The 1014330-nt window shown below is 37.8% G+C and overlaps 40 protein-coding genes and 7 long non-coding RNA genes across 86 annotated transcripts; 20 read left to right on the forward strand and 27 right to left on the reverse strand.

Moving 5' to 3' along the window:
- Positions 1 to 18420: 18420 nt before the first annotated feature.
- Positions 18421 to 180857, reverse strand: ca10a (carbonic anhydrase Xa). Of its 2 annotated transcripts, XM_079595725.1 has the most exons (10): positions 180665 to 180857; positions 179850 to 180243; positions 164564 to 164638; positions 99646 to 99788; positions 38088 to 38273; positions 33014 to 33109; positions 29464 to 29536; positions 25009 to 25163; positions 23943 to 24117; positions 18421 to 19221 (listed from the first exon to the last, which is right to left on the reverse strand). In XM_079595725.1, the coding sequence occupies exons 2-10, from the start codon at positions 179908 to 179910 to the stop codon at positions 19199 to 19201; spliced, it is 987 nt and encodes a 328-aa protein (XP_079451851.1). In that variant the 5' UTR covers positions 179911 to 180243; positions 180665 to 180857; the 3' UTR covers positions 18421 to 19198. The 2 variants fall into 2 exon arrangements, with proteins under 2 accessions (XP_079451851.1, XP_079451850.1); XM_079595724.1 differs by lacking the exon at positions 180665 to 180857 and having other exon boundaries at positions 179850 to 180391.
- On the forward strand, positions 116454 to 120719 carry LOC306989756. Of its 3 annotated transcripts, XR_013795721.1 has the most exons (6): positions 116454 to 116929; positions 117215 to 117290; positions 117976 to 118079; positions 118844 to 118969; positions 119110 to 119225; positions 120243 to 120719. It is a non-coding gene; the product is annotated as an uncharacterized lncRNA (long non-coding RNA). The 3 variants fall into 3 exon arrangements; XR_013795722.1 differs by having other exon boundaries at positions 116454 to 117290; positions 120243 to 120718; XR_013795723.1 differs by having other exon boundaries at positions 116454 to 117290; positions 119113 to 119225; positions 120243 to 120718.
- LOC306989757 lies at positions 122241 to 125825 on the reverse strand. The gene is made up of 3 exons (XR_013795724.1): positions 125007 to 125825; positions 124206 to 124309; positions 122241 to 123515 (listed from the first exon to the last, which is right to left on the reverse strand). It is a non-coding gene; the product is annotated as an uncharacterized lncRNA (long non-coding RNA).
- An 84383-nt stretch (positions 180858 to 265240) lies between the features above and the next one.
- On the reverse strand, positions 265241 to 439430 carry LOC306989670. Of its 3 annotated transcripts, XR_013795688.1 has the most exons (6): positions 439318 to 439430; positions 330063 to 330133; positions 290918 to 291022; positions 287498 to 287594; positions 273365 to 273480; positions 265241 to 265377 (listed from the first exon to the last, which is right to left on the reverse strand). It is a non-coding gene; the product is annotated as an uncharacterized lncRNA (long non-coding RNA). The 3 variants fall into 3 exon arrangements; XR_013795687.1 differs by lacking the exon at positions 290918 to 291022; XR_013795686.1 differs by lacking the exons at positions 290918 to 291022; positions 330063 to 330133.
- A 9351-nt stretch (positions 439431 to 448781) lies between these two features.
- Positions 448782 to 453444, forward strand: nme2a (NME/NM23 nucleoside diphosphate kinase 2a). Of its 2 annotated transcripts, none has more exons than XM_079594842.1 (5): positions 448782 to 448960; positions 449567 to 449699; positions 451294 to 451395; positions 451542 to 451654; positions 452515 to 453444. In XM_079594842.1, exons 2-5 carry the CDS (start codon positions 449571 to 449573, stop codon positions 452630 to 452632), a joined length of 462 nt encoding a protein of 153 aa, XP_079450968.1. In that variant the 5' UTR covers positions 448782 to 448960; positions 449567 to 449570; the 3' UTR covers positions 452633 to 453444. The 2 variants fall into 2 exon arrangements, with proteins under 2 accessions (XP_079450968.1, XP_079450967.1); XM_079594841.1 differs by having other exon boundaries at positions 448902 to 449488.
- A 147-nt stretch (positions 453445 to 453591) lies between these two features.
- On the reverse strand, positions 453592 to 503318 carry caskin2 (CASK interacting protein 2). Of its 4 annotated transcripts, none has more exons than XM_079594837.1 (21): positions 502888 to 503318; positions 502166 to 502510; positions 489003 to 489054; positions 481054 to 481151; positions 479768 to 479913; positions 477381 to 477476; positions 476557 to 476669; positions 473849 to 473957; positions 473437 to 473545; positions 472132 to 472226; positions 470010 to 470127; positions 467889 to 468059; positions 466442 to 466578; positions 464327 to 464405; positions 461564 to 461649; positions 460418 to 460528; positions 460117 to 460218; positions 459165 to 459303; positions 456986 to 458617; positions 456053 to 456275; positions 453592 to 454512 (listed from the first exon to the last, which is right to left on the reverse strand). In XM_079594837.1, the coding sequence occupies exons 2-21, from the start codon at positions 502257 to 502259 to the stop codon at positions 454416 to 454418; spliced, it is 3807 nt and encodes a 1268-aa protein (XP_079450963.1). In that variant the 5' UTR covers positions 502260 to 502510; positions 502888 to 503318; the 3' UTR covers positions 453592 to 454415. The 4 variants fall into 4 exon arrangements, with proteins under 4 accessions (XP_079450963.1, XP_079450964.1, XP_079450966.1 ...); XM_079594838.1 differs by having other exon boundaries at positions 466442 to 466575; positions 502888 to 503051; XM_079594840.1 differs by lacking the exons at positions 502166 to 502510; positions 502888 to 503318 and adding an exon at positions 491990 to 492162 and having other exon boundaries at positions 466442 to 466575.
- Positions 503319 to 503810: 492 nt separating this feature from the next.
- st6galnac1.2 (ST6 (alpha-N-acetyl-neuraminyl-2,3-beta-galactosyl-1,3)-N-acetylgalactosaminide alpha-2,6-sialyltransferase 1, tandem duplicate 2) lies at positions 503811 to 507874 on the reverse strand. Its single transcript, XM_079596351.1, has 9 exons — positions 507512 to 507874; positions 507135 to 507363; positions 505701 to 505863; positions 505441 to 505609; positions 504961 to 505099; positions 504775 to 504878; positions 504543 to 504626; positions 504342 to 504441; positions 503811 to 504215 (listed from the first exon to the last, which is right to left on the reverse strand). Exons 1-9 carry the CDS (start codon positions 507613 to 507615, stop codon positions 504036 to 504038), a joined length of 1272 nt encoding a protein of 423 aa, XP_079452477.1. The 5' UTR covers positions 507616 to 507874; the 3' UTR covers positions 503811 to 504035.
- Positions 507875 to 518017: 10143 nt separating this feature from the next.
- Positions 518018 to 523386, reverse strand: st6galnac1.1 (ST6 (alpha-N-acetyl-neuraminyl-2,3-beta-galactosyl-1,3)-N-acetylgalactosaminide alpha-2,6-sialyltransferase 1, tandem duplicate 1). Its single transcript, XM_079596096.1, has 9 exons — positions 523238 to 523386; positions 522893 to 523091; positions 522642 to 522804; positions 521334 to 521502; positions 521067 to 521205; positions 519725 to 519825; positions 519407 to 519490; positions 519199 to 519298; positions 518018 to 519039 (listed from the first exon to the last, which is right to left on the reverse strand). Exons 1-9 carry the CDS (start codon positions 523330 to 523332, stop codon positions 518866 to 518868), a joined length of 1224 nt encoding a protein of 407 aa, XP_079452222.1. The 5' UTR covers positions 523333 to 523386; the 3' UTR covers positions 518018 to 518865.
- Positions 523387 to 523460: 74 nt separating this feature from the next.
- On the reverse strand, positions 523461 to 536176 carry mxra7 (matrix-remodelling associated 7). Its single transcript, XM_079596097.1, has 4 exons — positions 535631 to 536176; positions 535047 to 535176; positions 533583 to 533679; positions 523461 to 524243 (listed from the first exon to the last, which is right to left on the reverse strand). Exons 1-4 carry the CDS (start codon positions 535904 to 535906, stop codon positions 524129 to 524131), a joined length of 618 nt encoding a protein of 205 aa, XP_079452223.1. The 5' UTR covers positions 535907 to 536176; the 3' UTR covers positions 523461 to 524128.
- Positions 536177 to 536979: 803 nt separating this feature from the next.
- gip (gastric inhibitory polypeptide) lies at positions 536980 to 537958 on the forward strand (the record flags this gene model as incomplete). Its single annotated transcript, XM_079595583.1, has 4 exons — positions 536980 to 537040; positions 537121 to 537202; positions 537639 to 537776; positions 537862 to 537958. The coding sequence occupies exons 2-4, from the start codon at positions 537126 to 537128 to the stop codon at positions 537956 to 537958; spliced, it is 312 nt and encodes a 103-aa protein (XP_079451709.1). The 5' UTR covers positions 536980 to 537040; positions 537121 to 537125.
- A 4273-nt stretch (positions 537959 to 542231) lies between these two features.
- snf8 (SNF8 subunit of ESCRT-II) lies at positions 542232 to 547071 on the forward strand. Its single transcript, XM_079596410.1, has 8 exons — positions 542232 to 542651; positions 542736 to 542786; positions 542886 to 543024; positions 543352 to 543456; positions 544840 to 544912; positions 544997 to 545138; positions 545217 to 545291; positions 546703 to 547071. Exons 1-8 carry the CDS (start codon positions 542598 to 542600, stop codon positions 546838 to 546840), a joined length of 777 nt encoding a protein of 258 aa, XP_079452536.1. The 5' UTR covers positions 542232 to 542597; the 3' UTR covers positions 546841 to 547071.
- Positions 547072 to 547220: 149 nt separating this feature from the next.
- Positions 547221 to 553823, reverse strand: calcoco2 (calcium binding and coiled-coil domain 2). 2 transcript variants are annotated; one of them, XM_079596408.1, is made up of 15 exons: positions 553702 to 553823; positions 552965 to 553174; positions 552702 to 552804; positions 552000 to 552160; positions 551759 to 551884; positions 551096 to 551221; positions 550659 to 550739; positions 550423 to 550538; positions 549979 to 550048; positions 549548 to 549703; positions 549267 to 549452; positions 549068 to 549154; positions 547662 to 547803; positions 547532 to 547557; positions 547221 to 547439 (listed from the first exon to the last, which is right to left on the reverse strand). In XM_079596408.1, exons 2-15 carry the CDS (start codon positions 553139 to 553141, stop codon positions 547278 to 547280), a joined length of 1719 nt encoding a protein of 572 aa, XP_079452534.1. In that variant the 5' UTR covers positions 553142 to 553174; positions 553702 to 553823; the 3' UTR covers positions 547221 to 547277. The 2 variants fall into 2 exon arrangements, with proteins under 2 accessions (XP_079452534.1, XP_079452535.1); XM_079596409.1 differs by having other exon boundaries at positions 553708 to 553789.
- A 636-nt stretch (positions 553824 to 554459) lies between these two features.
- On the reverse strand, positions 554460 to 561584 carry stx4 (syntaxin 4). The gene is made up of 11 exons (XM_079594962.1): positions 561237 to 561584; positions 560089 to 560199; positions 559701 to 559800; positions 559385 to 559459; positions 559220 to 559290; positions 559010 to 559118; positions 558646 to 558719; positions 555967 to 556104; positions 555675 to 555785; positions 555502 to 555580; positions 554460 to 555351 (listed from the first exon to the last, which is right to left on the reverse strand). The coding sequence occupies exons 1-10, from the start codon at positions 561264 to 561266 to the stop codon at positions 555503 to 555505; spliced, it is 897 nt and encodes a 298-aa protein (XP_079451088.1). The 5' UTR covers positions 561267 to 561584; the 3' UTR covers positions 554460 to 555351; position 555502.
- A 165-nt stretch (positions 561585 to 561749) lies between these two features.
- On the reverse strand, positions 561750 to 567995 carry LOC306989645 (protein king tubby). Its single transcript, XM_079595524.1, has 13 exons — positions 567891 to 567995; positions 567764 to 567807; positions 567227 to 567383; positions 566877 to 567113; positions 565952 to 566071; positions 565672 to 565806; positions 565365 to 565549; positions 563925 to 564083; positions 563723 to 563835; positions 563522 to 563636; positions 563307 to 563405; positions 562524 to 562695; positions 561750 to 562272 (listed from the first exon to the last, which is right to left on the reverse strand). Exons 2-13 carry the CDS (start codon positions 567803 to 567805, stop codon positions 562139 to 562141), a joined length of 1668 nt encoding a protein of 555 aa, XP_079451650.1. The 5' UTR covers positions 567806 to 567807; positions 567891 to 567995; the 3' UTR covers positions 561750 to 562138.
- arsg (arylsulfatase G) lies at positions 567891 to 588924 on the reverse strand. Of its 3 annotated transcripts, none has more exons than XM_079595527.1 (13): positions 588793 to 588884; positions 586942 to 587174; positions 586671 to 586858; positions 586419 to 586466; positions 584450 to 584561; positions 584193 to 584327; positions 582718 to 582914; positions 582539 to 582619; positions 582198 to 582306; positions 582000 to 582120; positions 581821 to 581911; positions 577979 to 578257; positions 567891 to 567995 (listed from the first exon to the last, which is right to left on the reverse strand). In XM_079595527.1, the coding sequence occupies exons 2-12, from the start codon at positions 587157 to 587159 to the stop codon at positions 577980 to 577982; spliced, it is 1578 nt and encodes a 525-aa protein (XP_079451653.1). In that variant the 5' UTR covers positions 587160 to 587174; positions 588793 to 588884; the 3' UTR covers positions 567891 to 567995; position 577979. The 3 variants fall into 3 exon arrangements, with proteins under 3 accessions (XP_079451653.1, XP_079451652.1, XP_079451651.1); XM_079595526.1 differs by having other exon boundaries at positions 567894 to 567979; XM_079595525.1 differs by lacking the exon at positions 567891 to 567995 and adding an exon at positions 588609 to 588674 and having other exon boundaries at positions 577282 to 578257; positions 588793 to 588924.
- snx11 (sorting nexin 11) lies at positions 569590 to 576601 on the forward strand. 3 transcript variants are annotated; one of them, XM_079595523.1, is made up of 7 exons: positions 569590 to 569874; positions 570435 to 570492; positions 570731 to 570817; positions 571569 to 571669; positions 572769 to 572864; positions 573716 to 573940; positions 574024 to 576601. In XM_079595523.1, the coding sequence occupies exons 2-7, from the start codon at positions 570469 to 570471 to the stop codon at positions 575087 to 575089; spliced, it is 1599 nt and encodes a 532-aa protein (XP_079451649.1). In that variant the 5' UTR covers positions 569590 to 569874; positions 570435 to 570468; the 3' UTR covers positions 575090 to 576601. The 3 variants fall into 3 exon arrangements, with proteins under 3 accessions (XP_079451649.1, XP_079451647.1, XP_079451648.1); XM_079595521.1 differs by lacking the exon at positions 569590 to 569874 and adding an exon at positions 570153 to 570343; XM_079595522.1 differs by lacking the exons at positions 569590 to 569874; positions 570435 to 570492 and adding an exon at positions 570523 to 570655.
- A 2678-nt stretch (positions 588925 to 591602) lies between the features above and the next one.
- On the reverse strand, positions 591603 to 604632 carry amz2 (archaelysin family metallopeptidase 2). Of its 4 annotated transcripts, XR_013795681.1 has the most exons (10): positions 604434 to 604628; positions 601561 to 601843; positions 601298 to 601471; positions 598877 to 599005; positions 598586 to 598749; positions 597021 to 597197; positions 596642 to 596878; positions 596511 to 596557; positions 593158 to 593710; positions 591603 to 592519 (listed from the first exon to the last, which is right to left on the reverse strand). XR_013795681.1 is itself a non-coding variant. In XM_079595530.1 (7 exons), exons 2-7 carry the CDS (start codon positions 601841 to 601843, stop codon positions 596750 to 596752), a joined length of 1056 nt encoding a protein of 351 aa, XP_079451656.1. In that variant the 5' UTR covers positions 604434 to 604632; the 3' UTR covers positions 596501 to 596749. The 4 variants fall into 4 exon arrangements, 1 of the variants encoding a protein (XP_079451656.1); XR_013795680.1 differs by lacking the exon at positions 596511 to 596557; XR_013795682.1 differs by lacking the exons at positions 591603 to 592519; positions 604434 to 604628 and adding an exon at positions 604313 to 604391 and having other exon boundaries at positions 593573 to 593710.
- Positions 591996 to 596514, forward strand: slc16a6a (solute carrier family 16 member 6a; the record flags this gene model as incomplete). The annotated part of the gene is made up of 5 exons (XM_079595528.1): positions 591996 to 592233; positions 592348 to 592491; positions 593217 to 593345; positions 593468 to 594259; positions 594472 to 596514. 5 exons carry the CDS (start codon positions 591996 to 591998, stop codon positions 594726 to 594728), a joined length of 1560 nt encoding a protein of 519 aa, XP_079451654.1. The 3' UTR covers positions 594729 to 596514.
- Positions 604633 to 605067: 435 nt separating the features above from the next.
- gna13a (guanine nucleotide binding protein (G protein), alpha 13a) lies at positions 605068 to 611584 on the reverse strand. The gene is made up of 4 exons (XM_079595529.1): positions 611222 to 611584; positions 609877 to 610103; positions 608727 to 608777; positions 605068 to 607068 (listed from the first exon to the last, which is right to left on the reverse strand). The coding sequence occupies exons 1-4, from the start codon at positions 611499 to 611501 to the stop codon at positions 606496 to 606498; spliced, it is 1131 nt and encodes a 376-aa protein (XP_079451655.1). The 5' UTR covers positions 611502 to 611584; the 3' UTR covers positions 605068 to 606495.
- A 1099-nt stretch (positions 611585 to 612683) lies between these two features.
- On the forward strand, positions 612684 to 631796 carry rgs9b (regulator of G protein signaling 9b). Its single transcript, XM_079595531.1, has 19 exons — positions 612684 to 612872; positions 614318 to 614414; positions 616015 to 616065; positions 616259 to 616365; positions 616707 to 616758; positions 616953 to 617011; positions 617202 to 617278; positions 618601 to 618682; positions 618821 to 618883; positions 619489 to 619518; positions 619619 to 619680; positions 620291 to 620404; positions 620529 to 620644; positions 620819 to 620906; positions 622098 to 622236; positions 622324 to 622406; positions 622516 to 622639; positions 629856 to 630274; positions 630510 to 631796. The coding sequence occupies exons 1-19, from the start codon at positions 612807 to 612809 to the stop codon at positions 630664 to 630666; spliced, it is 1986 nt and encodes a 661-aa protein (XP_079451657.1). The 5' UTR covers positions 612684 to 612806; the 3' UTR covers positions 630667 to 631796.
- Positions 627388 to 628621, reverse strand: LOC306989651. Its single transcript, XR_013795683.1, has 4 exons — positions 628486 to 628621; positions 628231 to 628288; positions 627862 to 627970; positions 627388 to 627522 (listed from the first exon to the last, which is right to left on the reverse strand). It is a non-coding gene; the product is annotated as an uncharacterized lncRNA (long non-coding RNA).
- Positions 631797 to 631902: 106 nt separating the features above from the next.
- mrtfab (myocardin related transcription factor Ab) lies at positions 631903 to 669959 on the forward strand. Of its 7 annotated transcripts, XM_079596224.1 has the most exons (20): positions 631945 to 632087; positions 632866 to 632936; positions 638962 to 639160; positions 639512 to 639550; positions 654443 to 654508; positions 660084 to 660139; positions 660227 to 660302; positions 660929 to 661075; positions 661445 to 661605; positions 661938 to 662054; positions 662163 to 662413; positions 663102 to 663273; positions 663547 to 663942; positions 664734 to 665642; positions 665768 to 665971; positions 666211 to 666309; positions 667533 to 667673; positions 667800 to 667886; positions 668012 to 668072; positions 668551 to 669959. In XM_079596224.1, the coding sequence occupies exons 3-20, from the start codon at positions 639037 to 639039 to the stop codon at positions 669099 to 669101; spliced, it is 3657 nt and encodes a 1218-aa protein (XP_079452350.1). In that variant the 5' UTR covers positions 631945 to 632087; positions 632866 to 632936; positions 638962 to 639036; the 3' UTR covers positions 669102 to 669959. The 7 variants fall into 7 exon arrangements, with proteins under 7 accessions (XP_079452354.1, XP_079452353.1, XP_079452352.1 ...); XM_079596227.1 differs by lacking the exon at positions 667800 to 667886 and having other exon boundaries at positions 631909 to 632087; XM_079596226.1 differs by lacking the exon at positions 639512 to 639550 and having other exon boundaries at positions 631909 to 632087.
- Positions 669960 to 670719: 760 nt separating this feature from the next.
- Positions 670720 to 756964, forward strand: LOC306989760. Its single transcript, XR_013795725.1, has 3 exons — positions 670720 to 670818; positions 749020 to 749170; positions 756078 to 756964. It is a non-coding gene; the product is annotated as an uncharacterized lncRNA (long non-coding RNA).
- shisa8b (shisa family member 8b) lies at positions 670886 to 760954 on the reverse strand. 2 transcript variants are annotated; one of them, XM_079595727.1, is made up of 5 exons: positions 759725 to 760947; positions 749047 to 749168; positions 682865 to 682987; positions 673293 to 673795; positions 670898 to 672527 (listed from the first exon to the last, which is right to left on the reverse strand). In XM_079595727.1, the coding sequence occupies exons 1-4, from the start codon at positions 760279 to 760281 to the stop codon at positions 673335 to 673337; spliced, it is 1263 nt and encodes a 420-aa protein (XP_079451853.1). In that variant the 5' UTR covers positions 760282 to 760947; the 3' UTR covers positions 670898 to 672527; positions 673293 to 673334. The 2 variants fall into 2 exon arrangements, with proteins under 2 accessions (XP_079451852.1, XP_079451853.1); XM_079595726.1 differs by having other exon boundaries at positions 670886 to 673795; positions 759725 to 760954.
- Positions 760955 to 763916: 2962 nt separating this feature from the next.
- desi1b (desumoylating isopeptidase 1b) lies at positions 763917 to 787313 on the reverse strand. Of its 2 annotated transcripts, none has more exons than XM_079595728.1 (7): positions 786918 to 787313; positions 786692 to 786713; positions 786416 to 786485; positions 785800 to 785909; positions 784946 to 785068; positions 784764 to 784850; positions 763917 to 765056 (listed from the first exon to the last, which is right to left on the reverse strand). In XM_079595728.1, the coding sequence occupies exons 1-7, from the start codon at positions 787003 to 787005 to the stop codon at positions 764882 to 764884; spliced, it is 675 nt and encodes a 224-aa protein (XP_079451854.1). In that variant the 5' UTR covers positions 787006 to 787313; the 3' UTR covers positions 763917 to 764881. The 2 variants fall into 2 exon arrangements, with proteins under 2 accessions (XP_079451854.1, XP_079451855.1); XM_079595729.1 differs by lacking the exon at positions 763917 to 765056 and adding an exon at positions 777097 to 778132 and having other exon boundaries at positions 786918 to 787312.
- A 762-nt stretch (positions 787314 to 788075) lies between these two features.
- On the forward strand, positions 788076 to 793618 carry xrcc6 (X-ray repair complementing defective repair in Chinese hamster cells 6). Of its 2 annotated transcripts, none has more exons than XM_079594844.1 (12): positions 788076 to 788420; positions 788545 to 788657; positions 788767 to 788908; positions 788982 to 789233; positions 789318 to 789504; positions 790591 to 790777; positions 790917 to 791085; positions 791211 to 791372; positions 791659 to 791788; positions 791872 to 791972; positions 792060 to 792176; positions 793187 to 793618. In XM_079594844.1, exons 1-12 carry the CDS (start codon positions 788351 to 788353, stop codon positions 793384 to 793386), a joined length of 1830 nt encoding a protein of 609 aa, XP_079450970.1. In that variant the 5' UTR covers positions 788076 to 788350; the 3' UTR covers positions 793387 to 793618. The 2 variants fall into 2 exon arrangements, with proteins under 2 accessions (XP_079450970.1, XP_079450969.1); XM_079594843.1 differs by having other exon boundaries at positions 788184 to 788420; positions 790917 to 791089; positions 791215 to 791372.
- An 817-nt stretch (positions 793619 to 794435) lies between these two features.
- josd1 (Josephin domain containing 1) lies at positions 794436 to 799147 on the forward strand. Its single transcript, XM_079595898.1, has 5 exons — positions 794436 to 794706; positions 795138 to 795812; positions 795902 to 796030; positions 797180 to 797374; positions 797452 to 799147. Exons 2-5 carry the CDS (start codon positions 795529 to 795531, stop codon positions 797549 to 797551), a joined length of 708 nt encoding a protein of 235 aa, XP_079452024.1. The 5' UTR covers positions 794436 to 794706; positions 795138 to 795528; the 3' UTR covers positions 797552 to 799147.
- Positions 799148 to 799661: 514 nt separating this feature from the next.
- Positions 799662 to 802128, reverse strand: LOC306989853. The gene is made up of 3 exons (XR_013795749.1): positions 801986 to 802128; positions 801681 to 801794; positions 799662 to 800984 (listed from the first exon to the last, which is right to left on the reverse strand). It is a non-coding gene; the product is annotated as an uncharacterized lncRNA (long non-coding RNA).
- On the forward strand, positions 801759 to 805397 carry cbx7b (chromobox homolog 7b). 2 transcript variants are annotated; one of them, XM_079595897.1, is made up of 7 exons: positions 801759 to 801864; positions 801972 to 802056; positions 802719 to 802762; positions 802957 to 803022; positions 803114 to 803180; positions 803273 to 803567; positions 805061 to 805397. In XM_079595897.1, exons 2-7 carry the CDS (start codon positions 801988 to 801990, stop codon positions 805258 to 805260), a joined length of 741 nt encoding a protein of 246 aa, XP_079452023.1. In that variant the 5' UTR covers positions 801759 to 801864; positions 801972 to 801987; the 3' UTR covers positions 805261 to 805397. The 2 variants fall into 2 exon arrangements, with proteins under 2 accessions (XP_079452023.1, XP_079452022.1); XM_079595896.1 differs by lacking the exons at positions 801759 to 801864; positions 801972 to 802056 and adding an exon at positions 802160 to 802278.
- A 3184-nt stretch (positions 805398 to 808581) lies between these two features.
- Positions 808582 to 839523, reverse strand: ep300a (EP300 lysine acetyltransferase a). 4 transcript variants are annotated; one of them, XM_079595890.1, is made up of 31 exons: positions 839007 to 839523; positions 834401 to 835023; positions 831863 to 832039; positions 831442 to 831763; positions 831211 to 831324; positions 830775 to 830981; positions 830196 to 830301; positions 829890 to 830021; positions 829581 to 829698; positions 829345 to 829501; positions 826679 to 826756; positions 825400 to 825488; positions 823404 to 823556; positions 822736 to 823146; positions 822096 to 822323; positions 819409 to 819577; positions 818404 to 818522; positions 817440 to 817679; positions 817066 to 817154; positions 815649 to 815729; positions 814804 to 814860; positions 814636 to 814713; positions 814466 to 814533; positions 814182 to 814332; positions 813829 to 813975; positions 813618 to 813731; positions 813336 to 813501; positions 813049 to 813216; positions 812798 to 812959; positions 812314 to 812595; positions 808582 to 812011 (listed from the first exon to the last, which is right to left on the reverse strand). In XM_079595890.1, exons 1-31 carry the CDS (start codon positions 839098 to 839100, stop codon positions 808973 to 808975), a joined length of 8139 nt encoding a protein of 2712 aa, XP_079452016.1. In that variant the 5' UTR covers positions 839101 to 839523; the 3' UTR covers positions 808582 to 808972. The 4 variants fall into 4 exon arrangements, with proteins under 4 accessions (XP_079452016.1, XP_079452014.1, XP_079452017.1 ...); XM_079595888.1 differs by having other exon boundaries at positions 826679 to 826771; positions 839007 to 839481; XM_079595891.1 differs by having other exon boundaries at positions 831442 to 831760; positions 839007 to 839299.
- A 7808-nt stretch (positions 839524 to 847331) lies between these two features.
- On the forward strand, positions 847332 to 855684 carry l3mbtl2 (L3MBTL histone methyl-lysine binding protein 2). 3 transcript variants are annotated; one of them, XM_079595892.1, is made up of 18 exons: positions 847332 to 847430; positions 847659 to 848064; positions 848770 to 848914; positions 849001 to 849134; positions 849212 to 849326; positions 850047 to 850126; positions 850264 to 850381; positions 851202 to 851336; positions 851418 to 851506; positions 851590 to 851839; positions 853644 to 853720; positions 853846 to 853950; positions 854048 to 854195; positions 854308 to 854390; positions 854483 to 854717; positions 854790 to 854855; positions 855034 to 855219; positions 855307 to 855684. In XM_079595892.1, the coding sequence occupies exons 2-18, from the start codon at positions 847732 to 847734 to the stop codon at positions 855417 to 855419; spliced, it is 2412 nt and encodes an 803-aa protein (XP_079452018.1). In that variant the 5' UTR covers positions 847332 to 847430; positions 847659 to 847731; the 3' UTR covers positions 855420 to 855684. The 3 variants fall into 3 exon arrangements, with proteins under 3 accessions (XP_079452018.1, XP_079452019.1, XP_079452020.1); XM_079595893.1 differs by lacking the exon at positions 847332 to 847430 and having other exon boundaries at positions 847450 to 848064; XM_079595894.1 differs by lacking the exons at positions 847332 to 847430; positions 847659 to 848064; positions 848770 to 848914; positions 849001 to 849134 and adding an exon at positions 849601 to 849719 and having other exon boundaries at positions 849210 to 849326.
- A 203-nt stretch (positions 855685 to 855887) lies between these two features.
- chadlb (chondroadherin-like b) lies at positions 855888 to 864042 on the reverse strand. Its single transcript, XM_079595895.1, is given in 9 exon segments — positions 855888 to 856235; positions 857939 to 858105; positions 858179 to 858333; positions 858336 to 858855; positions 859781 to 860282; positions 862206 to 862507; positions 862592 to 862786; positions 862891 to 863056; positions 863877 to 864042. Coding segments are annotated over 9 exon segments (2289 nt in total). The 5' UTR covers positions 863906 to 864042; the 3' UTR covers positions 855888 to 855982.
- Positions 864043 to 865024: 982 nt separating this feature from the next.
- On the reverse strand, positions 865025 to 872683 carry rangap1b (Ran GTPase activating protein 1b). The gene is made up of 16 exons (XM_079596002.1): positions 872537 to 872683; positions 871900 to 872024; positions 871679 to 871806; positions 871541 to 871600; positions 871271 to 871450; positions 870970 to 871104; positions 868548 to 868706; positions 868336 to 868449; positions 868118 to 868217; positions 866590 to 866674; positions 866317 to 866461; positions 866104 to 866205; positions 865905 to 866007; positions 865500 to 865582; positions 865286 to 865410; positions 865025 to 865167 (listed from the first exon to the last, which is right to left on the reverse strand). Exons 2-16 carry the CDS (start codon positions 872009 to 872011, stop codon positions 865089 to 865091), a joined length of 1710 nt encoding a protein of 569 aa, XP_079452128.1. The 5' UTR covers positions 872012 to 872024; positions 872537 to 872683; the 3' UTR covers positions 865025 to 865088.
- Positions 872684 to 872982: 299 nt separating this feature from the next.
- On the forward strand, positions 872983 to 878974 carry plbd1b (phospholipase B domain containing 1b). 2 transcript variants are annotated; one of them, XM_079596318.1, is made up of 11 exons: positions 872983 to 873287; positions 873538 to 873760; positions 874219 to 874302; positions 874587 to 874728; positions 874940 to 875080; positions 875273 to 875417; positions 875512 to 875712; positions 877144 to 877284; positions 877414 to 877599; positions 877709 to 877815; positions 878608 to 878974. In XM_079596318.1, exons 1-11 carry the CDS (start codon positions 873224 to 873226, stop codon positions 878914 to 878916), a joined length of 1743 nt encoding a protein of 580 aa, XP_079452444.1. In that variant the 5' UTR covers positions 872983 to 873223; the 3' UTR covers positions 878917 to 878974. The 2 variants fall into 2 exon arrangements, with proteins under 2 accessions (XP_079452444.1, XP_079452445.1); XM_079596319.1 differs by lacking the exon at positions 874940 to 875080 and having other exon boundaries at positions 873029 to 873287.
- Positions 877402 to 880362, reverse strand: LOC306990055. Its single transcript, XR_013795805.1, has 3 exons — positions 880298 to 880362; positions 878684 to 878820; positions 877402 to 877573 (listed from the first exon to the last, which is right to left on the reverse strand). It is a non-coding gene; the product is annotated as an uncharacterized lncRNA (long non-coding RNA).
- Positions 879784 to 896452, forward strand: kctd17 (potassium channel tetramerization domain containing 17). 2 transcript variants are annotated; one of them, XM_079596320.1, is made up of 7 exons: positions 879784 to 880308; positions 885203 to 885311; positions 888941 to 889032; positions 889341 to 889487; positions 890031 to 890156; positions 890450 to 890575; positions 893477 to 896452. In XM_079596320.1, exons 1-6 carry the CDS (start codon positions 879829 to 879831, stop codon positions 890549 to 890551), a joined length of 1056 nt encoding a protein of 351 aa, XP_079452446.1. In that variant the 5' UTR covers positions 879784 to 879828; the 3' UTR covers positions 890552 to 890575; positions 893477 to 896452. The 2 variants fall into 2 exon arrangements, with proteins under 2 accessions (XP_079452446.1, XP_079452447.1); XM_079596321.1 differs by having other exon boundaries at positions 879789 to 880308; positions 889341 to 889439.
- A 193-nt stretch (positions 896453 to 896645) lies between these two features.
- On the reverse strand, positions 896646 to 918666 carry gucy2cb (guanylate cyclase 2Cb). 2 transcript variants are annotated; one of them, XM_079596316.1, is made up of 27 exons: positions 918176 to 918666; positions 917543 to 917649; positions 917389 to 917456; positions 915278 to 915493; positions 915055 to 915176; positions 914795 to 914894; positions 914489 to 914594; positions 911352 to 911493; positions 911182 to 911264; positions 910951 to 911071; positions 908595 to 908676; positions 908373 to 908475; positions 908215 to 908277; positions 908063 to 908134; positions 907836 to 907940; positions 907656 to 907742; positions 907331 to 907463; positions 907049 to 907186; positions 902693 to 902781; positions 901507 to 901598; positions 901173 to 901328; positions 900541 to 900733; positions 900275 to 900449; positions 897769 to 897867; positions 897302 to 897396; positions 897046 to 897122; positions 896646 to 896930 (listed from the first exon to the last, which is right to left on the reverse strand). In XM_079596316.1, exons 1-27 carry the CDS (start codon positions 918381 to 918383, stop codon positions 896738 to 896740), a joined length of 3225 nt encoding a protein of 1074 aa, XP_079452442.1. In that variant the 5' UTR covers positions 918384 to 918666; the 3' UTR covers positions 896646 to 896737. The 2 variants fall into 2 exon arrangements, with proteins under 2 accessions (XP_079452442.1, XP_079452443.1); XM_079596317.1 differs by having other exon boundaries at positions 917394 to 917456; positions 918176 to 918187.
- Positions 918667 to 920342: 1676 nt separating this feature from the next.
- Positions 920343 to 924047, reverse strand: csdc2a (cold shock domain containing C2, RNA binding a). 2 transcript variants are annotated; one of them, XM_079594846.1, is made up of 4 exons: positions 923827 to 924047; positions 922587 to 922796; positions 921168 to 921290; positions 920343 to 921067 (listed from the first exon to the last, which is right to left on the reverse strand). In XM_079594846.1, the coding sequence occupies exons 2-4, from the start codon at positions 922760 to 922762 to the stop codon at positions 920905 to 920907; spliced, it is 462 nt and encodes a 153-aa protein (XP_079450972.1). In that variant the 5' UTR covers positions 922763 to 922796; positions 923827 to 924047; the 3' UTR covers positions 920343 to 920904. The 2 variants fall into 2 exon arrangements, with proteins under 2 accessions (XP_079450972.1, XP_079450973.1); XM_079594847.1 differs by lacking the exon at positions 923827 to 924047 and adding an exon at positions 923388 to 923446 and having other exon boundaries at positions 920356 to 921067.
- A 673-nt stretch (positions 924048 to 924720) lies between these two features.
- On the reverse strand, positions 924721 to 938096 carry aco2 (aconitase 2, mitochondrial). The gene is made up of 17 exons (XM_079594845.1): positions 938000 to 938096; positions 936730 to 936872; positions 936270 to 936528; positions 935995 to 936087; positions 933673 to 933831; positions 933425 to 933575; positions 930389 to 930493; positions 930214 to 930305; positions 930013 to 930118; positions 929766 to 929923; positions 929566 to 929639; positions 927268 to 927379; positions 926890 to 927168; positions 926625 to 926816; positions 926389 to 926521; positions 926174 to 926295; positions 924721 to 926013 (listed from the first exon to the last, which is right to left on the reverse strand). Exons 1-17 carry the CDS (start codon positions 938033 to 938035, stop codon positions 925882 to 925884), a joined length of 2346 nt encoding a protein of 781 aa, XP_079450971.1. The 5' UTR covers positions 938036 to 938096; the 3' UTR covers positions 924721 to 925881.
- Positions 938097 to 939117: 1021 nt separating this feature from the next.
- Positions 939118 to 943204, forward strand: phf5a (PHD finger protein 5A). Its single transcript, XM_079594864.1, has 4 exons — positions 939118 to 939285; positions 939755 to 939778; positions 941407 to 941573; positions 943036 to 943204. Exons 1-4 carry the CDS (start codon positions 939234 to 939236, stop codon positions 943123 to 943125), a joined length of 333 nt encoding a protein of 110 aa, XP_079450990.1. The 5' UTR covers positions 939118 to 939233; the 3' UTR covers positions 943126 to 943204.
- Positions 943205 to 945057: 1853 nt separating this feature from the next.
- tefa (TEF transcription factor, PAR bZIP family member a) lies at positions 945058 to 952140 on the reverse strand. 3 transcript variants are annotated; one of them, XM_079595752.1, is made up of 5 exons: positions 951850 to 952140; positions 948830 to 949192; positions 948392 to 948600; positions 947281 to 947492; positions 945058 to 947135 (listed from the first exon to the last, which is right to left on the reverse strand). In XM_079595752.1, the coding sequence occupies exons 1-5, from the start codon at positions 951923 to 951925 to the stop codon at positions 947114 to 947116; spliced, it is 882 nt and encodes a 293-aa protein (XP_079451878.1). In that variant the 5' UTR covers positions 951926 to 952140; the 3' UTR covers positions 945058 to 947113. The 3 variants fall into 3 exon arrangements, with proteins under 3 accessions (XP_079451878.1, XP_079451877.1, XP_079451879.1); XM_079595751.1 differs by lacking the exon at positions 951850 to 952140 and adding an exon at positions 950089 to 950453; XM_079595753.1 differs by lacking the exon at positions 951850 to 952140 and adding an exon at positions 949982 to 950123.
- Positions 952141 to 954779: 2639 nt separating this feature from the next.
- zc3h7bb (zinc finger CCCH-type containing 7Bb) lies at positions 954780 to 970167 on the reverse strand. Its single transcript, XM_079596232.1, has 22 exons — positions 969955 to 970167; positions 968902 to 968968; positions 968770 to 968806; positions 968453 to 968650; positions 968126 to 968284; positions 967331 to 967411; positions 967176 to 967235; positions 966976 to 967018; positions 965893 to 966143; positions 965488 to 965788; positions 964723 to 964781; positions 962828 to 962927; positions 962556 to 962717; positions 961486 to 961691; positions 961283 to 961383; positions 960967 to 961148; positions 960677 to 960753; positions 960297 to 960550; positions 959985 to 960090; positions 958485 to 958593; positions 958212 to 958345; positions 954780 to 957766 (listed from the first exon to the last, which is right to left on the reverse strand). Exons 2-22 carry the CDS (start codon positions 968958 to 968960, stop codon positions 957728 to 957730), a joined length of 2718 nt encoding a protein of 905 aa, XP_079452358.1. The 5' UTR covers positions 968961 to 968968; positions 969955 to 970167; the 3' UTR covers positions 954780 to 957727.
- A 2192-nt stretch (positions 970168 to 972359) lies between these two features.
- cby1 (chibby 1, beta catenin antagonist) lies at positions 972360 to 976545 on the forward strand. Of its 2 annotated transcripts, none has more exons than XM_079596235.1 (6): positions 972360 to 972472; positions 972756 to 972852; positions 972927 to 973032; positions 973126 to 973238; positions 973369 to 973419; positions 976420 to 976545. In XM_079596235.1, the coding sequence occupies exons 2-6, from the start codon at positions 972775 to 972777 to the stop codon at positions 976423 to 976425; spliced, it is 354 nt and encodes a 117-aa protein (XP_079452361.1). In that variant the 5' UTR covers positions 972360 to 972472; positions 972756 to 972774; the 3' UTR covers positions 976426 to 976545. The 2 variants fall into 2 exon arrangements, with proteins under 2 accessions (XP_079452361.1, XP_079452360.1); XM_079596234.1 differs by lacking the exon at positions 976420 to 976545 and adding an exon at positions 974364 to 974861.
- Positions 974874 to 978510, forward strand: slc16a8 (solute carrier family 16 member 8). Its single transcript, XM_079596233.1, has 4 exons — positions 974874 to 976648; positions 976762 to 976905; positions 977107 to 977925; positions 978038 to 978510. Exons 1-4 carry the CDS (start codon positions 976432 to 976434, stop codon positions 978211 to 978213), a joined length of 1356 nt encoding a protein of 451 aa, XP_079452359.1. The 5' UTR covers positions 974874 to 976431; the 3' UTR covers positions 978214 to 978510.
- A 543-nt stretch (positions 978511 to 979053) lies between these two features.
- pdap1a (pdgfa associated protein 1a) lies at positions 979054 to 985512 on the forward strand. Its single transcript, XM_079595755.1, has 6 exons — positions 979054 to 979295; positions 979683 to 979765; positions 979878 to 979943; positions 982861 to 982985; positions 983068 to 983219; positions 984316 to 985512. The coding sequence occupies exons 1-6, from the start codon at positions 979283 to 979285 to the stop codon at positions 984348 to 984350; spliced, it is 474 nt and encodes a 157-aa protein (XP_079451881.1). The 5' UTR covers positions 979054 to 979282; the 3' UTR covers positions 984351 to 985512.
- A 2531-nt stretch (positions 985513 to 988043) lies between these two features.
- sh3bp1 (SH3-domain binding protein 1) lies at positions 988044 to 1000986 on the forward strand. Its single transcript, XM_079594963.1, has 18 exons — positions 988044 to 988271; positions 991487 to 991529; positions 991675 to 991779; positions 992433 to 992509; positions 992682 to 992793; positions 992879 to 992955; positions 993075 to 993162; positions 994745 to 994813; positions 995369 to 995459; positions 995569 to 995705; positions 995872 to 995983; positions 997334 to 997415; positions 997515 to 997595; positions 997692 to 997805; positions 997901 to 997998; positions 999366 to 999486; positions 999584 to 999846; positions 999922 to 1000986. The coding sequence occupies exons 1-18, from the start codon at positions 988225 to 988227 to the stop codon at positions 1000209 to 1000211; spliced, it is 2007 nt and encodes a 668-aa protein (XP_079451089.1). The 5' UTR covers positions 988044 to 988224; the 3' UTR covers positions 1000212 to 1000986.
- Positions 1000987 to 1001141: 155 nt separating this feature from the next.
- cdc42ep1a (CDC42 effector protein (Rho GTPase binding) 1a) lies at positions 1001142 to 1010438 on the reverse strand. Its single transcript, XM_079594964.1, has 4 exons — positions 1009858 to 1010438; positions 1007098 to 1007527; positions 1005320 to 1006117; positions 1001142 to 1003066 (listed from the first exon to the last, which is right to left on the reverse strand). Exons 3-4 carry the CDS (start codon positions 1005771 to 1005773, stop codon positions 1002456 to 1002458), a joined length of 1065 nt encoding a protein of 354 aa, XP_079451090.1. The 5' UTR covers positions 1005774 to 1006117; positions 1007098 to 1007527; positions 1009858 to 1010438; the 3' UTR covers positions 1001142 to 1002455.
- Positions 1010439 to 1014330: the final 3892 nt, after the last annotated feature.

Genomic DNA, 1014330 nt, shown 5'->3' on the forward strand with positions numbered 1-1014330 from the left:
TGTTATTTTATTTATTCACCCTCATGTTGTTTCCTGTGTTGAATGATCCAAACAACGAAATGGCAAGTCACATAACTCCGATCGCTCCCCCAAATGGCTGCCCTCGGCTCCAGTTGTGTGTGTCCATGGGTTGCAGTGTGTACGTGTTCACTACTACTCACTGCTCCATGTGTGTGCACTAACTTGGATCGGTTAAATGCAGAGGACAAATTTTGAGAATGGGTTATCAAACGTGTCCTTCCGATTTCCCAGTTCTTGTAGTTCTTGCAGTCTCAGGAACACTGTACTGACTAGTTCATGAATCTGTGTAATTTTTTTAAAGATTTGGTCAGTAGTATTTTAATGAAAATAAATTAATTACATTAGCACATATCTGTTTTAGTATTGTTGTTTAATATGTATTGAGGGCCAGTTATTGGATTTTATGTATGCTGCTTTTAAAAACACTGAAATGTTTGTGAAAGCACAACTTTTTCATCTTTTAAACATATTTATTGTTAACTCAATATTTGGCTATACAATTTATTTTCTTTGTTGTGCATATATTTATTTAAGTAGCCTACTATTTAAATTCTAAAAACCATAAATCGAACCACTATGAAACGAGTCGTTAAGAAATTCAAACTGGATCCTTTAAATTTTTCCCAATTTCCATTCCTAATCTTCACACAGGTTGGTTGCACTTAATTTTACACTACATGCACTTGCAGTGTACCTACCCAAGAAAGTAATGATCAATATTTGAGTTAACTACATGGTTAAGGGCAGGGCTTTAGACTAACATTTGAGAGTTCTGTGGCGCCAGCACCTGATTTGGTAGAGCTGCATGGGGGAAAATTTGCCAAAGTTAATTTAATCATACATTTCTATTGTTAAGCATTAAACCTCTTTTTTTAAGTTAAATGTACCATTGTTGTTCTGTAGTACCATACTGAACTGACTGACAGCTTCTGTTATTATAAAAAGAGCTATCTTTACTTGTTTTCTGTGTAAAGTTTTTGTTTTTCATGAGACTTTGTGACTCGCTACTTTTTTCCATATATTAGGGAGTAAAAAAAAAAAAAGTAAACTAGGCGTGTTTAACAAGATTTTGTCTGAGTATAAATTAATAATTTTTTTATTTTATACTTTTAAGTTGCATTTGTTTGGTTCTTTTTTAATCACAAACCGTTATTTTGTTTTTCATTAAGATGTTTTTACAAGAGTTAACTGTAAATTTAGCAAACATTAAACTTTTCTGAAATGAAATGTCTTGTTTTGGTCTACACTGGAAGTGTTCTGTTAAGTCTGCTAAACTATTATTACTAAAACTAAATATATAAAACCTAAATAGAAACTAAACTTAAACTAACAAAACCATTAATGAAACTAACTCAAACAAAATTATAGGAATGCATAGGAAATTTGAAAACGATATTAAAATAAACTATTTAAAAATGCAAAACTAATCCCCTGGTAAGTCAATAAGTGCTCCTGCTTTCATCTACTAGTTTTTGTGGTAATTTCATGTCTTTTTAAATAAAAGTGCATCATTAAAAATAACATTAAAATTGGATAGTATTTGGAGCTTTGAAGTGCTGGGAAAAGTGTGAAGCAATTGAAAGCCCCCTAAAAGTGCTGTACGAAAGGTTGTACAAACCCTGAGACGTATAATGTAAAACTCCAGTCGACTGCATGTAACCACAATACCATGGTTACAGTTAGCGTTGCTACATTAAATCCATGGTGAATGTTGGATGAAAAACGGTCCGCACAGCTCAAACAAGTAGTGCGGTTTCATTCCACTTTAGTTTCATTTGCCGTTTGATGTTTCTCATATGCAACAGAAATGGCAGCTCTTATCAGCTGGCGGTAGTGGCACAAGTGCGACCTCTAACAATTTACACACACTTGCAGGAAAAAAAGGTCGCAAAATGCAACCATTTGGTAGCAGTCTGGGGCCCTGGTTCAGGTTAAGTACCTAGTTATTTCCCATTAGTTGTAATTAACCTTAAGTACTATAGTATGTTAGTACATGCGAAACAAGACTGTAAAATAAAGTGCTCCCCACAGATATTTTCCATAAAGTGTCCACAGACTTTGAGACTCCAAAAATTCACTAATAGCATCTTAAAAGTAAAGATTATCAGTAAATAACTTCTGCTATCGTACGACTTCAGAAGACTTGGAATACAGTATGAGTGATGGACTTTTATTGTGCATTTTTTAAGCCTTTTTTATTTTGAGCCTATATATGAATTATTTTATAGAAAATACATATGTGAAGATGTTTAAAACATCATGAGGGTAAGTCAATAGTAAAATAATTTTTTAATGGATGAATTATTCCTGTTAAAATAATGTATATGATTGCACTGTTATTATTACATGGATTTGTGCTTTTTTTGGAGTGCAATAAGAGAAACGCATCACTAATCTAAAAGATTTCTTCAGTGTCCAGATTTACAGCCCGTCCTGCTGCCTTCTTCGATAGCTTTAATGTCATTGTGCCCTTGAACACCAGGCTTAACCTTATTTCGTCACGGTGCACTGTAGTATGACTGGCGTTCTGACCTCTCTCACGGTGTGTGGCTGTGTGTGTTCAGGTACAAATCAAACCTCACTGACTGTGATTAAACAAGTGACGATACATCGTTTAAAGTTGAAATACACAGTTGATTAGATGATTAATCTACTGTAAGTAAAATTACTGTAATGATGGGGCAGGGTCAGAGGGAATTTTCTGAAATTATAATTGTTTAATTCCTGCATCAGGTCAATCTGAGATTTGTTCAAAAAGCAGAGGGCTCTGGCTTAAAGCGTCTGTTCCAAACACTTGGATTAAGGTATTATTCTCCAACCAGTGCTTGTGGCCTCATTAGTAGATCAGGTAGGGTGTCAAAGCTTGCCCTTTGCTTTGAATAACACCTCACTTCTGGGTGAAGCCTTATTCTGTGAAGTGTTGCTCTCACTCACAATAATTAAGAAAAGATCATTCAATTTATAATGGATGCATAATGAGCGACGCTCACTGTTTGAATGAATTGTGAGCACACTATTAATTAAATGAAGCAAAGAAATGTACACTGCATATGTTTTCAAAGTCTCTGAGTTACAACCCAATATGAGTCGACCTGACCTACAAATTGACATGCATTTAACATGTTCACACAAATTCTAATAATGTATCTGGACACAGATGGTAATGGAAAGATCTGGTGTACAGAAGGCAGTGCATTTATTTGCCTGTTTAAAAAAAACAGATAGATAAGTAAATGAACATTTCTTGTTTCAAGGCTTGTGCTAGTCAGCTATGTGTACCTCTCGCTTTTGCTCTTGTTACTCTGCTGTTACTAAGCAACCATTTGCAAGAGAGCTACTGTCGCTAGATGTGAATCTTATTTGTGTTTATTATAGTACTTTTTATTAAGATCAAGGTCATAAACGAGCATTTACATTTCTGCATTTTTAAAGTGTGAACAAAAGTTCTTGGCAGGGGGGCCAGAACTAAGAGAGGAAGTGCGTAAAGAAGAACTGTAAGCAGCATAAATACACAGCTCAGTACGCCGCAATGTTAGGCAGCCCATGTGTTATTACAAGGCTCACATTTATAGCTTGTTTAAAATAAGCTCGGCCGATTTCAAAGTTATTTTGATTTGGTACTATGGTAGCTTTACAAAAATATCTCATTAGTTTATCAATGTAGCAGTACAATTGTTTGTTAATTATTTATTAATCATGGTTAACATTGGTTAATAAAAATACAATTGTTCATTGCTAGCTGAGATCCTTTAAATGAACACATACAACTTTTGATTAATGATGTATTAGTCAATGTTGAAATTAACATTTTAAAGGGTTCATCCAAAAATGAAAATTGCCATCATTTACTCGCCTTCATATCATTATCATATCACCCGTAAGACTTTCATTCATCTTCTGAACACAAATGAAGATCTTTTAATGAAATCTGAGAGATTTCTTTCCCTACATTGAGACAGTCTATGCAACTACCACTGTGACACGACTTCAAATAGAGATGATAAAACTAATCCAAATTAATCGAGCAGTTTAGTCCAAATCTTCTGAAGAGAAATTATCACTTTATATTTTTTTACAGATTTAATTTAGGCTTTTATTCACTTAAGGTGCATTCACATGTCATAATTGACCCTTCGCAGGGAGCTTGATTGACAGGTTATCTGACCAATCATACTTCACCATCCGCCATTTTGTCGGACAAAGCAGTCAGGAGAGTTAGTAGATTAACATGGGAGAATTCGAACTTGAAAAACGGAGTGTACTGACTCTTTCCGCGGTTAAAACAACATTACTTCTTATGTTCATTCATGTTTATTTGATGTTATAAATGAACTAGAAGGAAGAGATGATCGGTTCATGAGCAGCTTTAACTGAGGCTCTACAGCGGTCTGTCAGACACATTAAAGAGCCACAAAACGGTATTTTATGGTTTACATTTCTTTTAAAAAATGACCAAATTTGAAAAGTTGAGACTTTGTTTAATACGTTTAATATCAAAAGTAACCGAAAAGTCACCTGGTCTGTCCTGTCTGTCAGTGTGTTGTCAGTGTCCTCTCTGCTCCGCAATGTATTTCTCACTGTGTGAGAACATGGTGTGGCGTGAGAGCAGCGTAGCTTGTCGGGCATAGCGACAGTAACTAAGGGGGGCGGGTCTTTGCGAACGGTCAATTACGGTAACGATTCTGTAAAAAAACTGTACTGTAAAAAGTATTTACATGCTTGTAGAACTTGTAATTCCAACATGTAAACTCTTAATTTTCTGAGAGCTGTATCACCGTGGCTGCTGTATCACCTGACCACTGCAGATTTAAGGTGTTCGATTTGAAGCGCAGTTGTGCTGACCGATCGGTGTAAGACATCAACGGCATAGCCAGAGCGATTCAAAAGCATATGGATCTTTTTTCACTGTAATTACGACATGGCATGAATGCAACACGCATCAGTTGCGGTAAACAGACGCTCAGTCATGCTTGCTTAATGTGCAAGATCAATGAGCTTAATTTTCGTGTTGCGCACCACTTTTTAGCTTCTGCAAGAACCAATGAGGTTCATTCTCATGTGTTTTGCAGCACGTTTGAGCTTCAGCAAGAACCAATGAGGTTTGACCTCATGCGTCAAGCAGGTTCGGTTGAGCTTCTGTTTATGTTCACTGATCAATGTTGATATGTGAATAAAAGCCTTAATTCAATCTGTTTATCATATAAAGCAAGTATGTCTCTTCAGAAAAATTGGACTAAACAATCTCTTTATGAACTTACTGAAGCGTCAAAGTGGTAGTTTTGTAGACTGTCAATGGGTTGAGTAAACGATGACAATCTTCATTTTTGGGTAAATTAAACATTTAACCAAGATTAATAAATGCTTTAGGACATGTTAACTAGTTTAATAATGTTATCAAATGGAATATTAGTGTAAACTGTTGCCTGTAATATTCTAATTGTAACTTCCAAATGTACTTACATTACTTACTGTAGGCTTGTGTATAGTTAAGTAAATAATAAGTAAATTAGTCATTGTGACTAGAAGAGGCTGACCATAGTGACCAGGTGGTCACCGTTTAGCTAGTCTGAGCATCAGAGGTCACGGCCACGACCACGGAACACCCACACACTGAACATAAGAGATGTTTTCACATGTTTACCTACGAGATTTCTGAGTAAAGAATTTGCTGTATGTTCTTTCAAATCTATACTGGAAGATTGTACTGTAGATACAGGTGAAGTACCTCACTGAAAATGAAATATCTGCAGCATATGCGGGAAAATAAAGCCACTCTGACATTGCAGCTGGCCAAATAATTATTATATTCTGATAGCCAGAATTGAGACATGCTCCAAAGAGATGTACTGTACACTGGGAGCGTCTGATTGAAATGGAAGTGCACAAATGTTTATTTGTTTAAGATTAAACAAATTTTACAGACATCTACAGTTCATTTCTTAAGTGTTTTAATGTAGATTGTTTAAAGGGGGGGTACAATGGTGTTTCATGTATTCAGAGTTGTTTACAGTGTTAAAGAGATGGATTCTCATGCTAATAATGGCCAAAGTTTGAAAAGTTATTTTGAACGAATAACAGAATTTCTGTGCTGAAAATCATACTTCCGAGTTGCAACACGTTTCGGCTGGTTTTTTTCTATCGTAGATCTAATGACGTAGACCAGAGTGGAACTCCTTATATGAGCATTGCTCTCGGAAAAGCGCGTTCACGCACACGTCGACCAGAGGAGAGAAAGACCCTCTTATATACTGTCTATGGAAAGACCCAAGCGCATATCGACGCGCTACTACCGGAGATCATCATCATCAGCGCTAAATAGGAATGGTTGATGTCAAGAATGTCTCCAAAAAAGTGTGTTTTGGGATGTGAGGGAAAGTTTACCTTGTTCAGCTTCCCAAAGAACCCAGTGTTACTGGAACAGTGGATGCACTTTGTATTTCCGGGACAGCAAAGGAGTGTGGCAAGTGCGGTTTTGTGTTCTGGTCATTTCAGTGACGAATGTTTTATTAACAAGGTCGTCGCTGGATTTGCAAACCGGTTGCAATTAAAACCTGGCGCGGTCCCAGTGATAAAACACCCCATTCATGTAAGTACAACGGTATCACGCGCTCCCGCTTGACTCTATAGCTCCGCCCACGCCCAGAATCAAGGACCTCGGCTTTTTCCGGATAGAATCGGAAAGCTGTATTTTTATTTTATAAATATGATGAAACTAAAGACTTTTTGGAGATATGAAGGACGCACTATTACTCTATAGGTACTCAAGATTAACATGAGATTGACTGAAACTAAGTATTTTACCCCCCCTTTAACTGCTCTTTGTTTTAACGTATGCCAATCTTGAATGAATGACGTGTGGTCATTGATCACTTTGCATGTCAGTCAGACGTCCTCTTCCTATGTAAATCCAATTGGCTTTTGGCCAATTGAAGCTGCTATCTGCTTTAGTCAAGTCGTGGCGCAAGGAATACTGTTTCTAGGTCCAGGACGCTACTTGTATCGCTGGATAATACTATCTCAACAGCCATTTGTGAGCACTTTTTATTTATATCATTAAACCAAGCTTTTAAAAACTTGTGGTGTATACTATAGGGATGGGAATTTTCGAAAATATTGTATTAGAATATTTGGGCTCATAATTTTATATTCGTATCATTTTTGTCACCATTTCTGAACAAGCTTACGATTAGGCAATATACACAACAAGCTTACCTTGTATCTTAAGGTTTTCTTTTAGTTGAAAACATTAAACAATATGTGTAAATAAAAAAATATAAAGAACAGAAGCATTTAAGCTCAGGCAGCGCGAACGGAAAAAAAAACGCTAATAAAGCACACTGCGCCAATTATCGTATAGAACGTACATATACACCCGAGTCAGCATAATGTTATCGTGTTTATATTGTTTCACGTACATGTTGAGAAAACAATAATCCACATGCTTGAGTGAGAACATGCTGCGCTGACAGACGTTGCAGAGACACAGATAAGGGTGTTTTAAGTTAAGTTTCTAACAGCACTTTGCGTTTACTGTTCTTAAACCTGTCGAGAAAAAAACATTTTTTTAAGAAAGCATATGTCTCAAAATCATATTTGCTATCTGATAAGGTTCAGGTACCGCTTACCTGCAGTTGTGAATGCAGTGATGGCAGCTGTCTTGTCTCATTGTCCTGGTGTTTAGATTTCTAATTGTGGTGGTGATATGATAACTCGGTTTCATTAATTAATTTGATTATAAGTAATTCCATTTTGTAATATCATTTAGTAAGATCATTTTCATCTAAGTAATTCCAAACTTTGCGATGCAGACGATGACATTGTGATCAAATACAATCCACTTGTTAATCCACCGCCCAGTGCATTTAATTATAACTGCGAGTTAGTGCTTGGGATTTATACTTCGCGTATACAGGCGCGTATACATGAATTGTCCTTTAAGCAGATAGAGCCCTGACCTTATGCCGTCATTCAGGTCTGACTACACAAGGCTAACAGACTTAGCCCCTGCTGGTAGAGGGTGTAGTTACAACATGTATGCAAAAAGCACTGCATGGCCTTTCGACATTAACCATATACTCTGGCTAAATATTTCCTTTTTTGCATGCAACATGACGCATTATATAGTATATAACGCATTATAAGTTCTTTCGGTGCTTTTTTTTTTCAGCCAATTAATGTAAGAAAATATTTACTCAACCATATTGAACTTGTATAAAAGCAGTATCATGCTCAGAAAAACAAATGTCTTTCTGTATGTGGAATGAAATATATTGATTTCTCGGAGACTTCACTTTCATCCCAGATTAATTAAGTCACGTGCATGTAGGCTAGTGCTGCTAAGATTCGAGACATCAATTTGGTGACCACCTACATTGTAAATACAAATTTTCCTGTAGTGTGAAATCCAGGTGAGGGATCTGAGCTCTTACCCTATAGTCAGTCTACTATGAACTTCCCAGTGAGACTAGAAGTGGGGCAGTTGGCAGGAGTGAGAACCTAATTAGGCAAAAGTGACATGTTTCCACCACCCTCCCTCTGCATTGGAACTTTTTCATTTGTCTGTCTGGGCAAAGGTTGCCCATTTCCTGGGGGCACATTCATCTTAAAAGCGATGCTGGTGGATTCTGAAGACACTTTCTTTTTGAGAGCTGTGGAATTCACTTTATAACTGTCATGCTGCCAGTCCATCTGTGGTCTGTGATATTCCTGTGGCTTTTATACTGTACTACTGCAAACATACATTTTATATTTCTTACAATACATGTCATTTACAGATTTCTTACAATACGTGTCAATTTTTTTAATTACATATGTCACCTAAATGTTTGCTCACTCATTTCGTTTTTACAATGGGGTAATTTTGTTGTTAGGAGTTTACACAACACAAGGAAGCTTGATTTTCCATCTTTGAATTAAATTTTAAAAAGTTGCAAAAATGTATACAAAATAATAAAGATACAAATAAAAAACAAGTTTTTGGATAGGTCTAACACTATTCAGTTTCTGTAGTGTTTCTGAATACTAAAGTAATCAAATATAAAATTACACTGATAGTCTTTTGGTCCTGAGTGTCTTTTAGTCCCGACTAAATTAAATACATAGGCTATTCATTCTAATTCCTTACAATTAAAGCTATCTTTTGGTGTTTTAACGACAACAATAATGACAGACACATATGGCGGCTGTCACTTTTAGAGCTGGTGCACGGATCCATTACTGTTTTCATTATACTGTCTGTCACATGCGTTTTATGCTTAAGACATAGCCTAACTGACTGTTTACGATTATACTAACTTTGTAATGGAATTTTACATGTTTGTTGTTTTTGAGGTGGCTTTACTGTATGTGTGCACGCAGAGAAAACCATCTCTCAGAGAGCGCGCGAGTACTGGATAGTTTAAAGTTTATAATTTTCATGTCTTTTTAAGTTTTATCAGTTTAAACATTCAAGCGATTTTAGTTACAATGCTCTGCTGGCCTGATTGTGGGACAATTCCGTCATGTCCCGACTCCCGAAACGCAAGTCTAGTATCGCCGCCTGCAGCACGGTTTGTTTTTGCTTCAAGTGGTGAAACAAGCTTGTTGTTTCCACCTTTAGCGGTTTTCTTGCATATTTTGCTAAATATTGCGCTTTGTGGGAGGTCTGACCTCTTGTAACCAAACCACTTTCATACTATTGAAGTAGCTCCTTTTTAGGTACAAAATCATCATTGGAGGCTGGCATCCTGCTCTTACTCTGACAGGTGTTGTTGTGCGCGCTAGGGAACGTAAATGCGCCATACGTCATTGCGTCACTATATCATTGATATCGCTTTATTTAATGCAAGGCTAAGCACGCGTCAGAAAAAAACATTTGCGTTCCTACAACACTTTTATCATGTAAAAATGTATACCGGTGTAATCGTGGACTGTATGATATGGGACACCTCTAAGGTACAGGTAACATGGAGAAAAGTACAATTATACTATCAACATTGTAAAAATATAAAGCTGGTTGAAAATCTCCAAACTTACCCTTTAAATTACTGTAACACTTAAGCATATTCATTTTGTAACCGTTACAGAGTTCAGAAAGTGCTGCATGTCAGGAATGACCCAGCACTGACCAGCACAGCACACTTTTGAAGTAGCAAATTTGAACTAGAGGTGAAATAGACTGCACAACCTCTCTTGATTCAGATCACACTCTCTTGTCAAACACTGTAGTATGGTTCTGATGTGTGCTCTATGCTGCCAGTAAGCATTATAGATCCAACGTTTCCTGGGCAGTAGATGTTATTGTCTGCGTGTGGTGAGCTGACGTGTTCGGGCTGCGTTTCTTTAGAGAGGCTCCAGATGAATATGACCAGGATCAGCACATCTGGCAGGGCTGCGCCTTTCCCCCTGTTTAATATGTGCAGGAACCCGCATGGATCTGGTGTAAAAACTGGAATGAATAATTGATGCGCCATGGTGCCACAAAGCACTTTCTTTCAGCTAATTGGATTTAAAGAGAGAGGGATAAAATATTATCATTCAGCCTGTGTGCGCTGAAATGGTCGGAGAGGTAGAGAATAATAGCATCTGCACCTTGCTCATTAATCCAGGTTGCCAACTTGTTAGAGGCTGAGTATTTGATGTTTTAAGGGGCACTGGCACAGTACATTCTGGCACAGATGCGAAACTCTGATGATTCTCTCACCACTGACCTCCTTTACATTTAGCTGCATCTCATTTTCTCAAACTCATGACTAATGCTGCATCTTTCCCAGTGATTTGTGTCACTCTCAGAGAGACGTTGCTGCTTCAACAAGGACTCAGATGAGCAATGATCTTCAGAACATGGACAAAGCACTCATATGTAATGCTTGGGAATTAAGTTTGTAACTATAATCAGCCTAAAGAGGAGTACATCTCCAAATAATCACATTTTGTGCGGACTGATTTGGCTAGAGTGGTGCAGTCTGGGTAAAATAACGAGACGCACAAAACCGAGGGATGTAAGTGGGTGGAGAGAGGGGGGAGATGGGAGAGTGTCAGAGGAAGCCAAAATGAGAGGAGAAACTGAAATGCAGCCCGACGGGCATCTTGTTTTTTTCTATACGTTGAGGAGATAAACAGGAGAGCATACATTGTGAGCTCTGCTGGGCTGTGAAAATAAAATCCCAGCGGACAGGAGAGAACAATTTGCAGCCATGCTCTTGTGAAAGGTTTCTTCAACATATACTGGCAGGCAGGAGCATTCCATCTGTTGGCTAATAAAAAAGGGAGAATAAGAATAGGACAACAGAGACAGACCACACTAATAACACAGTATAACATCCCCATGCATATTTTAGTTCAACTGTGAAACCCCTGTAGATTGGTTTTAATGCAGTGGCGGTTCATGCATAAAGATGTATTTTTTCTTTCTTTCATGCACAGTAGCCGAGGAATTAATCACTGCATGAAGGCTTCTCTGATTAGTAAATTGACCAATCAGAATGGATATTAGAATGATGCGAATTAATTACGTCGATTACGCATGTTTTGTTCCTCCCAAATCCCCTTTTACGGGATCCCCTTTTAACTCTAGAGCAGATGTCATGATAATGGCTAGTATGGCAGTGCCACTTAATACAAGCCTGCACATATTCAGGACTTTTCAGCGACAGTATCTAAAATGGCCATGCCCATAACATCGGGAAGTTTTATCACAATTGACAGCGTGTTATTAAATAAACAAGTCCAATCGAGGTGTTAGTTCATCCATCAGATATTTTAACAACAAGGAATTGAAATGATTGGGTCTGCGGATGAACGCAAATCATTTCTCCGTCTCTGTGAGTAAACTAAGCCTGTCATGGTTATTCAGTTCATATGATGTGGTACTGTGGCAGACAACTAGTCCAGTGCGGGTTTGTCGAGCATGCGGTTGGAAGTCCTGAAAATGTTCAGGTGTCAGTTTGGTTATAGAATGGGGTTGTCACGCTCAAAAAACAGTCGATTACGTCAATGCGTCGCTCCAGTCCTAGATGCAATGACCAAAAAAATATATGAAATGAAACCCGTTCCAAAGCCGTAAAACTTGCGTTCAACTTCAGAGCACAAAGGAAGATCTTTCTGATGAAATCTGAGAGCTTTCTGTCCCGCCATAGACGGCCACGTACTTTGACACTTCAATATGAATTGAGTGGTTTAGTCCAGATTTTTTAAAAGAGACTTTACATGATGAACAATTAAATGTAGGCTTTTATTCAAATATAAACATTAATCAGCAAACATAAACAGAAGCTCAACTGAACCTGCTTGGTGGTCGAGAACAAACCTCTTGCAGAAGCTCAAACGTGCTGCGTAACATGAGAACAAACCTTATTGGTCCTTGCGGAAGCTCAAACGTGCTGCGTAACACGAGAACAAACCTTATCGGTTCTTGCGGAAGCGCAAACGTGCTGCCGCTGCGTAACACGAGAACAAACCTCTTGCAGAAGCTCAAACGTGCTGCGTAACATGAGAACAAACCTTATTGGTCCTTGCGGAAGCTCAAACGTGCTGCGTAACACGAGAACAAACCTTATTGGTTCTTGCGGAAGCTCAAACGTGCTGCGTAACACGAGAACAAACCTTATTGGTTCTTGCGGAAGCTCAAACGTGCTGCGTAACACGAGAACAAACCTTATTGGTCCTTGCGGAAGCTCAAACGTGCTGCGTAACACGAGAACAAACCTTATCGGTTCTTGCGGAAGTGCAAACGTGCTGCGTAACACGAGAACAAACCTTATTGGTTCTTGCGGAAGCGCAAACGTGCTGCGTAACACAAGAACAAACCTTATTGGTTCTTGCGGAAGCTCAAACGTGCTGCGTAACACGAGAACAAACCTTATTGGTTCTTGCTAAAGCTCAAACATGCTGCGTAACACGAGAACAAACCTTATTGGTTCTTGCGGAAGCTCAAACGTGCTGCGTAACACGAGAACAAACCTTATTGGTCCTTGCGGAAGCTCAAACGTGCTGCGTAACACGAGAACAAACCTTATCGGTTCTTGCGGAAGTGCAAACGTGCTGCGTAACACGAGAACAAACCTTATTGGTCCTTGCGGAAGCGCAAACGTGCTGCGTAACACAAGAACAAACCTTATTGGTTCTTGCGGAAGCTCAAACGTGCTGCGTAACACGAGAACAAACCTTATTGGTTCTTGCTAAAGCTCAAACATGCTGCGTAACACGAGAACAAACCTTATTGGTTCTTGCGGAAGCTCAAACGTGCTGCATAACACGAGAACAAACCTTATTGGTTCTTGCGGAAGCTCAAACATGCTGCGTAACACGAGAACAAACCTTATCGGTTCTTGCGGAAGCGCAAACGTGCTGCGTAACACAAGAACAAACCTTATCGGCTCTTGCGGAAGCTCAAACGTGCTGCGTAACACGAGAACAAACCTTATTGGTTCTTGCGGAAGCTCAAACGTGCTGCGTAACACGAGAACAAACCTTATTGGTTCTTGCGGAAGCTCAAACGTGCTGCGTAACACGAGAATAAACATTATTGGTTCTTGCGGAAGCTCAAACGTGCTGCGTAACACGAGAACAAACCTTATTGGTTCTTGCGGAAGCTCAAACGTGCTGCGTAACACGAGAACAAACCTTATTGGTTCTTGCTAAAGCTCAAACGTGCTCCGTAACACGAGAACAAACATTATTGGTTCTTGCGGAAGCGCAAACGTGCTGCGTAACACGAGAACAAACCTTATTGGTTCTTGCGGAAGCTCAAACGTGCTGCATAACACGAGAACAAACCTTATCGGTTCTTGCGGAAGCGCAAACGTGCTGCGTAACACAAGAACAAACCTTATTGGTTCTTGCGGAAGCTCAAACGTGCTGCATAACACGAGAACAAACCTTATCGGTTCTTGCGGAAGCGCAAACGTGCTGCGTAACACAAGAACAAACCTTATTGGTTCTTGCGGAAGCGCAAACGTGCTGCGTAACACGAGAACAAACCTTATTGGTTCTTGCGGAAGCTCAAACGTGCTGCGTAACACGAGAACAAACCTTATCGGTTCTTGCGGAAGCGCAAACGTGCTGCGTAACACAAGAACAAACCTTATTGGTTCTTGCGGAAGCTCAAACGTGCTGCGTAACACGAGAACAAACCTTATTGGTTCTTGCGGAAGCGCAAACGTGCTGCGTAACACAAGAACAAACCTTATTGGTTCTTGCGGAAGCTCAAACGTGCTGCGTAACACGAGAACAAACCTTATTGGTTCTTGCGGAAGCTCAAACGTGCTGCGTAACACGAAAATAAACATTATTGGTTCTTGCGGAAGCTCAAACGTGCTGCGTAACACGAGAACAAACCTTATTGGTTCTTGCGGAAGCTCAAACGTGCTGCGTAACACGAGAACAAACCTTATTGGTTCTTGCGGAAGCTCAAACGTGCTGCGTAACACGAGAACAAACCTTATTGGTTCTTGCTAAAGCTCAAACGTGCTCCGTAACACGAGAACAAACATTATTGGTTCTTGCGGAAGCGCAAACGTGCTGCGTAACACGAGAACAAACCTTATTGGTTCTTGCGGAAGCTCAAACGTGCTGTGTAACACGAGAACAAACCTTATTGGTTCTTGCGGAAGCTCAAACGTGCTGCGTAACACGAGAACAAACCTTATTGGTTCTTGCGGAAGCTCAAACGTGCTGCGTAACACGAGAACAAACCTTATTGGTTCTTGCGGAAGCTCAAACGTGCTGCGTAACACGAACAAACCTTATTGGTTCTTGCGGAAGCTTAAACGTGCTGCGTAACACGAGAACAAACCTTATTGGTTCTTGCGGAAGCTTAAACGTGCTGTGTAACACGAGAACAAACCTTATTGGTTCTTGCGGAAGCGCAAACGTGCTGCGTAACATGAGAACAAACCTTATTGGTTCTTGCGGAAGCGCAAACGTGCTGCGTAACACGAACAAACCTTATTGGTTCTTGCGGAAGCGCAAACGTGCTGCGTAACATGAGAACAAACCTTATTGGTTCTTGCGGAAGCGCAAACGTGCTGCGTAACACGAACAAACCTTATTGGTTCTTGCAGAAGCTCAAACGTGCTGCGTAACACGAGAACAAACCTTATTGGTTCTTGCGGAAGCTCAAACGTGCTGCGTAACACGAGAACAAACCTTATTGGTTCTTGCGGAAGCTCAAACGTGCTGCGTAACACGAGAACAAACCTTATTGGTTCTTGCGGAAGCTTAAACGTGCTGTGTAACACGAGAACAAACCTTATTGGTTCTTGCGGAAGCGCAAACGTGCTGCGTAACATGAGAACAAACCTTATTGGTTCTTGCGGAAGCTCAAACGTGCTGCGTAACACGAGAACAAACCTTATTGGTTCTTGCGGAAGCTTAAACGTGCTGTGTAACACGAGAACAAACCTTATTGGTTCTTGCGGAAGCTCAAACGTGCTGCGTAACACGAGAACAAACCTTATTGGTTCTTGCGGAAGCTCAAACGTGCTGCATAACACGAGAACAAACCTTATTGGTTCTTGCGGAAGCTCAAACGTGCTGCGTAACACGAGAACAAACCTTATTGGTTCTTGCGGAAGCTCAAACGTGCTGCATAACACAAGAATGAACCTTATTGGTTCTCTGACATCAAGTGAACATGCTTGAGCTTCCGTTTAACACAACTGATGAATAAAAGCCTAAATTCAATCTGGTCATCTTGTAAAGCAATTTTTTCTTCAGAAAATTTAATTCATATGGGTTAGTTTTACAATCTTTTTATGAACTTGTCAAACTGCTAGTTGCGTAACTGTCTATGGAGAGACTGAAATCTCTCAGATTGTAGTAATTAATAACAGAATTTTTATTTTTGGGTAAACTAACCCTTTAATGCAGAAGGTGTAAAAATAATAATAAAAATGACAACCAATGTTATATGCATACATTAGTTATAAAGATGAAGAACAAGCAGAGGATATAGTTACTAAAGTTATGACAAAAGGTGTTTTCTTGTTTATGTTGATCATAGGCTGTAAACCAGCGGTCGGCAACCATACGGGATGTGGAGGGATAATCACAGAATCGCGCAGCTCTAGTTTTTGAATCTGCACGCTAGCGCAGGCTAAATTCTCACACTTTAATAGTATTTATAGCACTTATCTCAATAAAACAGACTTAAAATGTACGTCCGTATGCAAGTTTGAGGGACTTTATTTAAATGATGTGCACATCTTTAGCTGTTGTCACATGGCAGTTGATTATCCCTCTGCGTGTCAATGTGCAATAGGTTGCAGACCCTGCTGTAGACACATTTTTGATATGTTGGGTTGGTGACTGGAAAGGTCACACCACAATGTTAATAATCAAAACTTTTTTAAAGATATCAGGAAGAGATATCTGCCTGCCTGGGAAAATGCCCTCACAGATCGCCACTGTTAGATAAAAAGAGATTTAACAACTGAATAAAGGGCAGGGGTCAGGAAAACAATATGTTGAACTTTCTTGACCATTAGCAAGAGAGGCAAAGAAATACCCATGAAGCTCTTTAGAGCCAAACTTTTCAAGTGACTCTAATGCTATAGTACCAAAATGAAATTGTCAGGCAACACTTTTACATATTTATGAGGGGGAATGGCTGTGACTTTCTTGACCCTAATGCTTGTTTTCATTGGATTACAAAGCAGGAATGACTAGCAACGTTTGTCTTCAGGTGAAGTTGAATGGCAACCATGAGAGAGCACATTCTCTCAAAGACTGACAGGTTTCAAAGAGTTTACCAGTCACCTGCAGGCTGTGGGAATCACAATGAGAATCTGGATGTCTTTTAGGATGAGATAAAAACTAAAAGAAAGGTAAGGAAAGGGAGCACACAAAACAGCAAGAGTCGCATAGAGGAAGAAAACCATGACTAAATTACAGAAGAAAAACATACTTACTGCTGGGTGAAAATCTCATAAACACGTTCAGGTCACATTTAACTCAAAAAAAGATAAAGTAAATTACATTTGCATGAAGTCAATTAAGCCTGTTTTGAAATGTGACTTCCCACACATTCTCATTACGCCATTATTATTATTATTGTAAATCCCATTGGTAATTATTGAATTTACATTATAAAATTACAGCAATGAGAATCTATAGTATTATATAGTATCTATAATTTTACTGTATTGCAACAAATAATGGAAGGATTTTCATATTATATACATAAAAAGGCAGTACAAAATGCTAATGTATTTTATAATAAATGTTTTGCATTACAATAAAAAGAATTCAAGTAATAAGAATTGGGTGGCAAAGTCAACATCTCTTTGATGGTCCAAAATTTATACTTAATTTTGTTTATTAAAAATGTTTTATTTGTTCATGATTTTTGTGACTTAGATGTGCTATTGACAGGTTTTGTGTTATTCAACCTACCACGGCTAAAACGGGACAAAAAAACAAACAAACAGTTCAAACTGGTTTCTTGTAGGCTGTCAACTTACGAAAGGTCTAAAGTTTCTTAAGATGACCGTTATTGACATTCAAAATGATTGTTATGGGTCGAGACTCGGAATAGATGTTTGTTGAGGAAATGCCGTCTGACCATAGCACCGAGCACATTCACTGTTCATTACGCATTCGAGCATCTGGACATCTTTGTCTCCGAGGACTTTTAATAAAAGTCTTACATCATTTCATGCTGCAGCTGCTGCACTTAAATTCCCTGAGAGCCAGAGACCTTTTCATTGCTTTATTAATGTAATATCATTAATATCCTCTGAACATCTGAGTGCCTCCTTTTCAGTTTTGGGATATTTATAGTCCTTAGCAGGAGCAGGTATCACGGAGAGGAAAAGTGAGCGTGCTCCACTGAGATATACTGTATGGGAGGCGTTTGAGGCCGGGGGTGATTATTTGTCAGGAGTAAAACACAGGGAGTATTTATCTATCAAAAGGTTAAATTCTGTTTCTTCCTCTGCAGGCCTGATAGAAAAATGGCCACAATAACCATGAGCGCTTGCTGTTGGAACTTTCTGCCTCTCGTTATCTTTTTATTAGCCATCTGTGAGGTACCAAGATAAAATACTAGAATCACGGGCTGTGTTTTTCTTCACACCAGGGTTAAAACAAGAGGTATGCTTCATTGATTGAGATATAATTAAACCAAAAGGTGGTGTGGGGAGGATCAATGTGGCTTTCACTCGCTGACGGCAACGCAGTCCACCGCAAATCAACACTGCAGTGTTCCTCGAACCGGCGTCAGCCTCATTAAACACGCATTAGAAATCATCTCGCCAACAAAAAACGAAATGCATTTTAAATCGGCTGATTCCAGTCAAAAATAAAACGAATCCTCTCTAAACAGCTCCAGACCAAACACTGATCAAATGTGAGAAAGTTATCTAATGCTTATGTAAAAGAAATAGCCAAAGTGAAGACATTGAAAAATATTTACAAAATTAACTTTCCAAACACATTTATTGGGCCAATAACATTACTCAAACACAGTGTATGACCATTGTAAACAATGAAACAGAAAAAAGGCATCAGCTCTGCTCCAGAAAGTGCGCCAAGCGTAAAATATTCGACTTTTTTCCCCCATTTATTTTCCCTCTGATATTACTTTTTTAAATGTTTATTTGTATCTTTACATATTCATTTTCAGCATGAATAATTATATTTACAAGGCCAAGACACTTTTTTTTTTTTTTCACAGACAACATACCCCATAGTCTTCTTTATGATGGTTTTTGTCTTGACAATAAACTTGCAAGGCTGCCTCTCCCTCCTCTCCACAGCGTGAACGAGAATAAAGATTGAGAATGCAGTTATGTTTCAAGGATGTCTTTGTATTGGTAGGGTGGTTCAATGTCCTGTCCCTTTTTCCAAGATTGGTAGCAAGTTGTCCATATGTACAAAGGCTAAAAACATTCAGTTCCATTTGTGAAGAGCCTATGAAATAAATGTAATTTTTTTGTGTGTTTTTCCCAAAAAAAGGTATCAAAACATTTGTGTAGTTATAACTGTATGTCACTAGCTTTGATTGGATGTATGAAATTGGATCGCTTTGCCAACAGTGCAAAGTCTCTTCTTGCTGGGGTTTTGTTTTTTTTCTTTACAATGCCATGACTTTATCTGGCAGGATATATGTCAGTCTTCATTCTGTACTTATCCATGAGCATTTCTCTTCATTCTCCTCCACGTAGTTCGTCTTCTTGGGCTGGTCCGCATGCTGGCTCTATTTCAGTAGCCATTCATTCACTGTATGGGGAAAAATAATAATCATAATTATTATTATATTCTTTACTCTTGATGATCACCCTTCATTTTTAAGTCATCATGAGATCACATATTTTTCAAATAGCCCATATAAAGTGCCGTGTATTGTGTGAAATTGCCTTTTCTGAACCTAATCCAAGACACTCTTGGTTTGCGAAAGACATTTTACAAATACAACCTTATTATTAACTCTTTCTCCACCGGTGAATGGAAATTCCTGTCATTTGCGAGACCACCCTTCTCTGCCATTGGCACAAATTTCTGGCTTTCTGTTTTCACTGTTATACGGTAGGCGGCGCTATTACGCATCTTCTCAAAGAGTGAAGAATCTCCCGATCTTAAAAGCAGCAGGAGAAACGAGCGATATGCAAGTAGATGTATATGTAAAATAACGCGATCATCAAAATTAAACCGCATATAAATAAAAACTGCTTAATGTTACTGAATGAAATGTTGGCCCAGGACGAGCTATAGGACTGTGCAAGCTTAAGGGATGTTGATGGACTCGATCTACTCCATCTATGTTTTGATCATCATTCTGAATCCGATCTAGATCTAGTCTTTGACAAAAACGTGTTCTCAGCTTTTTGCTATACATGTTGCTTATTTTATAGAACTTGCCCACATTCAAGTGTTGTTAAACAGAGCAAGAGGGTCTGTTCTTTCTTTTTATATATTGCATATATTTAGATATTCATACAAAAAAATATTTTGTGCCACTGGCTGGCAACTTAAAAAAAAAACACTGGCAGGGAAACAATTAATATTTAACTATATATGTCATGAGTGGCCACTCTGAGGAACAAGTCAATATTTTTTGAGCATGCGAAGAAACCTTAAGGGCTATCAAAACAAGTACATTGTAAATATATGTATTTAGACTGCTATAAATTCATTGAAAAAAGTAGGGCTGCACAATGTATCGTTTCAGCATCAACATCACGATGAGCGCATCCGGGATCGTAGTTAATCAGTGATCCATACGGACCAGACGCAACGGTTCCAAACGTAGGTGATTATTTGTAAAGTTTAACCAATATAAAGTGAATGTTTATTTGCACAAGTGAGTTTGAAGCATTCAAGAGCAAGAAGAATTGAAAGAGAACTCAATTCTGAACTTGTGCTTTCTGCACAGACAGAATGCAAACACTGAATTCAGTTCTCTTTCTCATCCTTTAGTGCTTGAACAGACGTACATTCAAAATTACGTCACAATGCCCTTCTCGGCCGGTATTGTTGTGTAAACACTCTGTGAATGTAAAAAAAAAACAGATGCGCATAATCCGTGCATTAGATCTTAAAGTGACAGCAGCCCATAAACCTGCCGCCGTGTGTCATTCATTTTAATCAAACAAAAGAAAAAGACAAATCACCTTTGTAGCTTTATCAACGATTAATTATATTTAATTTATACAGTGCAGACTTTGCAGTGTTATTTTACATAATTACATTTCAGTTAGACCTGAAAATCAAAGCACTGTTTTTGTTCAATTGTATTTAACTATGTACTTTAATCATTCTAGAATGGTTCATTATTTCCAAATAGTTATTCAACTCATCTGGTGAAATCTTTTCATGTATATCACAGAAAAACTAAATATCGCTGTTTTTTCCAATATCATGCAGCCCAACAAAAAAGGCGTAACAATTGCTTTTCAAGAAATTAAACAGAAATTAAAACCACTAAATAATGTTAACTGGTAAGAACACACTCACTAACCTGAACATTGTCCATTACATAGTCCCTTTACAGTTACTGCTCTCATAAAATTACATGTAGAATTTTAAACCAATATATTTACACCGTACTGCTGGACTATATTTAATAACCAACAATTCATGTTTTAGCTAAATGTATATTTTAGTGATAATTATTATGCGTTCGTTCACTGAAGTCTGGTTAGTTTACCAGAGACTCGCTTGCTGTCAGCACAAGCCTTAATGCAGAATATCAATTATTTCTGGCATTCACAAATAAGGATATAAGCGTAAGATGTAAGTTATGTGCCAGGAAAACATCTCAATTGCACTGACAGGGCAAGATGTGTGCATCTTTTATGAGTTAGTTTGAAGCGCTTCATACAAAGCATATCTCCCTTTTCCCTTTTCCCATGCAACAGTGTAAAACAGTGTCGTCTCGTCCTACATCGTGTTTGAAAATATTTTCGATACTGTATATCTTATGAAGCCAAAATAAAATCCAGGCAAAACTGTCACAGTCCTGCAAATAGTCACTGATTAATATTAATAACTAAAGGTATGTGAAATTTTGAACAATCATTAGTTTAAATTCAGTTATTTTGTCTTGTGGAATATAGGTAAATATGTTGTGCAGTACTAAACATATAAAATGTCTTGCTATTTTTTCTAGTTCTAGCTCCTGTTCTGTAACATTGTGCGGTTTCCCAGAATGACAATTTTCTCTTGCACTCTGAATATCACCACCTTAAGCTAAAATTTAACATTCAATTAGCCTGCAGACACGTTCACTGTGCGAGCTACAAAATAATATGTCTCCCTGGTTAAGATGCATGACCTCAGATGCCTAACCAACACTAATTAAATGCTCCTCCAAGATATGTACATCTTTTAACAACTCAAATGTAATAAATGGAAGGAACCTTTTTTTGTATTGCTCATTTACCCGCCGGGGTGGTAAATTCAACCTCTCAAACAAGTGCCGCACGACTCCGATTTATCAGTTCACCGCTGTATCAAGAGTACAAGAGAATTCTCCATAGTGAAATTTTGAGATAAGAGCAGGCTCAATAAAGAGACTTTTTCTTTTCCTTGTTCATGATGCTTTAGTGCTGAAACAATATGCAAAAATAGCTAAGGCATTCTGGTAGAAGCACAAAGACATCTTAAGATGCCTCTCCGAGCAGACTTATGCTTTACTGAGACTTCTAAACCTCGTAAACAAGCTCAGTCAATAAATGATGCATGGTCAAGAGGAGATTGCTTGTAATTATCTGAACACTTTCAACAGGAGGACGGAGCAACCGGCGAGTTTATTTTATATATAACACACATTTTCTGTATACATGACACATTTAAGGAAATGGGTAATTTATACGGTTGTTTTGAGGGTAAATATTTGCTTGCAAGCTACTGAATAATTAATTTCACTCATCTAATATCTTCAGAATGCTCATTTATGTGCATGTGCTCATGTTTTTGAGTGTTGTATAACAGCAAAACATACCTGAATCACACACTAGCTTATTATTAAACCTGTTTGAGCTATCTGGGTGCCTACCGCCTACTAACGGCTTTATAGTGTTCATTTTGACAGCTAATTTTTATTTTGTTTGTCAGTCTTTTTTTTTTTTTTTTTTTTTTAATGCCTTTTAGCTTTAGTCATCTAAATTGTTTTAGTTCAATTGTAATATGCATCAATTAAGCATTTCTCTAAAATGTTCCAATCTCATTATATACTCCTGGAGAAACATCTATTCGACTGTTAATATTAATGGTATTAAGGTTTAAACATGCAATAGACAGATTTAACTGCTGTGACATATAACATGTCTTTTTTAATCTTAAAATGAAATAAAACCACTTCTCATAAAGAAACAAGAACATGGTCTTTTTAATTAATGATATGCATTCTTTATAACAACTTGCAACATTATTCATTCTTTCAAGCAGACATGTTTATTTGTATAAATTGAATCGAGATTAATCCTTATTGAAGTTATTAAAGTTATTCAGTCAAGAGCATTGAGGAATGTTCTCTTTCTTTTTCTATTTGATTAACATTACGGACAGCAGCAGGTTTGTTAGACTGCTGTAACTGTAAGGCTGAATGCACAGACCTAATACACTGATACACATCCGATATTCTCCCAACTGTTTACGTTCACTTAAGACATAATCGACTGTGTTTACATGAATACTTGACAAAATGGACATTTTGACTTAATTTAGTGTATTTGTCCATTCAAGCACAGAAAGACGTGAAAGAGAGAACAATTACTTGAATGTTGACATCTGAGAGGCGGCTTTCAGAAAACCGGATTGAATTGGGCTTTCGCCTCGTCACACTTTTTCAGTTTTATCCAAATGTCTGCTCTTCTCTTTCTCCCAGACGTTTACATTTTTTAATGTTTTATGAGACATGGAGCAAGACAACTGTATGCCAACTTATGTCCTGGTGGGTTGATAAGGCTGTTACCATTCAAATGTGCTCATCTACTATGCAGGGTACTTCAGTTCTGACTGGATCTCTTCCCAAATTGTAACATTTTTTTTAAACGAAAAGTCAATGGACCTTGTCATTCAAAAAAAAAATATATTTAGTTAATTATAGTCTCATTTTCATCAGGGAAAATGACACAAATTATTCGTCAACAAAATGAACACTGTAATGGTGTTGCAATTATATCTTTTGAATAAACAAGCATAGCTACTGCCTTTACTGAACACTTCAAAATGTCACAAATGTTTAAAGTGTGTTTAAAGTGAGGTAAAAACTGAGGAGAATATTGAAAAGGTGCATCAAAAATAAGTGACTTCATTTAGTGACCTGGAACCTAAACTGTAACTTTTACCTTATAACTTTAGTGAACTTGTTCATTATGACCAACAATGTTACTCTGCTTTGGAGTCTGCTTTGTTTTGGAGAAGTGATGAAACTTGTAGAAACGCTTTTAGTTTAGTCTCTAATTCAAAGTGGTTTGAGAGATCACAGAGACACTGACCTCGGTACTGCAGCTTCTGTGCCCTGTTGTTGGGGCAGTCCTTGCCCTGCATGCTGAAGTTGATGTTGGTGCGGATACAGCGGTTATTCAGAGGCTGTACTGGGCGCACGTTGTCACTCATGCTGAGGAATATCTGCGAGGGCTGGTTCTGACTTAGCAGTCGCATGGAGTGCATCTGTAAGGATGACACAGACGGAGCAGACGTTTTATTTCGACTCACTGATGACATGTCACGCAATTATCACACAGTCAATCCAATCCCAACAGACCCGCATCAAAAAGCAACTAGGGAGCTACGTGAGAGTGTCATTCCAGAACAGATTATATTACATATCATCAAAACAGTGTATCTGCAGTGTCAAAAGTGACACATTCTGCCTTTAAGGAAGCATGGCATTAGCTGAATTTTATTTTTGTTTACTTGCTATTCTGAAGTTCTGAAGACTTTTAGTAACTCCGCTAATGCATCTTGTTGCAGCTTTTCTATTATAATAATCTGCTTCTTTTTTTTTTAAGTCAAGAAGACTATAAAGCAGAGCCATGAATGACATGAATTAATGCTTTTTTTATTTAAATAAGCTTTACAGTGAAAAATGGTTTTCTTGTTAGGTCTCATTCGCCCTCTTCCCAGCATCCATTTGTACATGAATAATTAATGTTGCATTGTGTGACTGTTTGCCAGTTTTATTTACACTGTTGTTGTTTTGTGATGTCAAGATGAGTTTGTTCCTTTACTTAAAATGATCAGGTAGTTACTTTTGTTGTGTTCCAAGTCTTAAGGTCTGTGTGGCGTTTTAAGCTAAGTTTGAAAACACTGATTTCTCATGGAAAACATTAGATATTAGTTAGATTAGACATTGAACAACCACAAAAATACTGGGAACTATTTGCATAGAACGGAACGGATTAAAACTGAAATACTTCATATGACTTCTTAGAATGCCTTGATCTAAATAGGTAATGGTTACAGTATGGCAGCAAAATAAATTCAGTTTACTTCAAGTTTATCAAACACTATTTTAATGTCTCTTTTTTGTTTTGTTTTTAACAGTGTATGTTGATTTACCTGCATCTTTGTGACGTAAATCGGCTTGTTCATCAGTATCCATGTTGCAGTCTCATAGCACGGTGGGATTGTCATAGACCCTTCGTAAGTGATAAAACTTGCCGTCTCTGGATAGACCTCCTCGATGTTTAGCCCCGAGAGAAGGTATGCATCATCTACTCACACACAAAGAAGGAACGCATGGTAAAGTATTATAATAATAATAATTTGTTACATTTATATAGCGCTTTTTCAGAGACCTCAAAGCGCTTTACATAGAAGGGGGGGGGGGGATCTCCTCAACCACCACCAATGTGCAGCATCCACCTGGATGATGCGACGGCAGCCATATTGCGCCAGAACGCCCACCACACACCAGCTTACTGGTGGAGAGGAGACAGTGATGAGATGAAGCCAATCAGTATTGTTTCTTATCGATTAAAATTAATCTAGAGAGCCAATTCATAAACATGAATTTGTAATTTTAATAATATAAATGGTGCACTTTCCAGCCAAGTCTTCATCCAAACCTAAAATGCAATATATTAAAGGGTTAGTTCACCCAAACATGAAAATTCTATCAGTAATTTCTCACCTTCATGTTGTTCCAACCCCGTAACACTTTCATTCATCTTTAGAACACAAATTAAGATATTGATTAAATCTGAGAGCTGTCTCACTCCTCCATAGGCTTCTGTTGTATAATAGTGAGCCTACGTTCTGACATACAACCCAGAAGCGCTGCGCTGTTACACTAGGGGAACTCACTCAGAGGCCCACACAGAAGAAAATTAATAGTGGAATAAGTCGTTACTTTTGTTTTCTTTTGTGCACAAAAAGTATTCTCGTCGCTTGATAAACTTAAGGTTAAGTTTATCACTAGTCACTTGGACGATTTTAACGATGTTTTTAATTTTGTGGGCCGGCGAGTTTCAATCAGTGTTGGGCAGTAGCGTCGCAGCGTGGTGGTAGCGTCGCTGTTTTCTGGATCAAATAGCTTTTCAGTAGCGAAGCTCTTTTTTTGATCAAGTAGTGCGGTAGCGTCCAGCACTACACACAAGCTACATTTCCCCAAGCATTTCTAAAGTTCAAGCTCATATCGGAAATACAACTGCTAAGTATCACTGATCCTGAATCAGTAAGTGACGATGACTTCTTCATGTTTTTTACGGCGGTTGGCAAGGACCATATTTCATTCCCGCGATGCGGAAAACACGGACAGAATCACGGAATCCAGATTGAACGTGCGGTTTCATTTATCACACACTCAAACACTCACTGAGGCATGCATGACGCTCGCGATGTTTTCAGCCTATATGAGGACATTCATGCATGAACTTTATCCGCTCTGAGAGTCACCTCAGCAGCATTTTAGCTTTATTTGAGAAAACTCGACAAATCATAAACAAACACAGAGAAGAGACTCAAAGGTCTACACGGCAACCCGTCAAAATAAAAGCATGGTTTAACCTTTGAAGAAAGTTTTGCTTAAATCATTGGTTATTACAATTAAATTAAACCATTAAAATGGAATCAAGAAAAGAAAAACAAAAAGAAAAGAAAATTTGGAAAATTATTTTTAAAAAATTCATAGTGCCCTAAATCTTATTTATTTTAATATTTTAATAGATGATTGTTAAATTGTATAAGTTTCATGGTTTCAATTAATTAGACATGCATTTTGATTAGTAAAATTTTATTTAACCATTAAAATGGGAGTCCAAAAATATTCAAACGGAAAAAAACAGAATACAGGAATAAAAATAAAATAATGTAGAATGTGAAAAAAAATTATAAAAAAAATCATAGGGGCCTACAACCAGCTTTTAGGTGCATTACCACCACATTCTGCTCCGGACGTGGACATCACGTACCAATCTCAATCCTTGGGCTGACCCGTGAGAAATTTGCTTAATGGAAAGATCCACACACTCTCAACACCTGGTTTTGTTATAGTTTTATATAGTTATTATTATTATTATTTTTAATTGGTTTGGAACAGTTTGTGAATAAACAATTAAACTGATAAAGTATGCCTGCCTATCTGTTTGACTGACATTATGTTTAAAAATGATAAAAATGAATTAAAAAAAAAAATAGCTTAAAAGTAGTAAGCTACTTTTGCCATATTACTGTAGCTTAGCTTGCTACTTTTCCCAGGGAGGAGCTTCAGTGTAGTGAAGCTGAATTTAATGTAGAGTAACTGCTAGCTTAGCTCACTACATTTTCCAAGTAGCTTGCCCAACACTGGTTTCAATTACAATAGAAGCCTATGGAGGAGTGAGACAGCTCTCAGATTTAATAAAAAAAATCTTATTTGTGTCTTACGGGGTTGGAACAACATGAGGGTTAACATTTTTGGGTGAACTAATCCTTTAACAAAAGATTGTCTTGAAATTGTCCAAACAATAAAAGCAAAGCATAAAGCACCAATGGAAACCAAAAAGTCTTTATCTTTGCTTGTCAACAATTCGTTTTAGTATTTATGCTTTGCCTTTGAATTGTTGGATGAATGGTGACAGCGCATGTTATTTTGACTTCACAATAGTGGGCCGACATGAGATAATGCGGCACTGAATTTATGAGGAACAGCAATATTGAACCCACCTTCCACTGACAACAGACAAGTAATAGGTTCCGACTCACGTCAGCCAGAGGAAATCATTCGTTATTCTCCCTCCATCCCATTGATTAGCACTCTATCTCTTATCTCCCTACATGTTTGCAATTCCGCTAGCGTCATTGCACAGAACTTTGATAGCTTTGGTGGCATAAATAATTCCTTTTGGCTGTGGAGGAGGGGGATACGTTTGAAAAATACATGTGCTAGCTCCACAGCGAGGGCTGGTAGTAGTGCGTTTCCAAAGCTTCAACGGGGAACGGAGCGGGAGGCAGAGTGGGGAGCTCTGACAGCTGTCAAAGCCCACGCTCCTCTGCCCTCCCCCCGGCAGTGCTGTCGAGTCCTCCCTGAGTTCATGCGCCGCTGCGGCCTGGGAGACACGCACCGGCCACCAGGGGTCAGAACATTTTATCTATTCATCCGCTCTTTCCCCACCTCTATTAATTCAATTATGAAGGCCTTTTTTCAAAAGTCCCTCTAGTGAGTTAAAGGATAATGCCACGGAACATTTCCACTACACTGCATGTCAGCGTCGGCCATGAAATTATTCCCAAACTAGAAAGTGGTCTGAGTTTTCGAGGCTGAATACATTTGTCTTGTGGCTTTAAACTGCTGCTGTCAATCAATAATTTGCATGAGGTTTTAGCATGCATCACAATTTCTAGAACAATAGGCAAAGAATCTCATGACTAAATTTCCAGGTACAAGCTATTTGTTTGTCCACAACACAATCAAATCACAAAACAGCCTATCAAAGGAGTTTCTCTCCGTTTACAGAGGTGAGTGTTTTCTAGATTACAGGAGCTCAACTGCTGTGTTTGCGTGCATTACATATGACGTATATGTACTTTTAATTTATTAGAAAAAACATATTTAAGTAAACTTCACAAGTTTATATAATTGGATGTTTATAATAAACAAAATTTGTTCAGACGGACAGCAAAAGGTACTTTTTTTTTGTGGCAAATGTTTTTTAAATTAATACTTTTATTCAGCAAGGATGCATTAAATTGATCGAAAGTAACAGAGTAAAGACTTGGCATTTATTTGAAAGAGAAATCTTTAAAACAATGTTTTTTTTTCAACTTTGTTTTGGTTTCCAAAAAAAATATTAAGCTTTTTTCATACCAATAATAAATGTTTCTTGAGCAGTAAATCTAAAGGATCATGTGACACTAAAGACTGGAGTAATGATACTGAAAATTCAGCTTTGCCATCAAAGGAATAAATAAATACAACTTTAAAAAAAACACTAAAATAGAAAGTTATTTTAAATAGCATTAATATTTCATAATATTACTGTTTTCTGTATTTCTGATCAAATACAGTCTGGTGAGCATAAGAGGCTTCTTTCAAAAACATCGACTCAACTTTTGATTGGTAGTGTGTGAGTGGTTTAAAATCTTTTCTAGATTATAATTGGTATTAGTCTGAATGGTCAGATCTAATTTTCAAGTATGGATGTGACATAAATGTAGCATCTGTGCACAAAATTGTGGCTGAATACATTAAAACGAACTTGTTCTTTCCTATGTAATATTCACTAGTGAATAGCAAATGAGTCAGCATCTATGCATGAATGCGTAACATGCCTTTGTCGTTCATTGTCTCATGCGTCTCATGATTCAGCAAAATCTCCAGGTTTTCCCCACTGACATCTACTCTCAGATCTCATGGTGATGCTTACAGTACATCATAACTCCAGCAACTGATAAAGATACACCTGATATTGACTACACTGCCTGAACAAACAAATCTGATTTCATCACTTGCAAAATGTCAGTACCATCGATCGCATTTGAAAAACAAATCAGATTTAGTGTCGAATGGTCAACAAAATACGTTTTCCCACTTACTCTTATATGTTATTCTTGTAATGGTGTCTCTGTTCAACATCCGATTCAGAAATGAATTTGAAGTCTCTGATATCTGAAATGGAACAAATGTCAAGAGGAAGGGCAGAACAGTGAAAACAGAGGAGAAGGACAGAGTGATAGACAGGAGAGGGGGAAAGTGAAGAGAAACATTGTTAGTGACAACTTTATTTCCAAAGTGCAGACAACATGACTATTATTTCTAAACAAAGATCTCAGGGGAAGTCAATCTTCCAGTCGTTCAGTTTATAATGTAGAAGACTGAAGTGTCTGAAGTGCATCACGTCTCTTGAAATTTACTCGATCCATTAGGGTGCTGAAACAGTTTTTACTACATTCAAATGCATCAGGATGAACCCAACGGTGTTCTGTAATTAAATGACACCTGATAGAATCACTTATGACAAACTGACGTGTTTGCAATAAAACTTGTTATGGAAATTTTACATTTAGATGTGTTTCTTTTGCTTTTGTATGGGTACAACTTGTATTAACGTTGAACTTTCATTTACTCATAAGCATTTAAAGGAATATAATCATATAAGCTAAAGCACAATAATAAAAATGTAACCAGACATGCATGAGTTGGAATAGGCTTGCAGGAACAATATGTTCTAAGAAGAACTAAGTAGCAAGTGACTTTTTGTACTCCAAGTGTGAAAATATGTGCGCAGCTTTGATCGAACTAAAGATAGGCAATAGGTGTGAAAAAGCAGGGGCTGAGAGAGGGGGTTTTTGGGCAGACATGACGTTGCTCAGACCAGTTAGAATTTGGGTTGGACATGAGATAATGAGCTAAGACATCTCCATTTAAGGTAACAAAGGATTTTTACACAGGGTGTGTTAGGGTATATAACCTTGGCGAAAGGGACTAGCCTTCGCCTTCTCATGTCAGATGCTCTCTGCGTGAGAATGCCATGGGCCTTCTCATACTTAGACACTGTCTGTATGTTGAACGCCTATTTCTTGCAAGAAATAAAATACTTTGTTTAATCATTTGAGAAACGACTTCGTCTCCTTCATCCAGGTTATTGAATATTGATAATTTCCACAACAAACTACGGAAGAGTTCTTCAAAAAAAATGAAAAACTAAGAGCATTAACTGAGCCAATGAGAAACATGCTTTTCTTTGACTCCACTTCAGTTGCTAATTTGAAATGCTTTCAATCTGAATGATTACAAGAAATGTGCCTCGTGACTACAACACAAATTGCTTCTCTTTTGACCTCCTCATTGAGTGAACAGCGAAGATTGAGGTTTAAAAGTCTTTGTCGCATCATTTTTAGACTTCTGTGATATAACCTGGGGCTGCTGCTAGCCATTATCTCTTCCGAGAAATAATTAGGGTTGCCTACACAGCGTCTGGAGGAAGAAAAAAAAAAGCTTTTGCTATCCCTCACGATTAATGTTTTTGCAATGCTAAGAATACTGCATTTGCTACCAACTTCACAATCCATACAAATAGCTGTTTATACCACAAGCAACATGGCTGGCCTCTCCTCAGCCTCCTCCATTTTGTGTCTGTCCCTCCAAATGATGGTGTATTTTCTTGGGATTCTTTGCTTCAAACTATTAAGACTCATATGTGAGTCCCTCCTGAGGTGTGACGACATAACAGGGAACACAGCATGGGGTACCTCAGAAAATGGCTTTGGGAATGACTTGTGTCACAGAGAAAATAGGAGTGAAGTCTCAATGTTCTCAGTCATATCACTGAAAGCGGAGGACAATGACCCCAGTATAGTGTATCTGAACTGCATTCAACAGCTCTTGTATTAGGAGTCAAATCTAGAGATATATCCTTACCAAAAATACTATAGTAACCATATTTTCTGCCAAAATACCATAGTTGGTAATGTATACAATTTAGTATTATTTTTAACAATTGCTAATAATCACTTAAACAAAACTAAAGTGTTTGCTATGAAGATATGATTCATATACCAAAAAAAATGTATCAGTAACAATACATTTAGAAATGCTATAGTATATTACCACAAACATTTAAACTCTAACAATTTAATATGACGGATAATACAAATTCGTAAAACAAACATTTCATTTCCAAAAAATATTCATAAAAATTAAGGCAAGTAATACATCTTTGAATGAAATCTCGTTAAAAGTATATTACGTCCTGACAGAATGAGAAAAATGTTCTTCTTTAATAGTTTCACTGCTGTATCTTTTACACCATCAGCAATCGTCATCCAAATTGTGAACAACGTATTTGAGGATTTCAAAAAATTTCCCTCATTTAACATAGCTATGTGTTATTAGCTACTAACACCAGCAAAACAAACATGTTTGATATGCAAAAATATGGTTATTTTGACAACAATGTCAGCTGTGTTCTTCAATAGATAGAGATGAATGTGTTCTCAATTCATTCTTAATCCTAGTCAAATGTGTCATATCTATATTTGATCTATATTTTTTTGTATGTTCAGTTTTGGCATATGAGTGATGCCAACACTAATTGTATATACTCATATAAAATATCACTAAAATATAATTAATGCACAGATATCTTCTGATTCTGATTAGTATATGGAGAATGCCCACATTGGTATTTGATGCGGAGACTGTGTAGTAGGCTATTCCTATAGAGTGAGTCAGTGAGCATAGAGGTGAGTGGACCCGGATCACGTCCAGGGCAGAGCAGACTAAGCCTGAGAGTGACACTGGATGGGTTAATTATCTTGGCTTGAATTCTTTTCCTGAGGGAAAACATTAGATAATGGTCTCCCCACAGTCCTCTAATAGAGCAGGGGAAAGTTATTTCATAACCTTGTCCTTCCAGAATGACTGGGAGATGCACACTTAGTTTGCCTGTTGTCTTCTAATTGCATGGCTAATTGACTCTCTTCCCCTATCCATTTCTCCAACCACCCATCCATCCATCAATTAAATGAATGTGCTGACTCAAATTGAGCAACAAATTGAGAAATACATGCTGTTATTTTGAACTTTCTACCTCAAAAAATCTTTAAAAAAAAGCATCACGGTTTCCACAAAAATATTAAGCAGCACAAATGTTCTGACACATTTTTAAGATAAAGAAAATTAGAATGATTTCTGAAGGATCATGTGACACTGAAGACTGGAGAATGATGCTGAAAATTCAGCTTTGATCATAGGAATAAATTACATTTTCAAATAAAATAAAAAGCAGTTATTATAAATTGTAGTAATATTTCATAATATTAATGTTTTTACCATATCTTTGATCAAATAAATGCAGCCTGTGGGAGACCTCTTTCAAAAATGTGTAAAAAAAAACGAAATAAAGTTAAAACAATTGTATATATTATTATTATTATAAGCATCCTTAAAACAGAATAAATTGTGTTTAATAGCAAATAGTGATTTGGATTTATCTTTTTTTTGCTGGAAAAAGGTACTGATGAACAAACATGTCAGTCTGTGTGTTCCAAGTAGTATGGAGATTATGCAATGAAAATATTCAAGTTTAAAATACTGGAATTCTGTGCTTTCACTTTGAGTGTTAAATGTATGGTCATTACTCACCTTCATAAATATAGACACTATCACCAAGCCATTCGGACTCTTAGCAGCTTCTGTGTAGTTTGTGTACAGTTCATGGTTGTAATGTATAAGCTGCACCTGTATAATAAAACAAGACAAAATGGGAAATTATAAGGTTTTGACTTTCATTGAAAGAAATGCCTCCCTACTTCTCTGCTTGCTCACTATGAAGGACAAATGTGTCCCAGCATCAATACATAGCAAGTCTTTGCTATTTTTCTCCCCAAAAAATAAATAAACAATTGTGTCCATGCCAACTTAGTGTCATCAGGTGTTTAGTCCAACTTTCTCATGGATTTTATGAAATATGAAAGCATAATTAGAAATAATTACTGATTGATAATACTTTGTATGGTAATTACTGAAAATCCAGTTTTCATAGTGCGGATTTAATCGTACAACCGATTTACACCTCCAATAAATATGTGACAGTTTGTTTGAGCTGAGAGTCCAAAAGTTTTTGACTACAGATGGCTCTGAATCACAATCACAGGTAAACAGCTGCTTCGGTCTTTGTTTGAACATGTCTGTCAAATTTAAATTCTAATTCATTGTGAAGCACGGCTAATCTTCCACCGGTGAATCGCTTGAACGCACACTGTCCCTGTGAAAGAGCTTTAAAACTTAGGGAGTTTAGATTGGTGAAGAGGACACATTTTCTTCTCCGTGAACACCACAGAAAGGTAGCAGAGCCAACAAATGTAGAGATTACCTTGAGCAGAGAACAATTATTGTAAAATAACGTTTTCTAATGGGAAAAAAAAGGGTCTCCAAGTTCTTATTTAACCACAGAACACTGTAAACAGTTTGAGGACCGTTTCTGGGAACAGCTTCGTACATCCTTTTTTAGTCAGAAGTGATCAATTCTTTACCAAGCCCTGTTTAGCCTGCTGTGTGTTTTTTAAAGAAATAAATTAAAAACTGTGGCTGATAGTAATTATGAAATATGCAAAAGGGGGAGCCAGGGAGTGACAGATCGTCTATAAACTTAATCAAGTGTGGAGGAACGCGATTACAGAATGAATGTTAATTTGATTAGATTTTTTAGGGGGGGGGGAGGGAAGCCAGTTTCTCCCTAAACTCTTTAACCAGAGAGAGTTTAAAGGCTAGTCTGAAGCGGTTGAACGCCAAACTTTTAAACACAGTCAGCTGACATTATAGCCTTTCTAAGAAGTCACATTATACGTGTGAAAAGCTGAGGTGCTCATCTCACTGCATCCCTTGGTTCTGTGAAATCTGCAGATGGCGGAGAGGTGTTGAACATTAGCAGGAAATGTTCATTGCGTCTTTGCACACAGACGGATCTGTCGGAGCGAGAGAGGAGAGGTGTCTCTGCTTCGATGGGAGACAGCTTATGCCTCTGGTGGGCCCCCTGACAAGCTCTTTATTGTCTGATAGCTGGCTTAGGCCTACCATGGGCGAAATATGAAGACAGCAAGTCGATAGCAAAAAGAGGGGTGGACAGCGCTAACAGGGCAAATGAAAAGCAGTCGTCTGGAACCGCCATCCAATAGTGGATGCGCTCAAAGCAAATAAACGGAAAGCCTGGGAGTAGGGAGAACAATCCTTATTTAACTACATTAAGATGTCCTGTGAAGGAGCATGTAGCCGCTGAAACCCGACCGACTGGAGCTCAGCTAACTTTACGGGTATCACTGCAGTGTTTTAGCATGGCTTTTAGTAGGATGGGACCGAGAGGGCTGTTATGCAATAAAGAGAAATTAGTTTTGGTGGAAGTTTGATGGTTTCCAATTTTTATGCGGCACTTTGCTATATTTAGGACATATGAAAATGGGATTTTAATGAGCAAATATACGGTGGCATCTAAGCACTGAACAGTGATAGTAATTTGTTATTTTGCTACCATTGATAATTAGAAATTAATGGAAGGGTGAGAATGGGATCTAAAACAGAAGTGTGGGCTATTAGACAGTTCTGCAAACCACCAAATATGGTGTTTATTTATTAGCTCAAAGAAACAGTCTATTTAATGTTTATGCATTACATTGTTCTGCTTGTATATCTGCATACTTTAAAAACATCCGAGACTTTAATCGAGAAAGAGCAGTATATCTGCATAGCTTTACATGCATGTCTTATTACATGTAGATTATGCCAGGATTCAGCCTAGAATATCATACTATGTGATAATAAAATGTATTACTGCATAATCTTATTTTATGCAATTGTGATGTATTTGGGAAATTCACCCAAAAATGTAAATGTTCTCATCATTTACTAACCTGAAAGTAAGTGGGGTCCAAAAACCATACTGGACTTCATTGGCTTCCATTGTATCGACACAAAAACACGAAGGCATTTTTCAAAATACCCACTTTTGTCTTTCATCTAGAAATGACGGCTAAAATGCTGAACACATGTATTCCCCCAGAATGATTACATGGTTTATTGAGAGTCACTGAAGCGGACACAGACAAATATTAAATCTTTGTGGAAAGCTTTCCAGTTGTTTGCATGCTACTAAGAGTATCTAAAATGCAGTACAAAACAAGTTGTTGTTTTTTTTTTTCCAAAGGGAAATAATGGAAGGAAACGACCTATGCAGGGTTTTTTTAGGTGAAGTTTCTGAGAAACACCTTGAATATTTTAACACTCATTTCATCACTGGTGTTTCATTTTCAGCTTGTGAGTAAGACTGGCCACATCGGATCTGGGAGAATGAGCCATGTATTAACTCAAAGGTGTTACAATGCATCTGCAGAGAAGCAACTTCCTTGTGGGTGCTGAGAGCATCAGTCAAACATAATCTTTTATTACTATAGAACAAATGAGAGAAGAGGAAGGCAGACGTGTTGAATGTTACAGAGACAGACATCCAAATAAAGCTTAAAATCTTGGCTGCATTTGAATGCAAAACAGTCACTGCTTGGGAATGTGTTTGTCATTTTAAGTTGTAAGATTCTTCCTCTCCATTCTCTCTTCAAGAACAGGCACGGGCTCATTTGGTTTAATTTACAATCTCAGACAGGTTTTTTTTAAACCGCTATTCCTGAGCACGAAGAAGAGTGTTCCCAAAGGCTTCTTTCATAAACATGTCATTTTCTTGAGAATTTTTAGTCACCTGGTATTTTTGTACACAACAACAACAAACCTAGCTGCACATTGAGAATGCTTGTTAAATTTCATTTCAATTTGAATTGTGGCAAAAAACAGGGTCAGTGTACCTTCTGGTGCATTTGATTTTCTACTTAAAAAGAAATAAGAGAAATGAGAGTTTTTTTCCTCGTTTTGTTTAAGAAACAGAAAAAATAGACTTTTGATTAATGGGAAAACATTTTTTATACAACTTTATACTCGCGTAGTCCGTTTACTTTGTAATAACGATTATAGAAGTGAATAAAGACCCAACGTTACCCAGCTTTGCATGAACCGTGTTCCTCCTTGATATTGTTAGTCCCAGCCTCCGTCTCGATTAGTAGGATATGCGGTGATTAATTTTTTGACTGTGACCGTTATGCTTTTGCCTCTATTTGGATGTCTTGTTGTTGCTTGCGTTTCACCCGTATGTCTTGAATATAGCCTTCGAACGCACACTGCAGCTTTTGCTTCTATCGGACACTTTATTTGCAGCTTTATAAAAGTTTGATAAAATTTCAGCAGGAAGAGCTGTCACAGCATAAGCCATGTTGATACCAAACCAGAGCCCAGATGAAGTTGACGGACGTAGCAACAGTAACTAAGGGGGGCGGGGCTTAGCCAAAGGTGAATTGGGCAGTGTTTTGGAATTATGAACTGAAGCGAGATCATAATAATGCCTTTACTATCGCTATTCCAGATCATTTAAAGTTCTGCATTGATTCAGTCGTCCACGTAGGATATAGTTTGGGAAAAGGCCATCTAGTAAAATGTGTATAGGTTTATGTAAAAATCACACTTTAACTAATGCAAGTAATGACTGTCTGACAACCGGAGCACAACAGAGATATTAAAATACTCTTCTGAGTACTGTAGGCCTTGTTTTATTATAATGGATATTTAAAAAAAGAATGTGCTTGTGCATGGCACAAACTTACACACAAAACGTTTTTATTTTCTCTGCCAACTAAACTTCCAAAGCTACAGAACCGTTGTGCATTCACTACACAACTACGCACTGTCTAGTTCGTCCTGCGGCTTTGCCACACAGATTTTGAGTTGTTCTGCTAAATAAAACGGGCGGTGTGTCAAAGAAGTAGACTAATGAGAATGTGGGATCAGATGCGAGGTAAATTCGTATTTCTGAAATAATTACAGCAGAAATTAATGTAGATTTGGCTACTGTTGTCTATCATTAGAAGTAATGGTTTGGACACACAAGTGAAAGACAGAGCTGGCCTTGGTGCTCGGGTCACGCTTCACTTTGCTCTGATTGACTGTTGACACTTTGTTTTATTATTGTTGGATTATCAGCTAGCTACCGCGGAGGGGAGGGAAAGAAATTATAATCATTAATTACTGAGGATTTGCCTGTCAAGCTCACTCTTAGTTTGTTGCCACACAAATCGTTGGTCTTATTACCCTCAAAGGGAAATGTCAGGACTTCACTGACTGGTGACTTTATCAAATGATGGAGGCCGCAGTGCAGTGCATGTTAAATATACACAGCGAGCGTAATTGAGATGCTTTTTTCCGTTGTTATGGCTCTGTTAGTGGGAGACTACTAGTATTGGAGAATGAGAACAGTGCGTCACCAGCAATACAGTTAGGACTAATTCTGTCAAAAGTATTGATGTGTTTTTCAGTATGTTAAGATATATTGTTCAGCAGGGTGCAAACATTACTGTATCATAATGTGATGCAAACCATGTTAAACATTTCATGAAATGCGTGCTCTGAGGCACTCTGTAACTATTTGTCGATGCATAAAAACCTACGCCATAGAGTTTTGCTTTCAGCGTACACCCGCTGTTGACCTAAGAGGCCTGCTGTCTTTACACGTTGCTCTTAGATTGTGACCTTAAAAGATCAATCGACTGCCAAATACTAGCAGCTACTGGCGTTTTACAGATGATCTGTATCCCACTCATGACGTAAGACACAGGATTCAGAAGCTTACCTCCCCAGAGAAAGCCTGGCCGTTGAGGAGATGCTCAGAGCCCTGTCCGTCCTCACTGCCAAAGTGCAACCTGATCTCCTCCAGACGATGGCTGTACGTCATTGGTCCACCCGAGATGTTCACCAGGTGCTCTTTGTCCAATCTGAGAGATACATGGCGACCAGTGTTGTACATCGTCCCTCCCACCTTTAGAGAAAAAAACCCAGATATGGTTTAAAAAAATATCGCCAAAGAATTAAACCAAGACCTACTTATCAAATAAATGAAAAGAAAAGACAAATGGCATGTCCAGATTTTTTACTGAGGCTACACGTGGGGCACAGACTCATTCAAGGGTGGCTTCTCTGATTTATAATGCGCTGGTCTTAGAAAAGGTTATGTGCTAAATGAGCTAGAAAGGGTGCCAAGTTAAAGCCAGATGGCAACCAGCTGCACATTAACTGCTATTTGTTGGCTTTAGAAAAAATAACAACATGCTTTCCACTCTAATTAAACCAAAAAGACTGTATCTGGTTTAGGCCTGAAGACACAGCCTCTGATTTGGGAGATGGGATAATTTGGGGAGAACCTGAGTTTGCTAATCAAATTTTAGGGGTGGCTAGAGCCATACCAGAACACCCATGTGGACACGTTACTAAGATATTTCTGATACATACCCCGGGTGTTGATTTTTATTACAACGTTTTAAACTTTTTATACAGATTGTATTGCCCTTGTCCTAGACCCAGACATTCAATCTTAAAATATGAAAATACATAATAAAAACACAAATTATTACGCATTTTAAACTATCATGAAATAGTTTCAATATTTATGAACAATAAAATATCAAAATAAAAAAATCCCTCAATTTCCACCACAACCAACAATTTTGCCCATAAATCTTTCCCGCAAAGTGTGTTTACCCTTTTATGAAGCTAAATCATACTAATATTTTGTGTCACTTACAATCAAGCTGTAGTAACAATGTGAAAATATTTAGTTGTGTATTTAAGATGCATCAAATGTTAAAATGAAACATTTATAAAAACAATACAAATTGTAGTGTGCAAGACAAAGGAGTCTTCTATTTAATTCTGCAAAGATATTTAAAATGTAATTTCCATTACTTCATTTCCACTCCAGAATGCTAATGAAAGCATGATAAGTGTTTTAAGAGAAAAGTCTACAGGGCCAATAGCTGAAGAAACGCCTCTACATCGAATCGTTTTTACTGAAAAACAGATAATGGTCTGTAATTAAATTATATTCTCATTCTCGATGATACTGTAACATGTAAAAACTCAAGTGGAAGGAAAGAAGCTGGTGTGACGGATGGAAGAATGAAAACAAAAGAAGTGTGTCCTTAGAGCCGAAGAGAGTGAGAATCTTCTTGGAATCGATTAGATCTGAGGCTTTAAGAAGAGAGCATGGAGATACAACAACCACGAACCGCAATCCTTATCAGCGTATCTGCTTATTTATTTATATTCAGGAGTTGTTCCAAAGTGAGCCATTGAAATTCCAAACACAATGCAAGAAAGGCTTCCATGGCTCTTATCTTCCCTTTTCTTTCTTTCTTTCTTTCTTTCTTTCTTTCTTTCTTTCTTTCTTTCTTTCTTTCTTTCTTTCTTTCTTTCTTTCTTTCTTTCTTTCTTTCTTTCTTTCTTTCTTTCTTTCTTTCACAACTTTGCCTTCAAAATTATTTTCCCTCGCCAAATTCCCAAAGAATGAGGCCTGCCCACACATCGTAAATATTTTATAGAACCTCTGAAAAATCAATGATTTGTGTAGGGTAGAAAGAAGAGTGGAGGAAGAGAGAAATGAGGGGAGGGGAGGGGAGGGGGAATGGGAGGAGCAAAGACCATCCTTGAGAAAAAGGTGAGTAAAGACAGTATAGCCGCACTCAAAGGATCTGCACAGTTACCTCTGGGTGCTGTACTCGTCTGAGAAAAGGGCAAGACATTTGAAAAACCCTGAAGAGGTCATTTCTCAATGATTATTCATGAGCAAGAGATGGCAAAGAGAGAAAAAAAAATTGTGCAGCTTCACTGAAGAAAATCCCTGCCTGTCGTACATGGCGACCTGAGATGTTTCTGCTACTATCCGACAACAGCGCCGAATGGACCTCAGTTAGATTAAAAATTGGCCATTTGTCCATTATTGATGGCCAGTCTATGCTGACCATCTTTGTAACAGTGTATGGATGTTTTATTTAAGAGATGTATGTGGGGGTTTATTTACTTCTTGCAATGTATCCAAATGATTTCAAATATCAAGTGGAAAAACACTACACAGCTCCCATAGCAAGTCCAGTACAGATGTTACCGGAGGGTATAAAGATCCTCACATGGAGCACGTACTCGACTTTCTCGACTTCATGCACTGCGATTCTCATAAACATTAGTCTGTGTATTGTTTCATCACGGCATTTTAATTTTCCCAAATGCATTGAGCTGTTTCACCTCATCATTTGTATTAATGTATTCAAAATCATGCTAGTAAATGCTCTGCTGCACTTTAATTTGTTGATCCGACAATTCTAGGAATGACATCGCATTGCTCTGACAACAACTGCAAAACACCACAGCATTTTGAATTAAACTTCAGTTGATGTGGCATTATACCTGACATCTGTAGAAGTACCAACACAGGAATTAATGACATATCAAAATAGAAAACAGTACCTGTGTAATATTTTCATTTTACGTTTATTGGTGTTTTTGATCAAATAAATCCAGTATTGCCGAGCACAAGAGACTTCTTTTAAAATCTTACCAGTCTATGTGCACATGTATGTAAATATCAAATTACACAATAACGGCTCTAAAGCTTTCCTTCTGGACTGCTCTGCTCAGCAATACTATTCCAGGATGCTTATGTAAAGATCACATAAGCATGGGTTGAATCTATGAAACATCGTTTCCAATAGCTTAAAGCCAAAAGGCCAGTTTTTAGATGGTGTTAATACTCTCTGGTCAGGTAATCATGATTGCATGCTTTGAAATTAATATCATGAACACTATTATAATGCGCCAGTGAGACGGCAATGAAATAAAGAAATTAGAGAAGCACATGCTCTGTTAAGGGGATTGGCATTATGAGATTCTGCAAGGATTTGAAAGGCTGATATCAGGATGAAAAGGATGTAAACCAATTTATTTCACAGTCTCCAATGTACTGTACTTTTCGGTCAGTATAAGTGATCCTCATTGAACATTATACATCACTCAGTTCACTCAGGAGAAAACTGGCTTTCAGCAACACTGTAGAAATTACAGCATTAAAGGGAAGATGTTTTAGCTATATTTCAATGACTATAAGTCTGGTTAAAATACTGTAGTTATTAAAGCATCTTATTTTTAATAAACAGTGAATTTTAACAACATTTTTATCCGTTTTAATTTAATAGTTTTATACAAAGGTAATAGAGGTATACTATACGTATATATGTTTGGAATAAAAATTCATTAATCAATGATTTATTTATTTTCATTTGTTCTGATGCCAGTGTTATGCCAGTCATAAACTTCCATAGTCACAAATGAAATCCTTTATCCAATTATTAGATGAACTCAAAATCCAACCAACCTCTTGAAGGCCATTAATCACAGTATGAACCAAACAACAAGCTAACCACAACCTACTCCGTTTCAAATAGTCACTACAGTAACAAAGTTGCACTGAAAGTTAGCTACACAAGTTAATAATTATAAAATAGCTAACTATTTTACACTAACGTTTCTGAATGATGAAATAAACACACATTCAATAAAATGAATTGGATTTCTAAATTCTAGAAAGGTTAAAACAACACACATACTGTCAATAAGTGAGAGAGAAACATTCCAGGTTTTTTTTCTCTTTATGTCGGCCCTTTATTTTGAACTTGTTGTTTTTAGCCCAGGGCTGTGTCCAAAACCTAAGCCAGCTACTTTTCTGCCCAGTCAGTCAATGCCTAACCAGACAGCTTCCAGACAAGCTTTCCGAGGCACGATAACATCATGTCTAATGATCTAGAACAATTTCAAGTGAGTGTTAATTACCAAGTGGATATTTAGTGGCTACAATGCTCCACTCCAGAAGTGGAGTCATAAGTGGATTTTTTTCTCTGTTGACATTTCTAAATACATTTTCTCCTTTCTTCAGACACTGTTTTAATCCATTCCACCAATCAAGCATGCACAGGATTGTGGGATATCACAGGCAGCAGACATTACATTCAAAACAGACCAGACGACAAGCACTGAATTCAGACAAGTCTTGTTGCCTTCCTACCGCAAGATACGCCAATGTCATGTGTAACGTTCACTGATCATTTGTTTAATCCGCTCTTGTGTATTTATACCCTCTCCGGTTTCTCTCGTCTAGCATTGCTTCACAATGTGTTCTGAGAGTTTTGGTGCCATTAGTCTTGCTTTGAACTCTTGTCTGATTGTGTATCTTAGTATTATCTTGTGTTGGATCTAAATTTAGTTCTGCACTCGGGTCCTTCCTCACAAGGTCACTCCCTGCTCTGGATTGTTGTAAACTCCCAGCAGCTCTTGTGGTTTCAGTAGTAATGAGCACATTTTAATGCTGTTTCTGGCACCCTGTGAAGAAAATCAGGCTAAGAGCATAATGCGTTTATTTAATGACAAGATTTTTTTCCCTTCATTAAGGTGAAAGACGCTATGCTGATAAAAAGAGGAAAACATTTGTACATACTTGAAAATGAAAAATAAGTTCATTGCCAACTTCATCTCAACAGAACCTTTTAGTCAAATCAGTGACAAGATGCTGTTTAGTGACACCTCACTTTTGAAAAAAGAGAGAGAAAAAAGAGCAAAGATTGAGGCAATAAAAGTTACACTGCGCCAGCCAAAAATCAACGATCATAAATATTTACAAAATAAGGGGCCTTTCTCAGTCTACTCTTTAGTTTAATAGTGAACTTGTCCATTTTTAGGTATAGTGAACTGTCCCATTGGCAAAATCATTCCAGTGCACTGAAATGTTCACTCCATGCAATGTTCCCAGAATGTCATAATTAAAAATAATAAATAACTTGCCAGAGATGTCATCATGATTTCTGAAGACTTTCAAATAATAAGAGTGCAAGTGTAACTGTAAAGTCATTTTTTCGGTCTGATTTTATTTTGTTGTCACTAGTGTGCATGGTTACATCAGTTGTTATAACAAGATTAAAAAGACCCTCGTCGTCATTTTTATTTGTTTATTTATACATGTCTTACAGCTTATATATATATAGAAAAAGAAAGCTATGCATGTAAGAAAGAAAAAATTAGGACAAGCACATATTGCATAACGGTGCTGTACTTTTTTGTTAAAATGAAAACAAATACTAGCTATGTTTTAATGTATAACAGCCAAATTGCAATTATTATTGTCCCAGTGTTTAATGGATCAAGACCCTTGATAGTCTCCAAATTTATGTTCACTGTATACTGATTGACGTCATATAGGGAACTAGAGAGCGGAATGAGACAGTCAAAGATATCTGCATTGCTGTCTGCTGAATGTGCCCTCCCTCAGTATAATACACACTTCCACACACATCCAGACAGTAATACCGGGTCTTTCCGATGTCCTGCCTCAATTATTTCCACCTCAGAGATCTCTGCATTCAAATCTGAGCGAGCTAAAAGGAGTTTACAGTTTTCACCCATGCATCCCTACACATTAATGCAAATTGACCTCTGAGACTCGGTTAAATTTAGAATTGATCCAGTTTCTCAAAATGGTCAGTAATGCCACTGCTCCTAGTTTTAATTGCCAACACGTTGCTAAACGATGGATTACACAGAAGACCCAGCATGCAACCCCATCGCATGTTTTAAAAAAATCTGAAATAATCCAGCTAGCACAATTAAATGTGCCTTAAAAGGATCTGCACTGATTCACCATACACATCTATCCCCCTTTTAAACAAGTTTCCTTACTTGTCCCTAGCATTTCAAGTCAAGCGTATCTGCTCGCCCATTTACTCACTCGATTGTTCTCTTTTATGCTGTTTGTATTAATTCACCATCAGTTTGCTTGTATGCTGACTACCAGAAATAGTCACTGTTTCCTGCAACTTGTTTCGGTCCCACTAGAAAGCAATTTTTTAAATAAAATTTGAAGTCCAGAGGGGGTGGGTGTCTGAATTCTTCTGAACACCACCAAATCAAACTACATTTTCAGACCAGTAAAAAAAGTGTGTGTAACAGAACATACACTACTTCACACAGAACAAACAACTTAAACAGTGTAGTCCGATTCGCAAATAAATGGCTTGTATTAACTTTTTTAGTGAATCAAAACGTACAGTGCAAGCAATGGCTGTGGCGAAATCGCCCCCTATATCCAATTCACTATTCCCTACATTACTCCACTTACATAGTCCACTTTGAAGGAGTGAATGGACACTGAGTGTGCCGAAAGGGCTGCCGCTTTTGCATAATTTGAGCTTGCAGTTTAATAATCACTTAAAACTTTGCAAATTGTCAGCCCCAGTAGTAGGCTAATGAAAATATTTTTCTTGAACTCTTGTATTCATACCAGTATAATATTATGTTGTAGCCACATTGGGACTAGTGGTTTGGAAAATGGATGGATGGATGGATGGATGATTCAGCTGTGTGCGCCATCTTCTGGCTAAATGCGGAAATCCATTTGGCGCGACCCTCACAGTGCAGTGAGTGCACTCAATAACATATACTATGGTTTCTGACAACACTACAAATGGCTGTGCCCTCAAATAATTAGGGGTTATTAATTCGGACACAGCTAATGTAGCTCAATTCCTGAAATACATCGAAATGATTTTTTTTTACCGAAACACTAAAAGCAAAATGAACGTTTTCTAAAGTTCTAAACTAAAGTTTCAGTAATAGGGTGAACAAACTTGATATGCTGTTCAAGGTGTTGTGTTCACAGGTTATAAACCAGTCAAAGTAAAGTTATTCAGCAACAAGCCACCTTCAGCCAAACAAATTTCCCATATTGCAGTCAAAAGAAGCGCTAACTGTTTCGTTGTTGTCTGAATATTTTCAGTTGCTGACTTTTTGGTGCATTATTAGTCTCAAACAGGATGTATAATGTACAGCATTAGCAGATAAAGAATTTAAAATGAATTGCAATGAATCAAATATCTACATTTACCTATGTGTTGAGTAAGATATTAGTACAAACAAAACCTTAAAAATGTATGTAAATCATTAAAATTCAACTTTGACGGTGCAGCTTGCTAGGCTACTAAATGACTCATGGAGTAGTTAAATGGCAGTCATGCTGTCTTTTTGAACATAGTTACAAGTCCATATTGGCTGTAGGATTGTCTCTCAGTAAGGCTGCTTTTGTTCACTATTTTACATTTATCAAAGTGGGTAAAAGCACACGCAAAAATATCCCTTCTGCTTTTGCCTCTGCAATGACTTCTTTTGTTCCAGAGCCGGTTCAAAGAGTTGAATAATGAGACCCTTCAGAGGAGGAACAGGAGGGAGGGAAACCGACAAATAAGGGACATGAAGGTCTAGTGGCTGATCAGAAGATGCTGATTCAATAAATAACTCAAAGCCAGGTGTTCCAGATTCAAGGTTCGGTTTGCTGACTATTATCATGCCAATACGAGTTGCTATAGAAATACACCGGGAAGAAAAGGCACATGCACAAACAGTACATCTGTGCACTGTGTATATATCTGCAGCCGGAGTAAATTTATCATGCATTAATGTGTTCATGGGGAGGATGTGGTGCAGAGGCGGGAGTTGCAATTAGGCATCTATATATTGTGGCATTTCCCTGAAGATGACATCTTAAGCTCTTTGATGTCAAATTTATTTTGATTATAATATCAACCTAGATCTAGACATCTATATTAGGCTCAAATAGAGAAGTAAAAGCCTTCAAAGTTGGTGTTACAACCCCAAAAGGGCAGTTACAATGAAAACAATCAAGTGTACAAGAAACTATGCAGGAAAATCACTGCAGGCTTGTATACCAAGGGAGGTAGATGGAGGCGTTGTGTGAACTGACCAAGGTCTGGTCCTTTTTAGTGAGGATATGGAACCCTATATGACAAAGAGAAGCTTCTCTCACTTCAAACTGAGTATTTTCTGGAGTTTTGACAATCAGAGCCAGAGCAGACTGGAGATGAGAGGGAATATGTGACCCTGGACCACAAAACCAGTCACATGGGTATTTTTTTTTAAATTGAGATTTAAACATCACTTATACATCATCTTTCCATTGATGTATGGTTTGTTAGGATGGGACAATATTTGGCCGAGATACAACTACCGGTATTTGAATATCTGGAATCTGAGGGTGCAAAAAAATCGAAACATTGAGAAAATCACCTTTAAAGTTCTCCATTTATGTGCTGCTGATTTTTGGCATTAAAGAAAATAATTTTGACCCATACAATGGGTTTATTGGCTATTGCCACAAATACCCGTGCGACATTGTTTTGTCATCCAGGATCACATATGGTAGTGCTCCAATAAAGCCTACATTACAATTGTTTTATTACGGCAAGGGGTGTTCCTATCCCTAAATCCCTCTTAATATAAATTTGATAAAATTTGATTTGATATTGAATAAATATATTTGTATAAATATGTACTATTCATATTATTAAAATGCATTCATAACAATTGGAATAAACAATTATTTTGTAACTGTCATTATGCCGGTTTTCCCTAAACAATACACATTTTTATATAGAAACGAATAGGTCCTTTGAATATTTGTTAAAATGTGTTACCAAATAATTAAACCGGTTAACAAGAGTCAATTCGCCTTTGGCTAAGCCACGCCCTAGAATGTAGATTGACCAATCACAGCGCAGCCAAGAACGAGCTCCCACAGAGGGTCCGACACTTTTTCACGGCGCTCCATTGACTTCAACGCAGGAGGCTCATATTTTTGGTCTCGGCAGGCTATTACGTCGTCGTTTTATAAAAAATATGGTTAAACGTTGTGCCTGGGGCATTTGTAACACAGATACGCGTTTCCCAGAGAGGTTGGAGGGGGGTGTCCGTTTTTTCCCCTTCCCAAATCCGAAGTTAAATACTGACAAGTGTCGTCTTTTGGATTAAACTGTGTGGACGTCCTCTCAGTCAGCGAAACCCCTCAAGGATCAACAAGCACACTTTTGTGCTCTAAGATACATTTAGCTTTTAACCTTACTGTGAAGTTATACTAGTTAGACAGTTTTATGCTGGTTTAGGTTATGATTTCGGTTCTCTGCCCTAATTGTTGATACGCTAGCACACGCTGCTAATAAATACAACTTTATACTCGCGTAGTCCGTTTGCTTTGTAAATAATAATGAATATAGAAGTGAATAGAGACCTACCCAGCTTTGCATGACAGTGTTTCTCCTGATATTGTTAGTCACAGCCTCCGTCTCGATTAGGATATGCGGTGGTTCATTGTTTGACTGACCGGTATGCTTTTGCCTCTATTTGGCTTGTTGTTGCTTGCGTTTCACCGTTTGTCTTGAATATAGCCTTCAAACGCATACTGCAGACACTTTTGCCTACTTCTATCGGACACTTTATTTGCAGCTTTATAAAAGTTTGATAAAATTTCAGCAGGAAGAGCTGTCACAGCATAAGCCATGTTGATACCAAACCAGAGCCCAGTTGAAGTTGTCGGAGGTAGCAACAGTAACTAAGGGGCGCGGGGCTTAGCCAAAGGTGAATTGCCTTTTAAGCCTAACCTTAGACACAAAATAATTCTCAAATGCAACAATTTAATACAATATACCCTTTTTTCCATTCAAAAACAACATTTGATGCATTAATTTCTTTGATTTAAGAGTCTTATGGCTTACAGCATATGAAAACCCCAAATTCGAAATTAGAATATTGTGAAAAGGTTTTCATAGCTGTAAGCTATAATCATCAAAATTATAACAAATAAAGGCTTGAAATATCTCACATTGCATGTAATGAGTATAATATATTAGTTTATAATATAATATATTAGTTTCACCTTTTGAGTTGAATTACTGAAATAAATTAACTTTTGCACGATATTCTAATTTTTCGAGTTTCACCTGTTTATATATGTTAAATAAACTAGCCCGAAATGTAACTTAAAAATAAAAAGTTGTTACTTTTTTTTTATTATTGGTCTAATTATTATAATTTTTATTTCATTAAAAAACTAAATACTTTAATTAATTTCCAAAAGAAAGAAATTAGGTAAACTTATTGAAAAATATCAATGCAAAACACTACTGTAAATGTGTGATCAGAATTAGGCAAATGCAACTTGAAGAGTTGTCCTCAGACAGCGACAATGGCAGCATTTATGTGCACGATTAAGAAGCCACATCTGAACTCCATCTGTTCCTGCTGTGTGCCCGTCGCACCAATGCCAACACAGCCAACCGGACGCCACCCCAGCGCCGTTGACAAATTAACACTTAAACACACCCTTGGCTCGCTCGCAACTGAAGAGAGCCAGAGGGGGAGGAGAGTGGGTGGAAGATTCAATTAAAGAGCAGAGAGGCACTTCGAAGGACTCGGACGAGTCGACAAGAATCTTGGCCTGGCCGTTGACAGTGAAGCCAACTCATTAAGATGCAGGAGCAGAGGTGAGCTGTAAAACCGATGTCTTGCCACATATCATGGTGAGCCGGGACGGCAGGAACACATTTTCACCGGGACGTTTACAGTTATAAGTTATTGCGTGCGGCTGCGAGGGGATCGAGGGATGGGATAAGGATGTAGCCTAAAGCTTTTGCTGTTCTGGTAAACCAGCACTCAGACTTCCCCTCGTGAATTCACTGTCATCGCATGAATAAACAACGTACAGGTAACACTTCAGGGGACGTCAACGGGTAAATAACCAATGCTAAGTGGCACAGTCGCTGACTGCTTTCATATAAAGATTTAACAGATGTCATTTCCCAAATATACACACAGTGTGAGGTGTGGACAGGTGTGGTTAGATTTAAAGTGTGTTTTTCACAGCCATGTTTCTCTCTCAGACAAGTCTCTGTCAAAACTCTTACTGCATTCTGAATACCAAAGAACAGATGTTTGGAAGAGATTCAATGTATATATAAAAAAATACCAACAGCTGTCAAGTTTCCAAAAAAAGTCTGGAAATCACAAGATTTGTATTCTGCATAAAACACATTTGGCACTGTAACACGCTATGAAATTAGAAACAGCGAAGACTGTTTCTGCAGCGCCTGTAGACTTTGTCTGCATTTTTTTAAACATTTGATTTATTTATTTGCCTTTTGCTGTTCAGATGAGTTCATTCTTCAAGGAACTGCCATTCTTGGCCCGAGGGTCTTTTTTTTTTTTTTTTTAAGGTAGCAATATGTATCGGGGGCTGTTTTGAGTGGGAGAGAGTAGAAGATCTGGAGGGAATTCAGCAGAGGAACATAACAAAACCCATTGCTCTTGAGCAACTAGCATTTCCTGTATTTTCCAAGCTAGCAAAAACAATCAAAATACATCTTTAATCTGACAGATGAGAAATCTTACGGCTTGATGGTGAGAGTTATTCAAATGTACGTAAATATTAATTTTCAAGGCAAGGCAGGTAGCTCAACAAAACGATCCAGTATACAGTAGTGAATTCAGATTTCCTATACCGGTGTTGACATATTTCCCATTCAAACAGGAAGTTAGAGATATAAAGCCCTTTTGAGCCAATTTAGTGTACATCACAGCCATGAGCATGATTTGTTACTTGTTATTGGTAGTCAGAAGTAAGTTGTTTTAGGGGGAGGGACTTTACTGAGAATTTTACTGGACAATAATTTTGGGAGCGCAAGATGAATCATCTGTGTCTTGGTCCATTTTCCTGGAAGAACATTTCATTTTGAAGAGTTTTACCATCGTAAAAACAGCCTCAAACAAGAATTGACTAAACTCATAAAACTGTGACTTTAAGCACAGATCTTAGACAATTAGTCGTGTCATATTTTATATATTTCTGTATGAAACAATATAAATATTAAATAACTTCCACTTTTAAAGAGCTCAGAAAAGTTCACGAGTTCAGGCCTCGGTAGATCATGAATAATGAAACAAACAACACATGCCAAAACTACTTGTGAGTCATTATCTGATTCTCAGTTGGACTTTAGAGACGGGTTTTTTACCCACAGTGCAGTGCTGCTGGCTGGATGAGGAGCACCTGCGAGATAAGAGAATGAACTCAGGGTCTCTCTCTTTGTTGCGAGTGTGTGACTCACAAGCCTCTACATTATCTCTCTGAGATAAAGCGTCTTTTAATGGGTAGAATGTGCAGCACTTGTAATGTTCCAAACCTAGGCGATGCGAATAATATAAAGCAGAAGCTGGAATGAATAAATGTAATATAATAGGAGGGCACTGAGATTCACTGTCCTGAGAGAGCAAGAACAGTCAATATGCTTTACATCAATGCACAGTCTGCTGCTTTCATTATTGAAATTAATCACTAAATGTCTAATTGAAAGGGGCTAATGGTAGCATTACCTGAGATCGATGGATGATCAATAATGCGGAATTATGGGTGTAATCATGTTGGTGTTGAGCTCAGGGGTAATCTGGGTCAATATATGTTCATGTGACATATGAATTGGAGTTTGGCTCTGGACTGATGAATGTTTCATAGCTGACTCTGACAATGAATCTCATCCTGATCAATGTTCTGCAATGTGCTGGTACAGCCATAAAGCAACCGCAAAGAAAACTGATAAGAGTGCTTTTATTTGGTGACATGTTTCGTTTTAGCCAATTGCTAGATCTGAGCTACTTTAAGTATTTTTTTAAAGAACCTTACATGTATATATTTTTTTCTACACAAATGATAGTTCATAGTGGCCATGGGTTGTAGAAAAGCTCCAAAAATCGCATACTATATTTTAATTTCTCTGAAGCCAAATAATAACTTGATGAACGGACCAAAATGAAATGTTTCCAGTTGGACATCAATAAGAACAAATATAATTGGTTCTAAAGTGCTTCACAACCAAACATTATCTACATCAAAGGTGTGATATTTAATTTGGGAGCCACAGTTAAAATAACTTAAGTTTTACTTTTAGTCTTATTTCAGTATACTAATGGAAAGAAGACCAAATGAAAGTAAGCACCTTTTTGAAAAAGAAGTGCGCTTAACTGAATTGAATGTGCACTTGAAGTCTTATAAGTATAATTTTATTAAATATAGTTTACCATAAATGCGTGTCAGTATATTTGGCAGTATATTTTAACCCCATTTATAAATGACAATGGAAGTATGAAATCACAAATCGATCAAAAAAGCACTCTAAAGTTCAGGTAATTGAATTCAATATACATTTTAACTATAATACATTTTCGACTAACATGCAGTTAAGCTTCTGAAAACATTTAATTCAGTTTGGACTTAAGTAAATAGTATTATTTCTGTAATAAAAACTGTGATAATATCATTGCTGTTTGAATGTCAAACAAAGGGTGATTTTCAAAGTATAAAACTTACACATGTACAACTGTATAATAGCACAGCTGTTATGTATGCATTTGGTGAATTATTTTGTGACACTGTTACTGTAATTCATGCGGGTGCAATATTTTGTCACTGTCTGTCCTTCATTTTAAGAACATGTCGATATTCTAGTAAGACATAACATCCAAGACTGAAATTATCTACAAAACAAAGCTTAAATGGAGCTAAATTAACTACAGAAGATACTTCAGAACAAATCTCAAGTCATTAGGTTTGAGGAATATCAATACATTGCTGTAATAGAAGAGGAATATCAATACAAAACTTCCTCGCAAGCACTATAATACTGTTCTAACTCTGTCTATTTTAGAAATAAATCTTCTGGTCATACCTTGCACTGCCCACAGAATGCACTTTGCACTCTTAGTTTCATTCTTTATGAAATAAAACATCAATGCAGTCCTTTGGGTGGGAGTGCACACGGGGTTAAGGGTGTCTGAACTGATAAAACAGTCTTGTGAATTAGTCAAGAATCAATCCACCCACAATCCCCCATCCGCAAACCAATCCGCTGCCATATCCATCGACCATAACGGCACTAAAGTCAAGATGTGCTCAGCCACAGCCGAAAATTGTGAAAGAAATCATTAAACTGCAAACTGGATCAGGGCGTAGACCAGGATCCTGAGAATTACTTGCATACCTCACACTTTACACGATTGTTACTCGAAGAAAAAAAAGTGGGTCATGAGATGTCATCCTATCAGCCTTCTGGGAAATCTTCTCTTCCATTCTGTTGACATGATTCTCCTCGGCAATGTTTCTTCCACCCTCAGAAGAAAGCACACTTATAGACGACATATAGCGCATAGGGGGAAGCTATCGTGTAGGTACATCAGGTTATGGGCTTCCATTCTTTTCCAGAGAAGGTGAAAGATTAACTATCTGCTTCTCTTCTAGCACTCTGTGTCATGCTCCTGGGAGATAGTGACCCGCTGTTTTAGATGGATAAGCTATAGTTTATTCAATCTCAAATGCCAAGGGTAGACTGAACCTTTGAAAAGCCTGACTGAACTCGCTTCCCAGCATAGCAATAGGGAGTCAGGCTCTGTGGGAGAGCGGGGTATTTAAAAGAGGTTGGGAATGTCAAGGAATAGCATTCAACAGTGGAAAAGGAGCCAATGAACGAAGGCTTAAGCTACAGTAACACACCCCAGCTGCGCATAGGCCTTATGTGATGGCAGACGGCAATCAATAGCATGTGTGATCAGCCTACAACATCAAACTGTACATATGTCTCTGAACACAGTGTCCTGAAGAGCTGAGTGGCTGTGGTACTCTGATGGCAGCTTGGAAAGCTGGCAAAGGGCCAAATTAAATGTATAGGCTGCTTTGGCTCCCAGTTGTGGAGGTTTCAAGAGCACAAGCCAGCTGTTCCTGTCGGCCCCCCATCTTTCCCAGATGCACACAGCTGTAGTGCCTTTCACGTGGCCGTCTCCAGAGACTCAGAGCTGTCACGTACCGCATAAACTGGGCCTCTGTGTCTGACACTGGTTAAACCCTCATTATAGAGACCAAATGCTTCTGAGATCTTCTGTCGGAGGACAAGTATTTGTTCCAAAGAAAACGATGTAGGCTGATAGTCACAAGTAGAAAATCAACACTTCCTCTCTGCAGATTCATTTGATATTCACATTTTCTTTTTTTACTTAAACATTAAGCAGTTGTTATCAGAAATACCAGCTCGATCTCATCCCAAGGCATCATATACTGACGCTTTTGACATATCGTCTACATCCAACGCACATGGCACCCTTTAGCGTCAATATGAGACGCAGCTAGATATGGGCCAGAAGGCGCCTCCTAGCGGTCTAACCCTAACCCTACCCCAGAACTAAACCCAACCATAACCGAACAAAGCTCTGTGCGTGTCATATTGACGCTAAAGGGTGCCATGTGCGTTGGATGTAGACGAAATGTCAAAAGTGTCAGTATATGACAGATGAGATGAGAATGCGTTGGAAATACAGACAAATAGTGGACATTTTGTGCGACACTAGTGGCACCTAGCGAAATTACAAAAATACAGCATATTTTGCAAACGCCCCTTTCGTTTCATACATCACAAACATGCTCTTACAGGTGCTTGTGAAAGCATGCCTCAGCAGGTAAAAAGTAGGTTACTTTCAATAAAAGGTCCAACTTATTAGGAATACTATGTTGCTATGTGTCATGAGTAAGCAATTGTAACATTTTTGAGGCTGTTTTCATTGGACACGTCAAAGTAAACATTATTAACTGGAACATTTGTAACAATAGTTATACTACTACTACTACTACTACTAATTATTAATGATTCATATTTTTATTGTTGTAGTCTAATGCTGCGTTCACACCAAACGCGAATAGAGCGTATGGCGCGAGTGATTTCAATGTTAAGTTAATTGTAAAGACGCGTTTACGCGAGTCTGGAGGTCCTGCGGCGCGAATGAGGTGTTTAGCGGTAGACGCGAATTTGCCTTAATTCACGCGTCCAGTTCGCACGAATGACACGCAAATGAGGCGGATTGAGCGTCTGGCGCGATACGCGCGAGTGGTGCTTTGTGCATTCACGTGTTTGACGCGAATTTGCGTCTGACGCCCGAGTTGAAAATTTTTTACTTTGCCGTCAATTCGCGCCGCGTTAACCAATCAGGAGCCTGCTTGCTGCCGTCATGTGGTGAAGTGACGTGATAAACTTTTCAGTTTATAATGTAATTTATATGTTTGGCCTCAATCAATTATTTAGTAATATGACTAAAGGCCTGCGTGAAAGAAGGAATGACATTGTTCAGCTATGTTAACTATGAATGTGACACTGAACACTTGCAGTCATACATTTCTGAATGAGATGAAGAAAAACTCACATAATTAAAGAATTCGTTTGACCTACGTTATAACGTGTCATTAATGTATTTTAACTTATATGATTCACATAATAGAACCGAAGCTATAGATTGTGAATTTAAACATTTATCGTTTACCAGCGACAAACGTCAGGAGGACTAGCCGCGGTAAGGCTGTTCCAGGCGGATTACATGAGCGCTGAGAGCCCGGTGATCGCCTGAATCTCACAACTCTGAAAACGTCAGATCAAATTTTTTAAATAGGCGCTATCTTTATTTAAATAAACCACAGATTTGAGCTTTAAACAACTATATTCTCGACTGAACAACTCTTAAAACTAAATTTCGTGACATAATAACAGTAGTATTTTTAAATTTCGCGGCCATTCTTGCAAACAGACACTTGCCCCTCCCAGAAGAAGTGGATTTCGCCTCGGACGCGCGAATGCATTCAAAATGTTCAAGCGTCAAACTAGACGCGATAGATGCAAATTTGACGCTCTATTCGCGTTTGGTGTGAACGCAGCATAAGGGTCATTTAGACATTAACTAATTGAATCTAATTTTAATTAAATCTTGTACTTTACTGTATTTTTGATTGATTATTTATTTTACACACCACACACATACATATATATATATATATATATAAGTTCAATGATTTGTAAACTGGATGTACCGGTAATCTAGTGAAGATGATACGTCACAAAAAAATAAACAGTCAAAGCAAAGCACCATCAGTATCATCATGAAGCTTTTTCATGTTCTATTGTACTATTGAGTTTTCAGCACTATTACGACATCAAGATGACAACAGTAATTTTGGTGAATAGATGAGCATTTATGCTAGCAGTCTGCCCGCCCCCCTGAAGTGCACTAAGACCTAACCACTGGAAGTGAAGTATTAACTGTTATTCTGTTCAGTAGTAGAAAATGAGACCAGGGGGCATCATACGAGACTTCACATTTGGAACTGTCATAAAAACTGCAATGAGAGTTGCTGCCAATAATTAGCCTGACTCCACACTCGAAGTGCATGTGATTTTAAAGCTTGATAACTTACTCCCACATTGTGCTCTGAGCTGTGGATATTTTTAGTTTCATAAGATCTAGTCTGAAACGCTTGGTAACTAGGAGCCTAGCCAGGATTTCTTAGAGAAATGCTTGAAAAGACTACTATCCTATAATTTCCTACCGCAGCAACATAAATAAACATAGAATTGCAACAAAATATGTGGACGTCTAAAGGTGCTTTGTGGTACATGAGCACCATAAATATGAGGCACAGAAAGACTTAAGACCAATTCAATGTTTTTCTTCTTCATGGTTATTTTCCCACAGAAGTTTCTTAAAGGAGAAAATAAAGCATAATTTCAAATGGCTGTTTCTGTTAGGTCAGAAAAATGGGCACATTTCAGAGTACATTAAAGATTAAGCATTACAAATGCATTTTGATATTGCACAAAACAGTAACGCATTACGGAAATTTCCACAAAATAAACTACAATATGCTAATTCAGTGTGATGGCATCCCAGCCAAAATTAATTTTAAGGTGCCAATGTCAATCTTTCATTACTATTTTTACAGGGAAAAGTTTGAGGGCGAGAAACATTCAGTTTTCTGCATTATAATTCATTTTCCAATTTCCAAATGTAAGTAACCGGCCCTGTGAGTCAGGTTGGAAGGCACACGATAGCTCATGAATTAACAGTATTCATAAAAACACAAAGAGGTTGTGAAGCTTTTAGCAATGTGAAGTGAAAAAAACACACCAATGCAATGCAATGTTACCTGCATAGTTATTCAGATTGAAGCCTTTTTTCTTGACCTTACATCAGTACGTGCCACTACATTATTCTACTCTCATAAAGAAAGGCATAACATAAAAGGCAGATTTAAGAGTTTTATGAACATAAAAACTCTCTGAGGAGAAAAGTGTTACTTTCAGCGATCAGCCGTGCTGGGCTTCCATAACATCCTTGTGTTGCCGTAATGTCTGCATGTTACCTGGGCTAAAGTTTACAACCTTCATCTGTATGCTTGGCCCCACATGGCCTTGTGATTGATTTTCGATGAAGTAGAGATGCCACTGGGACTTTCCTTCCTAGCTGGACAGGAGGAGTGATCATCATTGTGTTGATTCCAAAAACACATTACATTACAACACATCTTCGATTAATGTCGGGTTCACCCTGGAGTTTTACCACATGGAAGGGTGGAGCAATGAAACAGGAAATGAAAACATCAGCTATATAAAAAAAGCTTAATTCAGAATTGAGGCCCTGGAGGTGGATCATTTCAGCAAACAAGGTCGTCTTTCCAAACGGTACGGTGAGAGCAGAATGAGCTGGAAAGATTGAGACGGGAAAAGACAGAGTGGAGAGGAATTGAAAGACATTGTGGCATGAGAATAATCTCTGTGCATCAGAAAATAAATAATGCCACGTATAATGATAATTATACATATCACAGTGTTTCTTGAATTAACTATTTGGTGAAGATAATTACTGAATAATGACTTGTTCTATAACTTTATACTAAACAACTTTTCTCTCCTCAAAGAATTTTGAAATAGTCATTCATGCTTTTATTACCTCACGTCTCGACTATTGTAATTCACTTTTATCTTGGAGCTAACCAATTATCCATCGGGCGCCTTCAACTAGTGCAAAATGCTGCTGCTGACTGGTAGTCGAAAGTTTGATTATATTACTCCAATTTTAACTTCTCTAAACTGGATACCAGTCAAACAGAGAATTGAGTTTAAAATTTTAGTTTTTGTTTTTAAATCATTACACGGCCTAGCACCAGTGTACTTATCTGACTTAATACTCTACCACAACCCATCCAGGTTACTTAGGTCTAGTAACCTTGGATTGCTCTCTGTGCGCAGATCGAGACTGAAACAACTTTTGCAGTAGCAGGCCCCAAATCCTGGAATAGCCTACCACTACCAATCAGAACAGTTTCGTCATTTGCCACTTTCAAATTAAAGCTTAAAAAACACTTTCTTAATGTGGTTCCTTAATGCACTCTCTTAACCTTTAATTGTATTCTATTTAATGTATTATTTATTATATTGCTTGTAATCGTAATTGCTTGATTGCTCTTGCAATTGTATTATATCATATTATCCTTGTACTGATTACTCTGTCCTGTTCAGCACTTTTGTCAACCATAGGTTGTTTTTAAATGTGCTTTACAAATAAATAATGAATGAATGAAAAGTATGAATTTCATCCTGTTCCTGAAAGCTATCATGTGGCTTCAGAAGAATTGGGAAATAGCAAATATAGTGCTTTAATTACTTTTTTGTTAATATGCTGCGTTGGTGCTCAAGAATTTTTTTTATTATCAATGTTGATCACAGTTGTGCTGCTTAATTTTTTTGTAAACCGTAATTCTTTTTCTTATAGGATTCTTTAAAGGTGCATTAAGCAACTTTTCATGTTAAAAATACCCCTTTTTCTAACCCATACATGCTTAAACAATTGCCTGATGGGCTGAATGAGCCCTTCTCTGATCACTGAGATTGTCTCTATAATCCTGTAAAGTAAAATAAATAAGAGGGATTCGGGCCGGAATTTGAGACTGGGCGTGACGTCACGGCACGCTCACGTAGCTATGTCTGGCAGGTTTGTGTATTCGCCGGCATTCTCCGTAGAAGATGGATTGTAAGAGACCTGCTTGTAGTTAATTTCAAACACCAACGCAAACTCCACGTAAGATAAAAAAAAGAAAACTTTTGTCTAGTGCGTGCACATCTCTGGCTGCAGTTTCACTTGCCGCCAGAGGTGGCATAGTTCTGCAAAAACTCAGAATTGTGCGCTATGCACCTTTAATAGAAAAAGAATCTATAGAAAAATGTAGTACAATAAAAAAGCATTTACCATCACCTTTGATCAATTGAATGCACAGTACTGTTGTGTAAGAAAAGTTTTTTCTTTCTTTAAGTATTTAAAAACAAAATCTTTACCCTAAACTTTTAAATTGTTGTGTATATTCTTAAAACAAATATTGAAAGTTTTTAGTCCTTTTCACGGATCCGTGTGAATGGGGATCATTTTGACAATGTCTGTACGCAGAAGACTCGAAGGAAAAACGTTCCCGTTTTAAGCATATCATGTAAACGTACCGTTAGAAGAAGAGAAAACAAAAAATCACCCAAGCTGCAATACATTTACCAAGAGGGAAAACACTACACCTTAAAAGCAAGGTGGCATAATCAGTAATTGAATTTGTTTCTTTACAACTAAAGATAAGCCAGAACTTCATGGCATCACAAACAGGCTGCAATGTGACACTTAACCATATTGAATCCCTGTGTTAATAAAACACGCATGAAGATTTGCCACAGCCTTGAGCTCATAGTCAGGAGTGTGTTTTGACATTTCGTCAGCACGGGTCAAAATAGTCAGAGTGGATGACATTGACAGGCTGTGAAAGTTAAATGTAAAGTGGGGTATGCTAACTCTGAGGGGTGGCCTCCGAACAAATTAGCATATTCATGAGATGGGACAGAGCGGTCCACGATGGCACGCCACACTCCTCAGCAGTCTCGTGTAGGAGATGATGTCTGACTTGGCATAGAGAAACTCTTCTTAAAGCCACAGCCGTCTAATTAGCTATCTGGTGATTTTAGCGCCTCCATTCCTCTACTTATCCATGTTTTATTCTGTTATATTAAGAAGCCTTCAATAAACCCTGAAATATGGATATCTGAGGATATGTCATTAAAGACCAAAAAGACTGTCAATTAACAGACAAAAATGAAATATTTAATCTGCTCTAGTTTTACGATTGATGTAATTATTATGCTGCTTTTCTTCCTTTAATATAAAATGAATGACTAGTCTTCATATCATGCCTCAATGTGTTACTATAACAACAAATTGACTTCAGAATGTAATGAATTTGCTTAATTGTCGCAATTAAACATTCCGATATCACAGGCTCAATTTTCTGATAGTGGCTTACAAATTGGTTAATTATATGTTTTGTGTTGGCTCTCAGTGGAAGGGAGCAGGCGAGTGCAATGGTTGTTTTTGATTCCTTGTCCAGTGTCGGTAATGATGCCGCTGCCTGGCTTGCTGCAGTGCTGATTGAACTAAAGGGCGCTCGGGAAAAGGATGAGGAATCTGAGCCAACAGAAGCTATTGCAGAAATCACACAAGAAAACTTAATGACACACAGTGACACTGGCGATGATGTGCGCAATGTCAAAAGGGAGCGGAGACACTTAATTCAGTTCTCTGTGACCACATTTGGAGATGTTGGCAGGCACATACAGAGCCCAAATACACCAGCAGGCCTTCTGAGGATGGGCTGAACTGATTAAAAGAGAATCTTCGAATCAAATAGGGCCCAGGGCTCAACAATAAAGACTTTTTTTTTTTTCCTGCTGGCCTGGTCTGAATAATAGCAGCAGATTTTTACTGCTGTTGCCAATATTTTTGCTGCTCAACAGCATAAAATAAATATTACTTTTGTTTTAGCAACATATTTTGTGTGAAAAGATGTCTGTGAGTATGTTTTATTTGTGAACTTTACATCAATTATACCAAAATAATTTTTTTTCTTATTTATTAACCTGACAGTTATAAATTGCGCACAAATTCATGCATTTTGTTTCCATCTTCATCTTTCTAAGGGAGGAAAAACACTATAAAACTTTCACTTTTGTGAGTTCACTTGACACTGCACTGTAGTTTGTGACATGCATTTGGCATGCACTCAATCTTTGCAAGGTCAAAAAATAAGAGCTCGTTTGATTCTGGGGGGGAAAAAAGTCAGTGACCTACTTCTCATATCGCTTTAAGTATGTAACTGATGCAGTTTATGTGTTGCAAATGTAGGCATAGTCAATTTTAACACTCCAAAAACTTGAGAAACTGTTAAAGTATTTACATATTTACTTCCCTGCCATGAAAAAAAAAATGCAGTACCAAACTTTCTAAAGAAAAATGTTTGCGGGAGAAACTGGTATGGAGGTTGAAAAAGTTCAAATGCAATATAAACCCAAACTAATATATACAGATCTTATTCACAGCATAATATTTGTTCCTTTCTTTCTTCATTTGGTTGCATCTATATTTAAACGCATCGTCTCGCAACTAAGCGGTTTATGAAACAATCTGACACGGCGATTATACGGCCTCTTTGTCTCTCCCTCCACAACAGGGTCATTCCCAAAGCGCCATCACACAAACAACAAACACAATGACTCCTAACAACACAAAAACAACTCTTAGGCGAGAAATCATGCAGCAATTAACAAGTAACAGTGTCAACTGGGAATAAAGCCACTGTTTTTCTTGATGGCTCTGAAATGAGATTCTCTCCATTTTGAAAGGGCCCACAAAGGAATGGAGATCACTAAATAAGCCATTGACAAAATAATTGTCTGTGATTTTTCAACACCTGTTTGGATTAATTTTACATCTTTGCTTCCCTTAAAGTCCAGTGATGAATGCACAGCTGGGAAAAAAACTGAATCAACAGCGATCATTTCAAGCGCAGGCGGCTCTGAATAAAACGTTGGCTTTCATCTCATTTGGCTATTTTGCTGAACTTTTGCTGGCAGATTTTTGACATTAATCTGTCATTTTGACGTCTAAGCAAATAGCAAAGTATGTGTGGTCCTTTAAACGTATTTATTATGAGCTCCATTCAGGATTCTTATGTGAACAAAGACGGCAAACCCCCCGGGGGAGCGGAAGCATGTGGCTGCGGGCTGCATGCTTTAACAACAACATATTGGGGCAAAGGGCACCTTCTGTTCGACATGTATCCTCTGGATCATTCTGAAACAAAACAAAACTACTGTAACATCTGACAACTGCCTTCCTAGGATCTGATAAATGACTGTTAAAATTACCTTTAAATACTGGACAGAGGAAAGGGATTATGGGAGATTTTTACCCTTCTTACCCCCTCCTCCTGCTTTAGATTTTAATTCTGCTTGCTATTCCCTGGTGGTAACTTCTTTTGCTGTGGTGGCACAGAGAAAAAAGGAGTTTTTACTGTTGCCTGAACTGAGAAAAGGAGAAAAATAGCCTGAAGTGGATCTTGTGAAGGTTCTCAAGGGCAGCATTTCCTGTAGTGTATGAAGACACATGATATGAACATTGAGGGACTAATGAAGGCCCGAGTAACTTTGAAACGAGTTGTTCAGAGGAAAAAGCCATGCCGATCCATGTGTGCCCAATAAAAATGGCCACGTCAAAGTATGGATACGGTTTTAGAACAGATGTTGTGTGCAGAATTTAGGACGAATCCTGCCCAAGAGGCAAAAAATAGGACAATACTGGAGACGGTCAGAGAAAAGCGTCAACTTAATTACAAGAACATAATTTAAAAAATGATCTGAAATATGGTTATGTACTAAATGTGCACAGAAAACCTAAAATGACACTCCTGATTTGAAATACTAGAGACCTTGTGTCAAAATGTATGGCTATAAATGTTAATCTGATCCGTTCAAGGGGTTTACATTTCAGTCAAACATAAAGATTTCATTACACTGGCACAGATGTGTCGCTTTTGTACTGACATGTCAGCCAAACAGACCCTCCCTGGATTTGCACACCGTGAAATGCGATGACACTACTTGCTGTCATCATATCTGTGAAAATGTGTAGCAGATAGGGTCTGCAGATTGATTTTGTTCGTCCATTCTTCCTCACAGTCCCCCTGCAGCTGCATATGAATAACAGATGGGATAAATTAGCTGGGAAATTGACGGTCTGTCAGATTTCTGATAACATGAACTAGCCCAGTATATTACAGTGCGGCTGTCAGATCACCTGGAAAAAACGAAAACAAAAACAATGTATCGCTCCACTGAAAATGAATGCTGAAACATCGGTGCCAGCCGATGACCAGCCCCATTAGCCATTTTTGGCTAAATTAAAGTGTTTACATCTGAAGGGTCTATGCAAATAGCCTGCAACAAATCTTTACCTGAGCAATGAGGTATGAGAAGAATATCCTTGAATTTGGCAAACGCCTGCTTCTTTAACTCACCTGCCAAGTGTCACATAATGTGTTGTACATGATGATTTTGCTCAATTGTGGATGTGTTGTCAGAGAAGGGCCGTTTTATCAGACACAGAGACATTTGAAGCCTGTAAAAGCATCATAAAGGAATTTACGGCAGCTGCCTGCAGAGGCTGGATTTAGGACCAGTACTAGGGATGTGTAAAAGCATATATTTTTTAATCCACTAGGTGACTTAACCTAATTATACAGGGCTTCTTTAAGACAGATTAAGTTTATAGATCCCCAACCAGACAAGTTTTTTTACAGGGCCTTTAAATAAGACACATTGTGTGTATAAAAAAAATAAACTCAGTTATCTCAAGACATGTAAACGCAACATCCTAAGCCTAAGATCCGTCTGCATGTTTATGGCGTTAATCGTAGTGCTTTTTAATATTATCTGGCCTCATTTTGTGAATACATGAAAAATAAAAATAATTGAATGGGAACAAGACTCTTTTCAGAACTACTTTTTAAAGAGGGGTTTACCGCGCAACCAGAAAAGTCCAAATACACATAATACAAGCAAATATAAATATTTTTTAATGAAAAAACCTGAAAAAAAGATATTATGGTTTCCACAAAAATATTAAGCAGCACAACAGTTTTCAACATTGACAATAAAAAAATTCTGAGCTCAAATTCATATTAGAATGATTTGAGAAGGATGATGTGACACTGAAGACTGAGATAATCTGTCTTTCTGTCTGTCTGTGCATCTGTCATTGTTGGATAACAAATGCTCTAACACCATGCATAGAAAATGTTCTCATAACAACAGAATGAGATTAGCAAGGTTGGCTAGTCCATGTAAGAATCCTGACCTGACGAGAGGGTGAGCGAGTCTCCTAATCCAGCACATTGTTCTACCATGGCCTGCTGAGAAGGTTGGAAAGCAATGCACGTTCCTCCAGCGTAATCCCTGGCCATGAACTGACCCCAGCAAGTGCCATCCCTGAATCACAACACACATTGTTTTTAGCCTGTTCGGGAGTCTCGTTGCCCCTAGAGGGCCAACGGCAAAATCCCAAACAAAAGCCTTGCTGCACTCTCCTTCAGAAGAAAGACAGCTTACAGCTTGTTCTTTCCCAAGTGGATGACAGTTAGTACTGTAAAGAGACTATCTGACAAGGACCCTTTGTCAAGGACAAGTTCAAGAACATTCCAGAGCACGCTGAGCAAAACTAAAAGGAAAAGTCAGACCTTTTCTCTTTTTTGGGGGGATGTGTCACATAATCTAATGCTACACCGAGTCAGTGGTCAGGGTGGAGACTTATGGGGCAATTGAGCATGGTGGTCAAATGGCACTGGGAGGTTTCTTCAATCGCTCTTAGCCTAGAGAGCTGAGAGGCAAAGGACCTCTGCCAAACAACTGTGAGAGGAGCAGACAAACTACCCCTGAGAGGTGAGCGCTGGATACACAGGAGCAGTTCGTCTGAGTATGTCAGTTAGCACAGCACACCAACTATATTGGCTTTCCATCCAGATCTGATGACCACTGTCCATGGTGCTGAAAATCATGACCCTACGTTTAATCTGAGCTGATGGCGCTCTCCAGGGTGCTGAACTGGGTAGATGACTGCATTAGCTCGATCATTAATCTATCTTTAATTACCTGCACCACAGAACAGCAGAATTTATTAATGAATCTTAAAGAGTTTCATTTGACTAAAATGCTACTTTGCTATTCAATGGTCCAATCTTTTTTTGCAACAGACAAGGTTTGGGGTTGTTAGCATCACTCAAGTGCAAAACGCTGCCATATTAGCAGTTCTTAAATGCTATTAAACTGGCAAATTACAAAGTGGATGTGGAGGCCACAAAAGGGATGAAACAAAATAATTCTCGCAGCCCCAAGGAAGCAGCTGCTTTGCCTCATTTAAGCTCTCTCTTTCACAAGACCCCTTGTTTTGTCTGATGGCTCGTCAAGGCGCTATCAGCATTTAACTACCTGCTGTTTAGTCCATCTGTCTGCTTTTTTAAGGCAGCTCGGTGTGAGGGATGCCACAGTAGAGTGGGGAGAAAGAATTATAGCAAAAGAAACGTTGTGCAAAACAACTTGAGAGTGTGAAGGACTTTCAACTTATCATCCTCCTCAGTTTTTGCAGATACCACAAGGGGAGGAAGTGCAGCTGCCTGTGAGCTCACACCTGGGAACTTCAAAAAGACACCCAGATGCTCATGCCAGCTCAGAGCAGGCCTGCTATGACAGACTATTAGAGGCAGCGAGAGACAGCCAGAGCTAATGCAGTGGATGAATTCATTGAAGAATAAACATAAAATGCTAACTTACCTTTCAATAAATTAAATTAGGTTTCCTTCACAAGACACAACGGGAGAGGACAACAATAGTGCCATGCACTATCCCCTAAGTGTCTCTGAGAGTCAGTAAATCTAACTGATACTAGCAGTCAGCACGGGGAGCACTTGACCCCTCATTTTAATGACTCTATAAGAGTCTGACTGAGAATCCACCATAAACCCGTTGGAAATGCTGATTCACCCATCATTAGTGCCTCATTTCAGGTCTCTCCTTACCAGTCAGACACAGCTTGTTTGCCCCCAGGCCCCTCACACATACATTTGCTGACTGAGCCCCTATCTTTCTTCCTTTATTTCCCCCTGAGCAGCCAGCAGAGGGAGCGGGCAGACTAATAACTAAAAGGACCACGACCTTGATCAAGCTGGCAGGAATAACAAAAAGCAGGAACAACATTCCTCAGAAAGGCACACAGACTGAACAGGCAGGTCCTATTTAAACGCTCTGATCTGTGAAATAATAGCAGCCTACCCCTGAATTGTCATTTCACTCAGTGTCAACTGATCAAATCCGGATCTTTTCTTGCCTGTGAGCAAATACAAGGTGTTTTTCTTTTTTCCTGTTCCTCCCTTCCCTCACTGCCATCTGGCAAAGCTGGCTGCTCGCACAAGGACTTGGCTCCTTCATGAAGCTCACGTGTTTCTGTGGAGTGAGAAGGGAGAACAACAAGGGAAGGTGTGGCAAAGTGTTTCTGGCAACTGTCTCTCTCGTGGCAGCCACCTATTGTGATGAGGGCAGACAGGATGGCTGCGAGAAGAGGAGGGAAGGTTGAGCAGGGTCGTTGAGGGGAGGGCTTAGTGAGGGGGTGGCTGGTTGGAGCCCTGCTGAATTTTACATGAAGCTGTCGATAGGAAACAGCGTCACTGCTTTTAAACCGGCACCTCCTGGGAAGCCTGTAGCATCTAGTATGGTGCATTCTCTAAGGTTGGTTTTTAGATTCATTGTTACATTAACAACTTTTAAATGAGTTTAATTTAACCAAATGATAAAATAGTTTTTTATTAAAACGTCTAATTCTTTTTAGAGGTGCCAATAATTGTGCCTATAAACACACAATTGTTTTTAAAAATTAATTAATAATAATAAAAAACTACTGACAAAATGTATCTTTAGATAAAAAGAACAACCACCAGACAATAATATCTGACATTTGTGGCAGAACAGTTGATGCTGAATGTATTTGATTCACTAAAAACAATCAGTTCAGAGTCATTCGTTTGATAATAGGATTACAACACTGGTTGTGTGGTGTGTTTGATTAACTAAAGAGAGCCGACTCAGAATTAGTGTGGGAATCTGACAACACTGATCACGCTGTATGCGTTTAAATCACTAAAGCATACTACTCATTAGAAACATTCATGTGGGAATCGGACTATACCATATGCACTGTATATTGTTGATTCTTTTTTTAAAAAGACGGCTCATAGGAATAATTTGTTCTGTAATTGGACCGCACTAGTTGTACAGAACTAGTCTGTTTTGTGCAGTGGATTCATTAGCGGTGTTGCTGAATAAGTATTGTAGGAAACGGTGTCAGAGTATTTTATCTCTATCAGCAGAAGAATGCACATGTTAACATAACTGAATGTCATTCTTGACAAATTATAACAAAGTGTGTGCTCTCTGGAAGCCATCAGGCTATCTTAGGAGAGTTCAGCCACTGCTGGTAGATTGTCCAAGCGCTCTCAATCAGCACAGCTTTGTTCAATAAATCTCTCTAATTTGGGCAGAGCGGAATTAAAAGGCCAGAGCCGAGAATATAGAGCACTGACAAACATGAGGCACATGGATGTGGCTCGAGTGTTTATGGCCTCTCTTTAACTGGCAGTACTTTGCGGATTTAATCCCACCGCCAGGCTCCAGTACTTCTTTCCATCGACAGATTTGTGGTGTCTCCCTTCTATTGATTTCTCTCCTCTCTTTATCACTCAGTGTTTACTGTAAGCGAGTTCTGTAGCTCTTTGTGTCTCAAGCTTTGTTGCCCTGCACTGGACATCTTAAACAGAACAGAAAGGCAGAGAGAGGCCAATCTGGCTTGTGTTATGGAACATGTTAGGAAAAAGGTCTTTAGCGGGAGGAAACGGACATTAAACATGTCTCTTCAGGTTTACATTATGAGCTAATTTTCAACTTTTAATGGCTTCTGCACTTCACCTAGAATGGAATGCTGTTGGCGGCATTGAGATGCTTCTGTTTCAAGGGATTACTGCTATCAGCACTCACAGGCAATTTGTCTGGGAAATGCATCTTTCCCGGGATAGAAATACACATTGGACAGGTCCGCTTTCCATAACTTTGACAAATGACCTCATTACTTCACCTAGCTATGGATGAAAGTGCAGGAAAGATTATGTTCATCAAGTCCCCCACCTACTATAGAGGCTAACATGAGGCCGTTTAGCAGTACAACAACATTGTCTGACCACACATCCTACCACAGATGATATCTCAATGTTCACAAGCTCTGATATGAGGATCCTCTGCAGCCATATAGATAAAGTAAATAGCCCCTATAGGCGTTCACATTTCTCATGGTTCAGTTTGTATCAGTTTTGTGTTCATTAAATACACTGTATTAAAATATTTTTCCATGTAATTATTTTCGTTTAATTGTAATTAATCACACCTAACATAAAATATTTTAGTTTATATAATATATATGTGTAATACAAAAACTTTTAGATTAATGTTAGATTTACTGATTTGACAGCCATTATTTATATATATATGATATATTTGATGTTATTGCTACACATAGGAATTCATTTGTTGAGTACCGTACTTAAATGGGTCTGATAGTGCTGTAACTCATATCATAGCACAGTTCGACCGCATCAATTACACACAGATTTATATTTGCATCTTTGTACATACATTTGCAGCTTGACCTGTACAGTCAAGTATGGTAATGACTCTTGAAATTGGACAGCTTACAATTACAACACATTTAAAATGTATGTTTTCAGAGGTGTTGTAGAACACGGAGATGAACCTTGGCACAGAACCGTGGGTGTCGAACCGTGCAGTTCCAATTTTTGATGGGAACTTTTTCAGCCCTAATAGCCAGACATTCTAAAACATTTACAAAGCCCATTCACAAGCCTCTTTACACATTTCTTTATGTGGCCTTGCAGGCTGAGGCTTGTTTTGTGGGCGGACAGACTAATGGGATTCAAAAGGGGAACAGATTGTTCACCAGAATTCAGTACACACTGAGCATCTCCGTAAAAATCATTATTGTTTTATAATTCTCTCCTCCGCCAGAGGTACAAACAGAGCCATTCCTTTCTAATAATGTCAGTTAAGCTCGACCAGTCAATCTCACAGCCTCTGAAGAACTGAAAGGCTAGCTTCCATAAATCAAACAAGTAAAGCTGATAACAATCTAACCCACAATGCACGTCAGTTCTTCCTCACTCTTCGGCTCTCCCGGGCCGGTCCGAGTGTCTGTTTACACTGGCCGCTTGGCATCTCCATCAATAGTAAAACAGTATTTGAGCTGGCTTCACTCAGCTGTCATTCAAACTGTGCCACTAATAACATGCCATAAACAATGCAAGGGGAAGCAATGAGAACAGCAAGAGGACAGACATGCACTTCTCCAAAGTAAACACAATGGAATGAGATGGCTTCACGTCTCCTCTGACACAACGGTTTCATCATCCAACCCTGTGAGCTTTCTTTGATGTGAACGGTTATATATATTGAAGAGTAGAACAAACTGAGCTGCAATATTCTTTCTGTCAATAGTCAAGCATCAAAGTCGGGACAACCTCATATCCTTCAGCTTCTTGTTTGAGGTCAAGAGTCAATGCACACATAAAAAAGAAAACAAAACAAAAACGCCAAATGTCATTGCATGTGCCCATATACAAGGGCCCAACTGGATCTGAGTGTTTCTGACAGCTCTCAAATGGCAATGAACATTATGATGCTCAGCTTTATAATCAAAGCAGCTTCTTGTTTCTGTATGCTTTCAATCTCGCTGCATTTGCTGGGTTAATAGTCAGTACTTGGTGCTAACAGCCTTGGACTCAGGGCTGAAAACAAAGCCATGTGTGGGTTCCTCAGAGTACAACCGGGCTAGAGAGACCAGCTTCATTCTCTAGCAGGTTTAAAAGAGCACTTGCAACATTAAATGCTGTGCAATATAATGGAAACATTTCCCCCTTTTATATTTTTCTTTCACAAGTTTATAGACACACGTTCGTAGCACATATATATATGTATATATATATTAGGGGTGGAACGGTTCACAAAATTCACGGTTCGGTTCAATACGACACAGTGGTGTCACGGTTCGGTATGTTTTCGATACAAAAAAAAAAAAAGTAAATAAGGGTGAGTTTTCCTACATCTTGAAACTTTTAGTTTCATAAATGGGGGTAATCTTTGAAGGATGAACATGTTGCTGATTTGTGGACTTAAAGCCTATAACTAGTTCATTCACGGCACAATGTTTCTCCTGGTTTCCACGTCAGCGCTGTTTGATCTAATAGAGATCTACGGTTAATAACTGAGAAATTTGATTGCTTCTCACTAGATCTCGCAGCAATGTTATTACTTCAGTGGCGAATCCAAATGCTTTCTTTACTGGATCTCTTAGCACTGTGTAGTAACAGTGTCGCTTGATCAAGATCAGCTCGCGCTGACGCGCTGCACTGACGCGCTGCACTGACGCGCTGCACCGACATTGGTCCAGACTGATAAACGGTCCGTGAAGCACTAAAAAATTAGTAGTGCAGTTTCGTTCTGCTTGTTGGGCAACGTTGTGGTGTCAGCGCGACTGCTAACAAAATTTTGGTAGCACCGAATCGTTCGGTTTGTAATGCGTACCGAAACGAAAGCCTCGTACCGAACGGTTCAATACGAATATGTGTACCGTTACACCCCTAATATATATATATATATATATATATATATATATATATATATATATATATATACACACTTGTCAACTAAATTCTCCAGTGAGTTACCTTTTTGCTTGAGAAAACAAATGAATGTGGCCGCAAATATAAACTGTTTTATGTAGTATTTCCTTCAGTAGCTGTGTTGTGGGAATTCAGAACAGATAAACTTTGCCCCATAAACAAGGCTGCTTTAATAGCATTGCTAAGTCATCTGTTTGGGATAGTCAAGTTCACATTCCAACCTTTAGCAGAATTTAATGATGGAGAAGGGTCACCACACAGTGCTATTTCTGGGACACTCCTGTATGATTGCACCCTATCAGCGGTGTCAACAGATCAGTCTGCCAATGAAGGCTCAAAGGTCAAAGCTTTTAGCCGAACAAAAGGCCAATTTACCTCCAATTCAATCTTTCTCTCGTTCTCAACGCCTGTCTTTCATTCATCTATCATCAATCTGTCATCCTCAACCCATCTATCCACAGTGTTCATATAAATCTGACTGAGGTGACTGCCTTAGGAAATTGATTGCAGATCTAGAGAACAAGAGTAATGTTTATGAAATGAGGCAAAAAAATAATGTCTTAATTGATTTTATGAGCCGATTACTGAACTTTTATTATTCAATTGTCCGTTCGCAAAGACCCGCCCCCTTTAGTTACTGTTGCTATGTCCTACAATCCACGCCGCTCTCACGCCACACCATGTTCTCACACAGTGAAAAATACATCGCAGAGCAGAGAGGACCAATGACAACACACTGACAGACAGGACAGACCAGGTTACTTTTGATATGAAGCAAAGTCTCAACTTTCAAATTTGGTCATTTTTTTAAGAAATTTAAACAATAAATACCGTTTTGTGGCTCTTTAGAGTGTGTCTGACAGATCGCTGTAGAGCCTCAGTTAAAGCTGCTCGTAAACCGATCATCTCTTACTTCTAGTTCATTTATAGCATCAAATAAACAGGAATGAACATAAGAAGAAATATTGTTTTAACTGTGGAAAGACGTCAGTACACTCGGTTTTTCAAGTTCAAATCCTCCAACGTTAATCTACTGACTCTTCTGACTGCTTTGTCGGACAAAAATGGCAGATTATGATTGGTCAAATCGCCTGTCAATCAAACTCCCTGCTAAAGGTATATAACAAAGGTTTGAGAAAAATGGTCAGTGATGAGATGCTCATTTGCTCATCTTATTAATTTATTTAAAAAAAATACACTTTTCATTTCTAAACAGTCTTACACATTTCAGAAATAATATAATAATAAAAAAAAAATCAAATTATATTATATTATTCTTGAAACAAACCTAGTTTGGCATAATATTGAATTAATATTTCTAAGAAAAATTATTTTAAAATTGTAATAATTTTTTTTTTATTTACTTAATATTATTACTTAATATACTTTTGTCCCCCAAATCAAAATTATGGGATATGGACATGGATCCTAATGAAACCAACATTCAGATAAAAAGATATGAAACCAGAAATGATATCATAGAGTGTCGTTAAAAAACACAATATGTAACAAAAGAAATACAAAGAGTACATTTCTAAGAACATAGCAAGTGTTTAAACAACAATATTATACTTCATCGTTACCCAAAAATATGACCAATAATTGTACAAACTAGTAGATCAATCTGTTCCGAGTAGTGATGTCCAGTTAGCGAATTAATCGTTCTTTTGAAGCGTTTTTTTTTATTTATTGAACTGGTTAAAATGAGGCAAAATCCTAAAGTATATAATCATATGATTTTTTTGCATTTTTCAACTCATTCAGCACTAGTTAGTCCAACAGTACACACTACACTGAGAACAGTCTTTCTGACATAAATGAAACACGTGAAAGGTCTGCCAATGATTTTTATAAATCTGGGGTGAAATGTGTGTTTCTGATGTATTTTGCTCAAAAGCATAAAGTATAGAAAAATAAAACATTGGAAATTTAACAGTGATAAAAAACAGGACCAAAGCACGCGCATAACTAAATATGCTCAGGATTGGGTGCTCGACAAAGGAAATAATTCTCTGTTTTTTAAATATAACAGTGATCCATTGGCTGTACTACTCGAGTCAATAGCAGTTCACTGACAGCAGTTCTCTTGAGTTGGTTTCTGGTTTTCAACAGTTCTCGAGTCACCAGTACACTGAACTGAAGAAACAGTTTGGACAGGTGAAGAACCGATGAGCTGCTGATACAAGCGTGCGCAAACAAACAGTTGACTCAGAAGAGGCGAAATTAAATATTTGTTATGGTTTCTTATGGTTTATGTACTGTAAGAAGTTGATTTAAGAATTTTTTTTCCAATTTATATGCTCTAGACATGTAAAACATCCACGTTTCACATCATTATTGGGTGCTTTAATAGTAGAATTGCGTATATGTGACTTCCTTGCGCAATCACGTGAACAAATCACTTTTTAAAACTGGTGAATTGAAAGGAACTGACCGAAAGAACAAGTTCGCAGTAAAGAAACCGATTTCCCATCATTAGTTCGGAGCACATAGAAAATTAGAAAAAAAATTATCTCAATTCTTTTTTCATCAACTTTGATATATATATTTTTCTAACTCTACCAGACATCCCTGATCTCTATTCAAAATGTCCATGTCTGGCTTGATCATTGAGCGTGCACTTAGTCCAAACTTAGATAAAAGCTATCAAGAATGCACTTTGAGGCTCGTATTGCAGCAATTCGTCAAGCCACAACATTTATGGCGAGTGGCCTGAGAAGGTTTACATTACAGTTTTGTGGGGTAGAGCCACTTAACAAGCAAAGATACTGTATACCAAACAACACTACTGTATTCAAAAGCCCCCAATATCGGCCATCATATCACATGCTCTCCTGTTTCTAAGATTATCTGATGGAATGTGAGTGAGAAACGTAGCATACTTAGCAGATAACAGGAGAAGAAACTAAAATCTTTTATTCATATTTCAACCATAAGCGGCTGATAAAGAATCGAATTTTCTTTCTCTTTTCATCAAGGTCATGCGTATTAGAGATCACAGAAGACATTGCAAGTATGTGTGCAATAATACACTCTCTCTGCTCACAAACACACTCTCTAAAGTGCTCCAGTAGCATGTATCACCAGACTCCATCAGATGAAGGTGTAAGAGGTATATGTTTCCAGGTAATGGAAGCTGGCAATTCCATTTAGATGCTGGAGTGTTTATGTCTAAACTTAACCCTGTTTTCTTCAGAATGCCAACTAAGGCAAATCTGGGCGAGAGAGACATGCAAGTTCAATAAGCACAGGAATACAAAGTGGTGGAAACCAAAGATAACACGCATAGTTTTACACATTTAAACAACTAAAAGTATTTCCCCACTAGCTCAAGCAGGCCTATCGCAATCTGCTGCTTTCTAGAAACTTTCAGAAGAGCCTCATGTGCATAAGCACTATAGTTAGCATCTGATGAGACACTCAGGCCGAATTCACTAAACAGCTGCACTTTAGCACAAAGTATTTCAGCTCAAAAATCTGTAATGTGCGGTTTCTAGTGCACTTCAAGTTGGGAAGCTGTTATTACGAATTGTCATGCATTCAAGATGGAAACAAATTGCCCAGGTAGCCAAACCAAAACAAATGAGGAAGAATGACAACAAAAACTGTTGAAACGGTAGATAAAATATACAGTAACAGCATATATCACAACTTTACTCAACCTATATGATTTATTTATATGTGGTATCTAAGAAATTAATTGATTAAAAAGTGTAATTCTTTATAATCAAATAAAAAGTTAATATATTAACTAAATATTGAATATATTTAACTTTTTTTTACACATTTCCCATTATATTCATTCTGCTTTCTAAAGATTGGTGAGAAATCATGAGATTAATGTTGTTGTTTTTTTCAATTAACAGCGCTAAGTTTTAACAGTCGAAAAAACTGATTTTCAATCTATTTTAAAGTTGTACATCTCTTGCAGTAATACAGTAATGAGTAGATAAAATGTACACGGTCAACATACAAAATAAAAATATACAGATGCGTTATATTTTAGAAAGGAGATTCCTCACATTTTGAAAGTTTGAAAACCATTATTACTACTAAAAAAACAGCACTGTGGGGAGAGAGAGAGAGAAGAAGAAGAAAAAAAAATCACAAACCTTCACTGCCATCTACTGCAGCAGACGTGCTGCCCACCATGTTTCACCATGTAGAAATACTACCTGGATATCACTGAGAGGTTTCCCACTAGTAAAAATAACTTGACCATTGTGCATTTAAATCATAACTGAAATATTTCTGACTCCATTTGAAGGGAGTATTATTCACTAACCTCTTAAAATTGAACTTGACCAGCCACTATATTGCTGCCTTCAAAAAAGATGTTAGTGTGCATTCTCTATAGATCCCGACAGCAGTAATTCATCAAAAAAAATGCTCAAAGGATGAAGAAAAGCATTATAACTGCACATAAATCCAGATGCTGGTGCAGTTGCACACACATTCTGCGTTTTAAATTCTCTCCATCTTCCACAATGCAAAACTTGTCTGCAAGATGGAAAACAGAGTTGTGAAAATTGCATTCAGCACAGGTTTTTTGGCAGCAATTGTGCTGTTACCTGATTTGCATAACTCCTGTAGTGAATCCGGTGCTAAAACCACATACTATACATTCCAAGTGAATTACATCCTTATGTTCTTTCTGTGCTTTATGTTTGGGTAAACTTGGACCGAATTACTTCAAGATTTCACTGATTTAGTCGGTTGTTGTTGCTCAATACAGTGCAGAGCTTCAGGTCAGTACAAAAAAAAAGAAAGTATTTTTACCAAACATCATTATTATTGTCACTAAGGACAAAGTTTGGAGTGGTAGAAGATCAAAGCATACACTAACAGTGGCCCCTGGTGCTTTCCGCACTGACTTGAAGAGGTGAAGGACACTTTCGCTGCAAGACCCAGGCTTTGTTCAGCTGTGCTTTGATGCAAACTTCATGTCCTAATTTCACTTGTCACACTTGGTTTCTCAGACTGCTGTTGCGTTTCTCCTCCATCTGAGTCCAAGTGTGTGGGTTTGTGTGTGCATGCGTGCGACCATGTGTGTGCAATATTTCCTTTTCTCTCAGCCTGTGAAGGACTTTTATGAGAGCTCCATTCATACTTCCTCTCAAGGCACTCTCTGTAAAGACTGCACAGGAGGAAGCAGAGCTTCAGCAATGGACATGAAAACACTTGAGAGTTCTCCTGCAGCCTGTGCCACGTGCTGCTCTTATGCATGTTCGACGTGAGACTGAGGAAAGAAGGCACGACTCCATCAGAATACCTCATTTTGAACCGCTGTCAATGGCGAAAGATGCTTTATGCAGTCAGATGGTGTAGTTGTGTCACCCACCAGAAGGGGCTAACAGAGCCATGCTGTAAGGACACTGTAACCTTAACTACAGTATGAGATGGAAGATACAGGTCGCGTGGGTGCTTCGGGGGTGTCAAATACCCCCTAATTAAGGCTTGAACCTCATGCAAAGGAAATCTTCATTTTAAAGGGCAAATTGTAAAGGACAATTTTATGAAAAGCGTACACTTTGGGAACCAGTTCTTTCTATAAACAAGCCATGTTTTTGTAAAATATTTAAACCATAAGCTAACAAAATTAATCTAACATGAAAAGCAGCTTGTTTTAAACTCAAGCTTGTTATCCAAGTTAGCATTAGACAAAAAAATAAAAAAAAATATATGATTTTTGTCATAAAAAGTTTTTTTTTTTTAAAACCTACAAAACAACACTTGGTCCCTTTACTGACAGCTTAATTTATGTGTAATTTGCAACAATGTTCATTATAATCTGTTAGTCAAATTTAAAATTGTATTACCGTATACTCAATTTAGTTAAAGTTACAAAATTATTATTACTATTTTGTTTTTGTTGAAAGAAGTCTCTTATGCTCATCAAGGTTACATTTATTTGATCAAAGAGTGGACAAAAACATGAAATGTTATTAATTTTAAACTATTTTCTATTTTAATATATTTTAAAATGCAATTTATTCCTGTGATGGCAAAGCTGAATGTTCAGCAGTCATTCCACTCCACAGAACCTGAATGTTTTTGGATCAACATTGCAATCAACCAAATATTTGGGGACAGTTTACGCTTAAAACCAGGGGTACTTCTACATCAGTGTTATTCACCTATCATTTCCCTCTGGTTTTAGGGATAACTTAAGGGATAAGAATATGGTTAGGATAAAATTTCCAGACAGAAATGTTGTTCCAGGATCAACAAAATATGTCAAAAAAACTCAGCAAAATCAGAATGTGCATTACACTAGTCTTGAGTGTCATTATATGATGTTGATTTAATGCTCAATAAATATTCCTATTAATACCAACATTTAAAACAGTTTCATTAAAACTGCTTAATGTTTTTGTGGGAACGGTGATACATTTTTTTAAGGATTCTTTGATGATCAGTATCTGGTGGTACATACATTTACTATTTAGACACCATATTTTAGTATTTGTAACAGTTTTAGATGCCATGTGTTTTGTTCTGCGTTTTGCTCAGAAAGTTTACAGATGATTGACGTTTAGCTAACTGTTTTATAGGGACACCAAATGACGGAGACTGACCTCAGTTTGCACCCTGAAAATTTCCTACATAGACTTCTTTAAAACGGTCAACCCTCCTAAAAGTCACTGTATAATTAGGTTTGATCAAGTCATTTTATAACTACATCATGGATGCCAATTAGGGAGGGAGAGACAAAGAGAGAGAGACTAGAGGTACAATGTAAAAAAAGAGATAAATAATAGTAAAAGAGAGAAAGAGATAGCGTGAGGAAGAGGCAGACATTAGAAAGAGGAGAAAAAGAGAAAGCCAGGCAGAGTAGAGAAGCCTCCGCTGTCAATTTCTTAGCACAATCGATTCCTGACAGAGAGGCTTGTGGCAAGAAAGGGAATTAATAGCCCTCAGCGGAGTCCAAACAGTGCAGGCTCACTGACTCCAGAGAGTTTTCCTCTGACCCTACACAGGGAGATTAGTGAGCTGTGACTAGCATCCCCTGATCCTGAATCAGTTTAAGCACGTTGATAATCCAAAGCCTGGGGATTTGAGTCTCCCAACAATGCACAGGGGTCCTGCTGGGTGTGCTTGCTGCCTCTGATTTCCGTCGCTGGAGAGGTTTGGAGGGCGTTAGGACAAGCAACCAGCACTTAAAGGCAACATGAAACAGCATTCCTAACACATTTCACTTCTGCAATGTGAATTTATGAGTGAAGCTAAGTATTCAGCTATGGGTGGGACTTTGAAATAATTGAATCATGAAATGTTGGCTGCGGTAATACTGTTTTTTCCCTGCCTATGAGTGCTTGGTTACGTCAGAAAAAAAGAAAAAAAAAGATAATACATTTAAATGAATAATAATGATTACAACTGTGACAAAAGTCAAAGTGCAAAGACACATGGGATGACTCAAGATAAAAAGCATCACATTTCCTCACATTTTGAGAAGCATATGGGTGACGCACATGTACGTTCTGTGTCAGATCTGAAAAAGCGCTTCTGATATTTCAGAGCATGCCGCCATATGGAGTGAAAGACCTGGGATGAATGGATCTCGGTCAAAAGTTTGTTTGATGTAACGCGCTTTGGCAGGCAGAGATGCTGCTTTATGAAGACTGGTGAAAAATACAGAAATTCATTTGCCCAAACCCACCCCTCCTGAATCTCTGTACACGTGAGAGAACTGAACTAAAACTGAAAATAACTAAATGAAAGTACGACTAAGACCTTTTCTGATTCATTCTGGCAACACCATCATGCAATATGTCAGCAATAATACTATAAAAATGGATACTTTGACAGATACTTGCAGTTCTTCAGATTGCCAAAACCCTCAAGAGAACCTACATGCAGGAGCTAAGATTGTCCCATTGTGAACTCAAGGACCTTCAATGTATAATTTAACTGCCTCGATTCCATTTTTTAAATGCCTCTTTCCATTTTTGTAGCCCTTCAGGGAACTGTACTCTCTAAAAATGTGGGTTCCACCAGTGTGGCGACATGAACAAAGTAAACATTAATAAGCAAAATATTAACACATTTATATTTTTATAGTATTTTATAAAAAAAATGTATTAGTAAATATTAATAAGCAAGCAATTTTGAATACATCTTTCTCGCTGTCATTTAACTGCATAACATCTAGACCTGTTTAGAAATCAATATCAGCATCAGCCATTCAACAACCCATACTGGTTGAACACTTGTGCTATTATTATTAACCAAACAGACTGTATTAAGCTGAACACTTTTGTTGAACTTGTCTGCTGAGACACATGCTATATAAAATGAATGTCATTCACTGTTTAAAGCTAAACGACAGCAATCATCATTCTCCAGTTCAAGTGAACGGTTCTACTGGCACAAAACTCATACAACACAAACAGATGTCTAATTTCTCTTAACCTTGACCCATAAATGCTACGTTCTTGAACCCCGATGTTCTCGGCAGACTCATTATTCTATTGCTCAGCTGTAGAACTCTACAGTACGTTATCTGGCTAAGTGAGTCATATTCACTGGAGCGACAAAATAATTACCGTATTCAATGTTACTGCAGTAGTGGCTCCTGATAAGTAGAGAAGAGACATCAGGAATGGCTTACAATGCCAAATATGGCCGGGTCATCACAAATACTACTAGAGTATCGGATGATAGATTAGATTTAGGGGAGAGTAGTCACATGGGTAAGTTCACAAGATTACATCCAGTACAAGTGCACACATTCTTGCTTTCTCTAGCAGTGGTTTTATATTTTAGTTTCTAACATGCAGGTCTATCATTGACTATCATTAAACGGCAAGTTTGCCGTAGCTGTTTGGCAAATAACTGAACACAATAAAATCACACTGACAGACATCAAAACAAGTAAAATACTGTATAAGGTAGATTTTAACTGAGTTCTCAGGACAAGGCTATTTTTCATACACTTTATGGTGGGGCGAGCGAGTTTTAAAAGATATAAATCAATACAACAGTTCTTAGCCACAACAATAGCTTTTGTTTTTTGTATATTTATGAAACAAATCTATTTCATTAATTGTTTTAAAATAATTTTACCGTTTAAATTTAGCTGAGAAGCCTAAATTAGGCTGGTCAGCACGTGTTAAATTAATCATGTATTTTTTTCCTGGGCAATAAATGATCTTTATGTTCAATAGTTTCTTATAGCCAATACTTTAATGTCTTAGAAATTGGCTTTCAAAAATAAACCAACCTTTAGACATATTGAGTTGTTAAAAAGTGTGACAACTAGCCACAATATAACAGAAAGAAGAGCTGTTGTGATGCACATATAGTGGGTCCCACAAATACAAACATTACTCTATACACACGCTTTTCATTGAACATCAAATCTCCAGTGTAGAAAGACAGCGGTACATACAGGGGGGTTATTCATGTGAAACTCCTCTTTAGCTCAGCTGTACAGTAAAATACTTTTTTACTGTAAAAAAGCCTCAGTGTTTTGCATGCAGTAGCTGTCTGAAAGAGACCAAATACCCCATGCTTTTCTGCTCAAATTCTGGTCATGTATCGCACTCCAGTGTTTTTGAGGTACAATGTATAATAAACGAGTCTGTGACAAAAATGACAGATTGTAGTGTAGTGCATCTGTGAAAGTCAGGATTTTGGAAGCTTCCCAACTTAAAAATGAGAGAGAGAGAGAGGGGTGGGGGAGTGAGAGACATAAGTGATGAGATAGAGAGGAGCCGGATGAAACGGGAAAGGAGAGGGAGGTGAAAGAAAGGGAAGTGAACAAGAGGGAGGGGGTAGAAGGAAAGTCGAGAAATAGAAACACGGGCATGCAGGAAAATGAGGAAGTGCCTCCAAACAGCGGAAACTTTGGGGAAGAATAAATGTCACTGTTCCAAAAAGACTGAAGCCATATTAATCTCCTGTATAGCCTTCAAGCCCACCGCACATTAGAGGAAATAGCCCAGCTAGACTGCCGACCCATTCAATCTTCCCTGCATTCCTCCGAGAATCTTTTGTACAGCCAAGGCCCAATGCAATAAAGAGTGATTGAACATCGCTTGAGAAACCACCCATGGAAGGAGCAGGTTTACATTTTAATTATATCAAACAATAAAGCTGGAGAAAATCGGTAGAAGCAGGTAAAGGTCCCAATTTACTGCAAGGCAGAGCTATTTACCTCATCAGACTGTGATGGCTTTTTATTGATGTTAAGGGCACTGCTTTGGAGAGGAGTGCTGAATAATTATACTACATCAATCTCACTCGGACCGCACCATAGTATTTGATGTCATTGAAATTATGGAAATTGTCAGGCGCCGTTTTAAAAGAAAGATTATTCTAGTGTGTGTGTGTGTGTGTGTGTGTGACAAATAAAATGTGTAATGACATTTATTATAATGAATTGTGTATTAATTACTTCATTGCGGTTTTAATATTTATTTAAAAAAAGACTCCAATCTGAAAAAAGTAAAATCTGAATATTTTACTTTATGATTAAATGCATAATGTTCTGGAAAGACATACAAGTGACAATAACAGCAGATTTCCTTAGTTTTCTTAGTTTCTAATGGTATAATCTCCTCTGAAGTGTAGGAGAAATAAATTCAACAATAAGCTTTACTTCCAAGGATTTTTAATAAGCATGATAAATGAAGAGTTTCACATGTCGAAAAATATATAAGCAACGCAAGAGAGAATAACGGCAATTAGGTAGCTACAGTACACTTTCTCGGGTATGAAATAGAAAAAAAGAGTGAAACAGCTTTTAAAAGACTACATGTAGTTCCACTTTTTAAATTATATTTTATGCTGACGCTAAATAAGCCCTGAGCATTTTTATTCATGTGGCAGAACTAAGGTTATATGTCAAGAGTTGGGATGAGCGAGAACTTGCCTCATCTTGATTTTCCAGAAACAATTCTCTTGAGTTAGAACATCCTTATACGACATGCTGATTGGTTTACGGATTGGCGGCTGATGGGATTCTGGCTTGTTTGCCCTCTGCCCTTGTACATCTCAGAGACATATATAGATCTCCGATCTCCCCAAGCGTGTGACACATTAGCGATACGGCTCTTCCGTGATACTAAATGACAGTGCATTGAGCCGTTGGTTATGCTAATTCAGTGCTATATCGTCGATAAACATCAGGGAAAGGAGGATAGAAGTGCATGCAGGCCTCTTTGAGAGGTTGTGGCCTTTAAGCCCCACTTCCAACACCACGGTGCTAAACATCCCCGGGAGTGAGTCTCGACCCCCCAGAGGTAGTCGTGTCGGGCTTCATTCTGACACAGGGCTAACCGCAGCAGGCACCGCCAGACAAAGGTCACGGTGCATATACAACACCTCCTCTCCTTGCTGATTTTCCTAGCGGGACAGAAGAGCCTCTGTAATATTCATTAGGATTGTGGGGCTTCCTGTAGTTGTGGGATTACACAGACCAAACACAGAATTGAAAATGTTGTTTGTCAATTTGCTCAAATTCTGTACAGCTGAGGTTAAACAAACCACTGTGGGAATGTTTGATAGGAAGCTCTGATTGGAAGTTAAGTCAAACAAATATCTAATGATGAAATGTGATTGGATGAGACAGAAGACCAGCTGATGCTTGTCCGGAGTGTATGTGTGTCTGACAGCACAATCTTAGAAAGCAGTGTATCAAGAGTGCACTATGTAAACAGCTGAAAAATCAGATAGATTCCATCCATCCATCCATGCAAAAATAAAATATTAAATCTCATTAGCAATTCTGAATACTGTTTGGATGTACTGTATACCTAAGTTTTACTAAATAAAAGCAAAAAAAAATGTCTAATATGCAACAAGTAAAGTTAGTCATCACAATATTATAAGATTAATTTTAAGTGAGCATTAGTTGACAGCAGAGGTAATCCAAATGCAAAAACATGTAAATGAAGGTGTTGTCAGTAAAGTAGACTGGGTCTGTGCTCCTCTGTGCTGTACACCTGATGTTAGGGGTAGTAATGGAGTCATTTACCTCAGCTGTCAGAACATACAGAATAACTGCCCTTCCCTGGATCCCCTGTGGTATCCGAGCTAAAAGATATCATTGTGTTTGGCTGGCAATAAAGCCCTTCGAAGTTGCATCTAAACAACTGTGTGACATGATGAATGTCCAGGTCTGGTTTTTCTGCCTGGAGTTTTTCCTCACTCTGTCTGCACTGTCATGTTTTACATCAGAAACTAATGCTGTGTTTCCTTCAAAATCAGATGTGGGATCTTCCGACTTGAATCTCTGCCTTTCAACCGTAAAGTGCTTTGTTAAGACATTTGAACACCCGTCTCTCTAAAAGTTTGGGTAAATGGGTGTTGCAAAAACTAGCATGAAGGTCAATATTTTTTTTAATGATAATTTATAATAATAATAATCTACATTTATATAAACTACCATGCAAAAGTTTGGGGCAAGATTTTCCCCCCAAATTTTTGCTCTTATGCTCGTCCAAGCTGAATTTATTTGCTAAAAAATACCACTAATCTTGTGAAGTATTATTACAATAATTTCAATATATTTTAATTTCTGTAATTGCACAGCTGAATTTTCAGCAGCCATTCCTCTAGTCTTCAGAGCCAAATAATGTAATTATCTAATTAACTAATCTATCTAAATCTTTTTGTGTGACACCATGCAGCTTCTCTTTAAAATTGGGGGTGGAGATTTCCAAATGTCCTAGTTAGAAGACCATCATCAAGTGTTGTTCAATTACATTTCTCCAAGTATGGACTGCAGCCAGTTCTCAAAGTGGGCTGGTACGCACTTCTATATTTTAATCTGTAGTTTACCCTCACTTTATCATGCGCACCAGTGTTCTGATCCCTGCCCGATTATTACCCCCAGAGTCTCCTAGGTAGGTTTAAGATTAGGTGAGGGGGTGGGGTGGGGGGTGGGGTTAGGATTAGGCCAGCAGGTAGCGTTCTCAACGAGGGGTGTAATATGGCAGGAAGTTAAAATGTGGCACAACATCGACACTTCTCACATGTTGTCGGTTCTCTGACCGCCAATACCGAAACATAGAATCAAGCTATTAAAAAGAAACATGGATTGAAACCAGAATGTAATTTCACCATAAATGCATGCAATTAAACTCTACGTGCTTCACAGTCAACAAATGGCTTTTTGCCCAGGTTAAAGCAACGAATACTACACCTTACCTCAACAAGGTGACATAACGGATGGCACTCATCTCTTCACGGAGGTGGAAAAACAAGTCCTTTACCTGCAGGATTTCTTGTATAAAGATTTCAATGCAAAAGAAAAGGCATGAGAGTCAGCTGTTCATGTCAATTGTAAGTTAAAGTTTAAAATGTTTGTGATTTTACCATAAGAAAAGTACATGTTTAAATGTTTTGCCATTTGCTTGAGCAACTTAATACATAAACCTATATAAGATGTTTTTAAATTGAGTGTTAAAATGTGAATACGTATATGAAAGATTGTATAACTGTACTGTGTACAAATCACAATCCTGACAATTTTTAGTGTCAACTTTTGCATTTGAAATAAAAATGAATAAATGTGTTTGTGGTATACAGCCGCGGATCAGTTGCGCACTGCAAACGCGGCGTGTGAAAGCACAATAGCGCGTGCTACTCCTGCATCGCGTACATACTGCAACGCATGGCTTTCAAACATGGCCATAGTCCTATGTCGATTTCTTCGTGAAATATACTCTGCTTCTGTAGTGATGAGTGTCAGCGGCAGGTAAATACACTTGCTTGATTGTCATGTGGACCGGCTCTCTCGGTTGCCTAGGTAACTTAATATCACTCCGCCGCTGCTGTAGACTGCTAATACAGGGAACAAAATATAACTATTGCAATGCAATGAAAGGGTAGTTTGATTTCTAACATTATTCTCTCAACAGACATTTACATCGACAGTCTGGCGTTATAATTTATTTGCTTTTGGTGTACTATGGAGTGGGTAAAACTGTTTTTAATGGCAGGCTAGCAGGTACCGTTGACTCGTGCTAGCCTAGCACTGGTGAACTATGCAACTGGAAAGACTTGATGAAAATTTTTGAAAACTGTCTCCACTGATGAATAACAACCAGGCTAATTTGAAAATGAGGTCCCATGTCCAAAATCCTGAACCACCCCTTTAAAGTCTGGACCTTCTTGAATTATTGACTGAACAATTGGTTTTCCCCATCGGCTAATAATGACAGATATTTGGAAAAACCTGGCTTTCAGATATGACAGTAAACTAACATTTTCAGTATAAAACATTTCAAGTAAAGTTAGTTTTCTTTCCCATAACACCTTGTAAACAAGTAATTGGGGATATTTCACCAAATAGTAAATGATTTTTTCATCATTTACTCACCCTCATGTTGTTCCAAACCTGTTTAAGTTTCTTTGTTCTGTTGAACAAAAAAGAAGAAGAATGTTGGTAACCAGACAGTTCACGGTAGCCATTGACATTGATAGTATTTGTTTTCCTGTTTTGATTACCAACACTCTTTAAAATATATTATTTTGTGTTCAACAGAAGAAAGAAACTAATACAGGTTTGAAACAACTTGAGGGGGGAGTAAGTGATGACACAATTTAAATTTTTGGGTAACTATCCTTTTAACTAGGCTATCACTTTATTGCAGTTATGTTATCAACCAACTTTGCATGTGTAGATAATACCACAAAATACCATTTTGCAAAAATAAATTAAACAAATGAGGGAACTTGCATGTCTGGAGACCCCGCGAAATGGTTCACACTTCAACCCACCAATGTTCAAACCAAAAGTACGCCCTTGCAACCGAGATTAAATAATCTGTGGCCAGCAAAACAAGCCATGTGGTTAAAAATTGTTTAAGAAGTGACAGAAAGGTGGATCTGCCAACAAGACACTCAGTTGAGTGGACTGTTTGGCCAGTGAGCCTTGCCTATTTGATGTGTTGATAGTGCTGCGCACAGGAAGTGAAGCGTAAAGGGCAGAGTGTGCAGTCTCTTGACAGGTTAGTGCTGGCATACCTTTTATCTTATGACTAGTGCACCTGGCACCTGCCTTTATAGCACAGAGTGACTTAAACTGACCCAAATAGATGTTTGATCACGGTTAAAACACAACCAAAGAACATCTATTAGTCTACCTCTTCTGAGTTTTACTTCACTATCATGAGAACTGAATTATATAGAAGTGAAGAGAAATCACAGCTGAAGTCAGAGCGTGCTTTAACATCATTTACAACTAACCAAGCATCATAGCACAACAGGTTATACTTAACCAGTCCGTACACGCATAAGAAATCGTGCGTAGGTAGGCAGACTGGGCCACAGGAAACTGTACCTTTAAGTGTTTCACATATCAGACGTTTGTAAGGCTCTTATAAGATGTTCGTTTGCACAAAGGTTGATCTGCATCACAAAGGTTTCTTAACCTGGCAGCTCTCAGCAGTCTTGCTAAGAACTGTCAAAACATCGATCGACACATAAAATGTGTAAAATGGCGCAGTGTTAATTACATTTAGATGAATGAATCATTTATTTGTCATTTAGCAGCCACTTTTCATTTAACACGCCTCACAGTTCACGCCTGGAGCAGTCTGATGTTAAATGGGAAAGTATAGAAAGGGTGAAACCCAGCAGTTCACAAGGATACAGATCAACCCGGAAATCTTTAACCCGGAATCTAGCTCAAACCTGACAACATATATATAAAAGAGGAACGGTTCTTGAGATGCAGTAATTTTGCTTGTGGTAATATGAGTTCCTTGAGGAGACACCTGTCATTGGTAATGGTGTATTGGTATTGATAGGGTTCATAGGATGATATCTGGAATGGGGCTCAAAGATGCAGAGATGGTTTTGATATAAACACAAGATGGAATTACCGACAGAAAACCAAATCACAGTGATACCTGACAGACAGCAGTGGAATATGAGGCTTTACTATTTACCTCAGGGGAGCACTTAACCGACCGTTCACCCAGCATGCACTTCCATCAGGCTTTCAGGTGATTTTGTGCCTTTACATCCTGGAAATTATATGGATCTACATGTAGTTTTAAAACCCCAGAAATCCACAAGTCAATCTGATTTCTTAATTATTATTATTTTTAGTAGTATTATTATTGACCATTTCTTCAAAAACAATAAAAGAGTAAAGCATATTTCATGCACACCCATTCAAAAGTGTTGGGGTTGTTTTAATGTTTTTAAAAGTATGCTTACTAAGGCTGCATTTATTAGATAAAAAATACAGTAAAAATTTTAATATTGTGAAATATCATTACAATTTAAAATGACTGTTCTATTTTAATATATTTGAACATGTAATTTATTCCTGTGTTAACAAAGCTGAATTTTGGCAGCCATTAGCCATTTTCAGGACATTTTCAGGAACAAAGTTCAAAAGAACAGCAGTTATTTGATATAGAACTGTTTTTGTTGTTACAATAAATCATTATGGTCACTTTTGATCAATTTAATGCATCATTGCTGCAGTATTGTTATTATTTTAAATTTGACCCCATTGTATATTTTGTTAAACTAACAGTATTATTATTAATACCTTCTTTTCAGACAATCACTCACCAAATCTGGTAAACTCTGCAAATGTAATGATGGTCACACCTGTCATGACCCTCATATCATCATATATTTCAATTAATTTCAAGTTTGTTGATTCAGACATGGATGGCAGAAAGCGATATCTTATTTGGTGAGTCATTTAAGAAAACAATCGCTTTTTTCCCTGTACAATTGATTTTTTTTTCCATCATTAAATTTCTCAGAAAAAAAAAAAATGTTTTCTGGCACATTCTGTCCAGGTTAGCTCAAGGCCTTGAAAACACATATCCATCGCCTTTGTATGAACCCAGTCTTTCTAAGTTTCTTAAAACATCCAATTAAACAACTTCAGACACATTGTCCTGTAAAAAAAAAAAAAGACTCAAGTTCACCTAAGGCAGAGAAAATATTCCATTTGAAAGGACATTTCCAGTGTGTTGCTCCATGATAATGATGAGGAAGGCATAATAATCATTCTATGTGGAACAAAGGGGAGATGATTTATACTCCTCTCTTCATCCATTTGCATTTTATTAAGTAACTGCCTTCCTGTAATGGCCAGACAGAAATTAAGGTACCGAAGATAAGAACTTTAGGTTAAGCATCATTACACCAAGAGAGATGAATTCTTTGATGAAGATGACAGCAAAGAAATCCATTGAGCGCACCTTCATCAAGGTCTGCATTGATCTTTTGGCACAGAGGAGCCGGGGATATGCATAAAAGTCCTGCAGTTATGGAACCTGGGAACAGAGCTGTTTCATCAAATACATGAGTTATGAGTTTACCTAAAGATGTCATGGCACGTTTGGATTTAATACAAGGTCACGTATCTCTCTGGATACACCACAACTCTCGGCTTTGTTTCGACTTTAAGGTTAGCTGTAGGCGTATGCTAATTGTTTTTGGAAGATAATGCCCTCTTGATACTTCTTGAGATCAATACAGCTCACCTACACTGTCGAGGCCAAATTTTATGAGTGCTGCAGAAAGTGTGAGAAAACCATCAAAACCCCAATGGTGTGATTTCATATCTGTTGGTGAAACACCTCAATCCAACCTCTCTCTTCTGCCTTAGTGCATCACTCCAAAAACTGGAGCTGAATCAATCATTTAAAAATTACAAGTAGGTTCTTTTGAAGCCTCCTTTTGCTATCTTTTCATAAATTGAATGGAAATTATGTTTTAATAGTCGTCATCTTCAAATTTGCAGATGCTGCTCACAGGGCAACGGAATGTATTTTTAAAAAGTTGAAAGGGAAAGCCGTTTGATGATTTTAAACGCACTGTCGAAAGACACAAAGGGAAAAGGCACAACTGACAAGTTAAGAGGCTATTTCAGACACTGATACATCGGTTGCCTGACTCGCGCAAAAATACTGGATAGCAAAATGACAGGCGTAGAAATGAAAGAGAATTTTGAGGACTGAATGTGAAGAAAAGCTGATATGACTAATATTTCAATGTGAAGACATTTTATTTGAGATAAAAGGCCCCTTGTGCTACGTCACATACACAGAGGCAGGAAAGATGGGCATCTGAGAATGAAATGTTTTAACGAGGCTCTAAAATTTCGACCTTTTTCAGGGGCAATTTGGTAAAGGGATGGAAAAATGTTCGCAGTAATATTAACAACTACTGTAGAGCACATGCTTACCAGCAATAAGAAGGACAAACTGAATAAGGGAAATGGGAATAAACTGAGAAACATTATTGTGCTTAATATGCTAAAAAAAAAAAGTACAATCTTATGGGAATGTATTGAAACATCCCCATGATTTCATTAATTAAAAGTAAATGACCATATGCATAATAAAGGACAGACAGTGCAAATGTACCTCTGAAACTCAATATACCGGTATCATAAATGAATACCTTTTTAATATGTAAGCATAAACCTGGAAGCATAAAACCTAAATATTCCTGTGAATTACTTGTTTGATACCTTTTACTAGTTCCATACAATACAAATAGCAAACTAAATAACATAAAAATAAATATGTTGTGCTAATACTTGATGCTCATAATCGTGAACTGGTGCTACAACACTACACAGTACATGAAAATAACCAATGCTAGTATAATGCAATATACACTAATGAAAGCTGTGATGTAGTTTACTGCACTGTATGCTGAGACTTCATTTTTCAAGCAGGCCTCTTTGCATTCGGAACAATCAGTCATCCTGACAGCTGGCCAGAGGGCTCTTGCCCATGTGTCAATCAGCAGACAAGAGAGGCGTCACCATAAGACTCTTCAGCAAGCTAATATAGAGAGATTTTACATCTTGTCCCGTTGTCACTAGATATCTACATCATCTAGTTTTGCTCTCACGATTTGTTAATTGCATTGCTATAGTGATATGATCACCTCAGCAAAATCTCTGCTGCATCATTAATATTTCCATAAGGACTCGCAGGTGAAGATTGTGAATCATGGGCACCGATAACACTTAAGCATCATTACACCAAGCATGATTTCTACTGATTATATGTTCTCAGATGTAGTAGAAAACTAAAAATATCCCTTATAGATTCATAACATTTTATGAGTTACTGAAATAATGAAATTATACAGGCATACTGTACACCTTCATTTGCATACAGTACATGTTAAATGCAGTATTTGAAACGTATTAATAGACTCAAAATATTATTTTTTATGAGCATTCAAAAAAATTATTCTAATTCTTTAGAAGAACCATTAAAAGCATATGAAATTATAGGTTCATATTATAAAACACTCACTGCATGTGAATTAATTCCACTCATGGCCCTCCAGCTCATCCGCTGATGTAAAACAACCAACACCACAACACTTCAATACATTGTTTGCTGATTTCAACTTGAGCTTTATGGAACAATACATCTCTGCGTAATTATTATAATGTGCATTCACATAACAAATGGGTGGTTTTAATATACAGTCACTTACTGAGGCAAATACATTAGCGCTCATGCAGACAGAGTCGGTTTGGGTGGAATATGGCACAGTTCATCTACAGTATAGGTACTACAAATGCTGAAATATACACAACTGACTTATTTATATCCGCTTGCACATGCACAATATATCAAAACCTGTACTACAGCTTTCGAAAATGCACACTTAGCAAATAGATCAATATTCTAAATATAAAACTAATTGGAATGAATGGGGCCTTTTAGACACAAAGATTTCTGAATTGTGTGCTAACTGTTGCGATACGAAACTGGTGTAATGTGTTCATTTTAAATCAGGTTGTTCATTGACCTTATTAGCAACCAACGTCAACATGAGAACACACTATTCCCTCCACTGACTCACAGCTTAACTGCGCTTCCCCTTGTCACTATCGGTTATTTATGTCATTCTCTTTCATTGTCAGACTGTTGGCAAACAAACGTGCAAAACATATGTTACATATCCCTGCTGATCACATCTGGTGGCTAATCTACAGCTATAGCTATACCATGTCTACCGATTTTCTACCCAGAAAAATACAGCACCAACTAAGAGCAGCGAATCAAACAAAATCAACTTGTTTTTGCTACAGGATTTTAAACAACATGCTTTTAAAACATCTTAATGCTCTCATACTTGAGTCTACGCTAATGGCATGGTCTTTAGAAAACGTAATGGCCAAATAAAAAGTGCATTAAAATCATTAGGATATTCAAGATGTTGCTTAATGTGCCCCTGTGCTTTTTCAAATATTAACTTTCAGGCAGAATAATATAGCCTAGTTTGTGAATGTAAAATGTCTGCAAAGTTTTAAATATCAAAGCGCACGACAAATAAAGTTATTGTCTCCTAAAAGAAAGAATTGATTCTGAACTGCTGAAACGAGTCGTCAGCAATTCCAGTCTCACTTCCTGTTACAAACTAACACATTTGTATAATTCCATCCTATGGTCTTCACTGGCTGCTCGCGAATAATGTCTACTTTGACCCGCTCTCAAACAGTGTAGTTGTAGCTGAGGCCTGGAAGAGTTTGTTTTTTGTTGTCGATGTGTTGAGAAGAGGCTGTTTTTAGCACTGTGAATACATTTTGCATGCACACAGTGACACAGGATGAGGACTTGCGCTGGAATTGATACAGAAAAACCAAAGGCATCGTTCATATCACTGTCTCAAGCGCTGAAATTCAGATTTCGTTTCAGACGACGCGGTAGACCCATCACAACAGACTCGGACATCTGACCAATCAGAGCAGAGTATAGGCTCGTGGAAAATGTGGGGTTTAGAGTGACTGAATGTTCGAACAAACCGTGAGATTATGTGGAATGTATATTATGAGAAAATGAAAGTGTTTTTTTGCCATTGGATGCATGTAAACCTATTACAGGTTAACCGTTTGATTGGTTTTGAAGATTAAAAAACACCCTCAAGCCTGACCCAAATGTTTAATGTCTCGATTGTTACAATCTATTTGCATTAGTTTAAATCCAGCTGGTCGTTTTTATGCATTTGTTATTTGCAAACTGTATTGTCATGCAGCCCACAGAAACATATAAACAAAACAGAAATGCATTCGATTTTATTTTTTTATTTAGTTACTGTAATACAGGAATTGATATTTAGATTAAATGATCGTTAAGTGTCCTAAAATAGAAGCAAAAAAATTAGAGTATACAATATATATGTGTCAAATTTTAATCCTACGGCCTTTGTGTAGATAATTAAAGACGGCAATCTTTAAGCATGACTCTTTGGATTTGTATGAAATAGTAACACTTAACAATTAGAGTCCATTTGTAACAAGGTTAATAAAACATGTTTTACATTTTAAAAGTTGTATCTCTTAACATTAGGTAATGCACTATTAACTTAACATGAATAATTTTATAAGGTTTAATTAATATATTCATATTTTTCACATTTTCATTGTACAGTACTTAAATGTATTAAAGTTCACCACTACTTTACAGTATGTGTTATGTTTGTTTTCATTCAGTATCCATTTTAAAAACTATAGGTTGAGTAATTGGTTATCGGCCAGCGTGGTCCAACCTAGTTATCGGCAAAATCCACTATCGGTCGACCTCTAAAACCTACTGTAGGAGACCTCCGAAACAAAATTAGGAACGTTTAGGATCCTTTAAAATAGCATAATAGGGGAACTTTTAGGGGCATTTTATATAACCAGCTAAATTATATCACCAGCAAAAATCATAGTGTACATAGTGCATTTTCCTAATATATTTTCATGCCCTGTATTGTAAAATTTGTAATCATGTATGAGAATATTTTTTTAAATAAGATTACTGACCTGGCCATGGTTCCAAATTGACCATGAGAATATGTCTAATTGGCGAACTGACATGTGAAACTCACAAGTCAACAGTCTAAACACTATATATTGTGGTGTAAAGACCAGGGCTAATGAAAAGTCAGACGGCAGACAGTACTGCTGATGCTACCCAATGTTTAGCTCCTAATGACTTAGCATCTTTTAAACAAGATCAAGGAAGAGGTCTTAACTAGATTATCCCTGAGATAAGGGATTTAGTGTAGTAACAGCAGGATGTCCACAGCATGTTTACATATCTATTCCATTCATTTATAGCCATTATAAGCCTCATAGACAAGAACACCTGCAATGAAGATACTGCAATTCTTAGATATCCTTGCTATGGAATGGAACAAAGTCTCTAGGTCAAAAACTGAGAGAAATATCTTTAAAAAACATTTGCTGTTGTCGAATGCTGTTACTGTTACAGATGTCTAATGTTGTTACATGCATTCTGACTTACACTGTTAAAGTGTTGGATTCTCATGCTAAACATGGCCAAATTTTTATTTTTATTTTTTAACGAGTTGGATGTATGATGGAATAGTTCTGTGCCAAATACACTCCTTCAGGATTCGTATAAGTTTCGGAAAATCTGTCTTTTATAAATCTGATCAAGCTAAAGACTCTTCGGAGGATGCAATACTACTGTATAGTTACTCAAGATTAACATGAGGTTGGTAGAAACGGCGTGTGTTATTTCCCCTTTAAACTACAGTTCAGTTGTGGTTGATTCATCGGAGTTGAGCAAAGTATGCCAGCTCACTGTAGTCTGCTGCATCCTCCACAACATAGTACTCAGAACGAGAACTTTGTGGCATGCAAATTGCATTCAGCACTGTTTGTGTGCCGTTATGTGATTTGCAAAACGCCATTAGTGAATAGGCCACTAAAGCAATGCATATACAGTAGCAATTGCAAAACACTGTCTTAAGGAGAACAAATGTAGGTGTTATAGGGGAGGGTGGCCATGCATCTTTCAAGCCATACTATATTTGTGTGTGCTGCATGGAGTTGTAAGGAGAGTGCTCCAAATCAGTAACTTACAGGGTTAGCCCGGATTTCCACCAACTGCAGAACGGCTGCGGATTAGCTCCGCTGCGTCGACTCGCCGTACTCCGCCGTCCTTCAATACCCACCAGGTCCGGATTTGTTGCGGAACGGCTGCGCCCATGACAGACAGCTGAAGTCAAGAGATCTCACGAATTCACGTATGATTGCGCGATATAACAGGATGTAGTTTCTATAAAATCCATCTCCGCCCATTATGACGTTTTCAAGGTGTAGTGCAGGGAAATATGATCCGCCGTGAGCAGGGTGAATTTATTTTGAAAACGAACTGGGTGTTTAATTTTGTTTCTGTGCTCGACTTCCTGTCCCGCACAATCTGCCCTGTGCTGAATTGCTGCGGAGCTCTCCGGCATCCGGCAAAAATAGAAGCTCTGCGTATCTGCTCCGGAGGGCTGCGGTTAGCCGGAGCTGGGACGGAGTCGGAACGCAGCCGTTCCGCAGTCAATGAAAATACACACATTGACTTTAATGGAAACCAATTAACTCCGCCTCCGTTCCGGAGCGGATCCGCAGCTGGTGGAAATTGCCTGTTACAGATCAGCCATGATGTTACCATACAACCACCTACAGATCAGCCATGATGTTACCATATAATACAACCACCTACACTGACAGTAGACAGCTCAGCAGGTTGATAAGAACTATTGTCTATACAGAGAATAAAAAAAACAAATCAAGCAAATAAAGTACTTAGAAATTGTAGCAAACAAGGCCTACTGGGGGAAAGAAACCGAATCTCACTGAAAGCCACAAAGCGATGTGAAGATTTCAATAAAATCTTGCTATGATAATGTTGGGGTAGGATGTGAACTGTACAGACATGAAGGCGCACTCAGAATCTCTGTGGTGGAACACTCAGGCTTTGATCTGAGAATAGGAGAGGAGACTGCTGATCCATTTCCTCTTTCCCTGTGACCCATTTCCCTGCGACTCGTGCTACAGTGAGATTGCCTCGCAACCCCCGGACCCTACAAACACTCTTTCCTGAGGACGCAAGTGATTGAATCGAATTATTTCCTAATCCTTTTATAGCTCCAAGTTTATGATTCAAATTTATACAGCCACACAGATGGACGAGCCACGAACGGCCGCTTGGGTTGTGCGTTCGTCTCGTGTGCGAATCAGGGTTTCGAGCTCCCGCCATCCAGCAGTAATTAAATCCTGTGCCTTGACAAGCAAGAGGCCGCGGCGAGACAGACATAATTGCAGCTTTTGAGATATTCATACGCAAACTGCTTTGTATACTGTGACAGCTTAGCAGGTTCAGCCAACACAAACTTGAGTCTAATTAATTTGAATCAGTAATTTGCATAACTAAATCAATTCTCATAATCACGAGGCGTTTCACCCTCGGCAATAAACATCTGTGTCCTTTGTGGTTTATTACATTCACCATGAAAAACATAGCTGAGCTTTATGTATGCACGTGTATTTTGAGGCATCCTTCGCAAACGCTTTCTCTAATAAATATTTTACATTTACACTTTATTTTAAAAATATTTAACTCCATATTTTATGCTAATGTTCCCCCAGGTTTGCCAACACGAGAAGCTCGGTAAGGAATGAAGCAGTCGTGCCTGTAAGCGGCATGTTCTGCAGACTTGCAGAATTACAACGGATAGAAATTCTTGTCTAGGAGCAACTTGGCATAACGTGTGGTGTTCATGAAATATAAACCACCAGCAACAAGGATAAAGAAATGATTTAGTACATTGGCAACACGCATTGAAAAGAGCTGAGACATTCAGGTACAAGGCCAACATGGAAGACACGTGTGAGAAATAAAAGCTAGGGGGCCGAAAATGTAATATGACACCCCCACCAGCAGTGTGTTCCCCTGCAGATCACTACAGATGTCATCCCATGGCTCCATGTTTGCCGTTCCACCGTGTTCCCAGTGTAATTATGCTGATTCAGTGCCGCTAGAGGAGCGTTCTCTCCCTGTGGCAGCAGAACTCCCCATCTGGTCATACATGCATCTTGCATGTTAAATGGTTTCAATCTCCTTCTCCCGCTGGCCAGATTACAGGAGAAATGACATCACTGATCCTTGAACTCAGATGAGCAGAGTATTTAACTGACACTGCCATCATCCCTCATTACATGGCTCCACTGAGCAAACGGATATTTTAAATGATGACTGCTGTGATTTTCTTCTGTGGTACACACACACACATTGGGGTTTCCATGTTTTATGGGGGCATTTCATAGACAATTATTTTTTATTCTGTACAAACTGTATATTCTATCCTCTAACCCTTAACCTACCCATCACAAAACATCCTGCATTTATACGTAGGGTTTACCAGGACCGACCACACACACACACACACACACATACACAAAAGGTATTTTGAAGAACCTTGAGTCCAAACAACATTAGGACTCATTGGTTTTCATTGTATAGACACTAAACAGAAACACTTCAAAATATCTTATTTCTGTTCCACTGGAGGAAAAAGTCAGGTACGACATGAGCTTGAGCAAATTATGAGAATTTTCATTTTTGGTTGAACTATCCATTTAAGCTGATTTACAACTAAAATAATAATAGCCTAAATAATTTATTTTATTAATATTCATAATTGTTAAGTGTTATTATTCTTATTAATATTTATTCTACTTTTTTTTTTTAAAGCCAAACCATTTCGACAAACAATATTTTCTTGAAGTACCCTCTTAGATTTAACTTTAACATTTCAATTTAACAGAAAATTTGCATATGATAATAATAATAATGATAATAACAATAATAATTATGTTTTTATATTATCATTTTTAACTAAACATAAAAAGACAAAAATATATTACTAAAATACTCATTACTAAACGCAGCACATCAGACTAAATCAAAGCCTTTTGCGATTTGTTAAACACAAGTCATGTCGCAATTTTAATTCAATTAATTGTGCACTTCCTCCAATTTTGATGATTTCATTCATTATTAGCTTTTCTTCAACTCACAAACTCCCACGGGTTCCCTGGTGGGGAAAACCTGGCCAGTTTGAACTCAAATCAATATTCCATGCCCATATATTCACTTAAGTATGTAGCCATGTCATCTAATGCTTAAAAAACCCCAAAAAACAAATAAAACCCAACAGGGTTCACCTATTTAACCCCTCTATAATCATGATAATGACCGGCTGACTGTACATTACCCCTTATCAGTAACAGATTTACAGAAGATACCCCAGAGAAAAAATAATATAAAAGGAAAAACTGGTGTCCATTTACACTTATCACCGTGAATCTCTTTTTGTGTGTACTACTGTATGTGTAATCAGAGATTTGTGTCGTCCCCCAGTTCAAACATCGGCCTGTTTAAGCTGACTGATAGCCAAACTGATGCCATCAGTTTATACAGAGAACGTATCTCACACTGTCAACTACCCAAGCTAATGAAATCGCAATGACAAGGCTGACTCAGTGAGTAATCTAATATGAAATTCATGTAACTGAATAAAATCTGTGTGCAGATCGTATCTGTCATTGTTTGTCTCTGGGCGTGATTCTGTCCCGATTTACCAATGCTGACAAAGGAAGGTGACTCACAGTGAGACAATGTACTATGCTATGTTTTACAGTACAACTGCGCCATGCTAAATGGCATGTAGCCGGATTCGTTTCGGTAATTAGTCCTATCTCATATCTACAGTAGCCCAGAGGGAAAAAAAATATTTTCATGTGGCATCTTTTCATATTCATGTCTCAAATTCTCCACTTTGCTGATTGGAGATTTCAATAAGGGACACGATACTGTCATCTTCCTCCCTTGTCAGAGCGATTAAATTCATTAAAAGCTCTTCAAGTAATTGCGGCTCATCTACAGTAGAGCAAATATTCAATTAATACAGACAATTTAATAACTGTGATTCCCTCAATCCAAAGCACATAACCTTGATGCATGTCTGCTTTTGATTAATTGGTTTTCTATTCTGAGGTCATTTTAATTTCCGTTAACTATTCATTAGTCCATTTATCACGCTGTGGAGAGCCAGACAATGTAAACTCCTCTCTGACAGAAACTCAAACACATATGGTGTGACTTTAAACACACTCTGACTCTTCATCAAGGACTAGAGACCACCGCCACAGGTTTCAACTGAAATAACAGCGTGAAGGAAGAAGAAAAGAAAAAAAAAAACAGATTCATGTGTCTGCAAATCAGCAGACAGAAGGAAATGTATTGGCTATTTGAAACAACCTAAATAAAGTTCAAATCTATCTCCTTAATCCATACATTTGAAATGAGCACAAATGTAAATGTGATAAATGTAATAAATGTAAAATAGTAAATTGGTTGAAATGTGCCACTAAAATGCAATTAATCTTTCAGTATTTTATTTAGAACAAACTCCTGTCAATTGCTATTCATCTAAATTACAAATAATGAATCCAACTAATTATTTCATAAGACTTGGTATGTCAAGAGTGCTCTGGTCAAATTACCATGCAGTGGATTATTCTCCTTCTCTGTCTGACCGGGTCTCTATTCATTGACTGCTCTGTATGAGTATGAAACTCTTCCTCTAGTGTATGACCTCAGTTACCCACTGCTGATGCATTTGAAGAGAGAATGTATTAATATGCAAAACATGCCAACCTCTCACCATTGATAAACAAATGATGGTTAGTTTATGCATAACATACCCATGGATTTCAATAAATGTGTATGAATATATAACCTGTGTAATGTCTAAGAATACAGTATATAACCAAATAAATCTCTATGAATATATAGCCAAAGAAATTAATCCTAAGAATATTTGGTGAATCCATAAATGTGTTTGCATGTTGTTATGTCCCAGTGAGTGCTGGGCCGGTGTTTTGTTTGCAGGTATGGTGTTTAGTGGGGGTGTGATTTCTCCAGCTGAGGCTCATTCTTTGGGCGATAAGAACTGCATCGCTGATGAGTTCGAGGGGGCTATGATGTAACTGCAGTTGACTGAGCGGCTGATATTCTATTGTTTTTTGTTTGTTATATTTATTTCAGGCCTTAAGCAATAGTCCTCTTTCATGCACGCTTTCACTACTGACTTCCACTAATACTAATTGTTTGAATACCTTTGTTAATTATATTTAATTTAACAAATTATTTTGTTCACTATATGCCTCTCATTCATGTTGCAATTGTAAGCCGGTTGTAACATATGGGGGCTCGTCCGGGATCCCCCACGTTTAAATTATTTTCTCTATACAAAATAATTTATCCAACGAAATATCATAATAACAAAGGTAGTAGTCAGTATTAGTGGAAGTCAGTAGTGAAAGCGTGCGTGAAAGAGGACTATTGCTTAAAGTCTGAAATAAATCAAACAAACGAAAAACAATAGAATATCAGCCGCTCAGTCAAGCGCAGTCACATCATAGCCTTGCAGCGCAGCAGTTCTTATAGCCCATAGAATGAGCCATATACCTGCAAACAAAACAAAACAGCACTAATGGGACATAACATACTGTGTAGCCTATGTATATGTAAGGGATAATCTTCAGCTAGGTGTAGATTACCAGCATTGACAAGTTAAAGCTGTTATTTATGTTTGTACAGTAATACAATAATTGACTGGAAGGGTAAAAAAAAATAGCATTCTGCATGATTTACGAGATAGAGAGAGAGAGAGAGAGAGAGAGAGAGAGAGAGAGAGAGAGAGAGAGAGAGAGAGAGAGAGAGAGAGAGAGAGAGAGAGACCAAATAATGCCTGTGCAGACTGTCTCTACTAAAGTTTAATTCCTTCAAAAACAGAGGCATTACCTTGTTGACAAATATAATATAGCAACTCAGTAGCCAATCTATTTGGTTAATAGAAGTCATGGGGCGGCATTGACAAGTTCCCATGCTTCTGAATGTTTACTGTGTATGCACAGTGTGTGTGTGTGTGTGTGTGTGTGTGTGTGTGTGTGTGTGTGTGTGTGTGTGTGTGTGTGTGTGTGTGTGTGTGTGTGTGTGTGTGTGTGTGTGTGTGTGTGTGTGTGTGTGTGTGTGTGTGTGTGTGTGTGTGTGTGTGTGTGTGTGTGTGTGTGTGTGTGTGTGTCAATGTAGGCAACACGTTACTATAAAAAGCTGCTTAAACTGACTGGAACTACCTGAGCATTACATGTTTGAACTCACACGTTCCAGCCAATCAGTACCATAGTATAAGAATATATAACTTATAACATTTCTATAAATACAGTATATAAACACATAAATTCCAATGACTGCAGTATAGATAAAGTGTGGTAAAATTTTAGTTTGGGGACCAATTCTCATTAATAACTAGTTGATTATTAGCTTGCATATTGGCTTTATATTAGTACTTATAAAGCACATTTGAATGCCTTATTCTGCATGACATTCTACATCTCTTAATCCTACCCAATACACAAAACAACTTCCTTACTAACTATTAATATTCCGTAAATATGAAGTTTGAGGCAAATGTCTGCGCTCTCTCAACTAAAGTGTAACCAGTGTATATGAAAATTAATTTACCCTGAATTTTTTTTAATATATAACCAAAGAAATGTATAAGAATTAACTAACCTAAGATATTTTATGAATATATACCCTGAGAAATAGGAATATAACCAAATAAATGTATATAGCTTAAGAAATGTACATGACTAAATAACCTAAGAAATTTCTATTAATATGAATCCTACAAATATAGTATATGTCATATCTATTATCGTTCATTTTAAATGGTCCCGTAGTAGTGTGACAAACCATCTCAATTAATATGAGGTCAAAACTGCTTGCATAATAATTATAAAAAATTCAATTTTAAAATAGTGCTAACTGGAGTATAGCATGTCAAAAAGCAGGATATCAGGTGTATATATACACATGCACACTTTCAAACACAAGGCTATGAGTTGGTACAGTGTGGTACTAAGCAGAAACAACTGCAGCAAACAGGTCAAACTAAGCCCCATTATTCATGGTCCTAACCGTTCTGGATCTAGCATAACCACTGACCTAGATACATTTTTTTCACCAAAGTAGCATTTTCACAGTTGATTCTAGCACTTTGACACTCGAAACAATGTTTACTTTTCCCAAGCAGCTCAGCGCACTGATGCTGTAGCTGTGCAGACATCAGATATAACATGGCTTACCTTTCGTCCACCAGTGTTGAGCCTCAGTGGTGTCAAGAAGGGATCAAATATCATATGACTCGTCTCAATGTTGACTGGAGACTGTCTCTTCCCCACAGAACACAGATTCCATGCAGAATTTACAAGCCCCCAGAACGATGGCACTGCAAAAACAGAAAGTACACGGTGATACACAGTACATTCAAACGCTCACACTCATCGTAAGAAAAAACAGCTAATTTGTTCATGATTGATGAAATTATAATAAAGAAATTACACAATGAAAAAAAAACCTGATTCATTCTTCCTCAAAACGCAATTTAAAAGCATTACACTAACCACTGTAATAAAAGTAGTAGATATTCTAGACTTAATTTATAATAACAATAATAATAAGAGCCACGAGTTATCCATATTTAAATATTTCCATAAATATAAAAATGTAAGCTTTTTTAATGGTGACGTCATTTCCTGCAATAACTTAGTTTTTGAAATGTAACATTTTTTTTTCAATATAGTTTTTGACTGAGTGTGTAAATATGTCTGCATGTATGAAAATGATTAATCGGAAGGCAACCTCTATAATAATAATAATACAATTATGAGCAAAAGTAATTTATGGTGGTATGATGTAATAAATAACAAAGGCACATGCAAATGTATAATGCACAATCTTGTATAATATATTCAAATTATGTAAACAATCAGTTTTTGATCATCTGATACATTATATTAGTAAAATATATAGTCAATATAAATTTTTTTTTAAAGTGTAAGTGATTTCAAATAATTAAAATGTAGGTACCACTGTCTTTTGCTTTTACAGTAAAAAGAATTAGCACAATATGAAAGTTACAATTATTAAGTTATATTAATAGCTATTATAGCAATGATATTACTTGGAGGTGCTCTTATTGTAGCTATACAGTAATCACCAGCATTCACTGTTACAGCTATAACACTCTGACTTCTATTAAATTACATTTTTATGATCTACAGTAGTCTTTCCTATTACAAGTCTATTAATGGTTATGGCTCACAGCTGTTTCAAATGCATCTAATACCAAAAGATGGCAAGTAGATTTGTAGCAGTCTGATATGAAGGAAAATGTAAAATATGATACAACTGACCCAGGTCTCCCTTGCTCATAACTCTTTTACTCATAAGAAAGTCAGTGGAACAATATCGCTTTATTCTTTAAAATAACCATTCAACATCAGAGTTCCACCAGCCCGTGACATTTTCAAGCAATTTAGGCGATTTATACAAAGTGTTCGCCTTGGCATTTTCACAGCGTTGTGCAACATGCACCTCCAGCTGACAACCATTACATGAGATGATTGGCAGCCAGCAAAACAGGATTTTTCTATCAATAATTTATGAGCAGTCAACCAACGGTGTGGTTAAAGATCTCAAAGCTTGCATCTTCTATCAGGTAAATTCCACTCCTGGAACTTTTTTGGTTGGGTGACTTGACCCAGTTGGCTCAGCAGAAAAGTGACGACACATAACATCGTTCATAATGTTTATCCCACCACAATGACATCAGCACTTCTGCCCTCGTTTCAAGCCTCCAAATAAGTAAAGACTATTCATAAATCACTGTTCCCATTGTCCCGATGCTGAGAGAAGCAGGTGGTCTCCACACCATATTTTTCATGTTGCGAGTCACCATAATTTGAGGCTGCATTTTTCTGAACAAGCACCACCTGCTGTTTTCTGTCATGTGAGCACTCAACAGTTCTCCTTGAGAAAAGAACTTGACAAAGTAGCAGCGTTTATACACACTTTTGTACATGGAAAAACGAACAAACTCAGACGCATGTCGCACACACACAGGATGTGTAATCTCTCCGACCCCCTAATGCTATGCTAAGGCGGCTTGCATATAGTTCAGGGACAATGCTTGATAAACAAAAGTGTGGCTCAACTGAGGCCACGACTGAATAGCTTTCTGATTAATGAAAGAATGGCTGGTTGGTGTGGTCAGTCATGGCTTCAGCGGTCTTTGCTCAAAATTAACAGCCGGCTGCGATTCATATCTCATTTCTTGGCATAAAAACAATTGCTGCATTGGATAGTGCTGCAATAGAAAATGAAAATGGTTTCAGGGGGGTGAAAAAACCCCGCCTAGTCATATCTCATTTAGGAAAGCGTTGAATTAAGTTGTAATGTCCTCTAAGATGCAGGCAGAGGAATGACAAATAATTCAATGCCTCTACATCAGTCACTAAAATAACAGAAAATCCATAACCGGAATAGGACTGCAGTGTATGAAATCGATCCGCTAAACACAGGTGACATGTCATAAATGGTAAATACTTATTACACATTGGTAGCTATAAAACAACAAGCACAGTCAACAGATTTTCACTTTTGGCAATACAAAAAAATCCATATATACAAATTTAAGCTTCACTTTATGTGCATGTTAGTGTTAAAGACATATGTAAAATATATTAACCTGTGTTTTGCATATAAATAACACAGTTTCCTTTTGCACCCTTAAAGGATAGCAGTGGACATCTTACTGGAGCGGACGGTTTTCATGGAGCAATGACTGATCATTTTAATCTGTTCCTCATACAAATCTTTTGTATAGCTTTAGGAAATGCATAATATTGTGTACCGATTCATATGGACTGCTTTTATCAGACTTTTTGATGTCTTTGAAATTTCAAGTTTCCATAAAAAAAAATATTATTGCATGGGAAAAAAATCTAAATACAAAATGGCTTTGGAATGACATGAGTGTGAGTAAATGTATTTTTGAGTGCATGGTTTAATTGCTTCTCTCTCAATGTGGCTGGACACATCAGAGCTAGTCTTTAAAAAGACAGAAGAGGTTGTTCTGTTTAATGACCTGTAAAAACTCACTTAAAATTCAAACATCCGCTTTAGAGCAAGGCTGCAAGCTTTTTATCTTTTAAGGCCTCAGGACCCATGAAAGCTACACTGGTGATTACAATAATAGACCATGCTTAATAATGAATTAAAAAATATATAATTAAAATGTTTCAATCATATGTATTTAATAAGCATAGGCCTATATAGATCCATCTCAGCTCTATATAATATCAAACAACTCTATGAGTTATCTTTTAAAACCATATTAATGATGTTGGTAACACTTTACAATATGGTCCCATTAGTTAGCGTCTGTTAATGCATTAACTATCATTACCTGTACGCAACACATTTGTTACAGCATTTGTTCATCTTTTTAATTATTTAATAAAAATGCAACTGTTAATTGTTAATGTTAGCTCAGGTTCATTAAATAATATTAACAGATACAACTTTTGATTTGTAATGATGTATCGGTAAATGTTGATATTAACATAACAAAGATTATCAAATGCTTTAGAATTAATTTTCATAGTTTATGTTGATTAGTCTACTTAAATAATGTTAACAAATTAAACATTATTGTTAAGTGTTACCAAGATGTTGTTATATACTGTATTCTAGGCACTTATTGGCTGCTTTGCTTTCACTATCCAGGCCAACTCATCACCAATAAAAAAAAATTAAAAAAACAATGTTAAGCACTGACAGAGAGCTCTGACCACAAGGGTTGGATCTCATTCTTTGACAAAAAAAAAAAAAACCGGAAAAAGAAAAGACTGGATCTTTCCGAATAATTATTGCCTTCCCCTTTGTAATAGCTAAAGCTTGTGTTCTGGCCACCCCCAAGGTTTATACAGTTCAGGGTCGAGTGAAGGCTAGGACTAAGAAGACACACTTGCACCAATTAAGACGCCCATTAATTACTTCTACTCCAGATCTGGCCACACAATCATAGAGCCTCTGCCCCAAGATGCTATTGACTGCTGTGGAGTAGCTATGTGCTTACCATTCAAATGAAAGGATGAAGAGTATTTCTTAAAAGCAAGCGAAAGGAACATGCAAGTAAAAGCAGTGAGTTTTGAAAACACAGGGTGCATCCAAATATATCCCTGGGTCTCTTGGACAAACATCAAAAACTGCCATTTGTTTTGATGTGCTGAAGCATATAATAAGAATGCTCCAGGAAAACAAACAGATTGCCAATAAATACACACAAAAGGAAGGCTGGAAATATATCTTAACAACAACACTGATGCTAAATGCTTGAAAGTTGCATTAAAATGTGTAACCTCCTCAAGTAATCCTTAAACTGAGAGGCGGCACTGAAACCTCAAAACAGGACTACAACATCGGGAGGGCTTCATTTCTTGCCCTAGCATATGGTGGAACTAACTAACAAAAAAACAAAAAAAACATAAAAAAAATCCTTGGCTATCCAGCTTTATATCTTAAAGAAGTAAACAAGAAACCAGAGGAAAGCCTTGAAAAAAGTATATGACATGTTAAAGTCCCCCTGTGGTGAAAGTTTTTAATGTTGTTTATATGGTGTTTTAAATATGCTTTAAGACAAACCATGAGCAAATTCATAAGTCAACACCATTACTCAGAATTTTCTCATTTAAAACCGTGAAAAGCAAAAACACGTTATGAAATCGCCGGCGTTTTTTGTCACAAACTACCTTGTATCCAATCACGTCGACGTGCGGGCAAGTTTTAGCATATCATTAACTATGACCGCTCTGAAGCAGGGGAGTCGCAAGAGAAGTCAGGTTATCCTGATGTTGTAAAGAGCGATACCATTGTTCAGCGTATACCTCTGTAAAGTTGACCGACCGAGTGGATCTCTGAGCTGGTGTGAGTGAGTGGAGGCGGGGCTTATTAGCATATTCAGGAATCCACGTATACGAAATGAAGGGTGTAGTTACTAGGGGTGTGCATTGGCACTGCCCTCACAATTCAATTCGATTACGATTCACCAGCTAACGATTCAATTCAATTCGATTCTACGATGCATTGCGATGCATCAAAATTCTACTGCACACAACAAGGCAAATTTTTCATCAGTCATGAGGCAATACAAGCAGTCATATATTGAACAACAGATTTTATTGGCTGCTATGTGTGTATTATCACTCTCCTGTATCTTTGACATAAATGTCATTAAACAAAATAAAATTGAATGGTAGGCTACAGGGTATTGTATATGGCATTTTCAAACCTGAAAAAGAAAACATAAATCACTGCTTTCTAGGGCTGTAATCTCCCAGTCGATTGTTGGTCGATACGTTCTTGCTTGACCAAAATTCTGATTGGTCGATTTTTTGCCGCGTTCATTTCATCAGTTTTGCCGCGTTCATTTAATTCGTTTTGCGCGTTCGTTTCATCAGGTGGAAAGCATTAATTGCTAATGGGGGTGTTTTCAGAGCACCTCTGTGTCACAGGTAACAGTCTGTCTTCAGAACACCCCCCTTGTTTTCACTTCTTTTGGATTAGCCCAAACCACTGGAGAAGAGAGACAGATTGAAGAAAGTAGGCTACTAGAAGGTTTGCTGAATATTATTTATTTAATTGAAAGACCGTTTAATTCATAGTCAGTCCTCTTCTACCATGTCAACAAAGACATCGGCAGTGTAGCAGCATTTTTTTTTTAGAAGACGGGAAAAAATGATTGGAGCCCAATGCGCAGTGCCACTGTTTGTATTAGTTTTGAGCCTATGCTTTATTTTTCAGTTATGCACTTTATTTAGTTTTTGCTCTTGATCTGGTTTGTGTAGGCCTAATAAATATTTTTTTTATTCAAATGGACGTGCCTTTTGTGTTTAAAAGTAAAAGCTTTATGTTAGTCTATTCGTGTCTCAGCCACGAAGCTGCGCTCCTGTGTTCAGCCTCGTCTTGTTTAGTTTCCCATTAACTTCGTAGAATCCGAAATGTGCCCAGATATCCGCTTTTCCAAGCTTTAGGTGCGTTTTTAATTACCCGTCTATCGCGATCATCTCCCTCCGCCTCAGCCGTCTTGATTGTTGTTGTTGTTATGCCCACGAAAGTAACTTTATTAACTCAAGGCCAGAAAATAAACAGTGACATAATCGATTATGGCACTTTGGCGCATCGATGCTGAATCGTGCATATCCCGCATTGCGATGCATCGCCGAATCGATTATTGTTGACACCACTAGTAGTTACATTCAAGCTATTTAAGGCATGCATTTTTACAGGAAAAACTTTTAACTGTCTCAACATTGTCTTAAAGTCCGCGTGAACCGGAAGTTGCAAACGACTTCTCAAGTGTTGTGACGCATTTCCGAGTGAAACGGAATATTGAACAGAGGGCAGGGTTTTACTTTAGCGCTCCTCCTCTCCATCTCTCGCCCATAGCAGAGTAACGGTTTGAGGGGAGTGGTTAAAGGGTAAGTTCGGTATTTTACACTTAAAGCCCTGTTTACAGATCGTATCTGATGAAATAGAACGGTTAAGATTAAAATTTGGACACATGCTCCTGTCCCGAGAATTTTAGGTTTAGTTCGCTTCCCCCCACACCCCCACAATGGTTGTCTATGTGCACTGGAAGATTCCTTCCTAAAACACATTAAACTTTCGTTTACAAAGACGTGAAACTCACCGAGTGGTCAGGGGTGTTCACTGGTATGTGCACTCAAAAATCGCTGAAAAAGATGCATTCCAACAGGTTTTATCGTAGTTTTTGTCCAACTCCATTAAGTTGCATTGGATTCGCTGTGTGAGGTAACGTTACGGTATTACTCCGCCGCGGGAAACGGAAATGGGGTTGTTTGTATGCTTTTTGTAACTTAGTCTTATGCAGTCGCGGATGCGGTATCGTAGGCTAAGCTATCTAAACATTTTTACAAGATCGAAGCTATCGGTGTCAACTTAGAAATGGATTCCGAGACATTTATATGGGAAGATGACAGTTTTGAGATCGATTTTGATGGACAGGGTTATAGGTTTGAGCCTGAATATTCAGAGGAGGAATTTCTGCAAAGAAAGGCAGAGTTTGAACGGCAGTTGACAACGGAGTCCAGTGTTACGCCTGTTGCCGAAGCTGCTGCTGTCTCAAGGCTTACAGGCACTTGGTGGTGTTCCCTTTGCCACGAATCTTCCCGCAATTCGGAACTGCACAAATTCGCCACATTATTAGCTGTCTGTTTGTAATGCTTTCAATGACGACAGCGATCTTCTGCTTCTTCTGTGTATATGCCCGTGGTTTGCTTGCAATTGGCAAAGGTGCATTATCGCCACCAACTGGGCTGGGCTCTATTATTCAAGCTCTCAACGGAAGAATCACGGGTGTGACGCGTTTGGCAAAATAGGTCCACAAAAGCTAAATAAACCTAAAATTCTCGGGACAGGAGCATGTGTCCAAATTTTTATCTTAAACGTTCTATTTCATCAGATACGATCTGTAAACAGGGCTTTAAGTGTAAAATACCGAACTTGTCCTTTAAGCGTTTAAGCAACCCAAGCCGTCAAACCTACGTCATCAGAAAAATAACCATTCCAGACCGGAAGTAACTTGTCAGACTTTGATTAAAGATAACCATGGCAAACAATTTTCTGTGTATTAACTTGCATGGATGAATTGTTCACCACAAGACTAGTAATATCCGCTAACAAAGTAAATAGGGTCAATTTTGATTTCATGCCGACTTTAAGGGATAAAATTATTGACTATAGGGGGATAAAAAAAAAAAAAACTACAAACCATGTATTCATACAGGCTAATTACAAATAAGAGTGCTCACATTAAAGGAAAAACAGTTAATAACAAGTAGGTATGCACTCTTCATGTTGATTTCACTTTGAATACATGTGAGTGTCTTTTTTTTCAATCATGAATCATTAATTCATACATATTAATAATTGAAAACTTTTGCTGAAAAACGTAATAAGCATTGAAGCAACTGTGGTAAAATATTTTTCAAACAAATACAAAGCTCCATCATTAAAACTCTACATGGTGCAGGCTGATAGGTCCTTAACGGAATCACATCATACTCTATAGGGCACAGCTGATTGGTTCTTTCTGTATCTGTAGCCAATGAGCTCATTGCTCAAACATCTTGGTAGCATTTGCAGCGCGCTTTCAGAAACCCTCCACCTTCCCCAGCTCCACCTGTATAGATCTGCTACGGGTAATTCATGTATGCTATATTGTACAGCAGCATCAGCATGTCTCACTTGCTTACAGTAGCGTGTCATCTACGTATTATTGACATGTTTCTGTACTTGCTCTGCAGCAGAGTAGGAGATCTATTACGCCAAGATCAAACATATAAACATTATCATATCCATTACCATGCCAAAAACTCAACATTCTTTCATATAGAAATTAAAGACATGCTCACCAAAGAAGAGGTGTATTCATTTTTAAATGAGCATAAGGTCAAGGACCCATATTGCATATTTAAGTAATTTTGCAGAAGGCATACACCAATTTTGCTACAAATTCTTTCCACACAACTTGCAAAGGACAGCCATTTTGCGGTTGGAAAGTCAGAATGTCGTTTAAGTAATTCAGCTCCCTCTGCGTTAATTGGTGCAGTTTATCAAGGCAGTGCTTTATCAGGTGTAGCATTAGAGCAAACAGGACTATCAACCCCCACGTAATGATTAGTGGCCAAGACCAGGAATCATTCACAAGCTATCATTGTCTAGATAAACAGTACCAGAGGTAAAGTGGTGTCAGGCGGGACAAGTGTGCAGACTGTGTGTTTAAATGGCACAGGACAGCTGAAGCTTTTTGGACGTGTCCTCTAATGCCAGTGTAATCTCAGCACCCTAGGCCGATGGGCCTCATTAGGCCGAACCATCCCAAGAACAATAAACATGTCAGTCAAGTTAACTCCTCCTGTCATTTGTTAATAGGCGGGGATATCTGACCTGGCGGCAAAGAGGGCTTCTCAAAGCAGAATACAAATGAGAATAAAACGCAGCGAGCACAGAGAAAGCGTCTGCGGCAGCGTGGTCACCGCGAGCTCAGTGGTTTCTCCACAGGCGGCACACGTCTGCTGGCTTCTCCGCCACGGAACCATAAACAGCAAAGCACTCAACAGGACCTTCCTCTCGCTTGCTAATTGCCACTCGCCTGTTTAGGAAGCTTTGCACCTCCGAGGAGTCCTTCAGCGCTGGCCTTCACAGGATACGCTGAAGAGCTATAAAGCAGCTCTGCAGAAAACAGTGGTGCCATCATCCTGCTCAATTCAATTCAAGTTTTGTTCTCATCCAACATTGTCAGTGGTCAAATCAATAATATTGCTGAATATTAAGAGTCCACAACCAAGCCAGCCAAAAACAAACTTTACACAGTTAAGCTGAATGATGACACTTCTCTATCATGTTCTGTAGAGCTGCTTCACAGCTAAATTGTAATTCGTCTCATATTTGATATTGATCATATTGATGAAGTTTGTATCATTGATTTTGTCATTTAACCATCTGTATTGTATAAAGCACTAGAAATAAATGTGACTTGACTATCGGAGATATACACCGTAAAAAAAATCAAAAATCTTTGTAAAAAAAAACTGATAATATTTGAGTATATGTTTTACAAGAAAATGAAAATGTCTGTCTTTCTGATTCAAAACTTGAATCAACACATTCAATTCAATGTTTTACTAGCCATTACTTTGTATTTGTGGAAATTCCAAGCAATTCTGAGTGAATTACACCAACTTTTTTTTCCGTGTATAGTGGCAAATTCTCTGTAATAAAAAGTTATTCTACATTATGTTTCACAAATGTGACATAAAATGGATAATGGACCAATATGGATAATTTTTGAGTAAATGTGTGACAGAAGCAGGCTTAGCAGGCTTGCTTTCATTCGGTGTGTAAACACTCATTTGAACAGGCAGTCCTGATGCTAGCCTACTTCTCAACTGAACTGCTGTACACACTATTGTAGAGTTCTCTTCTCTCTGTCTCTGTCCTGTTTTCTCCATCACTTAAGCTCTCTTTGGCTGTCTGTTAACCATGTCAGGCATGTTAGAGTGTGGATTTAGCCTAAACCTTTCACTGATTCTGAAAATAATCCCCAAGTCATCCTGCTGTTATCTTGACCATGCTTGTCAGCAGAGAGGATTCCTGTGTCATTGAGATCTAAATTGGTGCTCATTACATGCGTTTACCCAAAACCAACAGTGGCATAAAGATCTGTTAAAAAATAATCTCTATAAATCCATGTTACAGAAGGTACCATGCATTCACAACACAATTAGCATACGTAATATTATGCATTTCTTAGTCAAACATAATATTCAATGGTCAATAATGTGGCTTGGGGCTTGATTTTGTCTATAAGGATTTGATTGAATCCCACATTAAGTCATGATACTATTGGTTATACACTAATATTTAAAAAATGTTGGGTTGGTTTTATGTTTTTGAAAAGTCTCTTGCTCACCAAGGCTGCATTTATTTGATCAATACATTAGAATTATAAATAATATTGTGATCTATAACTTGTGTATTTTAAAATGTACAGAAATCATTCTAACAGATGTGTTGCTCAAGAAACATTTATCAAGACATTCTGCTTAATATCATTATGGAAAGATATGATAAGCATTTATTTGAATTGGAAATATTTTGTAAGGTTATTAATGTAAAAAAGAAAAAGAAAAAAAGTATATACTGTACACACACAGTTCTGTGCAAAAGTCTTAGGCACCATTTTCACTAAAAAAAAAAAGGTTAAGCCAGTTATTTATATATTTTACTGTAGTGTGGAGTGTCAGTCAGTTCACATTTCCAAACATTCCTTTTGCCTTTAATTGTAATAATCCAGTGAGATTTTTGTATGCACAAGGAGTCTGACAACAGCCGGTATAATCCACGTGGAGATCTGATCTCACCATCTTCAAGTCCATCTAAAACAGACAGACTAAATCCAGAAGAAATGCAGCAACATCTCTAAGACACTTGAAGAAACCTACCTGAAAAACTATGTGCAATTTAGGACAAAAGCTGACACAAAGGGTGGTCACACCAAATATCGATTTGATCTAGTTAATAGAAGTTACTAAATAAATAATCTATTTATGAGATTTTTTTTTTTTTTTTTTAAAGCATCCTCACTTTACAGCATTTTTACAACAAGTGCTTAAAACTTTTCACAGTACTGTATTTGCAGGTAGGTTTCTTCGAGCACAGACATCACCACAGTTCTAATGACACACTACGGCAAAATATATAAATAACTGACTTATAAATTACTTTTTTTGCACAGCTGTATATGTGCTATATAATGAAAAATTAAAGCTTTGCAGTTTTTAGTCCATATGTGTTGCATTGAGATGATCTGTGCATTAAGCGTTACTGTATCTTAACTGTTAAAAAAATACTTTTAGCAAAAATCTCTCATTGATACGTTTTTTATTTTTTATTTACAGTCTTTTTATCCCAGGAAACAGCAAAAATATAACTAATTTGGACAAATACTTATGAGAATGCACCTCTCACTAATTCCACCTGTAACACACTGGAAAATAGAAAGTTGTGGTTCATCTACTAGATAAATTAAATTAAAAAAATTCAAAACCGTTTCAGTTTGATATGCATCCTACAGCCCAATCTGTCCTTACCACAGCAGTGACTGCATAAGCAGTCTTGTGTCCTACAGAAGACTAGTATGGGTTGTCTCAGAAAAAACACTTCCACTCAGTGAATCAAATATCTTCACAGCTGTTATCCAGCCAGATGTCTTTGCTTTGTAACCCTACATAGTTCACTTTTACAACACTGAAGGGCATTTACAACACTGTGGGGAAATTCGGCTGTGGGTGGACACCTTAATATAACTCAGGCAGTCACGAAATATGTGATAGAAAAGGGAAGAGGCTACACAACCACCACTAGACTACAAAATGCAGGTGCTGTAACAGCAAAGAAAATGGATATATAAAAAAAACAATAAATAAAAAAGAAGAGTTACAAAATGTGTCATTTGTAGGTAGTTTGACAATGAATACCTGTCCCGAACTGATTTGATACCAATATCTCAATGATATCTACCCATCTTTCTTGATTCTCTGTCACCGTCATAGATAACCTGCCATTTTTGTGAGAAAAAAAACCTCCACCTTCAACATCCAAACCATCAACAACAACGGAACAATGCGACTATGATAAAGATATGAAATGTGCAGCCTGACAGAGCACTGATGCTGGAAATATTGTGTTATTGAGCACTCTGGCCAAGCACCAGAGGGACAAATATTAATCAGGTCTTAACGACAAGGACAATTCTGGGCTTCATGCCGCAGCGCGGGGAGACTGACAGATGTGCAGATTTGAGTTCTAAGAGCAATTCTGACAGCAGCCACAATGTTTGATACCCACACATCACCAGAGCTTGTCAGCTGTAGGGAAGAAAGTTGGACTAGTTAAAAAAAAAATATATATATATATATCCCAAATTATCATTACACCTGGTCACTTCATAGTACATGTTTGATTGCTTTGCGAATTTATCGCCACATAAATGGGTCATCACAAAACTGATAAAAACCCAATCACTCCTGTATTAAGTTTACTTGCGTGATACTAATGCCATTTTCTGACATATAAAAGATCAAACCATGGCCATGTAGTTATGGTTATACATGTTTAAATTATAATAATAAATAAATACGTTTTATATTTGTATAAATTAATATTGCAATATTTGTATTTGAACCAATCTGATATTTCATGGCCATGAAAATATTTATAATAAATGCTGTAAAAACATTTTGTTCAAGTTAAATTAAATATTAAAATGTAAAGCGTTTTCATAACACATACATTCAAACAGTACTGTAATATCATTGCAGTGCCAATGGCAATATTTAATTATCATGTATTTAATTATTTTGCAAATAGTCATTACATTAGATACAGTTCAATCAGTCAGGACATTATTGCAAAACAAACCAGGTAAGTAGAAAAGGCCAAAACTTTATCAGGAACCAACCTAAACACAATAGTGAAATTTCTCAGAAACATGTCCAGAAAAAGAAAAAGAAAAGGTACAAAAGCTGTCACTGGGGCAGTATCCTTTCCAAAAGGTACACCCTAATGATACATCTTAGTACCTTTTAAAAGGGTACTTCCTCAGTGACAGAATTTGTACTATTTGTTCTAAGAGTGTGTGCTAACAACTTTCTCATTATTGAACATTGTCTAGCAAAATCAAAATTGGCTCTTTTCGAATTCCTTTATGGTGCCAGTAGGTTCACGTGCCAGACAGCGTCTATAACCGCCGCTGTGATACACGTGCAGCTGTCAACGTGTTTCTTGGACATATTGAATTATTCATCCAATGCCGTGCGGGCTGAACCAGGAGATGTCTGTGAATTAGGGAAACTCGCTATGATGAGAAGTGGGTGAGGTATGGCTCAAGGTTGTCGGCTAGTTTCCTTTGTGTGCGTGTCCAAGCTATCACTTTTGGTGCCTTTCTTTATTTGTGCATGGTACTGGATGCTAGAGGGTTGCCCGAGGCTGCTTTCAGCAACGTCTATGTGCTAGGAATATGCAGCGGGGTGCGAGTACAGTGCTTATATTCACGGAGGCTGTAACGCATCAGCATGCGCTCTGAACTTGATTAATATTTGAGTACGTTCGACCCAGCAGGAGAATGAGGAGACCATTTTATGAAAAGCAGTCTTTTGATGTCTCTTGATGTACCTCCAGCCCTGACAGTTGTCTGCGCCGGTTGTAAGGAGAGAGTAACGTCTCTCAAAGGTGAACCGCGCTGATAAATGACTCACTTCGAAATGGATTATGGTCATACGCAGAGCTTTTTTATGGTTTAGTTTTATCCACCCGGTCCCGATTGCTCTGAGGAAACAAGCAGCAGAGGCACAAAAACACTGCGCAATCTACCAATAACGCATGCGAATCAAAGAGCCTTCAAATGTCGCAATCGCAGCGTAAGAATGGACCATCTCTTAAGTCTTCCCTCTAATCTCGCAAATCTAAATAAAACTTAAGCGAATGACCTCATGAACATTGAAAGGAAGGACTTCAATCAGCCGCAAGACCTCTGCCATATGTCACGATTCAACCCCATGTGACGCCATGTGATTTAAAAAACACTACTTGTTTTGTCAGGAAAACAGCTGTGTGTGAGAGAAAATGCTGGTTTTATGCCTTGATTAGAATACTGATTATGTGCCTCAGCCATGAATCCTTTAAGCTCAGAAGCAATAAACAAGCATGTGGTTTCTGAAAGGATTTCAGAGGCGGCTCAACTGCACCCCAAGCTCTTTGTACTTATCACAGAAACTGTTTTACAGTGGCACAACTTCTAACAAGAAAGAGCAAAAGCGAGAGAAAGACAGCGCAATGAAGAAATCAATTCCCTTGGGCTGCGCTGACCATCCTCCCCCATTTTGCCCTGTCCGAACCCGCCGAATGACCTGCTCTTCAAAGATGAAATGAAGATGCATGGCTATATGAATGAGACAATGCATAAATGGGTAAGTGGGCAAATTAAATGCCTTGATGAGTCATCTGCAATACATCATTTGCTCTTAAATCCTGAAACTCCATTAGCTGCAGCTACTTAATCAAATAATTCAATAGACCCCGCTGCTTTGTTGTCTTTGCTCTCATTAATTGCGGGGGGGAAAGAATGACACCGTGCCAAATGAGCAGGGCGTGACAGAGGACACAGCAATGCGTCTCACATTCAGCGGGTTTTAAAAGATGAAAGGGCGATAATAATGTTTACCTCCATAGCTGGAAAAAAAAGCATTACGCCAAAGGCGGAGGTTGTGCCTGGCTGCCAGGACTAATCACAGGCAGACATCTCTCACATCTTTAATTTAATCTGATTGTGGGCTATGAGTTATGACGGATGGAGGGGTTACCAACCATTATAACTTTTGGAAATGTTTACGTTTTTTTGGAAAATACATTTGGTACAACTTTATTTTGACAACTGCATGACTAAGCAGAAGCTTCTGTCAACTGGTTGCATTGGACTCAATGAGTAATCCTAACCAGCATCCACTTATCTACCCTTCAACAAATCACTTAGGGCAACTGGCCAAGCATTACATCACCTAATTAATATTCATGAGCCAGGCTGATAAGGCTAATGATCTACAGATGATCATCATAAGCTACTATTAAAGGAGCTTCTTTTAATTAATTTGATAGAACTTGCTTGGTTTGTAATATTCGATTAAAAGAACTGTCTTAAAAGTCTGATACAGATCTAAGTGAAGCTACGCAACACTGTTCCACACGTTTCTTCAATCTGCAACAGATGTAAGGCAACAGATCTCAAACTCCCTTATTTTGGATGTGAACTAAATTATAGGCTTACTGGAAGAGTATTTGACTTTCAAAACATTCAATAAAAAAAACTAGTCTGCTGACGGCTATACTTGGCAAATCCAGCCATTTGTGTACAACTGACACGCACTGTATGAGAGACAAGCAATATCGAATTGTATGATAATTGCTAAGAAGCGGATTCTGCAAATGAGGAAACCGATTTGTGGTGTCTGGGTTTGAAACGTGGGCTAAAGGACTAGTAAACATACTTTCACTGAAGCAAACCCAGCGAAAACCCCGTTTACTGAAATATGGAGACTGCTTTAGGACAAACTTTAAAGGATTAGTTCACTTTTAAAATGAAAATTCTGTCATCATATACTCACCCTCATGTTGTTTCAAACCTGTATGAATTTCTTTCCTCTGCTGAACACAAAGGAATATATTTAGAAGAATGTCAGTAACCAGACAGTTTTTGGTTCCCATTGACTTCCATAGTAGGAAAAAAATATACTATGGAAGTCATTGGGAACCAAAAACTGTATGGTTACTGACATTCTTCTAAATATCTTCCTTTGTGTTCAGCAGAGGAAAGAAATTCATACAGGTTTGAAACAACTTAAGGGTGAGTATATGATGACAGAATTTTCATTTTAAAAGTGAACTAATCCTTTAAGAAAGGAAGTGCATTCCTGGCCAGTTATCAGTTGCAATTTACTGTATGACCACTAACTATTTGTAATTGCCAAATCATCATCAGAGAGCTTCAAATATTGAGGATAGTTATTACACTCCCAGTAAAAATCCTGTTAAATACTGTATATGGTTACTTTAAACATACACAAAGAAAATATGTGGTGATCCACCATAATAATACAGGTAAAAGAGAAGGCCACATGATGAATTACAGTCGGCATTAAACGGAAGTTGTGATAGTCTTTTCTTCTTTATTGTGACCTATATCTAAGTAAAACAAGAAATCATGTAGGTCAGGACTTGATTTTGTCCATCGGGAATTGATTGGATCATTGGATCGTTGTCATTTGCTCTGATCTCATGTGAGAGACAGTTTGTCCCGCATTTGCGCCAATTAAACACGTCATCAGGGAAGAGATGTTAAATCTCACGGATAAATAATTTATAATAAATGCTACAATATTTTATAATAAATAAAAAAAGATTTGTATACTAGAAATGCTATAGTAAAAATCTAATAGGTTAAAGCAACCTTACACGATGTGAAAAAATAACATAAAAAAAACCCTGTAAATGGTTTAACATTAAAAACTATGATTTACCGCATATTTTAAGTTGATAAAAGGACATTCACAGATATGTGAAACATCACATACAATTTTATTTTAAATAAATGGTTTCATTTATTATTATTATTATCAGTAATGTACATTAGGGTGTTTTGTATTACAATGTATATTATTTAGTTGATTTTTACAGCATTATTTTAGTGTCATGTATGTTAACTTGATGGTGTTTTGTCTCTGTGTGCATAACCCTTTGCACCCTCTATATGCGAGTCAAGTTCTATGGACAGGACACCTTTATTAAAATGGTGGTTATCAGTATTTAAGGTACAAGTTAAAAAAGCTTAGAATATAATATTATTTAACTTGATGAAATATACAGTTATATGTTGATGTATATTAGCACCAATGAAAATTGTCATGTTTTTATCAACCCTGTATCACACGAAATACGTTCTGGGGAAACTATTTTGCAAATCGCAATTACGTTACATGCCAACATATAAGCAGTGCTATTACGTTGCTCCTTAACCTAATATAAGCAGTGCTATTACGTTTGTCCTTAACCTAATATAGCCAATCTATTGCAGTGCTATTACGTTTGTCCTGAACATAATACATCCAAAGCAGGTTTCTTTTCACACGTAGCAGCTAATGCTGTTCATTTTGTTTTAATTATTTACTTACTTTTTTCTCATTGGGCTACAAAATATTATCTATTCCAGGGCGTGTCAAATGGCGGCACTCAGATAATTTTTATCTGGCCCTCCAACTGGTTTTTGATGTTTAAAACCCCTCGCAATCTGATATCAAAGTCCCCGCAAAGGTTTAGCGCGTTCAGCGGTGAGTTTAACAACGCACGTGATCATTCAGCGGTGAGTTTAACAACGCACGTGATCATTCAGCGGTGAGTTTAACAACGCAACGTGACACGGGCACGTTTATTTCGTTATTTTCGTGATATCAGCACGTTTTTTAAACTAATGTATTTCAATGGGAAGCATCTTTCGTGATCACAGCACGATTATTTCTGCCTTTCGGGCTGCAGCAGAGAAGCTGTTTAATCAACATTTATTCACGAGATCTTATCATGGTTTATGTATTTATTTTAATTATATTATTTCTGTCTTATTGCCAGGGAAGCTGGATTGCTTTGCTGTTATTTGATATTTATAAAAGTATATTTTATCAGTAGGAAATCGCGCTGAAGAAGTCTCATTCCGAACACATCGCGATATTTGGCATCAGTTCACGTGTGCCAGATGTTGGTAAGTAACGTTAGTCGTAAATACGCTGTCCTAATAATGTTTGATATAATGTATTTTCTGTTTGTCGAAATTAATCAGATTAGCTCAAGTTCAGTCGCTGCATTATATCTGGCTTTGAGTTTCATTGCTTTCTATGAAAATGGTTTATATGGTGATTAAACACTGTCTGTCACGTGATATGCTATAGGCCTAGAGTAGACCTTCAGTCAGTTAATCATATTCATATCAGGTTTTTAAGTAGTACAATTACAAATTATGTAGGCCTACAGTAAAACCAACACCATGCTTTTACCACAGTAACATTAGTTTTACTGTGATAAGTGTAGTAAAAAGACAGTAATCACACAACTTACCATGCTTTTACCACACTATTGGTAGTTTTAATGTGGTACTTATTGTAAATGCACAGTAACCACAACACTAACCATGCTTTTACCTCAGTAACCTCAGTTTTACTGTGATGGGTGTAGTAAAGGACAGCAATCACAAAACTTACCATGCTTTTACCTCAGTATTGGTAGTTTTAAAGTGATAATTGTTGTAAATTATGCATATTAACCACAACACCTTCCATGCTTTTAATGCTTAATAATGCAACATCCAATATTTGTAAGGAAAATCTGTACTTTTTCCTTTAAATAATCCTATATTATGCATAATGATATTTTTTTCTCTCTTTTTTCAGCTGAAAAGACCAAAAGGGCCTTTCCGACTCAGTCAGCCCATTATTTTTGAGGACAAGTAAATGGAGGAGACGGCGGACAGCTGCAAAGGCAAATATTCGCAATGGTATGTATGTGTTGGTTTTAACCCTAAATCAAACATTTTATCAAGCATTTGTTGTTTCTTAAACCTGTTCTTACAAAACCCATAGCCCAATCAGTATGAACAGTCTCAAAGTCTTAATAATTCACAAGATTTAACAAGTTGTCAAATTCGTACGATACTAGTACATATTTGTATACTCGTACATAATCCTGCAGCTTTTACTCCTAGTGCTGTCATTGGCTACTTCCCTGTACATATTTATCGCAATATTTGTATCGCAAATATAAAAAAAAAACAGTTGCGCCCCTTCTTGAAAAGTAGTCTGATGTCCCACACACTGTCAGAAAGTTTATATTAATTGCATTGTATTCATTAAAATTATTACAAATTGGTCCCTGTCTGTTGTGTTCATGTTCCAATGTCCAATGATACATGATGTCTCTCCAAACCTCATAACCTACCTCTGTTTGCAAGAGTGGAAAAGCACTTGTCACATGACATCAGATACTCGATTATTTTGTCGTAATCAGATCAGTTACACTGCTGATAACTGTCCCGTTTGCATGTAAATCATGTTATTTTTAAACGAGTTCATATGATTATTGCTTGCTATTAAAGACATACTTTTATTCATAGAAATGCCCACATATCAGTGAACAACGTATTACATAAACATGCTTTTAACATTTAATTATGCTACACTCTTTACAGAAATATATCCCACAGTTGTATAACTGACTGCTTGAATGTAATGTAATAAAATTACCTTCCTTTCTGTATTGCAGGATTACGTAGTCCTTTTTTTTTTTTAGATCTCTACAACATCAAACTCAACAGCTCTTTTAAGAGCCAACCCTCACAAGAGCTACTAATGAGTCGCAGCGGATCTTGCCGTGATCAGCCCTTCCCAGGTAAAGTTTCTAGAATATTTCAATCAGTATTTACTCATCAAATGCTCTCTCCTGAATCGTAAGGTAAATTATAACTGTCTTATATTTCAAGAACAATAGTAATTGCACATAGAGTAAGTGGAGACTTTCTTGTTTTACAGCAGAGAAGGAAGACCAGTCCTTATATCAACACAAGCTAATCGAGTAAGTCCTTTGTTTCGGGTGAGGAAGGAACATCTGGTACCCAAAGAAGACAGAAAGGTGCGCGAGTCCATTGGTATGTCTTGTATTGAAACAATGCTGTAATATGTAGTACATAATTTGATGTTGACAATTTTACATTGTACAGGTTATCACTGACCAAGTGAAGCTCTTGAAACTAGTGACAGAAGAGTTTGTTGTCTTGAAAAAAATCACTTGCAAAGGCAAAAGAGACCATTTAAAGTAAAGATCTTTTAAAGTAGGTTGCTGTTGATATGGGTAAAACAGTTTTTGTTCAGTACTTAGCTTATATCATGTGCTGAAATATTATATATATATATATATATATATATATATTTATATATATATATATATATATATATATATATATATATATATATATATATATATATATAATACTTCAATGTGTATATTAAAGTACTGACTGCTGCTTTGTAAATTTAAATCAGGAACGGGCAACTCTGGCCCTTTTGCGTTCTCCTTTTTAAGGTTGAGAGTTTACCTCCAACCCTAATTGAGCACATATGAAAATCTTCAGCTTTACTTATAGACAATAGGCAGGAGGGTTTGAGGTTGGAGCCAAATCTGCAGGACAGTGGACGCTAAGGGCCAGAGTAGCCCATCACTGCTTAATATATCGCAGAACATAGGCCCCGTTTACACGAAGTGAAGACACAGATATTTCCCTGCGGTTTGGCCTCTCATTTACACGAAAACCGAGTTTTTATCACAGAAAACTATTATTTCTAAGAACTCGGGCCAAAGTGGAGATTTTGGAAAACTTTGTTTGCACGTTTGCATGTAAACTGACGTCACAGTATGTGACTATTTTCGGGATTCTGACTAGCTAACATGGGCTTCAGCTTCTCGTTACACTGCCACCTACAGGTTTGGCATGCTCTGGACGGCATATACACGGGTTCGTGTGCACAATGTTATTTTTGAAAACGAAGAGGGGTGAAATGTCCGTTTATGAAAATAGCCTTCCACGTGTAAACGTAGCCATAAGCTGACCTGACTGTCCATTAAACAACTTAATTTGTATTGTTTGTGTTTTTTGCTTTACTTTCAGAGAACTGGAGAACACCTGGCAATGGGATGTTGAGACTTCTTCCTCTGGTTGAGAAAAAGCTACACCACATCAGTGATCACATCTTCTGTTCATCTGTTGTACTACAGGGTACACCTGAACAAACTGTTTAGACGAGGAAGAACAACATGAACATGATAGAGACATTTACAGGGAAGAGCAAGAAACCAGTTTAGCTGTGATAATGAATCATTATTTTCCAACATAATATCAAATCTGTTTTCTGTATAGGTGACTGAATGTGATTCTCTGGCACTCATTTTTTGGCTTCAGCAGCTGTGAATGGATTAATATGATGTTAATGTATTTTTGAAGACACATTTTTATTTATCTTGAATCTCATTGTCTTTATTCTACTTTATCAACTTTATGCTGTGTCCTCCAATAAAGTGTTGTGTAATAAAGTATGGTGAATATTGTGTATTGAAAGTGCTGTTTGGTACAGTAAATAAAACAAATATTTGAGAAATTTTAATTTCTTATTTCTTTAGTTTAGTTCATAATTTAAAAACAATATAATGAATTACCATGATTCTTTTTCTTAGGACATACACATTTAGATCTGGTTAATGATATTTGGGACAACAGTGCAACAAAAGTTGCACATACTTGCATGTATAAGCAGTTTGCAGTGAAATAAAGGGAAGCTATGTGAATAACAAGAGGCTGCAGTAGCTATCTTGCTATAAACACTTCAAGCATAATTGAAGATGATCCATGTTGATCATTCTAGATTCTAGAACATCTACTAGCCTACTGCATTTAAAATGAAAGCATAGACATGACTGATGTCAGGCATATAAGCAGCAATCAGAAGGGGTGAAAAGGAAATGTTGGGACTGGGTTTTTTTGTTTTGTTTTACTGAATGGAGTATTATCCCTGTGTAATAGTGTGTGTAGATATGTGTAGATTGTACTGCACTTCCACCCCAAGGGCCCAGCGGCCCCCAGAAGAGCAAAAAACTGCACATTTCAAATGGCTGTAACTCACAGTCCGGTTAGTGTATCAAAGAGAAAATCGGCAGGACAACTGCTTATGCTATGTTTACTAAATAATGTTGGGCAAAGTTTTCTGACATATACGGAAAGCTGGCATAAAGGTTATTTTTAAAGTGCTCACAGTAAATTATCAAATTTCAGCCTGTCCCTCATATATGTCATAAAGGTTTGCACAATGAACAAATTTAGATATCCAGTTGTCCATTAAAGATATTATTTATTTAACATTTATTGTTTCATTACTAAACGTTTTAAACTACATTACCCACATATCTCTGTCATTCTATCAATGGAACAGGAAACATTGTCCTGTAGTTCATTAAAATGTGCAGACATGCTTAGGGTTAGGGTGGGGATCTCAGTAAAGGAGCAATTTCTCACAACATAGAGACACTTTATAGTTAACTTTATGTATAACTAACGCAATAATAACACCAAAACATACTTTGTAACATGAAGCGCCGTTTTATATGAGTTAAACGATAGTCCAATCACAGCGAGTTCTGCGATAAAGTCACAGCCAATAACAACCCAGCTGAACAGATGCGTCACACTTACTTGCCCATTTATGGAAAATAATGACAGATCTCTTCTGGTTCCGGCTGAAGGGATAGATACCTTAAATATTTAATATTTAATACCAAACAATATTTGAGCTGTAATGTATTCATTCTAATTAAATTACAAAACTCACATTTAAAAACAAAAGACTCCTTTATGTGGTTACCATCCAAAAACGAGATCACATGATCAATGACACAAATGTGCTTATTTGATTAGACTGATTCATAAACACATTTGAAAGAGAAACTTTTTTCTAAGCAATGGCCTACAGCAGGGGTAGTTTTGCAGTATTTTAATTAAAGAAAATTACATGTACTAAAGTGCTTCTAACATTTACAGTGTATGTATAGTATATCAAAGGTATATCAATTATATTCAAATAAATGTAACAAAATCACAATGAATGCACACAATTTTGAAAGCATATTCCAATATTTAATGTCAAACGGTTTAAAGACAAATGTAGTGCCAAACCTACTGCACAACAGTATAAAAATCAGTTAATTATATATAAAATACAGGTATAAGATACAGGGGCAATCTATTATAGGGACATATACAGTAACGTTAAAAAAAATGCTATGATGAAGTTATATTTTTACAAACCAAGAGATGAGATTCAACTTTGTTATGTGAAAATATATTTGTTTCTTCGCTTTAAAGAACAAATAGGCAAAAATGTAAGCACAACATTTTACATTCTCAACTTTAATTCTATATCCTTGTGATTATTGGTCACTTTTATTGTAACTAAATGAAAGGCAACTTAAAATAGTTAATGATTATAAACGTCAGTAAGAAAATGCTTCAATAAAATACACCCACAGGTATATTACATTTACATTAATCAGGTAGTGATGTAATGATACCATAGATGTGGACATTTACTATAGTGACCACTGTAATAAAAGGTTTAATGAAGCTAAATGTAAGACATTAAGTCCATCTAAATGTAAAAGTAACAAACTCAGAATAATGTCCAGTATGTCAAGTGTGTCATTTCTGTAATATTCTTTCAGCACCAATAAGATTTCCATAAATATTGATTGTTTTCTAAAGGTTTTCCTGAACACTCTCACTTCAATTGTTCGGACAAACACCTGCTATATACACTTGCAGAAATATACATTTGTCTATTGCATCAGGAAGTCACTGCATGACTAGAACTAATGGATGGCAATGAATATGTCCTTTAGGAAAACACCTGATGAGCACTGACGCTTCTTTGATGAAGGCATTAGGCAGACATCAAGCTCAGTTTATGAAGCTGAAAAGAGAAAACACAATGCTTTAACAATATGGAAAAAAGATAAATCACTATTTTCAATATTGGTTCTGCATATATCAAAGAGATCCTGAGGAGGAGTGGGACTTCACATGAAGACTTTCAGAAACTGTGACAGAGCAAAGGGTGCACCTCGCTGGACACATCCGACACATGCCCAAACAACAACACCCAAAGACAGTGATGAAGTGTCATCCACCACCAGGAGGATGCAGGAGACCGGGAAGACCAAGGAAGACATGGAGACAGATGTTTCACGAAGAGCTGAAGAATGTCAGTGTCCCATGGGAAGATGCGGAGAACTTGGCCACGGATCGAATACGTTGGAGGACACTTGTTGCCCAATGTGCCCAGCACAGGACTTGATGATGATGTTGGGAGTTTATCCATAACTGTGGGATATATTTCTGTAAAGAGTGTAGCATAATTAAATGTTAAAAGCATGTTTATGTAATACGTCGTTCACTGATATGTGGGCATTTCTATGAATAAAAGTATGTCTTTAATAGCAAGCAATAATCATATGAACTCGTTTAAAAATAACATGATTTACATGCAAACGGGACAGTTATCAGCAGTGTAACTGATCTGATTACGACAAAATAATCGAGTATCTGATGTCATGTGACAAGTGCTTTTCCACTCTTGCAAACAGAGGTAGGTTATGAGGTTTGGAGAGACATCATGTATCATTGGACATTGGAACATGAACACAACAGACAGGGACCAATTTGTAATAATTTTAATGAATACAATGCAATTAATATAAACTTTCTGACAGTGTGTGGGACATCAGACTACTTTTCAAGAAGGGGCGCAACTGTTTTTTTTTTATATTTGCGATACAAATATCGCAATAAATATGTACAGGGAAGTAGCCAATGACAGCACTAGGAGTAAAAGCTGCAGGATTATGTACGAGTATACAAATATGTACTAGTATCGTACGAATTTGACAACTTGTTAAATCTTGTGAATTATTAAGACTTTGAGACTGTTCATACTGATTGGGCTATGGGTTTTGTAAGAACAGGTTTAAGAAACAACAAATGCTTGATAAAATGTTTGATTTAGGGTTAAAACCAACACATACATACCATTGCGAATATTTGCCTTTGCAGCTGTCCGCCATCTCCTCCGTTTACTTGTCCTCAAAAATAATGGGCTGACTGAGTCGGAAAGGCCCTTTTGGTCTTTTCAGCTGAAAAAAGAGAAAAAAAAATATCATTATGCATAATATAGGATTATTTAAAGGAAAAAGTACAGATTTTCCTTACAAATATTGGTTGCATTATTAAGCATTAAAAGCATGGAAGGTGTTGTGGTTAATATGCATAATTTACAACAATTATCACTTTAAAACTACCAATACTGAGGTAAAAGCATGGTAAGTTTTGTGATTGCTGTCCTTTACTACACCCATCACAGTAAAACTGAGGTTACTGAGGTAAAAGCATGGTTAGTGTTGTGGTTACTGTGCATTTACAATAAGTACCACATTAAAACTACCAATAGTGTGGTAAAAGCATGGTAAGTTGTGTGATTACTGTCTTTTTACTACACTTATCACAGTAAAACTAATGTTACTGTGGTAAAAGCATGGTGTTAGTTTTACTATAGGCCTACTTCTACTACACATACAAATTTGTAATTGTACTACTTAAAAAACCTGATATGAATATGATTAACTGACTGAAGGTCTACTCTAGGCATATAGCATATCACGTGACAGACAGTGCTTAATCACCATATAAACCATTTTCATAGAAAGCAATGAAACTCAAAGCCAGATATAATGCAGTGACTGAACTTGAGCTAATCTGATTAATTTCGACAAACAGAAAATACATTATATCAAACATTATTAGGACAGCGTATTTACGACTAACGTTACTTACCAACATCTGGCACACGTGAACTGATGCCAAATATCGCGATGTGTTCGGAATGAGACTTCTTCAGCGCGATTTCCTACTGATAAAATATACTTTTATAAATATCAAATAACAGCAAAGCAATCCAGCTTCCCTGGCAATAAGACAGAAATAATATAATTAAAATAAATACATAAACCATGATAAGATCTCGTGAATAAATGTTGATTAAACAGCTTCTCTGCTGCAGCCCGATAGGCAGAAATAATCGTGCTGTGATCACGAAAGATGCTTCCCATTGAAATACATTAGTTTAAAAAACGTGCTGATATCACGAAAATAACGAAATAAACGTGCCCGTGTCACGTTGCGTTGTTAAACTCACCGCTGAATGATCACGTGCGTTGTTAAACTCACCGCTGAATGATCACGTGCGTTGTTAAACTCACCGCTGAACGCGCTAAACCTTTGCGGGGACTTTGATATCAGATTGCAAGGGGTTTTAAACATCAAAAACCAGTTGGAGGGCCGGATAAAAATTATCTGAGTGCCGCCATTTGACACGCCCTGGAATAGATAATATTTTGTAGCCCAATGAGAAAAAAGTAAGTAAATAATTAAAACAAAATGAACAGCATTAGCTGCTACGTGTGAAAAGAAACCTGCTTTGGATGTATTATGTTCAGGACAAACGTAATAGCACTGCAATAGATTGGCTATATTAGGTTAAGGACCAACGTAATAGCACTGCTTATATTAGGTTAAGGAGCAACGTAATAGCACTGCTTATATGTTGGCATGTAACGTAATTGCGATTTGCAAAATAGTTTCCCCAGAACGTATTTCGTGTGATACAGGGTTGGTTTTTATAGTGAATATTTGGAAACCACATCAGCAGGGGTTAAGCCATAACCCTGACTGATCAACTATTTTCATAGGCAGTACAAAGCAGGTCAAATTGTTTGGGTATTGCATAATGAAAACCTTAGAAACATTGCAAAACAATGCGCTGAACGGTTTCAAGAAATGGAACAAAACCCTTACATAAAGGTGTAAAAGATATGATGGCAGCACTCCTACAAAGCACGCGAGGAGAGAATGTGTGGGAGAGAAAGATGGGAATGAGAGCTCTTCAGAAGATGTCTTGGAGATTAGACATGTGCTAAAGAGGACAGCATTGAGGGAAGACTTTATCCAGATCTTTTATCAGAATTGAGAAAAAAAAAAAAAAAAGGTAATTAATGTGAGAAAGGATTCTTGGGCAGAATTTCTGAGGCCTATATATCCATGGGGGCTGATTTCAGAGTCATTTCGTGAATCATATGAAAAGGGCCAGAGCACTGAGGACTGATGCATTAATAAAAGCTACGGAATACGAGGCTCTAGCATAATAACCATGGCCTTGGATTGCAGTGAAGCTACACCACAATGCAATTCAAGTGATGTCTGACATCATCAGACTTATTTTATTCATACAAAACATGTTTTACAGGGGCACACTCCTGCAATTCACCTCCAAACTCTGTGGGTAGAAAGGTTGAGATGGACCCAAACAATATTACTATTGCCTGAAATGAAAGGTATATGTGAAATCAATTTCTTTATAGCTTTCCCCCCCCAAGGAAGCAGCAAGATATCTTGAGTTCATTTCCTGTTTATGCTCTTCTTGGAGTATATGCTCTGTCTGCTTTCATAATCACGTTGAAGGGATCTGTATGAAACCATCACTGAATAAATAGGACTGTATATAAGTGGAAAGTAGAAGAACTTGTTCTGTTCTTGTTTTTGGATAAACATGTATCCCCAATATATTATAGAAGCACAACTGCTCAAAAGTTTGGGGGCTACATTTTTTGAAAGTTTCTGAAAGAAGAATCTTATGCTCACCAGGGCTGCAATTATTTTGAAATTTGTATTTATTAACAATTTATTGTGAAATAATATTACAATTTAAAATAACTATTTTAATATATTTTATTGTAATTTAATCTTGTGATGGTGAGGTTGAATTTTCAGCAGCCATTACTTCAGTGTCACATGATCTTTCAGAAATCATTCCAATCATTCTTGGTCCTCAAGAAACATTTCATCAATGTTCAAAACCTATATGAATTTTTTCCTTGGAACACAAGAACTGAAATATGTCAGCTTTATTTTCCACGCAATTACAAAAACGGGGTGCTTCAAAAAGAACTCGGATATAATCTATTTTTGTGTGATGGTAGTTTTGTGTTATAAACAGGCTGAAAATAAGTTATTATTAACCGATAATCGTGCCCTCCAGTAGGCCGTAAACCACAGGGGCCGGTCAGGAATCAGTCTGATTAAAAACCTGCTCACACCAAGAATGATAACTATAAAGATAACTTAACGATAACTAAAGTAGCGTCCACACCAACGAATGATAACACTCGGTTTATTCCAAGCGCACAGTTTGTCGTCTGCTGCTTTAAATGCTTGAGCTCTAAAGCGGAATGGATTCTGATTGGCTGTCAATCAATGTTTTTATCTTTCAAAAATAAATTCTGAAAGGGTTTCCAATGAATTGGTTTCTCTATGCAATTATCGTTGTAGTTGTGGACTATTCTTATATAGAACGATAGATTTTTTATCTTCATCATTGTCGTTGTAGTCATCATCCTTGGCGTGTGAACAGGCCTTTATGAACGAATCATTCAAACTGGTTTTGTGAACTGTATTCATTGAAAAGATTTAACACAAAAACAATGATTCCTGAATCATTGTTTTCAGACATTGCTACATTGCCACTCATAAACACACCAAAGAGAATTTCCTATTAATATAACATCTTGAAGATGTAAGTCACACAAAGTCATTGTATAACTTCAGATGAGATGGAATAAGCCATGTGGACAACTGCTTTTATTGAAAAGAGTGGATATATATAAATAAATAAATAAAAAGTATATTTCACAGAAGAAAGACATTTGGTTTTATGGCACTAAAATAATGAGAATAGATGAGTCAAGATATTTAGGGGAAGAGGGAGAAAAACCTTGAGAGGAATCAGACTCCGCTTGGGGAGCACATCCGCCTCCGGCAAGGCACATATTAAAATAAATGTGCATACAAGTGAACAAATTACACGTTTAAAACAAAGTTAAAAGCTTGTATACAAAATGTTCTATGTACAGGCACGCTGCGTAAATCCTGTGACATAAATAACTTAAAGAACATTAGGAAAGAACAGAACCAGGATTTCCACTTACAGGAGTTCAATTAGAGATCCCCTCTGACCCACTCTAGGAAGTGTCGGTCATATTAAGCCCGATGCGTCATCCAGATTCAGGAAGAGCACACTAACCAAAATACCTATGAATGCGCACACACACCAATACCAGCCCGGTCTCACCCCAAAACGTCATATACTGACGGGTCTTGACCATACGTCAACATACGACGAAAAGGGTACCCCTATAACGTCAATATGAGACGCAGACATAAGCGCACCAGCAGCGCCTCCTAGCGGTACCCTAACGCATACCTAAACCCAACCATACCCGAATCGTCACACATGGACGTTAAAGGGTACCCTTTTCGTCGTATGTTGCCGTATGGTCAAGACCCGTCAGTATGTGACGTTTTGGGGTGAGACTGTGTTACCAACAGAGGTGGGTAGAGTATCCAAAAACTGTACTCAAGTAAAAGTACTTATAGAAATATTTACTCAAAGTAAAAGTAACAATCTTAATAGTTACTTGAGTAAGAGTAAAAAAGTATCCAATAAGAAAACTACTCAAGTAGCTAGTTACTAGTTACTTCGGATCATAGGCCTATATATATATGATATATATATAAAACATGATATTATTTAGATAGTTTTTATTTAAATGACTATTATTATCCAATGAGAAAAGTATCCAATGAGAAAACTACTCAAGTAGCTAGTTACTAGTTACTTCGGAGGCCTATATATATATATATATATATATATTATTTAAATGACTATTATTATCATAATTAGATAGGCTATCTTTGCCACAAAAACAGAAGAGACAAGCATTATTTCTGCCATCTGTAGCCCGAAAATCATTGCCTGTCCTTTGGTTTGTATAATAGTAACTTATACAACTACAGTTGGATTATTAGACAATGTCGAAATATAGTGAATCTGCAGAGTTTTGCATTTAAAGGCATGTAAAGGGAAACATTGACACAGGACACAGAGAAGAAAGAGTTAAAACTCTTCACGTGCTCGCGCTGACCGCTACTGAACATCTGAACACAAACGACGATCAAACCCACATCGACGGATCTTCTTCTGTCTGTTCTCCAAAATGTAGCTAATCAAATGTATATTTCTGCAAGCATGTTTAAACTGGTCAACAGTGTCTAAGGCAGGCAAAGGCATTCGTTTTCAAGTTGAGTTCGCACGCCACTGCAACACACACACATTACCGCGGGATGGCGGGTGTTCATTTCATATGTGGACAATGGTAGCTTTTTTATTGTATTAAGTAAAGTATATGTCCAAAAAAACGGGTAATGTCAAGTAGTGCTATCATATCGTAATAATCTGTTTGGTTGTAAAATGTATTACCTGAATGAAATTAAATCGAATATCGTCCTGTGGAATCATTCATTCACAGACAGTATACGAAGATGTTCAACTAATAAAGATCTTCATCGCTGGCAAATATGATGCATTTGCAGATTTGCTTTCGCTTGACTGTACTGTAGGTCCTCGGCCACTTCATTCAACTTCTTGATGTTCTTAAATCTTCCTGTTACGACTTCACGAGTGTGAATTGAAAGCGCTTCAGACGATTCAGTGCGTGCAGGAACTGAACAGATCACAAACTGATTCGCGAACCGATCTGACAACTTGTTTAATGAAGTCTTTGAACAGAATCGATTCATTTGTGAATTGAGCATCGCTCCTGCCCAGAAAAAAGATACAGCGCGCTTGGAATAAACTACACATTTAACAACACGTATTGCATTAAAATAAAGTAACGAAAGGAACGTCGCTCAACGTAACGAAGTAAAAGTACCGTTTTTTCATTAGAAATGTACTCGAGTAAAAGTAAAAGTACCCACATTTAAATCTACTCTTAAAAGTACAATTTTTCCCAAAAAATACTCAAGTAAATGTAACGAAGTAAATGTACTTCGTTACTACCCACCTCTGGTTACCAATACACACTCAGACCCATAAACAGCTTCAGGGTCGTACAGGTGTGTTGTGAAAACATAACCCTTCAATGCCCGCTGCCAGACATCTGGCCCCAAGGATCAGACAAAACAATATCAGTTCACAGAGTTTTGTAAACGATTGTTCTGTGCTTTTTCTGTGTTGTTTTGCTTCTTTTTTAGCAGCTCTGTGCGCTATGCAGCGACCTGATAAGGTACAATCCAAACAGGATCTGTATTAGGTGCTCTAGTTTTCACATCACAACAGTGATGCTGCCAAGAAAAGTCTTGGCAGCACAGCAAAAAAAAAAAAAAGAGAAAAAAATTCACACTTTAATCTAGGATCTCCACAAAGATGCCACACCGTCCTATCTGCATGCTACATCCAGTTTAAACATTTCCCTAGTTTAAGTAGGTCTGTTAACTGTCCAAATGTATGGGTTTTTCAAAAGTTTACAATTCTAGTTTACATAAAACTAAGTTTAACTTAAGTTTACATTCTATTTTAGTTCCCGTCAGTTCACAAAACTCTTTTAAATTTAGTGGTATCCTGGAAAAATAAGTATAAAACAAACAAAGGCAGCACTATTTTACAGTGTCCTTGTTACATGTCAAATGTAGTTACTATAGTATTTAGAAAATGTTCATAATTACATGCACATAGCCCTAAACCAAACCATATAGTAAGTACATGTAGTGAATTATCATTACTCAGTACTTAAATGTATAATTGCACTGTAACATGAAGTGTAACCCAAACAAATGATAAAAATGTCATTAAAATTTAAAACTGATATAGATCAGGTATATGAAAGGATGGAAAACTTGAGGAAAATAAACTATTTAAATACATGCCCTGCCAAAAAGACCACGGGTAAGACGTGATTGAGGATTTGGAAAGAGAAAAATAAAGAGATGCACGTGTAGTCCAGTGAAATAACTTAATAAAAATATTAATAAATAAATTATACATTTTGATAAATCATGGAAAAAAACAGGTGAGCAGAATACAAATCCAACATATGGTATCTTTGGTAAACACAGCTTTGTACTTTATTTGTCCACATAAAACAGCAACCTTCACAAGTACAAAAATATGTGACACTGCTTTGCAATTTAAATTGAGCTGTGCAACTTTGTTTGATGGACTACATTCTAGTTTGAAGGATTCAAAAAAGATTTTTGTTCACCCTAAGATTTCGGTTCACCTTCAAATTTTAAATAAGTACAGTTCTTTCAGCAGTCTAACTTATTTGATTTACCTAAATTATATACAGACCAGCTACAGTGAGAAAATATTAGAAAATTAAGGGTTATATCATGAGACTTTGACAGGACTTACAGCAAAATCAAAAGCACCACTATTTTAACTACACCAGGTAAGGGGTTAGTTCATTTTTCTCCATTATAAAACTGACCACATGTGAGAGTGAGTGCATTTTTTTATTCAATTCTTCTACATTTTCATAATCACGGTTGCAAATGCATCACAATTCCATGCAAAGAAAAGCTTTATGTTTTTCAAAAAACATCACAGAGGCTGTATAGGAAGCCAAAACAATGACACTGTATTGTTTGTATAGTCGGTTTAATTTACTGAAATAATCCTTAGGAACAACCCCGAACCAATATTGAGATGAATTTATCTGCACCTGCCATACAGTATGAACAGAAAGACAAAAAGTAATGACCAAAGAAAACCCCTACATGAATAACAGGTAAATAAATATATCATGTGCCAGTCTTGTAAGAAAGTTTATTTATATTTAAAGACACCTGAAATTACATATTTTCTGGAAAATAAGTCTCATCTGAATAGAACTCGCATCATGTCCAATATTTTCATTGTTGTAATGACATTTTGTTATTACTTTCAGAATTAAATGTAAATACTGATCCATAAAATGAAATATTTACAAGCATTCTAAACACGAAAAGAAATCCCCACAATCAACAAAAATCTTTCAAATTGAATACAAAACCAATAATGAACTATAGAAGAATAAAACTTAACTTATAAAAAAAATTAAAGTCATTCAAATATCGGATCTACAGCAGTTCTTTTACTTTTCAAGGATGCGGGTATAGGGTTTTAAAGTGAATGTAAGAAGGAAAATAAATATATAAATAAATGTATTGCCAAAAAGAAAGAGGGCGAGACGTTATTGAGTTTTGGAAAGAGAAACAAGAGTTCCATGTGTAGTTTAATGGAAAAACTTTTAGAAAAAACAAAAACAAAACAAAACAAACATTGAAAATCAGGGGAGCACAATACAACAGAGCCGACATATGGCTTAATCCAAAGTTATGGGCTCACGTAGCCGTCTCATTCAGCACAAATCCAAATCCACAAATGTTTCCATATTTATAAAAGAACATTTGGGTGGCAATTTACATTTTTCAATTAAAAATTGTACGTTTTGGCCTTTCATTTACTCGACAATAGCGTTTTGGAGGCAAAAACTACACAAAAAAACCCGCACAAAAACACGAATTTATGAAAAAGGTGATGTCATACACATGAGTTCGATGGACTGCATTTTTCTTTGATGATAAATAGGCTGTGATGCCAAGTTAGTGATGTTAGAACTGATACAGTATGTTGTGTGTGCATGCATATTTGTGTGTGCTTTGCATGCTTGATGTTAATTTCATTATATAAGCCCCTTTGGAATATAAGTCACAGCAATAGGTTACAAAGAGTTCTTGTTAGTCTGATGTAAGAACATCTTAAGACGTGACTGCCACAATAGCCTACAGACAACATTATTCGGCTTAATGTACACGCTAAATTGAAACAATTCAGAATTATGCTTGTCCAGCAGTTGTTAGTGTTACAAACGTAATTAAAGAGCTTCACTCTTGCAAACCTAGCAGCATTACAACACTCAAGGACACACTTTAAAGAGACTTAAAATGAATATTTCACTCAAAAATTTTAATTCATAAAAGACATGCTAATCCTCAGATCCTAGCAAGGCACATGATATGGAATATTTAAAGATGCAGCTGCGACCTAGTTAGAATAGTCTCATCTCGTGTAAATATAGTGCAAAAAATGCCTCCCCTAATACATCAATTTCTAATTAGGGCTGTCAAAGTTAGCACGTTAACAAATTAAACTTCATTATCAGCAATAATTTAAAATGCACATATATCGAATGCAGAACTCCCCATTTACTCATGAATGGAGATAGATCTAACAGCTCTATATACAGATCTTTGATTTTATAAATAAATCAAATCTGGATGGGGCGTTTCAATAAGGTCATTTTTGTACCTTTTTTTTTAAACGGTGGAATCCAATTATCATCAAAGCTTAAGTATAAAATATCACCTCCAAGTAAAACTCACCCTCAAAAGACTATCAGTGAACGGCAGACGAACAGCAGAAAAACTTTAAGCACAATTAAGTCCAGGTGCATTTTTTTCTGTGCATTTTAGAGCAGTTTCACATTTAGTCTACACAAATTTAGTTCTCCTTTCTTAAAAAAAAAAGAAGAAGAAAAAAAGATTAACTTGAATATTAATTATTAAAAGGTAGATAGAAAAAGGGCTGTCAGTTAATCTTAAAATATTCTAACACTGATTCTCATTTTGAAGTTTTTCCATTTCGTAAAGCAAAGTCTGTTTACATTTACCATTCTTGAGAATTAAATGAATATGAACTGTAATGTAATGGCCTTTCAGCACCCCAGAGGAAATGGAAAATGAATGAAGGCCCCAGAAGGCGCACTTTGACAATCAGTGAGTCATTCAGAGTACGAGGGATTCATTCTTCATTTCACCTGCAGTCATACAGGACCGGCCGTTCCTCGTGTCATTTTAACATTAAATATAATCAGAGAAGCAGAAAATATGGTTTTAAATCTGTGGCAAAAGGTAACAGACACTCAGTAACACAGGCCAGTGATTGGCCAAAGGTTTTGTGGAGGTAATCCTCTATCTACTGTAATAAATTTATTGCACTGCAGGCTGCTATCACCAGATCCAACTGACTGCACACCTAGAGCCCTGCAAAGCCCCGTCAAATACTGCTGCTTATCAGGAACTTCACAACTTCAGTTCTCAAGTTTCTGTTTGGCAAAATATTTTTATGATGCTAGGCATATAGTGGGGTGTGAGTGTTTTTTTTATTTTATTTATTATTAATATTTGAATACTTTTCCCCCAATGCAAATTACATTACCAGTGTAACAACTCAAGTGAAAAGTTGATTTAAAAAAAAACATTATGTGAAATGTACACTACTATTACAAAGTTTGGGGTTAGAAAAAAAAAATGTGGTGCACCAAATAAGCATTATAGAAGCAAAATTCTTTGTCATCGAATTACATTTAAAAGTACTATTAAAATAGAAAATATTTATTTTGCAATTGTAATAATTTCACATTATTACTGTGAATATTACTTATAATGTATAGTACTTTCAATGTACTTAGTGTACTTACATAAGAAAATACTTTCAATATACTTAGTTACATGGGTTAAGGTGAGATTTAGGGGTATGTTCAGGGTTAATACCTAGTAACCCAGTTGGTGTCATTACTACAATTAGTACATAGAATGTACATGCGCTACAAGACTGTAAAATAAAGTCCTACCGAGAATTCTTTCAAAAACCAAAATAGATCTTACAGACCCCAAACTTTTGAATCATGTTGTATTTTGTGTCCCCAAATTGTATTTGAGAAACAACCAAAGGTCACAAATTTGATTATGGTGACCCATAAGTAGCGCAGATTATCATATATTTAATTGTTTTTTAGATTATTATTTTTTCTCGACATCTAGGTTGAAGAACAATTTTTATTTCCAGATTTTCAAATGTGGACTCAGACTTTTGGACTTTTGGACTCAGACTTTTGGTCAATAGATGCCTTCCTACCATATTCTTCTTTATTGATGTAGAAGTATATTTACAAACTTCTTGGTTGCATATCTGCTTCTCAATCTGGACAGATATGAAAAATAAAAATATAGATACAACTAGATGAATGGATATACAGTTGTAATCAAAATTATATAACCCCCAATTGACCATTCGCAAAAGACCCGCCCCCCCGCCTTAGTTACTGTCGCTATGTCTGACAAGCTACGTACGCCGCTCTCACGCCACACCATGTTCTCACGCATTGAAAAATACATTGCGGAGCAGAGAGGACACTGGCAACACGCTGACAGACCAGGTTTCTTTTCGGTTACTTTTGATATTAAACGTATTAAACGTCTTAAGTCTCAAATTAGATCATTTTTTTAAAGAAATTTAAACAATACCGTTTTGTGGCTCTTTAATGTGCCTGACAGATCGCTGTAGAGCCTCAGTTAAAGATGCTCGTGAACCGATCATCTCTTCCTTCTAGTTAATTTATAGCATCACATTAACATGAATGAAAATAAGAAGGAATGTTGTTATAACCGCGAAAAGGTGTCAGTACACTCCATTTTTCAAGTTCAAATCCTCCCATGTTATTCTACTAACTCTCCTGACTGCTTTGTCGGACAAATTGGCGGATGGCGAAGTATGATTGGTCAGATCACCTGTCAATCAAGCTCCATGCGAAGGGTCAATTTCAAATCAGGTTTATTGGCAACATTTACAGACTTTCAAAAGTAATTGAAATAGCTAGTTATTTTTGCAAATACAACTGAAAATGCAACTTTTAATGACTTTGTCGAGTCACGTTTGAGTCAAAAGAATGGTCCAAAAAGTTAAGAGAAGATATCATCACCCTTCACAAAAAATAAACTGTTTTTAAAGATACCGCTGGAAGCATAGTTTGCAAAATAAAATTAAAAAGAACAGTAGTTACACTACCTGGATGGAGCAGAAAAAGTAAGCCATCAACAGCTGCTACCAGATTTCTGAGAAGGCTGGTTCAGAAAAACCCTCAAGTGACTGCAAAAGACCTGCAGCAAGACATGGTGGCAACAGGCACTGAGGTTTCAGCTTGCACAGTAAGGCACATACTAAGTGCATGCCATAACTCCAAGACATGCACCACTGCTGACCCAAAAAGCTAAAAAAAGTCAGCTCCAATTAGCTCAATCACATATATAAGCCACAGAGGTTTTGGGATTCTGTTTTGTGGAGCGATGAAACAAAACTGAAACCTTTCGGCCCTATGGATCAGTGGTATGCCTGGAGGAAGAAACATGAAGCATATTCTGAAAAGAACACTGTATCCTCTACAGTCAAGCATGGTGGTGGCTCTGGGGCTGCTTTGCGTCCTCTGGCACTGGAAACCTGCAGAGCGTGGAAGGCAAGATGGATTTATTGAAGTACCAGAAAGGGTGCCCTTAGCTGGGGCATCATTGGACCTTCCAACAGGACAATGATCCCAAGTATACTTCAAATTGCTTGGTTGCAGAAGAAGTCCTGGAAGATTCTACAGTGGTCATCACAGTCACCTGACTTGAACTACATAGAAAATCTCTGGTGGGATTTGAAGGCGGTTGCAACACACAAACCCAATAATATTACTGAACTGGAGGCCATTGGTCATGAGTAATGGGCTAAGATTCCTCAGAAACGCTGCCAGAAGCTGGTGTCTGATTGCATTTCGTTTGCAGCAGGTCATAACAGGAAAATTATGTTCTACTATGTACTAAAGATGCTTTCCACAAAGGGGTTGAATAATTTTGAGACTGCAGAAGTCATTAAAAGTTGCATTTTCAGTTGAATTTGGGGAAACCACTTTAAGCATTTGTTATGTTGAGCTATTTCAATTACTTGTGTTTGATTTGTTCATTGCAAACAGCTGAAAGTCAGTAAACTTTGTTATTTTCTAGGATGAAATACAGGAGAAGAAGTAAACCTGTCAATTTTGAGCAGATTATGTTTAGGGTTGCATCCCTCCTCTCCGTTTCCTCCTTTAACAAGCCAAGTTCTGTTCACTGAATTGAAGTTTGAAACCTCCAGCCTCCACAAAAACACATCAAGCAACAGAGGACTGACATCTGATGAGAGCATAAAAGATTCATTCAACAAACCGGTAAAGCCAGTGCTAGATTAGCATGATTCATGGGTGCAGCAGCATCAATCAAGTGATCGTCTTCTACTGGCCTAATCTCTCGGGTATGCAAAGAGTAACAAAGAAATGTGGAGTAACACGGGTCAGGAATTGGTGCTGCAGTGAGAAAAAGCATATTCCTCATTACACGGCAGTCTTTGGTGACAGGGCTATAAATGTAAGTGTGGGAGGAAGCAGGTTGTCAGATGCCTAGAGGGTGGTATGCAGTGACTGTCGGAGAGCAGAGCTGTAATTGTGGAGGAGACTGGCAGGCCCACGGTGGCACGCTCTGAGAGACCGAAACGGACCGGTTGAAGCATACGTTACATGACTATGGAGGTGGTCGCCCTGGCTTTGATTGGTCAAGCTTTGTTGTGTTCTTGGAAGGCAACATCTAAGAATCCATTCTTAGAAGTTAAATGTGGAATATCTGCACCACTAATATCACTAAACAAAAATTATTTTCAAAATGGTTTCCCCCAAATACAGTACCTCTCCTAATCTTTCATTGGTTGGCCAAAAGGACAGTCCTGCCACAAAACTTTACCATGTCAGGTTGATTGGAATGCTCCAAAAAAAACAAAAAATGTCATAGTGCCACTTTCGGAAGCCTACAAGTGGTTGTCCCTACATATCAAGCCGGGATAGGAAGTACTTTAAATCTGAAGTGTCATTTTTTTTCGATGTTAAATATGGTGACGAGCGCGTCGGAGCTGTCGTCTTGCACGCAGGAGCGAACGACGTCAGGCTGCGGCAGACGGAGGTTTTGAAAAAGGATTATAGGAACCTAATCGAGACGGTACGCACCGCATCGCCTGAAATAACGATCATCGTGTCTGGGCCGCTTCCCACGTATCGACAAGGGCATGAGAAGTTCAGTAGATTATTCGCGCTAAATGAATGGTTAATGTCATGGTGCAATGAGCAGAAACTGCTCTTTATAAATAATTGGAATCTATTTTGGGAGCGTCCTAGGCTCTTCCGCGCTGATGGCTTACACCCAAGTAGAAATGGAGCGGATCTTCTGTCGGATAACATCTCCAAGACGTTAAAGACCGTTTGACTAGTTACCAAAAATCCAAATCACAGTCTCTGCTGCACCAAATTAATTGATATAAATACTAGTTTAGAACATTTAATAGAAACTGTGTCTATTCCTCGTTTAGTGAGATCAAATAATAAATCTACTGTAGGATCTAGGAAAAATCTAATTGTTATTAAAACAGAAAATCTCGCTATTAGTGAACAAAAACAATTTCTAAAGCTAGGTCTTCTGAACATTAGATCACTCACACCTAAAGCAGCTATTGTAAATGAAATAGTCACAGATAATAGCATCGATGTACTTTGCCTTACTGAAACCTGGCTTAAACCAAATGACTATTTCGGTCTAAATGAGTCCACTCCACCAGGATACGGTTATAAGCATGAGCCCCGTCTGATTGGTCGTGGCGGCGGTGTTGCAACAATCTATAGAGATATTCTTAATGTTACTCAGAAAACAGGTGACAAATTTAATTAGTTTGAAGTACTTGTATTAAATGTTACGCTCTTAGATGTAAGGAAAAAATCCCTATTATCTCTAGCCTTGGCTACCGTATATAGACCGCCAGGGCCCTATGCTGATTTCCTAAAAGAGTTTGCAGATTTTCTCTCAGATCTATTGGTCAACGTCGATAAAGCATTAATTGTTGGAGATTTCAACATACACGTAGATAATTCAAATGATGCGTTAGGGGCTGCGTTTACAGATTTATTAAACTCCTTTGGGGTCAAGCAAAACGTCACCGGACCAACTCATCGTCTTAATCATACACTCGATTTAATTATATCATACGGAACCGATCCAACCGATATAGATATCATTCCACAAAGTGATGGTGTCAGTGACCACTTCCTGGTAACTTGTATATTACGGACTACAGTACTATGTCATACTGCGCCGCGTTACCGACCAGGCAGAACAATCCTTCCATCCACCATAGATAATTTCTCAAATTGCTTATCTGATTTGTCTCAGTTACTGCCTGAACCCAAACAAACAGACGAATTAGAGGAAGTAACTAGCACTATGAGCACCATTCTCTCTAGAACATTGGATATTGTTGCACCCATTAGATTAAAAAAGGTCAGAGAGAAAAGTAAAGCACCATGGTACAACAATACTACGCATGTTCTAAAGAGAGAAACCCGTAAATTAGAGCGTAAATGGAAACAAACTAATTTAGAGGTCTTTAGAATCGCGTGGAAAGACAGTATGTCACGTTATAAAAAGGCCCTAAAAGCGGCAAGGGCTGAGCATCTCCGCAAACTAATAGAAAACAACCAAAATAATCCAAGATTTTTATTTACCACCGTGGCTAGACTAATAAATAAACAAACGTCACCTGACCAAAATATCCCGTTACAGTTTAGCAGTAATGATTTCATGAACTTCTTCACTGAGAAAATAGAAAGCATCAGAACCACAATTGTAAACACTCAATCTTCAATCGCGCCTTATAAATCAGCCTCAATTATCACCCCGCAAGAACAATTACAGTGCTTTACAACTATAGAACAAAAAGAGCTAAATAAACTTATCACTTCATCTAAAACAACAACGTGCTTATTAGATCCTATACCAACTAAACTACTGAAAGAAGTGTTACCTGTAGTGGAAGAGCCTCTTCTCAATATCATTAACTCGTCTCTATCTTTAGGTCACGTTCCAAAAACATTTAAACTGGCAGTTATAAAACCACTCATTAAGAAACCACAATTAGACCCACATAATCTAGCAAATTATAGACCCATTTCAAATCTTCCATTTATGTCTAAAATATTAGAAAAAGTTGTGTCCGCTCAACTGAGCTCTTTTTTGCAAGAAAATGACATCTATGAAAAGTTTCAGTCTGGATTCAGGCCGCACCATAGCACTGAAACTGCGCTCGTTAAAATCACTAATGATTTACTTTTAGCTTCAGACCAAGGCTGTATCTCAATACTAGTTTTACTTGATCTTAGTGCTGCGTTCGATACTATAGATCACACAATACTCTTAGATCGACTACAAAATTATACTGGCGTTCAAGGACAAGCATTAAGCTGGTTTAGATCATACTTATCAGACCGCTACCATTTTGTCTATTTAAATGGAAAAAAATCGATCATAACTTCAGTAAACTATGGAGTGCCGCAGGGATCTGTGCTAGGCCCTCTATTATTCTCAATATATATGCTGCCACTTGGAAATATTATAAGGAAACATGGAATTAGTTTCCATTGTTATGCTGATGACACTCAATTATATATTTCATCACGGCAGGATGAAATCGCTAAATTATCAAAATTGACAGAGTGTGTTAAAGATATAAAAGATTGGATGACGCGTAATTTTCTTCTATTAAATCCAGACAAGACGGAGGTACTACTCATCGGTTCAAAAAACCGCCCACAAAACCTCTCACAATACAACTTTAACATAGTAGGATGTCCTGCTACTTTATCCTCTACAGTAAAAGACCTGGGTGTCATACTAGACTGTGACCTGTCTTTTAAAAATCATATTTCATATGTTACAAAAACGGCATTTTTCCACCTTAGAAACATTGCTAAGCTACGTAATATGCTATCAGTTTCTGATGCAGAAAAGTTAGTTCATGCATTCATGACCTCGAGACTAGATTACTGTAATGCTCTATTAGCTGGTTGTCCTGCATCCTCAATAAACAAGCTACAGTTAGTCCAAAATGCAGCCGCTAGAGTTCTTACCAGATCAAGAAAATATGATCATATAACACCGATCTTATCATCTCTACACTGGTTACCTATAAAGTTCCGTATTAATTATAAGGTATTGTTACTGACTTATAAAGCCCTAAACGGCTTAGCTCCATAAACTTAGCAGTTTATTTAACGGATCTTCTATCGCCCTATAATCCATCGCGCTCTTTAAGATCGCTAAATTCGAGGCTTTTGGTTATACCTAGGATATCTAAGTCCACCAAAGGAGGGAGAGCATTCTCACATTTAGCTCCAAAACTCTGGAATAGCCTTCCTGATACTGTTCGTTGCTCAGAGTCGCTCTCCCAGTTCAAAACTAGATTAAAGACGCATCTCTTTAACCAGGCATTCATATAAATGTTTTAATCTTACAGTTAAATCCGGCCTCTAGTTCATAACCGCCAGAGGAGAACTGGCCCCCGACTGAGCCTGGGTTCTCCCAAGGTTTTTTTTTCTCCATTAGGTCACCTGATGGAGTTTTTCGTTTCCTTGCCACTGTTGCCTTTGGCTTGCTCAGTTGGGGATATTCAATTTAATGAATCAATCAATATTACTATTGATTAGCATTACCAAACATGGACGTTTTATTATTATTTTAATTTAATACTGTGAAGCTGCTTTGATACAATCTGTATTGTGAAAAGCGCTATACAAATATTCTTGACTTGACTTGACTTAAATATGCTAAACCGAAGCTTGAACACTAGCTACAGCAGATGACAGAAAAAAAAAAAACATAATGAACTATTGTGAACCATAACTAAAGCTATGAAAGAACAAAACATTTAGTATATAGCTACAAAGAACAGTAGCATTGTATAGTACACAGAGTCCAGGTCTAAAAAACAACAAAGCGGGTATAATAATACTGTGACTATTAACATTTCAGAATACGTCAGAACGTGCAAGTTGTGAGCCAGGAGTGAAATGTGACAGTATTACAGATTATGTCTTCATTAAAGTGAAGTTATGGACATGAACCACAGAAATAACCGTTCAAAACTTTGGGGTCAGTAAAATGTTTTTGAAAGAAGTCTCATATGCTCTTCTTTCCAAGGAAGAGTATATATAATACATGTATATACCAAGGCTACATTTATTTTAACAAAAATACAGCACAATATTTAATAATATAAAATATTACAAATTTAAATATATTAAGGCGAGACACGGCAGGCAAAAACATAGTTTTTTTTTTCCACTGGTCAATTTTGAGATTTTTGGCCATTTGTCTTCAAAAACATGTCTTCTTTCAGACTTGTGGTGAAAAACAGTACACAGTCAAAAATACACAATAGTCCAAAATACACATTTAGGTCTTTATTTTACTACACTTTGCACTTGTCTATTTGCGTCTGTAGATTTCTCCTAAATTCAACAAAAGTTGGCTTCTTAATCAACATGCTGCTCCGCGATCGCTGCCTGCACCCTGTCGTCACATACCGTTGGACAGCTCTCTCTCTCTTGTACATTGTTGTCGGATCCAAATATGGTAATTTCCTTTTTATCAGCAGCCAATCGTGAAAGTACAATGGGCATTTAACTCTAAAAGCGAAATCTCATTGGCTGATGTCAATTTCTCGTTCAGATGCATCACGTGACGCGCTCTGACATTTAGATGTGTGTTTTTGACTGTTTTTCTGCTCAGTTAAAGGCCATAAATGCTGTGTTTATAAGTTTTGATGTGATTTAGGTGGTTTGTATTTGTTGTTGCTAATGATTTGATAAGATATTGTGTCTGTAAATAGTTGTTTCCACTAAAAAAAAAAAAGTATGAATTTTTACATTACAAATACCTCATAACGTAACTGCATTTTTTTTTTGTAAAAACGTTATGTTTATGCATCGGGCTAATGCAAACAAAGACTGATTGTGCTTTTACAATATGAACTCTGGGCTATGCTCGCTAACATAACATTAAATTCTTTATCTTATTTTTAGTTTTTTACTACAAACTACAAAGCAGTGGACTATAATCATTATTATAACACAATTTAATTGATAAAAGCATCATTGTACTCCGTGTTAAACAATAAGTATTATCACTGTAAACACTGCTGGGTCATCTGACCAAACGCAGATTAGCGTCGCGCAAAGGAGGGGTTTGGAAAATGAGTCGTTGAACGAATCATTTGGGAGTCGGTGAGCAAATCAGGTAAAAATAAATGCATATTATACGACAACAAAAGTGTTTTTTGTCATTGCATGCACGTAAAACTGTTGTTGGGGACTCCCTAAACAACATTAGGAACATTTTAAATGTCATAATAGGTGCCCTTTAAATGCAGTTTTCTCAACAAAAAAAATTGTCATTCTCCAGTAGAAACATCTCAGCCCATGTAGCACCGATGTACACCAAACTTTCCAGTTATACACTTAGCAGTATTCTGAAGATATTTTCAGAGGGATTTGTTAATAAATCATTCCTGGCCTGATTTATGTGACATTTTAATAAATAAATAAATGCTATGGACAGTAAATTTTGATTTCCTATATATGGTAATGAAAGGATATTCTGAAATTATTTTTTTCATCGTGTGTAAACAAAATGAAAAAAGAATTTTGCACCTGGCTTTATCATATGTTCAGATCTATCTACCGAAAATATAGGCTATGCAAAATTGCACATATTTAATGAGACAATGCCTAATTTGCATAATTAAACATAAAAATTGCAAAAACTTGTAATACATTTTTTTTAATATACTTGTGTAAGTAATCAACTGAGAAAGTTTCATGGTGATATCTATTATTTTAAAATCGTACCCTATTCACCTGTAGTGTCTCGCCTTAAAATAGAAAATTAATTTTAAAGGTCATTTATTCCTGTTATGGCAAAGCTGGAGTTAGTCCTCAGTGTCACATGATCCTTCAGAAATCATTATAATATGCTGCTTAAGAAACATTACTTAATTTATTTTGTGCTGCTTAATATTTTTATGGAAACCATAATATTTTATTTTCTTTGATGAATGGAAAGTTCCAAAAAACATTGAAATTTTAATATTTTATAAAAATAAATATCCTCATTAAAAACAGCTGCTTTTATCTTTCTTTTTAAAATTAAATAGTTTTTTTAAACAAATGTGTATGCGTTTAAATAAATTATATTAGAATTACAATTCTTAAGAATAAAAAAGCTAAGGATTAGCTAATGCTGTAAACAATATGGGGAGCCCTTAATTGCACATTCCTATAATTTTAAAGGTTACAATTAACAACAGAGCCCAAATTATTAAATTTAGTTGCCATTTTAGATATAGGCTACTAAACTAAAAAAAAAAATGTATATATGTATGTATATATATATATATATATATATATATATATATATATATATATATATATATATATATATATATATATAAAAAAAAAAAAATTACACAAGGCAGGTTTTGAATTAACTTCCAAATCTATTATAAAGTTAATTTTCTACTCCACTTCATTTCTGAAATGTAATCATTTACACAGTGGCTGTCAAAACTGGTTTTCATGACAAATTTATTTAAACATAGCCTGCTACATTAAATAATCAAGACATTACTAACAGGTTAAGTAAATGTAATGAACAGGCTAATATAGTGCATATACGAAATGCTTCTTTCTAGAGTTAATTTCTCTAGTGAACTAACCTGCTGTCGACACTAAATGCCTGAGGTAAATGTAATGCTTCAAGAGATTATTCTCAAGCTGTTTTATTGATATCTTTCCCCAGTTGAAACACTGGTTGAGATGTGTAAACATATAGGGCCTTTCTCTTCTTCTGCATTTTTTTACTTGTAGAAAACCGTGTTGAATTGCGGCACATGCCCCCTTCTGGATTGGAGTGTGGATCATCTGAACTGAATGTATTGGTTGTGCGGCTGCATGCACCGAACAGTGGCGTCCTTTCCGTACGGTTCGGGACGAATACAATGTACCATTACACCCTTACCCACATGCCATTTCAAACATGTAGTTATATAGATACATAAGTAGATAATCTGTTATATAGGTCTGTAAATCAGAGATTTATGCTGCTATATGCATTAATATCTGGGAAGCGACTCACAGCTTATTAGAATGTGTAGTGTGTATCCAAATCTGGAGCCAGAGGCAGACGTGCCTGGCCCTCTCTTGGGGTTTCTGGTTGTTTGGCAGCAGTTAAAAGGGAAGATAAAGCCCAAAGAGAATCAAACACTGCTGGTATGCAGTTAAAAGACATGTTCTGATAGCATTCCGTGTCTCTCTCATGTATTACCATTTAAAAGAGATCTCAGAAAATGGACCAAAAAAAAAAAAAAAAAAAACTAGAGCATATTTCCTCCAGCAGTGTTACTGAGTGTGGGTTTAGATTTTTCTCCAATCCCAACAGGCTTTGCCGATTCTAGTAGACTTGGGATACTTTATTGTACTTATTGTATGATAACGATGACCTTTTTGGTTGACTATCATTTGGGGACCTTAGAATGTTATCTTTGCAGAAAAGCTGCATAGTGAAACAGTTGTGAAGCAGATCAGCCATTTCAATCTGACAGTGAGCAACACCGCAACACGGGGCAGATTCCATGGTGGTGCAACTGAAAAATCGCTGTATATCAGAAAAGCAAAAGCTAAACACTGTAATCAGTAGTTGCTGATGCTCACAAAGTTGTTGAACTTGTACTGGCTTTCCACTGCACACACACAAAAAACACCCCCCAAAAAAATAATTGGAAATGCTTTAAGCTGCCAGAAACATCTAGATACAGCCCCACTTGGCAATGTGGCATCAATATTATCAACTATCACTGGCTTTGACACCCTCATCTTTCATCTGAACAAGATACTTATCTTCAGATTGTATTGATCTAATGGCAGTTTTTACAACATAGCTTTATAGAAATGCTAATTTTCAGATCAATCATTTCTCAAATTCTTAAAACTTTTTCTTTTTGAGGTCCATGGTTACTTTTAAAATATGTAACCATTGATTCTTGCCAATATCTAGCAGGATGACAACCTAATCACATCCAAGACATGCAGACATTATGAAAACTATACCAGATAAATCCTAATAAACGGCATGTAAAAGAAGTGTGCTTCTGGGTCTGAATAATCTGAAAACTAGACCAAATGTTGTTGATAGTCAAAGGTTTGGCTACACTTAGTCTCAGCTTCAGACGTCACACCCACGGACAGTTGACTGAACGTCTGATGCATATGGCACAACTGGAAACACTTCAGGATTTTCGAAGTCGTCATCTGATTGGTTGAATTCTACAGGATGTCCGGGAGACATGCGAGTTGCATTCTTTAAAGGCCCACCTAGAAATTAAGCCGCTGTGATTCCAAACCCTCTCATGGAAGAAGAAAGCAGTGGTATTTACATCTGTAACAATGAGCTAAAAAAAAAAAGTAACTTAAATTCAATTAAACGCTGGATTTTAAAATTTATGTGAAACTCGCCGCCCCATTGTTGCAGTAAACTTGCACAACGTTCTTGAATTAATCATTTATTAGATGCAAGCCGGTCTGTTATCGTAGGGACATCAACTTTACATTTTAACGCCCCTAAACATGACGCGAAACAAAACAAACTGTGATTGGTTGCGTTACGTGTCAGTCAAACATCCCCTTGAAAATGAAAGCTGCGATGGAGCCCACACCTTCTGCAGTCAGTCTGAAAGTCTGGCTATGCGAGACCAGGCTACACTAGACTATTTGTCTGTCTGGTCAACTTAGTTTAATTTTAATTTTACGGTCCATGTCCCCTGTCCCAGTTACAGTCATGACACCATTTGTACCTCTAATTATTCTTAGCTTTAGTTTGATTGAGGTGGACTATCTAGCACCTCAGCCCATCACTGTATTGTATATAATGGTAAATATATATATAAAAAAAACTACAACTGTCTCCTTAGAATGTGAACTATCCTCCAGGCAACATGGCTTTTTTCCCCTGTGGTCTTCAGGTCACCCAATTCACATCCAGTAAATAAATGTTCATTCTTCCATCATTTATCAGAATTTTACATGCTCTTGCTTTTCACACCTTCAAGATATCCGCTCACACCCTCAAATAAAATGGCACAAATCGATACAATCTTTGCAGCCGTCCTTGCTTTTTTCCTAGACATCAGATCACAGAAACCTTACTTTCTCATATAACTTCAGAAAAACGAAACCATTTAAAAAGGTTCTGACATGAGCCCCGTCCCAAGCAAAGGGTAATCTACTAGAAAGTGCTTTAAAAAAAGAAAAAGGTATATAAATGTTTTAGTACTCAAAAAGTACCTCACTGTTGATGAAAGTCAAAACAACATTGGACCCCACCGACTTTCATTGAATTAACAAAAACCGTTTCCATTCTTCAAAATATCTTCTTTCGTGTTCTACCGAAGAAACTAAGCCATATAAGTTTGGAATGACATGACGGTGAGTAAATGACGACAATTGTAATTTTCGGGTGAACTACACCTTTAAGCTGCCCGCTTTCTGGAACATCCTTCTCATTGGGAGCGTGTCTATTATGCAAATTTGACTAAAATGAAGATGGAAGTTTCTGATCTTTCACTCTAGGAATCGGTTTGCCCTTTATAATCCCTTATCTAAAGAGATTGACTCGCATTCATATCGATAAACAACTTGTTAAAAACATGTTGTGACACGTCCCCATCCATTTGTCATCTTTTAGAAAGATTGATTTTTCTTTATATGGGATTTAAATAGTTCTATCCCGCTTGGCCACGCAGAGGAAAGAAAAGGTCAAGCAAAGGCCACCATACACACACACAAAAATATCGTACTGGAGCTAGCTAACACAAACGTCTCAGTCTCAGTCAATTTCTCATCTCGACACTAAACCCACTTTCAATTCACATTTCCAAGACTTTCTATTTATACACACCTTCCCTGGGTGTCATCCCATGTATTACCCAGCTAGGCATGACCGCCATCGAGCAGTACAAGAACAACTGAATTCAATTGCCATTATCACCACGGCGAGTCAAAGCCAATAACTTTATTCATACAAAGCTATCATCTTGTCTTTCTAAGATGTTCCAGGAAGATTTCCTGAGCAGTAGGGGGTCATTTCTCATAATAGGACTCAGAGCTTTTTAGCATTCATGTCTAGGGGATGCCCAACTGGAGAGGAACGTTCACTTCTAGATCCCAACAGAGCAGCTTAGAGAGCAAGCTTTATCGACATTAATAGATGGTGCACTACTAAATATAATAATTCTGATATATTCACCCAAGGTTACGACTCAATGTTAGACAAGGGCACTGCGGATAAGTTGGCAAATGTGTTTCTAAAAGCAGCCTTAAAGATGAAAGTACACATCATGGCAACAACAATATTGCACTTAAGAAAAATATACATTTCTCAGTTACGGTCTATACAGGTACGATCAATACATTTCAAAGATAAATACAAAACCTGTCCTAAATTAAAAGAAAACCGGTTGACAAAAAGATTGAATTCAATATATGGTGATAATATAGCATAACAAGAGATTTTTATCTTTTCTTTTTTTTTCGTTGGCCGGTCATTTTTGACTTTGTTCCATGTTGTACTAAAAGCATTTCAAAATAAACTTCCTGGTTAAACATTAAAACACACTAGTTTGATAAACACTTTTCATATTTTGTTGAATATTGACAAAATGATCCACGAAAAATGCTTTTTTTCTTTTTCACTCAAACACTGAGGTGCATAAGCTCAATGAGGCTTAATGAAGATCAATCAGCTCCAAAAAAAATAAAATAAATTCCTAATTGAAAGAAACCAACTTGACAAAAAGATTGAATCTAACAGTTGGTGATAGCATAAGGAGTGATTTACAAGCCATTTTTAAAACGCCGGTCATTTTTGACCGAGAAGACCTAAAGGTGTTACAGGGTTTTCAACAAAGCATGGGTTAAGTTGACAGTATCGAAGCTAATGTTAGAATTCCTAAATGGTGTTCAGTCACAGAAATACCGGTCGAGACCTAGAGGCCAAAACACAGAACTACAGCACGCATCTTCCATTTTCCATCAGTTTTAAACCAAGAAAGATCAGTTGACCTCTCAAAAGACACAAAACAAGCTTTAGTAAGCTTGTTATACAGTACATAAAGTCTGTTCAAGTGTTGTTCATAAGGTAGTGCCCACCAGTATTTAAATTTCTTAAATGGCATTTTGAAACACTGAATGTGGATAACTCAACGTGGCATCAATACTTAAAAGTTAAGAGATTCAGTATCTGCATCTGCTTGCAGCACGTATAGTATGCATATAGCCTAGGTGCATATATTACTCTTATAATAAATCACTTATATAATCTTTGTATATAATCATCTGATGAAGAAAGAAACTGGCATAAATCTTGGATGGCCTGAGGGCGAGTAAATTGTCATTACATATTGGATCATACGAGACACTGGATCGCTCTAATAAATTTTTTGTTATTCAAATACTGTATATTTCAAATTCAGCTATTCAAATTCAGCTTTGGCATCAAAGGAATAAATTAAATTTTAAAATTAAATTAAAATAGAACACAGTTACTTTAAGCTATTGTAATAATATTTATTAATATTATCAAAAACATACAGACACCAACATTTTAAACACTATGTTGCACAATTATTGTTAGTCTCAAAATCTGTGGGAGAATTCACACACTGCACATCTACCTTTGGTCAGCAGAACTGAGTTGAACCTTCCGCGGGTCATTTAACTGTCGCCATCTGCCCACCCTCATGTCACTCAAAACTCCCAATTGAACACAAAAGTAGTTCATTAAAATGTCAAAACTGCTCTTTTCCATTCAAAGTAAATGTATGGTAAACATTAGCTGTCAAGTTCTGCTGCAATCGTGCTTAGTTTGTATAAGGAAATGTATACAGATTACATCGGGATTTGAACACGGGTCCCCTTGCAAACTAAACAAAACCTGTACCATTAGAATAACTTGTAGAGTAAAAAGAAGGAATATTACTTCTTTAGCTCCAATTTTGTAGAGGGAACCCCAAAAATATTTTGTTTCTGATATTACAAAAAAACTCCCTCTTTTTATTTAGACAGGTGGGATTTCACATAACACCCATGATATATGTCATATTTTATGCATGGTACAGCACCTTTAAAATGGGCTCTTTAAATTCTCAGTGCTATTTTGTTTTATACAAAATTGTGCCTTTATTATTTGTATAAATTTAAAAGAGTAAACGACTGTCAGGTATATGCAAGAAAGACTTTATGGATTTCAGATCTGTAGTGACTTTTTTTTTACAATGTCGTCACAAGCCTTTAGGAAACTTTCTCTAGGTCTTTCTATTCTTTAGAACTAGTTTACCATTCAGACCAACATTTGAATGACTGTGATAAAATTCAAGCATTCTCAAAGCAATTCATTTATGGGTGGGCGAGAGAGTTGCGACGTACACAGTGCAACTCAATACAGTTGTCACTATTCTTCGAAGTGCTACATCGAATTTCGCTATTTAGGGGACCCAAAGCCGTAATCCACTCCCAAATGAATGTCAACAACTTTACAGTGTGTATTTGGTTATAGTTAATACCGGTAGTCAGATATTCTCAATAATGTTCGGAGGTCTCAAATGTTCAGAGGTTCTCAACATCAAGCATCCTTGATCTCAAATACCAAAAGTGCCTTACGGTAAAAGAGTCATAGATGGTGAATAATTGTGGTCAAAAAAGACTTTTGCAGCAGTTCATATTTTGGATGGGAATTAAAGGGATAGGTTCAACCAAAGATGAAAACTCTGTCATCATTTGCTCACCCTTGTTCCAAACCAGAGGTCGCATTAGTCTCTCATTGTCCATAATTTTGATGGACAGCGTCGTAAAAATTGTCACAATCTATTATTACCAATAACTTCTGTTTTAGAACACATTATTATTTTAAAAAATGCACTTAAAGGACGGGCATACAGTATAGGCTAGATTATGCATTTGTTTATTTATGAAGAGAACAGATGAACCGAGACTGTGCACCACTTTTCATGTTCAACACCACATGAAGCAGATGAATCAGGCTTCCAGACGGCTGGTGCGACTAAGCAGCATTCAAATTCAGCACAGAATTCTCTGTTATGAAGCATGTCAGACCAACCAGCGCTGACATGGAAACCAGATGAAACATTGTGCCATGAACGAACAAGTTACAGAAGGCGTTTCAATCGACACATCACCAAAATAAAGACAAGTTTCTGAGATAAGCACATTTTATCTTTTTCTTTCAACCGTTATTTTAAGTTACCACAAAAAAAACAAAAAAACAAAACAAAACAACAGTATTTGTAAATTGGGAATTTTCTCTTATGTAGTAGGGGAATTTCATCACGTTCCAATGTAAAATGTACCATCCAAGACTGAAACATCTTGGTTCATTTTCATTTTAAGCCCGGCCTTTTTAAAAAAATCAATTGATACGTAACAACGTACATAACATTTTTATAGAACTATAACATTAGCCCTTCTTTTGCTTTTAGGGTATCTCTAAAGAGCCTTGTTTGAAATGTGCACGTGTAAAAATATGGAACGGCAGCATTTTAATATAATCTGTAAGACTCCGCAGCACACCCGAGACTTCAACCTCTCTGTATTTCTCTTAAATGAGAGTGGCGTCAGAAATCACTTACATCTTTCTTCACCCCCTGGAGTGAAATTGGTTTGATCTGGAGCAGATAGTGCTGACGTACATTCTGAATAGTAAATGTTTCATATTTTAAGTCAAATGTACCACCTGTGAACCAGACATGAAAGTTCGGTTCAAATGACGGTGGTGAAGACATCCGAGAAATTGAAATGAATAGCACATTTATCTTCACTAACGAGGGCTCATTCAGCACCAGCTCTCATATGCAAATGAATTGCGTTTATTTTGCGAATTTACGATGGTCTACAATACATCACAGATATTTCAAACAACATAATATATAAATGTCATTTAAAGCTTTCAGGTTTCTAGCCACACCAGGAGTCTTTTGGCTTCCTGGTGGTGTTCTGACTGATGGATGATAACAGACCATTCAGGCTTGAGTGACAGGAAGGAGCGACTATAGTTACTCTCCCGAGATGTCCAGAGCAGTCTCGCACACATTCCGAACCATTCCAGTCCTCTCCTCCAGACCTTATCGTGCTCATACTCATCCCTGTCAGTCAAGCGGCAGTAAATAAAGAGCAGGTTATGAGAGTCTTCCTCCCTACACCCCATCCATCAGCCAGTCCCTTAATACCTACAGCTGTCATCATTTCTGAGGGGAACTGCCGTGTGATGTATTTCACCACCGAGGAGAAAATTAGCTGCTCTGGATATGTTTTGCCGCCTAAACTTAGCATTCCTGCATGCCTTCAGGAAAAAGCAGGGATGACTGTCAATGAGATGAATTACCATTCAGCTGTGGTGGGGATTTTTGTTGTCGGACCTCTTGCACCCAGAGATTAAGGCGGCAGCATAATGCGTTTCCTCTATGGTTCACTCACACACAAAAGGCTAGAACTGCGTTGCTTGTGTGTTTTCTTTAATTACTATACTGTGTCATGCTTGATGGCTGGATGTTTTAGATCATTTGATGCTGGAGACCGAGATGAGATGTTAACTAAACATTGGTGCCAACAGATGTTTTTTGTTTTGTTATATGGAGGTCACACTAAAACGGTTTTGTATGTATTAATACTTCTAAATAACAATTTGAAATTGTTTTGGGGACTTCCAAAACAGATATAATGGTGGTATTGGATTTACAATGTACATTTTAAATTAAACATTTAATTTAATATTTAACAATAATATATTGATCTGCCTGCATTGACATAACTGAACGATGACATCACGGTTTACTCTAAAGCTGGCTGGCTGTCTAAATAAATGAACTAAATAACTTTTTTAAACAAAAATGAAACATCACTGAACGTAAGCTGGACTGTGATGCTATTTTCTTCTGGAAACAAACTTTTTTTGCATTATTTTCCTGCTTTTGAACAGTAAAGCTGCTTTGAAACAATCTGTATTGTCAAAAGCACTATATAAATAAATGTGACTTGACCTATTGGTGTGAAAAAAAATGTCAAGCAAGTAAAACGATTTGCTTATGTTGCTGTAGAAATACCTTATTCACAGACGATTATCAAATTTTCTTTGGATTACATTGTAAGTTAACGAAATTGTTAGTTTTACAAATTGATTACCACCATTTTTAAAGGAAATTTGTATTTGGCATTACTTTGTTTTTATATTCTATGTACTTCTGACACTATAATTTACTGTATATTAAGTCCAGTCACAAATAAATAATCTGATATACACAGTGAAACCACCAGAATCTTAAAAACAACAAAAAACTGTTGAGATTTTTGGCCACACCGCCCATCCCTGCCATGAGGGGATTTCACCCTTATGTAGAACAAAACATTTTGTTCAACAAGTTTTCTATGACACTGAAATGACTGGAGTCCTTTCATGTGATTGTGCATCTTGTCTGGCTGGAAGGAGATCGTATAACTTTTTCTGAATAAAGATTTTTTTACTCAATTATATTTATTTGTTTGGGTACTATGAAATACTGTAAAAGATACCAAACGCATTTCAAAGCTTTAATGTGTTGAAATACTGTAGAAGTGTAAGCATTTCAGCATACCAAACGCATTTTAAAGCTTTAATGTGTTGAATACCCCTCTAATTGCTGAAGAACTTAATGTGCGCAAGAATACTCATTCATCAGTCGGAGAAGAGGAGACACTGCTCATTTATTCATACATGGGATTATTAGGAGGCCATGATCAAACAGACCACAGTGAAAATGGGGCCAGGATAGCTGGGGCAACACCATTACCCTTTGAAAGCAGTTCCGGGTACATAATGATTACATACATCTCGGCTGATGTTCTATGGTACTGGAGGTTATTAATATCTTTTCAAATGTCTGATACTAAGTACGTTATATGAAGTCATGCTAAAATTGTTTTACCCTTGTCCCAGACTTGCAATCTTAAACGATTAAAATCCATCATAAAAAGTATTAACATCTTAAATCTATAATACTAATAAATCAAAGAATCCTGAAAAAAATGCATCACGGTTTGCAAAAATATATATATTAAGCAGCACAGCCATTTCCAACATTGAGGACACTGTGAAGACTGGAGTTATTGATCCTGATAAATATTTTTTTTTAAATATTAAAATAGGAAAGTTATTTTAAATTGTAATAATTTTACAATATTACTGTTTATTACTGTATAACGAATTAGATAATTACAGTCTTGGCAAACATACCTGTAAGATATTTATTTCAAAAGCATCAGATCCCAAACTTTTGACCGATAATGTACACATCAAATGAGGTACACACCAGATCCTTGCTGATTCTAATCCCCATTTTATATATTCAAAAGGATATGTAGTATTATACTTATGATAGTAACAATAGCAACAACAAATGTTGGGTAACCAATTTTCATATCTTGATGTTAATTCCTGCCTAAAGTGAATGGAGACCGGGCCATTTAGTGCCCAATGATGTATGTGCTGAAGGGAATCCATGTCTGTGGACTGTCTAATTGACAATGTGTGTTAGTATATCAAACATGTCTACTACAACTACTCATGAAAAGCAAATGTCTTCTTGATTATAACATTTTCTACAAGCCATTTGCTTTGAAATGACAGAATCATCACTACTACTTTTCTATTTTTAACTCATGGTGCACAGGTTCTCCCATCAAAATTTCTCCTATCAGACTGTTGTATCTCTCAGTAATTTTCCAGTGGTGTCAACATTCATGAACCAAACACTGTATCAGCTATAAAATCTGTGTTGATCAGGACTGACTCAGACAGATTTATATGAAAATGTGCAGATATTCTTCAGTAATTCACAGAGAGAGAAAGATGCTTAGCACGACTTCCTCCATCTGCACCCTCTTTTTTTCTGGCAATGAACAGAATTTGTTTTGGCTGCCTTGGAAGTTGTGACAACTGCAGATTTGACGCAAGCCATGTGCATGATGTGTGATGCAAGAGAGGGCTCAAAAGCACTGTGACATGCATAAAATCATTTATGATGACATCCATGGGACTTATTGCAGCATAAAACAATTTCACATGTCAGCTGAAAAATGTCAAGGCACATGAAGAGAAATTAAGTAAAGTTTTCAGTACAGTCCAACATATTTCTAGTGGGCACACATGCTCTGTTTCAGACACAGCTCAACTAGAGCTCCAATGGCCCTTTTTCACTGTTCTTAATTACTTTTCGACCAGTAGCTGTCAATCCGTAAACCGCTTCTAAGTGCTTGACATGCAGGATCTACCTGCCTATTAGCATCCTTTATTGATTTTATGTAGCTTAACCACAGCTTAAATGAAAGCTTTTGGTGACTCTCTAACATTACACACGTGTGAGATATGTGACGGGACAAACAGAGTCAAAACAATCGTTAAATGCATGCTATGATATGTTAATTTGACAGCTGTTCATTTGTGCAAATGTTTTAATTTGATTTAAAAAAAGTGCCCCTATTATGCTTTTTCAAATATGAACTTTCAAGCAGTGTGTAATATAGCTGTCTGTGATTGTAAACGGTCGGCAAAGTTGTTAAGTCAAAAAGTGCATGTAAAGTAAAAGTTATCGCCTCCCAAAAGAAAGAATCGACTCTGAACCGCCTAACCACGTGTCGTCGGGAATTCCAGTCTCACTTCGTTGACCTGCATACGTAACAGTGACACATTTGCATAATGCCCTTCTATGGTCTTCATTGCCTGCCCGCAAACAACGTCTACTTTGACCTGCCCTCGAGAAGACACCGTTTTCTGCTCTGCAAAAGCAAATTCCCTTTGTGAACACTTCCAAAGGATGAGGATGTGAAGAGTCAGTGGTTAAAATTACCACAGCGATGCAACAGCAGTATAACCTTTTGATTGCTTCTCAAATCTCCGTGAGGTCTAAATGGGATTTACAAAACGCTTATTCATTAAAAATGGGACAGTATCCTCTTTATTTGAACCAACTTGCTCTCAGAATCACATTTTCGAACGGGTGTTCAAAACACGTAGTTTTGTGCTTTATATTGTCTCCGGCTAACCTCTTTGCTAATCCGTTGTGGGCCACTATTACCTAAAATTGTGTCCATTTATGCAGATTGTTTGTTCTTAGGGCTGTTTTCGACTAAGGATTTTCATAGTCGAATCTGATTCGTTAGATTTTGCCATAGTCGACTGATAGTCGAACTTTTTTTTTTTTTTTTTTTTTTTTAAGATAGCAGCTAGATTTTTTCCATTTCAAACAAAAGAGCTAAAAAACACATATCACACATATATCATAACATTTCATAAACATGAGGAGCAATATGAGAGAGAAATTTGGTGATCGTTGTTTAGGTAGGCTACATTAAACCACGTAAAGCTTTTTAACGCACATGAGAACCGCGTGGAGTCAACTCACAGCCGCTCCGCAGCCCTGCTGAAAATGTGAAGCAGAAACGCTTAATATCAGATAACGTCCATAATAATTGGACTCCGGGTTCGATTTTTTTTACCATTTTCAGTGGTTATGAGGAGCAATATGAGAGGGAAATTTGGTAATCGTTGTTTAGGTACATTAAACCACGTAAAGCTTTTTAACGCACATGAGAACCGTGTGGAGTCAACCCACAGCCGCTCCGCAGCCCTGCTGAAAATGTGAAGCAGATTTTTGAATACATTTTTATTTATTTACATTAGTAAGCTACAGGACATCGTCTTTCAAAACATGACCTGTGTGAAAGCGAAAAAATAAATAAAATTGTACCCAGCCCTTCTGAAAATGCGAATGCGTCTCTGTCCCCAGCACATTTCAAACCAAACTGACGCCCATGTATTCGACTATGAGGTTCATAGTCGAATCAGACCTCTCCGAATCGAATCGTCGAATCCTCGACTATTAGAAGTCAGCCCTATCTTATTCCTTTAAGTAAAGATAAAGGATGGAGCAAGATTTGTTTTACAAACTTTTTTACATCAGTTCTTCACATTAGTCCGACTCCTCGGCTAACACATTATTGATATAGTTAATGATAGTTCCCACGTGCACCGCAATAAACTAGAAATATACACATTGGTTTGTTGATAGACATTCAACTTGCTGATGGTGAGGAACTATAGTTGCAACATCTCAATATACGTCAAACTGAGTAGAGCATCACTGAGAAACATCCTGCTCAAAGTAGTCTGAATTACTAGTTTTTCCAGTATTTCATCATCGGACTCATGCTATCATGTCATCGTTACAATCTTTACAGTGGGTACAATCGCTGAGCTTTAGGAAGCCTCCGGAGCTGAAATTCAGTTATGGTAATGGACGTTTCGTTTCTGACACGCGCAGAAAAAGGTAAACCAATCACAAAAGAATGGGCCATCTGACCAATCAGAGAACAGTAGGCTCGTGGAAAATTGAGACGTGGTGATGTGCAATGTATATTAAGAGAAAATGTAGGAACCTTTAAAATAACATAATAGGGGCATTTAATACAACTAAGTTACTCAAACTTTTGAGTAGTAGTTTATATTAATCTTGAGGTTAGTATGCATAATTAAATTTCCAATATCGACCGATACTGACAAATTAAATAAAACTCTAATAAAGACTTAACCAATATGGTACCAATATATTGTGCATCCCTGGTTATATGTTATGAAGCCTCCAAGTCTCCAATGTATGCTCATGGTTTTCTGCTTGGTGTCAGATTTATTCATTTTATGGTACCGCAAATATAATAGTACTGTAGCTATATTACATCATGCCACACTTATACTTTGATTTGGAGATGGTTCTGTGACCGGATGTAAACCAGTCTTCATTTATCACTATCTTTTACCACAAAAATCAGCCAAGAGTTGAACATGTTCTAGCTCATCAACCACCAACGGTCAGGGGCACCATCCATTCCACAGCCCCACAGGCAAACACAGATCGCACTGATACAACATACAGTACAGCAACGGTGGGACTCACAGATAACAGGCACTTTAGTTTGCTGGGCACAGAACATTTAACAATCATCAAAATACAGCTGTCCCTTCCCCAACACGAAGTCCTTCCCACACCTCTGGTGAATAAACCGGAACCAGATTGCCAATCCTACACCCCTCTCAGCTTCTCAAGATGGTGTGCATCTACGCCCAGCGTGATATTCCACAGGATGTGACTCGGACTCAAAGAAAAAGGTTTAAAACCTTTCTCCAGCTTTACCTCTTTAAACCCTTCTTTTTACCCTCCCTTATAACATTGAACAGTGTAATCCTCTAAAAAAGCACATAAATCCACAAACATAAATAAGGTATCATAAACTATGAGCTTGGACGTCTGGCTTGCTCATGTTATGTAGGCGGATGCCCCTTTTCTGACCCTAACAGACCCTCATTACACCACTATTCCATAAAGAGGTTTATAGTTTACAGAGAGAGACAGAAAAAAACAACTGGTGATAAATTGAATCTGCAGATAATGGGTCTCATTGACTAACAGTGTACGGACATACAAAAAAAAAAATAAGTGTAATGTGTACGTACGTTATATTTACCAAACATGACATTGATAATGTTTACAAATGATACCCATTTCAAATAAAATAAATAAATTCATCAAAGAATCTTTAGGGGAAGCAGCACAACATTTATACTAAGAAATGTTTCTTGAGCTCCAAATGTGCATATTAGAATGGTTTGACAATGAAGACAATTTCACATGATAAATGATTAATTAAAAAGCAATTCATAATTATCAAAGACTATAGAATAACAAGACTCAACACTCGTATTGTTTTGAATGGGGTAAAATGCAATGCTCGTCAATGTCAATGGCTGATTGATTGGTAAAGTCATCGCGTCACTGCAGCGGTCCTTAGAAGTTCCGGTTCCTATAGAAACAGTCAGACGCACGCTTCCACTGCACATGAGCTTGATCCAGCATTAAAAAAAATATTGTTTTCTGTCATTATTCTAGCATTTAGATGTATGAGACACTTGTCAGATTTCATTGGTGATTTCAAATATGAAATTTAATCTTAAGCTTGGCGATCAGATTTGGAGAATTTAATTGTATCAGTGCTGATACTTTGATAATTATATATGCAATAATATAATGGATTTTAAAATTGTAACATTCCACAATATTACTCCAGGTGTGTATGCAATATGCATACGTCGTAGTAGCTCACACACAAGCTTTTTTTTTTTTTTCATCTGACAAAAAAATAGTGTCAATCGGTGTTTGTATGGTCAAATCTCACATCGTGAGAGAGCAATTAGAAGCTGAGCCGAGGATCTTACGAGTACCTTTTATTTTTAAATGTGTTGCAAAATATAAGGGAGTTGGCCTGAATTGGACCATACAGGATCTCCCCTATTAAATATGACATTTACAATCACATCACATACAGTAGCTACTAGCAACCCTATAGAATGCGTAAACACAGATAGACACTAGTTTTTGTTGAACAAAATGACCATGCTGTTCTTTTTCCATGTTTGGTGTCAAATTTCACATGAGTGCCGCCGTCTTGCCATGCGGTATGGCCGCACTGTAGAATAGCTGCTTTGACAATTAGGAAATTAACTGACATGTACATGTTACACTAACATGTACAAGGGCTCTCGGGTGTCTAAACTTGCACAGTGTGTGCCCGGCTTTTACTTTTTTGGATCAAAATAAATAAATAATCTTCTTTCAAAACATGTAAAATAATGTTACTGACCCCAATCTTTTGAAAGGTACACTGTAGCATATGGATGTGGTCAAAATGCTCGATTGTGCTTGAGGCGTCATAAAAACCTTTCCCTTTTATTCAAACTTGATTACTGGCCCCAGCCCTGAATAGTTGCAAAGCAACTTCTCTTCAAAGGCTGTTATCACCTCTGCTCCCCTGGACTACCCTAGCGGAGACTGTGTCTGGAGCTCTCCACAAGCTTCAAAGACAGCACAGGAGAGAAGGGGGTGATGTCTGATGACCCCCATCATCAGACATCACCAGCCATAGAGACCACTGCAAAACTTGCATTACACACAGGAGAGGACATTGACTCCATTTTATCCACAACCACATTTTTTTCCACCATTTTATCCACGGTTTTCACTGTTTGCAGACCCTATCTGTTTGTTATTGAAATAATCCTCTTCTTGTGTCTTAATTGATGGTGTATAGCATGTTACTATAAAATTAATCATACTATTTTTACCACACTGTGGTGTAAAGCTGCAAATTCTTCAGACAACCATAAACATGCAAATAAGGAGAAGGGAGAACAAAGACTTTCTCCTGGTCATCTCTGATTGGTAACCACACCAAAAATGGATGTGACTGATAAGGCTTTAAGAGCTCCTTACATAGAAACATCTTAGCTCAATCTCTTTGAGATACAATGTGTTTCCGGCAACAGCAAAAATCACCAAAAATCTCCGGACTCTAACGCATCTGGACTTGTTCAGCAACCAAAGTCAATACAAGTAACCGCTTTGCAGCCATTAGATGCATATACGAGTTTTTATATTTTTAACATGTTAAGCAACCGCACACAACGAGTGCTGTTTTCCTTAATACCATCAATATTGAAAATGTGACATTGATTTCCTACAACAGTTCAATAAACAGTTAAAATGTAGTCAGAAATTAACATTTTAGATGCAATATTGCCTGTTTTTGTACCGTTTCAGCAGCAAAAATAGTTCCAAACAAAGATCACAGGAGAATTATAACTTCTCACAGCAACACTCAGCATTTTTAACGAATCGGTTGAGTCAAAGATTCACTGACCCATTTATAAACATCTGTCTCATTCTTGAATGAATCGGCCATTTGACTCAATGACTCACTCATTAAGATGGTCGCCTACCACCACCTACTGGTGGTTTAGTGTAATGTTTAAAAGTATCACTCTTTCCAACGTTTCTTATTTGTATATTTAAAACAATCTCATAACATTATTTAATGAAATTGTAATTGTTCAGTGTAAATGATTTAATTGGATCAGGCTGGCCTTAGACCCCTCGGGCACGCTACCCTGACGTGGCTCCTTTCGTGGGCCGTTTTCTCACCATTTTTTCAGAAATAGAGAAAACGTTTGGTGCGGAAGTTCATTGTCAGGCTCTGAAGCCTGCAGAGTTCAGTCAAGGAAAGCAAAGGCGGCTGAGTTTGGAAGAGACCGAGAGCAAGCAGTCTCACTTCTCCAGTCTTTTCGCTTATAGCAGCCACAAGTGCCTTCTAAAATACTGTCTTGGCAGCAGTAAATCAAACCCACGCCCCCGAAGAGACTGGAGACTTAATCCAGCACCTTAGACCGCTCAGCCACGCTACCTTGTAAGAGCACCTTCCGTGGGCAATTTTCTTGGCAAAATGTCTCGCTTCAACACAGTTAAATCCGTTGAAATTCAAATCTCAATGAGTCAAATTGGCTAACTCCATTATTATAGACTATACATTATTATCAAAAATGAATTTAAATAATTGTTGTCCCTGATTAGAGGGTGCAGATTTTCAGCCACTTTTGCGCCTTTTCGAAGCACACTTAATGTGTTTAGCTGTATTTGCTCAATTTGGCTTTTGCTAGGGCAGTATAGGCTATTACTAATATCACAGCCTGAGCCTTATGTCCGCATTAACCCACCCTCTGTGATGGCCGAGAAACCACACCGTGAAATCAGATAATGCCGCAATACGGCGGTGTGCATTGTCCTATTTGTCAAGTTCAAAGGTCCATAAAGCCAAGTTCAAGGGTCCAGTGTACCTCTAATATAACGGTATTATGTCCCCTTTAACGCATCTACAATGGCGGCTGTGAAATGGGCTGATGACGCAATATGGCTGTGTGCACTGGGCTGATAAAAATTTTGGATTTCGTTAGAGGAGGTCGGCTAGTACGAGGAATGAATCCAGCTTTATTCGTTTGTCTTTTTTTTTTTTTTAAGCGTGAGACTCCCCTTTATATCTTAAGTCCTTTATGTATATGGCTCTGCTCGCAGTAAGTCCTGGTAGAATTGAATCAAGAAAATAAGCATTTCTCCGCCACCAGGATGCGTTAAATCAGACAAAGTGGTTTGATAAAAGGGGTTTTGATCTTGTGAAATACAAAAGTTAGTACATTTTACTGTTCCAATATTTGTCTTAAAAGGGACAATATAATTTTGCCTTTAGATATGGGTTTTGACTTGGTGAGTGTTTTTGGTGTTTTTGCTGTCACCAAACCAAATTTGGTGTTACTACCAGCAGGGATTTTAAGGTATGGTTGATAGTTGATTTTGTTTTGGAACCTTCAGAAACCTTTAACTAGATTTTTCTCAAATTTGACTTTGCTGACTCTGTCGACTTCAAACAGCTGTAGCTCATTAATTTGTCCAATTCCAACAAATCATTTGAATGTTTTTAACTTAGAATGAGCACATTTTCAAAAATGAGTTAATTCTGACTATTTTGCCAGTACGGGTCAATTTATTTAAAGCGAAACTGCATTGGGCTTTACCGCTCTCATTCGGAAATAATCAATATGTAGTTTTTCGCCACTAGAGGTCGCCTAATCAAAACAAAGGCATAGCTTGATGACGCTGAGTTTGAGCGTGGAATCATAGGAAGTTGTTGTCGACGGGACTCATATAGAAATTATATTCATGGATGAGATTATCAACGCAGCTCTGTGGGAGCTGCAGCGATTTCTAATGAGAGAAGAGCGCAAGACATGGTTCGATAGCAACAAAACTTTTATTGTGCCGCAGACGCCGCTTTTGCTTCTTCAGGTCAAGCGTATGTGGGGTAACGCAGTAAACTAGATCGATATTAGAATATCATTAATAATTGCTGGATGGCTTGTGTTGATAAATGGCATGCAATTAACGTTAAAGCATATTGTATGACGGAGAAAATGCTGCATTACTGTTACTAAAAATAAAGCTGCATCTGATTATGTTATGTTAGCCACTTTACAAAATAGTGTTTTTCTCTGAGGCATGGTAAACATATGGTACCCTAATCAAGAACACAAACGATTCAAACAATACGCCTAACATTGTTGAGCTATATAACAAGGATCCGTTTTAATACGATCCTGTCTATAAATGCATCCAATAAGTTGTTCCCTTGTCTAAGTAAACATATTAAAGCATCTTTGGTGTTTCTAATGTTTCTGAGAAAAAAATAAAAATAAAAATTAAAGGAAATCGTGGGTAACGCAGGTATGGCATCACTGAAAGGTGACAATGACACAGTCCGTGTCCTGGTTAAAATAGCTTATTTCTCTGGATTTAAACATTCCTGGAAACATCTGGAATAATGCAAGTACAAAAGTCAACAAAATATATAACATGGCTCTTGTGGCTTTTGGACATTTTAATCCAAAAATCTTACATATTGTGCCTTGAATTATTTAAGTGAGATATTTCATATAGTCCTATTTAGGCCTTTTTTATAGTTAATTTTATCTGTTTTTCCTCTGCTGTAAGCGCATAATGTGACTAAGCGTGAATCCTCATGTTCTGTTGTTTATGCTGCTATTTGTGCATGTAAAGCTATAAGTTAAACCCTGGGAAATGAAAAATGTGTGGCAATAATGGGTCACATACACCCACCTATTCTATTTTAATTTAATTTTAATTTGAGATTTCTAGTCTAATCTAGTCGTTTAACGGTTAATGGAATACGAGTATGAATATAACTCAACAAAATGCTCTCATTACAATTGTCCACCTGATTTACTATTCTGGACGCAAGTTCAAGCTTAAACTTACACAAGCTGAGGTTTGACGAGAAATTTGATCGTATCTCCGCTCACATCCATATTGATAAATGCCAAGTTTTGCATGGAAACGACTGTACTCCCAGTTTTCTGTCGTACGTTGGTTTCATAAATTAGGCCCAATGTCTCTGAGATCTATGTGGCACTGAATAATAAATGTTTGCCACATTCATTGATTTTAAAATCCACATTTTAACTGATTAAAATCTCTCACACTAAATCATATGGACACTCATATTAATAATTAATTTTAAAAAAAAAAACTTCTGCAGATGTTACAACCCTCTTAAAGACAGAATTTACAAAACTGGCATCCTCACTTCCCTATTACTGAAGTCAGAACATCTTGGAAAAATTGGACAGATTCTTGAGCTTGTAAACCTTTTTAGAAGAACCTTAATCTGAACAACTGAAAAATAGAATATTTTTACAAAAATAAAAGGAAACTTAAATCTTTCACGCAGCATGTCTGGCATTTTTATTTATGCTGTGAACTGTTACTTTCTTTCGAGAGCTCTAATCCTGCATCATGCTGTCAATGAGAAGAACAAAACTGTTTTTAATGTCACACTGTATTCACGCAGCATTACTGCCAGGTAAGCGAAAGGGAATTAATCAATCTCTACAGGAATTAAAGAATCAAAGTCAGAATCATTCCAGTGAATTGGTTCATGCTCGAGGTTTTTGTAAACAAACAAAGAAAACACGCTTCACTGATTCCAACACTGGTAATGAACCTATGGAAATTAATATAAAATAAAGTTGTAAGTAAAATAATATTTACTCGATTAAAAATAAAGGGATTTTACGTCACAAAGCAATAATTGCTCTGTAATTAGAACTAACGTACAATCCATGTGTGACATGAGCGTAGGGAACACCATTTGTGAACTGATAAAAAGCTGTTGTAAAATGATTACCTGGAACAAAGCTCCCCTGAACAACTTCTTTGTAAGCCCACCATCCCTCATGGATTTTGGGTGGATTTGGCTGAGCTGTGAGGAAAGAAGAGGAAAATTAGAGTGATTTAGCATTAATTATAGAAAAACATTATCGAATTTGACCATTCATTGTTTTCTCTGTCATTTTTCCATTCAAGAATGATGTATGGCAAACAGCCCTGCAAGAGAGGCACAAAGCAAACAAAATTGGAATTAAAAACCTCCACTTTTGTTCTTCAAACATTAGAATGGAGAGGCATTCTGGGTGGACCTGACAAGAGATCCGATTGAGCCAGGGCTGTAGTTTATAATTGAAGTGACCAAGTAAAGATCCTGCTGCTAAAGGAGTTCAAGGCCTGTAATTACGAGGCAAGATTTTAGGATATTGCATTTTTACACCTAAACTTTCTTGTCCTTGCTGCCACTGAAAAACATGACTGTTGGGACAGAGGTGGCAAGGCTGCCTTTTAATGGAACTCGAGGAGGGTTAATCCTTCCATCAAGGACAAGAACTAATGCAAGAGAGTGGTTCAATTTCACAAAAAAAAGGTGGTGGCTAGAGAGGTGAAAATGCTTCCTCCTCTTAGGGGATCTACTGGGGGGGAAAATAAACACCACAGTGAAGCTAACGATTTCACTGAGTGCAACTATCTAAACATACGGTTAAAAGTGCTAACACTGCTTTATTAAAGATCCCCAAGCATGAGGATCACTAGATAAGGACAGATTTGTCAGACGGTATTAATACTTCCGAATAGCAATTTTGAATGGTTTTGGTTCTAGTTCTCAGATGTCTTCCAAAATAGCTGATAATGGTGGTATTGAATTTACAGTGACACCTAGAGGAGAGGATGCAGCATCATGCAAGTAAAAAGGTTTGCTTACATGTACCCTTTTCGCAGATATGTTTTTGTCACAGACAGTTAATTTATGCCACAATCATGTTTCCAATTATATAGACCAAGATCAAATAAGCAGTATTCGACTGGTCATGTGATTAACATACTGTAGCATTCACCTTATGCAGAATTTTAAAAAAAAATGTCCTTGGGACAGTAAAATGACGAGTCATCATCTCATGTAACTATACATAATTTCCAGGCCTTAAAAACGTCCCTGTGCATCATGCACAGATGATCACCAAATTGCTCCTGGATCGTTGGGAGAAGTTGCTCTTGCATGACGTTTTGATACCAGTCTTTATTCATGGCAGTGTTTTTGGTCAGAAATAAAGCCCACTCCCATGAATGAAAAGCAACCACATATGGATGGTCTCAGGATGCTTCACTGTTGGCAGAGGACACATGGAAGCGTTCACCTTTTCTTTTCAGGACAATCGATATTCCAGATGTCTCAAACAGTTGGAAGGTGGCTTCATCAGAGAAAATTACTTCACAAAATAACTGTCCAATCCTTGTACTTCCTGAATAATTTCAGTCAGAAAAGCAGCTTCTTTGCTGCCCTTCTTGACATGAGGCCATTGTCCAAAAGTCTTGTCCTCACACTGTGTGTGCGTAACTGCGGATGTACTCACACCCCCCTGCTGCCAATATTGAGCAAACTCTGCACTGGTGGTGACACGAATCCATAGCGGTCTCAGGAGGAGACGTCCAGGCGCTTTCTGGATACTCCGGGTCGTCCTGAAGCCTTCTTCACTGCAGTTAAACCGTTCTCCTTTAAGTTTTTGATGATTCGGTAAATTAAATGTTAAATGGACAATTAATATTTTTGCAACTATTTAAAATGCATCTGATCACAGCACAATATTTTAGAAACAAATTTAAATCAACAAGCAGCAAACTTTGCAAAACACAACATTTGTGTCACTGCCGATACATTTGGCCATGGCTGTAGGGATCAAGTTTGGTCATAGGTTTCCAAGTCTCATTTGGGTGCAAATAGCAAATTAAACAGCATACAGTAGCAACTGTTTAAATGTGTCAAACCTATAACAATTTCTAGATCTTTATATCTCCACTAATTGACGAATGTCACAAATCTCTCTCCCTCTCTCGGTCTCAGGTATCTTGTCAGGATCTATCTTCAAGCAGAAGTTAGTATGGAGTGAGAGGCAATAACAATTCATCAGCCATGTTCTCCTGAGGGACACTGGCGTAATAATACAGGGGAGCTTTAGTGGAAGCTCCAGGACAAGCATCAGACACTGCATCTCTCTCCCTCTCAGTCGGGAAAACAATGCTCCCATCCCTGCAGCTCAAAGCTGCCGTCATTATCGGGATGGAGACTGGATAGGAAAACATAACGCCAATTGATCATTTCTGAAAGCAAAAGACTGAAGCACTCCAGACTTGGTGCGAAAAAAGCTTTCCATAGAACCTCCAAGGAAGAAGTTTTATGTCTATTGTGATTAAAAGGAGAGTTTTGATGGCTTTTATGCAAGTGTATACGGCTGTGAGCTTACAGGGACTAAAGAACTGTTGTGATTGAATGTAATTCGTTGCACTCAGATCTTATGTGTGTCCCAGTTGAATGTGCAGGGCTGCATGAAAATGAGACATCACATATTTCATTATGACAGCAGTTTGAGCAAAGCAGCTAAGTTCTATTCCATTTCCCACACAGCTTGGCGGTTCCCCAATAACATATTTACTGGCTTCAGCAGAAAGAAATACCTCAAATCTATAAAGCGAAAACTCAAGTCAGAGCAGAGGTCATACGGAATTAAATCTGTTAATTTCAACATGTCCCGTCCAAATGACTTCACGTAATTGGCGGTGTGCTGGAGGCCCAGAGTCGGTATGTTTGCAGTGTCATCTGCATCGCTTTGCTGTCACAACTAATCAAAGGGAGGAACAAACAATGGCCCCATTCTCAGTGGAAGACAATACATTAAGGCCAGATTAAGTATGAACTGGCTCTAAGGGACAGTATCAACTCCGATCCGACAGGGTTTACATTTTATGTTTTAATAATGGGATTCAAGTGATTGGTTTAATAATATCATTCAAATGATTGAATGCTGCTGGCGTTGCCTTTTCAGCATTTTACAAATGGTGCCGCTTTCCCAGCAGCCGACTTGCTCATGCATTATTCAGAGTTGGGTAATCAAATGAATAGATGAGGGCGGTTGCAGCACAGAGGTAACAAACCTATTGAATGTCTGCAGAGTTAGTGTCAATAGATCAAAAAGTAATTAACACTAATTTTCTGATCCCTGTTCCCAAAGGGGAGACCCCCCTGCTTGGCAAAGGATTTTCAAAGAGGCACTTCACAACAGCTAAACATAGAAAGCACAGAGGAAAATTTGTCTACATTTGTCACTACTAGAGATTAGGGATGTGTACGAGTAATTAAGTAGTTGAGTACTCGTTCTGCACCAACTACAGTTGTTGACTAACACACACATTTTCCTGTTGTAGGCATGAAATGCACTTTCCCCATCAAATCTCTCACCTAAATCTCTAAAATGCTTTCTGGTGCATCCAAGTGCAGCTATATTCGTCATGCATCCCTGTGATCCCATCAGAGAAGAGGATCTGCTATTAGTGCTACAACAGACTTCATAAAGGCCTACAGTGTGTGTTTATAACACACAAAAAAGTACTCATTTACTCAAGTTTCACAAGAACATAACTCAAAATACTCCACTGTAGAAAGAAATGAGATGAAGAGCAACACTATTCGTCCAAACGATATTTTACAACTTAGTTAGTGGGGAAGTTCTATTTTTGGACAGATATGAGCGATCCCTGACATTATTAGCATCCATCTGGCATGCGGGACTCTTCAATGTGTATATTAGAAATCATACAAACTAGGCTATAATATTCATACAGCTGCAGACAGAACTGGACCTGTGGGAGCACATGCAATTGTGCCCCAGATACACATGAAAATAAGGCACTAGCGTTTCGCTGCATTTGGGTTCAAGGTATGCATTTTCCTGCCACATTTAGCTTCCCTTAATTACAGCATATTTAGAGGCTGCATACAAAATATATAGCCTAGTTCTATATAAATACTACTATATAGTAGGCAAAAAAACAACAACATTGTGTGACAAACGTAGTATGTCCGAATTCACAGTGCTCATAAGAGTAGGCAAAAAGTACCCAGATGACCTAATTCTTCCGGCGTGATTCTGAAGTGTGCATACGGTGGACACTTTACTATACAATGAGGCTACAGGAGAGGACGTACCGTAGTATGTCCAGATTACATTCATTCTACACAAACATTCATACTAATTAGAACTAATTTTTTAACGGTCGTGAGGTAATTACTTTTTCAAAATAAGAACCTACTCAAGAGAGTATCCGATTTCGGACACAGCCCCGAAAGCAGCTGAATAGAGACATACAGGTCTTAAAATACAGTTTTAACATAAGGATCTCCCTATTTTGATTTACAGTTTTTCACCAGTTTACCCAGATGTTTAATGTTTCTTGAGTAAATTATGCTTTAGTCAGGATATAAAATGGACATCTACATAATTTAAGATGATTGTAAGCAACTGTTTTGTTGATCTTTATTCTTTAGTATTTTGATATTAAAGCTACACTATTTATATTTTAAACTAAAGGGTTTTTACTGAAAAAAGTACTATGTAAAATGAGTGAGTACATCACAAATCCATCTTCCATACCATGTTTTTGCATTCCCCATATCACTATGGTAAGACAATAATAATTATCCATTTTAGAGCTGTCGGGACGGATTTTCCAGCAAATGCTATTTCCATTAATCATTCGTGCTTTACGTCATATCTATAACTAAATTGAAAGAAAGAAGGTCAGGCTATATGCAGTCAGTGGAAGGTGGTGTTGTAATAGTTGAGGCAACAACAAATGAATCTCAGACTGAAAGGAGTTGAGGCAACAACAAATGAATCTCAGACTAAAAGGAGTTTTCAGACAAAAGGCAAAGCAACAGTGCTCATAATAAAATCACAAATCAACATTGGATAGGCTCTTTAGAAATACGTATAGTCTGCATAGCATCACATTTGCTGTACATTGACAAGGTTAAAAAAACAGAGTTTCTTTCTAAACCAGTTACTACTTTAGTCTAGTTGCCTTAAAGCCTATTAGCCAAGTTAGTTCGCAATGTTTTACCTTATCCAAGTACCACTTGATGAACAAAACAAAATGCGCGTAAACAAACACAGTATCAGCTCACATGCGATTTTAATCCCAAGCATTTGTCAGGAAGCTTGCACTCCAGAACCTTTTGCCCGAGGCTGTGGATTACAGGTAATAATGTTGTTTGCACGTACCGATCGTTTTGCTTCATAAGGCCTCAATGAATTGTCAGGAGCCACAGATATTACTTTGTTTTGCCTGTAAATTAACGGAAAATAATAGTGATGATTCACCCAAAAATTAATTGACATTTACTCGACCTCATATTTCAAATATGTATGCATTTCTTTCTTCTGCAGAGCACAAAATATATTTTGAATAATGTTGGTAACCAAACAGATTTGGTGCTCATTGACCTCCATTGTACGGATGAAGAAGAAGAAAAAAAAAATCTCTTTTGTATTACACAGAAGAAATAAAAAAAAGTTTTGCAATGCTATGACACCAACGCAATTATTATTTTCGGGTGAACTGTCCTTTTAAGGCAATACAACTTGAGACTCACTTTTGCTACTGTCCAATTACTGTTAAATTCTATGTTTTGTTGCCTTCTTTTGGTAACTAGGGCTCTGACACGGTTTCACATTGTGATTTGGTCAAAAAGCATACCAAAATGTGTTCACGCAAGTCACATGCAAGTAACTGTCCTCTTATTGGTCAGAGTTTCCTCTGCGTCATCCATCAATATGATTGACAAGTTCGCTCCATGAGCTTTATTTGTAACTGTCGAGACACGCAAACGCTATAAAAATTTAGCCCTCATTTCCGCTGTTAAATTATATTCTAAATTCTTATTAACTGCAGCAAATTCAAACATGCTCTCTCTAGATCTCCTAGCGCTATCTAGAGGTTATCAGTGTCAAGACACACGCAAACACTAGACGAATGTTATAATACAGCTAGAGCAGGAATCAAGGCTTTATCAGGACCGCATTCTCGCACTGAGAAGCGCAATTACCCAACATTTTCAGAAGGTGTGCTCTTTTGGTTTTCAACCGTGATAACTAATGTGCTCACTCACAGCATCACTACTGCTATTTATATAGCACATTTCCCGTTATGAATTAGAATACCATTTGTTTCGTTGTTCCGTTGGGTTGGATTGCATTGCTTTCACACCACAATCGAACTGCCCAGAGATCATTTGCAACCGAGCCGAGACCACCTCGTTCAGGTAATATCATTGGTTTGATGCGGAACCAAGCGTGATTGTAGTTTTCACACATGCCTAAACGAACCGAACCAAGGGAGAAAATGCACCAGGTTCCGAAACAAACGCTCAGGTGTGAAACCACCCCAATACTCTACAACTGCATTTATATCCCTGATCCCTCTAAAGATCATTTCAAAACTAAGTGATAAACTACCTACACATGGCACTTCCAGAAGTCTCAGAGAAACTAGGTGATGCTGTAAATAAACACTTCATCAGAAACTAATTGTCAGAGGCGACCATTAGTATTCATCATGGAACCGAGGCAGTCCCGGGGCTCATCCACGCAGGGTGAAAAGAGAAAGAGGCGCAAATGCCGCCCATAAATGAAACTTGACCTTGCCGACAGCTGTGCTTACTGACTTATGAGATAATTGTCTTTCACCCTGCCCGTTTGTGGCACCAAATTATGGATCCAGCTGCACCAGTGTAATGTTGCAGGGCTCATCCCCTGTGGACTCCTTCAATCAAGCCCAAGCATCCTGAACCGTTTATCAATATAAAAAGGCCAGGCAATATGCTGTATGTGTAATCACCCTTGATACGTTTCATCATTCCTCTGTGCCACTGATCGGACCTCTGAACAGGCTTCTTCAAAGGCATGGCGTAATCGCTTTAGGAGTAATACAAAGATTTAGCAGCAGCAATGACATACTTTGCATTAGGATTAGTCGATTATTCTAACGATTATTTTTCGATTAATCAATCAGATTTTTCAGATTAGCCAATAGCAATTTTTACAGGTCATTTGTCAATAAACCCTTTAATTACTTACAAATAAAGTACTTAAACGATACTCTGTGCCAGCAGAAACCTCCTTTAGCAGATTAAAGTAGCTGCTTGTAGGGCTGTGCAATTCATTAAATTTTAATTGCCAAAACGATCACCAAAATAGTACAATAGAGTAAAAACTATTATTTTGCCATGTTCTGTTGTGCAAGAACACTCTTATTTTGTCTTGGGTTCTGAATGACACATGCATGCGCACATCCGCCCCTCCCAAAGCCATAACCTCTCTTAGCTTGAATGTTTAAACTGATAAGATTTAAAAAGAAGTGAAAATGATCAACTTTAGTTACGATGCAATGCTGGCCCGATTGTGCAAGTGACAATTCCGTCATGTACCGACTCCTAAACGCGAGAGTGTAGTTTTGACGCTTGCATTGTCCAACCCATTTTGAGAGACAGAGAGAGAGAAGACGCATCGTCGCTGAACACTCACGCAGTTTGTGAAATTGCGTCTTGGAGAAAGTATAAAATCATATCAATCATTTAAAAAAATCTCTGTGGATTAATTTAGAAAACTCATACTATCTACATGCTAAAGTGAATCAATGTCTGCGGGGGAATTTCCTGCATCATAAGTGGTAGACCTGCAGGAATTATAGCCTACTTATTGAAGTAGTATCTGTTATATTATGTATTTGAAGAGTTCAAAAAGTACAATAAAAATTTGGATTTTTTAAAGAATTGTTGAAAGGTGTCTTTTATAAATGCAACACGTTCCCAAAGTCATGTGAAATAATCGGGATTTCAATACTGACCAAAATAATCGTGATTATGATTTTTTCCATAATCTAGCAGCCCTAGCTGCTTGCATACAAATATGTATGAACGAACAGCAGACACAACCGTATTCTAACAAGGTATATATAGTGACCGTATCAAAGAAGGGCGATTTCCATAACAGCAGGAAGTTTTATCCCAATTGACAGCGTGTTATATAATAAATGAATCCAATCGAGTGCCGTGAGATCCATCTTCAGATGAACACAACTCATTTCTCCTCCTCTGTGAGTAAACAATCCCCTCATGATTACCACAATTACACAGTGCAGTAAGGCTCACACATTATGGGCCCTATTTTAACGATCTGAAACGCAAGTGTCAAAGCGCAAAGCGCAAGTAACTTTGTGGGCGGGTCTTGGGCGCTGTTGCTATTTTCCCGGCGGGATAAATGCCTCTTGCGCCCGGCGCAAATCTAAAAGGGGTTGGTCTGAAGTAGCTTCATTATTCAAGGGTGTGATTTGGGCATAATGTGAAGTAAACCAATCAGAGCGTCCTCTCACATTCCCTTTAAGAGCAGGCGCGCTTGTTCCAACGAGGATTGCTATTATAACGGCAGATTTGCCAGGCGCACGCCAGGAGCGATTCACAGCCGAGGAGACCGACGTTCTCGTCAGGGCCGTAAAACACAGAAGTGACATTGGGGATGATGGGAGAAACCCACCCAAATTAGCTTCGGTTAAACAGGCGTATAATTTGGGTAAATGTTTTGCAAAAATGAAAACTGCTGCGTCTGTTTATATTAGAGAATCAAAGTGTATGCGCGTTAACACGCTACATTATGGACAAGCACGTGCCTTAAAATACCATATGACTAACGCGCAATGCGCCACTGTCTTTAGACTGGGTTTTTCCTGGTCAGTGGCGGAATTGCTTTCTAAAACTGGAAAATAGCACCAGGGAACTTGTGCTGGAACACGCCTCTTTTCGCCGAACCGCCCCCGCGAGCGCAAGTTCATTCCCTAATTTACCGACGTGCGTCTGTGGAGGGAAAAGTCCGCTGTGCGCGGGTGCAAAATAGGAATGATACATGCGTCGGTGTACAAAGTCAATTGCGCTGGGTGTAAGATAGGGCCCTATATGACCAGGCAGACAACTAGCTGCCCAGTGCGATTCCATTCATACAGTGCAAGATCTCAGAGATTGCGAAAAATGTGCTGGAAAATGTGTCAACTCTGTTACACAACGCTGTAGTTATGGATGTAAAAAACAAAACGCTGAATGTAACCATTAAGCACCGTTGCTATACTAGAAATTAGCATCTCCTCTAGGGAGTCTTTGACCGCATCTGAAATCATATGTGTTTACTATATTGGAAGGGTGTGCTGTCTATATAAGCTGTGAATGCTTTCATACCCAAGCCATTAGGGGTCTCGCTAATAAACATTAACTATAAATTACTACAAATTCCCTTGTTTGGGGCGTACCATAAAGCTCACATGATAAAACGTTGGCCATACGCATGTAACCATCTGTCATTTATGTATTTGTCAAACAACGATAATTTGGATGTTTTGTAGCTCTGATGGCCTTACTATGACCCCAGCAGCACCAAAGTCTTTAAAAAAGTTATTCTACAATAAATAAATTATATGACAGATGGCATAGTATGAAATGCACACCCACTGCCTTGACCAGCAAAAACAAGATGGAGAACTTAGCACTTCCCTCGGGAAATGCATCGAGGCAAATGTGAGACTGGAAGTTTTACTACCAAATATAAACTTTATCAGTATTACTGAAGCATTTGCAGCGATTTCCCTTAGAGACCTACACACTTTTATCAACAAGAACACAAATAGCTTCTGTATTATGAATTCAGGTAGTCTTAGAACAATTCATTGGGCAATTTACATAATATCTAAACGTTTTGAACTGTGACATAAGCCCCTCATTCCGGAAAGGAAAGGATAAACAACCAAATCACGTAAGGAGGATGCTGACAATCTTGCAACTCTCTCTCCCTCTCCCTCTCTCTCTGTCAACATGCACAGATGCAAACTCACTCACAGACACATCTGCATGGGATTATCAGATTAGTCGGCTGAGACAGTGTTGCCCAGTGTGTGCGTGCAGGATCACCCAGCCACAGCGAAAGCCTCTGTACTATCCTGTAGATATCAATGCTTAATGTTCCGGCCTTCATCCGTGGCACTGCCCGCACATTAAAAACACCTTCTAGCAGTCACATGCGTGGCAGCGGCGAGGCCTCCCTCGTAAAGAGAGCCGAGATCACTGTCAAGCTGCGGCAAGTGTCGCTTGTTGAGCTAAGAGTGGCCAGGTGCGCATTGTAGATGATGTGCCACAGGGCACCTGAGCGCTAGTGCAAACATGTCATGGTGTCTTGCTGCTGTGGGTTTGTGACAAGATTCATGGCTGGGTTTTTACAAATGGCTATGCCCGTTGCATGTGACAGTCAATAGTGTTAGCTACACCCACCCATCAGAGAAGCCCTAGCTAAACACAGCTGCTCCTGACTAACGGCTGATTTAGAAGTTCAGCAAGTCTTTTGACTTTCAGTGTTTTAAAACATGGCTCGTGTCTGGTTTTACTGAATCAAATGCTTAATTAAATTAAATGCTTCTTCAGGCTAATTAAAAATGTACACTAAAATTCTCAGGATTCAGGGAAAGTGGGAGTCATTTTATAGAGAGCATGAGATTAGAAACATAAGCATGGTTATTAATGAGAAACATTACTCCAATTTTATCTAATTATAGTTTTATCATACGTACTCTAATTTGAGCTATAGAAATAGCTAGGTTACATTTTCTGCATTGGACCAAAATGAAAAACAAAAAAGCATTAATTGAATGCATTAATTTAAATATATTCCACAATCATTCACAAATATATTGTTCCCACAACTGCTTAATGAGTTCAAAGAACCATGCAAACTGGGATTTGATAAATTACAACATTTAACCACCATGGATAAGTGCACAAGACCTCTTCAAGTCTTAATAATGCCACTGTAAATGCCTCACTCTCAATAAAAAAAGAAACGAATTGGAGACAGTATTCAGCTCTGATTAATCCAGTCCTCCAAGACTAAAGGACTGACTTTTTTAAATTTTCAAGAGGTTTGAAGGAAATGTATGTGAATGGTTACTAAAATACCATACACAAAATTAGTATACTGTACATGCTGCGGTCAATGTATTAAGTGGCAAAACAACTTAAATAGATATCTGCGCAAGACCAAATGCTTTTGACTGGATTTGATCACACATTCTTCCAATTACCTGGATGAATGCAGGCCCTCATGTTTTCATAACAGCAAAGGAAAAACTGCAACAAACTAGGACTGTAAACTCTAGTGTCAAAATTTTGATTTTTAGATTCTCAGTCCTATTCAAACAAACCTAAAAGACATAATCAAGTCTGTTTATCATAATTATGGTACAATGTTTTTTGACTGGGCTGAGAAATCTGGCACAACAACAACAGGCACCTGCAGCTCTGTAAATCTCTATGAACATATGAAAAGACAACAACTACTAACTTCCAATGTTACTCACTGAGACAGGTTTGAAATATCTCCAAAGAACCTGTTTTGGACTTTAAATGAAGGATGCCAGAGGTTAATGAAGAGCTTAATCAAAGAGTTCAAATGACTATAGAGTGCAACCCTTTTGCAGAGGCGTTAGTTCCGGAAGTTTATTTTCCCCCAAAGGGATTTTTTTTTTTTTAAGCGTTATAAGCCAGCTTTGATTTTGAAGCAAAAAAGTATTTGAAAACCTGACAAAAATACAAAAGGTGCAGAATGAGGAAAAGAACTACAATCCCATGAAGCATGGAGATTGCAAAATGATGGAGGAATATAAAACCATTCATTTAAAAATGTTGATGTATATAATATTATACACACACATTAGTGCTGTCAAATTGATTAATCGCATCTAACAAAAGTCTTTGTTTGCATAATGTGTGTATACACTAATTATATAGATAGAGATAGAGATAGAGAGAAAGAGAGAAAGAGAGAGATAGATAGATGTCTGTGCGTATACAGTATACACACACATATAGGGCTGCACAATTAACATGAAAATCACACATAAACCATTTTGGCTTAGTGTGATTATAAAATCCAAAGGCTGCGATTATTCGTTATGTGCAGCTTGTCAGTGAAGCACAGCTCTGTGATCAGTCGTAAATGCTGCTCTGTCTAAAAGCACAGCGAGTTTTAGTCGCTTATAACAAGCATTTGAAAAAGCAACACAAGTCAAACATATTTCCAAACATGTTTTTACACCAAACTCACCTCATAATGTCAGTTGAGTGTTTTAAAACATCCTTCTGTGAGATGTGGCTTCTTACACAGAATAAGGTACACAACATATTTCACAGTATTCTATGCAGTGATAAAGGCTATGTCGATTTGAAGTGTAAATATCATGAAAATTCGAGAATGCTTGAAGAACTCAGATAAAGCATATATTGTCATAGTGTGTCGTGTGTTTATTAGTCATGTTTAATCAAAGTGTTTCAATCTTCTGTTTATTCAGCGACAGCAGTACTTTGATGCCCATAGAGATTTCCTGGAACGACGTGCATTATACTTCTGCAGGGCATATTTGGCCTGCAGAGAACGCATATATATAATATTATATATATATATATATTTTTTTTTTATGTAAAAAAAAAAAAAACTTTTATAATAATTGATTTGACAGCACTAATAATATATATATATATATATATATAATTTTTTATGTAAGAGCATAGGGAGGCTGACTCGATTACGTCACCTGCAATGCTTCATGGGAGTGGACGAAGCTAAAGAGCACTTTTGGTGCAGTTTGCTTGTTTCCACTCTCTGATTGGTGGAATTTTCTGTACAGCATCATAGTGTCATTTTTCCACTATGGATTCCACTGTTAAACAGTTATTTTAAAAAGGAATCCAGCTAAATATTTTAAAACGGAATTGCCATTACACAGAGTTAAATGTTATACCACAATACCAAATATCCAGTGAGGTTCAAAAATCTAACACTGAAAACTCGCTGTACCTCACTGTATATCCTAAAGAGTGTGATCATTAAATGAACCAAAAAAGAGCACAGAATAAATCAGTCCCAATAAGAATCTCATATCATAATTGATGGAACTGTAATTGATCTGATATCAACAGTCCCTCTAAAACTGCTGTATTTTTGCACATTGACAAGGAGATGCTCTGCACTTTTTGAGAATCTGTGTTCATGAGGCGATCCCTGTGCTGTTGGATCCAGAGCGGCATCAAAGCAAATGTTAACTGCCATAACTAAACAAATGCTCATGCTCTGCAAATGTCAGCTAAAATCTATGATGTTCCGGTAAGAATGCCTGAAAACCAAAAGGCTACCGAAGTTGGTACTCGTTACAGTCCAATTACGACTGTAGTGGGGACAAAATGGAATCTTTGATCTTTGTGAGTATGGTGTTGTGACAAACAAAACAAAAATCATTGAGAGCTTCCTTGTTATACCAAAAGACAGAGACCTACCAAGAAATAAAATAAAAATAAAATAAAAGGTTTAAACAGCAAAATGGAGTGTTTTCCAAAATTTCCATCTGTCATAAAACAATGCAACTGCTGACAACAGACACGTCATCAAGAATACTGCTGGGCAAAACAATGTTAAAGGTAAATAAGAGGGCTTTGCTATTTGGGGATTGATGGCTGTGGAACAAATTAGAAATGCTTTGAAAATGATAATGACCATAGCTACACCAGGAAATATCTTAAAAATGTCAATGTAAATTCAAAATGTATCCTATTTTCTTTTTAAAAAGCACGTTTCTGCTCTTATTATGAATGATTTATAGTGCAAGTTATTCCAAAGGGAAGATAGGCCGTCATCATAATCATTAATCAAAATTTTAAAAACCTGCTCTTCCTCTGAAACAACCTTTTCCATTGACGTCACTTGGGCTGTGTGGGCTACTGGGTAATGTTAAATCAATGCCAAATAGCAAACTTGCATTCATTCTGGCTCTGCTTCCTTTGATACAGTGTGTAATGCCCAGTTTTTCCAAATTACATAACATTATAGAAGTAAAATGAGCTGTGCACAACAATTCACATTGACCAAGTGAAAGAGGTACAGGGAGACAAAACTGGCACCAGATTTAAGGGCACTAATAAACAACCAAAATGCTCATTGCAACTGATATCATGCTGAAACATATTCAGCAAAACACAGGAGATATTTAAAGAATCATTGGAGTCACATTATAAACACTGCTAGTATTTTGCATACATAAACACACATTAAAAACAAACCACTCACACATACTAACCACATTGTGATCATCCTAATGTAAAAATGAATATTCCAAAGTAATAACAGTCTGAATTTCCATACAAGTAGCCTCATGTAAAATGTTCACCATCGTGGAAATGTACATGAGGTTACTAAAAAGAAAAGCTCTCAGAGGCCATAAACACTGCTCAAGGACGTTTACGTTGTCTGTCCTACGCATCATGAGAAAGACTGATGTGTTGCGCGCTGAGTTGCCATCAATGTCCAGTTCTCGCGTGGGCGAACACTGCTGGACGCGTTCCATAACCCTCTCACGAGGAGCTTTAAAGTTGAACCACAACGGACTTGATTTGTTTAGTCATTTAATAACATTCGTGACTTTTATTTGGACGGCTTTTGGCAGTCATTTAGACTTCTGCCCACTGAATAAGTTATTTCCGTGGGTGTTCTGGTTTTTAACACTAGAATGTCTGAGAGAGAAGAGCTTATAATCGACCTCACACGAGCTCCGCATTAGACTATAGTAACTGGTAAAATCGTAACAGTTCGAGTAGACCAGTTCGTGCTGCAATTCGGGTTTCCATTGCTTCTACATTTGGTCTTTGCAGTGATGACCGCCTCCAAAAAAAAATCACTATTTCACATTTAGCCTACATAACCAGTGGATGAAAAACTCATAGCCTATGACTAATTTAATGTAATTTAATTTTTAATGTAATTTAATTTACGCTTCACTTACTGTATGCCTAGCCTTAAAATAGCCAACCCGAATGAGTTAGTATGGCAAATGGACCATCATTAAAATATAACAGACACACATTATTAAGAAAAATATCTTATTAACTTAAATTATTTGAATTAATTAAGGAATAGTAGCCCAATCAATATAAATGGCGTGGCTATGAACGTTGTAGGCAACATAAGAGATTTTAATATAATCAAAAACTGGATTTCGATGAATTGCGCGCCTTTGACGTAATATTATTATTTTAAAAATAGGGGACAAACTACGTACAGTGAATGATTTAGCATGTTTTATGGTTTTAAAACAACTCAAGCTATAACACGAATATCATTCAAAGCACTACTTGTGGTAAAAAAAAAAAAAAAAATCATAATATCAAATCTTACCTGAAGTGCAAACAATGAGGTTGACTTGAAGGATAATAAATATTTCCCAGATTATATCCATGTTTTGTCTTCATTCCAAGTCCATTGCGCTCAGAAAACGGGGATCAGTTGCAGATGAGTCCACCCAGTCTCTTTCCCACTGGACACCTTCCACAAGATCCTCTCCAAATCACACACATAGCACATTTATCTCGAGGACATAACACCGCATTTCAAACAGGCTGAAATCCAAACAAGACTATGTCCCGAACTAAAGGGGATCTGGAGTGATATCCTCAGTGCGAATACTTTAATAGAGGTTTCGTTGCGTCCCACAAGCCTCCATAAAATGACTCAAGCGTTCCAGAAGTGCTTCTGTTATGCCACGCAGACGCTGGACTCCGTTGATGTGACCCTGCGAAAAGAGAGAGTACAACTGTGATTTGACGTGTCCTCGTAGTGGGCAAGGTCGGAGCTCTACGCGAGAGTAACAGTTTTAACTCAGCCAGGTTTAACGGGTAAGTCACGGGACCGCGCACTTGCTGTAAGGGGGCGTGCTTCCCTCGTTCACGACATGCCGTTACACTTACCAGCGCACGCGAGCACCGATTCATTTATCCATCTGCTTAGCTTTCATAAAGTGTCATTAAAGAGAGGAAAGTTGTAAATATAAGCTAACCTGTGGTGTTTTTTTGAAACACTTACGGGACTTGACCGTTTCGGTGACAGGACAAAACGTCTTACAAACAAGTTACCAGCGGAGTTATGAAATACTGCAGAGGAAATGTCAGTAAACAATCCACAACAACACTGCAGGCGAGATAGTCTGCGCTTACCTGTTACTTTATAACGGGACAGTTAAAAAAAATAAAAACAACAACTAAAAATCCAAATCCAGTGGTTTGTGATATAAACAGCTACTGATATTTCCTGAGGTTCACGAGGTAAACTGTATACCAGCCTCCTGTGCGCAGCGGGTACGCGGACAACTAAAACAGAGAGCGCGCGCCCGCTATTAATTTCGTGATCACGTTGCACAGGTGGATGGAGCAGAGCATCAGCACAGCCGAGAGAGAGAGAGAGAGAGAGAGAGAGAGAGAGAGAGAGAGAGAGAGAGAGAGAGAGAGAGAGAGAGAGAGAGAATGGGCGGGTACATCAGAGATACGGCAAGAAGATTGTGCGTTATTGGTTGCGTATATGGACATTTAGACTACAAATCAAAACTTTCAGACTGTCACCACAACAGTTGCATCATGTTCTTCATGTTGCATAACGTATTCAACTAAATACGTTCACTAAGTGGCGATATGCATCATGTATATACACTATTATGTTCGATGGATAGGCACATAGCCTTTTACAGTTGTAAAGATACTGAGACTTACCTTTTTCAATGAACTATATTAAGTTAAAATGACGTTATGCAGGTTAAAGCATAATATCTGATGCAATTTTTTAATATGATTGTCATGGGGGGGGGGGGGGGGGTTGTTGCTAGTCATGTAAACAGTAGGACAACAATATCTGCTATGACCCTTCTCAGTTTAATCTAACGCAGTATATGTACAAAAATCTAACTTTTTGTTATTTTGTCTTCATGATTTACCAGTCCCTCCCTGGTTTTCTCATGGCAGGTTTACGTTAAGTTGAGATTTGAGATAGACTAGTAAAGTTGCTTTCTGTACAATAGCTACTCATATTCAAAGATACTCATGTTTAAATGTACTGTAAGTGAGAACACTGTGCTTGGTATTTTTTTTGTCTTCAAACCAAACTTGGGCCTTCAGCCAACAAAGTTTAAATCCCCTCTGGCTAGTGCGCTTCCTAATGTTTTAATTGTTAGGTCAGTAGGCGGTCTTTGGCTGTTCAAACGTATTTGATCACATGAGCATTAACACTACCAAAGCGATCCAGTCAAGCGCATTTTCAACTACCTATGGAAGTGGTCGAATGTGGACAAGCTCAAAACGTTTTAGACCCCGTTTACACCATTTAGTGTTGTCCACTTGTGATCCGATCAAGCAAAACACATCTTAATACCAGGCCGATTGCATAAACATAGCCATTATGTTAAGACAGTGTCTTAAAGGGTTAGTTCACCCAAAAATGAAAATAATGTCATTAATGACTCACCCTCATGTCGTTCTAAGCCCGTAAGACCTCCGTTCATCTTCGGAACACAGTTTAAGATATTTTAGATTTAGTCCGAGAGCTTTCTGTCCGTCCATTGAAACTGTATATACAGTATACTATCCATGTCCATAAAGGTAATAAAAACATCATCAAAGTAGTCCATGTGACATCAGTGGGTTAGTTAGAAGTTTTTGAAGCATCGAAAATACTTTTTGGTCCAAAAATAACACAAAATAAGACTTTATTCAGCATTGTATTCTCTCCCGGGTCTGTTGTCAATCCTTCACAGTTACGCTGCTGGCGTAAGACGCTGATGACGTGTTATCTGGTGCGCCAAAGCTTCATTTATAGACTGAGGGAAACGCACGCTGTAAAAGTGTCTCATCCGCGACATGCACATTTACGCACCATTAAAAAAATGATATCCACGCAAACAATGTAGAATAGCTTGAATATAGCGTGCGTCTCCCTCAGACTGTAAACGAAGCTCGGGCGCACCAGATAACACGTCATCAGCGTCTTACGTCTGCAGCGTCACTGCGGAGTCGTGAACGCAGCAAATACAGAAAAAGTATTTTCGATGCTTCAAAAAATTCTAACTAACCCACTGATGTCACATGGACTACTTTGATTATGTTTTTATTAGCTTTATGGACATGGACAGTATACTGTATATACAGTTTCAATGGACGGACAGAAAGCTCTCGGACTAAATCTAAAATATCTTAAACTGTGTTCCGAAGATGAACGGAGGTCTTACGGGCTTAGAACGACATGAGGGTGAGTCATTAATGACATTATTTTCATTTTTGGGTGAACTAACCCTTTAAGTTCAAGTATGACCCACTAGCAGTTAGTCAGGGGCAGTCAGTCTTAGTTTTCGATACAAATTAGGCTAATCTATAAAAAATTGTTACTGATTTAAAAAAGATATGAACAGTCTTAAAGAAAATAAATTGATGTCTAACTTGTAAGACTCTCAGAGGTTTATGCAACTGGCCCCAGGTGTATACAAAGTGTCTTGCAGGGAATCTGATCAGTTTTATGATGATATGATTTTGGTGCACATTGACATTCAAATGTGATAACTGTATAATTATTCATCAGTGTTCATTTAATGTTCACAGATGTTTGTATGTTCATGTCCTCATGATATAATAAAAAAAAACTATCTCCTTTCAATTTTGAGAACAATATCACAATACAGTCGCTAATGCTGACTCATTGCTTTCGCTTTTTTTGCGGCTTATTCAATTCAATACAGGATATGGCAGAAGGGGATAAGAAAGACTGGAGAGTCTTACTTTTATGAAGAAGATTATATGTATAAAAAACCATAGCAATAATCAGACGCACTTCATTCACGTCATTCTGGAATTTCAAGAATTGTAAATGACAATTCAGAACATCTGAGTATAAAATAAATATCATGTAAATTAACAAATTTGATTCTCAATACTATTTTAAATGCAGCTTTCATAAAGTCTGCGATGTGTAATATTTTATTTTATTTTTGTCAGACTCTCATAGGTAAGTAATTAATTCCCCTTTATCAAGGGCAATCAAATGCCAGGGATTCCGAGAAGAGGAGTATGATCTGTATTTTGGACATTTTAATTATTGGTACACTGCATTAACCCTGTTGTCATTTACTAAATGTGAACCAGACAACAACTATGTGTATATATTGTCTTCTACTCAGATTATTAACCAGCTACATTTCTATTTTTATATTTGTTTTAAAGGAAAATTAAATGTCAAATGCATAAAGCACAGTCATGCCCATGGCACATGGCATGACAAACTATAAAGAGTGACCAAAAAGGTTTTGAAGAGTGGCAATCAGGATATTGTGTGAGAGAAGAGGTGTATAGTGAAATAAGGAAGACGTTCATGCATCCGTTCGGAGGTCAATAGCTGTTTGACTGCGGGGGTTTGCACTTTGCAAGGGTTATAATCCAAGCGTGTGGGTATCTCCCTTCGCTGCAGGCCAGGCCATGCCCTAATCGATTGGAAGTCAACTTTAATTCTCCCAATACCATCAAGGGACTCGTGTTGGGAGGTTGTTCCAAAGCCAGGACACATTAGCCCTGCAAATGGAAAGCGACATACACAAGCAGGTTTAATGCAGTCAGGATTCAAAAACCATCTCTGGCTTGTAACTCAGATCAGTGTTGTAAAGCGGTGCAGGTAGTGCCAATCAGCATGGGATCAATGCTCTACTGGTTCAATTGACTGCAATAATGCAAATGGAAGACACTAATTATGATCATGCCAGCGTGAATGCCAGAACGACTGGCCTGCTAATGGAAAAATCAAAACACATTAGGACTGCCAAATGATTTGATTTCTACTTCAGCCATTCCGATGCAAATGGACATTGTATGCCAGCTGTAGGACAGTCATAAAAGGAGCACCAACCAAACCACACAACAAAAAATTCTCAAAAAGACTTGTATGAAATAAATCAAGACAGAGTTTGAGTTAATTCGGCAGCCTTATTTGTAAAACACAACATTTATGGGTAACACTTTATTTTGGTGATCCCTTTTGAACAATCTTGTTGACTATAAGTAACTTTACAACTACATGTCAACTATATCTCATTAGAGTACTGATAGACTGTCTGCTTAATATCTGATAACTCTCTATTGTGATGGTCTGACAACAGACAACTGACTATAAGTAACTTTGCAACTACAAGTTAACTTATTCTAACCCTAACCTTACCAGTCTACTAATACTCTTCTAACACTCTAATGAGAGTAAGTAGACATGTAGGTGCAACGTTACTTATAGTCAACAGAATGTGTTAAAGGGACTATCAAAATAAAGATTTATGCATAAACGCCTACAGTACAAGGTGACTTGCATACATTTTTTCATCCTAGCGTTAATCCCGCCCGTCAGCTTTTTTGCAAAGCTTTTTCTATTTGGCACAGTTGAGGATGACCTCCGGGGCAGCATTGATGATCTTCATGTCTTCCTTCAGTCGGTCAAGCCACTGCAACTAGCGCCACTTCATCCATGCCGCATTGACCTGTGCTTTAGTGTCGGGGAAGGTGCTGCCGTCACTGGTGATGACGGATCCTAGGTATTTGTAGTACATGGCCTTCAGTTCTTCGCCATTGACGCTGATGGTGCCGTCGGTATTGGGGCTGCATTCCAGGTACTCTGTCTTTTTGATGTTTAATCACATGCTATGGTCTTCCCACCGTTGCTTGCACATCTTCGCGTGTTTTGCTCTTGAGGAAGACGTCATTGGTGTAATGGACTGACCATGGATGAGGGCTGACCATGGATGAGGGCAAGACCTTAGTGATTGTGTCCATACACAGGACAAACAGGAGAGGTGAGAGGAGCGAGCCTTGGTGGACACCGATGGTAATTGGGAAGGGCAGAGATGTTCCGACAGGGCAGTGGATGGTGCTGGTGACACTGGTGTAGGGGGACTTCATCTAAGTCTCGTAGGCTTCAGTGACAACGTGAGCCCAAAGGGCATGCCAGATGAGGTTGTGGGGCGTGAGGTCTGTAAAAAGCCTTCTCCAGGTCAAGGAATGCCATGTGTACAGCTTGTTCTTCTCAGAGTGCCTCTTCAGGTTCAGGAGAAGCCGGGCGGCATGGATGAAGCTGCATTGGTTCTGTGAAATGGAGACTGAAGCTGGCCTTTGATAACTCGCTCGAAGATCTTCATTGCGTGGCATACTGTAGGAGGCATCATCATTTTGTCTTTCTCGTGTCGTTCCAAACCAAACTTTATTTATTTTGTGAAACACACACAAAACATTTTTTTTTTACTCTCAAGCTGCATCCGAAATCGCATACTGTATAGTAGTGCTACATTTGGTTTGAGACTTACTTTGTGGCCGTTAAAAAGGTACGGTCTACTATGAATGTGTGTAGTATGAATGAAATTTGGATGTATACTACAGTACATCCACCATGTTGTCACTGTCATGTGACCCACTGTGTCAGCGCTATATAAATATTCTTGACTTGAAATATTCTTGACTCCTCTCCGTGACCTCATGGAATAGTAAAGTGTACATCGAAAGCGTACTTGAGAATCTCAACGGAAGTACTAGGTCTTCTGGGTACTTTCTGAATACTGTTTTACTATGAATACTGTAATACTATGCCCTTGGACATACTACTCTGTTGGCGTACTGTTGTTCGCATAGTATATTGTACTATATATTTCTGCAGCATCGTTGTTTTTTGTCCATACAATGAAAGTGAATGTGGTCCAATGTTTTCCACTTTCATTGCATTGAAAAAAAGTTGAAATACTCTTCAAAATCGTTTTGTGATCCAAAGAATAAAGCCATCATACAGGTTTGGAATGACAAGGGTGAGAATTTTCTTTTACGGGTGCTTTCCATAGTTATATCAAGGGAACACATGAAACACAATTAGTTTTTCGTGTTTGTTTAAACTTATCTACAGTTCTCCAAAATGACTCCATCATGTTCCATTTTGTTTAATATTTTCTCAGCAAACCCAAGACCTTATGTGCCACTCACTCTTAGCTCCTCATCTCCCATGTTACTCACAATAATGGGATGTATTTGCATTCATTTGACCATGCCTATTTGCTGGAGAGGAAGTTATAAACAAGACATACGTGACCAGACTGCAAATGACAAATATAGTGCACCGTTACTATTTGTTATGCTTTCAATAATAAAATTGCGGGTTGAATTTGTAGGGACATCTCTCTTGGGTTGACAGGTATTAAGAATTAAATGATATAATGAAAGTAATTTTTCTTCCTCTGAAGAGAGAGTGGCAAAATTAATCTCAAGGCACAAGAAGTTTGTATTCTTGATTGCACTCCTCGACCTCATTGACTTACTCAGGATAAACTTTACTATTTTCAAATTGCAAAATAATAATTTCCCTCAAACTTTTAAATACACTACAGGTCTTAAAAGTGATGGCCAGTCTGTTTGTTTGCCCTCTCTGGAGTAGCTGTGTTTGTAGTGTTTATGAAAAAGCTTTTAATAAATCATGACTCTTCCAACAATCAACAAATTGCAATGTGTTTTTAAAAAAAAACAACGTGTGGCCCTAATACCCATCAGATTAACAGCACTAATGGGAATTGTTTCATCCACACAAATGGCTCATTTGTTTTATGTGATTTTTGATCTAGTGCTAGTTGATGCTAACCAGAGGTAGAGCATGTGGAACTCAATTATACGGTTGGCTGATGTTCAGATGTTGATTGTCCTTAATCACAGATATATGGCTATAGTTATTTGCTTTTAATCGCCCCAACCGCCACCCCAACCTTACAAAATGGATCACTTGATTTATTGATAATCCCACATGATTAAATTAGGATTATTTTCCCCAGTTTCACAGACAAGGTTTAAGACTTGTCCCAGACTACAATGCATGTTTGAGCTGTTTTAACTGAAAGCAACTTGCACTGACATATCTTAAAATATGTCACTGCCATTGTTTTGTCTCAAGATGCCCACCAGTGATGTGTTTTTCTAGGGCATGTTTATAAAAGTAACTTAAATGTCCTAATTTAAGTCCTAATCATGGCTTAATATATGCCCTGTCTGTGAAACCAGGCCTTTATGTTTAGTATAAACCATCATGACATATTCAATTTACACAACAATGTAAAAGTTATAGAGGTCATTAGGAATTTTGTTTTAAGAAATCACCAAAGCTGCAATCATTTAATATATATATATATATATATATATATATATAAAAAAAAAATTTTTTTTTTTTGAAAAGCTGTTTTTTTTCCCTTCAGTGTCACATGGTCCTTCAGAAATCATTCTAATATGCTGATTTGCTGTTCAACGTTTCTTATTATTATCAATGTTGAAAACAGATGTGCTGCTTAATATTTTTATGGAAATTGCAATAGTGCCCCTCCCCCTTGATTCACAAAAAATTTGAAAAACCAGCATTTATTTGAAATATTTTTAAATATTCTAAATGTCTGTACTGTAATGTTTGATAATTTCATCCTTGCTGAATAAAAGTATAGATTTCAATATATATCTTCAAAAACTTTTGAATGGTAGTGTGTTTTTAAATGAAATAATATATTTAACATTTTTGTACAAAAAAGTCCACGAACAATCCCCAATTAAAGGGTCTGGTTTTCTCTGCTGTGACCAGAAAAATTATATTTTCATATTTGAAACAGTTATGACTCAATAAATTGCAGAAGTTCAAAATAAGCCATATTTACTGCTTTAAGTTTAGTTTTTTGACCTGCGGCGGTTTTTGGAAAGCTACAGTGAGTTTCCATAGTTTCCTACATGAAGCTCTTCTATCTCAAAAGAGCATGAAAAATATGATTCCTCGTGGTTCTGTAATCCTGTGGAAACAAAATCCGGACACTGAAGAGTATGTTTAGCATGTTCCTTTCTGAGCATGATTTTGATATAACAACAAATAAAAAATTATACTTTTTGCAAGCTTGGAGCTGATAGCATTACAGACTCCATGGAAACTGTTCAGTTTCATTGACCGAATAAGTTACTTAACTCTGCTGGAGAAATATAACACCTACAGTCAAAAATGTGCTTCACCCACACACCATTTGGTCTCGGAAAAACAAGAATCACAAATATCACCGTTAAAGCGTGTTGTACATTGGTCCGCCTTATTTATGTTTTCAAGATTTCTTCAGTGACACCCACAAACACAAATGGCTCAAACATTGTAAATGCCTGCTCAAAAGCATTTTATATGTTTTATTTTAAACCAAAAAGAGGACTTTTTTATGCCCACTAAAGCTCTGTTTTGGGTTATGTGACTAGGGTGGCACTGTCCCATTTCCAGCCCTAATCCAGGACACCTGTCGTAATGATAAACATTTTGACTGATTAAACAATGAGTGCAGATTATCTGTCCCTTCCAGTGCACACAATGGACTCAGAGAGGATTACTACTAACTACATGCAACAAATTATGAACACTGAATCAAAGTAATACTACAAAGTCGTAAACATTTTTAAAAACACATCTCAATGTTTATAGTTAAATGAATGCTATTAATGCATGATGCAGACAATATGTTATAATAGTCACAGATATATATAAATTATGAGTATTATATAAGATTCAAAATATCAGACTATTTACTAGTGAATATTTCTAGGTTTATTTATCATCTCCATTATTGCCCAGGGGAAAATAGTTACTGAGGCTTCGTTGCTCTTGCTCCAGGTAGAACAGTTGGATGGCGGCAAGTCCATAAGAAAAAAAGGGGGGGGAAATGGCGCAAATAAAAATAAAAATAAAATCTTGGTCCCTTGTTCTGTAATCACACAGGTTGCAGCAATAATCGCGCGGCTCAGGAAATACGACAAGATCAATAAATTCAATTTTTAATCAATAAATCCAACTGGAACAGGAAAATGTATCTTTATTATCCACCTTATTTTTAACATTAGTAGACATGGCCATTTGTAAATTGAATGTGTCTTGCTTCCAGTGTCATCCGCTTTCAGTAATTTTTTTGCTGTACAAAACAGCTCATTATGCAACCTGATAATTCAAACTGGTATTTTTTAATCATATTATTTTAATGTATTGTCATAAACCACACTGGTTTGTACTGCAAATAGTTTTACAGTGTACTGCGCATAGTTATTCTTCTAGTTATAGAGACTAATGAATAGGAGGTCTTGAACATTCACTGAAAAGAGCTTACTTTCGAGTTGCAAAATAAGGAGGATATGCTGACCCAGTTACCTGAATGTATGCTAGAGTAATTATTCCCAAGAGTTGGTAAAAAATGACAATATTGAACTCTTATTTTGGAGAAAATATTCTAATTTAAGTGCACTAACATTCAAATCCACTGCTACAGAAAACAAGCATTTGTGTAATTGGACATTTTGAGGAGAGACTTCCTCCCCAATTGCCTCTGGAGAAAATAGCCTTCCTTCTTCACAAGTTTGAGTGTTGTTGTAGGTGAGGAATGGCCTTTCACATGGATGTTAATATTTGAGATATTTCTAGTGTCTGGTTAAGTAAGCAGTCATTTAGCCAACACTTTTATCTAAAATGACTTACAGTAGAGTACATGAAAATCCTCCTGGAGTAACCTGGGGTTAAGCGCCTTGCTCAAAGGAACAACTGTGATCGCTCACAGCTTTCATCTTGCTGGGTTCAAAACAGCAACCTTCTGGTTACCAGCCCAGAGCATTAGGTACCACACCACCCGCCTTATACCTTGCAGTGAGCTCTGAAAATGGTTGAATACAATGAATTAATTTACTCACTATACAGTAAATGTTTGGGGTTGGTACGATTTTTGCTCATATGCTCTTTTGCTCTTATGCTCATTAAGGCTGCATTAATTTGACCAAAAATACAGTAAAACTGTAATATTGCGTAATATTATTAACATTTTAAATGACCGTTTTCTATTTACATATATTTTAAAATGTAATTTCTTGCTGTGATGGAAAAGCTGAATTTTCAGCAGCCATTACTCCAGTCTTCAGTGTCACATGATTCTTCAGATCCTACTCATTTCTTATTAATACTAACATTTCTTAGGGCGTTTTCAGACCTGTAGATAGTTTGCTTCGTTCCAGAACGAGGATTAAAATTATTACAATGTTGCAATTCTTTATTGTGGCTTATTATGGCTTTGTTTGTAGCTGTTGTTATATTACTTTATCATTTTGAGCAGGAATCAAGGCTTAGTCGGGACAACATTCTCTTACCCTGAATCTATTTTGGGACTGAGCAATTAGGCGGCATTTTAATATGAAAAGGCAAACTTTGTCTTTGCTTCAGGTTAACCCACGATTCATTTTGAGAGGCATTAGCAAAACAAACAATGCTGCTTTTCACGCAGTGTACATAATTACCCATCCTCCATTGTAATGCAGCCTCGGGTGCTTTTCCCGAACAACGATGTAACTTGCTAATTTACTACTATATGATGCACCACTGGAGAAACTAACTAACTAGGCACAACTGTTTCCTGAAACCGCATAACAATCATTGTGGGTTCCCTCATACGTCTTACTCTGTATAGGCTAACCTTGCGTACATGCACACGCTTCAAAAATGTCGCTGATTGTTGACAGGCTAAAATATATAGATTCAAATGCATATGGGTAGTTGACAAATAGGCATTAAAAAAAGCTTTTTTTGTAAAACACCACTTTCCAAAAAAAAAGACATGTATTTATGTAAGTCTGATGTTCCGGAAAATATAAGGGTCACTAACTTTAGCTATTCTTTCACTGTTTTTTTTTACATTTTTGATGAACTACAGGCAAATGTGTCCTGTGGTGTGACAGCAAAAATAAAATAAAAATAAAAAACTCTTAATAATAATATTATGAGATATTACAAATAGCATGAGAAAGATGTGTCTTCATTGTCCTATTTGTTCATTGATTATTTGGTGTTTTTAATTTGCTTTAAGTCAAACCATGCAATATAGTGGGTGAATTATGAATATGTTGTGCCGAATTTTGACTCCCTGCCAAATTATTACCCCCCTCGTTGAAGTCAGTACCTGATTCCCTAATCCTAACCGTACTTCTAATCCTAACCTCACCCACAACTAATCCTAAACCTACCCATACTAGGGTGTAGACATACTAGCAGCTCAAAATAGATAACTCAAAATGCGTACAGATAACACTTGGCAGTGGCGTGTATGTTTACGACAAAGTCATGATGTCATGTTGGATGTGTAGTATATTACGATGTTGTACGATGCCTTTCTCCACTGACGTTCTAAGATGTTCGCAGCGTTTCTAAGGATGCAGACTGTTAGAAGATTGACATTTCTTTGTGAAGTCTTTGATGATTAAAAAGTTCAAATGAACAACATTTATTTAAAATTGAATTTGTTTGTAACATTATATGTCTTTACTGTTACTTTTGATCAATTTAATGCATCCTTGCAGAATAAAAGTATACATTTATTTAATATATATATATATATATTGTATAGCTACATTAATTCTGCAAGGGTTTCAAGTAACAGAGTCATTATCTTGCTGTAACGATTTAAAGGGCTACGAAACACTAAAGCTTTTTTTTATTTTTTTATTAATCACAACAAGCTTTTCAGCTGAAGTCTTGTTATCCTTTATAATTATCTTCACGCTGCTGCCCGGCCTGACACTCCCTTCCTTTTCCATTTCATCAACTTACATTTCACCCCGACCTATCAGCCAGAAAAGCTTATGAGGCATGTCTGCAGGCAAAAGCCATGGGTAGGTCTGTGTCTATTGATTAAAGCTGGCACAGCCTGGGCTCCAGTACCAGGTGAGGGCCGCCTAATGTAGCCTTTTAGTCTGCGGTGTAGTGTCAGAAATAACAGGGAGGCTGATTGTGTTAGATGGACACTTCCTCCCATCTCTACATTAGCTCTCGCTCTTCGTCTGTAGATGCTGTTATGCCGCGGCCCATAAATCTCTGAAACATTTGTATCAGCACTACATTGATCCAGCCACTGTAAATGTTTTGGAGTTGGTGCTTGGAACTAATGCGAGCATGACAGTCTCCGTGGTGCTACTTCCTTTTCTCACAGCTCCGTCTGATTTGTTGTCACTGCTGACTAACATTTCTGTGTGCTGGAAGTGATACAGGGTTATATAATCCAGTGTCAGTCGATGCCATTTACAATAGAATAAGAAAGGCATGCTCTGAATAAAGTGTCGTCCATTAACAAGTCTTTCAAGCTCACTAATGGATATGGTTTGTTCAATGCAAGATGTATCAGAGCATCTCTAATCCATGGATGTGGTAATGGAAATCACTCACAATGGAGTACATGCATGCTTTTAATGGACTCGGACTGTTCTGCGAGGAGACTCCGGTGTTGTAACTGACACCCTACCTCCACCCGTCCCACTCTCTGTCTTAATTACTCTATGAACAAATGTAAAGTCGCACACTGCTACAGTAACATTGTTTAATTAGGCAGTGAGATAAAATGGAGGCAAGGTAAATGTAGGATTTTTTCTCCCCGCTGCTTATTGCTGTGATTCTCTCTTGGTTATATTTTGTAAATGCTGTAAATTATCCAAAGAAGATCCTTGTGTTGCATTTAATACATTTAGCCCAAAGCAAAATGGTGTCTACAGATCTTTGAAGCTTGTCTGCTTAATAGAAACATTTACAGGCCAATAAGACTTTATATTTAATTTGTAAAAGTTAATTTCAAGCCTTCAAGTGTACATGAAAAGCTCCAACTTTTGAGTTCATTATTATGACATCACACATTCAAGTCAGAAAAATAATATGGATGTTTTATTTCATTTCTATTGTACTTGTTCATAGCAACTTAATATTATTGAAAAACTTAACTGAAAATTAAAATAAGACTGCAAAATCACTAATTATATTTTACTATAGACTTTTGCTGGGAAGTTTCTTGGATAGGGGTCTGAGGAAAAATGGTAACAATTTACAATGTTCTCATTTGGTAACATTTACTGCATTAACTAACATGGACTAACAATGAGCGATATATTTTTACAGTAGGCCTATTTATTAAACTGGGTAACGTTAGTTAATACAAATGTTTATATTATATTCATGTTAGTTCACAGTGCATTACAGTTTTACATACATCTCTATTAGACTTTAAATGTTTGTTTTTGTAAATATGTCCTGAATTAATGGATTGTGGAGGTGAATTTTGAATTTCACTAATGGAGGGAAATGTAAAGGGCAAGATCAGCCAATGATCAACTAGTTCTCTAAATTTGCTCAGAGGTTCATTTAATGAGGCTTCATTTAGCAAGCATATAGACAGAGTGCACCAAATTCTGACAATGGAAGAACAGGAAACAAACAAAGTCAACAGTCGGGAGGAAGAACAGTTGTAAGGATGCGTGGAACGGTGGAAGAGGTAGACGAGGCCAAGATTGTAGAGATGCTTCTGATGAAATAAAGGCCACTATTGTGGACCATGTTCTCAATCATGACCTTATGGCCAATGTGGGTCAAAAGGTAGAGCTGAATGTTGGGACTGGGAGAACAACCGTGTCCTCAATCATTCAAACGTTTGTAGAAAGAACATGTTCAGTATGTAATCAGACAATGTTCGCTATACTGTAATACTGTAATGCAATATCACTGAAGTCCACTTGCATTTTACATTATACAGTAAATATAAATTATAGAGACATAATGTAACACACACACACACACACACACACACACACACACACACACACACACACACACACACACACATATACAGTATGTGTGTGTATATTGTAATTTTCTTTATATCGCAAGTGACATTGTACTTTAATTTGTTGACAGACCAACAGTAAAAGTGTAACTGTGAATCCTGTTCAGTCTCTTGTAATCAATATCCCACAGTAATGTGTCAATTTGTGTTTATTTATCTTATAATTAATATATAATATAATATAATCTTATAATAACTATAAACAATGATCAATATTGTGTTTATTTAGTGCAGTCTTGCGCTTTTTCAATAATTTTCATCAAAATCGTAGCCATAGTTTACATCTAAAAATACAGACACTGTTTGTGCACTGTTATTAACAACAGGACTAAGCATTTTGACTACCTTGTTTGTGAACAATGACACAAGGACTTGTCATTCTGAAGGCGCTGATATGTTCATTGACATAAATACTTACTTTTGAGAGATTAACTAAGGATTTTGAGCAAACTACAGGCTTTTGCAGGTAATCCATTGTGTGCTGGTGTTTGTACAAATTGTTTTGAGAAATGCACTTACTGGTTTGCAAATATTAAGGTTGATTCAAGAAATGTACCAAAGCGACTGAGAAAAACTGTTATAATGTTAACAGATCCAACCTTTGATCTTAAAAATGTATTAGTTAATGTTGAGATTAACATTAGCTCAGATTAATAAAGGCTATTAAGGTATTGTTCATTGTCAGTTCATGTTAAATAATGTAGTTCAATACCGAAAATAAAATATACATACAAATGAAACCTTATTGCAAAGTGTTATCATAAAAATTGACCATTTTCTAAACATTGGTTGTAAATAACATGTTCAAAATCAAATGTGCAGGTCTGTATAGCATAAAAAAAATAAAAAATTGTACACATGATAATAATACACAGATGTTTATTTAAAATAAAAACCTGATACTGAAACTTCAACTGAAGTTTCCCAGTTGTAAATACGACTTTGTTTGATCATTCCTGTGCTGGGAATGGGTAAATATCACTGACTCTATTAAAGAACGTATTACACTTACCAGTCTGAAAAAAATGATAATGGCGGCAAGGTTATTAGCAGGGTGTCCTTCAAAGATGTCTTATTTAACAGACAAAGAAGTCTGCTTAGAGGCTCCTTGAAAAACAAACAAACAAATAAATAAATAATCACATGCAATTTCTGAACTTCACACAAGGATACTTTTCCACCCCCGAGCCATTGTTTCATAAGGTGTTTTGTCACAGGAACCTCATCAGACAGACTCATTATGCATCCAACATTTCCTCTTTTAGTCTCTTTACAATGAACAGGGAATTTAGTCACCCCTTTCTTTACCGAAACACGTTTTGTTAGAAGTCTGGGATTATCTGTGGCAATGCCTCTCCGCAGGAGAAATGAATTCAAGATCACAGCTCCCGTGAGCCCAACAGCAGAGACAGAAAGATATTCGTACCCATGGGACTTTGGATTTTAGCAAGCAGGAAAAAAAAAAAAGAGTGTTTACTAACTTCTTACAGAAGAGAAGAGAAGCTAAGGATTATCTTCAAACCTCAATGCAAAGGTATTACCTGATGGTCTGGACACTTGTGCCTCTCTCACAACTGTCAGCATATTTCAGAACAATTTTCAAAAGCATAAAAGAGAGATTATCTCAAGAATAGGAACAATGAGAATCAGGCAGTTTACCAATCCTGCTGAAGCACACTCCCTCCACGACCACGAGACAGCCCTCCAAGGCTGACAAAGCCCCCCAAAGAGATAAAACAGCCCTTTAATCTAAACTTGGTGGGGAGTATTTTAAAGAATAGGGGGATCAGATCTGTTTTTTTGGTTCAATAGGAGAATTTAAAAGACAGCACAAGTTCATCACATGCTTTAGATACAAAATACAACACTAATGTATGACTTCTTATGTTTTCACATTCAGACAGACAGATAGACACACACACACATAGATAAAATGACAGCTAGATGGATGGATGGATGATAGATAGATACAAGGAAAGACAGACAGACAGACAGACAGACAGACAGACAGACGGACAGAAAGGACAGAAAGGACAGACAGAAAGGTGAATCGATGGATGATAAAGGACAGACAGACAGACAGATGGATGGATGATACTAGATAGATACAAGGACGGACAGACAGACTGACGATAAAGGACAGACAGACGGAAGGAGGATAAAGGACGGACAGATTGACCTAGATAGATACAAGGACAGACAGACAGACGGACGGACGGACGGACGGACGGATAATAAAGGAGAGACAAACAGACAGACAATAAAGGAGAGACAAACAGACAGACAGATAGATGATGGATGGATAATAAAGGACAGAGAGACAGATAGATGGATGATAAAGGACAGACAGACCGACGGATAGATGGATGATATAGGACAGACAGACAGACAGACAGACAGACAGACAGATAGATAGATAGATAGATAGATAGATAGATAGATAGATAGATAGATAGATAGATAGATAGATAGATAGATAGATAGATAGATAGATAGATAGATAGATAGATAGATGGATGGATGGATGGATGGATGGATGGATGGATGGATGGATGGATGGATGGATGGATGGATGGATGGATGGATGGATGGATGGATGGATGGATGATAAAGAACAGACGGATGGATGATAAAGAACAGACGGATGGATGATAAAGACAGAATGACCGAAGATAAAAGGACGGATGAATGGAGGAAAAAGGACGGATGGACGGATGAATGGAGGATAAAGGACGGATGGACAGATGGATGGACGGACGGACAGACATTACTAGATAGATACAAGGACTGACAGACAGACAGACAGATACAGTATATGGATGGATAGATGATACTAGATACAAACAGACAGACAGATAGATAAATAGACAGACATGGATGGATAAATAGATAGATCCAATTTATGGCGCTTCATTGTTTATTTGTGGCACTGAAAGTGTCTGTTGTTTCTCTCAAAGTGTGAATTGGCCAAACACTTCAGGTATGAAAATAGATCATGTTTCCTCCACTACACAGCTAAAACACTCCCTGTACACAATCTGGCTCTGTATGGAATTCAAAACAAGACCATCACATGGAATATAGATGACTTCTGGGATTTGATTCTGCCACTCTCGGACAGAAAGAAGCCTGAAGATAATGGCGGAACCAAAATGCACGATTATTCTGATATCAAAGGAAGTAAATTGTTTCAGATTCAACTCTTGGCAGAGTCACACAGACCTGTTAATCATATCCAGAGCGTTAGGCTCATTTACCAGGCTGTCCTACTCTCTCTAAATGATCCTTATGTCAGCAAGTGGAAGAGTGTCTGCCATTTCTCAATAAAACTCCTGCATCAGAGAGTCACCTATTCATTTGTCTACATACTGAGAGAAATTCTATTTGCTATAGCTCAACTTTTCATTTTGACATCAGATAATGCATTGTAGTATTGTTTACAGTAATTATGGTTTACCTCAATTATTGTGCAGAAAACACCCTTGTTTTAAGGTGAGTAATTTACCCTTCTGCTCGGCCTTTTTACATTATTAGTCTTACATGTAGACTAATATGCAGGTTAATATCGACTTAAGGTTTGTTTGTTTTTACTAGCATAATCTATCATAAACCATATTTCCATAGAAAGGTGTGTTTGAGTTGAAAAGAATGACAATTACTTAATTTAAATACTAAATATATTATCTATGTTGGACAGCTCGTACATAGGCAGGTACACGCTATCCTTGTGAGGACATTCATAGGCGTAATGGTTTTTATACTGTACAAACTGTATATTCTATCCCCTTACACTGCCCCTATCCCTAAACCTACCCATCACAGGAGACATTCTGGATTGTTACATTTTCAAAAAAATATAATTTAGTATGTTTATTAACCCATTCCCCTCATGGGGACTGCTGGCTGGTCCCCACAATGGAGGTGATCTCAGGTTTTACTATCCTTGTGGGGACATTTGGTTACCACAATGTAATATAAACAAACACACACACACACACACACACACACACACACACACACACACACACACACACACACACACACACACACACACACACACAAATTCCGCCATGTAAATAGCGAATCCGCCAAGGCGCGAGCGCAACTGGGTTTTAAAGGGAATGGGAGATGAGACTCCGGTTGGTTGATTGCACGTTACGGCCAAAACACATCCATTACTCATTAAGAGATAGAGACAACCCTTTTACACCATGCGCTGCGCGCGCCGACCATTTTCCCCGTCATTAAACTAGCAAAAGTGGATTCGGACACACCCTAAGTGCGCTTTAGACCATGCGCTTAGATCGTTAATGGCTCATTGTGTTAAAATGATAATAAAAATACGTAAAACAACAAACTGAATTCACTCACCTTTTAACTACAGCATTTAAAAGCAATTTGTTTGATTTCCAATACGTGGAAATTGTTCTGGGTTGATCTTCCAGTAAATAAGATAGCAGAAGGTAGGACAACATCGTCATTATATTTCTAATGTGACTTCACAGAAATAGTGTTAGTGTAATTCTACAGGGAGTCATGTGAGAGGGAACACTGTCTCTTCACTGCACATGGGCGCCACACGCAGAAGGTATCAGAAATTGATCAGACCACTGATATGTTCAAAAGGAGGGCAACATGTTTTAGTAATACTCAAGAGGTTTAGCTATGATATATTTTCATGGCATTAATCTATATTATTCTCTCTATATGACATAAAAATGAAACAGGAATACCTATTGCTTTTTTCAAGATAATTTCTGAGTTTATAATGCACTCTAATGCAGACTGTTTATTTATATCAGCAGTGCTGCTCATTGACCGAGCCAAGAGTGCCATCGGCACAATGCCATGATGATGGGCTGCTGCAATGTTTTCTTTGGAGAAACAACATTATAAATTTATTATTACAATCTTCTGACTGACTGGCTCAATTAACTTTTCTGAGAGCACTTCTCTAGGTCTAGGCCACAGTCGCAGATGAGTTTGTGGCAACCTTATACATAAGTTGTATATTATGTTAGATATGTGTGACACTAAAACGTATATTATTAATACTGGGAGCATCTAAAATGCTAGCATTTTACTTACAGTTTGAATAATTTTAGAGACATGCAAATGTTACAAATCATTTTAGGAGGAAATAATAAAATATTAAGTTAATCGTATTGTATTTAATCAATAAAATGTATTAAATATCTTAAATTATATCACATTAATGCAATTACCTAATTTTACAATATAATTCTAGTTTTTTTTTTTCTGGATTCAAAAGGATTTTTCGAGAAAAGGTTTCAAAAGAATTACCTTTACACAATCCTAAACTTTAAAATATTCACAATCCTAATCTTTAAGCTATAAAATATCAAAATCATCATAAAAGCATATATGTAATAATATATTCTAACAAAATCTTTGTCACTGTATGTGTAGGCTACTGCCAATATTAATTTTTTTCTTTTGCTTCACATGATTCTTTAGAAATCATTCGAATATGCTCAATTATTACTAAATTATTAATAATGGTTTTTATTATTGTCAATGTTGAAAACTCACTTTGTATATAGCCTATTAATATATTTGTTAATGTTTCCTTGCTGATTAAAAGTATTTATATTTTTTAACATACTTATCCAAAAATTTTAATTGTGTGCATCGCAGTTTCCATAACAATATTATGCAGCAAAAGTTTTCAAAACTTTGATAATAATGAATGTTTCTTGAGCAGCAAATCAGCACATTAGAATGATTTCTGAAGGACCATGTGACACTGAAGACTGGAGTAATGGCAAAGGTAATTTGCAGCAGCCATTACTGTAATAATTTACCTTTTAAAAATGTAAAAGTTTTATATAGAAACATTTATGTTAAACTGCAATAATATTTGTATTATAGTGTGGACGCTGCTGGCAAACCCAGCAATGCAGGTTTGAGAGGTAGCGCCCAGCCAAATTTCGCGAGAATCACGACTTGCTTTACGGCACGACGTCACATACATCAACAACATATGAAGCAGCCTCTATGGAAGACACAAGCACGCATTTCAGACGTGAATCATGGCAGAGTCGACGAAGAAAACTAAGAAAGTGCAGTCGGAAGAGTGAAGGAAAAGAAAATGTGAGTGGTATTTACGACAGCAACGTTAAATACAAGTACTCCACAGCGACTATAGGGGTCGCTGTTTGACAAAAACGGAAACTGCATAGTATGCCTTTAATATGTCTGTATTGTACTTAAAGTGCTTTACACACAATTTTATCTCATATTTTTTCAAATTTGCACTGTCAATTTTGTTTTTCATCTAATTTCTTATCTAGAATCGCTTCCTTCCTTGCCTGTTAGGAGAAACAGCCATTCTAGTAGGCTGTCAGTGGAATAGCCAGTAGTCTTTAAAGATACAACAGCAGTTTCCCTAGCCACTAGGTAAAATAACTCAATGTGCAGAAAAGCAAAGGATTTATTATTGAATAATAATAAAAAGTGCATTCTACAGGGCATACGCTCATTTCCATTTCTGTTTAGTTTTATGCCACATAACATCCAAAATATTCCTGAATTAAACAAGTGGGGTGAGAAGTCCTGCCGCTGCTTTCACACGTTAATGAGATTATTGAACAGTAATCCCCCATCTAATTTCTGCTCTATTGTTTTATGGTGTGTCCCAAAAGAGGATTTGTAATATGTGTAGCACAATGTCTGTTATGTAATTAAGATGAATTGTAGCACCCTTCGCATGCGATTAGGAGATCTCATGGGGGAACGTATCACAGAAAGTACAAAAAAGACAAATCTCTTCTCTAGGTTGTGTAAAAAGGGAATCTGTGCTGAAATGTGTTTACTAATCTCGAGAATATGGAAAACAAGCTCCATCGACACAAATATGTATGTGTTTTCAGTGTTTTTCAACATGCACTCGGGAAGCTGTTTCACACTCAACGTAGTATTTACGCAGCGCTTCCTCCAGGGAACACACACCTAGCAGCCACCGCAAGAACAGTATGAAACCACAAGCCGTCTCGATTTGACTTCTCGAAAGCTGCGTTATAAATACAATCAGTGCTCAGTGCATCTTTGCTCAATGCATCTGAGGTGGTGCATGTCTAATTTATTTTCTCTGCTCTAAAATAAACAGGCCTACATATTTTTTGAATACGCACTTCTGAAGTCTTTGTGAAAAAACGCTATGTTGTCTAGACAGGCTTTTTCAACTGTTAGGCAAAGAATGGAAGGCAGAGGATAAAGAGGAGTCGATCAATCTTTACAATTCTAAACCGTGAACAAACTAGGCAGCGTTTCTGTTTAATATCCGTTGTTTGCTCTCCTGCATTAAGTGTCCAAACTGCTGAACATTTGCAATGTCATCTTAATTAAAATGGATGGCACCAGTGCTGTGTTCCTATATCATCTGACTAAAGGGGCAACTTTTATATGATTTTAAAGAAGCACATAGATATCTTGTATGTGGCTGGTGCCTGCGTGCAAGAAATTACAGACAGATGGCTCTTAACAAAATGGAGCAAGCTGTCATCTCAATCTAAGCTGATTGGCAATATTTTGACTCTTGTTAAATTTCACATTAATATTCAAGCCTGCCATGATAATTTTCTGTTACAGAACCTCACAAATGTTGTAAATTTGTGCAAATATTTGTTTGTTCAAATATTGATATACACATTTATTTCGGTTTCAACTTGTTTTCATTTATCCAAGTATGAAATATAAATCATCTACTTGAATTAACATAACAATAGAACTTCAACTTCAACACTTCAAAGGCAAAGGAAAATCAAACAAACTGGATAAATGCATTACTGTAAATGGTTATACACCTTATTTTACCTAACTTTCTTTTTTACTCAAATGTGCAAGGTTTATGATGTCAGCCCTTTTAGCCATTTTAGCTGTACAAAACAGATGTTCGTTATTCTGCTTAATATCGCAAACTGGTATTTGTTTTCATATATTTATTTTATTTATTAACAAACTAAGCACACTGGTTACTATTTCAAATAGTCCTGCATGGTTATTCTTCTAGTTATTTACCTATAGCCCTATACCTTTATTTTGCCAGAGAAAGTGTTCATGAGTGGAGTTACTGGAAACAATTTTTAGTATTCTGGTAGTCCTGTGATTTCAACATAACCTGCTCGATGTAAAATAAAAATCTTCTGAAAGGAATGATATGTGTCTTAGCACATAATTTAAGCATACAGACAAGTGTTAAAAGGGACCTATTATCTCCCCTTTTTAAAGACGTAATATTGTCTCAGGTGTCCCCAGAAGGTGTCTGTGAAATTTCAGCCCAACATATCCCACAGATCATTTATTATACCATGTTGTAAATGTCCATTTAGGGGAAAACATGCTGTTTTCGTGCATGTATCTTTAAATGCAAATGAGCTGCTGCTCCCCTCCCCCTTTCCAGAAGAGGGTGGAGCCTTTGCAGCTCCTGTCTCTGATACTCTGCCAAAAACTGACAAAACATCTGTTTGGTTCTGATTATCTATGGCAGTCATGCTCACTTTAGATTGTAGTTCTTCGTCATCATGAAAGTTTATTATCTGCATGCGTTTTAAAGCCATATCAGTCTAAAAGTCTGATAATGGTTTTCTGAGAGCACACAACCAAAGTACAACCAAACTAAGTTCTCTTTCACATCTTATAGCGCTTAAACTGTCAAATGCACACAAGGTTATGTCAAAGACTCAAAAAGTTCACATAAACACAGTTGGTTATATCTTTGAACATAAACAGCAAGTAAAGAAATCGCATGTGTATATTAGATCTGTGTAAGTGAAAGCAGCGTAATATACAGTACTGCTATAAATACTGTTAATATGATCAAACAACAAAAGAAAAACAGAAAATCACTCACTGCTCTTGACTGAATAACTTAGTAGCTTTACTAAGAACACATTTCTTGTGGAGGAACATGGCGGACTGTGTACGGCTCGCTCAGGGCGGGGTCTATGCTAATAGGACAGAATCTTTGGTGACATCACAAAAGCTACAATCTGTAAATGGCTTGTTCTGAGACTGCTTATGATTTATGGTAGAGCCCGACCGATATATCGGCAGGCCGATATTATCGGCCGATATTAGGCATTTTCCAAACTATCGGTATCGGCATTTATAATGGCCGATAAATGAATATTTAAAAAAAAAAAAAAAAAAAATCGGACGAAACAGCCTTCAGGGATATTACAGGCACACACGCGCGCGGTCTCTTGCTCTCTCTCCCTCTCTGCTCTGCCGTGCACGTGCTACACGGTTTGGAAGCACAGTCTCGCGGGCGCGCTCGCTCTAGATTCCGGAGATTTTAACTAATTCGCGGGCATCAGTGAGCCGCTATCAATATGCGGGAGAGTCCCGAAACTTTCGGGAGGCTATTTTTTTTGGTGCTCCCTCAGCTCTTGATGCCTTACGGACAGCGCGTGATGCGCGTGGTGGGAGCTGCGGCACTGGTTAAGTGAGTTCATGGCGAGTTGGTCACGAAACATATACATTCATTGCTTGAATAACAATTAAAATAACATCCCCATCAGTTGTCTTAACTCAAATAAGCATGACAAAATTTGTGACTATCATGTCCAGTTTTGCTGCTGTTAAATAAGCAGAGAGTGAAGCGGAATTAGCTAGTAACGTTACGTTGTTACAGTGTAGTTGACTGACTGTCCTTTAAACTTTTGACGATGTGACTGAAATATTTCTTTAATAGCGTGACAGTTATAGCAATGAGACGTATCATCTCTCCTTGGTCTGTTATATTGAAAATGTATGTTTTACAATTTGCAGTATGACGTTATCCATTGCTAAATTATGGCACATCATAGCTAATGCCACTATCAGTGGAAGACCGCTAACGTTACGAGCTTGGAAACCACAACGAACTTATTCTGCCTAAATAAAGTAATGATTAATGTATTTATAACTAGCATATCTCTAGTTAGAGGCCCTGCATTGTAAAATGTAAGTTAGACTTGCGAGGAGTGAACATTTAGACATAGAGAAAAAGTATCAAATGTAGCTTGTGCATAAAAGTTAGCTTTTCTTTTACACGTGTGTGAAATCCAATGACGCCAAGTGTGCGTTGCAGACTGTCATTCAGCCGCAGCATTAAAGAGTCACATAATGGATTTAGATCGCTAAATAGTAGGTTTTAGAAGGCAGGCAGCAACTGATGATTGAAAATGGTTTGATGTAGCTTGATGGAAAGAATTTAAAAAGTGCAGGTAAAGGGATAAGCAAGCTGACATTGTAGTATACCGGAATATAAGACAAGGTTTTTTGTCCTAAAAATAGGTTGAAAAATGTTTGTTTTTTAGGTTGATAAAAACCTTTATCTTGTTTAATGATAATATAAAAGTCATGATGATGATAGTAATAATGTCATTTTTATTTATTTTTTTGTAATTATTACTCTCAATAGTAATAATAATAATAATGCTGGTAGTAATAGTTGTGGCTGTAGCAGCAATAATTTCATTTGTATGTTTATTACTACAAATAACTAATGTTAGGGAAATCTGTTAATGTTTTGTTGCGCGTTTCTGAATTATTATAATTTTTTTAAATATCGGCCGATATATCGGAATATCGGATTTTAAAACCAACAAATATTTGTATCGGTATCGGCCTTCAAAATCCTTTATCGGTCGGGCTCTAATTTATGGAGATTAAAACGAGGAGTGGGTGGATTTTTACCATTATAGGGTTGTGCACACACACTGCAGACACACATTTATGTTCAAACACCATGTAATAGAGAATTTTGCATAATAGGTCCCCTTTAAAATGTAAGACTGACTTTGACTTATATACCCTATATAGACTGATTAATATGCCCTACAGTATATAGGTTGAAAAAACAGTTGATTTTGGAATGCAAATAAACCTGGTTCATTTGTCCAACAACAATTTCACCGAAGACTTTCACGATCTTGGCCTACTTACGGCACATAGGAGAATATTTATCATTTATCATAAACAGATGATATCCATTTAGTGCCATAATTATTTGGATTGCATGTGAAAAACAAACCGGGGATACTGGGGATGCAGTTCTCGTCCATCTCATCCTCTCAGTTTTCTCCAGGTCTGCGTCTCTATCAGAGTCACGGTGACATTTCATTAGTCACTATCTGCAGCTCTGTCAGTCGCCTGATTAACGCAGAGGAAATGAGCGCGCGTGAAAGGGAAAGGTGTGATTCTAAAAAAAAATGTGTGACTTCCACACTGTCAGGTCAGCCAAAAGTGTCGGTGGGCCATTAGATCTGGAGTCTGACCTCAGCAAAGATCTGATGGGAAAGTAGCAGTCTATGCTGTGAAAAGCGCCGTGAATCTGCAAGGGCACATGCCAGAGAGACACGGTGGTGACATTTGTGCAGATCAGGTGAAGCTTGTTCTACAGGGAGGCCGAAGAATTGAACATTGAGAATTAAAAACACAATAGTCCAACGAAAGCATTTCTCCAGAACCAAAGTGTCTTTGGCAGCAACCGGCGCTTTTGACCACCAAAGATTCCCGCTTCTAGCTATGCTCGGTAATTGATTTCACTCAATCTTCTCTGTTCAATTCGTTTTAGTCCCAGTTACCTTACAAGACTTCTACAAGAGAAAATCTCATTACTGTAATTATTTGCTAGGAGCGAAATGGAAATTGAACATATTTGTTTTTCTATATTGTTATTATTATATCCTGACTAATTGTGTCCTGCCTTTGGCATAATCAGTTAATTGTTTCCCTCAATTATATAAGCAGCAAAAGACTGCCGTGTGTTTTAGACTAACAGGAATCAAAATTACTTTTTTTGTCTTGAACTACGAGTGATTCTTTAATATCTCCCCAATGCTTCTATTTAAGAAAAAAAGTGACGTTTTGAACATACTTTCGTTTTCATTTTGTGTTCATTTATATCTTTTTTTGTGTTTTTGTGTTCATCAGAAGTTCATCAACCTGATTTAATATGTGATTTTAATTAAGGTATTCGTTGTCTAAATGGCAAGTCTGCTACATTTGCCTTTGGTATATTAAAAGATGTCAACAGTGATTTATAAATATTTATAAAAAATATTGAATGTTGAATTTCTAGTTCAAGCTAGAAAACCAAGATCAAAAGACCAAAGGTGCGAGAGGTTTTTCAAAATATAAATCTATAAGGTGTGTATATATATATATATGTTTATGTATAGCTAATTACCTTTTTGGCTGATAATATTCTTATAATTCTAGATGCCTCCCTTTTCTTTCCATGAGTACTATGGTAGTACAATGCCTGTCCAATTTTTCTCTCTCATACACATTAGACACTTTGTCTTGGAATACCATCCTTAAATTATTAATGTGGACTGTCCGAACTCTTAATATTTCAAAACCTCTGCATGAACAAGGCTTAACTTGATGACTGAAATATACACAGTCTAGTATAGACTGCCTGTCCGGCTGAATGACACTTCAATGTTAAATTACAGTTAACAATTAAATTACATAACATTTACGCTGACAAAGAAATGCTTGATTTTTTTTTACAGAATACAATGTGGACAATTTGAATAACACAGGACAAAAAATAAAAATAAATCAATAAAATAAAACAGATAGTGGCATTTCCACCCTGGTCCAGTAAATGTTAATATATTTATCAAACAAGTCTTTGTCAAGCCAACTTCCAAGTTTATGTAAACTCAGTGTTTGTGCAGTTCAGTAGTCCAAAACAGGGATATTAGTGATTCAAACTTTTTTTTTTTTACATACAAACATTACAGTCACCATGAAATCAAAATTGACAATACTTTTTTTATATATAAATTATTTTATTTATATTTATAATATTTTTATTTAAAATGTATAATATTAATATATATTTATTATAAATATTGTTTTATTGTATTATAAATTATTTATTAAAACAATTCTTCATGTGCTCTTTAATCAAAATATCTTCCCCTCCCTTTTGCAAAAACATGGCTTGCGGGACAACCTGTCACTGTTGTGGTTTCAATCTTTTTATGAAATCACTTCTCAGAGATCTTTGATGCCAGAAATATTGTAGACTTTATTTAACAAAACAAAGCCGAGCAACCTCCCGCAGGAGATGACTCCCTGCAGGAGATGACTCCGGAACATCGGTTAGCTTTTCACATATATACATACATCGCCTCCAAAAATGGTCATACATCCTATAGATAGGGTCTTGCACCATGTGACACACTTAAATAGAATCATCTGCTGCATCAGCATTCTGACCATTCTGCAAGCCCCCCAAAAGTCAAACCAAAGACACACAGAGAGGAAATAATGGTGTACAAATATATAGCTGAATTACTTATTTCCTAAATAATAAAATCTTCAACATCACTCACATGAGAGTCAGCAACAGCAAATCACAACCAGCCAATCAATTCCCCTTGGACAAAATCAAGTCCTGCCCTAAATTTGAGAAGCCATTTCACTCACAATAGTGAAGAAAAGACTATCAAAACTTCTGTTTCATACATCATCTTATTCTACTATCCCGAACTCTAACACATAACCTAACAATCTACTAATGCTCTAATGATAGTTAGTTGAAAAGCAGTTGCAAGTGTACTTGTTAGTACTACAATTCGATTGCAATTCGAGTTCAACTCAATTCAAATTCAACTTAAATTCAGGTGTTTAATAAAAATAAATTCTATTTTAAATGTTCAACAACCCTGGCATACCTCAACAGTTCCTTTCAATCTAGGAAGGCACCTGGCCATGAAGCATCCATTCTCACTGCCACCAAAGCGCAAAATCCTCTGGGCATAAGATTTAACACAAAAATTTGCTAATTTTCAAGGAACTTATGACTGTTTAACCACAAAATCAAACATCAAAATCTACTCATCAGATTTATTTTCTTTAGAATCTTATTTTTTTTCTTCTTTCAAATGAATCAAATGTGGAATCCATTTTGATGGTGAAACTTACATTCATACACTCGAGGCAGCAATAAAATGAAACATTCCAAACATGTAATGTTGTTCCCAGAGCAAAACATATTTATGTTAATCAGATGAAGTGTGAAACAAACAAATCGATAGTGATTTTCAAGCAAACCTTGGTTGCAGAGTCCTGTGAGAGGAAAAGAAGCTGTGGTGATTATACAATTATAAGCTTTATAATAAGAGCTTATCGCACTGGAGAAATGAATTACTTTATTCACTGTCTTTGCTTTATTAATTTCTTGACCTCAGGTCAGGCCTCTGCAGTCACCGTCTTATCATCTCAACCGTCAATTATTAAATCTATGTAGTTGAGGAAATTGAATGATTTGGCCTGACTTCTGCTGTAACATTATTCTATTTGTATGCGACGGACCGTCTTTCAGTGCCAAAGAGCATTTTTATTCTTGTTTTATGGGTAAAATTGAGAAATTTGATATTACACCTGTAGATTATATCATTACTATTCGGAAACATAACATAAAGTATAATATTTCCAGAGCCTGAAATCAAAAGTAACAATGGCAAAATACATTGGCAAAGCTTTCCGCTCTCCTGACAGGGCTGAGTGGTTGGGATTAATGCTGGATGAGATCCTTATCCTCTCTAACAGCTTTTCCTGTTTTAAGTGAATGAGGATCCCCCTTTTAAAATGCAAGAGTGGTGTTTGTGTGTAAATGTCTTTGTGGTAAATCCTGAATACATTTCCTGTGTACAAAACTGACAACGTGCAAATCGTTCTCAGGCTTTTTAAACAGTTAAAACATGCCTGGGAAAAAAAAAATCCCCTCAGATGCAAAAGAAACATATCTTTGTGGTCTTCCTAACAGATCTTCTGTCTGTGAGTGATGGCAAAGAGGTGTCGTGCAATCAAGACACTTTATGCATATGTGGGTGATGGGGGGGGGGGGGGGGGATTAACGAGTATAATCATGTCAATTTACAAGTAAAATTATGATGTAATTTCTCTTTGGGGTCATCTTTTATTGATTTATGTGCGTAGTTCAGCCAAACATTTAAATTCGGTTATTTACTTATCCTCATGTCATTCCAAACCATAACTTTCCTTCTTCTGCAGAACACAAAACAAGTGTTAGCTGACAAAGGGTGCAGTTCACGCTTGTAGTTTGACCTGATTGGTCAGCTTTTATGACGTAGCATATATTTTAAAACGAACATCCAAAACAATGAATGTGCTGGGCTAAATGCATTCGCTGTATGTGCGTAGCCTACATATATTTTGACCAGCTGAGAACTCGTGAAGAACTTTTCAAATGTGTAAAGGAGTCAAAACAGCGACACAAATCGCTCCGTCACACACACAAAGATCCACAGTTCTGATTCCTACGAAACTGTGATGAGCAACATCACAACTATGACTAGAAAAAGCATGTGCGTGAGCATTCTGTCCTTTTTTAGGGTCTCATCTTCCTGTTTTTGGTTCATTTACATGTCTTTGGTCTGTGTTGCGTTCATATTTAGGGTGCTTTCACATCTGTACTTCGGTTCATTTGGTCCGGAGCAAGGGCGAAATTTTTTACTTTGTAGCATTTTTCAGCCGTTTTGGTTCCTTTTCACACAACACTGATTGCTCTGGTCCGAATCAGTTGATGAGTTGATGAAACGAACCAAAATGCAGTCACGTGACAACATCCACATCACTCGTTGGCCAGATGTGTCTTGAACGTATTTCCATAACTGCACTTTGATTGGTCAGAATTAACGTGCGGGAAAATTCCAACAGAATCTATACAACCCGATTTCCCTGAGAAGTTTGCTAAAAGCGAAGATTTCGCTGTTCTTGTGAGTTTTTGAAAGTTGGGACCTAATATGGTCTTCAGACCAGCTCCGCACCTCCTCACAAGTCCAAGTTTGTCCGCGAGCTGCCATGCTAAAAGTGCAAACTGTCAACAAACATTAGTCCTCATCCCATAATGTACAGCACAGTTCTGTGGCAGTTGGGTCTGTTCGAGATCGGATCACGTTCTCACCACAAACGAACCGCTCCAGAGTTCGTTTGAAAACGCACCGAGACCTCGTCGTACGCTTGTTTGGTCCGCTTTTGGTGCGCACACGAGTGTGATTACTGCATTCACACCCGCCCAAACGAACCGCACCAAGGCAACGAACTCTAGTGCAATTCAACTAAATGAGGCAGGTGTGAAAGCACCCTTAATTCGTTTTAATCGAACCCTGTCAATGTTCACACTTGGCATGTTTGGTTCGATTAAAACGAACCCTGGTGCGATTTCTCTGTCAGGGTGGTTCATTTTAATAAGTGTGAACGCTGCCACCAAACAAGCAGACCGAGACCACTGAAATGATGAGTCTCGATCCGCCTCCAAACGAACTCTGGTGCGGTACGAATGATAGAACTGCGTCTCCTCGCTGCAGATCTTCATTTGTGTGTGTGACGGAGCGATTCCTGCCACTGTTTTGACTACTTTACACATTTTATAATCTCTTCACGAGTTCTCATCTTGTCAAAATACCATCATATGTACGCACATACAACGAGCACATACAATAGCCCAGCACACAGCATTGTTTTGGATGTTCAGTAAGTTCTGTCTCAAAATATAGGCAACGTCATAAAAGCCGACCAATCAGGATGTGAACATATCACTATGCCTTTAGGTTCGGTGTTAAATGCCAATATGAACGCTAAAAGCCCATGACTAATTTATTTATTTTTTTTGGTCCAGACTCCAGACCAAACTAACCAAGTGAACCGGACTACAAGTGTGAACACACCCTAAAAATACCATAAATGATGCTTTAGTTTTGTGTAAAGTCATTATTCATTGAAAACCTTTACCAAAGTTTTAAAATCTCATTCATATCAGTGTAAATTCTAATCTTGTAACTAATTGCAACACACCAAAAATGAGAATGAATACACAAAAGTTTGGGCCAGGTAAGATTCTTTGTTTGAAAGTAATTAATACTTTCATTCAGCAAATATGCATTAAATTGATCAAAAGGTCACAGTAAAATACATTTATAATGTTTCTATTTAAAATAAATGCTGTTATTTTGAACGATCTATTCATCATATAATTCTATATCACACTTTATTAGGGCTGAGTAGTAACTGGTTACATGTAATCTGGATTACATAATCAGATTCCAAAAATTAAGTACTTCCAATTCAATTATTTTACGGTTTAAAATTATCATAATCCGACTTCATTTACTTTTTTTTATTGATATATGATTACATTATTATTATTACAATGGCAGTAAAATATTTGTAATTAATTGAAACTTTTAAAAATCTTTTTATTTTTCCTTTCTAAAAAGGCCTTCAGCTTATATACACTCAGAAGGTGAAATTGCACACTATAGTCATGTGAAAACTGAGACCCACACAGCGTTTAATCACTGGATTTAATCATTTCACTTTTCAGAAGTGTTTTCTCAACATTGCAACACTGAATATCTCTCATAAACTCTTGACAAACACATTCTTTTTTATTTGAGTAATTGATGTATTTCAGTCGTTGGAAGACTTGTGTCTTACGAATACATTAAAATGTACAAATATATATTAATAATTGTATTTATTGATAATTTTATATTTATATACAATGCAGGGGTTCCCAAACTTTTTTGTCAGCTGAACCTCTTTGACCTAATATATTTACTTGAAGTATCCCCCTGAGATTTTAAGTTAATATGTTAGGTCAATAATAATAATAATAATCTTTTTTATTAAGTGATTTTTTTTTTCCATTATTTTTATCATATAATTATTATCTTTTCATTAAACTCATGAACCACCTGCAGTTCCATCACAAACCCCTGACTGGGAAACCCTGACACAATACATATGATTGAAATATGGTTGAAATAAAGTAAAATTCTGTTTATTCTCCTCACACAAAACTACCGAATCCCAAAGCTTTTGACTTCAAAGCTGTTGTATTCAGTGGGTGAGTAAATGATGACAGAACGACGTTCATTTTGGGGTGAACTATCCCTTTAATGTCTGTTCTTTTTTTCTATGGTATTGAGGCCTGTCATGCCTGACCGAACCCTGTTGATTCCATCACTTAACTGCCACTCCCCAGAATATCTTTACGCCTATTCGGATATTCCTGAAAGTATTAGGACCAGTGATATTTAATCCATTACAAGAATGTGTGAACCTCTTTTTATAATGAAATGTTCAAATATGGATTATACTGTAGCAGCAGTCGTTTCACTGCGTTTTGTGGAGAGAATACGAAATTTCACAGAAGCCACAGAACAATAATAAAAAAACAACGAACAGAGGCTATGACATGCCCTCGTATGACCATCATGTCTATGAGGACAAATGAAATTTGAGGTTTAAATTGGGCAACTGGTGACAGGAGTGGGTGTAACACCTGAGGGACACAGCTCAGACCTTCCACAGTGCACTTCCCAGTCATATTCCATTTCTTAACTGCAATATTCATGAATGAACGTAGTGAGCAGATGAACTGTGACAGGTTAAAAGACTGCGGAGATGTTTGGGGACCTCGCTGTGTTTCTCACTGCTTCTATCTGCATGATTGTCACACACATTTCTTGACAACACAAGACGCTGCCTCTCTTCACATCCATCAGCACAATCCCTCACACTGATTATCATATCTATTTCCGTAAGTAGATCACAGTGACTATTCAAATGCTTAGTTCCTTGGTGGCAGCCACAGAAGTTTCTTTTTGTTATTTGCTCTCCTGACCTTTGGATCAGAACTGATCTGTAGCACCGCAGGGTCCCAGAGCAAAACCTGCTCGAGGGCCCCAAACTTCCACAAACAACGACCTCTATAAACACACAATCCCATCTGTAAACTGCATGTCAAGGTTAATTAAAAACCTTTTGATGAACTGAAACACAATAAGTGACTCAAAATTAATTGAAATCAACTAAAATAAATAGTTGTTTTTGTAGACATCGAGCATTCATCAAAAGCCGAAACTGTCTGACATGTGTGGGAGAAGACATCCCACATGCAGATGGCAATATGGCGCGTGGTGACAGTAGGTTACTGATACTGATACAAAAATGGATGCAAATGAAACCGCAGTGACTGGTAGGTAGTAGCATAGCACTCTTGATTCATTTATAAACATCTAAATATTACTTTTCTAGTTGCACTTGATCATGAAACAACAATAAAGTTCAGGGGCCCCTGTGCTTTTACTGGGAATTGCACCCATTTGGCTACATGCAACCTGATTTAATTAGTATTTGTATGTATCCATGGGCATTTATGTCATAATGTTTACACACACATTTTGGACATAGGTTGAAAAGTACAGTACAATAAGGACATACTGACAGCATCTAAAACAAACATTTTTATACGTAGTGCAGCATTAGAAACAATACTTGTACAAATCCTTTTCTATTTACATTATTAATATATGTATTATTAATGTGTACATAAATGCATTTTACTATGACAGACAGACAGATGATAGATCAAGTATTTATATTTAATTTTAACTTTAAAACTTTAACTTTTTGCAGCAGCATGTTTGTTGTTCTTGTATTTGCTCAGCAGAAGCAGCATAGCAGATCTCATCTCCCAAACTCAGGCATAAGTACATTCGCTCCATGCCAATAAACGCAGGTTAAATAATACACTCCGAGAGTTATCAAGACTGAAGCGTGTGACGTTTGAAAACCTACGATTACTAATGAGACATGTCGATACATGGATACTTCAGAGAGGTGATTCACACAGGGTGTTTGGGCTCCTGAGTATCGAGGGTCTCACTGCTTGGAGCCCCTGAATATCGGTTCCACGCTCTGCTATGGATATTGCAAACTATTCTTAGACTCCTTTGACAGTGTTGTGACTTTGAGTTAGGAGAGGGACAGAGGGTATATGTCAGGTTTTTATTCTCCAGTGAGAAATGTGGTTTTCCAGCGGGCTCCTTTAGAGGCGTGTCCTGTCTGTATAGAGGAAGCTGTTTTGTTGACAGCCATCATGCATGTCACTTTTATTAAGCTGTAATCTTGAGTGGCAGGCAACTCTGTCACTCCACAGTATGGGGCCTGTGCTCACAGCATTTCCCCTGTGTAATAATGCTGGAAAACAAGACTTACTGTCATCCAGGAGTTACAATGTAAAGAGAGCGAATGGGGAGGGGAGATAACCAGCGTGTGTTTGTTTCCTGATGCCGAACGCTACCGGCAGTGATCTTCTGAAGACACGAGTAATCTCAATTCGGTGTCACATGTGTCATATCTCACTGCCAGGAGCAAATGTATGCAGCAAGTAACATATCATACACAGCAAAATCCCCAGAGTTAAATGAACTCTGCTCAGATAACGTTTGGTCCCTCTCTACAGAGAGTTAAAATAACTCTGAATCAGAGTTAAAGTTAATGAGATACTTAAGTGATTAATTAAGTGAGGATTGGGGATTAATTATGAACACCTGCTGTCAACAAGCAGAATCACTGAAGGAAAGAGAAACTCAAGAACTACAACTGACTTCCAGCCACAGCAAGATCTCAGCAGAGGAGGATTAAACAACTCCACAAACAGCATTACCAACCTCACTTATTACTAACCAGACTGACTTTATTTCTGAAGGTCTTAGTGAGAATTAACAGAGGTATAGATGTTGACGATTTATTGATTTTTTTTTTGGTTACCATTCTGGAGACCAGTGTTTCCTTTAGTTGAGCAGTTTTACTCTTAAATTTTATTTGTGAGGTTGTGATTTTTGTAACAGTTTTTACCAAAATGTGTACATTGTTACAAAGAAAGCCAGGAACAAAGATGATCAGGTGATATAGTTTTCAACAACAAAATGTAGAATAATGTGTTTATCTCATCACTGTCCAACAGTGGTTATTTGATGTTAATAGATTATATTCACTAACAATACTCCCTTGCCACAGATCGAACAATCTGAATTTATTAAATGCATTACGGGAATTTTTTTTTTTTTTTAGATATAGACATCAAGAATCAGCATATGAATCTAAACAATGGTGGCATGTTTCATGCCGCAATGCATGCTGGGAGCCACAATAGTATAAAACTCACGGCTCACAGGATGCATTGCGGCATGAAACATGTCACCATTGTTGAGATTCATATGCTGATTCTTGACATCTGTGTCTTAAAAGAAAAAAATCCCTATAAGGTGTTTTAAAAATACTAAATTCAGATCGTTCAATCTGTAGCGAGTATCGTTCATGAATATAATCTACTAATATCAAATAATCACTTTTGGACAGTGATGAGAGAAGTGCATTTCTCTACTTTTTGCAATTGAAAACTATATCACCTGATCATCTATGTTTCTGGCTTTCTTTGTAACAATTTACATGTTTTGGTAAAATCTGTTGCAAAAACCATAAACTCACACAAAAAAAATAAAGAGAAAAACTGCACTACTAAAGGAAACACTGGTCTCCAGAATGGTAACCAAAAAAATCTATAAATCGTCAACATCTACACCTCTGTTAATTCTCACTAAGACCTTCTGTAGACGTATGACAGAAATAAAGTCAGTCTGGTTAGTAATAAGTGAGGTTGGTAATGCTGTTTGTGGAGTTGTTTAATCCTCCTCTGCTGAGATCTTGCTTGCTGTGGCTGGAAGTCAGTTGTAGTTCTTGAGTTTCTCTTTCCTTCAGTGATTCTGCTTGTTGACAGCAGGTTTTCATCATTAATGTCCAATCATCACTTAATTAATCACTTAAGTATCTCATTAACTTTAACTCTGATTCAGAGTTATTTTAACTCTCTGTAGAGAGGGACCAAATGTTATCTGAGCAGAGTTCATTTAACTCTGGGGATTTTGCTGTGTATGTAATCATGTGAAATCATATGCAGCTTCATGTGTGAGGAGGAATGAAAAACACTAGTCTTCTCTAGTGATGGGAGAAAACCTCTAAAGAACCTGTCGGAACAGATAGAATCAAATAATGCTTAATATCTGTCTATTTCAATCTTTCTCTGTTTTATTCATGTTTTTTTGACCCCATTTTATAGCATATATCTGTGCCGTAGTAGCATTTTGTTCCCGGCTTCCCATCAACACTGAACACACACCATGCTCTTTGCCTCACAGAGAGCTCTGTCGATCCCATCATCCCGTGTGCGGTATGTGTTTTACCCCAATTTCCAAATGCATTTATTCATAACAGCCTGTTTTGCATAGAGCCATGAGAAATGAGTCTGTTTACTGTGCTGCTCTGAGGTGAAGATTATGGAAATGTTTAGTGTTGTATCCTAGGAATATGTAATAAAATCGCAACCAGCCTCGAAGTCCCTGTCTCAGATATGCTTCTCTGAAGTGCGGAGCACTTGAAAATGATCTATATTTCGTCTGTTTAGGGCCAGAAACCCTGGCTGGGCTAATCCGTGTGTGTGTGTGTGTGTGTGTGTGTGTGTGTGTGTGTGTGTGTGTGTGTGTGTGTGTGTGTGTGTGTGTGTGTGTGTGTGTGTGTGTGTGTGTGTGTGTGTGTGTGTGTGTGTGTGTGTGTGAGAGAGAGAGAGAGAGAGAGAGAGAGAGAGAGAGAGAGAGAGAGAGAGAGAGAGAGAGAGAGAGAGAGAGAGAGAGAGAGAGAGAGAGAGAGAGAGAGAGAGAGAGAAAGAATGAGAGAGACATAATTACCGGTAAATGCCAAACTGTAATTGTTAGGGAAAAAAAAGATATAGAGTACCAAACTGATTCAATGCAACAATGTATAATAGTGTGGGTTTGTTATAGTTGTCATAATCCCACAACTTGGCCTATTAGAGGAAAAAAGCTGAACAAATTCATTGGGAGCTGAGGGGGTCTATGACTATGATTATCAGCTCTGGTTTGTGATTATTGTGAGGAGGATCTAAAGGTTGTTAGCAAACTTGAACAGTTTACCCCAGTTAAACTTGCATTGTGTGTAATTAGCAGAAAGATTACTGATGCAGTGCACCTTACAGTGAGATCAAAGACAACATTGCTCGTCTTTGATATGCCATTACACACAACTTTTCTGCCTTAAATGTACTAATTTCTAACTTAACCTCTAACTTACGTAATTCGTTCACATCTTTGATCACTATAAATGTTTGGCATTTTTTTCCCCTTTTCATTTGTATTTAAAGAAATGTATTTTATGTAACAAATGATATGCTGGAATCTTGCACTGGTGATTTTGCCCATTCAAGGTTTCCTTTGATCACTTATTTCCGGTATGGCCTGATTTTTTTTAATGTTAAATAAGGCTTAGTCTGAGCACATAATACAGATCATAGCATATTATGGAATATTAGGTCAACCTCTTGTCTAGATTAAAAGGGTCACATCATACATTTTTTTGCATTTTCTTTCCCTGAGGTCCTCTTATACTTAATTATGCTCACATTGTATGTGACACAACCAATTTTTTGACCTGAAGGCCTTACAGTGTCCAACACAATATTCATATATTATAATTGTTTATAAAAATAGTTTAATATTATATATAAAATATTATTAACAGAAACTAGGAATGTCAACATATGTAAATTAATTACCCACAATTAATTTTGTGATTCCAGAATTTTTATGTTCTTCAATAAAAGCATTAGTTGTTGAGGGGGGAAAATGACAACAGTTTTAGCAGTTTAAAGGGGTGGTAAAATGCCATTTTCACAAGATGTAAAATAAATCTCTGATGTCCCCAGAGTGTGTGTGTGAAGTTTTAGCACAAAATACCCCACAGATATTTTTATATAGCATGTTAAAGTTGTCACTTTTTGAGGGTTTGCAAAAACGCACCGTTTTGTGCCTGGCCCTTTAAATGCAAATGAGCTGCTGCAGAGGGCGGGGTTTCAAGAGCTCATGTGTGTTAGCAGCTGCGATTACCTCACGCAGACACACTAAAATGACAGAAACTGTTGTCAGACAAAGATGGAGAGACTCAAGAAGAAGTGACAACATGTAGAATGCAACAGGACGTTGCATTCTACAGCGAATAAAATCTGCAAACACTAAGGTCTTCCCCGGCACAAGGAACATCCAGGATGAAGGTGGAGCACTGAGAGAGAATATCGAACGAGATCGGATTGAGTGTGTGAAAGAGAAGGCTCTCCACAGCCAGCAAGTTCTTCATATACCTGAACGAACCGTTCATAGACAAGGAAAGCAGTATAGCTTGGCTTCAAAGTTCCGGCCAGAATGAAGATATGTAGAGCCTGATAATCGCTGCCCAGGATCAAGCATTCAACACCAGGTACCACCAACGCAAGATCCTTAACTTGCAGTAGAAGTAAAATGTGTGGAGTCAATCATTCACATATTCTCTGGTTGCCCCACACTTTCTGGCAAAGACTACATGGAACGGCACAAAGTTGCCAACAACATACATTGGAATGATTTGGTGTTGAAGTGACCAACAAATGGAATGAGAATGTCCAACAACCAGTAGTGAACACCAATGGCTGTACCATCATGTGTGACAAGGGTGTGTTCACCGACCTGACCATCAGGACAAACCACCTGGACATCATTGTCTACAACAAGGACAAGCTGTGCCTCATCATTGACATCACAATCCCAGTGGACCACAACGTAGAGGAGAAGGAGAACGACAAGCTCACCAAGTAGCCTACAAGAGCCTTAAGAAAGGTTACAGGACCAGATCCAAGGGAAGCCAAGCTTCTTCGAAATGCAGATGATTCCGCTTTGTGGGACTGCACACATCCTACGCAAAGTACTCTCTTAGAGCGGAACTCCCAAGGACTCTGGTTGAGCCCCGGATAGAGACTGAGAGATTATCGAGGAAATAATAATAATAATAACTCCATCCTCTTTTAACTAAATTTTAGTCTTCTTTTATTTAAAAGACGATGTGTGCTGAAAAATGCAAACCATGTTCATACATGTTAAATTATACATTTGTTTAGTATTAGTTAAAGTATTGATAAAATACTTTAACAGGAAAACAACAATGTTCTAACTCACAATGTTACATAAAGGTATTTCAGGACTGTACCACTTCTACTCAGAAATCCCACAAATTCTTTATTCAACCTTAAAGTATATGCACGAAGCAAATTCAAGAATTTTAGATGTGCAGTATATGCAAGGTATAACTCATTTTTGCTGTTATACATTTATAGATTGAAAGTAATACATTATTTTGGGCTTCAAATGTAATATGAATACTATTCTATTCATCTTTTTCCTCAATTTAATTAATTTGTATAGCACGTCACAATAAATGTCCCAAAGCAGCTTTACAAAGATCAGACATCAGTTTAATACTGCATCTGTAAGAATACTGCATCTACTTTGTATCCACACAAGTGCTAGTTTTCTAGTCTTTCTACATGACTATTGTACAGAAAATCAGCTTCATTGTGAAGAACCCAACATTCAACCATTATATTTTAAAATATTCACTTGATTACTGCCACACACATATGCAAGTTTTCATTTGGTGCGAAAATCAAAACAAAAAACAACACCAACAAAAACCTTACTCTACCCTGTTAGCCTTCTGCTAACCTCAAGGTTTCCTGCTCGCTTGTAAGTTGTTATTGATTTAGGGCAACAATAGCCCATTTATTGAAACTCTGTGACATTGTCTGTATTTGTGAGTGGAGAGTGATTGCATTTTAGATAAACACTGTAAGTGACTGTAGCGCAGGTACTTGTGTTGTAACAGAGGTTCTGGGGTTAACACCTTGGAACATTGCAGATTGGTATCTGCACTGTGAATTTAAGTGGAAATAGGCTCTCAAGAGACTCAAAGAAAACAAGTGCAAAAAAGCAAGAGCATCAGTGGGAGCCAAAAGCATCATGAGTGAAATGGCCTTTGCCACTGATGTAAGATGAAAGACAAACACAGGTTGGGATCAAATGAAGCAAAACATCCACAATGTCAGCAGAAGCCCACTTTTCCACAAGTCCACTTATTCTGAAAGTTAACTATCATTTAGACATACAGTAGTCATGATGCTAATCGGTTTTAAACCATTCTGACAAAGTGCTTGAGTCAATCTAGTTCCATGTATCAAACTTTGTTCTGGTGCCCTACTCAACTAGAAAGAATAGTTTCTAGAATTAACAACTAAAAGTAGTTCATATTTGTGTGCTGTATTCTGTGTACTTTGAAGCCATAGAGTGTAAAAGTATTATATGAGAAATAGACCGTCACCATCCCATTTGTCATAGCATTAATCTCACACTCTTTAAACCTTTACACTATAACAAGATCAGGATCACTGAGGTCCTCACATGTCTTATCGCTAATTGCAAAATACAAAGTTTGGATATATCTTTTCTAATTTAAGTATGTGTTTGTGTAACAAAGGATCTATATTATAGATCATAATAACTGTATGTACTTAAAGGTGCAGTAAGCGATTTCTGAAAAAATGTTGAAAGTGGATGGAACCGAGCACCACAACACACTTGTAGCAGTAGGGGGTGTATACACTCATGATGGGGGAGGAGTGAGCAAGAGGGAGATTTGAAGAAAGAATGCTGAAAGAGAGATGGCTGAGAGACTGTACAAAAGAGAAAAGCTCAGAGGAATATCAATGGAAAAAGAAGGATTATGATCCAGGCAAGAGCTTTAAGACCCACGTTAATATTAGAAAAGTTTTCCAGCACTGAAGAGACATCAGCAGGAAGGCCTGAAAATGGACGCAGAGGTTGCGTTGTTTCTGCTCCATATGCGAGTGTGTGCTGCTGGCGATTAACAAACAAACTCTTGCTTGTATACTCCTGTGTTCTATGTTCATGTTTTGTTGTTCCTTGTTGTTCGTTCATCATCTTCACTTTATTTTGCTTCGCTTCTGCTATTATATACAGTAGAGACATCCACGCTTGCATTGCGCGTATGTGCATTTTGGGGGCGAAGCAATGAAGTGAGCAATGAAGGTTTGTTTAGGCTGATTTCAAATAGCAACAATGTTCAATGATGATTCTAAGAAATCGCTTACTGCACATTTAATATAATAGTAAATGAGCATTATCACACGGGTAGCAGTGTGATATGGCTGTATGTCAGCACAGCTGTGATTCGGCCGAAGGTAATCACGGCATGCTGATATACAGCCATATTGCACAGCTACCCATGTGATAGTGCATTTATACAACAGTTCAACAGCACATGTGAGTAAATAAATAAGAAACAACAATGGAGTGTCTTTAAAAACCCTCAAGTAGGGCAGAACTACTTCCTTTCGCCATGGATTCAAATCTCAAGTTGACAGTTTAACACTTGAGCCCAAGCCTCCGCTACTAATTCTAAAATGTAACTTTAGGACTAGTAACGAAGGAACTTTGAGTCGCCTCATTGAAGATTGTTGTATTATGTAGAGTATTATGGTATTATGAGATAGCGGTCGACTAAACGAGTGTATTACTTGCATCCGATATAGCATTCATTCTGCAGGTTAATGTCCATACTATTATATCCATTAAAAAATATCATTTTGAATGTCCGCTGAGAAAAGCAATATCTTTGTCCTTTTAAAAAAATTCCCATGAGATCGCCAAAACAAGCTTTCTTATTTACAACCAATCCCTTTCAATTTGTCACTCACTCATAAAGACAGTCTTTGCCGCCATATAATAGTGTAATCATGTCAATCTCTAACGGACCCTTTCTCAATACCAATACCAAAGATTGCCCGTTTGATATACCCCAAATGAATTATATCTCATGTTTAACCACTATCTAGTATCTAAGAGCCAGTGGCAAATACCTGAAGGACTGGCTGAGACAAAGCTGTTCTGGGCAGGTAACTGTACATAAACGTCTGGAGCTCACATCTGCATAAACGTTAAAAAAAAAAATGGTCAAATATGCCCTATGTTTATATATGAGTCACATAATAAATAACTAATGTCTAAATAAATACATTCTCGCCTAAAAAATTTTTTAAACTACATGCCGTGACACATCAACAATAGTATTTGTACAACATATAGTGGATTTGCTTGACCGCCATGACAGTCCAGGTTCCAGTGCTTATACTGGGGGAATATCGCATGGATGGAAAATGCTCTCAGCAAATCAGATTCGAGAACCAGACAGAACTGTTGTATAAAATATATAATATAATAAATATAACATTTATGTTAAGAATCTATAAATTATACATTAAATATATATCAATCAAAATTGACCAAAAGTCACAGTAAAGACATTTATAATATTACAAATCATTTCTATTTCAAATAAATACTGTTCTTTTGAACATACATGAACAATATTGTACTGTATATTCATCAAATAATCTTTTTTATCAGGGCTTTCACAAAAATATAAAGCATAACAACTGTTTTCAATATTGATAATAATAAGAAATGTTACCTGAGCAACAATTATTAGCATATCAGAAAGGAATATCAAGACTGCAGTAATCACTGCAAAAAAAAATCAGCTTAGCCCTTGCAGGAAAAAAATTACATTTAAAAATGTATTATATTTTACAATATTACGGTTTCTACTGCATATTTTTGATCAAATAAATGCAGCCTTGGTAAGCATAAAATACTTATTTCAATAAAAAAATCTTACAAAGTCCCAAACTTTTGAATTCTGCATCATTTAAATGTGACAATATTTAGACTGAATTCTCTGAACTGAAGTGAAAAGGGTGACAGTTTGGTGTCGCTATAGACTGAAGTGAAACTGTCCCGCTGATAGTTAAGGAGCAAGGAGGAGAAATGCATTTGTTATTGGATATTTTGTTAAATAAATAACTTGCCAGTTATTACCCGAGTTGTAGGGCCATGTTTCACATCTACACTCTTTGGCTCCAAAGCAAGAGGCAGCCCCAGCCTTCAGTTCACCAGGCTGTTTTTCCCGCCGTATAACACACTTATGTATTCAGTCAAGACAGCCAGTGCCCAGTATGACAGGACGGATGATCTGGCCAGACCAGTCTGATCATGCTAATGTGGCATCTGTCAAAGGCATGACTTGGAACACACTGCAGACTCACCACTGACTCCAATACGCGGCACCCCGAGCCACGACCGCTCTGCTTACTTCACACAAGAAGTGTCAAAAAACCATTTCGCGTGAGCCTGAGAAGGCAACCGCAGAGCCACAACCAGAATTTCCCAAAGCATCAGAATCATAATAGTTACTCCATGCGTAAACATGGATGTTTGGCAGCTCTCCGGGCTGCTTAGAATTCATCTCAGCGTGCGCCGCTCAGATTTGTCATTGTCAACACATTCTATGACAGATGCGAGTTAAAACTCATTACGGATGGGTCATCGAAAGGTTACGAAGTTTCTTGTTGATATGCTAGGCAGCCTTCCTCGGCCCAGGAGTTTTTAGAGATTAAATTCAGAGGTGGAAAAAACTAGCAGGCGGAAAAGGTGTGAAGACATCTTATTTCCTGCTCTTGTCTGTGGTGCAAACATGCATAGAGATAATGCACTTCTCATGCATTAATGGATGGTTTACAGACAAGAGATGAGATGTAAATCAATGCATCAACAGTCCCCACTAAATCAGATCCATCGCAAAGTGTTATCTTACCGCTGACAGAAAAGAGTTTGATAGCCCCGCAGGTGGAAACTGAGGGAATGTCAAGGGGGGCATATTTACTTTACTCTCCTTGTGAAATCAAGCCCCTTGCCCTTTTGCCTTATGCGCTGAAGACGTTGCAGGCTGCGTGGTCAATCCATCCGCTCGGATGAGGCATCAGTCTTGTCTAGCCACATCACTGCTCTCAGGTGCTCACAGGCCCCTTGTGGGAACGCTAAGTGCTCGCCATCAATCAGAGGTGACATCTGAGTCATAGATGGAGATTCTGGCAGAGGAAGATCTCCTGTTGAAATAGAGCCACAGTGGTTACTCTTTTGTTGTGCTGCCCAGGTGATAAATATTTGTCCTAAAAGCAAATAGGCAAATCATAAGGTCTTGATTCAGCATTTTACTGTTAAAAAGGACATAAATGTTACCGCCTTAACCCTTAAGCTCTTTTTTTTTTGTTGGTCTTTTCTGTTAACACAGGAGCCATTTTCACACCTCAGTGTTTTGGGCCAAGTGTGAACTATAAGAGCCATATAGTTGATATTCCAGAAAGCCATTTTCTGAAATGTAGTAATGTTCACACAATCAATGATTAAATGAACAACCGAAAGCTTTCAGAGCCAAACATTTAAATGCCAATATGAACCTTGGCAGCTGTAGTAAACCATCTCAAAGTTTTACACCATAAAAAAAGTACTCGAGTCAGACTACTTACAAAAAAAGAGCTTAAGGGCTAATGAATAAGGATTCTATTTTATTCTGTTCTAAGTCAAGTATAGAACAATAACTGAAACCTCAACAAGAAAAGCCAATTTATTGTTTTAATTCAAATGTTCAGTGTTTATCTGATCATCAGTCATATGCTGCTTGTTGTGAAAACTCAGATGCCAGGTATTCTTGAGTGACTGCAACATTAATTATCAAGACATGCTGTTGATGCAAGTGAACAAATCAAGGGAAAGCGTCTTTACCTGACGCTGACATGTGCACTCTACCATTTCAATGCAACACAACCAGTTATTCAAAGCCAGTAATTTAATTTAATATTGGCACGGTACAAAGAGAAACTTGGAAACATGCTTAGTAAAATAGTGGACTTACAGTAGTAAAACTAAAGACCCATTTTAGTTTAGGGTCCAATTTTCACTATTAACTAGCTATTATGACTTTTGCCTCAATAATCTCCTAATTACTGCTCATTAATAGTTAGTAAGGTAGTTGTTAGGTTTAGGTATTGGGTAGGATTAAGGGATGTTGAATATGGTCATGCAGAATAAGGCATTCATTTGCTTTTTATAAGTACTAATAACCAGCCAATAGGAATATGCATGCTAATAAGCAACTTGTTATAGTGAGAATTGGATCCTTAACTAAAGTGTTACCAAACATTGTTAAACCAGACAATTTTAGTCTTCTTTTTAGAAAGAGCTGCACATTGCAAAAGAAATCAGGTCAGTAAAAACTGACTTTGCAGTAAAACTGTAGTTTCATCGTATGTAGAGTTTAACTACATGATGCACTTTCCTGAAAGAAATGAGGCCAGTGTCATTGTGGCTTGATTGAATTTTGTTCTTACCTCAGATGCAGTGCAGCATTTTTGAGGCCGATCTTGACAGTTTAAGTAATGAGTAGGAGGATGACTTCCAGCTGTGCTCAGGGAGGAAAAGACATATTGCCCTGTTGAGTTCAGAATGCTAACACATGGCTCATACCTTTTTGGAGCAAAGACTCTGAGGCAGTATCTGGTGATCTTCATGGTGCAACCATGCAAGAAACAAATCATTTAACTCTCTCTGGGTCAGGTAAGGGGCCAGTCACAGTTAAGAATGTTAAACTTCACCTGCACACCCTGACCCGAGAATTACCACTGTAATAATGTTCAAATGGGGTTTGCAAAAAATAACCTCAATTTTCTAATTGAATGGAGCTTATTGAGCTCAAGAAATCGCTTAACTCTCTTCTTTTTTTTTTCTGGCTCCTTTTCTTATAAAACTGCACATCATTTGAGCTGTGTTTCAAAACCTTGCTATACTGCCAACCTGAGAAGTATTGAACGTAAAGAGCATTCTAACGTGTATGTAAGCTCATTTGATGACTCATAACACTTCATAAACAGCATTTATGCATATGTGAATAGCACAAAAAGCTTGACTAATTTTCTAAACTGATTTGAACATTAAAATGTGGCTAAGCAAACATGTCAATACTTTAATAAGAACAAAAAATAAGCATCACACAGAAATATTGCATTCTACTTATATGGAATAAGGTCCTGACTTTAATAATAAATAAAAATGTGCAAGGAAAATATTTCACTGGGTCTGAAAATTGGAGACAAAATTCACGATGGGTAAATGTCCTCTGAGTCCATAAGAAAAGTGTAATGCAATTCATTATTGCCAGTATCGTCAAAATATGTTTGAATATAAATAAATAAGATGTTCAAAGTGCAGAGCTCCCATAAGTTAAAAACAGTGTTTTGCACATTTCACCAAAAGCATCGGGGGCACAAAAGTTCAGAAAATCGATATCAGCTTCAATACTTCCACTCGTTAGACATTTAGATATCTAAGATGCGCATTAGAAGGTAAAAAAAGAACTCAATTGGTTTTGATAGCGCCTCTGCTAAATGCTCTCTTTTGCAGGCTAGTTGCATAATGTATAACAGCAAAGCACTGTCATAATTGCTTTGCAGGTGTTTTTGCAGTGTGACACAATTGAGTATAAGGAGCCCTCATTAGAGGGTATTTGATCTCAGCTATGGGCTTTGTTCTCTGAAGAGTTTAAAAGCTATTTATGTTGCACCATACTATACAGTACTTTTAGAGTTTCCAGTAGACTTCGTATTTATTTCAAAAAGTAAGGACTCGTTCAGTCTTCAGTTCATTTATATGAGTATGTGTGGCAATGTGTATTTGTAGAACTCATAATTGAGAAAATTTTTATTCACGAGGGAATGACAGAAAGAGGAATTCACTGAAATGCATATTCGACAATGCATTCTGGGAAATGAAATGTTCCATCCATCCATCCATCCATCCAAAATGAATCAATCTACTGTATTGCATCTATTGTATCCATCACATCTACTCTACTGTATCTATCTATGACTTAATATTTTTTCTTAAAACATTTTTTTAGTTAAATGTTACAGTTATGTGCATTTCTTTGAATTTCAATTAATTTAAATCATACTTACATTCAAATTGGGTAACACTTTAGTTTGTGGACCAATTATAACTATTAACTTTGCTTATTAGCATGCATATTATTAGGATATTGGCTGTTTATTAGAACTTATAAAGCACATATTAATGCCTTATTCTGCATGGCCATATTTTACATCCCTTAATCATACCCATACCAAAACTGAACAACTATTACTAACTATTAATAGGCAGTAATTAGGAGTTTATTGAAGCAAAAGTCATTGTTAATAGTTAGTTAATAATGAGAATTGGGCCCTAAATTAAGGCTACGTCTACATTAATCCGGAGACATTTGAAAACGCCGTTTTCGTTTATAAACGCTCTCCGTCCACACTAGCGTTTTCGGATGTTTCAGTGTGTATGAGAAACACTTGAAAAACGCCTGAAAACGCTAAATTCACCTTAACTGCGGATGTGTAAAACCCCACAAAAGATCACTGAGATGACACAGATGGAAAAATAAATAATAAAAGTATCGCGCAATTCTTCTAACAGGATAATTGCCATTCACTGATGCATCCGGGTCGCACTCAGTCACCATATGTTTGGTCTAAAACGCAACTGCTCTCCTGTATTGCCGCAGGACAGCAAATGTGAGTACATTTTCTGTCATCTTTGCAGTACTGTGATATGAAGAGTGTGCAAAGTAACATTTTAGCAACAGTGTAAAAGTGAATAGCACACACAGTAACAGGCACAATACCGGTAAACATGAATATCTATTGGTAAGACATGGATCACATGACTAAACTTACGTCATCGTTTTCAAATACCTCCGGCTTCACAGTCCACACTACAACGCAAAAACGGCGTTTTCAAATTTATCCGCTTTGGAGACCGTATTCCAAAAGCAACGTTTTCGTTGACTTAAAACGCCGCCTCAGTGTGGACCGAAAAATATACATTTTCAAACGAAAACGAAAACGTACTAGTGTGGACACGGCCTAAAGTGTGACATAATTCTGCTCTCTGTTTGCATCGCCATTTCCAATTCAATTCAAGAGCAGCCAACTAAATAACGCCTTAATAATAAATAAATAAAAAAGTCTGTGAGGGTTAGGTTTTTAGGGCCTAACCTTTTAGAACATCAATGGAAAATTTGTGATGGAAAAACAAACCTGTGTGTTTGATTAGAACACAAACTCACTGCATAAACACTTCATCACCAATATTTGTCAATGCTTGAAGTGTTTAAACACTTGCAGTACCAGGGGCATTGCCAGAGGCTCAGAACTAGTAGGACAATGCCTGTCTCTCTATTGTGGAAAAGACAGACATTAATTCAGGTCAGGTTTCAATGAAGTCAGCAGGCATTCTGCTATTGACATAAATAATCAAATATTGCCAGGCGAAGTTATTCAGAACCTGAGCAGTTTCAAAACACAAAATCTCTTCTAATGCCAACACCCATCATGGGCTGAAGCATCGTATGAGGTTACGTTTGTGTAGATTACAGCTGTCCCATAACATCATATGCTTGAGGGATTGAGCAAAACGCACAGACAAGTTTGACTACATCTCTAAAGTTAAATAACTGCCAGTGAAAGAATCCTCAGAAGTTGTGTCTACAGAAATGTGTGACGGAGGAGATCAAGAAGAATAATGAAAAAGAAGAAAGAGCAGCTTTAAAGAGAGACGAGAGAGAAACTGTGTCATAATATGACCTGGATCAAAATGAGTGACTGCGAAGGAGGGACTGTTGACGTACCACATCAGGGCAGATTAAAGACTTGGGGGACTCTAATATCAGAAGGATGGAGTTTTAAAATATACATTTCATGATAGAATAGGGTCCTAAACACGTTTGGCATTAATCAGCAGGCGGTTGGGGATGGGTTACGCTGAACATTATGGGATTAATTGAAATGCTTAGTCCACGGAAGTGTGTGGATTCTCAGCCAGTTGTTTTCGCTGTTTTTCCCCGATTAGGTGACACCTTGGCTGAGGCGCTCATGCTCCAGAATAAAAATGACTCCTCTAGGGGTCCGCTGCTCTCCCTCAGTCTTTGCCGTGAGCATCACAGAGCAGGTGTGGAATTTTAATGAAGGTGTTTGAGGAATAAACGGAGAGGCTTTTAGTCATCTACACAACTTCACATAATCAGCCCCTTTGTATAACAGCATCAAACTGTTTTTTTTCTGCCTTGAATGAAGTCCTCAAGGTGCTCAAGAGTCATGTTTAAAACACAGCTTCACAAAATCCCCCCCAAAAAATAAGCACCTGTCTTTGTCTGGAGGCTGAGCAATAATAAAAAGCAGTACGGTGCTGTTTATGAGGTATATTAGAATATGTGTGCCATTCTTTCCTGACGTTTTTGCGGCACAGTAGGATTTAAAAAGCATTGAAAGAGTCAATAATGGCAATGACTCTAGTCTGAGGGGAGTCGCTGACATTTTTCATGGGCTGTGAGCCGTGAAGGGAGCGGTGATACTGTTCATACGCTTACATATCGAGGAGCCGACCCCAAACTACGCTGCCATGCCGTGCCCCCCCCCCCCTATAATAAATGCTTATTTCATAAGGGATTATTTAACCTTGACATTTCTCCCTGGCACAAGCAGAAAATCTTTGCGAGAACATACTAATTTAGACGGACGCCCAGAGAAGTTCTGACACGGAGCAGAAACGGGGTGTCAAGGAGCCATCACACACTGGTTTCGAAAAGTAATTTGATTATCAGCCAAACAGTGTGAGTTTAAATAGGATATGAGAGAGTTGCAGGGACCTCTGGCTATGGATCGTGATACTGTTATGAATGTGCTCATGCATTATAAACTTAATATATAAAGAGTCTATTCGAATGAGATATTCAGTGTTAAGCCATCATTAGTTCAGTTCATTACCTACTACCACAGCGACATAACACATCTTGGTTGTGTGACACTGCTTAACCATCTAAGCTAATTTGTGCTTGCTTGTTTTGACAACGTATTTACATTATAACACCCCTGCTCAATATAATAACTAAAAAGGGATAAAAATGACAAAAAATACAACTGTGCAGTTGTAATATGGAGGCAAACTTAGGCCCTGTTTACACGTACATTGTTATTTTGAAAAACGTCCTTCGTTTGTGCAAACGGAGATGTCGCCTCTGAAAACGATTCTTTCTAAAAACTCCGGCCAGAGTGGAGATTTTGGAAAACTTTGTTTGTACATTTGCATGTAAACTGAGAAAAACTGAGTTTTAGGCAGCCGACATTTTAGGCATTTTCGTGATTCTGATTGGCTAAGGTGGGCTTGAGCTTCTCGTTACACTGCCACCTACAGGTTTGGCATGCTCTTGACGACATATACACGGGTTTGTGTAAACTAACACTTTTCTGAAAACTGACAGGTGTGCACAATGTTATTTTTTTAAACGGAGAGGGGTGAAATGTCCATTTATGAAAATAGCCAGCCACATGTAAACATAGCCCAAGAAATCCAGGAGAGACGAATCTAAACGCAAGCTTACTTTAATGATTTAAATGAAGGTAACAACCAAGAAACAACTGAAAACATGGAGATGAGACTGAAAATAAATAACACACGACACCCAAGGGAGGAAAACATGCGACAATGACCATAGGAAACACTGGAGTATAAATACACAGGGGCTGCATACGATATTGCATACTTCTCCACAATATAGGCAAAAACAGTATGTGACAAAAGAAGCATGTCTGAATTCACCTTACTTGTAAAAGAGTAGGCAAAGTACTCGGATGACCTACTTCTTCCGGCATAATTCTGAAGTGCGCACGATGGACACTTTACTATCCCATGAGGTCATAGGAGAGAATTTATGAATGGCAGTGAAGCAACGCAACTAACGCTGATAGGTCATGATAATTGATATGATTGATAATTGGTAATATGATTAAATTACACACATTCATACTATGTATAAAGAACATACTTTTTTAGCAGTCGTGAAGATAAGTACCTACTCAAGAGAGTATGCGACACAGCCAGAGTAACAAGGTAACAAGACACATGTAGGAACAATCAAGACTAATCAACAGAGATAACTACAACGAACTACAAACATGGCACTAGAAACAGACAAACATCAAAAGTCCTTTCAAGACATGGGGAAAATCTAAAATCATCCTCATGTCATCTCTAAAATCCATAAGACTTTCGTTGATCTTCGAAACACAAATGAAGATATTTTAATGAAACCTGAGAGAAGTACAATCAACCACAACTTTGACGCTCCAAAATATAAAGACATTGTAAAAGTAATTTATATGGATTGAATTCTTGCAAATTCATTCTTTATATAATTTGTTCTCGCATATTGTGCAATGAGGTTTGAGCGTATCAAGCAAGTACGGCTTCATTTTTGGGTGAAAAATAAAACATTTCATACCATAAGATAAAAGAGCCAATGGTATTAGACATCACTGGCATCAAACCTAAATATGTGAAATTGAAAGGCAGTTGCTTCAAATGTTCAATTGAAGCTACCGTGAGAACACTTCGGATAAAGCATTCAAGTTATCTGGACTACATTTATGTTGCTTTTTGTCCTTTTTTGCAGCTTTTACAGAAGAAAACAGATAATAATACAGGTTTACATCTGAGACAGACTGACGTTTCGGTGGCACAGGATAAACCTTAGTAGCAGGAGGACGTTTCCTTATGAGAGTATGTGACAAGGAAGTTCATAAAAAACAAAGTTACTACATTTTAAGCAGTACAAACTTCTGTAACTTGGTTGTGCTTTCATCTCAAAGAGAATATATAAAGCAATAACCACAGGCAGGATGCCAATGGTACGGTGATACACAGAACACAGTGCTGAAAGATGAATACTGAAATGTGAAATGTGCTGATGTCTTGATTTTTCGAGCATGTGGCTTATTTCGAAATCAGCCAGAATAACGGGATGACCATCTAAGGAAGATATTTTCTAGTATATTGGTAGATCCACTGTAACCCACAAAATTTTAAGACTTGTGGGACATAGACACTCTGTGTGCAACACTCTATATTTTTTGGTGCTCAAAAAAATGAGAAAAGCAAAGTAGAAACTCATTTTATTGACCTGGGGAAGGCAATATATGAGCTACATGCCATAAGATGTTAGGATATCAACAAAAACAGCAGGTATTCAGCAGGCACCCAGCCTTTATTTTATACATTACTGGGGGGAAAAATAGAGAAATGCTCTTCTTCGAAGCATGTTCAGTACTGTCTGTTATTAACACTCAAATGTGTGTTGAGAAGCTGTAAATTTGGCTTAAAATAAACATCTTAAAACTCTAGTCTTTTAAAGTAGTGCCAAACAACCCCAAAACATGTGCCAACCATCTTGGTGCTGGGGTTGGTTGGCACAACTGCACAGCATACATTTACTCATTAATTAACAAAATGTAGGAAATATGTTGTGAAATTCAATGTGTCTGTTCTTTTACTCAAAACCTAATCTTTGATTGGATCTAATTAGGTTATCGACTGGAGATATTCAACAAAGAATGACAATTGTGCCAACCAACCCCTATGCAAAATATCAAATAGGTAGAAAATATGTGCAAAGCTATAGTGTTGACCACTGGGTGCTTGTATGAATGAATATATGCATGCATGTATTTTCTTGGTCGAGGACAGTGAAAAGTCGTCACCGCTAGTGTTTTGATTCATGCTATCTGTGGGTTTCACACTTCACATCCTGCAGAAAAGCTTTAGCTTCTTCCTCGACTCTTTTTTTTTTTTCACTGAGCAAGCAACACCATAACATATGTCATGCTCTGGAGCTCAAACTATATTAGAGCATGAACACATGTACACAAGCTACTTGGCACTGGGTGTATTTTTATGCATAAAATATTGTACGAGTATGATGAAACTGGTTGGCATTGATGAATGAGATGTATGCCTTGGGTGCACACACCATGTCATAATTTAACCACTTGACGAGACTGTTTGTCATGCAAGCAAAGCATCAGTAAATTTCAATCTAACATATTTCTTTTGTCTTGTTTTACTGACAAAAGCGTGATTATTTATGAGTGCAATACATTAAATAACAGAAGCTTGTTGCTATGCTGAATTTGAAGATAAAGTGATAGAATTTGTCATAATTTATTCACCTTTATGTTGTTTCAAACTCACATGTCCACATTTGCCTTTTATAAAACACAAAGGGAGAAGCTAGCAGGACGTCTGAGTTGCTCTCTTCTTTATAATGGAAGTGGTTGGGGACCAGGTGTTATAAAACTCCAAAAAATGACCTTCCATATTTTGCCATGTACAGACATTTAAATCATTATTCATTATGCTAAATGCTATAAATAAACACATTTCCCCACCCTCATAGAATAAATTCATACAGATTTGGAACAACATGAGGGTGAGTAAATACAGACTTATTGGGTGCTATACTATTCAATGTAAAAGAAAGTCTCAATATGACTAAAAGGTAAAAATAGTAAAGGTAAAAGGTAGTCTGATCTAGGGGTTATTTGGAAGCAAATCTATTTCAGAAATCAGTAACACGTTTAGGATACTGTTCTGTCATTAATAAACAAATACGAACAAATAAGTAACGCAATATTAACATTCTAGTAACTATTACAGTATTAACTAACAAAAAAATCTGATAAACGAATTAGTAAATAGTATAACAAACTTAAATATAGGGAAAACAAGAGATCGCATCATATGACCACTTTAAACAATTTATATTTACTGAGTAATCGACTATTTTGTAAAGGGGGGTTAAAATGAAAATTTTCACCTGAGATTTTGAGCCAATTTACAGGAGTGCAAAACTGAATTTAGAAAGATGACAGCATCATCATTTTATTTTTACACAGAGATTTGTAGATCTATTAGTAAAATCTGTTAGCAATCTTTGTTGCATTATATACCAACAGTGACGGTAATCTTCAACAAAATAAACTTCTTGAGTTGTTTGCTTCAAGTTTGCATGCCTGTGACCCAAGAAGTATTTAAGATATCTTAATAGCCTCTTATATTCTGGTTCTTAACAAACTTTCCTTGGTATCTTCATTTTAAAGGCCCTATATGTTAAATCCCAGAGATATGGAGATCCTAATGCAGCTCCATGAGTAAATTGGTAAATTGTTCACATTTTCAGTAGTCAAAAAAACTATGTGGGTCACTTTACGTAGATGACACTTTTTGTTCTTTTAAAGAGGAAAATCTGAAGAACAAATAATGCTGAAACTAGAAATGCATCTCGTGTTTTTCTATCAGCTCAAATATAGAACATATGTCTGAGGGCCATAAATATATTTTACATGCCTGTAAGTATTCAAGATATCTTATTATATTATATAATATATGTTTAGATTCTAATTCTTAATAAACTTTCCTTTGGAAATCTTCATTTTTAATGCACTATATAGTTACTATATATCCCCATTCCATATGGGCATCCCAAAGCAGCTCCATGCTCAAATGTTTGAATTATATCCATTTTCAGTGACTGAAAACCAAATGTGGCTTTTTTTCCCCACATATCTGATACTTATTGCATTTAAAGAGGAATGTCTGAAGAATAAATAATGTTGAAACTAAGAGTGGTGTGTTGCATTCGATTGTTTTGATAGAAGGAAACAATATGCATTTCTTTGGTTTTTGACCATTGAAAATTTGTAAAATTCAACAATTTGTACACACCTTTACAGTGGAGTCCCAATATCTATGGGACTAAACTATATAGGGACTTAACATGAAGATGCAAACTGAAAAGTTAATAAAGAATGATAATCTAGAAGACTATTAGAGTTACAGGCATGGCAACTTTAAAAAATAATATTTATGGCACTCAGAGAGGTATGTTCTATGTTATTGACCTGATAGAAAAAAAGAGACACATTTCTAGTTTCAACATTATTTGTTGTTCAGATATTTCTCTTTTAAAGAAAAGAGTATCAGCTGTATACAAAGTGACCCATATTTGGTTGTTGACCACTGAAAATGTGAACAATTTACCTATTTATTCCTGGAGCCACATTAACATGTCCATATCACTGGGATTGAACCATATAGGGCCTTTAAAATGAAGATACCAAAAGGAAAGTTTGTTAAGAACCAGAATCTAAAAGGATATTAAGATATATTTAATACTTCTTGAGTTACAGGCAGTTTTGAACTGTCATTGTTGGCATGTAAAGCAACACAGATTGCTAAGGTAAACCTATTTTACTAATAGACCAATCTCTGTAAAAATCAAATAATGCTGCCGTCATCTTTCTAAAGTAATTTTTACACCCCTGTAATTTGACTCAAAATTTCATATTTTGACTGTCATCACTATTTATGTTTGTCTTTCTACAGAAATATTAACAAAATAAAACATTTGAGCTGGGGACCTCTGGTTGAGTTGACAAGGAATAAGCTTCATAATTAATGTGAATAATGCATAATTTATAATTAATTCTGAAGTAAAGATCAGTAACCCACTATAATGACTCAAGTATTACCAAATCCTTCAGAAGGAATTAATAATTATTTAGAACAGTATTCTAAAGTTAATGACTGTCATTGTAAGCTTTTGAGTTTTTTGTAAGGTTTTGAATGTTAATATTGTGTCACTCATTTGCTCCTGTGTAGTTATTCAATAGTGACAAAACAGTATTCTAAAGTGTTACCCAGAAATCCATTCCTACTGCAATTAAATATATGAAATATATACTATATGAAAAATGTACAAGTATTTACATTTTTATAATAACTTTTTACAATAAATCCAGGGAGTCTTATGAATATTTCAGCTTGAACACTCACAACAGTAAAAGCTGTTGGCACGTTTAGCTGCATTTCATTATATTTAACATTGACAATAAAGTTGTTAAACTGATCCTGGATGAGAAACAACTACAGACCACAGCATAACTAACTCCTTATCATTTTAAAGATCTTCTTCCAAAAAACAAAACAAAAAACACATAATGTATACTGTAATTATTCAACAGAATCTACAAGGTTAATGACTTATGATAGTTAAATATAGCAAATATGCTAATACACTTTTTTTTCTGCAGATCTATTTCTACTGTGGAAAACATGCCTCACAGGATTTTACCTTCTTTGCTTACAAGACAATTAATGGGTGTGATTTATGTAATTATGTTTTTATATACGAGTGATTCTATAATTGGAGATACATTTAGCATTTCAAAAAGTTAAGGAAAAAAACTGTTTACTTACAGAAATTCTTTCCAGTATCTTATTGAAAACATATTTAATTGTAATAATTCAGTGCTTGCCAAACTCAAGTTACACAAGTGGTTCAACGGCTCACAAAACTCACGGTTCAGATCATATTACGTTTTTTTGAGTCACAGATCGGATCATTTTTCGGATCAGCAAGAAAAAAATGGTAGGGGTGGGGGGTAACTTTGTTTTCCATTTATTACTTAAAGCTCACTTTAAGTACGCTAATACCACGGCAAAACCTACTAGCCCAACTAATAAAGTTAAAACAATATTAAAGGCAAGTAAACAGACAGTAAAAAGAACAAATACAGCAATTATAAGCATGAATAAATACAATATAACTAAGTTACAAATAAAGTAAGGTCTAACTGTACTAAAAAAAATTTAAATAACACTATTTTCACTGTATACATTGAATAGATTAAGGCTTGGTCCGTACGGATCACGGCCTAAAAAAGCAGATTTCTTTATATTAATGGTTTTCAACTCTGTTACTTGTCAATTCTGTTACATACGGTCAACATTGTTAATGTACCTTACCTTGGTAACAGAGTTTGACGGTAACAGAATTGATGATTTTAAACTTTTTAGCAAAACACTTCACTTGCTAGCATAAATGCTAAGAGCACATGGCACTAATTCAATCGTGATTAAAAGACTTTTAAGCAATCTGTTTGACCACCAGTAATAAAATCTGTTTTTCTTTCAATATAGTTGTAATAATTTTGACGTTTTACAAAATAACTCTTGGTGTAAGAACTTTTTAGATTAAAACATTTTCTCAGATTCAACCAATTTAAAGGCAAAGTAAGGTACGGTAACAGAATTGATGCAAGAATTATGATAAATATAAGATAAAAGTTATTTTAAACTATCTAATGTTGTAGAATTAGGAAAAATTACTATTTAGAGCTTTTATAAATAAAATTATTGAAATATCAAAAGAAAGGTAAAATAAAATATTTTGATAACACAATTATACATAATAGAAAAAATACACTGACTAATTTAGAAAACAAGACATCGTGAATTTTAGCAATATATGACACTTTTTACAGAAAATATTATATTTATGGCCTATAACATCTTGTGATCCATGACAATGAGTAACAAATTATTAAAATAATTACAAATATAACCATTTGAAAAAATCAGAAAAAAACAATGACTTTGGACACCAAATGTACCTGCAATTATAGAATCACCCATATATATATATGTATATAGAGTTGTTTTTTACTCTCATTATAGACTTGTTCCCAAGTGAAGGCTAATATGACCTTATAAGAGATTATGACTAAAATAATTCCGGTTGACTAACTTCGCAAATTGGTCATGTCACAAACCACTTTGTGAGCTGCAGATTCAGCAGCGTGTGGGGTGTGGAGTGGCATATAGCTACTCAGTCCAATTATGAATAGCTGTCACCACTTTCAGCTCCAAAAGTCGACCGCATAAGCTTTGCAGCGATATACACACAGTTTGAACTTGACAAAGTGGATAGATGGCTGAAGGAAGCCTGTTTCCCTTGGTACGTTCTAAATGTCCATATTTATTTCTATCCTATTTAATACGATGCCGACATATTTTGAAAGGAAGAAAAACGGGTCCTGGCTGCAGTGTCTGCTCAATGGCACGTGCGGTTTTCAGCATTTCAAATGAGTTAGAGAAAGTCATTTGAAATCTCTGCCGTTCGCACTGACGCTGGCAGCCCTTCAGTGCAGCATTCTTTCAAATGCCATCTCTTGATCCCTGCCTAAATGGTGTGTTGTCAGAGTATGCAGGTCATTTTCCAGGCCACTTCCTGTGTGATGCCTTCAGCTCTCACCTCAAATGGCAATAGACGTTTTTGTACAGTGGAATACAATTAATGATTCACGTGACAAAACAGATAAAAAGGAAGGAAAGGAATATTCTGAGTTCAGTTAAGTTCTGGGTTCAGTTAATCTACAGCAATCTACAGCATTTGTACCATAATGTCGATTACCACAAAAATTATTTAAACTTGTCCATCATTTAAAAAAATACAAATAAAACGAATAAAAGGCAACAGTAAGGCACTTACACCGCAAGTATTTTTACAATTTAAAAGCAGAAATGTGAAATGTATTGTAACCCACACACCAAACGGGAAGATTGCAGGAGTTTATTAACAGCAGTAGTACCAGACAGGTAATGCAGGTGAGTATACAGTTGATAACACTGGAGCGGAGCAGACTGGATACATGTTGACAACAGGAGTGTAACATGGGTAAGTATCTTGTAGACTGGACGTAGGATAACAACAGGTGAGTATCTCAACTACACATATCTCCAGGGAAATAAACTGAAACAGGATTTTCTTCAACACCGGCAGCTTCTCAAAAAGTCCAACATAAAACAGTCTCAAACAGAAGATAACTGAGGGAATTATCAAACACTAACTGAAGTCCATTTCACATCCATCTATATAACTAGAACGATCAGTAAACAGGAGGTGAGTCCATATAGCATACACGAAGACCAGACAAAGACTGACTAGTTGTGCTGTGCTAGTGCCATGCAAGTTTAGGGGCTGTTTACACGACACAGTTTTCAACTAAAAACATAAATCTTTTTATGCGTTTTGTCCGTTCGTTTACACGACAATGACGTTTTGGATTCCTGAAAACGTGTTTCAAAGTGCATGTTTTTGAAAATGGTCTTCGTGTAAACAGCAAATCTCTGAAGACGATGACATCATGCACATGCGTATTACATGTTCAGTAGTTATTCATTGCCATTTCATGGCCTGGCAGCAGAATACAGCGTTTTAGTCGTTTTCGCGGATCTGTGTGAATGGGGGTCGTTTTGACAATGGTGTAGTCTGTACGCGGAAAACTCAAAGCAAAAACTTTAAACTTAAAGGAGAACTCCAGCGCAAAATGAACCTTTGGTCTAATTACACATTGTTACCTAGTCAACCGTTATCTGAGATTTGTTTTCATGATTATCGAATGTAAATAGTTTTATCTCTAAAAACAGTTTAGCCTATAACGCTAGTATAACGCTAGTATATGGGGCATTGAGTAATGACAAATAAAAACCGCTTGTTAATACCACTAACAAGGCTCAAAATAGCCCCACACTAACACGGTAGCATAATGAGGGTCCCTACATGCAAACCGAAGCATTGAGAACTGTGTAAGTGTCCAGACAGTTTAATAAGAAGATATTTTATACATACAGTCAACTTCACGTATACAAGCAGAAGCCATCTTAGAAAAACAGACTCGATCAGTCAATCAACGAAACGCCGATCCAAATGCGCTGGACCATATGAGATTCTACACAGTTCAGCGCATTTGGATCGGCGTTTCGTTGATCGACTGATCGAGTCTGTTTTTCAAATATGGCTTCTGCTTGTATACGTGAAGTTGACTGTATGTATAAAATATCTTCTTATTAAACTGTCTGGACACTTACACAGTTCTCAATGCTTCGGTTTGCATGTAGGGACCCTCATTATGCTACCGTGTTAGTGTAGGGCTATTTTGAGCCTTGTTAGTGGTATTAACAAGCGATTTGTATTTGTCATTACTCAATGCCCCATATACTAGCGTTATACTAGCGTTATAGGCTAAACTGTTTTTAGAGATAAAACTATTTACATTCGATAATCATGAAAACAAATCTCAGATAACGGTTGACTAGGTAACAATGTGTAATTAGACCAAAGGTTCATTTTGCGCTGGAGTTCTCCTTTAACTCTGTTTTAAGAATATCGTTGTCGTGTAAATGTACCCTTAACATTATAATGGTCATAACGGTCATTTTGACCGTTTTTAATTTTATATCTGCAATAACTTAATAAATAAAATCCTGCTGGTACCTGACTTTTCCTAAAAGTGTCTGTATTTTCATTTAAAATCTTTTTCATATAAATTACACATAAGGCAAAAAAACATATTTACCTATTTCGGCCATAGACGTTCATATTGACCGCACTGAATTTCGCGGTATTCTTTTGTTACATTTCCCGCGGTTTCTCTTTGTCTCTCTCACTGTCAACAGAAAGGTCAGTAGCGGTCCTGAGTATTTGCATATATGCTAATTTCTACAAACAAAAAGTATATTAGATTAAATTTGTTGATCAGAAATAGGCTAATAATACCTGACTACGTTATCCATTTACGTAGATATTCTCTATTATATATGAGTTATTAGACTATTTTCTCTGTTATTATGTTAAAATGAAATGTTTTATAATTAAATAAGATACTTTTAGTTGTTATTATCTTGTTCTGAGTTATGTTGAATGGATATGGAAATATAGCCTATCTGTTGTGAATATGCGATAATTACAGTAGGCTACTAATGATATTATTATTTATAAATGTATAATTAAACTTGTTTAAATGTACAGTTTGGTGTTGTTTTGTTTTTAAAAGATATCCGAATACAATAAATGCATTAATCGCTCAATTGGGTATTTAACATTAAAGATATAGGGCCCTATTTTAACGATCTGAAACGCAAGTGCCAAAGCGCAAAGCGCAAGTAACTTTGTGGGCGGATCCCGGCGCTGTTGCTATTTTCCCGGCGGGATAAACGACTCTTGCGCCTGGCGCAAATCTAAAAGGGGTTGGTTTAAAGTAGCTTCATTATTCATAGGTGTGGTTTGGGCGTAACATGAAATAAACCAATCAGAGCGTCCTCTCACATTCCCTTTAAGAGCCGGCGCGCTTGTTCCGTGGCGGATCGCTATTATAACGGCGGATTTGCCAGCGCACGCCAGGAGCAGTTCACAGCCGAGGAGACCGACATTCTCGTCAGGGCCGTAAAACACAGAAGTGACATTAGGGATGATGGCAGAAACCCACCCAAATTAGCTTCGATTAAACAGGCGTATAAATTGGTTAAATGTGTAGCCTAATCTAGATTTTTTTTTTTTTATCTAGATAGATCTTTTTCACATCTTCACGGACACAACAATGATTTCCCTCGTGTGTTAATATTTTTCCTTGTAATAATGTATGATTTGCAAAAATGAAAACTGCTGCGTCTGTTTATAATTATTATAGAATCAAAGTGGATGCGCGTTAACACGCTACATTATGGCCAAGCACGCGCCCTTAAAATACCATATCACTAACGCGCAACGCGCCACTGTCTTTAGACTGTTTTTTTCCTGGTCAGTGGCGCAATTGCTTTCTAAAACTGGAAAATAGCACCAGGGAAGTTTTGCGCCGGAACACGCCTCCTCTTTGCGCTGAACCGCCCCCGCGAGCGCAATTTCAAAATGACCGCTTGTGGCAGTTCTAGTAGTTATGGCACTTCTATTGTTAAACACCAAGTTAATTAACAGCAGGTTTCTCTCATTAGCACTTTGAGTGTGAGTGAAGGAGTGCAGCAGTGAAGGAGGACCGGTGCACTCATGACACATATATTGATATAAAAATAATTTTTACAGTTGTTTTAGTTTTTTAGGCATTACGTGTGTCATAGGAAGCAACATATGGCTTGTGGCTTTACCATTTAAACAGTGAGTATTTACACTTTTATTTTATTTAGGGCCTATCTGATTAATTTCCAGTGTAAGAGCCTCACTGTAACCCAGATCTTTTTTGTTTTGTTTTAAATAAAAGGAAAGATTAATTTATCTTTGTGGCATTATGCTTTAATTAATGTGCACTCCAAGGGATGAAGGTAGACAAAGTTATTCCAAGCGTAGTTTACTAATCAAAGTGATGAAACACAAACGAAACAGTGTGCAAACACAAACAATGCCGGACAAAGACCTGAAGAAAATACACAGTGATAATTAACTAAATACAGGTGTGCTCATTAAATGAAGGTCCATGACGAATGATGGGGAAGCCAGAGGGAAGGCAGAGCCCGAAGCCAGGGAATCTACACCCAAGGCAGAGCTAGTTCCCAGGAAATCCAAGGTGGAGCCACCTTACAGTCTAGTTCCAACAGTGGAGCCGAGGGACAGAAGGGCTCCAATAAAGGCGGGGCCAAAGCAGTGACTGATATGGGCAGAGGAGGTGGGAGAGGGAGACAGGGCTGGTGTGTCTTCAACAATACTGTTGTTTTTTTTTTGGTTCTGTAGAACCAGCATTAATACAGTCTTTAAGCTGGGCAGGACCAGTGGCAATGAAGGCTTTTTGGGCTGGGGGGAATCAGTGGAGGAAAGCTGTCATCGTCCCCAAACTCCTCTCGATTTCCCTCCAGCTCAGATGTAGAAGTTGACACACACACACCTGGTCAGACTTGGCGGTGACATTTGGCCCCGGGACTGACGTAGCTTCAAGCTCTGGTTAGTGGTTAGACTAAGGTAGACTAAGTAATTCCAATATAAATGTGGTTTATCAATCCAAGTGATGAAACACAAACAAAACAGTGTGCAAGCACAAACAATACCAGACAAAGAACTGAATGCAAAGAGGAACTTAAATACGCCAGGATAATGAACTAAATACAGGCAGGTGTGCTCGTTTAATGAATGTTCATGACAACTGATCAGTGGCGGGAAACTAGAACAAAGGAAACAGGTAACTGAAGAAAAATAAGTCCATACAAATTAAACTAAAACCAAACGTAACATATGCCTCAAATACTGTTGATTCCTTTAATTGTAGCTAGCCTACACTAAATACAGTTTGTAATAACCATAAAACTACACAATAAGTTTTAATTTGATTTGATTAGTTAATTTGATTTGATTAGTTAACGAATTAGAGATCATAAACTAACAATGAACAACATTGTTTACAGTATTTATTAATGTAGCTTCAATAAAATATTGAAAAATTGTTCATGATTAATCCATGTTTGTTAAATGCATTAACTATGGTTAATTTATACATTACATTTAACATTAATTTACTGTATCTATAGCCTGGTTGACACCAGACCCTTCTCAGTGGTAACTGAGAGTGGGTCTGGGGAAGGTTCATTCACGGCCCATTTTCAAAGGGCGTCACCAACGGACGTCGCTCAAATGCCTCTGGGCGCAATTGGATAGACCTAAAACCAATCAGAGCAATTGTTATCATGTAAAGCCCGCCTCAACGTTTCTGATTGGTGCCTCGATTTGGAAAAATTGGAAATGGGCTTGAATGGGCTCTTGGCCAGACAGACTTGCAGAGCAAATCTCAAATTTGCCTGAAGTTCGTCAGGGTTTTCCCAGGCTACTGTATCATTAAATGTGAAAATGTTAATTAACAAGTTGAACCTTATTGTTACAAAGCTTTGTGACTGGTCGACAACAGTAAATCGTCACTGGTCTATATCTTTTTTACTTAAAGAATATTGCAGAAAATGAGTCAACTGTAACCAAGCTGCTTATATATTCTCCAATTTCCTGTTGATGTAGGGCCATGCTTTTGCTGCACTTGAGTGGCTTTGAAATTGAACCATGAAGTGTAAAATTGCTTTGGGTACGAAGCAAAACTGCATGGCGTTTGCGTGTGGCCTAATGTATTATTGAGACGTGAAAACGTGGAACCGCATGCTTTGAAACGAATGTGCACAGAGTGTGTTGTTTACAAAGCTTTGTCAATTTGTTCAGCTTGATGGCAACAGTCAGCATGTTTTCGTTCACAACTTGCGGAGCAGCGGTATTAGGCTCGTTTGGAGGAACAGAGGCATCGCAGTCAAAACAGAGCCTTTCACTAAGTGAGGATGAATGGTGAAGAAGCTCAGCGAGTGTTTTTTTTCTTCTTCTCCTTTTCTTCCTCTGGGGCATGTAAGCTGTGGGAACACAGACAATGTACGAGCATACCCAAAATGGCTCATGCTTATCCTCTTATGACAGCATGAGCATTCCTAAATGTCTGAACAGATGAGTCAGGTAGAATTCATGAATCAGAGGAAGCCTCTAATCTTCTCTTCAATCTAATATACCTCAAAAAGTGTGTGTGTCAATTGTCCAATGGATTGCTATAACTAGTGAGAGCCTCATGTTCAATGACATAGAAATGTACTTGTCTGCCATAATATGATGTTTTAAATTTTTATTAATTGGGGGCTTTTCTCAGAAAATACATGTGACTGTATTCTGTATACTGTATTCACTAATGGTCAAAAATAAGTATTGTTTTGATAGAAAGTCTCCTATGCTCACCAAAGCCTTGATCAAAGATACAGTAAAAACAGGACTACATGTTTATATAGGGCAGTTGCGGGTTTGAAATGCCATGGCAGGAAATGCCCTTGTGCAAGGCACCTCACTGCCAATCGCCAATGGTGTGTGTCCGTGCTTACAGTGTGTGTGTTCACTATTCGCTGCTCCTAATGTGTGTGCACTAACTTGGATGGGTTAAATGCACAGGACAAATTCCGAGTATGGATTCTCTTACTTGGCCTTCTCGTAATGTCACTTTATATATTTATTAAAATTATTTTAATATATTTTAAAATGTCATTTATTCCTTGAAAACCGCAGCCATGATCCTTCAAAAATCATTCTAATATGCTGATTTGGTGCTCATTTATTATCAATTATTGTGCAACAATGGTTCTTATTATTATCAATGCTGTTTTTGTTGCTTAATATTTTTGTGGAATTTCTTTTGGAAACAGCATTTATTCTAAATAAATCTTTTGTAACATTATAAATGTCTTTACAGTCATGATTTATCAGTTTAATGCTCTGTTGAATAAAAGTATTCATTTATTTCTTTTAAATTGTATTTACACCAAGATACCTCAATTAATACATTAAATTAATTAATCAGAAAAAACTAAAGGAAATTATATACAGTAAGTGCAATTATAGTCCCTAGTTTATTATTCTATTAGCCCTGTATGGGTTCATAGGAACTATAGCTGGTCTCCAGTAAACAGGAGAATTGGCCGATGCTATATCCACTGGATTAGCTGACATGCACAACTGATCCTCTTTTCTGGTGTGGTGCTGTAGGTAACTCATATCCTTGAATATGTCTGATGCTGCAAGGTTTAACCGCAGAGGACAGAGTGCAGGAACCTTGCCATTTGAGACAAACCGCCATGTCTTCACCACTCCTGTCAGGCACACATGAACAACAGACCATATGAATAACTCTAGCATCAAAGACAGGGATATGCATCCTTTCACAACCCTTTTCTTGGAAATGATCTCTTCCAAGACCCCTTTAAGAAGTTTTTTTTTTTCTTTCAATCCACTATTCCATTAAAGTTTTCTCCTCCCCTTAAGCCTTGTTACTACATGGCAGGCTTAGACAAAAAGCTTTACAAGAGCGAGCTGCGTTATAAATACAAAGCCGCTTCTCCAGGCCTGATCAACAGCACGAGGCGAGTCATTAATAAGGTAATGAAGCTTTTGAGAGAGACTGGCTGAGGCATTGATTCTGTGGAGGCAGACAGACGCATATTCAATTCAATTGTACTACCGCATATGAATATCTTTTCTTCGTAGCCCACACCACATTAAAGATTTCTGATAAAAGAATGTCTCAAAGGCTTTCCGAGTAGTGCCGACCCCAATCCTTTTTCTACAGCCAAACAGGTTTCCTAAATCCTTGGAAAATCAGAGGGTTTGATACTACAGTGTGAAATGTTTGATAAATAATTGAATTAAAGGGTCATGAAACCGTTAACTACATTTTTCGAGATTTTAACAGAGTCATGTGTGTTGAACATCATTAAAGACAAAGTTAGCATCTGTTAGTTTTAATTGTAGTGGAAAACTGGTTAATTTTTATGTTTTTTTTTCCCTGCAATGCACTAAAGTAATTCGACGACGCGTTGGTGTCTCATAATTATTCATGAGACTAAGTTTTCTTATCCTATGAGAAGATACTGTCTCTTATTTATTCATGACACCACGTGGTGCTTTCCTATGACAGACATGTCAAACTGTGAGATCACGCGTAATAGATAAGAGAGGCGTTCAGGGTCGCAAAGTGTTTGTTTCCTTGGTGTAAAAGTATGGGTGTGTTGCGGGCTAGACTCTGGCTGTGGGCATTCAATTTATAATTGAAATTATTGTTATTGGCGCATCCATAGACAACAGTATGTAAATAAAACTATAAATGTATTGTTTTGCTAGTACTTATGTGTATTTGAATGTCTGAAACTTAAAATATAGATTGTGTGGTTGAAAACACATGATCTTTGGTTGTGATATATGACAAGCTTTAAGCGTGTCCGTCTCTGGCTCAGCACCAGTCAAAACGCCACATTTGAATTTAGCAGAATCAGACCGATGTGATCCCACAAAGGGTTAATCTAATATATGTAGCAGGGAATTCAGTTACTTTTAAAAGGACAAACAGACGGTTAGTGTATTTCATTGGACTTTAACTGCTATAAAACCTTGCAATTCCTTTGCAAGTTTTACCCCTGATTTTTAGTGAGAGTCGGCATGGACCACTGACAGATGACAGTTGCTCGCCCCCCTCTTCCTCTCCTGCCTTGCCCTGCCATACACACTTCCCTCCCTTCTTCTCACAGCCATCCGTGCCCATTTAAGTTGCATTTTTCAAAAAGATTGTGAGGTAGACTTGATCTGAAAGAGAGGGGTTCCATGGCCCTTTAAGACCTTCAATGGTGGGTTTCAGATGGGGAGCTGAAATTTAAATGACTGTGTGTCTACTGGCTGAATTTTAGTCAATATCAAAATCATTTACTTTCAAACCTCTTCTCCTGGATCGATGTCTTGTTTACAGAATGAAAAAAAAAAGGGTGAATGGTTAAAATTAAGCACATTTGCAGCTGTGATGCAGCATGAACAATCAATATTCAGAGCTGGCAAAGAGGATTCTCTTCAATAAGCAGCTTTTATTTCTTCTGTAGTCAATGTAACAAAATCTGTGCACCGCAGAAAGCACATTTCATGTTCCTGCACTGAAAGCTTAACATCATATATAATAACAGTATATTACTATATAAAATCCCAGTTGTTGAGGCTCTGAACAGCCACTTTTATCCAGCACTCCATCATTTTACTACAAAGTTACTTTCCTGTCAATTATAGATGTGCTGCTATATTGCTGCTTGCTCATTTCTTTCTATTTATTTTGTATGTATTGCTGCTTTGCAAGTAAATAGCACATCTGTCACTTTCCTGTACCGTCACAGTCCACTACAGAATTCACGGCCTACAGAATTGCATTAGCTCTTTTTGTCCTCTAATTTGATTGGTCGAGCAGTGTATTACAAATAGGCCTTTCCCAGTACCCACACTTGTGGTCTTTGCACTTGACCACTTGTTTTAAATCAGAGCTTTAATTAGATTACTTTGCACTTTAAAATAAACTTCTAAATGTCTGTTCAGTAGTCCCTAACAGACAACGCAATTTAATTGTTGTACTTCTAATTAAGTAATTCACGTTCAACGTGCAGATGTTTAATAAAATACAAATACTCATCTCTGCACATGATCCTAAATGGCCAAGACCACAAGTGTGGGTATTTGGACAGGCCCAATGACTTTAAGTGAATCACTGAATCATTTACTCAATCGATTCATTCTGGAATGAACCACCATTATTTTCTTGTTAAGGCCAAAACAAGCAAATGTTGCTAATACACACACTCACGGTGTGCTGTTATACTACCAATAAGTCAAGATCCAAACCTTTATCTCCATAACGAAAATTTCAGATGGTCAGACGGTGAATCATCTTTTATGAATCATATATACAACATAAATAACAGAACATAACCTTAACATTATGTAATGCTGCACATGGTACAATTGTTTCTTATACTCTCTCAGTAAGTCATAATAACAATAATCACAAACACACACTAGATAATCACAAACTAAGCTGCATTTGATGTATTTGGGCAACAGTTTCTATGCTGGCTCTCTCAGGGGAGATAGCTCAAAGCAAATAATCATTGCTTAAAATCTCATCAACAGAGCTTGTCTGTGATAAACTGTTTCCTAATAAACATGGTGTTGGGCTAATTTACTTCCGCTTTGAGTCAGATCAAAGAAATGTCTACTTCTCACTTCTTATTAAGTTTCATTTATAGCCTAATCTAAAAATTAGCTTTCAGTTCATTCTAACAGGAAGGATTAAGAACAGTCAAGAAAAGTGGGTAGAGAACATTGAGCAAAAGATTTTGGTAAAAAAGTTAAAGGTCGATTTTGTTAATTTATGCCCAACTACTGCATCAAAAACACAAGTTGTTTGAGTGACCTGATTTTATCGGACCATGGAGCAAATTGTGATGGGGTTTGACCTGCCTAATTAAGGCTCGAGACACAGGTGAATAGGGTAAAAATTTTAACTTACAGATATCAACATGAAACTTTACCAGTTGATTACTCGCATGAATAGGATAATTTTTTTATTGTAATAATGTAAAACGCTTTGCAGCAGCATACGGCCTTAGGCAGAACAGCTTGCGCGCCTATTGGCTGCTCTGCGGCAAAAGCACCAGCCTATGCAAGGCCTCTCATGACGCTTGACCCAATGAGGGCGCTTCGCCACAGCCGTCGAGAACCATCACTGCAGGACGTGCCTTCTCAACTGAATCCGCTGGTCGACATCTCGCCGCCTTCAGCCGCCGTTCCCTGCATCGCTATCCGGCGTGGAATACTTATATCCTTTTCAGTAGTGTGTGTGTTTTGTGTGTGTTCGCCGCCGGGTCACACATTTTTTCCCGCACTAAAAGAGCCGAGTGTCCTTTTAAAGATGCCTCGCAACTGTGGCTCGTGTAGAGCTCCACTCAGCGACGGGGACCACCACGTGATATGTGTTTCCTGCCTGGGTGAGGACCACGTAGCTTTAACTCTCGCGGATTGCGGCTGCCATCACTGTGAGACGATGCCTATGGTGACTCTGCGGACTCGCCTGGCTTCGTTCGCTGAAGCTGCACTTCCGCCCGCTACAGTGCCGCGCCGTAAAAAGCGCAGTGCTCAGCGGAACCCGGAACCTCCCTCCACCACGAGGAGCTCGCCGCTGCCGCCGCCAGCTTCTCCGCCCGCTTCGCTGGACTCTCTGACCGACGGACAACGGCCGCTGTCTGCCGCCGCGTCTGTTATGGATGATGAGGGTGAAGCCGCGTCTGTGGAGGATGACTGCGGTTCTCTCCTCGCTTCGGGCAGCGAGGGATGGGCGAGCTCTGTGGACCTCCCCGTCCCCGCCGCTCGTGAACGTCGAGGAGGAAAGGCCAGCATTGAAGCAGAGCTGATGCGTCTGCTCACGCAGGCCGTCGCGAGCCTCGGCCTCAAGTGGTCGGCGCCCGAGGAGCCTGCGCTTAACCGGCTGGATGGCTGCTTTCTGACAGGAGACCGCGTCTTATGTGTGTAACTGTAATGCCCACAACTCAGTGCCCATTCGTACACACAAGCACAGCCCTACACAATACAGGGCTTGCACACATAAAATCGACTCATGCCGATTGTGCATCACATGTAGTGAACGTGCCCGCTATTCAGTGCCCACAATCACTAAACACTGCATGTCCCACGGTTTCTGTAAAAACGAAATCAATGCACGGTCAGTCAGTTCTAATAGACAGTCCTCCCAGTGCTATAAATGTGCCCGCTATCACGCACCCACATTTATTCCCAGACATGACGAGCCCTATGGGGTCACATGTATTAGACACGATCGAGCAGGCTAGAGCCCCGTCCACTAGACGGCTCTATTCCTCTAAATGGTCTGTGTTCTCTGGCTGGTGCTCAGCCCAGGGTATATCACCCCTGCAGTGCGGGGAAACGGAGGTTCTCTCCTTCCTACAGGAGCTGCTGGATAAGGGTAGGACCCAATCCACGCTCAAAGTTTACGTGGCGGCTATAGCAGCGTTCGTCAATCCAACGCTTGGCCGATCACTTGGTAGGAACGACCTGGTTGTTCGTTTCCTTAAAGGAGCTGGGAGATTGAATCCTCCCAGACCTCCTTCAGTCACCGTCTGGGACCTTTCTACGGTAATGGATGCCATGAAGGGTGCCCCGTTTGAGCCTGTGCACTCAGTTGACATGAAGCACTTGTCGTTCAAGACAGTGTTTCTTCTGGCTCTCGCTTCAGTAAAGCGCGTGGGGGTTTTACAAGCGCTCTCGGTGAGAGTGCCGTGTATGGAGTTCGGGCCTAATGACTCTAAAGTCGTACTAAAGCCGAAACATGGGTATGTGCCTAAGTCCCTCAACACACCGTTCAGGGCTCAGGTTATCTCCCTGTCCCCCTCCGAGGAAAAGGATGACGCTAGCTTCCTTTGCCCGGTTAGGGCGTTAAGAGCCTACGTGTCCCGCTCCGCTGCTTTTGACAGACGGAGCAGCTTTTCGTTTCGTTCAGCGGATGTTCCAAGGGACGAGCTGCATCGGAACAGTGCCTGTCCAGACGGGTAGTGGATGCCATAGCGCTAGCCTACGCATCAAAAGGACTGACATGCCCGTTGGGCATCAGAGCACATTCTAGGAGGGGCATGGCCTCCTCGTGGGCTTGGTCTAGTGGAATCTCGTTGCAAGATATTTGTATGGCGGCAGGCTGGGCCTCACCGTCTACATTTATAAGGTTTTATAACCTAGAGGTTCCCGCCTTGCAGGCCAGACTGCTCTCGGTCTAAAAAAGACACAATATGGTGTTTTCTGCCCCGTTCTATTACGCCCCAGATTGCCAAAATGTTTTAAGCATCACTCACTGACAGTTATGTCTTATGAGCAATGTATTGACCCACCATATATATTTATATACATATATATGCTGTAAATGCCCCTCGGGGCACTAATTATAAAGGAATGATGCTATTCTAGCCTCTCTTTCCTGGAACTCTGTGAGTTTTTTCTGATGATCATACACTATGGGCCCTATCTTGCACCCAGCACAATTGACTATGTACACCGACGCATGTATCATTCCTATTTTGCACCCGCGCACAGCCGACTTTTCCCTCCACAGACGCACGTCGGTAAATTAGGGAATGATCTTGCGCTCGCGGGGGCGATTCAGCGCAAAGAGGAGGCGTGTTCGGGCGCAAAACTCCCCTGGTAATATTTTTGAGTTTTAGAAAGCAATTGCGCCACTGACCATGCAAAAAACAGTCTAAAGACAGTGGCGCGTTGCGCGTTAGTGATATGGTATTTTAAGGGCACGAGCTTGGCCATAATGTAGTGTGTTAACGCGCATCCACTTTGATTATCTAATATAAACAGACGCAGCAGTTTTCATTTTTGCAAATCATACATTATTACAAGGAAAAATATTAACACACGAGGGAAATCATTGTTGTGTTCGTGAAGATGTGAAAAAGATCTATCTAGATTTAAAAAATTAAAAAATCTAGATTAGGCTACACATTTACCCAAATCATACGCCTGTTTAACCGAAAATAATTTGGGTATGTTTCTCCCATTATATCATACATTGTCACTTCTCTGTGTTTTACGTGAACCGCTTCTGGCGTGCGCTGGCAAATCCGCTGTTATAATAGCAATCCGCCATGGAACAAGCGCGCCGGCTCTTATAGGGAATATGAGGACGCTCTGATTGGTTTATTTCACGTTACGCCCAAACCACACCTATGAATAATGAAGCTACTTCAGACCAACCCCTTTTAGATTTGCGCCAGGCGAAAGAGTCGTTTATCCCGCCGGGAAAATAGCAACAGCGCCGGAATCCGCCCACAAAGTTACTTGCGCTTTGCGCTTTGACACTTGCGTTTCAGATCGTTAAAAAAGGGCCCTATGTGTGCCCCGGGCTAGTGTTGGATCTCAGCATGCACAGTGTTTTACACGGGGTTCCCGTAGCGTCTTTCGACGCAGTACGAGAGAACTCTCGTAAGAGAACGTACTCGGTTACTAACGTAACCTCGGTTCTCTCTAGAAGAGGAACGAGTACTGCGTCTCTGTGCCGTGCCTGCATCATACTCTGTGTCGCTTCGGCGATAAAAATTAGACTATGACAGCCGTGCTCGGATAATTATAGGCCTAGGCCACGCCCGATCTGGCGGGACGTGACGCAGAGGGCGCGAAGCGCCCTCATTGGGTCAAGCATCATGAGAGGCCTCGCATAGGCTGCTGCTTTTGCTGCAGAGCAGCCAATAGGCGCACAAGCTGTTCCGCCCAAGGCCGTATGCTGCTGCAAAACGTTTTACATTATTACAAAATTAAGGATTAATTTTTTGGCTTCAATATCTCGAGAAAGAATCTTTCCCGTAGCGTCTTTCGACGCAGTACTCGTTCCTCTTCTAGAGAGAACCGAGATTACGTTAGTAACCGAGTACGTTTTCACAAAAATATTAAACATTTTTCAACACTGATAATAGCAAAAAAAAAAAATTGTGCATTAAATAAGCATATTGGAATATGGCTGCTGAAAACTCAGCTTTGTCATCACATAAGTAAATTACATTTTAAAATATACAAAATAGAAAACAGTAATTAATAATAACAGTTATGAATAATATTTACACAATAGTTCCGTTTTTAAAACAAAATGCAGCCTTGTAACAACATATGCATTCAAATGTAACTCAAGTTTTATTTTCTGATTTAATAATTATCTTATTATTAATTACCTTTGTTTACTTTACAAAAATGGCAGTTAGTTTTTTTTTTGGCTTGATGTTTTAATTACAAACGAGAAAAGAACAGAATGGGATGTGATGTTTTGCTATGAGCGGTTTGTCACTCACACATGCAGCTGATTTAAACAATTAAGAGCTTCAATTGACTATGACTAAGTCAATATGGTAGAGTTTGTTCAAATGTGTTTCCCTAATTGTTCCCAAAATACAGAAGACGTGTTTTTATAATGCTAAATAATAGTAGTCTCATACCTACAGTAAACAGTAAAAGCGTCTGAAACATTTGTACTGGCTGCAAATCAGACAGAGAATGACAGATTCGGAAAGAGCAAGCAAGCTGAGGTGTGCAGCATAAGACTGTAGAGTGTCAAAGGCTGTCACACCGTAACACTCCAAGCCGAGGTATTGTCATAGCTCATCTAGTCTTCCTACTAACCTTTTGCTTCAGATCACATTTGTGTGATCAGAGAGTAAAGACAGGGAGAAATGGCAGTGTTTCAGCAGGATAACGTGGACTCATAGGCTCAGAACACCTTGTGAATGTCTGCCAACTGCAATGTAAGTCAGCCCCTTCAGGCTAGCAATTTATCTGCCTAGACTGGAGAAACGCTGCAACAATGCCTACGATAATTAATGTAGATATGTTTTCCTCTCGGTTTAATTACAAGATCATTAGTGTGAGCATATAAAGCTACCCTGGCAGTCTCCAACACAATAACAGAGGCACTGGCGACACATTCTGCTGTATTTTTGATTTTATATCAATTCCTATGGTGACTGAAACTCTGTGGATGAGTCATGTAATGTATTTGATAACCTCTAATCATTTAAAACTCTTTTGTTCCATCCATCTCTTAAATAATGCACATTTCAAAGGGGATCCTGATGCATGGTTAATCTGTGACTGGTTTAAACTACCCATGTTGTGCGCAGTGCGCGCTCGGTTATCTACATTTCCAGTTGCAGGTCATCCCCAGCGTGTTTGAACTCCTATTATTGCACTACTCTTATCAGCGCTGTTTGTAGGAGCAATCAGAACAAATGTTTACTGCACTAATCGAGTTGTTGACCTCCTTGTTAGAATTATTCACAGTCTTTATCAGTAATGTGACGAGCGATACAGATGTTTAGCAGTTCTCAACTAACTCTCGTTTCATTATTCTTGCGAAGATATCATTACACCACATTCCCCAGGCTCACGTCTAGCACTGTTTTTCTAGTAAAATAGGTCTCTTTCCCTTGCAGATGGCATATAAGTTACTCTTATGACCACAGAGACCCTCACAGCACAGCTTACGTGGCAGTACTCTGTCTGTGAACACTTCTATTCTCTTTTATGCAGTGCCACTGGTGTCTCATTGTCATGATTTAGACAGTGTTTCACTGCAGTCTCGCCAATTGCTTTATAATAATAGGTTAAACAATGCACTGTGATGACTTTATCATTGCTGCTGAGCGTAAATGACAGTTATATTTTTGCCTACTGATGAGGTTGCTGTAAACAGTCATTAAATTGTTCTTCTCTGTTTCACCACGACATCACTTTGGGGATTTTAAACAAACGCTTGTCAGAATAAATGCAGAGGAAACATTTAAAATGAACCTAAAAATGAAATATTGTTTTCTCAAACAATATTTTTGTTTAGATTACTGTTGCCATCATCTGAAACTCACATAAAGTTATTTATGAGGTGATATTTAAAAACACTATAAATGTAATAAAACTGATACATGTAATCTTTAGCAAAAACATTGGCAAATAGTGAGTTCTTCATTTATTGTCACTGTAATTAAGACAACTATTATTGTTTAATTAGCTCGTAGTATTGGAATTGTTAATTGGTTATTAGGAGTAAATAATTCTCACTTTATATTAGGTCATGGAAAATGTGAAAATGTCATTAAGTGCTTTAAACCAACCTTTATTAGACATTAATTGCATTAATATTCTTATATATTGAATTCAATAAAATTATATATATAATATTACCTGACATGTATGTTCAATTGAATGAGAGGCTGAAGTGGATGTGGCCTTTTGTTTGGAGATGGAGCAGTCCTTTCAGAAAGCAAAGCCACATGGGACACAGTCACATCAATTGATGAATATAACTTTTTAACATGTTTAAACTGAAATAACTTAATATAAAAATATACGCATGTGCATTTTTATTTATATACTAAAACTGTGTTTTTTGCTTTGTTGCCTCCTTGTGCAGTTTTGTTCAGGCAATGTCATATGATTATGACTATATGGAGCATTCAAGTCCTGTTGGGAAGTTTGTTATTACAAGCTCTAAAAACTCAAAGAATGCACATTATGGGCCCTATCTTACACCCAGCGCAAATTACTTTGTACGCCGACGCATGTATCATGTATCGGTTCAGCGAAAAGAGGAGGCGTGTTCTGGTGCAAACGTTCCCTGGTGATATTTAGCAGTTTGAGAAAACAATTCCGATGCTTCGGATGCTATTTTAAGGGCGCATGCTTGGCCATAATGTAGCGTGTGCACAACGCGCATACACTATGCTTCGCTCATCTACACAGACACAGCAGTTCATATTTTTGCAAACCATACATAATTCCAAGGAAAAATATTACCACACGAGGAAAATCATTGTGGTGTCCATGAAGATGTGAAAAAAAGGCATAAATATAGCTTACTCATGTACCCAAATTATTCAGGCTAATTGAATTCAGGGATCCGCCCACAAAGTTACTTGCGTTTCACGTTTGATACTTGCGTTTCAGATCGTTAAAATAGGGCCCTATATGTGTGTAATTGTTGATGTTTTCATTATTATTATTATTATGCTCCACAGAGAATGATGGGAAATGTAGTTTGGTCACTCATGCCTATCAGCTCATATACTGGCTAAAAGTGTTTTCTGGCAAACATAATCTAGCAGTTCGGGTCATTCCCTCTGACAGTGAGGACAGTGAGCTTGAGGAGACTCAGGAAGATGGATCCCTGAATCAGGTTTGAGAGACAGCTAGGAGGTCAGAGGTCAGTCAGCAGAGTAATCTGTGTGTGTTTGCTTGTTTGGTTTATATGTTTATATGAAATGTGAGAAACATTTATCCATGAGGTGTTAGTTGTAATTAGTAGTTTGTTTATTTGATTGTTTGATTTTTGCAATTGTTTGGAACCATTTGTGATTGACATTTTAAATTGGATATATTATGAGGGACCCCAAAGTTCCCCAAAAATGGGTTGAAAGATTCCCCTGTGAACATGAGTTTTGAATCAAATGACCTCATCTTTCGCGTTCAAAACTGACTGCATCCACACAAGCAGCGTGCAGAGTCTGCTATAGCAAACCGCGTAAATTACTGCCGTTCTCGACAATGTACTTTTGTAAAAGTGGGGATTTAGCAATAAACCATGAAGAACAAATATAGACAGACTGTGCATAGAGATCGATTTAAGATTCAAACTCTCTTTGATACAAAAACATACCACACACAGGTGAGATCTTGTTTTTTTATGGATTGAAAAATGTTGATTAAACGAGCAAGAATGCATTTCCCGAATATCCACAGGATTGTAAATGTGATATTGATTTTATACAAAAGTTAAACAAACGAAAGGGTAATAATAAGTGATGTTCCTTTTAAACACAGTATTATGAGTATTTTTTAAATCTATTTTACAGATAAATAATATTTCCAACGAAAGCCACTGCAGAATCTCATGATCGAATCTGCAGCTTTGAATGAATCGTGAGAGTCAATGATTCAAAGACCCATTAATAAATACAGCTACTTGCTTCATTACTAAATGAATGAATGACTCGATGACTCATTCAATAAGACAGTGACTTTCTGCCACTTACTGGCGGTTTTAATTTAATATTTAAATGTATCACTTTGTTTTTACAATCATTGCATATTTCTCTATTGAACATTTTTTTTATTTAAAGCATTACTTATTTTATAAAAGGTATTTGTAAAGGTAAAAAAAAATGCACTGGAAAAATTTATTTAAGGGGGCAAATATTGTCTATTAATGAAAAAGGTGTGACCGCAATCTAAGTGGAAGAGAAGGGGTACGCAGAAGGATGTTAAATGCCTCTAAAAAGTTTGAGAACCACTGCCAGAGGGATATATTAAGGAACATGTAATACTAATGCAATCAATAATAAAGGTTGGTTTAATTAATGACATTTTCCCATTTTTCTTGACCTAATCTAAAGAGAGAACTATTTACTCCTAATAACCAATTAACAATTCCTTTACTACTAGCTAATTCAAAATAATAATTGTGCTCATTACATGTGTATATCCTATTCATATATTAACAATGTAGAGACTACACAGCACTTCTCAAAGTCCGGACTCCGGTCCGGATCCGGACCCGGAGAGAATTCAATCCGGACCCGCCTCCATTTCGTATTTCAAGAGCACAACATGTGTGTAAGGGATTAAAAGTGTAGATTTCCTACTTTGATGAAGTGAACTCTTGTTAAAATAATTTGTTTCAGGTTAGGCGAGATATTTAAAGTTTTCCTCCGTGATATTGTTGTCATGACATCCAGTGAGCGTATGAAGTTTGACGTAACCGGGCGACACTTCACCGCAGTGAGCGCTAGGATGGGTGAGGATGTCAGTTTTAGGGGGGGGGAAAGTTGACGAAGAAAATAGAGTTTTCAAATATGACTGGAGTGGACAGAGATCCGGCACAAAGCCGTTCTGTTTGTCAAACGCTACTGTGGGGCTGTTTGCACCTGGCCACTTTTCTGTGATCGGATCCATCCAATCGTGAAAAGACCTGCCCTCCGAAACGCATTCGAGACGGATTTAAATCCGATTGCTCAAACCACATCAGGAGGAGGTCTGGGCCGCTTTCCAGACGAAACTGGACAAATGTATATGCATCTGGTTGTTGAAACGACATATGTAAATTAAACGTGTGAGAGCGTGTTATAGGCTATATGTCATGTTATAGCCAGACGCTACTGCAACACGCATCGCCGCAGCTATCTATTCATCAAGCCAACGTGCAAACTATCGCAAATCAAAGTGAAAGTAAGTCGCAGACGCTTAACTCACAATCATCTTCATTAAAAGTAGAGAACCGAAATGATCTTACCAGGGCTCTCTTATTGCGGTCTTTGATTTTAAAAAAATAAATAAATAAATGCTGACACTTAAACTAAGTGTTTTGCCACTTTTGCACTTGTTATTAATGTATTTTTAAATGCAAAAGACAGATAGATAGATAGATAGATAGATAGATAGATAGATAGATAGATAGATAGATAGATAGATAGATAGATAGATAGATAGATAGATAGATAGATAGATAGATAGATAGATAGATAGATAGATAGCGATTCTCGGACTCTCTGACTCTGACTTTAGTGTCAGGGAGCCAGTCCATGAAATACCCAATATTATAAATAAATGTGGTAGTTGAGGGTTGCATTCACAACCAATTACTGTTTAACCCATAACGTATGTGTACATTTCCTAAACCTTCACATATCAGCTCCAGCTAAGCCTCTAATACCGTTCTCAGACATGGTAATAACTCATTCATGTTTCCTGCGCCGACTAAATCAACACTGTATTGCCGTAGCCAGATGCAAATCATTTCTCAAGGGAAGTATTTGCAACAGTCGCACTGCTTTCTTCACAGCGCTCCCCTAGATATGGAAAAGTGTTTACTAACTGATGTGTATGGTGACATAATTGATAGTGAATGACAAACAGCAATGCAAGATTACACAGTGCTCTCATCTGCAGGCATGGATATTTTAATAGTTGAGTAGGCAAAGCAGACTGTGGGCTATAATACAGTTTCCCCTTTGATTCTGCCGATGCATGATGGCAAATCAGAGATTATGCTATCACAGCTTAATTAGAATTTTTTAAGTTAAACGAGTTCAACTTGGGTACTTGGAAATGAGATGAGGCAGATGAGACGCCTTGAGATCTGACCTGAGCCATGAATCATGAAGTGTGTCCTAAATTAATTTGTGACCTCTACGTACGCACTTGCACCGATGATGGAACCACAGAAAGACTGAGGCATGAAGAAAGAAAAAAAAAAACAATTCGTCTGGCAGAAGTATCTGATAACTCTTATGGACTATAACCCCTCTATCACAGCCAACAAAATTGCTCTAATTCTTCACTACAGCAGATAGCTTCAGTCGAATGGCAGCAAAGCTATTATCCTGCAAAGTTGTGGGCTGATAGTCACTTTATGTTTGATTGCACAGTGACGAAATCTCGGAATAGAGTAGCACTCTTGACTTCACATGTTATGGTGGAGTCAGTCAGTCAAGTTATTCAATCATCTTTTAAGCTGTTTGAAATCAAAAAAATATATATAGAAAAATATAAATGTATAGGGAAAAAAATTTATTTTGTTATTTGTACAGACAAATTGAAAACTAAAAAATGTGAAAGTCAAACTACACTCAAAAAAATGAACTAGGAAGGTTGTGCACTTTACATAATATATTTATATTTAGTTTACTTATAATAATTGTGTTTGTTGACTTGAAATGTTTTTTTCTATTAAGGTCCACGTAATTATGTCTCATCTTAACAGTACAAAATCCTAACGTGTTGTCTAAACACAAACCATTTATGTTAAGTAAAAAAATCTTACATCCAGAGGGTGGCGGTATAGTGCGACGCCAACTGCCATTTTGCCCTAACTTAATTTGATTGTGTTCAATCTGCTTAAATATAAAATTTAAATTTACTTAATCCGTTTGTGTTGGATTACATGAATGATTTGTGTTGCATTAACTGACACTGGGCGGTGCTTGTTAGTTCCCAGCATGCTTTGCATATGGTTAAATTAAGAGAGAATAAATGTTCAAATTAAGTGTTATTTTATGTTTTTTGAGAAAATTAGAAAAGGGGAAGACTTGATAGTGTGTAATTGTGTTTAATGTTCAAATACATTGGAATTATTAGAACCATTTAAATTACAGTGGGTTACCATTGTGGAGAAGAGTGGAGCATTTTGTTTGGCTGTGGACTGATTCAGTATCGTTTAACTGCTTTGGTTGAAGGAGCATGTAAATCTTAGCATTTACTAACATGTGCTACTGCTAGCAAATAGCTAGCTATATAGTCTATCGATTTAATTATGTGTCACTAACATAAATGAAATATTAATGGATGATTGAAAATAAAAAACTCTTGAATCATGTCAGAAAACCTTAAAATTAGTTGGGCTGACACTATTAAATTAAGCTGTGCCAAACCACAGTAACTAAGTTGAATCAACCTTAATAAAATAAGTTGACCCAACGTAAGTACATTAAATTGGAATAACAGAATTGCATAATGCTGAAATAAAGCAAGTTAATCATGTGGAAATCCTTTCCATGATTTTTTTATGTTCATTCAAAGAGTAATTTTTTTGAGTGTACTACAGGATATGGAGTTTCTGATGATATCATTAATCAAAATTATACTTGGCTCTAAACAAACACAATGCCATTCTAACACGCTAACTGCTTCCTCTAGTCTCACAATGTGCAGAGGTTAATGCTGAAGCCATTTATTTCCATAATTGTTGGGGCAGAGCTAATTTTCTCAAGGACAGCAGTCCTTGGCTGCAGTCTTACGCATCCCCTCATTAATGAGAAAGCGCACTCATATCATTGAGATATCATATTCACGGCGCTCCAAAGAAAAGAAAGAAAGAAGGAAAGAAAGAAAGAAAGATGTTGTCATTAAAAGTAAGTACCAAATCAAATTATACAGATATTATTTGGATTAATCGGATGTATTTAAAAAACATATACTGTATATGCATTGTGCAAATTCCATTTTAAATGATAAAATACATAAAACCTATGATAACGCAAGTCAATTCAATTAAGAAAGACAAAAGGCAATATATATTACCAAATTATTTACACTACACTTACAAATGGAGCTCAGAATGTTTTGAGAAACACAGGACTATTGTTTACAAATTAAGACGCAGCAGGAAACATATTGGGAGTTAATTGGACTACATTTCATTATGTTAATTACAGGGTAGAATGGAGGATTACGAGGAGAGAAAAGCTGTATTTTTCTTTGTGGATGAAAAAAGTACTTATTTGAGCCATTTCCACCAAATGCTTATTCCACATCATATTAGCCGTCAATAAAACCAATACTAAGCAAGCACAAAAGAGAAGTTGGTCTATCCTGACGGTGTTAACAGCTAACCCCATCTTGACTGAACCCAAAGAAATTCTCCATGTAAAGATGATGTAGTTTCTGTGCTAACATCACAGTCGCAATTACATGTTATAAAGTCAGAAAAAATCCAATTATCTTAAAAAAAAAAAATATTCTGTGGCGGAAACAAGATTCCATACAAAAGAGTGTAATTAGCTGGAGAAACTGTACAGACTGGGGGTGTCTCTTTATGAAATCCCCAAAAATGTCAGGGTTCTTTTTCTTTCGGCTGTGATCTCTTCCAACATTTTGTGTGGCAATAGCAGCTACACAGCATGTCATCATCTTATTTCCATTTTAGGATAGGTGGCAACCAGTGTTTATGTGCAATACCGCCACCTACTATGTTGGAGTGTCAACCAGTTACTATGGATTATTTACGATTTTATCTTATTTGTAGTTTTAATATGATATCTATATTGCATTTTTTTAATACCATGGTTATCATCAATACCGCTATATTGTGACACACCAGTACATCCCCAAACACTCCCCCTGTATAGCCAAAAAAAAAAAAAAAAAAGACAGTCTTGTCCAAAAATCACAGCATATTTTGAGTTAGTGCTGCTGTGTCGGCTGGTCAAGATCCAGCTACAGAAAGTCACATTTTCAAGGAAATTAACCAAGAAATGATTTAAATCTGCATATTAAAACTAAGATAGAATAAAGTATTTTAACATAAAACTCACCTTGAAATCAAAATGCACAATTATTGATTGATTTATGGAATATTGCAGTATCTGTGCACATTATTATTATTATTTTTATTCATGTGACCTCATTATCTTTAATCAAAATAACTTTCCCTCCCACTTCTCTTTTCTGATGACGTGTTTTTCGGTGCGATGGCGAGACAACACATCTATTTATATTCCAGATGCTTTTATTCAGAGCAACCTAAAAATGAGGAATTCTAAACACGATGTCCAATAAGTCATAGTCCAATGTTCTGGGTTCTTTAGCTAACACATCTTGATTGTACACAGTGATTTCAAATCACACACTGTGACAGTACCAGACAGGACCGCATGTGACTTAGTGCCCCCTGTAGTTTACTGCAGAGTGCCACTGACAAACCTGCATTTGTGCATATTAACATTGGTCGTCATGACGACCACTAAGGAAACTCGCTATTTAACTTTCCTCTGTGGATAACGCAGGCTCAGGGCTCAGGGATAAGCGGTGTTATTGAATAGGAGAGCACACTGACAATTCCCATTAGATATCTTGAAATCAGTGAGTCACTGCCAAACCACACGGCTCTGGTACTGGTCTCCCTCATAACGAAGAGATGTAAGATGTATCATATACATGCTGGGCTATACTGGAACTGCCTCTTGACTCATCGTTCAATTACACTGCAAATTAAAATTAAAGATTCAAAACTGAAGTTGACACTGATCCCTCTCCACATTTGAAGCTTGATGTTAAAACACTTTCTACTATACCGGTTTAAGAGACAACTATCCTGCCGAGATCTGGCTTCTTAAGGGGATTTCACAATGACAGTGACAAAGTGACCTGACATTGCTCATTTTTAAATAGAGCTGAAGCACGAGCAATAGAAACAGTTGGTAATGCAACTTTATGCAAATAAGCAGCAACATAATGGGCAGCAGCATCGCTAAATGTAGCAAAGCTATTCATTTGTAATGAGATGACAGCATCAAACTATGCAGCTTTCATTAACGATTCGGGAATGAATAACTCTTTTGATGTGGTTGTTTTTAATTAGTTAATCGAACTGGTCTGAATTAAAAAAAAAAAATCACAAGTTAGTTTTAGTTTGAATTGATCAGGGCTGCGTTTCGCATACAACAGAGTAACTCGCTCACTTAACATAAAATATTGGAGAAATTAACTAGCAAGTCATGATTGTTTCCAGAAACCGTATAGTAAAGTTAAGTCACACTTTAGATTAGGGTCCAATTCTCACTATTAACTAACAGTTAACTGCGACCTCAATCCATTCCTAATTACAGCTTATTAATTAGGAATTCAGTATGATTAGGGATGTAGAATATGGTCATGCAGTATAAGGCATTAATATGTGCTTTATATGTACTAATAAACCTAATAAGCCAATATCCTAGTAATATGCATGCTAATAAGTAACTAGTTAATAGTAAGAATTGGACCATAAACTAAAGTGTTACGTAAAATTGCAACCCAATGACCAATGACAATAAACAACCTAATGACCACCCATCTGATGATTATGTGATCACTCCGTGAAGGCGGATTAACATTTTAATGGATTATTAACTTAAATTCTGCTCTGTGCCAAATATAAACTATTATATACTGTAAGAAAGGACTGCAACACATCATCATTTGAACTACTTTAGGTGCCGCTTTTGACATTTTCGCAATAAATAAATTATTGTGATTACACATGTCTGTCTGTTTTCATAACTGTACGTAATTTTAAGAAATTGTTATGGGTAGGATTAGGGGTAGTATTAGAATATATTTTTTATGCTACATTGTTACTCAAATTGTAATTTTCCTACACATCTTTGTCCATTACGTTGTATTCTTTTTAAATTCTGTATAAAATTGGTATGTTTTGGTTTAGAAGTAGGGTGAAGGGATCTTACATTTATCTATAAAATGGTAAAAGGGAAATTATACAGATATCTTTATGATATGAATGATTTGTAAATATTTTAACGTTATCTGTAAAAACGTAATAATGCTACGTTTAAATGTTGCCATTATGTCCACATTGTATGTTTCAGCATCCAAACGTACAAAAAAGTATGTTTTGTGTCTGAAAGTTACGTATAAATATCTACATATTAACACTGAGACCAGGCTGACATCATGCCAAAAATTAAGAAGTTATCCAAATCCTTTTTCAACTTTTTTGGCAGAAAAGGGATTTTATCAGTCCCAACACTGATTTTTTCAGGTCAGGATATCACTAATGATGCCGTCTCTCTTCATACACCACTGGAGTATTTCCGAAAGTTTGTGTCAGAAGATATGAACAAAATAGAGGACGCTGCAGACACTGGGGTAAAGGCTACAGCAACACACTTTGCAGCAAGTGCAATGACCGCCTCTGCTTCTCAGAGGACAAGAGCTGCCTTTGGGACTATCATAATTGAACATGGCTTTGATGAACAGAGCTAAATCACATAAATGCCAAGGTTTATTATTAAGTTCATCAGGTTTTGTAAATACACATAATAAATTATTTTTCAAAAAAATATGACTTGTCCAAGTATTAATATTGTGTGATTATTAGTGTATATAGGCTACTGTTACAATGTTGCAATATTACAACATTACACTATAAAAGTGTAAAAAAAAGATTTACATCTGCATTAGAGGCCTCCTACAACATCATGTAAAAGGTGGGGGAAAACCTGTATTGTGGTCTTTGAGGGTTAAACACTAAAAAATATAATTAAATGTGTATGTATATGGAATAGAACAGTGGTTCTCAACCTTTTTGGCTCCTGCTGGTCCCCCCATTATTCACAATAATATCTGAAGGCCTCATGATTGTTGAGGAAGTGCAATAAAATAGGAATATCTTTTTGTTGTTGTTGTTGTTCTGGCTTATTTTCATGCTTGTTTTGTCTTAATTTAAATAAGTTTAAGTCATCTTAAGGACCACTTTGAAGTTTGCGGAGGCCCCTTGTTTGAGAACCAGTGACAGAAGATAGTGTCTACTGCACGTTAGCTTGCTTATTTTCCTCAAGAGCACAATATATTTAAAGGGGATATATTCAATGTTGAATTCAGAAATAATTGTTATTAGCGACACTGGTGGCCAGTAAGTGAACTGCAGCAAGCAACTTATTTCTCATTCTCGCACTCGTGCACACGTAACGTACAAGAGACTGAACGTGATTCAAGGCCCCGATATACTCACAGCAAAGTTATTTTTCGTTCTTTGCTTAGAAGTAAAAAATACGATGGAAATACTTTTGTAGCGGTATACTGTTAACGGACATCCAGACGCCATCCACACTGAGAGTGACGTTTAGATGATTATTTAAATATATGCTGTTCCCTTTCCTCTCAATAATAAAATAAACAGAAAAAAATTGACAGTGGTGGCAAACCGTCTCAAGTTACGAATGTAACCAGGGTTCCCCGAGAAGGGGAATGAGACACTGCATATGGATTGACGCTATGGGTAACGGCATCAGTGTGAAATGGTGTGTCTGAAGTATGTGTGTGTATACAGGACAATTTCATTGGTCGATGACAGTCCTCACTACAGGAGGGTAGACAGTGATTCACCCCTTGATATAGTTGGATTCAACAGTCAAATAGGAAAGATTAAGATTACAGATAGAAACCAATATTACAGAGAATTGACAACATCCAGCAATTTAATCAGGTGAAGTGTTTTAAAAAAAAATTTTATATATATATATTCTGTTTGATGGAACACAAATGACACACTTCATTTTTTTTCTCTTTATCTGTATTTTAAAGACAGTCTGAAAAGCATATCACACCTCCATGTCAATGCATGATTAGAGCTAGTATGTGATCTGATGTAATTACTTCTCCACTACAAACGAGTTCATTGACCTACTACTTACTGTTTTTGCTGCAGCTCAAACTCAGCGTGTACACAGCCGAAACCTGCTCTCATAAATACACTCGTGCCATGCTGACGTCCTCTCTGATGTCATCAGTCATGGTGCATCTGGAACACTCTCTGTGGATTCAGCCTCTCAAATCCCTCTTGAGAACACAGAGACAAAACAATATGACGTGTCCCACAAGCTCCAATGTTATATGCATCTGCTTTCTAGAGCTTTAGATCAACAAAAAGGGGCTTACACAAGCTTCTGAAGCCTTACAGCAATTTGATACCATACAGTAGCTATCGCTGTTCAGAGACTGGTTGCAGTTTAATCCTTTTATTATGCATTATTTAAATTATATGTATTTTTGTTTGTCTCTCTAAATGACATAAAAGATAATTTTTACAGATAAATAAACATTTGCAGACAATTTAAATCAACTTGTAATGTTACATATTTGAGTGAAAAGGGGTATTCAGTGAGAGAGAAAAAAAGGAGGATGGGAATTGATTTTATCCACTGGTATTGGAAAACACTGGAAAACTAACAGTGGGCAGTACATACCAAAATAGCTCAAATAAAATAGCTTCTTTTTTTAAATAATAACATGAACCAACTTCTAATAAGGAAAGGAGCATGTTTGAAGAAAGTAAACAGGGACAATTTTGATTTCAAGTTGAGTGTTATATAAATCATACAGCACCATTTTTACCAGAATAATTGTGATTTTATCCTCTCTGGTTTAACATAAACATAATTTTCTGCAGGAAGCCACTTTTTAAGTCTCAAAGGAGTAACTGATTTGAGCCAAGAGCCAGAGACTTTTTGACAGCTGAATGAAACATATTTGGTCATTTTCTAAATCCTTTAATTATTAAACATGGCCTCTGGAAAGAAGATAGCATCAGCTTTTATAAAAAAGAAAATCCCATTTCTGCATTTTCCATAGGGAAACAAAGAAAGAGATTAAAGGAAAGAACTGATCTTGGTGCATCTTAATTGCCCTGATTTACAGGCACAGGAAATTTATCTTAATAACTCTGTTCAACAGCTTTAAAACAAATGCTCTGCGCTCAGGCACGAAATATGACTGCTATCTTGTGGTTATGATTAAAATCACTTCATAAAGCACTCACATGAAAATTTAGTATGCATTTTAAATGGCAAACTGTCATAACCTCCCACCCGACCTAACTTATCTTTGCTTGTAACACTGTTTACACTGTGTGCCATCTTAACCTTGGAAGGATGTGCCTTTCTGTGAAATACTGAAATACTAATCTTATTAGAGGCTCTCCGCTTACTCATACAACAATGTGCACACACATACAATCAAATAAGGTCATAAATACACAATATTTATCATGCAGCCATCTTATTCAGGCCACAGTTCAAAGAGAATACTCAATTCTACCCACAAGGCCTGGTTATGGGTTGTGCTTGGTTGTCATGCATTAACTGGTCATAACTGAGTGAGAAATATGAAAGAGAAACTTGAGATACTGTGGGTCTTTTACTTTAAGAAATTATTGTTGCTTTAGAAAAAAGACATGCATGCATTTCAGAAAAAAAACGAAAAAAATTAAGACTAGTCAATAAATAATCAGTTATCACAACTCTATTGTTTTTTTTTTTAATTATTTTTGAATTAATCATTTCATTAGGGTGATAGATGTGTGTGTGTGCTAGATGGTGATAACGTCACGTTTAAAAGACATAATCATTTTAAACGTGACTAATGGTCTCAATTATCATATCATTATGTTGATCCTCTTAAATTTTTCAATTTTATCATTGCTGCAATCTGTGATTCTACAAAGCATTTTGTACAGTTATAGGTTAGATTAATTGAGTATAGTGATGAACTTCAGTAAAAACGTATTTTGTAAAAATGTTAATCAGTTATTTTAAAGAAATTAAAACAGAAATAAAAAATTTAATGTTACATGTTTTAATGTTACAATGTAATGTTTAATGTTTTAATGTTATTTATATTCAAAGAAATGCTCTCCTTTTGAACTTCTTGTTCATCACAGAATCCTGAAAAAAGTGCATCACTGTTTCCACAAAAAAATTAAGCAGCACAACTGTTTTCAACGTTGATAATAATAAATGTTTCTTGATCACCAAATAAGCATTTTAGAATGATTTCTGAAGGATAACTTGACGCTGAAGCATGGACAAATGCTGCTGTAAATTCAGCTTTGCCATGACAAGAATAAATTAAATATATTATATTAAAATATAAAACTTATTTAAAATCATAACATTTCAGAGTATGAGTCCAATAATTCTGACTAAAATACACATTTTTTGTTAGAAATTAAGTGTAGCTTTAAAATATATACATGTAACACACAAGCAATCATGTTTATGAGAGCAGTAACAGTCAAGGCACTATAGCCCATTAATGTAATATAATAATTACTATGTTAAGACAAGTGAATTTGTGTGTTCTTCATACATCATACTAGTTAAGATTTTGTACTTTTGTTTTTGTTTAATATCATTTTTAATTCAGTTGTTTTAATTTCTGCTTTAAAATATAAGCAATCAGTTGTTTTTATGTTTAGAATTTAATGTTTAATTTTAAGCCTTTTTTTGCTTATAATGTACATTGCCTACATGGATACGTTTTCATAGGATTTATATTGTTTGAAGGACCGCATTGTATAGGATGTGGAATAATATTGTTTAAAATAATGAATTAAAATTAATTTTAAATTTGTTTAAAAAAAAGAAGTAATGAATAATATTAGGTTTCAATCTGATTAATCGGAATAATAATTGCAGTCCTTGATGTAAATCAAAGAACAAAAGAAATGAGAACTCACTCACTGCTCTTCACTGATTAACTTTTGTAGCTTGAATAAGGATCCATCTATATTCAATCTATAGTTTATGCACATACAATTTATAGTGAATTTATGTGTTTTAATGCCGGGACACATCAAGCCAGGCCGTTGACGCAGTCGCAGAACGCATGTGCTAGTTTGCAGTCGGCTGTATAATTCGGTCGAGTGTGTCCCAGGCTTTAAGTTCACTTAAATTAAAACTTCTTGTATTTTTAAACCATACAAATGTTACATATAATGGCTTTCAATTATATTAAAATGGATATAATTAATGGCTAAAATTGAGGGAAAAAAATACATTTAATAGAGATATCAGTAGTAGTATTGGTATCGTTGCTACTGCCTTTATTCATAGTACATAGTGCAATTAAACACATATTTAATATATACCATATTTACGTTGTTTCTACATTTGGAGATTCAATGTGAAATTATGATAATATAAATATATTGTATTAATATGCGATTAATCTCGATTGATTACAAAAAAAATAAGCCATTAATTAGCTTAAAAAGATTTTATCAACTGACAGCACTAATATTTGTATTTCAATGTCAATATTTCTATATTTGTAACCACACCATGTTTGTCCTGTACTGTAGTTTACTCTGGTAGCTGTAAAGTTAGATGCAGTAAAGTTGTTTTGGTTTTGGTCTATTTACATTTAGATGGTGCAACTCTTCTCACACCCCTCACCAGACAGATAGATATTGACAGATAAAGAAATTGTGTCCAAGCACATCGTTCACACAGTCATCGTTCAAGACTGCATATACTGAGCTATAGGCTTTACAGTAATAATCATCATAATAGATATCTCAGGGTTTTGGCTTTCGGCAACTGTGCTGTTAAACAACATCAAACTTTTGGATGTCTACACACAATCTTGTGTTTCAAAAAGCCTTCATGCTAAACACATATTTTTGTTTCATACATTATGCAGGCTAAACGATGTCCATTTCCATAATTCTGAGATGATAAAGTTTTGTAAATATTAAATTTTCAAAATATTGAATCATCTTCAATTATGAGTAATTTGACAATATTCTGAATGTCTGGAGAGTTGGTGATATTTGACTATTTTACCATACTAAAATACCTCCCAAGGTTTCTTGTTCATCCTACCAAAACCATTTAGAGAGTTTTTCCTTGCCATCATGAAATTGTAAGGCACTATTATTCAGAATCATTTTCATTTAGAAAAACTCTATAGACCTTGTGTAGCCCAGGCCTTTCTCAGCACTGCGATCCTTGTGTTCTGCCTGGTGAGATCTTACGGATTTATAAGTGAACCGCTCATTTTAAAATATTGCAGTCCACTGTCATCTGTCATGACATCCGCTTCAAACATTACAGTGCCCATGATCATTTTCATCAACTTTACAAGTTAATCCACTTCACCAGCTAATTACTCTGCGACAGCAATAGCCATAGAAATATACAGAGCTACCGCAAAAACGGAAGTTCAAACACAAAATTCTTAAGATGGCTGTGTGCTTGTTTCTCTGGCGCATAAGGTCTACATTCTTTTCTTTTTTTGTGAATGTTGGATGATCAGTATACTTAGACATAAAAACAGAGCTATAGCCTAAGGCGTTTGGTTAAGCCTTTTAACATTGTATATCCTGTGACTCATTCATGGTTTTAAATATTAATTTACTTTTAGCAGGATTTTTTTTATTGCATTTTGCAACATCCACTTAATAATAATGATTATCCAAAATCATTTAGTTGTAATTATAATGTTTCACTAGTTCTTTCTTTGAATTGTTTTTGTTAGTTTTTTCAGCATTTGTATTAGTTTTTGATGTGAAATAATTAGCTAAACTTTAAACTAATTCATTTGTTAAACACAAATCTCTCAGATTTAATTAAAAATATCTACATTTGTGTTTTGAAGATGAAAGAAAGTCATGAACATTATGAGGGTGAGTGTAACATGACTTCCACTGAAGGCAAGCTTAGAGAACCCAAGTGCAGCTTTATTTCAAAAACGAGATCAAACATAAAACAAAGGCGTCGCAAGGAACTTAATACATGAACTCACCAAACAGTGGTTACAGGTAACAATACTTGACAAGGATACATTGCAAACATGAGGGATAAAATACACACAAGACAAATGACTAGACAAGAGACACCTGTGAACAATGAAACAGTGAACCAATGACAACACAGAACACATGGTAGGATCACATGACTAGAACAGGGATCACATGACAGACATGAAACAATAACATGAAACAAAACCAAATCGTGACAGTGAATTATTGATGGGTGAACTAACCCTTTAATGTTAATATGAGCATAACAGCCTAGACATGATACATTTATTTACTATATTAATTAAATAGAATGTTTATGTATAAATATCAATAAAAACAGGTACTGACCTGAGCTGAAACTATTAACTCATTTTTGAAACCCATTTGCTGAAACTGAAGATGCATTGACTAATATTGTCAAATTCTGCAGTCTAAAATAAGAAGTGCACAGCATTGTTAAACAATGCCAATACATATTGCTGTTGTTTTTTAAAATTAATTTTCATCTTCTTGTGTAGTTACCACCATCAATGTTTTCAGTTACAAACCTCATGTTTTCTCCCTCATTCAGTCATTTTAGTTGCAACATTCGTCTAATGTTTTTTTATATGTTACTTGTTTCAGAATGTGCAGAGAACATTCAAAAGTAGCATTTTAAATTTCATTTTTGGGTGAACTAACCCTTTAAGTGCTAAACAATAACTTTGGCACATCCAAATCCAATGTTTACGTAATATCCTGTCTATATGTGTCTACTGTCATTCCATCATGTCTGGAAGATACCTGCTCCATGTGTAAACTGTAACAAAAACTATGTGTGAATAAATGTGTCAATTTTGTCTATCTTTTTTCAATGACTCCATTTACTGAGAAAATAAGCATTGTGGTCACTAAAAGTCTTTGCTTGGTTATATCGAAAGCTCTCTTGAAATTGTTCTAGATCATTGAAATGCCTAAAAAACAACAAAAAAAAAACTCTGAAACCAGTTTCAGTTTCCTGTCTTAACTTAGACTGGGTAAACCCAGCCCGATCTGCCGGCAATTTGATTTCGCCCTGCAGCTCAGGCTGGAAACCTATACATTTATCTATTCTGCTTCATTTACAAATTTGCGGGAACCAATCACAAACTGGCTTATCCACCTGGCGCGCTATTGGTGGGTTTAACACGATGACGATAGAGAAGCAACGAATCCAATTCCTTTTAACCTTTTAACGATGTTAAATGGCTTCTTTAATTAGTTTAGCAAACAAGTCGCTCGAGTGGGTGTAAATACCACTCACTTTCGTTTTTTTCTTCTTTTCTTCTTTTTTTTGTGTGCACAACCTGCAAAAATCGCTCGATGCCATTGCTGCTTCTGCAAAACCGCTGATCAATGCTACAAACCAACATGTTTGTTTTGTACAAACTGGAGTTTTCGCGTCTGATTGGTAAAAGGACTATCCAATTGCGTACAGAGTCATTTGAACTATGCCCGTTGATCATGCCTCTTGTGCAGCAGAAAATACAGAGCAGACTTCCCAGACTAATGTTCAATCTTAAAAGATTGAGCTTGGTCTGGTGATAGCCAGACTAGTCTTAACTGTCTAGTTTGATAAAATAGGAATAGCAATGCAGCAGGCTTCATTCAAAGCCCATATACAGCCTACGTAGTTTTTAATTAGGCCTACCAAGTTAGAAAATTATTTTCTCATCAAACAATTTCACATAAGCTTTAAACAACATGTCAGTTGTTAACTGTGGTAAGTGCACTAAATACTGGCCTTGTGCAAAATATTGATTTATCTGAAGTGTGGTGCAGAAGCACCCTTAAAATGTATAGGGCTCTATGCAGAAACACCAACTATACTGCTGCACCCACAAGTTAAACCATTCAACACGCAGTCCACTTTAAACCGAAAACTGAACATCTGAAAAATCAGTCAAGTAAATGCAAGAACCTCTTGCCAAGCTGTTTCATGGCATGTTGCCCAGCTAGTTGAGAGAAGCCTGTGGCATCTCGATTTTGGAAAGCAAAGAATTTATCATGATTTTTACTTCACACTTCCCTTTGAGGAAAGGGTAAGGGAATCGGTCTTTAGCACACATAACACCTTTATCTGAACTGCACTGTAGGAACATGCTCCCTCCTCCAGAGTGTTCTCCACAAGAGGAGGTCTAGCTTCTGGGTCCAGCTTTACTGCCCAAAGCAGAGGATACAGACAAGGTGAAGAGGTTACCGACTGAGCAAATGTCTTCATCAACCCCATAGAGTTTCCAACAGCCTCTAGGTTTCATCAAAAATATGGTCTACCACAGAGAATCGTGCACATTTTAATACATGCATAAACAAAGTATTCAAACACGTATTCTCTAACAACATGGTACCTACTGTATATCTTGTTCAATCGTAACCATACTGTAAAATGCTCATCTCATAAATGATGAATATATGCATACTGTTCATAAGAAGTCTCTTATGCTCACCAAGGCTGCATTCATTTGATTTTTAAAAAATCAGTTAATCAGTAATAGTGTGAAATATCATTACAATTTAAAATAACTGTTTTTTAATTATTATTATTTTAAACATCATTTATTTGATGAAAAAGCTGAATTTTCAGCAGCTGTTACTCCAGTCTATATATTTTTGTGGAAACCGTAATACTCTTTTTTCACGAATATTCAATGAATTTGGATGTTAAAAAGAAAGAGTATTTCATAATAAAATGTCTTTACTTTTCACTTTTGATCAATTTAACATGTCCTAGCTGAATAAAAATATACATTGCTTTCAGAAAAAGAAAAATCTCCCCAAACATTTACATGGGTTTACATACCATATATCATTTTCTTGGTTACACTTTATTTTAAGGTGTCCTTGTTACAGTCCAAGTACTATATAATAATACTATTAAGTACATGTACAGTAATATATGTTTAGGATTAAGGTTTGGTTTAGGGTTAGTTGCATGTAATCAAGCATATACTTTACTGTTATTACTATAGTAACTTATATGTGTATTACACAAAATGGCACTGTAAAATAAAATTGTACCCATTTTTTTCAGCCATAGGAAAACCAAGGAAAATTAATTGTTCAAAAGTTTTGGGAACCCTGGTGCATGTAACTACAGTATTAATATATGTACTTTCTTTTGCTTTGGCGCTTGCTAGATAAAATGGTCCAGCTACATCAGTCTCTGGAAATGTTCTGCTGCTATCTAAAAGTCTTACTGATGAAAATAGGTGTGTTGGCTCCTACCTGATGTTTCTTGTAATCTGTGATCATCTCCTTGGTCTTGTTCAGAGAGATGTTGTTTTCCTGGCACCATATTGCCAGGGTCTTAACCTCTTCTCTGTACTCAGCCTCCTCACCATCTGTGAGCAGACCAATGACTGTTACATTATTATCTGACAGTGTTTGAGTTACACAGACCGACACACATCTACGAATAACAAGCAGCAAATACAACAGTGGAATTTTCTTGTATACATGACCGAGGTGCACTCAACAACTTGTGTGATTGAGACAAAAAAAATATTTAAAAGCCTTCAAATTCATCTCAACGGTGGAATGAACTCCATTAGAATAGCTTTCGGTACCCTCAAAAACACTGAAAGACACAACTCTTCTGTGAGCAATTGACTTACAACTGTTATTACACTTGACCTCTACAAAACACTATTATCGACTTTCTGCTGTATCAGTGTCTGACTAACATCTTTGTAAGCTCATTCATTACTGACCAATTCTAGAACCATGTCATGTTATTCGCTCCTTAAGATGAATCACATTTGTTATTTTGTAATTCACTTATGCAAAAAAAAAAAAGAACAATTTCAATCTCAGTCAATCACACAGCAAAATCCTTTATTTTGCTATGCTTGAGCTTTAAACCAGTAGAGATGATCACACTTAAATGATTAACAATAAATACAGGATATAATCCATGTGACCCCCACCAAGCATTAGAAATAGAACGCTTTCAGAAGGATCATGTGACACTAATGACTGGAGTATTTATGTTGAAGATTCAGATTTGTCATCACAGGAATTAATTACATTTTAAAAAATATACAAAAGTAGAAAATATCTATTTCACATTGTAATAACATTTCACAGTATTACTGTTTTTACTGTATTTTTTACCAAATAAATGCAGCCTTGGTGAGCAAGAGACTTCTTTCAAAAACATTAAAGGGTTAGTTCACCCACAAATCTAATTTCTGTCATTAATTACTCACCATCATGTGAGTCAGCATCACATGCATGTGTCGTGGTGCTCACGTGACCAGCGACGGCCAATAGTGAGTGAGGCGACGTTCTGACGTAGAACCTGGAAGTAATGTGCTGTTTTTTGGTGAACTAACCCTTTAAAAACAACTTTCCAAACGTTTGAACCTTTTTTTGGTCAGCCATCACAAGACAACAACAAAGTATCAATGTAAGGGGTTGTTAACACGATAATGGTTTTAACTAAAAACTTTTTATTAGTTTTGGCCGTTCATTTACACGACAAAGGTGGTTTGGGGGCCTGAAAACGCAAACTTTGAAAAAACAGTGACGTTGTGAATGAGTACTACTTGTTCAGTCTATAGGAATGCGTGAGGACTGTGTTTGTGCTGCTCAAGATATTAAGTTAACTAACTCTTCTTCAGCAAAGTGTAGATTTACTGCACCGGAGGTGAATTATTTACATACGCCTAATTCTTACATTGCTAACTTATTTTAATTCTGACCTCCCCAACTACTGGTCTGGCATGCATAATACAGCATTTTAGTCGTTTTCGCGGATCCGTGTAAACTGGGATTGTTTTGACAACGTTGTCATCTGTACATGAAACTTTGCAAAAACGCGAAGGAAAAACATTTCCATTTTTAAGTACATCGTTATCCTGTAAATGTACCTAAATTTCAACACAATATTACTGATCAGTCTTTGCAGGTCTGCCGCTACTGTAGGCCAAGGTCAAGAAACCGCTGTGTTTTGTTTATTTGTTTGTTTTTTACAAAAATTTGAGCAATTTAAAATGTAATGGATATGGACACATTTCCACCTGCAAAATTAACAGGCAATTTTGTTTGAAATTAATTTAATAATGACAATGATAAATCGGATTACATTGAATTTATGGCATAACACAGCCTGTGGGCCACGCTCATTTCGCTTCCCTTGTGCATTGGTGGACTGAAGCACGTTTGTAATTGAACGCAGCAGGGTTGCAGGGATCATCATTATAGCAAATTCAAAGTGTCTCTGTCCATGCTTAACGATTTGATGAGACATGGACGAGAACAGGACAAGTCATCTGTCACTGACCTATTATTTAACGTCCATTTCAGCCACTCAGGTTTCCAGGTTTTGATAGAAAATTCTTCGATGTTGAAGAATATTAGCATTTGCTTTTCACACACACCAAAATCTGTTCAACACCATATTACCCTAATCAGCCTTGATGACCTTTTTTCCACTCAAATAAGCCCTAATTATACTTTTGGTTTAATCTCTGTGTTTTGGTCTCCTGCCAAAACACGATGTCGTATTAAAGAGAACCTGATTAAATGCGGTGTTGTTTCATGCCAACATCTTGAGAACGCAGAACAGTAGTTTGCAGTGCCTGCAGATCTGTCTGCTTATCCAGGCCGAGACAGAAAGAGGGGAGCAGAGCTGGAGAGAAGCCAGAGCAACGCAGCTTTGATCTCAGAGTCCAGACTGCTCCTCTGCTCTCTTTCCTCCTGAGCTCTCAACTGTCTGGCTAATAAAACATAACATTCAGTACATGATGGTGCCCCGTTTAAAAAAAAAAAAACATTATGCAAACCATGCCAAATGCATTCACTCAAAGCAATAGGTCAGAGAATATTTGATTTCAGGAAAAATCAATGGGCAACCAAGTTTATCTGGTGCAATTGATATAATTAGCACATCATTCAAATTCAGTGGAACAGGAAAGTGCATGCAAAGATAGAAGTAACATCTCTGCATCATAAGCAGTTATTATGTGTAACACCAACAATAATATTTTGAATACTACAGAAACAGGGGTGTTTCTAGGTTAGGAAGTTTTGCATTAAAACGTTGCTTTCTGGTTGCATCACCGCTTCGGCTTGGTGTTATAATGTTGGATTAATTCCCAGACAGCACCTATGGTACATGGTGGATCAGCCTTAAAATGAACTGAAATGGCCCATAAACTCTTACATAGTCTATCCAGTAAGATCAAATTTATTGCCAAGAAGTCAATCACACATGCCCAAGAGAGTTCTTATCAATGCTTCACACCTTTATAAATCTCACCAACATGGAAATACTGTCAAAGGCAGTGTTATAAACTGGCAGAGGCGTTGATATGACAAAGGTTATTGGTTTTTTGAAATGTGGAAATATATAGCTATGTAATCGCACAACATCATCTGCAGTGTATGATGCCATATACTGCAAACCTTCAGGGTCAAGTGCGGTTACATAATACCGTGTGGCAGTGTTATTATTAACTAAACTAAAACAATTTTAATTGTTTTCATTAGTTGTATTAGTTTATTGTTCAATAGTTTATATTATATTACTAAAAAGTGAAATATAAATAAAACCTAAATAGAAATATTGTATACTAATAGAAATAAGAGCACTGACAAAATGATTACAACTTTAAAGTAAACAAACATTAAAATGAAAACTATAAAGCTAATTCAAAATATTAAAGGAATATTCACCCGAAATTAAAAATTCTGTCATTAATTACTCACCCTCGTGTTGTTCGTCAATGATAATATCATGATTGCTGTTTTCACGATGTGGGATCTGACAAGTAGCCTAGTGTGCTTACGCGTTTAGAGTGCACGCTTTTGCTGCGTGATTTAGCCTATTAAAATGTATTTATGCCCTCAATATTCAAGATAAGAGGCAAAAATACCTCTGTATGTTTTTTATATTTATATTATTTAATAGTTAATCAATATCACACGGAGATTGACGTTTCTCCAAATATTAGAGGCTACATTTACACGACAACATGCTTAAAACGATACTTTGAGTTTTCCGCGTACAGATGACATCATTGTCAAAACGATCCCCATTCACACGGATCCGCGAAAACGCCTAAAAACGCTGTATTCTGCTGCCAGGCCATTAGATGGCGATGAAACAGTATAGACTGAACACGTACGCATGTGCAACACGTTATCGTCTTCTTCACAGACTCGCGTTTTTGCTGTTTACACAGAGATAGTTTTCAAAAACGTCCACTTTGAAACACGTTTTCAAAAGTTTGCGTTTTCAGGCACCAAAACACTGTTTTCGTGTAAATGAATGACCAAACCGTACAAAAAAGAAAATGTTTAGTTGAAACCTGTGTCGTGTAAACAGCTCAAAATACCTTTATAGAAGGTAAAAATGCACATCAAAGGTAAAAATCATTTTAAACTGTTCATCATATATAAAGCGATCGAGTCTCTTCAGAAAATTTGGACTAAACCGCTCGATTCACATGGATTAGTTTTACGATTTCTTTATGAAGTGTCAAAATTTCAGTTGTGTAGCTGTCAATGGAGGGACAGAAAGCTCCCAGATTCCATTAAAAAGATCTTCATTTGTGTTCCGAAGATGAACGAAAGTTGAATGACATGAGGGTGAGTAATTAATGACAGAAAAAAATTTTTTTGGGTGAACTAACCTTTTAATAATATAATTGTATATAAATAATACTAAATTAAAACTGTTGTGCAAACTCTCAAATCAACAAAAGTAAGAAATATTTAATCATTAAGGGCTATTCAATCCTAACGTAGTCCTACTGAGAGAGTGAGGTGAATCTCATGAAGAGATCACATTTTATCACAAAAAAATCGAAAGAGAAAAAACACACAGTAATGAGAATTAGGATGTAAAAGGTGCTTAATTGCCCTGGAAATACAGCCACCATGCAAAAATGAAGTCATAATAGTATACATTTTCTTGAAGTAATTAAGATTGTTTTGTTATGGATGAAATGAGACCTGGAAAAATTTGTTAACCCGATGATAGGCTACTTTGCCATCAAGTGTCTTCTCATAATTAATTCCTTTAGCCTACAGCTGTAAAAGCATGTGATTGAATATGTGCCTACATAAAATCTCATAATGTGATTCACATTATCACATTATACTGTCTATATTTAAATCGCACTTAACCGCTTTTATATCCTCACCAGCTGTTCCTTCTCCAATACCTTTCTTTCAATCTGCAAATATTTCCCAGAACTTAAATTGGATGATAGATGTGTTTTCTTGTTATGCCCGCGAGTGTCATTCATTTGAAGGAGTAGGAGTGATTCTTCATAATGGTGACAGGTTGCTTGTTAAGACACAAGTTCAAAAGAGGGAAACACATAACACCCCCCATTCACACGTTCTCAGAATAGCACTTGTCATTCATCACCTGTTTTTGGGGTAGGCTACTTAATGTTTTATTTTTTTCTCATTGTAAGCTATATTTTTATTTTTTACACTTAACATGTTTTAAGCTATCCAGCTATCACAAAACAGCTCTATAGCAGGTATAGGTGGGTCCAAAACATTTCTGGATTGAATCACTCAAACCACATATGTGACCCTAGATCAAAAACCCAATCTTATGGGTAGATTTTTATTTTTTATAGAGATGCATACATAATCTCCTTTAAAGTTGTCCATTTATGTTTGTGATTGTGCTGGATCCACTCACAAAAAAATAAAAAATAAAAATATATTTAACGTAGAAAATTTACTAAATATATTCATGAATATTTAATAATAGCCTAATGATTTTGGGCATAAAAGAAAAATCAATAATTTTGACGGATACAATGTATTGTTGGCTATTGCCACAAATATACCCGTGCGACTTATGACTGGTTTTATGGTCCAGGGTCACATATGGTTGTAGTCAGAAACAGAATGTGACAGCCCTGCACTGTAACCGCTAACCAGTACAGATGCGTCCTAAAATTAAATGACTGACCTTTCAAACATCCACTGCGGTAAAGTATGGGCTTATGAGGTTTGCCGGTTATCCGGTTATTTCTTTGTTATTTTTTTTTAACCTTTATTTATCCAGGTAAACTGTTTGAGAACATCTTCTCATTTACAAACATGACCTGGCCGGTAAAACATTATTACCGGTAAAAGATCTGAAAGAGCGATCGTGTCTAGAAGGTAGGCCTAAAGTCCAAGTGCGAAATCTTTCCGCGTATGCAGTCATTCCACGGAGGTCGCTAACTTGGATCCCGTCTTATTTGGGAAAACACATATTTTATAGAGTTGTTTGTTCATCTGTAACCATAAATGTACTTTAGAGTAGAGTAGACAAGAACGCAAACCAACGAGAGTACATGCCCTGCATTACTTTTTTTGCCCTTACAGGATGTCCTTAGGATGAATATGTTAGTCGTAATGTTATGAATAAGCTGGTGTTTTCCAAAACCATGACAAAATTTGCATTTATCAACATTTGACCATAAACATGAACTTTATTGTATTCTATATTAAGTAGCCTATATTGTAAGTGTTGAGTTGACTTGAAGAGTCTACTTAAGGAGACAAGGAGTCATGTTTTGTTCAACAACAATGAAACACAGTCATTGACAGTCATAAGCTTGATTTTTTTTTTTTAGAGCTGCTGTAGTTGATAAAAATGTAAGTTTCTAACAAGCTGCTAAATATAGAATACAACTATAATGATGAAGTTGACATACTTGACAAATAAGACAACCATTCTCCTGAGCAAAATATATATATATATATTTTTTTTTAGATGAGCTCCAGTATTAGTTACATGAGCTCACCTAAAATAACCTTTATATTTTTCTTCTTGAAACATCACATTTGAATTGAGATTAAAATAAAATAAAGTACAGGGTGTAACCCATGTTAAAAATGGTACTAAATAAATAATATAATTGTATATTCTAATAGTTAAACTTTTAATTAAAAAGTTGAAACGATCTATTCATATACATTGTGAATTAAATAAGTATAAATAAAAATAATATGCATTATAATCTAGCACCGAACATGTGATATATTACACGTACACGAGTTGCGTATGACGTCAGCGGATGACGCACGGAAGTGGGAGAGACGCGCTGAACACGAGATGAGAGTGATGCAGAAAGGATTAATAAGAATGGTGATTGCTGATTTAAGTGCGGATTCTAGCCGATTGTGAAGCTCCTTTAAATCTGAAGCGGGTGCTTAAAAAAAAAACTTGATTTGGTGAGTTTATTTGTGTTTTATTTTCTATAAAGGATTTTATGTTATTATGCACGCTGTGAAGTCTATTTGCATATTTTCTGAATGTTAATATGATTTTTGAAATGTTGAGTAATATATTTTTGCTTAGCTATGAATGAATATTAATTTGCACATTATCAATATGCCTGTGAGATCTCACACGTTCGTCATGTAAGTGAAAATATATGTTTAAACACTGTTTAAAGAGCAGAAAAGTTATAAAGAAATAATATTGAATGTTAATGACACTGTTTTGGTAAAACAGGTCAGGTTTATTGCTTCATTAGAAAAATTCTCTCATGGATTTGAGATGGCGAGCCACCAAAATTGAATGCTGATTTCTGAGCCTGGGGAAAAGACACTTTTGCTGTATCACAACAAGGGTTTTCATTGCTTTCGTTGTTTCTGGTATCCTCTTCCACTCCTCCATAAGGACATCACGGAGCTGCTGGATGTTAAACACATGGCGCTTCTCCACCTTCCGCTTGAGGATGTCCCACAGGTGCTCAATAGGGTTCAGGTCTGGAGACATACTTGGCCACTCCATCACCTTTACCTTTAGCTTCCTCAGCAAGCCAGTTGTCATCTTGGCGGTGTGTTTGGGGTCATGATGATGCCGTTCGGCCCAGTTTATGAAGGGAGGGCATCATGTTCTGCTTCAGAATGTCACAGTACATGTTGGAATTCATGTTTCCCTCAATGAACCGCAGCTCCCCAGTACCAGCAAAACTCATGCAGCCCCAGACCATGATGCTATCACCATCATGCTTGACTGTAGGCAAGACACACATTTCTTGGTACTCTTCACCAGGGCGTCGCCACACATGCTGGACACCATCTGAGCCAAACAAGTTTATCTTAGTCTCATCAGACCACAGGACATGGTTCCAGTAATTCATGCTCTTTGACAGGTTGTGTTCAGCAAACTGTTTACGGGCTTTCTTGTGAGCCAGCTTCAGAAGAGGCTTCCTTCTGGGACGACGGCCATGCAAACTGACTTGTTGCAGTGTGTGGCGTATGGTCTGAGCACCGACAAGATGACTTTCCGCTTCTGCAACTTCTAAAGCAATGCGGGCACGATCATGCATCTGTTTATGAAGCCAGCTTCTGCACCTGACGCACAGCACGAGGACTCAACTTCTTTGCTTGACCCTTGCGACCCCTGTTCCAAGTGGAACTCGTCTTGGAAAACCTCTGTATGACCCTGGCCTGTATTGTAACCAGTGTTGTGCCTGAAAGCGTTCATTGAACGATAGTTCATGAACTCGTTCATATTTTGGGCGAACGTGAACTGAACGTACTGTATTACTGCCTGATGAACGTTACTGTGAACTCGTTCATTCTGGTGTCTGTGAACGGCACGGTCTCTCAGTTTAACTTAATTCAATAGGGTGCCAGATTTCTATAGAGCCTTCCAGGCGAAAACCAGGCTAAAACACCCCGTAAATGGGCCTTAATATGTAGTGGGAAAAACACCCAATCTGGCAACATCAGCCACCAGTTTCTACTGACTCTCTTGTTCGATCTCGTTCATCAAAATGAACAAATCTTTTTCCGAGTCATTTCGTTCATTTAAGAGGCTTTAAAGTTGCAATAAATGGATCGTTCATGAACGACTCATCACTACATCAAAACAAAAAGCAGCATGTAGGCATCGCATGATCATTTAAACGAGTTTTATGACAAGGTCGGTGAGGATGGGAAAAATCTGACACATAGCTTCAGTGTTAAAACTGCTAAAATATTGCTGTCTGTGGTTATACTGTATGGGCTGTGGCAATAATTTTGAAAAATAATAGCTTGCAGCAATATATGGAAAAAAAGAACTATGAACTAGTTCATTTTTGGAACTGTGAACTTAGTTCAAAATGTTGAGTATGAACTATGAACTGAACTAGTTCATTTTAAAATTTGTGAACTGAACTTTGAACTAGTTCATGTAGAAAGTGAACTTTCCCAACACTGATTGTAACTCATGTTTCAGGGTGTTGCCAATCTTCTTATAGCCTATGCCATCTTTGTGGAGAGCAACACTTCTAATTCTCAAATCCTTAGAGAGTTCTTTGCCACGAGGTGCCATGTTGAACATCCAGTGGTCAGTATGAGAGAATTGTACTCAAAGCACACATTTTAACTGCTCTACTACAAGATACACAAATTTGTATGGTCCTGTCAAGCAGACAAAAACATGAAAATGATGAATAGGACATGTGGCTTTGCATGGTTAAACGACATACAGCTATTATCACTTAGGGTGTACTCACTTTTGTTGCCAGCTATTTTGACAATAATGACTATATTGAGTTATTTTTAGAGGACATTAAATATATACTCCTATACAAGCAGCACATTGACTACTCTAAAATATATCCAAGTTTCATTTCTATAGCCACAGTCACCTACTAATCACCTTTGGCACTACACTCCCCAGCATCCCTCTTGTTTCTCACCTGCGCACTGGATCACCTAATTACATCAGCACCTGCACATCATCATCTTTTCACTATAAAGAGACACTTCCCCTTCACTTCCGGGTCTGTTCTCGTCCTTACGTGAACACACAGACTCTCACCTATTCTTACCTGTTTATAGGGGTGGGCAGATCGAGGCTTCGTGAAACACTGAAACAGTTGAAGCAAATGTGCCGTATTGTGTTGAGGCTTCGGAACAATCCGACACCGGTCTCCACGGTGACCACTAGTGGTCAGAACAGTGTAAATGCAACAATAACCCGGGCCAAACATGCACAAAAACTAATTTTTACAAATCTATTGCAAAACAATTTATTGAAAGTAAAATCTTTCAATTGGAATTATCTAATCGTCTTATAAGATTATCAAGTGTAGGGGAGCGCGGGGCACAACCTAACGCGGGGCTAAATGTAACACGGACCTTTTACGTAGTTACTCAGGGTCACGCGTGTTGTGTTTACGCTCTTTTTCTCTCGCTGCCAGAAGACTGTCTCCCGTGGATTTGTGAAAAGTTTTGGTAATATTTTGTGAAGATACGGGACAAAGAGTGTTTTGACACCATCTAAGTATTTTTTTTCATCATACGTATTTTTCTGTTTCTGAGTTGTGTGTGTACGTCACCAAATCTAACTTTATATTGCCTTAATCACTGTCTTGTTGGCTAAAACATGGCACCATTTTGAAACATGTCAGCAACTCCTAGCATCTGTTAGCTAGGTTTAAAATATTTTTTACACAGCGGGGTTAGTTGTAGCACAGTGTTACAACTAAGCCGCCAAGTGTTCACAATATTGTAGGCTATGGGATTTGTTTACTATATTGATCACTTGTTTATTTATAAAAAATATTGCCTGTTTTCATGTAATAAACACTTTAAAATGTGATTTTAAGCTTGTTTTTATTAATATTACTGTTACTATTAATAATAATAATAATTTTGCATGCAAAACTGTGCAGCCCTTTCCTATATCTCTATCCATGATATTGATCCATAATAGAAGGATGATTGGATGAGGGATGGATGTATGGATATCTATCTATACAGATGTACAAACAATATCAAACTATACAGATAAAATAGTACTGAATTATGTGTGTTACACATAAGTGTTACAACTAACCCCTCTGTCTGTTACAACTAACCCCGCATATGGGGTAAGTTGTAACATTTGCACTTCTGTCACTTTCAGTGCAACTGTAAGAAAATGGAAGATCCTAGAAAAAAACTTTAAGTGTTCATTTGTAGCAGAGATGTGTATGTTTCTTGTGTAAAAAAAAGATTAATCTAACCTAATTATTTTTTAAATAATTGAGCCAAAACCAAAATGCGTTAGGTTGTGCCCCGCTCTCCCCTATGTTATCTTATCAATTGTCAGGGTTTGTTTTGTTTGTTCTATGAATGGCTCAGCTAAACAGGCCAATAAGACTCTTAAAGGGCATATTGCAGGTTAGAGTACCCAGTGCGCCAATGTATAGAACAATAATGTAGGAACTAGATTTAAATATAAACATATACTTATAAAACGCTATTTAGGCTTCTGGAGTCATTTTTGTGAGAAAATTGTATTTCCGCATTTGAAAACCGCCAAACCGGAAGTGACGTAGCATGGGGGAGAGCGGTCAAAGTAAACAATAGGAAAGCAATGGATCGCAATGACAGTTCGGACGCTGTGGAAATTGTAGCCTAATTGTTTACTCGTATGACGGACCTCAGCCATAATTATGAGCCTGATATGAAGCCAAAAGAGTAAACAGGCCAGGATTAGACAAAACAACGGTCAGAGGAGACGCATTGAGCTGTGGTGTGAGGAGAACAGGGCAGGAGTCGGGTCTCGATGAGAGAACAGTGTTAGCTTATAGATGTAGCCTATTCACGTTAGCCGACGATATGTATAACACTATGCTCAGATCACAATATTGTAATTATGTGTCAGGCAATAGCAAAGCTAGTATTTAGACCCTTACCTGCATGTGTGTGTCAGCCATTAGGAGACAGTTTCCAGAGAAAGAGGGACATTATAAAGGTTTTGAATGGCCCCACTTGGTGATAATGATTAAAAAAATAATCACAATCACAACTTTCTTACTGTATACAAATTTTATATGTAGAAACAGCCAACACAAACATTAAAATTCAGAGTACAGATTGAAAATGAACATAATATATTATATAATAATAATAATAATAAGTGTCGGCTGCAGACTTGCAAGACATTACAAGTTTATGGAGGATACGTTAATGAATTAAATTAAGACAAGGCACATTTTGTAAAACAAATGTACAATAAGTGATCTCTGACGGATCCGTGACCGTCATGTTTCCCACCGGTGGCCGACCCACATGCTGACGGCGGACCGGGCGACCCGATGAAGGAGCCGGGACAGTGTGCACATATCGCCGTAACCAGGGATGTAGTGGAGGCTAAACGTAAACGTCGTTTGGGCACCTCCCAAAATTCTGAAATAGCGTTTATCCACCTCCAAAGTGCGTTTATCCACCTCTAAATAGCATATAGTTCATAAGCCATTTTAAATTAAGCAGGCTATGTCGTTTTAGTTTCATATTGTTCATTATTAGTTTCATAGGTTGTTAAACCTAAGACGAAGTCTTTCATATTGCGCTGCATTACTGTCAGTAGCCGCGCGGGTTAAACCATAATAATACAGGGCTAGCCTAAGATTATAACAAATAAACACAAGATTTTGACGCATATCCAAGCGTTTGTGGAGCGGAATGTGAGCGCGCACTGCATGGCACGGACGCGCGGGCGCGAACACTTATCAACAGTGAAACAATTTAAAATACTCTATCATTTCTGGTCATACAGAAAATAATAATACATTATTCGCAACTACTTTTATTTGTGTAAACTCGCAATAACAAGAAACGTTGTGCTTTTGTCAAATAAAATAAAACAATCAGGCGCGCTTTCATGATCTCCGTGAACTGGAGCGCGAGAACTGAAACTAAATATAGCCTATATGTAGTCTAAAGCTTGAAATGTCCACTTCAAAACGAACAAATTCGAATCGAAAGCTAATACCTTCTGATTATGTAATCCGTATGAAAGGTGCATTTCTCTCTAAAAGCATCTGCTTAACAGCGGAGATGGAGATAGGCTATGTTTTTAACCGACACTGATTTAGAAAACAATAGTTTATTAATACACAATTAAAATGCCTCGTTATTTTTTCAGACACATTTATTATCATTAGGCTAGCCTATAAATCACCTTTCTGTAGGCTGTGGTTCCAGAGACATATGGCTCTTCTCATTCAGCACTGCGGGATTAATATCATTTCCAGGTTCTAATTTTGTCTCAGAAAAATAAATCAACAACAACAAAATCCATATTAATTTGTGAATATTTTAAATGTTTAATTAAGGGGCAACAAGTAATAAACAAAAATTCGTCAATATTTATTTTTTTGCGCAGCATTTGGTGTAGCCTATACAGTTCAAATTAAAATTTTGGTGTTCAACTTTGCCTTTTAAAAATACAACAACCGTTTTTGTTTTGTAATTACGGGTTAAAAATATTTTTGTTCTCTCTGTTTTGTCATTTAGTAAACTTCATATATTTCAACCATATAATTCCTTCTTGAGTCTTTTTAACAAGAATTTAGATTAATGTATGAATTGATTAGTGATTGTGTGACCTATGATGTGGGAACAACCAGTGATAACCTTGGTAGTACCATCAAATGATGCCTATATGTCATCAGGATAAAAAACACAAACCGGTACGCAGTGTGTGTTCTAACCCACGTCGTGGTTCACCAGAATTTATAGTTAACCCACCTCTTTTTTTACCACTACACCTCTGGCCGTAACGTTAACTCATCATATCGCCGGGATTATAATCATATAGTGAACGCTAAAAGCAGACGCAGAAGCGAAGTCCCGTCTCTTACCCTGCACAAAACGCACACAAACACTGAAGAAAGCACCGTCCTTTATCTTGTTCGGAAACCTGTGGACTCGATGTCCTGACAGGCCATAATTCACAGTCATTTATCACGATAATTATTAATTGAAATACAATAACCACCGAAAACCCACTGAATCACGACCGCTTCAACATAATACCAGCCTACTCTGCACTGAGCGAACGCAGCGCCCGGCAAACGACTCCCCATTGTGACGTAATATGACGCGGTGGTGAAAAAAAAGCGTTTTTTCAACACGGTCAAGGAAACTGTCAAGTTTTCTACTAAATTTGTGCCCTTATGTCTGGCAAAACAATTTGTAATCATGCATTTACTCTTTATATGGTATTTTCATACAAGGTTATTAATTCTGAAAAAAAAAAAACCTGCAATATGCCCTTTAACTACCATTATTCATTCTATTTATACTCATGTCTAATTAAAACGTCTACAATTGTATAAAACTGTTCAGAGATCAGGTAAAACCCACAGACACTTGTTCATTGGTTCTCAGTGACTCCTCATTATTCATGGGTTGACAGAGATCATTGCCCCCAGTGGTGAACCATTGAAATTTTGAAGTGTTTCAAAACAGTTATGACGTAATGAAGCCTCGTTTACTGAAATCACGTGACTCTGGCTGTTTGATACACGCTTCGAACCATTGATTCGGAACAAAAGATTCGTAAAGGCTTCGGAGCTTCATGAAGCAGTGTTTTGAAATTGCTATCTAGTTTATACTTACCACGAAGATCCCGTTCCTGTCCGTCATCTCCGATCGTCCGTCTCCTGTTACTCCATCATCCGCCTTCTATCATCAGCCTGCTATTACCAGTCTTCATCTATGAGAGAAAGATCAAGTTTACACCCAGCTAAGTTCCTCATCCATACATCTACTCACAATCATCTCTGCAGTTTCACTCCGTGCCTCTGTTCAATAAACCCTATTTCTAAACTACTCAGCTGTCTGCTTCTCTCTAAAACGTGACATCTATAGTATTGTTCCTTGAGAAGATATACTAAAACTATATATTATGTAAGGAATAATTGACGACAGGCCATTGAATTATTAGAAAAATAATGCACACCCGAGGTGGTAATGCGGTCACGACGCGAAGCGGAGTGGCCGTTACACCTCGGGTGTGCATTATTTTTCTAATATTTCAACGGCCTGAAGTCAATTATTCCACTTATACTACAGTTACCACACCTCGAAATAGTGTTCATATGATGTATTTCAAGACGTTTGTAAAGTTTTTGTCATTAAAACGCACTTGTATGTAGAACTAATTCCTTGCGCATTTAAACCCATGCTCCGTTGCTAATTCCAAAACGTCATTTTAGAGTTAGTAGGTTTGAGCCGCTGATAGCAGAGTAATGCTGGGGACACACTTAACCACTAGAAACATTCTCTGACTGTGAATGCAGCAGATTTTAAACACCGCTGGGAACACAGACTGAACGCGCTGAAAACGCGTGCATTATTAGTCATCAGTATCAAATTACATTCATAACCGGCCTTACAGTAAGTGTGTCCCCGGCTTTATGCAGTTATTAATGCAGTTATGAGAGAGAGAGAGAGAGAGAGAGAGAGAGAGAGAGAGAGAGAGAGAGAGAGAGAGAGAGAGAGAGAGAGAGAGAGAGAGAGAGAGAGAGAGAGAGAGAGAGAGAAAGAAAGAGAGAGAGAGAGAGAGAGAGAGAGAGAGAGAGAGAGAGAGAGAGAGAGAGAGAGAGAGAGAGAGAGGGGCATGTGCGTCAATATTATTATTTATTTATTCAATTCGTTTTAAATAATTCGTTCATTCTTTTTTTCTATTAGTGACAGTAGACTATAGCCTATCAATAATTATTTATTTGTTATATTATCTGCAATAATTACAAAAACCCGTGCAGCAGGACTATTTTATTGAAATATTCAGTTGAATTTTCTATTGATATATAGGACTATACGTTATTTATTAAAATTAAACTGCATGTTTCCATTGATTGTGAAGTTAGACATTGAAAATTGTAGATCAAGCGCATGGGGCTGCATGGTTTTTCTTGTTATGAATTGTATCCTATTTTCCGTTATTACAGTAAAGTACGCGCAGTGATATGGAACTGTAATGCGGTTAAGACCTGCCAGAATTACTTTAGCCGTGCGGTTCCCTGAAAATAATTGCACACCTCAGAACGTTCGTCAACCAATCAGATTCAAGCATTCAACGGCCCTGTAGTATACATAGAACTGTTTGCTGAAATGTGAGGGGTGTACTCACTTCGTGAGATACTGTATGTTTGTAAGCAACAATCTGTTAAATTCACAAGTGGTCACAGGAGGCAATTGAAACACAGCAACTCGCGATCTGTCTCATCTGACCACTTGTGATCGGGTCACCCAAGAAGTTTACCATCTGTAGGTAGGCCTATCTTCCATCCTGGATGTTGGTGTCTTACAATCACACTAAAACACAAAGGAACTGCTGATTTATATTCCAGCATACAAGTACACAAACACTCACATATTTGTTTCTTCCTATCCATATTTAGCTGCATAAGACAATTTCCATCCTGTCATCCTGTTGCTATTATCTAGATGTTGCTCTTCCTAATGCTTTTTTGACAGGTTGCCATGGTTACACCGCTGATTATATACTCCTTGATTACCTCATGATGCCTGCTGGTCTTCCACTCTAAAAATCCCGACCTAAAACAGTCAGAATTTGTTTCCTCTTGACATCAGAGGAAGAATCTCGACCCTCAAGATGAAACAAAAACTGCCACTGCATGGTACATTCTTGTTTTGTATTTATTAGTCTTTAATGGGTAATTGATGCATAAGATGTCCATCAACTTTTTTTTTTTTTAATCACCAGGAAGATAGTGACCTTTTCTCTCACTTTTAAAAAAACGATACATTTTATGTGCATTCTGCGAAAATCACATTGCTTATGTTTGTGAGTGTGTGTGTTAAATTTTCCGAGCACATTTGATAACCTTGGAGATGAAAAGAGTGAGTGTAGAAGTGAATGAATACATTTTAAGTACAGTTCCTCATGGCTAGTGGGAAGAATCTCTTATATGTTTGTTTTTTATTCATTGTCTGTAAAAAATGTTTATTTTACCATTAAATGTTAAGTGCACATACTGTATGTAATGCATCCAGCATATAAAGACAAGATAATAAAAAAGTATGCCTGCATAGAAGAGTAAGAACCTTTTTAATCATTGCATAAATAAATTGAACATGGTTCAAAGCATTTTGTTTCCTTTCCATAGACACAATATTCCAAAGGCAAAATTCTGCCTTATAGCGGAGTATTATTTATCTTAAGTATTTATCGGAGTATTTCTTAATCATATTGTTCTATATAGTTTTCTTAAAAGAAAGATATGACAACAATAACTTTTTTTATGTACTGTTCAAAAGTTTTGGAAAAAAGTTTCTTGTGCTCAATAAGGCTTTATTTATTTATTTCACCCTGTGGTGAATATATATATATATATTTATGTTCCAATCACATCACGAGAGGCAAGCTTTAGCATATCATTAACTATTCTCTGAAGCAGGGGAGTCTCAAGAGAAGCCAGGTTATCCTGGTATATTTTTCTGTTAATATGAAAAATCGGGTACATTCAGCATTATAGCGTGTGAATTATGTATGCTGTATTTCGATTTTATGATGAACTATATGCTTTTCTCCACTGACGTTCTATGATGTTCACAACGTTTCTTGCTGATTGTTAGAAGGCAGCTGTCTGACTCTGAGGTGGTGAATACGAACATGGTTTGTGTAACATTCAGAGATGGGCACTCGAGTTAGAGACTCGGACGCATTTTAATAGACTTCAGACTTGACTCGGACTCGAACTGAAATTACTTCAGACTTGACTCGGACTAGACAAAAAGACTTGAATAAAAAAAATACTGTTATTTTGTGAAATATCATTACAATTTAAAACAACCATTTTCTCTTTTTTTTTTAAATATTGTATTGTAAAAAATATAATTTATTCCTGTGATGGCAGAGCTGAATATTTATGAGCCATTACTCCAGTCTTAAGTGTCAGTGTCATGTTCATGTCTTGTTTATTTTAATTTTCTTGTTCTGTTTGTTTTCATTGTCACTATTTGCCTGAGTTCTAATTCTTTCATTAGTTGTTATGGTGCTTAGTGTCTCACCTGTGCCCTGCTCTGTTAATGATCTTCCCTTGTGTATTTAAGCCTTCAGTTTTCCTCAGTTCTTTGTTTATGTGTTAACGTGTTAGATGTGGTTGTTGTTGCTCTCTGTTAAAATAAATATTATTCATCATCATTCTGCATCACACATATCTGTCACAGCCACGCCCTCATCATCACTCACTCCATCCTCATCATCACTCGCTCCACCCACTCGTTCACTTTCCCCTGAGTTCTAATCACCTTCACCTGGCCTCTTCATCAGTCACACCCTTTATACACCACTCTCACTCACCAGTCATTGTCTGGTCTCGTCAAACACCACTGACATACAGACTCATCCACGCTACTCACCTCAGAGATTCTACTTACCTGTCGTGTTCGGTATCCCCCATCTGCTGTCTTCAACCATCCGTCTGCCTTCCATTGAGAACCCTCGCGAACCCTTTCGCCAGCATCTACAACCAAGAGACATTGTTTACCATTCAGTTAAGTCTTTGTGAACTCTATCTTCAAAGTATCTACTCACCATTGCATCCCGGATCTGTTGCACCTTGTTTAATAAACTTCAATTCAACTTACCACCTGTCTGCTTCCGTTGTATCCGTGACAGAAGACCAGACCAACATGCAAGCTGCAGCCGATTCCGAGGATTCACCACCGCGCGATACTTTCGCGGATCTGGTTCAAGCTGTTAGTCAAGCCTTACATCAAAATCCACCAGTTAATCCTCCATTCATCGCTGATGTCTCTCAAAGTCCTCACCTCCCTTCACTTACGCAAACACCCGCTGCTTCGGGAGCTGCCTCTGCGAGTCCCATGGCCCGGCCAGCGACATACTCAGGCGAGGCGGAGAACTGCAGCGGCTTCCTCCTGCAAGTATCATTATACTTTGAGATGCAACCTCATCTTTTCTCTAACGACTCAGCCCGGGTGGCGTTTATAATATCTCTGTTATCTGGCCGCGCTCTCCAATGGGCACATTCCATCTGGAATTCTAACTCACCCATCATAAAATCTCTCTCCAGTTTTCTTCAACATTTCAAGATAGTATTTGGATTATCTGCTGATAGACTGTCCATTCACGATCAACTCTTCAATCTGCATCAAGGCTCAAATTCCGTTTGCGACTACGCTCTTCGCTTCCGCACCCTAGCGGCCTCCAGTGACTGGAACGAAACAGCTTTAATTACAGTGTTTCGACGTGGCTTGAGTTTGAGAATCCGTCAGCAAGTGGTCGTTTTTGATGACTCAATGGGTCTCGAACATCTCATTCAAAAGACCATTCAAGTTTCCCAGCGTTTCTCAGCATGTGAACATCCTGCATCAGCCGCTGTAAGTTCTCCGTCCTCCGCACCGTCTGCCGCTCCTCCAGCACCAGAGCCCATGCAAATAGACTCCTCTCGTCTCACTTCAATCGAACGTCAACGAAGGATCCAGCATAACTTGTGCATGTATTGCGCTTCCGATCAACACCTCCTCAGTGGCTGTCCCATTCGACCTCCGCGTACTGCGGTAAGCACCATTCAAGTTCCTCCTAAAATTGAAACTCTCAATCGTACCATGGTTCTGCTACTCACCCCTCGTCTTTGTGTCTCAGCGCAAGCCTTACTCGACTCCGGTGCCGAAGGGAACTTCATTTCCACCCAATTACTCCAAAAGTTAAACCTTCGAAAGCTCAGAGCGCATCAAGATCTCCGAGTACAAACCATTCAAGGTAAACCTCTGGGTCGAGGAAGAATTCGTCACTTTTCACCCACTGTCACTCTCCAGATTGGATGTCTTCATACTGAGAGGATGTCATTCATGGTGCTGGAGGAGTCAACTGCTGAACTCATCCTGGGACGCCCATGGATGGTACAACACCAACCCTCTGTCAGGGCTCCAAACTGCGACTAAAATGGTCGCATTTGCGACCAAATATATTTATTTGCGAGTGAAATTTCTGCCAAGGTCGCCATTGGCGACAATACAAATTTACTCCCTTTGATTGTAAAATCTGCATCATACATGCATGTTTTATAACCAGTAGCCTATCGCTTCATTTGTTTTGTTAACGTCATGAAATGAGACGCTTTGTGTGAACTGAGTGAAAGCGCCAAAATATGAACGGGTAAAACGAATGTCACCTTTCGCGTCAGAAAAATAAATTGTCAAAGCGAAAAATATTGGACTTCTTCAAGCAATCCTCATCTCTGTCAATCACCAGCACGCATGACACACCTCTGCTAACAAAAAATATGCGATATTTTAAATGCGTCATTCTGTTCATATGAAAGTTTTTTTTTTTTTTTTTTTTTGCAAAGCCAATCTAGCGCTGACTCCATGACGAGCCAATAATCAGAGTTGTTCCCTGCACCGCACAGCTTAGTTTCTAGATGTAGAAACTAGAATGTTTTGCCGGACTGGACAAAAGCGAAGCGAACTGGGCGAGATGAGACAGAGTGTCTGCGCGCGAGCAATAGTGCGCGAGAGAGACCGAGTGTGTCTGTGCGCGAGCAATAGTAATCTGTGCGCGACCAATAGTGCGTGAGAGAGACCGAGTGTGTCTGTGCGCGAGCAATAGTGCGCGAGAGAGACTTCAAATAACAAGAGACCTTTCAAATAACAACTACAGAATTTTATTAACTGACATCGGAATCCCGCTTACATGGCTACCTTCCAAATAAATCAATAATTTGACACAAAATATTGATTTAAAAACGATTGTATTGCTTCCGTGTCCATGACAACGTTCTGTTTTTCATGGCAACTGTGTCTTATCAAGAAATAACAGACTGCATTCTACATTAGAATTTATCCAAGCCATGTAACGTTAATAATAGGTAATAATAATAATAACAGATAATAACAGAAGATAATATCTCTAGTCTATCCTAATAATTATTATATATACAACGTAAATACAATGTATATAAAATATAAATACAATTTAAAATATTAATAAATTATTTATTTTTATTTATTCTGGAGATGCACTGAATTTTGGTGAATAAGAGGACCCATTTTATTTTGATACACATTAGCAGGAGATGTAGCACAATATGAATGTAAAAAGCAGTTATAATTAGCCTATGTGACAAATCAACAAATAATTTTGGCCAAAATCGTGCAGCCCTACTGAGGTATGATCACGAGACACAAAAACATTTTTGTGACTTTTGTTCAAGAGCGGGCAAAGAAATAGCGGGGAAAACGGAGTTCATTACAGGAACTAACCATTTCAAAAAAGAGACTGTGAGAAAACACGGGGACAGTAACAAGCATAAAAATGCACGCGATCACATAATCGCGAAGAATGCTCCACAGACTGCACCGTTAGCACGTGCAGTTTCTCGTGCATGCGAGCTGCGGGAATTTATTATTTATTATATAAAAAAAAAATTTGGACTGTATATAGTTCATAAGTCGGAAGTGACATTCAGTTCCCAAATAAGCTTCAGTTCCCAGAACATTCACAAGATGAAAATGCTGAAACTGTAAGAAGAGGAGAGACATGCACACAACAGGGTGACTAAAAGTAAATGCATTGTTATGTGGCTCTTAAAAAAATTATTTGGCGCCTGTTTTTTCCCCCTATAGGAGCCAATGGCTCCTTACTTGATTTTTTTGTTTGGAGCCCTGCTCTGTCAATTGGAGAACTGGAGAGATCTTACGCTGGGGTGAACAGTGCTTTTCTAACTGCTTGTCTTCAATCAAAAAATCATCTTCTTCCTCTCCATGTAAGATAAACCCATCGTGTCAAGTCAATTCTACCACAGTCGAGAGTCCTGAAGTCCAACATTCTGTGGCGATTCCCTCTGAGTATGGGGCGTTCCAGGATGTGTTCAGCAAACAACTAGCGACCCAATTACCACCTCACCGGCCATGGGACTGCGCTATCGACCTGCTACCTGGAGCCACCTTACCCAAAGGCCGTATTTACCCCCTGTCCATCCCGGAGCAGAAGGCCATGGAGGAGTATGTGGAGGAAGCTCTTCATCAGCAATTCATCCGTACATCTACCTCCCCTGCCGCTTCGAGTTTTTTCTTCGTGGGTAAGAAGGATGGAGGCTTGCGGCCGTGCATCGACTACAGACACCTGAATTCCCAAACCATCAAGTTCAGCTATCCTCTTCCTCTGGTCCCAGCGGCTTTGGAACAGTTGCGTGGGGCTCAAATCTTCTCCAAGTTAGATCTTCGTTCTGCCTACAATCTCATCCGTATTCGACGGGGTGACGAGTGGAAGACCGCGTTCGTCACTCCCTCCGGCCATTATGAATACCTCGTTATGCCCTTCGGACTGTCCAACGCTCCAGCAGTCTTCCAAGGTTATATGAACGAGATCTTCAGAACCTACCTCAATCGGTTCGTCATAGTGTACATCGACGACATTCTCATCTTCTCTTCCTCACTCTCTGAACACCGCAAACACGTCATCCAAGTCCTAGAAAAACTGAGAGAACATCAACTGTACCTTAAACTCGAAAAGTGTGAATTCCATATCCCATCCGTACAGTTCCTGGGTTACATCATTGACCAACATGGGGTACAAATGGACCAGAGGAAGGTGGAAACCATTCACAACTGGCCACAACCCACTTCAGTCAAGGAGCTCCAGCGGTTTTTAGGATTTGCAAACTTCTACAGAAGATTTATCAAGGGTTACAGTCTCATCAGTACTCCGTTAACCTCATCTCTGAAAGGCCGGCCCAAGTCTCTGTCCTTGTCCTCAGAAGCCCTCCAAGCATTTCACAAACTCAAGAACGCTTTTGCTACTGCCCCAATACTGGTTCATCCCAACCCCGATCTTCCTTTCATCGTCGAAGTGGACGCTTCATCTACCGGTGTTGGGGCTGTGTTATCTCAGCGGCAGGGTGAGCCTCCCAAACTCCATCCATGCGCCTTCTTTTCCAAGAAGCTGTCCCCGGCGGAGCACAACTATGATGTCGGCAACCGGGAACTCCTGGCTATCAAACTAGCACTGGAAGAGTGGAGGCATTGGCTGGAGGGGGCTAACTACCAATTTGAGGTTATAACTGATCATCGAAACCTTGAGTATCTGAGAGAATCTAGAAGATTGAATCCTCATCAGGCCCGCTGGGCCCTCTTCTTCACCAGGTTCGACTTCCGTGTCACCTATCGCCCTGGCGGTAAGAATGTCAAAGCAGACGCCTAATCCCGTCTTCACCAATCCTCCTCCGAAGAAAACTCTTCTGAACCCATCCTTCCTCCAGCCATCTTCCTCAACCCCATCATATGGGACATTGATGAGCAAATCTCCCAAGCTAATAATCTCCAACCTGCTCCGCCGGGAGGTCCAGAAGGGCTCACCTTTGTACCACCTCAGCTCCGTACCACCCTTCTGGACTCTGCTCACACCGCTCCGGGCTCTGGACATCCAGGTAGTAGGCGTACCCTCTCGCTCCTCAGTCAACGGTACTGGTGGCCATCCATCTCCCAGGACGTCTCACGTTACATCAGTGGATGCTCAGTCTGTGCCATTACCAACACTCCCAGAAAGCTCCCTGAGGGTAAATTAGTGCCTCTACCCATTCCTCAGCGTCCATGGTCCCATCTAGGCATTGACTTTATGACTGACCTCCCTCGATCCAATGGATACACCTGTGTGTTTGTTGTAGTGGATCGGTTTTCCAAATCATGCAAGTTGATTCCAATGCCCGGACTTCCTACTGCCTTTGAAGCGGCCGAAGCTCTCTTCACCTACGTCTTCCGAAACTTCGGCATCCCTGAAGAAATCGTATCGGACCGAGGACCTCAGTTCATCTCTCGGGTATGGAAGGCTTTCTTCAAACTCCTCGGAGTCACGGTTAATCTATCTTCCGGATATCATCCCCAGACTAACGGTCAGACTGAGCGGAAGATCCAGGAGATTGGACGTTACCTCAGATCCTATTGCCACCAGTACCAAGACAGCTGGAACCAATTCCTCCCCTGGGCGGAATATGCCCAAAACTCCCTTAGACAAAGTACCACTGGACTCACCCCATTCCAATGTGTCTTAGGGTACCAACCTCCTCTTTTCCCTTGGTCAGGTGAACCGTCAGAAGTTCCAGCTGTCGATTATTGGTTCCATCAAAGCGAGAGGGTATGGGACTCAGCTCATGTACACCTTCAGCAGGCAGTGCGGAGACACAAGAGACAAGCCGACCGTCACAGAACCGAACCTCCTCAATACCACCCTGGTCAAAAGGTTTGGCTCTCGACGCGAGACATACGCCTCCGCCTGCCCTGCAAAAAGCTGAGTCCTCGATACATCGGACCATTCACGGTGCAGAGGCAGCTCAATGACGTCACTTATCGTCTCAACCTTCCACCTGAGTATAGAATTGCACCATCATTCCATGTATCTCTGTTGAAACCTCACACTGAACCTGTCACTCCTCCCTCCTCAGTTCCTGCCCAGGATGACGTGCCTCCTCCTCCCGTTCCCGTAGAAGAGGAGTCCATCTACCGAGTTCACGACATCTTGGACTCTCGGCGACGAGGTTCCCAGTTGGAATACCTGGTCGACTGGGAGGGCTATGGACCTGAGGAACGCTCCTGGGTTCATCGAGATGACATCCTTGACCCTACTCTTCTCACCCAGTTTCATGCCGACCATCCTGACCGTCCTGCACCCAGAGGTCGTGGGAGACCTCGTCGCCGTACTCGCCCCTCTTCTCAGCCGTCAAGAGCCGCCTCGGGAGGGGGGGGTACTGTCACAGCCACGCCCTCATCATCACTCACTCCATCCTCATCATCACTCGCTCCACCCACTCGTTCACTTTCCCCTGAGTTCTAATCACCTTCACCTGGCCTCTTCATCAGTCACACCCTTTATACACCACTCTCACTCACCAGTCATTGTCTGGTCTCGTCAAACACCACTGACATACAGACTCATCCACGCTACTCACCTGTCGTGTTCGGTATCCCCCATCTGCTGTCTTCAACCATCCGTCTGCCTTCCATTGAGAACCCTCGCGAACCCTTTCGCCAGCATCTACAACCAAGAGACATTGTTTACCATTCAGTTAAGTCTTTGTGAACTCTATCTTCAAAGTATCTACTCACCATTGCATCCCGGATCTGTTGCACCTTGTTTAATAAACTTCAATTCAACTTACCACCTGTCTGCTTCCGTTGTATCCGTGACAATATCATTCTTGTTCATTATTTATGTTTATAGTAGTTTATACATAGTTTATAACAGCAAACCGTGAGTCACATGATCCTTCAGAAATCCTTCTAATATGATGATTTGGTGTTCAAAAAATATTTCTTACCATTATCAATGTTGAAAATAGTTGTGCTCATTAATATTTTTGTGGAAACAGTGGTAATTTTTTTTAGGATTCTTTGAATAGCTATCAGCATGTATACAAAACATATTTTATAACAATGTAAAAGTCACTTTTTATCCGTTTAATCTAGAAATTCACCGATATTAAATTTCTCCGCCGATACCAATAGCCGATTATTCAGAGTGATATCGGCCGGTGCCGATACCGATAGTTTTTTTTTTTCTTATGAATAAAAAATCTCTCCCAAATAATGCTGCAAACCAGAGAACCCTCTCATTTGGTACACTATAATATTAGAGGTTAAAATTAACAACAGAGCTATTATATTCAACTGTTATTTATTTCCAGATATCATATTTACATTTAAGTATTTAAGTAAAAACTGAAATGTTTGTATACAACTCAGTTACACATAAGGTAGTTTTCATGGCAAATTTATTCAAATATACATATATAATTAACAGTAAATAAGTTTTTTTTTTTTTTTAAAGCTAACTAACAAACAGATGACTTTCCTGAGGTAAATGCAACATTAAGTGATTCACAAGCAAGTTTCAAGCTTCACACGCACGTTTTATTGACATCTTTCGGTTGAAACACTGATTGAGTGATTACATGACATGATACAGATTTCGGTAAGTTGTACTGTAACTTTCAACTTACCTTCTGATATTCATGCATGTTTTTCTAGATATCATTTTTATTAAAGTGGAAGAATAGCCATTTATTGTTTGAATTTCGCGATAAAATGGACAGAATTTGAAAGATGACACTTTGTTTCTTTATAGAAGTAACAAAGAACAGAGCTATTTGCGATTATTGGGAGAGAGGAGCGCTACAAATAATGTTTAGTATAGGGAAAAACTGCAGATCTGGCAACTTGAACAACGGGTGATTCGGCTCAAATAGAGCCTGCTTTCATGTAGTTGTTTTTAGCTGTTAATGCGTTCTTGTCACATTAACTTGCCTTAACTAACTCAACAAGAGAGATTTTCTTCACACAGTGTGAGTTGCAGTCGGTCATGTTCTAGCGCACCCTTTTGATTGACAGGATATAATCGCCACTGACCATCACTAACCATTGACTCAGTGGTGTAGTCTAGTTTTTTGTAGTGAGTATACTGTTAGTGATATGGTATTTTAAGGGCGCGTGCTTGGCCATAATGTAGCGTGTGAACGCGCATCCACTTTGATTCTCTAATAATTATAAACAGACGCAGCAGTTTTCATTTTTGCAAATCATAGATTATTACAAGGAAAAATATTAACACACGAGGGAAATCATTGTTGTGTCCGTGAAGATGTGAAAAAGATCTATCTAGATTACACATTTACCCAAATTATACGCCTGTTTAACCGAAGCTGATTTGTGTGTTTCTCCATCATCCCCAATGTCACTTCTCTGTGTTTTACGGCCCTGACGAGAACATCGGTCTCCTCGGCTGTGAACCGCTCCTGGCGTGCGCTGGCAAACCCGCCGTTATAATAGCAATCCGCCATTATAATAGCGATCCGCCGTTATAATATCCGCCGTTATAATAGCGATCCGCCGTTATAATAGCGATCCGCCGTTATAATAGCAATCCGCCGTTATAATATCCGCCGTTATAATAGCGATCCGCCGTTATCATAGCAATCCGCCGTTATAATATCCGCCGTTATAATAGCGATCCGCCGTTATAATAGCGATCCGCCGTTATCATAGCAATCTGCCGTTATAATAGCGATCTGCCGTTATAATATCAATCCGCCGTTATAATAGCGATCCGCCGTTATAATAGCGATCCGCCGTTATCATAGCAATCCGCCGTTATAATATCCGCCGTTATAATAGCGATCCGCCGTTATCATAGCAATCCGCCGTTATAATATCCGCCGTTATAATAGCGATCCGCCGTTATAATAGCGATCCGCCGTTATCATAGCAATCTGCCGTTATAATAGCGATCTGCCGTTATAATATCAATCCGCCGTTATAATAGCGATCCGCCGTTATAATAGCGATACGCCATTATAATAGCAATCCGCCGTTATAATAGCAATCCGCCGTGGAACAAGCGCGCCGGCTCTTAAAGGGAATGTGAGAGGACGCTCTGATTGGTTTATTTCACGTTACGCCCAAACCACACCTATGAATAATGAAGCGACTTCAGACCAACACATTTTAGATTTGCGTCGGGCGCAAGAGTCGTTTATCCCGCCGGGAAAATAGCAACAGCGCCGGGATCCGCCCACAGAGTTACTTGCGCTTTGACACTTGCGTTTCAGAGCGTTACAATAGGGCCCCTTGTGTTATCAACATGTCAATTTATTATAAGCAAAACAAAACTTTAACAGCCAATGACATTTACAGCTGAGGAGACTGGACTGATTTTCTACATTTACCCTTAGATGTTATATGAATATGGTCCCTGAAGCACAGGTTTTATCAGCTGACAATAAAAATAAAACATTATAGGCACAAATACAAATTTACTTTTAGAAATGGAGCATTTGAAAGAAAATTGTGTTATTGTTTTGGCAAGTTTACTGTTTAAATTAAAACATGTATGAAAACTTGTGTGATATTCCTTTTTTTAAATAAGTTTTAATAGATTTCATCATTATTATTATTTTACAGTACATTTTACTGTGCAATTTCTTTCATAATTTCTTTGAGTTTATACCCAACTTTTATTTTGACAGGTTGTCGTCAAGACATTACAGTTTCTGTGTGTGTATGATACGAATGAATGGCGATAGTTTTATCAAATCAAATGGTGAAATTCTCATGAAGTGATCGACTCTCATAGCAGCTCTGTGATGAAGTTCACATGTGTAGCCTACATCATGTCCTCATAGCTACAGTGAAGCGCTGACACAAGCACGCGCTTGCTTCAGTGTGTGTGTAGTAGAGCACACATTGAGCGCTCATTCCCAGAGATGCGTTGAGCAACTGCAGTCTCTTTGAGTTTTTATTTTAATATTCACGCGATTTGATCCATTGCAAACACAGACGCGGTGAATTTATGAATGAAAGTGTGAAAGTTCTGTCACAAAACGAAGTTGTTACGTATCCTCACGCTTTTTTTAGTGGGTATACGGAAATACTTGGCATTTCCTAGTGGGTATACGGCGTATACCTGCGTATCACGTAGACTACACCACTGCATTGACTGCCGATGGCCGATAGTGAAAAAAATCGGCCGATTCCGATTGTTGGCCGATACATCGGTGCATCTCTAGTTTAATAACTTTCTTTTGAACAGTACACTCTAAAAAAAAGTGGTTCTTAAGCGGTTCTTTGCAGTGCTTATGGTGCTATATACTGTAGCACCACTGCCATTTAAAGAACCTGTTAAAGATGAACTGAACTGAAAATATACAACGTTGATAACGTGTTGTTTATGACAGTTAAAAGTAAATTACACAAAAAAAAATTTATTACAAATATCAATATAGCTTTTTTTAAGCTACACAAAAACTGTTATAAGAACGCTGGCAATTTCGATGACGTCACTGGCATGGTAGGACCTGCGGTCCTGTATATTCGCTAGTTGCACAGAGCGAATACACAGGAAAATTTAATGGCATGGGTTACGCATTTGTGCCTGAGGGACAGGCCAGTAGTATGACTACACATTTACGAACTAATCAGTGGCGTAACTTTGTTTTAAAAAGTGGGTGGGACAGGGGTTGCTAATACAATGCTAAATCAGATGTATGTATAATAACATGGCGATGTCCAGCAATCATTCTAAATAGTACATGGAGTTTGTCGTTAATATGTTGTCAGTACCGAGAACTTTCGCGTGAATAAATACACAGATCCGCCTATTTAACATGTGCCGTAATGGTCCAGTGGTAGAACTTTCGCCAAGCGTGTCAGAGGTTTTGAGATCAAATCCGCAGTTCTTTCATCAAAACCGAATATGTTCATCAGTGGTTGTATATCAAGCAGGGACACGTTTGTGTGCATTATGTTTTCTAATTTCACCGGAACGAATAGAGTCTGCGCGTGTCCGAGTGAAGACTGCGGTGTGTGCGCGAGCCACTGTATCCACGCCACTGATCGCAGCAGCAATGAGCACTTTGATCACTTGATTTAATGTACCAATTAATTTTGTCTCAAAATATTGCATACAATACAAAGTTATGTCTAAAATATGCATTAGATTGTATTTGCAATGTACATAGTCAATTATGAATGGAGCAATAGTGGTTCACGGTGTTATAAGAGGGAAATGCGGTTGGAGGGCTGTAGCCTGTCATGCACTCTCATTTATTGTATCCACGCACATTATGCATTTTAGGAAATAGAAACTGCTTATATATGCCGTGTGCATTTAGAGAAAATACAAAAACAAGCTTGAGGTCCTGTGCGTTTTAGAAAATCGAGGCAGATAAATGGAAATTTTATATATTTTTAAGATGGAAATTTGATTGGACGAATTCATCCAATGGGATCGCTTGTCAAGTTAGCTGCACGCAACGTGTTAAAACCAAAATAAATAAAGTTGGGGCGGGCAAAAAAGTTTGCTGCGCGCAGGAGTTTCAGTCAACGCTCACCAGTGAACGGAGTAGCTACCATGTAGTCGAATGTTGAAATCCAATATGGCGGCGCCCGTGCAACAACAACAACATTTTCAATGTACCATTTTATCCCTTTTAACAAATTCTGCCATTTTAATAATTGTACCAATGAGAATAAATAAAATATATCTGTTATATCACCTTTACTCAAATTCCAGTTCAGTTCATCTTTAAGCCCAGTTTGGTTCTTCAGCAGTTCTTCAGCGGTTCTTCAGCGGTTTCTGTGGGGTGGTTAAGGTGCTTTTTTGGTTCTACATAGCACCATTTGACAAAGGTGAGGTGCTATATGGCACTTAAAGTGGTTCCCCTATGATTACAAGCCAATGAACCACTTTTAGTGCTATTTAGCACCATTTTTGTTTAGAGTGTAGGGTACATTTCAGCATTACCTATGAGGATAAATTAGGCACAAGACAAAACAAAAAAGCTAAAAAAATTCAGAGATTATGTTAGAATAAATACCCTCAATGGCTACTTTATTAGGAACACCTATCTATCTAAAAAATGTTTAACCTTTTGCTCTCTGAACAGCATGAATTTGTCAAGGTACTTGAAATATAAAGGATTCAGGTCTACTAACATGATAGCATCACACAATACTGCAGCAAATCTGCCTGTCCACCGCATCGAAAAAATGCTCTTATTTATATTAAGATCTGGTGACTGTGGAGGCTGCTGAAGTACACTGAACACATTTTCATCTTATTGGATCCAGCTTGGGATGTGATGGTTTTTTCACATGGTGCATTATCCACCAGCCTGAACTGATAACAGAAGGCTGGATGGAACTATGGATTTTTACAACTTCATATATCCATTTCAACCATTTGTATGTACGATCCAGCAGAAATGAGATTCATCAGAACAGGCAATGATTTTTATGTGTATACACAATATCCATTTCAACAACTAGTTGATTGACATATGCTGTCCATCATTGTTGATCGGAAGACATCAGGATGGATTAGCATTTACACTACAAATGCAAAATGATCAAATGTACTTGAATGTGATTTAAGTGACTGGATCACACCATTTGACCCCATTTACACCTGTATTTAGCCTGTCCACTTGGGATAAGATGACCTTAAATGGATCTTCCAGGTGTAAACAAGGTGTTATTGTCATTATCCGTCAGTTTGAACAGATCTGGCCATTCTCCTCTGACCTTTCTCATTAACACTGTGTTTGCGCCCACAGAACTGCCGCTCACTGGATGTTTTTCTCACACTATTGTGTTGTGTAAATCCCAGGAGATCATTGGTTTCTAAGATACTCACACCATCCCATCTGAAACCTACAATTATTCTACAGTCAAAGTCAGTTAACATCATATTTCTTTCACATTCTTGGGTTTGTAAAACATTAACTTGACTAGCTCTGGTTAGTTTTTTTTTTAAATTGTATATATTAATAAACATTATCTATTTTTTATAGGTCATTGTAACGATGTTCGAGGCTCGGGAAGGAGGAGACGGGAACCGGCGAACGTTCAACGTAAGTGTAATCATAAAATAAACAACAAAACGACAGTAAAGTGGCAGCCCCTCACGGATGACTGCCGCATACAAACATAATATAAACAACCAAGGAAAAGATCTGGCACTTGCGCCACCGGCCTCGCTCCGTTCCCATGGCTCTCGACCTCACCCTGCTTGCCATAGTCATATTCTATGGTAGTATAGTAATAGTGGTATAAAAAAAACATGTAATAATAAAACTATACAAAAGGGTATACAGCAGGGTTTCTCAAACTCAGTCCTGGAGGGCCACTGTCCTGCACAGTTTAGCTCCAACACTGATCAAACACACCTGAGCATGCTTATCAATGTTTTCAGGATCACTAGGTGTGTTTGATCAGAGTTGGAGCTAAACTGTGCAGGACAGTGGCCCTCCAGGACCGAGTTTGAGAAACCCTGGTATACAGCATAAGAGAATTTCCATAATGATGTCATTGTAGGATTTGAGGACGAACCAAACACAGATGAATCTTCCAGGTGATTCATTCAAACATAATTCCACACAGAACTCAACACTCCAGACCTCAAATCACCAACCCAGAGCCATAAAACCCCGGCTCCAGCCAGTCTACCATAGCCAACGAAAAAACCACAGTAAGGAATTTATGGCCATAAGAGATGAGCCCAACAACGAAGAACGTCGTCAAGTTAGATAGTTTGGGAAAGACTGATTGGTTCAGAGACGGCACGGCTCTGGCACCCAACGAGATAACGGCAGAGTTGTTGGATCTCCAGACAATGGATTTAAAACAGACCTCCTTTTTCTTGAGGACCTTTGAATGACCTCCGGGTTGAGATCTCTCAAAAAAAAACACAGAGACTAAGACTTTACATATAAAATTACATAAAATCATTCAAAAACAATTCTTGATGAACTTATAATCAAACATAATCAAACTACATAATTATATATTGTGTTTACAACCTCTATATGTGTGTCTATTATGCTTAGATCACATAAGTCATGTAATGGTTATACGTAGCTATTAGATGTTTGAATGAAAGTGTGTCGTGCTTCCTATCAGTATGATCATATGTTCGTAATTCAGAAGATGGCTTGATTGAAATCTGTGTAAAATGTTTTGTATTCTTATAATAGTAATGATGTCTAAACTGTGGCCTCTGTATTCTGTAGAGTAAAGAGATCAAAGATAACGCATGATTTACGACGTGAGGTGAAGAAAATGCCACCTCTCAAATAAAGACAGTGCCTAATTGGTCAGAACTCATCCAGGAGGCTGGACAAACATTTGAGCTTAAAACCTTAGAACCCGAACAAACATTTGGGAGGAAGAAGGAAAAAGAGTCCGAAAAAGACCGTTAGCGGAAGAGCAGATTTACTCCAGACAGACAAGTAACCATGTAGACGAGCGGACGAAAGAACCCAAATCAAGATCAGAAGAACATGGGTTAAACAGCTTCAGTCAAGCCATCGAACTACTCGTCTCACTTTTCTTTCTTTTTCTTAGTTTTCTTTTCTTTCCCGTTGAAAGTCTCCGTTCTAAGTTAAGTTTTGCTGCAAAGTTTCGTTTAAACGATTCGACTGCGAAGCCCGCTTCGAACTTCAAAGACTTTCCATCCACCCGCCAACACACCATGTGATTGGCCACCCAAGACATCTAGCCAGCCACAAGAAGACTGCCAGCCAATCAACGAACCCGGGAAACCCCCTTTTACGCCGACAAAAGGAATCATAAAAGAAACTCAAGCAAGTAACCTCCAGACTCTTAACTGAACTGGTGCATTAATATAAATTTAATAACCCCCCTAAGAAACGATAGAAGGGTTAAATTAAGGATTGATGGTTCGTTCAGGTCATGTCTTATAAGTGCATATAGAAACTTGGGATTTCATTATCTCATTCTTAAAACTCATTCTTTCCTCACTCTCTTTCTTTCTGCAACTCGTATGAATGTGTGTGTGCGTGTGATTGTGTTAGATATTATGTTTATGTTAGAATAATAATAAATAAAGTCTTGCTTGTATTTTAAAGATAATTGTTCTTGTGTTATGTGCTTACGAATGTAATGTCTTAAACTGCGGATCTAAGTTACCGTGCTAATAAATAGTGTTTTCACTATAGTTTGGATATTTATATCCGCTGCAGAGCTGATAGTTACGGCCCGTTCAAATGAACGCTGTAAGAGTCATTTGCTCGGCCGTATGAATGATTCTTTCAAAGATTCCCTATAAATTAATTCATAAGTCCTTTGAGCTAAATTGACCCTTACAAACGTATTATACATAGTACGTGTCCTTACATCAATAATAATAACAATGATGATAATACTACTGCTGCTTCTACCACCATCGTCATTACCAGCAGTAATAATAATAGGGGTGATAATGAAGTATTAATAATATTAACATTAATAATTGTAATAATATAAATAATGTTTAAGAAAATAATGATAAGTAATAATAACATGTAGTTTGTAGAAAAGTGATGTGCGGGCCGTTACAGGTATCTGTTCATATTAAGAAGAAATACATATGTCAGTAAAAGTAAATATGCATGTGTAAATATATTCATATTATGTATACATGTGTATATGAGAGGTGCAAAACTCAGCTTAGAGTTTAGCTTCAACCTTAATTAAACACACCATATCCAGCTTATCAAGTCCTTCAGGCTTATTTGAAAACTACAGGTATGCGTGTATGAAGCAGGGTTGGAACTAAACTCTGGAACTGAGTTTTGTACCCTTGGTCAGTGGCGGGGACAACCCCAAAATCTGAGGTTGTAGCCATCTTGTCATTTAAGTTGTATGTGTGAAACCTTTTGTTATCTCCAACATTCATGATTGTTGCATTCACCTCCGAATGGCAGTCAAACCAACCTCAAATTGTTTGTGAAGCAGTTCTCCACTTATTCTATTTAAGAATTAATTAAAATCTAAAATAAATAAATAATGAATGTATGTACTGTATGAATGAATGTACTGTAGGTATTTCAGACATGAACAGAGGTGTTTAAAGAAGCCCGTTCCGGAGTGTCTATTTACACTAAGTGCAAATAGCCCACCTTGTTGGCAAAGGCTATTTAAACTAACTCCACCCACTGATCTGGTTGAGCCAGACAAAATTACAGAAGACGCTGAATTGTTAACAGTAGCAATAGTGTAGAGGTAAGGCATATGGCAGAAAGTTTTGATGCAAATCGACCCGAGTTCGAATCCACCTTTTGCGGAATTACTCCATTTTCCCATCACAGATCAAACCGGAAAGGCGTTTATTTCCAATAAAATTGAAAAAAATATTTGAAAAGTGGAAATAAAGTGTTTAACGTGCGTTTAGTAATAAAGTGTTTATCGGTTAGGGTTAGGGGTAGGACTAGAGATGGCTTTATTGTCCCAATAAGGGTATAAATAATTGTAATAAATATAATAATTTACACGTTATTATTGCATACTGTTTAATGTACAACAACACTGAGGTGCAGATAGTATCTGCCTCTATTTATAAGTATAAATAGCATCTAAATACTATTTTCACTTAGTGCAAATAGCCGTTGCCATAAAGTTTTAAATTAAAGTGCTAAAACAATTGTAATTCTCTTTTCATGCTAATAGTTTTTTTTATACATCACATCCAGTCTGGCAGGTCTCATATGGTCTAGCGGCAAAAGTTAAAATATATTTCAACACAACTGAAGCTCAAATTCCCTCAGAAAAAAATGTGCATATGCACTAGGCAGCATCATGCAGCTCTCGTACAACTCTTCATTCGAAATGAATAACTTCCGGTATGTTATTATAGTAGCTGTATCTCATCTGCGCCCTCCAGCATTCACATTTGTCAGCCGCATACATCATCGAGGATGTCTCCTTTCAGAAAAAAAAAAAAAATCATTCTTAATCTGGAATATAATGGTAGCTTTTCTGAAATGAGACAGCTCAAATGTGGTCGACAAATGCAAAGTCCTTTGCTTTCAAAATTAGGCACAGGCAGTGTAAAGGCAGCTTGAGAGTTCAATGAGGCCTCACTCCTTTGCTAAGCACCAGATAATGAATTTCTCCTTATCAGCATGAGAAGGATCCAAGAGGATTGTTGATATTAATCTCAAAATTATTTAAATTGGAGGAAGTTTGTCAATGGATTAATATATATTTCTTTAAAGATTCTAGATAATTTAAAGCATCTGATTGTATCAACAAAAAAGACAAATTAAATTAGTTGTATTAATACAATTACTAAAAGGTACAAATATATACATAGATAATGAAACTAAGTTGTTTAAGTTGGATTAATTAAGTTGGATGGGACAATGTATGGCAGCATTATCTTATGCAATAAGGTGAAGAAAAAAATAAAAATAATAGTCATGAAGCTGATATAAGTTTTACAATATCAAAAGCATAATAGATAACCATGTACTGACAACATTGATTAATGTCAAGGTGTCTGGAAAGAGGTTCAGTGAGCGATATTTACATTCCACACGAAAAGAAGTGATGTCCTCTAAAGGTCACGCTGAGACACACTGCAGTGGTAAAGGAGCTGGACTCCATTTAAAAAGTCTTGAATATGACATGCAGGAAAATTCTGAACTCCTGGAGCATTAAGAGTCTTTACAGTGTGAATCACGCACCTAAAGGAGCTGTAAGGGTCAGGCACTGACCGCTGGTGCAGAAAGTCCTTAACAGTCTGGAACACGCAGCTGAAGGAACCTTGGAGGGAAGGTCTTTTCTTGAGGGTATAACCTTGTTGCAGGTGTCTCAGTTAATGTCTCCTACTTTTTTGGCTAGAAAGAATGTGGATGTTTCTGTTATTGTCTACTTCTCTGGAAGAACAAGGTGCATATGTTGAGATTGTACCTTTATCTCTTCCTGATAATCTAGACCATTTCTTCTCCACATGCAAACTTGGTAGGTATGTAGTAAAAGTACTTATGAGGTGTGTGTGTGTGTGTGTGTGTGTGTGTGTGTGTGTGTGTGTGTGTGTGTGTGTGTGTGTGTGTGTGTGTGTGTGTTATAGTAATGCATACATATAATAAAAGCAAATGTTTTCAGTGGTGTGCAAAGACAACAGCAACTCTGCGTTCAAAGGAATCCATTGTTTCTTGTTATTTTGCATGTTACTATTGTTGTCACACTGGATTGTGTAGCAGCATCAGCAAACATGATATGCTTTTATCTCACTGGATGAATAGTTTTTGTTGTTGCCCTGTGTAAAAAATAAAATAAAATCTGCCTGCTCTTTATAAACAGTCTAATCAAAAGTTCATAATGCTGTCCACTCCAGAAGTTGAAAGGGACAATGCTGTGAAGTGGGGGTCTGGAAAGGTGAAGTGTGTAATTGTTGATATTAAAACACTAAATGTGCTGAGATAACTAGTCATAATAAGTTTTGTCACAGTTTGACTTTCCAAAAAGGCCAAACACTGTGGCACGTTCAAAGCATTGTTCTGTTGTTTAAGTGGTCCAAAATGTCCACTTATGACATAATTGCTGACCGATAATTGCTTCATATTTTGTTAATATTCCTTGTTATTTCATGCTCTTTATCCCGACTAAACTTTCAAGAGTAAACAACACTATATCATCAACACAATGCACAGGGATTTGGCAAAAATTCTAAACTAATTCATCAACTGATTGTTGAATGTACAGCCTCTATTTTATCCTTGTATAGCAAACACTTTAATATAAAACATTTGTCATACTGGGAATGCAAATTAATTGTCCCCCTGTAATCAATAATTGTGTCCCTTAAAACTAAAAAAAATAATTGTGACCTCTTAGATAACAAAAATGACATATTTACACAATTCTTCCTGTGAATTGTATACACTCTACACCCTTGGTTCATTTAATAGATGCAGAACCATAAATATTCAAATTAGCCCCGCCTCCACTCACTCCAACTCAGAGATAGAACTTAAACGCTGCACAATGGCAAGTGGAAATACTGGTTTAATTCAGCCATACATGTTTGAACCAAGCGGCAACCTCCCTGTCTCTCTCTTGAAACCAACACGGAAGTGAATTAAACGGCAATTCATTGACTGGCCGCTTGAGGCTGGCTGCAGAAGTGAGTAAAATCGGTATCTCCCCCATGTTAAAATGCCCAACTTTACAGCAGAAAAAAACATGTTTACAGCCTGGTTCTCTATGTGGCTTTGGTCTATACAGCTAATTTTGCCCTTCATAACAACTGTGAGGGGGGTGATTTTTTTTTATAACTCATCCGTTTATTTAATTAATATTTAAAGTTCTGCAAAATTAAGGGTGTGTCCACTTTTGAGTCGCAGGTGGATTCCCGATGATGTCAATGCTAGCCGGATAGCTGTCACTTCACAGCAAATTGCAGCGGCTGAACTTGCCATCTCTGCCGTGTTTGTGCTTTTTTTCGGGATTATTTCATATAATTTAATACACCCATTACCTCGCCCACGATTTTGGATTCCACCGTTGTCGTCGAGTACCGTTCGAGAGAACAACCAGCGCTGTATTCCAGTTGTTTTCCTCTGAACATGCACTAATGGATGTCTGACAATTTCGTTGCTTTTTGGAGTTTTCAGATTTAAAAACGTCTATAAATATAAAGGCTACACTCGTTCTGCGGTACCGTTGCTCTGGAACAGATTATAACATGCTTATGTACAGATTAAATCCTGCAGGTGTCTGTGTTTCTCCGTCCATGCAATAAATGCACATCCTTGAATGAGCGCGGATTTCTAGCACATTTACTTGAACTTCATAGGTAATATATCTATGGTTTGACCCATTTGAGATGCGGCCAAAATCAGAATTTAAAATGGACTGAATAATAAAGCTCTCTACGAACTTGACGAGCGAGGCCGCACTGACGGACCATACACTTTAAAAAAGAGCGACTGACATGTATGCACATAATCACGGTCACACACACACTCTCCGAGTAATATTAAGTTCTAAAGTAGCATATAGCATTAGCTCCCAAGCCTGACTCCATAGCTAGCTGACTCCCTAGCTAACTCCATAACGTCGCGCTAGATGGGCGTGGTTTCAGATAGCCAGGCTCCTCAGCTCCGCCTCTTTGCCCATATTCTGTTATCCGGGAGTGACGAGGGGTGACGCGAGGCCAGGATGGCGATGGCCGGCTCCGCCCACTGTAGGCTTCAAAAATGCTCTTCAGAAACCTACGGGTGACGTCACGGACACTACGTCCATATTTTTTTTACAGTCTATGGTTTGAACCAGAAACTGATTCAGAAGAAAAAGTGGAATAGTGAATTATACAGGCTCGTATACAAGTCGATGTATCAGAATGGTAATGCATTTTATGAATCGCTCTCTAGGTCGGACACATAATGGTAATTGGTATGATGGCTTGGCTTGACTACGTTTTCAAACAGCTAATAATATGTTGCTAATGTTACACAAACCATGTTTCCGTTCACCATCTCAGAGTCAGACTAGATCCCTTCTAAAAATCAGCATTCTTTGAAACCGGACATGCGCAAGTCTATTTCCAGCGAAAGAGTGACCTCTGACCCGACACAAGTATTGAGAAACGCGGAAGTGCAGAGGATAGAGAAAAAAAAGCACCAGAAGTGTTTCAATTAGAAGTCTAATTAGTTTCTCATTAGAGTCACAAATGATTTGCTCTTATCATCCGATCGTGGTTGTATCTCTCTATTAGTGTTACTGGATCTAGGTCCTGCATTTAATACCATCGACCACAACATTCTTTTGAATAGACTCGAAGATTATGCTGGCATTAGTGGAATTGCACAAGCATGGTTTAAATCATACTTATCTGACCGTTATCCGTTTGTAGCAGTAAATGAAGAGACGTCTAATCGATCAAAAGTTCAGTATGGTGTACCACAAGGCTCAGTACTAGGACCGCTGCTGTTCACTCTGTTCATGCTACCCTTAGGAGATATCATTAGAAAGCATGGCATTAGTTTTCACTGTTATGCTGATGATCCTCAGCTCTATATTTCTTCACGCCCTGACAAAACTTACCAATTCACAAAATTAACGGAATGCATAGCTGATCTAAAAAACTAGATGACTAGCAATTTCCTGCTACTTAATTCTGAAAAAGCAGAGATTCTTATTATTGGACAAAAAACATCCTCACGTAATAACCTAGAATACTGTCTAACACTTGATGGCTGCTCTATCAAGTCCTTGTTGACGGTTAGGAACCTGCATGGGTGTGCTCTTTGATACCAATCTTTCATTTGAAAGTCACGTGTCTAGTATCTGTAAAACTGCATTTTTTCATCTTAAAAATATATCTAAATTATGTCATATGCTCTCAATGAAAAATGCATAACAATTAGTTAATGCGTTCATGACATCAAGGCTAGATTATTATACTGATATTATGGGTGGTTGCCCTGCACACTTAATAAACAAACTACAGTTGGTCCAAAATACAGCAGCTAGAGTTCTTACCAGAACCACATATTAGCCCGGTTCTGTCAACTCTGCATTGGCTCCCTATTAAATATCGTATACATTTTTAAATATTGCTGATTACTTACAAAGCACTAAATGGTTTAGCTCCCCAGTACTTGAGCGAGCTCTTAATGCATTATAGTCCTTCACGTCTATTGCAATCTCAAAATTCCGGCCAGTTGATAATACCTAGGAATATCAAAATCGACTGCTGGTAGGGTGACCACCATCAACCAAATGTGGGACGATTATAAGTTTATGTGGGACAATGTGGGACATGTTACCAACACTAAAACATAACCTGAAACTGTTATATAATGTCTATCTAACTTAATAAAAACATTTGTATTCTGCCTTTCAGCAGCTAAAAATACTTTGTTCTTTAGTCCCTTCCAGAAAACACCATTACATTACAATGTAACATAACATGTCATTATTTTACATGTCATTTAAATTCAACATCACTGAGCACAAAGGCAGCAGGCATAATGCAGATCACTATTTTTGAAACAGTTCTGACCAAGTCCAACTAAAATTCAACAAAATAAATAATGAACAAATAAAATATAAAACAACATGAAATTAGATCATTGACAGTCTTACATATTAAGAATATTTTAAACCAAAAACTTAAACCAAAACTCATAATTTTAGAGAGATTGTGAATTTAAACAACCACAGCAGGCAACAAGCTGATAAATTCTGTTAAATAAAAATTGTAATTAACCAAATTATCCATGTGTTTTCTGGCAGGGAACATTTTGATTGACAGCCGTCACAACCTACTAGTGACCATGTTTACTCGTTTCTTTTCGACCTCTGGATAGGATTTGAAAAACGGCTGTTGTATTTGTACTTCTGACGAAGTACTGTTAAATATAGGTGAAAATACGCTGCAAAAAGAATAAATAAAATGCTTTCTTAAAAAGGCAAACGCATGCACGTTTTCTTAATAAAAATGCTGTGCGGTGCAACGCAAAGCAGGGTGGGTGGTCACCCTAACTGTTGGCGGTAGATCCTTTTCCTATTTAGCACCAAAACTTTGGAACAATCTTCCTAACATTGTCCGGGAAACAATGTTCAATGTTCTAAAAACACATCTCTTTGGCCTAGCATACACATAACACAGTTACACACTTCTATAATTCAATGTAAGGCTGAATAGTTTAGATCAGCTGGAACCAGGAACACTTCTCATAAATCCTGATGTACTTGGTACATCATAAGAATGATGGCGTCTACGCTAATATTAGTCTCTCTGTTTATCCCGAGGTTTACCGCAGTCCGCCGTATCCAGGCCGTTTCCGGATCTGATGAAGGATCTGCACCTGGACACGACGACAACGCAGTCCTGAAGTGTCAACTAGTCTCTCCCTGAAAGCCTCCCTCCCTTCCCTTTACCTCTGTACAGATAAAACGTTGTCGGGATAATTCCGTGGCTATGCGGAAGCGATAAAAAATTATATATTCTACATTTTTAAAGGCTTGTACCTTGGAACCTATTTCATGGTTTGCGTTCTCGAGCCACCAGACACTGTTTTGTGCAAATGAGTGGCCGGATCGCATTAAGAGTTTTCTGTTATAACGGTGTCGTGTTAGCGGTCCCTAATAACTAATGATTGTTGCGACGGAAGTGAATCAATCAAACTAACTTTAGCTGGACAATAACTTTATTCTAGTGCTGCTGTAAAGCCAAAACAATCGCTGTTACTTTAATTTTCTATTATCACTGTAAAGCTGCTTTGAAACAATATTGTTAAAAGCGCTATATAAATGAAGGTGACTTGACTTGACTCTAAAACAAGAATCTTTAAAGAGAAATGTCGGAGGAGCTTTAGTTTGTTGCCTAGCCCTGTTTGTTGAAATGAGTCTACTCTCACCTAAGCTTACGCTACTCCTATATCCTATGTCAGGTCAGAGGTCACTATTCTGCTGAAACTCAAATTGCGCTGTTACCGGAAGCCAATGATTATATTTTATAAAGTTATAAATATGGATTTTTTTCTTACAAAAACGCATTGCTTCGCTTCAGAAGGCCTTTATTAACTCCTTGGAGCCGTGTGGATTACTTTTATGATGTATGGATACGATTTTGGGGGTTTTAAAATCTCAAGCGCAACTCACTCCCATTATAAAGCTTGGAAGACACAGGGTTATTTTGTAATATAACTTTGGTTGTGTTTAGCTGAAAGAAGAAAGTCATATACACCTAGGATGGCTTGAGGGTGAGTAAATTATGGGTGTTTAATATAATTCAGGACACTTCCACAGAGCTGGTGTGTTTCTAGTGCCCTCAGCTTATTGGGGCACAATGGAATTGCACTTTTTTTTAGCATCTGTCGGTAATAGATTCTACAAACACATTCCCAAATCCCCATAAAGCTTACTGTGATTGTTTCAGAGAACATAAGGTAACAGAGGTAAACGCTTATACATATGTAAAAGGTCATTTTGATCGACCTATTATATTTAGGGTGTATGTAATGGAATGGTGCGACAAATTTGAAAAGAAACACAAACAATCATCTGGGAAACTGCCATGCTGTGTCATGTAAATGAAGTTGGTTTAAGACATTGCAGGGTCACAAAACACAGAAGCCCTGCTGTGGTATTATCCATGACTGCACCCAGAGATAGATGACTCACGTGTTCTTTCAATATTTATCATTCAGACACGGAAGAACATTTCAGGTGCACTTAGTGAATGACGGGGCTAAATTGGAGGGACTCCAAATGCTGTAAAAACTGTTTATAGGTACCCTGTGGCAACATGAGCGGACAAAACTAAAAACATAGCAAATAATATGAATCATCCAGTTTCTGTTTCTTTTTTAGTGGTGGGCTTTCCAGAAAAGAGAGTCTTGAACATGTCAGCAAAATCTTAAATGATTCTATATATCTGTAACTAAACCACAAATTTAATTGCATAAAATTAGTTTAGATTTGGTCAAGGCTTAGACTTACTATTACAATGGATGATGGTTATAAAAAGCAATAATAGCCCAACACAATTTGGTTAGGCTATAATGTGGGGAAAAGCAATTAGGATCAATAATTGCTATAGTAAGAAGTTCTGACTTCAGATTTACTGGCATACCGTATTATGCTTTGTAGGTTTTACTCATATTGACTTACTGTATGGCAGGTATTTTTAAAGTTGGCCACAAGAGGCTTTTAAGGGGGTAAATTTTTAAATGGCTGCTAAAACTGCTTTGAAACAACATGTTTTGTTCTAACAATTTAACACATCTTTATGGTCTGGGGAAAAACAATACATTTAAAACAAAGAACATATTTTCCAGATAATATTTTAATGATTTGCTTTGGGGTTTTTTCAGGACTATACTTTTTTTCTCATTGTGTTTTGTTCCTGTCTTGACCTAGGCTGTGTCCGAAATCGCCCCCCTATACTCTTAAATATAGGGCACTATTTGAGGGGACAGCCACCATTTGCAGTGGTGTCCGAAACCATATTGGACGTCATTGAGCGCACTCATTCAATCCCACAATGCACCGCAATAACGAGTGTACAACTGATGTATGCTCAACGGCTAGAGAATAACCCATAATGCACTGTGAGAGTCGCACGCTGAATGAACTCTCAAGTCTCGCCAAGAGATGGTGCCGCAGCTGAATCAATCATCCATCCATTTTTCAAACCGCGCTGGTCCAGCGCAATATCATACAGGTATAAATTCCTTTTTAATTGATTATTAAATGGTTTAATTATGTTTATTCATGCTAGTTTCCATGATAGAGTTCAGGATAAATCTTTTCATTACTACTTGAGCTGCCAGTTTGCCGTTTCAATTAATTATTAAACAGCAAGTACAAACTATGCAAAAGCAGCAGCCCTTCCGCCGCACTCAGTGTCCGAATTCACTCACTTGTTTTCATTCACTCCTTCAAGTGGACTATATTAGTGGAGTACTGTAGGGAATAGTGAATGAGCATATAGGGGGCGATTTCGAACCCAGCATTAGTTTCTAGTCTGTGTCAGTTTCATTCAGTTCACCTGTTGTTCGTTAATTAGCTCATTAGTTCCTCATTTGGTATTGTATATAAATATACCCCGTTTGGTTCCGTTTTTTTGTCCTGTCTCGTCAGGGATTGTGTATTGCCTTTTCTCCTGTGTTTCCCATATATGTGGATTTTTTTAAAGACTGTTTTGAATTCTCTTTTGTCTTTGTGCGCTTTGTACAGCCACACGTGACAGGTTTCAGTACAATAATAAATATAAATTCAATTAAAGTCAATAATTTAATGTAGCAAACAAACTTTTACAATATCACAGTATATAAACAGTTCTTTCTACATGAAAATATGTATCTGCCATTATATTTTTAGTAAGGGAGTCCCTTGCAAGGAAATCATCATACTTTTGGAATGGAATAACTGGAATGAAAAAAATAAGAATCATGATAACAATGAGGCTCATGTTATTGGCTCATGAGGAATGTTATAAATCTCAGTTTCTTTCTAACCACTTAAGTAATAGGTTATTAACCATTCTGAATGTATTAATTGCAGTTCCGGTTTTGATAAATCAATCTACTACACAACAGGAACACATGCAAAATTATGCTGCAATGTCAAAAACATGAATTTCAGATCTTAAAGTCCAAAATTCCAAATCCATATTCAAAAATAGTCAGTCACTAGAGAACAGAACAATTTATGCAACTCAGACACATAAAACTAACAGGTAAGCACAGAATCTGCAGCAAGATTAATAAAGACTGAATGCTGGAATCTGCAGATATTGCAAGAAACACAAAGAAAAAATTGTGTGCAACAAAGAGTGAACGTAACAGGTGAAGAGAAAGAACATAAAAGGTTCTACGCAAGCAGCATATCTTGCGGGGCGTAACATGCACACTTCTTCACCCCCAACCGCCACAATACTACAGCCTGTGTTTGCAACTTTCAGACATCCCACATGAAGTAATTAAACTATGTAATGGATGATGACAGTTTTCACTGAGTATTTTTCCAGCACTGATAGCACTAATGATGATTTATGATGTTGGACCTTTAATGAACATAAAATGATTTATTATTACCAGAAACCTGCAAGCTAGCAGTTACAGATTGTGAGACTCATATTTTAATTCATTGCATAGTTTAAACATATTCATTTTAGTTTTCTCTTTAGTAAAATATGTATGTATTGCATGCACATGATTAAGTTTCTGTCTGCCGAGTGCACACTTCATTTATTCATTAACTTAACATCATCATGGTTTTTATCTAAATCGTTAAACATTTTGGAGTTGAATATATAATATGCAGGAAACCGAAGTCTCTTAAATATGCTTTCTTCTGAAATCATGCTTAATATGCATGTTAAATAATGTTCCCTTTCAAAAGCTACTCTCAATAGCCACCTTTCCATTACAGATTTTGCTATTTTTTCTACATATCGATACAAAACTATTGCGAAATGACGCGTTTCCATTAACCGATGTTATGCGACTAAAACGTCATTTTTTTCCTCTCGCGATAAGTCATTTAAAAAATCATGGCAACTGACGTTGGTAGGTTTATATATCACAGCCACCGCACTAGACATTATTATTATTAACGGAAGGAGACGTAGGCGTGTTATCCAAGCATTAATGGCAAGGTGTGAGCGGCACATATGAGGAGTTTCTAGGTGTTTCTCCCTCATTTCTGCGATTGCGCATGGAAAAAACGAGCGCCGCACTGAATGAGCATCTCAAAGGTGTCGCTCTCTATTTGAGAGGGGTTTTCGTGTGTCTACATCTAAAATAATGATAATGACACAACATGTGAACAGCACCTTAAGCAGGTGGTACAATTTTTATACTCATCGGTGTATATTGCTATCTAAAGAGCAATGATCAACTATCATTTTTTAACATGACAATGCTCTTGCCCAAATTGCAAAGACAACCAAGAAAAGTCCATCAGGCTCACGTTTTGGCCTGGTCAGAGTCCAGATTTGAACCCTATAGTGAATATTTGTTCTCACATTAAACTCGAACGAACTGGGAGAAATTTTTCAACTACTCATGAACTGATTGAAGCCATTGAGTGGAAAAACACTGACTCTTCTTCCTGTAAAAAGCAGTTGGGAAGGCTTTTCTGTGCCAAGTTATTTAATCTACAGTATTTGTGCAATTACTGCTAATTTCCTGACCAGAGATTTGTGATTAAAATGATTAACACCATTAAAAGACCCCTAAATATCTTGCTATTTTTGGCTTGTTCCCTTTTTTTCCATTTTTCTTTTTTTGCCAGGTATCTTCTTCCAAAATTGCAAAAAACAATTGGGAAAATAAAATTTAAACAAATAGGCCCTATATGTAACTCGTCTGGTGGCTGTAGAAAGGTGCACGACGAAGGAGATGGTGATAGATACAAAGAATATTAATTAAATGAGAAACTCGAGAGTACACGGCCACGTTCACACAAACAATAACTGACAAGGAATGAACAGAACAGGGAGTATAAATGCACAGTAAATGAGGACACTAAATGGGAACAGCTGACAAGACTTAACTAATTAGAAACCATGGGTGGCTAACGAGAACTAAGGCTATGTTTACACAGAAACGATCTGAAGAGGAATGCAAAAGTGGCGTTGCGTTATCACTTTTTATTCTGCGTTTAGACGAGCGTTATGGGGGGGGGGGGGGATCTGCGTGCATATGGTGACGCTAAAGTGTGTGGAATTCGATGTAGTGTGCACTCCAGGCGGCTAGGTGGCAATGTGGAGCACTGAAAGTGAAAGAGACGCTGACACAGTTTTTCATGTTTAATACGGTAAAGCTGCTGCTTTAACCCTCGGTGCTCTTCGCGTGTCGCTCAAAAATGACAGATTTGTTGTTGTTTTTTGTCAATGAAATTAATGCTATATTTTAGTTTGATAATGTTTTGTTATTTTCCTGTACTGGCGCATGCCTGTGACGTAAACGCATACACGACGCCTTCACTGTCTAGCAGACTTTTGCGTTTTTACCCTTTAGACGAGAACGCGATGGTGGAGCGTTTTTAAGATGTCCACTCTGGAGGGTGGTTTCACTTTTTTGCGTTTTTAAGCCACAAAAACGCCATCGCCGTGTAAACAAAAGGCACATCCGATAAAATATTTTTACGTTTTCACCCGCGAGCGTTCTCGTGTAAACAGGGCCTAATACAGACATGACAGAAACTGAACTAAACTGAACATACATGTGACACTATACTTTATTTAAAACAAATAAAATCATTTTTTACTCATCACGGATGAGCAAGCATGAACTACTACGTTAATAGTAACTTCTCATGCAATGAGAATGCAAAGTGTGAACTGACTCCCTCAAAGAAATGGGAACATTTTGAACATTCTCAAGTCACCCTTGTCACCTGTAGTGGAAAAAAACTAGTGTGGCAGTAAAAAGTTCATGGCAACTGCCTATGGGTGCAGTGCATGCATTCAGGTGATTCCTATCACCCACACCAACACCACATTACACTGAATGCACTGACCTTTAATACCAAACTAATGTTGGCGACTCACACTGTAACAATCCATTACATCCTCAACTATAATTATTAGAACATGGAAAGAGACATGGGGTCGAGACAGTCATAATTCCTAGGTATAGATTTAACAGTTCCAAGGCCACGACAGTAAAGGGTTGTACAATGGTAGTATATGTTAATCAGGAGTGTAAAGGTAATTTCCCTGTCAGAGAAATCCGACAGCAATAATGGCTGAAGGGTGTGGATATTTTTCCACCCACTGTGCGAGGCAGCTGTCTAAGAGTTACATAGAAATATAGTGCCATGAAACCCCATTTAAGAGATTTTCTCTCAAATGTATAGGATAAGTACAGGCAGAGCTATGGCTGATCCTTTTACAACATGTGAAATTTTGACCAAAAGAAAGACTAATATATACAGTATTGTTAAAGACAATGTTTTAAAAGATTGAGAAGGGCAGTGGTGGTTCTAGACTATAACATTTAAACTGGAGTATAGATATTATTTCTGAGTCTCTCATGATCTCTAAGGCTGCATTTATTTAATAAAAAGCAGTAATTTTGTTATTACCGTTTAACATAACTGTTTTCTATTTTAATATACTTTAAAATGTATGTGTTTTTGATTTCAGCAGCAATTACTCCCGTTTTCAGTCTCACATGGTCCTAATGTGATGATTTGGAGCTCAAGAAAAAATATCACAATTAAATTATTTGATGAATAGAAAGTTTAAAATAACAGCATTTATTTGACTGTACAGTATATATTAGTTGACAATGATGCTGTCACAATCACCCTGGACTCTGTTCATTCACATGCTCGCACTTCCCAGAGCTTCAACGCTTGTTATCAGAGTGTTTAGAGCAGATATACTGTATAGGCTGAAACTAAGATCAGTCCTTGTCAGGCTTTGATGACTGTGTGAGTGACACTGTCCTTGCTCATCTTGTATTGACCGAACTCTTTGTATTATTCTCAGAATGGATTTCAAGTGAAGTTAAAGGGGTGGTAAAGTATGATTTCACTTTTCTAACTTTAGTTAGTGTGAAATGTTGCTGTTTGAGCATAAACAATCTGCAAAGTTACAACGCAAAGTTCAAAGTAAAGGAAGATATTTGCTTTTAAAGAAAAGGACTACAACAAACGGCTGGTGGGGACTACACGACATTCCTCCGGAGTAAGTGACATCAGCAAGCAACCCTAAAATGTACATAAACCCCGCCCCCGGGAACACGCAGTCCATGTTGAGAAGAGGAAAAGTTGTTGTATAAGATTACATTTGTGAGTCAGCTCAAACTTTAGCATCCATCTTTTTACATGCAATAGAAAGTCACTCTGTGTGCATCTCACAACGGTTCCTATACGAGCGATTTATAGATTATCATGACTGAATATCCTAATTGAAGATAGTTAACTCCACATCAGCAACATTAATTCATCAACAAACCATTCAGAGACGTCCTGTTGCATTCTACATGTTCTCTTACGTAGAGTTCTCTCCTACTGCGTCGATTAGCGACGCTACGGGAAAGATATTTCTTTGTCGAGATTGAAGCCTAAAAATTAATCCTTAATTTTGTAATATGTAAAACGCTTTTCTGTAGCATACAACCCTAGGCGGAGCAATATCGCTCGCCCATTGGCTGCTCCGCCAGAAAAGCACAGCCTATGCGAGGCCAGTGACGCTGACCAATGAGGGTGCTTCGCGCCCTTCTGCGTCATCTCCCGCCGAAACAGGCGTGGCCTAGGTCTATAAATACCAAGCATAGCTGCTTCCACTCCGATTTTCTTTACTTCACGAAGCTACATGCATCGTAGGACCGGATTCGAGCCACCACAGCCGTCTAATACAGCACCTCAGCAGGACGAGCCCTTACCTGAAGCCGCTGGTCATCGCCGCCTTCAGCCGCCGTTCCCTGCTGCGCTTCTCCGGCGTGGATATATCCTTTTATCACTTTGTGTGTGTTTTGTGTGTGTGTTCGCCTACTGCGTCACACACTTTTTCTCACAAAGAGCAGCGAGCGTCTTTTTAAAGATGTCTCGTGTTTCCTGAGGCTCCTGCCGAGCTGCGCTCATCGACGGGGACCACCACGAGCTGTGTGTTTCCTGCTTGGGCGAGGATCATGCAGCTGTCGCTCTCGGTGATGGCGGCTACCATCATTGCGAAATGATGCCCATCGCGACTCTGCGGACTCGCCTGGCATCTTTCGCCGAAGCTGCTAACCCACCCCCTGTAGCGCCGCGCCGTAAAAAGCGCCGCGCTCAGCGGGTTCCGGAACCCCCCGCCACGAGGAGCTCGCCGCCGCTAGCTCCTCTCTCCGCTTCGCTGGAGTCGCTCTTCGACGAACAAAAGCCGCAGCCTGCCGCTTTGTCTGTCATGGACGACGACCAGCTAGCCGCATCTGAGGGGGATGACGACTGCTGTTCGCTTCTCGCTTCGGAGAGCGAGGGATGGGCGAGCTCTGTGGACCTCCCCTCCCCCGCCGTTCCGGAACGTCGAGGAGGGAAGATCAGCATCGAAGCAGAGCTGATGCGTCTGCTCACACAGGCCGTGTCGAGCCTCGGCCTCGATTGGTCGACGCCCGAACAACCTGCTTTCAACCGGCTGGATGGCTGCTTCCTCTCTGGAGAGCGCGCTGCGCCACCCTCCAGACACGCCCCGTTTCTTCCTGAGCTTCATGAAGAGGTAGCGAAATCATGGAAGGCGAAATTTTCAGCTAGAGTACGTACTTCTGCCTCGCCAGCATTCTCCGTTTTGGACGGTGCTCGAGACAGAGGCTACCATGCTCTCCCTCCGGTCGAGGAGGCTGTAGCGACTCACCTTTGCCCACCCTCTGCTGGACGGCGGGCTAAGGGAGTGCTACCATCCAAAGCTTGCCGCACGTCATCAGCTTTGAACGGCCGCGTGTACGCCGCCGCCGGACAAGCTGCATCGGCGCTGCACACCATGGCGGTCCTCCAAATCCACCAGGCCAACCTCCTCCGCAAGCTAGACGAGGAAGGCCCGGGCGCGATCAGTGTTCCGGACTTACGTAGCGCCACAGACCTAGCTCTTCGTGCTACAAAGTCCGCCGCACACGCCATTGGGAGGATTATGGCCTCAGCTACTGTTTCCGAGAGACATTTGTGGCTGACTCTCTCTGAAATGGCGGAGTCAGAGCGCTCTGCGTTCCTCGACGCTCCCATTTCACCGACTGGCCTCTTCGGATCCTCCGTGAAGGACTTCGCGGACCGATTCGCAGAGGTGCAGAAGACTTCGCAGGCCATGAGACATTTCCTGCCAAAGCGCTCCAGTTCCGCAACAGGCCGCCCAAAACAGCCGCCTGCCCGAACTCAGCAGCGCCCCGCGCCCGCCGCACCGGCCCAGCAGCAACAGGCCCGAGAGAGACCACGGTCTCGCTCCGCCGGACGCCGCCCGCCACCGCGTGGTCCTCGGCCTAAGATCGTACTCAAGCCCGAGGCCTCGGCGCCATCCTAGCCCCGCTTGTACAGCCCTAAGTTCCGTGTTTGTACCAGTGTACTCAGCAGCCAACAAACCGGCCGTAAAGCCCGTTTGCCTGCACACAAACGCCGTTTTCACGGCGACCCAGATAAATCTAAAAAAGAGTTTATTTTCTGGTGTCCCGGCCAAGGCCGATGGTGTAATGTGTGTAACTGCAATGCCCACCCAGTGCCCATTCATTCACACAGACACAACCCCGTTCAACACAGGGTTTGCACACATAAAATCGACTCAGATCGATTGTGCTTTACATGTAGTAAGCGTGCCCACTACCAAGTGCCCACAACCACTACACACTGCACGTTCCGCGGTTTCTGTAAAAACGAAACTAACGGACGGTCAGTCAGTACACAAACACAGTGTCCCCGGTGTTATAAATGTGCCCGCTACCAAGCGCCCACGTTTATTCACAAGCATAACGAGCCCTACGGGACTCGTCCCGCGCGCTCTCTCTCGACACAGAGAGCCGAGCGCGCGCGGGATGCATACTGTGTTAAACATGCCCCCCGCCTCACACGCAACGGCGTCCATGTCACAGCACACGGTTGCTCTCGTGTCGCCGCCATTTCGCGACCAGGGCCCAGATTACATTCAACCCCTAGTCACACGTGCAGATGCATGGGAAAGACTTCCCGGGGTCTCAGAATGGGTGCTAGAGACTATAAAAAGAGGCTATTCGCTACAGTTTCATCGACGCCCTCCCCGTTTCACGGAGAAAGTCGAAACTACGGTGAAAACAAAAGTAGCACATCTACTTCGAGCCGAAATAGCGAAGCTATTGAGCAAAGGGGCCATAGAGCCTTTATCTCAAGCTCAGAGCGAAGGGGGTCTGTACAGCAGATATTTTCTGGTACCGAAAAAAGACGGGGGCCTCAGACCCATTTTAGATCTCAGGCATCTGAACAAAGCGCTGACAAAGCGAAAGTTCAGAATGCTCACGACCAGAGCTATCCTCGCGCAGGTTCGCCGAGGAGACTGGTTTATGGCAATAGATCTGAAAGACGCGTATTTTCACATACAAATTGCGTCACGTCACAGGCGATTTTTGAGATTCGCCTTCGAGGGCCAGGCATATCAGTACACAGTCCTGCCATTCGGCCTGTCTCTAGCACCTCGTACATTTACAGTGTGCATGGACGCGGCGCTGGCACCCCTGAGACTCCGCGGCATTCGAATTCTGAATTATTTGGACGATTGGCTGATTCTAGCTCAATCACCTTCAGAACTCATCCGCCACAAGACCCTAATTCTCGATCACCTCGAGTGCTTAGGTCTGAGAGTCAATTGGGAGAAAAGTTCACTGTTTCCCAGTCAAAGGATCTCCTTTTTGGGACTGGAGCTGAACTCGCTGTCTATGACAGCTCGACTGTCATCACAACGCAGGCGAAATTCCCTGCGGATGGCGAAATCCTTCCGCAGCGGCCACATAGTGCCGCTCAAGAGATTTCAGAAAATGCTAGGCCTCATGGCCGCAGCATCGACAGCTCTACAGTTGGGCCTGCGCCCACTGCAGTTCTGGCTAAAAGCGCGTGTACCGCGCCGAGCATGGGTTCACGGTCGTTATCGCCTCAAGGTCAATCAGGAATGCGTTTCAGCCCTGACACCATGGAGAGCGTCAGACTGGTACCGGTCAGGTGTAAGCCTGGGGACTTCCTCGAGCCTGAAGGTGGTGTCCACGGACGCGTCCACCTCAGGCTGGGGAGCACTGCTCGAAGGCAGACCGTTCTTTGGCCAATGGGCAGAACGAGTCGAACTACCGCACATAAACTGCCTAGAAATGATGGCAGTGGACTTAGCGCTGAGGCGCTTCTGTCCTCGGATAAAGGGACACCACGTCCTAGTCCGTTCGGACAACACGTCGGTAGTAGCCTATATAAACCGCCAGGGTGGCGTGAGATCCCGAAACCTTTACAGGTTGACGGAACGCATACTGGTATGGGCCCAGCACAACCTGCGCTCGCTGAGAGCGATCCATGTGCCTGGTCGCCTGAATGTAGGACCAGACAGACTCTCACGGAACAATGTTCCGACAGGAGAATGGTCCCTACACACACAGACAGTGTGTCTGCTGTGGAAAAAGTTCGGCAGAGCGGAGATAGACCTGTTTGCAAACCAGGAAAACGCTCACTGCCCAGAATTCTTTTCAAAGAGCACGAACGCGCTGGCCAAAGTCTGGCCCCGCCGTCCGCTCTATGCTTTTCCCCCTGTCTCGCTCCTGCCCCAAGTGCTCGAGCGAATCAGGAAAAGCGGATGCTCAGTGCTTCTTGTCGCACCATACTGGACGAATCAACCCTGGTTCCCAGTCTTGATGCAGCTCAAGAGTACTGCTCCGTGGCCGATCCCAGTGAGGAGGGACCTTCTCTCGCAGGCCAGGGGCTCGATTTTGCATCCTCACCCAGAGCTATGGTCCCTTCATGTGTGGGCCATAAACGGGTACCCGCTAAACTCCCAAGAGGAGTGTTAGACACGATCGAGCAGGCTAGGGCCCCGTCTACTAGACGGCTCTACGCTTCCAAATGGTCGGTGTTCTCTGACTGGTGTTCAGACCAAGGTCTATCACCTCTTCAGTGCGGGGAAACGGAGGTTCTCTCCTTCCTGCAGGAGCTGTTGGATAAGGGTAGGACCCCATCCACGCTCAAAGTCTATGTGGCAGCCATATCAGCGTTCGTCAATCCGACGCTTGGCCATGCACTGGGCAGAAACGACCTGGTGGTACGTTTCCTTAGAGGAGCCAGAAGGTTAAATCCTCCAAGGCCTCCTTCAGTCCCCGTTTGGGACCTTTCTACAGTGTTAAACGCTATGATATGAAAGGGGCCCCTTTCGAGCCTATTCACTCAGTTGACATGAAACACCTGTCTCTCAAGACCATGTTTCTTTTGGCTCTCGCTTCAGTGAAGCGTATGGGGGATCTGCAAGCGCTCTCAGTAAGAGCCTCTTGTATGGAGTTCGGGCCCAACGACTCTATAGTCGTGTTGAAACCGAGGCATGGGTATGTACCTAAGTCCCTCAACACACCGTTCAGGGCTCAGGTCATCTCCCTGTCGGCTCTGCCGGCCTCTGAGGACGGAAATAGCTTCCTTTGCCCGGTCAGGGCATTAAGAGCTTACGTGTCCCGCTCCGCTGTTTTTCGACAGACGGAGCAGCTCTTCGTTTCGTTCAGTGGGCGCTCTAAAGGACGTGCTGCGACGAAACAGAGCCTATCTCGATGGGTAGTGGATGCCATTGCGCTAGCCTACGCATCTAGAGGTTTGGAATGCCCCCTGGGCATTAGAGCACATTCTACGAGAGGCATGGCCTCGTCGTGGGCTTGGTATAGCGGAATCTCGTTGCAAGATATTTGTATGGCGGCAGGCTGGGCCTCCCCGTCTACATTTATAAGGTTCTATAACCTAGAGGTTCCTGCGTTGCAGGCTAAACTGCTCTCGGTCTAAGACCAGGTATAGTGTTTCTGCCCCGCACGGCGGCCCAGGTCACTAAAATGTTTAAGCATCACTCACTGACAATGTGTCCCATGAGCATGCTATTACCCCCCCATATATATCTATATTTACATATATATGTTATTATGCCCTTAGGGGCCCTATTATAAAGGGATGATGCTATTCTAGCCGCTCTCCCTATATACTCTTGGTGTAGGCTCTGGCATGCCAGGGCGCGTGCGCGCGCCCTTGGGTGTCTGTGTCGGTCCAAGAACACGCACGGCGTCTTACAGGGGTTCCCGTAGCGTCGCTAATCGACGCAGTAGGAGAGAACTCTACGTAAGAGAACGTACTCGGTTACTAACGTAACCTCGGTTCTCTCTAGGAGAGGGAACGAGTACTGCGTCTCATGCCGTGCGTGCCCACGCTGTGTCGCTTCTGTGACGAAAATCGGAGTGGAAGCAGCTATGCTTGGTATTTATAGACCTAGGCCACGCCTGTTTCGGCGGGAGATGACGCAGAAGGGCGCGAAGCACCCTCATTGGTCAGCGTCACTGGCCTCGCATAGGCTGTGCTTTTCTGGCGGAGCAGCCAATGGGCGAGCGATATTGCTCCGCCTAGGGTTGTATGCTACAGAAAAGCGTTTTACATATTACAAAATTAAGGATTAATTTTTAGGCTTCAATCTCGACAAAGAAATATCTTTCCCGTAGCGTCGCTAATCGACGCAGTACTCGTTCCCTCTCCTAGAGAGAACCGAGGTTACGTTAGTAACCGAGTACGTTTTCACTTCTTCTTGAGTCTATCCATCTTTGTCTGACTCCATTTTAACATTAAAGACACAACCGTTTCTGTCATTTTAGTGTGTCTGCGTGAGGTAATCGCAGCTGCTAACACACGAGCTCTTGAAACCCCGCCCTCTGCAGCAGCTCATTTGCATTTAAAGGGTCAGGCACAAAACGGTGCGTTTTGTTATACTTGCCTGAGTTATGTTCCACGGCCCAGTTTCTAGACTGAATATCCCATCATGTGAAGACTACCTGTGTTCTGTCATCTGCAGCATACTAAAGACTGTTATCGTACCTACCATTGAATACTTGCCTTTGGTAATCAAATGCAGCTTCCACAAATCTTCACCGTGTCTTATACAATAAAGCACTTGCAATAGGAATAATTATAACACCAGACTCCACTTTCATTACAGATACACTGATGAATTGCAACACAATGAAACAATGATCTATAAACTAAAAAATAGTCTGATTATAATAGCAGCAAACATATGAGATTGCTCTCTATTAAGTAGTATACAAGTGCATGGTTTCATGAGCTGTCAAGTCAGCTGAATAGAAATATGTACATATTCAAGCGGTAAAAATATTCACAAACTGATCATTTTCACAACATTTATATAAAAAACAAAACAAAAAAGGCACTGGATTTGGGGTTGCTGAAATAGATGGATCGCTCAAGTCAAGCTTGTTGACATACTTAGAACTGCCCCTGCCGAAAAGTTAAAAATGGCTGATTCTTTCTAAAAGTTGCAGTCAGAAAGTCTTACAAAGACTAGCCAGTATGTGACAGAATGACATCTGGTCATCTCGGTTTTAACTCCAAAAATAACACTATCATTGCATGATTAGGCCACTGGACTATTTTAGGCTAAAACAAAGCTGCCCTTTATTTGGTCAGTACTTTCAATCTCACTGTGGAGCATAATGTTCTTCCCAATGACATCTTGCCAAGACCAGCTCATAAAGAGCAAGCGTTTTCTCTGCCAAACTCAATTATTCATGGCATTGCATTCGCTCATTCCTCCCATGACAGCAATCATGTCCACCATATAGAAGAAATAGAAGAAACAAAATGTCAGGAGACGGCAGTGTCTTCATAAATACAGAGATTGGACTTAATAAAGTCGATATTATATATAATTTTGAGGAAATAACATGGATTGTACCCTGAAGCTAGCCTGCAATTAGATGATGTGCCATTTCACGACTACATCCATGTGCTCTACACAGATCATGTCTTTAAATGCTAAAAATATTAACAGCTCACCTGATCTATTGCACTTTCTGATTAAAAAGGTGACGGAGGCAAATTGTATATTGGTTTTATTTTGAAATCTATCGTTTGAAATCTCATGAAATCAAAATTTGAAGAATTTCTGAAAGTTCTGTGTTTTTTAGTCCATGTCTAATAGGTTTGAAGTGATCTATTCCTAAAAGTTGACAAGATTAACTAAATTAATTATCCAACATATACATTCAAATTTTTACAGTCTTTCTCAAAAAGTGATACAAATATTGATGACTCAGCTTGCACTACACAGATTTCTACGGAGCCCCTGAAGGGACATGGAGAAAAATAATAATAAGTCAAAGCCAAACAAAACTGTGTTCTCTAGTAAATGTGTTGCGTTTCCCTGAGAAACTTTGTGTTCTCTCAAAAATGTGTTATGTTCCCCCAAGAAACTTAGCGTTCGCTCGCAAATTGTTTGTGTTTGCGGAAAGCACAACTTTTGCGAGAGAACGCAAAAGCATTGAAATACATTTTGAAAAATGTTTCCTCCCGTGACCGTCTCATATTTTTCCAACACCATGTCCCTTTAGGAGCTCTGTAGATTTCTTTCCAATTAAATATCATAATGCCACCTGCCACTGCCTAGTCAGTACAGATGAATAAGTCTGAGTAAGAGACGTAGGAGGCCTATTAGAGTCAACGGTCAAAGGACACTAATAGCTGCACCAAGTTATTTAACATCTATGAAAGACGACATGCTAAAGGATGCCTGTCAGTGTCACAATTACCTTTAATAAACAGGCATCCTGCACATATGCTTATGCTCCATTAGCACCGCAAATCTGCCACCAGCGTTCCCACACGGCCACTGCGGCAGCTTCTAAACCTACAGTATTGAATCAATTTATCTTCTCTTGGGAATGCACTGAGCACTTACCATCAGCAGCTTTATTTCCAGAAACTGGAATTCCAGCTCGAGGGAAGTCACTGCCAGGGGATTTAGCCGATCTGCGATTAGAGGGCAGGAAAAAGATCAATGTTTACCTTTGCCTTTTTTAAGACTGTCATTGCCATGCTGCCACCTTTGTCAATGCAATGCTGCAATTTTCAATAATAAAACATCCAAACTGCATCACATTTTCAAACAAATAAAATGTGTTTTTAAACAAACTAAAATCTAGCGGCAAGCAGCAATCCTCAGGGTTTAAACACCAATAACTCGTGCAGATGAATCAGATGATACAATTGCCATATATTTTGCCATTCATTTTCTTTGTATAAATATTATTCCATATTGACAAATGTCTTTTTCAATAATAATCTCAGGAGATAAAGTGTACCATGGTTCTATAAATTAATTTCTATGTATTTATATTACATGTGAAGCTACTGAACCATTTACACCGATGCCAAACTGAAACCTAAAAATATTTCTTATCTATTGGACATTTAGGGCCCTATTTTAACGATCTGAAACGCAAGTGTCAAAGTGCAAGTAACTTTGTGGGCGGGTCTTGGGCGCTGTTGCTATTTTCCCGGCGGGATAAATGCCTCTTGCGCCCGGCGCAAATCTAAAAGGGGTTGGTCTGAAGTAGCTTCATTATTCATAGGTGTGGTTTGGGCGTAACGTGAAATAAACCAATCAGAGCGTCCTCTCACATTTCCTTTAAGAGCAGGCGCACTTTTTCCAACGCGGATTGCTATTATAATGGCGGATTCGCCAGCTGCACGCCAGGAGCGATTCACAGCCGAGGAGACCGACGTTCTCGTCAGGGCCGTAAAACACAGAGAAGTGACATTGGGGATGATGGGAGAAACCCACCCAAATTAGCTTCGGTTAAACAGGCGTATAATTTGGGTAAAATGTGTCAATTGCGCTGGGTGCAAGATAGTGCCCTTAGTCTATTGGTATTACTAACTTGGCCATTTACATTGATAAAAATGGCTGATCATTTAGCAATTTAAGGTGGGGCTTTCTAATTATTCCACAAAGTCGGTTACACTTTCAGGGAAGAAAATTAATAAGTAGAATAAAAAGCATTAAAAAAAAAAATACGGTTTCAGCACCTTCATTTATGTGCATCTTAAGCCAATAGCTAATAACCCTACAACATGCAAGTCCATGTAAACAGCTTAAATAGTAATGAGTTACTGTAGCAAGCAGGACAGGGCTGAGATCCATGGGAATAGAAAGAGGCTGGTGGTGCGACGCTGGTCTCGAGTCCCATGTAGGAGCTCCGGAAGCTTCATTTAGTATACGTGAATACATGAATATGCAAATGAGCCCCACCTCCACTCACTTACACTAGCTCAGAAAACCTGATTCACTAGCTAAACTTTACTGTAGTAAACGCTGCACAATGGTATCGCTCTTTACAACGTCGGACACATAACGGTAATTAATATGATTATCCTTTTGCTTGACTATGTTATCAAATAGCTAATAATGTGTTGCTAATGTTACACAAACCATGTTCCCATTCACCATCTCGGAGTCAAACAGCTGCCTTCTGACAATCAGCATCCTTACAAATGTTTTGAACAACTTGGAAAACACCACATTTACATATAAAAAACATTAAAAACTTGATTGGAAACTAAGTTTCCAGAGGAATTTCACAGATTCAAAGGTTATCGAAGGTCAAATATGTTGACTGTCTAACTACTTGAAGTAAAAGTAATCCTTGAAAGGAAAGTGAAAGGAATTAGCATGAAAATGCTCCACTTATGAAAAATTAACTACTGACATTCTGTGTGTGAACATAAATCATGTATATTGATGTATTGTTGAATTTAAATAACTCACTGTTTGCGTTCGGTGACGGAAAATCATAACCAACAAAGAAATGTCAAGAGAACTGCTGGGAAACTGAGCTGGTAAGTGTGCACGTTATTTATTTTTGCACAAAGCCTGCACAGTTACTTTAGCTTCATATTAGATTTCCAGAGACATACTGTACACATTAAATCAGTTATGGGTTTGATTTTTTTCCCAGGTCAGCAAACCCTTCACACCCTTACAGTCAGATGATAAATGGCCATCCATCCAAACAAAATGAAAACCCTTATGAAGAAATAAAGTAATTTAGGAAAGAAAGAAAGAAAGAAAGAAAGAAAGAAAGAAAGAAAGAAAGAAAGAAAGAAAGAAAGAAAGAAAGAAAGAAAGAAAGAAAGAAAGAAAGAAAGAAAGAAAGAAAGAAAGAAAGAAAGAAAGAAAGAAAGAAAGAAAGAAAGAAAGAAAGAAAGAAAGATTAACCAAGGCATGATAACCTAGAATCATGCCTAGTATTAATGGTGCAAACAAGTCTGTCATTTCATTTTCACCAGCAGGAACAAACATTATTTATATATATATATATATTTGTCATTCGCCAGGTGGTTTCACTACAATAAACACAAAGACAGGTCCATACTTGTGTGTCCCTTCACAACTAGGGTGGTAAACCCTGAAATACAATCACCAACAGTAAAATGGGACAGGGCAACAGACATACTGTGCAAAACTATACAGTCTTAAAATCTTTGTGTGCCTCCATGAGTTTCAGTCCGATATCATTTTTGTTTCAACCGTATGCCATCCAGTTTTTGCAGCACGCAACAAAGCACACAGCAAGATACGCGAACAAAAGAAGTATGAACCGATTCAGTCAGTACCGTGAATCCTAAACTGAATCATAAATAGACTGCCTTACTTAACTTTTAGTCATTTTTTGGTTATGATTCAAATGAAAAAGGAACCATTACTGTGATGTATTATGTAGGTTGTAACACCAAATCAACTTACTGACTGTTTGTTTATATGATAACGTAATTATTCTATAAAACAATAACATTTAAATAGTCCAATGTTAAGGATGAATTGACTGTAATGTCAAAACGACATCAGATTTTTTAGTCAGAAATGTGATATGGCACAAAAACAATCAAGTAAATACACTACAAACTGAAACGTCCAACAGAATCGGTGATTCTGTAAATAAAAATATATCTGTTTAATTCCCAGAGTCCTGGGAACCATTCCCTTATTTATTTTTTTACTATGGCGGGCAAACTGTTTTGGCATTAAATATTTGGGCTTTCAATGTTCAGGAACAGCCTGAATCCGCTACACAACAATAAAGACCACATCTTTACCTCAAGATCGGCGCCTGTTCTTTTTTCTTACAGTACAATAAACGCTCCCAGTGGGTGTCTCCACACTTCTGTAAGGATCAGATACATCTTTGTCCCACTGCAGGGGTATGACTGCATTACCGGGGAGCAGTTCTTATAGACTGTGCCCTGGGATGCCCCACACTTTGTCTCTACAACCCATGCCAACCTCTGACAAATGGCCTCTGGGCTCTGGGAAGTTGCACAGTAGGGGATTGAAAGACGAAGGGCATAGAGGTCCACATGGACTCCACTGGAGTGACTGCGCAGAGAGTGCAAATAATAATGCTGAATGCCAACAAGAGAATCCAACTATGGGAGTTAATTGCTTCCACATCTACAGTATGCCCTCTCTTAATTACTTTTAATTTGAACATTTGATTTGATCATTAATCATCCTGTTTTTTATGTTTTTGTGTGTGTGCAGCTCAGACAAAGTCCATTAGCCAAACAATGATGATGTGTGATCCCCTAGAGAAGGCTTGAGTCTTCGCTCAGCGCTAATATTAAAGCTCAACGTTTCTGACGTGTCCTGTTGGAAGCGGTCGATGATAGAAGAAGTCATTTTCACTGCGCAAGGTGCTATCACTGTGTTTTAAGTGCCACCCTTAAAATGAGGAATGAGGTATGGCATGAAGAGGAACGGATTCGATGTGTTTTAAGTACTGAGACAAGAATGGACCCAGGTGTTCTCATATTCCTATTATAGCTATCGTCCAATCCCTCAGTGTGAATGTAATATTTTATAACTGCTGTACGCTATTGAAGAGGTGCTGTGAAGCTTTAACCGAATCGTCTGTAAGAGTCACCTTACATCAGAACTTGATATTACAACTTTAAAGTTAAACTTTATGTGAGGACTAAGCATGAAATGACAACTTCTGAGCTGGCAAACAGTCTCAATGCGGTTTTCACTGCATAAATCCAATGCTGGAGCTATAAAAAAAAGAGACGGCAGTTCCGTAGTTGGCTGTGATGCATAAATTGTGCGTTCTTACAATGGACTCAGTAATAGCACATATCTTTAGTACCTTTAGCACCTATATCAAAGCATCTACACTGAAGCGTGGGTTTCTTTTACAGATTCAATTATTATTTAACGTATATACTGAAGTATTGCGTATTGAACGATTAGCACAGCAAGGGATAGTGCTCTTAATGCATTGCTTTTAAGGATAATGCTAGTCTTGGAGGTAGCAAACACTTTGTTCCATTATCATTCTTTTTCATAATGACAGTTGTCATAAGGCCGTCCGTCATCATATATGCATTTACTAAATGTAGCTTTGTGCACTAACTGCTGGGTCAGAGTACACAGCAAAACAGCATGTACTGTACATTTATCCTACTGGTGAAAAATAATGGAAAAATACTGATGAAGACCCAGCCCTCGTTAAACTGACATTTAAAAATGTATAAATAAAATGCCGTTTTTAAACCACTTGACATTTTTCTTCCAGAGTCAAAATCTTTTTTTAAACCCCTTTTCTACAAAGTTGTTTATGAATGGAGTTGAATTTGTGCTCTTATTTTGAAAAAGTTTTGGAAATTCTTCTAAAGCTTTTTTTTGTTGCAATTTACAAAAAACAATATAATCTAGTAAAATATTATAAAGTAGTGAAAACAACATTATAAATAAAAAATTTAGTAAATATTTTAAATTATTTAATAAAGAAAATTATTTAATTATTTAAAACCACTATATATATATATATTACAAAACATAATTAGTCAAATGTGTGTTGAAAATCACTGTGCTCAGACTTCAGACAGATATCTTTATGAATGTGTTGACTTGTGTTCTTAGTTTGTGAAAGCGATGAAAATGTGTATTAAAAATATATTTTTTGGTCTATGTACTTATATGTAAAAAATAATTAGGTACAATGTACTTATTGTGTTCATGTTGTATTGCAATAAAAAAAACACTTTTGCTGTTATTGAGGTGGGATACGGGTAGGGTTAGGGACAGGTTTGGTGATATAAGTAGGTTTAAGGTTGGGTTAGTGTATAAGGGAAAGGTCAACAGTGTAAAAATGTATTCACAGAAATGAATTACATGCAAGTATTTTTTTATATAAGTACAATGTAAAGACTTAGGTGGAGGGAGTGTGATGCTCTGCAATGTTCTGCTGGGAAACCCTCAGTCCGGCCATTCATGTGGACTTACATTTGACATGTGTGTATCTTAAACATTGTGTGCCACACTGCACACTTTGGTTTGAGGAACATGATGAAGAGTACAAGGTGTTCTTCTGGCCTCCAAATTCCCCAGATTTCAATCCAATTGAGCATTTGTTTGATGTGCTGGACCAACAAGTTCAATCCACGGTGGCTCCACCTCAAGGGTCTTAGAGTCCATGCCTCGACGGGTTTTGGCAGCACGTGGAGGACAAACGGATTTTAGCAGGTGCTCATAATCTTTTGGCTGGCCTATATATGTTTTACATGTGTTGTATTCAGTTCAACATTCACAGTTTCCATTAGAAAATAAATAAATATATAAATAAGTTGTGAAACTATTTATTCTGAGCAGTGGTGTATCAAGTCACAGAGCGTCAGCGTTATCCGGTGCGGTGCGAGGCGTTGTGTGTGGAGACATCTCTCAGACACCCTCTCCAGTTTCACAGGATTCCACCCACTCTCTTTTCCTCTCTCGTTGAAAATGAATTAAGAGGGTAACTTTTAAGTGGTTAAATTTTTCCCAAGCAGTTTTGGCTGTTATCTGTCTGCACCATAGAAATAGGATAAGTGGTCTGTCCATAAAAAAGGCTCTCTCCTTGCTAAAAGCCAAACATAGGGGTGGAATGATGATCGAGTGCAGTACAGTACAGGTGAAGATAAGCAAATCACAAAATAAAATGTGCCCCTCTCTTAATATATAGATTCATAGTTGCTATTTTCCTTTTTTTAAATAAAATAAAAATGTATTCAGCTACTTATACAAACCAGAATAATAAGAGAGCTGAAATAAATAAAGAAGTCAGTCCAAACTCTATGAACAATCTTCTACTGTAATCACTTCATACAGATGAAGATCTGTTTGTTTTCTCATCTCACATATTAACATTCATCAACTGGATACACGCAGAAGAAAAACATGGAATAATATCGTTGTTCAAAATGTCAGAAACTCAAAATAATTTATATCCAGTAGATTCTTTCTTGCTAGCCTATAAACTTCATAATAGTGCGAGTCCGTATAAGCAGACTCGTTACTCTTGCACAGACACAGTCTGGTACTCTTTTACACTGACACAGTTTAAAATACTTTGACCTCATTGAAACTGCCTTCATTATTTGCCTGAAAGCTGCTAAAGGAGTATGAATGAAGGCAATGGAGAGAAGACTATCTCTGCTAATGTAGTATATATTCAGTAGTGCAGTGGAGTCCAAATGTCTGAGACTTCTAGTGAAAATGTTTCTGTTTTGCATTTTTCTAATTTACATATTTTTTCCTTTGCAAATGAAATATTATTAGCATAACAATTAGCATGGAATTAACAATTTACATGCATTTCAGAATTTCTTTAATTTAGTTTTATGTAATGTACAAAATAGAATCTTGAGTTTCAATGGAACTAAGAACATCTGACCGTCTCTGCACAAGGATTTCACAGGAGTTCACTTATTTATTTAATTAGTAGCCAAGAAACAGTGAGGGATCTTAAACATATCATAACATTGTTTATTTAGCATTTTTCAAAATACTAAAACTTTTTATTGGATTCAAAATTTTCAGGGTGGACCCCACTGTCTATTTAGCAAGTCATTAAACTATGCATGTGCTCTTGGTTCATATGTTGTAAAATATATTGATGGTAAAAAGGTTTGGATTGGTGTGACTGACAGCGCTAAAGAAGGGACATCGACATGCGGGTCAATAGAACCACAGTGATCTCTGGGTGAGAAGTCACTTCCCATGACTGATTACTATTCAATAACTTCTTCACACATTCAGTGTCATATCAGAAAGCAGCACTGGGAATCTAATGCAGGTTTTCTTTCGTGATTTTAACGCAGTGGATCAGTGATCTGTGTTGTGAATCTTTCAGTATGGTACACTAAAATAAATATAGTGTAAATTAATAGTTTTTAGTATATTATAAAAATGTATAAAGTATTTTAGTATATTATTTAAAGTATGTTATACAAAAAAAAAAAGATTTTCAATGTGCACATTTGTACTTACACGTGTGTTTGACAGTAAATTCATAAATAAATGTGTCTGCATCTGAAGCTGTCACTAAATGTGAGAAACATGGAGCAAGTAGGTTGGTCAGTTTCAACTTATATATGTATAGACAGCATGCAAAGAAGAAATAGATATTGGGTTACACTGTCTGCTTTAAATTATAGGGTCTCTCAGTACAGAACTGATTGTGCAAGAATGAATGCATGAAAATAATAAGCCATGTGTGTACATGTATAATAAGTCCATGCACTCATCAATGATTTTTTTTTACCACAAGCATCTGTAAAATGAATCTAGATAAATACTCCATCACTAGAGCATTCTTTAAATGCAACATACTTATTAATATTCAAATAAAAGCATTCTGCACTGATAAGTTCACCTTTTTGCTGAATTCAATGTAATGCAGAGTCCACTGAATACTAATGTGGGTTCAAATGCTTTAAAACTATTAAATGTTGCCCTTGTCATGTTTTTCCAAACAATTTTCCACACTGTAATGACTACAGTATGTTGCTTGTCACAGAAACACCATATCTTAGCTTAGTGCCAACAACAAGAGCATCCTATAAATATAATTAAGGCAGCCGAATAGGGCACAAATTGAACTGCAAGGACCAGTGGAACAAACTGAGATAAAGACTTCAGAAATTTTCCAGGTCATTAAACGAGTTCCTAACCTTCAAAATTAATGAGACTAGCAGAATGAAACGAAGCTGTGTTCAAGCTTCAGATAGGTAATTATATATTAATATCTATATCACCGCTCCTCCTCAAATGTAAACATGTAATTGCAGATTAGTAATATCTCTGGCTTTCAGCTTAGACTTTTCCAATGTCATTACACAACTCTTTCCGACCTGAGTAATTACAACAGAAGGTGCTGAATTCTGCTGTAGACTAATGGGCTGTTTAAATGACACTGTTTTCAACTAAAAGAAGGAAACTTTTTATGCATTTTGACCGTTTATTTACACAACAATTGGGTTTTGAGGGCCTGAAAACGCAAACTTTTGAAAACGGTTTTTAAAAGTGCAAGTTTTTGAAAACGATAGCATTATCGTCTTTGTGTAAACTACAAACACACAAATCTGTGAAGTCATGCATTTGCATGTCTCGTTTCAAAGGCTGCGTCCCTTCGGAGGTCACATTTGTCAGCCACATACGTCATAAAGGATGTCATTTCAGAAAAGTAACCATTCTAAAATTCAATGGTATTCCTAGTGAAGCGTAAATTGTTTTAATTTCTTTGGAATGTAGTGGTTAGTTTACTGTAATGAAACAGCGTATTAGTCGTTTTTGCAGGTCCGAGTGAACAGAGATTTGTTTGATAATGTTGTCGTAATAATAAACGTTTGTGTTTTAAATACATCGTTGTCGTATAAACATACCCTAAATTACAATAACAAAAATGCTCAAAACTCTTGATGATTAAAAAAATATATACAAAATTCAACTAGGTTACTGTTCATGAACGCCGGTGAAGATTCATCAATCGGCCATCTGAAGTCTCACTGAGTGTGAGTGTGAGTGTGAGTGTGAGTGTGTGTGTGTGTGTGTGTGTCTGTGTGTGTGTGTGTGTGTGTGTGTGTGTGTGTGTGTGTGTGTGTGTGTGAACACTCATTGCGAAGTCTTGTTTGGCCTGGCTACGTTTCAGAACACTATTTACCCTGTTGTTCTGCTGGTGTTTGACTGCTTTGGATTACTTTGTACGATTCTTTGCTGCCTGCCTACCACTTGTGTTTGCCTCTTGTTGTTTGCTGCCTGCCCTGATCCTCTGCCTGTTATAACCACGTTTACTGCTCTGCCTTGGATATTGTTGTTTGCCCTCCCTGGTATTTTGACCCACGCCTGTCCGTACTCTGAACATGCTTTGTGTTAATAAACCGCACATGGATCCAACTCAGTCCTCATTACAGTTACATTGATACACCTAACCCTCTACGCACACCTTGGCAATGGAATCGCCATTGGTTAGTACATTTTTTAAACTATTTTATATATATATATATATATATATATATATATATATATATATATATATATATATATATATATATATATATATATATATATATCCACCAAATCAGCTTATCTTTGTAAAATGGCACAGCTTTATATATATCTGAACGTACACTCTTACCATCAGTCAATCAAGCATTAATGATATTATGATAATCAATTTATCTAATTAATCTATTTAATGATAGAACTTTAGAACTAAACTAACTAAAACTTGGTAACCATGTATAAATGCATATTTGTAATTTTAACTGAACTTAGGACTGGTGGTGGTGCTTAAGATATTGTCGGTCATTCAGTGTTTCTGTAATAAAAAGATAATGGTAATTATTATTAAAAGTTAATAATACTTTGACTAAAGGCTGAAATACTACACGACTTTTAAAAACAGATTTTTAAACAGCAGGCATCATACACTTGCCGACTTTTTTAAATGGTTAGAGAGAAAAGCTTGGCATCATACACGACAGGACTGAGTATCATGCACTACACTATAATGCACGTGTAGAAACACGTGACGCATTCTTCAGTGACTTTTCCATATTTAGAAAATTTCTGTATTTTTTGACCTGGGAGTGAAGTGAGCATAAACCCCACTGAAAACCCAACTGCTGCAAACAAACGGCAGATTTTGCGTTTTCTAACACATTTATTTCATGCATGGAATGTGCGAGCGCACGGCTCCATCTAGTATATACTAGTATCTAAACGATCAAACAAAGCACCAAGCCAGTGATCCGTGATCTGGATGGTAAGTTTCTCCTTTTTTTGTCTTTACCCGATCTCGTAGGTCATCTTAATTTTTCCTCGATGTTTGTGACTTCGCACCTTTGATTTCCATTATCTGTTCAGTGTATTATGACTATATTATGTACAGTATTTATTAGCGATACACTATATGTGTTCTAAAATCGGCTCAAAGTAGTCTGTGAGTGTGCCCATGATATGCCCATCATACACTATGTGATTTTCTGTGAATTCTGTCAACTCCGAACGCACAAAATCTGCAGACTGGCAAAGACATTTAGCAACTACTGCCGACTCACCCAGATCTCAAATCGGGGCAAAAATCTGAGCAGATGTTGTGTATAATTGTCCAACCTTAATTGTTCTACTAATAACAATATATAATGCACTAAGGATTGATGAGCTGTTGGGTTCATGAATGTCACTGTATTGTTCCGAATATAAGACAATGTTTTTTTCTTAGAAATACATCTGAAAAAATGGGCTCGTCTTATATTTGGGGTATAAACTTTTATATGCCAATAATACACCCGCAACAATAGGGAGCACCAAATACGTGTAAAACGAGTGGTTCCCCCAGGACTGATGCATCAGAGTTATCAAACAACTCTCATTAAGCAGCCAAGAAATACGGTGTGTCGGAGTGTAATGTTAGAAGATGGCGAGCCCAAAAAGACCGCTTCGAAGAAACTGACAGCCAAGTGTGTCAGTACGTAGTCGAAAAAAGAAATGTGGGGCTGCCCATAACCTGAGCCATCATCCAGCTCTGAAGGCACTGGATATCACTAAAGAGCTGAACATACCCACCAGCGAGGTCCATCATTTATTATTTTGGCTATGTACTGACGCACTTGCCTGTCAATATCCTCAAAGTGACCGATTTGATGCGGCATAAGAATGATGTGGCGTAATAGATTAGTGTACCGCTTGCCCTTCGACTTCGGGAAGAAACTGCTGTCTTTTCAATGCTATGTGATCGGCCGAGGGGAAAAAACATTTATATCCCCTGGATCAGATAGATAATGCAGAACAAACACCTGTGTTTTTTTGACATGCCAGCATCTGTCACTGTACATAAAAAAGGTGAGAAATCAGTATAGTAAAATCTGCTAAATAAAAACTTCAGGTTAATCTTATGGTAATTTACTCGCATTGAAGAGGGTTGACACCAGTAGTTGGGACAACAAGTGAGTCACTGAATCTTGTCTCAAGTGATTCATTCAAAACACTGATTCACTTAGGAACGAGACAATGGACCCTTTCACAATTATGTGTTTCTTAAAAGCGCAAGTCATCATAGTTAGGTAAACTTCTATAGTGGTGAATGGGAGACGGCAGCAAATATAATTGTTGTATTCTCATTTGCTACAGTAGCAAAACAAGGTTGATAACTGTGGAAACACATCATCACAGTCTGAAAGGGGTACATTGTTTTTATGAGCGTGTCATTGAATCATTCACCCAATCAAATCGTTCAAAAACACAAATTCAATCAGGAACGCAACAACTGTTACACTGAGACTCACAAATTTTGCTTATTATTTTGGATTACTCAAAGTAAAAAATGCACTATAATGCATAAACTATGTAAATGAGTATTTCATAAAGAGAGTGTTTTTGTTTTTTTCAGTAATCCCAGTCTTAAATGTGGCTCCTCCTACACGTCATGTTTTTGACTCTCTCTCTGTGGCCTGTCATGGTAAAGACCTCAGACAGATACTGCTGTCCTGTTCATTCAGGGTTCTGATGAGTAAATAGGCAATTACCCCTTATCTTGCACCCTCAGGGGCTGAGATGGAATACCGGGATTGTTCTCAACATTGTTCCTCGTCACAACTACACTGTGGCTTCACTTTGACTCATTGCCACAGAACAAAGTTAAAGTCCCGATAATATCTCTTTGGCCTAATTCATCCACATTCTGGGAATGGGCATTTTGTGATTTCAACTTCTCTGAGGTTTACAAAGCATACAACCGCCTGTGGCATGAATCCATTAGAGATTGCACTACTCCAAAGAGAGGACAATGACCCAGAGGTGTTGAAACAGACTAGCTTTTCTTTTCCCACAATGGCCATTAAGATACGGTAGGATCAATTGATTGCTTGGCAGCTGACGCTGAGCTTGTGATTTCCTTCCTGTTCTTTATTATAAATAAAAAAATACCCAAGCACTCAGCTCCGATGCCAGAATAATCACTCTTCATTTCTTTGAGACCTTGAGCTGAAGTGACACACACAAGACCCTCACAATACAGTCTGACAGACTGGGGTGAGTGCGCAGGGTACATGGTGGCAGTCGCAGATAAATCAAACACAGAGCATTAAAACCAACCGTAGTTCACGATCAACCTTCCTCTCTCTGAACATAAGCGAGATGCTGACAGTCCTCAGTGTTTCAGCAGGGACTTTCAGGTGACAAAGCAACTGAAACCTGATATTTTACAGCTATTAATGTTGGACAAATAACCGTGTACTGTAGATGACAAGTGCAATGAGGTCAGTGTATGTTAAAAGTATGGAAAATAGGCACACAAATGCATTGTACACAATTATACCGATATTCACTCTCAAACCTTTAACAAAATGAGAGGTAGGGCTGGGAATCGATACTTTTTAGGCACCGACCGAATTGGCTATGTATTCACTATTGAATCCAACGTATCATCAGCGCTTGTATTTGCTGCTATCAAGGACGACTTGCAGTGTGTGAGTATGTGAGGTAAACTAAACGCTATTGGCTATTTGAAAAGGGTTAGGAGCCATTCAACATGTCCAGCCTTAGCTTCCAGATTCAGTGGAAATTCCGTCATTGCGTCATACAAAGCTGCGTGTATCAAGGCACTTCAGTGCAGAAAGTCGGTCCATCTTCGACTGCAAGAAGAACTGGAGCACATCAAATAAATTAACCGAAACTCAGCGTATATAGGCTACTTGCCTCACAGACATGAGAAATAGGCATATAGAAAGCTTGAAATGTCTACTTTTAAACAAACAAATTCTAATCGAAAATAAGAACTCTCTCATTGTGTAATCCAAATGAAAGGTGTATTTCTCTGTGGAGATGATGAGTCAGCAACGTCAAATTCATCTTTGCAGCCAACACTGAATCAGAAAACACTAGTTCATAAACAACTAGTGTTATAGTTGTTATAGTATAGAAAATAGTCTCCTTGCTATTTTTCCCAACACATTCATAATCATTAGGTGACTTTTGCCAGTGCTTTGCAGCAAGCTTTGTGCGTGCGCTTGAGCGTGAGGCATATATCCTTACCCCCAGTGGCCTATATGAAGCACTGAGTCTGTAAAGAAAGTCAACAAACTACATTTTTTTATTAAAATTTAGATAATATGTAATGTAATCTTGTTAAAATGGATTTCATACAATTGGTATTTTAAAAAAGTATCGTTCAGGAACCAGTATCAAAGTCAAGGTATCGGTAACGGAAAGTTTTGAACGATACTGCAGCCCTGATGATAGGTTACACTTTATACTAACTTTCATTAATAAAACATTAAAAAATATTGCATAATGATTAACAGATCATTAATTAATATACATTCACATAGCTAGAAATATGATAATGTGCTTGTTAATGTTAACACCTAAACTTAATTAATTAACAGATCATTATCTAATGTCAATTGAACTGTTTACAAATGTCATTACACTTTTAATTTAGTAATATATATATATATATATATATATATATATATATATATATATATATTAGTTTAAAAAATATATATATATACACATTTATTTATTTATTTTTGTTTCCTCCAGGGACCTGACATGCAACGAGATCTTAAGATGAATTCTCTGCCATGCCTTATCTGATGAATTTCCATTCGGTGATGTGTTTTGCCATTCCACTTTCAAATATAAAAGTAAAGTCATAAATTATGTGTCAGAGTTACATACAAGCAGGTGTCAGATCCAACTTTAATTCCCTTGCTTCATCTGTCAAAGAAATACTTCACTTAAAGATGTACCACAGCTGTAACGCACAGCCCTCTTGACAAACTTAGCCCACATGTGGGGCTCCTGCAGGATGTCTGGAACTGCTCAGGACCTTGACTGTGCGGTTTTGAGGGCACCGCTGCCGTGGGAAACCTGGGGGCAAGCAACCCATGGGGCAGAAGAGCAAGTCCCTTCACACAGCCATTGGCTGATGGATGACAGAGTCATTACAGTTCAATTAGGCTTCATTTGAGTCTTCCACCAGCACAACCACAGCTATCATTACACAGTCAATTGCACAGATGATGGCAGTAATATGAAAAAAGTGCCAATGAAGGAGACAAGCCCAGTGTGTGCTGGTCCCCTGGAAGTGCCTCTGAGTGAGGTGCCTCTGCCAAAACCTACTCCTTTTTTATTCTCTTCTTTTATCCATCTGTGTTTGCTGGCATTCGCAAAAAACAGCACGTTGTGTAATGTGTGTCTATGTTTAACGCTCTGTGCCACATGCAAATAAAGAAATGGAGACCGAAGACATTTGATGCCTTTCAGTGTGAATGTGAATAAATATGAAAGAGCAACACATCCTTTACATAGAATGGGTCTTAAAAATGTGTTCTTCAAAATAAGGGCCCTTTCCTAAGCTTCTCCTGAAAGACGTAGCCATTCCCACCATCTGTTGTTTATGGATCACAACTTGTAAGTATGTCTTATTATTTGTAGTTGTGTTTTCTAATAAACGTTACAATGTTAAGCTTTATGTAGCCTAGTTACTATGATAGATGTAAATGAAGGGTAAAGCTTTACCTCCAATAGCCTGCTAACTATCATTGCAGTATTGATGTAGTGTTTAATTTAGCTTTTGTAAGCTCTTGATTCTGTAAGACTGTTCACAGCCACTTAGGGAAATTATTCATAATTGTGTGATCAATTACTGTTTGTATTACAATAGTTTTCTGACAAATATATGATAAAATGGTGGATAACATTGTATCTATAAGAAAATTACAACAACAAAAAACATACCACTCTGAAACGTCCTGTGAAAGCCATGCTTAAAATCTGTTCAGCACAATCCTCTTGTTCATTAACATTGTCAGGGTCTGAATCGAGCTTGATATGGTTTGAAATTAACGCCATCGTTAATATTTAGAACGCGCGGTTATGAAAGGGGGTTGACATTTCCCGAACATGGGCAGAGCTCTGCCAATTACAACAGACACGGGCCAGCTAACCAATCACAGCACATTTTGGATTTCGGAAGGAGGGGCTTCATCGAAAACCACACATTCAACCGGACTGGGAAGGACCTACAAGCCATATGATACTTCAACATGGCTTAACATTTGAATGTTTAATTAAAGTTTTCATTAAACTTGTGGGACTTGCAAAAGTATTTGCCTTGTGCCTCTTGCACCGAGCACTTTATGGACTGGTTAATAACCAGTTTACACACATAATGTGCAATATGTGTTGTTCATGTCTGTGCATTTGATGTAATTGGGTGGTATATACGATATACAGGGTATGTGTGGAATGTGTTGTTGTGTCAGTGTATTGTTGTTAATTAATTGATATATGTGAGCATACCAAGACAAATTCACATCAACTGTATTGTTGAAATGGCTAAAAAAAAATGTTGAACTTCAAGAAAGGAACTGTAATAATGTAAAATATGTGAAAAATATTTGTCTTTGAACAATCAAGCATGAAAACATATTCTAGTACACCCCAAAAACAAAATCAAGACTTTGTAAAAAGGGCATATAATCCTTCAGAATGTTTCATATTATTATAAATGTTGAAAACAATTGTAATTTTTTTTATATATAAAGTTAAAAGAACAACATGTATTTGAAATATAATTTTTTGTCTTTATACTGTCTAAATTGTTTTCTTAATTTGATGCATCCTTTTGTCAGTTTAATGAATCTGTCCTTGCTGAATAAAAGTGTGTACACACACAGCAAGGGTGCATTAATTATTATATTATATAATATAGTTTTTGTACATGTATACATAAATAATATAATATAGTCCATAAAATAAGTTATTTTTTAACCTTTATCCTGTGGGACATGATATTATATAGAGAGAAGTAATGGCCGCTCACTGCATTATAATCAGACGGACACAACATGAAATGTATTGCAGCTATACACTCAAAATAAAATAACCCTGACCAATATGTTTGCTTTATGATAATGTGCCACGCAATATGCATGTTTTTATCAGCTGACTTGCCAAAAGGCCTTTCATCAATATTGAAACAAAGGAGGTGCCAGCAAAGATTAAAACCTCTGCAAGGTATAAATATAGCTTTGTTTAATAATGCAGCAAATGAATAATTAAATTGAAGCAAATATGATGAAAACCAAGGGTGCATGTTCAAAAACAACAATTGAGTATACAAACAGATAGTATTCTGATGGGTGTTATGAATCATTTTTGCCTTTGTAGTTGTTCAGTGATTATTTAAATGTGTTTACAGTCATAAAGGTGAAGAGACACACCATACAAAAAAATGTTTTACCTAGCATCCCAGAACTGCAAAACATTCAGTGATGTCGTGTCTACAAAATCTGGATACAAATATTGGTTTTCTAACATCTATAATAACCTGCTGCTCATCAGTGAATGAATTGGTTACCATGGCAATTGGCATCTTTGTTGAGGTAATCCATGCCCCTCTGCTGCAAAGCTTTGGTTTGTATATTCAAAGCATTTACTATAAATAGTCATTAACACATCCGGGAGGGTTATATTTTTGGAAAATTCAAACATATTTTTTTCATTTGAGGAGAAACGTCACCATTTGGGATGCTTTTCAGATGCGTAGTTTATGCGTAACGCTTTTCTCATTTTTCATTCAGAGAGCCAGACAAGTATTCTGCTAAATTTGATTATTCTTTAAGTACAGCTGTGCATTAATGACCCATGTTGCACACAGAGGGCTTGGTTGCTCGTGTAGCAGCATACTTAAATACATGAAACTAAGGCAGGTTGATAAGCAGGAAAAATGACCCTTAGATCAGCATCTCATCCGGGTGCTTGGTTCACCACAAATCTCTTTATAAGACTCAAGTGCTTTGTCTTTATCCATGCTACTCCACTTCGCGGTCCTGAGAACAGTTTCCACAGGGTGATCTCAAGGACGTCAGCTTTACTGTAAAAGTCTAAATTCAAAGGGAGCTCAACTTCATATACATTTTATAAGAATTGTAATACTGTCAATATTAAATTGAAATCAAATAGTCCAAGAAACAGTACATGCAAGAGCCACCACTCAGAAAGTGATACTTCTTTGATACTTCCTGTAGAGATAACTATTTGTTGTTCAATTAAACATCTCATTATAGTCTCAGTGGCAATTGTAAAGATAATATAAAATTCCTAGTGTCCAGGAGTGCATTGATATTACATGCTGAGTTAGCACTGTTGTCACTCTGCCTAGGATTTGCTGATCGTATCAAGGGAGCGTTGACAGTCTTGATGTTTACTAGACTATAAACATGTGATGAGAACTGCACTTGTACTGCAGTCTGGGCTTTTTCATGTCAAAAGTCATGATATGTTTGACAGGTTGCTTCAAAGCTTATGCCCAAAGCTTGCTAACAGCAAGCCTGAGGCCACATTGGCGTGAAAAAAGATTCCCTTCATTAGAGAAGTACACATGGATTCCAAAGTGTTTCTAAACTTTTGATACATTTTTGGCAAGTAAAGTAATTGCTAAATAAGTTAATTAAGGCTCCATGTTACATTCTCACTAATCATAAAAAATGAAATAAGTAAAATAAAAGCATCCAAAAGGTCAACATTTCAATAGACCAGCTGAACGTAGAGTGTTGGGGAAAAGCTGTGCCATGTGTTATGGGGTAAACTGAATCATTGGGGAATTTGTTTATTCGAATGTATATTTCAAATAAAAATATTAGCTCTTTCCCCACCAGCGTTCTTTAAAAAAAAGCTGCCAGCGCTTTGATCATTTTCACAAAAGTTTTATAGCCCCCTGTCACGAACCACACACGGGAAGCAGGGGTTAGATCCATTTGCAGTATTTATTAAAAGGGTAATCCGTACTCACAACAGTCCAGGCAAGGGTCGAAATCAAAGGCAATCCAAAAACACAAGACATGAACAGTAACAGGCAGGACCAGAAGTGTCGGGACATTAAACAAGGACTCCGTGACAAACACTGAAACTGACAGGGTATATATACACAAGGGCTAATTAAGGTGACAAGAAACAGCTGAACATAATGAACACTAAGTGACAGACAGGATCATGGGAAATGTAGTGAGAATGTGGATGACACCGTGGGGAAGAGGACATCTAGTGGACACCAGGAATACACAAACCAGACACTGTGACATAACCCCCCCTCTACGGAGCGGCTACCAGACGCTCCAAGACCCACAAAAAACAAACAAAACAAGAGTCCAGGCGGGAGGTAGAATGGTGGAGGATCAGGGGGAGGGATGGAGGGCCAGGACCATGAAGGGGAACAGGAACAGGGGATGACAATCTAACCGGCGGCCGTGGCGAAGCAGACAGTCCATCAGGCGGCCAGGGCGGAGACGACAGTCCATCTGGCGGCCAGGGCGGAGACGACAGTCCATCTGGCGGCCAGGGCGGAGACGACAGTCCATCTGGCGGCCAGGGCGGAGACGACAGTCCATCAGGCGGCCAGGGCGGAGACGACAGTCCATCTGGCGGCCAGGGCGGAGAAGACCCCTCGGGCGGCCAGGGCGGAGAAGACCCCTCGGGCGGCCAGGGCGGTGAAGACCAAGGCGGAACAGAGACAGACCCTGGCTCAGGAACTGCAACAGACACCACCGGCTCAGGAACTGCAACAGACACCACCGGCTCAGGAACTGCAACAGACACCACCGGCTCAGGAACTGCAACAGACACCACCGGCTCAGGAACTGCAACAGACACCACCGGCTCAGGAACTGCAACAGACACCACCGGCTCAGGAACTGCAACAGACACCACCGGCTCAGGAACTGCAACAGACACCACCGGCTCAGGAACTGCAACAGACACCACCGGCTCAGGAACTGCAACAGACACCACCGGCTCAGGAACTGCAACAGACACCACCGGCTCAGGAACTGCAACAGACACCACCGGCTCAGGAACTGCAACAGACACCACCGGCTCAGGAACTGCAACAGACACCACCGGCTCAGGAACTGCCTCTGGCTGGGCGGAACTCAAGTGCTTCCCCCAAGCGTGCAGAACCGCCAATGAGTAAAACCCAAAGACAGCTCTCCTGGCCGTGGCAGGACTGATGGTGGGCTGTTCGGGGACGGCCTCCGGGACGACAGCGGGCTGTTCCGGCACGGCAGGCGTGACGTGAAGCTCAGGCTCGGCAGGCGTGACGTGAGAAGTTTCTGGCTGGGCGGAACTCATGTGCTTCCTCTGTGCATGCAGTACAACCACCACATAAAAAAGGAAGACAGCCCTCCTTGCCGTGGCAGGACTGATGGTGTACAGCCCCGGGACGGCCTCCGGGACGACAGCGGGCTGTTCGGGGACGGCCTCCGGGACGACAGCGGACTGTTCGGGGACGGCCTCCGGGACGACAGCGGGCTGTTCGGGGACGGGCTGTTCGGGGACGGCCTCCGGGACGACAGCGGGCTGTTCGGGGACGGCCTCCGGGACGACAGCGGGCTGTTCGGGGACGGCCTCCGGGACGACAGCGGGCTGCTCAGAGGGGACGGCCTCCGGGACGACAGCGGGCTGCTCAGAGGGGACGGCCTCCGGGACGACAGCGGGCTGCTCAGAGGGGACGGCCTCCGGGACGACAGCGGGCTGCTCAGAGGGGACGGCCTCCGGGACGACAGCGGGCTGCTCAGAGGGGACGGCCTCCGGGACGACAGCGGGCTGCTCAGAGGGGACGGCCTCCGGGACGACAGCGGGCTGCTCAGAGGGGACGGCCTCCGGGACGACAGCGGGCTGCTCAGAGGGGACGGCCTCCGGGACGACAGCGGGCTGCTCAGAGGGGACGGCCTCCGGGACGACAGCGGGCTGCTCAGAGGGGACGGCCTCCGGGACGACAGCGGGCTGCTCAGAGGGGACGGCCTCCGGGACGACAGCGGGCTGCTCAGAGGGGACGGCCTCCGGGACGACAGCGGGCTGCTCAGAGGGGACGGCCTCCGGGACGACAGCGGGCTGCTCAGAGGGGACGGCCTCCGGGACGACAGCGGGCTGCTCGGAGGGGACGGCCTCCGGGACGACAGCGGGCTGCTCGGAGACGACCTCCGAGTTCTTAGGGAGACTGGAGGACTTCCTCCTCCTCCGCCTTTTCTGACAGCGAAGTGCCGGTTCTGGACTGGACGGAAACTGCGGCGAACAGATCTCTGGACTGGAATTCACCAGCCCATGGTCAAAGAAGGGCCAGAGTGAGGAATGGTGTCGAGATTCCTCTCGACCGCCTCCTCCATTGCGGCCTCCACGGGTCCCCCGAAATCTGACCAATCTGGTCCCCTCAAAAAATTGTCTCTTCTCCCGCTCGGTGGCTGGGGAAGAGATATTTAAAAACATACCGCTGGATCTATGTTTGTGACGGAGTCCTTCTGTCACGAACCACACACGGGAAGCAGGGGTTAGATCCATTTGCAGTATTTATTAAAAGGGTAATCCGTACTCACAACAGTCCAGGCAAGGGTCGAAATCAAAGGCAATCCAAAAACACAAGACATGAACAGTAACAGGCAGGACCAGAAGTGTCGGGACATTAAACAAGGACTCCGTGACAAACACTGAAACTGACAGGGTATATATACACAAGGGCTAATTAAGGTGACAAGAAACAGCTGAACATAATGAACACTAAGTGACAGACAGGATCATGGGAAATGTAGTGAGAATGTGGATGACACCGTGGGGAAGAGGACATCTAGTGGACACCAGGAATACACAAACCAGACACTGTGACACCCCCATTATTTTGTTGTATGAATATCTGATGATGCAATTTATCAAAAGAAAAAAAAGACCCTCTGCTTTATAAAAAAAAAAAAAAAAAAGATTCTAGCTTCATGCATTCTTTTTTCATCAACAATTGAATGTGGCTAAGTTTCATTAAAAAAGCAACATTTTGAGCAAAAAGCGATTTATAATAATATGTATAATATATTTCCCTTAATTTGCAGGTAAATACTGACAAAGCTTACACAAAAGCTTCAATCTCCCCTTCTTTAAGCACAGGAACAGAGAGCACTAAGCAACAATAATCTTGATTTTGCGTCAAGAGTCTTTGTTGTGGAATTATGCAGTCGGCTTCTGACGATTATATGCTTTGAGAGCATTTCAGGCCAAATTCTAGTTGATTTAACAGCTGTAAACTAAGCAATTTGCACTTACACCAATCAGTTCTTTATAATTAACCCTAACACTAAAAGTAACACATGCCTCAGCCTTTTTTTTTTTTTATCAGGATCACCCTTAGCAAACAAATGGGTTTTATTCTACAGCTCTGCCGTCACGTATCGAGAGAAACATCCAGTGTAATCAATAAATTGCAGTGAGTAGGCAGTAGTTGCAAGGCCTCGGCATGCCATTTAGTTTTCACTACAGGGACACACTGGAACATGCAACTAATGCCAAACATTATATTAATTAAAGTTAACAAAAAAAAAAACTGAACAAATTGACCCTGAAAATCACCCGAGTAAACAGAACCAATTCTAACCTCAACTCCAAGTCATGCAACCTTTGAATATGTTTAAATTAAGCATTAGTATGAAATAATAATGTTATGAGAACAAAAATAATCATTAGGTGGAGGGGGGTAACATATTATTGATTTGGGGTTGTTTGCCGTATTGTATGTGTAGAAACATGGAAGCTCTGACTGGCTACTTGTAAGGGCATACGATTGAATGATCGACTCGTTCATAGCAGGAGTCTCTGATATCAAACTGTGGGATTACTGAAGAGTTGATTGGTCCCTCAGAGATTTACCATTGAGATGAAGAAGTGCTAAGAAACTACTTGATTCCTTCTCTGTAAACCTACTAATATTGCTAAAGGATGGGGAATAGCCTCAAGCAAGATGATGAGGATGTGGGAGTGTGAGGGGGTGGTACAAGCAAGCTTTCCGGCTTATTCATCCTTTCTCTCTATTCCCACCTTCCTCAGTTTTCGCTTCATTCTCGCGCTAATCTGTGGGTGAGAATTACATCCTGAATTTGCCTAATAACTTTTGCGTGTCATTTTTCAAGGTGTTCTGAAACAACACAGGATCACAGACACTCGCAGGTCATTGTTGGGATTGTTTATATTATTAACAATGTTTAACCTCTTTAATATGGAATGTATGGCTTCATATTATGTGTTTTTTTAAAAGACAACATACAACACAATACAATACAGTAAAGAAAAAATACTAAAAAAAAAAAATAGACGGGCTAATCTGATATGAAGAGGTACAGTAAACCAAAATCGCAAGATCTCATGGTCCAAGAGGGAGTATACAGAGAGGAAATCGTTCGGATACTGAGAGGCCAAATTATTGAGGGCTTTGTAAACCAACAATAATATGTGAATGAAATGTTTCTTCTGCATAATAACCAGGACTGACGACTGACGAGTCATGCACAATAAGACGAGGTGCATTTATTCTGAAAATTGAGATGGTGCATTGAGGTCATATAGTTTTAAGGGGATAAATATGTACTGTAAATGTTTGGATGTTAAAGCATTTTATGATATTTAACAAAATATTGTCTGATTTCTTTAACAGCTTCTCAGAGCAACACATTGTGGTCTTTCACTCCTGAATGAATCAGCCGTTTTAAACATATCAGCTTTTTGAACAAATTATGGTAATCAGCTGAATAAATTATCCAATGATTCACTCATGAAGACAGTCATGTTTTGTTACTGACAAATCAAGGTATTTGAATAAATCAGTTAAATAAATTATTCAATGATTCACTCATAAAGACAGACACTTTTTTCCCTTGAATGAATCAGTGTTTTTGAACAAAATGGTGGAATAAATGATTAAGTGACTCATAAAGACAGTCGCTGCATGCAAAATCAAATAATTTTCGAATATATATTATGCAAAAAACAGTATGCTAATATTTGCCCGAATACATAGGTTAAAAAATGCCTGGATGACCTTTAACTTCCGCCGCAATTCTGAAGTGCGCATTCGATGGATACTTTACTATCCCATGAGGCCATGGGAGAGGATTTGTCAATATCAGTAAAGAGACAGAACTGACACTGGTAGGTCACGTGACAGTGACAAAATGCTGGATGTAGTACCATACAAACATGCTATTGTGCAAAATTAGTTACATTTTTTCTTGTTTTTATTAAAGTAAAAATGGTGAATCTTTTTTTTTTTCAAAACTTTTTGTTTATAAAAAAACAAACAAGCAAGCTCAGTCCAGATGAGAAAAAGTAACGCAAAATTAATGTAACATTGCTTTTCCTAAAAAGTAATGTTAAAAATGCAATTAGTTAATTTTTTAAGTGCGTAAAGGCCCGTTCACACCAAGAACGATAACTATAACGATAACTATATTTGCGTCCACACCGAAAAACGATAGCGGTCTTTTAATTCTAAGCACGCGCGTACACGTGCTGTGGTTTCAAAGAAGCAAAAATGGATGACCTGCTGCTGCTTTACATTACACAAAAACATCAAAAGAAAAATAGGCACTTTTGGTTACACGATATCCTTAAAAGACGAGAGGAGTTGGGAGAATCCGTCACTCTGATTAGAGAGTTGTCGTCTTTTGAAGACAAATTTTATTCATACTTTCGAATTAATCAATATCAGTTTGTTGCATTAACACGTCTTTTACCAAGCAGCAAATCTCCTCAGCATGCTACGTTTTGAGCGCATCTAAACAGTAGGGCTGTAATCAACCAAAGGAAATCTTGGTCGAGTGAAGTCCTGAAATTTTTGACTAAAAATCGACTAAAAATGACGTTAGGAAAAAAAACCCGTTAAATTAAGCCTACTTGGTAGCCTTGTTGTCCACCTAAATGAATTATAAATAAACATTAAAAAATAGTAGGCTATTTGCAGTATATTAAATCGTTTTTGACCTAATTATTTTGCACTGAAATGAGTCTGACACACGAGTCTGTCGGCTCTGACAGCGTTGCATCACGTGCACCTGCGCAATATCATATGATTTCCGAAAATAGTACTGTTGTCAACTGGTGATGTCATCACAAAAACTTTTGAGGAATATGCAACATAATTTAGACAATTGTTTTTATCATATGTATTATAATAACTGACAGCTCGCAGCAGCTCGCACAGAGTGAGGCTGAACATAGGAGCGCAGCTTCGCGGCTGAGACACGAATAGACTATTAACTTAAAGCTTTTACTCTTAAACACAAAAGGCACGTCCATTTTAATAAAAAAAATTATATTTATTAAACAAACCAGATCAAGAGCAAAAACGAAATAAAGTGCATAACTGAAAATAAAGCATAGGCTCAAAACTAATACAAACAGTGGCACAGCGCATTGCGCATTAGGCTACAATAATTTTTTCCTGTTTTCTATTTTTTTTTTTTAAATGCTGCCACACTGCCGATGTCTTTGTTGACATGGCAGAGGAGGACTGACTATGAATTAAACGCTCTCACAATTAAATAAATAATATTCAGCAAACCTTCTAGTAGCCTACTTTCTTCAATCTGTCTCTCTTCTCCGGTGGTTGGGCTAATCCAAAAGAAGTGAAAACAAGGGGGGTGTTCTGAAGACAGACTGTTACCTGTGAAACAGGGGTGCTCTGAAAACACCCCCATTAGCAATTAGTGCTTTCCACCTGATGAAACGAACACGGCAAAACTGAAGAAACGAACGAGGGAAAACTAATGAAATGAACACGCCAAAAAAATCGACCAATCAGAATTTTGGTCGAGCCAGAACGTATCGACCAACAATCGACTAATCGACTGGGAGATTACAGCCCTACTAAACAGTGAATCTAGCTAGTCTAGTGTAATCGATCTAATCTAACAGTATATGTAGCTGACGAAGTCAAAAGTGACAATGCCTAGTCAACACCTTTATATATATATATTTTGTTGTTTTTATTCCACTATTGACTTCGTATCACATAATGATCTCATTGTTAATACTTCTCACCATTTATTCATAGAGTACAACTGATTGCTCCATATATGCATTTTTTAAACTTGTCCTTGAAAAGGGGGTTTGACTTGTCAAAAAGTGTTGGATTTTTCTGTACCATGGCGATTAACTTCTCCACAATGTCGTCTGCATTTTAAATGCACAAGCCCTTTAAATTCGAGTGGATTCTGATTGGCTGTCAGTGTTACTGTATATCGCTCGACAGCTGGGAAAAAAAACACGTTCTGAAAGTGATCCCAACGATATCGTTCCTATCTTTATCGTAGTTGTGGTTTGAACTCTGCTATTCTTTAATATGGAGAATGATTTTTAGAACTATATCTTTATAGTTATTGTTCTTGGTGTGAACGGGCCTTAACACAATATTGTAATGGCTTACTTTTAAAAGTAACTTTCCCCAACATAAAAATACTTTTATTAGTATTTCTGGGCTAGATGGATGGTAGGTCTAAATCTGGCTCTGTCAGGAGACTTTAATTTTGAAGCTTTTGAACATATGAGAAGTGTTTTACAGAAAATTCCGTCTCCAGTGCCTCACTTGCAGTTGCACTCTGAAGTGTAATGAAACCAAACACTTAGCCGCCAAACTGCCAGCTGCAAAGCCCGACCTAAATCCACTCTACCGGTCTCAGTGTGGGATTGCCTGACAAATTATCATGCTGGCCGTTAGTTATCCACTGATGGCTGTCAGAAAGGTGATGGATGCGTTTTATTTACATTTGAGGGATGAAGAAAAATAGCATCAGGGTTTTATTTCGGGGCTATGATTGAATGCTCCAGCAACCGTAACCTTGTCATTTGCCTATGGTATGAATGTCTATATTCCCTCCTTTTGATAAATTTGTAAGGGCCTGAAGATTGTGCCTGGAACATGATGACTCGTTTGATGTAAATACAACTCAGGTGTAAAAATTCGGAGTGTATTCATTATGTGACACTTTAATCAGGTTTTGGTATGGGGGTCAGAATTTGCATTCACACAGGCACTACTGTTAAATTAACGGCACAAAATGTGATCATCTGAAAACATATCTGCATTGTTATCCCTCTGATTTGTAAAATCCACAACACATTGGCCTGAATAAGGGCATGCAGAGCCAGTTCATTATAAATGATGGGAAGAACAGCTTCATTATAAAATGAATATAATAAATGGTGTTTGAATGGTTGATCATAACCAGATTGTCAATGTGTATTTAGAGGAAGTTCCGTCCCTCGCATAGGCTAATTCAGAGGTTACTTAGAAAGTGGTTTTCTGCAACAATTTGTGTTTCTACATTGAGATGGTTGGACCAATGCCTCACTTCTCAATGGAACAGCCATGGTCACTTTCCAATCATTTAAACCACCTGAAAATGTGGGACACCGAGCCAAGAAAGCCACACAGAAAACACAAAGCCACCACATTTTTTGGAAACAAGTCAGGCAGCTTTGCTGTGATATCCCACAAAGCCAGGAAAAACAGGAAAAAGAAATTGTTTTTTTTTTTGGGCAGAGAGCTTAACGTGAATGCTACACAATGAAAACTCACCAGCATGTTCTATCGATTAGTTTCTAAGTACATCCTGTAGTTTAAGCCTTGATTAACTCTTTGGGATCCAAAGACTTATGGTGGTCTAAAAATAGCAAATCTCATAACTTGTCAGTTCAGTGCAGCAGAAGTAGCGGTTGATAAGAAGCCAGACTCATTGGATAACTTAGGTTGGTTCACTTGACCAGGCTGAGGCATTCTTCAATGTCACCACAAAACAAATCAGATTATTGTTAAAGTGGATCAAATTGAGGATCCAGAATTGATAAAGTTTATTTTGCGATTACTTGTCAAAATCCTGCATGTTACATTGGCAGGTATAGGGCTGATTGATTTGGACACATCTCCCCACAGAGCCAAAGGCAAATACTTAACTAATTTTCTTATACTTCTACCAAAGTTCACCCAAAATTATTTTCTCACCCTCTTGTTGTTTGCCACACTCTTTTCCATGCTATTACGGGCTTAAAAAAAGGTATTACTTAAAGTATTACAAAAGTCTTCCAAGTTATTTGAAGCCATACGGTAGCTTTCTGTGAGAAACAATGTAAATAGGTAAATAATGACAGAATTTTTGGGTGAACTATCACTAAGTTTATCCAGCTTAAATGGCACCTAATGAGATAAAAGTGTAATGCACAGGTTTGTGTTATGCCAACTGGAGGAGCCGGAAATTGGAAGCTATAATAAGGAATAATCATGAAAAATGGCATTGATGGAAAATAGAGCAGTTATGATTAGAGAACAGAAACATTGTACAGGAAAGACAATGACAAAAATGGCTACATATTTTTTCCTTGGAGGACATATTGAACTTAGCCTCAAAAAGTGCATGATTGCATGGCATAATGATAAAAGCCTTGGGTTTTAGATAGCAAACAATAGGATTATTGACAAAAGCCCCTCAAATGTCTGATTCCATCTATCAAACGAACCAAAAGTATCTTGTTCTTAAACTGGAAGCTGCAGTATTTTCATTTATCGAACCCCAAGATGCAGAATTTCATGCTTGAGCTCCGGTCACTTTCTTATGCTGTATGTCAGCAAGAGAAACCGAAAGCAAGGAATAAGTTGGTTAAGAAGGAGTGATCTGAAGATAGGGTGAAACCAGATGGCAGAAGGGCATGAGTTATTCAAACAAAGACCCGCGGTCACTCTGCTCAAGGCAGTGGTGCTCTCAGCAGGAGGGCCGGCTAGGTTACCTGAGGCAGTGTTTATTATTCAGTACCAGCGAGTCTGGCCTGGCCTACACAATTCATCTTTCCACTCTGTCGAGAGAGGAAAACTTATATTGAGTCCCTGGTTACTTGATAAATGGCAGATGATCAGTTCAATGTCATACCCACCCCCTCTGCTTCCCACCGTCGCTCGCTTTTTTCATCTCTCTTCCTCTCTCTCTCTCTCTCTCTCTCTCTCTCTCTTCAGCATACTCAGCCGCATCCTCGCTCATCAAAAGTTATTTTGATTGGTTGACTTAACAACTCCCTCCGGGCTGTCATGACCACATAATCAGATCTGGCAATATTTCTTCAGCTTCACAAGGGAAGCAAGAGAAGAGGATTTGTGTAGAAAATGTCAGTGTGCTTCAGTTTCTGCATGTTTTCTCTGGTGATCTAGTACTTTTTTGATCCAAATGATTATTTTAAAACCTAAAAAAATCTAGCCCCTTTTCTGTATAAGTATAGATACTGTACTTATGGCTCGTTTCCACTGAGCAGTGCGGTGCGGTACGGTACAGTACGGTTCGGGTCGGTAAACCATGATCCGGCTAGCGTTACCACCGCCAACAGTACCCTTACTTGATAAGCATGGTGTTTGCCGGAAAGAAGCGATCAACGTCATTTTCGTGTGAAGAAGAAAGCAACATAGTAAACAACAATGGATGACATACAGCAGATCTTGTTCTTGCTTATCGGCATGTTTGTCACAAGAAGACAAGCGCCGACATTAGACGTTTCTCAATACCAAGTACGCAAAGTTCAGACTTACCAAGTCCGACTCAGGAGAATGACTCCCGAGGACGCGAGTCCGGTAATTCTGCAAATGGAACAGCGTGTTCTTGAAAGTGTCACTCGCTCGCTCTGCTACTCCGTTATATGTACATTTTAGGCAACAAGTGATAGTACAGTGATAATAAAAAATTTCAAAACTCAACCCTATGTCTTTTTGTTAAATTTCAGTTGTATAAATAATAGTCATTATAAAAGTATAAGTAAAAGCTACAAGAAGCTATACAATAAGAAATAAAGCAAACAATTCAGTCAGATATACTAATTCAGCACTCTAGTCTAACGTTACAATGGTAAAGTTAAATAACCTAGGCTATGAAACTTCACTTAGCCCTCAGCCAAAATGTTTGGCCAGGGAACGAATTATAGATTGACGAGACCAAAGATCGCCGTTAGGTCTACACAAGACGAATTATATCTCATGTTTAACCACTACAGAGACGTCAGAGTCAGAGGCAAATGTCAGAACGACTAGCCGAGGAAAGGTTGTTCCAGGCGGGGAACATGAGTGCCGAGCACCCGGTGATCGCCTGGAATGGATCTCATAACCTGGATAAAATTTTCATAAATCGTTATAAATAAACCACAGATGTGAGCTTTAAACAACTACATTCTCACCTGAAAAACTCTTAAAACTACATTTCGTGACACAATAACAGTAGTATTATATTTCAACTGTATATTAAAAAATGTTGCTTCTAATGTTGTCATTCCCCTTGTAGCACGCGCAAGTGACGATTCTCTGTCAACTAAATCAACGTTCTGCAGCGAGTCTAGCTCCACCCTTTAGTACCGTACCACTGTGCTAGGTACCCCAACGGAAGGGTACCCAAAAAGTGGTAAAATTGGTTAAAGTACGGTTCAGCATTTTGGTGCCCTTGTGGTGAAATCAGCCAAGCAACCAATAGGAATACCAACAGCTCTCTAAGTCTCCAGCTCTGTCTTTACCACAAAACTAAAGCAATTAGGCCTACTTGATTGGTTTTCCCCCAATTCAGGATTGTAGTTTATCCATTAAATATTAATTCAAGAGATACACCGCCACAAAGAGAAAATTCACCCGTGCTGAAAGATAATTTTAGTTTTACAAATGATCTGACTGAGAGCATACTCAATAAAGTAGTTATTTTCTATCAACAGTAACATATTGCACGTAAGTGCTCAGTGTGAGCTTAAGATAAGGAGCTATAGCCTCAGCAAAAACATGCATTCTTAACCATTTGCTAATGCCATGTCAGCAATACAGTTTTTTCCCCACTGGGCCATTTATTACATGGGTCTTGCTGGGAATATATGTGGTTGTTAAAAAGCTTCCAGCACAGCTTATATGATTATGACAGATTTTTTTTTTTATGATATAAATGCTAATATGAATTAATTTGATTATATTTCAGAGAGGTGGGATCACAATATATTTACCTCAAATCTAAAGCAGTTACTTTTCTGACATAAGGATATATTACATAAGATATAATATAATAATGAAAAAGCTATTACTTAACATGTACTTAACAAAAAAAATTAGGTAATAAAGTACAATTTCATTTCTATAGAAATTAAAATGAATTAAAATTAAATTAATATTACAATATTAATTTAAAATATTACGATTTTGTTTAACTTTTTGAACGTTTTAAAAACTTTTATATGTAATATTTCCGTTGTCTGCGCCCGTCACCTACACTATGGCAACACTGTTATTTTAGATTATTTAAGAGGTGAAAACAAAGAGTGAAGCTGAAGTGTGTGAGTTGAGGGTAAAGGATTGCTTTTGCGGGTTTTTTTACCCAGATACATACATACGTGAGGGTTTGGAAAGTCTCTTTTATCTGTGACTCCAGGCAGATTATTTGTTATGTGAAACACACAGCAGAGAGCAGCTCCCTCTGTTAAGCTTTCTCCTCACATCGACTCCACAATGCCGGTTTGAGCGAGGCCGAGTTGGCTTCATACACAAACAATCTAAAGTAGGCAAAAACAAACCCAGAAAACCCCTTTTAACTGAACTAATAATGTGCAGTCACATACACTTAAAACACACATGCCTACCTACGGAAACATATTCTTAAAAATACATGTGTACACAACATTTTTATTTTTTTTGTCTTGTTGCTGAGTGATCGAGGAAAAGGAAGGTTCTTATATCAAAAGAAGAAACAGGTATGTGGTGGTCTACACAGGAAGTGAAAAGATGAGATTCATGCTAGTTTTTATGAATGGCTAAATTAAAATAGCAGTAAAATAGTTGTGTTACAGCTGGGAACGATGGCGATTTTGAGGGATAGTTAACTTTGAAATTAAATTTTGGTATGTTTTCGCTTACCTGAAGTGCATCCAAAATGTAGGTGTCTTTGTCTCCGCAATAGCATGCAGAGAAAAGTCCAAATTAAAAAATTCCCCATCGTAAGTGCACATTGATGGCCTAAGACACGAAACAAGCGGTTTGTGTCATAAAACGAACAGTATTTATATCGTTTTTATCTCTTTTACAAAACCACGTACAAGTGATCTGTTTACTAAGTCTCCGCAAGCGCCGTAAAGCGTCGGAATGCTCCGGAAGTGGTCTCCCGGATGAGTTCGCATGAGCTTACGTAAATGTATTTTTTTACATCAGTTTAAACATCCCGGATAAGCGCAAACTAGTACCATTTCTATTAGCCATCCTACCTACAATCTCTGTTCTGTGCATAGGTTCTGGTGTAAACAATGAGTGACGTACACGCACGAGAGATCACTTCCGGCGCTCTACGGTGCTTGCGCAATGACGCTTTTCCATTACCAGTACCAGCTCAACTCGACTCGACTCGCCTCGGCTCGCTTTTCGCTCCGTTTTCCACTGCAGATTGTACCTCCACAATAGTACCTGGTCGTCATAGCGACACGACACACCCGCTACCCACACACAGGACAATGGAGGAAATCGAGTGTATGCTGTTTTACATAATATTAGTAATGGGTATATCACGCAATCTCTGGCCAAACTATTTTAAAATGTCGGGGTTATTCAGGATACTCCGTCTGGCGTGTGCAATGATGACGCAGTGAATAGTGACGATTCTCTCTGACCAATCAGCAGTCTGCCGTGTTTCACGTCACATTTTAGTATCGCCTCAGCTCGCTCAGAACCTCGCTGAAGGTGATACGAAAAAAAGTATATGTAAGCAGGTACCGGTACAACTTTTACACAGTGGAAAACCAAACAAAGGCGAGTCGAGTCGAGGCGAGGCGAGCTGGTACTGTGTAGTGGAAAAGCGCCATAAGTAAACAGATCACTTGGACGTGGTTGTGTAAAAGAGATAAAAACTATATAAATACTGTTCGTTTTATCACACAAACCGCTTGTTTCGTGTCTTAGGCCATCAATGTGCACTTACGATGGGGAATTTTTTTATTTGGACTTTTCTCTGCATGCTATTAGAGACATCTCTGCATGCTTTTGGAGACAGTACCTATATGCCTGCATTATATGACTGACAGACAAGAACGGTTTGACCTAAAAATATCAAAATTGAAACTACTGCGGAGACAAAGACACCTACATCTTGGATGCACTTCAGGTAAGCTAAAACATACCAAAATGTAATTCAAAGTGAACTATCCCTTTAAGTAATTACGACTGCTACAGTACATGTGATACTGGAATTTTGCTTATTGTACTTAGTGTAATTGCTTAAGCTCCATCAAGTTGGACATTTAAAAAAAAATAACTGACTTTTTTTGGTCAAACCGCAAATGCACAATTGGACAGAGGTCAGGGGTTTTTTTTTACAAGCCACAGCATGCCATTGATTTTTCTTTGGTTTTAAGTCATTGAACTGTGACTTGAATTATGGATTGCTGTCCTGTTCCAAGATGAATCGTCTTTAAAGTCAACAAGGTTCTTACAGGTGCCCCAAAAAGTATACACCTAGAAGATACATTTCAATAAACAAATGCTATACATTTTCTCAGGACTAACTCCACTGAAGTATTTTCCAGTTACTTTTATCCAGCTGATGGGAAGGTGTTAGTGAAACATTTGACATTGTAACTAGCAGGTTTCCAAGTACAAGTCAATGCAGTACACTCACAATATGATATACATTGCTGTAATTAAATCAAGTATATTTTAGTGAAATATACTTGAAGTGAAAATTCTGTTTATTTTTTTTAAAGTGTATTTATTTGCACTTTATTGCAAACATATTTTAGGTATATTTTAACTGTGTGCTGGAAATGATCATTGTAACATTGCATTGAAAGTCAAAATACATTATAGTATACAATAGTACTTTGTACAAAGTACACTGTAAAAAAAAATTACATCCAAGTCAAAATTTTCTAGTGACTGGTAACATCTAAATTTTTAAATTAGTCTGACATATTATTTCTCATTGAGCCAATGTTAACAGACTATTGCAACAATTAATTAAATTTATTTTACAGAATTTCACTTTGGTCAATTTAAAAATTTAGATGTGACCAGTCACTAGAATATTTTGACTTGGAGAGGTTCATTTTTCTTACAGTGTATAGCTAAGTATTATTTGTCTAGTAATGTGCATTTCTTATTGAAGACAAAATGTGCAATTTGTGGTAGACACTTATGGTCTGCGCTAAATCTGACAGCCTCGTGGGCAAGTGCGCCGACATGTAGAGCCGTTGTCGTTTCGGGAGACCCGAGTTCGAGTCCCGACTTGTGGACCTTTCCCGATCCCGTCCTCCCTCTCTCTCTCCCACCACACTTCCGGTCTAGCTACTGTCCTATCCTAATAAAACGCCAAAAATACATAAAAATAAAATAAAAACATTATATAAATAACTAATGGTATATTGCTTGTATCTTTTGAAGGCACTCGTAATGAATCTGTAATGTACTTGTAACCAGAGGTGGACAGTAACAAAGTACATTTACTTGAGTACTGTACTTAAGTACACTTTTGGAGTATCTGTACTTTACTTGAGTATAATTTTTTCTGGAAACTTTTACTTTAACTTCACTACATTTGAAAGACAAATATCGTACTTTTTACTCCACTACATTTCTGTCAAGGGCCTTGAGTAGAGAGTAGTAACGTCAGGGAAGATTTGTGTTGCATTTTGGTTGGAAATGAAAGTCTGGTTGACGTCAGAACTCGACTGATGTTGGTTTCTGACGTCAACCGATTTTCAACCACAATACAACGTCTGTCCAACGTTGGAGATTAACGTCAATCTGACATTGGATTCTGACATCAACATGATTTTAATTTTCAACGTTGGGTTTGGTCTTCTAAATGCAAATGTTGTCATTGTTTTGGAGCACACTAGCTTATAGATAACAAGGCTAACATATTCATACTAAAAGCCAAAAAACTGGGAACAGCCATTTGTGTGTCCGAAACCATTGTGGACGTTATTGAGTGACTTATTCAATCCCACGACTGGAACTGTGTTCTAGAAATAAATGTGATATTGATATGAGGGTCGGCAGGCAGAGATTCAGAGGCATAAGGTACTGTAAATTGGTTATTACATGCAACAATGCAACAATAATAAAACAATGACATGACATTTACTTTTATACTTAAGTACTTTTAAAAATGAGTACTTCTGTACTTTTACTTAAGTAAAAATATGTCTTTACAACTTTTACTTGTAACGGAGTAATATTTGACCAGTAGTATCTGTACTTTTACTCAAGTAAGGAAGTTGTGTACTTTGTCCACCCCTGCTTGTAACACAAATGAAGTACACTTTAACATACTAAGTATACTTGAAGTTGTTCCAATTTATTACACAAAGTTAAGCTTTACTACAATTTAATTACAACTAAAATATACTTAGTACAAAATTTGTTGTTTCGAAATAGCACACTTCAAGTTAACTAATCATTAACACACTTGAAGTATACTAAATAAGTCTGGCTGCAAGTATATTTAGCATTTTTTTCACCATGGTTCTATTGTTTTAGAATTTAAAACAGAACAAATGTTTTGCTTAAAATGTGTTTGTGTTATATTTTAGATGGAGAGATGAATGGAAACAGATTTACAATACAATGACATTCATACATTTTTTATTAAGGTGTCCAGATAATTGGGCTCGGTGTATGAGAATGCAGATCACAAAATACGCTTTTTAACTTTATTTTTGTCATGAGGTCTCTACCGCAAAACTTCTCAGACTTCCATTTTGGTCTCACTATTGAATGTTCCCCTATATAGAATCTCTCACGTGTCTTTGGATGAACTTGGATGAAAGAAATTTTCTCAACAGAAAGCTTTCTTTTTGCCATTCCCATCACACAAGCCAGATTTACAGAGGGTGTAAGCTATTGTTGTCTCACGCACAGTTTCTCCCAATTCAGTTATGTAGGTTCGTAACTCTTTCACAACTTATTCAGGCCTCTTGGTGGCCCGCTTTACTTCAGCCCTTTTTGCTTGGACACTCAGATTTGATGGATGAACGTATTTTGTTCCATATTTTTTAATGACTTAAGACTTCAAGGTATATTCTGTGTTTCCTTTACCCTTTTGCTGACTGGTATTTTTTTAAAGGACCTTGTTTCAGATTAGAGTCGAATGTTCCCAGTTCTTTATTGCTCTGTTTTCTTGAAAACGTGTGGGTGTGCTGCCGTACAATGTTGTATTTATTGTGAAACCATGTGAAACATATAATGAACACAGGTTTTGTAGCATGAGTACAGAATATTCTTAATTAAATTGCTGTAACATAATAAAATGTGAAAAACCCAAGGGGGGTTAAACACTTAGACACTCTAATTAGCTTAATATGACTGCATACCATTAACAACACCTCAAGCCCAGTCACATGGCAGATTGTTCGAGCCATACAACTGCAGGACACACCTCATTTCCTGTGTTTATAACCTCTCTTTGTTCAAATGTTTTCTACTGAATACCAATTTACATCAGGTCTCAAGATAATATGACATGCCAAAACATTTCATGTTATTCAGTCACAAGTCAGTTATTCAAATGCATAAAATTTGTTGATTAGATTATAATATCTGGACTGAGTTGTGTGTGATAATTGCATGCTCAATTGCACCAAAGGCTGCATATATCGATACGGAAAACCATGATCAGCAATGTAGCAATTGGAGACAAGACCAATGTGAAAAAAAAACATATATATTTATAGGTCTGAACTAGGACTGTGCGATTTGGGGAAAATATCCAATTGCGATTTTTCTGACTGATATTGCGATTGCCATTTTATTTGCGTTTTAAATTTGTAAAGTCAAGCTTCAGCTCAACATTCTCAATAGTGTGCAGCACACACTTTAAATTAAAGAAGTACAACATGTCTTTAACTGTAGACCCCGCCACTACTTTGTAGCAGATGCAGTGTTCCTTTCTTTTAGTGTTCATTTTGTCAGCTAATTTTTCAGTCTTAGTCCTGTGTCAAATGTACTTTTTAGTTGTTATCATATTTAGTCAACCTTGTCCTGTTTTTGTTTAATCAAGTGTCAGCATTTAAGTCTAGATTTTGTCAATGAAAACTTACATTTTCGTCATGCTGCATAATGGTTAAATTGCTAATCCCGATTATTTTGCTCAAAATTTTAATCATAACGATTGTTGTCATTTGAGAAATTTATTTTTACATTTTATCAGAATTATTGCAATTTCACCTATAAGCACAAATCAAGAGAATGCCAGCCCACACGCATGGTTTATTTTACCTCATCTAGTTTCTTGATTTATTATTTATTATTATATTATTTATCATAGACCTACTGGTAAAACAAGAAACTTCTCTCAAACAGTGAAATTTCTAGTGATCCAATAAATCCAAATTACTTTCAATATTTTTCTATTAAAACATCAGCAAAAAAGACTTAGTCGTACAGAGCTGCATAAGTGCAGTTATTCAGCAACCACAATCACAATCAATAAGCTATAGTCGAGATCCATGTTTGGATTTAGTGCAGTTCATCATCACTGAGAAGGTTTGATCGCAGGTTTAGTCGCATCACGCAGTTAGTGACAGAACACAGACCGACTAAATCACACATTTATTTAATCTCAAATGGAGAATGGAGATCACTAAACTGCAGGTTACTCGTTTATCAGTGTTTTCAGATCATCCACGCTTCTTCAGCAGTTTAGAGAGAGCATGTGCGCATGGTTGCCAGATTGCAGTACAACACTGGGTAGAAAATGTTTTCTTTTAACAGAAAAGCTCTGATTGGGTGATTTAAATTGTTAAAATCTAGCAACCACAAGCATTTATGCTCGTAGCGACTTGTTAAAAACAGTCTGTCATTTTTCGTCTTCTCTTTTTTTTTAAATATATTAAAGTTTTTAATTTTTTAACTATATTTAGTCTAGTCTTTTTTTGTCAACGATATTGCATCTTTATTTAGTCAGTTATCGTTTAATGACGGCAGTGTTGTCTCGTCTTCTTTTCGTCTTAGTCATGTGAAAAAGCAGTCAATGAAAAAAAAAATTGTCATAGATTTCGTTAACAAAATTAACATTACTTTCTATGCAATACTGTAAATGTTTAGCTTCTTTGGGGGAGAAAGGAGGTGCGCTGACTCAATTGATTATAAGACTGCCACACAAAGAGGGCAGTCATGCCTTTGCTCTGGGACAGACTCATTGCATATTTTTCATATCGCATTCACATCGCAGCCTTTTGAAATTATTTAATCGCAACCTGATTGTGATTCGATTTAGATTAATCGTTCAGCCCTAGTCTGAACTCAATTGGTATTTCACTCTTAAAGGGTTAGTTCACCCAAAAATTAAAATAATGTCATTAATGACTCACCCTCATGTCGTTCTAAGCCCGTAAGACCTCCGTTCATCTTCGGAACACAGTTTAAGATATTTTAGATTTAGTCCGAGAGCTTTCTGTCCCTCCATTGAAAATGTATATACGGTATACTGTCCATGTCCATAAAGGTAATAAAAACTTCATCAAAGTAGTCCATGTGACATCAGTGGGTTAGTTAGAAGTTTTTGAAGCATCGAAAATACTTTTTGGTCCAAAAATAACACAAAATAAGACTTTATTCAGCATTGTATTCTCTCCCGGGTCTGTTGTGAATCTGCGTTCACGACTCCGCAGTGACGCTGCTGACGTAAGACGCTGATGACGTGTTATCTGGTGCGCCCGAGCTTCGTTTACAGTCTGAGGGAGACGCGCGCTATATTCAAGCTATTCTACATTGTTTGCGTGGATATCATTTTTTTAATGGTGCGTAAATGTGCATGTCGCGGATGAGACACTTTTACAGCGTGCGTTTCCCTCAGTCTATAAATGAAGCTTGGGCGCAACAGATAACACGTCATCAGCGTCTTACGCCATCAGCGCAACTGTGAAGGATTGACAACAGACCCGGGAGAGAATACAATGCTGAATAAAGTCTTATTTTGTGTTATTTTTGGACCAAAAAGTATTTTCGATGCTTCAAAAACTTCTAACTAACCCACTGATGTCACATGGACTACTTTGATTATGTTTTTATTACCTTTATGGACATGGACAGTATACCGTATATACATTTTCAATGGAGGGACAGAAAGCTCTCGGACTAAATCTAAAATATCTTAAACTGTGTTCCGAAGATCTAAGAGGTCTTACGGGCTTAGAACGACATGAGGGTGAGTCATTAATGACATTATTTTCATTTTTGGGTGAACTAACCCTTTAACTAGGGATGCACCAGTTGACTAGCCATCAAGCGGAACTGGCCGGTTTGTTTTTTGTTTTATTTTGGCCGACCTCTGATCCACACTCGCACACAAACTGTGTTGCAATCATTTCCCAAAGTGTCATTTGTGTGAATATATAACGAAGCCTGTAAACAGGATGTTAACACAGGCCAGAAACGGGACACGCTGAAGACGGATGCAAAAAGGGGGGAAAGCACAGAAAATAGGCAAAGCAGAAAAATATAAATATAAATATTGATTTGAGGGTGAGGGTTTGTATCAGAATGGAACTGGCTGAATGGGAAAAAACAATTGATGCCATTTTCTTTTCCTTTTACCTCTGTATAATGCTTTTTAAAGTAGTGTTTAAGTGCAGCGCTGCTTTGTGTACAGCAGTAAGCCAGAAAATGTAAGCGCCACCTACTGTCAGAGAATGAATTTGCATTTTCTTTCAGTCCGTTTGCGGTTTTTGTTTTGTGCAGATATGCAGAATTTCACAAAGCCATAGTCAGACCACTGTTTTTACTTTAAATCTTTTAATTAAACAATCTAATTTATAATGAAAAAAAAAACTGCTCATGCTACTTTGTTTGGATCATGGTTAAAATGCAGTGGTTCCCTCTCATTTCAAATGGCTTCAGAATTGTTTTGTTTAAGGCCAGTTTGGCCTGTAAAATAGCAAATGCTTGTAAAAAAAAAAAAAAATCCACTCGACTGACTCTCTAAAAGGGAGCATTACTTGGGCATTAACTTTTCCAAACATCGGTGGAAGAATATTCTGTCACACTTTAGACTAGGTTGCCACAGTTCATACATGGTAGGTTGTGTGTTCATCTTGCTTGTCTTGTTGTGTTTTCTGTCACCTGTTGGCGGCTGGCGTTGCTGGGCAACACTTCTCAGCTGATGCGTTAATCAGCTCAGCGCACCTGAAGCTAGTCAGTACTGCCTTTAAATGTGGTGTTTGCTCTTGTCTTTTGTCAGATCGTTTTGGTGTTCATGTCTGCTGTTTCTCCCTGTCCAGTTTTGTTTTCAGTGCCCTGTGCCATTTGTTTAGCTCCCTGTTCGTGTCTGGATTATCTCTGCATCACTTCACTGGATTTCTCATTGGACTATCTACCAGCAGACAACGCTCAGCCCGTTGTGGTCTCTTCACTGCCAACGCCTGCCATTCACCATCTTCTACCCACGATTCTGACCATCTTGCATGACTATTGTCTGTTCATAAATAAACTGACTTTTCTGCATTTGCGACTGAATCCTGAGTGATTTCCTGACATAGGGTCCAATTCTCACTATTAACTAGGACTTGGTCATGCAGAATAAGGCATTAATATGTACTTTTCCAAGTATAAGTACTAATAAACAGCCAATATCCTAATAATATGCATGCTAATAAGCAACAAGTTAGTTAGAATTGGACCCTAAACTAAAGTGATGGTGAATATTCTTAGTCTAGTGCAATTCTCATCCATAAACATGCTCTATGCCAAATTGGTAAATATGTCCTAACAGAAGTGATGTCTGTAATATATGTAAACAATATCCGGCTTACCATATACATATGTTTTGGACATAAAAAAATATATGGACTTGCTAGTTTGAATTTTTTTAACTCTTAAAATGTTCTTCATGAAACCATAAATGTCAATAAAGAACTTTTATTTTTAAGAGTGAATGGAACAGTAGATTGACTTGTCTTGCAAGTTGTATGAACATTAGAGCAAATCAGACCGCAATGACTTCTTCACACTGTGAACAAAGAGCCAAATTCCGAATGAACACTCGGGACCCTAAATCAGATGATCTGAAATTTGGGACGCCATCCAATCTAGAAACCCCCAGCTAAGTACTTTATGGCTATGCACGCTGGTATGAGATGATCCTAGCTAAAGGAAGAACGTTGTCAACATTAGACAGTTAACCCAAGACTGATGGTCAAAAGGATGAGACAGAGACACCATGACTCGCACGAGGAAAAGGACCTCAGAGGGAGCTTCACAGGATTGAAATCCACACAAAAATACTTTTTTTACACGATCAAATGCATCAGATCATTCCAAAACAATGCTAGACGGACTTATGACCAAACATAGTTTAATTGCATAATTCTATATCATGTCTACAACATTTATATATGACTATTATGCTTAGATCACACATAAGTCATGCAATTGTTATAACTATTGAATGGTTCAATGGAAGCATGGAGTGTTTGATATTAGTGTGAATGTCGTTTTACCTCTTATTTGACCGTTCGCAAAAGCCACGGCCCTTAGTTATTGTTACTACGCCCGTCAAACAATTGAGAACCAGACACATAGCCATGGCTGGGTTGAGCTCTGTACATTAAGTGATTGGTTTTGGAGTAATGCAGCAGACATATCCTCCAGGGCACGACAGAAAGTATAGACAGAATAGCGCAGGGGAGAACATGCACAAAACAGTTTTGTAAAATTATATATCAATCATTTTTACTTGATCATATATCATTTTACAAAACTGTTTTGCGCATGTGCTCCCACGCGCGCTATTTCCGTCACAACACTGCAATCAGAGGACGCGTTGAAACCATCAACTCTCGGTGCTGTTCTCTTCATTCATAACTCATAGCCGACTGAGAAGGATATATTTGTGTAAATAGTTGTGCAACTGCGCAAACTTTGTTTTGAAGTTTAATGTTTGAGTTCCAGAGGAATTTGTGACTGTGTTCCTGTTCAACCACATCAAAGTTTCGCAATTAATAAGTCTGTGCTTTTTCTCTTTTTTTTCTCTTGTTTGCTGACTGATGAGGGGGCCGCAGTGCCGTAGTGAAACGGTGTTTGTACAAGTAGCCTATTTTTTTTCATTATAGTTCCAAGCAATCATAAAATACAGCATATGAAAAAAAAAAAAAATGGTGAGAAACGGACCTCGGGTCGGGCTTAAAATATAACCGTAAAGTTCAGGTCGGGTCAGGTTCAATTATTTCGGGTACGGGCCGGGTTAAAACTTAAGCCTGTGCAGACCTCACTGCCATAGGCGCATCGTTTCAATATCTTGCTGAAATTGCAATGTTTGACGGAGGTCCTTCTCCTTAGTTACAGTTGTTGAGCTAGGATTGGACGAGAACCGTTCGAGGGCGGGGTTTTGCGAACGGTCAATTATTCTGTGAGTCAAATCTGAGTCAAATGTGGTGCTTAAACCGCTACAATCTAATTCCATATTCAGTTCATCCTGATTCTGACCTGGTTTGAACGTATGGACCTGTTGCTATGACAACATGTCCTAAATGAGTTTCAAAGAATGGAGTAACCCAAGATTGAATAAAATCCTAAACAATTAAAATTCAGATAATACTCAGCAATCCATATATGGGGCCTAGTCTCTCTCTCTGTGTGTGTGTGAATGTTATTTTTTAACCTGAGGCTTAGGTTGTGAGAAATCTCAGCTGGACAAAGGTTTAAGCACAGTGACATGTTACATGACTGGCACAACATCTATTCACTTTGAGTCCTATCTGTCATGCCTTGGGATGGCACATCGCCTTTCCCTGTCAATTCTACAAGCATGCTGTATCACACCAGCACAGCAGCTCAGGCTCAACACGCAAGCTCAAACAAAGATCAGCCAGATGCCAAGATCTGAACCGCACTGACAACTGGTGAGAAGGCTTAGCAAGTCATTTAACTCACCCTGTGTGGCGAGTCTACTGAAAGAAGAGTAAGATACAGACAAACAAAGGAGTCAGCCAATAGGACATGATTCACAGCATTCTGTCTATTGAGTCCAATCCGAAGAGTGGTAACAATAATGTGTAGGTAGGGAACTATGGATGTGGTGGATAAAATGACAAGTATGCTGAAGCAAGGTGTCTCCAGAGAGGCTTCTGGTCTCTATTCTCATTATGCACTGAATCTTGTTTAGTACTAACTGGTACCCACCCCTTACTGCTACAAACCTAGGCATCAATGTCCATATGAGGGGGATGTTGACTCTCATTAGAGGCAAGAACATGCAGAAATGCATTGTTCATATCACAGTGAGAAATCCATTTGACTTTGCTGTCTTCAAACATGTAACAAGCTCAGTGTTGTGGGCGGGGGGCAATGATGTGTATATAATAGGCTATGTACTCTATGTCTGAGAGTGAAGGGTTGATTTGACATTGTCTTGCTCATTAGCCATGTGTGTGATGGGTGACAGGATTATTCTGTCAGCCTGATTCTTGTTTCCTGTCCTCTTAGTGACACCTTATACCACCAACACCACATTTTATTCTTTCTCTTTGCTTAAGGCCTACTCTCATCCTATAAACTAAAACTTTGCACCCTGTCAGATGTGTATGTGGTAGCTCAATGTTGTCATTTTCTCCTAGAGATCTGTTCAGAGACCTTCCATAAATCCTGATGTACTCGTTACATCGAATGGCATTTACGCTAATTTTTGTGTCTTTGTTTATCCCGAGGTTTTCGCGCAGCCTGTCGGATCCAGGCCGTATCCAGATCTGACGGAGGACCTTTACCTGGACCCGATGACAACGCAGTGCTGAAGAGCCAACTAGTCTCTCCCCTGTGAAGGATCCCTTTACCACTCTACAGATAAAGCGTTGTCGGGATAATTCCGGTTTCGCATATCTACCCCGAAGTGATAAAATTCCGTATACATTTGTTTAAGGCCAGAAAAGGAGTTTGTTAAGGCTTGGTTTGTAGGGAATTACAAACCTGCGAAAATGTATTCAAATGCGCATAACTATAGAATTAATTCTTAATGCGCATCAGCGTTTATTACAGGTTCGCGTTTAAAGTCTGTGTAGAGAGAACGGTGTTGTCGGTATTAGCAGTCTCTAATTTAAAAACTAATGATCCTTGCAACGGAAGTGAATCAATCAAAACTAACTTTAGCTGGAAAATATCTTTATTCAAGAACCGCTATAAAGCCAAAACGATCTCTGTTACCTTAAATTATCCGTTTATCACTGTAAAGCCGCTTTGAAACAATCTACATATGTAATGGATCTGTAAGTGGTTTTGTTAAAAGCGCTATATAAATGAAGATGACATGACTTGACTTGAGCTAGTAGCCCAAAACCTGGAAGAGAATAAGTTGAATTTTGAGTCATGTACTGTAGGAATATCATATTGGTTTTTAGAATAGTAGTTTTTGACTTATGTCAACTTAAATTATTCACAGTCTTCTCAAATGTAAAATTTGAAGCCACTAAGAAATAAGATTAAGAAAATGCTTGATGAACTCAACTGTTGTACTGTACAGCACAGCATCATTTCAAAGCACACAATGGTTTTAAAACTCCTACCTGACTGAGGTATAACTATTTATTTTAATTTGTTGAACAAGATGTTATAAGAGTGAAATTATGTTAACCTTAGTCTTTATTTTACACCCCCAAAAAATGTATCATAAAAAAGATCATAAACTAAAAACTATTCCAAAAAACAAATTCCTAACAGCTAATTCACTATGGGTGTCCATCAGTGGCGGGCCGTGCATTTCACACCTAGGCCTTCAGTGATGTCCAACCTGAATTAATAACTTTTAATAGTGTAGCAGCGCACGCATTGGCAGCTATAGGGTTAATGCGGTGAGTTCGGGAAACGCCGGGTAGAGAAACGAGCGAGTGCGTTCGGCTTTTGTGTTAGTGTGCAGTGGTTCTTGCGTTCCGATTATAAGTTTAGAAACGGTTCCTCCCTTGTCTTATCACTCAATGGCTACAATAGTATTAATGTTTGAAAAAATAAGTTTTGATCATAAATTTAAGAAAAATTAGGAAGAAAATCGTATTCACCATGGACAAAAACGGGGGCAAAAAATGCATTATACTCTCTAAAACACCTGATTACTTTTTACACAAAATCCATCCTAATTTCTTTCCACAAAAAGACTTAAATTACTTGGTTGTACAGGTTGTCTGTGCGTTTCAGTCCCAACAAACTTTTCTATCCATCGAGGCTTATGTGCTGAAAGTCGAGTCTGTCCCGTCGTATTTCTGGCATAAGTTTTAATTGGCTTTAGTGCTGAGTGTGTCTGCTCGACAGAAGCAGCAAACAGGGAAAACACCGCAAAACATGACGATGTGTAACACTACAGCCGACACAAGCTCTCACACAGATTTTTAAATGATATCAATGAGATCAGCGGGACTTTTGCCTTCAAAATCAGTCCTGGCATACATGCAGTCAGTTCTGTTTTTACCCGGACAGATCGATATAGTTCCGAGACTCTGCGTAAGCTGAATAAGGGATTTTTTTCCGGTAGGTTTGAACCTGCTGGTGGTTGAGGAAGGAAAGAAACATTCATTTATGGGTTGAAAAACTATTAAATCTACAGGAATATATTTTAGTTTACACAGTTCGCAACAGATGCGGTTAGCTAGCTCGGACTACCAGTAATAATAGTAGTAAACGCTCTTCTGACCATCCAATCAAAGGGCGTGGAAATGCCTACGTTATTGTATGCCTGCTAGATGGCCCCGGTGCAGTCAACACGAAATCTGATTGGCTGATAAAATCTGACTAATTATCTGATTGGTTAAAGCAACAGTTTCATTGCCATTCATTTTAAGCTACAGGCGCCCGCACTATCGATTCTGAAGGCCTCGAGGCAGATATATTTGACCCTGGCAACACATGATGGCTGAAATATGATTGGATAAAAGTAGGGCTGTAACGATTTACGATATTAAACCGAAATCGCGACACTCAGATCCACGAACCTGTGTCGCGGTGTGAGAAGGCAGATTGCGATCGACACACCCCTTCCCAGACTTATCTTTCTCGTCCAGAATAGATCCTAGGGCTGTGACGGGGTCTTTTACATATTAGGTATGGGAATTTCAAGCAAAAATAATATTCGAAGATCGCTGGGTATCATTTGATTATTTTTCAAAAATCGCACCTCTCCCCCACACGCACACACACGCGCGCGAGCACACACACATACAAGCAAACACCAGAGCAAGTGAGCAAAGCGCGGTGTGTGTGTGTGGGTGTGCGCGCGCGTGAAATGGAGCTCAGCTCATAAACGAATCGAAACTTATATAGAAAGCTTGAAATACTTTCACTTGATTTAACGTTAATTCAAAACATAAAGAAATGGCTGCTTAGGCTAATTCGTAGGAAGTGTGCATTTCTATGTGTAACGGAGGCCAGCTAGAAGTCGCTGTGCGAGTAAACCTCACTCCTCTGATCTCAATAGGCGCTCTGGCGACAGACGCTAGAGGCTGCAGTCTTTAGCCTTCTTGTTAGAGTGCCTGACTCTCATGCCCTAGACCCGCACGGAGCGGGGTGAGAAGGACCCGGGTGGAGGGGTTACATATGCGCGTTCACTTTGTGGCAAGCGTTATTCCTGCGCTTGAGATGCGGGTCATGCAGAATAGGCAATATATTATTTGTGGTTTACAGCACAGACAGTAAGCCTCGATTACCTCAGAAGAATTTTTAACATGCTCGAATCATCTCCACAATGGAGTATAGTTCTGTTTGTTTTTCAAAAGTATTTTGTTACAAGAAAACAGAGTTATAGCTTTAGCTATTTATTTATTTATTTATTTATTTATTTGGCTTTTAAAATCCTCCCTCCTCGCAAGAAAATATATATTAAAGTGCAAGTCAGTGATTCTGATAGTGTTTAGGCCAGCAGAGAAGGCCTTGCTGGCCCTGACGGCCCACCACTGGTGTCCATAAAAATGAACATTGGGAAATTGTAAGTAATAAGACAAAATTTTGAAAAATACACTCAGTGAAACAATTAGACGCGAGTATTCATTGCAGGACTATTATGTGACACCGCATTATTTTCATTATAGTTCAATGTGGTAGGTAGTGGTAACGTGTTTTCCACAAAAAAATAAGGCAGCACAAAATTTTTCAACATGAATACTAATAAGTAATGTTTAATGAGCACCAAATCAGCATATTAGAATGATTTCGGAAGTATCATGGCACTGAAGACTGAGTAATGGTTACCGAAAATTCAGCTTTACCATCACAGGAATACATTTAAATTTAAATATTCAAATAGTAATTTTAAATTGTTTTTTTGTTTGTTTTTGTGGTTATGAGTATGGCATATTAAAATATTCTTTCAGTCAGTGAATCTCGATGGAATGATGCAACTTTTGTTAAGAAAGCTGCAGGAAACCGTGAAAAAAAAAAAATCAACATCACAAGTTCTTGGTGAGTTCATGGAAAGGACAGACACTAATAACATCTGAGTGCACAAGTCAGAGAATGAAGGCATGACGAAAACTCGTATTGAAAATTATTTCTGTAGTTTGGTTTGTTAGATGCTAGTTGTTTATATATTTTTTTTTTCATCGTTGTGCCATGTCATTGGTAATTGTTTATGAACAGACATGACCAGATTTATGAAACTTACATCACTGTCAACAACCTTAGATTATTAATGCTTTGAACTTGCAATGTAAAAAAAAAAAAAAACCTAGTCAAAAGCAGCATGAGTGGATAAAAAGGTTGTAGGCAGCCTGTGACACCACATGTGGAGAGCGCTTGAAAAAGTCACTTCCTCTGAATTGCTCTAATCATTAACTGGCAGAGCATCAGACAGGTCAGGCCAACAGGGAGAGACACACAAACTGAGGAAAGTCAGAAGTACTCAGATTTATTGTTTTTCTGTATTTCAATATTGTGCGGTTTTACGCATTGGAAACTGGAAACACTTTTTCTATTCAGTTCCAGATTACGCCATATAACCGGCCATATATAAAGCTACATTTTTACACATCTATACAATCTGTACTCCCTGTAAATAACAAACATTTACCTTATTGAAAAATAAGTACAATGTCCCATTTCACTGCATCACATTCTCTTTCATTATTCATGTCTCGGAAATCCAAAGCTGTCAAGAGTAACATAAAAACTGACATACTGTACAATATCCTACATAAGATATTTTCTCCGTGTTCCAAACCAGCATTTCTCAATACCTTTGCTGCCGGTTCACTGCACAGAGCTAAATAAATGTATGATGTGGGGCAGAGCTACAGTTTTTGGTGCGAGAGGAGAGAAACAAACTCATAACTGTCATGTGATGAATGCAAGTCAGTCTAAGTATAACCGCACTCATATTGTGTACCCTCACTTATCCCATTCATCTCTTGTCACCTGTGTATCTGTTAGCATCCGAGAATATTGGGGTCGGTGAGTAAGAGCAATCCAAAGCAGTCACCAGTGATTCAGTTAGTAAGATCATTTATAGTCAGCTGCACAGACTAAAGGGGTTTGAACTTTAATTTGTGTAAAACAACCATAAGCATTTGTTAAGGAGGAAATTATTTTTAGCACCATTACTAGCACAACTAAGTAGCCTACTATCTGTTTTACTTTACCATCCAAGATTTATGAATTGGATAAGGCATATTAGGGATATACATATTTTAGCACATAATCAGTCATTTTGGTCCTAGTTGCATTTTCATGGACTTTCAGTTTGTTTTCCTTCAGTCACATGTTTCCTTTGTTTCTAGTTCCCGCCTGAGTTTGTCACTATAGCAACTAATTTAATTGTATTATTCTGTCCAGCTGTGTGTCATTAATTATCCCAGTTTGCCTGTGTATTTATCTGCCTGTGTTTTCAGTTCCTTTGGTCGGTTGTCATTAACGATTACGTTGAGTGTGTTGTGGATATCTTTTGGTTAATAAAGTCTTGTTTTATATTATTCATCTACATCGTGATTTTTCAACTTTGTGCATGTCCACTTCCGGCGCAGTTCAACAATGGCTGAAACGAATAAGGCTAGATGTCACTGCTCTGTTCCACTTTGTCAATCAAACAAACAACGCCAACCTTATTTAAGTTTCCATGGATTCCCGACTGAACTGAGTCTAAGGAAGAAGTGGATTAAAACGGTTCGCCGGGATGAAGGGCCAAACTTTTAAAATAAAACAAGGTAGCACGTTTTTTGGGATGCAGTATACCAGGGATGTAGTATAATTATACCAAATTTACCAGGGATGCAGTATAAATAAACTTAGGGTCGTCCATCATGTGTTCGCCAGAGTGATGAGTGATTCACCGGAAGTGGCAGTGCACAAAGATCACTGAATGCAGAAGTACTACTTATCAGTGTGATAATCCCCTATATGACTTTCTTCTTTCAGACAAACACAATCGGAGATATATTAAATAATGTCCTGGCTCTTCCCAGCTTTATAATGGCAGAAATGAAGCCCAAAAAAGTGCATCCATCCATCATAAATATATATCCACACGGCTCCAGAGGGTTAATAAAGGCCTTCTGAAGTGAAGCAATGCGTTTGTGTAAGAAAAATATCCTTATTTAAAACTTTATAACCTAAAGTAACTAACTTCTGACAGACGGCCGTACGCATCGATTTACGGCGAAAGAGTAACCCCTGACCTGACGCATGACGTAATGATGAACGCGGAAGCGCAGAGAATAGAGCAAAACAAAACACCGGTCACAAATTAGAAATGTAAAACAAGACGAAATGTTGGAAGATTTTGATATAAGAGAAGAGGAGCTTGAATTTGTTGCCCAGCCCTGTTAGTTTGAACCGCGAGAGGCATCAAATCTTACGCTACTCCAATATCGCGTCGGGTTACTCTTTTAGCGTAAGTTGACTTGCGTAGGCCGTCTGCCTGGAGCTAGTTATTTTAGTTTTGAATGGTTTAAATATGGAATTTTTTCTTACACAATCGAATGGCTTGGCTTTAGAAGGCCCTTATTAACCCTCTGAGCCGTGTGGATATCTTTTATGATGGATGGATGCACTTGGGCTTCAAAATTTCATCCTCTGTTCACTTGAAAGAGCTATACAGCTTGTAAGAGCCATGACATTATTTGATATATATATATCAGATATATATCAGATTGTGTTCATCTGAAAGAAGAAAGTCAAATACACCTAGAATGGCTTGAGGGTAAGTACATTATGGGGTCATTTTTCCCTAATATCAGCCAATATATGGTATATATGCACTCACGGCCACTTTAGTGGGTATACCTTGCTAGTACCCCTTTTGCCTTCAGAACTGCCTTAATTCTTTGTGGCATAGATTCAACAAGGTGCTGGAAACATTCATCAGATATATATGACAGCATCACTCAGTTGCTGCAGATTTGTCGGCTGTACATCCATGAAGCAAATCTCCCGTTCCACCACTTCCCAAATTTGTTGTAATGGATTGAGATCTGGTGACTCTGGAGCCCATTTGAGTATAGTGAACTCATTGTGATGTTCAGGAAACCAGTTTGAGATGATTTGAACTTTGTGACCTTATCCTGCTAGAAGTAGCCATCAAAAGATTGGTACACTGTGGTCATAAAGGGCTGGACATGGGAAGCAACAATACCCAGGTAGGCTGTGGCGTTTAATCAATGCTCAATTGGTAATAAGGGGTCCAAAGTGTGCCAAGAAAATATCCCCCACCCCATTACACCACCACCAGCATGAACCGTTGATGGAAAGACAGGATGAATCCATGCTTTCATGTTGTTTACGCCAGATTCTGACCCTGCCATCTTAATGCTGCAGCAGAAATCGAGACTCATCAGACCAGGAAACATTTTTCCAATCTTCTATTGTCCAATTTTAGTGAGCCCGTGCGAATTGTAACCTTAGTTCTCTGTTCTTAGCTGACAGGAGCGGCACCCAGTGTGATCTGCTGCTGTAGCCCATCTGCTTCAATGTTCAATGTGTTGTGGGCTAAGAGACACTCTTCTGCATGCCTCGGTTGTAACAAATGCTTATTTGAGTAACAAACCGGTCTGGCCATTCTCCTCTGACCTCTGGCATCTTCACCCAAATAACTGACGCTCAGTGAATATTTTCTCTTTTTTTGACCATTTTCTGTAAACCCTAGAGATGTGCGTGAAAGTCCCAGTAGATCAGCAGTTTCTGAAATACTCAGACCAGCCTGTCTGGCACCAACAATGATGCCACGTTCAAAGTTACATAAATCAGATTTCTTCCCCGTTCTGATGCAGTTTGACTTCAGCAGATCGTCTTGACCGTCTACATGCCTAAATGCATTGAGTTGCTGCCATGTGACTGGCTGATTAGATATTTGCAAGAACAAACCGTTAAACAGATGTATCTAATAAAGTGGTTGGTGAGTGTATATCATGCATCCCTAAAACATATGTGCTATAAATGTTTTACAAAAAAAAAACATTTAAAAATGATCTTTTTATCAGGTTTAGACAAACTTCCAGATTTATCTGACCACAAATAATCCCATCATCCTTGCAGATACAGACAGATAATGACATTATTGTGTCCATAAATGCTACCTTAATGTTAAAAATATGAAGGTTGGAATGAAAGACCAAGATATTGTAAAATTTGTCACAAAAAAAGCTACTTCTACCTTGTAGATTGTAGTGTTTCTATTTAATTAACAATCATTTAAAAAAAATGATGGCACGCATGGTACACACACTTTTCTCCAGTCAGATTCAGTAGCACAACATTATGATGCCATTTCGAGTTGATTCTGACAGTTACTCACAACGCCATATCAAATTTTGATGTGACATATGTAGTCACTGTGTATAGACTTTAGGAGTAGTGACAAGTTATATATATATATATATATCAGTGTGAATAGTTCAATCAAAGATCAATAGAACAATCATAGTTTAAATATTAAATTTGTAAGACATCAGACTACTCCAAAGCAAGACACAAGTCCATTCATCCAACAAAGAATAATCCAACAAAGCTCTCCGATTCTGTTTGATAAAAACACTATTTTAACCCTCATGCAGAGAAGAAGATGAAAAGGCCCACAGTAAAAACATAGTTAATCTGCCAATCTGTGATTCAGATGTGGGTTTACCTCAAAGTCATCAAAAAGGAATCCATGGATGTATTGTCACTGAACACATTTTTTTTTGTCCGTTGCATTGCCTGCCTGCCTATACAATCATATTTTCTAGTCTATTTTGTATGAATTTGCTTTGAAAACATGTGAATCATGCTTCGAAAGCAGGATTTGGTTTTATGGTTGTTTTTAGCCTAGGTACAGACCCATTAAAGCATAAATCATGAAATTTCCTTCACTTTACCCAAATATAGGACTATGTCCTCATAATCCGGTTATGCTTCTTTTAGCAAACATAGAAATATGACTCAGCCCTTTTTTCCACACATCGTCACATTTTTCGGGATTAATTTCAGTGTCACACTGCGTAACAGATATCGGAGAGAAGAATGTTATTTCGATGGCAGCAAATGCGCCTTCTCTCTCTTCCTGTGATGATGGGACTTTTCTTCTCAGTGTTCCTCAGAGCCTGTCACAGACACAAAGGAGCTGATAGCATGACTGCACCGCTAGAAAATAGACAACTTCTCACGTCAAAATGGCCATCTCAGATTTGTCAAGTCAGTGCCATAAATCCGCTCACACAGTCACCTCAGGTTTCTCATAAGACGCTATATTTTTAATGCAATCCACAAGGCAGCAGGTTCTGCTGAAGAACACTCGGATCCTGGCAGAACTGTCAGCTAGCCTTCTTATCCTTCAACAGCCTCTACATTTGCATTAACATGGATTCCTTAACCTAGACGCCAGACGTATTCATGTCTTACAGCATTTTACCCAATCACCTGCAACAAATCTTGTGTCCTAACAAACATGAGACAGACAGCTGGGTCTTTATACAGATTTGACATTGCTCTTGTTGCTCCTGCTTGTTGTTCATTTACAGATATGAGATACAAAAGGGAGAATTGTCCTAGTCACATTTTTTCATAAAAAACAAAACAAAATGAAAGTGTCTAAATAATATATATTATATTAATGTTATATTGTATAAAATAATAACCACCCCGAAATTCTCATTAGCTTAAAATGCTAGATACTTAAAAAAAAAAATGTATTTCCATTCTCAATAGTGATTGACATTCAATTTGCATTACTGTACCTTTTTATCATCATAAAGGCAGTACAAAAAAAAAAACATAAAAATATGAATATTTCACTATTTAAATAATAAATCAATGATTTTGAATTAAAATAATGAATATCAGCTGTAAAATACTGTATGAATGAGACACAGCTTGCCTCTGTCTGGCATACAGTGTTTTTTTTTTGGGTGTTTTTATATTAATGAATGTGCATGCTTCATTTGCCAATTGAAACTAATAGGCTTAAATATGCAAGACAAATAACTTCACAAAAATATTAATCTCGGTTTAAAAAAAGAAAAAGCCTTTCCAAAATGAAATGGAAGACGGTGCTCTGGAAATGGAGCTCCCTGCAGGGACTCATAAAACAAGAAATGCTTTTTGGCACCAAAGCTTGCACTATGAAAATATTACTAAACCCAAATAAAATAAAAAGGCAAAAAAAGCTATTTTGCCATGTTGTGTGGCTGTACTGTATGTGCTGGAGGCTTCCTGCATTATTATGATACTTTTTAGTCTTTGTCTTTACCGAGATAAACAAATTTTTCTGTTTATTTGTCTGATGTTCGTGCCAGTCTCTCACCAACCAGTTGGATCTTAGATATTAGATGGGGAAAAAATTCTTCCAAATAGCAATAGCAATAACTCCAGGTAAGCAAGTTGTACTAAATCAACCAAGTTGAAAGCTTCAGAAATAGCTTTTGGACATTTTGGGATATTAGTAATTGAGCTGTTTTTGTTTTGTTTTTCACAACACTCATTTTTCTTCAAATGAGCACATTACAGAGCCTTTCACTTTTATACAATGCAATAAACAATTGCTGGTGTTTGACAATTACAGGACAAGACGAGATAACACAGGTCTATTTCTTAAGAGTGGGACGACACTGTTCAACAATCAGACTTGTTTCAAACCCATTTCATTCTACATAGTAAGTCATAAAAACTATTATAGAAAAATGAGGTAAACAAACATCGACTGCCAACGAACACAAAATACACCAAACTCTTGAAGTACAAGATATCTTACTTAAATTACTTAGTATCTTTCATGTCTATATTAAGATACAGTCTTCGCAGAGATATCTGACGCAATGGAGGTATAAGCTCCCAACTTCTGGGGTAATTTGTCTTTGTTAACGGCTTTCCATAAAGTATAATATGACATGGTGCAATACAAAACCGTTTCAGATATGAAGTGAAAAAAAGCACATCTAAAAGCTAAAATGGTTGAAATTTAAGGCAGTTCTTGGGATCAATTTAGGTCTTTGTTATCATAGCTGAAACAGTATGAATGCGATGCGATGATCAATATGGCACATTTGTGGAATGGTGTCAGAGGGAAACGGCTCAGCCATGGAGGAAGCATGAAGGTTTTAAATGTATGGCTTATGCTGGAATCTTTGTTTGAAAATTTATGAGGAACCATCCCATGGAGATGTATTAAGTTTTCAGTCAATCAGAAATCAATGACTATACACCCATTAAGAACTGCAAAAAGCCTTATCATTTTGTAGCATGGTCTACTGGATAGTGTTATTCACAGCTTTCCGAAAACTGTCGAAGTATAGTTATTGTCTTTAACAGTTGAATCAGCATAAAGATGAGGTCATGTTTACCGGTCATTTCAATAGAAATTCATGTGATCGGCAAATTGAGGCGAAAGATTTTCCCATGCAGATTTCACAACAGGTTTAAGTTTTTCACAGATTCACCACATTGACCAACAGAAAGCTGGTTTGACAGTGAGTTCTAGGTGAACGGTGCTTCATGCATCGCTATACTATTGAAAATCTGAAATTGTGAAAAATATGAAACCTTTTATGCCGCACATTAAATGTTTGCGAACATCTCCAAGATTTTGCCTTCAAAAACAGGAAAGTGCATAAAAAAAATGTAAATTGAATGTTACCTTGCCAAATGTATTAATAAATGTAAAAAAAAAAAAAATTGGGGGATTTGGAAAGACAATGGCAAGATAAACATCTAGATTACACACAATGTGGTTAGGCAGTTGCCACTTAACCTAAAGTTACGCTCTTGGAACTTAACATACACAAATAAAAGTCTTATAACAATGACACAGTTTGTGACTGCCATTGAGCAACTTATTAAACATTAATTATCATATTAAATATAAAATACACAATTAATTATTAAGAAAACACCTCAACTGCAACTAGTTAAGCTTAAAGCAGGCCTAGATATGTAAATGTCATATAGATTCATGCATGCACAGACTGTTTCACCAACGCTTTTCAAAGTCTTTGATATAGTGTAGGCCAACACTGGCTTTGAAAAAAAAAAATCAATATAGACTATTGGTGCACCTTGTCTCTGATAAACTGCAGAAGAAAATAGAAATAACCACAAAATAATTTTACAAGTAGTTTTACACATTACTTGGATAACAACACTTTTGGGAAATGTGCCATAGAGATTAGATACCATCCAAACTTCTGAGAGCACTAGTGAATGATACTATTGAGCATTAATCTCATTTACATTTTTGCATTACAAATGATAATTTTTGCATAAAAATGTGAGTGTAAAATGTATTTTAAAGGGGTGGTTGATTATGATTTCACTTTTCTAACTTTAGTTAGTGTGTAATGTTGCTGTTTGAGCATAAACATCATCTGCAAAGTTACGACGCTCAAACTTCAAAGCAAAGGAAGATATTTGCTTTTAAAGAAATTGCTTTTTAAGGACTACAACACATGGCTGGTAGGAACTAGCCTGGTTCTACCAGACTCTCGTACATTTCATTTGTACAGAGTCTGGCCACTCTCCATTGACAAGCGTTAACTTCCTTGAAGGCGGGTCCTCAGTTGAAGTTTAAAACTATTGGATTTGCCCAGAGCCACTCTGGATCTGCCATAACCAATCGCTAACGTTTGGTCGTGACGTATGACGACTCAAACTAGTGCACAACCTCAACGTCATCGTTCTCAGCCCCTCCCTCTGTTCGTGATTGGACCGGTAAAAAATTGACTGGAGAAAACCCAAGAATATACCACAATCCCAGACGTAGTTCTGAAGGAAAATGAAAATTGAGCGGAAGCGCGTAGGAGGGCGGAGCCAGGCTAGGTAGGAACTACACAACATTCCTCGAGGGTTAGTGACATCACCAAGCCTAAAATTTACACAAACGACCACCTCCGGAACACGATTTATAGATTATCAAGACAAAATATGCTAATCAATGACTAGAAGATAACTACACATTACACGCTACATAAATTCATCAACTTACCATTCCGAAATGTCCTGTTGCATTCTACATGTTGTCACTTCTTCTTGAGTCTCTCCATCTTTGTTTGAATCAGGTTTGAACATAAAAGGCTAAAAGTTTTTGAAATTTTCAGTGCATGTCTGTGTGAGTGCAAGCTCTTGAAGCTCCGCCCTCTGTGCCACGAGCAGCAGCTCATTTGCATTTAAAGGGACAGACACAAAACGGTGCGTTTTTTGCTAACCTTAAAAAAATTGACAACTTTAACATGCTATATAAAAATATATGTGGGTTATTTTTACCTTTAACTTCACATACACACTCTGGGGACATCAGAGATTTAACTTACATATTTTGAAAAGGGCATTATACCACCCCTTTAAATTAACACAAGTCTAAGACCACCAGTAAATGCTTCTGTTCTAATCTGCATACAAATGTACATTTTTACTAAGTAAATATGTATTTGAAATGTCTTATGACACTATTTGCTTCTATATGCTTCCATATATATATATATATATATATATTAATTTTATTTAAAAATGTTTTAAATTACAATTGTAGCATTTGAGTGAAAAATGTATTTGAAAAAAATAACAAGCATTTCAAAATTCGGCTATTTGATTAGTGAAACCAATAATAGTGCAGACATTAGAGCAGAGATAGAAATACTGCAGATGTTTATTTCCAGGTTTAAATATGATTTTGAATACCAGATTTTTTTTATTGTGGTCTCAGAGATGTGGGCCCCACTGAATTTGCAACTAACTTAGAGCTCCGGGAAACACGGCTCTGCTTTTTCAGAGAATCTGCCTTTTACTCAGAACTAACAATGTGTTTTATGCCAACAGAGAGAGCCTAGTGCACTGATGTTCCCTAATAAAATGTTTTATCGACAGACACAGAAATTTAAAAAATAACCAGTGGATATTATTATTTAATATTTTAAAAGCGTCTCTATGCGGAGAGACCTATATGGCAAAACTTCAGAAAAGTGCACTTCCATCAGCTCTAACTCTGGCAGCCTTGTCTTCGGAGCCATTGCCTTTAAGCAGAAGACAAATGATACCACTTTCCACTGTATGTTCAACAGTGTTAGCGCGCAGAAGGGGGCATTGCAGTCTTAAGTGTATAGAGGATTTTCCTGCAGATTCTTCTGGACTGAAACATCCACGGGGAGATGAACAATAATGAGGAAAAGAAGTCCTCTGACCTTGATCACTAGGATGATCACAGTGGACTCCTACTAGAGTGGAATCTAAAACTCTAGACTATAACCAATGCAACAGAGTTGTGCTGTCTTCATGACTCTGCACTATTTCCTTGAATCTGTAATAAGTCAAACAATGCATTTTAAATCATTTATGAATGTAATAATCTTTTAGAAAAAAAAAAGTAATGCACACGATTGCTAAAAGGATTGCACTGGCAAAACTAAAGAGAATGCAATTAGCATGGTTACAACTTATCTGCAACACATCTGAAGTCAGCCTCTCCAGCACAATTTGAATTATGTGGCATCAAAATCTTGACATTTTATGTAATTCTCTAGGGATCAGTTACTGGCCGATATTTATGTTTTTTATCCATCATATGTGAATATGGATACACCATACTGGATATACTTTGGCCGGTAGCACTTTATTTTACAGTCCTGTTTTGCATGTACATACTATGTACTTATAGCAATTACAATAACTGGGTTATAACTAGGTACTAACCCTGAACCTACCTCTAAACCTAACCTTAATCCATGTAGTTATCTTATATTACCAGTACTTTCTTGCGCAAGTACACTTAAAACACGTACTGTAAAATAAAGTCTAACCATTTGACCAATACAAGATGTACTGTAAATATCATGTGATTACAATGTAATTATGCGTTTCTGCCATTTTTTACATTTAGATTACTTTGTCATTTAATGCACACTTAAAGTAAATTTTACTTTACTTTAAATACTATTACATTTCATGAATATCCATTTTTTCATACTGTACATTATAATATTGTGATGCTCAAATTTATTTAAAGGGCTCATGAATTGAGAAATAAAATGCTCCTTGATCTTGACATGTACGAGGCCATTGTACTATTAAAACATCCTTTAAGTTTCAGAACTCAAAACTTCCTCGTTATTCCAAAAACAGTTTTTATTGAAACCAAGCTCCGTAAATGTCTCGTTTTGGATTAGGGCTGAAACGATTAGTCGACATTAAAAAATTGTCGACAAATATCTTTGTTGTCGAGTAGTCGTTTGATCTCACGTGACTAATGTATGGGCCTGCAATATCGCGTTTTGACCGCTACGACGCTGTAGCGCTAGAGTGTAATGCAGCCGTTACAAATGCTTTTGCGGTAGAAGAAAAAACAGTGCGAATTACATAGACAGTAAATAAACCATAGAAATAAACGGAGAATTATGGCGGAGTGTAAACGAGTTCGGACTTGTAAGGTGTGGGAAAGTTTCACAAAACTGCCAACTAAAAATGCTGTCATGTGCAATACATGCAAGGCTGAGCTTGCGTTTCACGGGAGCACAACATATGTTGGAGCACTTAAGAGAAAGCATCGCGGATCAAAAGGAGCCGGTGAGTGTTCAATCTCCAGGTGAAGCTAACTAACTAGTTGTAAATCTCTTTATTAGAGAATGCAATACAAATGCATTCCAAACGTACTGATTAGTCGTCAATATAATCGACGATTAATCGGTCCAATAATCGTTAGATTAATCGATTATCAAAATAATCGTTTGTTGCAGCCCTATTTTGGATTTTGTTACGTTATGACGTAATAGTGCGCTGAAAGATCGTCTCTGCAGAATCAGATCAATGCCTACTTCTACATCATTGCATCACCCTCTGGCATCTTAGTGAGATGAGAAGGAGAGAAGAGAGATAGAGAATTACTTGACTAAAAATAACATTACCTTCCAAAGGATCGTAATGCTAAAACAGTGGTTATTTATTTTCAACTATATGAATGTCTCAGTAGAGCATTATTTGTTTGTTCAGTACATTTCACTAGCCGCTTTTCCACTTTTGGGCCAGGGCTTTCAACGGGCCAGCCTGGGCTAATAACCTCGGACCTGTAGCACCGGGCCCAAAACCACACTGCGTTTCCACCGTCGAGCCAGAAACTCCACAGCGTTTCACTAAAACCCACCCATAACATGCCTCTCTGGAACAACATCACACAAACCTATCATTTTACCAACAATTGGAAGTTTTATCAGAAAACTAATCAGATCTGAAAAAAAATAAAAAATAAAAAAAAAATCACTGGAAACTAGCGAGATCAAAAAGCGAACATAAGAGCGGTAGTTTGTTGACATTTTTGTTGTTTACCTAAAGATTTAAAACCCAAGCAACAATATTTACCATAGTTTTACACTAATAAGTGATACATTACCATTATTTCACAAAAGAAAGAGGACACACATAATTATTCAGTCGCGTCGGTTTCTGTTTATTTGTCGTCACAGAACAGTATGTTTATATCACATCTAGAAAGAAAGAAAAAAATTCCACCAAAAATACAACCTGATGAGCTTTAGCACTCTCTCCAGTGACAATAAACAGTCATGTTTTCAGTCAGAGAAACAGACGAAGCTCCCGAAAAAACGGACTTTCTTTAATTTATGACATATGCAGAGCTACATTTGGATATCAGACAGTTCGGTATAAGAGACGAGACAGACAGACTAACAAATAAAATAAATACACGATTGTGATAGCCTATATGATTTGTTTGATTTCTTCAAGCGGTCGCATTTACCACGTCTACTATGGTAAAGGTTAGCATGTATAGTCTTTTGCATCACATGTAAATATTTCTGCCTTATACAGTGATCAGAATCAACATCGGATCACAAACAGAAGTCATTTCAAACACTCGCTGCGGTCTGAAAATAAGTTTTGGACCAAGGTATTCGGCGGGCCAAAAAACCCTGGCCGTTGGCCCTTAGGAAGCCCCGACGAGGCACGATCAAGCCCCAGAAGTGACAGTGGAAACACGACTACTGTGGATTCTGTGGTAAATCAGTCACAATTTCGGCGCAGGCTTTGCAAACAGTCTTTTACTGTAAGATATGGACCCGACAGTAATACAACAACATGCAAGTAATCGTGTTCATTCTAATGCCTAATCTGTGATTTCTGATATGTGATGATTCATGTACAGTCAGACGTTCTTTGTCTCAAAACCTTTTATTACTGTTTATTAGGGCTGGGACAATAAATCTATGCATCACGATTTGTGTATCGATTCAGAGTTTTTCGGAATGCATTGCGATTCTCTCTCCAATCGATTCTGAGCTTAGTTTATAACAGCAGATGGCACTGTAGGCTAGTTTTTAACCACGCACTCAAATGCTCATGAAGAAGAGTGCTGAAGAGCGCTTGTACATTCGGCTATGTGCGAGATAAATCCACGTGGTTAAATGTTCTTGCACCTCAGAATGCTTTTCTTTTGACGCGAAATTGATGTAAACACAGCCCACTGCAAACACCCTTGTAATTTGCTTCAACCTTTTCAAACTTTATGAAAGATTATTTTTTGGAAGATTCAAGCAGTGATTGTAAGGAATTGGAATCAAGCAGAGAACGGCTGTTTCTAAAGCATGCAGTGTCATCTGCTGTTAAAAAATAAGCTCAGAATCGATTTGAGAGAGAATCGCGATGCATACTGAAAATCTCAAAATTTATTTAGAATCGTTTGAAGAATCGCGATGCATTGATTTATTGTCCCAGCCCAACTGTTGACATGTCAGTAAATCAAACCAGTGACCTAAATGGTCTTCGCATTCCACATAAAAACACATTGTTTCTCTTGGTAGCATGATAATAATCTGTTATTTAAATTGTGATTAAATTAAATAGCCTACAGAAAGCTCAAAGAGTCCTCTCTTTATAATCGCTGGAGCTGTCAATCAAGTAAAAAAACACAAGTTTATTAGTGACTGAATTCTGGACTCTTGCCGTTATAATGAATGACGCTGTCTACATGAATGACGATTTTACATTGTGTTTGCACTGTTAGTTATGATGAATGCATTCGTGAGTGCAGAAATCAAGTTACAACGATGAGATCACTGCATTCATGCGCTCAACGTCGGCTACAATGTCCATTGCAGCAACATTTCATGCGACGGGAGTAGATCTAAATATAATACTATAATCAACACTTTTCAAGATTAGTTAATCATGACAGCTGTAATAGTAAAAACGTAGCAAATGTTTATGTTCCATGTGTAAAACTTATTTCATATGCAAAGATTGAAGTCTCTCAACAGACACGCACGTTCCAACTGAGCGTTCAAATCAGAGGGCAAAAATCAGGGTAGAAAATGGCCTTTTATTTCTAAATTATGATCATTTTCTATGTAAAAATCATACTGACATTATAAGTGAACCTCTGGAAACATTATAAAATAATAGAAATTGCATTTAAATAATAATAAAAAATTGCAGTTCAAAGCGACCCCTTTAAAACAACTGATTTTATTTGCATATTTTAAGCAACTTTTTTTTTACACAAAATAGTATAAATAGTTCATTTATTGGTTATTTACCATTAAATCAAAATAACTATTATCTTAATTTTAAAATGTAAGGGATACAGTAGTTCAACCATAAATGAAAATCCTGTCATTAATTACTCACCCTCTTGTCATTTCAAACTTATATGACTTTCTTCCTTATGCAGAACAAAAACGAAGATATTTTGAAGAACGCTGGAGGCCAAAACGAGATTGGACCCCAATTACTTTCATAGACCTTATTCACAGCAGCGCCGTCTTAGATTTTTAACAGGCTGTGAGTGATAGACATGCACCTCTTCAGCGGATTGTACTGGTAATATGTTGTTTATACACTGCAAAAATATATTTCTAAGGAATTTCAGTAGAAATAAAACTCAAAATATCTTCTTTTGCATTCTACAGAAGAAAGATACAGATTTGGAACAACACAAGGGTGAATAAATGATGACAATTTTCATTTTGGGGTAAACTGTCCCTTTACATCAGCTCCCTTGGTAAAACTATCAACAGGCTTTTCTTCCCTGCTACTCAGGCTATTATTTTTCCAATGGTTAATACAGAAGCAAAGTGGAGAAGCTGGAGTGTATGGAATTTTGTTATGATGAAAAACTATTATAGAGTTTCCAAATACAATTCATATTATTTGATAGACCCAAATCAAATATAGTGTGTGCTTCTCTTAGTAATATTGTCTTTTAACCCTGCACAGAAGCATTAACTTGCTCTATTACCCTCAGATGAACCTGTGCAGGCAGAAATGATTGAACTCCACAGGACGAAGGGTATTCTCTAGGGATGCTGCAATAGATGACCCAGAAGAAAAAAAAGAATCCGGGAAGATCACAGCAATCATCACCTGATCCTGCATCGATCCGATATTGTAAATTTCATTTGTTTGCCATCTAAGGAACCCAAATAACCCATCTGGTCCCCTAGCAGAATATTGATCAGATGGATGCGAGCAGATGCAGATGGTCTCCTAGATTCAAAAATGGCAACATCCAGGTTCATTTTCTGTGAAAACGAGACACGGTAATTCTAACAGAAGAGCAAAATAATGGACATTTCTGGTGAACGCAGAAAAATATGATTCTGAAAACACTGCAGTATGGTTAAAAACTCTCAGAGGACAAACCTCCGCAGCATTGTGCCACATGATCAGGGAAGTCATCAAAAATCTCCCTTATGATGGACTGCACTGCTTGAATATAGAAGTGAAAACAAGAAAAGAACCTTGATATATTTTGTTTGAAGCTAGTACACCTCCATTGTTCATTTTCCCAGTGTGCTGAGGACATCTACTGGCGCTACGTTTGTTACATGATTGCTTTTCTTACTCTGGGCTATAAGATCCAGTTCATCAAAGCTCTCTCAGCCACCATAGCAATACAATTCCTCAGCAAATCACTAAGGATGAACAGCCGCCTCAGTTGATTTGTGTCCTGTGCCCACCCATCTCGCCCATGTTCCACTGTCTAACTTGCTAAATGGTGTTATATTTCCTAGCTCTTTTTCTGAATGCACGAGTGATTTGTTGCCATCTCTCTCTCTCAGGTGAATGTGCAAAGTGTAATACAGACTTATGGTTGCCGTGTTCCTCTTTCCTGACATGGCAAAAAATTATCTGCCGCTCCATTTATCAAAGCTCCTCATACTGGCACCAGCTTTAAAATGACCTTCATTAAATTGATATTTTCCTGCAAAGAAGATTGAAACATTCATTGTCTCCACCTACACTCTCTGACCGCTGTAATAGGCTTGAGTGCCTGGCATAATTTTTATAGCCTCTTTTAGAACATCGTTCATTCTCCCACAAGTATGCACACTTTAGAGCTTCTCAGAAACATACATAATAGGCTTTGTTGTGCAACATCAAGGCTGCACACATGGCTCAATTTCTCTGTCAGCGAGCTGAATGAAATATGGTAACCCCTGGCACCAGGTTTTTTTGCTTTCGCAGGGAAAACTGTCAAGTTTTAACTGGACAGTGGACACTATATGGAAAATTACATGGCAGGTGAGTAGATATAATTTTTTTACCTTTGTAAGTGCAATTTTTATAATTACCTTATTAAATGTATCCGTGTTGTTGTGTCGATACTTAAATTGAACCAATTATTTCAACTAAACAGAATATTATAGGCTGTTACCAATAAAATCTGTATCAAAATCAAAAAGAGTCATCTTTAGACTCCAAAGTTCGAAAAGAAGCTGCTTCTGACATGGCATTTATGTTTATTTATAGACTGTTTGATGCTGCTAAAAGATCTTGACCAAAAATGTATGCACCTCTTGATGGAAAGAACATCACAACAGTTATTTATATCAAGAGATGCATACATTTTTTGGTCAAGATCTTGTATTGACAATGCAAGAGTCAATTCTGTAATTTTGTCCTTTGTTGGCAGAGGCTATTTACACTAACTACACTACCAGACAAAATTACAGAAGACACTGAATTGGTAACATCAACAATAGTGTAGGGGTAAAGCATATGGCAGAAAGTTTTGACGCAAATCGACCCGAGTTTAAATCCGCCTTTTGCAGAACTCTACTCCCTTTTCCCATCACAGATCATATCAGAAAGGTATTTATTTTAAATAAAAATAAAGAAAATATTCGAAAAGTGGAAATAAAGTGTTTAATAATAGTGTTTATCGGTTAGGGATAGGGGTACAGTAGGTGCAGGGAGGGCTTTATTGTCCCAATAAGGTGGCATCCATTTAATAATTTTAATAAATACAATAATTTACACTATGTTATTATTGCATACCGATTGATGTACAGTACAACAACACTGAGGTGCAAATAGTATCTGCCACTATTCATCTAAATACTATTTACACTCAATGCAAAGAAAATTCTGCTATTTTTACATGGTGTAAATAGAATCTATTGCTATTTAAACAGTGTAAATAGCAGCTATCGCTAACAAAATATGCTATTTTCACTTAGTGTAAAAAGAATCGAGTTGCTATTTAAACTTTTAATGAATTTAAGGTCTGGACTCAGAGGTGCCAATTCATGTGTGAAAATGATTCTTCATGCTCCCTCCCAACTGTTCTTTCACAATTTGAGCCTGATGAATCTCCTAGAATATGGCCATTATGTGTTCCTACATGGTTGTTTAATAAATTAAGAAATGAAAAGCTACACACTACACTACAGATTAGAAGAACTTTTGCTATACATATAACAAGCTAGAAACATTATAATCCATTTTTGTATATAACTTTTTTGGCCAAGCAGTGTATTATAACATTAAAAAACAGGAACTTATTAAAGGGTAGGACTGCAATATTATGAAAAAAATTATTAGTGTTGAGTATTCCGACCCTGGTTGGGACCGCATTAAATGTACTTTTGCTCTTAAAACAAGTACACAGTTTATAGAATAGCTTATCCTTTGTGCCAATAAAAACGTTTCAGGATAATAAAATAATAAGTCTAGTGATTTCCAATCACAAACATTCACTGTAAAAGGGTGTAAGCCCTTTGCCATAGATTTTGATGACTATGACGCTGCTACACATATACCTTTCCGTAATACCTTACGGAAGCTAAGTTTTACTTTGTACTGTGTTAAATATTAATCTTTGTCTTACACAAACTCATCATTTTTGCTCCAGAAGGCCTTTATTAACCCACCGGAGCTGTTTGGAGTTTGTTTATGATGATGGATGCACTTTTTTGAGCTTCAATCTGTTTATTGCAATCCACTGCCATTATCAAGCTTGGAAGAGCCGGGACTTTTATTAATATATTGTATTTGTCTGAAAGAAGAATGTCATATACACCTAGGATGACTTGAGGGTGAGTAAATCATGGGGTAATTTTCATTTTAAAGTGAACTACTCCTTTAAGGATTTTTTTTATTTTTAGATATATGGATTAAAATTTCTGTTCCATTTGCAAGCAATTTGCTTAAATATGTAATGACACCCTTGGATAATTAAAAACAAGACAATGTCACTTTTTGGCAGAATAACAACAAAAAATAAATTAATATTTTTTAAAAGCCTGGGGGCATTGGTATCACATTCATTACAGGCCAGTAAATTAATTATGAGTGTATTAATTAACAGTCTGATTAACCAAGCGAATGGACAGCTGCCAAAAGTTACAGGTTACATTTAGGCTCTGCACTGTAATCCTGCACATTTCATATTTCCTTTTAGCTTTCCTTATATATTTGTGAACAACCTGATGATCCGTGTTATCCAACATGACTTGAGAATTTTCCAGAGAGCATCTTGTGCTTTAAAGGAATAGTTCATCATTTACTCACCCCTCGAAACCTGTATGACTTTCTCTCTTGAGGAACACACACACACAAAAAATATATTTTGCAGAACATTGGGTTCCATACAACACTGGACCCCATTGACATTCATTTTATGGACATATACACAATTTTCAAAATATCTTCCTTTGTGTTCCACAGAAGAAAGTAAGTCCTAAGAATTTCTTTAAATAGAATTTGCAATACTTTTCACTCTGCGAGGTGAGTTCTGTGAGTCCATTTACCGAAAAACAGAGCAGCTCTGATAAAAATAGCAATAGTTTCAGGAAAAACAAACTAGAGAAACTCCAATTTTCTCCAAAAAGCATAAAATAATAAGTGCAGATATTGATTGCAACAGACTTTCAGATCCAATAAACTGTCCAAGTTCAAGATCTGATTTCAGTCAGTTCTTGGAAAAAAGACAATTAATTTGAATGGCCTACATCTTTTCATTTCTGCATCTTTTGAAAGACCTTTTTATAATTTTTTAGCCTCTGCAAGGATTTGCTCTATTGTGGGGATATGCTGATTGGTGCTACGCTTATAGAGGTGTTAACATTGTCACTTTGCAAACCTACGCTTTTTTGTTTCACATACAGCAATATTTTAAAACTGTTAAAATCCAAGGCATCATTTCCACATAATCCAAGTGATAATTGCTGCTGTAATATCCAATCACAGTTCGATTTCAAGTGTTGCTCTCATTATAGGAAAAAAAAGGAGGGAAGGAAAAATCTGCTATTTAAATAAATTAATGTAAAGAAGTAGATACATTTTAAAGGGTTACTTCACTCAAAAATGAAAATTCTGTCATTTACTTATCTTTGTAAATAATGAAATAAGAAGCAAATCGCTTGCGCCATGCATTTACATTACTGTTCTATATAGTGCATTCCAAATGTTCAAGGACTAGTCTAAGACACTGTGAGGTTGAGTATATGTGAAATTAAATGTGTTCCTAATTTTGAATCTCCCGTGAACACATTCAATGTGACACTTGAGGCTGACATGTGTATTTTTTCATTTGCATTTTCAATACATTACTGACCAGCCCAACATAGCAACACTGCCTCAACCAATGGGGTGTGTTTGGGGTGGAGCTATCTGTTTAAATTACCTACTGCAGACAGAGGGAGTGTTCAGGAAACCTGTTTGGAAACAATCATTATTTTTGGTGCAGTGTTGTTACTGTTAATTATATATAGCCTAAATACAAACATGAACTGTTACGTGATTTATGTATAACCCTTGGTTCCCTCCATTATTACAGTAAAACATCAGACGCCGCTGCACTGTAGTGACTCTAAATGTATGCTGTAGTGTAGATGAAATACAATAGAGCAATAGAACGAACAGTGAACAGAACCGTAATGTACAATAATATATATATATATATATATTTTTTTTTTAATACATTTAAATGAGATAAAAAAATGTAAATGAAAATCCAGGTATTGGCACTCAGTATCGGCGAGTACAAAAATTTTGTATCGATATAGGACTTATACTGGGAAAAAAATAGTATAGGTGCATCCCTATTAAAATTACTTAAATTAAATAAATAAGGCTGTCACTAACCATTATTTTGGTAATCGGTCAATTATTTTAATGATTAATCGAGTACCGTACATTTTTTGTGGTAATAAAAATAGACCTAAGGTAAACATGTAAATGACAACAGTCAGCACAAAACGCTATGAAACAAAGCGCGTCAGACATTATATGCTTTACCAAGTGCACGTTATTGGAAACCCAAACAAACCCAATACTATAGAGATCGAGTTCATGTGGAGCAGCATTTACTGTGAACGGAACCACTCTGAGACGCATGTAACCTACATGCATATAATCAAAAAGTCCATATATAGGCTATACTAAACCCGCAGTGCATATATTTGAGAAATCAAATTTTTCGCAGCCTTTGTGGACTCACAATAGCACTATGATATGTTATGATTTTAAAATGGATAAAAAAATATTGTGCCGCCATAGAAAACACGTCGTAGAAATTATCGTCTGTGGAATGTGCCACTTCCAGTATTTGCCAGTATCCATATTGTAATTGCCAGTCTCAAGATGACAACACGTGACGTTATATTCGGAGCTGTTCATGTCCTAAGACTGGAAATTATGTGTTTCTATGCCACCACTATCAACAACTAATAGGGGAGGTTCACACTGGTAACGTTAGTTCAGCTAGCTTGGTACATTCCAAAAAAATGCATGTGCTGGGCTAAATGCGCTCGTTGTATGTGCGTAGCCTACATATGATGGTATTTTGACCAGCTGAGAACTCGTAAAGAGCTTATAAAATGTGTAAAGGAGTCAAAACAGAAGCAGGAATCCCTCCGCCTCACACAAAACTGAAGATCCTCATCTTTTGAAAGTTCACTCATAGGGTAATTTTCACTTTATCAGTTTCTTCTCAGCGGTCAATATTCCTTCAACTGAATTTCTCTTGCTAATATTTTGACACATATGTGGTGATCGGTTGTTGTATGGAGCAAGGTGAGGAGCCGGAAATATAGATTTCCTGTGCTTTTACACTTATTCAATAAATCAAATGCTTTTTCATCATACTTTCTTGCCAGATGCCACTTTGATTGTGAAAGTGATCGATTCATTAAAGGACATGCAATTTCTGTGTTAAACATATATATACTGTATATAAAAGCACAATCACAGTGTACACAGTGGCATCTGGCAAGAAAGTAAGACGAAAAAGCATTTGATTTATTGAATAAGTGTAAAAGCACAGGAAATCTATATTTCCGGCTCCTCACCTTGCTCCATACAACAACCGATCACCACATAGCATCAAAATATTAGCAAGAAAAAATTCACATCAAGGTATATTGACCGCAGAGAAGAAAATGATAAAGTGAAAATTACCCTACAAGTGAACTCTCAAAAGAGGAGGATTGATCCATATGTAGAGATGTCACACTATTGTCTAGCGGCACAAAAACATTACATGGAGTGCCAGCAATCTTCTGATTGCTGACAGAGAAAGGCATGAAGGATTCTGCCAAGTGTAGGGGCGATGGGAGCGCTGTGCCACTTGTTACGGTATTGTCTGATGGCAAATGGATGACACCATTTCTATTCAGAATATGTTCTCCCAGTTCGTTAATGAAGACTTCTGGGACGGTGGGGTGGAAAAAAAGAGAAAGCGTTTCAAAATCTCCAAAATAAAATAAGAACTTGAACTTAATTGGTATAGAATGTAAAATGGAGTGAAGTGGGAAAGAAGCAGCTCACTTCTCAAGGCCATTTGAATTTGTGCCTGGGCTGTCGAGACTGTGAAATATTAATTGGTTGTGGGTGAGTGGGAGCAAATGGCAACTCTGAAGGCGGGTACCAGAGTAAAGAGAAAAATCACACGCTTGGAAAGACACATCATGTAGCGCTGCAGACGTGATCATGGAGCGGTCTGGTTCATCTGGACAGTAATCCTTCCAGTGATTCTGAGTAGATAAAGTACAGCGAGGTGTTATTGTGAAGTAGACAGTACATTTCCGCTCTTCTGAACGATTCACTCACTTGAGCTCTTTCAATACTGCTGTTCCACATTATGCTCCTGGCTTCATTTATAAAAGGACAAAGGAAGTGCAAGGAAATATTGAGGAAATCATACAGTACATTAAAACTCTTTGGAAAAAGCAAAACTGCTGAATTAACTAAGTGAACAACTCTGATTGTGTACATACAATTTACTCACATTGCTTGCGTTGCCGTATAAAGGGATTTGAAGGTTTCTAATGCAATATTTTTCATCACAAGATTTTAAAAATAGAACATGAATTACAAAGTAACACAAAAAAGTTCACATTATAAATGTGTCAATTTGCTTATCTATTTAGGGACCAAGTCTAAAAAACTTTATTTTTTTGTATATGTAAATATAACATGGTCTCAGTATGGAATGGATAAACAAGCACACTTCATTTCAACGTTTAACCCTCCAGTATATCTGAACAATATCAATCTGCCATTTGTGACATATATACAAGGGTTTTAACTTTTAAATAGTCCCACAAAATACTACTGCAGGCGTGTTTTTGCATTATTAGACCTCCACAAACCAAAACTACCATAAAATTTCACCTTCCTGCAATCCTTTTATGTGTTTTCTGCATGCAGATGCAAGTTCTCTTTTCTCAGAGGACACTTTCTCCGTTTTTACTCCGCCTGTCACTTCTGCCAAAGCACATCAAAGTCTTCTTTCCATTAGTCTAAATGGTAGCCTCTCTGTCATGGTTCAGAAGTTAAAAGTAATGGTTTATGTGGGGTATTGAAAGTGATGAATTCATTACTTGAGACAGAGAGATGAAAAACTCACGCAAACAACACAGATATTTGTGTTATTTGCTCATTACTGTAATGAGAAAATTGAAAATGCGCAGGCTTTGTGTTTTAATTTGAAATGGCACACGAACACACACACAAAAGCACAACAGAAAGGAATAAAATGGGTTACTCTGTAATTGCTAACGCTCATTTAAAAAACATTACATCAAGTTTATTATTCTTGTTTTAAATTTTATTTTGAACAAATAGGCCTTTATGTGAATATAAAGTCTGTTTTAACAAGCACCAAGTGCTCACAGTGTCCACAGATGAGCCGAAACATTATGACCACCTGCCTAATGTGCTGTTGGTCCTCTGAGTGCTGCCAAAAGAGTGCCGGCCCGCCGAGGCATGGACTCTACAAGACCCCTGAAGGTGTCCTGTGGTAACTGCCAACAAGAATTTGCAGCAGATCCTTCAAGTGCTGTAGGTTGTGTTGTGAGGTGGCGCCTCCGTGGATCAAATTTTTTGGTCCAGCACATCACACAGATGCTCAATTGTATAGAGATAATTTGTAGGCCAGGACAACACCTTGAACTCTTCATCATGTTCCTCAAACCATTCCTGAACAATGTGTGCATTGTGGCAGGGTGCATTATCCTGCTTAAAGAGGCCACTTCCATCAAGGATCACCGTTGTCATACCTGATCTGCAACAATGTTTAGGTAGGGGGCATACGTCAAATTTACATTCACATGAATGGCTGGGAGCATCACACTCCCTCCACTGTCGTAGTCCAACAGTGCATCCTGGTGCCATCACTTCCCCAGTTAAATGGCGCACAGGTACACGGCCATCCATGTGATGTAAAAGAAAACCGACTCATCGGACCAGGCGACCTTCCGATGCTCCAAAATGAAGCATAGTGTGATGCACTGTGTCTTGTGACCTTGTCATATGTCACCTTGCATTAACAATTTGGCCCTTGTCAAAGTTGCTTAGATCTTTATTCCTGACCTTTGCCCCTGCATCCAACACATTGTTGACCATCATATTTGGCCTTGTTAGGAGATGATAAACGATATTCACCTGTGACTGGTCATAATGTTTTGGCTATTAATATATATATATATATATATGTATATACACACACACTGATGATATATGCATGCATGCACAGATGATTTCTGAAGGTTCATGTGACTCTGAAGACTAGAATAACAGCTGCTGAACTTTGTGAAGTAGGGCTGTGCAATTAATTTAATTTCGACACTAAAATAGTACAATCGAGTAAAAACTATTATAAATTCTAACCATAAATTCTCTCAGCTTGAATGTTTAAACCGATCAGACTTAAAATTAAGTGAAAATTATCAACTTTATTTACGATGCAATGCTGGCCCGATTGTGCAAGTGACAATTCCGTCATGTCCCGACTCCTAAACGCGAGAGTGTAGTTTCGACACTATCTTGTCTCTCAAAATGGGTTGGACAAGGCAAGAGAGAGAAGACGCAGCACCGCTGAACACTCACGCGGTTTGTGAAATTGCATCTTGGAGAAAGTTTGCATCTTGGAGAAAGTTTTAAAAATTATTGATTTGATTTTATAATCTGTGTTTTAATTAATTAATTTAGGCTACAATCTACATGCTAAAGTGAATCAATGTTTGCGGGGGAATTTCCCGAATTTTTAAAGTGGTAGACCTGCGGGGATTATTAAAATACTTATTGAAGTATAATCTGTTATATTATTTATTTTAATAGTTCAAAAAGTACAATAAAATGTTCAAATTTCTATTTTTTAAGAATTGTTGAAAGGTGTCTTTTCAATAAATGCAACACATTCCCAAAGTCATGTGAAATAATCGTGTTACATAATCGTGATTTCAATACTAACCAAAATAATCGTAATATTTATTCCATAATCGAGCAGCCCTATTGTGAAGACTAGAGTACCAGCTGCTGAACATTCAGTTCTGCCGTCACAAAAAAAGAAATTATATTTTAAAGTCGACGAAATTTAGGTTGTTTTAAATTGTAATATACTATATAACAATTACTATATTTTTGATCAAATAAATGCAGCCTTGTTGAGTGTAAGAAACTTTTCAAAAACATTACAAAAACCTTACCGACCCCAAACTTTTGAACATTATTTATATTTGTATTTATAAAGCAAGTAATTTAATTGGTCATTCAACCGATTTGCTCAAAAACACAGAATCCGTGATTAAATACTTCCTTTTTATACACATTATATTAAATATTTCAGTGTGTACTTTCACTGTTACACATTTCAAATCCACATTGCAAATCCAGTTAAAACAGGATTTTCAATGTACAATATGCAGCCTACTCTCTGAAACTGATGACCTGTGTATAAAGCCCATGGCTGCCCTGTGAGCATTTTATCGATCCCCTCCAATTAACATTAGCATAGAACCGCTAACGTACAATTAACACTCCCACTCACGGGTCATGAGCGACTGCCATCTTTGAGGCTAAATGCAGGTTCTAATAAAGTCAGCATGCTATGAGATCAAGGCATCTAGCCCCCACACACACATAAACCTGCATCATTTCTGTTTGCTACATCACTTTTCCCTGTCCATAAACACGTTTCCTTCTCTTGGCACAAATTTCCATTCAGATCTATTCACAAGTTTTTGGATTCCGATCTCAGGGTTGGCAGGATGAGAGGAAGGCCACGGCCTTTATCAATATTACATTTGTGCAGGCGATTGCGCTGCATTCAACGGGAGAATAGATCTCAAAAGTCAATATAGCGAGCAACAGCTAACAGCCTCTCCAAGTGACTCACAATACAGTGCCTAGTCAAGCGCTTCACTGCAGTCTGCTGATGTTGTAGACGCTGGCTGTTAAAATATAAACGATATGCTAGACTGAGCTGATGTTGCTCTTCTGCTTTCGGGAGTTTGTGTGTCTGTGTGAGTGCTGCATTAGTCGAAATTTCTCCAGAGCTATTTGGCACAAATCTAGCGTCACAATGTGCCTCTTCAATAAGCAAACCAGGTCAGTGTTGTTCTCAGAAATATATACCACAGGCTGTTTATGTACTTGTCTGTCCTGTTTGTGAAAACAGAAGCTGTAATCATATTTTATAACCAGAGAGCTGAAGTTCCCATTTCCATTCTCTCTGATATGGAAAGTGGAGTAGTATAAACACAACCATTTAAATCTGGTAGTCATTTAGATACATTGGCCCTCATCTAACGCTCTAAAGTGCGTGAATGATTATTATGCAGGTCGATATTCTGATCATATTTTTTTCCAAGCACATTTTACCAATTCCAAACCACATCAATCTTAACTACTATTAATTTTGTATATAATCATTTAAATATTATATATAATTGTTAAAAAGGGCTGGAAGTGAAAAACACCTCAAATACGGTATAATTGAAATATCAGCTATTTATCATCCATAACATGGCAATAAGTCGACATGAAATGAAAATTCACCCCATCTATTTTCTAAATGCATGATATTGATCTTATTGTGACCCATTCATCCATGCACATCTGATTATTTTTTTTGACCCTGTAATTTTTAACCAAATTATCATAACTTGATCTTCTAGTGACAATGCCAGACCAATCATGTTGTCCACTTAAGCCATGTCCATTTATTGCAATCGACCTCAAGCTCGCATTCAGATCGTCCTCCATCCAATCACCAACCAATGGACGTCCCAGCCCAACATATTTTTCTGTTCGATAATCCATTTCACTGATGTACATCACAATATGGAAGAAAAGATCTGTTGCTACTTCCATTACACTGCTACTTTAATATCAGTGCATACCTAAAAACAAAACCTGTTTAGTAAGCATTTGCAGAGACAGGTATGTAAAACATTACCTTTTCTGATATTCTATTCATACCATCAGAACTGATGTTAGTATTACATAGCATTGATTATTCTTCATAAATTGGTTGCTAGGTGACAATCATTGAAAATCACACTCCTGCAAATGCTAACAATAGTGATGCCATTGTGTTTCCATACACGCAACTTTCCTAGCACCAGGTGCCTTTATCATGGGAGGTTGGAGATATCAAGTAGGAATAGCCACATCTGAGTTTGAATGAAACGTAGCAATAGCATTTCACAGGAAATCTACCTGCCTGCGGTAAACCTATTTTCTCTAGAGTTCTTCTGAAACTGCCTTTCAAAAGAAGCACTCTATTTAAAATGTGGCACAGAAACACAAACTATCCACAATTATGCAGATCAAAGTCAAATGGTAAATATAATGTCCCTCTCGAAGAGCTGTGGTATAGATCGGTACGCTACTCTCACACCTTGAATATTTTGTTCGCAGGACTCATTTATCATCAAACTCTTTGAAGATCAGCAGGTGAAGAGGCTGCCAGGCTGTTTAAAATGCAGCACTTGCCTCCGGTTTGTCTGCGTGTCTGACGTCCTGTTTGCTTTTAACTCTGGCATCAGCCTGGGGACAAAGCGTACACCTTCACATTTAAGAGAAAAAAATCCAATGAGATCAGCCTTACCAACACTGGAAAATAGGAGGATATCAATTTTCACACAGCCTTTTCATCTGTTTAACTTTTAAATAGCCATTCTTTGTAAGACCTGAAGCCATTCCATAATTTACAAAGATAATCTATAGGACATCCATCCAAACAGATATTATTGCCTAAACCTCAAGTTACAGCTTAAACCAGGTTCTAAACATGCAATCGATTAATTCATTTGTTACCATATTTGACATTGTTTCATTCTGCCAACTTCAACCACACGCCCTCTCCCCAAAACCCGCCGTCCAAAGACATGTCAGCCAATTCGATGCCGATAAACACAAACAGGCACATTGACTGACTGAGAGAGGGAGGAAAAACATGGCCTTCGGCTGTCACAAAGCGTTAAAGCACCTAAAGACAACCATTGCCAGGTAGTAGGGATGATTTATTTGTGGCGTTCCAAAAAAATCGCTTATAGCACTTAATTATCATCGAAGATGAACATGTATGAAATATCACCCATCAAATAACACATAACATGTTCAAACTAAACAAAATAAAAAGATCATCAACAAAAACATGCAAGATTTAATTAATAAAATGTTAAAGATATTGGCATAATTGCATAGAATCTGCATTTGTTGTTTTAAAATGCACCACGTTAATTAATTTAACAGATGCTTTAATATATTTATTTATATATAAAACACTTTGGTATTTACGTACAGAAACAGCCCGGTCTCACCCCAAAACGTCATATACTGACGGGTCTTGACCATACGTCAACATACGACGAAAAGGGTACCCCTATAACATCAATATGAGACGCAGACATAAGCGCACCAGCAGCGCCTCCTAGCGGTACCCTAACGCATACCTAAACCCAACCATACCCGAATCGTCACACATGGACGTTAAAGGTTATCCTTTTCGTCGTATGTTGCCGTATGGTCAAGACCCGTCAGTATGTGACGTTTTGAGGTGAGACTGTGTTAACAGAAACCAATAATTCCCAAATAAGGAACAAAATGGTTTAACAAAATAAAAAGAATAAAAACATGCAAATGCATATTTGAATCAATTGACAGCCTGATTATTTACATACTATTTAGTTTATAACACATTATGATATATATTATATCCTACTCTGATCCTAAAAAATTACTAGAAACATATATTGAAGTATAGCGCCCACCTCCATCCCCAAACAGGATTACAAGGTTGAATAATGTCCCTGACAAGGAGAAATGCACTGAAATCTTTAAACAAAGCAAAAAGGAGAAAAATGTACCGCTGGGCAGTGATGTCCAAATTATGACATACATTTGGATTGAGGGTTGAGGGTCAAATTCTCAGAGGACTCCAATCTGCCAGGTCTCAATTGAGGCGGAACCAGTGTCCCTGCTGCAGAATTACCCTCCAGACCTGGGCTGTCAGCCACAGTACATTCAATTAATTCTAAACCATATGGAACCTCATTACAGCGCTGAGGTTTGGGAAGAACCTGAAGCCCTTCAGTGTACACTAGCATAACTGTCACTTTCCTTTCTGAAGGATGTCAAATGAGCAAAAGTCTCATATATGGCTGTCAGCTCAATGGTGCAGGTGACATTTGTAAGGTCGAACAATGCTCAATGTTTATCTCAAATTCTAGGTTACATTGGTACACAGTTTTAGTTCTTGTGAAAAACTCAGGAATATATATAGTTTGTCTTAGTATATTGACCACAAACAGTTGTCATTCAAATAAATACAGTATATTTAACTTTGTTTCTTTTAAATTCTGTCACTGACCCACTATATTCAATATTTAAACAATTTGGTCACTCACAGTCGTGCAAAAAAAAAAAACAGACTAAGTCATTTCTATAACTAAGCGACTACTTAATGTGCAAAGAAACATTTATTTGACAGCATAGTGAATGGGGTCCAAACATAAATGTAATACAGACTATACTGAAATTGGAGGAAATTCATAAAGACGGTGTCTGTGGTGATTTATTCAAAGTCTGCACTAAAGAAGGACAATTACATCTGATAAAGTAGATGTCTGTATATCACAGAACACGAAAATCAATAGGCATTCATTATCCAAGACACAGGGGGCCAATGTCCACAGGGTGAAAATCCAATCGGCCTCAAACCGTAATAGTAAAAGATTTACACCTCATCTGGACTTTCAGAAACAGTACATCACCAAACATCTGACAAACAAGACAACAGACAACTTGTAGCGGTAGTTCACTTCTATATCATAACGCTTCAGTTTGATCCACACACCCCAGGCAATGTAGCATAGCAAGAGGAAAAAGTAATAATGTTTTGTGGGAAATAGTTGTTGTGGTTGCATAACAGAATTGATTCTATTGTTATTATGAACAATGCTGCAATGTCTTGGTCCAATGGGAGTCAAAATCAAAGCAGTTTTGGTTTATCTGTGAAATTCTGTATGGGCGACATCGTCCCTCAGGATTTTAGCCTGGTGAAAAACAATTAGTCATGGATCTGACTGAGATCTTGGCAACAGTGATCTCAGGAAATGTGTGATATTTGAGAAGCTGATTATGAAATCACCCATGGGTTTTCAAAATAGACTTAATAAGGTTTATTAAAAATCAAAACCTCATCTGCCTGAGACATGATGAATCTCACTGGGTGCATTCATGTGCCAACATAAAAGCCTTTGAAGTGCACTCGCCATCAGATATCCTGTAGTAATTTCTTAGATGCTTTTTTGAGAAGGTACTATCTTTGTATATTCAATTTATGAGTAAACATTTTTCAATTTTGCCTTTGGGGTGTTCTGTACCAGATGCTTTAAACTAGAAAGGCATCTACAATATCATGTATATTATCTTGTCAAGATTAAAAACCTTTCATTCTGACCTAATTGATATTAATAATTGGCTCTTCATAACCGTTCCTCAAAGACTGCTTTATTCAGTTGATGCTGTTCACCACCATCATTTATATATTGCCTTTAATCATATTTATATTAAAAAATAAAATATACGTTCTGAACTAAGAACAAGTGCTAATGGGGACAAGAGGAGATTCAGAGATATAACACGATTTCTTACAGATTCTCCACACCTTCAATAGCAGGTCGGCTCTTAAACATGTTTGTGTTGCCCTGTGCCTCCATTCCTGCAAGGTCAGAGACCCAAGTAATGAGACGGATATCCCATCCCACCGAGCTTACTTCAATTCAGCAGGGTGGGAACACCCCAATAAGGCTTCTACAAACTACTCGCTTCAATCTCCGGCAGCCATTTCCAACTTATCAGGAGCCATTACCTGTCTGGTGCTCTGAAGGGTCAAGGACAAGCAAAGAGACATTCCTTGTTTATTCTATAAGGACAACCAATAAAGCAGAGGGCAGCTAGCAAGCTCTCCCCAAGCATGATAAGAGAAACCCTTGTGAAAGATTGTTTTCAGATATTATGTTTTTGATTAGCACAACTAATAATTGGTTTCATAATTTTCAGATTAAAGGTGAAAATGCCACTATACCGTAGAAATTGCAATACACTGTCCTGAGAAATGTAATTTCCCAAAACTGAAAATTCTGTCATCATTTACTCACCTCTATGTCGTTCCAAACCCGTATTAATTTATTTCACCTGTGAAAAAAAAAAAGAAAAAAAAAAAAGAGTGCTTGTCAAAAGTTGTTAGCCAAACAGTTTTGCTAATAACTTCCAATGTATGGACAAAAAAAATCTTACTTTATGTTACACAGAAGAATGAATGTCTTCTGGTTTGAAAGGACATGAGGATGAGTAAATAAAATGGGTAACACTTTACAATAAGGTTCATCAGTTAACATTAGTTAACTTCATTAGTTAACATTAACTAATAATGAACTGTACTTATACAGCATTTATTCATCTTTGTTAATGTTAATTTCAACATTTACTAATACTTTATTAAAATCTTGTTAACATTAGATAATGCAATGTGAACTAACATGAACAAACAATGAACAGCTTTATTTATATTAACTAACATTAACAAAGATTAATAAATACTGTAACAAATGTATTGCTCATTGTTAGTTCATGTTAGTTAATACATTAACTAATGTTTAATAAATGAACCTTATTGTAAAGTGTTACCATAAATGAATAAACTACCATTTAAATCGAATGATGCCAGTTATAAAAGTTATTCCAGCAAATTAACTTTGGCAGCCCTAAAATAGGCAAAAATAAAAACGAAATACACTTAAACACCCATGAATGCAAACTAATAAAAACTAATCTAAATTGTAAAGAATAAACTAATTAAATAAATGGTGCAAAATCATACCAACCATGCAACTTTTGACTATTATCAAAATTCTCTAATACTGCAAAAGAATCATTTTGACTGTGGCGAGCAGGACGAGGTCAAGGGACGTGAGAGAACGGCGCGAGAACAGTGGCATGATTAATAATGAACGATACCTGTGAGGCGGTCTCATGTCTCTCACGGAGGAGCGGAGGCATAAAGGAGGAGCGACGACTATGAAGATCGAGAGAGGAACAGGCCTGATTTTATTTGATGTGTTGTTTCTGTTTTATGCGGCCAGCAGTCGTCCGCGAAGGGCTGCTGGCTTATACTTTCGTTTTTGTATTTGTTTCATTTTGGTATAAATATATTTGAATGTTCGCCGGTTCCCGCCGCCTCCTTTCCATAACAACGAACCTTGTTACATTGACCATCAGAAATTGTTGATGGTCAATACCGACTTGCAAATGATCTTCCAGACACAATGTAGAGCCAAATGAAAACACCGTTCTAAGTCTTTCACACATTTCAATAGAAATACAACAGCACACTAGTCAAAACTAAGGAAAATAGTATGATTCTGCTCCTGTCTATACGCATTTTATCCGCATACGCATGTACTGTAAACACCAAAGTTAATGGAAAATGAAAAAAAAAAAATGGTGTAGGATTTTCTTTTAAAGTAAATTTAACAAAAGAAATGGCATGTAACATGGAATTAAACATGAAATTTAGAAGTAGAAAGGCTGAAATAGTATTTTCTTGTAAAATATACTCCAATAAGCTTTGTTTCGTTTAAACCTTTTTTATGCAGTGTAGGAATTATACCATCAAGGACATGCATACTTATAATAAGGAAACTGTATTAAACCGTACACAACATGAGAGGGGATAATGTTAAAGGAGAACTCCAGCGCAAAATGAACCTTTGGTCTAATACCTAGTCAACCGTTATACTACCTAGTCAACCGTTATCTGAGATTTGTTTTCATGATTATCGAATGTAAATAGTTTTATCTCTAAAAACAGTTTAGCCTATAACGCTAGTATAACGCTAGTATATGGGGCATGGAGTAATGACAAATAAAAATCGCTTGTTAATACCACTAACAAGGCTCAAAATAGCCCCACACTAACACGGTAGCATAATGAGGGTCCCTACCTTCAAACCGAAGCATTGAGAACTGTGTAAGTGTCCAGACAGTTTAATAAGAAGATATTTTATACATACAGTCAACTTCACGAATACAAGCAGAAGCCATCTTAGAAAAACAGACTCGATCAGTCGATCTACGAACCACCGATCCAAATGCGCTGGACCATATGAGATTCTACACAGTTCAGCGCATTTGGATCGGCGTTTCGTAGATCGACTGATCGAGTCTGTTTTTCTAAGATGGCTTCTGCTTGTATTCGTGAAGTTGACTGTATGTATAAAATATCTTCTTATTAAACTGTCTGGACACTTACACAGTTCTCAATGCTTCGGTTTGAAGGTAGGGACCCTCATTATGCTACCGTGTTAGTGTGGGGCTATTTTGAGCCTTGTTAGTGGTATTAACAAGCGATTTTTATTTGTCATTACTCCATGCCCCATATACTAGCGTTATACTAGCGTTATAGGCTAAACTGTTTTTAGAGATAAAACTATTTACATTCGATAATCATGAAAACAAATCTCAGATAACGGTTGACTAGGTAACAATGTGTAATTAGACCAAAGGTTCATTTTGCGCTGGAGTTCTCCTTTAAAAAACAAACAGTATGTGCCACATTCACTTAAATATTTTTAAATATGTTTGTACATTGTTTAATACAAAAGCATATGCTTGTAAATATTAAAGAGTTTGCTTTGAAACCAGAGATTCATTGTACATAAATTACATGTCCTTTTATTACTTCTCCCCACCATCTTCCATTGTCTGAAATTGTTGGCACGCCCTTTCTCAAGTTATGTTTGCTATTCATTGTGCTGCAGAAGCAGTGAATTCTCCCAAGATCCAGAGTGGCCAAGAGAAAGAGAAAGAACAAGATATGGTGGGGAGGAGGGGGTGTATGGTAGCAGTAGCCTTATGAAGGAGATGCCGGAGGGCTTTTCAGAGGAGTCCTCCAAACTTCAAAGTCTCTTTGCTTCCATAAGAAAGGCCATTGGGGAGTTGGCATCAATTTTAAATGATAAAGAGAGAGGTTAGGGAGGGAGTGAGTGAAAGCATACCAGAATAAAAACCAAGACTCTTGTCAGGATTAAAATTAGTTGTGTTTGTACTGAGATAGAGTTGGCGGTGTTTGTTCCACTGCTGAAGCTAAGAGAAGCATGGATGACCCTTGTGACAAGCACATCAGTGTATCCAGCGGAAGATATCATGAATGCATTATGAGCACTATCAGCATCAGACGTAGTCATGATGCACACTTTCTGGCCACATAATGCCAGACACATCAAAGGAAGTGTGAAACAATATCTGATTAAATGATTGTTACAGCAGATGCTCATGGTAAGAAAATAACTATGATAAAAAATATGATATAAAAAAATATTTTCATTGGTTCATTTTTTTAATATTTTCGTGTTCATTGTGTATTTATGTGTAAAATCCAAGTGTGAACATTTCCAATAGAAGTCATATGATTCATAAAGTGTGTACTCAATATTTTTGCTAAATTTAAGATAAGATTTAAAACCAACTGAAACCACACAAATTTAGACACAAATAAAACACTTGAGTTTATATACTGTGTGTGTGTGTTTACATAGTTGTAATCGAAATTATTCAACCCCAACCCCAATTGCAATTTAGGTTTATTTGCAAAAATGTATAGATGTTCAGCTGTTTGCAATGAAAAAAATCAAACAAAATAAATTGAAATAGCTCAACACAACAAATGTTTTGAGTGGTTTCCCCAAATTCAACTGAAAATGCTAGTTTTAATGACTTCTGCTGCCTCAAAATGATTCAACCCCTTCGTGGCAATCATATTTAGTACAGTTGAACACCCTTTTGCTGTTATGACCTGCTGCAAAGGAGATGTATAACCAGACACCAACTTCTGGCAGCGTTTCTGAGGAATCTTAGCCCATTACTCATTAGCAATGGCCTCCAGTTCAGTAATATTTTGGGGTTTGTGTGCTGCAAACACCTTTAAATCCCACCAGAGATTTTCTATGGGGTTCAAGTCAGGTGACTGTGATGATGGCCACTGTAGAGTCTTCCAGGACCTCTTCTGAAACCAAGCCTAAGTGGAATTTGAGGTATGCTTGGGATCATTGTTCTGTTGGAAGGTCAAATGATGCCTAAGCTTCAGCTTCCTCACTGATGGCATGGCGTTTTCTCCTAGGACTTCCTGATACTTCAATGAATCCATCTTGCCTTCCACACGCTGTGCAGATTTCCAGAGCCAGAGGACGCAAAGCAGCCCCAGAGCATCATCGAGCCACAACTATGCTTAACTGTAGACAGAGTGTTCTTTTCAGCATATGCTTCATTCTTCTTCCTTCAGATGTACAGCTGATCCATAGGGCTGAAAAAATCCAGTTTTCTTTCATCGTTCCACAGAACAGAATCCCAAAACTTATGTGGCTTACTTATATGCTTTTGAGCACTTTTCATCTTGGAGTGCGTCTTGGAGTCCTGGTATGCGTTTAGTAGGCCTACACGTCTTATTGTGCAAGCTGAAACTTCAGTGTCTGGCTGCAGGTCTTTTTGCGGTCACTCAAGGTTTATCTGAAAAACAGGTTGCAGCTGTTGATAGCTTACTTTTTCTGCCCCGTCCAGGTATTGTAACCACTGTTCTTTTAACTTGCGAACTATGCTTCCAACAGTGTCTCTAGGAACATTTAGTGCCTTCAATATCTTTTTGTATCCTGTTCCTTGTGATGTTCCTGCTCCTTAAGGCCGATGATATATTCTCTTAAGTTTTAGAACCATTCTTTTGCCGTATTTCTAACAAGCAGTCAAACGTGACACTCAACAAACCTAGACAGTTCAGATATTTAATGTGTTCTAGCTCAAGCACACCTGGTCCAACTAATGAAGCCCTTGATCAGTTGCATCAGGTGTGCCTGAGACAATACCTGTTTTGCAGATCTGTGCTTTTGTGATGGATTCTATTCAGGGGGTTGAATAATTTTGAGACTGCAGAAGTCATTAAATGTTACATTTTTATTTGAATTTGGGGAAACCATTTGAATAATTTGTTGTGTTGAGCTATTTCAATTACTTTTGTTTCATTTGTTCATTGCAAACAGCTGAAAGTAAAAATGTAATGTAAATTTTGCCAGCTCTTGCAGCTCTATAGTTTCTCTTGATATCTTTACAGGGACCAGATGCCACTGATGAGTCCAACTGACTTAAAAATTCACATGAGTCTCCAAGGAGTGCGTCTTGGAGTCCTGGCATGCGTTTAGTACACGTCTTATTGTGCAAGCTGAAATTTCAGTGTCTGTTGCCACCAAGTCTTGCTGCAGGTCTTATGCAATTTTAACCAGAAAAATCTTGCAGCTCTGTATTTTCTCTTGATATCTTTACAGGGACCAGATGCCACTGATGAGTCCTGCTTAGGGATGTCAACGATTAATCGACGATCGATTAATTGTCGATAATACATTTAATCGATACAACTTCTTGATCTTCGATTAAGCAGGTTCATGCGCGTGCGTGCTGCTCAACCGCGAAACAAAGTGAGTGCGTTTTGTTTGGGACCATTTTACACCTTCCTTATGACTAAGTTTGTGTGTTCATTCGCAGCCTTTTGTTTTGTGCAAATGTAAGTTGTAATGTTGTGTTTATTTTGTGTATGCCTATCTATATCTGATTTATCCCTTGAATGAACGCTGTAGTGTGCGTGATCAGCTTCAGCTTCAGCGCGCGCAGCTCAAACGGCACTGCGCGACTAATAATGACTATTGGGAGGACTGTCATATTACATAACATTATAAAGAGAACAATATTGTAATAAAAAATTGTGCATTACTTGAGTTTAGTTGCCGTGTCGCGTTGCTCCAAGAAGAGCACGTCTACAACATGATCATTCTGAATGAATGGCACGTAACTTAACGTAGTTCAAGTTCACTTGTGCATTCGCGTCATTTTGTGCAGAAATAATTTGTAATATTATGTTTATTTTTAATATATCTGATGAATCTCATATAGGATGCGTTTCTTTGAGTTAAATAATGCGCTAGGGTGCTCCAGTTTAACGGTAGCCTATTCATTCAGCGCGCGCAGCTCAAACAGAACTGCACGACTAATAATAACGATGAATAATTTGGGACTGACATATTACATAACATGAGAACACTATTGTATTAAATGGTTGTGAATGCATTGGGTTTAGTTGCCGTCTTCAGTGCGGTGTTCAGGGAGAGCACGTCCACAGTCACACATTCTGCATGCGTCTGAGGCGGCGCTGGTGACGCGTTGTATAGTAGTCATTATATTTGATAATTAAATAATCAATGACATCGAAACATTCATCCATCGATCATGGGAATTTGTGAAAATTGACATCCCTAAACAACTGTTACAATAAAACATCAATTGAGCAATATAACATGCATTTTTATTCAGTATGTAAGCAATATTTAGCTTTTTATGTTAAAGACACTATTGATACCGTGAGAAATTTACATTCTCAGGAAAATAGGCGCTTATCAGTTAATCGTTAATCGATCGATAAGGTCGATCAACTAATGATTAATGAATTAATCGATAATTTGCATCCCTAGTCCTGCTGACTTAAAAATGCACATGAGTCTCTGTACATGAACATAGTAAAATGAAAAATCAAACACCTTGGAAATTACAGATATATACTATGTTTCAATGGCAAAAAGGTGTGTGACTGTTCAAGTCTTTGTCTTTAGATCAGTGTGTTCAATAATGTGCTTTTTTGTCCTTTCACTTAAAGTTGAATATCTTCCAGGGATGCAATTTCATGAACTGACAGTACCATGCTTGAATTCACTGAGGTCTTCAGAACAACCCATTTTTTTTTCACACATAACAAACTAATGCATGTACGCAATCAGAAAATAATGATGTAAAAAATTTCTGCGCACTTTCTATATAGCCCAATGTATACATTTACTAAGACCAATTCTTGTAAACGAAGAAGAAAAACACAGCTAGGATAGAAATGCAGGACACAAGAGGTCATCTACCTGAGCAGTTTAGATATGCCATTTAATCTTGCCCTTCTCGGCTGACACAGCTCAAGGGGAACTTAGGAAGGCAGGACGTGGAGGTGATTGCTACATAGTATAGCCGGTGGACAACGGGAAAGTTCAGAGCTCATTTAAGAGACTTGGGGACCTTTTCACCTCGCGCAGTGCACTGGGTTCTGGATGACAAATGAGCTCCTTAAAGCACAGTGTTCAGCTGCTACAACAGTCCCGCCCCCTCACTCCACCTTTACCCATTTATCATTCACATCCCTGCTTCACCAACATGGCCTAGTTCATAAAGGGTGTTCAGAACAATGGGGAAAATAAAAATGAAGAAAAAGCAGAATATATCCAACTTTGAGCGATTCTTATTGAATTCTTCTAGAAATGGTCCGTAAACTACTAATCTGGAACTGAACACACTGGTAAACAGTGGAAAATGGGACAGCTGAGTGGAATGTCACTGTTCTATTGATGATCTCTTCTCTCTTTGAGCTGAAAATAATGACGCTCTGATCAGCAGAAGCATTTTTCCATGTCTCAGTTTATTTGATCAAAACTGATTGGACTGGGGAAATGAATCAGACTGTAGCTTTGAAAACAACCTGAAATAATTGAGCTATTCTCCGGAGTTTCATGAATGTTTTGAATGCGTTTAACAACAAGATTTGTGCCCAAAGGATATTTGCTCGTTCAATCATAAAATGTTTGTGTAGTGGAGATAGATAAAGCCTATCGAGTGGATGGAGTGTTCCTGTACATAATAGCAAATAATAACACATCTGCAGGTTCCTGTGAGAGATGTAAACTCACTCTCAATTGTCTCCAAAGCAACAGATTACATGTCAGAAATTTAAACATCTCCTTCTCTGTAGTGAAAACTAATGAGGGTGATTACACACAAAGCTGAAAAAAATGAAATGATTAGTCCTCTGAAATGCATAACAGAATTCATTTACAGAAATTTCGCCCGCCTTGAGAAAGTTAATTGCATCATATTTGAAGAAGTCATCTCGTGCTCATTTCCTCATTTCAAGTTTCATTTCTGGATCTATTTTCATAGCCTGTAGTCTTTTGCGCTACAGCACACCACCAATTATACCAATAAACAAAAACAAAAAAGTATATACTACAGTATATATACACTGTATATACATATATGAAATATATATATATATATATATATATATATATATATATATATATATATATATATATATATATATATAAAAGAATACTTGAGACATGTCTATTTTTTATTATTATTGGAATTTAGGTCATTAATATTTATTTATTTTGTCTTGTCTGTTCTAGAGACATGATATTAATGTTTTATTTATCAAGCAGTTAAAACTATTTTATTTTATTTTGAAATGTTTTCTGGTACATATTCAATGGGGATATTCAATTTAATTAATCAATGAATAATACTATTGATTAGCATTACCAAACATGGACGTTTTATTATTATTTTAATTTAATACTGTGAAGCTGCTTTGATACAGTCTGTCTTGTGAAAAGCGCTATACAAATATTCTTGACTTGACTTACACTAAAACACTATAGCCAAAATCCCTAATAAAATTACAATCACAATATCCATTTGAAATAATCATCATTGTAATTATTTTGTCTATATTGCACAGCCCTTATTCAGATTTGCCTCCATACAATCAACAACCATTTGATAAAAACAAAACAAAATTCGGTTTTACTTGTAGGATGCAATAAGGAAAAAAGATCTGTCGCTAATTCAGTTACATCGCGACTGAATTAAAGTACACTTTGGGTGGCATTGTAAAAGCCTAATTGAATATAATGCGAGTAAATTATTGCATATGGACATAACTGTGTGCAGTACCGGCCAAAATGTAGCTGTGAATTTTGCTGAAATTCAGGCCCAGCTTATTTCTGTTAAGCCTTTTTTTTACACTTTTATCACATTTTCTCTTGGGTGGGCTCCCTTTATGTGCCACATATTCTGTATACCCCATATTTGTGCCTTGTGATGTTTCATGTACTTTTTTTTTCTTCCTTATAGTCAGTGTTTGAGATTGTTCAGGGATTTCAAGAATCCCCCAAGCAATTTGTTGTGGGATTGAAATGGTCTAATGAATAGACCCTGAGTCAATTAGACAGAAGCTGTTTTTCTTTGTTTTGCTTATTGGCCTTGGCACTTTGAATGTACATCTTGTCATCCAATATTATTAAGCAAAAATAACTAGGGACAAATAAAGCATAAACAAGCATGGGAGAAATCACTGACACCACACTCTAATATTGTTTCTTCTCAGCAGGGCTATTATTTCCTCCTGCTTAGTTGTGATTAATGTTAATCTAGTAGCTGGCTAGATCCCAAACTCTGCTTCTAGATGTGGAGATCAACTGTTCAGCAGTTTACAGTGTATTGTGTTTGCTTATCAAACATTTGAACTATAATTACACATTCTTAAGGCCATAATAAATTGTATGAGATTGAGAAATCATAAAAAATTTAACATACAATTAAACCTAAACTATTCATAAAACCCAACCCATATCTCAATCTAAACCTAACAATGATTGTAACAGGAAAAAATGTAATGATAATACTTAACAATAAGGTTCCATTTGTCAGCATTAATCTAATTATTCATCTAGAGTTAGTTAAAATCAACATTAATCCCTTACGAATGGACATGAAATAATTAACAATAGTATATTTCTAAATTAAAAATTAAAGGGTTAGTTCACCCAAAAATGAAAATTATGTCATTAATTACCTTAATGTAATTCCAAACCCCGAAGACTTTTCGAAACACAAATTAAGATCTTTTTGATAAAATCTGAGAGCTTTCTGTCCCTTCATTGACAGCTACGCAACTACCACTTTGATGCTTAAAGAGATCGTAAAACTAATCCATTTGATTTGAGCGGTTTAGTCCGAATTTTCTGAAGAGACTCGATCGCTTTATATGATGAACAGATTGAATTTATGCTTTTATTCACATATAAACATTGATCAGCAAACATAAACAGAAGCTCAACCGAACCTGCCTCATTGGTTCTTGCGGAAGCCCAATGATGCGTAACAGGCGAATGAACCTCATTGGTTCTTGCGGAAGCCCAATGATGCGTAACACAGGCGAATGAACCTCATTGGTTCTTGCGGAAGCTCAAACATGATGCGTAACACGAGAATAAACCTCATTGGTTCTTACGGAAGCTCAAACATAATGCATAACACGCGAGAAAGAACCTCATTGGTTCTCACACGACAACCAAACACATGCTTGAGCTTCTGTTTACCACAACTGATGTGTGAGTTGATAAATGCTCACGTATATGTGAATAAAAGCCTAAATTCAATCTGTTCATCATGTAAATTTTGTAAGTATCATCTGTATGCAGATGATACAGTTCTGTATTCCTGTGCTCATACAGCTGAGTTGGCCTTTTCAAATGTGCAGGCAGATTTGGATACTCTGCAACATGCTCTACTAGATTTGAAGCGGTTGTTAAACCCACATAAAACTAAAGTTATGGTATTTACTACTGGGCGAACAAAGCTACCATCCTTTTCCATTACGTCACTGGATGGAGTCTGTATTCAGTCTGTAGATAATTACAAATATCTGGGATTTTGGATAGATAAACTAAACTTTAAATACCATGTTGATTCTCTTGCAAAGAAATTAAAATTCACATTGGGTTTTCTGTATAGGCTAAAATCATGTTTTTCCTTGGCTTCACAAAAACGCTTCGTTGCTAGCTAGCCTTTTTTTGTCTAAGATTGATTACGGGGATACTATCTACAGATTTGCTTCTCTGTCCACCTTGTCCAAACTTGATCCCCTTTATCACTCTGCTCTTAGATATGTCACTAACTCTAGTTTTAGGACACATCCTAAAGAAGAAGATATAAAGCGATCGACTCTCTTTATAAAATTTTAACTAAACCGCTCAATTCATACGAATTAGTACTCTTTATACGTTTTGAAGTGTCAAAGTGGTAGTTGAGTACCATAGCTATTGACAGAGGGACAGAAAGCTTTTGGCTCAAGTTGCTTAAGGGTGCACCCAATTTAAAAAAAAAAGAAAGTGATTGAAATTGGGAAACAAACTCCCCTATCAGCTCTGAAGGCCGTGGAGAATAAGCTACTTGAATAAAAAGTTACAGAAAAACTGTCTAAGGTAATTGCACTCAAGATATCCCCAGTTCTCGTGATTCAGGTCAGTAATGAATATGCTTTGATAACTTCAAAAATGCATTTGACAACTTCATTTTGACTACTTGGTGCACAAAAAGAATTGCATACAAAGGATAGTTTCTGAACGATAAACGTAGTAATAGTAATTATTCTACAACCTTAACTTGAAGTATTTAAACTGATTTATTGCGTCATGCAGTTTAATCAAATTATTTGTACACCATGCACACTCCCTACATTACCCTGACAAGAGACATGCAAAGACCTTACGCAAGTTCACAGCCTTCAAAGCACTTGACATTGCAGACCTTATGTTTTTCATATTTCTCAGCAGATGAATTAATGATGTTTCTACACTGTTGAGTTGGGGAAATATGACAGTATGGTCTGCTATGCTTTCAAGAGTCTGAACTCTTACAAACACACAGTGGTTGGATATGTACATTTCTTGCATGGTTTCAGTATTTCAAAAGGTCAAACATGGAAAGCAGCCCATATACAACAAAATGTGAAATGCAATTGTTTAACATTAAAAGGATCGATTAAAAATGAAAATTTTGCCCTCATGTCATTTCAAACCTGTATGACTTTTTTTTTTTCTTCTGTGGAACACTAAAAAATCTATTTTGAAGATGTTGCAAAACAGCAATGGACCCCACTGACTTTCAATGTATGACATTCATTTCATTGTTAAAATTTATCCAAATATAATCTTTCGTATTATCCAGAAGGCAGACAGACAAGGTAAGAGCTGGTCTCAAAGCAATGCAAGGATCTATTGATTGTTATTTTTCCACCCAACACAACACGGATCATATACCGTTGCATATTTACATTACGGTCTTCCCAGATCTGTGGGTAATAAAGCAGGCAGATGAAGCTCTACAAAAGCAGTGTCACTGACGCTAATCACCAGTCACTTAAAGAGACCTTCTGAGGTGAGAATATCGCCTTCACACAAGTGCTGAGCTAATTAGAGGTTATAGGACAGATTCCTGCTGTTTCCAATCACACAAAATGCCATTACTGCAAAGACACCGCGTGCCTCCAAATGGCCCAGGAAGTCTGGAAACAAGTTACGGCTGAGGTTTATTGAAGGCAATAAAAAGATGAGTGACAAGTGCCTGTATCGCAGGAATATTTCTTCCGTCACCAGAATAGAACTACAATTCAATAAGGCGCTACCGTTTGGTGCAAACTAATGAATATACTCACAATGAGCGACAATAACCCACTTGGAAATTGGTCTGGGAAACAATGAGCCAAAATGAGAGAATAATACAGGGATGAAAAATAAACAGATAATAGCAGTGGCTGCTCTATTGGTGGGGGATATTGGAAATGTCAATGTGGGTGTGGAAGAGAGAAAAAGATTTCTCCGTTTCTCTCTGGGGACTTTCCAGATTCTCTGTGTGTGTGAGAGAGAGAGAAAGAGAAAGAGAAAGAGAAAGAGAAAGAGAAAGAGAAAGAGAAAGAGAAAGAGAAAGAGAAAGAGAAAGAGAAAGAGAAAGAGAGAGAGAGAGAGAGAGAGAGAGAGAGAGAGAGAGAGAGAGAGAGAGAGAGAGAGAGAGAGAGAGAGCGAGCGAGCGAGAGAGCGAGCGAGCGAGAGAGAGAGCGAGCGAGAGAGAGGTGAACGGCTGATGATTACCATCAGGTACTAGGTCTGCTACTCTGACTGATACCACCACCAGCAAGGAAAATATTGCCAGTTCCTCACTCAAAGATAAACCTAAAAATTCAGAAGATTTGCACAACATTTTCTTTATATTATAGAGTTTGTCAAACTTTGCCAAAGGGGAGTTATATATAAATATATGAGTTTCTTTAGGTAAATCAAACTCCAACCATTGGTGTTTGTGGAGTCTTGATTGCCATCTTTCGGTAACAGGTCTTTCATTTGCAATGGACAGAGTTAAAATACAATATATACATATATTTAATTACTCTTACACATCATGGTCTTCATATGTTCATTATAATGAATGCCATTGTTTGGATCTCAATAACATACCCAGTAGTTTATAACAACAGCTGCAAAAACGTCATAATTTAAGGAATCATAATCTGAAAAGGAAGTCATATAATGGAAACTTTTTTTCTACTATCACCAACTTGGGACTAAATTTGGTCAATTCAAATCAAGTCACTTCTTCGCATATAATCTGCTTTTTTACAAATTAGATAGATGATAGAGATTTTATCATGCATTTTGCTAGCTCCGGTTTCAGTTAAATGTTTCAGTTTCATTATATCCAAAACGTATGAAAGGAAAAATCTCCAATGCACTACCTATAATACATATTCATAATACCTTTGCTGGATTTTGAATAATGCATGTTGACATTTATTGGCCTTCATTTAGACAGCAGAATATTTAATGCAATAGTAAATTTTGCTTTGCGCACAACCAATTCATTCTGAAAATGAGGGTCACAGTTTTACAGGCAAAAAGACATTGCAGACCATTTGCAGTTCACGCTCATTCCTGCTAATACAGAATCACGACGATGCTGAAAATGGATCAATATCCCCTGATAATTTTACACAGATTTGAATACACATGAATGTGCTATGAATGAATTTAAATCTCCTCACAACTCCTAAACCACGACTGCGTCTTGTTATCATGCATTGCAAGAACAAAACATGGTGGGAGAAGGTAATTACAAGAACAAAGAATGCCGGGAGACGTCATAGTGGCATCTGGGAGAAAGCTCTCAACCCCATGGGGTGCAAAATGGGCAATATCTTCAAGCCGACAGATGCAAAACTCAATCAGCACCATGTGAGAAATTGATCATCAATGGGAGAAATAGTTCCTAACCGACATATATATTTGATATGTTTTTTTCCCCCACTTACTTCACAGTAATGAATTAGCTAGGAAAACCTAAACACAAGTATATAGTATAGTAAACCAGGTTTCGAGATGCACTACAGTTCAGTAAAGGATTGAGGCACAGTTTACAGTAGAACTGTTAAAAGGGGTTTCATGGGACACATAAATACAACCCAAATAAAAGAGCACTGACTGGTATCTTATTTGTTTAATGTGGCTACTGCAGTGTTTTTACACCCTAAACTGGTAATGATTCAGCGGCAGATTAACACCCTACGTCTCTCCTTCTTAATTAGCTCACTAAATGATTTCAAGCTTAATTGAATGTCAGATTATTATTGCATGACAGCAGCTGTTTGAGGACAGGAAGACGAACAGCCGATGTGATTTGGAGTGATGGTCCTATCTCAGCCCTCTAGGATTAGTCAGGTATGTGCGTTTTCACTGCTGTTTGATAATGAATAGCTATGAATGCATGGTCATACTGTGAATCTGCGCCGGCAGCTAATTGAAAAGTAATCTCTGTTCTTTATCTTTATACAGCCAGTCATCCAAAAGACGGTTGTATTTTCAATATTCTCAGCTGGGTTCCAGCCAAAGGCACCCTTTACTCTGAGAGAGAGAGAGCCACTGTGATTCAAGCCCACATCGTTGACTTTTTTTTGGATAACAATTTTTTTATATGAATGCTGTCAATTACATACATCTCAGCAGGTGTTGGGTAATAGATAGCTCCTTTCTATGAGTGGGTGGCATGGTAAAAATTTTTATTCTTATTCTTTTTTGATGGTATGAATCATTTTATATCATGGTAAAGGTACAGGTATATAGTAGTGGCCAAAATGGATGTCCAGAGGGGATATTTGTTTTTAATTTGAATGTTTCACTTAAGGACAATTCCGGCGCAAAATGAACCTAGGGGTTAATAACACATGGGTACCGAGTCGACCGTACTCTGGGATGTGTTTTCATGATAATCAAATGTACCCAGTTTTAGCTCTAAAAACTGATTAGCTTATAACGCTAGTATATGGGGCATAGAATAAATAAAAAGAAATCACTTGTTAATACCACTAGCAAGGCTTAAAATAGCCTCACACTAACACGGTAGCATAATGAGGGTCCCTCCCATGCAAACCGAAGCATTGAGAACTGTAAGTGCACACACAGTTTAATAAGAAGATACTTTATAAAGTACATTTCGCGTATACAGGCAGGAGCCATCTTTGGAAAATAGTCTCGACCAGTCGAACCACGAACACCGTGCTACGTGAGCTGAACTGTGACTTGAACCCTATGCTTGAACCTATCGACCAGCTCGCTTAGCACGGCGCGGAGTGAAACACGGCTTCAAGGGGCTTATTGCTTTTATTAAATGGTTACTCCATAAAAATATTCATTTTAATATTTATTTTATTCATAACAAACACCAGCAACAAAAAATACAACGTTATTAACACATTTATTCCTCCGGCCGCCAAGCAATGTAGTTCCAAAGAGGTCGCTAAGCAACACATGCAGCAACCTGGCAGCAACAAAGCATCACAAATGGCAGTTGCGCAGTAATACTAATGTAATGCGGTCACAGGTGTATGTTTGTTGAGTAATTTACATTGGCTTAGAACGCGGCTCAACCATTCAGAGTCAAGGACTGGAACTATCCGTTTTATAATGTAATCTTAAAGCTGCAGTCCGTCATTTTTCCTCTTTGTCGCCATCTCTGTTAGAAATCTGCAATTGCAGTTATTCGCGGAATTATTAACTGTGCGTGGGTAGTAAATCGGCATGAAACAGCGCGGATGAACACAATGTATTGAGGCTGCCGCGTCGCTGTGGTGTGGATACTGTAGCCTACTGTCATCAGCAATCTCAGAGTATACTTTTTGAAAGTGTCAACATTAGAATTTTCATCGGAAAATGTCATCTGAACAAGTAAGTAACATTCACGTTTGTTCTGACCAAATTCGGGGGGTGGGGGGAAGCATTGCAGTAGGCTAAATCTAACGATTGCTTATATCACATCAAAACGTGAAAAATATATTTTTTCTGTAGCCACTCTGAAGTCTGAAGTCTTTGGGTTTTACAACTGGTGAATCTCCAGTTGTCACTGGTGATTGTCGCTTTAAACTTTCGGGATCCGCCATACCAAGTGCTAAGTTAAATCTCCACCATCATCCACACACGCTATATAGCCGACTAGCCGGGGACTCCTTCTCTATGTGTACAGAAGTGACGTAATGACGCAAAGACATGCTCGAAATTCCCGCGGAAATCCACCAGTACCACTGGAATTAAAATCATTATTACAAGCTTACCGTTTTGAATCGAGGTAAGGCAAGCAGATCGTTTTGAACACTGGCTGGTTACGTTTTTTTCCAAAAATGTCTTTTTTGATATTTTTAAACCCAAAAAAGTGCCGGACTGCAGCTTTAAGCAAATTTTCTTTTGTTGTTTTTTGGCAAAATATTATACAATTGTAATATTAGCCATTTAGGTTTCAGCATGAAAATAATTAGCAGCTTATTTGCTAAAGTTTTAATATGAGTAAACAAAAAATGGTTGATGTATTAAATAACCATGTAGCGATTCATGTTTTAGGACAATCCCGTGAATTAAAGGGGTCATGACATGAGAAACCAAATTTGCCTTGATCTTTTAGTATATAAGAGGTCTTTGTACCATTAAAACGTCCTGCAAGTTTCATAGCTTAAGACGTCCTCCCCATTATAAACGAATCATTTATTTAATCAAGCTCTAAATACAGCTCGTTCTGGATCCATGGTAAGAAGTGACGTCACGGTACGAAGTGACGTACCAGCGTTTGCATATGACCGCCTCCAGGCACAAGACAACTACGCTCACTTCGTATCGTTGTCGCGCCCCGCGCGGCGCGCGCCTCACAAGTGTTCAGTCGACGGACAGCGAGTGGGTCTACTCTGTGTACAGGGAGATTACGACGCCGCAGATGTGCTGTTCCTGGCTGTGGACAAACTACATCTTTGAATACGCTGCGAAAGATCCAGTCGTCAGGGGAAAATGGATGCACTTTATTTTTTGCGGACGTCCCAGTCACGGCAGTGTTAGTTTAAGCGTTTGTTCTATACATTTTAAGGATGACTGTTTTGAGCTTTGCCAGAAAACTGTTGCTCAAAGATAAGTCCGTCCCGTCTATTCTGGGCTCAACAACGACGACGCAAACTGTAAGTAATGTATTTAAAACTTTAAACTACTTTTTAAATACGCTGAAAGATCCAGTCGTCAGGGAAAAATGGATGCACTTTATTTTTTGCGGACGTCCCAGTCACGGCAGTGTTAGTTTAAGCGTTTGTTCTATACATTTAAGGATGACTGTTTTGAGGAAAAAATCCCAATATGATGCTTGGCTTTGCCAGAAAACTGTTGCTCAAAGATAAGTCCGTGCCGACTATTCTGGGCTCGATAACGACGACGCAAACTTACTTTTTACCATGGCTAATATAAACACATTTGTATAAGAGAATCTTGAAAATATGTCGCCTTTCTAGTAGGCCTACATGTGATAGAAAATTAAAAATGTTGCCTTTATCAATGCTGCATCTTCAAAGATGGCCTGTCTGTGCATGCATTTTTGTCCGTGGTACACCCTATCATTTCATTGGAATTAGTTAAATAATGTTAAACTGTTAGCAAATGAAGCTATAGGATAATTATGCAACAATAATCCGTTTTCAAGTGTCTCAGGTTAATTTTTTTTTATTAATTCAAAATAGTTTCACTTTCCATGTGGACACGGGCTGATCCAGTCTTCGTTGTTGTGGTGATGGTTCATTTTCCTCTGATTCTGGCTCAAACATAATAAGGTTTTATCATTGCAAGAGCCATCGCTTCGCATGCATCAGCCGCTATTAAACAGTTACGCCGAATCCGCAAACGTTCTGGCTGGGGGCGTTAATAATTGATGCATAGGCACTGACGTTAGCCAATCATAACAGTGGGCGTTAACACTGAACTCTTAAAGGGGAAACACCCCCAAAACAGACTGTTTGAACCAGAGGATGAGAAACAGGGTGGGAAAAGGTCATAAATCACTACATTTTAAAAGTTTTTTGTAAAAAAAACTATAGTAATACTATAATTGCACCTAAGGGAACATAATAATAAAATAAAAAAAACCATGTCATGACCCCTTTAAAATACAAATGAAATGTTTCAATTACTATTATTATTGATAAATGAATGTATGACAAATGAAAGGTATGGTATCAGTCTAAAAAAGCTTCATACTATGTAACACTGCCAAATGGTAAAACTATTACAAAATTAATACTTCATTGCCGATACACGCACTCAATAACCATACATAATTTTAAGGCCAATTCACAACGAAATGACAGATGCAGACAGTCACCAGATTACAGAACGTCACTTCTCAGACATTCTAAATCCGATTCAACATGTTCAATCTGCTAAAACAAGCTCCAACAGACAGGCGTAACACACGGATACGACGAAGCGTCTGTTGACGTCTCTCGGTGCAGTGTGAATTGGCCCCTGCAGTTGTGCTGCAAGATTCAGTGTTGCTTGGCAACCATAAACAACTAAACTGAACAGTATACTGTGTGTACACCATCATACAGACCAGATCTTCTGCCTTCTACCATTTTTCGTTTTGTTGTAAAGTGGTTAAATCTCCAGATAGTCTCCAGATGCAAACAATAAGTTTAGGGTCTTCTACACTTATACCTGTGTGTATCTCTCAGTGGATACTCATCCTAGTTTTTAGCTTTCCCTTGATTCGATCCCAATCTCAGCAATGTTTACTAGCAGGGATGTTTGCCTGCAGCCCCACACCTCGAAAGCTAGAAAGAAAAAAAAACTATAGCAGGCAGTGGGGGCCTGACCTGATTTACTGTTAATGCATTTTAATACAGGCAAGTCCCCGGTCTCCTGCAGAGTCGTCTCTGGGAGAGGGGAAAAAAGGCTCTGCTGCTGTGTATTATCATTTCATCATTTATTCATGCTGGTCTATAAACAGAGGGAGAGAGGCAGGCTGAAGCGGTTTGGCAGATGAAATCTGAAAAAGACACCCATTAATGTGGGAGACATTAGGAGAGTCAGGTGATGTCAGACACTTTCCCTTGACATCTAATTGATGATAAGAATTTATTTCAAAGGGGGATTTAAACTGTGTTCAAGACAGTTTCATTTCAGACAGAACAGAGGGCCGCTCTAGGCCATGCTCTGGCAGAGCTAAAGAGCACTGCAGCCATATTTCTGCCCCAACATGAAAAAGTACCAACTATAGAATGACCCCTGGGATGCATACAGCACATTCCCAAAAAGCCTTGCTTTGATTTATAAACATCAACAAGTGGCAAGCATTTCAATTTTACAATGTAATTTTGAGCAGAGGCTTCAGATGTCATTCATGGAGCTCCAGATGATTTTAACAATGCTTTTGAATAGGGATGTGCAGATGAATCTTAAATAATAACAAACCGATCCACAAAAATATATATATATTATTATTTTTTTAATGTAATGTAATGTAAACTCGAACTGATTTTGTGTTAAAACAAAAAAAATGTATAGCAAATAGTTAGAACCATGTTGTTGATGCATTACATCTTCATGCACTTTATGACCTGTGGTCTGACAAATTAAGTTTACAAAGTAAAAATATATAGTCTCTTAATTAACAATATGAAAATGACATGGTCATGACATGGAATTTTACCTTGAGGTTTTTTGCAAATATATATATATATATATATATATACACAGTGTGTACGGAAAGTATTTAGACCCCGTTAAATTTTAAGGGGCTATTTGCTAAAATCATTTAAGTTAATTTTTTTTCTCATTATTGTACACACAGCACCCCATATTGACAGAAAAACACAGAATTGTTGACATTTTTGCACATTTAATAAAGAAGAAAAACTGAAATATCACATGGTCCTAAGTATTCAGACCCTTTGCTCAATATTTAGTAGAATTTACTTTGATCTAATACAGCAAAGAGTCTTTTTGGGAAAGATGCAACAAGTTTTTCACACCTGGATTTGGGTATCCTCTGCCATTCCTCCTTGCAGATCCTCTCCAGTTCTGTCAGGTTGGATGGTAAACGTAGGTGGACAGCCATTTTCAGGTGTCTCCAGAGATGCTCAATTGGGTTTAAGTCAGGGCCATTCAAGAACAGTCACGGAGTTGGTGTGAAGCCACACCTTCGTTATTTTAGCTGTGTGCTTAGGGTCATTGTCTTGTTGGAAGGTGAACCTTCGGCCCAGTCTGAGGTCCATAGCACTCTGGAGAAGGTTTTCGTCCAGGATATCCCTGTACTTGGTTGCATTCATCTTTCCCTCGATTGCAACCAGTCGTCCTGTCCCTGCAGCTGCAAAACACCCCCACAGCATGATGCTGCCACCACCATGCTTCACTGTTGAGACTGTATTGGACAGGTGATGAGCAGTGCCAGGTTTTCTCCACACATACCGCTTAGAATTAAGGCCAAAAAGTTATATCTTGGTCTCATCAGACCAGAGAATCTTATTTATCACCATCTTGGAGTCCTTCAGGTGTTTTTTAGCAAACTCCATGCGGGCTTTCATGTGTCTTCCACTGAGGAGAGGCTTCCGTCGGGCCACTCTGCCATAAAGCCCTGACTGGTGGATGGCTGCAGTGATGGTTGACTTACTACAACTTTCTCCCATCTCCCGACTGCATCTCTGGAGCTCAGCCACAGTGATCTTTGGGTTCTTCTTTACCTCTCTCACCAAGGCTCTTCTCCCCCGATAGCTCAGTTTGTCCGGACGGCCAGCTCTAGGAAGGGTTCTGGTCGTCCCAAATGTCTTCCATTTAAGGATTATGGAGGCCACTGTGCTCTTAGGAACCTTAAGTGCAGCAGAAATTTTTTTGTAACCTTGGCCAGATCTGTGCCTTGCCACAATTCTGTCTGAGCTCTTCAGGCAGTTCCTTCGACCTCATGATTCTCATTTGCTCTGACATGCACTGTGAGCTGTAACAGCACCTTATTAAGTTAAATATACGAGTTAAATATATGAGTTAAGTTAAATATATGAGTGTCACAGCAAAGGGTCTGAATACTTAGGACCATGTGATATTTCAGTTTTTCTTTTTTAATAAATGTGCAAAAATGTAAACAATTCTGTGTTTTTCTGTCAATATGGGGTGCTGTGTATACAATAATGAGGAAAAAAAATTAACTTAAATGATTTTAGCAAATGGCTGCAATATATATTACAAAGAGTGGAACATTTAAGGGGGTCTGAATACTTTCCGTATTCCGTATTGTGTGTGTGTGTATATATATATATATCCTAAAAATTATTGTTTTCAACATTCATTCTGAGCTGTCTGTCTGAAATGATCAGTTTTTAAGGGTCAGCTCCTTTAAGGCTCTACAGTAAATGGCCACCGCTAGCGTCATTGTATTAGAAACAATATCAACGCCCACTTGCTATTGCACGTGATGTAAGCGTTATGAAATCATTTACTTACGGTTTGTGATGCAGCTGCTGTCAGATCCAATACAGTTGGCTGCTTAATCTTTCATACATAATTTCCAACATAACTGTAAAGTAAAATTAGTCTGAAATATAAGTAAATATTATGGAATATAACTAAACAGTATTGAAGTATTAGTGTTTACATATCATTACATGCAGTATAAACCAAATTCACTTGTAAATCATGTCTATGAAGTAAAGGAATACAGAGTAGAGCCTCCGAGACCCAGCGGTCCAGGACATTTGTTGGGCATGTAAGTATTTGAGGAGATAGGACAAATGACTGCCAAGGTTTAATCAAACAAATGGGATATCACTGAAAAGCCCAGTATGGAGTCTTTATTAGAACATGGTTTCAGGCCAGAAGCTATTCCTTCCCATGAACTCAGATCTTGAGTCCCTTATAGGGGACAAAAATGAATTACAGGGTCTCAGGAGGCAGAGACCACAGGGAGCCTTCTGTCACAGTGAATTAACAAAGTGATTAACAGTTCTAGCTAGCGGGATGAGTGCGATAATGGATCAGTCTACAAAGTGACAACAACACGAAATGATTCAGGGTAGAAGCAATTCTGTGGATTCCCAGAAAACACCATTTTCTTGATGGAAAATGATTCATCCGTTGAACAGAAGCATAGGCTTAATTCACAACATATCTTACAATTCTCCATGAAGAGAAAATACCTGCTATTCACAATGGATGCATTTAAAGTATAAGAAACTTTTCAGACAGAATTTACATTCAAAAATGTTTAGTGGAATTTGGCTTTAGCGAAAATAAAAAGCATATACTTAAAACAAAAAGGTCACAATACATTCCACAAATACAGACAGATTTTTCTCTATCTAAAATTTAAAGGTGTCCTCTTATGCTTTTTCACTTTTTAAACTTTTAATTAGTGTGTACTGTTGCAGTTTGAGCATAAAAAAGATCTGCAAGGTTACAAAGCTCAAAGTCCACTACAGAGGGAGAGATTTTATTTAACAGAATCCACTTTCCATGCAAGAACTACAACGAACGGCTCGTTTGGACTACAACACGATTTTTCCGGGCTTTATGAAGTCATAGGGCCCTATCTTGCACCCAGTGCGATTGACTTTGTACACCGACGCATGTATAATTCCTATTTTGCACCCGCGCACAGCGGACTTTTCCCTCCACAGACGCACGTCGGTAAATTAGGGAATGAACTTGCGCTCGCGGGGGCGGTTCGGCGCAAAGAGGAGCGTGTTCCGCCGCAAAACTCCCCTGGTGCTATTTTCCAGTTTTAGAAAGCAATTCCACCACTGACCAAAAAAACCCAGTCTAAAGACAGTGGCACGTTGCGCGTTAGTCATATGGTATTTTAAGGGCGCGTGCTTGGCCATAATGTAGCGTGTTAACGCACATACACTTTGATTCTCTAATATAAACAGACGCAGCAGTTTTCATTTTTGCAAATCATACATTATTACAAGGACAAACATTAACACACGAGGGAAATCATTGTTGTGTCCGTGAAGATGTGAAAAAAATCTATCTAGATTAAAAAAATAATAATAATCTAGATTAGGCTACACATTTACCCAAATTATACGCCTGTTTAACCGAAGCTAATTTGGGTGGGTATCTCCCATCATTCCCAATGTCACTTCTATGTGTTTTATGATTGAATGTTGGAAAACATTGTACATATGAAAAACATTCCACTCTGAAACCCTCACTCAAAAATCTACATAAAAGACTTGGTAAACGGGCATAATAGGACTCCTTTAAAGCACAATATAGAGACTACATATTATGTGTGTGCCACTTAATTACACCAAAATATACACATAATGATGGCATTCATAGAGGATTGTGAAGATATTTCACTGGAACTTGGTCCTCATTACATCCATTTTCTATTTCTATTTCGTGTTTTACTTTATGTATTTTATGTAGTTATGAATCAAAGGAGTAATTTAGCACATGTTTTTCAATTCTAAGAGCTAAAAATGGGTGATATTTTTCAAACCAATGCAAAATTAAATTATTTATACATTAATGTTCAAACTAAATATACATATGTAAGTCCATATATAGATTATATAAATATATATACGTATGCATAATGCAGGGCATCTCCCGGAAATAGTTTTTTGCAGGGTGGGATGCGTTATTTGTCAATGATGCTCAGGTTGCGCACCAAATCCTCCGCCGTCATCTTGTCATTCATCTCTAGAGCAGATGCATTGTCCAACTGAACTAATGGATTTTTTTTTTTCATTAAAAAAAGCAAAACGAGAGTGGGGGCGGGGCGTTGCCCATCTTGTGACACTGATTTAGTGCTTAAGAAACATTTTTTATTATTATCTATGTTAAAAACTGTTGTGCTGCTTAACTCTTTCCTGCCATTGACAGAATTTTCTGGCTTTTCATGTTTTCACTGTTATATACGGTAGGAGGCTCTATTACGCATCTTCTGAAAAAGAACTGAATCTCCTGATCAAAACACGTGCGAGGAAGATGCAAAAACAAGCAATATCATATGTAACTTATACATATGTAAAATAACGCGATCATCGACATTAAACAGCATATAAATCAAAACTGCCTATTGTTACTGAATAAAATATCGACTCAGGATGAGCCATTAGATTGTGCAAGCTTTGTGGGTGTTGATGGACTTGATCTACTCCATATATGTTTTGATCATCTTTCTGAATCCGATCTAGTCTTTCTTTGACAAAAAAAAACACTTTTTCTCAGCTTTTCGCTCAAAATGCTGCTTGTTTTTTGAAACTTACCCACATTCAAGTGTTGATCAAAAGAGAATGCTTGAAGCTTTTTTGTTTAATAGCAGGGAGTCTGTTCTTTCTTTTGATACATTGCATGTTCAGATATTCATAAAACAAAATATTCTGAGGGCCATGACATTTTTGTGAAAATGGTCAAAAACGCTGGCGGTGGCTGGCAACTTCTTTTTTCTTTTTTTTTTACGCTGGTGGGGAAAGAGTTAATATTTTTGTGGAAACCGTGATTGTTTTCTTTTTCAGTATTCTTTGAAGAACAGAAAGTTCAAAAGAGAGACATTTATTTGAAATGAAGATTTTTTTAACATAACCCCATGTCTTTACTGTCAATTTGATCAATTGAATAAATCATTGCTACATAAAAGACAAAATACAAATATTACTGACCCCAAACCTATTAACATTAATGCAGGCCTATACAAATCTACAAAAAAAAAAATTGTAACTTATAATTGAAAAACTTGCTAAATTATGCTTTTGAAAACATCTTTAATTAATGCTAACATTCTCACAGCTACACAGCCTAAACACACCTCCACTGAATCAAACAGCCTTCACCAGACAGAGCTCTACGTGAAGCAAAGAGAACACTGCCCTCTGCTGTTTCAAACCAGTATCTGTTGGCTGTTCTGAATATGTTGTAAGTAACCCCAGCTCTTTCATTATTTGATAAGGCATCTGAGGAGTCCGGACTCACAGCCTCACTTCAAAGACTACAAGAAGACACACTAGGCGAACTTATCTCATGCATTTGACACACATTACTGCTTTTGTTCAAATAAACAAGCAAGAAGTGCATTAATGCCAAGCCCTGAGGTCAAAGTGGTGCATCAGTCATGCAATACCGTTGCCTAAAGGAGATGCAGACTTTGCCTAAAGGAAATGCATTGTTCCTGTTCTGACAGCTGAGTTTTGCTCACTCAAATCCTGCACTGTCAAAATAAAATGCTAGGAGAATACAAGCAGCCAGAGAGAAAAGCACTGGAAAAATATAAGATCGTCAATAAGATAAAGACAAGAGTCCCAGAGCCAGAAGGACGGAGATGCGGTGAATATTAAGCAACATTGACGCTTTATGTAATGCAAGACTGTGCCAAAGCTCTCCCTCAGACGTTGTCGTCGCGGTTCCACCTACAGTCTCTCTCATCATCGTCACCCTATTTTGCTCAATTGGTATAGGGAGAATTTTTCCAGTAAGCATGCCACTCTCACCAGCTGGACTGCCTCACGTTGCAGGTTACCAGGGGAACAAAGATTCAGCAGTCTGTTTCTATGGAGAGCAAACACAAACCTCAAGGTTACCAACATTAAGGAGTCTTATTCATGTGGAGAGGCTCAGAATATCTGACAGTTCAACTGAGCCTTCTATCTCGAGCCTGTCTGCTGTCTTTTTCATCCCTGTACAATCCATTCCCAGAATGACAAGAGAGGTGAACAACAGTGATGGCTGAGTTCCCATTGCTCCTCTGTAATGACAAGGCACAACAAATCCCACACCTGAAAAAAAGTAGACCTGCTCCCATGAAACTATCTGCTCGGGTACAAAGCTAAAGTACGGCTTCTGAAAATATCTGTATTCACTGGATTTCTCCGCTTTCTGCTTTTCCAATGAAAATGTTTTCCGTCGTACCCAGCTGGAAAAGCGATTTTACAGACGCAAAGTCTTCACAGGGTGTTTGATGCTCCACGTCTGCTAACAGGCACTCTGAGCTATTCGGAGAACACGTCATGGCATCTAATGAAGACAAAAGTAGAGGTTTGGGGAAGGAAGGTGCGGGTGAGGAAGGTTAATGTTATATTAATGGAGACCTCCTCTGTCCTTGACAAATCATGTGGCCCCTGTGACCCTTTCCAAGACTTCCTGACAAAAAGGCTTATGCTTGCTTTAAGCCATCTATTTTACTCTCACGTAGTGCATTTTTACGAAAAGGTGGTGTCTGCGTGTCAGTTGCTCTGTGAATCACACTGTATAATTCTCATATTTAGTTATTCAGCAGGGACTTGGTGTTCGCGTTTGGGATTCACAACAACACTAACTCTGTGTTTGTAGCGAGATCCCAAAACAGCCCAGTTTTCAGGATGTTCTGCTGTCAAACCAAGTCCCAAGACAGATGGGAACCTGAGATTTTTTCTCCTACCGCAGCAGGTTCAAACAAAGTTGAGAATTAGGTTTCTATAATTAGTTGACTCTTTGGAAGTCTCCAAGTTTCCAAACTGTAAAAAAAATATATTATTTTTGTAATATAGACAACATGAAAAGAGTTTAAAAGTTCGCTCAAAAATAACATTCTGTTAGTAATTCACCACCATGTCGTTCCGTGATCCGAAATATTTCGAAGAATTTTTTTTTTCAGGATTTTTTTTATGAATAGACGGTTCAAAAGAACAGCATTTATTCTTTATAATCTTTAACAACATTATAATTGTCTTTCCTGTCACTTTTGATCAATGTAATGCATCCTTTGTCTCTTAAAAGTAATAACTAGTTTAAAAACCCAAACTGAAGTCATACAATACATTTGTGTGATGAAAGGTAATATTTTAATCAAAATCACTGATAATCTCCCCTCAGTGAGCTGTTAACTTTCAAAAGGATCACCGAGTCTGGCAGTTCAGTGAACCAGTTAGAGTTCTCAAATTAATATTTAAATTTCTGCCTTTTACTCATATTAAGCTATTGGAAATGTGTGCCATTTAAGTCTTCTAACGTCATACAAGATATATGCATCACTTTTATCAACCTAATCTCACAGGAATATGTGACCGTTTCGAGGTGGCAATTTCGAATCAATTCATAAAATTCGAATCATATAAAAAACATGATTATTAGGTGGAAAAGTAAGCATGAAGGTCCACCCCTAAACATACCCATCATTGGGGTGTAAGCAGATTGTACAAAAACGTATGAATGCGATCGTACAAATTCATATTAGCCACAATGACATATGATTGTGTTGCTTTTATGGTGCTAAAACGTTTTACAGAAAAGAGCTGCATGAAGATTCTTCAAAAATTATTCTGTGTTCAACAGAAAAATAACAGAATATGCCATTGAAACAAGTAAATAACTACAAAATTATAATTTTGGGCTAAACAATTTAAGACTAGCAGCACTAAAGTATTAAGAAAGGTAAGATTTATTATATTAAAGTCCTGTCAAAATGAATAAAAATACTTAATTTAAATAAACCATTTTGTCAATCATTTAACTTACTACTTGGACAAGTAGCATAACCACTTAGCTTTATGTAAATCTGACTCTGCGCCACACTTGACGATCATTATGCAAAATGACATTTACTCTCAGATCACATCCTTAACCTCCACGCTCGCTTCTCTCCATCTCACACGCACAATCCAATTTCAGTAGTTCCTAACTGTGTGATGAAGATCCCAGACCATTAAGCTAAGATAACTTGCAACTGGCATGACAACTTTGTCACAAAGTGATGAAAATATCAGAGTGTCGCTGCTGTGTTCGAGCTTTCTGACAGTGCCGCATCAGTCACCCTCATATCAGCTGTGTTCCTCAAAAATATAATCGTGTTTTCCTCGCATCAGTCTGGACGTAAAGTAGGCCGTTGTGATAGAAATTAAGCTCTTGGCATGACTGCTCACCTTCCTTATACAACTCTCTTACTTTTGGGAATACATAGCAAATACAGACAGAGCACAGATGGATTGTCTAAACACCACAGCGAAACTGTCAACGCATGATACAGCAATAAGCATTATCGCTTAAAAAGTGCAATCACAGTTGGTAATACATTTTTTAGAAGTCACCCTTATTTATCCATACTTTCAAGTCACGACAAATTAGACAAATACACAAAAACATTCTGTATTGGTAATTTAAGGTTTAAATAAATAAAAAAACATTTGCCTTTGTACTCTACATGTATTATATTAAAATAAAATAGACTACAGTATGATCTAGCTGATATTCTTCAGGTGAATCTCATACTCATAATCACAAAATCAGTCTGAATGTCCGCTGAGGAAAGCGATGCCTTTGTCCTTTAAACTACTAAGGGGATTTTCCATGACAGTGCCAGTCAATACATTTGTAAGTTTGTCTTATTGTTTACAACCTTAAGTCCCTTTCAAAATAAAAGTCTTTGCTCCTGACTCACTCATAAAGACAGTCTTTGCTGCCATCTAATGGTGTAATAATGTAACTGTCACTGAACTCGAAATCACAATAACTAAGGCACCCTTTCTCAATAGTAATACCAAATAAGGCATGTTATTTATATAAAATAATTATTGAAAAATAATATTTAAATAAACAATTTTAGCCATTATAAAAGTGTAAGAAGTTTGTACAATAGGAAATAAGCACAAGCAAACAGTTGGGTTAAAAGTACTCTTCACTTTTCTCTGTTGAAGTCTATGGGGTCGTAGAACTGATAATGTAATGTTATATCTATGAAAATGTTGTTTTTTTAAACACATGGCTCTATAGTGTAATCACTTTACAGTGTCGCAATGACCGCGTTTTGTCAGTGCCTCACCCATGACCCATCAAAGTTTAATTAGTGCGTATGACAAAGCTGCCTAAAGTTACAGTAGCAACACAGACAACAAATAGGCGCTCATATTATACATACAGCATCCCTCAATATGATAAGACCGCACGCACATAGAGCTTTTTATGGGGAGTATTTTAACTTAAGTGCTGCAAACCATTCCTGTTTTCTCTTGTCAACATTTGGCATGTATATAGTATACAGACATTATTTTCAGATTTGCTGGTGCTCAAAACTCTTTCTTCAGGCATCTTAATCCTGCACTCATTTAAATATTAAGCAAAAAAGTTCAAAAAGTTTATGTTTAATTAATCCAGTTGCTCTTTTTACCCCGTTTAACAATGGGTTCCTATGGAGACCAGAATAGGACAGCATCTAAACGGAAGTTTGAATCCGTCATAGTGGTGCTCATCAATTAGAATGATCCATTACAAGTTTCTCAGGCCTGCTCCTGGAGGCCACTTAAAGGAACACTCCGACTTTTTGGGACTTTAGCCTATTCACCTTATCCCCCAGAGTTAGATAAGTCCATACATACCTTTTTCATCTCCGTGCGTGCTATAAGTCTGTTTGACGCACCCACCGCTAGCCTAGCTTAGCACAAAGACTGGATGTAAATGGTTGCAGCTAGCATACTAATCCAAATAAGTGACAAAATAACGCAAACATTTTCCTATTTATATGTTGTGATTTGTATAGTCACAGAATGTACAAAAAACAAAGTCACATGAGACACAGACATATTTTAACCGTATAAATACTGGGAACTATATTCTCTGAAGGCGAAGCACTGCTACTTGGGCGGAGTGATAACCGCAGCACCTGAGATGTCACGCTGGTTTTGTTGACAGGAGAAACAACGGCGCGTCTCAGGTGCTGCGGTTATCACTCCGCCCAAGTAGCAGTGCTTCGCCTTCAGAGAATATAGTTCCCAGTATTTATACGGTTAAAATATGTCTGTGTCTCATGTGACTTTATTTTTTGTACACTCTGTGACTATACAAATCACAACATGTAAATAGGAAAATGTTTGCGTTATTTTGGTCACTTATTTGGATTAGTATGCTAGCTGCAACCATTTACATCCAGTCTTTGTGCTAAGCTAGGCTAGCGGTGGGTGCGTCAAACAGACTTATAGCACGCACGGAGATGAAAAAGGTATGTATGGACTAGGGCTGAACGATACATTGAATTTTCATCGTCATCGCGATATGAACTCCCGCGATGAACACATCGCAACAGACAGCCTGACACGATGAATAATGCCTGGTTCAGATTAGCACTAACTTACACGTTTTTGACTCCTAAAATCTTGTCGTGGACAAGAAACATGTCAGACTACACGTTGCTTTCCGACCAGTCATCGCGTGCCGTCACACACACACATTCACTCGCAAACAGTCACTCGCACGCACAGACACACAAACACACACTCACTGTCCCTCGCTCACTCGCTCACGCACGCACGCACGCACGCACGCACACACGCTCACACTTTCACTGGCGCACACACACACTCACTGTTGCACTCACTCACGTCTCGCCTCGCTCACATATTCAACCCGTCGTGGAGGACCGTTAAAGAATTAAACATGCTATAGTCTTTCTGTCGTGAAGCATCGCAGACGCGACGTAGGTTGTCGCCCACTATGACACACTATACGATGACACGATCGAATCTTGCGTCCCGACGCCCGTTGTTATTACGAATCTCCACGACACCCATACGCCAAACAGATCGTGCCAAAATCGTGTATTCTGAACCAGGCAGGTAATAAACCTTTGACCTATCACGCAAAAAACCTATTGAAGCACTAAGACATGGGAACAGTATAGTTAACAATCACATTTATCGCAAGTCATATCGTCATCGCAATATTAAACAATATTATCGCACATCGCAGCTTTTTCTCATATCGTGCAGCCCTAGTATGGACTTATCTAACTCTGGGGGATAAGGTGAATAGGCTAAAGTCCCAAAAAGTCGGAGTGTTCCTTTAACACTACACAAAGCATGACAATAATCTGACAAACAAATTAACCCAACACAACAAGATTAGATTTCACAGTACACTGAATAAAGTAAGCCAAATGTATCTGGATGACATACTTTCAAAGTGTGCACCAATTAATGCTTTTGGACTAACATTGCTTACAGCCCAGAATGCACCCTAAAAACTATAAGCATTATATCAGAGATAGTCTTATTATTGGGAGTTAAAGGTTCTCTAAGCTATCCTGGGTGACGTCACTTCTTGTTGACGTTCGAACTATTGTCAAACAAAACGGAGGCTAGCTAGACCCTCCCTCCTCCTCATCCACGCACTAACCCCCCAAACCCCACCCCACATCATTCTTGTCGGTGATTGGCTGGAACACTGTTTGTTATGTTTCGTGGTGCGGGTTAGTCCAGTTTGTTTTTGTTGCTGTTTGTGGAGCCTGGGGTGTCTACAGAGACCGCGTTTTTTTAGAGTGTGTTCAGGAGACAGACAGCTAGCGGATAGTGAGAAGATATTTGCTGTATGTGACAAAAAAATGTTTGGCCTAAAAAATGCGTGACATCGCTTAGAGCACCTTTAAGAGGGTCCATGGCTCTACTCCATTGTAAAAGAGCGTAATGGCGAACTTGGATCATGTGTGCCATGATAAAACAATCCCATTACAACATTGACACCATTGAATTGAGTTGTACAACAGTCAATACAAAAAAAATGTTACATTGAAGGCTTGCCTTAGACGGGTTTGGTTATATCTTACCAGAAATTATGTAATGTCTTTCGTCGGTCCATCAAGTCACCAGAAATGGAGGATAAGTGCATTTTCAAATTGTCACTCGCTGACGCTGTACTTCCAAACAGCAAGAATAAAAAGCCTGAAACACAAAACAGATAATACCAGCTTGATACTGGTCAATGATACAGCAATTTGTGTCAATGGTCAATGCCACAATTATATGTTGATAGAGCAACTGTAAAAACAAACAAAAAATTATAATATATATATATATATATATATATTCAAAAAGTTAAAACCTGTTGTTTTCATAAAAATGTAACAAATCAACCACTGGGACACATAAAACGAAATAATAAAAGAGATGTGAACCAAATAGGCTAAAATTGTGTATAATCAATCATTACAACATGGTCTTCTAATAGTATCATATATTAATGTTTATAATGATTTAAATATGACAAGGTTTTATCACAGTAAATAAATATGATAATAATCGTTGTTTCGGTGAGCTCCCCAACAGCTTGTAGCACTGAATTTCTTTCCCGCCGTAATTGGTGACGCACTACAACCTGAACCAAAGAGTTAGGTGTTCATATATCTCTGAAAATATGAGATTTAAAAGCCCATTTCGAGTCTTGACTCAATTTCGACCAAACACATAACGTTATAGTAAACTGGTACTGCGGTTATAGGATAGCTTGCCTTACATTAATGTTACAGCACCTGTTATCGTTGACGTTAGCTTGGTTCAGTCCAAAATGGCGTCAGCGCGACCGCAGCGTCCATCTAGCGATTGTTGTCAAAACTGCAACGGAGTTTCGCCTCTTGTTACTTCTATACTCTTTGCCTGAACTCGCCCACACATGCCTTACAACTTACAAGATCAGATTTTTGAAAGGCTCAGCTCTAAACTTGTACCCAACTACCCGTTCCAGGCGAGTGGACTAAAACGAGCCAGGAGAACAAGTGGAAAGTTAAGTGTGAACGGATGGATCTCTTTCTATATCAATTTATATGTAAATCACAGTAAATTACCAACCATATGGTAGTCCTCATTTACAGTTCTCCCGAATTCATCCTTGCAGGAGGGCAGCTGAATGAGGATCCATCTACAGCTAGATTGCTCTCTGTCGTTAATGTGTATTTGTTGGCAGGCCATGAATGAAGCAATGAAACCATCTGTAAAGACTGCGCTGCCTATACACCGCCCTCGTGTGGCTTTAAGTGGAATCAGGGCTGGGGGGGTTAGAAAAATAATTACTGGCTGAAAAATTATTATTTTGTTGGAATGTTTGTTTGCTGATATCAAAAAATGTTAAACACATGTTGTAAGCTAAAGTCATACTCACTTAATCCACTAAAACCATATTTTTGAATGGTGGAAAATTTATAATAATAATGGCCGTTGTTGCTAATGGAACATTTTGTTGTTGTTGTTTAAAGCTACACTATGTTATATATATTTTATATATATATATATATATATATATATATATATATATATATATATGTATATATATATATAAGTCATTAGGCTACTGGGAGAGTGCAAATCATCCCCTCAAAAAAATCTTGTTTTACTTTACCCGAATACGTTTTGATAAATCTATAACAATGATTTATATTTTAGAAGAGCAGAGCTGAAGCACAACCAAAGCAATGTTCTTCCACAAGACACAATTTTATTTTTTAAGCACTGGAGGGCCAAAAGTATTATAGTTTGAGATGTTAACAGATATGTAGGTTGCACATCAATAAAAACATCATTAGCACTAAGTTTATTGTTAAGGGGAAAGTGGGGGGCGGGTTCCTTAATTTTTTGGAGCTATTTCGTTCTTCCGGTTGAACCAACGTCACGAAAAGTAAGGTATATTATGTGTAAATCCGGTGTGGTGATTGGCTACTGTGGCTGGAGAATATGTATCTATGTAATCAGTTTCTAAGTCTTTCTCTGCATTCTTCATAGGAATGAACTCTTTTAATCCAATCATTGTGCTGTATTATGCATGAGATTACGCAAGGTTCGCCCCAGTTTATAAGAAGGGCGTCTGAGAACACGTCTTCAGATTCGTATTCTCTGAAGGAAAACGTGCAGGCATGCCCGAAGCCTGGCAGCGTGAAGCAGTCTCTCAATCCCTTTCTCAGGGAACAGAGGTGATTTACGTAACCTTAGACGTTCCCTTTCGAGGGAACTTCTATGCTGCGTCAGCTGCTGATGCTATGGGGACGCCATACCAACTACACCATGCTGACCAATGCCTGCTTGTTATTCTTAATCTAACAATCTAAGCACTAAAGCTCAGTTTGGACCACCTAGATCTGTGTGACTTTATTCGCTTCACCCCCAGTTCCTCAGAAGGAGAACTAGCTTTAGCCACACTCTTCTCCCCAGGAATTAATTCCTGGAAGGGGCACCGACAATCTACGAGGAGCTGAAAGGACTGAAAAAGGGGGCGAGAGCTTAAGTAGTGACCCCATTCAATCACTCCCTTTTTTGTTACAGCACCCAGATCTCTGTGTGGCCTTTTTAAATAGAGTTTCGCTTGGCTCCCAGTTCCTCAAAAGGAGAGCTAGCTTTAGCCACCCTTTTGCTCTTCTCCCAGGAACTCGTTCTGGGAAAAGGCACAGATGATCTAGGAGGAACTGAAATAAATGAAAAAGGGAGTGAGGGCTTCAGCAGTGGCCCCACTCAGTCATTCTCCTCTTCCTTCGCCACACCCACACATCCCCGACGTACGGCTTTCTCCTATTGCTCCGCCTTTGCTCCCCACTCCTCGGAGAGTGAGGAGGGGCAGCCGCACTTGTCTTCTCCTCTTCTCCCTTGGAAATGTTAGAGAATGGACGACTTAGCAGGGGCCTGAACCCAGTGAGGGATATATTTCCCGAAGGCAGCTTATTGCGTTCTCGCCTCTCTAAACCTGACCACCGCCGTCTCAACAGCAGTGCCAAACAGCCCAGAGTGCGAGACAGGGGCATCAAGAGGACAGTTTTATCTGACTCCTTGATCCCTGACAAATTAAGCAGATATGTCTCTCTGTTGCCACCATTGCAGCCATGGACTGGCCAATAGACTGGGCCGTCTGCTTAATGACATATACGCAGTTTAGTGACTACCTCAGGAGATAAACCCTCCCCCTGATCCAGGTTTGTTCAGATCTGCCTGGTAAGTTTGCAGTACTGCCATAGTGTGCAGAGCTCCACCAGTTTACCCAGCCTCCACATACAATCTGCCCACCAACCTTGATGCCGTCAGACATGGTTTATAGGGCAAAACGGGAGCCTTCAGTGATGAGGATGTCCCCGGGGAAAGGCAATTCGCTAAAACTCCTTTACCCGAGGCATCCCCCCATAACCTTGTTCGCTCAGCTCCTTCAAATTACTCTAAGCAGAATGGACCACCCAGTTAGAGTATGGATGTCTCCACGCACCTGAAACTTTGTTGTGCAGGTCTGGGAGAAAGGGAAGGCTCAGTGGAGCTGCACACTTATGACTCTGCAGATATCGTTCATCTAAACAACCTTCCCGACTCCGAGTCTAATGCTTTGAGCCGGACCAGTTTAAACTCAGACTGTGATATAAGTCATAAGTTTCAGCAGCTAATTTTATTCAGCGGTTTGCTGTATCGAGCAGGAAACAGATCTATTAAAATGTAATATATCTGTTTCTACAGACACCACGTCAATTATATCAGAATCACAGACAAGCAGTGAGTCCTCGCTTTCTGTGAAAGAAACCACCGAGCATATCTCCACTTTTGGCACATAGACAATGGAGCCGATGAGAGAGGTGAGGGGAACTCCATCACGCTCCTCTACCTGCTCCGTCTGAGATTCTCACTAGTAGCCTGTGCGCTGCCTCACCAAATGCGGCGCTAGAGCCGTGGGGCTCAGCGACTTGACTCTACTCATAAAGTCAGCTGGGAGCGGAGTTTTCTCAGTAAGAATTCATCGCAATGTATGCATCAAACCCCCTCGAGGGCTGAATGTGCATGCTCCGCTCCCAGTCAAATAACACACAGCTCGTGACTATAGCCAGGCGCTTAGAAACGCGGGCAAGGACGAACAGAATTCTTGAATTGTCTGCTCACCATTATTCTGCCTACCTTCTATCCTTTCTTCACTCACTGCTATCTTCACACAGCACTTAAACAAGCAACTTCCTGAAGACAAAGAAGCTGATGACGTGTTCTCAGGCGGCCTTCTTATACGCTGGGGTGCATCTTGCGACGTCATCGCACTGCATCGGCCTTTGTATGGCGTGTTTGTACACGTGCCTCAGACACCGGTTTCTGCGAGGCCATGTCCCCCACAGCATCAGCAGCTGACGCAGCACAGAAGTTCCTCGAAAGGGAACTAAGTGGATGTCATACTGAATTTTGTCAAACTTAAGTTTCTAGCCAGCGAGAACAGCAAGCATTTACTTTCTGGTTTGTCTTCTAACTTTGGAGCAGACCTCATCTGAGTACTATAATAATTTAATGAAGTCTCTAATGAAAGGAAATCAAACACTAAGAATACCTGCTTATTATTGGTTCTGTGCACTCTGCTTCCTACAACGCAGACAAATAAATGATGCGGAAAATTAGAGCAGCAAAAAAATCACAGTGATTTACAATTACACGAGGTGACCTGAATAAAGCTGCCGGTGTACAAATGTAATTATAAGCAAATGGAAAAGATAGTAGAGAAAATTGTGTAATTCACAATAGACTTTTTTTACTTGCTAATATTTCCTGCAGTTTGTCCCCAGAGCTGTTAGACCTCAATGAGCATTGCATAATGCTTTTGTTCTGATTGGCTGACATTCTGCCACATTAAGCAGGTATCCTAACAAATAAATACCAAGATACACAAGATACTTATTTAGACAAGCGATGTGTATTAAAGCAGTTGAAACTGAAAAGGGGGCGACATTAAGTTAAGGAGGCAGTACTTCAGACTACCACTTGGCAGCTACCTCATTTAATCCTTATACTTTAAGCCCTGGTAAAAATAGAGCATGGAATACAAACCATCTAGTACTGTTGGAGAGATTAGTGGAGGATTATTTAGCCATTTACTCAGATAAGTACATATTCTGTTAGAAGGAAGGATTTGTGGAAATAAGAGCCCTGGCCATCATGCCCCTTTAGTTAGTGGTTCTTATACACACATGATGAACTACTGTAGAAGATTGCATGTTCAAATATGTGTTAAGGTGTGCTCACATTAGGCAAAAAGCTCCATTGTCTATTATCAATAGTGTAGGAAGCACAAATCTGCGTGAGGAAATAGTGCAAAATTTCCATGTAGAAATGACTGGAATTTGCCTGTGAAAATTAGTCGTACAATGTTGACTTCATCTGCAACTTTAGATCACTCATTTTCATGTCAGGTTGTGTTGCATGACACATACTTGTGAAGGCCCAACATTTGCTAAAAAATCTTTGGTCAGTAACATGATTACCCCACCATTGCACGGTGTGTGTGTTTGGGTACTGAGGTTGCTGGGGGAATGAGTTGTTTGTTTCTTGTCTTTTTTTCAGGGTCAGCACCATAAATCCCTCTGTTGCCCAAAACTGCATTGACTGCAAATAGGAATAATGGGTTGAGAATGCAAACATGAATTATTGCCATAACTGGACAGATCTTGTCAGCAATCGTTCTTGTCATGTCATGGTCATATCTGAAATGGATAAAAGACTGAGTACACCTAAACTTTGGTAGGGTTGTATTTCTATGGAAAAGTTGCACTGTATTGTTGATTAATGCTACAGATAAACCTTTGTATTTTTACTTCTTTGTTTCTTTTTTCATTTTGTGTATGTGACTGCATTCATGTACACAGATTTGTTTATATAGGCTAATAATTTGTTACAGCCAAATGTATTAGTTAATATCACATTTTTATTTAATATTAATTAATATATTTTTTTAAAACATCCCCAAAAAAAAATTGATTCACGCAAGGCAAGAAATGTTGGTAATACTTTACAATAAGGTTCATTCTTCGCTTCGCGCCGGGGTCCTGATCAGCCTGTCGGGGTTGTATTCGCTATAACAACTGCCTCGCTCTACATTATCCCTTACTTAGTTAACACATTAACTAATGTTAACTAATGAACCTTAAGTGTTACCGAAATGTTATTGTAAAGCCCATACTTAAACAATATAAATGTATTTTGACATAAGCCCCCACCAAAAAAATGTGGGACTTTTTAGTTTAATTTGGGACAAAATTTCACCAGATGAAGCAAAAGCTAAATTAACTATGAAAGTAGAATGTTAAATTAAGATACAAATAAAAAATGTTTAGTAAATGTTTAATTTAGTTGACTTTCTATAAATAAAGACCACTTCAAAATAACTTCTTGCTTATTGTGATGCCTTTTTAAAAAATATAGGCTACATCACATCAGTATTCTGTGTCTAGTGTTAATTTTTCTGTTGGGAGTATTATTTGCTTTTAGAAAAACTGAACAAAAACGGGTTTAAACCAGACACCATGGTTTTCGATTAGACCAATATAACAATGCGCTCATATAAATGTGGTTGTTTCACTTTTTTCAGTGTACACTTATGAGCAATGAATGAACACTATTTTCAACACTCTTGCTTTTCATTTTATTGTCAGTGCGGTGCACTATACTTTAGGCCTATTTAATAGGACTGAGACCTACAACCCACCATGCTCTTTTGTACAAAGCTGAAATTGAACTGCCTTGCATGCCTTCTACAAGTTTTCAAAAGACTGTATGGTCAATTAATAATGATGTAAAAACAACAGCCAAAAGTGTCACTACACTGTGCATGTATTAGACACTGACACTGTTGCATAAAACATTTAATGGAACTGTGTAAAAGAGTATGTGGAAGTATAAGTAACTGACATTACTGCAGTGCAGTGATTCCCTGAGGATAATGCTGAATCTGAGCAGAGATTTAATGCATAATTCTTAACTGCACAGATGGTCTAATGGGTCTCAAATCTTACACCATCTAACTTCCACCATGGATATATGTTCTACAGATGGAGATAATGGCCATGTATATATGTTAAAACGTTGTGGCTTAACTGGAGCTGTTAAATTAGTGCCCATGATAAATTGCTTTATATGCACTCAACGAATCAGATATTTTCTGATGCTCTAATGTGCTTTTCAGTGATTGCATAATGAATTTTGATATGCTATTAGAATTACTGTAACCCATTAGAGCTCCATTAAAAATAGTGTTAACATGAGACTAAATTTACACTACAAAAAAACATGAAACATTAACTAAATATTTTATATCATTAATGCATTTATAAACGGGATGCATACAGAATCATATGGGGAGAAGGAATACAAACAAAACAGAAGGGGAAAGTTTTGAAGAAAAGAGAAACAGTAAATTGTAATAAATATAAAATATTATTAAAACTTAATTGAATTTACTTTGATTAAAATTCATTAAAATGTAAATTAATATAAATTTTTTGAAAATATTGAAATGTAAAATATTATTATTTAAATGTTTTTAAATTATTTTAAACTATTTAAATGTAAAAAGTTATTATTGTCATTATAATCATTTAATAATTATTATCTTTTTTTTAACTTATTATTTAAAAAAATAATGCTTGAAAATGTAAAAACTATTGATGTAATAAACCTACTCTGAAAAATATTCACTACTGGAGTGAGAAATATTCACTACTGGAGTAAAAAATATGACAACAAGCACCATCCCCCCTATTTATTTACAATCTATCCTAAGACTTTATAAAGATACAGATGTAATTGTTGGTGGAAATATAAAAAAAATACGCACAGAAAGATGTGTTGTCTTTTTTAAGTTTAAAGAACTTTATCTCTGTGGGGGAAAAAACAATCTATAATAGGGTGATATCAGGTAAAATGGGCCATCAGGTAAAATGGGCCATCTAAGGTTTGGGGGTCCCAGCCCCTCTGGAATTTAAAGCCAATGACTGCAAAGGATTTCAAACTGTTGTCATAACTGTGCTTGACAAGTAACAGGTGATTTGATTGGTTTATTGTTGCTATGGTGGGTGGGGCAATAATTAAAATCAAGACTGCACCAGAAAGTTGCATGGTAAGTAGCCTGGCATACCAAATATAACTAAACTATTATAAGGATGATACATCTATAAAAAAACGAACATGCACATAAAAAAAACTATGCATAATATCTGTCTTGATGGCATCGATCAGAAATAATATTGTTAGTTTGGTATATGAACATATTTTTTGAAAAAGTGATGTTTTTCTTGGCGGCCCAATTTACCTTAACCCACTCAGGTAAAATGGGCTACATGGTTTCAGCTAAAATGGGCCATCATCTGTGTCAATGACACACATGTGTTTGAGTGTGAGTGAGTGTGTGTGTGTGTGTGTGTGTGTGTGTGTGTGTGTGTGTGTGTGTGCGCACACAATCACACACACACTCACACATACGCTCACACACTCACACATGCACACACGCTCACACACTCACACATGCACATTGCACACACTCACACATGCACACACAATCACACACACTCACACATGCACACACGCTCACACACTCACACATGCACACACGCTCGCACACACGCTCACACACTCACACATGCACATTGCACACACTCACACATGCACACACGCACACACACTCACACATGCACATTGCACACACTCACACATGCACACACAATCACACACACTCACACATGCACACACGCTCACACACTCACACATGCACGCACACACACTCACACATGCACGCACACACATGCACACACTCACACATGCATGCACACACTCACACATGCACACACATACTCACACATGCACGCACACACACTCATACATCCACATTGCACACACTCACACATGCACACACGCTGACACATGCACACACGCACACACAATCACACACACACACACACACACACACTCACACATGCACGCACACACACTCACACATGCACACACAATCACACACACACTCACACATGCACGCAAACACACTCACACATGCACACACACTTTTTTAATTGCACATTTTAATATGTGGGTTTGCACCCAAAATGTTTTTTTTTTTAATGGCACATATGAATATTTTTGTTTAATGTACTTTAAATGTTATGTGGCTGTATATAAGCAATTGTGTTTTAAAATTAAAATTGATGATAAATTACTATTTCCCTTTGCAGTTTGACTGGCCCATTTTACCTGAACAGCTGGCCCATTTTACCTGAAACTGCAGATGCAAAAAAAGTTGCCACAGCTGATGTTTCAAGAACTGTAGGGCCTAAATAATTATATTTTATTAAATAATTTCAACACAAAATGATAAAAAACAGTCATTATTAATCATAAAAACACATGGAAAGGGCATATATGGTGTTGTATTATTGTCCCAAACGATTTACCGAAAAGTGGCCCAATTTAGCTGATATCACCCTAATTAATTATTAATTAACAATTGAGTAAAATCAAGCAAGATTTGTTAAGGAGTGACATGTTTTGCGTATCATTTGGATTCCATCGTAACAGATTAAAAACCACTGAATGCGCGAGCACTGGAATCAGTCTCCGCCCACCTCCATAAAACACTAACTGCAGATAATCATGGATTAGTGAAAGCACGCGCGCGTGAGGAATCAACTTCAGACTCGTGGACTGTCGTCAAAGAAAGTAAGACAAATATTTGTTTTGTTGTCGTGTTAATTTGACAAAAGTTCAATCTTACAACTGGAATATGGCAATGCTGAGATCAAGACATTCTGCTGCACACGCGCAGATCGGTTGCTACTTAGTTTAATTTAGCTATGATTTGTTAAAGAAAAATGAACACCACAGTTTACAAAATATAAATTGCCTAATCGTTTCATAGAAGTGTCCGTTTAAATGAAATTTTTATTGAAATTATGATTTTAATATGACTTCAGCTTTTTACTTTAGAATAGATGTGGCTAAATAAAGTTAACATGAAAAGGTGATTAGATAACGTGCTGGGGGCAGGAATCAGGATGCTTGAGGACAGCGATCAGATCAGATCACTGGTCACGGTTTAAGCAGCCAGCTACAGTTACAGTAAGCCGTCAATACAGGTCAAGACAGAAGGATCCTGTCACTTGAAATGTAACTTGTGATGGGGTCAGGGGTTTCATCAACGAAACCCCCATCCACACCTCCATCCCAGTGTGCCAAATGTGGGACGACGTAAGTTTGAATTGAGTTTGTTCTGTCAGCAGCTGTTTTTCGTGTATGTTTTACCGGTATTCTTTTTTTAAATTTTAGCCCAATGTCTGGAAACGAAGAGCGCACTTTCATTGCCATCAAGCCTGATGGAGTGCAGAGGGGACTTATCGGAGAGATCATCAAGCGCTTCGAACAGAAAGGGTTCAAGTTAGTTGCTATGAAGTTAATCCAGGTAAATTAAATCAACCGTTTTAATCTCAATAGTTTGTATAGGATTTGCCTTAAAGGGATAGTTCACTTTAAAATTTAAATTCTGTCATCATTTACTCACCCTCAAGTTGTTTCAAACCTGTATTAATTTATTTCTTCTGCTGAACACAAAGAAAGATATTTTGAAGAATGTCAGTAACCAAACAGTAGTCTGTACCCATTGACTTCCATAGTATTTTTTTTTTCCTACTATGGAAGTCAATGGGTACAGACTACTGTTTGGTTACTGACATTCTTCAAAATATCTTTCTTTGTGTTCAGCAGAAGAAATAAATTAATACAGGTTTGAAACAACTTGAGGGTGAGTAAATGATGACAGAATTTTAATTTTAAAGTGAACTATCCCTTTAATAGCCAAACCGTGCTAAAGAGGGCGTCGAGATTGGGATTGTACGCCCAAAAACGAAAATTTTGTCATCATTTACTGAAATTGTTCCAAAACTGTATGAATTTCTTTCTTCTGTTGAACACAAAAAGAGATATTTTAAAGAATGTTAAACCAGACAGTTGACGCGGCACCCATTGACTATGACTAGCCTACACGCTTTCAAAAGAGGACTCATACAGGTTTGGAACAACTTGAGGATGAGTAAATGATTACATAATTTCCTTTTTTGGGTTAGGCCTATACGAGGCTATAACATTAGTTTTATTTGTGGATGTAGGCCTATTGTGTAATGCGAATGTTAAAAAAAATGCAAGATTTGTTTTTTGTTTCTACATTATTTAAAAAATATATTTATCATATATATTATCAAAAATATTATCACTACGCAGCTCTAGCAACATTCTGTTAATTCAGCATCTTCTAGCGGAAGGATGCTACTTGACGAAAATGTGTGTATATCCAAGTAAAAATGAAGAAAAAATGCCAGTGAAAATAAAGTATATATAGCCTGTATGATTTTAAAATATATTATATTTTCTACTGAATGTTTAAAATATATATTTATATTAGAACTATATAGGTTTCTATATTACTTAAAAGAACAGGGCAATACAAACTTTATATTTTTTTTGATTTAGGAAGCTCTATTCTTTGTATTTACATTACATGGTTAGAAATATTTCTAACTTGACACAAATAAGTTATATTATGTGAATATATATATATATATATATATATATATATATATATATATATATATATATATATATATATATGTATGTATAATATTCTCTAGTTAATAGTTTTAAAAAATATTATAATTCTTATATAATTGTATTAGAACTGCAATTTAATTTGATTCTCTGATTGTTACATTTTTATTATATTACTTAACTTTATATATTTTTATTTTTCCCTAGTGTGAAAGCTCCCTAGTGTGAGTATATCTCTATTTTTAGTGTGAGGGAACTTAAACTCTCTCAGACACGCACTTGTTTCAGGGGTTAAACCAATTACCGTACTAGTTCCTTGTGGTCTGCAAAGATATATATCCTCATGTGACTATCTCGTTACAGTAAACATGACCTCAAAATGAAGATTTAGTCATAAAAAAAAAGTTTTAGGTCAAAGGGGGATGTGGGATTAACGGACCTTGTCTTTAACGCAGGCCGATGAGGATCTTCTAAGACAGCACTACGGTGACCTAAAGGACCGGCCGTTCTTCCCTGGGCTTGTCAGTTATATGTCCTCTGGCCCTGTGGTTGCCATGGTAAACCCATTTATATTTCTTTTTCCCAGAGTGCGGCTCTAGGGCACTTTGAATTTAATACTGTTTCTCCCTTATTGCTAATAAATATTCTTCATATATTTCATGAAGTTGACTGTACTAATGCTATTTCCGTGATGTACTTTTAGGTGTGGGAGGGTTTTAACGTTATTAAAACCGGTAGAGTAATGCTCGGCGAGACTAATCCCATTGATTCCAAGCCTGGGACTATCCGAGGTGACTTTTGCGTTCAGGTTGTCCGGTAAGATCTCATACTGTATTCTAAATGTCATTTTGATGAGTTTGTTTTGAAATGCTATTTTAAAGGTTCCTAATTTTGTTCTCCTACAATAGGTTTACATGCATCCAAGGTCAAAAAACACTTGAATTTTCTCATAATATACATTGTATATCACTTCATTTTTAAGAGTCTGAAAACCTGTCGTCTATCTAAACCCCTCCTTTCCGTGAGCCTATACTCTGATCTGATTGGTCAGATTGTCAAGTCTGTTGTGATTGGTCGGAAATGAAACGCTTATTACCATATCTGAATTTCAGCGTCTTCTCAACATGTCAACACAAAACAAATTCGTCCAAACTAAACTACTACAGTGTTTGAGGGCGAGCGTTCAGACTGTTAGTCAAAATCCGATTTTTGTGCCTATCCGATTTAAATCTAAGTGTGAACGACCACAAATCACATGAAATGCAACTTTTACAGATTCATTTCGAGCTGCATTCATACAGTATGTGATTTGAAATCCTATTCAAATCTAATTTCTGGAACCGCTCTTATCAGATTTCGTGTGGTTTTTGTGACTTTTTCACGCCACTTTAAAAGAAATTAATACTTTTATTCAGCAAGGCATTAAATTGATCATGCGACACTGAAGACTGTAATGATGCTGAAAATTAGCTTTGTCAAATACATTTGAAAATATTGGTAATATTTTTAATAGTTATTTTTACTGTATTTTCAGTCAAATAAACGCAGCCTTGGTGCGCATAAGAGACTTCAAAAACATTACAAACATCTTACCGACCACTAACTAGGCTGCATCTGTCACTTACATTTATTTACCTGCACTAGTTTTTGCTAATATTAAATTGCTTTGGCTTCAGGAACATAATTCACGGCAGTGATTCTGTGGAAAGTGCCAACGCTGAGATCAACCTGTGGTTCAAACCAGACGAGATCTGTGACTACACCAAATGTCAGGACAGCTGGCTCAATGGCTGAACAACACGTTCTTCTTTTTCTGCACCCTTCTCCCTCTCTGGAGTTTCTGCTTTGATTCAGTTCTTTTTCATTTTCCCCCCCAATGTTTCTAGTGCTTGTCTTTACAATAAAACAAGAAATCCTGTGACATTTTATGACATACTGGGACCCTTTCAATGAGCTGGTACTATATTATAAAACAAAAGCTTGAGCCATGACGACAAAAGTCATGTAGTTCAAGGATTTATTGAACATAATACTTCAAGTAGTTCAATTGGATGAATTAGAAGCCCATTTACTGTATACTTACTGTATGGTACTTGTGGCCCCATTCAGGCAAAGCAACAAACCAAGTGTCTAGTTTTTGACAGAGCAATGCCACACGAAGCACTGCAGAAAGGAATGAATTTGGGAAATAAAGTACACAGTGCTCATTTAAATGATACTGTAGCACCAGCAGTGCTGTTTTCATAAAGTCCATTAAAATATAATTATGCCACATAATACAAAATCTAAAATTCAAGACTGCTACTTAGAAAATAAAAAAGCATGCAAGAACAGGATGGTCTGGTCTTCTCGCAGATTTTTAAACAATGTAGTTTACATCAGACAGTTAAAGTAAGTCTCTTTCAGTCAAGTACTGGTTGTTTTACGTGCAGAAATAAATTGATACAATAAAATATACATAGTACATACACTACATAAATGTTGTAAAAGTGCACAAGATTCACAGAAGTGAATAGCCGTTTGAGACTTTAAAGCTCCATTTGAACACTTCTCGTCCTCTAGTTTGGTGATATTTTTGTGTTTTAACCACATGGGCCCGTTTATTATTATGCAAGTTCCCTTTTGGTCAGCCGAGCCAAAAAAATGTAGTGCTTTGCAGTTTCTAGTTTTGCCAGAATGACAGCATTCACAAAGAGGGACTGTCCCTTTTTAACCTGACAAAGCAAATAAATTATCGTTCTGGTACAAAAATATATAATAGATGTAATCCATACAATGCTTTCTCTTTCCCAAAACACAACGGTTGTCAAAATATACTATGGCTCTATTATTTTGTTAAGAGTATTTCCTTAACATTTTAAGATCTAGTTAAGCAAAGGTTTAAACAGACACTGTACAGTGCAACTAATATACTGTACAACACTGAATCTGTTGGCAGGACATAGTTTCATTATAGTAAAACATACTTGGTCCATGGGGTTTGGGTCATTACACAATGATGATGTCCGCTGAGCAGTTTTCTTAGTTATATTTTTGATCAGTTGTATTATTGCATACTTTTGAACCGAATAAAGGATCCTCCAGTCTACAGAAAACAAAATTGAAGAGTGATAAGTCTCTTGAAACAGAGTTCTGGTTGTATCTCACTTAGATTTTACACCGTATATCCATTTGCTAGAGGCCAACTGTGAGTCTTGATCTGAGCACAACAGGAAATTAAAAGTGTCTCTGTGGGAAGAGCTTTAGTACAGTAGATCTGAACAGTAAGTGCTTACATTCTGCAATCTTCACTGCAGATATCCTGTCCGAGCAAACCGAAGATGCAGAAAGCAACATATTTGGGATAAGATTAGAGATGTGAAAAGTTTGTGAAAATTTGAGGCAGGATCCACCGCAGTTAATTGAAACTAGTATCTTAAATTAGCTCATTTAATTCAACTGTTAAAACCAATACTTGTAAGCAGGACCACCAAGGTGTGTTGTAAACAAAGTGTGAGAAGTTAGACATTGCATGTCTAAATCATCCAGAAGCTCGCATGTGAAGGCCCCATGCAAAGGTTATAGGGATTACAGCAGGTCAATCCAACATGGCTTCCAGCTGGTCAGCAAGATCATCGAACATGTTCCCTATATCATCAAGAATGTTCCCAGCTGACTTCACTGTGTTAATGCCCCTGAGAGAAAGAAGAGCAAAAACAAGGTTGAGAAGTTTTAATATGGAGGTACAGTATTGTGAGTGTATGTCTTAAAGTCCAAAATGACATATTTAAAAAAAAAAATCCTGTGAATTTGTTTTATTTCTGCCTTAAGATAGCTTGAATTTACCTCTACACCCTTGCATCATTTAGTCGTGGAACAATGAATATGCAAATGAGCTCATACAGGCTCGTCTACAAGTCAATGTATCAGAATGTTAATGAGTTTTATGTATCGCTCTCTACTATGCCATACACATAGCACTAATTAATATGATTAGCCTTTGGCTTGACTACATTATCAAACAGCTAATAATGTGTTGCTAATGTTCCACAAACCATGTTCGCGTTCACCATCTTAGAGTCAGACAGCTGCCTTCTAACAATCAGCATCCTTAGAAATGCTTTGAACATCAGTGGAGAAAGGCATCCCGGCTATATTGCTAAATGTACCCGATTTTTCATATCAACAGAAAAACATACCGGGCTTCTCTTGAGACTCCCCTGCTTCGCAGCATAGTAATGATATGCTAACGCCCGTTCTCCTCGTGATGTGATTGGTTACAAGGTAGGTTGTGACGTAAGAAACACCGGCGAATTTTTTCACTGCAGTTTAATGAGAAAATGGTATACTCCGCAATGGTGTTGAATTTGCACATGGTTTGTCTTAAAGCATATTAAAAACACCACATAGATATAAACAACATTAAAAACTTGATTTTCACCACAGGGGGTCTTTAATAAAGAAGTGTTTACACTGACAGCATCCTGCCGTCCTTTTACATTTCGATGAGAGTTTGCGATTTTAGGTGCTTGAGTGCGATGTTGGCGTAGAGTTTCCTACAATGAGATGCACTTGACCTGAACTTTCAATGTGATAGATTAACTGGAGGTAATATTAGCCATTAATACAGCCAAAATAACCATTTTTATTTCATATATCAATAATAATATACGTCTAGTATATAGTTTAGTGTATAGAGCACAGTATACAGTAGTTAGTATATTAGTTTTCCAATCTGAACATAGTCAGGAGTGGGGTTACTTTATGTAAAACACACTGACTGTGGGGTTTATCCTTGATTAGCATATGCTATGAGCTAAATCTGATCAAAATGCAAAATAAGGTTCAACGCAGACAGATTGACCAGCAACACTGCTGACAGTGGATTTGTTGTGATAAAATAGGAGGGGAATCAAATGAAAGTCTAAATTGTTGAGACACCATCTGTCTCTGTTCACAAGATAAGGACATCAACAATCTGTCTTCATTGCAGCCAGACAGATCAAAGAGTCAAAGGAAAAACAGGCACTAGTTTTAGGGAGATCACTTATAGCTAGATTTCCCAGCAGGCTTGTTGTGACAAGTGGTCATTCGGTCATTATGGTACCATCTGCAAGGCTGTCTCATTGAAATACACAATTTCCTCTACTGTGTGAAAAAAGGGGATTCAAGCTGTTTAATACTACTTTGACAGAGGACAGATACAAAGAGACAAAAAGAAGTGGTTTGTGTTACCTTTCTGCTGGATCTTCCTGAGCCAACTTTCTCTCCACAACTTTAAGTGCTGCCTCGAGAGACGTGCTGGTTTGTTCAAGTCGTTTGTGGACCAACACGTCCTGGCCTTCGGTGACAGCCTGTGGCTGACCTTGAGGTGCTTTGCTTGGGGGACAGTGAGCTAGAGGACTGCAGGGAGGTGAAACGGCAAAGGCCACGCTCTGGGCGACATTGACTGTCACTCCTGAAGAAAAATTTTGCCGAAGGAGGAGATCATAATTTAGTATGAGCATAAACCTTGGGTCGCAAGTTAATGAATATAATTATGGGCAAATGCTTGTGAGAATTCTCAGGGCTAGTTTAGTATTAGTAGACTGTTAGGGTTAGTAGAATAAGTTTTCATTTACTTGCAAAGTTACTTATAGTCAGTAGAATGTCTGTTCAGTAGATAAAGTGTAAGCAGATATTAAGAAGACAGTCTACTAATAATGTCAGTCTAATAATGACTGGTAGCTGGCATGTAGTTGCTTACAGTATACTTAGTAGAATGTCTAAAGTGGACTATTGAAATAGTGTTACCAAATTATAAACTGAAAATATAAAAATAATAGCTAATTCAAAATATTAATAAATACTATGACAGAATATAAAAATACTAAAATAACACTGGAGCCAATCAATCCTAATGGATAAAACAATGGAGTTCTGCACAATACATTTTTAGTCAAATGTAAAGAAATGTAAAATGGGCTTACACAATCTTTTCTAACAATAAATCTTTTATAACATCATGTATTTACCGTCACTTTTAATCAATTTAATGTGTCCTTGAGGAATAAAATAATTTATTACTTTCACACACAAAAAAAACAACCCTTTTATAGACCACACATTTTTTAATGGCAGTGTATGTTTGTAAGTAGTTATGAATGTGTTTAAAATAGGTTGCGTTACCTGCAGTAGAATGGCGTGTGGGCTTAGAAGGGGTGGGAGGTTTATGTGGAGAGAGGCCAGATTTAAAAGGATTTTTTGTCAATCCGCCATTCTGCATGCGTTGCGAGACCATCTCGGTCCCTGTGGCCCTCTCATTTCCTTTTTGCGTGCTGGTGCCCTGACCTATCATCTGCAGTTCCTTCGGCTTGTGTCTCCTTTTGACCGTGTCTGATTCCTTTAAGTTAAACTCATGCACCTCTAGGGACGATTTGATCAATTGTGCCGACTTCAGAATTTCAACACCGGCCTCACACTCTATCTTAGCAGGTGCTATTTTGGTCCTTTGTTTGATGGTAACTTTGCCCTCTTCAGCGAAAGGTATGCTCTCCTGTGAGGATGTTGAACCTGCACATTGCTGGTTCCTCAGAGGGCCGATGTTTTCATCTGCAGGATTTTCTACGCCATGCTTCGTTTCATACGTCGAAGATTCACTAGCGGTCCGCCTACGGTTCCCCATATTTTTTGGTGGGGTGGCTGGCGTCATGGCTTTAAAAATGGGGCTGTTGCATGTCTTATTGGGGCTTCCTTTATTGTTCTCCAGCCTGGCTGCAATGCTGCGGACACTTCCTGCACTCTCCGTTTCAACCCCGCTTGTAGTTACCCCACTCGGGGCAGAGCTTAGTCGCTTTGGAGGGGGAGGAGGAGGACCTTTCCTCTTGGCACGTATGGCGAAGGAATGACTGCGGCCCACTTGACGCTCACTGCCGTAAGACGGTTGGCTGCGGCCGGGTTTGCGAGTAAGCGTTGCATAAGATGCCACATTGGCAGAAGTTGTCATAGGGGCTGAGATGTCGTCTTCATCATTCTCTCCATCCGACATAGCATAGCGTGAAAGACTTTGAGTTCGCTTTTTGGTCCGGGGTGTGTCTCCGTTTGGCTGCTGGGGTCTGATTGGACCTGGGCTTCCCATATTGGGATTGCATTTTTGATGCGACAGATAGCTGAAGCCCCTCTGAAGAGGTGATCCATGATGGGGCTGAGAGGGAGAAACGACCGGTCTGGGTTTGGTGAGGATGGGTGGATATGCAAAGCGTGCTATTTTACTAGTGATTATGGGTGGCGTCCTTGCTGGACTGCCAGATAAGGGGTGATTAGGTTGTAGCGGCAACACCGGCGCCATTTTGATAGGTGATATTTGGCTTCTATCCTGAGATTCAATGGCATATTGTTCCTTGCAGGGACTGCTGTCCATACTGCCCAAACTCTCTTGTGAGCGGCTGTGGGGGGTTACCGACGCCATTGGGCGTTCTTGCGACCGCCCTGACCCTCCTGACCGTGTACCAATGCTTTCTTGACTAAGACGCATGGCTGTTCCGCTCACGTTGCTGAAACCATCTTGGCCTCCACTATATCCGCTTCGAGCCATGGCGTTTTGTAGCTCAACGCTCAGCTCACTGTCCTGGAAGGTGAGCATCTTTGGTGACAGAGGGGATGAGGGGCAGTCGGAGCTGTCGTGGTGCTCGATGGCCACCAGCTCGAGGGTAGGGGGAACTCTCCGGCGCTGTAGCATCGCCTGCCCCTCGGCCTGGTTCTTACGAGCCTTCTGTACATCACTGAGCTTCTTAACAGCAAGCATCAGCTTCTTCTGATGGCCTGTAGATAAGCAATATGTTAATCCACAGATATACTTTTAGGAAAAATAATCTGATGTACATGGGCATTAATGACATTTTGTTAAACGAGTCGTTTATCTGGTGTATTTCTAATCTGAGAGCATCATTTAAATGCATTTATCTATCTACACTACAGTTCAAATATTAGAGGTCAAGAAAGACATTTATAATGTTACAAAAGATTTCTATTTCAAATAAATACTGTTCTTTTGATCGGTTTTCAAATTTGATAATGAATTTTTTTTTACTTGAGCACCAAATCAGCGTATTAGAATGATCTCTGAAGAATCATGTGACACTGAAGACTGGAGTAATGATGCTGAAAATTCTGCTTTGTCACTGCAGGAATAAATTACATTTTAAATATATTAAAATATAAAAGAGTTGGTTTAAATTGTAATACTATTTCAGTGTTACTGTTTTACTGTATTTGATCAAACAAATGTAACCTTGGTAAACAAAAGGGACTTCTTTCAAAAACATTAAAAGAAACATTTTACCGATAGTGTATCCATCAATCCACTTACCCAGCTTAATGATGCCAATTTCCTGTAGATCCTCCCATGTGATATCTTGCACTATGCTGATGGAGTCATATCCATTCTCTGCTAGGTTTTTCTGGTACTGTGGCAGCCCAATAGCACTGAGCCATTTCGCAATATCAGACTGAAACAAACAGACAAGTATGATTTTCCTATTCATTTATTTGATTAATTGACAATGGTTCTGATGGTTAAAGGGTTAGTTCACCCCAAAATGAAAATTCTGTCCTTAATTAGTCACCCTCATGTCGTTCCAAACCTGTAAGACTTTCGTTCATCTTCAGAACACAAATGAAGATCTTTTTGATGAAATCTGAGAGCTCTTGTTGACAGTTACGCAACTACCCTTTTCAAGCCCCAGAAAGGTAGTAAAGACATCATAAAGTAATCCATGAGACTTCAGTGGTTTAACCTCAATTGAAGTGGCGTAAGTTCTTTGTGCAAAAACTACTTTCTAAATCTTCAACGCACGTATACGCAACGTCTGATCTCGCGCCAACAACACACATGTCGTGGTGCTCTCATGAATGAGCGTTGGATATAATATTTTGTAAATAAAGTGGTAAATTATGTTTTTTTTTTGTGCAAACAAAACACTCAACACACTCAACTACACAAAAGGTTGTTGCGTAGGCTGTCAATGGAGGGACAGAAAGCTCTCAGATTTCATTAAAAAGAACTTCAACCATGTTCTGAAGACGAACAAAAGTCTTACAGGATTGGAACGACATGAGGGTGAGTAATTAATAACAGATATTAAATGTTTGGTTGAACAAACCGTTTAAGCATATAAAAATCAATGTCTGTGATATGAATTTAGCAATTATCTGTTTAATAACTACTGAGGTTCTCATTAGATGCGTCATAACCTTGAACTTGTACAGCACATGTAGGTAATGTTTAAAACTGTTTATATGAAAATATAGCATTGAATTACTGGAATGTAATCCGGCAACCACTCTGGGATATTAAAGTTGATGATCTCCATCGAGATCTTCTTGCGGTGGCCGGGCTTTGTAACGCCAATAGCAGTAAGATCCTAAAACCATACAAAAAGATTGATTCACTCACAAAATGAATAGCTTTTGTAAAATCATCTCAGAAACCTGATTACGGTATGTTCAGCTTTGATATCTATTAGATGCAGTAGTGAATACTAATGTGTTGTGGCAGAAATGCAGCAAGATGCAAACATAAGACTGTGTACTTAAATGCTGATACACAAAAAGATGGCTCACTTCAGGGGTCATTCTGCTGATTGTGGGCACATCATAACCAGCTGTGAGGAAATTCGATGTGTACTGCTCAAGCTGAAACTCACAGAGCCACTGGTAAATTGCCTCAGCATCCTGATTCAAAGAAATGATTGAGCATTATGCATACAGTAAAAGCAGAATAGGCCATCATGTTAAGGGCCACAGGTCATTTAGATGTGAAAATGCTAATAGGTGGTGTACTACTGAAAATAAAATAAAATAAAGAGAATTCAGATGATTATGTATGGCTACTATTCTAAGAGAATACAAATGTACTACTTAATAAATAGTGTGCATGTGCAGTGCATACCGTGTACTGCAAAAAAAAAAAAAAAAAAGTTAGGTAGAAAGTGAAAGGGTGGCCATTATTCCACAATAAACATTTCAAACTGTATGCAACATTATCACATGACCTTACTATATTTGTCACAAGACCTCAGCAAGTGGCATCTAATTAGCTTATTGAAAAAAGAAAAAAAATACAATTTTGTGTAAAAATAATAATAATGCTAATAATAGTAATCATCATAATCATTAGCAGTAGTAGTAGTGGTGGTGGTATTATATCAATTATAGTTGTTATATTACCGGTATATAAAATAATTATATAATATGGCTTTATATATTATATAAAATTTGTCATATTTAGTGCTGACAAATTGATAAATCGCTGATGGTGTGTGTGTGTGTGTGTGTGTGTGTGTGTGTGTGTGTGTGTGTGTGTGTGTGTGTGTGTGTGTGTGTGTGTGTGTGTGTGTGTGTGTGTGTGTGTGATCATTTGACAGCACTAGTTGTTTTACATTGTTGATCCCATTTGCACTGTAAAATGTATAAAAAGTATTAATATAATACTAATAATAATAACAATAACAACGTAGCACTACTTAATAGTAATTTATTATTATTATTATAACCCTATTATTACTATCCAGTTTTTTGTAAAAAAAAAAAAAAAAAAAAAATTAGTTGACAAAATGAGTCAAGAAAGAGATGCAAAAAATAGTTACATCGATTACACTGGAAATGAAAGGTCAAATCAAGCACATTGCACTGTGAGTCTTTTTGTTGACTATATATTATTTTTTACAATGTAGTATATGATAGTATGCTGTTCTGCGTTGGCCTCACCCTGCCATCTAGAAGTTGCTGTGGATGGATGACATGTTGTTCTCCAGTTCTGGAGCTGCTCAGTGGAATCCTCCGTCCAAGAGCACCTAAAGCGCACACACACACACACACACACACACACTTCTGTTGGTCATAGACTTGGCTATTGCCTTAGGCTGTGGAGTATAGACTCCCAGAGCAGTCTTTCATACATGTTATTGTACCTGCATGTTTATAAATCAGGAGTACATGTCTCAGCAGAAAAAAAATGTTCTCCTGTAACCCGAGGCACAGTTTTTTCGTCTTCATTAACAATGGATCATACCAGAATAGCGCAATCACTGACATTTAGAGATGAGGATTTAAGACCTACGGCTGTTTTGATGAGTGATTGTGAAAGTATGTGTTCATGTGAGAGACAGACAAGCATATACCTTCTTATATGATAACAAACAGAACACCCAAGGTACTGTTTGGCAAGAAACTAAAGTTACAAAGTTATGAAATAATAAAAATCCATAAAATGACAACCCATTAACTTGTAACAAAGCATGACGATGAGATTGAATTGATATGTACATTTTTTAAATGTCCACAGTGGCAATAACATGAATGTTAATATGCCTCCATTTAACTCACCTCCATAAAATAAGCTGATTTTAGGAGCGTTTCTTGATCTCATGCTTATTTTTAGATCCTCTTCAAGTCAAAGCCACAACAAAAACACTCTTGTGTCCGTGCCATTGATAATCTTCTCTCCCTCTCAAATTCTCCTCTTTTCCTTGGTATTTTAGACTCACACACAACTTTGCCTCTGTTGTGTCCTGCCCTCCTACTGAAATCTGACACTACACAGTATCAGTCTAGAAGTAAAAACGAGCAGGTATGAACAGGTATTTTAAGCTGCCTTGCTCGTGTCTTTATTGTGGTATTGGGACTCGGGGGAACCTTTTTTTTTTTTTTTTTACTTTTAAACCGCAATATTTGCGTATTGTGAAATTTGTATTACACCATTCTCTGAATCTGTCTTTTTCATGGGCAAGACATGCTCAAGGGTCTTAGTTAATATTAACTTCGACATTTACTAATACTCTATTAAAATCAAAGGTTGTGTTTGTTAACATTAGTTAATGCACTGTGAACTAACATGAACAAACAATGAACAGCTGTATTTTTATTAACTAACATGAACTAACAATGAGCAATACATTTGTTACAGTATTTATTAATCTTTGTTAATGTTAGTTCATACATAAATGTTAACTAATGAACCTTATTGTAAAGTGTTACCAAACTATTAAGTAATTAAACTATAAAAATGCTATATATATATATATATTTTAATCAATATAAAACACTTACAAAGTAAAAAAAATAAATAAATAAAAAAAAATTATTTGTTTACCTGCATATCATGTGACCATTAATAGACATCAGAGAACCGTGAACTTAATTCTATCACTGGACCTAATTATATTATTGACCTAAACTATTAACCTTTTCAGGGGGTACTTCAAGTAAATATATAAGGTTCAGCTGACAAAAAAAGTTGTGGAATCCCTGCATTGCATGTACATATTAAAAGACATGAATTTGTAGATTTAATGTGTTTGAAAGACAAAAGCCTTCCAAAGACAGCAATATGTGGTTAAATGACTATGACTATTAGATATGCAATGTTGAGAAAGCACTTCTTAAAGGAACATGCCGACTTTTTGGGACTTTAGATTATTCACCGTATCCCCCTTCTCATCTCCATGCGTGCCATAACTGCCTGACGCACTCACCGCTAGCCTAGCTTAGCACAAAGACTGGAGGTAAACGGCTCCAGCTAGCATACTGCTCACAATAAGTGACAAAATAACGCCAACATTTTCCTATTGGGAACTGGGAACTATATTCTCAGAAGGCGAAGCACTGCTACTACTGCGGAGTGATTTGCTCGCAGCACCTGAGAAGCCCCGTGGTGAGGAGCAGAGAGTTCGCTCAGAGTGTTGCGCTAATCACTCCGCCCAAGTAGCAGTGCTTCGGCTTCTGAGAATATAGTTCCCAGTATGTATACGGTTAGAAGATGGCTGCGTCTCATGTGACCTTGTTATTTGTACACGCTGTGACTATACAAATCACAACATGTAAATAGGAAAATGTTGGTATTATTTTGTCATTTATTGTGAGCAGTATGCTAGCTGGAGCTGTTTACCTCCAGTCTTTGTGCTAAGCTAGGCTAGCGGTGAGTGTGTCAGACAGAGTCACGGCACGGAAGGAGATGAGGGTATGTACGGATTTATCTAACTCTGGGGGATACGGTGAATAAGCTTAAGTCCCAAAAAGTCGGCGTCTTCCTTTAAAAGTGAAATTATTTCTGTAACTCCAGTGATCAAATGCTGTGGGTCTCAGTTTTCAGTGATAGGCTCATGACTAATGTGTGTAATTCCACAAACCCTGAAGACCTTCTGGACGTATCCAAGGATTATTTTAGAAAGGAAAATGTTAAAGATATAAAAGCAGTAGGGAGAATCAATGACTTATGAATAACTTACTGCCATTGTGAGAATAACATGTAATCAATAAAAAAGTAACGGTACTCTGATAACGAGTATTTTAAAAAAATTATATTATCTACAAGTACATTTTTGGAGTCTGATTATGTAATCCAGATTACATGTAATCAGTTACTACCCAGCACTGCAGATCTCATATATTTCCACAATTTATCCATCTTATGATTCGTTTCAATTCTTCAGCTCTGCTTTTACTGCTTACTCTCTTAATGACAGTGCTGACCTGAATGAGGGTCCGTGTGTTTCGCGGGGTCATGAGCGTGACTGCACTGTTCCACCAGTTCTCCAGCAGAGGGAGGCAGCTACATGTGGGAAAAACACAGCACTGTGTCACATTTAACTCAACAGCTGTCTGGCAGAAATAGCTCACAGAGACCACTACTGCGTGTGAAAGACTTCACACAGAGAGTCTAATTACTACACATGAATATTAATTACAATTATCAACAAGAAAATAAATGAATACCTCTTTCATTTCAAATGTAAGACTCTCTATTACAGACGTTTACAGACCCAATCATTGAGAATATTGAGGATAAATCACAGCATGAAATCAACATTAAGTGCGCAATGGTAATTTAAATGCAATAAATGCTGCAGTGGGAGTAACCCTATGCTCAGCTGCATAGAAAATTCAGAGATTATTGTGTTATGTAATAAGTGGGAATACCACTGTGATAGAGATGAGAGCCGTTCCCTTTAATTACTGTTCTTGCTTAGCAAAATCTTTTTCTATTTGCCGGACCCTTCAGCCACATAGACTACCGTTCAAAAGTTTGGGGTCAGCAAGATGGAAGGAAGTTAATACTTTTATTCAGCAAAGACGCATTAAATTGATCACTTTTACAGTAAAGACAATGTTATAAAAGGTTTCCATTTTAATAAATGCTGTCTATAGAACTTTCCATTCATCAAATAATCCTGAAAAGAATATTTACTTAGGATTATTAGGATACTTTAGGATTATTTGATGAATGGAAAGTCTCACACAAAATACTAAGCAGCACAACTGAAATATTTCTTGAGCATCAAATCATCATATTAGAATGATTTCTGAAGGATCATGTGACACTGAAGACTGGAGTAATGATGCTGAAAATTCTGCTTTGCCATCACAGGAGTAAATTACACTTTAAAATAAACAGTTATGATAAATGGTATATTTATATATGTAATAATATTATACTATTAATATTTTTACTGTATTTTTGATCAAATAAATGCTGTATTGGTGAGCATAGATACTTATTCAATGCTTTAATGGTAGTGTAAACAAAAACACCTAATGTACCAATGACAATTCAGAATCATTAATTTCTTTATTATTATTATTATTAGTTTATTCTATACGTGTAGTAAACTTCAAATATTTAGGTTAATAATAACAACAGGATAATAGTTATTTAATATTGGTAAGAATTGTTATTTTTCTGACTTGCTTTTTCAAGAAAACTCTTTAAAAATTTAAAATAACTTTGGTCAAGATTACAAGAAAAATAAGATACTGAGAGCACACGACAAAAAATGGCTTCTGTGGGCTTCTATATATAACAGTAATTATTTTTTCCCTTTGGTGCCTCTATGAACCATGAAATCCATGTACTGTGATGGGGTTCCTATCTTGAGAATGAATCAGTGCTGCATATTTCTCCACACAAGTTTTCTCACAGCTTCAGTTCCCTAATGAAAATCAATGGCCATGCAGACAGAATCAGAAAATCTCCAGCTTAAAGCAGGGGTGGGCAACTCTGGCCCTCGATCCACTTTCCTGTTTAACTCCAACTCTAATCAAACGCACCTGTACAAGCAAATCAAGGTCTTCCAAATGACTACCCTGCATCCGAAATCACATACTGTCTGAGTGGGTACTGCATTTGATTTTGAATTTTGATTTACTTTCCGACCGTTAAAAATGTATGTTTTATATAGTATGAATACAGGTAGTATGAATGAAATTCAGATGTGCTACATCCACCAAGTTGTTACTGTCATGTGACCTACTAGCATCAGTTGCGTCACCTCACATCCTTTCATAAATCCTCTACCGTGGCCACATGGACAAGTGTCCATCGAACGCGCACTTCAGAATCTCGGCGGACGTAGTAGGTCATCCAGGGACTTTCGAATCCGGTTTTTCGAATACTATGTATTTGGATATTGCCGTACCGTTTTTCGCAAACTATATAGTAGGGAAGTACTTGATTTTGGAAGCAGCGCTACTGTAGAAAGCTACAGGCATATTCGTTTTGATCAGGGTTGGAGATAAACTCTTGAGGGCCAGAGTTGCCCAGCACTGGCTTAAAAGGGAACACTGGACGTGTGTGAGACTGAAGCCCACCTTGGTGGCGTCCTGGACAACAGAAGGTGACTGATGGGGTCCATTGTGAGGAAAGTTTCCCTCAGTGCTCTGTCCACTGCCAGCACTGCGACTGCTGCCCATGCTGCCTGCACTACCCACACTGTTCCGGTCTCCTGCTGAAAGAAAGAGGAACAGACAAACATAGGAGAAAGAAAAACAGTTGGTGAAATACTGTCCCCCAAAAAAAAACACTCCTTTTCTTCACATTGGCCAACAAATGGGGGGAAAATTGTTCGCACTGCGACCTCTGAACTCCAGTAAGGTCTCTCTAGACAAGGGGAATGTTAAGGAGTACAAGGGGAAGTTGAGGAGGACTCGTGCAAATTAAGGAACGTGAATGTCAAGCTGATTGTAGGCTGACAAGCATAGGACAAATATAGCCTGAGGAAACAGGAACCCTGTGAAACAGCTGGGAAATATTCAACTTGACACGAAAGTCACTGGTGTGCAGGCTTTAGGACCAGCGGATGGACGTGAGGAGGAGAAGACAGGCTAGGGGAGACACGCAACTCTTACCATTGAGAGAGGTCCTGAGGACCCAAATATCCTCTGGCTCTTTGGGACTAGTTGGCTTACACAGGGCACTGGGACTGTCGGGAAGCACACCTAGCAAACACAAATACTTTAAAGGGCCAGAGGGGGAGTCTTAAGGCCGACACCAAAGAACTAGCAGCGACAAAAGTAGACTGTGTTCTCTTCATGTCACGTTAAAAGTTTTTGCTTGAACACAGCCAATGGGCAACTAGTGCATACTGTACGTTCTGTGCCTGTATGAGAGGGAATAACTGTCTATATCAGATGGTGGAAGTAGTCTATATTCGTCACTCAAAAAGGGAAAGAGACTGCGGATTATACAAACCGCAAGCAAAGTAGCACATGCTTTCCATTTCGAACCATGTTGATCATCATTGCAGAAGAATTGTATGAAAATATTTGCATATTAGAATTCTCATGTAAGATGATGTAAAATTAGAACAGCCGTCTGTGTGTCTTCTTAAATTGAATTCATCACTTTCACTTTTCTTCTCGTACAGTCGTTCGCTAAACTGAAAAGCCAATCAGAGTGAACGTCTCATAGACTGCCCGACGCCGATTCAACATGCTCAATTGGCCAAAAAGCCACCAATGAGATCCAAGTAGTGCTGATGGGCCACGGTGCAGAACACACCCAAAAAATTGAGCTGACGGCCGAACGTTGGTCTGGTGTGTTATGGCATTTAGGGCTCAGTCGATCAAAATAAGCTTTAGTCTAGGAATCACATGAGTTTGGAAAATATGATGGGCTAAATTGCAGTTTATGTTGTTTGCATGCTCAAGGATGGAGGACTTTTTTTGCTCTCAAAGATGCTTGAATGGGCTCGTGAGGATACAAGTTTGCAGGCGTGTATACTTGAATTCATCCCTAAGAGTCTAATTCTCACGCTACCTGAGTGCTGATCCAGCCCGTTGTGGTGAGTCAGTACAGGACGGGTGGATGAGTATAAGGTGTAGGAGTCATCAGTGTGAGAGGTGTGATGAGAACTGTGTGAGGGCAGGGCTCGGGACAGAATGTGATGTCTCTGGCTGGGCAGTGAGGCTTGCCGGGAGAGAACGCCCCCTATGGACACAACATTGAAACACAAATGAGGCACCATGGGCACAAATGAAAAATCATCCTTGAGAAAGATGATTCCATTAGAGACATGCTTTAAATGATATAAACTAAAGGTAGTTTATGAAAGTTTGGGGTTAGTACATTTGAAAAAAAAAAAAATAAACATTATGCAGGAGGGATGCATTAAATTGGTAAAACGTGACTGTAAATACATGTTACAATTAATTTCCATTTCAAATAAATGCTGTTCTTTTGAATTTTCTATTCCTCAAAAATATTATCTTAAAAAAAGTATCACATTTTTCTACAAAAATATTAAGCAGCTGTTTTCTTGAGCACCAGATCAGCATATTAGAATGATTTCTTAAGTTGTTACATTATGATGTTACACTAAAGACTGGATTAATGATGCTGAAAAGTCAGCTTTGCCATCACAAGTACAAATTACATTTTAAAATATGTTAGAATAGAAACTTTAAATTATTATTATTTTATTATATACAACATTCGTGTTTTACTGTATTTTTGAACAGATAAATATAGCCTTGGTGAGACATCTTTCAAAAACATACAAAAAAAAAATCTTACCAACCCCAAGCTTCTGAATATACATTTTATTATTCATTAAATAAATAATAAAAGAAAAGTGAAAAAAGAAAATGACATCTTTAAAGGAATTGTTCACCCAGAAATGAAAATTCTGTCATCATTTACTCATCATGTTGTTCCATGTCAACCTGTTTTTCTCCATACAATAAATATAAATGGGGTCTAAAACAACATTGGACTTTCATTGTATGAAAAAAACGGGCATTACATAGAACAAGAAAGTCATACAGGTTTGGAATGACAGAATTTTCATTTTTGTGTCAACTATCCTTTTAACATGAAAGACTGAGAAGGACCTGGGGAGGTTTTAGCATCTTGAGATAAAACGAGTGGGAGAAAAACCCCAGCACAACGAGATAAGTGGTTGGGTCTTAATCTGGCGGTTTTGCCTCCATCATGTCCTCTTCAGCAGTATTGAAGCAGGAGCTTATAGTGGAGGCTAATTTCGTACGAGCAGCAGGATGTTGATGCTGTGACATGACAGAATGCTGAGTCTGCCGCTGCGCTCGCTCTCGCGAACAGAAAAAAGAAATACCAGACTCATTTCAAGGAAAGATTTTTCTGCTCAGGCCCTAGCAATCTAAGGCCAGCTCCCCCTTTCATAGAGGCACATGGCTCTAAAGCTGATCCGCCTGCCCCCAATATGTTCCTGTTAATCCCATTAAAGTGTGTCTCTGCGTGAGCCTTCATCAATGGACTACATGTCCACATGTCTATACAAGAATTTATGAGAACTGCACTAGTTCAGTATGCATTATTTTGATATGCATACTGTGGGATACAAATGTCAGAGAGCGCATTTAAAATCTGGGATTCAAATTCTATTTTAAACCTGAAAATAATGAAGGTTTCAGGATTATGAAAGATTTTTAAAAAAAAGTTATTAAAAATAATTCTGCACTACTTTTAAGTCAAACACTTATGCAGCTTTTTTTTTAAAGCAAAAGGGTGACAATATTTCCAATACAAATGCTGATAATATAATAAGGGCTCCAGACTAACATTTGAGAGCAGTTGCACCTGTGCACAAAGTTCTACAGATGGTGGTGCCAGGATTATTAATCAAAGTTAATCTATTGTTAAATACTATTGTTTTGCGTTAAAAAGTGCAAAAATAACATTAAAATTGGATGATATTTAGAGTAGAGTGCTGGGAAAAGTATGAAGCAATTGAAAGCACTTGAAAAGTGCTTGAAATTCACTTAAAAGGTTTTACATGACTGACTTTATCTTTAGTGGGAAATGTAGCCAAGTAGATAGGTTATCATAATTTGACAATGGACCATATTTTTGTAGTGAACAAATAAATGCTTGAACAATAAACATAGATTTTTTCCAATATACCTGATCTGCGACTAATGACCTCCACGATGGAGGGAGGAAAGAATCCCACACGGTCAGTGCCTCTCTGACTGTCATGGATGTGCCCTTTCCAACGTCCATCCATGTGCTGCTCTAAGACCTGGAACAGACCAATGAGATCGCAGGATATTCAGGACCAACAGGTATTACACAGTGTCCTAACCAGACAAAGAAAAGTGATAAAAGGTATCTTTTCCATGTTAATCAGTGTTTTTGTCCTATAACCAGGCGTGATGGCGTGGCTAGAAGAACAACATGCAAAGTATGACTGATTATGTGATTTATTTAACCGATTTATTTTATGTACTTATCCATTTGCGAGTGTTGTGCGCTTGGAGAGACTCCGCCCACATGCTCTTCTAATTGGCTGTGCTTTTGTATTGATTCTGTCTCGTAATAGTGTCGCGTCTGTTGTGGACGGACAAAAAGCTTGTCGCTAGAATCTTATCGCATTGCATCTGGTTAGGACACTGAGTTAGAATGCTTACACATTTTTAGAGAATTCGAGCTAATGAGACTTCTCTTTTAATTTTGTGTGTAATAATTTTAAATAATCTACGATTTAATTATAGCCCACAGTGTACCCTTCACTATTCAAAGTTGAATAACCTTTGTGTCATCAAGTTGTAAATAACCATCTTCTAACCTTTTCTTCTAACCTCATGGCCAAGCCTGTGATCGTTTCCTCATTTGGCCGAAAACAATGCGGTAAATTAAGTCAGTTGACATTCCACACATGGCAGAGAGGACCCGTGTAGCAGTCAGTGCATCTGACTGACATGAAATTGTGTTTAAAGTAGGTCTGGAAATAGACACGGATACATTTGCTGTTTATGTGCAACGGATGTCTGAGGGTTTTTTTAAGAAGTCGATTAAATAAAAGAAAAACTACAAATCAGGTAATGGGGCAAACATGCCCAATGTGAAGAATAAACACGTGGACATGCAATATTGATTTGGGTTGAAATAAATCCAATATCCTACTTCAGCTTTGAAAATTAGTTTTCTATTTTTCTAATGTTTAGTCCAGTTTAGAACAGTTATATAAAAATGTTTGACTGCTCAAATTATATTTTTGTATAATTTATATACTTTTATAGTATGCATTAATATTTAGAATTTTAATTTATTCTTTAGTAATTTTGTTAATTTTTTTATAGTTCTATTTAGCTTTATTTTTTTTATTTTTTTTTGTGCTGAAATACAATCTGCAAATGAACCACACTGTTTAATGAACTCACCCCATAGTGCTTTGTTTCTCAAAACCGCATTTAAAAGGTCCACATCTGTCTCTTAAAGGTGAATAATGGTTCATATTTTACCTCTTACTGTATTAATCATTGAGATGTGTTAATTTACCCCTAATTCAACTCCTTAAAGTCCTAATATTGCTGGAAAGGAACTATCTTTCATTGCTATCTTTTAAAAACACCTAAAGTCTCTTATGCCTCACTGATACAAAAGCACAGCAGTCTTTTATGCTAGCAGAATAGACGCCTAAAGCTATCTAGACAGACAAGGTGTGAACAGTGACATAGCGTACATGCGGCACTGAGCCTCGGGCTGCACTCTATGGAGTACACGCACAGTCTTTTAGTGGGGGTGAAGCACACTGTTATGAAGGGAAACTAGGCTGAACACACACTACTATAGCACAAACAACAAGCTACGGTTCATTCAAGTCAGACATCAAAGGTTGTTTGGCAAAAACCTGTTGCAACATGCTAAAGTATTCTCTGTTGGGAAGACCAAATTACCATCCTCACTTATTCACGTTACTGCTATGTCTTATGTGCAGGACATGATTATATCAGTTAGACATATGATATGCAACGCTGAGTGTTGTCTTGCATCTTAGTGCATATTTTCTAGCGTTCTAAAACTGCTTTCAGCTTTGCTGTTTTTTCCACTAGTCTAAACTTTGTTGTTTGGGGTTTTGATGTTTCTGTGATTCATCAGAATACAGTTATTTGGTAAGAATGCAGATCAAGGCAACGCTCAAGCACATTGCCAATTATATAGGCCAATTGCATAACGCACATTATACAGTATTAAATTAGGACACCTCTTGTGAGAAATAGTGGAGTGTTGCTTTTAAGCCTACCATGATTACATCTCCTGCCCGGATGTTGAGTGCAGTGGGGTCATGGAGATTCCAGTAGTCCTTCAAAGCTCTCACCTGCAATGCTCCACTGGCATCTAATGTCACAACCCAGGACAATGGATGCATGAATGAGTGAGAGAGACAGAAAAACAGTTTGCATTGAAAAATTCCTCTAATCGGGGTGGAAGTCATTTTTGAGGTCTTGATATTAACCAAGGTACACAAAACTACTACCTGAAATTTTAAGAATTTAAGACTTAGGTGGTGTGTGTTCCAATAAAGAAGTGTAATAAGTAGAATTTAAAGAGGAGTAATGTAGTGTTTAAATACTCTGAAGCACTTAGCACATCTGAAAATTTAATGAGGAGATGAGCTCAGAACAGGGATGCTAAACACCCCTCATCTTCAAACACAGCTCCTTCAGCTGTTTTAGTGCTCGTATCAAAGCGCGGACTTCAAAGACAACAAGCTGCTGGATTACAGGAGGGACAGTAGAAGGGTGCAGCGACTAAACACATCCAGACACACAGTACGCCTAGACACAGACACGCAAACAGGTAAACAAAACTTTTAGCTAAATCTCCAGGCATGGCTGCCATCGATATGCCTCAGGACAGTAATGTTATGCAACTCTATAAGCTTTATGACAAAAGCTATGAAAGCAGATTCCCAGAAACGAACACACAACACAAAACACCCTCTAGACAACCATTGTCTACATCCAGTCGAAGCTAACAATGAACAAAAACATTTGGCCTGACATTGAATAATATAAGGTACATCAACAGTAGAAAGAGAAAGGAAAGGAAAGGAAAGGAAAGGAAAGGAAAGGAAAGGAAAGGAAAGGAAAGGAAAGGAAAGGAAAGGAAAGGAAAGGAAAGGAAAAGGGGAACAAAAAAGCCTGGAAGAGAAATAATAAAAACAGTAATGAAAGTGAAAAGGACACAAAAGGAAAAAGAAACAGCAAGGAAGATAATAAGGAAGAGGAAAAAGAAAAAGAAAAAAGATAAGGAAAGGAAAGGAAAGGAAAATTAAAGGGGGAAAGACAAGGAAAGGGAAAGAAAAAAGGCATGGAAAGGGAAATGGGAAACGGAAGGCCTTGAGGAGGAACAAGAAAAACACTAAGGAAAGGGAAAAGGAAAGGAAAAAGATAAGGAAAGGAATGAGAAGATGAAGAAAAGGAAAGGAAAAAGGAACAACAAGGAAGAGATAAAGGAAAGGAAATGGAAAGGAAAAGGAATGGAAAGGGCAAGGAAGAGGAAGAGGAAGAGGAAGAATGAAAGAAGTTTTGAATTTCTGAGTCACCTCTAAGGAGTTGTTTGATTTCTTTGCTTGCATGTGAAGTGGTGAACTGGTTCACAATGTCCAGGGCTGTTTGATTGTAGGTGTTGCGGTTGTTCACATCAATCCCGGTCTAAGTGACAGATGGTAAACGAGTGGATTGAAATGTGATGGTTAGTTCAGTAAAGAAAAAACTTTGTATACAAACAAAAATACTAAATGATATATCACTGTGTTCTGATATGACAGACCCGAGCACTTTACTGTGAATTGTCTTTCCCAGAGTATTTATTCTTGATAATAAATCTCACATAAGTTTACTTTAAACTCTCTTAGAAATAAACCATGTATTGCCATAGTGCATCTTGCGTAGGAACAGAAAATATGCAGATGGTAAATCAACACTGTTCCTATTATTCTGTATGCATCTACTTACATCAAGCAATAATTTTACTACTTCCGTTTTCCCGTAGAGGGCAGCCTCGTGCAGAGCCGTTCCGGATTTAGTGGTTCTGTTTATGTCAATCCCAGCTTTTAGCAGCAGTCTAAAAATGAATGATAGACCACAGCGATACATGAGCCATCCTGTCCACAAGACACGAACAAAATCACTCATGTCTTTAATAAACGGTACAGTCAGCTGCTCATTACCACAAGATTAAACCTGACATGGTCATCAGGTATTATACTGTACTATGTCCTTTATTAAATTGCTATTTGCCAAATTAATGAACAAATTGATATAAAATATTGATTTCTGTTTAAATTAATTAATATGCGAGAAGAAAAATACAGTATGAGAAACATGAAACTAGCAAAACTATGCAAGACATTTTACCGTTATGCCTCCAACAATACAACTAAAAATCAACACCAAAAATTGCATAGTGAGTGGACTGAACTGAAACTAAAACCACGTGATGATAGGAAGTTCAAGACCACCAGCAAGGGGTCAAAAGTCATGGCAATTTAAAGCTTTTGAGTAACAAAAACAGCCTGTGCATCAATCAATTTTACATTCCGAGTGTCTCTTCAGGATTCAGTATCCAACGCAGCAGTACAGTCTCCATTTCCCATTGAGCTAATTGATTAATTCAGCCAACTCAATAGATTAAAAACTTGCCTTCCCTCTTTAAAAGAGGTCACCAAAAGTGTTCACCCAAGAATTCCCCCATTTAGTCATGACGACAGATTTTTGACTAATGTACTGACATCACAAGAAATGTGAAGAACCTATTGTGCGCGCTTCTGACACATCATTTTTGTAGTCTGTATGAATTTTGCTGTCCATTTCAGAAATGATCCGTACATAACAATTTGGAACATTGTGCATTTGAACCAAATTTTTTGAACTTTTTGGAGACCCCTTTAACTTCCATTATATGGAAAACAGCAACCAATATATTCGTGTCCCACTGAAGAAAGTAAGCCATACAGGTTTGGAACAATATGAGGGTGAGTAAATGACGACACAACGTTCATTTTTGGTTGAAACTACAGTATACGTCAGTAATCAACATGACAATAATAATAATTATTATTATTATTCACCCGAGTAAAAATGTTAATTGATTTCTTGGTTCAACACATCAAGAAATAACAAATCTGTTCAGCATAAACTCATTCAGTTTTTATGAAGGCCAAGCAACTGAATGTTTTATACTAAGAAATGTGGAGCGGCCGTCTGTTACCACTGTCATTCTTTCCCATGTTTACAAGTTCCAGCATTCCAGAAAGGCAGTGGAGGGGAGAGCTGAAGCTTGAACTTTCATATATGGTTACTGCTAGAGGAGCATGTTGAGCAGCTGACTGGCTGGTGTAACCCTATTCGGCCTCATTCCTATGCATGTTACCATCACAGCGTACTCAGAGCGGAGGGCAGCCCAGGTCAACACATCCACACACTGACAAACGCACTACACACACTACACTCATTCCACACCTTCTTCTCTTCACCTCACTTGCTCGACAAACATGTCAACAAGGCGTCCAGCCAAAGTCTCCCTGACTGACTGCTGGACAACATACTTTGTCCAGCAAACATACGTTGCAAAAAAGACAGACAACCTCCCTCCCGGCATGCTTGCATGTATATTAACACCCATATTTTCTCACTCTTATTGCAACTGACTGCCTATAGAAGTTTAAGGCATAATAGGTATGCTCCAGATGCGACAGACATCAAAATGCACAAATTTATTTATGATGCCTTCTCGATTTTGGCCAAATTCTAAGATGTATTCTCTGTGAAGAAGGCAATCCTAAAATGCATTGCAGTGGGTTTTTTTTTCTTCTTTAAATTTTGGGTGAATCCGGTGATAGTATCCTATTAAATTCACATTGTTAATTATATAGATTCCCCCTTCTATGTAAAGCGCTTTGAGAACTGAGAAAAGAGCTATATAAATGTAATGAATTATTATTATTAAATATATACACACACACACACAATAATACACACACACACACACACACATACATACATACATATATAAATATATTTATACACACACACATAATTATTATTTTTATTATTTATATTATTAAAATAATTTATTAATAATAAATAATTATAGTACTTTTTAAAAAAAATATTTTTTTCAGGCAGTAAAGGCTTAAAGAAAAGAAAAAGAAATGAAATCCAAAATGGCAGATGGAATAGAAATGTTCATCATAATAAACGATGATCATAAACTTATTTTCCATTCAACACTTGAAAATAATTAATAAAAAATGCATCAATAATAATTTAAATGGATTAAAACTGGTATAATCAAAAATGTACTATTTTACCCAATGTTTATGTGCGCGATGTTATTTATTTTAATACCTATTCGATTATCGAGCCATTACTTAGTGGCATGCTACAGTCAAACTCCATTGAAATCAATTGCAAGTCAAGTCTCCCTGCTATTTGTGTGGAGCAGGGACTTGCTGATTATGTCAAGCACTCCAAATCATTCACTAGTGAGGTTCCATGATCACCTTTGTACTGTAGGTAGTATGCAGCTCACTATGTTTTTAAAAAGAGCTCACCTCTCCTCTGAAACAATGACAACAGTTTGAGTGCACAAGCTGATATGTAGACTTAAAGGAAGATTTCGAAAAACACAACAGGATTCAAGGGGTTAGGGAAAAGTGGACCTGATGATGTCCTTATGGCCGTTGCGGGCAGCCAGATGCAGGGGGGTGTTATCTCTGCCGTTCCCTTCTAAGAGAGCTACCACCATGTTACTGCTCAACAACAGCTGGGTCACCTGTAAGAAAGAGTTAAGAAACAGTGATCCAAAACTAGAGAACTTTCAGCCAAAAAGCGCTCCAGTTTTGCCTTCTTAGGTCTAAACAAGATGTCACTGCCAATTTAAAGTACGGGAAAACAACCAGCCTGGTTGTCAGCCCAGGCATATGACTTTGTACTCCCTGGCATTGAGAATCTGTCAAATGGAATTCCGTTTCCAGCTGGGGCAGAATCCTCCCGCAGCCCAGCAACTGACTCGCTGGTGTGCTGCTAAATTAGACTCATTCCATCAGCCCGACTCTCGGCAGCATTTGCATTCTAGAATTCCAAATGACTTGGGCGAAAGATAAAATAGAAATAGTTCACCCTGGCGAATCTAGTTTGAGGTGATTTAAAGATCTCTCTGTCATCAGGAAAGCTATCTCAGGCAGTTTGTATGAGCTTACTGATATTCTTTGCCCCCGAATGCGCACGCGATACAGTCTTCGCAAAAATAAACAAGACCTCTTTCAAGCTTTGTTATGTCATGAACTCCTGCTTATAATTATATTTGAGAATGCAGTGTGGAAATAGATTCAGCGCTATAAGCTTACACTGAGACTGGGATAAATGCGTTAGAAGTTATAAAAGGCACAGCCATTTTAAATCGGATAAGCCCTAACTATATTGATGCAGAAATACCAATAGCTGAACAATTCCACTGAACCCACGTCATCTCATCCCGGCTCACCTTGAGTCTGCCAAACTCACAGGCCAGATCCAGAGGGGTCTTCTTCACCTTGTTGACAGTACAGGGGTTGGACTGGTGTTGTAGTAGCATTTCAGACTGAGGGACACAGAAACAGAGATACAGTGAAAGGTCAGAGGAGCGGTGTCTGTCTGCATAAGGTTTCTGGGATTACACAATAGAAGACAATGTCAAAAGTCATATCGGTTTTAGTCTACACATATATGAAAATCTGAAATGGCATCCAAAAAGGTCAAGGACTAACAGGGGAAAAGCCAGAGAAATACCGTTGATCCTTTGTAAATGATTATGTTATATGGCACACCATATATCCTGTGACATTTTTTGTAAGAAAAGGTAGGCCACTTGGAAAGGGAATACTCAGCATTTCAAGCCCAACAACTGGTCAATCTAACCTGGTTCTGAGAGGTATCATATACACAGCTAGGTTAACTAAAAAAAATGCATTGTTTTGAAACAAAGCCCTGGATCTGCAAAGTAATGTTATATCTTTGCCAGGAGTAGGGACCTCTTTTTTGCCTTGAGCGTGCAACGACATGTCTTGCATTTTCCTTCCTTTCCCTTTAGACAACATAAAACACTACGCGTCGCTTTTATCTAGCTGCCAGAGATCTGTAAACAGCCTCAAAAGCAATATTTTGGTTTGAGTCGCAGCACATTCCTGAGTCACTATCAGTGCAGCATTCAGCCTTTTTGAACAAACTACTGAGTGATGTAATTAGTGATGCACTGAAATTTTGGCAACTGAAAATACTTGTGTATTATAATATTATTAAATTGAATAAAATGTCAGCGCATCAGTCAATAATTTTGGCCCACTATGTCGCATTTACCTCAGAAAAGCCATTAATGAAATTAAAACATTTCTGGAAGGCGGTACATGATCTAACTTAAGATTGTGAAATCCCCGCTGGATATTACACCACCACGGTACCTCTTTGGTACGGAATTGGACAAGACACTGGACACCACATGTAGGAAGAGGATTATCATAATGTCTTATAGCAAAGAAATGCATCTAGCTCAATTGGAACCAACAAAGAAGACCCCCATCATTTAATCTGTTTAAACAAATCCTAAATGAAACTTTAAGACTGGAACAACGCACATACACCCTAAAAAATAAGGGGGATGCCTTCCGAAGGATATGGGAACCGCATATGGACCTCTGACACTACCATGTCATAACAGGGTTTGGCATGTTTACATAAAATTCACAAAGGATGAACAGTGATCTGTGACCATGGACTGACTTGATTTAATTTGCTGCATTTTATTATTATTATTTTTTTTGTCTGTTATGTTAATAAAATGTTTTAAAAAATAAATAAAAAGATTGGAAAAAAATAAAGAAAAGCCATTAATATACATTTCATATTTCTATTTTTAGTCATAAAAATAGAGGGGAGAATTCTACACTATATTGTAAATTAACAATATACCCAGTGTGCATCACTAGGTATAACATATGCAGAACATAGAACATATACCCATAGTTTGTGATGGCAATACAAACTTCTATTATTATCGTAAAAAAGAAAAATAATTTGTTGCATGGAAATCACTTGGTGTGTGTTCACTTGGTAGGTTTGGTCTGATTTAAACAAACTCTGGTGTGATTGCTTAGTTCACTTGAGTGTGGTTCATTTGAGTAAGTGTGACAGTGCCGTCCGAACCTTGGTGTGCACCAAACAAGCAAACCTAGATTAACCTAGACCTAGATTTTCAGGGGGTCTCTGTCCACACCCAAATTAACTCTGATACGGGTTCAGCTGAAATATGAATGTAACGGACCAAAGACATCTCAACAAACCAAAAACAGGATTTGATGTCACGGACCAAAGACATCTCAACAAACCAAAAACAGGATTTGATGTCACAGTTCTATTACAGTTCGATACAGGAGTCGGAACCGCCGTTTCCTTGCAGCAGATGTTCATTTATGTGCAACAGAGGGATTCCTTGCACACTTTATTAGCTCTTTGTGAGTTCTCAACTGGAAAAAATACCACTATATGAACAACACACAACATTGTTTTGGATGTTTGGTAAATTCCATTGCAAAATATATGTCATAAAAGCGGTCCAATCAGGTTGTGGCCCTATCCTTATACCTAATGTTTTGTAGCTTTAGGTTTAGTGTTAAAAATGACAGTATTAATGCTAAACGAACCAGGACTGAATGTATAATTTATTTTATGACTACATCAGTACAAATCCCCACCATACCTGTCAACTAAACCCAATACCAAACCCAATTTTGTCCTCAAGTCTAGAATCTACAGTATTTGAATCTTGATAGTGTTGTCCCTTGTGTCAGCGTAGACAGGCACAAATTGCTAAAGGTAGAGGAGTAGTGAGGTACGTACCACCTCATGGTGTCCGTACTGTGCAGCCAGGTGGAGAGGGATCTGTCCATCTTGTGAAGCCCCATTCACAGAAGCTCCAGCTCTTAGAAGCATAAGTACAGTCTCAGCATTCCCCTGCCAGGCAGCATAGTGCAATGGACGCATACCTTCAATAGTGAGTAGAAAATACATTTTTTTCACAGCTTCTAGGGTTTTTTTCACACTGGGAAAGAAACTGTGCTTTCTTTGGTGGTGCAATCATTTTTCTTTTAAAAGGGCTATGCGTAGAATTCAGAAACCTATTACTAGCGACACCGGTGGCTGTAAAGTGAACTGCAGCAAGCCACTTTTTGCTCTAGCCTGCTTTTATTCACACGTAAAGTACAAGAGACTGAACATGATTCAAGGCATGAAGTAAATGCTTTTTCAGTTTTTTGCTTATATGTAAAAAAAATTAAAAAAATAAGTTGGAAATCCCTTTGCAGCGATATACTGTTAACGAACATCCCGGACACTTTCCAAACTGCTGAATGCAACGTTTAGATGAGATGTAACTATGTGCTGTGCGCTTTCATCTCAATGACAAAATAAACACATGACAGCAGTGAGTAAGTTGTTAAGAAAGCATCTGATCATAGCGATGTGGATATGTTTGCACCAGCTCTTCAATTAAGTCGACAGATGACGTAATTAAAATTACACTGTTATGATAGTTTGAATATAAAGTCAATTTGAGAGTATAAACTAATATAGATCTGGCTGTGTGAGACTATAGTTTGAATTAATCCTTTTCTTTGCATGACACATTGACATTACAGAATGTCTCTTTCGGCATTATCCTGAACATTGTATAAGCATTGATTTCATGTGTCATTGAACAAAAGAGAGGCCTTTTGATTTTAACCAGAAACAACGTCAAGAGTCCTTCACATAAAAATTTGTCTACAGGTTTTTATAAACAATCTAGGAAGTTGGGGAAGGAATAAACACACGTTTTTTACATTTTGTTACAAGCTCTTCACACTTTGGCAATAAAAATGTGATTAATACAAGAACATTTTTAAATATAGCTCCTTTAAAAAAGGGAAAAACGATGACTAGATTTTCTATGCTCAGCTCATGCACATAATATACGCATGTACTATCTATCTATCATTCACTAATTAATTAATTAATTAAATTATTCTTTAATTTGTTAATATTATTTTATTAATAATGTTTATTTTAGTTTTTTTGGGGTGGAAAGTGTTGATATGGGGACAAAAGTACATTGTGTACAAGTAAAGGAAAATGTTAAAAGGTCTCACCGTTACTGTCTTTGATGTCCACAGTGGCCTGTGCCTCCAGCAGCAGAGCCAAGAGGTCAGCGGTGCCAGTGAGAGCCGCATGATGAAGAGCTGAAAAACTGAAGAACGGACAATCAGGAAAAAGTTCTGAAAACCACACAAATTTCCTGGAAACTGTTAAAAGCTACTTTAATCTCTGAACTGATCTTTTATTGGTTAAATTAAAGCATTTGGCCAAGCAGCAACTCCTAAGATTTAATTAAGAAATATAAACTGTAAACATAAAAAATATGGTGTATTTTTATGCCCTGATGACCCCCCCTCTGAATCAATATCTTAGAAAATGCCTTCATTCATTTTACAAACAGAACATGACAAAAATACATCTCATTTAGCAGAACAATAATCCATCTGGTGTGAAAGAGGGAAATGTTGTCCAGTCTGGCACAGTTTTTGTCACAGAGTTCAATTGAGTACAGCACTGAGATCAGTCCTGACGGCACAGCAAGAGCGCACTGCCCAATTAGCAGTTAGATCTCTGCTTTCACAGTCGCTTTATGACAGGGGATGGTCCAGCTCCTAAAATATGCATGTGTTTGAGGGAATGGATGACTGGAAAATGAATAAAAGAACATTTCTTAACATACTTTAAAAGTACTGAACTCAACTTATGCGGATTAGGCCGAAAAAAACTACTGCGTCACCATACATATACAAGTTATGGACCAAACACATGTAATAAATAGTGTGCTGTTCAAGAGTCGGGACAGATCTACAGATATATGATACATCGAAGGGATTGTTATAAGTAGAAGAGCTGAATTAAAGGATTATCATTTCTTAAATGTGATGCCAAGTGTACTTGACCACATATTGTCCTATAGATAAGTAAATGCCATGTAGTAGGCAAAGTTCTAGGAACGGTTATTAAAATGTGTCAGTGCAGCTAATAAGTGTATAATTGGCCTTCTAGTTTAAGAGAGTCTACTTTTCCTTGCAGATTTTTTCTGGGGTTAAAACGGAATCTGGTGGAACTGTGCAAATCCCAACAAAGCATGTCTGTCTGAGACAGATAAATATATAATTTGTATTAAAAATGTATCACAGGAACTGAATCCCAACGTTTCTTTAGACTGACTTGTCTCAGAGAGGAAAGGTCCCTCTTTTCACTAGCAGCTATCTTTTGATTTATGCTATATGCAGTCATTTGATGTCAGTGTGCACCGGTTCAATGATGCTCCAATTAAAGTTACTCAGTATTTATTCAAAGTTTGAAGGATCAGTTTAGAGACATTCCTTTCCAGACCATAAGTGTAGCTCAGCATCACAATCCCTCTGACTTGAGTTTAATGATGGATGAGACATTTATGCATTTTACAGAGCACTTGTGCACAAACAACCCCATTTTACCAAAAATTCCTCAAATACAGGAGAATAGAGGGCCCTAACAGAGTTCACAGAGTATAGTAAATTAAACCGAGTACATTACATGTTCAGTGATCAATATACGATTGAAATTTCCAAAGTTGTTAATTATAAGTTATATATAAGTGCCAATATAAGGATTGTCATTGATTGGATTGTCTGACATTTAGAAAATGTGATTATACCAGCATTTCTGCAGTGCCTGTAGTCTCGAGTACCAGGTATATTCGGTACCCGCTGATAGATGCTGCTTTCAAACGCTCCTGTGAGTATCTGTGTAAGCACTTTGTGAAGAGCATCAAAGGTTTCCATTTACAATGTGTTTTTGAAGTGTTGATCATTGTAGCCAATCACAGACATATCTGTTGAATGTGAGAACGCAATGGCCTATCAGAGGTGTTTAAGTTAGTCAGAATCCGCTCAACACCGCTCAAAACAGCTCGGTTTTCGTTCACTGCACACTTTAGACCTCTGCACGCTCGTAAATCCTTTCATATTCCCGACAAAGCATAAACACAATGTAAATAAGAGATTCATTGCACCGTGTAGATGGTTGTTTTGATTATAGAGGGAGTTTTCACAGGAGTATAGATCTCAGTGAGCAGGTGCTGACCTAACAGTCAAAATAGTCATCAAAGATGAGGATATTTGGCCACAAGAGCCAAAGCAGTGAGTTGAGACCAATTGGATTATGAATACTAAAAGGTAAGATCAGATGTTTTTTCGGACTCTTATTATTTTTACATTTATATATAGCAGAAGTAGCCTGGCTCCGCCCTCTTACGTACTTCTGCTCAATTTTAATTTTCCTTCAGAACTACGTCTGGGATTGTGGTATATTCTTGGGTTTTCTCCAGTAAATTTTTTACCGGTCAAATCAGCGAACAGAGGGAGTGGCTGAGAACGATGACGTTGAGGTTGTTGGCTAGTTTGAGTCGTCATACGTAACGATCAAACATTAGCGATTGGTTATGGCAGATCCAGAGTGACTCTGGGCAGATCCAATAGTTTTAAACTTCAACTGAGGACCCGCCTTCAAGGAAGTTAATGCTTGTCAATGGAGAGAGGCCAGACTCTCTGTACAAATGAAATGTACGAGAGTCTGGTAGAACCAGGCTATAGCAGAAGGCCATTTGACTGAGAAAAGATACTGTATAGGCTTTCAGGGTTGTCACTCTTTTCACATTCAGTGTGGACAGACGAATTACTTTTAAACAGTTAGTTCACCCAAAAATTAAAATTCTGTCATTAATTACTGACCCTCATGACCCTCATCTTCGGAACACAAATGAAGATCTTTTTGATGAAATCTGAGAGCTTTCTGACAGCTACGCAACTGACACTTTGATGCTTCAAAAAGTACATAAAGAGATCGTAAAACTAATCCATATGAATTGAGAGATATAGTCCAAATTTTATTGACCGCTTTATATGACGAACAGATTGAATTTAGGCTTTTATTCACATAGCAAACATAAAGAGAAGCTCAACCAAACCTGCTTGACGCTCGAGAACAAAACCTCTTGTGGAAGCTCAAGCGTGTTGAGTAACACAAGAACAAACCTCATTGGCTCTCGCACGTCAAACTAATATGCTTGAGCTTCTGTTGGTTTACCACAAAGGATATATGAATTGATGAATGTTTATATGTGAATAAAAGCCTAAATTCAATCTGTTCATCATATAAAACAATCGTGTCTCCTCAGAGAATTTTGGCTTAAATGAATCTCTCAACTCATATGGATAAGTTTCAAAGTTTCAGTTGCATAGCTGTCAACAGAGGCACAGAAAGCTCTCAGATTTTATCAAAAAGATCTTCATTTGTGTTATGATTTGGAGCGCGAGAAATTAATGACAGAATTTTCACTTTTGGGTAAACTATCGCTTTAAAGGTTTTCCCACCTGGTTAAGTTAAGTGAAGTTTTTCCTGAACCCATTTTATTACTTCTGTTTTCTCCTTTATTGCACTGGCGCAGTGCTCCTAAGCCTCTTTATCGTATATATACCCTGCTTCTCATAACTTCAACAGGGACTCGGTTAAAATCATACGAGGGCATGAGTTTTGTGAAAATAACAGATAAAAGATTTGGGGGGGAAAAAAGCACCCTACAGCTAATGTTCAGCAGTCACAGATGTTGAGAGTGAACAACACTGATGATTAATATGGCACATATCTGAAGAAAGCTGTGTTCAGTCTATGGTTCAGCAGCACAAACTGTCTGATCCAGACTTCTTAAACATATCCACTAGGGACACCTCTTACACACTAGTATGTCACCCTACGAAAACTACCATGCGTGTTAAAAATATCCTGGCGGGCTTTGACAAATTATTGTGTGTGGAGGGAGAGGGAGAGGGAGAGGGAGAGGAGAGAGAGAGAGAGAGAGAGAGAGAGAGAGAGAGAGAGAGAGAGAGAGAGAGAGAGAGAGAGAGAGAGAGAGAGAGAGAGAGGAGAAAGAAAGAAAGAAAGAAAGAAAGAAAGAAAGAAAGAAAGAAAGAAAGAAAGAAAGAAAGAAAGAAAGAAAGAAAGAAAGAAAGAAAGAAAGAAAGAAAGAAAGAAAGAAAGAAGCGAACAGCGCCAGTAGCATTGATGAATAATGAACTGTTTTTCCTCCACCTCAGCTGCTGGTCCCTCAGGAGCCGGTTTCTCAGTTCTTCCCCTGCTGCTCATGAAAGCGCAAATTAGCACTCATGCTAATGTGAGGCCCTCAACTTCATCGAGATACGCTTTCAACTATCGTCTCTCAAGACTAATGGGACATCCAGATTCAACAACAGATTCAACCTGTGCACACACTGTACTAAAGCAATTAGATTCTGCCCAGCATACAGGGCTTAGTGAGTCACAGATACACGAAATGGCAATTACATAGAAAACATGTTAACCAACTGAATAGCCTAAGAGAGTTTGAACAAATCTGAGCTGAACTGCGAGCTCCCAGTATGCACTGCAGCATGATTTTTTTTTCAAATCAGATTATTGTTTATGTTGTTTTAACCATCACTGTTGGGCATTTGTTAATTGGAGATACTAAAAATGTTTTTACTAAATTATATTTGTTGACTGAGGTTGGGGAGATTATTAAAGGGATGTATTATGTAACAAGTAGCGGCAGATCTTTTCTTCTGTAGAGTGATGTACATCAGAGTTTTCTATTTATCGAAAAAGGAAGAAAAAAATGTTTGGTATTAATTTGGGTTTAATCGTCAGTTGTTGATTGGATGGAGGAAGAACTGAATGAAAGCTTGCAGTCAATTGTAAGAAAGGGGCGGAGTTTAAACAAACCAAATGACTGGAATTTCTGCGTGTTTCACCAGAAGATTGAGTTACGATATTTTGATTAAATTACTGTTAATAATAATAATAATAACAATGTATGCATAGTTTAATCGTTCACAATAAGATCAACAACATGCATTTAAAAAAGGGATGAATTTTCATTTCATGTTGAATGCATGAAATCCTTATACTGTGCTAAATTTTCTCTTTTTCTGAGGCAGAGATTGCACGTACTTCATATATTGATGTGATTTAAAACATATAAGAATAAAACCACGAAGAATGAAATTTCTTTACACTTTCTGAAACAAGAAATTAGTAGTTGCCTTAACAGGAATTTACTGGTTGAATGAGAAATTCAGTGAACAAACTAGTTCAAGTTGGCCAAACAAAAGTTTTACCAAGGACAATTAAGACAAAAATCTTTGTCTTCATCTGTGACTTATATCAACAATACCTTAGGGCGTCTAGCTGTTCATTCAACTCAATCATTATCATCAAAAATCTTTTTTCATGTCATCTTCCTTTAATGTACATTGGTTGTGATCTCAAATGCACACGAAGTATACACGTAGCGGTTTCATCTCCTGACAACATTTCCCAGAGCCACAGTCCAGCATTTTTAAGAGTGATCAGAGCTTTGAGTCTGTGGCTCTCTCAACGGTCTAAGCTTTGATTTCAAACAGTGATGGTAGCTCAAAGCAAAGGAATCATGGGAAGAGTCATGAGAAAACGAGTCAAACCATGTCACGTTGCTTTTGACTAACCACAAACTATAGTTAAAGAAAACCTACAATACATGCAAGTTTGTGTCATGAGGAAAAACAACAGAAGAATTACATTTTTATCTCATAGACAAGCATCTATGCACTTTCTTTTTCCTGTTTGCGCACAAAGGTGTTAAAGCACAATGTTTGGATAGAATATGTGCATTGCAAACACACAGTGGAAGCATACAACACCACAGCTAGGCGCAGCAAACAAACTCAAGTCAAGACATGGAGTATAATTTTAATATGTGTCTGCGACTCTGCGGGGCATGCAGTTAATATAATATGATATATTATATGTTTAATTCTTACAATACAAATTCCTGTTTAAAAATCTTAACTGTATAACTAATACCAGACATTTTTTAATGTGTGAACAATTTCAAGTCCTGTACTTCCCTCTGTTTTTATTTTTAATGCAATCTGATTTACAGTGTACAGCCGATGTACACTATGGGCCATATCATACACCAGCGCCAGGCAACGCAAGTGTTTTTTGCTAGTTTCAGCCCAACCCAGTTATCATTCTAACGTCCTGTGCCACGTTTTTTAAATGCCAAATGCATTTGACCCTATTTATGCGCCGATGGGTGTGCTGGTCTGAAAACGAGGTGTGTTCAGGCGCATTGCTATTCTGAGGCAACAGAAATAGACTGCGCCATTGACCAACTGAAAACTGGTTTAATATTTTTTTTGTTATTTAAAGAGCGCACGAGCAGATCCTTTTTCTCGCTAGATAAGCGTTTCGTTTTTCCTCTTGCAAATTGCGCCATGTAAATAGCAAATCATCCATGGTGTGAGCGCAACTGGCTTTTAAAGTAACACCAAGTATCTTTTCCTCTGCGGTCGCCCTACTGGTTGCAAGCGGAATTGTCCATTAGCGCTGTCGTAAATCTGTCGCACACGCACACGCACACGCACGCGCACGCTCGCTGTTGATCTCCAGCACCGGCTTTGGAATCAACAATGGCCACAGACAAGGTAGAGTATGATGCATGATTTTTTTTACCGCTTCGGCCATGACAAAAGCGTCCGAATTTGAGGAAGTGGTGGGGGAAGTGACGTATGCCGTAAAACACTCAAATTTTGTAGTTCTTTTTGTGCACGGGTTCCGACCCGAAACCTGAAGTTACATAGTGCCAGTAAAAGCGATACAGACCACGTCAGGCTATGGCAGACGTGTCATTTAACTTATTTTAAGTCGATGTACCATCACAAGGGTCTTGGAAATATATTATAAAGGTTGAAAACCTACTTAGTGTTACTTTAAAGGGTATAGGAGATGAGACTGATTGGTTTATTGCACGAACGTCATTTAGAGATTAGAGACAGCCCTTTTAGACCATGCGCCAGGCGCACAGATCATTTTTTCTGTCGTTACACTAGCAAAAGTGAATTCGGACTGAATTTCTAAGTGTGCTTTAGACCATGGGCTTAGATAGTTAAAATAGGGCCCCATATTGCTATAATATAATGCAGGACTGGCAAAAAAAAAAAAAAGGTATTACAAAAAAAAAAATCACTTCAATAAATCATTAATTTATTTAAACACACACACACACACACACTTAAATATAGCAAAGCAAAATTATACAGATAATTTTGTAATGAGTTATTAGACTCGCTTTTATCTTTATTCACCAATTATTTTACTAGGGGAACAATATTGTAAACTCAGTCAGAAGACTAAAAAGAGGAAATTATAATTGGTGGATGAGTCAAATATTCAGTTATCCCCTGCAGGTAACATATTCATCTAGGTTTAATTAATGTTCTTGATAACTTCATTACTGCTTTGGGGACGGATGAGGACGCATTTCATGAGTGGGGAAATGATACATGGCAAAGAGTGTCAATATACAAAAAAAAACATTAAGTTTGGCAGGTGCTTTTTTAAATTATTAATAATAGTGTTTCTCAAACAGAAAGAAATCCCCTATTTGTATTTTCGTGACAATTCATTTTCGTTTTTAAATTGAGTAAGGGTTGACTAGTCACAGCGTCAGAAAGCAAAGACCACCTTCTGGTAAAAAAGAAGGATGACATGATAGAACAGCACATTTTCAGTGTTTAAACAGGTGGGACACACGCAATGTTCTGATCAGTCAAAGCTGCACAGAAACCTTGCACATGTGATTTAAGCTTTTGTGTCAGATGTGCTCCGTTTGCTTCAATCAGCTCCTCAGAAGTTATAAACATGAAAAATTCATAAATTTCAGTCAAGTGAGTTTACTACATAAATATTCAACTCTAAAGGGGGAAGGTTTGGATGACTCACAAAACGACCCACTAAAATATGTAAAATTTATGTGAATTCAGGTTGATTGGGACACTTTTTGCCTTTGAGATAACTGGATAAAAGTGTCCCCGAATTCACCCCTATATATCATCTGTTCTGATATAGAGCCATATCCCACTTCTGCTCATGTGATATAGCATACAAGTTTCCTTGTTCTCCACATTTTGGACTGACCGTGTGGAAAATGAGAACTTACCCATCTTGATCTTGGTAGTTCACATTCAGCCTCTTTGTGGAGCCCAGTAACTCTAGGAAAACAGATGGAAATAAAAGTCAGGACGTGATGTGATGTTTCAAACAAATCAGTCAGCTGCTGATCCCTCCATTAAAGAGATATGAGGCATGATGATGTTACGGCATGAAAGCACTTGTTTCAAACTTTCAACAGGCAATTGTTTTGTACTCAAACACAACGTAGATTGACGGTTGCGTCATATTTTTCCAGTGAGTAACAAAACATTAATTACGTGTCTATTTTGTCATCGGCACAATATTTATGTTATAACAATTACTTTTTTGCATAGGAACTGAAAAGTCGGAAAAGTATTTCTCCGTTCAAAACGGTCTTAAAGGACTCAAAAATGGTAATTCTGTCATTAACTCGCGCTCATGCAATTAAGCCTGCATGCTAAGAATATCAGAATCTTTACACAGCTCTTTGCCATAAAACGACAGTTCATTGCGGAAATTTGTGTGTGTGAGAGAATGAGAGAACCATCCCTTTAATTGAGGCTCATTCATGAGATCAGCCAATGTCTACAGATGGTCTCATTATTCAACCCTGTTAAAAACACTGTCTTATAACCCATGCAGGACTCCTAACAATCCAAATTAGGAATGATTTCCATGAATAAACTTTAAGCAACTAAATATTCCTCTCTTTCCTTTTTTGGAACATGCAAATGCAAGTGGAGTGATACAAACAGTGGAAAGTCCAAGAGTGCACTTAGTCCCAGTGTCATTGCATCTTCAGAAAACAAGATAGTTAGTCCAAATCCAGAATGCAGCTGATACAGTTCTTACCAGGTCAAACATCATCTCTACATTGCCTATCTATTAAGCCACATATAAATGATAAAATATTGCCTCTTACCTAGAATATAGTCCTAAATGGTCTTGCTCCTTTGTCATTTTAATTGTGATTAAATCGCACCCTTATGGTTAAATTAAGCATGCACCATTTATATTGTTTAACACGTTCATTTTGTCATCATTTGCTATATCCAGCAAAGTAAAACATCAGATTGAAGGAGGATTCTCACAAAACTGTATTTTCTGCAAGCTTTTTTCAAGGTAAATTTAGGTGTTTTTTCAATAAAGAACACTTGGAGACCTCACTTGTCTTTACCTTGACTGCATTCCCCATCCATCAAAACCTTACTAGCGAGATGCTGGTTTGCTTTATCCAGCCGACAAACATAGTTTGCATATCATCAGGCCAGCGGTGGGATGTTTTGACGTTCAGTTCAGTCTGTATTTCACAAAACACGATGCGTGGCTCGTGCTCTTCAGAATCAGTCACAGATAAACAGAGCAATTTTAAGAAGACAGATGACACATATCTGTCAATATGACAGAGCTCGCGTTTTGGCAAAACACACAGTGGAATGAATAATTCACTGAAAACACAACAAGTCTTTATCCGCTCTGCCATCTCTGATGTAACCAACCTGGTTTTCTTCATTACCGCTGTTTTCAACTGATTGTTTGAATGAATTCGCTTACTAGATCATTGGACTGAAAATTTTCCCCAGAGCTTAAACTCCCGACTTCTAAGCTGAACTATGTGACGTTAATTACGTTAACAATGCAATTTTAAGCTAAGTTAAGGATTCCGAATTATTCAGAAGCGTTATTTAACCAATCTTCGATCACACTACAATCCATCAAGCTCTCACAACCCTGGGCTTTTGATGGTACCATGGAGGACATCAAAATCTGCCAAAGAGCTTTTTCACATTTGGCTTCTAAACTCTGGAATAGCCTTCTTCAAAATGTTCTGGGCTCAGACAAACTCTTTCTGTATAAATCCAAAATAAAGACATCCCTTTAGCCAAGCATTCTTAATTGCATAATCGTATTATATCTGTTATAATTATATCTGGATCTGTTCGGATCCAGCCTTTGCAATGTTTTCGGGCGATGCCAATAATTGCGAAGATTTCAGATGATGGCAACTTTGGATCGACAGACAAAACTTTAAAATATCATCCCAATATTGTAACATAATCCTTGTATTGTACACATTATGAGTACTAATTGTATTTGCTGCCTAACACAAGTTTGTTGGTTCAGCTTAACATAATACATGAAGTTAACCACATAACATGTCGCCTATTATAGCTGTATATTACTGCAATATGGACATTACTTGATACACATTGCACTTTCTGTAAAGCTGCTTTAAAACAATATGTACTGTGTGTGAAAAGATCTGTAACTAACGGTTCTATAATGCAAGTTAGAATGTTCAGTCACTCTTTATATTAAGTGTCTTTAATTACTATGTACGTCCATCAAAAAATAAGTACAATGTACTTACTGTGTTTATATTGTATCGCAAAACACTCTTGTTGCTATTGAGGTGGGATAGGGTTAGGGACAGGTTTGGTGGTATAAGTAGGTTTAAGGGTGGGTATGTGTATAAGGGAAAGGTCATCGGTGTAATTATAGATGTAATTACAGAAATTAATTACAGCTGTAATTGCATGCAGGTATTTTTTATTTTGAAGTACAATGTAAAAACAATGCATGTACTGTAAGTGCATTCTAATCAAAAGATTAATTTATATGTTAGTACATAGTAGTTAAAGACACCTAATATAAAGCGAGACCAAATGTTCTAATTATGTATATAAGTAAAAGAAAATAAAAATAAAAAAATTGAATATTTGGAATAAAGAGCACTGTAAGCACTGTAACATTAAAAAAAATAAACATTGAAAAATCGTACGCTTCACCTGTCGCTGAAGGGAAAATGTGATTTAGGTCACTACGTGAAGAGCGTTGAACGCAGAGCAAGACTGTCCCAACTGTCAGTGACAGTAGACAAGTCTGTCCTCTAAACAACATAGAGCTGTGTCATCATTTTAAATGAGCTCTGAACCACAGCATCCTGACTGCTTTTATCTCAAATGTGGGAAAGAAGAGTTTTAACTGTAAATGTAAACAGTGCTCACTTACCTGTGAGTACACACACAACTGCCTGCCCCATTTTGACTAATAGACCTAAACTTTTCTTTGTTTTCTTACATCCTTTACAATTCAACCATTCACTTGCTTAGAAACCTTTCCATCCAATCCATATAAGACCATCAGCCTCAAAAAAGATCCCGTCTCCTGCTCCAAATCACACTGCAGGAAATTGGATCTATAACTATTTGTACCCTCCAGCATAGTGGGAGCAATGAATTCCTGCCCCCACATCTTCTGGATTAAAACCAATCAGAAAAAAAAAATCTTATTTAGGCTATTGTGAAAACTGCATTTGTTATTCCCGAATTATAGACATCTATGGCTATCAGATCACTTCAAGGATTAGTTCACTTCAGGATTAACATTTCCTGATAATTTACTCATCTCCACGTCATCGAAGATGTTCATGTCTTTCTTTCTTCAGACTAAAAGAAATTAAGGTTTTTGGAGGAAAACATTTCAGGAATTTTCTCCATATAGTGGACTTCAATGGGGTTCAATGGTTTGAAGGTCCAAATTGCAGTTTCAATGCAACTTTAAAGGGCTCTATATGATCCCAGCCGAGGAATAAGGGTCTTATCTAATGCAACGATCAGCCATTTAAAAAAAAAAAAAGTATATATATATATACACACACACGCACACATATTTTAACCACAAATACTCGCACTAGCTATGATGCGCCACGCATTACGTACCGGTAATCCCATTGAAAGATCACGCGTGACATAGGCAGAAGTACCAAACCACAAAGCGAACGTGCAAAGACTAAGGCAAACGGCATTTACAAAAAGTAAATAAATAAATAAAAGGTTAAACAACAATGTCGGCCGATTTTTACATTGGAGGAGAATATGAGATGGAGTTTTTCACCCAACCCTTTTGAACCGGAACACGCGTGACCTTTCAACAGTGTTGAAAGTGTTCTTCTTTCAGCCAAACACAATCTGAGCCAAAATATCCCGTCTCTTTCAAGCTTTAAAATGGGAGTAAATAGATTTTAAAAAATAAAAAACGCATCCATCCATCATAAAAGTAATCCATAAGACTCCATGGGGTTAATAAATGCCTCCTGAAAAGAAGCGATTCGTTTGTGTAAGAAAAATATCCATAATTAAAACTTTATAAACTGTAATCAATAGCTTCCGTTAACGTCCATGCGAGCATTTACGAGACTAGAGAGTCGAGTTCCGGTGTATGACATACGACTTAACATAAGAGGAGTAGCATAAGCTTAGCCGAGAGTAGACTCCTCTCTCAGTTCAAACAAACAGGGCTTGGCGATAAACTCAAGCTCCTCCGACATTTCTCTTTAAAGATTCTCATTTTAGACTTCTAATTCATGACCGGTGTTTTGTTTTTCTCCATTATCTGCACTTCCAAATTCGTCAATACATCATGCGTCAGCTCTCCCGAGGTCACTCTTCCGCCAGAACTCAAAATGCGTACTGCTGTTACCGGAAGCCAGTGGTTTTAGTTTATAAAGTTATAAATATGGATATTTTTTTTAAATAAAAAAAAGCATCGCTTTACTTCAGAAGGCATTTATTAACCCCCTGGAGTCCTATGGATTACTTTTACGATGAATGGATGTGCTTTTTTGGGCTTCAAAATCTTAGTTACTATTCACTCCCATTATAGTAAAGCTTGGAAGAGTCAGGATATTTTTAATATAACTCTGATTGTGTTTGGCTGAAAGAAGAAAGTCATATAGACCTAGGATGGCTTGAGGGTGAGTTCCTTTTTGGGTGGGCAAAGTGGATTCGCACGCAGCGCTGAAAACAGTCTTCTAGATATGACAACACGAACCAAACACAGCTACAACTAGTGTTTGAGAGCGGGTGAAAGTAGACATCATCAGCAGAAGTCAGTGAAGACAATAGACTGGCATTATGTACATTTGTTACATTGTTATGTAGTTAGGTAACAGGAAGAGAGACTGGAATTGCTGATAACTCGTTCCAGCAGTTCAAAATCGATTATTTCTTTTAGTAGACTAACTATTTGTTGTTGTGCATTTTGATCTTTAAACAGACCCTTTACATTTACAAAAAACTATATTGCACACTGCCTGAAAAGGTCATTTTTGAAAAAGCATAATAGAGGCACTTTAAATTAATTTAGTTATGCCTATTGTAAGTAATGAAAATACAAAGGTCTGAACAGGAATCGGAACACATCTTGAATACAAGCATACTAGTATATATTTCTAATTACTCTTACTAGGCTATATGGCAGAAATAATAAGAGTTGTATGCTATTCTGAATTAAACCACACATTGTGTTCATTCACTGTATCCCACAATACAATACACTCAACTTTACCCTCCATTTTCAGTGATGAAAAATGAAGTAATATCAGCAATGATTTTAAACACCTGGTTCTTCTGACTCAGAGTCATTACTTTTCATGATCAGACTTTTTGCACAAAACTGAAAAAAATCCAAAATAACTATTTTCATTTCTAAGATGATAACTGGATGCCAATTTAAAATGGAATGTAGTGCTGTGTAAACAGTTTATCATGGAATAATGCTTACCGTATCATTCTATTTTTCACAAATCGTAGCCAGTATATACACTATATACATTGCACAATGGTAAGTAGTAAGCTAAAATTTCATTTAGAACATGGCCACAATATTACACATTTATATTTTTTTTAAACATAAGAAAATAGCATTTTAATATAGTAGAGTACAAAGTTAAACTACAAAGATGGATTATGTTAAATTTTAAAAACAATGCTCAAATCCCTTCCCAACTTGTTTGTCTGTCTGAATTTTGGTTTTCCATGTATATGGTTACTGCCAACAATAAACTTTCTTTTAATCAAACTTTCCACTTGGGAAAGGGTTCGGATGGCAGCGTTCACACTTTTTCAAATGAACTGCACTAACACAGAAATCGCAGGGTTTGTTTTAATCAAATTAAACCTGTCAAGTATGCACACCATGTTATGACAATGTTCAAGAACTGTTGAATTAGTTCATTCTCATTAACTAAACTGAAAAAGTAGCAAAAACACAAAACATACATGTGGAGTACAGACAGAGCAATGCAGATCCCTACATCTATTTTAGCCAATCCAACAAGTATATTCGGACATTGTATCAAATTGCCGTCAACTATTATTTCCTATGGATCTGAGGGGTCTGTGAGCCATGCCTTTGGCTCATGTTGGGCTAATCACAGGCCTTGTTGTACTCCAACAGACCACCCCACGGCCAGCGGGCAGAGGGCACATTGCCAACAGAGCTATGAACTTTACATATGACTGTAGGGGAAGAAAAAAGTTGATGTGGGTCTTTCAAGAGGAGTTCAAGTTTCAACATGACAACATTCCAGACATGGCTAACCCACCCAGTCTCTCAATTTCCATCTATGTCCCTCTCTGCCTCCCTCACTCACAGTATCCACACAAAAGCGTGCGTGGAAACACAAACACCCTTTGTGTCTGTCAACAGTGGTCTTTTCTCGTTGAATGGAAGAGCTGCTTCTAATGTGGGCATCCTTCAAATGAAATGAGCCACAGTAACCGCACAGGGCTCAACCACTCCCTAAACCCACACAATAAACATAATGAGCAAATTTAAAGGACACCTTATATCAAGTCATTCTTTGTCACTGGGTCTGTTGATCTGGGTCTTTCCACCTTTACTTATGAATATATCGCCCCTAAAAAAAAAACTGTTAAAATCACAACAACCAAGCACTGAGTGAATCGGAAGAACGGACGTGACCATGTGAGAGGAGAGAGTGTCTAAGGCATAAATCAACAATAGCCATATATACAGTATACACAAGTTTTAGGAAGTTGACACATTTAAGCCAACAATAATAAAGTCACTGAAACTACATTTGTAGAAATATCAAACTAAGCTCTTAGATTGTCTTTAATGCCAAGCCATTTTGAAACGCAACTTTCAGAGATGATAAAACTTAAAAGACAAACAGCTTGTTGCAAAAACTATGAATAAAGGTCAGATTTTGCAGCGCTGTATTACAGTTAAGCTACAGTACGTTATTCTGACAACCTTGCAATGTTTCAAACATACCAATGCACAAAAGTATATATTTTCCATAGAAATAAAGAAGACGGCATACAGCACCGTTGAAAGGTTTGGGATCTATTCATCAAAAAATCCTGAAAAAAAAAACATTATCAGCACAACCGCTTTCAACAATCGATAAGAGTAAGAAATATTTCTTGAGCACCAAATCGCACATTATAATGATTTCGGAAGGATCATGTGACTGAAAGACTATTTTATAATAATTTCACAATATTACTGTATTGTATAAAGAAATTAAAAGTCTACATTTGAAAAGTGCGGTGCAACTAACAAAAAAAAAAAGATCCCTAAAGACCCCCTGCCCATTACTGTGACAAGGTCATTAATATTTTAAAAATATCAAATTGTTGACCTTTTCATAAAAAGACGTGTTATTCGAGTAAAATGGAATAAATAAAAAGTCATGACTTAAGGACTATTTTATGACTTAATTCACAATGGAATCTGAAACTGAATATGTCGGTCATAGGATCCTTTTTTTCTTTTTTTTTCTTTTTTTGAAATTTAAAGGAACACAAGCAGGTGTTGGAGGTAAAGCTCTCAAAAGATTAGATACTGACTTTAATTAGATGGATCACTTCCGATTGGGTTTGGCTTGCCAGAATCAATTTGGGGTATAGAGTTGAATGACCTACCTATCATTTGTTCCAGTAAACAGTACAGTGTGAAATACAAGCAAACAACCTCTCAACTCTACAACGGGGTGTAAAAACTAAAAGCCATTTTATTGGAACAAGGTGGCATTAGAAATGAAGACTGTAAGACAAGAACTTGGACTGACAAAAGACAAACTTCTCATCTTTGCATAAGGTTCACCCACGTGGATTTCAGCATCCGGACCCAGCAGTCACATTACTGTTATCCCATGAGCCTTTGTGACAGTGTGTTCAAAGGGAATTACCACTATAAAATAGGGAAAAGGTTTTACTGTAATACCTTTCCAAAACACTGGATCTCGGATCATTTCTTAAACAACACTCCGCCACACGATGAAAGCCTCCCTGAACAAAACAAGTGGAAAATTGTCTGAGCTCACTGTCAGTGGATGAGCGGAGATAAACGAAAGGACCCGGTTATGTAACACACGTGACTGTGCACAAGGGTGACATACTAGGCAGGATGTACTTTTAAAATAATGTAAATTATCTTGCAAGACTCACACAAACCTACATCGTAAATGCAAAGTTTCACAAAAAAAAATTCTAATTCTGCAAACTACTTAGACTACTATCCATTTATTTTACGCACACTGGGTTATATGAATATGTCCATATTAAAAACAATCAATGAATAATAATTGTTACATAAACATGTTCCTTCATTATTCTTTCTTCTGCCACATTTAATGGCATGAAGCACTAAAAACTGTACTGTATTGTAATAACAAAATCACAATATTGACTTTTTCACAGAACTCGCAACAAAAAAAGGTAATTGTAAATTTTCTAAAACCTTTTTTCCTTGCATTTGTTTCTCACAATTCCGGCTTTTTTTACTTCAGAATTGCACAATTATTCTCACAAATGGGTTTTAATCTCGCTATTCAGACTTTTCTCAGAATTTTGAAATATATACTTGCAATTGCGATAAAGAAAACATTTTTTTATATAAATTGTGAGAAAGTCATCGTGTCATCGTGTGGAGTATTCAGTGTAAACAGTCTGTTATGTCCTACGTGAACGAAAACAATTAGGAGAAAATCGCAACAGTATAAGATCCGTGCATTCATTGTTAAAGGGACAGAAGCCTCAAAAAACATCCGTTTCATTAAAGTTACGGTAATTTAAAATAAAAACAAATCACTCACTTTTGACTTTTTTATCTTTAATATTAATCAATTTATATTTACTTCATACAGTGAAGCTTATAAAGCATTTTATGTTTACATTTGATGATTCAATTTCAGTAGTATTTACATGTTAAATAAACCTATGCTACTATACTGTACTTTTTTTATGTGTACGTTGTAAATTTTAAAAAAAAAATCCTATTGTATATGTCCTATTGTTTGTAATTTGATGCCTTGTTCCTATTTTTTTATATAAAAAATATAATAAAATTACCTGCCTTGCTTTATTACAGAAGGATGACGATTGCAGTCAGCTTAAAGTCAATATTGTTTTATAATATTGGGTTGACAAAAATTGACTAAAAACTAAAAAAAAACATTTAATTCAGTGGGATTTTGTTTTCTTCTAGACCTATTAAACTGTCTACCGCAGTCAAATAGAAAAAGTAACACAAAACAGTGAACTTGAATCAACTCTATGCATATATCGAATCGTGACCACAAGAATCGATTTGAATCTAATCGTGAGGTACCAAAAGAGTCCCACCTCTAATGAATATACATGATTATCTGTCTATTTCGTCTCAAAATTAAAATATTTACCCAAACATGGATCAATCTGTGAAGTTTATCTTAAATACCATCTTGTTTACTTCCTCCTCCTAGTCAATCACTTGGATGACGATAAAATCATTACAACGAAAGCAGACAGTGTTCTGATTTTATCTCCTGCATAGTCTGGTTTTGTCACTGCCTTTGTAAGGTTGATTTGTTGCTGAAAACTGTAAACAAACCTGCAGAGAACCAGTCAGATCAAATTCACCTTGCTAGTCTGCGCATTGGCATTTTTATTATGAAAGCATCCTTCTATTTAATCACCAATTTGTGTGAAATTAATGCTATTGGAAATAACCAGGCCAGTACCGTTTTGTCAAAGAAATCTGTTCTGAGCTGAAGCCATATGACCAGTGGCTATAGTGATACCAAAGATTATGTTTGCTTCCACATTAGTAGGAAATTACACTTGCGTTGTTTTACCTATTACATAAGCCAATGACGATGTGAATGTGTTGTGATTTTTGAAGCCCGTAGAGATTCTAAAAGCTGAAAAGTGGACTAACTACGCAACTAAATCCATATATGTATTGCAGCTACAAACAATTGCTTTTCTCACTGACATATATGTGATGGTTATTTTGATACCAAAAGTGTAGATTGTCTCTCCATGCTAAAATTCAAACCTCTGTATGGCAGAAAAAGAAAACTATTTGGAGTGGGATTTTGAACGAATTAGATTTCACAGTAAGCGGGGGGCTACACAGTGCTATGAAGCAAAAACAGAAACCAGATGATCGTCAAATTGCCATCACCCTCCGGTTAGGACAAAAATACAGATTTACATGAGATATATCCGTTATCGGTTATCTCTTTGTGTCATGCTACTGTTTCACTGTTTGGACACAGCGTGAAGCACGGAAAAGATGCAAAACAGGAATTATACAAAACTTAAAGGGGTGGTATAATGCCCTTTTCACAATATGTAAAATACGTCTCTGATGTCCTCAGAGTGTGTTTGTGAAGTCTTAGCTCAAAATACACCACATATATTTTTATATAGCATGTTAAAATTGTCACTGTTTGAGGGTGAGCAAAAATGCAAAATTTTTGTGTCTGTCCCTTTAAATGCAAATGGCCTGCTGCTCCCGGTACAGCGGGCGGAGCTTCAAGAGCTTGTGTCCTTTTACCTCACACAGACTCAAGAAGAAGTGACAACATGTAGAAGCAACAGGACATTTCTGAATGGTTAGTTGACGAATTTATGTAGCGTATGTGTAGTTATCTTCTAGTCATTGATTAGCATATTCTGTCTTGACAATCAATAAATCAAGTTCCCGGGGGCGGGGTTTATGTAAATTTTAGGGTTGGTGATGTCACTAACCCGGGAGGAATGTCGTGTAGTCCCTACCAGCCGTTTGTTGTAGTCCTTAAAAAATGATTTCTTTAAAAGCAAATATCTCCCTTTGCTTTAAACTTTGAGCGTCATAACTTTGCAGAGTTTGCTTATGCTCAAACAGCAACATTACACACTAACTAAAGTTAGAAAAGTGAAATAAATCAACCACCCCTTTAAGATCACTTTAAAACAAATTCAGAGGAGCGGATTCACATGCAGTCACATTCAGGAAGCAAATAAATGTGAGTAGATTTAAGATGCATGTGTCTTCTGATCTGCGCTGTTTGTGTTTTCTACAGTAGCCTTGCGTTCTGTAGGCTAATTAAGCTAAAAATAGAAAATGTATGCAAGCTCTCAGATAATGCTAATAATACTGTCCATCCTTTAATTACCTCTAGTTTCGATGAATATTTAAAAGCTGACTGTAAGATGCAGGTCTGCTCAGTTGAAGGAACGGCCGGCTTACGCAGTTTATACTAGATCTAGTGATGACTGACAACATCGCTCATGGATTAACTCATTGAGCAGATTCCAAAACAGTCCCGAGTAGCCTGACCCATCTGTCATGAGCAAGAGGAGAGAGTATTAAAACATGTATATGCTTGCATTTAACATGCTTTGTGTAAAGAAAAAAAAAATCACTGGCTTGGAGTCAACTTATGTGTCTTGCTGGTATTTACCCCAGTCATTTACAACATGGCTACTACATTTTTGGAGAACAAAAGCGACTGAAAGCAAAGCAGCCCGTGGCATTGTTAAAGAACAGTGAATGCTGTGCCGAAATCCAGCTCTCTATAAAGTTAATCTGTCAGTTTGCCATATGGGTTATCCCTGATTTGTAACAAGACAGGTGGGGGCAGGGAAGAACACAAGATACTAGATTTTAGCTAAACGGAAGAAGGAATGTCAAGGTTTTTCCGGGTTCAATACAAGTTACGTTCAATCTACAGAAACTGTGAGTGAATGATTGACCCATCGTTCATTTTCCTTAAAGTGGGCATGAAATGAGAATATATTTTAAAATGCATGTTATTGGTCTTGAAATATGTTTGATTTGTAGTTTTTATCCCCTGTTAATTTTTAATTAAAATATCATAACTTCTCTCTGGTGGCGTATGGAATTCCCCAATCATTTCAGTCCACTTTCCACAATCCCCGCCACTTTCTTAAATTCGACCTCAAGCTCGCATTCAGATCTGCCTCCGTCCGATCAACATTCGATGGATAGAACCAAGTTACCACCATACATTTTTTTCTTTTCCAATAATCCATTTCAGTCGTATGTACATCACAACATACGGAAAGATCAGTCGCTACTTCAGTTTCATTGCGACTTTAAAAATGAATTCAAAATGAATCATTTTTTGACAATTTTACAAAAGCACAATGAAACCGATCAAATCAGAAAGACATTAATTTGAGTTACTGAGAAGTTAAACAACAAACCCAGTAAACCCGTAAAAACAAACCCAGCTCCAAAAATCTCCAAGGCACTAATTCAAAAGCATTGACATGATTAAGATTTATAGCCTATGAATTTGACTGACAGGGAACACATTCAATAACTATATTCAATATTAATAACACAGCGATCAATATCCTGTAGCAGAATATGACCATAATTGGACTGAATATCACCCTTCAGATATGCAGGAGAGTTCATTGACCGTCTGGCCCGCCAGGAACTGACCCTGTTTGGCTTCCAGTCGATACGGTCTCCGTCTGCTTGGGAAAGACTTACAGACTGTCCTGAAAACATCCTCTGCAGGTGCACTGCACTAACTTGAACCCTACTGAGCAACAGACTAGGCTACTTGTTTTAAAGGTTTTGGCATACTATTCCGACTAGAGTTGATGTCTAAAGGTACCTGTTTACATCTAGTGTTTACATCAAGTCATAGTGCACACATTACTGGAATGGCCAAGAAATGCTATGGTCTTTTCATGTTCAGTTTGGATGCAGTTGTTTAGTGTCTGATTCAGTGATTAGTCCAGCGTTATTGTGAATGCAGCACTATGTTAAATAAATAAAATGAATTCTTCGCCTGAAGATTAATCTGGGACACAATAACAGCATTTTCAAGAACGGTTGTACAGGGTATCAAGTTGCAGCTTAGCGCTTTTAAAATATTTTAAATGTGAAACACTTAAAAAAAAAAAAAAAAATACTTAAAGCATGATGTATAATATGATCTGTGGCTGATGACATATTGACTCAGTACATGATGAATTTGTTAACTATATTTTCAAACGTCTAAAAAATTGCACATAACTATGAAACAAAATATATCATTAGCAAATGACTAACTGTCTAAAGAAAAACATGTGCCTTAAAATAACTCACTATTTCGGTTGGTCTTGATCTTGGCCAGAAGTTTATGAGCTAAGGGAAGGTCTCCATTCTTCACAGCCAGAAGAAGGTCCTGCTCCTTGCCCATGGCTCTTGTCCAGCTCTCAGAAGTGTGTTACAATCTGGATTCACAATGTCATGGTTCTCTCGGTTCACGAAGCCTAGGATTTGGCTTTTGGTCCAACTTATTTTTTAAAAATATGGACAAAACATTTAGCACACTAAGCTTTTAATTTGTATTGAAGTTATTTTAAGGTCCTATGCTACATGTTTGTTCTTGAGCAGCGTGTATATATTGAATGTAAGCCATCCTTAAAGCCAGAAACATCACATGGAAACCTATGGGAAGAACACACATGCAGTGTTATTATCAGAATACACTTTAATATATTTCAGCATAAAACACAGTTTCTGAAGAAACCAGAGTATGGAATCTTGAGTCTATAGACAACTGTATTTAATTTATCTTTCATTTGAAATAAACAGGCAACCAATCACCAAGACAACCTTAGAGCGTTTTTGGTTAATTGTTATGGAAAGTGAGAAAGTGCCGTAGGACGTATAATAAGATGTTTGAAATAACCCTAAACAATAATGTCAACTTTCCTGGCCAGTTCACGTTAACGTTACTTGTCTGAATGTTTTTAAATAAAAAGCTAAATAGGGAATACACTTGCCATGTAACGTTAGAGCTGAAGGATAACATAGCTACTCACCAATTCGTAGTCAGGTCGATTAAACGCTTAAAGCCACTTATTCCACGAAACCGAAGTAGTTCAATAAGTATAATCCCGTTTATGATTTCCGAAATCGCTAAAGCGCAATGCCATACTTGACTGCGTTTGACACAACACAAGTGACCGGTGCGTGAGCGCGCGCGCGTCTGTCACGCGCCTCACTGGTGTAACTCTCTTCCTGAAAGGTGCGCTAAGTCTCTCGATTCAATTCAACGATTCCAGAAAATAAAATAAAAGGATAATGGCGAATATATTCTATAACATTATCTAAATGTTTACATCGATGGATGCAATGTTCTAAAGCTGTCTATATCTTTGCATGTTACATACAGTTTGTATTTACACCACGTGTTAATCAATAAGACTAACCAAACAGTTATCTCTCACAAGTCTCCATATGCTTTGATAGTAATTTCGGAGATAGAGTCAAGGCAGAGATCTGTGATCCTAACGTGAAGTCACTGTTGTTTCTAAAGTAAGTGCGACATCTGGTGCCTTAACGATGTAATGTCACGCCAAAGTTCCTACACAAAAAAAAGCCTTTGTTTACATTCACGTAATTTATTTGATTAAGGATTATTCAATTAAATTACGTAAGGATTATTCATTTAAATTTGATGAAATTTTACCATTAATTAAATTGCGTAAATCTTTAAAAAAGGCTTAATTTTTTTTGAGAGAACGTTTACCTGCAACTATAAACTAGATGTGATTTGTAATTTACTGACTCCCTAAATGTTACAATATGCAGAAATGACTTGAAAGGAGACGCACGGATAATATCACTGTGCAATATAATCCATGACTTTTAATAATTAACATCTTATCTAAACGCTAAAGACTACTGAACTAGTTTAATGTCTGACCTCTAATATGCTCCTCGTGGAGTTGCACGTAAGAAAACAGAATGGACTTAGGAATTTCACAGTTAATTCATTGTTTATTTCCGAATACAGATACACAAAGTAGAAACTAACCATGCAAAAAGTTATAAAACACACTCAACATTTGCAACAAGTTACACCTCTTCCTTATTGTGAAATAACACTGACTGAACTATATTCCTTTTCTAGTAATTATTTGGGTCATTAAGAAAAATTAATTACTTTTAAGAAGCACAGATTCACTTATATATCAGATGTTCTCAAATACAGCCAGATCAATTTGTCGTCATGAAATTTCTTCCAGGTTTTCATCTCTAAACTATAATCATGATTAGCAAAAAACACTAGTTTAGTGTATTTGGTGTCATAGTAGTAGTTTGGATATTTCTGATAGTCGACCGTGCTAAAACCATAGACTCTCACCTACGTGAAGAGCAAGAAAAACAAGGCATCACTATAAAATTATACACTCAGAGGTAAGGTCATCTGATAAAATAAACATAAATGCCAAAAAGTAAACAACTGTGGGTATTTTTAAAGATCACTTACAATGTCACACGTGTGCATAGCCAGCATAAGTGTAAAGGCGCCATTAGTGGGTCTGATCAACCACCATCTTTTAGTTTTTAATTGTTTTGCCCTAAGAAACCTAAAATAAAAAGTGAGAGTCATGAAATGACAAATAATGAAATGGTAACATCATGCACTATTCTAACATAATAACTAATGTGTTCACATTTGAGCCCCTACCTGTTTCGCGCATATCTCAGAAAGTCTGGATGGAGGATGTAGTAAGAACTTTCATTAAAATGCCCACTGTAATAATTCCTTGGCCTTCAAAATAATAAATCATTGAACGTTAGGGATAAACAAATCAATATTAGTGTGTAGACGACAATCATCAACAAGGTTAATCGCTCTTATTTTTGGTTTATGATGACAAATATTGATTGATAATTACATTTCTGTTAGAATGCCTTACGTTCGTCCATTATATGCTCCTGATGGTATTTTTCTGTTCTTCATAAGGGACTCGAGAAAGTTGTAATCTCTTGGACCCTCGGGGATTAGAACATATTTAATGTCCTTCCGTAAAAAGGCCAACAAAAAAACTATTAGAGGTTCATCCAAAGCAGCTCAAAACAACAAGTGACAGTTAAGACGCAACCTTGTCAGTAGGAATCTGTTTGAAACCTCTGTTTTTGTGTATCATGAGGGACTGGATTAAGGAATGTGCTGTGTGCACATAAACGGAGGTCCTTTTCCCAACATCCTCCTCGTGTCCTGCTATAATGGCTGCATTCACTCTATCAGAAACAAACAAGTGAATAAGTGGTTTTATTAAATCAGAATATCACCAAAAAAAGCCAATATCAATATAATAAATCAGTTGATATACAAGCTTTCACAAGATATCCTGGTTTACACATTTTCTCTTTTAAAAGTGACTGATTTAATCTGCACACTCTAAAAAATGTTGGGTTGTTTCAACCCAATTTTGGGTCAAATATGGACAAACCCAGCCTTTGGGTTAAATTTTTACATTACATTTTTAACCCAAAGTTTGGGTTTGTCCATATTTTACCCAAAATTGGATTGAAACAACCCAGCATTTTTTAGAGTGCATTTAAACAATGTTCTTTTTTACCTGAACACATAATCATTAGAGTCAATCTCCGTTCCTAGCCTGGAGCCATTGAGAATGCCACCATTCCCAACAACAGCACAGTGAATACAGCCATCTTTCCCTCTTGCAGGTACTTGAAGTAACTGGGTAGATGCAAGCTTAGGGATGGTGTCAACAGCTGCTTTTGTGGCTATAAAAAGGAGGAAATACAGCATTATTTTTGCTTAATACTATATTAAACCATCTAAATTATCACGTTCATGCTTTATGATTAAACAAACCTGTGTAATTGAGTCCCATGTAGCCAAAGGGGTTGTTAAAGTGATAAAGCCGGTTCCACTCACTCACGTTGAGGTGATCGCTTTGTAAAAACAGCTGAATGTTTGGAATAAACTTCTCCATAAACTCTGGATTAGAGGAATTTCGCAAGGATGCCGTGCATTCCTGAAAAACATGTTGGAAACATCTTAAACCTTGTAAAGCCTGTAAATGGAACAGTTTATTGTACCCTTTGACAAAAAATGTGTTTTCAAGTTTTGTATACAATTCCTGTCAAAAGCAGCACAACTGTTTTTAACATTGATAATAATCTTAATAATAAAAATGTTACCCGAGCACCAAATCAGCATATTAGAATGATTTCTGGAGGATCATGTAAAAAATTCCGATTTCATAACAGGAATAAATTACATGTTAAAATATATGAAAATAAAAAAAGTTATTTTAATTTTAAATAATATTTCGCAATATTACTGTACTACATTTATTTTATTTTTATTAAATAAATGCAGCCTTGGTGAACAGAAGACACTCGTTTTAAAATGTGAATGTTTCCAATCTCAACTAGTATTGTATGTGTTTTATATCATATTTGATATATCAATCTTTTATGGCTCATATAGATCAATATACAAGAATAGAGATTACACTCAAGGAGGAAAAACACAGGCCCAAATTGAGGAAACGTCTGAAATCTGGTGCAGTGATTTATATGGCCAAAAATATGAATTTCTGATTGTCTAAAATGGTACACATAAAAAGGTTTACTTGATTTATCCATACTTCATTTTTTTTTTAAAACAAATGTATGATTAAATCAAGTAAACCATAAGTTGATTTAGTTCAGTAAATGTTTGTCTTAAAATATTACTAATAATAGTCATTCTTACGTCCTCTTTGTAAAAAAAAAAAAAAAAAAAAAGATTTCACAGGAAAAAAAGACTCATACCACAACCTGACAGTGGACATTTAAAAAAGTCACTAAAATGACTTTTATTTGCAAACATTTTTTTTAAAGAAAAGTAGCCTATGACCTATCAGTCAGAGGGCAGAAGGCATTTAGAAGATTGTGAGTAAGTTTTGTAATCATAATTACATTATCAGAATTTAATGTATTATGATAGGCTGTAGGGTTAAACATGTTTCACACACTGTACAGAACGAAAAATATGTAGGCCTCGGTTATTGTGATCATCACTGTCGGTGCTAGTTCAAAATGAATCAACAAAGAAATGGCAGAGAAAGTGAAAAGTACCCAAAACCAAGCTGTGAAAGCCAGTTAACAGATCATTCTAGACCAGCACACCATTATTAGGCTGGTTTAAGAGCTGTTTATTTTTCAGCATGGTTTATTTTTTCAGCATCAGTCATGTCACCCATTAGCAGGGTGTTCACAAACTTGTCTCTAAGTTATTGTTGTTGTCCACTGTACTTACACTCGGTTTAAACTGTGGATCCAATCGATACAGATCCTCAAATTTCCACTGGGGCAGAGCAGTAAAGTTGTGCTTGTCCATAAAGGGCACAAGGTTTGATTGAGTCTCAAGAGGAACATTGTTTGTTCCTGCGTCAGTCACAACAGAACTGTTGGTTGGGTCGGGCTCCTCAACTCTCTGCAAAGAATCTGTGACATTGTCTTCATCCACCCAAAAGTTGTAATACTGTCTAAGGAGGAGAAGAGATTGCAGCTCTAGTCATAGCCTGTGACTTTACATGATAGTATGTCAGTAGGCTAGGCCTAGGCTACTAAAGTAAAATGTTGAATTTAAAAATTACACATTTGAATTCAGTAGCCTACATTTTCGTTTCTTACCGCACATTTGCTGTTATAGTGTTTTCATTGTAAAAGGTTACAACAATAACCAGGAGTATTAAAGTTATAAGGGAAGTGACAAAGAATATCCTTTGGAGAAACATCGTCAGTGAAAGCTTGCAAGCGCACCTGTAATAGGCCGATTACCGACGAGTGAACAGCCTAGAAAAAATTTTGGAACATAATTTGCATAACTGTCAACTCTAATATGGACGCGCTTGATATTTAAATGTTTTAAGCTGCCGCGCCATTTAAACACTGCCTATTCTCACATATTTATTTTAGCATTTTTAGATAGACGATAGAGACGCTATCTTTGGTTTGTGGGCAATTTCGTCTCCTCCTTCTTTTCTTAATGTCGTTGAAGATGATCCTCACTGTCACTGCAGAACACGGGATCCAGGGGGCGAGGTTGGATCCACCAACTCCTCCCACTTTATATAGTAGGCTGCTTTGCTCCACCAGATGAACCCGACATATTTCAGAAGTTGCTGCCCGCAATTTTAAGGGTAAGTTGCAACATTTGAGTGTGTTATGTGTGCATGATGTAGTTCAGTGTGAAAGAATGAATTAGTGATTTATTGTTTAATTATGTGTGTGTAAGTCCTACTTTTTAATGTCCTGTGGTTTCCATAATGTTGCTGTGGTTACGGTATTCCGTTAACGTTTAGTTAGTGTGCTCACGGTGTGCTAGTGTGGGTTCTCTTACGTAGAGTTCTCTCGTACTGCGTCGAAGAACGCTACGGGAAAGATATTTCTTTGTCGAGATTGAAGCCTAAAATTAATCCTTAATTTTGTAATAATGTAAAACGCTTTTCTGAAGCATACAACCTAGGCGGAGCAATACAGCTCACCCATTGGCTGCTCTGCCAGAAAAGCACAGCCTATGCGAGGCCAGGACGCTGACCAATGAGGGCGCTTCGCGCCCTTCTGCGTCACCTCCCGCCCAAACAGGCGTGGCCTAGGCCTATAAATACGAGCATAGCTGTCTAACACGCCGATTTTCTAAAATTCAACGAAGCTGCACGCATCGCTGGATTGGATTCGAGCCGCCACAGCCGTTTGGAACAAGCACCTCAGCAGGACGCGCCTCTTACCTGAAGCCGCTGGTCTTCGCCGCCTTCAGCCGCCGTTCCCTGCTGCGCTTCTCCGGCGTGGAATATCCTTTACATTATGTGTGTGTGTTTTGTGTGTGTGTTCGCCGTCGCGACACACAGTTTTTCCACCACTAAAAGAGCCGAGCGTCTTTTTCAAGATGCCTCGCACCTCCTGTGGCTCGTGTAGAGCCCCGCTCAGCGACGGGGACCACGTGCTGTGTTTCCTGCCTGTGAGTATCACGCAGCTTCAGCTCTCGTCGATGGCGGCTGCCATCGCTGTAATTTGATGCCTACGGTGACTCTGCGGACTCGCCTGGCGTTCATTTACTGAAGCTGCATCTTTTCCGCCTGCTGTAGTGCCGCGCCGTGAAAGCGCCGTGCTTAGCAGAGCCCGGAACCTCCCTTCACCACGAGGTGCTCGCCGCTGCTGCCGCCAGCTTCTCCGCCCGCTTCGCTGGACTCTATGATCGACGGACAAGGGCCGCTGTGTGCCGCCGCGTCCGTCATGAACGAGGAAGGTGAAGCCGCGTCTGTGGAGGAAGACTGCTTTTCTCTCCCGCTTCGGATGGGCGAGCTCCGAGGATCTCCCCTCCCCCGCCGCTCATGAGCGTCGACGGAGAAAGACCAGCATCGATGCGCTTACCGGCTGGATGGCTGTTTTTCTGCAGAGGAACGTACGTTACCGTCCTCACGACCCGCGCCCTTTTCTTCCTGAATTCACGAAGAAAGCGCGGAGTCCCGGAAAGCCCCGTCTTTAGCCAGGATGCGCACTTCTGCTTCGAGGGAAGCTACAGTGTTAAAATCCCGCCGCGGCCGGATTTCACTAAAATGTCTCGCTCGCACAGTCCCAACATACGCGACCGTGCCAGTGTATTTTGCAGTCACCAAATCAGCATCAATGCTCGTTTGCCTGCACACAAACGCCGTTTTCACGACGCCCCAGGTAAATCTGAAAATGTATTTTCTGGTGTCCCGGCCACGGCCGATGGTGTAATGTGTGTATCCGTAATGCCCACGACTCAGTGCCCATTCATACACACAAGCACAGCCCTGCACAATACAGGGCTTGCACACATAAAATCGACTCCTGTCGGTTGTGCTTCACATGTAAGTTAGTGAACGTGCCCGCTTTTCAGTGCCCACAATCACTACACACTGCATGTCCCGTGTTTCTGTAAAAACGAAACGAATGTACGGTCAGTCGGTTCTGATAGACAGTACTCTCTGTGCTACACGGTGTCCCGGCCATGGCCGATGATGTAATGTGTGTAACTATATGCCCACGACCCAGTGCCCATTTGTACACACAAGCACAGCCCCGCACAATACAGGGCTTGCACACATAAATCGACTCATTTCGATTGTGCATTATATGTAGTGAGCGTGCCCGTTTTCAAGCGCCCACAATCACTACAAGCTACATGTCACACGGTTTCTATGAAACGAAACCAATGCACGGTCAGTCAGTTCTAATAGACAGTACTTCCCAGTGCTATAAATGTACCCGCGTTCACGCACCCACATTTATTCTCAAACATGCCGAGCCGTACGGGGCTCGCTCCGCACGCTCTCTCGTTCAGCTGAGAGAGCTGAGAGCGCGCGCGGGCTGCCCGCTCGATTAAGCGCGCCCCCGCATCACGCTGCAATGGCGCCCATGTTACAGCACACGACTGCTCTCGTGTCGCCGCCATTTCGCGACCAGAGCCCGGTTTTTCAACCCGTGCAAGCACAGCCCTGAACTACACAGGGTCTGCACACATAAAATCGGCTCATGCCGATTGTGTTTTACATGTAGTGAGCGTGACCCACTGCCAAGTGCCCACAACCACTACACACTGCACGTTCCGCGGTTTTCTGTAAAAACGAAACTAACGAACGGTCAGTCAGTACACAAACTCAGTGTCCCCGGTGTTATAAATGTGCCCGCCACCAAGCGCCCACGTTTATTCACAAGCATAACGAGCCCTACGGGACTCGTCCCGCGCGCTCTCTCTCGACACAGAGAGCCGAGCGCGCGCGGGATGCATACTGTGTTAAACATGCCCCCCGCCTCACACGCCACGGCGTCCATGTCACAGCACACGGTTGCTCTCGTGTCGCCGCCATTTCGCGACCAGGGCCCAGATTACATTCAACCCCTAGTCACACGTGCAGATGCATGGGAAAGACTTCCCGGGGTCTCAGAATGGGTGCTAGAGACTATAAAAAGAGGCTATTCGCTACAGTTTCATCGACGCCCTCCCCGTTTCACGGAGAAAGTCGAAACCACGGTGAAAACAGAAGTAGCACATCTACTTCGAGCCGAAATAGCGAAGCTATTGAGCAAAGGGGCCATAGAGCCTTTATCTCAGAGCGAAGGGGGTCTGTACAGCAGATATTTCCTGGTACCGAAAAAAGACGGGGGTCTCAGACCCATTTTAGATCTAAGGCGTCTGAACAAAACGCTAACAAAGCGGAAGTTCAGAATGCTCACGACCAGAAGTATCCTCGCGCAAATCCGCCGAGGAGACTGGTTTATGGCGATAGATCTGAAAGACGCGTATTTTCACATACAAATTGCGTCACGTCACAGGCGATTTTTGAGATTCGCCTTCGAGGGCCGGGCATATCAGTACACAGTCCTGCCATTCGGCCTGTCTCTAGCACCTCGTACATTTACAGTGTGCATGGACGCGGCGCTGGCACCCCTGAGACTACGAGGCGTTCGAATTCTGAACTATTTGGACGATTGGCTGATTCTAGCTCAGTCGCCGTCAGAACTCGCTCACCACAAGACACTAATACTCGATCACCTCGAGTGCTTAGGTCTGAGAGTCAATTGGGAGAAAAGTTCACTGTTTCCCAGTCAAAGGATCTCCTTTTTAGGACTGGATCTGAACTCACTGTCTATGACAGCACGCCTGTCATCACAGCGCAGGCGAAATACCCTGCAAATGGCGAAATCCTTCCGCAGCGGCCACATAGTGCCGCTCAGGAGATTTCAGAAAATGCTGGGCCTCATGGCCTCAGCCTCTACAGTGCTGCAGTTGGGCCTGCTGCGCATGCGCCCACTACAGTTCTGGTTGAGAACGCGCGTACCGCGCCGAGCATGGTTACACGGTCGTTATCGCCTCAAGGTCACTCAGGAATGCATTTCAGCCCTGACACCATGGAGAGCGTCAGACTGGTACCGGTCAGGTGTAAGCCTGGGGACTTCCTCGAGCCTGAAGGTGGTGTCCACGGACGCGTCCACCTCAGGTTGGGGAGCACTGCTCGACGGCAGACCGCTCTTTGGCCAATGGGCAGAGCGAGCCAAACTACCGCACATGAACTGCCTGGAAATGATGGCGGTGGACTTTGCGCTGAGGCGCTTCTGTCCCCGGATAAAAGGACACCACGTCCTGGTCCGCTCGGACAACGTGTCGGTAGTAGCCTACATAAACCACCAGGGTGGCCTGAGGTCCCGAAACCTATTCAGGTTAGCGGAACGCATACTGGTGTGGGCCCAGCACAACCTGCGCTCGTTAAGAGCAATACACGTGCCAGGCCACTTGAACGTAGGCCCGGACAGACTCTCACGGAACAATGTTCCTACGGGAGAGTGGTCCCTACACACACAGACAGTACGTCTGCTGTGGAAAACGTTCGGCAGAGCGGAAATAGACCTGTTTGCAAACCAGGAAAACGCTCACTGCCCAGAATTCTTTTCGAAGAGCACGAACGCGCTGGCCAGAGTCTGGCCCCGCCGTCCGCTCTATGCTTTTCCTCCTGTCTCACTCCTGCCTCAAGTGCTGGAGCGTATCAAGGAGAGCGGATGCTCAGTACTACTGGTTGCTCCATACTGGACGAATCAGACCTGGTTCCCAGCTTTGATGCGACTGAAAAGTACTGCCCCGTGGCCGATTCCAGTGAGGAGAGACCTCCTCTCACAGGCCAAGGGCGCGATTCTGCATCCTCACCCCGAGCTTTGGTCCCTACACGTATGGGCCATAAACGGGTACCCGCTAACCTCCCAAGAGGAGTGTTAGACACGATCGAGCAAGCTAGGGCTCCGTCTACTAGACGGCTCTACGCTTCCAAATGGTCGGTGTTCTCTGGATGGTGTTCAGATCAAGGTCTGTCACCACTTCAGTGTGGAGAACCGGAGATTCTCTCCTTCTTGCAAGAGCTATTGGATAAGGGAAGAACCCCATCCACGCTCAAAGTCTATGTGGCTGCCATATCAGCGTTCGTTAATCCAACGCTTGGCCGTTCACTAGGCAGGAACGACCTGGTGGTCCGCTTCCTTAGAGGCGCCAGGAGGCTAAACCCTCCAAGGCCCCCCTCAGTCCCCGTTTGGGACCTTTCTACAGTGTTGAACGCTATGAAAGGGGCCCCTTTCGAGCCTATTCACTCAGTTGACATGAAACACCTGTCTTTCAAGACCGTGTTTCTTTTGGCTCTCGCTTCAGTGAAGCGTGTGGGAGACTTGCAAGCGCTCTCAGTGAGAGCTTCTTGTATGAAGTTCGGGCCAAACGACTCTGTAGTCGTATTGAAACCGAAGCATGGGTACGTGCCTAAGTCCCTCAACACACCGTTCAGGGCTCAGGTCATCTCCCTGTCGGCCCTGCCGGCCTCAGAGGACGGAAATAGCTCCCTTTGCCCGGTCAGGGCATTAAGAGCTTACGTGTCCCGCTCCGCTGTTTTTCGACAGACGGAGCAGCTCTTTGTTTCGTTCAGCGGACGCTCCAAGGGGCGAGCCGCGACGAAACAGAGCCTGTCTCGATGGGTAGTGGACGCCATTGCGTTAGCCTACGCATCTAGAGGTTTGGAATGCCCTTTGGGCATCAGAGCACATTCCACGAGAGGCATGGCCTCTTCATGGGCTTGGTATAGCGGAATCTCGTTACAAGATATCTGTATGGCGGCAGGCTGGGCCTCCCCGTCTACATTTATTAGGTTCTATAACCTAGAGGTTCCTGCGTTGCAGGCTAAACTGCTCTCGGTCTAGAAGACTATGTATTAGTGACCTGCCCCGCGCTGCGGCCCAGGTCACTTCTATGTTAATATGTATAAGTGTTCCTGCCCCGCGATGCGGCCCAGGTCACTTCAATGTTTAATGTGTATAAGTGTTCCTGCCCCGCGCTGCGGCCCAGGTCACTTCAATGTTTAAGCATCACTCACTGACAATGTGTCCCTTGAGCATGCTATTACCCCTCATATATATCTATATTTACATATATATGCTGTTATGCCTTAAGAGGCACTACTATAAAGGGATGATGCTAATTTAGCCGCTCTCCCTATACTTCTTGGGGTAGGCACTTGTATACCAGGGCGCGCGCGCCTTTAGGTGTCTGTGTCGGTCCAAGAGCACGCACGGCGTTTTACATGGGGTTCCCGTAGCGTTCTTCGACGCAGTACGAGAGAACTCTACGTAAGAGAACGTACTCGGTTACTAACGTAACCTCGGTTCTCTCTAGAAGAGGGAACGAGTACTGCGTCTCATGGCCGTGCGTGTCCGCGCTGCGTCACTTCATTGACGAAAATCGGCGTGTTAGACAGCTATGCTCGTATTTATAGGCCTAGGCCACGCCTGTTTGGGCGGGAGGTGACGCAGAAGGGCGCGAAGCGCCCTCATTGGTCAGCGTCCTGGCCTCGCATAGGCTGTGCTTTTCTGGCAGAGCAGCCAATGGGTGAGCTGTATTGCTCCGCCTAGGTTGTATGCTTCAGAAAAGCGTTTTACATTATTACAAAATTAAGGATTAATTTTAGGCTTCAATCTCGACAAAGAAATATCTTTCCCGTAGCGTTCTTCGACGCAGTACTCGTTCCCTCTTCTAGAGAGAACCGAGGTTACGTTAGTAACCGAGTACGTTTCCGTATGTTTCGCATTTCCTACTGTATTTCTGAAACCGTGTTTCCCTACTGTATTCAGTGTCTGTTTCACCTTGTGTGTAAATAAACGTTTTGTTGTTGTTGTTTTGTTTTCTATTTCATTGTGCTGGTAATGCATTTTGCATGTAGGCTATTTATGTTAGTGAGATGCTCTTATTATGTTATGTAAATTAAGTCAGATGCCCTTGTGAAGTCATTCATAACCTATAGTAACTAGAAAAATAACTCATAACTAGTCACATAGTTTAATAATATTATGCATAATCAGTGGTGTAAAAAGCACACATATTATCTACTTAGAAGTAGACAGATAACTTAATTTAATATTACTCTATCAATAAAAGTAGAAGTGCATACTTATTAATCTACTTAAGTAGCCTATTTGAAGTCAAAGCCCATGTGGACCACTGAGAGAAGATCAGCCAATCAAAGAATAGGCTACACTTCTTTTTAAGAAATATTTATTCTGACATGTAATTGTCATGTTTGCTTGTGTGCCCTGTGTTTTGCTCTCCTCTGTTTTTCTCCCTCAGGTTAATTGCCATCACCTCGTTGTGAGCATGCCTGAGACGGATGGAGCACTCAGAAAATACGATATCTTTCCTCCTGACCCCTAGACTGCGAGGGGAACGCAACACTAAAGACGCAAAGGCCTACAACCATACAGAGGTCAAGCGGACTAAAACATAACCCCCTTTATCCATTTACAACCAACAGGAATATAATAAAATCATGCAGAATGATACAGAGTTTGTTTTTTTAATTGCATTTGATTGTATAACGGAGGTGGCTTTGGAAAAAAAATCTAAAATGGTACACATAAAAAATTTGTGTTCAAACAGATTATTCTTCACAAAGAATGTCAACAGAATGAGGGGCCTACTCAGTCATCGTGTTCCTGTTTTGGAGTCTAATGATTCCAGTCATGCAGTTTCTTCAGCCTTTAGTATCCAGGCATGGCAAAAATAAGTTTGTGAACGCTTGTGAAATCTGGATTTCTCCATTGATTAGATTTCTCATAAAATGTGGTCTGATCTTTATTTAACAGTTAAGGCCCATTCACACCAAGGACAATATATATAACGATAAGATATAGTTCTAAATATAAAAGAATAGCAGAGTCCACACCACAACTATAATGATAACGGCACAGAAAATCATTTTTCAGAGCATTTTTTTTTTAAGACAAACGATTAAAACCTTGACAGCCAATCAGAATCCATCCTGCTTTAAAGAGCTCGAGCATTTAAAGCAGCAGAAGAAATTTGTCACGATTTGGTTTTGTCGATACAATACGTTGAACCGGTTCAAGTCGAACAAGCCTATTGTCATGTTTCTGTGTCATGTGATTCCCTGTTTGTCTTGTGATCCTGCCATGTGTCTTGTCATTGGTTAATTGTCTGATCATTGTTCACAGGTGTCCCTTCTTTGTCTTGTAATTAGTCGTTGTATTAAGCCCTAATGTTTGCCATGTGTCTGGGTCAAGTATTGTTTCACTGTAACCATGGTTGGGAAGCGTCTATGGTCATGGTTTTGAGTTCGCACCACGCTTTTTTATGTTTGATCTTGTTATGTTTGTAAATAAATTGCACTTGGGTTCTCTCTACAACTTGCCTTTATCCATTACAAAATAACAGCAGCACGCACTTAGAATAAACAGAAAGAACTGATTTAGTTTTTCACAGTTTTATTAAATAGTCCTTCCTTCACTGAGTAGGCTAATCATTCAGCATGGAGAAAGCAAGCTAAACCATAAGGCCCAGTTTCACAGACAGGGCTTTTATTTTAAGACATTTTTTAAGATATATATCTGTGTAAGTTGCTTTCAGTTAAAACAGCTCAAACATGCATTTTAGTCTAGAGCCCTATTCGGACGGGATTAGTTTAACATGAGGTGGGGTAAAGTAATTATTACCACCATAATTTATTTGCGGGACTTTATTTTAGTCCAGACAACAGACAATGTCAGTAAAGATAACACGACTTTTACCTTCTGTAAAAAATGACCTCAGGTAATGCTAATCCAGTGCAAATAGATCAGCATATGTATATTCCATCATTTCCTGTTTAAAAGTAGTTTTCCGTGTTTTTTCAAGTAGGAGGTGCTTGAAGAAGAAGCATTCGGTTGTGTTCTAGGCAGTGGGAAGTCTATTGTAAACCTCAAGTGTTTTCTGCATTCAAATCAAAAAGAAAGTCGAAAGCACTTAGTGCGCAGCCTGTGATATAATAAATCACTCTGTGATATTAGCTGTATTTTAAGATGTTATTTTATGAATTTTAGTAAAAATGGCTAGATGGAAAGAGCTGTATCTCTGCAACCAATAAGGATATTGTTGAAATGGCTAAATCTAGTCAGTCGCCTCTTGTGCTGGATGTAAATGGTCACAATGTCCACAGAATTATTTCATTAGTGAGACCACGACTACATGTATATGTAGAATGTGAAGTGCTGTGGCTGGACAGCATTTTGACAGGATGAAAATCACTTGAATGTGGGACCACCTTAAAACAGCTTCTAAAGACCTCCAATTTTATCATGAACTGTAAGCCAACAGATACAACAGGCTAGATTGAGAGGTTGTGTACCAGTAAATTAAACAAAACAAAAATCTACTCCAAAAAAATTGGATTGGAGTATGGAAGATTGGAGCCGTGTTCTGCAGTCCGACAAGTCAAAATGTAACATCCAAGCATTGGATGGTGTCAGGTATGTTCGTAGGAGACGACTGGAGTGTTTTAATATCAAATGCATGCATGGTGCGCCATTAAGCATGTGGGAAACATAATGGTATAGGGTACACGTCTGCCGAAGGTGTTGGAAGGATCGCCAAATTTGCTGCCGCTTTGAACGCTGAACACAATGTAGCCAAGTATGGAGGATCTGTTGGGAGATCAAATGTGTACTTTGCAACATGATGACGATCTCAAACACACCACGCATGACGCATGAAACAGAGTTGCATGCAATGAAAGTGTTCATGCTCAGCATTTTGAAGTTGTCAAGTGGCCTCCTCATTCTCCTGGTCTTAAAGCCATTGAAAACCTTTGTGAAATTATAAAGCTGAATTGTGATAAGTCACTTGGAATTGGAATTTAAGCGTGACGCATGTGCAAAGTTTAGTGAGTCAATGCCCAGGAGAATGACTGCTGTAATCAAAAATAAGGGAGAACCAACAAAATATTCACAACTGATTACATTGTAGTCAATGTAAGCTATTTCCTGTGAGCTTTTTGTTTTTCTATGCCTTTTTTCCATTATGCAATAAACCCATATTTAATTGTTTGAGTTTGCCTTTAATGCCAAATAATTGTGTAATTTCAATACCTTAAACAAGTTTAGTGAATCCTTCCTTCGCAATATAACATGCACCTCATATTTTTATTGTTTAATACTTGAAGTGTCACTAAAAGCAACTATTGTGAAATTATCCTCCTCCGGATATCATATTTGTCAACTAATGTATGTTATACAGTGCCAACATGATGAGTTAACACAGTGTTAACAGTACATTTCCCCTGAGCAATAATGGCAAAAAATATTCAACAATGACCCAACCTTGACAAATATTTACTGGAGAAAGAGTGACGACTAGTTCCGGTTTCCCCTTATCCCAAAATAAACATATGGTTTGATGATGCAGTGAATTTGTATCAGATTACAACTCAAGCAAACAAGTAAATCAAAGAAGTCTTTCACAGAAGTGTGCTGTTCAATAGTACTTTGGATGAATCATAAAAACAAACTCGCATTTGTCTTTTTAGGTAACACTTTATTTTACAGTGTATAATTGCTGTAACACAGACACTATAAATAAAGTGTAACCTTTTTTTATTCTTCTCTTCATGTTGTTTGATAATGCGTATCAATACACATTTTTGCAATCCACAGAACTGGAATTTGTTAGATAGGACATGGAGCTATCAAAAAATATACCATAAAATATAGATCTAAATATCAATAAATAGCATACTTCTTTAAAGTTGGTCCAATGTTTGTGTATGGCTATTGGAAGCCCAGTTTTAGGAAAATATTAATCTATTTGAAAAACGAATAAAGTCATAAAAAGAGTAACGATTAATAATATAAAACTGATTATAAAAAAAATATACCGAAAAAAACTGTTTTAAATTGGAAATGTTATCAAATGTATAATGAATAATAATAAAAGACCGAACACACACAAACCTGGCCCATTTAAATATTTAAATGTATAAATATCAGCTTTCTCTATAAAAAAGTAAACCAAAAACATGCTTTCACTCGCAACATTTCACAGAAGTTTCATTTAGTTTAAGTCCATAGCTTCCCTTTGTCCATCTTGCCTATGAATAACCAACCACCAAGACACAGAATCATAGACCCTGTTGACAGAACAGAGTCTACCTTCTGTTGTTGATCTGTTAGTGTCTTTGGAAGAGTCTAATGATTCCAGAGTCATGCAGTTTCTTCCAGGTCTTTATCTCCAGGCTATAGTCATGGTTAATATAGAAAATGACTCTGGTTTTTTTTAACTTTTCATAATAATAGTTGGAGTACTTATGGTGGTCTTCTGTAATAAATCCATAGGCATCCACCTGATGTTGAGCATAAAACATTTTCATAAAGTATTACTAATATAATGCAATTATGATGATAGGAACAAACAAAATTACTTTTCAGTTTTTAAAGAGCAACACACAGCTTGATATTAAAGAATAAGTTGAAGTAATAGCAGAAAATATGCATTTACTTACAATATCACATGTGTGAATAGCCAAGAACAAAGCAAACGCTCCATTGGTCGGTCTGTATAGTGCCCAGTAATTGCCCTGCATTTGTTTGGATGGCATGAATCTATTAAAAAATAAAATAAAATAAAATAAAGGGTCATTCAAAAGAGATAGATCACACTTAGGTTGTTCTACGACCAAACAAACTGGTCACTGTAAACATAAATGTTACCTGTTGCGAATGTATCGAAGAAAATCAGGGTGAAGAACGTAGAATCTACTCTCATTAAAATTCCCATTGAAAAAATTCAGTGGCCTACGAAATAATAAATGTGAATGTTGGTTTTTAAACAAATCAAGAGCACAGTGATAAATATTTACCACTTATCAAGGAGCCAAACATAAAAGGTTTAATATTATTTATTTATAAGCTCTCTGGAATACTTAATTCTGATTGGCCAGTTGACTGTGGTGAAAATTAACTAAAATAACTTCTATATTAATATTACCTTGTTCATCTTGCTTACTGGCAGAGCTGGATATACTTTACCTCACACCCTTGAATGAACCGTTGGCTACTTTTCCCTGCAAAAGGCCTTGGAGCCACTCAAAGTCCCTCAGGCCCTCAGGGATCATTACATATTTGATACCCTATTGAATAACACCAGAGTGTTATATATGCGTGTGTTTGTGTGATTCTATTATTGTAATATAATCATATACAATATATCCCTATTAGAATTATTTCTAAAGAATCATGTGACATTGGAAACTGAACGAATTGCTACAGAAAATGCAGCTTTTCCATCACAGCTATAAATTACATTTTAATAGATATATATTAAAATAGAAAAAAAAAGTTATTTTGAAATGTAATAATGTTTAACAATATTACCATTTTTACTGTATTTTTGTTCAAATAAATGCAGTCTTGGTGAGCAGAAGAAGCTTCTTTCAATAACATAAAAAATCGTACCAACTCTAAATATTTTAAAAGTATAGTGTTGCCTGCCACTGAAAAAAAACCGTAACTAATATAAATAATTCTTAAAGGAACATGCCGACTTTTTGGGACTTTAGCTTATTCACCGTATCCCCCAGAGTTAGATAAGTCCATACATACCGTTCTCATCTCCGTACGTGCCGTAACTCTGTCTGACGCTGCCACCACCAGCCTAGCTTAGCACAAATAATGGAGGTAAACGGCTCCAGCTAGCATACTGCTCACAATAAGTGACAAAATAACGCCAACATTTTCCTATTTACATGTTGTGATTTGTATAGTCACAGTGTGTACAAATAACAAGGTCACATGAGACACAGCCATCTTCTAACCGTATACATGGGAACTATATTCTCAGAAGGCGAAGCACTGCTACTTCTGCGGAGTGATTTTCTCGTAGCACCTGAGAAGCCCCGTGGTGAGGAGCAGAGAGTTCACTCAGAGTGTTGCGCTAATCACTCCGCCCAAGTAGCAGTGCTTCGCCTTCTGATAATATAGTTCCCAGTATGTATACGGTTAGAAGATGGCTGTGTCTCATGTGACCTTGTTATTTGTACACGCTGTGACTATACAAATCACAACATGTAAATAGGAAAATGTTGGTATTATTTTGTCACTTATTGGGAGCAGTATGCTAGCTGGAGCCGTTTACCTCCAGTCTTTGTGCTAAGCTAGGCTAGTGGTGCGTTAGATAGAGTTACGGCACGCACGGAGATGAGAAGGGTGTGTATGGACTTATCTAACTCTGGGGGATACGGTGAATAAGCTAAAGTCCCAAAAAGTCGGCGTGTTCCTTTAATTAAGAGCACAGCAGCATAGTGCATTGAAGTGAGTATATGCAAATTACAGTGAATATATTATTTTAGAATTCAGTGTAAAAAATACTGACCTCATTTTGTGGAATACCGTGAAAGCCTTCCTTTGTTAATGTCAGCATGTTGGCATATAAGGAAAAAGCTGTATGCACATAAACTGATGTTCTATTTCCAACATCCTCCTCGTAACCTTGAGTAACAGCCCCATTTACTCTGTTTAAGAATAAACAGTATCAGAATACACAGTCACAACCTTTAATAATAACTTTTTCATTCAATTGTCAACTCTACCTTAAACATTTTTCGCAAAGATAATTTTAGTTTAAAAGTTTCATGCTTACCGAAAAACATAATCATGGGAGTCTATCTCCTTGCCCATCTTTGAGTTATTGAGAATACCACCAGCGCCCACAACAGCACAGCGGATACAGCCATCTTTTGAGCCTTCAGGCACAGGCAGTAATATTGAAGACTTGGGCTTTGGTATCAAGTCCACTGCTTTTTTCACCTCTTCAGTGGAAAGAAAACAATGTACGTGTACGTAAAGGAATGCAAAGTGTGACAGCAACATAGTGTCGGCCTGGATCTGGCCCGAGTCTGACACTATGTTGCTATCAAGGATGGCATCCAAATTCATCAAATATTTCAAGGTTGCCAGTTAAACTCAATCAACAGTATTTGTGGCATAATGATAATTAGAACAAAACTATATTTTCTTTAATACAAAAATTGAGGTTACAGACTTAGAATCAAAGTAAGGTGAGGGATAGACTTAACCTACGTTCTTTACAATGGCAAGCACTGTACAAAGGTTCCGGATCATGTAATTTTCACAACTTTGTCCACTGAACTTTTTTTCCATACAGATGTTTCATCACCTGAACAATCTGTATATTGTTAAACAGTACAATCCATTGAACGCATTTTATTCTATCCCTCTCAGCCTCGTTCTCATCCCTGTCAAAAATGAAATATGGCACTACCAAGACTAAAGTCAAATGAGACTGATGTTAGTTTTGTGACTTGACCATATTTACTACCATTGTAAAGTGCCTCACTGTAATCCAGACCTTTACTTTTTTAAAGGCAGCATCAATCTTTACCCTATTATATTGCGGCTTATATCTGCATGAAATGGCTTCTCAAACGAGAAAAATACCGGACGATGAACATTATTTCCCCGATCCCATTGATCATGTTGAATTGATCATGTGAGTTGCCTCCCACCAGTAAACATGTCAACAAGAGATGTCGTTGCAAGAGGGAGAAGTTATTCTGATTAAAGATTATGAGGGCACACGAATTTTGAAAAAGTGTGCACGGATAAATCATTTATAACAAACACTGCAATATTACATACAATTTAAGAGTTGTCAGTTTGATTTCATGGGGTTTTTAAAAGAAAAGATGGGACGAGGGGTAATTAACATCATGCTGTCGACTGATTTGAGCTTAACTTATAATGAACCCATAATGTTTTTTTTAGTAAAGAGAGATCCGTTTAAACTATTTACATTGCATCTAACCATGAAGCAATAACCTACTACACGCCTTTCTCAAACATATGCAGGATGTGCCGGAGGTTTTCAACACCCATATAACTTGTAAAATCTGCCAGACATGTTCTGTAATTTGCCTTAGATGATCACCATTGTAATTGTACTCCATGAAGCCAAAAGGATTGTTGAAGTGTGCTAATCGATTCCATTCTGTTATGTTGAGTTGACCTTTGTATAGCCACAGCTGAATATCAGAAAGGACAGCTTCCTTGAACTTGGGATCCTCTGTGCTTTGAAGGGACTTTGGACAGGTCTACGGAAAAGGAGATTTTTCATAAGGATCAAAACGACTGCACAGCTGCACCGTGACGCGGGAATAGTATTGGAAAAGGAGCACTTACAGGTTTTCTTGCTTGATGGTCTCGCAAATAAACATCTTCGAAATCCCACACTGGCAGTTTTGTAAAGTTTTTCTTGTAGAGAACCGGAATAGGTGTAATGTTCACTTCTCGCTGAGCGGAGTGAAAGGGTTTTTCGGTTTTGTGCAATCTAGTATTTCCATGTGGTGATAAAATCAATGCAGAAATGATGAACGATTTGCTAATGAGGAGGAGAATGTACATTAAAAACAGGAACAAATTTGTAATAATACCAATGTACAAGTCAGACGAATATCATAATTACACCATAAGACAAATTTAGAATATTTTCAAAAGATTTACTAAGTCAATACACTTATTTCTTACCTGTAGAAGTGTTCAGAGAGATTCATCCAAAGTACTAAATAGAGCAGCACGCAAAAAGTCAGAGTGAGACTAACAATGCCCAAGACTTTCTGCATATTTCATGAGTGAATTGCACTCATCTTATCAGTCTGGTTATATACATGTGAACTATGTGAAAGACTTGGTAACAGTGTTTTATAATCTACCTATTGAAATTCGTTACATCATCAAACCATTTGTTTATTTTTGGATTACAGTCCGCCCCTTCCATATGACTGACATGCTTATCCTGGCCAGCACAGATCTATGGGGATGTTTAAAAATAAAAGAACTATTAAAACATACAATAAAGCAAAAAAGGTTTTTTATTTATTTATAAAAACAAAACTAATATGCATAATTTGTCCATTTTGCATACTTGCAACTTAAGCACAGTGTTAACACAAAGCTAGAGTAAGTAACCTGATTTTAAATTTAATTTCAGTTCATACCGTACATTTTTAATATGGATTTGGGTTGGAACTGACATGCTCTACACCAATAAAGTTAAGCTAAAGAATAAAAAAAAAATCATAAAAAGACTGCTACTAAACTTATCCAGACTTTTTCGAATCTTCATTACTCATTTTATGTACAGTATTATATGAAGGACCAATATAAATACATGAAAGTCATAAACCCCTTTTTTCACATTTTAAATATTTTTAAATACTCCAATGAATAGGTTCACTGAAATCTGTGACTTCAATCAATCTGATCTAATAAAATCATTTGTCAATTATTTGTGACAGGTATTAATCTGAGCACTTGCATAAAAAGTATTTGAATCTATGAAGATGACGAGGAGCTTAGCCAAATCCACATATAAGACATCCCGGTCCGTCTCTCAGTGCAGTCTTTTGAGTTGATCTGTCAAATAGAGTAGAGTTTAAGCTGTTCTTGTAAATCGCCCTCGGTCACGTCACCGAATGTGTCTTGTTTGTCTCTGAGTAGCTGGAAGATGGCAGCCAACTGCTCCTGCTGAACCCTGTAACAGGACACATACACTTTATAAAATATATTGCAGTCTGTACATTCATACTGTACCTACAGCCAGTGTTGGGGAAAGTTACTTCTAAAAGTAATGTGTCACAATATTGCGTTACTCCCTAAAAACTAACAAATAGCATTACTTAGTTACTTTTGAAGGTGATGCGTTACGTTACTTTTGTGTTACTTTTTCTCAGTAATGTAATGTTTCTTGCTTGTTTGTTTTTTAATATATAAAAAAACTAAAATTGTATTTTTGGCAAATGTAAAGGCCGTTTCACACCAAGAGTGAAATGAATAAGACTCAGGCTGGACCCTGGAGGAGATGAAAACTCACTCCTGTACAGTAGAGGGCGCAGTTCAAACAAAACTTTCAGCTGTGCTGCTAGTCTGGACTGCAAAAGAATGGGACCCAGGAGACGGAAGTTCAACACTTACTTAAAAACAAATGTGATTAAGAGTGACTAAAGCCATTTTTGCTCATTAGAATGGTTGAATTGGATCATCGTAGATCAACAGCAAAGCCATTGATTAATAAAGTGAGATTAAATACATAAAGTATATTTGTTTTATTTAACATGGAAAGGAGAGGTGTCTGTCCATAAATAAGAAAACAAAGTAACTTTGGGTTACTTATTTGAAAAAGTAACTCAGATATTTTATTGTACATTTGAAATTAATGCATTAATCATTATTTTCGTAACTCACATTACTTATAATGCATTACCCCCACAGCTGTGTCCAAACATTTGCATAAACCTTGCAGGATTACCAAAATGGGAAGATTAATTAAAACATTTTTTTTTAGTACTGCCCTGGATAAGCTATTATAGAAGCAATTTTTATGATCCGACTTATTTTGTAGAATCTGCAATGTGTATGTTACCATATTACAACAACTGTATAGTAATGACACTAGATTTACTGAGCTGTCATGTTTTGGTTTTGTTTAATGATCTTGTTTCATATCTGTCATGTGAACCCCTGTTATATCCAGCCATGTGTTCCTCATGTGAATGTGTCATGGGCTGCGTTTACACTTGGAATTAACATGCGATCACCATGATCCGATCAAGCAGATCGGATCATAAGCCAATCAGGACACGGTGCGTTTACATTTGTTCATATTAAGTAGCCTCTGTATCTGGATAACCGATCGGATTTCTGTTTCCTGCATAATATTTAAATTAGGTCTGTAGCACGACACCAAATTAAGAGTGAAAATTATACAAATTAAGCAATGCCCCAATTGCTTTCACTCACTCACTTTACTTTCCTATGCAATCTCCAGTCTTAGATCAAATTACGTTTTTTGAATGAAGGAATATTTCCAGAGTTGATCATCATGTTAAACAAGTCACATCATCGGGGTTTAAGGTTATAGCGTGCAATGACTATATTAACAGAAATCGGAGATTAATAAACATCCTGAAACAATAAAAACATTCAACATTTAAAACATTAAAAAAAAGAAAAAGTTTATTCCCATTATTTCTCTGGCAAAGCAGCGCACGCTCTTCATCAAGATCTCATGACTGATCATCACAGCTATGATTGTACAGGCGATCGCTTCGTTCAGATAATGTTGCACAATTAAAATGAAAAATGACACACACAGTATCATGTAAGTCTAAATAAACTGTTTTAAATATTGACGTTCATTGTAAGGTTAAAATAAGTTGAATTTATTGTCTAAACTGTGTCTGGCCATTATTTTCTGACAGCCACGTGGGGAGACTGGGCGGGGATTTATATGACGTCCACCTGTGAATGCAGACACGATGGCTGGATTGCGTTTACATTACACTGAGATCCGATCACAATAAGTCCTTGACTACCTCCGAACCAGGACATGCTGATCAGATAACATTCCAATCAGAATTTCCAAACACAGTTTACACTTGTCTTTTTAATGTGTATGTGGACAACATCCGGATACAGGTCGCATGTTAATGCCAAGTGTAAACGCAGCCATGGTGTCATTGGTTGATTTTCTTGATTGTGTTCACAGGTGTCCTCATTAGGTCACAGGTGACAGTCATTAGTCTTGTGTATTTAATCCCTCATGTTTGCCATGTGTCTTTGTCAAGTATTGTTTGTGTAACAACTGTTTGTAAGTGTTCATGTTTGAGTTTATGCCATGTCATGCCTGTGTTTAATGTTTGATCTAGTTTTGAATAAATGCTGCACTTGCATCTTCAAACTTGCTTTCAGTGGACTTACTTATAGAATATTGGACCTCAACATGAACTCAGCAGTTGCCCTCCTTAGCCTTTGTCAAGGCAAACGGTCCATTGAGGACTATGTTGAAGACTTTTGTGGACTATGTTGCTTGGTGGATTTTAATGATGTGGCACTCAAATACATTTTTCGTGTGGGTTTGAACGAACCCATTAGTTCACGACTCCCTGGGGGGGAAATACACTGGCCCCTGGAGGAATTCATCGACAAAGTCCTTTTGCTGAGCGGTTGTCGTTTACTGTGGGAATTGTGGATAAGGTGCTCCACAATCCCACAGTGCACGCCAAAGCCTGAGTCTCTTCACGTAATGTGTGCCAAGCCAGACACTCTTCACGTCATGCCTGCCAAGCCTGAGCTTCTTCACGTCAGGCCTGTGTCTTCGGACAAGATGGCCGCCGCGGCTTAGTCAGCTCCGGAAGATGCAGTGCTGATCATAGTGGTTATTGACAAACATCGGCTCCAGCCCATGATGGCTGCCGCCACGCCAGAGCCTCTACATGTCATGGACACTATGCCTGATTCTGGATCCACTCCAGGCCACGACTCCATAGCTCCATAGCAATAGGTACCTTGCTAGGGTTCTAGAGGCCACGCCACCCTGGCTTCCTGAATTGCCGGCGTCACCTTGGTCCCCTGAACTGTCTTCATAGTCTGCCAGAACTGCCCACGCTTTACGGCCCAGGTCCGCCATGCCACGGGCCTGACTCCCAAGACCACCCTCCTGGACTCTTGTGTTTTTGTTTCATGTTGGGTGTCGCGAGCGGCCCATAGAGGGGGGATTTGTCACGTTTTGGGTTTGTTTCATGTTCTTGTTTCATCCCTGTCATGTAATCCCCTGTTATAGTCATGTGATCCTGCCATATGTTCCCTATGTGAATGTGTCATGTTGTCATTGGTTGATTGTCTTGATTATGTTCACAGGTGTCCCTTGTCTAGTCATTAGTCTTGTGAATTTTAGCCCTCATGTTTGCCTTGTCTTTGTCAAGTATTGTTTGTGTAACCATTATTTGTAAGTGTTCATGTTTTGAGGTCATGCCACATCATCCCTTTGTTTTATGTTTGATCTCGTTTTGAATAAATGCTGCACTTGGGTTCTTCAAACTTGCCTTCAGTGGACTTACTTACATGAGCAAAGCAGCAAGATCTGGAAAGTATTTAGCCTATTTGCCCTATTCAAATAATAAATTAATTAAATTCATGATGTGCTTCTCCGGGTCTAAAGGAACAATGGGCAAATAGATTGATTAGATCTCATAATTTTTGATTAACCTAACAATTGCAAGTTAGATATTTAAATATTTGCTCCCTTTAAAGTGTAAATGAGTCTGTGAGTCTGGACCTTAATCAGGGTGAACATCGGGTTATAAGGGACAGACATGATTTTTTTTTTTTAATTGAAGGTACATAACTGATTCCTGTGCCATGAAAATGAGAATAGCCTAGAACCTTAGAAGGCGGCCGCGGCCTGTCTGCATTAAAAAAAATAAGCCTGTGCCATGCTAAATATGAATGCATTTCTATTACACTTTGCGCTCGAAAGTAGGATGAATATTAGGCAGTGTGACTTTGTGGTTACATAATTTAAATGCAGTTGATACTCCTGACACTTTGCAGCAGGGTCTTGCACACGGGCGAACCACTAATATTGAATCAATAGTCACAGGTGGACTGCAGGTCCAATAGCCAAGACTATTTCCACTCCATTCGGTACAAGCTGACAAGCAGCTGCTTACAAATGGTCCTGTAGCCTACATATTTGTGTTCACGCTCTAAAGATGGAGAGGGAAGAGTGGGGATGGTTGCAGCACTTTTGCATTTCCTTCAGTTTCTCAGAGTCCGTTTAAATTGGTAGGCCAAAAACTTATGCATTAAACCCAAATCTGTCAGCTACCCATCCACACGGCTGTAACGTGTACATATGATAATATACAATTTATACATTTAAATGGGTTAAAAGTAAACATTTCATTAAGAGTTCAGGAAAATTTGAATAAAAACATGCCTATAGGATTTGTATTGACAAACGGGGAAGAAAGTTGGTGGAGGTGTGTGCGTCTAAACGAGAGATGGTGCGAGAACTACACACTGCGGGAGTCCTATTGCTCGGAGGATATCGAACTTTTGTCAATTGTCATTAAGACCTTTTTATCTCCTAGGGACAATTGTTCTTTACTATCGTTTATATTCATCCCCGGACGAATTTCCAGGCTGCGGCAGACAATATATATAGTAAGTAAGTAAGTAATTTTAATTTATAAAGCACATTTACACAGCGCAAAACTGACCAAAGTGCTGTACAATGAATAACTATAAATAAAAAAACACATATAATCGATAATCATAATAATCTAAAACATGAATAAAAAGAAAACCTTCAATATCAGGGCATACGACACAAAAATACAGAAAACAGAGAGGAGTGCCAGGTTAGGTAAGGAAGGCCATAGAATATAAATGAGTTTTTAACCTGGATTTAAATACAGCAATGGAGGGGGCAGATCTAATATCCTGGGGGAGCTGGTTCCACAGACGTGGGGCAGCAACTGCAAAAGCCCTATCACCCCTCTGCTTGAGCCGTGAGCGCGGCACAAGCAGGAGCCCTTTGTTTGAGGATCTCAGTGACCTTTGAACTGAGTGTAGCTGCACAAGGTCTGTGATATAGGTTGGGGCGAGCCCATTAAGTGCCTTAAAAACAAACAATAAAACTTTAAACTGAATCCTAAAAGGAACTGGGAGCCAATGCAAGGAGGCCAGAATGGGGGTGATGTGCTCGCGCCTCCTGGTGCCAGTTAAAAGACGCGCTGCTGCGTTTTGTACCAACTGCAGACGTCTAAGTGATGATTGTGGGAGGCCAAAGTAGAGGGAATTACAATAATCCAGCCGTGATGTAATAAAGGCATGGATAACTTTCTCAAGATCGTTAAGAGATAGAAATGACTTCAGCCGGGAAATCATTCTGAGCTGGTAGAAACTATTTTTGACAACAGAACTAATCTGTTTGTCAAGACAGAGTTCTGAGTCAAGAATAAAACCCAAATTTCTGGCATGAGGTTTGATAAATGGGGTGAAATTACCTAAATTGTGCACCACAGTGGATCTTGCCTTGGGAGAACCAAAAATAATGACTTCTGTCTTATCATATATGATGATGTGTCTCGGCTGGAAAACATTGCACCAGACGCTCCTAAATTCGTACTTGGGGAATTTAATGGTTGTTCCACAACGCATGTACTGACCCATTTTTATATATTACTTGTCCCACCAGAGGAGAAAGGGTTCTTGATTTGTGCTTTGGTAATATTAAGAGTGCATTCAAGGGGTACTCAAACCCCTAAGGTACTCAAAACCGCCTTTAGGAGATTCAGACCAAAATGTTCCTCTTTATAAACAGCGGCTTAAAACCAGCAAGCCATTCAGAACCTTAGAACCATTCAGATATGGTATGATGAATCCGTGGACTGTCTTAGAGGATGTTTTGACTGTACAGCATGAGATGTCTTTATAGCCACCAGTGAGAATCTAGATGAACTAAATCAAGTTGTGACAGATTATATAAATTTTTTTGTGGATAAAATCATACCCAAAACATTTATTAAAATGCATCCAAATGATAAGCCGTGGATAAATGGGGAATTAAAGGCAGCATTAAAAAAAGAAAAGGTCGAGCCTTTCAGTTAGGTGATAGTGCACAGGTTAAAGTAATGCAAAAAGAAATAAGACAAGTTATTATTAGGTGTAAACATAACTATAAGCAAAAGATTGAGAGGAGAATGACTGAGGAATAACAATCTAAGGTAGACATTGCAGGGGCTGTAACCGGTCTGTGATGAGCCGGAATTCTTACTGGTTGGTAGGTGATCAAATACTTATGTCATGCAATAAAATGCTAATTAATGATTTAAAAATCATACAATGTGATTATCTGGATTTCAGTCTCTCACAGTTGAAGTGTACCTACGATAAAAATTACAGACTTCTACATGCTTTATAAATAGGAAAACCTGCAAAATCGGCAGTGTATCAAATACTTGTTCTCCCCACACTACGATATGTGTTCTTAAATCGGCTCAAAATATCAAACATGTTTTGATATCCTCCGACTGGATGGAATCATAATCTAAAGGTAAAAAGTCTGAAGAGTCTGTGCTCATCATACACCACGTGATTTCCTAAGAATTATGTCAACTCCGAACGCACAAAATCTGCAGACTGGTGCGGACATTCGGCAACTACTGCAGACTCACCCAGATTGCAAATCGGGGCAAAAATCTGAGCAAAAGTCGTGTAGTGTATTCCAGCCTTAAGCGGGAGAGCAACGGCAAAAATGTAACGGCAAAGACAGACAGGAGAAGCGGAGAGATCAAAAGGAGATTAATGTTGAATGTGAATAAAATTGAATTATATTACACACACAAACTGAACTACTACACATATTGGAGGAACTGAACTATTTTAAACATACGTATTGAGTGAACTGAACTCTATCATACAACGCAAACTGAGTTGCAGTATTGAATATTTGTTTTTTGTTTTTTTTATTGTCTCATATTGTTGTCGTTATATGTGATTGTGTTTATTTTGCTTTGCCTTGAGTACAACGAAGTTAAATGGGCTGTATAATATGGAAGCTTGTTTCGGCCACAGAATAAAACATTTTAGCCTATAAACTCTCAATTGCGAGTTATAAACTCAGAATTGCGTGATATAAAGTCCCAATTGTAAATAAAACTACAAATACTGTCTTAAGCAGGGTAAATAGAGTCTTAATTTGTCATTTATGGCCCTTCACATTTTAAAGCGATTTAAATCTGTCCCTCTTGGCCTCTGAACTTTAGTACCCCTGCTCTAGTCTGTAATTGTGAGTTTATCTAACATAATCACTGAGGTGTGTTAAAGTGTATGCTGTTCAAACAGAAAATGCCGTTGTTTACCTAGTTGAGTATATTGGGTCGATGCAACCTACATCCAATGTTTAATGCAAACAGTTTAAGGCGACATTATAATTTAAGGTAAAACTGCCTGACAGAACTGTTTGCTAACAAAGTTTATTTAAGAACAAATATTTCAAAATGTTTGTTATGGGTGGAGTGAAAACAAAGGAAGATTGTTTGCATGGGTCATACATAATGTCAAGATATTAGGTATTACAACAACACATCCTGCGAGTCTCTGAGAACAAACTATAAATGCAACAAGGGTAAGACTTACTCAAAGTGAACCTTGATTACTGTACACACATTTATATTATAATGATGTATGTACAATGTGAATTAAATGTTATCTGCATCTGGTATCGAGACAGAGAGAAAGGATGTGATGAAAAACTACCATTCAAAAGTTTGGGTTCAGCAATGATGCAATAATTGAATTAATCAGAAGTGACAGTAAAGACATTTCTAATTCTACAAAAGATTCTATTTAAAATAATAGCTATTCTTTTTCAACTTTCTATTGATAAAAGAATCCTGAAAAAAATCATGGTTTCCACAAATTTTTTTATTAAACAGCAAATTATTTTCAAAACTGAAAATAATAATAAAAGTTTATTGAGCAGCTAGTCAGCATATTAGAATGATTTCTGAAGGATCATGTGACACTTGAGTAATGATGCTGAAAATTCAGCAGTAATAAATTACATTTACTATATTCAAATAGAAAATTTTTAAATCAATAATATTTCATAATATTACTTTTTTTACTGTATTTTGGTCTAATAAATACAGCCTTGATGAACATAAAAGACTTTTCAAAACCATACAAATAACATCTAACCCAAACTTTTGAATGGTGGTGTAAATTGTGGACAAAAGCTAAGTCCTAAACTATCCTCCTGATACTGGTAAAGGTTCCCACTGGACACCTGCACTTTAAAAAGGATTTTTTTAAAGTAAAAAAAAATAAATAAATAATTTTCATGTTTGCCTCTGCAAAGTGCATTAAAGCCATATTGTGTCAGAATGCCCACCACACACCAGCTTATTGGTGGACAGGAGACAAAGTGATGAAGCCAATCAGTAAATATGGGAATGATTTGGACACCATGATGATAGACAGAGGCCAATGGGCAAATCTGGCCAGGATGCTGGGGTTAAACCCCTACTCTTTTTCCAAGGACATCCTGTGATTTTTTATGACCACAGATGGTCAGGACCTCAGTTCAATGTCTCATTAGAAGGACAGTGTTTTTTGACAGTATAGTGTCCCCATTACTATACTGGGGCGTTAGGACTCCCTGCTGGCCTCACTAACACCTCCTCCAGCAACCTAGTTTATTTCCAGGAGGTTTCCCATCCAGGTACTGACCAGACTCAACCCAGCTAAGCTTCAGTGGTCAATCAGGGGAGAGCTGCAGAGTGACTTCTGTTGACTATAATTCATTACAACATTTATTTGAAATAATTATGCAAAAGAGAGAGATGTGCATGTGTGAATTACCTGCATTGTGCAGAGCCTCTCTCTACTAACAGTGAAGCTGTGAGTTTAATTACATCAAAACAGCGACGTTACCACCTCCATGCTGATAAATATATTGTAGGGATTCAGTAGCAAACGTATTTTATTGATAAGTCACAACAAGGCAGCATTGACAAGTTTCCATGCTTCTGAATGTTTCTGTGCGAGTGCAGCACGATCTCTGATCTCTGCGTGCGAGTGTGACGTGTGTGCGTGTGCTTCAATTAAGTCATAGCATTAAAGGATTAGTTAACTTTAAAATGAAAATTCTGTCATCATATACTCACCCTCAAGTTGTTTCAAACCTGTATGAATTTCTTTCTTCTGCTGAACACAAAGGAAGATATTTTGAAAAATGTCAGTAACCAAACAGTTACCAGGTCCCATTGACTTCCATAGCAGGAAAAAAAAATACTATGGAAGTCAATGGGACCTGGTAACTGTTTTGTTACTGACATTTTTCAAAATATCTTCCTTTGTGTTCAGCAGAAGACAGAAATTCATGAAACCGTGTTTAAACTGACTGGAACTACCTGTGCATTATATGTTTGAACGCTCACCTTCCAGCCAATCAGAATTGAGTATTCAGAGAATGGTGTAATATGAAACAAATTATGCCATATTTAGGAGTGTATTGAATCACCTTTGCTCTTCCTCCAGTTCTTCTTTGGTCATCATCTTTTCAAGCTGGCAGGTCCTCAGCATGCCAGCCATGTACTTTAAGGGTTTATTCTCAGCATCTATAATTGCAGAGGAAGATGTCAAACCACTGCAATATGTTCTCAAATTTACCATCCTACAAGACACAAGTAAATTATTTGTAAGTAAAAGTAAAGTGAAAAATAGCCAAACATTAATGCTTGTGAAGCCTGAAAAACTGTGGATTTGTTAAGTCAGTTTATCATTTTTAAATTTCCCTAGTAGACAAAATTGGCCTTAAACATTGTTTGCCAATAAGTCACGGACATTTATTATCATAATTTTTTACACACATTAACTATTTTATGACCCATCCATCGTGATTCACTTTTGTGGTTGCTTTTTGCGATTGCTATTTTCCTTTAGCGACAAGCTTTTTTGTCTTTTGATAATTTTGTCAAATAATCTCTAAGAGAGTTTTTCGTTAACATCAAAATGTCCATTTATTCTAAGCATGCGACAAATGTATGAAATTACATATAAAGCATACCAAGACCTATCCTTGTAAAAAAAGAAGAATACTTTAACATACTTTAAAAAAGTAATGGTTTCAGACACTTAATTGCATTGTAATATAAAAATAACACATTACAGTTAATTAAAATTAAAATTAATATCAAGTACTTTACAATTGCTTTGGTATAGTCACCACATCAAAATAAGTGCACTTCTTTACAGTAAGATCTAATGATTTAAAATGCACTTTAAAGTAAAATTAGACGTTGACGTGATTGGTTACAAGGTAGTTTGTGACGTCAGAATTTCAGAAACACAAACGATTTTTTAAACCGCGTTTTTGAGAAAATACTCAGCAATGGTGTTGACTTATTAATTTGCACATGGTTTGTATTAAAGTATATTAAAAAATACCACATAGACATATAAACAACATTAAAAGCATGATTTTCACCACAGGGGGACCTTAAGTACATTTAAGTGGGCTTATATTTAATTATTATTATAAGTACAACTTTTTTTTAAGTATACTTTAAGATTTGAAGTATGCATTCAAAGCAGTTAAGAGCACTTCTTTTTCACAAGGGTAAACCTACTATGACTAAGAAAAGTCCCCTGTGTTCTAAAGCAATAAAGATAATGTATCCTGAGCAACAATGTGTACAACACCACTAAATGACTACAGGAGAGATCAAAGTTTTAACAAAAATGAACAATATTTAATAATAGCATGTGGGTCACAGTGAAAAAAAAAACTAAATATGGAACCTATTGTTATTTAATTATTAGGTTATATGTACAATACATTTTTATTCACAAATCTGAGGTCCGAAAAATAGTTTAAAACCAGTCTAATATAACACTTCTGAGGCAGAAAACCCACAAAGTCTTTAAATGATAAGACAAATTAACAGGAAATTAGTAAAGAGGGTTATTGTTATTATTATTATACCAGGCAATTGAGCATAATCCTTCAGAGCATTCCTTATCCCTGACTCAGAGGAATCCTCGCCCCATCCAATGGTGGAGTGAACTGGAGAAAGAGACTTACACCCTTCTTCCTCTTTATCAGAGTTTGAATCCTGAGGTAAAGAGAGAATCAGTAAATGGTTGATTAGAGAAATAGGTAACACTTTAGTTTAGGGTTCAATTCTCATTATTAACTAGTTGCTTATCTTTATCTGTTTTTGAAATCACTACACTTGACTAGAATATTGGCTGTTTATTAGTACTTTTAAAGCACATATTAATGCATTATTCTGCATGGCCATATTCTACATCCCTAATCCTCCTAATACCTAAACCTAACAACTACCTTATACTGACTATTAATAAGCAATAATTAGGAGTTTATTGAGGAAAAAGTCGTTGTTAATAGTTAGTTAATGGTGAGAATTGGACCCTAATCTTAAATGTGACTGAGAAATATTCAAGAAATAACTTTCTTTGTGTTTTTAATTGTGTTGTAATTTATTTATTTATTTTTACTTGTAAACAATTACAAAAGCATTCATAAAAATCAGAATAAATCCTTACCTTTACATGTTTCAGAGTTTCATCTTTGGCTTTGAGGCTCTTTCCACTAGATTGCAGCTGTTGTCTGGTTACATTACAGTGTTTTTCAGGATGATACTGTGAGGAAGATCCAGGCTCTGCACAAGCTCTCTCCTCCACAACAGCAGCACTAGTTTGATGGGTGCACGTTGGCGGCACGGGGCCTTTATTTCTGCCCAAAACAACTGCTGCTACTATAACTGCAAGCAGCGTAAATAGAATTGCCGGCCAAAATAGATCTGAGGTTGCATCCATCATGACTTTGGAATAACTTTCTCAATTGGTATATCCGATTAACTAACTAACGCTGACGTAGGCATTTTCTTGTTTGCTGACACGCGTATTTTAATAAATGCATACTTTGACAACGTGCAACTGCGACGAATTTATATATATTTTAAATCACTACACTTAACTTGAATCTATAGATCAGTCCCTGCAGAAATAAACACGACATTTTATGGACCTACTCACACCGGAAGTTCTTATTTCAAAATAAAAGCTTTAAATGCCAGTCACAAAAGCACTGAAGTATTACAAAGATTGGCTATTTTATTGAAAATATTTGAATTAACTTAATTAACCTCGTATTATTTAAGTATTGCGTTTGTACAATAATACTACTACTACTACTACTACTACTAAATACAAATGTGTACCTTTTGTGTATAGTGGGCAGGCATATCCACACAAATTAAAAATGTAATCTGTGCCAAGAACATGCTTGCATTTATAATACAGGATATGTATATGCACACATTGCACAGAATATATTCAAATCTATGTTCAGTCAAAATGTTTACAACATTACTTGTAAGATGATCTTGTTCTAAATATTAATAGTAGAATTAGTAGAAATAGCAGAATTAGTAGAAATATCAATGGTTATTTTTGTCTATTTAAATCTAATAATATCTTTACCAGTCTTTCCTTTAATAATTGCATATCCATCACCACTGTTGTTATGGCTACAAGAAAAAGAACCTTTTAGAAATATATAATCTGTTTGCTTTTCTTAAAATGCCTGAAAATGTACACCTCGAGTCATTAGCTTTGTACATTTCCTTACATCAACAAATACTTTTCAGATTTTGTATAGTGAAAATATGTTTGACTTTAAAAACTAATGGTTTAATGGGGTCATTTCACCATTTTCAGTTCCCCGAACATATTTACATAGTACAAACCACAAAGAGTGTAAAAGATTTGACACCTAAGATAAGCAGCCTTATCAGATTTTATGTCTATGTATCGCCCTCATTATTAATTGTTTTAATGATGTGGAAATAAGTTGTTGTTCTGCTGTTAATGTCAATCACATTGTATAAAAGACCAGAGCAGATTGCTGTTGTGCACCAGTTTAAGCCATTATAGGGACCAGAACCAAAAAAGGTAGGTCTCTATTGTCAATTGAATTCAACTATACTTGTGGTGAATGGTGTTTTCTCATCTGTTTTGATGTATTAAATAAGGAAAAATGAAGGCTGCCGTTTTTGCATTGGTTTTGATATGCCTGGGAAGTTCATGTGCAGGATCCCAGCCTATTGATAGCAGGTAAGATCATAATAAAGCATCATCAAATCATTTTTAAATAATACATTTACATATGTATATATCTATATAAAAATGTGCTAACACTTTATGATTAAGTTCCATTTGTTCATTAACTATAGTTAAAATGAACTTACTTAAGCATTTATTCATTCATAATTTCAACATTTACTATATAGCCTATTATTAGAATCAAAAGTTGTATCTGTTAATATTATTTAATGGACCCAAGCTTACATGAAATAACAATGAACAGCTGTATTTTTTATCAAATAACGTCACAAAGATTAATGCTGTAACAAATGTATTAGGCCTAATGTTAATACAATAACTACCATTAAATAAAAATGGGGCCTTATTGTAAAGTGTCAAGACAAATTAAATAGAAGATTGTTTTGTTTGTATGTTTCTTTGTTTTGTTTTCAAATATCATTAATAGCTCAACAAATGGCATCCAGAAGTTTAGCCGTCGTTATGCTGAATCAACCATTGCGAGTGACATCAGCAAAATTGTGGACTCGATGGTTCAGAAAAACTTTGTAAACTATTTGCTCAATCAGAGAGAGAAGAAGAGCGAGTAAGTTTGGGGAAATGGACAGCATGTATATGTTACATATTCAGGTTGCATAAAGTAACCGGCTGCATCTGATGCTCATTTACAGACCAACTGCAGATGATTCAGACACTCGCATCTTCAATGACCTGCTGAAAAAAGAGTTAGTGAAGTGGGTTCAGAGTAAAGCCGATGCCTTCAAGTAAGTTCAATTCTGCAAGTGAAAATAATCAGAATTTACCATCATGTAAATTGCATTTTATCATGTTTTATTCGTGACCCACAGGAATCAATAAAGCTAAACAGGACGTGCCTCTAAAGCGTCCTGGAGAACAGATCGAATTTGGAGTGTACCAGAATATTTCACATCCATGTTTCTCCTGGATATCTCAATGGAAAAAAGTGTCCAAATCACCCTGAATTCACATCTATCTGAATATCTTGTCATGTATCTCTAAATCAAAATCTGTAAGCCTAATTATAATTAAATTGTTTTCAAAATCATCAATTGTCATTTGTGCTTTTTTTAGCATTAGAAAAAAATGCTGTTTGAAATGTCATCTTTTTAGTTCAACAGAAGAAAGAAACTGGTTTGGAAAAACATAGGCTGAGAAAATGATGACAGAATTAAAAATGTTGGGTAAACTATCCCTTTAATATGTACATGCATGTCCACGCATTCATTAGGATTTATATATTTTTTAAATATAATATATATATATATATATATATATATATATATATATATATATATATATATATATATATATATATATATATATAGTGTTAAGGGTTTTAGGGGATCTATACAGTTAAAGAACAGATATGATTAATTAAGAACCGGAGTCAGAAGTGCAGTCAATTTAAGACAAGAGTCAGATTTATAATAAATTAAAGAAAAGTTTTACTGAAGATAGTTTGCAGTTCCATCAGCTTTCAATAATCACACTGGTAACTTCGATAACAAAGTAAAATCTCATAAGCCATTCAACTCATTTGATATTTAGAAAGAAAAATATTGATTAATACCTTGATTATAATCACTCATTAGTCATTACATATACATTGAAGCACCCCTTCAATGGTATAAATCTGGTTTATTATAGTTAACTAAAACTAAAACCATAAAAAATTTGGTTATACCTAGCCTATTAAATACACTTTAACTGAAATAAAACATAAAAAATCAACCTATTTTTATTGCAACATTTCTCGTTTTCATTTAGTTTAACTTGATTTGATTGTGTTTTTTAATGTTTATGTAGTCTATTGAATTTTGAATTTTTTTTTCTGTTTTAGTTATTTAAGTATAGGCTATAGCCCTACTTAAATAACTAAAACGGAAATAAAAATCAATAGACTACATAAACATTAAAAAACACAACTAAATTGATTATGCTAATGTAAAATATGAAAAAAACCTATATATAATAGTATCTCAAAGATATGAAAAAATTAAAAAGCGTAAATATGTGAGCACGGTCCAACAGAATGACATCAATTTAACCTCATATGCCACATAGAAAGGTAGAAAGGCAGGACATCTAGTGGTGAACATATGAAGCTACAGGTGAAAAAGTCACATTCTCAAAACTAAATTTCACTCTGAACACACTCACAGACAAACAGATAAACCCAGACAGACAGACACAGGTGTGTTCAGTTGTTGGATTAGCTACTGTTTTTTTGTTTTGAAAAAAAAAAACCTGAAATATTTGATTGATAAAAATATGTTTTATTTGCTTTAAATGTTTTTCTTGATGCTCAGATGATGAGAGTGAAACCACAGCCATATGACTTGCTGAACCTGTTGTGTTTGTTGATAAGCAGGTGTTTCATGGATGGATCATTGACGTATCTTTCGTACAGTAACTGCCTTTGTATTTTCTCCTCTTTTCTGATCTTCTTCTTCTCTCTCTCTGCAGTGAGCTTTTTCTCTGCCAGTTGATAAATGAGAAGAAGTCCCTTCTGCTTTCTGCTGGACTTCTGGCTAGTTTTGCTGCTGCTCTCAGGCTCCTGTACGTGTGTCTTTTTCCCCTTTGCAGGAGGTGGAGTAATATCTGCCGCCTGCTCTGTCTTTCTATCCTCTATCTTTGCTTGTCTTTCAGGCCTTCTCTTTTCATCCTTTCTTTTTTTCTTATGTGTGACTTTTGCACCGTCTCCGTCCATCTCTGTCCAAGCAAGCTTTGCTTTTTCTGGTGGTGGAGTTGCATCTTCAGTCTTTCTCTCCTTTTTCCTTCTCCTTTCTTGTCTCAGATCCACCTCCACAATTTCTACACTGTAAAAAAAAATATATATTCATGATTTGTTATCACAACTTTTTATCTTTTGTCAAATCAACTTAGATAATTAATGTGGTTCATAGCATAATATTTTGAGTTTCTATTAATTAAACCAATTTTCTTCATTGTATTTACTCAAATATTTTATTTCAATGAACTCAAAATTTTAAGGCAACTTACTTTTTTAAGTTAAACCAACAATAATTGTTTACAGTGTACACACCTGGTCACTTTCATTACAGGAGTATCTTCAACCTCTCTCTCCTTTTTTATCGTCTCTTCCTCAGCCTTGGTATCTTGTGCAGGACTGACATCCATCCAAGCATGTTTTGGCGTTGCTGGTGGAGTTGCACCTGGAAGTTTTATAGTTGAAGAGCAGAGTGTAGAGCGAGCATGACGAGTCTGTCTCTCCTTCTTCTTCCTTCTCCTCCCTCTCCTTTGAGGTGGACGCTCTTGCTCAACCATCAGTGGTTCTGTCACAGTGGAGAAAGATATTTCCTCCTCAGAAAGTGGAGTGAGATGCCAAGGTGCTTCCTGGACCATCAGTGTTTCTGTAGTGAAGGAACTTGACAATTCGTCAAACTGAGCCATCAATGGGTCTGCCACAGTGGAGAAAGATGGCAGTGCTTCCTCCTCATCATGTGCCTCTTGAACCATTAGTATTTCTGCCCCTTTAGTGGAGGAACTTGCCGATTTTTTCACCTCATCAGGGGGAGTTTCCTTTTCAGCCATCAATGGTTCTGTGGAGAAAGATGTCCATTCCTCCTCATCTGGTAGAGGGTGTTGTGGTGCCACCTGAATCAACAATGGCTTTGCCACTGTGCAGGAACGTGGAAATATTTTCACTCCATGTGGAGTTTGGGATTCTCTAAAGAGATGAGATGGCTCCTCCACTGGAACCATCAGTGGTTCTGCCGCACTGGAGAAATCTGGCAATATTTCCAGCTCAACAAGAGAGTCCTCATAGGCCATCTCTTCCTCCATGTCTCCAGGTCTCTGGGTGGGCTCCTCCTGAATGCTGCTACATCCCAAGTTGTCATCACTGCACTGTCTTGACATGTGGTGTCTTGGCAAGAAGACGCTAAAGCACCCAAAAAGTTTGCTTAAAAATGTCATTTTTGCAGTGGATCGCAATCGATCACAATGGAAATCCAATATCACTAGCAAAAATCAATTCTCTGATATGTCTGCTATGATACTTCAGCAATAGATTGATAAAAATCAAAAAAATTCGAGTTGAACTAGCAAATATCAACGGTCTGATAACACTGCTAATCGCTGTTTTCCTCCTGAACTCAACAGACTGATAGTCAACTTTGCACAGTAGGCTGCCGCGGCCCGAATATTGTGACATCATAGTGTTTTATAATGGAATTCTAAATAGCAGCCGCCAATACGGGCAAAATCCTTCATTTGAGTCTGCTCTTTTCAATAAATAGGCTAGTTGTATTCGGTTCACAAAACTTCTCTGAAAGTTCATGATGACTTGGACGGTTGAGTCAGGGACTCAAAGACTAATTTAACCGGGAATCAAATTTTGAGCTAGTGAGCTGAAAGTTTTAATGACAGTAGGCTACAGTCAACGATACAGGCACGACGATCAGATTGACACGACTGCAGAAAATTGTGTGAAGAAAGACTAAGAGAATGAAGCAAAGTGAAATTATCGTCACGTTTTGGGCGTTTGATGAAGCCTCTGTTGAATGTTAAATTTGCTAAATTTGATCAAATAATAGGACGTGCAAGTTATGTAGACATGTGCGTGTAATGGGGTTTTGTTTTAAAAATCGTTTAATTTAAGCTGTTCATAGAAATATCAGTCTTTGAATGAGATGCCCTGTTGAGGATTATTTTTACAATGTGCTACATTTTGATTAATGACAGCGAGGATTGTTTATAATAATTCCGCTTTATGTTCTAAACTGCAAAAAGTAACGTACATTTTAAGTGCGAAGAAAATAATTTCACGTGACGTGAATAATGATCCAACTTGACCAAGTTTTTTTTAAATTTTTTTATGTGTTTTACATAGGCTAGCCTATTTATATTTTTTGTCCTATTTGCTATTGTCTCCTTTATTATTGTTTTGGTTGATATTATGTGATGTATACTTTCTCCTTTGTATGTTCCTGTTCTCAGCATTAATAAAAAAATAGTAAGAATTTTGTAATAAAATATCCAAAAAAAAAAAAAAAAAAAATGTTTCGCCAGTTGTTCTCCAGTCCGATAGGTGTCGTTATCGACACATTCACCAAAACATTAGTGACGACGAGCCCTAACTCGTGTACAGAAGAAATAATACTTCTGTTGATGTCTTCTTTCCGGACTGTTGGAAACTTTGTAGATAAAGAGCATTATTGACAGAGAACAACACTATTCGTTAGTTTTATTGTAATTTAGTTTGGTTCGCCTGCTTCTTCATTCTGTCTCGATTTGTTACTATGTTATGTAGCTCGTAAGCTGTTCAGCTGAATACGAAGTCAATAACTATAGTTGTTAGAACAGAAAAATAATACCGTTTTATTTAATAGAAGGCTACTTTAGAGATTCTTATTTAGACATCATGCACAGAAGAGGAGTCGGAGCTGGAGCGATCGCCAAGAAGAAACTGGCAGAGGTATGATCACAGCACTTCTGCGAGATTTATTAACTAGGAAAATCATTTTTCATGTTCAGCCAGCTAATTTGTTTACTGTCACAGGCAAAGTATAAAGAGAGAGGTAATGTCCTGGCTGAGGATCAGATTGCACAGGTGCGTGTACCCTGATGAGCACGACATGGATTTTGAATGAAAGCAAGCTTTACAGAGATGTGAAACAACTGTATCAGAATGTATGTGTTGTCCCTGTAGATGTCAAAACAATTGGAAACCTTTAAGACCCATTTGGAGGAGTTTGCCAGCAAGCATAAACAAGAAATCCGTAAAAACTCTCAATTCAGGGTGCAGTTCCAAGAGATGTGTGCCACCATCGGGGTTGATCCACTTGCATGTATGTATTTATCGTAAATGTTTCCCTTTATATGTCATTTTTTTATTTACCATAATATTAGAGTGTACATAGTGTACTCATATGAAATCTGTATAATTTACATTAAAAATTCTAAGTATAATTATATAAATGATTGTAAATGATCAATTATGACTTTATGTTTTATACTCATTCATATAATGATAATTTATAATAATGATATTATATATAAATTATATATAGTATAGTTATAATATTAAAAATGTTATTATAAGTATAATGATAAATAATTCGAATTTCAGTGAAAAAAGTTATATGACCTCATGAACTTTATTCTTTTTTGTGCAGCTGGAAAGGGGTTTTGGTCTGAGATGCTTGGAGTTGGGGATTTCTACTATGAGCTCGGTGTACAGATAATTGAAGTCTGTTTAGCTTTAAAACACAGAAATGGTGGTAGGTTTTGACATTTCGTTGTGTTAAAGTGGTTATGCAGTTATTATATTCCATATTATCAATTAAACAGGCTTATTGATGGTAGTATTTTGTGCCTTGGAGATATTGCATGTGTGTGGCAAAACAAATGCTCTATTATGATTATTCAACTGTCTGGAATACTTGATTCTGATTGGTCAATTGTGGCATTCAGAAGTCAGATATTTCTAAATAATGTTCCTAGACAGTCTCTAAAGACCATACAAGACCTGATCACATTTTCACCTGGTTTGTTTTGCAATAATGACCATCTAACTGCCCAATACAACACCCTAAAACTTTTCACTTTACATTAAAATAATTGTACGTATTAATTAGTGCTGGGTATCGATTCAAATTTCAAGAATCGATTCGATTCCGATTCTCAAGATCTTGAATCGATTATCATTATTCGATTCGATTCGATCCGATCTGATCCGATCTTATATTTTTAAAATCAAAAGTTTTAACTGTTCATGAACAATCAAGTGTTTGTATTAAATAACATTCACAAACATACATTAATGTTGTAAAAATGTATTGTTCACTCAATGTATTGATGTTAGATAAGGCATTAATGTTAATGAATGGTGTCTTCATGTAGTGTTACCAACTAAACAGGAGATAAAACGTGTTTTATTTGACTTAATTGACTGTCCTTTTATTTAATCCAAAAATGCGTTCATATTTAAAAGGCCTTTAGATACAACGAACCGCACACGATACCACTTTAGGGGCCGTTCACATATCGCGTTTTATGCGTGTGCAAATTCAGTGAGAATTACTTCAATGCATCTCAACAGGTCATGTGACAAAAACAAGCCTGTTACGGCCTTTCCGTAACAACATGGAAAGCTCGGCCGAACAGCTGATCATAGCTGTACAGGGCGGCTTTTTATTTCTCATCTCAATGAATATATCTAGTAGTAAAGCTAATGCAAGGGCTAGAAATCAATACATTATTTGATGATACTTCCTCGTCATCATGGAGAGCGCAGTTTGCACGAGTTTGCACCGCTTTCTCCTCTCAACAAGCGCGTGCTTTCCCTTTGCGTCTGCCGTTGCTATGCAACCATGAACAGAGGCGCGCCTTGAAAACGAATTTGCACGCGCAAAAAACGCGCTATGTGAACGATTCATTCCTCCTTTCTGGTCAACAAGTGGATTCAGAGAAACCGCATTAGCAGCGCCGCCGGTCGCCGTGTCTCAGTGTGTTTATGGGGAAAATGTAGGCCTGTTATTAAATCGATCCTCTGAGTTACGGATCGATCTTTAGAAAATAATATGAAAATCGATTTAGAATTGGTGAATCGATTTTTTCAACACAGCACTAGTATTAATCAATAAATGACTTTATTTGTGCAGGTCTCATCACATTGGAGGAACTTCACCACCGTGTCTTGAAAGGAAGAGGGAAGTTTGCTCAAGATGTGAGCCAGTGAGTGTCTTTGATTGTACTTACTGTTCTCTAGCGATTCTGAACACATGAATTCTCTCACCACCCATTAATGTCGTCACTCAGGGATGACTTGGTGCGGGCCATCAAGAAGCTCAAGGCTATGGGAAATGGTTTCGGGATGATTCCCGTTGGAGGTTCTTATCTAGTCCAGTCGGTCCCAGCAGAGCTCAACATGGATCACACTGTTGTCCTTCAGCTAGCAGAGGTAATCAATACTAGACACAAAGTCTGAGGCCTTTACACTTCTGTGATGTCAGATCTGACTATTGGCCTTGTTTTACAGAAAAAGGGTTATGTGACAGTGAGCGAGATCAGAGACAGCCTCAAGTGGGAGAGAGAGCGGACCTGTCACGTTCTTGTAAGTGTGCACCACTCTGAATGCTTTAATATCATAAATTAAAGAGGACCTATTTAGCCTTTTGCAAAATCTTGATTTTGTTTTTGGGATCTACTTGAATAGTTTTTCATGCTTAAATGTTAAAAAAAACTATTAAAAACTATTTTTCACATATTTTACATTGTTGCAGAAGCTCTCTTCCCAGTCTGTCTGTGTAGTTCTGTCCTATAAAGCCCCTCTTTCAGGGAGTTCAAAAACAGAGCTTACTGATATAGAGAATAACTCCCTTTGGAGTGGACTTTGGTTGCATTCAGACTGCAGGTAAATGTCGCTCAAATCAATTTTCTGCTTCCATGTGACTCAGATCTGTTTTTCTAATGATAGTGTGAACAGCACAAACCACGTGGAATCTGATCTTTTCAAGATGATTCGCAATGCGACCTCAGTCTGAACAGTCATATCAGAATTCATGCGACTTTTAACGTCACTCTAGATCATTTTTTGTTACAATCCTGTCTTTGCTCATGGGATCCACATCAGAGATTTTACATACTCAACGTTATCAAGACAGTTGTGAAAGGACAGTGATGTCAGAACTCATAAGTATTACAGTTAAGTCACATTTATTTATATAGCGCTTTTTAAAATACAGATTGTTTCAAAGCAGCTTCATAGAGATAACAAGAAAATGCAACAAAGTTTGTTTCCAGAAAAAAAAAAGTGACAGCTCAAATACCGGCAAAACATTAAGGCTTGTATCATAAATGTTTAAAACCTGCTCTCTTTTTTCATACCCTCGTCTTTGTTTTTATATAGCCTGCACAAAATTCGCTGGCTTCCACGGCAGATCAAACTATAAATAAACACGTAATCGTTAAGGCTGAATCCGAAATCGCCCCCAAACCCTCATTCACTATTCCCTACGTTAGTCCACTAATACAGTTCACTTGAAGGAGTGAATAAAAACGAGTGATGAGCGTACATCGGCTGTACACTCATTATTGCAGTGCATTGTGGGATAGAACGAGTGCACTTGATGATGTCCACGATGGTTTCGGACACCACTACAAATGGCCGTCTCCTCAAATAATGCCCTATTATGAGGGTATAGAGGGCGATTTCGGATTCAGCCTTTGTGTTGACTTCCGTACGAGACATCTTTTTATCATTCTTTTGCGTATACGGGTCAGTCCAGGACACTGATCGGTTCGCACTGGATGGAATCTGATACTGGTCACAAATTAAAACAACAATGTGAACAACTAAACAAAATCTGAGCAATGAGGCTCGCAGTGTGAACATAACCTTTGTGCTTTACAACTTCACTGAACTTCTTCTTGCTCAAATAGCAACATTACACACTGAAGAAAGTTGAAAATGTAAAAGAAAAAGCATAATAGGTCCTCTTTAATATTTTCCGCACTGTTTTCAGGATCACCTGCTGAAAGAAGGCTTAGCGTGGCTGGACACCCAAGCTGCAGTGGAGCCACAGTACTGGCTGCCGGCTCTGTTCGCAGAACTGTTTTTGCAAGACGTTACGCCTGAGGAGGCCAGCCAAATGACACCTTGAGAATAAGACATTATTTTGTAAATATATTGTCATGGAAGGAGGAGGAGATTAGGGTGAAGGTCAAAGAATGTCACAATGTTGTGTGAGCCAAGCTTGTTTGAGAGGAAAAACTTCGGTAGTCACATTTCTCACCACCCAACAAGTCTCAATATGTTTTATATGTTTATTATTTTAAAACCTGATTCGCCACTGGAAAAAAGTTTAGGTAAATAAAAGAAAATGGTAATAGTTTTATCTTATGTCTGTTGTGTATCTTCTATTTATTCAATGATATTGCATTCATTACATAATAATAATAATAAAAAACTATATTTTAGATAGATAATAGCTAATAACGAAAGTGATGCATATCTAGAAAATCCTGGACCATTCAGTACTTTAAAAAGAGACACCATACTTTCCTAAATGCATTATATCAGATATAGAAATCCTCATGACTAATCCTCATGACCGTAGACATGATCCTCAAATTCCTGCTGTTGCCAGTCTTCAAAGATCTGAGTGCAGAATGGACACACTTTGTGAGACTGCTCGTGTTGTTTTAATTCCTCCTCGCTGATGCCAGGAAAAACCTCCTGACAGTGCTGGCACACCCTAATCTGCACATCAGGAAATGCATACAATTCAATCATGTTGACCTCTGCGGAAACTCGTTCTCAAAATATTGTATTCATAAGAAATAAGTAATTACCTGTATCTCTGTTTCTGCAGGATTTACTATAATGTACAAAGATATAATAGGTTATCAGGTTAACACACTTATTTCTGAGATTTTTGTCTAACTGAATGTTTCAACTTTTAAGATAACTTATTTTACCGACCTGTCAAATCTTCGATGCTCTCATAGTAATGGGAGGTGGGTGGGCTTTGAGGGTTGGGTAGTTGATCAGACTTTGCGGTGACAGATGCAACCTCGTAGTCAAACAACGACCTACGAAGTTTATTTACGTCTGCCTGCAGTTCCTGGAGATAAAAAGGGAGGGGGAAAACTATATCAAATAAGTATAATTTAATAATGATTAAATAATATTGACTGTCATGTAGTTCAGTGCTCTAGAATGTTCAGTTCCTAAAATGTACTCCTGTTCAAAAGTTTGGAGTCAGTACAACTTTTATTTGGCAAAGGACACATGATATTTCAAATAAATGCTGTTCTTTTGAACTTTCTATTCAACAAAGAATGTACTACAGTTTCCACAAAAATATTAAAGGTACGCTATGTAACTTCTATTTGTTCAAAATGAACACAATTTAAATAATGAGTCAATGCAATATCAATCCTACTTCCAAAACATGGTTTGTCTTACCCTGATTCACTATGGTAAATTAGAATTTATTGAAAGGATAGCCACTTGAGATGTAACATGCCATTGTAAGCCTGTTATAGCCCTGTCAGGATGGTTTTTGTGGGAAATTGCGTATATACATCACTCGTGCGTGTCTTGTGACATGACGCGAAGGCCAAGTATGGTAACTCGGCATTTGTCCTCTGCATTTAACCCATCCAAGTTAGTGCTCACACATTAGGAGCAATGTGTAGTGAACACACACACACACTCTGCAAACAGGGGGCACACACATCCGGAGCAGTGGGCAGCCATTTTGTTGCGGCGCCCGGGAGCGATTGGGAGTGATGGGCCTTGCTCGAAGGCACCTCAGTCATTTCCTACCGGTATTGAGAATCAAACCAGTCTGACTCTCTAACCATAAGGCCACGACTGCCCATATCCGTATATCCGTAAATAGAGAATAGTTACTCTGGCTACTTTGACGCACGTATGGTGTGTGGCATAAGTTAGCTGTCACAACAAGCGAAAAAAGTTTGACATAGAAAACGCAAAATTTCGAACCTTAGGGAATAAAAAAAATGCTGTTCTTCCGCAAAATGCAATTTTGTTTTTTGACCACTAGAGGCCCAAAAGTTACTTAATGTACCTTTAGTCAGCACAGCCGATTTCAGCATTCCGAGCACCAAATAAGCACATATTACAATGATTTCTGAAGGATCATGTGACACCGAAGACTGGAATAATGACTACTGTAAATTCAGCTTTGCCATCACAGGAATAAATTATTATTTCTTAAATATTAAAATGTAATTATTTTAAATTTCATTATAATATTATGGAGACTTTCAAAAACATTAAAAAATATTATCGACCCCAAACTTTTGAACGGTAATGTACCTAACAGTGATGTTTAATCTGTGTCATAACAAAACCTTCACCTCATTCCTTTTTTCAAGCGTCTCTCTGTCTAATCTTGATGTCTCTGCCATTTCGTAAATTTTGTCTTGTGCCTGCTGAAGTTGTGCCTGTAATTACAGAATTTTCTTGAATCAGGATTTAAATACTTATTGATACTCACAAAAAAACTAAAGTTTAAAGTGAAATGCATAAGTAGAAAAAAACATGATTGTGTAATACCTGGATTTGATTGGTTTTCTCGCCCTCAGTCTGTTTTAAGGTCATCTCCTCCAGCTTCTTTTTCACTTCCTTCAATTCCTGCTCAGCTCCTTCTGCACGCTTGATGGCTTCTTTGCCATTCTGCATCTCACTGCGAACCAGGCCTCTGGCTTCTGTCAGCTGAGTAAGCAGAGCCTGAATCTGGACCTGAGTGTTCGGTCACAAAGAGATTACTTCATGATGATTACTGACTAATGATTTGAAGTTATTATGCTTCAAACTTCTATAAAAACAAGCCTCACTTTGTTTTCTTCTTTCTCTTGGGCTCCTTGCTCTGACATGGATCTTTGTAATGCTTTGTTTTCAGCTCCCCGGTCCTCCAGAGTCTTACTCATCTTGAGGGTCTGTATTTCGATGAGCAATTTCTCATTGTCTTTCCTGCTGCTTTGCACATCCACCTAAAATAAAATAAATGCCATATTGAAGTCAACTGGCGAACTCACAGTCCTGCTCAAAACTGTTTATTTACTCTGACTTTTAGTTATGCCACAACTTGTTTCCCCTGCCTTATTTTATATTAATTTGATTTGGTTTACTTTTCATTTCTCTCTCTATTTTGTCTCTTGTATTTTTGTGTCTTGGTCTTGTCATGGATTATGACTACAGAAATAAATAATTTTTTTCTTAATTATCATGAACTATAAGAGCAAATAATGAGAAAGCATTTGCAAACCTGTAACAACTTGGCCTGGTCCTGTACTTTGTTGTAATTTTGATCAGTTTCTTTCAGCAAGGTACTCAGCCTGGAGAAAAAGGACAGATGAAAATAAAACATTCTATAGAGGCTTTAGCGTCCTTGTTAGCGCACTCGCCTCCCCTTCCGGAAACCCCGGGTTTGGAGCGGGTTGAGAAAGACCGGTTACATTTGGTGCCGTGACCCAGGTGTGAGTGAGGTTTTGTGGGTGAGTGTAACAGACATATAGGTAAGTGAGAGCTGTGTGTGTAAACCTCACTCCCCTGGCCTCAAGAGGCATGCTAGCGACTGGGCATGTTAGCGTCCTTGTTAGCACGCCCGCCTCCCTCCCCAGAGACCCCGGTAGCAGGTCAAGTAGGACCGGTTACATTTGCATATAAAAACGTATGTTGGTACAGAAATTTCCATAATAAGGAAACTCACCTGAGGTTTTCAGCATCCTGGAGTTCAACCTGTTGCTGCAACTCAGTCTTTTCACTCTTAAGCATCTGGATCTTTTGGACAGCTCTCTTATACTTTTCATGAAGAGCATTCAGTGACTGTGAATAATTTTGTTTGATAAAAGTTATACATATCTCATACAATTCTCAATCAGACAGATTAAATTACAGATATAAAATTACAGACATGTTTCAACTGGGTGTTAGCTTGATCTTTACCTCTTCGGTGGCGTTAAAACTCTCTACATCTGGCAGCGGTGTTTCCGGCTTATCCTTTGACTTCACATCATCTAGAGAGCTCTGCAATTTAGTATAAAGGCACATTTATGATCATTTTATTCACCACTGCAGATATACAGTGGTGTTCCATCAGTACAAAAACAATGCAGTAGAACCAGTGTTGATATTTGTAACAAAATTTATAAGTTACAAAATATAACACAAAAACTATAAAACTAGTTTTCGGTAACTGAATTTAAATAAAATAAATATGAATATTAGATGAAAAACTTTCATGAAAATGAGAAATGCTGCCTTCACAACTACCGGTAACTGAAATAAGTTTAAGTCTAAAACTAAAAAGAAAACTAAGAATGAAATAAAAAATTAAAACGACCTTCATTACCAGTGTTGTAAAAGGAAGAGAACAAACTAACCCTGAGACGGCAGATCTCATGCAGTCTTTCCCCCAACTCAGTTTGCAGGATCTCATTTGTTTCTTTTAAGTGCTTGATCTCTTTGACAAAGTCCTCTTTCTCTTTCTCCATCTTTTCTGTCTGCTCCTACTCACAAGGACATTCAATTACAGATTTTGTAGCCACTGTACAATATTAGATGAAAAACTTTCATGAAAATGAGAAATGCTGCCTTCACAACTACCGGTAACTGAAATAAGTTTAAGTCTAAAACTAAAAAGAAAACTAAGAATGAAATAAAAAATTAAAACTACACAGAAATATATAAATAAACGAATAAAATGACATAATGACACATAATAAAGTACAAACGGAAAATACTAATGATAGGATAGTAAATGTCTACTATTACTATTCTATTACCTTAGATACTATTCTAAGGTATAGGATAGTTAAAGCAATAGGATAGTATATAAATAATAGTTTTAAAAAAAACACTGATTAGAACAAGTAGTACAACATTCCCCACTACACAAAGACAAGTGTCTAAAAATGACAAGACATTATGACAGCCAGTTGACCTTCATTACAAAAACATCCAGTACAATTGGAGGTAGCACAAAGACGGTAAATAACAAGTACATACATTTTACCAGTGTTGTAAAAGGAAGAGAACAAACTAACCCTGAGACGGCAGATCTCATGCAGTCTTTCCCCCAACTCAGTTTGCAGGATCTCATTTGTTTCTTTTAAGTGCTTGATCTCTTTGACAAAGTCCTCTTTCTCTTTCTCCATCTTTTCTGTCTGCTCCTACTCACAAGGACATTCAATTACAGATTTTGTAGCCAGTTGGTCTAAGTATTAAACTTTTAATGGCTAGAAAAAAGGAAGAGCTACTAGCAGCTTTAACTCGTCCAAATTGTACCTGTGTTGTTATAACTAACAGGTCCTTCTCCAAGCTGCAGTCAAGGCTTGTTTCTGCTGGGCTTTGAAAGCAGAACGGGGTGCTGGCTCCTTTGACATAACCCATGCTGTCCACATAGCAGAACTGATAAAACTCTCCATCATCCTTGGGCAGGTAGCTCTCTGAGAACAAACAAATCTGTATCATATAGAGTTTCAACGTCTCTCTCTCTCTCTCTCTCTCTCTCTCTCTCTCTCTCTCTCACACACACACACACACACACACACACACACACACACACACACACACACACACACACACACACACACACACACACACACACACACACACACACACACACACACACACACACACACACACACACACACACACACACAGTGTTGGGTAAGTTAAGTTAAATGTATAAACTACTAGCTACTTAAATACATTTTCAACACTGTAATTAGATTACTGTACAAATACCTCTGTTGAAAAATATTGCATTACTTATTAATTTATAAGTAAATAATAATATAAAATTGCATAAATTATTCTTGAACTGACTAAAGTGTTTAATAGGAGACTTTTAATAATTAAATACTTTTATTCTGGAACCAATCACCAGTTCAGGTCATGGATGACAAACTAAAAAGTTATGATAAACAAAATAGTAATATAAAATTAGCAGAGTTGAGGTCCCTTTGGAGCTAACAGGATTCCTACCTTTGAAAACCACTTGATGCACAATCGGTTCAGGTCCGATTTGGTCCAGGCAAGGTTCCACCCATTCATAGCTATAATACTGCTGAGTCAAATTCCAGCCAACCTGAACAATTTCACCGATTTAAATTAAACTTCTTTCCATTATAAAATGCAAAAGGTTGATGATGATAATAATGATAATAATAATAATAAATAGGCAATCAGGAAATAGCCGTCAGTAAACTGTACATGAGTTTATAAATGTTATTAATTGAATTACTCACCTTGTAGATACCGATCCAGTCCCTTGTGTTGGGCTGCAGATCACCGGTGACAGTATACCGGCACGAAACCGCGGTGTTTGGCGGATATGATGGAGGAACATCGTTGAAAACTACCTGCGAGTATGACGAGGTCTCCATTACAACGGGAACCGTCTCTTCCTCCGTTCCCTTGTTCATCTCTGTATTTAGGCCTATGGGGGACACGGTCACCTTTCAATTGGTCAAAAGATTAGTTTAGTAAACATTCAATTCATTTTTATTTGTATAGCGCTTTTCACACGTAAGTTAGGCTAAATCGTTTCAAATACATGAGTCCACATTGCAATTTAATTTAGAGTGATCTATCGGAGTAATTAAGTTATGTATTTCAGAAATGTACATACACAAATCACACAGTTAGCTAAAAATGTATTAATTTAAACCATGTAATAATTTAAAGCCAGGTTGAATTTTGCCTTTGAGTGACGTCCTTTCACTTTCATTTCACGGGCGTAGCTATAACTAAACAAAACTGATACAACATCGACTGAAAACACAACTTAACGTAGCTCGGTAAATAAGTACAAATATAAAGACAAAAAACGTTTATGTAAACACGATACAGCTTGTTATCTTGAAATAAAAACTTTTTATACTTTAAATATCAGCATCAGTCACTGGGTAAATCCAAGCTTTGATCTGTTGACTCATGTAATTTGGTAATATTTTTACAACAACTACCATAAACAAAATGTTACCTGAACCTCGTTGTGCCGCAGTCCAGAACGTGTTGAACAAGCAGTGCGAAACAAGGCTGTTGCTATAAATAGCAGAGAGTAAACACAATATGGGAGGTGTAGTTCTACGCACAAGTCGGGCACTAGTGTAATGGGGATTCCTGTGTAACATGTCATACAGTGTATGAATTATGAGGGGACTGACATTTAAAGTATGAATAATTGTATTAGATATATCATTTCAACGGTTTGTCAAAACACATCAGTATTCACAAAGTGACTTCCTGAACAGAAGACTGATGGGCAGCTTGAGCACTATACAAAACTAGATTTATTATACATAAAAATTGGTAACACTTTATTTTACAGTGTCATTCTTACATGTTACTATAGTAGTAATAACTATAAATTATGCATAATTACATGCAACTAACCCTAAACCAAACCCTATAGTAGGTTAAGTACCTAGTTTCAGAGACTGGGTTTAAGGTTGAGCCAGGATTAGGTCTTCGTTCAATCAAGGACATTTAAGTAGTGCCCTAGGGGGAAAAAAACTTAAAACAGCTAAAACATGCATTTTAGTCTTTAAGATATTAACAGTTAAAGAATTATGTTAGGTTGCCAAAAGAATATTTGCGTGTGACAAACCAACTGTGCCCAAAAAAAAAGAAAGCCGACTAATGTCAATCAGTTGTACTCAAACAGTAAATGCACTAAAATCTAACAATTATTAAAAAAAGACAAGGAAATAAGGGAAAAAACACACACTACAAAACAATAAAATATACATGTAGTTTATTTAAAAATTACAATTTTACACCGTAATGAATGAAATGTGTGGCAGTAAGTTCAGAGGCTGCACAGTGAAACCAGATAAGCACTCTTGGTGATCTTGACATTTACAGTGCCACACAGTGGGCTGGGCACTCACCAAGTAAATGCTCAAGAAAAGGCATCAAGGCTGAGGCACTAAACAAGTAACTGTACATATTCCTTTCTGAGCACAAATGTGTTAAAATATACACATGTATGCAACATGTCATTGTGAGAGCAAGAGAAGAAATATTTTGAAAGGTAGTTACTATAATGCAAAGCGGAGTATAAAATTAGTTACATATATATTTATATACAGATGACCTCAAATGCTATTTTCAGCAAATGTTAAGCTTGAAATGACATAAAAGGATAAATCACAACAGATAATGCAAAAAATATCTTATAAACGTAGTAGGCCAAAGACAAATAGCCCACCACTCAGAGTTCTTGAGCTTGTCTCCAAATGGAAGTGTTATATATTAGGAATCTCATTAGCATTTTTTCTTAATATACCCTATATGACCATGTTTAAGTGTTGGTTTCTGCAAATTAAGTCCACCATCTTGGAAATCCAATCAATACAGTTAATCCAAACAGTTTTCACCATTTCACTTTTCATAACCAAGTGGTGCCACTGACACATTTTTAGGAGTCTGAAATCAAGTCATTTGTAGGTCAAAGCAGCTAAAACAACAAATTAACACTTTAAAATTTAAATACATGAAGCTAAAGTTGGGACACCAATAATGGTCATGTGTACGCATGGCCATGTTGTTTGCATTGAGGACTTCAGGAAGAAGTTTAAGAAGAAAACCCCAGTGCTTGGTGGGCAAAGAAGTCTAATAAAGGAAAACACTGCAAGAAAAAAAAGAAATGATTTAAATCAAATACATACGAGTAGTGAAAACAGAGGTGTAAGACATTTGGCTATAACAGACACCTTGCACATGAATAGCTTGCATAGTTAGAAATTTACATAAATTCAAAACAATTAATGGGACTCACCTCAGCTGAAAGTGATAGCCAGGATAATAGCTATTATTACAATTAAAATAGCAACGCATATTGCAAGCCATATCTTTTTCTGTGAACAAAAAAAAAAAAAGCCATCATGATCACTTTCCAAAGATTTAATGTTGTCATGCCAATAAATAAATAATCATAAATCATTGACTCACCTTGCGCACTTTTTTAGAAGTTTTTACAGCAGCGCCCGTCTCCTCAACGGCCTTTACCACATAGTTCTGGGAACTCTTAATGTTCTCCTCAATGCGGTCCACCATCTCACCCTGGGAAAAAACAAGTTAATTTCACTTAAAAAAGCGAATTATAAGTACAAGTAAAAATATGGGCAAAAAAAAAAAGAGACATTTATTAAACATCACTGTTATTAAGTTGATAGGACATGATCTTTTTTATTTGCTAGACATTTATGGAATGTACTAAACATAACCAGTGTGTTGATCTCACCTGTGCTTCCACCTCCATTGCAAGGTACTGAAACATATCATGTAGTTCTTTGATGCTTCTCTCCAGTTTGATGATCTCATCATGCCTCGACTCAATCTCGTTCAGAGCCTGCCTGGTAGCTTTAGCATCATTCAAAATCTGCAAGAAAGATTTGATTTTACACCAGGGTTAAGAGCCCTTAACATGGCTTGTGTGGTGAAATAGGATTTTTCACATGACCACACATCATCTGTCCCTGTCCCAAATGGCACACTTCATATGCACTTTCAGTCTTGTGGACTCCATGAGATCGTAGAGAGTCCCATTTATCATTTTAGATGGAGGGTACTCGCGAGCGCCCCTTTGGCGTCGATATGTGCTCTTGATGGACACTTTTGGCGTTACATCACGAAAGTGCAGGCTCAGATGAAGACCACGAGTGCTTAGGGTGGCATTTGGGACAGGGCCTCTAGTGCTACCTACTGTAATAAGCGGTTGCTACCTAATAAGTGGTTGCATGAGGCCCCCGTGGCCACCAGGGGGCCCCATGCCTGAGAGGTCTGCAAGCCCGTCGGGACCCGACACGCTAAGCCTAATCGGGCCGGGCTCGGGCCATTTTTTTTTTTTACAGATCGGGCTCGGGCTTATTTAGCTTCTCTCCTTTCATTGTGCCCATAATATACGTGCAGAGCACATGTCACATAGTGTGTATGAAATATTGATTATATTATAAATATTATACATCGCCTAAGCAACACAAACGCAATACGCACGCATCACTCACTTGCATTAACAGGTGACAGTTGACCATGCAGAGCATCAGGGAGAAGTTGGAGCGTGGGGAGTTAATAAAAGTTCCGATTAATATTATTTAACATTAGCCAGTTGGCGAAGAGTTCTTCATTTTTGAAAATTGTTCTTCAGTTACTTAAAAGCAAAGAAAGGTAGGCCGTTTATTTACCGGTACTTATTTTTGCGGTCGGATCCCGTAGCGCTATATTCTCTACTGCATGCTTATGCTTCTCTGTAATGGCTGTCCAATTTTTGTGGGCATGATGTTTCAGGCTTACAATAAAAGTTTACCTCTTAGTAGCCTGTGACTTGTTTGTGTTGGCGTGTAGCAGACACCGCGCGACAGAGAGTGCATCAGAGAGCGTGCGTCAGAGAGAGCTTAAAGTGATATTGGCTGAAAAATTGCAGGCGTTGTCGGGCTGGGGCCGGGTAGGGCTTGAACACCACGGGCCAGGGCCGGAGTTTTTGGCCCGCGCAGGGCTCAGACAGTAATGCTTGGAAATAATAACTTTGATAAAGTTTGCTTGTGTCAGTCGCATGTGTTATTGTATCAATTGTCTGTGCCAATGTAACAACAGTATCAGTACCATCTATATTGCAGTAATGAACATGCACGGTATTGTTATCGTGGGCACTTCAAAAAACTTATACCTCATCCGAATTGTTTACATTTTTATAACGCACATTAGCTCCTTTTCCATTGCGTATTTGCAGTTCAAAAATTCAGTCTGATTTTATCAGTCTGATAGAAGAAAAAAAGCAGCAGACAGGCTGAAAGAAAATGCTAATTCACTCTTTGACAGTAGGTGGCGTTAATGGAACAGCAGAAATACAGCTGTTACCATGGTTATCTCTGTACACAATGTAACTTTTGTTTCTGACACCTGCTTGTCACAAAGAAAGTCAAACAGTATTTACATGTCTTCAAACAGCCATTTAGATTTTTGTATTCACTTTGTTGTTTTAGAAACAACACCAAATACTTACAGACATTTGTTCACACTTAAAACATTTTTTAATTTCAAGCAGCTTTAAAACACGCCTGCACAGAAATTAAATTATTCTCTATTATTATTATTAATTATATATTACTCTCTATTGTAATTGTCTCACTCAATTGAGATTTCTCTGAAAGTAATGGTTAAACTAAAACATTTAAAGGTTTGCTTAAGACAATAATTTGATAAAATTGTACAAAAAGGTGTCAGTGTAGGATGTGTAAGTTAGGGGATGGGGGCCAGTTAGGTCAAAATGTAGGTAGGTGGGCCACTTTAAAAAAAAAATCTGCTTAGGGCCGGCGCTGATCATGTGACAGAGGACAGAATAGTGAAATGTTTTGTGGTGGTGATGCTTCAAAGGGGATGGAAGGGTTCTATAAAACTGAATATATAAGATGGAAGGCAAGAATGGCTGTAATCAAGTCTAAAAGGGAAGTGGAATTCTAAAAAAAGGAGGTACTGAAAATGAGAGGCATTTACTTCTATGATGCTTTTAATGATGTTGACAACACAGATTTCCTTAATCTGGAATTTTAAAAAAAAGATAACATACCAAGATACTTTCAACTGAAATGTCCCTATTTATTATAAATGGTTATATCACTAAAGGGCCAGACAGGTTAATCAACTTCATTAAAAACAAGAAATAACATCAAATTAAATTTCATAAGAAACTGTTCCAAAAAGGATCTTACCAAAATTAAACATTGATTCCAAAGAAAGCAAAAGAGAAGACTTGAAATGTGGCATTAAGTAATAAGAAGACTGTAATAAATAATATCACTCTGCTGTGGACTGTCTTCTTCAGGTAATTGTAGAAAATTAAGCCATGAATAAGACAAATGCAAGACTCACACATATCATTCACATCAATACATGCACATTGCACACTACACAAAACAACACTCACATTTTGTGTGAAAACGTCCGTTTGTCCAGTCTCAAGCATTGATTCCAGCTCCTCATCTGTGACATTGTTTCCAGCTGTACGGGAAACCAGATTCACATTAGTTTTATTTATTTAGCAGGAATGATGCATATGAAAGCATCAGTAGCAAACTATTTTTTGTTTCATGTTGCACTGGCTGATATGACAGAAGTCTTGGTCTTATACTAGCACCGAGCATTGTGGATTATACAAAAGAAAACTTTTAAATAAGGACAAAATAATTACTCAAATAATAGTGCACATTTAAAATGACTATATTATGAGAGACCTGTGTGAGAACGCTAGTATTATCAATGGAATAAAACCTGACAGAAAAGGCACATACTGATTTTGAGTTGTCTTTGTATCCTCTCCACATTTCGGTCTCTGTATTGGGATTGAATTGCATTACAGTGACCCATCAATTCCAGAAATTCACGGGACAGAACACCATGCTTTCAAAAGAAAAAAGGAGGAGCAGATTATGCTGTGGCAAAACAACAGTTTACGTATAATAAATAAAATACGTATGCAATATACATAAAAAGTAACTTACCTGAGTTCGCCGCATTCTTACGTTTATTGGAATATATTTGTCTTCACCTTCAGCTTTCTTAAGTTCGATGCCTGTGACGTAAATGTATTGTTTAATTTTTCACATCCACTAGGTCCGGCAGAAATAGTTCAATAACAACCACTTATGTTTATTTATAAGTCTCACTTTTTAACTTCCTTTGGATCTGGCTGGCCTTGCCTTTGATGTCTTCTCTGAGGGACTGAAGTTCCTTTTTCATACCTATAGTCAAGTTTTATTCATAATCAAATAAAAAGGTTAAAAATCATAACATGTCGTTAAAAAAACAAATTGGTAATATTCCCTAAAAATCTTTTTTTCTTTTCTTTTTTTTAATCATCCTGAACTTTGTATTGTTTGATCAAACTTAAGCTGGACAAAAAAACCTCAATGGAGAACCATGATTTCTATTTCATAGAAATTTGTTGAAATATAAAAAAATACCCTAAGCAAAGCTACTCACTGTCCTCAGGAAGTGCAACTCCTAACACTGTTTTCTGTTTGTTCTCCAATTCCGACACCTTCTTCTTAATAGTTTCAAGCCCCTCTCGAATCTCCTGAACCTATACAGAGAAAAAAGAAGATATTATTGTCACAATTATGTTTCGCTCAGGAAACTTTGTAAGCCCAACCCATACAGACTACAATAAAAAAAAAAATAAAAAAAAAATTATGCTGAATAACTGATAGTACAAGGTCACAAGTATCGATTAACAGAGTTTGGACTTTGGTGGACACTCATTTCATAAGCTTATTCTCTACAGTTCCCTAATAGTTTATGTAATACTATTGAAAGCTGGAGTGATACTTCCAATTAGTGATAAAATGTGCTACAATGACCAAAAATGAACCTTTTTAAAGAAAGACTCATTTTCTTTCTCTTCATTTGCTGAGCTCCCAGTTCCAGGCTTTATCATAAGAGCCGTGGTTTCTTCATCTTCGTCCGAGGCATCACCAGCAGTCTAGTGAGATACATTAAAGATTGTTATACGTTTACAATGTATATGTGTATATATATATATATATATATATATATATATATATATATATACAGTCATGGTCAGAATTAATGGCACCCCTGGTAAATATGATCAAAACTGGCTGTAAAAAATAAATCTGCATTGTTTATCCTTTTGATCTTTCATTCAAAAAATTGCCAAAATTCTAACCTTTCATTGAAGCAAAATAATTGAAAGTGGGGCTAAATCACATTATGAAATAAATGCCATGTATCTGAACAAGATGTCCAGGACCTCTGCTATATATTTAATGCTCTGGGCCTAATTTTCTGCCAGAGTATTTCATTTTACACATGGGGTACTTTTTGTATGTATACTTTTTGTATGTATGTATGTATATATGTATATATATATATACACACACACACATGTAGCCTATGTATGTATGTATGTATGTATGTATGTATGTATGTATGTGTGTGTGTGTGTATATATATATATATATATATATATATATATATATATATATATATATATATATATATATATATATATATCAGACAAATTTAAGAGCAAACTGTTATGATAAGAAACAGGGTTCTAACTAACGGATGTGATATTAAACTTTTTTTCCAGAGGGTGTGACAAAACCAACGGTGAACAGTGTTAAATAGTAACGTTAACTGAGAATGGATGCCATTTTGAATATGGGGGGAAACAAATCACTTAATCAAGTGCAAACATTCATTGCAGCTAGTTTGTGTGTAGGCTAAATAAAGTCACACTCCACCTAAAACATTGCAAGACTAGAGTGCAGTGTAGGAGGAGGAGGTTGTTAGCTTCCAGTTTGTGAAATGTTACTATATTTTCAACATTCGACATAAAGACACATTAAAAGTCAGTCACATAGCAGCAGGTTGCCACCCGTGATCATGTGTGAGGGTTAATAAATCGTAGTTGCGGCAGAGGTTACACTATCTGCGGGTTAGCGGGTTAGCTCGTTAGCCGGTTTCCTGAGTGCACTGCCCTTTTTTACTCACATTGCCCAGTTCTTTGGTCCGGTCACGCATTCTCGATGTATCTTAAATCCAACTCTGATGAAAAGTTCCTGTCTTAACGGGCGTCGTTCATCTGTCTGCGAACTCGCAAAGCGTGCAAAAACTCAAATCCAAAAAGAGGGAGTTTCCATTCAAAGTCACATTTCATGCCAGAGCCAACTTCCACAAATAACTTTCAGTCAGATAGGATTGTTGATGGTCGCTGGTGGGAGATGCCCGAATGATAACAATCAAATAACATGGATAAACTTTCGTTATGCTTAAGAGTTCAACATGGGCCGATGCAGTTGTATACGAATTTGTCCCTCTCTTCTTCTATTTTAGTTGGCAGACGTATGAAAAAACCATCACGATTTTTACTGCCCCCTACTGGGGGGAGAAAAGCCCCTACCATGTTTACAATATTTACGGTTATCATCTCAAATATCTCAAAAAGAAAGTAAAACAGTAATGTAGGCCAGTAAGATGCAAAAGAAGTCGATGTAACCTTATAAAGAGTAACTGCATAATATTATTAATTCAGCCTTTATTTACCAAGGAATGCCATGCTTTATTTTTCAAGTACAACAAACAATAAATTAAGGAAATAAAATGAAAACATCAAACAAAATGATTTGCTTAAACAGTCTTGTAAAACAGACTATTACATTTAAGATGGAACTATGAACAAACTGCATACCTTTCAAGTTATTAATTGTAGATTCATGAATAATTAGTAAAGCAAATACAAATTCTACTGTACGTCTTAATTTGCAGATAATAGAAAATATCTAGTTCTTAAAAAAAGAAAAGTTCTTTAATTTATGACTGCAAAGGCATTTAATATCCTAAAGTACTGCAAAGTTTCCCTTTTTAAAAGAACAGAAAATACAGACGGATGAGGCTCATTCACAGGCCAGTTTGCCATCAAAGGAGGACAGAGTGATGGCAAATGCCTGTAGAGCACACATGGGGAAGCTGTAGTCCATGGAAAACACATCTTCTGCTACCCGGCCAAACTGCATCACGATGTAGTCCTCTGGAGAGAGATATTCATTGATAAGGATTAGTATTATTGAGAATTGTAATATTGACATACCAGTATATTATTAGATACAGTCTTAAAAATAAAGGTTCCAAAAGTGTTTTTGGATCCCCAAAGAACATTTTAGTGAACAGTTCTTAAAAGAACCCTTTTAATGACCTGAAGGACCTTTTCCTACTAATAACCTTATAGATCTTTTTTTTTTAAAGATACAAAATGAGAAAAAGAAAGATAACCTCACTCACCATTATCTGGATGGACAATTTGAAAGTTTTTTACAGATGCCTGTGTAACTCGGCCATGGAAATTGAGCACATACGACTGAGTTTGCTCATTCCAGCTGGGTGATTTATTTACAAGGGTGACAAGATTCTCTTTGTTACCATTCTCGTATCGGGTGAGCAGAGACTCCAGCTCCTGGGACATGCAAAAGAGATTAATGTGTTCAGAGTTCCTTATTAATATACACACGATTGACAGTTGTTTAAATCAGTGAATCGAACACCTAATGTATTTTATATTCTTTATATGAGTGAAGTGTAAGAAACATAAATCTCCAAGACATAAATTATACACTACCGTTCAATAGTTTGGAGTCAGTACAATAAAAAAAAAAAAAAAAAAAAAACTTTATTTAGTAAGGATGCATTAAAGTGATCAAAAGGCATTAAAGACATTCATAATGTTATAAACAATTTCAATTTCAATTTCAAATAAATGCTGTTCTTTTTGAACATTCTATTTATCAAAGAATCCTGAAAAAATATAGTATGGTTTAAAATACTGTACCGGTATATAAAATATAAAATAGTTATTTTAAATTGCAATAAGATTTCACAAAATTACTATTTTTACTGTATTTTTGATTAAATAAATACAGTCTTGGTGAGCACAAGTCTTCTTTCAAAAATATAAAAAATCTTACCGTCCCCGAACTTTTGAATGGTAGTGTATTTCCAAAAGAAATATAATATTGCTACAAATGATTAACAGAAAATGTAAACTAGAATCCTCAATAAAATACTCACACTTTTTGGTCGAATAACGACTCTTTCATCATTCTCGTGCATACCAGGAATGATGACTGTCATTTTCCTGGGACCTTTGAAACCCAGAACATTTTTATCCTGTGTGACGGCAAAGATAAAGCTTTTTTGCAATCACAAGAAATAACTTTTTTTTTTTTTTTTTGAAAGTTACTGTAAACATCTATTGGGCAAGTAGCACAAAATTAGCATCTTACATAATATATTGCTGCTAGCTCTTGTCGCAGTGTATCCGTTTCTTTGATGAATTGTTTCCTTTCTGGATTCTCGCCATTATCGTACACAGTGAATTTAGTCCCCAGGACATTTGACCTGAGGAGACAAATCATATATCTTAGCATAGGCAGAATTACAAACAATAAAAGTATGATAACTTAACACACTGTAATGGCACTCACCTTAGTTTGCCTATGTAACTGTCAGTATCTCTAGATAAATCTGTAGGATCGATTGATATCAAGTAATTTGAAGTTGTACACTTTTTTCTTTTTCTGCCAGCCATCAGAAATACCTGCCAAGAGAATAATAATGCGTTAAGAGATGAAAGAAGGGTAGTTTTTTTTACAAATTTTCTTTATTCACAGTCACACTCCTGCTAACCCTTTTCCCATCCTCCTTTTCCATGTGGAGGTAATAGGTGGGATAGATCCCTTTTTCCATTCCCCTCCTGTCCCTGGTGATCCTGCACTGAATAGTCACATCTCTTGGAGCAGGATGCGTGGAAAACTGTTCCAGATCCTCCAAAGACATAGGAGAGGACTGGATAAGAAAGAAAAAACAAGGATGTATAATACACTGCCCGGCCAGAAAAAAAAAAGGTCGCTGTTTGGATTTACATGCTTAAAAGTTTATGACTGGATCATTATTGCAGTGATTATGTTTCTAGCACGTTAAATGTTTGGCAACAGTTCTTCTAAACCTAACTGATGGAGTGTGTAGCTTTTCATTTCTTAAACTACCATGTAGGAAGACACATCATGGCCATATTCCAGGATGACAATGTCAAGATTCATCAGGCTCAAATTGTGAAAGAATAGTTGGGAGGGAGAATGAAGAATCCAGACCTTAAAGGGATAGTTCACACAAAAAGGAAAATTCTGTCAGTAATTACTCGCCCTTTGTTGTTCCAACCCCGTACGACTTTCGTTCATCTTCGGAACACAAATTAAGATATGTTTGATTAAATCTGAAAGCTGTCTCATTCCTCCATAGGCTTCTGTTGTAATTGAAACTTGCCGGCCCAGAAGGTTAGTAAAAACATCGTTAAAATAGTCCAAGTGACTACAGTGGCTCAACCTTCAGTTTATCAAGCGACGAGAATACTTTTTGTGAGCAAAAAACAACAACAAAAATAACGACTTTATTCAACATTTATTTTCTTCGGTGTGGGCCTCTGATGTGAGTTCACGAGAGCGCCACGACACATGCGCGAGAACTGAGAAGATGACGCAGATGGGTCTCGATGTAGTGTTTAAAATGGTTCTAAACTGTGCATTTCCGAATCGTGAGTGCCTTACCAATGCCGCAAAATGAATGGCTTACGGTACCTTTCACATTTTCCCATCAAATGATCGTGAGCGCCATCATCTCAGTTCTCGCGTATGCGTCGTGGCTCCCTCGTGAACTCACATCAGAGGCCCTCACATACGAAAATTTATATTTGGATTGAGTCATTATTTTATTTTATTTTTGCGCACAAAAAGTATTCTCGTTGCTTGATAAACTTATCAAGTTTACTAACTTTTCTGGGCCGGCAGATATCATTTACCTAGCAGCCTATGAAGGAGTGAGCCAGCTCTCAGATTTCATCAAAAATATCTTAATTTGTGTTCCGAAAATTAACGAAGTGAATACAGAGTGCTGGACTCTTGCATTGTCAATACAAGATCTTGACCAAAAATGTATGCACCTCTTGATGGAAATAACATCACAACATTTATTTCCATCAAGAGGTGCATACATTTTAGTTTTTGGTTGTCATCCTGGAATGTGACCCTGATGTGTCTTCCTACATGGTTCTCTCTCTCAACTAAATCTTACCTTTCCCATGTCCAGAGAGTCACTGTCAGAGGAGGGCTCCTTATAGTTGGAGTTTAAAGAAGCAATATCGTTATTATTTTTTGCTCCTTTTTTAGACTTCTTTGATGTTTTCTTAGCTTCACTCTTCTTGTCCTCCTCTTCTTCGTCCTGTTTTTCTTCCTCACTATCACTGAGATGACATCTCACTACAATGACAGAAAACGAATTTCATCAAACAGGCCTAATCAAAAGGGCAACCATCTCTAACCAAAAAGGTTAATATGACAAGACAAATATAATTTTTTTAGGCTTTTAAGCTTTTTTATACTTGTCTTCAGCTGTTGTTTCTTTGGTGTGGGAGGGACGGGGCTCTTTGTCCAATCTTTTCTTTCATCCTCACTCTCTGATTCAGGTTTTTTCTCTTCATTAATGTTGAATTCCACCACTGAATCAGTCTGAATTGCTGAAAAATACCCCAAGTTGGAATGTTATCAAAAACAATGTCAAGTTATTTCCTATTTATGGATGAGCCACTGGCCTCTGCTACAGGAAATGGCCTTTAACTTGTGTCATGCTAAACAATGGAGACACATCTCCGGTACACTTACAAGACTGTTCCCCCATCTGCACTTTCTCCTTAGATTCGTTTGTCTTATCCTTCTTCTTCACTGTTTTTTTCTCTTTCCCTTCATTTTCCTTGGCTTCTAATGCTGGTTTAGGTTCAAGTACTAGAACGTGCAATTAAACAAAATGTAAAGACACATCTATGGAAGCTTGTTTTCACCACGGAATATACAAATTACAAAAGGTAATTACGACTTTTTATCTCACATTTGACCTTTTTTTCAGAATTGCGAGATATAAACTCGATTAGTCGATTATTTGACTTTAATGCTCTGCCACAACACTTTAAGCTTGACGTCAACTAGTCGCTGGTTATGGCCTATAGAGGGCGCAACAGAATAAAAACTTTTGGTAGTAAAACAGTTAAAATGACAAATAAATGCATACTCCAAAAAGCGCTCCACAAGATATGTTTGATTATATCATCTGGATGCTCAAAATTGATCGGGAGAATGTAATGTAAAACATGCGTTTTCTGTAAAGCTGCTTTGAAACAATATGTATTGTGAAAAGCACTACAAATAAATGTGAATTGAATTGAATATAAAGTAGGAATTCCAATAAAGTCCAATTCTGAGAAACATTTTCTCACAATTGCGAGTTTTCACCGTACAATTCTGACTTAACTTTATATCTTGCAAGTCAGAATTGCATAATATAAGAAAGATATAAATGAGATATAAAAAAGGAAAATAAGGATAATCCATATAATTTAAAGGAATAAATTCAGACGTTATAACATGCAATTGCAAGTTTATATCTCACAATTATGAGGGGGAAAAAAAATCTAAATTGCAATAAATATAAAAAGTCTTTTTTATTTGTTATTCAGTGGTGGAAACAAGCTTCCATACACATCACAATGAGGCAGATGTAAAAAGGATAATTGAAAATAGTAAAAACACTTACATTTTGTTTGCCCCTTTTTCACAGCCTTCTTAGTTTTCTTTCCATCTGCTTGGCCCTCTGTGTCCAAAGTGCATTTAGGGCTGTGCTGCGGGCTGATCTCTAGATCAATTTTCTTAGTGACAACCTGAAGAGAATGAGCTGCCTCTTCCGATGCCTCTTCTGTCCTGGATGAAATGTCCAGTTCTCCTAAACAAATTTCTTCCACTGTGTTTTCATAAATCTGCACAGGTTGTGTGTCTGATAAGAAAAAGGCGGGGTATTATTTTCTATAAAGTTCTACAAAATGAATCATTACTAATAAACAATTACATGTTAACAATAATATAGGCCTTGTGTAAGTGTGTACAAACCATTGAGGGAAGTGTTGCTCTGAGACTGGCTTATCAATAAAGCTGTATCATCAGCCTCAGCTTTCTGTTTACGTGTCTTGGGACGAATGTCATGATTCGCTGTGACCATACGGGCATCTGCCCTTCTTCTTTGTTGTTTCTTTATTAAAAGCGAACGCTATGAGAGTTGACATGATTAAAACTGCTGTTAAACATCCAGTTATTTATTATAGACCATATTCCCAGCAACGCCATTAGTATAAATGCATATCCTTTATACTTTATCCTTTAACACAACGAAGTAGAAATAATTTCATAATATATTATATTGTGTCGTTCAGTGTATGAACTCATGTATGGTTCAGTGTAAAAAATTTTTTTATTTGTATTCGTTTCCATTAGTTAACTTTAAATTTGAAGTAAGAACTAATTCAAGCGTGACATTAAGCATGATAATAATGTCAAAGGTAAAATAATACTGGAAAAATAAATATTATTGATAAAATATGCAACACAAGTAAATGTCTAATCAAAAGAAGAAGAAAGAAAGACGCTCACCTGATTGTACAGCTTCTGCTGTCTGACCTCTGCGTCCTCCATTTCTTTGGTTGAAAAAGAACAAATATCAACATTTTGGCAGTACTAAATCAAATGATCCACTATGTGGTTATTGTCAGAAACTCACCAGCCAGAACACACGCTCAAAGCAGCCATCAAATGAAATAAATGTCTCATTGCCCCTGTCCGTCTCTCAGCTCTATATGACATCCCCACCTGCTTGCAACAGAAGCTAAAGAAGATTACAGCGGATAAAGGTCTTATGCTCGACACACCACTGAGACGTCAGTGGTAGAATGGATCTTTCTTCATTACTGACATCAGAGACTGTTTTATGACTCTGAAGTGCTGAAAACACCATCAATATCATATTATTACAAGATATTGGTTGTATAATCTATAATACCATATCTATTATACATTTCTGCACCCTTGAGTCAAAAACATATTTTGTGCTAGACTAAGTGTTTTATTTGTATGCATGTTTATCCCACATTACAATTGCAAAATATAGTTCTAATGATATGAGGATTTAAAAAGCACAATATTGCATGAAATTGGGCCCTTTCCTTCATATAGGCTACAGTAAGCCTCTTGTAAGGCAAGACACTACAGGGAAAACTGATTTTCAGGAAATAAAAAAAAAATGTTTATCAAGAATTTTTTTTCCCTAGCTTTCATTGTATTGTAGATACAACTATTTGACATACATAACCTAAAATAGCAATTTATCTAGTTCAATTTGATGCTTTGCATTCATGCTAACTTCAAACCCACATGCTAAAACAGTTAGCTATGCTATGGCTGCTTGGGGTGGGGATAGTAGTAACAGTTTATTAAAAATGATGTTACCAATGAGTCCAGTTATCAGTCAAATCCTCTGTTAAGGCAAAGTCACATGAGTTTTTGGTTGTGCATCGAAGGATTTAGGTGGTAAATGTGTTTCCATTGTAGTCTATGCGCATGTCTTCTTATCTGGGAAAAAAGTTTCTGGCTAAATTAAGCACATTTTTGCTTTTTTCCCCCCACATTTTTAGAATTTATGCGCATCTTTATGCTTCCATTCAGCGTTTTTGTTTTTTTTTGCTATCCCAAAAGTCACATAAAAATAGTTGGATGGCAACACACTGTAGCTATAGTGACTGAACACTTATGTGACAGGATTATAGTACACACACACTGCAGTTGTTTTTGTGCTCAATTTAAAGTCTTAAAAGAAAAACAAAAATGTTTTTGTCACTTTAAATCGTTCACTTTAAAATCTGATAACTCTGTTCTTTGATAAAGTTCTTGCATAAAAGTGTGGATCTTAATTAAGCAAATGATCTCTTTTTTCTTTTTTTTTATCTTATTCTGGGTTTTACTCTGTTACAATATACAGTAGCCTGATTTATATATAATTTTATTCCTTATAACATTTTATTCCAAAAAACAGTGAACATTTTTTTTCCTGTTTGTTGACAGTAGGCCTGCCTTTTTTCTGATTTATGGAGTATTAAAAAAAAAGTTATCCAAAATACACTCTATATAAAAAAAACTGCCACTCTAATATATTAACAAAATGAAACGTGTATTTTGAACCTCGCTTTATGTTCTGATGTCAGGAAATTGATGCAAAATAGTAAGGTGATGATATCTATTGAACATTGCCTTAATGCAGTTTACAAAAAATACATTCCATTCATCCATCCATTCTCCAAACCGCTTTATCCTCTCCAAAGCCGCGAACGAATACAAGCAGTAGCCTACATAGTGTCTGTGTCTCAAACTTAGCGTTATTATTAGCTTTTTAGCTTTTTTATTATTATCATAAACAGACTAACCACCCGAACACAAGATGGCAGTATCTCATCTCAGCTTGTTTATTTCAAAGCAGAAGAAAAGGAAGCTGATCACGTTACTCGCTGACTCAATGTTTTGGACGTGTTTTTAATATCTCGTATCTGTTTTATCTGTGTATGTGATACAATCTAAGTGAAATATCATACACATTTTTTCGATCGGATGGGATGAAGGTAGTGATTTTACTTTATTTTTGTTTACGTTCGTATCTTAGCTAACGTTAATTAACTTGCGCTAGCTTTACTACAACCTGGGAATCGAGCACTACAGTAAGTATCACACTTAATAACAATATAAATATAAAGCGAAAACGTCTCTTCTGACTGTTCTCTAGTGTAAGAAGTGTTGTGACAGGTAACAGACAAAAAATGATCGTGTTAAAATCCAATAACGTTACATTAATGCCAAATTACTCCTCTTAACAGGACTGCTAACATTAACATGTTCAGTTTCAACGCCTGTAATCATCACGGGTAAATCACGTTATTGACCACAAAGCTGACGAATAGTCATGATTAATGGGGTTTTAGAGGAAGAGGAGGGGCAGATGATTCATCGCAAGGGTTAAAAGGGCGAGTCAGGAGATGTTTGTCCCCTAGATACTCAAAATCAACAATTTGTGATGTTTTGGAGAGTAGACAGTAACGTTAGGTCTGAGGAATCTGTTGATTTCTCCCTTTATGGATTTGTTAAGATATTTGCTCTCCTCAAATTATGGAAAACCAAAGACAAAATAATGTGAGTTCATAGACTTAGTAAAACATTCAGGATAAGGGATGTTTGTTGTTGTTGTTGTGGTTGATGACTCATGTTGACTGTTTTTCCACAGATGCCAATGGTGCCATGTTACTACCTCTGGTAGGATGATCAAAAATCAAGAGCAAGATGTAAGATCTCCTTCTTATTCTTTCCAGTTTGGCTGTGTTATGACAGATCTGAATATTGTACTTAAGCCCTTAAGCAATAAGATCTTGTGGGTCTAAGATATTGAGGTTGGGTCATTCAGATATTGAGGCTTAGAAGATGGGCTGCAGGATTCTCATTTTAAAGGTATAACATGTCATACATGTTTGATAACTGTACATGTTGTTCTTTACAAAATGTTCCTTTATTTTTTATCTGTAGGAATTCCTTGCAGTGAGAGTTCAGGATCCTCGTGTTCAGAACGAAGGGTCGTGGAACTCATTTGTGGACTTCAAAATTTTCCTTCATGTGAGTATTTCTGACTCAAGGATTTCTGATAATATTACAATATAATAATGTGACTCTTTCCAAGTTACAAAGTACTTCATTGATCAGTTCTACTTGAAATCAGCCAGTTGCATAAACTGTTAAGACTAGTCTTAAAAGATAGTCATCTATTTTTTTTTCTTCTGAACTTTTTAAAGTCTTTTCATAAAGATCAGTCAGTCTAATATGAATTGGAACAGTAAGACTGATTACCCCTTGGTTAACTGCTAGTTGGTTAAACTAGTAGATTTAGATGTCAAGATGACATTGTTATAAAGAATTTCTTAACAAATACGTGTCTGTTTAAAAAAAATGTTTTGTTTTTTACAACTGATTGGTAGTCCTGTATTGTTTACAGTAGTGGTGTTGATTGAATCATAGCGGTGTCCTAATTTTATTATTTCTGTCTTATCTGTGGAGGTGATGGGAGTTTCCATGTCTGTATAGTTTTTTATCTTTATCTTTTTAATGACATAATGTGTATATCAGTATCTAGAGCGCAAGGTGGGCTATGGGTGAAATTCTGTACAAAATGCAATTTAACACAGAGAAAAAGATGCACACTGCTTAAGTGAAAAGTTTGTGCAACACTTCTGTTAATTATAAGATTAATGAAAATAATAATCACTAGTATACATGTTCTTATTCTTCTGTTGTTAAACGGTTGTTTTTGTCAGGCCTCATGTTAACTGTATCAGTGATCTGAATTTGGTTACTTGGTTTCATTTACCAGACAAACAGTAAAGCATTCACTGCCAAAACATCCTGTGTGAGGCGGCGATACAGCGAGTTTGTGTGGTTGAAGAAAAAGCTGCAAAAGAACGCTGGTCTGGTGTAAGTTCCTTTGCACAAACAATTCCAATTGGCAGTATGGCTGAGACATACAGTACTGGTCAAAAGTTTGGAAACATTACTATTAATTTTTTTTTTTAAAGAAGTTTCTTATGCTCATCAAGCCTGCATTTATTTGATTGAAAATACAGGGGGAAAAAACAGTAACATTGTGAAATATTTCTATTTGAATTTTCTTTAAAATATAATTTATTTCTGTGATGCACAGCTGAATTTTCATCAGCCATTACTCCTGTCACACAATCCTTCAGAAATCATTCTAATATGTTGATTTGATACTCTGTTATTATCAATGTTGGAAACAGTTGCGCTGCTTAATATTTTTTGGAACCTGTGATACTTTTTTCAGGATTTATTGATAAATAAAAAGTTAAATAGAACAGCATTTATTCATAAATTGAATTATTTTCTAACAATATAAATATTTACTATCACGTTTTATCAATTTAACACATCCTTGCTGAATAAAAGTATTAATTTCTTTCCAAAAGAAATTGACTGACCCCAAAATTTGGAATGGTTGTGTATATTGTAAACATTTTTTTTTCTATTTTACATAAATGCTGTTCTTTTTTAAACTTTTTATTCAAAGAAAAAAGTATCATGGGTTATATAAAAAAAATAAGCAGCAACATTGATAATAAATCAGCATTATTAGAATGATTGTGTGACACTGAAGACTGGAGTATTGATGCTGAAAATTCAGCTTTTCATCACAGAAATAAATTATATTTTAAAGTATATTCAAATAGAAAATCCCTAGTTTAAATTGTAATAATATTTGACAATATTACTGTTTTTTTTTTCTGTATTGTTGAATAAATGCAGGCTTAATGAGGCTAAGAGACTTCTTTCAAAAACATTAATAATAGTAATGTTTCCAAACATTTGACCGGACACTGTACATCTCAGCCAAAGTGCTTTATTAAAAAATATTTTTAAATATATACTTATAGATAATAATTTGTTTAGATATGCCAATTAAAAATTAAAATAATGTAGTTTAAATGTACGGTGTGCAATGCCTTTTAATTTTTACATTTGTCCAGTTACCCATAATGCATTGCTGTATTTTCCACAGGCCTGTTCCTGATCTGCCCAAAAAGTCTTTCTTCTCGTTTATTACCGATGACTTCATTGAAAGAAGAAGAAAGGGTCTTCAGAGCTTCTTGGATAAGTCAGTCTAACTCCTTAGTCAGTCTTCTAACTATCTTAACTATCTAAGCGCACTTAGGGCGGGTCCAAATCCACTTTTGCTAGTTTAATGATGGGAAAAATGGTCTAAAAGGGTTGTCTCTATCTCTTAATGAGTAATGGGTGTGTTTTGGGCTTTACGTGCAATAAACCAACCGGAGTGTCATCTCCCATTCCCTTTAAAAGATAGTTTTCGGATTTGCTATTTACATGATGGAATTTGATAGTGGAAAGACTGAACGCGTCCCCAGAGAGGAAACGGATCTGCTCATGCGCAAGGAAAGCACCATCTACGGGACAAGCCAGATTCCACCATATCTTTATGTACACAATAATAATCTTTTACATTGTAATCCTTTTGTTTTTCATATTTGTCTGGTTTGTGTGCTACTGATGCACGTCCCTGTGTGTGTAATAAGTAGAGTGTACGCAAGTTGTGGACCCGCCTATAGACGTATATTACTAGCACACTCTTTAAATAACAGACTGCGCCATTGACCGACTGAAACCTGGTCTAAAGTTAATGGCGTAGTCTATTTCAGGTGCCCCAAAATAGTAACGCATCAACAATGCGCCTGAACACACCTTGTTTTCAGACCAGCGCACAAATGGGCGCAAATGCATTTACTATTTAAACAGCAGGACATGAAAATGATAACTGCGTTGTGCTGAAACTAGCAAAAAACACTCGCGCCTGGCGCTGCATTGCGCCGGATGTATGATAGGGCCCTTAGTGTTTGCTGGTGTTACAAATGAAAGAAATAAAAATAGCATTACATAAATATTATTTGAATGTTAAACATTAAATTCCTGGCATTTTGTCTTCATCTACAGGGTGCTGCACATGACAGTATGCCTGTCAGATAGCCAACTCCATCTTTTCCTGCAGACTCAGCTTCCTGTCAAGCACATTGATGACTGTGTGCAGGGTCACACCCCTTACACTGTGACAGAGGCCATTCTGAATTATGCTTCCTCCAACCTCGGCTGGGCCCAGGAGGAAGGGGCCGGGGCCCAAGAGTTATGGCCCACCCCTGTTCCATATGAATCTGTAGAGAGGTAAAAACTGGTCGCAATGACAAAGCACATGATGTTGTAACATTAAGACCACTTATCTCCTAATGATATGCTTCTCTTCGCAGTCCTGCTCCTCACCTCCCTTCATTACAAAGTCCAGGAGCCACATTCAGTGGACCCCCAAATGAACTTACAGACATTTCAGACTCTGAGTCGAGATTGAGTGACGCAGATCAGACTGCACATGACCCGAAGCAGGTTATTGACCATGAACAGCTGCCTCAAGAGGGAGAGAATTGCATTAAACTAGTAGTTGAAATACACCCGAATCTTGTTGGTTCTGTCGAGACTGAGGAAGAGGGTGGAAACATTGGATCAAATGAGGTCACCAAAGATCTGCAAAGGTATGATTGTGAATATCCTGCTCCACAGACAGACGGACACCTTGATGACGAGCCTCTGCAAGGAGATACAAGCAATGAAGAAGATCTTGATCAAGAAACGTCTGTTGGCGAAGATGTTGTTGACATTACCTCAGTAGATGGAGTCATTGAGGAAAGGACTCTTGGTGATATCAATGAAGCGAAGAAGGGAGGTCAAGATGCTGGACTTGAACAGGACAGCATTGAGAGACAAACCCCTGAAGAGGACCTTTATGAAGAAGATCCAAGAGTAAGGATCCATAATAACGAAGTAACTCTGGACCTCAGTGCTGTCAAGGAAGACAATGCTGAGCATCACAGAGAGGAGGTACTTGAAAGCGCAGCTACAACTGTAGATGTTGCACACCATGATGCTTGTGAGGAGAACATACCAGATACGAAAAATCATGATAAAGCAGAATTTACAGAGGACCATACGGTCCAAGAGAATGGAGTCAGTGATGAAGACTACAGCGAAGATGCTGCGGTCCAGGAAGAGGCCGTGAATGCGAATGAGGAGCATATAGATGAGGTGAACAAGCTCAATGCAAAATGTCATCAGCCCGGCAGTGGCATTTTGATACTTGAGGGAATTGAGGAAGCAGTGAGCACACAGACCGCCCCTGTGACAGAGACTGTCAGCAACCTTGATGCAAATACTGCTGATGTCAACAAGCTTGTTTTACAAGCCATAGAGATTGATTCAATGCAATGTCAGGAGACGGACAGTCATATAATCAGCACTACCCACCAACCTGATACTAATTAATTCCCATGGGAATTTAGACTGGACCCATTGTGTTCTAAGAGTCCTCCCACCAGCTCTTTCTCAGTCAGTATTCAAGACGTTCTTCTACTGTGATCTCAGAATGAGTGAGTGAATGTAGCTGTAAAGGGAGGAACACATCACGCTTCTTTGCATTGGTCCACTGTTGTTGTTTTCAGTTACAGACTGTTTACAGAAGATACACTGAATGATTAGACAGGCTGTGTTTTTCCCAACAAACAATGTGAACAAACAGAGATAATGCACTTACTAATGTGCCATTCAGGATCGTGAGCAAATTGCACTTGCCACAAATTTTTATGAATCCATGGTAGCGAGCGAGAAAGGGAACTGTACACAGAGCAGCATATAAATCGCTATGGCACCTTGATTCTAATTTTCTCCATTCTAAATCAAAATAGTTTTGTGTTTGTATTATTGTAGCTACGTTACCGTCAAACAAGAATTACCACATGACATGCTGGTCTATTGTAGCATTTTCAAAACCCAATTTTGACTGACTTGTCACTTTTGTAAAGCACTTCCCTTTTTTTCCCAACGGTAAAAACATGTTGCATGTTTGTTCTGGTGGAACTTTGGGGTAATTTAAGGGAAAGTTCACCCAAAAATGCTCACCCTTGTGTTATTCCAAACCTAAAGGACGTTCTTGTGTGGAAAAAGTGTTTCTGTCCAATGTTGTTTTGGACCCCATTGACATTTTTATAGTTTTTATAGACAAAACCCTTCAAAATATCATATTTTGTGTTCCCTTTGAATAGAGAAAGTCATACAGGTTTGGAACTCCCATCAGGGTGAGTAAATGATGACATAATGTACTACTATCTGTTCAGAATTAGTGTGGTTGTTGAGAGTGTGTCGTCTCTGGTATTTAATTTCCTAGTTGCTTAATTTATGATCAGAACACTAATTTCCATACAGAAACTATGCGCTAAGAAAAAAACAGATACATTAGAAATTACAGTGCACATTGTTTGCAATGGTAATGTACTCTTTAACTTAATGTTGCACAAGGTTGTAAGTACGCTGCTTGTTCACTGTTTTCCTATTTTCTGCTGTGATGTTACAGTGAACAGAAACGCACTCAAAGGGACTTATTGTTGATTAACAGAAAAGAGAACTCGTTTATTTCCTTAAAAAAAGGGGATCTCTTATCACACACAGGTGTTATTTGTTTTTGCAAATCAGCACAGTAAGACGATTAGGAATGCACAATAGCATTATTACAAAAAATGAAAGCTAAATTATCATTTTTATGTTTTTAAAGGATTTTTAAGTTACAGTTTTTAACGATTTGAAGTTTTGCATTTTATTCTTAGTTGCGAAGAGTGTAAGAACATTCTTGGCTTCACGCCACACGGAATGTGGTTTTATATTCATTTGAAGAGCCACCACGCCTGTCAGGCTGGACTACATTCTACAGGTGCTCATCACTGTATGTTCGTTTGGATTTACTTATGTGTTTACTAACAGCAAACCAATAAAAACAAAGTGGCTAAAATGAAACAGAATTCCCTCTTATCCATGAGAAAACGCATTGGAACAACTATCACTATACCAACCGACACCATTATATTTATTATTTACTTACCAAGTATGCGTGGACAGACACGCATGGAAGCAGCCAAAGCATTTTCGACTAAAGGCTGGAATACACTACATGACTTTTGCCCAGATTTTCAGTCGACAAATTGATGCTAGTTTCTGAAAGTCAGAGCCAGTCTGCAGATTTGATTTGACCCGATTTCACAGAAAATTGTGTAATGTAGGAGTTCAAAGTTTGATTACATCCATTTGGAGGATATCAAACATGTTCGATCTTTTGAGCCTATTTTAGAACACATTGTTTTCATTTGTCACGCATCTCATATAGCAACAAGGCACATGTTTCTGTGTTAGTTTGTTCTGTTTGTAACGGCTTGAAAGTCAGGTAGTATGAGATCCTCACTCATTTAGTTTTTCCTCTGTAACTATTTACACAGCCGGCAAGTGAATTATGATGACTAGTGTTTTAAAATCTGTTCAGGTTTTAAAAGTCATGTAGTGTATTCCATCCTTAAAAGATGGCTTACAAAACGAAAAATTAGTACTTTTATGTGAAATTATGTGAAAGCATGAATTGGATACAGTCAGTGGGTCAATGTTTTATTTCAAATACATTTTTTTTATTTTTTTTTCAGTAATCCTGGGAATATGATTAATGGATTGGTTTGTGGTGGTGTAATCAATCAACTGACAGAGTTAATATATTTTCACAAAATAATCAACAAAACATAATACCATATTACTTTCTTAAATATTCATTTAAGTTATGCGGTCACAGTTATGGCAACAGTATTACCACAAGATGGAGACATGATATCAAACTAGGGAAAGCCAACTGTTACACAATTTGTGACACTATTACTGTAAATGTTGCTACTATGTTATATATATATATAATTTTAAAAGTATTTTATATAAAAATCATATGATCAAATTAAACAAATTAATCAATGTAAGATGCATAAATAAATTGAAATAAAATGAATTTCTAAAAGATAATTTCTTACTGCTGACAAATAGACCTCGTTTATTTATTTAGTGGATTCTGACCAGTTTTTAGAAAGACAATCAAATGATTTGAAAATCTCTGGTCTAGCTCATCATGAAACAGCAGGATACAAAAGTATTAAAACATCTTGCACATCTATAGTTTCCTGTTCTGCAGACTCCACTTTACACATCAGCATATTCTTAGTAAAGTAGTGTGGTTTTCTGGGAAATTGCACTCAATATGCTCTTCTCAGTGTATAAAATGACAGTGCTTTCAATATGTTGGTAGGATCTAACACACTGACAAACAGTGCTGAGTTCAAGGCTGAGTCAACTGACCTCATTTCAGACTGTGACATCGGCAGGCAGGGTGGTTTGGCTGACAGCAGGGGACTGCAGACGGAATCATGGTGTAGTCAGCCGAAGACACCCTGTCGGTGGCGATGTCCCATAGCAGAGCCTCCCTCTCTCTCTCCACTTCCTTCAGGACAGATCTGTACTCTTCACTCTCGGGGTTCAGGGAGGTCTCTTCTGCCTCGTCCTCAGAGAGGTCAAATATCAGAGGGGGGTCGTGATACTGCTGTTGTCCACTTCCTCCACCACACGCCACTGATCCACCTGAGGGAGAACATTAGAACCATTATACCAACCAATACCAGTATATAAACGGAACAAAGAAAAAAAATGCCATGGTTTATACATGGGAGCAGCCAAAATAAGTTATTAATATATAATAATAATAATAATAATATGTTTATTTTATATAGCGCCTTTCAAGAACCCAAGGTCGCTTCACAATGCAATACAAATAGCAAACAAACAGCAAGCAAACAGATACAAAAGCCATCTGCTTATTACAGACAAACAGATGGAAACAAGCATGAAACTAATTGACAAGAATCAAAGAAAAACACATTGTACTATTTACCCAAAGTATACAATTACGACAGAGTATGTAGCAAATATGGCTAAGAAAGTGGAGAACAAAGAAAACGGTGATGAGGATAGGCCTACTTATTTATTGGGCAAGCTTGAAAAAAAAAAATGAGTTTTGAGTAGTTTTTTGAAGGTCCGGATGTTGTCGGTGGCACGAAGATTCAGGGGCAGCTTATTCCAAAGCTTAGGGCCAACAACACTAAAAGCCCTACCGCCCACCGTAGAGAGTCTGACCCGGGGTACCACAAGTAGGTTTTCAGTGCTGGACCTAAGGGCCCGAGTTGGAACGTATGGCTGTACCAAATCAACAAGGTATTTGGGTGCCGGGCCATGTAAGGCTTTATACACTAGGATTAACAGTTTGAATTGGATGCGGTTTATTACAGAAAGCCAGTGCAGTTGGTGAAGGATAGGAGTGATGTGGGCAGATTTTTTATTATATGTGAGGGCTCGTGCAGCAGAGTTTTGTACCATTTGAAGGCGGTGTATTGCTTTGGTGGGTAGTCCGCTGTATAATGAGTTACAGAAGTCCAGTCTGGAAGTGATGAAAGCATGAATAACAATTTCCGCATCTATAAAGGTAAGAGAGGGGCGAATACGAACAATATTCCGCAGGTGAAAGAAGCAAGATTTGACAGTCTGACTAATGTGTGAGTGAAAGCTGAGCGTGGGGTCGAACAAAATTCCCAGATTCCGAACAGTTTTTGAAGGCCTAATCTCGATACCATCTATATCAATAAAAATGTCATGTCCGGGTGAACTCTTTGATCTAGGGTTAATCAACAGGATTTCCGTTTTACCAGCATTAAGCTGTAAAAAGTTAGAGGACATCCATGTTTTAAGTTCGTGGAGGCAGGAGGTAACTGAAGAGGGTGGAAAAGATGAGTTGGGATTGAACGTGAAGTAGATTTGAATATCATCAGCGTAGCTATGAAAGTTGAGACCATGCCGTCTGATGATCTGGCCTAACGGTAGCAAGTAGATCAGAAATAGAAGCGGACCAAGAACAGAGCCTTGGGGCACACCGTGAGAAACAGACACAGAGCGTGAGCGATTCTTACCTATCTTAACAAATTGCTGTCTATCACATAGATACGAGGTCAACCACTGAAGTGCCGCACCCGTGATGCCTATTTCAGACAATCGTGAGATAAGTGTAGGGTGGCATACAGTGTCAAATGCTGCACTGAGGTCAAGGAGAACCAGAATACTACATGCACCAGAATCAGAAGCCAGAAGGAGATCATTTAGTACTTTGATATCCTTTGATATCCTTTTTTTTGTTACATTTAAATAATGTTTTATACATTCAAGTTTTTATTGTGTACTTGTTTATCAATTAAAACAAATATTTACTATTTAACTTATTTATTGTTTACATTTAACTACATTTTTAAACAAAATCATTTAAATTGTTATTTTAAAGAAATTATATTTGCTCATTTATTAATTAACAGTAACATTTAACTACATTTAAGTATATAAATTAAACAAACTGTTTAAAATGGCTTAATTTAAAAAATGTGATTTATTTTTTCACTAACATTTAACTACATGAATGAAATAGTTTAAAATATGTCTCTTTATATTTATCAATTTAAAAATGTAACTTATTCATTTGTTATTTTAATGTTACATTTAATTGCAGTTTTCAAAAGATTTAGAGTTTGAAACTATCTACTGATCAATTAAATATTTTATTATTATTTTTAAACATTAAATAAAAAGTTTATAATATCTATTTATCAATTTAAAAATGTAACAGTAAGCAATAAATTATTAAATCACAAAACAGCATTTTTATACAAATTAAATTACAAATGTCTATTTATTTACTTGATTATTTTTACTTGAGATTGAGAAATACTTAATATTTAACTACATTTTTAAGAATAAATGAATTAGTTTAAATAATATATACGTGTATATACAGGTGCTGGTCATATAATTAGAATATCATCAAAAAGTTGATTTATTTCAAGAATTCAATTTAACAGGTGAAACTAATATATTATATAGACTCATTACATGCAAAGTGAGATATTTCAAGCCTTAATTTGTTATAATTTGGATGATTATGGCTTACAGCTTATGAAACCCACAAAATCAAAATCCCAGAAAAGTAGAATATTACATGGAATCACACAGTAATTACACAGTAATACCGTGGTCATTGAACCAGGTTTTGGTTCTTTTGGCAGTGTGGGCAGGTGCAAATCCTGCTGGAAAATGAAGGAGCATGAAGTGCTCTAAACATGTCCTGGTAGACCGCTGCGTTGACTCTGGATTTAATAAAGCACAGTGGTCCTCTTAAAGTAATAAATAATAAAGTCCTCTTTTCTGATGAGAGCAAATTTTGCATCTCATTTAGAAATCAAGGTCCCAGATTCTGGAGGAAGAGAGGAGAGGCACAGAATCCACGTTGCTTGAAGTCCAGTGTAAAGTTTCCACAGTCAGTGATGGTTTGGGGTGCCATGTCATCTGCTGGTGTTGGTAACTGTGTTTTCTGAGGTCCAAGGTCAACGCAGCCGTCTACCAGGAAGTTTTAGAGCACTTCATGCTTCCTGCTGCTGACCAACTTTATGGAGATGCAGATTTCTGTTTCCAACAGGACTTGGCACCTGCACACAGTGCCAAAGCTACCAGTACCTGGTTTAAGGACCATGGTATCCCTGTTCTTAATTGGCCAGCAAACTCACCTGACCTGAACCCTATAGAAAATCTATGGGGTATTGTGAAGAGGAAGATGCGATACGCCAGACCCAACAATGCAGAAGAGCTGAAGGCACTATCAGAGCAACCTGGGCTCTCATAACACCTGAGCAGTGCCACAGACTGACCGACTCCATCACGCCGCATTGCTGCAGTAATTCAGGCAAAAGGACCCCCAGCTAAGTATTAGTGCTGTACATGCTCATACTTTTCAGTTGGCCAGCATTTCTAAAAAATAATTTTTTTGTATTGGTCTTAAGTAATATTAAAATTTTCTGAGATACTGAATTTGGGATTTTCATTAGTTGTCAGTTATAATCATCAAAATTAAAAGAAATAAACATTTGAAATATATCAGTCTGTGGGTAATGAATGAATATAATATACAAGTTTCACTTTTTGAATGGAATTACTGAATTAAATCAACTTTTTCATGATATTCTAATTATATGACCAGCACCTTTATATATATATATATTTTTTTTATGAATTAATAAATTGATTCTTTTTTTATTTTCTCAATAAATAGAGACCTGTGATGTAAAAAGCCTTGTGATGTTTCAGCCTGACGGTTTGAAGGTCCCCGAACTGTCCTGCAGCGCCGCTGTTTGGATGCATGAGACTCTGATAATGGGAACAAGAGTTCATTTTTAAAAAAGCCAGTGAGAGCAAATTTGTCTGTAAAGTAGTGTGTCATCCAAACTGACTGTACCCTATGCCCTTCGTCGGAGTCGTTGAGCAGAATGTATGATATATCAATGCCGTCATAGCGTCGATCCGATGGTGGTTTCACACCAGCCAGGGAGAGGATGGTTGGGAAGATATCCAGACCACTAAGGATTAAAAGCTAGTCATCATATGGTGAAAACAAACACAATCATGTTACACAACGTTCATAATCTTCCAGTACCTCAGCAGGGCGCTGCTGGTGCTGTTGGGTTTGATCTTTTTAGGCCATGTGACCACTGTGGGAACTCTATGACCTCCTTCCCATGTGGTTCTCTTGGCTGAGCCACCACCTGCTCAAAAGAATGAAAACAGACAATAACATGGTAATTCAATTAGTGTGTTTGTTATCTAAAACAACTGAAGACAAGGATGAAATCTGCACTCACAGAAAACTCTTGTATGTTCGTTCATTTGAATATATTCTATTTATGATAGGTTAAAGGTATGACACCTTACAAAACCATTTGTTTTTAATAAATAAATCGAGAGAGACTTTTTTTTATATGGCAGCTTCTGCATTACCTCTGCTCGTCTGCCATCTTCCAACAAAAGGCCCAACATGCCCAGCAAACTGGCATTTCTGCTCCCACGGGCCATTGTCACCTTAGAAATGGATGCATTTTATACATTTGCAATCAGAGCCTTTAGGAAAATTACTAATACCACTGAATACACAGTGAAATATGTGCAAAATAACTCACCAGTGAACCATATCAATGTGTTCTCCAGCTGCTCAGTGCTGACCGCCTGCATGATTGTCCCCACCAATGAGTCCATGTCACTGAGGCTGGCTGTGTAAGGATCTTGCGTCGTAACGTTTAGGAAGGTGTTATGGAACAGTGGGACATGCATGTGAGCAAGAGCCACATACAGCAGGAACGGCTGCTGCTTAGAAATGCTACACAGACACATTATCACAAAACAAATAATATTATCCAAATTGTACAGTAACATAAGATAAATTTTGTTAGAGGCACAACTTAGTGATACCCTGATACCCAGCTTATCAGCTGATATTAGAGTTGCATTTATTTGATCAGAAATACAGTCAAAATAATAATATTGTGAAATAATATTACAGTTTAAAATGGATGTTTTCTATTTATTAATATATTCTAAAATATAATTTATTCCTATGATGGAAAATCTGAATTTTATCCAAATTACTCCAGCCTGTCACATTACATAATCCTTTAGAAATCATTGTAATATTTTTTTTTAAATCGTAATGGGGTTTTTTTCAGAATTTTTTGATGAATAGAAAGCTCACAATTTTGTAATATTATAAATGACTTTATGCTCACTTTTTATCAATTGAATGCATCCTTGTTGAATAAAATGATTAATTCCTTTAAAAAAAATCTTACTGATCCCAAACATGTGGACTGTATTTATAGTAGCAGTTTCTACTGTATATTTATTTTTGCATGGCAATTTATTTTTTCACAGTTAGATTACATCTCTCATCATCCATTGCTTACTTAAATTTAATACCACTGTTAAATGTTGAGTAGCAAGCTCATTGGCTACAGATACAACAGGAACCAATCAGCTTGTGTGATGTAGTTAATGGTGTGATTGTCAGCAGATTGGCCATTTTAATGTCAATATAATTTATTGATTCAAACATAAAGTGAGGAACTAAGTGAAGTGATATTGACTTTAAAACAGTCACAGGTCTCGATTCTCTGTGCAAGTGCACAGCTGAAATGATAAATAAATGAGACTTGGCTGCGCGCACCCCAACAGATGATAATCTATCCTTGGACTGTGTCAAAGGTCAACAATGCAACTTCCCCTGCCTAGCAAACTTGTTTACAGACCAGACCTTATATTGACTGATCAAAGTCCAGAAACGGTTGCCCCTGTGAGTAGCAAAACTGTTTTTATAATCCATTTTTAATCAAGAATGTTTGTTTTGTTTCACCATAACAAGTGCTGAGCCTAAAACCTGTACAATACCTTTTTAATGAACATATGTTTTACCAAGAAGTTCAAGAGGTTTAATAACCTTTAATAACAATAATAATATTAATAGTACAGAATAGAAAGTAATACTCATTAAGTAATGCTCAAAAGCGCAATTTGCCAGGAAGGGAAATGAGCTCAGGTTGGTATCCAAATCAGAAATATATGACTTTCTGTATACAATTGGTGTCAGAAGCAGTGACCATACCTGGCTGTGAATATCTGCTTGACTGCCACTCTGGCATATCTGTCTTTAAGGCTCCATGTATCCAAAGGTTGTTCAATTATTGTCTCATTTTCAAACAGAGGTAGTGCCACTTGAGTGTAGCATCCTTCATGCTTCCTGACGAGTGAAAATTTTACATATTTCAGTAAAGCACGAGACATAGGCCTACACAAAACCTCAGGTTATATAGCATCTGATGTGTGTTTTGACTTAATGATGACCTGGAAAGTAACACACACCTAGTAGTATATTGATTAAGGATGCAGGGAGGGCAGCTGGGAAGGTCGAGGCCTGGTTCATCAGTGCAGCCCATGTCATTACTATAAGGAATACCGAAGTAATAGTCAAAACCTGTAGTGTGAACACACAAAAGTAAGCATATCCTCATGAAATAACTCAAAATAAATGAATCAATGAAAAAAATGATTTATCAAATTCCATGTCAAGAAATGCAGCCTTTCATTTTTCCCACATTTTGTTATGTTGCTGCCTTATGTTAAACTACTTTAAATACCTTTTTTCACATCAATCTACACTCCATACACTATTATGACAAGGCAAAAAACTGATTTGTGACAACGTTGTCAATTTATTAAAAAGGAAAAACTGAAATAAATACATTGCATAAGTATTTGTATCCTTAACTCAGTACTTAGTTGAAGCACCTTTACAGCCTTTTAGCCTTTAAAGTATTTTGGGTATGATGCGACAAGCTTTGCACATCTGCATTTGGTGATTTTCTGCTGTTCTTCTCCTCAGATTCTCTCAAGCTCTGTCAGGTTGTGGATGGGACCAACGGGTTTCTCCAGAGATGTTCGATTGGGTTCAAGCACAGGCTCTGGCTGGGCTACTCATGGATATTCACAGAGTTGTCCATAAGCCACCCTGGCATTGTCTTAGCTGTGTGCTTAGGGTCATTGTCCTGTTGGAAGGTGAACCTTCAGTCCTGATTGTGCAGGAGATGAGCAGTGCATGGTTTCATGGTTTCCTCCATACATGATGCTTGGAACTGAGGTTCATCAGACCAGAGAATGTTGTTTCTCACAGTCTAAAAGAGTCCTTTAAGTGCTTTTCTGCAAATTCCAAGTGTGTTTTCATGTGTCTTTGTTCCAAACTTCTTCCATTAAGGATTATGGAGGCTACATGCTTCTGTGAACCTTCAATACAGTTTTTTTGTATTCTTCCCCAGATCCGTGTATTGACACAATCCTGTCTCTGAGCTCTATCGGCAGTTCCTTTAAGCTCATGGATTGTATTTTGCTCTAATATGCATTTTCAGCTGTTAGACCTTTTATTGAGAGGTGCTTGTCTTTCCAAATCATACCCATTCAATTGAATTTGCCACAGTTTACTGTAACTCCACTAAAAATCTACAAGCGAAATTGGAATTCTCCTGAGCTAAATTTCAAGTGTCCCAGACAGTGTTGGGTAAGTTACCCTAAATAAGTAATTAATTACTAGCTACTAATTAAATCTTCAACAGTGTAATTAGATTACTGTACTAATTACTCTCTCTAAAAAGTTTTGCATTACTTATTACTTTCTAAATTCCATATCAACCTCGACCAGTTGAACAGTACAAGGATAGACATGAAACTGCTCTTTTAATTCTATCAAATAAATAATATAAAATTGCATAAATTATTATTGAACTGACGAATGTATTTAAACATTCAACAACAATTTTTATGTTAAATCTACTATTGTTTTATATAGAATTGTTATATTGTCTATACAGTATTTACTATAAGTATAAGTAACTGTAATAAAATTAAGAGTAATCCCTTACTTCACTTTTTCAAGGGAAAAGTAATTAAATTACAGTAATTAATTACTTAGTGATGCATTACACCCAACACTGGGCCTAGAAAAGGGTATGAATACTATGCAATGTAATAATTTCAGTTTTTATTTTTAATAAATTTGCAAAGTTGTCACAAATCAGTTTTTTGCTTTGTCATAATGGTGTATGGAGTGTAGACTGATGTGAACAAAGTAATTTAAAGTAGTTTAACATAAGGTAGCAACATAAAATGTGAAAAGATAAAGGGCTACGAATACTTTCGCAAGGCACTGTATAAATGTATATATATATATATACACATATATTTTTATCAATACATTTTTATTTAACAGTAATTCATCTTTAAAAATATTATGCATAATTAAAACAGATTCAAATGGATTGAAAAAGGAACAAAATTGTACCTCTATGAACAGGATTGTAGGAACCATTGTGTCCAAGGTGCCATTTTCCTGTTTTAAAACCAATATAAGCACTATAAATAAATGGAAAAGAAATATTACGACATATGAGTTCAGCTCGGGAGGCTTATTAGTTGCCATGGCTACAATGCGTATTTGTTAATCAGGAACTAATCACAGCACAGCGTAGAGTTCATTGCTCTCAGGATGTTAATAATGTTATTCTCGGCATGTTCTCAGAGTTTCTGTACTTACCGATCATGGCTGTATAATAACCTGCGTCATGCAGGAGCTGAGCAAATGTTGTCTCATTGAGTGGCAGTCCCGCGACTGACCGCACTGCAAAATTATGAGTGACCCCATTGCGCAGCCCGTGTCTGCCGGTCAGGAGGGCAGCGCGTGACGGTGAGCATGTGGAGGCAGGAGAGTGGAAGTCTGTGAATCTGCAAATCACAAGCACCCATAATTAGACATAATCAGGCACAAAACTGTGGCATGCATAGCCAAATTATAATAACAACACTACCTTTTGCCCTTCAGCATTAATGAGTCCAGCCAGGGTGTTGGTGTGAAGTTATCAGGCCTGTTCACCCAGAGGTCACCCCACCCAATATCATCGGCTAAGATAATGATGAAATTGGGTCGTTCCTTCTCACCAGTTTTGTCCTCCTTTCTAATATGGCTTTTGATATGGTGAACCAGTCCAGAGAACAGGAGCAGTGCACATAATCCAAACTGTGCCATTTTTAAAGGCAAAATCTAAATAAATACAAATTTAAAAGAGTCATTTAAATTATGATATATTTGGCAGATAATAATAAAAAGTAGTATAAAACACAATGTGATTAGTGAATCAGGCCAATCGAGAGGGGTTCTGAGGCAAGGTTATAATAGTGGGGGGGGTGAAAAAATTTAAATATGCATTAAACAAAAATACAATACTATGTTACCTTCCATCAAAGTTAAATTTAAAAACTAAAGTTCAGGCTCATGTTAAATTTAATTAATATGTCATGTAGAGATACTATTAAAATAACATCATTAATAGTTATTTTAATGGCTTTGCCATGTTAAAAAAAATCATAAAGTATGTAAATATATTAATAAGGTACTATATGATTGATATGGTGTCTGATAGAATGTGTAATGTACCATACTCTATCTTTCTATGCACTAGCCTAAGTGTTTCTCTACCTGGCAGAGACACTTGAATTACATCCATTTACATCCATTAGATTCTATTAATGATATAGTAGTCAAACTAACAGTACACTATAAAAAAAGGAACATCTAAATTACCTAGTTTTATTCAATTCAAAAATATTATATATTGTTTAACATCACTGGATCAACTTAAATGAAGTTATACCAACAAAATCTGTTTTTAAGGGGTAAATTAGGCAGAAATAGCTCTTTAATGTAGCAATTAGAGGTTGGCACTTTTTCACAGCATAAAGCCCTCTGGATGTCACTGAGGAGAGTATTTTCACTGTTGGGTTTGAGCAGATCTTATTGGCTTATGTAACAAACTTTACCTAATACAAAAGTCCTTTTAAATCGTTCAGTACAGTCACTCATGCAGTTCCCACTTTACACCATAGTGGGGAAGAAGAGACAGAGGAACACAGCATGTTCCTTTGACATTCCAGCTCAAGGGAAAGGGGGGTTGCTGGTGTGGCGTTTCATTCAACATTGATTGTAAACCAATCCTCAACTTACTCAACAGCTGTAACCTCCCACCATAGAGCAGCTCAGTGTTTGAGACACTGGACTCACTCTAGGCAGTGGACACCACAGCACAGCAGAAAATCAGCAACATTCCCCTCTCTTATAGGAACAGGTGAGTACTCTTTCTTGTTTTGGTTGTTAAATGTTATATCAATGGTTGAGTGAATACTTCTACTAAAATCCTATTGACATTGGTCAGTTAAGTGCCCCACACAGGAATATACGCAGGACACTAGGACACGGTATGTGTTCTTTATCATTGAAACGACCACGTGGCGAGGAGCTGATAAAACATGCAGGAAAATGATAACACTTGGTTGATAACGTACAAAGTGATTAAGGAAAAACAAACAGACGTGCTCAAACATGAAATAATCATTTTAAAACTAATTACACTTAATATGTTTAATAAATGTTAATTTGGGACAATATCATGCCACACAGAGGAGTTACAGCGGTACTAACGTTGATGAGGAAGTTTCGCGGTCTGAATATGGGAATGGGAATGCTGCTGTCCAGCAACAGTATTAGCTGTAATAACATTGGAAATAAATACTTATAAGAAATACAACAAACTTCAGCTTTAAACTGCATAGAAAGCTATAGTAATATAATGTAATATAATATTATGAGACTCATTAAGGCTCACCTAATGCTGAGCGATGACTTCATTGAAAGTTTTTCAAACGTTGTTCTGCTGCCTAAAGCGCATCATTTTGTTGACACTCGGGTCCCGCCGCCCCTCTCGTGACGTAACATCCCTCTGGAAACCCTACGCGCCTACCAGCGCTCCCATGGGTGCCATTAAAACGGAAGGCTGCCGCATCCTAGTGACTAGTAGTGAGGGTGTGTCTGTGTGTGTTCTTAGTCATTAGTCCTTTTTTTATGCTTGCAAACATAACAGAGATGACAATCGAGGTAGGCCTATACAATTTTGTAACAAATTACAAAAATGTCTGTACAAAATAACAATATGTACAATTTCATCTGAACATACAGAATAAAGGAAGAATTTAGCAATGCATAACTACCTGTAACAAAGATAAAAATATAAATAAATGTGAAATAGATGATAGAAAAAACAATAATAATAAAAAAATAAAAAAGTTATTTTATACATAATTTAGTGTCCACAAATTAAAGTCATTACAATTTGAAATAGTTTTAATTGCTTTCTTATTTGCTGAGGATGAAATAGTGTTAAGGTACATTTTAAATTCTTTAAAAAATAATAATAATAATTGGTTTGCTGTTGGTGAATTTACATTTATGGATATAAAATTTGCCAATAAAATAAATTAAATTAGTAACAAAGCAGGCTTTGTTTTTAGTGGGGTCATAAAAATAATGTCTTTAAAGGTTACTGATATATCTTGCTGGATATTATCTTTAATAAATATATTAATATTTTTCCATAGTTGTTCAGTATAGAAACATGACAAAAATAAATGGTGAACTTGGCTAAATGCATCTTGTGTCAATATTTCTTTTATATTTAATCATAAAATATTTAACTGGGTAAAATGTATTTATTATTTTGAAGGACACTTCTTTTACTTTATTAGTTAGAAAATATTTTTGTTGTAGGGACCAAATCTTTTTCCAATTTAAGTTTTTAAATAAATTATTCCAGTAAGATATTGCAGGAGAAACAGAGATGATATCTAGAAAAAAAAGGATCTAACTTTATTGTTTCTATCTTTTTTTTCCTGAAAAACATATTGTACCTATTGGAGTTTCAGTTGGCTCAGTAAAAGTAGTAATTATAGTAGGAGAGTGAATGCAGTTTTTAAAGAGGATCCAGATTCCTGTTTGTATTGCCCCCATAACTATGGCAAACTCTTTGGGGGTAACTGGCATATTGTATTCAGAAAGAAATTCTGTGTAGGTCATTAAAAAACCTTGGTTGTTGAATAGCTCCCGTACTAAAAGTAAACCGTTATTAAACCATTTATCAAAAAATAAAGATCTGTTTTTGTATAACATATTTTGATTATTCCAAATAAAGAATTTATGGGGGGAGAAATTGTGTTTATATATTAAAGGCCATGCCAAAAGTACCTGTTGATGGAGTCCTTAGTTCTTTGTCCTAGTCCAGTCCTTCGGAGACGTGTAGGCTGGAGTCCTTCTCAGCACTAAACGCTAGAATGAGACTGTCTATTAAGTGCGTATGGCTACGTCACAAATGTTTCCGCCCACCACGGACTCACGACACGAAAATACTTTGCATCAAAAACGTTTATATCAACTGGCTTTTTATTATTGCAATACAGTGAATGACAATCATCGGTGGTCTAGTGGTTTATTATTGGCAGTTTAATGTTAGTAGCCTAATAATTAATTTACACCCAAACAAAAGATAATGTGTATGCTTCATCTCCAAAAACATATTTTTTTGTCTTACATTTCATAATGAACATTTTGTAATGAATAGTACTGACTAGTTGTCCATCAGTTCTTTTTTGTGAATTGGAATGTGGGCAAAGGATTGTGGGTGATTGAAGGAAGTGAAGGTATCCTTAAAAATGAGATGAAGGACGCGAAACAAAGGCTACCTTCCTAGGTTCCTTCAAATTGAGATGGCTATTCAGCGGCGCTTGATGACGTGGTAGCCGAGCATTGCTGCCTTATAGAACGCAGCCTTCCGTTTGAGAACTAAGCACCCACTGTTCGCCACTTTTCACAAAGTTTTGTTCTTTTTCAAGACATGGTCGGCTCTACCCATGATCTAGCCTAAATTAGGTAAAGCTCCACCCATTAGGCCTACGTCTAGAGAGGGTGAGCAGGATGTCATTTGGCACCGCTTGATAAAATGTTTCACCTACCACAGGAGGTCAACATAAATTTATATGATCTGTTTTTTATTTTCAATTCATTTTTGTATGTGATGCATTTTTAAACCCTGTTACCTAAATGTGGATCTACAGTGTCAAACTGATTTGTGCGTTTGTGCCATTTTCTACCAATAACATTTAATAAACATCTAAATAGACCAAATGTATCAAATTAAAAAATAAATACAATTTAGAGGCAACATGGTTACAAGTAAAAGGTATGTATTTAGCATATAGCAGCTTACTATATAATTTTTTTAGTATTTTAATTTTTACATTTTCAGTTTTTATTTAAATTTTATTAATTTGGTTATGTGCTTTTGTCATTAAATTCATCTTTAATTAATACATTTATTTTTATTTAAGTTTTAAATAAGTTTAACTTAAACGATGTATATCTGAGTGAAACTGCTTCTCGAACAAGAAAAAATATAGGATGGGACTTGATTTTGTCCATCAGGAATTTATTGTATAGTTGTGGTTTGCTATTGCTGTGACCTCACTCTCTGAGTGTTCCTCCTGCCTCACGCCAATGCACGTCATCAGAGAAAGAGACGAGATGTTGTTGCGACGGGGAGGGGAAGGTTATTTTGATTAAAGATTACAAGGGCACAATTTTTTATTTCATTGTGACTACGTTTATTTATATAATAATTATATTTCATTTTATTTCAGCTTTAATTCAACATTATCAACACTGGTCTCTAGCATACATCATCAGATGCTCAACTGAACAGAAACCTCTGCCCTAAAACCTGTTAAAAACTAGTTAAACAAATTGTAAACTAAGCTGATATAGCAGTTGTTTGAAATTTAAATGAAATATAAAAGTTGTTCATAGAATTATCAACCATGTACATTTAAGTTAAGTTTTTTCCACGTGTTGCGTTGTGGAGATGTCTCTTTATGAATGATGGATGTGAATGATGGATGTGAGTGGCTATAAAAGTTGATAGACTTATAAACTTAATATAGCTTACATTTGTCTTTGTTACATTCACAGGTCATATAGGTAAAAATGGCACAGTGGATTTTCCGACTGAAAGGTTGCCTCGGCTCTAAAGTGTACTCAGAGGTCCCAGACGGTGGTTGGGGTTGGATTGTGGCTGTGGCCTTTTTCCTGGTGGAGATGTTCACTTATGGGGTTATCAAAAGTTTTGGGATTTTCCTCAAGGACCTAATGAGTGATTTTGGGGAGAGCAACAGTCGAGTATCATGGATAATTTCAATATGTGTCTTTGTTATGACTTTCACAGGTAAAAACTGCCACTTTTGCTTTAAATTCAAAGAACTCCGCTTAGCTGCATGTTGACTCTTTATACAGTATGTTCATTTCTGTGACTTTGGCATCCATGTCTATGCCCCTTCAGCTCCTTTATCAACAGTGCTGAGTAATCGATTCGGCTTCCAGCCAGTTGTGATGTTTGGTGGATTTCTCATATCTCTGGGCACAATCTCAACTGCATTCACCAGCTCCATCAATCAGATGTACCTCAGTATTGGGATTGTGACTGGTAGGTAAAGCCTTGCACTATACATACACTATCGATTTAAAAAAAAGAAAATTACTGGTAATCCAATATTTAACACACTCTGTCAACTTGGATAACACGGCATAACAGTGAAACTAGGAATGATCTAAACCACCTTAATGCATGTCCCTGGTATTCAGGTTTAGATCTTTCCTATCAGACCGTTACCATTTTCATAAATGGGAAAAAATCGTCATAAGATAACGTCAGTAAATCGTGGAGTACCACAAGGATCTGTGTTAGGCCCTCCGATATTTTCAATATAAATGCTGCCACTTGGTAATATTATAAGAAAACATAGAATTAGTTTCCAGTTTTATGCCGTGTTATCCAAGTTATTCAACAATAAAAATACAAAAATGACACTATTTTTATTAATTTTGAGGAATAATGAATCTGTTTTTATGCAAGTGAGATGCGTAAATGCATGCTCACATTTAGTCTAGAACTACTATAACCATAATGTTTACTCTCGATTTCTCTCAACATGAGAGGTGTCTGTAGATAAATGTAAAAACAAAAACAAAGTAACTTGCGTTAGTACATAATATATAAGTACAACTAAACTTCTCCAGAATTGTCTGTAAATAAAGGCATTTTACGATAAAAACTAATAATGTATATGTTTGATTGAAAAGATTGATTTACCAGCTGTATAAGCAAAAGAAAGCATCTAATGATTTTCAGATGTCTTTTCCTCTCTGTAGGACTGGGTTACTGTTTGACATTTCTGCCAACCGTCACAATCTTGTCCCAGTACTTCAGCAGGCGTCGTTCTGTGGTCACAGCCATGGCCTCCACTGGAGAGTCATTTGCTATATTTGCTTTTGCTCCAGGTGAGGGCAGGCGTGCTCAACTGCAATATAATAGCATCAAATATTATGTGTCATTATGTTAAAACAAGAGTTGTATTATTGTGACACGAAGAGTCGCTCATATTGTTTCCTTGTTTCTGCAGCGTTCACAGCTCTTAAGAACTGGATTGGCTGGAGGTACACAATGGTGGTGATTGGAACGTTGCAGGGCATCGTTATTGTCTGTGGGGCTCTGCTCCGTCCCATAGTCATCAAACCAAAGACTTCTCCAACAGAAACTGAGCAGAAGATCACATACTCTCTCCCTGAAGAACAAATGCAAGGTTCTGTGAGCTCTGGAGATTCAGGTGTACAGTCAGTTGATGAGCTGGAACGGGACCTCAAATCTGGGAAGGAACAGGGAGAAGCTGAAGCACTTCAGATCCTACCAAAACAACAGGACTTTACGAGTAAAAATAAGCTCTTGGATTTGACTGTGCTAAAAGAAGGTAGTTTTTTGTGTTATTCAGCCTTTGGTCTCTTTGCAACACTTGGCTTTTTTGCCCCACAGCTGTATGTGGTGGAGCTCAGCGCCAGTTTGGGTACCGATAGAGACAAGGCTGCCTATATGCTGTCAACAATGGCCATCGCTGAGATCTTTGGACGTCTCTCTATCGGATGGGTCCTGAACTGGGGGCACATCAGGAAGATATTTGTACTTCTCGTATGCGTGTCACTGATGTGCCTAGTCCTGCTGCTGTTCACTGTGGTAAACGGCTTCTGGGGACTAACAGTGTGCAGTGTGCTTTATGGCTTCTTACTCGGGAACATTGCATCCACGCACATCCCAATGTTGGCTGAGGATGATGTCGTAGGGATCCAGAGGATGCCCTTAGCTGTAGGCGTCTACGTCTGTATTCAGAGCTTTGCAGGACTGGCTGGTCCACCATTAGGAGGTAAGAAAAACTGGATTTCTTATTATCAATGTTGAAAACAGTTGTGCAGGGTTTTTTTTCTCTCAACTTTTGATAAATTTAATGCATCCTTGCTGAATAAAAGTATTAATTTCTCCCAAAAAAAAAATCTTACTGACCCCAAACTCTTCAACAATAGTGTATATAAAATGTAAACCTCAATAAGCAACTGCATTTGCCCCCAAATATTCTAGGTGTCCTTGTGGATATTACACAAAGGTACAGTGCTGCATTCTACTCCTGCGCTGCGGGAATGGGACTAGGTGCCATCTTCCTTGGGTTCGTACGTCCAGCTAAGACAGGTCGTCTGTGTTCAAGGAGGGATTGTGGACGGAATAAACCCACAGTGGAGCAAGTGTCCAAAGACAAAGACAGGCCGGAGGAATTCCTAGAATTGGATAACCAAGATATTGGTCTTGAAAAAAAGACATCCTTTGTGAATTTAACTTGAACTGATCTATCAGACCTGTTGATTACTTAGGAAATTTGTTACAACTGAATGTATCTGCAGAACAACTACATTATGATTCATAATAATTGCTTAAGGGGTTAGTTCACCCAAAAATGAAAATTCGGTCATTATTGACAAACAAGAACCAGTTTTGTTCTTAGGTTTCAAGCAAGTCGATACTTTATTTAACGAATATTTTATTTACTCTACGCATGTGCATTGATCAATGTTTGTATGGGAATAAAATCCTAAATCAAATCTGTTGATCATATAAAATGTTTCTTCAAAAATCTTGGATTAAACAGTTCGATTCATATGAATTTATTTACCATCCCTTTATGAACTAGTGTCAAAGTTTTGGTGGAAAGGACGTTCAAAGAAGAGACAGAAACCTTTTGGGTTTCATTAAAAATAACTTCATTTGAGATTCGAAGATGAACAAAAGTCTTATGGGTTTGAACGACATGAGATGTGAAATGATGACAGAATTATAATTTCCGGGTGAACTGTCCCTTAAAGATGTGCAATTGTTGTTTATACCTGAGATCATGGATGTAATTATTATAGTACATTATATTAGTAGTAGCTGTCATGATAAACTATTATTAGACTTGAAAGTAAACACTAGGTTGATTAGAGTCCTAGATACAAAAGAGACGAACATTATCTGTGACAGGAAACCCCATTTTTGTGGTTTTAGAGATTATAGGCAATGCCAATGACTCTATTTGTAACTACTAGGCACTGATGGGTAAAGCAATGACCAAAGATAATGTTGAATTCAGCAACTTAAAACTCATATGGCCTAATACAAAATCTAAATGTTATAGAAATGTCATGGGGTATTTGATGCTTTATTTTAAAAAGGAACTATCTATATAGTTTCCCCCTAATATTCTTTTATGAATATTTGCAAGAGAGTGATGGATTGCTTTTCAGTACTTCATATTCAGCTCATTTCAGGCTTTTAACTAGTATACTACAGGACCAGTCCCAGTAACTAAATATTAAACCCAACTTTATAAATGCGAAAAGTGTTTGTTTAGTACGGAAGCTTGTTTCTGCCACAGAATAAAACATTCTAATTGCGAGAAAAAAGTCTTATTTTCTCAGAATTGTGAGATATAAACTCACAATGGCGAGTTATAAAGTCCAATTCTAAGAAAACCAAGGCTGAGTTTTTTCCTCAGAATTGCGAGTTTATATCTCACAATTCTGACTTATTTCTCTCAATTAAAATGTTTTATTCTGACTTTATATCATGAAATTCTAACTTAATATCTCTCAATTGCGTGTTATAACGTCAGAATTGCGAGATGTAAACTCGCAATTGTGAGAGAAAAAAAGTCACAATTAGCTTTTTTATTTTTTATTCTGTGGCGGAAGCAGGCTTCCATGGTTTAGGGTGTTGTTTAGTCTTTTAATGGTCATGACAGTGTTTTCAACTGTGGAAAACACTTACCGTATATATCTATTAAATAGAGATTACTGTGAATTCAATGCTTTACAGTGCTCAGGTTGATGCAAATGTGAAATGAAGTTGAAGGATGTCCAATGTAATGCAAAGCCAAATTCAAAGTGTCTTATATGACCGCTTCATCACTTACCTTTTTAGGTAAAACTGTATTTGTTGTTATCGAACAACTGTCACATGACTTGAATTTTATAACTGGAAAGGAATTATGTGCTTTATGTTCAGTGGAATGTGAAAGTGCAATGTTCTCTTCTCTTTCTGCACTAAAGACAATCTTTAAATCAGATAAAAAATAAATAAATACATACTTTTTTTAGACTGCTGCCTGAATTTTTTTTTCTGATTTGATCGATATCTTAAAAGCAAAAAGAGAAATAAAAATGTATTTTGTTTGATCCATACATAGAAACCAAAAGCACTACTTTACATATACATTTACCTGTATTTTCCAAGCAGAAGCTTTCTCACCAAAGAATGTGCATATAGCATGTCTCAACTTGTCTTGACATTGCTTGTCGGCAGGTAGCAAAAGATCATACTTGCTGGTTCATGGCGTTTCACTGTCCAATATTTGTAAGCACTTATACAACCAGTCTTTATACTCTTGAAAGGCTTGTGTGGGTTTTGAATGTTGTCCATTGCTGTCAGCTCTATCTTCAATCCAGTGCAGTATGGCCTGTAGAGTACATACCGGTATTATATTTACATTCTGTAACATACTGTATGTTGATGTTACATTATATTGATTGATTGACACCATGTTATATTGATTACATCAGTGGGCCAGTGCAAATTAGTCAAAATAGATTTGGGCTTACCTTGTATCTGTCAGCTATTTTGAATCCGATGGCAGACTGTAGTTTGCGTAAACAGATGGGGCACAGGACAAGTGTCCGACGGTCAGACTCCACTAAGTGATTGGAGCCCTGCATGACACAGTTTAGCCACTGGCAGTGCTCCATTCCGAATATATGTCCAATCTCATGAGTCAGGGTCTAAAAGAGATGCACAAATAACAGGTCTGATTAAAAGAGCTCAAATAAAAAGTTTAGACTTACAGACAGACACACACATTTTCAACCACGCAATGACCTAGATGAGTGTTTCTCAACTGGTGGGTTGCGACCTCAAAGTGGGTCGCAAGACCGTTTTGAGTGGGTCGTGGATTGTGTAGTCAAATAAACAACAACAACAACAAAAGAATGAAATGTTTTTCAAATGCGAGACTTTTAGTTTGACAGACGTGAATGAACTCCTGTTGACTCCACTGTCAGATGCAGTTTAAGTAAAGAATGCCTGAGAAAAACGTTGTGCTGATAGTATCTGCTGTCAGATGAGATGTTGTCAGGCTATATGTTAGTGTCATTATTCTAACGTTACTTTCTTAACTTTTCCTGTCGTTATACTGTGCTCACGGTGCGCGCTCTTCAATTGCACGCAAATGCTAATATATCACTTCACTATAGAGCAGGCTTGTGCAAAATTCAGAATTTCAGAATTGGCCTTCATTCAATTCATGAATTGGAATTTGAATGGACTCCGCCCCACAGGAAGTTGAATTTGAATGACAGGAAGAGGAATAAAATTCATGGCAATTCAAAGAAATTACACACAGTCACACAACAAAAAAGAATGTGTTGAATCTCACATACATTCAGTGTTAGGAAGGTTACTTTGGATATGTAATTGCTTACTGTTATAAGTTACCCATTATAAATGTGGTTTGGATTTATTTATGCAAAGCAATTTCCTTTTAATTTGATTAGTAACTAATTGAATTACACATTTTACCTCAGTAATACAACTAAATACATTAATTTTGTAATTTAATAACATAATTTCATTAACTAGTCACTCCTCAAACCTGCATACATTTTGTTCTAAAATATAGATAATGATCAAATTATTGAAATAAGTTACCCCCTCAATGTTGTTTAATTAGTTTTGTTCCAATGTTATTTTCATTTCAAAGTAATTAAAGTACACAAAGTGCATAATGCAATCATGTATGACATATACTGTCAAGCTTCATTGTTAAACACTTCACTTATTATTCTTCAATAATATGCATGTTAAGTAAAGTGAGACAGTACTTGTGTGTGTCAACTATTTTTGAGAAATAAATTAGCTTGGTTAAAATTCTGAAAGATTTGGGTCGCAGCCTGATGACCACTGGAAAATGTGGGTCCCATGGCCAAACCAGTTGAGAACCACTGACCTAGATAGTGTCTTTTCATCTATAAAAAAAATCTTTGTTAAAATATGTTCACTGGTTTTGCTTTTAAATATAGTAATAAGTATATTCCAAAGCATAAAAAGCATTGATGCACTTTTTTTCTGTGTAAGGGTTGGGGAGTTTAGAAGCACAGTCATCTCACTTCACCTTGCAGGAGCGGAGGAGGAGAACGCTGGTGATTGGAGGAGTGTAGTAACTATCAAACACAGAATAGTCTCCTTGCTTTAGCTCTATTTTCTTCTTAAGCCGCCCTGCATAGCTTCTCTCATAAAAATTATCATCATATCGGGCGAAGCTGAAGACTCCCATTCCTACAGAAACAAAAACATTCAAACTTAAAAGAACTGCTAAAATGACAAAAGGTGTATTAAATCAAAACGCACACTGGGCTACAATGACAACATTTGAAGCACAAGTTAAAAAAAAATCAAAAATCACCTTCAGTTAGAGAAGCCTGGCCAAAAACAAAATTCCATGACTCTTTAGGGTACAAGTCGATCATGGTGATCCCCACAATGCAAAAAGCATCTCTGGGCTTCCTCTTTTTCAAGAAGTTCAAAAGTTCTCCTGTAAATAAAAGAAAGCAGTTAAAAAGTCAAAGTGAACACATTTGCAATTATCATAATGTATAATTTTTAGTCACAACAGATTTTATCCATCAGGAATTGACTGGATTGTGAAAATTAGGCGTTACATACCAGACTGAAGCCTAAACCAAATTTAAAGGGGTGGTATAATGCCCTTTTCATAAGATGTAAAATAAGTCTTTGATGTCCTCAGAGTGTATATGTGAAGTTTTAGCTCAAAATACCCCACAAACATTTTTATATAGCATGTTAAAATTGTCACTTTTTGAGGGTGAGCAAAACACACCGTTTTTGTGTCTGTCCCTTTAAATGCAAATGACCTGCAGCTCCAGGCATAGGGGGTGGGGTTTCAAGAGCTTGTGTCCATTTAACTCACACAGACATGACTGAAAATGTCAAAAACTTTTAACCTTTTATGTTCAAACCGGAGTCAGACAATGATGGAGAGACTCAAGAAGAAGTGACAACATGTAGAATGCAACAGGACATTTCTGAATGGTTAGTTGATTAATATATTTAGCTGATGTGGAGTTAACTATCTTCTAGTCATTGATAGCATATTCTGTCATGACAATCTATAAATCGCGTTCCCGGGGGCGGGGTTTATGTAAATTCTAGGGTTGGTGATGTCATTCACCCGGGAGGAATGTCCTGCAGTCCCTACACTGTAAAAAGAAAAGGGTGTTTAACTTAAAAAAGCAAGTTACCTTGTTGCCTTAATTTTTTTTAGTTCGTTTTAAAGGGCACCTATTATGGAATTTTGAAATTTACCTTTCATGTAGTGTGTAACATAGATCTAAGTGAACAAAAACATCCTGCAAAGTTTGAAATATGAAAGTGCACCGTATATAAAGTTATTGTCTTTCAAAAGTAAGAGTCGACTCTGAGTCATTTTTATGAATCGTTAGAAGACCGAAGCTTTTTCTCTGACTAGATGACGTCAACTTGTCAAGTTATTTGAATACGATACGCCCACTTATTGCGCTCCAAGGCCAGGGAAAATATCATGGCGACGAGACGCTGTGTTCTGAAGTGCGACTCAAAAGCAAACTTTTTCCATCTGCCCAAGGAGGAGCATTTGAAGACTAAGTGGCTACAATTCATATAACTATACCACAGAAGTATAGTCCGAGCCTTGTGCTTTGTTCGCGCCATTTTGAAGACGATTGCTTTTTAAATACAATCAAACTAAGTGTATTTGCATCAGCTTCCTCCTCCGTATCACAACCTGTAAGTGTTATTAATAATTGTTGCTTTTATGTTTTATGTAGCATGATTAATAATTATTTTGTTTGTTGTGTAAGCACCGTTTAGCTTCTAGGTCTTCAATGACAATTGTATTGAGATATGTGAAGTGTTGTCGTTGTTTTCGGAGTTGTCTTAAAGAATAGAGTAATACCTCGTAACGTAACTGCATTTTTTTGTTTGTAAAAACGTTATGTTTATGCATCGGGCTAATGCAAACAAAGACTGATTGTGCTTTTACAATATGAACTCTGGGCTATGCTCGCTAACATAACATTAAATTCTTTATCTTATTTTTAGTTTTTTACTACAAACTACAAAGCAGTGGACTATAATCATTATTATAACACAATTTAATTGATAAAAGCATCGTTGTACTCCGTGTTAAACAATAAGTATTATCACTGTAAACACTGCTGGGTCATCTGACCAATCGTAGATTAGCGTCGCGCAAAGGAGGGGTTTGGAAAAATTAGTCGTTGAACGAATCATTTGGGAGTCGGTGAGCAAATCAGGTAAAAAATAAATGCATATTATACGACAACAAAAGTGTTTTTTGACATTGCATGCATGTAAAACTGTTGTTGGGGACTCCCTAAACAACATTAGGAACATTTTAAATGTCATAATAGGTGCCCTTTAATTAAACATTTGAGTTAATACAATGAAGAAGAATGGTTTAATAAACAGAAACTCAAAATAGTATGTTATCTTCACACATTACTTATTGAAGTTGATTTGACAAAAGATAAAAAGTTGTGATAACAAATCATGAAAATATTTTTTTACAGTGTAACAGCCGTTTGTTGTAGTCCTTAAAAAACTATTTATTTAAAAGAAAATATCTTCCTTTGCTTTGAACTTTGAGCGTTGTAACTTAGTAGATGTTGTTTATGCTCAAACAGCAACATTACACACTAACTAAAGTTCGAAAAGTGAAATCATACTCAACCACCCCTTTAAATCTGCCAAATGTAAGTGCCTCACTAACTATATACTGGTTGTGTTCTGTTGCAGCAATACTAACCAGCATGAAGCTGAAGGTTATGTGTGTTGTTGTTGACCCGAAATGAACAGGCTGTTGAAGCAACTGTTACTGGTGGTAAAAGCTTGACCACTAGTCCGTAAAAGAAAGCCTGACAGTAGTCCTTCATCCATTCAACATACTGCTCTGCCACAACCGTTCCTTCACCAAAAGAGCCTGTGCATTTATCAACATGATCAAATTACACACGTAAACATGATAATAAATGACACATTTAAGCTGTTTTACATATTAAGTACACTAACCAATAGTTTGAATATAGATGGTTTTATGTCCACGGTTTGGAGGACGGCGGTATGGGTTGATGTAAAAACTCTGAAAGTCTTGAAGATCTTCTGGATGTGCAGGAATCCAGTCCGAGTCTGAGTGAATGGTGATGGGGCTGAAGAGTGAATTGCCAGGCAGGAGTCCATCTTCTAGAAACGTCTTCTCTGCTCTGCTGAATTTTTGAAATGTTTTTATTAAATCTTTCCGTGTGGACAGGAGAGCAGTATGCAGTCTCTCAACAGGATGCTTAATAACCTGCATCTGTCCATAGAAATACACACACAAACACAGTCACACTTCAGACATCCACGTGCAAGGTGAAATATTAATTAAGCATTAATCAAACTTGATAAAACACCTCCAAAAGATTATGAATATAATATATATATATATAGCCCAAATTCCGGAAAAGTTGGGACGTTTTTTAAATTGGAATAAAATGAAGACTAAAAGAATTTCAAATCACATGAGCCAATATTTTATTCACAATAGAAAATAGATAGGATAGCAAATGTTTAAGCTGAGAAAATTTACACTTTAATCCACTAAATGAGATCATTTCAAATTTGATGCCTGCTACAGGTCTCAAAAAAGTTGGCACGGGGGCAACAAATGGCAAGAAAAAAGCAAGAAATTTTGAAAAGATTTAGCTGGGAGAACATCTAGCAACTAATTAAGTTAATTGATATCAGGTCTGTAACATGATTAACTATAAAAGGTAGAGTCTCTCAGGAGTAAAGATGGGCAGAGGCTCTCCAATCTGTGAAAGACTGTGGAATACTTTAAAAACAATGTTCCTCAACGTCAACTTGCAAAGGCCTTGCAAATCTCATCATCTACAATGCGTAACATCATCAAAAGATTCAGAGAAACTGGAGAAATCTCTGTGCATAAGGGACGAGGCCGAAGACCTTTATTGGATGCCCGTGGTCTTCGGGCCCTCAGACGGCACTGCATCACTCATCGGCATGATCGTGTCAATGATATGACTAAATGGGCCCAGGAATACTTCCAGAAACCACTGTCGGTAAACACAATTCGCCGTGCCATCTGCAGATGCCAACTAAAGCTATATCATGCAAACAGGAAGCCATATGTGAACATGGTCCAGAAGCCCCGTAGTGTCCTGTGGGCTCATTTAAAATGGACTATTTCAAAGTGGAATAGTGTTCTATGGTCAGACGAATCCAAATTTAACATTCTTGTTGGGAAATCATAGATGCCGTGTCCTCTGGGCTAAAGAGGAGGGAGACCTTCCAGCGTGTTATCAGCATTCAGTTCAAAAGCCAGCATGGAGGTGCATAAGTGCATACGGTATGGGCAGCTTGCATGTTTTGGAAGGCTCTATGAATGCTGAAAGGTGTGTATATAAGGTTTTAGAGCAACATATGTTCCCCTACAGAAGATGTCTATTTTAGCAGAACAATGCAAAATCACATACTGCAGGTATTACAACAGCATGGCTTCGTCGTAGAAGAGTCTGGGTGCCTGCAGTCCAGATCTTTCACCTATAGAGAACATTTGGCGCATCATTAAACGAAAAATACGTCAAAGACGACCACGGACTCTTCAGCAGCTGGAAACCTATATAGGGCAAGAATGGGACCAAATTCCAACACCAAAACTCCAGCAACTCATAACCTTGATGCCCAGACGTCTTCAAACGTCCTCAACCCCATGGTAAACATGCCCATGTGTGCCTGATGAAGACCTGAGGGTTGAAACGTTGCCTTTTTTAAAAAATAAAATCCATTTTGGAAGCAGTTAATATCAGTGTGCGGACTTCACACTTCTTTACTTTTGTTTATATCACTTAGTTGTCCTGCACCTGAGCCCAAACTGGGTGTTTGGGATGTGCACAGCAGCTTTGTGCTTTTGATTCTAAACATGTCCATGTCCCAAGTATTTTGAGACCTGTAGCAGGAATCAAATTTGAAATGAGCTCATTTTGTGCATACATTTAATTTCTCAGTGTAAACTGTTATCTATGTTCTATTGTGAATAAAATATTGGCTCGTGTGACTTGAAATAATACAGTAATATTTTTAGTTGTTGTTGAAAATAAAACCAAGGAAATGCATTAAAGGGATAGTTCACCCAAAAATGAAAATTCTGTTATCATTTACTCACCCTCAAGTTGTTTCAAACCTGTATGAGTTTCTTTCTTCTGTTGAACACAAAAGAAGATATTTTGAAGAATGTTGGTGACCAGACAGTTGATGGACCCCATTGACTTCCATAGTATCTTTTTTTCCTACTATGGAAGTCAATGGGGTCCATCAACTGTCTGGTCACCAACATTCTTCTTTAGTGTTCAACAGAAGAAAGAAACTCATACAGGTTTGAAACAACTTGAGGGTGAGTAAATGATGACAGAATTTTCATTTTTGGGTGAACTATCCCTTTAAGAAAGTAAATAAATTAAATGTAAATTTTGATTTAATCATGTTTAATAACTGTTCACAAATGTGGCTCACCAACTCTCTCTCTCTATAGCCTACATACATTAAATATCAAACATAAAATGCATGTTCCAAGTATACAGGTAATGTGTCTTGCTGTATATACTGTACTGTCATTTACTGAATTGTGTCCAACATTTACTGTCACACTTGCACTGTATATGCTACACTGGAATGTACTGTATGTATCATATTGCGATAATGTCACGCCATTAATTATTAAAGTTGAATTGTTTTTACCACGGCGTGTCAGAGGAATGCAACTTACGAGTCTGAATGACAACAGAGTTCGACTTGACTTGACATTCGTTGTGATTACATAAAATAAACTGATTCGCTATAACATATCAAACGCACGTGTCAACACATATTAATAAAGCTGAAGCTACCTTTAAAATGTGTTCCAGATTGAACGTCGAAGACAGGATATTTCAGGTAAAACTGAACAATAATGAACGAAACAGCAATAGAAACGGAAACCATAAAACCTAGTTGAGCTGAAGCCTACGCACTAAGCATCAAGCTTGCTCAGATCAGAACAAAATTCGAGTTTAACATTGGCTGCCATTGTGTTTTTCAAATGTAAAGTCCCAATCCCTGTAATACCTGTTTTTTAAACCAGCTTTATTTTTTCTGATATTTTTGGGAAACGTAACAATATATAACAATTTGTTAAAATGTATTAACTATTAAAAGCATATGTTATACCGTACCAAATATTATGATACTATTGGATATGGGTGAGTAATTAATCCCATTTATAATTAGTGATATTTCAAACATAACTCAATAACAAAATAAAAGCACATACATTTGTTAAAAATTGAAAGACATCTTTAGAAAAGTGGCAGTTATTAAATGATAGAATGAAAATGCATGATTTCTAAAACAAAATCTACAGGGGAACTGGCATTTTATTCAGAAATGATAGAATGTTATATTAGTGGGATGCTGGATCAATATAACCTTTTTTTAATCACTGAAATCATAAGTCAACAGAAAAAAAGAAAACAACCACTCTGATAAAATAATCAGATTTAATAAACCGAATTACACAAATGTGATCAACAAAAAACAATAAGGAAACACTATACAAAAGCAAGTGATTATGGCCATGACAAAGATACACAACATTGTAAAGCAAATTCTTTTACAGATTTTATACATAAAGACCTTAAATCAGGCAATCAGTTAATATCAATTTACTACCAACAGACAGATTACAGTGCTTGTTTTCTTTAAGATTAAGACTTAGTCTCTTCATCCACACATTTCAATTTGTCTTATCAAACCAGCTTTGGTTGATCTACAGACATTTAAGGCAAGGCCTTTGCTTGGCCTGTAAAACAAAAAAACAAATGCCTGTAGTAACCAATACACAGAAAGGCACCTGGACTGCTTTAACAGTCATTTTATAAAACCCTGAGCTAAAGCTGTCCACTTTAACCTACACAGGAGAAAAAAAACACAAGGCAACTTTCTGTTTTTAAAGTGAATTCATAAAAATAAAGGAAAAAAATATACAGTAGTCAACATTTGAAGAGAATCAAAACCTTTCATCAAAGTTATACAAGCATTTTGAACAATAACAGTTATTGTCTTAGAACAACTTTGAAGAACTTTTTTGATCCACTTCAAATGTTGACTACTGTATATCGACTTTCAGGGTTTTTAGAAAAATACAGTAAAAGTATGGTATTACATTAGTGTGTAAAATATAAAGCTCAGGGAAAAAGAAAAACTGTCAGAGCAAAAGAAATTGTATGTACAGATCTTCTGTACAGGCTTGAACGGCAAAGACACCTTCCCTTTACATATAAATGACAAATAAGTACTTCATACAAAAGTACCTTAATTGTACTACATTATTGTCATGATCTGAGTGCAACAAAAAGTCATTTTGAGTGTGGGAAGACAAAGGCAGTTAAACCATGTTCTTCTATCACAAAAAAAAAGGACAATATTTAAGTCCATTTATTTATAAAAAAAATAATAAAAAAAAACCTGTTCACTGGTGCAGAAGAGCTCTTTGATTTAAACATTGAAAGCCCTGAGTTCTTATGATTTCTTTTTGAGAGAGAGAAAAAAAAAAGCTTTATCCAAAACTAGGTGCTAAGCCTAAGGGCTAGAGGAGTGTTGACTGTTCCATTATACGAAACTATGCGCTCATAAACATACAGTAAACGATCACAATTACAGCATTTTGGTGAATAACTGAGGACCATTCCTTGGCATATTTGATATGGCTACAAGCATCTAAAAAAAGGTTGCTTTTATATCAAATTATTTGCATATATATATGACTTAATATGCAAAAAAGAAAATATGTTTGCACAATTATCCTATCCATTTTTCGTCAACCACAATATGTATTGAACCACTTGTACTTTGTATTAAATAAAGTAAAACCCTAATTAAAATGGAATGTTCTTAAAGGCCAATCGGTGCCTTTCACTGTAACATGAGCTGTCTAAGGTTGTCGTGCAAGATGGTGTCTTTGACATCACGGAAGACGAGGCGAATGTTCTCTGTGTTGATGGCGGTGGTGAAGTGATGGTAAAGGGGCTTCTGCTGCTGTTCTCGACGCTTGTTACGGAAGCACTCGACCAGGAACTTCTGCACATCCTGCAGATCGTGGGGCTCCCCTGTGAACTCGGGGAAGTAGTCATTGATGTTCACATTCTGAACTTTATCTTCCAGCAAGTCTGTCTTATTGAGGAAGAGAATGATGGAGACGTTGGCGAAGACGCGGTTGTTGACAACAGTCTCGAAGATATTCAGCGACTCCGTCAGCCTGTTGGTCAGACGGTCTTCCATGAGCACCTGATCGTACTCGCTGGATGAGACTAGGAAGAGGATGGAGGTCACCGAGTCAAAGCACTCGAACCATCGCTTGCGCTCCGACCGCTGCCCTCCCACATCCACCATCTTGAAAGGTACATTCTTGATCTCAAAGTTGTACTCATGAATACCCTTGGTGGGTTTTCGTGCCAGCAGGATATCCTTTTGGCTGGGCAAGTAGTCCTGCAGATTAAATGGAAACAAACATCAGACAGGCATAATACTAAAACAGTTTTAAAAAATGTAGTACCTATATTAGGGGTGAGCGATATAACTGTAGTCAATATACAGGTAGAAATTCTATACATACACACTAACAAAAGGTATAGATTCACGGATCATGGTTGTGGCAGCGCTGCGTTGTCACGAAAGTTTATCTGCATGCGTTTTAAGCCTCGCCAGTTTAAAGGTACAGTAAGTGATTTCTGAGAAATGCTGTAACAAGGGCCCATGTTAATATTGGAAAGCTTTTCAGTGCTGGAGAGACGTTAGAGAGCGGGAAGGCCTAAAAACATAAACCGAGGTTGCTTTGTTTCTGCTCGATATACGAGTTACATTGGTTTTCCTATGATTCACAGAACCAAGACATTCTGCCATTGGTTAGAGGTTAGTGGAATATACCTAAGAAATCACTTCTTTTTTTCTTCATGTGGCTTTGGATATTCTAATAGTCGGCTAAACGTTAGTCGAATAAAAGAGGATTAGTCGACCAAGATTTCCTTAGTCGGAGAAAGAAAAAACTCCACAGGAAGTGGTGAAGTCACATGGTCCGTGAGGGACAGATCGTTAACGGGGGGTCCTTGTGGTAATTACAGTATGTCGGGTAGGAAATCCAAACGTTCGGCTTTCATCCATCGACCTACAATATGTTTTGAGCAAAAACAGCAATAATCTCATAAATGGTGATGTGTAGCTTGATGCTAATTGTAGCTCTAATGCACCCGTTACCCAGCTGTGATTTTTTTATGTATTCGGTCAAAAGAATTCTTGTAAGGTCTCGTAAGCATTATAGATCATTTGTGTTTCTAGTGTAGTACCCCACTTTGTTGATGATAATTTGCAGAGGACAAGGTTAAATCAAAAGGAAAAATCTACAAGATACATACACAAGGCAAAATGCATTCTCGGTCAGCGCCACCTATTATGCAGGCGTGAGTTAGCCAAAGGCGATCAATTGCTTCGCATTCGAAATCAATCGTTTCGCAAAGGGTCTTTACATGAACGTAAACATTTGGGGGAAAAAAACAGATGAGTAGATATATACAGAGGATGACATACTGGGTCTGCTAAGTTCTTCTTTGTCCTGACCCTTTTTTCTGTTGCTCATTTTGTTACTTCTTATTCTCGCATCAATTATTCATGTAAAATCCATTTCTCTTCGGGCATGGCATTTTGCACATTTCACTTGGCCCAGTATAACTGCCTGCAGCTTTTCATGTGCATCTTTGTTCTATTATATTTATTTGCCCTACTGTTCGTAATTAGATTATTTGTTCTTATTTTATTACTGACCGTTCACATGTCAACAGTAAGCTTGAGAACTTTTAGTTATTGCTGTGATATCAAAATTCTAATTGTCATTGAAATTCATAACACCAATTTCGATGACATTTAGAATTTTGATATATCATAATAATAGGTAGGTATATTGTGATCTATATATATCTATATTGTAAAATAAAATAACTAATATTGTGAAAAATTCTGCTTTATTCCCCATTTATTTAAAGAAGTGTCATTAAATTGTATCATGTACATACTGGTATAATACCAACTACCCTGTGCTCTGGATACTAGTACATGATGACATTAACATTTAAGAAACACTATTTATTTTTTACCGATTGTCCAAGTTTATCCACATTGTCCAGGAAATATTTCACAGATTCACCCTAAAGAGAAAAAAAAGACAATCATAATTAGGTCTTTGTTATGTGAACTGTGGTGCAGAAGGTGAAGCTTTGACTGTGTTGTGCCTCAATAAGCCCAATTTTTTTAAAACCCTTTTTCTTTCCTGACACTATATAATCATATATATATATAATAAAAAAAGCCCCATTAGATAAAATAAATTATATATATACACATCTACTACACACACAGTCATACATTTTCCAACACATTTGCTGGTCCAAGGCAGACACCTATTATGTTATAGTAATTTGCTAGATTACTCTGGCCCTCGTAAGCGAGGTTTCAGAAAAATAAAGCACAGCATTGTGGCCTCTACTGGTTTGCTTTGTTAAGTATGCAAATCAGCCTCAGGTAGAGAAAGTTACTAAGTCACTGGCTTAAATGTCCCAAATAAAATAGTTTATCACTGAATAAATATAGATAAACATGCTAATCACAACCTGTACAACAATGGAGATTTTTAAAGTTGGAAAATGAGCTAAATCCTAATCTAAGTCACAAGGGATCTACCCCTGAACATGAATGATGCTATCTTCATAACTGACATGCAAACTGAACTCATGCGCAGCCGCAGACAGAACGCCCTCACTGTCATGACTAACAAGTCACCTTATTTGTGTTTAACTCATACCGGTGAATTACTCTCAGGTTTTAATCACTGTCAATATCAGCAAACACAAACGTAGGTTCCTTTTTGCATCATCAGTCCAATAAATTCAAGAATGGCCCCTAAATTACATTTTAAATTTATGAAAAATATAAGAAGGCATTACACCATGATTAATGCTTTGTGTATGGAGTGTACTGCTGGTGGCACACAAGCTTGATGGGAGTTATTATGCAAGTACACTGCGCTTATCTGCCTTGATTCATAATACCAAGCTATTTAACAACAGATCAACATTCCTTCAAGATCACAACTCACATAATTACACAAATCCTATGAAAAAGATTGAGTGGGTGGATTCTAGATCCAAAACTTTACTTCTTGGTGACTAAGAACAAATGAAAAACGATAAACAATCATTTAGAAGGTTGAATAATAAATATATGATTATGAGTGATCATTTCATTTACCAGCTGAAACTCTCTTCGTCTGTCATAGGCATTCTGAATACCACTGTCTAGCCACAGGCAACGGATGGTGGGCAGGTAGTTCAGAAAGACTTTGGTCTCCACCATCCCTTTGGCCATCAAGGACGAGCGAGTGTCAAAGGCCATAATTGTCTCCCCGTGAACCTGATTGTCAGGGTCGCCCCAAGGGATGTGCAGCTTCTCACGGGCATCCACCAGCACCCGGACACCTAAACAGGACACCCATAAGAAAAATACATTTTGCAGTAATCAGGATACTATAAAAATAAACTTGAGGCTGCTGACATAATGACCTTAAAAAGAAAATGAAACAGTTACTATGTATCCTCAGACCATAATTTCTCCTTTTGTCAACACAATCAAATTTATGAAAAACCATAGTCTGTCTCTATCCTGAAAAGCTTATTTTGATGTTGTCATATTTCCCTTTTTTTTTTTTTTTTACGAGGTAAACAAGGTCATTTGAGTTCTAATGTGTTTTATAATTAAAGAAAGAAATTATACAAAACGAACATACTTATTAAAAACAACTGTTCTTATATGCATGTCAACCTCATATATGCATCACTCAAACTGTAAAGAAATTCTTAGGGCTTTTAGGTCATTACCCATATTTTTAGATAGCTAATTTTAGCAGCTCTACTTTTAATAGCTCTACTTTTAATAAATGTTACATATTTTGACTGTACGTATTAAATAATCTGTATATCCATTTATTCATGTAAGTGGACATGTATAATAAATATTAAATGTTTGTATTTAATGGTGTTGAAAAAACAAGCATTTTGTTTGAAAATGGAAGCAGGACATAAACATGACTGAGAAAAAAATATATACCAAACTAAATCCGGGTCCTGTCGCCTGTTTTTTCAGGTAAGTCTCAGGAATCAGTGGAATATTGAGGTAACTTAACTTATACTTATCAGAATATCATAAAACAATGAATCACACATACAGATAACTAACGTTAAGTTAACCCAGACCAAAAGTAGGCGCTGTACTCTGCACTTTCTCTATGAGGCGCCAAGTTTATTGAAAGGTTTTATGTAAAAATTGAACAGTCTACACACAAATATATATATTTTTTAAACAGTCGTTTCATTTTCCTTAGTCAAATTTGCTGACCATGTAAAACAGGGGTTAAACAATAGCAACATTTAAAAGCACTGGCCTTCGCGTCGTCTATGGGCTGGGTGAGCAATCGAAAGTTTGCGTAAGTTGAGTGAAAGGAATCGACAAACAGCTTCACCTGCCGCTGAACTTAATTTGAGCGTTCATTTTTAATAATGACCGTGTCTCTCTTGATTTCAAGTTATTGTCGTGGTACCTTTGATAACATTGCTGTAGATTGTAGCCCGGAACTCTTCTTTGGCCCGCTGATCGAAGTCCTGCCCATGAATTATGCGCATTTGTTTGAGGAAAGTTGACTTGCCACTTTCGCCTGCTCCTAACAGCAAGATCTTCACCAGTTTCTTCACATAAGTCTTCTCTCGAGACAGGCCTTTGTCGATCTCCTTAGACTTCCTAACTTGATCAACTTCGCTGCTGGAGAGAAGACAATTGGGAATACAAACTATAGCAGTCCGGGAGGGCAGGAAATCCGCCATCTTTGTAGTAACGACTTCATGGATACATCACTCGCACTGCCGCGCCCGCGCGCGGCGCGTTCACGTGTTCCGCAGAAACGGGCGGATACCCGGGTGTGGTTTAATGTTTTGAAGAAAAAAAAAAAAACTTGTCAGCTATTTTTTCATAATTTAGATTAATTGAGTATTTATATAAAAGGCCATTCCTATTTATATATATATATATATATATATTGGATAAAAAACTTTGGTTTGAGTGGATGTTACCATTTTGTCATGTCCTTATAACACCACTTCTGACTTGAAAACTACCAAATGTATAGGTATTACAGGGTTTGTCTTTATTTTTTCATTTTCTGCAATCAAAAAAATTCTAACAATTTTATTATTTTTACATATGCATAACACTTCATGCTGTAAATATTTTACAATGCCAAATTAACTAGCAAAAGTTATTTAATGACATCTTTCAGAATTATAGCAATAGTTTTGATAAAAATAAAATATATTTTGTGATTGGTTGGTCTTGCTCTGTCCTGTTTGGTAAAATTCCAGTGATCAATATTTCAAAAGATGTTTATATCTAATGTAAACCAACTCCCAATCCCTCACAGAGCAGTGTCTAACTTTAGGTTTTATTTCCATCCTGTTAGGATCCTTTTCATCATTTACTCACCCTCAAGTTGTTCCTTCTGCTAAACACAAAAGAAGATATTTAAAAAATAATGTTAGTAACCAAACAGTTGATTCATTAGTTAATTAGTTAATGGACCTCATTAACTTCCATATTATTTTTTCTAGAAGTCAATGGGGCTCGTCAACTAACAGAAAGAAACTCATACAGGTTTGGAACAACTTAAATGTAAAAAAAAATAGGCGAACTGTCCCTTTAATGTAAAACACGTTGCCTTCACATTACTTTTTATTCTCAGTAAAACTTTTTTATATATAGAAGATACGCACAATAACATGGTTTATGGACTATAATCTTAAATCCAGCTCAGAGGCTTTTGTTTTCTTTCCATTTTGAACGTGTACAGTTTGTATGCACATCATCATCCTCCTCAGGTGCTTTCATGTGAAAACAACGACACCAGCGCCATCTACCGGAGATGACGTGTTAGTGTTATCACTGCTTTCTGCGTACAGGTTTACCTACACGAGCAGAGCTGTTACCTGATTGGCGCACACAGTCATCGTCTTTGTGTGCATCAGTGATGATTATAGATTAGACATAGCCAAAACGATAGTACGATTACCTCCCGAGTATTTCCCATTGCATTCCCTCGTCTACGAGCGTCGAGAGACTGGCGTGAAGAAGCGAATATGACCATAAGGAATGTGCGGGACCATGGGCAGCGTTATAGACCGCGCATGGCATGCCTGAAGAAGGTGGGTTGGCGCTCCATCCATGGCTCATCACCATCTGTGTTATTTCCATTCACCAATGATATACGAATAATGTTACATTTGATTTATATAATCTAACAAATAGTATTTCAAGCCTTAATGTCGAATTATATTTTTGCTGGTCTTGGGTCTGTAAAGTGTAATTGAGCGCACCAAATTCACCAATATAATTGGGCTACTTGAATTCATATCATCGTGTAGGATTAATTAAAGCTGCCCATTTCACTTTCAATGGTGATTTCCATCTATACCATCCATTCAGAATTTTAAAGCACCTTTTTCTATATGCTATATAAAAATATTGTTGCCTTGTAGTTGTATCAGAAATTAGCCCTATTAGGCTATTTTGAAAAGTATTTAAACACTGTCCATGTTTTGGTCACAGAGGAACTTTTTAATTAACTGGATTGAGTAAAATGGCAAAGTAAATTGCGTTTGTCATGTTTGTTTTTATTGATTTAATTGTTGATGCATTTATTGTACAGTCAGGATTTTTTTATTGATGATTTGACACTCCATGTACATTGTTTTCTTTTTCTTTTTTGTGCGCTTCCTAGATATATTTGTAAAAATGTTTTCCAGTTACAAAATAGATTTTATTATTACTTCTGAACCACAACGATTCAATCAAAAGAAATTAAATTAATTAATTGTGAATTAAATATTATTACAAATCAACATTAAGTTTAAATCCCGGATTAATAACTGAAATCAAAGTGGATAAAAAAAAAACTAACCTTTTGACTACCTTGAAATCAATTAATGATGAACAAAATTGAGTTAATAAAAATAAAACAACTCATAAAATCAATTTATAAATTAAACACAGTGTTACAATTAAAATGGATTCTAAAGATGTTATGGCCTAATAATAAAAACACTTTTTACATTGATAGGTGTTAATTGTTTATTAGCAGCTTACTCTCAGAAAAGGTCACTGTGTGCTAATAGTATTAGTATAGCTTTGTCATGATCCTCTGGTGTAATGCAGTCCCTCTTCTATCGCTGCGATTCTTCAAACCTTCAAACCCGACAGTATGATCCACTAGACCATATATTATTGGCGCACTACTTTGCTCTTGACCAGTCCACTGATAATGACCAAATAACTCGGCCAAGAGCTTTCTGTGATCCAGACCAGGGTGTAGCATTAGTTCACTAACAGTCTTCAAAAGCCAGAGACCCTGACAAAGCATGAAAAACTTCAAACAGCTGAGTCACAAATCAATCACTGAGTGTATTTCAAAGGGGTCAGCCGCAGCCCCTTCAGACCGTAAACCAGCAGGGTAGACTTCACGGTGGAATAATTTAGTGAGACGTGCACACAGGCAGCCACAAGGTAAAAAGGCCTAGAAGGACATTTGTCATCATAGATTTTGTAATCTCAAGACGTTCTCATGTTGCACGTCCCATTTTTTGCATGTTAGGTGGAGACTGTGGTGTTGGAGATGCAGGACCCCAAAACTGGAGTGAAATCTCAGACCCAGAGGCTTGTTATCACAACCATCCCACATGCTATAACAGGTGAGATCATCAAACATGGCTGCCGTTTACATCAGTTGGTACTATTACTCAAGAAGGAATCTTTGAAAAACTAGAAGAAAAATGTGAGATATGAGACGCAGCATCTATAGTGAAGGATAGTGGGCTCACCTACTTATTTGTATTGATTTCTGCAGTTGTTACTCCTGCAGTTGTTCTACATTACTCCTCGGGAGTGCTAGTCATCTGTGCGGTCCATGCATTTAGAGTCTGTTTATGTGGGTCTGAGACTGAAGAATCTATTGCCATGACAACCTTTGAGCAGCCGGCTGCAATGACTCTCCTCTAGACTGCATGGTTTCAGGAAGGAGAGCTCTTGTAATCTCCACTCTTGGTCTTAATGCTGCCAGGCAATTATATACAGAAACATAAACTACATTGCTTAAAGGGTTAGTTCACCCAAAAATGTAATTAATTCTGTCATTAATTACTCATTCATGTCGTTGCAAACCCGTAAGACATTCGTTTAGATTCGAAACACAAATGAAGATCTCTTTTTAATGAAATCTGAGAGCTTTGAAGGAACACATACGCATCTACCACTTTCAAGCCCCAGAAAGGTAGGAAAGATGTCATTAATGTCATTTTAAGCGGTTTAACCTCAAATTCATGAGGCAAAAAACAACAACATAATTACCACATTATTTAGGTGTGTTCACGCAACAACGTCAGTACAACACGTATGAAGGGACAGAAAGCTCTCAGATTTCATTAAAAATATCTTAATTTGTGTTCTGAAGATGAACGAAAAGTCTTACGGGTTTAGAACGACATGAGGGTGTGTAATTAATTACAGAAATTTCATTTTTGAGTAAACTAACCCATTAAACTTAATTGGAGCCTGTGATTCTTCACAGCATTTATATACATATAATTGATTTAATGGAAAGACACCCAAGGTTTTTATTTAAAAATTCATTGAATTGGTACGGTATGCTCCTCAGGCTAGCAGGCACTAATGAAGCCACTCAGATTCACCCCTGCAGAGATCTTCTCATTAGTCTCCTATCACGAGGACCTCAGCGGGACGCACAGTGGTGGACCAAGCCATTGTGCGATACCTATTTTGAGAATACACCTTAGTTTTGTGTCTAATACTCACTGTTGTTTTGCCTGTAATTCTTTTGATGAATCTCTTACTTGAAAGCCTGCTAAATGAATAAATATAAATTATACTTATAAATTGTATATAACTTACTTAATCTCAGCCTCCATTTTTGCTTCCAATTTAGCATTTCACTTACACTCCTCTCTGCCACTTTTAGTTTCTCATCATGTTTCATACGCTTATATTATATTCATACGTTTATATATGCTTATATTAGTATTGATTGACCATCATGAGACTTCTCTCCAGTGTTATTTTAATATCACTGAGAGTTTTTGTTAATATTTAGAAAATATTTGTATATTTTCCATTTAAATTTTAGTGAAAGTTTTTTTTTAATGCCCTATTAAAACAAGTGCGCAGCCATCTATAGAAATCCTGGTGGGCAGATTCAATCTGAAGGCCAATTTTCCCACCCACTGATAGTCTTTTATTGCTCTGAAATGTTGTTTATTGCGTATATTGTTCTTTCAGGGGAAGATATTGTTGCATGGATTGCTAATCGATTAAAAATAGATGCCTCGGGTAAGTCAAGTACTTTGTTTTTTTGTGTATAATAATAAGAATAAGAATATATCCCAGTCAAGGTCTTTATATTACATATCTGCTTGAAGAAATATATTCTAGTGCTATAAAATATGATGGGGTGAGATGTGGTATTGTTCATTTGGGTCTTGCTTAGATAAATGAAGTAACTTTTTCACACTTAAATGTTTAGAGGCCCAAGCTATGGGGACCATGATGGTGGCGTTTGGGTACATCTATCCACTGCAAGATCATAAGAGACTTATCATTAAACCAGACACATCCCTGTATCGCTTTCAGGTAACTTGAAATATTAAATTGACCAAAAGTGACAGTAAAGACATTTATAATGTTACAAAAAAATAAATTTCTAATAAATGCTGTTCTTTTGAACATTCTATTCATCAAATAATTCCTCAGCTTTGCCATCACAGGACTGAATAACATTTTAATATATATTACAATAGAAAGCCATTGTAATTTTATTAATATTTCAGTTTCTGTTTTTACTGTATTTTGAACTTAATGAAGCATTTCCACACATTTTGATAGCACTTTTTGCAGTGCCTTATGACTTGACACAGTGTAAATGCTTCTTTGTACTAATCTTTTACATTTTCCCCATACATTTCTATTTCCAGACACCATATTTCTGGCCTGCACAGCAATGGCCAGTGGAAGACACAGACTATGGTGTGTAATCATCTTTCATTTTCCATGCATGCTGATAGGTTGTCATAGCAATAATTCACAGTGAGGTTATTTGTTATGCTTCCAAACAGCTGTCTGAGATAAAGAATTTGATTAATTGTTTTCTTGTTGAGTCACATCACATCTTCCAATTGGCTTTTATTGGCAAGGTCAGATGTTTTTATGTGCATTTCCAGCAATCTATTTGGCAAAGAGAAATATACGCAAGAAAGGGATGTTGGAGTTGTATGAACAGGTAATACGACGTCATATTCTTCATTGTCTTAATAATCATGCTTATAGTAATTTCTCTGAAATCTTTTGCTAAAATAAAACCTATTATGTTGTAATGCATTTCATTTTTATTTTTTATTTACTATAATAAACTGCATGACAAATTACTATACTTAGGCAGTAAAACACAATGTGTCTGTTTCTCAACCCAGGAAGAGTACAACAATCTTTACAAATGGATGAATCACAAGTGGGATTTTATTGTAATGCAGGCCAAAGAGCAGTACAGGTAGGTCACACGTACTTTACTTAAACTATTGGAGAATATTTATGATTTTGGATCAATCTGAGAATGGGTCTCATTCACTAATTCAGTAAGTGAATTATTTGAACTTATACTATGGGGCTGTCGAATGCTTGAATCTGATTGGTTGACGAACGTTCTAAGGTGTGCAATTATTTTCATGGAAACGCACAGCGAAAGTAGTTCCAGGCAGGTCTTGACCGCATTACAGTTCCATATCACTTCACCAAATGATTTCAGTCATTTCAAAGGTCTTCAGGACCAAAACCCACAACGACATGTTACGGACCTATGAGGGAGGACTCAAATGCAGAAATTATGGATCAGGGGTTTATTTGAAAGACAGGATATTGTGAGGGAGAGGAGGTGAACAGTCCAAACAGTAGGCAGGGATGAGGCACAAAGACAGGCAGACTGAGAGAGCGACCGCTGAATCCAACCCAGGATGACAGTCGGAGGAAGGGTAGACAGAATGGCAGCAAGAGACTGGAGGAGAACAGAAAGTGCCAGACAGGATCGCACAGTACAAGGGGATCGACAATTACTGCACCGGTCTTGCTGCTTGGCTGATGGTTTAAGCGGCCAGGGAAGCTCAGCTTAGTGGACAAACTAGGGAAGACAAAAGACACAGCAAGCACAAGACACAACGAGACTAGACAAGGTGAGACTAAAGTAAGCTCTGACTAGAAACTACAGTAGACTGTCAAACAAACAATGTAGCACACAAAGTTTATGACATACAGAAAGTATATAACGAACTGGCAAAACATGAGGGCGAGAGAACACTTATAAAGGGAGCTGAGAACGAGAGGAACAGATGACAACAGACAAGAGGGCGTGGTACTGGGAAACAAGGAGGCAGGAACAGAGGAGCACATGGCCAACACAAACAAAGACAGAGCCTTATGTTCAAGCACAACACAAACATAGAGACATGAAACAAAGACAACACAGACAAAGCTGCCAGGGCAGAACCCTGACGTGACACTGACCGAGCAAATAAATATAGTAAACGATAGGATAAAGACGACAAATGATTTGTCTCCCAAGAAGTTCTCACAAAACATTTCCGCAAGATTCACAATAGGTGCATACGCACATCAATATGCTCATAAATTTGGAGTATTCTAAATGAGCAACCGCATGTCTGATTTTTGTTATTTGCATAAAACTGTGAGGAAAGATGTTCTTTTCTTGATGTTTTCAAGACCCAATGATTTCTTTATTTGTTTTTCAATATATATTTAATTTATATAGTCAAACTATTTATGCCAGCATATAATAAGAACTATTGCCTATTTGTATAGGGCGGGTAAGGAGAGGAAGAAGCCGGACCGGGTGGTTTTTGACTGTCAGGAACGGGCCTACTGGGTTGTACATCGGCCACCGGTGAGTTTCCTCTGGACTGGAATTTTAAGGAATTTGAATTATCTTGCTATTTTCCTAATTCTGCTGTCAGGCTCCTGTTAAATAAAGCTTCAGAGCATTAGAAAGACATGATTAAGTATAAGTGTGTTATTTTCACAGCCCGGAACAGTTAGTGCCATGGACCATGGACTCGACAGGATGGTCGACCCCAATTTGGAGGAGGTAAAGGTATGTGTGAGAATTAATTTTAACTTCTAAGGAGCCAAAATAGGTATTTTTTTAATGAAATGGCAAAATTATGAAAAGTAGGCTTTCAAAATATTGTGTTTCTGATGAAGAATCTTGTAATGAAACAATGGACTGTATAACCAACATTAATAGATATTACTGCTGAGATTATCAAGGCTTATCAAGGATATTTCTAGAATGTCTGCTTATATCCAATAGGATTTAAATGATCATAATCTCACTGCTTAGCGCTCCAAATGTCTCTTTGTGTTCAATATAATAGGTTTGTCTTACACCCTTTCTCACATTCTTTTCTACAGATTTGATTCCTAAACTTACATGTAGAAGCACATGTAATCAGACGACTTCAAAATGAAAGCACATTCTCAATGGATCATAAATTGGGCGCTGTGTAATTAAAATAGGAATACCTGCTTTTAAAATGACATTGCAAGTCCACAAAGCAACCATATTCACTTTCTCTTCACTCATAACCCAAACATGTTCAAATGACAATATTTTGCTTTTAAAACTACCCTCTAGTTATGAGTCACCATTCTCTTTCTTTGAACTTAAACTGCTTCTAAAATTGTTTTCAGAAAAAAACACCTGACTACTACAGAAGAATTGTAAGTACCAAAGAACTAGCTCAAATATTTAGTTGTAAAAGACAAAGATCAAATATAAAATTTGTTAGTTTTTGACTAACGATTCATTGTTTTATTGCAGATTATGTTCACGCAGCAGTGTATCATGAGACCAAGGGTGAAGTCATCTGTGTCGATTGGAGCGTATGTTACTGTGATATAACAATTCCTGTTATGACTTACATTAGATCAAGAATTTTGGACAAAATTTTTTTTTTATCATTTAAATATATAAAATATTTTTATATATAATTATAAAAAAATATATTTGTATTAAATATCTTTAAAGTCCCCCTGTAACTCATCTTTGATTATTTTACTGATTTACATATTGAAAGTTTTTTTCCTTGAAAAAAAAACAAACTTCATGCCTATAGCTTGAATGTAACTCTACACCCTTGTCTCATTTAGTATACGCAGTACCATGAATATGCAAATTAGCCCCCCCCTCCACTCGCTCACTCACACCAGCTCAGAGATCCACTCGTTGACGTGATTGGTTACAAGGTAGTTTGTGACGTCAGAAACACCAGCGACTTCAAACCGCATTTTTGAAACTTGATCACTGCAGTTCTAAGGAGAAAATACTCAGCAATGGTGTTGACTTATGAATTTGCACATGGCTTGTCTTAAAGCATATTAAAAACACCACATCTAAACAACATTAAAAGCTTGATTTTCACCACAGGGGGACTTTAATATATATTTAATAATTTTTACAATTTATTTTAAATTTTATTGTAATCTTTTGCAGACTTGTTAAGTACACGGCAACATACAAAGAGCATGACCCATTTCTCAACTCCTGCCTCCCAAGTAACCCCTGGTTAACGGATGATATTACATACTGGAACCTCAACATGCCAAAGTGAGCTCCAATATCTTAAAGTGTTTCAATGTCAGAAACAAACATTTTTATTTTAAATAATAGCAAATTTTTTCCTCATTTAAAAACTTGATGATAATGTGCTCTGTGTATTTGGTTCATACAGTGTTGAGACCCCTACTAAAATGAGAGTGGAGCGCTGGACTTTCAGCTTTGGAGAATTGCTTGCTGACCCCCGGGGAAGAGATGATTTTCGCCTCTTCCTTAAAAAGGAGTTCAGTGGTATGTATTATTCAAAAAATGTTAACAATGTTGGCTTTTTTTTTTTTTAGGTGACTTGTTGAGTGAGTTCTGCTCTTTTTGAGAATGGAATTAAATGGTTGATATTCAAATTCAAAACTGCAATAACTGTCATTTATTAGGGGAGGTTGTGACTATAATCTGATTGGTGAATAGGTGAGAATCTTGCCTTCTGGGAGGGATGTGAGGACTTGAAATGGGGTGCTGCAGAGACAATGAAAGAAAAAGCCCAGCAAATTTACAAGTAAGCATCACATTTTGGCCTTTCGGCAAAATATTATATTATATTATATTATATTATATTATATTATATTATATTATATTATATTATATTATATTATATTATATTATATTATGAGTCACGGTATTTTCCACAAAGATGATGAAGAAAGGCAAATTCAATCTAAATGCAATAAAACTTTAATAAGCTTAAAGAAAAGCAAAACACTCCAATGAGTAAAAGACAGCAGTGTGCACTTAGGGGCCATTTACATGACGCTGTTTTCATTTAAAAACAGAAGACTTTTTATGTGTTTTGGGCGATCATTTACATGACAACAGTGTTTTGGTGGGATGAAAACGCAAACTTTTGAAAGTTTTTGAAAACGACGTCGTGTAAACGTACCCTTAAACTTAAACAATACACCAGACCCAGAACTGAAGGAAATGAGGAACTTAAATGCACAATGATAATGAACAAAACTACAAGCATGTGTGCTAATTAATCACTAACCCTAGAAACAAACAAAGAGCAGGAAAATGAATCAAAGGAAACTGGAAAACAATGATAAGCATATTAAAAGTTCTTGAAACTAAAACACACCTAATTAAGAATAACTGTGACAATAGTGCACAGCTGTTCAAATGTTTGGGGTCGATTTTTTTGTGTGTTTTCGTGAGGAATCTCTTATGTAGGCTGCATTTATTTAATCAAAAATACAGTAAAAAATCATTAATCAAATTGTATCATAATTTAAAATAACTGTTTATTTATTTTAACATATTTTAAAATATCATATATTCCTGAGGTTTGTCAGCATCATTACTCCAGTCTTCAGTGTCACATGATCCTTCAGAAATCAATATAATATGCTGATTTAGTGCATATTTATCATTATTTCAATGTTGTATACAGTTGTGCTTAAAAAGAAAATACGGTATACGGTAATATTTTTTGTAACATTATAAATTTCTTAATTGTCACTTTTGATCCATTTAATATATCGTTGCTGAATCAAATATTATTTTCATAACAATTTATATACTATATATATATATATATATATATGATATATATATCGTTTTATGTAAAATATAAAATTATGTATATTTTAATATATGTTATGTTTTCCATTTTGTTTACATGTTTTTAACCATTAATTAAACTAATTACATTAGCATTTAATCCAGTCATTTTTTACTCTTATTTGATTAGGACCTTTTTGGCTCGTGGAGCTCCACGTTGGATCAACATTGATGGCAAAACAATGGACATAACAGTGAAAGGTTTGGCACATCCTCACCGTTATGTACTGGATGCTGCCCAGACTCACATTTATATGCTTATGAAAAAGGTATCTGATCTCTTGTAAAACTTTGCACCTCAAATGCTTGTGGCCTTTACGAATGAAATTAATGTTAGCTATGATCTGGCGTTTAAGGACTCGTATGGGCGATATCTCAAGTCCCCGGTGTTCAAGGAAACTCAGAAGAAGGCCGCTGCTCCCGATGCACACAGATTCAGGTTAGATGTGCCTTTCTGTTAGTTCCCCTTTATATATATATATATAAACTGCTTTATAATACATAAGTGACATTCAAAATTATCTTTATTCCTTTCTGATGTCTTGTAGTGAGACACAGTTGGAACAGAATTCCAAGAGAAGGCGTCCCAGCCTGAGTCCCATCACGCTGAAACAGCAGGAGGAAGAACAGAAAGCTAAACTTGCAGCAAGTGGACCGGTGGACATCACACAGGTCATGAGCAAACTTGAAAAGAAACAGAGAAAATGAAAGGAGACCGAGTAAAAATAGAATAGATTTTAACAAATATTTATGATAAACAAAAAGGAAAACCTCCAATTTGGTCAAAGCAATACACTATTTTGCAAACCTATATGTTTATATAGGGAGGAATATAGATTTTGTTGCTATGCTAAAGCTCTGTCTGTAATATCACACAGATATTTCTAGTTTTTGAAAGCTTGCTTGATATATTTTTAAAATGTCATCAATTTGTGCAATCCATTTTGCTGTTTTATTAGGCCATTGTGTGTTACTTTTCCCATACTTGTTTATTCATTCACAATAATTTTAAACCTTTATGTCATATGTATGTTTTGTTCAAACTTTATACATGTATAATACATGTTTATACATGTGCAAAAATGATCAGATGTTGCTAAATTTAGATGTTAGATTTAGATTTAGATGTTACTAAAGTTTGTTTTTGTCTCATGTTTGTTCCATGTTTGTAGCAGTTTCCTTGTAAATCGTTACTTTATTGAAATATATAGTAAAACCATTTCTGTCATCTGTGGTCATATCATGTGTCTTTGTCATTCATGATTGTTTTTGAGTGAAATGTACAGTGTATCTCATCATGTATTTCATCAGTGTGTGCATAGTTACCACTTGTCAAAATACTGGCCCGATAGGATTAGGAAATGAACATGCAATTTTTGTGTGTGTGAATTCTGAAATATTCTGTCATAATTGACTCACTTTGATGTGTTTTGAAACCCCCATGACTTGCTGTTTTTCTAGAGCACATAGCAAGATGTGGATAAGATATAAGAAGAACAGGATGTCCAAGCTGCTTAATAATTCCATTCAATGAAAGTCAATGGTGACACTGGGCCCTATTTTAATGATCTGAAACACAAGTATCAAACGCAATACACAAGCAAATTTGTGGGTGTATCTCGGTGTATATCTAAATGGGTTGGTCTGAAGTAGCTTCATTATTCATAGGTGTGGTTTGGGCGTAACGTGAAATAAACCAATCATCTCACATTCCCTTTAAGAGCAGGCGCGCTTGTTCCATGGCGGATCGCTATTATAACGGCGGATTTGCCAGGTGAACGCCAGGAGCGGTTCACAGCCGAGGAGACCGACGTTCTCGTCAGGGCCATAAAAGACAGAGAGGTGACATTCTATGGGGATGGGAGAAACCCACCCAAATTAGCTTCGGTTAAACAGGCGTATAGTAATTTGGGTAAATAAGCTAGATTTATTTTTTCACATCTTCATGGACACAACAATGATTTCCCTCGTGTGTTAATATTTTTCCTTGTAATAATGTATGATTTGCAAAAATGAAAACTGCTGGGTTTGTGTAGATGAGAGAATCAAAGTGTATGCGCGTTGTGCACACGCTACATTATGGCCAAGCACATGCGCCCTTAAAATACCATAAATAGGCTAACACGCACAACACGGAATTGTTTTCTGAATATGCACAATAGCACCAGGGAACGTTTGCGCCGAAACACGCCAAAACAAAATTGGAATGATACATGCGTCGTGTACAAAGTCAATCGCACTGGGTGCAAGATAGGGCCCCTTGACTGCCAAGCAAGATTTTCAAGGCAGTGCAGGACAAGACTTTTGAAGCTTGACAACCTCTGGCCCCCATTCACTTTCATTGTGACAGAAGAAATAGTCAAATTTGGCTTAGTACAACATGAAGGTGATACTCTTTAATACTCATCACACACACACACACACTGTGATGAGTAAATTAAAATAAAACATTCTGTTGATTATGTAACTGAAAAATACGCAAACGAAAAATTAGGTAAGCTGAGAGAAATTCAATAAGATTTGCAAAGTATAGATATTAAATACAATTAATTGAAATTGAAAAATAAATTACTGTATCACATAAAAATAATACAAAGGCCTAGTTTCACAGACAGGGATTAGGGCCTTAGTTCAATTGGACATTTAATTAGTTTTAATAAATGTGCCCTAGAAAAAAAAACATTACTATTGTGCTTCTTGAGACAACGCATATTTTAAGATATATCAGTGTAAATTGCTTTCAGTTAAAACATGCATTTTAGTCTGGGTCTATAGGCTTAAGCCTTATAAAACTGGACATAAATGTCTTAAATATAGGCTTATGGTAAAAACAGTGCCTAGAAAATATTTCCAGGAAAAACTTTGACGTATTTTGTATTGTGATCACTAGATGTCATGCTTGTGTTGCTCTCATATTACTAATGCAGTTCTTTTATTTGCAGTAGATTGTATTTCTTAAATGGATTAAAATGATCCAGGATTAATTTCAACTACTGCTCCTATTTGCATTTTACCAACTGCTCATTTGTATATTATATATATGGGCAAAATTAATGGGACACACTGTGATGATGCCACCTTCACAATAAGTCAGTTCATGAAATGTCATCCTTGCCAGTCCACAGTCAACTTATTGGAAAATGGAAGGGTTTAGGAACAACAGCAACTCAGTCACGAAGCGGAAGGCCATATAAAGTCACAAAACGGGGGGTCACCGAGTGCTGATCCCATAAAAGTCGCCAACGCTCTGCACTGTAAAAAATAATTCCGTAAAAAAACGGATAATGTACTGGCAGAAAATTACCAGGACATTTTCCGTTAAATTACGGACAGTTCCTTCACCTCTAAAACGGAAAATTCTGTATATTAACAGTACATTTTCTGTACTATTAACGGATAATCCTTATACAGAAATTTCTATATTTATAGAAATTTTATACCATATATTTTGGTGGCAAATAATTCAAGAACCATATATACAAATTTAACATGGTTTATTTTTGTACAAATATTCATGCAAACATTCTTAAATGCATTCAATGAGTAAAGAAATGTACATATAAATATATATGACAAATGAAACAATGTACAAAGACCCATTAAAAAGTGCTTGTATTGTGGAATAAGTTTAGACATTAAACAAACAAGAGACAGAATTAAAAAAAGAAAACATGAGCAGGTACTTGCACAATATTGGTGTTGCACCAAATAGCTCACAAAATTCTTTGAAAAAAAACTTAATTAACTGTGAAAGTCAAGATTCAAAACATTTTCAAATGCAATACAATACAAATACAATACAGAAAGAAACAAAAACAAATGGAATACGAATACAGGTCTGCTGCTTTTATCATTAAAAATAGCTTTAGACTTAGTCAATAGTAGAGTGAAATGTTAGTGTTAATGCCATTTTTCTGTAAGAGAACACCATATTCCTTAAAGTGTTAGTTCACCAAAAAATTTAAATTGTCATTAATTACTCACGCTCATGTTGTTCCACGCCCCACAAGACTTCCATTCGTCTCCATAACAAAAATTAAGATATTTTTGAGGAAATCGGAGAGATTTCTGTCCCTCCATTGACATCTTACGCAACTACCAATTTCAAGGTTCAGAAAGGTATACAGACATAAATGTAATCCATGTGACTCCAGTGGTTTAACCTCAAATTTATGAAATAAATGTGCACAAATGTTTTGTGTGAAGAAAAAAAACATCTTTTCTCACAAAATATAGATCGCTGAAAAACAGCTTGTTGCTAGAATCTTATCGCATCTGGTTAGGACACCATGTTACTTTAATGATGTCTTTACTACCTTTCTGGAGCTTGAAAGTGGTAGTTGCGTAAGCTGTCAACAGAGGAAGAGAAAGCTCTCAGATTTCATAAAAAAAAATCGTCATTTTTGTTCTGAAGATGAACTAAAGTCTTGCAGGGTTGGAACATCAGGAGGGCGAGTAATAAATGACATTATTTTAATTTTGGAGTGAACAACTTCCGTGAAAAAATTTCCTTCTTCAGGTATGTTCAGTTAAAGGTCCATTTTGAGATTTGACAAAAGCTTAAAGGGATAGTTCACTTTGAAATTAAATTTTGGTATGTTTTATCTTACCTGAAGTGCATCCAAGATGTAGGTGTCTTTGTCTCCGCAGTAGTTTCAATTTTGATATTTTTAGGTCAAACCGTTCTTGTCAGTCAGTCATATAATGCAGGTCTATAGGTACTGTCTCCAAAAGCATGCAGAGAAAAGTCCAAATTAAAAAATGCCCCATCGTAAGTGCACATTGATGGCCTAAGACACGAAACAAGCGGTTTGTGTGAGAAAACGAACAGTATTTATATCGTTTTTATCTCTTTTACACAACGACGTCCAAGTGATCTGTTTACTTAGTCTGCGTAAGCGCCGGAAGGCGAAGTGATCTCTTGCGTGTGGACGTCACTCATTGTTTACACCAGAACCTATGCACAGAACAGAGATTGTAGGTAGGATGGCTAATATAAATGGTACTAGTTTGCACTTATCCGGGATGTTTAAACCGATGTAAAAAAATACATTTACGCAAGCTCGCGCGAACTCATCCGGGAGAACACTTCCGGAGCTTTACGGCGCTTACGCAGACTACGTAAACAGATCGCCTGGACGTGGTTGTGTAAAAGAAATAAAAACGATATAAATACTGTTCGTTTTCTCACACAAACCGCTTGTTTCGTGTCTTAGGCCATCAATGTGCACTTACGATGGGGCATTTTTTAATTTGGACTTTTCTCTGCATGGTTTTGGAGACAGTACCTATATACCTGCATTATATGACTGACAGACAAGAATGGTTTGACCTAAAAATATCAAAATTGAAACTACTGCGGAGACAAAGACACCGACATCTTGGATGCACTTCAGGTAAGCTAAAACACACCAAAATGTAATTTCAAAGTGAACTATCCCTTTAAACTTTACATGGATTTTCAGTTGTTCATACAGGAACTTCAGCAGTCTTGGAGGAATGTGTAGACGTTTGGTTTCCTTCATCTCAGCCTTTTCGACCTTCATTCAGGATTTCTGCACAGGAAAGTTGCATAAGAAAAAAAATATATGTTTTTAGCTACACACGAAATTAAATGAAGGAAATTGAACTACAAAGTATCATGCAGACCAGGTTGAGGTTGAAAGATAATCGTACAGTATTTTACGTTCGTTAAATTATCAACTGCCATCCCTAATTCTTTCAAATTCAAACACTGTATTAAATGCTAAGACTTCTGTTTCCAGTGGACTCCAATTGCATGTTATGTTAGCTTGTCTGCTCAACTATACCTTATATGTTTCATTATTTTCAATTATAAACAGTAACACAACAACATGCTCTATAAATAATTTCATTAAAAATGTGTTGCTTACCTTTATGAACTCCAGGATAAGTGCCATTTTGTAGCTCACTGCCTCAATAGGGTAGGAGATGTGGTCAATAATAACTTATTGAATGACAGCAATCCTGAAAGCCCATCACCTTAAACAAATAAGATATTACAAAATGAAAAACATTACACGACCACTTCAGAAAACCGCTCCAAAAACAGTTGTTTAAATCTTCCTTATAAAATGCTTTTCTACTGACCTATAAGCGTAAAAATCTTTGAAGGGGCTATTCAGCAACCAACTTTTTCTATAAACATTTTTCCTCAGACTTTAAATTTAAATGTGTTTTGCCAATACTGAGAACTCATAATGATTAATAATAATAAAATACTAATAAAACAAAATACAAACCCATAAGGAGCATCCAGGGTGGTGCTTGGGATGCACAGTAACTTACATAAGGAAAGTCCTGTCAATAGATAAGAAAACAACAGAAACTATGAAACAAACTATAATAAAGTATAATAGCAGTCATGTTAAATTATTCTTTCAAGGTCATTATTAAGGGTTTAAAGTCATATGTGTCGTGTGTGTATAATGTCTGTGTGTCGTCTAAAACAAAAACAAGACAATAAAAAGTCTAACGTAAACATAACATTAACGTACCTCATTTGGAAGAAAACGTGGTGTTTTCCTTTATCCAGCTGTACTGCATCTTCACACACAGTCTTCACGTTGTATCTTCATGCCTTTTAAATCAAGTCTTAAATGGCCTTTACTTTTCTCGACGATTTTATCTGGTGGCTTTTGTTTGAAGCCATTAAACTGCTCCAAAAACACGAGTAACGTTACTGCACTTCATCCTGGTTAACGGGTGCGCTCGGCACGAAATAAACCGCATCACCGACCAAATAAAAGCCAATAAACCAGTTACAACGAGGACACTATAACACATACAACCAGGGGAACTTCCACGAGTGTGAAATAAATATTTCAATGTGTGACGATAAGCATAAAATGATAAACGCGACGGCTCCGACATTCATTTGCCTAACAAGCCGGGTGGCAACCAAATAACATTACGTAAACAGCTTATTTGACTCTTAGCTAAATATAATTTTCGGTTTTTACCACAGAAGTGTCAGAATAACTTCCACACATCCGAAATCCGACTTTATAAAGCAACTTTGGCCGCGGTCATCTGCGTGTGTAATGGCGGTTGCGTCTCAAACTTTTCGCGCCGATCAGGTTCTAGTTCCCACAATGCAACGCGTAATTCAAAATACGGGTAAAAGTCCTGTAAAAGACAAATACGGAAAATTCCTTCAAATTAATATGGTACATTGTACCGTATTTTTACGGAATTTTTTTACAGTGTGATGACTCCGTCTGAAGACTTCCAGCTCTTGCATTAATATCAGCAATAAAACTGTGCTGTGGGAGCTTCATGGAATGGGTTTACTGTTGCATCACCAAGTACAATGTAGTCGGATGGAGTGGTGTAAAACACGCTGCCACTGGACTCCATAAAAACAAGGTGGATTGAGCCTTGGTTGAACCTTTGGGGTGAACTGGAATGGAGGTTGCGAATAGGTAAAAATTCCTACAGAAACACTCCAAAATCTTGTGGAAAGCCTTGTGGAAGCAGTTATAGATGCAAAGGGTGACCAAGTCCATATTAATGACTAGAATACGATGTCATTACAGTTCCTGTTGATTTAATGGTCAGGTGTCCCAATATTTTTGTCATTGTATGTCATATTATCAAAACAGAATGAGTGTTGTAATCTGATATTATTTATTTTGTTTAATTTTTAAATCACAAAAAAAAGCAGCCATTTTAACAGGGGTGTGTAGACTTTCTAAATCCACTACATATCTGTTTCAATTATTTCTTGGATGAATGGGAAGAGGCCAAGAGCAGAATCTGTCAGAAATGGTCTATATTGCATTGTCTATATTTGATAGAATCCAGGTTGTTTGACACAAATGGTCGTTAATACTAATACATGCATTACATGAACTGTGCCCTACAGCTCTGCCGGTTCACAGCGCCTGTGCCTCATCTGGCCGTGTATACGGGCATTTGTGAAGCTCAATCTACTGCCTCCCCTGGGCTCATGACACTGCCCAACAGTGCTGCCTGCCCATCTCCCATCAGCGTGGCCATCGACAGTACTCCAGCCTCAGAGAGGAGGTTTGATGGCAACGGAGGGCCTTCCTCCTCCCATTTCCCATCTATTGCAGAGGCGTCTGTATCAGAGGAAGAGAACCAGCCACCTGCCCCTAAGTCTCGTATGGCTCTGTCACTGAGCAGACTCCTTCGCAGAGGATGCAACGCCCCGTCTGTCTTTGCCAGCCTATCCCCGAAATGCGCTGTAGCTTCAGGGGGAGGCAAAGTACAACCGCTTGGAGTGGAGCCGCTAGCACAACCCCAGCCCAGAAGAATTGCAAAGTTAGTATGCACTTTTTGATTTGATTTTTGTCCGATTGATTTTACAATACGATTTACAGTAAATGAAAAATACTGTATTTAATGGCGCCAAGGGGATATTTCCCACAATCCAACTTTAAAATACAGTAACATACTGTATAACTGTCCTACAGTAAAATACAGCTAATTTTACAGTTAGATACTGTGTAATTTACAGAAATTGCTAACAGTGTATAAAAAAAACCTACTTTCACAGCTTTTTTCAAATCAAAGTCGACATCCCACCTGAATGCCGCATCTACCCCATTGATTCAGAAGATGAGGAGGATGACAGTCCTGATGCAGCAAGACGAGGCGTGAAAGAAATCATTTGCCCATGGGAAACTGTCACCAAACAAGATGGAGCTAGATAGAAGAGTCATAGATGAGTTAGTACAGTACACTCTTAAAAATAAAGGTTCCAAAAGAGGGTTTTCGCAGCAATGCCATTAAAGGACCATTTTTGATTCCCCGAAGAACCTGCAGTGATCAGTTCTTACATTTTTTTTTTTTTTTTTGAACATTTAAAAAATCTAAGAACCCTTTTCCACTATAAAGAACCTTTTTGTGGAAAGGAAAGTTTCCATGGATGTTGCAGGTTCTTCATGGAACCATTGATCCCAATAAAGAACATTTATTTTTAAGAGTGTATAGAAGAAGTAAATACACTGTACCAACTCTTGTGTCATAAATATTTTGTCTTACAACCTGAGAAGGCTGTGGTTAGTAATGTATGAAGTAACCTCATCTCTAACTGACTTGTCTGTTATTTTTGATATAGCTTAGGTAGTGCCTACATGTTATCTTACCCAATGAAAATATTTGGTCAGTTAATGATAGTTTTATATACTTATATTCGTATTCTGATGTCACTGTTCTTTGACGACTGAAGGGGCCTTATTTTAAGAGATTTGCTTTGTTTGTTTGTTTAAATGTCGTCAATTTGTTTGGTGGTGAGAACAAAAGATTTTGTACTTGGCTTGTTTACTGTTTTATATAGCTGCAAAACATGCATAAATGTGGATCGCTTTAAGAAATGTTATTTTCATAGACGTAAATAGTAAGGCAGTAAAACAGAATGTGGATACACATTTGCTGTCTGATTGTTTAACCTTTAAAATGTTTACAGTTCAGAATGTGAATTTGTTCTTGACTCATGTTTAAATTGTGAAAGTGCCTCAATAAAACATCTCAAAGTTAGTTATTTTGATGTGCAGTTGGTACATGTACCAATATTTAGCATCCAGTATAACTGGTATTTTATTTTTTATTGTATATTTTATTTATTTTATGATAAAATGTCCCTACTGAGGAAACTGTAGAAGAAGAAAAAAAGATTGGTCATGGGAACTTTTATTTTAACACAAAGTAGCCTAGCCCTTTGTATAGTATTGCAAATGCAAACATAGGAATGTTATAATTGATTGACTATATATTAACGAATGACTGTGTTATTTATTTTTATTTTTATATTTTTGTTCATTAAACTCTTTTATTAACTGTTTGTTTGTTTGTTTATTATCATCATTTACTATTGTTTGTTTAATATTTATATAATTAACAATATTTGGAAGACCAAATATCTGATATAAGACTGATCTAAAGATCGTGACGTTATTATTTTGAGTGGACTTTTATCTACAGGAAGTAATGTGACTGCGTTGACTGGCTTCATGGTCCTCTGCGGTTGTTGAGCTGCAGCGAGTAGCCGGATGCCTCAGAACAATTTTTTGAGTAACGTTACATGAATATCTTTGTAAAGCCGAACGGTTGTTGCGTTTCACTTTGCGATTCGGTAAGTTGTTAAAATCAAACGGGTTCGCTTGTGACTCCCTTTAAACGGTGAAAGTTTTAAAATAGTAATAACAAGCAGTGGAATGTGACAATTCACCCGCTTCTCGTGTATTGTTGCTCAGCCTACATTTCACTTGATCCACTAGTGTCTGTTACTACAGACATGCAGCTGTCGCGACGAGGATCTGGCCTGCTATATCTGGGCCGTTTGGGCTTGTTTAAAATGTTAAATTTGATGTTTTTTCAAATGTATGCGCTTATCAGCATCGTCTCATTTCCTGCCATGTCGCATCAGAACATGAATGTGTAACAACAAGCGATAATGAAAGTATTGTAAAGAAATGTTTTTCGCGGTATGTTTATTATTTAAGTCAAATATCTATCATAATGCTGTAGTTGTTTAATGATACTAGTTGTGCTCATATGTATATATAATAATAGTTGGTGAGCTAGTGCTTGGACACACCTTCTAATCATCAACACATGCGGATTCTTCCACTTGATGGATACAGACAAACTATCAAGGGGCTTATATATTAATACAATCTCTATGGCCAAATTTATGTCAGATGTTCTATCTGCATGCTCATGAAATAGTATATCAGATGCGATGCACTACTGATTATTACATAAGCATCTGCATTGACTGTTAATGACAACACGTTAATATAACCTCAAGGCATAATTTTCCTATTTGGCTTTGGGTTATTGTACAGTGATTATGTACTTGTGTATATATACAGTTTTTCATTACAAATGAGGGTCCTCTCTTTCATCAGGCCTTCAAGATGCTCTCAAACTGTGAGTGGAAATGAGGGTGAAATCTGTTATTGTGGATCTCATAATTAAGGTATTGTGCTCTTTAAAGTCACCATGAAATCAATAATGTAATTTCTTTATGGAATATTGCAGTATTTATAAATTATTTATCTGGGCACATCATTATTTTAAAAAAGTGCCTTCATAATATATAATCAAAATAACTTCCCTTCCCTCTTGCAACAACATATGATGATGTGTTTTTGGCAACCTGTCGCTCACATGAGATCACAGCAATAGCAAACAACAACAATCCAATCAATTCCCAATGTGCAAAATTAAGTCCTGCTCTACATTTGTTCTTCGAGAAGCCGTATCACTCTGATAATCACTCTGGCTAATTCAGAATGGCTGATCTCTTAAAGGGTTAGTTCACCCAAAAATTTAATTTATGTCATTAATTGCTCACCTTGATGTTGTTCCGAACCCGTAAGACCCTCGTTCATCTTTCGAAAACAAATTAAGATATTTTTGATGAAATCCGAGAGCTTTCAGAAATATCTTCATTTGTGTTCCCGAAGAGGAACGAGGGTCTTACGGGTGACATGAGGGTGAGTAATTAATTACAGAAATTTCATTTTTGGGTGAACTAAACCTTTTAAGGGGCTGTATATCTATATTATGTAATTTTGTCTGGTTAATGGGGCATGGGGTTACCTGCATCACTTGTGAATTGCTTGGGTGATGTTTGTGTTTTTAGATTACTTCTGTGGCTGATGGTTAAAGGCAGGTGTGGACGTGCACAATGAGGAATGTCAGAGAGCATTATGACTTTCCCCTTGTCAGTGTACTAAACCTGAACACTGCATGTCTGAACACTGTTTCTCAAGCAAAGTAGGAATGTTCCTGCAAGATAATCCCACTATTTGATATATAAGAGATGGTGTGCAGCCAGTCTGTAATTTTGTACAAAATACAGTCCTGCAGGGTGATTGAGACGGGCACACGAATCTCTGGGATCTTGTATCACCTGACTGTACATCATTCTGCTTGTTGTACAGCTATTTGTCTAATAAATAAATGCAAAGACATTTAGTATTTATTTATTTTATTATGAAATTATTATATAAGTATTTCATCTTACTTGTAGAATTGTTTAAAGATTCTACTAATAAAAATAGTCCATTATGGATTAAACCAATGATTCTCCAACTTTTTGACTCAAAGGTCCCCCCCATATTTTTTGGGAGTGTTGTTTTAAATTAATTACCACGATTAATTTCGGGATTCCAGAAGTTTTGAAAACTGTATGTTTTTGTTATTTTAAAAAAATTATTAAAGGGAAAAATTATATTGATTTTAGTTTTTTGTTGATTTTATGTGTCTAGCATTTAAATTTAGATTAGCTTTCTATTATTTTAATATTAATAATAATTGTTTAATTGAAATACTTTTAAGTCATTCTGTGGTCCCCTTGGGAACTTACTGAGGGCCCCTGGTTGAGAACCACTGTGTTAAACAAGCCTCAAAACACGTTTTTATCTGTTTATGCTTACCTTAAAATTAATACTTAACTACTATATTTCAACTGCTTAGTTGCACAGTGCTGCAAATTAGCTGTTCTGACTCAGTATGAGATAAAAGAAGGCTTGGCATGATATGAAATGACATGATATGACAGCAGTAAATATACAACATAGCATTATAAATGTATTTGACCTCTCAGTCATGCTATTGACCAATCAGAATCAAGTATTCCAGAGAGCAATGAGTGTGATAAGCCAGCCAGGTTTTAGTGTTGTTAACGTGTTATTAATTTTATTTAAAAATTTTTAATTCATAGCTGGCAGGAGACAATTTAATCTAATAGTACTTCTCAAAGAAATGGGCAACTTGCAGGTCTTGAAACTTTATTGTAAACATTAGGCTTACAGCATTAGGAAAAACATTTAAATAGTCGCAAAAGGCTTGTCAAATATTAGGTAACTGTTCAAAAGAAAAATTATTCTTTCTACTCCACCTCTCATCTCATGGGACGTTTGGGTGGGATTGCCATGTCGATAGACTCTGGATGCTGATGAGCTCATAATGAAGAATGCATCAGCTTACAAGATGGGCGAAGCTTACAGAAAGCAAAAACTCAATCATGCAGTTTGACATTGATTTTGGCTGCTCTTAAAGAACAGCATTCAGCAATACTTCTCTAATATTTGGATCTCTAGCCCTTAAAGAGATAGGCTAGTTCACCCAAAAATGAAATCTACCCCATGATTTACTCACCCTCAAGCCATCCTAGGTGTATATGACATTCTTCTTTCAGACGAACACAATCAGAGTTATATTAAAAATGCCCTGCTCTTCCAAGCTTTATAATGGCAGTGAATGGCCATCAAGTGCATCCATCCATAATAAAAGTGTTTCACGTGGGTTAATAAAGGCCTTCTGAAGTGAAGCGATGTGTTCGACTTTATCGACTAAAATAACTAGCTTCCGGCAGACGGCCGTACGCATTGATTTACGGCGAAAGAGTGACACTTGACCTGACGTAACGTAATGACGAATGCGCGAGTGCAGAGGATAGAGCAAAACAAAACACCAGTCACGAATTAGAAGTCTAAAACGACAATTTTTAAAGAGAAATATCGGAGGAGCTTGAGTTTGTTGCCCAGCCCTGTTTGTTTGAAGCACGAGAGGCGTCTAAACGTACGATACTCCTACATCCTACGTCATACATCGTCAAAGGTTACTCTTTTAGCATAAGTCGACTTGCGTAGGCCGTTTGCCGGAAGCTACAGTAGTTATTTATTTTAGTCGATAAAGTTTTAAATATGCATATTTTTCTTACACGAACGCATCGCTTCACTTCAGAATGCCTTTATTAACCCCCCAGAGCTGTGTGAAACACTTTTATCATGGATGGATGCACTTTGCATTACATTACATTTACATTTATTCATTTAGCAGACGCTTTTATCCAAAGTGACTTACAAATGAGAAACAATAGAAGCAATTAAACTAGCAGTAGTACTTTGATGGAATTCAAAACAGAAACGGCCATTCACTGCCACTATAAACCTTGAAAGAGCCAGAACATTTTTTTATATAACTCTGAGTTCGTCTGAAAGAAGAATGTCATACACCTAGGATGAATTAAGGGTGAGTAAATCATGGGGTAAATTTCATTTTTGGGTGAACTATCCCTTTAAATCAGTTGTCACCATACAGTTAAAGAGAGAGTTTACCCAAAAAGGTAATTTCTTATGTGGAACATAAAATAAGATATTCTAAAGAATGTTGGTAACCAAATATTTTTGGTTTGCATTGACTTGCATTATACAGGTGAAACTCGAAAAATTTGAATATCGTGCAAAAGTTCATTTATTTCAGTTATTCAATTTAAAAGGTGAAACTAATACATTACATAGACTCACTCATTACATGCAAAGTGAGCCATTTCAAGCCTTTATTTGTTATAATTTTGATTATGGCTTGCAGCTTATGAAAACCCCAAATTCTAAATTAGAAAAGTAGCTTTTATAAACATGCCCTTTGAATAAAACAGTACCGATGTGCATCTTTAGACAAAACAATGACATATTTTAAGATATGTTAATGCAAGTTTCTTTCAGTTAAAACGGCTCAAACTCGCTTTTTTTGTCTGGGTCCGGGACTAGTTTAATCCTGGTCTGTGAAACCGGGCGTAGATGTAGCCTGCTACATTACCTCACCAATTGAGAGTTGCATAATGTGCATTTGTGAATGCCATCTCTACAGTTTCAATGCTCAGAATGGCCATTGCCATCACTGTGCTCCTAGTCAGATGATGCTTTTAAGTTGTTTTTAATGTCTCATTGGAAAACTGCATCTAATGCTCCATGTGGAGCCTTTTACAGGGATTGTTCAGACGTCTTTTCAGGGCTTGTGCCAGCCTTTTTCTGCCTAATGCATTCTACCAAACTGTTGGGATTGGAAAATGCATCCCGCAATTTAGCAACAGTAGAGACTCTGACGTTATGTTTAGGTTTTAGGGAGAAATTATTGTGCACTGTAGGCAAGAAAGTGCGCTATACGGAATGCGGCAAGTTTTTAATAGTTTTACCTCAAATATCTTTATTTATTATTATTAATCCTTGGAAGCCGAAATTGAAAATAAAATTGGATAAATATCACAGGCCTAAAGTGTAACTAGACATCTGAATGTTTAGTTCTCTCGGCCATCGTCAATAATTAAGCAGGGACTTTTTCGTTTCATGCGCGCTGTAGCTGTGCGTGAGAGATCTCTCTCTCTCTCTCTCTTCTATTGTTTAATATTATCACATTTGGCTGGCAAGATAACGTTTAGCAGTAATAAATAGTAGGCCTACATTTTTGGTCTAGATTTCTTTTGTACCGACAGCAGAACTGGTAATGTCGCAGCTTATCGTATCGATACTGTGGTCTTTCGTAATTTAGCCCCGGGGCCCGTTTAATTCCGGGTTTCGGTACCCATCCCTAAAAAGTAGCTAATGATGGCAAGAAAGAAGGCTAAATGATAAAATCAGCAACGCAGAGTTGTGAACAGATGGGTGAATAAAGTTAAACGATTCAAATTGTGTGTGTGCACTGTGCGCCCTCTTCAAGGGATAGTTCACCCAAAATGTGTCATTTACTCACCCTTTTGTCATTCCAAATCTGTATTAGCCTACTTAATTTCTTCCGTGGAACATAAAAAAAAAGATATTTTGAAGAATTTAATTTCAAGTCTTCTGAAATCCTACAATAAGTTTGTGCAAGGAAAAGAATTTTAAATACATTTAATTGCATTTTTCCATAATTCTTCATCTGTCTTTTCTGAGATTGGATGTTATTTGGATTTTAATAATATTATCTTTGTTCCATAAATTGGGTTTTATTCACAATTTCAGCATAACCATTCAAAGGTTTAAGGTCTGTAAATTTTTTATGTTGTTGAATAAAATACAGTAAAACAATAATATTGTGAAATATTATTGCTATTTAAAATAACTTGTTTTTTTTTTACTTTATTTTAAAATGTAACTTATTCCATCCTGTGAGAGCAAAGCTGAATTTTTATCATCACTTTAGTCTTCAGTGTCACATGATCCTTCAGAAATCATTCTAATAAGTTGATTTGGGGATAAATAAACCTTTTGTATAATTATACATTTTAAAACAGTCGTGCTGCTTTAGCTATATATTTATGGGAAACAACCATGATACATTCTTTGATTAATATAAAGTTTAAAAGATCAGAATTTATTTAAAAAAATATATGCATTTAAAAACAAAATAGATTTATTTACTGTCACATGATTAATTTAAGGCATCCTTGCTGAATAAAAGTAATTGCTTTAAAAAAAAAAAAATCTTCCCAGACTTTTGAACAGCAGTGTTGTGAGGGAAAAATCTAATTGTTATCTATGGACAATTAGCTGAAATATTTAACAAATGAACATGGCATGCATAGTGTATTAGATGTATAGAACGGTGAATTATGGGCATTTGGATTCTTTGGAAGTCTGTTTCTGCAGTTCTTTTCAACCTCACAGATTAGATTTCAATACAATCGCTCTTTGTTCTGTCGGGGGAAAAAGGACGAAGCAAAACTCTTCTAAATGACTTACTGCTGGAGGCTTTGAGTTCCCCACCTGATGATATTTACATGCTTTTGTAAATCGCTGCCTCCAGTCATATTGGATAGCATTAAGAATGTGTGAGTTGCACAATGATTCACGTCTGAACTTATGCTGTTTGTGCTTTATTATAGAACATGTAGCCTAACACAACCACAGTGGTTTCACTTGGTTTAAGTAGCAAGTAATAGTGTTTTATATAGGCTAATGGGACATGGGAATATTTTTTTCCCCTGTTTACACAGATCATGCTGCATGTAACTTTTTTTCGGTTTAAGGTTTGACTTAGAAATGTCATTTGTTAAAGGTGTGATGTCTTTATTTATGCTCTTGCAAAATATAACACTTCAGATGCACCGTGTCAGAAATAATACCTTCTGTTCTCGCTCTGCAAAGCCTTTGACGCCCCCTTATGTGTTATGTCTGTCTGTGGTGTTTTCCAGTTTCTAATTCAGCCTCATCTCTGTAATTAACCTGTCACAGGTCTGACTGCTTCACCCACCTGTCACCCTGGCAGCGCAGGAAGCCAAGCGTGGGGAGGAGCTAAGCCCTGGCAGCATGGTGTCTGCTGTGGGGAACGGCTCCGTGCCCAGTCCTCAGAGCGAGGCGGTGGCCAGTGAGCTGCAGGAACTCACTCTGCAGTCTGTACCGAGCCCACTGCCTCTGAAAGAACGCAAGAATGGTGAGTTAACCACTAGACCCTATGTGCTAGTTCATTAGCAAAACCCCCTTAGAATGTCAAACCAAGCTCTTTTGCTGAACATGATTCTACCATAGACTGGTTCCACGTGGTTGAAATAAGTAAAACCCAATTGAATTAACCATGTACAATTAACTATAATCAATGGTGTTCATTTAACTTGAATGAATGGATTCAGCTTAACTTAAATGGTTTCCATTTAAATTGAATTATTCAAATAATGCTTCTTGTTTAGTCCTGTGATTTACAAAAAATAAACAAACTAAATATAACTAAGTTTCACTGCCACAATGGTTGCTTTATTATTAAAGCAATTTGAATTCTTGCTTGCAGGTTGTCAACACAGTACATGCTCTACACTTCACCACAATGGTAACCCCCCCAAAACTCTGACATAACAGAAACTTTTAAATGGCAACATTAACAAGTCTCTCCATTTTCTCATATTGCTAAAAACAATCACATTTGAACCAGAAACCTGATACAATGTTGTTAAATTAAAATTAATTGCTTGATTATGAAATTAAATGAAGTGAACAGCATTATAAAATCATTTTTTAATTGCATGCAAACTGGCCAGTGAATATTCAATATCATGTTTTTTAAATGATCACCAACGATTTATAAATATGACTTTTATAAATCAAATCGGCTTAGAATGATTTCTGAAGGATCATGTGACACTGGAGCCTGGAGTAATGATGCTGAAAATTCAGCTTTGCCGTCACAGGAATAAATGACATTTTAAGATATATAAAAAAAATAGATTTTTTTTTTAAATTGTAGTAATGTTCAAAATATTATTGTTTTTACTTTTTTTTTTTTTATCAAATAAATGCTGCCTTGGTGAGCGTGAGGGACTTCTTTCAAAAACATTAAAAAATCTTACCGACCCCAAAATTTTTAATGGCTAAATACTAGGGCTGTCCGTTAAACGCGTTATTAACGACGTAAATATTTTTATTGCGAGACTAACGCCTAGCAAACTTTGTCGTTTTTTTCACATGCTTTTGCAACAACTAGTGATTGTAGTTTATTAAAACTACAACACCACACCGGATCTAGCTAGACCAGAAACAAAACAACAGGCACGGCGCACACACTTGTTTGGGCTTGCGATGCGAACCGGCCAAAGAGTGGACGAGAAGCGCAGTGCCGAGCCGCGTCTTGGACAACTCGTATCGCACATCGGACGCGCACTTTCTCAGTTTATGGCCAGCAATAAAAACACAGAATGGCTCCGCTGGTGTGTGTACACTCATAGAGAAAAATGTGTGCGACTGCGACCCCCTTTAACGTTACGTTTTGAGTGGATGAATGATGAGCGCGAGACGCCGAAATGGATGTAAATAAGATTCTGAATGGAAAGTTTACTTTTAAAAGTTACCAAATGGTTCAATTGACAAGACCTAAGTGATCTGTGTGTTTTGTCGTTGTGAACTGAGCTATCATCGCAGCACGTCCAGTCTGAAATACCACGTGATGGTCCAGCACACACACAGCTGATGCGTTTCTATGCCCACTCGTCAATATCAGTAACATTACCTCGTCAGTATTTCTTTCACCTTTTTATTGATGGACTGTTACATCGTGTGAGCGATTAGATTATTTGCTCCAAGTGAGAATGTTAGTGTGAAATTGAACACAGTATATGCCAATGTTGTTTTCAATAAAAAACATTTGCACAAAGCAAGCCGATCCACTTTTCCATGTTGATAAGAGCATTAAAATTAGAAAAAATAATGGGACAAAAAGAAATCAAGAGACATTTAGAATAGATGAAAAGTTAACGATGACATTAATGCGATTAATCGCGATTAAATATTTTAAACGTTTGACAGCCCTACTAAATACACAGTATGTACCGGTAATGATTACCATATCATGGCTGGTTTCAAATTTTCCAATTAATCAGAGACTTCATTTGAAGGATTCCGATATCCCTCTGGTTCCTCAGTGCCACAGCAAAATAAATCATATTTTACCTGAGTGGTGATTGTGAGTTTGCAGTGTGTATTTTCTGTTATGCAATAAAATATCTGCATACCACAAAATAGTGGCAAGAAACATGTTTCTATTGAGTTGCAGGCTGCATGCAAAAACAGACACAACGTGACCAGTGAAGTCTGCTTCAGGAACAAATCTTATGAGCCAGTTCTTTTACTGAATCATTCCAAAAATGAGCTACCGGTTATATCAGTTTAAAACCCTGCTCTGTATAATATACATCTGCTCTGCTCTAACATTTGCAAAGAGAGAGAATGTCTAATAACTGAAACATACAGATGAAAAAAAATGGAATCGAGCTTGTGAATCGAATCAGGAAATCTCCATTGATACTCGGCTCATATATTTATATACTTCAGTGTACTTCAAAAGATATACCATGGTATTCCTATCCACCTTATTTTGAAATCTAATAGATTTTGTAGTGGTAGAATGCATATATTAGGTACCTTGATGAAGAAGATTAATAGTAGAATTCAATGGTGTAGGGTTGTGATGTCTCTCACAACAACAGGATGTACAGCAGCATAATACGTTCATATGGATGTACATATAGGGGGATTTCCTAATTCGATTTAGCACACAGTAATGAAGTAATAAGATCATTTACAATGTTACAGTTTTGTATGTGCAGAAACCTACAAGTCTCGACAGTGTTAAAGCTGGAGACGACAGAGAATGTCTTGGGAAGTTGCCTTTATATCAGCTGCTCTGTTTCTTCTAAGACGGTTTGAGACAGTGGGTGGGTTAGAAATGGAAGGACAGAGGGTGATATCATTTTTTGGACACAAATCATATTATTTACATCGAAACTATGTTGGGTGTTCAAAAACATACTTTTTGGGCTGTTCATTCTCCTTCCCTCTGTATTCCGTGTCATTTTGCAGGGTCAGAATCAATTATTTGTTGTGTAATGTTATGTAATGCAGTGTTTTCTTCACAGAAAAGGATGAATATTTAGATGCCGTGGGAGAAGGTTAAGGAATTATAGATTATTGAAAATTAAATGGTCCGTTAAGTCTGTGTGACATGCAGAAAGACACTTCAAAGCGTGTGCGTTCAGCTCTGATATACAGCAGACACTCTGTTCGACTTCAGGAAGCTTAAAGGAAAGGACGATTTAGAGAAGTGAAAATTAAACGGAGCCAGCAGGAAGACGGACAGACGCTTCAGCGTGCTGTGATTTCATTCTAAATGGGAGATGTTATATTTTAATCCTGAAAAATTTGTGGGATGTTATTATGTAAGGTTTGCTGTGGTAGGTCGCTGAGTGGTGGGATGTTGTTGATTTATTCAATGTTTTTGTGACTCTGCCATTCCAGAACTGCAGGAATGCCAATAAAGTTAAAAGTCCAATGTAGAAGCGCATGGCCTGCAGTCACCACTCCCTTCTTTCAGTCTTCAGCCCCAGACCCCCCCCCCCCCCCCCCCCCCCCCCCCCCCCGAGCTGCACTTCATTGAGGGTTAGATTGTAGTAGCAGACATGTTAATGCAGGACCTTTCTCTGCACAAAACAGAAGTGACCCCTGTAAAGGCTTTTGGAAAACAAATAAAATGTTGTTGCAATTTTTGTTTTGTCAGGTAATAATTAGCTTTTTGAAATTGGTTTACTGTTTGCGACTTTGAGAAAAAACAGAATACACGTAAAACTGATGCAGGTTTAATTAGATATAATGTAACCGACTTGTATATTGGTGGTAAAAAAGGGTCACATTTTACTGTTGATGAGGCACATGTTCCTTCTCTGAAATTGAATTTTTTATGAGAAATCAAGACAGATGAGGTCAACTGCTCAGTAAATTCACTGCCTATGGAGGCATGTTGTGGTCAGAATGAAGAAAAAAAAAAAAAAAAGTTTTGTTATTATGTGGCATTCAGAATTGATTTGAAAATGCCTTTTCCAATTCCTCAATTTGAATTTCAAATACAATTCAAATAGCAGAAAAGCAACATTTTAAACAGAATTTTTTTTTTTATGTACATTTCAGAATGTCAGTTTTGGCCCAGTTTGTGGAGAATTTATATTTAATTGCATCACTTTTGGCAAGCCACATTTAGCTGAAAAATTTATTTAATTCAGAATTGAATTGAAAGTGCCCTTAAAATTACAATTAAATTCCTGAATTTGAACTGGATTGGAATTGAGGTAGCAAATAGGATGCAGAATTAAAATGAACTGAAATTTAAAAATGAATTTATCAAAAACAAATTTTTAATTGAAAAGCAGTTTCAAACAGATTTATTTTTTATTATTTTATTTGATTTAAAGAGCATTTTTAGCTCAGTTTGTACAGAATTTTCAGTTTCAGACAAGATTTTTTGGCAAGCCACCTATAGCTGGAAAATGAATGTAGAAATAACGCAAGTTTAGGGTTTAGAGTTTTTTTTTTTACATCAATAGTTGTCAAGCAACAATTGACAAAATGAACAATATCCCACCCGAGTTATCTCTATGAACTGTTTAAAGTGAATAACTTTGGGAGGGGGAACAAAGGCCTGAGGTAGGGTGTGTGTTGGGTAGCCGTCCTGAACACTTGATTGCATAACTTTGTGTACAGAGCTGAAATCCTTCCTCAGAAAGCAGGCGGTCAGGAGAATGATGAGGGCCAAAGGTGATCTGGAATGTGTTTTGGCTTTAGTTTCTAGCTTTTAGTTTGCACACGTTTTCTTCTGTAGTAAACGAGTGACCTCAAATCAGTACACAAAGTTTTTTTTTATCTCTCCTCCCCACTCTCCTGGAAGGAATAAAAAAAAAGGCTCCAAGGAGCAGGGAAACTAGGAGTTACTCAACACAGCTGAAAGCGGAGCCTGAAAGCAGCACTTAACCAGTAATAAGGAAGAAACCAACTCGCAGACACAAACACTTGTGCTAACACACCCACATCTGTAGGGCGTGCACACACACGCCAGCTCTGAGCGGAGGAAGGTGAGGGGCGCACAGACACACCCTGTGTTCTTGGATCTACTGCGGGAATTATCTCTCAGCAGAACAGCCTGGAGTTCAGTCAGCCAACTTCATTCAACTTGCTCTGTTGTCCAGTCTTGAAATGGATTATTAAAGTGTGGACGTGATTGTATCCGTATCCTTCTGCAGTGGAAGGATATGGCCATACATTCAGGTACAGTACTTGCACGTTTGGGTTTTTAATGTTAGCTGGTGGGAATAAAATCATGTTGAGGTGAGGTGTTGACCGTGTGGTGTCTGCGGTTGAGGTTTAACAACTTTGTTTAATAGTTAAGCCTGCTGTTTGTGAAGTCCTGCACAGGATTTATTGTTGTTTGAACTGAGGTCTCACTAAACCACAACATTTACTTAGTCTTGAGCCAAAGCAATCCAGATTTTTAGCTGTTGAAGATGTTAAGCATGTTTTTGTATATGGAAAATAACGATAAACCGTTGTGGAATGAGACTGATTATTTTTTCCTCATGGGAATTCATTATAGTAACCATTATACGTTTAATTTGAGCTATTTGAAGGACAATTGAGCATCAGTGTTATTTTAGTATTATTTATATACTATCATAGTATTTATTTTGAATTGGCATTTATTTGTTCAATTTCAGTTCTTTTTGTAATTTTATGTGCTTTTGTAATTTTAATTTGTTTTGTTTTTTAATATTTCTATTGGTTTATTTTTAATTGTTTCACTAATTTTACTACAGCTTAAACTTATTTTATTTCAGCTGGCAAGGCAACATTTCTAATTTCTTCTTTTTTTTTGTCTAATATTTATATTTTTAAGCTTTATTGTAATTAACCATTTTTTAGGAGTTTTAGTTTGTTTAACCTTAACACTTTTGAGCATAGACAGAAAAGTAGGGGTGTGAGAAGGGGAAAGGGGACATGACCCAGGTTGGATTCGAACGTCCCAAGGATGACAACAACTTAATTTTTTAAGATGCTCTTTTGTGCATGAAACTTGCAAAGAAACAGAGATGGCAGAATCTATATATATATAACCTAAAATCAGTTATTTGCCTGTGACACCCCAAACACTTCAGAGCATCAAATCACACTTATTTGTACTTCTTACTTTACTACTCTTTTTCACTGCTTTCATACTTTCAAGTGAAATTCTCCAGAATGATACTCTATAGAAACAGATATGTGACGAGCCCACCCTGGAATTGCTCGAGCTGGCTGCTGGAAAGGGCGGATGTGTCAGTGATGAATAGGAGTTTTCCTTCTCTCTGTTGTTAAAACCAGCTGTTTTCTCCCTGAGGTCTGGCAGTGGAGCTCAGGGCTTTGAGGAAAAGAACAGACTCCTTTTGGGACAGAATGTCTGGGTCAGCAAGACAAGGAAGCATACAGAGTTACCATGTCATGTTTAATGCTCTTGGACAAGGAGGGTTGACTGCGTTCTGGCAAAAGTCAGTGTAAAGAGTGATTGATTATCTGCGAGAATCCCCTCCTCCAGATGGAGATGCCTTGACCTGAGTTATTAGATAAAAGAAAAGTTATGTGGACTTTCAAACCTTCGGTGCCAGTCACCATGAGATACTAATATTGATTTTTAACTGCAACTGATGGATTGATCGAAGCTCTCTGGTCATTTTCAGTCCCATTGCCACAGTTAACTTTCGGCAATTGGTATTTAAAGTGATATTTCTGTGTGTGGTCTGGATTTAGACAGTCTTGTGAAAAATGCATGATTTGCATGCTTTGCAGAGCACAGTTACTCTGCAGTGGGGTTTGCACTGACTGTCTATGGGTTGCGCTGTTATGTAACATCTTAGAGATGCTTGCCAAGTTTAACTCCAGCATGCTTACACAGGCCCTAAACATAACAGGGTGGAGGAAGGAACGGGGGAAAAGAGAGCCATTGCTTTGCATTAAATAGACACAACCTACAGCTGGGCATAATCCTCAAGTAATCTAGGCATCTTCTGTCTGGTAACAGGTCAGGCGAATCATAACACTGGAATTGTGGATTGTGGTGTTGATGATAAAATGACAACTTTGCTGACAACAGGATGAATGGATATTCCAGGAACAGGGAAACTTCCTAGAATTATCTGGCTTTGTTGTTAAGAAGTGTGTACTTGTACTTGCAGGCACAGACAGAACCTCTGGTAGTAATAAAGATTGCATCAGTTTAGAGCTTTGATTTACTTGATTTGTTCGAGGACAGTATGCCAGAACCAATAATGCACTCATGTCCTCAAGCTATTAAAAGTGCGTCGTCAGCTAGACATCCTTAGTGATGCTCCCAAAGCACAAAAATGTCTGCATAACCCTTCAACCAGATTCCTGGTCAAGATTTCACACAAATTCATATAAAATGTTAATATAAAAAAACTTTGATATTATGTATAGTAGTCTATATGCATGCGCGCACACACACACACACACACACAGTATATCAGTAAGATTTGTTTAATAAAATATTTAAAAATGGGCAAAATCAGTATTGGAATGATTTCTGAAGACTTACAACCTATATATAGTAAAACAATATTTCACAATATTGTTTTACTATACTTTTGATCAAGAAAAAAAATTTCCTTGTGCTCTATCTTGAGCGATATTAGTCTTACAAATGTGTATAATTTAGTTTTATTGTTTGTTTAAGCTACTGGACATGAACAGCAATACGAGGGAACCACTCCTATCAACTGCTTTGTTTTTGTCTGTTCCTGCAATTCCAGCTTTTCGGCTGAATTGATAGCATCCACTGACTCATTGACATATCAATGGTTGTATACAGAGAGCACCTTTTGTCACAAACCAAATTATATCCTGGTGAAATTTCTCCGCAGGATTATTATTTCCATCTCGGATAATGTTTGCAGAATTTGGGGAATATATGCTTTTGCTTGTCATTTAATTCTCTAAAGGAAAGTGTGGTGTCAGATTTCAATTGTTTGAAAAAAGTGACACCTTTAGAAAGGACAGAAGATAATGATCAGTGGGACAAAACTTAGCGACTCTCCCTTACCAGGCTAACAAGTCTTGACAGGACCAGGGTTAAATACTCAGACGTTCCTGCAAGGTTTTTCAGGTTTAAAAGAATGTGCATTGTTTCATGGAAATTATCTGTGTATTTTGGTAATGACACCACAGATAAAAAAACAACATTGTATCCTAACCTCAGTCACAGTGTGACAATGTCCAGCAACAAGCAATTTCTTCACACTGAATGTGAAACCCCTATGCAATGTGCCACAATTGTTCAATCAGAATTAGAGACCACAAAATATTGCTTTTTTATAACGATTACAATAGTTCTTTTTTCTATCTTTCCAAAAACATATGCATAACTGCTTTTAATTTATTTAATATTATTTAATTCATTTAAAATGTATAAAATGTATTATTTATTTAACTTCATGGTCATAATTTAGTTTAGGGTCCAATTCTCTTTATTAAATAAACTCCTAATGACTGCTTATTAATAGTTAGTAATGTAGTTGTTAAGTTTAGGTATTGGGTGAGATTAAGAGAAAATGGTCATGCAATTAATGTGCTCTATAAATACTAATAAACAGCCAATATTATAGCAATATGCATGGTTATAAGCAACTAGTTAATAGTGAGAATTTGGAATTCAAACTAAAGTGTTACCAACTTCGTTAATTTATTAATAATAATTTAGTAGTTGTTTTCTCATCTTTGTTTTCAGTGTCTAAGCTGCACTTTTATCTTAATCTGTCTAATTAGAGGATATTTGATGTGGAGTTATGAGAAGCTGTGTTTTAAACCAACAGGATTTCACAGTGCACCCACTGTGAAATCCTGTTGGTTTGAAATACAGCTTCTCATTACTACCTACACAACATTGCAGAACTACGTTCAACGTTGCATCGTGTCACTTCTGGTTAAGACATGGTGCATGGTTTAACTATGTAAAGCCTGACATATAATAGTCTGAAAAAGTCTTTCCTTTTTTCAAATGGAGCCGTTTATTGAACCTTTAGACAGAATCCAAACAAAAAGTGTGTAATGTAAATCAATCAGAGGTGTAAAGAGTACCTGAAAACCATGCTTGAGTACTTTTACAGATTCCTTACAGCGAAAATGACTCAAATGACTCTAGTTACAAGTCACTAATACAAATGACTGATTCACCTGCTAATCCACTCGCGTAAAGTAACCTTGTTGACAAGTTTGGGTGAGTAAAGGCAAAACGCAAGATATAGTACCTTCAATGCTCTTAAATGGCGATATTGCTTCTTTATAGCAGATATAAACGGCTGCAGAAAGGGTTAGGTGCCATGCAAAATGCAACGACAAATTGCATTACTCATCATAAATGCATTGGAATAAAGAGTAAATATACGTTATTCAAAAAAATATAGTCATGTAGAGAGTAAAAATGTCTAATATCTTTGATGCTTAGTAAAACTACAAACTACTTTGTAGTTACATTTGTACATTTACTCAAATACTTTACACCACTGAAATCAACAGTATGAAAGACTAATGATATTTAAATGGTTAGATTATTATCAAAGTTCTGTAGTTTTTATTGTGGCAGCAAAACATGATTCAATGCAGTACAATGATGGTTAGAAGATGTACAAACAACATTTCTCAAAAGCTTGATATATCATATTTGATGCTCAAATTTTAACATGATTTTTCTAAAAGTGATGCATGTATAATCAAGTAAATCTAAGTTGTTTCAGACCAGAAAGTGTTCATCCTGAAATATTACTATCAATATAAAATGTTATCTTATGTTAACTACAGTTAAGTCAGCTAAGATTTCACTGCAAGTAGCTCGACCTGAAGGGGGACATTTTTTGAATTCCACTAAAAGGCCTTTTACTTAAAGAATAAACTACTAAACTACTAATCAGAAAAAAATAAGGCAGAAGATTGGTACAACAGGTTTTTCAGGAAAGTTTTGATCAATTTAGAACCCTTAGAAATGTGCGTATCAAATTTCATACAGTAGGCTTTGTAGGGTTTGGGCAACTCTAGAGTTGTAAAGCCTAGAAGGGAACAAAATATGTGTGAGAGCGTCAAAACCTATAAAAGCAAGAGTCATGATTTGCAGAGATGCCGGAAAGTAGAGCTGGAGGTAGAGAGGTTTGGGTGACATGAGTTTAGAAAGATGTTATGCAAGACATTCAGAAAAACAGGAGAGCTTAGACGTGAACTTCTCTTCTTCACTCGTCTCTCTCTCCTCCCATAACCTCATTTGTTGAGCTCAATCTAACGTCCCTTCTGCGCTTTAGCAACATATATTACAGGAGTCAGACAGCTGGCCTGATTTTCTGTGTACTCTTTTCGTTCCTTCAGATTTTCACTCTTATGAAAACTTGTTTCTGTGGTAAATTGAGGAGATCTGTTGTAGAATCCTGTTTTGTGTGTCTGGCTCTCTTGTGCTTATCATTTTGATGACTTTATGGCAGTAGGATGCCTTACGTCATTGTATAAATGAAGGCTGCATGAAAACTGGTCTTCTAGGAACTTCTGGCTAGTACTGGAAAATGAAGTAACGATGACGGTGTTTCCAGTAAGTGATTGAAAGCAGAAAGGAAAAATAGCAGTAAGAAAAGTGTAAACATCTAACAGTAAAAAGAAACGTATTATCTGAAAATAGAACAGTTTAGATGTAATAGAAAATCAACCTCTCCATTTTGGGATTGAGGAAATGTTTTCATTACTTTAAATATATACTTCAAAATAATTAGTGGTTATGGAAGAAGCTCAGGTTAATTTAATCTCAATATAAATGTTGTTATGCCGAAGTGGATGTGACCGCTGCAAAAACTGCATCAGTTCTGTAACATAAGTTAACTTAAGCTAGTAATGATCAACCAGCATTGATTCTAACAGTCATAACGAATTGTTTGCGTTGCTTGTAATAAAAACTACATTGCATTACTCATTTGGGTGTTTTAGATCTGTCTGAGAGCCAGATGAACTTTGGTTTTATTATCTGTGATGCTTTACTTGATAAAGGTGGTGTTTTGTTCTTCGCAGTGACTTATGGGCTTAGCATAGACTGCTCTAGACTTCCTCTGTGGTCAGTCGGCACTTCGCAGTGCTGGGCCCTTCTGGTCAATGACGACATGAGCGTCAACTGCGATGATGACAGCGATGAGCTTGTGGGCTAAAAGCATATCACGCTAATGTTTTTGTCTCTGGGGAGTGCATAGTGACCTTCATTTCCGTATAATATAATAATATGACTGTTTATCATTAGAGCACACATTCTCATATTTAATCTGAATGAAAATTATAGTGGCCAAAAACACATTTATTAAATTAATTAAATGAATTAGATTTTTCCGGGCACCTGATTAATACACGCAGAACTTTTTAAAGGAATAGTTCACCCAAAAATCAATATTTAGACAACATTTACTCACTTCCATGTCATTTCAAACCTATGAATGTTCTTTTTTGTGTGAATCAGGAAAAAAAATGGACAAATTATATATATTTTTTCTAGGGTTGTTTTGGACCCCATTAAAATGGAACAAATTATGGATTTAAAAAAAAATTTATATATATTTTTGCTTGTTTTCAGAAGAAAGTCACAGGTTTGGAATGAGTGTAAGTAAATGATGACAATTAAAATTTTAGGGTCAAATCCCTTTAACCTTTTTCCCTGTCATTGATGGAATTTTCTGGCAATAATTTTTTCCCCTTTTATATGGTAGAGGGCACTATTACGCATCTACTGAAAGAGTACAGAATCTCCCGATCAAAACACTAGTGATGAAGCAGAAACAAGCAATACATATTCGTAAGCAATGCTTCTAATGTGATCATCAAACATTAAACGCATATATATCAAAACTACCTAAGGTTACCGAATGAAATGTCAAACCCATGAAGAGGTTTTGGACTGTGCAAGCTTTGGGGTTGTTGATGGACGCAATCTACTCAATCCATGTTTTGATCATCGTTCTGAACCCAACCGGGCATAGACCTTGACAAAAGCGTAATTTTTCTCAGCTTTTTCTTCAATGTTTTTTTATTTTATTAAACTTACCCACATTCAAATGTTGATTAAAAAAAGAATGCTTGAACCTAGAATAAAATGTTGTTTTTGTTGTTGTTGTTTGAAAGCAGGGGCTCTGTTCTTTCTCTTGATGTTTTGTATGTTTAGATATTCATACAACAAAATATACTTGGGACCATGAAAGTTTTGTGAAAAAAAAAAAATATGCTGGGCTGGCTGGCAGCTTTTTAAATGCTAGCGGGGAAAGAGTAAAGTCATTAACACAAACTTTTTCCAAATTTACAAGTCCCATCCTTTACTGTTTTGTTTTTTTGAACATTGTTTTTGTGTGCATTTGTTAGAAAATGTGCGTGAGTCATGTTTGCAAGAACTCTAGCGGAGGGTAACCCTATCCAGTGCTTGCACAGGTGATACTGAGCTGAATATAGAGCCTTTTGGCCAGCTGGCCTTACTATTTAAAACTGAGAGAGGACCTGGGTGGGGGGATGAGGGGGTTCGCCAACAGTCCAATATGTGTGGTGTATGTGAGCCTGACAATCCCTGACAGGCAAACTCCTGTACTTTATCTGCCAGAAAGTAAGGAAAGGTCAAAGGAAACCTATATTCTTCCTGTGACCTCCTTCCTTCCACTCTCTCTGCTCATGTCACCGGGTCTCCCGAGAGCCCCGCACGACACCATTTCTGAGAGCGCCGTGAGAGGTTTCCATATTAAATACCTTGTGAAATGTGAACTCTTGTTTGCTTTTAGCATGTAATATGTGAGAGGGTTGATCTGTTCCTTTTCTACGTTTAATTTTTCACTTGATGTGCATGTGAGAAACACCAATAAGAAGCTCATAGTTTGTGAACATTTTATAAAAGAACATTTGTTGTCTTTCAACACTAACAATTAGAAAAACAAAAGTATATACCGGCACATAGAATTTTATCTTTTTACATTTTCATGAAAAATGAATGACCACAAATACATGGTATACCGGTAATATAATCCTGAAAATAATGTATCATGCTTTCCACAGAAATATTAAAGGGGTACTTCACCCAAAAATGAAAATCCTGTCCTCGTGTCATTTTAAACCTGTAAGACTTTGTTCATCTTCAGAACTCATCTTTTATTCACATATAAACATTGATCAGCCAACATAAATAGAAGCTCAACTGAACCTGCTGGACTTGAGAATGAACCTCATTGGTTCTCGCACGTCAAGTGAACATGCTTTAGCTTCCATGTTTACCATATCTGATGTGTGCGTTGATGAATGTTTATATGTGAATAAACACCTAAATTCAATCTGTTCATCATATAGAACTCAATTAAATATTCAAAACTATAGTAAGTGGTCGGTTTGGGTTTTTGACCCAATGAAATGGAGTTGAGGGGGTGAATGGTGGTCTACCATATTGTAGAGCGTAAGCTAGAGGCAACAGCTGATCTGAAGCGAGCGTTCATTGGCACTCAGCGGACCCTCCTCTGTGTTTGAGGGCGAGAGACACGCTGTTCTGTGAATGTCTTCTGCTGAGTGCAGAGCAGGCTCTGTGCTCTGCCGTCCTCACCTTTGTGCATTTGCTTCATTTTCTGCCTCTGCGTGACGCAGTTGCGGAGCTTCTGCATCCATCTTTGAGAATAAAAGAGGACAAATAAGAGGATCAGATTTTGGATGAGGAAGAAACCAAGTGGAAGCTGTCTGTTCTCCATTTCTTTGATTTGAAATGCTGTAAATACTTTTGTTGTGGACTAACATACCTTGCACCGAGCAATCCATTTTCCTCACTTTTGAACCATCGATGGAATATCAGTTTTGACTTGAGACATTTGCAGAGACTTTGCAACACTGGATACAAACATGCTGGACACAAACCACTGCCTTCACATTGATACTTCCTCTTTTGAGGATCAACCCATCCAAAATGATCAAGAGAAGCTGTCTTGGAGTCTGGACTGTGACAATCATGCATATCATAGCCTCAAAGAAGGTGGGCTGTGTTGTTTTTATGCTTTTACGTATAAATAAAGCACCCTCCAGGTGTGCACCCAACTTAATACCTTGAATTTAGCTTAATTATTTGCTCATCCCGAATCTCAACACGTCAGACCTGATTATTCAGGTGTCTTAGTGGTGAGATCACCCCAGCTGCTCATACTGAGCCAAGAGCGAGCACCAGTTGACCTGCAAACTGTGCCAGGGATTTTGTGGATGGTCAGCAAGAGGCGCGTTTAATTAAGACCACAGACACACAGGCTCTTGGATTAACCCAGTTGTCTGCATGATTTGAGTTTTTTTCTTCTTTTTTCTTTTGTTTCTAGATCTGAATGTTGATGCCACACTTTCCAGGTCTCCCACAGAATTTTCCAGGCTGGCAAAGAAAAGATAGAGCGAGTGTTGGCATTTAAAAGTGTCTTATTGATTTACAGTATCAGGCCAGGTTGTTTGAGAGGTGCGAGGGGGCTTGTGTTTCTTCTTCAGTAGCTACAAAAATAGTGCTTAGTAACGCTAAGGAGTGGGTGGTCAAAAACAGCTGCTAAAATGAAGTGAGAATAGGAAGAATGAAGAACAAATAGTGGAACTTTATTCAATTTGCAAGTGAGAAAGGGAGTGGGTGTTTGGAATTTTATGGGAACTTGTGACAAAAAAGGGTCCTAATTTAAAAGCACTGGGTTCACATCCTCACAGCTGATCGCCAAAACAGCAATTGGTTTTGTCACCTTACACCCTTAAAAATGAATGTTCCAAAGGGGAGTGAATGGTTGGTCTTGGCATGCTGAACTACAGTAATTGAGCGCAGACAGTGTTCTGGTTTCATGATCCCCAAACGTAGTGGCTGTGAAGGTCAGAACAGCTGACCAGTACACACAAAGCAATGCCATGTGGCTGATGATGTCATTGTGTCAGGATTGACAGGTCCAGGTCTAAAGCATCCCGGGATGCCATCAATACTCATGAGCCACATCCCTCCCAACGTGACATTTGACACAATGGTACCGTAACGGCTTCTTTTCACAGAACAAAGCAATAACAAATCTCAAAAGCTGTCTACACACCACCACCCTCTTTATAGTCATTGAGCAACTTACTCAATGTTTTGGGCCTGCATGCAAGTTCCTGATTTGGAGAACGCCTATTGCCTCTCGTTTGAAAAAGTGGTTGAGTGTGGTAAAACGGGAAGTATGAAAACCACCCAAACAACCTCAAAATTCGCAGTCCCTCCCATCAGCATTCAGCCTTTAGTTAGTAAGATATCGAAAGAGCTCTTGTCTTGTCTATGTTATAGTCATCTGGCTCCAGCCGTCTGTCATTCTCTGTATCTGAACCCTTTTCCTCTCTCCCCATGCAGTTCTTCAGCTCAAACTACAACAAAGAAGGACGCGAGAGGAGTTGGTCAGTCAAGGAATCATGCCTCGTAAGTCACATTTTACTCCTTTTTTTTATGTCGAGCATCACTCCTGTTTGTTAATTTATTTATATATACATATATATACACACACATTTACTTGCAGTAAATGCAGATTGCAATGTATTATGTCATTCATTTTGGGAATGTTTGTGCAGGCTTCATATATTAGTATAAGTATTTGGACACTTAATGTATGAATTTCTGTGCATTGTATATCAAAATGTCACGCTAATGGCGTTTATTTTATAATATAGTATAATATTTATAAACACTTCAAGCAAAACATCAGAAGTTTCAGGTGAAACGGCAAATATATTCTGCAAAATTAAGCTTGTGGTTTAATCCTATAAAGCCTACTGTATCATATTTGAAACATGAATTTCTAAGGCCTCTAAGTTATCAACATGATCCAAACTTTGTTGAAAAAAAAAAACTGACAAAAATATCTGACATCTGTTGTAATTGATCATTTATACTTTTTTAGCAAGCCTTTTACTATATTGTCCAAATCTCCACATTTAGGTTGTGGTACATGCCATATAAATAGCAACATCTGCACTAAAATACATATATTTTTTAGGCTTTGAATAAAATTGAGGTGTTTTTTTCCCTTCTCGAGCGTTAGCTCCATATTCTCACTATATCGTACTATATGAGTAATAAAAGCCTATGTATTAAATATGACACATAAAACAAATAAAAAAGACATTTAAATTATATATTTTGATATAAAGGTTCAATAAAGTTACATTTAAGAAATAACTGTTAAAAAAAAATTCTGACTATTATTGCATACATCAGACATGCATGGCTAATCAAATTGTTAATGTGTTAAACTTCACTTGTGGAGAAGACTCTGCTAGAACATCTGTCTGAACTTTACAAGAACTGACTTCATATATGCATGGAAAAATCCCTTTTGGACCATTTGATTGAAAGTAATGGAGAAAATGGCTCTCTGAGTGAAGCTCCAGCATCATGTTTTCATATGCCACTTGCATTGATATTTAGTATGTAATGACATTCAGACATTTTTAAGTGTGACTTCTTGAAGCTGTATATAATCAAAGCAAGGTACACTTAAAATATTCTTATATATATTTATGTTCCACAAATGAGTTGTAAAACATATCCACAATGACAGGCAGACTCCTGGATAGGAGCCTGTATTTTACTATTTTTTTTAAATTATTTTTTGGGGGTATGTCAATACAGTAAGTTGCTATTGTGGTGCTGCTATACCCACAAGTATTTCATGGTAGTGTAGTAAAGGATATTGCACCGTTCAAATTCATTATTTCAACAAAGCTTATGTAGAAATCAACGTCAATTCAAAATAAAAAATATTAAGCTATTCATGTTTCTGACAGAATATGCATTATTATGCATGTTGTCTCATAAACATTTTGCATATAGGTTCCAGCTGGCAATAATTGATGGGACAGTCCACTAGCTGTGGTCTAGCATGTCCTCAATAGAAGACTTGACTCTTGTTTGCCAACACAGTCATTGTGAAAGGGACTGTTGTGTTATCAGGTGGATCTACTTCCCCTATTGTTTCCACTTCCTTATTCTGTGTTCTGCTCATCAGGCAAGTGGATTTGCAGTCTTCACACTGTGCTTTCTATTTGGCCTCGGTGGAAAGGAGGAAGTTCCCCATGAGCTCTAGCTTTGCTCTTTAATAAAAGTGTCAGCCAAAAATGAACTGTTTATTTAGCTTTATACAGTATAGCACTAAACACCATTTTGCAAGACATTAAATTACATGGCCCATGTCAAATCCAAAACCCCTCCATTACAGCACACATAAGATGGCAGGATTATATCAAGCTTTCGTAGCTGTTTAATGTAACTGATAAAGTCAGTGGACGCATAATGTGTCAGCTACCCTTATACAAAGTTTTTAGATTAAAATGTATATTGAATGTCTAAGGGAAAGTTTATTCAGAGGCCACTGCACTGGTCTAACTAAACATTAGTACTATGTACAGTGGAGAAAATAATTATTTGATCCCCTGATGATTTTGTAAATTTGCCCACTTACAAAGAAATGAAGGGTCTATAATTTTTATGGTAGGTTTATTTTAATGGATAGAAACAGAATATCAACCAAAAAATCCAGAAAAAAACACATTATGTAAAGGTTATAAATTGATTAGCATTTGATCGAGTGAAATAAGTATTTGATCCCCTACCAACCAGGAAGAATTCTGCCTCCCACAGATTGGTTATGTGGCCATGTAAAACACAGATTAGTCCTGTCACTTTAAGAAAGTACTCCTAATGTCAGCTCGTATTGATTGTATAAAAGACACCTGTCCACAGAATCTCTATCTTCCATTCCAACCTCTCCACCACCATGGGCAAGACCAAAGAGCTTTCAAAGGACATCAGGGACAAGATTGTAAACCTACACAAGACTGGAATGGACTACAAGACCATCAGCAAGAAGCTTAGTGAGAAGGAGACAACTGTTGGTGCCATTATTTGGAAATGGAAGAAATACAAAATATCCATCAATAGCCCTCGGCCTGGAGCTCCATGCAAGATCTCACCTCATGGGGTAAGGTGATCACGAGAAAGGTGAGGGATCAGCCCAGAACTACACAGGAGGAGCTTGGTAATGATCAGTAGGGACCACAGTCACCAAGCAAACCATTGGTAACACACTACGTCACAATGGATTGAAATCTTGCAGCGCCCGCAAGGTCCCCCTGCACATGTACAAGCCCGTCTGAAGTTTGCCAATGAACATCTAATTATTCAGTGATGGCTTGGGAGAAAGTGCTGTGGTCAGATGAGACCAAAATTTAGCTCTTTGGCATCAACTCAAGTCGTCATTGGAGGAAGAGAAATGCTGACTATGACCCCAAGAACACCATCACTACGGTCAAGCACGGAGGTGGAAACATTATACTTTTGGGGCTGTTTCTCTGCTAAGGGTACAGAACGAATTCACTGTATTGAGGGGCTGATGGACAGGGCCATGTACCGTAAAATCTCGGACGAGAACCTCCTTCCCTCAGCCAGAACACTGAAGATGGGTCTTCCAGCATGACAATGACCCAGAACATACCACCAAGACAATAATGGAGTGGCTCAAGAAGAAGCACATTAAGGTCATGGAGTGGCCTAGCCAGTTTACAGACCTTAATCCTATAGAAAATCTGTGGAGGGAGCTGAAACTTCGAGTTGCAAAGCGATTTAGAGAGGATCTGTAAAGAGGAATGGACCAAAATCCCTCATTAGGGATCCTAAAATCCCTCCTAACCTGGTGACCAACTAAAAGAAACATCGTACCTCTGTGCTTGCCAACAAGGGGTTCTCCAAAAGGGTACTAAATTATGGTTTGCTTGGGGATCAAATACTTATTTCACTCACTGAAATGCAAATCAATTTATAACATATAGGCTACATAACATGTTTACTGGATTTTTTTATTGGTATTCTGTCTCTATCCATTAAAGTAAACCTACCATAAAAAATATTGACCTTCATTTCTTTGTAAGTGGGCAAACTTACAAAATCAGCAGGGGATCAAATAATTATTTTCTCCATTGTATGTATTTTAAGGGGATTTACAGTCAAAGACCCAGAACCAGTCAGAAGACTCGAAGTCAGAATGATAATAAATTGAAAAAAAGTTTTACTAAAGATAGTTTGCAGTTTCATCAGCAGAAGTCATCTTCAAGACTCACAAGGAGTTTGTGGGCCACCCCGCTTACAGTTACAAAGATCACAGCCATTATACCCTTCACCAAGGTCTAAGCTACGTCCTTGCTTCAGGTTGAATGATTCTCATTGGCTATAAGAAATAGATAAATATAGTAATTTTCCAACACATAAACAGACAGACTGAAGCATATCTCCATCGATAATGCGGATGACACTCGGACCCTGAAGTTAGGCACGTCAAGACCTTCCAGGTCGCAGATTTGGGTTGCTGGGCTGTGTGTCCAGAACAAGAACTCAGTCAATCTCCAATAAATGTCAGTGCTTGCTTAACCTGTAACCAAAAAGACTAACACACACACAGACACACCGACACACAGCTTTTTCAAGGTTGGATTTGGCCAGGCTCTAACTATAAACAGGAGAGTCGTCTCAAAACATCAAGATAATGTGTTCTTTCTCTCAAGGAGAGGACACTTTAATATAACACAGTAAAGTAAAGCTTTAACTATGAAATGGTCACTCAAACTATTGGTTCCAATGACCCTTGTGACCTAGTTGTCAGGGTACCCTAGAAAAAGAGATGTATGTATTGACACGTTTAAACAAGTCCATAATTCATTTCTGGAAGCCGGGCTAAATGATCAAACACTATTACTGCATTCAGAAATCAAATACAGACATTACAGAATACATGAAAAGAACATTTTAGTAATCACACTGGTAACTTATATAACAAAGTAAAATCTCATAAGCCTAGAGAAGTCATTGAACTAATGTGATTTATATGGGGAAAATATTGATTAATACCCTGATTATAATCTCTCATTACATATACATTGAAGCAGCATCGGTTTCACCCCCTTCAGTATCATCATAGGGAGGAATCTTGAATCTTTTTTGTTTAGGTCAGATTTGTATTGTTTATTATTTAAAATTACTTTTCTCTTTTATGATGTTTAAAAATGTGATTTATTCCTTTTGATTTCAAAGCTGAATTTTCAGCAGTCATTGCTCCTGTCTTTAGTGTCATCATTTTAATATGCTTAAATCGACCCCAAACTTTTGTACAGTACTGTAGGTTTATTATTGCGAATTTCTCTTTCACAGAGAACAGGCGGATGATCATTGCTAACCATAGCTTGTGGTTTGGGAAATTTCATGAATTTAGTTACCCAAGCTCAGCTGTTACATCACATTCTTATTCTGTGTTAAAAAATTTACATTACAGCTCAATCGCATGTGCAGTTTTCATGGTTTTCAATCTTTTTAAAGAAATAACATCCACTGTTGTAGTGAATATTGCACATACAGTACTAGCATTCTTTACTAATGTAAGAATATACCTGCCTGGTTACTGTAAGATGACTAGTGGCAAACTGTTTAGTAAAAATTATAATTACTATTAGCAACTAAATTGTTTTAAGTCTTTTAAAATATAGATTTTGACATCCCAAGTACATTTTCATCCATGCAGATGGATACACACACTTGCTGTTATTATACTGACCTCCCTTTGTTCTTTCAGCAGATGATTTGAGAGTCCGATATAAGTGGATGTTCTCTTTTATTGTAACGTATGACCTTTCAGAATGACCTTTTAATGACTAGTTTTACATTCTCCTTACATAGTTCCTCAATATCGAATACGAAATGTTGGCCTAGATGTGTACAGATACAAAAGTTCTTGAATACTTGAAAAGTCATAGCAGTAATTGTGAGAAAACGCTATATTGTAGTTTAGCTCACGCAGGAAACATTCTGGTGTTTTCGCTCCATCTCCCGCACCCGATCTTGAATACTCTGCTGATTAATCTATCGAGTACCTGACAGTCACAACGACCAATATGCACATCAGTCCCTGCCACTGAAGATCAGGAAGTAAGGGCATCTCTCTTTCTGTACACAGCTCTGAAGAGTCCGGCTGCCTTCCACGAACAGAGGAGAAGTCTGGAGAGAGCACGCGTAAGTCACTTTATCTCTTTTTTTCACTTGCTTCTCATCTTTGATTGGCTCTTTTGTTGACAGTTGTTTTCTCTTTTACTGGTGCAGACTGAGGATTACCTGAAGAGGAAGATCAGGAGTCGGCCAGAGAGGTCAGAACTGGTCAGGATGCACATCCTAGAAGGTGAGTCTCATCATTCTCTTTTGAATATTAAAATAGAGTAATATTAAATGGTTACCATATTTAATCATTTCAAATAATACTTTTTTTATCTATTGCACGTCGTGTTTCTGTTATGCAATTTCTGCCTCTTGCAATGGACCCTTTTCACAGACGTTTCCACAGTTTTTTTTGTCCATTTAATTTTTTTTAACAAAGGGTTGTGCATTTATAACACTAAACTTTTTTGTTCTATTTTGCATTACATTTCAGAAAACTAGTTAACCACTGTAATCAATCCCTCTATATTATGCAATTATAAAGCAAAATGTATATCTTTGTTGTAGTTTCTATTCATCACCACTATGTAAGTTTTCCAAACTATGACAACTTCCGCTTCTGAGCACCCCAGAGTTTTGAAAAATGTCCATAGCCATTATCTCATCTTGACCTGTTCAGGATTGAAGGAGCTGTCTGTGACTTCTATATTCTTTTGTATTATTTCCCTTTCTGATACTATAAAAACAGACAGCTGATCAATATGCAAAAAATACTAATTGAGTCAGTAGACTCTCAGAGGGGAATTTAGGTGGTATTTGCATAAAAGGAAGTGATTCAGTTGTTAATGATTACATTTGTTTCACCCGCAGAGACTTCGGCCGAGCCCTCACTGCAGGCCAAGCAGCTGAAGCTGAAGAGAGCTCGATTGGCAGACGATCTCAATGATAAGATCTCCCACCGCCCTGGTCCAATCGAGCTCATCCACAAGAACATCCTCCCTGTGCACGCGCTCATTGGTTAGTCTGTAACCACAGTCACAAACACTGTTTATGTTGCACACACTATTACAGCAATGTCAGCTTTGTTGGTTGTTGTTTAAGCACCAGAAGCATTTTCTCCACAAATGACATTAATGCAAATCTATTATTTGCAAATTTGACAAAAGCAGGAAGCTTTAACTATATTTCTTTTCAATAACATCCCTTTCCTTTAAATTGTGAAACAGTTCAGTGAACAAAAAACGAGTCAATTTGTTCACTTAAAATATTCGCTCACATTGATTAATTCGCAAACCAAATATTAAATCTAAGTTTAGTTTTACCATCATTAATTTCCTAAGCGTGTCTATGCACATATCAGACAACTAATTTCTTGTGTATTATCAGGTACCGAGTCTCCAAAGGGTGAGAGCTCCTCATTGGATGAGGACAGTAGTGATGCGCTGTCACCGGATCCCCAGTGCAGTCAGGACTCTCCGTTGGGTATTGCTCCTCAACACTCCCCCTCTGATATGCTGAATATGAATGGAGACCTCTCACCATCTCAGGTATATTCCTGTTTCAGTTGTTTAATATGAGATAAATGGAATATTTATTTTGTCCTATCAGTAAGCTAGAGAGCAGCACTGCTGTACACTTAAAGGGACAGTTCACCCAGAAAATGTCATCATGTTGTTGCAAACATGTATGACTTTCTTTCATCTCTGGAACACAAAAACAGAAATTTAGCAGAATGGTCAAGGTTATTTTTTTCCATTTGGATTGTCCCTTTAAATTTTCGAATTATTATTGCTCACAAAGGAACATATGCAGACAGAGTTGAGGACAATGTAATGCTTTTAAGTTCACATAACGTATTTAACCAGTGTACATATTGTAGTTCCTCACTCAGCCCCCACCTCCTCCACTCGTTGCATCCGATGCTTCTCCGCCACAGAATCTAACCAGTGAATTTACCATGACAAACTCTTCCCGTCCGCCGACGGGACATACTAAGGTAAAGCAAAAACCATCAAACCTATCATCAGTTAAATTTTTCATCTTATCCCATTTCATCACTCATGCTTCTCTTTTTTGTTCCTTTGCTTTTCCTCACCACAAGCAGCAGTCTAAGTCCAGCACAGATCGAATCTCTCATCGATCCAAGAAACCCAAAGATAACAAGCCCAAAGTGAAGAAACTCAAATATCACCAGTATATCCCACCTGACCAGAAGAACGACCGGGAGCCGCCGCCTCAGCTGGACTCTTCGTACGCCAAGATCCTCCACCAGCAGCAGCTTTTCCTTCAGCTTCAGATCATCAACCAGCAACAGCAGCACTACAACTACCACACTATCTTACCTGCCCCTCCAAAGTGAGTACAACCACACACAATATGGATTAATTTTACCTGATCAAAAATACATTAAAAACAGTAATATTACAAACTTTGTTTTCTATTTTCCTGTGATACCAAAGCTGAATTTTTAGCAGCTATTTCTCTAGTCTTCAGTGTCATGTGATCCTTCAGATCTTTATTTATTATCAATGTTTAAAACTGTTGTGCTTATTTATATTTTTGAGGAAACCGTGATAAAAAAAAATCTAATTCATTTGATAAATAGAAAGTTCAAAAGAACAGCGTTTATTTGAAATAGAAATATTGTGTAACATTTTAAATGTCTTTACTGTCATGTTTGATCGATTTATTGTATCCTTGCTGCTTAAAATGATTAATTTAATACAAATAAAAAATATTCAAAAATCTTACTGACCCTTAACATTTGAACAGTAGTGTATGTCTGCTAGAGCAGTGGTTCTCAACCTGATAAAAAAAAAAATCCTATTTATATGCAAATAAAAAAATGCATAAATCATGCATAATTAGGATAAAAAAAATAGTAAACAGACAAACCTTTGCTAGATAAAACCAAATATGATCCAGAATACATTAAATGCAGGTTACAAAATCTCGGTTCTGAAGCAAAGCCACTGTTCTAGAGAAGTGTAGACACAACTAACTGATTTAGCTATAAAACAAAAATAAATCTGTTCAATTCCAGACTTCCTGCTGAAAAACAGCAACCATCCACCAATCTGGGCCCCTCCCCTTCCCAGACTATTTCCACATGCTCGACAGTCTCCTCCAATCAGAATGGGCCCAATCGTCATAGCCAGCCTACAGCAGGAGGAGCTAAGCCCAGCACTTTACCCCCAAATCTGGATGAATTCAAAGTGGGTAACAGTTGTAATTTATTCACTTATACTAAAGCAATAACAGTGACCATTTAATTTCTTGGATGATTTTGGTTCCAGAAGTATTTTTCCTACTTACATTGTCTTTAGTGCTTAAAAAAAAAAGAAAAAGATATAGGATTGAAGCCATGAACCAAAACAATATTAGTCACAATATTAGAACCTATGGAGAATATGATGGGAAATTTTACTTCCGACTGTTGCTCACTACTGTGGATATTTTGAAACCGAACTGATTGATCTCGCTTTCAGGTTGCAGAACTTAAACAAGAGCTCAAACTGAGGGGTCTGACAGTATCTGGAACTAAGAACGATCTTCTGGAACGACTGAAGAACTACCAGGAGCAGAACAATGGATCATCAGCCGCTGGAGCTGCAGCTATGAAAACTGTGCCTGCTCAGGTACCGCAGGTGTCAGTTCAGTCATCTGGTGCCGCCCCACATCAAAACCCGAAAGACGCGGCTGCTCCAGTGTCTGCCTTTTCCATAGCGGCTTCCACTAGGGTCCACAGCACAACTCCACCACAAATCATGCGCTTCAGCAGCACTAGCTCCTCTCCTCCTGTATCTCCTACCCCCTCCGACCGCTCTCTGGCTGGATTGAGTCCAGATGAGACCAGCTGCAATGGGGATGTGTTTGGAGAAATGGTAGGTCTCTGTGTTTGAAGATGCACAATATATCGGTTCCATTGTTTTTATTTATTGGTATCTTTCAATCTTATTTTAATTTAGATAAACTGGTAACACTTTTCAATAACTTAATTCAAACACTTAAATTTAACCTTTCAAGTTTAACAAACTTATTTTAGTTTTTTAGTTCAGTTTTACATCCCTATTACCGATATGTAATTTGTACTGATGTTATTATGTAATTTGCATAGATTTGTATTGAATAAGAAAAAATTCTATCATCAGTGAAAGTTTTTCTGAATTCTAAATTCTAAAAATGAAGAACTTGGGTAACACTTTATTTTACAGTATCCTTATTACATGTTACATGTACTTAAAACAGTTAATGATCTCAAGGCAGTTGGGACCACAGTCACCAAGCAAACCATTGGTAACACACTATGGCACACTGAAGAAGGCACGCGCCGAAACGCGTTTGTGCAAATAAAACAATTTATGCATAGTGCGGCCTCTCTCCTGTTTTATATATTCTAATCATTCAGGCCAGCACTCTTAAAGTCCAATCATTGAGTGAAGCCTGCTCCTGTTCCCATTTACTTAATGTTACATGTACTTACCATAGTAGTAATAACAGTAAATTATGCATAATTACATGCAACTAACCCTCAACCAAATCTTAATCCTACCCTAACCCTATAGTAAGTACATTTAGTTGCTTAATATTACTCAGTACTGAAATGTATAATCACACTGTAACACAGAGACCTTCAAATAAAGTTTAACCAGAACTTGTGTTTCTCCCTTAACAGGTTAGCTCACCTCTCACACAGCTCAGCCTGCACCCGTCTCCAGACCACCGGTCTCCAATTAAAGAGGAGTCTCATGGGCAGATGCAGGCATCCTGCAGCTTTTCTCGCCCAGGTCTGCTGCCAGTCTCGCAGCGTCAGGATCCAGGTCCAGTGGCAGCATCAGGAACTGCTGTGCTTTCTCTGGACAAAGACCAAATGCTTCAGGAGAAGGACAAGCAGATCGAGGAGTTAACACGCATGCTCAGACAGAAGCAGAGGCTGGTGGAGACCCTGCGCTCTCAGCTGGAGCAGGGTAAGCACGGATCGGCTGCTGAGGGCGCAGACAACGTGGGCAATGCTGAAATAACTTTGCTGTCTAACGGACTGGAAGTGAGGGTGAAGGAAGAGGTCAAGGAGGAGATGGACACATCAGAGGACCTGCAGAAGCAAGTCCAGCCCCTAAAAAAGATCCAGACGCAGTGTTCGCAGCAGACTCTGCTCAAGCTGCAGCAGATTCACCGGCTGCAGGTGCAGCAGCAAATGCTTGTGGACCTACCTAACGTACAGAACACACAGTTACTGCAACAGCAAACGCAGCAGCAAATCGACCCACAGAAACTGCAGCAAGAGCAAGGAAAGACACGGATGTTGCAGCTGCAGAAGCAGCAGAAGGCGCAATTACTGCAGCAGCAGAAGTTGCAGTTACTGCAGCAGCAGCAGAAGGTGAAGTTAATGCAGCAGCAGCAACAGAAGACGCTGTTACAACAGCAGCAGAAGACTCAATTGCAGCAGCAAAAGAAGACCGCGTTACTGCAACAGCAGCAGCAACAAAAGTTGCAGCAGCTCATCATCCAGCAGAGCCAACAAAAGCAGCTACAAACCAATCAGAAGCAGCAGACACCACAAAATCAGCAGTTACAGACACCACAGGTCAGCAACATTTCTGTTTTTTCTGATAGCCCAGATATTTGTTTGGATGGTGAATGATGTGTGCATTTTGTTTTTATGCAGTTCTTGCCATCATTTTCACGTTATTTTTATTAATTTTTTTACAGGTTTCACAGGTGTTTATCAATCAGCCATCTGGTACTCAAATGACTACGTCTTTCCCACTGGATCTCCTGAAAGCTCACTCCACACCCACGCTAGTCACTGACAGCAATGGCAACCGCTATCTGATTGCACTCACCAGTAATAGTGTGGAAAGCCTGACAGGAAAGTCTCCTCAGAGCAAATCTAACGGACGGATTACTCTACAGGTGACTAAACTACTTTTGAGATTTTAACTAAATTTTAATTTTAAAATGCAACTTTATTCCTGTGATGCAAAGCTGAATTTTCTGCAGCCATTACACTGTCACATGAGAAATCATATGTAATATATGATATAATGATTTGGTGCTCAAGAAACTTATTATCAATGTTGAAAACAGTTTTACTTATTTTTTATTTTTTTTTCCTAATGTGAAATGATAATCCTTGGTTTGTTGTGTTTCAGAGATTGCAGTCAACCCCAAGCAAGCTCCCTAGCCAGTCATCTGCTGATATGGCTAGTTCTGCCAACCAATCACAAGCTGTCAAAGAGCCCATCTCCAAAGTATGTGCATATAACAATGTGGATGTGCTTACTCAAACCTGTTACAGTTCTAAAAAATAGCATTTACATGAGATGGAGAGTACTCTGACAACTTGAACTGTGAAGTCTTTAAAGAGGCATGAAACAGTAAGATGTGTAACAGATGCAGTCAAACCAACAATTATTCAGACACCAGATATAATTGTTGATATTCTTTTACTAGTGGGGCACGGCACTATAGTTCATTTATGTAAGTGAGAATAGCAAAATAAAGTAAACTGTGACAGATTATACCCAAATATTCTTCATACAGTGGACTACCAGAACTATTTGGGACCAAAAATTATTCAGACACTTTGACCTGACCATGTTTTGCTTAAGTGTTTTTTCTTTGATTGCTAATGTGACCTTTACACCACAGACTGAAAAAAAAATTAGCGTTGCTTGGTAATTTATTGACCTAAACTGATATTATCTAATTGTGTACTTGAATTTAACCGCCAACAGCTTTTAAATCTTATTCATTTGTGAGAAAGTCTAACAGAAGGTTGGCCAAAACCAGTGAAATATCAACTGATTTGATAACTCAGTTTTCTAAACTATAGCGGATAAACTGTGATAATGTGAGAAATGTTGTAGGTGTCTGAATACATATTGGATTGACTATGTACAAATAGTGTATGATAAAAGCCAATGATAAGCACGTTTTCAACTTACAAGGGGAAGCTAGTTAATTAAGGGAATTTTTTGACACTTCTTCTTATTTAAAATAAACACAAAGTTAACATTGCATGAATTTGAATGAGATGCGTCTGATTTACACCAGATTTAAACTCGCATGCCACCTCAGTATAATTGAGACTGGGTCTTTTTCAGTCATTCAAAATCATCGGCATGGTCCAAAAGCACAAAGGAATTACATTTACAGTTTACTCTGACACTTTAATAAAACTTCTAAAATATTTATGTAACATGCATATGTAACATGCATGAGTTTCCAAAGTTGTTGACAGTTATAGACCTGTGGATCAACATCACAGAATAACAGTCTCAAATGTACATTTAAATTGCAGATATGAAATGACCTGTGTGCATTTGTGGATTGCATTGAGAGCTAACAAAACAGTGTACCGGTATATGGATTACAATTATAGTACTTAGGGGAATATAAAGGGCTAGGCTGCATATCGTTGTGCTTTATCTCCTCTCTGCAGCTGACTCATGTTGAATTCTCCCATTTCCAGGTTCAGAAAGTAGGGCTCGACTTGGAAACCACAAGTGTTCAGGAGTCTAGCCAGCCAGTGTCCGCCCCACCAAGCTTTGAGCCATTCTTCTGTGATGAATCGAACCCACTGAACAAACCCTCTTCACCCCCTTCATTTAAGGTATCCCACATTAATACTCATGCTTTAGTTTTGTTACCCATTTTCCTTTTGTCTTTATCTCCTTCTTTGCTAAAGCTCGCATTTCTTTTTCCATTTTCCTCTACCCATCATGTCCATCTGTTTTAGGAGGACATTTGCCCAACATTTGATCGACATACTTTATTCACCCCTTCCTCCCCAAAGCCGATCCCTCACCCCCCTCAGCGTTTTAAAGTATGGCCTTCACTCACATTCTTACTTTGTTCTTTTTCTATTTTTTCTCCTTTATTCTTTCACCTTCTTTTTCTGTTTCCACCGTTTTTCTTATAGTAACATTGGTGATTATTCTCTGTTCACAGGATAATGTCTCTAACAACCAGCAAATAGATGATTTGTTCGATATCCTGATCAAGAGTGGAGGTAAAAAGAGTTTTTAAGAGTCTTAAATATATCATTCAGAAGTTAGAGTTCAGCAAGATTTTTTTTAAAGAAAATGACTTTAATTTGCAAGGATGCTTTAAATATATGGATAATTTCTATTTCAAATAAATTATGTTCTTTTAACCTTTCTATTCATCAAAGAATCCTGAAAAAATGTTTTACGGTTTCCACATAAAATATTAAACGACTGTTTTTAATATTGATAATCATAAGAAATTATGTTTGAGCATCAAATCAGTATATTAGAATGATTTCTGAAGGATCATGTGACACTAAGGACTGCTGCCATCACAGGAACAAATTACATTTGAAAATATATTCAAATTGTTATAATATTTCACAAAATTATTATTTTACTGTGTGATCAAATAAATGCAGCCTTGGTGAACATAAGAGACTTATTTAAAAAATATATAATATATGTTAATAATAAATCCCTCTTCTTTCCACATTGCAGAAATTTCATCTGGATTTAAAGCCAGTCAAGACCCCTCCCTGTCAGACCTTCACTCCAGCCCACCCACTCCATCCCCACCTCCTCCGCTCCACCTCTCGCCTCCCACACATCAGCCCGACCCTGTCCCCTCTCCTTCCCAGCAGCTCCCCGACACCCAGGAGAGGCCTTGCTCTAGAACTGTCCACCTCGAGGACTTCCTGGAGAGCACCACCGGTGCTCCTCTCCTCGGCGTGGAGCCGGACGGCCCATTGACGTTGATCGATGACCTCCACAATCAAATGCTGAGCACTTACAGTATTCTGGACCATCCCTCATCTCCAATGGACACCAGTGACCTGAGCTTCTCACCCCACCCGGCCAACCTGGACTTTGAAGACCCCACCCTGGATAGCATGGATTGGCTGGATATGCCCGGGGTAGGAGGGGGCAGTAATTGTAACGGCGGGGGTATGGTCCTTGCCCCTCTCAGCTCGCACACCCCACCCAGTGTATTTTCTGCAGACTTTTTGGACAGTTCGGATCTGCAGATCCACTGGGACTCATGTTTGTAGCTTTTGGTCTTAATTGCTTGATGACACACAATTTAGCACCTTCAACCTTACTGTGTATAGGCTGTACACAAAACACTCCAGATGCACATATGCTGTTTCTTATGCTGAAATTTGTTTCTTCATATTCCTGTCCTGAATGGTATTTAAACAGTTCCTGTGTCTGATAGGTCCTCTTAAGCACTGAATTTTAAGCTCTCATTTACTGCATTATGCTCAAATGTTTTGCATCACACGGCACTGTTGCCTTTGCCAACAGAGAGACCAATCTGGACCCTGACACCAACTTCACACCTTCAACAGCTCAACTTAACCCATACTTTGGTCTAGCTATTAGACCAGTTGTCTATGCTGGTTAGGCTAATTTTTTCACTTTAAGCACACCAGTTAGTACAATCTCCTCTACATATCTTTGGCAACATTATAGTGTTGCTTCTGCCCTACTCAATAAAGTTATGACCTCATGGCCATTATATGAGACTATTTCTGCTCCACAGGTTTCACTCAGTCACTTGCATCAACAAACTAAATGGAGGACAAATATGAGATATCATAGACCTTGATTTTGAACCCTTTTGGCATGTTAGTTCTTCCAACATTGCACTTAAGCTGACCCGACTGGTGCTCTGGTGTACACGACCCAATTTAATGGGCTCTGCAGGGAACCAGGTTTGGTGACGTTCACCAGATCTCTATGCATTGCTGTACTTTAGGATCATGTATTGATGAAACCTTTGTTTTTTTTTCTCTCTGATTGTAGCGATTCGCTGGTGGAGGTCAGGGCTGGGGTTCAGGTTTCAGAGTATTTGGAACTTCTTGTTTTTTAAAAAAGTTAAAAAAAAATAAAAGTAAAAAAATGCAGTGTGGAGTGTATTTGTTTTGTTGTATTTTTGTTTTAAACTTACTCGCATACACAGCACATTCAGTCACAATGGACATTTCTTATTCTGCTATTGCAGCAAATGGGAATTTAGATGTCTCCTAAGCATCTGCCAAATGCAAACGTAAAATTAAATTTTAAATCAGGAACATTTGGTAATCCATTAAAACATAATCCAGATTTTCTTTTCTGACTGTTAAAAAAATAAGATATGCAGTTATATTAAATGTCTGTAATATCAGATCATAAAAATGATAGATCACCAAGGAGCTGCTGTGAGGAGAATTGAAATTTCTGTTGTTATGAGGGAAAAGGCTGGGAACGGACTCTGAACTACAGTGACAATGTGTTAGGCAACTCCCCCTTAATCTATATGGTTTTCTAGATATTTTGAGGACTGACCGTCTCAGTCACCATTCAATTTTCATGGCATATTTTTTTTCCATATGCCTACAATTAAATTAAATGGCGATGTCATGAGTTTCACGTTACGAAAGAAGAAAGAAGAAGGGGATGAAATGAGATATATTTTGGGAGAACTCTCAACTATCCTTGGAACATGAATGCTCTAAAGCATATTTTTAATGACTAACAAACAAGTGCGTGTGCCCAATAAAACAGTATACTTTTTGAAGTAATGTTTTGTTGATAAAACGACAGAGGATTTTCTGATACACTATGCGGTATCGCCTAAAGAGGGCGCAGGATATCTATTTATCCCAGATTATCGTGTGACAACAAGTAGAGGCAGTGGTGCTGTGTGAGACAAATGAGATTTCCTGCTTTCTGCCTCGACAACCGTCCATGACCGACACCCTAAATGTAGGCTACCTGCATATGGTGAGTGCTGATGGCTTAATGGAGTTCTTAGAAGTAAGTAGCCTATAAATCAAACCAAACCAAAATCCTCAAAACCATTTCGAAGTCTGACAAATTTTATTTTGAAAAGAGACATTGTTTGAAGTACAAATCTACACTCGTTTTACGTCAAATTCATCTGATAACGTTGATTTACAATTTCAAGCATGATTTTTTGTTGTTATTGTTTGTTTTATTAACTCATATTTAGTCAAAATGTGAATATAAAACCCTATTTAAAAAAAGATTCCAGCTTGTCATTCCAGTTTTGGTTTCTCCAATTGTTGTTCTAAGCCCTTATACCACTAGTTCATTAACATACCACATTTTTACACAGTGCATTACCAACACAGGCATTAACAAATAGCTTACAAACACCCCTATTTCAGATATCTTTAAACGTTACTGAACAAAGCATAGTTCAGTCTTAAATATCTTAAATAATCTTACATACAATTCTTACATAATTAAATAATACAATTAATGTACATGAATACAGAAATATATTAAATATGCTTAAATATGAAAACAGAAAAAGTGTCCAGATCACATGAATATCTGGTTTGAATAAAAGTAAAGCACGACACAGTACAGAAACAGATAGGTAGCACTTATAAGTAGCCTACATATATTTTAATTAAATACTACGAACATTTAAGAAACATCACACTAGCAAGTGCTGTTGATCTGTATATCAGCACATCTGATTGGCTGTAGGCACAAGGCCACAGGTAATCGCAGCCGTGCTGATATCAAGACTGAGTGTGGTATTGCTTTTATACGACAGTTCAATTAACAAGTAAACTATGTGTAAAGATGGTCAACAGTGATTTTCCCTCGCCACTCAATGTGTTCTGTAATCACTCTGGGTTTTCCATTTTCCAATCATGCTAGCGTGTGTTTTTTTAGCATATCAGAATCTGAATATAAATCTCCTGATTACACTGCAGATGGTTATGCAACACAATTAGATTACATTCTAAAATATCAGACTTTTCCCCATCAGACTTGCTATGGTATTAAAGTAGATCTTGTTTTTTTTTGATACATTGTAGCCTATCTGAGGTACAAGTTCTGGTAATTCACTCCACTAATCCAAGTAAAAGAAAGGACACATGAGTAGAAGGTAAACAGTGCAAGGCTTGCCTACAAGACAACTAGTGCTTGTGAGATCTTGATTTCAAGGATGGTTTAATTCACTAGAGCTGATATTTTTGCCATTGCATAGCTTGTTTTACAAGAATGATGTGCTTCATTCCCAGTTCTAAGGTTCATTGCTCAGAGCTGCTGGCATAATTTCTTCAGCCTCACACCATGAGGCAGTCAGCCTTGGTCAACTATAAAGTGAACTACTCAGTAGGAAATTAAGGACTCAACATAGGCGGTCTTGAGAAACAGTGGAGATCAGATTATTTTAAGCAATCAAAAGATAAAAACAGGAAGATAAGATGAAGTTGGATGTTTGATGATGTCTTCACTCCATGACTGGAGTGATTTGAATGTCAAAACTAATGTGGACTCATGAAACAATTTCTCTCTTGAAATTCCATAGAAAATGTATCCAAGACAGAGTCAATAGCCTTGTGGGCAGCATTCCGGAATGTAGTGCAGTTACGCTTTGGGAGACCCGAGTTTGAGTCCTGGCTTGTGGTCCCTTCCCGATCCCATTCCACTTGTCTTCCTGTTAAGTTCTGTCCCAATAAAGACAAAAATTCAACAAATAAACCTTTAAAAAAAAGATTGAGAAAAAGAAATGCAGTTTTTAGCTTTACAGAAATGTATTTTTCAATATAAACATGTTTCATGGTGCCTTTTCAGAATTGTAGTCAAGTTTCCATCACCATTGAGAGCTTCACGTGGTTCTTTTCTACAAAGTAGGTAACCCACTGAAACAAGATTGTTATGTCTTAGTGGTTTTTCTCAACTTCATTCCCCTAAAACAAATTAGTGATTTAATGAGTGACTTTCTCACAACGAGACTTCCCAAGCCAGAGAGGAAGACCGTGAAATTTAGTAACTCAAAAAACCTTTCTTCATGAGCACAAAATCCTCAACACACTCAGCCAAGCTTATACTTAAATCCTAGTGTGAGACCAGACATCTGGGTGTTGCTCTTTGCCTCTTCTGGGGTAGGAGAACAGGTTTATTTAGTCTTTTTTCACTAAATTGATCCTGGGGTTGTGTTTAAATAAAGATGGCCAGGATAATGTCCCTTAATGACTTAGATTTAAGCTGACGTGATGATGGCATTGTCCCCGTTGAGTTAATGTGGCCTTGGGCACCATTCCTGTCTTCTGGTCTGAAAACTCACCTCATTGTTGTCAGTGACACAAAAGACAGAGATAAACCCAGAAAAATTAGGACACAAAAGAAGCCATATAAACATAAACAAGAGTGGTCTAGCACTAAAAGAAGGGGTGACAACACAGTCCTGGCATTTTAGTCGCTCTGCATACAGTCCGTTAACAGTTTGTGTTGTTTCTTTCGTTCCCGTTTCCTCAGACAGTGACCTCCGTCTTGCTGTTGGTCTGATAGGCCTTAAGTTTGGGATGGGGCTGATACAGCGGTTGTCCCCCGTAGACCGTGGGCTGGGAGATGAACTCCGGTAGTGTTTCTATGCTGTACTGTCTCCTGCTGCTGTAGATCTGTTGGCGAACAGAGTGTCCTGGATGCGAGGTTTGCCGGTGGATGTGTCTTTGTCCAGAATCCCAAGCTTTGAAGGCTGAGCTGGAAAGTTGAGGGTGGGTGATGGTTTTTGGGATGCGGGTCCTCTCCAACTGGTTGGTTGGGATTGAGATGGACAGGGGGGAATGGATGTCATGGGAGGGGAGGACTTGGTGGAGGTAGGACTTGTCTTTTGGGTGCATTGACATTGGTTGGAAAGGTACAGGAGGGGAATGATACTGGGAGAAATCCATTAGTGGATAGCTCTTGTAGTAACCCCGGCTTGCAGTATCAGCTGTAAGGGAGGAGAAGAAATGGAAGAAGTTAGACAGACAAAAATAAGATTGTATACATGCATATTTGAACTACATTATAATTGAGCTACAGTGGGTTTTCGTTGCGTTTTCGACAGTCTTTATGTGGCAACGGAGCCCCTAAATGGACAAGGGGCTGGAAAAGAATATAAAGGAAAATGTATATTCCACTGCTATTGGGTTCTCTCACAAATGTTCTGTGTTTCCCAGAGAAACTTTAAGTACGCTTGTAAAACCTTGGCATGTGAAAGGTGGTGGTGAAAGTTTCGTGAGTGAATGCAAAAGTTTGGCAAATGCTCATATCTTGAGCGAATGCAAAGTTTCTTCAAGAAACGTGAAAGTTTTCTGAATGAATGTATAGCTTTGCGAGTGAATACAAAAGTTTTGTTTGCACAAAGTTTCTCAAGGTAAAGTGACCGTTTTGCGAGCACACGGAAAAGCGTTAAAATATATTTTCTCCATCAACGTACACTAAGGGCCAACATGTACACTAAGGGCTTCCATATGTGTTTGTCATAGTTTAAGGAATAAATTCATGTTGCATGTCACCTCTGTCTTTCTGAGCATGTGAACAATACTGAGGCCAATTGGAGTGCGATTAACATGTATACATGCTGGACGAAGATCTAGGTCTGTTAGTTAGACTTCACAAAAACCAGACTGTTATGATTTCAGTTTAACCAAAGCGTTTTGATGACATTTTAAAAACACAAACTATTGTTTAGTCCAATTGAAATCCGATTTTTAAAGTGCATGTACACATTTAAATGTAATTTAATAATATCAAAGATCTAATAATATAATGTGCACCCGCACCGTGTAAATTTAAATCCATCCATTGGAACCATGAGTTAGGCGTATCAACTTTAAAACAAGTCTTGATGAAGGACATAAAACAGCAGTGTCTGTATTACTGTTGAGATGTCCATTGAGAGCTTGTCTATTTTATTAAACACTGACTTTATATTGCCTGAAATGTTTAAAGGTCATGCCTCGGACATGAGTTATCTCTCTTCTCACGGTATTTTCCTGCGAGCTGCTCACTCTGTCTCGCTTAATTAATGTCTGCTAGATGCACTTTTTCAGTTTGTTCTTGTATTGAGTAAATCAGAAGGTTTTAGAAGGTGTGTATGTCAGGGGACATATTGTATATCGGGCTAGATGCCTGAATCACAAACAAAAATAAAAAAAAGAATTGAGTACAGTTCCTTTGGATGCTCTTTTGGTCTAAGCCTCATCAAATCCAGTATCAAATTTATAAACTGATGTCAGATGGCATTCTTTCAAGTAACATTGTCATCAAATTATATTTGTATCCTTTTTTCTCATTCATTACTTTCTTCTTGCCACAAAGTGATTCAAATAGATGACATCTGAAAATCCTTGAGCTTACTCCAAAGGCTATATTGTCAGTGTGCATCATCTTCATCATCACCATCACCACGGTGTGCTGATTGCAGACCATTCTGGCATCAGATCTTTATTTTATAACAGTCAGATACAGACGTGTTCATATGTGAAAGTATCTAATATGTGTATGTATTATGTGTGTCATTATGTCACTGAATCATTGTGATCCAGATAGTATTGGCTTGACATGTTCTCAAAATATAGGGCAGGCTAATGCTCCTGCTTAAATGGCCAAAAAACCTCTCAAGCCCACAGCTTTTTTTCTTTCTTTTAAAATATGTAATAATTTAGCAAAATACGCAAATAGCCATTCATTATTTAGCTGTTTTTTCAACCAATCACAAACCCGAGAAAATAAGAAAAGTAATTAGGCACTCTCACACATACAGTCTCCTTTTGTAGAATTAACTTTTTGCGTTTAGAGGTCATGTGTGAACAAGAGCCATTGTTGCAATTACCAGAGCTGATTTGCTAGCTGAAGACATTGTAACATTACCAAAATAAATTCTGTATCGATGCGTTTACAACCCTGTGAGATTAATGATTTGAGTATTTCAAACAAGTTTTGCCAATGTTGATCAGCTTTTGTGGATGGTACATGTACAGTGGTCGAGAGAGCTTAACACACTTCAACTGACGAAAACACATGCAAATAGATAAAAACACCAGCAAATGAAGAAAACATCTTCATCAGTTTGACAACACATGTGCAGCCAATGCTCACAAGGCTGAAGGTGTTTTCTTAATTTGCCACCGCCTTGCATGACTTGTATAACAACGTATGTAACTCCCCTATACCAACTACCCCAAAGCTACTGAAAGAGATCCTTCCAGAAGTTATAGATCCTCTTAATATTATTAATTCATCATTGTCATTAGGATACGTACCAAAAACATTTAATATGTCTGTTATTAAACATATTTTATAAAAAAAAAAAAAATAACTTGATTCTAAAGAATTTGTTAATTATAGACCAATTTCGAACCTACCCTTTCTGTCAAAAATACTCGAAAAGGCAGTGTCCTCACAACTGTGTTCCTTTTTAGAAAGAAATGGTATCTGCAAGGATTTCCAGTCAGGATTTAGGCCGTATCATCCAATCTCTTATCATTCGATCCTGGTTGTATCTCTATTAGTGTTACTGGATCTTAGTGATGCATTTGATACTATCGACCACAACTTTTCTTTTGCATAATTTGAAAATTATGTTGGCATTAGTGTAATTGCGTTGGCATGGTTCAAATCATACTTATCTGACTGTTACCAATTTGTAGCAGTAAGTGAAGAGGTGTCGTATCGATCACAAGTTCAGTATGGAGTACCTCAAGGCTCAGTACCTGGACCGTTGCTTCTCACCCTGTACATGCTACACTTACAGATATCATTATGTTGCATGATGTTAGTTTTCACTGTTTTGCTGATCATACTCCGCTCTATATTTTTTCGCATCATGACGAAACTTACCAATTCACAAAATTAACGGAATGCATAGCTGATATAAAAAAATTAGATGACTAGTTATTTCCTACTACTTAAAGGGATACTTCACCTCTGGAAAGATTAATGTGTATTTAAAATTAAAGTGTGCGTGTAAACAATGAATGGCGACTGCAGAAAGCAAAAGCCGAATCCCGGACATTTTGGACAATCTCGATGGCTGGACATGTCCGGGAAAAAGAGGATGGTAACCCCTACTACTCAGCTTTCTCCACAGAATAAGAACCTGTTAGCTTAGCTTCCAAGTAAAAGATGGCTGACACTATTTGTACATTCTGTGAGTGAGATCCCACCCTCTATGGGCGGGTTGACAACATGCGGATCTAGCGCCTTCTACTGGCTGTGGGTTTTAGCCTCTGGCCAAAAAATCCTCATATGACGCAATATGACGATTTTTGCGTCATATGAGGATTTTTTCCAGACTAAAAATACATAAATCTCATCTCAGGGGGATATGAGGGAGGGGGGAGCACGGTGATTTGAAAATAATACTGGCTTTCTACTGATACAAAGCTTAATGCTAAATCCTGAAGTATCCCTTTAATTCTGAATAAACAGATTCTAATTATTGGACCAAAAACCTCCGCAAGTAATAATCTAGAATACTGTCTAACACTTGATGGATGTTCTGTCAAGTCTTCGTCTTCAGTTAGGAACCTGGGTGTGCTCTTAGATACCATTCATTCATTTGAAAGCCACATTTTTTCATCTGTAAAGCCGCATTTTTTTCATCTTAAAATTATAGCTTAATTTTGACATATGCTCTCAATGACAAATGCACAAAAGTCAGTTCATGCATTCATGACCTCAAGGCTAGATTATTGTAATGCTCTACTGGGTGGTTGCCCTGCACGCTTAATTAACAAACTCCAGCTGGTCCAAATTACAGCAGCTAGAGTTCCTAGAAGAACTGGGAAGTACGACCATATTAGCCCAGTTCTGTCAACATTGCATACATTTTAAAATCTTGCTAATTACTTACAAAGCATTAAATGGTTTAGCTCTTGAGTGAGCGAGCTTGAGCGAGCTCTTAACACATTATAGTCCTTCACGTCTATTGCGATCTCAAAATTCTGGCCAGTTGATAATACCTAGAATATTAAAATCAACTACAGACGGTCGATCCTTCTCCTATTTAGCACATAAACTCTGGAATAGACTTCCTAGCCTTGATCAGAAAGCAGAAACACTCTGTCAGTTTAAATCTACACTAAAAACACAACTCTTTAACCTGGCATACACTTAACACATTATCAATTTCTATTATTCAAATCAGTTAAATGATTGTTAGGCTGCATATATTAGGTCAACCAAAACCGGTAACACTTCCTATAACATCCGATGTACAGGTGAAGCTCGAAAAATTAGAATATCGTGCAAAAGTTCATTTATTTCAGTAATTCAACTTAAAGGGTGAAGCTAATATATTATATAGACTCATTACATGCTAAGTAAGATATTTCAAACCTTTATTTGTTTTAATTTTGATGATTATGGCTATTCAAAATTAGAATGTTGTGAAAAGGTTTTCTGTTAGCCATAATCATCAAAATTATAACAAATACATCGTAAGAAGAATGGCATCTACGTGAATGTTAGTCTGTCTGTCTGTCTCTTCATTATCCCGAGGTTACCGTAGTCAGCCAGGGGTGCGTTTCCCGAAAGCATCGTTAGCCAACTATGGTCGCAAGTTCCGTCGTTATCAGCATACAGTGCTATGCATAAGTTTAGACACCCATGCTAAAGTTGACTAAAAAGAGGAATAAAAAATCATCTTTTGGAAATTGAACTTAATGCCTTAATTTAAAAAAATAGGAAAAATCCAACCTTTAAGGACACCAATTTTCTTTGTGAATGAATAATGTATCGTAAATAAATAAATGTTCTTCCTTAAAATACAGGGTGCATAAGTTTGGACACCCCTATGTTAAATTCCCATAGAGGCAGGCAGATTTTTATTTTTAAAGGCCAGTTACTATATGGATCCAGGATACTCTGCATCCTGATAAAGTTCCCTTGGCCTTTGGAATTAAAATATTCCCACATCATCACATACCCTTCACCATACCTGGAGATTGGCATGGGGTACTTTCCATAAGATCATCTCTCAATGCAAATCAAACCAGCTGTTAGGCTAACTGAAATAAAACCATGCCAATCTCCAGGTATGGTGAAGGTTATGTGATGATGTGGGGCTATTTTAATCCCAAAGGCCAAGGGAACTTTATCAGGATGCAGAGTATCCTGGATCCATGAAGTAACTGGCCTTTAAAAATAAAAATCTGCCTGCCTCTATGGGAATTTAACATAGGGGTGTCCAAACTTATGCACCCTGTATTTTAAGGAAGAACATTTATTTATTTACGATACATTATTCATTCACAAAGAAAATTGGTGTCCTTAAAGGTTGGATTTTTCCTATTTTTTTAAATTAAGGCATTAAGTTCAATTTCCAAAAGATGATTTTTTATTCCTCTTTTTAGTCAACTTTAGCATGGGTGTCTAAACTTATGCATAGCACTGTAGTTCAACGATTTGGTGTTTCCCGAAACCATCGTTCCAACGAACGTTCGTAAACAGCATCGCAAACTTGTGTGGTTGGAACGAGAGCTCTCGAGCTGTGGTTAGTAGCATAGTTTCTAGTTTACATGAGATGTAGACTGAATAAATCCTTATCTTTAGCAAAATAAGCAAGCTGACATTCAGTACAACCCGTGTTTTTTATTTAGAATACATACAAATGTTATTTACGTCTTCTAGTTTGTCAAGAGATTTAAAGTACCGTTTTTGAAGACTGCGCATGTGCGAACGTGCTCAACTATGTAAGAACGAGCCAAATATTGAGTCTATTTTGAAAATATTGAATATTGAAAATAACTGAGAAAAATTTTAAATGGTCTTCAGATGCCATGTCTGTAACTTATATGACAAAATATAGCGTTAATTCGATCTCAAACAGATTAATTAAAATAAGTTATTAGTCCACCACGTGCGAGACGTCATAAACCAACGTGGTTGAACGATACTTTGCGACATACGGTTTCGGGAAAACAGTCGTGACTAGCTAGTTGATTTCTCCAACGATGCATCATACAATGGTAGTTAAGCAGTGAGCTATATAGTTGTACGGGAAACGCACCCCAGATCTGGTCCATCCAGATCAGATGGTGGACCTGCACAAGACTCGAAACGCAAAACGCAACCCTGAATGTCAGCAGAGACAGTATCTACTAGACGTACGAATACGGCACAGATCCTCAGTTGGTCCGAGGTGAATTGGTCCCCTTGACTGAGCCTAATTTCTCCCAAGGTTTTTTTCTCCATTCTGTCACCTGATGGAGTTTGGGTTCCAGGCCACTGTTGCCTCTGATTTGCTTAGTTGGGGACACTTAATATTCAACTATACAACTGATCTGACTGTACTGATTTGACTGAGATGGAAGATGACATCATTATTGGCAAAACTGCTTTATAGATGAAATGAACTCATTTAATAATTGATGATCTTTACAACGGAACTGAATCAACAATGAACTCAGTCTCGAAACAGAGAATTGCACACTGGATTGTGGATGCCATTGCTTTGGCATAGCAGGCCCAGGGGTGCCGTGCCCCCTAGGAGTGAGAGCACACTCCAGGAGAAGTGTTGCATCCTCGTCTCAAGCGAACGGCATCTTTCTAACAGACGTCTGCAGAGCAGGGGGCTTGGTGACACACAACACTTATGTGAGATTTTAGAATCTCCATGTTTGAGACAGTTTTTTTCCTGTGTTATTAGGAAACTGGCCAGATGTACTGCTTGCACAAAACGCCTTCCCCTATCTGAGGTGATGACATACAATAAACTAACAAAAATAACAAAAAGAAACAGCTGAAGTGATCTATTACCATTGGAAGTACTGTTATTTCTGTCCATGTGTAGTATGAGGGACTATACGGCATATGTGGGGCATTGGGAAAGTCATGATGTTACGAGTGAACTTGTTATCCGGCCCAACATCTGAACCACCAAATCTCGTAACATGGTTCAGCTTGTTGTGCTGTTTTCCAAAGGGACCCCTAGTGTCAGTAGATTTTGTCTATCCTGCCACAACACTGAACTAACTGCTGAAATGGCCGGGGCACTGTCTCGGCTCCTCAGCACAAACCTGAATAAGTTGGTGCAAGCATCTCCTTTTATACCCGTATGTCTAGGGAGTGGCATGCTAATTTCACTCGCCAATTCTCATTGGCCTTTTCTATCGAAGGTGTTTGGAGCTCCCAAGTGTGAACCCTAGTGTCAATACATCTACAAAATGTCTAATTTCCTCCATCTGGGAACAGAGGTTACAACAGTAACCAAGACGCTATCTATTTTGTGGAGAAAATACCAGCAAATTAGACAGAACCTGAAACAAAATATCTTTTCTCCATGTGAGCAATGAAGAAAATAGATTAAGGGTCTATTTAAAGGTAATTTCCGGCAAATTACTAAAAGTTGACAGCATTTTGGTGCTGTAGCTGTTATATGTGTGAATTGCGGATGTGGTACATTTACCAGAATAAGACATTTTTATTGCAATTTAATGGGTTTTGTGTGTGAAAGTGGCCACTGATTGTCTTCCAAACAAAGATAAATACTATGCATCGTGAACAATAAAAACATCAAAATGTTTGAATGAGATGTAATAAACAAGGGAGATTGTTTATAGGAATCATCTCTTTGACCTGAAAGAACTAGATTATTTGCAGCTGAACTGAAAATAAAACTAAATTTCCCTCATTATACCTCTTTACACTAAGCCATTATAAAAGTCTTATGAGGCTAAAAATCTAGTGTGGCAGTGGATAAGCAACACCTTTTTGTGTAGTGAGGATTCTGCCAAAACACTTGAATATACACGTCTGTCTAAAAGTGTAGCCACCGGCACTGGGATGTTAAATAATACCAGAGGGACAGAGTAAAGTGCCCTAACTGTGGTCCTGTAATGATTCATGTTTTGTTTCACTGGTTTTGTGTTAGGATTTTAAGTTGTGGTGTTTTATGGGTTATTGTTTCTGTGTTCACTGCCTATGTTCAGTTCCTGTGTTGGGCTTTGTAGTCCTTTTATTGATTGGTTCCCCCTGTTAAAAAAATCATGAAATCAGGAGAGGGATCTCGTCCATTTTGGCCAAATGAACCAGTACGATAAAGTCTATCATTTAGGCTGCGTTCCAGTCCAAAATTGTCATGCCCTTCACTTGCTAACTTCCCTCCGTCTCGTTCACTCGGATGTACGTCATTGCTTACGCTGCATGAGTGCCCACTACAGGCGGAAACTGCAATTGGCTGAATTGGAACGCCCTAAGCCCTGGATCACTTGGAATCAGCTATGGAGTTGATTTATTATTTAAATTTTTTTCCCCTGTAAGAATTTGTTTAATGCAGCATCCAAATGTATAGGTGTGTGCCTGAAGTGTACACATGAAGTAGACTCTCTCCCTCGGTCAAAATCGAGGGAACGAGGGTCTGCCCATAATAAACTTCCCTCATCCACGTCACAAAGTGGAACGCACTTCAAAATGGCGGTAGGGATTCCCCCGAGGGGAAGTGATTAGGGAAGTTTGCAAGTGCGTGTCTAAAAGTGGACTGGATAGCAGCCTATGTCCTCCAGATCTCCTTGACGGAGACTCTTAATCCTAACAGCTGGATCCATAAGGAGTACGTTTTTTAACATAATAAACTTAAATCCAACATGGACACCAAAGAACCAGTTAACAGAATAAGCTCACCAAACATATAACCATGAAGGACAAGACCTGACAAAGAACATGGGAAACACAAGGGTATAAATACACAAGGGCTAACAAAATAAGAAGACACACCTGTCACCTGAACAATCAAGACTAATTAACAGGGGGAACTAACCAACAAAAGGACTACACTAACACATGAACTGAATATAGGCAATAAATACAGACACAATAGGAACAGAAAACCCACAACTTAAAAGTCCTAACACAAAACAAGACAGTGATCATGACAGGTCCTGACCACAACAGAAGCTGGCTCTTTCAATCAAACTAATGGGATTGTTGTTTATGACATCCAGCAGAGCATGAAATAGTTCAGCATCTGTGAATAAAGTATGTTTGTGCACATATAGCATGTTACTGATCTTACCAACTGCTTTCAGAGAGTTGTACTTATTCAGCGCCAGGCCTGGTATGCTGAGGTTTCTTTGAGGATGAGAGAGTCCGGCCGGTGTACCAAAAGGGAAGCCGGCATTGTTTAGATGGTACTGTTCTAGAATACAGAAGGATAGAAGAACATTAAAATGAAAAGTTTGTAAATGAGGGTACAATATTTAATGAATGAAAGTATGAAGTCTGAGGTCAATAAGATTTCAGCAATTATGCTTTGAATTGATCAAAAGCAACAGTAAAGACATGTATAATGTTACATAAGATTTATATTTCAAGTAAATTTGTTCTTTCGAACTTTCTATACATCAAAGAACGCTGAAAACAATATATATATATACATATTTCTGAAGGATCATGTGACACTGGACACTGGAGTAATGGCTGATGAGTAGTTTTTTCAAAAGCACAAACTGTTATGTGCAGGCTGCTGTTAGTGGGAAAACCTGCTGTAGATTGAGTCACTTTGTTGAACTGCAAGAGAACTATTTAAATCCGCTCTGTATGCAGCGTTATATTGACCATTGAAATGTGGTTCAGATGCTCCAGCCTGAATGACCTATTTTTCTTCGTAAGCTGTGGGTGACGGCACAGGAAGGACATTGATGCATTTAATGAATGTTAGATGTTGCTTTCTTTTTTCCTGTTTGTTCCATTACTCATTAGTCACATCTCATTTAACACGAGCGATGTGTTGAGAGATGTGGACAGCCGTTCTTTTAGGGCAAACCTGTGTTACACATTCTGAAATCATCCTGGCATTTCCTAGCAGTGGTAATCTGTGTTTTTAACGCTTTAAATTAATGTTGCATTAAAGCCAACAGCATAGCCTTCAGTGTGTTAATTCAGACAAGTGTACCCAAAAACTCTTCCTGGGACTGTTCTGATGTCATCATGGTGCATCAAAGGCATGTCTGGGTACTTCTAATGTGTATTCTCATGCAATTTACATCAGTTGAACCAAGCAAGATCATTTAAGTATTCTCTGCTATTTGGTCTCTGCAGGTGTAGATTAGCTGTCTTTTATGTTGTTTAAGGGAAGTATTCTTCTTCTCACCAGCTCTCTTTTCTAAACCTTGATCAACTAAGAGTGTGGTGCCCTAAGGACATTAGCTTTAATACAACATCAGCAGTGATATTAACCACCATTTACTATCTGTGTTCCCTCTTGACACTCTCGGCTGTGTTTGATAATGATGAATAGTAAAGGGAGGAACTAATGAAGAGGGTTTGTCAGGGTAAAGCAGGGTGCAAGGCTTAGCATCACAAAGAGAAATCAAACCAGATTGTTCGTAAGATTAAGTATATGTGATCTAATTGAGCAAAAGGGATAAATGAGTGAGGGTGATACTCAGTACAAGTTAATGTATTCATTAGGTATTTCTGACTAGACCTTTGAAGTCAAAATCATTGTAAGGAAGTCCAGAGGGGTAATAACAGCTTTTGATACATTATGTAATATTTTTAGGGCTGTGTGCATTGCGCACTGAGGGGTTTAGCATATTTCAAAAGCAGTTGCTGAACAGTTTTCAGATTCCTAAAGGTCCTAAAGCGCACAGCATTGTTGCTTTGTACAATTTTAAATCTAATGTATGATAAATATTTAGTTGCTGTGGAAAAATATGTTATCAAAAATAATAACCAGATTTACAAAATACCTTTTCTCCATCTCCCCATAAGTGCAGGCATGAACTGGGAATTTTTTTAAATAGCCAGTGTTGTTATTGTTAACTAAAACTGTTTAAAAAAAATATTCATTCATATAAAATAAAATGTTAATATTAAATGAAAAACTAAAGTGTTAGAAGTGTTGCAACTAATTAAAATTAGGGCTGTCAAAAGATTAATCACGATTAATCACATCCAAAATAAAAGTTTGTGTTTACATAATATATGTGTGTGTACTGTGTATAATTATTTATATATATAAAAACACACACAATCATGTATATATTTAAGAAAAATTGGTTATATTTATATATAACATATTTATATATAATATAAATTATATAAATGTATATACAGTATATAAATGCCAATATTTCTTAAATATATACATGAATGTGTGTGTATTTATACATAATAATTATACACAGTACACACACATATATTATGCAAACACAGACTTTTATTTTGGATGTGATTAATCGTGATTAATCTTTTGACAGCCCAAATTAAAATATAAGTTGAAGTACTAAAATTACTAAACTAAATTAAATTCTAAATAAATGAAAACTAATTAGAAATAAAAAAAAACTACTAAAAATGACAAATAACACGCACATAGTATACAGGGTTTAAAATTAACACCCGGCAATTAACACTGCTGTGGCGGGTAACGCATACCACACTAGCCAATTTGGCGGGTTATGATTCATAAATTATGTTCTATCAATTTGCATGGCATCGCTATCAAAGTCCTTCACCTAGAAGGAGTCATTAGCAAAAATGAGGGCCGCGCATAAATAGGGTCAACAACTGAGTCTTTAAAATTCCCGCCTGCTATGCGATTGGTTAATTTTTATAGGAGACAATTAAAGGGGTGGTATAATGCCCTTTTCACAAGATATAAAATAAGTCGTTGATGTCCCCAGAGTGTGTATGTGAAGTTTTAGCTCAAAATACCCCACAGATATTTTTATATTGCATGTTAAAATTGTCACTTTTTGAGGGTGAGTAAAAACGCACCGTTTTTGTTTTGTTTGTTTGTCCCAAAAAATAGCTGCTGCTCGTGGCAAAGAGTTCGTGTCCTTTTACCTCACACAGACACACACTGAAAATGTCTAAAACTTTTAGCCTTTTATGTTCAAACCGGAGTCAGACAATGATGGAGAGACTCAAGAAGAAGTGACAATATGTTGAAGCAACAGGACATTTCTGAATGGTTAGTTGATGAATTTATGTAGCTGATGTGGAGTTAACTTTTAGTCATTGATTAGAACATTCTGTCTTGACAATCTATAAATTGCGTTCCCGTAGGACGGTGTTTATGTCAATTCTAGGGTTGGTGATGTCACTAATCCGGGAGGAATGTCGTGTAGTCCCTACCAGACGTTTGTTGTAGTCCTTAAGAAAGATTTCTTTAAAAGCAAATATCTTCCTTTTCTTTGAACTTTGAGCGTCGTAACTTTGCAGAGTTTGTTTATGCTCAAAAACCAACATTACACGTTAGAAAAGTGAAATCACAATCAACCACCCCTTTAAGAGACAAATTTTTCCCACCCGTTCTCATAAATGCCGCATGGCCAAGACTTTAGGGCAAAACGCGCCTTAGTGTCTACTACGTGCAGGTCAATATAAGAGAAGTCAATTCAAAATATAATTCAAAATATAAATACATTTTATATTTGTATAAATAAAACTTTGACTTCAACCCACAGTGAAGAATCCCCCACTATGTGCATAATTTTCACTACGTTAATATTTTAGAAATAAGCTTGGATGTTTTTAGATGGCAAGGTAAGGACAATAAATTGCTAAATGTAAAGATGATTAATAGATAAAATACATGCAATTAAATCAAAGTAGACCTGTGCAAAAAATAAATAATAATAATATCGTTAATACAACATAATATCATAAAATAAATATGTAAAATAAATTATGTTTAAAATATATATATTTAAAAATATACAAATTATTTTCAACAGCCGACAAGTCTCGGTAAAGCCTATAGCCATTCCATCCCTTTAACTGTCATATTTTTTCAAAAGCTTCCATATTACGACTGTGTAAATGTTATGAAGTGAACTGAGATACCATTTAGCTGATTTTTTTTTTTTGGCTTCAGGGACAGACTGATGTATAACTCAAAACAAAGTGAGATCCCAAAAGTGACTTCTCAAGCCTGCATATAAACTCAAAGGTAAACATCCTGCCTGTCATATTTGGGGATGGCAATGTGAATTGAAAGGGGGATTGAGAATGTGCAGCAGAGATGCACTAATATGGGACGGGGTGGCATCTGTGTATTAGTGTGTCATTGTTCACTCTCTTCACTGGAGTGCCACCATCTCCCACTGAAGGCCTGTTGTGTATGTTCTTAGCCCTGAAGCAATGTAGACGTCTGTGATGCTTTAGTGTGAGGTATGTCTCCTTGTGAGTGTCCGTGTGAGTGTCCGTGTGAGTGTGTGTGTGTGTGTGTGTGTGTGTGTGTGTGTGTGTGTGTGTGTGTGTGTGTGTGTGTGTGTAGTGGCATATAAAAACAAAGCCTAAAATGCCTAAGGCAGAGAATTAAAGAGCGGACTGCATAAGGGGAAGTCTAAAATTGGACCGTTCGCCTTTGTGTATGACACTGTCATGCCATAGCTCATGTACTCATATAAACACACTTTCTGATGCCTGATATTAACCTCTGCTCACTGTGGATAGGCTTGAGGTTTAGACTTCATGCCTGTTATTTAAGTTTTTATTTTTTTAAAAGCTGAAAATTGGGTGGATGTATTTTACCTATGCCAGAATACTCTTGCAAAATTACAGAAAAGACAATATTTGCGTTTTTGGGTATCTTGGTAAGATAATGATATTTTCAGAGAGAACTGTCTCTGGCCTGAATGAAATACTCACCCTCAAGTTGTTCCAAACCTGTATGAATTTATTTCTTCTGCTGAACACAAAAGAAGATATTTTGAAGAATGTCGGTAACCGAACAGTTTAGGAAAAAAAATACTATGAAAGTCAATGGTGTCCATCAACTGTTTGGTTACTGACATTCTTAAAAATGTCTTCTTATAGATATTATAGCAGGTTTTACTACTACTTCTTTTTTTAATTCATCCTCTGATGAATTGTTCTCAATAGGGCCAGGAATTTCAGCTTCAGTTAAGTAAATACAGTCGATTTTGATTTCATGTTGACTGTAAATGAAAGGGGATGTTGCTTCACCTTCAGTTGATATACAACATACAGCTATTGGTGCCACAATATCCAACATCTCTTTCCAGGCATCTTGTGATTACACAGCCTCAGGCCCTTGAACCATCTAGTGCTTATCACACTTATTCTTCCAGGCACTGTGGCCGTGTAATATTCCCAATTTAACCCCAGATAAAAGCCAACGTGAAGACATGTCTTTTGAACCGTGACATTAAATGTCACCTTCCCAGATCAAGACCAAAAACAGCACAAGCACTATAATCTTCACACTATTACTGAGGACGCAGAAAGTACGCAGTGAGATGTGTACAGTCACATCGCTAAAACCTCTAAGCACTGTGGAGCGAAACTTAAATCCCTTTCATAAAGAGCAGAGGAAAGTGTGCCGCTTAAGCCTGGCACAGACGCTGGATATCAGCATAAACCCCACATCAACTGTCGGTCTGAAGCCCGCTGTGTCTCACGCCCGTGGAAATCCACCCAGCGCAATCGCAGATGAGACGACCTCGCTTGTGTTTAAAGATGAGTAAGAAAAGGAGGTTATAGATTTATTTTCCTCTGGCTCTTGAGGAGAAATGGAAATTATGTGGGAGAAAACCAAGGATAACCAGCGAGAGAGAGAGAGGGGCACTTTATCAAACTCACAAGTGGCAAGATGCACACCCGGGAACATTCACTGCAATGAGGGTGAGGGTGAATCTCAATAAAAGTATTTTATGCCTGTTACTAAATAATTCTGATTGAAGTATTTGAGGATTAATGAATGAAATTGTGAATAAATCATTGTATTGCAGTATTTTTTTTACTGTAATATATTAAAGTATACATATTAAAAAATATAAAGACACATCTTCTCTTCTCTCACATTCTCTCTATTCAGATATTCTCTCTCTCTTTCTCTCGCTCTCTCTCTCTATATATATCTATATATATATATATACAGTCATGGCCAAAATTGTTGGCACCCCTGGTAAATATGATCAAAACTGGCTGTAAAAAATAAATCTGCATTGTTTATCCTTTTGATCTTTCATTAAAAAAATTGCCAAAATTCTAACCTTTCATTGAAGCAAGAGAATTGAAAGTGGGGCTAAATCACATTATGAAATAAATGTTTTTCTCCAAAACACGTCAGCCACAATTATTAGCACCCTTTTATTAAATACTTTTTGCAACCTCCTTTTGCCAAGATAACAGCTCTGAGTTTTCTCCTATAATGCCTGATGAGTTTGGAGAACACCTGACAAGAGATCAGAGACCATTTCTCCATACAGAATCTCTCCAGATCCATGTTGGTGCTTCTTCTCTTCAGTTCAGCCCACTCATTTTCTATAGGGTTCAGGCCAGGGACTGGGATGGCCATTGCAGATCTTGGTTTTGTGCTCAGTGACCCATTTTTGTTTTGATTTTGATATTTGTTTTTGGATCACTGTCCTGTTGGAAGATCCAAACATGGCCCGTTATAAGATTTCTAGCCCCGGCTGTTAGGTTTCGATTTTTTATCTGTTGGTATTTGATCCAATCCATGATGCCATGTATCTGAACAAGATGTCCAAGACCTCTGGCAGAAAATTAGGCCCACAGCAGTAAAGATACAGCAGAGTATTTCATTTTACACATGGGGTACTTTTTTATCCCTGTGTGCACCAAACTCATCTTAAGTGTTTGCTGCCAAAAAAGCTATTTTTTTGGTTCCTCTGTCCATAGAATGTTTGAAAAGTACCTGACACTACTGGCACTTCAAACGGGACAGGTTCTATGGTCAGATGAAACAAAAAAATAGCTTTTTTGGCAGCAAACACTTAAGTTAAGATGAGTTTGGTGCACACAGGGATAAAAAAGTACCCCATGTGTAAAATGAAATACTCTGCTGTATCTTTAATGCTGTGGGCCTAATTTTCTGCCAGAGGTCCTGGACATCTTGTTCAGATACATGGCATCATGGATTGGATCAAATACCAACAGATAAAAAATCGAAACCTAACAGCCGGGGCTAGAAATCTTATAACGGGCCATGTTTGGATCTTCCAACAGGACAGTGATCCAAAAACAAATATCAAAATCAAAACAAAAATGGGTCACTGAGCACAAAACCAAGATCTGCAATGGCCATCCCAGTCCCTGGCCTGAACCCTATAGAAAATGAGTGGGCTGAACTGAAGAGAAGAAGCACCATCATGGATCTGGGAATCTGCAGGATCTGGAGAGATTCTGTGTGGAGAAATGGTCTCTGATCTCTTGTCAGGTGTTCTCCAAACTCATCAGGCATTATAGGAGAAAACTCAGAACTGTTATCTTGGCAAAAGGAGGTTGCAAAAAGTATTTAATAAAAGGGTGCCAATAATTGTGGCCAACGTGTTTTGGAGAAAAACATTTATTTCATAATGTGATTTAGCCCCACTTTCAATTCTCTTGCTTCAATGAAAGGTTAGAATTTTGGCAATTTTTTGAATGAAAGATCAAAAGGATAAACAATGCAGATTTATTTTTTACAGCCAGTTTTGATCATATTTACCAGGGGTGCCAACAATTTTGGCCATGACTGTATATATATATATATATACTGTATATATTACAATGTAATATTATAAAATATAATGCAATTTATTTATTTTAATGGCAAAGCTGAATTTTCATCAGCCATTAAAAAGATTGTGTATATTCAAAAATATATGTAAATATTATTTATTTAATTTTTTTTAGCTTTTGAAAGTCAGTGGGGTCCAATGCTGTCCATGGAAGAAAGAAAGTCATACAGGTTTAGATCAGGGTACTGGTACATGTCAGAATTTGTATTTTTTATGTTTACTATCCGTATAAGATGTGATTTGCTCAAACTGAAGGCATAATTGTGAATTTGTGATAGCTCAAAGGTTTGTTTGCACGGCATTTCAAGATTCAAACCTACAACCAGCCATTGATTGGATAACTCATGCACTTATTAGGGCCCAAGCCTTGAAAAGGCGAAGGCCCTATTGTTTTCCTTCGGATTATTAGGGCCCAAGCCTTGAAAAGGCGAAGGCCCTATTGTTTTCCTTCGGATTATTATTATTATTATTATTATTATTATTATTATTATTATTATTATTATTATTATTATTTTTCTTACGACTATTCGGGCACTTTTGGGTCTCTTAACGTGCTCAAAAACTCTTGAAACTTTGCACACATGTCAGAACCTGCGGCCATTAGAGCCGGGCTGAAGCTGGTACCCGGGCGTGGCAGGGGGGCTCGACAGCGCCCCCTGGAACGCGGTCCGAAAACTTGGTCCATAAATCAAACACGCTTGCGTGTAATAATATGAAACTCGGTACACTTATAGATCTCATCGGTTCATATATCCTTCGTGCTCTGACTTTTTACCCCAGCCCAACAGGAAGTCGGCTATTTGGCGTAGTTTAAAAAACACATGCAATGGAATTTAAAATACTCCTCCTAGAAAATTCAACCAATCACCACGAAACTCGGTGTGCATGAAGTCAAGACATGGAGGATGAAAAATTGCCAGGGGATTTTTGATATCTCGAACGGTTTGGCCGTGGCGAGGAAACAAATTTATGGCGAATATTGGAAACAGGAAGTGTGTTATAACATCCTCATACATTAATTGATCTTGATGAAACTTCAGCAGTGTGTTCGCTGTAAGAGGCCGATCACATGGATGTGACTATTGTGAGTCAAAGTTATAGCGACACCAACTGGCAGCAGGAAGTGTGTCACTTTCAAAATGCTTTAAAATCACCCTCTTATTTTTACCCGATTTGCTTCAAACTTTATGTGTATAATGTAAACACACGGCAGATGTAGACCTGTGAAAGGATTATTGATATCTTAAATACTGTTGCCATGGCAACGCAGCAAACTTTAATATTCTTTTTTAAAGTTTTAGAGACTCTTAGCATGCTTGAAATTGCATGAAACTCGACAGACACTTTACATTTATTGCCTAGTACACTTGTGCAAAGTTTCAGAAACGGGCGTGGTAAGGGGCTCAGTAGCGCCACCTTTAGTCAAAAATGGGGTATTAGTTTTACCTACAGTAACAAAAATCGGTATTTATATTTATCTCCCCGAGCCGGACAACTTTCTAATTTACAGTCATTAGCTCCGACCAACAGGAAGTCAGATATTTTGGTTTGAATGTGATTTGATGGGAATTTTGCCAGTCTCTCTCAGTGTCTGTGTGTGTGAGAGAGGAGGGGGGGCTTTATTTTAACCCTTTCTCTGCTGTGTGGGACTTCTCGGGCACTTTTGGGGCCCTTAACGTGCTCGAAAACTCTTGAAACTTTGCACACAGGTCAGAACCTGCGGCCATCAGGGCTGGGCTGAAGCTGGTACCCGGGCGTGGCAGGGGGGCTCAACAGCGCCCCCTTTAACGGGGTCCGAAAACTTGGTCCATATATCAAACTGAATATTGCATGAATTAGTATGAAACTCGGTACACATACAGATCTCATCGGGCCGAACAACTTTCGTGCTCTAAGTTTTACGCCAGTCCAACAGGAAGTCGGCTATTAAGGGTTGTATGAAAACGCACGCCCCTGGAATTTTATATACTCCTCCAAGAAATTTAATTTGATCTTCACCAAACTCGGTCAGCATGAAGTCAAGACATTGAGGATGCTAAATTGCGGACGGATTTTTGATATCTCGAATGGTTTGGCCGTGGCGAGGAAACGAAGTTATGGCGAGAAAAGAAAAACACAATGTGTTATAACGTCTTCATACATTTATTGATCTTGATGAAACTTCAGCAGTGTGTTTGCTGTAAGAGGGCTATCACATGGATGTGACTATTGTGAGTCAAAGTTATAGCGCCACCAACTGGCAGCAGGAAGTGTGTTACTTTCAAGATACTTTTGACTAAAGTGGGGGGGTTATTTTTACCTACAGTCACAAAACTCGGTCTGTATATTGTGCTTATCGATCCGGACAACTTTCTCATTTACAGTCATAAGCTCCGACCAACAGGAAGTCAGATATTTTGGTTTGAATGTGGTTTTGTCTCTCTCTGACAGAGTTCCCCCTGCCATTCTCTCTGGGGGGGGGGGGGGCACACACACAGACAGCCCCCCCCCCCCCCCCTTTTCTGTGTGTGTTTGGAGGGGAGCAGAAAGACTCACACTGATACAAGCTCTAAAGCAGACTTCTTCTCGACAGTCAAAGCGGGGTTACGTTATTGCCCGTCGTGCACAGGAACCCGAAAGGCAACGGGGTGGCGGCTTTATATATATATATATATAAATAAATATAGCTGCAAGCAGCGATGGAGGGCCCAAGCCGGTGGCAGCGCCAGCCCGGTGCCTTTAGTGTAACTAAAGGCACCAGGGTGGCGGTGCCACCGGCTTGGGCCCGTAATCGCTGCTTGCAGCTATATTTATTTATTATTATTATTAGGGCCCGAGCACCGATGGTGCGAGGACACTATTGGAATTGCTCTGTTTATTATTAGGGCCCGAGCACCGATGGTGCGAGGACACTATTGGAATTGCTCTGTTTATTAGGGCCCGAGCACCGATGGTGTGAGGACCCTCTTGGAATTGCTCTGTTTATTATTATTATTATTAGGGCCCAAGCCTTGAAAAGGCGAAGGCCCTATTGTTTTCCATGGGATTATTATTTATTCTTCTTCTTCTTTATTATTATTATATTACTACCTTTTGGGCACTTTTGGGGGCCTTAACGTGCTCAAAAACTCTTGAAACTTTGCACAAATGTCAGAACCCGCGGCCATTAGGGCCCGACTGAAGCTGGGACCCGGGCGTGGCAGGGGGGCTCGCCAGCGCCCCCTGGAATGGGATTCAAAAACATGTCCATATCTCAAACACGCTTGCATGTAATAATATGAAACTCGGTACACGTATAGATCTCATCGGGCCGAACAACTTTCGTGCTCTAAGTTTTACGCCAGTCCAACAGGAAGTCGGTTATTATGGGCTGTATGGAAACGCATGTTCTGGCATTTGAAACACTTGTCCTGGAGAATTCATCGGATGACCACGAAACTCGGTGTGCATGAAGTCAAGACATGGAGGATGATAAATTGCGAGGGGATTTTTGATATCTCGAACGGTTTGGCCGTGGCGAGGAAACGAATTTATGGCGAATATTGGAAACAGGAAGTGTGTTATAACATCCTCATACATTAATTGATCTTGATGAAACTTCAGCAGTGTGTTCGTTGTAAGAGGCCAATCGCATGGATGTGACTATTGTGAGTCAAAGTTATAGCGCCACCAACTGGCAGCAGGAAGTGTGTCACTTTCAAAATGCTTTGAATTCACCCTCTTATTTTTACCCGATTTGCTTCAAACTTTATGTGTATAATGTAAACACACGGCAGATGTAGACCTTTGAAAGGATTATTGATATCTTAAATACTGTTGCCATGGCAACGCTTTAAACTTTTATATTCTTTTTGGGTGCATTTGAGGCTCTTAACATGCTTCAAATTGCATGAAACTCAACATGCATATCAGATTTATTAGGTACTAGGCATGTGTGAAGTTTCAGAAACGGGCGTGGTAAGGGGCTCAGTAGCGCCACCTTTAGTCAAAAATGGGGTATTAGTTTTACCTACAGTAACAAAAATCGGTATTTATATTTATCTCCCCGAGCCGGACAACTTTCTAATTTACAGTCATTAGCTCCGACCAACAGGAAGTCAGATATTTTGGTTTGAATGTGATTTGATGGGAATTTTGCCAGTCTCTCTCAGTGTCTGTGTGTGAGAGAGGAGGGGGGGCTTTATTTTAACCCTTTCTCTGCTGTGTGGGACTTCTCGGGCACTTTTGGGGCCCTTAACGTGCTTGAAAACTCTTGAAACTTTGCACACAGGTCAGAACCTGCGGCCATCAGGGCTGGGCTGAAGCTGGTACCCGGGCGTGGCAGGGGAGCTCAACAGCGCCCCCTTGAACGTGGTCCGAAAAACTTGGTCCATATATCAAACACGTTTGCATGTAATAATATGAAACTCGGTACACATATAGATTTAATCGGGCCGAACAACTTTCGTGCTCTAAGTTTTACGCCAGTCCAACAGGAAGTCGGCTATCATGGGCTGTATGAAAATGCAAGCCCCTGGAATTTGATATACTCCTCCAAGAAAAATTATCCTATCGCCACCAAACTCGGTCAGCATGAAGTCAAGACATTGAGGACGCTAAATTGCGGACGGATTTTTGATATCTCGAACGGTTTGGCCGTGGCGAGGAAACGAAGTTATGGCGAGAAAAGAAAAACACAATGTGTTATAACGTCTTCATACATTTATTGATCTTGATGAAACTTCAGCAGTGTGTTTGTTGTAAGAGGGCGATCACATGGATGTGACTATTGTGAGTCAAAGTTATAGCGCCACCAACTGGCAGCAGGAAGTGTATTACTTTCAAGATACTTTTGACTAAAGTGGGTGGGTTATTTTTACCTACAGTCACAAAACTCGGTCTCTATATTGTGCTTATCGATCCGGACAACTTTCTCATTTACAGTCATAAGCTCCGACCAACAGGAAGTCAGATATTTTGGTTTGAATGTGGTTTTGTCTCTCTCTGACAGAGTTCCCCCTGCCATTCTCTGTGTGTGTGTGTGTGTGTGTGTGTGTGTGTGTGTGTGTGTGTGTGTGTGTGTGTGTGTGTGTGTGTGTGTGTGGGGAGGGAGGGAGGGAGGGCACACACACAGACAGCCCCCCCCCCCCTTTTCTGTGTGTGTTTGGAGGGGAGCAGAAAGACTCACACTGATGCAAGCTCTAAAGCAGACTTCTTCTCGACAGTCAAAGCGGGGTTACGTTATTGCCCGTCGTGCACAGGAACCCGAAAGGCAACGGGGTGGCGGCTTTTTATATATATATATATATATATATATATATATATATATATATATATATATATATATATATATATATAAATATAAATAAATATAGCTGCAAGCAGCGATGGAGGGCCCAAGCCGGTGGCAGCGCCAGCCCGGTCGGTGCCTTTAGTGTAACTGAAGGCACCAGGGTGGCGGTGCCACCGGCTTGGGCCCGTAATCGCTGCTTGCAGCTATATTTAGGGCCCAAGCCTTGAAAAGGCGAAGGCCCTATTGTTTTCCATGGGATTATTAGGGCCCAAGCCTTGAAAAGGCGAAGGCCCTATTGTTTTTCTCCGGATTATTATTAGGGCCCAAGCCTTGAAAAGGCGAAGGCCCTATTGTTTTCCTTCGGATTATTATTTATTATTATTTATTATTATTCTTCTTCTTCTTCTTTATTAGGGCCCAAGCCTTGAAAAGGCGAAGGCCCTATTGTTTTCCTTCGGATTATTCTTCTTTATTAGGGCCCAAGCCCTGAAAGGGCGAAGGCCCTATTGTTTTTCTTCGGATTATTATTCTTCTTTATTATTAGGGCCCGAGCACCGATGGTGTGAGGACCCTCTTGGAATTGCTCTGTTTATTATTATTATTATTAGGGCCCGAGCACCGATGGTGTGAGGACCCTCTTGGAATTGCTCTGTTTATTATTAGGGCCCGAGCACCGATGGTGTGAGGACCCTCTTGGAATTGCTCTGTTTATTATTAGGGCCCGAGCACCGATGGTGCGAGGACACTATTGGAATTGCTCTGTTTATTATTATTATTATTAGGGCCCGAGCACCGATGGTGCGAGGACACTATTGGAATTGCTCTGTTTATTATTATTATTATTATTATTATTATTATTATTATTATTTTCCGCATTTGATCGCATTTTTGAGGGCCTAAACATGCACGAAAACTCACGAAAATTTGCACACGCGTCAGAACTGGCGAAAATTGACATCTGATATGCGTTTCAGAATTGGGCGGGGTAAAATGGCTCGATAGCGCCACCTATAAAGGTTCAACGGAGTGCGCCTCCCGCTACGTTTCACGTACGTGTACGAAATTCGGTACATACATGTAATGACCCAATACCTACAAAAAAGTCTCTTGGAGCATAGCCTTAAACACAACAGGAAGTCAGCCATTTTGAACTTCCTCTCTGATTTTTGTGCAGTTTTTGGCATTTTCAGGCCTCGTACTTTAACGAACTCCTCCTACAGTTTTAATCTGATCATCTTCAAATTTGGTGAGTGTAATCTTAAGGCCTTTGCGACGTTAAATTGCGAAGATCTAGAGTTTTCGTCGAAGGGCGTGTCCTCGGCGGCCTGACAAATTTTGATGTTTCGCCATGAAACAGGAAGTTGCTGTAACTAAGGCAAACAATGTCCAATCTGCCCCAAACTTCACACGTTTGATAAGCGTTCTGTCCTGAACACATGACCATGCTCAAATTCAGTTACAGTCATAGCGCCACCTGCTGGCAACAGGAAGTGACATGTTTAACACCGTTTTGGACTCCTAATTAACATATACAAAATTGCCAGCAAGTGCTAAACATGTTAACACCATACTAGAAACATGCTAAAACATGCTAGCAAACATTAGCTAAGTGCTAAAGCATGCTATTACTGCAATTAAATAGGAATTTGCTGTAACTCAGGCATTGAATGCCCAATCTGCCCCAAACTTCACACGTTTGATAAGAGTTCTGTCCTGAACACATTTACATGAGAATATTCAGTTATAGTAATAGCGCCACCTATTGGCAACAGGAAGTGACATGTTTAACACTGTGATGCTGTACTAGCAACATATTAAATAAACCATTGAGTTATAAACATGTTAGAAACATGTTAAAACATGCTAGCAATTCTTAGCTAAGTGCTAAAGCATGCTAATGCAATGAAACAGGAAGTTGTTGTTAAGTAGGCAATGTCCAATCTGCCCCAAACTTCACAGGTTTGATAAGAGTCCTGCCCTGAACACATCTACATGAGAATAATCAGTTAGAGTAATAGCGCCACCTTCTGGCAACAGGAAGTGTCATGTTTAACACCATTTTGGACTGCTAATAACATATAAAAAATTGCCAGCAAGTGCTGAACATGTTAACAACACACGGGAACCATGCTAAAACATGCTAACAAACATTAGCTAAGTGCTAAAGCATGCTATTCCTGCAATTAAATAGGAATTTGCTGTCAGGCATTGAATGTTCAATTTGCCCCAATTTCACACGTTTGATAAGAGTTCTGCCCTGAACACATCTACATGACACTTTTCAGTTATAGTAATAGCGCCACCTACTGGCAACAGGAAGTGACATGGTTAACACTGTGATGCAGTACTAGCAACATATTAAATATGCCATTGAGTAATAAACATGTTAGAAACCTGTTAAAACATGCTAGCAATTCTTAGCTAAGTGCTAAAGCATGCTAATGCAATGAAACGGGAAGTTATTGTTACTGAAGAAGACAATGTCCAATCTGCCCCAAACTTCACATGTTTGATAAGAGTCCTGCCCTGAACACATCTACATGACAATTTTAAGTTAAAGTAATAGCGCCACCTACTGTCGACAGGAAGTGACACGTTTTAAACTGTGATGCATTGCTAGCGACATATTTAATATGCCATTGAGTTCTAAACATGCTAGAAACATGCTAAAACATGCTAGCAACACTTATCTGAGTGATAACGCATGCTATTATACCCATGATAAAGGACATTTTTGTAACTGACTTTGACATACTACTCCTATTTTTACCTACTTAAATGCACATTGCCCACCGTGCTCTGTCTTCCTAAAGCCACCGGGTGGCGGTGGCACGGGTGCGAGGGCCCTTTCATCGCTGCTTGCAGCTTTAATTATTATTATTATTAGGGCCCGAGCACCGATGGTGCGAGGACACTATTGGAATTGCTCTGTTTATTATTATTATTATTATTATTATTATTATTATTATTATTATTATTTTCCGCATTTGATCGCATTTTTGAGGGCCTAAACATGCACGAAAACTCACGAAAATTTGCACACGCGTCAGAACTGGCGAAAATTGACATCTGATATGCGTTTCAGAATTGGGCGGGGTAAAATGGCTCGATAGCGCCACCTATAAAGGTTCAACGGAGTGCGCCTCCCGCTACGTTTCACGTACGTGTACGAAATTCGGTACATACATGTAATGACCCAATACCTACAAAAAAGTCTCTTGGAGCATAGCCTTAAACACAACAGGAAGTCAGCCATTTTGAACTTCCTCTCTGATTTTTGTGCAGTTTTTGGCATTTTCAGGCCTCGTACTTTAACGAACTCCTCCTACAGTTTTAATCTGATCATCTTCAAATTTGGTGAGTGTAATCTTAAGGCCTTTGCGACGTTAAATTGCGAAGATCTAGAGTTTTCGTCGAAGGGCGTGTCCTCGGCGGCCTGACAAATTTTGATGTTTCGCCATGAAACAGGAAGTTGCTGTAACTAAGGCAAACAATGTCCAATCTGCCCCAAACTTCACACGTTTGATAAGAGTTCTGTCCTGAACACATGACCATGCTCAAATTCAGTTACAGTCATAGCGCCACCTGCTGGCAACAGGAAGTGACATGTTTAACACCGTTTTGGACTCCTAATTAACATATACAAAATTGCCAGCAAGTGCTAAACATGTTAACACCATACTAGAAACATGCTAAAACATGCTAGCAAACATTAGCTAAGTGCTAAAGCATGCTATTACTGCAATTAAATAGGAATTTGCTGTAACTCAGGCATTGAATGCCCAATCTGCCCCAAACTTCACACGTTTGATAAGAGTTCTGTCCTGAACACATTTACATGAGAATATTCAGTTATAGTAATAGCGCCACCTATTGGCAACAGGAAGTGACATGTTTAACACTGTGATGCTGTACTAGCAACATATTAAATAAACCATTGAGTTATAAACATGTTAGAAACATGTTAAAACATGCTAGCAATTCTTAGCTAAGTGCTAAAGCATGCTAATGCAATGAAACAGGAAGTTGTTGTTACTCAAGTAGGCAATGTCCAATCTGCCCCAAACTTCACAGGTTTGATAAGAGTCCTGCCCTGAACACATCTACATGAGAATAATCAGTTAGAGTAATAGCGCCACCTGCTGGCAACAGGAAGTGTCATGTTTAACACCATTTTGGACTCCTAATAACATATAAAAAATTGCCAGCAAGTGCTGAACATGTTAACAACACACGGGAACCATGCTAAAACATGCTAACAAACATTAGCTAAGTGCTAAAGCATGCTATTCCTGCAATTAAATAGGAATTTGCTGTCAGGCATTGAATGTTCAATTTGCCCCAATTTCACACGTTTGATAAGAGTTCTGCCCTGAACACATCTACATGACACTTTTCAGTTATAGTAATAGCGCCACCTACTGGCAACAGGAAGTGACATGGTTAACACTGTGATGCAGTACTAGCAACATATTAAATATGCCATTGAGTAATAAACATGTTAGAAACCTGTTAAAAACATGCTAGCAATTCTTAGCTAAGTGCTAAAGCATGCTAATGCAATGAAACGGGAAGTTATTGTTACTGAAGAAGACAATGTCCAATCTGCCCCAAACTTCACATGTTTGATAAGAGTCCTGCCCTGAACACATCTACATGACAATTTTAAGTTAAAGTAATAGCGCCACCTACTGTCGACAGGAAGTGACACGTTTTAAACTGTGATGCATTGCTAGCGACATATTTAATATGCCATTGAGTTCTAAACATGCTAGAAACATGCTAAAACATGCTAGCAACACTTATCTGAGTGATAACGCATGCTATTATACCCATGATAAAGGACATTTTTGTAACTGACTTTGACATACTACTCCTATTTTTACCTACTTAAATGCACATTGCCCACCGTGCTCTGTCTTCCTAAAGCCACCGGGTGGCGGTGGCACGGGTGCGAGGGCCCTTTCATCGCTGCTTGCAGCTTTAATTATTATTATTATTATTCTTCTCCGCATTTAATCGCATTTTTGAGGGCCTAAACATGCACGAAAACTCACGAAAATTTGCACACGCGTCAGAACCGGCGAAAATTGACATCTGATATGCGTTTCAGAATTGGGCGGGGCAAAATGGCTCGATAGCGCCACCTATAAATGTTCAACGGAGTGCGCCTCCCGCTACGTTTCACGTACGTGTACGAAATTCGGTACATACATGTAATGACCCAATACCTACAAAAAAGTCTCTTGGAGCATAGCCTTAAACACAACAGGAAGTCAGCCATTTTGAACTTCCTCTCTGATTTTTGTGCAGTTTTTGCCATTTTCAGGCCTCGTACTTTAACGAACTCCTCCTACAGTTTTAATCTGATCATCTTCAAATTTGGTGAGTGTAATCTTAAGGCCTTTGCGACGTTAAATTGCGAAGATCTAGAGTTTTCGTCGAAGGGCGTGTCCTCGGCGGCCTGACAAATTTTGATGTTTCGCCTTGAAACAGGAAGTTGCTGTAACTCAGGCAAACAATGTCCATTCTGCCCCAAACTTCACACGGTTGATAAGAGTTCTGTCCTGAACACATGAACATGCTCAAATTCAGTTACAGTCATAGCGCCACCTGCTGGCAACAGGAAGTGACATGTTTAACACTGTTTTGGACTCCTAATAACATATAAAAATTTGCCAGCAAGTGCTTAACATGTTAACAACATACTAGAAACATGCTAAAACATGCTAGCAAACATTAGCTAAGTGCTAAAGCATGCTATTACTGCAATTAAATAGGAATTTGCTGTAACTCAGGCATTGAATGTCCAATCTGCCCCAAACTTCACACGGTTGATAAGCGTTCTGTCCTGAACACATGACCATGCTCAAATTCAGTTACAGTCATAGCGCCACCTGCTGGCATCAGGAAGTGACATGTTTAACACTGTTTTGGACTCCTAATAACATACAAAAAAGTGCCAGCAAGTGTTAAACATGTTAACAACATACTAGAAACATGCTAAAACATGCTAGCAAACATTAGCTAGGTGCTAAATCATGCTATTAATGCAATTAAATAGGAATTTGCTGTAACTCAGGCATTGGATGTTTAATCTGCCCCAAACTTCACACGGTTGAATATTCTCATGTTTAACACATTTACATGAGAATATTCAGTTATAGTAATAGCGCCACCTGCTGGCAACAGGAAGTGACATGTTTAACACTGTTTTGGACTCCTAATAACATACAAAAAAGTGCCAGCAAGTGTTAAACATGTTAACAACATACTAGAAACATGCTAAAACATGCTAGCAAACATTAGCTAGGTGCTAAATCATGCTATTAATGCAATTAAATAGGAATTTGCTGTAACTCAGGTATTGGATGTTTAATCTGCCCCAAACTTCACACGGTTGAATATTCTCATGTTTAACACATTTACATGAGAATATTCAGTTATAGTAATAGCGCCACCTGCTGGCAACAGGAAGTGACATGTTTAACACTGTTTTGGACTCCTAATAACATACAAAAAAGTGCCAGCAAGTGTTAAACATGTTAACAACATACTAGAAACATGCTAAAACATGCTAGCAAACATTAGCTACGTGCTAAATCATGCTATTAATGCAATTAAATAGGAATTTGCTGTAACTCAGGCATTGGATGTTTAATCTGCCCCAAACTTCACACGGTTGAATATTCTTATGTTTAACACATTTACATGAGAATATTCAGTTATAGTAATAGCGCCACCTACTGGCAACAGGAAATGACATGTTTAACACCGTGATGCTGTACTAGCAACATATTAAATATGCCATTGAGTTATATACATGTTAGAAACATGTTAAAACATGCTAGCAATTCTTAGCTAAGTGCTAAAGCACGCTAATGCAATGAAAGAGGAAGTTGTTGTTACTAAAGAAGGCAATGTCCAATCTTTCCCAAACTTTACACGTTTGATAAGAGTCCTGTCCTGAACACATCTACATGACACTTTTCAGTTATAGTAATAGCGCCACCTACTGGCAACAGGAAGTGACATGTTTAACACTGTGATGCAGTACTAGCAACATATTAAATATGCCATTGAGTTATATACATGGTAGAAACATGTTAAAACATGCTAGCAATTATTAGCTAAGTGCTAAAGCACGCTAATGCAATGAAAGAGGAAGTTGGTGTTACTGAAGAAGGCAATGTCCAATCTGCCCCAAACTTCACACGTTTGATAAGAGTCCTGCCCTGAACACATCTACGTGACAATTTTAAGTTAAAGTAATAGCGCCACCTACTGTCGACAGGAAGTGACACGTTTTACACTGTGATGCATTACTAGAGACATATTTAATATGCCATTGAGTTCTAAACATGCTAGAAACATGCTAAAACATGCTAGCAACACTTATCTGAGTGATAACGCATGCTATTATACCCATAATAAAGGACATTTTTGTAACTGACTTTGACATACTCCTCCTATTTTTACCTACTTAAATGCACATTGCCCACCGTGCTCTGTCTTCCTAAAGCCACCGGGTGGCGGTGGCACGGGTGCGAGGGCCCTTTCATCGCTGCTTGCAGCTTTAATTAGGGCCCGAGCACCGATGGTGTGAGGACCCTCTTGGAATTGCTCTGTTTATTATTATTATTATTATTATTATTCTTCTTCTTCTTCTCCGCATTTAATCGCATTTTTGAGGGCCTAAACATGCACGAAAACTCACGAAAATTTGCACACGCGTCAGAACTGGCGAAAATTGACATCTGATATGCGTTTCAGAATTGGGCGGGGTAAAATGGCTCGATAGCGCCACCTATAAAGGTTCAACGGAGTGCGCCTCCCGCTACGTTTCACGTACGTGTACGAAATTCGGTACATACATGTAATGACCCAATACCTACAAAAAAGTCTCTTGGAGCATAGCCTTAAACACAACAGGAAGTCAGCCATTTTGAACTTCCTCTCTGATTTTTGTGCAGTTTTTGCCATTTTCAGGCCTCGTACTTTAACGAACTCCTCCTACAGTTTTAATCTGATCATCTTCAAATTTGGTGAGTGTAATCTTAAGGCCTTTGCGACGTTAAATTGCGAAGATCTAGAGTTTTCGTCGAAGGGCGTGTCCTCGGCGGCCTGACAAATTTTGATGTTTCGCCATGAAACAGGAAGTTGCTGTAACTCAGGCAAACAATGTCCAATCTGCCCCAAACTTCACACGTTTGATAAGCGTTCTGTCCTGAACACATGACCATGCTCAAATTCAGTTACAGTCATAGCGCCACCTGCTGGCAACAGGAAGTGACATGTTTAACACTGTTTTGGACTCCTAATAACATATAAAAAATTGCCAGCAAGTGCTAAACATGTTAACAACATACTAGAAACATGCTAAAACATGCTAGCAAACATTAGCTAAGTGCTAAAGCATGCTATTACTGCAATTAAATAGGAATTTGCTGTAACTCAGGCATTGAATGCCCAATCTGCCCCAAACTTCACACGTTTGATAAGAGTTCTGGTCTGAACACATTTACATGAGAATATTCAGTTATAGTAATAGCGCCACCTATTGGCAACAGGAAGTGACATGTTTAACACTGTCATGCTGTACTAGCAACATATTAAATAAACCATTGAGTTATAAACATGTTAGAAACATGTTAAAACATGCTAGCAATTCTTAGCTAAGTGCTAAAGCATGCTAATGCAATGAAACAGGAAGTTGTTGTTACTCAAGTAGGCAATGTCCAATCTGCCCCAAACTTCACAGGTTTGATAAGAGTTCTGTCCTGAACACATTTACATGAGAATAATCAGTTAGAGTAATAGCGCCACCTGCTGGCAACAGGAAGTGACATGTTTAACACCATTTTGGACTCCTAATAACATAAAAAATTGCCAGCAAGTGCTAAACATGTTAACAACATACAGGAAACATGCTAAAACATGCTAACAAACATTAGCTGAGTGCTAAAGCATGCTATTACTGCAATTAAATAGGAATTTGCTGTAACTCAGGCATTGAATGTTCAATTTGCCCCAATTTCACACGTTTGATAAGAGTTCTGGTCTGAACACATTTACATGAGAGTATTCAGTTATAGTAATAGCGCCACCTACTGGCAACAGGAAGTGACATGTTCAACACTGTGATGTTGTACTAGCAACATATTAAATAAACCATTGAGTTATAAACATGTTAGAAACATGTTAAAACATGCTAGCAATTCTTAGCTAAGTGCTAAAGCATGCTAATGCAATGAAACAGGAAGTTGTTGTTACTCAAGAAGGCAATGTCCAATCTGCCCCAAACTTCACACGTTTGATAAGAGTCCTGCCCTGAACACATTTACATGACACTTTTCAGTTATAGTAATAGCGCCACCTACTGGCAACAGGAAGTGACATGTTCAACACTGTGATGTTGTACTAGCAACATATTAAATAAACCATTGAGTTATAAACATGTTAGAAACATGTTAAAACATGCTAGCAATTCTTAGCTAAGTGCTAAAGCATGCTAATGCAATGAAACAGGAAGTTGTTGTTACTCAAGAAGGCAATGTCCAATCGGCCCCAAACTTCACACGTTTGATAAGAGTCCTGCCCTGAACACATCTACATGACACTTTTCAGTTATAGTAATAGCGCCACCTACTGGTAACAGGAAGTGACATGGTTAACACTGTGATGCAGTACTAGCAACATATTAAATATGCCATTGAGCAATAAACATGTTAGAAACATGTTAAAACATGCTAGCAATTCTTAGCTAAGTGCTAAAGCATGCTAATGCAATGAAAGAGGAAGTTGTTGTTACTCAAGAAGGCAATGTCCAATCTGCCCCAAACTTCACACGTTTGATAAGAGTCCTGCCCTGAACACATCTACATGACACTTTTCAGTTATAGTAATAGCGCCACCTACTGGCAACAGGAAGTGACATGTTTAACACTGCGATGCATTACTAGCAACATATTAAATATGCCATTGAGTTATATACATGTTAGAAACATGTTAAAACATGCTAGCAATTCTTAGCTAAGTGCTAAAGCACGCTAATGCAATGAAACGGGAAGTTGTTGTTACTGAAGAAGGCAATGTCAAATCTGCCCCAAACTTCACACGTTTGATAAGAGTCCTGCCCTGAACACATCTACATGACAATTTTAAGTTAAAGTAATTGCGCCACCTACTGTCGACAGGAAGTGACACGTTTTAAACTGTGATGCATTGCTAGCGACATATTTAATATGCCATTGAGTTCTAAACATGCTAGAAACATGCTAAAACATGCTAGCAACACTTATCTGAGTGATAACGCATGCTATTATCCCCATAATAAAGGACATTTTTGTAACTGACTTTGACATACTCCTATATTTACCTACTTAAATGCACAATGCCCACCGTGCTCTGTCTTCCTAAATCCACCGGGTGGCGGTTGGCACGGGTGCGAGGGCCCTTTCATCGCTGCTTGCAGCTTTAATTAGGGCCCAAGCCTTGAAAAGGCGAAGGCCCTATTGTTTTCCTCCGGATTATTCTTCTTTATTATTATTATATTACTACCTTTTGGGCACTTTTGGGGGCCTTAACGTGCTCAAAAACTCTTGAAACTTTGCACAAATGTCAGAACCCGCGGCCATTAGAGCCGGACTGAAGCTGGTACCCGGGCGTGGCAGGGGGGCTCGACAGCGCCCCCTGGAACGCGGTCCGAAAACTTGGTCCATAAATCAAACACGCTTGCGTGTAATAATATGAAACTCGGTACACTTATAGATCTCATCGGTTCATATATCCTTCGTGCTCTGACTTTTTACCCCAGCCCAACAGGAAGTCGGCTATTTGGCGTAGTTTAAAAAACACATGCAATGGAATTTAAAATACTCCTCCTAGACGATTCAAACAATCACCACGAAACTCGGTGTGCATGAAGTCAAGACATGGAGGATGATAAATTGCGAGGGGATTTTTGATATCTCGAACGGTTTGGCCGTGGCGAGGAAACGAATTTATGGCGAATATTGGAAACAGGAAGTGTGTTATAACATCCTCATACATTAATTGATCTTGATGAAACTTCAGCAGTGTGTTCGTTGTAAGAGGCCGATCGCATGGATGTGACTATTGTGAGTCAAAGTTATAGCGCCACCAACTGGCAGCAGGAAGTGTGTCACTTTCAAAATGCTTTGAATTCACCCTCTTATTTTTACCCGATTTGCTTCAAACTTTATGTGTATAATGTAAACACACGGCAGATGTAGACCTGTGAAAGAATTATTGATATCTTAAATACTGTTGCCATGGCAATGCTTTAAACTTTTATATTCTTTTTGGGTGCATTTGAGGCTCTTAACATGCTTCAAATTGCATGAAACTCAACATGCATATCAGATTTATTAGGTACTAGGCATGTGTGAAGTTTCAGAAACGGGCGTGGTAAGGGGCTCAGTAGCGCCACCTTTAGTCAAAAATGGGGTATTAGTTTTACCTACAGTAACAAAAATCGGTATTTATATTTATCTCCCCGAGCCGGACAACTTTCTAATTTACAGTCATTAGCTCCGACCAACAGGAAGTCAGATATTTTGGTTTGAATGTGATTTGATGGGAATTTTGCCAGTCTCTCTCAGTGTCTGTGTGTGTGAGAGAGGAGGGGGGCTTTATTTTAACCCTTTCTCTGCTGTGTGGGACTTCTCGGGCACTTTTGGGGCCCTTAACGTGCTCGAAAACTCTTGAAACTTTGCACACAGGTCAGAACCTGCGGACATCAGGGCTGGGCTGAAGCTGGTACCCGGGCGTGGCAGGGGAGCTCAACAGCGCCCCCTTTAACGGGGTCCGAAAAACTTGGTCCATATATCAAACACGTTTGCATGTAATAATATGAAACTCGGTACACATATAGATTTAATCGGGCCGAACAACTTTCGTGCTCTAAGTTTTACGCCAGTCCAACAGGAAGTCGGCTATCATGGGCTGTATGAAAATGCATGCCCCTGGAATTTGACATACTCCTCCAAGAAAAATTATCCTATCGCCACCAAACTCGGTCAGCATGAAGTCAAGACATTGAGGACGCTAAATTGCGGACGGATTTTTGATATCTCGAACGGTTTGGCCGTGGCGAGGAAACGAAGTTATGGCGAGAAAAGAAAAACACAATGTGTTATAACGTCTTCATACATTTATTGATCTTGATGAAACTTCAGCAGTGTGTTTGTTGTAAGAGGGCGATCACATGGATGTGACTATTGTGAGTCAAAGTTATAGCGCCACCAACTGGCAGCAGGAAGTGTGTTACTTTCAAGATACTTTTGACTAAAGTGGGTGGGTTATTTTTACCTACAGTCACAAAACTCGGTCTCTATATTGTGCTTATCGATCCGGACAACTTTCTCATTTACAGTCATAAGCTCCGACCAACAGGAAGTCAGATATTTTGGTTTGAATGTGGTTTTGTCTCTCTCTGACAGAGTTCCCCCTGCCATTCTCTGTGTGTGTGTGTGTGTGTGTGTGTGTGTGTGTGTGTGTGTGTGTGTGGGGAGGGAGGAAGGGAGGGCACACACACAGACAGCCCCCCCCCTTTTCTGTGTGTGTTTGGAGGGGAGCAGAAAGACTCACACTGATGCAAGCTCTAAAGCAGACTTCTTCTCGACAGTCAAAGCGGGGTTACGTTATTGCCCGTCGTGCACAGGAACCCGAAAGGCAACGGGGTGGCGGCTTTTTATATATATATATATATATTTAGGGCCCAAGCCTTGAAAAGGCGAAGGCCCTATTGTTTTCCAAAGGATTATTATTATTATTGTTCTTCAAGGGTTTGGGGGCTTTTGGGGCCTTTAACATACTCAAAAACTCTTGAAACTTTGCACACGGGTCAGAACCCGCGGCCATTAGAGCCGGACTGAAGCTGGTACCCGGGCGTGGCAGGGGGGCTCGACAGCGCCCCCTGGAACGCGGTCCGAAAACTTGGTCCATAAATCAAACACGCTTGCGTGTAATAATATGAAACTCGGTACACTTATAGATCTCACCGGTTCATATATCCTTCATGCTCTGACTTTTTACCCCAGCCCAACAGGAAGTCGGCTATTTGGGGTAGTTTAAAAAACACATGCAATGGAATTTAAAATACTCCTCCTAGACGATTCAACCAATCACCACGAAACTCGGTGTGCATGAAGTCAAGACATTGAGGATGAAAACTTGCGAGGGGATTTTTGATATCTCGAACGGTTTGGCCGTGGCGAGGAAACGAATTTATGGCGAATATTGGAAACAGGAAGTGTGTTATAACATCCTCATACATTAATTGATCTTGATGAAACTTCAGCAGTGTGTTTGCTGTAAGAGGCCGATCACATGGATGTGACTATTGTGAGTCAAAGTTATAGCGCCACCAACTGGCAGCAGGAAGTGTGTCACTTTCAAAATGCTTTGAATTCACCCTCTTATTTTTACCCGATTTGCTTCAAACTTCATCTGTATAATGTAAACACACGACAGATGTAGACCTGTGAAAGGATTATTGATATCTTTAATACTGTCGCCATGGCAACGCTTTAAACTTTTATATTCTTTTTGGATGCATTTGAGGCTCTTAACATGCTTCAAATTGCATGAAACTCAACATGCATATCACATTTATTGCCTAGTACACTTGTGCGAAGTTTCAGAAACGGGCGTGGTAAGGGGCTCAGTAGCGCCACCTTTAGTCAAAAATGAGGTATTAGTTTTACCTACAGTAACCAAACTCGGTACGTATATTCCTCTCTTCGATCCGGACAACTTTCTAATTTACACTCATTAGCTCCGACCAACAGGAAGTCAGATATTTTGGTTTGAATGTGATATATTGATATATTTTAGACTCCGAGTTTTTAGCGGTGGTTGATTTTATTCACACCAAACTTTTTCAACATGATGAAAATACATTAAAGATGCTAAATTATGAACGGATATTAAATATCTCAAACGGTTTTGCTGTGGCGAGGGATTAAAATAATGTCGAGAAAGGAAACACTAAAAGCCTCATATCTTCTAAAACTTTTATTATACACCATTTATTTCTATATAAAAGTATACAAATATCAGAACTAAACCCATTTTGTTCTTTTTTTTCAATTTAAGAATTATGTATAAGTTAAAAAACAGCCAGAATGCGCTATTTAGTAAAAAAATAAGTCATACATAGGGCAATACTGCCCTCTTGTGTTCGAAATCAGGTAGGCCCATTGTATATTGTATTTATATATAAATATATTAGTGACTGTGACAATATTTTCCTACGGGTTAATCGATGTGTGATTAAAGCGGGGGCTTTTAAATCGCTAACTTAAAAGCCAAAGTAGTAGCCTACTGGACGTCCAGTAGGAATGAACTAAAACACATTCACTCTGTTCTGCTCATAGACTGTAAAAAAATGGTTCTGCTCGTTCCTCGCCGTGAACGCGTTACCCGTGTAGCCATGAGCATTTAGTTTCATTTTAAACATAGCGCCATTTCGGGGGTGGGATTGCTTGAATTGCGTGTTCAATATTCCGTCATCATCTTTTCAGTCAGCTGTCCACCCATGATTAATGAAATTGGACTCCTTGTGCTGATCTTTGCTGCGACTCTCATTCAGCTCACGATTTATTAAGCGGACACGTTCAGGTTTTAATTGTAGGTTAGTGCCCGTTCTCTAACTGAACTAAATTATTTTAACACACACACACACACACACACACACACACACACACACACACACACACACACACACACACACACACACATCAAATCGACGGTGGAGCGCGATGATATATTTAATATATCTGTATATTTGAATATCTGTATATTTTTCCCACCGGTTAACCAACGTGTGACACCAGCGAGGGCTTTTAAATCGCTAATATAAAAGTGAAAGTAAGTATGATTACGGTGGCGCTCGCAGTGCGCTCGAATGAATTCCTATGAAAGTAGAAATTAACTAAAAAACGTTCGCTCTGTTCTGCTCACTCCTCGCGTTGAACGTTATGAATGCCTGTGTGTGCAGCCGTGAGCTTTTTTGGTTTAATTTTAAAATTAGCGCCATATCAATATATTTGTTTTCCTTAAAATTATTCTCATCTGAATTACAAATAATGTATTTCTGTATAAAATAATACTATGACTAAAAATGCATTTGATGTTTCTTTTTTAATCAATAACTTAAAAATAAACGGATTAGGCTACTGCTCTGTTTGAGGACTACAAATTAAAACCAATGCAATATGATGAATGTCCAAAAGATGGCACCGACAGACTGTTTTAAACGAGGTTGGATAAATATTTCTTGTAGGTTTCTTTTAGGTTTCAGAAGGGTGCTCACTCATACTTTGTGGTTGATATGTGCCCTCGATGCGCACTTTTGCAGAACCCACACTGATGCAAGCTCTAAAGCAGACTTCTTCTCGACAGTCAAAGCGGAGTTACGTTATTGCCCGTCGTGCACAGGAACCCTAAAGGCACCGGGGTGGCGGTTTTTATATATATATATATATATATATATATATATATATATATATATATATATATAAATAAATATAGCTGCAAGCAGCGATGGAGGGCCCAAGCCGGTGGCACCGCCACCTCGGTGCCTTTAGTGCAACTAAAGGCACCGGGGTGGCGGTGCCACCGGCTTGGGCCCGTAATCGCTGCTTGCAGCTATATTTATTTATATATATATATATATATATATATTTATTATTATTATTATTAGGGCCCGAGCACCGATGGTGCGAGGACACTATTGGAATTGCTCTGTTTATTATTATTATTATTATTATTATTATTATTATTATTTTCCGCATTTGATCGCATTTTTGAGGGCCTAAACATGCACGAAAACTCACGAAAATTTGCACACGCGTCAGAACTGGCGAAAATTGACATCTGATATGCGTTTCAGAATTGGGCGGGGTAAAATGGCTCGATAGCGCCACCTATAAAGGTTCAACGGAGTGCGCCTCCCGCTACGTTTCACGTACGTGTACGAAATTCGGTACATACATGTAATGACCCAATACCTACAAAAAAGTCTCTTGGAGCATAGCCTTAAACACAACAGGAAGTCAGCCATTTTGAACTTCCTCTCTGATTTTTGTGCAGTTTTTGGCATTTTCAGGCCTCGTACTTTAACGAACTCCTCCTACAGTTTTAATCTGATCATCTTCAAATTTGGTGAGTGTAATCTTAAGGCCTTTGCGACGTTAAATTGCGAAGATCTAGAGTTTTCGTCGAAGGGCGTGTCCTCGGCGGCCTGACAAATTTTGATGTTTCGCCATGAAACAGGAAGTTGCTGTAACTAAGGCAAACAATGTCCAATCTGCCCCAAACTTCACACGTTTGATAAACGTTCTGTCCTGAACACATGACCATGCTCAAATTCAGTTACAGTCATAGCGCCACCTGCTGGCAACAGGAAGTGACATGTTTAACACCGTTTTGGACTCCTAATTAACATATACAAAATTGCCAGCAAGTGCTAAACATGTTAACACCATACTAGAAACATGCTAAAACATGCTAGCAAACATTAGCTAAGTGCTAAAGCATGCTATTACTGCAGTTAAATAGGAATTTGCTGTAACTCAGGCATTGAATGCCCAATCTGCTCCAAACTTCACACGTTTGATAAGAGTTCTGTCCTGAACACATTTACATGAGAATATTCAGTTATAGTAATAGCGCCACCTATTGGCAACAGGAAGTGACATGTTTAACACTGTGATGCTGTACTAGCAACATATTAAATAAACCATTGAGTTATAAACATGTTATAAACATGTTAAAACATGCTAGCAATTCTTAGCTAAGTGCTAAAGCATGCTAATGCAATGAAACAGGAATTTGTTGTTACTCAAGTAGGCAATGTCCAATCTGCCCCAAACTTCACAGGTTTGATAAGAGTCCTGCCCTGAACACATCTACATGAGAATAATCAGTTAGAGTAATAGCGCCACCTGCTGGCAACAGGAAGTGTCATGTTTAACACCATTTTGGACTCCTAATAACATATAAAAAATTGCCAGCAAGTGCTGAACATGTTAACAACACACGGGAACCATGCTAAAACATGCTAACAAACATTAGCTAAGTGCTAAAGCATGCTATTCCTGCAATTAAATAGGAATTTGCTGTCAGGCATTGAATGTTCAATTTGCCCCAATTTCACACGTTTGATAAGAGTTCTGCCCTGAACACATCTACATGACACTTTTCAGTTATAGTAATAGCGCCACCTACTGGCAACAGGAAGTGACATGGTTAACACTGTGATGCAGTACTAGCAACATATTAAATATGCCATTGAGTAATAAACATGTTAGAAACCTGTTAAAACATGCTAGCAATTCTTAGCTAAGTGCTAAAGCATGCTAATGCAATGAAACGGGAAGTTATTGTTACTGAAGAAGACAATGTCCAATCTGCCCCAAACTTCACATGTTTGATAAGAGTCCTGCCCTGAACACATCTACATGACAATTTTAAGTTAAAGTAATAGCGCCACCTACTGTCGACAGGAAGTGACACGTTTTAAACTGTGATGCATTGCTAGCGACATATTTAATATGCCATTGAGTTCTAAACATGCTAGAAACATGCTAAAACATGCTAGCAACTTATCTGAGTGATAACGCATGCTATTATACCCATGATAAAGGACATTTTTGTAACTGACTTTGACATACTACTCCTATTTTTACCTACTTAAATGCACATTGCCCACCGTGCTCTGTCTTCCTAAAGCCACCGGGTGGCGGTGGCACGGGTGCGAGGGCCCTTTCATCGCTGCTTGCAGCTTTAATTAGGGCCCGAGCACCGATGGTGTGAGGACCCTCTTGGAATTGCTCTGTTTATTATTATTATTATTATTATTCTTCTTCTTCTCCGCATTTAATTGCATTTTTGAGGGCCTAAACATGCACGAAAACTCACGAAAATTTGCACACGCGTCAGAACTGGCGAAAATTGACATCTGATATGCGTTTCAGAATTGGGCGGGGTAAAATGGCTCGATAGCGCCACCTATAAAGGTTCAACGGAGTGCGCCTCCCGCTACGTTTCACGTATGTGTACGAAATTCGGTACATACATGTAATGACCCAATACCTACAAAAAAGTCTCTTGAGGCATAGCCTTAAACACAACAGGAAGTCAGCCATTTTGAACTTCCTCTCTGATTTTTGTGCAGTTTTTGCCATTTTCAGGCCTCGTACTTTAACGAACTCCTCCTACAGTTTTAATCTGATCATCTTCAAATTTGGTGAGTGTAATCTTAAGGCCTTTGCGACGTTAAATTGCGAAGATCTAGAGTTTTCGTCGAAGGGCGTGTCCTCGGCGGCCTGACAAATTTTGATGTTTCGCCATGAAACAGGAAGTTGCTGTAACTCAGGCAAACAATGTCCAATCTGCCCCAAACTTCACACGTTTGATAAGAGTTCTGTCCTGAACACATGACCATGCTCAAATTCAGTTACAGTCATAGCGCCACCTGCTGGCAACAGGAAGTGACATGTTTAACACTGTTTTGGACTCCTAATAACATATAAAAAATTGCCAGCAACTGCTTAACATGTTAACAACATACTAGAAACATGCTAAAACATGCTAGCAAACATTAGCTAAGTGCTAAAGCATGCTATTACTGCAATTAAATAGGAATTTGCTGTAACTCAGGCATTGAATGTCCAATCTGCCCCAAACTTCACTCGTTTGATAAGAGTTCTGTCCTGAACACATGACCATGCTCATATTCAGTTACAGTCATAGCGCCACCTGCTGGCAACAGGAAGTGACATGTTTAACACTATTTTGGACTCCTAATAACATACAAAAAAGTGCCAGCAAGTGTTAAACATGTGAACAACATACTAGAAACATGCTAAAACATGCTAGCAAACATTAGCTAGGTGCTAAATCATGCTATTAATGCAATTAAATAGGAATTTGCTGTAACTCAGGCATTGGATGTTTAATCTGCCCCAAACTTCACACGGTTGAATATTCTCATGTTTAACACATTTACATGAGAATATTCAGTTATAGTAATAGCGCCACCAACTGGCAACAGGAAGTGACATGTTTAACACTGTGATGCTGTACTAGCAACATATTAAATATGCCATTGAGTTATAAACATGTTAGAAACCTGTTAAAACATGCTAGCAATTCTTAGCTAAGTGCTAAAGCATGCTAATGCAATGAAAGAGGAAGTTGTTGTTACTAAAGAAGGCAATGTCCAATCTTTCCCAAACTTTACACGTTTGATAAGAGTCCTGTCCTGAACACATCTACATGACACTTTTCAGTTATAGTAATAGCGCCACCAACTGGCAACAGGAAGTGACATGTTTAACACTGTGATGCTGTACTAGCAACATATTAAATATGCCATTGAGTTATAAACATGTTAGAAACCTGTTAAAACATGCTAGCAATTCTTAGCTAAGTGCTAAAGCATGCTAATGCAATGAAAGAGGAAGTTGTTGTTACTAAAGAAGGCAATGTCCAATCTTTCCCAAACTTTACACGTTTGAAAAGAGTCCTGTCCTGAACACATCTACACGACACTTTTCAGTTATAGTAATAGCGCCACCTACTGGCAACAGGAAGTGACATGTTTAACACTGTGATGCAGTACTAGCAACATATTAAATATGCCATTGAGTTATATACATGTTAGAAACCTGTTAAAACATGCTAGCAATTCTTAGCTAAGTGCTAAAGCACGCTAATGCAATGAAACAGGAAGTTGGTGTTACTGAAGAAGGCAATGTTCAATCTGCCCCAAACTTCACACGTTTGATAAGAGTCCTGCCCTGAACACATCTACATGACAATTTTAAGTTAAAGTAATAGCGCCACCTACTGTCGACAGGAAGTGACACGTTTTACACTGTGATGCATTACTAGCGACATATTTAATATGCCATTGAGTTCTAAACATGCTAAAACATGCTAGCAACACTTATCTGAGTTATAACGCATGCTATTATCCCCATAATCAAGGACATTTTTGTAACTGACTTTGACATACTCCTCCCATTTTTACCTACTTAAATGCACATCGCCCACCGTGCTCTGTCTTCCTAAAGCCACCGGGTGGCGGTGGCACGGGTGCGAGGGCCCTTTCATCGCTGCTTGCAGCTTTAATTATTATTATTATTATTATTTTCCGCATTTAATCGCATTTTTGAGGGCCTAAACATGCACGAAAACTCACGAAAATTTGCACACGCGTCAGAACTGGCGAAAATTGACATCTGATATGCGTTTCAGAATTGGGCGGGGTAAAATGGCTCGATAGCGCCACCTATAAAGGTTCAACGGAGTGCGCCTCCCGCTACGTGTCACGTATGTGTACGAAATTCGGTACATACATGTAATGACCCAATACCTACAAAAAAGTCTCTTGGAGCATAGCCTTAAACACAGCAGGAAGTCAGCCATTTTGAACTTCCTCTCTGATTTTTGTGCAGTTTTTGCCATTTTCAGGCCTCGTACTTTAACGAACTCCTCCTACAGTTTGAATCTGATCATCTTCAAATTTGGTGAGTGTAATCTTAAGGCCTTTGCGACGTTAAATTGCGAAGATCTAGAGTTTTCGTCGAAGGGCGTGTCCTCGGCGGCCTGACAAATTTTGATGTTTCGCCATGAAACAGGAAGTTGCTGTAACTCAGGCAAACAATGTCCAATCTGCCCCAAACTTCACACGTTTGATAAGCGTTCTGTCCTGAACACATGACCATGCTCAAATTCAGTTACAGTCATAGCGCCACCTGCTGGCAACAGGAAGTGACATCTTTAACACTGTTTTGGACTCCTAATAACATATAAAAAATTGCCACCAAGTGCTTAACATGTTAACAACATACTAGAAACATGCTAAAACATGCTAGCAAACATTAGCTAAGTGCTAAATCATGCTATTAATGCAATTAAATAGGAATTTGCTGTAACTCAGGCAAACAATGTCCAATCTGCCCCAAACTTCACACGTTTGATAAGCGTTCCGTCCTGAACACATGACCATGTTCAAATTCAGTTACAGTCATAGCGCCACCTGCTGGCAACAGGAAGTGACATCTTTAACACTGTTTTGGACTCCTAATAACATACAAAAAAGTGCCAGCAAGTGTTAAACATGTTAACAACATACTAGAAACATGCTAAAACATGCTAGCAAACATTAGCTAGGAGCTAAATCATGCTATTAATGCAATTAAATCGGAATTTGCTGTAACTCAGGCATTGGATGTTTAATCTGCCCCAAACTTCACACGGTTGAATATTCTCATGTTTAACACATTTACATGAGAATATTCAGTTATAGTAATAGCGCCACCTACTGGCAACAGGAAATGACATGTTTAACACTGTGATGCTGTACTAGCAACTTATTAAATATGCCATTGAGTTATAAACATGTTAGAAAACCTGTTAAAACATGCTAGCAATTCTTAGCTAAGTGCTAAAGCATGCTAATGCAATGAAAGAGGAAGTTGTTGTTACTAAAGAAGGCAATGTCCAATCTTTCCCAAACTTTACACGTTTGATAATAGTCCTGTCCTGAACACATCTACATGACACTTTTCAGTTATAGTAATAGCGCCACCTACTGGCAACAGGAAGTGACATGTTTAACACTGCGATGCATTACTAGCAACATATTAAATATGCCATTGAGTTATATACATGTTAGAAACATGTTAAAACATGCTAGCAATTCTTAGCTAAGTGCTAAAGCACGCTAATGCAATGAAACAGGAAGTTGGTGTTACTGAAGAAGGCAATGTCCAATCTGCCCCAAACTTCACACGTTTGATAAGAGTCCTGCCCTGAACACATCTACATGACAACTTTAAGTTAAAGTAATAGCGCCACCTACTGTCGACAGGAAGTGACACGTTTTACACTGTGATGCATTACTAGCGACATATTAAATATGCCATTGAGTTCTAAACATGCTAGAAACATGCTAAAACATGCTAGCAACACTTATCTGAGTGATAACGCATGCTATTATCCCCATAATAAAGGACATTTTTGTAACTGACTTTGACATACTCCTCCTATTTTTACCTACTTAAATGCACATTGCCCACCATGCTCTGTCTTCCTAAAGCCACCGGGTGGCGGTGGCACGGGTGCGAGGGCCCTTTCATCGCTGCTTGCAGCTTTAATTATTATTATTATTATTTTCCGCATTTAAACGCATTTTTGAGGGCCTAAACATGCACGAAAACTCACGAAAATTTGCACACGCGTCAGAACTGGCGAAAATTGACATCTGATATGCGTTTCAGAATTGGGCGGGGTAAAATGGCTCGATAGCGCCACCTATAAAGGTTCAACGGAGTGCGCCTCCCGCTACGTTTCACGTACGTGTACGAAATTCGGAACATACATGTAATGACCCAATACCTACAAAAAAGTCTCTTGGAGCATAGCCTTAAACACAACAGGAAGTCAACCATTTTGAACTTCCTCTCTGATTTTTGTGCAGTTTTTGCCATTTTCAGGCCTCGTACTTTAACGAACTCCTCCTACAGTTTTAATCTGATCATCTTCAAATTTGGTGAGTGTAATCTTAAGGCCTTTGCGACGTTAAATTGCGAAGATCTAGAGTTTTCGTCGAAGGGCGTGTCCTCGGCGGCCTGACAAATTTTGATGTTTCGCCATGAAACAGGAAGTTGCTGTAACTCAGGCAAACAATGTCCAATCTGCCCCAAACTTCACACGTTTGATAAGAGTTCTGCCCTGAACACATGACCATGCTCAAATTCAGTTACAGTCATAGCCCCACCTGCTGGCAACAGGAAGTGACATGTTTAACACTGTTTTGGACTCCTAATAACATATACAAAATTGCCAGCAAGTGCTAAACATGTTAACAACATACTAGAAACATGCTACAACATGCTAGCAAACATTAGCTAAGTGCTAAAGCATGCTATTACTGCAATTAAATAGGAATTTGCTGTAACTCAGGCATTGAATGCCCAATCTGCCCCAAACTTCACACGTTTGATAAGAGTTCTGTCCTGAACACATTTACATGAGAATATTCAGTTATAGTAATAGCGCCACCTATTGGCAACAGGAAGTGACATGTTTAACACTGTGATGCTGTACTAGCAACATATTAAATAAACCATTGAGTTATAAACATGTTAGAAACCTGTTAAAACATGCTAGCAATTCTTAGCTAAGTGTTAAAGCATGCTAATGCAATGAAACAGGAAGTTGTTGTTACTCAAGTAGGCAATGTCCAATCTGCCCCAAACTTCACAGGTTTGATGAGAGTTCTGTCCTGAACACATTTACATGAGAATAATCAGTTACAGTCATAGCGCCACCTGCTGGCAACAGGAAGTGACATGTTTAACACCATTTTAGACTCCTAATAACATATAAAAAATTGCCAGCAAGTGCTAAACATGTTAATAACATACGAGAAACATGCTAAAACATGCTAACAAACATTAGCTAAGTGCTAAAGCATGCTATTTTCTATTACTGCAATTAAATAGGAATTTGCTGTAACTCAGGCATTGAATGTTCAATTTGCCCCAATTTCACACGTTTGATAAGAGTCCTGCCCTGAACACATTTACATGACACTTTTCAGTTATAGTAATAGCGCCACCTACTGGCAACAGGAAGTGACATGGTTAACACTGTGATGCAGTACTAGCAACATATTAAATATGCCATTGAGTAATAAACATGTTAGAAACCTGTTAAAACATGCTAGCAATTCTTAGCTAAGTGCTAAAGCATGCTAATGCAATGAAAGAGGAAGTTGTTGTTACTCAAGAAGGCAATGTCCAATCTGCCCCAAACTTCACACGTTTGATAAGAGTCCTGCCCTGAACACATCTACATGACACTTTTCAGTTATAGTAATAGCGCCACCTACTGGCAACAGGAAGTGACATGTTTAACACTGCGATGCATTACTAGCAACATATTAAATATGCCATTGAGTTATATACATGTTAGAAACATGTTAAAACATGCTAGCAATTCTTAGCTAAGTGCTAAAGCATGCTAATGCAATGAAACGGGAAGTTGTTGTTACTGAAGAAGGCAATGTCCAATCTGCCCCAAACTTCACACGTTTGATAAGAGTCCTGCCCTGAACACATCTACATGACAATTTTAAGTTAAAGTAATAGCGCCACCTACTGTCGACAGGAAGTGACACGTTTTAAACTGTGATGCATTGCTAGCGACATATTTAATATGCCATTGAGTTCTAAACATGCTAGAAACATGCTAAAACATGCTAGCAACACTTATCTGAGTGATAACGCATGCTATTATCCCCATAATAAAGGACATTTTTGTAACTGACTTTGACATACTCCTATATTTACCTACTTAAATGCACAATGCCCACCGTGCTCTGTCTTCCTAAATCCACCGGGTGGCGGTTGGCACGGGTGCGAGGGCCCTTTCATCGCTGCTTGCAGCTTTAATTATTAGGGCCCAAGCCTTGAAAAGGCGAAGGCCCTATTGTTTTTCTTGGGATTATTAGGGCCCAAGCCTTGAAAAGGCGAAGGCCCTATTGTTTTTCTTGGGATTATTAGGGCCCAAGCCTTGAAAAGGCGAAGGCCCTATTGTTTTCCATGGGATTATTATTTATTCTTCTTCTTTATTATTATTATATTACTACCTTTTGGGCACTTTTGGGGGCCTTAACGTGCTCAAAAACTCTTGAAACTTTGCACAAATGTCAGAACCCGCGGCCATTAGGGCCCGACTGAAGCTGGGACCCGGGCGTGGCAGGGGGGCTCGCCAGCGCCCCCTGGAATGGGATTCAAAAACATGTCCATATCTCAAACACGCTTGCATGTAATAATATGAAACTCGGTACACGTATAGATCTCATCGGGCCGAACAACTTTCGTGCTCTAAGTTTTACGCCAGTCCAACAGGAAGTCGGTTATTATGGGCTGTATGGAAACGCATGTTCTGGCATTTGAAACACTTGTCCTAGAGAATTCATCGGATGACCACGAAACTCGGTGTGCATGAAGTCAAGACATGGAGGATGATAAATTGCGAGGGGATTTTTGATATCTCGAACGGTTTGGCCGTGGCGAGGAAACTAATTTATGGCGAATATTGGAAACAGGAAGTGTGTTATAACATCCTCATACATTAACTGATCTTGATGAAACTTCAGCAGTGTGTTTGTTGTAAGAGGCCGATCACATGGATGTGACTATTGTGAGTCAAAGTTATAGCGCCACCAACTGGCAGCAGGAAGTGTGTCACTTTCAAAATGCTTTGAAATCACCCTCTTATTTTTACCCGATTTGCTTCAAACTTCATCTGTATAATGTAAACACACGACAGATGTAGACCTGTGAAAGGATTATTGATATCTTTAATACTGTCGCCATGGCAACGCTTTAAACTTTTATATTCTTTTTGGATGCATTTGAGGCTCTTAACATGCTTCAAATTGCATGAAACTCAACATGCATATCACATTTATTGCCTAGTACACTTGTGCGAAGTTTCAGAAACGGGCGTGGTGGAGGGGCTCAGTAGCGCCACCTTTAGTCAAAAATGGGGTATTAGTTTTATCTACAGTAACCAAACTCGGTACGTATATTCTTCTCTTCGAGCCGGACAACTTTCTAATTTACAGTCATTAGCTCCGACCAACAGGAAGTCAGATATTTTGGTTTGAATGTGATATATTGATATATTTTAGACTCCGAGTTTTTAGCGGTGGTTGATTTTATTCACACCAAACTTTTTCAACATGATGAAAATACATTAAAGATGCTAAATTATGAACGGATATTAAATATCTCAAACGGTTTTGCTGTGGCGAGGGATTAAAGTAATGTCCAGAAAGGAAACACTAAAAGCCTCATATCTTCTAAAATTTTTATTATACACCATTTATTTCTATATAAAAGTATACAAATATCAGAACTAAACCCATTTTGTTCTTTTTTTCAATTTAAGAATTATGTATAAGTTAAAAAACAGCCAGAATGCGCTATTTAGTAAAAAAATAAGTCATACATAGGGCAATACTGCCCTCTTGTGTTTGAAATCAGGTAGGCCCATTGTATATTGTATTTATATATAAATATATTAGTGACTGTGAGAATATTTTCCTACGGGTTAATCGATGTGTGATTAAAGCGGGGGCTTTTAAATCGCTAACTTAAAAGCCAAAGTAGTAGCCTACTGGACGTCCAGTAGGAATGAACTAAAACACATTCACTCTGTTCTGCTCATAGACTGTAAAAAAATGGTTCTGCTCGTTCCTCGCCGTGAACGCGTTATTACCCGTGTAGCCGTGAGCATTTAGTTTCATTTTAAACATAGCGCCATTTCGGGGGTGGGATTGCTTGAATTGCGTGTTCAATATTCCGTCATCATCTTTTCAGTCAGCTCTCCACCCATGATTAATGAAATTGGACTCCTTGTGCTGATCTTTGCTGCGACTCTCATTCAGCTCACGATTTATTAAGCGGACACGTTCAGGTTTTAATTGTAGGTTAGTGCCCGTTCTCTAACTGAACTAAATTATTTTAACACACACACACACACACACATCAAATCGACGGTGGAGCGCGATGATATATTTAATATATCTGTATATTTGAATATCTGTATATTTTTCCCACCGGTTAACCAACGTGTGACACCAGCGAGGGCTTTTAAATCGCTAATATAAAAGTGAAAGTAAGTATGATTATGGTGGCGCTCGCAGTGCGCTCGAATGAATTCCTATGAAAGTAGAAATTAACTAAAAAAACGTTCGCTCTGTTCTGCTCACTCCTCGCGTTGGACGCGCACCGTTATGAATGCCTGTGCAGCCGTGAGCTTTTTTTAGTTTAATTTTAAAATTAGCGCCATTTCGGGGGCGGGTATAGGCTATTGCTTGAATTTATTTTGCAAAAACACGTGCTATATTTCAGATCAATATATTTGTTTTCCTTAAAATTATTCTCATCTGAATTACAAATAATGTATTTCTGTATAAAATAATACTATGACTAAAAATGCATTTGATGTTTCTTTTTTAATCAATAACTTAAAAATAAACGGATTAGGCTACTGCTCTGTTTGAGGACTAGAAACTAAAACCAATGCAATATGATGAATGTCCAAAAGATGGCACCGACAGACTGTTTTAAACGAAGTTGGATAAATATTTCTTGTTTTTAAACAGTGTACGTGTGTGCGCGCGCGCGCGTGTGTGTGTGTGTGTGTGCGTGCAATCAGTACCAGGTAAGAGGCATGAATGATGGGAATTGGACTTCTGGGAGTGAGGTTAATATTCCGGAGACGGTTCCCTCAGGTTGTGAAAAGGAGGTGGCGCGGGAGCCCCAATAGTACTACTGCAGAACCCCAGAACCATACGTCATAGCAGTGTGATCACGACAGCGCCAGCCTAAAAGTCTGATGCCAGAAGTGGGCGTGGCCAGACATTGCGCTACTTCTGTGTTTCAAAGTTTAAAACAATGCTGATATTTTTTTTTTTGAACGATTTCATTACAAATGTTTATTTAATATATATATATATATATAAAATATTATAAAATATAAATATATATATATATAAATAAATATAGCTGCAAGCAGCGATTACGGGCCCAAGCCGGTGGCACCGCCACCCTGGTGCCTTTAGTTACACTAAAGGCACCGGGCTGGCGCTGCCACCGGCTTGGGCCCTCCATCGCTGCTTGCAGCTATATTTATTTATATATATATATATATATATATATATATATATATATATATATATATATATATATAAAAAGCCGCCACCCCGTTGCCTTTCGGGTTCCTGTGCACGACGGGCAATAACGTAACCCCGCTTTGACTGTCGAGAAGAAGTCTGCTTTAGAGCTTGCATCAGTGTGAGTTAGAGGATGGATACCCGACCCGAGCCCGACGGGACCCGCCGGTACCCGACGGGCCGGGCCGGGTTCGGACAGATATTTAGAAATGATGTTGGGGTTCGGGTCGGGCTCGGTCACATCAGCGCGATAAGGCATTGAACATTTTAAATTTAAAACAGCTTATTATGTAGGTAGCCGATGTGCCTGATGCTTTCACTTGATGCAAACGTTCGTTTTTGTGATTAAAATACATGTAAAATATTACCATAACATCCGTCTTCCTGTGTGCGGACATTTGTTTATGTAGCCGTGACAACGAAACGCGTGCATAATGTGCGCGCGCCAGGTGTTAAGAGCGCTTGTTGCTCCGCGCGCTGATGCGCTTGTCCTGTTGACATTTCCGATTGCCTTCCTACAGTTGCTTAATAAAAGCGGGCTTTCCACACAAAAAAACGTACAATTGTCATTAGTATGAGAAAAAAATGGGATTTTAACTGTCGGGCTCGGGTCGGGCTCGAACATAAATATCTTTATGCCTGTCGGGCTCGGGTCGGGTTCGGTTACTGCTCTGTCGGACGCGGACCAGGCTCGGACTGAAAAATTTGGCCCGATCCGCACTCTAGTGTGAGTCTTTCTGCTCCCCTCCAAACACACACAGAAAAGGGGGGGGGGCTGTCTGTGTGTGTGCCCTCCCTCCCTCCCACACACACACACACACACACACACACACACACACACACACACACACACACAGAGAATGGCAGGGGGAACTCTGTCAGAGAGAGACAAAACCACATTCAAACCAAAATATCTGACTTCCTGTTGGTCGGAACTAATGACTGTAAATGAGAAAGTTGTCCGGATCGATAAGCACAATATACAGACCGAGTTTTGTGACTGTAGGTAAAAATAACCCACCCACTTTAGTCAAAAGTATCTTGAAAGTAACACACTTCCTGCTGCCAGTTGGTGGCGCTATAACTTTGACTCACAATAGTCACATCCATGTGATCGCCCTCTTACAACAAACACACTGCTGAAGTTTCATCAAGATCAATAAATGTATGAAGACGTTATAACACATTGTGTTTTTCTTTTCTCGCCATAACTTCGTTTCCTCGCCACGGCCAAACCGTTCGAGATATCAAAAATCCGTCCGCAATTTAGCGTCCTCAATGTCTTGACTTCATGCTGACCGAGTTTGGTGGCGATAGGATAATTTTTCTTGGAGGAGTATATCAAATTCCAGGGGCTTGCATTTTCATACAGCCCATAATAGCCGACTTCCTGTTGGACTGGCGTAAAACTTAGAGCACGAAAGTTGTTCGGCCCGATTAAATCTATATGTGTACCGAGTTTCATATTATTACATGCAAACGTGTTTGATATATGGACCAAGTTTTTCGGACCACGTTCAAGGGGGCGCTGTTGAGCTCCCCTGCCACGCCCGGGTACCAGCTTCAGCCCAGCCCTGATGGCCGCAGGTTCTGACCTGTGTGCAAAGTTTCAAGAGTTTTCGAGCACGTTAAGGGCCCCAAAAGTGCCCGAGAAGTCCCACACAGCAGAGAAAGGGTTAAAATAAAGCCCCCCTCCTCTCTCACACACACAGACACTGAGAGAGACTGGCAAAATTCCCATCAAATCACATTCAAACCAAAATATCTGACTTCCTGTTGGTCGGAGCTAATGACTGTAAATTAGAAAGTTGTCCGGCTCGGGGAGATAAATATAAATACCGATTTTTGTTACTGTAGGTAAAACGAATACCCCATTTTTGACTAAAGGTGGCGCTACTGAGCCCCTCCACCGCGCCCATTTCTGAAACTTCACACATGCCTAGTACCTAATAAATCTGATATGCATGTTGAGTTTCATGCAATTTGAAGCATGTTAAGAGCCTCAAATGCACCCAAAAAGAATATTAAAGTTTGATGCGTTGCCATGGCAACAGTATTTAAGATATCAATAATCCTTTCACAGGTCTACATCTGCCGTGTGTTTACATTATACAGATGAAGTTTGAAGCAAATCGGGTAAAAATAAGAGGGTGATTTCAAAGCATTTTGAAAGTGACACACTTCCTGCTGCCAGTTGGTGGCGCTATAACTTTGACTCACAATAGTCACATCCATGTGATCGGCCTCTTACAGCGAACACACTGCTGAAGTTTCATCAAGATCAGTTAATGTATGAGGATGTTATAACACACTTCCTGTTTCCAATATTCGCCATAAATTCGTTTCCTCGCCACGGACAAACCGTTCGAGATATCAAAAATCCCCTCGCAATTTTGCATCCTCCATGTCTTGACTTCATGCACACCGAGTTTCGTGGTCATCCGATGAATTCTCTAGGACAAGTGTTTCAAATGCCAGAACATGCGTTTCCATACAGCCCATAATAGCCGACTTCCTGTTGGACTGGCGTAAAACTTAGAGCACGAAAGTTGTTCGGCCCGATGAGATCTATATGTGTACCGAGTTTCATATTATTACATGCAAGCGTGTTTGATATATGGACATGTTTTTGAATCCCATTCCAGGGGGCGCTGGCGAGCCCCCCTGCCACGCCCGGGTACCAGCTTCAGTCGGGCTCTGATGGCCGCGAGTTCTGACATTTGTGCAAAGTTTCAAGAGTTTTTGAGCACGTTAAGGCCCCCAAAAGTGCCCAAAAGGTAGTAAAATAATAATAATAATAAAGAAGAAGAAGAAGAATAATAAATAATAATCCGGAGGAAAACAATAGGGCCTTCGCCTTTTCAAGGCTTGGGCCCTAATAACAATGTTTTGTCCTATTAACAAAAGACAGACAATGTACTATGAACAAATGTTAATAGTTTTTTAAAAGTTAAAATGATACTTTATGCATTTGGTTAGTGTCAAATGATTAACAATATAAATTGAACAAAGTTTAAAACAAACAAAATAATAAAACGAAAACAAAGCTTGAACATTTGATTTAATTGAAAAGCATTTTTTAAATAAAATGTGTTTTTTTCCTCTGAAATAGCAAAAGCATCGCACCCTAGCTGTACCTGCTCTAAATAAATAATAGTCATTAAATAAAAATACAAAATCGAAATAAATAAATTATATTTTATTGTTATTTTTTTTTTATTCTTGTTCTGTTCTGAATATCAATACATTTAAAGGATTTGTTGTGGAATATTTTGAGTATCATAATAAAATCAGAACAATTCTCGTTTTAGTGATTATTTTTATTTTTTATTTTTTTCACTGTTCTAATCAGGTCAGGCAAGTCAAATTCTTTGTCTTGTCCCTTAAAAAAGGTAATATATATATATATACCACACTTCATATGAATTTTTGGTGTTGTGTACTTACAATGGCTGCTGATTTCATGTGTCCGTTAAGTCCATGAGACTGTAGGGTGTCTAATTTTTCATTTTAGGTTTCAGAAGGGTGCTCACGCATACTTTGTGGTTGATATGTGCCCTCGATGTGCACTTTTGCAGAACCCACACTGATGCAAGCTCTAAAGCAGACTTCTTCTGGACAATCAAAGCGGAGTTACGTTATTGCCCGTTGTGCACAGGAACCCTAAAGGCACCGGGGTGGCGGTTTTATATATATATATATATTTATTTATATATATATATATATATATATATATATATATATATATATATATATATATATATATATATAAATAAATATAGCTGCAAGCAGCGATGGAGGGCCCAAGCCAGTGGCACCGTCACCCTGGTGCCTTTAGTGCAACTAAAGGCACCGGGGTGGCGGTGCCACCGGCTTGGGCCCGTAATCGCTGCTTGCAGCTATATTTATTCTTCTTCTTCTTCTTTATTATTATTATTATTATTATTTTACTACCTTTTGGGCACTTTTGGGGGCCTTAACGTGCTCAAAAACTCTTGAAACTTTGCACAAATGTCAGAACCCGCGGCCATTAGGGCCGCACTGAAGCTGGGACCCGGGCGTGGCAGGGGGGCTCGGCAGCGCCCCCTGGAATGGGATTCAAAAACATGTCCATATATCAAACACGCTTGCATGTAATAATATGAAACTCGGTACACATATAGATCTCATCGGGCCGAACAACTTTCGTGCTCTAAGTTTTACGCCAGTCCAACAGGAAGTCGGCTATTATGGGCTGTATGGAAACGCATGTTCTGGCATTTGAAACACTTCTCCCAGAGAATTCATCCGATGACCACGAAACTCGGTGTGCATGAAGTCAAGACATTGAGGATGATAAATTGCGAGGGGATTTTTGATATCTCGAACGGTTTGGCCGTGGCGAGGAAACAAATTTATGGCGAATATTGGAAACAGGAAGTGTGTTATAACATCCTCATACATTAATTGATCTTGATGAAACCTCAGCAGTGTGTTCGCTGTAAGAGGCCGATCACATGGATGTGACTATTGTGAGTCAAAGTTATAGCGCCACCAACTGGCAGCAGGAAGTGTGTCACTTTCAAAATGCTTTGAAATCACCCTCTTATTTTTACCGATTTGCTTCAAACTTCATCTGTATAATGTAAACACACGGCAGATGTAGACCTATGAAAGGATTATTGATATCTTTAATACTATCGCCATGGCAACGCATCAAACTTTAATATTCTTTTTTAAAGTTTTTGAGACTCTTAGCATACTTCAAATTGCATGAAACTCGACAGACACTTTACATTTATTGCCTAGTACACTTGTGCACAGTTTCAGAAACGGGCGTGGTAAGGGGCTCAGTAGCGCCACCTTTAGTCAAAAATGGGGTATTAGTTTTACCTACAGTAACAAAAATCGGTATCTATATTTATCTCCCCGATCCGGACAACTTTCTAATTGACAGTCATTAGCTCCGACCAACAGGAAGTCAGATATTTTGGTTTGAATGTGATTTGATGGGAATTTTGCCAGTCTCTCTCAGTGTCTGTGTGTGTGAGAGAGAATGGGGGCTTTATTTTAACCCTTTCTCTGCTGTGTGGGACTTCTCGGGCACTTTTGGGGCCCTTAACGTGCTCAAAAACTCTTGAAACTTTGCACAAATGTCAGAACCCGCGGCCATCAGGGCCCGACTGAAGCTGGTACCCGGGCGTGGCAGGGGGGCTCGGCAGCGCCCCCTGGAATGGGATTCAAAAACATGTCCATATATCAAACACGCTTGCATGTAATAATATGAAACTCGGTACACATATAGATCTCATCGGGCCGAACAACTTTCGTGCTCTAAGTTTTACGCCAGTCCAACAGGAAGTCGGCTATTATGGGCTGTATGGAAACGCATGTTCTGGCATTTGAAACACTTCTCCCAGAGAATTCATCCGATGACCACGAAACTCGGTGTGCATGAAGTCAAGACATGGAGGATGCTAAATTGCGGACGGATTTTTGATATCTCGAACGGTTTGGCCGTGGCGAGGAAACGAATTTATGATTAAAAAAGGATGCATAAAGTGTGTTATAACTTAGTTATAGTTTTACCTACAGTTACAAAACTCAGCGTGTATATTGATCTTATCAAGCCGAACAACTTTCTAATTTACAGTCATTAGCTCCGACCAACAGAAAGTCAGATATTGTGGTTTGAATGTGAATTGTGTCTCTCTCTGTCTCGCTGCCATTCTGTGTGTGTGTGTGTGTATGTCTGTGTGGGGTGGGGAGGGGAGGGGGGGATCTGTGTATGTGTGTGTGTGTGAGGAGGGGGGCTAGTTTAGTTTAACCCTTTCTCTGCTGTGTGCAAAATCTCGGGCACTTTTGGGGCCCTTAACGTGCTCGAAAACTCTTGAAATTTTGCACACAGGTCAGAACCCGCGGCCATTAGGGCCCGACTGAAGCTGGTACCCGGGTGTGGCAGGGGGGCTCGACAGCGCCCCCTGGAATGGGATTCAAACACTTGTCCGTATATCAAACACGCTTGCATGTAATAATATGAAACTCGGTACACATTTAGATCTCATCGGGCCGAACAACTTTCGTGCTCTAAGTTTTACGCCGGCCCAACAGGAAGTCGGCTATTGTGGGTGGTATGAAAACGCATGCCCCTGGAATTTGAAACACTCTTTCTAGAAAATTCATCCAATCGCAACCAAACTCGGTCAGCCTGACGACAAGACATTGAGGATACTAAATTGCTGACGGATTTTTGATATCTCGAACAGTTTGGCCGTGGCGAGGAAACGAAATTATGGCGAGTAAAGAGAAACACGATCTGTTATAACGTCTTCATACATTTATTGATCTTGATGAAACTTCAGTAGCGTGTTTGTTGTAAGAGAGCGATCACATGGATGTAACTAATGTGAGTCCCCCCCCTTTTCTGTGTGTGTTTGGAGGGGAGCAGAAAGACTCACACTGATACAAGCTCTAAAGCAGACTTCTTCTCGACAGTCAAAGCGGGGTTACGTTATTGCCCGTCGTGCACAGGAACCCGAAAGGCAACGGGGTGGCGGCTTTTTATATATATATATATATATATATAAATAAATATAGCTGCAAGCAGCGATGGAGGGCCCAAGCCGGTGGCAGCGCCAGCCCGGTGCCTTTAGTGTAACTAAAGGCACCAGGGTGGCGGTGCCACCGGCTTGGGCCCTCCATCGCTGCTTGCAGCTATATTTATTTATATATATATATATATTTATTTATTCTTCTTCTTCTTCTTTATTATTATTATATTACTACCTTTTGGGCACTTATGGGGGCCTTAACGTGCTCAAAAACTCTTGAAACTTTGCACAAATGTCAGAACCTGCGGCCATCAGGGCCCGACTGAAGCTGGGACCCGGGCGTGGCAGGGGGGCTCGCCAGCGCCCCCTGGAATGGGATTCAAAAACATGTCCATATCTCAAACACGCTTGCATGTAATAATATGAAACTCGGTACACATATAGATCTCATCGGGCCGAACAACTTTCGTGCTCTAAGTTTTACGCCAGTCTAACAGGAAGTCGGTTATTATGGGCTGTATGGAAACGCATGTTCTGGCATTTGAAACACTTGTCCTAGAGAATTCATCGGATGACCACGAAACTCGGTGTGCATGAAGTCAAGACATGGAGGATGATAAATTGCGAGGGGATTTTTGATATCTCAAACGGTTTGGCCGTGGCGAGGAAACGAATTTATGGCGAATATTGGAAACAGGAAGTGTGTTATAACATCCTCATACATTAACTGATCTTGATGAAACTTCAGCAGTGTGTTTGTTATAAGAGGCCGATCACATGGATGTGACTATTGTGAGTCAAAGTTATAGCGCCACCAACTGGCAGCAGGAAGTGTGTCACTTTCAAAATGCTTTGAAATCACCCTCTTATTTTTACCCGATTTGCTTCAAACTTCATCTGTATAATGTAAACACACGGCAGATGTAGACCTGTGAAAGGATTATTGATATCTTAAATACTGTTGCCATGGCAACGCATCAAACTTTAATATTCTTTTTGGGTGCATTTGAGGCTCTTAACATGCTTCAAATTGCATGAAACTCAACATGCATATCAGATTTATTAGGTACTAGGCATGTGTGAAGTTTCAGAAACGGGCGCGGTGGAGGGGCTCAGTAGCGCCACCTTTAGTCAAAAATGGGGTATTAGTTTTACCTACAGTAACCAAACTCGGTACGTATATTCTTCTCTTCGATCCGGAAAACTTTCTAATTTACACTCATTAGCTCCGACCAACAGGAAGTCAGATATTTTGGTTTGAATGTGAGTTCTGGTATATTTTAGACTCCGAGTTTTTAGCGGTGGTTTATTTTATTCACACCAAACTTTTTCAACATGATGAAAATACATTAAAGATGCTAAATTGTGAACGGATATTAAATATCTCAAACGGTTTTGCTATGGTGAGGGATTAAAGTAATGTCCAAAAAAGGAAACACTAAAAGCCTCATATTTTCTAAAAAAATTATTATACACCATTTATTTCTATATAAAAGTATACAAATATCAGAACTAAACCCATTTTGTTCTTTTATTTCAATTTAAGAATTATGTATAAGTTAAAAAAACAGCCAGAATGCACTTTTTAGTCAAAAAATAAGTCATACATAGGGCAATACTGCCCTCTTGTGGTCAAAATCGGGTAGGCCCATTGTATATTGTATTTATATATAAATATATTAGTGACTGTTAGAATATTTTCCTACCGGTTAATCGATGTGCAATTAAAGCGGGGGCTTTTAAATCGCTAACTTAAAAGCCAAAGTAAGTACTGGACGTCCAGTATGAATGAACTAAAACACATTCACTCTGTTCTGCTCGTTCCTCGCCGTGAACGCGTTATTGCCCGTGCAGCCGTGAGCATTTAGTTTAATTTTAAACATAGCGCCATTTCGGGGGTGGGATTGCTTGAATTGCGTGTTCAATAGCCTATTATTCTTAATCTTTTCAGTCAGCTTTTCACCCATGATTAATGAAATTGGACTCCTTGTGCTGATGTTTGCTGCGACTCATTCAGCTCACGATTTATTAAGCGGACACGTTCAGGTTTTAATAGGCTAGTGCCCACTATATTTGAATATCTGTATATTGTAATATCTATACCTAGTCACACCCTACTCTTATTAAATGTATGCTTCATAGTTCATTTTTAATTTCTAAATTTGATCAATAAATTAAATTATTTAGAATAATAAGACACTATAGGACTGTTAGCCTACCCTGTGGCTGATCAAATTAAATATTTTACACTGAAAAATAACAATGCATTAAATAATGTTTTAAGATTGTTTGAAATATAAGTTAATTAACGATCGTTGCAAAGAATGAAAGGCTACTTTTAAACATAACACTAAACCTCCTATAGGTGTCGCCAGGCGACCGTCTTAATGAGCGAGTCATTGATTCATTCGTTCAAACGAGTCGTTCGAACGACTGAATCATTCATGAATGACACAGATCTTTATGGATTGATCATTGAATCTTTGAGTCAAGCGATTCTTTCAAAATGCGGAATCATTCACTAATGAAAAAACATTGAGATGCGCGATGGTTCTGCTGTGATCTTTGTTTAACTATTTTCGCTGCTGAAACAGAACAAAAACAGTCAACATTGTTGTGTGTGTGTGTGTGTGTGTGTGTGTGTGTGTGTGTGTGTGTGTGTGTGTGTGTGTGTGTGTGTGTGTGTGTGTGTGTGTGTGTGTGTGTGTGTGTGTGTGTGTGTGATTTTGGTGTACACAAATATAAGGAAACACTTAGCAGTTTGAATGATGTCCTGTATGAACAAAATGACGGAGTATGTTTTTATGTCTCCATTTTTCGATCGATCCTCATACACACACACACACACACACACACACACACACACACACACACACACACACACACACACACACACACACACACTGCAATCTTGACATCGCAGCCACACACACAGACAGCCCCTCCTGTGTTTGTCTGTGTGGGGAGGGGGGCAGAAAGACTATTAAAAATAGGTATATTGTGCCATCTAGTGTTTTATACTATGTATAAATGTGTTTTTTCTTTTAAACAAGTGTTTTAAAGTACACTAATTTCAATTAATTCAATGCTGCATTTTTATGTATATTTAAACATTATCAAAGACTACTTTCTGTCAAAGTTAGGATGTTATTTTTTTAGTTTCAAAAGTTCTCTGTCTCTCTCTGTCGGTCATTCCCCTCCCCTATTCCTGTTTTTCATTGCACGCTTTTAAATGTAAAAAAATCTTTCTGTTTTGATATATTTAAACTTTTTAAAAAATCTAGCAAAAAATGCGCCTTTTTGCACAACCCATTTTTTATTTAAATTTTTTCACTGTTCTAATCAGGTCAGGCAAGTCAAATGATCTGTCTTGTCCCTTAAAAAAATTAATATATATATATACCACACTTCATATGAATTTTTGGTCTTGTGTACTTACAATGGCTGCTGATTTCATGTGTCCGTTAAGTCCATGAAACTGTAGGGTGTCTAATTTTTCATTTTAGGTTTCAGAACGGTGCTCACGGCACGCCCTCGATGCGCACTTTTGCAGAACCCACACTGATGCAAGCTCTAAAGCGGAGATACGTTATTGCCCGTTGCGCACAAGAACCCTAAAGGCACCGGGGTGGCGGTTTATATATATATATATATATATATATATATATATATATATATATATATATATATAAATAAATATAGCTGCAAGCAGCGATGGAGGGCCCAAGCCGGTGGCACCGCCACCCTGGTGCCTTTAGTGCAACTAAAGGCACCGGGGTGGCGGTGCCACCGGCTTGGGCCCGTAATCGCTGCTTGCAGCTATATTTAGGGCCCAAGCCTTGAAAAGGCGAAGGCCCTATTGTTTTCCTTCGGATTATTCTTCTTTATTATTTATTATTATTTATTATTATTATTATTATTATATTACTACCTTTTGGGCACTTTTGGGGGCCTTAACGTGCTCAAAAACTCTTGAAACTTTGCACACAGGTCAGAACCGGCGGCCATTAGAGCCGGACTGAAGCTGGGACCCGGGCGTGGCAGGGTGGCTCGACAGCGCCCCCTGGAACGCGGTCCGAAAACTTGGTCCATAAATCAAACACGCTTGCGTGGAATAATATGAAACTCGGTACACTTATAGATCTCATCGGTTCATATATCCTTCATGCTCTGACTTTTTACGCCAGCCCAACAGGAAGTCGGCTATTTGGCGTAGTTTAAAAAACACATGCAATGGAATTTAAAATACTCCTCCTAGACGATTCAAACAATCACCACGAAACTCGGTGTGCATGAAGCCAAGACATGGAGGATGATAAATTGCCAGGGGATTTTTGATATCTCGAACGGTTTGGCCGTGGCGAGGAAACAAATTTATGGCGAATATTGGAAACAGGAAGTGTGTTATAACATCCTCATACATTAATTGATCTTGATGAAACTTCAGCAGTGTGTTCGTTGTAAGAGGCCGATCATATGGATGTGACTATTGTGAGTCAAAGTTATAGCGCCACCAACTGGCAGCAGGAAGTGTGTCACTTTCAAAATGCTTTGAATTCACCCTCTTATTTTTACCCGATTTGCTTCAAACTTTATGTGTATAATGTAAACACACGGCAGATGTAGACCTGTGAAAGAATTATTGATATCTTAAATACTGTTGCCATGGCAACGCTTTAAACTTTTATATTCTTTTTGGGTGCATTTGAGGCTCTTAACATGCTTCAAATTGCATGAAACTCAACATGCATATCACATTTATTAGGTACTAGGCATGTGTGAAGTTTCAGAAACGGGCGCGGTGGAGGGGCTCAGTAGCGCCACCTTTAGTCAAAAATGGGGTATTAGTTTTACCTACAGTAACAAAAATCGGTATTTATATTTATCTCCCCGAGCCGGACAACTTTCTAATTTACAGTCATTAGCTCCGACCAACAGGAAGTCAGATATTTTTGTTTGAATGTGATTTGATGGGAATTTTGCCAGTCTCTCTCAGTGTCTGTGTGTGTGAGAGAGGAGGGGGGCTTTATTTTAACCCTTTCTCTGCTGTGTGGGACTTCTCGGGCACTTTTGGGGCCCTTAACGTGCTCGAAAACTCTTGAAACTTTGAACACAGGTCAGAACCTGCGGCCATCAGGGCTGGGCTGAAGCTGGTACCCGGGCGTGGCAGGGGAGCTCAACAGCGCCCCCTTAAACGTGGTCCGAAAAACTTGGTCCATATATCAAACACGTTTGCATGTAATAATATGAAACTCGGTACACATATAGATTTAATCGGGCCGAACAACTTTCGTGCTCTAAGTTTTACGCCAGTCCAACAGGAAGTCGGCTATTATGGGCTGTATGAAAATGCATGCCCCTGGAATTTGATATACTCCTCCAAGAAAAATTATCCTATCGCCACCAAACTCGGTCAGCATGAAGTCAAGACATTGAGGACGCTAAATTGCGGACAGATTTTTGATATCTCGAACGGTTTGGCCGTGGCGAGGAAACGAAGTTATGGCGAGAAAAGAAAAACACAATGTGTTATAACGTCTTCATACATTTATTGATCTTGATGAAACTTCAGCAGTGTGTTTGTTGTAAGATGGCGATCACATGGATGTGACTATTGTGAGTCAAAGTTATAGCGCCACCAACTGGCAGCAGGAAGTGTGTTACTTTCAAGATACTTTTGACTAAAGTGGGTGGGTTATTTTTACCTACAGTCACAAAACTCGGTCTGTATATTGTGCTTATCGATCCGGACAACTTTCTCATTTACAGTCATTAGCTCCGACCAACAGGAAGTCAGATATTTTGGTTTGAATGTGGTTTTGTCTCTCTCTGACAGAGTTCCCCCTGCCATTCTCTCTGTGTGTGTGTGTGTATGTGTGTGGGGGGGAGGGAGGGAGGGAGGGCACACACACAGACAGCCCCCCCTTTTCTGTGTGTGTTTGGAGGGGAGCAGAAAGACTCACACTGATGCAAGCTCTAAAGCAGACTTCTTCTCGACAGTCAAAGCGGGGTTACATTTTTGCCCGTCGTGCACAGGAACCCCAAAGGCAACGGGGTGGCGGCTTTTTATATATATATATATATATATATATATATATATATATATATATATATATATAAATATAGCTGCAAGCAGCGATGGAGGGCCCAAGCCGGTGGTAGCGCCAGCCCGGTGCCTTTAGTGTAACTAAAGGCACCAGGGTGGCGGTGCCACCGGCTTGGGCCCGTAATCGCTGCTTGCAGCTATATTTATTAGGGCCCAAGCCTTGAAAAGGCGAAGGCCCTATTGTTTTCCATGGGATTATTAGGGCCCAAGCCTTGAAAAGGCGAAGGCCCTATTGTTTTCCTTCGGATTATTCTTCTTTATTATTTATTATTATTATTATTATTATTATTATATTACTACCTTTTGGGCACTTTTGGGGGCCTTAACGTGCTCAAAAACTCTTGAAACTTTGCACAAATGTCAGAACCCGCGGCCATTAGAGCTGGACTGAAGCTGGTACCCGGGCGTGGCAGGAGGGCTCGACAGCGCCCCCTGGAACGCGGTCCGAAAACTTGGTCCATAAATCAAACACGCTTGCGTGGAATAATATGAAACTCGGTACACTTATAGATCTCATCGGTTCATATATCCTTCGTGCTCTGACTTTTTACCCCAGCCCAACAGGAAGTCGGCTATTTGGCGTAGTTTAAAAAACACATGCAATGGAATTTAAAATACTCCTCCTAGACGATTTAACCAATCACCACGAAACTCGGTGTGCATGAAGTCAAGACATGGAGGATGAAAAATTGCCAGGGGATTTTTGATATCTCGAACGGTTTGGCCGTGGCGAGGAAACGAATTTATGGCGAATATTGGAAACAGGAAGTGTGTTATAACATCCTCATACATTAACTGATCTTGATGAAACTTCAGCAGTGTGTTCGCTGTAAGAGGCCGATCATATGGATGTGACTATTGTGAGTCAAAGTTATAGCGCCACCAACTGGCAGCAGGAAGTGTGTCACTTTCAAAATGCTTTGAATTCACCCTCTTATTTTTACCCGATTTGCTTCAAACTTTATGTGTATAATGTAAACACACGGCAGATGTAGACCTGTGAAAGAATTATTGATATCTTAAATACTGTTGCCATGGCAACGCTTTAAACTTTTATATTCTTTTTGGGTGCATTTGAGGCTCTTAACATGCTTCAAATTGCATGAAACTCAACATGCATATCAGATTTATTAGGTACTAGGCATGTGTGAAGTTTCAGAAACGGGCGCGGTGGAGGGGCTCAGTAGCGCCACCTTTAGTCAAAAATGGGGTATTAGTTTTACCTACAGTAACAAAAATCGGTATTTATATTTATCTCCCCGAGCCGGACAACTTTCTAATTTACAGTCATTAGCTCCGACCAACAGGAAGTCAGATATTTTGGTTTGAATGTGATTTGATGGGAATTTTGCCAGTCTCTCTCAGTGTCTGTGTGTGTGAGAGAGGAGGGGGGCTTTATTTTAACCCTTTCTCTGCTGTGTGGGACTTCTCGGGCACTTTTGGGGCCCTTAACGTGCTCGAAAACTCTTGAAACTTTGCACACAGGTCAGAACCTGCGGCCATCAGGGCTGGGCTGAAGCTGGTACCCGGGCGTGGCAGGGGAGCTCAACAGCGCCCCCTTGAACGTGGTCCGAAAAACTTGGTCCATATATCAAACACGTTTGCATGTAATAATATGAAACTCGGTACACATATAGATTTAATCGGGCCGAACAACTTTCGTGCTCTAAGTTTTACACCAGTCCAACAGGAAGTCGGCTATTATGGGCTGTATGAAAATGCATGCCCCTGGAATTTGATATACTCCTCCAAGAAAAATTATCCTATCGCCACCAAACTCGGTCAGCATGAAGTCAAGACATTGAGGACGCTAAATTGCGGACGGATTTTTGATATCTCGAACGGTTTGGCCGTGGCGAGGAAACGAAGTTATGGCGAGAAAAGAAAAACACAATGTGTTATAACGTCTTCATACATAATTGATCTGGATGAAACTTCAGCAGTGTGTTTGTTGTAAGAGGGCGATCACATGGATGTGACTATTGTGAGTCAAAGTTATAGCGCCACCAACTGGCAGCAGGAAGTGTGTTACTTTCAAGATACTTTTGACTAAAGTGGGTGGGTTATTTTTACCTACAGTCACAAAACTCGGTCTGTATATTGTGCTTATCGATCCGGACAACTTTCTCATTTACAGTCATTAGCTCCGACCAACAGGAAGTCAGATATTTTGGTTTGAATGTGGTTTTGTCTCTCTCTGACAGAGTTCCCCCTGCCATTCTCTCTCTGTGTGTGTGTGTGTGTGTGTGTGGAGTGGGGGGGAGGGGAGGGAGAGAGGGCACACACACAGACAGCCCCCCCCCCCCCCTTTTCTGTGTGTGTTTGGAGGGAAGCAGAAAGACTCACACTGATACAAGCTCTAAAGCAGACTTCTTCTCGACAGTCAAAGCGGGGTTACGTTATTGCCCGTCGTGCACAGGAACCCGAAAGGCAACGGGGTGGCGGATTTTTATATATATATATATATATATATAAATAAATATAGCTGCAAGCAGCGATGGAGGGCCCAAGCCGGTGGCACCGCCACCTCGGTGCCTTTAGTGTAACTAAAGGCACCAGGGTGGCGGTGCCACCGGCTTGGGCCCGTAATCGCTGCTTGCAGCTATATTTATTTATTCTTCTTCTTTATTATTATTATATTACTACCTTTTGGTCACTTTTGGGGGCCTTAACGTGCTCAAAAACTCTTGAAACTTTGCACAAATGTCAGAACCCGCGGCCATTAGGGCCCGACTGAAGCTGGGACCCGGGCGTGGCAGGGGGGCTCGACAGCGCCCCCTGGAATGGGATTCAAAAACATGTCCATATCTCAAACACGCTTGCATGTAATAATATGAAACTCGGTACACGTATAGATCTCATCGGGCCGAACAACTTTCGTGCTCTAAGTTTTACGCCAGTCCAACAGGAAGTCGGTTATTATGGGCTGTATGGAAACGCATGTTCTGGCATTTGAAACACTTGTCCTAGAGAATTCATCGGATGACCACGAAACTCGGTGTGCATGAAGTCAAGACATGGAGGATGCTAAATTGCGAGGGGATTTTTGATATCTCGAACGGTTTGGTCGTGGCGAGGAAACGAATTTATGGCGAATATTGGAAACAGGAAGTGTGTTATAACATCCTCATACATTAACTGATCTTGATGAAACTTCAGCAGTGTGTTCGCTGTAAGAGGCCAATCACATGGATGTGACTATTGTGAGTCAAAGTTATAGCGCCACCAACTGGCAGCAGGAAGTGTGTCACTTTCAAAATGCTTTGAAATCACCCTCTTATTTTTACCCGATTTGCTTCAAACTTCATCTGTATAATGTAAACACACGACAGATGTAGACCTGTGAAAGGATTATTGATATCTTTAATACTGTCGCCATGGCAACGCTTTAAACTTTTATATTCTTTTTGGATGCATTTGAGGCTCTTAACATGCTTCAAATTGCATGAAACTCAACATGCATATCACTTTTATTGCTTAGTACACTTGTGCGAAGTTTCAGAAACGGACGTGGTGGAGGGGCTCAGTAGCGCCACCTTTAGTCAAAAATGGGGTATTAGTTTTATCTACAGTAACCAAACTCGGTACGTATATTCTTCTCTTCGAGCCGGACAACTTTCTAATTTACAGTCATTAGCTCCGACCAACAGGAAGTCAGATATTTTGGTTTGAATGTGATATATTGATATATTTTAGACTCCGAGTTTTTAGCGGTGGTTGATTTTATTCACACCAAACTTTTTCAACATGATGAAAATACATTAAAGATGCTAAATTATGAACGGATATTAAATATCTCAAACGGTTTTGCTGTGGCGAGGGATTAAAGTAATGTCCAGAAAGGAATCACTAAAAGCCTCATATCTTCTAAAAATTTTATTATACACCATTTATTTCTATATAAAAGTATACAAATATCAGAACTAAACCCATTTTGTTCTTTTTTTCAATTTAAGAATTATGTATAAGTTAAAAAACAGCCAGAATGCGCTATTTAGTAAAAAAATAAGTCATACATAGGGCAATACTGCCCTCTTGTGTTCGAAATCAGGTAGGCCCATTGTATATTGTATTTATATATAAATATATTAGTGACTGTGAGAATATTTTCCTACGGGTTAATCGATGTGTGATTAAAGCGGGGGCTTTTAAATCGCTAACTTAAAAGCCAAAGTAGTAGCCTACTGGACGTCCAGTAGGAATGAACTAAAACACATTCACTCTGTTCTGCTCATAGACTGTAAAAAAATGGTTCTGCTCGTTCCTCGCCGTGAACGCGTTACCCGTGTAGCCGTGAGCATTTAGTTTCATTTTAAACATAGCGCCATTTCGGGGGTGGGATTGCTTGAATTGCGTGTTCAATATTCCGTCATCATCTTTTCAGTCAGCTGTCCACCCATGATTAATGAAATTGGACTCCTTGTGCTGATCTTTGCTGCGACTCTCATTCAGCTCACGATTTATTAAGCGGACACGTTCAGGTTTTAATTGTAGGTTAGTGCCCGTTCTCTAACTGAACTAAATTATTTTAACACACACACACACACACACACATCAAATCGACGGTGGAGCGCGATGATATATTATCTGTATATTTGAATATCTGTATATTTTTCCCACCGGTTAACCAACGTGTGACACCAGCGAGGGGTTTTAAATCGCTAATATAAAAGTGAAAGTAAGTATGATTATGGTGGCGCTCGCAGTGCGCTCGAATGAATTCCTATGAAAGTAGAAATTAACTAAAAAAACGTTCACTCTGTTCTGCTCACTCCTCGCGTTGGACGCGCACCGTTATGAATGCCTGTGCAGCCGTGAGCTTTTTTAGTTTAATTTTAAAATTAGCGCCATTTCGGGGGCGGGTATAGGCTATTGCTTGAATTTATTTTGCAAAAACACGTGCTATATTTCAGATCAATATATTTGTTTTCCTTAAAATTATTCTCATCTGAATTACAAATAATGTATTTCTGTATAAAATAATACTATGACTAAAAATGCATTTGATGTTTCTTTTTCAATCAATAACTTAAAAATAAACGGATTAGGCTACTGCTCTGTTTGAGGACTAGAAATTAAAACCAATGCAATATGATGAATGTCCAAAAGATGGCACCGACAGACTGTTTTAAACGAGGTTGGATAAATATTTCTTGTTTTTAAACAGTGTACGTGTGCGCGCGCGCGCGCGTGTGTGTGTGTGTGTGTGTGTGTGTGTGTGTGTGTGTGTGTGTGTGTGTGTGTGTGTGTGTGTGTGTGTGCGCGTGCAATCAGTCCCAGGTAAGAGGCATGAATGATGGGAATTGGACTTCTGGGAGTGAGGTTAATATTCCGGAGACGGTTCCCTCAGGTTGTGAAAAGGAGGTGGCGCGGGAGCCCCAATAGTAACCAACTGCAGAACCCCAGAACCATACGTCATATCAGTGTGATCACGACAGCGCCAGCCTAAAAGTCTGATGCCAGAAGTGGGCGTGGCCAGACATTGCGCTACTTCTGTGTTTCAAAGTTTAAAACAATGCTGATATATTTTTTTTTGAACGATTTCATTACAAATGTTTATTTAATATATATATATATGAAATATTATAAAATATAATAACAATGTTTTGTCCTATTAACAAAAGACAGACAATGTACTATGAACAAATGTTAATAGTTTTTTAAAAGTTAAAATGATACTTTATGCATTTGGTTAGTGTCAAATGATTAACAATATAAATTGAACAAAGTTTAAAACAAACAAAATAATTAAACGAAAACAAAGCTTGAACATTTGATTTAATTGAAAAGCATTTTTTAAATAAAATTTGTTTTTTTCCTCTGAAATAGCAAAAGCATCGCACACTAGCTGTACCTGCTCTAAATAAATAATAGTCATTAAATAAAAATACAAAATCGAAATAAATAAATTATATTTTATTGTTATTTTTTTAAATTCTTGTTCTGTTCTGAATATCAATACATTTAAAGGATTTGTTGTGGAATATTTTGAGTATCATAATAAAATCAGAACAATTCTCGTTTTAGTGATTATTTTTATTTTTTATTTTTTTCACTGTTCTAATCAGGTCAGGCAAGTCAAATTCTTTGTCTTGTCCCTTAAAAAATGTAATATATATATATATACCACACTTCATATGAATTTTTGGTGTTGTGTACTTACAATGGCTGCTGATTTCATGTGTCCGTTAAGTCCATGAGACTGTAGGGTGTCTAATTTTTCATTTTAGGTTTCAGAAGGGTGCTCACGCATACTTTGTGGTTGATATGTGCCCTCGATGCGCACTTTTGCAGAACCCACACTGATGCAAGCTCTAAAGCAGACTTCTTCTGGACAATCAAAGCGGAGTTACGTTATTGCCCGTTGTGCACAGGAACCCTAAAGGCACCGGGGTGGCGGTTTTTTATATATATATATATATATATATATATATATATATATATATATATATATATAAATAAATATAGCTGCAAGCAGCGATGGAGGGCCCAAGGCGGTGGCACCGCCACCCTGGTGCCTTTAGTGCAACTAAAGGCACCGGGGTGGCGGTGCCACCGGCTTGGGCCCGTAATCGCTGCTTGCAGCTATATTTTATTCTTCTTCTTCTTCTTTATTATTATTATATTACTACCTTTTGGGCACTTATGGGGGCCTTAACGTGCTCAAAAACTCTTGAAACTTTGCACAAATGTCAGAACCTGCGGCCATCAGGGCCCGACTGAAGCTGGGACCCGGGCGTGGCAGGGGGGCTCGCCAGCGCCCCCTGGAATGGGATTCAAAAACATGTCCATATCTCAAACACGCTTGCATGTAATAATATGAAACTCGGTACACATATAGATCTCATCGGGCCGAACAACTTTCGTGCTCTAAGTTTTACGCCAGTCTAACAGGAAGTCGGTTATTATGGGCTGTATGGAAACGCATGTTCTGGCATTTGAAACACTTGTCCTAGAGAATTCATCGGATGACCACGAAACTCGGTGTGCATGAAGTCAAGACATGGAGGATGATAAATTGCGAGGGGATTTTTGATATCTCAAACGGTTTGGCCGTGGCGAGGAAACGAATTTATGGCGAATATTGGAAACAGGAAGTGTGTTATAACATCCTCATACATTAACTGATCTTGATGAAACTTCAGCAGTGTGTTTGTTATAAGAGGCCGATCACATGGATGTGACTATTGTGAGTCAAAGTTATAGCGCCACCAACTGGCAGCAGGAAGTGTGTCACTTTCAAAATGCTTTGAAATCACCCTCTTATTTTTACCCGATTTGCTTCAAACTTCATCTGTATAATGTAAACACACGGCAGATGTAGACCTGTGAAAGGATTATTGATATCTTAAATACTGTTGCCATGGCAACGCATCAAACTTTAATATTCTTTTTGGGTGCATTTGAGGCTCTTAACATGCTTCAAATTGCATGAAACTCAACATGCATATCAGATTTATTAGGTACTAGGCATGTGTGAAGTTTCAGAAACGGGCGCGGTGGAGGGGCTCAGTAGCGCCACCTTTAGTCAAAAATGGGGTATTAGTTTTACCTACAGTAACCAAACTCGGTACGTATATTCTTCTCTTCGATCCGGAAAACTTTCTAATTTACACTCATTAGCTCCGACCAACAGGAAGTCAGATATTTTGGTTTGAATGTGAGTTCTGGTATATTTTAGACTCCGAGTTTTTAGCGGTGGTTTATTTTATTCACACCAAACTTTTTCAACATGATGAAAATACATTAAAGATGCTAAATTGTGAACGGATATTAAATATCTCAAACGGTTTTGCTATGGTGAGGGATTAAAGTAATGTCCAAAAAAGGAAACACTAAAAGCCTCATATTTTCTAAAAAAATTATTATACACCATTTATTTCTATATAAAAGTATACAAATATCAGAACTAAACCCATTTTGTTCTTTTATTTCAATTTAAGAATTATGTATAAGTTAAAAAAACAGCCAGAATGCACTTTTTAGTCAAAAAATAAGTCATACATAGGGCAATACTGCCCTCTTGTGGTCAAAATCGGGTAGGCCCATTGTATATTGTATTTATATATAAATATATTAGTGACTGTTAGAATATTTTCCTACCGGTTAATCGATGTGCAATTAAAGCGGGGGCTTTTAAATCGCTAACTTAAAAGCCAAAGTAAGTACTGGACGTCCAGTATGAATGAACTAAAACACATTCACTCTGTTCTGCTCGTTCCTCGCCGTGAACGCGTTATTGCCCGTGCAGCCGTGAGCATTTAGTTTAATTTTAAACATAGCGCCATTTCGGGGGTGGGATTGCTTGAATTGCGTGTTCAATAGCCTATTATTCTTAATCTTTTCAGTCAGCTTTTCACCCATGATTAATGAAATTGGACTCCTTGTGCTGATGTTTGCTGCGACTCATTCAGCTCACGATTTATTAAGCGGACACGTTCAGGTTTTAATAGGCTAGTGCCCACTATATTTGAATATCTGTATATTGTAATATCTATACCTAGTCACACCCTACTCTTATTAAATGTATGCTTCATAGTTCATTTTTAATTTCTAAATTTGATCAATAAATTAAATTATTTAGAATAATAAGACACTATAGGACTGTTAGCCTACCCTGTGGCTGATCAAATTAAATATTTTACACTGAAAAATAACAATGCATTAAATAATGTTTTAAGATTGTTTGAAATATAAGTTAATTAACGATCGTTGCAAAGAATGAAAGGCTACTTTTAAACATAACACTAAACCTCCTATAGGTGTCGCCAGGCGACCGTCTTAATGAGCGAGTCATTGATTCATTCGTTCAAACGAGTCGTTCGAACGACTGAATCATTCATGAATGACACAGATCTTTATGGATTGATCATTGAATCTTTGAGTCAAGCGATTCTTTCAAAATGCGGAATCATTCACTAATGAAAAAACATTGAGATGCGCGATGGTTCTGCTGTGATCTTTGTTTAACTATTTTCGCTGCTGAAACAGAACAAAAACAGTCAACATTGTTGTGTGTGTGTGTGTGTGTGTGTGTGTGTGTGTGTGTGTGTGTGTGTGTGTGTGTGTGTGTGTGTGTGTGTGTGTGTGTGTGTGTGTGTGTGTGTGTGTGTGTGTGTGTGTGTGTGATTTTGGTGTACACAAATATAAGGAAACACTTAGCAGTTTGAATGATGTCCTGTATGAACAAAATGACGGAGTATGTTTTTATGTCTCCATTTTTCGATCGATCCTCATACACACACACACACACACACACACACACACACACACACACACACACACACACACACACACTGCAATCTTGACATCGCAGCCACACACACAGACAGCCCCTCCTGTGTTTGTCTGTGTGGGGAGGGGGGCAGAAAGACTATTAAAAATAGGTATATTGTGCCATCTAGTGTTTTATACTATGTATAAATGTGTTTTTTCTTTTAAACAAGTGTTTTAAAGTACACTAATTTCAATTAATTCAATGCTGCATTTTTATGTATATTTAAACATTATCAAAGACTACTTTCTGTCAAAGTTAGGATGTTATTTTTTTAGTTTCAAAAGTTCTCTGTCTCTCTCTGTCGGTCATTCCCCTCCCCTATTCCTGTTTTTCATTGCACGCTTTTAAATGTAAAAAAATCTTTCTGTTTTGATATATTTAAACTTTTTAAAAAATCTAGCAAAAAATGCGCCTTTTTGCACAACCCATTTTTTATTTAAATTTTTTCACTGTTCTAATCAGGTCAGGCAAGTCAAATGATCTGTCTTGTCCCTTAAAAAAATTAATATATATATATACCACACTTCATATGAATTTTTGGTCTTGTGTACTTACAATGGCTGCTGATTTCATGTGTCCGTTAAGTCCATGAAACTGTAGGGTGTCTAATTTTTCATTTTAGGTTTCAGAACGGTGCTCACGCCCTCGATGCGCACTTTTGCAGAACCCACACTGATGCAAGCTCTAAAGCGGAGATACGTTATTGCCCGTTGTGCACAAGAACCCTAAAGGCACCGGGGTGGCGGTTTATATATATATAAGGCCCTTATAGCCCTCCAGCGATGGAGGGCCCAAGCCGGTGGCACCGCCACCCTGGTGCCTTTAGTGCAACTAAAGGCACCGGGGTGGCGGTGCCACCGGCTTGGGCCCGTAATCGCTGCTTGCAGCTATATTTATTATTATTTTACTACCTTTTGGGCACTTTTGGGGGCCTTAACGTGCTCAAAAACTCTTGAAACTTTGCACAAATGTCAGAACCCGCGGCCATTAGAGCCGCGATGAAGCTGGGACCCGGGCGTGGCAGGGGGGCTCGGCAGCGCCCCCTGGAATGGGATTCAAAAACATGTCCATATCTCAAACACGCTTGCATGTAATAATATGAAACTCGGTACACGTATAGATCTCATCGGGCCGAACAACTTTCGTGCTCTAAGTTTTACGCCAGTCCAACAGGAAGTCGGTTATTATGGGCTGTATGGAAACGCATGTTCTGGCATTTGAAACACTTGTCCTAGAGAATTCATCGGATGACCACGAAACTCGGTGTGCATGAAGTCAAGACATGGAGGATGATAAATTGCGAGGGGATTTTTGATATCTCGAACGGTTTGGCCGTGGCGAGGAAACGAATTTATGGCGAATATTGGAAACAGGAAGTGTGTTATAACATCCTCATACATTAATTGATCTTGATGAAACTTCAGCAGTGTGTTCGATGTAAGAGGCCGATCACATGGATGTGACTATTGTGAGTCAAAGTTATAGCGCCACCAACTGGCAGCAGGAAGTGTGTCACTTTCAAAATGCTTTGAAATCACCCTCTTATTTTTACCCGATTTGCTTCAAACTTCATCTGTATAATGTAAACACACGGCAGATGTAGACCTGTGAAAGAATTATTGATATCTTAAATAATGTTGCCATGGCAACACTTTAAACTTTTATATTCTTTTTGGGTGCATTTGAGGCTCTTAACATGCTTCAAATTGCATGAAACTCAACATGCATATCAGATTTATTAGGTACTAGGCATGTGTGAAGTTTCAGAAACGGACGTGGTAAGGGGCTCAGTAGCGCCACCTTTAGTCAAAAATGGGGTATTAGTTTTACCTACAGTAACAAAAATCGGTATTTATATTTATCTCCCCGAGCCGGACAACTTTCTAATTTACAGTCATTAGCTCCGACCAACAGGAAGTCAGATATTTTGGTTTGAATGTGATTTGATGGGAATTTTGCCAGTCTCTCTCAGTGTCTGTGTGTGTGAGAGAGGAGGGGGGCTTTATTTTAACCCTTTCTCTGCTGTGTGGGACTTCTCGGGCACTTTTGGGGCCCTTAACGTGCTCGAAAACTCTGGAAACTTTGCACACAGGTCAGAACCTGCGGCCATCAGGGCCGGCCTGAAGCTGGTACCCGGGCGTGGCAGGGGAGCTCAACAGCGCCCCCTTGAACGTGGTCCGAAAAACTTGGTCCATATATCAAACACGTTTGCATGTAATAATATGAAACTCGGTACACATATAGATTTAATCGGGCCGAACAACTTTCGTGCTCTAAGTTTTACGCCAGTCCAACAGGAAGTCGGCTATTATGGGCTGTATGAAAATGCATGCCCCTGGAATTTGATATACTCCTCCAAGAAAAATTATCCTATCGCCACCAAACTCGGTCAGCATGAAGTCAAGACATTGAGGACGCTAAATTGCGGACAGATTTTTGATATCTCGAACGGTTTGGCCGTGGCGAGGAAACGAAGTTATGGCGAGAAAAGAAAAACACAATGTGTTATAACGTCTTCATACATTTATTGATCTTGATGAAACTTCAGCAGTGTGTTTGTTGTAAGAGGGCGATCACATGGATGTGACTATTGTGAGTCAAAGTTATAGCGCCACCAACTGGCAGCAGGAAGTGTGTTACTTTCAAGATACTTTTGACTAAAGTGGGTGGGTTATTTTTACCTACAGTCACAAAACTCGGTCTCTATATTGTGCTTATCGATCCGGACAACTTTCTCATTTACAGTCATAAGCTCCGACCAACAGGAAGTCAGATATTTTGGTTTGAATGTGGTTTTGTCTCTCTCTGACAGAGTTCCCCCTGCCATTCTCTGTGTGTGTGTGTGTGTGTGTGTGTGTGGGGGGGGGGGGGGAGGGAGGGAGGGAGGGCACACACACAGACAGCCCCCCCCCCCCTTTTCTGTGTGTGTTTGGAGGGGAGCAGAAAGACTCACACTGATGCAAGCTCTAAAGCAGACTTCTTCTCGACAGTCAAAGCGGGGTTACGTTATTGCCCGTCGTGCACAGGAACCCGAAAGGCAACGGGGTGGCGGCTTTATATATATATATATATATATATATATATATATATATATATATATATATATATATAAATAAATATAGCTGCAAGCAGCGATGGAGGGCCCAAGCCGGTGGCAGCGCCAGCCCGGTGCCTTTAGTGTAACTAAAGGCACCAGGGTGGCGGTGCCACCGGCTTGGGCCCGTAATCGCTGCTTGCAGCTATATTTTTATTATTTTTATTTGTTGTTTCTTTTTATTGCTGAAGCATAGTTTGATGGACTGACTATGATGGCTTGAACTCTTTTCAGTTAACTCTGAAAAGACTTTTAATTAATGAAGTATGAAGAATGAAGACCAGATTTAGTTTTAGAAACTTTCTCCTAAAGATAAACCTTTTTTTGTTTTAACTTAACCTTTTTTTTTTTACTTGTCTTTCACTTTTTTCTCATTATAAATATTAGCCAAGGTAGCTGGCGATAGACAATAAACAAACAAATATTAGTTGTTTTTTGCTATCAACAAGAACAGAAAGAAGTGAGCAGCTGTAAGCCAATGATTCACAGTGTACGTTGGCATGCAATACTCTTGGGAAGTGAGCCCCGTTGGGAAGCTGTGCGAGCAGACATGTACAAAAGTGATGCATCCATAAATGCAGAATCTATAGCATTTTTATTTTTTTATTTTTTTGCATGTAGGGAGAACAGCAGAGTAAGTGATCTCACCGCTGCGGCTGCGAAGCATCCTGGCAGAGATGCCATTTGCACCGACAGATGTGGTGCCACTCAATGGTCCATCCACAGGACTCACCTCCCCTCCTGGCTGCTTCAGCAACTCCTGCAGAGTCCTGTGAGGAGACAAGAGTAATCATTTACACGAACATAGATACAACAAGGATGTCATTCAGGATTGAATCAAGAATGGTTTTATATTTACCGTTGAATTCTTATATTTGATTTGAGGTGACAGGAACAAGAATTGAAATTCCCAATTGAATATTAGAAAGTACCATTCAAATTCTATTTTTAAATTTATAAATGCACACTTGATAAAAAAAATACAGTAAAACAGTAATATTGAGAAATTATAATTTAAAATAATTGTTTTAATATATTTTAAAATATAATTTATTCCTTTCGTGGCCAAGTCTTACTTATTACTCCAGTCTTCAGTGTCACATTAGAAATCATTCTAAAGCCGCGTTTCCACCGAAATTACCCGGAACAATTTGTCCCAGGAACTTTTTTCCCAGGAACTTTTTTTGCCCCAGACCGGTTGCTTTCTGCGTTTACACCGCGGTCTAAAGTACCGGGAAGATTATAAACTGCGCGCGTCTGCTCCTCCCAGTCTGCGACGCACAGTAATCAGTTTTGAGCGCCACATAATAAGTATGGAGGAGATTAATACTGTGCTGCAGTTGTGTTTGTGATGTATTGCGGACATTGAATGTGAGATGGCTGGGACGAACGCGCAGAAAATTTCCTGTTACACAAATACGTAACCTCGTCGTCGGTCCAGCTGTGTTTAAAAATAAATAAAAATTAATTCCATATTTGCAGACAAACAACTCTCGTGCATGAAGCCACGAACCGCAATAGATTTAAAAAAATGCCGGTTAAAATAGAATGCTGCGTGGAGTCATTCAGTCAAAATGCAGCGTGAACACAACCAATCAGCATGTTCAGCACACAAGTCCCACCCCCGAAAGTTCCTGAACTTTGAAAAAGTACTACCTCGCCAGCAGGGACTTTCTGAGGGGGAAATATTTACCCGGAACTTCATTTAGACCCTGGTTCCTGCGGTGTAAACACACCGAGTACCACCCATAGACTGTAAAAAAATAGGTACCACCCCAAAGTTCCTAGTTCCTGGGGAAAGTTCCCGCGGTGGAAACGCGGCTAAATATGCTGATTTAGTGCTCAAGAAACATTTAATTTTTATTATCAATGTTGCTGAGCTGCTTAATATTTTTTTGGACTTGTGATACTTTTTTTTCATGATTCTTTGATGAATGGAAAGTTTAAAAGAACAGCATTTATTTTAAATATAATTTTTTACAACAATGTAAAAGTCTTTACTGTCACCTTTGATCAATTTAATGTCCTTGCTTAATTTTCAGACCTCAAACTCTTGAACAGTAGTTTATTTATACTAATTTAATCTGTGAGCCCCTCCGCTGTAAGAAATAATATTTTATAGAAAACATTTTTTTTTTTTTTTCCTCATTGGACAGTGTAGAGTAACAGGAAAGTAGGGGGGAGAGATAGGACAAAAAGATCAAAACATGACTCAGGCTGGAGTAAAACCCGAGTTCCCTTGAGCCAACAGTGCATATATGTGTCATGGAAAAGTGTGCTACCATTGGCACCAATCAGTCTGACCTAAACATTTAATTTTGTGGTTTAGGTTATATAAAAGGTGAGATCAGAAAATGACACTAACTGGATTGGATCTCATTTTGCCGACATATTGTCATAGGGCATTTAATCAGAGCAGTACTGTCCATAAATACCCTTCCCTGTTTTGCTGAAAAAGCAAGGGTAAAGATCTGTAGCTATGACAGTGCATATCAGTATAACATTAGTGGTTTGGAGCTGTGAGTCCTGAGGCTGACAATCAGCATATTGTCATATTTTATCAATACTGTCATTTAGCGTCTACTGGCAGTCAACAGACTGTTTGTGTAGCAGACAGTCAATGAATTCACACTCAATATGTTCTTTCTACACACTGGATGCACTTTAAATCCATTACACTAGTCAAATTAAACAATAAATATGTCTAAGCAGTTAACAACTCTTGGCATTCACAGGACTGCAGTCAAGTTAGCTTTATCCTAGAGTTCCCGAACCCTTTCCTGCATCCCTGTGTCCTCCTGGGTGCTGTGTTTTTCAAATCCTTCAAATCCATTATTTTCTATTTCCTACGGCCTCCACTTGTATCCCTAGTGAGCTCTCTAATTCTGTCCAACACCCTTTAACCAACAAGGGACTGTGATGAGATCTAATGTGATTGTCAAGCACAGCGCACTGGCCTTTGGCCGGCCGATGCCAGTGGCAGTAGGCCACCACGGCCTAAGAAAAACAAAACATCAGAAACGCATGAGAATAGAGTCACCCTGGTGATGACTTCTTCCAGGGAAGACAGAAAAAGCATTTGCAGTGGAGCAGGGAAACCGATAGCAGTGCAGTTGGATGGGAGCAGCCGTTCCTGTGCCATCTCCGTTTGCATCCCATCCTAGTGTTTTTGGAAATCTCTTGAGGAGAGTAAAACTCAGCTCAAACTAGAAGATAAACATCATCTGTTTGTTTCTAGGTCTCTCTTGAGAGCTCACATGTATCAGTCATTGGGTAGGACAATGCTGAACAGCTGTCCCCCTGTCTCAATATGTCCATGATATGGGTGCCTGAGCATTTTTGGTCTTTTTGGGAGGACTCAGATGCAGTATAAAGGAAAAATACGGAAAACAAGTCATTTTTTAAAATGGTAATGCTCAATATAGCAGCTTGTAGGATTTGAAGAAGTGAGGAAAATGTATATTTCAGGGTTTTTGCATTCACTTTCAAAAGTTTTGTGTTCCTCGCAGTTGTAATCGAAATTATTCAACCCTCATTGCAAATCAGTTTATTGGCAACATTTACAGACTTTCAGCTGTTTGCAATGAACAAATCAAACAAAAGTAATTGAAATAGCTCAACACAACAAATGTTTCAAGTGGTTTCCCCAAATTCAACTGAAAATGCAACTTTTAATGACTTCTGCGGTCTCAAAATTATTCAACCCCTTTATGGCAAGAATCTATACTTAGTAGAACATAATTTTGCTGTTATGACCTGCTGCAAAGGAGATGTATAACTAGACACCAGCTTCTGGCAGCGTTTCTGAGGAATCTTAGCCCATTACTCATTAGCAATGGCCTCCAGTTCAGTAATATTCTTGGGTTTGCGTTCTGCAAACACCTTCAAATCCCACCAGAGATTTTTTACTGGGTTCAAGTCAGGTGACTCTGATGACCACTGTAGAATCTTCCATTTTTGTGAATTTTGTGAACCGTTACACCCCTACTGTATACTATAATATATAATTATGTATTATATATAATTATATATATTATTATAATTCAACTTAAAGGGGATTCATTTGTTTGCTTGTTTGGGGGTAGTTTGGGTATACTAATAATAATACAACTTAAGTAGGATAACAGCTTAAAATTATTATAATTAATACTATTGAATTGTTTATTTGTTTGTTGATAAAATATATTTGATAATTCAATCAAAAATATAACTGAAACATAATCTTGACAAACATTTGAGATTTTGTCCTTCACCCATTCTTTACACATCCCATTTATATGCCTAACAGCGTACAAAAAAAATAGCTGAAAGGAAAAATTGGTGTCTGAAGGGACTTTTGAGATATTGTCTGTTTGCCTGGTGATCAGTATGTGTTCCTTTCTATATTTTTCTTATTATCTGTCTCTCTTATCAAGAGAATATGACAAATGCTGTGTTTACCAGCTAGCGCTTTCATGTTGTTAAGGGGATAACAACTTAAAATCTTTTGGTGGTTGTTTACATTCATGTCGACATGATTCTCCTCATTGAGGGTGATTTTGAGGATGTTCCATGCTAATGGTCAGACGTCAGCTTTGCTAGACGTCCTGCTGGGCTTTCACCCTTTGCCTCGGTGCATACAGACTCAATCCTGACTCCCGCTGCCATGATGTCTCTCACACACTGAATAGGAGTTGCAGAGAGTGAGACACATTTATTTCTCCCACAACACAGACTAGTATGTTTAGTAAAAAAGTAAACAGTGTAGGAGATCTGATAAAAAGGGCATCCTGGGATGCGCCACTGAGTCCTTCCTGAGGGGTTCAGTTCTGGCAGTCAGCCATGCTGGGTCAGAAGCAGTGCTATCTATGACATGATTGTTCAATCACAATAGGGCCAATTTGTATCATCCTCTGTCTCTCTCATGCCTTGTCCACACTAATAGGTTTTCTTTTGAAAACACATATTTTTCTCTCTGTTTTGGCCTTCCGTCTACACTGAGCTTTTTGAAAACGCTTTCCCAAGTGGATAGATTTGAAATACGCAGTTTTCACGTTATAGTGTGGTTTCAGTGTGGATGAGAAACTTTTTGAAAACGCTAGTGTGGACGGTATTCTTGTTTTTGATACAAAAATGCCTTTTTCAAATGGCATTTTATATAGACGTAGCCTCAGTCACTCAATCATCCTGTTCTATATTGCAGCTAATGGTGCATTTCTTTCTTACAAACTGCCTCGGGGTTTGCTTTGTAAAGAAGCCAACCACTAGCCGGTATGGACATTTATCTGAAGGGCAGATATAGGTTGTAAGGCAAATAATAATGTGTAAAATGTTTATTTTTACTTAAAAGTATCATACTACACTATAGGCCAGATTTACTAAACAGGGCAAGTTATAGCGTGAGAGTGAAATTTCATAAAAGTGTAGATGGGAGTGGAAAGTTCTGCGCTTGATATAATGGCGACATGCAAATTAAAGAACACAGGATAATTTCCATAATGAACAACGTAATCTACCAAGAGTAAATTAGCATAGGGTTGCAAACAAGCAGAAATGAAAGCTCTAGCGTAATTTCTGCCAGGAAGACTCAATTGTTTTGCCTCCTGAGTCTTTCTGGTATACTGCTAATAATTAGGTGATCTACTAATAAGGTCAGCCACAAAATAACCCTGTCCACGCCTTTTCAGCTCCCATTGTTCACCGTTTGTCTTTGGTAAATCCTGACAGTATTTATAATGCCAAAAGAGTGTTTACGCTGCTGCAAGCTGTTAGTGAATCTGGCCTTATGTGTAAGAACTCAAATTTGTTTGGCTTTATTTCAATTCTTTGCTATACATAGATATCAGTACAAAACAATGGGAGCCTAAAGAGGTTCACCCTTTTAATAAAGAGCTTATAGCTATACCCAACTAACACAAATTACAGAACAATGTCTTTTTGATTCAAATGAATAATTAGTATGGTTGTCTCACTTAATTGTAATAATCATTACTACATAATTTAGTGTAATAATATAACCGGTTGCAGCGCAGTCATTCCAATGAGAGCTTGTCACGTTTCCTCTGCGCCGCGGTGTTTTATCCTGAACGGGGTTCTGTATCTTTGGATCTGTGTTGAGTGATTTTATCAGCAATTATTCGTAGAATGCCATATCTAATTATATTGCGGGAGGAACAGCTTCGCCTCGCTTAATGCTATGTAGAACTGAATTACTCTTATAATGTGTAACCCGCAGATAACCAATTAGTCAAATTCACATTGTGCCATCCCAATAGCCCCTCATGTCATTTACTTAATGTGCAGTTAAATGTGAAATAATTTGCACACTATTTCTATTATACTTACAGCAGAAGTTTAGGGAATTATTCATAGTGATATTTCTTTGGTAAAAACATGTTTACTCTTTCTTTTAGACAATTTTATTTACGCGGTAAAAACGTTATATTGCCAAAGCATTGGAAAAGTACGCCTGTTTCGCAATGTCAACTTCCGGTAGTTGGTCCTGTCTTGCTGGTTGCCCTTTTGTCATCCTCTCTATCTTTGCGTCTCAAGTGCAATGGAGTAGGGTTGTGAAAATGTTCCACTTTATCCTTTTACTCTGAACAACTACCACTATATTAGGTGACCCCCTCCCTGAGAAATGTGGTCAGATATTTCTATTGTAAGAGTAAGAAAGTTTTGCATTAGATCATCATGTCATCAAGAGGGCAAATTTAGAGCTAGAGCAAAGCCCAAAGAAAGCAGTAATGAGTAGTTTGTCAGAGATCATAGACCCTCACTTTAGCCTCAGAGGAACAGGAGGGCCTCGAAGTCACGATGGAGATGAGAGAGAGGCGGGGGGCAGGGGCAGGAGGACGCAAATGTCAGTGCACACCCACTAAGACTCAACCATGCGAGAGAGACGTCTTCAGAATCAGAGAGACACGAAGACACACTTGTACATGCACATTAACACACAAACACAGCTATGAACAGCCACATCGCATTCATGTCAACTGAGTTCAGACAGTTTGGAGCCACAGGAAAGACACAGGTTAACGCTCAGGGGTTAGAAGGAGCTGGAGGAGAAGTGTTCAGCTTGTCCTTCTCTCCTTCCATTTTTCAAAAAGTAAACCTGAATTTATCTGCAGACAAACAGTGTTTACAGAGACTCGCATATACAAGCTCTGATTTGAATTTATCAGTACATTTCCTTTGCATTTATAGTTGCATTTTACAGGTCCAGGGGTTTTCAGACTTTTTCATGCCAAGGACCCCCCCAGATATGGAGATATTATGTAATTGCAAACAAAGGCAATACTTTCATGAATGCAGCATTTAAATACCGGTAGTAATAAATACAGTAGAGTTTAATTATAATGACAACTGAATTATTAGCTTTTGTCATTGTACTACAGCCAAAATTATTTAAATATTTGCATTTTATAGCCTACATTTTTTTTGTGCCTTTAATACAATGTATAACCATTTTTAAATGTGATGCTTTAAATCTTGAAATTATTTTGAATTCATTTCAGATTCTTTTGTTTAGCGCTTTTCATAATATCCCTGCAAAGAATCTGTATAGAAAATAGTGCCTTACAACTATTGGACAAGATAAAGGTGACAATGGCAAGGGAAAACTCCACAAGACAATATGTATGATTACTTCTTACTGCTCTTACACATTTCAAAAAAAAAAAATTCTCAATTTTCCGCAGCCTCAACCAAGCCATCGAGGCCATGCAAGTAGACCTACAATCAATAAAAAAATGCAACTGAACCTGACAGCCAGTGATTTAGAAAATTTTCCACAGGAATAAGTCATATGAATTTTGAATGACAGAATAAATGACAGAATCGTCAGTTTTAAGCAAATTATCAGTGAAGGTGTGATTGGAATGTGAATGTGTGGTTTTTTTACACACTTTTTTTTTAAAAATCTACAATACTTAAAGAAACGATTTTTAGGTCAAGTCTGACTACAAAATTCTGTGCCCCCTTCTGATCCAGAAGGTCTCACATTATGTAAATGTGATATCTCAAAGATCTCAGCCCCTCCGGACGCCCGTATGGTGGAATACTCTGCCCAGCATGCTGATTCGTTTCTTTAACTGTGGATGGGATATTGTAAGGCTCAGAATCTTGCCTTTGGTCTCGGCAAGCTGCTTAAGATGTGATCTGAATCATGGATTTCGGTATCACTGCTGGAATCCACAGTGCATTATGTCTCACATTATCATGACTCACATTCTCTGTGTGGTCTATATTATTTTTTCCCCAATGATGTAGTATGTCCTTCATTGTTCAGCAATGATACATGTATAGGAATATAGGCCATTTCTGTGCTTACATAACAAAACTATGACCAAAGTATGCATTGTATAAGTTTAGCCTAAATACTGCTTTCCTTTTACTTGCTTAATTAAGGGTTAGAGATTTTCAGGGAATTTGACATACTGGTGTAACATTCAAATATTAAAGTGCCCCTATATGCTTTTTTGAATATTATACCTTTTGTATAATATAGCTGTCTATAAATGTAAAAGGTCTGCAAAATTAAATTTCATTTTTAAATTAAAAAATGCATAAATTAAGTTTATCTCCCAAATGAAAGTAATTCTAGTCTTCCTTCCTGCACAAACCTATGTAGGTTTATAACAAATGTGCATAATGCCATCCAATGGTCTTTATTGGCTGCCCGTGAACAGCATCAACTTTGACCTGCCCTCAAACATTGTAGTAGCTGAGGCATGGAAGAGTTTGGTGCGTGTTTTCGGCATGTTGAGAAGAAACTGTTTTCTGCACTGTGCTGTAAATCAACTTAGCATGCACTTCCAATAGACGTCTTGAATTGATATAGTAAAACAGATGCCATCATTTCTGTTCTTATCACAAGTGCTGAGGAAGATCCAGAGCTAAAATTCAGATATGGTAATGAGGGTATAATTTCTGACATGAGCTGTAAGCGGTAGACCAATCACAACAGACTGGGTTATTTGACCAATCAGAGAAGAGTAGGCTCTCGCAAAGTGAGGTTTAGAGAGGCCGAATCCTTTATCGAACCGTTTCAGACTCTGTAAGAAATGAGGTGATGCACCAATATATATTATGAATAACGTTTTTTTTGTCCTTTGATGCATGTAAACCTATTGTAGGAGACCCCCAAAACAAAATTAAGAACCTCTAAATCATAATTAGCACTTTAAGGAATGGCTGAAAATGAAAGTGGGAAATTATTTAGAGCCCAATTCAACATCTGAGCAATTGTTTGTGGTTCTTTTTAATGGTGTGAATGGACATTTATAAGTAAGATGTCTAGAGCAGCAGTAGCATCAAAACGAGTTAATCTGTAGAGAAGTTGGTTTAATCTTAAAGCAGTGTTAATCTCAGGAGAACTCTTAATCTTGTAAGAAGAGTTAATCTGGTGTGCAGTTTTAGCGTGTGGGAAATCTTGGAGAGGTGTTAACCTCGGAAAAGTGCTAATCTTCGGATGAAAATTTTTCGTCCTCCACATGTGTTCATCTAGATAGGGCTGTTCGGATTATTGGGTCATTTCATGTCTAAAATGGAGTTACGGCAGAACCCTGAGAGAATTATAAATTGTCTGTATTTTGTTTTATTGCTCATGACAGGTCATTTGATATTCGTAAAGGGATGTTGAATATTTAGAACGATGAGAACAAAAGGTTTGATTTGACATTTGGAGGGAAAGGAACAGAGAAGAAGAACTGGGAATTGAGACATAAGAACAAATATTCTAGTTGAATGGGGTATATAACCCTAGGACAATACTTTGCAAATTTTCTTCAACTCTTTCAACTCTTTTCTGATTGTTATATTCAGAAGAGCAGCATACATATTAATGGCTTTAGTCTTGGCTTTATTCTGCACTACTTTGCTGTTTATGATACAGATGTTAAGACTGGCCAAAATAGCTTTGGTTAACCAACACACTCTGAACGTAATAATACGAATATACAATTATCACGTTTAACTTAAAAACATACAGACTTTTCTGAGTCTTTAGCTCTGTTCCAAAACCTAGTGAGAAGTCTACCAAGATAGCATTTCAAAAACATGTTTGCTTCTGGCACAAAGGCTATTCAAAAAAGGTGCACTCAAAAATGGTCCCACAAGGGGAGTTTCACAGTGATGCCAAAGAAGATTATGTTCATTATAGAACATTTCAGTGAACTTTCTTAGTGTGAAGAACATTTTAATAATAAAAAATTCCACTATAAAAAACATTTTGTGCAATGGAAATGTTCAATGGATGTTATACCGGATCATCATGGAACCATATATACCAATAAAGAACCTTTGTTTTTATTGTTGGCAGCATACTTATGGTGCTTTAAGATACAATCTTTAACCCACAATTTAAGACAACCTCACATTTATTGTTTACGGAGAAGAAAAAGAAGTGCACTAGAAATGCATTGAATGTGCATATTTAAAATCTTTAAAGTATATATATATTTAAAAACTTGCAGAAATAAGTGTACTCTTCACAACTTAGTTGTTAACACACTTAATATATTTTTTAAGAATGTCAAATTAATTTTTTTTACTTTACAGTACATTTTAAATCATTATGTTTTAAGCCTAGCCCCAAACTAAAATGCATGAGCTGTTTTAACTAAAAGCAACTTGCACTGACATATTTTAAATGTCAGTGCCATTGTTTTGTCTCAAGATGCACACTAGTAATGTTTTTTTTCTAAAAAATGTTTATTAAAGCTACTTAAATTTCCTAATTGAACTAAGATATAATCCTGGCTTAATCTAAACCCTGTCTGTGAAACCAGGGCTTAAAGATATACTTACGTCTTACTTAAGTGGGTCAAAATGCACTCTTAAGTTCAACTAATTGCATTTAATTATAATTTATAACTTTCAACTATAATACATTTTCATTTAATTGTAAATAACATTACTTTCGCACTTAAGTATATCCTTTTAAAGTATATCATTTCAGCCTCTCCATTACAAGCACTCTATTTAAAAGTATGCTAAAGTATAGGCTACTTCTTTTTCATAAAGGTGTCCTAGAATGAATTGTGAAAATGTCCAAGAAATATCAGTTATAAAAACACAATTAAATTACTATTTTACGTAATATTTTTGTGTGCTTTGTATTTTTTTATAGTATTGTAATGTTTGGTTAGCGGTAACCAAGTTAAGAGATCAGCTCTGTTGGAATCAAATGAGTAGTCACCCATTTGTTTAATTAAGAGAGCAATATTTTTGTAGCATGTAGTTACTGGAACATTTCAGATTAGTCCCTTATAGGGGTACAATTTTATTTAGGATGTAGAGCAGCTCACTATATTTTGTAAAAATAATAATAATAATTTCTACTCGCCTGGAGCTACTGAGATCGTTCTGGCCTCCACGGCTCTTCTCCAGCCCCAGTTTGGTGAAGATTCCCACCAGGACCATGATGGCCACCACACCACAGATGATGTACACAATCATGTGAGTTCGATCCCGCTCATGGTCTGGCTGCACCTCAGTGTTGGTGGCCACAGGTTTTCCAGTGTTGGCCCAAATGGGAGTATCATAGTTGGAGCAGGAGGTCTGATCCAGTCGCTGCTGAAGGAACTGGCAGCAGAACCGGTAGTAACAGGTGCCGCAACAGAACAAGAAGATACCTGCGTTACAATTAAAGGGAGGGTCCCACTGGCCCATCACATCATAGTAACCCCGGCAACGGGTGCCAGTGGACGGCACAGTATCCTCCTCCACCTCTCCAGGTGTGGTCAAAGTTGGAGGCCCCTCTGATGTTACAGAAATCAACAAAGGATCTAAGGTCTGGTTGGCTGTTTGGATGTCCATATCAGTAGAAGTCTCGTCCTGCGCTTTAGCGGCCCGTCCCAGAATGGCAGTGAGCAGAAGATGAAGTAAAAAACTTCCAGCCATGCTTCACCCGACACACAGCACTCAATGATTTACCTCACTTTGAGAGTGAAGATACCCAAGAAATGATTGTTAAAAAAGAAGAATTCTTAAAAGTGTTGAAAAAGTTGTTGAATGTCATAAAACCAGATATAGTTAAGAATATTTCAAATGATTTAGAGATTCAAAAAGTATTCTATTTTTAAAATATCTTTTTAAAATTGTGTTTTTAGAATGTTTAGATTTAGAATATTCATTTGTTTAGGTTGTTATATTTTTCAAATTAATAAATGCGTTTATTTCAGAATTGTTTCAATGAAATAAAAAATGCACTGTTAACAGGGAAAAAAAGCATTTCCTTCAACAATTAAAAGAAAATAGTTACTGAAAAGTGGTATAAAATTATAGTTTCTTTAATTGGAACTGCATTACCTTTGTACTTTCAGAGAGAAAATAAATACTTGGCCCTGGTCCTGTCCAGATATGCGTCTCATTTTATGTTTCCCATTGTAGTTCAACACTTGTTCTCAGTGCTCACCAGTACTTCCTTTTCAGTTTTCTTTTCACCTCTGTAAACAAGCAGTCACAGTAATTTGCCATAAAAAAATCCTTTCATGGGGAGCGAGTGAACCCACAGACAGATGTTTTAATCCACAGCGATCCACTCTGAGTGCTGTCTCTGAGCCTTGTGAAAGGCAACAGTTCAGGATTCAAATTAAAACTCCTCCCTTCTGTTCTCAGTATGAGAGAGAGAGAGAGAGAGAGAGATTTTCCATGCAGCTGCTGGTTATAGTGTGAAAGGAGAGGAGACAGTACACTACTGAAGGGTTTAGTTCGCAGGCTTGTATAGATACTGAAGAACATTTTTGTTTTTCCAATTGAGAGTGAAGAAGAAAAAAGGAAATATAAATATTTAATTATAAATATTGTACATTATTATCTTATTGTGAATAATAAATATTATAACGTATTGTATATGATATATCCGTTGATTTTGCAGCTGTCTGATCTCACCATTAATAATGTTCATTTGAACAGCCTGTTCTGGATGTCTCAACCGTCTAGTAGGGCTGCAAGATTAATCGCAATTAACATGAAATCATTCTTAAACCGATTTGGCTTATTGCGATTATGAAATCGCAAAGGCTGCGATAATTTTTTATGTGCAGCTTGTCAGAGACATACTGCTCTCTGATCCGTAGTAAATGCTGCTCCATCTGAAAGCACCGCGAGTTTGAGTCGCTTATAAAGTGCATTTGAAAAAATGACACACGTCATACATCTTTCCAAACATGAGAAGCATTTATGAACCTCTTGTCAAACAAAAGGCAACATTTAATAAATCAATCCAAGCATTTCAATCTTCTAATTTAGCTACAGCAATAGTACGATCCCCTTATGGATTTCCTGGAATGACCTGCGTTATCTATTTATTTGGGCATATTTGGAGTGTCTGCTTGAGAGCACCCACTGGCTTTCAAATGGAGCAGCATTTACTGCTGATCACAGAGCCATGCTGCACTGACAAGCTGCACATAAAATAATCGCAACCAAACAGTGTGCAGTTTAATTTCGATTCATCGTGAATGAGGAGGCGAGGAATGAGGAGTGAGGAAGCTTCCTGAGGAGTCATGGGTGAGGATACACTCATGGGCGAGCGTTTTTTTCGTACTATTTTGCAAACCCTTCCTAGCCTCCTTTGTGAAAGTTGGAGTCTAGAGAGCCCGTTTTTTCCTATGCTTCCCTCGCACCTAAGGGTGTGGAGCTAAGATCCGAGGGAAGGAAACAAGGATGCACAAATTAGAAATGAGAAGCACCCCATCACTCAGCCAAGCATTTTAGGAAGTATGTGCCTCCGTATCAGAGGCGACACTTGAGGACAGATGACTTGTGCGTTGTGTTTGGGTAAGGAACTGAATACACTCATTGTGAGGCGCTCTTTGTAATGCATTTGCGAGACTGACTGAAAGAGACAGGTGTTTGCACAAGCGCGTTCGGCTCTCAAAGGAATCGAAGGCGCTCACAGTGATGTTTTTGTGATTGTTACCCGTAGCGGTACCCGTAGCGGCTGGCAGGTTTGATCATGGTCATGGGCGGAGCAAAGGGAGAGTCTTATGAGATTTCTTTCCCTTTCTGGTCTGCTCTTACTAATGTGTGGGACCTAATTCTGAGGAATTAGATGCAGAGAGAGTGGAGGCAGGTGCTATTTTTTAGATCTGCCCCCTCTGCTGGCCTGCACAATAGCAATGCTCAGTGGTGACGATCTCTGGAGCCTGACAGGAAGCGTTTTCACACTATTTTGCAAACCCTTCCTAGTTTTAGGCTCCTTCGTGAAAATTGGAGTCTAGAAAGCCCTGTCTGTCTAGAGAGCAGTCAAACCTTTTTCCTCAGGTTTGACTGAAGAGCAGAACCCTCCCCCTGAGTCAGGTCGTGAAGCAGGCTACTCCAGTCCCTGGGATGAGCTCTTTCGATCTCGAGAACCTGACAGAAAGTGGGTTTTGTGCCCCAGTGTGTGAACCCTTCTTTGTTATAAGGTACCTTCGTAAGTATCTGTGGTCTTGAGATCCTACAAAGACATTTGTTTTCTTGTGGTCGCAAAGATGGGGCCTTGGCCCCCGGAGCTCCCCTTGGATAGCAGTATCGAGTTGTCAGGCTCTTTTTTGAGCCTCCTTGGTAAGCAGTCCTTAATGTAGAACGTATTTAGGTCTCCTCTCACTTTAAAGAGTCGCCCCACTGAGACCTCTGCTCCCCAGAGCTCCGCATAAGATAACTTGTCCAAGTTGTATGGCTCTCTGTGAGCCTACTTGGTGAGGTGATATTTTAGCATTGAGCATAGTTAGGCTTCCGGTTGCGGAGACTCTCTATTAGTTTCGGTGAAATCACAAAACAAAATACACAAAAACGTGTCCCTGCCTGGTATACAACCAGTAATGAACATATTTGGATTTGAAAATTGTTATTGTACATACGTATATCTGATTTATAATAACTCCACACAGCTGACATGCTGACAGGTCTCGCCTCACTCATTCGCGTTCTAGCTACCGTTCACGTGACGCCAGTGTTGCCAAGTTCTCTTCTCTTGATTATTCTCTACTCTTGATTATTTTTTGAGAAGCAATTGGGCGGGTTTTGTTGTGAAAATCTGGCAACCCTGCGCAAAATCTGGCATGTTGCTCATCTCTCTTTACAGCATGTCTCTCAGGTGATGTTAAGCATTTGTATGACAGTTTGGGACTAATCGGATCAGATTATACTCCCGCGATTCATACAATATTTTGTATGATTTTGGCCAGTATCGGACTAATACCGATACTGAATATCGGATCGGTGCACCCCTAGTTATTATCGTGTTTAGACACATGCTTCAGACATCGTCCTAGGATGCAGTGTACATTCGTAACCCGAGACGTTTTCACAACCAACATGGGGTCAGTCAAATATATATATTTATTTTTAAAGAAGTTAATACTTTTCTCAGCAAGGATGCATTAATTTGATCAAAAGTGACAGTAAAGACATTTTAAATTTCTATTTTAAGTAAATGCTGTTTCCAGACTGATTTCTCAAGAATCCTGTGGAACTGAAAACTGGAGTAATGGCTGCTGAAAACTAAAGGAATAAATTAAAACATATTTAAAATAGAAAAGTTACAAACTTTTTGCAAAACACTAAACACAGTTATATACAGTAGACACATCATTCAAAACTAACAGCTCTTATTTAATTTGGAAATCACTGCAATTTAAATGCCACACTCATTTATCGATTACCAACTTTAGGTCCGGTATTCTGTCACGGTGGGTTGCAGAGAGCACATGACAAAAGAAAGGAGTATTCTAAATAAACTTGACTAAATCTTTAATAAAAAGTCTTTAATAAATCCAACAAGAACACGCAGGAAGTTTCAGGAGAAAGAGTATATCACAACCACATGAAGAGGCTATCGGACATAGAAACTGAATGGACAGAGGGTTTAAATACACAGGGATAATTAAAATAACCAGAAACATGTGCATGACTCAATCAAAAACCATGGAGACAAACTAGCAAAGGGAACACAGGCAAACATGAACAGAACACAGTGAAAATTAAGCCAAAACTGAACATTCACATGACAATTACTGTTTTTACTGTATTTCTGATCAAATAAGTGCATCCTTTGTGAGCATAAGAGACTTATTTTAAAAACATTTAAAAATCTTTCCGACCCTGTACATGAAATATACACACACAAAATATTTTTTTTGTTGTATTAATATGCAATTAAAGCAGATATAAAAGATATTCAAAAACATAATGAGACTGTTATGTGACATGGTTTTAACTCAAATTGTTAATGTAAATTGTAATATAAACATACAGTATATGTTGCTTGTTGTTAGTGTAATGGGTTAGTAATACGCTGTTCCACACGCCTGTAAACTGTGTGAACGTCAAATTAAACTAGAACATGAATTTACATTTGACGTGTTTTGATGCCAAAATCCCCTTGAAGTGTTCCCCACCCCCTGTCCATCAGCACAACAGTATTCAGCATGTCTTTTAACCATTCCTCTCCAACACTGTAAGAGCTAAAACCATTTTTTAGTGCACAGACAGAAAATGTCCAAACTATCCACTGTCAAAATATCAACATGAATAAATCAACTATTTGAATTTGTGCATTGTTGCTGCCTGTCCTCCACCATTCCCTTCCATTCTTCACATGTGTGCAGTTGTGATGGGCTCGGATGGGACTTCTGTCTTTGATCAGCTCTCTACACAGGGTTAAGATGTGACAAACATAACCTAGACTTCTGAAGAGAGGAAGAAAGACAGGATGAATAAGGCATCTCACATATCTCTTTGGTTTTCTCTTATATCCTATTATATTTCTCTTATATCTTATATCCCTTTTTTTGCCTGTCCTTTTTGAGATCGGAATGCGTCTTGATGACGTTTAAGTCAAAATAAACGATAAAACTTTAAAATCTATTAAAAATGTTGTCCTACTTAATTCTTGATCATTACACGAATTCTTTGAGACTGTCTGTATGCCTCATCACCCACGATCCTCAGTTAAAATCCAGGCCCACATGGAATTTTTTGCAGGCGTTTCGTTTATATAACATTTTCTGCACTGATTTTTAGGAGAAAATATGTCGAATTCTGCAGAATTGGTGTTCTGTTACAGTACACAGGAAAGAAGAAAGGCGAAGATCTATTCTCAGGAGTTTATTGAATAAACACACAAACAGTAAATAGAAACAGGGAAAAAAGATGACAATAATCCTATAGGAAGAAGACAATAATCCAAATGGGGAACACAAACGCAACGGCTCATCAAAAACTCACGTAGAGACAACGACAGACAAGGGTAGCCTATAAGAAGAGGCTAACAAGGAATAGGTGAGAGTAATAAATTGCTATGGTAAGAAACAAGGCAGACAAAGGCTGCATCCAAAAACTTAAGCAGCTGACTTGTTGCTTCCCTGCCTTAGGCAATGACTCTACAGGCAACATTTTTGTATGAAGGTACCTCACTAAACATACTTCTTCTGAGGCAGCGTAACAGTTTAATGATCTACAGCAAAATAGAGTGAGCTTTGGTGAGAACAAAAACAAATATTTCTACAGTAGTAATTGTTTGCTAGAAATGACATCAGAAGTGGAAACCGTTGGTCAAAAACGTACATTTACACACAAACTGATCAGCAACCGCAACTTTCAGACAACGTTTTTCTTTTTCTAGCCCGACTGTCACAGAATGGAACGCATACGACTGAGGGATATGAGGGACGCACTTGACTGCGCATGCGTCGCGACTGAGCGCGTTGTTTGTGTTTGGAGCTCCGTCGAATTGATTCATAAATCCTTGATTTTCGTCTTTACACATTTATAAACGAGCATTTTCTATTTTTCCAGCGTGTTAACATATCTCCGATGCTACTCTTTATAAAAAAACAATCAGATTGCTTTGATATCGCTAGTTATATCCAACTTTCCGAACTTCCGTTACTATCTTTAACGTTAGCCCGCTAGCATTGCACGCGTGGTCTCGCGGCCCTCGCCTATCGATCGTCTTATTTACACTCGTATCACTGAAAGGATACGGGTTCTATCCATGATTCCAGTCCTAAATTAGTAGTGACATTGGTAGTATCACTGCTAATTTATTGTTCATCTGCTATAATGGCGAATATATCGGATGTGTGTCTGCCTCTGAGTGCAGGTGAGGACACGTTTGAGCTGCATGCGGTGCGGCTGGAGCTGGAGTCCGTGGAGAAGCAGATCCGTGATCTGCTGGGGAGGCAGGCCGAGCTGCGAGACCGACGATCAGCGCTTGAAGCATCACGCGCCGATCACCAGAAGTCAGTGGTTAGTAACTTTTCGACTCCGGCCTCCTCTACTCCGTGTATTTCTCTGCACAGGACCCGAGCATCCCTGCCCTCATTCACCCCGGCACCGACACAGCACCATGGGCCCTGGATGATTCCACAGCGGAAGACACGAGCCAGGACCAGAGCAAGGACCTCTCCGCCCCTCCCGGTCTTCGAGATCTCCACCCGGAACCGCTTCTCCCCTCTTCGCGAGACGGAACGCGACGACGCTGTGATCATCGGCAGTTCCATGGTCCGGCATGTCCGCGCTACCTCAGGTAAAGGTATGGTGCGCACTCACTGCTTTCCTGGTGCTCGTGTTCTCGATGTCGCTGCGCAGGTCCCCGAGATCCTGAACGGTGACGAGCGCGTCGGAGCTGTCGTGCTGCACGCGGGGGTGAACGACATCAGGCTGCGGCAGACGGAGGTTCTGAAGAGGGACTACAGGAGCCTGATCGAGACGGTACGCAGAACATCGCCTGAAGCAAAGATCGTCGTGTCTGGACCGCTTCCCACGTACCGACAAGGACAAGAAAGGTTCAGTAGATTGTTTGCACTAAATGAATGGTTAATGTCATGGTGTAATGAACAGAGACTGCTCTTTGTAAATAATTGGAATCTGTTTTGGGAGCGACCTAGGCTCTACCGTGCTGATGGCCTGCACCCCAGCAGAGTCGGAGCGGCTGTTCTGTCGGACATTATCTCCAAGACGTTACACACCATATGACTAGTAAGTCAAAGTCCAAATCACATTCTTTGCTGTCCCAAATTAAGTGATATAAGTACCAGTGTAGAACACTATATAGAAACTGTGTATATTCCTCGTTTAGTGAGGCCAAATAATAAATCTACTGCAGGATCTAAGAAAAATCTAATTGTGATTAAACCAGAAAATCTCAATATTAGTGAACAAAAACAATGTCTAAAGCTAGGTCTTCTAAACATTGGGTCGCTTACACCTAAGGCGGTTATTGTAAATGAAATGGTCACAGATAATAACTTCGATGTACTTTGTCTTACTGAAACCTGGCTTAAACCAAATGATTATTTCGGTCTTAATGAGTCCACTCCGCCAGGATACTGTTATAAGCATGTGCCCCGTCTGATTGGTCGTGGCGGCGGTGTTGCAACAATCTATAGAGATATTCTTAATGTTACTCAGAAAACAGGCCACAGGTTTAATTCGTTTGAAGTACTTGTGCTAAATGTGACGCTTTTAGATGTAAGAAAGAAATCTCTATTATCTCTAGCCTTGGCAACTGTATATAGACCGCCAGGGCCCTATGCGGATTTCCTAAAAGAGTTTGCAGATTTTCTCTCAGATCTATTGGTCAATGCCGATAAGGCAATAATTGTTGGAGATTTCAACATACACGTTGATAACACAAATGATGCGTTAGGGGCTGCGTTTACAGATTTACTAAACTCCTTTGGGGTCAAGCAAAACGTTAGTGGTCCCACTCATCGTCTTAATCATACTCTAGATTTAATTATATCATATGGAACCGATCCAACCGATATAGATATTACACCGCAAAGTGATGATGTCACTGATCATTACATGGTAACTTGCATACTACGTACGGCTGAAATGTGTCATGTTGCGCCGCGTTATCGACCAGGTAGAACAATCCTTCCAACCACTGTAGATAGATTCTTGAATAGCTTACCTGATCTATCTCCGCTCCTCAGTGAACCCAAACTAACAGATGAACTAGAGGAAATGACTAGCAGTATGAGCACTATTCTCTCTAGTACATTAGAAATTGTTGCACCAATTAGACCTGTTAAACCAATTAAACCTGTTAGCCTGCAGCGCCACTTTTGAAAAATCCCCAGAAATGGCATACCCAAACTAAAACAGATAGTGTTTATGAACCCTTTGTACTAAAAGCACAAGTATGGTCTCATTTGAAAGCTGACACCTGGCACTTTATTGGAAATGTAGAATTAATTATTGTCATAATGAAAAAAAAAATTTTATGAATAGCTTCAAAGTTGTGTAAGTTATTAGAAATTTATTTTTATGAAACATCTTCATGAAAATTAAATTGAAGTTGGCACTGGAGCAATCTAGAATTGCACTCCAGCTAAAGCCACATGTCTGACCATGTTATATTTAAAATTTGAAGGTGATAAGTCTAAAACTCTGCATTTAGTTAAATGTTTTTCAAGATCATGTCATATGACTTTAATCTGATTAGAATTTAAAATGCAAACTTGTGTTTATTGTCATCTATTCAGTCTATTGTCTCTGTTGTTTTGTGGTGCAAACGAGCCCCATTCAGTGTCAGTCTCTCCTGCTCACATTCACACCTCTCCAGCCTGGTTATGGCCCTGGTAATATGCATTTCTTTTGTTTGCATTATAATGGCTAACGACTGGCTATTCACGCTGTTTCACCCCCTAATTTGTTGTATCAAAGTTCTCACTTCACATTTGAAACTGTATCAAATGCCTTTCTTGAATAAAGAAACAGTTCAGTAAGCATTCCTATTTAGAAAAAATCATAAAAATAACAGCTAACGTTAGATGGCAGGTGCACCTGAGCTAGCTAACGTTAGCATGTTAGCTTAGCACACCATCAATACACGACATTTATGAGATTAAAACCATGTTTGTGCTCCAAACTTACTTTATAGCTCAAGTCGAGTGTTTTAAATAACCTTCTGCGAGCTTATTTGGCTTCAGATAAAAAAATCAGACAGAAAATGTATTATTTTATTAGTATTATTAGTATTCTGCACGATGATAAAGTCTATATCGATTAGCATTACATTATAAATATAATCTATTATTATAAAAATACCTGACATGGCTCGAAGAACACAGGTAAATCAAATATCATTGCAATCATGTTTATTGTCTTCAAAACATCTTTATCTGCATGTTACAGCGATCTCTGTTAGCTCTGTTTATGTGAGTGACGTCCTGGAATGTCACTTGTTGGTTCTTCTTCGTGTGCTCCCATATTTGGACAAAACATGTGCATAGAGCGCCCTCCGGCTGCTGGTATGGATTGAAAACACAGTACATCAGAGTATCCAGCCCTCTTTATGTTTACATCGACGCATTTTGATATAAATTCAATAAATATTATTCCTGTCTATAGAAATCTGATGTAAACCTATGATAATCTATCAATATTTCTCCAAATCTGCACATTTTTGAGCCAAAAGCTCTGAGGGACGTTGTTTTGTCAAGCGTTCTCATGACAACAGCACGGGAGTTTTTTTATGAATGGAGCAGCTGACGCTCATAATTCATCGACAATTTTTTTCATTACATAAATCCTGACACAAATTAAGACATAACTGTCACTATAAGTTTCTCAGAATACAATAGTGGTCAAATACTGAAACGTGAGACTTATATCTTTTTAATGATGTATAGTTTGTCAAGGTAATAACATTAAATCTGATAGTAACTTTGAACTATTAAAAAAAAACGCTTCAGTGCGTCCTCGCTCTGGCTGAACGCTAACAGGTTTTAAAAAAGGTTGGAGAGAAAACTAAAGCACCATGGTAATTTACAACAGTGCTACGCATGTTATCAAGAGAGAAACTCGTAACTTAGAGCGCAAATGGAAACAAACTAATCTAGAGGTCATTAGAATCGCGTGGAAAGACAGTATGTCACGTTATAAAAAGGCTCTAAAAGCAGCCAGGGCTGAGCATCTCCGCAAACTAATAGAAAATAACCAAAATAATCCAAGGTTTTTATTTAACACTGTGGCTAGACTAACAAATAAACAGACATCACCTGACCAAAATATTCCGTTACATTTTAGTAGTGATTTCATGAATTTCTTCTCTGAGAAAATAGAAAGCATCAGAAATACAATTGTAAATGTACAATCTTTGACAGCGTCTTATGATTCAGGCTCAGCCTCAATTATCGCCCCTCAAGAACAACTAGCGCTTTACAACTATAGGACAGGAAGAGCTAAATAAACTTATTACTGCATCTAAACCAACAACATGTTTATTAGATCCAATACCCACTAAACTAGCTACTGAAAGAAGTGTTACCTGTAGTGGAAGAGCCTCTTCTCAATATTATTAACTCGTCTCTATCTTTAGGACATGTTCCAAAAACATTCAAGCTGGCAGTTATAAAACCTCTTATTAAGAAACCACAATTAGATCCAAATAACCTAGCAAATTACAGACCCATTTCAAATCTTCCATTTATGTCTAAAATACTAGAAAAAGTTGTGTCCGCTCAACTGTGCTCTTTCTTGCAAGAAAACGATATCTATGAAAAGTTTCAATCAGGATTCAGGCCACATCATAGCACAGAAACTGCGCTGGTTAAAATTACAAATGATTTACTTTTAGCTTCTGACCAAGGGTGTATCTCAATACTAGTTTTACTCGATCTTAGTGCTGCGTTCTACACTATAGATCATAAAATACTCTTAGATCGACTTCAAAATTACACTGGTGTTCAGGGACAGGCATTAAGCTGGTTTAGATCGTACCTATCAGACCGTTACCATTTTGTCCATTTAAATGGGGAAAAATCAGTAAATTACGTCAGTAAATATTATCTGTGTTAGGCCCTCTGCTATTCTCAATTTATATGCTGCCACTTGGTAATATTATAAGAAAACATGGAATAAGTTTCCACTGTTATGCTGATGACACTCAATTATATATTTCATCAAGACCAGATGATAACACTAAATTATCTAAAATGACAGAGTGCGTTAAAGATATAAAATATTGGATGACGTGTAATTTTCTTCTATTAAATTCAGATAAAACAGGTATTACTGATTGGTCCAAAAAACTGCCCACAAAACCTCTTACAATACAACCTTAATCTAGATGGACGTCCTGTTACTTTATCCTCTACAGTAAAAGATCTGGGTGTCATACTAGACCGCAACTTGTCTTTTGAAAATCATATTTCAAATGTCACAAGAACAGCCTTTTTCCACCTTAGAAACATTGCTAAGCTACGTAACATGCTCTCTGTTTCTGATGCAGAAAAGTTAGTTCATGCATTCATGACCTCGAGACTAGATTACTGTAATGCTTTATTAGCTGGTTGTCCTGCATCCTCCGTAAACAAGCTACAGTTAGTCCAAAATCCAGCTGCTAGAGTTCTTACTAGGTCAAGAAAATATGATCATATAACACCAATTTTATCATCTCTACATTGGTTACCTATTAAGTTCCGTATCAATTACAAAGTATTGCTACTGACCTATAAAGCCCTAAATGGTTTAGCTCCTGTGTATTTAAGGGATCTTCTATCGCCCTATAATCCATCGCGCTCTTTAAGATCGCTAAATTCGAGGCTTCTGGTCGTACCTAGGATATCTAAGTCCACTAAAGGAGGGAGGGCGTATTCACATCTAGCTCCTAAACTCTGGAATAGCCTTCCTGATATTGTCCGAGGTTCAGACTCGCTTTCCCAGTTTAAAACTAGATTAAAGACGCATCTCTTTAGCCAAGCATTCACATAATGCATATCATACCTTTTATACTACAGTTAAATCAGATCAAATGCATTCATATTATGAACAGCAGCTACGCTAATTATTTCCCATCTGCCTTCTTTTGTTGTTATCTCGGGACGCCTGTCCCGAGATAACTCAAATAGAGTTCGTCAGCTCCAGTTACGTATCCAGCCCCTCATGGAGACTTCAGATGCCCAAAAGAGACGACTCGACGCCTGTGACGAGACGCCGGCGATATGTTATGCCCTAAATTTATGATTAACTAACTGTATTTTTGTATGTTCATTTCTGAAATGCATTTTCTGTAAAGCTGCTTTGAAACAAAATGTATTGTGAAAAGCGCTATACAAATAAATTTGAATTTAATTGAATTGAATATCAAAGGCAGCGAAGGATACATCTGTGCTGCCATCAAAAATCGATCTGATGAAGGTATCTCAGGAGACAGGAAGTAAAGATAACATTGGATTCAGAGGTTTCTTGATGCCTTCCTTTTCGAATGAAGCCAAACAGGATCAAACCACAGGAAGTGAGCACAGGGAACAATTTCTTAAATGGAGCATAAGACATAGACCACACACACTTACTGATATTTGAAGGCATTATCAGATTAGTGGAATTAGTGGAATTGTTTGATAAATGATCACAAGGGGTGAATGAAGATGATACGAGCATACAAGTCAGGTGGAACACTTTATGACACTTTGATGGTGCTTTTGCTGCAAAACCAGTTTAAACCGGTTTAAGATGGTTTGCTGGTTTAGTTTAGTCTCCCAGCCTGGTCAAACTGTTCACCATGGCTGACATTTTTGAAGCATGAAAGCCGTACTACACATTCATCGCAATTACATTGAAAAAAGTGACCAGTATATTATTGACAACTTTTTCTTTTGTGTTCTAAAGAAGAAAGAAACTTATACAGGTTTGGAATGACATGAGAGTGAGTTGATGACAACATTTTTATTTGTGGGAGAACAATCATAAGGAAGGCTGAAAAGATGTTATGATGTTGAATCTGAATAATCCCCCTAATTTAATATGTATCCTGAGCCGGAGCCTTTCGCTGTATGGAAGATTAATGTGTCCTCTCATCAGAATACATTGCTCTCTGAATTGAACTCCGTGTTTGTAAGTGTTATGTGCATATTTTATCTTGCCCTTTATTCATTCACTTAAATGTTTCATTGAATCTCATTTTTCCTGTATGTAACAAGGACAGCATTTAACTTTTAAATCGTTCGTAGTTGCTATTGTTTTGTGGTCAGATGTTAGATTCCTCTTTATCAAATATGAACTGTCAACAGATAAAGACTCTGATCAATGTTCTGATCAACTCACATCAGGGTCTCATTTTTCTTTATTTCTAAAATGTCTCAGTCTTTTTAGTTATTTATTCACATGTCATTGCAACTTGTCAGCCTTTCTCTATTTTTATTTTTATTTTTTGTAAAAGTATGAAAGACCGCAGTGCGGGTCTTCTGTGCTTAAAATGAATGCTGTCAGATGCAAGGTCTTGGATGAATTGCTGAAGCGTGAAATATAGCCTTGACAGTCCTGATATGGAGAAGTATTAATATACAGCACTCTTCTCTATATATATTTAGTTATAAGATGGAGAATATATTATTCAGTCTCTCCACTGAATACAATGAAAGGAATATGAGATCAGACTATTTAACAAAAAAGGAGAATATGATGAAGCATTGCAGAAGTGCATGTATTGTATTTGAGCAACGAAAGTGTAGCTTAATGGTTTATAACCAAGACAGCATTTCATTTATAATGTTTTATTGTTACTTTTGTTTTAAAATTAACATGAAGTTATGAGTCCCAAAGGGCATTATGACATTTAGAAGGAAATATTTTGCCAAATCCCGTTGCATAAAAAGGCAAATTACAACAAAAAAAATTGAATGAAAAATTAAAATGAATACTGTATATGTATATATACAGTCCCCTCCAAAAGTATTGGAACAGTGAGGCCAATTAATTTATTTGTTCTGTAGACTGAAACCATTTGGGTTAGACATCAAACAATGAATATGAGACAAGAGATCAACATTTCAGCTTTTATTTCCAGGTATTTACATTTAGATCTGATACACAACTTAGAAGATATAACCTTTTGTTTAAACCCATTGCTCATGCGACCAAAAGTATTGGAACATGTGACTGACAGGTGTGTTTTGTTGCCCTGGTGTGTCCTGATACATTGATTATTCAAACAATAAACAGCACTGAATGTCTGCGCTCAGTTTCAGATTTGGGTTTTGCCTGTGCAGACTACATTTCAGGCATGAAAACTCCTCACCTTTCGGCGAAATTCGCCGTTTTAAAACCTAAAAGGGTCACCTACGTGATTTGTGCAGATCCGATGAGAAAATATTTTAGAGAGGGGGGGGGGGGGGGGGTGTTCGAGGTCGAGGCCAGCATTTATCCCCTATAAAGTTACCATAAACTTTACAAAACTATAAGCTTTAAAAAACAATCATCATTCCGAATGCCGAAACATGACAGCCAATACGAGTCAGAGTAACGTTAGGGCAGAAATGTTTTCAAAGTCTTTTACACCGCGAGTCTGAGAACTGGACACACTGCCGAACAAAGAACCGCACGTCGGAAAGCAAGCCTGAGGTAAGTTAACTTACAATGTTAACTGTCCTGTCAGATACAGACAGCGATGTTGCCAATGTCATTATTTTTTATTTTGACATAGAAGTGGGCGAGATAATATCGCGAGTGGGCGCGGGCGCCGTGAGCGCTGAGCGAGCAGGAACAAGTATTCATTGCGGCTCCTCATGCGTTCTCCTCATGCGGCTCGCCAAGCTTTAATTTGTGGCTCGCAGTTGCATGGCGGTAAATAATACGGTGATATGATAATGCATTCACTATAGATATTTTATAAAAACATAACAAGTAGGGGTTTAACATAACCCGTTAAAAACTCAAAGTGTCAGCTCTATTACAAATTATTTCGATCGGATTGAAAGGGGTGGTTTATCGAGAGAACGTGAAAAAACTTGATCGATTGAAAACCGAAACTGAAAGGACGACGTATGACGCGCTGAACAAGCTGTTCTCCTGATTAATAAAGTGTCATATAAATGAATATCCTTTCATTCTATAATTCTCCTTTCACTCAGCATCTGTGAAGTGAAGCAGGACAACGGCTTACCAGTGCTTGTTTCAGATTATCATACAGACGACTGGTTTGGGGCATTTTTGGGATAAATAGTAGTAGTAAATAGTTTTTTTTCTCTGAGACCCGATGAAATACGTAGATCAGCGGCCCATTGGTTCTTTTCTTGATTGACACTGGGCTAGCCCAATCACATCTTTAATGTGAAGTATAGAAATATACTCTTTCAAGTATAGAAATTAGTACAAAACTAATTATGAAAGTTTCCTTTATTTTTCAGTGCATTTGTTTTACAATAGGCTATATGGCTATTACTATCATGGGATTAATATTATAACTATTATTGTAGTAGTAATGTAGACAGACACTGTAACTAAAAGAGTTTTGAAATTTTCTTTGTTTAATTTGCACCAGATTGATGAATTTCACATTAAAAAGCACAAAATTTTCTTACGGGGGAGCATGCCCCCGAACCCCCCTAGAGTGGCAGAGGACCACTCATCACAGTGATCCAAAAATCCTGTGAGAAACACTGGTAGCCTACTACAATGCCAATGCAGATTACAAGTTGTTTTTTTGTTGTTGTTGTTTTGTTTTTGTTTTTTTTTTTGGGGGGGGGGGGGGGGGGGTGTTCGGGGGATGGTATATATGCCGCATCCTTCTCACCTTTTTTACCCCTGACCTGTTTTCATGCCTGACATTTATAATTAGACGTGTAACCAACATGAAAACCAGAGAGCTGTCTATGGGCGAAAAACAAGCAATTGTGAAGCTGAGAGAAAATGGAAAATCAATCAGAGCCATTGCACAAACATTGTCCATAGCCAGTACAACCATTTGGAATGTCCTGAGGAAGAAAGAAACCACTGGTGTACTAAGTACCAGAACTCGAATGGGACCAAGGAAAACATCAGCAGTTGATGACAGAATGATTGTGAGAGCTGTAAAGAAAGACCCTAAAACAACTGTTAGTGACATCAGCAACAACCTCCAGAGGGCAGGAGTGAAGGTATCTCAATCTACTGTTCACAGAAGACTTCATAAACAAAAGTACAGAGGCTTCGAGCTCATCTGTGAAACACAGTGGAGGTAATGTCATGGCTTGGGCTTGCATGGCTTCTTCTGGGACGGGCTCATTAATCTTTATTGATGAAGGAACACATGATGGCATCAGCAAAATGATATCAGAAGTGTACAGAAACATTTTGTCTGCCAATTTACAGAAAGATTCAACCAAACTGATTGGGAGATCCTTCATCATGCAACAAGATAATGACCCAAGACACAGTGCCAAAACAACAAATGAGTTCATCAAGGGCAAGAAGTGGAAGGTTTTAGACTGGCCCAGTCAATCTTCAGACTTAAACCCTATAGAGCATGCATTTTACCAGCTAAAAAAGAGACTAAAGGTAGTAACCCCCCTCTTATTCACTTTAATCTATTTTAAGTTAATCTGTTCCAATACTTTTGGTCGCATGAGCAATGTTTAAACAAAAGGTTATATCTTCTAAGTTGTGTATCAGATCCAGATGTAAATACCTGGAAATAAAAGCTGAAATGTTGATCTCTTGTCTCATATTCATTTTTTGATGTCTAACCCAAATGGTTTCAGTCTGCAGAACAAATAAATGAATTGGCCTCACTGTTCCAATACTTTTGGAGGGGACTGATCAATACATGCCCTTCTGCATTGCTTCATATTCACCCTATTTCCAGAAAAGTTGGGACATTTTGTAAAATGCAATGAAATAAAGAGTCTGTGATTTGTTAATTCTCCTGAACCTTTATTTAACACACACACACACACACACACACACACACACACACACACGTTTGTTTTGCTCTACTTGTGAGGACTCTCCATAGGCGTAATGGTTTATACTGTACAAACTGTATATTCTATCCCCTTACACTGCGACTATCCCTAAACCTGCCCGTCACAGGAAACATTCTGCATTTTTACATTTTTAATAAAACATTGTTTTTTATGTTTTTTAAGCTATTTGAATTATGAGGACTCATGAAATGTCCTCATAAACCACGTTTAAGTTGTAATACCAGTGTAATAGACATGTCATTACACAAATTTTACACACACACACCAAATTAATTGTATTTTGTAAATGTAAACAAATTTTGATTTGGATGGATGCAACACACTCCAAAAACGTTGGGACAGAGCCACAATAAAAGTGAAAAGAATATCCAAGTTAAACTTTTTTGAAACAGACGCATTAAGCAGGTGAATAGGTGAATTGGTAATAGGTGAGGGTATCGTGATTGAGTGTAAAAGGAGCATCTCAGCCTTTGCCAGCAAAGATGGGTAATGGCTCATCATTTTGTTCAATTCAAAAATCACATTTCTCAATGCAACATTACAATGTTCTTTCAGCATCCACCATACATAATATTGTGAAAAGATTCAGGGAATCCAGAGAAATCTCATTCTGCGAAGGGCAAGGCAAGAAACCTCAGATGGCATTGCATGAGAACATCTGGAAAACCATCGTCACTAAACACAGTCCGCTGCTGCATCAAGAAATGTAACCTCTGTTACGCTATAGGAGAAATCTATACATGAGTTAGTGAGATGCTGCTGAGTTCTCTGGGGTCGAGCTCATCTCAGATGATCCAAAAACACAGTGGAAATGTGAGCTGCGGTCAGATGAATTCACATTTCAGCTTGTTTTGGGGGAAAACTGACTTTGAGTTCTCAGTCCCAAAGATGAAAAGGACCATCCAGACTTTCATCAGCGACAGGTGCAAAGCAAACATCTGTCATGGTATGGGGTGCATCGGTGCAAACCGTATATAGGCGACTTGAATATGTGCGAAGGCACCACTGACGTAGAGGCATATTCGGATTGTACATAGACATTTAATGGCATCAAGATGACATCTTTCCTGTGAAGGAAGACAATGCCATTTTAAAATGGTTTCTAGACACTTTACTATTGAAATGTAAATTTGATTACTGGTGTTCCTATACATTGCATTGAATAAGTAATGATATTGATGAGAAATATCAGAAAGAAATAATTTTTTGATATCTAAACCAGCCATATGCCCTTTCATGGCCATAAAATCTCTGGTGTGTTTTAATGTCTCATAAACAGTCAGGTCTGTTTGAGGTCTCAGTAGACTCTGTCAAACTTGACCTTTTCCAAGTGAAAATAGATGCAAATAGCCAGTCACTCCTCTGTGCTCAGTTCTTTATTATAGTAAATTGGTTTAGAAGCACCTGGATCCATTGAGAAAACCTGCCACTCATCTCAGAATTTCAATGACATGATTTACTACTCCTTCCTTCCAAGCAATAGGTTTCTTTTTTAACCTACTTTTAGATGGGTCTAAAATCTTAGAATCGGTTCACAAACAGGATGATTATAGCAAACTACGGGATTAGTTTCACAACTGATGCATTTGCATCAGCAAGTTTATTTTAGCATTGGCCTGAAAGCAGATAATGTTTAAAATATCCAGAGGAATGAATGTATTTAAGACACGTGGGATTTCTATGCCAGGGGCTTCTGCTTTTGTCCCGCGGTTTAAGAATTAAAGCAGCACAAAGGTTTTAAAGGTTTCAAACTTTTGAAGAAAACCGTTGAGTCATTTTTTTTTTTTAAATCTACCAGTCAGAAATATGAGCATCTTGATGGGACATTCTGAAGCGCATTAGACAGGGGATGGTTTTGAATTTGATTGAATTATCTATTTGTAATTGTCTCTAAATTCATTTTTACCATTTCAGTGACGTGGGATCTTAAACGCTGTTTTTGTATTACGTATTTGAACTCACCAAACACTCTTTACCTTCCCCAAGTGGTGCAAATATAGAATTGTATTGTTTTTAAAGCAAAAATAAATGATATAATAAAAAGATGAAAATGCTAAAGTTGAGTTGGGTTTAATGTTAATTATTTGCATTCCTCAGGGAAAATATGATTGAATAGCAACCAATTTATCATCTGATATCACTCCACATATGATTTTTTCAAATGTTTTGTGAAAGCATCTGAAAAAATGACTCTACAAAAATAACTTATAAATAGAAAAATATTAGTTTGGAAATATTAATTTGGAACTGTTATTTTTATAGTTAATATTATTGCAAAATAATTATGAGTCATGACAAAGTAAATTCTGATCTCTCAATTTACATTAAAACTTTGACAGTTATTAAACACACACTTAAAAAAAAGACAGGTTAGATTAGGTTAGACGTAAAGAATACGATTTTTATGGCAAGCTTGAGACCATAAAAATATAACAATATTAAAATATTATAATATAAAAGGTATTCAACAGATCGATTTATTTATAGCTCTGACAAGTGCTTTAGCTTTTAATTTACAACATTTGTAAAGTGTGTGTGGAGAGTGAACCGCATACATGTCTCATATGCGCACATTCATCATAGTCTACATTTATTTTGAGTAGTAAACGGATTAACTACATTTTTGGATTTCTGAAATCTGAGGGAAAATTCGCTGAAGCATAAATAGATCACTTTTCATAATCTTAATCTGAAGTAATTACTCTAATTACTCGCATAGTGATCCGATGAAAAGTGCAGCTGTCTTTGCACAGCATGTGTTGAATATCATCTAGCAACACATTCTTAGGACGTAATTAGGACATTTTATAACTGGCAGATGGATTCATTTATTTAAATAATGGAAAAAGCTATTTCTGTGATTTATTCCAACTTCCTGGCTGTCAGTCTGTAAATTAGTGGTGGGCTTTTTATCAGGGAGTCTTTCTGTGGGTTGCATCATTACGCCAGTAGGTGGCGACACGTGTTAAAATGAGCGAGTCATTAAATCATTCATTCAACCAATTCCTTCCAAAACATTGATTCATTCTGGAACTAAACACACCTTTGTTTTGCTCTGAGACATGCAACAGCTTATTGTAACTATTTTCCCTGGTGGAGTAGAACAAAATGAAAAGCAAAAGTAATTAAAAATTAATAATTCCCTCACACTCAATTGATCTCAGATGCATATTATTTAGATGCAAACAAGATTGCCATATGCATTAAGTCCAATACTAAATTACCAGCCATGCTGTTAGCTACCAAGAAGAGGAAAATAAAATTCCTGATTTTAAAAAGGCAAGAGTTCCATGAGAAATTTCACAGAGCCAAGAGCAATCCCTCTAGCATAGCTCTGTTCCCCCCAGTCTCGTACAGAGAAAAGTGCCATGAATAATGAAAACGAGGAAAGAAACACTCTTTATTAGCTCATTGTTTAGAACATTCAAACCCTAGCTACAGGAGCGCTTTCCATTTGAAGTTCACATGCCTGGTGCTTTAAAGTCCCCGTGAACCGGAAGTTGCAACCGACTTTTCTCCAGTGTTTTTGACGTATTTCCAAGTGAAACGGATTATTGAATAGAGGGCAGGGTTTTACTTTAGTACACCTCCTCTCCATCCCTCACTCATAGAAAACTGACAGTTGCAGGAGAGTGGTTAAAGGATATTCAACCCAAGCCGTCAAACTTGACGTCGTCAGAGAAGTTACACCATTCCAGAGCGGAAGCAAATGTTCAGATTTTGATTAAAGATTCAAACACATTTTTTTCTGTGTATGAACTTGGACAGATTCATTGTTCACCACAAAACTGGTAAATAGGGTTGTAGCAAAGTTCGTTGTTGTGGGAAGAAGGAGGCGGGAACCGGCAAACATTTAAAGCCTTTTAATACCAAAATAAAACAAATACAAAACGAAAGTAAAGACTACGGCAGCCCCTCACGGACCCCTCAAGTGGGGTTTGGCTTGAGGTCATGGTGCACCTAAGACCCTATAGTTGAAATTACTCAGAACCATCCCTTTAATCTCTATTTGGAGATTTGAAGACTCTTATTAGCCATTTAAAAGGCCTTGTTTTCCTGCTTCATTTACATTTTTGTCTTAAATAAAATGGGTAAAACAGCTTATGAGCCATGAAATAATAAAAAAGACTGTTCTACCTCATTGAGATTTAAAGGCAAGGCACTATAGATAAATACACTACTTTTTAGTTAACTCAATTGTAAGGTACTTGTCACAAATTGCGTGGAAGCAAAGGCGGTAGTCAGATCTAAATGCAGCAGTAGACTTTAATAAACACAGAACGGGAAAACTCGGAACAGGAACGTACATATATTCAATAACTGACAACGAACAAAAGAGCACACAGGATTTAAATACACACAGGGGATCAGGGAACGAGACACAGCTGGGGCAAATGATGACAATGAGAGGGACATAACGAACTAACAAGGAAACACCTGAAACAAGGGAGCTAATAATTAACATGACTACGGATAACAGAATACAATTAACAAGGCAGAGAAACAAGGAACAAACTAAATGCAAAAACCAAAGACAGTGAAACACAAACATGACACAATAAACAACACCGTTACAGTACTATTCGCATATGCCTTTATTACTCAGAAAACCCAAGTTAATATTAATTGAGTTAATTTATTAAATAATAAAATGGCCGACACTGGTCATGTGTGTGTGATGCTGGCCAATAATGAGCCTACGTTCTGACGTACAACCCAGAAGCGCTGCGCTGTTACACTACGTGAACACACTCGGAAGAAAACGAATAGTTGAATTAAGTTGTTATTTTTGTGTTTTTTTGCGCATGCACCCATGTCTGTATAATACACTAAAAACAATCTGTCATTCAGCTTTACCTAACTCACACATAACCTATGCATCTATATTAATAACACTTTCGTACACAACGGATCAGTTTTTTAATGTAAACCACAGCCCAAGCTGCAGACGAAGACATCAACAGTCGGATTATGTTTAATACCACCTACTGTACATTTTAAGGATTATGTTTTATAAATGTATTTTTGTATGCTATAAACACACATGTTCTCAAATGTCTCTGCTCATCTCATGAGCAGTGGAGTCAGTCTCACGCTCTCCCTTGCCCTTCTGCCCTCTTATTTTAATGGGACTGAAAGTACATTACCCACATGATTAGATGTAAAATCTTTTTATCAGCTTGTGACAGTAATATTGGATGAGAGGATCACATCCTGAAAAGCCGTAGTGGTTAATTAGTGGCATGGCCCATGAAATCATATAAATGTCAGGGATTGTGAGAGCGGACAGCTACCAGAAGAAAACTGCCATGTGAGTGCCAACCATACGTGACATAGAAATGAGAGTCTGTATCTGATTTGGTGGATTTACAAGACTCAAATTCAGAACGAAAAAGCTGGAAAACTTTAAGCAAATAAATGGATAGAGAGTACAAAGCTCTCTTTCTGTATTTTTAAAGACTGCCTTAGTTAAGCTGTCATCAGCATATTTTCACTATGTATAAAGAACCTTTTAAAGAAAGATGATGATAGAGGATGTGAACAAGATGATGCAATTCAAATGCAACATTAAAAGTAGAGACTGTTGTACTTGTACAGTATACGTTTCATTCATTTATCTATTCAGACATTTATCTGAAACATTGTTGCTTAAAGGTGCATTAAGCAACTTTTCATGTTAAAAATACCCGTTTTCTAACCCATACATGCTTAAACAATTGCCTGATGGGCTGAATGAGCCCTTCTCTGATCACTGAGATTGTCAATCCTGTAAAGTAAAATAAATAAGAGGGATTCGGGCCGGAATTTGAGACTGGGCGTGACGTCATGCGCGTTCACGGCACGCTCACATAGCTATGTCTGGCAGGTTTGTGTATTCGCCGGCATTCTCTGTAGAAGATGGATTGTAAGAGACCTGCTTGTAGTTAATTTCAAACACCAACGCAAACTCCACGTAAGATAAAAAAAAGAAAACTTTTGTCTAGTGCGTGCACATCTCTGGCTGCAGTTTCGCTTGCCGCCAGAGGTGGCATAGTTCTGCAAAAATTCAGAATATTGCGCTATGCACCTTTAAAGCTAGCCAAAGATTTAAAATGCAAAACAATTATACAGGATATTTTTAAATGACCATGGTAACATTTACATCTGGAAACTCACAAAATGCATATATTGGAGGTCAATAACCATCACGTTTAATTGTGAGTTTTGTTCATGTTCTTAGGTCTTTTATTTTGAAGTTTATTCATTGTCACGTTTCCTGGTTTGTCCACATGTGATCCTGTCATGTGATTCTCTGCTCTGGTTTGCTATTGGTTCATTGTTTGATTATTCACAGTTGTTTCTTTCTTCTCATTAGTCTGTATGAATAGTCCTAATGTTCCTATTGTCTCGTCTAGCTTTGTTCCCTGTGAACCACTGTTGGTGAGGGGTTTTTTTCTGTTCATGTTGTCAAGTCTTTATCTTGTATCTGTTCACTTTTGGATTCAATAAACTGCACATGGGTTCACTTCAACTCGCCTCCAGTGGACTGTTCATTACAATAACATTTATCAGAATATATTACTAAAGTCATGCAATCTGAAAATTCAAAACAGAACCACCACTTCTTTATACTTTCATATTGTCTTTATGTTTTTCAAACAGGGACACAATGATATTAAACTCATAAATACATGAATGAGGTCTAAAGAGGATGAGGAATAAAGAGCTCTAAATAGTATTTACAGAACAACAGTAGCACAGATACGCGAGACAGCACAACCTGAACTAAATGAAATAAATCATACTTCAGATTTTTGTACTATGAATAATGAATGTTTATCATATACAAAATATCAAGTTAGAAATTAATCTAAAATTGTGTTATTTTTTAGATTTATTTGCTTAATGGCACTGTAACGCGTTTATGATTGCACTGATTTTATGGACTTTACAGAGTTTGACCATTTACAACCAGAGTAACAAATGACACTTATTGTACTTCCTATAACATTGATCTCCTTAAACCATCTTGAGTGTATATATTCAAGGCACTCTAGGATTAATATAAAGGTTAACTGTTCAGAATAAAGATAAGGTTTCGATAAGTTACAAAATAAAGTATCAGTAATCAGCAAAGTACAAATAAAGTGACTGATTAAACATGTATGGAGGGACTGACTGGAAATGAGTACTGCACATTATGACCTCTATTAACAGTAAAGGAGAATGAATTGTCTATACATCAAAATCGCATATTTTTTAAGAATCAGTGACCTTATTCTCCTCCTTTATTGCTCTCAAAGCATCTGAAGTTGCAGATCGTGTTGAGGTAGGACAGAGACACCTGCAGACCGATGAGGGGAATCCTGCTAGAATTTGCTTTCGGCACATTAAATCTATTTATATATATTACTTGTAATTTTATAAAAATATATATTTTTAGGTTTGGTTGCTAGCAGAGCTGTAAATGCTGTACTGAAAAGTCAACTATACAGACTAATAGCTGCATATGTATGCATCACAGATCACTGAAGGAAACGTTAAAAAGTTCAATAGACTGAAAAGTTGTCACTATGAAAAGGCACTGAGCAGAAAAACTGGAAGACCTGCTGTTATATAAGAGCTATTTTTGTTTACACGATTCTCTTATCTGAAAAGCACTATGTGACTAGTCTTTGACTGTTGTAATAATACATTCGTAGATGCAGCAAGATCTACCTCTGGCCATATCCATTCATGCCATTGTTCCCCAGTGGAGTGATAGTGACGGAATCTAGAAAAGGACGGAGCGCTTGTCCAAAAGGTCTATGGAGAAGAAATCATGCAATTCAATACAGTTATTACTACTACTACTAGTGTCAATGACATATTTCATTGCAAAGTTGTAAGGGCAAACTTACGTAGCGAGCACCTCGGATGGGAGGTCAGTGATGTATGAGGGAATCTTTGATCCTGTTAAAAACTGTGCAACCTCAGAACTGAAGGTGTTGCAGTTGTGTTCAAAAAGGTGGTATTTTTCAGGGCTGTGGAAAGAAAAGGAGGAAGTACAGATTTGAATGTGTAAAGGGTGTCATTTCTGTACCACTAGTAGTGCAAACTGCAAACAGAAAAGCAACAATAATTATAATAGGTTTCTCAAACATGTCTGCCATATTTTCTCTCAATATCAAACTAGAAAATTATAATAATAAAAAAAAAGACAATTTCAACAACACTTGCAGTTTCCTGTAGGGGGTGTAACGATACCCTCATGTCACAATTCAATACATATCACGATACTGAAGTCACGATACAATATTATTGCGATACTCCAAGGCATAAATTAACAAAAAAATTACTGTTTATAAAAATGCTAAATTTGATATTACATTGTGGGTTTAAATTAATAGGCTTGGACTTGGTGCTGGTAACCCAAATGCACAGGACAATAGTGACACTAGAATACAAATATTCATGATTCTGAAGCTAAAAAAAACTGAATTATTTTAGACTAATATGCTTACACTCTGTCTACACTATTTAAAATAATGTAGGCCACTTTTTACTGATAACATAAGACATTTGGCATTATCAGGACCCACAAATACTCCCCCATTGCATTTGTATACCTTATATTCAACATTATATATAGCAGTTTAATGTAGTACTGCTGACACTAAAACTCTGAAAACTAGAACATTTTGTATTGCGATATATTGTAACACGATATATTGTTACACCCCTAGTTTCCTGTTAAATGCAAAAATATACTGACCTGTAAGTAGATTCCCTGAGAGAAGACAGATATTCCAGAAAGAGGTCCCGGGGAACTTCGGTGTCTCCAAGGTTCACTGTGGAATCGGGCACGCCTAGAATAGTACCACCCTGAAACATGAGAGTATTTCTTGATATTTCTAATCTCCAAAGAATATCTCCAAATATATAACGTAGCCTTAAACTTGCAGATTTCTTAAAGTTGACATGAAACTGAATTTGTGATAGTCTTATCTTCCCTGTTATATAAAGTCAACAAGATTTCTCAAACAAGAAAAAAAGGCAGGACTTAATTTTGTCCATTAGGAATTGATTATCGTTGGATCATTGTGGTTTGATATTACTTAAGCTGTGACCTCATGTGAGTGACAGGTTGTCCCGCCCTCAAGCTGACAAAAACACGTCATCAGAGAGAATGAAGAATGACATTGCAAGAGGGAAGGGAAGTTTTGATAAGAGATTATGAGGGCACATGAATTTCAAAAAAATACTAATGACCACAGACAAATCATTTATAATATTCCATAAAAAAATATGAATTGTCCATTTTGATTTCATGGCTACTTTAAGAAATAAACTGTAGTCTAATGCATAAAGATCCAATGATAATTTCTTACCGGATAGCAGCTTGTGATGCCCCCTCCTCCATAGAAAAACTCTTCTCCATAAGCCACTATTGATGTGTGCCTTCATTAGGTTACATTAAGAACAATATATAGTTAAATAAAGACTGTTTATTTATTTATAAAATTAAAAGAAGAAAAATCAAAACCTAAGCATTTTCACTAGTGGTCTGAGACCTTTGGACCCCAATGTATATCTATATCTGCCTGATAATAAGTAGTAGCAAGGTTTGTAAAAAATAAAAATAAAAAAAGGTTCAAAATACTCACCATATTCCTTCAACCTGCTTTCCTGTCAGTTTAGATATAGAATAATTGTTGTCAGTATTTCTTTACATATTTTCTAAAGGTGGCATTAAATACGGTATATTTGCTTTTTAACATGTATAAAATATATGAAAAATATTTGTCATAAACAAAAACAATCTCAACACAAAAACATGAAGCTCTATTCTACAAGCATCACCAACATCCTCCGGCCATCTGAAGAACTCACCTAACATCATGGGACTCAGCTGACGGGCCAGTCCTTTTGACAGGTCATAAATGTACAAATTTGCGTTGTAAGAACTTCCATCAGCCATCGCGACGACTTTAGACAAACGTGTGTTTACAAACAAAACCCCAATGCTACTGCTAGCAAACTGAAACTTAACAAGTTCGTTTTTCTCACTCTGACTGAAAAACAAGACTTCACTGTTTTGCTGGCTCAAATTCCCATCATCGCATTAAACATTCACACAAGGAACGCATTCGTGTTGAGTTTAAATGATTTCAAGAAAATATTGAACAGGTCCGACGCAGCATTCAAAGGCAGCTTCGCCACAGAGTGACTCAAGATATTTTGATACCGGTTGTGACAAATTTGCTTGTTCATTGGAGACCCGACCAATGGCAGCAGAGATAAAAAAAAATTACCAAACATCTGTAAAAACCTCCAAACCGCTAGATGGCAACCTAAAACCGTTTATATACTGTCTATGCCTAAAACACGCACGACTGCTCATGCTCAACAAAGAATCAACCGGAATCAACTAGTCAGTTTTGCGAATCGGTTCGTTTGAACAGTTGTTTTCAATTAAACCGGTTCTTTTTTTTTAATCTATTTTTAATTAAACCGGTTCAAAATGCCGATAAAGCAAATTTCTGCGTCATAGAGTGGCATTTTGTCGTGATATTAATATGCTCTAAAACGTTTGAGTAAAACCATATATGGCACATATTGCTGTTTATTGCCAATTTTCGATTACGTTTTATTAGGGTTGTTATTCTAAATCAGCTCCAGTTCCGTTTTTGCAGTTATACAAGTCGGACAAGTTCGAAAGGGAAGTCTGATTCGTGAACAAATTGTTCAGACCCATATGGTTCAGACCTTTTTTTTTTTTTTAGATCCGACTCAATACGTTCATAGAAAAGATCCGGGTGAAAAGAACGATTCGTTCACAGCCAGAAAATGTATGACCTCCTATTTTATATATATATATATATATATATATATATATATATTTTTTTTTTTTTATTAATTATTTTTTAAAGATCCTTGCTTCAGAGTACCATTACAAATGGTAAACACGTATTTGACTGTAAACACGTATAAACACTGTAAACAGAATGTGTTAAACTGCTAAAGCGGTTTGTTTACTTCCTCTTGCTTGGATTAACCAGTCTCTGAATGTCTATGTCTGAACCAATCACTTCGCTCTTGTCTTGTCATTGGTTCTTGCTATTCAATAGTCGTCTCTGATACGCTAGTGGACGTGTCACTCAAATTGTGGCGCACTGGATGCATGCGCGGGCGCAAGTCGATACAAAGTTCTCTTGCTCAAAAGATAAAAGTGCCTGATTCAAGTTTAAGAAAAACTGCTTTGTTTTCCCCCCAACTTTATTTAAAAATAACACTGACGTGGTTCTTAGATAAAGCAAAGAGTAATGGCGGATTGGGAAAAGTTCTATCAAAACGAAGACGATGATGTTGAGCAGGACGAAGAAGAGTCTGGAGGTTAGCAAAGCTAACTGCATTAATTGAATCTATATACGTTGCTCGTTTTGTCCTCCATTAAACTTGCATGTATGAAATTAAGATGTGATTACACATAAATCCTTTATTACTTTTGAATTAATAGGCGATTACAAAGTCAGTGGCCGTGACAGCCTGGTGTTTTTGATCGATGCGTCCAAAGAGATGTTCATCAAGGGCGAGGATGGAGAGCCATCAAATTTTGACATGACTATGCAGGTGAGTCTAGTAACAAGGTTCTTTTATTCATTATCTTTTATTTTCATTATATTTGCCTGTGTTTAATTTCTGTGCATTTCTAATAGACGTTATTATCCCTTGTATCTAGTGTGTGCGCAGTGTGTACACTAGTAAGATCATAAGCAGTGACAAAGATCTGGTCGCTTTGGTGTTCTATGGGACTGAGCAGAGCAAGAACCCCAGAAACTCCTTCAAGCACGTCTACGTTTACCACGACTTGGATTCCCCTGGTGGGTTTCTCACTCTTATTGCTTTTCAGATTGCGTATATGATGGTGATTCTTTCTCACGATTCCCTTCTCAGGAGCTCAGCGTGTACAAGATATTGATAAACTGGAGGGTGAGAAAGGAGCTCAGTTGGCTGGAAAGATCATAGGCAGTGGGGAAACTTCCCTTGGAGAGGCTCTATGGTGCTGCTCCAACCTTTACAGTGACATCAAGTTGCGTCTGTCGCACAAGCGCCTCATGATCTTCACTTGCAGAGATGACCCTCACGGAGGAGACGGTGCTAAAGACAGACAGGCTCGTACAAAAGCTGCTGACCTTAAAGAGACAGGTAGGCCGAATAGAAGGGGAAAATTACACGGTTTCAGTGGCGAATGATGGACATTGTATAGCCTGTGTTCTGTTTGTTCCTCAGGTGTGGTCATAGACTTGATGCACCTCACAAAGCCTGGAGGGTTCGATGTTTCCTTGTTCTTCTGTGATATTGTAAGCCCTCCAGAGGATGAAAGCGAGCTTGGCGTCCAGACTGAGCCCTCCAGGAAACTCGAGGACTTGCAGAAGAGGGTCAGAGCTAAAGAGTTGAAGAAAAGAGCTCAAAGCAGGTAAATAAATGCACTGCACCATGTCCATCCATTCTCCAAACTACTTGTTTTTTGAAGGGTCGCAGGTAGGGGTGGGCAATATGACCAAAATCTTATATCACATTTTTAGTAATTTTATTTCACGATAACAATATAGATCACACAACAGTTATTTATCCTTTAAATAAGATTTTTATGATATCAACATTTTTGATGTCATTTAAAATTTCATAATTCTAATCATCATTATCAATATCATTAAAAAAACTAATACTAGCCTAAAAAAACTCAAGCTTACTGAAGACAAGTAAATCGTGACAAAGAAAGAGCAAAGAAAAAAACAAAATACAATAGAACAAAGACACAAATGAAATAGACCTACCTGAAAAACTTCAAGCAAAATAAATAATACTACGTAAGATATATAAAGAAATCATGTATAAAAAACAAAACATAGTCTTTACTGTGTAAATTAAAGTTACAAAAATGATTTAGTTAAGAGCAGTGAGAGCTTTTTTTATTTATTAGCATTAATAATGTTTCAAATTTCAAACGATAAGCTTTCGTGACTGTGTAGCTGCACAGCTAATAAAATTAAAGTAAATTGCATCTACAGGTATATCGCCCACCCCTAGTCGCGGGGATGCTGGAGCTTTTGCATGCCAATGCAGGGGAAAATGTGTATAGCAGTTCATATTTTTCTGTAGTTGTTAGTGTTTGTGAAAGGATTTTAATGCAGTTTGCTTCAGGCATGTCAAAAATCAATCTATATTTGGAATGAAATGGAAATTGCAATTCGAATTGCAAATTGTTCCCTACTGTGACATATATCTAAATAAAAAGGCTTGTCAAACGAGAAAAAAATGTATGATTCGTATTTGATTTTGTACATTAAGAATTAATTGGATCGTGGTCAGTTGCTAATTGCTGTGATGATTACATTTTTTTCAATAATTTACTGATAAATCATTTATAATAAACATTGTATTGTATTATTCCAGAAAAAAAAACATTGATTTCATGGTAGGAAAAAAATGCAACATTGTTTCTTGGACAAAATGGCTCCAGAGTGCATGTCTTTGATTTAGACACATTTTTGTTTTCTAGGTTAACATTCTCGCTCGGAGAAGGTGTCAATCTGGCAGTCGGTTTATATGTGTTGGCCAGGACTGCCACCAAACCTCCTGCCGTCAGACTTTACAGAGATAACAACGAACCTGTGCGCACTAAAACCCGCTACTTTCACACCCATAATGGGGGCATACTTTTGCCGAATGATATGAAGAGGGCACAGGTACAGTACGCACTAGATGTCACTCCGAATCTAAATCAGTACTAAAACAAATCTACACTATAATTTAGTTTTTTTTTGCTGTAGGTGACCCTTTACTTAAGTTACTATATTTTCTTATCATACTATATTAACTATGCAGGTTTATGGGAAGAAACAGATTGTGATGGAAAAGGATGAGGTGGATGAGATTAAGAAGTTTGATGATCCAGGTTTGGTGCTGATGGGGTTTAAGCCCATGGACCGCCTCAAACTGCACCATCATTTACGACCCGCACTCTTCATTTACCCTGAGGAAGAGCAGATATCAGGCAGGTCTTCATTTGTTGATGCCTAAGCATCTCTTTCAGTTTAACCCATATATTTTCTTAACAGTTTATTGTCATATTCTGGAAAGTTGATGTGCCGTTCCTTATTTTTCTTTTGTTTGTTATAGGAAGCTCCTGTATGTTTACAGCTCTGCTTTTGAAGTGCAGTGAAAAAAATGTATTTGCATTGTGCAGATACATCCCTCGTCGTAACACGCCACCTCGGTTTGTAGCACTAGTTCCCCAGAGAGAAGAACTGGATCAGAGTCAAACCCAGGCAACACCTCCAGGTACTGTAACTGCAGTCAAGACTCAAGACTGTCAGATATGTTCATTTACACCAGGGATGGGCAGCTTCGGTCCTGGGGGGCCTGATAAAAACATACCCGCCTGTAACTTTCTAGTAATCCTGAAGACATTGATTAGCTTGTTCAGGTGTGTTTGTTTAGGGTTGGAGCTAATCTCTGCAGGACAGTGGCCCTCCAGGATCGAAGTTGGCCATCCCTGATTTACACTGAAATGGTACATTCAACTGTATGGCTAAGTGATATCAAATTGTGGGATTTTATATTTTAGGCTTCCATGTGATATTACTTCCCTTTGCTGATGACATTCGCACTTTGGATGTTCACGAGGGTCCCACAGCCTCTGATGAGCAGGTGGATAAGATGAAAGAGATTGTGCATAAGCTCCGCTTTAAATACAGGTTTGTGGTTTTCTAAGTCGTGCATGCTGTAATTGCATTTTTCAGTCATGGAGTTTTAGCTGACTCGTCGTCTGTATTTACAGGAGTGATGCATTTGAAAACCCAATGCTGCAACAGCACTACAGGAATCTGGAGGCTTTGGCTCTTGATATGCTTGCACCTGAGGCCATTGAGGATTTGACAAGTATTTCTTGTGTTCTGATTGTTTTAAATGGATCACTTTTATCTTTTTTTATCATACTATGTTCTCATACTTTTTATGCTCCCTCAGTGCCCAAGGTAAAAATGATAGATGATCGTCTTGGCCCGCTGGTTCAAGAGTTTAAAGATTTAGTCTATCCTTCTGATTATAACCCAGAGGGAAAGCCTGCAGCTAAACGCAAAACTGGTGAGATTTCAGATGGTTTTATATTTATGTAAAGCATGAATGAGGAATGTATTTATTTTTTATTTTTTCACAATTATACAGATTTTTGTATTTTTCAACCTGAAAGGTATGACCCGCGTGAATTGCGTAAATCCCATTGAATGAAAATTGTTTTTTGTACAATTTGTAAAATTGTTTTTAAATACATTTATTTCTTGCATATATACCGTAGTTTAGCTTCCGACAGCACTGTCTGCACCGCCATTGAGCAGCTGTGTGCGGAATCAGAACATACTCGTAATCTCAGCCAAGGTCAACAATTAACAAATCGGTGTTGGCGTGTGCCCAGCTGGCCGATGACTGACCACTGAAGCGCGGCACTGTGTCCATTTAAGCGCGAGCAGCTCATGAGCTGGTGTTTTCAGTGTCTCAGAGCAGCTCATTTCACAGCAAACTCCATCTCTGGTCACTCAGTACATGCATTTTAAATTGCAACACGTCCTAACCCTCTTCATTTGTTATCAATAAAATATAAAAGTTTAAGTTTTAAAAATATAAGTTTTAAGGTCTCTTAAAGTTCTATAGTTTAACGTTTGAAAGGAAGCAAGACAGCAATAAATATTAGTAAAAATATATAAATATTCTGTAAAATAAAAAAAATATGATTATAAAAAAATTATGAAAAACTTTTTTATTTTACATTATTATTACAACAATAATATATTTTATTGGTTTAATTTGTTATTATATAGTCATAATAAATGGGAGAAAATTATTTCCCTTTTTTTGTCCTTCTGATAACATGCCTAATGAATAATAACACTATGGAATACTGCAGGTGCAAAGACAGAGCAGTATAGTTAATTATGCATTGGAAATTAGTGTATTACTTCTGTATACTAAGTTCCTGAGACTGGCAGTATCCAAAATATTTTTACTACATTTTTCGTTTTACTACTGTTGCCACTACTTTCAGAAACTTTGAGGGATGACACTGACAGAATCTTGAATTGTCTCATCCTTATGCACAGCTGAATCTGGTGGTGGTGCTGAAAAGAAGCCAAAAATTGAGATATCTGAGGAGGAGATGAAAAACCATGTGGCAAAGGGCACCTTGGGGAAACTGACAGTTCCGGTGCTAAAAGATGCATGCAAGCAGTTTGGAATACGTACAACAGGAACCAAGAAACAGGAGCTTATAGATGCCCTGACCATGCAGCTCTCTAAATAAGCTTGTGTTCTTAAGGCCTTGCCCATAATTGGGCAGGGGGGAAACGTGACACCTTGATTACATACTTGTTCATAAAAAAAAATACAGAAAGATTTGTATTTCTGCACATTTTTACTGACTGTCAGTGTCAATTTGACTCAGTCTTGCCTATCTAGGGCATGTCACATAATTTCGTTCAGCATTTTGACTGTTGTCATAACGTATGCAATAAAAGCTTGAATTTTGTAGTTTTGACAGCATATTTCACTTTGTTTGCTATTTAATCTTTATTAAGCCATATTGGCATTATTTAATACATTACACTAAAGGAAAACAAATAATTAAACACCTCAAAATACACTTTGGTTCAACTTTTGAATGTATGAAAACATTTATTATTATTATTGTTCATTGATATTAAGGAGGTTGGTACTGTATAATATAGAATTTATGCCTGATAAATTGAGCTCCTGTCCTTAATGCAGTTTTACAAATCCACTTTCTCAAATGTATGTTTATTGATTATTTCAGCTAATTTAATTATGATTTCAGCAACTAGTTTGTTTAATTCTCTCTCAGCTCAGTTAAACTTATTTTAAAATAAATTCCACAGGTTTTCCTTCAAAATCAATGTGGAGAAAAATACAGATTCCATCTTCAGACTATATTATATACATATATATATGTTTATATGTGTGTGTGTGTGTATATATATATATATATATATATACATATGGTACTTATTATTTTATTATGCCATTAATAAAACGTTTAGTAGTTTGTGGGTTTCCAGAACATCTGGAATGAAGTCATCTGGCATTGTCATTGGTTTTCTCATTAGCACGAAACGAAAACAAACAGAAGGGTGACTTCTCATTTGCCACAGATGTTAGAAATCACAGCAGATCTAAATGTTGATGTCTGGATTTGCTAAACCAATACGGCACAGACCTAGACGGCTGTTTATACAACCCAGAAGAACAGACTCCACAAACAATTCTAAAATTATTTATATTAGAAATAGAATAAAATTAATGTTTAAAAAAAAAGGTATAGGGAGTCTTGTTAATGGGTCATGTGGGCGACCGATACGTGTTTGACCCCTATGGTTTGACCATAGACTGAAAAGAGACAGTTTGACAGTCCCATGGGATGCAACCTGCTCGTGACGCAAGCCAGCGGAAAGCCAATGACGTTTTGCGCATGCTCACTTTGAGCCAGAGAGCTGCAAGGAAAAAGTACAAGAGACAAAGGAATAAACAACTCACGGTGTGGACGCGAAAACACCAAGTTTGAGGAATGAAAGCAACCTAGACTGTAACATATCGTATGCAGACAGAGGTATGTGCTGGGAATGATTATACTGACACTTTGAAAGATGTCGTTTTAACCGTTGCTATCACGAGTAGCACGTAGCCAGAGTGTCAAATTGGTCTGAACGTAGTAGTTGAGAAGCTCAAAGAGGAAAAGGGCATGTCTTAAAATATCTTGTTAAACTTGCGTACGAAGTGTTGAATATCGTTTCTGTCCGTTAATAAGTCATATACACCCATCCTGTCAGCAAGCAGGAAGTTTTGTACAGCCATTCCCAATGCAGTCATCCTGGGCATAACCTCACAGTAGCTTTAGAGGTGTCAGAAGGGTTCCTGTTTAGACCTGTCACTCGGTTAAACACTAATTAATGCTCCGTACAGAAGCATTTGCTGGGTTTTTGTTTCATTTATATCTGATTTATAATCGGTCTCTTGTTGTGTTTCTTTCTTACTCCAAAGCTAAGGTTATCTCTGCAGTTCTCACAGTGGTCTTCTATGGCAGTTGCCAGGATCCTGCACTGCTGACCCATTTAGTCCTGGTCAGCTGTGCGAGTCAAGCTGTCTTTTCCACCCCGGTGTCAGCCAAAATGGAAAGAACTTATCTGCCCTAGTGGTTACTATGGTGCTCAGCAAGTCTTTGTGCAATAACAACATGAAGAATACAGAAAGAGGACACAACCGAGTCTGCTTTTGAGAAGATTTCCGCTTGTGCTTTTCTTGTTTTCACTGATTCACTGCGAGGTGCACTGGCTCACCTTTCATCCCAGTAGCAAACTCCCCTCCCCTTGCCACTCATCCCAAGCAGCTGAGAGGTTGCTGTGGAGATGATAGTGGTGACATAGCAGCAGGAATGGGGAGTACTCCATGTTCTGGTAAGGGGAGGGGGGTCGGGGGTTTTCAAGAGCTGGGTTGTATGCCATGGAAAGTCAGCAAGCAGAAAGGAGAAGCCGTTGGTGGACGTGGGTCTGAGCTAGAGGATAGACCGAATGCTGGAACGCCCCCCGCCTCGTCACAACCTCCCGCCATTTATCACGAAAAGCAGCATCGAGAGCTGTGCGCTCTGCATGCCCTAAACAATGTCTTCCAGGACGGAGCAGCATTCAGCCGTGATGCACTTCAGGACATCTACCAGAGGTCAGTGCTAAGATGTATTGTTATATCTGAAGTTATCTCATTTTGGGAATTTTTTTTTTTCACACTTCTGCTTCCTCTTTCTTTTTCAGGCTCTCCCCTAGCACTTTGGTCACACCCCACAAGAAAAACATGCTGGGTAATGGGAACTATGATGTGAATGTCATCATGGCTGCTTTGCAGACTCGGGGGTTTGAGGCTGTTTGGTGGGACAAGAGAAGGTATTTTATTATACTGTTGTAGTTTTTTAAACATTTCACAAATCTAGTTTGAATCACATGTGCCAAGAAATGTGGTCCCTGAATTCCTGTTGGTTTTGAAAGCATTTCAAATAATTTAAGAAAAGTTGCAACACATTATATTTTTTCCCTGTCCTGAAGTATGTAACCTTCTAATATTTGATATTTTAAGAGACTTATTGACCTTTACACAAAGTCATGAGTATCTATCAGGTTCCTCTCTATGATATAATCTCCTTCTTGTGTAACACATGACATGATTAGACAGACCAAAAAGACTTCATACAAAAAAGCAGTGAAGGACTTCTGTTAAAGAAGACAAAAAGAAAGGCAAAATCTTTTAAAAACTTCTCATGAATTTTTTTTACTTTGACTTTTTTTTCCCATTATGATACCAAGACTGTTGTATAACTATTTTTATGAACACAGAAATAACAGTATAATAACCCTAAAAAATAATAATATTCTGTCATAGTTTACTCACCCTGATGATTTTTTTGGTTCATATTGACTTATATTGTAAATGTCCATACAATAGAAGTCAATGGGAACCAAATATCTTCCAAGTATGTTCTTTCATGATCTACAGAAGAAAGAGTCATATAAGTTTGGCGAGGGTGAGTAAATAGTGACAGAATCTTAATTTCTGAGTGAACTGTCCCTTTAATTGTATGCCCCAGAAGCTAGAAAAGGTGTATTATAGAAGAGGTGTATTTGAGTTATTGTATGTACAGTATGAATTGCATTTTTAATCTCTTTTTGTTTAATAAATGAATATGTGGGCCATTAAAGGGACATTCACCCAAAAATAAAAAAAATCTGTTATTATTTATTCACCTTCAAGTTGTTTAAAAATTAATTTTTCCTGCTGAACACAAAAGAAGGATGTCAGTAACCAAACAGTTGATGGGCTATATTAAAAAATACTATGGAAGTCAATGGAGCCTATCAACTGTTCGGTTAACCGTATTCTTGAAAATATCTTATTTTGTGTTCAGCAGAAGAAAGAAATTCATACAGGTCTGCAACAGCATGAGAGTGAGTAAGTGTTGACAGAATTTAAATTTTTGGCTGAATTTTGCCTTTAATGTGATTTTATTTTTTATGTCCTATGTATTTGTTGTCCCACAGGGACGTTGGCAGCATTGCACTGCCGAACGTCACTGGTTTCATCTTGAATGTGCCATCCAATCTGCGCTGGGGGCCGTTGCGACTGCCCCTCAAACGGCAGCACTGGATTGGAGTTCGAGAAGTGGGAGGAGTTTACTATAACTTGGACTCCAAACTGCGCAGTCCTCATGCTATCGGAACAGCCGATGAATTGAGGTAGGTGTGAAATGTAGCGGCCTGTTTTAACGCGAAGGTCTGTTTTATCTCTAGCTGTCATTCTGATCGTTTCGCAGGAAGTTCTTGCGTCACCAGCTTCGAGGGAAGAACTGTGAACTCCTATTGGTCGTGCCAGAGGAGGTGGAAGTCCATCAGACGTGGAGGTCTGATAACTGATGAATGTTTTGGATTGTTTTTTTTTTGTTTTTGTTTTATGTTTTTGTTTTGTTTTTGGAGGTTTCTCAAGTTCACGCTCAGGAGGGAAATATGAGGTTCAATCAGGGACCCATTTAAAGAGCAGCAAATGGAGTTGCACTCAACCAGTCATGAAAGCACACTGCTCAGACTTTGTTTACACACACACACACCACTGAACTCTTGCCATTGAGACTGGAGCAGCAAAGAACACACATAGGGATATTACAAGACAACTAAACACTACGCAGATAATTTTGTTTTGGTATTTGGGATTCTGATGCATTTTTTAATATGTTGATTATTTCTTTTACTTTGTACTGTTTTCTGACTTGAAAGTGAGAAGTTATGGAATTCTTAGTGATGTGTTCTCCTTGTGCATCACCTGTCATCCTCACTCTTTCCATGTGATTTCCCATGCATCCATGTGATCGTTTGAACTGTCCGCCACACATTGCAGGTCACCGTAAAAAGAAATTTGTTCAACCAACTGGATTTTTTGAACAGGGGTGCATATGTACTTATTTAGTGCATGTACTTGAAGATTTAGAGAAGGAACACCCGTAGCCCCTGCTTAACCGTTCCCTACATATTTAATGGCATTGTGACAGATGAGATGTTTCCTGTGTATCACAGTACAGCATGGCACCACAGTAATTGGATGTTTTGTGTTAGTTTCCTATAACATAAATTACCAAAACGGTCACTTGTTAATCTCGTACCTTAAATGGTTGCTCTCAACACTCTTTCTTGTTAAACAGTTAAGGTTAGACTTGTTGAATCCTAGACTACATGTAGGAAAATAGAACAGGTGAATGTTGGTAGTAAAAAAAAAAAAAAAAAAAGGTCAGCTGCCAAAAATTCAAGTTGTATGTACTTTTACATAGAAAATGCTTATAGTTAGAAAGGCTGAGGTCTCTAAAATCTTTGAAGTTAATTCATTTTTGATTGATATTGGATTAACATGGCCTTAAACTGTTTACAGAGGGAGCAGATTACACAAAGGGAAGTTTAATACATCTCAGGTTATCTTCAGATCTAACTCTATTCCGTTTCACCTATTAAAAGCCAACACATTGTGTAAAGCACTTCAAAAAGATTATAGACACTCAAATCAGATACTACAACTTAAAAGGAACATTCCACATGTCCATACACAGGGTGCTTTGTAATACTGTAGAGACGAATAGATTCTTTTGCCATGACAATCTAAATCCCCACGTCCCTTTTTCAGGGAGATGGGGACAACATGTGCTCATGCCATTGTTTTCCATTCAAATAAAATGCTTATGATGGCACTTTATGTATGATGTAAAATGTGCTGTGACATCATTAAAAATGTCTTTGTATGTATACAATGTAGTGCTGCTTTATCTATCTTTTCCACATCATCTACACTACTGTTAAAAAGTTTGTGGTCTTATCTTTTTTCTTTTGAAAGAAAGGAAGCACTATTAAATTGATCAAAAGTAACAGTAAAGACACTTTAGAGTTGAAAGTTTTCTGTTTCAAATAAATGCTGTTCATTTGAACGTTGTTCAACCATGAATCCTGACAAAATATAGGGGTTGGACAATGATACTGAAACACCTGGTTTTAGACCACAAAAATGTATTAGTATGGTATAGGACCTCCTTTTGCAGCCAACACAACATCAATTCATCTTGGAAATGGCAGATACAAGTCCTTCACATTGGCCAGAGGGATTTTGAGCCCTTCCAGAACAGTGCCAGGTCATTATGTGACGCTGGTGGAGGAAAACGATTCCTGACTCGCTCCTCTAAAACACCCCAAAGTGGCTCAATAATATCCAGATCTGGTGACTGTGCAGGCTATGGGAGATGTTCATGTTCATCAAACCATTCTGATACCAGTCTTGCTGTGTGTATTTGTGCATTATCATGCTAATACACGACCCCACCTTCAGGTTACAATGTTTGAACCATTGGGCGCACATGGTCCTTCAGAATGGTTTGGTAGTACTTGGCAGTGATGTGCCCTTAAGCACACTAGGGAATGCCATGATATTGCAGCCCAAACTATCACTGATCCAGCCCCATACTTTACTCTGGGCAGCAACAGTCCGGGTGCTAAGTCAAGTCACCTTTATTTATATAGCGCTTTATACAATACAGATTGTATCAAAGCAGCTTCACAGTGATAACATGAAAATAATACAAAAAACAATTTCATCATCGTCCACCTTTAAGGCAGATCTATAATATTGTTGAATATTAAATGTCCCCAACTAAGCAAGCCAGAAGGCAAGGCAACAGCGGCAAGGAACCAAAACTCCATCAGGTGACAGAATGGAGAAAAAAACCTTGGGAGAACCCAGGCTCAGTCGGGGGCCAGTTCTCCTCTGGCCAATGAGTGAACAGTGTATGAAGTTCAGAATGAATCAGAGTATTTGTCCAGTTCCGGTTGGTTGAAGTCGGAGTGGAGAGGAGGAGAGACTGGTTGACACTTCAGGTCAGCGACGTCGTCGTCGTGTCCTGGCGCTGGTCCTTCATCAGATCTGGATACGGCCTGGTTCCGGTGGACAGCGGTAAACCTCGGGATAGACAGAGAGACTAATATTAGCGTAGATGCCATCCTTCTTATGATGTACCAAGTACATCAGGATTTACGGGAAGTGTTCCCGGTCCCGGCTGTTCTAAACTATGCAGCCTAACATTGAATTATACAAGTCTATAATGTGTTATGTGTATGCTAGGCCGAAGAGATGTGTTTTTAGTCTAGATTTGAACTGACAGAGTGTGTCTGCTTCCCGGACAATGTTAGGAAGACTGTTCCAAAGTTTTGGTGCTAAATAGGAAAAGGATCTTTGTGTTAAGGGTGTTAAGCCTGTTTGGGGATTCTCCACACTGTAACTCCCACGTATGTAGACAGTGAAGGTGGACTCGTCTGAGAACAATATATGTTTTACATTGTCTACAGCCCAAGATTTCCTCTGCTGGCACGACTGAAATCATCATTTGGCATTGGCACGAGTGACCAAAGGTTTGGCAATAACAGCCTGGCCATGAATATTGACTCCTGACAAACCGTTTTGGTGGAAACAGGAGTCGAGGTGCGCATTTAGATCTTAAGTGAGTTGGGCAGCTGTGGTTTTCTGTTTTCTGGATACAGTCTGGGTTAGTACCCACCCAGACATCCCTTTCAGACAGCTTCCTCTTGCGTCGACAGTTACTCCTGTGGGATGTGGTTCGTCCTTTGTGGTGGTATGCCGACATTACCCTGGATATCATAGCTCTCGATACACCACAATGACTTGCTGTCCTGGTCACAGATGAGCCGGCGAGACACGCAACAACAATTTGTCCTCTTTTGAACTCTGATATGTCTCCCATTATGTCGTGTGGATTGCAGTATTTTATGTCCTGTGCTATGCTCTACTGATTTTACATTCCATCTATAAAAGCAGAGTGGGAAGGTTGAATTAGCAAAGACTGGCCAGTGGCCACCAGGCAGCGCATTATATTCAGTGTCCAACCCCTCTATATCATGGTTTCCACAAAAATATTTAGCAGCACAGCTGTTTTCAACATTGATAATGATGAGAAATGTTTCTTGAGCAACAATGTGTCCTTCGTTACACGTTACATGATGTATTTACAAAAGTAATAACTATAAATTAGGCATAATTACATGTAACTAGCTCTAAACCAAACCTTAATCCTAACCTAACCATATAGTACATGTACTAGTTAATTAATATTACCTAGTACTTAAATGTATAATTACACTGCAACTGGGACACGTTAAAAATAAAGTGTAACCGCATTATAATTATTTCTGAAGGATCGTGTGACACTGGGACTGGAAAATTCAGCGTTGTCATCACAGGAATAAATGACTTTTTAAAAATATATTAAAATAGTGATTTTAAATTGTAATAATATTTCACTATATTGTTTATGATCAAATAAATACAAAAGCATAAGAAATATTGTTTTTCAGAAACAGGCCTACATCTTTGGATAGGAGGCCCATGGATAACAATGCTTTTAATACACATGAATGTCTTTCTTTTCTCTATTTCATCATTTGAATCTGAAAAGCAAAATAAATCACAAAAATCCTGAGTGAAACAAAACTAATGTGGTACCTTTATTATCCAACCAACAGTGGCTCAAATCAATCCGCTGTGTGGCGCACGGGGGCGCGCTGCTCGCTGCAGATGTGTCGCAGATTTAAAAAGTCACTGTACTCATCTAGTAGGCTACAAGGAAATGGAGCAGTGCAAAGAATAAAATACTGAATTGTAAACAAGGCAGCGGAAGAGAGGGAACGTGTGCAGCCATTATAACTGTGCATGGGATTTGCACATCACATTTATTGTAACGACAAGAAGGAACAATACAAAGATACATTGACAGCTATTTCATTATTTTTTTAGAGGAATAACTTTACCAATGGAACTGTCGGCAATCGGCGAGCAAGTGTTCGCTGTGGAATCAATCACAAAGAAAAGACTTAGAAAGGTAAGTGACATGCGCGTGCAGCTATGACAGTTAAATCCGTGCCCGCTGCACACATACAACATGTTAAAGGGGAGGACTCACACACGTCTCCTTACAACAACGTGGAAGTGTGTGTGTAGTGTAGTCTAATAACTTCGACGATGACGCATGTCGCACAGCACGCCTTTGGAATTGGGTGGTGATCCTATTCGTAGGCATGGAGATACGCAGTTTTATTTTCCGGTGGGATCTAATAACTAATGTTTATTGTAAATTTTGGCAATTTTTATACAGAATATGAGATTTATTTGATCTTAAAACACCATGTGAGGTTATGGTGCGAGCAGGTAGCTCTCAATTACTTCAACTTATATTAAAATATGCATTAAGCTTAAAATGACGCGCGTTTAATGACCGTTACTTTTATCCTCATATGTAAAATGTCAGGACTGTATTAAAATAAAAAGGAGGAGCTGTAAGTTTATGGGTTGTTCCTTCATAATTCTTTATGACGCAAGCGTATAATTACGTAATCGCACGTTCGAGACAAAAAAACAAAAACAAGCATTGGAAATGTGTACAGAAACATTTTATTAATGTTAACTGATGATATAATATCATCATATATTTTAATATAATTAAAATATTAATTAAGCATTGATTTATATGTATTTATGTTTAAGGGTCATGTGGAGTATTTATTGAAGTGGAAGGGCTGGCCTCCAAAGTAAGTATTTATTTATTTATTTATTTATTTTTATTATTAGCCCCTTTTAAATAAAAAGGAAAATGACAGAATGAGCTTTATTTCTAGATGTCTTAAATTATGTTTTTGCATGCTTTTTATTTATTTAGTTTTTGCAATCATTTCTCTAGCATGTGACCTATGTGACCTTTTTTAATGTTTTTATAATTTCAAAGGTACAGCACATGGGAGCCAGAGGAGCACATCCTAGACCCTCGACTGGTTTTAGCATATGAGGAAAAGTGAGCAATTATAAAAATGAAAAATCCTTGTTCATTCTTTGACCGCTAGTATCTGAATTTTCTCACACTGCATTTTTTAAATTACACACAGAGAACAGAAAGACAGAACAGTGGGGTGGCGTAAAAGAGGGCCAAAACCGAAAAGACTCCTCGTGCAGGTAATGACCCGTAAAACATCTTCATTTCTGTGACTGTTTCCCTGCTTAACTGTCATTAAAGGCATGTCTATCCACATATTGCTCTCTCAAAGAGGAACATTTACGCAATGGATCTACGCAGCACACACAAAGATACAGAGAAATCTTCAGTGCATCTGCCGCTCTCGTTGACCCGGTCGCTTGACCCAAGGTTCCAGTCCTCAGGGACTTGTATATATCGACAATTAGCCCACCACAAGAAAAAGAAGAAAACATCCAGAGAGACTTCTGAGGAAGAATGGGATAGAGGGGATGAAGAAGATGATGATGATGAGGGGGTTATGGAGGAGGAAGAGGAGGCGGACTCAAGACCAGAAGGAACTAAAACTGGCAGCAATACTTTAAACAGTAAGTATGCTAGTTGGCCAAAGGGCACACATAGGCAAGACTGCAGTGTTCTTTGTCAGCCTTATAGAAAAAACTGTCCAAACATTAGTTCTACCAGAAAGACTGGGGAGGCAAAATAACGTAACAAGTATGCATTTATTAACAGCGCAGCAAGCAAGTATTATGATATAAAGTTCTTTGGCGTAGGCCTCGTCCGTAGCTCATAATCCGAGGGTACGGAATCTGCATTTCCTGCCTGAAGACGAAGGCAGGGGCGCAGCCGACCCCCTGGGAGGTATGGGCAGGGACTATCCTGGTGGTGGTGGTGGTGGGGAGGATGGAGGGGAATGTAGGCATCAGCATCTGTGAACTCAGACATGTGTAAGTACCTATCTTTTATACTACAAGTAATAGAACACGATTGGATAGACGAGAAGGTAATAAGTGACGTAACAATTGAGAACTTACGCTAGAGCTTTCATTTCAGAACATCAAGTAAACTTCTTTTTGAACAGATCCATAAACTAGTAAGCAGGGGCATCATGCAACTATATATATTTTACTTATCAAATAGTAAAAGGTGGCGGTTTAATTAATAAATATAGGATTTTGCGCTGCGTGTTTCTAAGCGAAGCGCGCATATTGGTCACGCTGTGTTTGAGCTTATCAGAACGGCTCAGTACACAGTGAATGTAGAATTAGGAATTAGGAACAGTGGGCACTACTTGCGCATTATTTTCACATTTGCATAATTTCCACCATTTGTGAGGAGGACAGTCGGTCAGAAAATTACAGTATTTCACCAGATTTGTTACGTTTGACACATTTGTTTTCATTGAAACTGCTGGTTTTCGCCAAATAACAGGATTTAACTCTTGCAAATGAAATGAAAGTATTGTAATTTTTCCTATTGTAAAGTAAAATAATACAATTTACATTTATTTTACAGTACAGTTGTATTACAATAGTAATATATTACTGTCATAGGGATACTACTACTACCACTAATAATAATAATATAAAAGTATATTTTTTTATCATTATCAGCATCATTATTATTATTATTTGTATATTTATTATTAAAAGTACAAGTGCAAGTCAATGCAAAGACTTTTTACTCTGTTCAATTTGGACACTGAAAATGGGTAAATTAATTATGGGTATTCATTTACAGACTTGCTAAAAACGACGTGTAGTGTGCAAATTAGCTTAATTTAAGTTAAAGTAAAAAATACTTTATTAGCTGAAAAATGAAGTGTGGAATGTAAGACACTTCATGCACTCAACTGTCACAGCTTTCCTTACATAGCAGAGGGAAGAGGCAATCGTGATGCTGGATGACAAAATAACCTTTTAAAATTCATACTCTAGAGTCTAGATGGTAGCTAAACAGCCACTCAGAGGTTTAAAAGATTACCGAAAACAGTATCTCTTACAATGCTCGATTGTTCTCAATAGTGATTCTTTAACACTTATATCGCGTGTAAATATGTACATATTCTACTCTGTTTCAGAGCATGTCAGGAGGGGAGCCTGGAGTCCAACCACTGAATCAGAGGCACTGACAATATCTCCTTTATCTGAGGACTGGAGTCCAGTTATGGTCCCAGAGGAGGTAACTGTGACAGATATCACCATCAACTCACTGACTGTGACTTTTAGAGAGGCTTTGGTAGCAAGGGGGTTCTTCAGGAGCTGGGAGCTGGAGATCTGACATTACAGAGACTGAGGATGGTGTGAGCCATCAGAGGGGGAAAGGGAATCGGTACATCCGTTTTTTTATTGTTATTTTTTTGCGCTTGCACAACTTCCACCACTGTTACAGACTACATTTATTTGCACTATTAGTTCTAATCAAGTTTAAACATTTCAGGATTGTGATTGCAATCAATCACAGTGACAATGATTAAATGAATTACAATCCTGATAGTATTATGATATTTTGAAGTTGTATTGGCCATGAAACAAATCAAGCTAGTTTCTCTGATACTGATTATGCCATGTTTTGTAGTTTACAGATTCAACTAGCCGAGATAAGCTTAATTTAGTCTGGTTGCATAAAATGATAATGGTACAGAGTAATTTGCACAACGAAATATTCTGAAAAAACAATCTATCACAAATATGTCCAAACATATACACATTAGATATATGTTACATATGTATATTATTCTAATCTTGACCTTAAAGGGATAGTTCACCCAAAAATGAAAATTCTGTCATCATTTACTCACCCTCAAGTTGTTTCAAACCTGTATGAGTTTCTTTCTTCTGTTGAACACAAAAGAAGATATTTTGAAGAATGTTGGTGACCAGACAGTTGATGGACCCCATTGACTTCCATAGTAGGAAAAAAGATACTATGGAAGTCAATGGGGTCCATCAACTGTCTGGTCACCAACATTCTTCAAAATATCTTCTTTTGTGTTCAACAGAAGAAAGAAACTCATATAGGTTTGAAACAACTTGAGGGTGAGTAAATGATGACAGAATTTTCATTTTTGGGTGAACTATCCCTTTAAATTGCACATCTCGTATGCCGTAAATAAAATAAAACATTTTTAATTAAAATGAGTGGTCTCCCCAATAACCTACATAAAATGTGAAGAAGAAAAAACTTCTGAAAAGCATTTCAACACTGTGTGCCATCTTTAAAACTTAGTAACAATATTGCGGTGTGAAAAAGTTTTATTTGTCATTGCACAATGTTCTACTTTTAGTGTGTGCGTGTATGAAATAAAGTTGCATTTTTTTCCCAACACTATTGCTTGCTAATATCTCAAATCTATCAGTATTTGTGAAATTTTTGACATGTTCCTTGGTCCTCTTGTGTATATTCTTGCCAAGTATGACTCTGCACCATCTTGCACAGTAGTCTACAATGTTAGATTAAACTTGACTGCTGTTAATCTTTGGTGTTATTTTAGTCCAAGATGATAACTGAGACCTGAAGACATTTTTCTATATTGAGGTGAATGTATATTTAGCCTCTATGAATGTCCATCTCTGGAAGCTCAACTGTTTAGTATCTGACTTCATGTGACCTGTATACATTTGATAAACTGTCTGTGCCATAAATGTTCGTAGTTGCTTTTTGCTATTCAGAGTATTTGCACTTTAAAATGGAAAACCTTGTATTATTATGATGTCATAAATAAATAAAACTTTGGTGTAACTATCAATTACAAATGCTTTTTTAAAATATTTAATCATCAATGCGTGGTACTGTGGATTGATAAACTTTGTTTTCAAGCCATCTTGGTTTAACATTGTTTTAGCTCCACTTCTACAATGTAAGAATTACACCACACCAAAAGCCAATTATTTTTGAATGGTGCAAACATATTTTAATGTACAATTAAATAATTGGCAAAACGTCTGACCACCATAATAAATTTAAAAAAGAACAGCCAACCAACCAAACAAATAAACAAACAAACAGTAAAACTACTGAAATCAGAGCAACAGTTTTTGCTCCTCTCAGCAAGCACCAAAGTGTTAGCAAGAGAAAAGTGGTCAAAACTAGGATCCATAAAACTATACGATTGGTTTTCCAGTCCGTTTTAGAAAAGAATAACAAAAATAAACTTACAGATCAAAGCAAATTGCCATGGTTTGTACAGTGAATAATAATCTGTATACTTCTATACGCACTCACAAGACATTTCCTCAAAATGCCATATTACTCATTATTCCCAAAGAGGGATGTATATGGTATAACAGCAGTGTCATGTTGCATCATCAATATCTTTGAAAAAGTGTAATTCAATATCAACTCTTGAATTAGCTTCAAGTTTTTTATTCTCAAAAATAAAATTAAATATATCTATAGATCTATATTTATAAAACAAATATTGTTCTCCTCATTTTTATAAAATAAGTTTTAACGCCATATTGCCTCTGTTGTGTAGTCATCCAGCACCCCTTTAACCAAGAGAAAAAAAATTCATTTATAGGTTATTGTCATATACCATCAAAAAGACCACCCACTTCCTTATCTAAAACTATTTCTCTTCCTTTCTGTATTTGTGCACAGGATGAAGATATGACAGACAGTGTTGGTTTAGTACACACTAATAAAATCCTTGTAATGAAGTACACATACAAAGGCGCATTGGTGCTTGTCTGATTTGAGCTCCATTTATGTATAAAAAAAAATCTCACAGGTTAAGTGTAAGCTGCCCATAGTTCTTCAGCTCAAAGCATCTTGAATCAAGAAGAAACATCTGTCCATTTACCTCCATTCACACACACATATATATATATTTTTACAAAGACATTTCATTTTCAGTAATTTATTTTCAGTTCAGAATTTTCTTTATACATTAAGGAGATCACTTAAATCCCAAAGTTCAGAACACTAGAGATGCGCGTGAAGAGTCAGAACAACAATTCCTTACTGGAGAGACGGGGAGAAAAAAAGAGGACTTGGAAGAGGGTAGTTCAAGGTGATTATTTGCAAAATCCATAATCCCTTATCAGCATTTGGTCTTCTCAGTAGAGATCACTGCACTGTCCTACGCACACCTGTAGTGTCAATCAGGTTCCATTACTGAGGAGGAGGGCATAGTGAAAACATTCATGGGACAGGGCGTATGAGGGTGGGAAAACTGCGACATGCATAGGAGGACAGATATTTCCCATGCAACAAGCCATCAGAAAACACATTATCGTTTCCCAAACACTATCAAAACTTAATTTAAGCCCCAACCACCCCTCAAAAAAGCAAAGAAAATAAAAATAAAAAATAAGAATATAAATTCATCCATTTATAGTCAGGTTCTATCACTAACAAAAATATACTCTTCAAGAATTGTAGGAGATTCAAATAGCATATGCCATCAACTGTCCAAAACAAAAGAACAAGAAAATATCTATTAGCCAACCAAAAGAGCTGAGTAATAAATAACAGTTATTACCAATGCCATCATAATAATTACATTTGTGAGAATAATTCTAATACTCTCCAAAACTGATGACATTTTTGACTATTTAGAGGAAAAAGAAAACAAAATAGTCAATTTTGTTTACGCATTTTGCTTTTTAATTTCATGCCACTTTTAAAATCTTAAAAAATATCTATAAAAAAAGGCAGACTTCTTCACCCCAAAAATATTTCTGGTCATATACCAAGAGGAAATATTTCCCATCCCTTAACCCAAAACCCTTTGAACACAATTGGCAAAAAATATATTTATATATTTTTATATATTAACAGCAATAACTTACCATTCATTTAACTTAATTTGTTGACTTGCACATGTAGTATCTCCCATAGGAAGTTCAGTTCTTTTCAATTACATAAGAAAAATATTAAATAATAATAATAATAATAGTAATAATAATACTATCGATGACAGCCTTTGTAAATCCTAGATCTGCTACCAAACTCTGGCAATCAGGACAGTTCTTTGAGCTCTGCAACATTACATCAAATCTAACGAGTGATTCATGTTCGACCCCATATCTTGGTTATTTGTCATCATGTCATTTGTCCCTTGCCCATGCAAGGCTCCCATCCCACCTAGCTGTGAAAGCATGGCACTCTGGTCTGCTCCAAATGAGCCCTGGTCCATCGTATTAGCCTGTTGCTGCTGTTGGGATGTCAGCGGTTGTTGCTGTGGAGGGTGCACAGCAGCCATGCCACTGTGATGCTGAGGATGGTGACCTGGATGAGGCGACCCGGTCTGCGTCTGGGGTGAGATGTGATGAGGTGATGGCTGAGGTTGCAAGCGAGGAGATGGACTAGAGTTTGGTGGCTGTGACTGGGGCCGAGGCGACGGCTGGGGTGAGCGGACTTGGTTGCTTAGAGAATTAGACAACTGCTGGCCCTGCAAATGGGGAGACTGGGACATCTGTTGCTGGGGCTGCTGAGGGCTCATGGGATTGTGTTGAGCAGGAGATCCTCCTCCTAGGTGTGACTGTTGCTGCTGGAGGAGCCGTTGCTGCAAAGCTTGCTGAAGCATGGCCGGAGGTTGTGAACCCATGGGAGCGGATTGCATCGGTTGCTGCTGGAGGGAACCACCGCCTCCAGGACCGCCATCAGGACCTTGAAGTCCTGCCATGGCATTCTGCTGCTGCTGCTGCTGCATCTGGAGTTGTTGTTGATGCTGCAGTCTCTGTTGCAAAGCAGCTGCAACCTGCTGATGGGACACAGACCCAGAGTAGTTTTGCTGGGTCCCAGGCTGGGTCCCTCCCTGCTGCTGTTGGAGACCGCCAGGCTGCGGTTGACCAGGCTGCTGTGGGGGCATTCCAGACTGGCCAAGATAACCCTGCTGCTGGGGTGCTTGAGGATGCTGAAACTGAGCATGGTTTCCCATATGTTGCTGTTGCTGCTGTTGTTGTTGTTGTTGCTGCTGCAGTTGTTGTTGCTGCTGCTGGAGTTGTTGCTGCTGCTGTTGCAGTTGTTGTTGCTGCAGTTGCCGCCTCATCATTTCTCTGAACTGGGGGGAGATGCTTGACATGTTGGCACCCTGATTGGGCATAACACCTTGTTGTTGTTGTTGTTGTTGTTGTTGTTGCTGCTGCTGTTGTTGTAGCTGCTGCTGTTGTTGTTGTTGTTGCTGTTGTTGTTGTTGCTGCTGCTGTTGTTGTTGCTGCTGCTGTTGTTGCTGTAACGCTGCCATTTGCTGTTGTTGCTGCAAATTTCCACTCATCATAGACCGCTGTTGAAGTTGCTGCTGCTGCTGCTGCTGAAGCTGATTCATTGGCATGCTATTTCCTTGTGCCATATGCATACTTCCTTGAACTGCCCCAGGATTTGCATTCATTTGCTGGCCATCGATAATTCCTGGACCTCCACCAGGTCCTCCTGGTACACCCACACCTCCAGGTCCAGGCCCTCCTCGACCAAGGTACCTAGGAACTCGTTGCCTGATAAAGGTTGCCATGAGCTGAGGGTTTGAACGTAGTATATTCAGGACTTGCTGTTGTTGATGGGGAGAGTTGGGTAACCTTAAGGTTTTTACGAGTTCCATTAAGGCAGCCTGAGAGTGACTTCCAGGGCCAGCACCTGCAAGTGCGGCCCCTCCTTGGCCACTCATCATACCCATTAGACCTGAATGCCCTTGTTGCTGCTGTTGAACAACTGCCTGCTGCTGCTGTTGTTGTTGAGGTGCAACCATGCCTTGCAGACCCATTTGGTTCATTACCCCAGGTCTCTGCTGAGGAGGCATGCCAGGACCAGTCCACGGCTGCTGTGGCGTCCCCTGAAGTTGGGGTGCTCCTTGCTGGGCCTGCTGCAACTGGACTTGAGAGAGCTGAGTCTGAGTTCCTGTCTGGTGCTGCTGCATGCCTGTTGTAATCATTCCCTGCTGCTGATCCATGTGAGCTCGTGCCACTGCTGCTTGTGTCTGGGATGAAATTCCCTGAGATCCAACCATTGCAGCTGCAGGAAGGTTCATACCCATCTGACTTTGTGTCTGGGGACCCTGATGCAGGCCATGTGGAGGCATCATGCCAGGAGCTTGGTTTCTTTGCAGGATCTTTTGCTGAGCCATTTGCCGTTGAGTCTCTGCGACTCGTTGAATTTTCATGGCAATTTCAACTGCAGCAGGTGGAGGGCCAGGTTGCTGATGTTGCGGCAACACAGGCTGCCCTAGGCTCGACTGTTGCTGTGGAGGAAAGCCGCCTGGCACCATCCCTGGCTTTCCCATAGACTGAGAAAGTGGAGAGGAGCCTGGAGGTCTTTGCACATATGGAGGAAGGTTGTTGGCATGCTGAAGATGCTGAACTGATGTTTGCTGCTGCTGTGGGATCATGGGCTGTTGCGGGGAGTTCATCATCCCACCACTACCAGACATTTGCTGGTACTGATGGGCCATCCCTGCCAACTGCTGTTGCTGCTTTGATGGAACACCTCCAACCCCAGGTTGAGTTGCTGGAGGCTGGCATAGCTGAGTGGGCGTCTGTGGGGTAGGAGGCTGACTGCTTTGTGTTGGTGTGCTCGGACCAGTAGTACTACTGTTCCCAGGAGATGGCAGCCCACCATTGCCTCCTGGAAGCTGCTGGCCTGTCCTTTGCATGCTGGCCATTCTTCTACGCACCATCTGGGCCTGCTGCAGTCTGTGCTGGAGCTGTTGTTGTCGCAGTTTCTGCTTGATGTTGAGGCAGAATGGCACAGGACACTTGTTCTCTTGGCAGTGTTTTGCATGGTAACAACAGAGTGCGATGAGCTGCTTGCAAATAGGACAACCACCATTGGTTTTGCGCTTGCAGCCTTTGGTATGTTGAACTACACGTTTCATTTTCTGACAAGATGGAAGTGAGCAGTTGGCATTGCGGCACTGGCAAGCATGCACTAGAGACTGGATGCACCGCTGAATACTGAGACGTCGTGAGTCTCCAGGATTCTGCGCTGAGGAAGCAGCCTGACTGTTGCTTTCGTCGTCCAACCCTAAGCCCAGTTTCTCCATCTTGTGCTCGTGACCTTTTGTATTGTAGCAAGTGATGCAGAGATCAAAGTCCTGTGGAGAAGTTAAAAAAATAATTTAATGGCAAAGTTATTATTGTGTATTGTACAAAAGGACATAATTTACCAGGATAAAGTACGACAGATTATTTATATAACTGCGGTGACCAGACACTGCTTTTCCTGGCACAAGTTTGAGTAATTCAGGATAATGCAAAAAAATAATGATCTGTCTTGAGAAAAACTGGTTATCTTCTCATGCCATATATGCTTTACACATACAACAAATAAAAATGGCATAAGATCACACCGTAAATCATTACTATCTCCCCACTCCTCCCATTCTATAGTCCTCACCTCACACACAGTGCAATGGAAGCGAGTTTCAACATGGTGCTTGCACACATTGCAGGTATACACAAAGCGATCCTGGCTCTGGTTGTGCAGTTCAACCAGCATGCACATAGTGCTCCATTTGGAGCGCCGCATTGAAGAAAACTCCAGGTGTTTATCCCGTGCAAGTGTTAGGAAGGCATCACGACCATCCATCAAATCACACGCCATCAAAGGATCCGTGTCAGCAATGGGCAGGAGAGCATTGGAATTGGGTGCTGCAATCAGCCGGATAACAAAGAACACCTTGGAGAAAAAATAATTTTGGATTAAAAATATATGTATGAAATGTGAAAAAATATTAAATATGTTGAACATTGTACAAAAGATACTGATTGGGATGCCACCAAACTTGACAAATGCTAAATGTTTGACCATGTACCTTGATTAAACTAAATCATAGTGAAGGGTAAAAAAAGCTAAAATCAGGCATTAGTCTTCCTCATACCTCTTTATGCTTTTCCATTGTGGCATAGAGTTTCTGTGAAAGGTCATTGGACACATTTGGCATCCCTGGCTTCTTTTTGTTGGCTCGGCTTAAACTGGTCTTGTTCTTGCTCGTCTTCTTGTTGTTCTTTTTCTTGGCATTTTTGCTGTCACCTTTTGTTGTCTGGAGAAAAAAAAGAGAAGTTTTGTTGAGTAAAAAAGCACTTTTAGAAGGTAACAAAACCTGAGATGAGTAAGAGCTTAAATACTAACATCAACACTCTCATTGGACGTGCTGTTCTCCTCCCTCTTCCTTTCCTCCTCTTCTTGCTCCAGTTCTTTTATACTCTCTTCAAGCACATTGGGCCAGAAATCACCCTCAAAATAGGGCAGTTCTTTGGCGCTGGTGAGACGATCCTCTGTTGCCTGTTTGAAGATGTCCTGTAAAAAAAATATATATATAAATGTATGTATATATAATACTGAAAATATACTGAAAAAAAATGAAAGAAACATTTCAAATACAAAATGTTTACAAGAACACAATGTTTAAGTTGTACCTTATAGTCATGCACAATGCGCTCTGCTACGGCTTTATCCAGCATCTTTTTATACCACTCCTGCAACCGCTTGGGCTTGGGTATCTTCTGGTCTGCAGGGTGACAGTGGAAGATGTAATCATCTCCTTCACTAGGAGGGCAAGCCCAGATGTGTCCTGTGGTAAACCTAAGAAAAACAAAATCCAAAAATGTTTAATTCAAAATTTCACAAGGCAAAAATAGTGAACATCTATTAAAGTAAAAATACTGCTGAAACAGTAGGACAGGGGAGTATCATCTTACCCTTGTTTTCTGACATACTCCAGATATCCTATAAGAATTTCATGGTACACGCCTGTTCTCAGACAGCGTGGCTGAAAGAAGTGGACACTGTCCAGGTAGGATATGTAAACTCGTCTAGAGGATTGAGGATAAGAAAAAAGCAAGAAGAAGTTTAGCAGGAAATAAAAACAGGCCCATCAAATAATAAGAAAAACAATTACATATGCCTAACCTTTGATTAGGGGGTGGACAATCTGAGCCATACTCTTGCACGTGCATCCCAAAAAAGCAGACATCAACACCATCAACATCCTCAAATGCAAATAAAGCTTTCGTTCTGTATGGGAAAGACTCTGACATCTCTCCACTATCCACAAACCTGTGAAAAGGAATCCAAGCAGACAAACAAGCAATGATAAAAATCTGCATGATAGGTATATTACATTATAAATCAGAATAAACAAATGGGACTTCACAGTAAGAATATAAATGACAAAATGTGTGTTAAAGTAACTATTCTTGAAATGTCCAACAGATAAATGTGTTGTATTAAACCAGTGTCTGTTCTTAATCATCCTGTCTGACCTAGACTTCATGCCTGGTTTGACTTCCACCACTTTGTCCGAGACATGAACAACACGAACAGTAACTTCACCAGACTCTGGGTGATTATGTCGCTTCAGAAAGTCATTAACCCGTGTTTCCAAGTAGATGCCTAGTTTGGTGTGTGGAAGCCCTGAAAATCAGCAAGAACAAAAAAAAGTTGTTTAAATATCATTACTAGTTAAGATTATCAGTGAAAAGAAAATACATGGAGAAGATTTGACAACTTGTAAAATTTAATAAAACACTGAAATGGAACCACATACTTTTAGAAGCATATTTATTCTCTTTACGGGTCTTGTTAGACTTCTTCAGACAACCATCACATACAAAGCTAAACGAGGGAAAAGAGAAAAAGGTAGGACACATGTTGCTGTTAGACAGACCCTTCAACATCCACAGTCAGTTGTATTCAATTTCAGTGCAGAAAACTCACCCTAATGGCCATATAGTGTCATGGTGCAAAACACAGATCTGATGCATCTTCCGACCACAATCCATACATTCCACAAATCTGCAGAGAAGAAAAAAAAAAAAAAAGTAATAATCCTGATAAATTTTGCTGAGATAACAAAACTTTAAATGAAAGGTTATATAGACTTACAGCTCAGGGTCGAGTGTGTCATTTTTCTTCTTTTCAAACTGATCCTTGTTGATCGATCTAGAAATATATGCATATTGTAGCACAATTAAAACAAGAAAAGACAATGCAATATGAAAAACTCAAAGGGTGCATTTATGGTCTTCAAAAATCCTGCTTCAAAATCTCAAAAACAAGTTTGAGTGGAACATTAGTGGAAATGAATTCAATCAACATCAACTCGAAGGCCCCCTTTACAAGGCAATTCACAAACATGTTCAGTGTTCAGATCACAATCGGATGGCACTTTACTACATAATGCATTCTGAATGCATTTACACCTGATTTTTATGTTTGGATGGATACAACCACATTCTGGGGTAGCAAGGGACAGATTCTAAACACATTAAATGGATTAAATGCTTGTCCTTCCTTTTTACTTGTGTAGTTAAATGCAGATAATAAGTTACTTTAAAAATGAAAATTATCTGTCACTGACAGAACATGATGGAAAATGTCCATTTTTATCAATCAGTAATATATTTTAACTCTAGGTATTTTTAAAGTGACATTGATATCAACTTTTTTTTAGCCTTACTAAAATTTGCTTATTTTTTAAAAACATTTGGTAAATAACAGAAAATTCAACAGAAACCTCTGATGTTATATGTAAGAGTTGTTCTTTTATAACGGATAAGGGCAGTAGGATCTCTATACAATCAAACGCAATATGGGTGGGGGGTCTTGATACTGCAAACACTAGACAGGCTAGACAGTCTTTTATTACAGCCTGATATTTTCATTTATTTTCAGCTGTACAACAAGAATACAAGTTTAATTAAATGTGGTTTGAAAAAGGAGACACTTACGTTTGAGGTTGGGATGGGTCATCTCCCAAGGACACAGTCTCACCCTGGATCTCATTGAAACACTTTTCGCAGAAGTGGTACCTGTCAGCAAGAAGCCCATATTTTGGTGAACTACACCATGCGCCAACACCACAGCCAATCACAGAGAGGCAACGAGGAGGTAGCCACCAATCAGTGCAGGACAAGGCAGGGCAGAGCAGGCAGGCCAAAGGGGGAGCGCAGGACAGGGTCATCGCCAGAGGAGCCAATCATGATGCAGGATTTTTGAGCAGGGGTTTTGAGCAGGGAGGGGTTTAGGTGCAGATGATTGGTCAGATGAAAGCAGGCGATAGCGGACACAACAAATGGCAAAGTACAGGGGAGAGGAAAAGGGTTGACAAAGAAAAACATTAGACAAGACAGAAATGAATGAATAAGGAGGGAGAGAGACAATAACAGACAAGCAGAAAGCCAAAGCAAAGCACAGATTAGCATTTACATGTATAATGAGAAAACCATTATAGCAAAACTGGAGCAGAATCAGTTGCGAAGGGTGTTGTGACTTATGGACACATGAGCACATTAAACATGAACAAAAAGACCGTAGCCACAATGTCAAGCAAACAGGCATTTTAAAGGTGCTCTTTCAAAAGATAAGAATTTCTCCTTTTATGTCATGGTTATACTGATCAGTGTCAAGACATACATATTGTAAAATTCATGACAAAGTGGTCATATCATGAAATATTATACTATACTATGAAGAAACTACCATATGACTAACCACATTTAAGCAGCACAAACAGGCCATTTAATTTAAATAATCACAAAAAGAGTGAAAATAGGCATGTAAAAATTACTATTTTTTTGATTCGAGAAACTTTGAGAAATTATAAGTGGAGTAAAAAAAAAATAATAATAATAATATAATTTGTGTATGAAAAAATGTCTGGTTAAGGTTTGTATGCCATGTATGGAACATGAATGTCCTTTGTCAGTCACATGCTTGCTTAAGTGATAAACTGCACTACTTGTGATCGTCTTGTGGTCTACAATTGTGTAGCCTGTGTTACAAAACTTTCAAACCTCTGTAGCACCAGTGCTATGTGCAAAAAAAAAAAAAAAGTTAACGTACAGCCCTGGCGATCCCCTTAAAACATTTTAATGACTATACGTAGCAGAAAAGGAGCACACTTTAAAATGCCAGGTCTTTTCACACACATAGGATTTTACAATGGCAAAGGACTGATTGGTGGAAAAGGTGGGATAAGAAGACACTCTTATCAACCGTGGCGCAAGTCACTTCACTTTATGTGGCCAGGTACAGTGGAAAAACAGCCGTTTCACATGCAAATGTAATAAATAATCATAACATGGGTCGTTCAGATATATATGCTTGCGTGTCCGTTGATGTTGGCCTCAGTCGTAAGTTCCTTACCTGTTCTGATAACTAAAGTAAGCAGCATCTCGTGGTATAGTGCATAGCTGCTTCCCATAGCAGCACAGAGTTTGGGGAGAAAACTCAAACTGTGAGAGAAAACAAAAAATATTTGGTGAACATGGTGAAAAAGCAGAGAACACTGACAAATATCTGTATTTGTAAATACAGGTCAACTTCAGGTCTTTCATATCAATATGTACTTGATCTGTGCTGACAAAACAAAATCTCATATTATGACTAACTCTTAAGCTAATTTGGTTAGCTCAACGCCTATGCTATAAAGTATTAAGGAAAGTATTGATTTATAAAGCAGGCATCATATTAGAAGGACAATTTAATTTATGCAAACACTCTTGCACCCTCTGTTTTACCTTTCTCCCACAACAGTAGCCAAGGCTCTGCATGACCGGGTCGATCTCCTGCTCAAACACTTCCGCCAGCTTAGAGCAGTACTTGTAGACTCGTGATGTCTTGCGGTTATACAGCCAGGCGTTGTTAAACATGAGCCAGATGTCATCCACGTACTGCCACGGTTCTTGGTACTGGCCCGTGTCGAGCTTCCGTTTTATAGTAGACAAGTCCATAGGATTCTTCACAATGTCAAAATAGTCCTGTGATTTGCCAAAAGTGACAATGTTAAATATCAGTCCAGTAGAATCGTACATTTACATAAATGAGAGCATGACCTTAATACTTAAAAGTATTTGATGTCCGAAAAATTATGAACATTCCCAATTTTATACACAATTGACGGAATATATATATATACACACACACACTACTATTCAAAAGTTTGGAAGGAAAGTATTAAAACAAATTACTACTTTCATTCAGCAAGGACGCATTGAACATTAATAATGTTACAAAATATTTCTATATCAAATAAATGTTGTTATTTGGACTTCATATTCAAAGAATCCTGAAAAAACAGTTTCCAAAAACATTAAGCTTCACAGCTGTTTTCATCATAATATAAGAAATGTTTCTTGAACACCAAATCAGTAAATTAGCATGATTTCAGAAGGATCATGTGACACTGAAAGCTGGAATAATGGCTGCTAAAAATTCAGCTTTGCCTTGTAATAAATTATAATAAATTACAATATTTGAAAATATATGAAAAATGCTATATTAAATTAAAATTATAATAATGTCACAATATTACTGTTTTTACTGTACTTTTGATCCAATGAATGCAGCCTTGGTGAGCATAAGAGACCTTTAAAATATTTGTAAAATCTTTTGAATGGTAGTGTATATTATTAGTACGGTTATGTATGTTTAACCAAAAACAGCATTATATTAAGGTGGCTGTGCACCAGACCGCACACGTACTGGTATTCCCAGAACTGAAGGGTCCACAGGCTGGCGGAAGGGCAGAGACTCGGGGTCCTGGCGGTAAAGAGACTCCAGAGTGGGCATCAGGGCCTGCCTCAGCTCTTCTGGTTTAAAAACTGATGAAAAAGCAAGCAAGATACAGAGTTATTACATACATTCTTAAATTCTATGACAAAAACACACAACAGTGAATATTTAAGCTATTCAGTGTAATCCAGAGGTACATAAACATTTCAACTGGCTAAATTCTGTAGTTAAATAATTTGCCCTGTTTGACATCTCAGTCATTGGTGATGGCACCAATTTAAGCACAATCGTCAAGATCTCAGATTCTGTAGTCAAATAGACAGTAAAAAGTATCCATTGATCTGAGAGATTCATTAAATATGTTGCATGGCTGTTAAAGCAGCCCTCAGTAAGATCTGGATTTCTTTGTTGTATCCTCGCGTTTTGCTCGGAGGTTTCTCTCTAGAGCTCCCCCCGCAGCTTCGGAATAGATATTTGACAACAACTGTTAAAAACTCGCTGGCTATTCTCAGACACTAGAGGCTTAGTAGATCAACGACATCAAAGCAGATGGGAAACTCTTTGCAACGTCGTCTTCATTCGGGTTCCAACAGCGTGAGGGAGCGCAATAATGACAGCATTATAGCAGATTTCTTTTTGCAGTAAAGCAATTCTTTACCTCGCGAGACTTGGGATCACACGATACTTCCAGACGAAGAGGCCGGCGGGCCGCCGGCCCAAAGTTGCAAACGCTGTTTTTCCGCTCACGGGCACCAGGGGGGTGCGAAACCACCACCATTCAACCCAAAATAAGTAATATAACCATTCCAGTGACTCCGAAGTTGATCAGTTAAGGTAAAAAAGTTACTTAGTTCACCTTTAAATTGTTGCCTACTATATTGTCATTCTATAGTATCATTACCAAGGAACCAGCAGTTGGTTTTGTAATGAAGCCAACCCTAGCAGCTAAAATACCCAAGTGGAGTCTGATCATACTTTTCTTTTTGTTGGGGACTCCAGAAGGTGAACTGTGGGTAACTGTGGACCCTGAACCCTCTTCCTCTTCTTTAGGCTCAGTCTTTATCTCTGGCTTTTTGTCCTCCTTAGCTGCAGTGGAAGATGTCTCCATTGGCACACCATCACTCAATGGCTCCTCTTTCTTTATCTGATAAAAGAAAGCAGTCAATTCACATGGAATGATTTTAAGATCATCTACAGGGTCCAATGAATTTTTTCAACAGTGGTTAAATGTTTTACTTGCTCCACCAAAAGAAATGTTGTCGTTTTGACTCATGTAACACTGTATTTTTATAAATAAGCCACCAAAAATGTTAGATACTGGTGACATTTCACAATGGATTCCAATTTCGATACTCCAGAAAAAACTACTAGCCTAACTAATATAAAGTTCAAATATTTTTGAACAACCCTCTACGGACACACTGAAGCTCGAGTCACCATTGGCTAGTTCATTTTTTATTTTACTCGCCAGACTTTTTACAAGGAATGCAACAATGCAAAGAAACAATTCTATATAAATATAACACAAAAAGTACAGTAAAGACAAGTAAACAGTCTGTAATGAAATAAGAACAAATAATCAAACTACAAGCAATAGCACAAATAAACACAATAGAGCACAGATACAAATAAAATAAACAGTGCTTTTCAGGTTTTTCAGAAAGATCTAACAGTAGTTAGATACAAATGACAGGCTTATAGGTACAGAAATTGAATAAAGTAATGTAAAAACACTGCATAGTCCTTACTGTATAAATTAAATGTACCGTAGATGAATCCTTATTAAAGTAACAAGTTATTCAGTCAGCAGTGACTATTTTTGCAGTATTTTCTTGTTTGATTAACATTAAAAACACAAACAGAAGTGAATATTAGGCATAATGCACAAATCCAATTTACTGATGCTGTTACACATGCGTTGTCTTTCTCGACATTTACTTTCACTTAAGACAAACTTGTCCATTCAAGCACAAGACGGACGCGAAAGAGAACTCAATTCAGTAGTCGCGCGCTGTCAGACACTGCTTTCTGGATGCCTGCTTCGAATGTGCGCATAAAACTTCTCGAATAAAGTTCTCTTTCGTGTCTTCTTGTGCTTGAAGGTTTAAATTGGAAAGGCTTAAAAAAATGTTTTGCAAATGATAAACTTTCATGATGACACAGCACTGGACCAATCTGTGCAGTGACAGTTTCGTCAACTCTAGGCCATCGGGCAGTCCTTATTGTTGAGCCCTGCATTCAGATCTAGCGCGTCAATTTGCTTTACGTGGCATGTGTAAAAGCCTCTCTTCCTGCGTGTGTAATAGTGATGCGCGGATCACGGTTATATCGGCGCTGCGGATAATCCGCGGATCAAGTAATAAAAATAATCCTGATTAATTTCGGCTGGGTCGCGGGTGGATATGATGCATCATTATTAACGAAAATATTAACTACATTCTCTAAAATATGAGCATGTTTTCAGGCACTAATTTGCACTAAATATGTCCGCTTTTTTAAGCTGAAATGGAGCAGGTCCGAGAGTGAAGTATAAAAGAATTAAAAACAAAACAAAAGGAAAGAAAGGAAGGAAGGAAGAAAGAAAGAAAAAGAAAGAAAGAAAGAAAGAAAGAAAGAAAGAAAGAAAGAAAGAAAGAAAGAAAGAAAGAAAGAAAGAAAGAAAGAAAGAAAGAATGAGCAGCGCTCATTCATCAGTGTATTATGTTACCATTAGAGATGTGCGCATCAACCGACGCCGTGTCTGCTGTTGAAGGTGATGATCCTCTATTTATTATCATCACACGTAACAACAGATAAGAATAACTGTAATTTGACCATCGGGTGCCGATCATTAAATCAGAGAAAATTATTTGTTTTTGGCTGCGGATACGGGTGACGTTGGAGCTCATCCGCGCATCTCTAGTGTGCAAGGTAAATAGACGGAGGGCAATCTCAGCCAAGCAATAAAGCTCACCAGGCAAAGAAATTATATCGGCGCTAAACGTTTTTTTGCCTCTAACTCAAAATCACAGGTAGGTGAAATCGTACAATTTACTAGCCATTTGATAATTAAAGACATTTTTAACTTGCCTAATGTGATATTTGGTCTTATATGCAAGTGATTTTCTCACATTGTAGAGGGTTGTTGAAGACAAGTGAGTATTCAGTAATAAAATAAAATAAACAAATTACAAGCAACAGCTCAAATACCGTAAATACAACAGAACAAAGATACAAGTGAAATAACCCGTGCTTTAAGTTTTTCAGGTAAGTCTAACAGTATTCAAGTACAGAAATTGAATAATCAAATGTAAAATAACATTATAGTCTTCACCGTATAAACTAAATATAGATTAATCCTTGGTAAAGCTACAAATGTTGTTAAGTCAATATCAGTGAGTGATTTTCTCTTTGTCTTTTGTTTGATTAACATTAATGACAGACAGCAGCAGGAATATTAGGCTGCTGTTACTTTAAGACCATAATGCACGGATACAATATACTGTTACACATGTGTTTTCTTTCTCATCTGTTTACGTTCAGTTAACAGCTTTGTTGCGTGTATTTTTCTGTTCCGTTATTGTTGAGCCCTGTTACTAATAACAACATGTCTGACTGTCAGATAATCAACACCATTCAGACTTGAATTCTTATTTACTGAAAATACAACTTCTGGATCTTACCTCAGGCTTTTCCTCAGATTTAATGTCTTCCTGCTTTCCAGTTCTTCCTCCCATCATGGCTTCTTCATCCTCATCCTCCTCCTCCTCCTCTTTCTGCTTGATCTCCACCTTGGACTCAAAGGGGGTAGTGGAGTCTGAAGGACCCTGCTGAAATGATCCATCTGCACTGCTGACGGAGGCAGGGGTAGCAGCCTGGCCGTCCACTGGCAGAGAACCCTTATGAGACAACTGAAAAAAGAAAATACAAAAAGGTAAAAAAAAATTAAGTGTATAGAAGGATCCAAAATCTAAGACCACAAGTTTAAAATAAAAGTGAGTAATTAAAATAATCCAACAATGTTTATTCAAATGTAAAGATGAATAGACCATAACAATATGCATTATTATTATTCTACGTGCAAATTAACAACATATGTGTGTAAACATACATATAGGTGGAGTTGATGCACGTTCACATCGCTTTTGAATTGATTATGAACTGCAATTTATAAAGCGGATGCATTCTAGTATATTTTTTGGGGTGCATGGATGCTTTATAAATCGCTCAGAGGAACATCTCATAAATGGTTGTGCGTTCACATTTAGGACCATTCTACGAGTGCATTTAGATTTTTGTTGTATATAGAGCAATAGTACTCACTGGAGTGCGGGGATGCTGGCTGGCATTTGGTGTGGAGAGGCCACTTTGAGCACCGGGAGGAGTTCCTCCTAATGTCTGCTGCTGTTGTTGCATGGCATTGTCAGAACTGCTGGACGGATGTAACTGCTGCTGACTGCCGGTTGGGGCTAACTGGGGTAGACCGGGTGTATGGGGCTGGGGTGTCTGGGAGCGGGGAGTGGGCGTGGGTGTACGGCTATGTGATGGGGAAGGAGAATTCTGGTGGACGGGCGGGCAGTGGGGGAGGTTGATGGACTGTGTTGGGGTGGACGCTGAAGGAACCCCACTTATGCTGTTGGGACCTGAGGACCCGCTGCCTGCTCCTCCAGCAGACCCAGGCTGGGCTAAAGGACTGCCGACTGGTAAAGATGATAAAGTAGGCATTTGCCCCTGCTGTCAAATTAAAAAGAGCAAACATTGAGAATGCATTCACAAAGCAGTTCTGAACTAATATCATATATGATGCATTCCAACTCTAGGACGATTAATGACAAAAACTAGGACCACATGTATGCAAAAAAATAAACAACAGATAGGTATACGCGTGTAGTAGTAGTAACAGTAGTGTTGGTACATTAAGAACATGATTATTATTACAGATAGGATGAAGTCAAAGTAATACAATTCAGAGAAAATCTATACTCTCTTACTTGAGTAATAGCGCCATCATTTCCTTGGTGTGCCATGTCAACAGATCCAGAACCAAGAACAGGACTTGAACCTTGAAACTGTCCAGGTTGCATGTACTGATTTTGCATCTGTGCAACATTCGGTTGTGGCATCCTCCCAGTGCCCATGCTTCCCTGAAACAGTCAAAACATTCAGCATTTAGAAGAAATATTTTGTGCACACTTAAAAAACAATCTTCCACAGAACTATTATGGAGTAATAAATAACAAAAGTACTAGAGATGCACCGATTGATCGGCTGGTGACCGGAATTGGCCGATTTTCATGTGATTGGCCATGACTGGCGACCGGCGGTCAGTCTGACATATGGCGATTTTAAGCCGGTCAAATGCACTCAGGCGCCGCATGATTAACATCGTGCGCAACATCAGCATCACACACGCACACGTAGGAAACTCGTGAATTACGGCCGTTTCACACCGCAAACGTGAGCAGTGCGTATTTTTTTCGGCGTGCATGTTAGTCAATCATTCAAACCGGGAGCAGGAGCAGCGAGTGAGCGTCAAGCAGGAGCGTCGCGTGAGCGGGGGTTTCGGCGCTGAGTCTTTTTTTGCTGCGCTGCTCACGCTCCATTTAAGTGAAAGTTGATTTCACGCAAAAAGTGCCCAAAATGCACAGAATTAACATGTCTAGTGTGTTTTAACAAGAACTGGAGTAGGATATGTCAGAAAAGAAAATTAAGACGCAAAAATATTTATAGAAAATGTATTCATTTAAACTTGTTTTTATTATTTAGGGTGCTTTCACATCTGTAGTTCGGTTCATTTGGTCCGGACCAAGGGAGAAAAATTATACTTTGTAGCATTTTTTAGGCGTTTTGGTTCCTTTTCACACCACACTGATTGCTCTGGTCCGAATCAGTTTATGAAACGAACCAAAATGCAGTCACGTGACAACATCCACATCACTCGTTGGCCAGATGGGTCTTGAACGTATTTTCATAACTGCACTTTTATTGTCAGAATTAACGTGCGGGAAAATTCCAACAGAACTGACGGAAGTAAACAAAGAGGAGGAAAATCCGGCAGTCAACGCGCTTTTTACCATGGAGAAATGACTTTGTGGGCTGATTGTATCCCTCGTCATAGTTTATTATATTAGTTTGTCTACACCACTTTAGGCAAACAGTAACATTTGAGAATGAAGCGAGAATGCGGCTTGAAAATAATGTTTTATGCAATGCACGCAGCGAGTCACTTCAGGAGGAGGCAACAAGTGCATTAATGTTGCTAAACATTGACATAATGCACAGCGCGGCTGACTACGGCAGCTGGTTTAGTCCAAAAATGCGCAGTTATTTGGCAGTTGGGTCTGTTCAAGGTCGGATCACGTTCTCACCACAAACGAACCGCTCCAGAGTTCGTTTGAAAGCGTACCGAGACCACCTCTCCTAGGAGGTCTCGGTACGCTTGTTTGGTCCGCTTTTGGTGCGCACCCGAGTGCGATTGCTGCATTCTCACCTGCCCAAACGAACCGCACCAATTCGGAAAACGAACTCTAGTGCGATTCAACCGAACTAAACAAGGCAGGTGTGAAAGCACCCTTAGTTTGGGTAAAAGTATATGGTGTTATATATATATTATATATACCGGTATATTTATATTTTTTTTATATATATTTATTTATTTTAAACAGAGTAAACTAGTCAGAATATACAGTATAGGCTTTCTTTTAGTTAAATTTTAATTAACTTTTAATTTCCCACACCAGGAGTAATTTCTATAATTCTATTTTATAGCGATTATCTGTTCAAAAAAAATTCTATGCTCTATGCAAAATGTTCTATTAAAGGAAAGATAGAAAATAAGTATTTGTGTGTGGTGTAAAGTGGTTATAAAAAATGAAATCGGAATCGGCTAAAATCTGTATCGGCAGGTCAAACTCAATGAAAAATCGGAATCGGCCTAGAACATCTCTAAAAAGTACAAAAGCTATAATTTCTAGTCACAGTAATAACCTGGTTAAGAGTCGTGTTGAGTGGAAGAGGAGGTGTAGATCTCTGGCCCATAGACTGCATTCCCATATGATTCCCAAACGGATTCATGCCTGCAAAGCACAGAGCAGAAGAGAGACTTAATACATGTACATATACACCACCATTCAAAATTTGGAGGTGGTAAGATTATTAAATGTTTTTGAAAGAAGTATTTTATGCTCACCAAGGCTGAATTTATTTGATAAAAAAAAAAAAAAAAAAAAAAGTATAACAGTAATATTGTAAAACAGGGGTCTTCAACTTTTATCAGGGCATTGACCCCTTAGGCAATAGAGATTTTGTATCGGGGGGGATGTGTGTCAAACAGGTCTACATATTAGGCATATAGCCCTTTGATATTAATAGAAAATAACCAAGTTATGTTCAAGTTATATTATGTTAAGAGATATCAGAACTATGCACATTCTTGTTGCACAATGTCTGTCTATTACTTTTCATTGTTAAAATTGAGATGAATGCATAATAATAAACAATATGTTGCAGAATTCATTAGTTGTTTGCTGTTGTAAATTATTTGAATGGATTTGCAGTCATACATTTAAATTTTACAGTCAGATGGACAATTAAGAATCAAATCACTGAGTATCTGAAATGAGTGCGTGTTCCAGTAACATACAGATGTAGGCCTAATAAGCAACGGTTCCACCTTAAGAATAGCATTATATTGGTCTATTACCATATATTGGTCTATAATAATCTATTAGTCCGCATTTACATTGCGCGTATCTATTTTGACATTCCATATTTTCGTCCCATGCTATAGTTATCACTATGCCAATTGCAATTTCGAGAGTGAATCCTGCATTTATATTTAGATGTCACTTCCAAAACTTTCAGCGTGTAATTGGCCATCGGTCCTCTTAGCAGCATAAAAAAAACAATTTTATTCAATGGATTATAGCTATATAGCCTCGAAAGTGTGAAAGAGCGCTCACTTTACAATCACTAAAAAGCTGTCACTCATCTCAGTTCGCAATCTCACAACGTTCCATTAAAAATCACTAAAGTTGCCTATACACACTGCATAATGATTCTCTTACTTACATCGTCTCTTTGTTTGTTAATGAGAGGTTTTCGCGAGAGCGAGCAGAACTCAGCACTTGAACAAAAACTCTGCAGTTTAATTTATTTCTTTTTTAAATATTTATGTAAAATTACTGATACCTAATAAAATGTATAATATCTCAGTAAACAAACAAATATATGCATGTATATGTATCCCTATGTGAGATATACACACCAGCAGCATTCTGCATCCTGTTCATCATCTGGTTTGGACCAGCAGGCCGCACCATCGAATGATCTGAGAGAGGACCATCTACAGGTGGAGGGGCAAAACACAAAATAAACAAGTAAAGTCTATGAAATCACTTAATCACAGTTTTTTTGTTCTGTTGACATATGTCCTATTAGTGCCGGAAGTTTGGGTAGGAAACATCAAAAGGCTCGTCAGTGAGGGAGACAAAAAAAAGTTTTGGACTGTTTTACGGTAATTGTATGCAGCAACACTTCCGTTTCTTTAGCAATACAAATTTTAAAAATGCACCAAGAATAAAAATAAGATTTGCTTTTCCTCATTTTGCATCAAAGCACACAGGAAATACAAACACTAAACTCTATATACAAACATGTAATAAATATATAAAATAACTGATGAAAGGTTTTGATCCACTTCAAATGTTGACTACTGTATTTGAAACAATACTTTTTTAGTTATTAATAAACTTTTATTTTTTGTTTAAATTATTAACCTCCAAGTACTGGTAGCTTACTCCAGCTACTTATTAACTGAGATTATTAAATTAAAGTTATTAAAACAAATATATAGATTTAACTGATATATTATGGAATACAACATGCTCATGTCAGATAAATGTATCTAAACATTTTTGTTCCAAGTTGACAGTGATTCGAGGCTTTACTAAATCTACACTAAACATATTCACCCATCACCAATTCGTTTAACGCACAGATCCATTTTGAAATTTGATAGTTAATCTTCTCAATTTCATGATTGACTAACAAAACAATCATGTGGAATGGAATGTAGAAAATGTATTGTAATGTTGAAATCTGCCATTATTTTGACAATAATATCGGTCAAATAATGTCTCTTATTTCTAAATCTCACTAAGAACGGTACAGCATAAACACTGTCTTTCAACATTAGTTAAGAGCAAATAAGTTTATATTTAAGCATTGGAAAGTTTTTTCTAATTAAATGTACATTTCAAACGTTATTTGTGACAAATATTAAATTATGCGGTCACAACATTGACAAACTATAGAAAATGTGAATTATTTAGGCTACACATTTAGTTGTAGACTTTATTTTATTGCAAGGAGAAAATAACATTATAGTTATTAAGATTTAATTATTGAGGTATTAGCAGCCTGCTGCATTAGATCTCTGCTTTTTCATGGGCTGTGTGCAGGCTTTATAATACAATTTGGACATTAGTCGCTTTTCCACTGTCGGGCCAGCGTGAACCAGGGCTAAAAACTTGCCGGGCAGGGCCAATAGTCTCTATTCCTCAAGCACCGAGACCAAAATCAAGTTGCTTTTCCAGTCGGGCCAGTATTCCAACAGCGCTTCCCTACAATCCGCCCTTAACACACCTCCATAGAACGACGTCACACAACACCACCATTTCACCACCTGACTGAAAACTAGCTAGATTGAAAAAGGAGCCTGACAGAAGCGAAAGTTTGGTTTTTGCTTGAAGACTTAGGATTCCAACATCGATATTTGACCAATGTTTTGCAATAAAAAAATGTTACAGAGAAAGTAATTTATTAATTTGAGTCAAGAGTGTACATCATTCATGCTGAATCATGCTATTTACCATTTCACATAAAAAGAGAACATTTATTTGTGATCACAAGAATGCAAAAAACAACTCAATTAAGGCCTTAAAACCAAAGGCACACACATTTAGAAAAATGTTGATAACATATTATATGTTTACATCACATTTCTTTAGAAAGAGTGAGCATTTCTATAAATTTTCCACAAAATGATGTGATTGAGGAGGTTTGAGCGATCTCTGCCATCTCCCTATAACTTTTCTTTTATCTTTTCAGTCAGATCAACAGAGTTATGAGTTATACGAGTTAAACGATGCATGCGAAAGAGGATGCATTAGTCCGGTATCAACAAAAGCACAGGGAAGAGACAGATAAAACATGAAACCAAATAAATACACAATTATAATCTTATATGATTTGTCTCCGTTCTTCAAGCAGTCTCTGGTATTTTCCATAAACATATGTGTATTTATTAATCGCAATGGTTAGCATAAGTAGCCTTTAGCATCGCATATAAATATATTCTGCCTCATACAGTGATAAGAATGCCCATCAGATCGCAAGGAAGGTATTTAAAACACTCACTGGTGTCTGAAAGTAAGTTGAGCTGAAAATTGTTTAAAATGTCTTAAATGTAGAAGGTTGCTAGTAGCCTGATATCATAACATGGGAAATGAACAGTGGTATTGACCTTCTTTTGAGGTAAACCACTTTGGATCAAGGTATTCGGCGGGCCAAAAACCCCTGGCTGCTGACCACGAGGAAACCCAGATGAAGCTCGATCAAGCCCCGGAAGTGACAGTGGAAACGCAACTGGCCCTGGCGCGCACTAGCACACTCGAAAGTGGAAACAGCTATTTACGGTTTAGTTTGAATTCATTCTAAACAACGAATGCTTACATAGTGTTTTGATTACTAAATTTGGTTATGTGAATTAGATTTTTAAAATGTTATTGATGGTATTTTTCTTGTAATCTCCAATGGAATAGTTGACTGCTACTCGAGAAAAGGAGCTGAGATATGTCCACCCCATAACTTGTACAAATCTATGGTTATAGCTCCACTATGGTGGGGCAACTTTCGTGGACGAGTACTCACTAGTTGGCAGTCCTGTGGGTGGCCCTGGTTGACCAATCCCAGTGGGCCCTTGCTGAGTGGGCATCATGCCCTGCTTCTGTAACCGTGTCCTTCGCTTCTCTTCCAGTTCCTTTTGGATCTTATAGATCTTCTCCGCCAGCAGGTGATAATACTCCGCCTGAGAAGTGTGATAGTGACTTATAAACCAGTGATTATGATAAAAGACAAATCATTAACAGACAAGACAATATACTCACCCTGCTGTTAGCAGACTCATACATATCCCCCTCGACTTTACGCGCATAGGCCACTAGATTCTCCATCCGCCGGTCCTTCAGTGCAGCTGGGTCTGGGGTGGGAAAAATGGCTTGGACTCTGAAGAAAGAGGACAACAGCAAGGGACACCAAAATGAAGATTAATCAGAAGCCTTGGTCGTGGTTCAAATGAATAAATAACGAATTAAATACTTGTTTTAAAGATCTTCCACTATTAAAGGTGACTAATTAAAAAGAGAAATGTTACTGTAACTTCTTTCATAATTTTCACAAACCAGTGTACAACTTACAGTTTGTGGACCAGGTGGTTGCGTAGATCCTGGGTTATGTCCTCATGCCAATTCTTCCTCATGCCAGCACTGGCAGCTGGATTGGCCATAGGCATACACCCCACACCGCCCACAGCATTGTCATTCATCAGACTGGTGAAAGGTGATAGAAACAATAAGGACCACTCTATGTTTGAATATGAACTTATTAAAACTAACAGACACCTGCTGCAGCGGATTAGTGTTACTGTGAGATTTTAAGACCCTCTGAACGCAGAGGATAGAATGGTGACTAGTTACATGAGATGTACCGAAGGGTTTGTTTACCCCTGTGAGTTCATGTTCAGATGCAGCATTGTATCCTGGAGAAGGTTAGATTGCTGATTCTGAGACTGACCACCCACGGCCCCATTTACTCCCATGGAATTCGCTCCTGTAACAAGAAAGGTCATGAGAAGAGACACCACTACAAGTCTAACAAAAAAATTGGGATGGATAATATTTTATATTTTTAAAAGAAGTCTCATGCTCACCAATGCATTATATTATCAAAAATACAGTAGAAACAGTAATATTGTCAAATAAATATTACAATTTAAAATAACTATCAATTTTAAATTGTAATTTTCAGCAGACTCATCTTCAGTGTCACGTGATTTTTCAGAAATAAATCTAATATTAATATGATTTGATTGAACTATTTCTTATTATCAAATGTTGAAAATGGTTGTGCTGCTAAATATTTTCATGAATAGAACATTTATTTGAAACAGATTTTTGTAATATTATAAAATGTCTTAACTTTTACTTTTGATCCAATGTGTCCTTGCTTAATAAAGAGATATTAATTTCTTACAAAAAGACCCCAAACTTAGTTCAAATAAAATCTGAAGCCTCTGTCATTACCCATGGAGTTCATTGCCCGTTGTGTTTGTTGGACAGGCTGAGGGGAAGCCTGGTTTCCCTGGTATGTGAGTCCCAGGGCCGCGTAAGCCCTCTCGATGGAGCTGGGGTCTATTTGCCCTTGGGTATTGAGATTGGGGGCACTGGGCGAACCACCAGTTACATTACCCAAAGAAGAACTTAACCCCACACTTCCAGTGCCTAGCAGAGCTGAAGCCATGTAAAGAAAGCAGAAATAAACCGAAAAAAGAGTTACCATCGAGGAATTTGAAAATAGTAATAAAACTGTTGCAATGTCCAATTCTGCTACATTAAGGACAATGAAAAGATTCTAATAGCAATGACACTACAAAGTTACAAAGTAATTTTCTATGTTTGAAAAGGTCAGATGGGTTAAGATGTATGAAACGGCAGGTTTTGAATCTATACAAACACTCACTCTGTTGATTCCTCTTGTCTCCTGCGTTTTTCAAAGGTAGACATACAGGGCAGTCATGCCGCGTGCAGTTCTTCCAATGAGAGATTATCTGTCTGGAAGAGGCACAGTGCGCCACTAAAAAGCAATAAAAACACAAACCCAATATTAGTAAGTGCCATGTTGTTTAAATAGGCAGAACAACAGAAACAAAAGTGTCGCTCTGTTTAAGTTCTGTGCAGTTTATACACTCACCTTGGCAAGATTTGCCAGCCTGGCAGTGCGTCATGTGATTGAGGACGTTCTTCATGGTGCGACAGTGAGGCAGGTTACACTGCCGTACTTCCCCGTTGGCCTGCTCCCTCCGCTGGCACTTGTGGGCATGGAGCAAAAGCACCAGCTGCTGCTGTATGAGTTTGCGCTTTTCAGGATCGGCCGCTGGAGGAACACCTCCCACCGCTGCTGCAGACACGGTTGACGCACCCGATCCGGGGCCGAGAGTTCCTTGGGCGTTAGGCACCATGCCGCCTGCTCCCGCGCCTCCGGCAGCGCCCGCTGGGGAAAGCGGAGAACCCTGCTGTGGAAATCACAAATTAACACACATTAAGATATCTTGTGATTGCTTTAAAAGGAACAAGTCTAATGTCTGCATATAAGGCTCTGAACGAATACAAACCATGCCAGGCATGCCCTGCATAGGCTGAGGTTTCTTGTCCAGGTTAAACTGGGCCGGACTGTTGGACAGACCTACTTTGTTCTGGAGCTGAGGGGCCAGCCCTGCAACACCAAGACCCTGACTGGCAGGCTGACCATATGGGCCTCCATAGGGGCCTGAACCTGCATTCATCCCCATCTGCAACACACAGACAGAGGGAGATGACAACACTTTTCCAAGAAAAGAAAAACCTCTGGATGAAAGCAGTGGAGAAAACACTGATAGATTTACGGAATCCAGTCATAAAAATGGAAGTTACTTCCATGGAGGTCACATAATTTAGCAAAATTTGAATGAATAACTTAAGAGTAGGGCTGTAAACTTAATCAGATTGTGATATGAACTAGTCTCTGTTAATATTAAACTGCTACTGAAATATTAAGTATGCACGTTCTGCACGTCTTTGCTCTTAGTGTGATACTTAAGTGCATGTGACCCTTGTGGCGTTTTAACATGTGCTGTCTTTCTATTTGAGGATGCTTTATATGACCCTTATCTCTAGTGCTGCTCTGAAATTTTACTTTTCAGCATTTTATCATTTCATTTGATAAAACTATATTGTCAGATACACAAAGCAATTCAAAGGTCTTTAACTACAACCCACCATAACAAAGGTTGGTTTAACTTGAAGAAATTATATATATATATTAAAATAGAAATATAACTGTTGTACAGAAAAATGTACTTCTAAAAGACAGAACAACAATACAATTTATTATTTTTTACCCGTTAACCTCTATTGTCCAGCACTCTGTTTGTCAAAAAAAATTAAAGGAATTGTTAATTTGACCGGTTCCAGACCCCGGTTTGGTTTCAACCGGAATGCGAGATAAAATGTCAACTGTAGAACCATTTCACCGTTTCTACATTTATCATTAGGCCTATTTATCAGCATGTTAAGAGCATTTCATCAATGTTATAATTGGGGAAATTATTTATAGATGGCAAGGAGAAACCATTAAAACTTTGAAATTACTACTTAATTTTGTTTTCTATGTTGTTTGTATTTTTCAGTAGATACTTATTTTAAGCAAAATATAAAAATGATCCAGACTTCAAGAGGGAAAACCCTGAACACCCATACAATATTTATCAGTCACATGGCCTTCTTCCATACATTGGTATCTAAATGTAAAAATAACAGACTGATAATTCTTTATATTTGTAAGCCTGTAACCAATATTTTGGCTGATAAATTTAAATTCAAATAATTTTTGAGAGCCTGGTTACAATAACTAAAGTCTCACAATTAAAAGCCATGTCCCGAGTACTTCAACATAAACATATACAATACAGTTTGAACCAGTGCCAGTTTTTAAAAAAAATGTTACACTCCTATGGCCAACTTTGTTTATAAAATAAATTTTGCCTTGCAAATAATGCATACAAGTTATTGGACATCATTACTTGCGCATAAATAATGAAATTATTTTAATTAAACCATATTGTTGATAAAAAGAAATGCGAAATTCTTGTCAAAAAAGAAAAAAAAACTGATAGTTATTATTAATAATGCATCAATGTTTTTACAAATGAAACATCTAAATTGAATATTACTGCTTAAAAATAACAGCATTGCTGTTTGAGCTGCGTGCGAACACCGGGAAACTGAAGCGATTTGGTAGCGGGTTAATTAACTCAATGAAATGCATTATATATAAGAGTAATCAGATATTTATAAATAATAAACATAATATTACAACTTATATCTGAACAAAATTAAGCAAAAAATGCACAAGTGAACTTGAACTATCGGTAAGTTACGTGCTAGTTAGAAGAATGTGCATTTCCTGTTTAGAAGAATGTGCATTTCCTGTTGTGGATTCGCTCTTCCCATAACAACGCGCTGATACAGCAACTAAACCCAAAGAATTTACAGCGGTTTATTACAATAGTGTTCTCTTTATAATGTTACGTAATATGACATTCCTAATCATAGCAATTAATGCTGTCGTTCATTACGGTTAGCTAAAGATGATCACTGGTAAGCGCTTTACTACAGCGTTAATTAACTTAACAAAACGCTACCAATATGAGAGAAATCATATATATATATATATACACACACACAAAATAAACATATTTCAACTTACAATTGCACAAAACAAAAGGCTTAGAAAGCACAAGCGAACTTGACTGTGCTAGTCATGAAGGTGTAACTCCGTTGTTGTGGATGCGCTCTTCCCGTAACAACACGGTAAAACACAGGCGTACAAAGAATTCACAACATTCTTTTACAGTAAAAAAAAGGTTTACAGACCGAAAACAATAACATTAAATTGAACATATATCAGCCAATACCGATATGGTGGTGGGTGGCTGATATATAATGCATCCCTAGTCTTAAATATATTGGCCCAATACTAATAACATGATTAAGATATATTGTGCATATCTAATAAATTAACAGAATAGTTCCAATCCAACATGGCCAAATTAAAAGCATTTTTTTAAGGTGTGTGCGACATTTGGGGCCAATGTTGATGATGATGTTGTTACCTTGTTCATTGCTCCAGGTTGCTGTGCCCTCAGTCCACCCTGGCCTCCTACTGTCTGCTGCTGCTGAAGAGCCTCTGCTAACAGGTTACTGTTGCTGCCCATGCCCGGGTTGTGATGTCCTATTCTGGGCGATCCGTTCATCATCTGTGCTCCCAGCATGTTTTGCTGCTGCGGTACGGGCCCTCCAGGCTGCTGCTGTCCATTGCCTTTCTGAGGTCCGAGCATACTCCTGTTCATGTTGCCCACCATCCCTGCCATCTGCTGCTGTTGTATAAGGGCAGCCTGTTGTGGGGAAAGATGTTGCTGCCCTTGGGGACCCATGCCCTGGGAACCCGGAGAAGCCTTCAAATTCCCAAAAAGCCCCATTGAGGCTCCTGCTGGGCTGCCCATCGCACCCTGCTGCGGTGCTGCAGGTGCGGGTCCGTGCCGAAGGAGTTCTGAGAGCTGCCTGTGCTTGGCCGCTGCATCCTGGCCACTGGACACAACTCCTCCAATGGCCCCGCCCCCACTACCCAAACTGCCATGCAACTGGCCAAGGTCCCCTCCATTTTCTAGACTCAGCTCTGAGGAACTGATCAGCTCATCTGGAAGGTCATGCTCCAGGTCAAAAAGCGAGCCAAAATCTACAGCAGGAAATGAGAAATTAGAAGCGAGATTAATGATGGGAGAATATTATGTTATATTTTTGGTCCTGGGGCCGGATTCACAAAACATTCTTAAGAATACATTTCTTCTTAACTGCTATTTTATATAAGTTAGAAAATAAGAATATTTTGTATTTCCAAAAACTTGCATTCATTCTAGCTAGAACTATTGAGGCAGCACATACAGATACAGGACTCATTCACTCTAAAGGGAGCACAAGAAAGACGGAGCGTAAATGAATGGGAAAGACCGCTGCATCTTGAGACAGGCTCTTTTTAAATAACTGTTTTAACTTGACACGGCACATTAAAAAAAAAAAAAACACTACGCTAAGTGATTAATACCCGTCAAGCCAGTCGTGACGAAAATGGTCTGCATGCTTATTATGATACTACGGTAATCAGCAGGAAGCGCAAAAAGAAGGGCTTTGAGCTGTTTTTTCATACCGCGAGTCTTCAGCATTACCAGCTTTTCAATCAACTAACACCAAAGCTTGTCATTTTCTTCTTAAGAAATGTTTTTAGATGTTCTTAAAGAAATATTTTAGAACTTTATAACTTTTAGAAGTTATGAACCTTCTTACAACCTTCTTAGAATGTATCTAAAGAATTTTCTTAACTTCCTTCTTCACAGATTTTCATGAATCTGGCCCTTTAATCTCTATAGATTCACAGTCAGTCTGAGAACAATATGTCAAACTCTTTGACATCTCTGGGGCTGGTTGCATAAACCTCTAATACTAGTATTACAAGTTAGACATCAATTTTTTTTTCTTTATGACTGTTCATAGCTTTTTTGAAACCAGTTACATAAAAACGTAGATTAGCCTAATTTGATACCGAAAACTAAGACTGACTGACTGATGAACAATAAAAACCTTGAAAGCAAATCAGAATTTTTAAAGTACCAGCTTTATAAAAAGAGCTTGAGCATTTAAAGTGTCACACAACAACTGCAGTGCACACTTATTAGAAGCAGAATATTATCATACATTGGTGTGGACACCTTAAGAGTTCATGAATATAGAGCATGGGCAGCTGAAATGGATAAAAAAGGACTCCAAATTTTTTTTACATGGTAATTTGTCATTCAATATGAGATCAAAGAGAACATTGTTAACACTTTCTATCAGCATGTTGCATCTACAACTTGTTCACAAGCTGTTTTATTGACATCTTTCCGCAATTGAAACACCGATTGAGCGATTACATGATATGATGCATTTCGGTAAGTTGGACTCAATGGACTGTAATCTTTCAACACATCTTTTTACGTTCATGCATGTTTTTTCATGGTATAACTTGTATTAAAGTGAAAGAATAGACTCGCGCTGCCGCTTGTCACATCACTATCGATCACATCACATTTAAGAGCATCAAAACGCCATTTATTGATTGAATTTTGTGATCAAATGTAGGGCTGCTTGATTATGACAGAAATCGTAATCACGATTATTTTGGTCAATATTGAAATCACGATTATTTAACACTAATATTGGTGGGTGATATGATCAAAGTCTTATTTCATACGAGTAATTTGAAACATATGTGACATATTAATACTAGCTAGTTTACTATACTAGCTAGCAAAAATTAATACAAGGTTGACTAATGTATCCAAGTAAAAGGTCCTCAAAACAATTACAGAAGACCAGTAAACAGTCAGCAATAAGAACGAAGAAACTAGGCTAATTACAATCAAGACGACAAATTAAACAAACAGCGCTTTAAGTTTTTCAGCAAGATGTACTAAAAGTGGTTTCAGATAAATAATATCCTATAGAAATTGAATAAACAAATACATTTTTAATAATATTGGTGTGTACATCAAATATAGGCAGCGGTACAATAATTGCTTTTTATGTTGATCATCTTGTTTTCATAATCGCTGGAAGACAAAATAAAAAAACAATCATGATTAATCGCACAGCCCTAATAAAATGGAAAGAAAAGAAGAAGAAGAAAAAAAAAAAATCACAAATCTCTTAGCGATTATTGGATGGAAGATGCACTACAATTAATGTTTGGTGTAGGGAAAAATCAGCTTGAACTGGCTTGAACTACAGATGTTTCATAGGGTCAAATAGACCCGGTATTAACATCGCTATTTTTTTTAACTGTTAATACATTATTGTAACGTTGAACAATTCGACAAGATTCCGCCTCCGTTTTATTGACAGTATATAGGCTAATCGGCCCTGATCATCGGATGCTTTTATCGGCTGATACATCCGCGCATCCCTATTAATGACTTACATTAAATGGCAGGCTGTGGTTTGACAGGGAGCCAAACAAAGATGAGAGATGTTGTTGAATTATGATGTGAAGTATTCATGTAGTCACTATTTAGATTCTTCTTTTAGGAAGTACTGCAATCACCATTTGCATCCATTCAAAAGTTAAAAAAAAAACTAAACAAGAACAGCATGCAATTTCCTAACATACATGCATGTAGTACACTTCATTTAAAAAATATATAGCATTGTCTCCTCGAAACAAATCAGCCATTGGTAAAACAGGTGAAAATGGTCCATTTGCCCATGAAATTGTGCTGGTCTTAAAATGAAGTGCAGAAGCTTTGATAGAGACGACACATTCACTCCACAGACAAAACAATTTGACGCCAAGCATAATGTGTATTAAAAACGTAAGACTCTGATGCATTTGTACAACTTAATAAACTCCATTTAGTGTCAGAACCGGATCAAACTCGATTTTAAACAAAAGGTTGAAAACATGAGACATCAACAAAGGGAACGTAGTTCGCTTTTGAAGATACGTGCAAGTATAATAACTCGAAGCTTTAACATTTAATAAGAAACAACAGGACGCCTATATGATAATAATTATCATCGTCTAGCATTAAATGGTTTATGGTTTGTTTTTAAGAGACAGGTTCGTCAGTTTTGTTATGGCTGAACAATGGAAATCAAGATCCGAAAAAAAAAAATGACCGACGCACGAAGGGCTATTTGAGCCAGCAAGCGAACTCACTAAAACACAACACAAGTAAATTGATATCCTCCAAATCACACAATCGTGAAGTCAATTCAAGCTCCATAAACGAGTTCATTAATTAATCTAAACCCAGTGAAAAAGCCTCAGGACCTTAAAATAATGAGGAATGAGTTAATATGCATCTTAGCTAACAATGGCAGGGAGTTGTTGTGCGGGCCTTCAGCATCAGTCTGTTATTAGCTGACCAGCTAGCTAACCAATATTAATCACATTTATTAACGTTAAAGAGAACAGAAGATTATGTTGATGAAAACGCAATGAGTTGTGCTCGTCGCACAAGGGCAGTTTATGAAACAACAGTGTTTGAGTGCAGTCAGAAAGTTTTCAAGTTGATTGACTCGCAGTTTAGCAGGCTAATTCATGTTAATCACAGTCGATTATTAGTAAATTATGGAGCATTGATGAAATGTCAAGACAAAGCTTTCAGAATACATTTGTCTAGTTATTGTTACAATTTTTGTTATAAAACCTAGTACATTGAAATAATAATTGAAGAACTGATCCAAACTCTTTGCGAGTGAGAACCAAACCGAAACTGATATTTCACTGAAAACAAACAACAAATCCCACAACTGTTATTGCCACCGTAGAACTATTATGTTTTTCATTGCACCCGTCAGTTTTACATTTACACCAGTTGACACTAAGCACAGACCCAGGCTGAGGGACAGCGTGTGCTGGTCTGCCGCTGTGAGTGAATCCCAACAGCGATCGGAGAAGCGCTAATGCTAACCTAGCTGGAATGACAAGCTAAAGCTAAGTCTCGTGCGGATACGACGTCGTTAGCTTCCCAAACTAGCCTGAGCTTGCTAGCCTGTGACAAAACTAAGAGGGAAAAACATTCCCCGCTTAAACGCCTTGAATGTGCAACAGTACATACAAAACAAGCAATCGGTGATTCAAATATCCCGGTATCGTAAAAATTAAACAAAATAAATATTTACCGTTTCCATCGCTGGCTGAGGCAGATAGTGCCGGGGAGGACAGTTTAGGCCTCTTGGCTGAAGGCGGGCCAGAGTCCAGAACGTTCTCGGCCATATTTTTTAACGAATTAAAATATATATCCTCAGAGATAGGCGCGTAAGCCTATTCGTAATCCTCGATTTTAAAAATATCGCTTTTAAAAATATGACATTTCCCCCTCCTTTTTAGGGACGAAGGGGGGGAAAGTCCCGTGTACAAAATACTCCTCTTTCCTGGGTTCGCCTCTCGATTTCAGCTTCAGCGTATCAACCCCCCTCCCCTGTCCGATTTTTGTTCTTTATACAATTCTGCAAGCGGAGGAGGAGGTAGGGGGAGTCGGCTCGGCAAGAAAGGATAAAAAAGACACTCGCAGCGTCTCTACAAGAACTCATCTGGTCCCGTCAAGAGTTACACGATTGAGCGATGATGTATTTGAAATAATTTTGCTCGTCTGCCATATCTGTTCGCAAGAGGTGTGTTTTGAAGACTGAGTCGGATGAGGTTGTCAGTATCAAATGGAAGCTAAACTCAAGTCAATAAGTGAATTTTAATTTTCACATGTAAGTTGTTATTTTAGTTCCTGAAAATGTTTTCATTAAAGACTTATTAGCTTTTTAGAATAAATTTGTTATGAAAATACACCTTTCACGTTTTAATGGGGAAATTTCAAAAGTCACTAAAATCGTATACTAGATTTACATTGTTGATCTTAACAGGATTTAGTTATTAACGCAATGGCTTGAAACAAGCTCTATTTTTTTAAAGAGGAACAAATAACCAACAATGTCCCACTTTCATTATTGTTTTAACTTATTAGGCAATATGCAAAAAACAAAGCCAAGAACTGATTTAAGAATGAGAATTTGATTTGATTTACTGATTCAAGAATTGCATTGAAATGTTGAAAATAAAACCCCTTATTTTGTAACAACATTCTTCTTTATATCGGTCAATCTATCTTTACAATAATTCGTTAATTTTTAGTCATTACACAAGAACCGAGGAACGCGCCAATTAAATATTAAACCTTTATGGCCCGGTTTCACAGACAGGGCTTAGATTAAACCAGGATTTAGACCTTTGTTAATTAGGACATTTAAGTAGCTTTTATAAACATGCCTTAGAAAAACAAAATTACTAGTGTGTATCTTGAGACAAAACAATGGCACTGACATATTTGTAGATGTGTTAGTGCAAGTTGCTTTCAGTTAAAACTGCTCAAACATGCATTTAGTCTGGGACTAGCTTAAGCCTCTGTGAAACCGGGGGCAAAGATTTTAGGCCTACTCATCTTTTTATATTGAGGTTTTTGTACCCAGTTGAATGACAGCTATGATACCTAAATTGTGTTAAATAGTTTGAATAAATATGATCATTAACATTAACTATGAATGATTATTATGACTATTATATAATTCCTATAAACAGATTGCAATTTTTAATTATTGTCTAATTCATTGGTAGGTATTAGAAAATGACTTTCTAGATCGGCCTTTAGGAACTGAATGTCACATTGCTTTTGATTTGTCATTGGCTAGCAATAATACAGCAGGCAAATTTTATCCTCATAATCATTTTTTTATACTTTAACTTTAACAAAGAATTGAACGTGTTTTGGAGTGAAAAGGCTCCCCAATGCTTTTTTTAAAAAGTGATTTGCTATTGAAAAATGTTTTAAGACATTTAAGACAAAATTAAGCAAATTCAGTCAATCCAGAGCAGTTAATTTTTTTATTAATATATTAGATGAATGGAAGAATTGGTTATAGGCCTAACAATGTGCCTAACCATAGGCAAATCACCTTTTGGGAACTTTTCTGACAATTATTGCAGGACAGTTATTCATCGTCCCAAAGGACACATAACATTGCCTCTGAGTTTGGCAGTCTATGATTAAAATCATGCTGTTGTTTTTTTATTTACTCTGATTTCATGACCACTTTATATACAACTTATAACACCAGTGTTCAGCGCCAGTGCTAAAATTCATGGGGTCTGGGATAAAATTATACTGCCCTTTAGTGAGTGGGCTATACATTATACAGTATGACCTTTAGAAAAACATGGATGGCCAAAAGTTACAAAAACTTACTGTTTCAATTTAAAACAGCCATGAAATCAAAATAGACTATTCTTGTTTTTTATGGAATATTGCAGAATGTTTAATAGGCCATATATGATTTATCTGTGCACATCATTATAATTATTTTAATCCATGAGCCCTAGTAATCTTCAATCAAAATCACTTCCCCTCCCAGTTCTGCACTTTCATCAGGGTGGGACAACCTGTCACTCACATGAGATCATAGAAACAGCCAATCACAATGACCTAATCGATTCCTGATGGACAAAATCAAGTCCTGCACAATATTTTTTCTTGTTCAAGAAGCTGTTTCACAGGAAATGCGTCATGATAGAAAATAAAAGACTATTGCCACTTCCTTTTCATGTTGACTTTTGTTCAGCTGAAGTCAGTTCAGTGTTGATTCAGTTCCGTTGTAAAGATCATCAATTATTGAATTAGTTCATTTCATATACAGAATTCTGCTGAAAACAGTGGTCGTTGTCCAGCTCAGTTCTCCTCCAATAGTGTCAGTGCAGTCAAATCAATAATATGGTTGAATATTAAGTATCCCCAACTAAGCAAGCCAGAGGCGACTTTGGCAAGGAACCCAAACTCTCAGGGCAGAATGGAGGGGGGGAAAAAACTTGGGAGAAACCAGGCTCAGTCAGGGAGGCCATTCTCCTCTGGCCAACGAATAAACATGGTGTGATTATGATTCAGGCTGCATCACAAGTCAGAAATCAGATTTTGGATCAGTAGCATTCAAATATTCCATCCAGACAGATCCCTTTGCTCGAAGATTGGATTCATCACGCTGGTATGGAGTCGAAGCTGGCCGTATGGTCTGGGCGGAGGACCTGTCTGGTTCTTGTGGCCTTTGCTGAGGATCTGTGCCGATGGCTGTCACGTCGGTGAGGCCTTCACAGGTTGACGGGATCTCTGCTTACAAATGAAACATTCAAGTTAGTAATTTCCTGCCATTTTGAGAACTTGTGCGAGCATGCAGCTGTGAATAAACTGTAATATATTGAATACAAGGAAATGTACTTTGTCACTTGTTTCACGTGTTAGTAATGTTAACCTACACCATTGCTGATGCAGTTCAGCGGAGTAGAAAGGAGGAGCTGCATTTACAGGAACAGTCAGTGATTTCAGCACTGAATTGGTAATACCGAATTTGTATAAGTATAATTTTAAGTATAGGCTGTACATTTTTTTAAATAATGAATTCACATTTTATCACTAATAAGAGTTGTTACTGTCAGTTTGATGGTGTTGTGGAGAAAAGTCATCTATTTATTGCAAATGAAGCTTCCAGAAGTCAAAATAAGACAAAAAGACAAAATATTGAACAAAGCTGAGATGCCTGCAGGACATCTGAATTTGCTATTCTTATACATTTTTTCTTATCTGTTATGTCGCAATAACCAAGTGACTTCATTTTCTGGTAAGATTCACCCCTCCTGTTACCCATAATTAAGTTTTACTTCTCTCGCCTTTCTCTCTAATTGTGGAATCCTACCAGTTGATGGTCAACCCTTTTTCAGAGGCAAGACAACATTATGTAAAATGTTCCAAGGACAATCAACTCTTTCCTAAAGGCAAGAAGCCTCCAAGTGACATATTTATTTCCCACCTCTTAATAATGGTCTTGATATCTTCTTCGGTCTTTCAAAGTTGTTTAATGGAAATTCCCTGACTTTGCAAAAACTGCTCAGTGGGCCATAGACTTTCTCAGATGCATTTGACTTGTAATAATTATTTCTTACAGTCATAGACTAAATGAGGACTTCAAAACACATCTAGCTTATAGTTATTCAAACTACACTGAACAAATATATAAACGCAACACTTTTGTTTTTGCCCCCATTTTTCATGAGCTGAACTCTAAGGTCTAAGACTTTTTCTATGTACACAAAATATTTCTCTCAAATATTGTTCACAAATCGGTCTAAATCTGTGTTAGTGAGCACTTCTCTTTTGCAGAGATAGTCCATCCACCTCACGGTGTGGCATATCAAGATGCTGATTAGCATGATTATTGCACAGGTGTGCCTTAGGCTGGCCACAAGAAAAGGCCACTCTAAAATGTGCAGTTTTATCACACAGCACAATGCCACAGATGTCGCAAGATTTGAGGGAGCGTGCAATTGGCATGCTGACTGCAGGAATGTCCACCAGAGCTGTTGCCCATGAATTGAATATTAATTTCTCTACCATAAGCCGTCTCCAAAGGCGTTTCAGAGAATTTGGCAGTACATCCAACCGGCCTCACAACCGCAGACCACGTGTAACCACACCAGCCAGGACCTCCACATCCAGCATCTTCACCTCCAAGATCGTCTGAGACCAGCCACCGGACAGCTGCTGCAACAATGGGTTTGCATAACCAAAGAATTTCTGCACAAACTGTCAGAAACCGTCTCAGGGAAGCTCATCTGCTTGCTCGTCATCCTCATTGGGTCTCGACCTGACTGCAGTTCGTAGTCGTAACCGACTTGAGTGGGCAAATGCTCACATTCGATGCCATCTGGCACTTTGGAGAGGTGTTCTCTTCACGGATGAATCCCGGTTTTCACTGTACAGGGCAGATGGCAGACAGCCTGTATGGTGTCGTGTGGGTGAGCGGTTTGCTGATGTCAACGTTGTGGATCGAGAGGCCCATGGTGGCCGTAGGGTTATGGTATGGGCAGGCGTATGTTATGGACAACGAACACGGGTGCATTTTATTAAGATACGGTGATGAGATCCTGAGGCCCATTGTTGTGCCATTCATCCACGACCATCACCTCATCTTGCAGCATGATATACGACAGCATGTTCCAGATCCTGCCAATATCCAGCAACTTTTGAAGAGGTGTGGACCAACATTCCACAGGCCACAATCAACAACTACTCGGTTACTGTCGTAACCTCAGTTCCCTGAGATAGAGAACGAGTATTGCGTAGCTATACGCAGTGGGGTAACTCCCTTTCTTCGATTTACTGAAGCTTATATGTAAAACGTATTTGCAGCTGCACAGCTAGCACATTGAGCATCTGAACCGCTCATAGGCTGTGCTGCAGCAACTGCACACCCAATGGCGTGGGCCCCCCGAGGGGCGTGGGCTTAGCCTATAATAGCCCCGCGAATTCACCATTATAGCAGGTTTTAACGACTGAAGCGACAACTCTCCAGGTTACTATGGTGCGGCCGGCTACGCAATACTCGTTCCCTTTCTCAGGGAACTGAGGTTACGATAGTAACCGAGTAGTTCCCTTTCGAACGGTCACTTCGTATTGCGTAGCTATATGCAGTGGGGACGCCATGGAAAAAACGCTGCACCATAAGTAACTGGTTGCCACAGTAACTCAGGTCCCCTGAGCACACAGAACAAGCCAGAAAAACCCAATATATATATATATATATAGAACAGAACGGACGTCGGGTCTAGAATAATATATATGTGTCAGTAATACCACCGACATAATATACCCAATAAATCCCGACACCGTCGGGATATAGTATGGGAAATTTTAACCAGCAAAAGCGGGTTTTATATATATATATATATGAATGTGATTGTGCACAGTAGTATTTAGACCAGACCAGACACCGTTGGGCCTTAATCATACCGAAAACACCTTCGCCTGAGGGGAAGCCACCTCCAAAATATTAAACTTCATAAATGTGGAAGGCCGCATCACAAATATCTTGAATGGGAAAACCAGATGACCAAGCCCATGACCAATCCATGCCTCTGGTCGAATGGGCCTTGATACCTATGGGGCAGACCTGACCCACTGAGGTATAAGCCATAGAAATGGCATCCACTATCCATCTAGACAGTCTTTGCTTAGTGACTGGATCCCCCTTGGATCGGCCACCAAAGCAGACAAAAAGCTGTTCTGATTGTCTAAAAGACGCAGAACGCTCCAGATAGATTCTCAGTGCTCTGACAGGGCAGAGAAGATTAACCTCTCCATCCTTAGCAGAAGGGGGAAGGGCCAATAATGTGATAACCTGTGCTCTGAACGGCGTTGAGAGCACTTTGGGTACATAACCATGCCTGGGTTTGAGGGTGACTTTAGAGTCTCCTACTCCAAACTCCAAACAGGAGGGGCTCACCGAGAGCGCCTGCAGATCACCTACTCGCTTGATAGATGGAGATCTCTCGCATTGGCATGTAGTCTGCCTGACCTGATGCCACCCTGACGATTTATGTAGGCCACCACCGATATGTTGTCCATGCGGACTAAGACGTGGTGACCCTCTTTGCCAGAAATGCTTTGAGGGCCAAACCAGCTGCTTTCATCTCTAAACAGTTGATATGTAAGTTCTGCTCCGCGCTCGACCAGAGGCTCCTCAACCTAGGCGCTCCCCACTTTCCTCCTGGAAACCACTCCCATGGTCACACCCTCGCTGTACCAGTTCTGAGCCCGCCAGGGAATCAGTGTTCTCAAACAACCGTGATTCACCGTGATCCGCAGGCCATGCATGGGTTGGCACACGGCGCTTCAGCCAGCCGGATCCGCCGAAGGAGACGAGGCCCGCCACGTGGGTGGGGGGTGCTGGTCTCCCGCAAACAGGACCGTGAGGGTGATTGCTCTGGCGACAGTGAAGCACGTGGAGACTTGGCCGGCGTGCGTTCACTGACGTCCATGCTCTCCGGATGCCTTTGGTTGCGGCGCTTCTTCTTTCTCGGCTGAAGTAGGGCCGGAAAGGGAAGCGCGGGTGATATGGCGTCGCCGTCTCGAGAGAGAGAGCTAGCCGAGTTCACAGCACGGAGATGGGCATGCTCTCGCAGGCCACACATCTGCTTGCCTCCGCACGTGGCACAGGATGATCGAGGCATTTGAAACAATGCCTCGCACAATTTAAGACAGATGAAAAGGATATAGCGTCGTCGCCGGATAGCCACTGGTGAGACGGCGTCAGGAGAAAACGGCTGAGAAGGCGTAGTCTGCTGAAGATATGCTCGCTCTGGCTGAAGGGCTTGTTCGACGGCGAAGTTCAGTAATCAGTCAGAGACGTGAAGTTGTCGCTGAAGGAGTAAGATCTGCTATAATGGCGAATTCGCGGGGCTATTATAGGCTAAGACCACGCTCCTCGGGGGCGCTCCCCACGCCATTGGGTGTGCAGTTGCTGCAGCATAGCCTATGGGCTGTAAATGCGTTTTGCATATAAGCTTCAGTAAATCGAGGAAAGAGAGTTTCCCCACTGCGTATATTCTTATATATACAAAGTGACCGTTTGAAAGGGAACCAGATCAACTCTATGCGAAGAAGATGTGTTGCACTGTGTGAGGCAAATGGTGGTAACACCAGATCCTGAAACACCAGATCCTGAAACATGTACAATAATCATGCTGTCTAATAAGCATCTTGATATGCCACACCTGTGAGGTGGATGGATTATCTTGGCAAAGGAGAAGTGCTCACTAACACAGATTTGTGAACAATATTTGAGAGAAATAGGCTTTCTGTGTACATAGAAAAAGTCTTAAATATTTACGTTCAGCTCATGAAAAATGGGGGCAAAAACAATAGTGTTGAGTTTATAATTTTTTTCAGTGTATTTCTTCAATTATTTTCTAGATAAATTAAATATTAAATCACTGGTGGAGTTTACAGCAAGATTTGCTGTGTATAGGCTATTTGACTATGTAGCCTATCTTAAAACAGTAAACAAAACTAAAAACAATACATTTACATTTTTTACATTTAATCATTTAGCAGACGCTTTTATCCAAAGCGACTTACAAATGAGAACAATAGAAGCAGTTAAACTAACAGTACGATAACAAAATGCAAGTGCTATGACCCTTTTCAGTTTAATAAAGCAGAACACGTAAAGTTTTTTTACATTTATTTTTATAAATAGAATAGAAGAGAAAGTGTTATTAGTATTACTGGATCATAAATTAAAGTAGCTGGTACAACATTTTTAACTAAGCATTGCGAAACGCACTATACAATAAATCTTGATTTGTTTTTACCTCACAAAAAAAGGAAAAGACAGGTTCCACCGAGATTTGAACTCGGATCGCTGGATTCAGAGTCCAGAGTGCTAACCATTACACCATGGAACCATCCGTCACAGTAGTGTGTTTAGATGATTTATGAATAAATGAATGTAACCTGAATACGCACGATAAAAATATATAAATTGTTCATTGTGTGGTTAAGGGTTTTACTAATCACATAGTGTATATATAAACAACCATCTTATAAAATCAGACATTTATAATAAAGCCATTTTGGAATATAATATCTAGGTCTCCAGTCCGGATGATGGCGCTAATGCGCTGTTCACGATGAGCAATCCACGGTACACAGGATTTTCTTAGGGGTAAAGCAGGTAAGAAATGCTTTCTTTTACACACAACAATGTTCATATAATTGCATTGAATCTTCGTCTGTGTTAGTCATATTTGACAATGTATACAAAATTATCTAATGTTCTTCAAAGCTTTGTTTATGCTTGCACCATTGAATGAGTGCAAGAAACAGTAAACTAATGTGCTATAATGTTATTATCTGGTGGAAATATTCAAGTAGTTTATTGCTTCTTAAACGTTATTTGCAGTCAACCTTTGGAGCCAGCTGCAGACTGCATTCCTGAAGACGCTGAGGACCTTTATATATAATAGAAATTACAAATGCCCAACAAATGCGTTGCTTATGGCTGTGGGAAGTTCAGCGGGCAGAATGTATCAATGTTCAGATTTCCCAAAGACCCCGAGGAGTTCCGCAAATGGGAGAAACAGGTCCAAAAGACCCGAAAAACTTGGGTCGCCAAGACGTACTCCCATTTATGCTCTGAGCACTTCAGCAGGGACTGCTTTGATCCGAAGTCTTATGCCGTTGCAAAGACAATGGGATTCAAAGGGCTGAGACTGAAGGAGGGAACTGTCCCGACTGTTTTTATCCGACCACCGTCCAGTACGAGAAGGAAACCCAGAGTGACCACTGAACATCAACAGTTTGCATCAGTGAGTGTCTGATACCTTTTTGTTTCGTTGTAGAATCTTTAAAAAAGACTGAGGCTGGGATACATGAGTAATAATACAGGTCAAAGATTTTCACCAAGGCTGAATTTATTTGATCAAAAATACAGTAAAAACAGCTATATTGCTGTATTACAATATTCAATAACTATTTTATATTTGAATAGATTTTAAAGTGTACACTCCTGGGCAAACATTTTACCATTTTAACCATAACTCTCTGGTCAGAAAGTTAGCAAGAATTGCACCAATACTGTAAGTAATTTAGTACAAGATAGCCTTTCTCTTTGTTTTCTTTAAATGTTTAAGCTGTGTGGATAAACTTACATATTCTGCCAAAAACTTAATTATGTCTTTGATGTTTTTCTGAGACAGCAATGGCTTTTAAATGAGGGCATTTGCTTAAAGGTAGTTTAGGCAATTTTCAGAGAGGCTAGCAATATCGGGCTAGCTTTGAAAGTATCAAACCACATGAACGCGTAAAGCCTCATGAGAGATGGTTTAAAACTACCTCATGTCTCAAACCACATAACATTACTATAATAATGAACAAAAAACAACTTAAAGAGTACTGACCTGTACCACCTGACTGCTGCAGATTCATTTCAGTGTTGATAGTGTTGCCATTGCCATGTATAAAATGTTTAACACATTTTGATTAATGAATAAGTAACTTTGCTCTTTCAAAAGGATGAACAGGACGAGACATTTATGAATGACAATCAGAACGATGGAGAAGAGCAATATGGAGCAGACCACAATCAACTGAATTCCAGCGATGACGGTGTAAATAATCCAGTGACACTTTCTTCTCCAGCAGAAAATGATGGAATAGGTGATTCAGAAACCCCTATATTAATGAATTCGCACAAGTACATGGAAAAATATATGTAAACCCCACTCAATTTCATGTCTCTGCAGTTAAATGTGAAATGTGTGGAACCAGTGGCACTGCAAACACCTTCTTCTCCAGGTCCAAACGCTTCTGTAGTTTGTCCTGCTCACGTTCATACTCCTCCAACTCCAGAAAAGTCTCAATTCTTGCACGTCTCAAGGTGGGAGTTTCTGGCATAGAATTATGTACATATTTATTCAAACAGTAATTATTTAATTTTTTTGTCTTTGTATTTAGGGAAGGCCGCCCATAAGGAAGTCATCTCACAAACTGGGTCTGAAATCACAGACTGAGGCTCAGCAGTCAAAGGCCAATGAGCAGCATCAGGAGAGCAGAGCATTTGGACAAGATGGTAAGAAAACACTCAAATCCCTCTCGCTTTTTACTACAGTGAGCTTTACAAATGTAATTTTGACTGTTCATATAATAATAATAATACATTTTATTTATAGGAGCCTTTCTGAGCACTCAATGTCTCCTCACATAATAAAACAGTACAGCAATAAATCGATAAAATTAACAGCTATAATTACAGGGCATAAAATCAGGGTACATAACAACTAGAAACAGAGATTGAGAAAGAGAGATCACGTGGGATATGCCAGTTTTAAAAGATGTGTTTTCAGGCGGGATTTAAAAATGGAAAGTGAGTCAATGTTGCGGATGTCTGGTGGAGGAGAGTTCCAGAGACAAGGGGCAGAGCGACTGAAGGCTCTGAACCCCATGGTGGTCAAACGAGCCGGAGGTACAGTGAGATGAATAGAAGAAGAAGACCTAAGAGGTACAGAGGAGCAAGGTTATAAATAGCCTTAAAGGTCAGGAGCAAAATCTAGAAAACAATGCAATGCGGTATTTAATGAAGCGGCCAATGAAGCTGCTGAAGGACAGGAGTAATATGATTAATAGAAGGGGTTCTGGTGATGATACGGGCAGCAGAGTTCGGAACCAGTTGAAGTTTATGTATGGATTTGAGAGGAAGACCAACTAGAAGAGAATTACAATAATCAATTAGATGTGACCAGTATTGAGAATGGCTGTACTAGTTGCTCATATTGCCCTGTTTTCTTCCAAGCTACTTTGGCTGGATTTGACTGGGGTAGTTACCTTGAGAAAAGTGGCCTCCTCGCTGCTCCTGTATCCTGCTTCAGACACGTGAGTGATTTCTATCCACCGAGCTTCTCCTTCCGGAAATGTACCTGTGATAGATAAATGTGATAGGTGTGTAATAAATTATAAATTATTCTTGGTATTGCATTATAATGGTCAATACATTATTGCCCATTTCACAGGCACCACTCTGCGCTCAATGGGACGACATCTATGTGGGGTTAAAAGTTGAGGTTTTGAACACCCATACAGCCTTGCCTAGTAAGGTGTACTGGATCGCCACTGTTGTACAGCTGACGGGTATATAAACTCTTGTGTTTCCTCCACCACTGCTGAATACTAATAGATATTATATTTTATTTTATTTATTTATATTCAAATATGAATATATTATATTTTTTAAATTACTCTACCGTTCAAAGGTTTGGGGTTAATAAGAATTTTGAAAGACGTCTCTTATGCTCACCAAGGTTTTTATTGAATTAAATATACAGTAAAAAAAAAAAAAAAAAGTAATATTGTGAAAACTTTTTGAATTTGAAGATCAGGATAAATTGTACTTTCATCTTCTGGGAAACATGCAAGTATATTCTGTAGCTTCTGAAGGGCAGCTAAATTTGCCTTTAACTATTCATTTAAGCATAAGTTAATTTTTTCACCTTTTGTAATAGTTGCGTATGAGTCCCTCAATTGTCCTCAGTGTGAAAAGATACAATTAAAAATACAACATTTATACTTTTTTATTTTACCCAAGTCTTTAGTTGCAGTCTGAATAGAATGTAATGAGTTTAACAGACTGGTAACCACAAATGAATAATCAAAAACAATAAAGAAACGATACTCATTAAACAATACAATACTCTATATTTTTAGTTTTTAATGAAAAAAAAGAAAAAGTGTGTACTGTGATTCATAAACTGATGATTCCGGACAGGTTTTTGGAAGTTATTGGTAAATTGAAACCAAGAGGTTTTAATAGTTACACATTTACAGAGTAGTTTGAAATTTAACAAGTGTTATTTAAATAAAACATTAGATTATAATTACTAATATGATGTTGTGTGATAAATTGATTAATTCTTTGTCTTGTATATTGTATGATGTGATGTGTTTCTCTCAGGCTATAAGGCTCTTCTGCGCTATGAGGGTTTTGAGGATGACGACAGCCATGACCTGTGGTGTAACATAGGCACGGCTGATGTTCATCCTATAGGCTGGTGTGCAGTGAATAGCAAGCTCCTGGTCCCTCCTCAAGGTGAATGTGTACACCTTAGGTCATTAGGTATAAATGCCATAAAAATGCTAAATCTTACCATTGTTTTGTTTTGTCCTACAGCGGTCCACCGGCATATTAAAGACTGGAAATCCTACCTGATGGGGAGACTAGTTGGAGCACATACACTTCCTGTTGACTTTCACGTCAAGGTGAAGGCAATTGAAAATTAGTATGATGCCATCTGATTTTCTTTAATTGCTGCATAACTGTCTTCCGTCTGTATGTTTTTCAGATGGCAGACAGTTTGAGGTGTACGTTCAGACAGGGGGTTCGTGTGGAGGTGGTCGATCGCTCGCAGGTGAGCCGTACCCGTTTGGCAGTGGTGGATACTGTCATAGGAGGGCGACTCAGACTGCTGTATGAGGATGGGGGACTGGGACCCTCGGGCGAGGTGCTCTCAGATTTCTGGTGTCACACGCAGAGTCCTCTAGTACACCCTGTAGGCTGGTCTGAAAGAGTGGGGCACTCAATCAAGGAAACAGGTGAGAAGAAACTGGCATTTATGGATTGAGTCAAGCCTAGAAACCCACAGATAGACAAAATGTCGGTACAAACATAAAGAGTCTGAAAGCTTTACATGAGTTGAAAAATACAGAGCTTCGCACAGGACGTGGTGAGGGGGGAAAATGTATATATTGATATTGTGGCCACGGACAGTTGTGTGTTCCATTGGTGTTTGTAATTTAATTTGTGGATGCTGAGGAAGTGGAGCGAGGGGAGGATGGGAAGGAAGTTTATGTAAATAGTACATATGCAAGTAATGGATTTTCTTGTTATCTTTCTTTCATATTTAACAGAAAAATATGGTTAAAAAAAAAGAATTTATTTCCATAACGGATTATATTGTTCCCTTTGTTTTAGTTAAATGTTTGTCAGTCGTGGGAAGTCCTGGGATCAAATTCTTGATTTGTGGTCACAGTATGTTTTCTTCCATATGTTACTTACGTGTGGGCAGGGTTGGACAAAGATTAATCAAAATTTATTTTAAAATAAAATACCAAATACCTTAATTTAAAGTGTATCAAAATAAACTACAAAATACAGCAGCCACACCATGTATCAAAAAAAACTACCGGTACTGTATTTTAAAGGGGAGCATGACATTTCTTCGCAAACCTTCTATCAATTGGCCTATTTGATCCATCCCTTCACCATTAGTTGATTAACAATGTTTGATAGCAACAGCTTTTCTCTGCCCGAGTCATGCAATAAATCTGACATATGCAACCAGTTAACAGATCAAATATTCACATATCCCTGTGATCTCTCAGATGAAGGTTAGCGAAGGGCCTACTTTGCATCATCAACACTAATTCAATGGGCCCTACACCCGGCGCGACACAAGTGTTTTTTTGCTAGTTTCAGCCTGAAGCAGTTATCATTTTCACATCCTGTGCCACGTTGTTTAAATAGCAAATGCATTTGCGCCCATGGTCTGAAAACGAGGTGTGTTCAGGGCAGGCACATTGTTGGCGCGTTGCTATTTTGAGGCAACTGAAATAGACTGCGCCATTGACCAACTGAAACCTGGTCTAAAGTCAATGGTGCAGTATTTTTTTATTTTATTTAAAGGGCACATTAGTAATATGAGCCTATAGGCGAATCCGCCATGGCGCGAGCGCAACTAGCTTTTTAAGGGAATTGGAGATGAGACTCTGATTGGTTTATTGCATGTTATGCCCAAAACACACCCATTACTCATAAAGAGAATAGGGACTATTTTCCCGTCGTTAAACTTAACATGAACTATTAAAAATTATAGCAATTTATGCAAAAAATGTATGGAAAGCTGGCAGCCTGCATGTTTTTTTTACCTTGACCATCTTCTTCCATATGGATACATTTTCTGTTCTGATCTCAACAGGTCTGGGCAAACTTCTGAGTAGGCACCAATCAGAGGCCGCATTTTTATGATGTCATGTAGACTTCTTACAAAGTATTTAAAAAATACAAAACACTAAAGTATTTTGGTACAAAATATGAAGCCATTTTCATCAACCCCATCAAATACAAATTACAAAATACTATTTCATATTTTAAATACATGTATCATAAATACTGCCCATCCCTGCGTGCGGGGCTCCATTAAAAAAAAAAAAATGGATTTAAAAATATATATATTTTTTTTGTATGGAGGTCCAAAAAAGAAAAAATGTGGAACAAAACTAAACAACTGTGTGAGATAAAATAGTGAATAAAATACCTTTTGTTTTCCCATATTCTTCACTCTGTATATTTGTCATTAGGTTATTTGTAATGATGTCATGCATGTTTTTTCTGACACAGATGTGAATGTCAACATGGGTAGCCATCCAGCATTTCGTAAAGTCCTTCAGAACAGTGTGCCAGATCAGTTTAAGAAGGTTAGTGCGTACATCATGAACTAAAATATTGTTGAATTTTTTTTTTTCATTTTGTGTTAATCTTAGTTTAAAAATCTTGTCATGTAATCATCTAGTATGTATAATTCCTTGCTGTATGCAAACAGTTAAGGACCGTTTATTTGGGAAACACGTTTTTTGAGGAAGGCATGAAACTTGAAGCAGTTGATCCTCTGAACCTTGGGAACATCTGCGTTGCATCAGTCCGTAAGGTACGACACAGCCACTATTTATTTATGACTTTAAATGAATATCGCACATTACCTTGTCGAAAGTAATTGCACTGACCTGGCTTACCTTATCGCTCAGTTGTTGCTGGATGGATACATCATGGTAGGCATTGATGGTGTTGAGATCGGTGACGGTTCTGACTGGTTTTGCTACCATGCCAGCTCACATGCCATTTTACCTGTTGGATATTGCGAGAGCAACGACATCCCTCTTACTCTACCTCCTGGTAATGTGCTCAACCGATTATTCTTGCTACAAAAATCAATATTATTGAAGCTAAAGAGCCTATATTTGCAATTGCATACAGTGTTTGTTGATATTGTTTCTTTTCTCATCAGGTTATGATAATGCTACTTTCACATGGGCAAAATATTTACAAGAAACAGGAACTCTAGCTGCTCCACGAAGACTTTTCAACACGGTAAACCTTTTATTTTGACAATTGAGCCGTGGGTTTAATGTTTTGTTTTTTTAAGCTGGTCTTGTGGTCCCTTCCTCATACGTCTTTTCCAGGATGATGTAGGCCACGGCTTTAATCCAGGTATGAAGCTAGAGGCAGTGGACCTCATGGAGCCCCGGCTGGTGTGTGTGGCCACTGTTAGGCGCTGCGTAGGCCGGCTTCTCCTGCTCCACTTTGATGGCTGGGAGCCTGAGTTTGATCAGTGGGTAGACTGTCAGTCCCCTGAAATTTATCCCGTGGGCTGGTGTGAAATCACTGGCTACCAGCTGCAGCCACCCATCGGACCAGGTAGATTATTGTAATTTTCACAGTATTTGCTCCAAAATTTGGTCTTCATGTTATATTGTGCTCTCTGTGTAGAACCACCTCAGGGCCAGGAACGCTCGAACACAAGCAAAAAGCCAAAACCTTTTATGGGGAAAAGGAGTATGTTTTATTTCATTTTATTCTTAGTTTCTTCTTTAAAGAATAAATATTCAATTTTGAATGATAAACAATTAAAGCACATGATGGTTACTTTCATAAAATTCCCCTTGAATAGATTTGCATTGTGTTGTCATTATCTTGCCTTCATTCTCTTACTATTCTGTATTTGTCACTGTAGGACGAAGATTTGTAAAGAAAAACACAAATAAATGCACATCTAAAACCCAGCCTACTCAGCGTAATGAGAAACCAGAGACGAATCAACCACAAGAGGCACCAAACGTCACAAATCAACCACAAGAGGCAGACAAACCCTCCGTCACAGCCCCCATCTTACAAATAAAGGCTGAACCTGAGGACGAAAGTATGTAGCGTTTCTTCTTAAAATATAAAATTGATTTATTTTTTAAATATAGTTCTGACATGGCTTCCCTGTCTCTCTCTCACACAGTTATTGCAGTAAAAGTGAAGGTTGAGGAAATGGAAACCCCCATATTATCCAGTGAACAAAGCGCCAACCCAGCAGCATTAACAATCTTCAAACAGGAAGACGTCTCGGTTTAACCCACCACCTGTAGTTTCCAGTACTTTATTTCTTCAGTTTTTTTATTAAATAACACTGGTAGTTATTTAATTAACCAAACTGTTAGTGTAAAACAACAGGTATAGTTGAGCGATATTGTTATTTTTATACAGTGCACATTTTTTGCAATCTTGTATTATTGTGTTTTAATTTTTCATCATGTAGATGCATTTAGTCATGTAGATGCTTGCAATATTGAATCATTGCATAATATGGAAGATACTGAATTAAAATGACAATTGTGAATTTGTTCTATACCTGCTCATAAGCCTTTAAAGATTCATCATAAATGTTGAAAACACAACACTTGTATAATAACACACACTGTAGATCAGGGTTTTTTAAAGGGTTTTAAGGTATTAAATCATATTATCATCTTTATTGACCAGCATAGTACATCGCTTGTAGACTAAAACTGCATTAAGCAGGTTAATTCTACACTCTAAACAGACATAAATAAACGAGCACCCTCACTGATGTAAACTTAGTTTAAAATAGGGTTTTGTTTATTTAAATCAATAACCGCAGTGTAAATACAGCAGGATCACACTGACTTCCTTTTCTGCACGGTTTTAGGTTTTGCACTTTTGCCTTTGGCTCTAACTATATTAATGACTTTTGGAGGACTGATTAGCGCAGGTTCAGTCGTTGTGGCCTTAGTTGGTTTGGGGTGCTGAGGAGGAGGCTTTTCCCCTGGGCAGCTCTTAAAAATATGGACGTCTTTGACCCATAGACCTCTGAGTTCTGGAGGGTAGCCACAGGTGGCTCTGACTTTCAGATTCACCTGCTCAATCCACCTAGAAGCAGAAGGAACAACAGAAGGGTCATATGGATCATATTGAAGTAAAAGCCCCGATATACACTACCAGTCAAAAGTTTTGAATTGGAAAATGTTGTAATGTTTTCAAAAGAAGTCTCTTCTGCTCACCAACAGCAACAAAAACAGTAATATTGTGAAATATTACAATTTAAAACAGCTGTTTTCTATGTGAATATAAAGTAAAGTGTAATTTATTCCTGTGATCAAAGCTGACTTTTTAGCATCATTACTCTTCTAATTTCATGATTTGATGCTCAAGAAACATTTCTCATTATTATCAATGTTGAAAAGTCATTTACATTTTCATTTCAGGATTCTTTGATGAATAGAGCTTAAAAGAACAGCATTTATCTGAAATAAAAAGCTTTTGTAACATTAAACACTACCTTTCAAAAGTTTGGGGTCAGTAAGAATTTTTATTTTATTTTGGGGGGGAAGAAAAATAAATCAATACTTTTATTCATCAAGGATGAATTAAATTGATCAAAAGTGACAATAAAGACATTTATAATGTTACAAAAGATTCTATTTCAAATAAATGCTGTTCTTTTGAACTTTCTATTCATCAAAGAATCAAATCTGCTTATAATTATTTCTGAAGGATCATGTGACACTGAAGACTAGAGTAATGATTCTGAAAATTCTGCTTTGATCACAGAAATAAATTATATTTGAAAATATATTAAAATAGAAAACTATTTAAAATTGTCATAATATTTTCTACAATATTACTTTTTGTTTTTTTTAATCAAATAAATGCAGACTTGGTTAGAAGAGACTTCTTTTAAAAACACTAAAAATCTTACCGATCCAAAACTTTTGACTGGTAGTGTATATCAAGCATAATCGAAGAACAAACAGGTGTGATGACATTTACAACAAAATCAGGCTAAAACAAAGTTTGATTGAAGTTTGTTTTGGGAGGTAGAAACAACTTGCCAAAGCAAACTTTGCTCTGGCTGGTAAAAACCTTCAAACTACCATTGGTTCATGGCGATTACATAATAGGTATGTGTGCGCTGGGGCTCTGACTTTAGTCCGTTGAGGTTATATGCAATTAAAAACATGAACAAAGTGGAGAGCTGCTTTATAGTTTTAATTGAAAGCAACATTGACTTTTTTTTCATGTATAATACTGTAAAGCCTGCTTTAAAGCAATATATTATGTACAGTGGTATATAAATTAACACGCCGTGACTATAGGGCCGAAGTGCAGACCTTGTGCAAGCATCCACATAGCTACAATCAGATGCTTTCTTAACCGCTGTTTTCTCACCTCTGTCTTTTTTGTGTTTTTGAGAGAAAAGCTTGCATCACATATTTACATATTTAAAAATAAACTTATTTAAAATATTTTACATATTCCTTTGATGGCAAAGCTGAATTTTTAGAAGCCATTATTTCAGTCTTCAGTGTCTCATGATCCTACAAAAATCACTCTTAATATGCTGAATTGGGGGAAAAAATGTGTTATCAATGTTGAAAACAGTTTTGCTGCTTTAATATTCTTGTGGATTTTTTTTCAGGATGAATAGAAAGTAAAAAAAAAAAAAAAAAAGTATATAAATGTATTTTGCATTTATATTTCTTTTGATCACTAAAATGCATCTATGTTAATTAAAGGTACTAAGTGACCCCTTAATTTTGAACGGTAGTGTACATTTACCAAGCAAAACTCACTTGCGAAGAGGCAGCAGTGGACAATCACAGAGCAGTGGATTCTCTGCCAAGTTTATGACCTCGAGTCCTGTGAGTGGACTCAAGTTCGGCAGCTCCTCAAGCTGGTTCCCTTCAAGAAACAGACTCCGCAGACCAGACCCCAGTCCTGCCAGAGAATCTTTAGATACCTTCAAAAGGAAAGAGAGATTTAAACCGAATTTGGCGTTCATGTTGTAGCATTAGAAATGGTTTTGTCCTTACCTTTTCTAAACCCATATGATTAAGGTAAAGATGTTTAAGTGTGGCAGCGATTGACTGAAAACCTCCTGCTCCGATCCAGCGAATAGGGTTACGAGAGAGATTAAGCTCTGCTAGGCTGCTGGCTTTAGAAAATGCCTCACTTGGAACCTCCTGCTGCCTAGATGAAGAGTATCCAAGTCAGGTGCAGGATCAAAGGCCCTAGGAGCAATCGCTGTGATGGCGTTGGAAGTGAGATAGAGGCCCCTCAGTTTCTCAGCGCCGGTCAGGAGTCCTGCTTCCAGTTTAGCAATATCATTGTCCTCCATGTGCAGAGCCAGCAGACCAGGCAACAGCTTGAATGCTCCTTTGGGGAACTGGGTGAAACGATTCTTTTCCAGATGGAGGTAAGTGAGGCGGGTCAACCCCTTAAACGCCTCGGGACTCAATGAAGTAAGCTCATTTTCTGAGAGGTAGAGGTAGACTAGACTCTTCATACCATTGAAAGCCCCATCTTCTACCTCATGGATCTTGCAGCGTTGCAAATGAAGGGAAATGACTTTTGCAACGCCTGGGAAACTGTTCGCTGTGATGTAGTGGAAATGGTTGCCCCGCAAGTCCAGCAAGCGTGTGTCTGGTGAAAACCCACGAGGGATCTTGGTGTGGCCTTTGTTTTCGCAAGAAGAGTGGTGGTTTTCAGCCTACAAAATGTATGAGGGTCAATGACAATGTATGTCAGTGTTATTTTAGAATCATTGTAATACTATTATAGTTGTTGTTAATATTTTGAATTAGATTTTATTTTATATTTTCACATTTGTTTTTTTTTATTTTTAGTTAAAGTTTTTGACTTTTTAGATGTCTACATAAAGTTTTAGCTTTTAGTTAATTTATTTTTGTTATTTTAGTACTAGTAATAAACGGAAATTATAAATAAAATGTTTTTTTTGTATTTTATTTCAGTTTGTTTATTTTATTTTTTAAATAATAAAAATGTTTTATAATAACCCTGAATACTAGCGTTTAAGATAGACATTTTAAATTAAAAGTGCCAATTTAATAGGAATGTTCATTGTCTTCATGTTGGTTTCATAGGACTTTATTTTTTTATTGATTTTATCAAAAATGATTTTATTATTTTCAAGAACATTTTCAGTTTAATTACTCAAAAATGTCATATGTTGTAACCATGAAACAGTAAGTGATGACATATCTTTCTTACCTTGAAAATGTGTGTTGGGTGTACAACAGTACAAAATAAAAGCGCTATATAGATGCTTCCTTCCTACTATAACATTTTTCTTTCAAGAATTTTATTCTTTTAATTAGTTTTTTTTTCTTCATTTTGATATCAGGACAGTTGTATCAGGCAGATTTTTTTTTATTTTATGCCCCCCAAAAAATAGCAAAAATAATTTAAATTCAGCAATTAAAAACATATATCACAAACGAGGTGCAGTCAAGTCATTGAATATGTGAACTGCATTTTTAAAATATTTTGAATAAATGAATTGGGGGGGGGGGGTAAGTCATGTAGTCATAGGTCATGTCACTGACCTAAAACCTTTTTTTTTTAACCTAAAACCTAACATATTTTTGCATTAACCCCAGTATGTTTTCGCTCACCTCACATTCACAGTTGGCTGGGCATTTGACTTTATCTGGGGGTGGGGTTGTAGGCAGTGTAGGCAGTCTTCTCTGCTCCTCCAGCTCAGCCCTCAACATGGCCTCCTGGCTTTGACAGCGCAAATCAACTGGCTGTACCGCTTCCAGATTCTCATCGGACAGATGTGCAGGACCTCCACATGTACCACCCAGGCGAACGCGCTCCCGTATCGCCCACTCGCGCAGAGGCCGCATGTAGCAGCTGCAGTAGATGGGGTTGCCTGCCAGATTGATGCGAGTCAGTTTGGGAGAGCCGGGGGCCATTGGCTGCAGGACGCGCAGCTGGTTATGGCTTAGGTCCAGATGAGCTAGACGAGGAGAGAGCAGGATAGCTGCATTTGAAAAATCTTGCAGGGAGTTGTGATCCAGGAGGAGGTGAGTGAGCTTGGGCATAGATACAGACTCCTCTCCAAGGTAGGTCATGGGGTTGTAGCTTAGCTCTAAGCGAGTTACTTCTGGAAGTCTGGAGAGAAGGAAAGAAAATAATGAGTAAAATGAGAGCAAGAAATAATGCTCTGCTTTTAAAATAAGTTTTTTAAAACAGATTTATATATATAATATAATGCTCAATTGTTACTGACAAACTAAGTACACCCTTACTTCCTCCATAGGGGTTAAGAGGGTGAGTAGCAGTCAGACGCGGCTAATTAAATGCCTTAACTGATCATCAGCAAGCATGACCAACTCTGTAAAAGTAGGCGTTTTGGCAGTTTGGTGGTCTGAAGCATTCAGTTGAGGGTTAACACAATCCCATCAGCAATGATCTTAAAAAAGCAATTCTAGGAAGGGTTACAAGGCCATTTCCAAACAATCTGAAGTCCATCATTCTACAGTGAAGAAGATTATTCACAAGTGGAGAACATTTAAAGGATTAGAATTTCTTTCCTCTGCTGAACACAAAGGAAGATATTTAGAAGAATGTCAGTAACCAGACAGTTTTTGGTTCCCATTGACTACCATATAAGGAAAAAAATATATACTATGGAAGTCAATGGGAACCAAAAACTGTCTGGTTACTGACATTCTTCTAAATAGCTTCCTTTGTGTTCAGCAGAGGAAATAAATTCATACAGGTTTGAAACAACTTAAGGGTGAGTATATGACGACACAATTTTCATTTTAAAAGTGAACTAATCCTTTAAGGTAGTTGCCAATCTTCCCAAGAGTGGACGTCCCAGCAAATTCACCCAAAGGCCAGACCGTGCACTGATCAGAGATACTGCAAAAACCCATGAGCTACATATCAGACTCTTCAGGTCTCAGTTAACATGTTAAATGTTAAAGTTCATGACAGTACAATTAGACAAAGACTGAACAAGTATGGCTTGTTTAAGTGAAAGTGACATGTGAAGGCCAAGTATTGTAACTCATACTGTGAATTTTTTCTATGCACTTAACCCACTTAAGTTAGTGCACACATATTAGAAGTAGTGAACACACAAACACACACACACACACACACACACACACACACACACACACACACACACACAATACAAACCATGGACACACACACCCAGAACAGTGGGCAGCCATTTTGCTGCGGCCCCCAGGGAGGGAATGGGAGTTATGTGCCTTGCTCAAATCTGACGTTCGACACTCAAACCATTAGGCCACGACTGCCTTGTTTGGAAGGGTGACCAGGAGAAAGCCTCTTCTCTCTAAAGCATATGGCAGCACGGCTTAGGTTTGCAAAGTTGCATCTAAACAAACTAAAATAATTTTGGAACAATGTCCCTTGGACAGACGAGAAGTGGAGATGTTTGGCCATAATGCACAGTGCCACATTTGGCGAAAACCAAACACAGCACATCAGTACAAAAACCTCATACCAACGGTCAAGCACGGTGGTGGATTGCTGGTTTTGTAACCACAAACTGGGGCACCTTGCAGTCTTTAAATCAACCATGAACTCCTCTGTATACCAAAGTATTCTAGAGTAAAATGTGAGGCCATCTGTCCGACAGCTAAAGCTTGGCTGAAATTGAAAATGCAACAGGACAATGATCCAAAGCACAACAGCAAATCTTCAACAGAACGGCTGAAAAAGAGAAGAATCAAGGTGTTTCACTGGCCCAGTCAAAGTCCAGACCTCAACCCAATTTAAATGATAGATGCCCACAAACCTCAATAAACTAAAGCAACGTTGTAAAGAAGAGCGGGAAAAATTCCTCCACAACGATGTGAGACTGATAAAGTCATATTGAAAATTATTACTTTAAGTTATTGCTGCTAAAAAAGGTGGTTCTACGAGGTATTAAATCATAGAGTGGACTTAGTTTGTTACACATGGCTTCTCCATTTAGTCCAGATGATTGCACTTCATTGTTAGTTCAAGACACCTAATGCAATAACTATTAAACCCAGAATGTTTCTTGAAGCTCACCGTGTCATTGTCTCAGTGGGAAAGAACTGCAGTGCATTGTTATCCAGGCTCAAACGAGTAAGAGTGAAGAGCCCAGCAAACGCCTCTGTAGCCAGATAATTGAGGGAATTGTGACTGAGACGTAGCCATTTGATGTTCTGCACACCCTGGAATGCCATGTTAGGAATGTACACCAATTGGTTGTGTGTGAGGGAGAGGAGGTTGAGAAGGCCAAGCTGTGAAAAAGCCCCAGGCTGGATCTCCTCCACTCTATTTCGGTCAATAATCAGCTGCTTCAGTGAGGAAAGCCCATCAAATGACTCCTGGATTGTAAGGAGAGAAAATTATAAGATGCATGCAAAGATTGTCCAGGTTACAGCTACAAAGGCCAATCCATCATGTCTTACCTGGTACAAGATCTCAATCTTGTTGTTGGCCAGGTTAAGAAAGACCAGCCGGCCAAGTCTGCGGAAGGCTCCTTCCCGAACTCTTTGGATGTTGCTGTTCTGCAGGGACAGGTGGGTGAGGTAAGGTGTGTGTGTGAACGCCCCTGTAGGAAGCTCCTGCAGTTCATTTCCTCTCAGGTCCAGTTTCACTGTTATCTTGGAGATATACAGAACAGAGCATAAAAACAATGCAAGTCATTTTAAAGAAATACAGCAAAAATAAATGCACTAGTGATCACGGACGGTGGTGCACAGATTACCTCATCAATGGTAGGTGGAACCTCAGTGAGATTCTTGTTGACACAAGCAACCGTGAGCTGGATGTTGTCACAGATACAGAACGTTGGGCATTTGCCTGGCTGCACTGTATGGATCTTCAGGGCAAACAATATTATAACCAGCAACGTGGGAAGGCTATACATCTTTCTGTGTAAAACAAAAGGAGATTTACAACATCTAAAAGAACTTATTCATTAGCTTTTTGAGTTTTCAGATTACTTTGTAAGAAAAACCCTCAGCCAGATTAATTTAAATTTTGCCGGATTAGTTTGCCAAATTTGGTGTGTTGAGCTCCGCTGGTATGTTTAAACTGGCTGGATTGGAGGCATTCATATAATTTATGGTTGAATGCAGCTCCTTCAATGCCTCACAACTGAATGTCAAAATAAGCACTTTAGGAGCAAACTCCAATGTCAAATCTGACAAGCAGATTCTGTCATAATAGCCATGTCTAAGATTTTGAGTCAAAAGTATATGTTGTGTACAAGGTGTGTTTTCTAGCAGCAACATTATATTTTAAATTTGTCATTTTGTGATTTTTTTTTTTTAACAATAAGTGTAAACAAGTGAATACAATAGACGCATAGAGATAATGTAAAACAAACTAACTAAAACTGTATGATACAATTTGGCACGGGTAAGTTTTTTTTAAATGCTAGCCTAATTTGATTAAAATCTATTTATAGATCAGCGTTGTTATCAACTTGTTTTAGTGTTTACACTTATTTGAAAACATTTTAATAAACTGTTTTAAGACAGGTTTTCCGTGTGACAACTTACCCCGCTGTGATCTTCCTTGCTATTGGGCATGAACGATTCAATTTAGTTTGAAGAGAATGTTTCTGCTGTTTAGTCTCAGCAAATTGAAGTCGATTCTAATTTTAAATGTACAATAATATATTTTACAAGAATAACACATTCAACAACTTACTCTGAAAAAGCAATAAAGTCTTCAAATATTCGTCACCTTGTCGGTAAGAATGAATCCTCATCCATTAGCTAATATCCATTAAATGAAAAGTTATGATAGGCCTCAGTCATAAACAATAGTCTACTTATAAAATAAAATCTTGAACAAATGCAGAGAAAATCATAAAAAACGTTTAGTTTCTTTAAAGAGAAAAGGTGCAGCGCGAACGAAGCAGCCGAGAAACTGATTTTCAAATGCGAAATATGCTCGTTGAGTCTCAAGAGACTTCAGACCGCTGCTGTGCTGCACACAAAGACGCGCACTGTTCTCAGTCTCCCATAAATAAACCGCTGGAGGAGAGAAGGTTCCCTGCAAAGGCTTCAACACCTATATTCCTTTCAGAACCAAGATACTGAGAAAATCGCCCGACAGGTTTGCCGAAGTCCTCAAGGCTCAGTGAACTCGGGGCATTCGTGTTACTCAGGCGTTGCGTAAAAGGGCAATGGAGTGAGAGCTGACCTACAGGACTTTACAATCAAGACATCTGTTACCGCTTGAATAACGGGTTTAAATTTGAAAAATTGGAACATTATACAAACACAGACGACAAGATTTTTCTCAAGATTTTTTTTTTAATATCAACAAATTGGAATGTTACAAATATAATATTCAGTGCATACCAGTTGTAGTATTAAATATACTAATGTCCAACCATGTTTACTTCACTTTCACTGCTTTCTTCACTTCAATCCAAAGACTGTTTATACTTGAATTTGGTTTTAAACAAATTCCACCACCAATATTTCACAATATGGCACATCTAATCAAAGGCATGAGAGAGTGAACATGCTTTATAATCAATGTTCAGAAATTTCACAGCTATAACATTATAATCATTTCAGGTTTAAGCGATAATTAAGCCCTAATTATCATCCAGTGCCTTTCCCCCCCTATTTTCCCTTTTATGTATAAAAATAGACATAGTATTTCTAAAAAGAGACATAAGAACACAACACTCTTCAAAGCTACTCCAACTGTCTACAGTTCTTCTGTAAAGAAATTCAGTTTAGTCATCATGAGGCACTAGTTATCACTGTACTTTGCAGTTGTCTGAGATCCCAATGCCAAAATTGTTCCAGAATGGTCTGACCAAAGATAAACTAGGTCATTAGTTTAGAGAGTTTCATGTATCCTATCCAGCTTCTTTATTATTATTATTATTTAACCCGTATTAAGTAATTCCAGTGGCTCTGTATTGGGGGTTAAGATTTAAGCAGAGGTCCTTTTCACCAATGTGGTCTTGAGAGCATCTCTGGCACTGGAGCAGGATTCTAAGACTTTGCCATTTCTGGAAAACAAAACAAATACAAAAGCTTAAAGTATCATTATTATTACAGTAATAATAATAATCGGTGGTCAGAAAAATGCAACAAGAGACATAAATCCTATGTTGAACACAAACTAACCGTGACACAAATGCTTCCAGAATGCCAGCCTGATCCGCTGGGAAAAACTCCTGTGCAGCTGCGTGCTCCAGAGCGAGCAAGTGTCCAGGCAGTACAGATACCTTCTTTATCTTTTTATCTTCACTCTGGAAAAGAAATCAGCAGCAATTCACACCACCGACAAAATGGGGAGAAATGCACGAAAAACTGAACATCACGTCAGAGCGCGTGGTACCTTTAAAAGTCCCAGGTTCACTATCAGCGAAAAGATCAAACTAGAAGACTGAGAGTTGGAAAAGGCTTTCCTCAACAGGGCATCTATGCAACAAGATGAAGGGCTGATTTTAAAAACAATGGCATTCAACATTTCCAGTAACAAGCGCTCACCCTCATGTTTTTCCAAAACTGTATGATTTTCTTTCTTCTGTGGAGCATAAGAGATATTTTGAGATTTTGTTCCCCCTTACAATTGGAAGTCAATGGTCACTTAAACTGTTTGGTTAACAACGTTCTTCAAAATATCTTGTTTTGTGCACCGCAAAAGAAAAGTAATTGGAATGACATGAGGATGAGTAAATGATGGCAGTATTTTCATCCTATTAAATGTTTACTTCAATGGTAGTAAATACGTTGCTCATACCAGTGGTCTCAAAAACAGCTTGCTTTACATCCGGTTCATCTTCATATACCGAGGAGGTCTTGAGAAAAACTTCGGACACCTTACTAGCATCTGAAACATCAACCTAAGAAAAAAGCAAAAAAGAAAATGATTTCAGGCGGTTGTAGAACAAGTTAAACTGTTCTGATGTACAGTTGGACCTTACAATTCAACACCGTACCTGATCAATGAGCTGGATCCTTTTGGCTCCAAAGGACATCAGTTTCTCAGCCGACGGGGAGATGAGGAAGGATGCAAACTCAGAACTGCAGTGAGGCTTTTCCTGTGGACAAGTAAAAATCAGTGGTTTGCCAAATGTAAAATAGATTAGCAGCTATTGACACACATCAGGTTTAGCGGTTCATTCAGGGATGCAGATGTTTGCTAGGATCACCTTTTCTTCAATGATATCTTTTGTTCCATTGACACCATTTTCCTCTATATCATCTTCTTTCCCCTCCTCCTCGTCGTCGTCCTCCTCCTCATCATCATCATCCTCCTCCTCCTCATCATCTTCATCAGGCTCTCCTTCATCATCACTGCATTAATCACATCTTTCATTACTCTCAGTGTGAAAATATTTCAAATATAGTACACATGCATTTGCCTTCAATTTATTTGCACATGACAAATAAGCTACATTTTTCACAAACACCCAGATATATACCTGAGCGAGCCCAGCAGCTCTTCCATGTTCATGCTCTCCATCGCTTCCCTGAGAGCCTCACAGCCGTCCTCTCCAAAGCAGTTTCCTAAACAAGCACCCAGACAAGATCAACTTACCACAGAATAACTGACTTTGACACCACAATGAATTCAACAGAACAGAGAAACTATTTAAACTATGCAAGGTTGCGTTGTTATTAAGGGGGGTTTCACACTGGCAGTTTAGCTCGAAACAGAGCATGTTCATATAAAAAGTGGTGGTACTGAACCAGACTACCTGTAGGAGGTGGTCTGAGTTTATTAATGGTTTATTTGAATAGGTACAGACCCAATATACATAGAAAACAACAGCCATCCAATGCAAGTATCAGTATTTGTAGCGAGAGCAAATTTGTAAGGCTTGTCCCTCGTTTGGTTGCAACAAAACTGTGATGTGATTTGACTGAATGTGAAAGCAACACAAACTACGGTCCAGACTTGTTCAGAAAAACAACAAAACGAGTGGTTGAGTATGATTTCACTTTTCTAACTTTAGTTAGTGTGTAATGTTGCTGTTTGAGCATAAACAACATCTGCAAAGTTACAACGCTCAAAGTTCAAAGCAATGGAAGATATTTGCTTCTAAAGAAAAGGACTACAACAAACGGCTGGTAGGGACTACACGGCATTCCTCCGGGGTTAGTGACATCAGCAACCCTAAAATGTACATAAACCCCACTCCCGGGAACACACAGTCCATGTTGAGAAGAGGAAAAGATGTTGTACAAGTGTACATTTGTGAGTCAGCTCAAACTTTAGCATCCAAATTTTCACATGCAATAGAAAGTCACTCTGTGTGCATCTCAAACCAGTTCCTATACGAGCTATCTATAGATTACCATAACAGAATATCCTAATTGAAGATAGTTAACTCCACATCAGCAACATAAATTCATCAACTAACCATTCAGAGACGTCCTGTTGCATTCTCTCCATCTTTGTCTGATTCCGTTTTAACATTAAAGGCAGAACAGTTTCTGTCATTTTAGTGTGTCTGCGTGAGGTAATCGCAGCTACACACACACACACAAAAGCTCTTGAAACCCCGCCCTCTGCAGCAGCTCATATGCATTTAAAAGGCCAGGCACAAAACGGTGTGTTTTTGCAAACCCTCAAAAAGTGACAACTTTAACATGCTATATCAAAATATCTGTGGGGTATTTTGTGCTAAAACTTCCCACACACACTCTAGGGACATCAGAGATTTATTTTACATCTTGTGAAAAGGGCATTTTACCACCCCTTTGAAATAAAAGCATTTAAATGGTCCAGATAATTTTTGCAGCATGTTTCAGTAAAGTATGTTTTTTTAACCTGCCTGTATGAACTGCAGGCTTGTTACTCCAGGTTTGTTAAAATAGGGGTATTAATAGTTGACTGCAAAAATTCTCTTGTTCAATTTTAAGGGGTTAAAGGGAGTGAAAAAAACTGTTTCTGTTCAGGTCTATTTATGTAGTAATTCAATACTGTGACAGCAAAAAATACTTTACCATTCAGGTCCAGTTTCTCCAGATCAGCTTTGCCCTGAACAGCCTTTGCAACTACCAAGGCCCCAGCTTCGCAAATCTCTCCAAATGACAAATTCAGCTCCTACACAAGAGATTTGTTTAGAATGCCTATTACAAAAACACTAAGATGTTGAGTAATTGAAAGGAAGTGTTTTGTGCGTTTTATCAAGATCGAATGTTGGTATTATGGATTAACCTACCCTGAGAAATGGCAGCCCCTCTCTAAGGGCCCCTGCTATAGCAATAGCACCTTCTGAGCGTACCAGACAGTCCCCAAAATTGATGACCTTAAGACAACGGAGGTGCCTAATGCCCTGAAAATGGAAGAAATCACGCACAGCCAATAATGAACACCTGTTCTAGCCATATAAAAAAAAAAATGTACATGGTGAAGAGACATTGCACAACATACCTCTGCCATGGCTATCGATCCTCTCTTAGTAAAAGTGTTGTCATTGAGGTTGAGGACCTGGAGGTTTGGGTTGTGCTTCATGGCGGCGGCTAAAGCTGTGATACCAGGATGGTTGATTCCATTCTGTGGCATATGGACCTCCTCAAGACTGCCTAACACCTGTGAAAAATAGAACAAATAAAACGCTTATTTTATTACACAGGGTGTAATGTACAGTAATATTATGAAATATTCCAACAATTATGATATATTTTACAATTTTATTAAAAACTTTATTCCTATGATAGCAAAGCTGAATTTTCAGTAGCTGTTTTATATATATATATATATATATATATATATATATATATATATATATATATATATATATATATATATATACACACACACACACTCACTCTCTCTTGAGAGAGACATATACACACACACACACGCACGCACATGGGTTGGACAAAATGTGAACACCAGCGAAATAGGTAATATCTCTGGACCACCATTTGCCTATAATACAGCTTCCAACTTTTGAATAGTTTCCAACTGAATGTTGAATCATTCGTCAAGCAGAACATCTTCCAGTTGCTTCTGAGAGGTTGGAGGAGATTCTGCTTCTCACTTGTCTCTCTAAAACTGCCCATAGTGGTTAGATGATAATGAAGTCAGGTGATTGAGCTGGCCAGGGCAGATGAAGTTCATTCTGGTGCTCCTAAAACCAAGACTGAACTGTTCTGGCTGTGTGTGTACGGCTGCACTATTATCTTGAAAAATGGCATCATTGTTTGGAAACAACATTTGGACCATAGGATGCACCTGACCACCAAATCCTTGCTGGTAATAATGATGGGGCCAGCCGAATACCAAGATATGGCTGCAAAAGTGATCACAGATCCACCCCCATGTTTGACCGTTAGAACCAGACAGCCCGAGTTCTACGGTTCCTTGGGGGTTCTCTATACATAAACATGGCCTTCTGTTGGGAATAATATTAATGATGATTCATCAGTCATTTCTAGTCTTCTGCTGTCCAGGTTTTATGATCGTGACACCATCTTTTTGTGATTAAAGGTTTAGCAATTGCAGCTCTTCCATAGATGTTGACCATGTGAAGTTCTTTGCGGACTGTTATTATGGAAACAAGGTCTTTAAGATAGAGATTGTGTTCTGCTGTCACTTTTGCTGCAGTAGTTCTGTATTGTTTGCAAACAATCCTTCTTAGTGTTCGACGGTCCTGTATACGGTTTGTATACGTTGTTTTAATTATGGATACTGTTGCTCTTGAAACACCAATCAATTGGGCCGTTAACGTTACAGATATATCTGCTAAATGGGCTCTCACAATTTGTCCTCTGTCTGACACGTCACCCATTTCACCAATTTATTGTACTATCCACAGCCAAACACAACTTGTACTACAAAGGCATGCAACCTGGACAATGTACGGTATACTAACAAATTGTAAACAAATGATAATTGCAACATTAACCCCTAAAACAATGGGTGTTAACATTACTTTGTCCAAACCCTCTCTCTGTGTGTGACTGTGTGTGTGTGTGTGTGTGTGTGTGTGTACGGTTCGGTTCGATACGATACGACACATTGGTGTCACGGTTCGGTATGTTTTCGATACAGTAAAAAGAAAGAAATGCCAGATAAATTTTCTTTGATTTTTAATTTATTAAAAAAATATATATTATTTTAAAGAAAGGGGGAGTTTTCCTACATCTTGAAACTTTTAGTTTTATAAATGGGGGTAATCTTTGAAGGATGAACAAATAATGTGTTGGTCATCACATTAAAAATAACATTATATGATAATATTTGAGTTTTTAAGTGCTGGAAAAAGATGTGTGAATTACTTGAAAGCATTTCACTATTCCTGCCAAACTTCCATGGTTACAGTTAGTGTTACTACATTAAATCCATGGTGAATGTTGCTGATTTGTGGACTTAAAGCCTATAACTAGTTCATTCACGGCACAATGTTTCTCCTGGTTTCCACGTCAGCGCTGTTTGATCTAATAGAGATCTACGGTTAATAACGGAGAAATTTGAATGCTTTTCACTAGATCTCGTAGCGATGTTATTACTTCAGTGGCGAATTCAAATGCTTTCTTTACTGGATTTCTTAGCACTGTGTAGTAACAGTGTCGTTTAATCAAGATCGGCTCACGCTGACGCGCTGCACTGACATTGGTGAAACTGATAAACGGTCCGTGAAGCACGAAATAATGAGTAGCGCAGTTTCGTTCCGCTTGTTGGGCAACGTTGTCGTGTCAGTGCGACTGCTAACAAAATTTTGGTCGCACCGAATCGTTCAGTTTGTAATGCGTACCGAACAGAAATCCTCGTACAGAACGGTTCAATACGAATATGTGTATCGTTACACCCCTAATATATATATAAACAATAAACATTGTCTCATTACCTTAAATGCTTTGGCAAGTGCAGTGGCACCATTATTCTCCAAACGATTACGTCCAGCTATGAAGACTTTTAACTTCAGAGGGGAGCCAGCTGCACTAGATTGCTTAAAGCATTCAGTCAATGCAGAAGCCAGGACCTTTAAGAAAATACATCAATGATTATAATCACATACTCCCTCTTTTCCATGACTTTCAAAAAGATTTGACATGTTAAAAACATCTCACTAACATAAACAAAGGATGACAAGTTTGTCTTTAAAAAGTTACATCTCAGCATCTGAGTTAATCTCAGCCTAAACTTACCATCCCACCTCCAATGCCCATGCCACAATTATTAAGCCTGAGCTCACGTAAGGTGTAGCACACAGGGCTCTTCAGGAGGCTTTCAATTCCCTTTACACCATCAGGGCCGAAAGCATTGTCGCTCAAGTCCAGCTGAGTCAGTCTGGCCCCTGATGTCATCAAAGCATTGCCCAATGATTTCTAGAGGATTTTAATCAAATGTTGGAAATAAGATATTTACTCATAGCAATTACATAAAACGTAACTTTTTTTTAAATCATATTTTCTTACCAGAGCAGGTGGAATTTCAGAGCGAAGGCGACCCGTGAACATGTCACTCCAATGACATTGCTTTTAGAAAAAAATTAAGATTAAATACAGCAAATAGCACATCAGAGTGAAATTGTCTAATAGCAAATTAAAAAGTACCTCCAATTCACTTTTAGCTTCAAGAGCCTTGGAAATGGCCTGTGCTGCTTCAACCCCCAGCGTGTTTCCCTCTAATCTGAGGGACTGCAAACCCTGACACTGTTCAATCTCCTTCACCATCTCTTTCACTGCAACATCACAGAAAAGGAGGGAAAATGATGAGTGTTGATGCACTGAGACATGGCGAATGGAAACATTTGCTAACAGAGAGGTTTACTCACCCGACTCAGCATTGTCCAACTTCAGCCCTCGTCCCTTATAACTTAATTCCACTTCTCCAACATGAGTCTTGGCCAGAGCCTCTGTAATCTGAGCAATATCTCCAGAGGCCATTGCGTTCCCTTTGCTTTATGTAATAATATTAAAGTTATTCAAACATGAACAGGTATCACAAAAATAGCACCAACATATAAAGTTACACTACACTTAATACAACTGCTAGATCTCACAAGCATGTGTATTTATGAATACATATAATTACATCCACACTTTTTAAACTCGTTAACAGGAATGTAACATTAGCTCAATATGCTAGCCTGTCACTATACATATAACGTTAATTCGAATATAAACGATGAAACCGTTAATTTTACAATTGGCTGTTGCAACTTAAATCTCGATAAACCCCAAACAGATGATGCTGAGCTCACTTTGTCCCACACAGTTAACGTGCTAATATTATGTACACTGGCTGATACACACCGCTCAGGCTGGCTAGCTCAGAGAATTAGCTACCTAGCTTTAATCTCATGCATTACCTCAAACTAGCCATTAAAGCGCAGCAACCTTAATTAAATCTAAAAATAAAATCATATTGAAGTGTTATACTTAGAATAATATACTAATACTAATATTTACCTTACACCTGGGCTCAGTTATTAACGGAGGAGAGCAGGTAACTAGCCTAACTAGAGAAAAACAGAACCATCACAACAGGAGGCACATGGAGGCGGCAGTTCTTTGAAAGTGCCGGTGTCACGTTCTTACATAATAAAAGCTCCAACCGTCCTGTTACGACTTTTTGCCTGTTATGAAATTACTGCACCGTACTGAAATATTATTATTATTATTTAAAAAAATTGTATGTCTAAACTAGGGGATTTAACACAAACACCGACGTAACTTAAATGTGTGTTTGTATGTTTTCTGAATAGCGAGTAATAATTATCGATTAATGATATGCATCAGGGACTTTTTAGATGCGATATATTAAACTAAATATATAAGTAATATTTAAGATAATTTTAATACGTAACATATATTTCTATTGCATCTTTATAAGCCACCAGTTACCTTACAATGACGAAAGCCCCAGTGGCCTAATGGATAAGGCACTGGCCTCCTAAGCCAGGGATTGTGGGTTCGAGTCCCATCTGGGGTGGAATTTTTTTTCTCAGCGATCCAACAGGTGATAAATAGCTAAATGTAGGTCTACGAACATAAGAAAACCATGCGAACCAGTATTCCGACTTTAATCGGATGGAAATTCGCAAACTCTTCGATCATTAGCTGTCGTGATGCTGAAAACTTGATTCAGCGTGAAACATGAGTCGATTTACACGGGGATTTATTTTGTGCGTCCTAACGGTGACCTTCGTAAAAGCTCAGCGTAAGTGTCTTAAATTAATTTTACTCTTTTATTATCACATTTTGGTCATACTGATGGTTATTTTATTTTTAAAATTTGCATAACATCATAAGACTAGCATGAAAAAACTAAGTTTAATAAGGCGGATCGGAGCTACAACAAACCCGTGCCCGTAATTCTATTGGGCATTTGGGCAATAATATAATTTAAATTAAAATAAAAGATATTAAACCCTCAAATCGTATTGATGTGTGATCTCTCTGTTTACCAGATGTTCAGAGAGCCACCGTGTATTGGGATGCTGTTCAGAGGTCTGTGGTGCTGAAAGAGGATGCAATGGAAGAGGACGGAGATGCATTTGGCTATTTCAATGATAGTTTATCTGTTTCTGGATGGGGAGTGCTGGAAGTGCAGGCTGGTTATGGAGAATCCCAGGAGAATGATGAAATTACATACTTCTTGGCCGGATACCTTGAAGGATTCCTTACAGCTTCGTAAGTTTTCTCACTTTAAAGCAAATTATACTAAGCCTTGTGGAAAAAGGAGTACATTTTAGCATAGCCCACTAGTAGGCCTAATACGTAAATAATACTTTAAAAGAATATAGCCTACTTAACTGTGAAATTAATGTAATGGTTTGTACACTTAAATTAATGCATGTTATTTACAATTGAATGAAAATGTATAGTTTAAATCTATATTTAAAGCAATTAGTTTGACTTAAGAGTGCTTTTTATCCACTTAAGTAGGGTTTAAGAACATCTTTATCATTTCCTAATTACTTCTATTGTCATATATAGTTAGCTAAAGTACTGACAAGCATTTATGGTATACTAAAATATACTGTACTTAATTACATTTATGTTGTACATTTAAAATATTTTAACTGTAAATTAATTATCAAATAACACACTACAGTTAAAACTATAATCAATTACTTTTTCATTCACAGACAGATGATAAACCATTACTTCAATATGTATCCTCAGATGATTAAGGATCATAGTGTTATGAAACCTCTGAAATCATTTATGAGGTAAGTTGACGTTTACTATCTAAACTGATTGCACTATTCCAAAATTACAATAATAATGTCGGATATGATGAAATACACCTGCTTGCATTATTTTAAACATACACATTGTATATATCACTGTATGTATTCACATGTTGCAACATACAAAATAGGTTTTGGAGACTTTGAGTTATTCATGGTTTTGAAGACTTGGGGTTGTTATGTTTTCCAAGATTATTTGATACAACTATTTATTGCATAAACATATACTGAATTATTTATTAATAGTTCATTCTTTGAAATAGTGAGCAGGACTCATGGACAAGAACACAATTGAAATTAAATGGGAAAAGTGATCCCTTCTGGCATCATGTGGGTCTTCTAGTGGCTCAGATAGATGGACTGTATGCCGGGGCAGCATTCTGGGCCAAAAGTAGACAAGAAAAGGTCAGAAAACATGAATTCTGCATGCATCTGTTTATTTGCACCGTACATCTCATTCTTCACGTTTGATAACCCTCATGGACATTTGAAACAATCTAATTTCCTCCAGTGAACTTTGTCATTTTTATTCATTCATTGACAATCATGCTTTAGCCTAAATGCTTTTCGTTTTGTGTTAATGAGTGAAACTACATGCTTGCATTTCAACTCCCAGCCTCTGCCCATGTTTGCGGTTCAATTCCTCAATGGTATTGGGGATTTGTTAGATTTAATCCCTGCACTCAAAAGGCGTTCCAACTCTTCTTCGGACTCCTTCAGAATGCCAGGGATGAGTCACTGCTCTGCTCTCATCAAGGTTAGAAGTAAAATGATGCCTTCACCTCATGACAGTATCCACATATGCTATATTGGGTGGAACCAAAGTGTAGGAATCGGCCATTGAAAGCCCCATGTCTGACCCCATATCTAAATATATTCAGGGCTGTGCCTATTGTTATGGCCTTGCCAATGTGCACCTTTAATTGTTCTGTTCCTATTCTATCTGCAGATGTTACCTGGCTATGAGAATCTGTTGCTTGGTCACTCCAGCTGGTACACCTATGCAGCGAGCATGAGAATCTACAAGCACTGGGACTTTCGCCTGAAAAATAAACATAATGGCACAAGCAGACTGTCCTTTAGCAGCTACCCTGGTATATAAATGCAGATGTTTGCCTTTTATCAATCAAATTTAGTAATTAATGGTTTAATTTAGTACTATAAAACTGTTTCTCGCATCCTTTCCAGGGACCTTGTCATCTCTGGATGACTTTTATTTGCTGGGAACGGGGTTGTTGGTAACTCAGACAACAAACAACGTGTTCAACTCCTCTCTGTTCTCCCTGGTGACCCCAGATGCTTTGCTTTCCTGGCAGAGGGTGCGTGTAGCAAATGCGCTGGCCTGCACAGGGAAGCAATGGGCCCAAATATTTTCCAAGCACAACTCTGGTGAGAAAGAGATGCACAAGACAAAGGTGGATTATTTTATGCAAATATTGTGGTCCGTATTTGCAGTGCTCTGTGGTGGTGTCGTCTATCAACATTGCAGCGAAGTTGTAAACACACAATTCTCTAGAATCTGATTGTATGGTGTAGCATTAATGGGATAGTTTGCCCCAAATTGAAAATTCTGTCATCATTTACCAACTCTCATGTCATTTCTTTCTTCGGTTGAAAACAAAACAAGAAATCTTAAGTGATAATTTGGAGGGGGAAAAAAAGTGTGGTCGAGAGCTGGAAATGTTCAACTTTGGGTAAAACAAAGCGCTCATCATTGTCACATTTATCCAGCCGTCCAATCACAGTGGAGGAAGGGCGGGACAAATGCCACACCCAGTAATGGTGGTAATGCATTACAAGTAACTCGATATATGTAATCAGATTACTTTTTTGAAGTAACTAGTAAAGCAATGCATTACTTTTACATTTACAACAAAACATCTGAGTTAGTTTTTCAAACAAGTAACACAAGTCACTTTGTTTTCTCATGACTGACAGAGAAATCGGGAGTAAGTGATTTACCAAACCCCCCCCCCCCCCCCCAAAAAAAAAAACAAGCCCAGCCCAGGTGAGAAAAAGTAACATAACACATTACTTTCCTTAAAAAGTAACTAAGTAACACAATTACTAGTAGTTACTTTTAAAAGGGAGTAACGCAATATTGTAATGCATTTCTTTTTAAAGTAACTTTCCCCAACACTGCACCCAACTGCCACATCCTGCTTTTACAACGACAACAACAGAAAAAATATCAAAACAAAGGACCAGAGTTCACATTGGCCCTCATTTGTGAAAAGTGCGTACACCAAATTTCCAGCGTACACCTGGCGTACAGTCAGTGCATTTTGTGTGTTGTTTTTCTGCGCATTTCAGCACAAACTCAAAACATGCGTACATGTACACCACCTCCTGAGCTGGCGTAGGATTTGAGCGTGTCGTACGCCAACGTCCATATTGATAAATCGCAAAGTCACCGTGGTTTTGGGTGTACGCTGAAAATTTGGTGTACGCACTTTTCATAAATGAGGGCCATTGTGTCTATTTTATTTTCAGAAACAACCTATCTGTGAAATCAGATCATTGCAACCTCAAATGAAAACAAAAACACACAAAAAACCCGCTGTGCCACTGAAGCGCTCTCAAGTGCCTTCAGAAGAGCGCCTGGCATTGTCAGCTGGCTAAAAATGCTTTGGTAGACACACGGCCTAGGAACATATTTTTAATGACATGACGGCGAGTAAATGATTGATGGAATTAACTGTCCCTTTAAGATTTGACCTCCCAAAAATAGATATACTAGACCAGCCAAACCTATTAATGAGAGGTCCACACTCTTGAAATATTTCTTAATTTCAATTATTTTTGGATGAATTTGATCAGGGACCTACAATAACCAGTATATGGTGGTGGACCTGAAAAGAGTTTCACTTGGAAAGCAGATTGAAGAATGGAGTCTGACTGTTGTGGAGCAGATTCCTGGTTTGGTGGCGTATTCAGATCAGTCACAAGCGCTGCGTCATGGTGAGGAGTATTTTTATAATAAGGAAATCCTTATGATCAGTCCAATGAAAATTTATTTGAGAGGATGTAAGGCTGGAAACACTGAAGGTTAAATTGAACAATAGCATGCTTTACAAATCGTCTCAATAGGTTACTGGGCATCCTACAACATACCTTTCCACTCAGACATTTACCGAATGAGTGGTTATGGTGCGATGTGGAAAAAGCATGGTGAAGACTTCTCATATGACCTCTGTCCACGTGCTAAGATTTTCCGCAGGGATCAGGGAAAAGTCACTAATCTGGACACCTTGAAATATATAATGAGGTACAATGGTGAGTTTAGGATCTCTTTTTGGAAAGTATTCAAAAATGCTTCTTCAAACTAATCTGCCGTCTTCATAATCTCATGTCTTTGATGAACAGTAGCACTTTGTCATGTTAGATTACAGAAAAGACCCATATTCGAAGAAGCACCCTTGTAAATCCATCTGCTGCCGTAATGATCTGAGGCTCCGAAGACCTCTTCCAGGGGGATGTTATGATACTAAGGTACAGAAATAGGTCATGTTGGTCTATGTGTTATTATTAAAAGGGACCTATGCAAAATTGTCTTTTGGTGTTTGAACATAAATGTGTGTCTGCAGCGGGTGTACAGAAGCACCCTTTAATGTTAAAAATCCACCCACTTCTTTTTTTTTTTTAATCCCCAAAAATCATAATTTCAGTTATTCAATGAAGAGGAGTAAGTGATGTTTTTGTTTTGATGTTTGGTTCATATTAACTGCATATATAGCAGTAGATACTGTATATTACGCTGCTTTCACTTTAATACACAGATCTAATATACACATTTCTTTACTTGCTGTTTGTGTTCACAGACATAACCGACTGTGTTTGTGAACTTTGTGTGTTTTTGATTTAACCTTGTGTGTATTTTACAGTTTAAGCGCAATAAGATGTGAAAGAGAACTTAGTTTAATACTCACAGGACGCACCGTCTGACAGAGAGCTTTCTGTGCGCGTGCTTTGGATGTGTGCATTCAGAAAACCATATATCAGAAGTTAGATTAAAATGGCTTTCAGACGCATACAGATAATAAACTTCCATGATGATGAAGAACAGCAATGTCAAGACTGTGATAGAGAGGATAATCAAAACCAAATGGATGTTTTAGTTTTTGGCAGAGTATATGAGGGACAAGCTGTAAAGGCTCCGCCCTCTTCTGCATTTAAAGATACAAACACTAAAACAGCATGTTTTTCCCTCCACTCAAAAATAATAAGTCTCCTTTAAATGCTGGCATAAATAGTCTGATTCTAATGGAGGCTGCATCCATTTAGGTTACAGATTACCACATGGCCCAGATGTTCACAGCCGAAGCTGTGAACGGACCCACTACTCAGAATGGTCTTCCACCTTTCTCTTGGAGCCGTTTCAATCGGACAGCTCATCGGGGGCTCCCTCAGACCTTCAACTTCTCATTCATCACCATTCAGCCCCTTCTTTTTGGTTCCAGAGATCAAGACAGTCTGCTACAGTGTATGAACAGCAGTCTAGAGGATACAAGACTCGAAAATTATTTAATCAACTTTGCATCAGATATTTACAGGCAGATTTACAAAGTCATTAGGTACATTTTTGCCCCATAATACTTTTGTGAAATTGAATGCTTAATACTTGTTTATGCAATAAAAGTTGCTTGACTATAACTTGTCTAATTTGAGATCTGTGTTCATGACAAAGCCTACTTTCATAAGTGATAAATATTAACAAATTGCACAAATTAGAATGTCCGTCAACCAATCAGAATCAAAGATTCAACAGCCGGTAGTAAAAAAATAAATAAACTGAGTTGACTTGAACAAAGTCAGCACACTCAGCAGTGTCATTGAACAAGTGATGAATTAAATAGAAATATATTTTATTTAAATAATTGTATTCAAATTTTAAATTGTGAGAGTATAGGCTACTTTAATTTTAATATTATTTAGGCTATATAAATATGTTTTCTTAAAGTCCTTGCAAGCTGAATACTTTGTAACAGGCTGATAAGATGCTGAATTTACAGTATGAATCTACATAAATAGATGTTACATTTTATCAGTGATTTCTTACCTTTTACAGTCTATGTTTCTTACCCATATGGTCAAAAAATATGAAACCAAAAGGCATAAACGTTATAATTATTAATTACTTTTTTTGTGGAATATTTTGTTATAGGCTCGTTACAAATATATATTATCAGCATAACAAATTGAGTGAAAAATTATTTGATTTGTCCCACTCGAGCTGAACTAATTTTGTTTAAAACCTGATAATCATGTTATCAAAATAATGAAAATGTACCGAAGAGCGAGTCACAAACTTAACTAACGTTCAAGAATCTTAAATATTTTTAAGAATGCAGAATATTAAATGTGCATAGCTGCTAATGCCTAAATACATTCCTCATCCTAGAATCTGCACTGGTTTCTGCGTCAAAAGAGCATCAACTGGCATGTGGGCGGGGCGAACACATCGCAGGATACGAACCAATCAACTGCCGCGCTTATTCTACTTCTATGACACGAAAAAAAAACAGTAGCACGCCGCTTCACCGTGGGAGACAGAACGGCAACCGAACAGCATCCGAGCCGCACCGACAGTCCGCATCAGACCAGTCTCAGTGTAGTACCCTAATGGCAACGGAGGACAAAGGAAAAACGGCGGCGCCCCAGGCTTTACCGGAAACGGGATCCCTTTCAGCAACAACAACGACACTCGGCAATCTAAACAATAATAACAACAACAATAACAACAACAAAGACAACGAGGGAAGCGAAAGTGCCACGACAGCCACGGCTACTGCTGTTGAATCCAGTGGGTCTGAAAATATCATAGGAAACGGTTCGGCTGTTAATACCACCGGAGGCAGTAACGGCAAATGGGTCCGTCTCAACGTCGGTGGGACGGTGTTTCTAACGACACGACAAACGCTGCTAAAGGAACAAACTTCATTTCTTTACCGACTGTGCCAGCAGCAAGACTTACATTCGGACACGGTAAGACAGCAGTGAGTGATGTTAATGTATGACTCTGTGATACAGGGCGCTGAGGTGTATTAATGATGCGACGGGGGTCTTCAGTCAGATGGATGTGCGCGTGCTACGCTGATTATTAATGCAGACCCCCAAGTGTTTGTGCATTACAGCGTCATCAGCCAGTAAAATTCACATTTTACTACTGCACGATTGTATAATGTGATCCACCTGAAGCTGATTTTGTGTAGAGGGAAGTCCTCTTGATGGGGTGATGGCCAGATCATCAGGACATCCTAAATTTATTGGAGTGAAGCTCATGAAATCATATCTGGGATGTAAATAATGAAGCTTCTTTTATTATTATTTAGTATTACATTTTTAGTATTATTTGTTATTTTTATTGATACTCTCCTCATTGCATTGCGGTCAAAACTGTTTTTTTTAGCAAAGTTTTGGACATCAGAGTGGTCAATGTCTGTTGTTTTTATTGTGCGTTATAAATACATTTTGATTGTATTATGGTTAAGATACTCCTTGTTAAATGACCCAAGGGAAATGAGGCCTAAGGTAATCCAAACAAAGCATCCATATCTTATAGAACTGATTTGTCAGAATGTAAAGCACATGGCAGGAGTTCCAGTGGGACCAGAGCAAATATTACCTTATATGCAAACCCTTATGTGAAGCGGGCCTTATTATCACTGACCCACTGCAATAAAATGTTTTCTTCTGGCAGCGAAGGTTATCATATAATTTCCTGTTGGCAGATGTCTTTACGTGTCTGCTTGGAAGGCCCAAATCTAATAAAACTGGATGTAATTCTAGTTGGATGCCAAATATATATATATATTTTTTAGTATTTCCAATAGCACTTGATAGAAACACTTGTAACATGAGCACTTGCAATATGGGACCTACTTCAGTATACATTTTAAACGCATGACAATCAGTGATTAGAAAAGACAATGGATGGGGACTATTTGTGACCCTGGACCACAAAACCAGTCGCACAGGTATATTTGTGGCAATAGCCAACAAAACATTGTATTTGGGTCATAATGATAGATTTTTATTTTATGCCAAAAATCATTAGGATATTAAGTAAAGATCATGATCCATGAAGATATTTTGTAAATTTCCTGCCTTAAATATATCAAAAAATTATTTTTGTGAGTGGACGCAGCAATATCGCCAACATAAATGGGCAAATTTAAAGGTGATTTTCTCAATATTTATATAATTTTTGCACCCTCAGATTCCAGATTTTCAAAAATTTGTATTGCTTGTGACTGATCTGTAAAACCATACATCAATGTAAAGCTCGTTTATTCAGCTTTCAGATGAGGTATAAATCTCAATGTAAAAAAATTTACCCATAAGACCCATTGTGGTCCAGGTTCACATACATACGACATTTTTGGATGATTTTGAATTGTATTGGCTTTTCGGCATGTATGTTTTTAATATGGTTCCATATGTCTTCCCATGGGTCGTCATCTATGGTAAATACAGTTTACAGTATGGTGAATTCAGGTTGATTTTTTCCAATTTTCACAATAGCAAAAGTGTCCCAATCACCCTAAACTCACCCCTATGTATTTTTCCTTTTTTTCCTTCGTTAGTTATCATATCAAATTGAATGTTAGTTATGAAAATATTGTCAAAAATGCAAATAATAATTTTAAATTTTCTTTAAGCTTCATTGTCTTTAAGAAAGTATAATTTCTCAATTTCTGTCTTTTGGTTTTGGGGTGAAATATGGTGAGATTTACCGATAGATTTAAATGTGTGTTATACGCGTGTTATTTAATGTGTCTTTTAATCTTAAGGCATACAAAAAGTATTTGACTTAACAGATGGTACTCTGCCTTCACAGTATCCACCCCCACCCAAGCTATCCTCTTATATTCCCTCTTATTCCACACATCCGCACAGTGAGTGACGAGGCACAGACGATCACTCATCACAGCTCAGTTATTACTGGCCGCTGTGGTGTTGTGTGCTCTCTCACTGCTCATGTCACTCTTCTAATGAGATTAAAGTCATGGCACCTTGACGACTCCCAGCCCTCTGCACTAAAATATCTATGGAGGCTTCTCTGTTCTATTCCTGGACTGCTCTGTTCTTCATTGCTAGTTTACATATGTATTTTTCCCTTTCGAAGAGTTTGGGTGTATAGTTTTTATTTTATATTTTAAAGCCGTATTTTATATTTTATTATAGCCAAACAGTTTCGGTTCCCATTGACGTCCGTCTATTGTTTTTTGTTGTTGTTTTTGTCCATACAATGGACGTCAAATGGGAACCAAAACTGTTTGGTTACCAACACTCATAGAATTTTAATTTTTGGGTGAACTATCCCTTTAAGATATGTTTTATCTTTTATGTCATGAGGAGGTATTGACTGCATTATTATAGTAAATATTATTAGCTAGTTTGTCAACATCTTGAGTGAATGTGCTTTTAACATGAGCCAGAATTGGTTCTGTTAAAAATAGTTCATTTGTCCTTCTTATTGCATGCTGTGATGCTTTATGTGGCACAGAACAGGTTATTATACAGTTCTGTTTTGAAATTAATAAGCTCTTTGTTTGCCTACCAGGTATTTCCCATGGGATGCAGCTAGTTCCCTATCGGGACATGGTTCTTATACTTCCTTGTGCAACTGCAGAGTTAAACGTTAACACAAGATGAGCATGGACAGATAGCGAACTTGTTTGATTTGAATTCTGTGTGTTTAAGGCATACAGTAGTATTGTGTGTAAAATCCCCTGTGTTCGTTCTCGTGTTCTTGTGAAATCCCGAGCGGGACAACAGCTTGTCTCTTCTGACTCGCTGCAGGAGTCATGCGCAGGTGTTGTCATGCCTGCTGCTGTCAAGTCTAGTCATGTGTACTGTGTGGTTGTCTTCTGCACTTGCTGGTTCGAAAATGGGATTTGTGTACGTGTGTGTGTGTGTTTGCTCATCATGTGTAAATTAATGTCATCATTAAACATCGTGCATTTTGCATTCCATGTGGGAAAATTAGTATGTTGTTCATTTCCATTTTGTCAATCTGTTAGTCCCAAAATGATTGTATACGATTACGATATGTATTTTTCAAATACCGCCATACCAGCGCCGGCGGTGTGTAGCTGAAACAATTGTTCCATATATCCAAATGTTAAAAGTTAAAAATCGATTCCAATTCGATTCCACTTATCGATTCCTGTGTGTGCATTTTAATGTGATTTCAAACCATTTTCAAGCAAAAGAAGGCACTAAGAGCCGCATTTCATTTAGTGCACAAATACCAAATTGAGTTTTCTATCGTGTCTTCTTGCGCTTGAACTAACAAATGCACACAAAATTACGTCAAAATATCCTCGTAAACACAGAGGAAGAAAAGAAGAAAAAACGCATTTGGAACAGTATATTGGATCCTGCATAAAGGCTTAAAGTGACCGCAGCCTAAAACCTGCCGTCGGTGTCATTACTGTTAATCAAAGAAAAAAAGAAAAAGAAAATCACTCTCTGATCTTGACTGAATAACTTTTGTAACTTAAATAAGGATTCATCAATATTTTATTTATATAAAGAAGAAAATGCTTATTTTACATTTCTGAACTTTGTTCAGTTGTATTTATTTGTGCTTTTGCTAATTTGTTCTTATTCTATTACTGTTAACTTGTCTTTAATAATGTTTGAAATTAGTCCAGTTGTGTTTTGCTGTGGTTTTTTGTTAAAACCATAGGAAAATGTTAGTGTTTCTTTAGGCTGCTGATTTTCGTTCATGGAAATCAGCTGCAACAAAACGTTTTGCAAAAAAAAAAAAAAAAAAAAAAACAGAATAAAAAACATGTTTGATATAAATGTTTGACTAAATGGTTTTACCTTACGGCAATTGAAATTTGCAGTACCCAAACCTAGTTTTGAGAGGGGACCACTACTAACTGAAAATAAATCCATTTTTACTAGCCCTAATGGTTATAGCTTTATAACACAACAATAAATAACCCACTTAACTAACTCTCTTTTAACATAATACCATGTAGAGCCCTGTGATTTCTGCGATGCAGATGGAATCACAGAATCAAGTCACAAATGGAACTTACTGAATAAAGCAGAATATCACCAAAATTGTGCGATTTTTGTACGAATAAATCAAAAGAAGAGCTGTGCAATGAATCAAATCTAGCTTGTTGTGTAGGTGTGTTGTTCAAGTCCATGTTGTGAATCTGCAGTGTTCTCTCATTTATGCCCTCTGCTTTCTCTATTATAGTGCTTTTATAACCTTGCAGTGCTGCTGTTTAGTCTTGAGCCTTCTGTTACGCCAACATCTTCCTTTCTTTTTACCTCCTTCACCCTAATGTGCTTCTATGCACTCCCTTGTTCTCTGATTCCTCTTTGTGCCTTTTGAATGCTCTTGCCCTGGGCTCAGTTGTGTAATGTTCTCTGTAGGGCATGTTGTACTAGGGTATGATGTAGGCCTATACGGTTCCCTGCTCCGTAGGTCCTGTCTCGATAGAGCTGCATGCGCTGAGCTCTTAGGGTAATTCATTGCAAAGAGGAGACCCTCAGCCATTCTAGGACAATGACCGTGGCCATGCTAATGTGACCTCTGCTCACTGCCACTTTCCGCATGCCCTTTCCTTTAATGTTCATCCTCTCTTGTGCCAAGTCACATTTTATTCCCTGAGGTGATGTACTGTTCAGTGCATTCTGTACTGCAGTTAAACAGCTCCAGCACAGAGTCCGTCATCTACATATTAGCAAGTTAACAACATCTAATATTGGTAAAATATTATATACATCATTATTTTATTTTATATGTTACATCTTTAATGACATTGTACTTATACAAGTAAATACACATTATTAAACATCTAATTGTATTTAATTATTAAACTGAGAGACCTGTGATGTGTTTGTTTAGGATGAAACTGGCGCTTATGTGATTGACCGAGATCCCACCTATTTTGGTCCCATACTCAACTATCTGCGACATGGGAAGCTGGTTTATAACAAGGAGTTGGCAGAAGAAGGTCTGTTCATTTATTCTCAGAACTGTTGTCACTTGTCAGACTATGCATTTTCAAATTTGTGGTAATGCCATTTTAATACTATAGTTTTAATATTATAATAATAATAATATATATTTGAATATTAACACTTACTATTGATGCATTGGTACCATATGATTATATTAGAGATCTTTTTTATTTATCGATATTATTCAGTTGTGCTATTTTAGTATTATTAATGTCATATTATAGTATGTATTAACACTTTTGAATTCAATTCACATTTATTTGTACAGCGCTTTTCACAATACATAGTTTCAACGCAGCTTTTACAGAAAATGCATGTCTACATTACAATTTACTTTTATTTTTATATTTTTTTTAGTTTTCATTACAATTTTAGTTCTGTTTTTTGATTAACATTTTGTTTTTTACAGTTTTAGTTGACAACAATATGAGTCGATTTAGAATATTTCAGTGTAGGCTATATGGTAATTTTGTACATTTAGATTATTTTTCATCTTAAAGTTAATATTTAAAAACACTAATATAGCCTAATTGCACTGTTAAATGTAATCTTGCCTTTATTCACTTGCAGCATTTACGACGATTCATTTTAGTTTTAGGTGTTAGATTAATATTTTTTAATCATTTCAATATCGGTGCATATCTAGTGTTGTGGAAATTATCAATATTCAAAAACCTGGATGAAGGAGACAAAGTCGATTCTCAAAAGATTAAATAAAGTATTTTATTTCATGCATGAAATAAGACGTTCCCACACAGACAGCGTCTGATATGAGAAGGTCCATGGCATTCTCACGCAGAGAGCATCTGACATGAGAAGGCGAAGGCTAGTCCCTTTCGCCAAGGTTATATACCCTAACACACCCTGTGTAAAAATCCTTTGTTACCTTAAATGGAGATGTCTTAGCTCATTATCTCATGTCCAACCCAAATTCTAACTGGTCTGAGCAACGTCATGTCTGCAAAAGTTTCCTGTTCTTTGCTGCTGCTCTTTTTCACACATCTCGTCTATCTTTAGTTCGATCAAAGCTGCGCACATATTTTTCACACTTATAGTACACATAGTCTTCACATGACCCAGTGAACATTTTGTTCCTTCAAGCTTGTTCTAACTTATACATTTATAAAAACTTAGTTTTATATCTTTAATAATGTGCTTTTGATTATATTCTTTTAAATGCTTATGAGTAAAAATGAATCTTCATCGTTAATAAAAGTTGTACCCATCTAAAAGTAAAAGAAACATATCTAAATGTAAAATTTCCATAACAATCCCCCATATGTTCATTCAAAGAACATACACACAATTTGACATTTACTTTTTCATATGCATAGTAATTTACAACAGGTAAATTTTCCCCATAGTTACTTAATTTTCTAGTCAAACTCATGTTCGCTCTCGTTCTCATAATCCTCATCATCATCATCATCATCCACTGAAACATTAACTTCGTCCTCTGGTGCCCTACGTATCATTGTTGTGTATTCCCCTGGATTCATTCTCACCATTGTGGCAGTCACTGCCATAGCAGTGATTCTAGAAATACAATTCATTAAACATGGAATCATTAAAAGAAAAATCAAAATGAAAATCAAACATCCGATTGGCATAATCGTACTTATTAACAATTTCGTCCACCCCTGCAGGCCCAAGAACCAATTATCTAGTGAAGATTACATTTCATCTGGAGTGGCTATGGCCATTTTCATGTGTTCTATTATGTCTGATACATTTTGATAGACGTCAGTCAAATTAAAACAACAAGAGGTTCCTAACATTTTGCATATTTTCGAATAAACCTCCGTTCCTACATCTAAAAGTCCTGGATAATAGCACCCCATCCATTTCTTAGGAAGGGTGTGCACATACTGTTCAAGCTGTTGTCTCTCCGAGGTCATCGTCGTCACCTGGACATGTGATATTTGTACCATTAGATGTTATACATTTGTTATTATTCATGATTATCGTGGTTTTACAGTGTGCTGTACCAGCCATTATTGCCCCTTGTTGGGTCCCTAATTTACATAAACATACGTCGCCTAATTGTGGTTTCACTGCCCATACATTGTCAAAGTCTCTAGTGCGGTGTTCTGATGGGTTCTGACTTTTGACTTTCTTTGGAGATAATTTGATTTCTATAGAATTTTCACATTCAGTAATTTCTACATATTACATGGAATTAACCCTATTTACCCATTTTTACTTAGACAATTTTGTTTGTTCAATTTCCCTATATTAATTAATTTTATTAATCCATATTTGCGTATTTTTATTTATTATTTTATTACTTTATATTTACCTATAAATTTTCCTCTTTCCTTCTTAATCAACAGTATTTATATTTGCGTATTTAAATATTTTCCCCCGCGTGGTCACCACGCACTATATTTACTGTGTTAATTCTCCTCTCAGCGTGGCCACCACGACATGCCTAAATTCGTCAATCTAGGACTTTCAAAATTGCCTGTCTCCGTCGATGCAGGTCTTTCCCAAACAAGTGCCTCCTCTAATGTCCGAAACTTCGAACGAGCACCTTGTCTGGTGTTTGAGAAATTTTCTATCAGACCTATTCTCAAAACTCTGGCCCTTTTAGAGAAGAATTAACACATGGCATTTGAGAACTTACTTTTAGGCTTATTCTCAAACCCTGTTTGGAAACGCTTATTCCAAAACTCTGACCCTTTTAGAAAAAATATTCAATACGCAAATAATTTTCTTATCCACCATGTGAATAATTTAAATTTTCTCTCACCGTCTTGTGAGTCTCACTGTCTGTGAGTTCTTTAATTGCGTCCACCTAGGTCGTCGTGAGGAGTTGAACAATTCTCTTTCCTTAAGCTTGAGGATTTTGAGCCGTAGAGTGTTCTCTCGGGATGGCCAGTCAACTGTTCCCCTCACGACGATCATCGGTTTTGCAATCCCATCCTCGTCGCCATTTGTTGTGGAAATTATCAATATTCAAAAACCTGGATGAAGGAGACAAAGTCGATTCTCAAAAGATTAAATAAAGTATTTTATTTCATGCATGAAATAAGACGTTCCCACACAGACAGCGTCTGATATGAGAAGGTCCATGGCATTCTCACGCAGAGAGCATCTGACATGAGAAGGCGAAGGCTAGTCCCTTTCGCCAAGGTTATATACCCTAACACACCCTGTGTAAAAATCCTTTGTTACCTTAAATGGAGATGTCTTAGCTCATTATCTCATGTCCAACCCAAATTCTAACTGGTCTGAGCAACGTCATGTCTGCAAAAGTTTCCTGTTCTTTGCTGCTGCTCTTTTTCACACATCTCGTCTATCTTTAGTTCGATCAAAGCTGCGCACATATTTTTCACACTTATAGTACACATAGTCTTCACATGACCCAGTGAACATTTTGTTCCTTCAAGCTTGTTCTAACTTATACATTTATAAAAACTTAGTTTTATATCTTTAATAATGTGCTTTTGATTATATTCTTTTAAATGCTTATGAGTAAAAATGAATCTTCATCGTTAATAAAAGTTGTACCCATCTAAAAGTAAAAGAAACATATCTAAATGTAAAATTTCCATAACACTAGTCAAAACAGCACGTAACTGTATGAGAATGTAAAAATGAAGTGTGTCTGTGCCGTCAGGTGTCTTGGAGGAGGCAGAGTTCTACAACATCACACCGCTGATTAAATTAATCAAAGAGAGGATTCTTGAGCGAGACTCCAAGGCTACACAGGTAATGAGCAGGATGTTTTATCATGCCTCCCATGTAGCTTCATTTTCTGGAAATATAAGCTATTGCTTTTTTCCCCATTAGGATGCAGTTTTCAGCTTCATCACCTTCTCAGCACTATATTTCTGTCCGTCTCAGTTTCTACTGTACATTTGTGACTACATTTGCGTGCTTATGCAACAGCCGTCAGTTTCCCACCCACTCTCGCTCTTCTTTCCATACTTGCCTTTTGGCATTCTCCTCCGCTACCCACCACATTTCTTTTTTTACTCTTCACCAGTCTTCACCCTCTCCCTCTGTCTCTCATACAGCAGGTACCACCAAAGCACGTGTATCGGGTGTTGCAGTGTCAGGAAGAGGAGCTGACCCAGATGGTGTCCACCATGTCGGACGGCTGGAAGTTTGAGCAGGTCAGCGTGCGCGCCTGCCGAAAACCCCGCCCCGGACTGCTCTGGACTGTGGGTTGGACTGACACTGAGTTGATTTCCCTTCCCCTGATCCTAATTTTCCCAGTGTCCAATTCTCCCCTCAGATTCAGAGTCCAGTAGCATAGCTAACGTGTGAAATTAAACGTTTGCCATTTGTGTCCATCTGGATTTTACGTGGTCAGTTGCACCAAAACCTCTTAATCATTATGCATTGTTGAAAAATTACAAACTATATGATATTCCAGCTTTGTCGGTATGTAGTACCAACATTTAAAAAAAAAATCAAGGCTAAATATCTATTACCCTATATTGCACAAAATGAATGGTTCACACAAAAAGTATGCATCCATACAGCACAACACACCATCAGCATGCCAACTTGACTAGTTGACAAACCTAAACTATCTCTAATGAATGCAATGAAGATGTTTTTGGTACAGCTGACTAGGCATTTGATCCATCTTGATGTTTTCCTTCATGGTCCTCTCCCCTTTCCTCAAATCTCAAGTACCTGTCATGAAGAAAGACCTTCTCTCTATCTCTCTCTTTCTTTGCTGTTCTTTGCTTTTCAAGATGGTGAACATTGGCTCATCTTACAGCTATGGAACAGAGGACCAGGCTGAATTTCTGTGTGTGGTGTCAAAAGAGCTGCACACCTCGGGTGGGGGTTTGGGGACGGAGCAGAGCCACAAGACTAAGGTTGGAGAACCTACAGACACATACATGCGCAACGCATCGTTTTTTGATCGTGCCATCTCACAAACACCGTAAAGCACAGTTCCACTGACACATTCCTCAAAAACATGCTTACGACCTACAAAATCTGCTTCTTTTCATCTCATTTCACATCAATAGCCTTGAGATCCTCCCACACCTACTCTTCACAAATTCATAAATCTTTTTCATTATTTTTTTTTTGGTGTGCCATCATCTGTCGTGCTGCGATCCCACTGGTTTCTGTTCACCCTGTTGTCCACTCATAACACAACTAGACCTCGGACACACAGGAGGAAGATGGAGCGAGGAAGGAAGAGGAGGAGGAGGAGGAAGTGGGAGAAAGAAATGCCACCCCCAATGAGTGGATTAGAGATTAGCAGAAACTTGTGTCAAAGGATTTGGTGAGGAAATGCTGTCATGTTGGTTGTATTAGTGGTAGATGTACAACATTCTAGCAGTCTGAGGGTTTTGGTAAATTGCATTTCAGTGCACCAAATAAGACGAGCGCAAAGAAACAACAGTAAATCTATATTAGTTTGTTTGGCTGTGAAAATAGTCCTATGATACAAGGTTGTATGAGGAGGATTTATCCAACTAGTTTTACTTGCCTTTTATGAGCACAATGCAATGAAATGCAATAGCCTTTACCTCCTTGCAACTCTCAAGCATGATTTTCCCTCGTAAGAATCTATTTCCTATGTAAACACAATTCACAAGTGTCCAGACAAACTATAGTGCATTACTGAACTTTGAATATAAATTTGGATACATGTATCTTAAAAATTGGATTTTTTAGCACAGGTCACTATACCAGAAATGGCGAATGAATGACTCAACCAAATGACTTCAATATTTAGCACAGCGTCTGTTCCATTAACTGCCATTAGGTCACTGCCATCTCCACCCATATCCACATCTCCAGCAAAAATGATCTTCGTATTTGTCATAATTACATGAGACATACAAGGAGGCATATTTCTCACTCTACACTATCCATATCCAAAGTTACTAGTAATTCTATATTTCTGTAGTTATGCACTACTGTTCAAAAGTTCTGGGGTCTGTACTATTTTTTAGGGCCCAAGCCCTGAAAGGGCGCAGAGCCCTATTGTTCTTCTAAGGATTTTTTGTTATTCTTCTTCTTCTTCTTCTTCTTCTTCTTCTTCTTTATAATAAATTTTTTTTCAAGGTTTTTGCCACTTTTGGGGGCCTTAACGTGCTCAAAAACTCTTGAAACTTTGCACACGGGTCAGAACCCGCGGCCATTAGAGCCGGACTGAAGCTGGTACCCGGGCGTGGCAGGGGGGCTCGACAGCGCCCCCTGGAACGGGGTCCGAAAACTTGGTCCATAAATCAAACACGCTTGCATGAAATAATATGAAACTCGGTACACTTATAGATCTCACCGGTTCATATATCCTTCATGCTCTGACTTTTTACGCCAGCCCAACAGGAAGTCGGCTATTTGGGGTAGTTAGAAAAACACATGCAATGGAATTTAAAATACTCCTCCTAGACGATTCAACCAATCGCCACGAAACTCGGTCAGCATGAAGTCAAGACATGGAGGATGAAAAGTTGCGAGGGGATTTTTGATATCTCGAACGGTTTGGCCGTGGCGAGGAAACGAATTTATGGCGAATATTGGAAACAGGAAGTGTGTTATAACATCCTCATACATTAACTGATCTTGATGAAACTTCAGCATTGTGTTTGTTGTAAGAGGCCGATCACATGGATGTGACTATTGTGAGTCAAAGTTATAGCGCCACCAACTGGCAGCAGGAAGTATGTCACTTTCAAAATGCTTTGAATTCACCCTCTTATTTTTACCCGATTTGCTTCAAACTTCATCTGTATAATGTAAACACATGACAGATGTAGACCTGTGAAAGGATTATTGATATCTTTAATACTGTCGCCATGGCAACGCTTTAAACTTTCATATTCTTTTTGGATGCATTTGAGGCTCTTAACATGCTTCAAATTGCATGAAACTCAACATGCATTTGACATTTATTGTGTAATAGACATGTGCGAAGTTTCAGAAACGGGCGTGGTAAGGGGCTCAGTAGCGCCACCTTTAGTCAAAAATGGGGTATTCGTTTTACCTACAGTAACCAAACTCGGTACGTATATTCTTCTCTTCGATCCGGACAACTTTCTAATTTACAGTCATTAGCTCCGACCAACAGGAAGTCAGATATTTTGGTTTGAATGTGGACTGTTGGAGCATTTTCCCTCTGCCCCTCTGTGTGTGTGTGTCTGTCTGTGTGGGGTGGGGAGGGGAGGGGGGGATCTGTGTATGTGTGTGTGTGTGTGTGTGAGGAGGGGGGCTAGTTTAGTTTAACCCTTTCTCTGCTGTGTGCAAAATCTCTGGCACTTTTGAGGGCCTTAACGTGCTCGAAAACTCTTGAAATTTTGCACACAGGTCAGAACCCGCGGCCATCAGGGCCAGGCTGAAGCTGGTACCCGGGCGTGGCAGGGGGGCTCGACAGCGCAGGGGGAAAAAAAGAATTTACATAATATATATATATATATATATATATATATATATATTTTTTTTTTTATATATATATATATATATATATATATATTAAATATATATATATATAATTAAAGCTGCAAGCAGCGATGGAGGGCCAAGCCGGTGGCACCGCCACCCGGTGCCTTTAGTGGAACTAAAGGCACCAGGGTGGCGGTGCCACCGGCTTGGGCCCGCAATCGCTGCTTGCAGCTTTAATTTTAAATGTTTTTGAAAATAACCTATTTTGCTCACCCTCAAGCTAAATGTATTTGATCAGAAATACGTACATTGAAAAAGTACTATTGCTAAATATGATTACAATCTAAAGTGATTGTTTTCATAATATATTTTCAGCATCTAGTCTTCAGTGTCACATGATCCTTCAGAAATCATTCTAATATGTTGATTTGCTGTTCAAGTAACATTTCTTATTATTATACATTTTTAAAACCGTTGTGCTGTTTAATACTTCTGTGGAAATTGGTACATTTGTTATCAGGATTCTTTAAAGAATAAGTTCAAGGGAAAATAAAAGAGCATAAAAATCTTCTGTAATATTATAAATGTCGTTGCCTTAAAGGGATGGTTCGGAGTAAAATCAACCTAGGGTCTTTTGCACCATGACCTCGAACCATCCCTTTAACTTTTGATCAAATTAATGCATCCTTGCAGAAAAAAAGTACTATAATTTCTTCCAAAGAAATCATACTGACCCCAAACTTTTGAACAGTAGTGTATTTCTGTGACTATAATATATTTTCTAACTCTTTTGCAGCTGTTCCAGATCCATGGGTCCCGGATGTAGGATACAAAGAATTTTATTTTTCTAGATACCCATTTTTTTTCATGTGCTCATGATGCTGTTTTTATAGCCATACTTTTTTAGATTTGTTGACTCGAACAACGGGTATTAGCGGGACACTTCACAACCAGCAGCAAAAAAATAATAATTGAAATCCTAAAAGCAAAAGGCACCTGAGGTATTAAGAAAAGATCACAATTACTATCTTAGTACATGGCCTGTTACCAAAGAGTGCAACATAGTTTTAGGATACTACAGTAATTTAAGTCAAAACAATGCATTTAAACAATAACTAAAAGACTTAAGGCCTGTTCACACCAAGAAACATAACTATAACGATAACTATATTAGCATCGTTCTGAGATCAGCTTGTCTGTCACTTTAAATGCTCAAGCTCGTTAAAGCTGGATGGATTCTGATTGGCTGTCATTCATCAGCTGGATAAAATCGTCTTGAAAGTGATTCCAACGATATCGTTTCTCTGTGCTGTTACCGTTATAGCTGAGGTGTGAACTCTGCTATTCTTTAATATTGAGAACGATTTATAGAACTATATCTTTATAGTTATCGACCTTAGTGTGACTGTGAACGGGCCTTTAGTCTGGCTTAGTCAGGATAGACATTGTAATCAATGATGGAAAGACTGTGTGGATATGAGACTGTAATCAGTTATTTAGTATTTAGTGTTTAGGTTTTGCACATTTGCTATAGCAGAAGGAGGAACGGGTCATGTCCTGTTCCATCTAGCATCAGTTGTGGGTAAATTGCCAGCAGTGTCACCCTGGCAGACCACCAGCAGTGCACTTTACCCCCATTTACAGTCTGTGGAAGTTCATTTTGATAGTCGTTGGCGCCGGCTAGAAGGTCAGGGTGTCATTAGAGGTCACTGGGATATTACAGGGCTCGGGAGAGTTCTGGTTGTGTTTGTATGCTGTACATGGATTTTGAATAGGTCCGGGGCACAGTTTACTTACAATGAAGTTAGTTTTGTTCATTCAGCTAATGTGCTGCATTATGATACTGTGTCACTTGTTAATGTGTTTGTGTGAAGGATAGATTTCTTTTAAAGGAACTAGCCTGGCAATCAAAATCGTTCCAATCAACATGCCTCAATTCAACAAATTATCAAGCACCTTTTGCTCTCTTTAGCCTAGAGCCGTGCAAACTACTGTAGCTGTCTTTGGGATTTGTATGTGCTGTGGGCTGATTTGCATGCCTAAGCTCTAAGCTTGTTTATTAAATATGCTGTAGTTTTGCACAAATTTGAATAGATACAGTGCCCCTAAATACATTTGGATGCTTAAGCCATGTTAAAAGTGCATAAATGTCATCGCGTTACATGACAGAATAGCAAAACAAGTGGCTTTTATTTTAAATACTTTTTTGAAAGCACACTTTTCAAGCGAAACAATTCACAGGAAAATTTTTAATAAGTCATTCTGATAGAACACTGGTGTAGATTTAAAGTACATCCACTAAAAGTAGCGTTGATTTAAATTTAAATTTTCATGTTTTATTTGTTTGGAGATGCCACATATTCTCTATTTAATGCAGTGAAACCATTTTAAAAATGTTTTTAAATGTGACTTAAGTGTTCAGATAGTTTTTGGGCCACTGTATATTTAGATGGGTGGACTATTTTTTCGTTCTCATGTTTGATGACCGCATTATCAGTAAAAACTGACTTGAAATTGTTTTTGTTTTTCTTGTAAACAAACATTCAATTAGTTTGTAATAGCAACATGACCTATTATTATTACATTTATACAGAGGAAAGAGGCATTTGTAAACACAGTTTTGTAGCTCAGTGTGTTACTGGGTCAATCAATTCTTATTCTGTCCCCATTAGCTGCTGCTATGTTCTAAAACTAAACATGATAACTGTCCTTGTGTCTAGACAGAGAATAGTGAATTATATGAAACAGGAGATATCATAAATTTCATCAACGTGTGTAGATGCAACTGATGTAGTTTGCGGAAGTTTTAATACGACACGTATCATATTAGCATGTCAGTTCAGTACAGTATAATAATCTCTTTAAACTTTGTACTGGTGTGTTGAACAAATCTTCTGTTGAATTTCAGAGGTATGTTTTAGTTTTCAAGTTTGATCTTTTATGTGTTATTTTCATCATCATTTTATGGCCTTGTATTTTTTATAATCATACTGTGCCATCCATCTGTATTTATTTTATTCTAATAAATGTCAGATTACTTGTCAGGGCACAGGTAATGTTTTGGTTCATGATGAATTTTAGTCTGTACACACACAATGCCCTTTTTTTTCTTTATGTTTTTGTTTTGTTACATTGGTGTAACATTTCTCTAGAATCAAAAACATGGCCGGTGTCATCAAAATGTCCTGTGATTGATACTAGAGGATTGATACATTTTTTTTATCGTTTAGCATTTTTGTTTTCTCCCCCTCTTTGTTATGTTTCCTTGACAATATCTTGAATTCATATCTACATTATAGGCAGTTTGTATACCATACTTCCACTGAGCTCTTACATATTATTTATTTATAAAATATGGGTTGTGGCTTTGTTTTCATGGTGTGAAAGGTAAAATTGAATTTTGTTGTTATTTATTTAGTTTTTTTATGTACTTTATATGTATAATTATGTACTTTAATTATTACATATTGCATAATCAATTAGCTTTGATTCGCAGCCTATTGAAAAAAATCCTCATCAAGTTAAGATGTTATGTAATAATTACTAATGGTTTTCTTGACGGGTTTTTTGAAAGTGGGCACAGACCCTTAGTCGTGTATGTACGCCAAAGAATATTGGATTCATTGGATTAATTAGTCTCTTCAACCAAGAGAATATCTTTTAGCACAGAAAATAATCATGAATTACAGTAGATGTCCAAGCAGCATTATTGTGTAAATAGTTCTCAAAATAATTGAAATAAAGTTTCGTTTCTTTTTCAAATGTGTGTGAAGAGTTTATCATGTTTATTATTATTTAGCTGAACATTAAATATCTTTCCTGTAAAACACTGTTACACTCTCATGCTAAAACCTAAGCTGAGATCTACAACACTTATTAACAACTATTAATGCTAATGTTAGATAATGCTATAACACTAAGTACAAATGCTTTTTTTCATATACATCCTAATATACAGTATTTACATTTTGCAGTGCTTTCAATGAAAATCCAGTTCTGTCATCAGGCTTTTGGTCTAGTTGCTGATGCTGTGTTAGTGTCATGTTCAGGGTTGGGGTTACAGGTATGTGCTTAGACTGTCACCGGTGGCCAGGTGGAGATACTCTGGCAGTTCTGTGCACTCCACGTCCACTATGGGCTTCCTGTGACGTGCCGACAGGGTCTTTCTCTTCCACAGGCTGCAGGGCCGCTTCTCCAGGCACGTCTTTATCATTTCAGACAGGTCCTGCTGCAGATTCTGGAAGTTTTCACTGCCAGGAGGACGGTTCACAATAATGAAATCTTTTTTAAAGTACATCACAGACAAGTAATGAATTCACAGACTAGTTATTAGGAACAGTAAGGATCATAAAATGTGACACTCACGCTGTCGGAGGCGTTGGCAGATTATAATTTTTCCCTGTAACTCCCGTCAACCAGTATGTTGTCTCTTTTCCTTTACCCTGTAGTGTATATGAAGACCGGCGCTGTTATTGTAACTAAAACTATTACAAATCATTTTCATTCAGCGAAATCAAGATGAAATAATATATATATATTAGATGAAAAATTGTGTATATGTATAATACAAAAATAACATTGATGAGGACAATTATCAAAAGAATGTTAGTGAAATCACTACCTTTAAGTAAGTTTCTCCTCTCTTTTCATACTCAAACTTGCAGTCTGTGCGCTGGAGAATGTTGATAGTCGACTGACTCACATGGATTCGTAGAGCTGGGTTGAGGAGATGAATATAGAATAAAATATAGATTAAACAGTTGGATTACTCACAATGCTTTAGTTGGGGAAATCTAGTGAACTGATTTACAGTACCGTTCAAAATTTTGGTAAAAAGTTTATAATGGTTTTAAAAGAAGTCTTATGGTCACCAAGGCTGCATTTATTTGAAAAAGTACAGTAAAAACAGCAATATTGTGAAATATTCCTTTGATGGCAAAACTGAATTTTCAGCAGCCGTTGCTTCAGTTCAGTGTCACATGATTCTTCAGAAATCACTCTAATAGGCTGATTTGGTGCTCAAGAAATATTTCTTATTATTATCAATGTTGAACGGTAGTGTAGGTTTTGAAAGGCAGCACTACTCACGTAGACCTGTGGACTCCATACGAGATGCCGTGTTCACAGTGTCTCCAAACAGGCAGTATCTGGGCATCTTAATTCCCACTACACCAGCAGCACAGGGCCCTGTGCACATGCAACATAAAAAAAATACCAGCTAAGGGGTTATATTGTAGATTTTATATTTTTCCTAAGGTCTACTTATTTTTTCCACCAAAAAACAAATAATTATTTTTTTTTACAATCATTTTCCACCCTTTCTCTGACCCTAGCATTTCTCGAGTTCACACTTCGGCACAGATCGAGTAAAAGAGTATGCGCATTTGGGTTGCTGTCCGAGGGCTCCGAAATCTGTATTTTGGCCCGAACCCAGAGTACTCCTCCGTATCTCTGGTTGTGATAGGAAACAGTAAAGAGTGAGGAGTCGGAAGGATGCTGAAAACTGATGAGGAATATAGGTGAGTCGGCTGCGTGTATATATATATATTATATATATATATATATATATATATATATATATATAGGCCGATCCTCTCTTGCTGATTGGATAGATCATTTGAACGTGTTCCTCCCGAACATTGTTAATAAAACATATTTTTTCGGATATTACCTTTCATGTAGTGTGTTATATTGCTGTTTGTGAACATAAAAGGTCAAAATGCATGATAAATGGAATTATTGTCTGCCAAAAGATAGAACCGAATCTGAAAGGCCTGAAACAACTCAGTAAATCCAGTCTTACTTCCTGCACGAACTTAGCATGCACTTCCAAATAATGAGTACTCGGGTTCAATTGACACCATCATCACTGTGTATAATAGTGCTGAGGAAGCCTCAGAGCTGAAATTCAGATATGGTAATGGGTATTTCATTTCCAACACACGCTGTAAGCGGTAGACCAATCACAACAGACTGGGCCATCTGACCAATCAGAGCAGAGGCTCACGGGAAAGGTGTTTAGAGAGACCGATTCATTATCGAACCATTTCAGACTCTGTAACAGAAGAGGTGATGCTGAAAATGTATTAGCGTATGCCGTGTGGCTGATGTCCAGTGTTGCTAGCTGAGCAGAAATACATAATCATGTTTCTCTCGGTCCCCTCAAAGTTGTATTGGATTTTTTCCTTAGCGTAAAGGTTAACATCTATCACTGTTTTCATGTTCGTAGAGTTAGTTTCTGGAATAAAATAGGCTATAATCTGTGCGTTTACATAGCTTTTTTTTTTTTAAATGTCGGGTGCTGATGTTTCGCGTGCGTTCGGTCAATCAGCGAACACTAATGTCACTGGTAGTTCCTATAGTGCTGGTTTAGAACCTACTCTGAAGTAGGAGCTAAATTAGTTCCTCCAAAAGGAGTTCCTAGAACTAAAATCGTTCATTGTTCCTGCGGCGCGAACACGCCAAAATTCTGATACTTCCGCCAATAGTTCTAGGAACTATAAAAAGGTTCCTCCAGTTTAAAAGCCCCTATTAAAGGATAATTCCGGTATTTAACACCTTGAGTCTATATTGTAGTTTGTTTTGGATGAACAAGAGTGGTTGACAAATTTTTTTTGACAATGGTTCCTCTCTCGAGTTTTTGACTATAATAGAATTGGCCATGGACCCATTTAACATTGGAGTCAATGGCCATGTCCGAAAATGTCATTAAAACAGCCAATAATGTTCGTTTACAAAACTGTTAAACTCACCGAGTGGTTAGTGGTGTTCGTTGATGATTATAAACAATATATCGTCGCAATATATGATTCCAATCCGTTTATTTTGCTATAGTGGAACTATTTTTTCAGACACTTCACAACCGTGTAACTTCCGCTCAATATTTGAATCTGAAGCGTTAGCACACTCCCGACCACTTGATGGCGATAACCGATGTTTATGTCTCGCGGGACACTCACGGTCACAGTCGAGTTCAATTGCACTGGTCAGTGGTCACGTCTTTCAATATTTTCAAGGTTTTGTTTGTTTATTTCGCTTACTCTCCCGGAGCACAGTTGCTCTGCTCGCTAGCCTTATGAGAAACGGAAGCGAGCAAAAAGACTACATCGACCAAATGTAAACAGCCCCCTTTCCGTTTCCGGTAGCGCATTTATATTAACGAGCACTCAGTCCTTCAACAGAATTCAATGGGATTTTACAAAATGACGAATAAAACACGACAGAAACTGTATTTCGCAACACTTTTTGTTTCTGGAACATCAACTAACATCACTAATCACTCGGTGAGTTTAACAGTTTTGAAAACTAATGTTAAAGGTTGTGTTAATGACATTTTCGGACATGCCCATTGACTCCAATGTTAAAAGGGTCCATGGCCAATTCTTTTATAGTCAAAAACTCGAGAGAGGAACCATTGTCAAAAAAATGTTGTCCACCACTCTTGTTCATCCAAAACAAACTACAATATAGACTCAAGGTGTTAAATACCGGAATTATCCTTTAAGAAATGCCCTCAGCAATACTTGAAAACTTTAATCTAACAGTTTATAAGGCCGCACTGTTGAGCAGAGTACAATGAATGACTGGCCGTTACCTGAATGCACACCAATGCGAATCCACACGGGCATCCCAGGGAGATGGCGCAACTGGAATGTGCCCATGAAGGCCAAGATGTCCAGTGCCATGAAGCAGATATCCATTGCATGTCTGTTCCCATTGCGTCGAGGAAGACCAGACACCACCATGTATGCATCACCAATCGTCTCTACCTTGAAATAGACACACAGACACATCGCCTTGAATTACTGAGGCATTGTAAAAGCCTTCTCTGATACTGGGTACTATAGTGAATTGAAATACCTTATAGACATCGTGATTGTCAAGGATGCTGTCAAAGTTTTTGTAGATGTCATTGAGCATGTCCACCACCTCCATAGGTGTGCTGAAGTGGCACAGTGTGGTGAATCCCACAATGTCACTGAAGTAGATGGTGACTTCGTCAAAGAGCTCAGGCTCCACTTTTCCTGTTTCCTTCAGAGAGCGCACAACTGGTCTGCAAAAAAAAAAAAAGACAAGGGTTAATGATTTAATTACTTGGCAGTAATGATATAAATAGTCAAAAAGAAGATGTGAAAAACTAGTTTTTAAATGCTAGAAATGCATTTAGGCATCATAAAATCATAATGTACAGTATAAAAATTGCTAAGCTACATTTAATAGTGTTATTAATTGACTAAATGACTGAATAAATTCAGCATGAAAATTTTTTTTGCAATTGCTGTTACTTCCCTATTGTGATGTAAGAGAATTGTCCATTAAATATTAACATTAATTGAGCATTAAACGACAGCAAGGATAATCTAAATGTAAAAATAGGGATAATTAGCATTTCTTCAATGAAATATTTACTAATACTGGTCAATAATCAGTGTGCCTATCTAATAATGATCACAAGAAGATTCTGCGGTGTTCTTATGTTCGTGTGTTCAGACCCAGGCAGAAGCATGAAGTTTAGGCAGTCCGCTCTGTCTCTCTCAGCCTTGTACAGAGCTGTGCGTTCCTCAACCAGCCGCTCCAGGTTACGGGAATACATCTGCAGCCGGCGGATCAGATTCTCCATGTAGCTCTCATGTTCCTGGTTGTCCTGACTTCATAACCAAATCAGAAAATCATGTATTAGAGAGATTTCAATCATGACTCTTTTCATTTAGATTTTCAGATGGTCATCATGCTTGCTAATGGTCTAATTTCATTTGTATTTATTTCTTCTTTGTCTGCCAGTCATTTAAGATTTCTCAATGTCGAACAAAAACATTTAAAAGTGACCTGACAATCTTCCATAGGGTGATTTCTATCTTCTTGAAGTCTGGTCTTCTGTCTGGGTCCTCGTCCCAACAATTTCTGATCAGCATGCACACCTGGAGAAACCGATTACTGGGTACTTTTTATATAAAATTTATATACTTGTCAAAACTTTGGAAACATGACAATTTTTCATGTTTTTTAAAGAACTCTCTTATGCTCAACATGACTGCATTTATTTAATCAATAATACAGAAAAAAGAAGAACAAATTAAGAATTAAAATAACTGTTTTCTATTTGAATATACAATTTATTCCTGATGATTCTTCATGATCCTTTCATAAATCATTCTAATATGCCGATTTGGTTCTCAGGTAACATTTATGATTATAATCAATGTTGAAAACTGTTGTGCTGCTTAACATTTTTGTGAAAATGGTGATACTTTTTTTCAGGATTCTCTGATGAATAGAGTTCAATGAACATAATCTATTTGCATTTATTAAACCATTTATTAATCAGAAATATTTTGTAACATTGTAAATGTCTCCACTGTCACTTTTGATTAATTTAATACATCCTTGATTAATAAAAGTATTAATTTCTCTCTTTTTAAAAACTGTTTTCAACATCGTTTTTAATAATAAATGTTTCTTGAGCACCAAATCAGCATATTAGAATGACTTCTGAAGGATCATGTGACACTGAAGACCGGAGTCAATTCAGCTTTGCATCACAGACATTGATTACATTTTTTTATTTGAAATTTGAAAACACAATATTACTGTTTTTTTACTGTATTTTTTATTAAATAAATGCAGCCTTGGTGAACATAAGAGACTTCTTTCAAAAACATATATTTTGTAATGTTTTCAAACTTTTGACAAGTACTATAGTTTTAGTGAAGTATAACATGTCACACCACAGAACATGGAACCTTTCCAAACGTATTTAATGTAAATTACCCATATGTTTAGGCTTCTGTGCAGAACTGTTTGGCTGCTATTAGTACAAATAACCATTCCCGACGAGCTGAGTGGCGCCTTGCACGGCTGACACCGCCGTCGGTGTATGAATGTATGAGTGAATGGGTGAATGAGAGGCAAATTGTAAAGCGCTTTGGTGGCCATGGGTCTATGAAAGCGCTATATAAATGCAGTCCATTTACCATTTACCATTTGTGTATGAGTCAAACAAATGCATACATACCTCTTGTTCTCTTTCACTGGTGTTCTCAAAATTTAGATCTGGTCTGAAGAAAGAGTTCGTACTAGGGTATTGCACTCTGGCTAGCTTCTCTGGTAAAGAAAGTAGTTTAGTTAAATAAATAATTCACCAAAAAATTTAAACATTCCAAATCTGTCTGAATTTTCTGTGGAACACAAAAGGTGATTTATTCACAAATATCCTGGTTGCTCGTTCCAATAGATATAAGTGAATGAGGACATGGCCTGTCAGACTCCAAAATGACAAAACAAGCACCATAAAAATATCATATAAGTATTTCTTGTGCAACATATTCCAAGCCTTTTGAAGCATGTCATTGAAATTTAAGTCATTTTTTTCCTTCACATATTGGAATGATCATGAATGAATTAATCTTTCTTTAAATTAAGTATTCAGTACAAGTGCAAATGAAGTATTACAAAATAGTTCTGAATGACAAATCGGACTAATCCAGTTCTTGAATTCAATGAGAGTCAATGACCACAGCCCACTGGATTGGGAAGATTATTCATGAATAACAATTTTAATGTAATTGTAACTGTCATTGGAGTTACTTTGTCAGTTCCCTTTTGAAGTGGAACAACACTGCATTTTGGATCGACGCTATGGGAAAGTCGGCGATGGGAACCATCAGCGGAACTGGCGTCCGGAGCATGTGTGAACACACTCCAATTTCATTGGCTGGCGACAGTCCTTGAGGTCATTAGCCAAACGTCAGGAAGTATAAGTGATACACATCATCAGCTTTTTTGTCTTCAGGAGCCGTTTGTTTAGCTACCACGTAGTGAAGGCACTGTTGGACGTCATGACACACACCACAACCAGATTGTATCTGGCTTGTGGGCGTGAGAAACAGGAAGTCGATTGTGGCAGGCTGGACGAGCGCTTCCTGTCAGGTCATAATTGCCCTTCACCTATTAGCCTTCCCGAACTCCACGCAGCTGTCGTTGAAAAAAAACATATTCAGCTCGCATTCAACCTTTTCAAATTTCGAACTACGCGAATGTGGAATGTGACGGAACTGCTGCCTCTCCCTTATGATCAACTCCACCCCGTCCCTTAACTCGCCCTTAGCCAGGTTCCCGACGGGAGTGGGAACTTGAGAGACCAGTCTCTTTTCCTGTGCATGCACACACCCACGCTGCCATAGACGTGAGTCGCCGGACCCACGGTACGGATGGGAGAACCATGCAAAACGGTGCTGACAGGCTAGAATGTCGGGCCGCTATTCCCCTTAGTTGTTGTGGCCTAAAGAGGACGAGCCGCTGTGACGAAGCCGCCACCTCAGACCGAAGAGAGAGTGAAGCGCATGCGACTGCCGGACACCGCCTCCTTACCTAGACCCATCCTATCTGATCACTATACCCATCCTTCACGTTTCCCCAGCACGACGAGGACACCAGATCCCCTTTTTATTTGAATACCTTATTTCCCCATTTTTGGACATTTTATGTTTGTTTATGTTAATAAACGCCTCTCTGCGGCCTGACACTCCTCCCACTGTGTCTGTCGTTGGCTCCTCCCGCCACAGGAAAAATTAGGTGAATGGGGATATGTGAGGAGAGACTGTGTTGAAGAGACTATTGTGAGCTATCTCTCGAAGGGTGAGTTATACTCTTTGAAGGCTCCTGCCCTGCCATCCAAGAACACCTTGAATGGCAGGGAGTATGTGCAGGCAGGTCAGGCCAGTGGATCTTTGCACACCATGGCAGTGCAGCAAGCCTACCAGGTGGATCTGCTAAGGGATTTGGATTTGGATCAGGGATTGTCCCCTGAAGTGGTTGCAGAGCTGCGCTGCAACACAGACCAAACTAAACAGCAACTGCTATCATTCGCTCAATGACGGCAATGGTGGTTACGGAGAAGCATCTATGGCTGAACCTGGTGGACATCAGGGAAAAAAATAGGAATTTTCCTCTTGATGCCCCAGTCTCGCCTTCTGAACTTTTCGGCACGACTGTAGTTGGTTGGGAAGTTTAGAGAGGCAAGGGCGCAATTGGCAGCATTCAGGAAGTACATCCCATACCAATCCAGATCCCTGCCTAAAGCCTCTGGGGATCCTGGCCCGTCACAGTCTGAGGACTGGAGGCAAGATCCGAGGGAGTGTGTAACCACTCGTGCTCCTCCTTCTGCAATGAGTAGAGCACAGAGGACAAGAAGTGCTAGAAGGAAGAGGAAAGACCTGAAAGAGTTTATTAATAAAAAGCGGATTGTTAAAACACAAGACCGAACTGCTGAGGAGAATTAACATCTTTCCTCCTCCTTCCTCCTGCCTCCCCCTCATATTATTTGTGTAAAAGAAAATCTGCTTCATCGTTTCCCTCCGCAGCTATGACGGTTGTGGAGTAGGACTGCTCCCCCCTGGTGGCATATTATTATTTACCCTCAGAGTTGAGTGAACTGAACTAAATGATTGGGCAATTGCATTCCTCTGTTTAGTTAACCCTCTGTAATGATAGTAACAATAGTTTGGGTAAATATGATTTGGCACTATATTCCTTCTATTTAGTTTGCTTCCCCTCTATAACTACCATTGGGTTTTTAAGTAGGGGCATTCGTATACCCCAGGGAAGGGAGTCATCAGATACCTGTTTAACTATTACGTGGGTTGACAATGCTACGAGTCAAGGAAGTTCTCCTAGTCTCTCCTTGATATCTGTCACTACGGCAAGCGCAAAAAAAACAAAAAAACTAGACACCGCCTATAGCACAATGCAAGCAAGATGTGAGTGCTACCCCTTTTTTGATATAGGTTTAATAATTAAGCAGAGCTGCAGCACCCCTGTGGTTTCCCAGTGATAGTGATAATGGCCAAGTTCGACAGTGACATATTTCTCCCTGTGGCAATTATTCCCTAAGAGCTGTTTTAGGCCTAAGAGGCTGTCACAGCTGAGCCATTTTTTATTCCTTAGAGTTCTGCTTTCAGGGCTAGAATAACCCACAGGAGAGAGAGGAAGGTTGTATAGGCCAGGTTTTCACTTGCTATGAAGGCATAGAACCTGGAATATCTTGTACATCAGACGATACATGTACATCTTTTTATGGACGCAGCCTGGATTTGCGCTCTGACTCCAGCTAAAATTATCTGTTGAGTCAATGTATGATATGCCCTCTGTGATAGAGCATATTCTCACCCATTGAGACAGGCATCCCCGTGACATGGCGCAGTGGGTATTTGTTCCCCATAGCGTCGATTCAAGATGCAGTGTTGAGCTCCACTTCGAAAGGGAACATCTCAGGTTATGACTATAACCATGGTTCCTTGGCGTAATGGCTGCTGGTATTTGGAATTCCATTACAAAACACTGTGTCAGTAATAAGACACTGCATTACAAAACACTGTGTCAGACTATAATATCGTAATACTCGGCCCACGATAAATTGGAATGATGAGCATCAGTCTGGTGCAGTTGAGTTCAGGAGGAAAACACTGATGCGGAAAAAAGAGTAGATAAAGACAGATAAAGATAAAGACATAGATAAAGATAAAGCCTGAAAGACAACTAAACAAGATGAATTTACAAAGATAGAGCAGACAGCAAATGTTACTCCACCACCAACAATAGGGAAAATGATGCACATACAGGAGCCTAAATGCAGCAGCAAAATCAATGTTACTAGGTCCCCATCCCGGGATCGATGCCGGACTCAATCCCGGGACGTGTTTGCGTTCACACAGAAGGCACTATGGCATTTTTATAGCAATTTTCTGGGATCAATGCGTTGTGTGAAAAGGGCTTAAGTTATAAAGAACCTAGAGGATGGTCTCCCTCTCAATGTCTGAGACTAAAGTACTAAAAGACAAGAGAAGAACAAGAGCTTCAAATAAATACAAAGGTGGTGAGAGAGACAAGGAAAACAATATCAAATAAAGATCAAATTGTTCATGTCAAGATCAAATGTCCTGCTGTTCTTACAGTGAAAAAAAACGACAACATTAAAGCAAATGAAAACCTTTTCTAAAATATGCCTGATCTAAAAAACAAAAACACAATCTCTATAAAATGACTTGCTATAAGCAGTCATAAACAACTGAAAATATGTATGTGCAGCATAGGTCACGGCACATGATGAAAGCATGTACATTTATTTATTTATTTTTTAATTTGCACCATGTTTTTGTAAACAACAGGTAAATCAACATATTTTGAATCTCATATTTTGTGGTAAAATGTTCTTCAAAAAACTTTGTATACAGCCCACATATAAGCTACTTTTTCATTTTTAAGCTGCAGTCCTAATTTATTGTTAAAAAACAAACAAACAAAAAAACACCAGTAGGTGTCACTGATGATGATTGTGTATTTTTTGTGCAGCTGTCTATAACTCTCGTCTCACCAGCACGATTAGAGCAGGCCCTTGAGTAGAATGTGCACTTCCTCATCATGATCTCCTGGGAAATGATGGCGAAACTGTACACATCTCCTTTCTGGGAGAACCCCTGCTTCCTCAGGTGTTCAGGAGCCGTCCACAGATCTGAAAGAAGAGGAAACACAAATAGGTAAACATTAACGTAAGCAAATGGTTAACAAATGAACTACCTTTTAATATAAGCGTAGAAGTGTAGAAAGAACTGAAGTTCTTTGTCAAGATAATAATAATAATATACCACCCTTTCACCTTTACTGGGACTGAGAATTGTATTGAAGCCAAAGTCTGCAATCTTCACAACCATACGGTTGTCAACCACACAGTTAGTGGATTTAAGACGTCCATGGACTGCAATGTTGCTTGTGTGGAGATAAGACATGCCCTAAAGCAGGTCAAAAAGTTAATACGAGAATCTGTGTTAGTATAGGACATTTACATAACTATTAATGACATGCATATATAGCACGTCTAGCTGGAATAGATGTTAAACGATCCATTCAGATGCTCCTATATGCACATTTTTTAATACTAATTTATAATTGAAGAAAATACTCTAAATGTAGGTAATCATTACCTTTGCAATGTCATACATGACAGAGATCTTAAACTGCCTGTCCATGAATGTTTCTTCTGGGTATGAAATCTTATCATTAAGCACATGCTAAAAAAAATGTAATCCATATTTTAGTATTCATTTACTATATTCGATTTTTTTTTTATTACGTCATAGTACAGGGCTCATTATAATACTCACTTTAAGGGATCCTCTTTCTCCACATTCAAACACGCCAAAATAGTCATTGTCAAATTTGACTGTCCCATAGAATTTGGTAAGATTGTAATAATCAATTTTCAAGAGCTGAAATGAAAGTGGCATTATGATCTATCTATTGTGAACAACACAAAGTTACTCAGGTTTTCTCTTAAAATGATTCAATGTCAGTGTTTTGTTATTCTGCGAAGAGAATGAAATCCTGCTACCGCATTGAGCTCTATCCTCTGTTTTTCAGTGAAGCTTCCATCTGTGAGCCTTAACTCCTTAAGGATAACAACCTATAAAGAAAAAATCTACTAATTAAAAAAAAACTCAGAAAAAAATAATCATTTTGGATAAAACTGAGTATTTACTGTACCTTTTTATCATAGCGTGCACGGCGTAGGATGTACCTGCTATTTTTTGTAGAGTCTTCCTCGATCTGATCACAACATACAATGCAGTAAAAAATAGTAATCACAAACATTTTAAAACACATTATAATAAAAGTTAAAGACGTTGATGCCAATGCATTACCTTCAGACAGATCATATTCCACTCATTCAACTCTAAAGGGGAAATGAGCTCTGAGGAAATGTGAGACCATTTTTTCCGTATATGATGGTAATATCTATTTTGCCTTTAAAATATATACAGAAACGACTGTAAATATCTTGGTACATACAATTTCATACACAATGTGCATATAAGATATGTACTGACATATAATAATAGTGAAAAACAATGTATTGCTCTAACCAGTAAAAGATGAAGGCAAGTGTACCCATGACACCCACAACAGCGGTGCACAAAACTATGACAATGGTGTTGACTTCAATGCCTATATAAATAAATAAATAAATAAATATTGTTTTCATTTAAATCATAAATACATTACATATACTACATACATAAATAAATTGTATGTATGTATATATATACATACATACATAATACATTTTTACATTATTACACAATATACAGCAAAATATGCTTGATGCTTAAACAAAAAAAAACATTATTATTTATTTGTAAAAATAGCCGTTAAAATTTTAGCAATATTTTAGGTTTTACACATTGAACTTAAATTTCCAGTAAAAACCATATTATTTAAATGAATGAAACAATGACATATTACAACTACGGGTGTGACAATATATCGTGTCACAACATATCACAATATATATAAAATCACTCAACCAAAGTAACAGTGCTTCGGCTTCTGAGAATATAGTTCCCAGTATACGGATAGAAGATGGCTGTGTCTCATGTGACCTTGTTATTTGTACACGCTGTGACTATACAAATCACAACATGTAAATAGGAAAATGTTGGCGTTATTTTGTCATTTATTGGGAGCAGTATGCTAGCTGGAGCCGTTTACCTCCAGTCTTTGTGCTAAGCTAGGCTAGCGGTGGGTGCGTCAGAGTTACAGCACGCATGGAGATGAGAAGGGTATGTATGGACTTACCTAACTCTGGGGGATACGGTGAATAAGCTAAAGTCCCAAAAAGTCGGCGTGTTCCTTTAAGGTTAAAGGTTACTCGCTCCAATTCGCTCGCAGACCCTACGCGCTTTCAGGCGGCCGTCGAGACTTCGGTGAGAAGCGGCGTGGCTCACGTGCTTCGCACCGAATACTAAACCTGCTAGCAAAAGGGGCTATAGAGATCGGGGTTTGCAAACAGTCGGGGTTTTACAGTCGCTAGTTCCTTCCAAAGAAGGACGGCGGCACCAGGCCCATTTTAAACCTCAGACATCTGAACAGAGCCCTCATGAGACAGCCACTCAGAATGCCAACTACCAAACAAATCCTTGCGCAAGTTCGCCCGGGGGATTGGTTTTTCACAGTGGATCTGAAAGATGCCTATTTTCATATACAGATAATGCCCCATCACAGGCCATTCTTGAGATTCGCCTTCGAGGGGCAGGCTTATCAATACACGGTCCTACCGTTCAGTCTGTCTCTAGCACCCCGTATGCCAGGGTGGGACCTCTCCATGGTCCTTCAGGCCCTGAAGGGCCCCCCGTTTGAGCCGCTTCAGTCGGCTGACCTTAAGCCACTTTCACTGAAAACTGCTCTCCTGTTGGCCCTGGCATTAGTTAAGCGAGTGGACAATTTGCAGGTGCTCTTCCATGGGTTCGTCCTGCCTGAAGTTTGGGGTTGGTGATTCCAGAGTCATTCTCAAACCGAGAGATGGCTACGTACCTAAAGTGCTCTCAACTCCGTTCAGAGCGCAGGTTATTACGTTATCAGCACTTCCTCCCTCAGAAGAGCGTTCTGCACCGTTCAGGCAGTCAGAACATCTCTTTGTGTGCTTCGGCAGCCGAACCAAAGGGTTACCGGTCACGAAGCAGAGGCTATCGAGATGGATAGTGGATGCCATTTCTCTGGCATATGCCTCAGTGGGACGGAGTCAGTTGCTAATAGTGCAGCATTTAGCTACGCAATAAGAAGTGACCGTTTTTCGAAAGGGAGCGTACTCTGTTACTAACGTAACCTTGGTTCCCTGAGAATAGGGAACGAGTATTGCGTAGTCTGCTGCACTATTGCACTTGTCGGGTTTTTCGCTTCAGTCGATTTAACCTGATTCTATGGCGAAATGGTCAGCTTTTATAGCATAAGTCACGCCCATTCTGGCGGGCTCTGACGCGCTAGCTCCTAATTGGTTTGCGCGTCTGAGCCGCTTCACCATAGGATGTGCAGTTGCTGCAGCACAGCCAATGGGCGAGCTAGACACTCTGCTGGTGCTTGTTGTGTAGCTGCATTGCGTTTTAAAATATAAGCTTCAATATTCTAGAGGAAAGGAGTTTCCCCACTGTGTATTAGCTATGCAATACTCGTTCCCTACTCTCAGAGAACCGAGGTTACGTTAGTAACCGAGTACGTTATGGTTTTTCACTGTAAATTATAAGATGACCATTTTTACTTGCAAAAAGTGAGCTTTTAACAGCATTTTACTGTGAAATTACCCATTAGATCTATTACAGTTTTCCACCATATGGAGTAAGGGAACTTCTTTTAGCCAAATAAGAGGATTTACCACAACATTTGTACAGTTTTTTTACCATTAAAATTACAATCATTTGATTTTTAAAAGTGATGGAATCCTCATACCTTTTGGAGCTATTGATGGGCGGTCTTCAGGCAGTCCCGGCTGAGGCCAAATGAAGGACGGTTTGAGGTCTATTAGCTCTGTGTGGTTGGTGGAAGTGTTGAACTTATAAAGAATGTTGTACTAAAGTACAGAAGAGGTAAGTTTTAATGTCCAATCATTTTGCTAATAACAGTTTGCTAAAAATATATATTTCTGTAAATAGATTGATATGTCTGAAATCTGTGGCATACCTCATTGTAAGTGTTAGTGTAGATCAAAGAAAATATCAGATCCCTGTCACCATATTCATCCAGCTGATAATCTCCTGCTATGCCTGTGGTTTGGATTTTTCAAATCTTAATTATCTTGTGGATCTACTAAAGCAACAACAACATTATAAGGCATGGCTGAAGCTTTTCACCTTTGAAAGACACGTTTCTGAAGTAGTTCATGCTGAAAGACTCAATATCCTGGATTTCTGAGAAGGCTGTGTTCCAGATGTTCCTCATCACCTGTCTGAACAGCAGCACTGCATCATGATATGCTGCAATATAATCATTCATCTGCACACAGAACAGTGAGGAGATGAGAGTTAATACTTCTATACGACTATGTAAATGTGAACACTGCAATAACACACTACAAAATGACAAAACAAACAGATTTTTGAAGCTTTCTTTTATATTATAACATTACATAAATTGTGAAATTTCATCATAAATTTTTTTTACTTATTGCATAAGTGCAACTGACAACCTTAACAATAATTAAATTAAAATGTTGCTGCAAAATCACTCCACCACTCCATTGCTGTTACAGCAATTTTCGGGGGCCAAGCGCAAAGCAGACAATAAGACATGCCAACACGGCTGGGAGTGTCAGACCAACTGCAACAATGAGAAATTAAAGACATTTAAAGATGATTTTAGGCAAAATGGCTGAAAAATCATATATACAGTAGCCTAACTAAAAGTATGATTTAATGGATTATCTAGACACATACCGAGTTTTGTAATGGTACACCAATGCATTCGTAAAGTGTTGCATTTAATATCATGATATTATATTGTAATTAATGGCAATGTCCTTGTTTTGTTCTATTATAGCGCCACCAAGTGGCACAGTTCCACCGCTTTTTTTATGTGTTCTCAGAGTGCCCATACATGTCTGTCAAATTTGGTGAAAATATCTAATTTTTGTTTTGGAGTTATAAACATTGATATGTATGAGGGCATAAAAATTACCCATGGGTGACTTTGATTGGATTTTATTGCCACTTAAAGGAGAACTCCGGACAATTTTAACATTGAGCTCAATTTTTAGTAAATTTGGAGTGCTGTCAATACAGAGAACAACGACAAAAATCGGTGTTGCCTACACCGTGTTATCCTCTTTTTAAAATTTGCACCCTATTGACTTGAATGGGGCATGTTTTAAACCTGCTTTTAGCCTCTTAACATCCTTAATGTTTCATTACAAGTGCCCAGCCATGTTGAGTGATTCCTTCAGAGTGAACACGAGTGAATCTGACTGCAGTAGATGTGAAAGATATGAATAAAAAGTTCCTGTTTTCGGTCAAGGTCCAAAGTAGTAGATTGTCGAGTTCACGCGCGTGATCTAAGTAACTAAACCTATGCGCTTCAACTCGACAATCGACTACTTTGGACTTCGACCGAAAACAGGAACTAAATACAGGTATGTGCGCTGGCTGATATAACATCATTTTTATTCATGTCTTTCACATCTACTGCAGTCAGATTCACTCGTGTTCACTCTGAAGGAATCACTCAACATGGCTGGGCACTTGTAATGAAACATTAAGGATGTTAAGAGGCTAAAAGCAGGTTTAAAACTTGCCCCATTCAAGTCAATAGGGTGCAAATTTTAAAAAGAGGATAACACGGTGTAGGCAACACCGATTTTTGTCGTTGTTATCTGTATTGACAGCACTCCAAATTTACAAAAAATTGAGCTCAATGTTAAAATTGACCGGAGTTCTCCTTTAATATCAAAATTGTGATATTTGGGCATTAGTGTATAGCCAACGACCTATGTTTCCAAACTTCCTACGGTGGTTTCATCTCGATCGATCAAACGTTTTGAAGGTATTGGCAAATGTTTTTTAAGGGCTATCAAATGGAAAAAGTTGATATCAGTCGACTTGGCATGACGCCCTGAATAGACCATTTTTATGACTTTTGGACAAACCGTTCAGAAGTTTATAACCAAAAATAGCCATTTTTCGTATCTCCGGACCAGTAGGTGGCGCTGTGCCGAAACAAAGCATGTAGCCTCAAGTCATGATTGTGATGACATGTACCAAGTTTGGTCTGAATACGATAAAGCGTTGCGGAGATACAGCCTTACGTGTGTTTTTGCAAGCGTTACGTATTAGTTTGCGTGGTATTCAAGAATGGTTTGACGAATCAGCTTGAATTCTATAACTTTTTGTCGGCATGGTCAGAGAAAGATCTGGTCAAATTTTCGTGAAATTCGAAAAAGTAGGTTTTTAAAAAAATGCTAAATGGCGGAAGGATTTACATGACGGAAAATGACATCATGCGATGCAATTGAATTGTGGAAAGGAATCAGTCGGAAAGGGAATTTGTTTCTAGCCCTTATGGTTCAAAAGTTATTAGCATAAACATGAGTGAACCTTTGGACAGTTGGTGGCGCTAGACGGATTGAGTTAGAGACTCCAAATTTGCCATGGTGATTGTTCTGACTGTCCTCTATCAGTGTGCCAAATTTCATAACTTTCCCGCAAGCGGTTCTATGGGCTGCCAAAGACTTCCATATGGAAGAATAATAATAAGAACGCCAACGATTTCAAGAGGTCCCTAAACACTTTCAGTGCTTGGTCCCTAATACTATTTTAATATTTATTGTGTGAAAATTATCTATATCAGATTTTAAAAAGGTATGACTGTTTTACAGTTGTGGCAAACTTATGAAACAAGCATTCAAATACACTTGGGATTGGTAAGATATTTTTTAATCTTTTAAAAGTATCTTATTCTCACCAGTGCTGTATTTCTTATATATAAAATACAGTATAAATAGTAAAATATTATTACAGGTAAAAAAACTGCTTTCTATTTTAATATATTTTAAAATGTAATTTATTCCTGTGATGCAAAACTGAATTTTCAGCATCATTACTCAAGTCTATTCTTCAGTGTCATGACCGTTCAGAAATTATTCTAATAGGTTGATTTGGAGCTCAAAAAACATTTCTTATTATTATCATCAATGTTTTTGTGGAAACCATGATAAAAAATTGTTTTCAGCATTCTTTGATGAATAGAAAGCTCAAAAGAACATTTATTTCAAATAGAAATCTTCTGTAATCACTTTTGATTAGTGCATTTTGTCTGAAAGTATTCATTTATTTTCAAAAAAATATTTTGAACGGTAGTGCATAAAATATATTTCTTGATTGATATTTATAAATGTGCATTTAATATACATAAATGCAAGCTATGAATTAAATATAGCAAGAAAAATGTAATTCCCAAAATGGTCAGGACAGAGATCAATAATGTATCTGGTACCTACCGTGTTGTTACCAGAAGTGTCAATGGTGTATTGTCTTGTGTTGGGCATTGTTAACACCAGGACATTCTTCATAGCATCGTTAGATGGCCCATTATAATATCTGTCGCTGTGAGAGAAAGTTAGTATTGTTTCTCACTTACAAATCCCAGTCTTTCTAGACTCTTTAAATTAGGCTTTTTGAGATTAGCACAGATATATATATCTCAGTTAGCTGGCTATCCATGCACATTTAGTTAAGTCAAGATCAGTAGATATCATAGAAAGCTCTAGGTTAAAGAAAGCAGGAATTGAAAGTGAATGACTGACTTGTAAAGGTCAATCAGAAGAAAAACAGTTTCAATATCAAACTCCATAGTGCCGTTCTTCAGATCCATGATGTCATCAGGTGTCCCACAAATAATGAACACTGTGAAATAGAAATAAAGTAACAACACACACTTCAACAGTTTACTTTTTGAATGTGCCAGTGGAACATTTTGACCAGTGACACATAAATTACCATAAATTAATTATAAATTACCATAAAGTTAAACATTTACAAACATTCGAATAAAATAAGTTCTCACGATTGCTCTCCCGGTCACGGCTGGTCAGAGCATTACTGAGCTCATCCTCTTTTCGTAGAACCACTATTTTCTTCAACCTGGTGGAAAAGTTGCCTAAAGCCACTTCAAGAGCATTTATATACCTACAGACAAGACCCAAAAATCAGAAAGCCACAAGGGAATATTCCTTCATGAAACTTCTGTTGTTGCGAACTATTAATGTACAATATCACTACATACTAACCAGAAACAGTCCTCTGTGCTATTCAGTTTCTTGTATAAATACGCTGTTTCCCATTTAGGCTTGATCAAATCTTCGAAATTCCAAAAGTAAGAGAAGAAGCGGGAGATTTTTCTCGCTGGAGGCAGAAGGCGAGTCAGATCTCTCTTGAAGTCACAAGACAATCCAAAGCTTCCTGCTGATATGATGGGCATGTTGAGGTTCAGACCGATCTCCAAACTACAAAAGTGGTCGAACGAACACATATCAGGTGTTGAGGAAACTCCGTTTTGTTGAAATTGCCCCAGAAACATCACTTTCTTAAATAGGCTGACAGGTCCATTATCTTTTCAGTGAGGTCAAAATGTTGTTCCTGTTGTTGCTATCATATACTACAACTTTGTGTCACTCAATACAATTTGTTTTAGTTTTGCTGGTCAACAGTATCTGCCTGATGAATAAACATAACAGTACACTATCCACTACTACCCACCTAAAGGGTTAGTCCACCCAAAAAAGAAAGTGATTTCTGTCATTAATCACTCACCTTCATGTCGTTCCAAACCCGTAAGACATTCATTCATCTTCGGAACACAAATTAAGATCTTTTTAATGAAATCTGAGAGCTTTCTGTCCCTTCATTGACAGTCTACACCACTACCACTTCCAAGCCCCAGAAAGGTAACAAAGACTTCATTAAAGTAATTTATGTGACTCCAGCAGTTTAACCTCAATTTCATGAAGCGACGCGAGTGCTTTGTTTGCGCAACTTTTTTTTTTTTTTTTACCACCCTATTAACAAAATATTAATCTCAAATACACGTTCATTCAACAACGCCTGCTGTCATGTCAACACAACACATATGTGTCACATTGATTACTTAAATTATGCATCAACTACCTTTCTGGGGCTGAAAGTAGTTGTGTAAGTAAACTAGTGAAAGTGTTTTTTTGGGTGAAGTGAACTAACCCTTTAAATAGGCTTTAAGTACATCACCGCTCAATGTGCTGAAAAGTATTTATGGTAAACTAAAATATACTTTAATGTCATTTCTATTCTATGTCATGTATTTAAATATGCATTTAAATATATTTGTAACAACACATTTATAATGAAGTGCAAATTTAGAACATTTAAAATATATTCACTTCAAATGTAATACTGAATAAAGCACTACAGTTGTAACACTAGTATGTTATTCAACACATTAAAATAATTATTTAAAGTATAACTAAACCGTAATGGCCCGGTTTCACAGACAGGGCTTATAGATTAAGCCAGGATTGGGCCTTAGTTCGATAAGGGCATTTAAGTAGCTTTTATTAACGTGTGTTAGAAAAAAAACAATACTAATGTGCATCTTGAGACAAAACAATGACACTGTCATATTTTAAGATAACATCAGTGCAAGTTGCTTTCAGTTAAAACAGCTCAAACCTGCATTTTAGTCAAGTAAAACTCTTGATTTGACAGTGTACTTAAGTGTGTTAATAAGCAGTCATGAAAGTGTACTCCCTTTAAGTACACTTAAGTGGACTTTTATTTTATTCATATAGTCCAGTGTTTTAAAGATTCGAAGAACACGAATCAAAGAACTTAAATCATAAATCCTTAAAACTAGATTAAAGACGCATCTCTTTAGCCAAGCATTCACATAATGCATCTCATACCTTTTATACTACAGTTAAATCAGATCAAATGCATTCATATTATGAACAGCAGCTATGCTAATTATTTCCCATCTGCTTTTTTGCTGTTATCCAGCCTCTCATGGAGACTTCAGATGCCCCAGCGCCTGTGAAGAGACGACTCAACGCCGGCGATATGTTATGCCCTAAATTAATATGATTAACTAACTGTATTTTTTTCTATGTACATTTCTGAAATGCATTTTCTGTAAAGCTGCTTTGAAACAATATGTGAAAAGCGCAATACAAATAAATTTGAATTGAATTGAATTGAACACTAAATGCACATTCAAAAATCAATACACTTCTATTTTTACAAGGGGCGAGTAGGCTACTATAACTGATTTAAAGTTGATTCCTAAGGAGGCAGATGGCATGAACTAAAACAAGAAAGCAAGGAAATGTACAATACAGACAAATAACTGTAAAAGCAAAATCTAACATACTCAACCATTTGGAAAGTGGCATAAGTGCAGGTTGGTCCCAGTAGAGCACATCCCTCCTCCCCTGCATACTACGAAAGAAATCACAACAATCAGTGTGAACTTCATATAGCCCATATTGTAGCTTCTAGTATGTCAGAGGAAATAAAAAACTGACCGCAAGATCGTTTAAAATTTCAACTCCCTCGCAGGCGCTACTGGTGCAGCCTTTTTTTAAGAAGTAAATGGTTTGAAACCCTCTGAACTTCACTGATAAATCCACACCTTGAAAAAGTAGAAAAAGAAACAAATGCCATTCAAATCATGGTTTTGATTGAAATATGAAATATAACTAAATTTCATATTTAAGCAATATTAAGTTGTCCCTAAATCTTGTGTTTGTTTTACATAGCTTTAAAGGGGTTCACCCAACACTTATGCCATTTTCTCACCCTCAAGTTGTTCTAAACCTGTATGAGTTTCTTCCTTCTGTTGAACAAAAAAGAATATATTTTGAAGAAAAATGGTTTCTGGTCCCCATTGACTTCCATAGGAATTTTTTTTTTCATATATGGAAGTCAATGGGGACCAGCATCTGTTTAGTTTTCCATATTCTTCCAAATATCTTTTGTGCTCAACATAAGGTAGAAATTAACACAGGTTTTGAACAATTTAAGGGTGAGTAAACGATAACAGAATTGTTCTTTTTGGGTGAACTACCCCTTTAATTATGGCTTCACCAGACTGTAATTTCTGATGGTAATGATTTGTTCCTCATGATCGATAAAATTTTGTTAGGATTATACTTTACCATCTTTTGAGTTGATCGCAGAATCAGATTCAATAGCCCTCATCACCGCAGGCTTCACAAAATTGATACTCCAGGGCGACACGTCGTCATCCAATAAAATAACATTCATCAGAAGAGTGCCATTAAAACAAGACTCTTTCATGAAGTGACTTTGCTTTAGGAATGCCCATGATAGACATGCAAATAACCAGATGTAATAATAATCCATAGTCTAATGTGAGGAAGAAAGATAAAGACGCCGCCCAATGTTTAGTTAGAACTGATTTTCATAATGTTTCAGTTCACAGAAGTTTGTATTGTCCAGTTCTTTCCTGAGTTTTTTCCTGCAGACTTCATCCTATTTATGTGAATATCCCAAAAATGGAAACCACTAATAAGTTTGTTTTATCCAAGCTGGTCTTTTGTCATGGACAGGCGCACTTTCACACACTGATCACTTTGCTCTCACCTCAGCGTGTTGCGAGTTAATGAACAACACAATGGCCGCGTCCCAATCCCTAGTGCGCTGCCCACAAAGACAGTATGGGCATCAGAGGCAGACTCTTTTTTTTTTTTTCTTCTTTTTTTTTTTTTTTTGCTGTCTAATTTGCAAGTTCACAAGGCTTGCTCACAAAGTTACGGTCAGAGCGAGAGTTTAGGCCTTATATTCTCATAGAGGTGCTCTTATAAACACAGTATGGGTGTAATCAATTTTCTGTTAAAGCAACTGAAGCAGAAGTCTATTGAACACTAGTGTACAAAGAAAACGACATGTTTAGGACGGTGAGAAGAGGAGTGAAGGACAAAGGTTGAGTCATAAAGCCATCGTCCCGTGATGCGTCATTAGCAATCAAAATGAAGCGCTTGTCCTTGTTTGTTTTCCCAGGTAAGAGAGGATAATAAATAACTCCTGGTGATGCATGTTATGATTGTTGTGCGTAGGTTATTTGAATGTCTACATTTTTTTAGGCATATTAAATAAGTACATTATAGCCTATAAAATATTTTTTATTTAAGTTGTATTTAATTTTAAAGTTTAATTTATCCCCAGGAGGACTGTGTAGGCTACTGTGTCTTTCTACTTACTTACAGGCAACTAAAAACGTTGTGAATAAATTTAGGTTAGGCTACACTTTACCATCTTTTTTCTTGTTAAATGTAGGCCTACTTGAATGTGCCACGCTCTCCAAAACGTTTATGTAGCCTACTGGGTGCTTTCCCTCTGTAATGATGTATCATCAAACAATGGTCATGGCACTTCATATATTTATGGCTCAGTTTCATTTATGACTTCTGGGAAAAATCTGAGAAGTAAATCTTATTTTAATCTCGATCAAAAGACAGCAGACATCATGAGTCATTTTTTCTCTAGCTTTCATTCACTGCACGTAAATAAATGTGTGATTATATACAGGGAGTAGTTGTTACTTTGTAGAATTGCCCCATAACTAGTTGCTGGTTTATGAGCTGAGGGTGCAATATAAAATGTATGATTAAAAAAAAGTAAAATGTGTGGGAAAAAAATCCCTATCCTTTCATAGTTTTTGTTGTTGTTGTTGTATCGCATTCCGTTTATTGTTTTCCGCACCGAAATTTAAATAGTAGCCTAATCATTTAAAATGATGATTTCCACATAACACAATCTCTAGTTTTCATGATGTACTGCTTCCTCTAGTGGACATCTGTACACATGTCACCTAATAAAAACCCCACCTCTTGCTTCTCTTCTGCCAATAGATGGCACTACATCACTCAACACGTTTATTGAATTCATGGCTGTACTTTGACATTTGTAAAAGTCTTTACAAGGGAACAGTTTTGGTTTTGACACTGGATAATAGTGTATAATATGTGTGTTTCGTTTTTCATTTTATACAGGCCTATACTTTATGTATATTTGATATACACGCAGTAATCTGTGGAAATGTTATAATAAAAAATGGTAATATTCAACTATTTATTTGATACATAATATTTTAATATTTATTTTCATTCCTGAGTGATTACGTATTTACTTTTGCAATCTCCAAATTCGCAGAGATAAATTATATCTCTATAAGCACTTTATTTACATAATCTAAGTGGAATTTAAAAATCTTAACATCTTTTAAATTCTGCCCAGGAAAAACTTAAAGTGGAAGAATAATCTCAAAAATGTACAATTTGTGAAAATAACACTGCATTGAATGATTATGTTATTTCAATTTTATTAGAATTATCATAAGAAGCATTGTTCTTGACAAAAATTAACAGATTTTTGTGATTTGTAACAGAAAACTAAAACCAGTCCTATCAATTACAAGTAAAGAAATGAAAGTTTTAAGTAGATGTGTATTAATTTATTTTAGGAAATCCGTTTTACATAAATGACTTGAACATACACAACACAATGAAATCAAATGCCTCTGTACATAAAATGAAAATAAATACATAATTAGGTACATATAAATGACAAATATTCAAACAAGGGCAACACTGCTGCTCACAGTTATGTTATGTTATGTTATGTTGTGGCAATGCTATATCAAAGCTCAGCTGACTTGCATCCCAAACCATTTTCCAAACAGACCTCTGACCAACTTCCTGTTGCTTATTTGCCAGGCTGGAGAAAACAACAGTTGCATAACCCTAATTACTATTCCATCCCTATCCTACTTACACACAACACCATTTTACGCCAGCATGAGCACCGTGAGTTAAATCCCTTTTCTTTATCTCTTTAATTCCTCTATTGGGCTTGACTGTGTGAGCTAGGAGCTGATAACTTGCCCAGACCACGTCTCGTGCTTCCTTCCGGAAGAAAGGTTGGTGATCACCACATCAACAGCTTGAAACTTTAAGTTCTTGGGAGGAACAGGACACACTTTGTAGGTCACCTCATCCCCCTCCATAGGCACATATTCACCCTCAATACTAGATTAAAAAGAGAACTGTGGTTAAACAAATAGATGCTAAAACTACAAGTATTTTTTATATTGTATATTCCTTAAATTATTTTTGTATATTCACTTACTCTGAGATGTGAACAAATATGTCTTCTCCTCCATGGGAGGGGTGAATGAATCCGTGACCTTGTGACCTGGAGAAGTTCTTGCAAATGCCCTTGAAGACGGGTCCAGATTTGGCTCTCACCGATCTGACAAAACACCAGAGGAAAAAAGAGGAAGCATCTCTTTATGTTTTGTTGAAATGAACACAACAATAGATGGTGCACCAATAAATAAATAAAAAATCAATACATCCATATATTCTCTATACAATTTTTCAATACAATAACTATTATTTTTATTTGATATATGTATATATTTCAGGGTCTGTGTCAGGTTTATATTTTGTCATTATCTTGTGTATTTAAGCCCTGAGTTTAGTTCTGTCCATTGTCCTGTATTGTCTTTGAGTTGAAGCCAAAGCTGTTACGTAGTTGTACTCCTACGATTCCTGTTTTTTTTATTATCTCCTTTGTTTTGTTTATTAATAAAGTTAAACTGGCTGATATTAAGATCTACCACTCTGTGCTCCTTCATCTTCATCTCCAACATGGCAGACTGTTAGCCAATGCAGAACATTTAACTATCCTTTTACTTCTGCTTTTGACAAAAGTAAATAATCATTATTATATTACAACAATAAAAACCGAAAATGCATATTTGATTAAATAATAAAAACCATGTCATTTAATAATATGAAAAAATAAATATTATATAAACATTTTATATATTAATATTATTGAATATTTATATTAAATATATATATAGCTATATATTCAATAATCGCATCCAAAATACATGTTTGTGTTTACATAATATGTATGTGTACCGTGTATAATTATTTTGTATATATAAATACACACACATAGATGTACATATTTAATAAATATTTGCATGTATATATTTTTGTATATCATTTATATTATATATAAATATAAATAGTTTATGTATAAATAACACACTTTTCCTACATATATACATGCATGTGTGTGTATTTATATATAAAAAATTATTCTACACAGTACACACACATATATTATGTAAACACAAACTTTTATTTTGGATATGATTAATCGCAATTAATTGTTGCACAGCCCACATATTTAACATTAAAAATAAAGTTTTTTTTCTGCGTTGATTTGAAGTCTTAATGGTCACAAAATGTATTTTCATGGTTTCATTTTATTTATTCATTTGCTTTGAGATCTTTAAATTGATTAAACTGTTATGTTTTTCACTCTCTTTGCACTTATCGGTAGACCCAATACTGAAGAACAAAGTAGAAGGGTGTCAATATTGAAAAAAAAAAAAAAAAAAAAAACCTATCACCAACATTAAAGTGAGACAGAATTTTAAAATCATTCAAAATCCTTTTTGCACTACCTTTACACAAAGTATATTACATATTTTTACACTGTTAACATTAACATTTTATTTTTACTCACGCTGAATAGGTGCGTGTGCGTTTGGTTGGCAGTGGGCTAAGAGGTTCCCCTGTCTGATGCGGTTTCCTCTCCAAGACATTACTGCCTTCCCTCAGGAAAGGTAATGAAAGAGAGACGGGTGTATGTGGGCAGTGCAGCTTTCGATCAGATGTAGATGTGCTGTCTGAATCAGCCATTGGTGTGAAGTTCACTGGAGATGAGATGAGGCCTCTGTGGTTTGAAAAATGGGTTAAATCAGAGAGAAAATAAATAGCATTTGTATTATATATATATATATATACACACACACATCAATGTCACTGGATATTGGTAGGGACACGTCCCTAGAGTCCCTACTAAATTCTACGCCCCTGCTTAGTGCTGGGCAACAATTAATTGCATCAAAAATAAAAGTTTGTGATTACATATGTATGTGTTCTGTGTGTATGATTATTTTGTATATATAAATACAAACATACATGCATTTAAGAAATATTTGCATGTATATACATTTAAACAATTTATATTATATATAAATATTTCATATATAAAGAACATTTTTTACTTAAATATACGTGCATATGTACAGTATTTATATACACACAAAATAATTATACACAGCAACTTTTATTTTGGTTGCGATTAATCGCAATTAATCGTTGCACAGCCCACACATTAAACATTAAAAATAAAGATTATTTATATATATATATATATATATATATATATATATATATATATATAAAACAGTATATGAATAAAAGGTTTCTTCGAAATATCCTGTCTGATTTTATCTTTCCAGTTTGATTTGATCAGTTTTACTGTGTTGTGTTGTCTTTGCCCTCAAATCTGGGTGCAGCCGCTGCATCGGGATTCGGGACCACATCAGATCTTATACTTGGGGTCGTCGGGCCAGTCGGGGAGAATGTTTTCCACCATCAAACTGTTTGCTTTTCATTGTTTTCCAGGCAATGCACCACGGGTTTCTGCCCGTGGTGTCTAAGAAAGGCCAAGCATCTGTGTACCGCAGACTCCATATCAGCCAAATCGACAGTGACTGGTTAAACTGCGAGTACGTGCGCTTTATTACCATACTATCAACCTGCGCTCAACAATGCAGGTTGTTGACAAACGTCGAGGAATTACTCTCATCTCTACAGTGCACAGCATGCGACACCATAACAGTAAAGGCGTTTTCAATCAACGGTAATACATACAGACAGGATAGGAAAATACAATAGGATAATGATGAAATTCTTACCCTACTGTACGTTATTGTGGATACCAATTTGTTGGTTGTTATCTCGAGCGCCGCGGAAACAAATATATCTAACTTGTTACATAGCTACACTAGAATCCACTATTAAATGTCTATCATTCGTGGTCCACATATTCAACTCAATGGACCCCTATAGCACACAATAAATGAGGTTATGGGTGGAGAGGGAGGGACACCCCATCAAAATTGAACGCGTGAGACGCAACGCGACTAAACAAAAACGCTCCAATTATAATCCACGACACTACGCTGCACGCGGCAGAATCCTGACGTCAGTCTTCAGTCGTCAAATCAGAAGGCTCATGGAATACAGGCGCGTCCTAGTTTTGACGCGTCGCGATGTAGATGTGATGCTGTATAAAGGGGTTGTTATTTATCTTTCTTCATAACATTTAAATGTATTACAGTTCAGTCAACGGTCTTTAAGGACCGCTACTTTATAAGATGGAGAGATTAAGAAGAATTGATTCACTATAACCAGAACAAAACTATATTGAACACCAGTGGGTCCGGGGACCACCAGGGGCCAGCAAGGGAGTGGCAGTGGGTCAATGGAAAAGTTTAGAGAAAAACAGAATAAAAATGCAAAATACAACCATAGCAATTTAAAAATGTAACCGTAGTTAAAATATTTTCCAAATACTACTTTACACATTTATAATATTATTTTTTCACAGTATAAATTGAGTCTTTATACATTCAAATATATATATAGCTGCCTTTTAAATTTAAGGATGGAGTTCCCTCACACAAAGATGATCACATTTGGAGGTCCATAGCACCTAAAATATTGAAAACCAGCATGCATGGGTGTAATATAATACAATAAAATGTTGAGGGGGGGAGAGGCTAATACATACATTAACAAGGACTGAATTATTTGAAATGGCTTTTATTTTTATAACCCACTGTGACTGATCAGCATTAATTTCCTCACAAACAAGAAAAAAAAAAGGAAAATGATGGAGTTATTACCAAGAGGCTGTGTTTGTGAGGTGTTACGAGCATCTGATGAGCACAAACATGTTGAGTCAGACAACGCTAGTAAATTACACCTTGGTGTTTTAGTAGTTGCTATCATCCGCTGGTCAGAGTGATTGATGTTACTGCTTTGACATGGGTACAGCTCTGAATGAAAGAAAAGAAAACAACCCTACAAAAAGGGGCACTCAAATATACAGAAAAGGTGCTCAAGAGGTTGGAGATCTGATTACTGATCCATTACTCAATAACTGTCATCCAAAACACTTAAGATAATGCACATCCGAGATTCTTTGCAAAGGTTTATAAATAAGCATTATGTTTAAAACATGAACAGATTTGACCTGCTGTGCATTCAGAACAGACATATTTGATACGATTTTGGTGTTGTGTATGATAGAATCTGCCAAGGTTTGACGAACAGGCATAGACAAGTCACTCTGACTCACAGTAAGAATTAGCGACATGAACAATAACTGGTCAAGTTTCAAGCTTGCATGAACAAGAAAACCAATTATAATGAAAAGTGGAAAAGCAGTGGTTAGAATTGTGTGAAATAAGATATCATTCCATCAATAAAGCCAATAACAGGACAGAAAATTCACAAGCAGCTTTCATTACAGTTAAGTGTAATATTTCAAATAACAGAAATGAATAAATCAACAGTTGCATGAACACCTGCACACATATTTGGATGATTTTATGAATTAAACTCGGGTGTCTCCCACTAACATGTAAGTGCTTAGCATCTTTTGTAGGTTAGCTTATTTTTTTAAATTCTCCATTCTGTAATAAACAGACCCAGCATGAAATGTATAAGCATTACAGTTGCTAAACTTCACATCTTTTATCTGCCCTGCAATATATTATGTAGATTTGAGAAGTTTGCGTATTGACATGACTTGTCTATGCAGTACAGTTTTGAAAATGTATGGTGTATACTTCAGATCATAATACATGAGAGCATTTAAACATTTCATACACATACCAATCCTCCTCCTTGATGCATGACCCCTTCCCCTCCCAAATATGTATATTGATGGCCAATCACAATCATTACTGAAGCTCTTTCATTCTGTTGAGGGCGGAACCTGCCTTGAACCATCCAATCTGGGTTTCGTTGAAAGTGTGGTTCAACTCAATAGTTTCCGAGCTCCCGTCAATGTGCTTGATGATGGCATTAAGAGACTAAAGGAACAATAGATTAAATAGATTATTAGTGTCATGTTTGTGGGCTCTCACATTTAAAAAATCGGATAAGACTTAAATCTTTTAGTGTGGGCCAGCCTGAACAAAAACCAGGAAAGATGCATATAAACTAGAAACTGTTTAACAGAATAGGTCTTACCTTTCCAGGGGCAAAGGTCTCAAGCCCTATAATGGAGATTTTATCGTCTGGGCGGATTTTGTCGTAATCAGCAGGATTGGAGAAGGTGAGGGGCAGCAGGCCCTGTTTCTTCAAGTTAGTTTCTGTTGACAATCATGACAAATTCATTCAAATCAATTGCGAAATGAGACGCTCGGCTTCAAACAGGGGGGGACAAGGCGATCAAATTCACTTACCATGGATTCTAGCAAAGCTTTTCACAATGATGGCCCTCCCTCCTAGATGTCTGGGTTCCAGAGCCGCGTGCTCTCTGCTGGAACCCTCACCGTAGTTCTCATCTCCAACAACTATCCATGAAACATTGTGCTTCTGCAAGTGGGGAAATTACAGAACATCCAGAAATCGTTGTGAATACAAATGCTCTCAATAGGCAGAAAGCATAAATGACACATATAAAAAAAGCAGCATTTACTTTGTAATGGCGGGCAACATCAGGGACGCCACCAAACTCTCCAGTCAATAGGTTGCGAATTTTATTGACGGCATCATTCTCAGTATTAACGGCACCAATTAGAAGGTTATTGGAGATGTTATCGAGGTGGCCACGGAACTTAAGCCAGGGTCCGGCAGCGCTGATGTGGTCAGTGGTGCACTTTCCTTTCACCTGACAGAAAGAGTTACATAGTTCAGAGTGATATTGAAAACCAGAATTTCAAATATCCATGACTAAAACTTACCTTGATGAGCACTTGGAGGTCCTCAAGGTCTTTCCCACTCCATTTGTCGAAGGGCTCGAGCAGCTGCAGGCGGTTGCTCTGAGGGTTCACATCTACTTTCAGACCAGACCCATCAGGTGGTGGGTGCTGGTAGGTGTCCTGGCCTGGGTCGAAGTCACGAGCAGGAAGCTCATCTCCTGTGGGCGGCACCAGTTTAAACTTCTCTCCGTTGGGGGCTGTGAGAAAGTCAGTCTCAGGGTTGAAATTCAGTGTGCCTGCAATGGCAAGGGCTGTGACAATCTGTGAAAAAATAAATAAATTGGCAAGACTTCATACAAAGGGTTTTGGGGGGGAAAACATTCAGAGATTGAGGCACATTTGTGAGCAGGTGCGAAATACCTCTGGTGAGGTGACAAAAGCATGAGTGGCGGGGTTAGCGTCATTTCTGGCCGTGAAGTTTCTGTTGAATGACGTAACAATGGTGTTCTTTTCTCCCTTCTTAACATCACGTCTGCAAGAAAGATTTTTATTGGTTTATGATATGGCTTTATTACACAGTTCTTTGAATTACTTGATTCTGATTGGTCAATCGTGGAATTAAGGTAAAATATTTTTGTATAATGACGCTAAAATATGAACGTTGTCCCAGTCACCTGATTTTGCTAGTTTCATATCTCTCATGTGACTCAAAGCTCTCAACCTTCTCACATAATACAATAAATCAACTGAACTAAACTTCATAGCCAATATTTGAGCAAGTAACCCTGTAAAAAAATTAGAGTCACTGACCATTTTTACTAAATAAAAAGATGAGACTCACCTCCATCATGATCTATTTTGTGATAATAGCTGGCTAAGTGTACATGTTTCCTTACATATTACTTATTTAGTCACACAAAAAACTTTGGGTCAGTAAGTTTATTAGGTCGTTTATTTTACCTTTATTTAGCATGGATGCTCTAAAATGTTAAAAAAGTTGCTACAAAAAATTATTTCAAATAAATGTTGTTCTTTTGAACTTTCTATTAATCAAAGCACCTGGGAAAGTATCACGGTTTCCGCAAAAATATTAAGTAGCCCAACTGTTTTTAACATTAATAATAAGAAATGTTGTAATTGACAACAGGTCATTAAATTATTCGAATATAATGCACACCCAAGGCTGTAATATAGATATGTACAAATACATGAACCAATGTAATGATTTGAAGATTGGTTCATCAACCAATCAACAGCCCTGTAGTATAAATTGTATTCATATTTTACAATATCATATACCCCAAACTTTTGAACGGTAGTGTACAAAAGAAAACCTGCAATGTTGAATTTAAAGTGTGTATGTCAGGTTAAAATTTTTTTTTAGATATATTAAATAAGGTTTAGATGTCTGAGTGAAAATGTAATTATCATTAAAATTATTACTGTAACTGCCCTACAATAAGCTTTATAGCCATTTCTGTCAAGATCATATTTTTAAAACGCAGCTGAGCTGTGACGTCATACAAGGGAGACGTGCCAACAAAGTTCTATTCAAGTATGGAGAGTTTTGAGTCTGAGGAGATGCAAAATCCCCCTCAAACCTATACGATGGCCCACAGCCATACAATTTTGAGCCTCCCAGGCGGGAGACTGATGAGGAGCCAAACAGAAATGTAAATAATTCATATCGAAGAAACATAAATATCTGGTGTGAAGAAGAACCAGTGGATAGTTGGTCAGGTGTCTGGTAAGTATAGGCGTAACGGTATGTATTCGTATTGAACCGAAACGGTACGGGTGTCACGGTTCAGTGCATGAATATACACGGAGAATACACAGTATATATTAAAAAAAAATTTAACTCGCGTGCAAATTAATTAATGCGGAACTACTGTTAGATACGCGGGTTATTTAGGGACACCTAATCTGTAGCTCCGCCTTAGCTCTGAAGCTCCGTGGCTATAATGAACAGGCTGCGATCGATGTCAATATTGCAATGCTGGAATATGTTGGTTGGTTGGTGTGTGTGTGTGTGTGTGAGAGAGAGAGGGAGAGGGAGAGAGAGGGGCGCGATCGACGTGCTTCTACTACAGTAGCATACACCGTAGGCACCGCATCAGCTGCCAGTCTCACTCGGGTTTTAAATCCCATTTTATAACTCATGAGATCTCCAACCGCGTAGTCCTTCTCAGTGAAATGGGCGCTGCAAATGACCGAAGTCTTGGATACCGAAGCAGCACTGAAGTCGGCGCGTTTGCTCCGAATAAAGTTGACCCAGGCATGGAACACAGTGGACTCTGTGACCGGTTTTAACGGTGTTTTTGCACCCAGCACAAACGCAGTAATTCACCATCGTGAAAATACGCCTGCGTATACTAACGACCTAACTTAACTAACTAAATAACTAAATAAATGTCCTAATCACTAATTCTCTCGCTCTATCACTCGTGCAATTATCAACACAGCTCAGCGAGCTGGGGAGACGTCTCCCTGTTATGACGTCAAACGATTCGTTTGGAATGAGGAGCAGTTTTAAGGGAGGACTGAAAATAACGGAACTTTTTCATCTTATATTCTGCCTTTAGGAATCGAAAAACATACAAAACAATACATCAACTTGTCAAACGTGTATTTCCCCTCACTATTTTGTGTTAATCAAAATTAAAAATTTAACCTGACATACACACTTTAAACCTGTGTTGAAGACAAATACTTTACCTGTCCCACTGACCAATGCAGGGTCCACAGGCATTAGCCAGGACAACTCCACCAACATCCCTCAACACTTTGGCCTGCAGGTAAAGAAACGCATTCAATTGTTAGACTAAATGCAGAACAATCAAGAAATTTGGACGAACACACAACCAATGAAGCTATTTCAAATAATAAAATCCAAGGGCTCTCCAACTAAGACTCACATAGCCATCTCTCTCAATCGTGGCACGAATCTGCTCGGACCCAGGGGTGATTGTGAACTGGGCTTTGCTTTTGAGTCCTTTGTCGAGTGCTTGTTTGGCCACGGAGGCAGCTCTGCCCATGTCCTCATAACTGGAGTTGGTGCAGCTTCCAATCAGACCTGTAATGTTCATGGACAGGGAGCCATTTTATAAAATAATAAAATAATATCAATAGCCATTCAAATGGGGTGGACTCTAAATCACTGACCAACTTTAACATCCAGGGGCCAGCCATTTTTCTCAGCGACAGACCCGATCTCTGAAACGGGGTGGGCCAGGTCAGGAGTAAATGGGCCATTGATGTGAGGCTTCAGCTGTAAAGGAGGATAACAAATCATGTCGAAGTGAATTTTTAACACTTAACTGTAAGATTCATTCAACTTACGTAGCTTAACTGATCTGCTCTTACCTCACTTAGATTAATCTCGATCACCTGGTCATATTCACAACCCGAATCAGGGACCAGCAGATCTTGATTCTCATTTGATAGAACAGCAATTTCTGAGAGGGAAAAGTAGAATGAGAGGCCAAACTTTTGAAGAAACAGTTGAATTAAACATTGATGAGAGACTACCGCTGCTTACCTCCACGGCCAGTCTTCTCCATGTACGTCCTCATACGGTGGTTGTAAGGGAACACAGAGGTGGTGGCTCCAATTTCAGCACCCATATTACAGATGGTGGCCATTCCTGATTAGAAAACACAAAAGCATATTCAGACTTTCAAATGACTGATATAACACGCTATGCCACCAACCAGGCCCGTCGCGACAAGGCAAGCAAACCAAGCAATTGCTTGGGGCCCCGAGCTGGCCTGGGGCCCCAAGACAACGACTGGTTAAGAATAAAATGCAACGACAAACTGCGTGAGCAACCCTTTGATAGTCAATGCAGTAAAGTGCAATGACACTGTTATCGGGATACCCCTCAAGAGGGCCCCTCTCGCTGACAGCAGCCAGCCAACCACGCCATCTCTGCGGCCGGCAAAATACAAAACCTCCTCGGTAGTCATAATGAAGCGGAATTATGCTTCAGGAAGCCAGAAAAGAAAAAGAAAAACAAGATAGTGGTAAGTGATAAATTACACTGGATAAAATAGCTCTACTTGTCTTGTACAAATGGTGTAATTTTGCAGCAGGTAGGCTAGCAAAAATATGTTTATGTTAGCTAACGTTACCTGCCTGACGGCAAACGCTGCTGGTAACGAACAGTTAGTGCAACTTTTTTTTTGGGTGTAATGTGTTTTTTTAACGGGATAAGGAAGACACAGATCTGTTCCAGAGTCACTGTTTATCGTATTTAATGACATGACATTGCTATAGCTTGTAATAGGTTTTGATGAAAGTGGCATAGCATGCTATAGCCTAACTATTCCACCGTGATAATCTATTTATGGGGGTTAGGAAAACCACACAATAAATTCTGTGCATCAAACATTAGCTTGGGATGATTTTAAGCATTGGTAGTTGTAAAAGCAGCTGCATCCCTTCCCTTCTAATATCAAAATATGGAAATGCTAACATATCTTTTCGGTAACACTTTATAATAACCATCATTAATAGATGGTAAATTGTTAGTTATTTAATCTTTAGTTAATTGTCATTTAACAGTTAGCAAACAGTCTTTTTACCCATCTATAAACAGTATTTAACCAGAAAGAGGCAGAGGAACATGATTTTTTCATAGCTTATCTTAATGTGCTAGTGTCGTGTGATATACGGTAGTAACAGTTTACGCAAATATGACATTATTTTTATAAGTTACCAATGGACCTTGAACAGTTACTTTATTCTGTGTGGCAATTTTTACACTGTTACATTTTGAAGTACAGTATCAGGACAACCCACGTGTTTTACTGGTACTGTTTATTAACTATTTAACAAGGTATTATAGTCATCTGTCGCAACTTTATAATAACCTTCCAGATAATGTTTATAGACAGTTTACAAACCAACTAGTAACCCTTAACAAAGTGTTAGGAATATCTGGTCCGTCTATCTATGTAATGTTTATAGATGTTTAAAAAAATGGTTACAAACATTTTTTAATCATTACCTGATACCCAATATATTATATGATAGATATAATGTGTGTTACAATAAACTGTTAATTTACAGCACTATTACTAATTATTAAACATTATATAATAATGGGTTTTTTTGGGGGGGGGGGCCTCCATGTCCATTTTGCTTGGGGCCCCCAAATTCCTTCAAACGGCCCTGCCACCAACACAGTACCGTACATTATTTTAGGCCCAATTTTGAGATTGCCGCAAAAAAATAAAATAATCTGAGGCACATTCATGTGGGTGATGATAGCAATGTCTAAATTATCAAAGACCTGACCTTAGAGAAGCCCTGATGGTCCGAGAGATATTTAGTGGTCTGTAATTTTATTCAGTCTGTAATTAAAGTTCTGTAGTGTGAAATGTTTTTTGACAGGAACTGACATGGAGACAATAATGTGAAAAGACTTTGAAGGTCGTTTAGTGTTTGGGTGGCATTAGGGAAACATCCAAATTGGACTTTCTGCATTTGTGTTTCACAGATTTACAAGTGATTTTAATCCCATCTATATTCTACGGAAATCCTAAGGGACATGGTAAAATATGAGATGGGAGGAAAAATTATGTCAATGCTTTTGCATTCTCTCGCAAATGTTTGTGTTCCCCCGAGAAATATTGAGTTTGCTCACAAAATATTTTATGTTCATCTGAGAAACATTACGGTTTGTCACAAAAAATGTTGTTCCTTGAAAAAATATAGAATCTGGACACAGAATGTTTTACGTTCCCTCAAGAAATATTGCGTTCGCTCACAAAAAATGTTGAGTTCCCTCAAGAAATATTGCGTTCTGTCACAAAATGTTTTGCGTTCCTCTGATAAATATCGAGTCCCCTCACAAAATGTTTTGCTTTCCCCTGAAAAACTTTTACGTTCACCTGAAAAATATTAAGTTTCAGGGTTTTTTAAATTTCTCTGGGGAACGTAAAAGCATTGAAATATATTTTTTCCTCCCATCTCATTTTTTTTTCATCACCATGTAGCTTTAAGGGCTTCGTAGTATTCAACATGCCAGTTATTCTTCACTCAACCTATAAAAATTACGAAGCAAATAACATACTGTTTGTCAGCTAATTGCCATCCTCTGAGAAATCTAATTCCATCTGGACAATAACATCTTAAAGCTTCTCATTCATTATGACCTTTGTTGAACACCATAACTAAAGCTAAATTTACCACTGCACACCATGGTGCACTATAATTATGTATTTCGACCTTACATTATGGATACAGACTTTCAACTCAAAGTAACAATTGACCAAATTAAGGAAGGAAAGTTAAATCCCAAAATTGCTCAAAATGGTCACTGTAATATCAGCTACAGGTATGATCTCTAACTTAACTACCTTATGTAACCCTACCCTAATTAAACTACCTTATGTAACCCTACCCTAATTAATCTAACTTAATCTACGAATGAAGTTGTTGATGCTTATATGAATTGTGATATATGAAATGGCACTATGATATATGAAATGAGGTCCAATATTAATAATTGTATCTCAAACATTCTTTAGAAAAATAATCCAATCTAAATATTGCTTAAGCAAGTTTTCACCTGTACAGGAGATAGAGTCCACACCAGGGCCGTGGTACTCCACAATGGCACCAGTGCCACCCTTCACAGTCAAAATACCAGCAACTTTAAGGATGACATCTTTTGGTGAGGTCCAGCCAGATAATGAGCCTGTTAATTTCACACCGATGACCTGGAAAAGCAGATAGAACCTATACATAAACACTTCCAGTTGCCTAATTTTAGATAGCAAGTGTTAAGTTGAATGGAAATGGGCAATAGCAGCTTACGTTTGGGCACTTCAGCTCCCAGGGGATGCCTGCCATGACATCAACAGCATCAGCTCCACCAACTCCAATGCAGATAGAGCCCAGACCACCACCATTAGGGGTGTGAGAGTCTGTACCAATCAACATGACTCCAGGGTACGCGTAGTTCTCCAAGATAATCTTTAAATAAAAACAAAAAGGTTGATTTATATTGCCTGCTTGCAACAAAACTGCAAGCCTGTGATGATCAGCTAAGAACAAAAAAGCCGATCGACTGATACCCATCACTGAAATAAATAATAGGCCAACTATTCTTAACAACAACAAAATTAAGAGATAAGAAAGTATCATGATTTGAACATTCATTATTTATTGGCAAGCAACATGTACAACATATTCCATTCCCGTTCTTAGAGGTGATCAGGAACAGCTTAGAGCTTAACAAATATAGAATTCCTGTGAAATATATTATAATAATAATAAACAACAAGTCTTTATCGACAGAAAGTAATAAAACAAAACACTGCATAGTCTTCACTGTATAAATGAAATATAGATTAATGTCTGTTTGATTAACATTAATGACACAGATGTTAGCAGGAATATTAGGCTGCTGTCACTTTAAGACCGAATGCTCGGACCCAATATACTTTTGCACATGCGACTTATTTCCCAACTGTTCATGTTAACCGATGGTGTTTAAGCGAATACTCACCAAGCGGGGCATTTTGACATATTTCTGTGTGCATTTAACCGTTTAGGAACAAACTCGAAGTTCAAAGCTGACTTTGCTTGCCCGTGTTCCACTCCGTCTCAGAGTGCGCGCACAGAAAGCCACTTGGGAAACAGTATCTCTTTTGCGGCTTAATGCGGTTTTAATAACTCTTTTTATTATCGAACAAATCCTTGTTCCTTTGCAACAAATCACTGATCTAGCTGATTTAGAGAAGCAATTTTAGCTGCGCATAGCAACATTGTCTCACGAGTATTGTCTCATCTGATCAACCTTTATCGGCCGATAACTTTTGGCGCCCGATCAATTGGAGCATCCTTAAAGCAATTATGTGTACATCTTATGTGAAATTTAATAGTCATGGACAAACCACCTGAAAAAAGTCATACTGCAGGGGTCGGCAACTGGCGGCCCGCGGGCCAAAACTGGCCCGCCAGCAATATTTTCTGGCCCGCTGGATTATTTTGGAAGTTATTTTTTTTTTATTTTTTTTTTTTTTTTTACTATAACGGTTTACAAATAGGCCCCGTGAATCAGTGATGCGCGGGATGATCCAAAATGAGCGACGAGTGCCTGCGGTCACCCGCGGTTACGAGTCATCCAAAAATATTTTTAATGATATTCGGGTCGCGGTCGGTCGGGTCGTTTGAAATAAAGATGCCAATTAAACCATTGTAATTTATATAGTACTAGACATAATGTTCTATGAAATACACATGTCTACACTTTATTGTCTGAATAACTGCGCGAGGATGACGCACGAGCTCAGTCTGCAGAGATGACAGTGGGAAATCCTTATTTACCTTTTGAATGTTGAGCGCATTATTAACTTTTGAATAATGGTGCGTTCACACCGGACGCGAATAGCGCGTCAGGCGCGAGTGATTCCAATGTTAAGTCAATGCAAAGACGCGTCTTTGCATTGACTTAACATTGAAATCACTCGCGCCTGACGCGCTATTCGCGTCCGGTGTGAACGCACCATTAGAGCTGAAGCGGGACAAAATGCCCGATTTCCCAAAACGTTGAACTGAGCAATGCCATTGTGCCATTTTAATAGGCTACTTTTAAACGCATATAGCTCAGTAATGCGAGTTTTATGTATTTTCTGAGAGGGGGCGGGGTTTTTGTTGGGAAATTCGGAGGAGAGACGCACACTTCGAGACTGGATAAACACATGCAGCATCTTAATTGTTAAGAAAATGAAACGAAATAAATGAATAAATCAAGCCTTTATTACAAATACAGCATTTAGAAAAATGCGCACCCCTAGTTCCTACGTCTATGGCCCAATGGTCCAGTGGTAGAACATTCGTCAAGTGTGTAAAAGGTTCTGGGTTCTAATCTGCATTTGTATAGTTTTTTTTTTTTTTTTCGTTTTTTCTTCTTCATCTAAACCGATTATGCTCATCAGTGGTTGTATATAAGTAGTAGGGACACGTTTGTGTGCATTATATTTTGTGATTTCACCTAACGAATAGGCCTATTCCATGTAGCTGGCCCGCCATCTACTGGATAAAAAAAATATTGGCCCGCGGCCAAAGTTACTTGCCGACCCCTGTCATACTGGTTAACAACTAGTCAAACGTTTTTTTTTTTTTCTCCAGTACCTGATGGATGATCCCAGAGCCAGGTTTCCAAAAGCCAACACCATATTTAGCCCCAGCACTAGCAAGAAAACTGTAAACCTCTTGATTCACTTCCTGGTTGACAGCGAGAAAAGGAATGAAATAATGCAATAGTTAAATAAAAAAATCAGTGAAGAATAAAAATAAAATGTCTTATTTTGTGTTCAGCAGAACAAAGAAATTCACACAGTTTTGGAATACAAGCAAATCATATGCATGGTACTCTTGCAACAACATCCCTATATGGCATCATTCACCTTTGCTTTCTGTAGATCTTGGACTCCTCCGATCTGCGCCTCGATAAGATGGTCACAGTGGATAGTGGATGGCACTGCAACTTTTGGAAGTCCACTGCTGATGAACTGCAGCATGGCCATCTGCGCTGTAGCATCTTGCATAGCAACTCGATCCGGTCGCAGGCGCAAATACGTGCGTCCTCGAGCGATTTCCTGTCCAGCCGGGTCATCCAGATGGCCATAGACAATCTTCTCTGACAGGGTGAGTGGCCGATTGAGTCTGGAAGATGTGATTTCACATGTAAAGCACTTGGAAAAAACTCACAAGATTTAAGACAGTACAACTTTTTAAACTAACCAATGCAGGAAAAAAGTATTTTTCTTCTGTAAAGGTAAAAAAGAGCCACTGAGTGACCTTATTAAAGATAAGAAGGGCGGAAGCAAATAAAATTGAGTGTAAAACACTGTAATGCTTTCTGACCTTTTGCGCACAATGTCAATATTTGAGCGAAGCTGGTCATAGTTGACGCAATTGCTTGGCTCAAAGCGGCTCATGGCCACCTTGGCCTTTGCGTTGAGGGCTGCCGCCACATGAAAGCGGCGGGCACCCTGACCCAGAGCGAGCTGAAATAAACAAACAGGGAATCAGTACACAAAAAGCTGAGACACAAACTCAGAAATCACATAGTAAACAACTAGATTATAATATAAACAGGGTTCCAACATCTTTGACCAATGAAATTCCATTATATTTCCATGACTTCCAGATATTATTATTTTGAAGAGGAAATATTAGAGGATTAAATACTTTTGAGAACATCATAAATAATAATCATCTGTATTTTCTAGAGAAAAGTCTATGACTTCTTGGGATTTTGTGTACTTTCATGCCTTGAAATAAGTTGTAAAATTCCCTGATATTGTAATGAAAGTGAGAACTGAAAAATACATTTAATTTGACATACACAACAAATAAATAGATCTTATATCTTGTCAAATAAACAGTAAATATATACTCAACTTGACCAGAACATACTGTCATGTGATGGCTAAATCCATGACAGCATCAAGGTTATATGGGGTATTTTTTGTTTTAAACCTCATGTGGACAGGAACATGTTACAAGATTGTTCGAACTGCCGTCATACATGTTTTAGGCTCATATTATTAATGACAACATCAGTATAGATTACCAGTGTTGTATTTTTGAAATCACAGCTGCTCACTTCGCTCAATGTGATCAAACCTCCGGTGTAAAGTTATGCCAATTTAAGACGGCATATAATAGTGCTAGATATATAAAAACGTAATCATTTGCTTTCAATGATTTCATGACGCTGTCATGTAGCGGTGTCAAGTTAATCTACCGTTATCCTCACTACGCCGTTTTAACCTTGTGTTCACCTTGCGACTAAAACCAAACAGCCAGACATGAAAAATACACAGTGAGCGAATCAATGAAATAGCTGGAAGTATTTCTGGTTTTGTGCTTTGACTGTCTTGTATCAAACAGCTGGAAATAAAGATTATACGCCATCGGCGAGGCGCAGCGGCGCAAACGCGTCTGCTATGACATCCTTGGCCACAATGACCTGTGAGCACTTCATGAGCAGATTTCAGCACAAAAACAGTCAGATCACTCACTGCGAGCACATCAAACTATCAAGCACAGATCTGGGTGGCATTAATACATTAATTAAAAAAATCCAAAACATGCGTGTTGACTAGATAACATTTAGATGTTCATGTACCTGGAGCCGGGCGACGGTTAAGCAGTAGGTTGCCATTTTGTTCACTGACAAAGATGTGACGCGAGAATATGACGTGCGGGTATAAGAACTCAATGTCTTGGAAGGATGTTGAAATGTTTGGATCTAATTGTGTCTTATTTTAAAAGACCAACAATTTAAGGTGCTCACATTTTTCCTCATTAATTATTAACGTAAAAAAAACATTAAAGTAAATTTAAAAATGAATGTAATGTTACATTCTAGTAATGTTTTGTCCAGGTGTGCATCTCTTGCTTTTAGGACCTTGTCTAAAATGACACAAAGATTTGTAACAATTATTTACTAAACCTGTGATATATCTACAGATATTACAAAATAAAAACATTTAGTTAAAACGAATAGAATATAAAGCCAAACAATTTTTTTTTTAGATGACAGTTTACAGTAAGAGACCATTTAGTCATAATCTTTTTAAATAAATTGTTGTATCTGTAAATAATATTTAATGGGCCGTGAACTAACAATGGACAGTTGTATTTTTATTAACTAACGTTAACAATAATTAATACATAATATAACAAATGTATTGTTCATTGTTAATTACTGTTAGTTAACGTTCATTTTAACTAGCGGTACCTTATTGTAAGTGTTACCATATTTTACAATAGAAGTAGACCTTCATTTTTTTTTTACAAAATTAACATCATACTTAATTTTTTTTTTTAAATTACATATTATATACTATTATTTGTCACTGACAAAAAAGTGCACACTGTCTAGAGATTTTATGCAATTATAAAACAAATGGTTATATAAACTTTATTTTACTTTTTATAAAAATTATACAAAATTTCCAGCATCTGCAAACATAGAAATCAAATATGTGTTGTTATTATAGGTTGTTTTAAATCCTCACCTTCGAATTTCTGTTTTGAAACGCAGAATCCATGTTTTTTCCCGGACCTTTTCCAGATTAATTGAGAATGGAATTTTACGAAATGTCCCCTTTTTGAGATACGTTTCTTTTCACTTTTAAAAACGTGTCTGGTATCTTGATTATTTTGTACACATTTGGTCGAATATGTGCTTTCCTTTTGAAATCATATTTCTGGTCATGTTGTATTGTGTCCAGTAGGTGGCAGTAAGTTGCTGCTCAGCCTTCAGTCCGAACAATCAGAACAGAAGAAGGAAGTTCGAAGGTCATCGTTGCATCGCCGCTAGTATCTCACTAGCTAGCTACGTTCGTTCTTTTATAATGGCAAAACATCACCCAGATTTGATTTTTTGCCGAAAACAGGCTGGTGTTGGTAAGGCTTTATATTTATTAGATTTATGTTTTATTAAAAGCTTTAAATACATGATTGAATTGTTATTTAATGTATTTGTTTAACGAATAAATGAATAGCTAACAAGGCAGTGAATGTTCGCTAGCGCTAAAATGAATGAATAGTCGTATTGAAATTAAAGTGGGAGGTGATTCAATTATTTTATGTAGGCAACACTTAATATATCTCACTGACTAAGTTATCTTATTAGTTGCTAGTTAATGGCTTAACAAGATATTCTGTGAAAAATCTGGTAAAGTATTGTAGCAACAGATGCAAAGGTGACGTTAACGTTACTTGGTCGTTTGTTTAGTAGTTGGAGCCTGGAGGGCAGTATTGTCATAATATTTTTTTTTTAGTGTACCTTTTGCTGTATTGTTCATTTGCATGGTTTCAATTTGATAAAGTATAAAGTGCGTTGTATCTAATTTTATATTTCCTTTCTTTGCAGCCATTGGAAGACTGTGTGAAAAATGTAAGTTTTGGACTTTATCGTATTATGTATGTTCGATGCTTTAGCTGTTACATTTAAGGCGTTTTTCTTTCATTTTAAACATATTCTTCTCATTTAATATTTTTAGTATTGAAATAAAATCACATTTGTTCGTTTTACAGACGTTTAGTTAAAGAAAAAATAATCACTGTGCATGTTAAATAAATACTGTTTAACAGTAGCAAAAAAAATTTTTTTTTTAAACGACAACAAACATTTCAAGACAGAGTTACCATGAACTCCAAGTGATTAATATGCGCCACAATGCTAGAAGTAGGGCTGCTTATTATGACAAAAATTATAATCACGATTGTTTAACACGCTTATGAGTGGGCGATATTGACCAAAACCTTATATATGTGATTTTATTGCAATATGTAATCAAGTATATTTTGCTGGAAATAATGTTGCTGTGATATCAGAGTTTTAGATGCCTGCAAAATTTCACAATTCTTGATACCAATCAATTTATTGATTGCCACAGCAGAATACTAGGCTAACTAATGTAAGTTAAAAAAAGTGAATATTACTTAAACTCATTTATCATATTGAATAGGACAATCTTGTACCATATTCATATAATAATAATATTCCCTTCTTTATCAACAACATGAAGTGCATTAAATATTACATTATTGAATGTTACACATCCTGTTTTCTCCCAGCTATTCACGTTCTCTTAAAGGAACACTCCACTTTTTTTGGAAATAGGCTCATTTTCCAACTCCCCCAGAGTTAAACAGTTGAGTTTTACTGTTTTCTAATCCATTCAGCCGATCTCTGGGTCTGGTGGTAGCACTTTTAGCATAGCTTAGCATAGATCATTGAATCTGATTAGACCGTTAGCATCGCTCTCAAAAAAATGACCAAAGAGTTACGATATTTTTCCTATTAAAAACTTGACTCTTCTGTAGTTACATCGTGTACTAAGACCGACAGAAAATGAAAAGTTGCAATTTTCTAGGCCAATATGACTAGGAACTACTATACTCTCATTCCTGCGTAACAATCAAGGAACTGTGCTGCCGTACCATGAGTGCAGCAGGCGCAATGATATTACAAACTTAGTGCCGGTCACGGTAGAAGTTACCTGACTATTTTCAGGCGCTGCTGCGTAATATCATTGCGCCTGCTGCACTCATGGTACGGCAGCACAGTTCCTTGATTGTTACGCAGGAATGAGAGTATAGTAGTTCCTAGTCATATTGGCCTAGAAAATTGCAACTTTTCATTTTCTGTCGGTCTTCGTACACGATGTAACTACAGAAGATTCAAGTTTTTAATAGGAAAAATATCGTAACTCTTTGGTCATTTTTTTTGAGAGAGATGCTAATGGTCTAATCAGATTCAATGATCTATGCTAAAAGTGCTACCGCCAGACCCAGAGATCGGCTGAATGGGTTCGAAAATGGTAAAACTCAACTGTTTAACTCTGGGGGGAGTTGGAAAATGAGCCTATTTCCAAAAAAAGTGGAGTGTTCCTTTAAGACATAACCTACTGTGTTTACGTGAATACAGTAAACTGAAAGCCACTTCCGTGTGATCAGGATGGTACTGCTACGATGTTATGCTCTTTAACTCAACAAATGTGTGTTTCTTTTCTATTTAAGGTGATGGCAAATGTGTTATCTGTGACTCTTATGTCAGGCCTTGCACACTAGTTCGTATCTGTGATGAATGCAACTATGGGTCTTACCAAGGGCGCTGTGTCATCTGTGGAGGTCCTGGAGTTTCTGATGCCTACTACTGCAAAGAGTGCACCATCCAGGAGAAAGATGTGAGTAAATCTGCCTACTTATTGTTTGTTCGACTGACTGACGCGAAATCACTGATCTATATAGAATGACTGGATAGCTCATGACGTCATAAACAGTGAAGCCACCGCGCCGCCATATTGGGATTCCCTAGTGAGCGCAGGCGTTCTATTGAATCAATAGGATTTTTTATGATTTGACTGAGAAAACATTGCCTAACGAGACACCGTTTTTAAATCTAAAGTCTCCCTGTACGTTCTTACAACGCAAGCATCCTAAGCATTTAAATGGGTATTTGTTTATAGTCGGAAATTTTTCCTGCTTATTAAAAATTACTTTTAAAAGCTGGGGAGAGGAGCTTGGAGAGTGTCTGTCTAGGTTAACAGCAGGTGGGAGTAATGAAATAGTGTTTTATTTTGTGATTTGCCGTTTGAAAGGAAAATAAGAAGCTTACCTCCTCGTTAAAATACACGTTTAAAATATAATATTTAAGTGTCCACTGTGTTCGTTATTCACTTATGGGACTTCCGTGTAGCTTAAGATCAGTGGTATAGCTAGTTAAAACCCCAAAACGTTAACTAAAACGGCAATTTATTTGCAAAAGGAACAAATAAGTCGTCGTAACAATGAATTATTTAGATAAGTGGACAGTGCGCATATGAACGAGCAGACTGAGGAGCCCTGTCGCTCTCACGTCTTCAAACAACACGAGCGCAATGCTCTCTCTCCCTCGCGCATATCAATATATGATAATAAAAGGTAGGAAGACCGATTGTGTTTTATAGATCAGTAGTTTGCAAATATAGTGTATGATTAGTTAGCAAGTACATGTTCAGGAAAGGCATAATACAAATTGTATGGGTAATGTAACGGTAAACGGACTGCACGAAGCTCTTTTGAAGCTGTCAAATGGACACTTAATTGTGATTGTTGCTGCTCTGAGGTTTCTTATAGGCTACTGTTAACTGAATTATCGTTTTTGTTTTTTTGAAGCTCTTGCCTCGGAGAAAACAACACGGGAATAGCGACAATTGTGCATATAAATAAGTACTTATAGGGCTTGTATTACAACCTGTCGGCAATTTTCTACATCCTTTTGTGAACGTCGTTTTACACTTGTATGCTGCACAGCGGGTCATCTTAAAAGTGCCGTCGGAGCTACCGATCTCTGTATAACGGCCGTTGGTGCCCTCTGCTGGTAGGGAATCGTAAGATGGCCGCTCGAACACTTCCGGTGGCTTCACTGCCTGGTGGCAGTTTAGAACGTCATGAGCTATCCAGTCATTATATATAGATCAGTGCACGAAATCTATTTTGCCCAGTATCCATATGTTTATGTGTAACCATATTTTCCTTCATTCAATACTTGGGTAACTGCTTCTCATATTGAATTTTCAAAATGTAATTCTGATGCGTTTTGGATGCATGTTTTTTTATTATATTACTGGAAGTTTCTGAAGAACTGTCTGTTTCATTGTTTCTCAGAGAGACGGCTGCCCCAAGATCGTGAACCTCGGCAGCTCGAAGACTGACCTTTTCTATGAGAGAAAAAAATATGGCTTCAAGAAGAGGTGAAGAAACGGGGATTTTGTTTGTCGCAGTAGTGCAAGAGTTTTCCATTTTGTTGATACAATAAAACCTTTTTTTTAAATGTTGTAGTGTTGATTATTCTGTTTGATTTGATGCTATTGTAGGGAAATTTACAGTTAGAGACCCAAGGACCAGATATGAGTAATGAAGACCATGAGTCAGAAATGCAATTAATTAAAGAAAATTAAGAATATTTTGCAGTTTCGTCAGCTTCCACACGCAGCAAGGAGTTTGTTCGTAGGCATCTCTGCGTACACACTCATTACAGCAGCAATTATACTCACACAATCACTAAGCTACGTCATCACGTCAGGTTTAATGATGCTGATTGGTTAAGGCACAGATAAACTTTAAATATTTCTACTGAGGTCTCCAATCTGGGTTTCTAGGCTGCAGTTTGTCTTTCAGATGGTTATCCCACTTCCCCTGCGTGCCAGCTGTTCGCCTAATGAACGTCAGGTCCTGTACAAAAGAGTACCAGAAATGCACGCACACATGGCTTCTTCAAGGTTGGAGTTGGACGAGCTCTTGCTCTGATCAGGAAACTGACCCAAAACATTCTAAGTTGTTCTTTACCTCAGCTAGAGGTTCATACAATATTCGTCATTATTCTCTAGTGATTGAAGATAAAAAATAAAGTAATTTTTTTATTAGGAATTGGGCAAGTAGGAGAAGGGCTTGAGTGACCCCAGTGACCTTAGCTGTCATGGTCAGCTAGAAGAGTAATTGTATGTTTTGACGTGTTGGTGCTTCTCTCAAAAAACAGAGCAAATTCCAGTAAGTAAACAGACATGTAATTCTTTAACTACTTAAATCCCATAAGCCTGAAGAAGTCATTCAAATAATTGAATGTGTGGAAGGATGAATACCTTGATTATAATCACTCAAAAAGATACAGTACATTAAAGAGGCAGTGGATTCCAGTGAATTTTATTTTATTTTTATGATTAGAAGGTTGTAAGATTGCATATTTTTCAAAATACACTTTCATTCAACGTAAACTCTTGTGGCTTCTCTCTGGGCCACCCTGTCACAGGAAGGAAAGAATAAGAACAAAATTGAACACATTCAATATAGATTTTATGGTAGCACAATAAGTTTCCCTAATGCATAAATGAAATCAAAAGTTGTATATCTTAATATTATTCAATGGACCTGAGCTAGCGTTATCAATGAATGTTAAAAAATATTAAATACTGTAATAAATGTATTGCTAATCAAAGTTAATCTTAGTTAATGGCTGTAGACCGTAATTAAAGCTAAGCAATAGGAACTTACTGTGGAGTGTAACACTACACCGTCCTGACAGCCCGCAATTTGTTATTCATGTCAGAACGAGCGCGAGCCCTTGAAATATGTCAGAATTGGGGATCAGTTTACAGCATCACTGATCGCAATGGGCTATATTTGCTGTTTTCTGGTCCGGTGTGGTGTTACATAGCACAATAGTCGTTTTTATTGTCTTTCTTTTAACATGATCAACTATTACATTTATATGTATTGATGATAGAGTATTTTCAAATTGTACGTAATCTTCAGTTGAATGTATTGGAGAAAAAATACACGATTTATTTTGGGATTGTTCTGTATGGACATTATTATTATTACATTTTTTACGTTTGTAAAAGGTTCCTTGTTAGGCATTGAGAGAGTTGTAATTCAGTAAATGTTAGGTCATTTTCGACTGAAATGTGATCGCTCCTTAGAAAAAAAAACCTAGATGGAAAAATGCATCACGCTGCCTTTTTTAACCCCTCCCTCTTTGTGTTATACAACTTTTTTTTTTTTTTTTTGCCGTCTGTCTGTTACACAACACTCTACCATCTGAAATGTGAGATTCAGTTAGTCATAATTCTCTAAGGCATCAAATAATTTTCTGATTTAAATGCACTGTTAAATATTGTTAAGATGACGTGACACGTTTTTGAGTTCTTTAATAATATGTACAACATGAAACAGACAAGACACAGAGAAAACATTTACAAGTCAAACATTTTTTAAAGACTTACAAAGAAAATTCTTTCCTCCAAAAAAAAGAAAGAAAGAACGATAACAATTAGAAAACCATTCAAATCTGACAAAACAAAGATTTGTTACTGCAACAAAGTTGGCATCTCACATATGCAACCGAGTTCTTTTCTAGTTGATTAGAAGAAATGCTTCATGACAGGCAGAGACCGTCACTATTCCTTTCAGAACAGCTATTAAGCCCCATTTTATTTTATTGTTGTTCCTCATCTCACATTTCACACTCATCAGAAAGGAAGCTCAAGGAGAAATGACAAACCGTAAGTGAAACATTAAAGAGTGTCTACAGACCACAGATATGAAAAAGTTTAAACACCTGATTTAAATGGAGTCATATGAGCTACAGAAAATGTTATCCTCAGCATTTTGATCAAAGTTAACTTTGGTCAGGATTACATTACATATCAGATTCCCTTTCCACAAAACATGAAAAACGACAAATGTGGTCACATGTAATGCAAAATTAAACCTGGTAATAAACGTCTGCCTAATTTCCACTTCACAACAATAAACCGTGAGCACAAGATATTGTGAAACCTTTATTACGGGTGCTTCTCAATCGGAAGGCTGCATATCTAGGCTGTCAAAGGACATCTAGATTTAAAGGATCCTTAAGAAGGCAGCCTTCATTTAGCGTTCTTTATTCAGCTAATTTTGAAGGATGCATCAAGTTTATACTTAAGGTCCTCCAATTACCCACAAAATCCTTTGCACACATTTCAAATTACAAATGAATTGTGTGAACATGATACTTACTAGACCGTCTCATTCTAACATTTAATGCTGAGGAGGACTCTAGATTGGACTAGGAAGAACATATCCTCACTAGGATGCAGTCTTCTGTTAGAAAAGCTCCCTACATGTTTCAAAACGACAGAGACAAGTTGCACAAAATATGTACCTGAAAAAGTAGGACAGTGGCGAGCAGGGGGCCGATGCCCTTTCAAGAGGTTTGAGCTTGGTTTCTGATTTGTAACTTTAGCGCGCTTTACAAACAGGCACTCCGCTGAAGACACTTATGGATCCTTGTTGACTCTGAGCTATGAACGGTGTGGTTCACACTGCGAAACCATTTTTTGTGAAATATTTGAAGTTATCTAAAACAAAATATATACATCATATGATACATATGGAAAAGAAAAACCCCTCCTATATCAGCACTTCATTTGTTTTGCTGAGTTCCAAACAGAAACAAGATCCGTCACATGCACAGAGGGTTATTTCTGTACATAAAGTGACCTCCACGAGTCCCAGAAAGGGTGAACCAGTAAACAAGGTATGATTTTAGGAGATCTAACGAGTTATTATGAAAGACTCCATCTACTGTAAATATTTGTCAAGTTTTGCAGATATACAACAGTGCACATATTTCCAGTACATTTTTTGATGAATTCTAGCACTTGCTGACAGACAAAACATTTAACAGTTTTTTTTGCAGCACAAAAACATAATAAGTTTACATTACCTGCTTAACGTTTTTTTTTTTTTAAATGCACCGAATAGTGGTAAAATGTACCAAATTTTTAAAAGGAATTCTTAGAATCAATGTCATTTTATCAGGGATAAACAAACTGATATTTAAGAAAGTATATTGAAGTCAATGCCAGTCATTCTTTAAGAATAAAAACCAGTGACTTCCATCGCACATTATTCCTTAAAACTACCATAAAACAAGAAAAGGTGGGGGAGACCTTTTCTACAACGCAATGCATCACAAAAAGAAGCACTTAAAAGCTCTATTGGAAATATTGGGTATGCTGTTGCACTGAAAGTAAGATTATTATATTGATAAGAGTGGCTGACAGGATTCATAATATATCCCTTAGCTTTACAGTCTCAATTATTCATTCACTTATCTTCTGTCTTCTCCTCTTCATTCCATACCATTATTCATTTATTGCCTTTCGACAATGCAAATAAATCAATAATTGATTTTCAGCTGGTCTCAGAGGTCTTCAGCTGGTCCACTTGAAAAAGAAGAGAAAAAGTTGAGAATCTCCACATTTGTAACAATGACCTACATTACTGTGTTGTGAGAGGGAGCATATGTATATGAGCAAATGCAATTTGCATTTTGTATGCAAATTCTCTGCGTGCACAATTGTCTCTTACATCAGCCCGTATTTGGCTTCATAGCGTGCCACGACGTTCTTGCAGCGCCCAAAGTCCTTGCGTAACTCTGCCACTTCCTGCCTCAACACCGAGTTCTCTCGCTCCAGGAAGGCTGCTCGTACTGTGATCTGATTCTCTTTAAGCCGTCTGGCATCTCGTGAACGTTTGGCTGCAATATTATTCTTCTTCCTCCGCTGCCAGTATTTGTCGTCCTGAAATAGTTAACGGACATAAAAAATGTTGTGAAAACAATTCTCTATTTTGTGAATGACAGTGTGTTGGTATAAATTAAGCCTGTTTCTTTGTTTTGCAAATGTTTACAACAGTTCTTCTAAACCTACTTGATGATAATTCCTTGAAAGTCTTTGGGATGTGCTGGAGGAGACTTTACAGAGTGCTGGACTCTTGCATTGTCAATACAAGATCTTGACCAAAAATGTATGCATCTCTTGATGGAAATAAAATGTTGGGATGTTATTTCCATAAAGAGGTGCATGCATTTTTGGTCAAGATCTTGTATTGTAAGAGTCCATCACTCTGTAAAGTCTCCTCCAGCACATCCCAAAGACTTTCAGTGAATTTAAGGTCATGCTCCCTCCCAACTATTCTTATACAATTTGAGACTGATGAATCTTGACATTGTCATCCTGGAATATGGCCATGATGTGTCTTCCTACATGGTTGTTTTAGAAATGAAACGCTACACACTCCATCAGAACTGTTGCCAAACATTTAACATGCTAGAAACATAATCACTTCAATAATGAACCAGTCATAGACCCTTACACATTTGCCTATTTAAATCCAAACAGCGACTTTTTTTTTGGCTGTGCAGTGTATAATTACATGAGACACTCTCTAAAATAATTTGCACCAAATGAACGTTTAGGGTGTAACAGTAAAATTCAGTTCTGGGCCTCAGGCACAAACACTGGCTTGGCTTTCTTGATCAGAGTTCAAGTGTAACGTTATACAATATTAAGGTAGTATTTCGGGCAAAAAAATTTTTTTGTATCATTGGCATACTCTTATAGTTTTTATTAATATTTTGAATTAGTATTTATACTTTCTGTTCACATTTTAATTTTAGTTCAAGCTTTAGTGTATTTACCTTCTTCTCCTCGGGCACATATATTTTCTTTGCTTTCTTGATCATAGGCTGAGGCTTCAGCTCCTCCTCGGAGAAGCGATGTTTGCGGGGATTAAACAGTTCGCCTCCGGGTATGCTGGAGAGCACAAGGTCTGTGGGATCCGGCTCGAAGTTGATCTCTACCTCAATATCGTCTGGATCAATAGGCTCTGGTGTCTCACGGCCCTCATCTGTGGTGAAAAGTGAATTTGTAAATACCAACAATGAACTGAAATCTAAATCTAGTTATGTTTTTTTACTTCCAGACATTTTTTGTTATTTTAATTGAATGTTTGAACATCACTTGATCATTGTTGACTCTTACTGTCAGATCATCATGAAAAACAAGCTAAACCATGTAATGGTTTTTAGTGAGTTGTGACAGAAAGTACATTGGGTTCTGTTTCTCGTTCTGCTGACCTGATTTAGTGTCTGTTGAGCTAGAGCTGGATGCCGTCAATGTGACCACTTCCTCCTCACATTGATCCAGTTCCATGACTGGCATAAGAGAGATTGCTGGGGTTGTTTCGCTTGTAGAGGTCGGTTTTTCAGTTGTCAGCTGTAAATTTTCCTTCCCAAGACTCTTTTGCTGACCCTCATCCTCTGAGGCAGAAATGCCATTCTCCATGAGAAATTCCTCCAGATCCATGTATTCCAGGTGGAAGGTTTCGCCATCATACGGAATGGTCTTTTCCCAGATGGCAGGCGTTAAGGCGGCTGATGGTCCCATTCCACTGATCCCTCCAGAGTCCACATCCTCAAAGAGTTTCTCTTTATCATTTTCTGCAATATCAAAATTACCGTAATAAACTAATTGTGACAGGCAAAATATGTTGTTCAAATCCCAGATCTTACATTAGAAAGACTGGATATCAAACACACAATAAGTATCTAGAACGGGCAACAAAGGTTCACCTGAGAAAATCAATGTGATGAGAGATTTTTAAGGTCTGTTACTTTGTAGATAATATAACTGCAATTTTAGGGGGAGGGGAATTGTATCAGTAAAACGAAAATGTTGTCATCACTTACCGTATCACTGTGAGTTTCATTATTCTATTGAACACAAAAGAAGATATTTTGAAGAATGTCGGTAACCTGACAGTTGACGGCACCCATTGACTTCCATAGTAGGAAAAAAATCCTAAGGAAGTCAATGGGTGCCGTCAACTGCCTGTTTACCAACATTCTTCAAAATATTTATTTTGTGTTCAACAGAAGAAAGAAATTCATACAGATTTGGAACAACATAGGGGTGAGTAAATTATGACAAACTGTGGGGTGAGCTAAGTTATCCCTTTAATTTCATGTTATGTTAGTTCAGTTTGCTATATGCAAGATTCAGCATACAAAAATAACTTTTTATAACATCTAAATAATATGCATGTACATTAAATAGTACTAAAGTGACGAATCGTTATTTAACCAACTGAGATCGGGCTGCACGATTCATTTAGGAAGCGGACATCATGGTTCCATCCAGTTTTTGAGTTTGCAACATCTTAATGCCGCGAACCAAGTTGTAAATAGCACAAAAACATGTTCTGTACTTACATAAAGAGGCGATGTTACCTGGTCTGTCGTTGTATGAACATACAGGATACATTTGACGATAATAATTCTGCAATGCAGCGAGAGCAGCGACCGTGCGCCCGACTGCTGCAGACAGAGGCACTTACCATCATCGCCTTCCAGAAGATTCGGTGGAGGAATTTCCATGATTTTCTTTAAAACTACTGGGAAGGCAATCGGAGTATCAGTGCCTGAGTCCATCGTGACCGAAATAGGCTCCGCGTCCATTTTTACCGACGCGTCGGACAGTGCGTGAGAATAGCTTAACTTTAAAAGCGACTTCAAATCCCTGGTTTAATTAGGAGAAATATTAAAATTTCTTCAATACCTTAGGTACGAGGGAGGAAAAATTAAATCACCTCGCCAGTCGACACCTTTCTATTCACAGACTCTATTTCTGTGTTTGACCCGATTTTCCAGTTAGACACAAAAGTGTTTAAATATCTCCGCCCCTTTTGAAGAAAAAAACCCCTGTTTTTCGATGCGGATAGGTTGGTTGTGGCTCTGGTCTCATGAATAATTAAGTAGACGTGCCGACACAGGGGCGTGTCTGTGCGTAAAGTGAAGGTTAGTTGTCTTCAAAAGCGACTCCTCATTGGTCGGCGGTCAAAACGGTTATATTTTTCACTGATGTTAGAAAAAGTGTCACGAGACCCATATAGATACACTGACGATATATAATAGTATGTGCATATATGCCACATACAACTTTAAGACATGCCTTTTACGCTTCTGTAATTAATAGACCAATTTATTCCAAATCAATTCATTTTACAATTGACCTTCAAACATTTTAAGCCTTGTAATAAGTAATAACAAAACTGTGTCAGGGATTAACATAATAATAAACAATAATATGCTCGGTCATTGCACTTAATGAGCTCATGTCTCGCGGGAGAACAGCCAGTCTCTTATCCAGCCCACCCAGCCTGTATAGTGGGTATTGGCACATGGCCTCGCACGTGCACTCATGGCACGTTAGTGTGCAAACAGACCAATCGCAAAGCAGAAAAGATATAGGGAAAATATCGCATGTCTCACGTGTAGAATGAGGTTGTAATTATCTTGCCCTTGGGTTTACGACATGTGAAATACAATTTATGTTATTCGGTCATATTGCATGATCTGTTCTATATGATGTCTTGCATAGAATACACTACAAATGAACAGTGATTGCATGGTGTAGCCCACATTTATATTATTTGCACGTTTAATTAATACCTAAAATAATCTGTCATCACATTTAAAACATCAGTCCCACGTTGCATGTCTTAATATATATATGACAAAATCATATCTTTCTGAATATGCCTGGGCTTTTCATAATTTCTCCTAGTGAAATAAAAAGTGTTTCATGTTTGCATTATATTTATGCAATTAATTGCTACACCAGTAAATGTAATCTTTACAGAAACCTTTATAAAAGACAGTCTACATGCTGCCAAGATGCATTGACTCATGGATTAGGATAATTTGCTAAATAAATAAATAAATATGTAAATTGGAACAGGCCCCAACTGAGGAAGAGGGGAAAACTAGGTTAAGGCATTTTTGCTATAATATTAATAGTTTAATTGGAAATATCTAGACACTGTTAGTAATGTAATGCAGCCAAGAACAGATGTTAGTAAACAATTTCTCAATACACAGTATAAAAAAAAGTTCACGTTCATAAGAAAAGCTGCATTTCAATCAATTCACGTCATAAGAATCACTTGATCTACGTAATGCCTGACGTAGTATAATGTCACAAGTACAAATCTGCGCCATGTCAATTACAGATTAGGCTACTTCATTCATATAGTGGGAATACAGGTTAATAAGAGAGTCCCGATTTAAATGTATTGAGCCAATAGAGAAAGTCTTACCACTGTCATCAATCGAGGGGACAGAGAAGGGGTACTCAAGCAAGGATTTGAATATCTCCGGAATTTCTGAAGACATGTCAAAACAGTTTCAGTATCAACACCTGGGGAAAAAAGCTGGATGCCGGAGACGCTTAATCAAAAAACTTTCAGTCAATCAAATTGTCTCTCGCATTAAGAGTAATTTGATGCAACACTGAGAATTCTGAAAACTTTTTATCGCGGTCACAAGGTCTCTCCTAACCACGAAGTTACTTAACTAGTCCCACCCTTACAGTCCATGGTCCCACCTCAGGTTGAACGTTTCGACCAATGAATATCGTTTCAGTCTGCCTGTTGATTCATATTCAATGAGGCGCGGTAGCTTATTGGTCATTTCAGCTGTGTGTCCTCACTCCGCGAGCCAATAGAGATCTAGACAAGTTATCTAAGGCTAAAACATGTGTCAGTGAGTGTTACGAAAGTGTGTGGGCAAAAAAATCCTTTTTGAACGGCGCTATCAGTGTCATTCACATTACCAGCGACAGAGAGTCAGACATTTATGTCGAGTTAAAAAAATTAAAGGTCTTCTCACTTTTTTAAAATAACCTGTAGTCTACTTTCTGTAGTTAGTTATATAACTAGCTTAGTCTGTAGCTAGTTATATAAATGTCATGAGAGTATTTATTGTATTCATTACGAACTGCCTATTGATGAAATGCATGTCGCATGGACGCAGGTGTGTAGTATGTTTCCATCATAGACAGTATGGTTTCCATGCTAATACAAATGTCATCTTTGACCTCTATATTCTTTTGACCTACTACGTACTAAACAACACAGTTGTTAAAAAAAGTTTAAAATAGGCCTAGTATTACTCTTCTAATGTTCCATGAATACTGCATACCAACCCGGACATACTATTTACTACTCGTAAGTAGTAATTTTCTACTCCAGTTCTACTTGCTTGTCATAATTTTCACTCACGTCACGTGTCTGGCTCAGAGATGTTGAAATCGCGTTCTTTTGGATGGGGGATGGTTGGGCCTTTTTTAAATTGTTTTACAGTCTATGGTCTTGAATCGTCACCAGTCACACCACCTTATGCCCCGCTACCGATGGCTTTGATTGGCAGAGACATCATTTTGTGTCATAAAGATTGCTGCTTCAGTATTTGTAGATCATTTGTACACGTTTGGTAAGCCTTTAATGGAAAACAAGTATTCTTGGCTATATTGACAAACACATTCAATAGCCTATATGCAAAGAGTTGATATTTAGCTGTGTTAACTCTTCTTCGTGACCTCTGCAGCTTCTGGGCCAAATCCTGAATGATGACGATCCATTCTTGTCTTATTAGTGCTCTGGAGTCGATTACAATTTGTGGCCTTCTGCTTGTCCTCTCGCCTTTTTGAGGATTGACCACAGGTTCCCTATGAGTTTAAGATCTGAGGTGTTGCCTGGCCACGGATCCCAAATTTTAATGCAATGACTTCTGACTCCGAGCAACTTCATTATCATTCTTGCCTTGTGACATGATGCCCCTTCTTGTTGGAAGATCTTGCAGGACCTTTTGATACCAGTCTTTATTCATGGCAGTGTTTATGGGCAGAATTGTAAGAGAGCCTCCCTTGGAAGAAAAGCAACCACACACGGATGGTCTCAGGATGCCTCACTGTTGGCACAACACAGGACTCATAGTAGCGTTCACCTTTTCTTCTCCGGACAATCAATTTTCCATGCGTCACAAAAAATCAGAAGCGGGCTTGAAGTGGCTACTTTGCTGCCCTTCTTGACACCAGATTGTTCTTCAAAAGTCATCGCCTCACTTTGCGTGGGATGCACTCACACACACCTGCTGTCCAGACTGAACAAGTTCTGCACGGGTGGTGACAAGATTCTGTAACTGACCCCTCAGGAGGAGACGGTCCTTGCTGGACACTCTGGGACGTCCTGAAGCCTTTTTCGCTGCAATTGAACCTCTCTCCTTGAAGTTCTCGATGATCCGGTAAATGGTTATTTCAGGTGCAATATTCTTTGCAGCAGTTTCCTTGCATGTGAGGCCATTTTGATGCAAAGCAATGATGGCTGCATGTTTTCTTTATAGGTAACCATTGCTAAAACGAGAACAAAATGATTGGAAGCAGAATGATAGTGATTTCATTCTGCTTCACAGTTTCCCATGTGCTGATATGATTAGTGAAATGTTAACTGGTCATGTTGTGCCAGGGCTAAAAAAAAAAAAAGGCAATTATTTAGAATTCATCAGATCACTCTGCACAATAATGTAGAAACAATGTGAATCAACACCACAACAACTGAAGCAGCAAACTTTGCAAAACACAAAATGTATGTCACTGCCAATACTTTAGGCCATGGCAGTAGAACTGCAGGACAGGGGTCAATTTTCCATCTGTTTCAAGCCACAGATATTTAGATCAGCTTAAGAAAAGACGGGGGAAATGTGTGAACAAAATGCGAGTTTTGGGCATTTGTGATACATATACAGCGGATTTGATGATTTCAAATCACTAAAAACAACTGGATATTCTAAAATGCTTAACGTTAATATTCTGGTGGGTTCATCTGCTTGCCTGCACATAGGATGCATCATCAATAAGGCATAAATTAAACTGTCTTACTACATTAGTACGAACCTGGTAAAAATGACTGGTTGGCAAAGGAGGCCTTGTTTACCACATGAAACCCATGAATTAGGGAAAAAGGACATAAAAACCTATATAGTGCAGGATGAGTCATCAATATTTGTAGTCCATTCCCACGGAGATACTGTAAATTTTAAACGCATTTTCTAAAATACATTTAGTTATTGTTCAGTACAGTAGGATATAGATAACCTCAAAACTAACATATTGAAAGTCACAACTCTTAATTTTGATTCAACATTGTCTAAAAAGTAATGCAATAAAAAGCAATAACATCTCACACATTTTCTAAAACAGTCTATTTATTGTTAAACACTTTCATGAGATTTGGTCCACTGTGATCAATATATCACTTCCAACCAGGGAGAAAAAGGAGAAACAAAACAAACAAATGTAAAAATACAGTACAAAAAGAGGCATTGTTGTTTTACCTTTTCCTTTTTTCAAACTCCTGATTTTCACTGGTTATCTATGCAGGTGAAAAATAAAGCCATCCTAACAGAAAAGTGTCAACCGATATAATCCAACATTTGCTAAATCCCACATTGTCTTTTCAGGCTGAACGTGGATTATGAACAACATATTTATGGTTTACACTCCATCCAGAAAGTGTGACACACAAAGTTCATTTTAAAATGGGCAATCCTTCTTGGTGTCTGTCCAGAAAGCCCAGAACGTTCCAGTTCTGTGATAAAATAAACGCAAGTGGAGGATGAGGATGGTGGGTATATGACCATTACTGCAGCCTTCAGATAGTCAATGGCCAGCAGTATTAACCCTTTGATATGAATATGACTATATGAATATGACTGCCAACTTCATCCCGTATTGGAGCAAGAGAGAGTTAACTGAGCATCTTGGTTCTCAGGTTGTTCTCCCTTTCTCTCTATGGTTAAGCACACTACCTCAGCTCTACCATGATTATGTTCCTCAGAATATTTTAGATGCGAGTTACGTGCAGAACCAGACTCCATTGTCACTGAGAGAACATTTACGATACACTTCCCTCCCCTATTTCCTTAAACAAATTGTCTAAGAGTGTTTATATCATTATACTGAAAGAGTAGGATTATTTGTTAAGGTATTTATAATTGTATATAAATGTATAAGGCGCTATGCAGACAAACAAATATCCATGTATGCTTTGTGTTCCGTCACAGTATAGCGCTGTGAGAATCCAATCAAAATGATCAGGAATATATGGTGCAGAGGGAATTTTCTACGGGATGTCGTTTTTAAAGAGGTCTCTTTACTACAACCACTTTAAAAACCCTCATACAAGAGATCCCAAGTTTCAGAAAACAGACCAACTAAAACACACCACAAAAGCATGACACTATACGTTAATGGCGTCGCTTACAACATTGTGTTTAGGTAAAAAAAAAAAAAAAAAAAGATCGATAACTACCCTAGGATCTCAATTCCTCTATTCTGGACAGCTCACTAAGCATACGTAGACATAATTCACTGTTAAGTATTATATTCATACATGGATACATATATTTAAAGTGTTATACATAGCAATTAACATATACATATATCAATAGCATATAGGAAGATAGAAGTATTCATAATGACAATCATTATCATCACTGTCATCATCATAATAATAGCAGTAGTAATAATATGATCCCTCGGTAAAGCGTACTAGGTCACTCCAGAATGTCAATCTCCATACCAGCTGGAATCTGCTACCAGGCCCAAATCTGCTCCTTCACATGTCATTTAAACCCCGAAATTCAAAGCAACAAGGTACAAACTTGATTCTATTTTTTTTCTCTCTCCAACAAACCATTTCAGGGTGCTTCAATTACATTTATAGGCAGTTTAGGGCAGCAGATTCTCATCTAGACCTCACAAAACAGACACTTCTGTAGTGACTCATAAGGAAAAAAAATCACTAACCATCTAATCAGCAATACATGTCATATAGCATAGCTCAATAACAAGAAGTTCTATGTAATCATTACAAGGTAAGGTTATACTTAATTAAGCTTAACTGCTAAGTTATCAATAATCATTAGTAGTATGCCAATATAGTAGATATATTTGTGTGTGTGTGTGTTTGTGTATATATATATATATATATTTATATATATATATCAAGTCCACTGAAAGTTAGGACAAGGCATACTAAGGGTAGCACTGCATGTCTTGACAGTTTATTTTGAATATAACTAGGCATAGGCAGGGCAAGTAGAACTCTTTTGCCTAATTTCTTGCTAATATGTCTCCGTTCATGCGCCTATTATGAAATGTTAAACATTCAAAACGAATGAGCTACTGGGCCGCATTGAACAGGAGTCTCCTAGATGAATGTTTATGGGTTTTATAGATTACGCACATAAAATCCCAATCTAATAGCTCGAACGAGACAAACACGGGAGCATATTCCAACCGTCAATCAATCAAAGAAAAAAATTAATACAAAACGTTTCAATCCAAATTGTCAGATCACTCCAGACTGCAGACAAACAGCCTTCATGTGCATTCATTCCTACTCTTTATCAAGCACTGCCAAATTGTCACTCAGTGCAAGAACGAGGAAATGAGTGCGTGTCAGTGCAAGATCTGTGACTGGTGTTATGCAAGCATCTACACGGGTGTTGTTGGGGTGCTTTTTACTTACTCCATAATTAATTGCCTTGGTGCATCAAATACATTCGACATCTGAACAAATCTCAAATTTCTTGTAAATGGCCACTTTTGGCTGTACATTCAAACTCTTCTACCAATATGGCAGGAACACCGAGTTAAGCACCACTTCATAAATTCAGACAAAATCTGCCATCTGACACCACATACTTGACTGAAACACGAGTGGCCTTCGTGACATGTGCTTTGATTTGAGTCAGGAAGATCCATTTGGTTTTGGGTTTAAGTTTAAAAAAAGCACTGTGGGAACATCATCAACTCCTCATGAATGCGTTTAAGGAACATAAAAACTGCCCTTACTTGAGTTAGCTGTAAAAGTACCAGTGTGCACTCACATACATGACACCCTACAAGCCTGTGCCAAGTGTCATGTCAGTGAGTGGGTGCATGTGTTTGATAATGAGTGAAATAGCACGTGGTGTGTGTGTGTGTGTGTATGTGGTAACAATCAGTGTGTTAGTCCTACAGTCATGAGCTCTTGCCCTGAAGGGCAACGGAGCCTGGTACTTCCCAAAGTGGCACTGAAAGAATGGGGAAGGGCCTTAGAAGCTGATATCTGAACAGGAAGACTTCGGCCCAGGTCACAGATCCCCTCCACCACCAGACATCCGTCGCCCAACCTGTCAGAAAGAACATGGATAATTCACACCAAGGACTGCAAATATAACCAAAGACGATAAAGATATAGTTCTAAATATAAAAGCAGCAAGAGTTCACACCAAAAATATAATGATAACGGCACAGAGGAATCAATGGAATCACTTTCAGAATGATTTATTCCAGGTGATGAACAATAAAAACATTGACAGTCAATCAGAATCCATCCTGCTTTAAAGAGCTCGAGCATTTAAAGCAGTAGACGACAAACTAAGAATAAACAGAACGATATTGTTAATTGGCGTGGACGTGAATATAGTTATCATCTTCAGAGTTATTGCTCTTGGAGTAAACTGCCTTAAATCTGATAATAAAGTTTAAAAACAACTAGAACACGAGCGTTTTATTTTCAGGCCACTTAAATCACACAAACAAATCATGACAAATCAATCCTCTGCAGCCACCCACCATTGACTCAGAATAGTCAGTTGGCATGGCGATCTGTTTTTCCTCTGGGGGTGGAGTCATGAGAGTGCCGTCTGCACGCCGGTTCTGATTGGTCAACGATAGCCACATCTCGTACATCTGCTGCATATCTCTCACTTAGAAAGTACAGAAAGATGCACAGCTTGTGTTAAAACATATTAAATTGATTAAACTAACATGACTGCACCACACTCACAAAACAATTGTATTAAGTTAAGCTCTGAATTATCTAGTTGAAGGAAGTGGTTTTCTCACAGCTGTTGTTTTTCATATAGGTCCACACATCCCTCTCCTCCAAACTGTGTGCAAAAGAACAGTTCCCAATATAGTGGCACTTCTTCTGTTTCATGACATGAACACACATCTGCAAGCAGAAATGGTGCATAGAGATTATGTAACAATGCTCAAATTTCTCAGTTAATTTAAGTCATTTTAAAATGGAAACAATGATCCAACTCTTCAATTGTTCACTGGCAACTCTTCCAGGGCTTAAACTCTCCAGAAAAGATCAAGTTAAGATTAGTGCTTCATTAAAATTGAGCTTGATATTTAACAAAAAGTGCTGTGTGAGAGGCTGAAACATAATTTCCAAAACATTATTGGATGTTGCACCCAAGATTTTACATAAATTATGATAATGAGGGCTGGGTTGAAAATTTCCAGATTTAACCGATCTTCATTTTAATCGCAAGAAGTGATCTTTTAGTCTATGCTGTTTTCAGTCGATGCACAAATTATCCAGTGATTACCTGCCATCCAATAATTGCGCTTTGAAAACTGAGACTTTTCATATCATAAAGTCAATTATATCAAGAATTTTAAACAAAGAATTCAGTTTTAACGCTTTTTGTGGCACGACGAATCACTGAAGCGATCAAATCTTCCACTTTGCTACTAGGTGCAGCACACAAAAAACATGAAAGAATATCAAAAAATAAAACAGTGCAACTTACTGAGATATATGATGTAACATGTAATCACTCAGTTAACTAGAAAGAAAATAAATCTAGAGATTCATTTAGCTATATACATACTCTATTACATATTCTTTACATTTTTGCCTGTTAGTGTGGTCTTATTTAAAAGCACAGCATGTACGTTTTGCTGTTAGAATATGTATTCAACAACCTGTTATCTCTGTCTGAACAGAATCATTACATAAAAAACACCATTTGTTGTTGATAGAAACTATAATAGAAAAGAAAATATGGCTACGTCCGAAACCGCATATTCAAAATAAACACCTACTCAAAAGATTAACTAAGTACTTTGTGACTGCTAAAAGAGTATCTTCAATATAGTATGAATGTAATCTGGACGTACTACATTCACCATGTCGTCATTATCATGTAACCGACCAGCGTCAGTTGCATCGTTTCAATGCCATTCACAAATCCTCTCCCGTGGCCTTATGGGATAGTATGCACACTTCAGAATTTCGTCAGAAGAAGCAGGTCATCTGTGCATTTCTTGCCTACTCTTTTATGAGTACAGTGAATACAAACACTTCTTTTATCAAATACTGTCTTTCGCCCGCTATATAGTAGAGAAGTATGCGATTCCGGATGCAGCCTATATTTAATTAACCATAGGCATAAGAACTTCCATTATCATAAATATTATGTTTAACAGATGTTTAACAGATCATAAGAACAGCACGGCAGCTCAGTCAGAACTACAACCTGCTTATCTGAAGAACCTGACATAACAGTTTCTGTTTGCGGTCACAATTTAATCAACAAAGGACAGACTTACATCATATTGTTGGGGGTAGGTACGGGAAAAAGGCAGCGGCCGCACTACCACCCACTTTTTCTTTTCAAACGATTTCACTAGCAACACCCTGCGCTCTTTTGTCCAGCTGGGAAAAGCAACAGAAAAAGCAAAAAGCAGCATTATACCATAATTACCCCAAGAACCATTAGCAAAGATGCGGTCTACTGTGTCTAATAAAAGCAGTCACATTATAACCATTCCAGTAAACCTTATAGGCACATCAATTTTTGATGAGCAAGTATCGAGCATCCTGGCGGTAAGATGATGCCTTCTTGAATAAGGGAAGCTAACCTGTGCCTGGCTTTGGCAGTGCAGTACTTCAGTGACTTGTCTGGCTCATTGACCTGGCCCTCCCTCCAACACTGTCCACACACGAACTTCATCTTCAGATTCAGGCCGCGCCCTCGACCGCATCCTACTAGTCCTCCTCCTGTGCTTCCGCCCCCGATGCAGTCTCCTCCCATCCCTCCAGAGACCACAGAACTTCCGCTATGAGCACTGCTGTTACCGCTGCTCCCGGTGGGCTGGTGCGGCCCGAGCATGGGCTGAAGACGAGGGTGAAGAAAGAGACTTATTTGGCAAACCAGACTTGAACCAACAAAAAGCAATCAAATAAAAGGATTAGATTTTTAGTTTGTGAGACGGCAGTGTTGTTTTTGTTAAAGCCTCACCTTCTGTCTCTGAGCATTCTGTTCCAATCGGTGCCAGTGTCTCTTTGACTCCTGCACCATTTCCTCATGGGTAATACCTGACGGGTAACAAATAAAGCACAAACAAAAACTCATTTTATTATTATTATCAGCAATTGTCTGAGTCAAAGACCGATAAAAGCAGAGTGTGGAGCAAAAACAGCACCGAAAATTACAGTAATGCCCCTACACTACAAAAAGTTTGGAAAATATATTTTTAAGGTTTTTGAAAAGTATCATATGATCATGATGAAGACAGCATTTATTTGTACCTGTGTCCTGCTGAAGCACCCAACACTTGAGTTCTATGACTGAATGTGCAAAAGAGCAACTGTCCTCCCGCTGGCAGCCATATCGCACCTCATGCCGGCACACGTCAAACTGGCAGAGTGGGTGAAGAGGGCGTACTTTACTGTAGCGCACGTTTGCTGAGCGAACCACGTGCACCAGGCACCTGACGGCATTATAAGAGAAACGTGAGAGGAGATAAAATGCGATGGATCACTAATATGATTTTGCAGCACTTAAGTGACCAAATCTCAATACAGCGAGAGATAAAAAGACAGAAGTCGGAAGGCGATGACTCACTTGTTATCGTCAAAGGGATGTCGTGCAGTGAGGTTGGAACACACGGCGAGATTCTCTTTGCTTCGCTTGCTAATGATACGAGGCTTACTGTCAAAACATTCCTACAGAAAAGCAGGGGCCAGAATAACAACTTAGCATTTCTGAACAACAATGTAACATTTCTTAGGTGTGAGAAAAGTGTTAAACATGAAGGCGCACATTACCTCACAGAGGAACATAAACATGCCCATATGGAGCTGAAGGAGACGGGTGACACTGAGGGCCCGTCGTTCATTGGTGCCCAGAGGGTCAAACAGAAGCTCACGGCTTAGAGCTCCCTTCCTCTCTTGGGTCCACACATCTATCTCCTCCTGGCAATAGGCAAAAGTGCAGTTTTCACCATACTGGCACTCCTGACGCTCTTGTACTTCTGCAAAGACAGAATGATGACAAAAAAACGAAATCATTGGATATTCAGAATCATTAATTATGTATATATTTTTATAAAACATTAGGTACCTTTTTTTTTTGAATGGGAAGAAAAAAAAGAAAAATCGGACAAAACTGATAACAAAACAACGCTGACAATGGCCACTACCATTATAGTATATTGTGCACCCCTAACTGAAACATCTATCCAATACACAGTCTTTAATAACTTCTAAAATTCAATGTTAGGCTACATAGTTTAGAACAGCCGGGACCGGGAACACTTCCCGTAAATCCTGATGTACTTGGTACATCATAAGAAGGATGGCATCTACGCTAATATTAGTCTCTCTGTCTATCCCGAGGTTTACCGCTGTCCACCGGAACCAGGCCGTATCCAGATCTGATGAAGGACCAGCGCCAGGACACGACGACGCCGCAGATCTGAAGTGTCAACCAGTCTCTCCTCCTCTCCACTCCGACTACAACCAACCGGAACTGGACAAATACTCTGATTCATTCTGACTTCTGACCTGTAATGCTCCTGAATCATAACCATACACTGTTAGCTAGTTGGCCAGAGGAGAACTGGCCCCCGACTGAGCCTGGGTTCTCCCAAGGTTTTTTCTCCATTCTGTCACCTGATGGAGTTTTGGTTCCTTGCCGCTGTTGCCTTGCCTTCTGGCTTGCTTAGTTGGGGACATTTAATATTCAACAATATTATAGATCTGCCTTAAGGTGGACGATGATGAAATTGTTTTTTTTATTATTTTCATGTTATCACTGTGAAGCTGCTTTGATACAATCTGTATTGTAAAAAGCGCTATATAAATAAAGGTGACTTGACTAATAAACAGAGCCATACCTTTACAGAGAACAAACGCCCCAAGAAAGTTATTACGAGCTGGACGGGGTCGCACCCTTTTCCAGGTGGGGTCGTCAGAGGATTTGAGGCGACAGAGCAGCACATCTCTCTTGCAGCGATGCGCTGCATCAGGCTGATAATGGTAGTCCATGACCCGAGGCCCTAATTAAGAGAGAGAAAGAAAAATCCACCCCTTTCAGAACGGTATAACATGTTTAGGAATAGTTCCGATATGTACCTTTTTTCATATCACACATTAAGGGATACAGTACCTATGCGACTGTAGCAAGCATTACAGGCCTGTCTGAACTCATGTGTGGCAGCCAAAGGGTTTCGTGACAGCAGAGAAAGATTGGTACCGACTGGGCCATTCTGCAAGCAGCAAACGACAGATTTCTGACAAGGTGATTGCAAACAATTATGGGGTCATTTCGTATTAAATCAAACTAATTTCTGAAACTTCCCCAGCTCAAATTTTGTTAATATTTTTCTGGAAAAAAGCAACACCTATTTTTCACCTGAGATTTGGAGCCAAATTACAGGGGGGTAAAAATGACTTTAGAAAGATGGAAGCATCATTATTATAGATTGACTTTAGCTATCTTTGTTGCATTATATGCCAATGGATTAGTTCAAAAATGTCAAAAAGCACTTCGTGTTTTTGCCCCAAGTTTGCATGCCTGTAACACTAAACGTATTAAAGATATCTTAATATCCTTTTATAGTTTGGTCTTTAATAAACATTTCTTTAGGTATCTTCATTTTAAAGGCCCTATATGGTTGACTACCAGAAATATGGAGATCTTAAGGCAGCTCTGTGAGTAAATTGGTCAATTGTACACATTTTCAGTGGTCAAAAAACAAATGTCGGTCACTTAAATTGCTCTCAAAAGTGTATTTAACAGAATCTATATTTTAATCAGTTTCAGGGATATTTGAAAGAAAGGACATTTTAACAGGTTCTGAAGCTAGCAAAAGCTCAAATACACAGTATCGTAACTACACATTACCACATTGAAACCATTTAGGATTAGGAAAAAATTAGGATTCCAAAAAAAAAAAAAAAGGTTTAATAGGGACAAGATATCTTTAACACTTCTTGGGTTACAGACATGTAAACTTCAGAATTTTTTGTTGTTGTTGTATGCAATTATTTTGATAGAAGGAAACAAGATACATTTCAGTACGGTATTATTTATTCTTCAGACATTCCTCTTTATATGTATCAGCTATTGAAGTTACCCACATTTGGTTTTTGACCATTGAAAATTGGTCAAATTCAACAATTTGAACATGGAGCTGCTTTGAGATCCCCATATCTCTGAGATTGAACCATATAGGGTCTTGAAAATGAAGATTGCAAAAGAAAGGTAAAAAAAAAAAAATCTAAAACCATATTGAGATATATTTAATACTTTTTGAGAAGATACATTTCTAGTTTAAACATGTTGTTCAGATATTCCTCTTTAAAATAAAAAAATATCAACTTTATGCAAAGTGACCCACATTTGGTTTTTGACCACTGAAAATGTGTACAATTAACCAATTTACTCATGGAGCTGCATTAAGATCTCCATATCTCTGGGATTAAACCATATACCAGTAGGGCCCTTAAAATGAAGATTCTAAAATAAATGTTTGTTAAGAACCAGAATCTAAAAGGATATTGATGCATCTTTAATAATTCTTGAGTTACAGGCATGCAAACTTGGGGCAAAAAAACACAAGTGCTTTTTACCATTTTTTAACTGTCACTGTTGCCATATAATGCAACAAAGATAGCTCAAATCAACAGATTTAACTAATAGACCTATTAGGCATTGTTGAAATAAAACCATGATGCTGCCATCTTTCTAAAGTAAGTTTTCTAAAGTTTTTCTAAAGTTTACCCCCTATAATTCGGCTCCAAATATCAGGTGAAAATTGTCATTTTGACCCCCCTCTAACAAAATAGTAGATTACTCAGCCAAAATATAACATTTCATGGATGTATATTTATTTTCTCCATCATTTATGCATTTCTTTCACCAGACAAAAAAATGATGGTGTTAATCATGTAATTATGGTATTATTAGATGACACGGAATGACCCCATGAACATTTAAAGAACTTTACTACCTTGAAGTCTTCATAAGTAAGACTGAAGAACAAAACAGTTAAGACTCACTGCATTGGCGGCATGATGATTACGCAAACTGGGGATGAAACTGTGAGAGATTCGTCCACCTAAGATTAGTAAGGAAAGGAAAATTAATCAATATCAAATTATTATCATGAGAAGATATTTTCTGCATTATTTAAATACAGGTACACTAACGTTCAAAAGTTTAGTCAGTAATTTTTGTGTGTGTGTTTTTGAAAGAAGTTTCATGATCACCAAGGCTGCATTAATTTGATCAAATACAGTAAAAACAGTAACATTTGTCAGAGCCAATAACCTTGTGGGCAGCGCTCTGACATGTAGCGCGGTTACGCTTCGGGCAACCCGAGTTTGAGTCCCGGCTCGGGTAGCTTTTCCGATCCTGTCCCATCTCTCTCTCTCCCACTTTGCTTCCTTTCAGTTCTCTATACTATTCTATCTCATAGGCAAAAATGTCACACACAAAAAAAATACAGAAATATTGTGATAAATAAAAACATATTACAAAGTGTAATTTATTCATGTGATGGCAAAACGTTTTTCAAGAAAAAAAATATTATTATATATGCTGATTACAGATGTGCTGATTAATATATATCTGGAACCAAGAAACTAGTTTTTTTTCATGATTCTTTGATGAATAAAAAGCATTTCTTAAAATTTTTAATATTTTGTAGTGTTATACATGCCTTTACTTTTGATAAAGTTAATGCATCCTTGCTGAATAAAAGTATGAATTTCTTTCCAGACTTTTGAACGCTAGTAACACACCAAGTCAGTTAAAACCCTTACCAGGAAGTGTGTACTCAGAGAGGGAATCCAGTCCTCCCGTGCTCAGTGATCCAGACCCGCCCTTCCCTGCAGTGTCTCCAGCTCCAGAGCTAAAGGAGCCAAGGGAGTCCATCGTCTGGGAAGAGGCTTCGCTTTGACCCAGCACTGAGAAAGGATCCAGTGAGGTGAGCGGACTGACAGCAGAGTTGAAAAACTGAGTTGTGAGCTGAGCCGAGGAGGCTGGGAGACCCGGAGAATATGGGGGCCTCAAACCCACAGCAGTATTTGGTAGGTTAGTGGGAATTGCCCCCTGAACTGGGTTCTGATGGAGAGACAAGCAAATATTAGGTTCTTTTACAGTGATCAATCCAGTATTGAGCGACAATGTCCAACTGTCCCTCCCTGCAGCTCTCCCATTACACTCACCACGCTGACCTCAGCTCCTTTGGGAATACTTTCCAGTAAGGTGTCCAGACACGAGGTGTCCTCATTCATCACACATTCACCCATGTGTTCAGATACAGGCACAGAGTATGGGACCCGCCCCGACGGCTCCTGGCTTGGGCTTTCTGGCATGTCTTGGGGCACAACTGGGTTCTGTGAGGGACTCTGTGGGTCATCACTGACTGGGATTGGTGTGGCCAGAGGGGCAGGGATGCATTGGGCACTTGTTAAGTCTGTGGGATAAACAGATGAATAAACTGGCTCACCTATTTATATTTGCTTAATGAGTATACTGAGTATAAAGTAATATATTTTATATTAAATGCTATAGAGACATTCCATGTCAAATCAACCATATTTCATAAACTTCCCCAGTTCAAATTTGTGGTTTTGTTAATATTTTTCTGGAAGACAGACAAACATAAATAGTGATTAGAGCCAAAATATTACATGTCATGATGTGTATCTACAGAGTAATCCATTATTTTGTAGAGGGGGGTCAAAATTACAATTTTCACCTGAGATTTGGGGCCCAATGATAGGGGGTAAAATTTACTTTAGAAAGATGGCAGCATCGTGGTTTTATTTTTACACTGAAATTGGTAGGTCTATTAGTAATATTTGTTGACTTATATGGCAACAGTGAAAGTTAAAAAATGGGGAAAAAGTACTTTGCACGAAGTTAGCATGCCTGTAACTCAAGAATTATTAAAGATCTATTTATATCCTTTTAGATTCCGGTTCTAAACCAACTTTTCTTTTGATATCTTATTTTTTTAAGGCCTCACATGGTTAATTTTCAAAGATATGAGGATTTCAACATGGCTCCATGAGTAAAATTGTACACATTTTCAGTGGTCAAAAACCAAATGTGGATCAAATTGCATAGTTGAAACTTTTTTTCTTTCAAAGAGGAATATCTGAAGAACAAATGTTGAAACTAGAAATGCATTTTGGCTTTTCTATCAAAAGAAAGAAAAATAAATCAAAAGCATTAGCCGGGGACCTCTGGTTGAGTTGACATGGAATGATCATACATGCATGTATGTGATGTATAAAAAATACCTGATCCAATATCAGTCAAAGACTCAAGACCATTTGAGGAGGTCTGAAAAGAAAGAGCAAGAAGGTTGGTTAATTTAATCCACACCATGCAATTCTCGTTGTACAAACTAGCTTTTATTTTATAAACCAATTTTATACTACTTTTAATTAATTTATTGACCAATATAGGGAAGGTCTGTTTTTTTTTTTTTTTTACTTGCCTCTCCTGTATGAGAATTAGTTTCTCCATTGCTGTCTGCCCCAGATGTTGAAGAATCAAGCTGAAATAAAAAGTGTCATGTTAGGACAAGTATCACTATATAATTAGCAAATTATAAACATTTTAAACTTACATCATTTAATCTAAAAGACAAACCTGAGGGCTGACGTAAGCTTTGCGGATTTTCAAACCAAGTTTGTTAGCTAGATCCTGAGCAAGCTCACTGACTTGCCTGTCCTGTGTAAAATAAAGCAAGCAAACAATGTTTTGTTAGATAATTACATGAATTGGCAACATAAGGCATAAACATTTCAAACTACATATATTATTACACAGAATTACATCAACTAATATTAAAAAGTTTGGGGTCAGTAAAACTTTTTTAATGTTTTGAGAAAAGTATCTTACGTAAGGCTGCATTTATTTGATCATAAATACAGTAAACATCAAAATTAACAGTAACGGTAAAATATTATCATTTAAAGTAACTTTTACATTTGTATTCCTGTGAAGACAAAGCTTAATTTGAAATGTTGCATCTGAAATGTTGTTTTGGTCATTCTGAAATGCCTTGGCCAAAGTCTGTTTGTCAAAGTGGTTCAGTATAATTACCTCCCAGAACAAGATCCTTTATAGATCTGCTGATATGGTGCTCAAGAAACATTTCTTGATATTATCAATGTTGAAAACTGTGATGCCTAATATTTTTGTGGAAACGAAGAAACATTTCTTACACCATTCTTTGAATAGAAAGTTCTATAGATTTTATTTAAAATAGAAATATTATGTAACATTATAAACATCTTTACTGTCACTGTTGATCAATTTAACGCATCCTTTCTGAATATAAGGTTTTTATTTTTATTCTGACCCCAAACTTTTACATGGTAGTGTATATAAAAATATAAACTGCAGATTAATGTTCCATTGCTTCTTCATATGAATACATACGTGAGGGGCAGTTAATAGGCATCCAGTGCCACACTCATAAGCCTCTCTGAGTCGGCCCAGTTCCCTCAGACAAAGTGCCTTCCTGTAGAGTGCTCTGCGACTGCCCTCCGACACACACAGTGCGCTATCACAGTCCTGCACTCCACGCTCGTACTCCCCCTAAACATAATAGACAAGAGAAGTTTGATTTGCAGAAAATGTCTTTGCAACACTTGCTGTTGGAGTACTACATGACAATTTGCACATACTAAATTCCTTCGAATCCTTAGTTTACAATGATAGATTTAAATGTCACCCAATTGTCCAATAAAAATAATATAGACTTACCAGACTATAATGTGCAGCTGCCCGGTTCACATAAAGGCTCTCTAACAGCTCGGGGGGAATGACCAGTGCTTCAGACTGAGCATAGCGAGCTACATTCACACCCTCGCCATAATGGACTGCTGCCTGTCTCCACTCTCCATCACGATACACTGCATTACCTTCATCCAGCAAATTACATACTAGCTGAGTCAGGAATGCCTGCAGAAGAAAGGAAGAGACTTTCCATTTAAATTAAGATCATGAAATTCAATAAATATGGATTATCTAGGTGGGGTGTTTCTCCCCCCTCCCCCCCAGAGATTACACATAAATCGTACCTCATATCCTTCAGGTTCTGGGAAAGGCAAAGATGACCTGTGGCAAAGAGAAAAATACATTTAGCAATTTAGGAATGATAAACATCCACATAGAACAGATAAGAAAAGCAGCACAGAAATCTACAAACTTACTGAATGAATCCCAAAGCTTTCTGTATTTCTTCCTTACGCTTCTGTCGTTCTGGATCCATAACGTTAGCTGTAATCCAGAACAACCAGAACAAATAACCATTATGAGGGAAAAAACAAAAGTATGATATAAGAAAATAAACATACGTCTTGTAGGGGCAAAACATACAATTACTATGTGGTTTTATAGAGCCAAAAAACACAAATTGTTACGTGAAAACATTTCAGTTTTGTTTGTTTTCATTATTCTAACTAGCAAGTGAAACATATTGGCGTGAAAAAAAATGTAGTGGCAGTAATTAGTCACAAAAAGACTAAAACTACACATTTTATAGACTTAATAACGCACAATGACGGCAACTAAAACATAATTAAAAGTGCAAACAGTGTGTATTACAGAAATATAATGTCTACGGCCCCGAGCTCGCCTAAGAATAACACCCACTAATGCAACTCTCTCCGGACTTGAGAAATCAAAAACAACTAACAGCAATCCTTCCGCGATACTTGAAACACTCCTCCATATAATGTGGGTTATATACATTTATACAGACTTAAAGGAACTGTCAGTGCAACACACTAATGAGAAAGTTAACTTGCACAGGCTTCGGGTTAACGTTAGCTTTAATGCTAGCTTGCACTCGGCTAGCCCGCTAATGCTGTCAACTTCAGGTTTGTTTACACCAATTAATATCAATGACTAGTTTTATATGCCGGCACAAAACAGTCCCAACAAACATCTAAAACATATTTCTAGAGTTTAATATTTTGTAATTAAATTCTAAATGACATTTTCAGCGCCGTGTAGTATAAAAATCTATTTAAAATTCTCCTGGTAGCCAATTAGCAAGCTACGTTTCGCGAACTGCTGCAGCGAGGTAACGTTAAGTTAGCGTTTACAGAATTCATTGCCTTAATAATAATACTAATTTTAAGACACCATAGCATAAAATAGATGATAAGTGTGTCAAATACAAGTTAGTATCCATTTCAAAAATCAGCTAGCAGCTAAGTAGCATGCTAAAACAGAAGCTGCTGGGAGGACATTCAACCCACCTAAGACTTTAGATCTTCTCTTCAACAAGGTAACGTTACTGTTTGTTAAAGCAATAAATCCTTTGAAATGCCAGGTAAAACGTTTGGATTTTTTATTCCTTCAAAATCATACTTTTAATTTATTCGCCTGTCCCAAATCAACGGACAGAGCATGTGCGCCTTGAGTTGCGCTCAAGTTGAACTAAACCGTCCAGACTGTGAGGTCCTAAAGGCAAAGAGATGGATCTTTTTTGTTTAAAGAGAAGCATTCAGCCACTGGGGGCATCGGTGACTTTCTTTAAAGGGGTGGTTGAGTATGATTTCACTTTTCTAACTTTAGTTAGTGTGTAATGTATGTTGCTGTTTGAGTATAAACAAAATCTGCAAAGTTACAATGCTCGAAGCAAAGGGAGATATTTGCTTTTAAAGAAATCGTTTTTTAAGGACTACAACAAACGGCTGGTAGGGACTACATTACACAACATTTCTCATGGGTTAGTGACATCACCAACCCTACAATTTACATAAACGAAGGTGACGTAGTCAGAGCGGCAAAAATCCAGTCCAGCAAAACTCCGAACACTTCTTCCTTTTTTAAGAATGACTTAAGTGCCGTCCTTTGCTCTTTTCTTAAAGAAAAACGTAACTCCAAGTCCTCCAGAGTCGCGGCCAAAGCCGATTCGAAAGACCGCTGTTCTCCATCCGCAGCCGCCATTCTTTGTTTTTAAGTGGCAGCCGTAGCAACTCTGTTGTCATATGTTAAGCCCGCCCTCGCCTACTCTATAGAGCTGGTAAGTCCCGCCCCCTCCGCTAACCCCGCTGGACCTCAAAGTTGAAAAACCGTCAATGCAAGTGAATGGGAGAAAATAATTATTTTCTGGTCCCGTTCGAATTGTGCCATGAATGTGAACATATGTTGTCTGTGAATTTTTTATATAATCTTTCGTGTGAAGAATGCTACAATTTAGCGGGTAGAAGTTTGATACGGGTAGACTTTGTGTGAGAGCACTTTGTGGACTACAACTCTTCGCTGCTTTCGACGCGTTTGAAACGTCAACACCACTAGCTCACGGCTCTAGCTCACGGATCCCGCTAGACATGGCTGTCTTTGGTGCACTTCACCGCCTTCTTTCAGGGAAACAACCCCAACTTTATGGGGTGACGTCACATAGGCGACATGTAGTCTTTCTCGTTATGTCTTTTCCACAACTGCTAGCCGACGAATCATACTATATACTGTCAAACTTGTAACATGAAAGATTATATAAAAAATTCACAGACAACATATGTTCACATTCATGGCACAATTCAAACGGGACCAGAAAATAATTATTTTCTCCCATTCACTTGCATTGACGGTTTTTCAACTTTGAGGTCCAGCAGGGTTTTACGGAAGGGGCGGGACTTACCAGCACTATACACTACGTGATTGGCCTGACCCAATTTAGGTTTTTGCAGCTAGAAGGTATATGGAGAGTTGCTAGACTGCCCTGGCTGCAAAATACATTTTGCTGCCGCTAGGGTGCGTCTAGATTTCTAGGCTAAGTTAACGCCACATCAGCAACATAAATTCACCAACTAACCATTCAGAGACGTCCTCCTGTTGCATTCTACGTGTTGTCACTTCTTCTTGCGTCTCCATCATTGTCTGACTACGTTTAAGCATAAAAGGCAGAAGTTTCTGTCATTTTCGTGTGCGTCTGCGTGCGGTAATCGGAGCTGCTAACACACACACACACACACACAAGCTCTTGAAACCAAAAAGAAAAGAAAAAAAGCTGTTGAAACCTCGCCCTCTGTGTCGGGAGCAGCAGCTAATTTGCATTTAAAGGGCCAGACACAAAACGGTGCGTTTTTGCTAACCCTCAAAAAGTGACAACTTTAACATGCTATATAAAAATATCTGTGAGGTATTTTGAGCTAAAACTACACACACACACACTGGGGATATCAGAGATTTATTTTACATCTTGTGAAAAGGGCATTTTACCACCCCTTTAAAAAAAACTTGACACATTTTTCATAAAGCCAAACCTAAAGCTCGATATATATATATAAACCTGTCTATTGTCTGCCTGTGTTGACAGTTAAAATCAGGCACATCTGTCAGTGTCTCGGTTGGAGATCGTTTAGATGTCATAGCAATATAAAGAAATACTTTCATAAAGGTCAATGCAACTGCAACACATGGCTCTAAATACGCATTTTCGTGTACTTTACAACCGGTGAGGAATATCACAGGAATATTTATTAGTATTATAGCTTACTGGAAAGACTTCTAAAGGATGTTCATTATGTACTAAATCATAGAGGTTGTCAAATGATTATGCATTGTAGCTTTTTTCGAAAATGTACCCCTAACATTTTTTTAAATGTCATATTAAGTTGTAGATTTTTTTTTGGGAAAGGTACTTTTAACTTGTAAAATTGAGCTTCCGGCGTTGCTAGGCTCCCCCCGGAATTAGCCTTTTGTTTACACATGTCTTTAGCTTTAAGGAATATCGTTGAAACAATCGTGAGGAGAAACTAAAGGAGCAGTGTAAGCCTTTTACGTAGTGAATAATATGTATTTATAATTAGCTGCTTGCCTGTTAACAGTTACTTGTTGCTGACAGTAAATAACGTTAGTCTCTCGAAGATAACGGTAAATTAACGTTAGTCTCTCCCCTTATTATCCGAGTCATTTTGATATCAAGATATTATTGTAAATTTGTAGTTAGAGTCTGATCTGGACACTGTATGATGGCTACAGCGATTCAGGCTAAAAAAAAATAACATGTAACGTAACTTACAGAAATAACTTATGTTTTGTGTTGATGCAGGTTGGACTTTTACTTCAAAATGCCCTTGTTTGGCAACACTTTCAGTCCCAAGAAAACCCCTCCTCGGAAATCTGCTTCCCTTTCCAATCTACATACAGTAAGTACAGCATTTCACATAAACTAATATGTATTTAGAGGCCAAACCAAACAAATAATTTATGTTTTTGTCAGTTGGATCGGTCAACACGGGAGATTGAATTAGGTCTGGAATATGGATACCCGATGATGAATCTTGGCAGCCAGAACTTTAAATTTGAAGATGGCCAGTGGATCTCAGGTATGGCTTCCTACAATAAACAGACCGATTTAATTAAATGGCAGTTAGTAGCCTGTTTAAAGAATGTAATGAATGTCTTTATGCCAATCACAGAGTCGGGAGGTAATGTATCAGGAAAAGAGGTACAGCGACTGAAGAAGAGGAATCTACAGTTAGAGGAGGAGAATAATCTGCTCAGGCTAAAAATTGAGGTTCTTCTTGACATGGTGAGTGTTGAATGATTATAATGCTGAAAGACACCACAGCTTGAAAAATATGAAGCTAAATCTAAATAATAAAAATCATATTTGTTGGCAAAATTCTCTTGCGCAAAGTGATTTAACATATTTTCTTTAGCTTTCAGAATCAACTGCAGAAACACATCTAATACAGAAGGAACTTGAAAATGTGAGTAGAAGAAAGAAATGATGGAAGCAAATAAAGGGGATTTTCTCTTCTCTTTGAGTGTGTGTATACAATGAATTTCCAATGAAATTAGAAGACCTATTCTAAGACAACGTTTAAATATAAGTTTAATTTACACAATTGATTATAACTTTGTAAACTTTTTTTAATTTGCTGTTCCAATGCCAATTATATGACTGAACAAAAATATTTAGGTTAATGTAATTTCATATCATCTTTATATAAATCTTTTTTTGGGCATTTTTTACAGTTTGCCCTTACAAATCTATATTGTGGTTTAAAGAAAACTACCATTGTCATAGAAACAAGCTGTTGAATTCAAGTAAATTATTTCAGATTACATAAAAAGCAGCTAAAGGTCGCTCATTATGTTTAGAATACAATAACTTGTCATTCTTATAGCCAGTTATTCCAAATCTTAATTCCTGTGGCTCCAGTGAGTGCTCTTACATGACAGTCCCAAAACCTTTCTGCATGTGTAGATCTGAATTTGTATTAAAATCACAGGAAACAATCACACTCTTTCTTTGGTTCCTCAGTAAGATTAGCCAAGAGCTGTAAAGGTTTTAACATGTCCATGCAGATTTAAGAGGATTTTCTTATGTGTGAGGCACGTATTGCACGGCTAGGTTGTTTTTTCTTTTTCTCTTCTTGTCTTTTCTTTTTACATATTTAATAAATTGACATGAATAAATGTTTTACGGATTGTATGCCGCAGTGTTAATTCCAAATAGTGCATTATTTCCTAGTTTTTCTTTTATTTAATTGGACTTCTCTAAAGTGGATCTCATCGAAATAAACATTTCATATGAAATTTTGCTGTGAACTCCATATTTCCAAACCAAAAAAATAACACTTGCTATAGTATCTAAACTACTACTTCTAAACTAAACTACTTACATTGATGTATTGACTGTTGTTTTTAGGATGAAAATGTCAACAAGTAAATACCGGTAACCAAACAAGAGTGCTGTAATACCGCTTGTGCTGTCCGGGAATTTCACCTCATTTCCTACAAATAAGAGACTTTGTGGGTATTACAGATTAATAGTTTGAAGTTTGAGAAAAGGAAGGAGGTGCATCAGAAGGTTTATTTAACAGATTATCCTTTAAATTCATTCATAGGTACAGTGCAGTCTCAATAACATAAGACAAAGTAACTTATGTATTTACATGATAAACATTATGTTTATTAAGAAGGTACACAGGTATACAGCTACTTGAAGAGATTTTCTGCCGTATCAAAAGCCAGGTAAGACATTGTCTTGTGTTTCGAGTGGCTTAAAGACAATCAAATAATTGTTGTCAAGATGATATTGTATACATCTCTATAAAGATTTTTAATCTTCCAGGTAATTGAGGAGCATCTGGATTTCACTTTCCCTTATGACAACTCATTGTAGTGGTTTAATTAATTGTGGTATTCAGATTCACCTTATAGCGCCTTTAACAATACAGATTGTTTCAAAGCAGCTTTACAGTGATAATAGGGAATTAAAATAACAGATTGTTTTGGCTTTACGGCAGCTCTAGAATAAAGTCCAGCTAAAGTTAGTTTTGAATGATTATTTTCCGTTGCAAAGATCATTAGTTATTAACTTACCGCTTACACGACACACTGTAAAAAAATATTTTCTTGATTTATCACAACTTTTTGTCTTTTGTCAAATCAACTTCGATAACTAATGTGTGAAGATAACATACTATTTTGAGTTTCTGTTTAATAAACCATTCTTCTTCATTGTATTAACTCAAAATTTTAATTACAACAAACAAATTTTTTTAGTTTTCAACAAGGTAACTTGCTTTTTTAAGTTAAACCAAATTTTTTTTTTACAGTGCACCGTTGTAACAGAAAGAAAAAAGAGGTCTATACACATTTATATTCTGTATGGTTACACAAAACGGTCCAGTTGTAAAACTTTTGCATGCCTACATTTATTTTCTCTAATTTTAGAGATTCTGTAATAAAACACTGTAGTGTTAAGGCCTGTTCACACCAACGATAACTGTAACAATATTAGTGTCCACACCAGCAGACGATATCGTTTTGTTTATCGGTCTATTTTTTCGGTGGCTTTAAATGCTTGAGCTCTTTATAGCAGGATGTAATCTGATTGGCTGTCAATGTTTTTTTATCATTCATCAGCTGGATAAAATCGTTCTGAAAGTGATTCCGACTATACGTTTCTCTGCCGTTATCATTATAGCCGTGGTATGCTATTATTTAATATTGAGAACGAGATAGAACTATATATTTATAGTTATCGTCCTTGGTGTGAACGGGCTTTATAGTAAAAAGCATATAGTATATAGACATTCATATATAGATTCCCATTTAAAACGGTAAAGATAAATTGTAGTTTAAAACAGGCATTTTAAAAGTCTGTCCTGATTGGAATCTTTCATACGTCTGTTTATGTGAAAATCCAGACATTCTGAATCAGATTATATAATGTCAATGCACAAAAGTGGTGTAAAAAAGACATTATTAAAGAAAACAAATATATCCACACCCTGAATGTGTTCCCTCCTCATTGTACAAATATGTAAATGTAATACATCCTGTTAAAATAATCATATTACTTTCCTATATATTTTGTCTGCATGTACAATACCAGAAAGAATACAATTTGAGGTGTAACCAGAGACTTGGCATTTGAGAGCAGTAAGGATGCAATCAATTGTAACAGAAATGAATGGGGAAAAACGTATGCTTGATAAGAATTAGTAAATATGATACATTACACGTAACTGTAGATGTCAGTCACTTAATGAGTAGGTTGGCCTATGACTCTACTTTCTGGGGGTGAATGGAAATTTGTGGCATGTACTCATATACTTACTTCCTTTGTGTAATGGAGCAGGTGTTCCAGCACATGTTCAGTAGTGCATCGACTGTGTAGCTTCCTTCTGTGAAAAGTGTTTTGATTCTACAGATAATATAAGTATATCCAAAAAGTTTTGTCTTCTCTTTTGGAGGCCTGAGCCACTATGGGAATTATTGTAGATGAGAGAGAGACAGAAGGTGCCCCAGATGGCGGCTGGGGCTGGATTGTTCTGCTGGGAGGTTTTGTCATCACTGGCTTCTCGTATGCCTTCCCAAAAGCTATAAGTGTTTATTTCAAAGAACTTATGCAGGACTTTGGCTGTGGATACAGTGACACTGCCTGGATTTCTTCTATAATATTAGCAATGCTCTATGGTTCAGGTAAGATCATGTAAATTGAAAGTTGTCAGATTTATAAACCTTTTTAGATTTTTATAAAGTATTTTTTTCTTCTTCTTCTTAATGGTCAATATATTCATTTTCATTTAACCCAGGTCCAGTCTGTAGCATTATGGTTAATAAATTTGGATGCCGGCCAGTCATGTTGGTTGGAGGATTACTGGCTTCAGGAGGGATGATATGTGCATCTTTCACTACTAACATTATACAGCTTTACCTCACTGCAGGCGTCATCACAGGTAACTAATAGATATTTGTGATCATCAATAACATAATTCTAAAGACAGTTAGTTGTGGTACTCTGTGGGGAGTTTTCAGTGACTCGTTCAACATTTTACATAGTTACCGGTGACTAAATATGTCTTTATGAGTGGGTTATTGAATCGTTCATTCAACCTATTCGTTCATATACATTGATTAATGTCTTTTTCTCTTTAAAGGTCTTGGACTGGCTTTGAACTTCCAACCATCACTGATTATGCTGGGGTCTTATTTTGACAAACGCAGACCACTTGCCAATGGACTGGCGGCAGCTGGAAGTCCTGTATTTCTGTCAGTTCTTTCTCCATTAGGACAAATGCTGCTCAACCGCTATGGATGGAGAGGAGGCTTTCTCATTACCGGCGGTCTTCTGCTCAACTGTTGCACCTGTGCCGCTGTAATGAGACCCCTGAAACGTAAAGAAAGGAAAGCCATAGCCTGTTCCCAAGAACTCAAGGAAATGCTGCCTCTTGAGGCTGGACAAGAGAAAATCATTTGTGAAAACAATAATGATAAAAAGAAGCTTTTGGACTTCAGTGTACTTTGTAACAGAGGGCTTATTATTTATATCATTGCAAAATTTATAGTTGTCCTTGGCCTATTTGTTCCAACTATTCTTTTAGTCAACTACGCTAAGGACCAAGGAGTGCCTGCGCATGATGCTGCCTTTTTGTTGTCTATTATAGGATTTGTTGACATCTTTGCTCGTCCCACATGTGGCATATTGGCTGGTTTAAATTGGATTCGACCCAAGACGTCTTATTTCTTCAGCCTGGCCTTGATCTTCAATGGCCTAACAGATGTTTGTTCAGCTACAAGCACAGACTATAAGGGACTAGTTATCTTTTGCGTGTTCTTTGGGCTGTCTTATGGGATGGTGGGTGCACTACAATTTGAAGTTCTGATGGGTATTGTGGGAACAAGCAGTTTTTCCAGTGCACTTGGCCTAGTGCTCCTCTTTGAGGCAGTGGCTGTGCTGATTGGACCACCCTCTGCTGGTGAGTTATGATGAAGACATGCATTAAACTGAATCATAACCTATAAAAAGGGTAGTTTTTATGATCCATTTGTAAATTTAATAAATATTTTTACATGTATTTTTCTCCACAGGATATTTGGTGGACAAGTACAAGAACTATGAATTGATTTTTTACATGGCTGGAGGAGAGCTAATCACCGCTGGAATATTTCTTGCCCTTGCATCATTCTGTTTTATTAACCAAAAGAAACACAAAGACTTACCGCAGAAACATCATTCTGATGTGGTAATCAATCCGAAAAGATAAACAGTGGAAAGAGCTGAAGAGAGGGACGTTCATGTTCAATTAATTTTGTTTAGTTGTGTGTTATTAAAATTAGTGTCTTGTACTGTGTGTGAGTGTGTTCAGGTTTTCATAATTACTAACCCTTATGTATAAATTATACAAAATAATTCAACAAATAAGCAAAACCATTTTGTGGGTCAATGAGAAATCAGAAAGATAATAAAAAGGAGAAATCTTGTGCCACATTCTTAGAAATGCTATTTTATATTCATGTTGGTTTTATGTGCTATACATTGATATATATCTTTTAGGAATTACAGATAATTTGACATAGAATCAGTGTTGTTATTGTTAACTAATAGTTAACTAATGTTTTCTGAAGTTGAACAAAAGTCTAATGGATTCTGAACGATATGTGCTGTGCTATACATTCATTTTATAAAATCATAATTTAATCTACAAATAATTAGTGTTGTTATTGTTAACTAAAACTATTAAAACCAGTTTTTAAAATTGAAATACAGCTGAAATAAATTATAGGCTTAATATAAAATGAAAACAAAAACTTAAAAAAATTAGAAATGTTGCCTTGGCCACTAACTGAAATAAATAGGTTAAAGTTGAAATCCTATTTACAATGTAGGACTAAAAAAAGCACATGACTAAAACTTAAACTAAAATGAAAACTGAAAATCTAAAAATAAAAGTTAGTTCAAGATATTAATAAATATTTTACTGGTGTAACAATAATACAAAAATAACTGCATAGAATGATAAGAAGATTACATGACATCGCATTGGCTAACTGCCTCTGTCGTAAAAATCATTTTGAATTTTGATTGGCCAACCCAGCATTCAATCATCAACAGTAAAGTCGCTTGACGTCACTCACAGGAAGCGGCAGAATAGTGCTTTCAGCGGTACTAATTTGAGTCGTCGAGGTTGCGTCATATTTAACTTTAAAATAGCCATTTTGTAGAAGTTGATAGAACATATTAAACCTATTCGATTCTAACGGGCACATATCATATTAGGACCAGAAGTAGTCTTTTTCCTTTGAGGGTTTTCATCGTCACAGAGTGATTCCACGATGCCGAGAGGAGGTGAGTGTCGTGCGCCTGCCTGATCGCTGTTTTACCTTTTCTAACACACCGCCAGAGCCAGTATAAAAACAAGAAAAGAAAACTTATGATAGGGAAATATGGAATTGTCTTTGAATATAAGGCCTCTGAGGATACCGTTAGTGGTTACAGCTTTTCTTTAATGGGCAAATCACGGTGGGTAAAGAAGCATGGACGCTAAGTATAAACTCAGGCCATATTGGACCAGTGCAGTAACATGTGATTGTCCGATAACAAGTCGACAGTTTCACTGACGACTCTCGTTCATGCTTCGCCTAGTTATGGCATTACATGTCTGCATATAGTATCATCGCCCCTTAGTGTTTTTCATTTATTTATTTTCTTATTTTACCTTGCCCACCACCTTAGGCAGAAAGAGCCATAAGGGCCGTGGGAAGCAGTTCAGCAACCCTGAGGAGATTGATCGGCAGATGAAAGCTCAGAGGGAATTGGTGAGTGTATAAGTTAATCTTCTAACACTTTCTTTTAGTTGCCACACTCCTGAAGTTCACGTTTACTTGACATCAGTTTGTTAAATTAAAACTGTGATTATTTTGTGTGTAGGAGGCGAAAGAAGGGGCTGAACGTGAAAGTACAGAATCTGAAGAGGAGAGCAGCAGTGACGATGAAGTATGGGATTTTAATTCAATTCACTTAAAGGGATAGTTCTCCCAAAAATGAAAATCCTGTAATTTACTCACCCTAGTTCCAAACCGATTTGAGATACAAGTGCATTGTAACCGTAACCCGTTCCATATGAAACGAGTTGTTTAGTCCAATTTTCCTGAAGAGACTCGTTTGCTTTATAAGATAAACTGATTTCATTTAGGTTTTTATTCACCTATAAACATTGGCCAAAGCACATACATGGAGAACATCACATACAGTAAACACAAGCTCAAACATGTTGGCCTTAAACACAAGAACCAATGAGGTTTGTTCTCACATGTCACAGTCACGCAAAGACGTTTAAAGGTGAACTATGCAGGGTTTTTACCTTAACCGAACAGCTTCGGAGTCATTGGAATGGTTACAGTGCTGTTCAGAATTATCTGCCCCCTTGGTAAATATGATCAAAGATGGCTGTAAAAAATAAATCTGCATTGTTAATCCTTTTGATATTATATTTAAAAAATTTGCAAAAAACTAACCTTTCATTGAAGTAAAATAATTGAAAGTGGGGGGAAAATCACATAATGAAATAAATGTTTTTTCTCCAAAACATGTTGGGAACAATTATTTGCCCCCTTTTATTAAATATGTTTGGAACCTCCTTTTCCCAAGATAACTGCTCTTGAGTTTTCTCCTATAATGCCTGATGAGTTTGGAGAACAACCTGACAAGAGATCAGAGACCATTCCTCCATACAGAATAAAAGGATTATTTTTTACAGCCATCTTTGATCATATTTACCAAGGGGGCAAATAATTCTGAGCAGCACTGTATATTACTTTTTTTCGGGTTGAATGGTGGTCGTTTAGCACCCCCCTATCGCCTGTGAGCGGAAAAAACACACTTGCAACTTTGAGCCGCCGGACGCAGCGTCAGGAGCTATCGCGTGATATCAGGTCTCGCGATGTAAAGATTTACTTTACGGCAAAAAGAAATCTGCTAAAATTGTCATTGCGCTCCCTCACGCTGTTCGAACCCGAATGAAGAAGACGTGGTAAAGAATGTCCCATCTGCTTTGATGTCGTTGATCTACTAGCCTCTGATATGAGTCGCCAACAAATTTTTCGACAGTTGTCAAATATCTATTCCGAAGCTGTAGGGGGAGCTCTATAGAGAAACCTGCGAGCAAAAAGCGAGAATACAGCGAAGAAATTCCCATGCATAGCCCTGCTTTAAGCTTCAGTCAGTGTACTATATTTTATGTAGTGTTGTCAAAAATATTGATATTTCGATATGTATCGATTACAATATAACAATATTCAAACCAAGCCGAAAAACTGTGATACACAACCCATGGTGCGTATAGCGATATTCTCATGGCGTACCCTGCCCCCTTCTGCCCCGCCAAGCCCTAGCCCATTGTTGAGGTTGACCCCACTTTACCTTGTATCACAAAACAAATTTTTCTTCCTTGACGTTTGATTAAATACTAATAAGGTGTGTAATTGAAATTTTTGTGTGTCTTATGTGTTCAAGATGAATACAGAATTGTAGCCTAACCACCATTTACCACCAATAATCGCAATAAGCTCCGTTGTTTGTTACTTTCGATAAGAAATAGTTAAATTTTTCAAATTGTTCATTTTATCACAAAATTCAAGCAATAAATGTAATTTTGACGCTCTTTAATGTAGCGTGACAGATCACTATATAGGCGCCTCAGTTTAAGCAGTGGAGTGCGAGTGAACGTGATCATCTCTTTCTAATAAACATGAATGAACATCAGTGAACACAGTACAACTTAAAAAATGTATCTAGTGTAATCGCTCAGTGTTTCAACGTCGGAAAGACATCAGTAAAACAGCTTGTAAACAATATCCCACTTGACATTACATTTACCTCAGGCAAGTCATTCAGTGTCCAGTGTCCACAGCTTGTTAGTCAGCTATAGAAGTGAACTCTTTCGCTAAATATTTATTAGCCTATATATTTATTATATTTTCCTTAAAGGGATGGTTCGGAGTAATTTCAACCTAGGGTCCTTTCCACCATGACCTCGAGCCAAACACCCCCCCCCCCCCCCCCCCCCCCCAGAAGCTTTTTTCCCCTTGGTCGAACATTATTAAAGTTAGAGCTTATTTAGAGATATCAGCTGGATGGCCTAGTGCAGGCGCTAATGGATCCGAATGTTGTATCTCGTAAATTACCCCACTAATAATGCCAGCAATGGTACCAAGCTTCTACAGTTGTACAAATAGGTTCTGTACTCATAAAGCGAGGCATTGTAAAGTTAGTTTAAATAACACTTGCCTGATGGCTTATGCTACCGCTAACATGGTTGAGGTCACTTCTGTGATTTGGGAAAAGCCCGTAAAAGTCCTGGCAGAAAGCGATGCATAAGGATGTAGTGTAACGACGCCCCGTTCCAGGAATGCACAATTTTTTTTGTTGATAGTGCCAGTTTGCAACAATTATTAGTTAACAGTAAGTTGTCAACACTTCGGACAAAAATAATAAAAAATTTGGATATACCCAAAAACTTTTTCAGCAACACCGGGTGATCCCGCAAGACTTTTATGGGCTTTTCCCAAAAGGTTAATAAAAGCGTTAAATAAATCTGTTCATCATCAAATTGGTTAATAACAATGTCTTTTTGTACTTTTTAATGCTTTTGCTTGGGCTGTCAATGGACACAAAAATAATGAGAGAATATTAGATGAATAATAAGTTGAACAAAAGTCTAATGGGTTCTGAATGACATGAGGGTTATGAAATTTTTAATCTTTGAATGAACTCCCTTTAACACATTATGTTCTGGTTATTTGTTCTAATAGGGCAACGGTTTTAAATTTGATGGAGCTGCAGAGGGTGTTTCTGATTTATAAAGTTTCTAATTAAACTTCTTTTTTACTAATGAATTGATTTCTTCTCTAAGGAACCAAAAAGGAAAGGTGTAGAAGGAATAATTGAAATCGAAAACCCGAACAGGATCTCCCAGAAAAGCAAGAAGGTTGTGGAAGTAGATGTCAATGCACCTAAAGAGCTTTCGCGTCGAGAAAGGTACGTGGGATAGTGTAAACTTGAGATCCTCAGAGTCAAATAAATGGTTGTTGCGTTATATACATCGTGTTTCCCTGTGTAGGGAGGAGATTGAGAAGCAGAAGGCTAAGGAGCGATACATGAAGCTGCATCTTGAGGGGAAGACGGACCAGGCTAGGGCAGACCTTGCCAGGCTGGCTATTATCAAAAAACAGAGGGAGGATGCAGCAAAAAAGCGAGAAGATCTAAGGAAAGGTGAGCTGATAGCCTTACGTCTTCTGATGAAAGATCAATGAATGACAACCTATATAACGGACGAAAGAAATTATATTGCTTCCTGTTTAGTTGTGTGTGTGCATGTTGATAAATGCTGAAACCAGCCCCCCGTCGTGACCTTTGATATCGCCTGCCATGCCATATCAAAAAAACATACCATTGAAGCATAGCTTTTTATAATTTACTTTTTTTGCTTCATTATTGAAATATAGACTATCTAAATAAATTTGAATTTATAATAAATGTATAAATAAATTATAAAATGTTGCTTAAAGGATTAGTTCACTTTTAAAATGAAAATTCTGTCATCATATACTCACCCTTAAGTTGTTTCAAACCTGTATGAGTTTCTTTCCTCTGCTGAACACAAAGGAAGATATTTAGAAGAATGTCAGTAACCAGACAGTTTTTGGTTCCCATTGACTTCCATAGTAGGAAAAAAATATACTATGGCAGTCATTGGGAACCAAAAACTGTCTGGTTACTGACATTCTTCTAAATATCTTCCTTTGTGTTCAGCAGAGGAAAGAAATTCATACAGGTTTGAAACAACTTAAGGGTGAGTAAATGATGACAGAATTTTCATTTTAAAAGTGAACTAATCCTTTAATGCAGTATACTTTCAGCCCATGCCCCTCATTCAAGTTTGATTGATGGCCCTTCATAGTAGAAAGTTTGGACACTTCTGCTCGAGATAATACACTGATGGACTGGTTAAAGGGATGGTCCGTCCCAAAAAATTAAAATTGTCGTTCTGTCTCACCCTCATGTTTCAAACTTGTTTGCATTTCTCTCTTCTGTAGAACATAAAAGATAATTTCGAAGAATGTTGGTAGGCAAAGAGTTTTGATTCCCATTGATTTCCATTGAATGGACAAAAAAATAAAATGGGAGTCACTGGGAAATGAAAAAAGCCCACACTTTTTACTACAAAAATCAGACTTGTTGAGGTCTACGGGGCTAAAGTAAATCCCTATTACATTTAATTTTTGGTTTAACTATCCCTTTGATAACTAGTATTGACAATGGTCTTGTATGCCTTGTAAAAGATAAACCTGTCTCTATTCTTTTTCAGAAAAAGAAGCAGATGATGCAAAGTCGAAACGCTAGCATCATCACACAGGACAGGGCTTTTCTGGGGAGGGAGGGAAGGGAGGGCAGGGGACTAGTTGTTTAGAGGAAACAGCTCAGGGGTATCCATACTTGTCATCCTTCCATCCATTCAAGGTTGGAGGGGCATTTGGACATTTATAGGAAGTCAAATGGGAGGTGGTATATAGGTTTGAAGTTTGTTGGGTTATTAATTTTCAAAACCACCAAACTTCACTCACTTTATCCCTCCCCTGACATATTCACTGTGCTCAGACTCTAAAGCTGCTGGAGTTTACGCTCAATTTCTACATTTCTATGATGTGATCACCATTAAGTTAGATTGGGATATTATGGCAGAGTGAGGTAGGGATGCAGGTGTACTTGCGTGAGCTGTTGTTTTCTGATGGGGAAGAAGCATGCTGTAGTGTGGAACAGTCAAACACTAATTAGACATTTAGTCTTTTTATGCATCGAATGACATCAACCCTTTTACTGTCTTTAGTTTTGTCCACCTTTGTGGCCTCATTCTGTTTAAGTTCCAAACAATGCAGCTCTAGTCATTTAAAGGTTAATAAGTGGGTATATTTGGTTGTTACTTGATGTAATCAGGACATGCTTGGACATAATGCTGCAGCCAAATTCTTATTTAAAATGTTAATGTTTTTAAATACTTAAACACAATAATGTAGTCTTGGAACAAGGTGTCACTATCAACAGGACAGTATTAATGTAACTGCTTCAGCACTGCTGACTGAGCTGATTCATGTCTCCGCAACACCTCAGCACATCAACTTCTATAATACCCCTTTACTCAGGGTTTTGCATTTCTCTTGAAGTGGGACCCTTGTTTTTGTCACTACCAGACCCACTGGTGTGTCCTCATAATATTTTGAGTTTTATGCTTTAGCCCGCTGCTGGGACCTGACTTGCCTTGACTGTTTAAGGAAAGCAATATTACCTAGATAATGCTGATGGTGCAACTTCTTTTTTTTTCAGCTCTTAAACACAATTATTTACAGTGTTTTAACGTTTGTAATGCATTCATCAGTCCCGAAATATGTATTTACTTGGGGTATTGATTCGAAATTAGTGGAATTCCTTATTTGAAATTTTGTTGTATACAAATAAATGAATTGGTAATTAAATAAAAAGTGTCTTCTCCTTGTGATATTTTAAGCAGAAATAATAAAAATAAAAAAATGATGAAAGCTAAAAGTACATTTTTGGTATTTTATTTTGACCACCTAGTATTGATAAAGCTAGCCATTTAGAGAGCTTGCAGACTTTATTTTCTCCAGTCCATAGATTGGGATGATACAGAAACGATAGCTGTAGAAGGGAAACGAGTTTAGCAGGTCATTCAATTTAGAGGCTGTGAAAAATCAAAAGGTGGATAAAAATGATCTGCAAGAAATTATTTTATTTAAGCATTTCTTTCTGTATTTAGCGATCATCAATCAAATGTGGTTATTACGAAGAAAAGGACCTCATATCTTGAAGTCAAATAGCATGTGTTTCCGTTGCTTTTCTCAGGTCCTGAGATGGACCACGTTTGTGGTCGAAAGGATGTTTTCTAATTTTCAATACTGTGTATAATAATTGAGCAATGATTTATCATTCTAAGGTGAATCGATAGGATTGTTGCAAAAATTTCAAGAGATCGATCTGTCAATCCATGTTATTTATTTAAATAACTGAACATGTCACACCAGCTCTTAGGTCATTACATTGTTATGAATTAATATTCAGAATTATTACTATTATTCAGAATTCATTTTAAAGTTCTCATGTTGGTGGAATACAAACCAAAAAGAGCTCTCAGATCTGAAGTATCTATCAGGCCAGTTAACAGGGAAATTCAAAACAAGATGTGTTGTCCTGCAAGGCGTACAGGGTCTGCACCAGGACCCCCTTGTGCTCCCTGTCGGCTCTGTAACGACAGTAGAGGCTGACAATGACCTCTTTGTCTGCCCTGTCTTGGCCATGGAGGTTGCCCTAGAACTCTGTCTGCTTCGTCACAACCATGAAGTCCCGCCCCAAACTTTGTGTACTCCCTGGCTCTGTTCCGTCATTGGTCCTCTTACTCCTTGTGGTCTCCTGCTCTGCCATGGCATCCACCTCTAGCCGTTCCATCATGGTGGGCACCACCGTGGTGGGATCCTGCTCTGCCAGCTCCACGTGGTGGCCTTAAGTTCCATCAGCTCCGCTGTGGTGGTCACCTCCTCTGGTCACCTCTTCCGCCTGCCCTGCCCTGACCACCTGCTCTGCCCTGCCCTGGCCACCTGCTCTGCAAAAATTATATTTGTAGAAAATATTGTATTTATCTGTGTTGCAGAGCACCCCTGTTGGAGGCTCAATCTCCCCCCTCATATTTACTTGGGACATTCCACTGGTTTCAGTTCATTGTCTAAACCGCATTGTTTCCCAAAGTAATAATTTCTGATGACACGCCTTTTTATAATATAAAAAAATGATTTCCCCTTTCATCTTTTTCACATCCTGCTGTTTGTACACACAAACAGCACATTTGTAATGGTTGTAATGTGATGGACACTTGATTGCCTAAGGACAATTTATAAGGATAATAAGAATAATTGATATTCTCTTTCTAAAGCCCCTATACCCCCACCTCACTCCTGGCACTGGCAACAATACTAAAAATCCTAAGACCAAAAATCTGTAATTTTCTAAATGACAAAGCTGAATTTTCAGCATCATTACTTCATTCTTCAGTGTCCCATGATTCTTCAGAAATCATTCTAATATGCTGATTTTGTACTCAAAAAACATGTAGGGCTGTAAAGATTAATCGAATCCAAAATAAAAGTTTGTGTTTACATAATATGTGTGTGTGTATTGTGTATAATTATTTTGTATATATAAATACACACATGCATGTATATATTTAAGATTTTTTTTTATTTATATATAAAATAGTTCTATTTAAATAATTTATATATATATATATATATATATATATATATATATATATCATATAAAAATATATATGCAGTATATAAATGCAAATATTTCTCAAATATATACATGCATGTGTGTGTATTTATATATACAAAATAATTATACACAATACACGCACATATATTATGTAAACACAAACTTTTATTTTGGATTCGATTAATCGCGATTAACCGTTGAAAAAAGTTTTTGTTGCTTTTGTGGAAACCATGATACATTACCATTCAAAAGTCTGAGGTAAGTTTTGTTATTTTGTTTGCACCTAATGTTGTTAAACGAATGTTTCTTGCATTACTTTAGTGTCATGTGTCTGTGTGTTACCATGATGGAGTTTTGTATTTGTGTGAATGACAGTACTTCAATAGGTTGGTATATATTACATTAGGCCTATATCAGTTAATGATTGCGTTTGTTTTACTGTAAATTTAAGTTAATTCTGTAAAACCTAAAATGTTGCTATTATTTTTTACAGTTCATTTCTAGCAACCACAGCTGCCAGTTTTTGACTGTAATTTAAATAAATGAATAAAAATGAACAGTAATTGAAATGACATTGGTTGAAGTTGAAGTTCTAACAAAATGTTTGGTCATGATTATTAATGTGTTTTTTTATAGCAAATGAATGCTGTGCAAATCTACTTCAGTGCTCTCTGTGGCCAGAGAGGACTGCATGACTTTCACAGCTCGATATGAAATTGTCTTTCCTCTTATGCATTTGGTAACTTCCTCTTTCTCAGAGTCGATGAGGTGTGTGCTCAAATGTGAAACAGTCAAGTTGAGACTGTTGCTGACACAAGTCTGAATGACATGCCTGTTTACTGAGTTCAGAGAGCAATATTTTCTATCAAATGAAACGAATATACCATTGAACTTCGCTTAGGAACAAGTACTTGAAGGCATCCGTTTCTTCACAATCATGCTAAAGCAGTTTAACATCTTAAAGCAGTTTGGAAATGGGGGGAAGTAAGTACTTTCATTTGTTGATTTCAGACTGTTTGTGGTGTTGTATGACTGTTACAGGAATGTCACTACATGTGACCAAGTTGTGACTCTCTTTTTCAGTAGACTTGCTTATCTTTTGTAGCAAAACAAAACATTATTATGATAGATGGCTGTTTTATTTCTCCTAACATGACTAATTTGTGATGTAAGAAGGCAGCTTCATAGTCTGGTGAAAGCATGCATCGTATAACGGTACAATTATCATTAATTGATACGTTTATAACTTTAGCACATTTGTTTCTGACAATTTCATTGACTGGTAACTTTATTTCTGGCTGAGTCTTGTTTCGGTTGTTTAAGCCTGAGGAAATGGCTAGGGCTGACTGCAAAAACAAAATGTCACGCAAACAATGTGTACCAATATTAGATTTTTGATTTCAGTGACATTTGCATTCTCATGTGCACAGCTTAAAGTATGTTCTTTGGGAAGATATTTCACATAAATGTATTATTACGTAGAGTCTTAAATACTTGAGAGTGATTAGGCGATTGTTTTGAAAGAGGCCATGAAAAAAGTGGTCAGTTTTTTAGTTGCTGAGGGTGGAAAGCATCTGCAGGTTGCTCAGAACAAGATGCTAGTTTTGCAGCCCTCCCTAATATGACGTTAACAGGATATTAATAAACTTCTTAACCCCAGACTCAAAGCTGAGATAATACTTTTCTTTTAAAACAGTTTGTGTGACATTTGAAGCTGAAACCGTATACCACGTATGCACAGCAAGTGCTTGTTAAGGTCTTATGAAACAAACAAACTATACAATCTATAATAGAATAAAGCCTGTGATAGTATTTTGTAATTGAGATATTTGATGTACATATAGTGTTCAAAATTTTGTAGATTTTTTTTAAAGGAATACTTTTATTTAGCCAATATGCATAAAGTTGATCAAAAGTGACAGTACAAACTGTTATAATTACACGATTTGTATTTCAAACAAAGCCTATGTATCACTTATTCCACAAAAATTTAGCAGAACAACTGTTTTCAACATTGATAATAATAATAAGAAGAAGAAGAAATGTTTCTTGAGCACCAAATCAGCATATTAGAATGACTTCTGAAGGATCTGGAGGAAAGGTTGCTAAAAAAAAAAATCAGCTTTAATATGCAGGAATAAATTAGATTTAAAAACATATATTAAATAGAAAACAGTTATTTTAAATTATAATAATATTACACAATATTGCTGTTTCTATAGTGTTTTTAATCAAATAAATAAGACTAATAAGACTTGGATAAAGACAAATAGAACATTATTTTCTGATGCAATCGCAGTGAAACCTGGTCCCCTCTTCAGAGACACAAAAATGGCTTCTCGTGTTTTTGTGTTCTTGGATTCTTTTAGAAACATTGCATACATAGGAAATAACATATGTCTCTGTGATTACTTTTAAGGCTATAATAAATGATGAGGCAGTTTGTGTATCTACTAATTATACATGCTGAACAATAGATTGTGGTTAAAAGAGAGAGATAGTAAAATGGTTTGTGCTTCGGCCTTCAGTCCACTTCCCCTATGCCCATGGCCTGTTTTCTACAGTGGCTTTGGCGCTCTAATTTTAGTTTAGCTGCTTTGGATATGGTGAATGGTTTGTTTTATCTGCAACTTTTGCTTGGAAAAAAGTGACTTCTATCAATTCAGAATTTAAAGTGCACCTATGCTATTTGAAAGGTTTTCTAATTTTGTTTTGGAGGTCTACTTCAACAGATTTACATGCATGAAAGGTAAAAAAACAAAAAACACTTTAATTTTCTCAGAATATAAATTGCACATCACCACATTTTTCAAAGATTCCTGACTCCAGATTCAGTCTCTCTAAATCCCTCCTTCCCGTGAGAGTATTTTGCTCTGATTGGTCAGATGGCCCAGTCTGTTGTGATTGGTCTACCGCTTACAGTGCCTATCAGAAACAAAACGGCCATTACCATAACTGAACTTCAGCTCCGGAGGCTTCCTCAGCCCTCAGTGATTGTATACACTGTAACAATGTTTACAATATAAAACTCAAAACGACTTTGAACGATTTTGAACACCCGGTTGATTAGAAAATATATACATCAATAATTAATCAAGACCATTGATGGGCATTATGCAAATGTTTTACCGTGTTACATATGCAGGTCACGAAAATGAGACTGGAAATACAGACAAAATACAGATTTTTTTATTGGGGGAGACAATAGATTTATTTATTGTGCACTTTGATCTGTAAAACTTTGCAGACATATTACATTTACAAACAGCTATATTACACACTGTATGAAAAGTTATATCTGAAAAAGCATAATAGGGGCACTTAAATACTAAGCCTGAACCTAATTTACAAATCTTTTTTGATTACATATAAACCATATCTTTATGTCAAATATGTTTATACAACAGTCAGTTTTGTCTTTGAATGAGTTCCAAGAATGGAGATATAAAGTCCAACAACACTGGGATTTTTCACTGTGTGTAACAGTTACATTGTTACAAGTGACTCGTTGAATCATTGTTCAACTGTTTCATTTATACACACTGAATTATCCAGGAATAAAACAATGGCTGCAACTGAAATTGCATAATATTTGAGAAGGTATGTCTTTTGAATAAGTACTTATTTCGCAAGGACTGTTAAAAAATATGTTCTATATAGTATGAATGTTTGTATAATTAATGAAATCCAGAAGTACCACATTCGTCATGTCTAAAGTCAAGTAAATTGTCAATGGGATGCAAATTTAAGAATCTTGAATCATCAGGGTAATTCTTGTCTACTGTTTTATGAATACTGGGAAGTCAGACTTCTCTTTTCATATACTGTTTTTCGCCAACTATATTGTAAGGATGCAAGTATATTTTTATGCAGCACTGTCTTTTATGATTCAGTCATTGAATCATTCATTCAACCAGTTAATTCGAAAATATCGATTCATTCAGATACTAAACAGTATGAGTGAATCGAGCAAATTTGTTCACTCACATTCTACTGTGGTGTGGTTTGAAACTGTTTTTGTTTAGTAAATACAATTTACTCACTATTAACTTCTTGTTTATTGAGCTTAATTGAGCAATATTATATTTGCAATCATGCCGTTGGTCTGAATGTCAACACAGCTGTGATTACCTGCGGCCTCATGACGGTTGCCACCTGTATTATGCAAGTAATGTTCAAGGTAATTGTTTGTTTTGTAGGTCACAAGATGCAACTGACCTTCTCTCAGAGGATCTGGTTTTGGTGAGGCATTTCAACCAATATTACAAATTAACTATTAAATCTACATAAACCACAGTTGCTGATATGCCTTTCCTACAAACCATGTTAACAGTATTTGAATACAGTCAGGGCCCTGTAAATTAATGCTCCATCTGGTTGCTTTAAGGTGGAACAACGTGTGGAGCCAGCCAAGAAAGCTGCCCAGACCATTCATAAGAAGTTGGTAGGCTGCCTGCAGAGTCAGCAGGGACTGGACTCAGAGAGACGGATGGTAAGCTGACCCCCGATTCAATCATGTGGTTTGTCAGTGTGTTGGCACAGATTTTGAAGCGGAGTTGCTGTATATGAAAAGTGAGTAATGTTCACAGAGACAAACGAAATGTTCATATGATGAAATGCTGTGGCTGTGAAGATCATCTACATAGACCACCATCACAGTGGATGATGGTGGGATTTCTTCCAATAGTCTATCTTGGCCTACCATTTTGTGAAGTTAATCCCAAATTGCTCCAGGGGTGATGGAGAGTCCCTGAATCAGTCTTCTGAGGTTTTCGATATGTCTATGTGTAGATAATTATGTCTGGACAAAATGTTTTGGATATGCTTCAAACATGCTGCAGCTGCACAGAAGTGCAGGCTTTCATTTTCTTCTTCTTCAAGAACATTCTTCATTTCTTTTTCTTTGTAAAAAAAGATTTAGGGAAGAAAATCTGTCCCATTTCTCTGATTTTTGCTCAGTTTCCCCTCATATTTCCCCCTTTGCATTTTGTCTTGGGCCATTAAAATTACACTGTTACATTTGTCCCTTAGCTGTGATGACCATCTAAACTAATAGTTTAAAAGCAGAACTATCAAAAACGTGACATTCTATACTTCCTGATTTCCTCATTCACTTTGCTCATTCAAACTTTTCATTATTTACAGAAAAAGTTACCCCTCATGATGCTGTCCGTCAGTATGGCTGAGAGCTTTAAAGATTTTGATGGTGAATCTTCTATAAGGCGAGTATGGTATATTATAACATGATACTGATGTTAATGTTTTTTTACAGGCAGAGTTAAGAGTAAACGGCAATGTAGCACAGTTGAACACTATGTTAACAGTATTTGAATACAGGGCCTTGGAAGTACACCATTTACAGTCTGTTTCTAAGCACACCTAACCTTCCTGCAGAAAAGTTCTGGAAATGTGCTGCTTCATGCAAAGTTTCCTGGCTCGGACTCTGGCTGACTTTGAGATGAAGATGGAGAGAGAAGTTCTCGTGCCTCTGAATAAGCTCAGTGAGGTAGCGTTTTTTTCTTACTACTAAACCATATAAACTGAAACAGACCGTAAACATGACCTATTCATGGCTGATGTTATCTATGCAGGAGGACCTGCCAGAGATCTTGAAAAACAAAAAACAGTTTGCTAAACTTACAACAGACTGGAATAATGCCCGCGTCAGGTAATTGTCATATTTTTGCCAACATGACCACAATGTGTCTCAAATATCTCTTTCAACATAAATCACAACTTCATATCTCCGCAATCATCTTTTATGAAGACATGCACTCTCACTTTTAGATCTCAGAGCAGCACAGGCCCACAAGCTAAGCAGGACGGTCTAAGAGAGGATTTGGAGGAGGCCTGGAAGAAACTGGAGTCTATCAAGGTTAAACCTGGTTAAAGTTTTTTTCTTTTACTGGTCCAAGACTTATTATGCTTCCGTGGCCAATTTAACATAGTTCAGTCATGAAACTCTAGATGGCGCAGACTGGTTCTATACATGAAATCTACATCTGCTAGCAATCACATTCTTTACTACATGACACAACTGATTGGCCTCTGCTGTTTCTGCAGCCAGTGAGCTTGCTTGCTCAACATTTAAATGGTCTGGTTCAGTGTTCGATGCAAGCTGGTCATGCAGTGCACTGTTAGAGATCCTCTGAGATCCTCCACCTCCCCCAGCTCCACCTGTCTAGATCTGCTGTGTATCTACTGGCAGTAGCAAGTCTATACACAGTACGTAGCACTAGTCCCTCAAGACCAAATACATTTACAATGTCATATAACATGCTAAAATGATTCAGAGAGTTGTCATGATAGGACTATATTTTGCTACTCTCATACTAATCCTTAACTCGTTGTTGATTTAGAATTGTTCTAACCTTGGCTGCTTTTACAAATGGTTAAGATAACATCAAATTTGACTACAAACTGAAACAGCACATGTGTCAAACTGTCCTGTAGATTGTTGCTCCAACCAGCTCCAAAATACCTGCCTGGAAGTCTCTAGTGATCTTGAAGACCTTAGCTGTTCGAAATCTCCCCCTATACCCTCATTCACTATTCCCTACATTACTCCACTAATATAGTCCACTTGAAGGAGTGAATGAAAACGAGTGAGCGAATTCGGACACTGAGTGTGTCGGAAGGGCTGCCCCTTTGCATAGTTTGTGCTTGCAGTTTAATAATCATTTGAAACTTAGCAAACTGGCAGCTCCAGTAGTAATGATAAGATTGATCTTGATCTCTGCATGGAAACTAGCATGTATAAACCAATTTAATAATCAATTAAAAAGGAATTTATACCTGTATGATATTACGCTGTACCCACATTGGACCAGCGGTTTGGAAAATGGATGGATGGATGATTCAGCTGCCGGCGCCATCTTCTGGCGACATGTGGGAACTCATTCGGCACAACCCTCACAGTGCATTATGGGTATTATCCGGCTGTTGAGTGTACATCAGCTGTACACTCGTTATTGCAGTGGATTATGTGGAAAGAGTTCACTTGATATCATCCACTATTGTTTTGGACACCACTTCAGTTCAGTTCAGTTCATGTGGCACTTCAAATGGCAGTCACATCAAATAGTGCCCTATTTAAGGGTATAGGGGGCGATTTCGGACACAGCCCTTGATTAATTGGTTCAGGTGTGTTTAATTACAGTTGGGGAGCTAAACTCTACAGGACAGTGGCCATCCATTAACTGAGTTTGATATCCCTGCTTTACAGCTTGTTCAAATCTAGCTCACATCATTTGCTGATCTTATTTCCTCTCTCTGCTTTTCATACTGTCAAACGGCCAAGACAACCATGGTGAAAAATCATCTAAACAATGCTTTTTGGGGTTTGCTAAGCTGATATTAAATGTGTGATATGATTTCTGTTGCTTTCTCAGGCTTCAATACTTTTAAGGAATGCGCAGGAAAGAAAACAATAAACCTATACATTTTCTTTCTCTCAGGATCAGTACTCTGCAGACCTCTATCATTTTGCCACTAAAGAGGATGAGTACGCCAGCTACTTCATTCGTGTGAGTATTTATGTCCTTACCTCCACAGGCCCATTAGTAATAATCAAGTACCACTTTTAATCAATAATACCAAAATAGAATTGTTCCTTTCAACTCGTATTACACTACATGTCATTCAGCATTGTCATTATTATCATTAATACAAAGGCCCATTGTTATAGTGATTAGATTTTAATCTACAAATAAGTAAATACTGTGAGATAAAAATAGACTCACCAAATGGCTTCCTCTCTCTTAAAAAAAAGAAGAAGACTGAGTTATTACCTTTTTTAAAATATTATTTTTATATTCCATCTATCCATCCATTCACCAAACCGCTTATCCTCTGAAGTGTCACAGGTTATTTATTTATTTATATTGTATGAATAAAATTATTTAGTTACTTTTGTGATTTATATATAAATACATATTTTCTTCTTAATGATATTTCATTGTTCTGAGATGACTCCTTGGAATGTTTTCAATCATTTATAATAATAATACGGAAATAAAATATAAGGGAAAATATATTAAAAAAGACTGTCTTTCACTGCTCTAACTGAGACCTTCTGACAGCTTCTAGAGCTGCAAGCTGAATATCACAAGGCCTCCCATGAATTCCTGGAGAGAAACATAACAGAGCTGAAAGAGAGTCACAGCAACACAGGTGAGCGGAGGGAAATTACGTTTAGCAAGGATTTAAACATCTAAACATTTGCATATTACATAGACATTTTCACAACTTTGAAATGGTGTAATTGTCTGTTTGAATATAGAGACCCAAGTGAGTTCATCAGAAAATAAGGTATTCGGAGAGCCTCTGCTGTCTCACCTTCAGACTTGTGGGAAAAAGATTGCTGTCCCTATTGAGGAGTGTGTAAGCATGCTGATTCGTACAGGGCTCAGGGAAGAGGTAAGCACACAGATGTGTATTTAAAGCCACATATGCAGCTTTGCACCTACACACAAAGAATTGCACACCCACATAACTGCATGCCCAGTATCATCGGTAGATCGTTTCGCTTTCTGACTCTCGTCTTCACTATCTCTCACTATCTATTTTTATGGCTATCATCTAGGGGTTGTTCAGACTAGCAGCTGCTGCATCTGTTATGAGAAAACTGAAAAGCTGTCTGGATTCAGGGACAGTCGACCAGAATGAGTTCAGCTCTGACCCACATGCTGTGGCAGGTAAAAGGCCATTGTAACTTTTTGTGTGTGTGTTTAGTGTGAAAGACTTAAGGCTAACCTTAAGGTTCTCTCAATGTTATGAATTCTATTATTAATTAAACCTTTTTCCAGTAACATTAAAGGGGTCATTAACTGGCTTTTTAAAAATGTTTATATTGTTGTCTGAGGTCAACTTATGATGTTCGCTTGTTAATTTTTATGTTTTTGAATGTAAAAACCAAGTAAGACTTGGAAGTATACGCCCACTGCTATGATTGGATAACAGTTTAGCATATTATGATGAGTTTAATGTAATGCACGAATCGGTGGGCGGGGCTAAACAGGCAGTGTTGAAGTAGGCGTTGATCTTCTTCTGCGAAGGCGTTGTTTGGTACCCTTTGACGTCATAATGGTAAATGGACTGCATTTATATAGCGCTCTAACAGACCCATGACCACCAAAGCGTTTTACATATTGCCTCACATTCACCCATTCATTCACTCATTCATACACCGACGGTGGTGTCAGCCATGCAAGGCGCCATCCAGCTTGTTGGAAGCAGCTGGGGTTAGGTGTCTTGCTCATGGACACCTCGACACTTGAACCACTGAGCCACAATAAAAGCTTACAGTGTATTCTTATTGTACTTATATATATATATACAGTATACAGTAAACTTACAGTATATTCTTATTGTATTATGACCTCTTATATGTCAAAAGCTCAAGGAAAATTTGATTTCTCAGTTCATCATCCCTTTAATAGAACGTTCGTCGAAGTTATATCATTAAAGGTGGGGTATGTGATTTGCAAAACGGCTGTTAGATTTTGAAAATACACAACTCAAATGGTCCTACCTTCTTTCCTTTGACTCCACCCATTCAAAGAACATGGACATGGAGGGGGGGATGGTACGACCGATTGATTGACGCACTTACTGTCCAATGATTCTAGGTGGTCTTGGAAATGATTGGCTGGAGTTTTTCGAGTCCTGCCCGTTCCACAGATGATTAAATTGCTTAATTTTTATTTCAGTGCTTCTAACTCAGTGGCTGTAAGTGGGTTAGGAATAGGATTTTAAGTGATTTTGAAAAAATGGCCAAAAAAGAGAATTACATACCCCAACTTTAACGTCAAAATAGCCTCAATACATCTTACCAAAATTATTATTATTATTATTATTTGAAGATTTAAAAGCTTGACGGTTTCAGTCCCGATTCACTTTCATTGTCTGCCAAACAACTTCTTTTGTAATATAGTAGCGTAAACTACTTTCATTTTAAGCAAAAGGTTTTATTGGCACAAAATGCAAAGCTTGTAAAATATTATAAAAAAATATTTAAAGTTATTTTGTTTGCACCGTCTTTGCAGGGGCTCTTAAGTGTTACTTGAGAGAATTGCCTGAACCGCTCTTGACATTTGAACTATACAATGACTGGTTCACAGCTGCAGGGTAAGTCAGTACATGTGGCTTGTTTGTTTCTGTATCAAGAATTTTAAAACACCTCGGATACCGAGTTTAAATCCATTTTTATTGTCTTTTTAAAATTAGAGAAAAAGAAACGGATGAAAAATTAAAGCAGCTACGGACAGTGTTGCAAAAACTTCCCACAGAAAACTACAATAACCTCAGGTACGGTAGATTTTCAACTTTCTCATATTATCCACCCATAACTATTAATGTTCATGTTCTCACCTGACTTTCTCTGGTTCTCTCTCTCTCTATCAGATATCTTGTCCAGTTTTTGTCACACTTGTCAGAGCAGCGAGGAGTGAATAAGATGACACCCAGCAACATTGCTATAGTGCTTGGGCCTAATCTACTGTGGCCTCTCTGTGAGGGGTCAGTATAGCACGCACAAACACAAGTCTGGACTTCTCAACTATGCATCTACAACTCAATCTCCTGAAATAACCCTCTGCTTTTCTCTATTTCAGAGAGACGTCATTGCTGGACATGGCATCTGCATCCTCAGTTCAAGTCGTGACTATCATAGAGCCTCTTATACAGTATTCCCAGAACCTCTTCCCCGAAGGTACAGAAACATTTCATAAGTCATTGTTCACCTCACTTCTCCCCGGTTTCACAGACAAGGCTTAAGCCTAAATGCATGTCCTAAAATGCATGTTTGAGCAATTTGCAATGACATAAATTAACTCTTTCCTTGCCAGCGTTTTTGTTTTATTTTGATCATTTCCACAAACCCCCAGAAATTTTTGTTGTTGGGTGAATATCTGAACATGCAATATATCAAAAGAAAAAACAGCATAATGCATTTACTTTTTATCAACACTTGAATGTGGGTAAGTTCCATTAAAAAGTGAAGATTTTGAGCAAAAAGCTGAGAACAACGAGTTTTTGTCAAAAACTAAATCCAGGTCGGATTCAGAACGATGATCAAAACATAGATTGAGTTGATCGAGACCATCAACACCTCCAAAACTTCACAGTCCTATAGCTCGTCCTGGGTCGACATTTCATCCGGTAACATTAGGCAGTTTTGATTAATATGCTGTTTAATGTTGATGATTGCGTTATTTTACATCTGCTTACATATGCTTGTTTCTGCTTCTTCACATGTGTTTGTTTTGATCAGGAGATTCAGTACCGTTTCAGAAGATTTATTAGCGCCCCCTACTGTATAACAGTGAAGATTTTGCTGGTCATCCAACTCCGCCCACGTCCAAGTGTGACGTCAGAAGCCAGGCCCGTGTCAATGCGTCACCTTGTGACTCCCCATCCCTGTTTCGCCCCAGAAACCTGATTGTTGTATTTAGGTTTTCGATTGAAAGGTCGTAAGGGTAGGTTTTGAGTGGGTTTCAGGCAAAAGGGTTTTAGGTGGGTTTCAGTAGTAGGTTCCAGATTAAAAGTTTTTTTTAGGCGTACCGGTAGGTTTTCAGTCCGGTCTGTCATAAAAATAGAAATATAGTCTTCTCGATGCTTCTTCCTGTTTCAAAGTTAATGAGCAAGAGCAATTTATTTATTTTTCCTTCCCCAAATGCTCCTTTTGGGCGTGGCTTCTGACATCACACTGTGGGCCGCGTCGAATGTCCGATGCAGACTGCAGAGAGACGTTTCTTGACATTTCTGTCAATGGCGGGGAAAGAGTTAAAATATGTCCTTGCGATTGTTTTATCTCAGGATGCATACCAGTAATGTTTTTCTAAGGCATGTTTATAAAAGCTTTTTAAGTGTCCTAATTGAACTAAGGCCTAATCCTGGCTCAATCTAAGCCCTGTCTGTAAAACAGGGCCTTCATGAGGTAAAAACAGCAATAGATTGCCATAACGTTTTTTGTTTTTAATGTTGCTTAAATCATTTAAAGACTGTAATTGCAATAAAAAATAATTTGTGAAATTCCAAATATAAAAATATTTCCAAATGATTCAAATGTACTTTTAGAGGCTGATTTCGAGATCCCAGAACTGCCTGAAAGCCCATTGTCCCAGAGATCTCTTTCTGACAGCGTCTTTCCCTCTCTCCCTCTCTCCTCTGGTCGACCATCCCTATCAAAAACTGACAGGTAGTGAACATCCTTTGTAGTTTCTAAGGTTAAGACTCTCTCCTAAATGAGTCAAGTTTACAAAAGTCTTGTTTTATTTTGGCTGTGCTTATTTCAGCTCAGCATCATCTGAGGACTTTGGGGCGACAGCAGTTAAATCTGGTCAGGTGATCCGTGATGCTGTTGTGTGGGACAACAACGATTCTGATCCAATCGCTCAACCACCTACCGGTACACAGAATCACATGCCTACAGCACTTCCTCGTTACACTCCGGTACAAGCCCAAAGCCAATCGAAGTGCTTCAGCCAATCAGAGCCAACTCCGGAGCTGCCCTCCCAGTCCCAGGAGCCCACGCTGAAGATCTCTGGTCCTTACAAACGTATGTCTGCAATTATTAAAGCTTTTTGTGTCATATTACTGTAGTAGAAACTACATTTTCAGTTGATTTCTACAGCAAGGAGGTCGTTCATCCAGCACAAGACACCAAGCCTCCCCAAAGGCCCTCCTGTGAGCCAGACCGGCCCTTTATCCACAGCCCAGATGAGAATGCTCCCTGTTCCTCTGCCTAGAGGTTCTGAAATAAAACCACCACCACTTTCTCCAAAGCCCGAAATCGCCAAAGCTCCACTACCTACGTTGCCTGAAGCAGGACCACAAAAGAAGCCCCAAGGCAGAAGACCCAAAGTCCCTCCTCCACAACCACCCCAAGCACTGAACAAGCAGCTCTCCTTTCCAGCTCAGTGAGTCTTGGAATAGAAAGTCGACTGGATTTAACAGTTTATGCAGTATCTTATGGGTAAGCTTTTAACCAAAGTTTGGAGTCTGTAAGATTTTTCAATGTTTTTGCAAGAAGTCTCTTATGCTCACTAAGGCTACATTTATTCAATTGAAAATGTAGTAAAAACATTAATATTGTGAAATATTATTACAATTTAAAACAACTGTTTTAATATATTTTAAAATGTAATTTATTTGTGTGATGGCAAAGCTGAATTTTCAGCATCATTACTCTAGCGTTCAGTGTCACATGATCCTTCAGAAATCATTCTAATATGATGCTCGAGAAACATTTCTTATTATTATCAAAGTTGAAAACAGTCGTGTTGCTTAATATTTGTGTGGAAATCTTGATGCATTTTTTCAGGTTTCTTTGATGAATAGAAACGGAAATTATATGCCTTTACTGTCATTTGATCAATTCGATGCATTCTCACTGAATAAAATAATTAGTTTCTTTAATCTTACTGACCCCAAACTTTTGAACAGTAGTGTGTCTTTTTTTGGTTATCCTGTAGTGTTTTAGATCGGGGTGTTAGGGACTATCAAACACAAATATAACAATCTGACTTCCTTTGGTTTTGGTCTGAGGCGTACTGACACGCTTTACATTAGCTATTTATGTATAAGCTTTTTCTGATGCATGACATTTGAAACGCCATTAGTCAAATCATTATTTGCACTTACACTTATTAAAGCATTTTAAGGCTGATGTTGTTCATAGCTTCTTTTAATGAAAACTTTATTGCTGTCATTGATAGATAACATACATTGCTATTTTGTATATTTCTTGTGCAAACCCGCACAAACGTACAATTTGTACATATTATATTGTGATTAAGGGAATGAATTGAGAGGTCAACTCCTCTATCATAATAAACAAAACTTAAATTCAAACAAAATTCATATTAATATTTAATCATAATTTCATAATACATTGATAAACATTGGTGGGCATAATATTACTGAATACTGTGTTGATCTGAAGATATTTATCATGTAATAAAGGAAATGACAGTCATGGTTGCTTATTTTTTCTGTTTTGTTTGTGCTCATGTGAGAAAATAAAGCACATAACATATTTGTGCATCACAGTGACCTGTAGGCCTTCGTCTTGTAAAGATTGCTGGTTTCCCAGGAAATAAGGGTTTAAAAAAATTAAACTGCCACACAATGTCATTCACAATTGAAATATGAGCTATTAAAACTAAATGAATGCAAACTGCAAAGTGTTTTGCATAGTAAATACAAGTTAGCTAGCAGGTATATGTCTGTGCTTCTACATGGTATCACTGTACACTACATAAGGTTTACTTGAAATGTAAATACTGCAAGCTAAAATATTGCATATTTTAATTGTATACTGTTACCATTGTTAGCCAGCGGTTTATTGTGCAATACAGAGCAACTGTGGCCGGTTTTATTTCCCTGGAACAAAGCTTATATTTTAGGGATGAGAAGGTAGGATCAAACAAAAGTGAAAATTTGAGATGCCAATATTAGTTTATGTCCTTGTAGATCTGCTCATATTTCAGGTTTTCATCACTTTCTTCAAAACACAATGAATGCAGGGGCAAATCCACAATTCATTAGCTTTCATTTTCCCCATTGGAAACATTTAGAAATGTTATTAAAGGAATAGTTCATCTAAAAAAATTATTCTGTCATCACCCTCCTGTCATTACGAACTTTAATTACTTTTTAGTTTTAGGTGAATATCCTTGCTGCTCTCTCCAAATAATGATCTTGAATGAGAACTTGGGATGTTACACTCCTAAATAAATAAGAAAACGCACCAAAAGTTTAACAATAGTCCATTTGACTTGTGGGTTGTATTCTAAGTCTTCTGGAGTCATATCTCATTATTTCAATTTTATTCTTTGATTGTTATGAAAGCGGTACTCCACCCGAAAAATACAATTATGTTATTATTTACTCACCCTCATGTCATTTCAAACCTTCGAGAACCTTTTTCTGCAGAACAAGGATAATTTGAAGAACATGGGGCACCAAACAACATTGAACCCAACTGACTTGAATTGGTCAAAAACAGTTTAAACATTCTTCAAAATATCTTCTTTCGAGTTCCACAGAAGAAAGGAGTCATGCAGTTTTAGAACAACATGAACAAATATGACAGAATTTCAATTTTTGGGATGAACTATCCCTTTAAAAGTGCTGTGTGATTTGGACTTTAGGCATCTCGTGGTGTTAGACTTTAATCTCATCCTCCTCATCAGCATAGTTGTATGGCTCTCTCCTGTGAGAGTTGTTGGTGTTTGTATTCCTGAGTCTTCCACTCCCATAATGACGTGCCAGCACATCAGCAGCCCTCAGGAAACTCTCCGGCTCCATGCCGGGATCCTCAACAGAGAAGGAGCGCATCTGATCCCCCTGCATGGACCATTTGGGTGACTCACCATTAACAAAGTCTGAATGTTTCCACTCTCCTCCATACAACCGCGTCCTACCGTCATCGTCTTCTCTCAGGAGTGAGTCCACCAAGGACATGGTTGCGTCCGAGTCCACCTCAGAGTTTTCATCGGTGGACGGTGTCTTTTCACTGATGGGACTGGCCATTTCACACATTGGGCTGTTAATCATAGCAAAGACTTCAGACATGAGGGAAGGGCCCAGATCCAGGGTGAAAGAGTTCATGGAGTCAGAAGGACTGACGGAGTCTGAACAGGGAAAGGATGGGATACCCGTGTCTGTAAGCGAGCCTCTATGGATTTCAGGAGGGCAAGCTGAGGGAGAGCAGCCCTGGACTGGACGCTCAGTGCGTGACAGTCTCGGCAAGGTCACAAAGCCAGACTCCAAACCTGCAATACAAAGAAAGAAAAACAAAATTGTTTTTGCTTATGAGTTTGACCAACAGAGGGCAGTAAGAACCTACTGTAGTTCCGGACTGCAGTATAAGCAAAAGTAGCAAATCATTTCTGCCATGTGGTTGGACTAGATACCCTTAAAGAGATAGTTCAACCAAAAACGAACCTTTTGTCATAATTTACTCACCCTAATGAAAAGTGTTTTTGTGAATACAATGGAAGTCAATGGGGTCCAAATGTTAGAATTTTTGAACCCCATTGACTTGCGTTGTATGGACAAAAATAAAATATTTTAAAAAATCTGAAAAAATGTATACAGGTTTGGAATGATATGAGGACGTGAGTAAATTATAACAGAATTCAAAATTTTTGGTGAACTGTCCCTAAAAGATTTCTCTCTTACAAAAAGCTTTGCTAAAGTGTGTGCGCAGAAAAGGGCAAAAAATACAAACTACAGGATAGTTGTACATTATAATGGACACAAAAAAAGTCTTCACATGATTGAAAACAGGGCTCTGAAACGGGATGTGCGCTCAGCACTAAAACATCTCATTCATAGCTCCTGGTCAGAACAACATTAGCGTTCAGTCCGATGGGGAGTCATTCAGTAAGCTAAATTGAACACTTAGTTTGCATACTAATACTTTCCATATTGATAATTAAACTAAGGCTAAACGTCAGACTGTTTGGGTGTGAGTTTATGAGCATGCAGGGGTTTTGTTTTTGAACAGGCTCTCCTGCAGAGAAGCCAGTGAGGCATGTTTGAGGTATTTGAAGGGGTGAGGCAGACGCTGATCGCTGAACTGTAATGTCTGGGTCTAAAAAGGAGTCTGGGATTGCCACAGGTGTTTAGATGGTTTATCAAATACTTTCTGTTTGATCTACCTCATGTTTCCCTAAAGGACAGAAAGCTAGTAAACAAACATATTTGATTTAGACAAAACATGCATGAGACACACTGCCATTTAAATGTTTGGGGTCAGTAAGATTTCCGGTTAGAAGTCTCTTTTATATGCTCAACAAGCCTGAATGTATTTGATTCACCCCTAAAAAAACAGTAAATTTGTTGAAATTATAACAATTAAAATAACTATTTTCTGTTTTAAAATGTAATTTATTCCTGTGATGGCAAAGCTGAATTTTCAGCATCATTACTCCAGTCTTCAGTGTCACATGATCCTTCATAAATCATTCCTATATGCTGCTTTGGTGCTCAAGTAACATTTCTTTTTATTGTCAATGTTGAAAACAGTTGTGCTGCGTAATATTTTTGTGGAAACTGCTATGGATAATTTTTTTCAGGATTCTTTGATGAATAGAATATTTAAAAAACAGCATTTGTGTGAAATAGAAATCTTTTGTAACATTATAAGTGTATTTACAGTCACTTTTCTTGTGTCCTTCACATGTGTCCTTTCTGAATAAAAATATTAATTTCTTTCCAAAAAAATAAAAATCTTACTGACCCCAAATGTTTGAACATAAGTGTAAACTGCTAAATATGGTTGTCCTACTCTTTTTCGGAGTGCTTACGCCTGTTCGGTACAGACACGTTTAATTAATAATAATTAATTTTAATAATAGATCTACAACCGAATTTGCTCACAAAAACTGCACTGTATTTACATTTAACAGAACTGAACTCATTTTGTTGAACATGCAGTGACATCCCTATCCCTTTAGGTGCTTTTAGATCATTTATCTGAGCTGTGGTGCTACAAAAATTTTTTTAATTGTGATATTGTCTCTCTCCCCAGGTACAGATTTCCCACCATGCACCTTTAACCAATACATCTCTATGACATTTCCCATGATTATTTGTTCATGATTACTGAAGTCTAGAAACACATTTACAGAGAATCTGTATGTGAGGTACCAATCTTTTAAATTGATACATTTAAATAATTTTCTCCTATAAGACTCTAAATGGACACAATTTGTCATGTCAAACTTTGCGGACAAGTCACTCCCAAACAGCAATTTATGGGAAATAAAATATTATACAAAGGATTAAAACTAGACAAAAGAAAAAACATCATGGAAACCACAATTTTTTCATTCATTTTCATTCCAAGCCTAGATATCTCAAATTTAAAATTCCTTCATTATGGGATCAGCCCTGCATGTTCAACCATTTCAGGAGCGGCTTCTGTATTCTGTTCACACACCGAACACCCATAGTTCATGGGATTCACTTCTGAATTTGAATCTGAATCTGATTCTGAGTGTGAACATTGACTGACTCACCATATAAGCATGTGGAGTTCTCAGGTGTTTTTGGTGAACTAGGGAAAAGCACTTTCACAGGACAGCCGTTGGGTGAGTCCACGTCCAGCCGGGGGAGGGAAATGGCATTCTTTATGATTGGAGAAACTGGTGGAGGTGGGGGTGAAAGGTCCTTGGATCCGCCGCGGGGCCTGTCGGGGGTCTTGCGGACATGGCGGAACGTGCGGGAGAAGAATCCCTCATTCTTCTCTGAAGTGGAGGAGGAGTCTCCATCTGCATTATTTCCTGCTCCACCATGATTGCTGAGGAACGAGGTGTCCCCGAACACGTCCCCTCCGCGGCCCACGTGCATTGTGTGGCGGAAGTCGCCCAATGGGGGACTGATCATGTCCGGGGTGAGGTCACCTTTAAAACGACGCTTTCCTGAGGAGTGGGAAACCAGGCCCTTCAGGCCGGACAACTTACCCAGGTTCATGGCTTCTCCAAGTACAAATCTTAAGTTTCCAGAGCCAGTAAAAAAAACTTTTAAATGGCGAGAACAGCGCAAGAAAGCAAATTATACACGTATCACCGTTCAAGCTTCAAAATATCTCAGCAGAATAAAAACCGCAGTTGAGTGGAAAGTTTCTTTTCACAGTTTCTCAAAAGGCAGACACATTCAGCTATGTCCCATTTTGGCCATCAGTCTTTGTTCATATCCAGAAAGATTCGGTGAAGATAAATGTGAGCTGAAAATATGCATGACTCCAATTCCTGAAAACCTCTGCTGCATATGTGGTCAAAGATTCTGGGCTTCACAGTTGTTCTGGGTTTGTGCTTCTGAAAAAAAATCAGTTCAGAAATAAATTCAGCTCTGGCTGCAGATATCTCTGTGGTTTAGGACTGAAACCATGAGCTCTTTCTTTAGTAAGGTCCAGAGAATCTGCAGCTACATGCTCTGGAAGATGCAAATGTTAACAATATCACAATTCAGTTCCTAAAAAGAAACTGATGCCATGTCTGTGGTATGAGATATTGGCACAGAAATGCAACATTAATTATCAACTTTTGCTGTGAACATGTATTTATATTTAAAATTGTGTGTTCTGTAAATCTAAGCTAATTTGACTTATTGAGTTTTTAATGAGTCTTTTATTTAATTATTGAGTGGAGTGCCCTTTAAAGGCCTAATTTCAGCTTTGACTCCTCAGTCATTCACTTGCACTGTACAGTATTTCGGTCGTTCACTTTAAGGGTATCCTGTTACAAAAGTATGTCTATTTACCAGAGCATTTTCCCAGTCTCAGATTGTACAAGCAAAGAGACACTGAGTGTACATTTCACAATGACAAATTCTGTTAAATATACTTTCTCAAAAATGTTTCATATCAAAAACTTACCTAAAAGAGGGGTATTCAGGTAATAGATTAAAAAAAAAAAACATTTGGGAAACAATTTGATTAATAATTAAGCCAATAAAAAATTTAAATGGAAAATTTATTAAAAAAAATACAATATTGAATTATTTAATTTATAAAAAAATAAAATAAAAAAGAAGAAAATGTAATAGTTAAAAACAATTTTAAGGGCCACCCACAATTAGTCTGAGTTTGTAAGTAGTTTATTTGATCTAATTTAGCATTGGGATCAGCTCAGACTTTTTATTTGTGCTTGACTGTAGTTAAAGTAATGGAGTAAAGTCTCATGTCTCAGGGCACGACAAGCTTTGGTTAAAAATCGAATCATCGGATATTTGGTCCTGGGAAAAACACTACTAGTCAAAATTATTTTACAACTGAAAACATACAGAAGCCACATACCTTAATCAGTTTTGTGTAATCAATGTGACCCCATACTTTCCCAATCCAAGTTCATTCAGTGACCTCTGACCCTGCTGGAGTGTGAGACGGCAGGGAGGCTTGTTGCTTTATCCCTGCATGTATACTCTCCTCATGCTCTTCCACTCCCAACGGCTGCTGCTCCTGATCCTTTGTTTTTTAAGATACTCAAATCCAGCGGCCCACTCGCCAGGAATCCCCCAGGGGAGATAAAGGGTCTTTAAAAGGCAATAAATTAAATGTAATAATCTGGGCAATAGTTCGGCTTGACGGAGGCTCCTTAAGGATTGGTCATGTCCAGGATTAGCCCCTAATCCCTCTTCCCTTCCTTCACCCTGAATCCCCCTCTGCTGGCTTTAGTCCACTCAAGACGTCCCAGTTTAAAGGGGTTCTTGTAAAATCAACAAACGTCCTGTATGAGAGAGGGAAACAGGTGGATATGTAACACAGATCAGAATCAAAGCAGACCGAAAGTCCAAAAGTCGATGGCCATTAGTGATTTTTTTTCTTCCAATTAAATAAATATTTTAATTGCAAAATATACTATCAGCATAACAATTTGAGTGAAAAGTTGCATTAAAAAACAAACAAACATGAATTCCAGAATGTCTTAGCATTTGGTTTTTCTCCATTTGCTAGGTACTGTAAAAAATATGTTTTTAGTGACTATTATATTATAGGTAGTTTAATAATAATATTACACTACCGGTCAAAAGTTTGACATATTAACATATTAAAGATTTCTGCTCATGTGACATTGAACACTGGAGTAATGATGCTGAAAATTCAGCTTTGCCATCACAGGAATAAATTACTTTTTAATAAAATAGAAAACAGTTTAAATGTAATAATTTCACAATATTACTGTTTTTAATGTATTTTGGTCAAACAAATTCAGCCTAGGTGAGACTTATGATAAAACCATCTTAATTACTCCATTCAAAGTATTCATATTCAAGTATTAGATCAACATTGTATAAAACATGACATTACAACTGTCCATAGCTCTATGGTCTAAAATGAATTTATTAATAAAACATTGTCCCCAAACATAATTCTTCCCCTCCAACATCTTCTGAGAAATGGGAATGGTTGGTGGCATATATCATGTAATGTGCTAAACATAACATAACCAACTCGTACGCTGATATTCAGCAGGGCTGCTGTTGACTCTTGACATGACAAACGGCAATAAACCAAAACACACTGTCACATAATTCTTGGAGCTGTTTCTAGTGGATGCAAACAGTGCAATTATGTCTGGAAATGGCTGTGCATTGTTTCAAAGAAGGAGATGCACACGTCAACCCGTAAACCGCAGTCTAATAGATCCCGTGTGTGTGAATGCATTCCTGGGGGAAACATCTCTGTCTATTACAGACATCTAGTACAGTACCCACATCCCAGATTGGAAACATGTTTAGGGTTTTTCCTCTTCTTTCTTTCTGTGGGACTGTCAGCCTTCTTTCATGTGGGCATTAAAGTTGATCTGTCTGATCTTAACAACATTTGATTTTTGCAGCCGTCCACTGCAGATTCATATGATAAAATAAAATAAGTGATTTGAACATCAGTCACACTGACTGAACATTTGTTATTTTGAACTGAAAAATCAGTTCAAGTGGGGTTTCTTAACATCATTCTCCCTTCTCCCTTGCGCAAAACTAAATCTTGATCAGCTAGGCTACACTATAACTTAGCTAACTAGGTGAACAAACATTCAAGATAAGGCCTCATTTTTACTTTTTACCCAATGACCTCCACTTTTTTCTGGAATCTCATGTAGTCTAAAGAAAAAAAAGGCCCCCTAGGCGTAAATCATGATTACAAATATACTCATTTCATCATCTGAACATTCCCTATTTTTACTCAAAGCACTCAGCATGACCGTCTGGCAGAGTGAGTCCATGATGGAAAATACCATGATGGTTTTATGTGTAAAAAATATATACAGCAACTGGGTCAGGTTTACTTACATCTTTATTATCTTATTTACACTTCTTTAACTTTAATTTGTTAATAAATCTAAATGCTATCTACAAAATTATTTACTAATCTAAACAAATCCAAAAAAGTAGAAGCACAATGATAAAAACTAGTTAATTGACTAGTTAACAGAAAATGTCATTTTAATTTTCATCTGAACATTAACTAAACATAGGACAAGGACAGATCAATGTTGCTGTACTGAAATGTTGCTGAAGCAGTTTTCACTACAGTCCATTGATCTAATCATTTGTGAACTTTGGATTTTATTGCTTCACAGAAATGTCATTCTAGTTTATTCAGTCCTCACTGTTAAGGGAACAGTTTAATATATAAAAGTATAGTTGCAAAAAAGTGTTCTGCTGATCAGTTACCAAAACCGAATCTTGAATCAAGTTAATTATCTAAAGTATGTTATTAAGTAAACTTTATTCATCATAAAGAATTCAAATCATCATTTGACTGTCGCTCATAAGGGGCATGAACTGTAAGTATGCAGTGGCGCGCGCATACTAATTTTACAGCAGCACAGATTAGGTTTCATCCGTCATGCACACACAATCACACACGAGTCTAGTCTGTACAGACTATTTACCAAATTAACACTGGTTAGCTGTTAATAGTACGCACTAAACAAACACAAATTGAGTGTACTTTTGATAGAAGGTTTGATCTTAAATGTGTTGATAATTCAAAATGCTGAGGCAAAAATAATCTGTCGTTAATCTGAAAATTGAGTAAATCAAAACAACTCACCTTGTTGTTTGATGAATACAAGTTTATCATGACCCAAAAAGAGATGTATCTCAACAAAAGGTAAGATCCAGCCGTCCACCATGAAACTTTTCTCTTGAGTAGCCTACAGTCTTCTGTTTGAGAGGCAGCGGTCAGTGTGAAGCTCTGTGTCAGTCTCGCTCTCGCGCTCGCGCTGCTGGGCAGAATCGGGGGCGGGCATTTCGAAGACTTCTTGGACAAGTTCCATGTTCCCAATGTGTTCATGCCACGACTGTAGATCTCAGTCTCGGGTAGTCAAAAAAACTGCTTTATTGCTTAATAAATTGCGTATCGCGTTTAGACGGAGAAGGATTAATTTAAGTTTTGTTAATATCTGACGTTTAAAGCTGTAGGCTATTTATTTGTGTAGGCTATTTATTTGCTGAAAATGAATAGCCTAGCTTGCGGACTTTGGGGAAGTGTCATTATATGATGTAGCCTACTTAAATTAGGCAAAGATTCCAGAAATATTCTTCTTCTTCTTCTTCTTTTTCTTTTTATGGCGGTTGGCAAACAACTTTTAAGTGTGCATTACCGCCACCTTCTGATATGGAGTGTGGATCACAATAGCCTTTACTCACTACTCTTTAAATATACAAATAAATACATAAATAAAACCAATAAATACCTACATAAATATCTAATAACATTATTAATATTAAAACATTATCACTCACATCATTATTATATACAACTTTCAAAAACACCTAAACTCATATCCTTCTAATAAGCCCTGTATTATTCAAAAACACAAATATTGCTCTATACCCTACACTCCCTGAATTCATTTGTAATATTTCCTTCATTTCAAATCTAATTTTTTCTTTACTTAACCAGTCTTTCAGCCTCATCCTTTCCTCCTTATACCTATGACAATCAATAATTACATGTTCTACTGTTTCATTAATATTACAGACCTCACACATCCCAGTTTCATGTTTCCCTATTATTTTTAGCGTACTACTTAATCCAGTATGCCCAAATCTCATTCTCGAAATAATGTCCTCTTCCCTTTTATTCCTATTACTTTCTCTCATGCCTCCTACCCTCTTTTGGATGCTGTAATACATTCTCGCTTTTGTTTCCATATTCCACTCCTCTTGCCACTTCTTTCTCATTTCTGCTTTGATTATACTTTTAACTTCCGCCTTACTATATCTTACTACCATATCTATCTCTGCTTTTTTGGTTGCATTTTTTGCATATTTGTCTGCCAATTCATTTCCATCTACTCCTACATGGGCTGGAATCCATATGAATTTTACCATTACCCCCACTCTATTAACTCTGAAAACAGTTTGGGCTATTTCCAACATAATATCCTGTCTTGCTTCTGATTTCATGTTCTTAATACTGGTTAACGCACTGCTTGAATCTGACCCTATTAACGCTTTTATTGGTTTATTATTTTCTACCCACTCAAGGGCTAAGAGAATGGCCAACATTTCTCCTGTAAACACTGACAATTTATCATTTACTCTCTTATTTAACATAACATTAATTTCTGGTATAATGAACGCAGCTCCTACTCTATTATCATCTGTTTTTGATGCATCTGTATATATCTTAGTAAACATAGAATAATTCCCCTCTAGATATCTGCTAACCTGACTCCTGTCAATACTATTCTCTTTTTTCCACTCTAAAAGGTGCAAATCTACCTCTAATTCCCCTAATAGCCAAGGTGGAACATTGGATAATGGCACAGTGGGGCTTACCATCATATTTCCTATCCCTATCTTATTTACAGCATCGCTTATTATCCAACCAAAGCTCTTACTCTGTCGCCTTTCCTTTTCTTGACAAGGTTGTAGCACCTTCTGAGTCGGGTGTCTTTCCTTATGCCCTTTTAAATTTGCCCAGTACGTTAATGCTATCTGATTTCTTCTAATATCCAATGGCATCTCACTCATTTCCACTTGTAATGCTGCTACTGGGGTTGTTTTAAAAGCACCACAACAGAGTCTCAACGCCTGGCTTTGAATAACATCCAGCTTTTTTAATAATGTTCTCGAAGCAGACTGGTAAACTGTACATCCATAATCAATAACTGCCCTAATTAATCCAATATATACTGTTTTCAATGAGGTCCTACTTGCTCCCCACTCTCTACCTCTCAGACATCTTACTACATTTAGTATTCTTTTACATTTTTCAACAACTTTCTCAATATGTATCTTCCAGTTAATTTTTTTGTCAAACCATAACCCGAGATATTTAAAACATTCCACTCTCTCTAAATTTTTGTCATACAGTTTAAGTTGAATCTGTTCTTGATTTTTCCTTTGTGAAAAGCAGACTACTTTGGTCTTTGCCACTGAAAACCTAAAACCCCATTCCATTCCCCAACTCTCTACTTTCCCAATTGCCTCTTGCATCTTCCTCACTATATATTTTATATTTCTTCCCTTTTTCCACATTACACCATCATCTGCAAATAAAGAAACGCTTATAGATCTATCAACTCTACTAAACACTTCATTTATCATAATTGAAAACAAAACTGGACTAACTATACTCCCTTGAGGAGTTCCATTTTCCACTAAATACTTTGTACTCAATTCTTTCCCTATTCTTATTGCGATCCACCTATCCGTTAAAAAGTTTTTGATCCAACTATACATTCTACCGCTTATTCCCATCTGAAAAATCTTAATCATTAGTCCTTGTTTCCACAACATATCGTACGCCTTCTCAACATCAAAAAATACCGATACTATACTTTCTTTATTAATTTGAGCTTTCCTAATTTCACTCTCTAAACATATAGCCGGATCTATTGTGCTTCGTCCCTTTCTAAACCCACTCTGGTATTCCTTTATTAGTTCATTTGTCTCCAAATAATACTTTAATCTTTCATTTATCATTTTTTCCATAATTTTCCCTATATGTGAAGTTAAAGCAATCGGTCTGTAACTTTCTGCCAAACTCGGATCCTTACCTGGTTTACATATAGGGACAATAATTGATTCTTTCCACTGTTTTGGCAAACATCCCACTTCCCAAACCTTATTATATAACTTTAATAACATTTCTTTACTCTCATCATTTAAATTTTTTATCATACAATAACTTATTTGATCATTTCCTGGTGTTGTTTTTCCCGAATTTCTTAAGGCATTATTCAATTCACCCATTGTAAACATCACATTTATGATACTTCCATTATCCCCATCATCCTGCATTACTTCAACATTATCTCTTATTGTTTTCTCCCTCTGTATCTTTTCCTCATTACTCAAATTACCATTACTATGTATTTTAACAAATGTCCTTGCCAGCAACTCTGCTTTACCTTTGCTCTCTATTATTACTTCCTCTCCATCCTTCATTATAGGATAACCATACTCTCTTTTATTTCCTGACATTCTCTTAATCATACCCCATACTCTATCTAATGGTGTACTTCTTCCTAGAGATTCACAATACTTCCCCCAAAAGTTTTTCTTAACTCTCTTTATGGTCTTCCTTACTACAGCCTGCTTCCTCTTATATTCAATTAAATTCTGAAAGTTATGTGTTCTTTTCAGGATTTTAAATGCCTTATTTCTCTCTTTAATTACCTTTGTGCATTCTTGCGTCCACCACGGAACTATTTTCTTTCTATTACTGCCTCCTCTTTTTGGTATCGACTCTTTTGCTGCACCTAAAATAATACTACTTAATTCTTCATTCAGATCTTCAATTCCCTGATTTATACTAACCTCCTTTATTTTTTCTTTGGACAATATTCTAAACTTGTCCCAATCTGCTTCCTCAAATTTCCACCTACTTACTTTCTCTTTCTTTTGCATGTCCCTTTCTATTCCAATTTCTGTAAATATTGGATAATGATCACTCCCTATAGTGCTCTCTTTATTTACTTCCCAACTACTTATCCCTACCAAAGACTGGGACACTCCAGAAATATTAGTCTAGACAAAGCTTTTTTATTCTACATAGAGCGGTACTCCCTCATGGGTGCAGCCATTTTGAAATCACATGACAAGCCCTGTCAAAATGTCTATAGGTGTGTTCGACTTGAAGTAGCGCTGCCCAGACAGATGTCTAAAGTTTGACATCAAAGTACTGTGAGAGCGATTCGAAAGGCTACATAGGCTACGGGGCGTCTGCTCTCACTTGCCGTAGGCTACTTTGATGTCATTCACCGATCTATCTGTGCAGCGCCTCTTCAAGTTGAACACACATAAGCTGGGTTCACACTAAGAATTTGGCCACGATTTGGCCGTTTGAGACAAATTTTGCAAATCCTAAAAGATTCCTCTGATACTAGGCTAAAGTCTGAAGTCTTTAATAGTTAGTTTGACATGTTCAGAATCAGCGACAGCCGATTAATGACCGACCGTTGCGATCAAATTTGACCTCTGACAAAGTTCTGGCAGTGTCATTTGACTCACAGTCCTGCAGTGTGACTTGTCCTACGACGACCGTCAAATTGTGTGACGTGGATTACAT

The sequence above is a fragment of the Phoxinus phoxinus genome, assembly GCF_949152265.1.
Source record: "Phoxinus phoxinus genome assembly, chromosome: 21".
Taxonomy (NCBI): domain Eukaryota; kingdom Metazoa; phylum Chordata; class Actinopteri; order Cypriniformes; family Leuciscidae; genus Phoxinus; species Phoxinus phoxinus.

Coding starts and splice junctions, on each gene's coding strand:
- ca10a (XM_079595725.1), bottom strand. CDS start 179,910: ATGGATATAATCTGGGAAATATTTATTATCCTTCAAGTCAACCTCATT. Junction 38,274..99,645: donor TCAACACTGGTGGACGAAAG/GTAAGCCATGTT, acceptor TTTTCTCTAAAG/GTGGGAGGGACGATGTACAA. Junction 33,110..38,087: donor GCCAGGCTTTCTCTGGGGAG/GTAAGCTTCTGA, acceptor TTTATTATACAG/GTGCAGCTTATACATTACAA.
- nme2a (XM_079594841.1), top strand. CDS start 449,418: ATGGGGTCAGGGGTTTCATCAACGAAACCCCCATCCACACCTCCATCC. Junction 449,489..449,566: donor TGTGCCAAATGTGGGACGAC/GTAAGTTTGAAT, acceptor TTTAAATTTTAG/CCCAATGTCTGGAAACGAAG. Junction 451,655..452,514: donor TTTTGCGTTCAGGTTGTCCG/GTAAGATCTCAT, acceptor CTTTGGCTTCAG/GAACATAATTCACGGCAGTG.
- caskin2 (XM_079594837.1), bottom strand. CDS start 502,259: ATGGGCAAGGAGCAGGACCTTCTTCTGGCTGTGAAGAATGGAGACCTT. Junction 472,227..473,436: donor AATCAAACAACTCCTTAGAG/GTGACTCAGAAA, acceptor TTGTGACATTAG/ATGCCAGTGGAGCATTGCAG. Junction 461,650..464,326: donor ACACACGGACCCTCATTCAG/GTCAGCACTGTC, acceptor TGTGCGCTTTAG/GTGCTCTTGGACGGAGGATT.
- st6galnac1.2 (XM_079596351.1), bottom strand. CDS start 507,615: ATGTTTCTCCAAAGGATATTCTTTGTCACTTCCCTTATAACTTTAATA. Junction 507,364..507,511: donor ACTATAACAGCAAATGTGCG/GTAAGAAACGAA, acceptor TCTCCTCCTTAG/ACAGTATTACAACTTTTGGG. Junction 504,442..504,542: donor CTGAGATATGCGCGAAACAG/GTAGGGGCTCAA, acceptor TTTTTATTTTAG/GTTTCTTAGGGCAAAACAAT.
- st6galnac1.1 (XM_079596096.1), bottom strand. CDS start 523,332: ATGCAGAAAGTCTTGGGCATTGTTAGTCTCACTCTGACTTTTTGCGTG. Junction 521,503..522,641: donor CATGGAGTACAATTACAATG/GTGATCATCTAA, acceptor TTTCCACTGAAG/AGGTGAAAAAAGCAGTGGAC. Junction 519,040..519,198: donor CTATTCACACATGTGATATT/GTAAGTAAATGC, acceptor GCTCAACATCAG/GTGGATGCCTATGGATTTAT.
- mxra7 (XM_079596097.1), bottom strand. CDS start 535,906: ATGATGGATGCAACCTCAGATCTATTTTGGCCGGCAATTCTATTTACG. Junction 535,177..535,630: donor AAACTCTGAAACATGTAAAG/GTAAGGATTTAT, acceptor TCTTTACCTCAG/GATTCAAACTCTGATAAAGA. Junction 533,680..535,046: donor GGATTATGCTCAATTGCCTG/GTATAATAATAA, acceptor CTGCAATTATAG/ATGCTGAGAATAAACCCTTA.
- snf8 (XM_079596410.1), top strand. CDS start 542,598: ATGCACAGAAGAGGAGTCGGAGCTGGAGCGATCGCCAAGAAGAAACTG. Junction 542,787..542,885: donor CTGAGGATCAGATTGCACAG/GTGCGTGTACCC, acceptor TTGTCCCTGTAG/ATGTCAAAACAATTGGAAAC. Junction 544,913..544,996: donor TTTGCTCAAGATGTGAGCCA/GTGAGTGTCTTT, acceptor GTCGTCACTCAG/GGATGACTTGGTGCGGGCCA.
- calcoco2 (XM_079596408.1), bottom strand. CDS start 553,141: ATGAACAAGGGAACGGAGGAAGAGACGGTTCCCGTTGTAATGGAGACC. Junction 549,155..549,266: donor AGAAAACCAATCAAATCCAG/GTATTACACAAT, acceptor CTGTAATTACAG/GCACAACTTCAGCAGGCACA. Junction 547,558..547,661: donor GAGCATCGAAGATTTGACAG/GTCGGTAAAATA, acceptor TGTACATTATAG/TAAATCCTGCAGAAACAGAG.
- stx4 (XM_079594962.1), bottom strand. CDS start 561,266: ATGCGTGACCGGACCAAAGAACTGGGCAAT. Junction 559,460..559,700: donor AGTTGCACTTCCTGAGGACA/GTGAGTAGCTTT, acceptor ACTTGACTATAG/GTATGAAAAAGGAACTTCAG. Junction 555,581..555,674: donor CTTCTAAAAAAGTGCGCAAG/GTGAGTCAATGA, acceptor TTTTGTTCACAG/AAAAAGATATGGCTTGCAAT.
- LOC306989645 (XM_079595524.1), bottom strand. CDS start 567,805: ATGGAGGACGCAGAGGTCAGACAGCAGAAGCTGTACAATCAG. Junction 566,072..566,876: donor GAAAAAGGGGCAAACAAAAT/GTAAGTGTTTTT, acceptor TGCACGTTCTAG/TACTTGAACCTAAACCAGCA. Junction 565,550..565,671: donor GAAACAACAGCTGAAGACAA/GTATAAAAAAGC, acceptor CTGTCATTGTAG/TGAGATGTCATCTCAGTGAT.
- snx11 (XM_079595521.1), top strand. CDS start 570,228: ATGTTTTGGAGAGTAGACAGTAACGTTAGGTCTGAGGAATCTGTTGAT. Junction 570,818..571,568: donor ACTTCAAAATTTTCCTTCAT/GTGAGTATTTCT, acceptor TTCATTTACCAG/ACAAACAGTAAAGCATTCAC. Junction 573,941..574,023: donor CCATATGAATCTGTAGAGAG/GTAAAAACTGGT, acceptor TTCTCTTCGCAG/TCCTGCTCCTCACCTCCCTT.
- arsg (XM_079595527.1), bottom strand. CDS start 587,159: ATGGCACAGTTTGGATTATGTGCACTGCTCCTGTTCTCTGGACTGGTT. Junction 586,467..586,670: donor TTATTATACAGCCATGATCG/GTAAGTACAGAA, acceptor GTTTTAAAACAG/GAAAATGGCACCTTGGACAC. Junction 582,307..582,538: donor AAGATGGCAGACGAGCAGAG/GTAATGCAGAAG, acceptor TCTTTTGAGCAG/GTGGTGGCTCAGCCAAGAGA.
- amz2 (XM_079595530.1), bottom strand. CDS start 601,843: ATGCAGGTTATTAAGCATCCTGTTGAGAGACTGCATACTGCTCTCCTG. Junction 598,750..598,876: donor CCAGGCTTCTCTAACTGAAG/GTGATTTTTGAT, acceptor TTGTTTCTGTAG/GAATGGGAGTCTTCAGCTTC. Junction 597,198..598,585: donor TCCTCCTCCGCTCCTGCAAG/GTGAAGTGAGAT, acceptor CATCTCTTTTAG/ACCCTGACTCATGAGATTGG.
- gna13a (XM_079595529.1), bottom strand. CDS start 611,501: ATGGCGGATTTCCTGCCCTCCCGGACTGCTATAGTTTGTATTCCCAAT. Junction 610,104..611,221: donor CTACAGCAATGTTATCAAAG/GTACCACGACAA, acceptor TGTCCTGTTTAG/GTGTCCGGGTGCTGGTGGAT. Junction 607,069..608,726: donor TGGATAAACTTGGACAATCG/GTAAAAAATAAA, acceptor TTTAATCTGCAG/GACTACTTGCCCAGCCAAAA.
- rgs9b (XM_079595531.1), top strand. CDS start 612,807: ATGACCATAAGGAATGTGCGGGACCATGGGCAGCGTTATAGACCGCGC. Junction 620,405..620,528: donor TGGAACCTCAACATGCCAAA/GTGAGCTCCAAT, acceptor TGGTTCATACAG/TGTTGAGACCCCTACTAAAA. Junction 620,907..622,097: donor AAAGCCCAGCAAATTTACAA/GTAAGCATCACA, acceptor TTATTTGATTAG/GACCTTTTTGGCTCGTGGAG.
- mrtfab (XM_079596224.1), top strand. CDS start 639,037: ATGGTGTCTGCTGTGGGGAACGGCTCCGTGCCCAGTCCTCAGAGCGAG. Junction 663,943..664,733: donor GGGATGTGTTTGGAGAAATG/GTAGGTCTCTGT, acceptor CTCCCTTAACAG/GTTAGCTCACCTCTCACACA. Junction 665,643..665,767: donor AGCAGTTACAGACACCACAG/GTCAGCAACATT, acceptor ATTTTTTTACAG/GTTTCACAGGTGTTTATCAA.
- shisa8b (XM_079595726.1), bottom strand. CDS start 760,281: ATGGCTGGAAGTTTTTTACTTCATCTTCTGCTCACTGCCATTCTGGGA. Junction 749,169..759,724: donor AACGATCTCAGTAGCTCCAG/GCGAGTAGAAAT, acceptor GTCTCCTCACAG/GACTCTGCAGGAGTTGCTGA. Junction 682,988..749,046: donor GATGCTTCGCAGCCGCAGCG/GTGAGATCACTT, acceptor TCTGTATTCTAG/AACAGTACCATCTAAACAAT.
- desi1b (XM_079595728.1), bottom strand. CDS start 787,005: ATGGCTGATGGAAGTTCTTACAACGCAAATTTGTACATTTATGACCTG. Junction 785,910..786,415: donor GCATCACAAGCTGCTATCCG/GTAAGAAATTAT, acceptor CTCATGTTTCAG/GGTGGTACTATTCTAGGCGT. Junction 765,057..784,763: donor ATGAATGGATATGGCCAGAG/GTAGATCTTGCT, acceptor TCCTCTCTTCAG/AAGTCTAGGTTATGTTTGTC.
- xrcc6 (XM_079594844.1), top strand. CDS start 788,351: ATGGCGGATTGGGAAAAGTTCTATCAAAACGAAGACGATGATGTTGAG. Junction 788,658..788,766: donor ATTTTGACATGACTATGCAG/GTGAGTCTAGTA, acceptor CCTTGTATCTAG/TGTGTGCGCAGTGTGTACAC. Junction 791,789..791,871: donor AAGCTCCGCTTTAAATACAG/GTTTGTGGTTTT, acceptor CTGTATTTACAG/GAGTGATGCATTTGAAAACC.
- josd1 (XM_079595898.1), top strand. CDS start 795,529: ATGGGGAGTACTCCATGTTCTGGTAAGGGGAGGGGGGTCGGGGGTTTT. Junction 795,813..795,901: donor CTTCAGGACATCTACCAGAG/GTCAGTGCTAAG, acceptor TTTCTTTTTCAG/GCTCTCCCCTAGCACTTTGG. Junction 797,375..797,451: donor GGAACAGCCGATGAATTGAG/GTAGGTGTGAAA, acceptor ATCGTTTCGCAG/GAAGTTCTTGCGTCACCAGC.
- cbx7b (XM_079595896.1), top strand. CDS start 802,204: ATGTCGCACAGCACGCCTTTGGAATTGGGTGGTGATCCTATTCGTAGG. Junction 803,181..803,272: donor CGAAAAGACTCCTCGTGCAG/GTAATGACCCGT, acceptor GCTCTCTCAAAG/AGGAACATTTACGCAATGGA. Junction 803,568..805,060: donor TGGCAGCAATACTTTAAACA/GTAAGTATGCTA, acceptor ACTCTGTTTCAG/AGCATGTCAGGAGGGGAGCC.
- ep300a (XM_079595888.1), bottom strand. CDS start 839,100: ATGGCCGAGAACGTTCTGGACTCTGGCCCGCCTTCAGCCAAGAGGCCT. Junction 830,982..831,210: donor AGACAAGAGGAATCAACAGA/GTGAGTGTTTGT, acceptor ACATGGCTTCAG/CTCTGCTAGGCACTGGAAGT. Junction 823,557..825,399: donor TCAACACGACTCTTAACCAG/GTTATTACTGTG, acceptor TGACTGTTTCAG/GGAAGCATGGGCACTGGGAG.
- l3mbtl2 (XM_079595892.1), top strand. CDS start 847,732: ATGCCCAACAAATGCGTTGCTTATGGCTGTGGGAAGTTCAGCGGGCAG. Junction 850,127..850,263: donor CTGTATCCTGCTTCAGACAC/GTGAGTGATTTC, acceptor CCCATTTCACAG/GCACCACTCTGCGCTCAATG. Junction 855,220..855,306: donor GGCTGAACCTGAGGACGAAA/GTATGTAGCGTT, acceptor TCTCTCACACAG/TTATTGCAGTAAAAGTGAAG.
- rangap1b (XM_079596002.1), bottom strand. CDS start 872,011: ATGGCCTCTGGAGATATTGCTCAGATTACAGAGGCTCTGGCCAAGACT. Junction 871,807..871,899: donor GTTGGACAATGCTGAGTCGG/GTGAGTAAACCT, acceptor GTGATGTTGCAG/TGAAAGAGATGGTGAAGGAG. Junction 866,675..868,117: donor GGAGAAACTGGACCTGAATG/GTAAAGTATTTT, acceptor GTGCTTGTTTAG/GAAACTGCTTTGGAGAGGAC.
- plbd1b (XM_079596318.1), top strand. CDS start 873,224: ATGAGTCGATTTACACGGGGATTTATTTTGTGCGTCCTAACGGTGACC. Junction 875,713..877,143: donor ATTTTCCAAGCACAACTCTG/GTGAGAAAGAGA, acceptor GAATTTGATCAG/GGACCTACAATAACCAGTAT. Junction 877,816..878,607: donor GGGGATGTTATGATACTAAG/GTACAGAAATAG, acceptor GCATCCATTTAG/GTTACAGATTACCACATGGC.
- kctd17 (XM_079596320.1), top strand. CDS start 879,829: ATGACACGAAAAAAAAACAGTAGCACGCCGCTTCACCGTGGGAGACAG. Junction 880,309..885,202: donor AAGACTTACATTCGGACACG/GTAAGACAGCAG, acceptor GTGTTTGTTTAG/GATGAAACTGGCGCTTATGT. Junction 889,033..889,340: donor GAGACTCCAAGGCTACACAG/GTAATGAGCAGG, acceptor TCTCTCATACAG/CAGGTACCACCAAAGCACGT.
- gucy2cb (XM_079596316.1), bottom strand. CDS start 918,383: ATGGATTATTATTACATCTGGTTATTTGCATGTCTATCATGGGCATTC. Junction 917,457..917,542: donor AAATTTTAAACGATCTTGCG/GTCAGTTTTTTA, acceptor TTTCTTTCGTAG/TATGCAGGGGAGGAGGGATG. Junction 897,868..900,274: donor TCGCATTGGTGTGCATTCAG/GTAACGGCCAGT, acceptor GCATGTGCACAG/GGCCCTGTGCTGCTGGTGTA.
- csdc2a (XM_079594846.1), bottom strand. CDS start 922,762: ATGGCTGATTCAGACAGCACATCTACATCTGATCGAAAGCTGCACTGC. Junction 921,291..922,586: donor CGCACACGCACCTATTCAGC/GTGAGTAAAAAT, acceptor GTGTTTTGTCAG/ATCGGTGAGAGCCAAATCTG. Junction 921,068..921,167: donor ATATTTGTTCACATCTCAGA/GTAAGTGAATAT, acceptor TTTTTAATCTAG/TATTGAGGGTGAATATGTGC.
- aco2 (XM_079594845.1), bottom strand. CDS start 938,035: ATGGCAACCTACTGCTTAACCGTCGCCCGGCTCCAG. Junction 936,873..937,999: donor TAACCGTCGCCCGGCTCCAG/GTACATGAACAT, acceptor TGTTTATTTCAG/CTCGCTCTGGGTCAGGGTGC. Junction 929,640..929,765: donor CGATTGAGAGAGATGGCTAT/GTGAGTCTTAGT, acceptor CTTTACCTGCAG/GCCAAAGTGTTGAGGGATGT.
- phf5a (XM_079594864.1), top strand. CDS start 939,234: ATGGCAAAACATCACCCAGATTTGATTTTTTGCCGAAAACAGGCTGGT. Junction 939,286..939,754: donor CCGAAAACAGGCTGGTGTTG/GTAAGGCTTTAT, acceptor CTTTCTTTGCAG/CCATTGGAAGACTGTGTGAA. Junction 941,574..943,035: donor GCACCATCCAGGAGAAAGAT/GTGAGTAAATCT, acceptor ATTGTTTCTCAG/AGAGACGGCTGCCCCAAGAT.
- tefa (XM_079595751.1), bottom strand. CDS start 950,209: ATGGACGCGGAGCCTATTTCGGTCACGATGGACTCAGGCACTGATACT. Junction 949,193..950,088: donor TCTTCTGGAAGGCGATGATG/GTAAGTGCCTCT, acceptor TTGATATTGCAG/AAAATGATAAAGAGAAACTC. Junction 948,601..948,829: donor CTCAACAGACACTAAATCAG/GTCAGCAGAACG, acceptor TTTTCACCACAG/ATGAGGGCCGTGAGACACCA.
- zc3h7bb (XM_079596232.1), bottom strand. CDS start 968,960: ATGGATCCAGAACGACAGAAGCGTAAGGAAGAAATACAGAAAGCTTTG. Junction 968,651..968,769: donor CAGAACCTGAAGGATATGAG/GTACGATTTATG, acceptor TTTCTTCTGCAG/GCATTCCTGACTCAGCTAGT. Junction 961,692..962,555: donor GGCGTTTGTTCTCTGTAAAG/GTATGGCTCTGT, acceptor CTGTCTTTGCAG/AAGTACAAGAGCGTCAGGAG.
- cby1 (XM_079596234.1), top strand. CDS start 972,775: ATGCCCTTGTTTGGCAACACTTTCAGTCCCAAGAAAACCCCTCCTCGG. Junction 973,033..973,125: donor AGATGGCCAGTGGATCTCAG/GTATGGCTTCCT, acceptor TGCCAATCACAG/AGTCGGGAGGTAATGTATCA. Junction 973,420..974,363: donor TACAGAAGGAACTTGAAAAT/GTGAGTAGAAGA, acceptor TGTTGTTTTTAG/GATGAAAATGTCAACAAGTA.
- slc16a8 (XM_079596233.1), top strand. CDS start 976,432: ATGGGAATTATTGTAGATGAGAGAGAGACAGAAGGTGCCCCAGATGGC. Junction 976,649..976,761: donor AGCAATGCTCTATGGTTCAG/GTAAGATCATGT, acceptor CATTTAACCCAG/GTCCAGTCTGTAGCATTATG. Junction 976,906..977,106: donor CACTGCAGGCGTCATCACAG/GTAACTAATAGA, acceptor TTCTCTTTAAAG/GTCTTGGACTGGCTTTGAAC.
- pdap1a (XM_079595755.1), top strand. Junction 979,944..982,860: donor AGAGCAGCAGTGACGATGAA/GTATGGGATTTT, acceptor TTCTTCTCTAAG/GAACCAAAAAGGAAAGGTGT. Junction 982,986..983,067: donor GAGCTTTCGCGTCGAGAAAG/GTACGTGGGATA, acceptor TTCCCTGTGTAG/GGAGGAGATTGAGAAGCAGA.
- sh3bp1 (XM_079594963.1), top strand. CDS start 988,225: ATGCTAAAGCAGTTTAACATCTTAAAGCAGTTTGGAAATGGGGGGAA. Junction 992,956..993,074: donor TGGAATAATGCCCGCGTCAG/GTAATTGTCATA, acceptor TCTCACTTTTAG/ATCTCAGAGCAGCACAGGCC. Junction 997,596..997,691: donor GAAAACTACAATAACCTCAG/GTACGGTAGATT, acceptor TCTCTCTATCAG/ATATCTTGTCCAGTTTTTGT.
- cdc42ep1a (XM_079594964.1), bottom strand. CDS start 1,005,773: ATGAACCTGGGTAAGTTGTCCGGCCTGAAGGGCCTGGTTTCCCACTCC. Junction 1,003,067..1,005,319: donor GAACTCCACATGCTTATATG/GTGAGTCAGTCA, acceptor TTTGTATTGCAG/GTTTGGAGTCTGGCTTTGTG.